General features: G+C 41.0%; 7 protein-coding genes and 2 long non-coding RNA genes across 29 annotated transcripts; 5 read left to right on the top strand and 4 right to left on the bottom strand.

The window, feature by feature from the left end:
* Positions 1–96,180: 96,180 nt before the first annotated feature.
* Positions 96,181–249,399, bottom strand: TTC6 (tetratricopeptide repeat domain 6). Of its 8 annotated transcripts, none has more exons than XM_050953842.1 (32): positions 248,935–249,399; positions 232,741–232,824; positions 211,893–211,976; positions 199,735–199,956; positions 198,435–198,574; positions 193,491–193,700; positions 180,406–180,565; positions 177,644–177,748; positions 174,768–174,872; positions 172,352–172,414; positions 162,153–162,580; positions 159,879–160,371; positions 157,175–157,304; positions 152,400–152,575; positions 150,875–151,011; positions 143,509–143,678; positions 142,088–142,208; positions 139,167–139,317; positions 138,325–138,407; positions 136,209–136,285; positions 134,505–134,665; positions 124,279–124,413; positions 121,462–121,611; positions 117,550–117,690; positions 116,745–116,858; positions 114,813–114,932; positions 109,931–110,004; positions 103,380–103,590; positions 101,359–101,511; positions 100,973–101,143; positions 99,339–99,564; positions 96,181–97,488 (listed from the first exon to the last, which is right to left on the bottom strand). In XM_050953842.1, exons 2-32 carry the CDS (start codon positions 232,795–232,797, stop codon positions 97,352–97,354), a joined length of 4,905 nt encoding a protein of 1,634 aa, XP_050809799.1. In that variant the 5' UTR covers positions 232,798–232,824; positions 248,935–249,399; the 3' UTR covers positions 96,181–97,351. The 8 variants fall into 8 exon arrangements, with proteins under 8 accessions (XP_050809799.1, XP_050809795.1, XP_050809794.1 ...); XM_050953838.1 differs by having other exon boundaries at positions 232,741–233,927; positions 248,935–249,397; XM_050953837.1 differs by lacking the exon at positions 248,935–249,399 and adding an exon at positions 234,892–235,122 and having other exon boundaries at positions 232,741–233,927.
* Positions 249,400–253,325: 3,926 nt separating this feature from the next.
* On the top strand, positions 253,326–258,810 carry FOXA1 (forkhead box A1). Its single transcript, XM_050953925.1, has 2 exons — positions 253,326–253,738; positions 256,292–258,810. Exons 1-2 carry the CDS (start codon positions 253,664–253,666, stop codon positions 257,552–257,554), a joined length of 1,338 nt encoding a protein of 445 aa, XP_050809882.1. The 5' UTR covers positions 253,326–253,663; the 3' UTR covers positions 257,555–258,810.
* Positions 258,811–301,429: 42,619 nt separating this feature from the next.
* On the bottom strand, positions 301,430–582,012 carry MIPOL1 (mirror-image polydactyly 1). Of its 8 annotated transcripts, XM_050953926.1 has the most exons (13): positions 581,628–582,010; positions 567,980–568,090; positions 525,374–525,453; positions 508,288–508,516; positions 505,006–505,138; positions 502,501–502,606; positions 482,838–482,967; positions 477,076–477,109; positions 476,645–476,815; positions 427,378–427,485; positions 375,995–376,089; positions 336,002–336,232; positions 301,430–303,968 (listed from the first exon to the last, which is right to left on the bottom strand). In XM_050953926.1, exons 3-13 carry the CDS (start codon positions 525,390–525,392, stop codon positions 303,902–303,904), a joined length of 1,323 nt encoding a protein of 440 aa, XP_050809883.1. In that variant the 5' UTR covers positions 525,393–525,453; positions 567,980–568,090; positions 581,628–582,010; the 3' UTR covers positions 301,430–303,901. The 8 variants fall into 8 exon arrangements, with proteins under 8 accessions (XP_050809883.1, XP_050809885.1, XP_050809884.1 ...); XM_050953928.1 differs by lacking the exon at positions 525,374–525,453; XM_050953927.1 differs by lacking the exon at positions 567,980–568,090.
* On the top strand, positions 581,113–939,155 carry SLC25A21 (solute carrier family 25 member 21). 7 transcript variants are annotated; one of them, XM_050953964.1, is made up of 12 exons: positions 581,662–581,724; positions 698,044–698,219; positions 698,860–698,954; positions 800,172–800,220; positions 854,639–854,722; positions 903,971–904,037; positions 915,424–915,483; positions 918,307–918,414; positions 924,317–924,481; positions 933,864–934,045; positions 934,886–934,938; positions 937,493–939,155. In XM_050953964.1, exons 3-12 carry the CDS (start codon positions 698,906–698,908, stop codon positions 937,552–937,554), a joined length of 879 nt encoding a protein of 292 aa, XP_050809921.1. In that variant the 5' UTR covers positions 581,662–581,724; positions 698,044–698,219; positions 698,860–698,905; the 3' UTR covers positions 937,555–939,155. The 7 variants fall into 7 exon arrangements, with proteins under 7 accessions (XP_050809923.1, XP_050809920.1, XP_050809925.1 ...); XM_050953967.1 differs by lacking the exons at positions 698,044–698,219; positions 698,860–698,954 and adding an exon at positions 734,619–734,804 and having other exon boundaries at positions 581,641–581,724; XM_050953966.1 differs by lacking the exons at positions 698,044–698,219; positions 698,860–698,954 and having other exon boundaries at positions 581,113–581,724; positions 933,864–933,997.
* A 4,113-nt stretch (positions 939,156–943,268) lies between these two features.
* On the bottom strand, positions 943,269–964,919 carry PAX9 (paired box 9). The gene is made up of 4 exons (XM_050953950.1): positions 964,876–964,919; positions 963,496–964,122; positions 960,262–960,401; positions 943,269–943,674 (listed from the first exon to the last, which is right to left on the bottom strand). The coding sequence occupies exons 1-4, from the start codon at positions 964,877–964,879 to the stop codon at positions 943,420–943,422; spliced, it is 1,026 nt and encodes a 341-aa protein (XP_050809907.1). The 5' UTR covers positions 964,880–964,919; the 3' UTR covers positions 943,269–943,419.
* A 76,649-nt stretch (positions 964,920–1,041,568) lies between these two features.
* Positions 1,041,569–1,043,979, top strand: NKX2-8 (NK2 homeobox 8). The gene is made up of 2 exons (XM_050953988.1): positions 1,041,569–1,042,138; positions 1,043,080–1,043,979. The coding sequence occupies exons 1-2, from the start codon at positions 1,041,973–1,041,975 to the stop codon at positions 1,043,610–1,043,612; spliced, it is 699 nt and encodes a 232-aa protein (XP_050809945.1). The 5' UTR covers positions 1,041,569–1,041,972; the 3' UTR covers positions 1,043,613–1,043,979.
* Positions 1,043,980–1,087,144: 43,165 nt separating this feature from the next.
* LOC127051562 (uncharacterized) lies at positions 1,087,145–1,123,871 on the bottom strand. The gene is made up of 5 exons (XR_007774513.1): positions 1,123,766–1,123,871; positions 1,114,153–1,114,266; positions 1,109,791–1,109,982; positions 1,088,009–1,088,059; positions 1,087,145–1,087,669 (listed from the first exon to the last, which is right to left on the bottom strand). It is a non-coding gene; the product is annotated as an uncharacterized LOC127051562 (long non-coding RNA).
* A 74-nt stretch (positions 1,123,872–1,123,945) lies between these two features.
* Positions 1,123,946–1,127,773, top strand: NKX2-1 (NK2 homeobox 1). Its single transcript, XM_050953945.1, has 2 exons — positions 1,123,946–1,124,411; positions 1,125,580–1,127,773. Exons 1-2 carry the CDS (start codon positions 1,124,045–1,124,047, stop codon positions 1,126,248–1,126,250), a joined length of 1,038 nt encoding a protein of 345 aa, XP_050809902.1. The 5' UTR covers positions 1,123,946–1,124,044; the 3' UTR covers positions 1,126,251–1,127,773.
* A 2,481-nt stretch (positions 1,127,774–1,130,254) lies between these two features.
* Positions 1,130,255–1,150,715, top strand: LOC127051568 (uncharacterized). The gene is made up of 4 exons (XR_007774521.1): positions 1,130,255–1,130,420; positions 1,131,875–1,131,942; positions 1,143,081–1,143,153; positions 1,150,229–1,150,715. It is a non-coding gene; the product is annotated as an uncharacterized LOC127051568 (long non-coding RNA).
* The last annotated feature ends 2,718 nt before the right edge of the window (positions 1,150,716–1,153,433 follow it).

Below are 1,153,433 nucleotides of genomic sequence, written 5' to 3'. Positions count from 1 at the left end.
GGCATACAGGCCAGGATACAACTTTTATAACGTCTTATATTGATGCCACCAAGCCTAATGCATACTCAGTAGGGGTTTCAGCTTCCTTTCTGTATTTGCAGTTCCTCATCCTACTAATGTTGGGGTGCCCTTCTCCCATAGATTATTAGTTCCTTTACCTCAAGTTCATTAAAATATACATCTATTAGTTACCACAACATTCTTGTGGTTGGACATCTGCTGATGTCCCTAGCATAAAATATCCCAAGCTGGTATAAACTAGCCTCTTGTTGTTTACCTGTCAGCAGTTGAGTCATTACAGCATTTTATCTTGTGATATCTTATGATCTAGGGTTACTCATGGTTAGCTACTTAAGGCTTTTGATGTCTTATGCCTTAATTAGTTTAGCTAAGCTATCGTTTTATAGGCCTTGAGGCTTGTAGGCTCATTGCATTATTGCCTTAATTTATACCTATGCCTGACCTAACAAATACCTATAACAGTGGTTCTCATACTGTGGGTTGGGACCCCAAAGTGGGTCTTGACCCCATTTTAATGGGGTTGCAAAGGGCTGGCATTAGCCTTGATGGGGCCCAAGGCTGAAGCCCAAGCCCCACTGCCCAGGGCCAAAACCCAGAGGCTTCAGCCTTGGGCCTCAGATTACAGCCCTCCCCCACCCACCTGTAGCTGAAGCCCTTGGGATTCAGCTTTGGCCCCCACCACCAAGAGCGGTGGGGCTCTGGTTTTGTCCCTGACCCCCCTGCCTGGGCAGCAGGGCTTAGGCTTTAGTCCTCCCTCCTGGGGTCATGTAGCAATTTTTGTTAGCAGAAGGGGGTCGTGGTGCAATGATGTTTGAGAAACCCTGACCTATAGGCTACACTTTATACCACTATTACTGCATCCACACTGGAGCCTCTAGTGGTATAACTATAATCAGTAAAGTCATCCCTCCCCCTCAATCGACATAGTTATATTGGTGTAGCTTTTCTAATGTAGACCAGCCCTTAGAAGATGGAGACAGTATATGAGGCTCTTGGGCCTCTGTGAGGTTCCTCACTGCAGACCTTTCATTACGGAAGTGGACAGATGCAGTATCTGGGTCAAACACAAAGCAATCGGTAGTAGTAGGCACATATTCTGTTGCAGAGAGGAAGTCTGGGAGGCACATGGAGCTCTCAGGAGAGGCATGGCACAGTTTGCAATGGAGAGACGGAACTCTTCCATGCTGTCAGTCTAGGTGGGCATCAGGTAATAAATATATCACTGAAAGGAAGATCAAGGCCACATTCTGCTCTCATTTACACCATGGTTACTTATCATAATTCTGTTGACTTCATTGGAGTTACTCCTGATTTACATTGCTGGGAGAGCAGATTCATATTCATTGTCCTTGTACCATATAGAGCACGCTGAAAACTTTAGTTTGTGTGTGAAAAATTAGCTCTGTCCAACTGGTGTTGATTTAAAGAGTTAGGTGATCATTCAAAGTGAAAGTCAATGAGTCTTTATTTCCCAGTGTTGCGTAACTGAGCCAAAGGCATTTTAGTTCTCAGTTTCATGTCTTGCATTTTCCAAGGGCAGCAAATTGCTAACTATATTGTTCTATTTTGTCAAGGGCCGCAGAAAACTGAAATATCCACCTAATAAAATATACGTCTTAACTCACTGAACATGTAATTCTATTTCTATATCCTAGCACATAACAAACGAACAAACGGTGTAGGGCAGGGACACCCGGTAAGAAATTCCAGGACACAATTGAAAAACTGTCATAATTATTAATAGGTGATACTGTAGCTCTTAAGGCTAAAAAGAAATGCTAATAAATATAGAAAAAACCATTTGCATGCTCAATAACTCTTAAACTATCTGAAATATCTCATATTTCTGAAAAGTCTATTTTATATTAAGTGCCACTTAGAAAGCATTTCAATTCAACTGCAGTGGTAGATAAAGTTTGTAGAAATTCAATGAAGTTAATTTTATGCTCATAATTAGCATTTTTACCAAATAAGTTATTCATTTTAGAACGTGTTTAAACAAGACTGTCAGCATATGCCCCAAAACAACAATAACTCAGCTACCTGTAAAATGTAAGCAACCGCTAAGAAACTTCCAGATTCAATCACAGGAGATTCACGTAGACTTGTTTTTTCTGAGCTGCAATAGCCAGCTACTCTATCTCAGTGCTGCTGATTACTTGACCTACAAAAACATGCCACAGCCCAGATCATTTAGTAATACTTACCAGTTTCAAGTATGCAGCTCAAGGCTCTGCTGCTCCTCAAAATTTTAACTCTTTTTTGGTCCACATACGTATATTCAATAGGGAAAAAAATCCACAATTTATTTGGGGAAGCCACATATGAAGAACTGCTTTACATGAGCAGCTAGCACAACGCTGCCCAGAATTTCAATAGGGTGCATGCCAAAGTTTGCATGATGTGGTTGGCAATGAGCACGATGACCCCACTTGGGTGGAGAGCTAGGTCTGAATCCAGGATCTTCAGTGCTAAAAGTAGAACTTCTACCAGATGTTGCAGAAGATGTACAACTCCAGGGAGAAGGGATGGTCCTGTGTTAAGTCACTAGTAGCCTGGAGCTTACGTAATCTGAGATCAATTTCTGGCTCTACTACAGGCTTCCTCTGTGGCCCTAGAAGAGCCATTTGGGGTGGGATTTTTTAGAAGCAAGCAAAATTTAGCATTTCCACAGCACATTTCACCATTTGTTTTCATACAAAATTAAAACCAAAAAAATGAAATTTCAAAAATCTGGTGGGACAGAAACTCTGAAAAAATTTGATTCAGAGATGCTAAAGTGTTTCATTTCAACATTTTGGACCTAAATGAAAAATTTCAGCATTCCTAAAATCAAGAAGTTTTACTTCAGTTTATTGAAGTGACCATAAGTGCTTTGTTTTGAGTCAGTTAAATGTTAAATTGCATTTTCCCCTAAGGACACATTGCCTCATGGGAGTTGTAGTTCAGGAGTCTGATGTCCCCGATCTCCCCTATTTGATCACGCTCCCTGGTCAGACTACATCCAGCATACAATATGTGCAGAGTTATGTAACTCCAGTGGTGCACCATGGAACTCAGTCAGAGGACAATTTACCTTGAAGTTTGGGAAGATATAGTCCTCCAAAGAAGCCAGGCCTGTCGGAGAGAATGAGGGCCCAAAAAAACAACTCCATAAGGCAATGCACAGATAGGGGGATTTTTTTTTTATTTATTTTCAGTCAGGAAAATTGAAATTGGATATTTAATTTCAGGTTGGTTTGACCCAGTTAGGAATATTTCTTTTAAAAAAAAAACTGACCTAAAATGTCTAGTTTCAAAACAGTTCAATAAACCACTAAACTGCACTTCCTTCTACATGCAGTACCTTATGGGAATTGTTTTGGCATCTCCATTCTTTCCTATAGGCTGGGCAGGAACTGTCTCTTTGTATGCATTCATACATCAGCTAATACAACAAGACTGATTTTGCTTGAGGCTTCTAGGCTGTACTAGAATATAAGTAAGAAATTATCTGAGGTTTTCTTTAAGGTTATTATTGCACCTTCTTTTTCACTAGCTTAAAATGGGAGTGTTGTGTCTATTGGAACAAGATTCCAACCTGGAGGGGAGTAGCTATGGTCAGGCAGGCAGGTGGGCATTCAGAGTGATCCCCGTTAATGTTTGCATTTGCCAACAGATACTACAGAACAGGAAGTTTATAGATATAGGGGGGAAACTGGCAATACCAGATACCTTCTGTCGGGGACTTGAACCCAGATGGCAAGGTTCGTTATCTGACCGCAGAGAGACAGGCAACACCAGCAAAGTCCAATCAAAAGCTCTTTATTGAAGGGTGCACACAACAATAGAGAGCAGCCCGTCTCCAGAGAGAACCAGCATACTCTTTACAACTAACGTGAGTTTATATAGACAGTTCCATTGCGTCATAGATTATTAATTTATAGAACCCCTCCCATCCCCTTGTAACTAAAGCCTTTTGTATACACGCATACCTAGTTTCCTACATTCTACAACATTAAATGATTAATGACATCTTAACAAACCTCATATCAGTATGGCTTCAAGCACCAAAAGTTAAGAAGGACAGACAGAGAACAGAACCAGGGAATGAGAACAGGGAGACTCCTTAACGTTCTTTAAACAAACTGTTTGTTAACACAGCACAGGGCACACAAGAATGCAGTTTAAAACTCTTTATCTTACTTGTTCCAGCTCTCTGTGAGTATGCACCTTGGTATTTTTCCACTCAGGACTACCCAGAAACCCCTGTGAGCCAGACTTCAGTCAGGTTGGCATAACTGTTTTGTGGATGCTTTTTCCAGCCCATCTAACACTTCCGTGTAGTTGTTGCCTCGGAATTTGACATTTCTGTATGTGTTCCAGAACTTGACAGTACTGCAGTCAGCCATTTTGTATACTGAGCCACTGCTATCTGAAAACCAAACATCACATAGCTAGGAATAATCTTAGGCCTTTGTGAGACAAGGTAAGACAGCTGCATATTTTCAGTTTGTTAATCAGAATGGGAGGATGGGATGGAAAGTTATGGAAGAGAGTAAGTGAATAGCAACAAAACCTGACATATTGTTATGGCTGAAAATATTAGAAATTCTTTGAGAAAATGAGTAGTTTGTTGAAATTAGGAGAATTGGTGATCCAGTAGAAGTTATTATGCTGACCCGTTAAGAGTCACTATAGGTTATATGTTTTGTTAGAGTTAGCTGTAAAAGATTAGGTGAAAGTAAATACCTCAGAGCAGTCCAAGGGAGCTTTCTCCAGGAAAAGAGTTGACATCTAAAATCCCCATCAGCTGGACGGAAAGAGGGCCCCTGGAAGTCCGGCTGGTGATTACTCAAAACCATCTCAGACTGTGGGTAGCTATCTATTGCTTTTATTTGCTAGTCTCTAAGGTGCCACAAATACTCCTGTTCTTTTTGTGAATACAGACTAACACGGCTGCTACTCTGAAACTATCTATTGCTTATGTCTGTGTGTGCTTAAATCTAATAAATTGTAGTTTTAGATAAAAGCACACTTACTAGTATTAATCATTTATCAGATGGAAACTGATTTATTCCTGAAACCGCCTTGAATGAAACAGTTAAGTTACCACTGTTTTGGATTCTGAAAACCGCGATAACTGTTGGGCAAGTACAGCAGTTGCCATTAAAAGGTTAGTACTTGCCAACACATAGATTGTTGAATATGCATTCTGGCAATTGTTTTCTAACTCTTATAGATCAGCTTTGGTCTGTTGCAGCTTCTTTGTCACAGGTACCCTGAATAATGCCTCAGCTAGGAGAAAGATTGAATTCTGACAACTGAAAACATGTAACAGTTTATCATTGGCTTTGTTAAGCAAATCCGCCTGCTTGATGTTATTTTCCTCCTACAGTGGTGAGTATATTTGTGGATGCATGATGTTTTTTTCTAAGAAAAAGCTGTTAGGTTAATGGCATTATTACTGAAAAACATCAAGGGCATACTTATTTAGCTAGTTGAAAATTTGTTAATTAAAAGGCAGTATCATATACTCACCTCTTTGAGCCAATTGTATGATTTGCTACCAATGTAGGGCCAACATTACATCTTCTAAGATGGAAACATGATCCCGTTTAGTGCCCGAAGCATAGATCCTAACCACTGTGAAAGTGACTCCAATAATTCAAACAAACTAATATAGGCTAGTACAACCTTCCTTGGTGCTGGCAGGTTTCCATCTCCATAATGAAGTTCACTATTCAAGGATTTGTGAGTATCTCATTTTGAACTATACATATGGATTGGCTTCGTTCCACCTTTAAGAAATGAAGGACAATTCAAAAATACTTTTCACTGCTGGTGGATGAGGTTTCTAGGTTTTTTGTCTTCAACACATGAGATAAAAGTGCAGATTGATTTTTAAAAAATCTTTTACATTAGAAGAACCCAAAGTACTTTTGTTGGGCTTATAAGGATGGGGTAGGAATGTGCCGTGACAAACTATGGGAAACCTTTTCTTAGGGCAGGGGCGAGCAAACTTTTTGGCCTGAGGGCTGCATCCGGTTTCAGAAATTGTATGGAGGGACGGTTAAGGGAAACTTTGCCTCCCCAAACAGCCAGGCGTGGCCAAGCCCCTGCCCCCATCTGGCCCTCCTCACTTCTCGCCCTCTGACAGCCCCCCTGGAACACCTGCTCCATCCACCCCTCCTGCTCTCTGTCCCGCAACCACCCTCGGAATCCTCGCCCTGACTGCCCCCCACTGACCCATCCAACCTCCCTCCCCTTCCTGACTGGAGCCAGCCATGCACATGCAGCACAGAGCACCGGGTCAGGTCAGGCTCTGCAGCTGTGCTACCCCAGGAGATCGCCGCTCTGCTGCCCAGAGCATTGCACCATTGGACCAGCGGAGGGAGGGGTTGGGGGCGAGCCTCCCAGGCCAGGAGCTCAGGGGCCAGGCAGAATGGTCCTGTGGGCCAGATGTGGCCCAAGGGCCATAGTTTACCCACCTCTGTCTTAGGGTGTGTCTTATAGAACTATACATAATGCATTACTAAATGAAGAAACTCTGAGAACAAAGACCCATATACCTCTGGGAAAGCTTGGGTCTGAACTATATTATTTGTATTGCACTAGTGTCTAAAGGACCCAGTTATAGGCAGGGCCACTTTCTTCTAGGCACCCAGGGCCGGCGCTTCCATTTAGGCGGCCTAGGCAATCACCTAGGGTGCCAGGATTATTGGTGGGCGGCGCTTTGCCAGAGGGGGCGGCAGGCGGCTCTGGTGGACCTACCGCAGTCGTGCCTGCTGAGGGTCCGCTGGTCCGCGGCTCTGGTGGAGCTGCCGCAGTCGTGCCTGCGGACAGTCGGCTGCTCGCGAGGCTCTGGTGGACCTCCCACAGGCACTACTGCGGCAGCTCCACCAGAGCCACGGGAGCAGCCGACCGTCTGCAGCCACGACTGCGGCAGCTCCACCAGAGCTGCGGGACCAGCGCGCGGGGCGGCGAAATTGCCGTGCGCCTAGGGCGCTAAAACCCCTAGCGCCGGTCCTGCAGGCACCCCATACACACGCAAAATCACTATCCACCGTAAAGAACTTTTCAGCTTACCCATAATTCTGTAATAACCTGAACCAAACCATAGGACTAAACCACCACTCTCAGCTTAGAGGAGCTTTTACTGAACTTCACAATTCATTGATTTCCAGTATCAATAGCTGTTAAGTACACAGGTTGCCATTAGAAGTTATTACTGTTTGCCTACATTGTTATCTGGGATACTAGAGTTTTCCCTTGTACTCAAAGCAGGAAATAACTACAATATTTAAAATACCACGGTGTCATAATTGTTGGTAAATGCTGACTTTTTTATATAAAATTTTGTAACTGACATCTAAGACTTGAATCCCACCCTTATTATGAAGCAGATATTACTATAGCCCCATAGGATAAGATGTCAGTTTCTGAGAATGAAGTGGCCAAACATCTTCTCCCAAAAGACAAAAAACAAAAGCCATGGCCAACCACCTCCAAGCTTCTAAAATAATTATATTATTGACTAACTAACTTGCTGTGAAGGATTTTAAAACTGTTACAGGTAAAATAGAGTAAGTATGAAGCTCAGCAAAGTACATAACATATCATTGAAAACGTACATAACACACTACAACAATCTGAATGGGGCAGAAAGGTTTCTTAATAGAAACTGAGCTATCTCTTTTGACACATAAAAATGCACGCTGAATAGGGCTACATGTCAGTGAATTAAAGTATTTTACTCTTGAAGAGGAGTTCTCCTAATTTCAGTCACAACGTCAGCCTCCTCTCCCCTCCCGAGCAAGCCACAGGCATCTCCTGAGGCATTTTAGCAGAAAGGCGCTTTCTCTAGCACTCTAGCAATGGCAACAATCCAACTCCTGTACCAGACCATGCATATTCAATTGTGGCCACCAGAAGCCAGTTCTGTGAGCCTGCCACAGCCCAGCTCAGCAATTCTCAACTGGTGAGAGGTGACCCAAGAGTGTGGGTTGCAGTTATGTGTTCAGAGTTGCAAAATTCTTACACCTAATGGGAACCAAGGTGGAGAGGTGGGGGGAGGAAAAGCTGCTTCTCTTCCCCTTCCTCTTGCTGACACCACCCTAAGCTGAACATTCCTCACTTCTCCTCCCCACCAAGCTCACAGGGCTCAGGTGAGAGGCAAGGGAAGCTGCGTGTCAAGGGGCTGTGCAGCCTGCTTGTGGGATAGGCCATCTTGTGAGTCATAGACTAAATAAAGTTCAGAACCACCAATTAGTGACTACTAACATAGTAACACAGCTGTCCCTGCTGTTGCCTTTCCTCTCCTTATTTCTCTGTTTATTCATCTAGTGTGCATGGTATAAATTGTAAACTACGAGCCCTCTGGAGCAGGAAATATGTGTAGTTTATTTGTACAGTGCCTAGTACAATGAACCCTAGTCTTTGTTTGGAATCATTAGCTGCTAATAAATATAGATAGTATAAATAAAAATAGTAAGTCTAGCAGATACGCTTCAGTGAGCGCTATACACTATCTGGGGCCTCCTCACATTGCTTCCTGCTGCACATTTTTCCCATCTACCCTATTGCCCTGTGATAAGTAGAGAGTCAGAGCTGCGGATATATAGTGCTTCAGCGATCAGTGTCCTGACCTCTGGGACTGAAACCTGGCCCTTTACTGTCAGAATTGAAAAGCATTTGGTCACCATCCACCTGAAGCATCTTCAAGTAATTTAAAACATCAAATGGTACACATATAAGTTGAATTAGAGATCTATTTTCTAACTAAACAGGTCCTGATCTCTCAAACTGTCACTCAATTGTATTGCTCCAAATGCTTACCCACTTCCCTGCGAGACTCATCCGCAACTTTTCCATCCTGCTTTCACCAGAGCCATCTCCCGGAAGACCTAAAACATGATGGCTGGTTGGCATCAGACACTTGTCCCTCACAGGCAACCTACTGTGTAACGTGACAGACTTGGCTCAGATCAGAACATCAAGGAGGCACATAACGCATTCGGTGGCCTCTCTGCTATCCAGACAGCATGAGAACTAACATAACCTAACCTCTTGCCCCATGGAAACGCTCCCTCACTTGCAGAATTTGAGGAGCAGATGAAGCACCTACTATTATCCCTGCCCCTTCCAAGCTAATCTTTGGCCCTGGAGTATAGCATTTCAAAGGGTACAAAAATGTAGAAGGCATGTTGTAGGAACAGACTCTATTGTTCTCCACATAACTTGTTCAAAATGGAGTAGTAATTTAGCTAGCACAGAACAAAGGAAAAAGCGAGAGAATATTTCAATCAAGAAGTGCCCACTGAGGCATGTAATTAATAGGAAAGTTGTTGATAAGTGCCCATTGTATCAGAGGCAGGAAATGGCATTGTTTTAATGGCTCACATACATGAGTAAAGACAACTTGATAATTGCCTTAATACAACCATGGACCAAAAAATGGTACCACTAGGAAAACAAAGGAGCTAACTCAGAGATTTAAAATGCATTTGAAGTTTGAGGAAAACTCTCTTTCAACCAGACTGCACTTAGTATTTTGGGGAGATGTCAAAATGGAGAAAAATTAAGCTGCTCACAAAACTAGCTGAATAAAATAATAATAATTAATAATAATGCTTTGTACTTTTGTATTACCTTTCATTCAAGAATCTAAGCCTGTAGACTGCTCTAATTCATTCCAGCTGGCAAAAGCCCCTAAAACACAGTCCATCAACTGGGGATAGGCAAAGTGCCAAGAATTCCAGCTATTCCCTTACCTCACTACTTCCTCCATGCCCTCACATCTCTCTCCAACCACTGGTGCAATGGGCACGTAGAAGTGAACTACAACAGCTCTACCCCTGCTGGGAACTCCTCCCCTCCTCCCCCAAAAGTTAACTCATATACAAAGGATACAACAAATCAGAGAATCTGGCCCAAAGCTATGCTCTGTTTCAGATAAGCATCCCACTGCTTTGCCAACTATATTGTCTTTAAACTTAGTTGCAAATTTCACATAAACAGAAGCTCCTGAAATTTCCAGTGCTTCCCAATTCTGGTCCATTTGGAAATTCTGCAGGAACAACCTTCTTTATGGTATCTGGGGACTTCTATCATTTCCTTAAAACATCCTGATATTTTCAAGGACACAGAAGTAGGCTGGTTTTGAAAATTTGGCACATTTATAACTCATTTCTGCCATCCTTATCACATGGAGTAGTATCTTGTTCTTCAATGGGAGTGGAGGCTGCTTGGCACTTCTCTTACCCTCTTTCCTCCCACCCCGCCATGAGTTTTCAGTCCCTCACAGTATTGAGTCTTATCTCAGGCAATTGGCAAGATTTTAAGCCAGGCCATCATGTTTACCAGAAAGTATCTGTGTAAACACACGTTTTCAAATATAATATCATCTAAAGTGAATTTATAGGATTTCTCCAGTGTTGAAGTAGTTGGGAAAGAAAAAAACTTCAATGTAGATATATTGTAAATGCTTTATTTTATCAAAATAATAAAGAACCAATCAGAACTGAGTGCACTGAAAATGTTTTGTTCATAAATACCTTACATTTTAAATATATGAGATTTAAGAAAACATTTCTTAAATACTGTTCTGAGTTTCTGATTTCTCTCCTGTTTTTAGCAAACTTAAATTAGAAAGTGGCATGATTTATCTGTGATGGGATCTCAGACCAAGGGTCATATGGGACCTTCCGAATATTAAAATGAAGGCCAACACATCCTCTGGAAGACTGTAACACTACAGTTATTTATAGCCAAAATCTGATGCTCCAGAGGATTTGGGTTGCCCTGGGGCCTATCATCAGTCCAAGGTCTTCTCTTGCCGGCATGGTCCAAGAACTACATTTTTAAAAAAATATTTAGGAACTTGTAAGCTTTTAATTTTAAGACTCCATACACCTGCACAGCAAGTGAATCGCCATCAGAATGAGATTAGGTAGGATACAGTAATCTCATTCTCAGTTCTCTTCTGTCACCTTGCGTCAGCAGACTGGGAATTACTCTATTCATTCCCAGACTCAGAGCAGCTTGAATTGTCAGCAAAGGCTTAGCACAGTTTGCTATTCATCCCCAGCCGCACAGGCAAAAGGAAGTAATTTTGTGAGAATTTCTAAATAGGCCTGGAGAGGGATTAGTCATAAAAATTCAAATCTTTGGGGACAAGATTAATTTTAGAACCACATGGAAGTGTTCTAGTGCTTTCAGACTACCATAGAGGCAGAGGCTGCTTTCAAAGCATGACAGGTAATATTTCCATCGCTGACTATGGCAAATCTATTAAGATGCCACTTTCAGTTTTGATCAGCCATCATACACGTTGTCACTTGTGGGCCCAATACTGCAATTCTTACTCACAGTGAGTAGCAAGTAAATGCTAATCGTGAGTGGGGTTTCAGAATCAGGACCCTCTATTAGATGTTTGCAGTACTCAATGCAGCACCTATACAGACAATCCCCAAGGTTATATTAGTAGTTGTCCTTATTTCTAATTAAGTGGATCCTTTTCCTTTCATTAATGGAATTCTTTAGTAGAGGTTGTTGCTGGCTCCTGCAAAGGGTAATGCTCAAAGAACCTTCTCCCATCCTTTGCACAAGCAGCAGCCAATTACGGTCCATGTGCTGTCCTGAGCTTTAGACACTCATACAGGTGAAAAAGAGGCAGGACCATGGTTTGCACATTCCCTCTCTGATTGGTCTCAGGGGGAATGCATGCCACACTCTCTCACTGCATATCAGGGAGGTCCTGAAGAGTCATATCCATCTTGGATGTATCCTCAGTAGCTACATACAGAAGGGACTGTTTGCAGATTTCCCAAGTCTCTGTCAAAGTGCAGGGATATGCTACCTCCCTGACACTACTGCCTTTTCCTCTGTAAGGAAAGAGCCTGAGGCAGGACCAGAGCTGGGGAAAGCATCTCTCTGCTCATCTGTAACTCCACTCCAGAAGACACACAGCCTCAAGCTGTGCTACCTTTTGCAGAGAGCAACCTTGATGCTGAGGTCTCTCCCTAAGAGGTGAAGGGTGGACAGGTGCTCCCACACCAGTTGTGGATGACCATTGTCTTGTGGTATCTTATAGGATACAGGCAGATTTCAAAAGCTTACTCCCTCCACAGTGCCTCCTAGGGGTCTGTATATATGATAGCGGGGGATCCAGACCGCGACCATCTGTTTTGCAACTTCCCTTCAAGACACCAAATGCATGGTATAAAAATATGTGTAAGACTGTCACATTCTGGGATGTCATCCAGACCTGTGAGAGGTTCCGTCACCACCTGCCCTGCAACCTTGGGTGCCTCACAATGTTTTGCTGTTGTAGCTCCCAACCTGGGCCACTCACAGAACAGCCAAATAGCATATAAGTCACACCATTAGTGTCTGTGTACATCTGCAGCCCTGTTTCAGCAGCTTTGACCCCAGCACCCTGTCAGCAACACGCCAGTCAGACTCTAGCTTCCATCAGCCTTAGTTACTACTTGCAAGGTGACCCCAACATACTTCCAGTCCCAAATTTTCCCAGCCATCTCCTGGACAGTTCAGATATTAATGTCTGTTGCTCCTGTAAAGAGTCAACATTCAACAGTTTGCCACTTTCACCGGAGTTACCAAACAATTCAGTTTAAACACAGAACAGGGTTGGTTTAGGTTTAAAAAAATGCCAGGTGGAGCTGGCAGCAACCAGGGCTGGGTTCAATATCTAGGAGTTCCTTTTCAACAATAGAACTGGTTCGAGCCCTCACCTAGTAACCTGGGAAAATTACACACCACCCCTGGGTGCCTCTGAGAGGCAATACTTCCCCACTCACAAGCACAGAGTCTGAGTGTAGAAAAGAAACTTTTAATGAAAGGAGGGAAGTCATCTGACATTAATGAGGGAAAATACCACAAGCAGGATCCATGATCATAAAACTGTGAGCAGGACACCTGCCCCAGAGTATCTGGGGAAGTGCTTTGTGCCTTGTGTTCTCCGCTGGCCTTGCCACCTGCTTGTCACTGGCTGCATTGCCAGCTGATTGTCAGTCACCTGCTGTGATCCCAGCAGATCAAACTCTTAGTAATTTTCTGCTCTTTGCAGCCTGGGCAGAAATGCTGTTCCACAAGTTATTTCAGCTCTCATTTGAGTACTTTAAAATAACAAAAAGGCTCCTTATGAAGCCTATTTAGCTCTAGCTTTGGATAGTGGGGAGGAACAGGTTAAACCAGACCTGGGGACCCTTAGAGGCTCTACTTCCTGGCTGGAATATCTGTCCCCACACCTCTTACTTTCACATGCATCTGGCATTCGAGCCCCTGCTTAATGAGGTCCTTTCAGCTGAGGGTGACTCCCCTCATTTGGGACAGGTTAAACTCTGTTCTGCTCCCCTTTATTCATACAATAAAGACAATAACACTGATAACATTTCACTACCCCTGCATTCAATATTAAAGTGATTTGTAACCCAACACCAGCCAAAGTTAATCACTTTGAGCAACACAGCTCTATCACCTGGATATCTTGGCAGAGTAGGTGTTCATGTAAATATCATATGCTCCTGAAATCTCTTCCCCTCCCCAACTAGCTGTCAAAGGAGAACTCATTCAGAGCCTTCAAGGGGTCTAAAATGTGCTAGGTAACAGCCTCTCTGTACATTTCTATTATTGGAACTTCCTTTTTCAAATTCTTCCAGGCTGAAATGAAAACTTTTCTCTGTCATGAATTTTTCCTCTAAGGAATCTTTTTTTTTTAAAAGTTAGAGTGAATGAACAAATGCAGTCATTCAAATGTTTTTATTAACTGCAAAGATTATGATGCATATCCTTGATGAGTGCCCATTGACTTACTTTGACTCTAGGCTATCGGCTCTTCACCTGGCTGAAGATGGTGCTCTCAAATGGCTAAGCACACTATGCATGTGCTGAGAGATTAACTACAAAGTTAGGCAGTTGCCTGACCACTCTGTGGGCTGGTAATATACCATTCTGAATGGTAAATGCCACACGATTGAAGGTAAATTTTAATTGTGTTACTCACATGTCTCAAAATCCTTTAATTTTGAACCTATAGTGCAGTTCTAGAAATCCTGAAGGAGGAATACAAGTTTTCACATCCTAGATTTCCATACAGGAAACTTTAACTGCTACTTGTGGAACAGCCTCTTGCAATCCATCCAACATGGCACAGTTGCAGGAACAGAGAAAATGCATTTATTTGCAGAAGATAGTTTTCTAGTGGCAGGCAAGCCCACTTCACTGCCCAGTACTTCGGTGACTGGCTGAAAAGCTAATTCTGGACATCAGAGCACTTGTCTGTAGCTGTCAGTGTAGAAGCAGCACTCACACTTGGAAATGTTTTATTCAGCAGAAAACACTGGGCTAGATATGCCCCTTCCTAATTCTATGCTGTGTGCACCACGACTGCACCACATCCTCTTTTCAATAGAGAGATTCCTGTGCAACGCACCCAGTAATAAATTGTCATCTATTTCAGAGAAACTTAGCCTTTCAATATGACAGAAATTCACTTTGAGGAAAACTAAAGAGCAGGAAGGAATGTTTCTCTCATGCTTTCCTTTCCACCTGTTAAGAATTTACATTCATAGTACACAGACAAGAAAAAAAGAAGAATTTCAGTTCTGTGAGAATTTACGTTTTAGAGAGACCAGAAGGGTGAGGTAACATCTTTTACTGGACCAGCTTCTGTTGGTGAGAGACAAGCTTTTGAGCTTACACAAAGATCTTAATTTTGGGTAGTTTGAGACATCCTATTTCAGATGCCCTTAAGATGGTTTATCAGCATATTAGTGCACACATATAAACCCTGAACAGCACTGGAGCCAATATTGAGGTTTGCCTGGGCATTGGATCACTGCCAGGTATCCTAAGAGGCCAAGAACTGTTTTTTCTCCTTGCCATATGTTGGAAGTAGCTTGATAGCAGATCAATAAAGACGACTCAGTTCAAGAAATAGCAGTAAGGAAGCTACCCTGGCAGTCTTTGTTGATACGCTGTTGTAAAAAAATAATCACAGTACTGTAAAGAATTCTTTGCACTATGGATTAAGCAGTTAAATTAGAAGAACAAAAGATTGATTTGAGTTCTTCACTTCTAATTCCACTTCTAATGTCTCCTCTGAGATTATTTTCTGTGCAATGAAAGCTGTGAAAAAATGAAGTCAGAATGGCATGCATTAAAAAACCAAAGATGCCTTTTTGACATATCTGCAGAGATATACACTTTATACAGGAAACAAGTACTTGTTATGAATCTTGCGACAAATTGGGGGCTCTGTCTGTGTCACTTCTAACCAGGGCCAGCACTACCATTTAGGCAGCCTAGGCAATTGCCTAGGGTGCCAGAATAATTGGTGGACATCATTTTGCCGGAGGGGGCGGCAGGCAGCTCCGGTGGAGCTGCCGCATTCGTGCCTACGGAGGGTCTGCTGGTCCGCGGCTCCGGTGGATCCGCCACAGTCGTGCCTGCGGACGGTCGGCTCCTCGCATGGCTCCGGTGGACCTCCCGTAGGCACCACTGCGGCAGCTCCACCGGAGCCGCGGGACCAGCGCGCGGGGCAGCGAAATTCCCATCCGCCTAGGGTGCTCAAACCCCTAGTGCTGGTTCTGCTTCTAACTTGTGGATGATTTAATGAAATTGTATTATGAAATTATTGTCATGGGAAGTCTACATGTATTTGGATCCCCCATGAGTATGCAGGGCTGTATCATGTCTCTGAAAGGCCAGAGACAGTGGTGAGTGATCAGCATTTTCTATTCAAAGTAAAATACCCTGGGACAATGAGTTTGCTCTATCTTGGAAAAGACACTTGTTGCTCTTGTCTGAAGGGTGGAGGTGGGCTGGAAGTAATGGAAAGTTACCAGGAAGAGAACAAAATAAGCAGGTGACCCCAGGAGGAGTCTATAAAGGGACTCAGAAGGGGGAACTGGGAACAAGTGCCATCTTGCACCAGAGTAAGGTGACAGAGGTTGTTTTAGGGGAAGAGTAGGCAATGAGGTGAAAGACCCTTCCTGTTGGAACAGAGATGAGCACCCAAGAGAAGGATGAGCTAGTGAGGGACACCTGTGTTTAGGATGTTTTCTTGTTTTGTGTGATCTGTACTCTGTGGTGCTTTATATTATTAAATATAAAGAGCATAAAGTGGATACACTGAAGTGTGTGTGTGTGTGTATTGTTTGCTTCACAACTAGTGTGCCCCTGGGGGAATTAAACTGTAAACCAGTATCTTCACACCTGTTGGGCAGTTCTGAGACAGGGATGCGTTTAAGTATTGGAGAATCAGAGGGGTCAGTGCTCTGCTCAGAGGGGGTAGGCAGTTGGACAGTGGGTTTCAACACTCAGAAGGTGGGTGCCAGATAGGCCTGCACCCTGAGAGTGTGCCTAGGGACCCCAAGATTAGGGCAGTGCCTAGACTCTGTTCCGGCTCTATAAATGTAATACACTCCAGATGATCAAGAGCCCCCAAGGCTTGGATTCTCCACACAGCAGTCCTAGTGGGTGGCCAGGAAGGGGCACTCCCTAGGATCTGTGACAAACCTTACTAGCCACTGTAAGTCACAAATACTCTGCTAATATAGCTGGACAGTTAATCAACTGGCAATTAAATCTGACTTTTAAAGAAAACTATTCAAGTATGAAAGTTGGAGCAGTTCTATACTTTATCCACATGTTTTAAAAGTGTAAGCCACCATATTAACATATATATACACACACACACATTTTTATCAAGCCATTGTCATTTTTATATTTGTTAGATGTAAACATGTACAATTTCCTTTGTATTTTACAGCTCTATTGTACCTAACTAAGCCTTAGATGAAGTTTAAAAAGAAAAAGGGCAAATATGTTGTGCTGTCAGCAAAATGTCATGGTCTTCCCCTTTTCCCTTAGTTGTAAGCAATTTGTGCTGCATTTAATTGTTCATTTTCTTTGGCCTTTAATAAACTTTTGCTTTACTGTGTGCCAGGTGGACTGTCTGCAATAATAATTTCCAGCTACACTTCAGTCTGAAATATCATATGAATGATTTACCAGTTGCTTTACTAACAGCTAATTTGCTGGACTGTAATTTTTGTTCCACAGCAATTAACTTTTCTTTAAACAGATGGCTGATAATATATCATGACATCTTGAAGCTTTCTATTGTGATTGTTCTGCCTAAATGAAAGTGAGCTTCATCTCAGTAATATTTGCCAGGTGGTGTATTGCTTCAGTTGTATTTTCCCAGGTATTATAAACTTCTCTTCTTTGCATACTTTGACTTTTTCCGCAAAATTAATATATAATAGTGGTTTCTGAGTGGGGAGATTGAGCTTGTGAAATGAGATGCTTCTGCATTAACATAATGAATGATACATTAAAGCTCTTAACATATTAATTGATGTTTATGTGAGGGAAAAAAATCAAGGTGATTACTTAATTTTTGTTCTCGTGCTTGTAATATGCTCTGCCAAATTAAATACTTCATTCCCTGTGCATTTCTAAAGCACCCTAGATGGAGTGCCCCCAGGTTTCTGAATAAAGTTTATATTAAAATATAAATAATTAAATAGTTAAAACAAACCAATGGGTTTTAAGTCTATTCCTAAAATCTGGACAGCTGTTCTAAAGTTCTAATACCTTCACATTCAAAAGAGCCTATAAAGTTACAGATAAGATACCACTAGTAAGTTATATCTACAGTACCTGAAAGTGCATTATACATTTTACTGTATAGGTAACACATAACATAATCCTTATACTAAAATATGAGAAGTGCATTATTACAATACCTAGGAGCCTTCATCGTGGACCATTGTGGCAGGTACCATGTAAACACAGAACAAAAAGACAGTCCCTACCCCAAAGATCTTATAATCTAATTAGTTAGAGGAAGAGTGCTGTATGAAAAATAAACCCTAAGTATTAAAAGGGATGGAAGAGATCAGTCATGGTCTTTATGCAAGTGCTCTATTCTTCTCTGCAGGCTTCATCAAGTCAGCAGTAGAGAACCGCTAGTGTCCCTAATCTTAGCAGGTGTTCAGCAGGGCAGGCCCATTGCCATGGACTTATGTTCTGTAAAATAGGAACTCCCCACCTGTGTGCCTCTTGAGGTGAACAAGAAGAGCAAGCAGTTGCTCTGTTGTGGTGCACCCCATACAAGGTGATTCTCTCTTCACCTACAAGTATTAGGACTCCAAGCAGGTGCAGCACCCCTCTCAACCCAGGAACAGGTTGTAAGGCTGCTGTACAGCTCCTCTATAGCTGATATGTCATGTTAGGGGACGGAATAGCATCCTCTTTCCTACTCACTGATCATTTAGAATATTGGGGCCACTGGACCAATGGCCCACCTCCCAAAACATCCCAGCCCATCTGCAGGTAGGCAGGTTACTTCCTTGTCATCACATACAGCCACTACCTCAGTTTATCCTTCCTGCCTTACCTTCATTTTCCTCTCGGGTGCTAGGGTACAACCACTCCCCCAATCTAATGTAAACAAGACCAAACAAAACAAAAGGCTTCAAATACAGAACTTCACCCTTTCTGAGCTTCCGACTCTCCCTAGGGCCTGTGTGACATCCAGCTGCTGGGTACAAGGGTAAACCCCTCTTGAAGTCTGGGGTATTCCCCACCACATCCAAGTACCATAGTAGCAGAGACCATGCCCTTCATAGTCCTTCCACAGGCCCTCTGCTGCACAGTCCTTGGTCCCCTGCTCACCAGGACACCACTCCAGCTTCATGTCTCTGCTTCCTCTGAGGACAGATAGCATATTTCTATGATGCTTAGCCTTCCCATCATCAGGCTTTACTCCCAGATTACAGCTCCCATCAGTCATTTTGGGAACAAAACCCCTCTCAGAATGCTTAGTCCTGGACCAGCAGACTAGAAAGAGTGCGGGGTCTGAGGTCTATCTTTAAAGGGATAGCCTACCCTTTCAATAAGCACTAAACTAAGGATACCATGCATAGGCCTGAGCACAAACTATCCTCTATTTGGATATTAACTGACTGATGCCCTTGCACTCCCCAGCCTCATGGTGTCAGGGCATAATTGTGTGGAGAACTTGCACTGGCCCTGAGCACCAGGAATGAATTTCACTCAAGCTGCTCAGATGCTGAGTCCTTCCCCTGCAGAGCTTACAAAGTCTGTAGCACCAAGGCTCCCCTACTTTGGAGATATGCAACGGGGACTCTTTCTGCTGTCAACCTCATAAGTGTGAGCAGGACATACACTCTTCCTAAAGTGTGCAAGGGGAACTGCCTCTGGAACTGCCAAGCTGTGCAAGAGAGAAGGCCCCTTCCTGGACATGTGGCTGACAAGATGTCTGCCCTGCCAGACTCCTTAGTTACTTTTTCTTGTCAAATCAGCTAATGTTTTTATGTCCTGATCCTGCAAACACTTATATGTGTACTTAACATTAATCACAGCAGTCGTGCCATTGGTAGAGTTTTGACATGAAATTGTAGACACTGGCAGTAGATGAAAATATTTTGTAGAACTTTGAGGTTGTTGTTAAGGACTCGTGTATAATCCATATCCTTTTGTCTAGTTACCCTGCATGCAAAGCTGATCTTTTTTCTTTGTGAGTGGCCTAAAGGTCATACAACTTGACTCACAAAAGATTCAAATGTTTTTAAAACTATATGGGTGGGATTCTTCCCTCCCCCTGTCTTCTTACTATAGTGCTAAAAGGTCCAAAATATCTCTCTCTCTAAAAGATTCACAGTATCAGAACTAGTTTACAAAGACTCACACCATATATTTAGCTAGAAGTATTGCATTGAAGTTTTCTTTAAAGCTCTGACAAGTCACAGGGCATAGATATAAAATATGCCTGGAGCTCCTGACAGGAAAAGGCAGACCAAGTACAGGGGAGAATGTTATTAGATATGCATAACTGGCACGGGAAATATTCACAACAAACAATAAATAACATTTTTCTTTTGATGTCACAAAATCAATTCAGTATTGGTGAAGATCTGTGAAAGTGTAGGGGGGACAGTTTTGCTCAAAAATCAAAAAAATTAAATATCAAAGACATCACATCTGCTCATGAAAAATTCTGGGGCTGCAAAATTGGCTGTGAAAAATTTTTGATATTTTCTCCTGAAAGGTCACAAAAAGACATTGACTGCTTTCATCTTGCCCAGTACGTCATCTGTGTAAGCGCACGTCCAGACTAACCCGCGGCATCGGCGGGTTAAATCGATTGCTCGGGGATCGATATATCGCGTCTAGTCTGGACGCAATGTATCGATCCCCGAGCGCGCTTACATCGATTCCGGAACTCCATCAACCCGAACGGAGTTCCGGAATCGACACGGAGAGCCGCAGACATCGATGCCGCGCCGTCCAGACGGGTGAGTAACTCGATTTTAGAAATTCGACTTCAGCTACGTTATTCCCGTAGCTGAAGTTGCGTATCTAAAATCGATTTTAATACCTAGTCTGGACGTGGCCTAAGAGGAGCTCAAAGCAGAGCAATGTCTGTAAGTCTGAAAATGGTTCAGTGTAAGCACCATAGTCCTTTTTGTAGCAAATCACGTATGCAGTCTTCCTACTCAATAGTTCGCTGTGTCAGGCCTATTAATTCTAAAATTGGAAATGTCAGTGGGCCGTACACTAAGAAAAAAATTTAACTCCAGCTGTTGTTCATGTGTATCATTGTTATGATAGTTTAATTCTATTCTGTTATCACACTGTGGCAGGGCAACGACTCACCGGCATGCTGGGAATTAGCTCTTTCCATCTTGGGAATTAGCTCTTTCCTGCTCGGAGTGCCCTCTGTGGGCCAGTGTCTCACCTGTCGCTGGCCCCATGTCCCTCCCAGACCCCAGTGCCCTTTGCCCAGGGGGGTGTGCCCACCAAGGTACCCCCTCGCTCTGGGTACCCCCTCCCATGGGAACCCCCAACCCTCTAAACCCACCTTGCCCCAGTGGCTACTGCCAGTCATCATCTAGCCCCTACTCCCTGGGGCGGACCACAGTCTGTAATGGCCACTCATCATCGGCAAGGGGATTAGAACCTGCTGCCTTTGTCTATCTCTGGGCTGCCCTTGTGCAGTTCCAGTACCTATTTGGCGGCCCTCTTTAAGGCCTGCAGCCTGGGGTCTTTCTAGGCTGTATCTCCCCAGCTCCCTCTGCCCTTCCACAGCACTGCTTCACCTCAGGTATCCTTCTCAGCTACCAGGCAGCCAGGGTCCTTCTCTCTCAAGGAGCGAGAGAGAGAGAGAGTGTGTATTAGCTTCCGGTCCACAGCCCTCTTATAAGGGTCAGCTGGGCCCTGATTAAGCTGGCCACAGCTGTGTCTGCTTTTGCCATCAGGCTACCTTTTTCCCACTAAAAGCAGCAAAGAGTCCTGTGGCACCTTATAGACTAACAGACGTTTTGGAGCATGAGCTTTCGTGGGTGAATACCCACTTCGTCGGATGCATGCATCTGACGAAGTGGGTATTCACTCAAGAAAGCTCATGCTCCAAAATGTCTTTTAGTCTATAAGGTGCCACAGGATTCTTTGCTGCTTTTACAGATCCAGACTAACACAGCGACCCCTCCGATACTTTTTCCCACTGCAGCCCTCTCCAGGGCTGCTTTAACCCCTTCAGGGCCAGAGCGGGGTGACCACCCTGCTACACCCACAAATAATGAGTTATGTTGACGTTTAAGGTCACAGGCAGTTATGAATTATCTGAGTGACTACTATCTTTCAAGAATATTAGCATTAAAAAGAAAAAGTCAGATATCCAGGAAATGGAGAGTTGATGTCCTCACCCTGCTGCTAATATCGTATTGTTCTTCTGGGTTTCCAGTCCAGGAATACCCCTCAAGTCTCAGAAAAGTAGGTGAGGGGTCAGATCCTCAACAAAGTCAATGCAATAGCGGCAATGGTAGACAGGTAGAGGACAAAAAAATGGAGGGACCTGAATCTCAGAGCTAAGCCAAAGAGGGCACAATGTTGGCATTTGTGCAGGGAGCAGTAAGTCAAATGAAAGGTGTTCCAGTACTCCCTATCCTGGATAAATAATGGGAATTGGAGACCAAAACATCCTGGCAATGGCCAGAGAGAAAGTCAGGATCCTCCCCACCCTTCAGTCATTTCTAATACTTTGTATGACAGGTCCACACTTCAGAAATCTCACCTTAGAAGCCTGCTTGCCCGTACCTCACACCTCCAGAGTGCACAATGCGCTTTGTGAAAGGCTGCACTACTCCTCACAAAGCAACCTCACCACCATACATTGCCTACTTCTACAACCCTTCTCTTGTAGGTTGTTGTAGCACTAATACCCAAGTTATGCCACGATCATTGCTTATGGCTGAATTGCTTGTGAGAGGGAAGAAAGTCCATCTCCTCAGACTTGCTTGCTGTGGAGAGGCACCTACTCATGGCTCCTTTTCTGCTTCTAGAACTCAGGTGTCTAAGGTGAAGAAGAATACTGTCCTGCTGGTACTGGAACCTGTAAGTGCCCTTGTTATCACTAGAGCTCGTGAATAATGGATTTTTTGGTTCACTGGCAATTCCACACACACAAAAAATTCCAGAAAAAAATATTCATTTGGGTCAAACCAAAAATTACATTTTTCAAAAATTTTCCATGAATTGAAAAGTAAAACAAATAAATGAGTAGATTTGGGTCAAACAAAATGTTTTTTTTTCAATACTGGGTGCTTTTTTTAGTGTTTTTGAATTTTTAGCAAATGAAATTGAAGGAAAGTTTTAAATGAAAAATAATTTTGAACTAAAACAATTGAAAGCGTTCATTTAAAAAATGACCAAACAAAATGTTTTCACTTTTTCTGATTATTTTTCCCTCCAACACAAACAATTTGAAGAAACAGACATAAATTTGAAAAATGTTTTGGTGTTGTTGAATCTGCATTTTTTTTGCCAAAAATAGTTGTGTGTGAAATATTTCATCCAACTCTAGCTATTATCAACAACCCACCATCCCAAACAGCATCCTCACCAAACCACTGAATAAAGGGGTTCCCAGTTCAGCAAAGCATTTAAGCATATGCTTAAGTCCCATTAAAGTTCCAAAGTTAAGCACATGCTTGAGTGCTTTGCTGAATCAAGGTCTTGATAAATGCCTCCAGACTCGCCCAACCTGTTTCCCAAGCAGGATATCCAGCGGTTCCCTAATGTGGATGAGGATGTAGTGAAAGCCAAATTTCCTTTTCAGGCACTCTCAGGACCCAATGCTGCTGCACATGCTGCAACTGGCATCAAACAAAAAAGCATAATAACAGATTTTTGATTAGGGGAGTCCAATAAACTAAACTTTATTTGTCTCCTGCAGTACCGTGTGTTTGAGCACGCATGCATGCACTGCAAAGTGGCAAAAGAAAATCAGAGTATTTTTTAAATCTGATGAACACAGTAGTCTTTAGTGACTCATAATTTAGGAGCCCCTTGTCAAATTCAACTTTTGTAGAAAATATTTCTTGTGCCTTTTCCATCTCCTTTTTTATGAAGCAACTACCACTAGTCCATCATAAACTCTTTTCATATGTGTAGAATTATATTTTTGACTGCAGGTACAATATGCTCCCAAAAACATTTCGTTTTTTAGTCTTAATTATGTTATTTATAAACTGGTCTCAAGTAGACAGTGAGACTCTACAGAACTATTTGAAAATAAACTAGCTCCTGTTGCTCAAAGATGACTTCAGTGTTGATACTAAACCAGAAGCCCAAGAACTGCCAAACACAGTTTATATATAGCAGTTATGTGATAACCAGCTTACTACTAAATGTAGAACTTGCAAATATAATAACTTCATTCTATTCGTCATGCATTTTTTTCTAAAGTGATCATATTACTAATTATTGATCTAAATTAAGGGGACAGTGTCAACTTGAATCTACTAATCCCCTGCCAGTTTTACACTTATGTTGTCTTACTAAAAAAAAAAATCCTTTCTTGTTGCTGAAGGAAATACCCACAAAACATCAGAGGAAACTAACCATCTGATTATATTGACTGTATACAGGGTGTTGTCAAAGTAAACAATCTGGAAAAAAACAAACCAGGGTATATAGTTTTTCTTTGAAGATCTCCAGTTAAAGTAATGATCAGGCTAAACTCTGCTTAGCCTATGAGACCCCAAGCCAAAGTGGTATGGCAACATATATCGAACATATAGGAAATGTGCTACTCTTTCTACTGGGTTTTCCATGTGATCCCCACAGGATGAAAACAAGAGTCCTGATACTTGCTACAGACAAAATATGTGTACTTTATTTTAGATGTTGCTAGCCTCTTAGAGTGACTTTACAATTTTATATTACATTTTGTAATATCCCTCTCTGTGGAAAACACTACATTGTAATGCAGACTTTCCTGACCCCCTGTAGAATTTCATAAACCCTTCACTGCAGGGAATTACACATTTCAACTGTCACCTTCATAAATATCTCACTGCCTTACATTTTAAGACAGCCACATTATATCAAGACATCATAAAGTATTTCTTTAAATGAACCGCATTTTCTCATTCTTGCAGTTGAAAATCGTCCTTTCAAAATGGTCATATTTCATGAAAAGCCAGTAACAGAAATAATATTAGGAAGGGTTATGAGACTCACCATGTTAACTTGCTCCCCTGAAGAGAGGAAATCCCAGCTTGATGACATGAAACAGGAAGCATTCTTGCAGTGGCAGCACTCTCACAGATCTTTATATGGTGTATTACGGTGTATTTTAATACATTGATTTACAGTGACAAGTTTTCAGGTATATGCATCTATTGCAAATTGCACCCATAAAATGTGCATACGTGGATTTGAACAGACAGGGGCCCCCAGGCGGGAGTGAAGGCAGTTTGCCATGGACCCATTTGAGGGACTCCCAAACTGAGTGGTGCTGCAACCTGGTCACAATACCCAGAGGAGGGAGATGGGCCCCGCCCCACAGGACATGAGCCAATCTGCTGCTGTAGGGTGAATGCAGGCTTGCTGTCCAGCTAACCCCACCCTCTAGCCTCTCCTCAGTGGTAATCTTTTGGAAGGGTGGGTGGCCTCAGTTTCCAAATTTGCCCGTCTCCAAAAAACGTGTGTGTGGCCTTGCAAACAAGTAATTGCTTGTGCAAAAGAGAAGATAGGTATATAAACACCTATATGCTGTGACCAAGCAAATACATTTGGAGGTAAAATTCAGGTGCCTATTATTGAAAATTTGCTACATAAAGGAGTCAATATGGGAAGGTGCTGAGCACTCTGTCCCCAGTCCAGCAAAGCAGTTAAGTGTATGCTTAATTGAAGTATGTGAGTAACCCCACTGGAGTTCAAATTGACTTCAACTGGAGCTGCACCCCTGAAAACCAGGCTCTATCTGTCATAAATAGGCCATCCAAAAATAGAGATAACAAAAATCAACAGACTTTTTTGAAAATTTAGACTTTAGCCTCTCTGTGTGTCCGTTAACCCATTTCTATAATAGAGATAATAATGTTTGCTCAGTGTTGTAAGCAGGGCCAGCTCTAGCCATTTTGCCGCCCCAAGCACGGCGGCACACCGCGGGGGGTACTCTGCCGCTCGCCGGTCCCACGGCTCCGGTGGACCTCCTGCAAGCGTCCCTGCGGAGGGTCCGTTGGTCCCGCGGCTCCGGTGGACCACCCACAGGCGTGCCTGCGGATGCTCCATTGGAGCTGTGGAACCAGCGGACCCTCCTCAGGCACGCCTGCGGGAGGTCCACCGGAGCTGCCTGCCGCCCTCCCAACAACTGGCAGAGCGCCCCCCGCGGCATCCCACCCCAAGCACATGCTTGGCGTGCTGGGGCCTGGAGCTGGCCCTGGTTGTAAGGCAATTTGAGATCTACAGAAGGTAAACTAATATATGAATGTAAAGTATTATCAATGGGGGTTCTTCCTTACACACAAAGGGTCAGATTTTTAAAGCGTGAAGGCTGAGATTCATGAACAAAAATGTGCATAAGTCCATTAGCTGTGAGTGCAAATGATTTGTTACAGATGCAAATGGATATTTTCATGCATAATTAACTGGTTATGCAGTTAATGGATTCAAATGCACAAACGCAGGGGTACATGTCCTCAGACCTCCGCCTTTGCACTGGCCCATTTTCTAGCAACTATGTTTAAACCATGAAAACATTAGTTTTTTTCCCATAGGATAAACACAAAAACAATAACTCTGATATTTTCTTTTTACCCACTACCTAAATAGGAGTTTGCAACTGAACTCTCATTCAGTCCTGAAGATGTTGTAGGTACTAAAGAGACAATCCAAACTGCAACCTTCCTATACATTATTCAATTTTTATTTCCTTTCCTCTTGGCCTGGGATATAATCTAACCCATAAATGTCATTGTAATTGCAGAATGCTTGATCTTAAAATGAAATGACGTGTCAAGTTGCCATCACCAAAGACTGAAGTCCTTTGTAAAATAGATATAGCAGAGGAAGCTGAAGTGCAGGATCCATTAAACTGGCTGGCATTTGAGCCTTAACTCTGTTTGGCAGAAACCATTTTTAAGAGTGAAAACTCAGTATAGTGCCAATACTGGTCACTTCTAGGCCTTTCTACAGAGACTTCTAAGGGAGGGCTGATTGAGACAACAGTATTTTTTATAGAGACAATTGCTCACTAGGAAGTGGGTGGAGACTGCCAACTCAGTTCATTATACTACCAAACCTAGCTATCAATTGGTCCAGATTTTGGATTCCCTACATAACTGCGCTAGACGCAAAGCAACCCAGACGTGTGTATTGTGGCAAGGCACCTTCTCGGTCTCCCCAGCCTCCGCTGCTTTTAGCCCTGGCGAGACAGGCTTGGTAAAATAATCCCTTTTGGTGGCACAGGGGAAGTCCGCTCGCTCCCTCCACTAGTCTTTTTAGCTTGTTTTTCTCCCTTATGGTATGGAATACGATCTCCTCTCCTGGTGAGACTCACTGTCATGCTGCTCCTAATCTGCTGGCAGCAGGACTCCTTCTCCTTCTCCTTTTTTTGTTTTTTCTTTCCTTTCTGCCTTCCTTCCGTCCTGCCTTTTTTTTTTTTTTTTCCTTTCTTTCTTTCCTTCCTTCCTTCCTTCTTCCCTCAGTGGAGGATTTAAAAAGGTCTCAGGCAGCCCTTAGTTGGAATCAGCTGATCCTAATTAACCTCAGGTAGCTCCCTCTCAGCTGATTCTAATTGATACTCTGGTAACCCCTTCTCAGCTGACCCTGATTGACCTGTAGTTACCCCCGCTCCACAACTAATAAAGAGGAGGGCCTTTTAACCCTCTGAGACTGATTTCTAACCCCCCTCCCCTTCTCACCTGTAGCTATCTGTCCTGAGTTTATCACAGTAGGTATGTTTTTCCTAAATGACAGTTCTACAATCTATCCAGTCATTCCTTCACCATATAATGTGCCTTTCTTCTAGGAATGTTCCCAATCATTAAAATGCCTCACTATGGATGACTTTTTAACAAACCTTCTTATTTCACTCCTGCGTTCTGAAATCCTACCCAGCAGGTTTTTCAACATTTCACCTTCATTCTCTAAATTAAACTGCAGGGATATAAACAATGTCCATCCTCTGAGTCATGCCATACTTCCTGCCAGGGCAGAGGTGATGGACTATATTGCTTTTAATTAAATGATGGCCCCTAGACAGACAAAATTATGCCATGTAACACTTCATCTAATCAAATGTATTAAAAAGTGGGAGGGGGGTGTGCATCTCCATGTTAGACTATCCCAAGAGTTGGAAACCTTTATATGAAATCAGAAGAGGGAGTGAGAAAATTCATTTAATATATTGTTAGTTTACAGACATGCCAATGGATCTTTATAATCTTGTTCATCTCAAATGAAAAGGCACTGCTAGATGACACAGAATTCTCTTGTCAAGATTTTCTACATTCTTCTGCTGTATTTTTCCCTTTGGCTTTTCCCATAGATGAATGTCATCTCTTTTTAAAAAATCACAATCATATTGCAGCTGCAGAATCCTGGAGGTGATCTGCATTACAATGCATTGTCACCAGCATTTATCAAGTCCTGCAGTCTGTCTCTACAATTGCGGTCACTCATTTTGAACCCACCAAATACAAAGGAGCTCTTTTTATTACAATTATAATTTTTCTTGTAACAGCAGTTACTTTTTTCTTTTGGTTTTCTGCATAGGGTGATGAACAGTTTATTATCCATCTTGATTCTTAGCATATTTAGTTAATTATTTTGATGTATACCAGTCAAATGTAAAAATCACATTCTTTAAGGAAGGTCATAGCTCCATATCATAACAAAATAGCATAATTATATCAATCAGCATAATGCACAGAACATCATATATTGTACCTTTCATTGCAGAAAATCAGAGATGGCTCTGGTACATGAACTGACCAGAGTCTGGAATATGAAAGGAGTATATTGGATTATATGGTCATATACTGTACTTCCCTTTCAGCCCTCATTCAGAATGATGTTAATCAATAGGCTAATCACAATCAAAGGATGGTGATTTCAAGGGCAGCATTTGGGTTAAGGACAGTCTCTGACAATTCCTTTGGGGCCTGATCCAAAACCCAGAATAGCCAATGAAAAGATTCTCATTATACGGCGCTTAGCACAATAGATCCCTGATGCTGATTTGGCCGTTTGAATGCTGCTGCAATACCAATAAGCCAACAGCATCATTTTCATTGAGTGGAAGGCTAAATTTCAGACTTTAAACCAGTGAAATATTCTGACTGATGTCATTTATAGCCTGAAATTTTAAGAAAAGTTCATGTGCTTATGGCATATGACAGTAAAGCACTAACAAATGGTCACAGACCAGTATCTCAAAAACAAGATTTTTTTTGGTTTGGTGTGTAATGGAGACTGCACTGTGTCTTTTTGTAGAATTAAGGCATTTCAGGGGCCATGAATAAAATTAGTCTAAGAAGATTATCCTGGGTGAGAGTTGTCTTATACATTCCTTTTTAATTTATTTTTCAAATTGATTGTGAACCAAGCACTTTCACTATTCCTTTTTTTTAAGCAAGCAAAAGAACCACTGCAAAAGTGAAAATCACAATTAAAGATTAAAATTTCTGATTCAAAGCATTAGTTGCTCCAAAGATTTCAGGTGATGCTGTTTGTTTTGGGCTGCCAATCAATGGGAGTCTGCGGGCACACACTAAATTCCAGTTAGCAGATAGCATATGAGACGTTAAGTTATACATTAAAATTGAATTAAGGCAGATTTACTCTCAATTCATAGCAAAACCATCTATGAGGAGTCATAACATCATAATCAATATTTCAATCCCAGATGCCTTTTTTTTTAAATATATTGAGATATACCTATCTTATAGAACTGGAAGGGACCCTGAATGGTCATTGAGTCCAGCCCCCTGCCTTCGCTAGCAGGACTAAGTACTGATTTTGCCCCAGATCCCTAAGTGGCCCGCCTCAAGGATTGAACTCACAGGTTAGCAGGCCAATGCTCAAACCACTGACCTATCTCTCTGCCCGTCAATGTTATGCCTCAGATTGAAGTGTAATTCTTATAGGTCTCCTTTTATGATTATGAAGCGAGAATGAAACTAACTTGACACATAAGAACTGCCATAGTTGGTCATAGAAACGTCCATCTAACCCAGTATTCTGACTTCCGACAGTGGCCAATGCTTGGTAATTCAGAAGGAACAAATAGAACAGGTAATCATCAAGTGATCCATCCACTGTTGTCCATTCCCACTTTCTGGCAAACAGAGATTAGGGACACCATCCCTGCCCATGCTTGCTCATAACCATTGATGGACCCATCCTCCATGAACCTATGTAGTTCTTTTTTGAACCTTATTATGGTCTTGACCTTCACAAGATCCTCTGTCAAAGAATTTCACAAGTTGACTGTGTATTGTGTGAAGAAGTACTTACTTTTGTTTGTTTTAAACCTGCAGCCTATTAATCTAATTTTGTGACCCCTGGTTCTTGTGTTATGAGAAGGAGTAAATAACACTTCTTTTCTCCACACCAGTCATAATCTATCATATCCCCCCTTAGTCCTCTCTTTTCCAGGCTGAAAAGTCCCAGTTTACTAATCTCTCCTCAGTTCAACAATTATGTGTAAGAAATCTTTTTTTTTCTGAATTCATCTAGTGGATTTGTGTGTGTGCATGCTCAGTCTTAAATGCTCTTAATCCTTTTATATCAGCATCTGTCTTCTTATTGCTCACTCCATTTTGAATACAATAATGACATAAGTGATGAGAGTTTTGTCACAGTATCATAGAATCATAGAAGTTTAGGATTGGAAGAGACCTCAGGAGGTCATCTAATCCAATCCCTTGCTAACCAGGACTAACACCAACTAAATCATCCCAGCCAGGACTTTGTCAAGCCAGGCCTTAAAACCTTTAAGGGTGGAGATTCCACCACCTCTTTAGTAACCCATTCCAATGTTTCACTACCCTCCTAGTGAAATAGTTTTTCCTAATATCTAACCTAGACCTCCCCACTCGAGACCATTGCTCCTTGTTCTGTCATCTACCACCACTGAGAACAGCCTAGCTTCATCCTCTTTAGAACCCCCCTTCAGGTAGTTGAAGGCTGCTATCAAATCCCCTCTCATTCTTCTCTTCTGCAGACTAAATAAGCCCAGTTCTCTCAGCCTGTCCTCATAAGTCATGTGCCCCAACCCCTTGATCATTTTCGTTGCCCTCCACTGGACTCTCCAATTTGTCCACATCCTTTCTGTAGTGGTGGGCCCAAAATTTGACGCAATACTCCAGATGTTGCCTTACCAGTGCCAAATAGAGGGGAATAATACTCGATCTGCCAGCAATGCTTCTACCAATACAGCCCAAAATGCCGTTAGCCTTCTCGGCAACAAGGGCACACTGTTGACTTATATCGAGCTTCTCGTCCACTGTAACCCCATGTCCTTTTCTGCAGAACTACTTCCTAGCCATTCGGTCCCTAGTCTGTAGCAGTGTGTGGGATTCTTCTGTCCTAAGTGCGGGACTCTGCACTTGTCCTTGTTGAACCTCATTAGATTTCTTTTGGCCCAATCCTCCAATTTGTCTAGGTCACTCTGGAACCTATCCCTACCCGCCAGCCTATCTACCTCTCCCACCCAGCTTAGTGTCATCAACAAACTTGCTGAGGATGCAATCCATCCTATCATCCAGATCATTAATGAAGATACTGAACAAAACTGGCCCCAGAACCAACCTCTGGGGCACTCCACTTGATACCGGCTGCCAACTAGACATCGAGCCATTGATCACTACCCGTTGAGCCTGACGGTCTAGCCAGATTTCTCTCCACCTTATAGTCCATTCATCCAATCCATACTTCTTTAACTTGCTCTCAAGAATACTGTGGGAGACCGTATCAAAAGCTTTGCTAAACTCAAGGTAAATCACATCCACCACTTTCCTCATATTTTAAGCATCAGAATACCTTACTCAATAAATGTTTTACTTAATCATGGATTTAGTGAGTAATATTTTCTGAGTGCTTGTGATACTTCCTAAAACACTATATTGTAACTTAGAAAGCCACTATCCATCACACTACTCTATATTTCAGGTATTCCATATTAAGTTTGTTTTATTATGCTTTGTCATATAATTGTAAAAGTACCCCAGTGTTGTAAGCAGTATAATTGAATCACACTTGTAAGCTGGCTTCCTGATTTGAGGGGCTGATCCTACTCCCACTAAAATCAATAGCAAAACTCACATTGAGTTTGATGGGAGCAGGATTCAGTCCAATATCTGTATCATTCACGTGTTCTAAAGAGATTTAGGGCTCAGTCCTCTGGTGCAGCTGAGCACCCTATCAAAGCCAGTGCGTTTCCACATGGGCATGGTGCTTCAGTAATACAGATCTGATTGCAGTATTTGGGGCTTAAATACAGACCGAGGCCCGTTCAGCAAAGCATTTTATCATATGCTTAGCTTTGAGCACATGATGACCTACTAGATGCTTAGTGCTTTGTGCTTTGTTGAATGGGAGTGGAATTATTCAGGTGCTTACATTTTCTGCTGAATTGGGGCTTTAAAATAGTTATCTACTGGCAGAAGGCTCCCTGTCCTTTAGCTAATTGCTAGAGCCATCCAATTCCCCTTCTTGGGAGTTTTGAGACCTAGTCTATCCTAAAATAAAAGGAAATCTCTGATTTTTTTCTCTCATTCTCTTATTTTTCTGATGTCTTCTTTCACCAGAGAGTATCTGATACCACCTACAGCAACCTCTTTGTAATGGCTCCACACCGAAAATTTTTATATATCATCAATCCTATCAGGACCTTCTTAAACTTAAAACAACCTGCTTGCGAAAAGCTGTGTAGCTGGAATTTTCTCTCATGTCTTTTTAGAAACGCTAATTTCTGAACAATGTCCTTTGTATTCTTGCAATATTGAAAGCCACATTCTCTGCTGAAGTAAATAAAACCCTATCTTTTTATTATGGTCTTCTGATTTCAGAGTATCATCCTTCTCTGACTTGTGAGTGCTGTATGCGAAAAACCAAAAGAATTCCATGCTCTACGTTTTTTATTTATTTTCTGTGGGATAGAAAAGAAACAAAGCGCTACTATAGTGCAATTGCAACATGTAGACTGCCTGAGCATACTGGGAGTACCATGCCACCACACAACGCAATTGTGGATGTGTAAAGTCCCACTGTGGAGGTGTGAAGTCCCACTCAACAGAACACTGCCAATGATGGAGGTAGGAGGAGTGTAATGATCTTGGGGTTCATTAAATAACGAACTAGTGAATGAGATAGGAATAAAATTTTAATAAAACAAACTAGAGAGCATCTGTGGTGAACTGCTGTACACAGCTACACTGTGTCCTCAACCCCAGCTTCCAGGGCACATCTCTAAATTCCTATATTCCTAATACTGTCTCTTATGAGGGAGCGTCTCTAAATTATAATCTTCCACAAACACATCTCTACACGGAGGATCAGTAAACAGGAGCTGTCAGAATGGGGGCAGGAAGCCCTGCCCCAGCTTCCTGTGGCATGTTATTTTGGGGAGCAGAAGGAAGAGCATGTGGCTGCGCAAGCATAAGATGGTTGTAGCAGTGGCCACAGTGACACAGCTGATTGAGAATCAGCTCTGGGATGGAGGACAAACCTAGTGGGCAGACTAAGCGTGTGGTCCCACGAAGCTTGTATCACACTGCATGTAAGAATCAGCCAGAGGTTGGAGGGGAGGAGATGCCCCGATCCATGACTGAAGGGCTGAGGCTGACACAGGAGCTGAATGTGACATGGCGGTGGCTGGCTGAAGTTTTGTGCTGGGAGAAGGGGGCAGCAAAGAAGGGGACAGCTGAAAGCTGCTGAAGAAAGGTCCCACAGAAAGCAGCCCAGACACAGCAGGGAAGTGAAGGCACCTTTGCCTGGGATTGAGACTGTGAGAGACACTGGCACTGTTTGTGGCTGATCAAGATTACTCGTTGATAAAGCTGAGTGTTTGTAACTGGGGGGATTCCTGCCTTCACAAAGGCATTTGGCGGGATCTCTACTCCAAGGTGAGGGGTGGGAGGGAGTTCAGAACCCACTACTAACAAAGAGGCACCTCTGCCACACAAATAACCAGGTGATGAGAGGTGGCAAGAGCCAAAAGTGATTTTTAATAACTTGATTCATTGGGATACAGACGATACAAAGTACATAACGTGGACAGTCAAAAAATGGAGTCAGACAAATCACTGCACAGAACTAATTTCTAAATAGAACTTTAGGTAATCATGATTCATCATGTGTCAGCCACAGACTCTGGTGTCTTTGGGCTCTATCTGGGACAGTCAGAATGATGAATTGACAACTATCCATTCTCAATTGATTTGCTTTTTATTTATAAATAAAGCTTAAGTAGCTGACTTGCAAGTCCCTAAAAAACTGTAAATACCAGATGTGAGATGTATATTCTTGTCTCCTGCCAGGCTCAGCCCTGACAACAATCTCACTCTTGTCTTCTTCTCCCACCTATCTGCTTTGGACTGCACCTCAGGGTTTTGATAGTGGTTAGACCCCACTCCCTGAACTGAACCCAGCCAACCAGGAAACCTTAACAAGGGGGAAACTCACTCCCCTGATATAAGACTTAATCTAACTCCCGATTAAACCCATAAAAAGGTACTCATTAACATCAGTAAGAATTGGATTGGGCCCAGAGCTAGTAAACATCCCTATGGGTTGCTCAGCCCATGCGCTTATGGATCACAGCTCGCCCCTTCCTGCCAGCCCCTACATTTGCTCGTATTTGTCCAGGTTCACTCAAAAGTTCAGAGGCCTTTTTATTAATCTTTCAACAAACATGATTCATGTTTCAAAGCTTGTAGCAAACATGAACCCACTTGAGATTCCATCTGCAAATATTTCTAACAGCTCTAAAACTGAGGGCAAATGCCTAGGTAAATCCTCTTCGTAAGACCAAAACAACAATAAAAAACGCTTCACACAAACAATACAATGAAAAGCCCAACATTGCCAACAGCACAATACACTGAAATGGAAAACTAAAAGATCTTGAACATTGCCTTGATGCAGGGCCGGCGCTTCCATTTAGGAGGCCTAGGCAATCGCCTAGGACTCCAGGATTATTGGGGGGCGGCATTTTGCAGGCGGGGCGGCAGGCAGCTCTAGTGGACCTGCCACAGTCATGCCTGAGGAGGGTCCTCTGGTCCCGTGGCTCTAGTGGAGCTGCCACAGTCATTCCTGTGGAGAGTCCACTGCTCCGGTGGACCTCCCACAGGCACGGCTGCGGCAGCTCCACCGGAGTAGCGGACCAGCGGACCCTCTCCGCAGGCACTATTGTGGCAGGTCCACCGGAGCTGTGGGACCAGTGCGAGGGGCGGCGAAATGGCCGTGCGCCTAGGGCACTAAAAACACTAACACCGGTCCTGCCTTGATGTACAGAGACGGTTACCTGCTGTTCTGTTTAAACTGGCCCTTGGTCTGCTAACAAACTGGTGCAGATTATTTAAACTGATGTATACAGGTAAAGCATTCCTCTCAAGGAGGAAAATAAAATGATATTATTGCACGTGTTTGTTATTTTGGTCAGTAACAATTGGCCATGCCTCATGAAATGTGATCCAATTACACCTTACATGTAGCAAAAAGCTTTGTCACATTTTTGCTTTTTGCTTTATTTTGGCTAAATAGTAGTGTTATAAAATGTGAAGTCCTTTTGCAATTACTAAAACCAACATTGTTGGTTAGAGTTTTTGATTCATCTCCCCAGTGTAACATTAAAAATCCCTCCATTTTTAGTACCAAGGAGGTGTGCTACTGCCACAAATGCTTCACTCATGTACCATGTTGCTGTTCTTAGACAAATTAGAGAACTAGGCCAAAAGAAATCTGATGAGGTTCAACAAGGACAAGTGCAGAGTCTTGCACTTAGGACAGAAGAATCCCATTCACTGTTACATACTAGGGACAGAATGGCTAGGAAACAGTTCTACAGAAAAGGACCTAGGGGTTACAGTGGACTAGAAGCTGGATATGAGTCAACAGTGTGCCCTTGTTGCCAAGAAGGCTAATGGCATTTTGGGCTGTATAAGTAGAAGCATTGCCAGCAGATAGAGGGATGTGATCATTTCCCTCTATTTGACATTGATGAGGCCTCATCTGGAGTACTGTGTCCAGTTTTGGGCCCCATTCTACAAGAAGGATGTGGAAAAATTGGAGAGTCCAGCAGAGGGCAAGAAAAATGATTAGGGGACTTGAGCACATGACTTATGAGGAGAGGCTGAGGGAACTGGGATTGTTTAGTCTGCAGAAGAGAAGAATGAGGGGGGATTTGATAGCTGCTTTCACTACCTGAAGGGAGGTTCAAAAGAGGATGGATCTAGACTGTTCTCAATGGTACCTGATGACAGAACAAGAAGTAATAGTCTCAAGTTGCAGTGGGGGAAGTTTAGGTTGGATATTAGGAAAAACTTTTTCACTCAGAGAGTGGTGAAGCACTGGACTGGATTACCTAGGGAGGTGGTGGAATCTCCTTCCTTAGAGGTTTTTAAGGTCAGGCTTGACAAAGCCCTGGCTGGGATGATTTAGTTGGGGGTTGGACTAGATGACCTCCTGAGTCCCTTCCAACCCTGATATTCTATGATTCTATGATTCTTTATACACAGCAGGTTCTGTAATGAAGTGCCAAAATAATGATGATACACTTTGGATGAAAGTGTGGAGGTTGGTAGGGAAGACTGGTACTTTAGAGACCCATAACATATCAAAAGATTCTACAGCACTTCAGAAAACTTTGTGGCACAGACAAAACCACATCTATTTTAACTCGAACCAGAACTAGTTTAATCATTAAAACAAAAATCTAAAATGACTAACATCTTTGTAAACAAAACAAACTAAAGTACCCATTGATATAATCAAATAAAACCAACATGTCAGAATATGTCACCATTGATCAGATTACAAACAGCCATCTGAATCCCTTACTGCTACTGGTCAGCAGCTATTCACATGAGAATTTCCACTGAAGCTGATGGAAATACAGAATTCATAATCCATAGTCCATAGTGAACTCATGAGGCCAAATTCAGATATAGTGTAAGATAGCTTGACTTCACTGATACCAGCAGAGTTGCACCCACTTGCACCACGTCTGTGTTTCGGCTATGGCATCATTGATTCAGTTTTGTAAGGCTTTGCAGTAAGAACAGTGAAAAAAAAAACAATTCTAAAATATCTGTATAGAAAACACAAAACCTAGTAAATTTACCCAAAATATGTAGCATCTTGGTGACCATTTCTTCAGTCTCCATTTCAAATTTCAACACAGTAAAGTATATCATCACACTGCCATCTTCCATAACACATTTGCTTAATCTTGGAATGAAAATGTTAAAAAGAGAGGCAAGAAAGAAGTTTTTCACTTTTCTTCTGCGTCCACATTACTGTCAAATTATTATATTAGTGTAATCCCCCCAGGAGTTTATTAGTTTATTTCCAGGTTATGCACCATTTTGTACTGTGACTTCTTCAAATATAGCAATCTAAACAAAGTATTAGGAAAGTTTTTGGAAAATCCAGGGTGTTGCATATGTGGGTGCTGGCAGTCTTCTCACTAAGTACTGAACCAATGCTCCAGGACAGTGTAGAAAGGCGGCACTGTGTTCTTTCAGAGCAATGGCAAACTGATCCAGAGAGGTCCTGACCACTTGTGGTCAAAAAAAGATTCCACTGCACTGTTTGCAAGAACAGAGTTTTTTACCACCAGTTTTTTTGGCTAAGCAGTGGCGGATTAGCCACTGGACCAACAGGCCCATGCGAAGAGGCCCTGGCCAATTGGGGGGTCCCAGAAAAATGGGTGCCCTGACCCTCTCCACCTGCCCAGTGCTCCTGCCAGGGAGCAAAGTTGGGGTGTGGGGGCTTGCCTCCCTCTGCCCACCCAGCACTTTTGCCGAGGAGCATTGTTGGGATGCAGGGGCTTCCCTCATCCTCCTGGCATTCCTGCCAGGAAGTGGAATTGGGGCATGGGGGCTTGCCCTGCTCTGCCTGCCCAACACTCATGCTGGGGAGTAGGGAAAGCCCCCACACCCTGACCATGGCCCCCAGGAGCATCGGGGGCATGGAGAGGGGACTGCAGGTGGAAGGGGTGGGGAGGGGCCCCCATTTGCTCTGGCCAGGCCCCCGCAAAACACTAATCTGCCTCTGTGGCCAAGTTTCAATTCTGCATCCCGCCTGCCTAAATGCTCTCTGTATATCTAATTGGATGGGGTACTCTTGTTCACTCCTTGACCCATTAATAGTTTTGTTGTGTGCTGTTACACAGCTGCCAAGTTCCTCATCAGAGGTAGCTGCATTTAAGTGGTGGACAAAAAATGATTCCTTTGTGTGTTTTGGTTTCCATCCAGAAGAAGGTTGCTATATAAATGGAAGGTATTGTAACTAAGATGCTCCTCTTAGAGATCTGTCAGCAAAGGCTTTGACTAAAGATTGAAACCCCTAGCTAGTAAGTAGCACAATTTTTTTGCACAACTCAGGGAGATGAATACTAATTATTTCTGAGAGGAAAGAAATTATCTAAAAAGGGTGATGACTAGAAGGCATTTTGTGCCACTTTACACTTTGAGGCGAGCACCCATGAAGTCTATTTTTAAGGTGCTTGGTTCACAAAGTGTGTCCTGTCCTTTTGGCAGGTTACATGTTAGTTGACGCAGAAGTGCTAGTTCCACAGCTCTCCATTATTATTACCTCTCATTTCCACTTCATAGTCAATGTCATAATAATCTTACAAAAAGCTGACACCGAGTGGAGCATTCATTTAGGGCCTACTTTTCAGGGGTGCTGCCATACAAAAGGAAGGAGTTCGTATGCTCAGGAACTCTGAAAATCAGACCCTTAATATTTTTCTTTTCTTTTTCTTTTAGTTTAAAGATCTAAAATATATATATAGAGAAAACACAGTAAAACCATTGTCCCTGGTTGAAGGAAATGCATGATACCTCATAGAAAAAAGCCTCCTAATGGAGACATGGATATTTAAAGTGGAAAAAATTAAGGGAATGTCAGTGGGAGATGGACTTGCTACTTTTAATTTGTCTTTGAAAATCTCCCCCAAATGAGGTCCCATACTTTTTAGAGACCAATAAACCAAACAACTAAAATTGTTAGTAAGTTTGGAATAGCTCTCTCAACTTTAAAAAATATTTTAAAAATCCATATTTCTAAGGGTCTGATCTAAACCTATTGAAATCAATGGGAGTCTTTTGCCTGGAAGGATGTCCCTAAACATGCAATCCTACCAAGAACTTTGGCAGGTTTCAGAATGCTAGCCTTGTTAGTCTGTATCAGCAAAAACGACAAGGAGTACTTGTGGCATTAATTAACCCAGAGTATATATTAATATCTGGGAGGCAAACAGCTGTGCATAACTCTCTACCAGTGTTATAGAGGCAAACAATTTATGAGTTTACCCTGTATAAGCTTTATACAGGGTAAAATGGATTTATTTGGGGATTGGGATTCTGAGTGTTAAGAACAGGAATACTTCTTAAGCTGCTTTCAGTTTAAGCCTACAGCTGTTAGGGGACGTGGTTCAGACCTGGGGGTATGTCTACATCTACAATTTTGCAGCGCTGGTTGTTACAGCTGTATTAGTACAGCTGTATAGGGCCAGCGCTGCAGAGTGGCCACACTTACAGCAACCAGCGCTGCAAGTGGTGTTAGATGTGGCCACGCTGCAGCGCTGTTGCACACCGCGGGGAAGAAGACCTGCTTGGAGGGGGGGTCGGGGAACGCCAGAGCACACTGCGGGGAAGGAGACTTGTTTGGAGGGGGGGTCGGGGAACGCCAGAGCACACTGCGGGGAAGGAGACCTGCTTGGAGGGGGGGTTGGGGAATGCCAGAGCACACCGCGGGGCTGGATACCTGCTTGGAGGGGGGGTCGGGGAACGCCAGAGCACACCGCGGGGAAGGAGACCTGCTTGGAGGGGGGGCCGGGGAACGCCAGAGCACACCGCAGGGCTGGATACCTGCTTGGAGGGGGGGTCGGGGAACGCCAGAGCACACCGCAGGGAAGGAGACCTGCTTGGAGGGCAGTGGAGTTTGCTTGATTACCAGAGAGGCTTCCTCAGGTATGCTGGGATACCTGCTTGTTCCACGGAGGTCAACAAAAACGCTGGTGAGTGTCTACACCTGATGACCAGCGCTGGTGATCCAGCGCTGGATCCTCTACACCCGAGGCACGACCGGGTGTACGGCCAGCGCTGCAAACAGGGCGTTGCAGCGCTGGTAATGCCCTGCAGGTGTGTACACATCCTAAGTTGCAGCGCTGTAACCCCCTCACCAGCGCTGCAACTTTGTAGTGTAGACAAGGCCTGGGTCTGGGTTTGCAGCAGGCTAGCAGGTCTGGCTCAAACCAGGCAGGGCACTGAAGTCCCAAGCTGCTAAGGCAGGCAAGCAGGGGCAGAAGTAATCTTGGCACATTGGTTGGCAGCCCCAAAGGGGTTTCTGTGATCCAACCCATCACAGATTATTCCTGTGGGGAGCAGAAATAATCTGCCCCAGAGACCCTGCATAAAGGCGTAGTCAGGTATGGTGCTATACCCAGGCACATATAAAACAGACCTTTGTTATAATGAAGATTATTCTCCTCACAAACTGTCACATTCCCCAGGGTACAATCCAGATTGTTGAACAGCTGCATCCCCTCAATTCCCCAATCTGGGTGCCTTTTACACAGCTTTGCTGTGAGAGGAGCCACTCCTGGCCTGCTCACACACAGCCTCCAGCATGTAAATTACTCCCAACTGAGTATATGAGTGCTTCTAGCCTGCCACTTCTGAATTATATTGCAGAGACACACCAGCAAATTCCCAGTCCTAGACTTGTCCCCAGAAATGTGCATCTTGTACCAGCCAGCTCTCTCCTTCTGGACAATACAAGCTCATAGAAAGTCTGTCATTTCATTAATAGAAAATGATATGCAAAAACCCTAGTATCTCAATTGGAGGTTCCCAAACACTTCAATCCAAACATACTGATGTAGCTAAAACAATAAAATATGCATTTTAACTACAGAAAGATGGGTTTTAAGTGATTACAAACAATGAGGCATAAAAGTCAGAATTGGTTATGAAGAAATAAAAGGTATAACACAAAGTAATACCTAACTTAAAAAGGTAAGTGAACCATATGTTCACAGCAGTGTGGCTGGATTTCTTGAGTCAGGACCACTCCCCCAATTCACTGATGCTTTCTTTGTCTTTCAAACATTGTTGATGCTGTGAGTAAAGATGAAGGAAGAGAGGTAATTTGAGGCCTTTGTTCCTCATTTTTATATCTTTTCCTCCTCTTTGAGAATCATCTGCAGTTGGGATTCAGGCAACAACCAGTCTGTTTACATGGGAACCCCCAACTGTTCTGTTGCCAAGATGTAGATTTCTCACTCACAGCCCTCTTCCTGCCAGAGAAGCCACTTACCAAGATGATAGTTCATTTGATTTTGTTGACACCTGGCGTCAGTTTGTCTTTATCTCTGAGGAACTGGTTTGGGATGCTTCCCCAAATCTGGAATATGTCTTAGTAACATCATACAGTAGAATCTTATAACTTTACATACAATATTGCCACACATATTTTACCAGGACAATAATAATCAGTGAAGTATGAATTTTCAAATGATGCCTTACCAGGCATACTTTGTACAAAAATTATCATAGACTTGAAAAAATGGTGAACATAGGGGTACAGGCTGTCACACAAAGAAATACATACAGTGAGAAAACTTCAGTCTACGTTGTAGAAGTCCTGTCAGGAAAAGAATTCCCTCCAGGAGTGGTGACAGACTGTCTCTTTACCTATGCATCTGCAAGGACATTGGAGCAGCACAAAGAATCTGGTCCACAGTGTTCCAGATTCACTCCAGACTCTCACACTAGTGTTTATTTGAAAAGAACCCATTTCATACTACTGGCATTGTTCTCTTGCTACTTTACCTTCTTGCAGATATAAGTGAAGTCTAGCTAATCAGTCTTTTCATATGACTGCATCCTGATGAAGGACAGAGACAGAAATGTTAGCACCAATGCTCAATAAAAGTAATTGGAGAAAAGAAACAAATTCATGTAATGATACAGTTGAACATTATTCTGTTGTGTAAAAAAATTACTTGGAGAAATCCTAGCTATCAAATGGAATGAATTTATAACAACTGAGGAGATTCATCTGAGAACCCAACAACCCCCTATCTCTAACAGTATCCAGAAGAGAAGAAGGAAATATCTGGAACATGCGTTAAGAATGAAGCCAGAGTGCCTCCCATGCCATTTGGCAGCTGGATGAACACACAAAAGGGGCCGACTGAAAGAATTCCTCCATAGAACAGTACTTAGTGTGCGGAAACGTATGGGATTTAACAAGATAGAGGACTTGCAGAGAAGGGCCAAGGGTAGACAAGGATGGCAGAGCCCCATTCGTGACATAAGCAATGTCTGACAGTGCAGGAAAGATTCAGATTTAGTTTAGTGTCAGGAGGTGGTTTTCAAAAGATGAAACATACAACAAAATTTTTGGCCTTTGGCTTATTGACAAATTCGCAAGCTTCAGTATTTCTTATTTCGGTATAAGTGAAACACCCTTTGTGCCAGTGAAATTAGCTTTTGAAAGACTTTCCAGTGAGGGTACGTGCAAGTTGTACATCACAGAGGATATGTATAAAAGGAATTTTGCCAATTCGTGCAATAACAGTGTTTCATAAATGCCTCACACGTTCAGTTCTGCTGCAAAATTTCAGTGAAGTAAACATCTGCCCTTTTCATTCCTAATATATTAGTAATGAGGGCACGTTTGGTGTTAGCAACATGAATCCAATTAGATCAAAGGCAGTTTTGGAATGCTGACTAGACAGCGAAGGAGGAATCTGGAACAGAGGTATAAAAATTGATCTTTCTACCATGCACTTTATATCCAAAGGGACTCAGATACTTGACCCCTGACTCTTTGTAATGGAAATTCTTACAGCTGGATATACGAGGCGTGTTGGAGGCACAACACACACACTATGCTTTGAGTACTCATAGCTGTGAAATGACCCATTGGTGGATGTGCTGTGAAGTGTAATTTAGGCTACTACACTGCACGCCAGTGCCAGCAGCATATAGAATTTGTGTAGCAACACACTGCAGTGAAAAGCAAGCTGCATCCACACTGGAGTGTAGCTACATATCAGTGAACAGCTCTGGCAGTGGGGAAAAGTTGCCGCTGGAGAGGAACTATCGGACCCTTTCTATATTGTTTCCTGCCTACCAAGCCTTTCCCTGCTGCTGGAGTCTTTCCCTTCTGTAGGGAAAGACTCCAGATGTGGGAGGCAGTGGGATACTAGACTGCTGAGGTGAGTAGAGAGCTGTGTAGGGTACGTACTCATGTACATATTGATAGCTTAAGGGGTGTCTTTACTCTCCGAAACAGTGCCTCACCATCTCCATTGCTATTTATACCCATGCTAGGGCATCTACCTGTGTATGTGCACTACACGCTGCCAAAAAGAAGAGTGCAGTATAGATGTATCTGAAGAGTAGATCTGAGGCAGTTCCAAATTATGGCAAAGTTCAAACTAGCCCCTAGCAGCACCATGGCTCCCCCACTTTCACTTCCTCAGCTGTGCTGAGCAGAACTCTGACACAGCTGAGGATCTAGGCCCGGATCTTCAGAGAGCATCTGACTGAACCCACATATCAGAAATCAAAGTGATTTTTTTTTCTTTTCCATCATCTTCAAGGAATTACACACAAATAATCGGTAGGAAACTGTTCACTTGATTCCATTCTGATTTGAAAAGTCTGTTTTGGGAGCATATCAACAGTGCAGAAGAAACCAGTGCTGCTGTGTGAGCAATCTACATGAACACGTGCATGCCATTTGGGATGCAAAATATCCACCAAATTACCTCCTCCAAATATTATGCTATTGTATGGGAGCCTATGCTTGTGGGCATGATTTCTATTTCCACAGCAAATAAGGTAATAATTGGTTTAAAAAGTAACAGTGTTGAAACTTATAAAGCAACACTGATGTTCACTAGCTGAGGATCTGACCCCCTTTTTCCCTGTTTTCCCTTAATGACATGGAATGGAAGGCTGGATATATTTGTCTTCCTGGTTCTACCTTTTCTTTGTTTTACTGTTAATGCACATCCAACATTGTTCTAACAATTGTGTTATTTGTTTTCTGTCTGTGTTTACCCACGCAGCAGCACTGGCACTCTGAGTCTCTGCATGTTTTAACATATTTTTATTATTCTGTTTGATCAATTTGTTCTTGTACCTTCTTGACTACTTTTTCAAACACTTTCTGTTCAGGCTGCAACTGCTTGAAATCTCTATTCTGCTTTGTAGCAGCATCTTTCAGTTTCTTCAATTTCTTCTTCATAGCATAACTGCTCTTGCGTTCATCTCTCACATGAGCATAGTCCAGATAATGCTGCTGACATACCTAAAGCTCCCTTTCTCTTCCAGTTCTGCTTTCAGAGCTTTGCAGTTCTGGCAGGCCACAACCTCTCCTTTAGTTGTAAGATAATATGTTTGGTTTCCTCTGAGTCAGTATCATGATCTTCTGTCACCATTTCCAGACCAGCCTGGAGTTCCTGTACCTTAGCTTTATATTTGTCTCATCCAAGCAGATGGCTTCCCTTTTCCTGACTTGGGTTAGGATTCTGTCATTGGGATAAACATTGTGTCATGGAGTAATTTTACTTGTCAAATTTGACATTCCTTTCCAAATATGGGGGAACCTCAGTGTTGGTACAACTCACCTCACCTTCTCCAAGCTTCTTGAGACTTATAGACTCTCATACAAAGTACTTGTGGCACCTTAGAGCCTAACAAATTTATTTCAGCATAAGCTTTCGTAGGCTACAACTCACTTCTTCAGATGCACAGAATGGAACACAGAGACAGGAGATATGCATACTTCCACCTTTTCATGTTCTCTGTATGTATAAATATCTCCTGTCTGTGTGTTCCATTCTATGCATCCGAAGAAGTGAGCTGTAGCCCACGAAAGCTTATGTGAAATAAATTTGTTAGTCTCAGGTGCCACAAGTACTCCTGTTCTTTTTGCGGATACAGACTAACAAGGCTGCTACTCTGAAACCTGTCATACAAAGTATTTGGTCTTGCCATGGGATCTGCAGATTGTTCCTCTGCTAGAGAGGAGGAATGTCCTCCTAGATGAGGAGAGAGACCACAACATTTCAGCACATACTTACTGCCCAGACTTGTACAGCCTGTAGTAGTGAGCCATTTTGTTCCCTCTCAAATTTGCTGCTTATGTCATATTGATTAAGGATTGCGGCTTGTTCTTGATACCAGATGCTTACATTGTTTTAACATTTGTGACGGGGTGTGCATACCCCACACTGGGCCGGAAGGGGTTAACACCACACTGTGGGTGGAGGAATTCTCACCCCTCAGACCATAGTGGGCATGCTCCAAGTGCTATGCCACTATAAAAGGGAGCAGCCCGGCTCAGTCTGACTGACCGCTGGAGAAGGAGGACTGTTGGTGGAGTCTCCAGCTGAGAAGCCATCACAGCCCTTGCCTGCAGGAGTAGGAGATCCCGGGAACCAGACAGGATATCTCTGGCCAATGGAGCCTCAGGGAATTACCCATGCTGAGGAACCCAGAGACCCTGATACCCCAAAGAATACAGCTTCAGGAAGCACAGTAGAAAGTGATGCAGAGAGGGTGAGCAAGTGGTATCTCCCACCCATGTGAAGTCAGCATGTTTCGGTGGGATTCCCCACTGGCCCAGTGGCAGACCATTCCGCCACTGATACGGCTCTGAGTCGGGGCCCGGTGGAGTCAGTGGGCCCAGGCCCCCTACCCGGGCCACCACTCTGTTGGTGGGGGCCCCTCAGGTATTGGACACTAGGCCATACTGCCCTATATCCGAGTGCTGTTATATTGACTCTGGCCACTAGACCATGCTGCTCTGAACACAAGGGCTGCTGTATTTACTCTGGCCACTAGGTCATGCTACTCTGAACACACGGGACACTGCTTTCACTCTGACCCTTGCACTTCAGTGTGGTGAGGTCTGAGACAGTCAGGCAGACAATAATTGTGGCGTCCACACACACATAATCCACCCTGGCAGGGGACGGGGTGTGCATACACTGCCACAACATTCCAAAAGCACAGGGAATGTTGAGGAGGTCATTGGCGCATCATGGCTTCTTCTCTTAAAGCCCACCATGTGTAGGCTTGAAGAGGCACAATTTAGGACTCTCTGAGATTTCCTCTCTATGTCCACATCAGCAAAGATGTACACAGTAGCTAGCTAGAGTAGCCAGATGTGAAAGGTGTTTAATATTTTGTGTGGTGGTGGTATTGTCTTGCTTGTAAGTATATATACAGTTGATAATCAGTGTTAGTTTTGGAGTCTGTGAAGGGGCCCACCCTCACTCTAGTAGAAAGGAGACTAACAAACTGTTCTGGGCTCATTCAGGACTAGCCAGATGCATCTGTAAGGCTTGCTGTGCCTGGAGCAGAGGGAAGCTTAAAAGAGAAGAACCTGCCACAGGAAGGGCTGGTGAACAGGAAGAAGACTTCTGTTCCTCAGAGACTGCTGACCACAGATACAGATCAGCCAAGAGGGAGACAGTCCTAGGCCTCACTGCCTCTGGAACTGCAGAGACCAGCTATAAAGCAGGGTACCCCAAGAGGCAGGGCTGGAGGTAGATGCTAATTAAAGCCACTATGCCTGCTGATAAACCAAGCCCCAAAGGTGTAACCTCAAAAGATTACCTCAGAAGCATACCACCTTTGCCTTTCTTTTCTTTTACTCTTATTCCCCACTCTCTCAAGGGAAAGAAAGAGAAAAGGACATTTTTTTTTGTTTGGAGACCCCTCGTGTGCCATGAACAAGGGAGGAATATTATAAACAACTTGAATTGGGGGCTGGTGGGGGCTCAGAGGACACCCCCCACCCCCCAGGGTCAAAGTATTCACTGAATTCTTTAATGGGCATTGCATAGTCCACTCAAGTTCAGGCAGCCAGGGCACAGGGAAACTCTATCCAGACCCATTTTCCCCAGCCATGACCCATAGCTGGCCACAAGGAGGCAAGTATCAGGGGGTAGCCATGTTAGTCTGTATCCACAAAAACAACAAGGAGTCCGGTGGCATCTTAAAAACTAGCAGATTTATTTGGGCATAAGCTTTTGTGGGTAAAAAACCACTTCTTCAGATGCATGGAGTGAAAATTACAGATGCAGGCATTATATACTGACACACTTCTTGGACACTACAGTGCAAATAAGTGATGGTCACATAAACACCACCTTATATCGGAAACCTACTGACAGCTATACTTACCTACATACCTCCAGCTTTCATCCAGGACACATCACATAATACATTGTCTACAGCCAAGCGCTAAGATACAACCAAATTTGCTCCAATCCCTCAGACAGAGACAAACACCTACAAGATCTTTATCAACCATTCTTAAAACTATAATACTCACCTGGAGAAGTGAGGAAACAGATTGACAGAGCGAGACAGGCACCCAGAAGTCACCTACTACAGGACAGGCCCAACAAGGAAAATAATAGAACACCACTGGCCATCACATACAGCCCCCAACTAAAACCTCTCCAGCGCATCATCAGTGATCTTCAACATATCCTGGAAAACGATCCCTCACTCTCACAGACCTTGGGAGACAGGCCAGTCCTCACTTACAAACAGCCCCCCAACCTGAAGCAAATACTCACCAGAAACTACACCTCACACCACAGAAACACTAACCCAGGAACCAAGCCCTGTAACAAACCTTGTTGCCTTCTCTGTCCCCATATCTACTCTAGTGACATCATCAGAGGACCCAACCACATCAGCCACACCATCAGGGAATCATTCACCTGCACATCTACTAATGTGATATATGCCATCATGTGCCAGCAATGCCCCTCTGCCATATACATTGGCCAAACCGGACAATTTCTACATAAAAGAATAAATGGACACAAATCGGACATCAGGAATGATAACATACAAAAGCCAGTAGGAGAACATTCCAATCTTTCTGGACATTCTATAACAGATTTAAAAGTAGCCTACAAAGAGTTCTGTGGCACCTTATAGAATAACAAATGTATTGGAGCATGAGCTTTCATGGGTGAATACCTACTTCAACAAAAAAACTTGAGAAACAGACTTCAAATAGAAACTGCAGAACTACAATTCATTTGCAAATTTAACACCATTAATTTGGGCTTGAATAAGGACTGGGAGTGGCTAGCTCACTACAAAAGAAGCTTTGCCTCTCCTGGAATTGATACCTCCTCATCAATTATTGGGAGTGGACTACATCCACCCTGATCAAATTGGCCCTGTCAACACTGGTTCTTCACTTATGAGGTAACTCCCTTCTCTTCATGTATCAGTATATAATGCCGGCATCTGTAATTTTCACTCCATGCATCTGAAGAAGTGGGTTTTTTACCCACGAAAGCTTATGCCCAAATAAATTGGCTAGTCTTTAAGATGCTACTGGACTCCTCGTTGTTTTACAAGGAGGTAGAGTGATATATGAATCACGAGGCTGGCTCTGTAACTTTGGGGTATTCCTTCGCCTAAGGTAGTTTTCCTGAGTCTTAGCAGGACAGTTTAAGGGTCACTTAGTGCCAATCGAGCAGCTCAAAAATATTACAGCACAGCTGAGGGGGATATTTATGCATCTAAATATGCAGACAGGTGCTTAGGGGGATTTATCCTTCTGAGTCACATTTTCCAGATAGTCTCCTATGACACAGTGATGGATTTTTATGTTCCCAAAACTCAAAACATGCACCATTTGGTGACCTACAAGGTCATAAATTCTGCTATTTCAAAGAATAAGCTCTGCTGTTGTAATGCAGTATTTTATGCTTGTTTCCCATATTACTTTATGGGAAGTAACTAACTGCTAATATTGTAAACCAAAGGAAAACAATGTTCTCTAGAAGGAGAGAAGGGACCAGAGTATGTAGCTATTAGGGAATTTGCTTGTGGAATATCTGGCAGTTGACTAGAATGTTTATAAAATATTACAAATGGAATAAATAAACATTAGCCTTATTATTATGTTTATATCTAATTCCATTTGGTAAACCTTATTAGGCACACCAGTGATCTCAAACAAACTCATCACGTAAAACTTGTGCACATCTGCTCAGCAAATGTCACTGGGTGGGCACTGTTCATTTCAAGCCAGAAGTCATCCTCCAGGATCCTAATCAAGAGCATAAAGAAAACCTTAAACATCGTGATTCTGAGTTGGTGAAAACTAACTTTTAACATTTCAGTCTTATAAGCCATTGGAATGAAAACTCATGTTCATCATTAGGTTAGTACATTGTGATCTCAGTTTAAAATAAGACTTTTCCTGAGGCCAAATTGATGACTGCACCAGAGATAAAAAGATAAGAAAAGCGATGAAGGAGAGTAGGTTGAACACACGTGGGTTGATCTCCAACACAGCACTTAGTGTGAGTGTTTACTTTTGTGAAAAATGTTTATAGTTGATAAAAATGGATCTAGACAGTTGAAAAGAACAAAAAAGAGTTTTATTTACAGGTCCAGAACAAAGCTCAGGGAGAGACACATGAATTGCCAACAGCCTTGGGCTTTTAACGTACAACTTTTACATCCTTTGAAAACTATAACAATTACAAGTCCTCTCTCACCAACATCTAAGAAGGGACAAGCTGCAGATGAAGCAGTATGTGCTACCAGACTGTACTGCAGTAGGACCATACACCCATCTACGTATATGTCCCTTGTCACCACCGTAATACCTGTTTCAGACTCACTGATGAATTTTACTTTCACCACAGTCCTGTGAGATAGGGAAGTACTATCCCCATTTTACACATGGGGAACTGAGGTACAGCCTAGATTAAGTGATTTGCTAAAGAAATCTTGCACAGAGAGTCCGTGCCTGTGCTAGGAACCAAATCCACATCTTGTGAGTTCTAGCCAAATGCCATATCTATTCAACCATTCTTTCCACCCCAGGGAAGGCTGATATTAGCTAATGACCTACATCTCTCCTCTGATGACCATAATCCTTAGGGCAGGCTACAATTCCCATTCTCCAATACTCTAGGACTTCTTGACCAGCCCTCTCCTTCCTTCTTGACTTTGGATTTTTTTCTCATAAATCAATCCCTGCAGACCTGTAGTCATTTTACATACTGCTGTTCTCAGGATTCTCTCTACTTTATCTGTGTAGCACTTATAAGGGAATGTCAGGGTTAGATTTACCTGTGCCCTGGCTCTTTAAGGATTCAGGTCTCCTGAGCAGATTGAAGAGGAAAGTTCTGGTTGCAGCAGCAGAGTTGTGTGGTCCCTGAAAGGACTGAGCAGCAATTGGGCATGTGCAAGCTGTGTTGTTTGTTCTTAATTCTTAGTTTAATAAAGCTCCATTTTTAAAACTATCTCTTGTCTAGAAGTGTAACATTTGGTGAACATGGGCACAAAAAACTACATGGCAATAATCTGCCCTCTTTGGGAGACAAAACTACATGGAATCTGCTGTAAACTGTTCCAGGAAGCCGCCAGGGAAGATTTAATTATTTGAAGCACTATGGCAGGGAGAAAGTTAGAGAATCTGCATATGGAGGCAGTAGGACTTTTATTCTAGCTAATGGATGAACATTTTAGAGAAGTCTGTGACTCTCTGGGCATTTCTGGGACAAGTCACAGTGAAACTGCAGCAAAAAGCCGTTTTGCTTCAATCAGATATATAAGATATATGAGCAGGAAGAGTTGAAGGATCAGGGATTGTCTACATTGCTGGCAATGCTGGTGCTAGCCCATTGCAGGCCATAAGCAGGAATATTTTGCTCCCACTCCTCCACATACACACAACACACATGCAAATAATTAATGGGGGGGCACTTGACATGCTCGGGGCCCTAAGTGATTGCTTAGTCCACTTATGCCTAGTGCCGGTTCTGATTGCTGGCATTAAAAGATAAGATTTTTATACTGCATTGCTACAGCAAAAGAGGAGCAAACCAAAACAACTGAAGAAAATTCAAAGACAGTATGCTGAAAAATTCAAATTGCTTGAAATACAGTTTCAGGAAAGCATGGAAGAAATTAAAAGCCAAACCACTGAGGAAAATCTATCCCTGTGGCCTTGCCCCAAAATTTTAAAGAAAGGCTTTAAAGTAACCTGATAGATTGGGAACTCCCACCAAAAGGACAGGTTAAACCTAATGTGAAAGGGGGTGTACCAAGGCAGAGGTAATGGAAACTGTAATCAGGGCAGTTTGTTCAGGGCTGACCCCAGGAGCTACTTGGAAGGAAAAACTAATCTGAGCCTACCAAAACTGAGGTGTATTTTAGGTCCCATTATCAGGAAAAAGGTACATCTGAACTTTTACCTGCAGCTCTCAAGAGCGGCACAAGAGCCAGAAGACACACCTTAGGATTTCCTACTTCGAGCACTTGACTTGAGACAATGTCTAAATCTAACGATTGGACTGGTGAATATACCATGGGGTTGTCCTAATGTTTGTCACATGCCTAATATCTACTCTTACACTTTATCCTGATTTCTATCCAAGACTGATGTAATATTTGTAAATGATGTGCTATTGATTTAATGATATTGTTCAAGATAAAGTGTTGTTTAGTTCTGGGTAGCTTGCTATTATGTTTAATTAGTAGATGCTTTTTTTAATAGCTTGCCATATGCCTGTTGACTTTGAATTATGTAGTTATATCATTGATCATATTAGAACTGTTATTTCATAAGATAGGAATATATTTTGGAAGTTAAGCTACTCAGAACTGGCTACATTTATGGGGGGTAGCAGAACTATAATTGCCGCAGAAACTTTCTGCTTAATGTGAAATAAACTGGGAAGAGATGCAGATGTTTTCACCATCAATACCAGAACTTGTGAAAGAGGAGAAACCTAAAGACTCAGTTAAAAATGAGTTATTAGCTTGTGAAACTCATGGACTACTGCTAATAAGTCAAATAAATACACTATACGTTATATTTTGTTAATAGAAATGTCAGGCTGACATTACATTTACAAAACGGGGAGTGTAGCACTCATAAGGGAATATCAGGGTAAGATTTACTTGTGCCCTGTCCCTTTAAGGTATGAAGGTCTGCTGAGGGGGACAAAAGAGAAGTTCTGGACTGGTTGTAGCTGCAGAGTTGTGTGTGCCCTGAAAGGACTGAGCAGCAAAGGGGCTTGTGAAAGCTGTATTTTTTTTAATCTACTAAATTTAATAAATCTCCAGTTTTAAGACTGTCCCTGGTCTGGGAATGTAACATCTACATCTTTCTGGAATCAATGTGCCCAGCTCTACGGATGGAATTTCCTTTTTTAGCATTATGGGATATTTTGGTATCTGCAACTCAAACTTTCCATCGGGTTTTCTTCTTATATTCGATACTATACTGCATTCCAAGCTTATCATTAATTTGTCAATCACTATCAGCTGTGGTTTGTTTGTTGTTTTGGGGCGGGGGGGTTAGCGGGGAGGAGAGAGTCATCAAGCATTACTGCCTAGGTATTGCTGTCCCATTGTGATTCATGATATTTTTCTCTAATTGCATTTTCCAGGAAGTACCTCAATCTATTGTTTCCTGGAAGTACCTCAATTTATTTTTTCTATTTTTGTAAAATTGCTCTATCATTCCTGATGTTTTCAACACCTCCCAGTTAGTTTATCTGTGAATATAATTAACCCTTAAAGGAAATTACTTGTATTTCTAGCCAAATTTATTAAACCCTTTGGAGATGGTGCACCTGAAATACCACATTGACCCTCTAGGTGACTCACCCCTGGACTACAGCAGCAATAGCTACAGAGGTTTAGGACTCCGTTTCCCAGATTGCCTAGGATCCAGGGACTACACTACCAGAACCAATCATAAGCAGAACTCAGAGACAAATGGTTTCGTTTCATTTTCAGTTTTGGCTGCATTTGGAGTGTAGCAAGGAGAGAAGCATCACACCCAGGAAGGACCTTATACCTGCCACATTCCTACCAAAAGATCTTGAGTCCCTTTGGAATTTCTGGGCCATTGAAAAGTGTCATCACAGCAGAGACCAGAAACTTGGAAGGCTAAAGAGAGTCATGGTCAAGCTATGAAGAGCCAGTTTAACTTCACATTGGAATCCAGACAAGATATCCACAAGGACAATCTTACTATCCTTGGCGTGGATACTTTGTAAAAAACACAGCTTTTTATTTGTTTTCCTATTTTGTTTTAATCCAGCCACCGACTTCAGCTCTGCACCACCTATCAAAGACTTAGCCTAAACTCACTATTTGGGCTGGTGCTGGGAGGGAGCACAGGGTGGTTTGTACTGGCTGTACATTTGGGAAGGGTTGAGTTTAGGTATTGTCATTTTTGTCTTTTATAATTTTGATCCCTTCTTCCATTATCCCCTATCCCAAGTTCCCCATACCTAATAAAGCCCTGGTTACAGCTGTCTCACTCTAGGAATTGTGATAGCTATTTTATTTTTGTGCTCTTACTTACATGCCTCTGTAATAGATTGTGTGTTAAATATTTTCCCAAGGAACAAGCCCTCTGTGTTCTCTGCACTAGGAGGGGTCTCATTGTTTGGAGGCACAAGGCACCCTTATAGGTGAACCCAGGATCCATGACCCTGAGGAGAAAAGAGAGAAGGCTGCAGCCACATCTCAGGGCTGGGGTTACATTAACATTTAGTAGGCCATCCTATACATATACTTACATTACATTGCATCCAAAGAAGTGAGGTTTTTTACCCATGAAAGCTTATGCCCAAATAAATCTGTTAGTCTTTAAGGTGCCCCCAAATTCCTTGTTGTTTTTGTGGATACAGACTAACAGGGCTACCCCTGATACTTGATACTTACATTAGTGGCCCTGTACAACTACACAAAGCCCAGATATAGTAGAAATACCTCATTCCTGCTACACTAGGGTCCAGGTAACAGAGAGTACATAAGCCTACACCATTTCCTGTGCACTACAGTATTCTTTCTATACTTCAGGGGAAAGGGTGTGTATGTTGGGAGAATGGCAATAGGGTGGTAAATGAGTCCATGTACAATTTAAATTGCCAAACCCAAACCCCATTAAGGTGGGAAGCAATGGGATGGATCCACTACTCCCTTCTCTGAGTCCTGTAACAGCAGCTGCAACCCCAATGAGCACTGGCTAGTGCATGTTGGAACCAAGGATTCTGTCCCTCTTGCTACAGTAGCTTCCCCATAAGAGACATGATAGTTTCCTTGTGTACAGGATAATGCTTAAGAGCTTAGAGATCTGTACTTTCAGGAAGGGCTTGATGAGAGAGGACAGTACACGTGGAGAAGGGAATAAAACCTGAATGTGCACTGCCTTAGCTCTCTGTCTTTTTATGCTTGAACGTGGAATACCTCTGCTCTGTACCATTTTGTTTTTAATTTCCTGAATGCACTTCCTGTTTACTCAGCCTGTGCATTGATTTCCAGGAACTAGCCATGTCTGTCATCTTCAGAGGATTAATGAACTGTTTCCTACTTCCAGATCATTTACAGATTTCTTCAATGGAACTGGGCCTAATACTGCTCCCTATGGCATCCTCTGTGTACATTGCCCCAGTTGAAGGTATTGCCACTGATCATTACTCTTTGTTTCCTTTTCTCAGCTCCCCTGCGATGCAACTGACCAGGCTTATATCCCAGCCAATTTGAATTAAATTCTCTAGTAAGATTTTGAGAAGACCAGTATAAATCACTGCCAATACATAGCCTATGGTTTGTTTTTAAGAAGTTACCAATCAATTTAGTAGTCCATTCTCACTATTACTAGTTCTGGTTACATATTGGAAATGAAATAGTTATTTACCTCACAGACTTGGTTTGTAGCTGGATTCATTAATGTTCATAAAATGTCTTGAGATCCTACTAGACAAGAACAAAGTATAATTATTATTTGTTAATGTGTGATTTTAAAATCTTTTACCAACACTTGTATTTAAAAATATTACATACTGCCTTTGTAATCTAAAATATTGTACTGCTAATCTATAAAGAAGCCCCTCAGAAGCTATTACTGTTGTGCCCAATACATCCAGCTTACTTTTTAGACAGAGCTATAGCATTAGATTGAAAAGTGCACAGTGACTCAGGTGCTTTACTGGTTTTTTCAATTTCAGCAAACCCTCATCAGGCCCACAGCTCCCACTGGAGATTTATATCTCAAGTCAAGAGTTTCAATCCAAGCGACCTAATACAACTTTGTCCTTGCCTTTTCAAATTAAAGCACACAGCACATGGGGCAAAAAGCCAAATGCAATTTTCTCCCTTGAGAGGATGGAGAAGGAACTACATGTGACAGATGCTAGTCATATTGTTGAATTAATCATTGGAAGGTGATCAGCTACCTTAGTATGAGCCATGGTAAAAAACCTCAGTAGAAAAGAAGAGAAAATCCTAGCATTTTATAAGAACTGAGATGTCACTATTTACTGCATTTTTAAAATAGCTACTTATTTTGACTTCTCCAACAAATTGTATTTTTACATTTATCCAACAAAATCAACTTTGATAGAATTACATTTATTGAAGGCCAGTTGTTTTGCTTCTCTACTATGTAAAACAGCTGTTTCGTTAAAAAATATGTGTATGTTATACTACTGATATTTCCCGGAAACAATTTTCAAGGCACCCCAGGGACTTTGTCAGACAGTGTAAATAATTAAGAACTTTACTGAGGGCAATTCTATTGCACTAGTCCTAATTCTGTTATGGCTGATGCTGTGCTGACAGCCACCAATGGGTAGTAATCGAGTGTCCCAAGGAGGCATATTCTGGTCCCTATTCTAAGGGTCTAAAAGCAAATACAAAGCTGCCTTGACTCCAGGCAGCAAGAGCCAGTCTAGCAGCAATGCGCCAACTCTCTTCGTAGCCTCTGCATAGAGAGTATGGCTGGTATGTGTTATATTCATGGCATGTAAACAGAGAAGCTGGATAAAAACATAAAATATGCTTTGTGAATGTTGCAACAGAACATTGCCTTATTTCTTAAAATCCAGAACCTTGACATACAAGAACCAAAAACAGAGAAAGAAAAAGCAGGCAGCATCTTAATGCAGAGATACACAACTCACCCTAACTTGCTCTAGGCTGGTTCTTTGTAGATGGATGGTAGAAAGACCTAGATCGCAGGCTTTGTTACAGAATCCCCTAGTCTGGAAGCAGGCCCAGGAAAGTACCTGAGAATTTAAAGTGCTAGCTTGTAATTTTAACACAATTTTCAATACACCACAGTTTGGACTGTCTTTCGGCTGTTTGAATTTATACCAAAGACAAGATTGGTCTTTAGCTGGACTCAGGAACAAGCGTTGCAAATGTGGCACAAAGACACCTTTTTATCTGTCACCTAACATTAGTCATGTACCGAATACATCTTGGCCATACCAAAGAATGTGGACTCCTGTGCTCTTTCTTGATATAGGTTTCCAGATGTCCATTTAGAGTTGCCTACAAAAGACTCAAATTATAACTTCCATTTATTGACTGTTTACAACACTGTAACCACTGCAACAAACTACAAGAGAAGTGATGACTTCTCCATTTTTTGATGTCTTCAAATCAAGAACGGATATCTTTCTGGAAGGTATACTTTAGTGGAACACTGTCAATGAGCATCTTATGGGCTATCTTGACTAATGGTTTCAGCAAGAGTCTGGCCAGCCAGTTAGACCTGAACTCAGGAGGGGCAGGTCCTCAAGTGGAGCCCAGGGTGAGAGGCAGGAGTCAAAGCCAAAGCCTAAGGTGAAGGGTAAGCCAGAGTAGCAGTCAGGAGGTGTAGCCAAGAATCAGACTGGGAGTCAGAAGCCAGAGTCAGAAGCCAAACAGTTAATTGGCTTCGCAGTCAGAAGTGTAGCCGAGGATCAGGGCTAGGAGTCTGAAGCCAGCACGGAGCTGGAGACTGGGACAGGTCACAGGCTGGAACCAGAGCAGGGCTAGAGACAGCAGAGGCAAGGACAGGACCAAGCACAGCTGCAGGCAAGAAGTGCATTGAGCAGCCAGAGCTCTGCTGTTGCTGCTGGGCTTATAAATCAGGCTGCTGGCCCTGCAGCTAATCAGGCACCGTGATTAATCAGGCAGTTCCAGTGCAGTGCAGTTGGGCCTATTAACTGCCTAGCAGTGAAGTTAGCAGGGAAGCAGGCCAGTAGCTGGTCCTAGCTCAGTGGTCCCCAAACTGTGGGGTTTGCCCCCCTAGGGGATCATGGAGGAACACTGGGGGGGGGAGCAGGCAGGCCCAGGCCAGCCTCCATGAGGGGGCTGGGAGGCAGTGCCACCCAGCCCAGCTCTGAAACCAGCTCTGCTCCAGCCGCATCCTCAGCCGTATCCCCTCCCCCACCCCAGCTCCGCACCTGGTCATGGCCCCGGCTACCATCCCCAGTTGTGGCTCCGCTGCCTGCCCTGCCCGCCCTTACCCCTGTCTGCCCCCCTCAAAGAGCCAGAGCCCTGCTCCCAGCCACAGTGGGGTGTGTGGGTGTGGGTGTGCAGACCTGAATAAGAGGAGGGTGCAATATAAAAAGTTTGGGGACCACTGTCCTAGCTGGTCTGACAGTCTGATCTTGGACAGACACAAAGTATTGGGCTCAGTACGGCTGTAACTGGGGGAAATTCTATGGCCCATGTGATACAGGAGGTCAGACTAGATGATCCCTTCTGGCTCTGAAATCTGTGGATCTATATTATATAGCAGATTAGCTCAAAGATATGGTCTCAGAAGCAGCATAAATTGAGGAAGTCAGAAATAAGCTAGCAATTCTGGCAATAATTTTCAGTTAGAAAATGAGTTAACTTTGGCCACTGTAATCAAGAAAGCCAGAAAATGAGTAAGTATTAATTTACTATATAAGCAAAACAGTTTTATTATTATTATGTAATGTAAAACATTTTCCTGAAGAACTAATATGTTTAATTTGAGACTAATATGATTCAGCTATTCTACATGTAATCTAAAGTATATTCACCAACTTCTCAACTACTTATTTTGTGCTGTTAGTGACTGAATGTGTTTTTATCTATCTGAGTTCAGTATCTTATACAGCAGCAGAGCCTGTGCAAAGCAAGAGAGAGCCACAAAGGATTTAATAAATGTTAATATAAAACTGGGCCCTTCCATCTGTCTTTCGAAATCTTCCAACTTGATTGCTGACAAATACACCTCCCTAGTATCAGTTTATAGCTCATAACCATCCAGGGTAGGACAAATATAACTGCCCCCAAACCATGATCATGAAAATATCCAACAACCATGATCCTGTGAGGACACCTAGTGAGAAATTACATATAGAAACCAAAATAGTAATAGTCGGGCTGTCCTATTTCTAATATACATGTTAAGAATATAAACATTTTACCCTCTTATCTTGTATCGCAGCCAGTGCTGATTATTATTAATTGTATTATAGTTGCCCCTAGAGGCCTGGGCCCTATTGTATTAAGCACTGTACGAACATATAACAAAAAGACAATCCATATCTTGAGAGTTTACAATTTAAGTAAAATTTTAGCTCTATCTTTGGCACTTATGTGACCCCCAAAAGTACAGTGTCTGAGCACTTCACAGTCTTTAATGGATTTACACTGGAAGTGGTTTATCTCCACTTTACAGAGAGGATAAGATACAGCAAGGCCCAGAGTTTACAGGTATTTAGGCATTGCTATGCTCAGCATTGCAACACCTAATTCATTTACAAGCCTGACTCTCATTTTCAAATGCGAGTTAGGCACTTAGGTGCCAAAATCCCATTAACTGTCAATGGGATTCAGACTCCTAAGCGCCTAAATGCCCTTTGAAAATCTGGACCCAACGGACTTGCCCACAGTCACGCAGGCAGCCTGTGGCAAAGCAGGGGATTGAATCTGGGTTTCATAATGCAGAGCTGTAAAAGGAGATAGCCAGAACTCGAGACAACTGGCTCTCAGTTTGGGGGTTCAGTGTACAAAACCCAAACCAGAGTCCCATTTATGCCAGACCCGAAATTCTGGGACAAGGGAGATATCTGGATAACTGGTTCTGATCTGAGCCATTCTGTTTCAAACAGAGCTATCCAAAACCAGGGGTGGGTTTGATTGGGATTGAGTGAACTTGTATTGCCTAGTTTTGTCCCCACCCAAGAATAGCTGCTCTTAGTTAAAATTTTGGGTTGAGCACTGTGACTTTCCACATGAACTTACTAACGGTACTTTTGAAAGTGCCCCTCAGTGCTTTTGCTGTGCCCAACAGGCAGTGCAGGGATGTCTTTGTGCTGCTGCTTTGGAACCTCCTGGAGCAGTGTTTCCCAAACTTGGGATGCTGTTTGTGCAGGGAAAGCCCCTGGCAGGCCAGGCCAGTTTGTTTACTTGCTGCATCTTCAGGTTCGGCCAATCGAGACTCCCAGTGGCCGCAGTTTGCTGCTCCAGGCCAATGAGGGTTGCTGGAAGCGGCAGCCGGTATGTCCCTCGGCCTACACAAGCGGCGTCCCAAGTTTGGGAAACACTGACCTAGAGGAATGTGTTTATGTGTAGTACATATGGGCACTTTTGAGAATGATTCTTCTTGTGGCCGCTCGCTGTTCTGCTGCAGCTTCGAGGCTGTTCAACAAACTTTTGCCGTTTCTGGTGGTTTAGAACCTCAGGGCTACATCCAAAAAGATGACTTAGTTTCAGTGTGGCAACATTTAACTTTCGGCGCCCTGGTCAGGCCCCCAGGCTCCCAATCAATATAGGGGAGAGTTAGGCTCCTAGGGATACGTGTCACAGAAGCCGCACGCAGAACATGAAGATGCCTAATTTAGCCAGCTGGAAATGCTGAAGAGAGGCATATGGCCTAATCCCCGAACAGAGGTGGGACTTAGGCCGCTAACTCCAGACTGGAGGAAGGTGCCTAGCTCTGCTTGACATTTACAGCTACGAACCCACTCCTGGAATTAGGCACCTAAACCAGGTGAGCCCTTTCTCACAAAAAACAATGGTGCTGGTATTATGCTCAGTATCCCAGCGATTAGTGTACTCCTCGAGGATGTGGGACACCCAGTTTCAAATCTCACTCTTCTGATTCAGAGTAGGGACTCAAACTCAGATCTCCCACCTTAGTACCCTAGCCACTGCGTTATTGGGCATTCTGGGGTAGGTTTCACTCAACCTCTCTTGTTGAAGCTCTTCCACTTTGTATAATATACTTAACTCTTCATTGGAGCAAGGTTTCATCTCCCTGATGAGTGCCCTAACCATCAGGCTATGCTCGTTTTCACACTCTCTGGTCCATCCTGGATTCTACATCTAGAAGCCCATTCTGTTAAATTAACAGCTGGGAATGGTTTAAAAGATACATTGGTTCATCTTTGTTTTCTCATTTTTCTGGACAGGGCAGGTCTCCAGGTTTGTCCTACAGTACAGTGCTCACTGCTACTCAGAAATTGCAAGTTTGAATGCAATTGGGTTTCTTGCTCTATATATGAAAGACTGTGAAAGAGGCAGAGATAAATTCCTCTTAAATTTGTGGGGGCTTGAAAAATAGTTCTAGCTGTAATATGTGAAAATTCTGTACAAGAAAAACAGCTGTGATCAATTTTGCTACATTTAATATTCCCCTAATGAATGATCAAGTACATGGATATATTCCAGCAGCAAAACATGCCAGAACAACACTGTCAATGTGGTGAAAATTCAAGGAAGATGAAGGAAAAGTAGATTTCAAAGATTATCTATTGCATTTGACTTAGTTGCAGCATCTGAGAAATTGGACAATTTAAGAATACATTGCACTAAGCTTTGAAATTATAATTTTTATATCATACATTAACAAATAATGTTTTCATTTAATTGTGTCTATGGCTGTACTTTCCTAATGCTCTTTTTGTTCATTATGAAATGTTCTTATGAGAGGCCATTTGAGACTCCTTTGAATTCGTAATGCCCCACAGACTGTTTATGGCAGCAGTAATTAAGTGATAGGGCCTCCAAATTTCATCTAATTAGACTGCTCGTTAATTTCCCCAAATCCTCACTAATATTTAGAAAGTTGCCAGATAATGCAACAAGCATAATGAAAAGAGATTAGTTTCAGAAAGACTTTTTTTGGGGGGGCTGTGTCTGGTAACATAAGCACCATAATGGTGAAATACCTGGAAATACTGTGAAAGGAAGAGCACACAGAGATTGCATGTAATTATGCTTCAGATAATTCTTTCGCTTTGATATTTATAAAGGTCTACATTTCTGCCCTTTTTCCTGAGTCATCTTGGTATATTTGTACCTTAGGGTAACTATCCAGCAGTTCTATTAAGTGGTACATCTGTTATTGCACTAAAATCACCCCCTTAAGACAGAGAAACCTTCAGAGATCAGAAGCTGTGTTAATTTTCGTGTGTTATCAAAGGATAATTTAGGCTTTTACAGAGGAAATATCTTTTCCAAACTATCTATTCCCAAAAGTCATTCACGAAAGAAGCAGTGACATAACTATGTGAATCATAAAAGGAAGACATAAACGTGTACTGCAATTTTGAAAGCACACTGATTTTTTTTTTACAACAGACAAATTGAATGTTAAATAGTCCTATACATGCCTTTACTGAAATGATTTTTCTTTGAATGTACTTTATGTCATTTTAGAGAACGAGACAGAAATACAGGCACTTAATTTAGGTAATTGTGAGAAAACACGTGAGTGACCATCACTATGATATTTGTTATTTTGCAGTTGGGTCACTTAGGTTACATGGTGCTGTTTCTGTTCCAGGCCTGAATAAAATAAGCTTCAAAGGGTTGGGGAGGGGGGGCGGTGTTTGTTTTTTTGATTATCTGCAAATATTCACAATTGCTTGAGGAATCTATTGGGCAAAAAATTAAAAAATCCTAAACATCTGTAGAAGCACTTCTGGCAGGAATATTCTGCTTCTAGAATCTGTAAAGCATTTGCTATTGAAGAACATTTTTATGAATGAACTAGTAAAAAGCAGGATGGATAAGTAGCCACAGAAAGTAACAGCAAAATATTTTTTAAGTAATCAGTAGCAGGAAGCCTGCTAAACAACTAATGGGGCCACTGAACTATTGAGATGCTAAAGGAGCACTCAAGGAAGATCAGGCCATTGCAGAGAAACTAAATGAATTCTTTGCATTGGTCTTCATGGCTGAGGATGTGAGGGAGATTCCCACGCCTGAGCCATTCTTTTTAGGGTATAAATCTGAGGAACTGTCATGGATTAGAGGAGGTATTGGAACAAATTGATAAATTGAACAGTAATGAGTCACCAGGACCAGATGTTATTTACCCAAGAATTCTGAAGGCAGTATCAGGGTAAGGATGCCTCCAGCCCTGTATCTGCCACAACTGGGCCTGTAGGTCATCCCTCTCCTGCTCTACACCTTTCAGCAGGAAACATACGATTTCTTTCTCCTCTTTGGCATGTCAAACGTGGTTTCTCTGGAACTCTGAGTTCCCCTCCACTGTTTGCAGGGCCTGTCATAAACAGATAGCTAAGGGTTAATGTCTCTTTCACCTGAAGCACCTGACCAGAGGACCAATCAGGAAACCGGATTTTTTCAACTTTGGGTGGAGGGAATTGTGTGTCTGAGGTCTTTGTTTTCTGTCTGCCTGCTTTCTCTGAGCTTTGGAGAAGTAGTTCTACTTTCTAGTCTTCTGTTTCTAAGAGTAAGGACAAAGAGATCAGATAGTAAGTTCTATGGTTTCTTTTCTTTGGTATTTGCATGAATATAAGTGCTGGAGTGCTTTGATTTGTCTTCTTTTTGAATAAGGCTGTTTATTCAATATTCTTTTAAGCAATTGACCCTGTGTTGTATCATCTAATACAGAGAGAACATTTGTATGTATTTTTCTTTCTTTTTATATAAAGCTTTCTTTTAAGACCTGTTGGAGTTTTTCTTTACTTCAGGGAAATTGAGTCTGTACTCACCAGGGAATTGGTGGGAGGAAGAAGTCAAGGGGAGATCTGTGTGTTGGATTGCTAGCCTGACTTTGCATTCCCTCTGGGGGAATAGGAAAGTACTTTTTGCTTCCAGGACTGGAAACAGAGAGGGGGAGTCACTCTGTGTAGTTTCACAGAGCTTATGTCTGTGTATCTCTCCAGGAGCATCTGGAGGGGGGAAGGGAAAAAGGATTATTTCCCTTTGTTGTGAGACTCAAGGGATTTGGGTCTTGGGGTCCCCAGGGAAGGTTTTTTCAGAGGGACCAGAGTGCCCCAAAACACTCTAATTTTTTGGGTGGTGGCAGCAGGTACCAGGTCCAAGCTGGTAACTAAGCTTGGAGGTTTTCATGCTAACCCCCATATTTTGGACGCTAAGGTCCAAATCTGGGACTAAGGTTATTACATGGTGTGCAGCTGGTGGGATATAGACAGAATCCAGAAGCCAGTAGGAATATTATATTTTTCTTTTCTCTGCTAAGGGCTTTTTAGCAGAGAGAAACAGTTGGTTTTAAAAGGGAACCAGAGAGAATTTTTTTTTTCTGCTCTCTCTGGCAGTTTGTGGCTTGCATGTTAAGCGAGAAGCCATTAAGAAACTGTTGAGGGTCTTTTGTCATGCAATAGCCCTCCCATTAGGAGGCAAGTACCAGCACTTATATGCATGCAAATAAAGTGGTTTTTCTGGTTTCCCTTCATTGAACATTAGCTAGAGAGAGAAAAGGAAAATTAGCTAAAGGCACTGTTGCTAGGCAGACTTCAGGAGGCAACAGAGAACCTGCAGTTCAGAAGATAAACACCGGAGGGCACCCCAACACAAGAAAACAGGAATCATGACTTCTAAGGCAAAAATTGAGGCCGAAGAACAAATCAAAGAAGCTGAACACAGGCGACAACTGGAAATAAAACAAAAAGAGATGGAGATGAAAGAAAGAGAAGAACAGATCAAAGAGGCAGCCTACCAAAGAGAACAGGCAGCCTACCAAAGAGAACAAGCAGCCCAAGAGGCAGCACACAAAAGAAAACTAGAGGAAGAAGAGTTCGCCCACCGAAGGAAACAAGAAGAAGAAGAGTTGGCCCACCGCCGAGAAATGGAAAAGCACCAAAAAGAAATGGAAAAACAACAAAAAGAGAATGAAGAGAAGGAAAAACAGAGAAAACATGAACTGGAGTTGGCAAAAGCTGGGCTGCATGTGCCAGCCAACCCTAACAACCCGGCGCCAAATATTGCTCCACAGCACAGGAAATTTCCCACCTACAAGGCAGGTGATGACACCGAGGCCTTCTTGGAAAATTTTGAAAGAGCCTGTCTTGGGTACAGCATTCCCGAAGACCAGTACATGGTAGAATTGAGGTCACAGCTCAGTGGACCTTTAGCAGAGGTGGCAGCTGAAATGCCAAAGCTGCAAATGAATGACTATAAACTTTTTCAAACCAAGGCCAGATACCGAATGGGGATAACTCCAGATCATGCCCGTCGGCGCTTCAGAACCCAAAAGTGGAAACCCGAGGTGTCATTTCCCAAACACGCCTACTGCATTGCAAAAAACTATGAGGCCTGGATAACAGGAAACAACATTCAAACCTTGGAAGAACTGAACCTCCTCATACAAATGGAGCAGTTCTTGGATGGTGTTCCTGAAGACATCACACGGTACATACAAGATGGAAATCCCAAAGATATCGCTGAGGCGGGGGAGATTGGAGCCAAATGGATGGAACTGGCAGAAAGCAAGAAAGCTACTGTCAAGGGGAACGATTACCCCAGGGGGCACACAGACCATAAACCCTACAACCGAGGACAGCCAAAGACCCCACATACCACCCAAGTAAAGCCACAGATACCCTACCCTTCAACCTCACCAGTCTCCAGTAACTCACCTCGGCCCAGTGACCCATCAGATGGAAGATGCTTTAAGTGTAATGAACTGGGACATATCAAGGCCAAGTGTCCCAAGAACACCATGCGAGTGCAATTCATTACACCACCATCACACCAAAGATCCCCAGGCCCGGATGCCTCTCAAATACCCTTGGAGCGAAGGGAAAATTTGAGAGTGGGCGGAAAGAAGGTTACTGCGTGGAGAGACACGGGGGCACAAGTGTCAGCTATCCACCAATCCTTCGTTGACCCCAAATTCATCAACCCAAAGGCCAAAGTTACAATTTACCCCTTCATGTCACAAGCTGTAGACTTGCCTACAGCTCAACTACCTGTCCAGTACAAAGGCTGGTCAGGAATGTGGACTTTTGCAGTCTATGACAATTATCCTATCCCCATGCTACTGGGGGAAGACTTGGCCAACCAGGTGAGGCGGGCCAAGAGAGTGGGAATGGTTACACGTAGCCAAACCCGGCAAGCTTCCAGACCCATTCCTGTTCCTGAGCCGTCCACAGAGGCCCCGTCTGTGTTACCAGAGACCCAGGCAGAGGTAGTGGACCCGGATTCCATGCCTACCACTGAAACAGACCCAGCATCTCCAGTCCCAGGCCCGGAACTGGAACAGCAACCAGCACCAGCAAGTGCAACCCCATCTTCAAACTCAACGCCAGAGGGCGCCAGCGAGCCAAAACTGGCAGAAGCAACAGACAGCCATACCCAAAAGGCTCAGCCAGAGCCTGAAATACCCTCAGGTGCACCAGCGGAGAGCGGTTCACCAGCAACGGAAACAACCCCATCACCTACATCGCTTCCAGAGGGACCAAGCCCAAGTCCACAGTCTGAGGAAGAACTGGTGACCCCAGCCTCAAGGGAACAGTTCCAGGCTGAGCAGGAAGCGGATGACAGCCTTCAGAAAGCTTGGGCGGCGGCACGGAGCACCCCACCGCCTCTCAGCTCTTCAAATCGATCCCGGTTTGTTATAGACCAAGGACTTTTATACAAGGAAATTCTTTCTGGTGGACACCGGGAAGAATGGCAGCCGCAAAAAACAGTTGGTGGTTCCAACTAAGTACCGGGGGAAGCTCTTAAGCTTAGCCCATGATCATCCCAGTGGCCATGCTGGGGTGAACAGAACCAAGGACCGGTTGGGGAAGTCCTTCCACTGGGAGGGGATGGGCAAGGACGTTGCCAAGTATGTCCGGTCTTGTGAGGTATGCCAAAGAGTGGGAAAGCCTCAAGACCAGGTCAAGGCCCCTCTCCAGCCACTCCCCATAATTGAGGTCCCATTTCAGCGAGTAGCTGTGGATATTCTGGGCCCTTTCCCAAAAAAGACGCCCAGAGGAAAGCAGTACGTACTGACTTTAGTGGACTTTGCTACCCAATGGCCAGAAGCAGTCGCTCTAGGCAACACCAGGGCTAACACTGTGTGCCTGGCCCTAACAGACATCTTTGCCAGGGTAGGTTGGCCCTCTGACATCCTTACAGATTCAGGGTCTAATTTCCTGGCAGGGACCATGGAAAAACTGTGGGAAACTCATGGGGTGAATCACTTGGTTGCCACCCCGTACCACCATCAAACCAATGGCCTGGTGGAAAGGTTCAATGGAACTTTGGGGGCCATGATACGTAAATTCATCAACGAATTCTCCAATAATTGGGACCTAGTGTTGCAGCAGTTGCTGTTTGCCTACAGGGCTGTACCACATCCCAGTTTAGGGTTTTCACCATTTGAACTTGTGTATGGTCACGAGGTTAAGGGGCCATTACAGTTGGTGAAGCAGCAATGGGAGGGGTTTACGCCTTCTCCAGGAACTAACATTCTGGACTTTGTAAGCAACCTACAAAGCACCCTCCGACACTCTTTAGCCCTTGCTAGAGAGAACCTAAAGGATGCTCAAGAAGAGCAAAAGGCCTGGTATGACAGACATGCCAGAGAACGTTCCTTCAAGGTAGGAGACCAGGTTATGGTCTTGAAGGCGCAACAGGCCCATAAGATGGAAGCATCATGGGAAGGGCCATTCACGGTCCAAGAGCGCCTGGGAGCTGTAAACTACCTCATAGCATTTCCCAATTCCTCACTAAAGCCTAAAGTGTACCATGTTAATTCTCTCAAGCCTTTCTATTCCAGAGACTTACAGGTTTGTCAGTTTACAGTCCAGGGAGATGATGCTGAGTGGCCTGACGGTGTCTACTACGACGGAAAAAAAAGACGGTGGCGTGGAAGAGGTGAACCTCTCAACCACCCTGGAACGTCTGCAACGGCAACAAATCAAGGAGCTGTGCACTAGCTTCGCCCCATTGTTCTCAGCCACCCCAGGACGGACTGAACGGGCATACCACTCCATTGATACAGGTAATGCTCACCCAATCAGAACCCCACCCTACCGAGTGTCTCCTCATGTCCAAGCTGCTATAGAACGGGAGATCCAGAACATGCTACAGATGGGTATAATCCACTCATCTACCAGTGCATGGGCATCTCCAGTGGTTCTGGTACCCAAACCAGATGGGGAAATACGCTTTTGCGTGGACTACCGTAAGCTAAATGCTGTAACTCGTCCGGACAACTATCCAATGCCACGTACCGATGAGCTATTGGAAAAGTTGGGACGTGCCCAGTTCATCTCTACAATAGACTTAACCAAGGGGTACTGGCAAGTACCGCTAGATGAACCTGCCAAGGAGAGGTCAGCATTCGTCACCCATGCGGGGGTGTATGAATTCAATGTCCTTCCTTTCGGCCTTCGAAATGCACCCGCCACCTTCCAGAGGCTGGTAGATGGTCTACTAGCTGGACTGGGAGAATTTGCAGTTGCCTACCTCGATGATGTGGCCATTTTTTCAGACTCCTGGCCCGAACACCTACTACACCTGGAAAAGGTCTTTGAGCGCATCAGGCAGGCAGGACTAACTGTTAAGGCCAAAAAGTGTCAAATAGGCCAAAACAGAGTGACTTACCTGGGGCACCAGGTGGGTCGAGGAACCATAAACCCCCTACAGGCCAAGGTGGATGCTATCCAAAAGTGGCCTGTCCCACGGTCCAAGAAGCAGGTCCAATCCTTCTTAGGCTTGGCCGGATACTACAGGCGATTTGTACCCCACTACAGCCAAATCGCTGCCCCATTGACCGACCTGACCAAAAAGACCCAGCCAAATGCAGTTAAGTGGACTGCTGAGTGTCAAAAGGCCTTTACCCAGCTTAAGGCGACGCTCATGTCTGACCCTGTGCTCAGGGCCCCGGATTTTGACAAGCCATTCCTAGTAACCACAGATGCATCTGAGCGTGGTATAGGAGCAGTGCTCATGCAGGAAGCAACAGATCACAACTTCCATCCTGTCGTGTTTCTCAGCAAGAAACTGTCTGAGAGGGAAAGTCACTGGTCAGTCAGTGAAAAGGAATGCTATGCCATTGTGTACGCCCTGGAAAAGCTACGCCCATATGTTTGGTGACGGCGGTTCCAACTACAAACTGACCATGCTGCACTAAAGTGGCTTCATACGGCCAAGGGGAACAACAAGAAACTTCTTCGTTGGAGTTTAGCTCTCCAAAATTTTGATTTTGAAATTCAACACATCACAGGAGCTTCTAATAAAGTTGCTGATGCACTCTCCCGTGAGAGTTTCCCAGAATTCAGTAGTTAAAAAGTGTTCTTAAAATGTAAAAGTCTGTTAGTTATATACTTAGGAGTATATGTAAAGGTGTATGTGTTGTATTAATCAGTTTATTTTCAAGTTCTAGAAGGAAATCGCCGCCAGTGAGCTTCCCCACTGTCTGCAATTTGGGGGGCGTGTCATAAACAGATAGCTAAGGGTTAATGTCTCTTTCACCTGAAGCACCTGACCAGAGGACCAATCAGGAAACCGGATTTTTTCAACTTTGGGTGGAGGGAATTGTGTGTCTGAGGTCTTTGTTTTCTGTCTGCCTGCTTTCTCTGAGCTTTGGAGAAGTAGTTCTACTTTCTAGTCTTCTGTTTCTAAGAGTAAGGACAAAGAGATCAGATAGTAAGTTCTATGGTTTCTTTTCTTTGGTATTTGCATGAATATAAGTGCTGGAGTGCTTTGATTTGTCTTCTTTTTGAATAAGGCTGTTTATTCAATATTCTTTTAAGCAATTGACCCTGTGTTGTATCATCTAATACAGAGAGAACATTTGTATGTATTTTTCTTTCTTTTTATATAAAGCTTTCTTTTAAGACCTGTTGGAGTTTTTCTTTACTTCAGGGAAATTGAGTCTGTACTCACCAGGGAATTGGTGGGAGGAAGAAGTCAAGGGGAGATCTGTGTGTTGGATTGCTAGCCTGACTTTGCATTCCCTCTGGGGGAATAGGAAAGTACTTTTTGCTTCCAGGACTGGAAACAGAGAGGGGGAGTCACTCTGTGTAGTTTCACAGAGCTTATGTCTGTGTATCTCTCCAGGAGCATCTGGAGGGGGGAAGGGAAAAAGGATTATTTCCCTTTGTTGTGAGACTCAAGGGATTTGGGTCTTGGGGTCCCCAGGGAAGGTTTTTCAGAGGGACCAGAGTGCCCCAAAACACTCTAATTTTTTGGGTGGTGGCAGCAGGTACCAGGTCCAAGCTGGTAACTAAGCTTGGAGGTTTTCATGCTAACCCCCATATTTTGGACGCTAAGGTCCAAATCTGGGACTAAGGTTATTACAGGGCCTCCTCAGCATCTGCCAATTTCTCCCACAGCTCCTTCACCTGCACCTCTGGGTTCCCCAGTCCCTTTTCCCCCAGAATCTAGGTCCCCACAGCAGCCTGCTGTGCCACTGGGTTCACCCCTACAAGTTTCTGGGCCCACTCTGTTTCAATGTTTTTGTCTCTCCGTTCTTTCTTACTCCAAGCCAAGTGTGTGGATGGAGCCTCTGCCCTTTCTGTGGTTATACCCACTTTCTCTGCACTGTCAGTATGTCCTTCCAGTTCCCCCTTCCTGGGAACTTTACCCCTCTCTGAGCCATTCCTCTTCTTCTTAAGCAGGCACTTCCTTACTCTGTGCCCCAGCTCCCCACATAAAAAACAGAGCCTGCCCCCCAGTCTCTTAGCAGGAGGGCCTCTTTGGGGCACCCTTGTTTTTCCCTTCCTGGGCACTTTCTTTATTACAACTCACATAGGGGCATTGCCTTTGTAGGCATCCACTCTGGCTACAGACACACCATAATTTTGGCTGGGCTCCAGGCCTTGGGCTTTCCTTCCTGTTCCCAGCCCTTATGGCCTTTCCAATTTTCCTCTTTCCAACACCTCAATAAGTACCACTGCTGTGCCATAATCTCCAGCAAGTACTCCTACAGGTATTGTTTCGCCTCCCATGTCTTCGCTGATTTTCCAGCACCTGTGTTGGCAGGGCCTGAATCCGCCCTTGCTACTTGTCTATCCCCTTTGTTGGAGGTAGCAAATGAAGAGCCCATCCTGGGAAGGTTTTCCTGCCCTCTGCAAAGAGTGCCCCTGCCCAAAGCAACTCAGTATGTCTTTTCTCTTCCTCCCTCACCTCAGGGAGTCTCTCCTGCAATGAGCCACACTCCTCCCTTGCATCAGCAGTGACCATGCAGTACTGTCTCTCTCAGTTCCCTTTACTCAGGGTCAATTGTCCTATACAATTCTTCATACAGAGCTCAGTCCTTTGTGCCACACCCTTACCTCAGAGGCAACTGAATACCTGCATTCTCCACCACGTTGTTATGGGGTGCAGCCCTCACTGCTGGACTGGTGCCTCCTCCTGGCCGTGCAGGAGATTAGCTTGAGGCCGATGCCCACATCTGCAGTCTTCACATCGGCACTCTGTATCTACTCCCACCTATAGATCCTCTCTCTCCTTCAAGAACTGCAGCGTCCTCTTTGCAATGCAGTCCTCCAGCCATGTCATCATCTGTGTTTCCTCCTTCGGGGAGGGGGAGGGCATATCTCTGTCCAACAGTCCAGCCTCTCTCCCAGTGGTGAGTTGTGGGGATCTGGGCCCACCCTCTACTCTGGGCCCCACCCCAGGGACCCTGTAATAGCTCCTCTGTAACCCCCGTCAATGCTGCTATATTTCCCTGGGCCATGTGCATGGAAAGATACTGTCTCAAACATGGAGTCAGGGATCACATGTTCTATGTGCCTTGCTGAGCCACTGGGCCTCCATTGTCCATATGCTGTCTAAGGCAGTGGTCCCCAATCTTTCATCTGTGGCATTTCAATGGTGACGACTCTCGGTGATGTCGCTTGTCGGCGGCAAGCGGCGTCATCGAGAGTCATCGCCGCCGAAATATCACAGAAATTCGGCGGCATTTCAGTGGATGCTTGATTGCTGGCCAGGACGTGAGCGCATTTAGATGCCCCTGCAGGGGCACCACACTGGGGACCCCTGCTCTAAGGTATCCTCAGGAGGGCACACTGGAAGAGTTGATTCTCCTTAATGGCCAATCAACCATGGCTGGCTGGCCTTAATGTAAATCTGTCTTGTGGATGTAACCCAGAAACACAACACATTTGAAACATATAGCAAATATTCATAACTTCAGATGCAATAATGACACATGGATTTAAACACTATAATAATACGTAGCAGGTTATAACATTTTCATTGACACCTTACAAGTAATACTTTATATAAAATGTATCAGAATTGTATAACAAAGGCAATACATCACCAGTTACACGTTTACATCTTAGTGTACACGTAGCTTTTTTTCTTTCTATACAGCATCACAATAGCATTTAAAACACTAACGTGTTTTTGAAACGTTTTTAAAAAATAGGAAACTGAACCAACATCTCACACCAGCAACCTTTTAAAATTAGAGTTCAGTTTGCTGTATGCTATTTAAGAAAGATTTCCCATTAAACATGTTATTTAAAAAGTGCAAACATTAAAAAGTATGAAGATCATAAGCTAAGTTACAGAAACAATTCTGACACAAACCTTAATATTCGGTTCAGAGACACAGATGATTAAATAGGAAATAATTCTTATTGAGCAGCACCCAAACATCCTTAACTCTGACCCTGGAACAAGACATTCACAATACCTATGAGTCTAAAGCAAACTTGATGGAGATTTTCATAGCCATCCAGGGGATAGAGCTACATATTTTTAATTCAAATTAATGTCTCCATCACCATACTAAAAATAAAGGTTAGTCTGAATAGACACACTATTAACCAGATGCTTCCTAGCATGAGACCAATAAAATCCCTTTAAAAATCTTAATTCTTTTTAAATAATGTGCCAGAATCCTTCTAGTATCTGAAGTGTGTAACACCAATAATTCCCCTCTATTAGCATGTGACTTAGTAAAAATGGTAAATTAATAATTTGACTGATGTGAAATTCAGATACTATCCTTGGTAGAAATCTATGGTCAGGTCTAAGAATCACTTTGTTGTTATGAAATACAGTAAATGGCAGATCCACCATCTGAGCATGTAATTTTCTCACACTTCTGGCTGATGTTATATAAGAATAATAAATTAGGAACACTCTGTGAAGAGTTCAAATGGTGTTTTCATAATGATGGACAAGACCAAATTGAGGTCCCAGGCGGGATCAGATCCCACAAAAAGGGATACAAATTGGACAACTGCTTCATAAATCTTTTAATTGTACCATGCACAAACAGTGATCTACCATTAAATCAAGCGTGGTAAGTGGAAATAGTTGTCAAATGAACTCTTAAAGAAGCATTAGATAAACTGTCAGATTTCAAATACATTAAATGTTCCAAAACAGAGGAAACAGAAACTGAAAGTGGGGAATCAGATTTTCTTGGCATCCAAGAGATCTGGAGAGTATTAGATCAGCTGAAATACTCAGTACTGCACCTCTGCTTTTCAAAGTTGAAACCAGAACTGACCTGGGCTTCAGAGGTGGAACCGCAAAGGTCATATCAGAATCAGACAGCTTTAGTAAATCTGACGCACAGGATCTGTTACTACAAAAAGTATCTCTCTTTTCCCTGGCCTTCTTGGAAAATAATATACTCTGTGCTGACTATGTGGCAGTCATCCTTTTTTCAACATTGGGACCTTTAGAGACTTGACAGCTTTGAAAGAAGGATCCAGAGCCAGAATAGATGATGGTCCCAATGACTGGGAATCTTTACTCAATTTAACTTTGCTGAAGGAAGCTACTAGAGCTGAAACAGGCCTATCGGACTTCAGATCCAATGATCTTCTGGAACCAGACTGTTCAGAAGCAAGAGTTTCCTTAAGCAGAAGCACCTACAGTTTGTTCTGCCTCTCCTTGCGAGTGCTGGGTGTGAAAGTCTGGCAAATGGAACACCCACAGGGAGAATGGCCTTCACCCAGACATTTAAGGTACTTCACATGGTCATCTAATACCAGGAAGACATCTGGGCATGAAAAGCATCGCTTAAAACACAACTTCTTTTTCCATAGTTCTGCCATCACACGGAACCAACTCCACAAGCTACATTAAACTTAACACTATCTTATATTGAATAGTAAACTAAATTAACAGTTATAAACTACAGACTATTGAGACAGGCTCAGTGGAGAAAAATCCGAGATCCAAATGGCCCAGACCACTTCATTTCCAACTGCTGCAGAGGCTGGAAGGAACTGAAGCAGTATGAGGTGCACTGCCCCCTTAAATAGCCTTGGGCTGAGAACATTTGATGACACTGAGAGGAGTAGTAAGAGGGGTACAACATGTGTATTCTAACAGACATTGCTTGGAGAAGGTTCTACCGTTGGGCACCACCAGGTGGCTCAAAACCAATAAGTGGGACCATGCAGAGCCACTTAAAGAACTATAAGCATCACCACAAACACGATGCATGTCCACAGGGCCGGCTCTAGGCACCAGCAAACCAAGCACATGCTTGGGGTGGCACAATTCCAGGGCCAGCATTCCAGCCAACTTTTTTTTTTTTTTTTTGCTTCAGCAGTTGCGCTCCCGGAGGGTTTTTTGTTTTATTTTTGCTTGGAGCAGCAAAAAACATAGAGCCAGCTCTGCATGTGAATCTTCATGATCAATCTTATTCCCCAGAAATGCCAAACACATTTTAAATTGATGTGGCAAATCCTTGTTATGGTAGCACTCTGGGTCTCTGCAAGCCAGGTACTTGCAGAACCTTCTCTTTGGTAACTGCCCAGTGAACCACCCGCTTACTGAAAGTGGAGAATAACACATTTTATATTGTGTAGACTATTTCCTATAGCTATGCAGGGGACAGTGGATGTCTATTAAGGAAGATTGATTTAAGAACTGTGAATTGTCAAACAAAGGGAATGAGCTTCAAATAAATAATTAAAGAATTGCATTGCCACGAATAAATCAGGCTAAAATGCAAAACGTTTCCTGTTTTACTTGCCAATGACATCCAATATTTCTGTTTTCTTAGATATTTGTAACCAGAATCTTTGAATCAGTTAACATTAATGTGTTCTGCAATTACCTAAAGGCATTTGGTAATCTGATCCTTTATTAAAGATACTTCCTATAATGAAAAACAAAAAAGGGACGTAACAAATCACAAGGGAAATTATCATTAATATGTTTGATATCCAGTTTCTAAATGTTTTTTCTAAAAAATAGATTAGATACTAAATTTAGAGTTTATCTCCCTGATTTAGCTGCCAGCTGAAAGCACCTTTTTTGTTTACCATTAAGTTATTCTAGATAAGTGACTCCTTTTTTCAGCTAGCACATACATATAATCCTTAATACCAACCATCGGTGGTTCATGTATAAATCATCAATTCTTACCTTCTCTACTGCCAGAAGCCGAATGCATTATCTCTGCAATAAACATTGTGCTAGCTTGTGGCACAAGAAATACAAGATGCAAACACTGACCTCAGCCTGACACAAATATGTACAGCGTGCAACACCATCAAGCTACTTTGCAATCTGCATTTATGGTCACAATGCCCTTTGACTTTCACTAATTCTAATAAAATATTCATCAGCAGGTTAAATAAACTTGTATTCAAGAAACAACAGAATTACAACCAGCTAAAAAAAACCCTGCTTTGTGGATGGCCAGTGAACTTCATCAAATTTGGGTTCTGTCTGTGATTGAAATAATGGAAGTAAAATTCAGTTAGCATCAAAAATAAATGTGCTAGATCCTAAGACTTCTTTATTCATAATGTTTAACAAATTAAAATGAATGTTTTCATCATAGTGAGACGTCAGATATGATTATCACAACTACAGTAGTTTGTTTTGATCTCCCCATAGTGATTACTTCCTGTGAGGCATGATTCTTCCTTGTTTTGTTTATTCTAGGCAGTTTATCTGTTTCTCCTGGATAATATAACAAAAATATCAGGATACTTTGCTGTCTGGTACTATTATGTAAATAAGATTTTGGGTAGCATATTCTTTACCATTTTCCCCTAAGCCTAATCATAGACAAATTCATTTAATCTTTTTGCATTTTCATCACCCTGTGTCCCCCATAACTGTCATTGGAGGCAATCTATAAATAACAATGCTACCACTTTGCTAAGATGAAAGACATCCATACAGATGCAAAGTGCTTTCAATGGAAACTATTACTCCATTTTACAGATTGGGAAACTGAGGTACAGGGGAACAGCATATTGCCCAAGGTCACATAGTAACTTGATTTCTTCCTGATACAGACTCCTCTGTTCTAATGGCTCTTTTATACACTGCAGTGTGTCCCAATCCACAAAAAGAAACTATATTGGGAATGGAAATAATAGAATCAATAATAATTTTATGCACACAAGTATAGTTTATAAATACGTCAATAACTTTTAAAAAGAAAAGGAATGTACAGTATTCAGAATATATAGTAGAGGAGGACGTAGCGTGGGCCAAGATAACAACAATACTAGCGACTTGTCAACAATGCAGCCAAAGAATTAAAAGTTTAAAGATAAAATTTTTAAAAGTGTCTGTCTGACAGGAAACAGATTTTCTGTTACATGGGCAATTCCATGGGTTTGAAAATGTTTTCTCTTCCAGAAAATGAAAACAAAATGAAAAGAGAATGAAAACAAAAAATTCCTGTGAAGCAAAAACGTTAAAAATAATAATAAAAAAGTGACTCCGTTGAAATATTTCTTTTTGATCAACTCAAAATATTTCATTCTAATTTTAACATATTTAATATTTAGTTTTTTAATAAAAAGATTTTAAAATATTTTTTTTAATAAAAAGATATTAAAAGATTTCTAAACAAAAAAATTCAAAATGAAAAACTATAATGTTCTGCTCTGAAAATGTTAACATTGTCAAAACATTTCAGGTCATTTTTTTCAACATGAAAGTTTCTCCAAATGGACACTTCCGCAAAATGTTTCACATTTGATATATTGGCATTTTACAGTGGAAAAAAGTTCTGTCCGAAAATTCCCAACCAGATCTAGTCTCATTGACTTTCAGTGAGCCAGGATCTTAGGCGTCTAATGACCTGATTTTCAAAGATATTTGCGTGTCTAAAGTTGCAGATAGGCCCTTATGGGATTTTCAAACATACCTACATGCGTAAGAACCTTTGAAAATGAGAGCTTGGCTTCTAAATCATGTAGGTGCTTTTGAAAATTTTACCTTAAAACAAAATTTCTCACCACATTTTGAACTTTCCTTTCTCTTCCCTTCCAGAGAGGGCCTGCAAAATGTTCTAATCTTCAGTTCAGTGGTTTACTTTTTTAGTCACTACATTTTGTTTGAGGAAATAAACTATTTGGGGGAATCCTGACAATTTAGTCTGCAAAACAGAAGCTGGTAAAGCTTCACCATCCACATGTGACTGCACAGCCCATTCCCAGTTGGCAAAGCAGTCATGTCAATAACTGACCTAATAGATTGCCAGGCGATAATTAGAATATCAACACTATTGGCGGTGAAGTGTTATTGGCCTCGCTGTTTATTCTAATCCAGTTATCCATCTGTTATCATTTTCCAGAAAGCAGAGGAAGAATTAGCAACAAGATCTAGTGAACTGTGAAGCCTCATGCAAGATTGAGTGGGCTCATCTACAAGTGAGCTTTGTTCTCAGTGACTGACAGAAAGCACTGCAGATGTACCTGGGAGAGCCACTTCTATCCATCTGTTTAAGCACTTATATGGCCCCCATCTTCATAATAATCCCGCATCTTCCAATCGTTTCAAAATAGAAACATCAATACCAATATATTGTTCTACAAAAAGCCACTGCTATGGCAAATCAGATACCATGTTGATGGGCATGGTGTAAAAAACAAATAGAAAGAGAGAGGGGGAAATTCCATGTTGTGCCTCTAAGTGTATGTCTTCACTGCACAGTTAGCATGGGCTCTTACTCAAATGTTAGCTCTAACAGCCTATGATGGGGTGTGCATCCCACACCAGCCCTGATAGGGTAAACCAGGGCCTCAGAGGCCAATTAGATCACCTGGCATCACCCCAGAGAAGGAGGGCCAGGGTGTTGGGGCTGACTGCAAGTTACCTTGGCCTGTTGTTACAGAATGGTCCAGGTGGAGCTAGTGGTGAACTGGCTTTGACTGGCCGGGCTGGCTTGCAGCCATTCCAACTAGATAAACAAGTAAAGAGATAAGGAGGGCCTAAGAGTGCTAAGTGTGGGAATTGAAAGCAATAGTGTTTCCTGCTTGTGGATGAATTCGCCCCCTTAGAAAGAGATGATGATAAAAACGGCTATAAGAATTGCTTTAGAACAGTCTCACCTGCGGACCTTGGCCTTGCGGGTACCCAGAAATTCCCCATGCTGGAGCAGTGCCTACTACGAGCCCTCAAGGACAAAGCTGGAGGGTCTGGGACTGTTCATAGCAGAAGGGGCATAAGCATTGATTCTTGCTTGCTTGCTTGGTTACTGGAAAGCACATATTTAGTAATGTGTGAAGGCTGGGATGCTTATTATACTTTGGCAATAAAACTGGTTATACTTATATACTTGGTGTGGTTTCATTGAGTGTATCCAACCCCTCCTTTGGCCTGACACCAGGTTAATTGAGAGTGAAGCCCAGCTCTGTAAAGCCCACAAGCTGAAAGTAGAAGAGGGCTGAAGAGGAATGAGTCAGCAGTTGCTTTCTGGGAGGAAGGAGGCCTCCAGGAACAAGGAGGAAGTCTAGGTGGAGAGTAAGTCCTGGGAACCTGCCCTGAATGTAATAAAGGGTGGGGAGTGAAGCAGCCACAGGGAGTAGAGCCTGAGGTATACCCAGAAGCAGGCAAGAGAAGGTAGAGAGGCTGAACAGGTAGGAGCCCAAGGAAACAGGGATTGGGAATGAGCAAACCCGGATTGCTGGTTGTAGGATCCCTGGGCTGGAACTCATGTAGTGGGCAGGCTTGAATTTTCCTGCCAGCCATTGATATAGTGTCACAGAGTCTGAAAAGAGGCTGAACCCTATCTTGTATTTGGACGGGTGTCCTCTTGGACTTCTTACCCCAGAAGGGATGGACTAAATGGTGACCTGGCCAGAGGGCCAAGTTAGTTGCGGATGAAAGAAATGCCATATCTCTGCTCCCCATTTCTTCCTACACCCTTTCCCCAGACACATCTGAACCACGAATGGATTTCAACCAGGGGAAATCATGCAACTACTTATTTATTCTGCAGAGAACACTAGCACAAGCCAAGAAATGCTTGCAGACACGGAGCTGCATGATGCATGCACATATGTGCATATCTCTCTGTATGCTGAAGTGTGCTTTTCCTCACACTGACACTGGCATTATCTGAGGAAGCTTAGATTTTAAGTCCCATTGCATGTCCTGTGGCTGTATTAAGTCCAGAGCACTTTCAAAGTCTCTTGGTACTGCTGGGCCACTCTCTGATTATCATAGGTGGAATTGTAAAGATCAGAAAAGAAGTTCCAAAGGCATATCTCATGTAAGCAAGATTCTGCATCCTAGTTCAGCAACCTGTTTATGTTCCCTGAAGTTTACTCCACTCCTGCATGATGATGCAGAAGAACTTTTCATAGAGGAGGAACTCCAGATGATCCATGAGGTTCCTAAGAAGGACAAATTTACTACAGCTTTCCCTGTAGACCACTACACAGTTCCAGTCATTAAATTTGTTCCTCTGATCTCTCATATGTTGTGCAGTGCACAGCATGCCCCAATAATATGAAGTGCATTGGGCACACTGGCATCCAAATGGGTTTGTAGGAAGTGCCATCTTTCCTTCAGTCCACCTAATGCTCATTCCACAATGATCCTGCAACTTCTCAGTGGTTAATTAAAGTTTCATCTGCCAGGTGTCCTCACATCAAGGTAGGGCTTCATAAGCTAAGGCATTAGAGGATAGGCTGGGTTCCCTAAAACAGCAGTGGGCACAGATGCCCCACTGAGATCCATATTATCAAGAGGGAATAAAGTCCCTTCCTTGTCCAAATAGATAATTGACAGATCTCTGGAACAGCCTGGTGTCATGAACCCAACACAATGGTGTTCAAAAATCTCCCTTTATGGACAACTAAGGCCTGCATAATGATTGAGTAGTATCCTTTCCTATCTGTTTCTAATGCTAGCTTATCATCTCCATCAATGTGTAAACTAGCCTCAAGTTTTAGTAAGCATAAGCATTAGCTTATTCTGTGTCCCTTCTAACTTTGTGCTGTCTATTGACCATGGGGAGTATTTAGGTTAGGGACCACTTTTTCTTCCTCATAGTCCAGACTGATGTCACAATTCTGTGACATCACTGGTAGCAGTAGTCCTTGCCAACAGAGGGTGTCAGTGATGTCACAGAATGACACATTCTGGCATGCCTTTAGTAAATAAAGAAAAATGTCAGAAGTTACAATGTATTCTATGCTGAATAGCTCCATTATTGAGAGAGTTCAGTACATAAAACTGGGCTTAGATGATATCATGGTATAATTCCCCACTCTGAACCTTAGCATCCAAAAGATAGGGTACCAGCATGAATCCCTGTAAGCTCAATTACCAGCTTAGTACTTGTAGCGCTGTCACCAACCAGGAATTCCAATGCCTGGTACACTCTGGTCCCCACAAAACCTTGCCCGGGGACCCCCAAGACCCAGACCCTCTGGATCTTAACACAAGGAAAGTAAATCCTTTCCCTCACCATTGCCTCTCCCAGGCTTCCCCTCCCTGGGTTATCCTGGAAGATTACTGTGATTCAAACTCCTTGAATCTTGAAACAGAGAGGAAAATTCACCTTCCCCCCTCCTTCTCTCTCCCTCTCCCAGACTCTCCCTGAGAGAGAAAGTAATCCTAACACAGAGAGAAATTAACCTTTCTTTCCCCCTTCCCTCCTTTCTCCCCACCAATTCCCTGGTGAATCCAGACCCAGTCCCCTGGGGTCTCACCAGAATAAAAAAAACAATCAGGTTCTTAAACAAGAAAAGCTTTTAATTAAAGAAAGAAAAACAGTAAAAATTATCTTTGTAAATTTAAGATGGAATATGTTACGGGGTCTTTCAGCTATAGACACTGGGAATACCCTCCCAGCCTAAGTACACAAGTACAAAGTAAAATCCTTTCAACAAAATACAATTTTGAACTCCTTCCAGCCAAATACACATTTGCAAATAAAGAAAACAACTATAAACCTAACTTGCTTTATCTACCTAGTACTCACTATTCTGAACTTATAAGAGCTTGTATCGGAGAGATTGGAGAGAGACCTGGTTGCACGTCTGGTCCCTCTGAGCTCCCAGAGTGAACAACAACCAAAATCTAACAGCACACATAAAAACTTCCCTCCTTCAAGTTTTGAAAGTATCCTGTCCCCTGATTGGTCCTCTGGTCAGGTGACAGCCAGGTTCACTGAATTTAACCCTTTACAGGCAAAAGAGACATGAAGTACTTCTGTTCTATTAACCCTTGACTATCTGTTTATGACAGATGAATTTCAATTTATTGTTTCTGTTCATCTTTAAACCCCCTTATGATGCCATGCTCAGGACACCTAGAACTGTGAGCAACTGTATTACCTCTCTGCCTTAGCAAGAGTAAGAGCTCTGCTGCAGCTAAGCTGTGTATGAGTTCCCTGATACACCGGGCTGTCTGCCTTGGCAGCAAACTCTTCAAGACTTTGCCAGTCTGTCACCTGCAAGGCAAGGTTTAATCACTAAGTCCCAATTCCTGAGTTACCTAGAGATGTCTCCCTGCAGTGTGCTGTCACTCTCGCTGGACACTCACAGAAATTATTAAGTTTGCTGCCTCCAAAGAGACAGAAAACACTTCAGCCTGAGAGGTTAGCTGAAGACTCATACTTCACTTTAATACACAGCATTGAGGTGGTTTTGTCATAAACAAGAATAAGTTTATTAACAAAGAACAGAGATTTAACTGATACTAAGCAAGATAAAAAGAGACAGGTATTGTTACAAACAAAAACAAAACAAAACACACATTCCAGTGACCACAAAGTAATCTTAGCAAGTTACAATCTTTACATAAGCAGTTTTCTAACTTACATCAAGTTATCAGCATCTCTAGCCATCTAGACTATGGGATCTAACTTTCACAAGCCCGGAGGGTGCTGTACCCTATGTCCCACCAGTGATGGATAACCCTTATATTAGTCAAAGTCCATTGTCTCTGTTTCAAGAGCCAGGAAGGCTTCCAGGGGTGCAGATTCTGTCCCCTCACATGCCGTCTCCTCAACTCATTTAGCTTGATGGCTTTATTTACCTTATATATCAATGTACTTTCATTGTCCTCTGTCAATAATCAAGCCAGTCAAACAGGTAAATACACATTCCTTTGTCTCGGGCAGCCTGGATTCAAGCTCTACCTCCCAAGCACATTTGAAGAATACATTTCCAGCACACATCTATATAACTCTTCATATACAACGCATACATACATCACACTGATTTTTTGAGACCAGCATGTCACCAGTTTACATATGGTACCTTACATAACACCTTTGAATTACATATTATGGCAATTATGTGTTTGGGGCAATAAGTGTGTCAGGTATGGTGATCAGATAGTGAGTATGGGAAATCAGGACACTTTCTTTTTCAGGGGGAGGGCAATAGTTGCCTATATAAGACACAGCCCCTAATAGCTGGATAGTCCCAATAATATCGGGACATCTGGTCACCCTAGTGTCAGGCCCGATTTGAGTTACAATGTGATGGATTGCCTTCCAGTTGGCCTAGAGGGGCTCCCAGGGTCATTCCCCCCACCCCCAACTAAATCTCAGAAAACTTCAGCCAGGAGATCTGCACTTAACCTAAACATCTACTTTTCGACATATGTGATTTTTTTTTAAAAGGAACGCCATCAACATGAAATCTAAGCAGTTCAAAAATATACTGGATCATCTAATATGTATCAATATTTTATCAATGGTATGAAGGGTTCCTGATGGAGGACCAGTGAGTGAAGATGGGGAGCTGCATGGGGTGGCTCTCTCTTCTGTAGACACTGGCTCTGGTGAAAGTTAGGGGAGGACTGGGCATAGCAGAGTCATGTTCTCAACAACACCCTTTCTTATGCCAACATTGGTGGTGCGAGGGTGGCTAGCTGGAGGCAGGATACCCACCTCCTGCACCACCAGTTTTCTGCAGGTGAGGTTCATGATATACACATAGGAAAGTTAGATAAAAACATATACTACTCTTGCTGAAAGTTTGCAACAAAACATTACTTTATTTGTTACTATTCAGAAGATTACACACAAGAACCAAAAGCAGAGAGAGAAAGAAAACAGGCAGTCCCCTAAGGCAGTGAGGCACAACTCACCCCACCATGCTTTAAGTCTGTTCTTTCCAAGAGGCAGAATGACTCTTACCGTTTGCTTGCTGACACAGACCCTTAGCCCACAAGCATGGCCAGAAACTCTTACCACCCTTAACGTGAGAGCTTGCAGTTCCAGCACAGTTCTCAATGTATTACACAGGGAAAATACTCCACTAGCCATATCCAGCCATTTTAAAGCCACTTGGTATCACATACAGAACTGAAGAACTTCATCTGTTAGCTCTCATCTCTCTCACTTGTCATCTGAGCTGTTATTTGTTACTACAGTTTGGTATTGAATTTTCAGATAGAAGTGTGATTTTTTTTTCAGTTGACCATGTCCTTTAAGCTAGAGCCCATGGTGAGGGTGAGAGTGGAGGAGGGGCTCCATACCAGAGACAGCTTCTGGAGGCATTGAGCCTGAAACTTGGGAGCTGCTGGAGGAGTGCAGTGCACACGGCTGCTGCCAGAACTAAACTCTTTGAACAGAGGAGAGCCTGTACACCTTCTCCTAAACCTATGTTGGCTCTGCTTGATTGGGTGGTGCAAAATGAAATGGGGTCATAGCCCCATCTACCACATTTGGGGATTAATTAAGAGTTAGAAGGCTTGACTCTCCTCTGTGTTATCACATCAGTATAACTCTGTTGAAATCGATGGCATTACACTGGGATAAAATTGGTGTAACATTAAGAAGAATCAGGCTTTTAACATTCACTTGCATTCAGCTGTGACCGTAGTGTTCCTTCCAGAGTTCCTGAGCTGATGACTGAAACACATGCACACCCACCATTCATGGATGACTGTGTCAGAGGTTAAAACACTCAGCAAACACTGGGCTACTATCAATCATGCTAGCATGGGCAGAGGATAGATAACGTTCTCATTTCAACTGACAGTTCAATCTGTCCATTTCACTTTCAAAAGTGTGGGTGGGTATTTGTTGTTAATCTGCAGTCTGTGGCTCTGATCCAAAGATCGTTGAAGTCATTAAGGGTCTTTCCATTGATTTCAATAGCTTTTGGATCAGGATCTTAAGGGGTGGCTTGTGTGTGTGTGCCTGTTTACAAAAAGATGAGACATGCAGCACAGCTAAAAGTGCTGTTCAGCAGGGACACTAGGTCCCTGAACTTCTTGCTGCCTCTAGTATGTATAATGCTTGCTTTCCCTTTGTTTATAGGGACTGACAGCAACTCTCATGGAAGGTCTTAAACTATGCTTCCTTCTAGGATTTTTATTTTTACTTAAAAGAGAAACTACTGTGACGAACTGGGAATGTTCTTAATGTTTTCTCTGAATGCTGTGGGGGGCCTCCATTCCTTGCCGACCCTCTGTCACCTAGCAACTAATGGCCAGGCCCTTCCCCCCTTGCAAGGGGATGCTAAAGGTGTGGGAGAACAAAGAGGTCAGGTGACCTCCTGGCCAGGGAAAGGAGCTGAGCAGAGGAGGAGAGGCTGGAGGGAGTGGTTAGTCTGGAGCTGGCTGAGGATGAGGAGTGAAGCGCAGACGTGGGGGTCTGGCTCACTGCCCCCCAGAATGGACCTGGCCGAGGGGTCCAGTTCGCAGTACCTACAAGTTCTGTTTTAGACCCTGTTCCTGTCATCGAATAAACCTCTGTTTTACTGGCTGGCTGAGAGTCACGTCTGACTGCAAAATGGGGGTGTGGGACCCTGTGGCTTCCCCAGGACCCCGCTGGGGTGGGCTTGCTGTGGGAAGCACATGGAGGGGCAGAGGATGCTGAATGCTCCAAGGAGAGACCCAGGAGGTGAAGACGTGTGCACTTCTTGCCCTGAGAAAGTCTGCTCCAAGGGAGAGTAGGATCCCCAAAGTCCTGACTGGCTTTGTAGGGAGCAGTTCCAGAGCATCGCCCAGGGACTCCGTGACAACTACTAAGCCAGGTTTGTTTCTGTAAAGTAAAATAAAGGAGAACCAACTGCAGCTGGCATAGCATTACTAGCAATCAGTAACATTCATCCCCCTTTCAATTATCTCTTTTGGAGAGGGAGTGGCAAGAAAGGGAGGATGGATAATTCAGACAGGGAGCATGGCTGCCTCACAGACAAGGGGCTGTCTTTCTCTTCTTTTTACTTGCTTTTCGGGGTTTTTTTCTGTTTATGTTTCCTTCTGGTGCAATATGCAATTTCTTTTTCTGTGAAAATAAAACAGCCACTGGGGCCATGAATCAAAAAGAACAGCTTGGAAAATATAACTGCTGGAGACGGTTAGAAGATTCTATGCTGTTTTCCTTCCCTTTCTGAATCCCTCTCTTTGGAAAGACCAATATCCAACCTAGGCAGAGGAAATCATAGCAAGAAATGAGTAGCTATGTCAGACTTATGGTGCCTTCATTTCTGTTTTTGGGTTTGGTTTTAAATATCAAATAATGTTATACTGTATATTAGACACAGAGAGAGAACCATATATTCAGTCGACTTGGAGACATTATACTGTAACATTCTACTAAGAATAATTACGGTACCAACAACTGATATTTATGACTCCAGCATCTCTTATTATACAGCTCATAAGGTTGTACTAGTAGCGCTTCCACATTGCCACTACCGGTGGTTCTGCTATAATTCACTCTTTGTATGGATGTCACAGTAAGTAACTTTCATAGAGTTAAGTTTAATACTCTGTCCTTTACTCACACTGTATTCTTCAATCCACATTTTCAAAGCTTACTTATATTCTTCATACGCCATGGAAAGGCTTTGTATAGACTGAAGTGTAAGCATGAAAACAGTAAAAAAACAAAACACTGTACATGGGAGTGGATTTATCATTATCTTCTGGAACTTTATTCATTTGGAATAAGCAAAATGAATAAAGTTTCCTTTTTGCTGTTTTAGAACACCACCCTGGAGCAAACAAACACACCACAGTGGAAACTGCTTACGGAAAAAGGTCCACGAGGTTGTATATTAGAACATGGCATGCATGGCAGTGGATCTATTGTGAGGTCACATAATGTTTTCTGACTGGGCAGACACCTAGAATGTGTCAAGTTCCAAGTTAGCAGTAGCATGATACGGGCATAGGTGATTTACTACAGTTTTCAAGCATGTGTGTGAAATATCTCTAGCTCTTTTGATGTGCATGACACATGAAACAAAATATTGCAAGCAGTCCCAAGGGGATAGTGCACAAGAGCTGGGTATGCTGAATTACCAAGTATATAACTAGTATTTGGAAGCATCCACAGAATAAATACTGTCATCCTGCAATCTTTGGACAAGTATGAGCTTTCATGTCAAGGAAGTGTTCTTAAGATAATATTCCATTATACTTTCAGGTAGATTTACCAGGGAGTGTCACAAAAAAGTCTATGTGCAACAGACAGAGGCAGACAAATCACATGCACAGACCTGAAGAGCAGGGTTGAATTATGACATTCTAAGCCCTAAGGTATGTCAAGTGTAAGAGGCCCCATACTAGAAAAAAATGAATTTATTATTTTCTCAGAAAGGACATTGAATATATAAACACGAAAGCTTTATATTTGCGTATATCCAAAGGTGAAGTTGTAAAAATAGAATAATGTAAAGTCTTGCAATATGCCTGATATGCCTAAGGATATATCTTTTTTTTTTTACACCACAAATAAGGAAAATTATCCTACTTTTCATATGAATACATGAAAAAATGTTTGATTAATTTTGTTAGAGAAATGCAAAGTTTATTGAGACTATATTATTAAATATATTTACAAATGTTTATTCTGATTTAATTTTTCCTACAAACAATGAATGGTTGGGGTTTTTCTTTCACCATACTATAAAAATACAATATATTATGTATATGATATGTGATTTATAAGTCTATGTAAGAATTTTTATATAGCACACAACCTATAATAAAATATTATCTTGAGCACTCCAAACCCGCCAAGCAAAAAATCACAGTCTTTTTTCTAGGCACACATCTCTCTTTGTGTTCACTTCTCTGTCCTCTGTGTCCCCCACGACCACTGATTAATCTCGAGTGAACACCTTGGACACACAGAGTGACAACAAGCTATATGCATGAAAAAAAGAATTTACCAGAAAAAAGACGGGTAATCTCTAGACAATCATTGAGAAAGTGAGAAAACCTAGCCTATATTCAAGATTATATAATGAATATTTAATAGCCTATAAATCATATATACACATAGTTTGAAATAACTTGCTCACCAAGTACTCAGAATATTTTAATATATATGTATATCTTCCTTCACTTCTCTCAAAACCTTCTATTTATCCTTTCGTCAGCACTCTCTGATATTTACAGTGAAGGTTCCTGAAACTGACAGAGGGAAGCCAACATAAATTTATCCTCCTCTAGATCCACTCGATCCAAGGCCATAAGCCGATCACCTGCAAACTTAATCATGTGAAGGATGGATAGCGCATGAAGCAGAAAGCAGCATGTGCACTAAAATACATAGTGGCACGTATGTACAGATCAAAAGAAGAAACTAACACTTAAGAAAATGAAGAAAAACAGGAGCAAAGGCACTATACGACTGAGTGTGCTGGACTGTAAACAAAAGATGGCAGCCTTCCATCTACTACAAGCCAAGGAGGATGCTATACATGATGTCACTCCTAGTACGACTCCCATACGAGTATGAACTTAGCAGGATTGCTTCACGACACTGCCGTCTCCAACCTCACATTTTCTTGATTTTATCAGCAGTGGGATTATTTATTTATTTATTTAAATAAATTATGAAGGCACAGTCAGAATTTTACCAGCAGCAACTGGCCAACGAAATGCTGCTTTAGGAGACTGATAGCATAATACAATTACGCTTTTTTTTCTCAGCTTTGGTCTCCCGCCTGTCAATAATGAACAATTTTAGAAGGGTAAGGGTAGGTTAAGAGTATTTGTGTTGCCAGATATGTGTATTTTTGTCATGTTTGAGCAAAAAGCCTATATTTAGAGAAAATCTTCTTTTTCTCTTTATGTATCAACTGATTTTGATAAAATTTGAAATGGCGTAAGTTTTTTCTTTTTTAAAAGCCCCTCATATTGTGAGGCCCTAAGCTGTAGCTTAGTTAGCTTATGCATTAATTTGGCACTGTTGAAGAGAAGGGACTAGAATGCTGACCTGTTCACTCTGAAAACACAAACCTTTACCACTTAACCTATAGGAAAACTGTAGTCGTAATAAATCCCTTTGCTTCTTGTGAGACAGCCACTAGAGGGCAACGTCCTTCCTTCACTCATACACACAAAGCCAGTAGTACATTATAGCCTGCTGTATATTTTAGGTAAGCTGTGTGATGCTGTATGATTAAAGATGAACATTTTCATATTACCACTGTTATATAATTGCAACAAATCTTATACAAAGAATGGGTCATGTAAGGTATCAGTGGAAAAGTTATGATTTGCTAAGTATGATTATCTTGTTTATATGCATGTGTCATCTTTGTACCTGAAGTTATGAATATTTGCTATGTACTTGCATCTTAAACATGTTTGTTCTTGGGTGACACCCCCAGATAGAATTTATATTAGGGCTAGGTAGCTATGTGTGGATGGCCCATCAAGGACACTCCACTCTCACAATGGGCCATTGAAGAAACTCATCCCATCCAGATAGCTCTTCCAAAGGATGCTTCAGACAGGAAGGAGCCAGTGTCCACCCCCTATGATTCAGCAAACCATGTAAGGACATGTGATAAGGACATGTGACTCTGGACTCCATCTTGGGCCAGTAATTTTCCATGCATCTGGGGTGAGGGCTTTGTTTGGGATAGTACATTTCCAGCCACATGGCAGAGGATACAAGAGACATCTGAGACACCTCCATTTTGCCTCTTTCCTGCTCTAATTCTCTGGACTGTGGATTTACAACAAAAAGTAGCCTCTTCAACTATGGCCTGAGGACTTTCCAATCTTCTGGAAGTTACCAGAGAAACTTTACAAGCCAGAAGTCTCTTCTGTCACTGCTACAAACCCTCATATAAGGACTTAGCAATTATTTGTATGTATATGATCTATTAACCATTTATAATTCTTCTTTTCGTTTATTAATAAATCTTTAGGTAGTTTACTAAGGATTGGTTGACAGCGTGATATTTGGATAAGATCCAAGATGCATATTGACCTGGGCGTAAGTGTCGAATGCTTTGGGATTAGAAAGAACCTCACATACGAGGAAATGGGTTTTCAATAACCTCTCACTATATTAGATTGGGTTGTCTGGATGGAGGCCTAAAGGGGATTGTGTTTGGCTTCTGGTTAACCAGTGTGCTATTGCAGAAGCTCTTTTGTTACTGCACTAGTGAATCTAATTATAAAATAAACCACCAGTTTGGGGGGATTGTCTGCCCTATTTCTTGCAATCTGCCCTGAGTGTGGCAGTCTCAGAAGGGTGGAGGGATAGCTCAGTGGTTTGAGCATTGGCCTGTTAAACCTAGGATTATAAGATCAATCCTTGAGGGGGCCAGTTAGGGATCTGGGGCAAAAATCTGTCTGGGGATTGGTCCTGCTTTGAGCAGGGGGTTGGACTAGATGACTTTCTGAGCTCCCTTCCAACCCTGATATTCTATGATTCTCAATGTGGTTGGTCACAGGCTGGAATAAACAAAAAGTTCAAATCCAGCACTAGATTAGCTGTAGCTCTAGCACTGATTAAACAGTGACTGTGTTGCTCAGGTGATCTTGTAAAACTCTTCCACTGCCAGGTATGCTTTTTTTAATAAGGGTGTTTTCCCCAGGGCAGCATTATCCTGCACGAGTTTGTTTCATGCCAAGTCAGTGTGTTTTTAGTACATTTTCACGTTTTTCACTTTGATCGGTTTGGCAGTCTTGCAGAGCTGACACCTCTGTGTGCCAGCTACCAATTTACATTGTTGTTTTTGTTAGTTGTTAGGTTTCCTATTACAGATGTATGGGTGGGACGGGACCTGTTTTTTATTCTTCATGTTTCCTATCCTATAGCTATGTTTTTCATTAGAAAAAAAATCCAAATCACCTGAGAGCAACAAATGGCCCCATAGAGAGAGCGGTGACATTCTGTTTGGCTTTTGTTCTGCCTTGTTTGTTGATGTTGGCAGTTTTTGGCTTGTTTCTTTAACTTCCATTTCCCTTTGACAGCTATATTTCTGTCAGCTATATCAACTTATCCCTCTGTTCAAGCTAAACTGCCATGAACCTGAACCATTTTCACCTAGAGGGATATTTGAAAGGATTTCTGAATGAAATGTTATACACTTTATTTCACTGGACGGGAAAAACAGCCAATGTTTGCCATTTGTGTACTGTGAAGAAAGAAAAAGCAGAAATTGTGAGTCCTGTTTCTTTTACTCAGAGAGAGTCTGGCTGCTATTTGTCACTGAATATAAGTGATATTCCCTCTGAAACTGGATTTTTTTCCCCAATGAAGAAAAAATTCTTTTTGCTGTTTGTTTGTTTATTTGTTTGTTTAAATAAAACTACAGAATAAATTGGATGTTGGAGTTGGGAAAATCAGTTTATGGAGTTACAGTCTTAAAATTATGTTCACAAAATGTGACTCTAGCCTAACTGATAATGTTAAAAGTAGGGCTTCTTGGAAAAATTTCAAATGAAATATTTTCTCATCAGAAAATGGGATTTTGTTGAAGCTGAATTTTTTTGTGGGAAAAGATCAGATTTGATGGCTTTTTCCATCAGGAAAATCTAAATAATTAAAGAATGTCTAAATGCTTCATTTCAATCAAAAATGTTGAAACTAAATGCCTTGACATTTCAGAATCAAATTTCTGTTTCAACTCTTTTGTTCTGCTTGAAGTTTTGATATTCCACCATCTTATTCTAATTTGAGATTAAAAGAAATTTCAAAATTCTGAAATTTCCTGGTCAATGGAAATTCCATTTTTATCAGCTCTAATTAAAAGCACTTCTGTAGCACTTTCCAGCCAAAGTTCTTAAAATGCTTTAAAAATATTAAGACTTACAATGCCCCGGGAGAGTTGGTGAAGTATTATTATCCCTATATTACAAACAGTAAAACTGAGGCAGAAAGATATTAAGTGATTGGACCAAGGTCACACAGTAAATCTTGGACAGAGAACCCATATCTGTCTCCAAATTCTACGCTTTAACCACAAGCTCATCCTGATCTGTTAGCTGCTATCAACTAACAGATGTCTGGGTAGTCTACTTAACTACAATCAAAGTGTGACTCATACTACAATCATTACTGTTAATGCATCCTTGGCAGTTTATATCAGTCAATATTCTTTCTTTGGTTTACAGTGTTGTATAAAATAATAAATACTGCACTTGTTCACAGCCAAAATGTCAGGCACCCACAAGCGGAACCAAGGATTCAATTATTTTTAAAATAGTCTAGGAGATACAGATATCCAAATATGTTCATGGGGATTTCCCATGTGCCCACAGGAGCGGCGCCAGGGTTTTTGGCACCCTAGGTGCAAGGCCGGCTCGCCGATCCTGCGGCTCCGGTGGACCTCCCGCAGGCATTCCTGCGGACGGTCCACTGGTCCCGCGGCTCCGGTGGACCTGCCACAGGCATGCCTGCAGATGCTCCACCGGAGCCACGGGACCAGCAGACCCTCTGCAGGCATGCCTGTGGGAGGTCTACCGGAGCAGTCTGCCACCCTCCCAAATCCTGGCGGTTGCCTAAATGGAAGCGCCGGCCCTGTGTGCCCAGATAGCCACTGATGATATTTCTCTTCTTATGTTGTAAAGTAGCTATAAAATATGAGTGCACAAATCCACATGACAAAGATGTGTCCCACATCCATGCAGACTAAGGCACTGCCCATTAGTTAGGGAAAATATTAATATCCAGAATGACCATGGAGTTTGCTTACACTTCTGCACAATGCAGCAGTAATTCCTTAATGCTAGCCATTGTAATTATGTTTCGTAAATAAGTACCCAGGGCCCAGATCTTCAAAGATTTTTAGGCTCCTAACTTCCATTGATTTCAACACCATGGAGGATTTGGTCTAGTTGCTTCAGCAATAGACACTTTATAAATCAATACAATAAATTAATACTGCACCCATGGTACCCTTTAGCCTCACCCTGGAGCCTTAATTTTAGTCTCATAGTTTACTATGATGGATTGTAGAGCTGAAGACTGATATTTCTATGAAATTAGAGTAGCTTATCTATCATAAAACATTGTAGTCTTCTTCCTGAATCATATCAATAAGATCCTTTTATCACTTAAATTCAGAGGCAGGCATTGATCCAGGATTGTAATGACATTTTGTATTGTCTGGCCAACACTTAAGAAACAAGTGCAAGTTTATTTGCCTCCTCTCTACTCTGCTGGTGTCACTGCTTCTTTCCAGTACTACCTAACTTAATTTTCAATCACTCATTAATTCAGAGCAACTGGCTTTCTGCTGATATATCTGTCAGTGTGTTAAAGCGAAGAGTGTGTGTGTGGTGGTGGTGAAGAGATGCTTCAATCCTTTAAATACATAGACCTATATTTAGGTGACAAAGATCTTTTTCCGTAATTCCTCCAATCAATTTGATATAAGTGCTTGAACACTTATGCATAAGTGAGCATGGAATTATTCTACTTGAAACTTTGATTTTTATAAGGCCTGTACATCACCATGACTGTGGCATGCATGTAAAACCGAAGAATGTTGACATTTCTGTCTTTCTTTGTCAATATAAAGCTGTAAACTCTTTATTTTTTTCCCTCAGTGTTACTTACAATCACAGGGATCATTTTTCTGAAGCAATAACCTGCAATACCTCTCTCATATCATTTCCTTGATAAAGCATATTACACAGGAAAATTGTTTTTGAGTTATTTCTGCTGAATGATCAACTACAAAATGAAGTAAAATTACAGCATTATAACCACAAAACGACTAGTAAAATATCTTGGAAAAAAGGTAAGGGCAATCCTCAATGAATAAATATGATATTGAACTGGAAGGGTGTGCCACTACTTATGTATCTTCACTTTTCTTAAGTTAAGTGAGGCAGAATGTTTACAGTGGCAGTTTCCCTATCTATCTGATCAAAGGCAAAGCTTCTTAGTAAATCTGGCTTTCTAGCTACTTGGAGAAAATAAAAAGGAATGAAGAAGCAGGAAAATAAAATCACAATGAGATTCATATATTTTAAAGCCAGAAGGGACCGTTACGATCATTTGGTGATGATCACCATCTTCTCTTATACTAAGTAAATCTGAAAAGCAAAATCAGTTTGATGCTTCCAATAAGCAAATCTCTGGACCTATAATTTATCAACAGAGACAGAAAATACCCCCACATCTTTACCTCAGATATAAGCTTTGCATCCAAGTGCTGGGATAACAGAAAATGAATGATTCATTTAGAGGAGAATTCAAAAGATTTGAAATTAGTTTTGTCATATAAACCTTTCCACTATTTTTTAAAATGTTCTAAACAAAATTTTCTTTGGAACATAAAGAAAATCAAAATAAGAGCTGAAGAAAAAGAACCTGAGAGCTACCAGAAACTTGCCACTTTGCTTCAAATGAGCCAGTGAGCTTTGATTCATGTAGCTCAAGGTTTAGTGCCCTGTTAAAGCAGTTCTCAAACTTCATTGCACTGTGACCCCCTCCTAACAACAAAAATCACTACATGACCCCAGAATAGTTAATATTTTAAATAAAAAATGCTTAGAAAGAGGGCCAGCATTAGGGGGTGGCAAGAAGGCAATTGCCCAGAGCCCCACACCAAAAGAGCCCGATGCAGCTAAGTTGCTCAGGCTTCGGCTTTCTGCCCTGGGCCCCAGCAAGTTTAATGCCAGTCCTGCCCAGGCAACCCCATTAAAACGACTTCATGACCCACTTTGGGATGGCAACACACAATTTGAGAACTGCTGCTCTATTGTGCAAATAAGATCATCAACTATTTCCTGTTTAATTTTAAAGGCCGTTGATATACTTCCTTAATTGTCAGTGATATGGCAGCGATGCCAAATACAGAAAATAGAAATAGGAAGGCTAACCCATCCCCCTAGTACTGTGTGATAGATTAAATGTATTGAAATGAATCATTACTCAGCCAATTATAGAAGTGAAAATATTTCAGTATTCAGGTTTTGTACAATCTACAGTAACTACCATAAAGGATAGAACAAACGGAAAAACAGGGCACATAGCCAGCATTATTTAAAATAGCCGGAACCTGCCAATATTAAGCAAAGGGAGATTTGTCCAGTTAATCATAAATGATAGTGTTTGGTTTAAGAGTTTTTAAATGTAAATCAAAGAGCTTATAAAATGTCCATGTCTATATTCATTCCAAGGTGATGGCAAGACTACATTTTTTAAAAAATCTGCTGTGGATAGTGCAAAGAAAACATCCAAGGGAAAGGTTTGTGTTCTGTTCACTTTGATTTAATGTTGCAATTTTCTCAAGGAGACTGTCACAATCTCATGAACCATAATTGAGCCTTTCTTAGGAGTGTGGAAGGAGGAAGAGAATAAGAAGGGACAAGGCTATGATATCACATATGATTTAACATCCCACCAGCCAAAAACTGCTGTTACGGTAACATAAAACATGCAGAAATACCTTTGAATGTTTATTTGTACACCCCATTACCATAGTTACATTGAGAATGTGTGTATATATGGTTAATTAAGTGCAAAATAACCTTATTTGCATATTCAATCATTATAATTGTACATACCAATAGGGGCACAAGTATACTCACACTTTTTGTAAACTCGGAGGGGGGGGTGGAGGATGGAGGACATTACCTTCACAAATTCGGTCTCTATCCCATCACTCAATATTCAACTTTTCAAAAGGAAGTAAAGTAGGAGTAGGGAGATTGTAGAGAAGGGAAAACAAACAAGAAAATGGGGCAACCCCCTTCCCCCCCAAGTGACCAGAACTGAGTATGCCCATGCTGGGCTGAGCAAACAACCAGTAATAAAAAAACCATTGTCACTGAGTCTGAAAGTGAAACTTCTGAAGAGTAGAACTGGCCATAGAAAGCTATGTTACTATGATGTTTTAGCAAATTTGCTGGGCAGATAATTTATTTCCTAATAGGCACAAAGAGTTTGTCTTTTGTAATGTCAGTCTCAGGAGTTATCTTTATTGAGGTTACAAACTCTAGAGAAAACTGTTTGACTTTGTCATCTGTCAGAAACCTAAGAATTCTACAGACTATTGTAGAAATACTATAAATCTCCCATTTATTACTGCAGAGTTGGAGGCAGGAATTGCTCTTTGAGCTTCCCCTTTTCTAATAAACTAGACTGACAGCCACTTTTACCTCTCCGGCATATATTCTTTCTTAGATTTAAGAAAAAGCTTCTCCATCAAATAAATGTCCACTATTTAAAGCTCTAGTGTAGTGGAAACCAGTTTAAACTATCTATACATGGTGATGTGCTGCTGACATCAAGTATTATGCTTCTAATATTTCTAGAGCCTCTGTATTGTGAAGTTCCACAGTACAGAACAAAGAGACACCATATTGGTACAGCTGAAACACTGAAGTCCATAGGAGTTTTACCATTTACTTCAGTGGAGCTTGGATTTCACCCATTAAAAACAACAGTTGTCCTTCATGTGAACTGTATCTGCTGAAGATTACTGGAACAAAAGTCTAGCTAATATTTTATAGGTTCTACATGTAATTTCTAAATTTAACTCATACATAAAAATCCTTTTTTCCTTGCATTGGAATAAGCAACAGTTTCACCACTTGTTTTGTCACCGTCATAAAACTTAAAGCCAGAAGGAACCACCAGATCATCACGTGTGACCTCCTATATATCACAGACCACCAGCACCACTCAGCACCCACACACTAAACCCAGCAACCCAAAATTAGACCAAAATATTACAGCCCAGAAGACTAAACTATTATGTGCCACAGGCAGAGAGTGGGACAGATGGAGGTGCTCCAATGCCTGAGGCCTTTGCAAGGCAGTGAATTGATTAAGTGAGATATACCCCGATAATACCAGCAAGTGACCTGCACCCACATGGTGCAGAGAAAGGCAATAAAAACACCAAAACCCACTGCAATCTGACCCGAGGGGAAATTCCTTCTTGACCTCACATATGGTGATTTGTTAGACCCTAAGCATGTGATCAAGAACCAGCCTGCCAAGCACTTAAGAGAGAGAATGCTCGGTGCCATCTCAGAGCACTCGCCCACCCAGTCTGGTATCCCATTCCAGTCATGGCTATCTCTGACACTTCAGAAGAAGCATACCAAAAAAACCAACAACCCAGAATACACTGGGGGACAGGGGTGGAATCCCTTCCTGATCCGAAGTCCTGAAGCATGAACTTTTAGGAACATGAGACATAAAGCGAAAGGGACCTTAGGGATGCCAAACCCTGCCCCACACCATCAGAAGCACCCTGTCATACAATCACACTCAAAAAATTGTCCAGCTCTCTCTCCCCCATAACTCCTATTGGGAGGTTGTTCCAGAACCTGACTCCTTTGATGGTTAGAAACCTTCTAGTTTTCAGCCTGAATTTGTTCATATCCAGTTTATACCAATTTGTTCTTGTGGATTTTAAATAAGACAAGCATGGAAGCTGTTACTATAAAAAGAGGATTAAAATATATTTAGCTGATATATTTATTACCTAATAGATAAGGGTTGCCTCCAAAATTTTGCTCCTTCTAAATTTAGAAGGCTAAGATGCCTAAACGGAGAATGTTTCCAGCAGCCTATAGGAACATTAGTAATTATTTATAAATATTGTTTTAAAAATATAATAGTGTGATATCAGTCATGAATATTCAAAGAAATGGAATACAATATATTTCTTAGGAACTCCTGTCTCTACATTTTATAGACCTCAGTTATGATCTACCCAGTCACTCTCATTATATCAGACTTTGCAAGAGTTGTTCCTCAGTGGGAGTGCAGGGACAACAGTGGGATTTGACGACACTCGAGTACGGGTATGCCTACACTGCAATGTTTTTGTGCAACAAGTTATATCACTTTTACTAAAGCACTGAAATTAAACCGCTGTTGCACGTGCACACTGTGCCCCACATTAGCAGCTGTCGCAATGGCAAAGAGAGTAGTGCATTGGGGTAGCAATCCTACCGTGCAACTGGCTGCAGGGTGCTTTGGGAAGGGTTTGCAATGACAGCATCACATGATGCAGGTTTGCCAATCCCATTGTTCCATGGGCATACTACTGCATTGCCAGCTGCTTTTCAATTGAGGAAGGAGGGGGAAAGTGTGTGACAGGGAGTGTGTGTATGGGGGCAGGAGAGACAGTGTGTTTTGGAGGACAGAGAGTGTGTCCATCCACACACACACACACACACACACACACGCACGCACGCACACGCCTGCCTGCCTCTCTGTTCAACAGCATGAACATTCCACAATAAGGGAGGGGCTGGCTTGGCTGCTCTCGAACTTTGCCCCACACTCTCCCTGCCCATAATGCACATGGACACTGCTTGTGCAGAGATTGGAGAGGGCAGGGAAGGACAGATTTCTCTCCTTCCTCCTGCCACCCATTTGCTGGACTGTAGGCGGAAGAGATAGCTGATTAGCACTCATACACCACAGTTCTCACTGGCATGCAGTAGCCATCCTATTGCTGTTGCTGCTTTGCTCCCCCATCCTCTAACTGAGGGAAATAAAATTCAAACTATGTGCAAGACTGCAATGGGTCTGACTAGATCATCAGCAGCATCCTGGGGCCTGTTCTAGGTTAGTATAGAGAAAGAACAGTAATTTACACATTGTAAATTTAACCAGTGGAGTTTGTAAATTTTGTTGTAATTTACAGCTGGTGTCCAGTGTAGGTAAGAACCTCAAAGGGCACAGCTCTCAGGGGCAAATGTGTAAGAGGTCCAAGAGATGGCAGGTGGACCATATTAACCTAAGGTAGAAAGGAAGACCTGAAATCAGCAAAGACTCAGGTACACCTTGTGTGTACACTCATTCCCTCTCACTGGGAGAGAGGAATCAGAGGTGGGCTGAATCTTAAGGGTTGGATGAAAGGGGGCCAAACCTAAATATTGGTTATTTTGCCATTTAATGCCACATTGGACCCAAGTAAATAAAGATGAGGCTTTCCCCGATTATATTTATTCCTTTGTCTGTGTTTCTTTCTCCAGCTGCCATTTGGTGCCAATCAATAAAGAAAATCTAATGTTCACTTTGTGAAATTACTTCTTTAATGTTAGCATTCTGTTCTTAAATAGTTCTGTTCAATTTTTGCACTGAATCAAGCAATTAAATTATTCAGAAAGATAACATGCAGAAATTCATCTAAAAATGAAGACGGATTATTACAGCATTAACAATTTTTTCTCGTGTACAAAGCTAACCTTTTGTGTCAAGCCTAGTGCTAACATAATACATTCTTCTAAATAGTATTTGAGATGTAATTAAACAAATATCTCTCATTTAAATAAGGCAAATCTCTGTAAATAGACCTAACTTGTTATCATGTTTTGCAGGATCTGGAATCTTTTCACATTGCATCGATCATTTCTTGAATGCTGATTGCTTGCTTGTAATCAGCAATGGCTTCTTCACTGAATCCCATTTTACCACGAACATCAGCTCTAAGTTTATACATCAAAGCATCATTAGGTTGAATTGACAATGCTGTAAAAATGAAAAATAAATGTTAAGGCATTTTTAAATTTCAAAAGATTGTTAGGATTATTATTATAAAAAACAGCCCATGCCAAAAGCCCATCTGAAAGTTGAGACAAAGTATATTTCAAAACCCATATGCTCTCAATAGGAAATACATATGTCCAATTCATATTATTTTTATAGCAGGAGCTAAGTAGTTTTGTTAAGATACTTACACTCTTACTGTCTCCCTTTGACTCTCCTTTTTCTCCTCTTGATGTTAGATATCATCCTGGCATGTTTATAAATCTGACTCTAGCAACTGCTGAAGCATCAGAAGCCACATTCTCCCTCCCAAATCAGGTTCAACACCAAAACAAAAATCAAGCAGTAGGAAACCATTACCAAGCTATTCCTTGGTGCCAGCAATGCACATTGTCTCAGAGTCAGATTTCCTATTGTTCAAAGGTATTTAAATAACTAACTCTTGGCAAGTGTTTAATCTATTGTTTAAAGAGTCTAGTTCCCAGCAAACTCCCTCTTTTACAGTAATCAATTCCTTAGACAAGATTTCATAATTATTCTGTTCTGACATCATGAAAATCTACTTTTAATGGAAAAAATTCAGTGAAAATAAGGAATTGTATACATCTTAACCCAAGTCATGTTTTAATATAATTTAGACAAACTTATATTGTAAGCGTGTACCCGTTAACTTCTCAGTAAGACTTGATCATATTTATTGTTGGTGAAAAAATTATTGCTCTTGCAATCAACTATTAATTGGTTCAAAGTACAGATAGTAGCATAACAATGGTACTCTAGTTTGCATAGGGCTGTGATTCAAGGACATTGCTATCAAAATCCAATGAAGTAACTTCATCTTAGGAACGGTCAAACAACCTGTCCATGGCTTTGGTAGCTGAGATCGAAAGACAGGAATTGAATCTGGGGTGGTTAAAGATGGGTGGAAAACAGGGATGCATTTAGCTGGTTTGCACACACAAATGTGGGATTTATGAAATTTAGCTCTATGTATACATTATAAAATTAATTTTAAAAAAAAGTTTTATCTGTAATTGGCTAAACCAATAGTAACTGAGTAGGTAATGAACTCAGATGCCCTCATGAGTGCACATCTTTCTGCTACAACTCAGAGTTCAGCTGCTATGGTACATATTATATATGACACATTTTCTTCTAATCAGGAATTGGAAATAAACAGATAATTGAATTTTTTGGTTTCGTGGCTGAACTGAACCCTCCTCCCCCTCTCAAAAAATTCATTTAGGGTGAACCCATAATAGTTTTTGTTTTTTTTAACCAAAGCAACCATCTCCCCCATCCAAATAAATAAATAAATACTCCCTCCCTCCCCCTCCCACATTTAGGCTTTTTGGGTTATAATCCTTTGCGGAGGGGTAATTAAATCTAGATACATTCAAAACAAAGCTTTGTTTAAAAACAAAAAGTCAAAATGTTTAATTTTGAAAACAATGAAAGGAGACATTTAGACTTTTTCAAAAAAGTTTTTTTTCCAGCCACAATTAGTCAAATTCAACTCAAATTCACAAATTGTTTCTGTTGACCCAAAACTGCATTTGTTGGCAAATAAAATTATTTGTCAAAAAAAAATATTGCCGAGTTCTACTAGTTAATTTTCATTAGAAAAACAATAGTAATTTTTAGCTGGCATTTTCATTACAACTCCCTTTTCAACCCTCATAGCCACTCCTATAGAAGTTAAGAACTTAAATAAATATATTAAACACATAAATGGAAATAGTTGCTAATACTTTCTGAACTGTGAAATAAAGGCAAAATAATTTGTTTTATTATTAAAACTGAAACTATGCCAGGTACTAAACAAAAAGTACCTGTTGAAATATCCTTCTCAGCTAGCTCATATTGCTTTAATTTTCTATAGAGGTTTGCCCTGTTAAAGTACACTGCTGCAGAGGAAGGGCAGAGACAAATTGCCTTCTCAAAATCTTCTTTTGCTTCTTCAATATTTTGTAATAATGTATTTGTAATAGCTCGATTCAGGACTGCAGATTCATTCCGTGGGTCAAGCTGTAATGCCTTGGAATAGTAGGAATTGGCCTGTGAAATATATAAAATGAAGATATTATGTACCATGTAAACTTCTGAAATGCTGTATATATTTTTATATTGTATTAATAATCAAGGCAGCAGAAATCCACAGGATTTATGCAAGAATGACAAGGTTTTTGCAAGGATCATTGAGAAGAAGAATTCAGCAACTGTTTCGCAACAGAATGATTTAATATTATTTATTAGTAGTACTATGGTAACACCCAGAGGCTTCAATCAGGATTGGGATCCCACTTAGGGTTGCTACCTTTCCAATGGCTGGTAACTGGACTTCCCAAGACCCCTCCCCCTGCTCCACCTCTTCCCCCAAGGCCCTGGCCCTGCTCCATATCTTCCCCCAAGTACCCACCTCTGCTCCACCTTTTCCACCCCCGATTTAAAAAAAACAGACATCAGGGTTTGTTAAATGGCACCTGGACACCCAAACTGTCCAGGTGAAAACCAGATAGGTGGCAACCCTATTCCCACTATGTTAGAGGCTGTACAGAGAGTATGAAATGGTCCTTGCCTCCAAAGAGCTTACTAGGAAAAAGTGGCAAGGGGAACTTCGGTGTCTGATTACCTCAGGCCATCCCCAGGGTATTTCTTCAGAAGGGAGTGATTCAGGACTCTGAGGGTATTACAACAGGGAGAAAACCTGGCTTAGTAGTTAAAGCATAGGCCTGTGAGACAGGAGATTTGGGTTCTACTCCTCACTCTGTCACTAAATTACTGTGTAAACTAGAACAATTACTTGACTTCTCTTTGCCTTAGTCTCTAGGCAGGGGCGGCTCCAGACACCAGCACAACAAGCACGTGCCTGGGGCAGCAAGCCGCGGGGGGGCGGCCTGCCGGTTGCTGTGAGGCAGCCTTCGGCAGCATTTCTGCGGGAGGTCTGCTGGTCCCGCGGTTTCAGTGGTAATTCAGCGGCGGGACTGGAGGACCTCCCACAGAAACGCTACCAAATACAAGTGACCAGGGCTGACCTCCTGCAGAAACGCCACCGAAGGCTCCTTGATTGCTGTGCTTGGGGCGGCAAAATCACAGAGCCGCCCCTGTCTCCAGGGCAAAAATTTCAGAAGCACCTGGCTGATTCAGTAGCCTAAGTCTCATTGAAAGTCAGTGAGATTCAGGTTTCTAAATTACTTAGGAATTTTTGAAGATTTTGGCCCCCATCTACAAAATGTGTGAGTCTTTATTCATAAATATTTGTAAAGCACTTTGAGATCGTCAGATAAAACGGACAGTAATAGAACATAGTAGTATTATGTATCAGAGTACAGCTAAATTATTAAATTAAACGTTAAAAGATTCAAGGAAAATCTTACATTTATACACTAATTTGTATCAATGACATTATTCCTTAGTCAAGGAAAAGTGTTCTTAGAATGGTATGAAAATAGAACATAAGACCTACCTGTGAAAATTGCCTGTGATGAAAGTAGATATTTGCTGCATTAAAATAGGCTAAAGCATAGCCAGGGTTGATGGAAATTGCTTGCTGATAATCTTTCATAGCACAGTTTAAGTAACCCATAAACTGGTTAATGACACCCCGGTTTGTAAGCAGCTGAGCAGTGGTAGTGAACTGAAATGTAATAATATATGCACTATTATTTGAACAAAGTCCACATTTCTACATTAATAACAAGACTCTTTCTTTAAAGGAAACATATACAAATAGAAAGCACCTCCTAATCTATATCTACAATTATTCATACACAGTTTTTCAAATTTATGTGCATTATTCAGTAGCCTAATAATAGGTTCGTATTTATAAATCAACTGAAAACCAATATTTACCTTTAGGGCTGCATTTGTATCTTGAAATGCAGCAAAAGTATCACCCATCTGAAGAGAGATCACAGCTCGTCCTTCATAGGCAATATGGCATTTTGGATCAATGTCAATGGCAACTGTAAATTGATTCCAAGCTTTCTGAAACTTTCCAAAGGCCTAAAAAGAGTTTTAACATATGAATATTATTAAACATACCACATACCAATGGCCATATTTTCAGAATTTATAGGCATATGGAAAAATTGCACATGCCTCTAGGTTGCCACATTCAGTTATTTAATTTTGTGCACAAATTGGAAAAAGATGCATGCAAATAGCTAGTTAGATATCCACACACCCACTGCATTTACATGCTACCTTTGCAGAAACTGCACATGCAATTGCTGTTGTACCTGGGCTTCTGGCCTCAAGTTTTAAATGTCTGCCCTGTATGATAATATAATGAAGTGAAGACTCATTTCTATGCACCTGCCTTCCCACAATAACATCAGAATGTCTTGGCGTGACCCTCTCTCCCTGGAGATATTGAAATAATAACAATAATAATCATTGGGTTACACACTATCAAAAACTAAATACGTTAGACCTAGTGAGAGCCACTCACTAAATATGGGAGAATAAAAATGAGAAACACCATTATAATTGTTCAAAACAGTATATGAAGAAAGCACAGAAATTCTGTTAGACAGCAACAATATCTCACCTTTATTTACTTGCGAATATGAGCCTATAACCTTAACATTGGGACAGCTATGTTTTACCGTCATGTAGCCAAATTTGAGGTCTTAGCTGCCCATGGACAAGTGATCTGATATTTTATCCCCAGGCTGGAAGTAGGCCCAGCCCCACTGGTTATGGAGGAGTAAGAGATGTGAGACTAAAAGAGGGGTGGAAATATGCATGGGGCAGGATAAGCTGTTGAGTGAGGGGGAATAGAAAGATGTGAGAGAAGTAAATGGCTAGACCCCACTCCTTCAAGGTCTGATGACTGATTCACAAGTTCACTAACATTCTACTTTGGAAGACCTGGATTTGAATTTTGACCAAGTACAAATAAATTTAGTAATCTTATCTGATTCCCCAAGAAACAGTCACACAATTTGGATCCATTCAGCAGAACCAGCACTCTGTTGTTGAAAGAGACTTCCTTGTATGACTGAAAACAATGTCAGGAAGGCTGCTTTGTAAGACTGATGATAACATGCAGTACTTAGTACTTTATAAAGCACAGTGCAAACAATTAATTAGAATTAAAACATATTGGCAGAGCTGTGTGAGGAAATTTGCACATGGTCTACCCAAGTAAACCTGATGCAGGCTGATAAAATTAGTCCCTCATTTACACAGGCATGAAATTAACTCATAAACATAACAACAAAGCATAGTAACAATGTTGTAAAATCATGGGAATTAGAGAGGAGAAAAACACACAATATGTCAATTCATACATGACTTTCCTAATGCAGGATTGTTCTTTTCGGGGTATAGCTAAGTGATTTTCAGATTTCATTATATATAAGCCCTTTTTGAAGGGGCTTAATACATTTGTTAACACTTTGTTTTGGATTGACTTAACACACAAGATTTTCCTTTACATAGATTCACCAAAAATATCTAAGTCACTTTGTATGTAGCAGCCTGGTGTCTAGTGTTATTGATTACAATACCATACAAGGTATCTAGGCATGATTACCAGTACGACTATTTTTCTCTGGGCTGACTAAGGAGATCAAGTCTCTTGGTACTCAACTGTAAATCCACCAATCAAGTAAGATGCAGCACAGACACATTTCAAATGGAATTGCAGCCTATCCCTTTAATCGAAAAGAATAGTTAAAAGTGAGCAGGGAAAAAATAGAGAGTAACAAAGGGTTCCATTAAGGATACAAGTTATTTTATCTGGCTGAATAGTGTTTAACTAGTTTGCAGTATTACTATGTATGGAGTACGGACTAAACAATTTTATATATGAAAAATAATGCCTTGTCACAGGATATTACAGACTATGATCTTTGGTGTATTACCTGCAAATTGTATCCTAAGCAAATTCTGGCTTTCACACACTGTGGGTTAAGATGCAGTGCTTTCAGGAAGTCTTTCTGTGCTTGGGTGTTGCCAACTTCATGACCATATTCCATGTATGAATTTCCTCTTGCAACATAGGCATCCAGAGAAAAGGGATCTAGTTTAAGCACTTGGGTAAATGAATTCACAGCTTCTTCATACTGCTCAAGTCTAAAAATAAATATAAACTTGATGGTCAGTGTTTTATTTATTTTTTTTAATCAGTGATTTTAATTGCTAATGAAATGAGCCAGATTTACAGCTCTAGAAACGTAGGTTCTCATTTCATCCACAAACAGAAAGCACTGGCAGTGCACACTTCCCCAATCTGTCCTGAGAAAGAACATTAATCCTGGTTTTCAGGTACAATGGTTAAAAAAATATGACTATGATTAATTCTTCGTGCACAGTCCTTTCCTTAATTATTACAGAGGCCAATGCTGTCAGTCTGTGAGCTTGTAAACACTTTGGGTGAAATCCTGTCCCCAATAAAGTCAATGGCAAAACTCCTGTTGACTTCAGTGGAGCCAGGATTACACTCAGCAGATTCCAATGTAGCTTGGTTTGTTCAGGTTCAGATTTCCAGCTGAACCACTCACACAGCCCAATTTCAATACTAAACACACTTTGTGCCAGTCCGTTCAGACTCAGCTGTTTCAACCAAGTGTAGTTTACTTCTACCATAAACCTTCTTCTTCCTGTTTCCTCTTACTCCCTTCACGCCTCCAAGACTCACTTTCACCAATTCCTTTCATCTTTCTCCCAATCTCATCTCTGCCCCTTCTTCATATCAGTCTGTAAAATTTGGAACTGACTCCCTCTTTTTAGTTCTGATCCAATGCCCATCAAGACTCCCACTTATCATGTTCCTCAGACTACCTTTCCTCCTTCAAATACGCTTTATGTAAAGACTTTCAGCTATAACATCTGCACCATCTCAACAAATACAATTTCCCAGTGCACTAAAAATGTCTGAACTATTTGATCTATTTCTAAACTATACTGTAAACTCTTTGGGGTAAGTGCTGTGCCTTCTGATATGACTGCACAGCTCTGGGTAAGCACAAAACTCTCAAATAATAAAAAGAGAGGAAGGATAGTATTGCATTTAAGGCACTAGGACTCGAGAATTGGGTTCAGTTCCTTGCTGTGCCACACATTTTTGTGCACTGTCCTAGGCAGAGATCCATCAAAATACTTGTTATGAACACATACATCCAAAAGCACAGAATTTGATCTTCAGCATTCAAGAGTAAAACTCTTCAAGCATGCTTTCCTATTTATTTAAGAAAGGTAATGTGTATGACTGAAACATTTGATTTATTGTGCTTATAGAGGAGGACCTTTAGTCGGTGCACAGAGACACATGTATAGACGCTTGGAGATTTTTCATTTTCTACGATTTGTCAAAGTAACTTTATAATCACATGTATAACAAGCCTATTGCTTTGCCAAATCTGGCACCAGTCACATCATAAGCAACATGGGGGGGGAACATGGGGGGTCAAGTGCCACCCCAGATTTCTGCTTGGCCTGCCAAGGGAGAGGCAGAGAGGCTCCCTTCTCCAGATGCACCTATCCCCCAGTACACTCGCCCTCTGTCCCCGGCAACTGGGCCTGGGCGGAGAGTGGAAGGAGTGGGGCCAGTCCAGATCACTGCTCTGCACCATGTGGCAGCTGCCTGAGAAAGAGCCTGGCTGGGGCGGTGGCCCTGCTCCCCGCCTGGGCCCAGCTGCTAGGGACAGGGGACAAGCAAGTCAGGAACGTGCTGGGAGTGAGGAGGCACCGGCTCACTCAGCCCCTATCCCTGGCAGCTCAGCCTAGGCAGGGAGCAGAGACAGTGGGGTGGGCTGCCGCCCCAGCCAGGCTCTTGCTCAGGAAGCCGCCACATTGCACAGAGTCAGCAACCCACATTAGCCAGCTTCAGCTGTGTGACAAGTGGCTCCATCCTGCTCTCCAGGCCTGGCTGCCAGAGAGAGCGGCCAAATGTGCCGGGGTGTGTGGAGATGGGGAGAGGCGCAGTGGGAGAAGGACAGAGCTCCTCCCTTCCCTGCCCCTTGCAGGAAACTCTGGCATAGCAGGTAGAGTGCAGCAGCCTCAGGCTGGGCACCGGGCTGGGGGGTTGCTGGGCAGAGGAGACACATGGGGCAGTCATGTGTCCTCCCCTTTAGATTGTACCCCCCCAGTATTATCAAGAGGCATGAGTTGTCTATGAGTCACATATGCTGCCTAAGGGATGTTGCCTCCTAGCAACCACAAGAAAATGACCAGAAACCACTACCGCCTAGTGCGAAGTCATTATTCCCAAAGTCCCAAGAAAAAAAAATGTAAAGGGGAAATAAATGCGAACCAAACAGGAAAACTTTTCATTTTATGATTACAAAAGATGTTTCAATGATTATACTGTCCTCACCCTTAACTCTTGTCCACTCTGTGGAATATTTTCTTAAAATTCATTCTGCAGTGTTGGCACTAGAGTTTTAGCTCCACTGGTGCCATCAATAGTGGGAGCATTGGTATAGACAAAGCTCTGGTGTCAGCTAACATTTCAAAGCCTTGTGTTGCACAGACCTGCGCTGGGCAGGATTAGACAACACAATACTTAAAACATTGTTAGCCACCTGGAGCCTGGGCTACATTAGGCCTCCCCTTGGTGCTAATCCAGAGCTAAAACAGTATAAGCATCTATGGAAAATTTGGAGCCAAAAAAGCAAAGTGTAGGCACTCCTTGCGGCAATACAAATATATTAATATTAGTAACTTTAAAGCAACCTTTTGGAGCTGTTGCTCAAAACCAACACTTGATGTCTTACGTGTTTCTTATTAGTATAGATGATGTGATGGGTTTGGAGCTTCCCTGTGATAATTTATAAATACTGTATGTTGGCCTGGTTATTGGGTGTTTTGTAGTCATAGCGTTTAAGGCCAGAAGGGACCACCAGATCATCTAGTCTGACCTCCTGTATAACATAGGCCACCGACACCACCCACACACTAAATCCAGCAACCAAAATTAAACTACAGTATTACAGTCTAAAGGAGACTAGACTATTATGTGCCAAAGGCAGAGAACAGGAGGAATTGAGGTGCATCAATGCCCAAGGCCCCAGCAATGGCATGGAAATGATTACGTGAGATACACCCACATAATATGGCAAGTGAGCCGCACCTAAATGGGACAGAAGAAAATGAAAACCCACCCAGGTCACTGACCTGACCTGGAGGAACATTCCTTCCCAACTCCACATATGATGATCAATTAAACTGGAGCATGTGAGCAAGAACTAGCTAGCCAAGCACCTGAGAGAACGAGAATGCTTGGTGCCACCTCAGAGCCCTGACCCACCCAGTCCAGCATCCATCTCAGTGGTGACCATCCCTGATGCTTCAAAGAAAGGAGATAAAAGAGAAAAGAATACATTGGGTTGGGGAGTAAGAGGGAGAGTCCCTTCCTAGCCCCACAGGTGGCTGGCTGAAAACCTGAAGCATGAGCTTTTGGGAACATAATATATAAACTGGAAGTGAGCCCCAGGACTACTGGGCACTGCCCCCTACTATCACAAGCAACCCTGTCATAAAATCGCTCTCTCTTCACACTAATTAAGTTGTTCCCCTCAATAACTCTTATTGGGAGGTTGTTTAAGAATCTCACTCCACTGATGAGTTTGTAAGTAGCAGTCATGTTAGTCTGTATCTGCAAAAAGAACAGCAGTACTTGTGGCACCTTAGAGACTAACAAATTTATTTGAGCATAAGCTTTCGTGGGCTATAGCCCACTTCTTCAGATGCATAGAATAGAACACTGATGGTTATAAATCTTCTAATTTCTAGCCTGAATTTGTTCATGGCCAATTTATACCCATTTGTCTTGTGGCAACATTGTCTTTTGTCATAAATAGCTCCTGGTATTCCTTTCCCTCCCCAACCCCATCCCTGCTGTTGTATTTATAGAGATAAATCATATCCCCTCTCAGACTTCTTTTTGCTAAACTAAACAAGAAAGCTCTTCAAGTCTCCACTCGTAAGATAGGTTTTCCATTCCCCTGATCATTCCAGTAGCTCGTCTCTGCATCTGTTCCATTTTGAATTCATCTTTCCTGAACATGGGTTTTCTGTACGACTATATTGTTTTAATGCAACAAGAGTCTGGAAAAATACGCAGGAAAGAAAAGAATGGCTCAAGATGCCACCTCTTGGCAAACATACACGAGATGTTAAGGGGCAATGACAAAACTATTAGTGCTTTAAAGATTCTGCCTCTGTCTTCAGCAAACCTATAAAGCTGGTTTTGATCACGGCAGGAAAAGGCCGACAAACAAAGAAGAACAAAAGAACAATAGCAGGAATAAAAAGAGTCACTCTCTCAAGAAAGAGGCACTAGTTATTGAGGGAAGAAGAAGGTGGGGGGGGAACCAGACCTATTCAAAAGATCCCACTGAAAAAGATAGGCCTGCCTAGGTTACCAATAGGGATGGTAAGTCTTTAGATAAGATGGACATGTGTGGAGAGTGTTTGTTGTTATTTTTCAAAAAATCTTTAAAAGCTTTGTTGCCACTGCACAAAAAACAATAAGGTTGTTTGGTCACAGATTCCGGAAGGGAAGAACTGCATAAGCCTGAACTGTGTCAGACCTTCTGGGTAAGCACCATAAACAAACAGGATACTGTAGCCCAGGGTCTGGGCTAAGAGTGGGAGAACTGCTGAATTCCACCCCAAAACAGGTAAAGGCAGGAGGCCTGACAGCTGAGGAGGTGCACTGATAAAGACCAGAAAAGAGACAGAGGTGCAGCTAGCCCTTTAACAGTGACATATGAATACAAAACATATTTACCCTATCTGCATATGGCAAAAATGTGTACTCAGATGGTGACATAAATCAATGTATTTTAAAGGGATCAAGTCTGCAAACAATCTGTGCATGGAGCTCTAATTTATGTCAAAAGTTCTTTTATGTATGGAGATCAAGATTGTGCCAAAGTGTGTAGTCATTTTACCAAGGAGACACTGAAAGATATATTAGATGTCCATGTTCTACCTGAAGCACAGACTGAATTCTTTACTACACAGAAACAGCTCTAACAGATATGGTTAAAATGCAACTACAAGGATTCAGGACAAGGATTTTGTTATAAATCTAAATAATTTTTTAAAACTAAAAATCTGTATTAAAACCATAGTGCCAATCTCTGAGATGGCCCTTTTTGCACTCATGTAAGCTCAAGGGAGGGGGACTCCCTGATTCTGGAGTTATAGGATCAGCGTCGAGACACAATTTAGAACAGCTTCTAATTTGCATTAGCTGATAATGGGCCCTGAGAAGCTCTTTTAGAAGTTGAGGATCCCTTAGTCATAGGGATACCTTAGTCATAGGAACACCCCAGTCATACCCACTGTACCTGGGCACCCCAGAAAACACAGTGCCACTGTGTCAGGTCTATGCTCTCTCAGGACTCCTCTGACAAAGGAGAATCAGGGAGCCAGTTATACCACCAGAGCAGCACAAATCAGCCATAGCCGGGCAAGACTCATGATGACAGATCTCAAATATGCCCACCCAAAGACTGCCTAAGCAGCACTTATATAATACAGTGATAGGTTTTAGAGAAGACCCTAGAATACAACAGATAAGAGTAAATTAATACACAGTTCATCAACCAACATCACACTATAACCTACCTTCCTTTCCATATTAAAAAGTAGAGACTTACCATTCTTACTGATTATCATTGTGATAAAATAGAATAACTTAAGTGTACACTCTAATGCCTCTAAATTATATACTTTTTAAATGATTAATAGGTTTAATTCAAACTTTCAGAATATATCTCTGCTAGCTGAGACTAAACATGAAAAATTTCAAGTTAAAAAGTCAGAGGTGGTTTTGTAAAAAGGAAGAGGCATAGACTTAGAATGGAAATTGTGTCACTACTAAAATTATGGAGACACTAACATGGTGCCACAATTACAGGCAGTACTGGCTCTGTTCTATCTCCTCACACCTTTCATTCTATTTCATCCCTCTTGGTTCCCTTCTTAGCTTCACTTTTTCAGTCATGTCTTTTTTTTTTTTTCCTCTGCTACTATAAACATCTTATTGCCAGATAATGGATGATCCCAGACTGGAACATCAATGGCAAATCTGACAAACACCCACCATGGCCGGCTCCAGCCATCAGCCCAGCAAGCAGGTGCTTTGGGCATCCAACAGAAAGAGGTGGAAGGTCCGGCTCTTCGGCCGCAGGTCGGTGGCGGGTCCCTCAGTCCCTGCCGCCGAATTGCCGCTGAAGAATGAAATGGCGGCGGTAGAGCTGCCACTGAAGTGCTGCCGATAGCAGAAAAAACACTGGAGCTGGCACTGACACCCACTCATCTCTCTTTTCTCTTTCCCTTCTTCCTTTTCTCTTATCCAGTCCTCACTCAGACTGTTATTAAAAGATACATTGGAACATCATCCAGCTCCCCCTCTATTTCTCTTCTCCTACCCTATGCCATACCAAACCACATATCATACCTGTGGTAGCAGATTCCAATAGCTTGATAGATCTCACTATTTCTTGGATTACACAATGAAGCCTCTTGAAAGTCCTGAAAAAAAAGATACTAAATTATATATGTTTGTATTGTTTTGTTTTGCTTCAATAACGTGGCCTTAGCAAATCAATTTTTTATCAACAAGGGGATGAAACCTAAACAAGAACACAGTATGTTTTCAGTAGAATTGGAGAGTTAATGCACTAACTGTTTTCCATTCCATAATTAATGCTCAGGGTTTTGGGGGAACATAGCCTTTCTAGTCAGACAATATATTTGATATCTGGGTATTTCCTACAGAGCTGGATGCAATATTACTTCCAGTATTTTTACAGAAACACCTATATTATTGCAATTAAATATACATATTAAAGGGTATGTTATTTTCTGATACACAATCTCATTAAAAAATTCAGTAATAAAAACATAACCTTTTTTCATTCCCTTCTGCTAATGTATTTGTAAACAAGTAAACTGAAGTAGTTTAAAAATAAATGATAGGATTAAACTGAGTGATTCTTTGGTCAGAGTATCCTGTTCATAAGCTTCCAGCTAAAGATGTGTCAATATTCCATTATAAACCACTAGTTTAGAGATTTCTAACTCTTCTTTTAACCAAAATTTGAAATACCTTGTCTGTGTGGTTTTGATATATGAGATTTAAAAGGAAAATGTTGTTTTGATGTTTCTGATATAGGGAAAACATCTTTTAACTTTATAATAAGGAAATAGTTTAAGTCCTTGCAAGGGAAAGTAGGCTTTATACAGTCTACAGCACCTCCCATCAACATATAGACAGGAACAGTTTAGCTTTGCAACAGCACTTGTACTGATGCACTCAATGGAAAAATAGTTCAGAGGGTATTTTCTAGCTCTTCAAACTGAAAAAATAAATATCTCACTCTCTATAGATATTGTAATGAGATGTACACATAGGTACAGAAATGTCCTACAGTAACTCCTCACTTAACATTGTAGTTATGTTCTTGAAAAATATGACTTTAAGTGAAACAATGTTAAGTTAATCCAATTTCCCCATAAGAATTAATGTAAATGAGGGGTTTAGGTTCCAGGGAAGTTTTTTCACCAGACAAAAGACTATATTACACACACACACACACACACACACACACACACACACACACACACACACACACACACACACACACACACACACACACACACACACACACACACACACAGTATAAGTTTTAAACAAACAATTTAATACAGTGATAATGACTGTGAAGCTTGGTTGAGGTGGAGGAGTCAGAGGGTGGGATATTTCCCAGGGAATGCCTTACTGCTAAATGATGAACTAGCAATTGGCTGAGCCTTCAAGGGTTAACTCTCACAGTCTACAAGGCAGCAGGAATGGAGGGAGGGGAGAGAGCATCACAGATAGAAACAGACACACACTGTGTGTATGAGAGACAGTATAAGGCATTTCTCCTTAAAGTGCACTGCCTTGTTAATTAGATCAGCTTGCTGAGGCCGCAGCTGCTGCTGCCAGTAAGCTCCCTCTGTCCTGAGCCCTGTCATGTGTCCCCCCTGCTTTATGGAAAATGGGGTAAGCGAGGTGCAGGAGTAGGGGGGAGAGGAGACACCCTGACATTATCCCCCCTCTTCCTCCTCTCCCCCCTACACAGCAAGCAGGAATCTTGGGGAGCAGCTCCAAGGCAGAGGGCAGGAGCAGCACATGGCAGTGTGGTGAGGGACCAGAGCCAGCTCCAGGCACCAGCCGAGCAATCTCGTGCTTGGGGCGGCAGATTCTACGGGGCGACATTCCGCTCAATCCTAGGGCGGCATGGCCGCCTTTTTTTTTTTTTTTTTTTTTGGTTCGCCGATCCGGCCATGCTGTAGAGGAGGGGAGCGCCTTGCTGGGAGCGGGCTGCACGCTCCGTCTGCCCTAGCTGGTTCCAGGTCTGCAGCAAGCCCGGAAGCACACGTCCTTCCCTCCCCACCACCCGGAGCGGCTCGGAGCCCGCCCAGCAGGCGGTGCGGCGGTTGGCGAGCACCCTACTGAATGAAGCCCTGGCTGCCCCCCTTCTCTCTCTCCACTCCGCTCCGTCCCTCTCCCCTCCACTAACCGGAGCATGTCTGCAGTGCAGGGAGTCCCCCTGCACCCTGGCTCCGGCCGCCCTGCAGGTTTTTGTTTTTTTTCCTGCTTTGCCGCTCTGGCTGTGCTGCAGGGTTCCCCCCCACACACACACTTTGCTGCTCCGGCCGCACTGCATTTTTATTTTTATTTTATTTTTTTTGCTTGGGGCCGCAAAAAAGCCAGAGCCGGTCCTAGGAGGGACAGCTGCAATTTTGCTAGCCTGTTGGGCAGCTGCTGCACAGGGAACTTAGCGGAGTGGGGAGCTGATGAGGGGCTGCCAGTCTACCCTGGTTCCAAGCTCCCACCAGCTAGCTGCAACGGGCTGCTCTTCCTGCAAGCAGTGGACAAAGCAGGTGGCTGCCAAACAACATTAGAAGGGAGCACTGCACAAATTTAAATGAGCATGTTCCCTAATTGATCAGCAACGTAACAACGAAACAACATTAACCGGGATGACTTTAAGTGAGGAGTTACTGTACTATGTTAGTACAAACCTCTCTTTTGTAGCGACAATTTTTTTTACTCGTGTAACTAAAATATTGTAAAATAAAGGCCCATTCCTTACAGGGCTGGACATTCTGTCCCAATCTACCGAAGCACTTAAACGTGTTTAGCTGTAAGCACACAAATGGTTCTAATGAAGTCAATGGCACTGCTCACATTACTAATTTTGTGCACATGCTTAACTGATTGCTGGATCATGACACTTACCTTCACAGATCCAGTAACCACTCCAAACACACCAAGAGACCTGTTATCTACAGCCAGGCACTCACATACCACAGATTGTGCTCCAAGAAGAGAGTCTAGGATACATACCTTAACACATTTAAAACTGCCTTCAACAAACAAGGACACTCCACCAGAGAAGTAGATTTCATCATGGAACAGGCCACCCAAATACCCCAAGACAACAAGCCTCAAGACAGGGAAAAAAACCCTCCAACCACACACCCCTAGTTGTCACCTACCAGCCCACGCTGGAAGCCATACAAGGTATCATTAAGCAATTACAATCCATACTCTATGCAGACCACATCCTAAAATAAATCTTTCCTGAAAGCCCCCTCTCCTGGCCTTCAAACCACTCCCTTACCTTGCCAAATCCATCAAAAGAAGCAAGCTCCCCACAGACCAAGACATATCAACACAAAACAGCATCAAACCCTGCCACAACACATGCAAAACCTGCAGACATATCTTCACTGCTACTATAATCAACAAACCCCACAACACACCTTTCAAGATGCCTGGGCCTACACATGCCTATCACAACCTGTGATGTACCTCATCCAGTTCACTAAATGCCACAACAACAACAATAATTTGGGTGAAACCAGTCACTATGCCGTTGAATGAACTCACATAGAAAAATGATAAAAAGACCATATCACCTGTGGGCAAACACTTTTCAAGAAACCATCATTCCATATCTGATCTAGCAGTCCTCATTCTCAAAAGAAACCTACATAATACCTTCAAAAGATAGGCCTGGGAGCCTAAATTCATAACTTTGCTAGACACTAAAAATCATGGTCTTAATAAAGACACTGAATTTATGGTTTATTACAATAATCTGTAATCTATTAACTTCTCCTCCCCCTTTTTTTGTCCTATGACTGCAGAGGTTTTAACAGGCCACTTCACCTTGATTAGTCTCTTACAATATGTGTTAACTACTTATGATAAGCAATCTGTTCCACAGTGTGTGTAGTTATGACACACTGAGTACCTTTCCTAAACCTGAAGAAAAGATTTGTGTAGCTCAAAAGCTTCTCTTTCACTTTCACCAACAGAAGTTGCTCCAACAAAAAGTATTACCTCATCCGCCTTGTTTCTCTTGCTAGATCATGGCAGAAAACATCTTCCAGGAGTGAGACCTAAAAGATTACCTCCTGACACAACAGCCATAGTACATGTGGGTGCAGGGCCAGCGCAACCCATTAAGCGACCTAGGCAGTTGCCTAGGGCACTAACATTTGGGGTGTGGCATTTTGGGGGAGGGACTTTCCGCCGCCTAAGGTGGCAAAAAAGCTGGCAGCGCTCCTGTGTGAGTGCTCTGAAAGCTCCCTCCAGCAGAACACTAACAAAACTGATTTGTACACCAGATTCTCTAAATTACATGTAGGAAGAATATAATCTTGTGAAAATATTTAGCTACATGGGATGCATTAGGATTTTGAGTCTCTAACGTTCAACTCTCATTTTATAAATCAGTCTTTCTAAAATTCATTCAGGAGTTAACACTTTTTCCTGATCATGTTGGTTCTACTCCATTACTATGAGTCCCTATTCTCCTATCGGGAGCCACTTCACATCAAAATATGTACCATCTGAGTCCCTCCATTGAGCCTCTCTGATTAATTACATTTTGAAGCATAAGACAGATATCTATGCAGTAATTGTTCTGTTTCAGCTATTGCTATGCAAGGTCTACCAAGTGTGAAGGGCTTTTTCCATGCATTTCTAGTGGGACATTTCTGAGTCATCACAAAAGTACTCATCTTTATTCTTGCATCTACGTAGGATATCTATCTTTGAAACAAATAAACAACCCAATTTTGCAGCGTGCCGATGCTGAAATCATTCCTGTCACATTTTTCACAGCCCTGAGCAATGTAGTTAAGCCGACCGAATTTTGTAGTGTAGATGTGCCCTTAGAAATACTGCTAAATTTGCACATTATTCTTCATGTCAGCTATATGAGTCATAAAATAAACATGAAATGTGAAATCTTGTATGTACAAAGAGAATCTTATACCTCTAATGCATTAGAGTAGTCTTCCAGTTCCACATAGAGTAGTGCACGGTTAATTAACACTGTCAAGACAATTTCCTTACTCAATTCAAGAAGAAGAAGAATTCCATAGTCTTTCAAAGCCTAAAAAAAATTCACAAATATTTAATTTTACTGAGAAGCATACTATGATACTTAAGTTTACAATCTAAAGTTCCAATCCTGCAAACACTTATGTCCTATTTTAAGTACCTGAGTAGTCCTACTGATTTCAGTGTGACTACTCAGAGGCTAAAAGTTAAGCACATACTGGACTAGGGACTAAATGATAAAGAGGAACACAATACAGCAGATATTTTCTTCTCACAGTGTTGCCTATACCTCTCCGTACTTCACTCTTTACCTAGATATACCCCTGTCTGCAGAACACAATAGCAAAGAGACTAAGTCTGCATTGAGGCTACAAAAGTTTTATGTTTAGAAATAAAACTGCTATTCTTTCTGTATCTAATTTGGTCTTTCCCATATTTGTGTTTAAATTTTATTTTAATTTTTTAACTTAATTTAGATGCATCAAGCATTTTTAATATAAAGTTAAGAAACTTCTGAAAATTAATTAATGTAAGACTACTGGAAAGTCTTATTAGTCTAGTTTTATTAAATAAATCTCAGTCGAGAGCACAATGGCATAAGTGGAATAGAAATGCAGGTATCAATTCACAAACTTATCAGAGTTGGACAGTATCTCATCAACCCTAAAACAGAAAATAAAGTAGATGCCTGAAGTCAAGTGATAACTAGTGTGGGATAATTAGGACAGTTTAGGCCTTCATATCACGAAAGGCTTCCTGATAGTATTAGGCTGTACAATAGACTCCCAGGGGAAATCCTACTGCTAGTGACATTTAAAACTAGACTAAGCAAACATTGGATTCATCTAAAAGGTCTTTCCCATCCCTAATTCCTGTGAGTCTACATGAGTTGATGGGTCATCTCCACTCTCAATACTATTTATGTTACTTCCTGATGCCTATTGGGATGAGCTTCAAGGACTGGAATAGTGATTCAACAAGAAAAATTGTGTAGTCCCTTGGAGGTGAGGGATGGGGACTGAGGTGTCTCTGGGTAGCAAAGAGAATTGGGGGCAGAAGGCTAGACTGAAGACGTGTAGGCTGGAACAGGTATTTGGGAAGCCTGAAGAGGCAAATAAGTATAGCAGGAAGCTCAGGGTTGTAATGTTTTGGCATCTTTAGAAGCTATATAGGGGTAACACAGTTCCCTCTGGAGCAAAAAGATCTGCAGGGAGGAAGTAATCAAGCAAAAGGCTCTGTGGGGTTGTTGACACCCAAGTCCCACCTCTATGGTGATGAAGTTCCAACCCCACCTCTGTGGACATGCCATCTGTCTTTTTCCCAAATGAAGTGGGTTTTGTGGAGCTTCTGTCCCAATCCTGCTCCTCTGAGCAGTGGATAAGGACAGGGCCACAGGGGACCAGGACCAGATCAATCCCACAAGATAGAGATGGACTCAATTTTTTACAGTACCCATTACTGCCCTAATCTTGCCCTGTTCTGCTTCTATACTCCCCTTCTTTCCTTCCCCTTCTGAACTCCCCTGCAAGATTTTGGTGGGTGGGTGGATAGGCATGTATGTGTGATATGCATATCACAGCAGAAATGCATAAATCTAAACAACACTACATCCGAAATAAGCACTGCAAATGTTAGTGATATAAAGGCCAGATTTTCAACCTGGCCTTCACTGAGTAAATTTATTGTCATGTATACATCCAAGTGTACCCACAAAACAGGTACTTAGACCTTCGACTGACAGCAATGCAGTTGTAAAGGATTGTTGATGCAAAAAGGAAAGCTTGCTACTAATGTTCAGAAACAGTTTATTAGTATTTCTGAATAACTGCATAATCAAGTGTTCTTGAATAAAAGGACATAATACCTTTCCAAAGTCCTTTATTTGGTGATAACAGATTGCTCTGTTGTAATATGCCAAAACGCAGATTTTGTCCAAGTCAATAGTTTTGGTTAAGTCTTCAATGGCATTTTTGTATGTCTGCACATAAAAAACATTGCATATAAAAACACTGTATAATTCACAGCATCATATGTTCTGTCCTAAAGAACACAATAGTATAAAATGTAACCACATAGTTTTACATTTCTTGTCTCTTCATCAGTACTGGAAGGCATTCTCTCATATCAGTTTGTCAATATGGACCAATTATTGCAGTCTTCCCTTAGGTAGGATTTCTACTGATTTCTATAGGATTTTGACTGGACCAAGACTGCACAACTGAGCCTTATTACTTAATGTTTTTGTCATTGTCATGGCTGTATTACTTAGTCAATCATTAATGTTATCTAGCTATATTATTCTTTACCCTCTCTTTGACTCTTTCATGATCACTTTGTATCATCTCCTAACATGGAGAGTAGTTTATTATGGAGCTGCAGTTGCTCCTGTGGCCAAATTCACTTATACGAGCTTCCTCCATGAGTCCTGGAGAGATAAAATCGAGATAAATCCAGCTAGCTTAACCAACCCAACCCACCGTACCCTTGCCAGAACCACAGCATCTCCCACAAAGTTGCTTCCAAGGCGCTGGGGAAACTGGAAGTATGCTATATTGGTGAAATTCCCCACAAGCCTAGGTAGCATTGGTCCCCCAGCTTCTAGCTCTCTCTACAGGTGAATAACAAAAATATTTCATGTACTTCATCCAAAAGATAAAATATGTCTCTACCTTATTGTGATATTTCAAAGTTCCTCTGTAGAGATAGGCTCTCACACTGTTAGGATGAATTTTGATAGCCTCATTACAATTCAGAATTGCCTTGGAGTATCTTCCCTTGCTACCATAGTAAGCAGCACGACTTAAATATGCCTTTATAGATGAAGACAAAAACATGTTGCAGTACAAACACTAACAAAACTTTGATATTATCTTGGACAACCACTGAGTAAAGGTAAGAAATGACTTTTTTCATAAAGAACTTAAAACTTCTAAGTACAGTGGTAATAAAAAAAGCAAATTAAATGAACACTGGATACCTTGGTTATAATCATGGAAAACAACATGAATATTGAAACAAGAAATAACTTATATTCTATTAGACATAAAAATCAAATGCAGAAAAATGATCTTTGGAATACAAAAGGAAAAAAAACAAAAACAAAAGGAAGGACACAAATAAAACAGACTTTAACAAAACAATACTAATGATGTCCAAGTTATCCCTTAAAGGGAAACTACTAAGCTGTTTAAGAACAAATATTACCATTTAGAAATTGTTATTGTGACTTAGGCAGACCAAGCACCAGCTCACACCAAGGTCCCCATGTCTCAAATGAACACTGACAGATAAATAGCTGGAATCTCTCTGGCTCACTTGTGGGTTAATATTAATATGATAAATATTAGAATTATAAGAAAGTGCTTAGTGTTTGGACTCTGTCCAATGCTTATGAGTTGCTGCATGCACTGATCTTCCTTGTAATCTCTGTATTCCATATTGTAATCTAGTATTTGAAGGGGTGTAGTGGGAGCCTGTGTGACTGTACGAATCACCATACAGGAGAGGGACATTAATTAGTGTGAAGAGCTGCTCTTCTATAGAAATCATTATGCCCCTCCCAAAAGAGGAGCCCTATCGATACCAGACAGGCTACAATTGGCTCTTACAACTGGACACTTCCTATATCTGGACTGAGGAATCGTCAACAAAAGGACTAAAGATTTACTGTTGTTTTGTTCTCCTCCCTGTGAAGATGAGTCATGCAAGTGAAGTCCTCCCACCAGCTGAGTTTTGCAGCTGAGAGCATATGGCAGGACAGGAATCAAAACCACAAGCAAAAGGAACTAAGGATCTCTATATTGCTGGGACTCTGAGGGACAATGAGGTTTCTAGGCATAGAGATCATCAGCCGTTAGCATGGAATAACCCTAAAGGACAAAAAGAGCATGCTGATTAGAAGAGCCTCTATTATCTTTTAAAACCTACGACTGTAATTCATTTGTGTGTCTATACTCGCTTGCTTTAATCTTGTAAATAACACTCTAGTTACCTTTTTCCTATTTAATAAATCTACATATAGTTTATTATAGGATTGGTTACAAGCTTTGTCCTTTGTGTGAGATCCAAGGCACAAATGATCTGGGGCAAATGACTGGTTCTTTGGGACTAGACGTAACCTCAATATTGCTGTAATTCTTGGTCTTAAGGGCCATATATAGCAGAGATATGCTCAGCTGAGTGACAAGAGAGACCAGAGGACCCAAGGAGACTGTCTGTGACTTCATTTCAGGCTGTTAATATGCCTGAGGAGTTTGCAATTGGTGCAGTTGGTTGGTGAAATCTAAGTTTAGAATTAATGACCAATTTGGGGTTTGTGTCCTGGTTCTTTCACAGTTTGCCCTGAGGTTGGTACTCACATTCTTGCATCTCCATTGGGAGCAACACAGGTATAACTTGATGGAAAATGTACTCCAGATTTTTTAATATCCATCACCCTATTGCAACAAAACAATAACTGTTTTGTGCAACACAACAAAAAATAATGTGTAAACTCCCTCTGCTACTTTGCTTCAAATAGTTAACTAAAACAAACCGAGAGCACTACGTATTCTTATGGAAATTATGCTACTGGTGTATAGACAGAGAAATAAACAAAATCCTTAAATCTTAATTATTTCTCCATTAGAAGCACAGCAGAAAAATAAACAAGAGTGATTAACACATGAAGAACTTCATAAGAATATAAGAATGGCCATACTGGCTGAGATCAATCATCCATCTAGCTCAGTAGCCTGTCTTCCGACAGTGGCCAATGCAAGGTGCTTCAGAGGAAATGAACAGAACAGGTAATAATCAAGTGACCCATTCCCTGTCATCCATTCCCAACTTCTGGCAAACAGAGGCTAGGGACATTTCAGAACATGGTTTTGTATCCCTTCCCATCTTGGTTAATTAGCCATTGATGGATCTATTCTCCATGAATTTATCTAGTTCTTTTTTGAACCCTGTTATAGTCTTGGGCTTCACAACATCCTCTGGCAAAGAGTTCCACAAATTTACTGTGTGTTGTGTGAAGAAATACTTCATTTTGTTTGTTTTAAACCTGCTGCCTATTCATTTCATTTGGTGACCCCTAGTTCTTGTGTTATGAGAAGGAGTAAATAACACTTCCTTCCTTATTTTCTGCATACCAGTCATGATTGTATAAACCTCTATCATATCCCACCCCCTTAGGCATCTCTTTTCCAAGCTGAAAAGAGCAAGTCTTCAGATTCTTTTTTTGGCCTTCCTAGTTATATTTTTACACTTCAATTACCAGAGTTTATGCTCCTTTCACTTTTGCTCAATAGGATTTAACTTCCACTTTCTAAAGGATGCCTTTTTGCCTCTGGGAGGGACTGGGAGTGGTTGGCTCACGACAAAAGCAACTTTCCCTCTCTTGGTATTGACACTTCCTCACCAATTATTGGGAGTGGACTACATCCATCCTGATTGAATTGGCCCTGTCAACACTGGTTCTCTACTTGTAAGGTAATGCCCTTCTCATCACGTATAATAATGCCGGCATCTGTAATTTTCACACTATGCATCTGAAGAAGTGGGTTTTTTACCCACAAAAGCTTATGCCCAAATAAATCTGTTAGTCTTTAAGGTGCCATCAAAATCAAGAATTGCCTCTCCTCTTGTGGGTTCTAGGACTAGCTGCTCCAAGAAGCAGTCATTTAAGGTGTCAAGAAACTTTATCTCTGCATCCCATCTCAGGTGACATGTACCCAGTCAATATGAGGATAGTTGAAATCACTCATTATTATTGAGTTTCTTTTTATAGCTTCTCTAATCTCCCGGAGTATTTCACAATCACTATCACCATCCTGGTCAGGTAGTCAGTAGTATACTCCTACTGCTATATTCTTATTATTCAAGTATGGAATTACTATCCATAGAGATTCTACAGTACAGTTTGGTTCATTTAAGATTTTTACTTCATTTTACTCTACACTTTCTTTCACATATATTGCCACTCTCTCAGCAGTACGACTTATTCTGCCCTTCCAATATATTTTGTACTCTGGTATTATTACTGTGTCCTACTGATTATCCTCATTCTACCAAGTTTCTGTGATGCCTATTATATCAATATCCTCATTTAATATAAGGCACTCAAGTTCACCTATCTTAGTATTTAGATTTCTAGTATTTGTGTAGAAGCACTTTAAAAAATTGTCTCTTTTTAGCATTCTGCCATTACATGATGTAATTGAATTGGACTCTTTTTCATTTTACTGTTTTTCATCAGATATTTTATCATCTTCCATCCTCTCCTCCTTACTAGGATGAAGAGAATCTCCATTAATAGATCCTCCACTAAGAGATGTCTCTTTTGGAACTACGTGCTCCTCCAGACCTGTTGGCTTTCCCCCAGCCCTTAGTATAAAAGACCTTCCTGCACAGGCTCCCCTTTCCCAAAAGGTTCCTCAGTTTCTAATAATCTAAACCCCTCCTCCCTACACCAACATCTCATTCATGCATTGAGACTCTGCATTTCTGCCTGCCTAACTGGCCCTGACTTCAGAATTCTTTAAAACTGCTCTCAAAGCCTACCCAAAAGAAAACCATCAGAATTGTAAATTTAGTATTACCTGAAAATGTTTTGGATTAATGGCAAGTGCTCGATTGAAATCTTGGATGCACTTAGCTTGGTTGAGTTGCATTCTGCACAGCCCTCGCTGATAAAAAGCATCAGAATAATTTGAGTATACCTTGACAGCAAGACTAAAAGCTTCATAGGCCTAAAAGATGACATAATGGTTTGCATTAATGTAATCCACTTGCACAATTGGTATCATAGGCAGAATATCAACTTTTAAAACCCAGTAATATTTTTGCTTGTGTTTTCACTATTTTACTCCTACTTTTTTTTTTAATTTTAATAGAACATATGAGACAAACACAATAAGTGAAATTCTGCCCTCGTTTAATACTTATCTTACTCCATTTTCTTCAGTGGGACTACATTGGTATAACCAAGGGCAGAATTTGGTCTTGTGACCATAAATACTTAACATACTAAAATTATTTGCTACATTAGAGAACACCTAAAATGTGATTTCTTTAAGGTCCTTCTGCAGATTTTTTTTTCTTCATACTGGAGTATAAAAACACAGATGTTTCTGGGATCTGTTAATGTGATGGCAGTCACATATTCTAAAGGGAAAGAAACCTATTCCTAGTGGTCAGGGTATGCCACGTCAGGTATTTCAGCCACTCCTCACTATCATTTATAACTGTCTTGGAAAAGGAGGCTAACGGAGTTATAAAAATAATATTGCGATACTACTATGTTTGGTGAGTCTCTCAACATTGTAATACAGAGACAAGCTCTTGTCTTCACAACTAAACATCAAGTCAGACAGGGAATTTAAAGTGGCTATGATCTGAAGATTTAGCGATAACCTGGGCTAACAGATCCATTTTGGAGGTAAACCATAAAACAGAAGGACCATTCAGCTCAAATATTACTCCCTTCTCTATCCAAAACAGGACAGTTAGTATGACGGAAGTCCCTATTCCAGATGACATTTCAAATTTTAGTCATATATAATAGTGACACTTTGAACATACTGTAGATATTATTCACTGGTCTTCTGTGACTAAAGAAATTATCAATGTTTATATTGTTATTGTTGAAATAATGCCTGAAGCATGCTAGGCACTATTCAAAAATAGGATTCCTACCTAAGATTATCTGTCTAAGATTCAGTCTTGTAAACACTTATACATTTGTTTAACTTTACTCATATGAGAGGAAGGTTGGCCTGGTACAGGGGTCAGCAACTGGCGGCACATGTGCCAAAGGCAGCACGTGAGCTGATTTTTAGTGGCACTCTGCTACCAGCCGGGGTCCCGGCCGCCAGCCCCGCTCAGCCCGCTGCCAGCCTGGGTGGACAGAACCCCGGGCCAGCAGCGGGCTAAGCGGGGCCAGCAGCTGGGACCCCGCTTGCCGGTCTGGGGTTCCATCTGTCACCCGTGCTGCCTGTCTGGGGTTCCGTCCACCTGCCCTGTAAATGTAAAATGTATTACTGGCTCACGAAACCTTCTCAAAGGTTGCCGACCCCTGGCCTAGTGGATAGGGCACCAAACTGAGACTCAGGAGCTCTGCATACATTCCTGGCTCTTCCATAGTCTTTCTACGTGACCTTGGCAAGTAAATTTAGGCCCGGATGTAGCAAAGCAGGTAGGGATGAACTTTACTGTAAACATGCATAGGCCCATCTCTACTCAGCAAAACACTTAAGCACTTGCTTAGGTCCCACTTATGTCAATGGGACTTATGCATACGCTAAAGTGCTTTGCTGAATAGGAATGAACTTAACAAGTGCTTAAGTGCTTTCCTGAATCAAGGCTTTAAATTTTCAGTTCTTCAGTTCCCCACATGTAAAATGAGCATGATAATAATATTCCCTTTCACCCATGCTTGTCTCTCATGTTTACATAAGAGTGTAAGCTTTTCAGACTAGTGACTATCTCTTACTGTGTTTTGGAACAGTGCCTAGCAATGTACTCCAATCTTGCTTGGGACAGCTAGGTGCTACTGAAATACAAATACATGATGATAACTAATGCTACTGAGGTCAAAGACATTATACATGTGCATAAATGTTTGCAGGACTAGGCTCTAAAAATAGAATACAGGAAAGAACGGTGAAAAGAGATGCAACAATAATCAAAAAGGCACTCTTAAAAAGATTTTCTAACGTCAATTTTGCAATGCTTCAAAATTAGGGGAAGGCTATGGTTTATAAGCTTTCTGAAGCTGGCATTACTAATATATAAAATGGATCCTACTCATATAAGGCCTGATCCAAAGCCCACCGAAGGAGTCCCATTGTTTGCAATAGACTTCGAATATGACTGTTAATGAACAAGCCTGTAACTGTAGTTAAAAACATAGAAAGAACAAAAAAGCCCTTTAATATTAAAATGCACCTAGAAAAATGTATTAAATTACATAACAAAAAATACCTAGTTAAAAAAAAAGATTTATATCATGTGTAAAATAAATGCCAAAAACTGAACTAGTTTAGGATTGGTTGGCTGGGGGATTTTTTTAACCTCTGTAATAGTACAGCAATTAGATAACTAAGATGCTATCCACAGCATGGCGTACTTTGCTTATAACAACAATAGTGAGCACATTAATGTACAGATAAGATATTCATGTTGATTTCACCACCATTAGAAACACAGTAAAAGGTATGCATAACTAATTAAACATGGTAATACTGGTATGGAAAAAAATTGTTCGCACATTTGCAAGAAGGTCTGATAACAACTAAAGAGTAAAAATATGTAAAAAATAGTGGAAAGTAACCTTTAAAATATTTAAAATGTTTAGTCAATTTTTTTCCAGCTCTTAAAGCCACAACGCTAATATGTTCTAAATAATAAATACATACCTGTAATAAACTGACTTGCTCCATATAGCACAGGCCCAAGAAATAATAAATTTCTGCAGCCTCAAATGTATTAGGCAAGGTTTTTGCAGAAGAAGTCAGCATCTTTAATGCTTGTTGAAAACTTTCCACAGCATCCTGTAATAACAAAGGATATTATTCCAATATTTGTAAAACAGTTAGTAAAAAAAAAAAAAATCTGTGAGTTTTAAAAGCAACATACATAGAATTTTTTAAATCGGCTTGTGCCCTTTTCGCTTCTTTATTATATATAAAAGAGGCCTGGAAGGTACTTCTGTTTTTTTAGCCTTATACATTTAAGAAATGTGAAGGTTGATCTTTCTTGGTTTTGCTGGATGTTCTGAATTACTCTAATTGAAGGTGCGGGCATGATTAAGTACAACTTGTTTTCAAAATGTTCATTAGTCATTGGTTTAAATAAGTGTTAACAAAAACAAAAAGTAGAACTTTAAGCAGTCTGACTAATAATCTCTTCCTGTTGCAGTTGCTTGTCAACTTTCAGCCTCTTGACTCTTTTGGAGGACTCTATCTTGGGAAGCAGCAACTCTGAAAAAGATTTGGAAATCATGGTGCATGATCAGATGAACATGAGTTCCCAATGTGACTCCCATAGCCAAGAGGGCTAATGAGTTCTTGGATACATAAACGACAATCTCAAGTAGGAGTAAAAAGGTTATTTTATCTTTGTATTTGGCATTGGTGCAACTGCTGCTGAAATACTGTGTCCAGTTCTGGTGTTCACAATTCAAGAAGGATGTTAACAGGGTTCAGAGAAGAACCACAAGAATGATTAAAGGATTAGAAAACGTGCTTTAAAGTGATAGACTCAAGGAGCTCCATAAATTTAGCTTAATAAAGAGAAGGCAAAAGGGGTGACTCAATCACAGTCTATTAGGACCTACATGGAGAAGAAATATTTGATAATGAGCTCTTCGATCTAGCAGACAAAGGTATAACAAGAGCCAATGGCTGGAAGCTGATGCTAGCCAAGTAATATTTTAACAGTGAGGATAATTAACCATTGGAACAATTTACCGAAGGTCATGGTTGGTTCTCCATCACTGGCAATTTTTAAAATCAAGATTGGATTTTTTTAATATATATACTAGTTCAATAGGCATTATAGACTCATAGACTCTAGGACTGGAAGGGACCTCGAGAGGTCATCGAGTCCAGTCCCCTGCCCTCCTTTGAGGGAGTTCTATGGCCAGTGTAGTACAGAGGTCAGAGTAGATGATCACAATGGTCTTGTAGTGGGGCGACTGCCCCACTCCTGCAGAACAGGGGTTAAAAGCAGCCAAGCTAGGCTGATTGGGGAAGCAGCCACAACTGTGGCCATTTCAATTAGGACCCAGCTGGCCCTGATAAGAGGGCTGTAGGACAGAAGCTGGAGGAGTCTCTCTCCAGCCTTGGAGGGAGAAGGACCTGGCTGCCTGGGAGCTCAGGGTACAAGGACCAGAGCAGGGCTGGGGAAAGATAAGAGGAGCTGGGGAGCTCCAGCCTGGCAACTCCCCAGGCTGCAGGCCTTGGGAAAAGGCCAAAACAGGTTCTGGGGTTGCAGAGGCTGCAGCCCGGGCTTAGGCAGAGGTCCGAACCCCTTGCCAATGATGAGTGGCCATTACAGACTGCAGTCTGCCCCAGTGAATGGGGGCTAGATGGTGACTGGCAGTAGCCACTGAGGCAAGGTGGGTAAGAGGGTTGGGGGCTCCCCTGGGAGGGGAGACCCAGAGCATGGTGGGGTATCGCTGGGGCAGAATCCCAAAGTAAGGGGCACCATGGTCCGGGAGGGACACGGGGGGCCTGAGGCAAGCGAGACATCGACCAGCAGAGGCCACACCGAGTGCTGGATGAGCTAATTCCCAAGAAGACCAGCGGGAGGCGCTGCGCCGGTGAATCGTCGCTTCGCTACAGGTCCCTTCTGACCTTGGAATCTATTAATCTTTGATGTCATAACTTAACTAATGCTCCGGTCAACGGAGAATCTTCCAGTGAGACATCACCTGCATTTCTAAAGCAAACAAGCAAAACAAGCAACTTTAAAAAGCCAAACCTTTTAGGCCTTCTTTATATATCAGGCAGAGGCAAACACCCCAATGTGTCCCTCTCTTGTCAGGTCACATTTTAAATATTTGCTTTTGGGTTTTCTGTGCGAACAATGATAAACTATGTATAATATGTAATTTATACCCATGAAACATCTCAGTTATAATACAATGGTTAAGGGCTAATCTCACAAATACATGGAGGTAATTTCACTCAAGTGAGTAATCTCACTCAATAAAGCTACTCACATACATGTGTGATGAATGTCGAGCTATTCTGTAATAATTTATGAATACTGTATGTTGACTTAGATATTGAAATGTTTACTGTCTGAAAATGTTGGTTTAATTTAATGGGGGGCTACAAGGAGAAACAAACAGGAAATTAAAGAACGGTACGAGATAAGCCAACTCTCAGAAAACACTTGAAAGTTACTAAGGGACAGTGACATAGCCACTGGTTTGGAAGACTGGCTCTATCTCCTGCTGAGCATACAGACTGGTTTGGTCCAGAAGGCAGGGCCAGAGCCTAGGTACTCAGAAGAACAAAAAGAGATATAGCAGTTTTAAAAGAAAGACTTTCTCAAGAGAGTGAAGGAGTTGTCTGGAGGAACCAGACTGAGGAACCAGATCATCAGGGGAGGGTAAGACAAGGTGGGTGAGGTAATATCTTTTACTGGAGCAACTTCTGTTGGTGAAAGAGACAGCTTTCAAGCTTATACAGAGCTCTTATTCAGGTCTGGGAAACTAATCTACACACTACAGTTTATGTTGGTATAAGTTATGTTACTCAGGGACGTCAATAAGCCACCCCCTGAGCAACGTAAGTTACGCTGACCTAAGCGCCAGAGCTTCTCCCGCCAACATAACTACTGCCACTCATGGGGCTGGAGTGATTAAGTTGATGGGAGACCTCTCTCCTGTCAGCTTAGAGTGTCTGCACTAACAGCGCTACAGTGGCCACCGTAAGCTCTGCAGTGCAGCCATAGCCTAATTCAAAGCGTCACTGCTAAATATAAGGATTGAATAGATTGGTTAGCATAAGTAATTAACACATATTTCATGGACCATTCAAGGTGAAGTAGCCTCCAGTCATAGTAAGGAAAGGAGGGGGAGAAAATGCAGCTGAGGGCAGTTGTTAGTGGGTTTATAGATTGTTGTAATAAACCATAAATCCAGTGTCTCTATTCAGTCCATGATTTTTAGTGACTAGCAAAATTATGAATTTAAGTTTCCTTGCTCAGCTTTTAAAATTGTTGTTTAGGTTTCCTTTGAGGATGAGGGCTGACAGGTCAGATATAGAGTGATCACTTTGTGAAAAGTGTTCATCCAAAGGTGATAGGGTGTTTTTGTCTTCTATTATTTTCCTGTGTGAGTTCTCTCAAGAGTGTAGTGATAGCCTGGTGACACACACATAGCTGCTATTGGAGCATTTAATGCACTGAATGAGGTATACCACATGTGGGGGCTGTTGATCATCATAGCAGTGAGATATGTCTGCAGGTTTTGCAGCTGTTGTTGTGGCAGTGCCTGGTGCTACCTTGAGTTGATGTGTCCTGCTGTGAGGGAAGCTTGCTTCTAATGATGATCTTGGAGAGGTTGAGGGTTGTTTGAATGCCAGAAGGGGTTCAGAAAATATTTATTTTTGAATGGATTCCCATCAAGTATGGGTTGTAGTTGTTTGATGATACCTGGTATGGGTTCCAGTGTGATGTGGAAGGTGACAAGTCAGAGGGGATTTTATTTCTGAACTAAGATCTCTTGGTATAGTTGTGTAGCCTGGTCCATGATGCAATCTACTTCTCTGGTGGAGTGTCCTTGTTTGGTGAAGGCAGCTGTAAGTGCATTAAGGTGTGTATCCTGAACTTTCTCCTTGGAGTAAATTCTGTAAATATCTGAGTGGTAGGACAGACAGCATATAGAGAGTTTGTTGTTTTCATAGAATATCAAGATTGGAAGGGACCTCAGGAGGTCATCTAGTCCAACCCGCTGCTCAAGGCAGGACCAATCCCCAGGCAGATTTTTACCCCTCTTCCCTAAATGGCCCTCTCAAGGATTGAACTCACAACCCTGGGTTTAGCAGGCCAATGCTCAAACCACTTTCTTGCTCTCTCTCTCTATATATATAAATATTTTATTCCTACTGTTAAAATAAACAATACTTTGGTTTTAAGAAGGCTGTTTGGTCACTGTATACCACTGGTCACATGCATTGGAAGGTGCCAGAATTCAGTCAGACCTGATCAGCAAGCATGGTCGATATAAATGGTATGGTAGCCCAGGGACCATTCTAAGGGTATGTCTACACTATGAAATTAGGTCAAATATATAGAAGTAGATTTTTTAGAAATCGATTTTATACAGTTGATTGTGTGTGTCCCCATTCCAAGACCATCGAGACCATTAACTCAGCGGAGTGTGTCCACAGTACTGAGGCTAGCGTCGACTTCCAGAGTGTAGCATTGTGGTAGCTATCCCACAATTCCCACAGTCTCCACCACCCATTGGAATTCTGGGTTGAGCTCCCAATGCCTGATGGGTCAAAAACATTGTCATGGGTGGTTCTGGACACGTCGTCAGCCCCGCCCGCCCATGAAAGCAACAGCAATCGTTTTGAACCTTATTTCCTGGGTTACCCGTGCAGACGCCATACCACAGCAAGCATGGAGCCCGCTCATGGAGATTCAGTCCTGCCTGCAGTCGTACTGCACCATCTTCTGGTGAGCAGCAAGGAGACGACAATGGCTAGCAGTTGTACATCATCATGTTCTGGCAAGCACCCAGGAGATGACAATGGCTAGCAGTCGTACTGCACCGTCTGCTGCCAGCCTAAGATGTATAAGAGAGATGGAGTGGCTCAAAACAGCCGTACTGCACCGTCTGCTGCCAGCCTAAGATGTATAAGAGAGATGGAGTGGCTCAAAACAAGAATTAGACCAGATTTGTTTTGTATTCATTTGCTCCTCCCTCCCTCTGTGAAATCAATGGCCTGCTAAACCCAGGGTTTTGAGTTCAATCCTTGAGGGGGCCATTCTGTGTGACAGTTGATTGTGTTTCTCCTTGATGCAAAGCCACCCCCTTTGTTGACTTTAATTTCCTGTAAGCCAAGTCACTCCTCCCTCCATCAGAGCAATGGCAGACAATGGTTCTGTGCCTTTTTTCAGCGCAGACGCCACAGCATGGCAAGCATGGAGCCCGTTCATATCACCGCCGCAATTATGAGCACTGTAAACACCACATGCATTATCCTGCAGTATATGCAGAACCAGAACCTGCAAAAGCAAAACCCAGCAAGGAGGCGGTGGCAGCACAGTGATGAGAGTGATGAGGACACGGACACAGACTTTTCTCAAAGTACAGGCCCCGGCAATGAGGATATCATGCTGTTAATGGGGCATGTTCATGCCGTGGAATGCCGATTCTGGGCCCGGGAAACAAGCATAGACTGGTGGGACCGCATAGTGTTGCAGGTCTGGGATGACTCCCAGTGGCTGCAAAACTTTCGCCTGCGTAAGGGCACTTTCATGGATCTTTGTGACTTGCTTTCCCCTGCCCTGAAGTGCAAGAATACCAAGATGATAGCAGCCCTCACAGTTAACAAGCAAGTAGCGATAGCCTTGTGGAAGCCTGCAACGCCAGACAGCTACCGGTCACTCAGAAATCAATTTGGAGTGGGCAAATCTACTGTGGGGGCTGCTGTGATCCAAGTACCCAACACAATCAAAGAGCTGCTGATATCAAGGGTAGTGATTCTGGGAAATGTGCAGGTCATAGTGGATGGCTTTGCTGAAATGGGATTCCCTAACTCTGGTGGGGCGATAGATGGAAACCATATCCCTGTCTTGGCACCGGAGCACCAACCCAGTGAGTACATAAATTGAAAGGGGTACTTTTCAATGGTGCTGCAAGCACTGGTGGATCACAAGGGATGTTTCACCAACATCAATGTGGGATGGCTGGGAAAGGTACATGACGCTCGCATCTTCAGGAACTCTGGTCTGTTTCAAAAGCTGCAGCAAGGAACTTTCTTCCCAGACCAGAAAATAACCGTTGGGGATGTTGAAATGCCTATAGTTATCCTTGGGGACCTAGCCTACCCCTTAATGCCATGGCTCATGAAGCTGTACACAGGCAGCCTGGACAGTTGTCAGGAGCTGTTCAGCTATAGACTGAGCAAGTGCAGAATGGTGGTAGAATGTGCATTTGGACGTTTAAAAGCATGCTGGCACAGTTTACTGACTCGGATAGAGGTCACTAAAACCAATATTCCCATTGGTATTACTGCTTGCTGTGCACTCCACAATATCTGTGAGAGTAAGGGGGAGACGTTTATGGCAGGGTGGGAGGTTGAGGCAAATCAGCTGGCCACTGATTATGCGCAGCCAGACACAAGGGTGGTTAGCAGAGTACAGGAGGGTTTGGTGCGCATCAGAGAAGCTTTGAAAACCAGTTTCATGACTGGCCAGGCTACGCTGTGAAAGTTCTGTTTGTTTCTGCTTGATGAACCCACAGCCCCTGGTTCACTCTACTTCCCTGGAAGATAACCACCCTCCCCTCCCCACTTCGATCACCACTTGCAGAAGCAATAAAATAATTGTTGCTTCACATTCATGCATTCTTTATTAATTCATCACATAAATAGGGGGATAACTGCCAAGATAGCTTGGGAGGGGTGGGGGAAGAGGGAAGCACCTGGTGGGGTGTGGGAGGAGGAAAGGACAAGGCCACATTTTACTTCAAAACTTATTGAATGCCAGCCTTCTGTTGCTCGGGCAGTCCTCTGGGGTGGAGTGGTTGGGTGCCCGGAGGCCCCCCAACCATATTCTTGAGCATCTGAATGAAGAGGCTATGGAACTTGGGGAGGAGGGCGGTGGGTTACATAGGGGCTGTAGCAGTGGTCTGTGCTCATGCTGCCTTTCCTGAACCTCAACCATATGCCGAAGCATATCAGTTTGTTCCTCCAGTACCCTCAGCATTGCCTCTTGCCTTCTGTTACCAAGCTGACACCACCTATCATCTTCAGCCCACCACCTGTCCTCGCGTTCATATTGTGCTTTCGTGGACTCTGACATTGTCTGCCTCCACTCATTCTGCTGGGCTCTTTCAATGCAGGAGGACTGCATGAGCTCAGAGAACATTTCATCGCGAGTGCGTTTTTTTTCGCCTTCTACTCTTTGCTAGCCTCTGGGAAGGAGAAGATAGTGTGAGCATTGAAACATTTGCAGCTGGTGGAGGAAAAAAAGGGAAAGTGTTAGTCAAAAAGACACATTTTAGAGAATAATGGGTAGACTCTATTTAAAATGGGTTGGCAATTTAAAAGGAGGGGCTGCGGTTTTCGGGTTAACATGCAGCACAAACCCAACTAACCCCCCCCCCAACCACCACACACACACAGTTCTCTGGGATGATCGCTTCACCTCTCCCCACACCGCGTTGCTAACAGAGGGAAACATTTCTGTTCAGCCACAGGCAAACAGCCCAGCAGGAACGGACACTTCTGAATGCCCCCTTAATAAAATCACCCTATTTCAACCAGGTGACCATGAATGATATTACTCTCCTGAGGATAACACAGAGAGTTAAAGAACAGATGATGTTTAAATGCCAGCAAACACCGGGACCATACGCTGTGTTATGCAGTGAATCCAGACTACGTGCTACTGGCCTGGCATGGTAAAGTGCCCTACCATGGAGGATGGAATAAGGCTGCCCTCCCCAGAAACCTTTTGCAAATGCTTTGGGAGTACATTCAGGAAAGCTTTATAGAGATGTCCCTGGAGGATTTCCGCTCCATCCCCTGACATGTTAACAGACTTTTCCAGTAGCTGTACTGGCCGCGAATGACAGGGCAAATTAATCATTAAACACGCTTGCTTTTAAACCATATATAATATTTACAAAGGTACACTTACCAGAGGTCACTTCTTCACCTGGTGGGTCCAGGAGGCAGCCTTGGGTGGGTTCGGGGGGTACTGACTCCAGATCCAGGGTGAGAAACAGTTCCTGGCTGTCAGGGAAAACAGTTTCTCCACTTGCTTTCTATGAGCTATCTTCCTCGTCCCCAAAACCCACATCCCTGTTGCATGCTACTCCATTGACGGAGTCAAAGCACCAGGTGGGTAGTTGTAGGGCCACCTCCTAGAATGGCATGCAGTTCATCATAGAACCGGCATGTTTGGGGCTCTGACCCAGAGTGGCTGTTTGCCTCTCTGTTTTTTTGGTAGGCTTGCCTCAGCATCTTAAGTTTCACACGGCACTGCTGCAGGTCCCTCTTATAGCCTCTGTCCTTCATGCCCTTAGAGATTTTTTCAAATGTTTGGGCATTTCATCTTTTGGAACGGAGTTCTGATAGCATGGATTCGTCTACTCATACAATGATCCGATCCCGTACCTCCCTTCAGTCCATGCTGGGGCTCTTTTGCGATTCTGGGACTCCATCATGGTCACCTTTGCTGATGAGATCTGCACTCACCTGCAGATTGCCACGCTAGCCAAACAGGAAATGAGATTCAAAAGTTCTTGGGCCTTTTCCTGTCTACCTGACCAGTGCATCTGAGTTGAGAGCGCTGTCCAGAGCGGTCACAATGGAGCACTTTGGGATAGCTTTCGGAGGCCAATACCGTCGAATTGCGACCACGCTATCCCAAATTTGACCTGGCAAGTTCAATTTCAGCGCTAATCCCCTCGTCGGGGGAGGAGTACAGAAATCAATTGTAAGTGCCCTTTAAGTCAAAAAACCGGCTTCGTCATGTGGATAGGTGGGGTTAAATTGATGTAAAGCTGCTAAATATGACCTAAACTCGTAGTGTAGACCAGGGCTAAGAGTGGAAGAATTGCAGAATTCCACTCTGGGAGAGGTAAAGGCACAAGGCTTGACATCTGAGGTAGTGCACTCAGAAAGACCAGAAAGGAGGTAATGGTACAGATAGATCTGCAACCATGACAGCATGTTTTCAGGATCTATCCCTAATGCCTAGAGTACTCTTATGCTGGAAGTTACTAATGGCTACCATCAAGGGGCCGTTGACCCAAAAACTATCACAGCCATGCTAATGAGGGGAAAGATAGCCCAGTGGTTTGAGCATTAGCCTGCTAAACCCAGGGATCTGGAGCAAAAATCTGTCTGGGGATTGTTCCTGCTTTGAGCAGGGGGTTGGACTAGATGACCTCCTAGGTCTCTTCTAACCCTGATATTCTATGATTCTATGAGCTAATCACCTTTTTCTCAGGTGCAATATAAGGAAAAATTAAACTCCTTTTCTGTGGTGAAATAGATGTCATAATGGAGGCTACTGCCTAAGGCACTAGGCTGTATGATGATGTGGTTCAAGGGTTTCTGCCTAGTGGAAACACAGGATAAGTGTTTTGTATGTGCATGTTTGTGCAATACAAGGGAAAGCCAGAGAAGCAGTTATGAGCATGATCCTGAGACGAAGCAGAGGGATGGAGTTTCTTGGACACAGAACCTGCTAGAGAGGCAGACTTGGGAATTTCTGAACAAGGAAACTGCCAGGTACAGTTTGTTTCCAGTGTGTTTGAGGAAACAGGGCTTGCTGTACATTCTTTGTAAATAAACAGGATTACACCAAAAGAAATGCCTGACTTTTATCATCTATTTCTCCTCCTAATGAAAATAACCCTGCAAGGCCATGATTATTGTCTAACTGCTTGGGTCAAAAGAAGCAACAGTATGATATTTCTACTGGTAACATACAATGGGAAGCAAGTACTGTATTCACAAAGTTGAGGGACTAGTTATACAGTAATCACTCTGAAAATTCTTATACATTCATTCTACAAATATGAAGCAACCAAACTTTTGTATTGCCTCTAGCTCAATTAGATATTACAGTATTTGCACACTGCTTTCTTTTTATGTTTTGAAAAAAGCAACATTATTAAATTTAACTGAACTCCAGCCTACATAACTATTTCTTTTAATTAAATTGTACATGGTTTTAAACAACACTGCATAATACTTACTGAAACATTAGTGCAGGAGCATTAAGCGAAAAGAGTGTTACTATTCCCTTTTGTAATTTAAACATTGAAGTGCAGGGAATATTTCATAAAATGAGATATTCTGTAAAGCATCAAGGCTATAGAAACCAAGATATTTTATTGTTTGGCATTTTGCTGTAAATAGTTTAGAAAAAATGTTCTAACCTTGGTTTTCTTGGCTTTCATTTGTATTTTTCCTAGCAGAACAAACATGGAAGGCGCAGGCTGATCTGCAATAACCTCAAGTAAGCACTCTATAGCTTTACTGTGATTTTGACAAAATGACAGAACGAGCGCTTGCTGGACAGGAGAGGTTTTAAAGGATACTGAAAATAAGAAAGACAAACAAATAATGGTCACAATATTATATTATTTCACGCTGCATGTTCTAAATATAAGGTAATTTCATAGGATAAATAAACTTTACATTGTTCAAAAATCCATGAGACTCCAAGGTTGTTTGCCTTAACTGCTATACGAAAACACAAACAATTTTTTAAGAATTGAGTTTTAACCTTTCACATCAAAGCCTGGAGTAAAAAACTTCAACTATAAGCAGCAAAGTTAGGGTCAAATCATGGGCATCTGCAAATTTCCCCTCTCCAAAGAAAGCAAGGAAAAAGACAACCTCAAACAACTACACAGGAATTGCTGAGGCGTCAACTGAACAACAGAATCATCCTCCACTGAGGGCATGGGGCACTTGTTCTGCCACTCTGAGACCACTATTACAACCCACAAGGGTTACTATAGCCATAGTATTTTACCTTACAGGTGTATTATGAAGCTTAATGTTTGTAAAGCCATTTGATATCTCAGTAAGCAAGGTCCTAAGTAAATACAAAGTATAACCACAAATTCCACATAACGTTCTATTACCAATATTTATAAGCAAGGCTGCAAATTTGTCATCGAGGCCTGTGACCTGCAGCGGCTGGTGTGGCTGGCCGGGGGCCACATGAGCAGCTCAGGCAGCCCCTGGGCCAGCCACACTGGTCGCCCCTGGGGAGTCTTGAGCCACCACACCCCTCTCCTCCAGCAGCAGCAGGAGTTTGGGTATGGGACAGGGTTCAGGGCTGGGGGTTAGGGTGAAGGAGGGGGTGAGGGCTCTGGGTGGCGCTTATCTCAGGGGGCTTCCCGGAAGCGGTGACATCCCTCGGTGCCTAGGCAAAGGCATAGCTAGGGATCTCAGCACGCTGCCTCCGCTTGCAGACATCGCTCCTGCAGCTCCCACTGGCCATGGTTCCCAGCTAATGGGAGCTGTGGAGTCGGCGCTCAGGGCAGAAGCAACACGCAGAGCTGCCTGGGCGTGCCTCCATCTAGGAACTAAGGGAGGGGGATGTCACTGCTTCCAGGGAGGCACAGAGCCAGGTAGGGAGCCTGCCAGCCCCACCAACCTTCCTCTTCAGCACCTGCAGGTTTCCTGGGCTGTGCACCACTGCCCGCCCGCCCTCCTCCTCCCCCCCAGCACCAGCAGGGGTCTTGGGCCACCCCTGAGCACCGTGGCACCCCTCCACGAGCAACCCTGGCACCCTTGGGCTGCCCCCACTCTGAGATCTAGTCAGGGCTCTATAGTACTATAGTACAAGACATGGACAGGTCCCGGGCTGTGAATTTTTGTTCACTGTCCATGACTTTTACAAAGATGTTACTAAAACGTAGCCTTATTTTAAACATAAACAGAAGTATAAACTATAGTCAAACTATAAACAGAAACAGCATAAGTAAAGAAATGTAAGTGAAAAAACTGCAAGCAGCATAAGGAAGTGTCATGGTTCCTTACAATAAATTACAGTAGTTAAATCACTCCTTACATTAGGGCTCAGATACTATGGTTAATAAGAACCTAGACAATTAAACTGACTTTACCATCGCCCATTTCTGCTACCTGAAGAATACAGAAGCTTGCAAGTTTATATTCCTTCATCTCAATTAAATATTGTCCCCTGTAACAAAAGAAATTTTTGTTGTATGTAATTTGCTCATTGTAAAACCATTTTTTCAGGCTGAGAATTCTTATTTAAGCAGTATTTTAAAAAGTACAAATAATGCAGGAGTAAGTAAAAGTCTAAAGTTTCTAGTAAAAATCACATCTTCAAAGGAATACAATCCAGGTTTTTCCTCTTGTTCCTTCTGCACATACCTTTTTAAAACACTATCACCAAGAAAATTTAAAAATTTATAGCTATTCAATTGCAAGGCCCACATTTTTTTGTGGGATCCACAGCTAACAGCACACACACTACTAGAACTATGCACATATTGTTAATAATGCTAGTTCTAAAATCAATGTTGTTTTGCCATAGAGTGGTTGTAGGTAAATTCAATCTGATTCTGAAGGCCAAGCTAGGTTTGTTTCTTTCCCGTGCATCACCATTAGTAGTAAATGTACTTGCAAGCCAAATCAGGCCTTCAGAGATACCTGCACAAGCCCACTCTTGCTATTGAGGTAACAGAGGTGGGACTGACTGAAACTTAGTAAACAACTCTTTTGGTGATGAACAAGAAGGACTAACTTTTCGCCCATTCCCTCTTAAGTTTGTTGCAGCTCTATAGTACTGATAAGAGTAAAAAGCAGTAAAAACTTCTTATTGTTCCTAAGGTAAGCAGACAGGACTTGAAATGCACACAAGGAACATTGATTAAGACTACATTTTTATATATTTACTATTTAGAGTACAGCCTCACTTTAAGTCCTTAATGTGAGTTTTAATTGATGCATAGATCAGTGAATGGGCCTTTTTCACTGAGATGACAATGAGATGTCCTCACTTTTTAAACATTTCCTACAGTGTATTTGGCTCCCCTCAGATGAAAACTGGCATATCTGTTTGACTTAGTAAGGGCTGGTACCTTTCACTAATTTGTGAGGAGTGGAGTGAAGGAATTAGTTCATGATTAAAAATGTATTTTATGCATACATTAGGAACCATATGGATTCATTAGTCAATATGTCAGTTTTCACAGAGCTTTGGAACTCCACACCAGCCAAAGGAGAGTTTCTCAAACTGCACCTGCCTGCAGTGACAGGCAGGATTTACATATGCCAAATGGTGCACTGGTTCTAGACAAGCCATAAGAAGCTTGAATGAAAACTACCAACTATGCAGAAAATACTAAAGACATTCATGAACAGTCTGGGAAGCTCATATTTGGCTTTTGAGACCAAATAAAGACCAGAAAAGGAAAAAAGAGCAAATGGTGGTAGAACCCTGAGATTCTCGGAGCATATAAAAAAGACTATGAGAGGGAAGATCTTTACCAAAATTATTTTCTGTGAAGAGAGAAACAGATTTACAGAGAAAATGACTAAAGCGACACAGAAATGGAGCTTTTAGGCTAAGCTGAAGAGAACAGCTAAATATCAGGTTTGAAATATTTACTCTCTAGGTTCATAGGTTCTGTTCATAGGAACTTACAGGTTCAAGCCTAGGGGAAAGGCTGGACTCAGCACTTCACTCAGCACTTCAGAGCTGCAACAAACTTAAGAGGGAATAGGAGAAAAGTTAGTCCTCCCTGTTTATCATCAAAAGAGTGGTTTACTAAGTTTCAGTCAGTCCCACCTCTGTTACCTCAATAGCAAGAGTGGAGTTGTGCAGGTCATTTCTTCAGATAGGACACTGAAATATTTATCCACTCTGAATGGACAGTTAAATTATTTAGAAGAGTACAGGTGTGCTCTGTTGTCACTATTCATATTCACCCTCACCCTCCCCATACCTTGCATCTGAAACTTTGTCATGCAGCATCCTGTATATCATGCTGGATCCTTCTCTCCATCCCAGAGGTAACACCAGTGAGGTGCTATTACATGGATATAATTTGCAAAGGATGAAAAGTGCTATTAAAATATTATTACCTCTAATTATTATCATTAACTAGGCTTGTTCAGTAGATGTGTTAATATAGTCGATGTTTTTACTGTGTTTCAAACAACAGTTGTAAAGTGGAATACTTGTTAAGTTCTAAATGATAATTTTCCTACCTTATTATGTATAAATAGGATTCAGTTGGATAAAGATGAATGGCTCGATTTATATCTCTTAATGCACGCTGTAAATTGTGCACCTGTTATTTACAAAAAAAATTCAGTTACTCATACATACTCTTTAATCACTTTTTCTACCCCATTGAGTGTATTCTTCCCTACAAGAGATTTCTTTGTAATAAAATATGTAAATTAATGGCTATACTGTCTTTTTCTTTAAGTTTTAAATAATAGTAGAATACATAGAGTGACTTGCACATACATTTTAAAACAAAGTATTTGCTACTCAGCTTCTGCTTTACTTATATACCAATACCCAATTTCAGGATTTTCTATTTTCCCTACATCTAATGGTGACACTAAAACAAATGCCTAAAACAGCACAGAGATCCTTAATCCTGACAAAAGATACAAATATGCAAACTTCCTAAACGGCTTTTACAATATTTTACAAAAGCTTATCTATTAATCTTATCTCTTACTACTATTATTTTATCTATTCCACTTTTTGAGGATTGACTGATGGCAAGGTAAGGCCCTAAAAAACCCATAGAGCTCTAAATATTCAGCTCATGGAGGAAGGCTTTACAACTACAGTTACTACAGATAGGATCATCTGTTATTGCCTTTGATCCCAACCCTGCAAAGATTTACATATGTGCTTTTTATGCATTGCACATACCATAGAAATCAATATGGGTACTTATTGTCCAAAAAGTTAAGCATGTATGTAAATCTTTGAAGGACCAGGGCATAAGTATCTATTAAAATGTTTTTCATAGCAACTCTAAAATGTAAAAGTAGTGTTACAATATTTAAGACCAAAAAGAATAAAATACCTGATGATATGCTTGAGCTCTACATAAATAAACTCTAACGTTTGTGGGACCAACTTCAATGGCTTTAGAGAACTGTCGAATAGCTTCATAGTAATGATCCAGATGCAACAGTAATATCAAACCAATATTTATGTAAGCCAAGGCAATACCACTAAAAAAGAATAAAGATTATCTTATTTTTCATTTTGTCATACAATATGAAACACTTTGTTATATACATTAATGTCCAATACAACATGTTTCATCTAATTACTATAGTATTACAAAAACACATCTGTAAGCAGTCAAAAGGTAGGCTTTGAGTTACACCTATTTGCTTGCATAACACACATCAAATGCATTACTAATTCCCTTCTTAATTCCTTTGAACACTGGTAGCTGTATATATGCATGATTAGTGACTTCTCCAAAATACGGACTGTACCTTTTTTGGTGGATGTTTATTAGAAGGATGAGATATGCAAGTCCAGTTTCATCAGCATTCCCCTGACTTCCTCCTAGATCCCTGTCTGTCTGGTTTCAAGGCTGAATTTAGTACAGAGGGATCATTAGTTTCTTTGGTTGTTGATTTTTTGCCACCACATCTCCATTCTGATGTTATTCTATCAGCTGCCTTTGATGCTATAGACCATGAAGTGCCACTGCACCGCCTGGGGTATATGAAGGGGTTGACTCACCACAGGCACCACCTTGTGGCTGAGCATGGGATAGCAGCTCACTCCCCACAGAGCGTCTCCTGCCAATGGCTGCTCCGCCTTTGTGGTGGCCTGCCTCTTCCGGTGACTTGGCCCTCCAGTCAGGTCACTTCAAAGTAGGGTGACCAGACGCAGGTGTGAAAAATCACGACAGGGGGTGGGGGTAATAGGAGATGGGTTATTCTGGTGAATGGAACCAGGGAGCTTTCCTTGGCAAAGTTGATGAAGCCATGCTCCTGGAGGAGATGCAACATCCAAGATGTGACACAGTGCATTGCTAATTGCAATGGAGCTCTGATCAGAATGTCATCCAGGAAAGGGTATAGGTGGGTCTATCACCTGAGAATGGCTACTATCACTACAAACATCTTTCATAAAAAAAATCGGGGGAGCCAAGGACAGGCTGAATGGAAGTGTTCAGTACATTTCTTGCCATAAGCAAACCTCAGAAATATGAGGAGACATGATCTGATGGAGATATGCATCCGTTAGATCTACTGACATCAAGAAGTCCCACTGAGACAGGGATGACATCACAGAGGCCAGTGTCTCCATCTAAATGTTATATAGCCTGAAGTGACTCTTGTTAATATCTTATCAGGCTTGTTCCATTCATCACTAATCGCTTCTCTGAAGGAGTGTCCTGCCTGAAGGGAGAAACTTACTCAGGCTTACTCACAGGAGCCTGCTCAGGTTGCATTTGAAGCCTGGAAACAATCTGATTGCACATAGTTTGACATTTCTTGCGGGTGGGGGGAAATCTTTCCTGCATTTTTCATCCTGTTTCAATTCAGAGTCAGACAGCTTACCTTCCTTGGTGGAGGATGAGGAGGAAGAGGAGACAGAGGACTCATACTTCCTGACCTTCTGGGCTTTTTCTTTCCCTTTTGTTCCTTTTTAATTTTTTTTTAACCTTTTTTGTGTGCTTTGGGATTATAGAAGCCCCGCTGCAGCTCTGATGAGGCCTTTTGCTGTTTGCCTTCCTTAGTGCCTGGAGCCCCTTCAAGAGGTCAGTCTCAGAAGCCTCCCTACTGTGTCCAACCCCCCGGGTGGGGGAAACTCCTCAGTCAGAGCCTTCTAGGTCATCTTGGGAGGGAGGGAGGCTGATTAGAAGGCCAGTTTCTTTCCTCAGGGTGCTTGGGATCCACTTTACAACTTGGGGGATCTATGGACCCACAGACTCCTCTCTTTGTTGTGCTGGAGTCCCTGGGGACTTACCCCCTTTGTTGAGTGGTCTGGGTCCTCCTTGCTTTTAGAGCTTCTTCCTGCTCTGCACTAGGGTTCCTGGTCCATTTTCGTGCAATGGAGTCATGGCTGCCTTGATGAGTTGGGGACCCTACCTGCCTGTCTGACTCGTAGCCATGAATCCTAACAGAGATAGGGACTGAAGGCTGGGTGCAGGCTGGACACCACTCACCCTGGAGCCTGCCTTACAAACAGAGCACTGTTTGGATTTAACCCTGTGCTTTCTTAGCTGTTCGCCAGCCTGCAAGGGACAGAGGAGTCAGCACTGAGAAACTGAAGTGGAGGCTCAGAAAGGATTAAACCCCTCAGGGGTTAACTGACCTAGGGAGGCGGAGGAATGTTGGAGAGGGAGAATGCTGTCATCACTGCCCAAAAGCTGGGCAGAAACAGCTCAAATTGCAAGGTAAGAGCAGGAGCAACAGAAACTGCCACTGTCTGATGGCATGGAGCCAGAGACTCTGATAGCAAGTAGGAGCAGAGGGATGTGGAGCCAAAACATTGCTCTTTCTCTGTGAAGTTGCAGACAGAGGTGAGCAGCTCAGATGTCCAGAACTGTGGGAGATGGTGGGCTGCAGAAAATACGTATAGTTTTCCAACAAATAAGAGGAAGGATAATATTGTGCTTAAGGAACTACACTGGGATGTAGCAGACCCTATTTCATTTCCAGCTGTGGCACAGCATTCTCTTGTGATCTCTGGCAAGTCAATGAGGGTGGAATTTTCGAAAAGTGCCCTTAAGTCACTTAGATATTTTTGAAAATCCTACTCAATCTCTCTGTTGCTCAGTTCCCTATCTCTAACACAGGGATAATAATGCTTTCCTGTTTCATAAAGGATAAATTCATAAATGTTTGTAAGTCTACACTGATGGGGGTCATAGCAGTACTTAGACAGACAGACATAGATGGATGGATATGAACATAAGTTTTCCCCCTTAGCTAATTCAAAGTGGTATACAATCTATATTAGAAAACCAATCACCTGTCCAGAGCCAGTACATTTTCAAAGTCACAGATTGCTAGTGACCATTGACATTGTTCTGTGTATAAGATCCCACGGTGAATGAAAGAACTGAGATTTTCAAAAGAGTCATTGAGGAGCACTGAGGGAAAAAGAATACATTTTAATTGTAACTTTTCGATATTCACATCTAAATTTTAGTTGTTTATTATATAGCTTATCTGCATATTACTTTTATTCTAGCTTTCTTAGTGTTATATTTAATATCATAAGTGAAGTATAAACTAACTGGTGGGACCACCATGCAAAGAAACCAGTTTATATACCATGGAAAATGTTATGTATAAAATGGAGCAAGTACATACAAGTATACAATTATAATTCTTAATTACTTCTACTCTCAAATGATTAAAATAAAACAAAGGGGGAATTTGGAAAGAGTGGGAAATAACTGAAAATGGCTAACAGCCAATATCCAATGCTAACACTAAATTAATACAAATTAAAAGAGACAAAGTCATCAGAAAGTGCGGCGTGAATACAGCATCCCTGACCATCTTGGTTTACAGCCATTGATTGACCTATCCTCCAGGAACTTTTCTAATACTTTTTTGAACCCAGTTATGCTTTTGGCCTTCACAACAACCCCTGGCAATAAGTTCCACAGGTTGACTGTGCACTGTATGAAGATGTACTTCTTTATGTTTGTTTTAAACCTCCTGCTATTAATTTCATTGTGACCCCTAGTTCTTGTGTTATGTGAAGGAGTAAATAATACTTCCCTATTCTCTTTCTCCATACCATTCAAGATTTTATAAATCTCTATAATGTCGCTCCTCTAGTCATCCCTGAAGCAGTTCCATACCCCTAATCATTTTCGTTGCCCTTCTCAGTATTTTTTCCAATTCTAATATCTTTTTTGAGATGGGGCAACCAGAGCTTCACACAGTATTCAAGGTGTGGGTGTACCATGGATTTACATAGTGGCAGTATGATATTTTCTGTCTTATTATCTATCCCTTTCCTAATGGTTCCTAACATTTTTAACCTTTTTTTTGACTGCCACTTCACATTGAGCAGATATTTTCAGAGAACTATCCACAATAGCGTCAAGAACTTTCTTGAGTGGTAATGGTTAAATTTAGACCCCATCATTTTGTATGATTTCTTGGGATTATTTTTCCCATATGTGTTACTTTGCACTTATCAACAGTGAATTTCATCTGCCATTTTCTTGCCCAGTCACCCAGTTTTGTGAGGTGCCTTTGTAACTCTCTGCAGTTAGCTTTGGACTTAACTATTTTGACTAATTTTGTATCGTCTGCAAATTTTGCCACTTCACTGTTGATCCACTTTTACAGCTCATTTATGAATATGTTGAACAGCACTGGCACCAGTACAGAACTTCTCTCCCTTTCAGTATTGACACTAGGAAATAATACCAGAAACACTGAAGTCCTGCAGAGCTTTCTTTGGATCAATCTTTCGCAGTATGCAACCTCTGCAATAGAATGCTAACCAATTAGAAGGGTCTAGATGAACTGCAGCAGATAAGTCTTCCATTGCATTTTCATACTGCTGTCTTTTAGCGTATGTTCTTCCTCGATATATCCTAGTACAGAGAAAATATTTTTTTAATTTACAATTTTCCATACAAAAATTATACTTACAGAATGAAGCCATATGAAGCTATCTACAATATGAATATTTGGATCATCTCAGCATTAATAGTACTTAATTTGTTTCTTTGCTGCATAGTCTTAAAGTAATTATCTAAAGAAAAAGTCAAAGGTTAGAATAAGAGTTAATGGTAGTTTTAGTGGTATTAAGAGTTTAATTTCTTTTGTCAGAAGTATTTTCTTTCTTTTTTGTTTAAATCAGCAGTGACAAAACAACTCTGAAAGGTTCAAATCCTGCCTATGGATTCATATGGGCAGACTACTGCACCAGCACAAAGCCCCACTGAAGTCGATGGGGCTCTGCATAATGGACCCTTGCACCTGCATGGAGCTTCACAGACTCGAATGGGGCTCTGTGTGAATGCAGCTGAACACATGTGCAGAGCAATTTGCAGGATCAGACCCATACAGACTTACTCAGTTCACACTGATTTAAAAGAAAAGAAATGGAGCTCTGCTTACTACCACTAAAACTGCCTATAAACATTTATGGTCATTCAATCTTTCCTTCAGGTAATGCAGTTTACAGAATTGGTACCCATCGATGCCTCTTAATTTCACAATATTACTACCTTAATTTCAATTAACTAGCAACATACTTAAGTAAACTGCAGGCTCAGATGAAACAGAGCTGACTGGAAAGCCCTGCAGTTAAGATTCTTTCTGGGAAGTTCTCCATTGCTATGTCATCCAGCAGGACTTATGCTGCATTCCATAAAACATAATAATAGTACTTTACTTCTATTCAAAAAGGTCACTTAAAATATGTATTAACCCTGACCTATTAAAAAGACACACAGATTAAGACTGTGTTCCTTTAAAGATTTAATCATGTGTTTAACTTTACGTATATACAGTGAGTTGTCCCACTGAAGTCAATTGGACTAGCCATAGGGCTAAATTCTCATCTGCCTCTGAACTTCAGGGGCAGGGGGAGGATTACAAGGATCTTGTAGCTCTTTATCCTGCACAGTCTTACTCCACAGTAAGTTCGAGTTGCTGAAGAGCAACTGTAACTTAAATCAGTGTCATAAGGTCTCACAGTGAACATATGCCAAAGGAGTATTGGGTGTAGGGGAACTCTGCTCTACCATGTCCCCTATGCTGGGGGATGGGGAGTGGCTGGTGCAGGAGGCAGCTATGCCACTTCCACCACTGGAGAACTCCCCTCTGCAGGTGGAGAATTCTCTGCTAGATATTTCTTGCAAGCATATATCCACTTTGGAGAGTCCGCTCCACAGTGTGATTGGTACCTAAAACAGAGGGCAAACTCTACCTTGGCAAAAACATAGGGCTTATTCCTTAATCCACACAACTCAAACCTCAAATACCACTACAACTTAAAAACAAAGAAAAAACTTAATTCAGGTTTTGATGCTTCATATAAAGAAATACTAAAGAACTAAGACCTTAATTCAGCAAAAGCACTAACACTGGAATTTTCAAGGTAACTTATGGGAATTAGGTACACAACTAAACTGAAAGTACATCCTTAACTTTAACCAGGTGTTTAAATCCATCCCTATTCAGCACTTCAGCAGTTGGTTAAATCCAGCTGACTCTGTAGTAACCTCTTCAACTGGATTTAAGCAGATGCTTATGTGCTTTACTGAATCAGGATTCAAAGTCCATCAAATCTACGGACACACTCCCTAAGGAACATCTTAGCCTAGAAGACTTACTTTTCAACTTCTATGACAAATCTCTTTGGAAACTAAATTATTTTTATTATTTAATGCATATTTGTCAATCCTATATTATTATTTGAATTACTGTAAGACCTAGGAGCCACAGTCATGGACCAGGACCCACTGTGGAAAGCACTGTACAAACATGAAACAAAAAAACAGTCCCTGCTCCATTGAGTTTACAGTCTAAGATAAAAGACAACAGATGGATACAGATAGATGATGGAGTACAAGGAAACAATGAGACAATATGGTCAGCATGGTAGGCTATGGTCTCAGCACACTAGCAGTCAAACCATCGTCTATGTTTTCATATGTCTCATGGCAAAGGAGAGAGTTAAGGAGGGTGTTGAAGGAGGATCATGAGGTTTTTTGTGAATGTTTACAGCGAGCTTGTTTCAGGCATGAGAGGCAGCATGGGCAAAAGCACAAATGTGCTTATTTGCAAATTTAACAAGTGGGCAATAGAGGTTAACTTCATGGGTCAATCAGAGGTGAGAGTAGATATTTAGATACTGACTGAGTAATGACAGGTAGGGTGGGGATAGCTCACTAAAGATCTTGACAGTGAAGACAAGAAGCTTCTGTTTGAAACAATAAAGAGGGAGGTAGTGAATGAATTCAAAGAGGGGGGACATAATAAAGTGATGGGCTTGGAAAATGATTTTCCCAGGAGTATTCTATCCCATAGTTCCAGCAGTCTCCCCCACTCATTGGAATTCTGGGTTGAGATCCCAATACCTTATGGGGCAAAAACTATTGTCACGGGTGGTTCTGGGTACATGTCATCAGGCCGCCCTCTCCCTCCCTCCGTCCTTCTGTGAAAGCAACGGCAGACAATAGTTTCACACCTTTTTTCCTAGGTTACCTCTGCAGACACCATATCACGGCAAGCATGGAGCCCGCTCAGCTGACTGTCACCATATGTCTCCTGGGTGCTGTCAGACATGGGACTGCATTGCTACACAGCAGAAGCTCATTGCCTTTTGGCAGCAGATGGTGCATTACGCCTGGTAGTCATCATCATCATACTCCTGGGTGCTCTTTTAGCCAACCTCGGTGAGGTCGGTCAGGGCACCTGGGCAGACATGGGAGTGACTCAGCCAGGTCATTCCCATCTTCTGCCGAGCACCCAGGAGATGATGATGGCTAGCAGATGTAATGCAGCATCTTCTGCTGAGCACCACGAGATGACGATGGCAAGCAGTTATACTGCACCGCCTGCTGCCAGCCTAAGATGTATCAGATAGATGGAGTGGATCAAAACAAGAATTCAACCAGATTTGTTTTGTATTCATTTGCTCCTCACTCCCTCTATGAAATCAACTGCCTGCTAAACCTAGGGTTTTGAGTTCAATCCTTCAAGGGGCCATTCTGTGTGACAGTTGTTTGTGCTTCTCCTTGATGCAAAGCCACCCCCTTTGTTGATTTTAATTCCCTGTAAGCCATGTCGTCAGTCACCCCTCCCTCTGTCAGAGCAACGGCAGACAATCATTTCGCGCCTTTTTTCAGTGCAGATGCCATACCACAGCAAGCATGGAGCGCACTCATCTCAACGCAGCAGTCATGAACATTGTAAACACCTCACACATTATCATGCAGTTTATGCAGAACCAGAACCTGAAAAACAAGGCGAGGAGGAGGCGACAGCAGCACAGTGATGAGAGTGATGAGGACATGGACACAGACTTCTCTCAAAGCGCAGGTCCCCGTGCTTTGGAGATCATGGTGTTAAAGGTTCATGCTGTGGAACGCCGATTCTGGGCCCGGGAAAAAAACACAGACTGGAGGGGCCGCATAGTGTTGCGGGTCTGGGATGATTCCCAGTGGCTGCAAAATTTTTGCATACATAAGGGCACTTTCATGGAACTTTGTGACTTGCTTTCCCCTGCCATGAAGTGCAAGAATACCAAGATGAGAGCAGCCCTCATACTTGAGAAGTGAATGGCGAAAGCCCTGTGGAAGCTTGCAATGCCAGACAGCTACTGGTCAGTGGGAATCAATTTGGAGTGGGCAAATCTACTGTGGGGGCTGCTGTGATCCAAGTAGCCAAAGCAATCACTGAGCTGCTGCTACCAAAGGTAGTGAGTCTGGGAAATGTGCAAGTCATATTAGATGGCTTTGCTGCAATGAGATTCCCTAACTGTGGTGGGGCAATAGATGGAATCCTTATCCCTATCTTGGCACCGGAGCACCAGGGCAGCCAATACATAAACCGCAAGAGGTACTTTTCAATGGTGCTGCAAGCACTGGTGGATCACAGGGGACGTTTCACCAAGATCAACGTGGGATGGCCAGGAAGGGTTCCTGACGCTCGTGTCTTCAGGACCACGAGTCTATTTAAATGGCTGCAGCAAGGGATTTACTTCCCAAACCAGAAATAACTGTTGGGGACGTTGACATGCCTATAGTTATCCCTGGGGACCCAGCCTACTCCTTAATGCCATGGCTCATGAAGCCATACACAGGCAGCCTGGACAGTAGTCAGGAGCTGTTCAACTATAGGCTGAACAAGTGCAGAATGGTGGTAGAATGTGCATTTGGACGTTTAAAGGGTCGCTGGCACACTTTACTGACTCACTCAGACCTCAGCGAAACCAATATTCCCATTGTTATTGCTGCTTCCTGTGTGCTCCACAATTTCTGTGAGAGTAAGGGGGAGACATTTATGGCGGGGTGGGAGGTTGAGGCAAATCACCTGGCCACTGATTACACGCAGCCAGACACCAGGGCAATTAGAAGAGCACACCAGGAAGCGCTGCACATCAGAGAAGCTTTGAAAACCAGTTTCATGGCTGGCCACGCTACAGTATGACAGTTCTGTTTGTTTCTCCTAGATAAAAACCCACCTCCTTGGTTGACTCATTCCCTGTAAGCCACCCACCCTCCCCCCTTTGAGCACAGCTTGCTTGCAAAGGAAATAAAGTCACTATCATTTAAAAACCATGTATTCTTTATTAATTGATTATAAAAATAGGGAGATAACTGACAAGGTAGCCCGGGTGGGGTGTGGGAGGAGGGGAGAGGGAAGGAAAAGGCCACTTCAAAACTTGTTGAATGACAGCCTTCTGTTGCTTGGGCTGTCCACTGGGGTGGAGTGGCAGGGTGCACAGAGCCTCCCCCCACCCTGCGTTCTTGGGCGTCTGGGTGAGGAGGCTATGGAACTTGGGGAGGGGGGAGGGCAGTTAAACAGGGGTTGCAGCGGCACTCTGTGATCCTGCTGCTGTTTCTGAAGCTCCACCAGACGCCAGAGCATGTCTGTTTGATCCCGCAGTAGCCCCAGCGTTGCATCCTGCCTCCTCTGATCTTCCTGCCACCACCTCTCATCTCGATCGTCCCTCCTGTCCTCACGTTCGTCTCTCCTGTCCTCATGTTCATTGGCCGCTTTCCTGTACTGTGATACTGTGTCCTTCCACACATTCAGATGAGCTCTTTCATTGTGAGTCGACCGCATGATCTCAGAGAACATTTCATCGTGCGTGCGTTTTTTTCGTCGCCTTATCTGAGATAGCCTTCGGGACAAGGAGGGAGGCTTGAAAAATTTGCAGCTGTGGGAGGAAAAAAGGGAGAGAAGTATTTAAAAAGATACTTTACAGAAGTATTTTAAAAGATATTTTACAGAACAATGGTATACTCTTTCACAGTGAACAACACTATTCACATTACATAGCATATGTGATTTCAGTACAAGATCGCATTTTGCATCTTATATTGAGTGCCTGCAGCTTTGGTGTTAGAGATCACAGATGCAGGGCCAGGCAACAGAATTTGGCTTGCAGGCGGCCATAGTAAGCCATAGTCTTTCGGCTTCTGCAACCTTCATAAAAGCAGCGCCCTCCTTTCCCATACCAAGCAAAGCCCGTTGAGTGCTGCAGTTTTCGTGTTAATGTACAGCAGCAGAAACCAAACTAACTCCTCCACACACTTTCCTGAGGATAACACAGAGAGATAAAGAACAGATGTTGCTTGACTGCCAGCAAACACCGGGACCATACGCTGCCAGGCTTTGTCATGCAATGATACCAGATTACTTGCTACTGGCATGGCATGGTAAAGTGTCCTATCATGGAGGATGGAATAAGGCTGCTCTCCCCAGAAACCTTCTGCAAAAGCTTTTAGAGTACCTCCAGGAGAGCTTCATGGAGATATCCCTGGAGGATTTCTGGTCCATCCCCAGACACGTTAACAGACTTTTCCAGTAGCTGTACTGGCCGTGAATGCATCCCAAGTCCTCAGGGAAAATTAATCATTAAAAAACGCTTGCTCTTAAACCATATATTATATATACAAAGGTACACTCACCAGAGGTCCCTTCTACGGCTTCATGGTCCGGGATACCACTTTGGGAGGGTTGGGAGGGTATTTCAGTCATGGTGAGAAAAAGATCCTGGCTGTTGGGGAGAACGGTGTGCTGTGTGCTCTCCTCAAGCTCGTCCTCCTCCTCCTCCTCATCTTCCCTGTCTGCAAAATCCTCAGGCATGGCTGAGAGTATCACCTCCTCGGAATCCACGGTCAGGGGTGGGGTAGTGGTGGCAGCACGCCCTAGAATTGCTTGCAGCTCAGCGTAGAAGCAGCATGTCTGCAGCTCTGCCCCGGAGCATCTGTTTGATTCTTTGTTTTTCTGGTAGGCTTGCCTGAGCTCCTTAACTTTCACGCGGCACTGTGCTGAGTCCCTGTTGTGGCCTCTCTCTATCATGCCCTTGGAGATTTTTTCAAATGTACTGGCATTTCGTCTTTTGGAATGTAGTTCTGATAGCACTGAATTGTCTCCCCATACAGCGATCAGATCCAGTACCTCCCGTACGGTCCATGCCGGAGCTCTTTTTCAATTCTTGGATTGCATGGTTACCTGTGCTGATGAGCTCTGCATGGTCACCTGTGCTGATGAGCTTGACTGGCCAAACAGGAAATGAGAATCAAAAGTTCACGGGGCTTTTCCTGTACACCTTGCCAGTGCATCTGAATTGAAAGTGCTGTCCAGAGCCATCTCAATGGTGCACTGTAGGATAGCTCCCGGAGGCCAATACCGTCAAATTGTGTCCACACTAACCCTAATTCAAACCGGAGATATTGATTTCAGCGCTAATCCCCACGTCAGGGAGGAGTACAGAAATCAATTTTAAGAGCCCTTTATGTCAAAGTAAATGGCTTTGTTGTGTGGACGGGTGCATGGCTAATTCGATTTAACGCTGCTAAATTCGACATAAACTCGTAATGTAGACCAGACCTAAGCTGATGGCTAGACATCCACGAGGAGATGTCAGTGAGACAGGCTGAGATTTTAGTTTGGAGAGACAGAGACAGGTCTGGAGTAGAGACAGAGATCTGTGAGTCACCTGCATAGAGATGGTAGTTTAATTTGTGTTTGCAGATGAGATGCTACCATATTATTTTAATGCTATTTTAATAATCGAATAATAATTGCAGACTATATATTTTACCTTGCTTGAACATTGCTGGGATCTTCCTTAATCACAGCTGTAAAATCCTGAAGAGCTATAGTCCAAATTGATTTCTCAAAGAAATGCATTCCATGTTTCATAAGTGCATCTGTTCTTTTTGGATTATATTGAAAACACTACATTGAAAAATGTAAGAAGAACATAATATTTGCATAATAGCTATCCTTATTTCCCTATAAATTAAAAATCTGAAATGAAAAGGTACCAAAGAATATATACTATTTTTTTGAAAAGTATAAACTATCTTCCATTGTTTTAAATATTTCCCTTGTCCTTTAATTTCCTTTGCCAATCTTTTCCCTGCAGTTGTAAAACTGGAACACATAACCAACTCAGCAACCTTATAAACTGACTCTTAATTTAGCTATGAAGCACTGTCCAGGATAAATTACAGAAAATATGTACTAACTCCATCACACAGAAGATTTGTTTGATTAAAAGGATATAAGTTTCTGAAAGCTATGTGCCAGATAAATCCAAATATTTGTACACTAACTCCTCACTTAAAGTCATCCTGGTTAACGTTGTTTTGTTGTTACGTTGCTGATCAATTAGAGCACATACTCATTTAATGTTGTGCAATGCTCCCTTATAACACTGTTTGGCAGCTGCCTGCTTTGTCCAAAACTTGCAGGAAGAGCAGCCGGTTGGCGCTAGCTGGTGGGGCAGTGGACTGGCAGCCCCCCATCAGCTCCCCACTCCTCTAAGTTCCCCGTGTGGCAGCAGCCCAGCAGGCTATCAATTGCCAGGCAGTTCAGCTGTCCTTTCCCTCACTGCCACGTGCTGCTCCTGCCCTCCAGGAGCCTCCTGCTTGCTGTGCAGGGAGGGAGGAGGAGAGGGGCTAATGTCAGGGTTTCCTTCTCCCCCTGCTCCTGCACACCACTGAGCCCATCTCCATGGGGGGCTGAACATGAACAGGGCTCAGGATGGAGGCAGCAGCTGCTGTCTCAATTTCCTGATCTACTTAAAAAGGCAGTGTACTTAGAGTGGAGTCAGCGTACTTAAAGGGGCAATGCGCATCTCTCTCTCACATGGTGTATGTCTCTGTCTCTGTCTGCCACGCTGTCTCCCCTCCCTCCATTCGTGCTGCCTTGTAGAGTGTGAGGCTACATTAACAACAACGATTTTACCCTTGAGGGCTCAGCCAATTGTTAGTTCATCATTTAGCAGTAAGGCATTCCCTGGGAAATATCCCCCCCTCTGACTTCACCACCTCAACGAAGCTTCACAATCATCATCACTGTGTACCAGTATTAAATTGTTTGTTTAAAACTTACACTGTGTGTGTATATAATATAGTCTTTTGTCTGGTTAAAAATATTTCCCTGGAACCTAACCCCTCTGCCCCCATTTACATTAATTCTTATGGGGAAATTGGATTCACTTAACATCGTTTCGCTTAAAGTCACATTTTTCAGGAACATAACTACAACGTTAAGCGAGGAGTTACTGTAATTCAGTGATGTTACTATAATAATGTTACACTAGAAAAAGAAAAACCTACTTTGGTATAATCGTCCATTGCCAATAATAATTCCTCTTCCTCTTCCAACAACTCAGCTCTCCTGAAATAAATGTCATCATCTGTGGGGTTGCATTTCACTGCTAAAGAGCAATTTATGATTGCCAATCCATTATTGCCCTGATTTCTGTAAATTTCAGCCTTTGACAGATATGCATCTATAACCAATAAAATATAAAATACAACATTTAGCAGCACAAAATATTGACAATTCACCTGCCATCTGCAGAAAAATAATACAAGCATGAAAGTAAAGCATGACCAATTCTTTTTCACTCTGGGTGATACACTGCAAAAGTACTGGAACTTCAGCTCTGTGCTCAGTCCTCTAACTCCGTAGTCCTCCTGACAGATAGTTTGTGTAAGATTTCTCAGTCTTTACAAACTCAGATTAACGTAAAGCACTTTAAAGTGATTCAAATATTCAAAGCCCTTTTAGTCTGAGTAAAATAACTTAACAGGCCTATTTTGAATGTTTCTTGACAACATTCTAATCTGTAGATTGAGCAAAAAGATCAAATAAAAAAACCTATGCATGCACAAAAGACTTCCAGCAACTTCAAAATTACTACACCAATTTATTTCAAACACAGCATGTTTCCTTAGTTCTCCTTAGAATGTGAGGTGTGACCCTCAGCAGATCATGAGTGACTACAGGGCTCTGGGAGCAAGGGTGAAGGAGTTGGGAGCACAGGTGGTGTTCTCTTTGATCCTTCCAGTCAAAGGTAGGGGCCCAGGAGGTGAATGCCTGGCTGCGAGGATGGTGTTGCCAGGAGGGCTTCGGGTTCCTTGACCATGGGAGCTGTCCCAGAAAGAAGACCTGCTAAGCTGAGATTGGGTCCATTTATATAGGAAGGCGAAGAGCATATTTTGATACAGACTGGCTAATCTCATGAGGAAGGCTTTAAACTAGGTTTGAAGGGGGCAGGTGACCAAACCCCACAGGTAAGTTAAAAACATGGAGACCAGAGAGAAGAGTCGGAATGTGGGGCGGAGCATGGGCTGTTATAGCAGGGATAAGGGAGAGACAAGACAGAACTTGGAGGGGAAATCAAATCAGGATCTTAGATGTCTGTGAACTAATGTGAGAAGTATGGGGAATAAGAAGGAAGAGCTCAAAATGCTAGGACAGGCAGGACAAAAAGGGAGAAGGTGTTGCCTTGTATATTAAAAATGTACACTTGGACTGAGGTTGAGATGGAAATAGGAGACAGACTTGTTGAAAGTATCTGGGTAAATATAAAAGGGGTAAAAAACAAGGGTGCTGTCATGGTAGGGGTCTACTACAGAGAATCTAACCAGGAAGAAGAGTTAGATGAGGCTTTTTTTAAGCAAATAACAAAATCATCCAAAGCACAGGACTTGGTGGTAATGGGGGACTTCAACTACCCAGACATCTGTTGGGAAAATAACACAGCAGGGCACAGATTATCCAACAACTTCTTGGAATGTATTGGAGACAATTTTTTATTTCAGAAGATGGAGAAAGCTACTAGGGGAGAGGTTTTCTAGGTTTGATTTTCACAAGTAGGGAGGAACTGGTTGAGATTTTGAAAGTGGAAGGCAGCTTGGGTGAAAGTGATCATGAAATGGTAAAGTTCAAGATTTTAAGGAACGGTAGGAGAGAGAACAGCAAAATAAAGACAATGGATTTCAAGAAGGCAGACTTCAGCAAACTCAGAGAAGTTGGTAGATAAGATCCCATGGGAAGCAAGCCTAAGGGGAAAAACAGTTGAAGACAGTTGGCAGTTTTTCAAAGAGACATTATTAAGGGCACAAGAGCAAACTATCCACTGCGTAGGAAAGACAGGATGTATGGCAAGAGACCACCCTGGCTTCACCAGGAGATCTTCAATGATCTGAAACTCAAAAAAGAGTCCTACAAAAAGTGGAATCTGGGTCAAATTACAAAGAATGAATATAAACAAATAATACAAGTACGTAGGGACAAAATTAGAAAGGCCAAGGCACAAAAGGAAATCAAACTAGCTAGAGACATAAAGGGTAACAAGAAAACATTCTACAAATATATTAGAAGCAAGAGGAAGACCAAGAACAGGGTAGGCCCGTTACTCAATGAGAGGGGAAAAACAACAGAAAATGTGGAAATGGCAGAGATGCTTAATGACTTCTTTGTTTCAGTTTTAATCAAGAAGGTTGGTGGACCTCTAACACAGTGAATGACAGTGAAAATGAGGTAGGATCAGAGGCTAAAACAGGGAAAGAACAAGTTAAAAATTACTTAGACAAGTTAGATGTCTGGGCCTGATTAAATGCATCCTAGAATACTCAAGGAGCTGACTGAGGAGATATCTGAGCCACTAGCAATTATCTTTGAAAAGTCCTGGAATCTCCTGTCTTCCATAAGACTGGCACTATATTTGCCCTTTTCCAATCTATAAAAATGGAAATAAGGACAATTGGGGAATTACAGAGCATTTTAACTTCTGTACCCAGAAAGATAATGGAGCAAATAATAAAGCAATCAATTTGCAAACATCTAGAAGACAATAACGTGATAAATAACAGTAAGCATGGATTTGTCAAGAACAAATCATGTCAAACCAATCTGATAGCGTTCTTTGACAGGGTAACAAGCCTTGTGGATAGAGGGGAAGCAGTATATCTTGAATTTAATGAAGCTTTTGATACTGTCTCGCATGACCTTTTCATAAACAAACTAGGAAAATGCAACCTAGATGTAGCTATTATAAGGGGTGTGCATAACTGGTTGGAAAACCATTCCTGGAGAGTAGTTATCAGTGGCTCACAGTCATGCTGGAAGCATAATGTGTGGGGTCCTGTAGGGATCAGTTCTGAGTCCCGTTCTGTTCAATATCTTCATCAATGATTTAGATAATGGCATACAGAATACATTTATAAAATTTGCGGACAATACCAAGATGGGAGGGGTTGCAAGTGTTTTGGATGATAGGATTATAATTCAAAATCAGCTGAACAAACTGGGGAAATGGTCTAAAGTAAATAGGATGAAATTCAATAAGGACAAATGCAAAGTACTCTATTTAGGAAGGAACAATCAGTTGCACACATACAAAATGGGAAATGACTGCCTAGGAAGGAGTACTGCAGAAAGGGATCTGGGGGTCATAGTGAACCACAAGATAAATACGAGTCAGCACTGTAACGCTGCTGCAAAAAAGTGAACATCATTCTGGGATGTGTTAGCAGGAGTGTTGTAAGCAAGACACGAGAAGATAATTTTTCCGCTCTACTCTGCACTGATTAGGGCTCAACTGGAGTACTATGTTCAATTCTGGGTGCCACATTTCAGGAAAGATGTGGACAAACTGGAGAAAGTCCAGAGAAGAGCAACTCAGATGATTAAAAGTCTAGAAAACATGACCTATGAGGGAATACTGAAAAAACTGGGTGTGTTTAATCTGGAAAAGAGAAGACTGAGAGGGGACATGATAACAGCTTTCAAGTACATAAAAGGTTGTTACAAGGAGGAGGGAGAAAAATTGTTCTTCTAAACCTCTGAGAATAGGACAAGAAGCAATGGGCTTAAATTGCAGCAAGGAAGGTTTAGCTTGGACATTAGGAAAAACTTTCTAACTGTCAGGGTGGTTAAGCACAGGAATAAATTGACTAGGGAGATTGTGGAATCTCCATCATTAGAGATTTTTTTAGACAAACACTTATCAGGTGGTCTAGATAATACGTAATCCTGCCATGAGTGAGGGGACTGGACTAGATGACTTCTTGAGGTCCCTTTCAGTCCTACGATTCTATGCTTCTAACTTACTCTGAGCCTTGTACCTTCTGTACCACAGCACAGACTTTTACCATTTGCACTACAAGAATAATATTAGTTAGTGGCAGAAGAAGGTTGCAATTGCAGTTAGTGGGAGGGCACAGGCAACTGGGACCAGCTATTGGGGCCAGGAGATGGTTTTGGGGAGCCTGGTCCACCTCCTTCTCTCTCTCTCTCCCACCCTTCATGGGAGTTGGGGAGCTCCTGCCTCATGTGGAGCCCTCAAAACAGGAAATGAACCTCTGGGACCATTTGCTGATCCAGATAATCACTAGGTGGAGTCTGGCTTATCTCTCTCCCACTTCCCACCCCAGAAGGGGGGAATCTCCTGCCCCATATTGTGCCCTGGGAGGACAGTGGATGGGTGGTTGGGGCCACACACTGGATTCAGATGGCTAGTTGGGGAAGCCTGTGTTTCTTTGTTCCCCACCAAAGGAGTTGAGGAATCTCCTGCTGCATGTAGTGCCTGGGTCTAGAGGAAGGCTAAGAGCAGAACGCACACACCCCCAACCTCACCCATGCTGCTGCAGCTGCTCTGGAAGCTCCCAAGCACTTTGAATAGCATCCATTGCAGCTCCTTTCCTTTCCTTTCCTTTCCTTTCCTTTCCTTTCCTTCCACAAACAAAAAAAACAGGTTGAAAGAACACTTTATAATAGAAGTCCTTAGGCAGGGTCGTTACCAGCTTTCCCTGAAATATTAATGGACATAATGTCATGACAATTGTGTATGTATTGAAATAAAACATTTAGTTATTATTTTAGAAATTCTGATTTAGGCTCCAATCTTGCAAAGACTTATACTCATGCAAAACTTTACAAACTACAAGCAATCCTATTGAAGTAAATGGGACTACTCGGTGCATAAAGTTAAGCATGTCCATAAGTCTTTGCAATACTGAGGTCTAATACAACTGAAGAAACAGCATTTGTGAGAAAAAACTGTTTTTAAAAAATTGGTCATATTTCAATAGATACTTACCTGCATTATTTTTGTTCCATTTAATTATAAAATTCAGGTCATCCAAGGCAGCTTGATTTTTTTCTTGAAAGAGGTAAATTAAATGCCTGTGCCAATAAGCATTAAGTAGAAGTGGTTCTAAGCTTATGGCCTACAAAAGAAAATGCGAAATAAATAGTAGATTATTATTTAGATAGTGATAGGAGTTTCTTAAATGAGCTAGGAGCTCCCTGAATACAGAGGATGTCAAAGATTCTGCCCTGCAGAGTATACAGTTCTATACATTTGAAATACAGATATTATGCAAGTAAAATGTGAAGTCCCAATATTGCAAACACTTATGTGCATATTTAATTTTAAGCACAAGTAACCCTATTGAAGTCACTCATGTTTCACACTAAGTACGTGTTTAAGTGTATGCAGGATTGTCCTGAATTTCAGAAATATTCAGTCTGAAATATGTATTAGTCAGAGAAATCATCACAGTTTATCACTTTTTAACAAGTAAAACATACTTGAATTCTAGAGGATAAACACAAATTAGTATCTTGCACATTGCTGACCTGTCTGAAGATGATAATTAATTGGCATTTCCAAGTTTATAAGAAAATGTCAATGTTGGCCAAATGTGAACTGTACTATTGCTATTGCTATGAAAAACATTACTGATTCCTTAAAAGAAAGCATTTTACTGTGATCTTACCACATTAATGAGATCTCACCAAGCAAATAATTTCTTGTGCATTTTATTCATGGTGCTCATAATATAAGCTAACATAAGCATAGGGAAAATTTACATGAGTACACAAATCTGCCACTGGTCTGCTAGAGTCTGGATTTGTAAACCTGCCAGATACACAGCAAAGCTCACCTGTTTTCTAAGGCTTCAAAGGATGATAAAGATGGAGAATTAAAAGGATAAACTGAATATCCTGTGCAGGTAATTTTAGACAGTCTAGAAGATATCTAAGCGATTATAGGTGACATTGTGTATTGTAATGTACTGTAAAGAGTGAGAGCTTGTAACAGATGCCTATATTATTGTATAAATCAAAATAAATTAAACAAATACATACTTTGCACTTATGTATCACTTTACATGGAAAGCCTGTGGGAAAAGATCGAGTTTCTTAATTATAAAACAGTAACAGTCAAATTTAAAGTTAAATGTTTTATAAATGTTTACTGGAATCTGGAGACAATATGTAAATTGGGTCCAGAACTGGCACATTTTTGCTGGAAATGTCAAAACCAGGTGAAGAGATTTTTACTCACATGCTTTGGATCTATGCATATTGAGAATAGGTGATATGAAAGATGAACAATGGAGATGTGGAATTTATAATTACTGAACCTATCTAAAACAAACACTACACCTCTACCCTGATATAACGCGACCCAATATAACATGAATTCGAATATAACACGGTAAAGCAGCGCTCCGGGGAGGTGGGGCTGCACACTCCGGTGGATCAAAGCAAGTTCGATATAACTCGGTTTCACCTATAACGCAGTAAGATTTTTTGGCTCCCGAGGACAGTGTTATATCGGGGCAGAGGTGTATTACTGATCTGAAGACTATTTCATCCAGAAATGTCTTGGTGATAGGCACCTTAGAAATACCTAAAATAGATAAGGAGATTGAAGGAGCACTGCTTGGATAAATTTGAATTAATAAAGAATAAGATCCCCCAACAAAGACAGACTGGAGGGTAAACCTTTCTCACATTAAAAGCCACAAAGAGTCCTGTGGCATCTTATAGACTAACAGACGATCATGAGCTTTCGTGGGTGAATACCCACTTCATCTGATACTTTCTCACACTGTAGATCTTGAGAGAGCAGGACAGCACAGATGATTAAAAAACATGTATAAAGAATTTATTTATACTGAGGGGGCTGGGATGGATTATCATCATCACCTTATTATGATTTAACATTTATATTCCAATAGTGCTTGGACCCCAAGCAGGTTGGGGCCCCTACATTTAGATGTTGTACAAACATATAGTAAAAGATAAGTATAAATATGAAGAACTGTGCTATTGGCTATAAGTGAAGATTTTTACGTTAAATACACTTTCTACCTTCAAGTAATGCACTTCAGATTTTATCTTTTTATTTTTGCTGTTTATAATTTATTTTAATCCTCTTTTTGCTATGCTTAGTTTAGATTGTGTAGTTTCTTGGGTGGAGGTGAAGAGTTTCTCTACGAAGTGGGTACCCTCTAAATTACTTATAGACTTAACAGTCTTCAAAAACAAACATACCAAATACCAATGTTAATTTATAAATATTAATTATTGTAAGAACATTTATTTTAATAATGCATAATAACTATACTTCACTTTATAGAAAATAAAGGCTTGACCATCAGCTGTGCCCAGAGTAGTGCTTGGAGCAGCTGAGAACAAAAAAAAAACTTACTGTCAACTTTCTACACTCTCTCTTCTCAGCCAGGGACCAATTTGGAACTTCTCTAGCTTGAGACAGCTATTACGGACTCCAAAGAAACATTACGGTACTAGAGCACAGTGTATTTTAGCCCTGCATCTCCATTCTCTGAATATGTACCTGGGACCATCCCATTCTGGGAGAGAGGCGAAAGGTGGTGGAATAGAGCTGGATATCAGCTTTCTACCAGCCCTGGGAGAACTCAGATGCCCAACAAGGTAACAAAAAACACCTAGTTCTTGGCAGTAAACAAACTTTGTATTAAACTTACTTTTTCCAAATCATCCATGGCTGACTTTAACTTGCCTAATTTCCTGTTTATTGCTCCACGTCTACAATAGTGAAACGCTGAGGAATTTCCTTCATTTTCAATCAACAGTGTTAGTCTATTGATTTCTGTTTCCAAATCTTCAATATCAGCAATATCTTCTACCAAAACAGGATTCACTGAGTCCATTAGATCTATTTTTAGATCAGGTTTTCCTTGGTCTGCAGAGTCCACTTTCTTCGTGTCTGTTAGTATTTTAGCATCTTTTTCCTCAGTAGAAGCCCTACTAGGAGGGAAAGCCTCATCGAACCAGGTATTCCAGAATCCCCTGACCCATTCACGAACATCAAGGTCTTTTGAAATTCCACCTTTACTTTTTGCAAATTTCTCAAAATCTAACACATAAGGGAGACTGGGACTTCGATAACACTGGACTGCCGGAGATACTCTGATACTGAATTTATTCTCTATATGCAGTCTTCCAAGGGATACAGAGCTGAATCAGGAAGGAAAAAAATGATTACGTTAACTGCAGGGTCTTAGCTATATTGATGATACGGAATTAACTACTTTACTAGTTTAATTAATAACTATAATATTTTTGGTCTAAGAGCCATTTATTACAATATAATTACAAATTAGTCACAAGTGAGCACAGGTATGATAAATGATGTTCACACACCAAAATAAACAGTACCTGCTGCTCAGTTCAAGCACACACACCTCCTCAGAAAGTTCTCAACAGAGATATGTAAGGACAAAGCTGGAACTCAGAAAAGAACCAAATTCAAGAGCTCCATAATAATCCATAAGATTAGATTAAATAGATGGATGAGACACACTAATGGGATTCTGAGGAGGCCAGTGAATGTACATCTAGGTGCATCATCCAAATTGTAATGCATGGAACATGCTAATAATCGCCGAGGACAGTGTCAAAACCAAGCCCAGAGTGATAATTTCATTGTAAAGTCAGTACATAGCCTCCAAGCTGACAGTCTCGACAACATTCAACATCAAAATCTGCTGATTGTGTCAGTTTTAAGACCTATTTCAAGCCACTCAATGCCAAAGAAATATAGAAGTCTTTATCTGTAGCTGTAATATTCTCTGTCACCAAAATACAGAGTGCTAAAATTGAACGTTGAGATAATATTTTACATTTATCCAGATTCTTTCATCTTAAAAATCCCAATTAAAAGAATATCTAATTGTATACAAAACCACTGAAATGTAGCCACCTCTAGGGTGAAGGACGCGCAGCACACCATACAGCGGTAGAAAGCCCTGACTCTCAGCAAAAGTGCTATGAAAACTTCAGTCTCAACAAAAAGCACAGAGCATCTCTGTTTATAAGGTTATCTTGAAAACAAACCACCACTTCAACATACCATCACAGTAAATCACGCTGTACTCAATTTTGCTAGTTGAAAAACATCTAAGAGCTAAACATGAGGAAAAAAGAAACACAAACTCGTAACAGCCCATGAAAGATAGCTACAGAGAAAAACAATTAGCTGGAAGAAGAAACTGAACTGAAAGGCCAGTACTGAGCACCAGTTTATATACAGTGTGTGCACATTTTTCATTAATCAGTGCACAAGCAGATCGTGTATATTTTTTCAGTATCTCCCAAGTCGACACACACACAACTTAATCCAAAAGTGAAGATATATGCATCAAACTTACGAATTAATTTGTCCATTTCATATACTAATACAAAACTGTTAAGTAAGAGTATTAACATTCTTTTACTGCATCTATAGCCTTTTAAATGCTTGACTACTTCCTAAAGTCACATCTCTTCTATATCCTATATCATAAAATGAATAAAAATAAGGAACGATAATGAATATATTTAGAGTGATACATGAAGTCTGAAGAGTAAAAAGAGAATCCCTTTTCTTGGATGTAAACCGTGCAACCTCACAGAACACAAGAGGGTAATCTAGCCTAGGATTTCAATCTCCTGTAACCTCAGGATTTCTTTCTATTCTTTCAGAGGAAAGAAATCTCAGTTTAAATTGTGCTGTTATAACAACTAAACTAAGCTTTTGGCTACACTACTTTTTAAACTTCAGTATTCACTGGCTATTGTTGTTCTATAAATAAGTTAATTAATTAAAGTATAGGATTCCCTTTTTAATGAACTGAACATAATTCCTATGTTTCAGAGTAACACTTCACATTCAAAAAGATTAAATACAAAAATCAAAAATATGACCACAAATTTAAATAAATGGTTTACAAATGCAGTATATATTAATTAAAGAAAACCTTTTAAGAATCTTCGAGGGTTGTTTTAATTCCTTAGCCATAGCGTCTAATTTTCCACGGTCTATCATTTTCTTTGATTTCTTTGTTTTCTTTTTTTTGGGGAAAATAATGTACTTAATCCCAGCTTTTCGAGCTCTCTCAGCAAGAACCATGTCATCATCACTATCCTCTTGTCCGGTGAAAATAGGTATTCTTTCCATTGGTATGTCTACCAGTGTTGGTAAAGGCTCAACATAGCTTTTAGTCAATAGGTCCTTAGTAGGGGAGCTTTTCTCAATCTCTGTCTCAACCTCTCGCTCAGATATCTTTTCCTTCATAACCTTCAACTCTTTCATGCTGGTTTTGAAATTAGCAGAAATCTTTAACATTGTTTTGCCTTTGAAAGCAGACATATCTGGTGCAGAGACTGGTCTTTTAATAAAACTTATCTGTTAGAAAAAAGAAAGCTGAATTTATCTGATGTTCATTTGAAACAAGATTTATGTATTACATTTACAGAATTTTAGTAGATTGGATTTTAGGATTTAATTTAAAAATAATAAAAAAGATACATAATTTCATAGAAGCTATACTGTTCAAACCATTTTTTAAATAGTATTTAACCTAAAAAAAACAACTACATTATATTTACATTTGTCAACGTGTTTTTGAAAATATGTAAGCCTATGCAGTAATAAATCATTATCTGAAGCTGATAGATGTTAATCTTAACAGTGAAGTATTACAAGGAACCAGAGATGAAGATGGAGCACTCATATCTTTTATTCAAGTTTAATTTCATTCAAACCAAAAGATTTACACCAGTGGCGCCACCATTCATAGAAACATGTATTGAGACAGGCATGGAATCAGAACTAATGAGACACCGTTTATCCTAGACACACGGAAAGAGAGGCAAGATGAGAGGAATGTGGTTTAATTAGACCAAAAATTTATTACTTTTCTGGCAACTACCTGGTGATAATCTGTAGATAAAATGTAGGCCATGATTCCTACCTTAATTATTTCTACCTGGTGGAGTGCTTCCATCAGCCACCCTACCCCTCCACAGCTAGTCTCAGCCCACTGCTGTGACCCCATCACTGTCCCTTGTATGAGGATCAATGGGCTAGGGAAAGTGGGTTGCGTCCTACCTGCACCAGACATTAGGAGTCCCAAGCCCATTCCCCAGCTACTTTAGGGAATGTGTTTGTAAAATATATGGCAATTTCCTGCACTATCCTTGAAAAACCTTATTGAATCAAGTGTATGTATCTTTGAGTACATCGTATTAATGCAAAGTTCATGTATTATTATGGGTCTGGATGATCAAAGGACTACACTGAACACTGTGGCAGACAAAAATAGTCTATAGCAGTGCTTCTCAAAGTCAGGCCGCCGCTTGTTCAAGGAAAGCCTCTGGCGGTCCAGGTCAGTTTGTTTACCTGCCACGTCTGTAGGTTTGGCTGATCACGGCTCCCACTGGCCGCGGTTCACTGCTCCAGGCCAATGGGGGCTGCAGGAAGGGCAGCCAGCACATTCCTCATCCCGTGCTGCTTCCCACAGCCCCCACTGGCCTGGAACAGCGAACTGCAGCCAGTGGGAGCCACGATCGGCTGAACCTGGGGACGCGGCAGGTAAACAAACCAGCCTGGACTGCCAGGGGCTTTCCCTGAACAAGCAGTGGCCCGACTTTGAGAAGCACTGGTCTATTGGGACATATGAAGTAGATTTTCTGGGAAATATCTATGGGAGATGAATGTTACATGAGGCCAAGATCAAAGATCCATGCTGTATCAAGAAAAGACTCGACTATTCATGGTTGTTCTCATTCTGAGTCAAGGCTGGCATGAACTTGTAACCACAGAAAAACCCTTTTGAAAGACTGGCTCCTATCAGAGCCCTTGTTGCAGTTGGGCATGATATCTGGTAAACTTATTAGCATGCACATAGATTATTTTGTTGTTTGAATACGTTTTCTCTGTAATGCTTTCACTTTAAGATTAAATATGCTTGCTTAGAAAGAGCTGTATGGTAATGGCAAGAAAACGAAGCACAGACCCTCATCTGGTAAGGCAATCTGGCTTGCTAGGGATGTCACAATATAGGCGGGGAGCTGTACAGCCTGGAAAAACCCCAGTCAAGAGGAAGAGAGGTGATGGCTGAGGAGCCAAGAGATTAGAGTGGGTTTCATTGAGGGACCACAGAGGGTAAATACAGGTGCAGTTGCACTAAACTGTGACATCCTTCCCCTAAATCCACTTCCAATTCTGATTTATCAGGAAACTGGATGCTCTTTGAGATGAGTACCTGCACTGGACACCTTATACCTACTAAACTGTTGCAACTTGACCCATATCTCCTGGCCTACCCTTTTAGGTCTCTGAGTTGCTAGGGAAAGGTGAAAAAACCCACCCCATTCTAGCAACTCTGGCAGTGAGAGAAAAATCCCTTTCCTGTCCTCAAAAAGGTGAAGAGCACAATGCTCACAGCAGACCAAAAATCCAGTCCTCTGCTAATCCCAGGGATGGGAAGGTGGGGAGCTGCTAACCGGGCATGAGAGGGGGCTCAGACTGGAGGGACAAGGTTTATATACCCTCCACTAGATGTGCAGAAGACAATGGTTTATCTTAGCCCCAGTGGCCTGCCCACCATCTGAGGTGATGCCTTCTACCCCGCACCCAAATCTGGAGGGGGGTACCCCTAAAGGAGCTACTACCCTTTCTTCCCCACCAGTCCAGACAAAGTCTCCCCACCCTGAGATTGCAGGGATTGCAATTTGTGCTACAGTGAATCAAAGTAAAAATGTAAGGGGAATTGTACACTGCTATACTTTGTGTAAACAGAAAAAACACAACTTGATTACATCCGGGGATACAGACCAGCTGTTTCATGCTGGTGTTTCAACTGAATCATTATAAATCAAGTATAATTTGCAATAATAAAACTCTGCTTTGCCATAAGATTTTACATTGTTAATTCCAATTTACTGGTCTACTTTAAAAATGTACACAGACTGCTGGGTAGCCCTGCCATGCAGACTGACCTGGGGCCAGGTACCCCAGGTTTCCAGAATCCGCAGCTCAAGGGCAGTCCTGATATGCCAGAGCTTCAAGGGGTTCAAGGCTTCCTGCTGTTAAGATGGGAGCCTGGCAGTCCAGGAAACCTGCCGCAAGCAGGGGTTCTCAGGATTTCCAGGGCTCTCAGCTCCACAGCAAGGAACCCGGAAGCCCCGATTCTAACCAGGGCTCAGGTCCTGGTTCTACAGTTGGAAGCCCTGAGAACTCCAATCCAATGGCCAGGTCATGGGCCAGACCTAGCAATCAGAACTAGATTCTGCAGTCACAAGACAGAAGTGAAGAGTCGGCTGGGTCAGGATACTAGGAGAGAAGAAGCAGGAGACAAACTGGAGTTCAGAACCATGAGTCAGAATACCAGAGTCAGAGAGGGTCAGAATACCAAAGTGTCAGAGGCAGAAGCAAAACTGGAAGTCAAGAACCACAAGTCATATGCCAAGAAGCAAACCAGATCAGGATGCCAGAAAAATCAAGCTGGAGGAGAGAGTAGCAGAGTGGAGCTCAATTGTTCAGACAGCTTCCTGTTCCTGCTGCTGACTTAAGTGGGGCCAGCAGGCCAATCAGACACTCTGGCATTCTGCCAGCTGGACCTCAGACGTGGCACTTCACACTGGGGTTGGGATTTGTGGGTCCCAGGTAAAGAACTGTTAGCAGGCTTCTAGCTGGAAGGTTGAAGCATACCTGCTCCCATGAACCCTGTGGGCTGGACTCAAGACCCACAGGTTATATCACCACCCTTTCCCCTAGCGGCACTCTCCATGTGACATGGGTTCAGGTTTCTCAGGGTGGCTCCCATGGAAGGCCCAAACAAGGATGGGAGCATGAATGTTTTTAGATGGCTCCAAAGTGCATTGTTCTGAGTCGTAATCTTCTCAATCAGTTAAGTACCATAATTTGCCCCACTCGATCTTAGAGTTGACAACTTAATGAACAATGTACTCCTCCTGACCTATACTTTCACCGCTGGGAGCAATGATTAGGTTCTATGGAGTGTATGGTTTTAGAAGTGAGAAACGGAATATGAGATGGACTCTAAGGGATCAAAGGAGCTGGAACTCAAAGGTGACTGGGTTGATTTGTTGCCATATGCAGTATAAGCCAAGGAATTGGTGGCCTAGTTTCTGAAACGATCAGTCCTTGCAGATGTGTTATCTAGAAAGCCATACCTTTTGTCCTACAGATCATGCAGGGCCCTGTTGTCTACACTTGTCCACATGTTTTTTGTAGTCCTCCTTCACCTTTTTAAGGTATCCCATCACATCATCTTGTATGTGATAGATGTGTTGTACCAAGTCCAATGCAGAGTTGGCAGAAGATGTGGATAGCTATGGTGACATCAAGGGTGCTACCCACAATTGATAAAGAAGGAGCTGCGGCCTGTGGATGAATGGTCTGCATTACTGTACAAGTACTCAGCACAGGGAAACAATGAAGACCTGTTATCCTGCTAATGGTTGATGTGGCATCATAAGTATTGTTCGAGGATCTGGTTGTTTCTTTCTGTTTGGCTCTTAGACTGAGGATAGTAGGCAGAGGACAGGTGCATATGGACTCCTGTTTAATGAAGGACTTCATGTCAGAATAAGGCAGTAAACTGTGGTCCCCAGCCGGAAGTGATGTGATACTAGAGACTATAAAGGCAAACTACATAGTTTATGCAGAGTTAGGTGGTTTTCCCCACAGAGGGTAAACCCATGCAGAGAATGAAGTGAGCCCTCTTAGCAAAGCAATCTGTCGCTGTCAGAATGGTTGTGAAACCACTGGATTCTAGTAGCTGCACCACAAAATCTAAGGAAATTTCCTTCCAGGGCCAAGTTGACATATCCAGAGGTTAGAGGAGACCACACAGTTTCTGGAATGGAATCTTGGTGTCGACACACACCTGGCAGGAAGCTATAAAAATCTCTATTGGCAGGGGCAGCTCCAGGCCCCAGCATGCCAAGCGTGTGCTTGGGGCGGCAAGCCATGGGGGGCGCTCTGCCGGTCGCTGCGAGGGCGGCAGGCAGGCTGCCTTTGGTGACTTGCCCGCGGAGGGTCCGCTGGTCCCGCAGCTTCGGCAGACCTCCCGCAGGCATGCCTGTGGAGGGTCCATTGGTCCCCTGAAGCCACGGGACCAGTGGACCCTCCGCAGGCAAGCCACGGAAGGCAGCCTGCCTGCCGTGCTTGGGGCGGCAAAATGCCTAGAGCCGCCCCTGTCTATTGAGGGGCACAGTCAGGGCCACCAGAAGAAACAGGACATTAACTGTCAGGTTTTATATTGCCATAAAGTGTCCTGCCAGGGTGGAGGCATGGCACAGTTGAAGAACCACCACTCTTTTAGGTCCTAGTGATGCAGTCACTTTTAAATGTGATCCCCACCAGGATGTCATGTCGTTTTCAGTTGATAATGGCTATCTGATGGGGTGAAATTCCAGAGACAGCCAAAATGGATGAGTGCAAGCAGGTTCTGGCAGCAACTCTCATTGAGGAAATTATGGGACTTGAGAACATTGGCTGGTTCTGGACTGGTGCCCTCCTGAGTCACAGCCACATCTTCAGGACAAGGTGTTGGCCTTGCCATTTCTAGTTCCAGGCTGGTAGGTCAAGATAAAGTCGAACAAGGAGAAAAATAGGGTCCACCAGAGCTATTGTTGGTTTAGGGCCTTGGCCCTGCACAGGTACTTCAGGTTCTTATGATCAGTAAATGCTTGGATCCGAAAACAGATCCCTTCCAAGTAGTGTCCTCACTCTTCAAAGGCGGTCTTAATTGCCAGGAGCTCCTTGTCCAAGACTTTATAATTTCACTCTGCAGGGGTAAGCTTCCTCAAGCAGTAGGAGATGGGGTGCAGTATTTTTTCAGGTGCATGCCTTTGGGAGAGGACTGTCTTGATTGCCATACTAGAAATGGCTTCCACAATCAAAGCTTATATCATGTCCAGGAGGGCCAATATAGGACCAGTGGTGATGGCAAGCTTCAACTGTTCAAATCCATGCTGGGCCTCTAGCAAACAATGGAACCAGGCATTTTTCCAGAGTAGGACAGTGAGGGGCTTGGCTTGTTTTGAAAACTTCAAAATGAATCTCTAGTAAAAGTTCACAAAGCCTGAAAAATATTACAGGTCATGCACATATCATGGGGCTAACCAGTCGCAGACAGCCTGGACCTTGCACGTATCCATCTTGATTCCTTTTGGAGACAGGATGAAATCCAGGAACTCGAAAGAAGTCTGATCGAATGCACATTTGTGAAGTTTGGCATAGAGTCTGTGTTGTTGTAGTCTCTATAGGACTGTACAGACATGAGTGGTGTGTTGGTCCAGATCATCAAAGATCAATATATTATCTAAATATACTATCACAAACTGGTCCAGTAGGTCCTGTAGCACATTGTAACTGAAGTGCTGGAACAATGCTGGGGCACTAGTCAGTCCAAATGGCATACCTAAATATTCAAAATGGCCATAGCAGGTCTGAAAGGCAGTATTCCATATATCCCCTTCTCAGATACAGATGAGACTGTAAACTGTCTGGAGATCCAGTTTAGTGAATATGCGGGCAGTCTCCACATAGTCCAAGAACTCAGGGATCGGGGTAGTGGGTACTGGTTTCATATTGTTATCTTATTTAGGGCTCAGTAATTGTCCCAACGTGGAAGGAGGATTTCTGCATTGTTATTCTCAAAGACATATTTGTGGTGCTTGAGAGGGAAGTTCCATCATTCCCCCAGCAAGTGTTTCAATGCAGGCAACTACACCTATGAGCCAACTTGGGTTTGGATACAACATTCACTGGTCCCTGGCCATGCTGTCCACCAAATTCTGACAGAAAAATGACTTTCTACTCTCGCCAGTGAATGAAGTTCAGCCAGGAGATGCCAAGGATGTGGGAAAATCCAGGCAATGGATCAGACTGAATTGCATTATTTCTCTGTCTCTCTCAATAATGGCCTCCAGTGGGTGAGTATCTTCGACAACTGGACCTAAAGACAGTTTCATTAAGAGTTTCACTCATGTCAAGCATGGTCTTGTGCAGCAGGAATCTGTAGGACCCAAGCTGTACCTGCATCCATTAAATTATCCGCTGCTCCCAAATCGATGCGGGCCTGTTTGTGGGGCATCTGTTGTGGGTCCTCCAGGAAGTGCAGCTGGATAGGTACCTGTGAATGAAGAGTCCCTGGATAGGGATCAGAGTGTGTCTCAGTAAGGGACTAGGGTATGGGAAAGTTCTCTTCTCTAAAGGCCCAACTAGAGATCAGAACCACAAGTTGGGAACCAGAGTCACCTTGGCGTCAGAGACAGAAGACAAACTGGACATCAGAATCATGAGTCAGGAACTAGAGTCAGGCTGGGTCAGGATACCCGAAGGTCAGAGGCTGAAAAGACACTGGAAGCCAGGAACCACAAAAATTGCCAAGTCATATGCCTGGAGTCAAGCCAGGTCAAGATGCCAGGAAATCAAGCAGATGGAGCAGCTGCAGGAAGCACAAGGCAGAAAGTCCAGAGCAAGGTGGAGCAGGCCAATCAGCAGCTCTGGGACTCCGCCAATCAACCTCAGGCTCCAAACCTCACACTGAGGATGATCTTTATGGTTCCAGGTAAGCGATTGTCAGCAGACTGCTAGTTGGAAGGTTGAAACGTGGCTGCTACCATGAACCCTGCAGGCCTGGGTTTGAGAACCATGGGTCATAACACCCAAGAAATTTTAGCATTTCAATATTCGGTTTAGTTCTGAACAACAAAACCAAATTTTTCAAAATTTCTTGCAAACCAGAAACCCTAAAAAATGTTTCAGAAACAGCAACATATTGTGTTTCTGAAATGAAATAAATTCCCAGGTCCAGCAGTAGTGCAGCAGTGAAACTAACAAGAATGTCAATTTCAGTAAGCAACTGCTGAGTCTCCTTGCCCCAGTGTTGGGTACCCCAGAGCACCAAGATTCCCAGGCCAGCTTGGGAGCTGACTTCCCAAGGAAGTGGGAAGCCCTACCTCTTGCCAGTTGCTTTCACATTCTTCTCCTCACCATACACACACACCCCTTCTAGGTACTATGTTACATCCCCTGCAATCTATTCACAAACTCTCCTCTATTTAGTGCTGGCAGAAAAGGGTTGTGACGTTATTGATATAAACTGGGACCATACAGAACATGGTTTGCAACCAAGGTCCTGTAATGGCACCAGATATTATGTAAAGGGGGCCATGTAAGGTGTCTAAAACCAGGTTATGGGTTGCTGGTTATGATTATGCTGTCTGTATGTCTGTATCATTATGTAGTTGAAGTTATAAGTATTGACTGTATACTGTCTGTATTCCAAATTGGTGCTGTAGTTCTGGGTGACACCCCAGACAAGTTGGTGTTAGCTCTGCTTAGCCTGCTTGATGGCCCATTAAGGACCATCAGCTACACAATTGACCCATTGAGAGGAGGCAGATACGCCTTGTGACTCAGCAAAGTATGCAGGGACTTGCTCATGTAACTCCAAACTCCATTTTGCTGTAATTTTCCACAGTAAGAACAAAGAAGTGTTCTTACACCTGGAAGTGCCTATATAAGGCTGATGCCTCATCTCCATTTGGTCTTCAATCCTGCTTCCTACCTCTGGAGGGATTTTGCTACAAGCTGAAGCTCTACACAAGGGACTGATGACCCATCCCAGCGGGGGATGTTCTCCAGAGACTTGATTTGAACTTGCAGTTTATTCCATCACTGCTACAAGCCTGAACTAAGAACTTTGCCATTACTGTATGTAATTGATTCCATTTAACCAATTCTAGCTCTCATTTCTACCTTTTTCCCTTTATGAATAAATCTTTAGATTTTAGATTCTAAAGGATTGGCAACAGCGTGATTTGTGGGTAAGATCTGATGTGTATATTGACCTGGGTCTGGGGCTTGGTCCTTTGGGATCGAGAGAACCTTTTTCTTTTACTGGGGTGTTGGTTTTCAAAACCATTCATCCCCAGGACGAGTGGCACTGGTGGTGATACTGGGAGACTGAAGTGTCTAAGGAAATTGCTTGTGTGACTTGTGGTTAGCCAGTGGGGTGAAACCGAAGTCATTTTTGTCTGGCTGGTTTGGTTTGCCTTAGAGGTGGAAAAACCCCAGCCTAGGGCTGTAACTGCCCTGTTTGAGCAATTGGTCCTGAACTGGCAAGGTTCTGGCGTGACCCAACTGAGAGTGCCAAGGTTCATCTTAAATAGAGCCCACAAACTGATCTGCCTTAATAAAATATTACCCTTATAATGCTGTTAAGGTCAAAGTTTTGCATAGGTTGTATGATTGGTAAACAAAATATGCATAATTTATTGCTGTCTTATGCAATGTGAGAGGTTGCTAGAAATATTATTTATTTCTATAGTACCTTAAATGTGCATGGCACTTTACAGATAGAAAAAACCCCACAATGTTGCTATACCAATCTGTTTAGAATCTAAGAAGCAAACCTTTACTCATAAATCTCATCCAATTGATATGTGATTACGTAGGTAAAGACTACTCGCATGAATAAAGGCCCAAACGAATTCCCTCTGAAGTCAACAGGAGACCCTCAATACAGACCTCCAGCTTCCTGTTTTGATATTAAAAGATTCCAAACAATCCACTTGAAAGAGAACTTTGATTTAATCTCATTTTTTTTAAATTAAGCAGAAAGGAAAACATTAGAAAAGCAATAAAGAGTCCTATGGCACCTTATAGACCAACTGTCATATTGGAGCATAAGCTTTTGTGGGTGAATACCCACTTCGTCAGATGCATACGTCTGTTAGTCTATAAAGTGCCATAGGACTCTTGGTCACTTTTTACAGATCCAGACTAATGCAACTACTCCTCTGATATTAGAAAAGCATATATTCATAGATTCTAGGACTGGAAGGGACCTCGAGAGGTCATCGAGTTCAGTCCCCTGCCCTCATGGCAGGACCAAATATTGTCTAGACCATCCCTGATAGACATTTATCTAACCTACTCTTAAATATCTCCAGAGATGGAGATTCCACAACCTCCCCAGGGTTAACTTCAAATATTTTTTATATAGTATTATTATGCTGGAAGTATTCTTTCTTAAAATTTACTGCAGATCGAAACAATCAAGCACCAAAAGGATAAAAGTTGGTCTATAAAATCTAAAGGAAAAAATAAATAAAAGTGACTAAATTACAGTACCTTTAATTTTTCAGCGGCACAAAAATCTGGGCAGGAATGGCATCTTCTTAGTGTGCTTTTTGCCTATAAAATGAAAACAGGTCTATCAAAGTCCATGCCTGGTAAAAGTGGAGTCTTCATTTACTATGTTCTTAATTACACAATTTTCAATAAGAATGAAAGTTCTTCCTGACAAATTTTCTGTTTTAGAGCTGGTTTTATGCTATGAATTTATGCAAAAACTATGTTAACACTGTCATAACATTTTTTCCCAGATCTGGACCTTAGCGTCCAAAATATGGGTGTTAGCATGAAAATCTCCAAGCTTAGTTACCAGCTTGGATCTGGTATCGCTGCCACCAGCCAGGAATTATACAGTGCCTAGCTCACTGTGGTCTCCCCAAAACCTTCCCTGGGGGACCCCCAGACTCAGATGCCTTGAGTCTTACAACAAAGGGAAATGACCCCCTCCCCTTGTTTCCTTGTTACTTCCTCCCAGGCTCCCCTCCCTGGACGACCCTAGGAGATTCCCTGCTTCCAGTCCTTGAAACACAAGTACCGAGAGATCTAATCTCTCTTCTCCCTCACCCAGAGGGTATGCAAAGTCAGGCTTAGTAAATCTAACACAAAGAGATTTTCCCCCTGACTTCTTCCTCCCACCAATTCCCTGGTGAGCTGCAGACTCAATTCCCTGGAGTCACCACTAAAGAAAAACTCCAACAGGTCTTAAAAAGAAAGCTTTATATAAAAAAGAGAGAAAAAGACATTAAAAATAGTCTCTGTATTAAGGTGACAATATACAGGGTCAATTGTTTAAAGGAAAAAAATGAATAAACAGCCTTATCCAAAAAGAATACAATTTAAAACATTCCAGCAACTACACACATGTAAATACAAAAAAACAATATAAACCTATTGTCTTACTATCCTTGTACTTACAACTTGGAAACAGAAGATTAGAAAGCCTGGAGATAGAAAAAATCACTCTCAGAGCCGAGAGGGTCACCAAACCAAGACAAAGAACAAAGAACTCACACCCAAAAGTTCCCTCCACCCAGATTTGAAAAAGTCTTGTTCCCTGATTGGTCCTCTGGTCAGGTGTTTGGTTCCCTGTGTTAACCCTTTACAGGTAAAAGAACATTAACCCTTAGCTATCTGTTTACGACAAACACAATGCTAGGATTACAAAGTTAAAATTAAAACAAAAGCAGGAAAACGTTAAGTAGCCATGTCACACCTATTTCTTATTATCAAATCTTGGTTTTCTTGTTAGATATGTAGCTTAATATAGCTCTAGTTATGTTATTAAGCACATACCATAAAATATTACCACAAACAAAAACGTAGTTAGTTTGACAGCTTAGGTTGCATGAGGACACACTTACCTCTCTTAAATCTTGAAGGCACGTAAATAAGAAGCTAAAGTCTCTAACATTCCTTCCTACCTTCACATTACCTACAATGTGGTCAATAGTCCATTCATTTGGGAAATTATTCTGTCTTAATTCTGCTAAGATTGCCATCACAGTTTTGCACGTGAGCATGAGTTGGATGAAGCTGAGGTATATACTGCTTTTCAGTAAGTGTGTTCCAGTGACCTAATGCAATTGTCCCAGAAGCAGCATGTATGCCTGCTGTGCTCCTGGTAAGGCCAGAATGTGCAGTGATGTAATTAAAGAGATATTCTTTACTTGACAATTAAATTAAGTTAGAACATGCCTTTGAGGAGTTGTATTCGTTAACCTGATGTTAAATGCTGCTTTTAAGTAGACAGTAAAGGCAGGGACAAGGCATGTTTTAACATTGTGTCAGCTTGTCGTGGTTAAATATATGGTTCCAGTAGTTTACCCACAACCAGCGGACACAATGTTAACCACAGAGATCCTTGACTGCAAAGCCATGCTTAACAGCATGTTAGTTAACATGACTCAAAATTGTGTTCTAACACAAGCAGCTTTTCTAGTGAAGACAAACCTCGGAAGTCAAACTCCTTTCAGTTAAACTGCTTTCCAAAACAACTGTTAATTGCATTACAGAGAGTCCTACAGTATCATATAATACTTTTATAATAGTGTGACAGGGTGAACTGGGCCCTTTGAGGCTCCCTGCTGGAGGCTTCTCAGTCCTACCACACCTTGCCCCAGGAAAGGAGCAGTGAAGGTCAGTCTTCCAGGCCTGCCTAGAAAGGCTGCAGGGAAGAAGCCAATCAGAGCACAGCAGCCTCAGATAAAAGGAGTTGCAGGGGCTGAGCAGGGCAGTTCCTGGCTGGGACCAGAAGTGGGAAAAACAGGGAAACAGTTAACTGACGCAAAGTTTCTTTGAGTGTAACAAATTTATCCAAAGATTAAAAATATTTTTGGTAAGCCCTTAACTCTTGAAAAGGAAGCAACTGGGAATAATTTACATTGAAAGCTATCTTACTGAGATACATACATACCACCATATAATTGTAGATGTCAAGATCATCCTCAGACTTTGAGTCTTCTTCATCTTGAAGGTCAGCAGAAAAGTCTTCAGTTACAACACCCTCAATAACATTGCTCTGCAATATTAACATATTTAATATTAATTTTACATTACTATTAAAATTATAGGCAGCTACAGTAAATATAGCAATATGCCAATTACTAAGGAACATACTATAGCTAATTTAAAGTTTAGGGCTGTCAAGCAATTAAAAAAATAAATTGTGATTAATCGCATGATTAAAATAATTAATTGTGATTAATTGCACTGTTGAACAATAATAGAATACAATTTATTTAAATATTTTTGGATATTTTCTACATTTTAAAACATATGTATTTCAGTTACAACACAGAATACAATGTGTACAGTGCTTACTTTACATTATTTTCATTACAAATATTTGCACTGTAAAAAAACAAAATAAATAGTATTTTTCAATTCACCCAGTACAAGTACTTTAGTGCAATATCTTTATTGTGAAAGTTGAACTTACTTCACTTAAAAATAAAACAATGTAAAACTTTTAGAGACTTCAAGTCCACTCAGTCCTACTTCTTCTTCAGCCAATCACTCAGACAAACAAGTTTGTTTATATTTGCAGGCGGTAATGCTGCCCCCTTCTTGTTTACAATGTCACCTGAAAGTAAGAACAGACGTTCGCATGGCACTGTTGTAGCTAGCATCACAAGATATTTATGTGCCAGATGCACTAAAGATTTATATGTCCCTTCATGCTTCAACCACCATTCCAGAGGGCATGTGCCCATACCGATGACGGGTTCTGCTTAATAATGATCCAAAGCAGTGTGGGCCAATGAATGTTCATTTTCACTATCTGAGTCAGTTGCCACCAGCAGAAGGTTGATTTCCTTTTTTAGTGGTGTGTGTTCTGTAGTTTCCGCATCACAGTGTTGCTCTTTTAACTCTTCTGAAAGCATGTTCCACACCTCCTCCCTCTCAGATTTTGGAAGACGCTTCAGATTCTTAAACCTTGGGTCGAGTGCTGTAGCTATCTTTAGAAATCTCACATAGGTACCTTCTTCGTGTTTTGTCAAATCTGCAGTGAAAGTGTTCTTAAAATGACCAACATGTGCTGGGTCATCACCCGAGACTGCTATAACATGAAATATATGCAGAATGTGGATAAAGCAGAGCACGAGACATGCAATTCTCCCCCAAGGACTTTGGTCACATATTTAATTAACACTTTTTTTTTAATGAGCATCATCAGCATGGAAGCATGTCCTGTGAAATGGTGACTGAAGCATGAAGGGGCATATGAATGTTTAGCATATCTGGCTTTTAAATACTTTGCAATACCGGCCTCAAAAGTTCCATATGAATGCTTGTTCTCACTTTCAGGTGACACTGTAAATAATAAGCAGGCAGCATTATTGCTTGAAAATGTAAACAAACCTGTTTGTCTGAGTGATTGGCTGAACAAGAAGTAGAACTGAGTGGACGTGTAGGCTCTAAAATTTTACATTGTTTTGTTTTTGAGTGCAGTTATGTAACCAAAAAAATCTACATTTGTAAGTTGCACTTTCATGATAAAGAGATTGCACTACAGTACTTGTATGAAGTGAATTGAAAAATACTATTCCTTTTGTTTATCATTTTACAGTGCAAATATTTGTAATAAAAAATAATATAAAGTGAGCACTGTACATTTTGTATTCTGTGTTGTAATTGAAATCAATATATTTGAAAATGTAGAAAAACATTCAAAAATATTTTAAACATTTCAATTGGTATTCTATTGTTTAACAGCACAATTGAAAGTGTGATTAATCACGATTACTTTTTTTTTGTTAATTACATGAGTTAACTGCAATTAATCGACAGCCCTACTAAAGTTCTTATAGAATAACTATTTAGTTCACATTTAAGATGTGCAGACACGTGTCTGTTATGGTCAAAATCTATTTGGTGTGACAGTGAGTGAGGCTACTGCCAAGCTGGCTAGTGCTCCCTGATTCTCTAAACAGTTCCTCCATGGCCTTGGTAATTTATGTCAGCAGGCAATGGTAACAGTTACGGATAGCCAGAGCACAGCTCACTCTGGCTGTATCCTCTCATGATGAGACTGAGAGGGAGTGGCATTTGAGCTAACTATGCCAGGTCTGTTCCTGCTGTAGACTCCCCTATGCATAAGAAAGAATGTCTCTTTTTACTGCATCTCTTTCACTGGAGCATTGTATATGGATTGCTGGCTTCTCTATAGCCACTGGCCCCGGCACAGAGTAACGACTTTGAGTGCCAGCACCAGGCACTAGATATGTCCATTAGCTTGGATGGCATGTCAGCTGCCAAATATGTTTGTATTATGAAGATTTTATTGCACAACAACATTACAAAGTTTTAAAACACACTGACATTTTCTAAAATTGTTTTCTCTGTCTGAAATGCTGGGGGGGTGGGGAGGAGGGGTTATCACATTTTAATAGGAACCAGTGATAGGATACCATACAAGAGACTTCATGAAGAGCAGGTTTATAAGTTTTTCTAAAAGAAAGAACACACATTTAAAAACAATGTACTAGAATATAAAAGCATTAAGGAAGAAAGATAGTATTTATTAAAACGCAATTAAAATAAACACTGTACTATATTAAAGGTGGCGACTACAACATGTAGCATAATTACTACTGGAAATTCTATTATTCCAGAAACTGAACTTAAAACCACAGCAAATTATGCAATACATACAACAGAACACACATATTATCATCTCCAGATATTAATACAGAAACTCTAATAAAAATAGTAGTATAAATAACTACAGTAAGAGTGGTATGTATCTTCAAAAGGTAGCAATACACAGAAAACATTTAAAATGTTTACCTCATACGTAGGAAATAAGGTTTCCTTCATGAAAGATAGTGGAGCAGAAAATTTTGGTGGAGCTGGAGCCCAAAACATTTTTAAAGTTCCTGGATAAACAGAAACCTTCAAAACCAACAAACTGCAGTTAGCTACTAAAATCAAGCCAAACATTAAACGTCTTTATATTATTATGATCTGAATATAACTGTTTGGTGTCAAAATGCCAAAGTCCACTTAATATGCTTTTGAGGAAAGCTGCAACCGGAATAATGAAATTTCAAGACATGAGACACACTTCTATTCCAAAATAAACTATTCAGTGTAGCTCTCTAAATGTTTTAATTCACTGTTAATTGGCATTTCTCAACCTAAAGCTGGCATTGGCTATCATGCAGAAAAGTGAGGTCATTTTTGGCACTAGAATATGAAGGAACTACAAGTTTCTAACCTGTTTTACTAACCATTTAACAATTAAAAGAAACCCTAATACTCAAAACAAACATTTTCAATTGTAAATATTAAAAGTTTTCCTTCTTATTGCTAAATTAATAGTAAAGTAGATAAGAAACCAACTAGCAGATTCTTATAGCTCACGCACTGCCAATATTACAAATGATATCACTTTTCAGAAGATGGCAGGTTCCAGCATTTGGCTCAGACATGATCAATGTACTTAATAACTTAGCTTTATAAAACTTTAAAGTAGGGCTGTGGAAAAAATTAATTACAATTAATTGCACTGTTAAATAATAGAATACCAACTGAAATTTATTAAATATTTCTGGATGTTTTTCTACATTTTCAAATATATTGATTTAAATTACAACATAGAATATGAAGTGTATTGTGCTCACTTTATATTTTTTTATTGCAAATATTTGCACTGTAAAAATGATAAACAAAAGAAACAGTATTTTTCAATTCCCCTCATACAAGTACTGTAGTGCAATCTCTACCATGAAAGTGTAACTTACAAATGTAGATTTTTTTTGTTACGTAACTGCACTCAAAACCAAAACAATGTAAGACTTTAGAGACTATACATCCACTCAGTCCTACTTCTTGTTCAGCCAATCACTAAGACATTTGTTTACATTTATGGAAGATACTGCTGCCTGCTTCTTATTTACATTACCTGGAAGTGAGAACAGGTATTTGCATGGCACTTTTGAAGCTGGCATTGAAAGGTATTTATGTGCCAGATATGCTAAACATTCGTGTGCCCCTTCACACTTCAACCACCAATCTAGAGGACATGCTTCTATGCTGATGCTCATTAAAAAAATAGTGCATTAATTAAATTTGTGACTGAAGTTCTTGGGGGAGAAATGTACGTCTCCTGTTCTGTTTTACCCACATTCTGCCATATATTTTATGTTATAGCAGTCTCAGATGATGACCGAGCACATGTTCATCTGCTTTGGATCATTATCGAGCACAACCCATCATCAGCATGGACACATCCTCTGGAATGGTGGTTGAAGCATGAAGGGACATATGAATTTTTAGTGCATCTGGCACGTAAGTATCTTGCAACACCAGTTACAACAGTGCCATGCAAATCCCTGTTCTCACTTTCAGGTGACATTGTAAACAAGAAGCGGGCAGCATTATCTCCTGCAAATGTAACCAAACTTCAGCCATTGGCTGAAGTAGAACTGGGTGGACTTGTAGGTGCTAAAGTTTTACATTGTTTTATTTTTGACTGCAGTTATTTTTTTGTACATAATTCTACATTTGTAAGTTCAACTTTCATGATAAAGATATTACACTAAAGTACTTGTATTAGGTTAACTGAAATAAACTATTTCTTTTGTTTTTTACAGTGCAAATATCTCTAATCACAAATAAATATAAAGTGAGCACTGTACTCTTTGTATTCTGTGTTGTAATTGAAATCAATATATTTGTAAATATAGCAAATATCCAAAAATATTTAAATAAATGGTATTCTATTATTGTTTAACAGTGCGATTAATCTAGATTAATATTTTTAATCATGCGATTAATCAAGATTAATATTTTAATCACTTGACGGCCCCACTTTAAAGCAAACATTTTGGTTTATATATGGCCACAAATATTTCTTACCATCTTAAATATCTGTTGTTCAGTACAACCAAAACCAGTGCAGTTTCCCTTTAAATAACAAGCTGGCAAATTTAAAACAGATATAAGGAATACTTTTTAGCAAAATGCATAAATAGCATGTGGAATTCATTGCCTCATGATATAATTGAGGCCAACAGCTTAGAAGGATTCAAAAAGGTTTAGAAAAATGTATGGATAACAATAATATCCAGAGATATACTAGGATATTATATTTTTAAAATTAAGTGTTGGATGGGATACAAGTCCTCACATTTCAGAGCACAAGCCAACCTCTAATTATTGGGGGCTATGAGGAAGCCTCTTTGGGGGAAGGTTATCCCAAAATCTGCTGTTCCAAGAACTCTTGCCCCTTCCTATGAAGCATCTGGTACTAGCCACTGACTGCAACAGAATGCTAGGACCACATCTGATCGAGTAGGAAAAATCCTATGTTCCCATGTAATAATATTTCACACAAAGAACTGGGGATGAGGGTGATTTATTACAGCATATAAAAGACTGCATATTACAACATATAAATGACACATAAAATGTGGCATTAGTGTGTGGCATTTAATTCCTGAATGACACACACTAGCAAAATAATTTAGGAATTTGTTTTCAGGCTCTGTGTAATTATTTGTAAAACTGCACTAACAGTGTACATTTTTATAAAAATTGGTTCTTACTTTCTCTCCTAACAGTTCCAGTCGCGGCTTTTCAACATAATAGGCAGCTACTTTTTGCCATTCTGTTAGACTTTTTGATGTATGAGGAGGCAAAACATTAATTCCATCTTTCTGATTATCCTGGTATAGTTCTGAAACAGGAACTCCATAACAACAAATTCTAAAGTGGAATAAAACATGAATAAACTACTCAAATGTCAGTTACTTGAAATATTAAGAAAAGTAATGTAATGTTAATTCAAATTTTAAATTAATTTTCCTTGTGATTAAACCAAAGGTGAAGGAATAAATAAAATAAAATTACTCAAGTTCTTTCTTTAGAAGAGGAGAAGTCAAGAATAAAATGGTCACCTGCCTTTGGGTAACTGGTGTTCTTCAAGATGTGTTGCACATGTCAATTTCACTGCAGGCATGTGCGCACTGTATGCATAGTTGTCAGAGAACCTTTTCCCTCAGTGGTATCCACTGGGGCATCTTGAATTCCCCCTGTTGCATACACTACTGCGTGCTGGTACAAGAGAACGGAGCTGCCCTAATCCCCCTCAGTTTCTTTGTACCAGGTGATTCTGATAGAGAGGGGAAGGAGGGCAGGTCATGGAATGGACATGTGCAAAATAACTTAAAGAACAACAGTTACTGAAAGGTAGGTAACAGTTTTTTCTTCTTTGAGTGCTTGTATGTGTCCATTCCACTGTCGGTGACTCACAAGCAGACAAACATGGAGGTGAGCTTGGAGTCTACCTGAATAGTGATTGAAGGACAACCTGTCCAAAATTGGTATTTTCTCTGGACTGATGGGAAATGGCGTAATGAGAAGCAAAAGTGTAAACTGATTACTAAGTTTCTGATTTACAAATACCTATCGTCAGTACTTATGCCAAGAAAGCTATCGGAGTTGCCTGTGCTTTAGTAGAATGCATCAATATTCCAGCAACTGGTAGCATAAACAAATGCACAAAGAGATCCAGGATGAGATTCTCTAAGTGAAAACTTAACCCTGTCCATAACTGTAATGAACAGCTGTGTGGAGATTCTAAAGAACTTAGTACTCTCCAGATAAAAAGCTAAAGCCCTTCTCACATTGAACAAATTAAGTCTCTCCTCATCCTATGCACATGGGGTATCAGGAAGAATGTAAGCAAAAAGACTGCCTGGTTAGCATGAAAATTAAAGACTACAGTAACTCCTTGCTTAACATTGTAGTTATGTTCCTGAAAAAATGTGACTTTAAGCAAAACGATGTTAAGTGAATCCAATTGCCCCACAAGAATTAATGTAAATGGGGGGGTTAGGTTCCAGGGAAATTTTTTTCACCAAACAAAAGATTATACTATACACACACACACACACACAGTATAAGTTTTAAACAAACAATTTAATCAGTGATAATGATTGTGAAGCTTGGTTGAAGTGGTGAAGTCAGAGGGTGGGATATTTCCCAGGGGAATGCCTTACTACTAAATGATAAACTAGCAATTGGCTCAGACCTCAAGGGTTAACCCACTGTTGTTAATGTAGCCTCGCACTCTACACGGTAGCACGAATGGAGGGAGGGGAGACAGTATGGTAGACAGAGACACACATCATGTGTGAGAGAGATACGCATTGCCCCTTTAAGTATGCTGACCTCACTCTAAATACACTGCCTTTTTAAATAGATCAGCAAGTTGAGACAGCAGCTCCTGCCAGCAATCTCCCTCTGTCCTGAGCCCTGTTGTGTCTCCCCTGCTCTCTGGAAATGAGGTAAGTGGGGTGCAGGAGCAGGGGGTGGGGGACACCTTGACAGTAACCCTGCACTTCTCCCCCTTGCACAGTAAGCAGCAGGCTCCAAAGAGCAGTTCCAAGGCAGAGGGCAGAAGCAGCACATGGCAGTGGGGGGAGGGACAGCTGAACTGCCGGCAATCGATAGCCTGCTGGGCGGCTGCCATACAGCAAACTTAGGGGAGCGGGAAGCTGATAGGGGGGCTGCCAGTCCACCCTGGCTCCAAGCCCCCACCAGCTAGCTCCAACGGGCTGATCTTCCTGCAACTAGTGGACAAAGCAGGCGGCTGCCAAACAATCTGATCAAACCCTTTAGGAATCTGGTAACAATAGGTTGGAGAAAAGAGATTTATTATCCACCGAGATGCGGAAGGCTGAGATAGCTGCCAGATGTACCCTTACAGAGCTAATCTTCAAACTTTGATGTTTTAGGTATAGATGAGAGTCCAGTACGAGGTTCAGGGGTGCATGCTCTGGGGTTATGCATTTCTGACAGGATGAAATGGAGAACCACTTCCATTTACTAAGGTACACACCCCTAGTTGGGGTTTTCTGCTATTCAGAAACACTTCAGAGACATCCTTAGAACTGGATTCTCCAAAGCTGTGCTAACAATGCATTAGCAATAAGCATCCATGTTGTCAGATGGAGGGCTTGTAGGCTGGGATGGAGCAGGCAGCTGCAGTCCTGCAAAATCACATCTAGATCCAGTGGGAGAGACAGAGGCTTGACTGATAAGGTCAGTAGGGTCAAGAACCAGTATTGTCAAAGTTACGCTGGGTACTATAAGGATGAGATGAGCATGGTCTTGTTTGACTTTGAACAAATTCTGGACAGCAAGGGAATCAGAAGGAAGGCATACAGGAGGGAGTCTTTCCAGGGTAACCAAAAACACCTGGCAACAAACCTGGTCTGACAAAACCAATGGCATTTTCTGTTGGACTTTGTTGCGAACAGATCCATCTGAGTAGTCCCCCAGAGCTAGAAGATGGATCTGGTGATATCAGGGCATAAAGACCACTCATGATGATCAGAGAAGTCCTGCTCAATCAAGCTATTAATGTATTCTGCTTCCTTGGAAAGTAAGCAGCCCTGAGATTAACTGAATTGGTTATACAAAAGTCCCAGAAGCAAATTGCCTCCTGGCATGACTGCGCTCTCCTATCTATTTATGTAAATCATAATTGCAGAGTTGTCTGTGAAAATTAACGAGTTCTTTCCTTCTATATATCAGAAGAAAGCTGAGCAGGCTAGTCGCACAACTCTTAACTCCCTGATACTTTTATGAGCAATCAGATCCCAAGGCAACCAGAGACCTTGACCCAGAGACTCACGTGAACCCTGCAACCCAGAGCTAATGCATCTGTGACTAAAGTGAGGTCTGGTAGCAGGGGAATAAAAGGGACCTCCACACAGACTTTCAGAGGGTTCATCCACCAATTCAAAACACAAAACTGACACTGGTACATGAACCATCTAGTCCAAATGATGATTACTTGGGGATTTCAACGACATTAGCCATGCATGCAGCTTTCTGAGATGCAGCCTGGTGTGTTAACCCACCTTGACATGTGACCCAGGAGGCTGAGGCATCTGTGTGCCAATGTGAGAGCTTATGCTTTCAGTCAAAGCACCCCAACAGTTTTGTCTGGCAACAAGGAAAAGACAGCATAGGATTCTAAGGCGGTAGCTGCTCCATGACTTGTGATGAGGAAGCCATCTTTGTGACCTTAGTACTCAGTACTGGAGAATGATACTCTTGGTGCCGATGCCCCCAGAGTAAGCTCAATGACAAAAGATGATATGGTTGTGGGGAGGTCCCTGCAGGATCAGGGACACCCCACAGTATCCAAAACGACTGCTGATATGGGCCTGGAACCGCACCTTGACTGGGCCATTGCTCCATAGGAGGAGGAGACCCGTGCTGTGACCGTTGCATGACCCAAGGTCTGATGGAGGGTATGTCCTCTGACTTGGATGGGACACAGAAGAATACATCTCTGAGTATGAAAAGGAAGAATCTTAAATGTCTGACATTGGGGGTGTAGAACCAGTTGGGACTGTGGATAGGTAGCCCAAGCTTGGAGATGATGGATGTGGTATTGAGGATACCATTGGAGGCTTGCCTTTTGACTGCACCAGCCTTTGTGGAAGCTTGGGGGGTAACAGTACTATGAGTTCCTGACATGGAGAGGAAGGTGACGCAGGCATCAGTACCGACTGTAAACCTTCTTGCAGCTCCAGGGACACCACTACCAAAAGGCTAAGCAGGTCCCTTGTGATTGCTTATGCCTCTGGGATGGTTGGGAGCAACAATGACTGATGGCTCTGCTGCAGAGATCTTTCAGGGGATGCTCTCAATGGACCTGGCACAGTTCTGGAGGTGGTGATTCCTTCTTCTTAGCTGAAGAGTGCTCCAGTGAGAGACTAACCTGACTGTGCCTTAAAGCCTCTACTTCTATTAGGCTTTGGCACCAACATCCCCATGTGAGGTACCAAGCCTGAGGAGGGTGTAAGCAGGAGCGGCCCCAGCATTTCTGGCGCCACACGCAGAATTCAGGGGGCGGCATTTTGTGTGCTCCCCCCAGGGTGCGCGGGAGCTTCCGGTTCCACTCCCATCATGCCGCCGAAGGACCCTCCGCTGAAATGCCGCAGGCGACAGCGGCAATCATTGAGCTGCTCAATTGCCTGCCGCTGTTTTCCGCAACACATTGGCAGAAGGTCCTTCTTCGGCGACGCGACAGGAGCGGAACTGGAAGCTCCCGTGCACCCCGTGGGGAGCGCACAAAATGCCGCCCCCCGAATCCTGGCGTCCTAGGCGACCGCTTAAGGATGCCTAATGGAAGTGCCAGCCCTAGGTGTAAGTCTTTTCTTCAGTACCAGCAAATGGGACTGAGGACCTGCAAACACCTCCTGTGTGCTCCATGCCGAGGCTGATGTACTTGGAGTTCTCTCTGCATGAGACAAGTCTGATGGGGGGCAAAGTGCTGCGTCCAACAGCAACATTTGAGCCTCACCACTCTAACTTTCCTTAAGCGGAGCTTAAATCCTTTACAAATGTGACTTTCGTCACTTATGTGGGATTCTCCCAAACATTTCAAACAGGCGGTGTGTGGACCACTGACCAGCACAGGTTTAGCGCAAGTGTGGCAGGATTTAAATCCTGGTAAATGCGGCATCATTTCGGTACCGATCCCAGTACCGAAAGACAAAAACTAGTCCAAAAACACCTACAACTAAAATCTATCACTAAAACTAACAAACTTAACTAACTAACAACTTCCTAACAATAAAAGAGAGTATATATACAAAAGAGTGAGGGAAGCTTATGAAGACAAGTGTGAGATTACTCCGACAACCATCACTGGCAGTAAGAAGGAACTGAGGGGGTTGGGGACAGCTCCATGCTCTTATACCAGCATGCAGTGGTATATGGTGACAGGGGGCATTAGAGCCACCCTAGTGGGTACCATTGAGGGAGAAAGTTCTGACAACTGTGCATGCCCACACCCAGTGGAAAGGACATGCACAAACACTCAAATAAGTGATTTCAGGAAAGCTTGTGAGACCAAACCCATGATGTGCATTATGTGAAGACACGAGAGGGCCACACTAGTGTTTCACATGCATGTTGGACCTACAGCCCTGAGCCTGCAAACACTTATGCATATGCTTAACTTTAAGCATGTGAGTAGCCTCATTTATTTTAACAGAATTAAATTTAAGCATGTGTTTGCAGCACTGAGGCCTAACTAGTACATGCATAACTTTAAACATAAAGAGAAGTCCCACTGAAGTCAATGGAGTTACTCACATAAATATGTAATGTAACATAAAGTAAGTTCAAAGTGCAGTAAAGTCAACAGGAGGGTTTCTGTGGACCTCAGTGGGTTTTGGATTATACCCTAAGTGATTATCCTGTCATTTGGATTCTGATTTTGGGAGTGTTTTTTTTATTTTTTATAAAATCACCTACTGCAAATGCCACACAAATGGAATATCTGACTTTAGAAAGTGACATTCTCAAGTATTTAAGATAAGAAGTAAAAAGCCATGTGTCTTGATACGTTTTGCACCTTTTATAACGTTTCAGATTAAAATTTACTAACCACTTCTTACATAATGTATATACAACTGAAAGGTTGAACAACCATTTTTGCCATTCTCTACCTCTATTCACTTTGTGCCTGGTAGCTCGTCGATAACAGATTTGGAGTGGGGATGATGGGGTTGCCCAAAAAACATTACCATTTTCATTCCTCCAGGTTTGATTAATATTTATCAGCTAAGTAGCTATTTTTAAAAGGCATTCAGCTTGATAATTTATACTGATAGAAAATTTCTGCTTCATATTTTTATATATATTAACTTAATAGAAAGCAAGGATTATATTTATATTTTTGTTTTAATTTATATTTTTGTCATGATTTCATAACACACTGAATACTCAACCTTTTGGTTATAATTGGTCTTTATGAAAATAATATAATTACAAAAAATATATAACTAAATGGAAATGATAAAACATAGTATATATATTTATATACAGAAGAGAGAATTTATTGCTAAATATCTAAGTATACACAAAAATATATATTATGTTTGACTCTTGCTCATTCTGAACCCATTAGTACATGCTCAGAGTGACATCTGCTGGCTTTATACAGTTTTGTTTTTTTGAACAGACTCAACCAGTGGTTTTCAACTTTATTTCATTTGCGGACCCCTAAAAAAATTCAAATGGAGGTGTGGAACCCTTTGGAAATCTTAGACAGTCTGCAAACCCCCAGGGCCCATGGATCACAGGTTGAAAACCATTGTTCTATGGTAACGACAACCTTTCACGGACCCCTTAGACATAGTCTGCGAACCCAGAGGGGTCCACAGACCACAGATCGAAAACCACTAGACTAAACTAATAATGACATTTCTCTTTGCAGAGACATGGTGAATGAGGTAATATTTGTGTTAACTACTTATGCTAAATAATCTGTTCCACCTTGTAGTTAGCTGTGCCACTCTGAGTACCTTTCCCAGACCTGAAGAAGAGCCATGTGCAGCTTGAAAGCTTGTCTCTGACCAACAGAAGTTGGTCCAATAAAAGATATTACCTCACCCACTTTGTTGCTCTAATATCATGGGGCCAACACAGCTACAACAATCTTTCTCTTTGAATTCATACAATTACGTTTCTATTATTTCATCTCATATTTCTTTGTAATCTAACTAACATACAGTATAGTTGGCCTGATTCTCATTTACACTATATGTAATTTACTCCCATTTTAAGACCTCTTTACACTACCAGAGCAGTGTAAAGAGGCTTTAGCATACCTGAGCATCAGTTTAAAACAAAGTGCCTTCTAATTTGGAGTGATTAATTTTTGAAACTGTTACAGGGGTAGCCGTGTTAGTCTGGATCTGTAAAAGCAGTGAAGAGTCCTGTGGCACCTTGTAGACTAACAGACGTATTGGAGCATGAGCTTTCGTGGGTGAATACATCCGACGAAGTGGATATTCATCCACGAAAGCTCATGCTCCAATACGTCTGTTAGTCTATAAGATACCACAGGACTCTTTGCTAATTTTTAAAAGGAGTCCTAAAAAAGTAGCTTTGGGGCAAAAGAAGCTGCAATCCTTACTTAGGGACTCAGAGAGAAAGGCTTTGGACCTGAAAGTAATGTGATCTTGAACAGTTTCTGAAATATATCTGAGATTTCTCTTTCTTCAAATAGAAGTCTTAACTAAAGATCTGTTACTTAACTTGTTGGGGGGGGGAGGGGAACTAGCTTTTTGGCAAGTGTCTGGCCTTTCATCTGTTCAAGTTTCCTCTTTATTTCTAATATTTTGCAGGTTCTGACTCCTGTTGAGAGTTTGTGTAGAATGAATATAAATTAAAGTGATAAAAGATATAAAACACCCTTGAGTAAAACCCACTTTTGACACCTGAGTTAAAAAGTAATTGAAATAAGCAACAAAAACTGCACTTTTGATCAAAGTAGTTTTCAGATTAAGAAGTCTATGTCAAACAATAAAAAGTTGATATAACCTGAAATAACTTACAGACTTGACCTTCTGGAGACAAAAACAAACTGAGGAAAGTGCTAGGTATTGTGTTTCTGTCGGCTGGCAAAAAAGTAAAATCTGCACTCCCAGAGAAGTACAGAAATTCCTGCTGAAAGGAGTTTTATAAAATACATTACTATATCTTTGACATTTTTTATAATTCTTGTAGCATATGTTGCTGGAAATGGGGTGACAAAATACCTCTTTTAATGTTTAAATTGAACATATTGGTGCATAAGATAAACAGAAGAATGAAATAAGCATTACTATCTTAGGCAAACTTGAAGCTATAGTTTTCTTGATCAGTCCCACTATAAAATTCTATAATAGACCACTGCAGAATTCCTTGGTCTTTGTTACAAGCAAACAAACGTCAATCTAAGTACATAAAACTAGCACCAACACATGAAGAGAACTAAACTATTGTTATTGTAAGTGCAGACATCAGTATAAATTTGAATTCGACTATCCATTGCACAGAAAAACATGTTTACTCTAATTTGATTCTTTGTATTTGTAGGATTTGTCAAATGCAGGAGCTAGTCATGTCTCAGTAGTTCAGTGTGTGCAATTATATTTGTATTTGTATTTGTATTTGTAGGATTTGTCAAATGCAGGAGCTAGTCATGTCTCAGTAGTTCAGTGTGTGCAATTATATTCTGAAAGAAGCCTTATCTAGTGTAGGACAAATTGTACCTGTGAGATTGTAGGTTCACGTGGCACATAGATTTAAAAAGATTTAAAACCAGGCAACTTCAAAGCAGTAGGTGGTGCCACAAGATGGCAGTGCTCCAGAGGATTCAGTTTTCTATACTTCCTCAATTCAGCAATGTCGGGCATATGCTTAAATATTTGAGCACGCAAGTAGTTCCATCAACATCAATGACATATAGATAAAACATAAACATAGAATATAATGGCCACTTCTATGCCTAGTAAATAAAAAAGTGAAAAACTGAGGCCATAACACAAATTCAGTAGCATGAAATCTAGAAAACTAGCCAACTATTGAAAATATTAAAATCAGCAAAAGTTGTTCTAGATTCTTGCATCCAAGATACAAAAGCATAATATATTGATAAATATTTTCACTTAACATTCTCTGACTCATAAATCTTAAACTGTTGGGATCTTTCCAGAAGTCGCTTGAAAAGAAAATGAGGGGGAGGAAAAGGAATTATAGCTAATGGCTTAGGAAACTCTGGCTTCTGCTTTTTAAGCTGCATGCCACATACACTGGAATAATGAGTCTTCTGAAACTGCTATTGATGTGAAAGCTTTTCTGTATAAAGCATTTTCAACTCCTTTGCCTTCAGTACAGAGGTCTCCACCTGTTACCAAAGAAGCTCTATGAAGTGGAATAGGTTTCTGAGATTTTTCTGAACCTCCCAGTGGAATGCAGACATTTGCAGGCCAAATGCACCTGCTGGCATCAAACTGAATCAATAATTTTCTGTACTGTATCACCCCCATCAACGAGTGCCAGTGCCTGGTGTCTGGTCAGGTCTACACCTTCATGAACTAGCTTTTTAGGCTCCTGGTGCTAGTTCTGAGGGACCTCAACCTGCCTTTTAGTCAGGAAGGCAAGACAGACCACAACAGGAAGGGCTGCAGCTATGGAGTGGTAAACCCTTTACTCCAAATGAATCCTATAACTCAAATTTAGAGTTCTGACGTGTGGTACCACATACTTAGCTGGACTTTTCTTTGGCCACGGCCATTTCAACCACTATCCTTTCATGTAGAAGGTAGGACCCATAGCTGGCAGCATCCTCAGGGAAGATCCTTGGAGACAATACAAGATGGCAGCTATAAATGCTTCACCAGCTGTGCAACATACTTTGCAAAGTCACAGCAATCCTATTGCATGGCTCAGTTATCACTTGACTGCAACACTTGTTGATTCCTGGCCCAGTGCTAACTGGGTCAGCCAACATAGCCAGCTTTTTAAAAAACTGGGGGAAAGTCAGACCCTCTGTCGCAGAGTTGCTATCCTCCTGCTTCTTTGCAGCAGAACTGTATTTGGCAACAGATTAGAACATCAGCCCATTAGAGTACAGCTAGCAAACATCATCTCCCTGGTCACCACTCTGCTCCAATTTGGGTACTGATTATGATGCAATGATGGAAGATCTTGGAGAAATGAGCTCTTCACTACACAAGGTACCAGCAGCACTGGTGACAAGGCCAATGCTCCATGTAGTGATGTTTTAGCCACTGGGCGAACGTGGCCCATGCCCAGGGGCCCCAGCCAATTGGGGGACCCCAGGAAAATGGACACTCTGCCTGCCTGGTGCTCCTGCTGGGGAGTGGTCTCAAGGTGTGGAGGCTTGCCCTGCTCCACTCAGCACTCCTGCTGGGGAGCAGAGGAAGCCCCCACACCCCAACCCTGCTCCCCAGCAGGAGTGCCAGGCGGGTGGGGCGGGCAAGCCTCTGCATCCTGACCCCACTCCCTGGCAGGATCGCTGGACGGGTGATGCTGCCCCTATGCCTCAATCCCATTTCCCCATCAGGAGGGCCAGGCAGGGGAGGGGGGACTTCAGGCAGAAGGGGTGGGGCAAGGCCCCCACTTGCTCTGGCCCAAGGCCCCACAAACCCTTAATCCAGCTCCAGCTCCATGCATCAATTAAGCCATTAATTGGAGAAGGCCTTCTGATTATGGTCTGAAAGGAACTGACTGAATAGTTCCAAGGACAGAGTTTAGTTTATGGGTGTTATGCAGCCAACAGTAAGAAGCATGACTTGTCTTCCTAGCCATGACCCTTAGGGGTCAAAAAAAACTTTAGAGGCTTGGGAAGTTTCACCTGTCACGTGTTAGAGAGCTTACTTTACAGAAGGTTTTTCCTCCTTCACCATTTACTTCACAAAGTTTCACCAGGTGGCATATTTCCAGGTATTTGATAGCCTGCTAAATCCTAGCTGTCACCATTCAAAAACAGAGTCAGATATTTCACACTGTTAGGAATTTTTTATCTACTTTATGGAAATGATCGATTAGATTTGGAATGGGATGAACACATTCATTGGGGCAGATCCACATCTGGGAAAACAAACACAAAATCTCTATTTTGCTAATTTTACTCACTGAGGTTCTAAGACAACTTCACCCCTGGTGAATATCCAAATCAAAAGGAGCAGTACTAGTCTACTGGGAGGAAAAAAAGTCTGCATAGATCAAAATGAAAGAAAGGGCCTAACACAGTAGCCTGACAAAAATACTCAAGGAAGACTACTGTCATCTTGATAGCACAAGAGTTTTCATAGACTCACAGATTTTAAGGCTATAAGAGATCATTATGACCATCAAGTCTGACCTCTGACACAATACAGGCCATAAAATGTCACCAAATGATTCTTGCATCAAGTCTATAATTTCTGGTTGAGCTCGAGCCTATATTTCACAGATATTCAGTCTTTTTTAAACACTTCAAGTGACAGAGAATCTCACATTCCTTTGTTTGCTAAATTAAAGGCTCTCTTGAGAAAGTTTCTCCCCATGCGGATACTGATAGACCTTGATCAAGCCACCTCTTAACTCTCTCTTGGATAAAAATAAGGGACTGAGCTTTGTTAATTTCTCACTATAAGGCAAGAGGTTTTCCAGACCTGGAACCATTCTTTTAGCTCTTTTCTGAGCCAATTTGTCAATATCCTTTTAAAAAGTGTGGACACCAGAACGAACTGCAGTATTGCAATAATAGTCTCTCTAATTCCATACACAGTGGTAATGTCACCTCTCTACATCTATGCAATATCATCTTGCATATACATCCAAGGATAATGTTTGCTGTCTTTGCCAGTGTATTCCTGTGGAGTTCAAATCCAGTTGATTATCTACCATGACTATTAAATCCCTTTCAGAGTTATTGCTTTCCAAAATAATAGTCCCCCATCCTGCAAGCATGACCTATATTCCTTATTCCCAGCAGTATAACCTTACATGTGCCTGTATTTTTAAAGATGCATGTTGTTCAAGTGAGCCCAGCTCAGCAAGCAATCCAGATTGCTGTGTAGAACTGACCGGTCGTCATTATTTACCATTCTAACAAATGTCTGAGTCATTTGCAAACTTATCAGAAATGATCTTTTATTTTTGTAAGTATGACTGGATCTGGGGATATAAACAGCCCATACGAAGAAAACAACCAGTCTGAAAATTGTGAAGGAATATCTGAAAGTATTAGATGTCCAATCCTAAATCTCCTGAGCATCAACAGAACAAAGTAAGTAAAAAATAAGTATAGCAAAAATGTAACTAAAATAATCACTACACAATGAAGGTGAAAGATAATTCTCATTTATATTTAACTTTTTTTTTACAAGTAAGAGAAAGGAACTGCAAAAACCTGTATGAAAATCAGAAAGAGATTTAGGAACTAATCTGAATGACACTGGAAAGATATAAATTAGTGTTGTGACAACACTATAAAACATGAGTAGGCAGACAACAAAGCAGAGTACTGTTAACATTTCATCACTGTTCCTTGTAAAACAAATCACCTGTTGACAGATCATCCTGTTATTTAGTATGTTGTACTATCATTGTTAACTTAGATTTTTTTTAAATATTTTACATAACAGTCACTTCATTTTAAATAAATTACTTACAAATTAAAGGTTAAAATCCGGCAACACACTCTCCCATGAGTAGCCCTTATTCACGTCAGTAATCCTGTTGACTCACAATCTGTGCTTTTCCAGTGAAATCAATGGAACTAATCAGATGCTTAAAGGTAGTCATAAATGTAAGTGCTTCCAGAATCAGGACTTGCGTGAGTAAGGTCTTCTCTCAGTAAGGGTTTGTAGGACTGAGCTTTAAAGTCCAAATTCATATAGGCATGCAGAACTTGACTGCCTTAAGTAGTCCTATTAACAACAATGGGACTGCTCAAGTTTGTAAATTTAAGCATGAGCATAAGCATTTGCAAGACTGAGGCCAAATCCACAAAATGTTTACTGAAAAAACGACTAAAAAATTGATTTGTTTTAATAAGTCAAAAGCAAAACAATATGTTTAATGTTCTGAGCAATATGAATTCTAGGTGTCTGTGGTTTAAAGATTAATATAAACAATAATATTAAAATACGTCTATAGTGCCAGCCTAATACAGAATCTATTAAGATATTTTGTTTCCAGAACATTTCTTTAATAATATTAAAATAATGAAGCCTTCAGAAAAGTTATTCTTTAACTAATATTCATTTAAACTAAATTATAATTACAAAGATAAAACTGAAAACAGATTATAGATTCATACCTATTTCTTTCTATTTGTTCTTCAAAAGTAATATTTTCTGAGCAGAGTGATGCTTCCTCATGGTGGTCCAGATCCTTCGCTGTAAATAAAAGATAATGCCCTTTTCTGTCGAAAGTATGATATACTCTTGAAGCCAGCTGTAGATCAGCAGGCAATGCATAACTAGGGGAAGCAGTACACAGGTGATGAATAACTGGATAATGTTGACTTCTGGGGGACAAAAAAAAATCAACTATTTTAGCATTTTCACTGACTTCTGACATCTAGATTTCATATAAACAGATTATTCTACTACTGCATTAGAATCACACAGACTGTATTTAAAGTTTTAATACCTATAATTAGCAGAAATTATTGTACAACTAACAGAAAAGAAAAGAAGATGCTAAAATCTCTGACAACAGCTTTAAAGTAGAAATTAATAACACAGGACAAAGTCAGACTCTCTTGATTCAAGCACAACTTTCATGAGCTTTATTGAGAGTTTCATTTGTGTAAGTACTTAGGATCAGACCCCTAAATTGTACACGTATGTAAATATGCTGAAACATTACACAAACTCATGAATAAGACTATGGGTGTATACTCAAGGTGGATAGACAAAAACATGCTAGTTCTGCTGGAGCTAGAGTGCTAAAAATAGCAGTGTAGCTGCAAGTAGCATGAGCAGCAACTTGGACTAGCCACCCAAGGAGTCCAGGTGGGTTTGTCCAAGCTGCTACCCATTCTACCCCCAACCACACTACTACCTTGAGCAGAGCGAGCGAGCATCTGTCTACCTGGGAAGCACGCTCCCACCTGCAGTGTAGATGAACTCTTAACTCTTTTGACAGAGTTCCTTGAAAATAATGTTTATAAAGTTTTGGAGTTAATTATGTTAATGAGGCGCTATCTTCACTTGAACATTTTCCTAACTTCTTTCAGTTCATAAATCCAAAACAGTCTGGCACATAAACTACACATTCATTTTCACCTGTTGGCTTTGTAAGACCTGATATCTTTGATTAACTTTGGAAAGTTAAAATTATTTACTTCCACCATTTAAGATCCTGATCCAAAACCCCTTGAAATCAATGAGACTCTTTCTACTAAATTAACTGGCAAGGTACCAGGACCTAAAAGGCATGTCCATCCATTTTATGGGCTCCACAGAGTTAATAAATGTTCAGGATGCAGACAGCTATGATGAAGGGGGGCTGACAGACAGGAAACTGGGGTGAATGAGGATGGTCTGGGAAGTAAAGAGGGTCCAACTGATGATGCAGAGACTCCCGCGTATCCACGTTACATGCACCCCATCATCCTCCAGATGCAACGAAGCTGTCACCAGGAAGAAAGAAAATGGGTAGCAGAGACCCATGAGGGGGTTAATGGGGAAGAGGCATTTGGTCAGAGAGTGAGTGAGAGAAAGGGTGGATTTTAGAGAGGGTAGATTTTTAGAAAGGAGCAGAATCCATCCCTGTGCAGGTTACAAATTCTACCAAAGGTCCTTTCACTGAATTGTTCTTACATATATTGTCCTTTGTTTTCATTTTAGGATCTAAGGAAATTAGCAGGCAAACAAAATTATTAAGTATTTACAAACTTAATTCCAGATTATCAATTACTTAAGGGAAACATCTGTATGAAAATGCTGGAAATTCAAAGTTAAAGTTACACCAAGTAACTTGCTGGATACCGCACAGGGCTACCCCTGGAGTCATGAAGCTTACACATCACCCTCTTGCTCAGAGCTGTGCCTAACTCCACAAACTAGAAAGTAATGTTTTTTATTTTATGAAGAGGAAAAGCAGCACTAACAACAACAATGAAATTAGAAAAATACAGAGGTTAGTATAACCCAGAGCCATATTTGTCATGTTCTAAAATACTATTTTATATTTACATTATAAAAATATTACAAAAAGAATTAAAGCAAAGAGAAAAGATAAAGAAGCCATAGAAAATGAAGGCAAGGTGATATGCATAACATATAACACCACTCAGAAGAAAATAATACAACTCAAGAACCAGAAAATTGTTATCATACAGTCCAGCAATGACATCAATGAATTTTAAAGAAAACTGCAACACCCACTTAGTTTGTCAATATCTGAAAAACCTTAAACTATAGTTTAATTTTAATTTGGGAATATACTTCAATATGTTTTAATTAATTGTTATATGAAAGAGAAACCACTTCTGGTGGGAAACCAAACTATTTATGTCTATTCTATGCAAAAAGGTTAGGTTTAACTAAAGAAGTGTTTAAAATGATTTAGTTAAATTAACGCAAAACCTTGTGCGGACACTCTTTTGTCATTTTAAATCTGGTTCATACTGATTTTCATGTGTCAGTAAACGTACAAGCACAAGTTAAACAAATATAAATAGTTTTCAGCCAACACCCACAAAAGCATTTGGGCCAGTTTAACTAAAATAATTTAAAAACTGATTTTAGTTAAACAAGTGCAACTTTTGTGGTGTAGACAAGGCCTTAGTTCCCTCAACAATGCAAAATGCAACAATGCAAAATTTCACCAGACCCTACAACCCAAGAAAAGCTCACTGAACTCAGTAGGACCTTTTCCTGCATAAAGAGTACAGGATCAAGCCTTTGGGATAAAATTTAAAAGGATAAAAAAGAAAGGAGTATCCATGAAAGAAGGGGATTCACAGGCATGGCACACATGAGATGAATGGGCTAGTGTGGATTAAAGGATACCCCCTGGAAACCCAAGCAGTGGAGGGGACATTTTCAGGACAAGATTTCATAAGTTTTGCAGTATAGTAGGATTGAAAGCAGAGTCAGCTTAGATTCAGGAGAGTGAAATTGCAGACCAATATTTCAAAGAGAAGCTTACACAGTGGTTTATTTTAGAGAAGAGAAGAAAGATTTGACACAGAATTTCTAAAAGGGGGAAATATTGTACATACTCCATAAATTTATGCAATAGCCTGTCTTATTTAAATCCATGCAATAAAACTACATTTTCCCCACAGTACAATTCACCTGCAAATTAAAAAATAACAGAAAGATAAGACATCTAAGGGCAAAGAGTTTCTTAAATTTTCTTTAAAATATAATAGGTTCAGTAATTTCTGTAAATAAAGAAAAGTGAAAAAACTGAAAATTTGTCCCAGAACATTGATCAGAAATTCTCATTTACTTATTTAAAATAGATAAAAACAGTCTGAGTATAAATTTAATTTGGTCATGTTCTTACTCTTCTAGTACAGAAGTTCATCATTTCCCTAGATGGACAAGCTAGAAGTAAAAGCAATAAAAACTAAAATATTTGGGGCATGTTGCAGGTAAATGTGTGTTTTTACAGCACAGAGTCTCCCTTAAGAAGACTATTTATCATTCTTTGAAAAAGAGGACATGAAAAAGCAATACTATGTGTGTGGCCTACATTACCTTCATCTAATGCACTAAATAAAGTTTTTTTAGAAAATCATGCAGTTTCTGCACCATTGATAATCTGACAATAACTATTTATTGAAGGTAAAATACTCATTGTCTGCAGTCACTATTTGTTTTAATATATAATCTTGCTAACCAAATGATCTTTAAGCCATGTAGATAAGCAATGGCATGCAGAGGGTCACTTAAATACCAATTTGACTGTTTCATAAACTTAGGCATTCTTTTCCCATGAGTCTAGTCTCAGCTACTTAATTGAAAGTAATATCCATTTACAAACTTTAGGCCTGCCATAAAAAAGCTCTCTTCTGTGTCCAGCAAACCTTTCAGGGCCCTAAGCCCAACAAAAGCTAATAATTAAAGCTTTTTTTTTTCACCTCAATAAAGAATGAAATGGAGGCGCAACTTAAGGTACACCAAAACCAACCTGGTCATAAAGATCTCATTGACAGGGAAGACTGTAAAACCAGAGAATCTCACTTATCATGCAGTGAACAGGATCAGACAAACTAGTGTATAAACTGTACTTCTTTCTATACCTGCACACATGCTACAGAACGACATATGCCACCTATGACAACAGCAGGATAAATAGGAGCTGTCCTCAAATTACAGCTCTTCAACTAAAAACTGCTGAATAGAGCTGTATAAACATCTGATTTTTTGGTTTAGTAGCTGAACCAAAAAAAAAAATTGTTTTGAGTCAACCCAAAACAAAAAAATTTGGTGAACCAAAAAAGTCTAAAAAAAATTAGTTTTGGGTTGATAGAAATGTTTCATTTGACCCAAAATAAATCATTTTATTTTGCTTGAGAGTGGTGGATTTTTTTTGCCTTTTTAAAATAATTAAAATGCAAGTAATTTATGAAAAATAATTTCCAATCAAAATATGAAGATGTGTTTCATTTCAAAAATATTGAAACAAAACAGTTAGACTTTTTCTGAATTTGTGTTTAATATGGCAAATTTAACATGAATTAAAGAAAGTGTCAGTCAACCTGAATCTACATTTTTTAGCTAAAAATATTTCATCCAAAAAATTTCACCCGCCTCTACTGCTGAATCTGAAATAATAAGCACTGACTGTAATATAAATACAAGTCAACGAATTCTTAGTACATAAGTAAAGAAGAGGGCTAAAATCTGGAATTGTTTATATTACATTTGTGGTATTTTCCATAGTTTGTTTTTTAATATTTTAATTAGATTATGTTTAGGATTGTATGGACCAAGTTCTACCCCAGCATAAGTGTCTCCAACTCCTGCTGAGTCAATGCCAGGGCTGAGTTTGGCCCTATATGTTTAAAAAGTTGTAACTGAAAACTATTTTAAGAAGATGAACAGCAAATTAAAACTACAGTTGATTCTCAGCTACAAAGTTTGGATCTGAACTTCCCCAAAGTTCTGGGTGTCCAGATCCAGGGTTTAGATAATGGCCCTATGCCTACTTTAAACATGTACTATACTAATTTTTTCCAACAGTGTTTAGTATTTTCCATAACATTCACTTCATAGCAATGAAGTGTTCTAAAAGGTACTTGATCTCTGGAGTCCATGTGGACAGCGAAGACAGTGATTGCGGTTGCTGGAGATCTTCTGATGGCTTTTGCTGAACTTCAAATGGTTTAGCCTTTATGATTGCTTCTCCTTTCACCTGTAGTATGTCTGAGGCTACAGCCTAAAAAGCAATAAAACTGAAGGGTAAAAACCACGTTATAAGAAACTAAATAGTATATGGATTTTTTTATCCATGTTGAAGTACTCTGAACTCTGGCAATTCTACACTTCAGAGCAAACCATAGCAGACAGTTAAGGTTGCTATAAATTAGAGTAGCCATAGTGACTGCTGTACCATTTGTTACATCAGCTCCAGGGGAAATCCAGAATCTAGGAGGCACAACTTTGCCATGCTCCTCCCCAGGCTTTACTTTCTGAGGGTATGTCTACACTGAGAGCTCGTCTACACCACACAGTTAGGTCAACATAAGCTGCCTTATGTCAGTGTCTTCACTACAGCCTTCCTCCCACCAATATAAGTGACCTACTACACTGACCACACCTTCACAAAAGGCGTAAGACTTATGTTGGTGTACTTAGGGAGACGCAGTGTCTACACTGCATCCGTTACATCAGCTATCTTTTCAATTTCACGGTGGGGAACAGGGAGGAGAGAAATCCCAGGCACTTCCCTCCAGCTCCTGGTGGGAAATGAAGGGTTGAGAAACCCCAGATTGTTTCCCCAGCTCCCTGCCAGGAACAGGGAATAGGGAGGCAGGGGAGCCCGCCAGGAGCCCAGGAGCCTGTGGAGCAGCCAGGCTTCTGTCAGGGAGCTGCCAGCAGAGCTGAGAAACCCGGCTCTCAGCTCCACACGCTGCCCCTCTTAGGTCAGTGGAAGCACTCTTGGGAGGACACGCACTACCAGCCCAAGGAGGGTAGTATGGACATGCACCACCACAGTAATTACACAGTCAACCTAATATAGGTTGACTTAGGTTTGTAGCACAGACATACTCTGAGATTGGAAGTGTGCTTCCCGACATGGGTAGACAAACCAGCTAGCTCTGCTTGAGGTAGAGTACTACAAACAGCAGAGTATCTGGGGATTACATAGAGTATGTATCTAAGGGGTCCAGGCAGGTTTGTACTCAGTAGTCTGTCCCCAGCTGCCTCAGCTATGCTGGCTATGCTGCTATTTTCAGCACAATAACTCAAGCAGAACTAGCACACGCCAGTCTACCCACATGGGAAGCATGCTCCCACCTGCAGTGTAGACATAACCAGAGAGGCACAACACAATCCACCTCTAAGACTATAATTAATCAGATGTACAAATGTTACCTCTAAAGGCGATGCTACAGTTGTCTGTGATTTTTGTTTTCTCTCTGCATCCTCTGAAATTTTAGGCACTGGAAAAGCTGGTTCATATAAGCGTGAAATGTCTGAAGAAGAGAACTTTAATTTATATTCCTCAGTTTCTACAGAACTAGGCATATCCTCTGAAAGTGGATGTGAAGTTCCTGGTGCCTCAAAAGGAGTTGTTCCACTAAGTGATTCTTTGGTCTAAGAGGGGAAAAACGTTAAAATTTTATTTTTTTGTAGGCATGACATGTTAATACTTGTAATATGACTTTTCTGAAATATTGACTGTAAACACAAAATCATCAAAAGATCATTAAAATCCTAAAATTAATTTTCAGAACAGTTCAAGGTATTTTAGTCATGAACATATCTATGATATCATGATGATTTTTTATGTACACAAGAAGAGTACTGGCGGGTTTAGGCTAAATGTTTATGACTTCTCAGGAGTCTTCTTTTAAAGAGCTAGATCCTTCAGAACAATTATTTTAAGAATCCATGTTCTTGTGCTGTTTTCCCACATTGCCTCTCACTATATGCTGACAGCAGAAGAAAAGTTGTGAAAGTCATTACTAAAGCATTGATTAATCGTACTACAGACAATCAGGATTCTACTAAATTTCACTTAGATGCTTGCCCATGAAACAGAGAGAGCGTAGAGAGGAACTACAGTCAAAAAACTGAAGAATGAAAGGAAAGAGGTAGCTAGTAAAACAGAGAAGAGAGGAACAATATCAAAATGAAGGAGGGGAAGAAAAAGACTCAAAAACCTTACTAAGGATCCAAAAACTCATCTCCTCACTTACGTCCCTAGGACTTTCACTGGTGATCTTTGGTTCAATCAACACAGCTAGTTACCCCTGAGACCTGATCTTTGGCCTAGATGTCAAGATAGATGACATAACAACTCAGTCACTGCCTTGGACAGACCATCACCTAATTAAAGTACTGGTCAGAGATCTTTCAGTGCCCAGGCAACCAGAAAGAGCAATTATCCTGATTCAGCCATGGATTCCAAAAAATTACAAAGCCTGCTAAAGGATGACAGCACTCCAGCCATAAGATTAGGAGGTGATGACCTAGTGAATCACTACCATTCTACACTAGCCTCAACAACTAACATGTCTGCCTGCAAATGGCACCTTTCTTCCCATCACCCACAGATCTCCTTGGTTTTCTGAAGAGAGAAGAGCAGAAACTCAAGTGCTAATGGTGGGGGAGAAAGGCTGATTCTGACAAGATGAAATGCAATAATTCCTCAAAGCTGAGGTTGTATAACAGGCCAAAATAACTTTTCTTTCCGCCTGCACTGCCAAGGAGCTACCAAGGGTGGTAAAGTGCTTTTACAATCCTGAATGCCCACAACCTGCATTAGAGCTGGGCATCAAGCACCACAAAGAGCTATAATCTTGCTTCTCTGAAAAGATAAACTCAGGAAGCCTTCTCAAACAGCCTGGATTATGCTGCCTATACCCACTATCCAACAGCCCACCTGCATTCCCAGAATTCAGAACATTCCCTCATCAGGAAGTTCTGGACACTAAAGGAGTCAACCCAAAACTTGGGAATCTGACCCATGCCCTTCCTGGCTTGTGAAAGAGAATCATAAACAACCGTTACCACTCCTGACTGAAATAGATAATAATCATTCAGAGAAGAATAAAAGAATGACCATTCTGAGTCCAACAAATTGTCCATCTAGCCCACTATCCTGTCTTCCAACAGTGAATAGATGCTTCACAGGGAATGAACAGAACAGAGCAATTTATCAAGCGATCCATCCCATCGTCCAGTCCCAGCTTCTGGCAGTTGGAGGTTTAGGAACATTCAGAGCATGGGGTTGCATCCCTGAACATCTTGGCTACAAGCCATTGATGGACCTATTCTCCAGGAACTTATCTTATACTTTTGGCCTTCACAACATCTCCTGGCAACGAGTTCCATGAGTTGACTGTGTGTTGTGTGAAAAAATACTTCCTTAGACTAGTTGTAAACCTGCTGCCTATTAATTTCACTGGGTGACCCCTGGTTTTCATGTTATGGGAAGGGGTAAATAACACTTCCCTGTTCACTTTCTCCACACCATTCATGATTTTAGAGACCTCTATCATAGCTCCCCTTAGTAGTCTCTTTTCTAAGCATAACAGTGCCAGTCTTTTTAATCTCCACTCATAAGGAAGCTGTTCCATACCCTTAATCATTTTTATTGCCTTTTTCTGTACTTTTTACTTTGCCAAGGGCTCTGTTCCTCTCCCTCCCCCAACAGCAAGCAGGGCCCCCCATTCTCTATACCATGCCAAGGGTATAGTCCCTCCCCCACCATTTCCCCCTTCTCTCACACCAAGGTTCCCTCTTATCTGCAGGGGCGGCTCCAGGTCCTAGCAAGCCAAGCGCGTGCTTGGGGCGGCAAGCCGAAGGGGGCGCTCTGCCGGCACTGTGGGGGTGGCAGGTAGGCTGCCTCTGGTGGCTTGCCTGCGGAGGGTCCGCTGGTCCCGCGGCTTCGGTGGACCTCCTGCAGGCGTGCCGGCAGAGGGTCCGCTGGTCCCGCAAATTCGGTGGACCTCCCGCAGTCCGCCGAAGCCATAGGACCAGCGGACCCTTGGCAGGCAAACCGCCGGAGGCAACCTGCCTGCCATGCTTGGGGTGGCAAAATCCCTAGAGCCGCTCTTCCTTATCTGCACTGTGTCTCTCTCTCGTCCCTTTGCCCCCAAAGTACCTTTCATTCCCCTAGATTGGGAGGAATGGATGCCAGGAGGTGCACTCACCCTACACCTGGTACAGGCTTTGAGAATGCAGGACATTACAAAGCAAGGAAGAAAGATTTCTCTCTCCTCTCTCTCTGGCTGCCCCTACTGGCCGAGTACCTGCTCAACAGCTCGCAGAGAGAGTAATTGTTTCTCTTTTGTCATTCAGGGTGTCAACATGTTGAACTCTACTGGCAGAATGATCAGAGGTACTGTTATGCTGCAAAGTATTAAACAGATGATAGCAACTCCAAGTGTCCCTCATTTTTCTTCTTCCAGTGTTCTGATTGCACCCAGAATCACCAGAGTTCTGGCTACAGATGCCTAGAGCATGCCCTGAAATTAGGAAAATGATCAGGTTTGGAATTCAAACGTTATTGTGTCACAGATAGACAGACAAATTCATCAAAATGAACACAAGGCCTTCACAAGCACAAGCAAAAATGGGTACCGGTTATATGGGCCTTTGGGCCAAGGCCCCACCAATATCCTGGGGGTGGATTGGAGCTGGCACCACTCAGAGGAAAAAGGCCCATACCAGAGCTCAAGCTGTGTAACAGCGTTCCAGCACTTTTTGGGGGGAGCCAGAACATAGCCTGGTACTTCTGACTCAGTTCACTGCTCCAGAAGTAGAAATGGTGGCTCATTTAATGAGCCGCCCTCACTCATAAGAACATAAAAGCTGGTCAGACCAAAGGTCCATCTAGCCCAGTATCCTGTCTTCTGACAGTGGCCAATGCCAGGTGCCCCAGAGGGAATGAACAGAACAGGTAATCATCAAATGATCCATCCACTGTCGCTGATTCCGAACTTCTGGCAAACAGAATGTAGGGACACCATCCCTGCCCATCCTGGCTAATAGTCATTGATGGACCTATACTCCATGAATTTATCTAGTTCTTTTTTGAACCCTGTTATAGTCTTGACTGTCACACCATCCTCAGGCAAAGAGTTCTACAGGTTGACTGTGCATTGTGTGAAGAAATACTTTCTTTTGTTTGTTTTAATCCTGCTGCCTATTAATTTCATTGGGTGACTCCTAGTTCCTGTGTTATGAGGAGTAAATAAAATTTCCTTATTTACTTTCTTCATACCAGTCATGATTTTATAAACCTCTATCATATCCACCCCAATCGTCTCTTTGCCAAGCTGAAAAGTCCCAATCTTATTAATCTCTCCTCATACGGAAACCATTTCATACCTCTAATCATTTTGGTTGCCCTTTTCTGAACCTTTTCAATTCCAGTATATCTACTTTGAGATGAGGCAACCACACCTGCAGGCGGTATTCAAGATATAGGCGTACAATGGATTTATATAGAGTCAATATGATATTTTCTGTCTTATTATCTATCCCTTTCTTAATGATTCCCAACATTCTGTTTGCTTTTTTGACTGTCGCTGCACTTTGAGTGGATTTTTCAGAGAACTATCCACAATGACTCCAAGATCTCTTTCTTGAGTGGTAACAGCTAAATTAGACCCCATCATTTTATATGTATAGTTGTGTTATGTTTTCCAACGTGCATTACTTTGCATTTATCAACATTAAATTTCATCTGCCATTTTGTTGCCCAGTCACCCAGTTTTGTGAGCTCCATTTTGTAGTCCTTCGCAGTCTTCTTTGAACTTAACTATCTTGAGTAGTTCCTACCCTTTGCTTCCTATCTTTCATTCCCTCTTATCCCATGACAGCTTATTTTGATTAAAAATCTTTGGTGAGGGTCCTTGTCAAAGGCTTTCTGAAAATCTAAGTACACTATATCCCCTGGGTCCTCCTTGTCCACATGCTTGTTGACCCCCTCAAAGAATTCTAGTAGATTAGTGAGGCATGATTTCCCATTACAAAAAATGTTTACTCTTCCCCAACAAATTATGTTCATCTATGTGTCTGACAATTCTGTTCTTTACTATAGTTTCAACCAGCTTGTCCAGTACTGAAGTCAGGCTTACTGGCCTGTAATTGCTGAGCAGGGAGCCAAATCCTGAGGATCCTCTTGAATTGCCCTGAAAATTGCCCAGGTGACTGAGCTGCCATCTCTCCTTCTGGAGCGGGAAGCCAGGTTTGGGAGCTCCCCAGGGGTCTTCCCAGATTACTAAGCCACCATCCTTCCACTTAGGAAGGAACTATCAGTTGTACACATACAAAATGGGAAATGACTGCCTAGGAAGAAGTACTCTGGAGAGGGATCTAGGGGTCATAGTGGACCACAAGCTAAATATGAGTCAAAAGTGTAACACTGTTGCAACAAAAGCAAATATTATTCTGGGCTGTATTAGCAGCAGTGTCGTAGGCAAGACACAAGAAGTAATTCTTCCACTTTGTTCTGCACTGATTAGGCCTCAGCTGAACTATTGTGGCCTGTTCTGGGTGCCACTTTTCAGGAAAGATGTGGACAAACTAGAGAAAGTCCAGAGAAGAGCAACACAAATGATTAAAGGTCTAGAAAACATGACCTCTGAGGGAAAACTGAAAAAATTGGGTTTGTTTAGTCTGGAGAAGAGAAGACTGAGGGGGGACATGATACCAGTTTTCAAGTATATAAAAGGTTGTTACAAGGAGGAGAGAGAGAGAAAAAAAATTGTTCTCTTTAACATCTGAGATTAGGACAGGAATGATCTGAAATTGCAGCAAGAGCAGTTTAGGTTGGATGTTAGGAAAAGCTTTCTAACTGTCAGGGTGATTAAGCACTGGAATAAATTGCCTAGGGAAGCTGTCATTGGAGATTTTTAAGAACAGGTTAGACAAAAATCTGTCAGGGATGGTCTAGATAATACTAACTCCTGCCCTGAGTGCAGGGGACTGGAGGCACTGGACTAGAAGACCTCTCAAGTCCCTTCCAGTCCTACGAGTCTATGATTCTATGACCTCTCCTAATGGAGTGGGAAGCCAAGCCAAGGGTTCCCCCTGGATTGTGTCTAGGTTACTGAGCTGCCAACTTTCCTTCTGGAGCATGGATGCAGGTCTAGCAGTTATTTTCCAATTTTATTCCTACCTGGGAGGCTTCACCCTTCCCCAGACTCCCAAATATAGAGGACTCTCTCCCTTACTCCCCTTTGACCTCTGAGCCCTACCAAAAATTTTTACAAAGCTAGGGCCTATACTGGCAAATATTCTTTTTTCAGAATAGGGCCTTCAGAACACACATAACAATTGTAAGGCCAAACTAGTTTTTTAAACCAAAATTACAAAGGGGACCTAAATAAGATTTTTTTATAATAGCTATCTATAATCTAAACTATGGAAATTCTACTGCCCCTCCACAATAGCGTTAAACTTCACCTGTTTCAATTGGTGAAAATTTGTTAGTAGTTCTTTTTTAGCTTGAGATGTATTTTGTGTTGAAACTGGAAATTTTCTAACAATAATTCCTTTTCTGCTAGGAGCAGCTCCCACAATTCTGAACATTTATGCTAAAATATTCTCTCTGTAGCTCACAGAGGGGGTTCGGTGTTTTGGTGCCACATGGTCTGACCACACCCACTCTGCTCCCGCATGCTGCTAGATGACTTATTCCCATGCTATAAAACTTGCATGACATCATTATTAATAAATATTCCAGAGATAAGTAAATAACTATGTGCATTAGAACAAGGAAGACTGTTCATATGGTAATGGTTCCACATAATCTCTGACCCTTTGTTCATGAGCCATCCAGAGTGGATAGAACTGTGGGAGACACTACTAGCAGAAAGGAAATTATCAGTAAGAAATTTTCTATTCTGAAGCCCAGCGTCTCCCAGAATTCTCAGTGACTGGGAAGTAGAGAGCAGTGAACAAATGTAGGAAGGGTTATGAGACAAAAGTTTGGGAGGAAGGAAGTATCCCCTTTTTTATGAGGTCATGCAAAAGTTTGTATTATTTATGGGCTACCTCCTGCAGCATCTTCCTGTCAAAGAAGACTTTCTGCAGAAGACAGAAGGTCCACCTTTATGTGAATAATAAACGTGTTAGCTGTAGACCAAGTGGCTGCTTTGCAAATTTCTGAAGTGCACACACCTGTTCGTTCTGCCCATGATGCTCCTAATGATCTCATGTAGCGAGCCTTGATACCTTCCAAGACAGGAACCTCTGATTTGAAGGATTCCACAATACATAGTTGAATCCACATAGCAATGGAGGGCTTGGAATTTCGCATGAAAGGGCACAAATAGGGAACCTGATCCTCTCATGGATTCTGCATGCCTAAGATGGATTTTTCAACGCTCATCTGATATCTAAGGTATGCCATGCCTTTTCAGTTGTATCTTGTGGGTTTGGACATAATAAAGGAAGCACAACCACTTTGGAAGTGTGGAAGGAGAAATTTACCTTAGGAAGAAAGGATTTTGGTATTCTGAGCACCAGCTTGTCCTCATGGAACAAGCAGGAAGGCTTCTATAGAGATAAAGCTGCCAGCTCTTACACATGTCTCGTGAATGTGACAGCTACTAGGAAGCAAGTCTTAATGGATTTTTAAAAAAGGCTAACACTAAAGTCAGACACTGGAACGGATACCTTGGCTGGTCCCTCAATACTAGTGGAAGGTCCCATTTTGGAAAGAGTGCCCTGACTAATCGACTGCCAGTGCTCAAAGGAATCTGTGGATTGTCTGCCAGGGAGCCCAAGGATCCTGCAAATAGCATGCTACTAAAAGCAGACAGCTGATGTGCACTGGTACTGGGCTAATCTGTCTACAGCTTCTTGTAGAAAGTCCAAAACAGTTGGAATTCCTGAATTTCTGCGATTTGCATTGTGCTCTTGGCACCAGTTGACAACTCCGGACCAGATAGAAGAGTATGCTTTTTGTGTTGATACCCTCAAATTAAAGCAATATCTTAATAACAGTGGAGAACAGACCAAGACCTTTTAGTACTTCCCTTTCAATAGCCAGGCTATTAGGTGAGCTGTTTCAAATCCAGATGAAGGAGAGGATCTTGCAAGAGAATGTCCAGTCTCCATTAAACCTGGAGTGGGAGCTTTCATGTCAGCTCTATCAGGTCTGAGAACCAACATCTCCTCAGCTAATGAGGAATTATCAGTATTACCATTTCCTGTGCTCATTTTATTTTCTGAACAATCTTCCACAGTAGAGGAAAGGGTAAAACACATAAAATAGGCCCGGTGGCCAACTGTGTGATAAGGCACTGTTCCCACGGCTCTGGGGTCTGCCTTGTATGTGAAATATTTCAGTCTCTTCTTGTGAACTGATCAGTTGAAGGGAGGCCAAACACCTGAACAATGAGATAGAAAAATTGATTTAGGCACCACTCAGAGTTGTTGACCCTACATCTGCTGAGCCAGTCTGCTTTTCGGTTCAGGTCCCCTATGATATGGATCACCCTGAGGAAAAGGAGAAACTGTTCTACCCACCTCATTATTTCTATTGCTTCTGTGTGTAGTGTCAGATTCTTTGTTCCCTTTTAACTGTTTAAATACATGACTGAAGTTGTATTGTCTGATTGAGCCAGAATGTAGTTCCCCTTTAGGGTGGCTGGAACCTGTTCAGTGCTAGCTTGACCTCTCTCAGCTCTAAGAAGTTTATCCTGTGAGACTTTTTCTCTTCCCTTCGGAGGCCATTGGCTGCTTGGATCTCCAAGTAAGCTCCCCAGCTCTCCACGCTAGCGTTGGTTGTGAGGACTAAAGGAGCTGGAAGGTAGATCAGCATGCCTTTACAGACCTTGTCATGGTCTGACCACCACTGTAAGAGTTGAACACCTATGTTGGGAGCCATACTTGATCTTTCAGGTGTTCTGTAGAGTGGTCCCAGACCTTTAGTATGAAGGATTTTGATGTGTGACTGCCCATGAAGCAATCCCTATGCATAACATCAGGAGTCCTAGCAGTTGAGATATAGTTCTATGGTGGGCCTCCTGTGAATCTGGAGCAAGAAAATAAATTCCTGGGTGAAACAAGAAAACTTTTCTTGGCACTGATGAGGAAGCCATGCACCTGGAGGCAATTCAACATCCAACGTAGGGGCCTGTGCACTGCTGACTGTGATGGAGCTCTGATTAGATGTCATCCAGAAAGGGGTACAGGTGAGTTCCTTGCAACCTGAGCCTGGCTATTATAACCACTAATATCTTTATCAAAATCCTGGAGGCCAAGGACAGGCTGAATGTGAGCATTTAGTACTGATGTCTCCTGACATAGGTGAATCTCAGAAGGCTGTAGTGGCATGGTGTGATTGGAATATGGAAATCTGCACCGTTAGATCTACTGAAGTCAAGAAGTCTTCTCCCCTCCACCATAGGTATGGGGGGGTAGCACCATAGATGCCAGTATCAACATCCAAAACTTTCATTTTTTTCATCCACTAATTGAGCCTTTTGAGGTGAGCTCTAATACCCCTCATATACTTCTGCACAAAGAAGAAGATGGAGTAGAACCCAGAGAACTTTTCTTTTGAGGGAACACTGTCTATTAGTCCGATATCCAGAAGATGAGATAATTAATTCTGGATCAGATTGCGTTATATGGCATTGTTGTAACTGGATGAAGAATGCATGGGGTGTAGCCTGCAACTTAGGGAGCATCCCTGGTTCACTATTTCCCTGACCCACTTTTCTGTGGTCAATGAAAAATTCCTCTAGGAAATGGGAAAACCTGCCCCATAGCGTCTACTCTGGGCGGATGCCTGTGCAATTTTTGTAGTAAAGTGGATTTTTCTGGAGGGCTGAGGTCCCTCTGGATTTGCTTCCAAGACCTCAATTCCACTGTTTTCCATTGGGGAATCTATTGTCCTCACAGAGATACCAGCAAAGGGACAAGGAGAGAAAGAAGTGCCTCCCGCTGAAGGCTGGTCTATAGTCTCTCTCCTGAGGGCCCTTAGTGGGGAAGGGAGACACTGTTTGGATACTGTTGTGTCATCAGCCACCACCTTTTCCAGCTTTTCTCCAAAATGGAGGGAGCCTGTAAACTTAGCCAAGCATAGGACCTGTTTAGAGTGAGCGTCCACCTTCAAGGGACAAAGCCATAGGTGTGCCCAGCTAGTGAGCTGGAAGCCATGAATCAGGCTGACACCTCATGGCATCCATTGATGCATCAACTGCAAATACTGTAGCTAGGGAGACTTTCTTTAAAGTGGAGCCAAAGTCAGGGTGATCTCTGCCCTTAAAGCTTTGAGATTATTCAGCCAGGAACAAGATGCGCCTGCAAAGTGGTAGTTGCCAGGGACACTCAAGAGGAGGCTTCAAAGTCCTTTTGAAAGTGGTCTCCATCTTCTTATCTGTGGGATCCATAAGGTAGAATTCCTCAAGGGAATACCATATCCGTGGCAAAGGATGTTGTAGAGGCATCCAACTTTGGGGTGTCTGCAACAGAGCCCTTTAGTTCTTGAATATTACATAGCCTGAGATCACTCTTGTTAATGTGGTTGGCCTTATCAGGCTCACTCCATTCATTCCTAAACATTTCATAGAAGGCAGAGTGAAGGGCTATTGCCATCTCAGGGGAAGTTTTTGAGGGGACAAATTTACTCTGGGGCTTACTCACAGGAACCTGCTCAGGTTTCAGAGGCAGACAGCTCACCTTCTTCAGAGAAGGAGTGAAGGAGGAAGAGGAGTCAGGGAACCTATATCACCTGGATTTTTTGAACTTTTTCTTTCCCTATTTAGATGTTTTTTTAAACCTTTCTGTGCTCTTTGGTAGCACAGAAGCTCTGCTGCAGATTTGGTGAGGACTTTTGTGGCTTGTCTTTCTTAGAACCTGGAATCCTCTCAAGAGGTCTGTCTCAGAATCTGCCTACTCGGTCCCATTTCCTCTCAGAGCAGGGAGGGGGAAACTCATTGTTAGAGCCTTCCTGAGCTTTGGAGGGAGAGGGCTGATTAGAAGCCCTGCTTCTTTCCCCATGGTGCTCTGACCTACTTAACGAGTGTGGGGGATGGGACTTGTGGCCCCAAAAGCCTCCCCTTTTTGTTCTGCAGTGGTCCCCTGGTATTTACCCGAGTCAAGTGGTCCGGGTCCTCCTTGCTTTTGGAGCCTCTCCCAGCTCTGCATTGGGGGTTCCTGGTCCATTTTTCCCCAATTAGCATCATGGCTGCCTCGGTGACTGGGTGACCCTCACCCGCCTGTCTGACTCAATCACGGGACTTAAGAGAGGTTAGATGCCGGGTGAACACAACTCACTATCTTCCGAGCCTGAGAAGGCTGCCTCATATATAGAGCACAACTTGGATTTGACCTGGTGCTTTCTTGGCTGCTCTGCCATGCCTGTAAGGGTCAGAATAGCCAGCAGGTAAGATACTATAGTGGAAACTCAGAGAGGGTTAAACCAGAGAAGTTAACCAACCCAGGGAGGAACGCTGCTCTCCACTGCCCAGAAAACTCAACAGAAAAGTTAAAAGAAAAGGAGTAAGGATGGAAGCAAACGAAACTGCTACTGTATTCTGATGCAGAGGCAGAGAATCTGGTGGCAAGCAGAAGTACAGTGAGTTTGGCCAGACCAGGCAGCGCCACAGCACTGATCATCCTCCATGAGCTGCAGAGAGATGTAAGCCGCCCAGGCATCCAGAACTGCATGAGACACAGGGCTACCGATGTTTGTATCCTACAGGACAAATTTCTCAACATAATGTTTCCTGCTGTGCAATTTTTCCTTCATTGCCTATATTTATTTTACATAGCATCTGCAGTATTTGATAAGTTAAGACTAAAAGCAATCAATTCCTCTATGGATAAATGGACTTACAAAGAAAGGTGGAATAGTAACCAAAAGGAACTACAATGAATTGTACTAAATATTAATACTAATGGGGATTTTTGCTCAAAAATTGATGGCATGGTCTCGTCTATGGTTCCTACAATGTGTGACCTGAAAACTTGAAAAGAGACATACAACAAGGACATATACTACTCAAATACATTATATATCTCTCAGCTGCTCAGTTTACAACTGTGAGCAACACTAAGAACTTGTCTAAGCTTAAATGTGTAGCCATACATAGCTAGAATGTAGCTTACAGAAAAATAAAATATACACACAAATATATAAGAACTTTTATTTACTCAAGGGCCCACTCAATACAAGCACTTAACTCGAATAATTGATTAATCATGTTTATTATTTGTAATGCTTAGGGACCAACCAAGAACAGGGACCCCTTGTGCTGGCACTGTACAGAGTAGGTGTACTGTCCTGGCCCTCAAAAGTACTTGCCATTGATTTCAGTGGAATTTTGCATATGTCCAGTAGTAGGAGAATCAGATCCCGGGGGAGACAGAGAAAAAGTAAGAAAAAGAACTGCATATTTGACTTTTATGCAGTATTATAAATGTTGTAAAACACTATTTCATTTCCTTTCACTTTTATCAGTTTGAAACATGAACTGCCTATCTGAGCAACACAGCAAGCAAACACAAGTATAATAAGTTATTATGTTTTAACATTCCTAGATAACACTGAACTTTACCATGCTCGGTTGCTGAAAACTTGTCACTATTTCTTCATTAGCTTCAGATTCAGTCTTCTTTTCCTGAGATTCAGCTGATGTCTGCTTTGCAAAGAAGAAAGAAAATTAAGTATGATTTTATGACTTATATTTTTATCCTACAAAACAAAACACCAACGAAGTGATATATTCTCATCAGCATGAGTTTTGTTTTTCACTGCAAACACTGATTAATTAATTTGAAACTGGTAAGTACGTTTATGGACAAATGATCTTAGGCCCCTATCCTACAAACACTTTTGCACATGCTTAATTTTACTACCATGAGTAATCCCTCAAGGCACTTACTTATGGTAGTAAAGTTAAGCACATGCAAAAGTATTTGCAGGATCAGAGCTCTCAAGAGCAGGATGTTGAGTAATTTCTTGAGGAACCACCTCACACGCAGAATTCTGCAGGCAGATCCAGCAAAAGCGTTACTACAGGGTTTTATAAGGGTGCTCAGCTCCGTGCCGAACTACTTATCCTCTTGTAAAGTTGGGGTGTAGAGTCCATACCATGTCTGTGCTCAACATATGCCATTTTGCTTTTGGGGTCAAGTCCTAAAGACAGCACTAGCTAGTGTGAGTTTTATAGCTAAAGCTATATTTTTATTTCAGAACATTTCTTAAAAATGCTTTAAAAATCACAAAGAAATTAGAAACATTTATAATCTAAACAATTTATAACCACAAGTAAATGCAAGAGCTCATTAAAGCCTTCAACAAAACATGTTAGAGAACATAAATAGAAGAAAAGATAAAAGGACCCTTCAGCAACAAAACTCCTACTGGGATTGATACCACTTATTTTCAAGTTAAATGTACAATTTTTTAAGACAACGCAGTTCTCTCTTATTGGGTACATTTTCAATCTAGCATAGTGAAGATTTTAAAATATACATGAAAATAGTTTTTTGCATGTAATACTCAATTTAATTTTAACCAAGTAACATTTCATTGAGAGTACATTGAAAATAAGCATCAGAGACCATGTATTTTCAAAATTGTGACTTATCAATGATGTTGAGTAAAAAAGCTGTCCAGAGGCCAAAACAAAGAGAGCTGGGTCTGCTTCTACCCCACAAATTTAATCTGAAAAGCTATACAATGTTCTGAAAGGGACCCTGATGTATGTTTATTACAACAACCTTTATAATTCACCAATGACTTGCTACAACAAACAAAGGAAAAACTATGCTTGTCAAGGCAATAGTTAGTTTTTCCCTGCTTCAAAGGCAAGGAACTGAACTGTGCAGATAATTTATTGTAACTAAAATAAATTCCTGTTTAATCTCCCAGTTCTTTTTTCTTCCTAAAGTCATGCTCATGTTATCAACCTTTAATAAATATATCTCACTATGTATGAAAATTTTATATTTTACATAGCAGTTTTATTTTACCCAAGAGATCACATTTGTTCTTCAGTAAGATAGAAAATGTTAAAATAAGTTTAAGGAAAAATCTGTATTTATATTTAATCTATATTCTATTTATATTCACTAAATAGGCATGCCCTGAAAACCCAAAGACCAGCGCTTCAGCTGTACTAAATCAGGATAGCTCCACTGATTTACACATGCTGAAGAGCTGGCCCAAAACATGTTGGCATTCTGTGGGAGTCATAACATGGAACATACATCATGAAGATCCCACTAACACTTACATTCTGAGTAGTAGGTATGCTTAAAACTTCAGGTTTCCAATAAAAGTATATAAAGAGGTTGCTATTCATCCTACTAATGATCAAAAAGTGTATCTTAAAGCAGTGGAATGAGATAATAGCTCCTGACATATACGAACAGATACAACACATTTAACATCATCTTCCCAAGCTGGAACACACAACCTTCCTCCTTTTGCAACATCTGCACATATTGCAAGCATAGTCAATAATGGACTATCATTTACTGGCCACCATCAGTATACTTAGTGCTGTATATTTGGTTGTCCTGGTAATAGCCCCTTGCTGTTGCTATGGCAACTGAGTTCAATTATTAGGGGATAGCCCTGCCAGTTTTGGCTGGTTTGGTTAGTTCAGTGTGTGTAAATAAATGGTTGCTTTTTAAGGCTTACAGCTCTCCGGTCTCCAGTGATTTCTTCCTAAACTTGCTGCCCCCAAGGATACAACAAAGTGGCAATGAGGATAGAACACCTGTGCTGCGTCAGCAACAGAAGGAAGTAGAAGTCAAGGTAAAGAAAGAAAAAAAAAAAACTACCACCAAACTCTTTTAGCTGCTTCTTGTTGGCATTAACTGTGAAACTGAAACTAAAACCATGACTACACTTACACTTTTGAGGAAGATACAGTGCAATGGCATGTGTATACTGAGCGTTTTCAGCTTTTTGTTATTGCAAATGGACATTACAGAAGCGAAGAAGGTGCCAATATTCTTAAGTGTTGTAGGAGCTAAAACCTACTCCCTGCTACGCAGCTTACTACACCCTGTTAAGCCTGAGACCAAATCTTACAGTGACATTGTGGAAATCCTGGGGTCTCATTTTTCCCCAAAACCACTGGTAATTGCTGAAAGATATAGGTTCCACAAAAGAGACCAAAAAGAAGATAAAACAGTTGTACAATTTGTAGCAACTTTAAAAAAGCTAGCAGAACACTGTGAATTTAAGGAGATGTTAAGGATGCCCTGCGTGACAGGTTAGTGTGTGGATTGTACAGTGAAGCTATACAGAAGCACCTACTGACAGAGGCTCAGCTTACTTTACAGAAGGCTGTTGATATTGCAGTCTTCATGGAACTGGCTACAAAGGAGGCACAATACATCTGTGCATCTCCTAAGGTGCATAAAGTGTCACAGGAACCTACGCACAAAACTGTGCAGAGTCAGGAACGTTACCGCTGTGGTAAGCCGGGTCACCAGGCATCAGAATGCTGGTGTAAGGACCTGGTGTGTCGGCACTGTGGCAAAAAGGGACACATTGTGTGTGCCTGTAAACAAAGGAAAAAGAGGCCTGTGGTCTGGCCGACCAAAAGGGGAACCCTTCATACCCTAGAGCAGAACCAGGATGACCAAGGTGACACCTCATCGCAAGAAGAAGTGCCACTGCATGTTTTGTCTTTGGCAGTGGGCTCACATGAATACTGGGTAACCCCGTTGTTGGATGGCAAATCTATACGCATGGAACTGGACACTGGTACAGCTGTCTTGCTGGTCTCCGAGACTGTGTATAAAGAAAAGCTACAGCATCTTCCGCTTAAAGTAACAAAAACTGTTCTGAAGACTTATACAGGAGAAGCTGTGCCCATGTTGGGCACTATTGATGTTAAGATGAAGCTCAATGGACAAGCTGCTAAATTGCCACTGTTTGTGATGAGAGGTAATTACCCAGCCTTAATGGGTAGGTCTTGGCTTGGGAAGATTCTGAACTGGGCAGAAGTGCACCGAATGACTAAAGAAGAAACTAGTCTGACCACTTGTCACGGAGTGTGGGGGAATCAGGGCCCTGCACCCTCGGCTTTCTGCAATTCACCATGACTCTCAGCCAGCCAGCAAAGCAGGTTTATTTAGATGACAGGAACACAGTCCAAGACAGGTCTTGCAGGCACAGACAACAGGATCCTCCCCAATTAGGTCCATCTTGGGGTCCCAGGAGCACCACAGCCCCACTGGGGGGTCAGAGCCTTGTCTGTGCTTCCTTCCATTCCCCAGCCAGCTCCTGAAAACCCCTCTGACTCCCCAGCTTCTCCTCCCCCCAGCCTTTGTTCAGCTTCCCGGGCAGAGGTGTCACCTGGCCTCTAACCCCTTCCTGGGTTCTCACGTTACATGCTCAGGCATCGTCCCTCAAGGCCAGTCTCCCATCCCCCAATACAGATCGTCCTCCCTGGCCAACACTCCCCACTCAGCATTCACTGACCACAGTAAGAACAGTCTCAGTTTGTCACACTACTATACTAAGGAAACATGCTGCTGTTTTTGGAGAGGATCTGGGAAGTATGAAGGGAATCCCTGTGACATTGAACATTAAACCTGACAGTCAACCAAAATATCTGAAAGCCCGACCTGTGCCATATGCCATCAGGTCAAACGTTGACGTGGACCTGGAGCGCCTGGTCACCAGTGGAGTCTTAATACCAGTAACCAATAGCCCATGGGCCACTCCTATCATTCCAATAGTGAAGAAAGATGGCTCGCTCCGGATTTGCAGTTATTTTAAAGTCACTGTCAGCCCGGTGTTGCGTGCAGAGCAATACCCACTTCCCCGCACCGATGACCTCTTCGCGGGCCTGGCTGGGGGACAAAAGTTCAGTAAGATTGATCTGAGTCAAGTGTATTTGCAGATGCATGCCGATGAAAAGTCCCAAGAGCTGTTGACTATTGTGATTCACAAGGGACTTTTATCGATACTGTCGCCTACCCTTTGGAATAACGTCTGTTCCTGCCCTGTTCCAGAGGGCTATGGACTAGATCTTGTGTGGCTTGCCAGAAGTTCAGTGCTATCTGGATGACATCCTGGTCACTTGAAGAAATGAAGAGGATCACTTAAAGAATTTAGAGGCTACCCTACAAAGACTGGAAGAGTATGGCCTATGAGTCCGCAAAGACAAGTGTGAATTCTTCCAGCCCTCTGTTGAATATTTGGGACACATCATTGATGCTGTGGGTCTTCATAAGGCCCCTGCAAAAGTTAAGGCTATTTTGGAGGCTCCCCAACCTCGAAATGCTAGCCAGCTGCGCTCATTTCTAGGACTACTGAACTATTATGGACAGTTCATCTCACACTGTTAAAACCACTTCACGAACTCCTTGGGCAGAAGTGGGACTGAGGCCTGTAATGTTGCATTTAATAAAGCTAAAGATGCATTGCTAAATTCTGATTCTAATACACTTTCATCCATCCTTACCCCTACAATTGGCCTGCGATGCCTCCCCATATGGAGTAGGAGCAGTCGTGTCACCCATTATGCCTTCGGAAGAAGAGAGACTTATTGCTTTTGCTTCACACACTCTAAGCAAAGCAGAAACTAACTATGCCCAAATCGAACATGAGGCATTGGGAATCGTTTTTGGAATTTGGAAGTTTCATAAGTACCTGTTTGGGTGGAAGTTTACTCTTCTCACAGACCATAGACCTCTGACATCAATTTTTGTACCCTAAATAGGTATCCCCCCATTAGCTGCTAGTCATATGCAACGTTGGGCATTGTTACTTTCAGCACACATATATGAAATCAAATATACGAAATCCACTCTGCACAGCAATGCAAATGGTCTCTCAAGGTTGCCTTTGCTAGTCAAACATCAAGATACTGCCCAAAAGGAAATATTCTACTTTGAACAGGGAGAGAATACATCTATCACTGCTACTCAGACAAAGAAGGCAACTCACGTTGACCCAGTATTGTCCCAAGTTATGGACCTGGTGATGCATGGCAAATCTTGACAAACCTCTCCAGTCTCACCCAACCTTGTTACCTACATGTCCAAGACAATGGAGTTATCAATCCAATCTGGTTGTTTGTTTTGGAGGAGATGTGTCATTATCCCACCACCACTGAGATCACAGATGTTAGAACAGCTACATTCCGGTCACTGTGGAATAGAGCACATGAAGGAAATTGCACAAAGCTATTTTTGGTGGCCTGGTTTGGACAGTGCTATTGAAGAGAAGGCAAGAATTTATATGTCATGTCAGGGTGTCAGGAATGCACCCCAGTGTGCGCCCCTACACCCCTGGGACTGGCCTGAAAACCCGTGGAAATGTATTCACGTTGACTTCGCTGGCCCCCTTGAAGGAAGCATGTTCTTAGTGGTGGAAGATGCCCATTCTAAATGGCCAGAAGTCTCTATAATGCAGTTCACTACTGCAGAGAGTACTATCCAAAAACTATGGGGACTCTTTAGTTGTTTCGGTCTGCCAGAACTTGTGAGCAACAACGGACCACAGTTCATCTCTCAGGAGTTTCAAAAATTTTTGAAAGCAGGGTGTCGATGGACATTGAGACCTGCAGGGAATCCTCCAGGGAGAAGCTCTGGAAGGTTTCCAAGAGGTACTTGTTAATTCTCTGCCGCAGATTCCAAGGCATTGCAGCCTTGTTAGTTCCCCCACTGTAGGAAACTGTACCATGCCATTTAGCGAGCACTGGAGCTGGGACCAAAACAGCACATAGCTGAGCTGCATATACACCAAGGTGAAAGCCGCAAGCATTCAGCAGCTGAGCCATGGTTTCTCTGGTCACCCTCAGCAGCAAGATGTCAGCCAGCAGGTTAGCTACTTATGAAAAAGGGTGGGATAATTTTAGAATGAGATCCCTGCAAAGATGCCCTGCAAGCCATGACCTTTTTGTCCATATGCACAACAGCCTTCCCCCACTCCCGAAACTCACCATGACTGGGGTGCGTGCGGAGCTGTGTGCCTGCCTAGAGTCTCAGAGGGAAAGTGATTTCTACTAACAAAATATCCTTTTTACTAAAATGTTTCAATTGTTTGCTGAAATGTAACAATCCCTTTTCTGTTCAGCACAGACCTTGAAGAAGACAACATGCAACCTCGCAGACCGGCTGTGGCACATAAGAAAAAGCCTAGGCACAGCAAAGAAGACATGTTCCACAAGGTTATACAGCGTGATGAGAGACAGACCAGGGAATGGAAAGACTGCTGGGAAGCCAAAAGGCCAGGACAGAAAAGAGAACACTGCTTTTGCTAGGCAAGCGACAGAGCGGATGATAAAAGTTAAGGAGGATCATACAGAGATGCTCAAGTCTCTGATGGGTCTGCTCAATCTGCAGCTGTCAGTTTGAGCGCCACTGCAGCAGATGTACAATTATTTGCCAACCGCACCCCCGTCTATGCCCACACATTCCTTTTCACTTTACAGCACTCCTGAGTTTCCCCATCACTCCACCCCTCTCACAGCTTGCACAATGATAGCTGAAGCTATACGCCATTGTAAAGTTTTACCCTTTTTAACAATAAATAAGGCTAAGGTATTTAATGGTAAAGTGTTTTTATTCTGTGTTCTACAAAAGCATATAGCAATCAATTCACTCTCGGGAACAGGTTCCTAAAGCATTGTATTGCATGGATCTTGGGCCCCAAAATTGTACATGGATGCAACAGGGAAGCAACTCCAAAGCAGACATGCATTACTGCCCCTCATTGTCAAAGTGGTTCCTCAAAGCCTCTCTGATGTTAATAGCAGCCCCCAGGGTCCTCTGACAGCCCTAGCATCTGGCTGTTCAAACTGCAGCCAAGTGCTCTGCCTCAGTGCTCCACATGTGAGCAAATATTTCACCCTTAGATTCACACACATTATGCAAAGTGCAGCACGCAGCTATGACCATGGGAATATTATCCCTGGTAAGGTCTAGCCCCGCCATTTAAACACCTCAAGCGAGCTTTCAAATGGCCAAAGGCACATTCAACTACCATGCGGCACCTGCTCAGCCTGTTGTTAAAATGCTCCTTGTTGCTGTCCAGGTGCCCTGTGTAAGGTTTCATGAGCCAGGGCTGTTAGGGGTAAACTGAGTCTCCCAGGATTAGTACGGGCATTTCCAAATCCCCCACTGTGAACTTGTGGTCTGGAAAGAAAGTCCCCGGCTCTGTACATGCCACTGTTCCTGAAGATGTATGTGTCATGCACCTTTCCAGACTAGCCTGCATTGATGTCCATGAAATGCCCCCAGTGATCCACAAGCACCTGCAACACCATGAGATGTATCCCTTCCTATTGATGTATTCAGAGGCAAGGTGGTCTGGCACTAAAATTGAAATGTGTGTGCCATCAATCGCCCCACCACAATTACGGAAACCCATATCTGCAAAGCCATCCACCATTCCATGCACATTTCAGAGAGTCACAGTCCTACGCAGGAGGATGCAATTTATTGCCCTGCACACTTGGGGTAGGTCTACACTACAAAATTATGTCAAATTTATAGAGGTCGATTTTTTAGGAAGCACTTTTATACAGTCGATTGTGCGTGTCCCCACTAAGCACATTAAGTTGGTGGAGTGCATCCACAGTACCGAGCCTAGCATTGACGTACCGAGGTTAGCAGAGCATTGCACTGTAGGTAGCTATCCCAGAGTTCCCACAGTCTCCACCACCCATTGGAATTCTTGGTTGAGCTCCCACGGCCTGTTGAGGCAAAAACATTATCATGGCTGGTTTTGGGTACATGTCATCGGTCGCCTCTCCCTCCGTGAGAGCAACAGCAGACAATCGTTTCACGCATTTTTTCCGCCCATATGCCATACCACAGCAAGCGTGAAGCCCGCTCAGCTCAGCCGCCGTTGTTGTGTCCTGTGTGCTGCTGGCAGCAGACGGTACAATAGGGCTGCAAACCATCGTAACACTTCCGCTGCCATTCTGCTCTCCTGCTCTGGCAGCTGACGGTATGGTTGGGCTGAAAAACATCATCACGCTTCCGCTGCCACTCTACTCTCCTGCAGATGCTATACCACAGCAAGCATGGAGCCCGTTCAGATCACCAAGAAAGTTATGAGCATTGTAAACACTTGGCGCATTATCCTGCAGTATATGCAGCACCAGAACCTGCAAAAGCAGGCGAGGAAGCAACAGCAGCGCGGTGACGAGAGTGATGAGGACATGGACACAGACTTCTCTCAACACACGGGCCCTGGCAATTTGGACATTATGATGGTAATGGGGCAGGTTCATGCCGTGGAACGCTGATTCTGGGACCGGGAAACAAGCACAGAATGGTGGGAGTGCATAGTGTTGCAGGTCTGGGATGATTCCCAGTGGCTGCAAAACTTTTATATGCATAAGGGCACTTTCATGGAACTTTGTGACTTGCTTTCCCCTGCCCTGAAGCGCAAGAATACCAAGATGAGAGCAGCCCTCACATTTCACAAGCAAGTGATGATAGCCCTCAGGAATCTTGCAATGCCAGACAGCTACCGGTCAGCCAGGAATCAATTTGGAGTTGGCAAATCTACTGTGGGGGCTGTTGTGATCCAAGTAGCCAATGCAATCACTGAGCTGCTGATATCAAGGGTAGTGACTCTGGAAAATGTGCAGGTCTTAGTGGATGGCTTTGCTGCAATGGGATTCCCTAACTGTGGTGCGGTGATAGACGTAACGCATATCCCTATCTTGGGACCGGAGCACCAAGAAAGCGAGTACATAACCAAAAGGGATACTTTTCAATGGTGCTGCAAGCACTGGTGGATCACAAGGGACGTTTCACCAACAGCAGCGTGGGATGGCTGGGAAAGGTACATGACACTCACATCTTCAGAAACACTGGTCTGTCTGAATGGCTGCAGCAAGGGACTTTCTTTCCAGACCAGAAAATAACCATTGGGGACGTTGAAATGCCTATACTTATCCTTGGGGACCCAGCCTACCCCTTAATGCAATGGCTCATGAAACCATACACAGGCAGCCTGGACAGTAGTCAGGAGCTATTCAACTATAGGTTAAGCATGTGCAGAATGGTGGTAGAATGTGCATTTGGATGTTTAAAAGCATGCTGGCGCAGTTTACTGACTCGGTTAGACCTCAGCAAAACCAATATTCCCATTGTTATTACTGCTTGCTGTGTGCTCCACAATATCTGTGAGAGTAAAGGGGAAGACATTTATGGTGGGATGGGAGGTTGAGGCAAATCACCTGGCCGCTGATTACACGCAGCCCGACACCAGGGCGGTTAGAAGAGCACAGCAGCGTGTGCTGTGCATCATAGAAGCTTTGAAAACCAGTTTAATGACTGGCCAGTCTATGGTGTGAAAATTCTGTTTGTTTCTGCTTGATGAAAACCCACCCCCTTGGTTCACTCTACTTCCCTGTAAGCCAACCACCCTCCCCTCCCCCCTTTGATCACCGCTTGAAGAAGCAATAAAGTCGTTGTTTCAAATTCATGCATTCTTTATTAATTAGTCACAGAAATAAGGGGATAACTGCCAAAGTAGCCTGGGAGGGGTGGTGGAGGAGTGAAGCACCAAATGGGGTGGTGGAGGATGGGAGGAGGAAAGGACAAGGCCACACTGCACTTCAAAACTTATTGAATGCCAGCCTTCTGTTGCTTGGACAGTCCACTGGAGTGGAGTGGTTGGGTGCCTGGAGTCCCCTTCCCTGCATACTTGGGCGTCTGGGTGAGGAAGCTATGGAACTTGGGGAGGAGGGTGGTTGGTGACATAGGGGCTGCAGCAGCGGTCTGTGCTCCTGCTGCCTTTCCTGCACCTCAACCATACGCCAGAGCATATCAGTTTGTTCCTCCAGTAGCCTCAGCATTGCCTCCTGCCTCCTCTCATCACACTGCCGCCACAGCTCCTCTTGCTCCCGCCACCTCTCATCTTGCACGTCCCTCCTGTCCTTGTGTTCATTGGTGCTTTCCTGGACTCTGACATTGTTTGCCTCCATGCATTCCGCTGGGCTCTTTCAGTGCAGGAGGACTGCATGAGCTCAGACAACATTTCATCGCTAATGCGTTTTTTCGCCTTCTAATCTTTGCTATCCTCTGGGAAGGAGAAGATAGTGTGAGCGTTGAAACATCTGCAGCTAGTGGTGGCTAAGAGCGGGGATGATTTCTTTTCAGCCACAGGCGCACAGCCCAGCAGGAATGGCCACCTCTGAATGTCCCCCTAATAAAATTCCCCTATTTCAAACAGGATAACACAGAGAGATAAAGAACGGATGTTGCTTGACTGCATTCCAGAAGCTTTACTGGCCATGAATACATCCCAAGTCTTCAGGGCAAATTAATCATTAAACATGCTTGCTTTTAAACCATGTATTATATTTACAAAGGCACACTCACCAGAGAGGCCTTCTCCCCTTCAAGGTCCAAGAGCCCGAGTTGAGAGGGTAATGTCTCCAGGGTGATAAACAGTTCCTGGCATTTGGAAGAAGGGTTTCTCCACTTGCCTGCTGTGCGCTAACTTCAACCTCATCCTCATCATCATCTTCCTTGTCTCCAAAATCCTCATCCTTGTTGTGTGACACTCCCTTGCAGGAGTCCACATACAGAGGTGGGGTAGTTGTAGGGGCATCCCCTAGAATTGCATGCAGCTCCTGATAGAAGTGGCATGTCTGGAAGTCTGACCCGTTTGCCTCTTCGGTTTTTTGGTAGGCTTGCCTGAGCACCTTAAGTTTCACGCGGCACTGCTGTGGGTCCTTGTTATAGCCTCTGTCCTTCATGCCCTTGGAGATTTTTTCAAATATTTTGGCATTTCGTCTTTTGGAATGGAGTTCTGATAGCACGGATTCGTCTCCTCATACAGCAATCATAGACTCATAGACTCATAGATTCTAGGGTCAGAAGGGACCAATGTGATCATCTATCTTCAAATTGTGGTTTGAAGACCTCAAGCATCAGAGAATCCACCAGCAAGTGACCCATGCCCCACGCTGCAGAGGAAGGCAAAAAACCTCCAGGGCCTCTGCCAATCTGCCCCGGAGGAAAATTCCTTCCCGACCCCAAATATGACGATCAGCTAAACCCTGAGCATGTGGGCAAGACTCACCAGCCAGCATTCAGAAAAGAATTCTCTGCAGTAACTCAGATCCCATCCCATCCAACATCCCATCACCGACCACTGGGCATACTTATCTCCTGATAATCAAAGATCAATTGCCAAAATTAGGCTATCCCATCATACCATCCCTTCCATAAACTTATCAAGCTTAATCTTAAAGCCAAATATGTCTTTTGCCCCCACTACTCCCCTTGGAAGGCTGTTCCAGAACTTCACTCCTCTAACGGTTAAAAACCTTCGTCTAATTTCAAGTCTAAACTTCCTAGTGTCCAGTTTATACCCATTTGTTCTTGTATCTACATTGGTACTAAGCTTAAATAATTACTCTCCCTCCCTAATATTAATCCCTCTGATATATTTATAAAGAGCAAGCATATCCCCCCTCAGCCTTCTTTCGGCTAGACTAAACAAGCCAAGCTCTTTGAGTTTCCTTTCATATGACAGGTTTTCCATTCCTCGGATCATCCTAGTAGCCTGTCTCTGAACCTGTTCCAGTTTGAATTCATCCTTCTTAAACGTGGGAGACCAGAACTGCACACAGTATTCCAGGTGGGGTCTCACCAGTGCCTTATATATCGGTACTAACACCTCCTTATCTTTGCTGGAAATACCTCGCCTGATGCATTCTAAAACCGCATTAGCTTTTTTAACGGCCAAATCACATTGGCGGCTCATAGTCATCCTGTGATCTACCAATTCCCCAAGGTCCTTCTCCTCCTCTGTTGCTTCCAACTGATGCGTCCTCAATGTATATCTAAAGTTCTTATTATTAATCCCTAAGTGCATGACCTTGCACTTTTCACTATTAAATTTCATCCTATTACTATTACTCCAGTTTACAAGGTCATCCAGATCTTCCTGTATGATATCCCAGTCCTTCTCCGTGTTAGCAATACCCCCCAACTTTGTGTCATCCGCAAACTTTATTAGCACATTCCCGCTTTTTGTGCCAACATCAGTAATAAAAAGGTTAAATAAGATTGGTCCCAAAACCGATCCTTGAGGAACTCCACTTGTAACCTCCTTCCAGCCTGACAGTTCACCCTTCAGTACAACCCGTTGTAGTCTCCCCTTTAACCAGTTCCTTATCCACTTTTCAATTTTCATATTCATCCCCATCTTTTCCAATTTGACTAATAATTCCGCATGTGGAACCGTATCAAATGCCTTACTGAAATTGAGGTAAATTAGGTCTACCGCATTTCCTTTGTCTAAATAATCTGTCACCTTCTCAAAGAAGGAGATCAGGTTGGTTTGGCATGATCTACCTTTAGTAAAACCATGTTGTACTTTGTCCCAATTACCATTGACCTCAATGTCCTTAACTACTTTCTCCTTCAAAATTTTTTCCAAGACCTTACATATTACAGATGTCAAACTAACAAGCCTATAGTTACTCGGATCACTCTTTCTCCCTTTCTTAAAGATAGGAACTACGTTAGCAATTCTCCAGTCGTACGGTACAACCCCTGAGTTTACCGATTCATTAAAAATTCTCGCTAACGGGCTTGCAATTTCATGCACCAGTTACTTTAATATTCTCGGATGAAGATTGTCTGGGCCCTCCGATTTTGTCCCATTAAGCTGTTCAAGTATGGCTTCTACCTCAGATGTGGTAATATCCACCTCCATATCCTCATTCCCGTTTGTCATCCTTCCATTACCCCTAAGCTCCTCATTAACCTTATTAAAGACTGAGGCAAAGTACTTATTTAGATATTGGGCCACGCCTAGGTTATCCTTAACCTCCTTTCCATCCTCAGTGTTTAGCGGTCCCACTTCTTCTTTCTTTGTTTTCTTCTTATTTATATGGCTATAGAACCTTTTACTATTGGTTTTAATTCCCTTTGCAAGGTTCAACTCTACTTGGCTTTTAGCCTTTCTCACTTTATCCCTACATGTTCTGACCTCACTAAGGTAGCTTTCCTTGCTAATCCCACCCTTCTTCCACTCCTTGTAGGCTTTCTGCTTTTTCTTAATCACCTCTCTGAGATGCTTGCTCATCCAGCTTGGTCTACAACTCCTGCCTATGGTTTTTTTCCCCTTTCTTGGGATGCAGGCTTCTGATAGTTTCTCCAGCTGCGACTTAAAGTAATTCCAGGCCTCCTCTGCATTTAGATCCACAAGTTCTTCAGTCCAATCCACTTCCCTAAGTTCCTTAATTCTTTAAAGTTAGCCCTTTTGAAATCAAAAAACCCTAGTCCCAGATCTATTTTTGTTTATCCTTCCATCTAGTTTGAACTGAATTAGCTCATGATCACTCGAACCAAGGTTGTCCCCTACAACCATTTCTTCTATGCGGTCCTCACTACTCACCAAAACCAAATCTAAAATGGCATCCCCTCTTGTTGGTTCTTCAACTACTTGGTGAAGAAATCCATCTGCTATCACATCCAGAAAAATCTGAGCCCTATTATTCTTGCTAGCACTTGTCCTCCAGTCTACATCTGGGAAGTTAAAGTCTCCCATGATCACACATTTCCCATTAGTGTTTGCTTCATTAAAAACATTAAAGAGGTCTCTATCCATATCCAAATCAGATCCCGGCGGTCTGTAGCACACCCCAAGCACTATCTCAGGGGAGGCTCTAGTAGCTTTCTTTCCCAGTGTGATTTTTGCCCAGACAGACTCTGTCTTGTCCATTCCATCACTTCTTATTTCTTTACAGTAAACCTCCTCATTGATGTACAATGCTACTCCACCACCTTTGCCTTTATTTCTGTCTTTCCTAAACAGCACATAGCCTTCAATACCCGTACTCCAGTCATGACTACTATTCCACCATGTTTCTGTTATCCCTATAATATCCGGTTTCACTTCCTGTACCAGTAGCTCTAGTTCCTCCATTTTGTTCCCTAGGCTCCTCACATTAGTGTACAGACATCTTAATTTTTGCCGTTTGGCTTCACTCACATTCTGTACCCTGTTAGGCACAGACATTCTACCACCAGCATCACCTGTTAATCTGTTATCTACACTACCCTTCCTCCTTATGCCAATTCTTCTGTCCACGGCTGTATCCCCTCTTACTTTGTTTACTTCCCTCTTAAGGTTAAATTCCGGCGTGGAGATCTCCTGGACATCTCCCAACCATCTCCCCCAAATTTCTAGTTTAAAGCTCTCTTAATCAGGTCGGCGAGCCTCCATCCTAGAAGTCTATTTCCCTCCTTACTCAGGTGAAGTCCATCCTGAGAGAACAGTCTTCTGTCCGTAAATGCTTCCCAATGGCCGTACATCCCAAAGCCCTCCTTATAGCACCACTGCCTGAGCCATCTGTTGATCGCCATAATCTTGTTACACCTTTGTCGCCCTTCTCTAGGAACCGGCAGAATGCCACTGAAGATCACCTGAGCCTTGATTTCCTTAAGCGTCTTCCCCAGTCTGGCATAGTCTCCCTTGATACATTCCAGAGAGTATCTAGCCGTATCATTCTTTCCCACATGAAGGACAATCAACGGATTCTTCCCTGCTCCCGCTAGTATCCTTTTCAGCCTCAGGTCCACATCCTGTATCTTAGCACCCGGCAAACAGCACACCCTTCTGTTCTCCCGATCAGCTCTAGTTACAAGCCTGTCTATTCTTCTCAGTAAGGAGTCTCCAATCACATAGACCTGCCTTTTCCTGGTGACAGTGTGATTCTCCGGTCTATCCCCCGCACCCACTGGCTGCAAGTCCTCTCCATTCCTATTCCCCCTTGCAATCCTCCTGGGGCTCATATATGGTGTTGCCTCTATTGACTCCTCCCCTCCTCTTGTAGGACTATCAGCTCTTCTCTTTTTCCTTGCTCTCTCTCCTTCAGCGGCCACTTGCTGTGCCCCTTCTTCATTTTCCAACTCTGCAAACCTGTTCCTGAGTTCTATTTCTCCTTCACTGGCCCGTCTTTTCCTCTGCCTGGTTCTCTTCATCACATGCTTCCACCGTCCACTTTTCTCACCCAGCAGTCTCTCCTCTGAATTCTTTCGTCCTGCTTCCATCTGCAGGTCTGAGCTTATCCCTTCAGCCTCCTCGTGTCTGTGCTCCATCATCTGCTCAAACCCCCTCCTAAACTCAACCAGAGTTTGCACCTGCATCTCCAGTCCTTGGATCTTTTCTTCCATCAGCTCTATCAGGCGGCACTTCATGCAGACAAAACTCTTTTCAGGCGCCCCCTCCAGGATCATGTACACGCCGCAGCTTCCACATCCGGTCATCCTCATTGTGTCTTTCACTGCTACCTCTGTATCAGTTATAGCCCTCCCACCTAAAGCCTGGTAGTCAACACCACACAAATCCCCAGCAGGCACCAGACCACCACCCTATCCCTTAACTAGCTTGTCAGTTCCTCTGTCTTAGTCTCCCCTGCAACCTCCCTCGGAAACTCCCACTGAAACTCCCATTTACAGCTCTGTTTGCTGGCTCCTGTGCTGCTGCAGCTGTCTGTGCCGCTGCCTGACTGGCTGGCTACTTATATAGGACCCCTAATCAGGTATGCCCCGCCCCCTAATCAGGGCTCCGCTGCTCTCCCAGCACACTGCCCTTAGCAGCCTCCACATCAGATCCAGTACCTCCCATTCGGTCCATGCTGGAGCTCTTCTGTGATTCTGGGACTCCATGGTCACCTGTGCTGATGAGCTCTGCATGGTCACCTGTGCTAATCAACTTGCCATGCTGGCCAAACAGGAAATAAAATTCAAAAGTTCACGGGGCTTTTCCTGTCTACCTGGCCAGTGCATCTGAGTTGAAATTGCTGTGCAGAGCGGTCACAATGGAACACTCCTGGAAGCTCCCGGAGACCAATACCGTCAAATTGCATCCACACTACCCCCAAATTCGACCTGGCAATGTCAATTTCAGCGCTAATCCCCTCGTTGGGGAGGAGTACAGAAATCGATTTTAAGAGCCCTTTAAGTCGACAAAAATGGCTTCATCGTGTGGACGGGTGCAGGGTTAAATCAATCTAACGCTGCTAAATTCGACCTAAACTCATAGTGTAGACCAAGGCTTGGAGTAATACAGCCCCAACAGTGAACTTCCCCATTCCAAATTGATTTGGAAGGATGGGGGAGCACCTCACCATATGGTGACTCCTCCTCCCCGCAGCTGAGGAGTAATGGAGGCAAGAAACAGGGGAGGATGCTGAGCTTCCTGCAGCTGGAGGAGGTTTCTGGGCATGGGTCTGATGCAACCCCAGCCACTCCTTGCAGGGGAAGAAGTCCTGTTCTCTCCTGCCTTCCACCCAGCCAGGATTAACACCTGATCCTGGATCAGAGTAGAAGCCACTGGCTGGGATGTTCCCAGCCCTGTGTTGATTTACCTCTCCACTGGCTGCTCCACTTGCCTGAAATTATGTACCTGCACAGCTAGGGAGTGGTGCGTGACTGCTCTTGCAGCTTCCCTGTCAGAAAGTCATTTTTCTATGGGGAAGCAAAGAAATCTGCAGGGGCCATTAATTCTGTACAGAATTCCCCCAAGAGTATGTATCACAGGCCACCAACAGCACAAAGGACCTGCATACTAAGGATGAGGGAAACAGTAATAAGAACATGTAAAAACAGAAAAGAGTCCTGTGGCACTTTATAGACTAACAGAAGTTTTGGAGCATGAGTTTTTGTGGGTGAATACCCACTTCGTCAGATGCATGCATAAGAACATGTGTTTTTATAGAACATCTCTTTGCATAACTAGATTATTTGGAGCTGATTAGGGGGGTTTTTTTAAGAAGATTTAAGCAAATAATTTAAACATCAGAGGTCCCTAGGCCATCATCACCAGGCAATTTTCCATAGCATCATGACAGACATGTATTGAAGAGAAATTTGGAGGAAAGTGTAGTGGCTTACCAGACTCTTTCAGGGACAGTTTACCATGCATAAGGGTTGCATGGAAGATTGTGTGATGTTGCTTGTGAAGCAAGTGAATAATTGGCCAATGCAGTATAAAGAACAGCATTATTAGTAGAGCAGAGGACATGGGGCGCCAACACAATAAAGTACAAATACAGGTAAGAAGGATGGGTCTAAACTGAGAAGGGCCTTAACAAGTCTGGAACTTCTGAAGGTGAAGCCAGTGGAAGGACTCAAAGAGCAGGATGATGTGTTCAGATATATGGGTCAGAAAGATGATCTTAGCAGTAGTATTTTGAATATACCTCAGGGAAGTGAGGGTGAATGTCAGGAAGACCAGAGAAAAGGAGGTTGCAATTGTCAAGATGGGCAAGAATAAGAGCCTAAACAACAGTGAAAAGACTGAATTTTAGAGATGTTACAGACATTTGGACACAGTCTGAAATGGATGCTCATATTTGCATTCCAAAATAATGTTACCATTCCTTTAGTATTTAAACAAAAAAGCAGAAGCAGTAGAAGACTGAAGAAAAGGATGGACATCAGTTCCACACCAACAAATAGCCCTGGTTAGCAAACTTGTAATGAAAAAAACATTACGTTTCTTTTACAGAAGAACAGTGAGGAGCCAAGTAGGAGCCAAGCCCACAAATCTACTCTAACCAGAAAATAAGGAAGATGTGAACAGTCTGACTTTCCTTCTTAAAGGCCTGATCCAAATCCAAATCCAAATCATATCAATGAAAAGACTCCCATTATCTTCAATGGGAGTTGAACTGGTCCTCAAGGAAACAGTGAAAAAGAGAAAGTTTAAAATATCTGCATATAGTCTCTGTCTGTATGAAACTGTTCTCACTTTACCAGCAAGCAATATATAAAAGGTGGTTAATTGGTGGGAAATGCATGCTGTCAATTTCAGCATTGCCGCTTAAGCTTGCAGGTATAGCTATCTTATACCTTCCACAAGAATTCCTTCTCAATTAATGGTGAACCATACATAGATCTATCCAAGAAGTAAAAGTCATTTAGGTCTGAACTATAATTTAAACCTCAACTAGAACATAAAGAATGTAAATAGCAAACATTAAAATAACATAAATAGCATGAATGGATGTAAATGTCAAAGGGAAACAGAGTTGGTCAACAGTGACTAACCCTTATCAACCCACTTCTGAAGCACAGTAAGTGACTAGCCAAACTGTTAAGCATAATGGAGAAGATCTCAATTGGCCATCACTCTGACATGGACTCACAGTACCCAGAGACAGACACACACATAATTTTAAAAGATAAAAGTATATTTGGTGTTGGGTTGATACCGTTCATTATACAGTTCTTGTTTAATAACAATATTTGCATGCTCAAATTTTTGTGGTAATTTTACCAAGATTTTTATTTTACTAACAAAACGGGTTTTCTTCCATCCATATACCCCAGAAGGTTATTTGGACCACCAAAGAATTATTGTACTGTAAAAAATAAAGATGATCAGCTGCAGATTGTTAATTACTGAACAAAAGCAATACATTTCTGAAATGAATATAAACTCCCTCTCATAGTAACTTGGTAACTCAGTATATTAAGACTTAGCAAGCACTGACAATCAGATTAAAATTATGATTTAAATTCTATTTCTCAACAAAACATGATGGGAACTATTATTCATAACAATTGTAGTTCCCCTTGCAGAATCCAAAGAAAACATGGTTGATGGGTCATGTCCCACTGCTGGGCTGGCATACCTTTCCCTGGATAACAAGTGTCTTTTTAAGGCTGCTGGGTAAATTGTGGTCAACCTTGTAACAGTACACTAAGCTATCAACATTAAGTAGCCAATGCCAATCAAGAATGAGATAAGAAGGGAATAAGATGTAAATAAAGAAAATCTCATTTAATTACAACAGCTTGTTTTCATTTCAATAAATGTATTTCTTGGATATTTCCATTTCACCTAAAAGAACAAATTTCATAACTTGTTTGTAACTGCAAGGACTAAAACTCAGCAATATATATTAGATAAACCATGCATAACAGATTAAAAATAATTGATAGATTCTTCATCTTAATTAAAAAGTCACTTCAGTTGAGAAAATACATGCTGCAACTGCCTTTAACTTTAGGTAACTTAATCAACAATTGTTAGAGCAGCATTCACCCTGTTAAGGCTCAGATCTTCTAGATGATGAAAATGCTAAAGAACAACCAGACCTGCAAAGACTCTCCTCCATTTTAGATTTTTTTTTAACCTGAACCTGTCAATGAAAAGTTTTAAGTGAAAGGAATTCAAGATCACTATACAGATTTTAAAAAATGCTCTCCACCCAGCAACTCCCACTGAAAACAATGGAGAATCTCTCCTCCCCACCTCAAACTGGGGCCTGACCTTTGTTAAAAACTTGGCCACTTATTTAGGTGCCTAAATGGGAACTATAGGTTGTTGGGCCCTTTTGAAAATCGGGTCTAAGACGTATAGTTCTTATAAATAGGTAACAAAAAGTACTGTAGCATAAAACTAATAATAATTTTTCATGCAAATTGAACAGGAAATCACAATGGGATGTGCTCACATATATTACTGTTTAAAATTGAAGTTCAGTTAATGTACACAATTATTGTTGCTGTCCTTCTAACTTTTGCATTTAATCAAACTACATGATGTTTGTTATCTCAAGTGAATGTAATGATCATAATTGCATTCCATAGGGAGTGATGTTCTCTACCTAGCCATAACATGCATACAGTCACACAGCTCCACTGATTTGCCTCACCTTGTTCTAAAGCAACCACCTCTGCATGAAAGAGTAGTTCAGTCTCCCTGCCCATTTATTCCTGGCCACTGGATTCTATGTGATCACCTGACCGCTTGGAAATGGAATAAGATCTTCTTTCATCAACTTATTTCACACAGGCCTAAGAGCCATCTGACAGTAATATCCACTGTCCTGTTTAGGAACTGAATCAGTAATCGTCAAGTAAAAGGCTCTGTATCCAATTAACAGTCTTCTGAAGCATTTTTTTAAGGCTTGATGCCTTATTGTAGTCTTTTACTGTAAACACTACCACATTAGATGAGAGGAATTTCTAATGCCACATTAATAAATCTAACAGTAACATATTAACAATTTTACTGTGGTTTCACAATACTAAGCAATAACTCAAAACTGACACCCTTAATATTGTTATCTTATAAACACATTTAACACTTCTGTTAATCTGTCAATATCAAGATTATCCCTTTAAAGGGATAACAGAAAAACCATCTAGATTATAAGCAATGTAATATGGCCAGTGTCCAAAAAGACGCCCTTAAATGAAGTTATATTTTAACTGGTTTTAATATTGGCTTGATTTTACTTTTAAAGGACACTGCAAATTGACAGTAAGAAACAATGAACAAAGTTCTATGACACATCAGTGTTTTTATCCATTTGTTTTGTCTGGCCTCTGTGTTATAACACATTGTAGGATCGGAAAAACAAACATACAGCTTTTCTAAAAGTAATATTTACTCAACAGAAAATATTGCTCTTGTTCTGGTTCACCTACTTCCATTTTTATGCTGTAGTTCCGGCCAAGAACACTCTCCAGGAGTTCTTTGATCATCTGGTCTGAGGGAGACTGAAAAGTAGACTGCAGAGAAGCAATTATTTCATCAATAGACCTTGCAACCACTCTCACAGGCAACTTTGGTGTGGAAGTAAGCTCTTCTGGTTTGCTCTGCTGGAAGTTCTCCTCATATATTTTTGAAGTGTCTGGTCTAGTTATGTCTCTAGCCTCTTCCAACTGCTCTGAAGCAGACCTCACACTTGGATGACTGCAGGAGACACGGCTTCTTTTACTCAGTACTCTTCCTGGCTCAACAACTGAATCTTGTTGACTTGCTTTTGAAAGTTCTCTGCATATAATTTTTTTATCTTTTTTCCTAGTAACCTTTTTCTTTTTAGAAGCCTTTTCACTTGAATCAGAATCTATAGAACTAGATTCATTACTTTCTTTACTGTCATTGCTATCTTCTTCAGTTCTATTTGTTTTTACAGTCTGAACGTTTATCTTTACAGAATGGGCTCTACTCTGCACTTTTCTAGTATCTTTGACTTTCTGTAACAGAATGGGGGCGTTATAAGTTACTAGTCTTGGACGAAGAAAAAGTCTGCGATATTTAGGCTTCCGAGGTGGTGCTGCTTGTTTTAACATAGTGATTTTTTTAGTGGTACCTGCTAAAGATGCTATTACTGGCATCTTTACACTTGTACTTTCATGACTACAACTACTATTTTCCATATTTATTTTTTCAGAGTAACTTTTCTGATTTTTGTCAGCACTGTCCTCTTTTACAGAAGATTTATTTCTTTGAGTCATCATACTGAGATCATGAGTTTGTTTTTTCATGTCTCTTACTTCAGGAGAGATCCTTACTTTTCTGTGAATTTCAGAACTGGCAATTAATTCATTAGGGATATTTTTATTTATATTAATGATAGGCTTATGTGAACTCTCTGACCTCTGAAGATGATAGTGCTCTAACTGATGTGACCGATCTGGTGTTAAATCTTCCAGTAAGGGCTGAGTGCTCACATTTGTATGAGCAGTAGCTACTGCTTGTTTGAATTTAAGAAAATCCTGCCGAGATTCCTTGCATATAACCTCACGCTCCTTAATCATATTTAGCTCTTCTAGATAACTTAGTCCAAAGTGCTCATGTTTTCTAGCCATTTCCTTTTAATGTATGTGGCCTGTAAAGCAAAACAGAAATGTGTTTATATATGTTATATACAGACATAGACTCCAATCCTGCAAAGACTTGTGCACATGCTTAACTTTATGAACTGCGAATAGTTCCACTCATTTCAACAGGACTGCTCACAGTATGTACAGTTAAGCATGTCTGACCAGCCACTAGCACTTTAACTACAGCAACTCCAGCCGTTGCTGCCACTGCTAGCAACTGCTGGAAATCTGGTGTAGAGAAGGCCTAAAAACGAGAGTCCTAAACGCAAAAAAAACAGGTGGAGCCTTCACCTGCAATAATAAATGATCCCCTCCAGAAATGTCCTACCCTCTCCCAGCAAAGAAAAAGATCCCCCTAAAGAAACTTCCCTTTAAAAGAGTATCTGGAAAAGATACAACCCCAAAGGAAACCAGCTACCCCCAAAGAGATACAGCCTGACCGCCCCAACATGAAATATACCACCCGAGTCCCCCAAATGGGACCCCTCCTAAGCACGCACCCAGCCCCCAAATGTCCCCTTGGCCCGGCCCAAGCCACCCCCAAAAGACACCACCATACCCCGACGTCCCCACAAAATAACGCGCCCGCAGGCTAAACGACAGCCCGTGGCGCTGAAGGGCCAGTGAGGCCCCAGACCGAGCTCTCACCAGCCCCCGGGGAGACAGCTGGGCACAGCCTTTGTGCCTCGGGCAGGAGGGCAGGGAGAGCCACAGCCACAGCCCTTCCCGCCGGGCGGCGGCTCTGCCCACACACAGGGCCAGGGAGGGGAGGGGGGACGCGCTCGGGAACCTAGCAACAGACCCGCTGGCCTCGGTGCGTGCGGCCCGGCGGGAGAAGAGTGGGACCCGCGGGGCGCCTGCTTTCCGAGAGCGCCCCCTGCAGCCGGGGAGGGTCCAGCGCCGCGCGCCTTACGGGGAGGATGGAGGGCGGAAGGGAGGATGTTCCGGCCCTGCCCGCATTAACTTCACGCGGCCCCGGCTGCATTTCCCCGGCGGTAGCTGTGCCGGTCTCGGCGGGGATGCAAAAGGCGACACAGCTCGCGCTGACGAGATCCACGCTTCATCCAGCGAGTAGCGCGGGGCACCGGTGCCGGACTCACTGCGGAGCGGGTCCAGCTCCTCCAGCAGTCGATGCAGCTGCGCCCGCTTAGGCCAGCCCCCAATGTGGCCCCTGCTCTGCTAATCTCGGGGTCACCCGACGAAGGGGGACACTTGGCTTCCGAGGCAGGCGGAGCGGTCTGGACACCGGGCTGCGTGAGGAGTGTCTTCTCCCCAGCCCCGCGTGGGGACGCAATGGGAAACCTTGTAGCTGCGATCCAGCTGTGGGAACTGTCCCCTGAGGTTACCCGCTGGCTGAGGGGCAGCGACCAGGGTCGGATGTCTCCCAGCCACGAGAGCAAGCAACCTTCAGTCTGATCCTGGATTTTCCTTCAGTCTCTTTTCTTCTCTGTATAAAGAAAACTCTGTTGCGTGTTGGATGATGCTGTGCACTGGCTCCATGACCTTTCTACTCTGAAACTGACTGTCAAAGTGGCATTCATGGGGTTTCATATTTATTACCTCTCAGAGACTTCCAGATAAAGTCCAAATACCGCTTTCTAACTGCCAGCCCTGCAAACTCGGCCTGGAGCTGAAGGTCAGACTTGGCTCTTTCTGGCTCATACTTCAGCAGAAATAAAGTTTTGATCACTGGAATTTAACTAAAAAGGTGGCTGGGCACCCCTGGGACAGAACAAAATCCACTCCTGCTCCCAGAACTCTATCCACTTTGCAGTGCTAACATGAGTCAAAAGTAGAGAAAAACAGTTGTGAATGGAGCCTTCCTTGTTCCTGTGGTTGTAGATAATAACCTAGTTACCTATCCATAGAGGTACTCACTATACCTAATATAGCTAAGATCTGAGAGTTCCATGTTAACACTAATCCTTTTGGAGATTTCTGATTTGGGAGGATAGGGATCCCTTCCTTAAAATAATCAGACCCCATGCAACAGCAAAACCTTTTAGATACTTATCCAAACTGAACCTGGGTATCTCTGAGGCTGGCCCATCATTGATGTAAATGGTCTTCACCACCGAGGTTTATATATCATTCAGAATGAAAGAAGAGCAATATTTCTCAGAAGAGAACCCAAAAGACAGAACCCAGAGAAAGAACAGAGACAGATTAATGAATTTGAACACTTATGCCCTTCCATTTTCTTTTGATAGTCCATCTAAACCCAGAAATTGCCTTGTTATTTTCAGGAAGATGTTTACTCCCAAGATGGAAAATGATTCTCTACTCTCTAAGAGGGTTTGTCACTGCATTTAGCTTTAAGGTGGGAGGGGAAAGAAACCAACAAGAAGTGCCAAAGAAACTGCCTCATCAAGTGTGGTTTCTAGAAGAATCATAGATGAAACATTTCTGGTTCACAACATCCAGGAGACAGGCATCAGGTGCTTGGTGATGAATCCACTTAATTCAGAGACACTCAAACCCAACTGACAGATACAAAGCAGAATCCCTTTCCTTCCAGTTTTTACGCTTATTCCTTCTATTTTCACTTAATGTGCAAAATATTTGGAAGGCTCCCAACCTAGTGGTTTTGCTATGTACCACAGTGCTTGCCCACTTTAATATTTATGTACAAAACAAACCAGGTTGCTGGGTAACCCAGAGGTGAAGGTCAGTGTGTGTTACAGGTCCCCCCTGTGCTGGATCAACAGAGGATTTGAGTTTGCTAAAGCCCCAGCTACAGGGCTCTTTAGCCCAACCTCTAGAGATTTACACTTCCAGATGAGTTCAGTCTCTAGTGTCGGCCAAGATGGTGGCCATCACGAATGCATTAGAAAAATATACAAAGCAAAGCCCCACATAATTTGCCATAATCTGAATTTAGGTGAAGGGTTTAGTACTCTCTACTCCCTTGAGAGGCAGCAATTCCATTGCACTCTAAAAAGATTATAATTAACTGACTTCTACCTTACTGGGTTGCTCCAAGCACCAAATTTCTGAAGTTCAGCTAATTCACTGGCTTGTATACCCTGCACCTGCTTTTCCATAGTCCTTTATTAATTTCTCCCTTTAAAATAATCTCCTGATATTAAACATACCAGATAATACTGGGGAGGTGATCCACAGTCCAGTTTTCCCTGGCCTCCTGATGCTCTGCAGCATCAATATATAAGCAGGAAAGTGACCCACTTTTGTAACATAGAGCCACAGTTGCAACTTGCCAGGAGCCTTGTGGCTGCAGCAAATTTGCATAATCTAGTCATGTCTGTGGATTGTTGCTATAAATCAATGCTTTCATTTCACCTTATCATAGAAGGTCAGAGTTGGAAGGGACCTCAGGAGGTCATCTAATCTAATCTAATCCAATCCAATCCCCTGCTCAAAGCAGAACCAATCCCCAGACAGATTTTTGCCCCAGATCCCTAAATGGCCCCCTCAAGGACTGAGCTCACAGCCTTGGGTTTAGCAGGCCAGTGCGCAAGCCACTGAGCTATCCCCCCTCCATAGTCTCCAAGTAACTGTCTGATAATAATGAACTTTTGTGATAAGTTACTTGCACCAGATTCAAACTAGTGACCCAAGTGGTGAAAAGGTAGTGAAAAGCACAGAACCAATATTATGATGGTAAGTAAGTATCTTTTCAGATTATTCTGCTTCTGACTGTATAGCCTTAAGAAGCCTTTTCTACCTATTTGTGTTGCTATAGCTCAAGGGAGTAACAAATGTGTGTCTTCCAAATAGTTCAAGTTAGACTAAGCGAGAAGGTAGATTTTTACTTTTTTCAGGCAACAAAGGATATGTGAAAGCACAGAGAACATGAGCCTGTCACATTATACACAGGATCACTGGAAGGGTTCCTTCTACTAGCAAGGTAAGTGATTCAAGCTTTAAGAACTTTCACTTGCTCTGGGGAGCATGACTTCAGCATGGAGTAGTCTGTCAGTGTAGGGTGCCCTCTGCAGCCCATTATTTTTCTATGTAATTTGTTTCCCCTTCTCCCCAATACACTCTTTAATAAATAGCTATTTGTTTTATGTTGCAGTAACCTAGTTAATCATTCAAGCCATCATGCTACTATTCTGCACAATAGGAATGCAAGCAAAAGTTGATAGAGATTGCTTTCTTCGTTGAGGTAAGAATCATTAGCTGAGCCATATAGTTGGGATTCTCAGAAGCAGCTCAGTCCCAGACTAACCTAATGGTAAATAATAAATCAGCATCTCACTTTATCTTTGATAGTTCTTCTCTGCAGGAGTCACTGTGGGGGATGGAAGAGAGGGCACTGAACATGAAGAGGTATTTGCATCAGGAAGCTTTAGGAAGATGGCACTGAATGGAAGGAGGTATTTGCATCAGGAAGCTTCAGGAAGGAGGGGAAAACCTTAGAGATTGCTTCTTCCAGGTCAGCATTGTGATACAATGGTGGAGCACTGCAAGAAAATTAGCATTCTATGCTGCCCATCCTGTATCTGTTCTGTTCTCGGAACTGATTCAAGCAAAACTGGGATCCCCTTCAAAAGTATTCGTTTGGGCTGCAAGAAAGGCCCAAGATTTACTTTGCATATGTTTTCCCCTTATTCCACCTGGCCTCAATGCCATGCAAGCTAGCTGGGGTCAGCACCCTTGGCACCTAGGATGGAAAGATGAAAACGAGCATTGCAAAACATTTGTAGGGCTAATGTCAAGTTAAATAGCAAATATCATTTAGTTTCCTTTGTGAGTAGGGCTGTCCTCAGAGGCTAGTCCAAAAGGCAGCACTGCCAATTTATCACCTAGTGATTTACTTGAATTCCAGACACTACAGTGTCTGCATTTCATGGACTAACTCCAGAAGAAAGAGGGTTGTTGGGATGTCATCAGCATGATATTATGCACATATTGGGCTGTTATTTTCTGTCTTCTGTTTCAGTTATATTAGGGTTGTCCCTTATCCTCTAGGTAGATAGTGCCATTACGAAGGTGAAAGCAGAAGGAGCAGGGGACAACCCTATGTTGACAATCTCCTAAGCCTGTTTTTTATACCAGTGATTTTAATAGTATCAAAAGGTTCTGTCTACACAAATTTAATCCAATGTCTAAAACTAGATCTCGGTCTAAATTTAAGAGCTGTATATAGGCTCACTGAGCCTGGCTGAGAGTATCCAAAGGAGATTGTTCTGGGGAGGATCACTTATATATGACATAGGTAAAAGTGAGGAAAAAAGTACGATTAAAATAAAATGTTAAGAGAGAGAAATTTGCAGGGAATGGGAAAATGTATGCCAAGATGTAAAAGAACAAGTAGTGTTACAACTAATTGATAACAGTGAGAGTTCTGCATGTGGAATGACAAGGATAGAAGCTGACCTACTGTGAGCAGTTTAGGAAAAATATGAACGGTCGGCTCTCAGCTGTCAGTTGTGATTTCATCAGGTCCAGGTGTTTCCTCTAGGGTGACCAGAGGGCAAGTGTAAAATTGGGACAGGGGGTGGGGGGTTATAGGTGCCTATATAAGAAAAAGCCCCCAAAATCAGGACTGTCCCTATAAAACTGGGACATTTGGTCACCCTAGTTTCCTCTCACTTTCATTTCTGAGAGCACCTTGCCTTTCTTCGTCTGCTTAAGGGTGGCCATGCTACCTTTGTTCTTTGCCAGTCTGAGATTATCCTGCCCAACAAGATGATCACTGAAAGAACTCTATCAAAGAAAACATGTGTTCATGGACATGAAACAGTGAATAAGAATGAGCCCTGGAATAAAAAAAAATAATGAAAATGACTGGTAGGGGATTCAGAGCTGTCAGGAGCATCTTTAGAAATTGAGACACAATGAGACAAATAAGATTCTTCAGCTTCTGACTTTCAGCTGAAGAGAAGGAATTTACCTAAGGAGCAGAGATATGAAAATTAACCAAATGCATTGAGCAGCAGATACAGATAGTGCTGAGACCGTTGATGTAACAGATTCTAGGAACAGCTAAGAGAAAATGCAGAACAAATGCCTGGATTAAGAGCCTGGCAAAAGTCAGAGGTGTAATGGGAAGAAACCCCAGAAAAATTAGTAATAGTATTGAGCAGGACATTTATCTTATAGCTATGACTGCAGCTGGTGACTGAACTGATCCATTGATTCATTTTAAGGGGAATAAAGACAAAGGGCTATCAAAAGTACAGGTCTGTTGAAATAAAAACATATAAAACAATAACACAGATGAGTCTCACTGAGACAGGGAGAAGTAAAATAATGCTGCAAATAGTTTTCTCCATGCCTTGGATTAATATAGCTGCTGAAGATATTGCAGTGAATTGTCTCCATGGTACTCATCCTAAGGACAATCACATCAAAAACTGTGAGTAGCTTTTTGTAGGAAAAGTATGACATACATATATTCTGGTAAGAAACTGATCTGTATTTCCTAGCCCTAATGAGTTGACACTAGACAGAGTATACAATAGCCACTGTTACAATTTTCATTCAAAAAAAATATCAAAGCACCAATTTGGGCCCAAACATGTAATCCAAGCGGAACTTCCACTGTAGTCAGTGAGTTTTGCCTGCATGAGGACAACAGGACTGAGCCTTTTCTCATTAGGTATACATGCTAGCTAGAAAAAGTGATGTGACTTATTTACTACTCTAAGATTATTCTTTATTTTGGGCAATAGGATAGAGGTAATTTATTATAAATAGTTAGGCTGCAATAGGCACTAAGACGCTTGATCCTGTTCCCAGTTAAATCAATGACAAAACTCATATTGATTTAAATGGGAGCAGTCGGGCAATTAGACAAGATTTAGTAAGAGTCTAATTGTCCCTTCTGCAGAAAATTCACAGAACAGGATTCTGGGGAGGAGGGGGAATGGTTTTTACCGCCTAACTCTCTGTTTTCCCTCAAGACCCATACAACTTTCAGAAGCCCAGGGCCATCTGCACAGGAGGCTCTGGCTCTTAGGCCCTGGCTGCCAGAAAATACAGCTTCTGGAACCCCCTTCTTTCCCCAGACATCCCTGCAGGGCTTGGGGGATGATGTACATCCTGACAGCCCTCCCCCTTCTACCTCAACTCTACTCACAGATCTGCCACCCCATGAAAGGCCTTTGTGGACATGGAGGCAGCTGACACTCCTCCACCTTGCCCCTAGATTGCAGTTTTGTGCATGGAGAGTCCCCTATACACATGGACACTAGGAGGGAGATATCCCTTTTCCCCAAGTGCTAGTGTGTGACTTATTAATCTCTCTTAGCCATCCCAGTCATACCTGGAGCCTAGAGGAGGTTGTTGTTTTTTTTAGTGTAAGCCATTTAGTTGAACAGTTTAACCCTCATCTCAGTAGCCTGCCTAGTCCAAGGATTTAATCAGTAGATGAATCTCAGTACCCACAGATAGATCTAGATCTGGAAAACCTTGTATAGTTTAGTCCCTGGGTACACACTATTATTTTTCTAAATTATACTTCACCATATCACTAAGCTTTCTAACTTCATATAAATTGTACCTTCTAGGTTAGCAGGCTACTACTATTACAAGGAAGGCTCTGTTCTTTTAAAAAGAAAAGTGATTTTTAAAAAGTGTTCAGTTGGCTGGAGAGAAAATGCAAACCAGTTTCCTTTGTTTCTAATTAACACAAGCTCTTTAAAGAAACATTCCTAGGAAAGCTAAAAAGTAATAATTTTAAAAGAAAAGAAATTGTCTGCTTTGTAGCAAAAAGCAGCATGTTTGCACAGAACCACCTGTCTATCCAACTACTATAATAATTAATAATAGTCTTTATCACTTGTATATTATTTTTCACTCATAATCTCAAAGAAGGCTAAGTAACATTATCCCCATTTTAAAGATTGGAAAACTGAGGTACAAAGTGATTACGTGGCTTTCCTAAGGCCACAAAGAGAGTCATTGTCAGACTCAATAATTGAATCCATTTCCCCTAACTTCTAGTACAGTGCTTCTCTTCTACATCCTCTATCCCAGATAACTAGAAAAACTTTATAAAATTACTCAGGCCATGTCTACATCTAAAGTTTTGCAGCGCTGGTTGTTACAGCTGTATTAGTACAGCTGTATAGGGCCAGCGCTGCAGAGTGGCCACACTTACAGCAACCAGCGCTGCAAGTGGTGTTAGATGTGGCCACACTGCAGCGCTGTTGGGCGGCTTCAAGGGGGGTTCCGGGAACGCGAGAGCAAACCGGGAAAGGAGACCAGCTTCGCCGCGGTTTGCTCTCGCGTTCCGCGAACCACCCTGCAAACCGCAGGGAAGGAGACCTGCTTGCTCGGCGGTTCGGGGAACGCGAGAGCAAACCGGGAAAGGAGACCCGCTTCGCCGCGGTTTGCTCTCTCGTTCCCGGAGCCACCCAGCAAACCGCAGGGAAGGAGACCTGCTTGCTCTGGGCTCCGGGAACGAGAGAGCAAACCGGGAAAGGAGACCAGCTTGATTACCAGAGGCTTCCTCCTTCCACGGAGGTCAAGAAAAGCGCTGGTAAGTGTCTACATTGGATTACCAGCGCTGGATCACCAGCGCTGGATCCTCTACACCCGAGACAAAACGGGAGTACGGCCAGCGCTGCAAACAGGGAGTTGCAGCGCTGGTGGTGCCCTGCAGATGTGTACACCTTCAAAGTTGCAGCGCTGTAACTCCCTCACCAGCGCTGCAACTTTCTGATGTAGACAAGCCCTCAGATTGTAATCCTATATTTGCTGTTTAAATAAACCAATAACTCTATTTTAATATTTCAGTTTTCTCATATATACAAATAAAATAAGCATAAGCATCCCAAAGACAACTTCTTATTAATAAATAAATACAGTGAGTATTAATTCTTGAAATACCATAATCCATGTGTGTGGTAATTAGCGAAATAAATTCCAAAACAAACCACTATCCAGTTTAACCTTAGGAAACTGATCAGATAAGTAGTTATAATTTAGGACTACCTCATCTGCAGTGTTTTAGTGAAAGCCATTTGTGCTGTGCAAGGGAGTATCTGTGGTACTGGAAAAGGGACTGAGTTGGGCATCTGTCCTGCAATGAGACCTGCTCTGCCTCAAAATCATTATCGCTTGAAATGGGATTTTATTATGACCATAGCATTATATGTAGTCCATGAATTCAAGCAAAAGTGCTCACTCATAAACTTGTAAATTGCCTGATTTAGAACTAAATTATGTCTTCTGTGTGGTACCTTAATGGGAACTGCAAGTTCATAATCAATATTTGGCCTGTAATCATTATTGTAGCAAGCCCCAAACTATCCTTGGAAAACAATGTTATTGTCATTGCTTGTGTATACTTGCAACAACATTGCAGTTTTTAATCATTGATGAATTACAAGAAGGTAGACTGTAAAGTAATGCACTTTATATTGCAGGCAAAAATACACAGTGGTATTCAAATTACCTGATTTAGGGCCCAATCCTGTAAATGCTACCTCTTGAGAGTAGTACTTAATATTATGAGTTGTCCCATTAACTATAAAAGCCTGCTCCAGCTCCATTGAAGTATAAGGCGTTGGTAGCTTTTCCAGTGTCAGTGTATGAGTGTTTGATCAACTCCTATTGGGATTACTTATAGCAATACAAAGTAGTAAGGGTCTACAGTTTCAGTACCTTAAGTAGCTCAAACCATCACCTTCTGAGAGTTATGGTACTTAGAAAACTGTAATTCTTCTAATCATGCATCTGACGAAGTGGGTATTCACCCACAAAAGCTCATGCTCTAAAACGTCTGTTAGTGTATAAGGTGCCACAGGATTCTTTGCTGCTTTTACAGATCCAGACTAATACGGCTACCCCTCTGATACTAATCATTATATCATATCTCTGACTCACAACAAATATTCACACTCTTCTTTGATAAGCTCCTCTGTGGTTCCACAATATCTGTGCTTGCCAACATGATACCAATAGAAATAGTTTTGTAAATAAATATCTCTTCCTCCTAAGTGTTTAGGCTTTACTTTATTTGTTTGCCAATTTAAACATATTCTTTAAACACTGGCACGTCCTTGACAGCAGCAGAGTTGGTTAAGAAGTTGGAAATTTGATGATGACCTTTAATTTTCAAGCAATATTTTTAATGAGACATTACGACCACTTTTAGTGAACACAAACCAAAAGTTTATATCTGGCAGATTTTAACTGTGCCATTCATAATCTAAGTAAGTGTCATATTATTATGTACCCTAAGAGAAAATATCTGATTTACTTTTACAAGTTAGTCGTAATCCTTACAGTGAGTAGGGCAGAGCCTCTCCTGTTTTGATAGAAGTCAAAAGCAATAAGTAAAAATAAAGCATTTTCACTTAGGTAATATGCTATCCTATTTATCTATTAGGGCTCTAATTGTGCACTGATTCATTGAGACTATGCAGGAGTTTAAAGTTAAGCCCCTGCAGAAATCTTTGCTGGATATAGCCCTGAACTTTTAATTTAGTTTTTAAAGGTTGACCTTATTACTGGCTGCTCTCCACTTTCTTAGTGTTATCCTGGCAAATTCTCCAGACTTCAGTCCCAGTTCATTTCATCTGCTCCCTATAGGGTCACATTTTGACCTTGAATATATATGTGTGTGTAGTTCTCATTGACTTCATAGCTGAAAAGCTCGGTCTTTTGGGACATAACAAGCCCCATATATGCAGACTATGCAATTAAAAGGTCAACCCTATGCATAGAGGGGATTAAATCTGCTGTGGCTCCAGCAGTACAGAGAGGTTGGAGAGTCCAGGGCCAAAGTTACTAAAAAGAATTATGGAGATTCTGTTTGTGAGCCTGCAGAGGCTGAGGTTTGGTATGAGAGCGACTCCCTGATAGCGATCCTGCAAAAGGTGATGGGGAAAGGGCCTCTTGCCCCGACCCTAAGATGATAATAAGAAAGGATTCTGTCCACAATCCTGCAGCTAGTGTGGGGGAGATAGAACCCTTCCCAACAGCAGCGATTAGGGGCTATCTGAGAAATTTGGGTTCCCTCCATCACTGTTTTGGGTGCTTTCTCTCACTCATCATTTAAAGAGGAAGAAATCTGAAGCTGGGTAAATTCCAGAATCTCGCTTTAAAGAGAGCTCCCTTTTGGAGCTGTCGGCCTGTGGGAGGGTCTTATGCTGCTTGACTCTTCACTGACTGCCTCTTAGCTGAGGAAGAACTGATGCCGCATGAGGAGGTAACGGAAGGCACTTAGTGTGGTAAGTGCTTTTTCTGATGTAATTTCCTAGATCCTGAGTATCATAAGAAGCTCCATCCCTTGGTTTGGGGAAGCTGTGTAAAGCCAAAATCTGCTTCATGCAGCCAGCTACAGAGAAGAACTAACCTTCAGAATAGGGAACACCTAGCAGGGCTGTGGTGCTCAGGAGGTTCACAGAGCTTGGAGATCCCTGGAGTCACTGGGGCAATAATGAGCTGGATAGAACCCTAAGCAAAACCAGCCTCTGCATACTATGCCATGGAATCTCATTGGGACTCCTATTCTAAGGAAATATCACTGACATTCACTTCCCCTCAGTAAAGTCCTTTACTCCATGGATTCCACTGGGCATGCTCAAAGGGGGCTACAGATGTTCCACTGCAGAGGCTAGTGATGGTGGAGGGTGTTCCTCTGATGGATGAAATGTCACACCTGCTCCTGCATATGTGATCATACTTCCACACAATCTACAGTGCATGAGCATTGCTAACTCAGCTCAAGGAGATTCATCTTTATCTCATTTGTGATAGGGCCCTGAATTTTTTGTAGCAGAAAGTCTTGTGTTTTATGAACTGTGAAATGCATGAGTAGCATTTCTGGTAGCATTAGACAGGGAGGAACTTTAAATAAACCACCCCTGTGTTTTGTTATATTCAACCCTTCTATTACTGTGAATTCAAAACTGAAATCACTCCAGGACAACCATTTATGACAGCCATTGGTCTCTACCACACATCCCTCTAATACTAACGGAGAGCTAAAGGCACACAGCTGAATTAAATCTGTCTTCCCAGCTGACTTAAAGAATAGGCCCCATCAGCCCAGGAAGAAAGGTCCCAACACAGTCCTGTGGGGTGGGAGAATTATCGAGTGGGGTGAGATAGGGCCACCTGGGGGGGGGGGTAAGTGGGGCAATTTGCCCCAGGTCCTGGGCCCCACGAGAATATAGCATTCTATAATATTGCAACTTTTTTTTTATGGAAGGGGCCCGTGAAACTGCTTTGCCCGAGGCCCCATGAATCCTCTGGGCAGCCCTGGGGTGAGAGGGAAGAACGTTCCACAATCCCCATCACCCAAAATGTGAGCTATCAAACCCACCCTTCCCTCAAGAAGAGCCATTTCACCTAGACTTAGTAGCATTTGCATATGCACTGCCAGCCACCGTCAGTTCTGCAGCTTGTGCCTATAGTGGTATGGAATTATTTGATTTATTATGGCCTTTAAAGTTGAGCCAACCTTTTTCTAGGATAGGTAAACCTGCTGCAATTCTAGGATTTCAACATTTTGCCTGGAAAACCACATATATTGCCTATTTAATAGGTCCTTTGTTAGGGCTAAAGGTCCAGTTCAATAACAGTGATTGTTTTGCTTCCTTACTTCTCTGTTGAAAGCCCCACCTGAACCCTGAAAGATCATGTTTGTTGTTTGAGTTGGATTTCACAATAGGACACCATAGGGATTTGTGCATGTTTTACTCAAATTCACTCCTTAGCTACTGCTAGTATGTTATGATAACTCCAGAAACAAGGTGGGTAAGGTAATACCTTTTATTGACCAGCTTCCGTTGGTGAAAGAGAGAAGCTCTCCAGCTCACATAGAGCTCTTCAGACTTGAAGAAGAGGTTTGTGTAAGCTTGAAATCTTGTCTCTTTCACCAATAGAAGCTGTCAATAAAAGATATTACCTCACCCACCTTGTCTCTAATATCCTGAGACCACCAGAGCTTCAGCAACACTACACAACAATTATGACTCTATTAACTTTCAAAATAAACAATGTGTTTTGAAAATTGGCTTTGTGAGAATGGGTACAGGGCACCCAATATACAAGATAAACATTTATTTTTACAGTTCCATAAATTATAATATAAACATTACACCCAGCGTTCAAAATAAATGCTTATTTTTGACACTGGTGAAAAAAAAGCCAAAGTATTTTAACAGGTCTGTTTCCATATTTAAAAGGATCCACCCCAGGCCACATATAAATGTGGGTATCCTGACAATTTGAACTATCCAAATAACATGTATATATCTAGCAGCATTCACAAAAATTAACTTAAAGTATGTACTACATAGCTTAATTGGATGGTAAACTATTTACCAAAAAGTATGTTGCTTTAAACAAATAAGACATACATTTCCTTATTATCCAATGGTCTTTGTGTCCAATTGTAATGATTGGACAGCCACTATTTATTTGTAGTTTTAATTTTAAAGATCTGTTCCCCTCTGTAGCTGGTTTAGTGCACAGATATTCTCTGATCTGTTTTAGAGCAGGAATGTCGACGATGTAACCAGATATATTCTGATACCTAAATTACACCGGAATTAAATCTAGAAAAAGAATGGATGCTAACACATCAATACAAATCATAGGATAAAACAAATTCCTGGCAGTACAGCATCGCTACAACAATGTGCAAAGCGATAACTCCCATGACTGTGAAAAAAACAAAGAACTTTGTTACGTGACTAACTTGTTACAATCAAGTAATTAAAGAATCCGGAGTTGTTAGGGCCGGATCCTTAGCGGTGTTGTTGCGGATCTCAACATCTTTCAGGAGCTGCTCAGCACCGATCAGGATCGGGACCAGAAGTGACTGTTTTCTAAACTAATGTCTTCTTTTATATCTTTCCCCCCTCGATACTTCATGAATCTGATGGACCGGATCCTGTTCTCAGCGACTCCAATGTGAGCAGGATCGAGCCCTGTGTAGGCGAATAACTTATCGGTGAACCTTCAACTTGCAAAGTTATCTGCTTCATTCAAAATAAAGAACTCGAGGAACCCCTACTACTGCTTGGTGGGAAGAATTCTTGTGCATCTGCGCTACAAATTCTTTGCTTCCTCTATTAGGAAAACATACTGTTTAGTTTGGAGTGTCAGAGAGAGAGAAAATACAAGAAAACAGGTTAAATGTTGGAGACTACTCTATTATTGGACAATCTGCGAGTCAGTCACCCAACTGGCGCAACAAAAATGGGGGTAGGAGAGGAGGATGGAGACGAAACACCCGAATTCCCTGGTGACATTTGTGTTGATTTCATCAATCAGACTTCCTGGCAATTCTCCAGAATCCTGCTCCGGGTAATAGTTATTTACCCATTATTAACAACACGTGAATTCCAAAATACTGATAATTTTGCAGAATTTCTCATATAATGTGTCCCCTTTATACTTGTGTATAGTTCCTCTTTGAAGGAGTGACTCTGAACTGTATATGTTGTCACCGTCTATAGTTATAGGTGCCCGTTCCGTTTGGATTTATTGTGATATGGAAATAACACTTAAATCCTGGCTGTTGACAACCGTTCTGCTTTAATCCTGTATCTTACAATCACACCTCTTTATTTGCATGAGAGTGAAATTAAAGGTAGAAAAATCGATTCATTTGAATAGCTTAATCGAGATTCATTTTTCAAATGCATCATTGTATTTGAAATGGGCTTTTGCCTGTAGACACCAGAGGAGATAAAGGATTCAATTCAGAACGAAAAAGGGTGTTGCCCGTGTGAGTGGGATCACGGAACCATGTAGTGTAGTTAAATGTCACTTGTACAAGTGATTCACCAGACATTTAAAATCTACTTCCCTGTATGTTCACTTTAAGGAGAAGAAAATTCCTTTTACAGTTTAGCAGGATAAACAAAACAAGCAGAAGCTAGGGGAAGAGACACTCCATTATTTCAAGGCAGATCATTAGTTAAGGAAAAACTACTTAACTGACAAAATCCGAGGCAAGAAAATTCATGTGGAAAAGACTAAAAGAAACCGTTGACCCAATAAAGTGTTCTTACCTGTCTAGGCAGGTAAACTGATCCCAAAAGAGAGGAAAGTAAATGCAACCTTATCGCATCTCACCTGTTCGTGAACTCCTCCTGCTGAGCGACTCAGAGTTCAACCCTTACATCAAAGACAGATTCGAAAATGGGTATCGTGTGAGTCTGAGGCATACTTTTAAAACAAAGAGATTTCATATGCTCGGCTGGCCTGGGAGGTGTTAAAATGCACGAAGCTATATTTTGCCCCACAATTGCTATGGTGAACCTTTTCCTCACTGTTGACATTTCATTGCTGAAGTGGTTTTATTCGGTCTAGATCCTTGCATAAAATGGCATTTTGTCTTGGTATTTAGTGGAATTCAGGTGCTCTTTAAATCAATCGAAGTACGTTCTGGGAGTGAGAAAGGAGGATTCAGGCTTTCACAGTTTGTGTTGTCTGCCCAGTATTGAAAAGAAACACTTTCTACACCCTGCGATCTGGCAACTTCAGGATTTTCGTTGTATTGCCATTCGTGCGCGTTTTTGTATGAAATGGAAGTAACAGGATTTTCCTGTTTCTGCGTCTTCTCTTCTGTAGAAAAGAAATAAGCTGCTTTTTCCAGATAGATAGATAGATAGATAGATAGATAGATAGATAGATAGATCACCAAGTTTAGCCCAAACAACTTTAACCCTTCCCCATAATACTCTAATAATATAGAAATCCTTTCTGATAATGACCAATTCTATGGTGCAGATCTGCAATTAAATTTATATACGGGAAAATGAAACGAAGTCTATACATTAACGTAGAAGAAAAATATCCTTAGCAGCATGGAAAGCGACGGATGATTGAAACAGCTGCACATGTTAGCGATGTGTCCCTTAACAGAACATCTGTTTAATGTCGATCAGACTATCTCATTTGGCTAAAACCAAGAAGCCGCTTCAAATTAAACCTGAAAAATTACCTGCAGGTCCTGTCCATTTCAAAAGCAAACTCTCTCCTTAATTAAGCAACAAAGTTATTTTGTTCTAGGAAAAACAATTAAACAGCTTTTCCCCCTCTGTCTCTCTCTCTCTCTTTTTTTAAATAATTCCTGATAATTTAAAGTCTTGTTTCTGGGTTTAGAGGGTTTGTGAAGAAATGAAACTGTGGAGAGGTTGGAATAGATAAATAACTTTTATATTTGGCAAGTTAGTGTGAATGGCAAACACTAATTTTCCCCAACTATATTCTTCAGTAAATGAGATGACAGTCCAAAAATATGCAATTTCACCTTGTTCATTGTTATTTTTTGCCTACCTGAGGCCTGCCGGGAATACCCTTACTCAGAAATAGTGCACAAAACTGGCTTCAAATATTGTGTGTTTTCTGTAAAATAAGTAGGATAAATTGTGACTCGCTTATAAGAACAGCTTCCATTAACGACTTTTCTAATTGTAATCCCGTTATTCCCCTTCCCCCCCATCTGCAACATCCTGCGAATTCTGATGCGGAGAAATCACTGAAAGGAACTGAGACTCCGACCCCCGTCAGACAATTCAAAGCAGAGCCGCTTCCCCTTCTGTATTATTACTCTGCAAAACAAACGATCTTTGAAGAAAATGGTTTCAGGGATTCGTTATAAATAGGCATAATCCGCACTAGTTCGATAAGAGGGAAGGAACCAGGGTTACACTGTTATAGCCTAGCAAACACACTTCGGCAACTAGACTCATCCCAAGAGGTTTTATCTGGAGTCACCCACTCCCATCTTAAGAAGAGTCTCCTTTCTTTCCTGCCTAAAGTAACTTAAAAGTATGCAGCTGACGTCCAGATCATCGGGCATGTTATTACATAGAGTTTCAACAGCTAGCTGGCTAGAGCGATCGATTGACATGTACCATTTTTAAATCCCCGCAAAAGATAATCGCCCTGATCCCCAAGGTTAGATCCACCGCTACGCTCAGGAAAGTGTATGGGAAGCCAGTCTCTCAAACAGCAGGCTGCAGTAAAGGGGAGTGGGTATTGCAGGAATTTCCAGTAGCGGCCGATTCTTTGCCTCAGGCAGCTTGATTTGTAGAAGTGAAAACCGTTGTAAGAAGATTATAAACTGCAGTTGTTCATGTGCTATTACACCCAGTAGTTGTGTTTAAAACAGGTATGTGAGTTTGACGTAACAGCTGGACAACAGGAGGCGCTGTGACTTTGTTTAATCAAATACGTCTCCTGTACACCTATAATTTCAGTGCAACAAAATTGTCTTACAGTTGCCTTTCAGTTGCCTTACTATTTAAAAGGGGCTGGTTCTTTAATCAGTTATGTGTGCTGATATCATTGCTTATGTGTTTTAGATGGAGGGAGAATGTAATTTTAAACAGGTTGACTTTTGAGACAGCTAATATTTCTGCTGCACTTTGCCTTGTGACTTTTCTATATAATTTTGCAAGTGTATCTAGCAAACATGTGGCATCAACAGTCATCTTCTTTTCTGGGTTTTAGCTGATCCCTTTTGGGAGCTAATATATTTAGACAGTTGTTCACTAGAATTACATTGCTGCGGAAAATAGGATACTATCTTGCTTATCTCACACAAACGAAGAGTAGTTTGTAGTATAGTCACCTGACAAAGAGAGGACCTTTTGCTGCTGAAAACCCAGCCAGTTTCACAGTGCATTTGTGGGTACTTGTATGTTATCCAGACAGAACCAAAAATATTGAAATAAACAAATACTCAAAAAGCACTAATTCATAGATTGATTAGTACTCTAGATAGATAGATAGATAGATAGATAGATAGATAGATCCTGCATTGTTTAATGATATTGTCTCAGTACGTTCCATGTGGATTTTGTTTCAACCTAAATCTTTTATTCACAGTGTGGCCATTTTAAAAAGCGGATTGTAATCCAATGCCTTTATCTTTTTATTTCTTTAACGGCACATTTTCATCCCTTGTTCTCGCCTGCTGATTTCAGAGTTTTGTTTGTTTCAAGGATTTAACTTAATTCTGTTGCCAGATTTAAAGAAAAAAGGAAAAGGAAAAGAACAAAGAAAGGGATAACAACGCATTTACTAGACAACTTAAAACCTATGTCTTCAAAGCAGAGATATTATATATGAGACTATATATTGGAATGTTAATTTATTTTTAGGTACTTCAATAAGAAAGTTATCTAAGGTGTGATGCATGAGAATTTAGCACAGTATTAATAAAAAAATACAAGGACAGTTAAATGTGGAAGCAACCAAAAGCCGTTGTACATGTCCCATCTGATAAACAACTGGTAAAGAAATTCAGATCACTTGTGTATTTTTAATCTGTTTGCTATAATTCTTATATAATCGATTTCCAAACGTCCAGGAAATTATAAAGTGGTTTATTCCCGGCCCCCTGCCTTTCCCCGAAGGCTTTTTACTACGAAGTAATATAAGTTCTGTCATCGGGACAAACATAAAGAATGTTGCTAAGAAACCCGAGAAGAGTCTGTGATCTTGACATCAGATCAGAGAATCACAAAAGCTAGAAATTGATATCTTAGTTCACCCAGTTCACCCCCCTACAAGGGCTGGATGGATCGCTCACGTGCTTTTTCACCTTTTAGCCAAGTAAGGCCATTATCAGGCAGGCACCCGCATTTCTTGTGAGAAGTCAGAATAATGCACAATTTAAGTTATTAATCAGGCATCCGCTACTCATTATTGTCACTGTTACTGGGTGACTATTTCCAAACAAGCTTCTGGGCTGAATGCTTTCTATAACAAAGATATAAAATGGTTTCAGTGACTCACCTGATGTTTGTCAAATATAGGTTAATGTCAGTGGATCCGCATTCAAGCCGGTGTTCGTGTTTATTGGGTGGCTTAGCGTCATGCCTCACCGCTGTGACTCACATGGCATGGTTTCTAAACGTGTGACACAGTAAAAGAGAATAATAAAATATACAGCTACATCGAAGCCTTGTATGAAGGACTGGACTGGATTTAGTCCATGAGCATGTCAACAGAATTTTGGAAACACGTGTTCGAGAACTTTGACTGAAATTGGAAGCACCAAAATTATTTGCCTTGATGAGTCGGGAGGCGAGGGGAGTGGAAAGTATTGTGTGATATGATCATAAGACTAGTTCTCATTTCTTGGCGTGTGTTGGCTGCAGTGCTCAGTCAGTACTTTGAAATATATGCCGGTCGCCAAGTTAAAGGAGAATCTACTGTACTTTAGTAAACACAGCCCGGTAATCTCCGAGTTCGGAGGCTGGGTGGCCTTTTGTATTCTATTCAAATAGCGGGGGCTGCCCTTCCTTATCTACTTCGTGTAATTTCCAACGATCCCTGCTAGCATTTCTACTGGCCATTTGAAAGGAGGATATTTTCCGCGTCTACTCTCTAACCCCCTCCATCCCTCCTCCCACCTCTGTCTCTCCTTCTTTCCCCGTAGCTTAAACCAATTACACTGCTTTGCAAATAAAGTGACGCCCCGGGGGAGTTGCAAGCGAGTGGAACTGCCTTGTTTGCAGGTGCATCTCCGGCTTTGTAGGTGCGAACGTCTTTGTGCGGCGGACAAATGGGGAGAGGAGGAGGAGGAGGTGGGCACTTCTGCGACGTAAGATCCACATCAGCTCAACTCCTCTCACATCCCAGCCGGCACTTCCTCACTTTCTCAAGTGTCTCGCCCCACACCGCTCCCTGCCTCCTTTTTGACTTACTATAGACTAGATCTCAATCCTCTTCCTCCCCCCCGCCCCCCGAGTTGGCTTCTTGCTAGGCTGGGGCTGTGTCACGCTCTCTTTCCTGCTGCCTGTCTCTTGCAAAAAGGCTGGATGGTTACACCGGGCAGGTTGGCTCCATGATGTTAGGTGCTGTGAAAATGGAAGGGCATGAAACTAGCGACTGGAGCAGCTACTACACCGACAATCAGGAGGTGAGTGAATCATAAGAGCTCCCTTGTTTGCTGCCCCTGAGCCGCTGTAGCGGGCGAGGGGAGGAGGGGGGGGCTGGGGGTGTGTGTAACAATATGGGGGAAGAGGTTTGCACTCTAGATCCTGCCAGTGCAAACGTGCCTTTTCCAACACTGAAGCCGGCCAAGCAATAAAGAAATCGCCACGCTTTCCAATAGCCCTATGGCGTTTCCGTGATAATGGGGCTGCTGCGTGTGCTTGGAGTGAGTGGGAGTGCGGGGGGGGGGTGTTAGCGAGCTCGTTTAAGGGGCGTCATTTGTACTTTTGCGCACACAAAAGCGCCCCGTAAACTCTTGGCTCGGTGCGTAGGACTGTGACCGAGCTGTGAGCCCCCTCAGCCCTGGGCTCCCCAGATGGTGCAGTGTGAGGGCCACGAGTTGCAAAAACCCTTGAAAAACACTAGCGCCTTCCGTCATCGTGGGCGAGCCTGAATTTTAAGGCCTTCTTTACCCACCGTTTTCAATGGCCTCACCTGTTAATTCTGGTGGTTTACTGGGCAAAATAATCAGTTGTTTTGTACTTTGCAACAAGATTTTTGAAACGCGGGTGCGCTTCTGCCTGAGACCGGAGGGTGGCGCTGCTGAGAGTCAGATCAGGCTGGCACCGGGGAACCTGTCTCTTTCTCCATTCCCTTTGCATTTCCATGTTGTTCTTATTTTTACAATACGCTCAGAAGGAACAGAAAGAAAGGATCAAACATAAACAAATGAACAATGATAGAAGGCAAATAAAACACCATTACGGGATGAATTACCTCCCTTTGGAATATGGATTAAAACACAACAGCGATTGCTGTTTGCACATTTGTGGATGTGGCCGTGTAGCTTTCACACTGGAATGTTTGTGAAAAACAACACACTTAGCATTAGGCAAGTAACAGAGAATATCTACAGTCATGCACAGATTAGTACATAAAAGGAGACACTTCACAGTAGAATTATACATGTGTAGGGCTATAATGCGGGATATATACTAAATATTTGCACACACATATGTGAGTGTATATGTGTTCTCATATACTGATTTTTAATGTTGAAGGGGAAAATAAGAGTCATATTAAATACTTAGCTTTTCTGTATTCAATATTCACTACCATAAAGTTCTGGAAGCCTCTCTTTTACTATGTTAGCGACAATAGCTTGTCCTTATTTGTTACTATAATAAACTCACTGTGCAGATTTTTATAAGGGAAACGCATTCCTGTTTTAAACTGTTCTGGGAAATAATTATCTCAATATAAATTAAAATCAGGCTTGCAAGAGAAAAAGGCATGGTTGTTTATAATAAGTAGCTGCCAATACTACAGTCCATCAACAAAATAATTAAGCATAGCTTTAACTTAACAGAGTTGCATTTGTTCATTCTTAACTATAAATGAACTAAAAAGGCCTTGACCCCATTTCTATTAAATTAGATTTAGTACCGGTTTCTATACCTTTACTAAGTTTGGCGATAGATTATAACAGTTCTGAAATGTGCCAGAGTCGTAATTATATTGCACAAAATAAAAGACGATAGAAAATCATAAGGAAACACTATATAGAATTCAGAGTAGTTATACTATGGGAAGTGTTTTTTAATGTTAAATAATGTGACACATTAGATATAACACAAATAACGGTACACGCGTTATCTTTCAGGCATGTTTAAAGAAAATAATACCGTCTGAGCACGAACTGCTGGATTTCTTGTAATGGTATATTATTAGCTTGCTTATCAAAAAATTCAAATACATAGCAGCCATATGTATGATGATTCTTTTGTAGCAAAACCTAGGCAATTTAATTCAGCTTTGTCTAAAATTTAATCGGACAATGCACAAGTTTGTTCATTTTTATTAGCTGTATTAATTTTATTAACTAATCAAAACATTAACAATATGGGCGCATTCTAAGAGTAAAATCTATCCTGTTTTAGCCCAATTGTTTTGCCATTATTTGTAAGTATGGTGTGTGTGCGACTTGTTTTAGTATAAAAAGGTGAGATGGTACTTTAGCGTAACTTTGCAATGTAATTGTTGACTGCATCAGCCGTTGGGGATACAAATACAAGCGCTTTTTCCAGATAAGCACTGAGTAAAAAGATTTAGCCTTCCCACCCTACTACCCTTGTGCACGAAACAGCTGAAAATACAAATAGCATCGTTTCAGTATTACAGTAATGAAGTGATACAATATCAAAGGCAACAAGGTATTCACGCTGGCTGGCCATTTGTAAGACACATCAGCTAATACTCGTTTTTATATATTATTACTTTTTGTATGTAAATAGGCTGGAGGTGTAGAAGCAAATCAGTTTCAATGAAGCCCGAGTGTCTTGTCTTGCCTTGCCCCGGACAGTCAGACCGCCTCTAGAATCGCCGCGGTAACTTTCCTGGGGTTCGGCGGCGTTCTGGCTTTGTGTAAGGCCGGGAGACATTGCCCCGGCCCCTTGTGTAATGAACTGGGTCGCTTTCATAGAGTGTCCTGCCTTCTCTTCTGCTAACCGCCTCTCTTAATCTTGTGTCCCTGCTGTAGGCCTATTCCTCTGTTCCCGTCAGCAACATGAACTCGGGACTGGGGTCCATGAACACCATGAACACCTACATGACCATGAACACTATGACTACCAGTGGCAACATGACATCCAGTTCCTTTAACATGTCCTACGCTAACACAGGGCTTGGGGCAGGACTGAGCCCAGGCGCCATGGCAGGCATGTCTGCTGGCTCCACAAGCGCCATGAACAGCATGACTGCCGGGGTGACGGCCATGGGGACTGCGCTTAGCCCCACCAGTATGAATGCCATGTCGGCTCAGCAAGCTTCAATGAACGGCCTAAGCCCTTATGCCAGCATGAACCCATGCATGAGTCCCATGGCGTATGCCCAGTCCAACCTCACCAGGACCAGAGACACCAAGACCTTTAAGCGAAGCTACCCCCATGCCAAGCCCCCCTATTCCTACATCTCTCTGATTACAATGGCTATCCAGCAGGCTCCCAGCAAGATGCTGACGCTGAGCGAAATCTACCAGTGGATCATGGATCTGTTCCCCTACTACCGGCAGAACCAGCAGCGGTGGCAGAACTCCATCCGGCATTCCCTCTCCTTCAACGACTGCTTCGTCAAAGTGGCCCGCTCGCCCGACAAACCCGGCAAAGGATCCTACTGGACCCTGCACCCCGATTCAGGCAACATGTTTGAAAACGGCTGCTACCTTCGCCGGCAGAAGCGCTTCAAATGCGAAAAGCAGGCGAACGGCAAAGCCGGTCAGGAGGGCAGGAAAGACCACTCCGGCGCCTCCAATTCCAGCTCCAACTCCCCTTTACATAGAGGTCACAATAAACCTGCCCAGCTGGAAACCGCGACCTCCGTCTCCAATCCCAACTCTTCCACCAGCCCCCAGTCTATGGACCACAATGGAGCAAGTACTGAGCTTAAGACCTCAGCTTCCGCGGCGTCCTCTACCATTAGCTCAGTCCCAGCCCTGGCACCTGTCCCTCACCCGCCGCACTCTCTAGCCCACGAGTCCCAGCTCCACCTGAAAGGCGATCCCCATTATTCCTTCAACCACCCCTTTTCTATCAACAACCTCATGTCCTCCTCGGAACAGCAGCACAAGCTGGACTTTAAAGCCTACGAGCAGGCTCTGCAATATTCTTCTTACGGGGCGGGCATCCCGGGCGGGCTGCCCCTGAGCAGCGCCTCCATGGCCGGTAGGAGTAGTATTGAGCCCTCGGCACTGGAGCCTTCCTACTATCAAGGTGTGTATTCCAGGCCTGTGCTAAACACGTCTTAGCTCTGCTCAGTCACCTCCCGCACGGCGAGCCTGATTCTCCCTCTCTCTAGCCCGGTAACAAAACTGTCGCGTCTCCGCACGCTCCGTGCAAAAGGACTGTTACTTTATTATTGTATTCGAACGCGTCGTGTATGTTATTATGAAACAGGCCCTCCTGCGAAGTTGAGCGAACCCCCTATTGTACATACCCCCCCGCCCCTCGCCTCTGCCCCTCCAAAGATCGCTGTAGCCTTTGCAGGGTGTTATTAACCTTAAAGAGAGAGAGAAAGAAAAGGTGGCTGAGCTTGTTAAACTATTTGTTTGTGCTTTCCATCCTCACCCACTCCCCACTTCTGTGCTCTATAATCTCATGCAAGTTTACAGGTATGTGGCAATACTTTTAACAATACGGAGATGAAGAAGCAAGCAAGTAGACATATAAGGTTCTTTTTTAATTAAAAAGGTTTGAAGGACAATACTGTGAAGTAGCAAAACACTAATCTCTAAGAGACAAGAAAACTATTTGCTTTCTCAGATTATCCTTTTGATACTTGCAAAATACTCTTCGGGTAGCAGAACAGGCATCAGCACAGATGCGTGGGCCGGATCCTGCACTCTCATTGATGTCAATGGGCGCTTTGGAGCGCAGAATTTGGGCCAGATATTTCCCAGCGTTACCTGCCTTGGGATTTAATATAAAGTTACAGAGGTTACAGTCTGTTGGATTTTTTTCCTCCCAAGCTGTTACTGAAGATTCTCATTCATCAGGAACTCTCTTCAACATGTGGATGATATGATTATTTAATCTGAGTCTCTTCATTGTGTACAAACTAGGCCTATATGTGTATAACAACGTTATTTTTTTCCAGAAAATATTGAATATTAGCCCAACGCAAAGAAAGACGCGAGAGAGCTCGCTCTCTCCTTATATCTGTTTCAGAATAACACATCCAGAATTTTTTATGGCCGTTTAATTATTGCCATTGTTAGCTTGTTTCATCCAGTGTTAATGCACTTTCCACAGTTTTACACGGTGTTAGCATAGACAGACGGGTCTTATTATTATTCCTGTTCGCTTTCTCAATGTTCTTAATTTATTGCATGGTTTATATTTTCTTTCTTTAAGGCCGAAATTGCTTTAAACAACAGTAAAAAATTACACATGAATTTTTTTAAAAAAATGTTAATTTTATAAATGTGATTGTAATTGAAAAATATTTTGATTTAAAATGATAACTGAGAATTTCAGCTGTGAAGTATGTTTTTGATCATTTGCAGTTAAGGACTTTAAATAAATCAAATGTTAACAATGAATGATTTCTGCTATTTTCTTTCAATTGCATATGTGCGAAGGATAGAATAGACTTACATAAAATATAAAAATAGAGGGTGGATATGAAGGCATAATAATTTTAAACGAAAGACTTATTCAACGTTGAAGAAGTCTAAAATTGTGAACCATAACGGGGATGCTAGCGTTAATAAGGAAAGCTATATCTGCTTTATTAGATAGATCACACAAGCTCTCTCTCTCTATAGCAAATATATTCATGCATAAACATCCACTTCTTTAGAGTTTTAAGATTACAGATTTTAGAAATTATCTTAACCGGTGCTGTGAATCTTTTGTCATTTTAGGGCAGGAAAGAAACTGAAAGTCTATCTCAGTGTGTGTACTGTTTACTAGGAAAGTAAAACTAACATTTTACACAATATCTAAAAGGTAAAAATCCAAAACAGAGGATGCTTTTATTTTAAATGCCATTCATGCCCCCTTACTGTATATTTAATCTGTATTTATTGCAAATTATGCAGATGTTTCCGAGTCCGGCTGTGGATAACTAATTTAACAAAACTTGCTTGTCCCTCTTAATGCTGTTCCTAAATATTAATTGGTCATAGCTGATATTGTTATGTATGCCAGCGTGCATTCCTCTCTGTATTGAAATGCAGCAGAACTGTTTGCAGTATAGAATGCAACACAGCTGTGTGGTTTTGTATAAACACATTTTGTACCTATTCTTCTAAAGATGCAGTTTCTAGGAATTAAACTGTTGGTCATTGTTACACTTGAAGAAAATCTCTTAAATGCAACTTCACACCAACATGCTGCTCTAAGTCACAAAAATCATTAATCTCCTTAGATACTAGGCTCAGTTTCCAGTCCACCTACTTCTTTGTAGATCTTGCTCAGATTGACATCAATAACAACAACAACAGCTCTGGCAAACGCTGATCCCCAGCAAGCAGCACTTGTTTGTGAACTGCATCATCTTGAAGGGTATGAACTTGAACAGATTTTACTTTGATCAGCCTACTTCATACAAGAACAGGAGATAAAAGAACTGTGTAATTCTCTTAATTATCACATAATTGCCCCGTGACTGGTCGGGGAAATTGAAGACAAACTAAATTTGGAGGGACCTCAGAAATCCTATAGCAAAACCAATTCTTCAAACCCTGCGGCCCAGCCAAGAAGGAAAGGAAAATATATAAAAAGCAAGCAGCTCTGGGCTTTAAAAAAATAGTTTGATCATTCACTGAATGATCAGCCCGTACTCCGACGGGGGTGTAAGGACATAGACACACACAATGAAATAAATTCCACCTTTTGCTACATACTTATATTTGGTCAAATATAAATTTACAAAATGAGTTTTCCAAATGATATATCATGTATTGTAGAACACTCTGAAATGCAAACCGACACCTGGTAGGCAACATGAGATCTTTAGCGGTGTATCCAGATGACATTATTTTGCAGCCCCTCCACATAACACTGTCTATGCTGCTTGGAGCTGCAGGCTGCTCAACACCACTGCAAATCAGGCCTGATGAGCCCTAGTCTGCCGCCCTAACTCACTGTCAAAGAGAGTTTTACCCCAGTAATTACAACACAATCTAGCCCATTTTAAGTAGAATGTACCTAGTCCTCCATAGAACAGTGCTATAAGACATTACTCTACTTCAAAATGAAAACATGGATGCAGTGCTTTGGGGCTTTGACCCACAGCGGTTAAATATCAGGATTCAGACCTTAGCTGTGGAATACAGCCAGGATGTAATTGGCCTGAGAGAAATACTGTGGGTGTGTATAGTAAAATGATTAACCAGCCCATTCTGGTTCAAAATCATCTATCTGGCTATCTAGGTATCTAGCTATAATTCAGTCTATACTATCAATAGTATATATATCCAGGCTATACATTAGATATTACGTTAGAATCTCTGTTTTCTATAATGGAGTAACAGTGACTACGCTGGGGGAACCATATAAATGGAGTAGAGGGGAAATTATTCATTGCCAGCATGTAAAAAGTACATATATTTTAAATATAGCGAATACAGCTTTTGTGCTTAGTTCAAGACAGAGCCACCAAAAGGAAGGAAAGTCGTGTATTTTCTGCTCCATGCTCAGCTCTCAAGTTCTGTGGTGCCTGCTTCTTCTGCTCTTTACACCTCTGCTCAAGAAACCTTCAGTAACAGCAGAAAAATAAACTCGAGGCAGGACTGCATGGCAAGGAGTGAATGCACCACTTTCATGCTTTTATTTTCAGCCAGTTCTATTGTTCTGCCAGGATCAAATTAATTCCATAGAGCATGGTTTTACTATAGTTCAACGTCCAGTGTCTTACTCTCTGTTGCCTTACAGGACGCCAAGGAAATGGGTGAATTCAGGATTAGTCTAGCTGTGACTTTCGGACTTTATTCCAGTTTATCTGGGAATTTCTGCCTTTTAAAAATGCTGTTATCTTTAATCAACCGCACGCTAGAAAGCTAAAACCACTGGCAACCATCAGGTTCATTTAACCTAATTAAATGCAAATAGGGAGTAATTCAGATTATTATGAGATCTCTTAAACGGTCTAAGTGGATTTTAGATGGTTTGAAAGATCCAAATCTGGAAATCGACCATGCTTTCCTTGAATGGGAATTTTTGAGTTCGCCGAGAATACGGGCTCGGATTTGTGTCTTGTGGCACAACCTAAGCAGTGCCAGTAATTTTTTCATTTCATCATTTTAAAACACTAGGTAAAGCGCACCTTTGGCTAGTTTTATAAGCAATGAGAAGAAACACACACGCCCAGATTGTCATAGGTCTGAAAGGAAATACAGATTTTTTTCCCTCCATAAAGCAATTTGGGCCCAATCCTGCTCCCACGGAAGACGACTGGAGATGTACTAGTAACTGCAGCGAGATCAGGATCAGGCCCTAAATTTGCATCACTTTTTAAAACGGAGAAATACTTATTTTTCTTTGAAGGGCAATGAAATCGTGAGAATCAACGAATGGGCAGGAAGAAAGACACATCGATATTAGGAAAGGAATATAACAATATCCCTTCGGTTTTGTTTGATCTATAAGGTCAATATTGGTATGTGTAACAGCAAAACCATTGTAGAGTGGATATTATTGAAAGAAATGAGTTAAAAACCGCTATATGGAATCACGAGAGAAATAGAATTTTCTGTTATTTTAGCCTTAAATTTTGCTGTACCAATAAAGTATAAATATGGTCAAATCCTAGAAAACACATCTCACTTTAACATATGTCCATATCTGGTTTTAAAATGACCGGGGGGATTTTTTTTTATTGGTCTATAATCAGTCAATACAAACCAATGCATCCTGAACTAAGTGAACTATCCCCGCTGTAACTATAACTAGCCTTTAAAATAATCAATTGAATGGATGTTGATATTGCAGCAATATTATATGCAAAACCACCTGATTGCAGCAGCAGTGTACATAATAACTTTCTTTTTGCCATGAGACAATAGTGGGTCTAGATTTATTTTAAAATACTCAATTTGGAAACAGTTTCTTTAAAAAACACGCAAGAGAGGAAAGACACTTGTTAAAACACACTTGTTAGTGCACGTTCGGTTGTTAATTTTGACTTAATGCTGAGCCAGAATTACTCTTTTATATACCGAGAGCGGAATGTTCTCTGGGGATATAGGATTCATATGCATGCATTGCATGTAGTAACATATATATTTAATATGAATTTGTTTCCACTGGAAAAACACATGCAATGGAAACATATACAAATAAACAAAGTAGCATTACATGACAATAGCTTATAGATACTGATTGGTGTGTGCAGTTAAGGCTAGATTTTCCGTTCCTAAGGCAAAAACTCCCATTAAACTGGGAGGTTTGGGGTATAGAATGTTTGATGCCGATCAACAACTTAAAAAATCAGTTAACTTGGTGACAACATTTACAGGTGATGCTGTAAGTCAGGTAATTTCTCCTTAACCAAAGCACGGGAGTCTAAATTTCCCAGCAAATACAATGTAATAACTAATAACTATAGAATGAACAATTGTCTATAATTTCCAAGGTCTAAAGGTCAATTTTCAGGAGGCAAAAGTTTGAAAAACGAGTTAAAAAGGGAGGGTGATAAGGAAAAACACCGCCTTTGTTCTTGCTGGTTATTTCCCACTAATTATTCTACCCTTTGTGACAGAGTAACAGTTAAAGACAGATTAGTCCAAATAACCTCACATTTCATTCTCAGTATAGTGCAACTTTCTGGCCCAAGACATTCCATGCTGTTTGTGTTTCTCCTCTTCGCCTCAAATAGAAACTCATTGAGATTTCACATCTTTGAACTTTGGACAGCTTACACTACCAGCCCTCACCTTTGTTTTCAGTCTTTAGGGTTTAAAACACATGCAGTCTCCTGACAAAATCCAACTAGGTTTGAGGTAAAAAAAAAAAAAGGGTGGGCTTCAATCCCCTCACACTGCTCTCCCCCAAACTATGAAATGAAATTTAAATAATGTAAACACAATTTTCTTGTTATGGGCCATTTTCACTTGTCAAATGGGCTTTGCAAAATTGAACAACTGAAGAGAAAGCTGGGTGCAATTGTTGACCATTGTACAATTATTTTTTAATTTGTCAAATGAACGCGTCTCACCATTCTCAAATCTTCGCATTGCTCCAAAACAGCTTCTCGCAGATGGATAATTGTTCTTTTAAAAAGTGTTTCCCCTCCCCCCTCCCACACGGAGGACGGGATACATTTTAAATAGTTACTCGTCCCAAATCTCAGCCTTGTACTATGTACTCTACGCTGGAGCCCTGAGAGCATGATGCGGTGCGGGGGGCGGGGGGGGGGGAGATCACCAGCAAGCTGGACAGGCAAGAACATCAGTTTCTGAGGCAAACCAGCCGCTTTGCAATGATGCATTGCAGCTCTCTTGCGCTACAGCAGCTATATTCCGAATAGAACGCGCCGCAACTACAGCGCACTACGATTACATTCCAAGTACATAGGCAACTAGATCGAATGTCCAGAAATCAACCAATTCAGGCAAAACTCCCCTAGAAGTCGAGCCTTTACATTGAAGTAATGTGATTTATCATCAGGTTGAAAACTGATTAGTTAAAGGAGATCCCCCCCCCATTTTAAATCCCATTAGCTCTATATTTGCTAAGTTGAAGACGCTAAGAATCATTTGCGGCGAAAGAGCTGAAATATCTGGCTTGTAAACTAGGTGCCAATAATTCCCGGAGACCTCCTGAGAACGCTTCCAGGTGACTTTAATTGAACTCATTTCTGCTTGCGGATTCTGTCCTGGATCAGTTACTTCATACCGATAAAATAAAGCAGAATTAGTCGCTATTTAAAAATGAAATCACCCTTCTCAAAAGCTGAAGGCAGGGGCTTCTAGGCTCCCTCTTCTCTTCGAGGCGTTATTAATGAACATTTAAAATGTCCTTGCAGTGAGTGTTTACTTGGGTGCCTCGTGACCGCGGAGGTCTGTCTCCGTTTATGCTGATTCAGGAGGCTTTATAAAGCCCGCACTGTAGTGGCATCAGAGCGGTGGCTCGCGCATATTCTGTGCTTGTGAATCTGCGAATTCATGCGAGCAGCAACGCCCGACTGCCACGACAACACTGATACAAAAGTGCAGTTGGGAGCCTGACTCCCCCTGGGGCAGATCCTGCCCCCGTTGAAGTCAACTGCCAAACTCCCTTTCGGCTTCAATAGAAGCAGGATCTGGCCCAGGCGCTGCAGCACTATAGCCATTGTAAACATTGCCTTTGTGTGCTAGACTTTCAAATACTCGCCGGTTAATCATCTAAATCTGAAACGAACTGTGCAGTGACTGACGTACATCTTTCCCTTTATCCTCTCTATGCTCACAGCCAGCCATGCATTGACAGCGGACATACATTCCCTTCTGGTTATGCCTGGCGAAAAATGTAAGCATATTGGTGACTAGGAGGTGGGGGTTCCTCTTGGATTTCTCCATAGTAATAATGGACTCGGTTAACATAAGAAACTCGTGGGGGCAGGGGATCTTTCCGTGGCTGGAGGAACGTGGGCTTGGAATAAGAGAATGTATGAACTTAACTCAAATGTATGCAAGAAGTTTTCTAGTGATGAGATTATCTGATGTGACTAAGACATTTTCCTTTTGTCCCTTGTCTGGCTGCTTTAGCTAAGGAGATACCTTACAGCCTGTAGTTGTGTAACCATTCCATATAAAACGAAGAAGGGACGCAACACACTAGCTGGCTCTACGTTCAGTTTCATATCTATCAAAAATCAAATTCCGCCCAAGAAACGCAGGATCACCCTCGACATCAAACACACACTGCACAAGCCTATCCCCCAACAAAAAAAGTTCTGGTCCCAAACTGATAACCAACCACCCGACAGCTGAGGCAAATCTATGCGTTACAGACGCCAAGGTGAGTTATATAATGTGCACTCGAGTCCTGCCTTGAAACAATACGATCTAGTCCCCATGTGTAAGAAACATTCTGCCCTTCCATACGAGAACAGCTGGCCAAGTAGAATGCTTGATTCAAAAACAACATGCAAGACAGAACCTCATCAACTCTCCCTTCCAATATCCATACTCAGTGGCACAGCGGTCCAGAGAAAAAAACCTTTAGCCGGTGTAAGCCAGGCTAGTATTCCCCCTGCCCGATTGTTCCCTTTGAGCCCCTATTAATGCGGGACATATGGTATCCACAGGCAGTAGGCAGCAGTAAGACACTGCCATCTAACTTGTTGCTCAACTTACGAGGCGGTTCTCATCTTCTCATCAAAAGCCTCCGGTCTTTCTTCAGCCTTATGGACAAAAATTTGAACAACAATGCTCGACCTCCTTCACTTCAAAAGCCGCTATCAGGGAGGCTACCCAGAGAATTTTCTCCCTGCCTTTCATTCCGAGTTTGAAAAAGCCACTACAGGGCCAAGGCGCTCCTAATACTCTTTGATGGGGATTGAATTCATTATGTCCAATAACACAATTGTGCTTGGCCAACGAAAAGAGCAAAGTAATACTCATCTAGAATTAGAGAGAGGGGTGAGAAGAAAGCGGGCGGGGGGGATGTGGAGACATTTCAAAGGCAAAGTGGGGGAAGCAGAAAACACCTATATCGAAAATCGGCTTGGAAGTGGATGGCCCCGGCAGTTTAAATTACAGACGTGTATTAAGTGGCGTGTTGTGCGGATCGGCGCGTTGGTGGTCTGATTGCGCATTACTGCCTTTGCTGGCGGAGCCGACGCTAAACAGGTTGGGGTTCCTGACATTTCTCTCGTAGAGATAGGAGGTGCAGTCCGGATCTGGGACCAGGCTGTGGACCCGCCTCATCTAAACCTTACAGCAATTCCTATGTAAACGGACCGCACTTCAGGAGGGCTTGAGGCTGGAGGAAGGAGAAAGGATCCTATCCGGCTGAACCTGCCATTGCTAACCGCTCCTGATTTAAGTGCAAATATGAATGTACCTACAGCTCATGGCACTGGATGGCCCGCAGCCACCCAATCTTACCACCCCAACTTTACAGATGTGCCTCAGAACCAAGAAACTGGACTCCGTAAAAAATGCTGCTCCTCTGTGCAGAGCAAAACTCAGGAGTGTGCCCAGGAGAGATCAAGGCGGTGGGGATGTGCCTAAGCACAGAGCCTGACATCAAACGTTATAGACCGTTAAATGCTGCACAGTTTGAGGCAAACGATTGTAAACAAACTCAATCAAACGTTAACACTTCCAGGGAAAACAGGAACAGCCAGCCCTTGTTCTGATCAAATTCAGCTACCGCTCCATTTGGTCATGGGCAAGACTAAGGACTAGATTAAAATGAGGGATTAAAAGAGTTCCCTGCTTCTTTGTTTACAGTGTGGCTATTTTCTGTCGGATGTTATTCAAGCAGGTTTCCTTTCAAAGCCAAGCAATATAGAGATGAATGTCTAAATAAATAGTGTGTGTGTGTGTGTATATATATTTATATTTGTGAGGGGTTTGGTGGTGTGAACTGATGATATATCAACTGTTCACACCACCAACCCCCGATATAAATATGTTTAAATAAGATTATGACTTTGTATAAGGTAAATATGTAAGTAAAATATTTGAGGAATAAGTCAGGGAGACCAGCACATAGCGGATAGTGGTAGGATAAAGAAGGGTTCAGAGTTCAAGACTCACCCTCAGGGCTATATGGTGTCATTGATTTCTAAGCAGAACTGACTGGAATCCATGGGGAGTTCTGCATCCCTTGCGCCATTCCCCCTTAAATATGGATGGTACAATAAGACCTTTTCCTTAGCTCTAGGACTTATTTCACTGCACAGAAGTCCCTTTATTCTACAGCTCTTTAGCACTCTTCTGGATGTCTTTGGAGCAAGGTTCATGTGACGAACCATCACTCATTCCCATTGCAATGTCAAGTCATAAATGGAGGGAGGGAGGGAGGGAGGACCAGACCTCAAAAGGTACTGAGTACTTTCAGCAAGGAGCCGAGCACCCTTGGGAAGTAATCCAGCTCCCATGGAAGTCAAGCCCATTAGCTGCCGTGGGATTTGGGGGTGATTAGTAGCTTGGAGGACAGGCCCCTAACAAGCCAGGCCTCACAATCTTTAGGGGACACAGCTATTATAAATTTTAAAAGAAGGAGAGGAATGAAGGTGTGGGGGTTTGGAGGTGGGGAGAAGGGAAAAATCATTGCTAAAATTCCAGTGCCTTGGAAGTTAGCATTTAAATAATTGTATAATTGTGTGGGCAAGTCTCTCTAGTGTTAACGGGAGTTACCTTCATGGTAGTACTAGGGGGAAAATGTGAGCGTGTGTATGGGGAAATCTAACGGACAGAAGGGAAGGTCCACTGCTAAGGGACATTTTAGAATCTTCAGGCTTCCGTGTATTAGTCAGACTTTTAAAATATTATTCATTTTCATGAGGGGAGTTATCTTTTGTATTTTAAATCTTTCATGGAAGGTTATAAAACATGTATTAGTTAAACAGGAGACTGTCTCTTTAGGCTAATTTGTCCTTTAGATAAGGCATAAAAACCAAGGTCCTGACCACTTGCAGTCCATTAACGACCCCATGACACATTTCACAAGAGCAGGGGTCCCTGGCCAAATTTCACTTTAGGTCACCAAGACCTTCTTAACACCCCCACCCTCTGCTGTTCCAGTTTAATATGATAGAATCGGCCTTCAGTTCCTACTTTAAACTAGGGCCAGATTTGGCATCCTTATAGAAAAACAAAACAAACCTCTCCCCATAAAAACCCCTCCCACTCCAATTGACTTCTGTGGGAGTTTTGCCTAAGCAAGGACTGGTTTAGGTTACCTGGCTGGGTGGGGGAGAGATCAGGGTCAGGGGAGAGATAGCTTCTTCCAGACCTGTGGGGATTTCCCCATGTGCAATAAAGCTGACCCTGTCATCTTTCCTTTCATGAAATAGGGTTGACTTTAACAGGATTATTTTATGTGGATTCCCACTCTGTGTTCTCAGGTATGCCCTGGAGAGTGTTTGTTGTTGTTTTTTTTTGGCCCAAGTGTGAGTGTGGAACCACACCTGCCTTGACTTCAGAGGGGGTGCAGGCTATTCAGGGAGTTCAATATCTTTCCCAGAGTTTGTAAAGCACTTTAGTTTGCTTAGATATTTAAAAAACAAAACAAAAAAACCCTAAGAAAACATGAGATAAATAGGATCTTAATCTTTCTCCCATTGAGGGCAGTGGCAAAACTCCCCTTGTCCTCTATGGGAGCAGACCTCACATTTATAACACTGAGGTAAGTATATACAGGCCAACATGAATATATTTCATCTGGTAAAATTCAGATTTTACTGTGCATATTATTTGCCTCATTACATATAATGACTCCTCCAAAATATATTAAATGACCACATACTTTATGTGCAAGAATTGTCTTTTTACAAGGCTAGTTACCCTGAATGTCAATATTCCACTACACATTCTCTAAATAGGCATTTACACAATAGACCTTAATTGCTACAAAGGAGCCCTTTGTCTATGAGAAATAATTTGTGTTATGCCACAGCACAAACCAAGGATTATGATTTTCAGGTGAGGAATAAGAAACAGGTACTAGTTAACTCCTAAGCAACATAGATTCTGTTTTCATGCAACAGTTTGTACTAATAAAAAGCAGGAGGTGACCCCATTCTCATTTCCTGGATATCTGAAAGCAAAATTATGACACCAATGGTCCTGTTTTTTTTAAACTGTCCCTGTTTTTCCATATTACTACAAGTTACACAGAACACTATGCAGTGATAAGTGAAAATAAATAAAATAGCTTTACAGAAAGAGGGAAATCTATTACATTAAACATAATCACTATTTTAAAAAATCACGAATCAGCAAAGAATGAGTGAAGCTGTACTAGAAACTTGCTATTTTAATTAATTCAATAAAAGGTGATTTATTTTTAAAATATTCTTTCCATTGTTTATTGATAGCTGTGTTTTTCAAGCACCAATATATACCAAATGTTATTAAACCACAATGTTTAAAACAGAAAGTTCCTTCCTACTCCAGAGGCTTGTAAAATAACTGCTACCAAATAACGGGATATTGTTAAGGGCCCAATCCTGCAAAAACATATGCTTAGTCCTGCATTTTAGTGGGACTACCCATGTGAATAAGGGTTTGAGGGATGATGCCCTTACTCTTCAGGCTTCACATACTGTTGATTTTTAAATATGGAAATTGACATTGATAAATCACATTTGGTAGTTTGCCTGCATATTAGTGTCCAAAATATTTTCATCTAAAGATATAATAATCAAATGCAATATGTATGAAAGCATTTTACGTATTTTCCCTTTTTCAAAAACAACCTGCCCAATCAACCTGTATTTAAATGACCATTAAGATTATTTGTGACAACCTGATTAAAGCCAGATGATTCTAAATTAAGGTTCACATTATCTTTTCAGTTCCGTCCATTAAGAAAAATGAAAAAAAACAGCAATACACGGTAAGGCATAAGTTCCTTTTGAGGAACCTAATGGTAAATACCTGCCTGCACTGGACTTACAGAATAGATTTACCCCCTTCACCATTATATCCCTCAAATTTTCCCATCTTAACATGGAATTTCTTTGTTTTGGTGTCTTCTGTTGCCAGGGTAATGTTAAAGATGGACATTGGCTTTTCTGGCATTTAAAAAGGAACCAAAGTTAAGTTCCTGCTAAATGGAGGGGGCGGGGGACAGAAAAATAGGGAAACAAATCATATATGTATTTACACTGCATAATTTTGGGAGGGGCTCAGATACCACTGTGATGGGCACCATGTCTGGACCTAGATAGATAGGGAATTAATGGATAAGCTATACACAGAGAGCAAAATCTCAATGATTGAAAACACAGTATCTTACTGCCTCTACCTCCTGGTTCAAAAGTTTTAAAATCCTTCCCCCTACCCCTTAGAACAGTATGGGGAGAAAACCAATTACTGGGAGGAATACACTGGTCTCACCTCTATAGTGCTAAAGTAGCCAAAGAGGTGCCGTGGGGTACTGAGAATGAGCAGGAGAGGGATTGTGATGCAACTAATTTCCACTCTCTACCTGCCAGCAGAGTAAATCAGAGGTTTATTTTTCCATTTGCTGTTTTCAGGAAGTTAGGGCAATCTGAAAGGGTGGTGAGTTCCCTTCCTATCTTGTCCCATTGCCAAGGTGGAATCAGAGCAGCCCAGGAACTGCAAAGTCTGCACAGAACCCTAAGTGTTCAGTTACACTGCTCATGCATAAGGCAGGCTCTGAGGATAAGAACCATGGGTATCACAGGCTACCACTGAGGTCAAAGGGAGTTTTGTAAGAGATTTCAGTGGAAGTAGAATGGGCTTTATTGGGTGCTGTGTGCCTTCAAGTCCTATTGGAGACTGTAAACTCCTTAAGACAGGGACTGTCTCTTTACTGTATGTTTGTACAGCATGTAGCACAATGGCCCAAATACAAGTACTGCTGTAATATAAATGATAACGTGAAATAAATAAACAATGCTGCTAAGCCTCTCTAGGAGTTGATCAACACCTTGCAGGATTGAGCCCTATACATGTTGCTGTCAAAGTCACATATCAATAATGCGTAACAACTGCTTGGACTCTTGTACTTAAATACTTCTGTTATGTACTGTATAGATTACTGAAGTTTCATCTTGATATGAAAATAATAAAAATCCAGTTTTGCACATAACATACAGGATCTAAAAAAAAAAAAGAAAAACAGAAGACTCTCTCTTTCATGAGAGGTTGTAAAATGGAGATTATTTGCTCAAGAGTCCGGAACTTCTTGGCAAATACATATTTATCTGATAAACCAGAGCATTTACAGTTTGGTCTATTGAGTGTAAATATGTATGTAGGCAGTTTTTACAATGTCTCTTCTGTCCTGGATAGCCTGGCACACTTAAATATGTATTAATATACTTTTCTAAAGGATAAATTTGTATTCCTTTTTGTGGAAATGCTTATCTAGAACAAAAGCTATGGGACAGAACGACAAGGAAAATAATCTTTGTGGAAAGTAGTTATTAGATATGAGCTAAATTGCTTTGCAATCGATTTTAATTTTGAAAAGGAAGAGAGAAGTTCCACTTAATCAGGTAAATAACATACAGCAAAACACTTTTTAACTACATAGATTACACCTATTTCAGACTAAATATTTCTTACCTATAGTTGCTGTGGAAATGATTATGTCATAAACTGTGGAGCCTGGCCCTATGCAATATGCAATAAGCAGCAGGATTAGATTAACTACTCATAAAGTACAACAATCCTGTTTTCGTGCAAATATCTTTAACACTAAATAAAAATGGAAATATAGACAATGTAATTAGCTCTTTAAAAAATATATTTTCCCAATATATTCAGCACTGAATTGCACCTGAAATCCTATAAAAGTGTGTAAGTATATATGCCCAGTAATATACAGATCTACATTAATATACATATACTCATCTACAAGATCCTATGGTTTATTGACTATGTGGACTATGCATACATATACCACACCTGAGACAATATCAATTTAACAAGAAACTTCAAAAATTAAAGAACAATAATGAAAAAAAGTGGTTTTTAAAAAAATGCTACCCTCATTTTAATTGTAACATTATTTTTAAGATTATTGAACACAAGGGCTTCAAAATTATTCTCTGAGAAATGAAATCACATTTCAAGCATAATTTTTCATAAGGTCTAAAATAAATATTCAATATTATGTCCCTGTCAAAATATGAATTTGAAGCTTGGAAAGCAAAGGGTGTGGGAGGACAGCACTTAGTATGGTCCTGGCTCCTGGGTAGTGCTGAGTGTCATCAAATCCTGCTGATCTCTATAGGGGCTGGAGCTGCTCAACATCTCACAGGATGGGTCTTTTAGTAAAGGCCAGAAAAAGAAAAAGAGAGAGATGAGTTAGCTTAGCAGCTGCGGGTGTGGGCTCAAGGGTAGATGTCTGGATGGACAGATTGAAGGGTAATAGATAGATACACATGTGAATTAATGGCTGGAGAGGGCAAGATGGAGTGTGCTGGGGAAGACAAGGAGTGAAAAGATTTGGTGTAGTTATAGCAACCAGCTCAGTCCTGTCCACCCCCTCCTCCCCTCTAAACCCCTTTCAGCTCGGGCTGCCGGAACACGTTTTTAATTAAAGCGTATAAAAAGTTGTTTTGTAAGGACTGCTCCTCATCCGATCGGTTTCAAAATGGTTAATCAGGCTTCATCTCCTTTTGATGCTCAGAGAAGCATAGGCTGCAGAGGGGGCTCACTAAAACTGCTACTGAGAGAGTTATCTCTCAATCAGACTAACTGGGAGGGTGAAACTAGCACATTGGCTCGAGTAAGGACTGGAGGATTTGGCCCCTAGTTATTTATTAACACCGCACATGAACACAGTGCTGCCTGTGGGCATGTTGCTCTGAAATACAGAAGGGACATTAGGCAGCCTGTGCCTTTAGCACTATAGGAATTCCCCCAACTCCAATGTATGGGGGCTGCAATCTACAGCAGCAGGGATAATCCGCCCTGGAAAAATGAGGGCGGGGACTGGTCTGAAGGTTTTGGAGACTAGTGCCCTATAGATAAAGCCAAGGACGCAAAACAATGGGGGAGGGGAGGAGGTGCCTCTAAGCTTGTCACACATTGAAACTTATTGTGATGAAGTCTCCTTCAATTGTGCTCAACTTCCCAGCCACTTTTCCTCCTCCATTTCCATAGGGCAAGTGTTTCCATGGAAAATATGGGCTCTAGTCCGACTCCGCTCTGTCCTCACCACTCAGTCTCTGGATGCTGAGACAGGTCTGGCTCTTCTCTCCTGTTCCTGGAGAGAACAGCCTGCCCAGTTCTAGCAAAGGGAGGGAGGAATTCCTCACTGGGTGTGTAAGGGCCACAGAACTGCACACTGAGTTATTTATTTACTCAAGAGTTCCTGTAAAAAAAATTGAAATAAATAAATAAATAGTATATAGTAAACACACACAGCTCTTCATCTCTGTTAATAATACCCTATTAGATTAAAACAGAAAGAATGTTTAATACCTCTTACACTTCTCTGTGGTCACTTTTCGCTTTTCCTTCAACTCAGACAATGAAAATAATTGAAGTCAGTTTCACTTTCAGGTCCTTAGGGCCCTAGTGTCTGAGTTGCAAGCTCTACAAGAAAGTATTCTGTTGGTTTTTTGTTTTTTAAAAAACCCTATAATCAGTATAGGCTTTTTAGTGCGAAAAATATTTCTATTGATCTTCAATTTCATCAAAAACATTTTTACAAAACCTAGCTTTTAGGCTAAATTTAAGCTAATCATTTGTAACAAGCATGAAACCAACTGAACTCTCCTTTTGAGTGTCCCTGAAAACTGCTAAACAAGTCTGAGGAGGGACTGACTGGTTGTGAAACCTGATCTTGCTTCTGGTTCAGTTGAAAGCCCCAAATGTTTCATGCATGACAGTGTCTTTTAGATATTTCTTATTTAGACTTTTTTCCTTCTTCCTCCTTCCAATTTCCTTGTGATTAACAATTCCAAGAAGCCCTTACAAATATAAACAGTGTGACAACTATGCTGCAGGCAGCAGTATTCCCTTGAAAATTTGTTTTACTGTTTTTTTTTCATTCAAAGACACAAGTGTTTGACATCATTGTTTATAAAACAAAAGCAGCCGGTCACAAGTAAAAAAAACTGATACATGTTACAATTATCACAGCATTTTAGCATTGCCACCCATATCTGGCAACATTTCACAAGATTTTGCTTTTATTTTAAGCATTCTGATTAATTTCTGATTTCTGCCTTCAATGTTGCCCTTATCTAAAATGACTGCAATCTCCCACCACTCGCAATAGGGCCAACACCTCAGGATTCCCTCAGGGAGGTGGTCACCACTTTGCAGGTGAAGTCGACACTGCCCCCAGAAAAGATGGCCACCATCTCCCATTATTATCCACGGGGCTGAGCCCAGGCTGCTCTCACAAAATATGGTGGCCCTTGTCCGTGAGGGCCATGGAAAGGGCAGGATAATGTGGAGATGCCAGAAATGAGTTTACTAGGAAAGTAGGGAGGGGGAATGTGTTAGGAAACTGAACAATAAATGAGGAGGAGTCAGAGGAAAAGAGGAGCACCAGAAGCAAACAGACGGCTAAATATAGGGAGCAGGAGGCAGACTGAGGAGGTACACAGGGCAATGTGCCATGGCAGACAGAGACTAAAATGGGTAGCACACTGGAAGGAAATACAGGAGGCAAGTGAATGTAGGGAGTAGGTGGGGCGGAGGGACACACAGAGACAGAATGTGAATGGGGCTGCTGCCTATCCTTTCCAGAAAGGGTAAGTGAGAGCACAGCAATAGAACAGCAGCTCCCCGCGCTCCAGAGGACAGCAGTAATTCAGTGAAATTCCCTGTGAATAGTGAACAGAGAAGCCTGCTTTTGGGGCATGTATGTAAGGTTACATTTTGACACTGCAATAACTGCACACAAAATGGGGGTTGGCTGCTTCCTCTAAAGATGAAAGAAAAACAACCAGAAGTCAGGCTAAAAACTTGATTTATTAAATATCTCCTGATTTGGGGCCTCTGACTCATGATTTTAGAGTACTTGTTGGCAAAACTATACTTTTAAAATATCACCTTTACCACAGGTCAGGGATTATTATTGTTCTTTATTATTTACTTGCAATAGTGCCCATTATGTACTCAGCACTTTCCAAACATTTAAGACAGACAATCCCCTGCTCCAAGGAGTTCACAATCTAAGGAATAGTTTAATAAAAGCAGGGTTAATAGATTATTTCCAAATATGATATAGTCATGTTCTTTTCTAGAAGTCCATTTTAAAGCATGTAAGAGCATGCAAAGTTTACTACTGCAAAAGTTATAAAGCTATTGGTAATAGAGACTCAGGTTAGATAAGGGGCTGTATGGGTGGAGCAACTGAACAATGCACTCCGAAGTGCTTTTCTTTCACTGATCTTGGTTCAAATTAAGGTTACATTCCAAGGGGAGTGTCCTTTTCTTTTTCTTTTTTTCCTCCGGGAAGAGGATTTAAAATACATCATTTTTAGTTAAAAAAAACAAACCTAGACATATTAATATAAATGAAGCATTCAGCAGTGGAAGAAATCCGATAAGTCTTCCTCCTCATTAAGGGTTGATCCTGCCAATTTTGAGCACCCTCAGATCCAAGTTCAGTCAAAGCAGGCTGAATAAACTCAGCATCTGGCAGGAATAGGCCTGATCCTGTGTCCCTTTTTGGTGAAAATAAGTCCCACTGAAGACAAGGGACTTTTGGTCCTGATCCTGCAAGATGCTGACAACCCTGTCCTATAAGGTGCTGTGGTGTTCTCAGCTTTCAAAGAAGTCAGCAGAAGTGACAGCAATTAAACATTACAGGTTCAAGCCCCACGTACTTCTGCCTATACATTGAAATTACACTGGCTCTACTATATTTAGGGTGGTTTGTGATGATGTGATTGGACTTGCCCTGTAAGAAATAAAATATACATGCACATGTGACATAGGCAAACACTCACAGACATCTGCACTCAAGCACCCCCCATAATAAGTCCAGTTTGTTGTATATATACACATGTCAAACATTTTACATGTTTGTTAAAAATAATTCCTCTTTTCCCCCCCATCAAAAGTCAACATTTGGGGGGAAAAACCATTACAAAATAGGTTGTTATTATTGTCACAAAATACCTATGGACCCCATAGGACCATAACAAGATCTCATATGGGACATCTTATTTTATGGATCTTGAAACCTTGGAGATGTTACAGTCTGACATATCAATCAGTTCGAGAAGAGACCAAGTGGGTGAGGCAATCTCTTTTATTGGACCAACTGCTGTAGGTGAGAGAGACAAGCTTTTGAACTTACACAAAGCTCTCCTTCTGGTTTGGGAAACTTACTCCGGGCTTGTCTTCACGTACAGCACTTTAATGAAGACGCTAGTACATTGACTGGAGAGTTTCTCCCATTGGCATAGTTAATTCATCTCTCGAGAGGCAGTGGCTTTGGTAGAAAGAGAAGCTCTCCCATCAACATAGCACTGTTTACACAGGCAATTTGGTTGGTACAACTACTTCACTCAGGGGTGTGGATTTTTCACATCCCGAGTGATGTAGTTGTACCGATATAGGTCTGCAGTGTAGACCTGGCCTCACAGCGTCACAGCTAACTACAAGATGGAACAGATTGTTTAGCATAGGTAGTTAATATATATTTCAAGGGACGATTCAAGGTGAAGTGGCCTGTTAACACCCCTCCTGTGATAGGGAGGAAAGGAAAGACTGGGCGGGGATAGGTGGGAGGGGAGGACAACTGGGAGGTGGAGTTTAGTGGGCTATAAATTGTTTTAATAAGCCATAAATCCAGTGTCTCTATTTGGGCTTTTATGAAAGCGTTGTTCAAAAGATGAGCCTGGGAGCTTAAATTCATAACTTTGCTAGTCACTCACAATCATGGACTGAATAGAATGTTCTTGGTCTGCAGCATGTGGCACCAGGGACTCAGGACATGACGTGGGTGCAGCAGGAGCCTGTGCTCTGGACGTCATAAGTGAAAGCAGCCTCTCAAACAGGTCTTTCTGCAGGCCTCTATCTCCTTCCTTCAGCCAACATTTCTGCTCCAGAAACTGCAATGCAAGCCTCTCCCTGCATGCTGAAACTCTGCCCTTGTGAGACAGTTTGCTGTTGCAGATACACATAAAAGACAGTTACTGGTCAGATGCATGTTGATTCTGGAGTATGCAGATGTATATGTAATGCTGACAGACCCTGGTTGTCAGCAAGTGGAATCGAACCAGGGACCACTAGAGCTTAGTGCATGAGCCTCTACAGCAGTGGTTCCTAACCTGGGGTGCACGCACCCCCTGGGGGTGTGAGATGCCCTTCCTGGGGATGTGAGACATGCCAGATTTTTTAGAAGGTCTACAGCATGAGCTAAAAGCCAACTGGCTGTTAGCTAAGGCTGTACAGCAGACTCATTTAACTCTCTCCTTAAGTGGTCTCAGTGCCACTAGATGGGACAGAACAGCACACCCAGAAGGGGAGTGGGTTACATATAGACAGAAGTGGGTTTGGGCTTGAGCCTGAATGAGAGCCCAGGCTTACACTGCAGCGTAAATATACCTTCTGCCTCTGATCTCTCCCCATTCAACACACTGCCATTACCTTCCTTGGCTGCCACTCAGATCATGTCCCTCCCCTACCTTATGAGTCCCTCCACTGGCTTCCCTACTGGGTTCAACCTCGATTTCTTGCTTCTTGACCTTACCCTTAGTGCTCTGTGCAGTGCTGCTCTTGCCTGCATTTGGCTCTCCTCACTTACTACACCCCCATGATGCATTATGACCTGCCAACTCTGCCTGCCTCTCAGAAGCTTACATCTTCACACCTTTTTAACCCTGTTCTCTATGCCAAGAATAGGCTCCCTAGAATGCCACGCAAACATCACTGTCCTCCTTCAGATCTCTCCGGAAAATCACTTCTTCCAGCTTGCCTTCCACTAGCAAGTGCCCACCCACTGATTTTACAATACGTCACCCAATAATCCTTTGCTTTAGCTCAGATTACAGTATAATTAAAATCACCATAATACAAAACCAAGCTAACAAGATTAACTGCTCAATCGCTTAGCTTTTATGTTGCATCCTTTCTGTCCACCTCTCTGACTTTGGCTATTTAAACTGTAGGATCTTTGCAATCCTTACATGTTTGTGAAGCCCTATGGCACAGCAGCGGTGCTATAGAAATAAAAAATCATCTGTAGTAATTAATAAATACATAACATCAATAAATAAAACAAAAGTCATTAGACTGTGGGTTGTTTTGCTCCTATTTTGCCAATCCACCTTCCATCCTACTCTTTCATTAGTTATCTCCATTACCATTTTATTTCCCTTGTTTTCTAGCTAATGTTTTCACATCTTTCTTTGTCTCTCCTTTCTCCCGGTTCTGTTTATCTTTTCCCATTCCCAGCTTGCCGAGCTGACTGGTGTCTCCCTTTACATGCTACCGCCTTCATCTGTTTTCTCTTCTTTTCATTGTAGCCTGTTTTGTTTTGCTCTTTTGCACCCTCTCTCTCTCTCATCTCTTTTATATTCCCTCTCTCACTCCTTTGTGCTTTTTCTGTCCCACCTTCCTTCCGATTCTGTTCATTGGCTGGTAACTGTACCTCTTGCTTCTCTTCTGAAAAGTCCTCTTTATCTTTTTTACCTTCTCTTCACCCATTGCGAAGAACCTCTACTTCCCCTTCCAGGCTCCCAATTTAATTTTACTCCGCCAATTATACAACGCAATCTGGATCACTTAGCAAGGTGGGCTCAGGTAAATGTGCGGTTTAGACAGACAAATGCAAGTGTAGACACCTGGGAACAAAGATTGTATGTCACGTTTACAGGTGGGGGACTGTATCCTAGAATGCAGTGGCACTGAAAAGGAGTTGGAGGTCATGGTGGGTAACAAGCCAAACATAAGCTTCAAGTGCGATGCTATGGCTAAGAGAGCTAATGCAATCTGTGGCTATAGAAGCAAGGAAAAATCAAATAGAAGGGAGTTGGCTTTAGTATACAGCATTGATGAGGCCATTACTAGAATATTCTGTCCAGTTATCATCTGCACTGTATAGTCTAGCACCGTGGGAGCTCCAGTGAGTGCTCAGCACCCACCAGCTACAGCTGTTCGGCGGTGCACCTGATGAGCTAATGGGGGGTGCCGCCAAACAGCTGTTTGGTAACATTGCAAAACAACTGATAGATGGCAGCTGCTGTCAAACAAGCAGTTTGGTGGCTAGGGGAGGGACTTGGGGGAGCAGAGAGCAGCAAGTGATGGGCAGGTGGGGGTGTAGGGAAGGAGGTGGAAGGGTGGGGCCTTGGTGGAAGGGGTGGAGTGGGGGTGGAGTACCCCCAGGGAAAACTAGAAGTCAGTACCCATGGTGTTCACAATTCAAAAAGGGTGTTGAAAAATTGTAACAGGTTAATGATTCCAGGTCTGGCCTGTGTTATGCAGGAGATCAGTTTAGATGATTATAATGGTCCTTTGGCCTTAAAATCTATTAATCTGTTCTTTTTCCCAGAATTTCTTTGAACTCTATTTTCTCCCCCAATGCTCAGAACAGCTTGAGGATGATGTTGATATCGCCACACCTGGGGAACAGACCTATAACTAACACACATATGTATCTCCAGTCTGGCTTGGAACCCTCACATCTCTACAAACATACAGCACCACATTTATCACTGGCTTCTTCCCAAAATGCATTTCACCTTCCATCTGTGGACCCCCACCCTTCCCCTACAGAAATGCACAAGCACACCACCTGTTTTAGTGCTCTGATTCCCTCTTCTCTTGTTCCCTGGGTACCTCTACATTTTCTCCCACTCTCTCTTCTGTCATAGAATCATAGAGGTCTAAGCCCAGGGCTGAATTTACACTTTACACACACCCTGGTACAGCATCTTCAGCATCCCCCCGGCCCAGAGACCCCTCCACATACACTACTACCACAACTTCCCAGCACCCCAGACAGACCATCCACTGCCCAGTGCCCCAAAACGGACCTTCCCAACCCCACTGCCCAGCACCCCCCACAAACTCCCTACTGTCCAGTGCCTTCCCACCCCGTCACTGCCCACCATGACCCCACAAATTTCCCCAGAGAGCCACACCTCCACACCCTGCCCCCTGGCCACACTCACCAGCCCTGCTGGGAGGTGACTGTGTCTGCTGGGCTGAGCTGGCAGCACAGCCGGGGCCAGTTAGGGATAGCTCTGGCCCCTCAGAAGCAGCACGATCCGCCAGGCTGGAGCCGGAGCAGGGTCTGGCCAGGCTGGGCTCCTTCAGGCCTGGCAGGGGACTGCTGACCTCTTCCCCTGTCACAGGAGGCTGCTTCACCTCCCCTGTTGGCTGGAGCGCTTCGGCGGGGCTGTGTGGCACCGCCTCCCCTCAGCCAGCACCGCTCACTATTGAGACCCAGGAGTGTCAAGCTTTGAATTTTTAGGCACCCCTAAGCACATGCCTACTGGGCCTAATTGGAAATCCAGCCATGTCTAAGTCCCCTGCACTGAGGCAGGACCAACTATACCTAGACTATCCCTCACAGGTGTTTGTCTAATTCAGTGGTCCCCAACCTTTTTGTGACCAGTAGCACATTCATGTTTTCAGAAGAGTGTGACAGACACCAAGAATTTTTCAAGGCTTATTTTGTATTTGTACATTAAATAATATGAAAATCATCATATTTAATATTACATAATATATGAATCCATAAGATAAAAAGGGTAATTTTACATTGTGACAAAGTTCCTCCTCTACCTTGGTGGGTCCTGCACTTATTTGACAGATTTGCTCACCTCAGTGATCTTCCCTACAGTCTGGGTCAACTTCTCCTGTATCCGATCAGGAGTTGGGAGGTTTGGGGGGGAACCCAGGCCCACCCCCTACTCCGGGTTCCAGCCCAGGGCCCAATGGATTGCAGCTGTCTATAGTGCCTCCTGTAACAGCTGCATGACAGCTACAACTCCCTGGACTACTTCCCCAAGCCCTCCTCCAAACACCTTCATTATCCTCACCACAGGACCTTCCTCCTGGTGTCTGATAACACTTGTACTCCTTAGTCCTCCAGCTCCAGCTCTCCCTGACTTGAAAGAGCTCCTTTTTAAACCCAGGCGCCCAGATTTGCCTGCCTTGATTGGTTGCAGGTGTTCTAATCAGCCTGTCTGCCTTAATTGGTTCTAGCAGGTTCCTGACTACTCTAGTACAGCCCCTGCTCTGGTCACTCAGGGAGCAGATGCCTGCTTCTCCTGGGGCTAGTAATGGATTTCCCTTTGACCGCTCTGCTGTAGCCCGCCCACCCCCGCTGGATGCCAATAGGACCGCTCTGCTGTAGAGGAAGGAGGGAGAGGGCTGCTGCTGCTGCTGTTCCTGCTGGGCACTGGGCCCTTGCTGCTGTTGCTGCTGCTGTTCCTGCTCCTGCTGCTCCCCTGGCTGGGCTCGACACTGCCACCCACCCCTTTCTCTGCTGTCTGTTTGCTGGCTGGCTGGTGGTTCCCCCCCACCTCAGTTACTGCTGTTACTCCACCTACAGCCTCTTGGGGGGGGGGCTGCTGGCCTGCTTCCCAGAGAGGGGGGGAGTGAGGGACCCCAGCTCTTGTTGCTGAGGACACCACCCTCTGAGCGGGGTCCCTCCTGCCTGGACACCAGACCACCACCACCTGGAGCTGCTGGGGCTGCTGTGGCTGTTGCTGGGGAGCTGTTGGTGCCCGGAGGTGGAGAGGAAGGAGAAGAGGACCGCCTGCTGCTGGAGACTGTGTGAAGACCACTGTGGAGGGGGCTTTTCTGGACTGAGTCTATTTTTGGACTGTGCTCTTGTGGTGGGGGTTTGGACTGTGTCTGTTGGGACGCCGGGGGTGTGGCGTGGAGCCTGCCCTCGGTCCCTCCGTGTCGCCGTTTGCCCCCACCACCGTTGTTGCCCCCTCCACCACCCCTGCTGGCTGTTTTCCTTCTGCTTTGGACTCCTGCCTCTGGGACTGAGCTGCTCGCCTGGCTCACCACACCCACTTCCACCATTTGGGCCTGCAGCAGCAGCAGCCAACCATTGACTTTTTGGCACAAGTGCCTGTGAGTGCACCACCTCCCCCCTCCTCCTGGACTGACCCCCTCCCCTTTGCCACGTTTGTCCACCCCACCTATTTCCCTCTGCCGCCTGATAGTTCTGCCCCACCCCTGCAGCTGTCACCATGGTCCCTCTACCCCAATCCCAGCTCGCCCTCTCCCCACCACCCTGTGCTCCCCCAGCCCTGCTCGGTCCCCCCCCCCCGTGCGCCCACGCCCCCTCCCAGGCGCTTGTGCCCTTCTCCATTTGGTTTCCCCTTGTTCACTGCACTCCCCCCTCTACCGTTGCCCCCCTGCTCCCCTAGTGCAATTGGAGGAGCCGGAACCCCCCTCTGCGTTGGTGCCCTGAAACCCTCCCACCATTAGGTTCTTGGTTGCTCCCCACGCCCCTTTAGCCTTCCCTTTCTGGCACCCTCCTCCCCTGCCTGCAGCCTAGCGGGGAGGGGTGGCCGCCTCCTCTCCTTCCTCTCCGCTCGCTGTTTGTCCCCCTCCCCGCTCTCTTTATGGCGGGGGACGCGGCGGGGGAGACCCCTCGCTATGCTCCCACTGCCCCTCCTCCACCTGCCCCCGTGTCCACTGTCCAAGCCACTACCTCGTCCACCGTTGCCGATCCACCTATCACCGCCCCTACTGGGGCACTGGCGGCGGCGAGTAGCGGGGAGACCTCCGTTGCTGCCCGTCTCTCGCCCCTTCTGATTTGGGGGGAGCCCCCCCCAGCCAGTGGGAAAGGTCGGGGTGGGAAGAAGGGTAAGGGCCCCGCTAAAAAGGCCAGGCCCTCCATGGCGGAGACTGCCCCTGCTGCCGCAGCCCCGCTACCGGCTGCGGCATCCCTCCCTGCTGTTCCCTCCACTGGCTCTGCAGGTGTCCCTCCTCCGGCCCCCAGGGCATACGCCCATGTGGTGGCGGCCCCCCTGCCTGCCACTGCTCCTCCGACTGCCGCTTCCACCAACATCTACAGCGGCCGGGGCCTCTTTCCTACTTTGACCAGGAAGCACGGCATCCTGGTAGCGACAGGCCTGGCGGTGGGGGGCGTGTTCGTCCCCCTGGAGCCGTTGGAAGACCTGGGGGTCCGCTTAAACTTGACCTCCGTCCCTCCCTTCCTGCCCAATGCCGCCCTGCTGCCCGCCCTTTCTGCCCTGGGACGCCCCATCTCCGTCATCAGCCCTCTCCCCTTGGGCTGCAAGGATCCTGCCCTCCGTCATGTTCTCTCGTTCCGCCGGCAAGTTCAGCTTCAACTGCCGCCGCCGGCGCGTGGCAGAGAGGCGCTCGAGGGGTCCTTTCTGGTCCCTTACCAGGGAGCCCACTACCGGGTGCATTACTCAACGGGGAAGGCCCGGTGCTACCTCTGCCGGGCGATGGGGCACGTCCGGAGGGACTGTCCCTTGGCCCAGCACGGAGGAGCGTCCAAGACCCCCGAGCCCCGGCAAGGCGCCGGCCCTGTCATCGCCGGTCCCCCTGGCTGCCCGGCACTCGAAGCTGCCCCTCCTCCTCCTTCTCGGTCCACCTCTGTGGAGGAGGGTGTGGTGGAGATACCGCCGGACGTGGGAGAGGGCTCGTCCCAGGGAGAATCCTCCCTGGTTTCTGCTGTCCGACCACTGCCTCCACGAGTCCCTGAGCCATTGCCTTGCCCCCCGAGCCGACCCCTGTTAGCCAGCCCCCGGATGATGCCATGGAGGGCTGGTCCTTAGTGCAGGGGAAGCGGGGCAAGCGGAAGGCTCGAGTTTCCTTACATCCTTCGGATTTGGAGGCCCCCCGGAAGAGCAGGAAGGGAGGCGCCAATGTCGAGTCTTCCGCCTTGTCCCCTGATGACTCCCAGTTTGTGGTGCCGGCTGGGGATGCTGTGGCAGCACCGGAAGGTGACACCGCCCCTCCTCCGGGGTCCCTTCCCATGGAAGCCCCCGAGGGAGCCTCTCTCGCCCCCTTCCCACTTGACGCCTCTGAGAGCGCCACGGTGGGTATCGCCCGGGGTGCTGGCGGGGAGGGCCCTGGAGTGGTTGCCGGTGATCTCCCTCCCATCTACGAGGAGATCGAGGTCCTGGGTTTGACCCCGGTCACGCAGGGGGAGGACGACCCTCTGCCGGCGGGCCTCGATCTGGGAGACCTCACCACAGCCCCCCTGTCCCCGGGTTCCCTTCCCCTAACCGCTGTTTCTGCTCCCACCTCTGAGGGTCCCCTGGAATCTTCTATCGACCTGGCTGCGAGTGGCACTTTGTTGACGGCCGCCGAGCCCCTTGGGGTGACGGCCAGTGCCCCGCTGCAGAGACCCGCTTCCCAGGAGGTGTCCCTTTTGGGTGTGGAGGACCCACCCTCCTTCCTCAGCGGGGACCCCATTGACCAACATCTCTCTCTGGATGCCGAGGCTGCCGCACGTGCCACAGTGGCTGAGCCCGGCTTCGTTAGGGGTCCCCTGCCCACTTCCCAGATCCTTGAGCCTGGCCAGGAGGAGCCACTGTCCTGAGTCTCAACTGTGGAGGCTCTGGATCCTGCCTCTACCTCCTTCCCGGATTCTCTCCCTGATCCCCGCCCTACTCCTGTTGGCTCTGTCCTTGTCCCCCCCACCTCCTGTGATGCCAGTGCCGCCCCTGGCAATACCTCCCAGGGAGCGGGTTCACTAGTTATTTCCTGTCCCGACCCCCCAGGGGCTGCTGTTCTCCTTCCACCGCCTCTTCTTGAATCTGGGCACGGGGCGGGTCGCGGGGCGTCGGTTCATCTGCTGCCACGTCGGGGGTCTGCCCCCTGCCTGCCCGCCTCGGTGGGCCACAGGGCTGTGACGGGGGCCCCACTGGGGGACGGTCATCGATCAGTGACCCCACCCCCCCATGCGCTGAGGGAGGAGCTGCAGGAGTTCCTTGAGGATGTCTGTGGCTCCCGGAACAAAGTCCATCTTGCGCTCCAGCGGTGGGGGGATTTCCATCAGGTCCTCTGGGCCGCGAGGGCCCTCATGGAGGAGGGTAAGAGGACCGGGAAGCAGGCCGCTGCGGCCTACCGGCGGGTCCGTGTCTTCCATGACTCTTTACTCACCTTTGGGGTTGGTCACGGATTGCTGTGCGGCCTGCCGGAGGCCGGCGGCGTGTCTGCCAGTGAGGATCCCCCCCAGCCCTCCTCATGGCGCCGATCGTCCTTGCCACCTTAAACGCCTGGGGCTGTAGGATGGGTCTCCGCAGGAGCCAGGTGCTCTCCTTCCTCCGGGAGGGGGGGTACTTTGTGGTTTTCCTGCAGGAGACCCATACAGATCCGGCCGCTGAAGCTAGCTGGTGGCTGGAGTGGGGGGACGGGGCCTACTTTAGCCACTTCTCGGTCTGCGCGGCTGGAGTGGCGACCCTGTTCTCCCCCGACCTACGGCCCAAGGTGCTGGGGGTCGCCGAGGCTGTGCTGGGTTGCCTGCTGTACCTCTGGGTCCGCATGGAGGGGCTTGTGGTTAATCTCATCAATGTTTATGCCCCAACATCGGGCCCGGAGAGGCTACGTTTTTATCAGCAGGCGTCTGCCTTCCTCAGCTCCCTGGATCCTCGTGAGTGCCTGGTCCTGGGAGGGGACTTTAACACCACCCTCGAGGAACGGGACCGCTCGGGGACCGAGCAGTGCCCGGCTGCCGCGGACGTCCTCCGGGAGATCATCGAACGCCACTCCCTGGTGGACGTCTGGCGCGACCACCACCCGGATGACGTCTCGACGTTCACCTTCGTCCGGGTGGAGGCCCATCGGTCGCGCCACTCCCGGCTGGACCGTATTTACCTGTCACGTTTCCACCTTTCATGGGCCCACTCCTCCAGCGTTCGGCCGGCCCCCTTTTCGGATCAACACCTTGCCACCGTGATGGCCTCTCTCTGCACGGAGAGGCTGGGGCCGGCCTATTGGCACTTTAATAATAGTTTGCTGGAGGATGCGGGCTTCGTGGCGTCCTTCTGGGAATTCTGGCTGGCCTGGCGAGGGCAGAGGCGCGCCTTTTCCTCGGCGCGGCGGTGGTGGGATGTGGGGAAGGTGCACGCTCGGCTCTTCTGCCGTGACTACACTCGGGGTGCCAGCCGACGAAGGGATGCGGCGATAGGGCAGTTGGAGTGGGAGGTCTTGGAGCTGGAGAGGTGTCTGGCCACCAGCCCCAAGGATCCATCCCTCTGCAGAGCGTGCCGGGAGAAGCGAGAGGAGCTCCGGGCCCTCGAAGACCATCGGGCCCAGGGTGCTTTTGTTCGATCCCGCATCCACCTCCTTCGGGAGATGGATCGCGGCTCCCGGTTCTTCTACGCCTTGGAGAAAAGGAGGGGGGCCAAGAAGCACGTCACCTGCCTCCTAGCGGAGGACGGCACCCCGCTCACGGATCTGGCGGAGATGTGCCAGAGGGCCAGGGCCTTCTACGCCACTCTTTTCTCCCCGGATCTGACCGATCCTAATGCTTGCAGGGTGCTCTGGAACGGGCTCCCGATGGTCAGCACGGGCGACCGGGACCGGCTAGAGCTGCCTCTCACTCTGGCCGAGTTCTCGGAATCCCTCCGTCGCATGCCCACCAATAAATCTCCGGGCTTGGACGGGCTGACCGTGGAGTTCTACCGTGTGTTCTGGGATGTCCTCAGCCCAGACCTGGTCACCGTCTGGGCCGAGTCTTTGCAGGGCGGGGTCCTCCCTCTCTCATGCAGGCGAGCCGTGCTGGCATTATTGCCGAAGAGGGGGGACCTCCGCGACTTACGGAATTGGCGTCCCGTCTCGCTCCTCAGCACGGACTACAAAATTGTTGCGAAGGCCATCTCGATGCGGCTAGGGTCCGTGCTGGCGGACGTGGTCCATCCAGACCAGACCTACACCGTCCCGGGCCGAACCATCTTTGATAACTTGTATCTAGTCCGGGACCTTCTGGAATTGGGGTGTAGGGATTGTCTGTCGTTCGCCCTCTTGTCCCTGGATCAGGAGAAGGCGTTCGACAGGATGGATCACGGGTATCTCCTGGGCACTCTGCGAGCGTTCGGCTTCAGACCCCTGTTTGTGGGTTTTCTCCAGGTGCTGTACACTTCTGCAGAGTGTCTGGTCAGGCTCAACTGGACCCTGACCGAACCGGTCAGCTTCGAGCGGGGAGTGCGGCAGGGGTGCCCCTCTCGGGCCAGCTGTACGCTCTGGCGATCGAGCCCTTCCTCTGTCTTCTCCGCAAGAGGTTGATGGGGTTGGTGCTTCGGGAGCTGGGGCTGCGGCTGGTCCTGTCGGCGTACGCTGACGATGTGCTCCTTGTGGTCCAGGACCCGGGTGACTTGGCGCGGGTGGAGGCTTGCCAGGCTGTGTACTCGGCGGCCTCCTCCGCCCGGATCAACTGGGTCAAGAGCTCTGGCCTGATGGTCGGGGACGGGTGGCAGGCAAGCTCCCTCCCACCCACGCTTCAGGCCATCCGGTGGAGCGCAGGTCCGCTGCTCTATCTCAGCGTTTACCTTTCTGCCACGCATCCGTCTCCGCCGGAGAACTGGCAAGATTTGCAGGGCAGGGTGATGGAGCGGCTCCGGAAATGGACAGGACTACTCCGGTGCCTCTCCCTTCGGGGGAGGGCACTGGTGCTTAATCAACTGGTCCTGTCCATGCTCTGGTACCGGCTCAACACCCTGGTCCCGGCCCCGTTTTTCCTGGCCAACCTCCGGAGGGCGATTCTGGAGTTCTTTTGGCCAGGGATGCACTGGGTCTCTGCAGGGGTCCTCCACCTGCCCCTGGAGGAGGGGGGGCAGGGCCTGCAGTGCTTACACACTCAGGTCCATGTCTTCCGCCTCCAGGCCCTGCAGAGGCTCCTGTTTGGTGCGGGTAGTCCGGCGTGGAGTGTATTGGCGCACGCCTTCCTCCGCCACTTCCGAGGGCTCCGATACGACCGGCAGCTCTTTTACCTCCATCCGAGAGGTCTTCCACGAGACCTCTCCGGGCTGCCGGTCTTCTACCAAGACCTTCTCCGGACCTGGAAGCTCTTTTCAAACCAGGTCCGTGGCGGCCACCATGGGGGTTGACCTCCTCGCGAAGCCCCTGCTACACAATCCCCAGCTTCGTGTGCAGTGGCGGAGTCCCCCACAGTGCGCCAGAGGCTGGTCTCGGCGGGAGTCACCAGGGTCAGAGACCTCCTGGACTATGACCGGGGAGACTGGCTGGATCCCCTGACGCTCGCTCAGCGCATGGGGCTCTCCAGACCTCGTACTCCCCAGCGCGTACTTCAGGAGGTGCAGGCTGCTTTACTGCCTGCTGCTCGGGCTTACCTCGACCGGGTCCTGCAAGAGGGCACGCCACGCCCACCCTCCACCCCAGGCCCCGTGGACATTTTTATCGGGCCCCTGCCCCGTGGACCCAATCGGCCCCCTCACCCTTTCACTGCCAGCCGGCTGCATGATCTGCAGCCGGTTCTGTTCCAGACCGCACCACGGAAACATCTGTACACGCTCGTGCTCCATACCCTTCACTAGCTCACCCTTGCGTCCCGCCCCAATACCAAATGGCGAGACTTCCTGCCACCTCTCGAGGGTGAGGAGCCCCGGTGGGCCAGCTTGTACTCTGCCCTGGTCCCGAGGACCGCTGGGGATATCAGTTGGTGGCTCCTTCACGGGGCCGTGAGCACGGGCGTGTACTTGGCGCAGTTCACCTCTGTCCCTAGCACCTGCCCTTTCTGTGGTGAGAAGGAGACCTTGGCGCACATTTATTTGGAGTGCGCCAGGTTGCAGCCCCTGTTCTGGCTCCTCCTGAATATTTTTTTGTGTTTTTGGTTGCACTTTTCCCCTCACCTTTTTATCTACACGCTTCCCATCCATGGCCCCACAAAGTCGCGGGATCTCCTTCTCAACCTCCTTTTGGCCCTGGCCAAACTGGCCATCTACAACACCAGGGAGAGGAGGTTGGCCGACGGGATTTCCTGCGACTGTAGGGCCTATTTCCGTTCCTCTGTCTGTTCACGCATCCGGGCAGAGTTCCTCTGGGCGGCGTCCACTGGCTCCCTTGACGCCTTCGAGGAGCAGTGGGCCTTGTCCGGGGTTCTCTGCTCTGTGTCCCCATCTGGTTCCCTTCGTTTAGCCCTATGACCTCACTCCCAATCCTGTTTTTTCATTAGTTGTCCCCCATAATTACTTGGTGTCCCAGACCTGTGGGTCCTCCCCTTAGGCTGGGGGGAGGCCCTTTAGAAGTGGGCGGGCTTTGCCCGTCCACCTCCTGGATACCAATAGGACCAGACTCCTTTTCCCCCCTGGCCTGGGTCTGTCACAACATGTAAAAGTATTAATTAAATTTATTCAGCAATTACTCTTTCACTTTACCATGTGAATTTGCCCTTTTTATCTACCTGTAAGAAAAATTAAGGAGTTTTTACAAAATAAATATCAAACAGTTTTCATCTTATTTATTTTCAAAAAGTAAAACCTTGTTGAACTGCTGGTCCAAATATATTTATTATTCTTACTTTAACATGGAATGAAGCCTGCAGCCCTGGAGTTCTCTGTCCACGGCAGATGTGGGGCCACAGTTTCTCTACAGCTTAAGCCACGGCCCCGCAACTGCTGGGAACCGAGAACACTGGTGCCCACAGCCTGCAGCCCCCGAGTTCTCTGTCCCCTGCAGAGGCGGGGCCGTGGCTTCTCTCTGGCCTTGAAGCCGGAGAGAAGCCACGGCCCCGCACCTGCCGGAGACAGAGAACTGCACCCGCAGCCTACAGCCCTGGAGAAGCCAGAGAGAAGCCGCAGCCCTGCGCCTGCCGGGGACAGAGAACACTGGTGCCCACAGCCTGCAGCCCTGGAGTTCTCTCTCCCCGGCAGGCGCGGGGCCGTGGCTTCTCTCCCCTGCTGGGCACTAGGCAGGCACACATAAATGCCCCGGTGGGTGCCATGGCACCCGTGGGCACTGTGTTGGGGACCACTGGTCTAATTGGTTCTTAAAAACTTTCAATGATTGGTATTCCACAACCTCCCTTGGAAGCCTATTAAAGTGCCTAACTATCCTTATACTTAGATTTTTTTAATATCTAATTTAATTTTCCTTTGCTGCAGATTAAGCCAATTACTTCTTGTCCTATCTTCAGGGGACATGGAGAACAAATGGTCATTGTTCTCTTTATAACAGCCCTTAACATATTTTAAGATATTAATCAAGTTCCCTCTCAGTCTTTTAGGCACATTTAATCTGGAGGAGCTGCCCCAAGTGGAACCAGCAGCAGGAACACAAAAGGAAGTAGTCATCCCTGAGCTTGGTATGTTTCTGGCACCATGTTTGTTGTTGTTGATATAGGGATGGGAGTGATTTTTGGTTTATTACCCAATGCAAAATTTGTTGCAAATCACAGGCAGTCGAGTGTAGCTGCTAATGGCAGATTGTAAGCCAGCACCTTATCACCCCTGCCACCGCCATCCCATGGAATTCAAAATGGAAACCAGGAAGCGCAAACAAGTGAAAGAAACATTCACAATTAAATTTTGACTAGAAACTCACACATTCTTACAGAGATGTGCCGATGTGTTTAAAGTAAGACTTTTATTGGCTTCCCTTTTAGTATGCATAGACATACAAATAAGACTACAACATAATAAGGCATCTGTAAAGAAAAAAATGTCCTGAAGTGGGGGTGGAGGAGTGGAAAGTTAAATGTAATCCCTGGGTGATTAAATCAATGTCCAGAGTGTGGCTGGGAGGATGTATGCAATCCAGAAATGTACTGGGGAAGGGAGGATGGTTGGGTAGTTTTTGTAGAGTCCTTATTATCGTGTGGATTTGCATGTAGTCCCTGGGCAGATGCATTCAGAGCAGCCTACATTGAGAGCCATACTGTGCCACAGGGAGGCAGTCATCCATGTAGATGTTAATGCAGCATCTTGTTGATGCTACCATGAATTTTGAGTCAATCCCAGGTGTCAATGTAGTAGGAACTCCAGATATGTAGTCACATTTTGGGGAAGGGCATATTTCCAAGGCCATCCTCTGTAGGTCATCAGCCCACTCCACTCCAAGATGTGCTGCCCTATCACTGTAAGTTTGAAAACCTCTATGGAGTACATGATTGGCTTGTAATTTTCCAGCCCCCCTCCCCATCATCTAGTCCTCTGTTAAAGTCACTTTTTTTATACCTATCTCTGGGCTTTTGTCACCTGCCTCCTTTAAGCCAAATTTAAAGCCCTTCTCATTAAGTTGCTGAGTTAGTGTGTGAAGATACTCCTCCACTTCTTGTTCAGATGGACCCCATCTCTTTCTTGCAGTCCTCCTTCCTGTAACAGCATCTCATGGTTAAGGTAGCAACCTCCCCTTCTTCTCTCTTCCATCATTTTTGTTTTCCCTCCTCTTTCTCTCTCCTCCTGCCATCCATTCTCTCTCCCTTTTCTCTATGCTTCCCCAACTGGGTTTACAGGGCAGTGAGAGGGTGCTGCTGGCACGTGGTGATAGTGAGTGCAGCAGTGAAACACATCTCTTCCTGTTCCACTCTGCACATGAGCTTCATTTCAGCTAGAAATAGAGCAATCTGCTCCCTGCTAATTCTAGGCAAGTTGCTGGAAGCAGAACAATGCTGGGAGGAAGAGGAGGTCTTCAAAAACATTTGGTGGCCCTAGAGAGAGCCATAGAACCATCTGTTGGTTAAGACTGTCACAGGTGGATGTATATGGGAGCAGGAGGTAGAGTCAGTAGCTGGGGGAATGGAGAGGAACAAAAGGGCTTGATGGCTGGGCTCAGTGCTGTCCATTTTTGTAACATCAACATTTTACATCCATTGTATCCATTCCTCTCTAATAAGGAACTAGCCATTGTTATCTAGACCAGTGGTCCCCAAACATTTTTGATTGCACACCCCATCAGTTTAAAAAAAAAAAAAGAAGCCGCTCGGACTCCCGACTGAACTGCCGAAGAGAAAAAAAAAAGTGGCTCTCCTCCGGAGGTGCTCCTCCTGGTACGCACCCCGAAGGATCCTCTTGCACACCCCCTGGGGTGCGCGTACCCCACTTTGGAGACCACTGATCTAGACTTACAGCACCTACCAGTCAGAAAACTGCAACTCACTATATCTGATGACAACTGTGAAAGTCATACAGAAGCCCCAATTTGTGCAATGCAGCAGCCCTATCTTTCAGACCAACAAGAGGACATCAAACCAGTACAGATTTCAGAGTAGCAGCCATGTTAGTCTGTATTCTCAAAAAGAACAGGAGTATTTGTGGCACCTTAGAGACTAACAAATTTATCTGAGCATAAGCTTTTGTGGGCTACATCCCAGTTCATCAGATGCATGCAGTGGAAAATAGAGTAGGAAGATTATATATATAAATAAATACACAGAGAACATGAAACAATGGGTGTTACCATACGCACTCTAATGAGAGTGATCAGTTAAGGTGAGCTATTACCAGCAGGAGAGAAAAAAAACGTTTTGTAGTGGTAATAAAAATGGTCCATTTGCAGCAGTTGACAAGAAGGTATGAGGAACAGTGGGGGTGGGGGGGAAATAAATATGGGGAAATGGTTCTACTTTGTGTAATGACCCATCCACTCCCAGTCTTTATTCAAGTCTAATTTAATGATGTTCATTTTGCAAATTAATTCCAATTCAGCAGTCTCTCGTTGGAGTCTGTTTTTGAAGTTTTTTTTTGTTGTTGTAATATTGCGACTTTTAGGTCTGTAATTGCGTGACCAGGGAGATTGAAGTGTTCTCCGACTGGTTTTTGAATGTTATAATTCTTGCCATCTGATTTGTGTCCATTTATTCTTTTACGTAGAGACTGTCTAGTTTGGCCAATGTACATGGCAGAGGAACATTGCTGGCACATGATGGCATATATCACAGTGGTAGATGTGCAGGTGAACGATCCCCTGATGGCGTGGCTGATGTGATTAGGTCCTACGATGGTGTCCCCTGAATAGATATGTGGACAGAGTTGGCAAGGGGTTTTGTTGCAAGGATAGGTTCCTGGGTTAGTGTTTTTGTTGTGTGGTCTGTGGTTGCTGGTGAGTATTTGCTTCAGGTTTGGGGGCTATCTGTAAGAAAGGACTGGCCTATCTCCCAAGATCTGTGAGAGTGATGGATCGTCCTTCAGGATAGGTTGTAGATCCTTGATAATGTGCTGGGGAGGTTTTAGTTGGGGGCTGAAGGTGACGTTCTGTTACTTTCTTTGTTGGGTCTGTCCTGTCGTAAGTGACTTCTGGGTACTTTTCTGGCTCTGCCAATCTGTTTCTTCACTTCAGCAGGTGGGTATTGTAGTTGTAAGAATGCTTGATAGAGATCTTGTAGGTGTTTGTTTTTGTCTGAGGGGTCAGAGCAAATGCGATTGTATCATAGAGCTTAGCTGAAGACAATGGATTGTTGGCTCTCCACTGCCTCTCCATTTAATTCTAGGCCCACATTAAGGTCCTTGTCCTAATCTTTTGAGTTCCTTGTGGGCTGGGCGTTGCTATTTTAGAGATCATCTTTCCATCTATAACCTCCTGATATTGCAAGGATGCTGTGAATATTGAAAACCTAGATGAAATTTTATTTGGAGTCTGGATTTCCCAGCTGTGAGTGAATTAGAAAAACACTTAAATGTAAAGACAATGGGTGCATTTTAAATGTTCTTTTCATTTTGAAAAATCTTGCCAGACAGAAAGATTCCTTAAACTTAAAATGAGGAATAGCTCTTAAAGCAAAGAAACTTTTTAAGTGTACACACACACACATTATAATAATTAATAATCAATCATAATTAATACATCTATATAACAGAAGAGGCACCAAAACCAAGGTTTATATTTTCTTCTAGCAGGAGATGATTTAGATAATATGACCATAAAAATGAAAATACCCGTGAAAATATTAGACATATATAATAGGGGACAAAATAGCAGGTCCACATGATAACATACATGTTTAAAAGAAATGAAGATACAAATGAGTGAACTCTTAAATAAGAAATACCTTCGCTGATCATGTTAGCAGGACTTTTCAGTATCTCAATGACTGGATAATTACAAACATTGGACCATTTTTCAAAAAGAGGCAGTTAGATATGTGAATGCATGGAAATATTGGAAACTATTCTGTGGGATTCTTGAAAACATATCAACAAATGGCATAATTTGATTAGACAAAGCAAACATAGATTTACATGAGGGAAGGCTGGCGTTAGTAACTTGTTGGAGTTTTTAGAAGATAAAATTGTCATGGGTAGACAAGCAAAATAAAAAGAAAGCAACACACACAGATTTTTGAAAAAATTTGGTACAGATTTCCAAGGTGTGTGATCAAAGAACAGGGTAATTGTGAAGCTTTCTGGACTTTTTCCAGAGAATTTTATGGTGACTGTCTCTGGCAGTTAATAAATGTTTGATAATGTGGAACAATATATGTATTATTCACACTAGTAAGGAAGTGCAAAAACCTGGAGTATAATCAAAGGTCAAATTCTGGCAGGATACTGTGCACAGACTCGTTAGGCTGAGTCATAGTCTGGCCTAGTAGTTCATTATAAGTCTATAATGAAATTAAATGAAACCAAGACCATTTTTCTTGCCCTGAGTGCGTGAAACTTACCAAGTTTTGATGTATATTTGTTAATCCAATTGTATGGCTTGAGAAGTATTAGGAGAGGATGTATTAATTGCTAAGCAAATGAACACAGTATAGAATATAACAAATAATCAACAATGACAAAAGTAAGATCTATAGAGAGCTTTAATAATACAATATTTCTTTACTAACCATCACTAATGATGGAGTGAGGTAATTGTGAATGACCTGAAGTTTGCAAACTAGTAATGGCCAGCTTCTACAACCCTTCCTCATGCTCAGTCTCAATGGGGCTACTCATGGAGTGTGGTATTACTCAACATCAGGAAAGAGTAAAATCTGGCTCTAATCACCTATTTCTTGGCCAGCTGCAATCAGTGGAATGACTCCCAATGACTTCAACAGGTTTCAGTTAAGGCCCTACCTGAATAAACACAATAAGTAAGCAAGCAAATAGATCACCAAATGCACCTTTAGGATTTATTTTGCCAATTTGGGGATAATAATACTTACCTCCCTTTGTAAAGCACTTTCAGACTTACTGAAGAAAATGTTATATAAGAACTAGATATTTTTAAAATTAGAATTCAACGTTAATTATTTATGATAATACATCACAACATACTAGTGAGTGTTTTATAGGATGGAAGCCTTAATAATATGGTGACTCAGTGCAATGCCCAGCTAGTCAATCTTTGAGAAGCTGTGGAGAGATTGACAGCTTTTTATACCAATTATGAAGTACCTGAACCAGCAAAATGTTAATTAGCAAGGTACTACTCTATTATAAATATGGAACTGGGTTTGCCAGCTTCATCAAATAAGTAAATCAAGAAAATGAACACAGATAACCAACATTTTTAACCCGGGTGTCTGAAAATAGACTCCTACATCCACATAAAAATCTAAGTAAAAGAGCACCTGCAAGTCTCTTTGACTTCAGTGGGGTTTGCCAGTTTGCTCAGCAGTTCTGAAAAGCTGGCCACTTTTATTTAAGTCTCCAACTGCTTTTCATCCAATTTTTAAGTTTTTAATAGATAAAGTTTGCATACTCATGCACAAGTTGTGTGGTTAGCTGTGGTGTTGTTCTCCAGATGAAGTTTAGTTTATGACTTCTACTTGCTGTATCAAGTGCATTTCCTCAGTGTTAATGGGTTAGCTTTGTTATACAGATTAGCACATTGTTTGTCCATAGGAAAGAGTCCAGTTTCTGGACATTCAAATTTTAAACTGCGGAATTCCTAACATTCTCCTCCCTTTGAACTGAACTGACTGGGTGTTCCACTTGTTGATTGCTTGTAGGCCTGGATCCAAAGAACATAACATGGTTCTTGTTCTCCCCTGTTTGGATTACTGGTGATGCTGGTGCCCACAGGGGCAGATAGGCCTGGCACGGAGCACAGAGGATGCACCCTCTTCACTAATGGCATAACTTCCACACTCCCTGAAACTCCAGGACTTACTGTGCCTGCTTCAGGCACCAATTTCTGCAGCATCCCAACACGACACTGTGCTTTGTTTTTTCTGACGTGCATGTAGTTGGGAGATTGGCTCTAGACTTTGCACCATAAACCTTCATGAGTTATGAAGTGTCACTTTTAGTGAGTTTTTTGATGTCCATATTTTCAGCTGCTGCACTTTATGGTCCTCTTTGCACAGAAAGTTGTCGGTTGGCAATAAAACTGTTCTCAAGTTTTTTGACTTTACATTTCAAAAAACGACTTTGGTGAAAGAACTGCTTAAGTTTTTCCTCAACAAACTATTATGTTAATCATGATTCTTATAACTGACAAGTGGGGAAACCTGATCGTCAAAGTAATCTGCCCCAAGTTTTGCCAAACCTCTGGAATATTCTGTTTAGAGGACAAGACCCTCTAAAACAAAATGGATGAAGTGATGATTGAGCAAGGATTATAAACAATAGGACTGGGGGTACATTAGACATAGCAGAGAGTTCAGATTCTGAAAGACTCATTATCACAATACTGGTTTCTTGCTAAAACTAATTTTGATTGATCAACTGCTTTGGCTTCAGAGGCTCCTTACCAAGAAGGCCTCTAGTGGTATAAACTGCTCTGATGAGCAAACTGAAAAGTGAATTGAAAACACAAAGAAAAATTACCCCAAGTAAACAAAATAGGAGGATTTATAACAGTTAGAGGAAGTGTTAATCTGACCTCCACAAGCCTAAATTACATGGCCAATACTTCCTGTGTCAGATAACCACTCACTGATGTTGGCACTACTAGAGGAGAAATATTTTTACAAGGAGGAACAAGTAATGTTTCCAGTTTATTAAGTACCAACATGTTTTCTATCAATACCTGGCACAAACATATTAGTCTTTCACGCCTTTATTTTCAAACATACTGGAGTCATAGCATAAAATCCTCCACCTTTTGCATTTCATATGACTACAAACTGACGCAGCAATGCAATAGCTGATCTTGCTTCAATCTCTGTCAGTTCTTGATCTTCTTCAATAGCACAGTGCAATTGCTAGTCTTTAGTGATCTTCACTGATAATATTCCTGTTCTTCATCAGCTTTATTATGTTAGAATCTGCGGGTGAAAGTAAAATTTGCTCCAATGTGTGAAGTGGATGAAACAAAAATGATACTATTGGACATGTTAAGATATCGAGCATAGTGGTAATGCGAAATCTGAGTTGATGTAGTTTTCCCACCATGAGTTACTCTCTTTTTGGTCCAGTATATTTTAATAGAAGTATACTCTGATACACTGTTGCTTTGTTGGTTAGTAAAGTGTATTCACCAAGTAAACTTAATGGCTACATTGAGAAATCAGTTGTTTTATTTTCTGAAAGAAAGGGGATTCTGACCTGTTGATAGCTGAAATCCTGCTTAGACATCAGTATGTGGCCTCGTATTACATAGATTGATTTTTATAAATAGCATATAGAGAACACACCCATTGGGCCACATAAAGAATTTGTGAAACAATAAAGCTACATCTGTGAAAGTCAAATACTGAAAAACAAAACTTTAGCTCTCCAATCTGCAAGTTAGAGCAGTTCTCAGGCAGTGGTTATTTATTTATTTGTTTGTTTGTTTTATCATGCATTTTAATTTATGGAAGTCTCTTTGAAAAGGTTTGCTTCAGAAATTTGGTCAGCTAATATCTGTCTGTGACAAATGCACCATATTAGAGTTTCTACCCTTCTGAACTACTTGGGATAACAAGAGTTATTTCTTCAATTTTATCTGGGAATATAGTGTGCAAACTTACTTATAGTTGGATGAGTATCAGTTGTAGAAAGTTCATGTAATTAATAAATGGATCTCCTCTCTTTGGACACTGTATATCACATGTTCTCCTTAGCACAACCTCTTGGAACTTGGGAGTGGCCTGTTCCATTAAACATATTGCTATTTTCTCTCATGACAATGAAAACACCTGTATTATACACAAAACCAATTTGAATGCATATGAACTTTTCTGAATGTAATGCAGTTAGCAGAGGTGCTGACTTCCTAGGTTCCAGGGGGTGGGCCTCGACCTCCACTCTGCCCCAGACCACGTCCCCACTCCATCCCTTCACCCAACCCCCCACCCATCTCTTCCCACCCTGTTCTGTCCTCTCCCCTTGCCTCTTCCTGCCCCACTCCTCTCTCTCTCCCAGTGCCTCCTGCACTACACTGAACAGCTGATCACCGGTGGGCGGGAGGTGCTGGGAGGGAGAGGGAGGAGCTGATTGGGGCCTGCTGGCAGGCGGGAAGTGCTGTGGGGAGGGGGAGGAGCTGATCCATAGGGCTGCCGGTGGTTGCTGAGCACCCACTATTTTTTTTTCCATGGGTGTTCCAGCCCTGAAGCACCCACAGAGTCAGGGCCTATGGCAGTTAGAATCTCTGGGTCAAATTTAACCCTGAAGTAAGCATGCTAAACTCTACTAGAAGACAATGGGAGCTGTACTTGTCTCCCCAGAGCTCAATCTGACCATCTGCATTTGGGTTCTGATCCAGAAGAGCACTGAAACACATGCTTACCTTCAGTGCTGTGTTGAACTGGGGTCCTGGTAGGGTTTAAACAAAACAAAGGTATACTTCCATGTACAATCACACCAAGGAAAAAACCCAACACAAGCCAACCAACTAGCCAAACAGAAGAGTCTTTCTGCTTCATATTTAAGAGCAAAAATTAAGTGTTACCTCTACCCAGAGCCATATGAAAGATGGTAGTTTCACTTTGCAGTGGTTTTCATCTCTTGAGTTTCACTATGAAGTTCAGGTTCAAACTAACCAGAAAATTCAAAGCAAGTTTAGGTTTTTTTTTTTTACTTTCAATTATAAAAAAATCCCTATCACATGTTGGAAACAGAAAAGAAGGATTTATTTTTTCTGAAGTTATTCTACCTTATCAAACTGTCTGCTTATAGCCTGATCTTGCAAAGGACTATGGGTAATGCATACTAACCCATTGTAAGCATTACTCCTAAGAGGAAGAGTCTGTGGGATCATGCCCCTAATATATTTTATTCATTCTATGAGGAAGAAATCTGGGCCACTGACATGAAGCTTCGGATTCCAAAATACATTTTTGAAATTTTATGTCTGCAATTGCAGTGAATTTTGACTCTCATTAGTTTAATGACAATATTTTATGTTACTTTTAAAAAAAAAACCTTTACAAAGACTATTTTAATGAAGGGATTAAAAATACAAAAAACAAAGACACAGGTAACTTGAGATGGAACTTTGGAATGTATAGGGCTAGTTCAAATGTGCAAGCTTGAACTTAACAAATGTTTAAAATATTTGAGTTTTTTAAACAGTGCCAAAATAAACCACATCTTTTCTAAAGACTACATATTTAGCTAGGCACTGGCAATGAAAATCTTTCAACCATTCTAAGTATTTGTTTAAAAGCCTCACAGAACACGTGCGCTCCCAACAAAACCGAAGAATGAAATGTTTAGATCACTGAAGCCCAGCAGCTGACTTACAATCAAGCTAAAACAAGACAAACACTTAGTTTTTTGGATTTGCGAATACATTTTTTATTTACCAGTGCAGTGGAAGAAAAAGGAATATTTTGCACAGACTTTATGTTAACTGGTACAATGATAAAAGCCAGATGTACTTCATGTAATGCTGCAACTCTGTCAAGTATAGTACAAGAGAAACTGCCATTCATTTGTTGCAACAGTTTTCTCTGCCTCACAGTAAATTGTTTATTCTGGTACATGGGGTACAGCACCCACAAAAAGCAGCATTATATGGCATTATTTTAAACAGAGAAAACAAAGGCATGTAGAAACTGACATTTAGATAGCAACTTCATTTTTGTGTGTGAATTAAAGTAATTACAATTCAAGGTCACCTAATAAGATTTTTTATAAAAACATTTTAATTTGGAAACTAAAGTGAATGAAAATCTTATAAAATATCCTATCATTTGAAAAAAACAGAATGTCTCTGCGACAACACATTGACATTGTTAAATGATTTCAATATGATAGCTTATTTGTAAAAGCAGTCTTAAAACTCTCATACTTTAATAATTAACTAATGAGTCTACCTATCAGCTGAATATATTTAAAGAGGGTTATAACTGATTTCATCTATAGGGTTCCATTAACAAGACTGAGTGGGCTATGAACTTTTCAACTATCAGCAGCTTTCCTGGCACCCATGTACAAAACTACGCTATGAGATTTTGGCTGTGGGCTGAATGAAAAACAGTACTAAATGACTAAAGGGCCACAGTTCTGTTCTGTTAAAGTTGACTTGTCACAATATTGTTAATTAGTGAGGGCTTAGGTAAGGCTTACTATGAATATAATTACAGTGCTGAAAAAGCATTAATAATATTCTTATCCAGAGACAACGTGACACTATTTACATATTTTATCACAGCATGCATCATGAATGGCTCCCAGTGCTGTCACTCGCTGCACGATCACACAGAGAAATGCACAAAATCTCATGAAGGATACGAAATGCACATATATCTCCATGCTACATCGAAGTAATGGTGACACAGCTTACACCAGTAATTACCGTTATCATAGTCTTTGCCAATGGAAGACAAGCCCCTTCTCTGAATTGGTGGCAAAGGAACTACCACTACCAGGATGTAATCTGACACAGCCTCATCCTTTCCCCATAAATAAGGAGACTAAAAAAACCTATTTTGCAGTTATACAGTATGTTACACCTTCAAAGTGCTGTACAGACATTAACTAATCAATCCTCACAACAACTCTGTGAGGAAAAACAAAAGCAAAATACTACTATCCCCATTTTACAGGTGGGGAAAAATAAGAGGGTGAAATCCTGCCCCTCATTAAAGGTAATGGCAAAACTCCCCTTGATTTTAATGTGTCCAGGAATTCACCAACACTATAGAGATTAAAGGCCTGATCCCATACCACTGAAGTCACCAGGGGTTTAACCATTCATTTCAAGGGGACCACGAGCATAAATCAATTTATTTCAATGGGTGTTTATCTAGGCACTTTTGAAAATCCCACTATGTGCCTATCTGCATCTTTAGGTGCCTAGATACCTTTAAAAATCTGGCCATGAGTGACTTGCCCAAGGCCACACACCAAGGCAGTAGCAGGGCAGGATTAGAACTCAAGAGATTCTTCACATTTAGATGAGCCTTCCCAAGCATTTTTCCAAAGAAGACAAATATCCATAGCTGAATTTTTAAAAAGTGATGGATAATTTAACAATGAATAAAAGTCATTTGTAGTTGCACTACAAAGGTGCTAAAAATCCATGCTAAAAGGTAATCTGACCTCATGCTTCATGGTGTAAGTGGTAACACAGAGTCAGGAAGGAATATTCCCTCATAAAGAACATGGCACAACTGTATTATGGACGGTCATCATCTTGCTCTGAAGAATCAGCTATTGGCCACAACCAGAAAGAGTATATTTGACTTAATGACTGCTGATCTGATCTTGTATGATCAAGCCTACTTTCCTGGATAAAAGGGGACGATATAAGCATGATTATGTAAAGTCTGCATGTAAAGGACTAGGAGCTCTTTCATTAGGGAGTCTGTTTTTCATTTTGGGGTTATTTTTAGCCCCTTTTTTTTTTTTTTTTTTTTTTTAGTTTTATGTAGCTGTCCAAAAATCAGGGTAGATTTTTTTGTGGGCTGTCTCTTTATATACACTGCAATGAGTGATGCATATTATATATACTGTATACTGCATATATACTGTAATGAGTAATTGTATATTATATATACTGTATATACTGTAATGGCTAATTTCTTTATAATGTTCCCTAGTGAACTTTAATACAGTACTCTTTCAAACAGCATTATGTCATAGCGCACTAGGGAACTTTTTGTGCATGCCAGCCGTGTCTACATGGACCAATTCATGTATACTACAGGGAAAGGCAACTTATGGCATGTGTGCCGAAGGTGGCATGCGAGCTGATTTTCAGCGGCACTCACATTGCCCAGGTCCTGGCCACTGGTCCGGGGGGCTCTTAATTTAATTATAAAATAAGCTTCTTAAACATTTAAAAAAACTTATTTACTTTACATACAACAATAGTTCAGTTATATATTATAGACTTATAGAAAGAGACCTTCCAAAAACATTAAAATGTATTACCGGCATGCAAAACCTTAAATCAGAGTGAATAAATGAAGACTCGGCACATCACTTCTGAAAGGTTGCTGACCCTGGTGTAATACGTTAGTGCACTTTAGAAATCACACCCCACAGTCCACATTATTGCTCCATGTAGGCAAATCCTTAGATACAAGTAACCATTTCCAGTGTTCATTGGATAAACACCAGTTTCATTTTTTGTACTAAGAGCGCTGTACCACTAAAAACTGAAAATTAGAAGCCCTACTCTTAAGAGTGAATCAAGGGGAAAATTCTAGATACACCTAGATAAATGTGAAAGTGACAGCTAGGTCACTGAAGCATGGACAACAACTTCTTCCTTCCTTATTTGGCCATTTCCCTCAAGCGGAATTGGCACAAGGGTGTCCATAGCATGTGGCATGCCACTCAGTACACCACTGGGGGTTCAGTAAGGATATTAGAATAGGGCAGTAGTTGCTTCCAATCTAGTGAGAGCAGCATCCTTGAGACAGTAATTACAGGCTCACTTTGAGCACAAGAAGAAGTAGGGCCTGGTGCAGCAGTCATAGGTTCCTCTAGGGTTTTACCAGTTCCCAGGTCTGGAAGCATGAAAGGGTCATCCGTGGTTTAAAGACTATGGAGGTTCAGAAGCAATAATCACAATCTGACTTGGGGCAGAGTGGGTGGTTAGGAATCACTCACAGAGTCTCCTGGGGCATAACAAGTACTATGCACTGGAGGTAAACCTACCTTCCCCTGCAAGTGGACTAGTTGGAGGACTGAAACCAAAAGGAGCCTAGGTCTGCAGACAAAGAATGCCGAATGTCTGACCAGAAAGACGGACCCTGAGTCTGATTCTCCACATTAAATGGCATATTGCAGATTTCTTTCCTTCATTCTTCTATTCTCTTCTTTCATTGCATCTATAAAAGCAATCACTAAAGAGAGACGACAGCAGAAACACACAAAAGCCAGACGAGGGGGGCTGAGCAGAATGTTCAGTGCTTCCATTTCAAAGGAGGAGGCAAGAAGATTGATATAGAAGAGGTGAGGCTGTGCCTTAAACAGTGGAGGTGAATGGCAGTTCCTTTGCCCCAGCAAGGTAGAGTATTAACCCCGCAGAGATTTTTTTCATAGGAGAGGGAGGAAGAGTGACATATAACAATCAGAATAATCGTCTCTACAGCTTCAATACTGATCAATGTAACTACATTTTTACAAATTAATGAATCTACTCTTTTAGTGAAATCTAACTGTACATATATGTTTATAAGGAGCTGAAATGGATCTGGACTAGGATTCTATGCTAGCTATAGAAATTCTTTTTAAAGCCATGTGTCTACCTTCCCCATATGCATGTACATAATTCTAATTAACAATTACAATACAGAGGGATTATGAGTGTGCATTAGAAGGAAAACATCTGCATGATATTAACATAGAACACTGAATCTGAACCTCTATTATCAATCAAGAAATACATTCAACATTAAAATATTCAGTTGTTTGCAGATTGATACATAGTATAGTAGTTTTACACTTTGCAGGACTCGCCCCTGAAGCAGGCCATATGTGACATGGCCGGGCTATGCCGTGCAGCACACTACAATCTGACAATGTTAACTGTGCGAAGAGACTATTGTTAAAACAACACACAAATGATTTCCACAATACTCACTGACCATACCACAATACAGCTGCTTAAAGCAAATACATGTTTGCAGAGATACAGTTTGACAAATAACACAACTCAGCGGCAAAGTGGTTAAACATTTATGATTTGATTTTATCTCAGTCTGGAATGTCATTGGAGTGTCCCACTTCTAACAACTGTTTGCTAAGTTAAGGCTTTAGTGTTTATACAGTGCTGAATGATGCAGCCTGGTCACCAGATGTGAATACTTCCCTAGGCTGGAGCTTTCAATCAGATCACAGTCCTAATGGTCCCTGCTCCAACCTTCTTCCTCAGGACGTCCACCAGCCTTTCCAACCTGAGATGGGATCAATGGGGGGAAGGGAGGGAAGAAAATAAAAAGGAAGCTAACATTAGGAATGTTCTGGCTGAAAGAGACAGTGTTTGCACTGAACCAAGCTGTCCTAGTGGTGGTCATGCTAAGAAACAAAGCATTACTGTAAAAGACAGACACTAGGGCAGAATGCAGACAACTTGAGAGAAACTTTTAACCTATAATCCAACCCAGTCACAGTCAGAGGTGTATATCAACTCATCTTACCTCTGTGTAGTACATACAGTATCTGAGACCCCCATGACACACTAGTTTACACAGAACTATGAATAAATCTTGCTGCAGATATGCCGCAATACATGGGCAGCACATTCAATTCCCGGAGGAAAAAACCAACCCTACTCTGTGGTCATTGCCTTCACTAAACACAATACTAATTGTCTTATTTTCTTTTAGCACTTGCTACTAAAGCTATGTGTAAACTACAAGTGGTACAGTGGCAAGTTTGCAGCACTGCAGCTATGCTGATGTAGCACAAGTGCTTCCTACATTGACAGAAGGGTTTTTTCTGTCACTGTAGTTAATGCACCTCTCTGAGAGGCGGTAGTCAGGTCAACAGAAGAATCCTCAGCTGCACCTACAGTGGGGGTTAGGTTGACCTAACTAAGGTGCTGAAGGTGCCAAATTTTTCACAGTCCTGAGCACTGTAGCTAGGTCGATCTAATTTTTAAGGGTAGACCAAGCCTTAGCTCAATCGTGCAATGTGCCTTCCACATACTGTATGTTTACCTCTAAAAATCCCATATGTGTTTATATCAAAATGTCTTTTCAAAATACATGTAAGTCGAGTTTCTGAGTTGAGAGTGTGTAAGATGTTATGTCTACACTGGCTCATATGTTTTGAATTGATAATACAAATGAGAGCATACAATAATTAAGGGTCAAATCCTGCAAAATGCTCAGAGTCCTCAATTCCCATAGACTTCAATGCAGTGGGAGTGAGGGTGCTCAGTGCCTCACAAGATCAGACTCTTCCTGGCACATAACCACACCCAAATTCTAAATTTGTCCAGGAGTTCTCAGTCACATGCGTTTTTCTTAAGCACTCCAATGAAAGTGTATTTAGCTATTTCCTCAGGGTATCTATTTTTTTATGTAATTCTCCAATGAAGGTTCTCCCACAAATAAACACAGAGTATAAAGCTAGACATTGAGGGAAAGGGAATATTTTCAGTGCCTATGCCAGTTAAAAGAGTTGTGACTTGTGAGTCCAATTAGCTGCACATAACACTGAAAGTTCACCATCTTTTCGGGTCTGAGAAGATTTTGTGTGTATATGTGTTGTATACTGCACAACATTGGTAACATAAATACATATATACATATATACTGCACAGCACTGGAACATAAATTCAATATAAAAGTAATTCAAGCCCTTTAAAGCTGAAAAATGCATTTGATCTAATGGATGCATTAGTGACTTCAGTGCAAAAGAATTAGTTCATGCTTCTTGGATTTACTGCCACAAGTTATAACATCTGATACTCACTGATGTGTACAATTAGGTACTGAAACACTCACATTTTCCAGGAACCTCTCAGCACCATGAAACTACACCTTTTATTGTGCTATTCAGATGGCTTAAATCCTGAAACCAGATTAGGAACTCACTACCCAAAAGCAATTGAGGGGAAGATTATCAACAGGCACCAGGAAATGACACATGGAAAATGTAGATGGTACTAGTTGCATTTTCCACAGTGAAGGTACTGGAGATGCAGTTTTTATGTCTGTGTAGTTTCACATTTTAAGTATTAGCATAGGTAGTATAATTACAGATTAACTACTCCTCCTCTTTCCCTTCCCCCTTTCCTATATATCTTTGTCATTTTTTCTTTTGTCTTTTATTTTCTATAATTTCCATTATTTGCCATAATACATGCATCAAACTTTTGCGGGTGAGGGTCAGGCAGGAAACAACTTACCCACCATGATCAACACAACTCTCGTAAGTCAGTTCTTATGCAGTTTACCCTAACCAGAAATACTTTTCCAGGCTGGCTAAATGAGTGGCTTTTAGGTTCTAGAAGATCCAAGGATTTTATCTCATAGCTACATGATAGGCTGTATTTTTCTTCCCTGTTATTTAGAAGTTCATATATTTTATCATTTCCTATTTCAGGGACAATAATTAAAATAATTTGGAATATAGCTGTTTTCAACCAAAAGAAAAACATTACATCATAGCATTACTGGATGATAGTGATGAAATATGCATTTCACTATCATCATAGCATTACTGGAATGCTGACTCAGTTGTGGTATCCACACTTCAAAAAGAATATTGATAAATTGTAGACAGTTCAGAGAAGAGCCACAAGAATGATTAAGGGATTGGAAAATATCCTTTCTGGGGAAAGGCTCGAGGAGCTCAGTCTGCTTAGCTTGTCAAAGAGAAGGTTATAGACCGACAAGACACCCTTTAAATACCCACAAAAGGGAACAGAAATTTGATAACAGAGGGCTCTTCAGCCTAGCAGAGAATGCTATAACCAAATCCAGTGGCTGGAAATCGAAGTCAGAGAAATTCAGACCAGAAGTACAGAAATGTTTCAATAATTTCCCATCAAAAATTTCTAGTCTATGCATTTCACTATCATCTAGTACATTTCTAGTCTATGCATTTCACTATCATCATAGTCCAGTAATATCATCATAGTGAAATGGTTCCTGTATGGTAATTTAATAGGTCATCTATTTGTTTTCAATGCTGATTTGACAAAATCAAAACATTTCATGGGAATGCATCTATTTTGTTGAAATTTTTGATGGGAAATTATTGAAACATTTCATAGGGATGAACAGTCCATTCAGACTTCATCATTTTGATAACAAATATGTTATTAATGAAATCTTTCAACTTTTACAACACTAAAAATAGTAAAATTATAAAAGTCAAAATGATAAAGTTGAAACAAAACGATTTGACCTTATTGAAATGAAATCTTTTAATAAAGTCCAAATGAAATATTTGGTTTCACAGAAAAATTCCAAGATTTCTACTTTTCATTCTAATGGCTTGTGATGGGATGTTAGTTGGGGTGGGATCTGAGTTACTACAGAGAATTCTTTCCTGAGCGTCTGGCTGGTGAGTCTTGCCCACATGCAGGAGCGGCGCCAGGGATTCTGACGCCCTAGGCGGACGGCCATTTCGCCGCCCCCCGCAGGTCCGGTAGACCTACCGCAGTCATGCTGGCGGATGGTCCGCTGCTGGAAAGGCTCCGGTGGAGCTGCCGCAGTTATGCCGGCGGGCAGTCCGCTGGTCTAAAGGCTCCGGTGAACCTGCCGCAGGTATGACTGTGGTAGGTCCGCTGGAGCCTTTAGACCAGCGCACCGTCCGCCGAAATCACTGCGGCAGCTCCACCGGAGCCTTTCCAGCAGCGGACTGTCCGCTGGCATGACTGCAGTAGGTCCACCGTACCCGCGTGCCACCCCCCTGGCAAAATAGCGCCCCCCCAAAATTCTAGTGCCTTAGGCCATTGCCTAGGTCACCTAAATGGTAGCGCCGGCTCTGCCCACATGCTCAGGGTTTAGCTGATTGCCAGATCTGGGGTCAGGAAGGAATTTTCCTCCAGGGCAGATTGGCAGAAGCCCTGGAGTTTTTTCGCCTTCCTCTGCAGCGTGGGGCATGGGTCACTTGCTGGAAGATTCTCTGCACCCTGAAGTCTTTAAACCATGATTTGAGGACGTTAATGGCTCAGACCCAGGTTTGATACAGGAGAAGGTGGGTGAGAGTCTGTGGCCTGCATTGTGCAGGAGGTCAGACTAGATGATCATAATGGTCCCTTCTGACCTTAAAGTCTATGATTCTATGAAACACAATTTCAAAATCTTTTCCCATGGGACGGGAATTCCATTTTTCAACCAGCTCTAATTTGAACAATTGAAGTCAATGTAGTTATTCCAGTTCACATCAGCTGAGGATCAGACCCACTGTGTCTTATCTGCTTTCCATCTGCAGGAGATATGCCCTCTTTCATTGAATAGACCTCAGTTCCCCATCCTTCACTGACCAGGAATCGCCTACTGTCTCTGCTAAAGATCTGGGAGATATCCAAGAAGAGCAGCTTTCCTTTGATGGCTTTTTTAGGTTAAGGATTAAGATGACATTTTTAATCTTCACGAATGGGGGCTGTAGGCAGGGCCAATTTTGCAGGTGGGCAAGCAGGGTGGTTGTCCTGGGTGCCAACTTCCAGGGGTGCTGAAGTACTGTGCTGGTTTCTTCCCCACTCTGATCCTGAATGGCTGGTTGTGTTTTCTCCCACTTTCAGCTACTGTCAGGGAGCATAGTCCTAAAACATTTTCTGTCCTGGCTCACAAAATGGTTAGGGCTGCTGCTGGCTCTAGACCTGTTCAGGCCCACAAAGCTCAGTGTTATTGGAATATGAAAAGGGAAGGAGGCCAGGCCTGATTTAGATGTCATCATTCACCCCCCTTTACTTCTAGCAGCTGCTAGGACCTTTGGATGTCACAGATATCTTCTTTATTATGTTCAATAGCATTGCAACAACCTTCTCAGCCTCTTTAAGCACCTATGAAAATCTCTCTCATACTAGTACTTGTCCTCAGGATAAGACAATCCCTGTTCTGGAACAAGAGAGATGAAGAAACTAATCTGATGCACTAGAATTCTGAGATTTGAGAGTTCATTATTTTTTTGAAAACAGAAACACCTGATAGTGTGATTATTTAAATCATTGTTGTATTAAAAGCAATGCTGTGCAGCTGCACATCTGGGGGAAAAACTATAATGGTTTCAGTTATTTAAGTACCTTTAAGATCATAAGGTAAATACGGAATAGAGGTCAATGTTTAAACTTTCTCCTGCAAGCTTAGATATGGAGATATTGTCACAATTTTGTGATCAACCAATGGCAATGGACATCAAAGTAGACAAGTTAGTGAAGAGTTGCCCATATTTGAAAAGAAATACCAGTAGGATGAACGTTGCTGTCTACTGTTTAACCTTGCAACTGTCAGGCCTCATTGAAAATAATGAGGCTTAACAATCATAGCTTCTGCTCTTCAGATGAATGATGACTGCAATCATCAGAATGAGGTATCCAGCACCAAGTACAAACTATGCAGAGCTTATGGGCCTTTTATTTCCGTCCTGTATGGATGTGATTTTACTTATTATTAGAAAAATGATTATTAATAGTAGGAGATTAAGAAACAGCATCTCTAACATGGATCTAAACAATTCTGTGAAATAAAAAATAACAGCTAATTATGAATTCAATCACAAAGAGGGTGAAATTCACCTTTGTGCAGAGAGCCAGCAAAATGCCTGCTTGTACCCCTAAAAGCCCTCTTAATCCCATAAAATAGTGCTATAGCCTAAATCAGTGGTTAACAACCCCTGGTACAAGCCTCCGGACTCAGTTTTGGGAACTATAATTCTGTGTCCCTGTTGTCCATCACAGAGCCCAATTCTGCCACCCTTACTTACAGAGTAGCACCTTTCTCTGTGAATAGTCAACTAAAGTTAAGGAGACTCCCTGTGCAGTAAGGTATTACCCAGAGTGAGTAAAGATGACAAAATTGGACTGCTGCAGATTTCCTGCCTCCCTTTCAAGGTTGTGCTGTCTAATCCATGGTGGAACTTGTTGCTTCGAATGCCATTCTTCTGACAGAGATAGTAGCCTAAATTCCATTGTGCATGCATAGCTGAATGGGAGGTGCAGGAAACTAGTTGGTACACCAGATCTCTTAATTTAGGTAATTTTTTATAAAAAGGATGGATGCCAATAACCTATAGGAAGTAATATTAATAACATAAGAATGGCCATATTGGGTCATACTAATGGTTTATCTAGCCCAGTATCCTGTTGTCCAACAGTGGCCGGTGCCAGATGCTTCAGAAGGAATTAACAGAACAGGGCACTTTACTGAGGGATCCATCCCCTGTCATATAGTCCCAGCTTCTGGCAATCAGAAATTTAGGGACATCCAGAGTATGAGGTTGTTTCCTTGACCATCTTGGCTAATAGCCATCGATGGATCTAGCCTCCCTGAACTTACTTAATCCGTTTTTGAACCCAGTTATAGTTTTGGCCCTCACAACATCCCCTAGCAATGAGTTTCAGAGGTGACTGTGTGTTGTGTGATGAAGTACTTCCTTATGTTTGTTTTAAACCTGCGGCCTATTAATTTCATTGGGTGAACCCTAGTTCTTGTGTTATGTGAGGGAGTAAATAACACTTCCTTATTCACTTTCTCTTCAATAGTCATTATATACCTCTATACTATCCCCCCCTTAGTAACCTCTTTTCTAAGATGAACTGTCCCAGTCTTTTTGCTCTCTTCTCATATGGAAGCTGTTCCATTCCCCTAATCATTTTTGTTGTCCATCTCTGTACTTTTCCCAATTTAATATATATTTTTTGAGATGGGGTGACAAGAACTGTATGCAGTATTCAAGGTGGGGGTATACCATGGATTTATATAGTGACACTATGATATTTTCTGTCTTATTAGCTATCACTTTCCTAATGGTTCCTAATAGTGTTAGTTTTTTTTGACTGCCACTGCACATTGAGCCGATGTTTTCAGAGAACTATCCTTGATGACTCCCAGATCTCTTCTTGACTGGTAACAGATAATTTAGACCCTATCATTTTGTACATATTAGAGCTGTCAATTAATTGCAGTTAACTCACGTGATTAACTAAAAAAAATTAAGTGCGATTAATCGCACTGTTAAACAATAGAATACCAGTTGAAATGTGTTAAAATATTTTTCTACCTTTTCAAATATATTGATTTCTATTACAACACAGAATAAAAGTGTACAGTGCTCACTTTGTTATTATTTTTATTACAAATATTTGCACTGTAAAAATGAAAAAAATTATAAAAGAAATAGTATTTTTCAACTCACCTAATACAAGTACTGTAGTGCAATCTCTTTATCATGAAAGTGCAACTTACAAATATAGATTTCTTTGTTATAAAACTGCTCTCAAACAAAAAACAAACAAAAAAAACGAATGTAAAATTTTAGAACCTACAAGTCCACTCAGTACTACTTCTTGTTCAGCCAATCACTAAGACAAACAAGTTTGTTTACATTTACAGGAGATGCTGTTGCCTGCTTCTTATTTGCAATGTCACCTGAAATTGAGAACAGGCGTGTGCATGGCACTTCTGTAGCTAGTGTTGCAAGGTATTTATGTGACAGATATGCTAAATATTCTTATGCCCCTTCATGCTTCGGCCACCATTCCAGAGGATATGCTTCCATGCTGATGAAGCTCATTAAAAAATAATGCATTAATTACATTTATGACTGAACTCCTTGGGGGAGAACTGTATGTCTTTGGCTCTGTTTTACCCACATTCTGCCATATATTTCATGTTATAGCAATCTCGGATGATAACCGAGCACATTTGTTTTAAGAACACTTTCACAGCAGATGTGACAAAACGCAAAGAAGATAGCAATGTGAGATTTCGAAAAATACCTACAACACTTGACCCAAGGTGTAAGAATCAGAAGTGCCTTCCAAAATCTGAGAGGGACAAGGTGTAGAGCATGCCTTCAGAAGTCTTAAAAGAGCAACACTCAGATGCAGAAACCACAGAACCTGAGCTACAAAAAAAGAAAATCGACCTTCTGCTGGTAGCATCTGACTCAGATGATGAAAATGAACATGCATCAGTCTGCTCTGCTTTGGCTTGTAATCAAGCAGAATCCATCATCAGCATGGACGCATGTCCTATGGAATGGTGGTTGAAGATGAAGGGACATATGAATCTTTAGTACACATGGCACACCTGCTACAACAGTGCCATGCAAATGCCTGTTCTCACTTTCAGGTGACATTGTAAACAGGAAGCGGACAGCTTTATCTCATGCAAATTGTAAACAAGTTTGTTTGTCTGAGCAATTAGCTGAAGTGGGACTGAGTGGACTTGTTGGCTCTAAAGTTTTACACTGTTTTATTTTTCAATGAAGTTATTTTTTGTACATAATTCTACATTTGTAAGTTCAACTTTCATGAAAGAGACTGCATTACAGTACTTATATAAGGTGAATTGAAAAATACTATTTATTTTGTTTTTTACAGTGCAAATATTTGTGATAAAAATAAATACAAAGTGATCACTGTACACTTTGTATTGTGTTGTAATTGAAATCAATATATTTGAAAATGTAGACAACATCCAAAAATACTTAAATAAATGGTACTCCATTATTGTTTAACAACACGATTAATCGCGATTATTTTTTTTAATTGCTTGACAGCCGTAGTACATATGTATTCATTCATTTTGTATATTTGTTTTGATATATTTAGGTGAAGTTGCAAACATATTTATTACATTTGTCGATGATCTTGCAAAACAGAATGAATTAATAGTTTCACTCTGTGCATCTTATACTGTGAAGAAATATCTTGCGGAGGAGGTGCTCTTCTGAGGATAACTAAAATGTATAAGACAACACTTATCCCAAAGAATAAGCATAGATAATGACCAATTTGCTTCACCTTTTGAAGCTACCCAAAGAGTACACTCAGGAAAAAGATTTTTCTGACCTTTCAGTGAAGATTGAACACGCATGACTGACTGGTGGAAAAAAAATCAGCTCTAGTGACCAAGGTCCAGATGTTTAAAGATATTTAGGGCCCAGAAGATAACAGATAGGCTCATAGTGGAGTTCTCAAAAGTGCTTAATCTTGTTGGCACCTAACTTGCATTGATTTCAATAGAACAGGCACCTAACCTGCTTAGGTATTTTTAGAAATTCCACGAGGCACCTATTTTCATTGTTAGATGCCTAAATGCCTTTGAAAATCTAGCTCTATGAGATTATTTCACCTTACAAATATCACTTTACTGCTGTGCAATTTCTTTTTGCTATATTGTATCTATGTATTCAAAGACCTATGTTAAAAGAAAAAAAACCACTGGGCCAAATTATGCCCTCATATGGATATATACTGCTTCACCTTTAGTCATATTGAGCTGCACATTCCAAGGTCAATAAATTCCATGCTTAAAGAATGGATAAAATTTGCCATATTTGAAGAGCATAAAAAGGAGTGAGAAATATTCTTTATCTTATTTCTATAGTGCCTACCTAAGTGCTTCTCCTAATAACCCTGCACAATAAGAAAAGTCCTACAGGTTAAAGGCAAAGACATCTGCAAAGCTGGTACATGAGTATTTCTTACTTTAGCAAGAGATGTTTTGCCTTTAAGACTCTTGAGTTGTGCTAGACTAATGGTGCTCTTTTTTTATATGAAGTTGGAGTTAATTCTAGGCCAAAAACAAGGAAATCTGTGGCTGAATGTACAGTAGTAGCAAATAGCTTTACTGGTGGGGTCTACTACTGTGATGTTACTAGGTGGAATAAATTCTTCATGAAATGTTCATAATCTTTGAGAAGAAGGTCCAATCTACAGAAGCAGACTGCCTAAGCAGTCAGGGATCTCTTTCCCAAAACATAGTCTGCTTGCTTGTTTATGCAGTTACTTTAGGTTTGTGCTTTCTTGTCCCGTACGTATGCTGTTCTGGTTTGAATACTGGATGTGGTTAGACAGTTCTAGGTGCTTGACTGATTTGATTTTTAGTAGATTTATGGATTTTCCTTCATTGATGTTTCCTTTTGGGTTGCCATACATTGGAGGTGGGCTCCAGATTTCCAGAGGCTGATGTCTACTCTGATTATGAATAATTCTGAATTATATAGAAGTTTCCTTATTAAAATATATTTAAAAATTCTTGATGACAGAAACTTTAATATTAGCTATAGGGCTCTACTCACTGCTCTTTCAGTTCACCCCTGCAATAGGAGACCAGATGAGGGAATCCAGCATTAAACTGGGGTTTGGACTTACTATAAGATCTACTGAGGAAGGCTGAGAGATGTGCTGAATCAGCACATTCCCCCCCTGCCCCTTCTCTGGCCTGAGCTGCCCATTTTATGGTGGACAGTGACATTTAGTCACAAACCTTGAGTAAGGGCTTGTGTAGAGCTGCACTGCTCCAAGGGGATCACTGGGGCAATTACAGCTCAGGTCTACCTAAAATGTACCTCTACTAGATAATAGCATCCTTCAATTAGCCTTCTGTGCTAATCTGCACAGCAGTATATAGACTAGGGCAAAACAATAGCTTCTACCTGCAGATGGATGATAAAAGCAATAAAAACAAAACCCTTGTGGATTTTGAAATACTATATAAAGGCTTATAAACCTACACTCTAACCTTTGGTTATCTATCCAACAGATTAGATTAGGCTCAAGCCATGAAGATGGCCTTACTTGGGTGCTTGATGGCTTCTTGTGGAATGTATTTTGCTGACATTAATGCCTCTCCCAAACCCAACAGTTCTGACGCATTCCATGATGAGTAAGAGGCAGTAGACAGAAAGAGCGGGAGCTGTTGGTGTTTAACAGATCAAGTGGCAGATCTGCTACAATCCTGTAATAGATTATTTATCAGATAAAGCCTTGATATGGTTTAGAGGCATCATGCGGCTTTCCTCACTCTTAACAAATATTCTTCTATATCACGTCTGGATGTCTTTCTGAACGAAACACTCTGGTCTCAGCCAGAAGTTATGAACTGGATGCAGGAATTACTGGGTGAAATTCTAGGGTCCATGTTATGCTGGAGGTCAGACAGGATGAATAAAATGGTCCCTTTTGGCCTTAAAACTTAAGAACGTAGAGACTGACTGAGCAGAGCCTGTTAGCTCTAAATCACATTACATCCCCGTGATGAATTAACCTACTCCAAGAACTTTCATCAACTACTGACTGGCAAACACTGTTTGTTATGTCACTCCAGTAAGCATGTTCCAATGAGCTCCCAGGCTTAAATTTGGCAGTGGAAGTTATTGTCTCACAGTTACACACTGACCTAAAAACAAGCATTTCTAATAAAACTCCTTCAGTGGTTTCTCTATCAGAAAAAATAATTTTGTACTGGATTAAATTTAGAGGTAAATACAGCCAGTTGGGCTCCTTTCAAAATAAATCTGGTTTACATGGGCCTTGGCTAAAATATTAAATATTGTTCTGTGGCCCACAATAGCTAATCTTGCCAAATAGTTTCCCCCTATACCTTCTGTCTCAAAGATTATGAGCCTGACATCAGCATTGCCATGTACCTTCTACCATCACTTAAATCAAGGAAAAGTGAGTGTCAAACACTACCATTCTGTTTTTATAGTGTTTTACTCCCAATGGAGAATTAGGCACTGTGTCCGTATTTGGGACTTAAGTCATTCTTGCTAAGGGTAAGCTGTTCCCCTATTTTAGAGTACTTACTAAGAAGTGCATTTACAACTGGGTTTCAGTACAACCAGCCTCCCATGTATTTATCTTTTAGAGTGCATGCTCTTTGGAGCAAGGACTGTCTTTATTTGCTGTACTGTATCATTCTGTGCAAGTTGTTGACACTAAACAAATAATAATAATTAGAATAGATGATAGATTCAGATATTTAAAGGCCAGAAGAGACCATTAGATCCTCCTGGCCACAGAATTTCATCAAGTTATCCCTTTATGGAGCCCAATAATTTGTATAGTAGCTTCATTAGTGGCCTATTGATCCCACATGTATATTAGAAACCACTTTCTAAATTCTTTCTTTACATGTGACTTACTTTATGCTGGCTTCTCCATGACAGTTTGTCACTGACAATTATTGCTTCAGGTCATTTTGTTCCATAGTTTGTTCTGTTCCTTGTAGAGTTCATATAAAAAATCCTGGCATCACAACATGTCTTGGAATGACCACATTTTCACAGCTTTTTTGCTTACATTAACTGGAGGTTTATTTGATTTACATACCAAATATTTACTGGAACAATTCTGTCTGTCACATGCATAAGAAAAACTAGCAGTTTTGCCTTTCAGGTCAGATAGCTTTACCATAGAAAGTCTTTGTGCCAAAGTATTTATTGGTTTGAAGGGAGGAGAAATCACTACTTTCTATCAACCACAGAAGAATACTCGCCTTTCATTTTGGTAGTGCTGTTTGATGTTATTAAAAAGTCATGAACTTCTGAAAGGCTCAGTCTCTCTCCTAACAGCTCCCCACCCTTCTCTCAAGAGCATTCCTTCCAGAGAAAAGCTGCATTTGTATCTAGCTGTGATATTCACGGGCAGCACAGTGTTTAAGAGCAGATTCTCAGCTGGCACAATCAGCATATTGACTCCAACAGAACTATGACGATTTACATCAGCTGAGGAGTTGTTTCAATAATATTTCTGATAGGGTCACTTATTTTCTGCAGTTTCCGTCTTACATAAAATCTATTTAGCAAGACAACCAATATTCTTTTTAGCAGTTGTATTTACTGCTGCTAAAGCTGACAGATGTCATAAGATACCCACATAGACAAAAGGCAAGTTACTGGCAATATGGAAGAATGGTGTGGGATACCAGTAGCTCTGTGGGATCTTTCAAATCTAAGCTAGGACCCTGAGGTGGCTGCAAGGTCCCAGATGAGGGTTTTTCTGTTTGTATGGCTGTTTTAAAGAACTATTCTTTGGATCCTGTAGTATTTCTACAGGTTACAGAACAGATAGTACTTATCTGCAATGGAGCCAAAGGTAAGCCCTTGCTTAGCCTGCTGGGCAATGCCCAAAATCCATTTCTCTTTTTAACATCAAAACTGACTGGTGCAGCCTGCTGTGCCTATTGTCACCATGTAGAGTATTCATAAACTCTAGGCTGGAGTATGCAGTCATGGAACAATCATTGAACAGATGTTTTTCTTTCCACAAGAGATGAGGTTTGTGATCACAGAGATTGAGACTGACAGTGAAGAAGCTTGCCTGCTAACCAATAAACTGAACCAGTATGAAACTGAGAAAGCTAATAAAGCTATACACAGATTGTAAAGTAATAAGATCAAGAATACAAGGGTCTCATTTTTTGTTTTGTTTTTAAACCACTGAAAAAGAATAAGATGATCAAAGCAACAAGATCAGGGTTTGAAATTTTCTCTGTTCCTAAGTCTGGTAGTTGCTATATTCAGTCTTGGATCAGTGCCTGCTAGACTGAGGCTAGGTCTACACTGGGGGCGGGGGAGGGGGTCGACCTAAAATACACAACTTCAGCTACGTGAATAGCGTAGCTGAAGTTAGTGCATCTTAGGTTGATTTACCTGGCCGTGAGGACGGTGGTGAGTCGACTGCTGCCACTCCCCTGTCGACTCCACTTCCGCCTTTCGCCATGGTGGAGTTCTGGAGTCGATGGCACAGCGATCGGGGATCAATTTTATTGTGTCTATACTAGACGTGATAAATCGATCCCTGATAGATCGATCACTACCTGCCGATCTGGCGGGTAGTGTAGATGTACTCTGAGGGACAGTGACAGATTTTAATGACCCACTGTCTCTCAGACACCAAGGTTGGAAAAGAATGTGAGTCCAATCATAGCGAGCTGAGAATTCTGCTCTTTCAATGCAGGGCTAGCTCTAGGGCTTCTTATGGGAAACAGGCAAACATCCTGCAGCGACCCACACTAGCAAATACTGAAAGTTTTGTTGTGCCAGGAAATTATTCTGTAAGGGACAGCAATCCCTATTCCAAAACACCTGTCCCTCCAGGGATGCACGTTAGTCCCTCACTAGTAGTGTGGAGGGCTTCTAATAATAAAATACACTATTACTAAGGCTAAGATTTTATCATGGTTATTTTTATAAAAGTCACGGACAGATCACGGGCAATAAACAAAAATTCACAGAAGCTATGACCTGTCTGTGACTTTTGCTGCAGCGGCTCCATGGTTTCCCCCACTACCATGGAAGCTGTGGGGATCCCCCTCCGCCTGCGGCAGCTGGAAGCTGAAGGGTGGGCCTCCCTCTGCCCACGGTGGCTGGGAGCTGCAGGGTGGTCATATTTCCCAAAGAAAGAACAGGACACTCCCAGCTGCTCGCCCAAGGTGCTCCCTCATCCTCCCCCGACAAGAGGCTGTCACCCGTTGCTGGAACTCTGAGGAGGAGCACCCTCAGGAGTCTGTCACCTGTAGCTGGAACTTTGCAGCGGGTCCCAGTTGTTGCTGTCACCTGTTGCTGAAACCCTGCCAGGGTTCCGCTGATTGCCAGCTCCAGAGTCCCGCAGTCCCTGGGGCTGAAGCAGAGGACGTCATGGAGATCCCTGGAAGTCATGGCTTCCGTGACTTCCACGACCTCCATGACATAAATGTATCCTGAACTATTACCACTACTTAACACTTAGAGTGCATTTTACCAAAAAAAAAGTGCTTCACAATGGCGAGTGAGTAACATTAGCTCTATTTCTCAGATGGGAAAATGGATGGGCAGAGAAGTTACCGGTAAGTGACTTGCTCAAGCTCAAACAATAAACCAGTATGCCCCAATCCTGCAAACACCTAATGCATGTCTTTAACTTTATTCACAAGTAGTCTCATTGAGTAGGATTGCTCAAGCGTGCAAAGTTAAGCACATGCATAAGTGTTTGCAGGATCAGGACTGAAGAAAGCTGGGAACAGACCCCCTCTCTTTTGGCTTCCAGTTTCATGGCCTATCCATGTTCGTACTTGGGGATCTAGAATGCTTCCAAGTTTTGAGAACTCTCTTAATGATATGTATCAGAGGGGATATGCTGCAGGAATTGGAATTAATACAATAATATCTTCTGTTGGAGATTTTTGCCCTCTTTAGAAATACTCAAAAATGACCTAAAAAACAGATTATCTGACAACTGTAAAAACTTTTTAAAGCATAAAAATCAGTTTTATAGACTTTTGCGTTAGTTACACAGTAAGCCAAATGGTGTATTTTTAAAAGTCTCTAGGGAAGCTGTGATTATCTTTAAACTTTAAATGTTAATGCCACCATTCTAATGCCTCTGCATGCTTCAGACAAGTCTTCCTTGTAAGACCAGATCTAACCTTCTTGTCTGTCTATTCCATGTCAGCTTCACCTCTCTTATGTGTGCCCTAGTCAAATCTTGTTTACAATGAGGTTTGCAAAATTGCAAATACAGTTACACTGCCCAGGTTTGTGTTTCTCGAGCGCATCCCACCAAGACGTAGTTTTGGCGGTCTCTGCTTAAAACTCTAAACACCCTCTTGACACTGTAAACAATGAAGACAAGATTGTGTTCTTTCTTGATTCTGTGCATATTTTACAAACACTGAGGCAGACTCTTGGGCTCTAGACAGCCCTTATTTGTCTTCTCCCTTCTCGTAGGTAGCCGTACCATTATCACTGAGAGCAATGAGGAGTCTGTGGAGCAAATTCTTCCTGTCCACCTACCCCATACCACCATCAATTCCCCTTCAATATTCTTTTAGAAAAAACCTTTTTTTTATGTAGGAGTGATGTATTTTAGTTGATTTTCCCTCCTGGCATAAGTGAGGTGATGTTGCCCAAGCTGAAATGGCAGAGATGGTGCCACAGAGAGATCAAATGACAATGGGAAAGGGTTTGGAGGCACAGAAACGTAGTTAGTTAAGCTCTCACTTGTGATAACTCCCTTATGACAGATGACATGAGTAGCCCAAACTGCCCAACCTTCTGGCAGAATCCAGTGGCATATACCGAGCAATACTTCTTGCCCATAGACCTTTCAGTACCTCTGGATTTGGAGGTATTCACAGTTGGTTAAATCCTGCAAACCATTTATTGAAAAAACAACCGCAGACTATTAATTACTAGTCTCTCAATAATGTAAGGAAAATGCTGCAGATGAGCCATTTCTCTACCTACGTTATCTATTTCTTGTAATGTTTTAAAAATATTTTGGATGGGCATTATTAATGGAGAATTAACGGCAACTGGGGCCCCATAGTGCTGGGTGCTGTACAAACCCAGAGAAGAATGCAGAGGTGATCACTTGCACACAATAGAAAAAAAGATCGCAAAGGCATTGTTTGAGGATTAGCATTACTCAGCAAAATGTGCCGTCTGCACATGCATGGAACTCTCCTCAGATTATGCTGCAGACATGCTGCCTCTCCACATACATTCCTTGTTTAGAATATTAGAACCTGCTCAAAGTCTTGTGGGAAAATCTGGGTGCTGGTTTAGTCATTTATTATTGGGTTAGAAATATGAAAAACTACCTTTTCTTCATAGAATTGGGTAGGTTCCACCTTCACAAAGCACTTGCACCCCTGGTTAACTTTAAGCAAGTGAGTAGTCCCATTAATTTCAAGTCTGTTTAAAGTTAAGCATGGGCTGAAGCGCTTTGCTGGATTGGGGCAATAGTTATTTTCATTGGCATTGTAAAAAACAAGAGTGACTAGCTCAACCAATCAGTAAAACTTTATAAGTAATTCATAAGCCTCCAAAAAGACTGAATTTTTGCTGAGTTTTTGCAATTACAGTTTTATCTGGCTACAACATTCAATCTTTTGCATATTTTCAGAAATATTTCAATATTATTAAAAAATACCCTTATTTATATTCCAACAGCCAAGTCACAAATAAATTATTTTTCACCATTTTTGATAAATGGTGCTGGCAAGACAATAAATATCATTTAGTAATGGCAATATAAATGCCCTGGGTATATTTTATTTGGATAGAAATTATTAAAGCTAATGGTTATTTACTGAGACACTTACTTTTTCACCTGGGAAAAAAAAGCAAGTTCCACAAAAGAGTTTTCTTACTTGTCTTTAAGGGGTATTTAGCGTGTTTTCAAAAAGATAATTTAATAGTTTGTCATAGAACAGTTGACTATATGCTTAAAAATGCTATGTAAATATGCTTCTTGGTACTGGACAAAGTGTACAACTCCAAGATCTAAATTGTTTGTGTTATTGGTCTTACTAAATATTAGTCTTTGCTAGTCTGGTTTACACCATTTACCTTGACTATGCCAACATTCTGATTTTGTTCTCAAGTATTCCACAACAAGCTGATGTTATACAATAGTAGCCTCAGAGCTAGCTTTTCCAGTTTACTGAGTATACTTAGTATATTTTGTTACTGATAAATCAATAGAACCACATTGTAATGTGCAAACTTCCATCTCTATGAAGCAGCTATAAGCAAACTGTAAATGAACACACAGGTCAAAAAATGGGATGCTGTGATTATGTTGACTCTGAAAACATTTGATTTTCATACATTTTACTGTATAGGAAAAATAAGTTGTAGCACTGCCTACATTTTCTTGAACATTAAAGTGATAAATATTCAAATGATGATAAATATGTGTTTAGATCCCAGTTATTTATGTTTAAAAACAATTATTGTGAGGATCTGTGTTGCAGGCCATATTTTATAGTAGACAAGTAAAATAAATGCACAAGTAGATAAATACCTGACTTAGGCTATGTCTATACTTAAAATTGTACAGCTGTAGCGGTCAGTGTAGTAGACACTTACTACAGTGATGGGAGGCGCTCACCCATCACTGTGGGTAATCTACCCTAGAGGTAGTTGCTAAGTCAACAGAAGAATTCTTTCATTGACCTAGCAATGTCTACATTAGGGGTTAGGTAGGCTTAACTACATCTCTTAGGGGGTGTGGATTTTTTACACCACCAAGACATGTAGCTATGACACACACAACTTTTCAATGTAGACCAACCCTTACATTCTGAGCTTGATTCTGCAGCCCATATGCACCCGCAATTCCATGAAGGCTATGCAAGTTTGGGCTGTGCAAGGAATGCAAGAATATCTCTGTAAATATCTTGAGGACAGAGTCTCTTGACTTCATTCTCATGTAGAACACTGAACATAAGGTTGCCATTCAACACAAGCCATCAGATGCCAGAAATCTCACTTCAATCCATGGCATCGGGGATCTCAAGAGAAAGATATCCCAGAATGTATCACTCTCTGACACCCCAGAGACTAGGCTTGCAATGAGACTTTTGGTATTTGATTTCAAAGACAGGTGCATTATGGGATATCCTCAAAGAAGTAAGAAGTGTCAGGAGGGTTCAGAGATGGGAAATAGATTAGATAAAATTTATTTCTGTGCTGAAGGATCTCCACAATCTGGCTAGTAGATAGTGGGGGAGGTATTCAGCACATGCATCAGTTTTCATTTTACCTTAGTTCATATTTAAATATTTTGTATTAATTTACTGACTTAGAAATCAAGGTGATGTAGCAAACTCTACCTAGTTAATTTTAATCAGTATGTATCAAATTGTATTAACACTGAAGATAGGCCAGGGCTGAGACATACTACTTATTGAACAGCAACATAGATAGTCTGCCATCAGATGCTCTGCTCTATTCTTGGACCACTAAGGCATTATTCCTGGACCACTAAGACATTTCAGGTGTTGGAGAAAGATCCTGAATTGTGTCTTTTACATCAGCTGTAGAATCCACCTCCGTGAATTCCTCTGTATATGTATGCTTCAGAGTCCACAGGAACCTTAAATATGTTTTCCAAATTATTTCTGAACTCATGTCCACTGTGTAGTTGTACTGTACAGGATCTGGGAGTATTTTCTTTGACCAAAACTTGAGAAGGTTTCAATTTACCTCCTGGAGGTATCTCTTCTGAACACTAACATTTACTGGAGGGCACTAGCTTAATCATTCTGCTGTATTAATTTTTCAGCATCTATTTATGAACTATTAGCTTCTTTCTTTTAGTACAGTCTCTCTCGCTTATTTTAAATAAGCTGATTGCAGCCGGAAGTCTTGTTTTCAGATATCTACCCATTCATAATTGGACAGTTGATTCTGATTATTCTCTTTTCTTGAGTATATTTTTTGACCATTTTTTTCTGCTAATCCTTTTGATGTTGGATATTTTGAACTGGGTGTAACACGCACAGAAGCCCACTACACTACAAATGCTATGCATTTTGTACTAGTATGTAGCAGACCATTATCTGAACACATTTGATCAAGAATTTCATGCTTTGCAAAGACAGACTTTCAGGTGACTAATTTCTATTTTACTCAGCTCAAAGTAGCCTGAATATGAGTGATATGTGGGAAGAAAATCTAAGCAAAAAAGGAATTCAGGAGAGCAGGCAGTTTCCCAAAGAGACAATATTAAAGGCACAATAGAAAACTATCTCAATGCAAAGGAAAGACGGGAAGAATAATAAGAGGCCAAAAATGATTCCATTAGGAGCTCTCAAAAAGAAATCCTACAAAAACGTGGAAACATAGACAAATTGCTATGGATGAGTATGAAAGACTAGCACAAGCATGTAGAGACAAAAGTCGAAAGCTTTAGGCACAATATGAGTTATATCTAGCAAGGGACATAAAAGGCAATAAGTTCTATAAACACATTAGGAGCAAGAGAAAGATGAAGGATAGTGTAGGTTCTCTACTTAGTGGGGAAGAAGAGCTAATAATGGATGACATTAAGAAAGCTGAGGTATTTTTTGCTTTAGTCTTCACTAAAAAGATGAATTGTGACCAGATATTTAAACACAATTAACACTAACAAGGGGGAAGAAACACAAACCAAAATAGGAAAAGAACAGGTTAAAGACTATTTAGATACGTTAGCTGTATTCAGGTCAACACTGCATTTCAAAATATACAAAGTATATATTCTTAAATCAAATGCTAATAAGTTCTCAAGCAGCATTTTTCTTACTTTGACTATTGGTAACTTTTTATTACTATTATTGATGGAAAATTTTTTTCATCAGTTTGTGTCTGGTGAGATAGCCAATTACCAATACAAATCTAATCCTAGCAACTCTACCCGTGAGGAAAATTTAAAAATTGGGTCATGTTTACTCTTGAGAAATGAAGACTGTGGGGGGACCTGATAACAGTCATCAAATATGTTAAGGGTTGTTATAAAGGGAACGACGATCAATTTTTCACCATGTCCACTGATAGTAGAACAAGAAGTAATTGGCTTAATCTGCAGCAAGGGAGATTTAGGTTAGATATTAGGAAAAACTTTTCCACTATAAGGGTAGTTAAGCACTGGAATAAGCTTTCAAGGGAGGCAGTGGAAGCCCTGTCATTAAGAGTTTTGAAAACAGGTTGTACGAACATCTGTTAGGGATGGTCTAGGTTTACTTGGTCCTGCCTCAGTGCAGGGGGCTGGACTAGATGATCTCTTGCAGTCTGTGACAGGGTTTGCATATGCCACACTAGGTGAGATAGGGTTAACCCCATGTTATGAGTGTCAGTATAAAGGGAGCAGCCCAGCTCATTCTGGGCTGACTGCTGGGGAGGAAGGATGCTCGGTGGATGCTCCAGCCAAGGAGCCACTTCAGCCCCTGACTGCAGGAACCAGAAACCCTGAGGCCCAGACAGGAGACCGATTGACTACTGCCAGCCGACAGGAGTCCCAACAAGCTACCAGCACCAGGGAGCTCGAAGACTCAGTGATGAATGGACATCAACTCCAGGGACTCATGGTAGGAAGTGGCCCAGGGAGGTGGAGTGAGTGGTATCCCCCATCTGAGGAAAGTTGGCATGTTGCGGTAGGATCCCCACTGACTGGGTGGTGACCACACTCACTGCTGATAGGGCCCTGGACTGGTACCCGGTGGAGAGAGAGGGCCCAGGTCCCCCTACCCCAGCTGCCACCCACCCCTAGGTGGCAGCCCACTTCACCGACTCTGGCCATTATGCTGCACAGCCCTGAGCCCAAGGGCAGCTGTACTGACTCTGGCCACGAGGCTGCGCAGCCCTGAGCCCAAGGGCAGCTGTATAGACTCCAAATATTAGGCTGCCCAGCCTTTAGCCTGAGGGGAGCCATTTTGGCCCTGACCACTGAGCCATGCTGCCTTCAGTCTAAGGATCATCTGATAGATGGTAGTTGCGGTGATATCACAACCCCACCTCACCCTGAAACAGGACAGGGTGTGCATAGTCCGTGACACAGTCCCTTCCAGGCCTACATTTCTATGAGTCTATAAAACAGGTCTTGTCTTCAAAGGCGAAATGTATCAGCTTTACCAAGTTTTTCTTATACATACTGAGGGTACAAGGGTTCTTTAGGTTTTTCTGATAACAACATTTGATGAATATGACTTTCAAACCGTAACAACCATTAGTTTGTTCATACTTGGACAGTAAATGTTTTATCTGGTGCTTCTTTTACATAATTCCATGACCACATGTTCTTCAAGAAGGTTCTTTCCCCAGTCTGCATTAGATCACTCATTTTTCTGCTGAAAATTACATCACTAACAGCAGCTACTGCATTACAGACAAATTGGCGAAGAAGGGATGAGCCATCTCTCTTTGCCTCTAGTCATGCCTCAAGTATCATCCTGTTCAGAATGTGTTTTGCAGGCACATAAGTTTCTTGCATCTACCAGTATAGACTTGAAGGTGCGTTAACTTGCACTGCTGTGTCGTGGTCCATGGTAAAGGTAAACGACTGTGGTAATAAATTTGAGTTCTGGTAATTGTGCCACTTTGTTAGGCAGCACCTGCCAGACCATTTGTTTTGATATAAATATTGCAAAATAAGGGCTTTTATTTACGATTTCTTCACTATTTTAGTGTGTTTCAATTTCCATAGTTATTCACAGCACTTCCTTAATAATTCTTTAAGTGGCAGAGTTGCTGTGGAACTTGGTAGCAGGAATTTGAGAAAGTACATAATCATTCCAATCTGTCATTCCTATTTATTTTAAGGTTAAAAGATGTTTAGTGATAGACTCTACTTGAGTGTCACCTTGCTTAGTGATGTTTCTAGTTAATACAGATGGAAATGTTTTACCCCTATTGCTGGCTTTGCAGCATTTGCCTTTATTTATTAAATCTAAAGCCCTATTTCCTTGCCACAATTTCTAATATCGTATTCCTTTCTTGGGCCACAAAATCAACAGCATCAGTGATACCATCATTATTCCTAACATAGACTACAAAATTCTACCTGGACACTCAGCTGAGGTAAGCAATTTATTTTTATAGGCAAGTAAAATCTTTTAAAATTATCCTTAGTGAACACGGGAAAGGATGGGTGATTAGATTTTATGCCTAGGCTAGTCAATTTTAATAAGAATTTTGAAAGAATGGCCTCTACTTTTTATGGAACGTGAATAGTACACTAGATATACTGAGAGAAAAAATATATACCAAGAGATGTTGGAAATGTATTATACCCAGAACATTCTCTAACTATCCAGGCAAATTTGTGATGAGTGACTGCATGCATCTAACATAAATTAATATTCAGCTCCAGTCCAGTCTACTACTTATTTCTTCAATAGCTAAGAGAGGAAATTGCTTTCACTTTATAGCTTTATTAAGTTCCTTTAGATCTAGGCATACCCTCACCAACTTGTTTGTTTTTTCCTACCACTACAAATAGATATACCTAGATAGTTGGTTCACTGAATTTTTTTATAAGTTGTAATTTCACCATGCAAGTTAGTTCCTGCATTCCGCTATCAGTGTAAATGGAATTTTGCTGAGTGGAGTAATAATGGGGATTATTTTAGGGTTTAAAACAACGGTGATGTGTGCAATTAGTTTTAGACATCTAAATAAATTCTGTTAGTACTGTAAATTGCTTTCAGTTAGATCACACATGAACTTCTCTATATATTTCAATTACTCTTCATTCTTCACAAGTCTTAAACACTAAAGCAGGCAGAGTTTCCATACCCACCATCAAAAAATCTAGTGACTTTACATTCCCTCTATTCAAACCTTACTTTTGTTTTCTTTTCTATTTCAGACTTCCGCATATACATATCCATGCCATGCAGGCCTAAGAAAGCGTGCATCAACTGTGCCACACTTTGTAGAGTCCCTTTGGGGTGCATTGTACTTTTTTGTGCATTTGGAAATCTTGCTACTGACTGGTGTTGCCTTCCCAAACTCTGTAAAAGCCAGCAAAGGGAAATTAAACGCTTCATGGGGTCCATATATATTGTAATACTCACTTGCAGAAAACAATAGATTTTTCTGTTGGGACACTGCAAGTAACAACTCCATCACACACTGGCGGGACTGAAAACTTCCTCAAACCTCCCCTTCCCTGAAAAGATACATCATAATATCAAAACAAAACAACTTGCCTCTAAGTTAAATCACCACCTATTGCTGGAGGTGCTATCTACACTGATCATACAATATACATAATCTGCTTTTAACAACTGCATTCTTTCAAGACACCAGTCCTCACTTAGCATTTTCTCCCTAGCAGATCCTACCCAATAACTTTTGATCAATTATGAAACTACATAAGGTTGTTAATTTTCATTACTGTCAGTATTATACTAATCTTATCAATCACAGACTTTCCACAGAGCCATACACTACTGACACCGGCTATCAACTCTATTATCTTTGAAAATAGTGGAAAGTTTGTAGAACCTCTCCAGATTTAACCTTTACTCAGTCATCTATTTTAGCTAGTTTTTTGAGTATAGACTATCTGTTTAACTATGAACTATGGGTCAGATCCTCAGTTGGGTAAATCAGCATAGCTCAGCTTAATAAAGCTAGGCCTATTTACACCAGTTGGCCCAATATTTATATTCTTCCATAAAATAGCAGGGCTTACTTTATGTTCCATAACATCAGAACTCATTAAAATTACTCACAATAATGTTAAAAAACTATCAATTATTCAGCACCAGTACAAACTTTCACTGACACAGAATTATAGCACTCTTCTTTAAGATCAAACCCACTTTTGACATTGTAGGCCAAATTCTTTGCTAGCATAAATGGGTGAAACTCCATTAAAATGAATGGAGCTGCACCCATTTACTCCATTAGATAATTTGGTCCTATTATCCCCCAAATCCTGTTTTATAATTAAAGGGAAGAATCCAGTCTAAACTTAATAAAAGAATTTGAACATGTAATCATTAAAGATATTACTAAACTAACAGGAACAAACTAAATGTTGTGAAAGCGGCAAAACAGAGAAAATTATTGGTGATATTTAAAGTAAAGCCAGCTGAGTTCTCCAATACTGGGTGATTTCTCCAAAACAAATAGCTTTTATTCTCCATGAATGTACAACTTGTTTCTTTTGTGCAGTGCTTCTGCTTGTAATTTTTAATTAGCTAGACCCATCCTTATCTTTGAAGAATGACTGAAGACGTAAATGCCACAACATATACTTCAACTAAATATATTTAGGTATGATTTTTATAGGGAGATAACTAGTTAATAGCATTTACACGGAAGAAAAAGACTCAATCAGCATAATAATCGTGAAATCTAGTTTTTATCTGTTTCCTGTTTAACTGAAGTTGTACTCTACAGAATATAATCTGTACATTAAAGATATCATGCTTGCAGTTAAAAATCTCAAAAGACTTTAGACCTACAAATAAAAGATACCCATTTTATCCTTTTCTGAGACACTGACCTGTATCCTCATTTAAAAATGAACACCACATCTTTATGTTATTAAATCTTTGTTTTGATCTGTTAGTATTCACCAAAGTGCCATTTTATAAAACCCCACACTGAATAGGCAAGGCTGGAGGTAACCATCTGCAGCTTTAGAGTCTGCGTTTGAATTGATGAAAAGAGCTTTGTGTTTTCATTGCCAAGTTTGATTCTTCCAGTCATTAGGCATTCCCCTCAGATCGCATCAATGAAGCGGACTCTCTTACACCCATGTGTTAAATTCTCTTCTCCTCATGGTTTCCTTTGCCAGCTATACTCCAGAAAGACTACTGGGTCTTAGCCACATTCTTCTCACAGCTGTGTTAAAAAAGAGCATCAGAGCTTCTTCCCAAAACCCATATGTGTATCTGGTCAGTCCCCTGTCTGGGGGTCACCTCACATTGTGGTGTGATTATTCAAAGATTCATTCTTGTTCTTGAACTGCATTGCTCAGATCATTCTGAGAAAGATTAGACCCTCCAGTGGGCACTAGAGAACGTCTTGGACATTGATGTGAAATGCACACAACTCCTATACTCAGAAGGCAGATTAGTTTTACTTTCAGAGGCAGAGGAGTCTACCGTTTATTAAAAGTTCAGTCCTCATTTCTTTTCATTTTCACATTCTTTTCACGTGTCAAATGCCAGTATAAAACAAAAAGAGAAATATTCATTTTTGTGTGTCTCATTAATGGATATATTTCTCATGCAAAGCAAAGAAACAAAACAAAGTTTTATAGTAAAATACCTGAAAGCATAAAGAGCTTGCACACCAGAAATGCAATGGGAAAATGCAGGACTGTGCAAAATGGATATGTTTCATTAACAGTAAGGGTTATGCTGGCAAGGAACATGCAGGAATTCTCATTCTGCTTTACACTAAAAAAAAAAATCACCAAAAAATTAGGCAAATCACTGGTAAGATTAAATACATTTTGTGTAGGGTACTGTAAGTCCCTTTGCTGAAATTACCTAATTCTATATGATGTACTTTAATTTTGTCTTGAATTTTTTTCCAATTTAAAAGCAGAAACAGTTTTTTTTTGTTTTTTTTAAGAAAAGAACTGAGCTTCAATAAACAATTACAGATAAAACAACTAAGAGTGTTATCACTTTTATATTTTCTTAGTTCATTAAGAAAACTAACTTGGCAAAATGTATCTACAAGCATTTATCACAGTTTGTGTTTATTTTCTTAGATTTATATTTTAACAGCCAACATGAATTTCCATTCTAGTTGTATGTATATCATTTCAGTTGTATGTGTAGAAATATTCTGTGCACACACACACACACACACACATACACGTGTAGAAATATTCTGTGCACACACACACACACACACACACACACACACACACACACACACACACACACACACACACAGAGTCAGATCTTACTGATCTATCCAGTGTCATTAAATTACTCTTTTACCAATACAAACCCATAACTAAAATCTCAAACACTTAAATTCACATTATCCTCAAGACTAATGTTATAGAAATGGAGATCTTCCTAGGGAAAATACATCATAACCACATCAGTCTTTACTGATCAATTATTAACAATGGTTATTAACAACACTATATTAGGACTATATTATTAACACTATATTAGGACCTCTTCCTGCTTTTAGTGAACGTGACTGCCACTGCCAATCCCCAGCAGTTCCACCAGGGAGGACCACTTTAAAATCCACCCTGAGCTTCATATGATCCAGGTTGGCAGGGGCACTAATTAATTCACATCATCTTCCAGCTGGCTTGGCCCCACCTCCTCCAAGTCAACCCCACTTTCCTTTTGGGGCTGCAACAGCTGGGCCCACCAGCACAGCAAATTTCTAGGGGCCTTCTGCCTATGTGCCACCGCTTCAGGTGGATTTATGCCACTGCCCCAAATGCTTTGTTGATCAAAATGAAATAAAAAAAATTATTTATAGAAAATTATATTTATTTTTACAGTCTGGTAATTACATATACTGTTGTAGACAGTTTTAAATATTATTTAAGTCCCTAAGCAGAGCAGGGAAAAGAACAAGCTTGTTGGTGTGCTGGCTATTCTAAAAAAATTGGTAAAAATTTATTTGGGGTTGAACCAAAAACAATTTTTTTTAAATTGTTGGCAAAACCAAAAGTTGAATTTTTTGCTTTGTTTTGAATCAAATAAAACCTTTAGTTCTACCCAGAAATAAAATGCTTCATTTAGAAAATTTAACATTTTTAATTAAAGAAAATTAAAGGCTGTTTTGAAATGAAAAGACGTTTGAATTAAAAAATAAAACCTTTTTGTTTTGAAAATGTCAAAGTTAAACGGATTTTTAAAAAAAAGGTTTTTCCTCCCCAATGGAAACAATTTGGAGAAATTGACACAAATTCGCAAAATGTTTCGGTGTTGCCAAATCTGTTTTTTTTTTTACTAAAAACAATTTTGATCTAAAAATTCTGCCCAGCTCTCTACATAATAGATCTTATCTATTAAGTTAATATTTACTTTATTTCATATTATATATATGTTTGTGTATATATATATATTGCTATTTATATATTGCAATGCATTGAAAAAAAAAGTGAGAATTTCATTCTACCTAAGTATAAAACTGTACTTTGTTATATCCAAGTTTGCAATAAGCAAATTCCACTGTATCCCCCTTCTGGCTCACAGCTGCTGCTTCAGATGGGGTGGAATCCAGGAACTTTTTAGATGCTTTGTGTCCTATGCCAAAGGACAGAGCACTAATTTATGTGGGATATTAAATTGAAAGAACAACAATTACAGGTAAGTAACTTAATATATACACAAATGAATTAAACCCAATAGTGCCACCTTCGATGGAGAAATGAAAGCTACGTGTTTTCTAAACTGCTGACATAACATATATTGTAAGAATTAAGATTTATTTTAAAATCTTAATTTCTTTATACATTCTTCAGTAATGTCAAAGAACCGATCATCTAAAGTGTGGCATATGGCAGTAAAGGACATTAAGAAAGAAAGATTTGCTTGCCAGACTTGATTTTGACTTCTATTAATGACGTGACCTCTGAATTACATTCTTCCTTAATCAAGCTCATGATTATTTCCGTTTTTTAACTATAAGTCCATTACTAAACTACATTATTAATTAACACTAAAAAATATAAAATAACTTAGCACATCACCAGAAAATACTTTCCTCACAAATCAGAATTACACTTCATTTTGGCAGTTTTTAAAGATGTTATGGAGAAGAAAAGGTAAGCCTAGACTTTGAATTCTCAGTTGGGCTATGAAGTTTAGTTTCATATTTTAAATAAAAATAAAAATCTCGATAGGATAATGATAAAAAAAAAGACTAATATAGCAAAAAGCCTCCCAGCTAGTTTTAAAACAGTCAGTCCTTTTTGAAATGTAGAACATCCTACATCTTAAAAAAAAAAGTAAAGCTAACAAACTAGTTCCTGCCTAATTGCCAAACACCAATTTGAATGAAGCAGTTGAGGTTACAAAGAAATTGTGAATTCTCAGCCTGGTTTCCCTGCTGATGAGCAGGAACTGTCTGTGTAGTTCTCCCAGAGGTGTCAGTGGAATCTCTATAGTGTCACACAAGGGTTCTTAGCTCAGAGTAAACACACTTTCCACAAACTCAGCTGCTTAATCTGTTTGCAGGTTGAATTATAGGATGGGGGTGGATGACTGGGTGCTGGGAAGATGCACTGAGCATTTCCACAGTTTCTTGATAAAAAGGGCGTGCTATTGTCATCAACAGACTTCAACCAACTGTTTAATTTTGCTAGAGGACTGATTTTAGCAATAATGAAACTAACCTGACAGAAATTTTCCCAAGTAGTTATGCATGTTAAATTGAATGAATTCTTTTCATTATGGCAGTGCATTACACCACTATAGTTCAAGTTGTGTCTGCACTTCTCTTATAAACACTTTGATTTCAGGGGATTAAAATATGACTGAAAAATATTATCTGGGACAAATATTGGACTATAAATTCCTAGTTTACAAATAACAAGTGTTTTTTAAACTAAAATGAAAAATAATAACATGACAGCTTTAAAATTATACTAGTGCAAAGAAAGATTTAATAGATGTCAGGACATGGACCATGAGTCCTCCAAGTTCTATACAGCACTAAGCACAGTGTTGACACTGAACAAATAATATACATTGTTTATATTAATTTGTCAAAAATGATATTAAAAAGCAACTCCTGCATATGCACCATATCTATTTTTCATAAGTTTATTTTAATTATGCATGTTTTATATATATAAAAGATTAACCCAACAGGGAAAAAAACTTATTGGCTGCCTGAAATGAATTATGGACTAATTTCTGGTTGCTATGTGAGTATATTACACACACTAGGAAACTTGTTGGCAGATGTGGAACAAACAGGGGGAAATGTTCCCTGATTCAGGCACTACCACCTTAAAAAATGAAGGGAGTTCATTTTGGAGCCCCCAGGTGTCATACAGGTGTGAGCTGGGCCAAGAAATGTAAAGGTATGGTTTGCACGTTTCCCCTGATCCAGCAATGAGAATTATGGGCAAAGAACTTACAGGTACAATAAATAACAAGGCAACTCTTAGGATTTTGTCTTCATATACAATATATAACACTTGACCTACGTTTTGACCTCAGGACATTAACATTGATCAAGAAAGTAACAAGATGGAACAAAATAGATCACATCTTTTTTCAGAGGAGGTGGGTGAATGTACTTCACTGAGAAATAACAATATCTTCAGAGAACAACAGTTTAATCCCCTTTGATTTCAATGAGAGCAAGACTAAATTTGGAGTCTTCACATTGGAGACTATAAAGTCAGAAATTTAGAATGAACATGCACATATTCCTCTTAACTGTATACTGTATTCTTTCTGTCTGTGTGATTTATTTCTCACGAGGTTGAAAGAGTCTGTTAGAGGAGCATTTATGGCAACAGGTTGGGTAGTGTATAATCTTGCAACTTGTGAAACATATACTAAAGCAAATATTAGGACTATATACAAATGGTCTAATTTAAATTCACAAGTTGAGTTTGACTTGCAGTGGCTATAATAACTCTATGTAAATTATTTTAAAGCAGACTACAAAGTAATATCTTTGTTTTATCATCTAGTTATTAACCAATATTCAACTATTGCTCGTAATTATCCAGATAACTGTCATTACGACTGTAAGATCTTATAGGTGAAATCCTGGCTCCATTGAAGCAAATGGGAGGCTTGCCATTGACTTCAGTGGAGCCAGGTTTTCATCTAGAGTGTTGTACACTGACTGTCACTAAGATACATTTCATATTCAACTTTCACTATATAAGATTGTTTGATCAGTTATGATGTGTTTCCTCTCTAAAAGCCTGCTATATGGAGCAAAGAATTGTGTGTGCACTAACTAGTACATTGTTAAAAGGAAACTTACAATGGACTTCAACACAGCTTAACTCCAGGGTTCAGAGTTTAGTAGCCTTCTAACAAAAAAGTCTTAAGTTACGAAGCACTGTCATTTACCTGAACATAGGGTCCAATCCAATGTGCACTGAAGTCGACAAGAGTCTTCCCATTCACTTCAGTGGGATTTGGACCAGACTCAAACACCTGGCCTGAAACGTACCAGGTATGAACCAGACAAAAACTGATATATATGTACATTGCAAATATTCTCACATGTAACTATAAATTGTTGTAGACAGTGTTGTTGTAGCCACATTGGTCCCAGGATATTAGAGAGACAAGGAGGATGAGGTAATATGTTTCATGGGACCAACTTCTGTTGGTGAAGAGCTCTGTGGAAGCTCAAAATCTTGGCTCTCTCACCAACAGAAGTTGGTCCCATAAAAGATATTACCTCATCCACATTGTCTCATGTAGCTATAAAAGCAAATATAATACTGCAGCAGGGATCCCATGTGTTCCAAGAACACTGAAAACCATTCCAACCTAACAGAAAATACTTTAAAGACTCTTGGATATGTATAAAAGCAGTGCCCATATGACATTAAGGAAAGCACATCATGAATCCTACTATTTCCTTACAATGCTCTTGAAATAATCAGCATCTAGAAACCTTTAACACTTGTAGCCATGGATGTCAGAGTTCTGGCATGAGAGGATTTAATTTTGCTCAGTCACTTCTCCAGAATGATCTGTCCCAGACTGAAGAGTGGTTTTACAAAACTCAAAGACAAGTTTCTTAGAATCTAGAGAGCATAAAACCCTATGGGCCTGATCAATGGCTGCTGGATTTGGGCCAATTGGAGCAGGCAAATCCCATTCAGCTCAACATCTCAGTTTCTTTTAAAACATTGTCAAATTTTGAAAAGTGACTATGTAAAATTGGCTTTGTGAGTTTCCATGTTCATTGTTTCTTATTGACTTTCATATACATCTGCTAAATTTAGAAGTGATGTTGCCCTGGATAACTCTGTACACTCACTCTGCGATCTGAAAGTCAACTTGTGTTCACCTTTCTAGTTTGTGCCACAGCATCATAAAAATACTACATGCAGGGCCATCCTGAGAGAGGTGTGGGGCCCAGCACAAATCAGCCTCCTTGCCATCTGCCCGGTGCCGCTTGCCTCCTCACTCCCCCCGCCCACTGCTCTCCTCCTCACCCTCTGCCCACCCACCACTCGCCTCCTCACTCGCCTGCCCGCTGCTCTACTCCCTGGCCACCTTCCTTCTCCTCACTCCACTTCCGCCTGCCTCTCAGCAACCTGTTCACCTCCTCACTCTGCTCGCCCGCCCGCCTCCTGCCTCATCTCCACACCCACCTCTTCACTTGACTATTGGGACAAATGGCGGCCCGATTGTACATCGGTTGGGATGCGGGACAAAGGGATAAATATCGGGACAGTCCCGATTATATCGACGCGCGGGGCCCTCCCAAGTGCAGGGCCTGGTGCAGTCACCCCAATTCACTCTACCCAAGGGATGGCTCTGACTACACGAAATCTGACTCTAGCTCATAGTCTGGCTATGCTGGTAGAAGGACAGAAGACACTGGATGTGGTTCAATTAGGCTGCAACTTTATTCTTAAATGTCTGGGAGTACCTGGCAGATAGACGTGTACAGTACAGGTAATTCTATTTCATGTTTTCCCCCAAATAAGCCACTCCCCCATCAACCTGCTGTGAGGAAGGCAAAAAACCCCATTCTGGCGGTGAGGGAAAAATTCATTCCCAGCCCCCCGAGAAAGGAGAACTAGCACAGTGCCTATAGAGAATCTCAACAAAACCCAGTATTTCACCACTTCCATGGGTGGGAGAGTGGGGGCTGCTCTGTCTGGTCGAGGTAAAAGAGGGTTTTTTCTGCACTGGCATGGACTTATATAGTCCCCCCTCTCTTCTGGTCACATGAGGGTGGTTGGGTCAGTGCTCCCATGCTAACTTAGTCCACAGCTGCCACAGAAAGTCACTCCCTGGCTCTCTAGCCCTGAAAGGGGCACACACATTTTCCAACAAGACAAACAACAACTCCTATCCCTTAACGAGCAGCGAGGTCATTCTCCCAGAGGCGGGTTGGTTATACAGCGCTAAGGCAATAGTAGCGTTTTGTCACTAACGCAGCAGAAGTGACTCTTGACTATACAACAAGAAGCCAATCTGTGAGTAAGACGAAGCCACTTTTAAACAGCCACTTTTGTGACAACCACACTGTGAACATCAGGAGGAATAATGTCTCATTCGGCTGTCAAATGACATTCTTCCAAATGCAAAGACAACTGACTTACGTTTGAACTTTTTCGTTGGCCTCCTGTGAAGCTTCCAGAGCTTGCTGAAGCTTTAATTCCATGTTTATTCGCTCTGTTAGGGCTTGCTGCAGTTGGGTAGCTAGCTGCTCATTTTGGCGATGGGTGATGGTTACAATATCCTCGCTGCTTTTCAGCGCATCTTCATATGTACTAAGAGTACAGTTAAACTGATCCTTAAGACTCACTTCTTGGGACAGAGATTTGTGTAAACTGGGAAAACAAAAATATACATTTTATTGACTCACAATGTAAGCTTTGAATTTGAACTGCAAGAATACCACACTTAAATGACATAAATGTGTTTAAAAATATTACACATATATCAGTATCAACTAATTCTGGAGCAAGATCTTTATTAGATAACAAAATAAGAAGACTGGAAATGTAGAGACATAACACTGAGCTGAAAAATCTCTTCGAGGAACATATAAACTAAAAACAACTTCTGTATGCTTCTTTTCAAGTGTACAGAAGATATTTAAAAATTCCAAAAGAAAACAAGAGTGAAAAACTCAGATTAAAAAAAAATAGAATACATCCCAAAATTAACTCTTTAAACATAAAATCCGTGCCACATTTAAGCATAATTCTTCTGTAGGTTGTATGATAAAGTTGGATGTGTGATTTACAAGAAATTGAATTAATCACCATGAATTATTGAGTGTGCAATGGAAGATTCAGCTGTTTTCTCATTAAATATTGAAGTAAGTGAGTAGAACGAAACAGAGGGATAGATTCTGATGCCCTTAACTCATTTTGGACAGCATGAGCTGACCCACTGTCTTCAATGGGATTACTTGTGAAGTAATCACTCAACATGGGTAAGGATATCAGAATATGGTCCAAAGGGAGTAAAAATACAACTGACTAACTCCATATCAATAGCTCTTTGCATCATGGTAATCACAATTTCTTGCCAAGCCATGCACAGCCACCATTTTGGATTAATTTATATAACAAGTATATCACCTTTAGCAACTATTTCACATAGAAAAGCCTCTATCAGCCATGGCTATGCATTCACCCACTGTATTTTGACTTTGGGGATGTATTCATGGAGACATCAAGTCAATAAACCTTCATTGGAAGATCTGGAATACAGTATTCAGCTCCTCAGTACCAGGAAGCTATAGACGGAGTTAAAAAAACAGCAACAAAAGTGACTATATGTACACAGCAAAGAAAAACCTGCAGCTGGCCTGTGCCAGCTGACTTGGGCTTGTGGGCTGTTTCATTGCTGTATAGACTTCTGGGCTTGGGCTGGAGCCCAAACTCTGGGACCCTCCAACTTCACAGGGTCCTAGAGCCCAGGCTCTAGTCTGAGTCCAGAAAACTACACAGCAATGAAACAGCCCCGCAGCCTGAGCCCAGCAAGCCTGAGTTGGGTGACACAGGTCAGCTGTGGGTTTCTAATTGCTGCATAGACTTACCTAATGGGTTGAAGGGACTGATTTACGAGAAAAGATTAAAAGAACAACATATGTGTAGAGTGATTAATAACTAAGGGCTTGTCTATATAGCGATTTAGTGTGCAGCAAGCCAGGGCGTGAATCTAGAGTGCACTAGCTTGCTGAGCACTAACTGGCCATGTGAACCCTGCAACCATGTACTAAAAGTTCCATAGTGTGCTTTGATGTACTCTCATTTCAAATGCTGAATAGTGAATATCCCTGCAATGACCAGGTAATGGACTAGCCAGTAGGTCTGCTCCATTTCTATATTCCATTATTTTATCATTCACTTGTGTGTGAAATGGGACCAAAAGTAGAGGAAATTCAGGGAGGACATTTATAACAAAGGTGGTAGAAATAAAAATGTTATAATGAGTAGGCAGTTTATATCATAGTTTAGGGTACTTCAGAACTACTGCCTGTATACTAGAAACTGATGAAAGATGTTACCATATTGATGAATATGACTTGAAGTCTGTTTGAATGATGACTATGAGAATATTAACCATTCTTTAAAGTGTATTATCCTAGTCTCCTATCTGAAACGCAGAGTGAATAAAACGTGCCAGTCAAACTTTTCATCCAGGGTGCTGGTATGCAGTGGCATATTTATTTTCCTTTCCTTTTGTTAAAACATTTATACAGAAAACATCCCCCCGTCAAGCTATATAGGGAAATCACATACAAATTAAAATATAATATACATGCATAAGTAAAATATGGATGAATTAATAGAAATCTAAAAGTTAAAGGTTAGAACATAGGTATGTCATTACACCTAGCACCTGAGGTTGTTTGAAAATGCTGTGAAGCACCCATTCAAATAAATCACAACATTTTGAATATATCCATAATTCATGAAGGGACATGACAGATCCACAGAGAAGAGGCATTAAAAAAATAAAATCATATTAGTAGCTGCATATAAAATATATTGACTGATGTTTTATTCTAGTAGGCAACTACTGAGAACTACTAGAAAAAGTAAACAACACCATTTGGAAGTAGTGCTAAAAGCTGCAAACTGAGGATGCTATTGCTCATTTTTATACTCCTTGGCCAAGATTTTCAAAAATGAGAGCCTAAAGTCAAGACCCTCAGGGTATGTTTACTCTGCAATTAGACACCTGTGGCTGGCCTGTGCCAGGTGACTCGGACTCACAGGGCTCACATTAAGGGGCTGTGATAGATGTTTGGGCTTGAGTTGCAGCCCAAGCTCTAGGACCCTCCCACCTTCCAGTGTCCTAGAGCCCAGGCTCCAGCACAAGCTTTGATGTCCACACTGCAATTAAACAGCCCCTTAGCTGGCATGGGCCAGACATGGGTTTTTAACTGCACTGCATCATAGACTTTAAGGTCAGAAGGGACCATTATGATCACTAGTCTGACCTCCTGTAGACCACTGCAGACATACCTTAAGTCAATATTTAAGTACCTAAACAAGTGACCTGATTTCAAAAAGTGCTGAACATTCAACCTTCCCCATCACCTTAAATGGGAGAGAATAGTTTTTTCAGCACTCGTGAAAGTCAAGCCATTTATTTACATACTTGAATATAGTCTTGGGGGGCCTAATTTTAGACATTCATTTTGAAAATATTGGCCCTGAGTAATACTGTGTCTAATGTTCACTGTTACACGTTTCACTGCAGAAGTGATTGCATTTCAGTCATGGATAAAGTGATTCTGATGCGCTATGTACTGTAAGCCAGTCTAAGATCCTTCTAGATGAAAGCCCTGTTGTGTATAAATGTAAGTTATTTTCATTACCCCCATTTTTTTCAGGCAAACATGATCACAAAATTTCTGTCTGTATGTGTTTTGTTAAAACCTCTTCTCCTTAGGACAATGTGTCAGGAGTAAGGCATTGCAGCTGTGCCTGCTCAGTACTCCTGATGCCCTAACAAGCCCACGAGGTTGCCTGATGGACCATGCTGCCTGATTAGCTTAGGAAGCTATCATGTCAGTTCTTAAGCCCAGAAGCAGCAGTAGCTTGCTGGCTGCTCACTGTACACACCCACAGACTCCCTGTGCTCATGTCTCTGTAAGCCCTGCTCCTGCTTTGCTTCTCCCTGGCTCCAGCCCAGATCCTGCCCTGCACCTAGTCTTATTCCTGTCCTGACCAAGGCTTGCTCCTGCCTGAGAACCAGCCCTGCTCCTGCTTTCTTTGATTCCTGTAATCCGCTCCCACCCTCAGCTCTGACTCTTGACTTCGACTCTGTCTCGGCTCTTGGCTCTGGCATTCAGCCTCTGATTTCAACTCTGACCCTCAGCCCTGGTTCCTGGTTCTGACCCTGTCTTGACCCGTGGCTCTGACTTTCGGACTCCAACCATGAGGACTGACTTCCGCTCTGACCACTAGGCTTGACCACCTACGACCTGGTCCGCTGACACAATGGCACATGCTCATCCTCTTCCAACAATTATGTATTTACTGATAGAAGTATTTATTTCTTTATAATTTTAGAGGAAAATGAATCCCAAGTAAACCATTTTGATGTATGGACCTATGATATATGGGAGGCCTACGTTGAAGAACAATCCATTTCAACACTCATATTGTTTGAGGGTGAGGAAGGTTGAAAGGTTTCTGCCTCTTGGGTTACTGTAGTACATACACCTATCAATTTCCTGGCTGATCTTGGATGTGATGGCTTCAAATAATAGACTGGTCTGAACTGTGTCCAGGGAGGGAGAGGTGTGTGTTAAAAGCAGTTGTATGTCACCTATGTACTCCCCCAACCACCTACACAGCTAAGGGTTATTCAGCCCTCGGTGTTACAGCATCATCATGACTATTCTAACGTACACCAGCTAAAACAGTCTCCTAGAGGCTCTTACATTGGCGGGGACCACTGGAGTACAGCAGTGCTCAGGTCATGTCTCTTCTCATCTCACCAAGCACACTTCTGTCACACTCACTATTTGTTTATAGAGTGCCTTGCACAAAGGGGTTCTGATCTATGTCTGAGCCTCCTAAATGTTATCATAATCATCATTATCACTCCTATAACCGCATTGGTCACTGGGGCACCATCACCGATGAGCAATCAACCAATTGTCTCCATCACTTGAGTCTCCGTGATGTCCATTCCCATCCACTCTTTTATGTGTCAATCCATCTCTTCTTCTGTCTACCTCTTCTACTCTTCCCCTGTACTGTCTTTTGGAGGATGATCTTGGATAGGCCAGATGATCTTGTTACATGACTGTACCACTTCAGCTTGCACTTCTTCATGGTCCTCAGGAGGTCTTCATATGATCCAGCCATTGGGTGATCATGTTGTGGACCTCTTCATTAGTGATGTCGTTGAAGTAGGAGATGCCCAGGATTTTGCGGAAGCATCTCATCTCTACTACCTGTATTTTCTGTTTAAATTCTGCTGTAAGGGTCCATGTCTCGCATGCATACAGACAAATGGAGATGACCAATGTGTCCAACAGTTTCAGTCTGGATTCCACGGAGATGTTCTTATTTCTCCCAAATTGGCTTTAGCTTTGCCACTGCTGCAGTTGTCTGCACAGTTTTTGCTTGAATTTCTCCCTTGGATCCTTCATTAGGGATGATTGCCCCCATATTCTTGAACTGTTTAACTGTCTCCAGCGCGTGTCCACTGACAATGATATGTGAGCTGATCTCATCACGTTTGTTTGTCACCAGCTTGGTTTTCTCTGCACTGATTTCCATGCCATATTTTATGGAGGTTTCATCCAATTGTTTCACAAGGTTTGTAAGTTCATCTTTGCCACCTGCCAGACCATCAATGTCATTAGTGAACCGAAGATTTGAGATTGTTCGTCGCCCAGCGCTGACTTCTAGGGCATCAGTCATTATGCACTCCAAGCAGATGATGTACAGTGTGGGCGAAAGAAGGCAGCCTTGCCAGACTCCAACGGTGTTGCAAAACCACTCTCCTATTGTGCCATTGACGAGAACTGCACTGCTGGCCTTGTCATACAGTTGTTTAATGTTATCATAAAATAAAATAAAAATAAAACAAAAATGACATTTTGGGGAATCTTCACCTGCCCATACAGGGGAGATTTAGGGCACTTTTGCACTGCTGTTTTATGGCCAGCTATCTAGCCCTATATCAATGCTACATCAATGCAATACGTTTGTCTTATTGGTTGCTCTATTTGGCTACATTCATGAGACCTGAGATCTCAGTATCTTCTTTAGTCTTGATAACATTTTTGAATTTTGAACTTTGTGAAGAGAGTCCTGAATCACTTGAGATAACAAGTGATTAGGTAAGGTAGGATCTTAGGAGCTGATGCAATAGTATCCCAAAGAGAGTAAGTCTCTCTGATAATTTCTTTGTAACAGATTTCTTCAGGCCTACAAGGCACATGCATCTGAGCTATTTTTGCTACAAAAGAGGGTGCAAAAATGGTCAAATTTGGATTATTAAATGTAAGCACGTTTAATTGAAAGTCCAGCAGAAGCCATTAAACAACCACTAGAATGGACTCCTCTGCGATAGGTGAGTATCTTGGAGTCTGCTATTGTACGGTTTCCTCCACAATTACGTGAGTGATGGTCACATTAACAGTCTGACCAACACTGAAAAGAACACCTTGGATACACTGGTTCTAGTCAACTGCTCTTCAGTGGGTCAAACCTTCTGTTCCTGAGCAAGCTCACAAAGAAACTAACCAACGGCCATTTTCAAGCTTATCTAATTGAAGCAAATATCCTAGACCTAGCATAATCTGAATTCAGGCCAGGACATGGAATCAAAACTGCATTAGTGGTACTGGTGGATGATCTGCTGTCAATGGATAGATGGCAGATAACTAGTCTCGTCCTTCTGGACCTCTCTGCAGCATTCAACACTGTGGAGGGGTCCAGAGTAATGCACTAAAAATTATTTGATTCCTTCTTACAGGGCCGCATCCAATGAGTCATGATGAGAAAAATGCACCTCCACTACTAGACCCCTCGCTTGTGGAGTTTCACTAAGAATTCTCTCTCCGGTCCTAATCAACATCCATATGCAGCCACTAGGTGAAATAGTGAAATGAGAGACTCGGGTGCCAACAATATGGAAATAAGATACAGCCCTCTCTGTCTTTCACCACATACAACCACACGATTACCACCAAGATCACTCTGTGCTTGGAAAAGATCTGCTCATGGATAAAGAACAGCTGACTGAAATTGAATCTCATGAAGATGGAGGTGATGCTGATAAGCAGAGGAAAGCCTCTGAAGAGTTTACAAACCATGGTTCAGTCTTCTTCGGTTGAAGGTACACAGCCACAACTGGTACGTTCTGTCCAGTTTGGGCGTGCTCCTGGTTTCCTCACTGACACTAAGTTTTCACACAGAAGTAATTGCTAGTGATGCTTTCTACCACCTCTACTTGGCTAGGAGACTCCATCCAATCCTGGAAAACTACCTTTATTCATGCCTGACTACCACAATGCAATATATCTGTACATGACTCCTTCAGCACATAGGAAATTCCAACCAGTACAGAATACTGGTACATCTCCTCAGCAACTTACTGCAAGCTCATCAAACCTGTCCTTTGCTCCCCCTACAGTGGCTTCCTGTAGGATATCAAAGGTTTTGGTCCTTATCGTCAAGGTGCTCAATGGCCTGGGTCCAGGGTATTTAAAAGATTGGTTAAGGTTCTGGGATGAAGACTGTAATCAACAACTTCACTCCTCTGCCACATGGGAACTTTCTACAATAGAGACAAAGCTTGCCTGTGAAGGAGACAAAGCTTTCTCAAAGGGGCTAATTGCACACTATGGAATGCATGCCACAAGAACAGAGGATTATCACAAACTCACCGCCTACTGTTCTAAGTGCTAGGCACATTTCTTTGACCTTGGCTTTTCCAGTAATATATACACATTCATCTGTTGCTATATATTATATAAAAATATCCAAAACAAAACGCTTGACTGAACACACTTCTAACCCCAGGAACAGGACAAGAGAATGAACACGTGACAGTGTTGGTCACACTGCTTAATGCACTACTTGGAGACGCTCGGATACTATGGTGATGAGTACAGTATAAGCACCTATATAGAACAGAACAGGATATTCTGGATTTGCTGCCTTAATTCTGAATTTTCCTCTGTGTGTGTGTGTGTGTGTGTGTGTGTGTGTGTGTGTGTGTGTGTGTGTGTGTGTGTGTGTGTGTTTTTAGATTAGTGATATATTTTTAAAGATATCCAAATACACGTACCTATTATTTGCAATGCATACTTATTCAGATGTTCTAATATTTCTTTGCTTCCACATTTGTGGATTTTGTTTTCAAATTAGTGCAACTCCAATTGTTGTGAGTGCCCACTGTTACTTATTACATTATACACCTACATATTTCTGTGAGTAATCTGAATGTTTCTGTTGAGCTTTGATATAGAACTGGCTGTTCATAATGTTCATAAGAAGCAAAGTATACAGGATTTTGTACAGAGTCAAGGTGGGTGAGTTAATGCTGTTTATTGGACGAACTTCTGTTGGCAATAAGAGACAAGCTTTTGAGTTCACACAGAGCTCTTCACCAACAGAAATGAATCCAATAAAAGATATTATCTCAACCACCTTGTTTCTCTAATATCCTGGGACCAATATAGGTACAACAACAGTAGGGTAGCTGCATACAGCGTTTGGTATAGGCATTCACAAATCTCTGCATCCTTAAAATTCAGACAATCCCGGCATGTTGCAGTCCTGCACCAACTGAGAACAAGATAACTGCAATGGTGGAGTCATGCCCAACCTATAGAAAGTTTATAGAGTTGAGGCTGAAGGAACAAAGAGCATGAGGCCGACCATGAATGAGGTTGGAAGATGCAATTTTGAGGAATTTAAGAAGCCTAATTCCTTCCATACTGACTTTTGCCAGAGGAAAAAGACTTGCAAGAGACTGTTCAAGATGGAAGTTCATGCTACGTGCCACCGAGGCTACATCATAGGCATGTGACTCCACTGCTGCTGCATCTTAAAAATATCCCTTCTAACTAGGTAAAATTGATCTTAAATTTGCAGAATGGCTGCATTTTGAATTGTGCCATCTTTGTTTTATCCCACCATTAAAAGTTATAGAAAGGATTTTACCTATCTTTTATCTACTATTTATTGTCAATTCATGTAGTCTAGTCATCCTTAAATACTTACCAATTGCTTTTGGTAACTAAATAACTTTAACTTAGTATTTGCAATAATCTAATTGTTTAGGTAATGCATCAAATACTGAGGTAACCTTTTCTATTAATCAAAGGTAGAACCGGCAAGTCGTTAAGAGTGACCTCAATATTTAGAGAAAAAAGATGTTTAAGATATTTTCACGTATAAAATCTATCAGACAAACCTGATTATTTTACACATAAAGGGCTACGTTAACAGTTGCACCAAACCAGAGCTTGGGCTTACTGGGGTTAAATGGACCTCTAAGTGCAAGTTAATTTCTGTTGGCTTGTGGAGGCCACTACATTGGCCTGGTCTACACTATGAGTTTATATCGAATTTAGCAGCATTAAACCGCATTAACCCCGCACCTGTCCACACAACGAAGCCCTTTATATCGATATAAAGGACTCTTAATACCGGTATCTGTAATCCTCCCCGATGAGGGGAGTAGCGCTGAAATCAGTATTGCCATTTCGGATTAGGGTTAGTGTGGCCGCAATTGGACAGTATTGGCCTAGAACTATTAGAGGCCAACATAGTGTGGTACTGCTGCCTACATAGGGAAGTCTATGTGGATGGGTAGAGTAAAACCAGCTACACTAGCTTTATGTCAACTGAGAATTTGCGTATGTCAAGGGTTTACAGCAGCACAAATGGGTCTGAGGCTGGGTCTGGGGATCTACCCCAAGGGTTTAAAAAGGTTAATTTTTTATGCTTAGTGTGTGTTTCTAACTACACTAGTTTCAAAAGCAGCACATATTTTTGCTAAAAATTGAGCTCAATTCTTTTTAAAAACCCTGGTTATATATTAAAATATTGCAGCTATTTTTATGCAAATTAAACTTGGTAGAAAATAAAAAGTAGTAGATATTATCCTCCTTTATTTATCCTTATTATGAGCCTGATTCTGCAAACTGTTTCTAGCTCATGTGAGGATCAAGCCCCAGAGCTGCATCCTATGAGGTGTTGAATGTGTTCTGGGGGTGCAAAGCCCCCTCAATTCTTGCTGGCTTCACTGGGTGTTGAGAGTGCTCAGGAAATTGCATGTTTGGACCTTGATTCCCCTGCTGAGTCAGGGCCCAGCACCATGACATATGTGGTTGGAGGCTTTAATAATCTGTGCTGTTATGGTTGCTTGACTTTACATCAGCAAACATACCTAAGAAAACCAAATGGAAAATATATACATGGAAAATAAGATTTGCTTTTTGTTAGGAGTCGCATATAAAAAAAATACAGGGCACAAACAAAAGCAACCCTGGCCAGGGCCAGCTCCAGGCACCAGCGAAAGAAGCAGGTGCCTGGGGCGGCCCATGGAAAGGGGCAGCGGGTCCTTCACTCCCTCTCTTCCTCTTCAGTGGCACTTCGGAGGCAGCTCAATTGGGTTTTTCTTTTTTCTCTCTCTCTTTTTTTTCCCCGCCGCTTGGGGCAGCAAAAAAGCTGGAGCCAGCCCTGACCCTAGCTTCATGAATAATTTAAAGATTTATTTTTTAAATAGGAAAAGTCCTCCCTGGAAAAGAATTGTCCGTCTATGGTAGCATATCACTTTGCTCTCTTTGATAAACTGCAAGAATAATAAAGATGAAAGGAACAGGAATACTGCCTCTGAAAACTGAAGTACCCAGTAAAGTGTTCACTCAGTTAAGAGCGATACTTATGATATATCAGCAGTCTGATAACACTGGAACGTATTATAACACAGGCAGAATAGGCTAAAAAACAAGTGCAACTTAATGACCATCCTGTGCTATTTACTTTTATTTTCGTCTCCAGGGAATACTGTTTACCTTGCTTTAAAATTTATATGAGTCATTGTTATGTGCCTTTTTTAATTAGTTTGAAGGAAATAGTCATTTGGGAGAGAGAGCGGAAATCAATTCTGATTCGATATTGGTAGCTACTGTGCAATGTAAACCATGTGTCCTCTCTAATTAAATGTAAACATGTTCAGTTCTAAAGTCCAGCAGCGATGACAACAACCACTAGAAAGGATTGCTTAAGCACCGATCAACTGATTCTCCTGAACCTTTTGTTCATACCGTAGGTGCGCTTGTGCAATCTATGGCAGGGTGAATGCCAGTTGTAACTGACTTTATTTTAGGTCATCTTCAGAGAAAAGAATTGACAAGAATGTGAAGTGTTCTGTAATACCCCAAGTTACTCATTAACGATGTCCTTCTGATAGCTAATCAATAGCATCGCATGGAGCCAAAAAAACTGCACTGAACTGCCCCTCTTCCAAAAGCCAAGTCTTGGTAAATATTTAATGGCAGTAAAGGTGTTTTGACTGTTATCACACTGATATGTTAAAGAACTCTTAAAAGAAACTTTATCTTGCTTCTCTCTGCATAATTTGTTCTGTCACCGTACAGTCCTGATGCAAAAGCACTTACATTAATGCATTTAAATCAGCGCTTTGGAGAGAGAATTCTGAGTTTCACTCTTTGTGGTGAAATAATGAAAATAGCTTTGCTGTCACAAAATAACAATGAAAAATCAAAAAGTTTACTTCCTTGGTAAAATGCCAGCTCCAAACACACCGCAAGCAACCCAGCCCTTTATACTTCAGTAGTGAATACTGCACCAGACTTGTTCAAAACCTGTTATACAAGTGCATGCTTGAGGTTCTCTGACAAGGTTTCTCTTGTTATAGAATCTCCATGACCCTCTAGAATCAAAATGGGCCTGGATTTTCATCCCTTATCCAATATAGGGGACAAAAAAATCCAGTTTTAAACAGTTGCTTTAGTTCCTGCATATTTTTATTTCCTATGACCATCCCATATAGACAGTGGATATGTCCCCCCCGAACTGGAAACATCCTTAGCCACTGAATTTTATTAAGAGGTCTTCCATTTGTCATGTTTTTCTCTATACAAGCAGCACATATGGAATTTTCAAGCACTAAGACTTGATACCTCAAAATAGAGTATGTGGGTTGACTGGTACACCTTACCCAGTACCCAACTGATTTCAAAGGGGTTGGCACAGGGACACCAATGATATATGTTGCAGGATCCAGGACTTAGATATTTGCCCATTAGAGGATCAGATCATCAGGTAAACCTATGTATTTTGAAGATACTGATTCATCAACAAACTAGTTTTTTTCTTGGAAAATAACTGGGGAACATAATATTGAAGGTGCTTCAGCCTCTGAAATTTAAAACACTAACACTGAAGAAGTATAAGCCCTTATATTTATATTTGGAAAGGATCTCTTCACTGCTCTAGGAGCTAGCTGTCAAACAGATAAAACTATTGATTCATTATATTTTGGAATTATTCCAATATACACAGGTAAATCAGCCACCCAGGAGTTTCCAAATCAATAATCGTCATCTAAGAAGAAAACAATATTAATAAAATTATAAAAAATATAAATCAAACAATAACAAAGTGCAGAGCATTATATGAGAATGAACGAGCAGTTGAAGAGAGGAAATCTTTGTCATTAAATGCTTTGCACTTAACACATTATTATTGTTATAAATCAAGATTAAGAAATTTTGTTAATGGTGAAATTATGGGGCTCATGGCTTGGGCATAGCAGTGGGGTGGCTAAATCTGACCTGAATCAGAGCAGAAAGAAATTAATGGATCAGACTGGAAACCAGCCCTGTCTTCCATCAACATCAAGCCTGAAAGGGAGAAGGCAGAAGTCTCTCCAGATGGAGAGAATAAAAAAAGATGGAAATGTACTTTAAAGCTGGACTGCCCAAATAGATACTACATTTGAGCAGCCCAGAAACAGGGATTCCAGTGGTAGCCAAGCCTGGGTGGAAGACTTGCACTGAACTATGCTATCTTATTATTCATTTATTAATAAAGACAAGTGGTCAAAACTTTTTGAAATTAAGTATTAAAATTTAAAAATGCTCTATTTGAAAATGAAATTTACCACAAAAAAATTGTCAGTTTTAAAAAAAATGTGCATGATATTTCATCAGAAGTGCTACTGAAGATAGTATAGGAATTCTTCATTTACAGAAAACCCTTTAATAACAATTTACTTTCAGTAAAAAAACACCCCAACAATAAGGGTCTGTTCTGAATCCTGCAAAACAAAAATAACTTTGAAATTTTGGTATTTTTCACAATTTCCTCCTGCCATTTTTCACCCAGCTCTATCAGTAAAGTCAAGTCCCTGAAATGGAGCAAGTTCTGATGGTAACCAGGTTGTGTGGACTGCGTCTGAGGGCTTGTCTTCACTACCATGCTACAGCAGCACAGGTGCACTGATGCAGGTGCGCAGATGTAGCACGTCTGATGAAGATGCACTATGTGGATGGGACAGCACTCTCCCGTCGACGTAATTACTCCACCTCAACGAGAGGCCTAAGCTGGTGGGAGAGCGTCTCCCACTAACACAGCACAGTGTAGACACCGCTTTAAGTCAACGTAACTTACGTTGCTCAGCGGGTGGCTTTTTCACACTCCTGCACAACATAAATTACATGAACTTAAGTGGTAGTGTAGACAAGCCCTTAGAAAAATCATGTGCACAAAGGCATGCAATGAAGATCAACTGCACTTTAATCCTTATATTTTAATTAGGGCCTGCTCCTGCCAAACCCTTGCTCATAGAAGCCACTTTGTTAAGTGGACATATAGATCTGTGAAACAAAAGACAGTTGAAATGCCAGCTCAAAATGATGAAAGGGAGGGGGAATGCCTGGGAAATCTAATTTGTTCAAAAGTCTATTCACCAACGTACCAACCATTACTGAGACAACTGGCCGACTTGTCTGGGCCATCCCCCTGAACACTAAGGCATTATTCAAAGACTTGGAGTGGGAGAATGATCTTGTGGTTGAGGCATTGGACTAGGATTCAGAGATCTGGGTTGAATTCCTGGTTCTGCCACATGCCTTCTATGTGACCTTGGGCAAGCCACAGCCTCTTTGTGGCTGAGTTTCCCTTCTTCAAATGGGGAATAATACTTCCTTTCTCCCATACTGGGTCTGTCTGGTTTATTTAGATTATAAGCTCTCTGAGACAAGGACTGTCTCTTACTGTGTATATGTACAGCATCTAACATATGGGGGCCCTGACTGTGGGCTGGGGTCTTTAGGAGCCACTGTAATACAATTTATTACTAACAACGAGAAGACTTGAGTAAACAAATTCACTGTAGGATCAGGGCCCAAGTGACTCACATGTAGCTTATAGGATATGGACGCAGCCTGCCATTTCTAGAGAAAATCAGAGAAGCAGCAGCAGCAGAAGACTCCAGGAAGTAAGAGTTGGAAAGGGGCCGAAAACAGATCTTGTATCCTGGAGCTTATAAGTCAGTTTCTCTCATTTCTTTTCTCTTCCTTTTTTCCTGCTGAGTCTGACTGCTGAGTGATTTAAATGACGTGGGGAAAAACCTATGCTGTCATGTACTGTAAGCGAGTCTGAGTTAAGAGGAAGACATATTACATGTACTTAATGAGGCAAGAATTCTGATGAAAAACTGCAGGTCGCTTCTCCGTAACTTGTAGGTAAAATATAAATATATAAGGAAGTGTGTTCATTGCTTTAAACCAAATGGCTAATTATTTCTGAGACCATGACAAGGAAGCTGAATATAGGATTCATCTGAAATCTAGCCAATGCAGTGTGCACTGCAGTTCTTTTGGGAGAGGACAAGGGAATAAGCTAAGTATAAATATGACCTAGAATTATATTTTGAATCAGGATTTTGCTTTTTTCTTATTGGAATTATAAAACTGCTCAAAAAGTAGAATTGAAACCATATCACAGGCCACTTGTTTTACTATTATAGCTAAAATAGAAGTAGGAAGATCGGCTTCTTATCAGGCTCATTTGGTTAGACAGGGTTAGAGTTCTCCCTTTTTAAAGGGGAGAACATGGGTCCTCTGCATCTCTATCAAAAATCTGAGGAACCAGCGTTAGCCTATGGAACTCACTGCTGCAAAATATTTTTGAGGCACATAGTATCTGAAGTCAGACACGCTTGGATAAAATTACAATCCGTTCAGCCTCGTGGGTCCAGGGGTTAAAATAAGGGGAAGCAGGAGGAATGGGACAGGCAATGGAGAGGAATTGAGCACAACTCCCCATCTTTGCTAAAAGCTCTCTTCCTCCCCTTGGCTTGCAATCTCCAACATCTCTCCTTTCTCCTTGCCTACTGGGATGAGACTGCCCCCATCCTGTTTCAAGCTACTGTAACCACTGTGTAGGTCATTAGTGGATCTCCTTCTGAAGTCAAAGAAAAAGTTTCCCAGCATTATATTATTATTTATTTGTATTCCCATGGTGGCTAAAAGCCATAGTCAGGATCAGGGGCTCTTTTTGCTGGGCTCTGTGTATAATACAATTAGATGCATTATGGAAAATTCTACTCCTTCCTCTTAATCTTTCATGAATGGCCACACTTAGAACGAGGATACCAGACTAAAAGGAACAATTCTGATGCTTCTAAAAACATTTTAAAAAATTCAAAAAGAGGGACAATATGAAAGAATTATTTCAATAATAAGAAGAATTACTAAAAGTCTAGATGCTTGGAGTTTGACATTAACCTCATTTGCCCCCTAATAGCCAAGAGATGGTTATAACACAATTCCTCAAGGGCATATTTTGTACTCTCTGTGCAGGCCTCTTACATTAATGGGAAGTGCACAGCTCAGAGCCCATGAATCAAGCTGATAATATGCCCCTAAGTTATTGTTTCATGGATAGTGAGTGAACTGATGTAATTCCTCTGTTCAGTCAGGAGTTAAAACATGTACAGCAATTCCTTCTTTTCACAATATTCCTTCTCACAAAGATAACCATAAGAACAGTTCCCAGCTGGCTAAACCTGACATACAGGTTTTGTTAAGAAAAAAAGTGCATGACTTAATTAATGAAATGGATCTATTAAGACTGTCCCCCAACCCACTATGGCTGCTCCACCTACAGCTGAACTTCATATGACCTATCTTATGCAAAAAAAATTGTAATAACTTGTACTAAAAGCTATTACAGAGGAAAGAGTGCCATGAAGATAAAGTATGACTCAGAAATGCATACAATGCCCCTAAAGGAGAAAGCTAAGTAAATTCACATTTAAGCAAGGTTTACTTTTACAGTGGATAGATAGTTGACATAGATTTGTTAAACTGCATAATATTATTTCATCAGCAGTAATTATATTTGGTTCTATGAGTACTTGATTATACTGACTGTGCATTCAATCCACAAATAAATGTCCATAAATAAATCTCAATAGTATTAGAATAAAGTCAATTACTAAGGCATTAGCGGAATAAATATTTTTTAAGAATTCTACATTTTTATAAACTTCTCCACAATAATACCCAAAAGAGAGACCATGGCACTGATAGCTTTTTGTTTTCAAACTGTACATCTTTACTTAAATCTATAAGTTCAAGATCTTAAAACCCAAGAACAATTTGCCTGTTTTGCCCCAGCAAGCATAACTCTGCAGTAACCTACTCATTTTACAAGTTTCTCTGTTCTTGTCTAGTGATCCCATGCTAAACTGGTTTTCAAATTCACCTCCATCAACACTGGCAGGTTCAACCCCTCCTTCTCTCAACCAGTATTCCCCCAGTAATGCACTGCCACATTACTTGGCAAAGAAAAAGAACTCAGCTCTATTTACATAAACCAAGTACTACATATGTTCATGGACTGACCATGAACATTTTCCAGACCCACACTTATACAATAATAGGGCTCACCTATTCAGAGTGCAAACGTTCTTTCTCTGTATCAGAACAACATCATCTTTCAAATGAGGCTGTTCCGAACAACCTTTGTCCATATGTAGAAGCAATGTTAAACATATCTGGGAAGAAATTCTCACTCCAACTGATGGATGCTATAGGCCCCATCCATATACATGATGGTGAGCTGACACCTCACTCCCCTTTATTGTAACTTGTATCTTAAGAGTAATCTAGAGAAACCAGATGGACCTGTTGGTCATTAAGTATCACATATAATAACTGGTCATTCACAATGCATCATTTGCCTGAAAAATGCACATTACTGTTCTCTAGTCTTGGAAAACTGGATGCAAAGCAACAGCTGCCACAGAATACTTTTTTACTCTACTTAAATTGTAGCAGAGAGTCTAATAACTAACACTTAAATTTATATAGCCCTCATAGTACTTTCCAATGATGAATGTGTCATTATTCCCATTTTACAGATAGGAAGACTGAGATGCAAAGAGATAAAGAACATTTTCAAAAGTTGCCTCTGATTCTGGATGCCCAACTTGAGATTTCCTGGCTGTGATTTTCAGAGGTGCTGTGCACCTACAGCTCAATTTAAGTAACTGGGAGATGAGGGTACTCAGCAACTCTGAACAACAGACCTAACATCTCTCTATTTGAGAACTGCAAATCACTCAGAAGCATGTAGGAAACACACACCTCTGGGTTTATGCCATTCCTGAAGACCTGCTTGGCTCTTCTGGAGACCTCAGATCCTGGTGCACTAGTTGAGTGTCATGTGACATCCTCTCAGTAAGTGGTAAGTTTAGGAATGGCATTTCAGTAGAAACGCAGCCTCAATGAGCTTTGCTTACAGGGCACAGCCTAAGCAAAGATTCTCTTGGTCCTTTTACAGTTATATATACCACTGTATACAAACTCTAGAAATTAAATGTTATTTCAAAGAATTTGTCTCTGACTAGGCCAAGGTATGCCTAGTAAATGGCCTATATTTTGCCTGGTCTGATGAACTGATGATTAATTTAAAGTATGCTATCTTGGGAGCCACCAGAAAAATTAATGCTATACACCAATGGAAAGCTGGGAATCCTTTTATTTTTCCCTAGCCTTAGTTATTCATGATATATCACATCTTAAAATGACAACATTGTGATAATCATCTTGACTTTTCCCCTCCTGCTTCAATTGTGACCTTAGTTAGGTGGCTGCTATCTCAAATTGTCCCTGAGTCCTATGAGCCTTACATATTGTCAAATAGTTGTAGTGCTGAAAAGCTCATTGAAGTCAGTGGAAAGACCCCTTCAGACTTCAGTAGGCTTTGGATATAGTCTAAGGTGATCATATGCATTCACAGGGGAAGGAAAGGATGGTTGGCACTAATAGGAGGCATGTTGCTTGTGCCCTGTGCTTTCATCATAGCCTCGTGGTCTGTGACCCAGCTCACTCCAGGAAAAATACAAAATTGAGTCTTTAGCACCATCTAAAACTTCGGAAAAGAAAACAGTTCACAGACAGAATCCAAAGAGCAGAGAGTGAACAACCAATGTGCCTACAGCTATATGTTTTCCAGGATGAAAGTAACCTGGTTCAGGAGTCATCTGCCACAGCAGAGCAGATGACAGGATTGTTTATATGGTGTATAAAAGACGTAGTGTACACAATGCACAGATACTATGCAGCAGATGAAAAATATCAGTCAGATCTCTTAAACAATCATTCTGGCTGAAAGAATCTAGAGTCTCAGAAATGGAAATTTGCTAAAATAAGAGTAATATGTTGCCTACTTCTACAATAAGTAAAAGTGGTTGGCTGCTAAATTTGGGGCATGATACTGAAAAACCTTAACAAGGAGATAAAGGAAAAGAGAAGCAGAGTATGTAATTCTCAAAGTAACTATGGTGTGGAGAAGAATTTCAGCAGCCTGCCTCATCAAGTACTGACAAATGGAATGTGAGAACTATCCCTTAGATGAAAGAAGGCAGACTGAACAATCCAGCTAATGGGATCGCATTGAGATAATGGGATCACTCTGACTTTTTCTGCTTCTGTTGGTGTATGTCAAAACTTTAATGTTATTTTAAGGTTGTTCCTTTTATTTTTATATTCATTAGCAGTGGGCCAGAACTGGCTTAAAATTTTTTGAAGGGATTGAGAGAATAAACACATCTAGACACTATAAAAATTCTGGGGAATACTGAGCCTTCTGCAACAAGGCTGCACTGCAAACTTCAGCTGTTTTAAAATTGTGAGAACAAATTTCTCTAGCACTGTTACTGAAGACAAAACAGAAACCTTGGGTTCTTTAATATCACGTTAAAAAGATGTGTACTGCTACTACAATCACCTTGAGATGAGAGGGTTACAAATGGTTTGCATTCAAATAAGCCCCCAACTGGTTTCTTCTATAACTCTCAGGTAGGCAAGAGAAGGGTGAATAAAATCAAACTGTCCTTCAGACATGGCACAGCACCAGGTAGATTTATTGTTCAACATTATTTGCATAATCTAGACATTATGGCTCCAATTCTGCTTCTGCTGAAGTCAATAACGGAAGTTCAGTTGACTTCCCGGTGCGTACTGGGCTCTGTGGTTAATAGCTGTGTGACTCCTGAAGATGTAAATGAGTTATGTAGTTAAAGTTCTGTGCACTGCAGATCTGCACATCTAGTACATTTGCGGGCACTATAAAATAATGTGATGATAATGATTGCTAGAAATTCTGGACTACTTGTATGACACGCCAGCATCAAGGGGTTAAGAACACAATATGAGTTTTGGGAGTTTACATTCAACTAAATCATGAGGCTTTTTTAACAAAAGGAGGTTGAGATCAAAATGTTCAAATCTAGGAGCCTAATGTTTGGTACCTAAATGAGCAGCCAGCTTTTCAGAGGGGCACTTGCAGTTCCTACTAAAGTCAGCACCTTTGAAAATCAGGCCACAGGCTACTTACTAAGAATATTTCTACACAACAAGTGCTAGAGTGGCACAGCTGCAGTTACACTGCTGTAGAACTGTAGTGCAGACACTTGCTACAGCGACTGAAAGGGTTTGCCCATCACTGTAATACATCCAACCCCTTGAGAGGTGGTAGGTAGGTTGACTGACAAATTCTTCTGTCAACCTAGTGAACTCTATACAGGGGCTTTAGTCAGCTTATCTACATTTCTCAGGGTATGAATTTTTGACCTAAAATTTACATGTAGACCAGGCCTTTGTCCCTAATTGAGTTAGGTGCCTAACTTTATGTACCCAAGTTTGAAAATTTTGGTTTTATGGTCAGATCTGCTTGTAAACAGATCTTTAAAAAAAGCCTTAAAATTCTTTAGATTTGATAACACAGAATTCAATGTGACTGTTCAGAGCAAGCAAACATCTTCATTGGCTTCCAAAGTTATGATTTTCTACCTCATGAACTTTTATTGACTAATGACAGGTTGAGTACCAAATCAAGTCTTGTTTGGCATATATATTAATCATTTTGGAGTGCTAGCAGTTATCTGTCTAAAAAGCTGTGGGCAGAATAAAAGCATTCCAAATTGTAATTGTCTACGACTTCAAGACTGATTCCTGAAGTCACAGGAAACCTATGGACATGACAACTCTGACACACTGTTCACTGAAAAACTGGGGTCAGTGAACCCCTGCTTATAAAACCTGGAGATCAGCTAAGATTACTTTTATTATCTACCACATCGTTAGTTTTAATGATACTAGTGATTACACATAGATAAGCTTAAGAGATACTATTGTTGTCTCCCGTCTTATAACAGTAGGTATCCTATTGTGACTTCACACTGGTCAGTCCCTAAACCACACTTTTCTTTCTTACTAGTCTACCTTAAAAGAATAGGCTAATAAAATAAAAATAGCTTTTCTGATGCAAGCCACTGAAATACTAACACAAAAGCAAAACAGTATGAACAAAATATTAGGAACGAATACTGCACAGTTTTCTCTTGGTTTTCCAAGAAAAAAAAAACAGAAAAAACAAACAAATGACAATCCCAAATAAACTACTGCATCTGTAGTTTAGTCTAATGTTAATTGAATCTTATTTGAGCCTACTGGCCCAAACCCAACAACACGGAATTCAAATATAATGAACACGTTAAAAAGGGAGAGTTTGCTGTAGTTGTATGATTGCCACTCAGAAGTCAACATGTGCCAACAAATTTTACACAATTTTCACAGTTATTTCCTAACTCAAGTAAATCTGGTATCTCAGATTTTGCTGTGTGTTATGTGTGGCAAACACTATTGGCCACTACTGAGAGGTGTGGACATAAGTTGACCCCTGTTGCAAGTCTGGAAACAACCAAGAAGCCAGACCTTACACAACAGTATTTAAATTCCTAGGCACAAAAAATAACCCCCACATGAAAAATGCAGCCTTAAAGATAGAAGGCTGTGGGGGTGGTGGTAAGCATAATTCCCTTCTTGGTTTTAGTGCAGACATACAAACCCACCTGGAATGTAGGCTCAAGAATTGTGGAAAGAAAAAGAATACATTGTACATTGAGTTTAGTCATCTGTTTAAGGCTACAAAAAAATTGAGGCTGATACATTTCAGAGAGTTTTAATGAGAGATGATGCTACTTAAGCCTGTTGGTGTGGTATGTTCTTTTAGGTGGCATCAAAGCAGGAGTAGGTGAAATCCAAGACTTGTGAAATATTTTGGGGCTATCCCAAAAAAGAATTTTTTTCAGTTTTGACAGAAATATCACCATAATTTTCAGCCATTTTTTGTGCTATTTTACTGCTCAAGAACTATCTTTCTCACAGACAGGTGCGGCAAAAAGTGGTGTAAAGTCTCACTTATTTGATTTCAGTGATTTTTCCACTTGGAACAAATAATCAAGAACTCATGTGATGAGTGATATCATCTTATAACTGTCAGAGACTATGAGCAAGGAGGTATTGTGTTTACAAACCAAGGAAGTAGAAGTGGAAGATTTTCTTTTCTTTAATTGCATGCCAAAGCTAAAGCTCCAACACGGTTCACACGGGCCAATCAGTTTGCAACACGCTAGTGGTCACTAGAACATATACTCCTCTACTGTAGGCTAATGTGCCATGTAGACAAGCCCTCAGAAACCAAAGAAAAGTCTATAATGGAAAAGCTGATTAAGAACAAGAATAGAAAATCACAGAGAAAAAAAGGAAGAGAATTCCCTTAGATGTATAACAGAAAGTTGGTATGAAGGGAGAAATAGAACCATGAAACCACATCAACATCCAATTGCAAACAATTCCTTTGTCAGGTCAACTAATGATCCAAGACAGCTCTTAGATGACCACCTGAAAGAAATCTACAACAGTAAAACTGGCAAAAAATCATTCTTCTGGTTATATTTACTAAAAAGCAAAAAAAATTGACATTTTTCCTTAAATAGTTCAATCTGATGAAAGACAGCATATTACAGATGGAGACTGCCTTTTTGATTTAGTGTTGACTGGAAGATAAATGGTAGGTTCCTGCCTTGCAGATTTTATAGACCTGACATTTTTCAGAGGATTTAAAAGTAGGCGAGTAAGCAGAATACAAGGTATAAAATACAACATCTCTAGAATACATAATATTCAGTAAGCAATTAAAATTGCATTATACAACAATTAAGATCTGCATTGAATTGAAACAATTCTTTAAAACTGAGTCTGCAGCAAAGGTAACCAGGAAGTGGACTACAGCTTTCATTTGATTAAGTCTTTGTCACATGAATGACATAAGGCAACTCATTATTCCATCAAGTTGGAAACTTATGAAACACTTTCAGGAAACTATGAGTGCCCTCTCTTGCTTAATGTTTCTATAATTGCTTTAGTTTGCTAATTTACATTCCTTGCATTGCCCAAAATTCCCACTGAAATCAATTGGACTTTACAGATTGAGAATAAACCAAGACACATCACATGGTATCCTGCATAGGTGGTATCTACGATTTTTTTAAATAATGAAAGACAAACAAAAAACTCAGCATTTCCTTACACTTCCATTGTTCTATATGAGTTGTGTTGTATCAAATTGCAGTGGGTTAGGCTCCTTCACTGGAAGAGAATAACTCAAGATATATCACATTGTGTCCCACTGCATAATGCATGTAAACAAATACCTCCTCTTCACTTTGGTAGAGCAAAAAAATTATCCTTCCCTCCTGTGCCCTGAAACCATAAGCACAAGAAGAATATTTGGAGGCAGCATGTCTGTACTTTATGGAAAACTAGTCAAGATAGGAAGTTTTTATAGTGTTGAAAAGAACTCCCACAAAATCAGAATGAAAAATAAGAACAGTATTATTTATCATATAATTGTTTGAACTAGTTTTTTATTATTATTATTCTTTCATGAGTACAATCAACCACACTAAAACGCTTTTAAAGCCATTGAGACTGATCTGTAGGGGAGAAGAGAAAGGGCAGGAGGGTGGGAAGGAGGAGGAAAGAGAGTCAGCCTTAGGTTTTTTTAAGCCACTATAGTTTTTAAGTTAAGATTTTTAAATGTTGACATTTTTCCACATCAGTTTAAAGGAGTGAGAAGCCGAGGAAGCATCTTTGTTGCAGACAAAAAAATCTTGAAAAATCTAAACACAGGAGCCAGTCAGAGCTGAGTTGGCCGGTTGGACAGATTTGCATATTCACAGTACTATTGAGAAATAACCATACATAAATTATGCAAATCTCTGTATTCTGAAGGCTAATACAATGATTGTCAGCCAATTAAAATACAGTCAGGATATGATTATTGAAAAATTGCACACAACTATATACCACCAGAGTCCCCACAATCAATGTGTAGGGAATTGCGTAACTGGACACAAAATCATGCAGTAATGTATCAAGTGGTGCACAGAATCCAAGTACTATGATGGGTTGAGGTAATCTTATTTCAGTGTAATAATCCATAATTTGGACCATGAAGCTATAAAATGTAAGTAAGTTAAACATGTACCATACTACACAGAGCCTGAATTTTGCCAAGAGAGCAAATACTACCCTGCAAAGCATCTTTCTTCTTTTATTTCTCCTGTTACAGTGTGTTTCAGAGCTAATATTAAAAGAAAAATCTAGTATGTCTCCTTTACGCTACACTTCTACTTTTGTCACTGGAAGAAATTAACAAAAATTTTGATTCCCTTGTTTTTCAAGTCTATCCATTTTAATCTTTAGGAAGATCAACCTTCATGTCACTGTACAGTTTGCAGAAAAAATATGCAAAACTCCATAAAATTAATCGTTTTTGAGACTGTTTGCTCATGCCACTTAAACTATGAAGCATCAGGAACTGACTTTATAGAAATGCCCTTGGAGTAACTACATCACAAAACTAGGTTAAGGAAATACAATAGCAGGAGAAAATGTAAGGCAAAAAAGAAAGCTATTCAAGTGTGGAAATAGTGCCTCCAGCTGCTTTTGGATTAAAATTTTAATAAATCTCTTCAGGGGTACTTAACTCTTAAAAGTAACAGGACTGGTTAAAGAGTTGCATTGAAACAATTCACATGAGGAAGTTACCTGTATTAATTAAGGGGCTGATTCTATTAATAATTACTGCAGGCACTACTGCTATTATACAGTGAGTTGTTCCACTGAAGTTATCACTGTGTGGTTTTTTAAAACAACCACACTGATGAGTCAAGGTATCTTCTCAGCTCTCTGCCTGGCTATTAATAGCACATTGTTTTCAATGACTGTGCAGTATGTAAATCCCTGCACTCTGACTTGCTACTTCCCTCAGGACTCATCACCCATATGCCAACAACCAACATGTCTGCCTCAGCTTTTCATTTCCAATTGGTGACAGAATTATATATTAAAAAAATCCTATTCTAGAGGAACATTAGTTGTAACGCAGTTGTACCACCTGAAAAATATCTGCTCTTTAGCTAATTTGATACAATAAAATCTGTTCATTAGAGCTGGTGAAAATGTTTTGGATATTTGGAAATTTCAGTTATAAGTGGCAAGAAAATTTTGATAGACCAGGTGGGGGAGGTAATATCTTTTATTGGACCAACTTCTGTTGGTGAAAGAGACAAGCATTCAAGCTTTCACAGAGCTCTTTTCAGGAAGAGGTCACGCGAAGAAGAGCTCTGTGTAGGGTTGCCAACTTTTTATTTGCATAAAACAGAACACCCTTGCCCCTTTGAGGCCCTGCCCTTTCCCCGCCCCTGCTCACTCCATCCCCCTTCCCTCCGTCGCTTGCTCTTCCCCATCCTCGCTCATTTTCACTGAGCGGGGGCATGGGGTTGCCATGTGGAAGGGCACATGGGCTCCAGAGTGGGGTCAGAAATGAGGGGTTCATGATGCAGAAGGGGGTTCTGGGCTGAGGCTGAGGGGTTGGGGTCTGAGAGGGAGTTTAGGGTGAGGGATCCAGGAGGGAGTTTGAGTGCAAGAGGGGGCTCAGGACTGGGGCAAGGGGTCAGGGTGTGGGCTCCGAGTGGAGCTCATCTCAGGCAGCTCCTAGACACAGGGACGGCCAGGGAGACTCTGCACACTGTGCCTGTATAAAGACACCACCCCCACAGCTCCCATTGACCGCATTCCCAGCCAATGGGAGCTATGGAGCTGGTGCCTGGGGATAGCGCGTGGAGCCTCCCTGATCTCCTCATGCTTAGGAGCCAAACATGCCAGCTGCTTCCAGGAGCTGCTCAAAACCATACAGGCTGTCTGCCTGCCCTGCTGAGCCACCAAACAGACTTTTAATGGCCCTGTCAGCCATGCCGACCGGAGCCGCCGGGGTCCCTTTTGGACCAGGTGTTCTGGTCGAAAACCAGACACCGGGCTGTCGCAACCCTAAACCTATGCTCAAACATGGCGCCTGTATGGCCAATTGTCGGTCAAAAGGTCACATTGGTACCGTGAGCAACACCACAGTGTCGTGTGCTATCCTATGGTGCGGTGTGCAACATTATAGTGCTGTGTGCCTATTCTCGAACCTTCTGTCTGGTCAAAAGGTCGGTATAGGGCCGTGTGCTATTAGTGGGCCATGTGCCACTTGTGTGCCGCGTGCTACTGCAGGGCCGTGTGCTACAAGTGTGCCGTGTGCAGTCTCTAGTGTGCCAGGTGCAGATCCTGTTTACGTAAAGGGCACCAGCTCGGAACCTGGTTGGTGAAGGAGCTAGGGACCAATCAGATGCTGACACGAGTAAGAGTCTTCAAATAAAACTAAGTCTCGTGCCAAGAACGGCAGGAGTTTCCGCGTGTTAGCTGAAAGGCCTGATCACCCTTTCAGCCAGGGTCTCCTCCGGATTTTGCCGGCTCGTGTCGTGTCATTTCATTTTGTTTTTTGGATTATTTCCCACCAATTCGTCATGCTCTCGGTGTCTGTACTGCTGGTCAGGTGCGCTTGGAGTGTGGTATGTGCATTTTAATTTCTGTAAATATTCTGTTTGCTTAGCTGCTTCCCTTTTTCCCTTACTTGGTTGAAAGTTGTGTATACAGTATATGAGAGTCAAATTGTTGTATTGATTGCTATTGTGGTTAGTTGGTGTATTTTACTATATTCGGTTAATGTGTGTACAGTTTACTCAGTTTGTGTACCTGCTCTGGATTTTAGTGAGCAGCTGATTATAAATCGCTTGGTTTCTTGTTGTTGGATGTAAATAGACTGTTTCAACTTGTGTATGGTTTTATTCTGATAGTATTTCTAGATGATAAATTGCCGCTCCCCGGTTCAAGTTGTAACTTATCCCTGTTAATAAATGGCCATGTGGTTTGAAATTTCAATCTGTCACGTTTTGATTTTCCTCTCTCAATCAAAAACTTACTTGAACCTGCATCTGTTTCGGACATGGGCAAACCGAAGTCTGTGTAAGCTTGAAAGCTTGTCATTTCACCAACAGAAGTTGGTCCAGTAAAATACAGTACCTCACCCACTTTGTCTCTCTAATACCCTGGGACCAATATGGCTACAACAACACTATAAACAGAATTTTTTAATAACATTTTTGGTAAAAAGTTTTTTTACTGTAGTACCCTTAAATTATTGTTAAGTTACTGCTGGTGCATTTAAGAAAATAAAACAAACTAAAACACTAAATCCTACATTAAGGCCCAGCCTTGCATTTATTTCTTGGATTGCACTTACTGCCATGAGTAGTCTCATTGCAAGGTAACGTATACTAACATGAGTTTATATATACTTTATATAGTGTGTACAGTTAACAGTAATGTTAACCTACATCTGTTAGGACTGAATGATATGATTATGGAGTGTTACAGTTTCTGATCACCATGTAACTTTTGAAATATGTAAGCTTAATACAATAACCCCCAATGTTTTATAATTTTGCTTTACCTGTTTATTTTTACACTAGTTTTCTGGTTTTGCAGTCCCTGCCTTCAGTTTCTGTTTGAAAACACATGCTTTATTGCTGTAACTCCACCATCTCCTTGTAACCATCGCCAGCTGCTTACTCCCTAGCCAGAAACTCTTTCATCACCACAACCACCACATAGGGGAACTCAGCAGCCTGCCATCTCCTCCATGAGATGTGGTGAGTGTTAAGAGCTGCCCTCAGGAAGCTATTTATATTGCATAACAACAACTTCATTGACCCTACAAACTTATTAACAATGCTGCATATTCGTATATCCCAAGAAATGGAACTCTTTTTATTACCCAATACCTCCTTTCTGCAGGCATGTGTAGATCTTTTATTACATCAAAGAAAACCACAATAAAGAAGAGTTAAAGTTACAAAGTGAAGCACTCAAAATTTTGGAAATGCCAAACTAATCTAGTCCCTTTATGTATATATGTTACGACAGAGTTACAGATCCCAGGGAGCACTTCATCCTGGCCACTCACTAGGACTGCTGTAAAGAAAATGCAAGCCTCTGTGCTCTGGATCCTCCCAAATGCGTTAAGCTTCTGGTGCCTCAACAGGCTGCAGCACTGGTTTCTCCCATGGGCTCTCTGGCACATTTTCTGGGCACTGACTCAGTATGCTACAATTTCTCAGAAATGGGGCTCCTCAGCCCACCTGCTCTAGCCCCCCAAGACCAGCACTGATTCCAGAGATATCTCAGTTATTTAAATACACCCCTATCCCAGAGCTCCATCCCAAAGGTGCAAAGCTTCTAATTTATTGTTCAAGTCTCTCAGGACACACAGTAGGTGTAAAGCAGTCAGCAGACACAATTTGCCCAGTCTAACACTTTTATGCTCCTTTATACTTAATCATGCAAAGCAAAGGAGAGCACAGAGCATACCAAACACATGTCCCAGCCTTAATTTTTTCAACACTCCAGGCATTCTTTGGGCGTGGGCCTGAGTCTCTTGGGTGCCCAGAATCCTTGACTCAGGAAAGCAAGTAGGGCCTCGTGTCCCATGCTAGTGCCCTCTTCTTTCTGGACCTCTTATCCAGTTTCTGTGACATTGCTCCCTCTTGCCCCATTTTGCTATTCCTCCGTGGTTCCCCTCATTCCTCCGTGTTTCTTTGTTTAACCCCCCTCATCCGCCCCGGCCAACTGGTCTCTTTTGTTCTAGTCCTGGTAAATTTCCACTACTCTTACCTTCCCACCCTGCCCTTTGGGGGGGTGGGAGGGGAAATGGGGAGAAAGGGGTTAACTTCAAACTGGATTTCCAAGCCTAGTGCTGCTTTTTAGCTTTATGAGGTCTAAATATTGTCGCTAACCTTAAGTATCTCCTACTGTTCCTGTCAGGTGTGTATCTGCTACAAGCCCTTTCAGCAATGGTGGATCCACATACATAATAATAATCCACTCATAATACAGCAGTTTTTTCATAATATAACTTCCCTGTATCAATCAGAATTCGTAACTTGTACTGATATAGCCCCAGTTCATCACAGATGATCTTTAATTATATGATCACATACTGTTTTTTTCTACAGAACCTCAAACTGGCAGTAGTACAAGCTGTTATCCTCTACAGGGACTGGCTGTTAGAGGGGTAAGAGACACACATTTGACCAGCGAGATCACAGCTATATGCTGACTACAGAGAAATATGAGCCTCATTCCCTCCATTGAGCCTATTTTCCCTCCCCAGCTTCTGTTCCGGTGTCCCTCAACTTTAGGTTTTACTTGAAAACAACAATTCCATTTTGCAAAAAATGTCAAGGTTCTGAAATTTGTTTTCAATCCAATGTAGAGCACAAATGAGACCTTACAAAAGTTTTTGTGAAACAAAGAAAGGCTCTGATTCATACTAGGGATTTGAACCTAGGTTTCCCACAATCCAGGCCAGTGCCCTAAGCATAGGGCTAGAGAGAGAACGTGTCACTTACTCTTGTTTTGACCAGAGTGATCCTAGACCTGAGAAACCTTCCTGATGACATTGTCCTAGAAACTGATATCTTTCTATGAAATATTTTAGTTTTGAGAAAACAAAATTTTTAGACTGGAAAAAGTATCAGAGGGGTAGCCGAGTTAGTCTCGATCTGTAAAAGCAGCAAAGAGTCCTGTGGCACCTTATAGACTAACAGACGTATTGGAGCATGAGCTTTCGTGAGTGAATACCCACTTCCTTGGATGCATGCCTGGAAAAAGACTGAAAAAAGTTACCTCAAAAATATTTTGACCAGCCCTATTCAGTCCCTATCCTCTGATCCTCCTGTCCCTGTCCCCTTTCTACCTATTACTCCCAGCCTGCAACTATTCCTCCTCCTCATTCCTTTGCACTTCTCTCTCCTCATTGATGCCTACAAACTAGTAAGAGAACAGTGAAAGCACAAGAGAGAGAGAGTCTTCCTATTTGGTTCTGGTGCCACAACAGCCCTAGAAGACACGAGGAGCAATGCAACCTTTGCAGCTCTGAGGTGCAGGATGCTCAGTCACTCTCTGGGGATGGAGCATACTCAGTGTAGATGAAAACTTAATTGAATAATACTGCCAGCCTCTGTCAAACTTTTATTGAGTATGTACAAACTGCAGTTTTTCAGAGGCTTATAACTTGGGCAAATTTTTACAGGGACAGCAAATGGTACACTTCTGACATCAGAGTGACCACCTCACAAAATTTGAAGTCCCTGTTCCAAAGCATGGAGGTGCTAGCGCTTCTCAGTGAAATGACTGTAAGAATTTTTTTAACTTTGAAAAAAATAGCATATGTTTCCTTAACCTCTTTCTCAGAAATGGCTGAACTGTTTTAGCTGAAACTTTAAATAAATGTCTGTCTGAGGCAGACAGACAGCATGGAAAATTTCAGCTCCAACAGTCTGAGTTTGGCAAAGTTATAACCAACTGAAAACGGGATCTTATAAATAGGACATGTCCTGCAACCTTAACTATGGGGGCCACTTCGGGCACCTTCTATAGCATAGATCTGTGTGGAGGTGGAGCTCATCAGCAGCAGGATTTCTCATTCTCTGGGCCCAGAAAAGTCAGGGGTAAGTCCAGCAGCAGATTTTTCACTCCTCCCTCCCCCCACACTATCAGAGCAGTGAGAAAGTAGGGCTGGTGAGCATTTTCTTTCCATTCCCTAGACAGTCAAAGAATTGGGGACTAGAGCCAAGGACTGTCTTAATTTTCATTTCTCGACTCTCAGAAATTAGGGACTAACATAGAATAGGGAAGCAGGACCAACAAGGGAAATCCTGGGTTGTCTGGTCACCCAGTTTAAGCCACTGGGGAGAAAAAAGGACTTGGCAACTGTTCAGCAGTTCTGAACTGTGACAACCAGGGTACAGCGTTTGTTACATCCTGTAGTTTCAGCTGTGAAAAGCCCCCCAAGATCAGCCAGTGCTTCAGCTCCCAGGTCCAATATTTGAAATCTGGCGTTTTCTTACTCATATTCTTGTGGAAGTTAAATAGAAAGCCCCAACAACAATTCTGTACTAAAATGTGAAATGCTATTTTGATTTATATAGACTTTTAAATAAAAATAAAATTAAAAGAAACTGCTTGTACAAAACTGATATAGATCATGCAATTAAAAATTATGCAAAGGAAAGAAAAATATACTTGATAAATTCAAACAATGGAACAATCTGAGAGGATGGACAGTAATGTAACCTTTCTACATAGTGCAAAACTGATTATTCTAACACATCCTTCATCATGTCACTCAAGTATCTATGATTTGCATTAATCCTGAGCCTAAAGGATACAGTTGTGAAAGAATTAGAATAACTCAGCTGGGAACACTAACTCGTAACTGTTATTCAAATTTTTATTTCAGACTCACATTTGCAGGTTATGCATCAGAAACTGCGATTTTGCTTCTGAGCTACAATATAAGAAAAATAAACAGAGCGACAAAGAACTTGCCTAACTTCATTCTGAGCCAACTTTCTTCTGGCTTGTATAACTGAATTTGATTCCCGATATATATTTTTTTCTCATTTCTCTTTCCTTTTAAAGCACGATGGAATCAATTTTGCTCACCCTCAGTTTTCAGAAAACTGAAATTTAAATTGAAATATATTATCAACTTTGGCCTTTCAAAAAAATTTCATTTTCTTTCCTTTCTGAAACTCTCATTCCTTCTAGGAGTTGCTCTCCATGTTCTTTGCATGGGAGCATGGCCTGCAACAGTGGTTTCTGGCAGAGAAACAAATAATAGTTTCAAAACAGCAGCAGCCCGATCACATGATATACACAGGGAAGAAAAAAAGAAGCACTGCCAGGGGCTCAAACATTGAGATATTTAGAAGGGTGGAAGGAAGGGCAGATAGCATTTGTGGCCCAACACATTTGGGATCTGGGAAAGTTGGGAGAGAAATACGTCCCCACTAAACTAAATAGAAAGCTGACGTGGGAGGGAGCAGGAGATGTATTGCTATTGGAGAGTCGAGGAGGGTGCATAAGGAAATATCACTGCTAGGGAAAGGGGCAGTACTCTACCCAAAAGTCAGTGCCAGTTAGGTTATAAAGCCACCCAGGAGAGGTGAAGTAACTCCTCTCCTTCATGCCACATGGACTGGCTGCCTCTGTCCTCCTCCCTTGCCAGTGAAAGGACAGGGGTTTCTGCCAGCAAGGGTATGTCGACACTGCAAAAAAACACAAAAACAAAACAAACCATGGCAGTGAATCTCAGAGAACATGTCTGCAGACTCAGGCTTGCACTATGGATCTAAAAAATAGCCATGCAGATGTTCTGGTTCGGGCTCTGAAGCCCACCCTACTCCCTGGATTTCCTAGCCCAAGCTCCAGCCTGAGATGGAATGTTTACACAGCTATTTTTTAGTGCTGGAGTATGAGCCCTAGTCTGCAGACCTGGGCGCTCAGATTTGCGGTCTTGGGTTTTTTTTCTGAACATACCCTAAATTTCTCCATTCCTAGGCCCCTGTCTGCTAGCATAGCCCATTGAGGACTCCCTATCTTTTGTGAATTTGCTGAGGATGGGGGGAAGCAGTGAAGGAGGAGAGGGAAAAAAATCACAATGATAGGAAGATTTCCTTCTAGGACTATGTCCTGTGGCTTCCAGACATCTTAGAGGCGCAGGCGCAATCTGTTCCTCCGGCAAAACCAGACTTTTGATTTTCAAAAGTGCTTCAGCTCCTCCTTCACTTAGTAGGCAAATGTAAACATACAGGGGTGGCTCTAGCTTTTTTGCCACCCCAAGCATGGCAGTCAGGCTGCCTTTGGCGGCTTGCCTGCAGGAGATCCCCGGTCCCGTGGATTCGGTGGCATGCCTGCGGGGGATCCGCCGGTCCCGCGGCTTCGGCAACCTGCCGCTGAATTGCACCGAATCTGCAGGACTGGTGGACCTCCCGCAGGCAAGTCGCCGAAGGCTCCCTGACTGTCACCCTTGCAGGGACCAGCAGGGCACCCCCTGCGGCTTGCTGCCCCAGGCACACGCCTGGAGCGCTGGTGCCTGGAGCTGCCGCTGTACACATACACACCTGACCTCCTTCCACATCAATTTTATATCATTACAACATGACTGTGATGAAATTACTTCATCAGTTAGAGAATACAAATTAGAGAAGAACCAGGCCCTATATAAGTAAGCATATACACATGTACTCACTCACCACTAGATATATATACATACACAGCCACTACACTCCCTGCCCCCCACCCTCCCAAGGCTGCAGTTCTCTGACTGGGGTCCTGGTTGTTCTGCTCGTGCGTGGCTCTCTGCTTTGGCAGCCCTTGCTCCCTGCCCTAAGGCTCTGAGTGCCAAGAGGTGCTTTCCTGGCTACAGTGCTTGAGGGAGTCTCTTGGCAGGGGCACTGCTGCTCTTTAAGTGCCTTGATATTACACTGCCGGCAGTTTTTTAATATCCTTTTTCACGCAGTGCATGCCCCTGGAGTGGATAATGGTGTTGCTGATGCTCTCTCAATTTCAGGATGACAGATTCCAGGAACTCGACCCACTGGCCAGCAGAGATTCACGGGTGATGTCCCAGCAACTGGCTGAAGCTATTCACATCCAGAGGAGACATGCAGTGGGATCAGCTCATACTACTTTTGCACTCACTGACAGGCAAGGGCTGGGAGCCCATGTGGACAAGGCTAGAAAGAAAGTAAATAGGGGTCACCAAGCTATTCCTGGAGACCTGGAGTTCAGTGAGACAGTATAGGGACATCTGTTTACAGTGAGCCAGAGGTTCTCAGGGAGGATGGCGTACATTTGTCAGATGGAGATGCTCACATATGGCTATGGAATGTAAGGGTGTATATTGGGCAGGTGTTACCATAGATACCATGTGGGGTGGTTGGGTGTGGGAATGGCCAAGCTAGTCACTGGCACCCCCTGTGGCCAGTTTCCAGAGCCGTTAAGGGAATAAAATGAGTGGATCCCAGAAAGAAAAGATCTGGGATTTTGGTGATGGACCATGGGTGAGACCTTGTGGCCTTCGTGGACTCAGGTCCCCACCCTGATGCACCCTCTATCCCTCTTGCATGGGAGAGGGTGCTAGGACTCAGAGAGAGATGAGTCCTGGAGAGGAGAGGACAGTCTATCCCAATTTATGGGTTATGTGGTAAGGAGTCCTGTAATCCCTGCACTGGTTTCAATTAAATTTCTGGTATAGGAGAGTATGGGTGATGGATGGGTAGCGCCTGACCCCCTCCCTCCATTTTAATGTTTAATAAAAGCTGAGACCTTCCACTTAATTCCATGCATGTTTCTGTCCTCATTTTACTGCTGTGTCCACATCAAATGTGTGTGTATAAATATATACACACACATACACCATATATGGTGTTAATGTTATAAATCATTGAGCCATACATTTATACTGCTCCTAGTGTTCATTATTTTCACGAGTCTCATGGTATTTGCTTTTTTTTAAATCCCCAGTTCCTGGAGTCAAATGATTATGTGAAAATCTCAACTTCCTTTTAAAAAATGAGTAAGTTTCCTTCATGGTTGCAGAAGAAAGTTTGAAAACGTGAACCAGGATCATTCTAAAAGCTCTGATACCAGAATACAAATAACTAGAGGGTTGCACACTTTGTTGCATCTGTAGGCTAAGTGCAGTAACCACACCAGGGCCCCCTTGCATTCCTCCCCCAAGCTCCCTGTGTGCCACTCCCCACACCCCTCTATTTCAGGGACTTCTTGCAATCACCCACTCATTCCAGGGGCTACATGTGCCCCTCATCTCCACCTTCTGTCCTCATGACAGGGGTTCTGTGTGCTTATTTATCCTTTCTCCCCATACCCCTAATTCTCCCTTTCTCCACCATGCCAGGGGCTCTATGTGCCCCCCCACCACATGCCAAGGATGCTGTGCCCACCATGTCCCCCATCCTGATATCATTATGCCTTCTTTCTCCCCATGCCAGGTGCTCTGTGTGCAACCCATTCCTTTTCTGTCTGGGAGAGAAATCTTCTAGGGTGTCAACATTTTTAAGCTGTATTCAGAAGATGGGCAGAGATGAGGTGGGGGGGTGTTATGTTGAAGGTACTAATGGCCATCATCAACCGCTTCTTTGACCACTAAATAATTACAGACCTTATTAAAGCTGGTGGGTCTGTTAACCAGATGCCAGGGGCTCTGTGTGTCCCCCATTTTCACCTTTCAGTTTTTCCAATTTTCACCAAAATCAGTAGGGTTCTGCCCATAAATACCTAGAACATTTCCTGAAATTTTCAAATTGATCAGATTCAGGATTCAATTACACTGCAGGCATACAAAGAAGCAGACAGAGAAATCCACTTAGCCGAGTGCCCTTGTTTGCTTGGCCAGAAAGAACCCCAAAATGTATTGTATTTTTAAAAATCTCATTATTTTGAGCCAATGATGTGATTTTCTGAGGCCTGACTCATGATGTTTGAATGCTTGGAGTTGCCACACATCTTGGACAGCCTCATCTGCACCCTGTTTGCTAATCCATCCCCACATGGGACATGTGTAACATTCCAAACTTCGAACAGCTTTAGACAGTTGACATTAAAATAAAACCAACCTGCCACAAACGTGTTTCCTATTTTCTCCCCACATGTGGGATTCTTTCTACACTCCTTCCCTTAAGAAAAGCCCAATTTCCAGAATGAATATTTTAGTCCTGGACTAGTTATACAATCTCTCATGACCCTTCAAGGAAAGAAATGGCAACCGTATATACACCATTGGATCTCCAGCTTTTCAGTGGAACACAAAGCACTTGCTAGTTATAGCCCTGGTAGACCATAAGATAAAATGTATTACTTTCAGTTTAATTATGTACTGAAAAGCTTTTTATGTACTCCCCCCACCCCAATTTATTAGTTATACTTTTTCTTCCTCAGAGGCCTACGCTGGATTTATGTTAATTAGCCTGGTTTTACAGTAGGAGAGAGAAAATATTCAACCCAATAAATATTTTAAAAACCTCAAACATTTCTTAAATATGTTGCACATCCAGAATACATGACAGTGCCCTATAAAGATTTTATTCCCACTGTGGTACTCATTTGGGATGACCCCAAAATCGAATTCTAGTATATCACTCATACATGTGGTGGCCATCCCAAACTCATGCTGATAACACTTCTTTCAGTGTTTGCACATATTATATATTTGCATATCTTCAGAATCTGGTCACTTTCTCTCAGTGTTTAATGGCAACAGAGAGATACAATTTGTTATTCCACAAAACTTTCTAGATTCAGCCCCCACTCTGTGAGCACCTTCAGATCATTTACTGTACTATTTACATTGCACTGAATGTAACTTATTTTGACTTCACAGAATATATAATGATAATGTCTACAGAGGAATGCAACCAAAAAGCATTGGACAATCTGCATACAACAGCCAAACAATGGGGATTAAAACTGGAGGAACAAAAGATAAGAATAACAGAAATATCAAAAATCAAGAAACAGTTAAGTTAGTCATTTATCATGTAGATGCTGAACAAGTAGACAGCTTCTGCTTATTTGGGTTCCATCATAACACATGGCAGCCACTGTGACGAAGATATCACGTTGAAAGTTATTGCAGCAGAACGTTTGTGTGCTTGAATAAAAATGTTTGGCACTACAAATCAGTGTCCATGACACCTAAAACCAGATTATATATTACATTAACTTATGGTTGCGAAACATGGGTGCCTACAAAGCATCTGGAGCAAAAGCTGCAAACATTTGAAATGAAGTGTCTGTGCCGTATTCTAGGCATGACAAGGCTAGATAGACTAAGAAATGACAACATCCGTAAAAGACAAAGTGTAGTGTGTGACTACAATCATCAAAAGCCGCCAACTGCAATGGTTTGGCCATGTTACTAGAATGACCCCATCCCTATTGCCTAAAATTGATCTCTGTGGAAGAGGTACTCCTGGGGGAATTCTGCACCATTGCACAAGCACAGAATTAATATCCTCCCCCTCCACCCCCACCCCCCGATTTCCCCGATACAGAATAATTTATTCTGACAGGTAGGCAAAGGGAAACTGAAATTACACCTTTCTGCCACTAGGGGCTGATGTGGTGCCAGAAGAGAGGGAAGCCGGCTCAAAGGCCAGAGCAGCTAGCTGCAGAGAGGTAGGGGGAAGAGGCTGCCTTCGTCACAGTGTCTTGCCTGCAGGGCTAGGTGAGGAGGCATGGGATATTGAGGGGATGGACAGATCGGGGCACACAGGACTGGTGTGTGGGTGGGGTTGCACATACTGGGGTTCAGAAGGGCTAGTGTGTGTACAGACTGGGGTGGACACAGGAACTAGTGGGATGACAACATTGAGCCAGGGGCTGGATGGGAGTTGGGGTGCAGGGCCACATGGGGATAGGGGGAATGGGGGTGACTGAGAAGGGGTTCAGGAACACATGGGGACATGTGCAGATATGCCTGGCTGAATGGGGAGTGGTGGTGCAGGGACACACAGGAAGAAGGGCAGATGTGCTTGACTGAATGGGAGAGGCTAGGGGTCTGCATGAGGGAGGCTCTCCAATTCCCTAACAACCCCCCCACAAAAGCACCTGTTCCATACTTCTCCCACTCACACCCAACAACCCTCCAGGTTCACATCCAGGCTCCTTCCCAGCAATTACTTCCCTCTCCCTCAGCTCCTCTGTTACCCTTGACTCCCCTAAGTCTTTGCACTGCTTCTGAGGGGTGTGAGAAATACAGTTCTGTGATGTAGTTTAAATAAATTATTACTCAAAAGTTCTGTATTAATATGCCTAGTAAGGAACCTATTTGTCAGAAAACATTTCCTGAATCTTTTTTTGTTGTCTGTACTGTTAAAGAGATACTTGAGGACAGGTATTTTGAAATAAACTACCAAAATAATTGAAACTGGTATGATTATATTATGTTATTTTGACAAGTAAAATATGCAGAATTTTAAAATAGTGTGCAGAATTTTAAATTTCTTGGCAGATTATTCTCCCAGGAGTACAGAGCATGGTGAGAGAGACCGTGGACATCCAAGGAGACAGTGGTATAACAGAATATAAAGCAATCCAGGGAACTCCCACAACTTGTTCAAATGGTGGCTCAGAATAGATGTAGATGGAATCTGCTAATAACTTTGGCCCTACTCAACCTTGGTGTTGGAAAAAGGAGATGAGGATGATGAATGGAAGTGGGACAGAGTAGGGGTTTATCACTTGTACTATTTTTGCTGGTGAAAATAATGAAATTTCATGTTGTGTCAAGTTTGTACATTCTTTTATATAGACCTTTCTCATTTTACCACTAAAATATGGGAAGCAAAAAGGGAAAATATCATACCCTCTCTTCACCCTCTAATGAACTTGTGTCCAACGTGTCAACAGAAAACTTCATATGTGAGATTACTACTAAAGGTAGCACACTGTGCACTGGGAAAACTAGACACACCCTCTAAAAAGGTTTAAAGAACACTGAACTGCTAGTATCACTGTTATTACTTAACAATAAATCTTGTTCTGATGGCAGCAAACAATAGGATTTGGTTAGTGTTTGATTATTTCAGTTTGCCTCTTTTCTCAACAATAGGAAATATAAGGAAGCACTGCAAATCTGCAGAGAGACTTAGGCGTACTCTGTATTACAGAAGACGATGTCATTATTATACTGGCTGAGTCTTGGAATGTAGTGCTACTAGTTTGTGACCAAAAATAAATAAATAAAAAAAAACCCATATACTGAACATGACTCTGACATCTTTAAGTTTTATATTCTCTTCCTCAGCGAATTTGTTCAGGCCCAAACTAATACAAGTGGCTATCCATCACTGTTATAAGCTGATTTATTCCCCAATGATAAACAGAGGTGAAACCGCAGAAATGTTCAATTTAACTTTTGGGAGTAAACTTAATCTCTTTTTATTCTTTACTATTATATTGAGTTCGACAAAAGTTTTGGAGGTAATATTAAAAGCTGCATTGTAGCTTTTCTTGATGACATGTATGTATACACACAGGACTGAATTCTAAATGTGCTAGAAGAAAGCAACCAGTTAAGACATCAAGGAAGAAATGGCATTTACTGGTCAAAAGTTCTCTATTTCTAACCTTATAAAGGACCCTGTAGCCTAGTTACTAGTTGGTACTGAAAACTCTATGGTCAGAGGATATTATTTTAATTCACCTTATAATTTCATATATATAATGATACCATTCCCTAATCCTCATAGATTATCAAATACCATAATCAATTTAGCACTAAATTGTTAGGTGAAATTAAAGGTCAGAACTTAGTTAACTATGTGGTATATTCAGATATGAATGCTGGCAAGTAGGTAATATTCATGTGACTGGAAGTTAAGTATTTGCATCAACAGACTATAGTCTATTGTCTGCTTTAAAGTCTGCTGCAGCGGAACTTTTTAATACTAGAATAAAAGTGTACTCTGAGTCTTCATGCTTAGAGGCCAACTCGTAAATTCTGAGTTTGAATTTTTGAGTGGCATGATAAAAAAGTAAATCAAATTATATTTACTATTTTCCAAGTCCTTTCTAAGTGACTAATGCTGTTTTGTAATGCATTATTTCTAGTTTACTATAGTGTATCAAGGAATTGCTAAACAAATTAGTTAAAAGAAATACTAACAGATTCCGTGGAGTTTCTGTTGACTAATAACCAAAGGAAAGGTTTCCAAAAATGCCGATGAGTTTTTAATAAACACAAGGAACATGGGAAGTATTAACGGCTACTACAAACTTGCAAATAGAATCTCCATCTCAACTGAAACATTGTCTGGAAATACAGAAGACACAAAAAAATGCTGTGTAGTTGCAAGTTATTTTTTTTAGCTGTAACAAAGTAGTCCTCTTCTGTTTTAAATTTTAAATGAACATAGCATGCATGTATCACTGTATTATTTCTACATATCATGTCCCTTGTAATAGCTATACGTTCAACTTTCAGATTTTCTTCTTGTACTGATGTCAAGACTTCTGCATCTAATCTGTTGTCAGTATTGTAGGCTGATAAACTAGGAGTTCAGAATAAAGAGAAATAGTAATACAACTGCTCCCCCATAAAACAACCTAACTTCTTCACTGGACCACACAGCAGTTCCCTTAGAGACTAAACAAATCCAGTGATCCATGGAGAAGTTTTTCACAGGCCTCCGAAATTAACGAGAGAATGGCTGTCCCCTCCACTAACTATTGTAGAATATAAAGGCAATAAAAATTCTGCATTATATAGGAGTCTAGAAAAGAAAACACAGCTCTAGACTTCAACAAATTTTGTGTTTCCTAAATTAATGCAGCTAAAGCTAGGTAAGTACAGATAATTAAGAAAGAAATAGGCTCTATCCAGGGGCGCTGGAACAAATTGTATAGTGGAGGTGCCGAGAGCCACTGAACCACGACAGAAACCACTTCAAGCCATGCGGTGTGGCAGCACTCCCAGCATCACTAGTTCTAGCACCTATGGGTCTGTCTGTTTTTTGAATGCTTTGCTGCATCACAACTTTTTGAATTTCATCAAGAACACTGAATGAGAATTACTACACAGAAAAAACCCCCAAAGCAATAAAGAGCAGGACTATTGAAACAAAACCATATTAGCCAGGAGACCACCTTTATTTAAAAGATACTTCATGGCACTGAGTCATTGTTAAAAAACAAACAATTGCAGGAGATGACACCTTGCATTTTGGAACAGGGCTTGGAGATCAGAAAGGTGGAAAATCTAGAAAAGAAATCTGCTAGCTTCACACTGTTTGGAATTTAAGGCCCATGGAACATGTATAACCCAGGCAGTTATACATGTTCCTAACAAATTCCTAAGCAGTAAGGCCATTTCCTCATTTAGAGTTATAAAGTCATGCAGAAAATTTTCTCTCTTGAGTCATCACATATACAATAATATAAATGATTTTACCTGTAATAAACACGTAGCGTCTGAATTTCTTCTTCTAGTTTTTTATTCTGTTGAACAGCAGTCTCTCTCTCTTGTTGTATAACTAGCAACTTTGCCTGCAAAAAGATAGGTGATCATTATTTAAGAGAAGACTGTGCTGTTTTAAGCACAATGAAAAAAATACAGCAATCCTTTATGAATGTTAATTTCAGCTCTATTGTAGGTTTGATTATACACAAAATGGTAGTCCTCTGTAATATTACCCATTTGTTCGTTACTAAGACTTTCTTATTTAGTTGGTATATTATTGTAATTGTTTGTAAGTATTGACACCTTTCAGTTGGTAATGTTCTAAACAAATTTCCCTACTGCTTTTCTATATTCTCAGTTCCCATATTAATTTCTTCTTCAATTTTATCCAACTGTTTGTCAACAAAAATATTTACATGGTATTGAGAATGCTAAATCTTGAACTAAAACTGTTTTTAGAGTGCTAAGTAAGGGTATTAACCAGTTCCTGTGATTGTCTGAGAAGAGAGCTGGAGAAATAAGTGCACGTATGTTTCATATAGCACCACAGCTTAATCACTTTGAACATTTAAAAATCTAGTACTAATAGTGATTTAGGACTCCCCAGAGTACTCAGGTTTCATATCATTTATTTAATATCTCACAGCATGATTAGCTGATTTAACTACAAATAAGACTGGGCTTGCATTGCATTTCTATCATACATGTAAGTCTGAGCACTAGGCAGGCTTCCCTACCGTTCAATATATTTTTTCTTATATTGTACATTATACAGCTACTGCGGATCAACCAATTACCAGAAGTCATAGGACATAAAACCAAAAAGGGTGTGTGCAACTCCTTAGTTATTAGCATGTGTGAACTCTGCCAGCGTCCCTGGCCTTGCACCCACCAACTCCCTGAGGCTGCAAAAAAAATAAAAGATCTCAGTGAATTCTAGGCACGATAGATGAGCTGTGCACACATGGAGTGGAAGGATATGCTTCAGGCACTGGATTGGGACTCAGTAGATCTAGGTCTGCCAGACTCACTGTATGTCCTTGAGCAACTCAATCCGTCTGTGCCTCAACTTCCCATCTGTAAAAACAGGGATAATAATACTTCCTTTCATCCACCTTTCTTTTGTGTATTTAGACTGTAGCTCTTCAGGGCAGGGACTGTCTTTTACTATTATATGTACAGTGCCCAGCAGACAGAGGCCCTGATACCAGTTGGATCTCTAGGTGCTACTATAATATAAACAAATTATAATAAGCTGTTAAGGGAATAACAAGCACAGACTATTTTACTACATGCACAGTCTCTTTTAGCCTTGAAAGTGAAGGGTGTTAATGCTTAACCTCTCAGTAACACTGATTCAGAGCTCCTGATGCTGAACAGCAATGCATTTTGCATTAGCACTTGGAACTGGCAAGCCCTAACTCGTGGCACTAAGAGGTTAAACTACTCTCCAGGTGAGCTGTTTAAGTCCTGAGCCTGGTGCTGCTTACAGCTTTGCAAACAGAACTCACAGAACACAAGAATGTTAGCCAAACCAAGCTATTTTCTATAATTATACCGTATTGTCAGTGAACCAACATACTTAAAAATTGGAAAAAACATGCTTGAATCAAAGTAGGTGGTTTGTTCTAGAGGCCAATAATTAACATCCTTGCCAATTTTCAGCGTACTGTGAAGTGTGATTGAAATGGTAGACTGGAAGGAAATGTTTGCAGCAGACACACCTACGCACAGAGAGATTAACGGCTAGTCTCTTTAGTGAAGTATACAAAAAAGTACACCTAGCATTCAATTCACACTTTTCAGGACAAAATTCAGAAGACATTGGGGTCTGAGATTCTTATTTATGACAACTTTGTACCAGTCTAACTCCACTGATTTCATTGGAGTTTCCCCTGATTTATACCAGCATAAGTGAGAGGAGAATCCAGCTGACTAGATTCAATATAGTCAAAAATAACAAAAACAGAAAAGTAATAGGGATGTTGCCAATTGTCTCAGCATGTGATTGGTGGGGGCGGATAACAACAAATTTCAGCCTGGGTATGTGATCATGACAGGGCAGGGGGACTTAGCTGGGAGTGGGGTGAGAGAGCAAGAGCAAGCACCAAGCAGTGAGGGTATTATCCGGGATGTGGGATGTAGTTCTTACTCCAGCTATTCTGGGGTGATCTTTCGCCTCAATCGCGTCTGGTGGAACTATTCCACTTGTATAAGTAATCAAATATTCAGTAGGCCACAGAAAGACTGATTCTATAGCTCTGTGGTTATAGCACTCACCTAGGATGTAGAAGACTTGGATTTAAGTTCTTGTTCGGACTGATTTGGAGATTAAATAGAGGAAGAGAAAGCCCTGAAGATTGTTTCAGTAGTGGATAGCCTCAATGGTTTACACTTGGTACAGCTGTGGGGTGATGAGGACATATGAATCTAAGCTTTCTTTCTACTCCCTCAATCCTGGAGTTAAATGAAAACTGGCAGCACTTGGCCAGCAGAGAATTGCCCTGCATTACAGATACTCCCTTCTGGCCTAGGTGTGCTGGCTCCATTCCCTATGCCCACTGTCCCCCTCTAAGATGTGGGAAGGGGTGGACTGCATTTATACTCCACTAGCAGAAGGTCCATTAAGGGCCCAATCTAGTGGTGGAATTTAGACCTCTCTCACAACAGATCTAAGAAGAAATGGAGCAAGAGCTGGCCTGAGAATGAGGATATTGTAACTGGATCTCTGACACAACTCTCCTGTGCCCAGCAGAAATCTGGTGTCCATAAAAATTTATCACTTAAAAAAATAGCTGAAATGTTTGAACACGACGGAAGGTTGTTACTGTGCTCCAGCAACAGAATTTTGATTAAACTGAGGAGAGAAATGGGCATGGAAAATCAATGTTAATTGGACCTAGGCAGCAAATTTTACAGAGTTCTGATCTTTCCTCCTAAATTTTGAAAGTGGTACTAAGATTCATCTATGTATATCCTAATGATCAAAATGATAGTCATAAAATAAAGGACCCTTCATATTGCATTATCTGGGGATGCTTTCTAATTATTTAAAAAATGATCAGCATACTGAATAAAATTCTGACCCCTTATCTGCACTATGGGAGATCTATGGCATGTTACACGCATGTATTGCATGATGAACTCCTCTTGACATCAAGGAAAGCTTCTCATGGGGAATAAGGCTCCAGCAAAGTACTTAAGTATATGCATAACTTTAAACCCTTGAGTAGTCCCATTGAGTTTAATGGGATTACTTACCTACTGAAAGTTACGCACATGCTTAAGTATCTGGTGAACCAGGGCTTAATTGCGGAATGTATAATAGAGATCCCAAGTGGTGAGGACAACTGTGACTTTATATTGCCCACACAAGCATAATTTCTGAAAAGTACAAGGAAAGCGGTGTAACCCTCAAGTGGTTGCATATCTAGGGTTAAATCCTCAGCGCTGCCTTTGAAGTTGCTTTGCATCGCTGAAGTAGATCAAAGCAGCCAGAAAGCTATCCTAAAGGGGCAGCTGAGGAGTCCCCCTGGCCTGGGTGGAACAAAGTTGGTGTAGCTGGTTTTTGCCACCTAAAGCCCCTCTTGCTGGAGGAGGCATGGCAGGATTTAGAGGAGATTCAGATCCACTGACTGGCTGACATTCCTCAGGGGCACAAACAGGCTAGATCTCAATAGAGAATATGACTCTTATTAGTTTGTATCTAGAAATTTTAATCAGCAGGAACAGCAAATTAATTGTTTTACTTTGCAATCTAAGACCACGCTCTCCAACCCAATCCTTATTCTGTTATTTAATACTCTTCAGGGATATTTGCAGCAGACATGTAAATGACAACACTGGTAGGGGTCTGTGTTTTGCATTAGTCTTAAGGTTGCAGACAACAAATCCTGCATTAGAATTCCCTGTCTGTCCCACATGAATATTACTGCTATATCACATAGTCATTCATTTCTGAAAAGTTTGGTCCTGATTCAGTGTTATGGAAACAGGCCAGAACTAACATTTTCGAGATAGTACGGTCAAGGAAGAATATGGCTTTTATTGCTCTAGCAAAGAAAAGGAAAGGGCTGAACAGCAATTTTGAGCAGGTAGTGCACACATATGATTTGTTTCATTGTAATAAAAGCAAATTGAGTCTGATGCTAGTTAACCCATGCAAAGAAAGGTGTTTTGTAACATTTTATTTATAACTTTAGTCCCATAGTCTGCCCTTATATGATCACCTCACACTGGGAAGTGTGGCATAAAATATTATTATAGCAAATATTTTACATGTAGGAGCTAACTATGTGCCCATAAAAATACTACACGCTAATTCTAGTATGTTATCACATTATGGAGGCAAATTGATATATGAAAAGTTCACATTATTCTGAATTACAGTTACCTTTACAACCTGCCTATTTTATCTTAGACATATTGATAAGGTTATCTCAGTATCTGCAGTAACATTTTTTAATATCCTATACTTTAGGAAATACCTGAAATATTGCAATGCAGAGGTAAAATGAGTTAGTTATCTCAAGTGCAATCCAAGGCAAATACATGTGATTGATACATGGAATGTACCACCCAGAAATATTTTATTGCATATGGTATTTCTGAAAAACCAAAGGACTGTTTCAATCACGTAGTGAAGAGCCATAGGGTGAAATCTTGGCCCTACCGAAGTCAGTGGAAGACTCCTACAGACTTCAGTAAAGCCAGGATTTCACCCTTAGTTTCTGTGGATTTAAGTACATAATCTCTAAAGCCCAAAAGTCACATGTAATCTATTCAACACGTATGGATTATTACATATGCAAACTAGATAGTTTATTTCAGGCAGAAGCCCATCTTGGTGTCAACAAAAGTGCTTCAAGTGTCATAGCACCAAGTAGTGCATTCAAAACCAGATGTCAGATTGATTTCTGCAGGCAGGTAATGTTATATGCAGAGATGACAACTGATTCCAGGTAGAAATAGTTTTATTATGAAATCCAGCTGCAGGCAATTTTTTAAAACAACAAGAATCCTGTATATGGAGGCCTAGCAAGTAGTTTCTTGTATCACCAATCATAACACAAACTGTGAAAAGGTGAGAAAACCACAGACTCTATTTGCATATATCAGCAAACAGTTATTCAGAACTGCAAGGTCTAACCGATTTAGAAGCCCAAGTCTATATTAGGCTCCTCAGTGCATGAGCCACTTTTGAAAACACGACTTGGGCTCCTAAGTCAGTTAAGTCTTGCAGTGCTGAGTGAAGCACCACTTAAACACCTTTTAAAGTCTGGAGCTTTGTGCTTGTGACAGGTGCTAGTTTGATATCGCAGGTGACAAAGTGGTGCGGGAAAGTTTCAGTGCTGATACCTGTTGTCCAAAGAAAGGGCGCCAGTAACCTATGATATCAAGTTAGCACCTGTCACAAGCACAAAGGCCAAGACTTTAAAAGGTATTTAAGTGTAGCTCCCCACAGCAATGCAAGGTCTAATTGACTTGGAAGTCCAAGTCTCATTTTCAAAAATAAATTAAGCACTGAAAGTCAATGGGACTTAGGCTCCTCAGTGCTTTTGAAAATGGGCTCTTAAGTCAGTTAGACTTATAAATCTGGGCCTAAGTTTATTCATCATTCCCTGTTCCAAAATACACCACCATACATCTCTCTTGGAAATCTTAAGTGTGACCAAGGACTGCATGGCCATATACAATCCCTGAACAATCTCTCTAGCATCAAGAGGGGGGACCTACAGGAGCTAACACTGCTGCTGTTATAGGTTGTATTTAGGTTTGGCTTTCACTGTACATGCACAAACAGATGAAAAATATTTCCATCAATAATCAAAATTTACTCTTATGCAAAGTAAGAAAAATGCTGTTTGATAACCTGTTAGAGTTTAATTTAAGCAGGTTTAATTTGTGTATTTTGATGTGATGTTGATAATTTGAGTTTTAATGGTTATAACGCTTTTACTTTTAAAATCTCAGTGTCTGTCATTAATGACTCCCCTCATAATTTCCCACAACTGTGAACATTTAAACTGATAATCTAAAAAAATGCTTAAAAATAAACTGATACTATCTTTCAAAATTATAAAAAATAAAAATCAAATTCTGCCAACTCTAGTTATACCTGTGTTGTAGACTGAAGTATCAGCTTTCAGAGCTGTTAGTCCAATATTTTTCACAATCACATTTAAATTTCCCTTTGAAAGGAAAAATACACACATTTAAATTCTTCACTCCTCATTCAAGTAAAAAAAGTCAATTCAGGTAATTAAGCAAAATACTATACTCAATGAAAAGCAGTTAACAACCAATTTACTGTTGAATGATTACAATTTATGCTAAATGGCAAAACATAGTTTTTGCTAAATTCCATTGAGCAAACAAATAATTAGTATATCCCAAAGTAGTACTTTTTCATTCATAGGGCCAAATTCATATAGATCACTCTGTGGTACTTCTGCTGAGAACAGCATCAGAGTTTACTTGTTGTTTATATTGACTATGTGAAACTATTAAATAAGACCATACCAAAAAATTCAGTTACATCATGAACAGTTCACAAAGTCACAATCCTGCAAAGAATCACAAACATGAGTAGGCCTGTTGACTTCAGTGGCACTGCTCATGTGAGTAATTTTTTTGCAGGATTTGGGTAGGCAAGGAGGGGGACTTTGGGTTAATGTCTATTTGTATATACGTGCCCTGTGTCCGTGAAAGGGAAATTGAGCTATTAGTATGCACAGGCACACAAAAAAAATCTAATTAGATATTATCATCTATATATAATGCAGAATCAAAATGCTGAGTTTAATACTAAGACTTAAGACAAATATATCACTCTTAAGAAAAGAGCAAAGATATTATCAACACAGAATCAATATACCTGTGATTAGGAAAATTAGGATTAGTAAAGAATCAATGTTTATATCTCAAATAAACAACAGAGATGAGTATGCTGCAAGTATCAAGTCACTTATCACTAAAGGAGCTTCTTTTGCAATGGACTTGTATAGAGCCCATTTTGTACATGTGTGTTCTCCTTTGATATCTGAGGCTCCAATCAGACCACCTAGCCAAACATTTTGAGCTCAGTCCCCAACTGGGCCAAACTCTTGCTTGGCATATTTGGAAAGGGAAGGAAAAAGTAGATTTAAGCCATCTTTCCGCTTTCCCAAACCTGTGACTGGCTGGGGGTTGAACTGCTCCCTGGTTCAGTTCAGAGCAGCCTAAAGGCTGCAATAACTTGATCCATCTCATAATGACACTGGTGAAGACTGCTGAGACACAATATATGCAGGTCCCTGGAATGGCTTGTATGCTGGAGGAATCCTCAACAGACAATTTATGGTAGCTTTAGGGTTCCTTGCACCATTCCAATGATACAAAAGGACCAATCAGAGTGGGGTTATCGATATGTCCTTTATGATTTATCAAAACTTGTTCTAAATATAAGCGTCACCAAAATCTTTATTCTGAATTATGCTTTTTTCTCACCCAAATACAAGTCCAGCCAGGGATTCTGATTAAGATATACCTTTTAAAACATTATGGGAGCCCTCCAAAAAACATTTAGCTGTTGCAGAAGATGCTACTGCGGATTCAATAGGTGACACTCTTCCTCCTGAATCCATATGGGACAAACACCTCCATATGGGGTTCTGGAGCACTATACTGCAGGAAGTGCAGTCTTATAGCTCAGACATAAAAACAAGGTTCTGATGCTAAAGATTCGGGGCACTTTTTGTGAGAATGGTGGATATGTCCTTAATTAAATTTCAGTTGAGGTAACAACATTCTTCCTTACTAAAGTTCCATGTAGCTTCAATAGGAAACAATCTTCCTTTTCAATTGCTATCCTAAGATGTGATGTGTAGTTGCTGTGCACTGTTAAACCTCTGTCACATTTCAACGCATGCTACAATTCAGCAATGAAAGAAGGAATCCCCGAGTATTTGATAACATAGGCATTTGAAATTTGGAAGGTGAAAAGAACTACAACAAAATGTTAATATATTTTATTTAAAATTACAGTTTTGCAAAGCCAAGCAAAACACATTTGGAAAAATAAATCCTTTTATTAATGAACTGTCAAATGCTCTGACACATTTCCATATCTATAATCCAGTACAGAAGGCATAATTTTTGTATTATACTTGTGAAATGCTATTGAGCCGATTTCAGTCACCACAGACAAAATTATAGTGTGCAAAGTCATGTCTTGTTAAACACACACAGTAAACATTTCCCTATATAACAGTGTCCTTCTGTTTGTTCAAAGGATCTCTTATACTTTCTCACTGCACCTACTGTACCCTTCATCACCTGAACACCTGCAACTAAACTGGTCTCGCCAACAAAATTTTTTAAAATTATGCAATCTGTATTCTGTCAATGGCAAGCACTTGGGTAGAATTTCCTCTATACCTTTCAACATAACCAACAGACAATTAAATAACTGAGTGTATAGAAATATTTGCCAACTGAAAAGTTAGGGAAACAAGTTTAATCAAGTGATCTTCACTGACATTTTAGCAGTGGTTTTGAGCATTAGCTGAATGTTTTAAATAAAACGTATGAGGGTTAACTTTAAATACTGGTTCATGGAAAATATTTTATTGCTTAACTCAGGCTATACAATCTGTAGTATGGGTCTGACTTTCTTAATACTTGAGGCACAAGATCCATTAATATTTGAGAACCTTCTTTGCATATGTGAAGCAAGTACTTAAATGCATGCATATAGCCTCAACTTTAAGAAAATTAGGTTCTTAGAGAGGAATCCTGCCCCACATAAGTCAATGGGAGTTTTGCCATTAACTTATGTGTATATTCAAACAACATCTATTTAGACATAGATGTATCAAGTAAATATACATATGCTGTATTGTATGAAGGGAAAAACATATAGGATAGGTATGTGTGCATGCTCTCTTTCTTTCTCTGATTTTATGTTTACTGACAGATGCTATAAATGTAAAGACTGTAGAATTATTTCCAAATCTATACTATGAAAGCTGAGGTGCTATCTATTCCACAGTGGTAAAGGATTTTCACTTTTAAACTGACCAACGCACATAGATTTTTTTGAGCAATGAAAACATCCTGGTTCCATTTGCAAAACCCAACTTATGAAAGACCTGGACTGCAGCAGTAAAATTCTTCAGATGACCAGCCCTTTAGAATGACAACAACATTCTTTTTAATTTTTTTTTGGGGGGGGGATCCAATGATATAAAACATATATAGAAAAGGTGACACGCATCATCCTCTTTTGGAGGTGGCAAGAGTTGGCAGCCCAATTGCCTAGGCACATCGCTGTGGATTTCAGTTGTTGTGTGGAACTCCACAAAATGCTTTTGATCCATTTTATCTTGCAACTTAGCAAAGAAATGTTGCAATAAGAAACACCAACAAAGATCTGAAAAACTTAAGCTCTGGATTACCATATTGTGTTCTCCTGCCATTCAATGCGTCAGACAAAGGCAGTGGTGTTCAAAGTAGAAAAAGAAAAAAAGAAACTGGTCACAGAAAGTGCAGAGCACAAAGTAAATAATATTCCTCCACATCCCCACTCTTTCATAGATTGGTTGTTAAAAGAGTTGCAGCAATTAGGCTTTTGTTAATTACCAGCTGTTGAAACAGATGTGTTGACTGTGCTTATTAGCCAACAGCTGGGACAGGAGAACTATTGATGCTCCCTAAAACCAACAGCCAGCTGCTTTGCAGTAATTATCTCCAATCAATAATACAGGTGATAAAGGCAGCAAAAAGCTTATATCTATGAGTTTCAATAACTAAGGCACCGTTAATACATATTACTGGAATCTATGGTTATTTTTAGAAAATGAGAAAAATAGTAACTTGCTATGGTTGCCATCTGCATTATTTCATTTAAGAGGCAAGTGTCATGCAAACACTAACTGAGGCATACCCAGCAGAAACAGACACTTTAAAATTCTTCTAACTAGCTTGTCATATTTCAAACGTCTGCCTATCTTTAAGGGCTGTCCTCTCTTTCTCAGCTGGTTCTGTGACTGTTTTTTATTTACATTTAACGGACATCCTTGCCATATGCCTTTTTCCTAACTTCACTGTACATCACTTGATTTAATATATAAACACTAATTCTAGCTGTTAGGAAATGTCATTATACAACATATAATGAAAATGGTATTGTCTAGTGGTTAGGGCAGTGGTTTGGTTCTCAGGAGAGCTGGCTATACCACTGCCTACGGAGGCAAATAATTTACTTTGTGCTCAGTTTCTTCAGCAGTAAAATGGGATAATAATGCTTGCCCACTTTAGTATACTATTTTAAGATTCTTGGCTACTGGCTGCTATATAAATGCAAAGTACACCGCTACCCCGTTATAACACTAATTTGGATATAACGTGGTAAAGCAGTGCCCTGGGGGGGCCGGGCTGCGCGCTCCGGTGGATAAAATCAAGCTCGATATAACGCGGTTTCACCTATAACGTGGTAAGATTTTTTGGCTCCCAAAGACAGCATTATATCGAGGTAGAGGTGTATTACAGTATGCTATTGTGAAGGGACATTAAATATTTTTTATATTATTCAAGTAGGTCAAAAGGATCAAAATGTATAGACCATATAATGGCATAACACCCAGATCTACACTGGTGGTGGCCACCTGCATAATAGAAAATATCTGAATGGATCATACTACATCAGCATAGTCAGTCATATGGGTTTTATTTCATTTTGTTCCTCCTTTGTTTTACATTTTCTCATCTCCATGGCCTATTAAAGTGCATTTAAAAAAGAAAAGCAATGGAAAATAAGAGTTTTTAGACCATTTATATTAGCCAGGCAGTTCATCTCAGGCAAACAAAAGACATGTCTACAACAGTCTACAACCATGTCTATTCACTAATTAGTCTGTACTTAAAGACACTGCCTTACTGAAAACAAGGATTAAGGCTGGTTGAATACTTGCCCTTTCATAGACTTCCCTTATGTCTCTGTTGGGTCATCATAAGCAGCTTGTTCACTCAGCTTTAAGTAGAGACGCTTGACAATCAGTTCTGCCCTCATCAGTAGGCACTAGTGCAATTTATAGGAACTACAGAAACTTTAAGAAATCTATAAAGAAAGCAGCCAACCAAAAGTGTTTCAGCTAAATGTATTTGTAAAACGGCAACTATATTAATTCTATATTAACTACATATAAAACAAGACGCATTGTAAACTACATGGTACTGAATCCTAAAGTAAAAACAAAGTCTTTCCTACTCCAAAAGAAAAATAAGTGTTTTTAATGGAATCAAGAGTCATGGAAACAGATCTCTGCACATACACCTTTACATTCAAAACCCATAATTATAGGTACTGAATCCTAAAGTAAAAACAAAGTCTTTCCTACTCCAAAAGAAAAAGAAGTGTTTTTAATGGAATCAAGAGTCATGGAAACAGATCTCTGCACATACACCTTTACGTTCATTAATATGATTTCAGTTCATACTGTAAAAGAAACACCCGACCAAGCATGAGTATAAATGTCAGTTTTCTGTTTTTAGAAGAATGCCTAAAACAAATTAATGCCCTCTCTTCAGCTACTTGAATTTCCAACAGGAACAACTGTATAGTGTTAGAGAGTAGACAAACACCACAACAATATGCCACCGCAAGGTGTTATTCAACCATCCAAGAATTGTGTCAATAGCTTAATAATACTCATACACATATTGATGGGACATTGCAATTAGATTTTAAATGTAATTGAAGTTAAAAAACCAAACCAAAACCCTTCCAGTACAAAACATGATTCGTGGCAGAAATAGAACAGAAAAAAGTCAGGACAAAGTGCACTCTGTCTTTACTATTTTAGAGCTTACACAGATCTGTTCTCTATCGTATTCTTACTTTTCTTTCTTTGCGCTCCCCAAACTGCCTAGACTATTTGGACTCCTCCTCTTGTACCTATTCCCCATGATTCCTGCTGACCTTTAAGATGCAGTTTGTTTCTCCGTAGCCATTTCTACTGTAGAAATTAAATTAGGAATATTATATATCTTCCCAGTTAGATTTTAGAGTAGGAAATGGCATCTGAAAATGGCACAATGGTCACAAACTGCTGGGTGAATAAGCAGTTTTAAACAACCACTTTTCATTCTCTTTTCTCCTCCCTCTGAATAGATGCCTCTCCCCTACAGTACCCATCCCTGCAGTTTCTAGTCCGTCACAAACCTTTCCCCCTCAGAAGGCATGATTTGGCTCCCTACATTCTCTTTTATATCCATGAATGATTTGAGGGGGATAAGGAGAGGGAAAGAGTGCAAGTTGTGGCCTTTCTCCACTCTGCTAAGAAATGACTAAGATCTAGATGATACTGGGAGGGGATATCTGGTGGAGAAGTGGACAGCATGGTACTACCCTTCCCTAGGAAGAGCTCAGGGAAGGATTATACCTAAGACTGAAAGATACTTTTAGTTAAATTAGGTTAGATCTGCAGCTGTCAGGACATTTTTCGAGTTTTAACAGTTTTAATGGATTTTTTTATTGACTGATGCAGCAGCAACAGCAGTAGTAAGTGGGAGCTGAAAGACGAGGAATTCACTATTAGCATTAGGAGTTGACACACCCCAGCTGGGACAGAACTCATGACCTCTGGCGGTAGATGCATACCCTTTGGGGTTGGGGAGGCCTTACCTGCCTAACATTCTAAAGTTCTCAGAAGCTGGGATGACTAAACCAACTGCATGAATTTATTATAACCAACACTTTACCTCTATAGAATAAATTACTGAAACATAATCTAACAGTAACAAGCTACTTTATAGTGTGTAATGTTTGGCCCTTAGCGTACTACTGGGACACTTGAAGGCACCTGGACTTAGAGGCCTCATACCTTGCAACAGTCCCACAGTGAGCACTAATAATCCAGGAACGCACACCCTAACTTGGCACAATTAAGACAACATTGTACAATTAAGACAAACCTTCTTAGCCTTAAGAATTACATGAAAAGCAAACTAAAGAAATGTGATCTGGATGAAATTAGGATAAGGTGGGTGCACAACTGATTGAAAGAGTATACTCAAAGAGTAGTTATCAATGGCTCTCCGTCAAACCAGGAGGGAATATCTAGTGGAGTCATGCAGCAGTCAGTCCTGGATCTGGTACTATTCAATATCTTCATTAGTGACTTGGATAATGGAACTGAGAGTATGCTTATAAAATCTGTGGATGACACCACACTAGGAGGGGTTGCAAGCACTTTGGAGGACAGAGTTAGAATTTAAAACTACCTTGACAAATTGGAGAATTGGTCTGAAATCAACCAGATGAAATTTAGTAAAAACAAGTGCACGCTACTATACTTAGTAAGGAAAAATCAAGTGCACCACTACATGGGGAATAACTGATTAGGCAATACTGGAAAGGATCTGGGCATTATAGTGCATCACAAATTGAATATGGGCGAATAATGCGATGCAGTTGAGAAAAAGGCTAAAATCATTCTAGGGTGTGTTAACAGTTGTGCCATTTGTAAGATGCTGAAAGTCACTGTGCCACTCCAATATGCATTGGTTAGGCCTCAGATGCTGAAATGTGTCCAGTTTTAGGTACCACACTTTAAGAAAGACGTGGACAAACTGGAGAGAGTCCAGAGGAGGGCAATAAAAATGATAAAAAGTTAAGAAAACCTGACCTGTGAGGATATGTTTAAAAAAATACAAAAAAAACCTGGGCATGTTTGGTCTTGAGAAAGGACTGGGGCGGGAGAGGACCTGATAGTCTTCAAATGTGTTAAGGACTATTATAAAGAGGGTGGTGATCAATTGAACTCAGCTGAAGGTAGGACAAGAAGTAACTGGCTTAATCTGCAGCAAGGGAGATTTAAATTAGATATTATGAGAAACTTTCTGACTATAAGGATAGTTAAGCTCTGGAAGAGGTTTCCAAAGGAGATTGTGGAATCCCCATCAATGGAGGTTTTAATGAACAGGTTGGACAAACACCGGTCAGGGATGGTCTTGATCCTTCCTCAGCATGGAGGGCTGGATTAGATGACCTCCCATGGTCCCTTCCAGCCCAACATTTCTATGATATGCTCTGAATTCATACTCAACAGGACCACATTCTGTCTTCTGCTACATTCATGCAATCCCACTGAATAAGGCTCAGAACAAAATCTGGCCCATTGAATTTATTCCAATGCATTTTTATATTTCTTAATCTTTACCTTGCTAATGAAACACGTTCACAACAGCACTGAACACATTAGAGGGGTATCCTGTTTATCCAAGTCTATAGTATGTCATAAACAATAAGAACAGTTCCCTAATAAAACGTTAAACTGATGCTTGGGACTATAACAAATCCTTTTTGATATCTCGTAAAACGTTGGTAAATGTTCCAATCAACCAAGCTCTCAACAAATTTTACCAGGCAACAGCTGCATTGAAACAAAGTTACTGCAGCAACAGGTAACGTCACAATGTTAATAATTGACATGCAAAGAATGAAAAGGTGAGCAAGGGATAAAGAGGACAAAGGAGAGATTTTAGTGTGAATTTATCCTGCTGTGTAATCAATCAAAATTAAGATTCAAAGTATCTGCATTCAGCATTATGTTAAAAGCTGAAGTAAATCTGATGTTTTGGACAGTTTTTAAATCAATATATATGATAGAAGTTGATTTGCAAAATGTGACAAGCAAATCCTTCACTGATTTGAATGTTCCTTCATTTGATTCTATCAAGACACTAAAGAGAATGACATACTGTAGCTCCAAATGTTTATTGTACCTAAGAAAACTGTGGTTCAATTCCTGGTTCTACAGGTTAAAACAGGAATTAGTAGTGTGGTGGTAATAAATGAGCTTCTAGGTTTACATTTATCTATCAAAAGGTCACACCCATCTGAGGGAGGAACTGGATCCTAGTGACACTGTTTAGGTGAAGCTGATTCGCATGACTAAGTTATCAACAGCCTTGGGTGAATTCTGCTATTGTATTAACATCCATGACTACTATTGCTAGAGGCACTGCAGCAAAGAAGCCTTAAAGAAAATAAATTAAAAAAGAACAAAAATAGTGAAATATGGATCCTTCAACACCACTTTTTTTTCCTTACATGCACAATATGATTGACTCAACTCATATATAAAAGTTTTAAAACGTCAGTTTCCATGCTTCCAGTTAAGGCTATGCTGTTTTACACTGCTACAGTGACATTGGTAGAAGTTACATTTACTGTGCACTACAACTGCATTCAGAATTTTCTGTAAAACATGCAAACTAAACATAATTCAAGCATTGTATTTAATAAAGTAAGCAAATGTACACTGAAGTTAATTACTACAAAGGTTCTTGCAAAAGAAAGGGTTTTGCAAGATCAGACCCCTAAATTGTTTCCCCCTGAAATTAAAATCCCCATTTTAATTATATATAAACTACTGAAAATCTGTCAATTCTATTCAAAAAGATTCTGCCTTTTAGATGGATTTTTTTATTACATTAGAACCTTCTTATTTATTCCACACTTTTCAGAGTGCACACAAAATACTGGTCATTTTTCTTATCAGCAAAGATTTATTAGTCGATAGAGGCTATAGTACAATTTTACAAAATATACTACAGATTTAATTCTACTTCATGAAATATTGACATAAGTAATTAAAGTTGAAATATGATTGTCAAAATAAGTTAGCCAAGTATATTTGCTCTTTTGCAGGGGTTATTAACTTAGGGCCTGATTCTACTCCCACTCAGGTCAGTACAAGTCTTCCCAATGACTTCAGTGGGAGCAGGATTGGGCCCTTCCTAACTAGTTCACAATGGTCTTCACAAAATTAGAGAAACAAGGTAGATGTGGTAATATTTTTGTTGGACCAACTTCTATTGGTGAGAGATGCAAGCTTTCGAGTCACACAGAATTCTTCTTCAGACCTTAGTTGCTCGAAGGCTTGTCTCTCTCACCACAAAAGTTGGTCCAATAAAAGATATTACCTCATCCACCTTGTCTCTCTAATATCCTGGGACTAACATGGCAACAACTACACTGCATACTTTCCCAAAATCAGACTTAATAAGGTATTATATAATGCTATATAAACCTGTTTTAAGGTTAGGCTACTCGCCTAAACATGTGTCTTATAAAAGTAGATAGATTTGGCAACTGATTAAGGTAAAAATAAACATACTACTGGATTTCCAGAGAGCACATCTTACCATATTGTCTTTGTTTCACTTTAAACAATGAAGGACAGAAATCAGGCATTCCTTAATTGTTTAACAAGTCATCAGTCTTCAGATATAAACCCATTAAACACAACCCACCTGAAACTCCTGGGCTCATTCAAAGTGAATTGCTATTCTTTATCAACTAGGATAATCTCTTTATCAGTGTTATAACCATATCACATTGAGACTACCTGGGGGACAGAAGTGGTTCTCTCCAAACACTAAGGAAGCAGATTAAGACTTGGGCTACATTCTATAGTTCAATACAGGATGACTGAAGCACTATTTCTGAGGCTTGATTTGAAATATACTTCAACTGCAACTAGGAAAAATCACTATTAGTATAAAATATAGAAATGGGTTAACACACTACATATGTAGTATATGTGTATATGCACACACACAAAATAATGCTTAAAAAAGCATTATTAAGATTGCAACATCAAGCATTGCAATGTTAGGAAATGTCACAATTAAGGTTGTCTGTGCAATCTTAATTCAGTCCCCTTGTCCGTATACATTATGGCACAGTCTTTAATTATATGAATGCATATTATTTTTTCCACAAGACCCTTGTCTTTGTCTGTGCACAGGCTTAACAGACTTTCTGTGTGATGTTGCTTAAGCCAAACTTTTCACAGGTGGGCAGTCAGTTTCTGGATGCCTGATATAAGACCCTGAAGTCTGATTTTCAGAAGTGCTGAAAACTCACAGCTGCAACTGAAGTCAGTAGGAGCTGTGCTTTGAACATACAAAGTGCTATATAATGCTAAGCATTCTGAAAAATCAGGTCTAACATGTCTCAAATTGGGCACTTAAAATTGGTGGCTACTTTTGACCCTAATCTCTCTTTTTTTCAGTTCCCCATTTGTAAAATGGAGATTTTAGTGCACTCTGATCTCACAGGGGTGTCGGGAAAATAAATTCATAAGTATTTATGAAGGACTCAGATACTATAGTGATGAACAGGATAGATATATGAGGAAATTAAAAATTCTGTCTACAGAGCACAATTTGAATAGTGGACAGTAAAATAAGTCCTGGGGCCACACACTGAACAAGGATAAAACAAAATATTGAATAGCTGCTCACTGATTGAGCACCGTCCATCCTGTGCACTGAATGAATCATGTGTTCTGTGGAAAAAGAGTATGTACTCATGTAATAAAAAACTATAATAATGTACAGGGACACAGGATGAGGCAAACCAGCAACTAGACCAGGACTGCTCACTAGGCTGGCATGACTCATCCCTCCAGCACAGCCTGCGGTGACTCAGCCCTCAGGCATGCTGCAGCAGCCTATCTCTGAGCAGACCCTAGGTCGGATGACCCCCAGGCACAGATATTACACTGACTCTGCCAGAGCTGAAAGTTAGTCTGTGCAACAGCACTACATGGCAGGAATCCTCCTGCTACCTTGCAGTATTACAAACTCCTAGGTTTCCAACCTGCTTTTGATCCAGTTCCTGCTTCTTCCCCCAGCCTCGCCTGAGCCTTGTTCCAGCCCATTTCAGCCATGTTTGTACCTTACCCTAACCCTGCTCCAGCCCTGTGCCAGCCACGCACCCACCTTCTGAACAGGGGCAGCTCTATGTATTTTGCCACCCCAAGCACGGCAGTCAGGCGGCTTTCAGTGGCGTGCCCGGGGGAGGTCCGCCGGTCCCACGCCTTCAGCGTACCCGCTGCCGAATTACTGCCGAAACCGCAGGACCAGCGGATCTCCTGCAGGCATGGCACCGAAGGCAGCCTGACTGCCGCCCTCATGGCAACCAGCACGCTGCTCACTGCGGCTTGCTGCCCCAGGCATGTGCTTGGTGCGCTGGTGCCTGGAGTCGTCCCTGCTTCTGAACCCCAGGTCTTTGGACCAACCCAACTTCAACCTTTGACTTGCTTCCTGACTCTTGATTACAATCCTTATTTGGCTTGTCCATGGACTCTGATCAGAGTTCTGACCCACAGCCTGATCCCGGATCCCAATTTCAGCACTGTCCTTGGCCCAATCCCAACTCTGACTGGCTTCGACCACCACTCCAACCACCAGTTCTGAACATCTAGAACCCAGAGCCTGACACAAGGGGGTCTAAGGTTGAACAGGCAACCTTAACTGTGGCATTTCCTAATCTATGAGTGCTTGACTTTGCAACCATAACAACATTCTTTCAACATAGTTTTTACTCACACACACATGCACGCATGCAGGATAGTCATAATCTGACCAGATAACCTGCTTTCCTGAGAATGAGGAACTGTGTGACTAATTCTACTACGCCTTGAGATCTATGGATGAAAAATACTTTATAAGAGCTAGGCATTATAACTACTGAAACCAAGAACATTTGGCCATCCTGTCTTATGCTGCTCAAATCCCCTGCAATTTCTGCAGTGTGAATATTGTGCAACAGTGTGTCCAGTGGATACCAGAAGGTTTTTCTCATCCTGCCCACTGTCGGCCACTTTCCAGTTGCTTAGTGTGGACTTGCAGTGATCTTTGTGCTTCATAGCTCAGCTAAGAGGAACAAAAAAATACCAATGTCTTAGCTGCTGCTCCCAGCATGGGAGAAAGGTCTTCAGGGCTGTTCAGGCTGGCCCAATATTTGGGTAGGCTATGGATGAGGAAGATGGGGGGAGGAGGGGAGAGAGAGAGCACGAGAACCTGAGGAAAGGAAGAACAAAGGAGGAAACGTACAAAGAAGGAAAGTGGGAGGGAACACTTCAAGGAGGACCACAAAGGAGACCTGAGAGGTGCCAAACCGATGATGTGAAGGTTTAGGGTAAAGAGAGAGAGGGAGGAGTAAACAGCACCATCTTCCTTTCAAAGCTGGACCAAAAAGAAAAGAAAAAAAGAGAGGGAAAGAAGAAAGTTAGTGAGAAAAGAAAATAGGATGTGCAAAGTGCTTTAAATAATAAATTAACCTAGTTAGCTTTATCAGATTTTTAATGTTTTTAGTGCTCTTTTTCACTCTGAGGTATTTACATGAACATAAAACAGATTTGAAAGTTTTTTGATACAAGACATACAGGTCAAGATTTTCAAAAATGGCTAGTGATTTTGAGTGTCCAGGTTGAAATATCTTAGATGGACCTGATTTTCAGATTTTCCTGAGCACCCAGAATCTGAAAATCAGGTGTTTCAACCTAGATACCCACTCTAGGAATTATTTTTGAAAGCCTTGGGCATTAGACTGTTATGGTAACCTGTGAATGACACGTAACAATTCTTAATGGTTAAAAGGGGCGTGATAAAAATATTAAGGTTCTTGTTACATCTTTTAGGCCTAAAAGTTTTGGAATAGTCTAGATGCGTAGAGAGGAAGGAAATGGTGGAGTCACTGGGAATTGGAGAGGGGCATGCTTAGCAAGTCAAATCAACTGTTAGTGGATATTTAAGGGAGAGAAGTAGGTAGAATTCCATCTTGTGTTCAGTTCACTAGGTGGTGACTTCTCAATTTAAACAGTAGTAAATGTGAAAGCTGCAATACAGAAAATGGCAAATTTTTAGTGATTACTAAATGTCAGTATGAATTTATCTGAAATCCTGCATCTTGGCAGGGAGCAAGACTAGATGACCTTTACAGTCCCTTCTAACTCTATGATTCTATGATCTGGCCCAACATTCCTAGAAAGTTAAAGGAAGTGTAGAAAACAAGTTACTGAATAGACTCAAGTAATGAAAACAGATTATTCTTCTAAAACAAAAGGTACACATTGTTGAAAATTGTAAAGTAACAGCAAGGATTTGTGCTTCTAAAACAATAAATCACAATTGGTTCTTTAGATTTTAAGATCAAAAGTGTCACTGAATGAACCTTTGTCTACAGAAGTCAAAGAGCAGAGTGGAAGAGTCTCTGGTCGTCTTCAGCCTCAAAAAATGTTTAAACAGTGATTATGCCATAAAAACAAGTGAAAAGCAGACTTGAATTTCATAGGAATCTGCAACCTCCCTCTATGCTAACATCACCAATTTCAATGTAGTGTACAATGAGCAATATAAAAAAAAAGATTGAAGTTCTTCACCGTGAATATTCCTCTTGGCAGATTTAAATTTGCAGGTCCACTACAAGATTCTTAATGTCAAGACATAGAAGAAAAAATAAAGGAAGAATAAACAAAGGCAGTGACTCCTAGGGAAAGTGGCTGTAATCCCTGTGGGGCAAGGATCTCCCTGAATGGCAGTATACACATCATAAAACTATTGTACAGTACATACTTTATGCTTTTTTTCAGTTACTTTATTCAAAATAAATAAACAAACACAAAAACATGGAGGTCATGTTCTCTTTAAAGAGAATTGCATTTTCCTTCTCTCGTCTAAGGAGTGGAGATGTGTCCCAGTCTTGTAGGAAGAAAGACATAATGAAGTAAGAATAACCTACTGATTCTGATGAAAATCAAGAGGGCCTTTGTGCACTAAGGAAGGAACAGTGCAGAACAACTTTGTCCACATGGAAAATTTAGATAGTTTCTTATAAAAAAAAGGATTGATATTTGTAGAAAAGGTGTGTGTTATAGCAGGTCCTTACCAGATTGCTCCCTTCCTATGTTGTGTGGTGCTCAGTTCACCTGGTCCCTGCTCTGCACCACCTCCATTGCCTTCTAGGTTGCAGAAACTTAGTCCTCCAGCTAGGTCACTTACAGTTCTAACCCTGCTGGGATACTCAAAATCCACAAGTATGAAGCAACATAAAAACAACTCCTATTCCTCTGGGAGATCTTCTAGGCACCAGCCTTCCACCAGTCCATGACCTTAGCCAGCCTTTTCTCCCACAGTGAGAAATCCATATCAGCTTCCCTCCTATTGCCCAGGGCTCTTCTATTTAAACCACTCCCTAGAAGCCTACCAGGGAGGGATAGCTCAGTGGTTTAAGCATTGGCCTGCTAAACCCAGGGTTCTGAGTTCAAACCTTGAGGGGGCCATTTGGGCATTGGTCCTGTTTGAGCAGGGGCTTGGACTAGATGAGATGATCTCCTGAAGTCCCTTCCAACCCTAATAATCTATGATTCTATTCCAAGTATCTCAATTTGAGCTGATAGGACCTTCCTGCCTTGAATGGTTGCATGCAGGCTGCCATCTCAAAAAACCAGTGAGCATAGACAAATGCAACCCAAAACAGGACCTTAAGGATTAAATATTTTAAACTATCTCCAAATGAGGAATGCAAAGAGCATATATTAGATTCAGCATCCAGACTGGAACCAGCTGATTCACAGGAAGTTTAACTGTTTCACTGAGGGTATTGATTACCAATATATAGTTGAGCAGTGTTCCTATTCATCCCCAAAGCTAATGCTGGAAGCCTCAGGGAGCAGATTAAATTATCTTCATAAAAACCCTGTTGGGATAAAGTCTGGGACTTTACTGAGAGAGGGTTTGGTAGGTTTAATGGATCTCTCCTTACCGCTATACTAGAATCTCTTCCAGACTTTTTAATAGGAAAAGAACATAGAACAGCACCTGAGATTTTAACAAGGTCTAAATGAATCTTATTCAGAATTAGAGAAATATATTGAATTATAGAATATCAGAGTTGGAAGGGACCTCAGGAGGTCATCTAGTCCAACCTCCTGCTCAAAGCAGGACCAATGCCCAGACAGATTTTTGCCCCAGATCCCTAAATGACCCCCTCAAGGATTGAACTCACAACCCTTGGTTTAGCAGGCCAATGAGCTATCTGTTCCCCCATTAACCTCTTATGTGCTGGCCTGTCAGACCTAGTCACTGAAAGTTCACGTGAAAAACCACCTCTTGTTGGTTAAGTTATGCTATTTCAGATATATTCTCTGTCCAGACTAACATTGGCCTGTCTGATACAATTTCCATGAGGCACCGTCTCATTTAGCTCATAACTCCAGAACACGGATCTGGAACCTTGCTTCCAAGCAAAATGATTTTCTCCAAGCCATTTTGCCTACAATTGGCCAGACTTGCATCTATTGAAGGCTTAACAGAAGTCCCAGAACCAGTCAAACAAATTTTAAACAGAAAATGCAGTGTTGTTGAAACTGAAACATTTTGTGGGAATGTGTTGATTTGGAGAACATTCTTTTGACTTCCTTGTTTCATTAATTTCAATCATTTTAATTTCTATGTCAAAACATTTTGTTTCAGTAAGGTTAAAATATTTCATTTTAATGTTATCATTTTGATTAATTTTGTTTCAACTTTATAATCTATTAAATATTAATTTAAACTGTATAGTACATTTATATATGATATTTAATATTAAATATAATTTATACATATTATATATTTAAAAGTCAAAACAAAGTAAATTGAAATAAGGTAAAATATTTCATTTGGACTTCATGAAAATGACATCTATCTCTTATTGAAATGCTACATTTTTACCTTATTGAAATGAAACTTCTTGATGGTCCCAAATAAAATAAATCAAAATGTTCACGTAATGGGAAATTTCGGCTTTTTGTTCTGATTCACAATCCTCCCCCCACCAATGTCAGGTTTCTCCATGGAATAGAAATTCTGATTCCTGGCTGTCTCTAGTTTTAATGGATTGAAGCCTTGGATCCACCACGAGAACATTTTATCCAGAGATATTTATCTATTTGTCCAGTTGTGTCTCCTAATTCATTCTAGCTCGTAGACAAAACAACTGTAGAGGTCAGAGCTGAAAGCAAGTTCAGAGGATTACTTTGAGCAGGATACATGTAAGTGAAGACAGGATACATTGTCTGAGGATGTGAACCATGCTGTAGAGAGCACAGAACTTCTGGATGTCTGACTTTAATTGTCTTTTCTTCAATAGAAGAGTTCCTTCAATAGTGATGTGATCATGGTGGAAAAGAATCAGTAAAGTTTGAGTGGAAGGGATCTCAAAAAATCGTTTTACAGGCCCACCACAAATGCTAAGGTTGCCTCTGTGTTGAACTGGATTCCCAGATGAAAATTCTTGATGAGATTTAAAACTAGAAACCAGAACAGACAAAACCTGGACATTGCTGACTGCATCTCATGCAAAGAGTGGCACAACAGTCAGTTATCTAAGACTTCAGGAAGTCTAATGTAGAGTCAGCAAAGTTGTGCTTTTTCTTAAAAGACTGACTGCTTCTCTCTTAAAATTATCATGCATTTGTAAAGACACTGGGCTAATGAGAAGCCAAAGGAAGGATCTCAGTTCTGGAGGTATAGATTGCAGAAGCAGAACCGGAAGAAAAAATTGGTGCTGGAGAGCAATCCGCAAGTACAGGTAAGCATCTTGGTGAATGGGAATGCAAAGAAATTCCAGAGGAACAACTAGAGTGACTGGATGGAATCCACCTTGAACGTGTAGGAAATTCCTAACTTTCTAATTAATTTTCAAATCCAACATTTCTTCAGTAAGAAGTAGAGTGAATAAAAAGTTCTGAATCTTTTATGTTACGAGTCTGATATTACCTGTATGGAGAGGAGATGCTGAATTGTCTTTAGGCCTTTGGCTTTCTTTTCTATGTATTGGAAGAAAAGAGATTGAACTACTGTATGCAGAGTGAGAATGGAAGTTAGAGAAAACCTATTAAATAAGTTTACACTGAAGAACAGACTAAAAGCAAGTGATTCGTTCATGACAGAATTATTTAGCTACATAGTGTGTTCATATCTTGTAAAAACAAACTTGTTTATAAGCCCTCGATCAAACAACCTGAGGGTCACATAGGCAATGATATAAGCAACATACACATTTATAAAAATGATAAGAAAATACATGGATTTATTCTGCTTTAATGTCAGCTATAGAAATACAGCCTGAGAACATGCTCGGAGTTGGACTTCAAGCAAGCCAAATTGACACACCAATGGAAATCAAACAGGTCAGATTTCATGATCTTTTAGAAGCAATTCCAATTTGATGGCCACTCCAATTTTAAATGCTAGGGCACAGTAGCCCTTGCATTTGATGGCAAGAGGTTCTCCAACAGCCTTATTTCATTGTCAGCACTTATGGTGAGTAGAGGACCATTTTAAGAGAGAAAGTGAGCAGGGAATCAGATTTTGAACGATATTTGGTGCTTAAAGATGCAGATAGTTGCTTAATGGGATTTTCAAAAGCACTTAAGCAAGCTAGGCACCTAATTCCCATTAAGTTCAACTGGCATAAGGCAGATAACCTGCTTTAGAAAATCCCACTATGTAGGGTTACCAGATAGCAACTGTGAAAAAACGGGACAGAGGGTGGGGGGTAATAGGTGCCTATGTAAGAAAAAGTCCCCCAAAATGGGACTGTCCCTTTAAAAATGGGACAGGTGATCATGCTACCACTATGCAACTGTCTGTCTCTTTGCTAAATACCTTAGAAAATCTGGCTCTAAAACCTATCTATGTCTGACCCAGCCTTTAAAGTAACAGTTGCAGTCCACAAGAATATTTTCCCTTTCAGATATTGTCCTTACCTTGCTCCATTTTTAAAAACATTTACACTTGGTACTTTTATTAGCAATTTATTTAATTATACAGATATATCACCTAAATTCCCTTTGAGCCTTTCCTGAGCTTAAGTGCTCTTCTTGTCGTTGTTGTTGTTCTCCCTAGCTCTCAGTCCAATTTTTGGATCACATCCTAAAATGGTGTGAATGAGCATAGAAACATTTATTTCAATGACGCTACACTGATCTGCACCAGTTAACGATTGGGTCCACCATGTATCCTCCATGCCCCAAGGTGATTCAGACAGGTCTCCTTGAGATCCTTCCATTAGACCCGGTTGGGAATCATTTTTTAATTCTTTCCATGACTTCCTTTCTTTGCAGTAAATTAAGATTGCAGCCCACTTGCTTGGCTGCTTTGCCACCTGAAGAGAACTTCATCAAAGCATTTGCCAATACTAATATCACTTTACTTTTCGAAGTAGAACAAAGTGCTTTTTTTTTTTTAATCACAGCTGCTATATTATTAATCACTTTTTGGAACATAGTAGAAATGTTTCCACTTTCCTGCGTTTGGCAAATTGAGATAATTGTGATACAATCTGTAAGTCTTTTGGCATGCTTGGAATGGAGGGTTGGAATGCTACCATACTGCTATGCTGAGCTATCAAAAAAAAAGGTAGAGCTGGAAGGGACCTTGAGCGGTCATCTAGTTCATCCCTCCCACATTCAGGCAGAACCAAGGATAGTTTGGCAATCACTGGTCGGTGTTTGTCTAATCTGTTCTTAAAAGCCTCAGATGATGACCTCATGTGGTAACCAATTCCAGTATTTAACTTTCCTACTAGTTAGAAAATGTTTCCTAATATCTAACCTAAATTTCCCTTGCTGCAGGTTGAGCCCATTTCTTCTTGTCCTACTGCCAGTGGAAATGGAAAACAAGTGACGACTGTCCTCTTTAAAACAGTCCAGAACATATTAAAAGACTTATCAGGTTTCCTCCCTTAGTCTTCTTTACTCAGGACTAAACATTCCCAGTTTTTTTTAACCTTTCCTCATAGGTCAGGTTTTTAAAAACATTTTATCATTTTTGTATCTCCTCTGGACTCTCTCCAGTTTGTCCACATCTTTCTTGAAGTGTGGCACTCAAAACTGAACATAATACTCCTGCTAAGGCCTCACCAGTGCAGAATATAGAAGGACAATTACCTCCTATGTCTTACATATAAGACTCCTGTTAATACACTCCAGAATATTAGCCTTTTTCTCAAATGCATCACAATATTGACTCAGATTCAATGTATGATCCACTATAATCCTCAGATCCTTTTCAGAAGAACTACTGCCTAACTAGTTACTCCACATTTTCTCTTCATACATTTAATTTTTCTTTCCTAAGCATAGTATTTTACATTTGTCTTTATTGAATTTCATCTTGCAGCTTTCAGACCAATTCTCCAATTTATCAAGGTAATTTTGAATTTTAATCCTGTCCTCCAAAGTGCTTGGGATCATCCACAAATTTTATAAGCATACCCTTCATTCCATTGTCCAAGTCATTAATAAAAATACTGAATAGTATTCTTTGAGTATGTTTTTTCAACTGGTTGTGTACAAATACCTTACAGTAATCCCATCTAGACCACATCTTCTTAGTTTGCTTATGAGAATGTTATGTGGGATTGTGTTAAAAGCCTCACTAAAATGAAGATACATCACGTCTATAGCTTCCCCCTGACTCACTAAGTCAGTAACCGTGTCAAAGAAGCAGGGCTGCCCATTAATTGAAGTTAACTCACGCGATTAATCACACTTATAACAATAAAATACCAATTGAAATTCATTAAATATTTTTGGATGTTTTTCTACATTTTCAATATTGATTTCAATTACAACACAGAATACTAAGTGCACAGTGCTCACTTTATATTATTTTTTATTACAAATATATATACTGCAAAAATGATAAAAGAAATAGTATTTTTCAATTCACCTCATAGAAGTACTGAAGTGCAATCTCTTTATTGTGAAAGTGTAACTGACAAATGCAGATTTTTTGGGGGTTATATAACTGCACTCAAAACTAAAACAGTGTAAAACTTTAGAGTCTACAAGTCCACTTAGGCCTACTTCTTATTCTGCCAATCACTAAGACAAACAAGTTTGTTTACATTGACGGGAAATACTGCTGCCTGCTTCTTATTTACAATGTCACCTGAAAGTGAGAAAAGGTGTTTGCATGGCACTTTTGTAGCCGGTGTTGCAAGGTATTTACATGCCAGATATGCTAAACATTTGTATGCTCCTTCATGCTTCGGCCACCATTCCAGAGGACATGCTTCCATGCTGATGATACTTATTACAAAAATAATGTATCAATTAAATTTGGGACTGTACTCCTGGGCGGGAGGGAAGAGAATTATATATCTCCTGCTCAGTTTTACCTGCATTCTGCATATATTTAATGTTACAGCAGTCTTGGATGATGACCCAGCACATGTTTGTTTTAAGAACACTTTCATAGCAGATTTGACAAAATGCAAATAAGGTACTGATGTGAGATTTCTAAAAATAGCTACAACACTCAACCCAAAGTTTAAGAATCTGAAGTGCCGTCCAAAATCTGAGAGGGACGAGGTGTGGCGCATGCTTTCAGAAGTCTTAAAAGAGCAACACTCAGATGCAGAAACCACAGAACCTGAGCCACAAAAAAAGAAAATCGACCTTCTGCTGGTGGCATCTGACTCAGATGATGAAAATGAACATGCATCAGTCTGCTCTGCTTTGGCTCGTAATCAAGCAGAATGCATCATCAGCATAGACCATGTCTATGGAATGGTGGTTGAAGATGAAGGGACATATGACTCTTTAGTACATCTGGCACACCTGCTACAACAGTGCCATGCAAACACCTGTTCTCACTTTCAGGTGACATTGTAAACAGGAAGCGGGCAGCTTTATCTCCTGCAAATTGTAACCAAGTTTGTCTGTGTGAGCAATTAGCTGAAATGGGACTGAGTGGACTTGTCGGCTCTAAAGTTTTACATTGTTTTATTTTTCAATGCAGTTATTTTTTGTACATAATTCTACATTTGTAAGTTCAACTTTCATGATAAAGAGATTGCACTACAGTACTTGTGAGATGTGAATTGAAAAATAATTTTTTGTTTTTTTACAGTGCAAATATTTATAATAAAAATAAATATAAAGTGAGTGTGTTCCTTCCTCCCTGTTGTTAATATTAAATTGTGTTAAGCATCTGGTCACAATTTACCTTTTTAGTGAAGACTGAAGCAAACCAGGCATTAAACAGCTCAGCCTTCTTGGTATCATCTATTATTTAGCTCTCCTTCCCCACTAAGCAGGAGACTTTCCTTTGTCTTTCTCTTGTTCTTTTGTTTACCCCCCTCAAAGAATTCTTTCACCAAAGATGACACCACCACAACTACCACACCCCCATGGTTAGTCAGAAGAAAAAAAGAATAATTTGACTTGACATCCCACATTGGACGAAACCACTCACTTGATCATTACATTGATTGCTTAAGGGGAAAAAAATGACTCTGAAATCCTTAACAAACAACTTTCTTCAGAAACTCTGCAGCATTAACAACCTCCCTCAGAATAACATCCTTGCCATCACAGATGTCACCCCTCTGTACCCCAACATCCCTCACAAAGACATAATCACTGTCTGCATCACATGTCTACAAGAGAATGGACAACACTCAGATATCCACCCCAAACACATTGCCAAACTCATCCATTTCATCCACACCCATAATAATTTTACATTCAACAACAAACATTTTGTCTAAACCATGTGAACAGCTCTGAGGATTAGAATGGCTCCCCAGTTGGCATAGGCCACCTCAAGGATGAATTTCTGGACAAATGCATCACAAAAGCAATGAAATCTCTCAGATACACTGATATTTTCATCCTTCAGACAGACAATCTAAAATCCATTATAGATTTCCAGAACATCAGCCACCACCATCCATCCATCAAACTCTCTCTCTAGAACACTCTGACAACAGCATCAACTTTATATATACCACAAAATGCTCTTCAACAATGGAACCCTACAGACAAATATATACAAGAAAGTCACTGATTACCACATTTACTTTCACAGATCCAGTAACCACCCCACACAAACTAAGAAATTAGTTATCTGTAGCCAGGCACTCAAATACCAAAGAATGTCCTCTGAGGAGAAAGTCTGGGATACACAGTTTAACACACTTAAAACCACCTTCACCAAACAAATGACCCTCCACTAGAGAAGTAGATTGCATTATGGAATGGGCCACCCAAATATCCCAAGAGAACCTGCTTCCTTACAGAACAAATAAAAACGTGTGACAAAACCCCCTTAGCTGTTACCGAGCCCCCTACACTGAAGCCCATACAGGGTATCATTAAGCAATTACAAATCATACTTGTTGGGGCTGACATTCTGAAATAAATTTTTCCTGTACCCAGTGGCAGATTAGCCACTGGGCCAACAGGGCCCATGCCCAGAGGCCGTGGCCAATTGGGGGCCCCTAGAAAAATGGGTACCCATGTGCCACGATCCACTCCGCCCACCCAATACTCCTGCCAGGGACTGGGGTTGGGGCACAGGGGCTTGCCATGCTCCGTCCACCTGGTGCTCCTGCTGGGAAGCGGGGCAAGTCCCTACACCCCAACCCCATTTCCCCAGCAAGAGTGTGTGTTGTGTGTGTGTGGGGGGCAAATGCAGGCGGAAGGGGTGGTGAGGGGCCCCCATTTGCTCTGGCCCAAGGCCCCACAAAAGCTTAATCTGCCTCTGCTGGTACACACTCTTTGGGCCTTCAAACAACTCCAAACCTCACCAAGCTCATCATCACAGATAAGCCCCATACAGACCAAGACACACCAACTCAAAGTGGCACCAGACTCTGCCAAGACAACAGATGCAAATCTACAGACATATCTTCACTGCTATGATAATCAATACCTCCCAACACACCTTTCAAGATTTATGGGTCTTACATATGCCTATGTAAGGTACAGGTGGTGTACCTTTTCAAGTGCACTAAATGCCCCAATAACAACTATGTAGATGAAACCAGACATCACTATGCTTTCAAATGAACTGAAATAGGAAAATGATAAAAGACAAAAAAACACTGTATCACCTCTGGGTGACACTTCTCACAGAATGATAATTCCACATACGACTTTTCAGTCCTCATCCTCAAAGGAAACCTGCACAATGCTTTCAAAAGACAAGCAAGTAAGCTTAAATTCATAACTCTGCTAAACGCTAAAAATCAGGGAATCAATAAAGACACTGGATTTATGGCAATTACAACAATCTGTAACACACTAACCCTCCTTTGTCCTATGACTGTAGAGATGTTATCTGCCTACTTCCGCTAAAATGTTCTCTTTTCTAACTGCTTATGCTAAACCACCTGTGCCATCTTGCATTTAGCTGTGACATTCTGAGTTCCTTTCCCAGACCTGAAGAAGAGCTCTATGTAAGCTTGAAAGCTTGATTCTTTGACCAGTTGAAGTTGGTCCAATAAAATATATTATTTCACCCACCTTGTCTCTCTTGCTCTTAATGTATTTATAGAGCCTCTTCTTATTGCTTTTTATGTCCCTTGCTAGATGTAACTCATTTTGTGCCTTTTGGATTTTGTCCCTTTGTGCTTGTGCTCTTCTTTTGCACTCGTCCTTTAACAATTTTTCCATGTTTCCGTTTTCTGAAGGATTCCTTTTTAATTTTCAGGCTATATATTTTCAAGAGCTCCTGATGAAATCACATTGGCGATGATGATGACGTCGACTTCTTCTCCTTCTTCTCTTTCCTTCTCATTGGGATAATTTGCTTTTGTGCGTTCAATATTGTCTCTGAGAAACTTTCAGCTCTCCTGAACAACTATTTCCCTTTGATTTTTCTTCCCATGGGATGCTACTGACCAGTTGCTTGAGTTTGTTAAAAGTTGCTTTTTAAAAAAGTGCATTGTCCGAATGCAGCTGTTCTTACTCCTTTCTTTCCTTAGAATCACAAAATCTATCATTTCAGGATCACTTTCACCTAAATTGCCTTCTACCTTCAGATTTTCAACCAATTCCTTGCAGTTAGTCAGAATCAATTCTAAAATGGCTGCCCACCTGTTTATTTCCTCCCTCTTCTGAAATACGCTGTCCCCAACACATTCTAAGAACTTATTGGACATTTTGTGTTTTGCCATATTACTTTTCCAGGAGATGTCTGGGTAGTTACAAAGTTCCCCATTACCACTAGCTCTTGTGTTTTGGATATTTCTGTTGTTTCTTCTAGAAATGCTCCATTCATTTCATCCTAATGATTTGGAGATTTGTGGTAAACCCCTACCATGATATCACCTTTGTTATTTTCCCCTTTTTATTTCATCCTGAGACTTTTGCCTGGTCTGCCTGTTATCACCTTCAGGACCTCCAAACAATGGTATATATTTTTGATGTACAATGCAACACCTCCTCCCTTCTTATCCTGCCTGTCCTTTCTGAACAAGCTATAACCTTTTATAGCAATATTCCTGTCATGAGATTTATCTCACCGAGTCATCTGAGATACCAGTTAAATCATAATCTAGCTTATGTACCAAGACTCCCAGTTATTCATGTTTATTCCACATACTCCTTTGCATTTGTGAATAGATATCTAAGATGTTCAGCAGATTCCTCCACTGCTGTCCCATTCGGATGTCAGACCAACAATATTACAGTAACTGTGTTCTGGCTTATAGGTTTTGATCAAGGGTTTCATGTTGTTCTTTCCCCTACACTGACTCTGAAACGATCAAGCAAACACAAAACTCTAAGGAGAACAAAGAGTAAGAGGGATATAGAGCAGTGGTTCCCAAACTTGTTCCGCTGCTTGTGCAGGGAAAGCCCCTGGCAGGCCGGGCTGGTTGGTGTACCTGCCACGTCCACAGGTTTGGCCGATCGTGGCTCTCAGTGGCCGCGGTTCACTGCTTCCCGGAGCACTGGTAGCTGCGATCGGCTGAACCTGCGGACGTGGCAGGTACATAAACTGGCCCGGCCAACCGAGCAACTTTTTCTTTCACTCTCCTTCAAAAGCACAGAACTTGATCTAGATTGAATAGTTCTTAAGGAAGAACTATTGCTACAATTATGAGACAAATTCTATAGTCAAGAATACCAGGCATTGTAGAAAGGCAAAATAGAGGTCTAATTAATTGGAACATATTAAAGAAAGAAATTCTTAAAAAACTATAGTAGCAAAACACACCAGTAACATTTAAAGGGAATAATAAATGGCAACTGGAAGCAGCAGTAGACAAAAATTTCATCCCATCACAATATGAATTTCTTAATAGTAAGCCAAAACAATATATTTCAGAGCTCCAACAACACCATTAAAAATACTTGTTGAATTTCCATTTTTAAAAAGAGTGTGCAGGTTACTATAGTTAATTTTAAAGAGATAAACCAATCCAGATGGCACCAAGCTTAATTCTCTGACTGACAACAGAAGGATAGAAAAAATATCATCTACATGATAAAATAGAGGCAGACGTATTACTCATTATTTAAAAAAAATGTTTCTTTAAAATAAAACTCTCCATTCTAAAAAGAGTTCTAGATTAATTTTTTTACTGGAGGATAATGTGTACAATAAACCTTTTGACAATACGGTGATACAATGCTCAACATTCAACTAAAAGCCAAGTTTATATATTTTCTTATTTCACCTCTAAAAAATAAAATTGACAAAGATACAGTTAATTCTTACCACACAATTCTGTAAGGTACTGAAAAATAATAATAAATAATAAAAAAAATTCATGGTTTGCTGGTTTGTCCCCAAATTTCTCTATTCAATAACATTTCAAATAGAGACATAAAATGTTACTAAAAAGAATAGAATATTGGTAAGACTAAAATTAGCTACATAGATAGATATGATCTGGTGTCCTACTAAATGTAAGAAAAAAATCCAAGTGTTTTCAACTTGGGGTTAATGATTAGCTGCATAAAGAGGTCTGATCTCTCTCTCTCTCTCCTTCTTTTTTTTTTTTTTTGGTATTGCAAAGGCAATACAGCCATCATGCAGGTCTGTCTGTGTCATTCTTAGGCCACTTTCAGGCAGATTGAGAAAAGCTGGAAAGTAAACACAGGTGTTTTAAAACTGGAGCCGCTGTCAGGGACAACCACAAACACCCTCAACTCTTGTGTGGCAACGCCTCTATCCCGCACTCTCTTTTTTAAAGCAATGCCCAAAAAGAAAATGTCAAATGTTTCACCTTTCACCACCTCAAAATAACTTGGAGCTTAAAGTATTGTTTGGCAAATCTCATGCAAATAGATCATTTTTTCATTTCTTTTCAAATGTAGCCAATTAAAAATTATCCACATAAAAATAAAGAGTTATTTTATTTCTATTTTATTTTCAAGATAAGTTTGCTGGTTTAACTGCAAGCACTGTGTTGCAAATTGAAAATCCCCCCCAATCCTCCCCCCAAACTAGTTTAGACTGCTTGCTTCAGTTTCAGCTAGAAAAGATGAGTGGGAATTTTGCAATGCCTAACAGATAGACTTAACCCAAAGGATAAGATGATAAAAAAATCCATAGCTTTTTGGTCATTGTGCAAGAACAGATGCAACTCTCTAAAAGTACTAACTTGTTGTAAGTCAGCTATCTCAGGAATCTGCACATCCTGTTTAACAGCCACAAAGAGGTATTGGCACTAGACAGCAAAAAAGTATGGTAAGTAAAAGTAGAACAATTCACCACCAATTATGTAATTAGTTTCCACTTAGGCAGCCAAGGTATTAAAAAATCATTAAAAATGTAATAGCAGCAAAGAATCCTGTGGCACCTTATAGACTAACAGACGTTTTGGAGCATGAGCTTTCATGGGTGAATAGTGCATCTGACGAAGTGGGTATTCACCCACGAAAGCTCATGCTCCAAAATGTCTGTTAGTCTATAAGGTGCCACAGGATTCTTTGCTGCTTTTACAGATCCAGACTAACACGGCTACCCCTTTGATACTTAAAAATGTAATAGCTATAAAGAGACTTAATATTTCACCTTCAAAAACAGATAAACTAAACAAATGTGGTTAACCCTGGACCAAAACCATCAACACTCCTCACAAAGTCTATAATTGGTTCATAACCTAAATATGAAAAGATATGGCAGATAAACCAAGAACTCCTTAAATGTTATACTCTAAGTTGAATGAAACTTCCTCTCCTCCTTGCATAAGCAGTTGACATAATTCAAAAAGTAGTGTCGTTAAAAAAACAATGCCTATCAAAACCAGGTAGAATATTACTTATCTTAAAGGATGATTTTTCTTGTCAGTTTCCACATCAGGACTCCAGAACAATTTTCTTTTGGAAATAGACGCTTATACGCGCTGAACAGTTTTAAAAACCAGACACCAGACTTACTGTTTGTTCCGTGTTCTAAGTTAAACAAACATGTGCAGTACTTCATGAGGTAGACAGTGCTCATGCATACATTTATTTATGTTAAAACACAAGCAGTTTTGAGTTGGGTTTTTTGAATTTCTCAGTATGGTGAAGGGAACATATTGGTTTTAAAAGATCTGGCTGAGTGATCCTTAGCACCCTCCCATTCAGTTAACCTAACTGGGAATTCAAAGGTGCTCAGCATATCACACATCAAGCCTTAAAAGAGCAACACTAGGTAACTCCTGAAATTTAAATTATACAAGACAAATCAGTTGTCACATTTAGTCATTTTTAGGCCATGTTAGATTGATATTGATTCTTTATGGAAACCTGGATTCACAAAACCTATGAATTATTTTCTAATGTGGTATTAGAAGTCTGAAGGGGTAGTATTTTCAAAGCTGCATTCTATCAAGAACAAGAGGCAACAGAATGTAAATGAGAGTAAAACAAGTATCAAAATTCCATCGTCTTGCAGGGAAGCATCCATGCCTTGCATCAGCTCACACATACAGACAAAATAATGTAATGTTAAGATTGTGACCTAATCCATAAAGAGTAAATAAATTATTTAGCATTAATTGTCCTTAACTCCACCCCCTGCACCAAGCATAACACATATGCACTGTAATATCACACACTATCCTGAAACCGCTGCACGTAATGGGGCAAAAATTAGGGAAAACATGTCAAATTTATACATATATGTTAGCTTGTTTTACTGGTTGGTGTTAAACTTAATTTTTCATAAACACAAGAAGGATTTATGCCTTCACACCCCCCCTTTCATGGCAGTTTTTAACAGGAAAAAAACCCCACAACATGTTTTTTTCAGGCTTCGTTTTTTTTAATTCACACCACAGAACTACAAGATACAATGTGAATTTTGAGTCACATCTCTCATATGCATACTTGACACTAAAGAGAAAAAAACTCTAATTTAAAAAATTTGGATTAAGTACAAGAGACTTTACAAATGATTGTTTAATAGTGGTTTTAAACTGTGTGATATTTACCTAGGGGAGAGAAGCAGCAATTATGGTCCATTACTTACTTGTATGTCTGAAAACATTTAAAAAGTGCATTTTTAATCCGATAGACTGGAGTTGGTTTAGTTTACCAAGTCACTGGCTACCATTAAATAATGAATGATTATCTTTCATGCACCATGCAGCCGTCCTGGATGAAAACTAAGTCCTTCCAAGCCTTTGTGCTCAAAGTTATTACCCATGCACAAAAGGAACCAATTTTCTAAGCAAAAAAACCTCATGCCCTGCTCCTTTGCAGTGCTGAGCACTCACAACTGCCACTAACTTTTATAGCAGTTGGAGATACTCAGCACATCTGATTAATTACTGGATATATCTTAAATTACCTTTCGGCAGAGACTTGTCATTTTCTGTGTGTCTTTACAGCACAGTACTGTGGTGCTGAATAAAAAAGATATTATAATAAATTTTAATCAATTTTTGTTATGGAAAACAAAACTGTTTTTAATAAATGGTAGAAAAGCATTTTAGATGCTTGGCTCATTTTATCTTTTAATAAACAAGAAAAAACATCAAACTGATTTTTAAAACTAAGGCCCCGGTCCTGCAAGTCTTATTCATGTGAGTAATACTTATTCACATAAGTAATCCCATGAGTGAAACTCACTGAATTAGGCCCCAGTTTGTGAAAATGTTGTTTCTGGACTTGGACGTGCTATTCTAAGTTTCAGTCTGGAATGAAGTTTTTACTGTTGAGTTCTTGAGCCCAAAAGATAGGAGGTTAGAATGGAAACAATTTAGTAATGTGAATTATGCTGCTGCTAGAACATCAACTCTGCTGGGCAATTTTTTCAAGTCACTAAAGAGAGGAAACGAAGTCTGATGTCATTTTCTTACAAACATAAACAAATCCCAGCAAGACTGCAAGTCTCTTTTTCTTTTTCCTGAAGAATAACAGAAAAAACAAAACTATGAGAGGCAGACATTCCTTTGTAAGGTTACAGCTAATAAAGCATTTTATGTTGAAAAGTAGACATGACACAATTTGAGTTTAAAGGTGCATTCAGCTTTGTCCTAATATTTTAAATTGGACAACACTACATGTCAAAGGATGTTAACATTGTTTTGTGGTCCGACAAGTCACTCTGCAAGAATAATTTTTAAGCAGCTTTTCTTTTTGTTTCAGTTAAAATTAAAATCCATGCCGTCTAATCCTTGGAGTCAATCTGTAATTAAGGGGATTTGAAGAGAGACCATGCACTGCATTAATGATAAAATTTAATATCTGTTTTAATACTCCAACATAAGAAAAAAACTAAGCAACACACAAAAACAATCATCTCTCTATTGTGTGTGAATACATAGTATATGCACCATTTCTCTGTGTAGTAGCAATGCTATATTTGATGTCAGCTTTTTTGTTTCTAGAGTGAATATTTCAGGATTTAGTATCTTTGCAGCTTAAAACTGCATCTGGTTGAAAGTTGGCACACAGCGCTAGTAGGCTAGATAAACAGATTTTATTTTATCTAGTATAGAAAATTAATGTTGGATGTATAACTGCTTCTACTTGGAATTCCTAACAATCACACACTCGAGATTTCAGACACTTCCCCCCACACCTCCAACATCTAAGACAAGTATACCTCAGAGGTGAGAGAGAAGAGTAGACAAGCAAGTTGACCAATTTTATTTGGTATTTTGATTTTTTTAATAGGTCAATAAGTACTTTTATAAATTCTATTAAACATACCGCAAAAATGGTTTTTCATAATGTTTTTAATGTAAATCCACATTCTGTACTATGTGCCATAGAGCACTGTACCTCTCAGGATAGAGTTTGATATCTTAACTATTTAAAACTGCAGCAGGTTGACACCTATTGTAGTATTGAAGCTGTTCACTCAACTGTACACCTTTAAATGAAAACAATCAGACAGAAACTGATTTTAAGTAGTCATACTTTATTTTTGTACAAACTAGAGAGTAAAAGATCTAACTGAACAAAGAGTGCCGTTTGTACTTAGAGTGGTTCCTAATTACATTTTGGATGGGAAGGTTTGAAGTGATACAATATTTGTATTTGAGAAATGGATACTAACTTGGATCAGTAATTTTACCTTGGAATCAAGCATTTTCCTCTATAAAATGCCTACTTCTCCTGAGCCTTTCTGAAAGTTGTATAGAACCACAACTTATTCTAGCAACAACTAATAGTACTGTACAACATACATATGTGCTTTACTACACAGATCTACACATAGCTTCTAATGATGTCACTGAATATTAAATGGTTTATTTTTCTACGCCAGCATAAGTGTGCATCTAATAGATTCACAAAGGTGCTCATCACAAAACTGATGGAGGTGGTCAAGGTTCCCCCATTATATCTCATGGCCCTAGGGTTAGAGTGGTCACCTGGGATGTGAGAGATCCAGAGAGGTCAGAGTGAGAGAGTGAAAACTTAACAGCCTGGTGGTTATGGGACTCACCCAGGATCAAGTCTTTGCTCTGATGAACACTTAATTATACAAAGTGGTTCAGCTCATCTAAAATGCAAGAGACCCACGTTTAAGTCCTGCTCCAAATCAAGCAGCATGGGGAGTGGAACACATGTGTCCCACATCCCACACGAGTGCGCTAACCACAGGACTATAGGGCAATACTAACCATCACAGCTTCTTTGAACAGTGCCCAAGGCCCGTTTTGAATTGAAGCCCACCCAATTTTTTTTTGGCTGAAATTATTCGGCAAACTCATGTTGAATTTGTGAATAGTTTTGGTTGACTCAAAACTGCATTTTTTGGCAAATAAACTATTTGTTTGAAAAATTTCACCCAGCTCGATTACTTGCATTCTTAAATGTATATTATTCTAAAGCTCACTGTTAGGAGCAAAGCTAGAGTCTAGCACTCAGACCTAGAATCTTGGTGGAAATGAAGGAGAGGGCCATGGTAGAGAGGACAGGAATATTCCACTTCATGGAGGCGCCCTCCATGGAGGAAAACTAAAGGATCACCTCAGAGGCAAAACAACTAGCCCCACTCCACCCCTCACCCAGTCCCATCCTCTGTGCTTCTGTGAAGGAAGAACCTATGAAACAAGACTCCATAGCCTTCAGGGTGTGCATGTCTCCCATGTAGCACCCTCAAACACTTACACAGTAGAACTGCACCCCTCCCACACACCCACAAAGGTAAAAGTGGGATTTAACCCTTAGTTATGATCAAATGGGTGGGATTTTCAGAAGTGCCTTGGTGATTTGAGAGCACAAGTCCCATTTTATCCAACGTTGCACAATACCTGGGACAAACAAACAGACTGGGAATTAAACAGGTGAGGTAACTAGAGTCTCCAGAAGCTATTTCTGCAAACAAGTGACAACCGGGAACCAAACTGCAAGTTCTGATGTAGCCCTTCTGACTTGATCTATGTACACAAACCAAAAGGAGCTTCCCCACTCACAACAGCAGAACAGACAAGATCTTCAGATTAGGGGAGAAAGAAAGATGGGTAGGAGCAGATATATAGTATCTTGTGGCTTCTGAGGCAAGACTGATCAGCAGCCTTGAGACTGCATTAGGGCCCCGTGCTTTAGTGTCATTGCTGCTACCCCCCCTTCTATTCAAAGTCACTCATTATTGGTTCTTAAACCACAATAAAACGCCTATCCAATGGTGCATAAGACTGAAACAAACTGGGCAGATTTTCAGATACAGGGGCCCCAGAAGCCATTTTAGCAAATGTGTAAGACTAAGAAATATTTAGATTGATACCCCACCCCCCATGTCTCCTCAGTGTCTACCTCAGACCCAAAGTGGATTCTATTAACTCAGAGAGCCTTTTCAGATAAGGAGGTCATGGGTGGGTCAGAGCAAGACCTTTGCTATTTAACGCTCCTTTTGGGAGAGGGCTTAGGTTACTACTATCTTTTATACATTTTATTGTAGGACAAATAACCAATGTGTCATCATGCACTCAGGCTCCAGATGTTGTTTACAGTTCCTGCTCAAATAAAAGTTGTTTTCTCTGTGCATCCTATACGTTGACGATGTAAGGTAGGCCATGAGCAGGGTGCATGAACACGGAAACTGGGATTCGTTGCACTGTCAGGGGAGGATGGAAACAAGACTTACATACAAAATTAAGTAAGTTTAATAATACTTAATAGCAACGTATTATTTGCCATAGCCATTCACATAGGTCTGGTACCTTGCCTCCAGGAGAAACCTCAGAGAAAGGGAAAATAAAGACTGAGCTAAACTTTTTTGTTTATTTGTTTGTGATGGAGCTATTCAGTTAAAAAACAAAAGAAGAAGTAAAGCCAACACATTACAGTAACAGAAACTAAAAGGAACAGTAAGGAAAAATGCTCTATAAAGTTTTAGTACAAGGTCTGACTCAAAGCCAGATGGCCAGAGCCACCTGCTCCCACCTGGCAGTCGTAGCTCATATAAAGGGGAAAATCCCCAAAGTGATTACAGTTATCCAAATTCCAGTATAAGGAAATTACTTCAGGATCAGATCATGAAGAGCAGAAATAAAACAGAATCAATGCAAAAAGAGTCCAGAGTTCAACAATATGCAAAAGCTTCACAGTACCTATAATATTCAGAGTGAAGAACTGCAAGCAGCTGCACACCACGTTGCTCTAAATACTTTACTAATCCAACAAGATTCTACTCTCTTGACTATGATATGCTGGGGGTGGTTGATTCATGCTCTTCAGTCTTCTCTCTTCCATGCTGTCTCAAGCCCATATCAGATCAGGATCCCTACGCCAGGACATTTAAATCCCCATTTTATTTACCTATAGTGTGTGTGGTGACAAGTATCTCAAGCAGTCAATGATGCACCAAATAAAAAATGTCTGACAGACACAACATCATCTGGGACCAGAGTAACATTACTGTTGTTTCATTGCTGCAATCACCCATTTACCACTGCTTTTAAAGTTAAATCCTCAGCCTTCAGAATTATCAGATGTTATCAAATATTGGCTCCAGACTCATCAAATTGGCTTTTGTCATGAAAGTTCACACCATGTCCAGGAATAAAAACAAAACTCCCCAAAGAACAAAGATGGAGGAAAAAGTTTTCAAAACACCTAAATGGCCTAGGAGTGTGAAGACACTTAGGTACTTTTGAATATTATATTCAGATGAAGCTCTAAAATTTGGTACCACCTCTACCCCGATATAACATGGTCCTCAGGAGACAAAAAATCTCACCGCCTTATAGGTGAGACCGTGTTATATTGGGTTTGGTCCGGTATGGTGTGCCGGCAAGAGCCGGTACATCATGCTGGACTGGACTGGCTTCCCCGGCGGTGATTTAAAGGGCCCAGTGCTCCAGCCCCTGCAGGGAGCCCCGGGCCCTTTAAATCACCGCCGGAGCTCTGGCAGCAGGGCTCGGGTGGGGATTTAAAGGGCCCGGGGCTCCCCACAGCAGTCAGAGCCTCAGGCCCCTTAAATCCCTGCCCGAGCCAGGCTGCCAGAGCCCCAGATTTAAAGGGCCCAGTGTTCCAACTGTTGTGGGGAGCCCTGGGCCCTTTAAATCATCACCGGAGCTCTGGCAGCGGGGCTCCGGTGGGTATTTAAAGGGCCTGGGGCTCCCCGCTGCTTTACCATGTTATATCTGAATTCATGTTATATCGGGTCATGTTCTATTGGGGTAGAGGTGTATTGGGAAAATTTCTTGTACTCCTTCCCACATAAAGCAAGTCTGTCTCAATTAGCATGAGTCCAACTGTACAGCCTTCTGAAGGACAGGAACAAGTTAACTGATACATTTTAGACTCCTCTAAAAATCACATAGAACAATAACTATTCCATGCTTAATAATGAGACAGTTTTAAGGTCCAATATCTTATAACCTATTAGTGCTGGAAACATGTTTGACACAACTGGAAAGGTGTGAGTGGGAGAGAAAACCCAGGTATAAAGAATCCATTTCTAGTCCTGAAATATTAGACCTTAACCTACCCCTCGCTGAAGACTAAAGCAGATCAGCATAATTTTTAAATGCAATTTTACATTTGGGGGAAGGGAAGAAACATTTTTGTAGTAGGTTTTGATTTGTATTGCACTGCAGCTAATTGAAAACTGCTTGAAGGCTTGGAATGTCCAGAGTATATCCCACTGATGATGGATTACTGGGCAGAATGAAGTGAGATGGTCAAATGTGTATGCTAAATTAGTTAGCGCATAGATAACATCATTGTATATGGAACAGACATAAACAAGTGTTGTTCCAGACATATGTATCTGACAATGGATTCGGACAGAAGACACTGGCTGCGGGTCTCAGGACTGGAATTGAGCAGGGCTAAGGAAACTGGAGAGCAGGTGAATGGTATCTTATGTGTTTAAAACTTCACACTGCTGGCAGAGGAAGCTCTAACTGATGATTAAACTTTCTCCACTTGGTGATCCACATAGACAGAGAATTCCCTGAAGCTGTGTGGTTATCTGTGGTCTTTTCTGCCCCACTGTGTCTGATGATGCATGGGCTGGTTGCCAAAAGTCTATGACATATCTTTAATGGGACTTATAGGACAGTAAGAAGAAAACACACTCAAATCACATTGGACTTGAACATGAACCCAATTTGTTATACCAGTAATTGTAGATTGCAGCTTTAAAGTTCCGCTAGTGCACAACACAGCTGCTTACACAGAATCCAACCCTGCAATCCTTAGTCATGTTGACTAATACTTAAGGCCATTTAACTAAGTAAGACTGATCATGCAAGCACTATTCAAGTTGAGTGAGGGTTGCAGAATTGGGCCTAGATGTAGTGAAATCCCACACAGACACAGAGCACAGTCAATACAACTTAGTCTACTAGCAGACAAACATTATATTTAGTCAGAGGTAAGGTTCTGGCAGAACACACCTCATCCACCCAAAACCGTAAAACATGGAAATAAAAAGTTAAAGGAAAAGGCAAGCGTATTCCTTTCCACCTTTGTATTCCTTCAACATTGTCAATAACACACTCCCATGCTCTATGAGGCTTTCACTTCCATCTGCAGCAGATACCCAAAAGCAATACGCATCCCTGCTTTAACAAACTTACACTATAACGCAAAACTTTAACAGTGATCTCATATGCTTTTACATTAATTATATCATCAGATCAGCACATCTGACTGTCACACATTCCATGCACTTGTGAAGTTATTTTGCCTTAACACTGTTGAGATCACTGTTGCACTTGCACTCAAATGGCAAAGCCTTAATCTGCAGTGCATACTGCTTTTGGGTGTCTGTTTGAGATGTAAGTGAAAGCCTTCCATAGTTTCGGTGTGCCTCACTGGACAGCTCCCTTGAATCAGGGAGCAGAGAAGCTGCACCTGTCTGGGAATCAGAGGAAGAAACTGAAGCTGCTGCTATGTCAGTCCTGCTGAAGAGCATGAGAGGTTGTAACATGTCTCAGTGAATTCTGTGTCTATAACATTCCATCCCCACTGAAAAGTTCCTCAGCATAAGTACAGCAAGACCAATCCTCCATGATGGGCAATGACAACTTAACTGTTCACAGAGGAAACTTCCATGAAAAAATCTATGTAATCACTCACTTCCCAAACAACTCTGTCACCTCTCATAGACTTCTGGAAATTGGACACAGCCAGGTGCAGCTGCAGCAGCAGGGTATGCATTCCTATACTGCACCAGCAGATCTGCCTATTTCCCTCCCCCTTCCATGGCAGTATGAAGCATACATCTCAATCTCCAAAACGAACAGAACGTTGGTAATCGTTAAGAAAGGAATAGATAATAAGATGGAAAATATCATATTGCCTCTATATAAATCCATGGTATGCCTACATCTTGAATACAGCGTGCTCATGTGGTCACCCCATCTCAAAAACAAATTGGATCAGATCCCTAGCTTTTACCCTTACTATTTGAGGTGAAGGAGTACAGTAATTGTCAGCCCTTTTGTAGAACAGCTACTTGAGGAAGACTTGACACTCAACTTCTCAGAGGGTTACACAGCTATTTACTTGTCAGCAGTAGAATATTGGTGATTGGAAACCCTGGATTCGATCTCTGACTCTAGGAGAGCATTGTAGTTTATTGCAGTTAGAGCTAGGATAATCAAAACTGACTAGTTATTCAATATAGGGCTTCTCAAGGAACAGACCTGGGATGTGGGCCTATACAAGCCTTATATAAGCTCTCTGCTAACTTATTAAAAAAAGTGGATAAGGGAGTGTTCAGCAGCTCTTCCATAACTATCTTCTAGGTTACTGTTATTGGCTATAGTCAAAGGTAATTTGAAAAGCAGTTACGAGACCAGAAGTTCATCTTTTCTTTTTCCCAGCTCAGGGAATTTTCACCTGAGCTACAGGCATCAGAGTCAGACACATTCTCTGTCTCTCTCTCTGTCACACACACACACACACACACACACACACACACACACACACACACACACACACACACACACACACACACACACACACACACACACACACACACTTTACTGCCTCTCTCTCTGTCACACACACACACACACACTTTACTGCCTCTCTCTCTGTCACACACACACTTTACTGATATCAGTTCAGCTGCTTTGCAGTAACAACCCAGTTTCGGACACTTTAAAAGTGAAGCTTTGATGGCCATGTGTGCCCACAGTGTTAACTGTAGTCATTTTTTAGAAAAGGTAGAAGCAGGCAATATAATCTCTCTCTTCAGAAACAAGCATTATATTCCACATTGTATATTACCTAATATTACAATAATTCCAATAGGAGTTAGCATATTAAAGTCTATGTTACAGCTGATGCTTCAGATTCATTATAAAGTCAAGGGTTATGTGCTTCACGTGATTGGCTGAATGCTCAGCTTTGGTGCTCTTGTGATTGCCACACTTTCCCACTCCAAAAATCTTGGGATGTGGAGGGCCAAAATGGCCTCTGACACAACTTAGGGAAGCCTAAGGGGTGATCTAAATTGTCCCACCTGGAGTGGGCCTCCTGTCACTGCCACATACCATATGCAGAGAGAAGGAAGCATGAGATGTAGAGCCAGGCAGTGTAGGATTTACCTACTCTAGGGGAATCTTTGACTGAGCCTTTAGGGCAGCTTTCAGGCCCCTTGCGCAGCAGGACCAGGAGCTGAGGATCTGGTCTGAATGTATTAAGTTCTTAATAAAATCATGAAAGTGTATAGGATGAATTCTACATAAAATTACAACTAGAGAGATGGCCAGGCAATAAAATACAATAAAACAATCACAGCCAAATATTAGCATTCTAACAGCTTTGAAGGAGATGTATAACCTTTAGAAAGTGTACTGACATCACACTTGGCTGGAATAAACTCATTAAGTCATTAAAGGTCACCTGATTTGTTTATCATTGTGAAACAGTCTCCCTTTCCCCATTTTAAGGGTTTAGCTTAGAAGTAAATTAGTGTGTCTCTTTGGTGTTTAAAGCAGATTAATAACAGCTTTACAAAGAATGTGCCACCTAATTAAAATTTGCAACATAAATCATAAGCCTTTGAAAAAAAAATCACCCCTCTAAACTTCCTATTCAAATCCAGTTAAATATGTTCCATGAGTTTTCACATGAAGTTTATGATTTCACAAGACGAATTCTCTATTTTTTCTTTAGCAGAGCAAAGAAGATATTCATATAAAATACAATAATGTTATGATGATGGTGACTGAGGTATGGCAGAAACATTTCCTTTTCTTTTTTTGAACATATTCTCCACAGCTACCAACTACAAAATCAACAACAAAATAACTCAAGGTGGTATTCTAATACTGATGAAGAAAACTGATTCCTGAACACTGCCCCGTTTAATTGAGTCAAGTATTTCAGTGTAATGTGGGAATACATTTATCAGAATCAGTAGAGATCAAGTGTTAATTACGAAGGCCAAGCACAAATGAATAATCTTATATATAGACCCTGACATATTAGTCTCATAAAGCACTTTGCAGATCTTATTTTATGAAAATCTACTAAGGCTCTATATACATTTGTGCTCTTAGGAAGCAATTATTTCTAAAAGATTTAGATATAATTCAATCTGGAATATTGTAAGAGATTTTTCTTTAAAATGGTTTCAGATAGAGGAGGATTATATTACTTTAAAATGAAAACACTGATCCAAATTCTCCTCACAGTGACAGCAGCACAACTCTGGCTGTCACTATGAGAAGGATTTGGGACCGACCTTTTCATTCAAATGAGTGCAATCCTCTAGTATGTGGGGGGAAAAATGTAAAATAAAATTCAGAGCACAAATTTGGCATCAGAGGGATTGGATCACTGTCACCATCAGGAGCATTTGGACCATTACACTAATTAGTCACATAAATCCTAAACCCCATAAACTGATCTGCATGAGAGAGATTGGTTTAAACCAACTACCTTACCAAAAGAGTGAAGATAAGATGTACTGTACGGTAAGCTAATGCAAATGACTGACATGGAACTAGAGGAAAGCTGTATACATGTAATAGCGTCACAGTTCATACATGAGGCATGATCCTCAGGTCTGACACAAGACCTAAGAGCTCACAAGGGTGGCTTTACTTCACCTTAGTGTCCCCCTAATCTGGGTGCTGGTTAGGGCATGGTTCACCCCTAGCACAACTTACAACAGCCTTCTGCCCAATTCAATTCCTTTGCTATGATCCTAGGAAGTGCTGAAAGTCCTCAAAACCCACTCCAGCACGAGGGTAATTAGCAACTTACTGAAGGTGGCCTGTGCTCCCAACATCTTACAGAAACAACCATTTCACAGGAGACCCACATTACAAACTATATTCAGCAGCTATTAGTGAAGGAGAATACATACATTTTAAATTATGTACTTCTGTCTCATTTATGAAGTTAGTCATTACATGACATTTCATATTACCTTTTTTTTAAGCCAGAGAGAATTGTAAGGCATGGGAGCGTTTCTGGGAAGCATTAAAGCACTCTGCAATTCCCTGTCTGTCTTCCCTGCTTTGCAATTTGCAGAAAGATAGTGTGAAAGGTTCTTTAGCTCATCCATAAGAAGAAAAAACCCTATTAATCCTTTATACTGTACATTCGCTTTCTTAATCCCCCACTTCTTTACTTTAGCAATAACACACCAGAGGCCTCATAGCCCTTTTCTGAGACTAACTCAGCACCTTTATATAAACTATTACCATTAATTACCATTCATTTGTAAGGAAAGTGATATGCTCCAGTCATATAGACATTTATGCACGTGAGTCACTTGACTTCCATAAATGAGTCGATGGGATCATTCATTTGAAGAGTAAATTGTGTGAGAGTTTCTGCAGGATCAGGGCCTTACTGTTATTTTTCAGCTTTTCTCTTTTTATTTTATGAAGGAAAGAGTTGCTCAATTACAAAACAAGTATTCTCTTACTCAAAGGTAGAGTTATGGTTGCTGCCACACAACACTGCTTCCTGCTTCCCATACCCCAGCATCCCAAATCAGAGCACCTTCCCCTAGGCTAAGAAGCTCTTTCCTTATCTCTTTCCCCTTATCCTCCTCTCCTTCAGTCAGTCCCTGCACACTGCTGGTGCTCCATGCAAGGATTGCAGCAGTCCTGTCTTACTCTGGAAATAAAGTTGAATGATTATTTATGAAGTTTGGCAGCTTGTTTTAGGTATCAGCCACTAAATCTCAACAATCCAGTGTTGTATGTTTAGTGGGGACATTGCTCATGGATTTTTCCCTTTCTTTGAATAACAAAGTGTAAGGAAACCGATATTTTAAAAACAGGCAATTATCTGTATCTCAGAAACCCTATGAACAAATGACCTCAACTTTGTATCACAAACTCTACCTCAGGCCCTGAATTGTCATAGCAATTTTCAACCCAATCTGACGATGCATGTGGACTATAAAGAGTAAACTGGAAGGTATTAAAATTCATTACAAAAGTTCAATAAGTAACCTTAACTCTAATCCTATATTCCTGCTCTCTCCATCCTTTCTATACTTAAGGGTGCAAATATCTTTCTATTGTCATCCTGATTTTGATCCCTCCTTTATTTTTTTAAAGAAAAATCCAAAAGGCATGAAGCTTCTCTTTTTTTTTTTCACTCTCATCATAATAGATTATTCTGGCAAATTTGAGGTGAGTTGGACAAGAAGAGTTAAATTTATGGGAGTTTGAAAAATATGAAACATTTCACCTTTTTTTTTTTAAATTGGTGCAGAGTGGACAGAGTAAAGGTGGACATCAGCCTTGTTTCTGCAGTGTGAGGTCTTACAGCCATATTTGGAGGATGGATTAAGTATATACATGGTGATTTATATATGGGGTGCATGTGATGCTGACAGACCAGATGCCAGCTCTTCCCAAGGTTGTAGATGTCAGCTCAGCATTGACAAATTTATAGCTGGAAACTAGACCAGCTCACCTGTATGTTAGCATTGTTCAAGATAGGTATTAGACTTATAGGAATGTGTTTAGTGTTTAGACACTATGGAATGCTTGTAAGTTGTTGCATGCATTGATTTCACTTGTCATGTCTGTATCCCATGCTATAAGGTGATATGTAAATTTTGCTTTATAACTGTAAAAATGCTTGCTCTGAACCTTTGAACTCAGTCAGGAGGAATGGTTCATCATCCATCAAGAAGGACTATCAAAACTAAATAGGCCATTGTGGTACATCACAATACAAAAACGTGGTTAACAGCCCTCTCACACCAGTGAAGCTTCTATGTGCAAGAAATGCTGTCCCATCAGCCTGAATTCTGTAAGAAGGGGATAAAACAGGAACACAAAAAAATTCTCTCTCTCTTTTTGCTGTTTGGCCTCTTATAGCACTGGAGCTAGGAAACAGAAACAGAGATCCCCAGGGTCAACCTGGATTAGCCTTAAAAGACATTCAGTGCTGGCAGATTACTACAACTCCATCACCATTTGGAACCATATACTGTAACTCATATATTTCCTAGTTTAACCTGTAAATAACTCTCTCATTTCTTCTTCCTAGTTAATAAACACATAGTTTGTTTACTATAGGATTGGCTACAAGTGTTGTCTTTGGTGTGAGATCTGAGGTACAAAATTGATCTGGGGTTAGTGACTGGTCTCTTGGGACTGGAAGCAACCTGAATCTTTCGTGATCTTTGGCATATGACAATAAACTATCACTAAGTCCAACTTGCCTGGGTGGCTAGATAGTCCCTTTGGGCAATCCACTCTATCGGTGACTCCCTGGTAAGACTGTTGTAACGCTTCAGGAGTTCACATTTGGTATTAGGTTGGTGAAACCTAATCACACAAAAGATACCAATTTGGGGTGTCAGCTCCGCTTTTTGACAATCTGCCTTGAGGTTGGCACTCTCAGTCATGAACCACTCCAGACCGCGTGACAGGGTGGACTAAGTAAATTTGTTTCCCTGGATCAGAGTGGGACAGTAGGAGTTGGGAAGATGTCGCTTTTGCGCTGTACATTGTATGGATAAAAGATATGGTATGTTTCCCTGAAAACAGTCAGGTGACCTAAAGGATATTCTGTGGCTGATGTGAGGGGGCTCCTAGATTTGTAACTACTCTATGTGTGGTAAAGGTTTATGGTCACTGTTAGAAGCATACCAGAGGTGAGACCTGGTGGTTGGAAATGAGAAGTGGGGGAGGAATCTGTGTACGTGCATATTTTCAGTCATGCTCTGTCTCCCAATAGGGTGTTTGTGAAAATTCTGTCACAGTGAGCTCTTGTGCTAATAGTCATAGGGGCAGGTGGTCCAGATTGCAATGGCAAGAGGAGGGCAGCTGCAGGAGAATAATATGTGATTTTTAAGAAAAATTACTGATGTAAACTTTTACATCTAGTGACTGGTTTACATTTTCTAGGCTATTTTTAAAACAAAAATGGCTGATCAGCTTCGTGTTCTAAATGAAAGCTTAGTTACACATCAAAGACTACAAACACTCCTGATGGGAGTTTTCAAAGGTTTTAAGTTCCTAACTCAAATTAACCACCCAATCTTTCAAAAGGTATTCAAAAGGGACTAGTTCTCTCTGAGGACAACAAAATACAACAAATCTGGGACTCACTAGATTCCCAGAGGTATAATATTAAAAAAAACCCAAATGCTGCTTTTCCAAAAGTGAAAAGGCTTCCATATTTCATATCTCCAGAACAACTTGACCAATTAACCGCTAGCTTTGCAAAATGAAATATGCCCGAGAAAGGCCAGGTAGAATTTAGATTCTTTGAGGACTGGATACAGGGACAGCAATAGCAGGATTAAAAATAAAATCTAGCTTCAATTTGAACTATTAGGTCATACTTATGGCTCTGAAAATAAAATTATACAGTAAGCACCATTTCAGATAATATTAAAAGGAAAAATTGTAATTTCAATAAAACATTATTGTTTTCTGATGGAAAGAATCTCTCCAGTAACTAGGGGTGCTGGAACAATTTTTATAGTGAGGGTTCTTAAGGGCCATTGAACCAAACCGGAAACGATGCATATAATGGAATCCACTTCAAGCCAGGGGGTGCAGCAACACCTCCAGCACGCCTAGTTCCAGCACCCATGTGAGCAACTATTCAATGACATTAAATAACTAACTTAGTACAATTATGGGAAATTACTTAAAATCTTTTAAACATTTACTATTTGCAATCAACAGAATATCTGCCAAACACTAGCTTTTAGTGACTCCAGATTCAAGGCACCTGCATTACTGTGATCACAAATGATTCCAGGGTCTATAGTTTCTCTCTATGATGTCCATCAGTTATCCTGAAGAAGGCTGTACTTCTTTTGATAGCATAGACTTCATTTTGCAACATTCAGTAAACATTTCACTGGCAACCTTAAACTCATGCAACATTTGATATTTATGTGGTATAGTCTTTTCTAGTTTATTCAATAAAAAGCTGTTTCCAAAAATGGCCTAAAAAATTGCACACCAATTTTTGGCTACTAAATTTATGTGTATGCTGTTTTATATGGCCAAGTTTCTGCTCAAGCAAAAAGTTGGATTTGCGTATGCAACCTCTATTCTCATTCTTACATGCAAATCTGAACATTTGCATGTACAAATATATATGTATGCAAAATTAAGTCAGTAATTTTAGAAATTAAGTGAAGTCTGCTCTGAAAATTCAGCCCTCTACAGCCACAGTGATAAAGTGCTGTACCTTCTTTTTGTAATTAGTGAAGGAATAACTAAACAAGTCAGCTGATAGTCACCATGGTCTACTTGAGAACCTGTCTCAAATTTCTGCACACTCAAGTGCCTTTTGCGCATTCCATAGTAACCAACCGTGGATCAGCTTTATTGTCAACAGAAAGGCCAACTTTTAATTTATTTGTTGCAGCATGAAGGTTGCACATGTCACTGTAACCTGAAAGTGACCAAGGGTAAAAAAACAAACAAACTCATCTGACTAAGATGAGTTGTCTTGAATTGTCTTGCTCTGACCAAATCTACCAAACAAGAATGACAATTCTCTCATGCTCTCAAGAGTAACAAAAGAGGCTAGGCAACATTTGGCTATAAAGGAGATACGTTCATTTCCTCCTGCCTAAATAAAACACAATTTTAAAGTGATAAGATTAAAGAGATAGAGGAATACTGGCTTCTACTGAAGATTTATTTTCATTCCTTTGCACATAAACAGGAAATAGATTTCTGAACATATTATTGGTTGAACACACTTACAAGTTTTTGCATCTTCACCAAGCAATTTCTCTTATACTGGCAAGTAATGGTGCCTACAGGTAGGCAGCTACCACCTTCAACAACATCACAATTCTACTTTCTCAAATCAAAGTAGAAAAACCCTATCAAATCTCTTTATTGTCTTTTCTCTGTCCCCCTCCTCCTACTTTCCTAATTTTTATCCTTATTGACAAGGCTTATTTTTCTTCCACTCAGTTCCAACTGAAATAAACTACCGTTTTGCAAATAGTAGTCTCAACTATGTGGTCACTAGTAGTATAGGTCAATAATGTTATTAATATAGCACATCCTGCTGAGAGCAGATCAACCAGCCATGCTTTAAAATGTTAGTATTGTGCAATTGAGACAAACCGCAGCAGTTTTCGACACATTATAAAAATGTAATATTGCAAGGACAGAACCAAAACCAAATCTAGTGCTAGTTACCACAACACAGCCCATCGATTTGGAGAATATATTCTTTCTTGTTGTTTTCACACAACACACAAAATCAAATAATACCATAACAGAAGGGTGCTGTATCTGTGTTTAAAGAAGGGGTTGTTGGCAAACACCACAGCTCACTACTGCCGAAATGTACACAACTGATATATGCAGCACGGAAAGCTGGCACCATGGGCTTACAACCTTAATTTGCCTGCAAGAAGGAACGGAGATTTACCTTCAGAGCACGTTCTTGATTGTTTTCAGCAGTCAGATGTCTCGTGTTGTTTGCTGAAGTCTGGTTCTGCTCTTTCAGATGATGAAGCTCCTGCTCCAGCCGTTTGCACTGCAACGAGGAAAGAATTCCATTAAGTAAAGGAGATGGGGCATATTTTTTTCCCCAAGAAGCCAAATGAATTAATGTAAATAACACCATCACCGTTTTTGCCATGGAAAAAGCTTCCAGCAAAAGCAAGTTATAATCAAAGAGGTGAAATCATATTAGATCTATACACTACACACACACACACACACACATACTCGTAAATCAATCTTTTATTCATTGTCTTGTTCAGATCCAATTGTTTGAAGGAAAAACTTATATATCAAGTATAATATATCAAGAAACTCTGCCAAATAATATTTAAATATATTTTACAAATGAATATGACACTGAGCCAAATTTTGGTCTCAGCTGCCCCAGTGTAACAAAGCAGAATTTGCTCTATTATATATTTAAATATAATTGAACATGAGAAGAATAAGTATGTACCTTTACAAAAACCTTCACTTATTAATAAGGAAATATATGTATAGATTTATACAGTACATATTAATAAAACTCAGACTGCATTCATTCCCAAATGTATATCAGATCTTGGATGACAATTAGTTTTAAAAAAAAAAATGTTTTTTAATAATCAACTTTTTAAAATGATCGAGAATGGGATAGAAAATGTTAGTTTTTCCTGTTCTGAGTGTGTGCATACGAACACTTACAGGAGTTAACTTCAATAAATATTTTAAAGGCCAAAGTATTTAGGATATTCAAATTGGCACCCAAAGCAGGTTTAACCAGTTTTCAAGATAGCAATGAGGGGCAAAACCCAGCTATCCTGGCTTATAATAGTAATTAACAATTAACAGAAAAAACTCTTATAAAAACAGGGAAAAGGGAACTAGAGATGAAGATTCAATGTCTTACTATGGGCATGTAAGAGGAATTGCTAAAGCAAAACTGAGAGAAGAGAGCATATTAGCTGAAAACATTAGCAAAAACAAAATACTTTTAGCATACACCATACTACTGGGAAGCAGAAGGAAGTAATTATGATAGCACCATTGAAAACCAAAGCATGGAGGAGCTTGACGGCACAGCATCTGAATATTCAAAGATGAGGAACATAGTCTGCTGAATACTCAGAGTAGGCATAGAGGGGAGAAGATCAAAGATGTAATGGCCACTAGCACTGTGATCTCAAAACTAAAAATTTAAACTCAAATAATATTACTAGGGACAGATAACTTATGACCCTGGATTATTTTGGAAGCTATGTAAGGAATCAAATTTCCTATCAAATTTATAATCTGTCTTGATGCAGGACTAGCGAGCAAGGAAGCATGGCTCATGTTAGCCCCAATGTTTAAAAAAGGTAAATGGTTCTGAACCAGAAGACAACAGGCTAGTGAGTCTATCTACAGTCTTGAAAAAAATTTTAAAGCTATAACCAAAAGTGCATTTTCCAACACAGGTTTAGATAACACTATTTTATTTCCTTCTTTAAACTCTTAACCACAAATAATGGACTCTGGGCCCCATTACCAAACACTCGCACCTAAACTGGATGTCAAATCCCAAGGCTTGCATGGGTATCCAAATAATGGCAGTTGCTCAAAATGGACAAATAAGGGCTGATCTAAGCACCCAAATGAAGTATGTGGGTGTCTATTTTATGTATTTGCATATGAAACCTGAGTTCAGAAAAGTTACCAGCTCTAGTGAATTTCTCCTTTTTAAAAAGAGGGAATATTTCTGGAACTAGTATATTCTCTCAAACTGGTAGTAGTGTGCAAATATGCTAACTGTATCACAGCTATTTCATTTTTGTAGTGAATAACAAAGGAGAAAAAGATAGAGAAAAGACAAAAAATATCTGTTAAAGTGCACCATGATGGATGATTGTTGTGTATTTTTTTTCCCTTGTTAAAACCTAAGGCTAAGATAATATATTAATACATTTGATTTGATTTGTGTATGTCTGTGTTTATTTGTATAAAGCAATGGTTCAAGTATTGAATATAATTTTAATGCTCCTTTTTACAGACAACAGCAATCACAAATCATGTCCCTAATATGCCTTTTCATAACAAATGTGCGAGAAGTAAGGTGGTATGAAAATAATGCCAACAACTCTGAATCGGTTCTAATTAAATCCATGTATATGTGGGTACAGTTTCTCTGGCATGCAGATTCATAACACCAGAGTTTTAAAAATCAGTTAGTTAACTCATTATCACAAAGCATGAGTTTTCTGTTTCAACTTAACATCAGCAAAATTGCCATTTCAACCTTTCAAAAATGCCTTCCTTTAAAAAAAAACAAACTTTTCTCTTGAAATCTCTTAACAGTATACTAATTGTACCAATAGCACTTAAAACAGACTGGGGTAACAAGGATATGGGCCAAAAATTTAATCCACCTGAAAAATATCACATATTTTTATTCACACTGCCCCCCCCTGGCTCCAAAAATAACACTGGTACATAGACAACATTAAAACTAGTTATTGGATAATTCAATAACAAACCTCACGTACCTGATGTTTTGCATAACTGCAGGCCTCTGTGTGCACTTCATAATATTATTCTACTCTATTTGTTCCACTCTTGTGAAGACAGGATATTGACATAAACAGAAACAGCAAGATTCTTGCATTATTCTAGCTATTCACAGGGCAAGAAGGCAAGTCAAAGAGAAGCAGCACAAAGCATGCATGCCCACACATCAAAGCAGCTGGTAGAATTAAAGGTATGTCAATTTCAACAGTGTCTAAGTTGATTTAAATATGCTAGATGTGCACTTTCCCATCTTAAGTGAATAAAATGCTCTCATTTTCACTAAAAACACTGACAATAGAAAATCAGGACTAGTGTTGCTAGAATTCATTTTAGGAGCATCACAAAACCCCCCCAAAAACAAACAAAAAAGAAGAACAAAACCAAAAAACCCAAAACAAAGTTAGTGACTTAATTTATTTATACAGGAGAAAAAGTGTCTAATTAATTAAGTCTATGATAGTGTCACCCAAGTAGAAGACACAAGTCACCTAATTCATTTAAAATAATTCATTAACCAAACCTGTCGCAGGTACGTCACAAATCAAATTTATTTTCATCAGTCCAGGAAATAGCAACTAGCTATGCCTTGTCTATGAAGAACTGTTATTATGGTGACAATTTTTTATTTATATGTTAAGGGTGTATATAGCATAAAAATCATAACTGCACAAAAATGTACAGTTAGAATATTTTTAGCATTAACAATATTGTACTAAAAGTACACTTCTTTTTCACAAGGGCAAGAGTATCTGGAATTCCTGTGCAGCCAATATTTTTGCTATTCGGAAGGAGTGGAGTATTAAGAACAGTTTTAGACAATGTGGGCCTTCTACTCATTTCAGCCAACATGGTTGTTAGCAGGGTCCAATAAAAATGGATGTTCTTTAAAAGAACATGTGTTTTTATTGGTTACTCACTTTGCTGAAAGATGCCAACAGCTGCAAAGATGAAACTGGACTTCCTTCCAAAAACATGTATAAAAATCTTTTTGGAGTAGGGCGGAGAGAAGACATGACCCAGTTTAATACTGACAAGGAAGCATCAGATATTTGCTTTTAAGGCCTAAAGGAGGAAGTCTTTTATTTTTAGTATTATAAATGCGAATTTCTAAACCCTGCTATATCAAATGTGTGAATATATTTATTTGTGAAACATTCAAGCTATATTCTAGCAATATCAGAGATGAGTGAAACTATTTTAAAATGATATATCAACTTAAGTAGATTTTGGACTGTCTACAGATTCTTATTTGATAGAAAACTGCTCATGTAGAGGAAATCCTAAATTAAGCATTATATTATGTAAAAGGCAATAATCATTTAGAAATCTGTCTTTCCTAGTTCGAATATCTTACATACTTCGGACATAATCATGGCACATATGCACAGGTCAAGGGGGAGGATAAGCATGGAGAAGAGTACTGGAGATATGCATTGCCTATGCTGAGCTCCAGTGTGTAATGTCAAAAAAGGGTGAAAGGATTTGATAGAAAAACAGGAGACATTTTCCTAAAGAACAAATTATTATAACATCTGGAGCACACATTAGCTCTAAAATTACCAAGCGTAAAGTTGGCTTTGCCCATGTCACCAACAGCCTCTAACCCAAACAGTGCTCCTCTTTAAACCCACGCCCCAGCTCTGCTCCCTTAGCAATAAGTCTTTCCATTTTGCACAGCAGTTGCCAGTAAAACATTAACAGTTCCCCACACTTGCACTCATTGTTGTATTAATTTTCTTCTATAATTAATAGGAAACAACTGCAATGTCTAGAGAACCACTGCACGGTAAGTGTTGGCATATGGTGACACTTTAATGGTGATCACCACACAATCATTCCAAATGTAATAATTTTGGACTTGATTTTTATATTCCTCCTACTGAATTACGTATGTATAGAGGGCTTTAGTTTTACATCCATGAATTTCAGAGAGGTAGTGAGAAAGGGACAGATATGATGGGCAACATAATTAGCATTTGCTAACCAAAGGGCTGAAGCACTCCCACCCAGCTCAGCCAGTCTTCTTCCCTCCTGCTAGGCCTGAGAGCAGGGCAGTGCAAAATGATCCTCCAGAGAGCTTTTCACCACTGTTCCTTGAAGGTAAAAGAAACTCCTAGGTCTTGCCCTCTATCAGGCCTGAGGCAGGTGAAGATGCTTCTGCTGTGTGCCCACCCCCAGACTCGGAGTTTGGGGAAGAGCAGTCATTCTAGATTAGTCCCTCACTCAAGAGGGGGATGAACATCCTCCAAATCTGGAGTGAGGGGGCTGGGTGGGGGTGTGCATGTGTCTCCATCCTCTGGAGGCTGTATCCCATCCCACACCTGGAGGGTTTGAGATCTTCCTTGTGGTGGTATGCAGCATCACAGGGGTAAAGGAAGAATAAGGAAGTCAACTGTGTGTGAGAGAGAACAGTAAATGTGAGCAAGTGTGAGAAAGAAACTGGTCTGTGACTGAGAGTGAGAGAGCTCAGAGGGGGAGAGGAGGAAATGTGGGGAGCTGAGATGCACAAAGACAGAAGAAAAAACGTTGAGAACCCACCTCCCACGGTGACAGATTCAGAGTGGGAAGAACGGAATAGACAGAAGTATGTTTTAAAAAAATACGTATTCATCCTCCGCTTACTTGAAACCCATGCAGGTGCCTGGGGCGCTGGAACAATTTGTACAGTGGGGGGCTAAGAGCCATTGAATCAAACTGTAAACCCTGTCTATAATAAAAACCACTTCAAGAAAGGGGGTGCAGTAGCACCCACAGCACCTCTACTTTCAGCACTTATGTGGGTGCTAAAGGCCTATCACAGATCAATTGCTCTTTCTGTGCACCTGACAGCATCTGATGTGAGATTCAGCTGAGTGAGATAGGTCTAATGAGGAAAGGTAGATTTGAGAGTCATCACAGAGGAGGTAATTGGACCCACACAAACCAATGAGGACACTGACAAAAAAACCAGAGGGAAAACATGAGAAAGCTAAGAACAGAGCCTGGAAGACCCCTACAGAGGTGGGGAACAGGGCAGAGGAGGAACTGCTGAAGGTGGACATTGAAGGAACAGTCAGGGATAGGAAGAAAACCAGGTAAGGACAGTGTCACAAATGATCAGGAAGGACAGCCTGACAGCATCAGAATGTTAAGGAGGATAAGCATGGAGTAGAGTCCTAGATACTAGGAAGAAATTATTAGAGCCATGGTAATAGTAGTTGCAGTAGCGTGGAGAGGATAGAAATGGATTGGAGTAGGTTCAGAGTGAGTTAGAGGCAAGGCATTCAAAGGAACCATCTCATCATATTTGTCTTCACTAGAAAATGAGGTGGTATTAACATGATAGTACAGACTTTATAGTCAGTACAGAAAAGTCATTGTATCAGCTGATCAGGGGTAAGCCCTCAGTGTTCTCTTTCCCAGGGTTTATCTACAACTAGCTAAAGTGTTGTTACACACCACTTTCCTTTGTCTACACTGACTACTAAGTTTCTTCTCTCACATTACTGAGTATGAGTCTTCAAAGTTGGGTTATAACATAACTTTATTTTCTAGTGAAGACAAAACCAACAAGGTTACAGACAAAAGGGAAGAAGAGAAATGTGAAAGTAATTGGAGAAACAGCTAAAGTCACTAGTTATTTTAAGTGTGGGGGAAACAAGGCAATGCTTATACAGGATTAAGAGCCATACTGTCACCCTCCTGTGCAATGTACACACAGCTCTATAGTTTTGATTCAGCAAAACATCTAAGTATGAGTAGTTCCATTGACTTTATTGGCTAGGGCAGCAACCCATCATTATGCAGGTTGAGCAAAGTAGGAGGGAGTTGTGGCAAGAAAACTGTATTTGTAGTGTGAGGGGAAATATAGTTTTTAGGGCTATTTGAGCCTGCTAACTTTTGCTTATGTTTTTAATATTGCTGCACAACACCTTTGTAAAGAGTGGGGCTTTTATTAAAATGAAAAGAGCAGTTATGGCAAGATGCTCCAAAAGAAGAAAATGCATTGTACCTTTCCTATGCTACACAAATTATGAGTAGATTTCTACTTTTCACCACAGCTTTGAAGTTACAATTTGACACCTGTTTACAATGTCATTTGTTTGAATAAAATGCACCAGGTATAAACCAGGGCAGAACTTGGCCCAGAGTTCTTTACTGAGATCTAGAATTCAGCGGAAATACCTAAAAGAGATAACTGCATTATGAATCTAATCTAAAAACAAAACAATTTTATTTAGCTCTTCTATGAAACTATGGAGCAGATCCTGCAGTCCTTATCTGAACTTGCACTGTTGATAATTTTGTGACTAGTTCTTTATTAGCAGTCCCATCTTGATGTAGACCCTATATTTGAATAGTAATTCTCTTTATGTATTTGATTAAAACAGTATTTATTAACCTTAAAGACAAAAAGTGAGTCACTAACCCAAATCATTTTACTGAATTATACTAATGCAGCTACAGGGATAATTATCTACATGAATTTACTTAAATTTGATAACTTAAAAAAATCCAGTTTGATAGAATACACTTAGTTGTATGTCCTGATATATAAAACAATTGCTTAAAAGAAATCCCTGTGGATCTTTTTTTCCCAACAAGTGAGAATCTAAATTCCCAATCTTGCACTGACCTCATTGAAGCTCCATATAGGTACAGGATACATTCTGATGCAGGATCTAGGTCAAAATCCCTACAGTCCAGTCCAGCAAGGTATTTAAGCATGAACCCAACTTTAAGCATGCAAGTAGTTCCATGAAACTCAGTGGGATTACGCCAGTGCTTTATGTTAGTCCTGTTCTGAAATACCTTGCTGAAATACAAGTGAAGTAGTGAAATTGACAAGAACCATGTTGCAGCCAATACACAAAATAAATACCTGTAAGGGGAGAGAAATATTTCCCTCTCTACTGTCTTTCAGTTATGGTCAACTTAGGTGTTCATTTAACAATACAGAAATGCATTTATCCCCTTACACAGAGTCAAGAGAATGTTACTGTTTTGCTGGGTGAAAAGAAATTTAATGAAAAATAAATTTTGATGTATTTCAATAGAAATATACAAGAGAGAAATTAAACAGACCTTTGAATATCATGTCCCTACTGGCCAGAGTAGTATTTCTTCAAGTGATAAATACTAGGTACATTTACAATAGCAATCACTTCATCAGTAGCATAAGCAACTCACATACAACCTGTACATGGAGCACTAGAATTTTTTTTTTTTTAATTACGGCTATTTTTTACGTGTGATTTTTTTTCTCAGTCATCTATAGACATGAGTGAATACAATAATATGAAGCAGACAGAAATAGTTTAACTGATTTTACTCGTTTTATTATTCTATTATCCTTTTCTTTATTTTCTTTTTAAAGATCTTCACATGAGAATAGCACCCAACTCGAAGAGTCCTAATGGAATGCAAGCATGCTTAGTTTTTGACCATTTTTTTTTCTTTTTTGAACAGTCTGCTCCTTGTCCCTAATTCATCATGATTGCTTGAGAGGCAAACATCTTGCCACTTGGATGCTACACAACTCTTTCCTTTGCAGACAAAAATAATATCAAACTCTTCCAGTCAAAACACAAACCAACCTTTGGTGTCAACATGAATTATGGACATTGAACTGCAGATGTTTGGAAGCACTTATATCTATATAGATAGTTTTTATGCTTTTTCATGTAGAAGAATTATTTTTTGTTCAAAAATAAATGAGTTTCTATACAAGCATCATTAGAAGGATTTTTCCATTAAACTATACTTTTGAATTAAAATTTTCTACTGTCTGAAAGAAAAGGTTTTCTTCAAAGTCTTGGCAAACATTCAACAAATGTGTTTAAATGATTATTTATACAATGCCTAGCATCTTAAAACTACCGGAATTTCAAGAAAGAGAAGTGCTTTTATAGCGCTTAGGCCTCAGAAACATCTGCCTCTTAAAAAAAAATTTATATTCCATTAGTAAGAGAAACATTTCAAGCTAGAAACATTTTTTGCAATTGGGGTCTTGCTCACCCAGAAACCATCAAAAGAAACATTAAAAAACAAATGAAACACTGTCTGCATTGCTACTGTGAGCCAACTGGAGCCTGGTGGCTTAAAGCAACCAGATTATACATAGTGTACATCACAAACTGTGCATTTATGAACATGACAAAGAGCAGCAAATCAAGAGTTCATTTATTTTCTTTGGAATACTTTAAGGAACCATAAAACAAAATGAATGGAAGTTTCAGATTATTAACTCCTTCTGTCCCTCTTCATTAAAAAAAATCTAGACCAGTACAACTAAATAGTGCCAGTAGCCACATCTGTGCAATTTCATTTGGCCTTGAGTGTAATTTAGCTGTGACTTTTATGCAGTCATACAGCCTTTTTTCTCTTTCAGGATGAAGTCTGGAGGATCCATGGCAAGATCAATTTCCTCTTCGGTAAGTCTCAATGTATATTTCTACATATCATAATGAACCCTCAACATTTGGCAATGTGGGGAGAGAGTCAAATCTATGATGTAGGACCACAATCATGGCCTAGAAATGATCAAAACTATCTTTGTCTTTGCAAAGGGCAAAAACTGGTAATGGCTAGACCTAAAGAGATAAGGTGGTTTGATTTGAATAAGCAGTCTACAGCTTGGATTGCTTAATCAAACCTGTTTAGGAAATCCAGCTGGAAGTCTTGCAAGCATAGGCTATTTCAGAAGATTTTTATTGCCATGAGTGAAAACTTTCATTAAGTAGGCCTGTAACGGAGTCAAAACTGGTGTCAGGCCCCAATTTTCAGTGTTGCTCCATTTATTGTTGCGAAGTCCAAGTGACCTAGTAGTATTAAGTTTCACTTTCAAAAGTGAATTTGGCATTTAGGAGTCTAAGTCCCATTGATTTTCAATGAAAAGGTGAGAAAAAATAATTTAAAAATGTAGTTTCTCTAAAATTACCTAAAATAGCCTTTTGTAGGTCTAAAAAGGCCACAAAATTAGAGGCCATTATATCCTGGCCTTTCAGGAACAGAATCACAGAAATGTAGGGCTGGAAGGGGTCTTCAAGTCCAGCTCCCTGCACTGAGGCAGGATCAAGTAAACCTAGACTGGGGTCAGCAACCCTTGGCATGTGGCTCATCAGGGTAATCTGCTGGCAGGCTGCAAGGCATCTTGTTTATGTTGACTGTCTGCAGGCACAGCTCCCTGCAGCTCCCAGTGGTTGTGGTTTGCTGTTCCTGGCCAATGGGAGTTGTGGGAAACTGGACACAATTCTCCAGTTTGGAGAACTCACCAGTGCTGAATAGAACAGGACAGTTACCTTCCCTGACTTACACACAACACTGCTGTTAATACACCCTTAAAGTATATGGAGATATACCTATCTCATAGAGCTGCCCTCTGCCTTCACTAGCAGGACCAAGTACTGATTTTGCCCCAGATCCCTAAGTGGTCCCCTCAAGAACTGAACTCACAACCCTGTGTTTAGCAGGCCAATGCTCAAACCCACTGAGCTATACCCCCCCAGGTAATTAGCCTTTTTTGCAACTACATCATATTGTTGGCTCATATTCAATGTGTTATCCATTATAACCCCCAGATCCTTCTCTGCAGGACTATTGCCTAACCAGTTATTCCCCATGTTGTGTTTGTGCATTTGGTTATTCCTTCCTAAGTGCAGTACTTTGCACTTGCTTTATTGAGTTTCATAGTGTTGATTTTAAGATCAATTCCCCAATTTATCAAGATCATTTTGAATTCGCACCCTTGTCCTCCAAAGAGCTAGCAACCCCTCTCAGCTTGATGTCGCCGACAAATTTTCATTATCCAAGTCATTAATGAAAATATTGAATAGTACCAAACCCAGAACTGACGTGTGGGACCTCACCACATACATCCTCCTACTTTAATGGCAAAACTATTGATTATTAAGCCCAATAGATTTAATATGGATTTCTACAGGGATACAGACAGAGCATAATTCAACCCACAATATTTTTAGCCACGCTCTGGACAAAAAAACCAAACCGAAACAAACAAACAAAACCCCCACTGTATATGCTAGATAGAATTAGATGTAGCTTTTCATTCAATTAACAATATAAGCATATATCACAGTTTCCCACTAAGGCTAGTGGGAGGGAAATTCAAACCTGGCATAAAGCATAAAGGAACAGAGCTTCTGGCTCAGGAGGCACGTTGAGGCTGTGGCAGAGTATAACAGCTAGGAGGGTATGGGGTCAAATTCCACAGCTCTTATGCTGCTCTAAATTCTCTAGAAGCTGTTTTGGCCCCCAGTGGCCCCAGGATCCTGGAAGCAGAACGATGGGTTTAGCGCTCAGTCCACTTGAGCATCTGATCCATTATAGACAAGTCTACAGGCCTTTTGTTAGATGTTCTCAGGTCACACACCACCAACCTTCAGAGCAAGTGTATTACTTTTGTCTGTTTTCTTGCACGGATAGCATGTATACAAAAGTATATATTGTATCACATGACATAAAATAATTGCATCAGTATCCAATGGAAGAGAAAAGACTGCTCTCACATTTTGTTGGAAGTAATCGATCAGAAAACTGGTGTGCTGGGTCCCAAGGGAAAATAGGGAATATCTCATTCTCAGTGGGGTACTCCTTCTATTTCTAGTCCCACAAGGCCATGAAGTGTCTTACTTTCAAGTGATGTCATTTTTAGGTCTAGAAAAACTGCCATTGGCCCACATTTGAATCTTATTCACTGGGGACCTAGTAATTTGGAGGTAAATTCCACATTTGGGGGAAAGGTTGGTAACTTTCTCTTTGCAAATTAATTGCTGTTGTTTGAAGCAGCTCAGTGGTCTGGAATGGTGAAGTCCCAGAAAATGGATTAGGCCTCAGTCCTTCAAAGATTTATGCATATGCTTAATCTCAGACAATGTGAGCACTCCCACTCAACTACCCACTCCTAGAAAGTTAAGCACATGCATAAGTCTTTGTGGGACTGGGGTCTTATTGGGCAGGTAATGAGATAACAGGTATAACACTTTTCATATGCATGTGCAATTTGTCACAGGACGTATCCATTTATCACATGGATCTCACTTCTGCATACATTTTATATAACTATTAGTGCAATTCTTCTCAATTCCCTGGCATTTTGGGCTTGGTTACAAGATGCAACCCAGTGTTCTCTCTTCACACAGTATACAGAAATGGCCTGTATAATGAATGGGTAAACTCCGTGAAGTTCTAGGTTTTGCAACCTCTCAAACTGTTTTAGGGGGTTGCAAAACTCATTTGAGTGTGTGACCCTTGCAATTTACCTAAGAACATTCAATTAAAAGACAAAAAGCAATATGTTTTTTCTAGCAAAAGAGAATCCTATACTGCGTACTGGAAAAAGACAAACTCCCTTCAACTAATGCTGGAATAAGTAGGAGCCTTGTACTTGGCACGTATATTGCATATTTTTTCTCTGGATTGTATTCCTTTCTTACCTTTTATCCCCCAGTGGAGTTTTTTCTTTGCTCTCCCTCTGCTACTTTCTTCATAGTCCTTTCTAAGCAGAATGCAAAACGTAATAATTCCAGAATCGGAGTGAAACATTTACACACAATACTGTACTGGGTTTGAAATTAAGCAAAAATATGTTCACCCATGCTTAGGGTTTTTAAATGCATCTCCTATATAAATAAGAGACTTCTGTTTTACATGGAGGTCACATTATTCATTCAATTTTCTAATTTCAGACCTATAGTTCTAATAAATAATGTATAAACTAAACATGTAAGCTGATAAGTAGTGCCCATGGTAATAGGTTAGTGAGCTGATGCATGGGAAACCAATATAGTACAATCAACTTTAAATAGTTCATACTTCAGTGCATTGTACATATCAAAACAAAAAACATTACCAGTGATCCCAAATTGTTCAGCTAATTGCACATTTTAATTAAGAGTTCATAGTGGGAGAAAAAAGGTGCAATAATTTAAAAATCAAAGCTTTTTATTTATCACTGTCACTGATAATGAAACACAAACATTTATTCTACCAAACAATTTGTGGATCTTTGTTAGCAAAAATCATTATCACAGGATAGAGATCTAGAAGTACAATATATTTGCTGCAGGATTCTTTATTACATTCAGTGCATAGTAGCAACTTCAAAAAAAAGAATCTCAGCGTGTCTGTTTCCTTCTTTTGTGTCTCTTCCTTTGAAGAGCAGCATCTTCTTTCCTCTCGTCCTCACCCTGTCCTGCGCTGTCCACCCCATTGCGTCCCCACCATTACGTCTATTCCCCTTTAGTCTCTTTGATCTGTCCTCTCTATCCCCACAGATGTTCTTTGCATTATATGTCTTCCCTCATAAGTCTCTCGTTATACGCAGCAATGTTATAGCAGCTGACTATCATAAAATAATAAGTCATTAGAACAGCTTTCTGAGGTTAGCAGATAGGGCCAGCAATACTTGCCCATTTTATGGGATGGAAAGTTAAAAGAGAAAGTTCAAGCGGCTAAATCAAAAGGAGCTCATGTTAGAGCTAAAAGTAGACCCTTGCTTTCACTACTATGCTAGCCCATTAGACTACATGATATTTAGCTGTTGCTTCTGGTGGCCACATGTTCTGCCTGTTCAGCAGAGAAGCTGGTTCCTCTGCAATCAGATGGCTTACAGCCAGGAGGCAGCTTGTCAACCATTTGGCACAGCACCTCCCCTTACAGACAGCAGCAAATTGCTCTGCTTTACTTCTTCTCCTTCTACCACCCTTAAAAAAGTTAAGCAAGCCACACCAGCATTGTTCACAGGAATATACATAACTGAATGGAGGCAGTGTACACAGTCTGATATACCTGAGTTCGAGCCTTGGAAACTGGGGAAGCTGCTGGAAAAGGTTGGTAACCACAGTTTTAAATGGTTGGCTAGAGCAACACATTTCCAGACTAGCCTTTTCTCTACAGACATTCAGTGCTGTAGAAGCAAACATCCAGCAAAACCCACCCTCTTTTCCACCTATTTCTAGTCATGAGGAACATGATTCTCAGGCTAATGCAGAGTATTCAGCTGTTGATATAGGTATGTTTTTGTACAACTGTAACCTTGTTTCATTGAATGCAACTAATGTAAATTGATGGACAGGAAAACAAAATTCTGAAAACAATCTGTCATTCTAATGAGCTGGTTTTCAAATAAGCTTCAATGGATTTTCTTGAAATCCATATGCAAACAAGACTATTGCCTAAATGTTAACTTGGCAGTTATTTCACAAAAGGACAAGAATGCTTCTTGTCCTTTTTAAAATACCACCACATTAGTTCAGGAAACAAGTATCAGGGATCGCTGTGCAATAGCCATAGATTATTAATTTCCTTGTTCGGTTATTATAATCATGGGATTACAGGTGTTTCCTCATGGTACACAAACTAGCTGTTTGCCATGATGATAAGTACTGTACTCTCAATTGAGCTGTCAATTGCTTAAGTGCCTGGTCTTGATTTTCCCGCTGAAAATGTATATTCCCCAAACATCTTTAAACCCTAACAAAAGCTACTTTAACCTAGACAGGCTATGGGAATCTAAATGAAGATAACTAATGGGTACATTAGAAGGGAAAGTTTCAACAGCTCTAACAGTGGCAACAGGTACTTTTTCAACAATCAAAGAGTAGTTCCTCTTTTCTGCTTGGAATGAGGAATGGAAATATAGGACATGTTGTTTTCATTGTTCTCAGTGAAAACAGCCCCTATCCCCCAACACGCACACGCTACTTAATGCTACATAGGGCCAAGAACATCAATTATATAGAAGAAAAGGAGCTCTGCATGCATAAACACACAACTATAAACCTTCAAACTTTAAAATTATTAAATCATTTTTTTCTCCAAAACATTACTGCAGTTCTTCCTTACGGAGAGCTGAACAAGGACAGAATTGAAAATGTAAATTTCAGATATTTTTGTCAAATGTGATCAAATGCAGCCAAAAATATTTTTTTCCAATACAATCAAAGGCCAATTTTGCTCAAACTTTTCAAAATGAATGACATATGGAGAGACTAATCCTGTGATGTTACATCAAATGAGGAAAGTATTTTGAAAAATTATATAAAACAGAAAAGATTGAGCAGCTTTCTCAGCTTCAACTATAGTGTATGCTATCAAAATGAGATTTATTACATGTGTGTGTATATATTTAAAAAAAATCTTTTTTCATTAACGTTATATCTGGGGGGATGGAATTAGCTACCCAAGCTGATGGGGGGCTTCTGAGAGCATGAGCTCTGAATGGAAATTTCCTGTTATTTCAGAAAAGCCACCTAAAAGTTTTCAGACCACTAACTGAGAGACAGAAAGGCCTAAAACTAAACACTGTGATTCCCTCAAGACCTCTTCACGTTTCCCCAAGAACTCAGTTCAACTTCAGCCTTATCACTCAGGTTCCTTTATTTGGAGACAGCAGAGCTATGCTGAGTTAGTCAGACTCAAGCATAGGCACGGAAAGTACAGGTGCAGGGGGTGCAGCAGCACTCCCAGGTTTTATGTGGGGTCCCACTGCTGACCACATGCCCACCTCCAGCTTTAGCCCCAGCCTTGGCTCCTGTACCTCTGTCCAGGTTCCCTCTCCTAGAGACACAACCCTGCTCCCGGTCCCCACTATTAAAAATGTTTCAGCGCCACTGAGCATAGGAGGTGAGCATAGGGTGTACGACACATCCAAGGTTACAAAGCAAACTTCTTCCTCCATATACATTTACGCATTACATCGCATATACTATACTGGCATCACTGGGATTGGCTTGGTTAATCTGTGGGAACCAATCTCTGTACAGCATGCTCTGTCCACACACTGGCCATGTACAATTTACTCTTTGCCTCATCTTTACATTTCTGACTTATCCATTGCTATCTTGTCCATTGTAAATACACTACTACCTCGATATAATGCGACCTGATATAACACGAATTCAGATATAACACGGTAAAGCAGTGCTCTGGGGGGAGGGGGGGACGCGCACTCCAGTGGATCAAAGCAAGTTCAATATAACGTGGTTTCACCTATAATGCGGTAAGATATTTTGGCTCCCGAGGACAGCGTTATATCAAGGTAGAGGTGTAGTTCCCTGGGTGTTCCCCTTTATCTTAGCTAGTACACATATTCTGTTTCCAGCCTGCTGATTTGTTTACCTCCAAAAATGATGCCTCACCCACGTCCAGTTATTCATGTCAAGCCAGGCCTACACTAAAAAGCAGCAGAGAGAGTTTCTCTGAAGTGCAGCCTGCTATATGTGTAACCCCATCACCCACACCCAGCTCAAAGTCTCCAGGCAATTCCATCATTCACATTTACAGGGAAAGACACCCTAAGTAGAGGGAGATCTGAGGAAATTTTAAGCAAAACAGAAAGCTTACAGAATGTTATGACATCTCTTGAAAGCAATGGGGTGGATCCATCTGCCAAAACAAACAAAATGAATAAATGTCTCACAACGGTTGAGAAGTATCTGTATACCATGGAGGACAGTATGCAGCACATAAAAGAGAAAGTGTAATGAAACACACAGCAGCTGTCTATGTAAGAATTTGGCCCCAGCATGGAAAGCAGAATGGCTCAAGTATTGGTTACAAGTGAAGAATAAAGATCTGGAGTTTCTTCTAAGAAGAAGCTGCTAGATGCCATTAGTTTCATCAAGAGATTTCTTAGGCTGGTTTTGCTGACTGGTTTAAATTAAAGGTTCCCATCCCCATGCAAAGTCCTAATATGTTCTAGTTGTCATTGGGACTTTCAGAAGTGGGGTTATAACCAGTGCTTTTAGACTGAGAAAGAATAGTTGGGCTCAGAGGAGTATAGAAGTAAAGGAAGCAACCTATAAAGGGATAAAGATTTTCACTTCCTGATCAGAGCTCCCCAAACCAGGCTTGAAGCAGGAGGCCAGAGATATCCAAATTGCTTCAGGCACAGTGGAAGCCTTCCTCTTCTACCCAACACCAGTTTGCACTGTGCACTGTAATCCCCTTTCGGGATACAAAATCAGATCACCACCTTCTGAAGATTACTTGGAAAGAACACTTGATTAGTAACATCTTAGAGCAGTGGTCCCCAACATGGTGCCTGCTGGTGCCATGGCACCCACCGAGGCATTTATGTGTGCCCGCCTAGTGCCCAGAAGGGGAGATACGCCGTGGCCCCACGCCTGATGGGGACAGAGAACTCCGGGGCTGCAGGAGCCGGTGTTCTCGGTCCCTGGCAGCCGCGGTGCCGCGGCTTAAGCCGGAGAGAAGCTGCAGCCCCACACCTGTTGGGGACAGAGAATTCCGGAGCTGCGGGCTGCAGGTGCCGATGTTCTCTGTCCCCAGAAGGCACGGGACCCACCTAGTGCCCAGCAGGGGAGAAAAGCCGGAGCCCCGTGCCTGTGGGGACAGAGTACTCCGGGACTGCAGGCTGCGGGCGCCTATGTTCTCTGTCCTCCCGGCTTCTCTCTGCACTGCCCAGAACTGGCGCCAAAAACAAAAACAAAAAAAATGCTCCAACTCTGCAGAACGGACGGAATGCCGCCCTATAGCATGTGCTGCCCCAGGCACGTGCTTGCTCCACTGGTGCATTGAGCCGGCCCTGTATGTGAGTAATTGTGGGCACCCGCCACACTCTTCTGAAAACATGAATGTGCTACTGGCCACGAAAAGGTTGGGGAGCACTGACTTAGAACCTTTTCAATGAGACTGTAATGTGAATAAAACAACTGATCTCATTCATTCAACATAATCCTTTTACCCTTACTTTCTAGTTCTGTGTGAACTTTAGTAATAATTAGACATGAATGCCTAAGGCTGAACTGCTTTGCAGAAGAGGATGGAAATCAAAATAAAAATTACCTAAGAAAATAGAAAGGTTGTGAATGACTGTAAAAAGAATCACGAGTCAAACACTAATTCCAGTAAAACTTTTGGTTAATATATTTATTATGTTTACTAATTTATTGTATTTAATTTGTTAATTCTGGGGCAAAACATTTATTATGGTTGAATTTTTCTTCCAAAGAGACACTCTATATTATCAATGGCATAGAAAATTAGAAGTAAATATTACTGATATTTATCCAGTACTACAGTATTAGGTCTATGCTACAGTATTTTACTTTAGCTATGGTAGACATTAAATATTTATGACTGTGAAAAGCAATTATTGTAGTTACATGTCAAATCAATAATGAGCCTAAACATACAAGATTTAACAGATGGCCGTTCATTTATTTTTACTTCAAGTTTAAAATATCTTTTATGGCCTTCTAAATATGAATGTCAATGAGGATGTTACTTTTCAAATGTACCTTTCATTAAGAATCTTCAAATACCTTTGTCCATTAAAATTTGGCAATTTTTTTTTTACTATAGCGACCAAAATATAAATTTGAATTAAAAAAACTTTTCAAAAAAGATTGTTTTTACTGTACCAACAGCATACACCATGCTAAAGGTGCCAAAACACACTACAGAAAAGAATGGCGATAAAAACTGCGTAGAGCACTGTGGCGTTGCACTCTATATGATTTTATGAATATATGCTAATATAACTGGAATATGCTTCACGCAAAAGGTCTCTTGTAAGGATATCATTACAAAGCTTATAATCTACTGAGTGTGATCATCCTATTTGTATAAATGTACCACTCTTGTATTTAAACCTAGAAATATGAAATACAACTCTGAGGGCCTATTGTAATTATCCAAAGTGTGGGCAATTAATGGTGGTTTGAAATCTTGATGGCTCCCATTAACCAGGACAATTGACTGTGGATGGCTCTGTTTGCAGGCAAGCCTTCCTGTGAGTCAGGCTGGGAGAAATAAAGGCTTAGGGTCTTACAGTGACATGTGATCATGTCACCTGAACTGGAGTCCATCTTTAACCTGGTGCCTTTCCAGTGAGGAGCGGTGGGAACCCAAAGGGACAAAGAATTCCCAATTTATGCAAAAAATATATAAGTGGGTGGAACAGAACAAAGGAGCAGCCATCATGAGGAATCCCCTAGCTACCACCTGAGCTGGAATAAGAGTTGTACCAGGGGAAAGGACTGTGCCCAGACTAGGAAGGTGTCCAGTCTGAGAAAAAAAACCAACATACTGAAACATCTCCAAGGGTGAGATTTTACCTGTATTCAGTTGTATTACTGTATTAGGTTTAGATTTGCGTGTTTTATTTTATTTTACTTGGTAATTCACTGTGTTCTGTCAGCCACTGCTTGGAACCATTTAAATCCTACTTTCTGAATTTAATAAAATCACTTTTTACTTATTAATTAACCCAGAATATGTGTTAATACCTGGTGTGGGGGTGTCAAACAGATGGTTAAGGGTTAATGTCTCTTTTACCTGTAAAGGGTTAACTAGCTCAGTAAACCTGGAACACCTGACCAGAGGACCAATCAGAAGACAAGATACTTTCAAATCTCGGTGGAGGGAAGTCTTTTGTTTTGGGATGTTTGTTTGTTCGTTGTTCTCTCTTGGATCTAAGAGAGACCAGACGTATATACAGCTTCTTCTGTTCAATTTAGTAAGTACCAGTTAGAAAGGCGGTTTAGTCTTTTGATTGTTTTCTTTATTTGCAAATGTGTATTTTGCTGGAAGGATTGTATTTCTGTTTGCTGCAACTTGTATTTGTGCTGGGGGGAGGATTTTCTCTAGTCTCTATAAGCTGAAAGACCCTGTAACATTTTTCCATCTTGATTTTACAGAGATAATTTTTTACTTTTTCTTTCTTTTATTAAAAGCTTTTCTTTTTAAGAACCTGATTAATTTTTTCCCTTGTTTAAGACTCAAGGGAATTGGGTCTAAACTCACCAGGGAGTGGTGGGGGGAAAAGAGGAGGGGAGAAGGTGAATTTCCTCTTTGTCTTAGATTCACGGAGCTTAAATCTGTATAGTCTCTCCAGGGTAACCCAGGGAGGGGAAGCCTGGGAGAGGAAACGGTGGGAGGAAAGGGTTTACTTTCCTTGTGTTAAGATCCAAGGGGTTTGGGTCTTGGGGTCCCCAGGGAAGAGTTTGGGGGCCAGAAAGTGTCCCAAAACACTATATTTTTGGGTGGTGGCAGCTTTATCATTTCTAAGCTAGTAATTAAGCATAGAGGGGTTCATGCAGGTACCCCATCTTTTGGACGCTAAGGTTCAGAGTGGGGAATCATACCTTGACAGGGGGGGAAACAGCTGTGCATCTCTCTCTATCAGTGTTACAGAGGGCAAACAATTTATAAGCTTTATACAGGGTAAAACGGATTTATTTGGGTTTTAGACCCCATTGGGAGTTGGGCATCTGAGTGTTAAAGACAGGAACACTTCTGTAAGCTGCTTTCAGTTAGGTCTGCAGCTTTGGGGCAAGTAATTCAGACCTTGGGTCTGTGTTGGAGCAAACGGGCATGTCTGGCTCAGTAAGACCGGGGTCCCGAGCTGGCAGGGAAAGCACGGCCAAAAGTAGTCTTAGCATATCAGGTAGCAGCTCCGAAGGGGTCTTCTGTGATTCAACACATCACAGCACCATGTCCAAAATCTCTTAGACAGTAATATCTCACAATGTCATGCTTCCTCCTTTCAGTTTTTCCAGTGGATACCTGGCAGAGCCAGTATCCCCTCAAGAATAATAATAAAAAAATGATTACACATGACTCAAGACTTCCCAGGACAACATTGATAAATTCACAGAAGTTAGAGGAAAATAAATAATAGTTTGTGTAGGTTTGTCCTTGTGCCAGTGTAGAATTGTTCCCTAAAATTGAGTCTTTATTGCTGAGACCTATTTAATTTTAAATGACTAAAATAATGGGGCTTCCATGGGTTCCCAAGGGAGATTAGTCAATGGCCTAATACTCTTCCCAGTCTGGAATTACTCATGATAATCAGCTTAACTTTACTTTTGCTCAGTTTTATTCCATCACAATTATATTCCCCTCCCTTTTTTACCACCTTAAACACTTCCTCTTCTTCCTTACTGCTTATATCCTTCAAATAGTTTAGGTAGCTTGTCTTTTCTCATAAGTCACCATATACCTTAGATGTCCATTTAACCAGTAAATCATTTTCTTATAGTCTTCCACTGTTTCTCCAGCTTGTTGATGTCCCAGAAATAGGACACAAAATCAAGTGTTCATTGTGTAGGGGTTTCTATAATTGCTGTAAAGAGAATTGATACTGTATTGATATTTTAGGTAAAAAATGCACAATACAGGGCAGGATGGCAACTCCTTCTAATAAAGATGTGCAAGCTTTCTTATACATTAAACCTAGCCAAAAAGGAATGGGGAAGGCGAGCCAGTATTTGCAGATAGGATTGGGTATTCATCTCAATCAATTCCACCAATCCACCTCATCGAGTGGGAAACTTGTTGGGGCTGGTGGTGATTGGAATACTCCAGTTGAATGGAGGGGGAGAACATATGCTGAGGGAGATGTGGGGGTGGTCCCCTCCTCGAGCAGAATCTCTAGCCACTCACTGGCCAGCTGAAGGAAGGGAGCTGATTGGTCCCTCAGCCTCCCCTTTCATTAATTTCAATCTCTAGCTCAGGCCACCTGAAGCCCCTTTTTGCTGTTTTTCAGCCACCTCATCCTGTGCTGGCAGCTTCAGAGCTGTGTTTTGTAGATAATGTTGGCATGACTGCTTGACTGTTTTGAGGACAGGGAGAAATCTTTTTTCTTCCCATAAGGACAAAATTGGCAGAGGTCGTAGGAGGTTGTTGCTTTCCTCACAGCATCCTGGAGGCACAGTTAAGTTGAATAAGATTTAGTAGTTAGTTGCAGTACTTGGTGAGGATGTTAGTTCATCACAATTTACAGTCAGTTTCCACCATGGTTAAGAGGAACAGTAGCCAGAAGAAAAACACCTGGGATTTTGCTGATGGGCCTTGTTCTTATGGTGTAGAGGGAGAGATAGTGGCCTTCCTGGGCTGAGATCCCCCTTTTAGTTACCTTCTGTCCCCCTCACAGAGTGAGGTGGAGATGGTAGAAGAGCAAGTTGAGTCCTAGGGTAGGCTGAAAAGAGTCTATCCTGGGTTGTGGGTTATATGTTAGTAGACCTGTAACCCACACACTAGAACCACTTAAAATGGTATGTGACAATATGGGTAACACTCCTCCTCTGGGTTAAGTTTAATAAACTTGCTCCCTTCCACTTGAAATCCATCCTTGTGTTTATTCTCATTCACTGCCATGTCCAGATCAATTCAGGTCATTTTGGACCAAGGGAGAGGGAATTCAATTCTCAAGTCTTCATGGAGAACAGCCTGTGAACAACTCTCTTCCTTGTAAGCCAGAGAGAATTCAGCTTGAACCTTTCCATTATTTGCAACTGCAGTACTATCACAGGAAAGAGTGGGATCCCCACAAGTAGGCAAGGCTCAAGTCATTCAGGGCTTTCGGTCAAAGAATAGAGAAGAGGTCACAACCTCCTTACCAAATGCAGATGTCTTGGTCACTATTGCTATCAGGCCACTTAAAAACAGGTAGGAATTTAAGAACATGCCCAAGTTGCAAATTCATCTATGAAAGAGGCCTATACAATCTCTGCTATAGACACTCTATTGTTTCCACCAAATCATCATCATCATCATCTCCCCATTCTTACCAGAGCCTCAATCAACTCAATCTCATCCACAGCTAACCTCACCCAGACAAGGATAAAAAACACCTGGTCACACTCCCTGTAGCAGAACCTCAAAGTTATGAACTGACCAGTTAACCACACATGTGATTTGGAACCAGAAGTACACAATCAAGCAGCAGTAAAGACCATACAGTACAGTACTATGTTAAACATAAATTACTTCTTCTGCATAGGAAAGTTTCAAAACTGTATTAAATCAATGTTCAGATGTAAACCTTTGAAAGAACAACCATAATGTTTTGTTCAGAGTAATGAACATTTCAGAATTATGAACAAACTGCATTCCCGAAGTGTTTGTAACCGTAAATGAGTTGGAGATATTAACTTAGTTGCCACCAATATACTAAAGATGTCATGGTATAATTCCCCACTCTGAACCTAAGCATCCAAAAGATGGGGTACCAGCATGAATTCCTCTAAGCTCAATTACCAGCTTAGTACTTGTAGCGCTGCCACCAACCAGGAATTCCAGTGCCTGGTACACTCTGGTCCCCCCAAAACCTTGCCCGGGGACCCCCAAGACCCAGACCCTCTAGATCTTAATACAAGGAAAGTAAACCCTTTCCCTCACCGTTGCCTCTCCCAGGCTTCCCCTCCCTGGGTTACCCTGGAAGATCACTGAGATTCAAACTCCTTGAATCTCAAAACAGAGAGGAAAATTCACCTTCCCCCCTCCTTCTCTCTCCCTCTCCCAGACTCTCCCTGAGAGAGAAAGTAATCCTAACACAGAGAGAAAATTAACCTTTCTGTCCCCCTTCCCTCCTTTCTCCCCACCAATTCCCTGGTGGATCCAGACCCAGTCCCCTGGGGTCTCACCAGAATAAAAAACCAATCAGGTCCTTAAACAAGAAAAGCTTTTAATTAAAGAAAGAAAAAACAGTAAAAATTATCGTTGTAAATTTAAGATGGAATATGTTACAGGGTCTTTCAGCTATAGACACTGGGAATACCCTCCCAGCCTAAGTATACAAGTACAAAGTAAAATCCTTTCAGCAAAATACAAATTTGAACTCCTTCCAGCCAAATACACATTTCAATCCTTCCAGCCAAATACACATTTCAATCCTTCCAGCCAAATACACATTTGCAAATAAAGAAAACAAACATAAGCCTAACTCGCCTTAGCTACCTAGTACTTACTATTTTGAATATATAAGAGCCTGTATCAGAGAGATTGGAGAGAAACCTGGTTGCACGTCTGGTCACTCTCAGAACCCAGAGAGAACAACACCCAAGCACTAACAGCACACATAAAAACTTCCCTCCCTCAAGATTTGAAAGTATCCTGTCCCCTGATTGGTCCTCTGGTCAGGTGACAGCCAGGCTCACTGATCTTGTTAACCCTTTCCAGGCAAAAGAGATATGAAGTACTTCTGTTCTATTAACTCTTACTATCTGTTTATGACAAAAGGCATTTAATCGTCTTTTAATACTTCTGCACTCACAATCTTTATAGGCTCACGGGCATCTTGAAGAGCACATATGGCTAAGGAGAACCCTGCAGCAAGACTGGGACATTACTACACTTTGGGAGCTCTTAGAAGAAATTACATCGCTACCAGAAAATAGCTCTTCCCATTTCTGCTTTGATCTGTAGACAAATCAACTCCACGCTCCCCCTCCACACCCACCCGTGATTCATATCAAAGATAGCAGATAGATTTAACAACACGTAGCAGCATGAACAAAGATGTATTTGGCCACTATTATTTGAAGGTGCCTCCATCCATTGCTCACTTTGCTATTAGTTCAGAAAAACTATGAGTCACTGAAATTAATATAATGACTCTGATTTACACCTGCTGAGGATATGGCCCTAAATCTCCACTAGAAAGATAATTTTGATCACAAAAGCAGCCTCTTATACAAGTTATAGATTTCAAAATAAAAATGGCAAATACAGAATTTTTTAGGATTCATTCTTAGAATAAACATGATAGCTTAAAACAAAGAGGAGAGAATGGGGAAAAAACCATTACAACAAAAGGAAATAAAAATTATCTCCCACCTTCTCTTTCCTAATTTCATTTAGACAGGACTGGTAGAACATTTGATATAATTAGCTAATTTTCTGTCTTCATAAACTAAATGGACTGAGTTTTCATTGCTATAATAATAAATAATGATGCTTTGTACTTGTAAAGTGTGCTCATATGCAACACTAAATTGAGAAATGTATAATCAATTACTCTTTAAATAGACTCATCAGGATTTATGGAGGCTGAGTATAAAGATGCAAATTTTTTTTTACATTCAGAAATATTTTATGGGGTAATAGAAAGACAGACAGACACAATCTAGGTACCAATTTTTCCATATAAATGCTTATACAGGATTCAACTTATGTCATTAGGAAGGGAGCGTATCATAAAAATAAAGTCAAGCCAATCTTTTTTAGAATTTCTTTTTTTAAACAAAGACAATTCAAAGGTATGAGAATGTATTTCTGAGCAATGTAACCCTAAGATTTCAAAAGCATGTTGCCTGTGCATACTACAATTTAATAGGAAAACCTCCCCAACGGTTTGGATAATGTATATTTTTAAAGGTAATACCCACTGAGCCAAATCCTCACTCAAGGAAAGTTTTCATTAAAGTCAGTGTGATTTTACCTGCTCAGTAAGCAAATCAGATTTTGGCCTAACACTTAGGAAGTGTACAGCACTTTACATCTTCAAAGTACTACAGAAACATTACTTAAAAAATATCTGAGCATATAATTTCAGGCATCTATACGATTTATTTCAAGCACAGTGAGAGCACTACATACTGTATACTCTCCATTACTTGTAACACAGTGGAAATTTCTTCTACAGGTTGTTAATGAAACAGGCCACCAGTGATAAACCATTTTTTCCTTTTCATCCTAAGGTTTTGACATTAAATATTTAAATTAATTCTAGAAAGTGGTTTGGGAGTCTGAGCTGTGTGATCCTAGAGCTTAGCACTATGATAGATGAGTCAAACAGCAATTAATCAAACAAGCTTGTATGCAAATTTATGGGCACTACCTACTGTCATTTTCAAAAAGGGAAGGTGTTCTTATGTACTGAATAGAAGATGAATGTTCCAGATGAAAATTTATTAAAGCTTATAATTAAAGATAAAAGGCTTAATCATGCCCTCAAATACGATGTAGATATGTATCTTGTAAATTCTGCACAACACATTGTTTGCGTAAGCACAACAGGTGATTTAACAATACAAATAGTGATGTGTCTCAGGGCAGAATTCAGCCAAAAGTTTGTGACATTAAATGGAGAAAATGCAATATTAATTAAAATTTTGCTTCAGAAGTTCAAAAAGACACATTTTAATCCCTCTTTTCAAGGAAGTTATGCATTCATATTTACATATTTACTCATATTTAGCATTCAGACTAGATACAGGCATTTATTATAAGAACTTCTTGAAGGAAGATTAGAAAATCCTTCCGAATCCTCTATTTTCACTCCCTCCATGTCCTAGAGGCTGACCTGTCCTTCCAGCTGAGGAACACAGTTCCCAATGCCATACCTGTCATCAAACTAAGAGGATAGCTTCAGAGATAGTGTGACAGATTCACTTTCCTAGAGTGAAATCCTAGCTCCAATAAAGTCAATGGGAGTTTGGCTACTGAGTTCAACAGGGCCAGGGTTTCATGCAGCAGCACAAAAAATTTGCCAATACAGAAATCACAACCTCTGCCATGTCGAAGTGAGGAAACTAGTTGAGATTCCAAGCATATAGATCTCTAAATCTTCTCAAACTGCCCTATTAGGGAATAAGAACAGCCACACTGGGTCAGACCAAAGGATCAGCCAAGGATCCTGTCTTCTGACAGTGGCCAATGCCAGGTGCCCTAGAGGGAATGAACAGAACAGTAATCATGAAGTGATCCATCCCGTCACCCATTCCCAGCTTCTGACAGAGGCTAGTGCAGGGGTCTGCAATCTTTCAGAAGTGATGTGCCGAGTCTTCATTTATTCACTCTAATTTAAGGTTTTGCGTGCCAGTAATACATTTTAACGTTTTTTAGAAGTCTCTCTCTGTCTATATTATATAAATAAATTATTGCCGTATGTAAAGTAAACAAGGTTTTCAAAATGTTTAAGAAGCTTCATTTAAAATTAAATTATGCTGATCTTATGCCTCTGGCCCGCTCAGTCTGCTGCTGGCCTGGAGTTCCGTTCACCTAGGCCAGCAGCAGGCTGAGTGGGACTGGCGGCCAGGACCCCAGCTGGCAAGGGGCCGGCAACCAGAACCCGGGGCCGGCAGTGGGCTGAGTGGGGCTGGTGTCTGGGACCCCAGACCAGCAGTGGGCTGAGCGACTCAGCCCACTGCTGGTCTGGGGTCCTGGCCATGTCCACATAGAGTAGGTACCTACCTTCTCCTTGGTTCGAGCCCATTCTCTTCCTCTCTCTCTGCACTGAGCTAAGGGTGGGAGTGCACTGAGCACAGGGCTGGAGATGAAGGAGCAGGCTGGGGATTGGGGTGTAGGATCTGGCCAGGAGCTAAAATGAAGGAGGGGGCTCAGGGTTGGGGCAGAAGGTTTGGGTGTGGAGTGCTTACCTGGGTAGCTCCCATTTGGTGTGAGGGGTGCTGGTGGGAATGGGGGGGGCGGTGCAGGAGCTCTCATTTGATGCTCAGGGTGGGGGTGGGGATGTGGGGGGTGCAAGATTCAGGGCATGGGGTGTGTGGGGGCTGGGTATATGTGGAGGTGAAGGAGTCAGGGCAGAGGGCTGGGGGCATGTGAGGGGGTGCAGGAGTCAGCGCAAGGGGTGTGACGGGGCTGGGGTCATGGGGGGTGCAGGGCTCAGGGCAGGGGGCTGCCTGTGTGTGAGGGGGGTGCAGGGATCAGGGCAGGGGTTTGGGGTGTGTGTGTAGGGGCGGGGTAGGGCAGGGAGTGGGGTGGGAGTTGGGACTCCTGGGCTTCGGGAAGGGACTGGTGTCTGATACTTGGGTGAGGAGTGCTGAGAGCAAGGACTCTGGATTCCTAGGTTTCCAGCTGGGCTCTAGTTGTTCGAGAGGGTGGGGGGCAGATGGAAACTAGGGCTCCAGACTCCTGGATTCTGCCCTCAATGCTGGAGGGGAGTGGGGTCCAGTGACCTGGGGTGGGGAAAGAGGCATAACCCAGCTGGTCCCAGGGTCCAGCAGGTGGCGAGCTGCAGCCCCCGGACTCGGGCTCAGGTTCGGGCTGTGGGACGCAGCCTGCCGCAGTACAGAGCTGAGCTCATCCCAGCACTGGGGCTCCAACCCCAGGGCAGCCTGCCTGAGTCCAGGGAGCAGGCCTGGCTGTGCTCGGGGAGGGCGGGTGCATGGCGCAGCTGGGACCCAGGACCCTTCCCCACTTAGGCCACGTCCAGACTACCCGCCGTATCGGCAGGTTAAAATCGATTGCTCGGGGATCGATATATCGCGTCTAATCTAGACGTGATATATCGATCCCCGAGCGCGCTTATATCAATTCCGGAACTCCATCAACCCCAACGGAGTTCCGGAATCGACACGGAGAGCCGCGAATATCTATCCCGCGCGGTGTGGACGGGTGAGTAATCTGATCTTAGATATTCGACTTCAGCTACGTTATTCACGTAGCTGAAGTTGCGTATCTAAGATCGATTCCCCCCCCCCAGTGTGGACTAGCACTGAGACTTACAGACTTTAAGGTCAGAAGGAACCATTATGATCATCTAGTCTGACCGCCTGCACAACACAGGCCACAGAATCTCACCCATCCACTCCTGTAACAATCCCCTAACCTATGTCTGAGTTATTGAAGTCCTCAAATCATGCTTCAAAGAACTCAAGGTGCAGAGAATCCTCCAGCAAGTGACCTGTGCCCCATGCTGCAGAGGAAGGCGAAAAACCTCCAGGGCCTCTGCCAATCTGCCCTGCAGGAAAATTCCTTCCCAACCACAAATATGGTGATCAGTTAAACCCTGAGCATGTGGGCAAGACTCACCAGCCAGCACCCAGGAAAGAATTCTCTCTAGCAACTCAGATCCCACCCCATCTAACATCCCATCACAGACCATTGGGCATATTTACCTGCTAATAATCCAAGATGAATTAATTGCCAAAATTAGGCTATCCCATCATACCATCCCCTCCGTAAACTTATCAAGCTTAGTCTTGAAGCCAGATATGTCTTTTGCCCCCACTACTCCCATTGGAAGGCTGTTCCAGAACTTCACTCCTCTGATGGTTAGAAACCTTCATCTAATTTCAAGTCTAAACTTCCTTTAGTGTCCAGTATATATCCATTTGTTCTTGTGTCCACATTGGTACTAAGTTTAAATAATTCTTCTCCCTCCCTGATATTTATTCCTCTGATATATTTATAAAGAGCAATCATATCTCCCCTCAGCCTTCTTTTGGTTAGGCTAAACAAGTCAAGCTCTTTTAGTCTCCTTTCATAAGACAGGTTTTCCATTCCTCGGATCATCCTAGTAGCCCTTCTCTGTATCTGTTCCAGTTTGAATTCATTCTTCTTAAACATGGGACACCAGAACTGCACACAATATTCCAGATGAGGTCTCATCAGTGCCTTGTATAACGGTACTAACACCTTCTTACCTTTACTGGAAATACCTCACCTGATGCATCCCAAGACCGCATTAGCTTTTTTAACAGACATATCATATTGGCAGCTCATAGTCATCCTGGGATCAACCAATACTCTGAGGTCCTTCTCCTCCTCTGTTACTTCCAACTGATGTATTTCCAATTTATAACCAAAATTCTTGTTATTAATCCCTAAATGCATGACCTTGCACTTTTCACTACTAAATTTCATCCTTAAACTATTACTCCAGTTTACAAGGTCATCCAGATCTTCCTGTATGATATCCTGGTCCTTCTCTGTATTAGCAATACCTCCCAGGTTTGTGTCATCTGCAAACTTTATTAGCACATTCTCACTTTTTGTGCCAAGGTCAGTAATAAAAAGACTAAATAAGATTCGTCCCAAAACTGATCCCTGAGGAATTCCACTAGTAATCTCCTTCCAGCCGGACAGTTCATCTTTCAGTATGACCCGTTGTAGTCTTCCCTTTAACCAGTTCCTTATCCACCTTTCAATTTTCATATTGATCCCCATCTTTTCCAATTTAGCAAATAATTCCCCATGTGGAACCGTATCAAATGCCTTACTGAAATTGAGGTAAATTAGAACCACTGTGTTTTCTTTTCTAAAAAATCTGTTACCTTCTCAAAGAAGGAGATCAGGCCTCACGGGCGCTGCAACTCCTGTGGGGCCAGGTCCCTCTTCCTGCCCCTGCCGGCGGGGCCACTTCCGGGGCCGCTCAGACTCTGCGGACACCAGGTAATGGTATGGACATGCTAACCCGGAAACACAACCTCCCGCCGGAAGTGACGGAGGTCAGGAAAGCACATGCAAATGCCGGTGGGAAGTGCAGAGAAGAGCGGGCCAGGCCGGGCCGGATTTTTAATGACATGCTACTGCCTGCCAGGGTTCTGGCTGCCGGCCCTGCTCAGGCCACTGCCGGCCTGGGTTCAGCAGTGGGCTGAGCAGGGCCGGCGGCCGGGACCCCGGCAGGCAGCAGCGTGCCATTAAAAATCAGCTCATATGCTGTCTTTGGCATGCGTGCCATAGGTAGCTGACCCCTGGGCTAGGGACACCACCCTGGTTAATAGCCATTGATGGACCTATCCTCCATGAACTTATCTAGTTCTTTTTTGAACCCTGTTATGGTCTTGGCCTTCACAACATTCTCTGGCAAAGAGTTCCATAGCCTGACTGTGCATTGTATGAAAAAATACTTCCTTTTGGAAGTATTAAAGATCTTTTATTCCCTCTGGACAGTCTCAGCTTTCCTCCCTTTATGCAACAACAACATATAAACTCAGACTATAGAACTATATGCAATGATTGAATCCATTACTAAAATGAAAACTGAAGTGAATATTATTTTCTCTGGGGGCGGGGGTATTACAAGTGAACATACCCAACCCACCGTCTAGAGAGGATTAAGTTTGGCGAGTTCACTTACTACAAGACTCCAGAGGACTACAGTTCACATTAAAAACAGCAACAATCCTCCCCCCGTACCCCCAACCACCACCACCACTTTACACATTTTCTCAGTGTGAGCTAATACAACGTCACTCAAAAATCAGGAACGAGCAAGAGGTGAACTAACATAAAAGTTTAATTGCATGTCACTCCATGAAATATTAATACAGAAGAAAACCACACTGACAAGTACCAGAATCACATATGTTTTGGTTTGTTTATCAGAGACCATTTCTGATTTTTTTTTTGGGTACCTGAATAAAAAACCCCCTCTATTTATTGACGAACAGACTGACATACAGTCAGGTAGGAAAGAACCTGACCTCTGGTAAGACTTTGGGGGACAGGGCAACCCCCTGATGCCATTCCCAGTACCTCAAATACCATGAGGGAAGTGGGTATTCTGTGCTTCACATCCATGGAGGCTATTGCCACTTCTGAGGAACCCAGTCAGTTTGGAGCTTCTGTAAACTCTGCATCAAAGAGGTGCATTCTACCTATTTCACTCCCTACGGGAAGTAGCACAGAATATAAGCATCAAAGACATGACCAGGAAATGGGTGGTTTGGCCTAAAGGTTGGAGCCTTGGGGGTAGCTAGGCCAGGAGGTTAGAGTGGAACTGAGCTGAAGTCAAGAATCAGGGCCATGGGACACCTGGGGACGTAGTTGAGAGCAGAGCTGAGGTTCAGAACCAGTGATTAGAAACCAAATGCCAGGGCCACTGGAAGAGCTGGCGACTTGGTTGGGAAGCAGAGCCAGGGATGTCAAGGATGGAGAATGATAGGAACTGAAGCAGGCACAAGAGCAGGTGGGGCAGGAGCAGGCACAAGAAGCAGGACCAAATGCAGCTGCGAGCAGGGAACGTGTTGAGCAGCCAGCAAGCTCCAGCTGTTGCTGGGTTAAATAGCTGTTGGCTCAACCCCTCCACCAATCAAGAAGTGCAAACATGCAACCTCTGTTAGAATCAGCCATCCAGTAAGTCGCTAAGAGACTGCCCTGCTATACAGGGCTCCCCATACAGTACCATCCCTCTCCCTGCAAAGGTAACTTTTAAGGGCCATAAGACCCAGTTTTTTTGGTGAAAGACAAGTACAAGCTCAGGCATTCCCTTCTGGTTCCCAAGATTGTTCTTCCAAGCCATAACATTCCCAGTGCACCAGGTAGTAAAGTTGACTTCTGATTCGCTTAGAATTCAGGATTTCTCGGACTTCCTGACCTTGAAGGAAAGTGATGGAGCAGAGCAGTCAGGGAAGTGATTTTCTGTGTTGGGCTTCAGGAGGGACATAAAAAATTGGATGGACATTCATGAATTCAGGCAGTTGTAGTGGGACTGCTACTGGGTTGACTTGTTCAGTAATCTCAAATGGATCCAGGTACTGGCAGTCTAATTTGGCAGATGGGTGGTAGGATTTGACATGGTTAGAGGACAGCAGACCTTCTCCTCTGCACTGAGTGTCGGTGCAAGTGGGCAGTTTTGGTTGGAATGACACTTTTGTTTCCTTGGCAGACTCCAGATGCTCCATATATTCCTGGTGAACTTGAAGGTGGGTAATGAGATCTGTCACAGTAGTAACTTGCGAGTGTGACTAGATGGAAATGAGGGTGAAAACCATAACTGGCATAAAATGGACTGTGTTGAATGCAGGTGTGGATGGAATTATTTTAAGCAAATTTGGCATATGGCAGGAGAGTGACCCAAACCTCTTGGCAGTAGTTAAGGAAGCACTGAAGGCATTGCTTGAGCATTTGATGTAACTGTTCTATTTGCCTGTTGGTCTGCAGGTGACAGGATGAGGTGGTAAAGAGTTCAATTCCTAGGAGTTTACAGAGCTCACAACGCAACTGAGAAGTGAATAATGGGCTCTGATCAGACACTATTCTGGCCGGAAATCTGTGGAACCGAAAAACAGTTTAGGAAAAGACAAGCTGTTTCCTGAGTGGTGGGGAGAGAGCAAAAAGAAATAAAGAGCACCATCTTAGTGAAAAGATCAACTGCTAGGGCGATGATGCAACCTTGGGAACAAGATAGTTCCACAGTAAAATCCAGGGTTCAAGTGGAATGGGATGAGCCTGGAGTTAACTGAACAGTTCAGCATGTGGGCCCTTGTTCTGACAGCACAGGTCATAGGAGCAGACATATTTTTTTCATGTCAGTACTTGCCCCTGGCCACCAGTGAATTTTGTACCACCAAGTCTGGAGTCTTATGGCAGCCAGAATGGCTGGCCATCAGCATATCGTGGCACATTCTCAACACTTTGATTCTGGGCTGACCTTTTAGCATATAAAGACGCTTCCTGTGATATAGAAGACCATTGTGCAAATAGAAAGCTGAGCTGGCCAGTATGTTGGAGGAATCAAGTGCCTGACAGATTTTGGTCACTTGCAGGTCTTTTGGGAGTTGTGTCAGAATAAGGAACACCAAATCCCAGGCTATGGCTCCACAAATACAATTAGCTGGGCATAGCACAGTGTCTTGGGGAGCTGTGTTTGTTTTGGCTTATTCATCCTTGCAGGAAAGGGTGTTTACCCTGGGTCACGAAACAGGAAAGCAATCAGTAATGAGGAAATCAAATTTGGTAAAGAAAAGTGACCAATGGATCTGCTGTTGTTTAAAATGATGGGCTATTGAAACATTCTTTAAGTTCTTGTGATAAGTAAGGACCTGGACTGGGAACTGAGTCTCCTCCTAAAAATGTCTCTAGTCTTCAATTGCAGTTTTGATTGCCAGCAGCTCCTTGTCTCAGACATCACAGTTTTTCCACAGCAGGTGCTACTTTACAGGTATAATACACGCAAGGATGGAGTTGGTTATACGGCCTACATTTTTCAGAAGTACAACCCCCATTGCAAAATTCAATGTTTCAATGCAAAGTTACTGCTTCCACAGTAAAAGATTTAGCAGGGCATAGATGCAGAAGAACAGGAACTGAAGTGAAAGCTTTCTTTGGCTGATTGAAGGCTGATTTCCTCCTCTGACCAGACAAAACTAACCTGTTTATGCAGGAGTATAGTTATTAGTGCCACTAGCTGGGAAAATCATTTAATGAAGCGTGGATAAAAATTGGCAAATCCAAGAAAATGCTGAACCCTCTTAATTTTTTTGGGGCCCTCCACCTAGTGATGGCAGACACTTTACATAGGTCATTTGCTAGGCTCTTTGGGAGAACTGATGTAACTGAGGAACTCAATAGTATCATTGTCAAATTCACATTTCTTCAGTTAAGTTGAGTCTGGTGAAGTCTATCAAGGACAAAGAAAATGTGTGTATGATGTTGCACTCCATATGTTTATGGAAAGATGCTTATGAGTGTGAATAAAATGTAACAAATATGCTTCACGCAAAAGGTCTCTTGTAAAGTATCATTGCAAAGCTTATAATCTACTGAGTGTGTTCATCTTATTTGTATGACCGTATCATTCTTGTATCTAAAGCTAGAAATATGAAGTATTACTCTGAAGTCCTATTATAATTATGCAAAGTGTGGGCAATTAATGGTGGCTTAGAATCTTGATGGCTCCCATTAACTAGAACAATTGGCTGTAAATGGCTCTGTTTTCTTGTAAGCCTTCCTGTGTTTGTGGGAGTCAGGTCAGAAAGAATGGAAGCTTGGGGTCTCACAGGACATGTGCCCTTGTCACCTGGTACTGGAATCCATCTTAAAACTGGTGCTTTTCTATTTAAAAGGAGGGGTGGGAACCCAGAGAGACAAAAAATTCCTGCCTTCAGGGCTGGCTCCGGGGGTTTTGCCACCCCAAGCAGCCAAAAAAAAAAAAAAAAAAAAAAAGAAGAAAAGCCGCAATCACAATCCCGATCTGCAGCAATTCAGCGGGAGGTCCTTCACTCCAAGCGGGAGTGAGGGACCCTCCGCCGAATTGCCGCCGAATACCTGGAGATGCCGCCCCAAGCACCCGCTTGATAAGCTGATGCCTGGAGCCGGCCCTGCCTGCCTTGTACCACAGTTCTAAAAGGGGGTTGAACAGAACGAAGGGGGCTGCCAGTCATGAGAAATCCCCTGGCTACCATCTAATCTGGAACTGTAAGGAGTCTAGTCTGTGAAAGAAGCTTAATGGAACATCTCTGAGGGTAAGATTTACTTGTATTCAGTTTCTTGATGTATTAGGCTTAGACTTGCGTGTTTTGTTTTATTTTGCTTGGTAACTTACTTTGGACTGTCTGTTATTACTTGAAACCACTGAAATCTTACTTTTTATACTTAATAAAATCACTTTTTTTATTAACTAACCCAGAGTAAGTGATTAATACCCGGGGGAGCAAATAGCTGATGCATCTCTCAATCAGTGTTCTAGAGGGTGGACAATTCATGAGTTTATCCTGTATAAGCTTTATACAGAGTAAAACGGATTTATTTGGGGTTTGGATCCCATTGGGAAATGGGTGTCTAGGTGCTGGAGACTGAAAACCACTCAGCAGGTTAGCTATTAAAGCCTGCAGCTTTGGGGACGTGATTCAGACCTGGGTCTGTACTGCAGCAGGCTAGCATGTCTGGCTCAACAGGGCAGGGTTCTGGAGTCCCGAGTCATCAGGGAAAATAGGAACAGAGGTAATTTCAGCACATCAGGTGACAGTACTAAAGGGGTCTCTGTGACCAAAGCACATCACAGTGTGCTCATGTAGCTTCTTGTTTTCAGAGAACACAAGGATTATCTAAACAGATAACAAATTGGTCCATCATGTCCCAGAAAATGTTGTTCACAAAATGCTGAAACATAACTGGAGCATTACATAGCTCAAATGGCATAATTAAGTACTCAAAATGTCCCTGTCAAGCGTGGAACACGGTCTTCCACCCATCACCTTTCTTCACACAAACTGGCCCATAACTGTGTGAAGGTCCAGTTTAGACAAAACCCTAGTGTCATAAACAGAGAAGTGAGAGTTAATAGAACAAAAGTGCTTCATATCTCTTTGCCTGGAAAGGGCTAACAAGAACAGTGAGCCTGGCAGTCACCTGACCAGAGGACCAATCAGAGGACAGGATACTTTCAAATCTTGAGGGAGGGAAGTTTTTGTGCTGTGCTGTTAGTTTTGGTTGTTGTTCACTCTGGGGGCTCAGAGGGACCAGATGTGCAACCAGGTTTCTCTCCAATCTCCCTGATACAGGCTCTTATAGATTCAAAATAGTGAGTACTAGATAGATAAAGCGAGTTAAGCTTATGTTTGTTTTCTTTATATGCAAATGTGCATTTGGCTGAAAGGAGTTTAAATGTATATTTGGCTGAAAGGAGTTCAAATTGGTATTTTGCTGAAAAGATTTTAATTTGTACTTGTATACTTAGGCTGGGAGAGTATTCCCTGTGTCTACAGCTGAAAGACCCTGTACCTATTCCATTTTAAATTTACAAAGATAATTTTTACTGTTTTTTCTTTCTTTAATTAAAAGCTTTTCTTATTTGTTTTTTTATTCTGGTGAGACTCCAGGGGACTGGGTCTGGATTCACCAGGGAATCGGTGGGGAGAAAGGAGGGAAGGTGGGGAGAGAGGCTAATTTCTCTCCGTGTCAGGATTACTTTCTCTCTCAGGAAGAGTCTGGGAGGGGGAAAGAGAAGGAGGGAGGAAGGTGAATTGTCCTCTCTGTTTTGTGATTAAGGAGTTTGAATCACAGTGATCTTCCAGGGTAACCCAGGGAGGGGAAGTCTGGGAGAGGTAGCGGTGGGGGAAAGGGTTTGCTTTCCTTGTGTTAAGATCCAGAGGGTCTGGGTCTTGCGGGGTCCCCGGGCAAGGTCTTGGGGGGACCAGAGTGTACCAGGCACTGGAATTCCTGGTTGGTGGCAGCGCTACAGGTTCTAAGCTGGTAATTAAGCTTAGAGGAATTCATGCTGGTACCCCATCTTTTGGACGCTAAGGTTCAAAGTGGGGAATTGTACCATGACACCTAGCCAACCAAAGTCTCTCAAAAAGTTCATTAATAAGTGGCAAAGGGTGGCAATTTTGAACTGTCACTCTATTCAGGGGCTAGTAACACAAGAGCATAGGGAGCCATCTTTTTTCCATGGGAAAAAAAACCCCACAAAAGGATGTCCCCACTGGAGAAGTGGAAAGATGAATAAATCCTCTCTCTAAATTCTCATGGAGGTAGTCCCAGAGCACCTGGAATTCCAGTTCTGAAAGGGAGTAAATACGGCCAAAAGGAATGTCAGACTTGGGCTGCAGGTCAATGGGGGCAATCATAACTGTAAGGTGGTGGCAAAACATCTGCCCTCCTTTTGTCAAAGACATCAGCAGTCTTGATATTTCTTTAAAATATCTGAAGGGGACAAAGGGGTGACAGAGATGGTGGCATCCACTTTTAAAGTCTCCCCTTCATCAATTGCATTGCAAGAGAATTCAGGACTAACACCTAACCTTGGAAGACATGACTGGCAGCAGAATCTTGAGGTAAAGGGTATTGTGACTCAGCTCCACTGGATGTGTGGGTCATGGGCAACCAGCCAAGGAATATTGAGGATGATAGAGGAATGAGGGGGCAGATTAGTTGACATTTCTGAACCTCCCAGTGGCTTTCGAGGGTGGTCACAGTCAGCAGTGTTGTCTGATTAGTAACTGGGCCAGAGAAGGGGGGGGGCCCCATCAATGGATTCTACCAAACCGGGGATGCTGCTACATCAGGTGAGGATGTTATGGGTCCAAGCAAAATCTAGGTCCATGAAGTCGTCTAGGGACCTTGAATCCACCAGCAGTCTCAGCCCAATCTCAGACCTGGCAAGTTATCATAACCAAAGAGGAAGCTGGAGGCTTGCTGGCCAGCCACCGCCAGGAAGTATAGAAGGGGATTTCCTGACTGGGACAGGACAGGAATCTTACCGGGGCACCCCTGGACATAGTCTAAGACTTAGTGCTAGCTCCTTTCTGCAGCAGTAAGGCAGGGTTGAATTTGGTTGGCTTGTGGGGAATCAAAAACTGGAATCCTTTTGCAGTCACTGTTCATCCAGACAATCACCGATGCTCATGCACAGCTTGACCAGGAGATCTAAGTCAGATGCTGGCCTTACCCATCCTGGCTCTTCATTCAAGCTATGCTGAAAATGGTAGCTCTGTCAGATGGTAAGCACAGGAATTCCACAGGGAACCTGGTGACTGGTCTATTTCCCTGGCATACATTCTGAAGCATGCTTTTGGCAGAATGGGAATGGTTCAGGTCATCCAAAACAATTGCTATGGCTCAACTGAATTCCTCCAGTTGTCTCAGCAAGGGACTGGAAGGCTCCAGGAGATAGAATGACCAGGCCAGGGCCTCCCCAGTTAATGGAATGATAATGAGCTCCACTCAGGCCTAGTCAGTGGGAAATGACAGGGATGTAGCATGAGCAGGAGCTGGCATCGATTCACAAAGCTGTATTTCCCGTGGTCACTGTCAAACTGGGTTGGCAGCAGATCTTCAGGTCCTGAGGGATCTGGGTCCCAGATACCAAGATCTATGCCTACAGGGCTGAGATCTGGGACTGTAGCTTCTGCAAGGTGTTCATTATATCCGTTGGAAAGAGGGAGGCCTTAACAGGTGTCAAACCCACAGCCGAAGAAAGTCTGAAGACTCTCTCTCTTGCACTAATCAAACTGTCAAGTACATGACTGGATGTTGGCAGTCATGCCTAATGATGAGATCCATGGGGGATTCACCAGGCCTGGAGGCTAAAGCAGAGCCAAGCTGGAGTGAAGAATCAGAGCCTTGGGACACCTGGGGACATAGTCAAGAGCAGAACTGAGAATTAGAACCAGTGATCAGAAGCCAAATGCCAGAGGCAATGATCAAGCCAGAGACTTGGTCAGAAAACAGAGCCCAGGGTGTCAAGAATGGAGAAGGATAGGGGCTACAGCAGGCACAAGAGCAGGAGGCAACAGGAGGCTGGACAAAGAGCAGCTGCAAGCTAGGAATGTGTTGAGCAGCCAGCCAGTTCTGGCTGTTGCTAGGTTAAATAGTAGTTAGCTCTACCCCTCCACCAATTAGAAAGTACAATCAAATAGGCAGCCCGTTAGGATCAGCTGTGTCCAGTGTGTCCCTACTAGATTGCCCCTGTTGCAGCTGGCTCCCTGACAATAAATCAGTTGATCTACTCACCTTTCCCAAAAAGGAAGGTTTTGATGAATCTTTGTAAGGAAACTCTTAAAAATCATTAGAATTGCAGTGTAATCAAAGTATTTACCCCTATTAACTCTGTGGAACAGAACCAAATGGAAAATTGAGCCAATAAAACTTACTGTTTGCGACTGGGCTTTGTTTTTTGGTGAATTTCTTAAAAGGGTGCCTGCTGCCCAGCATCATTGGCTTGGACTTCAGAGTGAGGGGACAGCGATGTATCCCTACAGACACCTGTGAGAAAGATGACTCAGGTCTAGTAGTCATTTCCCCTGTTTTACCCTCCCAGAGTGTTATTTTTTGAGTTAAATCCCACCTTTTAAATTAGCACTTTCATTTTGTATTCTATCTTCCCCCAGCTCTTATCCCTCTCTAACTGAAAGCAGAGCTCACTCCAACATGAGCTCTGCAACATGGGCATCTTGCAGGCAGAGTCTTTGACCCTATACTGACTCTCTTGTGCTTACTGCATTAACTCCATTTGCTCACTCTTCCTGCTGGTAGTTTCCTCCTCCCATCCACTTGTCTGCTACCAGCTAGAGAAAAAGCACAGGAAATGCGTGGGTGTAGGGATCCTGCTGTTGCTGGCACAAGAGGGGAAATGAACCAAGATAGTCCTAGGGCTAATCAAGTTGCAATCACACTCCACACAAACCAGTGAGTTTGAAAATCACCCTCACCCCCACAGCTGTCTGCTTTGCCGTGTGAATCTTTCTAAGAATCTGGTGCTCTCCTTCCACCCTTAGTATTAGAGGCAGCAGAAGAGGGGTAGAAGGAGCAGTGTCCTAGCACAGTAGCTAGATCACTATCAGATGCTCCTTCTAGTGTGCTAGTGCCAACACCAGCAGAGTGAACTCAGCAAGTGTTGGCAAAGGCTAGAATAAGCACCATGGTGCAAAACAGAGATGCTAATTAGAAAGGTTTAGTGTAAAAAGGTAGTTTCATGGCAAAAAGAAGTTTCCTCTGTTCTAACAGTCCCCAGCTAAAACCTCTCCAACACATCATCAGGGACCTACAACCCATCCTGGACAACGATCCCACACTTTCACAGGCCTTGGGTGGCAGGCCAGTCTTCGCCCACAGGCAACCTGCCAACCTGAAACATATTCTCACCAGTAACTGAACACCGCACCATAGGAACTCTAGCTCACGAACCAATCCATGCAACAAACCTCGATGCCAATTCTGCCCACATATCTACACCAGCGACACCATCACAGGATCTAACCAGATCAGCCACACCATCACCGGTTCATTCACCTGCACGTCCACCAATGTAATATACGTCATCATATGCCAGCAATGCCCCTCTGCTATGTACATCGGCCAAACTGGACAGTCGCTACGGAAAAGGATAAACGGACACAAATCAGATATTAGGAATGGCAATATACAAAAACCTGTAGGAGAACACTTCAACCTCCCTGGCCACACTATAGCAGACCTTCAGGTGGCCATCCTGCAGCAAAAAAACTTCAGGACCAGACTTCAAAGAGAAACTGCTGAGCTTCAGTTCATCTGCAAATTTGACACCATCAGCTCAGGATTAAACAAAGCCTGTGAATGGCTTGCCAATTACAGAACCAGTTTCTCCTCCCTTGGTTTTCACACCTCAACTGCTAGAACAGGGCCTCATCCTCCCTGATTGAACTACCTCATTATCTCTAGCTTGCCTGCATATATATACCTGCCCCTGGAAATTTCCACTACATGCATCTGACGAAGTAGGTATTCACCCACGAAAGCTCATGCTCCAAAACGTCTGTTAGTCTATAAGGTGCCACAGGACTCTCTGCTGTTCTAAAACTGTGGTCATGCACTATTGCCCCCTCAACATGAGGATACAGATTCCGTAGTTTAGATTGCAGCCCCAACCTATTTTTCAAATAACTACTTTTTTGTGGTTTTTAAAGTTATTGCAGCTCACAGGTGTATTTCTTAAATGAGAAATGTTCACCGATGTGTGGTGAGAAATCTTGAATGATCTAGGAACCACAGAAAACACTGAGCTCTATACCTTATTTGGTGTAAAACCAGAAGAACTGTTTGAGAACAGCCTCAGAAAGATTAATAAGAAGTTGGCCCACTGAGACTATTGACATTTCTTAGTTATTAGCTGAAATTGATAATGGTGGGCAGGGAAGCGTACTGCTTCTAATCTTTGTTCTCAATTACCATAAAACACTGATGCCAAACAGTGCCTTGAAATGGAGAAAGGCACTTTAACTTGTTTCAGATGAGCAACTGGGAGTGTGCCAGTTTTGTACATGAACAGTCAGAAGCATGTTCCTGCACAGCAGGATGTGATCAAACTATTTAGAACTGTAAAACCAGGGTTGCTTGCCAATTGCGTTACTGCTTCAATCCAGGGTATTAAAAACAGACAACGCTATACTAGCCATGAAACTATTGCTTTTCTTCTACAACAAATTCTACACCTTTAATATTAAACTTTGCATAGCAACAGCCTATACCTTGGTTACAAAATACCTACTCAATGGGAGTTAGGGCTGAAAACACAATAAATACATGATCCTTCTGTAGTATGATCCATGCTCTTGGTTGACTTCCTTTAAAAGCACCTTCAAGCTGTACCAATAAAAATCATTTCTTTTCTTTCCTCAAAAGGGAACAAATTTTTTTGCAATGCCTTACTGAGTGCCCCAGTTTCAGCTGCCAAACCTTTAATCATATTAACATTCCTATCCAGAAGGTGTAAAATGGCTTATAGCCAGTTGCTACTTTAAGGCATTACACCATATTGCCTCCTGCTGGTAACTATTTCCTTTAAAGTATTTAATGAAGATAACCAAATAGTGACTACAGTGATTTGCATTTGTATTAAATGTTAATCACAAATATATGTGATTACTCAATAAACAAGCAAGACTTGCGAAGAAAAACAAGAACTACATTACATACATTTAAATGAACAGGATATTTCCATGAATGGGTTAAGGTTAAACTGAATATAAACCAAGAAACTGAAAAGAAAACAGAGAGCTGCTGACTGCCATGAGAATGAAGAAATCGAAGAGCAGCCATAAAACAGACAAGTTCTACACCATAACACAGTATCTGTTCACTGACAAATGTGTCTTGGCAAATACAAGGGAACGGTTGTGTTTGTTTGTTTTTTTAAAAGGGGATTGACATTGGTGTGTGTGCTGGGGGTGGGAAGGGATGGATGTCAATGTTTAGCCATACTTTAGTTGTTTGTTTTTTATTCATTTGAAAATACATACTAAAAGTAGTATCAAATATTTGAGTTTATATCATTTTATTTGTTTTCGCACATACAAAATGTAGTTTGCATATTTGCTCAGCAATCTAGTGAATGATCTAAGATTGCGGACACGTGTGCCGCTTGATATGGTGATAACAGTGTCCATCTTTCTGTTAAGACATGGTGATCCCATTTAAAATTCCAAAACAAACAGGGGGATCTAGATATTTGTGATTCAAAGGGTTTTTTTAAAAAACAAATTTCCTAAAAATTAGTGAGCATTTCTAGTTTGTGCAGCAGTAAAAAATTCAAGCAAAATTCAAAGTCACAAAATATAACTAGTTAACTATTGTCAAGCATGTGTACAATAGCAGTCTAATTAAATACAATAATCTAATACAATAGAGCCACCACAATGTACTGAAAGGAAAAACAAACAAACAAATAAAAAACACCCAACACACACACCACACCACACACCTGAAAGACTACTTCAAGACAGCCTATATTTACATGCTCATAGGGGGCACCCAATTTATTACAGTGCATCCATTATTTAAGAATATTAAATATTGTCCAACTGAAACATAACTGATAAGTTAAAGGTGCATAGCCTTCTGTGTTACAGTTTCTGAATCAGAAAAATCTGAAAACCTATAAATAATACCAGAAGAGCTAGATGCTGTTCAGGTAAATTGTAGTTAACAGTCAAGTGTCAGGCTGTGAAGGGACTCATTCAGAAGGTTAATGGATTAGCTTAATTAAACATACTCCCTGTAAAACCCTGAAAGCAGGGAGGAAGTGAAATCAGTTATGCTGGTAACTTAAGTGGCACTGTTGCTCCTTCACCAGATACTAACAAGCTGCATAGGAGGATGTAGTTTTCACAGAGCCTCACAAATTCCGAACTCTTAAATGCTGTGCTCCAGAGGACAGCCACAGACTACAAATGTCTCTCTATGGCTGTGACTGATTGTAACCCGTTTTGGCTCAATTTTTATGATGTGCCTTTATGTGAATGTGATTTTATGTTCACTGAAAATAGAGAGATAGCATCTTGCAGATGCTAACAACACCTGTGACAAGGCCAGATCTAAATGACAATAATTTGGATTTATTATAGTATAATTATAGATATCCCCTGAGCTCCCTTCAGTCCTCTTGTGGTCTAATGCAAGATTCTCTCTCCTGTTCTTCTTGCTAATAAATTGTAATAACTTATTACAATCTTAACAAAAGACCAGTAATTTGTATAGAGTGGAGTCACATCTTATGCGGGTGTAGGTTCTAAAGTCAGTGCGTAAGGCGAAAATCATGTATAGTCAAAACTACCCTTGAAAATCCCTTAAATCGCCCATAAAGTACAGTATACTGTACATGGTTTTGTGTGTACGACCCTGTACAGTAATATGTATAAATGTATAATGTATACAGTAATGTACAGTATATAATAAAGAGTATATATGCAAAATATAATTTTACAGTACTGTATTTTTAATTACAGGGGGTCGTCAGGGCTTGATGTCGATCCAGGAAACAGAGGTGACAGAGAGCTTGGGTGATGGAGAGCGAGTTGTAGACTAAGTAGTTGGCTCTGGTTCAGCTCGAGAAGTTGATTGCGTAAGCTCATCTGCTGCGGGCTGTTTTTCCTTGAAAAACATGGTGATCGGCAACTGTCGCTGTTGTCTCTTGAGCTGCTCAAACATTTCTTGATACAGTCTCAAATTGTCTGTAATACTCCATGTGATTTTGAGGCTTCATTCCATAGAGGGGTCATAGTCAGAAACTAAATCATTCAAGTGTTTCGCTGCTTGGAACACTTCAGCAAATTTATGAAGATTCCAACTTGCTGGCTCTTCCTGTTTGTCGTCATCATCTTTGTCTTCTGTAGACAATTTTATCAGTTTCTCTAACTCTTCGTTAGTCAATGTTTCTCTATGGCTCTCAATTAATTCTTCAATTTCTTCCTCAAGGATGTTGACGAAGCCATCACCACCCACTTGCCTGGCCACCTAAGCAATGCCTTTCACTTCTTTGTCAATGGTCGGGAAACCCTTAAAAATCATTCACACATTCTTTCCATAGGTTCTGCCAACATGCATTGACTGTTTCAGGCTTGATTGCATCCATTGCCTGTTTAATATATGTGATGCAATGTTGGAGGACTTCCCACACTCCATCACATTGAGATTGGGATCAGCATCCATAGTGCTACGTATCCATGAGAATGTACGCCTCATGTACGTGGCCTTGAAACAGCAAATCACGCCTTGGTCAAGAGGATGGAGGTGGTACTGGGGGGAAGAAAGACGACTTCAATGTCATTATGTGCAACCCAGAGTGCCGCAGGGTGGCCAGGAACTTTGTCTACAATCAGCAACACTTTAAAGTCAAGTCCTTTCTCTTCGAGGTCCCGCTTGACCTCCGGAATGAAACACTTGTGGAACTAATACAGAAATAATACTGCCGTCACCCAAGCCTTTTTATTTGATTGCCAGAACATAGGCAGAAGATTTTTGTTCTTGCCTTTTAGGGCATGGGGATTTGCAGTCCTGTAGAGCAAGCCTGGCTTTATTAAAATGCCCAGCCGCATTGCCACAAAACAACACAGTCACATGGTCTTTAGCTGCTTTGAAGCCAGGGGCTTGTCTTTCTGATTTCAAAATGTAAGTGCAGTTGGGCATTTTTTTCCAGAAGAGCCCAGTCTCATCAGCATTAAAAACCTGTTCCGGAAGATAGCCCTTTTCTTCTATGATTTTCTTTAATTGTTTGGGGTAGGCTTTTGCTGCCTCTTCATTTGCAGATGCAGCTTTACCAGTAGTCGGCACATTTTGAGGTTGAAGTGGTTCCTAAAACTGTTAAGCCAACCTTGGCTGGCTTTGAATTCCTTCTCATCAGAAGGCTATCCCTCTTCGGCAGGAGGTTTGAAGAGCGCGAAGAGGCTAAGAGCCTTTTCTCGCAACGTGTTACGATCAATAGGCACACGTTTATGATTCATGTCTTCTAGCCATAAGTTTAATGCCTTTTCAGTCTTCATTAAAGTCTTATCATGCAGCTGGCTCACCACTTTAGCAGTTATTGGAGCACTTGATGCCACGGCTTGACAAATTTCTCTCTCTCGAAACTTGACGGCACAGATGCTAGATACGTTGTGGCCTTGTTTACGCGCCATGTTGGAGACCAATATACCGTCTCTCAATAAGTCCAACATAGCCAGTTTTGACTCCAGCGTTGGAACAGATCATTGTTTCTTCAGTTGAGCACCAGAGGAAGTAGTTGGCTTGCGTTTAGGGGCCATGTTGTAAGAAAAATATGTATCTTTAAACACTAGAATCACACTCAGCGCGGTGAGATGCTTACACTATGCGAGAACTGAGACCGACTGAGGGAACAGCAGATTCACGTCTCCCATCTCATGCTCACTCAAGGGCATACGCTCATTGGGTGAAATCGCCCGCACTATTCACAGGTATCTTGTTGTTTTTCTTTTTTTTGCCGAGCACATATAGTTGAATTTGCGTAAGTTAAATATGCGTATGATGCGACTCGCTTGTATTGCACAAGTACCCAAGCCATTATCGATTAAGAAATATGGTTTGAAATGGTGGCTACAATTCCAAGACTTATAACTAATATTCTAGAATGTGTAAGATAAGAGCTTCTTACATGTAAAAATATGTTAGTTTTTCCATCAGTAAATTTCATAGAGTTCTATTCATAATAATTATTTACAATTTATAGTAGCAGGATTTTTTAATGAACATCAAGTTGAGTAGTACTGCTTGGCATCAAGTATCAGAGGGGTAGCCGTGTTAGTCTGGATCTGTAAAAGCAGCAAAGAATCCTGTGGCACCTTAGAGACTAACAGACGTTTTGGAGCATGAGCTTTTGTGGGTGAATACCCACTTCGTCAGATGCATGCATGCATTCATTTGCCATTCCAGAATGTATTTGATTATATTTTTATTTTGTGCTTTATGCATCTGACGAAGTGGGTATTCACCCACGAAAGCTTATGCTCCAAAACGTCTGTTAGTCTATAAGGTGCCACGGGATTCTTTGCTGCTTGGCATCAAATGTTGGTAGCACAATATAATTCAGATCACAATGTTTTTTTTATGACCAGCACCAGCTACTTAAAACTACCTGTGTATTATGCTGACAGATGTGTAAATTGGCTGTGATGCTCTTGGCACCTAAGCCATTATTATGTGGAATAACTGACCTTTTATTAATGCTTAGTTTAATTATTTGGGAAAGCAATGTATTATATATGATTCTTAGAGAGAGACTTTTTTAAAAACAGTTTGTTTAAATAATCTCATTCTCTCACTGTGTGTGCATGCGTGAACCATATCACTCAAATGGTGATATTCAAGAGTGTATAGGTTTTACTGATGAAGATTACAATTCCTATTTGAAAGGACACTGACAAGAAAAAAAAACAGAACATAAAAGCAACAAACCAAAACTAAAAATACCAAACATATTCTCCTTTGCCAAAATCTTTTCCCTTACTGGTTGCCCAACTTTCAATGTCCTATGTAAGGAAAGCCAATAATAATTTTAAAAAATAGCATAAAATTTTCACAGGACTGTTGGGTGTTACACTAGTAACCATGCTGCTAATAAGCTTTTTAAAAAAATAAAAATATAATCAAATACATTCTGGAATGGCAAATGAATGGAGGAGACAGGAAGTAGCCAAAGATGGACTGAGGAGAAAGAATGACTAAGATATGTTCAAGTAAATTTGTATAATTTAATCAACAAATTAAAAATAGTTGAGAAGTCAATAAAAGTACTATGTCCTGAAGTACAGGTGATTTGGCAAACTATTTATGCTTTGCTAAAATAATTTTTTATAATTTTACCTGAAACTCTTGTCACACCTGTTCCTTGGCTAGTCTATCAGTTGTACTCTATTAATTTTTATCCATTTACTGTAGAAAGCCCCAGCCCCACTAGTCTGTGAAGGATGCTCACACCTGTGCAGAGGGCCAACATAAGACCTTTTGTTTTAATGGTACATAGATTCTGGACATCTCTATGAAGGAAGAGGGCCCTAACAAGGCTGACTTTAGTAGCCCTGTGTGGCTCCAATAAGCTCCTGCAACAGGAACAAGGACCAAAGACTCTAACAGAAGTAGGTCCTCTGACTCTACCCCTTTCCCTGCTGCAGGAGCCCTCTCTGCATTGTGTATGCACCCCCTGCACAGATACCTCTTGCACAGTGAGAACAGAATTTGTCTCTAAATGCCTATCATTTATTCAATATGTACATTAAGACGCAGATCCTACTCCCTTTGAAACTAAAAAATAAAAATATTCACATCATCTGATGCTGCAAAGTAACTGTGCCAACACATGCGCTCAGAAATTCTCTCTTTTTAATAAATTTGTCCTGAGCAAAGAATGAACCAACAGATGAGGGAAGCGTAGTGAAAAAAAAAAATCTGAACAGTTTCTCACCCAGCTCATTCATGGCATTTAATGAAATACAACTTTCCAGATTCCCAGAGATATTATTTCATCTTAAAGAAAACTTACTTATTTTATAATGTTTGTCTTCTATGTTTGGAATGCGGTGAGGGAAAAATGCAAAAAACCTCCCCAAAAATAAAGGAACCCAACATTAACGCCTGTTGCAATTCCATAACTACATGAACATTACATGGTTGCGTGAACATTACATGGTTGCATGCCAAGTAAAGGTGGCTGGCCAGGGTAAAACAGGGTAGAATGTAAGAAAAGAAGTGACAGCAGAAGAGGAGGAAATTTCAGGGTTTGGAGAGGATACTCTGCTACCTGGTAGCTTCTTGGTGCAATGTAAATTCAACAACAAAGACCATAAAACGACTTTAAAAATGAGATAATCCCCAGATGGATGCTACTTGGAGACTGAATAATTTAGATAACTAAGGTTCAGAAAGGATGTTGGGTTTCTGGCCCTCAAAGAGGCAAGGCCAGATCACAGCTCTTGCATGGGGTGAGTGCTTAATGGCGGTACGTACCCCCTATCTAAAGTCTCCTTATTCTCCCCCCAGCTGCCTATCCCTATGACCTGATCCCAAAGGACAGAACCCAGGAATGTGGAATCAGATCATATCAGGTGCTAAATCTAGGAGCAGCCAAGACTGGGCACAGAACCCAAAGAGATTCTATGGTGAGGTATGACTTGTAGCCCATGGAAGCAACTGAGGAGCAGGAGGGCTCTCTGCCTGCTTCAGGGAAGGGGAACTGTGTTTTTTTTATGAAGCTAGGGAGATGGAAGGGGCAATGTGTTCAGAGGTATCAGGAGCAGGAAGGGACATCAAACGTCTGTTGATTATAGTAAAAAAGGTAAAGACATTGAAAACCAGAACAGTATATCAAGGACCTGATTTTCAGCTCTTGAATGCAGAACCGTAGGGAAGAATTTCCTTGTCTTAAAGAGTAGTTACATGTGACAGTATTTCTCTGCCATTTATAATGGTTATCCCTTTACAAATATTGAAGGCCAAGTGCACTGTTGCCCTGCACCTTGTGTGCCCATTCACACCATCACAATGACCGCTCTGCACCTTTAAGTGGGGGGAGGAGGAGTAATTTGGCTGGATGGCCAAGTGAACGGAACAGTGCTTTATGGGGGAATGAAAACTGTTGCAAAAGGGGTCAGTGTGATTGCTGATTCATCCCCTAGGAATGCAGAATTTAAAAGGGGCAGCTCTGGGCCTGAAGCCTCCATTTTACACAGAGCAGTCTGAAGCAGGACCTATCCTCCCTCCCCTTCAGGTGGCAAAATACCAGGTTTGGTCTAGATCTGCTGTGAGCATAACGCTAGCTGCCCCTTTTTTAGCAGGAGTAGGAAGGATTTTCTCCCTTACCACTATATTGGTCTAAGTGCAGGGTTTTTTGTTTTGTTTTTTAAAATCTTCCCCACAGCAGGTTCAGCCAGGCTCTGTTCATGCATGGCATGATGGGCGGTAGGCTATATGTTGCAACTCATTATTTAAGTGTAGGGCGGATGTCCAGTGCAGGTACTCCATAGGAAAGGTATACAGTGACCAGATAAATGGCTTGGAAAAGGACATTAAAAAAAGAGAGGTGTTTGTTAAAGGAATGAACAGGGAGTGGTTGGGAACTCCTATGATTGGTACAGCAGGGAGCCAGCCCCCATTCTTATAGCCCACCTTAACCCTTCTATGAGGGGGATGGATGGTAAATTCCTAGCAATGGATTTGCTGGAGGGACCTGGATGGATAAAGAGGGGGAGCTGGTAAAGCCCCCCAGGTAATTACAGAATAAACATGAGGTTACCTGCACTGTACACTTTTATCTGCTGGGTAGTCCCAGATATCTAATAATAAAGTTGCAGCCTGATTAAACCCATGTCAAATGTCTCCTGTCCTTCTTCGGCATAGCCAGACAATGAGCTGCACCCCTGAGCTCTTAGCAGTTTTATAAAGGTTAGTACTTTGGAAGCTATACTTATAAAAAGAAAACATAGAGAAGCATCTTTTGTAACCAGGAGTATTAGATGCAAAAAAATAATCTTTTCTCTTTGAACAGTGGCTTGCAAACAGTGTTAAGGCCATTTTAAATAGCATTCTTATGGTACTACAATAATTACATAGTGTTCAGGAGTTCTCTATGTGGAAGGACTTTTTAAAAAGTGAACTGTGAACGGGAAACATGCATGGAAGACTTTGCTTCCCCAAAGATGGGGGAGAGAGAATTTGGCATTGAATGTTTTTATAGATTAGTAGGGACTTACTTGAGACAAAGCAGCATCCCGTTCTTCTATCACTGCATTCATTTCCTCAGCTGTTATATTCTTTCTACGCTCCTTGGTCCTGTGTATTCGATCCACAATTATAGCTCCATTCTTCTGTATAGCTATCCCTGTGTCTGCATTGTTTATTCTGTTCAGTAATTCCTGTAATGTCTACCAACAGCATTATATGTTAGTCAGACATGAAGTTTTAATATATTTTATTTAATATAGGGTTTTAATTAATAGGCACATGTGAATTGTAAATTGACTGAGTGAAGTTATTGAATTTTCTTATTGCAGCAAAGATGTACATTATTAGTGTGTCAATTCTTCTTTTTTCCCACATCTTAGTTCTTGAAACCCACTCAATTGAACTTAAGCCTCTAAGATAGAAGACTGACATCAAGAAATCTCCTCAGAGAATGGCTTACCATGTCATTTTCTTCAGGGTTAATATTTTCTAGCCTAGAAAAAAGGGACACAGAAAGCCTGATCAGTAGCATTTCCTTAGTGCAGCAAAATGAGTTCGCTTTTTAAATCTTTAGAACCTCAAGTAATTTCATTCTACTAGTCTTTAGAGTCAACCATGACACTGAACATATTAAAGTGCCACCTGCTCGACTCCATCTTTCAATAATGCTCCATATCTTCAGCACTGACTTCAGACTGTTAAGTTATTAATGTTTACTGCTATATATGACTACAAGGATCAATTGTTCATATGTGCTTAGATGAAGAAAGTTCCCTAGTGATAGAAAGCACTGGTGCTCTTATTTTATTTATTTCTGGACTTACAACTTTAACCTGAAATTATATTCTTGTTGTCTTTATTGCACCCCAAAATAAAATGGGACAGTAGGTTTGTGGGGGTGGGGGAAGAAAGGGTTGTTTTAACAAAACGTAATTCTTCCCCTCCACCTAGGAGGACAAACATTATAGTTAAACCTCACTTAGAAATTTTGTTTTATCCTATCATAAAATAGAGGAGTTAATTTAAGCCTCCAGTGGTGCCCTTCCTTAATTCTGGAACAAAGATATTGAACTCTTTCTTTCCTTGTTTCGCTGGCCCATTTACTCATATGTAAAAAAGCAATACACAGTTTTAGAGTTTTGCCGAACAACTACAATTGTGCTCTGCAACAGCAATGAGTAATAGCACGAAATTCTGCATACAGAGGTGATTAAACAGGAAATTACACTTTTTTCTATAATAATTAAAAAGTTAATTATAATTAACATCTAAACATCTGATTATTTACAGAACATTTGGGGGTCCAAAATACAGAGATTAACACCTTGTTAAAAAATAAGCTTAAACATTAAAGAAGTGCAGTCTCACTCCGTTCATGGATACTTAAGCAAGTGGTGGATCCAGCACATACTAAGCAGCTTAAGAAAAAGCAGTTCTGGCAGAGGCTGTAATGTAACATTTCAAAAACAGATACTGTAATCATCAAAGTTCCAATGTCTGCCAAAGAACTAGATATAATTTGTACTGTGATGCTGTTGTCAGAGATCACCCTTCCAACATCCCTCTGCCACACAGCAATTGACAGTGTACTAACGCTGTGCCTTTGAATGCACTAGTCTTCATGAACCTAAATATGGTATAGACTCTTATGCACACGAGGCTAGGAAATCAACCCATTCTTGCCATCTGACCTTTGACATTTAATACTAGTGCACTTACCTAGTATGGTAATTAGTGAATTTCCTCTGTGCTTTTTGATCAATTTGTACAAGTTCATAGTCAGACAAAGCCTCCTGAATTCTTGTAATCACGGGAAGCAATTCAGAAAGGAATGCTCTATTGCTGCTGTATAGTGGAACACATTTATTTGGGAGGTTCTGAGCAGATGGTATTCCCAGCATACCCCAAAACAGTAAACATGTGCTGAGTAGGTCTGAATCTTACCTCTTTGATGAGATTTGACCTTATTAACAAGTTTACACACAAAATGTAAACTCCAGCCTGAACTGTCACTCCTAGCTTGGTTATCCCTAGAGTTCCTCCTTTAAAACAGATCAGTCCAAGTCCCTACGCTCCTCTGACTAATGGGGCCATCATCATTTCCAGAGCAGGCAAATGATCTACGCCTGCCACTGTGAGTCAGCAGGGTTCAACTGGCATCTCCATATGCGTTTCCAACACCTGCTAACAGGGTGGGTCAACGGTAGAACTCAGCCAACTAGAAGGAAAAAATGAGTATTACCACCCTTTGTGGGTAAGGCTATCTCCTAGATCTGATTTTGGGCCAGATTTATGGGCAGTGATACTTAAGAAACTTGTAAAACTCAATTGACTAAGGGTATGGCTACACTTGAAATTTCAAAGCGCTGAAGTGTGAGTGTGGTCGGAGCGCCAGCGCTGGGAGAGAGCTCTCCCAGCGCTGCACGTAAACCACATCCCTTACGGGTGTAGCTTGCAGCGCTGGGAGCCGTGCTCCCAGCGCTGCGGCACTGATTACACTGAGGCTTTACAGCGCTGTATCTTGCAGCGCTCAGGGGGGTGTTTTTTCACAACCGAGTGCGAAAGTTGCAGAGCTGTAAAGTGCCAGTGTAGCCAAGGCCTAACAGAGCACACATTAAAGGCAGCCATACTATTGCAAATGTATCTAGTTTTATTTTAACCCATTGGCATCTGGCATTTCTCAGCTTTTTTCTCTAATACAATCATCAAGTATAAACAACAAAGCATGAATGCAAATTGCCAACTCTCAGTACCAAGAGGTTGAATACAAATGTAGAAAAGTAATGGGGAGCATTTCTGTCTGGAAAAATGCAGGTTGTTTATCATGTAAAAATCAGCAGCTCCACCAAGAAAATATAGCAAAGAGTCCTGTGGCACCTTATAGACTAACAGACATGTTGGAGCATGAGCTGCATCCGACGAAGTGGGCATTCAGCCACGAAAGCTCATGCTCCAATACGTCTGTTAGTCTATGAGGTGCCACAGGACTCTTTGATGCTTTTATGGATCCAGACTAACACAGCTACCCCTCTGATACCAAGAAAAAAGTTTATAAGGGAAGCTTCATGAGAATAGTTTTTTCTAATTTAAGTCTTTCCTACCAGTTATCTCTGATACAGAAACCACATTTACTCTAGGGGATTAGAGTAAGAAAAAATGCCTATTGCTTCAGCTAATAAAAATACCCAAAGAGAGGCAGATATCCATTTTGACCCAGAGAAAAGAAACAGTTAATGAGGTTTCCTACTAAAGTAAAATATTTAAAAGTAGCAACTAAGTACAATGCAAAATCTATTGAATTTACTTTATGTGGTACAAACTTACAGATACTATACTTGTTACTGTGAAATACTGTCTGTTTGCAGTGATACAACACATTATGGGGCTGAGCTCAAGTTGCAGCACAATTTCCAGAATTGTGAACATTTGGAACAATACTTAATTCTCATTCTGCAAAGGAGGACCAGTTCCAGGGCTCATACTGAGGAAACAGAGCCAGATATATCATCCTGATATTCTTTACCTGCCTGATACATGGAGCTATTTAGTGGCTTCGTACAAACAGACATGCTTAGGGCTTTCTCTGGCTCCCTGGAGCAATGGTTCCCAACCTTTTTCTGTTAGAACACCTCTCTTCTGCCAGGTCAGCAGATGTCATCTTTCCTTTCTCTCTGGCTATTTTCTCTTACTTCTTCTTTCTCAGATGCTCCCCCCCCCACTTCTTATCTCTCTTTTCTGTATACTTTTTCTTTATTTCCCTATTTAACTTATTGCTCTTACATATGTGCTTTGCTGGCTCTTCTTCCCTTATGCCCCCATACCCTCCTCCTTTCTAGTACTCTGTTCCCCTTCCCCATATACCCTTGCACCAACAGGGTGACCAGACAGCAAGTAAGAAAAATTGGGATAGGTGGGTGTGCAGTAATAGGAGCCTATACAAGAAAAAGACCCAAAAATCGGGACTGTCCCTATAAAATCAGGACATCTCGTCACCCTATGCACCAGAAGCCTTTATGCTGCTGTTGTGAGAGTTGTCTGTGGGTGAAACCCAGGCTGAACAAGAGCTATGAAAGGAGTAAAGCTGCTGCCTGAGCCTGACACTTGGAACTATACACAAGCTGCTCTTGCAGTGTGCTCCATTAGAGTCCACAACAGAAGCAAAGAGGGAAGGGGAATGGCTTACAAGAAGCTATCTATTGTTTTATCTTCAGTACAGCAACACATTTGCAGAGAGAAAGAGTGAGTGTGTATTGGGGGGCATCTGGGTCCTGCATCTTTCTCCACTCACACTAAACCTCTGCATTCATAACAGTGTAAGAATGGCCACACTGCATCAGACCAATGCTCCATTGAGCCCACTCTCCCATCTTCTGACAGTGGCCAGTGCCAGATGCTTCGCAGGAGTGAACAGAACAAGGCAATTTATTGAGGGATCCAGCCTCTTTCATCATGTCCCAGCTTCTGGCAGTCGAGGTTCAGGGACATCCAGAGCATGGTGTTGTGCCTTTAGTTTGAACCTCTATTATGGTGTTTTTAAGAAGTTTCCATACAGCTTGCAGGGATTTTATTCATGACTTTAATTTCCTCCTCATTTTTGTGTAGTTCCTCTTTTTGAAGTTAAATGCTACTGTGGTGGGTTTCTTTGGTATTTTCCACCCTACAGAGATATTAAGTTTAATTCCACTATAGTTGCTATTACTAAGCGATTCAGCTACATTCACCTCTTGGACCAGATCTTGTGTGCCATTTAGGACTAACTCAAGAATTGTTTCTCCCCTGTGGGTTCCAAGACTAGCTGTTCCAAGAAGCAGTCATTAATAGAGTCTGGAAAATTTATCTCCATATCCTGTCCTGAAGTGACATGTACCCAGTCAATATACGGATAGTTGAAATTCCCCATTATTATTGAGTTTTCTGTTTTTGTAGCCTCTCTGATCTCCCTAAGCATTTCCCAAACGCTGTCACTATCCTGGTCAGGTGGTCAGTAGTATTTTTCTACTGCTACATTCATATTAATCCAGCATGAAATTGAGATTCTATGGAATAGTTTGATTAATTTAAGATTTTTTACTACGTTTGATTCTATGCTTTCTTTCACATATAACGTCATTCCCTCACCTGCATTACCTACTCTATCATTCCACTGGCACATTCTGTGATTGGAAACACTAGACGGGTTTGCTCACTAGAGCTGGCATTTTTTGACAGAATGTTTTTTCACTGGAAAAAAGCAGATTTGTCTAAATGTATCAGTTTCAATAAAACTTTTGTTGGGATGGGTCCTCAGATCCAGAATGCAGTTTCTGGTGAGACACACACACACACCCAATAGTAGTTAGAGCACTCTCCTGGGATGCGGGAGACTCAGGTTCAAGTCCTTGTTCTGCCTCTGGCAGTCCTTCCCACATCTCAGGTGAGTCCCTGATCGCTAGGCCACAGATTCAGTCTCTCAATCTGTCCTGTTGGGGCTGTTCCATTTTCTATAAATATTGGGTGGAAGGAAGGTGGAAATTGTTGGCCAAATGAGAAATAAAGGGCAAGCTAGAGAGGATGTACTGGGGAAACGGGGAAAAGGAGAAAATTAGGGGTGGGCAAGAAAGTGAGAAGAGGAAACAGTAGAAGAAGAGAGAAAGATCAAAAAGGATAAAAAATACAAATGAAAAGAGAAAGAGAATGAGAAATTGAAATAGTTCCTCCTAAATTAAGAATGACTTTTGCATAAAAAAGAAGGAGTAGGAGAGTAATGCACATATTTTTTTTTGCACTTCCTCTGTAATTAGTAGATATTTTGCTAAAAGAAATGTCTAGTGGACTCAAAGATTCAATTGATTTCCTATACAGTGCAACTTCTGACCAACAACCTTGTACTCCATGTGACAAACCCCCTGTATGAAATGTCACACTTCCCTGATTTATCTCTGAATAAATCAATAGTGGATCTTTTTCTCTTTTTTTTTCTTTTCTTTTTTTTTTTTCCAGCCAGAATCATTCACCTTGTTCTCCATCTGGGGAGAACAACATGACCTCGTTTGATCTTTTCTTTTTTTTTTTAAAACCTACATATACAGTTGGAATATTGAGACTATTGCTGTTCTCTTACATTCTATCACATTGAAATTCATGTTAAGATTTACCACATATTCACTTTTGAGTTCTAGCAGGTTTCCCTTGGCTTCCAATAAACAGCCATCTTTTTACACATAGCAGAAAAAACATACATACCCTTTAAGAGACTGCTCCAAATGCTTGGCTCGAAGAAGTGCTTCATCTCGTTCTTCATTGGCTAACCTAAGTCTAGCCATGACAGCTTCATCACGTTCTCGCTGAGCAGTATAAACTTCTTCCACGAGTGCTGCAAAAATGACCAGCGTGTTTAGCACAGCTTTAGTTGTATCCTCACATGGGGCCCTATCTAATGCCTATTGAAATCAATGTTCTTTCCACTCACTTCAGTGTCCTTTGGATCAGGTCGTGACTGTACTTCCTATACAAAACATTTGCTAATGTGAAGATACCATAACAAGATTTTGCTTTACAGTTTTGAGAATATCGAAGTGCTACTGCTAGTTAACATACCTAGAGGAACAAGGAAGGGACAAGGTTTCAAGATTGACCTTTAAACTCATCACACAGAACAAGGAAACCATCACTTGTGTGAAGCAGTGACTCTGAATACAAAGCTAATTCCTGATGCTCACATTCATATCAGATACAACTAGACCCCTTCTCTTACAGCAAGACATCAGAATAAGAGAAAGGATCTCCTGAAGTTGCTTTAACACCACACTTTAACCAGCCCCAAAGTGGTGCACAATTTAGCTCTTGCATGGTGCCTCTCTGGTATTACAAAGATAACATGGTCAGCATCCCTCTCTCCCTGTCAAGCCTTTACTTTATTGTTAATATATCATTCTATTATCTGTTAAGCATTCAGGGACCTTTGAGCATTAGGTGCCAATAAACTAAGATTTACTGTTAGTTTGCTCCCAAGGACAGAAACTTAAAGTCATTCTTCACACTGGGCTTACTTTTTCTTCCTACATCTCTCTTGTCAACATGGCTAACACCATCTCTGGTACACTATCAGAATCCCTACCTCAACCCTGCTTCTGCTAAAATCTTTATTCATATTCTTTCATCATTCTCCCTCTCTAATATTGCAGATCTCTCTTTGCAGTTATCCTAAATCCCTATTCTCAACTTCAAGGCACTCAGGATGCTGCAGTGAGACTACTTTTATTCCAAGAAGAAGGACTATATCCTTTACCATTGGCACTGGAATTGAATCTCCAAATTCAAATCAAAAGTTATTCCCCTGGATTTCAAAGTTCTCCGTTGGCCCCTTTCACTCTAATGAACTAATCTTTAATTCACATAGTTCTCCTGCACCCAACTCTGATGCCTCCACATGCTGGCATGTTTTTCAGTATTCTCAAGATTCTGCTGAGTCAAAGGCTATAGCATTTGTACTTCCCCCTCTATATCTGGAATTCCCTCCCATTCTCTGAGTCATGGATGAGTTATTTCCTTTCTTCAAGTCTCACCTTAAATAGATCCTGTTCACTTTAGCCTAGAGCAAACTCTGCTGCTTTTTCTATTTTAGTTTCTTTTTTCCTGCTTCACCTTTGTACATTATTATTATGTCTGCATTAAAGTGGCTCTGTCCAATTTAGTATAAAGCTCTTTACCATACTTCACGGGAATGGCACTATATAAAATTGTAATTATATTTTATAATACACTTTTTGCTTACTACTGTATATATATCATTGGTACCAAATAAATACATTAAAAAATATTTATAGAAAATATTCAAAGACAAACTAGCAGTAAAATGTCACTGTAGTCAAAAGTACCAGAACAAACTGTTGCTCATGACTAAATTTTGTTGAGAAAATACCCCATGATGAAATGTAATTTTTTTGTTATTTTTCAGAAGTTTTAATATATACATACAGATATATTCAAATACAATGACAAAGAAAACAGCAAGACTATGGATTTAACAATATCACAGCATGAAATATTCATAGATAATTACTCCTGAGTGTTACAAGATAAATAATTCCTTAACAACCTCCCACTGCAAAACTAAAAAAGGGGAGAAGCATCAGACGCCTAATCTACCTGGATTCAACTGTAATACTCTCATGAAAGATCAAACATCTTCATAGTTGGATCTTATGTCTCCATAGATTAATGTCAGTTTTTCCAAGAGGGCAATGTTGGTTTGGTCAGTTAGCCAATCAAAGAATGTGAGGGGAAGAAGCTGATATCCATTTTCATAAAATGACTCTTTTGGTCACTCTAAGTGCTGCAGCAATTCATTTCCTGGCATTACTCGAACAGGGACTATCTAGAATGCCCAAAACACAGAGGCTTGACATAGGGGAAACTCCTACCCTGGTCACCTTAGATAGAGTATCACAAATGCCACGCTTTCTACAGTTCTGCCTAATGTGACATTAGGACTGTTCAATAAATGAAGTTATTTGAAGGGTTAACCACAAGAATATCAAAACATTTGGATGAAAATGTCATCTATACAGTGAATACCCTTTAGCTTGCAGATTTCTTGACCCCTTCCACAAGCAGCTTTGGCAGCTGAGAGCTGTAGTTCACTGGGGGAAGGTGTGGAAGAATGAATCCTGACAGATCATCTAGAAAGGAATTCTGGGTATGAAATACTTCTGTCACACCTGTAGCAGAACCAGAAGCATTACTGGGAAGTGGATGAAAGGAAGAAGAAAGGTGTGATTTTTGTGCTTCTGAGGGTAGGGCGAGAGGGCCAGTCTAATAGGCTGGATGAAGGAGAATGGGGACAGCTACACAAGTTGCTTCTAGGGGTACGGTCTACCCTTTTGTTCACTATTGAAGAGGAGCCCTCTACTCAGTCACAGAAGATATTGTGTTTCTCGCAGGAAAATAATTTCTGTGTCATAGGAAAAATCACACCCGATTGTCCACGAATATTCTGCCCAGATTTGGAGCGTCCATTAAATACTCATTTAAATATCTTCAACCTGAATATAGTTTGGTGGCGAGAGGAAAAGAATTTTTCTGCTGCAGATAGATGTACAGTTTGGGAGGGACACAACACCAGAAGCTACCTGCCTCTTTGCGAGACAATATCTTTGCTACTGTGCAAGGGATAAAGCTAGGTGGATGGGTGGAGCATTGAGCTCCAGAACTACACACGTGATTTGGAGACAAAAGAATTAGTAGCACATGCAAAGAATGATTCTCACATCTGGACAGCTGTATGGCACAGATAATGCACCGTGTCCTTACACCTATCAGGTTCCCAAAGGGACATAAGATTTCTGAAATTTGTGATGGCATCATGGTGCCAACTGACGAGGCCTACATAACAGCCTTTGTGTCTCAGCAGTGCCTTGGCAAGCTGCAACAAAACTGCTATGTCCCAGATAGATCTGGGATATACAGGTTGGTTAATTTGACATGGCATTATCTGTCTGTACCATAATGTGTCTGTTTATTCTGGAGCGGAATTCCACAATTCTCCCGCTTTTAGCCCAGGCCCTGGCCCACAGTATCCTGTGTATCAACTGTGCTAACTCAGGAGTCTGATTGGCTTCAGCATCTGCTGTTCTTCCCTTTGGGGGTTTGTGACCAGCGGTATATAGTGACCAGATTGCCTTCTTAAACCAAAGTACTGGTTATTTTAACTGGAGGAACAAAGCATTTAGATAAAAAAGATTTTAAAACAACAAACAGAATCTGCACACCTATGTTACCTAAAGGCTTAGCATCCCATGATGGTAACCTTAGCAGGCCTAACTTCTTCAGACCTGCCAGCAGGGTCCATGTAGTTCAGTCAGGTTCCTCCAAAGAACTTTCTCCCCTTCTCTCCCCTCCGCCCCCGAGAGAGAGACCCTTTTAAACTGACATAGTTCTTTTCATCTCCAGTATTCCTGGGCCTTTTCCTGTCCTGGTATTGTCTCTTAACAATCCTCAAATGTTTGTGTAGATGTGGCTTATCTTGAACCATTTCAGATCCCTATTAAACTAAACCAATATATTCATACAGTAAACATCCCAATAACCACGTCAACATATAGTATTAATAAATTATTACAGAGCAGCTCCAAATCTGTCACAAGTGGGTTTTTTTAAAGTAATACAATGTTTTAACCTTTTCTTATTAAAAGAACAATTATTTGGAAAGTCAAAGAAAAAGCATGTATAAGGCTGGCTAGCCTATCCGAGCCAAAACAGAGATGGACTCTTAGCAGCAGGCACCCCGAGAAACCAGAAAAAAATGTGTTACAAGGTAAATCCTTGAAATCAGCAGAGTTCTTGCTGAACTCACTTGGCTGGTTGTAGAAGCCTTATCTGCCATCTGCCAGACTCCTCTGCTGGCCAGATTATCTACTGATTCTACATACATATTTTCATGTTCAACATGTACATTAATTTCTGACAGTATCTGACCATTTTTAGTATTCATAAATGTAAAAAGTTCTAAAATTATATCAATATTTCTTTTAAAAAATCCTTTCATTTCATCCAGGGTGCAATTATTACAGTAGCTAAATGGGCTGAGGAATTTATTTTCACAGCAATAGTCAACATTTTAAAGAGTTATTGATATGCCATGTATAGAAGTACAGTCCCACTCCTACAAGCTACTTGGAAAAGGCAGACTCCTGCAGCTGCACAGAGCCCTACTGAGTTCAGGAGAGCTGTAGGACTGGAACATAAGGCTAATTCTTCAAAGTTACTAATGAAGAGGAATACCCAACTGCAAAAAAAAAAAAAAATGATTATCTTCCACCCAGTATCAAGCTCACATTTAAAGATAAATAAGGAAAAAAGGATTTTTCCTAGACCTACCCCTGTATAACTGTGTAAGGAGTGTGGAGCAGAGGACAAGGTATGCCTTCCCTCCCCCAAACTCCAGTGGAGTGTTGAGCTAATCTCAGTCCTTGTGATCCTATGGGGACTAGGACTGAATGACACTAGTCACCCCACGGATGGCCAGGAGAAGCCATGGTCACACCCATTCCAGGGGCAAGACACACTGAACCCTCTTTTGTTGTTGCGGTGGCCATGCTACCTGTGTCCACTGGAGAATTCTGGGAAGCATTATGTCATTAGTGAGCACTAGCACATATCTAAGTGGCTTATACGTATCACCTTCCTTTATTGAAAACAGCTCTATAAATAAGGACCAAAAAGTGAACAGGAAAAAGAGAGTATTATTATATAATTTAGCATTCTGCTACAGAAAAATACTACTATCAACAATACCACAACTTTACTTATCTATATAGCATCTTTCAACTGGAAGGATCTCAAAATGCTTTACAAACTTTATGAGGAAATCATCACTCACTGAAACACAGCCACCTCTGGAGTGAAACAGAACATCTGTTTAACAGCGCCACATTTTTATGCTATATTTAAGACAGGATCTGAAGCATGAGAGTCCAAATAAAACACCACGGGAGATATTTTGATAGAAAGAATGCAATTATCCAGGTTGGAACATCAGAATCCACAGCCCTGTCTATGCTTATGAAAAGTGTCATGGGATTGTGAATGAACATAATCAGGTTCTTATGTCCACTACAAAAGATGGCACCTTCAGCAGCACAATAGCTCATAGTTCCATGCTAGCACACTAATTCAGTGCCTGACTCTTAAGAAATGAGAACCAGCTACTCAATCACCAATTCCACCCTCCTGGGTTTTCCTTGGAAGCCTGCCATCGAAGTAACAACCAACCCTCCCCTGTTTATCTTGAGAACTCACCAACAAGAATAAAATTTTGTATACAATTCCCCCCCCTCCCGAAATATGATACATGAACTGAATATGTATATTCAGGCATTAAGTTAAAACGAAGACTTGTTTTTTAGCAATAGCATGCGTATCTCAGGACATGCAAGAGTTAATAGAGGTTATTCCTACAATGTTAGATAAAATTCACATATTGAAAAAAAAAACACCTCAGACTGTTATCCAATGCTTACTAAAAGTGCAGTTGAAATATATTTATATATTACTTTTAATAGCTAAATTTTATCTGGTCTGGAATAATTTAATAACATCTTTGTTTTTGTAACCAAAAAACCTATTATACTGGAGCTCTTTATTTAAAAATGATCATTATGGTAAGCCCATCAACTCTTAAACATTTTTAGTTTTTAGTAAAGAAAACAACTGTAAACAGACAGCTTTGGTGAGGTAGATAGCTACTACAAAGTTCACTTAGAAAATCAATATAGCATTTTAGTTGGAATTTGCTCATTAAACACCCACAGCTCTAATGCAAATTATGATGGAATGAATAAAGCAAATACATATGCTTCTTTCTTTTTATTAAATGTAAAATCTGCTGTTAATTGCTTCTGGTATGTCATATAAACTTTTCTCCTTAACTATTAAACGGAAGCTTTTACAAAAGTCATTAGAGAGTCTCTTTCTTTAACTTGTATAAATTTCAATATTTGTTCAGTAAAGGTTCACAGCAGTTAAATTACATTAACAAATATTATTAGCTACTATGTAAGCCAACTAAGTAAAATACTTATATTGCAGGTAAAACAAATCATTGGGTGTTTACAATAATATTTGGATATGCCCATTTTTAAACAAGCTTATCAAATATCCTGTAATTCTTAGTCAAATGAGAAAGACTCAAAGTAGATTTTTTTCCCAAATACTCAAATTTGTTTAGTAAGCTAATTGTTTTCTAATATGGGTGAAAGTAAATATGAAGAAGATGAACCATACCAAGTATGAGTTTACTGAGTCAAAGTAGTGTACATATTTTCTTAGTTAAACCTGATTCTGTTGGCAAACCTGTCTTCCACACTTTTTAAACTACCTTTAAAATACAGTAGTAGCAAGAGACTGTGTTAGAAATCATTCTAGTTTAAACATTAGTTCATGATTCTTCAAACAACAGAACTTTGGGGGAAGGGAGGGAGTATGTTTCACAGGAACGAAGACTGTTTGCTGATTTCCTAGAGGTCATCTGTGTAAATAGAAAAGCTGAATAGGAAAGGCAAGAAAGAAGAAATTGTTAGGATTTAAAACATCTACCTCAGCAGAAATCACTTAACATTACTCCTATCAAAAAATGAAAAAGCCAGAATAAAGGCAAGACCTTATAACAAAAAGATGAGATCACTATCCACAGTACTATCTCAGAAGATATAATAAATATTACAACACTGTAAGGATTGACTTTCAGAATAATTCCCTATTATGAAATATACTAATATTTTGGAACTTTATAAGGTGTTTTAGAAACTAAGTAATAAAATTTTGCCGTGAGAGAGAGAGAGAGAGAGAGAGAGAGAGAGAGAGAGAGAGAGAGAGAGAGAGTGTGTGTGTGTGTGTGTGTGTGTGTGTGTGTGTGTGTGTGTGTGTGTGTGTGTGTGTGTGTGTGTGTGTGTGTGTGTGTGTGTGTGTGTGTGTGTGTGTCTCTCTCTCTCTCTCTCTCTCAGAAAACAAGCCAAAAGCTCTAAGAAATACTGCAAGGATTTATTTGTTTGTTAGTATTTTGTTACTAACTCTAGTTTGATTGTTTATTGAGCATTTTCATGGAATAAGAGTGGCAAAAGCAACTTGCTGTTAATAATATATTGGTGGATGATATGAGGGTTCTTTTGGTTTTGGATTTAGTATTCAAGATTAGTGGTTGTTGAACTCTGCATGACCTCGGCTTTTCTTTAGAGTTGGTTTTGGAATTATCACAGTACTTGTAATGGTTATGCATAGTATGTATTTTTAATGTTATGGTCAATGCTGGGGGTAATAGGGTACATTTTTATGCAGAAATGCTTGGAGTTTCCGTAGTTAAAATTTTCCAGAACTAACTGAAAATAAAATATTTCTAAGTCTTTTTTACTATATGATTCGACTAATACTTCACATAGCTCTATGGAGAGTTAAGATTTAGTTTGTGGGAAAACAAAGTAAATGATGTATTTTCTATTTCCCTCTCCCCACTGAACATATATTAAAGTGAAAGTAAAATACAAGAAACCACGCTTGATAAAGTCATACTTCGAATGTAAGATTCCTGTAATGGGTCTCTATTCTGCTAAGTTGTTTCTATGAAGGAGCTGTCAGCTGAAATGTACCCTGTGGAATGGGTGTAAATGGTTTTGGGTTTTTTTGTGTTTGCTTGTTTTTGGAAGGAGGGCAAGCGTGGGAAAAGAAAGGAGAAAAACAGGGAAGACATTCACTAAGAACCACCTTCCTTTTCACCTTTGCAGCCTCCTCCAGCATTGGGATGCCCTGTCCTTCTGGGCAGAGAAGGCTTTGGAGCCTGTTTATGCCATTTCTAGATAGGACGGTACTATTGATATTTGTTTAAAAACACTTGCCAAAACTCAATTTCCATTAAAAAATATTTTCTTTATTCATTTATTTTAGAAATCAAAATAAATTGACAGATTTTTTTCAAGTTTGGGTCTAGTCATTAACACACAGTTCTTATTTTAGAAATTGAACTTATAACAGTCAAATAAACTGAAACAGAGTAATTACATTACTGTGAATGTCATTAAAATCTATTATTAATCTGCCTCCTCACACACATTGCAAAATGCTGATAATTCCTGGACATGTTCTGAACCTAAAGGCCCTGTTCTACTCTCATTGAACTCAATGGCAAAACTCCCATGTCTTGCTTTTTTTTTTTTTTTTTTAAATGGTGTGTAATATTCTGCTATGAAATGGACACCTGACCAGGTTCTTCATTGCAATTTTGAAAATTACCATTAATTTATTTTAAATTTTGTCATGTAACTAATAGTTAGAAGCACATTGCTGATGAGCAAAAATTGCAAAACATTTTTGACTGGTCTATACTAGGAGTTACCGACTATAAGCTATTTACATATAAATGTGAGTCTGTAGATAAAGCAATCTGTACAAACACAGATAGAAGCACTGACACTTATATTGCTTTGTGTTTGCTATATGTATTGAGTTTGTTGTATTCATCTGCTCCTAAATTTCCAATGCTGTAAACACACTGATTTAACTAAATGGCTAAAACGGTTTAGTTGGCAGTTATCAAACGTGACTCTGTACCGTGGTTTCACTGTGTACTCAGATCCAATTCAGTGAAAAAAGAAAAAAGAATTTTTGTGGGTTTAGATACCGACTCTCCACAGGACTTGCCTAACCTGGCTCTTGTGAAAGCTAATCCTTGTACAACTTTAACCTCTCTGCTTTCAACATACTGAATTCCACACAGCTGACTTTACAAAAACTGCACAGCAATCTTGTTCAGCCTTTTTCTGTGAATAACCGTTGATTCCTGAATAGCTTTACTTAATTATTTTAATGGAAAAAGGATTGGTAAGCAACATGGGTATGTATACAAATGTAAGCACATCATCATCATGTTTGTGCATTATACTTCAACAACTATAGTGGGTTTAGTCCATGCTATTCCTTAAAAAGAAGATGAACTGAAGTCCGTTCTTTTGTATATAAAGGAAAAACAATTCTTATATTTACGGTTTACTTGGCGTCATGGAGCAAAAACTGACTAACTGGGCCTTATCTGAAATAAATGATGGATTTATTTTTACAAAAAAGCAAAACTGTATATGGCTTAATAACTAAAATATTGAACTTGTTCCATTCAATCAAATTTTATACTTTAGACCTCTATATTGTTTTTGGACTATTGATATTTCTGATCATTTCAAAGTAAACTTTTAAGTGAAACATTCATTATGTTGCCAACGGCTCTCCATCAGAGTTGCAAGGAAAAATCTACATTGTCTATTCTTTCAACAGCTCAGTGTACTCTCCCATCCTCATAACTCGAACACTATTGTCTTTTTAAAGATTTTACTATTTATAAAGACACATTTTGATAAAACATTTAGAAGGTGGGTTTGGATAATGCAACATTAATGACAAGAAAGCCAAGAAATAATTATATATACTGTATACACAGTGAATAATTACACACAGAGAGCTGAATAATTAGTGAATGTATATGTATTAAATACTTTTTAAAAATGTAGAATGTCATACGTATTTAGGTTTATAAACATAAGGGTTGGGAACCAGTGAGTTCTTTTGGCTAAAGCCCAATATTGGCCTTATTTCAGTTTAATTGGAAGAGGATCTTGAATTCATCTTCTCCATGAATTATCAGGAACCTGGATTTCTCTTTGTACCAAAGGTTAATAAGAAATGTGTCTGCAAAAGTCAAACAGCATTAAATACCAAAAACTGATTATTATTCCACAGGAGTTGTTCTGTCATTCATAATCTCTCCATGCTCCAACCTTCCTCAGCTAATCTTTAATGGATGACATGCAAGAAAGAAAAATAACTAACGTCTAAAAAGGGGACTCTGAAGCAAGCTTTTAAAAAAATGGAATATACTTTTCTCAGTGCTAGAAATAACCCTCACTGGCATTTAATTAGTGAAAAGACCACTTAAGCAAGAGGAAATAAGTAATGTTAAATTAAACTTTAACTTCAGCCTTGCATCCTATTGGATGATTTGTTTTCTTCAATTTTGCTGTTTGAACTGTTGCACATTTATTCAGTAATTATAATTTTTTCAAGTAAAATTTAGGACATTTTAAATAATGCTCTCCACTTCATTATGTTTATTCTCTATACCACATCTGAGTATTCCAAAGAACTGCACAAACATTAATACACAATATTAAGTACTTGAACAGACTAAAAGAAAAAAAGTTTTACTCTATTATAGCTGCATAACTACTGTGGGTTTTTTTGAAACAGAGAGACAGACAAACATATAAAGCTGCAAAACAGGTATAACTGTAAGTGATATAGAACACAAACAGGCGATAATAGATTGAGAAAAAGGTGGGACTTTTCCTTTTTTATTTTTAAAAACAGAGAAAGATAGGAAGAACCTCCAAAACAGTTCACAATTTGCATAAAACATAGCACTGTAACTGGGTGACTTTTCTATATTTTAAACATTCATATAGCAAAATTCACCAACCAATCTTTTTCCAATACATTCATATGTAAACACAAAAACAAATGTTCCTTAATTATCTACTGGATTTTTAATAACAAAATAATATCCCGCTTCAAATTCAGGGATCTCAAAGCACTTGTCTCACAATTTACAGTGCTCTAAAGCTGTGAAAAATTTTACCTTCACAGTATGAGTCTCCTATTTTAAGAACACTGCTACAGTCAAAAACTTGATGTAAGCATGGAATATCTGCTAAGCTATTTTATTTTTGTATCAGATTCTGAATGCATTTTTTAAAACTCATAAGCACAGTCCAAGTAATGACCAAGGTTGCGACTTTCAAAGGCTTCTTTGAAAATCCTAGCCCAACATTAGTTTTCTGTCCCAGCCAGTACACTGGATATGGATCTCTTTACTACACTCCTGTTCCTCTCCTCTCACGACCAACTTTCTCTCCCCCAAGATTGGTACAAATTATTTTCTGCTGCTGTTTCACAATTTCTGAATTCATGATGGTAACTGAGGACAGGTCTACACTAGAAGCGCTACATTGGCGCAGCTGCTGTAGGGCATCTGGTGCGGACGCTCTATGCCGACAGGAGTGCGCTCTCCCTTCGGCATAATTACTCCACCTCCATGAGAGGCGGAAGCTATACTGGCAGAAGAGCATCTGCCGCTGACATAGGGCTGGTGCGGATAGTGCTTATGTTGCTGTAACTTCTGTCGCTCAGAGGGTATCTTTTTCACACCTTGGGCAACATAATCAGTTTGACTTAAGTGGTAGTGTAGACCTGCCTTTAGTTTGGATTGTGCATGGGGGGGGGAGGGGAAGGGAACAGATCTTCCACTAATAAAAACTAACCAAAAAAGAGAATTACAATACTGTAAATTTTGTCAATTAATAGCAATTCTAGTGCAATTGTCATTTAAAAGGTATATAGAGCAATTTTTTCCAGTGGCAACATAGCTAAATGAAATATAGTGGGTGAAATCCTGAGCCCACTGAAATCAATAGAATTATAGAATCATAGACTTTAAGGTCAGAAGGGACCATTATGATTGTCTAGTCTGACCTCCAGCACAACGTAGGCCAAAGAATCTCACCCATCCACTTCTGTATCAAACCTCTAACCTATGTCTGAGCTACTGAAGTCCTCAAATCGTGGTTTAAAGACTTCAAGGTGCAGAGAATCCTCCAGCAAGTGACCTGTGCCTCACGCTGCAGAGGAAGGTGAAAAACCAGAGGGCCTCTGCCAATCTGCCCTGGAGGAAAATTCCTTCCCGACCCCAAATAACACGATAAACTAAACCCTGAGCATGTGGGCAAGACTCACCAGCCAGACACCCAGGAAAGAATTCTCTGTAGTAACTCAGATCCCACCCCATCTAACATCTCACCACAGGCCTTTGGGCATATTTATAGCTAATAGTCAAAGATCAATTAATTGCCAAAATTAGGCTATCCCATCATACCATCCCCTCCATAAACTTATCAAGCTTAGTCTTGAAGCCAGATATTTCTTTTGCCCCCACTGCTCCCCTTGGAAGGCTGTTCCAGAACTTCACTCCTCTGATGGTTAGAAACCTTTGTCTAATTTCAAGTCTAAACTTCCCAATGGCCAATTTATATCCATTTGTTTTTGTGTCCACATTGGTACTGAGCTTAAATAATTCCTCTCCCTCTCTGGTATTTATTCCTCTGATATATTTATAGAGAGCAACCATATCTCCCCTCAGCCTTCTTTTGGTTAAGAGTGTTCTAGGAGTTTTGCCATTGACTTCAATTAGGCCAAGATTTCAACCATTAACTCTAATGGGCTGGCAGTGTTTATCTGAAACACTTCACCACATTAAACAGTGTTAATACAGCTGGAAAAGAGATACGTCGGTTTGGCTGATTCACTGCGGCATATGTCTAGTTACCCTATGTAGATATAAGAGAGGGGGAGTGGCTCTCAGAGATAGAGGGTCTTCTAAGATGGTGATGGAGGAACCCTCGCAGCTCTTTAATTGTATCTTGTTTTGTTTGTTAATAGAACTGAGCTCCATGAAGGGGGTGACTTTAGGCTTTATGAGTTCATAGAGCAGGTTGGGAATGCTGCCTGCTAATGTTAACCAAGTGAGGCAACATGTCCAAGTAAATAGCTAAAACCAGAACAGAAAGTAACAACACAACCAGCCATCACACATCCACCAGTAGTTAATTCCTTCATCAGTAACTCTCCAAAAAAACCCCAATAAACCAACATTTTCAAAAGAAGTTTGTCTTCACAAAATCTAAAATTGTGCATCAACACTGTAGTTATATTACAAGGTTTTGATGACATATTAAAACACAAATGAAAGGCTAGTGGTAATTTCCTAACTGTTTATCGTATTTCTCCATGTCTTTCCTTATAGCCATTGTTTGGGGTGACATACAAGTCCTTCTACAAGCAAAATGATTGCGATGTCACTCCCTTAGTAAAGCTGCGTAACCCTGCTTTGTTGACTTACCATGATATTTAATTAATTCACATTTCAGAAAAACAATTCCAACCCTACCAACACAACAAATACAGGTTGCGATGTTTCAGGTTGTATAGTCAGGACTTGGAGAAACTAGGTTACTAAGTAAAAAGTTCCCAATCTACATCCTCCTCCTTTGCCAACCTAGATAACAGGAACGCCAAAGTGGCACCCAAGAAATGTGTTGGCCTATTTCTTTGAGAGGGAGGGAAAATTATTTACATGATCTAATGGAATGTAGGAACAGACCATTCCTTGTCCAAAATGTACTGGATAGAGCAGATAACCTGGAAGCCTTCTTACGGCTGGTCAAATTAGCCAGAGTAATTTTTTAGAATCAGTATGCTGATCACTTGCTTAATCAGCATGGTTGGATTGTCCCTTTTGGAAAGTACGAGTTCAGAGATGTGACTTTTCCACCTCTCCTCACCCTGAAGAAATTTTCTCTTCTTCAGGGTCATTGATCCACGTCTCATCTCCCATATCTATGTGGGGAGTCTAATCTACTGTGAGAGAAAAGGTATTTTTGTGCTTGAGAGAGACTGTATTGGCCATGAGAGTGTATTGAGCAACCATGAAATGCAATGAGCCTGAAGCTCAGACCAGAGAGACTTGAGAAGAGACATCACTGGTGCCATTCTTGGTCATCAGTCTCATTCTGCATACTTCAACCCCTTATATTGCAGTGTGACATTGTGTCACTAAGTACACTTTGTGGCAGTGACAGAGCCCTACTAAAATAAAGAGCCTGCAAGACTCTACTTTCTATATAGCAAATATACCTAGAGCACAAAACCAGTGAAGGAGCAACTCTCAAAGGTCTGGTGCTTTAGGAAGTTTTTACAAACCCTTCAACTAGACCCTGCAACTCTCCCTTACACACAATTGCTCCTTCCTGCTAGCAGACACTGGTTGCTCCCTATATATCTATTTGTTTCTTCTTGGGAAAGGTTTAGTGGGCTATCATCCTCGTTCAGACTGAGATCCATTCCCTACTCTCACACCTTTGAAGGGATATTCACCTTCTGTCTCCCCATCTCTTCTTTGTAGTGTCTCCACCCTTACTTTCCACTCTCCCTTTACCTTTTTTGGTGTGGTTCCCCCTTCTCCCACCCCTGGGGAGGGCAACTTTCCTTTCTTCTTTTCCACCTTTGGTGTCCATCCCTTCCTCTGTCCCCTTTGAGAGGTTTCTCCTTCCTCATCACAGTCCCTCGTGTGAGATCTCCTCCTTCCTCTCCTACAACCTTCTCTCCCACAGAGTTCCCTGTTTCCCTTTCCATCATGCTACTCTCAATCCCTATATAGCTCTCTCTTCCTCTGCCTTCACCTGATGCTTCTTCACTTACTCCCTCCTCCACCAGGATAATTAAGTTCACAATACCTCCACAGATGATGGCTTAGAGGAGAGAGAGTCAGGCAGGGGGAGTAGTAAAGAATTAGAAGAGAGAGAGAGCACACGCCAGCCTATGGCAAGCAGCAGCAGCAGGAATAACAGCCTCTAGTGGTCAAAGAACTGCAATAACAACAAAATTCTCCCCTATTCCCAGTCCCAGCTACTTGGGGCAGAGACGGAAACCCAAAGAGAGAGAGAGCACACGCCAGCCTATGGCAAGCAGCAGCAGCAGGAATAACAGCCTCTAGTGGTCAAAGAACTGCAATAACAACAAAATTCTCCCCTATTCCCAGTCCCAGCTACTTGGGGCAGAGACGGAAACCCAAGACAGAGGCTGAAACTCACTGTCTGGGCTGTAAAAAGGAATGATAAAGACTACATTTGACAGTATGTTATTTCTTATATCTATGACTACAAACACACACCTTGTGTTTCTTTCCTCACTCTTTTTTATTTAATCTTTTGTTATTCTCCTATCAACCCCCTAGATATTTCTGCTCTTCCTCTTTAGAAGCTCTAGAAATGAAAAGTATATAGTGACAAGCTTTGGGTTATTTGCTCCTGAACTCTATGGCAATTTACATTTAAAAATGAGCTCTCTTTTTAGAAACAGTGCCAGTCCCAATCCCAAGTGTGGATAAAAACGGAGGCTTCTGCAGTTGGGTTTACAACCCACTCAGGTAAAGCATTATTGTAACAGAAACAGTTCTCTTAAACCAGAGGTGGGCAAACTTTTTGGCCCGAGGGCCATGTCTGGGTATGCAAATTGTATGGCGGGCCACGAAATGCTCATGAAATTGGCGTTGGGGTAGAGGAGAGGGTGAGGGCTCTGTCTGGGGGTGCAGGTTCTGGGGTGGGGCCAGAAATGAGGAGTTCAGGGTGCAGGAGGGGGCTCCAAGCTGGGGCAGGGGGTTAGGGTGTGTGTGTGGGGGGGTGACGGCTCCAGCTGGAGGTGTGGGCTCTGGGGTGGGGCTGGGATGAGGGGTTTGAGGTGCAGGAGGGTGCTTCAGGCTGGGACCAAGGGTTTTGGAGTGTGGGAGGGGGCTCTGGGCTGGGGCAGGGGATTTGGGCACCAGAGGGGCTTGGGGTGCAGGCTCCGGGTGGCACTTACCTCAGGCAGCTCCCTCCCAGAAGCAGCAGCATGTCTCCTATGCAGAGGTGCGGCCAGGCGGCTCTGCGTCCGGCCAGGCAGCTCTGCGTGCTTCCCCATCTACAGGCGCTGCCCCTACGGCTCTCATTGGCTACAGTTCTTGCATAGGAGCCGGATGGGGGACATACCACTACTTCCGGGAGCCACACAGCGCCACGGCATGTGTGCATAGAGCAGCCCCCGACCCTGCTCCCTGGCTGAACTGTGGGAGCAGGGCAAGCCCCAGACCCCGCTCCCCAGTGGGAGCTCAAAGGCCTGATTAAATCGGCTAGTGAGCCGGATGTGGCCCTCAGGCCGTAGTTTGCCCACCCCATCTTAAACCAAAAACTGAGGATGGTAGATGCAAATGGAGCTTAAAACCCAAATAAGACAGATCTCAGTGAAAGCCAAAAAGAAGCTAGAATCAAGACATCGAATCCTGATGACCAAATTTGTAACAAGAACAGGCATGTGGAATTATGAACTTTGTATAGTACAGAAAAACTGGCACAAGTTACATAAGAAATAAGAATAGTATCAGTGAAATGATCTGGACAGGAAGTGGCAAGATGGTGTTTGATAGTACCACAATCTTATACTCAGGTGCAGGAATTATGCTGGATAATATCACAGCAAACACTCTGCTGACTCGGGAGGCAGTGAACAACAGAATAAAGACAGCCATGCTCCAAACAAGACATTACACCTGTACAAGTATATGCACCAACAAACAGCAGGCCACAGTGAAACAGATACATTCTATAAGCAGATGCAGCAAGAACTGGACGATGTGCCTATCCACAAAATCAAGCTGATTATACGTGACTTCAGTGCACAAATTGGTAACAACTCTACTGGCTGGGAAGTAGTCACAGGCAGAGAAGCGGAAGGCATCCAAACTGGCAATGATGAATAACTCTCGATTTTCAGTGGCACAAACACCCTAAAGATAGGAGGACAAGAGGATTCACAAGGTCAAATAGAGATCATGAGACAATGCAACTATCCACCAGACAGACCACATGTGTGTATCAAAAATGGGCTATATTCTTTGAGGGATGTCAGAGTCAGTAGAGAAGCAGACGTTGGCTCAGATTATTATATTTTAGTGTCCACATTACAACTTAAGCTCAAAGATCATGAAGACAGACAAACAGTGTTCTAGCAAGAGAAAAGTTCAAGGACAAAGAAACATAGATCTGATTCCAGATTGCATTCAGTAACCGTTCCAGGATTTTAAAGGATCAGGCTGATGACAGAGCAGGACATGTTAGAAAAGAAAGAAGGCTCAGGTGGTTGGGACGTGAACACCATATGGCAGATCGGAAATGTGCTAAGCAAACACTGAACTGCATACCCGAAAGAGGAAAGAGAAAGCAAGGAAGGCAAAAGGAAGAACTGGCAGAAGTGACAGAGAATACTGAATACATTGCCATCACCTGGGAAGAAGTACCACAACTAGAAAGCAACCATAATCAATGCAGAAACTGGACTGCCCGATATGTCAGCAGCACAGGAGGAACTAAGGTATAAAGGTATTTTTTTCTGCCTTTCTCACACAGGTTTTAACTCAGCAAGGCCTTATATAAATTGGAAGGTTCATGTTTAAAAAGTGAATAGTAATCCCTCCCAAAGAAGACGGTAAATGTTTTTATTATGTCTTCATCTGATGCTTTTTACAATGTACTTTTCTGGAGTAATTTTCTTATCACAAAGTCAGTACTAAGCAATAGGAAGAATGCAAACACCCATATTTATAACCTTCACTCTCCATGTGTTATATACAGTAGCAATTAAACATTAACTAGTTAAATGAAATCATAACACCATGTGTTCCCCTTTTCTCAACAAACTTAACAAAATGAAAAAAATCATTTGTCTCAATACACTAAATCTTCATTACTAAACTCTTTAATGATAAGGTAGGTCTGTCCCTGACGTTTTTATTAGACAGATCAGCAAACCTCCACAAGTCCAGTTTGGTTCAGATAACTTAGATAAGCACTCCATAGTTTGGAGTTATCTGAAACGTTTAGACTGGTAAAACCAAGAAGGACGTAAACACTCGAAAGATATTGGAGACTTTCTCCTTTCAGTCAGGCTAGAAATAAAAGGACACCCAGTCTCCCAGCAATTAGAGACTTCTGCTCTTCCAGAACCAGGAGATGCAGAAACAGAGAAAAGATGAGAGGGGGAAAATTTATTAAAAAGTTACCCTAATGTTCTTAAAACTTCAAAGCTTTGATTCACATTCACAGGTCTGCATGGTTTACTGCTATGTCCACATCTAGTTATCATATCATGTTATATCCTTATGGAGAGGATATCATTAATACATTTACTAAAGTAAACAGAAAATTAAAAACTTAAGGTGGGAACAGTTTGCCAACAGTTGTTTCTTCCTGTCCTTACAGGAAACTGATTAGGATTTTGACTATGTTTTTTATCTCTACAGGGGCTTTTTTCCTATAAGCTTTAATGAGCAATGAAGGTTTACTTTAAATAGAATATTTCTGTATTATATACACATAGGTAAGACCCTATGCAAACATCCAGAAAACAAACAGATAACTTGGAATTTAATGCAAACAAAAGATGTTATCATGACATATACAGAAGATTTATGTTTCTTCTGAATATACACAAGACGGTTCATTCAAAAAAAGAAACTAGCAGAGTTTAATAATATCCAGAATTCTCTTATTTTGTTTCACACTATCTAGCTCCTCACCCCCATAAACCTCCTCTTCCATCTGTGATACACACACAAAGAATATTGTATTCTTAGGAGCTTGACATTAAACAGATAGTCAACCATCTGATTTTTCAGCTGGAGAGTTACTTATATTCTTTTCCACTATTTTTCTGGCGATGAGTAATCTCCCTTTCAGTACCAATATCTTGGGGACAGGTTGTTAGACACATATTTTACACCTTGCACCTAACTTAAACCTAATAAAATATGGCCAAGAATAAATTGTGTGAAGCATTTTACAAAATTCTGGTGCAATTAACTGTTTAAATCATATGGAGAAAGATCTCAAAAGAACATTGTCATCTTTCTTTAAGGTACGAAACATCGTCTCTGTATAATATTATAGCCTCACAGTGTACTGGCTCTATATAACACACAGCAGCCTACATAAAAAATCACTTGTCAAATGTAAAAATATTCTACTTAAAATATAACTTTTTGCAACCTAAAATAACTTTTTTTATATATACCTACCCAGAGAACAATGGTTAAATATATGCACATCTGTACTGTTCTTAAAATTTCTTTTAAAGTAGTCACTTTCAACTGTAAACTTTAAAATCCTTTCACTTTGGAAATATTTTATAAATCTCATCCTCTGGGGACATACCATCATCAATGGCATGAGATGAAAATTCATTAACTTCCAGAAGAACAGATTTTTCAAGTAAAGTGCAGGTCTCCAGTTGAGGTGAATCTGTGACTATCTCCATACAAAGGGGGGGGGGAGGGCAGGTGGGGTAGTATTGCTCTGAACAAGCTAAAACAATAAGTGATATTTGAACTGCTGGTTGAAAGGTAGAGGCACTGGTAATCATTATTTCTTCTTGTTTGTTCAGGACCTTCCAACAAAACAAACAACCTTTTTGTGATTGGATTGACATGGTGTTAACAATGCATTTAATGCCCAAATCAGTATGAATACAGGTAAAGCTCTCACTAATACCAGTACCAGGATGTTAAAGCCACCTATTTTCTAAGCAACTCTAAACAGCCACACATTAAAAAAAAAAATCAAACCTTCCCTCCTTTAGCAAACATAGCTAACAGTCACTAGGCCACGTCATATAGCAACCGCGGGTACTGTATGATCCATAGGGCCATCTGTTAAATGCTTTTCTACTGTACCTGCAGTCTTTTCCGCAATCCTAGCTTCTGTAGCTCTCTCTTGCAGTTCTAAGTCCAGCTTTATTGTCTTCAGCTCCTTGTCTTTTTCAGACAGCTTATCCTGAAGCTGAATTGAAAAAATGGACAATACGATTCTTATCTGACAAATATACCCTTGTCCATTAATCTTCAGCAAAATATAAATTTCCCTCTTATAGAATGATTCCTCTCCTCCCAAAGAAAACAAATATTAAGCAACACAACACTAAAACAGAAAATACCGTCTGTTTTCAACCCCCTTGTTTTCATCTACTCTGTATGGCACGGTTTTTATTTGGGATACTTCATCTCAGAAACTACTAGCTGTAACAGAAATTCAGAAGCAGCGTGGGATGAATGATGCATCTTATTCCCTGGAATATTCTTTCAGCTCACAGCCCTTTCATAGCAATGGTGATACTTCAGTTCAGATAAATGGAAAGTTTTTGGTAAGTTTGTAGGTGCAATGCATTTTTTTCTGTATTCTTTTCAAGCCAGAATTTTGACTCTTTCTCCCCATACTGAGGCCTTCTTATATTTGGGAATTAATTGAATCTACCTGGAAACAGTTAAGTGTGGCTGTCACTTAACTGTAAAAAAATTCTACCCGTAGAAACATCAGACTCTGCCATTTGGTTTTGCACATGTGACTCCCACTGACAACAGAAACCTCTGCAGCATGTAACCAATGACAGAAATTACTCCAAATCTTACATTAAAACAACCAAATGACATTACGGCCTGCCTATCAGATGGACTATATACATACAACAAGAGCTCCAGTTTACAAATTATTGCTCTTATTTATAAGCTTCTAGCCATTGTTTATGCCAAATAGTTGATAACAGCATCATGAAATGCTTGAGCTGTCTGAGAATGAGGGAAAAGTCATGTGGATACATTGTTTAATAGAACAGATTAAATGAAAGCCATTCTGGAAAGTAGGTTTCAAACTTTTCATAAAAACATGGAAGCACCATCATTCAAACTCTCCACCATCGACATTATATTAGAAGGCTGAAGTCTAGTCTAGAACACACGAAAAAAAACAGAACAAAACCCAAGACAAGGTGGTGATGGAGGCTGAGGGACTTAAAGTAACACTAATAAAACATGGATTGGGGCTCATTTGGTAGATAGAATAACTTTGGAACTAAGAACTTTCAGAGTCTCAAACTCCTCCAAATTCCAGAGAGAAAAATCCAGTGGAAATTACAGTACATAAAAAGAGGGATGCAGAAGTTATATTAAAATGATCAATGCTTAAGAATTTATACAATCTCTAGGGTTTCCCTCAAAATTTAGTACATGTGGGGATAGGGGGAAGATCTCAAATGTTTTCTATCTAAAATGAGACAAATTTGGAAAAATATATGTAGAGATTGCAATTGTTATTTTGATATTAGTCTAATTAAAGGTAGAATTAAACAAACAGGAGCGGGAATGTGAGAGAGTAGATAATTAAAGCTTGGGATGGAAAAATGTGGTCAGCATTAAACAAAAAGAGTTGCTGTTAGAGGCCAAGTACAGTAACAGACCTGAAGCGGCACTGCTGCTAAATAAATCAAGTTCAGTCAATCAGCTGAAATGCAGAAATTAATTAATTAAATGACAACAGGGAAATGCTAATAAAAAGGGAAAATAGATACAGTGGAACTTACTAAGGCTTCAAATCTGCAAACATTTCTGTACTTGTTTTCAAAAAGACAACCAAAATGAGTAGGATTGGGGCCTGAAACAATTTGCTATGTCTAATTATTTGCATTCTGCTTTTAAAATATTGGCCTCTCCCCTCTTCTCAGAAAAGTTTTAATAGGAGTGCACTGTTGTGAGATTTCATGTTACTAAATATCATTACTTCTGCAAAATATTGTATGATACCTTTACTACTAGTTTGCAATGAAATATCAAATTATTAAAGCTAAATAGGTATTGTAAAAATAAATGGACAAAGCACATTTTGTGACACATTATTCTTGCTTTTGTACTGTGCTTACTTAATCACTCGTAAGCAAAATTCTGTGATCTGTGCTGGATTTCCCAGTCATTAATGTGAATGACTGACATGAAACTAGCCCAGTGTAGGTCCTGATCCAAAGCTCATAGAAGACCATGGGAGTCTTCCCATTAATTTCAATAGGTTTCAGATTAGCACTTATGTTTCTAAATTCCCCAGTCTCCACAAGTCTGACTGAAACCCAGAAAAATGTTAATGAACAGCCCTATAGTGATATGCTTATTTTGAACTTATATCTATGATATATGAGTTGATGTCACTGATTAAAAAGCTCAAAGAATAAAAGATTATTCACTTCCTTGGAAACATTCATTATGTAAATACTAAGAGTAGAAATGACAAGAGATCTATTGATTATTAATGCAATAAAATAAAATAATTAGTAAAACTATATTAGCAAAGGTTAAAATGAAGGTTTAATGGGCAACAATAAAACAGCAAGTACTGTAATCTGAATATCTTTATTATACCTTTTTATTCTTTGCCCTTACAGCATCCAATTCTTTCAAAAGGAATGTGATATTCGTCTCTTTATCTAGGTCTCCAGTCTTCTTCCAAGAAGCTATAAAGTCAGAGAGCATTCTACCGTGTTTTTCTGTAATACTATGATTTAAAAAAAAAAGATTAAATAATTCATCAATCAATGGAACAGAATTTCTCTCATTCAACAAGACATCCACTACTTGCACCTGAAGTTCACAAAATCTGATAGTTAACTGTCACAGATTTAGGATTTATAAATTAGCCATAGAGCTGGACAATGCCTACTTCTCATCTTTCAAACCTACAAGAGCAGCAGCATTTGAAATAATAAATGTATTAAAATGCTAGTATATAAAATAAACTAAGCTAAATGAGCTATGAAGTCTATAAATTGGAAATGATTAAAGGAAGTAAATATCAAAAAAGATAAGCTTAATCTGGAGTGATAAAGTAAGGAAAATATTGGGGGATCAAATTTACGCTCAGGCTAAAATATATATTTCAAGAGAATGGGCCACTCAACGAAAAGAAATGTAATTATTCAAAAGATATGAGACAAAGGAAAACATCTTTATGGAATTCTAGAAAATGATTTTATATTATTCTAAATATTATATCAGACCACAGAATGTCCCCACTTTATACCACCCAATTCCAAGAGCATTTATTTAGTGGTGGAAAGAAGAGAGATAAGGTAGAGTTGAAAAGGTTAATTTTTGGAATACAATGTAGTGAAATTTACTGCTGAAACTTTATAGTAGCTATTTTGCTACTAAGGTCTGATACCAGCTACCATAGGGAGCTGATAACAAGGAGTGAAATCCTTTCCTGGTTAAAAACTGAATTGGGCATTCTTGCTATACCAATCAGATCAAAATTCAGGCTTCATTAACAGTATACTAATGTCTACAAAATATTGTCTTGTAGTTTACCTTTCTAGGACCCAACTCGAAGTAAGATTTTAAAAATTCCTTTTACTCTGTCACCTGTTATTTACATATAACTCAGATGTTAGTAGCTCTAATGCAGAAACAATGTAGACATGTTCATGGATTAAGGGAGAAATTCTTGGATTATAAGTAACAGGCACAGAAAACTTAAGTTTTATACAATATAACCCATTACCTTTGACATACCAACTCTGCAACTTTTCTTGTGTTTGCTATCTTCAAATACATGTCCCAAAAATAAAGAGGAGAAAACCAAGGGTGATCTTTCCCAGACAGCTGAAGACCTAGCAAAATATTTTCAAATGTGCCTAAGTGTCTTTGGAGCCAAAATCCCATTTTCAAAAATTTACTTAGACACTACAGTCCCATTGACTTTCAATAAGACTTCCTAAGTCAATGGCTCCTGATTGCCTAAGTCACTTTTGAAAATAGGATTCAGGCTACAAAATCATGAGGGTGCATTTGAAAATTTAACCCCTAGTAAATAAATCAGAGTTTCTCATAAGTACATACACACATGATTACATGAAGGTGTATTTTACATTCTAATCATAATGAAAATGCAATACAGATTATCACAGGACTCAAAACAGGTCAAGATAAAGAACTGAAAATAATACGGATAAGTCTACTAAAGGCCTTACAGAATATCTGCATTAAGATAACCAATGATTAATATATATATATATAGACCCCAGAAATTTTTATTGTGCATAAACATGAATAGATCAAGGATGAAACTATGGATCCTGTCTCCAGCACACAAAGAAACAAATCTTGGATCCATAGAGCCATGGAGAGATCAGCTGTCCCCTGGAATGTGTTGAGAGAACCATGCATGGAATTCTAGGGCTCCTGCAGTTGATTCTTGGGCCCGTTCACCACTTTCTATCAGAGACATCCATATTGAGTAGCATGTTAGCACAATTATGTCAAACAAGGGTAGATTGCACTGAAGCAAGAGGCAAGCTGTGCAAGTGGTAGGACCAGATTTCAGTTCAACTGGACTCATCAATGTAAGAAGTTGGTATTATGAAGGTGAACACAAGAAGCGTTATTAGCACAGAAAAAACCTAAGAGGGAATCTACGTGGAAGGCAGAAAGATGTACACATGTATCAACTTGCCCCTCTTTTCACCTTTGCTACTGACAATTTACTCGCTCATTTCACATCTAAGAGATGCATTTGACCCTTTCACTTCTCTCTCCTCCCAGCATTCACCACTTCTAAAACAATCCTTTCTTTTCAGGCCCTATTGCTAACACCCTGGCTCACATAACATGCCTCTCTCTGACCTGAACTAGAAAATAACCACCTCACCCTCAGCCTCCCTGATCCTCTCCTCTTCAATCTATCCATGATTTTGTAGCTACATTATAATCTCTCTCACACTCCATGGAACATTCCTCTCTCTCCCACAGTCCCCTAGATTCCTTCTGTAGGTGCTTTCCTCAAAGTGTTATAACTCCTAATACTCACTCTTAAGGCTTTGCCTACATCTCACCTCCCATCTGCCTTTGTTCCCCCAATTCATGCCAGATGGTCTGCCCACTCCTCACCCCTCATTGCTCCCTTGGTTTCTCCTCTTCCTACACTTGTCTTCATTTCCATCAACTCAATTCGCTCGTGAATGAAAGCCCCTCTTCCAGTGCATCCAATGGCCTCACTCTCCTCCTTCAAGCCCCGTTTTCAAGACCCATTTCTTTTGCCTTGGGTTTCATAAGTGGCCTACACTGCTGTGCTCTCTCTCCTGTTGCCCAGCCCGATACCCATTTCTAATTAGTGTCAGAACTTCATTTGTGACATAAAGAGATTTTGTTTTAACCATTGCCTCCCATTTTGCTACCCCTTGTTTTCTACAGTTAGCTTCATTTTCAATGTTTGTCTGATGCAGATTTTACCTTTTTGGAGGCAGTGGCCATGCCTTGTTTACATTTCAGTAGTGTTTTGTACAGGTTTATTATAGCCCTATGTAAATATTTATCAGCACCACAATAGCTTTGGATTAGTGCTTGAGGAGAAATAGCTGAAAGGAGTGGGAGACACACTGGATTCCAGAAGGAGACTTCGCCTAGGGATGGGAGAGCATGGTGACCATTTTTATGAATCCGACACACAAGCAGCCTTATATTCATTCAAATTACACAGAAATGCTCCATATTTTTGGAATTTCCAAAGCCTAAGGGAGTTAGGCACCCAAATACCATTGAATTTTAATGCAAGCTGGGCAGCTAACTCCCTTCATCTCCTTTGAAATTTTTACCCATATTGAAATATTCTCAATCCAGAAAAAATATATAAAAGAAGCTTGTATTTACCTTGATTCTTCAGCAGTACAAGGGGCAATAACACTATCTAGACACACATTCTGGGTGCTAGCACTCTGAATGCTGAGTGAGGTAGCTGTTGGCAAATCTGACAGGTTCATTGCTTCAGCATTGCCTTGGATGACCAATTCATGTTGTGGTTGTAGGCTTCTTGAAGAACTTGGACAAAGCTGAAATTTCGGACAAAAGTCTTCTCTTTGCTGTTCCAGATTACAGATTTCTATTTGAAGATCAAAATTAACAAAAAGTTCTCCTTGAACTACTTTTTAAATTGAAGGAAAGCATACACTTAAAATAATTTATGAAGTTTTAAAACCCACCCACACTTTTCTTTGAAACAGAAGGAGGAAACATACCAATTTAAGCCCATTGCTCCCTTATCCTATTGATGAAAGGAGAGGAGTGTTATCCAAAGCACTGACTCAGGAGATCAGTCCATATACAGGAGTTACTGATTTTTACTGGATATTTCACATGCAAGTCAAAAATTTCTCCCCATTTCCTGATTTCTCTCCCCCCCCAATTACTTATTAACAGGATAGATCATTGGACCTTACAGATGACCTGTTATAGCCAGGGTAAGCCTGTATTATAGCACATTATGAACCTGATTCTCGTTTACACTACGGCCTCTTGACTTCAGAGCTTACGTTAATTTTCTCCTTAGCTTTCAAAGCACCTGGCTCTACTCAGCTCTCCAGCTTTCACAGCAATATGATACTTCAGCATGTGCTATGATCATTTTGCCACCACAATTTGTGGAAGTCTTCTGAAATATGCAGCCAGTGCATGTCGGTGCATTATTCACCCAGAGAGTTTAACAATATTTGCAAATCTTCAGAAGCAGGTATACTCTTAGCGATCTGTTTTGTGTAGATGAAACAGAGCCTATTAAGAGTTTCATTTCTAAAACTTCTGGAGGACTTTGTTTTTGTTTTGTGTCGTTGTTTATTATGATAGCTTTTATTCTACACATACTTGGATCAGACTCATTATTTTCCCTCAAAATAGATAGAAGAAAAAACTGTTTATGCCTTGTTACTGTTCTATGAATAGCCTTAAAATACCCATTAAGCAAACCCAAGGTACTGTACTGCATAGAAAATAGAGAAGCAGAGACTCTAATTCAAGAATACTCAAATGAAGTAATTCCCTAAAATCTGTCGATATTGTGGGAATCTCTCTTTGCTGAGGGAGGAACAGCAATGACACGCAATCACTTGCTGCAAACTCTGCCTCAGCACTGGGACTGAAGCTTGCTCCCTCAGGTCAGGCTATCACAGTGCTATTATGGAACTTATGCAGGGCAGGCAGGACTCCCGAATCAGGTGTGCACTACTGCTCATTGTCCCATGCACACCTGGTTTCTGACTGGCCATTCATTGAAACTGCTGCTGGATTTATTAGCTACTGGGGGAAGGTGGTTCAGCCTCTTGCTCCCTGATACAGTACACAGCAAAGGAAGACCTCGATGTAATGAACAAGGCAGAGCAGAGACACTGAGTACAGATCTCTGCTGCACTAGGGTGTGGGATATTCTGGGTATATTCAGTCACTATTAGCTAGAGAACTAAGGTAATGGGAGTTTTTATTGCCTTTAAACCCTTGTTGCTGGGTGGGGAGGTACCCCTTTTGGTTGTGTAACCACTAAAGGGAGTTCTCCTCGAACTACCTTTAATTGCTTCCCTATCTACCAAAGTACACATTGAAGAATCTTGTCTGCAAATGCATTCTCCTCCACTTCTCCCACTTTAGATACCCTTTGTGTTGCATACAAAAGTAATACAAACCACCCTCCTGCACATTGTAGGATGGGTGCTGCATACTGAAATTCGTACTTGCTCTCAATAGTTTGGTTTAATCTTGGCAATTTTTTTCCTTTCTGTATCATAGCAATAGTCTCCATTAACTAGTATTTATTTGAAGTACCTCAGGCAGGGATGGGTTAGTAACTGCAAGGAACTCTCCAACCACCACACACCTACTATTTATTATTTGTATTACTTTTGGGCCTTGAAGCCTCAGTCATGGACCAGGGCCCGCTAGGACTAGGAACTGTATAAACACAGGACAAAAATATGGTTCCTGCCCTAAAGAGTTTATCATCCAAATATATAACAAGCTATCAGCCTTTGTAGTTACACTGGGACAGATCAAAATGTCAAGCAATCTCAGTCCTCATGCTCCACAGCATAAGGAGATTGGTAACAGGGATTTTCCTTTTCCTATATTTCAAATCTGCAGCTTTTAAACCTCAGCAACGTATGTACTGAGTTCTTGCAGGAGGGTGAGCTGAACTGTACTGTTTAGGGCACTAGTAGGGTGGTGCGCTCTGATTCCCAATCCAGGAGTGGTTAGGATTAGAAATCTACGTCTCCTTTGAGTCACCAGCAAAGCCAGTCATCATTGCGATGGTTTCAAATTTGCATGGGACAGGGGCCAATCTCAGCACACAATGCTGGCAGCGAAGAGCTTTACAAAAGCAAGCAATTTTGCAAGGCATTTTTCAGCAGGATGTTTCAATTAGCTGGTCTTAGGGCCTGTAATTGATCTGGCCTGGGGGATGCAATTTTGACCTGGTCCTTCCTTGCTGGTTTTATAAGACAGAGAGGAAAGGTGGCAGCCTCTCCCTCTCAGAACTGGAAGGACTATCTGCCCAGGGGCATTAAGGTTGAAGTTGTTGCTTGTTCAATAAAGCTGCATCCTTTCTTTCCAAGGCACTATATCTGTGTCATTGTCCTCATTTGTGCATGTCTGGACCAGAGTGCTTTGAGGAAAACTTTGCAAATGCAGTCAGGTTTACTGTGTATAGTGACTTTTATCAATTTCAGATATTTTTTATTCCCCAAATAAACATGACCATTTGTCCTAGCTACAGAACCACCCTCAACTCCCTAACTAATAATGTAAACCCTGGGGATGATGCAAGATGATAACTTGGCTTATTGCTAAATTATGCAACAATATGGATCATTGCCCACCTTGGGTGTGTTGCTTCATGCCTCCTGTGAACCCTAAAGTATGCATTAATCAGCACTAGTGCACAGACACAATAGACACTAAATGTATATGGATAAAAAGGTTGCCTGAAAAGTGCCACGGATGGGACTCACAGCAACTGTTCAGACATTCTGGAATATATTTTCATTGAAGTGGTACCACTACATGGATTTTGACTCTTCTTGCAAGGGCCAACCAACCTTTTTTCTATATATTTCACTGCAAAGGTGAAACTAAACAGCTGATCATTAATTTATCTTGAATGAATTGCTCATTCATTTTGAGCGAAGGGGAGGCAAATGTTAAGAAGGGATATAAAGATAGATAGACAGAATTGAAGCTGACAGGTGTGTGGGGTGGAGAAAGTTAAAGGAGAATTGGTTTGTGTTGAGAATAAGATGGAGGGAAATTTAGCATGTTTAACTTGGGAGTGATGGAAAGTGAAACAAGTAGTAAACATGTAACCAATAAAATATACGCCTATCATGTAAATGCACCCTTCCCCCTAGTCCTCCTCTGTCTTTGACTTTTTAAACTGTACACTCTTTGAGGAAAGGACCATGACTTCTTCCGTGCACGGAAAACACCTAGCAGTTTTTGAAAACTGCCACAGTCTAAGTTACAGCAGTCATTACTATTTCTATCATCACTGAAATGTCAGAGACATTGGGGCGGGGAAGCAGACTACTGGAGAATCCTGTAGCTACACAGACCATAAAGGAAAAGGGGAGATATACTGGTTTAAAATGGGTAATGCATAGCCCTCTGGGATTTCCCAACACTCCACTTACTATACTCAGCTAATCAGCACTTAGTTTGTCAGGAAATATCTGGGGACCTACATATATGTAAAGGGAAAGGAAAGAACTGATTAGACAATAGGGTAGGTAAGATAGGAGTTATCTGCAGAGAACAGAAATGGCCAAGAGGGATGGTACGTGAAAATAGACAACGGAAGGAAGAGGGAAGATGGAGAAAGACAAAGAGTAATATACATTCTGGAAAATGAACTAAGCTTTTTGGATATCAGATTACTAAATTACAAGATCATGGGCCCATGCTGTCATTGTTAAAGGGACATTCAGGTTGAAAATCATATTAAAACCCCCATACTTAAAAAAAGATCACCCACATTTCCATACTTATGGTACCAACAGAAAGCTTAGATGATTAAAAAAAGAACATTAACAAAACCTATATTAACTCTTCATTATTTATTCTGTTAACGCCCTCTTCCCCCTCCCAGTTTGAACAAGAAGTCTAGTTTCACCCAGACCTGGCTTACACTTAATATGTAGGCCGACATAGACATGTCACTCAGCAATGTGAAAAATCCAAGCCTCTGAGCAACATAGCTATGCTGACCTAGACCCCACTGTAGATGGAGCTAGATTGATGGAAGAATGCTTCCAGTGACCTAGCTACAGTCGCTCAGGAAAACCCCTTCCATGAGTGCAGGCTGCGTTTATGCTATGGGGTTATAACACCATATAATCCCTATAGTAAAGAAATATCCCCAATCTGTTTCTAGTTTGCATACACTAGCACAAAGCTACAATGTTTTGGTTACAAACATTGAGCAAATGTTCATTTGTTTAAAAAGAAATATAAAATCTACTCCAACCGGATTTTTTTTTTAAAAAGAAACCTTTATAATGGTATTACAAATACTTATTCCACCACCACTGACCACAATACACATATCTGATCAAATTTGAAAGTCCAGATATTTATATTAAACCAAAGACCACCAATCTATACAATGTCAAGGTGCTAATATCAGTCAACGAACCATCACCTAAAAGCTTCACTGCAATCCTTCCCTCTCATTTTTGTGGCAGTGATTGATCTTGTTACTTTTATTACTGATTTGTCAAAAAGTCCAAACCAAGTTGAACTTTTGTGGAATAGGGGGAAAAAATTCTAAACATTTCCCATGACCTGTAGCGATCCAGATGTTCCTGCTTCAGAAATTCCGCCAGCGGTGTACATTTGGGTTGAAAGAAGATGTTTGTTCTGACAAGACAATTGCCACATCATCTTCAAGCAACATCTAACCATTTCAGCTGAAAATAGATTAAAGTGTTTGTGACGTGTCATTCCATGAAAATACAGTTATGATATGAATATGACATAACTAAGATATACTTTATGCAAGATGGCTCTTGTGAGATATCATTGGAAAGGTTATGATTTACTGAATGTGATTATCCAATTTGTATGCTTGTATCATTTATGTATCTGAAGTTAGCAATATTGAATATGTATCTGTATTTCAACTATGCTAGTTTGAGTGACGCCCACTGCTAAGAACTTCAGGTACAACAATGAAAAAGCCCAACAGTGTTGATGGCCCATCAGCGAGAGACAATGGACTGTAAAAGAGCTTAGTCTTCCTGTGAATGTGTGGGTCAGCCTGTGAAGAATGGCTACAGGGGCCCTACAGAGGCATGTGACCATGTCACCTGATACTGGAACCCATCTTGAATTCTGTACTTTTCCACAAGAAGCTAAGGGGGTCAAACTAGGAATCAAAGGACTCCCGCCTTATGCAAATCCTAGTTAAGGGTGGGGAGTAAGGTAATCCAGTTTACATGCATCTTTCTCACTGATGTTGTCCTTTACGTGTCTGCAAACCAGAAGTCTTCAAGATTTAGCCCAAATAAATTAGTGAGAAGATGGAGAAGGACTTGGGAAATTCAGTGCAAGTAGATAATGGAAGTAATTCCAACTTCCGTTTGGCAAAATTGTAACAGGTGGCTGAAGCATTTAATACAGAATATTACTACAGGATCAACATCTCCCATTTTCAAAATAAAAATCTCAGGTTACCTCAGCTTGGGGATTTTAACATAGATTGACCTAAGTTGATCATTTTATTGACCTAATAGTCATAGTATTGAGTGTCTAAACTTGGCATTCGTCTAGGAGCATCAGGCTATTATCTTGCAACTGTCCTTTATTGAAACTCTCTTTTAACTAGGCCCTATTACGTATTTTCCTTGTGTCAGGACTATCTGAATGGATCTTAATATGCTTTTTACTAGGATTCCATATGAGGCCTAATAGCATCACCTGTGCAGAGTTCAGAGCAGCTCCATGGGGAGGCTGGAATCTGCAGTCACAGAAGTTTAGGGACATCCGGGGGCTCAGATCACACTCAGTGTAACACTTAATTGAATCCCTTCCCCTTCCTGTAACTCCACCTAGCCTGACTTCCACAAATGACAGTCAGGCCCTTGAGAATTACATCAGGGAAAGTGCTGCGCAGGTACAGTATATCCCAATTCCCTCATCTGTCCCTAATTGTCAGCCCAGCAAAGACTGAACAGGCCACAAGGCCTGAAGACAGTCACCTAATTCACAACTGTTGCAAGTCATGGAGAAGAGAGCCCGATTAGGCTGAAGACCCTAAAATCTCTGGCAATTAACTGGGACAGGCAAGGGTCTCTTAAAGAATTCCTCCAAACACAATGCACGGCAGATTTAGTGTGGCGTTTGTTTTCTTTTGAAAAACACACACGTTTAAGAAGCTGTAGGTTGATGGCCTGTCATCTCTGCCTGTGGAAGACTAAGTGCCACACCTAGGGTCTTTATTCAAGCATAGTTTTATTTTCCAAAAATACAACTTAGGCAAAACCTTCAACACAGATGCAAGATTTTTCTTCTTTATCTCTCTTAGCCCATCTCACTTCAGAGTCGACCCTAATCTCCTTCCTGTTGCTACTCATTCCTTCTCCAAGCCATCTGCTTAGGAGTTGCCCTTCTCCAGGGCCTGCCAGAGGAGCCAGCTCCCCTCACTAACTGAGCTCTATATCACTCTTTGTAGATTCCTCATTCCTCTGACTCCTTCCCAGCTGGGTAAATAATTGAATAGGGTCATTTGATCCTTAGCCCATCAGGCTCAGCTGGGAGGATCACAAGTGAGGCAGGCCCTGACTCCCCTGAAAGGGCTAGTCACTCTGTGACAGGACCCATTAATAACACCACCTCTTATATAGATAGCACTTTTCATCAGTAGAAATCAAAGCCATTGCATTAAAGAAGCTCAGTCTCATCCCCATTTCCAGATGTGGTAACTGGGGCACAAAGACATGAAGTGAAACTTGCCCACTGTCACCCACACACCAGCGGCAGAAATGGGCATAGAACCCAGGTCTTTTGAATTCCACTCCAGTGCGCTATCTACTACCTCATTACTGGCCCTTCTCCTTGCCCCCTTCTATTCTGATGCCATATAGAGATTACTCCCGCCCTAAGTTTCTCTTTTCTTTTTCATTGGCTTCATTAGGACCCTAAAAGGAACAACAAAATGGTGAATGCGGAATAATGTTTCCCTATCAAGGAATAAAGAAGAAATTCAAATAATTATAGTGGTATTCTTCCAAACCTCAGGATGGCCATAACTTTCATTAACATGCCAGATCACAATATGATCTCACACAAAAAAACCAAGAGACACTTTTAAAAATTTTTTATAATTTTTAATGGTTTGTGTAAAAATAATTGTCCTCAATTAAAATGAAATTGTAATTCTCAAACGTATAACTTTTCAACTACAAAAACTGCTTTGATCAGATAGTTGCATTAGTACAGCACTGCAGTTTAAGGGCTGGGGCTTTTCTGGTTTTGGTTTGCATTCTCAAAGAGGTCAAAATGGTGATGAAATGGACAGAAATTCTTGTTAATGGAAATTAAGCAAGAAAAGTTTTTGCGAATAGTTTCCAAAGCAAAACTTGTATTAGTTTTATTCCGAAATGTCACTTATTTCACGTGATAAACTTTTAAAATAACTTTTGAAAAAGTCAGATGTCCTTTGTCTGCTAGAATATAGACAAAATTCAAAGTTTAATGGTTCATTTCTTTAAATCTTGATGGAATCTAAAGAGAACACTGAATTCTTTCTCTGTAAGCAATTTAAAGGACATCTGTGTTACTTTGAATGTGTCTTTATTTCACCTGTACTTGTTTGGAAGCCAGGCAACATCCTTTAGAAAGAAAGAAACTGAGAGAGCTTAAGAGCTGTTGGAGTTATTCTGGTAGAATGGCAATTTTTACAGTTCTCCAAGGACACTGGTTATTTTAGCTATTATATTCTCTCTCTCTCATTATTAGCCTTTTACTATCTTTCTTTGTATCCAAAATGCTAAAGTAAATGTGAAGACTTAAATATTTACAAGACTGAGAATTTATTTTAAAGATGTATCAAAATTACACTGTCATTATTTGGTATTCACTGCAGTTAATCATGATGCAATTATTAAGGACATACTTCCTTTGGCATTCCATTCTCATGTTGCAATTATCTTTTTTTTTAAAAAAAAACTAGCATTTGAGAAGAAACAATTTTTGTTGGATTGATTTCTTTCTTACTCTAAAAGCATTTTTAGATTCTGAACACATCAAAATAGCAGAATCTCTAGTCAGACACTAAGTGGGATTCACTGAAACACAATGTTAGTTCTAATGGATGGATGATTGTGTTTGGTCTTTTGAAACTTTGAAGTATAGGTAAGTCTTGATCACACAAATTAATAAATCCTAAAGCTGGAGTTAACAATAACCATTACACCCAAATTCTGCAGCTTAGCCCAGCCAATTTTTCAAAAGGTCAGGTTGTGAACTGGAGAAGATCAGGGAGGTCCACCGCATAGCTTTGTTGCCAGGCATCTCTCCGTCTGGATTGTTTCAGGCATTTATTAGTATTCGTCAGCAGACTCAACAAAGCAAACAAGAAATTCAAGCACGAATAATAAAATGAAATGCTGCTATATAACCCTTTGTCATTCAGCAAATATGGGACTTTTTAGCTACATTGTTCCTAAACCTGGGTTACTACTTTAATTTTTCTCCACAGTGCTGACTGAATGAGTATGCATGTGTGTTAAATGCAGAGCTCCCTTAACAACTGCAGGACTGCCATTTAATCTGTTGGTAGATGGACCATTTCCTGTGGGAACTCTAGCTATGACTTCCAGATCCACCAAATAAATCTCAGATTAAGATTCCAAATGAAACCTGCCTTTGGCAGATAAAAAATGTCAAGATGGATATAAACAGTAAAATTATAAATTATCTAGGTGTTGCACGATGACTTTATGTGCGTTTTTTGTTTACACTTTCCCTGATATCACAACTATACAAGGCATTCATCAAATGTCACACTTTCATAATATTGGAAGCATCATTAAAACTGTTTGGCTAAGGACCTTGAAGTGTTTAAGCAGTAGCTCAAAAGTATATTTGTGCAAAGTAGAAGAATAAATTTACATATCAGCAGCAGCTCATAAGGGATGGGTAAATATTCTGTTTATCTCTCATTGTAATTCAGGTTAGTTTAAATACAGGGTTTCAGGATATCATTACAGACTATACGGAGTTATTACATAATTTCCAAACAGTGACTGGCAGAGTTTTATTCATGCACACCAGTATTTATGTTTTCTAGAACAACTGAAAACATAAATGGGATAAAGTAAACCTTCCCATCTCATTTTCCTGCTGTTACTATGATACCAGATAATTACAATTTATATATGACCAGCTCAATTAGCTAAATCTTGATTATTCACAATTCCCTTTTATCTGCAGCAGGGTCATTAAGTACACTGAAAATTCTCTGTATTAACCAATATATTCAACATTCCTCATCCCATTTAGATAATTAAAGTTCTATTATACTTAGAATTCTGAACAAAACAAAAACAAACTTCTCTTTAAATGATTTTTTCTTTAAAGTTTTCTTTTAATTTAAAAAAAAAGAATGGAAAGGTCACTTTTGGCAATAAAATGCCAATAAAAATCATTCAGAGCAAATGGCCTATTAAAGATGTAGGTGAAGTCTCTGATGCTAGTCTCCAATGCACTCCCCAGAGAACAAAGGCTGTTTTTTAATGAAATTTTTTGTTATGTCTTTGCTCATCTTACCTGTGCTAATGCAGGCCTGTTCTGGATTTAAGCTTCATATTAGATGATAATAAAATACTAGCAATGAAGGTTTCAGAAGAAGGAAACAACCAATTTTTCTTGTACCTGTGATAGTTCATCTAAAGCTGATTCTGAGGTATAGTATAAAAGATGTCTGTGGTAATAACTGCCACTACCGTGAACGCACAATTAAAGTCTTTTTAAAGTTAGCAGTACCCCCAATTTTAAAGACCAAAATGATACAAAGTGAAATATTTTAAAGGGTGCATTCACTCCACTCTTTAACCAAATAATAAATGTGCGGTACTTATAAAGCACTGAGTTTTCAATTCAGGTTATAATCATTAATAACAATCTTCACAACATTGCTCTGAGAATTCGCTAAATGTTGCAAAGCTTTAACTTTGTGTTTGGTGGGGAGCAGTTAGGGAGACTCTTACAGCCCTCATGCTCCATTCAACACACATGCAAACAGTTTCCAATTTAGTGATTTAAAGTTTACGGGGTGGGAACTGAGTGGCTGAAGGGGGAGGGAAGGTTGTTTTTGGAGGGCAGATCAGATAATATGTGAGTTCAGTCAGACAGTCATTTAGTGTGGCTAGAAATCTAACAATCAAAGAGAACAAAATGACTCTCCCACAAAATTAAATTTACTTTCATTTTTAGATCTCTCAAACTTCAGATCCCTTCTCTCTTCCCAGGGTTCTTTTGTGGTGTCCTGTTCCACATTCCTCAACCTGAAATTTTTTTGTCTCCCTCCTTATGTCCACTGTTGCCATACTGTTTCTACCCCCTCCACCTGTAATGTTTTCTCTTGACCCTTGTGCCTCTTCTGCTTCAGACATCAAGCTGCTTATCCTGCTCCCCCTGTGCTCGCTCTTTGAGGGTCCCTTTATCCTGATGTAAGCATTAGAGTAGGTTTCCTTTCCCTGAAGGCAGAAGGAGAGGAGGAAACAGCTGTGGTTTCTCCTGCTGCAGCATTTGAAGGGAGAAGAACTGAGCCAAGCATGTTGAGTGTGGTTCCACTCTGTCCCCACACAACCACTGTACTCTTGGAGTGAGGGGCATCAGTCACTACCTTCCCACAACAGCTGCAGCAGCACTGCGTCTTTTGGAGAAAGAAGCATCACCTCAGGTCTGTACCCAGTCAACTCTTGAGCCAATTAGGGCATTGGCTGGAGGTGAGAAGCAGTTTTACAGCTGTGTCTTACCCCCAGAGCTTCACTGAGGAAATTAGAAGGCTAAACTGCTAAGTGGCAGTGGAGCAGAAGCTCACCATCCCAAACAGCAGAGACTCCAGCCACATAGAAGTCCCTGTAATTGCATGGCCAACTTAGAGCTTTGTGCTATCCTCATTTTACAGAGAGAGGGGAACAGACACAGAGAAGTTAAGAGAGACTAGATCACGGTGACTCTGCAAATCAGTAGTAGATGTGGGACTGGATTCAGCAGTTCCTGGCTCCCAGACCCACATTCAGTCTGTTGGACAATTTACAGCTAACTATACAGGTAACTAATGCAATGGAAGTTTCAGAAACATAAGGAGAATAGCACAGACTTCCCTCAATGGCTTAGTATTGCTTTTCAGTGTTACATCAGGACTTCGTGTTACATTTAATTCCATTTAGAAAGAAATAAATCATAGTAAAATCTTTATGCTACAAAATCACCACAATCAGATGGAGATTCTTACTAACATGGTCTGCATCTTTCATGGAAATGGAGGGTTTTGTTTGTTTGCTTTTAATAAAAACATCAACAACAACAGTGTCTTGGCTAACTCTTTATCCCATTTAACGTCTACAGCTGTACATATCAATTACAATGAATTTATCTGGGATTGTTGATAACTAAGGGAAGTAATTTGCAAGTGAAGTAAATGCAGTAAATACACGATATATATTTCTAAAGAGGTTTCATTTCTTAATACATTTTCAGTATGCTACAAAATGGAACAACATATTTATAAATATACTGAAATATATATCATAATTTTGCTGACATAAGGAAAAAGAGCCAGATTTTCAAAGCTAGGTACTAAAATTTGCATGTACCTAACCAACATGTGTATAACTCCCATGCATGTACAAATACATGAAGCAAATACACAGTCATCACATATGTGCACACACAAGGCAGCTGTACACAAACACTGAGTATTTAAATACATAAACCAGGGACACGCAAATATATCTGAGGAACTGTATATATCTAACTATGATAATCTAGCCCACATGTCTATTACTTCCCCCCACCCTGCTTCTGTTTTTCCTGGGGGTGAAGTGGAAAATTCTTGAACATGACAGTAAATTAGAATCAGCATAGCACACAGTAAATTCTATGGCAATTTCCACACGCTGCTATGCCAATGCAACTCAGATCCAACCTACATCATCACAACCTGATTAAACTGTGGGCCTTTCAATAGCCAGCGACATGCATGCTAAATTTGCTACAAATTAAAGTGCTTTTTCTGAAGCAGACAAATGTCCTCTAAGAACTAAGATGAAACCAGTGAATTCATTTTAATTGTCACCACACTAGAATTTGACACCTGATCTTTTGAAACACTGGTTCATTAGCTCACTATGCAATCTACCCCAACACGTAAAATGAGAGGGAACTATATTACTGATCTTATTCTGTGATACTTATATAACTATGGTTGAAGGTGTTAATTAAAAACTCCTATTTTCAGGACTTATAGACTTTGTGCTAATAACTTCTTCTCCAGAAAGAAACTGGGCATGCAAGATTCCAGCCAGGATTATAATTTGTTTTAAAATACAGTTTTAAATACAAATAATCAGAATCTGATTATAGAAAACAGCAGTGAAAACTTTGGATACTTTTTGGGCACTCTCACAAATAAAATAAATGAGGGAGTTATTATTTACTTTATAGTAGCACCTACCCATCCAAATCAGGGATTGGGCCCTCATTATGCTGAATACTGTACACACACTTAGCAAAAGACAATTCCTTCCCTTAAAGAATTTAAAGTCCAGGGTTGTTTGATTAACACAATGCTGGTGACTCGAATCTCATACATTTTTTTTTTTTTTTTTACTATGTAATCATAAGGGGCAAAAGGAGTTGCTGGTCTGGTGACTATTATCTTTTATGCCTATGTATCTTTGAAATTCAGTTCTTCCAATAATAAAATGTAATCTTAAAAAAAAAATCCAAACTAAACAAAAACAAACTAAACAAAAACAAAAGCAAAAACCATAAGCTTTGTAAGTATTTGGCCCGTTAAGTGAACAATCCACTTTGCCACTTTTAAAAGCAACAAAAAAAAGGACAAATTAAGTTACCTACTTTTACAAAGTTAGTAATTCTAGATGCACAGCAAGCAGATTGTCATGATAATTTTCTCCAGTTTGGAGTCAGTGACAGAATCTCTCTTGTCATTCTTGGTTAAGAGATCAAAATTTATCTTAAATATCCAAGAAGGGTTATCCCCCTCCTTTCCTTAAATCAAATAAATTCACACACAAAATCACAACATAGACAAAAAGATCACAACTGCACAAAGTATAACAAATGCGAACATATTTGTAGTCAGCAATGAAACATCCCCTGAACCCTTCAAGCACACCTTTCAAATATAGCTCTTCACATTGGACATTACTCAATTCAAACACATATTTACCTCCAAGTAAATTTACCTGCCACTTTCCCAAATCCTGCTATTTCCTATGAATTGGTATAAAAATGTTGAATCTTGAAGTTTAGTTCATAGAAATCTATATACCTAAAAGGAGACAATGCTGTTCCAAGCCACCTCATCTGCTTTTATTTATTTATTTATTTATTTATATTTGTGTGTTCTCCATATTTTGGTACTTTGCCACACATTTAGGCCATCACCAGATAAAAGTTTTACATTACAATTTACAACTTCTTTTAAATTTTTGCGCAAACTTTATACATACATTTGTCAGATTAAATTTTTTTTAGAATAGACCTTAGTCCTATGCTTTGAGGCTTCATCTGGAAATGAAACAGTTTTCACTGGCCAGCTGCCAATGATCCTAAACCATTCCATCTAAGAATACTTGAGAGAAATATGTAAGAACCCACTATCCCCCTATTAAAAACGAGGTCCTGTGGACATAAACAGTAAATTTAAATTAGACCCAAGACCAAAAATGGTAATCCTTACACACAGATTAGTTTTTAACCCTTTCTAATACGTACGAACAGAGGCAAAAGCATTTCTTCAATTCATGAAGATATTTATAATCCAAACAGTCTGGAGGTTTCAAAGACTGACTGAATTCCAAAACAAATTTAAAATACAGTGTCCTTCTTAAACTGCTCTCTCTGAAATGTTTTATTTTCTGGAATACATAAACAAATTATCTAATGTACCATGTAATTATTAAAACTGCCATTTCTCCAGAGGTAATAACTTATCTTTCCAATCTCTTTGTTTGGTTGAGTTTCTTCTGACCACATGAATTTAACCTCAGCCATGCCTAATGGTATTTGCTTATGTTGTAAAACAGGTTCTGAATCAGAAATAGTCATTAGGATCTGTTTCTAGAAGCAAACCTATGTGGAGGGGAATATTGGAGGCAGTAAAGTATTCAATGTAGGAAGGTCAAACAGCTAAGAGGACAGCATGGAGTATTGAGGGACACAAATAATGACAAGTTACTACTTTAATTATTCAGGAAGAATACCTGAAGTCTTTTTGGATGTAGTGGGTCATCCAAAAAAATCAGATGTTCACCTTGGTTACATAAAAGGCCTTTACCTGTTACCAAGATGGCAACCAGACCAATTACACCAGTAAAGTACCTAGGCTCTTACTACTGGAAAACAGTTTCAGGGCGTTATTTGTTTGAAATAATATTGTTTTTCAATTTAAACCAAAGTGATGACAAGGAGCTCTGTATGCCCAACAGATCTCAGTAAATCACAACATAAAAACTATTAACACTGTTAATAGCAAGTACCTCTTTCTTAACTTTCCTATGGATACAAGTGAGTAAGAATCATACGATTTGTAAATTACTAATTACAACTTAATTCTATGTTATGCTATGCATGCTTTCATCTTCAATATTTTATAAAATTACATAATATCTTTTATTGACCCCACAAATACATAAACATTTGCATGAAATAATGTCCTTTCCTAAGCAATATAAAAGTTTGAAATCTTTTCATCAGAAGTGATTTCAAATAAATGGAACTCATTAAATAGCCAGCAGTTTTTTTAAAGATTCTGTAAGCTATGAAATTAATACCATTTCTTGAAATTTGACAGAAAATGTTTAATGCACAAGTGAATTTAAGGTACTCATTGTTAGCTCCTTTGGAACAGTTAACCTTTTGAACCTTTCTTAGGGTATGCTGACCCCTAAAGGTCTAAAGGTACTACATTTGAATTAGCTACATAAAATTGAAAACATAGTATAGTGAAAGACCAGTTTTCCACTTAGCTACTGCACTGGGAATATTTCGTAAGTATTTGGTTCAGAAATATTTTTCAGCTACCTCACCAGGTATTCTACATTATGGGGATTAAAATATGCCTGTAGATTGTTTTTACATACAGTATCACTCCTAGAAAATTATGAATCTCCAAACCAGTAAGAAGCAAGTCCCCTCCCCCTGAAAGAAAAACAATGCTTTCTCTGCCTTGCCTTGCAAATACAAGACTGGTTTTATGGCATATTTGAAATTTATTCTCTTTGGAGAAACAGTGAGGAGGTGAAAGTTTGGGTCACAGATACATGAGGTGCCACTAGGAGCTGCCACAGCAGAGGTCTTTGCGGTTGAGGCCATTAGCGGCCTGATTCTTCTCTGCCCCACTCTTCCCAACCCTATCTCTGTGCCCATAGTAATGGTCATTTCCCTGTGAGCATCTTTCTTCCGTGAGACACTTGGATTCTACCTCCCACATCCTTTCCTTTCTTCAAGATATATGGGCCACCTCATGTCTTACCATCTCTCCATTAGACCCCTTAGGCATTCTGTTCCTACAAAGGATCTAGCCCATTCATGTGATATCATCTTACACACTTAATTCTCATGCAGTTCCCCCATGAGATACCCCCTCCCACAGAACTCTCTGTATCACCACTGAAAAGACATACCTGAGAACTCCTTTGGTTCTTTCCAATATAAGATGACTCTTCCCCAACCCAATCAGGATGTCAGCGTTGCAGCTGGAAAACTTGCACTACCTCAGCTAGAACTAACATGCTAGAAATAGCTGTGTGGACGTTGAGGCAATGGCAGTGGCTTGTGCTAGCCCCTGGACTCCAAGACTGCCCAACCCCTTGGGTCCAAGCTTGGTTGGTGAGCCCAAGCCCCTGCCAGCACAGCAACAGCCACCCTGATATTTTTAGCATGCTAATTTAAGCAGAACTATTGCAAGTCTGGCTATCTATGCTGGGACTCACACCTCACAGATGCAGTGTAAACATATTCTAAGAGCCCCAACCCCTAATAAGGTGCCAAGTGCCCTCAAACCCCCATTGAAGTCAACAGAGGTGACACCGCACATTGCTGGATCAAATGCTACACTGTCATGTGATTTGAACTAAGGTAATATTAAGAAATTATTTAATATTAATAACAAAATTTTGATTCCCACCAAAATGAGGGTCTGAATAACAGAAAAATACCATGACTCTTAATTTTAAGATAAACTTTTTTTTTATTACATTCGTGAAAAAACTAAGTTAGAAAGTAATGGCACTTTGGGGGCGAGGGCTCCTTTTGTTCTGTGTTTGCACAGAGCCTAGCACAATGAGGTCCCAGTCCATGACTAGACTCCTTAGAACTACAGTAATACACATAAGTCATAATAATGCTGAATATCACAACTGAGAGTTTAACTGAAGTCCCTTAACATTGCAAAACACAGAAAAGCTACAGTAATCTACAAAAAACTACATTGGTTGAAGATTTACACATTTTTTCTTTCACGGAAGTTTTAAAACTTGATTTTAAAAGACGTAATCTTGCAGCTGCTTTTCTTTCACCCCAAATGTTTCCAAGAGGCAGAGCAAAATGATTGGAAAAAAAAAGTCACTTCAATATATTGGCAAGAACAAATACATTCCAGTCAGTACCTAGCACTGGTACACCACCTGGGGTTACGCATTAACACCTTAAAAGTCCTTACCTTTTGACCAGTCCTCCATTTGTACTTCTGAACTTGTTTGATCTGGCACTCACTCTGGTTTTTGCTCCAAGATTGCAGAGCTAAAATAAAGCCAACTCTAGATAAATAAACTTGAAACAATATATTAGAACACACCTATACCTACCCTTTATTTGACAGAGAATTTACAAGACAAATGATTTTAAAAATATTTATAGTAGGACAATAAACTCTGTGTATTTTAACAGTTAATGCTAAGCTACGTTTCTCAGTAAAAGATTTTTTTCTTCACACATTTAGTTTATATAATGGTTTATTCAGCTTTCTGATGCGTTTTATGCCTTTGTTCAAGTATTTATTAGTTTGCCTCCTTCTTCAAGTCCTGATCTTGCAAACACATGCTACCAAGTGCAGCATTTACTACAACAAGAAGTTCCGCTGAAGGCAAAGGCATTGTTCACCACTGTGGCAAGTGCTACTCATGGTAGTAAGCACTTGCGGAATTGAGTCCTTGAGCTGTTTATAATATGCTTGTCTTTGTGAATTTCATGAGAAACACACAAAATAAACATGCACCTTTTCAACTTGTACTTTAAGCTTGTATTTAGGAAGACAATTCAAACCTCTATAATAAAAAAACTGCACTTTATATATATTTCCTTTTCCATATTACATACTGTAATATAAAACTAAACTTTTCAAACAGTCATGACAATATTTAATTACAATTTATGGTAAACTTACTGTCTTGAAAAGACCTTTTATTTCTTTAGATTTTCATGAACTATTTAATATGATGGAGTTTTTTAAGACTCTCTCTATAAAATATTTTATTTCATTTTTACATACAGCATATTATCTTACGATATTTTGTCTAAACATTTCACTGTATACTTTATTTGTGAGCTTTGCTTTTTGTTTAACATCTAAGTTTACCATAAACTTTAATATTTACTCTAGCATCGTTTTTAAAATTATCTATAGCAACAGCAATTTTTTACCCTTCAAGCACAGGTGTTGATGGTGTATTCTGCATTTGTCTAAATACAGTGTGAAAAGGTAATGTATGGGCTAATGAAAATGCACAGGGAATTACCATATCTGCAAATAAATCTGATGTAGTGTGAACAATCTTAAAAGTGAATGTATAAAATCCAGTAAATGATACCAAGATAAAGGTTTCTCTTCCCTCCTTCCCCCCTTACTAGTGAAGAAGCAGCGGGGGTGAGGGGGGAGAGTTTTCCTTCTATCTTACATAAAAACCTGAAGGGCCTGTCATTTTTAAGTTGAGATTATAAAAATTAATTCTGAAGACCACTGATAAGATTTATAGAGACTAACATTTACAGTAAACATTCAGGAATTAGTAGTATCTCTAGCTCATATTTGTCCTAAGTGTAAGTGTACATGATGAAAGCAGCGCAAGTGTTTATTTGATGTGCCTGCTTCTTAAGAGTGAAAGAAAAGATAACTTTACTGCATACCTAGAACAGTGAGTGCCTTACAAAAGTCCTCAAATGAAGCTGTAAGCTTCTTCTTTTTTGATTCGGTATAAGTGTGCTGATTTGGAGTTGGCAACCTTTTTCTAAGTTCCTCATTTACTTTTGGATTAGGTGAAAATATAGAAGGTTATTAATATCAAAGAAATATGTTTCAGTCAATGAAGCCATTTCCCTACATATTGCACAAAAAGATTCATAATAATTGCAGTATTTTAATAAGATATTCATATAGTAAGACATGAAGAAAATACAGTCTTTAATAACCTCCAGAGTATTTTAAAACATGTCTTAGAGCCTTAATGCGCCTAGTAATATACTATTTAAAACCATAATTTTATCCCTGTACAATATACAGTCATTCTTCCTCGCGATTTACCCAGCTAATGAATGCCAGCAATTAGTAAAATGTAATCCCATTGCACAATCATTTTAATGCTTTTAGCACTCAGAAAAGTAAACATCAAATTAATACTGCTCAAGCCATATCAGATCCTAGCTGGAAGCAAGCAATTATAGTTCAGCTCCTCAGGTGTAATTAAATGATTGGAATGATTTAGTTCCATAAATGCAAGTTAATTCATAAGCAAGCAACAAATATACTGGGAGTAATTACAAGAAACATTGACAGTCTAAGCAGGGCATGTTCTTTTATGTACCTGTTGTAGGAAAAGGCTGCCCTCTCCTGGAGATAATAGTGAATAATAAATCTACTGAATAATCAGCGCCATAACTTGGAGAATGGCATAACTTTTAGAGGTTGTAGCTTCTCTCATACATTACACGAACACCCATAATTAATTAATAGAAAGTTTTGTTTTCCACAGAGAGAAAGTAAAGTATGGTGATCAAACTATGTTGAGTGACTTACTGGTAAAAGTCAACTAGTACGATTTTTTCAGGCAGTTGGGTTTTTTTATTTGTTTTTTCCCCCTCTGCTATCAACAAAATATTACTTTTCAAAATATCTCACTATTCAGTTTTGCTAAGTAAGTGTCCAGGCTTCTTCTTAAAAAAATCCACAATAAAACGTAGCTTATATGTAATATTTGCAAGCAAGACAGCCTATGTTTCCAGGAGGTATTTAAGTAACATTGAGTAACAAAACTAATTACAATGCTACCATTCTGACCGCATTGATTAACTCATACAAATCAACAAGAAGTTGGGCATGGTCATAAAAGTTTCTTTCTGAATGAATCACTAAAGAATTGCAATGCAGTGTTCTACTTAAATTCCCTTTTAAAATGAAATAAAAGTTTTGTAACAGATCTATTGCCACAGGCATTACTGAGTGCTTTGATTAAGAAAACAGTCTTCTGGTTAACCTAACGAAGGTGATAATCAAAATGAATGAAAATTTAAGAAACAATAGATAGGAAACAGGGTGTTAAACTTAGAAGTGAAGGGTAAGAGAAGGGTTGGAAGACGCAAAACTAGATGGATGGATGTCACACAAAAGGATTTGATTAGCTGCAGAGTTTCCAAGGAACTGCTGCACGACAGACTGGAATGAAGAAGAAGGACTCAAAATGCATCGATCCCATATAGATGGGTCTAAGGCGAGAAGAAGATGACCGTATGCCATTGGGGAAAAGGTTAAATAAAATTCTAAAAATAGTAAGAGGAAACTAAGGCCACAAAACAACATATTTCAATGACACAATTCAAGTTTGATTTAAAATGCTCTTCCCTTATTCCACAATCCTTCAATTGCAGGTGGTACCAATTATACATATCCTGTTTTGATATAATCATAACATTCTATTACAGCTGCCATCCTGTACACATCAGCAACTAACCAGGACATTAAGCAAGGAAAACTATGAATTGACTATAACTGCGATAGATCCAATAACTGTGCAAAAATAAGGCTTTGCAAATTTAAGTGAAAAGTTACTTATGTACTTGAATATAAATGTACTAATAACTTCCCAGTTTTTAAATTAGTTCCAGCCCTAACCTGTCTTTACATATTGCTTTCTAGTAAAGTGTACAAAGAATATGTAAGCAATATTTGCAAATGTCCTGTATATGGTCATTTCCACAAACACTGAACTTACAAAAAGTACATTCACAAACATAGTTATTGCTCTTTAAGACACTGAATAGTTCCTTGCTCAGGAGACTGCCTGCGAGCAAAATAAGTTTATGTTATTGATCTTTACACACTTAAAAACAAGCAGAGGCCATGGACAAATATCTGCAGACAATACACTCATTGTCGAGATGAAATAAATCAAATTATTTTAAGTCACATTTCCAAGTTTAAAATGTACAGCACATTTGCTTTGCCCTTTAATGTCACAGTCTTATTTTTCTATTCAAATCTTATACACTGTAAGTTAATTGCTTTTGGAAACTACTTATTATTCATGTAAAAATTAATGTGCCAATGTGTTTAAATCCTTTTAAATGACCATTCATGCATCTTTCTTCTTTAAGTACCAATGAAATCTGTCAAAGATATCAATGCAAGATGGTCTTAAAGAAAGTTCTAATAAAGATTCTTTTCTGCTAACATAAGATTTTCATTTTTGCCAACTTTACTTAAATTCCATTAATTTTTTAAGCTGCTTTTAATAAATTCACCAAGTAAAAATTTTTAGGCCCCGAAGTCTGTCATTTGTGTTCCAGCTGACTTTATGAATATTAATAACAGTGTTATCCTGATTAAATAGGCTTCATATGAAATCCCTGTGAATCCTATAGCTCAGACATCTCATTTTTCCAACTCTTTATGAATTTGGATTCAGATATTAAACTGGAAAAAAAAAATCTTAAAAAACAGATTTAATGGTACATTTGGGTATTCTTAAGCAAAAATTAGATGTTCTAATGATTCAAATAATTAAAACGGAGAGCCTGAAATCTTAATATGTGGACCTTTCTGTAAACATGCAACATATTTTAACTCTAATGAAAACTTCAACACTTTCCAGAACAAAGGATTAAGAATCTATTATAAAATACTAATGTCTGTCCTTACACTCACCTTAAACAACACACAATATAGTCTTAACTCCTGTGTATGAGTTTTAGAGTTGCAAAAAGGATTTCTAAAGTTTCCCTAAAGGAAAATAACTATTGATGGATCTTTGGTTATGTAAGTTTAAATACCAAATACATGCACACAGAGTATCTATTACATCTTAAGTACAATGATTTTAATCTTTTTAATACATATAAAACCATATTTATATCAGACACCCAAATTTAACTAAACATTAACATTAACATTTACCTGGTGTACTTCTGTCCTCATGCAAAAGTGGCCTAAGTTTTCTAACAGGATCACGCTAAAGTACACACGTGCTCTCAACTAACAAATCCTTAGCTACGTGCACAGGCAACTCTGACTTATGCACATGCACTAGAGGTTCTGTACAGTTTTGTCAGACATCAGATTGAAAATCTAGAACAAACTGTCCTGTGTTATAGCCAGTACAAAAAGTTACTTTATTTTCATCATGCAATATGAAATAGAAGCATCACTTTACCTGATTCAGTTAGGGCCCAATCCTGCAAAGGAATCCCTGCAATCTTTAGTCCTAGGTATAAATGTTTGTTTACATGGATTCCATTGCAAGAACAGGGCCTTAATTATTGTTTTTATTAATCACCAAGATCATTTAATTCAATCATTATCAGAAGAAGTTATATGTTATGTTAGAAGGAATATTTTAAAACGTTTAAACTTTCAGAGTAAATAACTTCTGAGGATGATTTATTTTTAGACTTCAGTCACTTTCTACAATGTGTGAACAAATTAATTCTCCAGCTAATGAGGATTTTCTACAGCCTGCATACACTATATGTGTATCGCTGCCTTCACTATAGTATGCATTTTTATTGGTTCGGTGCCCACAACATGCCAGGTGCTTTGCAGACTTGTTAAATGATTGAGCTGGTTCCTTATCTGTTTTCCCTCCTGTCTGAATTAACAGAGTACTTCTTTAGTTCACTTAGTAGAGATATATGTTTTTGGCAGTATCAGTATAAGGTTAGGCCTGGTCTCTTCATGTACCATTACTTAATTATATAATCACATATTGGGCACTGAACTCTTAGAATGCACTTTGATGAACCACCAATACCCTGCAAAGCACTGTTTTGAGTGGAAGTTGGTGTGTGAAGGGAAATGGGAGAGGTGTATGATCTACTGATTTCTGCACAATTGTTCTACTCTCCTTTACTAGAAGGAATATGGTCAAATTCATTTAGGATGTGTGTGAGCTGACCAAGCAATCTGACAAAACTCATTTACCTAAACCAAACCGACCACTTCTGAAAGATGCATGCCAGGGGTTCTTAAACCTTAGATGTAAACAAGGTCTTAAAAGAGTGTGTCTCATGGACACCTCCTCTGCCATACAGAATGGAATAGCAACCCAGGGCAATCACAGTAATCATTTATAAGGAAAATATTCGGAAAGCCTGTAATTTATCTATTACTACCTTGACTGTGATTTAGCCACGTTAATAAAGGAGGAGCTGGAGGCAGCACCTTGTGACCAGCCAGTTTTCCACACACCCACAGTAAGTGCTCCATCGACCACACTTTGGATACCACAGATTTGTGCTACTGCCTAAGATTAAAAAAACAAGACAAACCACAACAAATAATTTTCTTTAAACATTTTCTGTACCAGATTCTGCTTCTCTCTTTGAAGTGTATTAAGTCCACTCTTCTTACTACTGTTCATATGGCAGTAACATCCAAACACCCAATCAGAATCAGAGCCCCCCTGTGCCAGGCACCATACAAACCCACAATAAAACATGGTCCTTATCTTGAAGAGCTTACCGTCTACCTTGAAACAAGCTACAGGTGTGCACATATTTATGGTCCTGAATTGTGGTTTTGTTTGTTTGAGTTGTTTTATACATATATATTCGCTGTCCTGCAAGTGATGCTCAGTGTGTCGTTATTTGTCTGATTTTCTTTTAGCTGTCACACCAAATGTGGGTCTTGAACAGGGGTGCTGGAATAATTTGTATAATAGTGGTGAGGAGAGCCATTGAACCAAACTGCAATGCCTATCTATGATAGAAATCACTTTAAGCCAGGAGGTGCGGCAGCACCTATGGACTTGAGGAGTGGTTTAAAGGAGAGAGTGGATGGATTAACTGATGGATTAACTCTGGAAGTGTATTACATGTGGAAGAGGTGGCATGGAAGCATGGGTTGAGTTGTAGGAAAAGTGAAAATGGGCATTCACTTGCAGCTTCCATCTCTATCATCTCTACCACAGGAAAACCCAATGTCCCCTTCTCAAATGACAAAGGCAGACAGTCTAACTGTGCTCTCTTGAATAACTATCTCAATTAGCTATTTTGGGAAAGGACAAGTTTCTCTACGGAGTGCTCCTTTCCTCCTCTCTCCTTGATAGTAGGCTCCAACTCCTTTCACAAGTGACATAACATTCCTCACGTAATGAAAAGTCTGAAATTACATACAGAGAGTGGCCTCATGTCATATTACCTTCCTTGACAGAGTAAGGCTGAACAGGATTTCACTCAAAGCTCACCAAAACTTATCCTAATGTGATTACCGGTTGACTCCAGACAGCAACATAAGTGCTCCACCCCTCCAACCCAAGTCTAGCTGCCTTCCCATGCCAGCCTATGAAGCAAGAAAGAGGACCTTGGATTCATTCTAGTGATTCTCAAGTCATCTTAAAAGGCTTTGACTGACATCAAGTCTTTATCCTTTTTCTAAAATGAACTAGTAGAATTGCTCCATTATCTGAACAAGTAGAGCGTGTTTGGAGCCAAAAGGCTGTGAACTATATTCCTAATGTTATGTATACTTAGCTAGCTGAAAAATATTCCCTCTATATACGTGATCAGAGATTGTTCATTACACTAGGTCAGGGGAATCTACGGGAGAATCTACAGCATACAGGCTGGATCTGGTCTGCTGCTTCATTTCATCTGGCCCACGGCAAGTCTCTGCACCATGGGCAAGAATTCCCAAGCCTTGGCGTCCCGCCTCCCCTCCCCCCACAGGGCTGGAGCTGCAAGTGCCGGCTCATCCCGCAGCGGGAGAAGCTAGGGTTGCCAGGTCATTAAAAGTCTGGTCAGCTCTGCACAGCTCCCGGAAGCAACTAGCATGTCCCTGAGTCCCCTAGGTGGAGGGGCAATCAGGGAAGCTCTGCATATTGCCCCTGTCCCCAGCTCCGCAGCTCCAATTGACTGTGGCCAAGGGGAGCTGTGGGCATGGGCAGCACACACTGTGCAGAGCCCCTGACCCCTCTGCCTAGGGGCCAGACATGGTGGCTGCTTCTGAGAGCAGCCTAGAGCCAGGGCAGGCAGAGAGCCTCCCTGAGCCCTGCTGCACTGCTGACCTGGAGCTGCCTGAGGTGACTGCCGCCCGGCCGGAGCCCACACCCCGAACTCCCTGCCCCAGGTCAGAACTCCCTCCCGCACCCTAACTCCCTCCCAGAGCCCACACACTGTGTCCCCAACCCCTTCCTCAGCCCTGAGCCCCTCGGTGCACCCAAACTCCCTCCCAGAACCTGCACCCCAACTCCCTACACCAGCCCTGAGCCTGTCCCGCACTCCAAACCCCTTGGCTCCAGCCCAGAGTCCCTCCCACACTCCAATCCCCTGCCTCAGCCCAGAGCCCCCTCCAACACCCTGAACTCCTCATTTCTGGCCCCACCTGGAGCCTGGGGGAAGCCCCAAGCCTCCCCGCCCACCACAGGGCTGTCTTGCCCGTGACTGATTTTTGATGTGGGTCAGTGGCCCCTGATAGAAAAAAGGTTACCCACTCCTGCACCAGGTAAAATTCTGCTGTTTTTACACAAACGTTCTCTTGGGATTACATCTTTGATAGAAATGCTGTATGCTCTAGGAAAATACCATTGACAGCTCAGTAGATCTGGTTAAAACATGCAATAATATAAAACCAATAGATGCCAACATTCTTCAGAGGTGTAAAATTCTAAGGAGTTTGTACTTAAAAGAAAAAAAATTGGATATAGGTCAACATTAAAACTACAAATTGGCCATGAAAACATGGATCACATGGCAACACTAGATGGAAGAAGATATTTGCATAAAAAAGGCAAAATACGAAGTTTACTTAATTTGTGCAGTTCATATTTAGCTTGATAACACATATTACAAACACCTTTTCATCTTCAGCCACTCCTCCGTGGCTTTATTGTCTTTCAGGCAAACAGGTTTAAGTGACAGGAAACTGAGCTGGCACTCATATAGTTTCCAGTGCATTTTTCGCTTGGTGAAGAAGGGCTAAGAGGAATGCAGATTTTGAGTTGGAAGGGGCTGGCATTCTGTCCCTAAACTCATCAGATTTCTGGGGATTTAAGCAATGCTAGTACCATCCACATTGAGATGTAGGACGAGTTTCACAAGTGGAACTTAGACACCTAAGTCCAACAATTAGCCACAACTGGCATTGAAAAATTCCTGCTCAGTTGCTGCCTAACCCCGCCTAACCTAAGGTGCCTAAGTTTCCACCATTAGAGGTTCCTGAGGTGCCTAAATGTTGTCATCTGGGCATGCACATAACCACTAAGTCCTGACACTGACCAGTTGCTCAGCACTTAACTCATGCTTAAGCCCCAGTAGGATTCACAAATCAGGAATTCTCCACTTATCTTCCCTTCGGGGCCCAGTTCCATAGGTGTACTTACAGCATGCCCAAACCGATGGAAGAAGAAGAGGTGGCAGTGGTGCCCTTATGACTTTTAGCCCAGTGATTAGAGCACTCACCCACGATGTGCAAGAGCTGGATTCAAATTCCCCATCTGCTTGATGTAGAGCAGGGATCTGAAGTTAGTCTTCCACCTCCCAGGTGAGTGCTCTAACCACTGGGCTATAGAGTCACTCTCTCTCTTTGGCCCAAGGAATATTTAAGTATTTCTACACAGTGGAACAGCTTCAACACAAGACACAGCAAAACCCACCCCACCATATCCCACGGCACAGTGATTAGGGCATTCTCCTGAGAAGAAGACCCAAGTTCAAATCCCTCCTCCACATCAGGCGGAGGGGGGAGGATTTGAACCCAGGTCTCCTACATCCTGGGTGAGTGCTTCATCCACTGGTTTTAAGGTGATAAGGAGGGGGCAACCTCCACCTTCTCATTTTTTCTTGGAAAAAAACTGACCTGGATTAGGCACCAAACTCCAGGAGGGATTCACAGCGGTGAACTCTCAGGTGGAGATGGACACTTCCTTCTGTCCCAAACTTGGGCACCTAAGTCCCTTTCAGAGGCAAGGGTTAGGCTGCACTCCACCCCTCAACATCTTCTCCTGGCTAGCTTAGGTGGCTCCTGAGTCAGCATGCTGGCTTTTGTGAATCCCATTCTTAGGCATCTAACTCTCCTCTAGGCATTGCTTAGGGAGCCTGGATGCCTAACTTAGGTTTGTGAATTCCACTAGGCAGCAGGACCCTTAAAATGTAGACACTGTGTGTATGTTTACACTACAATTAGACACCCGCAGCTCACCTACTGCCAGCTGACTGGGGCTCGCAAGGCTTGGACTGCAGGGCTGTTTAACCAGAGTCTAATTGCAGTGTAGACAGACAGTGCAATTCTGAGCAATGCAGCCCTCGAGCCCTTTCCCACCTGTGGTCCCTTCAAGCCCCACTCTTGTTTCTTGGCAGCATAGTTTCTAAACAGCTTTGGAGTAGAGACTCCTCCTGATAGCTGCTACTGCTGTCCCCTGAATCACCCCCAGGGGACTGGGTGTAAGTTAATGCTGATAGAGTTAGCTCTATCTTACCAGCAAAAGTTCTGTAGACTAGGGTGGGGGGGCTGCTACAGAGCTTGAATGACCATCCTCCCCTCAGCTCTGCTTTCTCCCAAACTGCAGAGACTGATCAATTCTTCTTGGAGAGCTTTCCATGGGCCTGTGAAAAGGCGGCAGTATCTGATGCTAAGGTGGACAGCACTCCCTCCTTACATGCTCCCTTACCTAGAACTCCTCATTTTTCACACCATCCACCGATAAAAGCAAAGGTTCAGTGTCCTTTCACCAGCCACAGTTTTGCTACTTGCCATGTTGGAAAGAGCTTGTAGATATGTCTAGATACAGCACAGTAAAGGGAAAATTTACACAGTCTTAAAAAAACCCAACAAACTGCCTCATCAGGCCACTATACATTTGGAATAGTTCCAAGCCAATATTTGTCCTGTACACTGGATGTAAGTGACAGTTACCATTGACACATTAGAGGGTGCAGGGAGGGAGCCGTACAGCAAAGGGAAGATTGTAGGCTCTATTGATAAGGAAGTAAACTTTGAAATTTAGGACTATTTTCATAGGGTTAATTAGATACCAGGATCTTCTAAAATATCATGAAACGTTTTGCCCTAGGCCAAGCTAAACTAAATCACTTAATCTAGGAGGGTACAGCATATAAAAACAAAAGTTAGCTTATAGAATAGTTTCCCCAGGGAACAAACAGTCTGTTTTGTTTTGTTTTTTTTGTATTCACGTGGAAGCCAAGTTTTGATGAAGTGACACACTCCTCCACAAAAGGCTTATATTTCCATAGAACCAACAAAACTTACCAGAAAATCAGAAGTCTATAAGCACCCAAAGCAAGTTCAGATCAATCTATGAAGACAACTAGTATGAAAAGTCTCTACTGTTCAAAAGAAAAAGAATATAAGAAACAATTGTAATAATTACTTCCCATACATATCAAACACATAATAAAAAACGCCAGACTCAAGTTTCATTTACATACAGTAGAACTGTTTTACTATTATATAGATATATTAAAATCAGCGCCCTTCATGTCCCTAGTAGGTTTTTTTTAGGTGGGGTGGGAGAAGCATTTTTTAAAAACATCCTATACGCAATAAACTCGCTTTGCCTCCTTCCTGCCCTCTAACCCCCATAACAAATTCCATTTGCACCTTTATTTATTAATCCTCTTCTGTCCATATGTTCTGCTCTCCTTTTCCTGAATTTTCTTTTGTTTCCTATTTCGTTTCTTTTTTTCACTTTATCTTCTGTTCTTTGCTCCTCTTTCCCCCTGCCTCCAAACCAGAGTCGGAGACCTCCTGGACTACGACCAGGGAGACTGGCTGGATCCTCTGACGCTTGCTCAGTGCATGGGACTCTCCAGACCTTGTACTCCCCGGTGCATACTTCAGGAGATGAGGGCCACTTTACCGCCAACTGTTTGGGTATTCCTCGACAGGGTCCTGCAAGAGGACACGCCCCGCCCACCCTCCACTCTAGGCCCTCCAGACCTTTTCATCGGGTCCCTGCCCCGTAGACCAGCTAGGCCATCCCACCCTTTTACCGCGAGCTGACTGCACGAGTTGCAGCTGGTTCGGTTCCAGACCACGCCACAAAAACATCTATACACGCTTGTGCTCCACACCCTTTGTGTCCTCACCCTTGCATCCCGCCCCGACAAAAAAACAAACAAACAAAAAAACAAGCACTGTCCTGAGGTTTTGAAAGAGGTGTCTCTGCTGTTTCTTTTCACTCTCTTTCCCCCTACTTTAAATTCAATCTTCTCTCTCCCTATACTTTCCCCCTCAAGTATATTTTTCCTGATAGGCCTCATCATCTCCACTCTCCACATTTCCAATCTGGCTAAGTATTAGCCCAAAGAGCTTCCTGGCATCTGAGCTTGGATAAACCCTCAAATCATCCATGCCAGGGCAGTGTGGAAAACCACTGCTGAAGTCATAACCTACTTTGATCAAGCATGAAATAGTTCATTTTAACATCTAAATGGCCATCATTAGGCTTCAATGCAAAACACCCCTTCCGATGAAGATGGGCAGTTGAAAATTCTCAAAGCTATTGTTTCAGCCAGCCCAGAGCCCATTCCCCCTCTGACACCCCAACTCCCTGCCTCAGCCCAGAGCCCCTTCCCATTCTTCGAACCCCTTGGCTCCATCCCCCAGCCTGGAGCCCCCTCCCACACCCTGCACTCCTCATTGCTGGCCCCACCCCAGAGCCCGCACCCCCAGCCAGAGTCCGCACCCCCTCCCACACCCCAACCTCCTGCCCTAGCCCAGTTAAAATGAGCGAGTGAGGGTGGGGCGAATGAGGGACAGAGGAAGGAAGGATGTAGTGAGTGGGGGTGGTGCCTTGGAGAAGACGTGGGCTTCAGTGGGCTTCAGAGGAGGGGTGGATGTGGTAAGGGTGTTTGATTTTGTGTGAGTAGAAAGTTGGCAACTCTAACTACATTGCCACTAACTGTTAACACATACAGTCCTGTTACATGTACTCAATCCATTCTAGACATAGAACAGAAAAGCTAGAAACCCTTTTGCATCCCTTACAATCAGCAAAACAGTATTTCTCATGTGCCCGACAGGTAGTTTTCCAAATAAGAATGCACTTCCTTTTTTATCAAACTGTTGGATGTGCAGTGGACAAATCCAGAATGGCTGATCCTCTCCATTTCTGTGGCATCAGGGCCGACGCAACCATTTAGGCAACCCAGGCAGTCGCCTAGGGTGCTGGGATTTGGGGGGTGGCATTTTATTCGGCAGCGACCGTGGCGGCCAGATCTTTGGCCGCCCTGGTCGCCGCCGGCATTTAGGCAGAGGGAGTTGGGGCAGGGGAGCGCAGGGAGGGCTGCCTGCAGCAAGTAAGGGGGGGTGGGGCAGCACGCAGGGGAACTCCCTGCCCCAGCTCACCCCTGCCTAGCCTCCTCCCCGAGCACGCCGTTGCTGCTTCACTTCTCCTGCCTCCCAGGCTTGCGGCACCTAAGCGATGGCGTGCTCGGGGTGGAGGCGGAGCAGGGGTGAGCTGGGGTGGAGGGGGTGCCTCAGGGTGGAGGGTGGGGAGCTGCCGCAGGGGAGGCGTCTCAGGGTGGAGGTGGGGAGCTTCCGTGGGGGGGGGGGGCGCCTCAGGGCACGGGCTCGGGGATGGGGGAAGGCGCAAGGTGGAAGTTTTGCCTAGGGCATGAAACATCCTTGCACTGGCCCTGTATGGCATACTACCAGGGGCAGCTCCAGGCCCCAGCATGCCAAGTGCGTGCTTGGGGCGGCAAGCCATGGGGGGCGCCTGTGGGAGGTCCGCCAAAGCCGCGGGACCAGCGGACCCTCCTCAGGCAAGCTGCTGAAGGCAGCCTGCCTGCCGTGCTTGGGGCGGCAAAATGCCTAGAGCCGCCCCTGCATACTACACTTATAGAGGCCAGCCACACCAGGGTTAAATCAATCATTAGAAATCTATAGAGAGAATGAGAAGCAGGCAAATAAAAAAAAAAAAGACACTACCGCTGAACTGGACAGGCTTTGTGAGGAGAATTAACTTGGACGTCATATTCTGAACTAAATGCTTGAGGAGAAAAAAAATCCAGAGATTTAAGTGCCAAATTCTTCCCCCGCTTACACGCTACTTCTGACTCATTGACGCCAATAGGAGTGCACTGGTGTAAATGAAAGCATACATTTGTCTGCAAATCTGTAAAGCTTCAATAGCAATTATTGGGCTCCTCTCCTCAATTTAAGATGCTTGATAAGTACTGTAAACACATCCAGCAAGTAAATGCTTCCCCCACCCACTACAAAAATAGCCCAACATTTTAAAATTGGCAAGAAAAAACAAAGCTATGAAAAGCATAATGCATTTCAGGGTCTCTGTGTTATACTCCATTAACAACACTTCACAGGTGTTGAAAACACGCTACATTAGCCTTGTGCCTTATATCACACCTAAGGCAAAGGGTATAACACATGCCCTATCATGTGCTGTTGCTTATTTAGCTATGATAAGCAGACCAGTGTTTTTTGCAAATGTAACACAGATGTCCTCACAGACTATACATACCACTAAAGAGAGCTAACAGGAAAAGGGGAAAAGTACTTAGATAAGAACACCTGAGGCGGGGGGTGGGGGAGCAGTCTGGGACCATCCCAGGAGAATAAGGTATTTTAAAGCAAGCCAGAGCCTAATGAAAACAGCAGATAAGTGCTGGATCTCTTCAGGAATTAAATATGATGAAAACAGTGTTCAGAATGTAAATGGACGATGAAAATCAAAAGGACCAAACCCTGAAAATGCATATTGCCATGAGTTGTCCCACAGCAACAACCGCAAAAGGTGAGCTGAAACTTCAGATTTACATCTACTAGCCAGAAGCCAATACAAAAGAAGAATCTCCCATGAATTGTGCTTGAGTGGCTAATAGGCTGGTGGTATCAGGGAGCAAACACCCAGTTAAACATAAATCAAGACTTTCTCATGCTGGAGGCAGGGAATAGCAAGGTGATTCTCAGTCCTGGCTATTCTGAGAACTATCACACCTCCTCCTTCCCCACTGGTCAGGGCCCAGAGACAATACCTTGATAGAAATCCCAACATCCAGCTGTGAAAGGCAAGGGGCTGGGCTTATCACCAGGGCATTTCTGCTGGACCTCTCGGTGAGGCCACTGACCTCTCTGGGTGTGTCTACACTGCAATTAAAAACTGGCAGCTAGACCATGCCACCTGACTCAGGCTAAGGGCCATTTAACTGTGGTGCAGGCATTTGGGCTTGGGCAGGAGGCCAGGCTCTAGACACTGCAAGGTGGGAGGGTCCCAGAGTTTCAGCTGCAGCCTGAGCCCAAACATCTACACCACAATTAAACAGTCTGTTAGCCCGAGCCCAAGTCAGCTGGCATAGGTCAGCCACGGATGCCTAACTGCAGTGTAAACATACCCTCTCTCTCCTGGATAGTAGGTTTTTGAAAAGTTTTTCAAGACCTGCATTGCACTTTTTATTATTATAATATATTCATACAGACACCAGCCTAGCACAATCCTACTCACCACTTGCAAGCAACACCAAGACTTCAGATCACCAGGTGATTATTGTATTTTAAAACACAATGAAGCAGAAGGTCAGTGCAGTAGGTGACTGCAGTTGGCTACAAAGCCAACATGTTGGTACATAATGAAGTTCTACTTTCCACCCTCTCAGCCCAATACTTTGTCTATATACTTTACTACTACATAAAAATGCACTAAAAGAACATTAAGATACAAAGTCAAGCAAGGAAGTACCAGAATTAAGGTTGCCTCTGCAACATTAATCTGGCACCCTTGTCAGCATATGCATTATGACATAGTCTTTAATTAAATGATCACATACATTTTTTTCCACAGGACTCCTGCCTCAGTGCTCTGGGAATGAACCAGAATTGTATCATGAATGACTACTCATTCACTGAATAAGGCAGGGGTCCTTAATTCTGGCATTTCATAGCTTTGGAGTGCTTGACTTGACAAACTTCACCTTTGTTTAACATTGAGAAAAACAACATGATTTCCTTAAAAAATTGAAAAAATAAATTCCATCATGTTAAATCATATTGATCCCCAGTTGATCAACAGGATTCTGATCTTCATTTCTACAGCACAGACCTCAACTATGCAGTTAGATTAACCAGTAGCAGTAGTAGGCTGTTATTGTCTATCATGCGAACTAAAACAGGATGAGACATACACTTTGCGAGTGTGTTTCACCGGTATTTGCTGATTACAGACAAATGGAGAGACAAAGGACTCCTGGATTCAGGCTTTACAGGGGAGTGTTCTCTAGTGGTTATAGACCATTCTGCCCCTAACTGTCCCTTGGCTCTGTAACCCCTTCCCCTTCTACTCATATCCAAGCCCCATCCCTTGGTTCTTGCCCCCTCCTCCCCCCAGCTATAGTGCCCCACCAAACCGCCTTTGCTCCAATCCAGCAGCTCCTGTCCCTTCTCTGCTGTTCCCACACTCTCAGCTTCTACAACCCCCTATTCTCTACCCATTTCTCACCTCTCTGCATTCTAGTGTGTCTTCTTCTTTGTCCCCAATGCCAGGGCACCAGGAAGGGGAGCAGAGAGCAAAAAAGACAATCTACCTCATTTCTCATTTCCAGTAACTGGCAGATGAGAGGAGCAATTGCAGGGAAAGCCATGCTCATCCCCTGCAGTCCTAAAATGCAGCATGCTCAGTGCAGAAGGAATCTTCAGATAATTTAGCTGCGAAACTCAAACAAGCCTCTTCTGAGCATGTGTGAACTGAGATCTTTTTTCAAAGGCTTATAACTTGATCAAATTTAGGAAGACTTTCACAGGGACAGCAAGAGATGCATCCTTAAGACTAGAGTGATCTCTGTGCCAAATTTCAACCCCTGCTGAAAAATATGAAGGTGCTAGAACTTCTCAATGAAATACTGTAATCATTTTTTTAACGTGCAAAACAATGGATTTTTCCCTAATCTTGTACTTGGAAAAAGATACACCTTTTCAGCTGAAGGTTTAAAAAACAAACAAACATCTACTGGAGACAGACAACCAGCATGGAAAATTTCAGCCTAAATTGTTAGAGTTTGTCAGAGTTATAAGCAACTGAATAGAGTCTTATGATGTGAACCAGTGGGCAACTGTAACTATTGGTGACATTACCAGCACCATCTATCAGAGAACTATTTATTCATCTCATGATTTCTGTATTTTCTTTTTGTCCTCAATTAAATTATATTATTTAAATCTTATTTGCAATATATAGTGTGAATAAATGGAACATTCTAGTTACTTGATCCTTCTATCATTTATAAAGTTATACAACCTAGGTCATGAAGAAGCTGAACAGACCTGCTTTGTTAAAACATTCCTTTATTGTGACTTGAATAAAGATCAATTGCAAGCCTTTATATGGTGCATATGACACACACATGACAAGCATATTTCCTGGGCCAGAAATGTGAATAGAAAATCATGATTCACACATAATGAATAAAAAACCCCTTCAAGTATTCTTCTGAGGTCATTTACCTGAGGGTGGAGTACAGATAAGTTTTAGGTTACACCAGGGATTGGCAACCTTTGGCACGTGGCCCATCAGGGAAAGCCACTGGTGGGCCGGGACAGTTTGTTTACCTGCAGCATCTGCAGGTCCAGCTAAACGCAGCTCTCATTGGCCGTGTGTTGCTGCTCCCGGCCAGTGGGGGCTGCGTGAAGTGGCACGGGCCAAGGGATGTGCTGGCTGCCGCTTCCCACAGCCAGTGGGAGCTGTGATCAGCTGAACCTGTGGACACTGCAGGTAAACAAACCGTCCCGGCCCGCCAGCAGATTTTCCTGATAGGCCGCATGCCAAAAGTTGCTGATCCCTGGCTTACACCATTGGCAGAGAAATTTCTATCTATGGTTCAGATCCTCAAACCCAAACAAAATAGGTTTTTGCTACCAATATGTTATGGCAAATAGTCAAACAGAAGCAAATATTTTTCTTGTTGAGACATGGACAACCTAGCTTGTGTCAGCAAGATTCTCTACTTGAAATTCATCTAGAAAAGAGAAGTTGGACCATCTCTTCTATCCTGTAACTATAGTGTCAGCTTAGCAAACTGTGTATTGATTAATCATAGAAGCCCAGTTTACAAATAGAGATTGTCCTTTTCATCAAGCTACAACAATATGTTTTCACTAGCAGCACCCTAGGTTTCACGGGGAAAGGGAGAAATTAAGTATTGATGGATTGAGGATTTGGACTACTATATCAGTATCAAAGCACCTTCACACAATTACTCTTCATAGAGCAGGAATACATTCTTGAGGAGGAGAGAGCTGCACATGTGCTTATTCTCCACCTGCACATAGATCCTTGCTCAGCTCACAATTCTGAAACCCTCACTCATGATGAGGATTATTTATTCGTGTGAGTAGTCTTGCTGAACCTTTTTAGTCATTAGGAGCCCGTTTTTCAGAGGTTTTGTGCATCCTCCACTTCCTTTGCTCAGTATCTCTAAAAACAGGCCTACAGCACTAGAAATACTACTTTATAGGACAGAAATGCCTAGCTTACAAGCCAAATACTTAAGAAACATATTGCTATTTTGCACTGTCAGTGTCTGCTGGACTCTAGGTTTGATCTTACCAACCATCCTGAAGAAGCACAAGAGACTATATAGAACATTCACCAATAATGGTCTAAAATGGATGCAAGGACAAGTCTTAGCATGATGAAAGACTTCCAGATCAACCCACACACCCTAAGTTCACAATAAAACTGGAGGAGGGGAAGCAGGGAGATAAATTCTTAAATCACTTATCCAGGGAGTCAACATTTCTTTAAAAAATTTCACTTTCCTGAACCAAACTGTCAAGCTGTTAGCACAAATCTTATCTGATTATCGAAAAGTAAACCTTAAAGCAAAGGAACTTGAATTGTCTGAGAGAAGATCTGTGGATATGTGTAAGGCCATCCGAGCTGTTATTATGGATCTTAGCCCCATTCTTTGAATTTCTTCAGGACTTTGAGGACAGTATCATCTAATAAGTGGTTTGGCCTGGTAAGAAAATATGCCAATGCCCTTTCTTTGGGTATCTACAAAAAAAGTATTCTTTGCTGAACTACCAGATTGTGAACCTGCTCAGCAGGCTGGCTTGAGAATGGAGGACACTATAACAAGCTGGTAGTTTTTACCTAAAATGCTTCACCCTGTCAGAAGACGATCCTACTGGAAAAGGGTTAAGCGAGCTCAGTTTCCTCACTGAAGCAAGTGGCTTATTACTGAAGTAAATGTAAGGAAGAGGAGAGTGGCTATAAGAAAGATGATCTTTTCCTGGGCTGAGCATTCCTGATGTAGGCACTCCAGGAATAGCGAAGCCTAGGGAGAAGTCTTGAGCTGAATTTTGTTAACAAGGAAATTCACTAAAACATACAGTCAAGTCAGAGGAAATGGGTAAGCTTTTGATACTACGCATCGTCAGAATTTTGTTTTATAGTAGGTTGAGCAAGGCACCTGCTCACAGATGCCCACAGCTAGATGCATCAGTTACATATTACACACACCCTAGTTCTTCAATTAGAAGAAAACTGCTGCATTGGTTTTATGAACGAGCTTGAAAACATTTCAAAGGATCACAAACAATAAAAACTTAACACACAGCTAAGACTGAAAGCATGTTTGAATGGAGCCCAATTAACAACCCAAACAAATGATAATATCTTTACAAAAATGCCACTTTTTTAATACAAGGTGAGTTACAATGTGGTAGCTTTGAATTCCTGTAAAACAGAGAATCTTTTTCTATAGTACAAGTGGAATTTTAAAACTGCAGATCTGTAGACAAGTTCTTTAACTTTCATTCATCCCTCTGAATGGGTAGGATGGCAATATTATTGCTGGATACTAATGAGAGAAATTCATGAAATTTTTAAAACTTTCATATAAATAGTGAAAGTGTAGATAAATCCTTCCATTTCTTTGAGCAGTTAAGATATATGATTTCCAACTGTATAATATCAAACAAAAAACAAGTACCAGCAGGCAAAGTCATGATGGCTCCCTTAGCATCAAGTAAAATTTCCTACTAAATATTCAATCATCATTTTGTGGTCTAGTTGTGAAACCCACATCTAAAGTTACATATGAAAAAACAGTAAATGTTTACCAAGAACATTTTACACACACCAACTTTTTTTGGAATGTGAAACAGAATTAAAAAATATGAACAGAATTAAAAAAATTTTCCTAATATTTAGTAACCTTCACTTACTGTAATTCCACTTCAAATCCTGGAAAACAGTCTAGAGACAAATATTAGCCTAGCATAGGACAGCAAAGCGAAGGAACAAAATTACATTTCAAGGTGAAACTGTATTTTAATTAGTGTTACCTAGTACACCCACACAGCAGTCACCTTCAGTGCAATGAGACAAAAACTGTTACACTCCACAATGTCTTTGGCTGTCACTGCAAAGCACAGAAGTAGGAGCCCCAGCAAGAAGTGGGCAGGAAGATAAAATTGGTTTCAAGTCACTTCAGTGCTACCCTAGTTCTAGGACAGCAAACAAACTTACGACAATTTTATATGACTGCTCGGTGGCTGCTCTGCAGCCCAGAATAAACAGAGTGCTCTCCACTCCCTTTTCCATCTCAATAAACCCCCATGGCAACCCCTGCACTGGAAGAAATCTCCAGGAGGCTATTCCATCCCTCTTTTTGCTGCCACAGTGGCATCAAGAGGCTGGTGCAGTGGATAAAATCAGTCCCATGGTGGCCTTAAAGCAACAGTATTCCATCACAGAAACTCTCTTTTGAGATCCTGATGGTGAAGGAAATTGCACTATACCATGGAAGTGTGGTGCTGACCCAGTAATCACACACAACTGCATTTGCCCAACAATCCAGCAAGGTAATGAGGTTGCTGGCTCAGCAACTCCACCAAAGTCTGTGCATTTGTGTCATCTAAGCAAGCAAGACTTTTTGAGCCACAAACATCACAGAGGCCTGAACTGTAACATCAGCCCAGCATGCTAAAACTCCTGAGCTAGTGACATCACAGAGGCCCCTGTACTGACATCACACCACTCTCTACAGCTGTTGAGCTGCCTCAGATACCTGAAAGAAACCTGAACCTTGAAATTTACACAGCAAATTAGAGATCCTCAGCCCAAGAGCTCACAGAACCCTGTCCCCTGATGGCAGACCAACAAGCTACAGGTCCCAGGTCAGCAAGACTCTTCCTGCCTTGACATCAGACCAGTTACCTAAAAGAGCTGAACCAATGAACCCCCACCAAGGCCTATATCTTTAACCCAGTGCAGCAAGCTGTGGTCGCTCTGCTACTAAACTTCACAGAGGTCTGCAAGTACACATCAGATCTGCATGCTAGAGTTGCCGAGCCACAGGTCTCACAGTCACCATTTCCTGACTTCTGCCAAGCAAGCTATTTGTGGCAAGTCACTGACCTCACAGAAGCTCATACCTTGACATCAGTCCAGAAAACAAGAGAGGCTCCGAGCCAGTAATTATCATAGAGGGCTGTGCCTTCTCATCATCCCAACAAGCTAGAAGTGCGGAACCAGAGAGCTTACAAAGGCATGAACCAGACAACTCAGTCAAGCATCCTGGGCTAGAACTGGTTGGGGCTGGGGCATGGATGAGAGCCAAAGTGGCCAAAGCTCTACCCAGACAAAACCGAGGCAAAGATGCTAGGTTGGGAGAAGCAGCAGGAGGATATGGCAGAGATACGTCTGCTCCTTTCACTGAAGTTGCTCTTCCACCAGTAGTTGCATGTAGAGTGACCAGATGTCCCGATTTTTGGGTCTTTTTCTTATTTAGGCTATTACACCCCCACCTCCATCCCGATTTTTCACACTTGCTGTCTGGTCACCCTAGTTGCATGAGTTCACAACTTAAAAGGGAGTAGAGGGTAAAGAGAAGGGATATTTAAATCCCCAGTACCTTTTAGATGACCATATTACAAAGTGGACCAGATTAGTTTTGTGGAAGGTTAGGGGATTGTGATTGGAGCTTGTGGAGAAACAGAGGAATTTTTTTTCAAGCTTCTGCCTCATTTCTCCCCCCTCCCTGCCCAAATTTTGTTGAAATTTCAAAATTAAAAATATCAACTGTAGTTGTAACCTTCTTACAAGCTGGTGTAAAATATGACAGCCTGCTTGGGTTCTAGTTACCTAAGGACAGCATCTCTCTCTAGGGCATACTGCCATTGTTATAATCAACTCAGGTGCACAAGCACTCCAGCTTGTTCTAGAAGAATGGCAGTTGCCAGCATGGCATTCTCAGTGATGACTGGAACTTATCTCTTCCTCAGCATGAAATAGTTCAAAGGTCTCCTCATCAGTGCTTACAACAAAGACCATCCATTTGCTAAGACTTTTGGGTAGGACTGGGCATATGAGCACGGTGGGGTTTTGGAGGGAGATGAAGTATACTATGCAAATTTAAAATTACTGACTAGTGTATTTGATTTTGTTGTGTGTAGGTTTATGTTATGCTGCTGTGTCAATTGCGATTTTAAAAAACTGCCAGGGAATATAGGACTGTGGAGAGGACTTTTCTGTATTTAAATTGAAACAAATTAGTTATATATACAGTAGAGCTGTCGATTAATTGCAGTTAACTCAAGTGATTAACCGAAAAAAATTAATCATGATTTAAAAAATTAATCACAATTTTAATCGCATTGTTAAAAAACAGAATACCAATTTAAATTTATTAAATATTTTTGGATGTTTTTCTACATTTTCAAATATATTGATTTCAATTACAACACAGAATACAAAGTGTCCACTTCTCACTTTATATTATTGTTTTTTATTACAAATTGTATTTCTTCGGATCTATTTTACCTGCATTCTGTCATATATTTCATGTTACATAGTCTTGGATGATGACTCAGCACATGTTCATTTTAAGAACACTTTCACTGCAGATTTGTCAAAATGCAAAGAAGATGCAAATGTGAGATTTCTAAAGATAGCTACAGCACTCGACCGGAGGTTTAAGAATCTGAAGTGCCTTCCAAAATCTGAGAGACACAAGGTGTGGAGCATGCTTTCAGAAAGTCTGAAAAGAGCAATGCTCCGATGCAGAAACTACAGAACCTGAACCACTAAAAAGGAAATTCAACCTTCTGCTGCTGGCATCTGACTCAGATAATGAAAATGAACATGTGTCGAACCGCACTGCTTTGGATTGTTATCGAGCAGAATCCGTCATCAGCATGGACACGTCCTCTGGAATGGTGGTTGAAGAATGAAGGGACATATGAATCTTTAGCGCATCTGGCACGTAAATATCTTGCAACACCGGCTACAACAGTGCCACGAGAATGCCTGTTCTCACTTTCAGGTGACACTGTAAACATGAATGAGTAAGCGTTATCTCCTGAAAATGTAAACAAACTAGTTTGTCTGAGCAATTGTCTGAACAAGAAGTAGTACTGAGTGGACCTGTAGGCTCTAAAGTTTTATATTGTTTTATTTTTGAATGCAGTTTTTTTGTACATAATTCTACATTTGTAAGTTTGACTTTCATGATAAAGAGATTGCACTACAGTACTTGTATTAGGTGAATTGAAAAATACTATTTCTTTTGTTTTATTTACAGTGCAAATACTTTTAATCAAAAATAAATATAAAGTGAGCACTGTACACTTTGTATTCTGTGCTGTAATTGAAAAATCAATCTATTTTAAAATATAGAAAACATCCAAAAATATTTAAATAAATGGTATTCTCTTATTATGTAACAGTGCAATTAGTCAAAATTAATTTTTTAAATTCTGCAGTTAATCACAATTAATTTTTTTCATTGCTTGACAGCCCTAATATACAGTAAACTAGCCGCAGAAATCAAGCAGGTAGGTGGCCTTTGCCAACTTACTTAATCCAAATTTATCCTTTCCCTGAGGTTTAGTTTTATTAATATGGAGATAGCTGTGATATGGGTATGGCAGAGGAAAAGAAGGTATGTGATAAGCTGTCCGTGTTTGCTGAAACATCCCACCCCATTACTATGTATGGATCCTACTGCCAAATGTTAAGTGGGTTCCACTGACTTACTGAGGCACTACCCCAGCTCATGTGGTGACAGGTGAAAGGGTCTCTGCTATCTGGTATGGAGGGGGAGAAGATAGGTCTTCAGTATCATAAGCATCCTTCCAGTATCATAAAGAGTCCAGGCTGGGCCTGAACAGTGGGAAGTAAAGTGGGCTGCTGTGGTTATGGGACACACCCACTTAGTTTCATCTCCTCTCGCTGGCTATGCAGTGTGAGAGGGGCAGTGGAAGGGCAATACTCAGCAGAATTATATGATTGAATATCCTTAATTCATTCCTAGAGGTACCAGACAGGGATGGAAGAAAAGTTACATTTGCAGCAACTGTTGTCACAGAAGTATTAAATGCTTTACATTTTCACAGGCTGAGCCAGCCTTCGCATTTTGGGTTGGTTGCAAAGCCATTTTTGCTGCCTACCCCACAAATGTAAGCTCTTTCAGTCCACGACTGTCACAGTGGAAGGGCAGCGGAAGGGCAGTACTCAGCAGAATTATATGATTGAATATCCTTAATTCATTCGTAGAGGTACCAGGCAGGGACTGAAGAAAAGTTACATTTTCAGCAGCTGAGTCAGCCTTAGCATTTTGGGTTGGTTGCAAAGCCATTTTTGCTGCCTACCCCACAAATGTAAGCTATTTCAGTCCACGACTGTCACACAGGGACAACCCAAGGAGTGTGCGGAGGGTGAGAGAGGTGACTCTGGAATCTACCTCAAACACCTGCCTTCTTTGACAATAATGGTACATGCAGAAGGGATCTTTAGTTCCCACAGCTTCCTGCTGCAGAAGTAGAGCAGAGCTGCAAATTCTTTTCAATCTTAGCCATCAGTTTGCACTGGTTTATGTTTTCAAGGCTCTCTCTATCAGACTCAACCGATTCTCTTTTACCAGGCTTACAGGTGAGATCTATTAATAAAGGTTCTTTGTGAGTTCCTGTGAACCCCCTCATATCATTGATTCTACCAAAAAGATGGCACAAACTTTTGTCATTCTCAATAGTTGTTCTATATTTATCAAAAAAGAAATACATCACTGTGAAGTATGAAGGGTTTTTTTTTCCATTTTTTAGTTGACAGTAATTTACCAAAATGCCACAGCAAAACATGTAAATATGTAAGCAGCTGAATTACAAGTAGCATGTGAACCAACATGTCTCTCTCCAATTTTTGATAAAATAAAAACAAAGGATCATTTCCCAAGAACCCGTGCTTACATGCCACGTGTGTTAGCTGAAATCACACTTCTTATAAAATAATGTTCACTGAGCTATGCTGATAGACAACTTCACAGAGCCATCTGCCTCCACGTAATGTTAATTTGGCAACTTGTAAAGAAGGCTGAGAATGTGACAATGGTATATATAAAAGGGATTTATTAAAGGGGTACAGTAACAGTATACAGGAACACTTTAAAAATATTAACGAGTATGTAACTATTATTGAAGGGAATGCATAAATTACAGGTGATCAGATTTAGTTTTCAGGAAGCCTACCTGATGCTATTGTCTTCTGACATCAACTGCTTATAATTTTTTTTTTGGCAGAATTTGGTTCACTTGAACTATTTACAAAGAGTAGTTGTTGTATTGCAACTTCAAATCTGGTGTACGGTGAGAGAGATGATATTCTCCCAAAACTCAGACTTGTAATTAGCAATGCTATCCTCTCTGTAAGAAAGGTTGTGATATATTTACAGCAGCAAAGGCTTAAATCAGAGGCTGCACCTGCCCATACTAGATTTGGTCCAGTCAACAGCAGTCTCTGATCCTGACTGACCCTGTAGAAGTAGCCTATTTGATTTCCGCTAGGTGGTCCTGGCCAAGTGTCCCCCCACAGCCTTAGCTGCAGCAAAATTTACATTAATCTCTTTTTAATAAAGCTACTTTATTTTTGGCTACAAATAATATGCGGATGACACTAGGGGCATTAATACATCTCCACTCCCTTATAACATTGAAAATACCTGACTCTGTAACATTATAATGAATGTGGAGTGTATATAATAACAAGGGCAATGTATTTCAATCTCCTTTTATTCATTTTATATTTCCAACAAAAGAAATGTATTTTGCAAATGAAAGTGCTTCTATCTACTGACCTTGGCATTCATCAGGACCATACTGTGATTTATATTGAGAATTCCAAGACTTTATCTAATCTTATAAATAAATGTAAAATACATAAAACAATTATCCTAGAGTAAAATTGAATTTTATCTCTCTGTAATCAGCTTTTGTCTATGCTACACATTTCTGTATTTGAATACAATTCAAAATTAATAACAGCTATAATTTATTTTCTGACTTTTCATTATCCTGACATTTTAACAATCATTTTTTATATACATAGGCTTTACTTTATCTAGGGCTTCAACCCCACAGTTGATTTTCAGCCATGTACAATGTACTCTTCCAGAATACCTGTTCAAGGAATAAGCCTGTTAAAAGAATACATTTCCAATCTAGCAAACCAAAATATACAGTATCAAGAAATAAAAGGACTTCATTGTAAAGGAAAAATCAGAGTAAAGATGACTTTGTAGTGCTGCATGTCAATAATCCGAATACTGTGTGTACTTCAACATCTGCCTACAGCAAACTGAATTAAAGAGAGAAACTGGCTTTGATTGATTTCCTTGCTTTTAGAAGTTTCCCCAGTTAGGAAAATAAGACTAGCCAGAGCTCCAAAGGGAGGTGAGTATCATGCACCCCCACTTTACAGATCAGGAAAGTGAGGCAATAACTTGCCCAATATCACCTAGCAAGCAAGTGATGGAGCCAGAGCCAAGAATAGAACCTAGATCTGCTGAATCCCAGTCCAGTGCTCTATCCACTAGAGAATACTGCCTCCTCTATCTAGTATACTGCCTCTGACAACAGCCAGTATCAGATGCTTCTGAGGAAGGTACAGAGACATGAAATACCAAAATAGAGCACTATGGAATAAGCTGCCAACAAAAGTTTCTTCCCTCTCAATTAGTGGCTGACTTATGTCCTGAAGCATGAGAGTTTATATTTCTTCCAAATTTTCTCTACATATTTCTAAATAAAATATTTTCATCAGAAGCTAGCAAAAAGAACCTTTAATGATGTAAAAAAAGTCTTTTTTCCATTTTTTTTTTGGGCAAAAAACTGCCAATCTTGTTAATTTTTTCTCCTCAGTTTTTGTAAAAATGTCCTGGCCCTTTTCAAGCTCGTATTACATGACTGTGTATACATGTTATGATTACATAATTATATGTAGGACTCTACAGGTACACAGCACTCATCAGAGAAGGCATGGTACTTGTCCAAGAAGCTTACAGTTTAGCTCAGGCATTAACAGTGGTTAACACTTGAGGTATATGGGTGGCATTGGCACGATCAGTGTGGAAAATCCACCACTGGAAGGCTTTACCAAAGAAGTATTCTTAAAAAAACAATATGAAAGAGGAAAGGGGAGGGGAGTCAGTTGGCGATTGATCCAAGATGCCAAATACATTCTACTCCCACTAACTTCAGTGGAAGCTGGGGGTGTTCAGAATCCTGATGTTACAGAACAGGTTGGCCATTGATTATTTGCTACTCAAGCACGGCCACCCCTGCCAGGACTTTGCCGGCACGTGCTGCTTTAATGTTACTGATGCTGGGCCCACCGTAGAGGCTGCTTTGGAGCGCCTTCGCCACCTGGCGGAGGGCATTCGCCAGCAACAGGGAGATTCCTGGCTCTGGTCCTGGCTCACCTCCTTACGTGGTTGGGCTGCCCACTTGGTGCAGGGTCTGTGTCTTAGCCTTCTTTGTTTATTGAGCTTATATGTGTGCTGTATGTGTAGCCGAAGTTGTTATTCCCGGTGCTCCACACCTACCCCCTTGGGGTCCGCATGGTCGCTGGCGTCGCTCAAGAAAGTGAGGGGAGGAATGTAGGGAACCGCAGAAGACTGTGTCACAGCCTAGCTAGGGTAGTTCCGCTTTCTCGGCGGCCAGTCACTGTAGGACACGGCACGCCAGTTATAACTTGCTCTTAACTGGTTAGGACCAGTTTGCATGGCCCTTGGCCAAGGGACAGACACAGCCTGTGGAAAGCCCCTATTTGCTTAGGTATGAGTTGTGTTTGTATTCTGTATATATAGTTGCATGGTCCCAGTCCCACCCTTGGACTCCATACCAGGCTGAGCTTCGGTGTGCTGGGTTCCCCGCCTCCGTGACAGCAACGCCAGGAGCCCCCGTTGCGTGTGTCACTTTACCTTCATTAAAGCCAATAACTCACAGTGTGTGTGGGCCTTGTTCTTGCAGAGCACCCTGGGTAGGCCTGTAGCCTCCCAAGAACCTTACACCTGACATGATTTCTCAGCACCCTGAAGGATCCAGTCCTTAGTGATTACGTCGTAAAGGGAAGTTTGAGGCATAAAAGTCAGCATAAAAGAAAGTGCAAAGCCCATAGCAGGAGGAGACAACAAAAAAAGAGATGTTAGGAGAAAAACCTGAAAGAGGGAAGGCAGGCTAAGGCAGAGCTGAGTAGAGCCTTAAAAGTGAAGGCAAGAAGCTTGATCTTTAACCCCATTCAGGCACACCCTTCAATCACACAAAAATACAGTGCTGATGTCATAGAAAGTCCTCAAACAGCATGGACAAAAACACAAAAAAACTTTGAGTAAATAAAAATGAAGAACAGATCTGGCTCGGCTGCAATGTTGTGCGTCATGAAACTGGACAAGTATTGCTCAGGCAGTATTCTGTAGAGCAGGGGTTCTCAAACTTCATTGCATCGCGACCCCTTTCTGACAACAAAAATTACTACGTGACCCCAGGAGAGGGGACCAAACCTGAGTCTGCCTGATTCCCACTACCCCAGGTGCGGGAGCCAAAGCCCGAGTCCCACTGCCCTGGACAGGGAAGGGGTCAAAGTCAAAGCCCAAGGGCTTCAGCCACAGCCAAGGGGCCTGTGACCTGAGGGCTGAACCCCTCAGGCTTTGGCCCCAGGTGGTGGGACTTAGGATTCAGTCCCGAACCCCAGCAAGTCTAAGCCAGCCTTGGCATCCCCAGTAAAATCGGGTTGTGACCCGCCTTGGGGTCCCAGCCCACAGTTTGAGAATCGCTGCTGTAGGGCATTAAAATGGATAAGGGAAGGGAGTAAGGAAGGAAGCTGGCTGTGTAAATGCCACCTGTGCACCAATGGTGGATTGGTAGTTGCATTAGTATCAAAAGAGGCTGCTCACCTTTCCTCCCTGGTTGCAGGAGGAATGTCATAACCATGGTGGTCTAGACTGTTGAATAAAAACAGCACTCCCAAGAATGAGTGACCTTGAGTCTGAAGTGGCCTGGGTCAGACTGAGACATGGTTAGGAAGAAGGCCATTGAATTCCTTAGTGGTAAACCCAGCAAGCAGAGGGAGAAATAGTATGAAAAAACACTGTAGTTAACTAAAGAAAAGGTTAAAAAAAAAACGATATTTTTGCAGCTTAGCATTTATTTGTGAACTGCTGGTGCAACTCTATGTTCGATGGTAAAGCTATGAAGCTCTTGGTTGCTTGACAAGACAAGCTACAAGCTTGAATGAAATGTTCAGCTTAAAGAATTAGAATAAATCTGATGACTGATGTGTCACTGAATGTGACGGGCTGTCATCCGTTTTAAACAGGATCTTTGCTAGGATGTACTGAAAGCAGTTTTTCCATTACCCTGAACATACTAAAGCTTTTTCCAATGACATCTGACTTCAGACTATTAAGAGAAAAGACCTGCTCAAACTGTTGCTATTTAAATAAAACAATGAAACAGAAATTGAGCTAATTTGAATAATTAATCATTCAAACCAGAACTGTATATTTGTGTTTAATTCACACCCAATGCACAAAAACATACAAACCAAAACTGTACACTCATTTTCTAATTACCTCTAAAAATTACAAGATACAAGCTATTTTAATCATTTATTTGCTCACCCAAGCCCTACTGATATAGGTGATTCCATATTTTGAAATATCTAACTATTGCAACAGACAGTATTATAAACAATGAAATACAGTGTTAACTGATGCGAGAATGCATCTGATACTACCTGTTCTTAGTATTACTGTTAGACTATGCATAAAAGATAGTGATACAGAGGTTCTGCAATTTTCTTTTCAAAGTAAGAAAGATTCATTAAAGAAAGTCATGGAGTGGAATTGTGTAATAACATAAAAGAGACAAGAAATCAACCTGCATTTCTCTGGCCTGGCTAAACTAAATTTGGACTTAAGTTTAACCTTTGTCTGGGGTAATTAGAGCATACATATTGATGCTCATTTTTAGGATGTGCATATAAATCTAAAATAAATAATTAATTAAAGTTGCCTCTGGGCAGTGCCTTATACCAGTAGTTTACAAAAACTGTAGCCTAGCCACAAGTAGTTTTGGCAGAGAAAATACCTGGCCTACAAATGCTGGCAATTCCTTAAGTAAGAATACCCTTTCCCCATTAGATTGTACGTACATACGTTGCATGAGGAATTAGGTGGTGATAATATTTTAGGTGATCTTTTCACACAAGATCAATGTTAAAGACAAATGAAAAATAAGTTTTGTGGCCTGATCCAGGGTCTCTACATCACAGAACTTCCACATGTAGCAAATTGGCACAACTGATTATCACTGCAGTAACACCAACAATATAGGTCAGAACTCAAGTACATTAGCAGAGCTAAGAGGGAAAGCTTGCCTAGCATCTCTGCAATTTGCTTACGCTAAGCCATCGCAGTTCATGAATCCAATTTCAAGAACATTAAATTCACTTGCAACTTTAAGGACAATAAAGTCAAATAATATATTACAGCCTTGAAGATGTCATAATAATGTTCAAATTGTTCTTTCCTCTAGTTATTGGGCAGCCCTCTGCATATAGTTAGTAGATTAACATCTGACTTAAATTTCATACCATATTATTGTAGGGATTTTTAAAGCTAAATCTTGCCCTAAGATATGTGGCACTAGATATTTAACAATATACATCTATACCTATATGTCTGAGGGGAAGAGCTGCATATTTACATGGAAAAAGTATTTGCACCTGCATGAAAATAATTAAATATAAGTCACAATAAAAAACAATCAGAAGTGGCAAAATAATTAGAACTAACAGTTTAATAATTAATTGTCATACGTTTCTTTAATACCTTTAGTCTCAAAGAATCCCTAATGCTCAAATATAAAAAAAAAAACACCATAAGATTCTAGCACTAAGATGCAACCACCTCTGTGGTGAAACAGAGCAACTTTTCAACAGCAGCAACATACCACAGTTTAAAACAGGAAGTGAAGTTTATTTAATCCAGTTCAAAGTGCAAGTAGAAAGGAACCTGGCCAGATACTAAGACCTCTGTTTTAGACCTTGTCGGAAGGATGGCACATCCTGCTATCACAGTGCCTCTAGCCACCACACTACAGCTTTGGTTCAGTAATGGGTCTGTGAACAGTTCCATCTGCTGATCCACACAGCCACTACTCAAGACTCAGTGGGTGGAGGCCAGTTTCTTCATAACTCTGGTTACTTTAATTTTTCTTTTTTGAAAACATTTTTCTTAAAAGAAGACAATCATCAGTTCCAGACATTGATGAAATGTCCATTTGGAAAGGTCCTATATGGTGTTTCTCTCCTCCCATTCCCAGATTTTGCTCCACAAAACATCTGTTGGTGGGCACCGGCCAAATCATTTTAAAAGAAGCTTAAATACTTTCCTAATATTTTTCCATGTAAGCAATTGCTACGATTTACCACTGGTTATGCAAACAGGTGGGGAGGTGTCCACAAGACACTTTATCTATTAAGATCTAAGTCCATGCTATACAAAATTTGAGAATGGCTATCTAGGAATATAAGCATGTAGGGTGGAACTTTCAATCCTAACTTTGCTCCCAGTGACTTCAATGGAAACTGGAAAAATATAATTAAGGCCCTGGTTAAACCTTCAAATTCTATTTGACCATGAAATCTCACTCAGGTGACAAATTATTGGGTATGAGTCTTTTGTTATTTTCACAAAATACAAAAAACATTTAACTAGAGGTAGTGATGTTATGACAAAGGTAAGCCAGAAATAATGGAAGAAAACCCTTATACTTTGTTTTCATTCCAAGATACGCTTCTCTCTAAGCAAAGATGCATATGCAACTAAAAATTCTAAAACCATTTTTCTAAGTTCTGAAAAGCTTTTCAGAATGCTTTCTGGAAAAACATCTCTGTATTGTCACTCCTAGAACAATGTTAAATGTCGTTTTTCACTTCCACTTGCCCATCCATGCACAAGGATGTTATATATAAGAAATCATGATAGTTTCACCCCAAAACTCTATTCAAAGTAACAAATTCCTAAATATGACTTGCTGATGCTGCTGTGCAATAGCACTGAATTGTGCTGTGAAAAAAATCCCATAAAGTTAGTCTGCAAAACCACAATATGTGAGTAAAAGCAAGTGTGCGCCAGCCATCAAAGAACCCAAACCGAAGATGGTGTTCTGAGGAAACTAACTTGTTCTGTTAAAGTTCTTTTTGAGAAACGCCAAAACATTACCTTTCACTGTCTCATGTATAACATCATGCCTTGAATGTATTTGTTTTACTTGCATAAATAGCAGTGTGCAGACTCACTTTATGACACTACTTCAGTTTGCAATTAAGTATTACTACACAGTAGTAACCCAAATCTGTAACATTTGGGCATAAATTAATCCCTTATTTTTGGGATATCAGATATTGCACAAAAGTGTTATTGTACTATAATATTATTCAGATGTAGGACAGTTGGGACTCAATCAATTTCCAGATTTTCTGAGACAAATATGAATGACCAAGAGCATCAAATAAGAGATGCACTGTATTTAATTTCTTTTCAAACAACAACAAAACAGTCCAAATTTAATAGTTTTAAACACTGATCTTTAGTCTTGACAGATTTTTTTCAATCAATACTATATATTTACACTCTTTCAGACAGTAATTTCAAGAAAACCTTGGTTCCCCTCACAGTAAAAATATAATAGAACTGTAGCATCACTGTAATCACATCATCCTGCTCTTTAGATGCTGTTTCACTCTCATAGCTAGTGTCAACACACAGAAATGGCACCATTTAAATTAAATTGGTTTCAAAATGTTTTTAGCGTAACTCCCCTTGTGTAGTTTCAGAATAGCAGCCGTGTTAGTCTGTATCAGCAAAAAGAATGGGAGTACTTACTCCCGTTCTTTTTCCCCTTGTGTGGACACTCTTAAATCAGTTTAAGAATGGCCAATATGGATTTAGCTTCATTTGGTAACAAGCCAAATTGATTCAAGTCCATTCACACTACTTATTTTTTAAGCTGAGGGTATGAATATGCATCAGGCACAACAAAGTGTGCAGTTTTTTTCTGACCTATTTTCTGTAGTTGCAGGATCAGTGTCCTTGACTTGTACAATACATTTCAAACAAAGTTTTAATACTTCATGCATTTTTTGAACATGTAATACAAAATCACAGGCACAAAATCACTCTCAATTATATATATGGGGTTTTGGGGAGGGTGGATAGCCAGTATTGTCACCTGTTATTTTAAAGGTCCACTGTTGGCACATAGCTCCATCTAGTGTTTAAAGATACTAAAGAAACTCAAAAAAGCTGTATTTGCTGAAAGATGTTTTAACAGTCAGCATGTTAAACATGGTAATGAGGGCATGGCCCTAAGAAAAACTACTGAAGAAAAGAAAATAGTTAAATGACAATCTTCATCAATGTATGATCTCCTTTACTGTTTCCAATAAATGTAGTCTCAAAATGTATTTCAAGAAGCTCCTAAACTACCACCATTAGACTAACGGGTACCCAAAACAAGACATGAGAATCAGTATAAAGTATTCATTCCTGATCCACATGTAAAGTTTAATGTGACTAGAAAAAATACATACCACAGATAACTATTATTAGCACAACAGCATTATTCTAGACACATATGGACTTCATTTCTTCAAATTTACAGAAATGTAAATGCTTCTATGACATGCATTTACCTTTTAAAACAGTAATATGATCCCAATTTAATATTTTTCCTCATATATAGGTAAAAAGTGTGCTACATTTGTTTTCTCCTTCTTGATTATGCTCAACATATTAGTAATTTGCTGTTTGGTAACAGACAGTAAATCAGAGAATTGGGGTGGGAGATAGACAAGCAGTATCAGATCACAGATTAGGAAACTTGCAGTTTGTTTTGGATTTTTTTTGAGGGGGGGGAGGTTAAGTTAAAGAAAAACAAATATCTCAACACTGATGTTGGCATTTCAAAATTACTGTAGTTTGTTCTAAGAAGTATTTTTAAAATGTGAGAAGCAATAATCATATGGTTGTTATTTTATGTACTGTTCCTTTAAGGAACACAGTGAAATTAAGAAGAATTCAACTTCACAAGGATATAGGTGTGGAACTATATCCTTTTTCACTATATGTAGTCAGGTGCAAATATAAAAGCTTAACTTTAAAGTTCCTGTGGTCTAATAAAAACAAACAGTTTTAGAGACAGAGCCAAGAATGCAGATTTATAAAATTTTGTATGTTTGCTTTTCTTTAAAGATAATCGTGCGAACTGAAATGTTTAATTTCATCTTTGTATTTTATTTTTTAACTAATCTTAATTTAGAATGTCAACAAGCTTGTGAAATCTTGACATAACAAGCAACAAAAAACAACTGTAAATTAACATGTTTGAAAACAGATTAAAATCAAATAGCTAAATATTTGAATGTTTTACTTTGATACTATAAAGCAATGTATCTGATAGGATATTTCTTTATTACACATTCAAAGATAATATTTGTTAGAACAAAAGCAATTTAACTTGAGGAAAAAATTGTTTATAGATACACCTGATAGGATTATTTTACCAAGATTTAAAGTATACTTCATAGTGTACCATCATTTTTACCATTTCACAATGACAAGTTACACAAGTTTATTAGTGTTTTCTGAAATGTACATATTTACATGCCCATAAAGTGTGAAAGAGTGTGCACACACAAAAAATAGCACACTTAGTACACAGACCTTCTTTGGTTACCAAACAATGTCTAAATAACATAGAGTGTCTGAATTATTCCCACAAAAGCAAGAAAAGTTACTTAAAGTTGAAATCCTGGGTTTACACTGCATAATTCACAAATGGCCTATTTCAAAACCCACTGAAGTCAATGTGAGTTTTTCTGCTGACTTCAATGGACTTTGGGTCATGCCATAAGACTATTATTTTAAAAAGGCACATCTTCATTTAAGTATCAGAGGGGTAGCCGTGTTAGTCTGGACCTGTAAAAGCAGCAAAGAGTCCTGTGGCACCTTATAGACTAACAGACATATTGGAGCATGAGCTTTCGTGGGTGAACACCCACTTCATGCATCTGATGAAGTGGGTATTCACCCACGAAAGCTCATGCTCCAATACGTCTGTTAGTCTATAAGGTGTCACAGGACTCTTTGCTGCTTTTATCTTCATTTAAGTACATATTTACTCTAAGTTTTCTTTCATTTGCAGCATCAACATTGTTCCTTCACCAAAGTATTGTACTGTTGTAGGGTTTAATTTTCTTTTTTATTTCAAAGTACAAAAACAAAATCAACACTTTTAAAAAAAATCTAAATAGGAACAAGTGAACCTTGTAAAAATTTCCAACTATTTTTTCAAGAGTTGTTTTTCACGAAGTCTGTGTTTTGGAAATCCAAAGCTTTCAAACCATTCCCATAGTCTCCACCATCAGGCAGGGAAGAACTGCGCTGCACCCTCAGACATGGGGAAAAGAAGAGTGAATATACCACAACCGTATGCCCAGACTCCCTAAGCTTCTCATATACTATGAATTGCCTCGGTCTTTTGGGACTTTACATAGCAGTGTGGAACATGGTCTAAATTATTTTCCCTGGTTTTGCTGCTGCTAGATGAGGTGTTGAACGACCAGTCCTCCTCCCCTCCCTGCTCACCAGAACAGTCTCCATTTGAGGTGGGGTGTAGTAGACTTTTTGCCAGGCTACCTGAAGACAGAAAATGTGGCGTGAAGCAATTTGCCTCCTATAGAAAGTGCTAGAGGGAACAAAAAATGCTAACCACACCCAACCCATCAAAAAACATTGGTAAGAAAGTGTGTATGGCACCTGGAGCCTTTTGGGGTGGGTGAGTGCAGATGGACATGGATCTCAAGGGTTGTGAGACCTTCACTCCCTGCTCCCTTGAATGACAGAAAGCGGTTATAGATCTCCATCATCTCTTCCTGACAAAGGGCAAGGGAAAAGGTTGCATTTCATTTGTCATACTACCCAAAGCCCAGGGCAGCTACTGATAGCAAAAAGGAATTGGCAAAATACCTGTGCCGAACAGAATGCAAGCCTCAGAAAATTCAAATTCTGTTCTCTGTTTCAAACTAGGGATACTTGAGTGGGTTTGAAATTAGGCAAATCGTATTGAATATATGTTGAAATTATTGCTGATATTTTATGTTCTTTTCTTCATTCACAATATCTTTATTACAGTACAAATTGCCACAAGCAAGCAACTCATATGCTATTTGTATCAGAGATTTCTCTGACAAGGGAAACCATGTCCTAATATTTTGTTGCAACAGAGAATGGCATTTCTGTATAACAAGCCAGGAAAAATTGTGATATAAATGCAATACACATAATGCTGAAAAATAAAAACAAAACAGAGGAGATAAATACATATATACAAAATAAACAAGATGAGAAATATTGCTACTTTCATTCATTGGGACTGCATTTAAAATCAGCCAACCAATTTCTCTGTAGGTCCATCACTGCTGAACACCCAATACTGCAAGGTCCTGAACAACCTCAAAATTTCTATTGACCTGCATGTGAATTGCAGTTCTGTACCTTTAAGAATTGAACGCTAAAATATCCAACTACAGATCAAGAACCTTGGAGAAGGAGAATTGTGTTTATGGGAAACTAGTGCCACTTATTTTGAAGCCCAGCATTTATATCAGCATTAGTAAATTTTATTATAGTTACATAATCTACACACTCAAATAATTAATATAATATATATGAAAGCACACACATCATATAAAGGGTAAAGTCTCCTACTGAACTGAAAACTCTAATGTAATGTTGCCTATTGTCTACCTACTGCTCCACCATAATATAATACATGCATATGCTATTTACACTGTTGCCAATTTTGCTTGGACGTATTCCTGGAGTTTTCATCACATGACAATCTTTAATTAAAGATTAATCTTTAATTCCTGGAGACTCCAGGACAACTGTAACTGTGTACTGTGTTGATATGAAGGCAATAAATGGCATCACCACGTGCACCTTGCTTGCACTCTACCCTCTAATCCACCTCAGATAGAACTATTTTCTCATTTCTATTCTTTTTTTAAAAATGTATAAAATAAATGATTCCACATGGCATACATGCTTACATTTTAAACTTCTAAACAGTTTTCAGGTAAAATTCCACCATTCAGAAAAATAAATGTATTTTTCAGAAAACAACACTAAAAATTACTTCTTTCCCCCCAAAAATATGCTATCCAGTACTTGCAGCATTTAGTTCTGGGCAAGAAAAAGATTTAATATTCAGTACTTGTGAACCATCTGGTCTGGAAATAAATGTACAATATGTAACATGCAGGCTAATCATGTCATATCCCCCTCTAGTGACTAGAGTAGAATCTACTATTGCTACCAGATACTGTACTGTAACAGATTTACTCCTTTGGCTCAAATGGTAGAGGCCTGTGCTTTTGGTGCTGATGGCCTCATGTTGAATCCCGAGTGACAATCCATGGGAAAGTCATTTCAAATAGAAATGGTTCACCTCTTTCCAATGGACTATAGCACTTGTTTCTTTCCCTGACAATATCCTGGATTTTAACATCATAACATTATGAATTTATTGTAATTTACCTAAGAGACATGAACAAATATTTCCTATTATTATTATTATTATCATCATTATCTTCTGCCAAATCTTGTGTCATTCACAGTATGCACACTAGCTTTACAGGTCGAGATATACCACATTTCTTTAAAAATAGTGTCTAAAACGTTTGTAAAATAGTGTTTTGTATTAAAAACGTGGCAAGAACAAAACATACAGGATGAGGTGTCGGATAAGTGCATTAGTAATAATTTTATACAAGACAAAGGCCTATGTTGTAACTAAATATTCAGGAATAAGACTTCCAACACATAAACTTTTGTACAGCAGGATAGTATCACTCAAGCTTCTAAGTAAATTCTTATGTTGCAAACTGCTCCATCACACAATCAGAATAAAAATTAATTAAAATAATAACATGTATTCCAAACCAAATAAAGTTACTTGAGTAAGTAATACTTTCTGCACGTAACATATGGAGCGTGGCTGGTAAGCAATTCCTATTTCTGAAATGTTTAGATACGCATCCTGCCGCAATGAACTGAAAGGCCACTGAGTGGTGTGCTTGCACCAGTGAAACAACACATGAATGCAAGCCTTCCACAATGTTATTTTAATCCATTCCAACTCTGCCGGAAACAGCCACTTCTCTGTATATAAACTTGTATTTCTGCCAATCAAACAAGCTCTTAAAATTAAGCTAATCTAGAACGCACAGGGGAAAATTGTCAAAAAAACAAAGTATGTACCAAGATATTTTATTCTTATATCAGAAGTATTTTTAGTACATCCAAGAAGGGAGCAATCTACTCACTAGCTGATAGAGTGGAATGCAAAGAAGGGGTTCAAATCTGAATCCTGCACTTAGTATGTACCGCTGAATGTAGTACTGCAAGAAAAGTGCAGTGGAACTCAATTCTCCTAAAGAAAATAAACTGATGTAACTCGAAAACACAAATTAAGACCCCAGTCCTGCAAAGATTTATGCACTGAAAATTGGAATGAAGCACATTAATTTTTTTAATTGTACAAATTCTGTGACAGATTTTAAAAATTGAAATTCACACATATCCACTAGCATGCTTGAAAGAGCCTTATTCTGCTTCTCCCAAGCCAGTCTAAGTTTGGTACCACTTGCTAAATCGGTATCTGTAAAATATTTAAGTAATCGATTCCATGCAGAAATTTGATCAATAAGATTTTCAGTGCTAAATGCACCTTTTCCACATAAAGTTAAAATACAAAGCAAGCAGAAATCACCAGAAAACCTCATATTTCCTAAATACTATTAAAAACTCAGCCAACGTACTTCAAGTACACAATTCTGGACCATAGAAGCAGCTTTCTATTAAGCTCTCTTGCATTTGGATACAAACTCAGACCAGACACAAAAAAACCCCTGTGCTTTTACTCAGTACTGAACTTTGTAAGTGGCATTCATTCTCAAGGAATTAAACTTTCCCCCCATTTTATTAATATATTAATTATCTTTACATTCCAAAAGCATCACATTTTGTACTAGCAGTAGAGAATCTGCTAGAAGAGATTTAGATTTTGCCTTTTTGTCTGTTAGAAATGCATATCATTTAATTTACTGCAAATCTGGCTCCAATATTGCTATTCAAATGAACATAGTACACGAAGTCAAAATTCAGCCTTCAGTGGAGTTACCCAGGATGAAAGTAGGGGTTGAATTTGGCCATTATGATGTTAAGTGAAGCTCCTCCGCTAATTTTGATAAATTCTGCATCATTAAAACCATACTGACAGCAAGGAGATTAACTCATTACCAATTATTTCTTCCATACCTAGGACCCAATCCCACAATATCAAAATTGATGGGAGTTTTGCCACTGAATTCAAAAAGAAGATCAGGCCCTTAATTGGCTAGTTCAATTACTATAAATTGTGATGTTTGCGGTATCAGTTTTCCTCACTAGGAAGAAGTCATCAAACCGAGATCTATAATATCAGCCTAGTAGACTTATTCTCTACTAAAACCAGAGAACAACATTTTAACGATACTTGCATCTACTTCTGTAAATAAAGTCACAACAAAATTCTGTGACCCTTTTCGATACTGAATTTTTTAAATGAAGTCCAGAAACAAGAAAGGCAATTACTGCTCATACTATTTTTCAGCATGTCTTTTTCTTCTATTTTTAAACAGAGATTTAAAAGTAGGATAATGAACTACATATTAAAAGTAAAGTCCTGCATGTAACCATTACCTTTTTGATGCCAATAACACTGTAAGTCAATTCTTTTTTAAACAGAATATTTTAATTAATTCACACACACCAAAGAAAGAGTACACCTGGTTTCAACCTCAAAATCAATTCAATTGTGCGTTATCCTCCTCCACATCCTTCTGAAATAAAAACTGAATACTGGAGGGAAGAAATGAGAATGAGCTAGAGGAAGATTTTAGGGCTGTGAATTACCATAACTGCAGTTAACTCAAGAGATGAACGCAAAACAAATTAACTACATATTAAAAATAGTCACGATTAATCACAGTTTTTAATCGCACTTTTAAACAATAACAGAACACTAATTTAAATTTATGATAAATGTTTTTGATTTTTTTCTACATTTTCAAATATATTGATTCCAATTACAACATAGAATACAAAGTGTACAGTGCTCACTTTATATTATTATTTTGGATTAAAAATATTTGCACTCTAAAAAAGAAAAAATAAATAATATTTTTCACTTCACCTCATACAAGTACTGTAGTGCAATCTCTTTATCATGAAAGTGCAATATACAAATGTAGAATTTTTTTCAACATAACTGCACTCAAAAACAAAACAATGTAAAACATTAGCGCCTACAAGTCCACTTAGTCCTATTTCTTGTTCAGCCAATTGCTAAGAGAAACAAGTTTGTTTACATTTACAGGAGATAATGTTGCCCACTTCTTATTTACAATGTCACCTGAAAGCGAGAACAGGCATTCACATGGCACTGTTGTAGCCGGCGTTGCAAGTTATTTATGTGTCAGATATCCTAAACATTTGTATGCCCCATCATGCTTCGACTTCTAGATTTACAGTTCAAATATTTGTAATAAAAATAATATAAAGTGAGCACTGTACACATTGTATTCTGTGTTGTAACTGAAATCAATATATTTGAAAATGTAGAAAAAATCAAAAACATTTATCATAAATTTAAATTGGTATTCTATTATTGTTTAACGGTGCGATTAAAACTGCGATTAATTGTGACTATTTTTCAATCTCACAATTAATTGTGATTTTTAAAATCATTTGACAGCCCTAGAAGATTTCAAACAATCATTTCTGCTTTCTTTCAAAAGTGTCCCAAGAACAAAGTCACTATTTTTTTGCATGCAGAATAACTTGTTTTCATCCATGGCAGTGTAATAGTTTGCTGCAGGCATTCTAAATAAGGCTGCGTGTCTGTCATGGGGTCACACAAGTCAGAAATTCCGTGACTTTTTGCGACTTCTGCAGTGGCCAGTGCGGCTGGATCCAGGGCTGCCTGAGCAGCTCAGGCAGTGCCTGGGCCAGCCACACCGGCCGCTGCTGGAGCAGTCTTGGGCCATCATCCTGCCCCCTCCTCTCCCCCCATAGCAGCAGTAGTTTAGGTGTGGGAGGGGGTTTAGGGCTGGTGCAGGGGCTGTGCTTACCTCAGGAGGAGGGAGGTGGCTGCCCGGAAGTGGCCAGCATGTCCCTGCAGTTCCTCAGCGGAGATGCCAGGGGGCTCTGCCTGCTGCCCCTGCCTGCGGGCACTGCCCCCACAGCTCCCATTGGCGGTGGTTCCCAGACAAGGGAGCTGAGGAGCCGGCGCTCTAGGCGGGGGCAGCATGCAGAGCCCCCTAGCCTTCCCTCTTCCTAGAAGCTGCAGGAACATGCCAGCTGCTTCTGGGGAGCCGCACGGAGCTGGGTTGGGAGCCTGCCAGTCCCGCCCAGCATTTCCCCCCAAGCATCAAGGGGGAATCCAGGCTGCCCCCCAGCACCCGCTGCTCCCTGGCCCAAGTTTTAGTTAGGGGTATATAGTACAAGTCATGGACATGTCATGGGCCACAAATATTTGTTTATTGCCTGTCCATGACTTATACTAAAAATACCCATGACTAAAACATAGCCTTAATTAGAAACAGTAGCCTCTGTCAGACAAATGACAGTATTACCTACATAATTTCAGCTAAGATTCATTTCCCCTAAAATAAAAATAAATCTGGCAATGTGTTCAGTGAGATTCAGCCAACTTCAGTGACACACAATATTATGCAAGTTATCTGTATATGCAGTTGACATTTTCTCATACTGTTTATTGCTACACACACCTTTTGGAAATGTAATGCTGACCTAAGATTGCTGTGTACTGACTAAAACTAAATCTTACATATTAGTCTTGCCAGGTAGCAATCAATGCTATAATTAAGGTTATGAAAGCATTTTCATTCTGAATACCTGGTTTTCAGTTGTTAATAACATTTCTTAAAAGTTATCCTTATACACTAAAAATACATTTATTCTAAATTCAAAGGTGATTTTTAAAAATTTTGAGTAAAATACCTTCAATCATGTTGTAAACAGTTGGTGCAATTAAAAAAATTACATTTACCATCCACCATAATTAAATTTACTTCAACAATCAGTGTTATTTCCCATTCTAAGTATAAAGAAAGCCACAAAAGCGCTGTAATACATATTCACTGGTATTCAGTGTATGTGGCCATATGTCTTCTTAAGTGTTTGTACAGCATCTACTACAAGGGAGACAGAAGAGCTACAGTAAAAACTCTCAAGCAATTGTTAACTTGTCTCTGTTCTATTGGATTAGGGTGACCAGATGTCCCAATTTTATAGGGGCAGTCCCGATTTTTGGGTCTTTTTCTTAGGACTGGTCTACACTAGGGGGTGGGATCGATCTAAGATATGCAAAGTCAGCTAGGCGAAGTATCTTAGTTCGCTTTACCTGGCCGTCCTCACGGTGGCAAGTCGACTGCTGCGGCTCCCCCGTTGACTCCGCTTACTCCTCCTGCCAAGCTGGAGTACTGGTGTCGATTTGGGGATCGATTTACCGCATCTAGACAAGACAGGATAAATCAATCCCCGATAGATCGATTACTACGTGCCAATCCGGCAGGTAGTGTAGACGTGGTCTTATATAGGCTCTTATTACACCGCACCTCCATCCCGATTTTTCACACTTGCGTCTGGTCACCCTATATTGGATCTGCACAAATCAGCACATACTAAAACTTCAGCCCGTATTGTTTAGCTCATTAATATCAGTGCGGATAATCAAATATCACCTCCTGCCATCTTCAAGTTCATAATATTCTTTTTGCCATTCTAATTTTAAGCTATCTAGCTATATCCATATAATTTCTATAACATATCTAAGCCAGTCCACTGAAGATATTGCTAATATTTCCATTACAAACACCCATTTTCCTGTTGAGTTCCTAGTGCATAGGAGTCCACAACAAATAACCACAATCAAATTTGGTAGCGATAGTACCAAATTTGTACTTGGTTTAACTACAAAAAGTGGATATATTGTACATGCTAAGGAATGCTATGTCATCCGACAGCATGGTTACTGCCCTCTCATGCTTAAAGAGTTGGTAGACCAACAGCAGCATTGAGGCATACTGATGGAGAAGAATGAAGTAGCTTACACTGATACTTTCCATGCTGTATCTGTTCTGCGAATAAACAGAACTTCTCAGTCTCCACTGATGTTTACATGACATTTCACAAACAGTTTATTTTTAAAGAGAAAGGAAAAGGCAAAACCAGAAATCCTCTTTTCAACAGTATTTAGTTGCTGAAATATTGCTGTAAGATGAAATTTACTAAAATAAGCCTTAGTCTGGGAGCAAGTTTTTAAAATAAATTTTAAACTATTCACTAATCCATACAAGTGAAAGGAAGCTGCAGCACAGCTTTGAGAGGTTTGAGCTAACATGTTACAGGCTATGTTTTTATATTTTTGGGTTCTCCTGCAAAATATATTTTACCACTGGCCTCCTTCCATAAATGTAACTGATTCCTGCCTACACTACTATGCACAAGGATGGCCTAATGATTTGGGGAAGGGTTAGCCAGAGGACTCTTGGGGATACACCTCAAAAGCAATTGACTCATTTTACATAAAATTGTGGGTCACATAGGTGAGACAAATCTTTAAGCCCTCAGCCTCCTGCAGCAGAAGTTGAGCCCAGCTGTAGCTTCCTTCCTTCCTTTCAACTCTGGTGACCAGTTTACATTTTCAAGGCTATCTGCACATGGGGAGGGGAAAGAAAAGATAATATATTTAACTGAAAGCTGAGCTTCTCCTTTAATTTTTCACCAAATTAGAGGAGTGAGTAGTTGAGAGCTTCACAAGAACAGGCTGACTTTTGGACCCTTATAGAAGCAACACCACACACTCTCCTTCAGGGCAATAACAGTGTGCTACAGCATCCCCTACACCAGGGGTAGGCAACCTATGGCATGCGTGCCAAAGGTGACATGTGAGCTGATTTTCAGTGGCACTGACACTGCCTGGGTCCTGGTCACCGGTCCAGGGGGCTCTGCATTTTAATTTAATTTTAAATGAAGCTTCTTAAACCTCTTAAAAACCTTATTTACTTTACATACAACAATAGTTTAGTTATATATTATAGACTTACGGAAAGAGACCTTCTAAAAACGTTAAAATGTATTAGAGTGAATGAATGGAGACTCCGCACACCACTTCTGAAAGGTTGCCGACCCCTGCCCTACATTATCATGTATCAAGATGGCATGTCAAAACGATTAATGGTAAGTTTGATCTGTTTTAATATGCTCATTAATGATTGGGAAAAACGAGTAAATACCGCAAGAGTGAAATCTTCAGATGGTACTGAACTGGGAAAGGTACCAAATAGCAGTGAGAACAGAGAATGGCACAAAGACCCAGAGAAGCTAGAAATATGGACAAAAAATGGCAAGCTAATAACTCAGAACAGAAATAAAGTGAAAAAGTGAATGAGAGAGAGAAAACTGATTAGACGTCAAGGGGAAGCACTGGGTGATAGAAAAATCATATCTCATTTGCTATCCCCTAGGCAGCAGAGCAGCAAAAAAAAATTAAATAAATAAAAACAAAATGCTCCATGTGAAGAAGCTTCATCAGCAGGGAGATAGTAGTTCCTTTCTGGTGAAACATATGCGCACCCACAGCCCCACTCTGCCACCTCCACGCTCGTCAGCCCCAGCCCACCAACAAACTCATAGACTCATAGGCCATGTCTACATCTAAAATTTTGCAGCGCTGGTTGTTACAGCTGTATTAGTACAGCTGTATAGGGCCAGCGCTGCAGAGTGGCCACACTTACAGCAACCAGCGCTGCAAGTGGTGTTAGATGTGGCCACACTGCAGCGCTGTTGGGCGGCTTCAAGGGAGGTTCGGGGAACGCGAGAGCAAACCGCGGCGAAGCTGGTCTCCTTTCCCGGTTTGCACTCTCGTTCCCCGAACCCCCGAACAAGCAGGTCTCCTTCCCTGCGGTTTGCAGGGTGGTTCGGGGAACGCGAGAGCAAACCCGGGAAAGGAGACCAGCTTCGCCGCAGTTTGCTCTCGCGTTCCCCGAACAAGCAGGTCTCCTTCCCTGCGGTTTGCTGGGTGGTTCCGGGAACGCGAGAGCAAACCGCGGCGAAGCTGGTCTCCTTCCCCGGTTTGCTCTCGCGTTCCCCGAACCCCGAGCAAGCAGGTCTCCTTCCCTGAGGTTTGCTGGGTGGTTCCGGGAACGCGAGAGCAAACCCGGGAAAGGAGACCAGCTTCGCCGCGGTTTGCTCTCGCGTTCCCCGAACAAGCAGGTCTCCTTCCCTGCGGTTTGCAGGGTGGTTCCGGGAAACGCGAGAGCAAACCCGGGAAAGGAGACCAGCTTCGCCGCGGTTTGCTCTCGCGTTCCCCGAACAAGCAGGTCTCCTTCCCTGCGGTTTGCAGGGTGGTTCCGGGAAACGCGAGAGCAAACCGCGGCGAAGCTGGTCTCCTTCCCCGGTTTGCTCTCGCGTTCCTGGAACCACCCAGCAAACCTCAGGGAAGGAGACCTGCTTGCTCGGGGTTCGGGGAACGCGAGAGCAAACCGCGGCGAAGCTGGTCTCCTTTCCCGGTTTGCTCTCGCGTTCCCGGAACCACCCAGCAAACCTCAGGGAAGGAGACCTGCTTGCTCGGGGTTCGGGGAACGCGAGAGCAAGCCGGGGAAGGAGACCAGCTTGATTACCAGAGGCTTCCTCAGGTATGCTGGGATACCTGCTTATTCCACGGAGGTCAAGAAAAGCGCTGGTAAGCGTCTATACTTGATTACCAGCGCTGGATCACCAGCGCTGGATCCTCTACACCCGAGACAAAACGGGAGTACGGCCAGCGCTGCAAACAGGGAGTTGCAGCGCTGGTGGTGCCCTGCAGATGTGTACACCTCCTAAGTTGCAGCGCTGTAACTCCCTCACCAGCGCTGCAACTTTCTGATGTAGACAAGCCCATAGACTTTAAGGTCAGAAGGGACCAGGATGATAATCAAGTCTGACCTCCTGCACAATGCAGGCCACAGAATCTCACCCACCCACTCCTGTAACAAACCCCTAATCTATGTCTGAGTTATTGAAGTCCTCAAATTGTGGTTTGAAGACCTCAAGCTGCAGAGAATCCTCCAGCAAGTGACATGTGCCCCATGATACAGAGGAAGGCGAAAAACCTCCAGGGCCTCTGCCAATCTGCCCGGGAGGAAAATTCCTTCTCGACCCCAAATATGGCGATCAGTTAAACCCTGAGCATGTAGGCAAGACTCACCAGCCAGCACCCAGGAAAGAATTCTCTGTAGTAACTCAGATCCCACCCCATCTAACATCCCATCACAGACCACTGGGCATACTTACCTGCTGATAATCAAAATCAGTTGCCAAATTAATTGCCAAAATTAGGCTATCCCATCATACCATCCCTTCCATAAACTTATCAAGCTTAGACTTAAAGCCAGATATGTCTTTTGCCCCCTGGAACCCTTGAAAGGCTGTTCCAGAACTTCACTCCTCTAATGGTTAGAAACCTTCATCTAATTTCAAGTCTAAACTTCCTAGTGTCCAGTTTATATCCATTTGTTCTTGTGTCCACATTGATACTAAGCTTAAATAATTCCTCTCCCTCCCTAATATTTATTCCTCTGATATATTTATAAAGAGCAATCATATCCCCCCTCAACCTTCTTTTGGTTAGGCTAAACAAGCCAAGCTCTTTGAGTCTCCTTTCATAAGACAGCTTTTCCTTTCCTCGGATCATCTTAGTAGCCCTTCTCTGTACCTGTTTCAGTTTTAATTCATCCTTCTTAAACATGGGACACCAGAACTGCACACAGTATTCCAGATGAGGTCTCACCTGTGCCTTGTATAATAGTACTAACACCTTCTTATCTTTGATGGAAATACCTCGCCTGATACATCCTAAAACCACATTAGCTTTTTTAACGGCCATATCACATTGACGGCTCATAGTCATCCTATGATCAACCAATACTCCGAGGTCCTTCTCCTCCTCCTCTGTTACTTCCAACTGATGCGTCCCCAATTTATAACTAAAATTCTTGTTATTAATCCCTAAATGCATGACCTTGCACTTTTCACTATTAAATTTCATCCCATTACTATTACTCCAGTTTACAAAGTCATCCAGATCTTCCTGTATGATATCCCAATCCTTCTCTGTGTTAGCAATATCTCCCAGCTTTGTGTCATCCACAAACTTTATTAGCACATTCCCACTTTTTGTGCCAAGGTCAGTAATAAGAAGATTAAATAAGATTTGTCCCAAAACTAATCCCTGAGGAACTCCACAAGTAACCTCCTTCCGGCCTGACAGTTCACCTTTCAGTACGACCTGTTGTAGTCTCCCCTTTAACCAGTTCCTCATCCACCTTTCAATTTTCATACTGATCCTCATTTTTTCCAATTTATCTATTAATTCTCCATGTGGAACCGTACCAAATGCCTTACTGAAATTGAGGTAAATTAGATCCACTGCGTTTCCTTTGACTAAAGAATCTGTTACCTTCTCAAAGAAGGAGATCAGGTTGGTTTGGCCTGATCTACCTTTTGTAAAACCATGTTGTATTTTGTCCCAACTACCATTGACCTCAATGTCCTTAACTACTTTCTCCTTCAAAATTTTTTCCAAGACCTTACATACTATAGATGTCAAACTACAGGCCCATAGTTACTCGGATCACGTTTTTTCCCTTTCTTAAAAATAGGAACTATGTTAGCAATTCTCCAGTGGTACGGTACAACCCCTGAGTTTACTGATTCATTAAAAATTCTCACTAATGGGCTTGCAATTTCATGTGCCAGTTCCTTTAATATTCTTGGATGAAGATTATCTGGGCCCTCCAATTTTGTCCCATTAAGCTGTTTGAGTTTGACTGCTACTTTGGATGTGGTAATATCTACCTCCATATCCTCATTCCCATTTGTCATCTTACCCTCATCCCTAAGCTCCTCATTAGCCTCATTAGAGACTGAGGCAACGTATTTGTTTAGATATTGGGCCATGCCGAGATTAACCTTAACCTTCATTCCATCTTTAGTGTTTAGCGGTCCCACTTCTTCTTTCTTTGTTTTCTTCTTATTTATATGGCTATAGAACCTTTTACTATTGGTTTTAATTCCCTTTGCAAGGTCCAACTCTGCATGGCTTTTGGCCTTTCTCACTTTATCCCTACATGTTCTGACCTCAGTAAAGTAGCTTTCCTTGCTAATCCTTCCCATCTTCTGCTCCTTGTAGGCTTTCTGCTTTTTCTTAATCGCCTCTCTGATTAAGCGCAAGCGCAGACAGAGGAGGATGGCGGGCACGTCCTTGAGACATCAATGGGGAAGGGGGGGAAGGCATGCAGCTCTCAGGAGCGTGCAAAGCGAGCCCCAGCAGGGAAAGAGGAGCAGGAGCACAGCTGGGGATGAAAGGCGGAGCTAGAGTAGGAGCTAGAGTAGGAGGGTAGGATTCGATCAGCTGTTCACTGAAGCTGAAAAGGAATTAGGGGCTGGGGTCTTCAGTGGATGTTTTTACTGGGGGCTGTGGCTGATTGCTGGTGGCTTGTTGCTTTGGAGAGAGCTGTGGTGGCAGGCCTGCAGGGGATTTTGGGGGAAGGGATGCAAAGCCTAGGTATTTCTCTGAGAGATGGCTAATGGGAAAGGGCTGGAGCACACTGGGGTTTTTTGGGGGAGACGGGACAAAGTTCCTATGTTTGTTTGCTTGGTGTTTGTTGTTGTGTTGCTAATGTTATTTGCTTTGTTAAGAAAGTTATGGGACCTGAGGAATCTGATGTGTGTTTCTTGCTGATGGCATGGGAGGAATTGTCCTTGTTTCTGATCAAGAATGGAGGCCCTAACAGGTGGCTGATTTCAAGAGTAAAGTTGGTTGAAGAGTGTGTGTGTGTGTGTGTGTATATATGGGGGGGGGATTATTCACTAATAATTCGACACCTAGAGTGATCATACATCGTGTTTTGGCTGAGACAGTCCCCTTTTTAAACCCTGTCCCGGACGTCTTGACCTTTTTTGGCAAAAGTGGGCATTTGTCCCGTTTGATGATCAGTTGGCAAGAGCAAATGGGACAAATGCCCAGTTCTGCCAAAAAGGTGGGGTGTGCCCCCAACAGAGTGTGGGTGGGGAGCAAGAGGAGTCACCAGCCGTGCACAATGGGCTTGGGCTAACGGTGACACCTGCGGCTCAGGTGTCCTGTTTTCACTTTGAGAAATATGGTCACCCATGATGCCTTACAAGGTAAAAATCATCAAATAAACTATATTTTTATAATAATATTACTTAACTAGTTATTTTAAAGAGGAGAATGCTGTGCTCTAGGTAAACACAGGTGATGCAGTGTTTGGGAAGGGGAGCAGAAGAAAAGGCTAGGGCAACACAGGATTAAACCTTGTAGTGCTTTGGGAAATCTGTCCAATGGGAGTGCAGCCATTAGGATTTTGAGAGCGTCAGGAGATAGATGCCAAATGAGAAAAAGTATATGTTATACATTAAAGTAACCAGCAGGGGTGTTTAACCATGTTTGTTTGGGGTATATGACACCTAGTACTAAAGTGATAATGGATTTGTTTTTATTTTAATATTGTAGATCCTCTAAAGTAGTAGTTAATGTTTTACATGAGAGAATGATTTTATGGGGATACGTATCCACAACAGACACACCTCAATGTCAATTAGACACCTAGACACCTTGGCTATTTTATTTTGAAGTTTAACATTATTCTGTAGAAATACACAAATTCCTGTTTTGCTGCAATGGTATTTATTGCTGAAGAAAGATCTGATCAACTGTAGACCCTCCTCTGGCTGATACTGTTAGGCCAGTGGTTCCCATACTGGGGTTCATGAACCCCTGGGGGGTTGCGAAATGTTATAGGGGGTTCTCGGGAAAAAATTCCCTAATGGCAGACAGAGCTGTCCCTAGGGACCCTGGGCAGCATGGGGCCAACAGCCTGGAGCCCCTGGACTTCCAAGAGCTAAGCCGATCAAAGCAAGCATAATCTATCACACTGAGGAGATATAAACTTCAAGACTCCTTACAAGAAATGGAAAGGGAGGTGGATATATTTTGCTATTTTTAAAAACTAAATAGGCAGCTAAACTTTGTTGTAACATGCGTTGTTTGCCTGGACTGCTCAAGACTTGAATGCTTGTGTAGAAGGAACTCTTTGAGTTGGCTTCTTAAATACCGTCATGCTGTTTCACATCTGATACTCCTTGATGAAACACAAGAGCCTTGTCTTATAACAGGCTTATTCAAAGTGATACAAGCTACGAAAGTGAGATCTTGGAAGAGTGTTGCCATTTTCATAATGTAATAAAAATACTGCAATGATAAATAATAATTAAAGAGTGTAATAAGCATGTCATAAAAACAAATTTTATATTTCCAAGATCACTGCTTTTATAATTTATACTCAGGTAAGGGAGAAAATCCCTGGAAATATTCATTTTTAGGAGGGGGTTCATGAGACGACATTTTAGTGAAAGGGGTTCACAGGTTGTTAAAGTTTGGGAACCACTGTGTTAGGCTGAACTGCTACAGTTAGTCCATCCTAATCCTATTTCTGTTCTTTGTATCAAAGGGGATCTTGTACAGTAGATTCTCCATGTCTGGATAAGCAGTGATGCTCAAGTAGTTTTTTGACAACCTAGAATACTGGGGGCTTGATGATCCTGCATTATTTATCAAGCAATGTTCTAACTGAGAAAAACCAAGGGAACTAATGCAAATGTTAATGGAACATTAATGTTGAGATTTTAATTACTTGAAGGTCAATACATACAAAGTTTATTATCTTAAGGGAGTTACTCTAGATTCCCATCACAATGATTACTCAGTCTTTATAACATGCATATATTAAAGAATTCACGTTACTATTTGTTTCTGATATGTGCAAGAGGGATCAACTATGCTGTGGGAACAATAATTTTGAATGTCCTGATTTTTTTAAAATTAAAATCTCAGGCTTTAATGCTGCATATTTTTTTTACATATAATTAATGCTCTCCATGTTCACATACTGTATAGTGAGAATCACAGGTTTTGCAGAGTCTTTGCTGTAAGCAATTAACAGCTACATTTTCTTACAGCACTGGAATATCTACTTAGTCAGCAGAACTTGCTAGGAATACTTTATCACAAGAAGTGAGGCTCAGCAAATGAACTTATCAGAATTGTACTGTAGCTTGGTGAAAATATCTTTCTAACAACAAAATATTTTCAGGTCTTGGCTTCTGAGTACTAACAAACTGGCTAATTCATTTTCCAAGTAGCAGAACACATTTGGGGGAGATTTGACAAATTCTCAGAAAGACCTGCTTCTGGGGGGAAAATGTGCTGTATCTCAAAAGTTCATGCACAATAACTACCTACAGCCAACTAAAGTATCTTCTTCGACATGCCACTTGTCTAAAAATTATTGCTTTTTTGCTAGTAGAGGACCTGCTTTTTCTGCCACATGAATGGGCTGGAATGGTAAAATTAGATGAATTTTGGTTTCTAATGATTTAATAGTCTAACTTGATTTCCCTTTCTGTTCCCTCTGTGAATCTAAACCTAGCCTCTTCACAGTCCTTCCATACAATCTCTCCATGAGTAGTATAAGAACCTTCTCTGCAACTCCTGCCTCATGAAACAATTTTCCTTTTCCTCTATTGCATTTTGCCATTATTGTGACACCTTAATCCTAGCTCAAAATATATTTTCCCTTTCCAGTAACTTAATGTATTTTTCCTCAGTTACTAATTATTTAACTCTGTGAAGGCATTAACTCTGTAAAACATTTTGGGGTGTTGTTAGTAGGAAAAAGACCATACAAAATTAAGTTGTGCTGTAATCTTACTATCTGGTTTAGGTACTTATATTGCCCTATTGCCACAGTTTCTGGGCACCTCACAGTCTTCAAAGTATTCATCCTCACAACATCTCTATGAGGTAGAGAAATAGTTATCATTATTAAAAATATTACACTTTTCATTTTAAATATATTTATCAGATTATACACCCAAAGAATCATTCCAGATAAGAAGGGAGAAGAAAAGTTATTTTCTCCAAAACTACCAGATTTCATTCAACCCCGGACTTTGGCCCATATTCTTAGCAGCAGACTGATCCTAACTCCCACATTTTAAAGTAGTCTAATGTCATTATCTCGTGCAAGAGAGTCACATGGTACCACAGCCCATGGCAATTCCCAAATGTCTCCAATCATCAGTTCTTTACTTTCTGTTGGGTGACTACATTGTTTATTGTTACTGTCATAACTTTCCTACTCAGATCTGAACCTTAGAGTTCAGAACATGAGAAGCTAGCATGAAACCTCCAAACTTAATTACCAGCTTGGATCTGATATCGCTGCCACCAGCCAGAAAATTCCAGTGTCTGGCTCACTCTGGTCTCCCCAACACCTTCCCTGGGGGACCCCAAGACTCAGATGCCCTGAGTCTCACCACAAAGGGAAATAACCCACTTCCCTTCCCCCTCTTTACCTCCTCCCAGATTTCCCCGCCCTGGGTACTCTAGGATATTCCCTGCTTCAAGTCCTTGAAACACAAGTATCGAGAGATCAAATCTCTCCCTCCCCTCACCCAGAGAGTATGCAAAGTCAGGCTTAGTAAATCTAACACAAAGAGATTTTCTCTTCCCCCCGTCTTCTTCCTCCCACCAATTCCCTGGTGAGTTGTAGACTCAATCCCCTTGAGCCCCCACCAGAAAAAAAAAATCCAACAGGTCCTAAAAAGAAAGCTTTATATAAAAAGAAAGAAAAAGACATAAAATTGGTCTCTGTATCAAGATGACAATATACAGGGTCAATTGCTTAAAAGAAAAAATGAATAAACAGCCTTATCCAAAAAGAATACAATTTAAAACATTCCGGCAACTACACACATGTAAATACAAAAAAAACAATATAAACCTATTGTCTTACTATCCTTGTACTTACAACTTGGAAACAGAAGATTAGAAAGCCTGGAGATAGAGAAATCACTCTCAGAGCCGAGAGGGTCACCGAACCAAGACAAAGAACAAAGGACCCACACCCCAAACTTCCCTCCATCCAGGTTTTGAAAAAGTCTTGTTTTCTGATTGGTCCTCTGGTCAGGTGTTTGGTTCCCTTTGTTAACCCTTTACAGGTAAAAGAACATTAACCCTTAGCTATCAGTTTATGACAGTTACACACCTCTTATTCACTCTTACTCAATGAAGTTTTGGTGCCTTAGTCCTCTTATGTGAACGTTTTCTCTTTAAAATAATCTAGTTTTCCCTAAAACTTGGCTAAGGAATTATACACGTCTTCCAAAATCCTGCTAAAAAGGAAGAGAAGAAACATCACAGTGACTTCAAAAACTCCTCCATTTGTGGTGACATTCACTGCAGGCTAAAAGGACTGGTGTTTGGTGAATCTTTTGGCTCACTGTATCAATGACTGGACCTAAATGCTTTGGATGAAAGCCTGGCCTTACTGAAATCAATGGCACTGACTTCACACAGAATTTCACCTTATAAGTCACTGTGGCCTGGCAGATCTCTGGGCAAGCACCCAAAAGCTCCCTTGCCCTTTTATTAGTGTGTCACATAATTATGACAAGAAATTGGTTTGTAAGGCCTTAAAGTCAAAAGCCCTGAATGAACATAACAGAGGCACCAGGAGGCAAATGATGCACTTTATTAGTACCACCCACTTTGACACCAATCTATTGAGTTATACAAGGGTAAATACCAGTTCAGAATATGGAAAACAGCTCACAAATTCACTGAATTCAACCCAAAAAGAAAGCAGGCAGAATTTAAAAATATTATCTGTTTTGGCTTGGAGATGACTTGGCACTAAGGTTCATATGGTCTTTGGCGGCTGGGGTGCAAGAGCATGCAGACACACACGGCTACAAATATTTTCTGTCGTAAAGAGGTTCAGCAGAAGCTAGGGTTCCTGTTGTATGATTGTGAACATCTTTTGAGGGAGAAGTTAAGAGCTTCAAAGTGAAGGAGACAAAAGCCATCCTTCAGTCCCTCATGTCTGTCATCTAGTCCTTTCAACAAAAGCCACCAGCCAACCTAGACCTCTATATTCAGGACGCTCATGTTCAGGGTGTTCATCAACCCTTTCGGATAATCCAAAAGGGCCTCGTAAATCCCTAATTCCAAGAAACAAAAACATCTGGCTTTTTAAAGGGTAAAGAATAAATAGCTGGTTGGTATCCAGTTTGGAGGGTATCCCTCATGGAAGCAAAATAGGAAGCTTTTTATCCCAGATGGTCCCTAGTCACCTTCGATAAATGGTCCCTCAGCTTTACCAAGGGAGGTTACAGAATGCAGTTAAAAGAAAATCCACCAAATTCACCATCTAAGCTATGTTCAAGAGTGCCTTTGAGATCAACAGAATCAGTAAGAAATTTCAGGAAATCCAATCCCTTCTGGAAAAGAAAGGAATCAAGTCTATGAATATGTACTTCCTGATCCTTAAAAAAATTAGAGGGCTGAGGAATATCATGGCGGACAGACAGCTCAACTTCCATGTGTCAAAAGAAAATTCTCAATGTCTGTAAGGATAATCATACATTTGGTTTTTGTTTCTTTTGTTCTGTTTTTTGGAAGAGAGTAACTGGATATATTCAGTTTGGACCTTGCAGATGCTTGTATATTGTAATATGTACAGCTGAAATAACTGAATTTCATTTAAAACTACCTGAAGGTGCAACTTGTGTATCTGAAACAAGTACAGGATATAGGAGCCCTGCCAGGCCTGACTCCTGAGTGGGTAGAAACTAGAGGAAGAGGTTTGGTATCACCTAGCTGAAGGTAGGAGATGGGAGGTTAGACAGACATTCCCAGAAAACAAAAGCCACTGCCTCTCCCTTCTGAAGAGTCAAAGGTGCATAGGAAATTGGGTCAAGGGTCATCCAGAGGAAATTAGGTATTGGTTGGCTTGTGTGGCTCTGTGGGGATGAAAGCCTGAGGGGTCCATGTCTAGCCCATGAGACGGGAGCTATGGGATGTGGACAAGATAAGGGAACTGTAGGAGGGTTATAAGAAGCATGGGGGGGTCAGCTGGAGGAGAAAGGGGGTGGGGCAGCCACATGTGGGTGTTGGGGGCGGGGGAGATTGGGGCAGCCAGGAAGCAGAGAGTTATTTGGGAATTAGAGAGCTGAGGAGGGTGCTGGGGATAGTGGAGTGGCACAGTGGGGTGGGATGGGTAAGAAGAGCAGGGACGCTGGCTCAGTTGATGAGGTTTGAGTGATAAGCAACCTGGAGGCCCTTTCTGTTTTCTCCTCCACTGGCTACTAGGATGCTCTGTCCTAGTACCATCCCTGGGGCTGCTGCCTACACAGTAACTCCTTGCTTAACATTGTAGTTACATTCCTGAAAAATGTTACTTTAAGCAAAATGTTAAGCGAAACCAATTTCCCCATAAGAATTAATGTAAGGGGGGGACACCCTGGTTCCAAGCCCCCACCAGCTACTTCCAAGGGCTTCTCTTCCTGCAAGCAGTGGACAAAGCAGGCAGCTGCCAAACAACGTTATAAGGGAACATTGCATAACTTTAACTGATCAGTGACATAACAAGTTAACCAGGACCACATTAAGTAGGAGTTACTGTACCTCCTGCCTCCCTGCCCCTTGTGACAGGGTTCCCCCTTTCCACTCTCCGAACTTGCTTCCTCTCAGTCTATCGACAGGGCCTGAATTACAGACTGCAAAGCAACAGGGGACCTGCCCTTTGGGACAGAGCAGCGGCCCTATGCCCAGGATCTAGCCCGTAACTGCCCCAACCCCCCGCCCACTGGGTATAAAGGTTGCGGGGGAGGGGGGAGCGCACGCAACAGGCAGGTCTCTGCACGTGCCGCTGGGTTCTTTCTTCGCTCTCAAGCCCTCTGCCTCTTCCTCCTCCAGCCCAGCTACAGTCCCAGACTGGAGCGGCGCCCGCGCTTCCCACTACCAGCGGCCACTCTCTGTCAGGGGCTCGTCTCCGCCCCCCCCCTCCCCCCGGCTCTTTCCCCTCATTGAGGCTGGCGCTAGTTCTGGCCCCCAGGCCGCCTCTGCCGGGTACTTCGGGACTGACCGCTCTGCTGCTTTCCCAGCGCAGGTGAAGATGTCCAGGAAGCCGGGCAGCTTTTTGCAGGAAGCTTCTCAGCAGATCGCGGCCGGCGGCTCAGCGGGTAAGTCAGACATTTTCTTCCCAGGCACTCTGCGCTGCCTGCTCTCTGATTATTATATATTGGGGGGTGTGATTCAGTTCACCAACATTTCCTGACTTTGGCTAGCCGTGGGCACAACCTCCGCTGGTGTATGCGCTGCGAAGCTGAGCCTGGGCATGTTAAAATCCACTCTGCGCCCCGTCTTCCCCCCCTCCCCCATGTGTCCTGGGCATGGAGTCCAAAAAGCCTTGATGAAGTGCCCAATCTCGTCCCACTCCCTGGCTGTTGGCTGCTCCTCCCCGTGTGTGCGTGCAGCCAGTTGCACTGACTAACGGAGACGAGGTGACAGCGTGCTCTTTGGTTCCCTGCTTCAACAGTTCCCCTGTCTGGGAACTTTAAAGCCGCCTCGTTGGCGTTCTGATGCAGCTCTCTTAACCCAGAAGAACCGAGTGGGTTTCCTCTCCTTTTGATTTTACAGATAAACTGAATGGGTGTAGAAATTAGCATGTGTCGTTCTCTTGTCAGTGTTTATTGCAATATATAGCAGTGGATTGTAGGTTGCTGGTAATATAGTAACTCCTTACTTAATATCCTCCTGGGTAGGCAGCCACCTACTTTGTCCACTGCTTGCAGGAAGAGCAGCCAGTTGGAGCCAGCTGGTGGGGGCTTGAAACCAGGGTGGACCAGCAGCCCCCTTATCAGCTTGCCTAAGTTCCCTGTGCAGCAACCGCCTAGCAGGCTATCAATTGCTGGGTAGTTCAGCTGTCCCTCCCCCCACTGCCTTGTGTTGTTCCTGCTCTCTGCTTTGGAGCTGCTCATGGGAGCCTCCTGCTTGTTGTGCAGGGGGTCTGGGGAGGGAAGAAGGGTGCTGATGTCAGGGTGTCCCCCTCCTCCTGTACCCCACTTCTCAGAGTAGGGGAGGCACACTACAGGGCTCAGGATGGAGTAAGCTTGCTGACAGCAGCTGCTGTCTCAATTTGCTAATCTGCTAAAAAGTCAATATACTTAGAGTGGGGTCAGCATACTTAAAGGGGCTGTGCATGTCTCATGCACATGCATCCCCCAGGCACTTAGGAAAATGGAGGGAGTGGTGCGCTCCAGTGGAATAGAATGGATTCATCATCACATTCAGTTTCCACATCATCACATTCAGCCACTACCTGAAAGGGGGTTCCAAAGAGGATAAATCTAGACTGCTCTCAGTGGTACCAGATGACAGAACAAGGTGTAATGGTCTCAAGTTGCAGTGGGGGAAGTTTAGGTTGGATATTAGGGAAAAATTTTCACTAGGAAGGTGGTGAAGCACTGGAATGGGTTACCTAAGGAGGTGGTGGAATCTCTTTCCTTAGAGGTTTTTAAGGTCAGGCTTGACAAAGCCCTGGCTGGGATGATTTAGTTGGGATTGGTCCTGCTCTGAGCCGGGGTTTGGACTAGATGACTTCCTGAGGTCCCTTCCAACCCTGATATTCTATGCATCTACTGTGTCTCCTCCCTCCATTAGTGCTGCCTTGTGGAGTGTGAGGCTACGTTAACAGTTCATTTAGCAGTAAGGCATTCCCTGGGAAATATCCCACCCTGTGATTCCACCACCTCAACCAAACTTCACAATCATCATTGCTATGTACAGTATTACATTGTTTATCTATCTATCTGTACACACACAGTATAAGTTTTAAAGTCTTTTGTCTGGCAAAAACAATTTCCCTGGAACCTCCTCTCCCCATTTACATTAATTCTTATGGGATATTGGATTAGTTTAACATGGTTTTGCTTAAAGTAGCATTTTTCAGGAACATAACTACAACATTAAGTGAGGAATTACAGTATTCTCTCTGAGGCCCCAAAAGCTACAGTTTATGACAGTGTTACAACAGTATTTTAGGCCATTATGGAATAATGGTGAAATATTTAAAACATAGGAATGGCCATACTGGTTCAGACCAATGGTCCATTGCCTTCCAACAGTGGCTGATGCCCGATGCTTCACAAATTGCCTTGTTCTGTTCATTCTCTCTGGAGTGATCCATCCCCTGTCCCAGTTTGTGGCACTCAGAGGTTTTGAGACTCCTGTACTTTGTATATAGCATAGTGTGATTATTTTTTAAAGGCTGCGAAGATTTAGATTGGTTTACTGTTTAACAATAATGGTGCTACTGGCCCACTGTAGTGTCTTCTAACAAGTAACTACTTTATCTTTTCCTTGCAGAAGCATGAACTTAATGTAATATCTTTTTCATATTTGCATACCATGATCCTCTATAAATCCTTATTGGAGTTTTCTTACCATATAGAAAGCAGTGTTAAACTTTGGAAACTTATTTTATGTAGCTTTTTGTAGCACATTTTATGTAGCACATTTGATATTATTAAGTTAAAATAGATGCTGAATTATTACTGATGTAGAATATTATGTCACATTGTTAATAGTACTTGAAGGTATTTTGTTCAGGGTTTACAATTCTTCAATATTAATATTAAAAATTGCACTGCATTGAAACTGTAACTACTCTATTTAAAAGGGAAGCACACTGTACTGCTTTTCGTACTTTAGCAGTAATCTTTAAAATCAGATATACTGTTGCATCTCCAGGAAGAAATGAAAGTAACATCTTACACTTTTCTGAGATAAATATAGCATTAAACTAACAAAATCAGCTTATAATAATCAATGACATTATTTTAAAAAATGTACCTGTCACTAATTGATTAGATTAAAACTGTGAACTTTAAATATCACACATTTATGATGATCAGTTTTTGTATTTAATTCAGCTTGGACACTGACAGTATTTCTAGTTTCTGATTGTCATGTAGTAGAATATTTCTGGGTTGCAAATAGTGCAGAGTGCGCTCATGTCTAAAGAAAATATGACTTTTTTAGTTAGATTTATTTAAATCATGTAAGCATTTTAACTAGGTGGTATAAAATATTTTTTATTAGACCTAAACTAGTAGACAGTATCCCTTTTGGCTTAAAATACTTAACTCAAGTCTGTCATTGAGGTACTATAGTCTATTACAATGGTCTTCAAACTTTTTTTCTGGCAACCCAATTGAGGAAAATTGTTGATGCCCCTGACCCGATGGAGCTTGGGATGAGGGGTTTGGGGTGCAGGAAGGGCTCTGAGTACAGAGGCAGCTCAAGGATCTGGGCTGGGAGTTCAGGCTCTGGGGTGGGGTGGGGATGAGGGATTTGGGTTGCAGGGGCAGCTCAGGGCTGGGGTGGGGGTGTGGGAGGGGGTCAGGGCGCTGGGCTAGGGGTGTAGGCTTGGGGGTGTGGCTGGGGATGAGGGATTTGGGGTGCAGGAGGTGGCTCAGGGCAGGGGATTGGGGTGTGGGGTTGGGTCATGGGCTTACCTCAGACCACTCCTGGTCATGCAGCAGGGTTGCTAAGGCAGGCTTCTTGCCTATCCTGGCACCGTGGACTGCGCTGTGCCCCAGAAGTAGCAAGTAGCAGGTTTGGCTCCTAGGTGCAGGCACGCAAGCGGTTCCACATGGCTCTTGTCCGCATGCACACACACACACAGCTCCCATTGGTTGGTTCCCGGCCAATGGGAGTGCAGAGCCGGTGCTTGGGGTGGAGGCAGCATGTGGAGCCTGTGCCTCCCCCTACGAGTCTGCCTAAGGAGACGGACCTGCTGCTGACCAGAGCCACCGTGACTCAGTGCCTTACATTCCATGACCCACAGTTGGAAAACCACTGGTCTGTTAGGCCCTGATACACTGCAGAATGTAAGTGTTTAATTTCAAATCCCACAATATACAGTATGAACATGACAAATATAAATACAGGTAAATAAAGCGAACAGAGTCAAAAACAAAGCCACGTAAACACAACAAACATCAGTCTGGAAAAGCAGATTTTCCATCACAGATCATTATCCAAATCTAATGGGTTTTTCTCTTCTTGACTGTCACACTTTTTTTTGTTGTTTTTTAATCTTTGCTACAAGCAGATAACACTCATTTACCATCTTTGATTTGAAAAAATAAATACATACAGTGATTCTTAGACAGAATTAATAGTTTGGCAGAAAAATAATAAAGCCATGTCATGCCTAGAGCTATTATATGCACTTTACTGCCATAAATACAAGTAAATATCTAACCCTAAATGACTGACTGAGGCCCACTGCTCAGCTAAGGCCTTAGATAATTTTTCCAGTTGTTCTACCTCTGTCTGTCCCCTCTCAAACCTGAACACCTCAAACCTGAAAAATGTAATCTAATTGGGCAGAACATTGTGAAAAGAAAACATGATTTAAAATAAATATGCTATTTGGCAAGTGACAAGTTGGAGAGTAAAAAAACGGGGAATCCCTGTGGCACATTATATATTAACAAATTTATTTGGGCATAACCTTTCGTGGGCTAGAACCCACTTCATTAGGTCAGTCTAACGAGATATTATCAGCAGACCCACCCTAGGCCACAAGCCCACACTTTCCCAAAGGTTATTTCCTTCACCTTGTGTCCAGTCTGTCTCCTACTTCGAGCTCCTCCAATCAAACAGACTGCAAAAGTTCCTTTAACCACTTTTTCAAGAAGCCTTTCCCTGAGCTTCCTCAGAGCCACCAAATGCTTCCCTCATCTCCAGGGTTCTTTACCCAGTTCAGATCACTTTAGCTTTTCTGGTTGCTGCTCACAGGAACTCCTGCTTTTGCTGCACATTTCTCTCTTACTGGAGAAAAAGTACCTCAGCAATTCCTTCTCTCTATCTATCTATCAGGAAAATAAGGATGCTTTTATGCCTTTCTCTTCCTAGAGTGCCTTGCTATCAAGCCTTCAGTTCCCAAGTACCCTGGGAACAGCTGTTCCTCACAACGTCTGTGCTCTGGATAAAACTTGGAATAGGGCAGAGCTGGAAATTGATCCCCTCTTAAAGGGCCAGCTTTGCTCTAGCATACCGTGTGAGTGGATTATGTTGTCCAAGAAGCCATATCAAGGGAAGGAGCCAAGAAATGAGAAGGAAAACAGGACGGTTTGACAATTTTGCACTAGAGAAGTTGGTTAGAAAGGCACACGGAGGTGCGGGTTTATACCTGTGAGGGAAGTGTGTATGAAATGGAAAGTGTGACTCTTGTATATAGTGGGTGGAGTGAAAAACAGGATGGAGACTGGGAACTGTATTTAGAAGGTAAGGGATTGTGTGCAGATTTTACAACTGGGGGATGAGGTGGAAATCAGGACTGGGCATTTGTTACTGGAGCAGATAAGTAGAGGGCAGAGTTTACATCTAGAAGAAAAATTGGGTGTAGATGTTCGCTAGTGGAGTAAGAGTTTGGTAGCTGAGAGAGGGACTGGGATGCTTGTTGAGGTTGGGAGGATGGTCAGCAGAGAGGAAGAGGGAACAGTCTGGCTATTGTTGAAAGGGGGTTAATGAGAGGATTAAAACAATTGTAGTTTTGGTTCATTGCCTGTGTGGGCAGGTTATAATTATGAGCAGGAGTTTAGATTGGATGACTGAAGCTGGACCATTACATAAGTAAATGTATTTCAGTACAGTGAATTGAAGTGTACTCTTTTTTCAGTGCTGTAATAACTAAACAGTGAGTCAAGGCATGAAATATGTTTTCCTGTTAATTGCAGACATAATAAGTTTTTTCTTTAGTGTTAAACAGAACAAAAATAGAAGATTACAAAGATTTCATTAAAAAGAAAATCCTAGTGCAGCTTCAGCTGTGGATGCTGCTATCAGCACATCCATAGTACACCTAAGGATGGCTGACTGAAAACCATTATTTGAATAGTCCAATAGAAAATAAAGTGGCCCATCTGTATTGGCTCTCCAATTCAAAAGAACCATAAAATCCCTTTGCTTATTCTGTCACTACAAAGAGTCCAGACCAAGAGGTAGCCCTGCCCATGGAGTAAGTGCAGACCTTACTCAAGGTAGAAGAAGAGTTGCAGGATTCTATTGATCACCATCCAGGAGTTGACTGACTCCCAGACTCCTGGGCTGAGTCAAATAGTGTGCTGAACTGCCTGCTTAATATTCCTAAAACACTGTAACTTGACACCTTTCCATCTGCAGACCCTTGATGCTAACTGTAAATTCACAAGTTAATCATTAGAGGTGACTACCTAATTTCTACCTTTTTTGAGTTTAATATATCTACTTGTTTAGGACATATGCATGTGCCAATAATAGAATTATAACCATATTTTGAAGTTGAAATTCTGAAATATTGACTTAGTGTTTGTCAATAATAAATACAAGGAAGGATTTCAAATCCAATGTGCTGATCACCCTTCTGTGATTCATGGTTTTCTTTCTTCTGTTTACCCTGTTTAATAAATAGTATTGTACTAGAATCAGCACTCATGTCTTCTAGTCTTTGAAAATACTGGAAATTGGAATTTCATATATAATAAAACATCCTTCATTTAAAAACTTTTTCATTTTAAACTGAAATATTTGTGACTGATCTTTTTCCCTTTGTTTTTTCATAGAATAATATGGTTATTGGTTGACTGAACTTTTTGGCTCAGATTTTTTAAAAGAGGCTACAGGAGTTAGATACCCAATATAACTGAAATTCAATTGAATTTAGGAGCCTCGCTCTATTGGACTCCCTTGGAAATTCCAGCCTTTGTCTTTTGAAAGGTTTCAGAGTAGCAGCCGTGTTAGTCTGTATCCGCAAAAAGAACAGGAGTACTTGTGGCACTTTAGACACTAACAAATTTATTTGAGCATAAGCTGTCAAAGAAGAAACAAACACACACACCCACACACACACCATGAAAAAGTGGAAGTAGCCATACCAACTTTAAGAGGCTAATTAATTAAGATGAGTTATTATCAGACTCCATGCCCCTAACTGCCCCCCGCTGCTCCATCCACCCCCCCTTCCTTCCTGACTGCCCCCACTTAGGACACTTGCCCCATCCACCCCCACCCCCCCTTCTCCTTGTCCCCTGACCAACCCTGGAACCCCCACCCCTGACTGCCCCCTGCTGCCCCATCCAATCCCTCCTCATTCCTGACGCCCCCCAACACCCCTGGGCCCCTGCTCCATCCACCCTCTCTGCTCCCTAACCGTCCCTGGAACCCCCTGCCCGCCCCCTGTCACCCCATCCAACCCCGCCTCTCCTTCCTGAGTGCCCCACTCCCCGGGACTCTTACCCCATGCAACCACCCCTTCTCCCTGACCGCCCCCGGAACCCCTGCCCCCATTCAACCCCCTTGTTCCCTGCCCTCTACCCAACCCCGCTCCCTGCCCCTATACCGCGCTGCCTGGAGCCAGCCATACACCGGGCAGCACAGAGCACCACGCTCTGCAGCTGCGCTAACCCAGGAGGTCGCAGCCCTGCTGCCCAGAGCACTGCACCCACAGATTCAAAGATGAAATAGCAAGGGAAAGCAAATATGAGTTACACAGAAAATAAACAAAGATGTGACTTCAGGCTTTATATTTGCCTATTAGCTAAAATCACTTTTCTCATTCAAGTTACTTATTGCTCTTGAACAATTTCCTGGTATGCCCTCTAGCATTAGTCCCACCAACAGAAGTTGGTCCAATAAAATATATTTCCTCATCCACTTTGTCTCTAATATGCTGGGACCAGCATGGCTACAACAACACTGCAAATAATATATAAATAATGTCATTAAGGCCCTGATCAGGCAAAGCACATAAGCATCTCTTTCATTTTAAGCATGTGGGTAGTCCCATTGAAGTGAATGTGTTTAGAAGTGTGGAAATTAAAGACAATAATAAATGACATTAGTACCTCCTAGAACATCATGGCTTTCACTGTTAGACTCTGATCCAGCAAAGTACTTAACTTTAAGCAGGGAAGAGTCCCACTGATATCAGGAGTTTGATTTTTTTTTTTTTTAAGTACATTTAGCTTCCATACTCCAACATACATCTTAAAATCCACCCAGAACTATTAACCTCGTTTCTTGTCACATATTCATTTAAAAAAACGTACTGTTTGTCCTTTGGTAATCAGAATCTGGTATTATTTCTGAATTGTGCGCTATATGCACAAAGGAATTATGGAAAGTAGTTTACAAACTGATATTTGAAATAGTTGCATAACTTTCCACATGCCAGAGCTCCTATCACATATAAATAATGTGTGACAGCATTCAAGGAGTGATCTTCACTAAACAATTTTTAGGTCCCTGTGCTGAAAAGCTTAGTCTAGAGGCATGGACAATAATATGACTTCAACGGGAGCAGGAAAATGTCCTCTGCTGATTATGCAAATTCATTATTGGTATTGGTGAATTTGTCAGTCTTTCTTTGTACTGTTTCCTCATTTAGATTTGAAAAGGTGCACGGGGGAAGAATGCAGCAGACTGCAGCCAGAATCACTAATCTCACCTTCACCAAGGGGGTCTTAGGAAAAGGGAATAACTAGTTGGGCACAAAGCAACAAAGTCAGCTAATGATGCCACTACTTCATGGGCATCTCCTTGGCCAGGATCTGCAGATTCAGGTTCCTTCATGCAGACAGAAGGGAGCATTTGTCTCTAAAATTTTATACCTGTAGTCCGACCTACATATTAAAACATCAGAGAGGTAATATGATTCTCTCAGGTGGGTTGGTGTTCTTCCTAATTAAGGACTCTAATTATATTGAAGATAATTGTTCTTTGTTTAAAAAAAAAAAAACGACCATAAGCTTGGGTATATAGCAAAAGGAATCTTGAAATTAAACGGTTAAAGTATATATTAAAACAAAACTGCTTTTACTTTTGCCACTCATTTTCTGCATTATCCACAAGATGGCAGTGTAAGACTTTAAGTTGTATACTTAGTTTTTGCAGGTGAGATATAAAATTTCAATATGTCAATCTAGATAAAAAATGTTTGAAAAATTAATGTGAAGATAGAGGAAGGAAAAGTGCATATACATTTCAATAGGGCCTGAAAACAAACACACATACTACATTATCTTCTGTGTATATGTGCATACAGTAATTTAATACAGTTAAACATTCTGTTTTATTAGGAATTCTAAGAAACATCAGTATCTTTTTCCCCAAAAGTTAATAATGTGAAGATAAGTGACATCAAATTTTCTGTTTTACAACGAATCTACAATAAAGATCACATAACATAGTAATGGAGGAGGATGGTCTTGTGATTAACATACTATGTTATAAATCAGGACATCCGGAGTGAAATCCTAGTTCCGTTGATATCAATGGGTGTTTTTTGCACTGACTTCAACAGAATAGGATTTCACCCTTGGATTAGAATCCAGTTCTGCCACAGACTTCATGTGACCTTGTAAAAATCACTTAATCTCTCTGTCAGTGGCTCTCAACCTTTCCAGACTACTGTATGCCTTTCAAGAGTCTGATTTGTTTTGTGTACACTCCAAGTTTAATCTCGCTTAAAAACTACTTGTTTACAAAATCAGACATAAAAATATAGAAGTGTCACAGCATACTAAGTCATTTTTACCACATAATTATCAAATAAATCAGTTGGAATGTAAATATTGTACTTACATTTCAGTGTATAATATATAGAGCAGTATAAACAAGTCATTGTCTGTATGATATTTTAGTTTGTACTGACTTTGCTAGTGCTTATGTAGCCTGTTGTAAAACTAGGCAAATATCTAGAGGAGTTGCTCTACTCCCTTGAAGACCTCTGCTCCCCCCCCAGGGGTACACATAGGGCTGGTTGAGAACTACTGTTCTGTGTCACGCACCAATGGGTAGGCAGCACAACCTGGTGGTCAGAACAGGAAGCTGACTTAGTGGTCAGAGCGGAATCAGAGGTCAAAACCAGAGGCATGGTCAGGAGACAGGCCAATAGTTGGTCAGGAGTCAGAACAGGACCAAAAGGTAAGGTCAGAAGACAAGTCAGAATCAGGAGTTCTGAGGCTGGCAGGGACTAGGACTAGAGTAGAGCAGGCAAGGGTGGGGGGAGCAAGGGCTGGACAGGAAGCAATCAGGTGCAGCTGCAGGCCTGGAACCCATTGAGCACCTCTGCTTAAATGGTGGTCAGTTGGTTCTTCTGGCCAGTCAAGAGCGCAGCCTCTTAATGTGGGTTTATTGGACCTATCTGAACTAGGGTTGCCAACTTTCTAATCACACAAAACCGAACACCCCTGCCCCTTCCCCAAAGCACTGCCCCTTCTCACTCCATCTTGCCTCCCTCCATTGCTCACTGTCCCCCACCCTCATTCACTTTCACCTAGCTGGGGCAGGGTTGGGATGCAGGAGGGGGTGAGGGCTCCACAGGCTCCGGGGTGGGGCCATGAATGAGGGTTTTGGAGAGCAGGAGGGGGCTCAGGGCTGGGGCTGAGAGGTTTGGCCTTCAGCTGGCAGGCGGTGGGCCCTGCGTGGGGCTGGGGATGAGGAGTCTGAAGTACAGGAGGGAGTCTCAGAGCTGGGGTAGGAGGGTCAGGGTGTGGGCTCCTTCTGGGCGGCGACTACCACAGGTGGCTTCTGGAAGCGGCTAGCATGTCACTCTCCTAGGTAGAGTGGCCAGGGGGCTCTGCACGCTGCCCACGCCCACAGGCGACGCTTCCATTCGCTGTGGTTCCTGGTCAATTGGAGCTGCAGAGCCGGTGCTCAGAGTGGGGGCAATGCGCAGCGCTCCCATAGCCGCCCCTATGCCTAGGAGCCAGACATGCTGGCTACTTCCAGGAGCCGTGTGGAGCAAGGGCAGGCAGGGAGCCTGCCTTAGCCCTGCTGCACCACCAACTGGACTTTTAGTGGCCTAATCAGCAGTGCTGACTGGAGCCACCAGGGTCCCTTATCAATCAGGCATTACAGTAGAAAACTGGATGCCTGACAACCTTAAGCTGAACTCATTGGGTTGCTTGGTGACTGAGCCTAGAGGCAGCTTGAGTTCCTGATGCTTTATGCCTCAGTTTTCTGAATCTGCTTTAAAAAACAAAGGGGGGTAGGGGGAAGGGAAGCATGGGTGAGTTTGTGAGCAATAGTGCCACTAAGGCCTGGTCAACACTTAAAACTTAAGTAAACATAGCTACAGCACTCTCACACTCTTGAGTGCTCTAGTTGTGCTGAGATAATTCTTATAAATATAGCTAGGTCAATGAAAGAAATGCTTCGGTCAATGTAGCTACCATTGCTCGGGAGGTAAAATTCCTAAAGTGATGGGAAAAACCCTTCTGTTGTTGTAGGCTGTGTTTACACTGTACGGCTATGCTGTTATACTTCCAGTAGTGTAGACATGGTCTTAGTCTGGTTTTGATTGCACCTATAGCTGAGCCAGTTCCTCTAAGCATCTAGCATGCTGTAAAATGCCATTAATGTAAATGCTGAATTTCACCACTGTAAACACCAGACTCTCCAATGACTGAATGTCTAGTGGCCTGCACATCCCAGTTTATTTAGTCCCTTAGACCTTTTTTTCCCTCATACAAAGATTGCAATGCAAACATCTGGCCTTCTTTTTCCTGCAGTTGAAGACTGTTAAGAAAGGTGATGCCCCCAAAGATCGTTTTCATTGATACTCCAAAGCCCTAGGGACAACCTGTGTATAGTGGTGTAGTCCTGATGGACAAATGTTGTTGTCTGGGGGTGCCTGAAAATTGTTTTGTAGGATTAGAATTCTGATGTTCTTGGATCTTAGCTTTGTATTCAATCCATTAGACTACATGGTTGCTGCTATTTTTGTTTTCGTTCTCTAGATTCTCTTCAGTTTTAATTTTGGTAGGAAATTTAATTTACAGGTCACTTTTCATCCTTCGATTAATAGATCATTTCCCAGTTTGGGACATGCTTTTCATGGTTTTCTGGGCATTACGTTGTTTGTGTTGCACTGAAACGTGTTGATGACTGGTTTCTTCAGGACCCCCCTCCAGACAAAAACAAAATGTGATGCTTTCCCGGTGCTCAAAAAAGCTTAATAAATAAATAAATAAGTCTTCGTATTTAACTTATACTCAAATGCTAATTCTGTAAGTGTTGTTATCACAGAGCTGGGAAACTTCCCTGTTCTTATAAATTCAACTCTGAATACAAATCTTAACTTTTGTTTTTTAAAATGCATGTAATGTTGCTTACATTTGCAAAACGTATATGTATTTGTAAGATACTCATAAAACTGAAGAGTAGCTTAACTTTTGTCTTTCAATTGACATCAGGTACCATCCTTGGCTGACTGATCTTGCATGAGAGAATGATTATTATACCTGTTCTGGTTCTTCTACCACATTATCAGGCACAGTGGCAGTGTTCCCAGCTTTAATGATTTTTATCATGAGTTTCATGGTATTTGGTGTTTTCTTCAGCTGCTAGAGTCATGCGATTATATAAGAATCTTAGCTTTCTTTTTTTTTTTAAGATAAATTTTTAGTCCTCATGGCAGTGGACAGAAGCTTGAAAGTATGTACCCTAAAATCTTAAATCAGAAGACAAATAGAACCCCAAAAGTAATTATTTATTACGAATCTCATAATTAAGTCAGTCTGATACTGTTCTCGTGTGTGTGTGTGTGTGTGTGTCAGTCATGATTTTTGACTGGTTGGGTTGGTAATACTTTATGGCCTTAATTAGCAGGTGCTATGAAGATGTAATCTACAGGCAAAGCTTCAAATGCTGTCTTGGAGCTAGTTAAAATACACACACACTATAAAGGAAATAACTGTCTCACGGAGGCCAATGGAGCCCTTGTGAAATGACCATCCTATTGCTTATTGAAACTATTCCCAAATGTCTGGTACACGAGTGTCTACTTCACTGTGAAATCTGACAAATATGGCAAAAAAATGAAAAAAACAAATGTATATATCTAAAAATACACATAAAATAGTACTAATTACTAATTTATTAAATGTGGCAATGAGAATATGTGAAATACACAATACTTAAACTGGGTAGATATATGTGTTAGTGTTGGGATAATTTGGTCTCTTGTAAATATCTGGTAGCATGCTCTGGGTACCAGAAGCTCCTCTCAGAGCTATGCTATGTACCCTGATTACATCTGCCCTTTGATACAGTCCCCTACCAAATAGGCAACCTAAAGAGGAGAGAGGGAAGTAGTACAAGTTAATGTAGCCTTGGAATGTATTAATTTTGTGCAGAGAGGAAAGGGTTTTAGAGACTCAATAGAGGAGCCCAGCTACTTTTCATTGTCCCAATTCCCCCCTCTCATTGCTTGGTTTGTAAAGCCTGAACCATGCAGGGGGACTTTGTGGGATTGGGGGAGTATATTGCAGAGGTGATCACTTCCTTCCTTGCTCATGGATGAAAGCAGGGCTGCAAGTGAGTGAGGAACAAACAGCAGCTTTATTTAACTTGTATATGTTCTTAAAATGATCATGTATCAAAGTTGGGATGTAAATAGGGATATGCGATGGTGCTTCGTTGAGACAACCTTCACAATATTTTGTTTCTTTGTGAATGGTGAAGGTAATGCCCACGCCCCTCTCCACCCCCTGCATCTTCACTTCTTTCCCAGAGGAAGAAAATAGAGATGGATAACTAAATTTGAGATCTCGGTAGTGTTGACAAAGAATATATATAATTTTTTTCTTTCATGTAGTAGTTGCCCAAAGGGAAGGAAAATTCAGAGGACGCTTGTAAGCAAGTCACTGGGCCAGCACAAGTATTCGTGATAGACAATTTTAATAATTCTCTAGTCTCTCTGAGCAGTTGTTTGCTACATATCTATAAAGGGGAGGAGAAGAATGGTATTTGTGAGGAAACAGGCACAAGGCTTTTTTTACCCCCAAATATTAAACATTGAATATTGCTAAAGATCAGAGTAAATGGAAAAAAATGTCGTCTTTAGGGTATGAAACTATTTTACTGTAATGTCAATACATTTAAATTGGTTCAGACTTTTCTTATTAGAATAAATGTTTCCTCTTAAAATGCATGATAATCGTAATCAAGACAAAATTTGTTCTGTTATTTATTTTCAAAATGATTGTACATGTTTAGCAGACTTTTTTGATTTAAATCCCTTGGGATATATTGGAGACAGATGTTTAGATGACCTCATGTTTAGAGTCATGTTGTATTTGGACAGCAGAGTAAATTTTGCTTAAAATCTTTCCTTATATGTTAGAGTGATCTGGGATGCAGAAAGTAATCAATAATTTATATTGGAAAGATACTACTATATTTCTTTAAAACAGAAGATGTTTTTTCCAGGAGTCTATATGCTACAAAAGATCTGATTATGAAACAGCTTGTTTACAAATGAAAATATTGTTTCTGGCTGGAGGGCTAAATGGGAAACAGATTTTTAAAGTTCCATGAATTTAAATACAAATTTACCATGTCATTTATACCTTCCATAAAAAGCTGGTAAAACCCTGCAACAGGATTTATAATGCAATATCACTTAAAGATTGCTTTGTTAACCTTAATGAGAGCAAATATTTTATCATTTGCTTTCTTTGAACAATGTTGTCTACCTGGTTACAATCAAAATAATGGTAGGTAAGTATGATTGTTCTACATGGGAGGCAGTTCAGTGGCCCATAATAAAATCTTCAATATTTCAACAAAGAGTAATTATCAAAATTGGCCTATTGAAAATATATGGACAGATATATTGACAGATAAAACAGTAATCTTCAAAAGATTGAAGTGACTTACTATTTGCATTAGGCAACACTTTGCCTTTAATGTGTTTTGTCAGATAAAGAGAAATGTATTCAATAAATGGCATGCAGCCATTTACAGTTGTAACTAAAGTTACTGTGTAGCTATCCTTGTCACTACTGACTGAAAAACAATTTTTAATATTTTACTGGAATAATAAAACCATTCAGGTTTTTTTTCTCTGTAAGCTAAAAGAAAAGATTACCCAAAAACATTTAGTGATATTACAATTCTTGGGGCTAAACCCTTCTTTCACTTAAAAAGGCGTATTCGGGTCTAAAACAGCATAAAAGCTATAGATCTGTTGCACATGAAGGACAAAGCACCAGAAACCCAAAGCAGAGGGAATTTGCACCCTCTATACATCATGTTTCTGTGGCTCACTACAGGTGTGTGAAATATAGGTATATCAAATATTGCCAGTAGGTTCCTCCAGAGCATAGATCCACTTGGTGTTTGGAGGGTGTGTAGGGGGGGTGAATGTAGTGTCTACCCACCATTGTTTCTGTGGGCAAAGACGTTTTGCTCAGGCTTTTCCTGTGTAGGGTGACCAGACAGCAAATATAAAAAGTCGGGATGGGGAGGTAATAGGAGCCTATATCAGAAAAAGACCCAAAAATCGGGACTGTCCCTATAAAATCAGGACATCTGGTCACCCTGTTCCTGTGGGAATCAAGAGTTGGGACTTAAATGCTGATAACCTGCTGAAAAATATTGGCAGACATTCTGTTTTACAAATAATTTACTAATATTTACCCTAATTTCTTTGCATGGAAATCAGGCTCTGTAGTGTCCTAAGAGTTCATCTGTTCCTGCTTTTTCGCATAAAAAGCATAGGGCCAAATACAGAGAATGTCTAAATTTGACTCTTATATTAGTAAGTGTAAGGAAGTTTAAAATGCAAGGAAGTTGATTTGGAAAAAGGTATAAATAACACCAATTTAGAGTCTCCTCTGAATTTGTTCCATAATCTTTGCTGACATCTAGCAACTAACATATTACAAATATAACTTCAGGTGAGGAATAAGCAACAGAAGCACACAAACTCTAAACAAAAGTTAGTTTTATTTTTTTCATGGAAATTCATCAGAAATAAAAGGACAAAAAAGGTAATTAAAAATTCTGTGTCAGCAGAATTATTTTATCTTCCTAAGTCTTCAGAGAAGCGTTCATAACTTTAAGTAACAGCCACACTTTCACAAACACACAATAAAAATATTTTGCAAGTCACTTATTAGGATTATTGTTACCAAGGTGAACAACCTTCAATACAGAGAAATTAGATTATATTGACACCCAAACTTGAGGAATCAGTAGACTCTAAATATTAACATCCAGATAGATTTACATTCAGAAATGATCTGACAATTACAGTACAGCAAAATATTGATAAATTGCTATGACTCTTTAAATTGGGCTGCTCATTGTTTTGCTGTTTATCAAAAGTTGTTAATTTTAATGGATAGTACTGGCTTTTTTCTGCTCAACTTTTTTCAGGGCTTGTGAAAACTGTTCATTACTTGGGGAAAAGCAACCCCCAACTCAGAACACTGCACTAAAATGATCTTACAGTTGCAAAGTCAAGCACTCAGAAGTTAGGAAATGCAAGAATTGAAGATGCACTAACTTTAATTTTGCCTTCTTGTGTGTCTGTATTATGGTACATTCTTTAATTACATTTTCAGACTACTTCTTCCGTAGCACACTTGCCTCATTTGGTGCACAGGATTGACCATGCCCACTATGTCAATAGTTCTTTTATCTTTGTCTTTCAATATTTAGCCCTGTATCATCTTTACTGCACGCCATTCAAACCCTGCACTGAACAAAGATTATTAACTTGCTCATGTACTTTTCTATAGAGCTTAGGATTGCCAGCCCTCCAGGATTGGCCTGGAGTCTCCAGGAATTAAAGATTGTCATGTGATGAAATCTCTCTGAATACGCCCAGCCAAAGTTGGCAACCCTAATTAGAACTTATTGCCATGATATCCGAGGCCCAGACCCACAAAGGTACAGTAACTCCTCACTTAAAGTTGTCCCAGTTAACATTGTTTCGTTGTTACATTGCTGATCAATTAGGGAACATGCTCATTTAAAGTTGTGCAATGCTCCCTTCTAACATCGTTTGGCAGCCGCCTGCTTTGTCCACTACTTGCAGGAAGAGCAGCCCATTGCAGCTAGCTGGTGAGGGCTTGTAATCAGGGTGGACCGGCAGCCCCCTATTAACTCTCTGCTCTCCTAAGTTCCCTGCGCTGCAGCCGCCCAGCAGGCTATCAATCAGCAGTTCAGCTGTCCCTCCTCTCACTGCTATGTGCTGCTCCTGCCCTCTGCCTTGGAGCTGCTCCCAGAGACTCCTGCTTGCCGTGCAGGGAGGGGGCTAATGTCGGGGTGTCCCCCTCCCCCCTGCTCCTGCACCCTGCTTACCCCTTCTCCATATAGAGCAGGGAGGAGACATGGATGGAGAGAGACAGAGAGCTTGGAGCAGCCCCTGCTGTCTCAACTTCCTGATCCACTTAAAAAGACAATGCATTTAAGAGTGAGTCAGCTTACTTAAAGGGGCAATGTGCATCTCTGTCTCTCTCACACACAAGGTGTGTGTCTGTTATGCTGACTCTCCTCCCTCATGTTCGTGCTGCCTTGTGTGAGAGGCTACATTAACAACAATATGTTAACACTTGAGGGCTCAGCCGACAGCTGGTTCATCATTTAGCAGTAAGGCATTCCCTGGGAAATATCCCACCCTCTTCCACCCTCTAACTTCACCACCTCAACCAAGCTTCACAATCATCATAGCTGTGAACAGTATTAAATTGTTTGTTTAAAATGTATAATGCGTGTATATCTACATAATATATAGTTTTTTGTCTGATTTGAAAAAAAAATTCCGTGGAACCTAATCCTTCCCCCTTATATTAATTCTTATGGGGAAATTGGATTCACTTAACATCATTTCACTTAAAGTTGGATTTTTCAGGAATAATTGCAACATTAAGCAAGGAGTTACTGTTCTTAAGTGTCTAAAACTCATACTTAGGTGCCTAATTCCCAGTGTTAGGCTCCACTGTGATCAACAGAATCCCTGCTCAGATATTGCCTTACCTGGTAGGTGCCTAAATTCACTCCACAAACCTGGGGAAGTTAGGCAGGGGAACATATATCTCACCCCGGGGGCCCAATCCAGTAGACATGGTCAGAGGCTGCCTAGCAGATCAGGTCCCTTTCAGGAGGTATTAGTAGTGCCTGCCTTAACTTTTATCTCAGTTGTTAGAGCACTCTCCTGGGATTGGGGGGATCAAGGTTCAATTCCCCACCTCTGCCAGATGGGGGGAGAGGGTTTGAATAAGGGTATCCCACACCTCTCAGGCGAGTGCTCTAAGCACTCAAATGTGGGATGTTTTGATCTGGGGCTCCCTCAGTCTCCCTCTCTGCTTTTTCTAAAATCTTGAAATTTAAAAAAGAGACTGAAAAAAAGAGATTTATGGATTTCTCCCTCTTCCTACCCCCTAACCCCCCCCAGCTCATTATCATGATTTGAACCTTTAGATTTACAGTACAATGCTATGCCTACCGAGATAATGGAGAAGCTTAGCAGCAGTAATAGGCTGGCTGTTATCCACTGTGTGACCAACCAGTTGTGGGGAAAGAGACCCATACTTTGTCAGTGGATTTCACAGCTATTTGCTGGACAGCAGAGACATGCTGAGATTCAGTTATTACTGGATTCTATTCCAAATTCTGAAGGGGAGTATGTGCTAGTAAATACAGATGCTTGTTCCTTTAGCCTGAACAGCTAAATTTCTCTGTCTGCTGTTGCAATGGAGGAACAAAAGAGTTTACGATTGATTACTATTCATGGTATGAAACTGTATTTCAAAAGTAGTGCAGTTAAGAGAAAATTCTATACTTAATTCCACTCTTTGAATTAAGTTGACCTCAGTGTAACTTGAAATTCTTTTCCATCCCCTCTGATTGCACGAGACAGTCCAGTGAGTCTAAGAACTGATAGTATTTCATTCACTCTTCATATTCCTTTTTCACAGGAATTTGCTGCTCTGCTAAAGCACCTTTCTGCTTCTGTAATGTATAAATTACTACTGCGTTTGCTCTAAGAATCACTTTCTTCCAGATTAAGGGACAGAAGCATCAATGATTATATGAAATTCACTTTGAACTTGAAGAATTTGAAGAATGTAAACTTAAGCTCTTCCAGGGTATTTTTTTATTGGAAAGAAAAGACTTACTAAGAGATCTCTGTGTCCAGTGAAACTGAACAAAAGAGATGTCCTTTTAGGTTCTCTGCACTATTTCTGCAAATTAGGGGACTTCTTAAGTATTTGTAATATACGGAGCTTTGACTGGCTGCCTAAGCTCTGCTTCCTTTGTGGCTTTCCATTTCTTATGGAATTGCATTTGGGAATTTACTTTAGAGTCAGACTAGATTACTTTCCGACTCATAAAAGTTACTATCTTTTGAAAATCGGTTATTTTAAAGTGGGGGTGGTAAGCTCTTGAACCACAATGTTGTACACTTCTCAACTATAAGAACTGTGCAGCCTGTTACGAAACAGCAAAATCATTTCACTGGAATGGTATTATAGTAATTCTCCAAAAAGTTGAACACTATTTATTTATTTATTTTTTAATATCCATGTAAGCCCTGAAGTCCTGGATACTAGGGAAGTCACTCTTGGCACCTGTTGGTGAAAAGTGCAGCCCAGAGCTGTTTGAGGACAGAGGCTCCATAGAGGAGAGAGCTCCATTCCAACATTTGTTGATGAGCAAGGGGAAACAACTGAATGGGCCATTTGAATGTAAGTTATATGACCATTTGGGGCACTTTTGAGTTTGGGAGCAATCAAATGCTATTGCCCCTGTTGAGAAGGCCATATTTAAACCAAACCTTATACTTAAATATCTTTCACCCACAACCTTTACTGAAGTCCATAGGAGTTGCAGGTGCCTGACATTTATGAAAATAGACAACTTTTGTATAAATGGATTTAAGTGCCTATGTTTAGATTCCCAAGTTTGAAAGTTTCAAGAGTGGCTTAAAGTGGAGGATAGACACTGAGCTCAGGGCTTCTAACCTGAATTCCCATTTCTCTCCCAAGCACAGGGCCGGGTGCATAGCCATGGCTTACTTGTAGCATTCAAGTTACACATCTCCCCAAAATCACTGTGTGGTAAGCATCCCTGCTGAATGCATGGGGCCCATGCCTGTGAACCAGAAACTTACCCAGATCCTTCCACTCCTCCCCCGCATCACTGTCTTCGGTGACTTCCTTCCCCTCACAAAATGAGCCTAAAAGCTATCTCAGAGGAATGGTGCCATAGGAAGTACCAAGTGGTGAATGACATGAATAACCAACCTCAGCTGCTAGCCCCAGGTTGTGTTGTACTGTAGACGATGTATTACATTGCTCACTTGACTTTGTTTTGTTTGTTGTTTGTGTTGTGAGAATCTCTCTTCTCTGTGCTCGGGTAGCAAAAATCTATTGCTACATCTGGTTATCAGGAGCTGGAATCATGCAGGAAACTACAGATAAAAAAATTCAGTGAGGAAAAAGCTAGTGTGTGGGATGGACAGAACCACAGACAACTCGTGCCTCCCTATGCTGGGTGGGACACAATCTAAAAGGGAGGACACAAGACTGCCTCACATGTCTTCTCTGCCCAGTGACCTCCCCACCCTGTGTCCAGTCCAAGGCCACTGTGCTTTCCCCACCCCATGTTACCTGTTTGAGGGTGGGGGGTGCTCTGTCACGCTCCCTCCCCACTGTATGTTCAGCCACTTTCCCTGACAGCTGAGTGGGGACCAGGATAGAGTCGCTTCTCCCTGACAGTCTGGCTGGGAAGCAGTGGTGGCCTGCTCCCTGATCAGGCTCGACTGCCAGGGACAGAAAAAGAATGAGAAAAATACAAATAATTGCCTTTGTAGTTGAGGACAAACGAAGGGATGGTGTTGGTTGTGCTAATGATGGTTCATTAGACTGAAGATTCTCTTAAGTTTACTCAGTGATTAAAACACACAAAAATTAGGGCTGTCAATTAAAACTGTGATTAATCACAATTTTTTAAATTGCAATTAATTTTGAGTTAATTGCATGAGTTAACTGTGATTGCACTGTTAAACAATAGAATACCAATTGAAATTTATTAAATATTTTTGGATGTTGTCTACATTTTCCAAATATATTGATTTCAGTTACAAAACAGAATACAAAGTGTACCCTGCTCACTTTATATTTTTTATTACAAATAATTGCATTCTAAAAATGATGAAGGAAACAGTATTTTTCAATTCACCTCATACAAGTACTGTAGTGCAATCTCTTTATCGTGAAAGTGCAACTTGCAAATATAGATTTTGTTATGTAACTGCACTCAAAACAAAACAGTGCAAAACTTTAGAGCCTACAAATCCACTCAGTCCTACTTCTTGTTCAGCCAATCAACAAGACAAACAAGTTTGTTTACATTTATGAGAGATAATGCTGCCCACTTCTTATTTACAATGTCACCAGAAAGTGAGAGCAGGCATTCGCATAGGACTTTTATAGCCAGCTTTGCATGGTATTTACATGTCAGATATGCTAAACATTCATATGCCCCTTCATGTTTTGGCCACCATTCCACAGGACATGCTTCCATGCTGATGATGCTCATTAAAAATAATGCTTTAATTAAATTTGTGAATGAACTGCTTGGGGGAGAATTGTATGTCTCCAACTCTGTTTTACTGCATTCTGCCATATATTTCATGTTACAGTAGTCTCAGATGATGACTCGGCAAATGCTCTTTTTAAGAATACTTTTGCTGCAGATTTGACAAAATGCAAAGAAGCACTTGACCCAGTGTTTAAGAATCTGAAGTGTCTTCCAAAATCGGAGAGGGAAAAGGTGTGGAGCATGCTTTCAGAAGTCTTAAAGAGCAACTTTCCAATGAGGAAACTACAGAACCCAAACCACCAAAAAAGAAAATCAGCCTTCTGCTGGTGGCATCTCACTCAGAGGATGAAAATGAACATGCATTGGTCTGCACTGCTTTGGATTATCAAGCAGAACCTGTCATCAGCATGGACGCGTGTTCTCTGGAATTCTGGTTGAAGCATGAAGGGACATACGATCTTTAGTGCATCTGGCATGTAAATCTATTGCAACGCCAGCTATAACGGTGCTGTGTGAATGCTTATTCTCGCTTTCAGGTGACATTGTGAACAAGAAGCGAGCAGCATTATCTCCAGCAAATGTAAACAAACTTGTTTGTCTGAGCTCTCTGAACAAGAAGTAGGACTGAGTGGACCTGTATGCTCAAAAGTTTACATTGTTTGTTTGGTTTTTTAATCCAGTTTTTTTGTACATAATTCTACATTTGTAAGTTCAACTTTCATGATAAAGTGATCGCACTACAGTACTTGTGTCAGGGTCTCTTTCCCACTTTGAACTTTAGCGTCCAGAAGGTGGGGACCTGCATGCCCCTTCTAAGCTTAATTCCTAGCTTAGATCTTGTAGTGCTGCCACTAACCAAAATATAGTGTTTGGTACACTCCTTGTCCCCCCGAAACCTTCCCTGGGGAGACCAAGACCCAAACCCCCTGGGTCTTAAAACAAGGGGAAATAAACCATTCCCCTTCCCCTTTCCTTTTCCTTCCCAGATTTTCCCCTCCCTGGGTTACCCGGAGAGATACTGTGATTCAAACTCCTTGAATCTTAAAACAGAGAGGAAATTCACCCTCCCCCCCATTCTTTCCCCCACCAATCCCTCGTGAGTTTCGACCCAGTCCCCTTGGGTCTTACACAAGGATAAAATCAACCAGGTTCTTAAAAAGAAAGAAAAAAAGTAAAAATTATCTCTGTAAAATCAAGATGGAAAAATGTTTACAGGGTCTCAGCTTTACCCAGACCAGAGGGACTCCCCCTCCCAGCCTAAGTATAAGTTACAGCAAACAGAGGTGAAATATCCTTCCAGCAAAATACACATTTGCAAATAAAGAAAACCAACATAAATCTAATCCGTTTTCTATCTATTACTTACTATCTTGAACCTGAGAGACTGTTTCAGTAAGATTGGAGAAATCTGGTTGCACCTCTGGCTTCTCTTAATCCCAAGAGGGAACAAAGAACAGAACAAACAGCACAAAACAAAGACTTCCCTCCACCAACATTTGAAAGTATCTTGTCTCCCGATTGGTCCTCTGGTCAGGTGTCAGCCAGGTTCACTGAGCTTGTTAACCCTTTACAGGTAAAAGAGACATTAACCCTTAATTATCTGTTTATGACAACTTGTCTTAGGTGAATTGAAAAATACTATTTCTTTAAAGTGAGTACTGTATACCTTGTATTCTGTAACTGAAATCAATGTATTGGAAAATGTAGAGAACATCCAACAATATGTAAATAAAGGGTATTCTATTATTGTTTAACAGTGTGATTAATCTCGATTAAAAAAAAATTAATCACGCAGTTAATTGCAAACTTTTTAATTGCTTGACAGCCCTAATAAAAATTGGAGGAGCTCTCCAAATCTGCTGATTGTATGTCATTATTGGTTTTATTGTCACATGATGAGGTACTTTTCAGAGAGAAGAGAATGGTGACAAGGGAATAAACATTTTTGTAAGTAGTTCATGTCCATATATAGACCCTCAGATTACAAAGTGTGTGTGTGTGTTCATAAAATAACTTCTTAAAATGAAAACTGTGGTATAGCTCATCCAGTGCACTAAATGCCCCAATTACAATTATGTGGGTGGAACCAATCACTATGCTCTTGATTGAACTAACATGGGAAAATAAGACACAAACATCTTCTCATCTCTTGGTGAACACTTCAGAGTGATCACTTTGTCTGACCTCTGTCCTTATCCTCCAAGGAAACCTGTACAAAACCTTACCTGCAAAAGACAAGACTGGGAGCTTAAATTCATAACTTTGCTAGACACTAAAAATCATGGGATAAGCTATAAAACCAGTGTCCTTCTTAAGACCAACAATCTGTAACCCACTAAACCTCCTTTTTGTCCTGTGACAACAGCCATGTTAATGGGTCACTTCACCTTGAATAACTACTTATGTTAAACTAAGGAATCATCATAAATTTTAGCTGTAGGACCTTGTGTTTAGCTGTGACACTAAGTACATTTTCCAGACCTGAAGAAGAGCTGCATGTAGCTTGAAAGCTTCTCTCTCACCAACAGAAGCTGATCCAATAAAAGGTATTACCTCACTGACCCAGTTTCTAGATAGCAATGTTCCCAGTACAAATGGCTTGGCTTACTCTGTTTTTTTTTTCTGGGGTCCTTCCAGAGGAAATGGATACAGAAACTAAACCTGTGGGTAAATAAATAGGGAAAATATCCTCAGGGCAATTTGTCATCAATAAATAAGCTGGTTTACATGGTCCCTGATCAGAGTCGCATGTAAAGAGCTGCACACATGAAGCTTTTTCAGTGCATAACATAGGGTTACCAGGTGTCTAATTTTTCAGCTGGAACACCCAGTCGAAAACAGGCTCTGCGCTGCTGCCTGGGCTGTTAAAAGTCCAGTTGGCAGTGCAGCGGGGCTGGCAGGCTCCTTGCCCGGCTCCGTGTGGCTCCCAGGAAGCAACCGGCATGTCCAGCTCTTAGGCGGAGAGATGATGGCAGGGCTCTGTGCACTGCCCCAGTCTGCAGGTGCCACTCACGCCAGGAACCGGCCAATGGGAGCTGTGGGGTCAGCATCTGCAGGCAGGGCAGCGCTCGGAACCTCCCTTCCACCTAGGAGCCAGAGGGGCATGTCACTGGTTCCTGGGAACCGCCTGAGGTCAGTGCTGCCTGGAACCTGCACCTCGAACCTATTCCCGCACGCTCTGTCTCAGACCAGAGCCCCATCCCACACTCTGAACCCCTCATTTCTAGCCCCACCCTGAAGCCCACACCTCCAACCCAGAGCCTGTACTCCCTTGCACACCCCAACCTGGAGCCTGCTCCCACACTCCGAACTGCTCGGCCCCAGCCTGGAGCCCTCTCCTGAACCCCAAACCCTACATCTCCTGTCCCACCCAAGAGTCAGCACCCCCAAATTGACCCTTCACCCCCTCCCTCACCCCGTCTTCTGCCCCATCCCAGAGCTCCCTCACACACTATGAACCCCCCAGTCTGGAGCCCCCTCTGCACCCCAAAACCCTCATCCCTGGCCCCACCCCAGAATCCACACCCCCAGCCAGAGCCCTCCCGCCCCCTGGCACCCCAGCTATCTTCCCCAGCCTGGTGAAAATAAGCAAGGGTGGGGGAGAGAGAGCGATGGAGGGAGGGGGGATGGAGTGAACAGGTACGAGGCTTCGGGGGGGGGCGGGAGCGGTAGGGCAAGGGTGTTCAGTTTTCTGCAGTTAGGAAGCTGGCAACTCTAGCACAACAACAAAGAGCTTTACTGGGCCTACAAAATCCAGGAACAAAGTTGCATGTTCTTGGGCACCATGTACAGTCACATTATCTATTAACTGACTAATTGCATATATAGCACTGTCATAACAGTCTCTAACCTAACAAGATGATTCTCCAGATCATTAAAGGAAGTGTCAACAGTTTTGCTCCCAAGACTCTGACCTTGGGCCCCAAAAACACAGCTGGGGACCATAGGACAGCATGCTAAAAATATCACCATGTTATTCTGATACCCTGTCACACATGCCATGTTTATTGCCTTTAAAGTGCCTAGTTTTAGAAAGGAACACATTAAAAGGAAAAAAACTGTTTATGGATTATAGTTCTTTAAAACTCAGATATATAGCTTTCTCCCCAAACCTTTGCTTTGTAACTGTGAATACAGTTTTGAAAGATAGAAAATGTTATCAGCACATCAATATATAAAATGCCATGAAACCTGAGCTAAGGGAAAAAATTTTAATTGGAAATGGCTATTTCAGTGTTTGATAAATTATCCATGACCTCTGACATTGTTTACTAGGATTTTTCTTTCAAGTTATTTGTATAATGTTACCACTTTGCCTGTTTAATGGCATCTCCATGTATATGTGCAGATAAGACATAAATTGTTGGCAAATGCTCCACAATAAATACTAAAAATTCCATGAATTTCTTCCCAAAGTAAATTTCTGAAGTCAAATTTCCCACATACCATACATTTGTAGTAATTTACTGTCAATTTTAAAACCATTCTATTTATTACATATCTAATTTATATTTCTGTGGTGAAATAATTAGCCCTTGAGGACAGTTGTCTTAGAAATCTTATGTGAGAATGTGTACTGTTTCTTTTAAATCCGTAGCAGGAAGAGAGACTGAAGTGGATGGAGGAAAGTTCTAGGTAAAACCAATAAAGTGAAGCAGACAGAAAGCAGGAACATTGTGTGTATATATATGCGTGAGAAAGTTCAGGTTTAGAATAATACTGTTTTTTTTTTTTAATCTAAAGAAGTTTCTTGTTCAGAATTAGAAAATGACCCTTTACCATGGCCAGGTGACATGGTGTCAGAAGCTAATGCTTTGGTTTTGGACCTGCATAAATTAGAGGAAAAGAATATGTGAAAGTTCAATAGTCCCCTTTCAGCTGGGTAACTCCATATAAAGGTCTGAGTGGTAGGAGTACTTCACCAAATTCTGAACCTCAGTGAAGCTTAACACAGACAGCAGCAAAGTATAGGTTGGCTCATTAATTTATGCAATGAGGTGGTATCCAGATCTGGGACTAAAGGTATGATAGGTGGGAAACTGAAAATATTTAGCAATCATTTGCCATCTAGTTGCTGACAATGTGGAATGTGTTGGTGGTCTCATCTTGCTTTGCAATGCATAAGCGTCTGTATCATAGAAGCTGCCACCACAGTCAGCACTAATCTGCAATATCAGCAGAGAAGCCAAGGAAGGAAACTACACTGAGACTGAACACTCCTCTTCCTCGCTGACCCCATTTCCTCCAGGGAAGTTGAGTGTGTGAGGAGATTTGCGCTGCCTGTGTTGAACCTACTCTAAAAGCAGCAAAGAATCCTGTGGCACCTTATAGACTAACAGACGTTTTGGAGCATGAGCTTTCGTGGGTGAATACCCACTTCGTCAGATGCACTGACGAAGTGGGTATTCACCCACGAAAGCTCATGCTCCAAAACGTCTGTTAGTCTATAAGGTGCCACAGGATTCTTTGCTGCTTTACAGATCCAGACTAACACAGCTACCCCTCTGATACTTGAACCTACTCTGTTAACTCCGGTCTTCTGGTCTGTTAAGCTGGCATTTGTCGAGCATTAAATTCAAACACTTTCAAAAATAATTTTGATTAAACTGTTTTACCTGCCATTTTGAATGATGCATACAAGAAAAGTTAGCATTCTGAAGGTGCTTTGTGTTGCCAGAACATTCCAACTTAAAATATTTACTATTCTTTTTATGCCTATGATACTTGTACTTCAGCATTTAAAATGGAGATGGCAGTGTTGTCTGTTCACGATCTTTGTGTTTTCCAGAGTCGTAAAAGCAAGTAACATACCAATTGGCTGTCTTACTTCTTGGGACTGTCTTTGGCAACTGCTTTTGCTGAATTCATGTGTGCAAACAGAAGCTTCAACACTTGGTGTTTGCTATAGGTACTCTATACTATAAAATATATTGAGTATAATTTAATTTTCTGGCAATAAATGTAAGTATTAAATTATTACAAGTGTGAAAATAGTTCTTTAAAAGTTAATACCACTCTGTGGCCCGGGTGTGGAAGGAGAATAATTCATTAACTGAAATGGTTTCTGTAAGGATTTATCAAGAAAGGTTAACTTTCTTTCCTTTATAAAAGTCTCTTGAGATCTGTTTATATTACATTTGTAATAATTTAAAATATTTCACAAAGACTTGATATTAATTTTATTCCATATACATTTTCCTTTTGGTAGTTCTAAACACACAGGAAAGCTCTGAGTTTCAACGTGTTCATAGCCTAGTAAACTAAATAGTTTTAGTTGTCTTGTTTAAAAAAAAGTTTCCCCTTATGATTAATGTGGATGATCAGTGCAAAAACAACTTGAATAGCTACTATATTAATTTTTGCGCCCACCATGGGAAACCCAAGCTGAAAATACAGCCTGTCTTAAATAGAGCTGGGGGAAAAAATTATCTAAAACTTTTTTGGGGCAAAAAATACAGATTTGGGGATGCCAAACAGTTTAGTGACTTTGTGGCAATTTCACCAAATTGTTTATTTCAAGGAGGAGGGAAGGGGCAAAATAATATTAGAAAAAATTGAACAATTACATTTTGACTGTTTTTTGGAATGTTTTTTTTGATTTTTCAATTCTAAATGAATTGAAGTTTTCTTCCATATTATTTAAAAAATTAACCTTAAAAAGGCTCAAAATAATATTTCATTTTGGGTTGTACAAAGCATTTTGTTTGACCTGAAATGAAAATTTTTAACTTTTTGGTTTGCTGAAAATTAAAAAAATAATAATTTCAGAACAGCCTACAAACAAAAGATGATTTTTGCTGCTTTTAATTTTGAAACGGCCAGCAAACTAAAAAATCAGTTATTCCTACAACTCTTTGTGTTAAGTGAAACTTTATAGAACCACATTAGTAGTAATTGTCATTTGAAATGTTGACCTCCCATATTGAAATGTATCAGACCACAGTCTTGCAACCTGCTCTGCACCTGCTGACCCCTGCACCCACCTGGAGTCCCATTGACAAGAGCAGGGGTCTGAACTAGGAGTCTGCTTATCTGGAGCCTCAGTTGGCTTTTTAATGCTATCAGTTATGACTGCCTTTGAAATTAAAGGCTAACAAATCCATGTGGTAGAAGTACTATATTTGTTTAGTTTTGCAGTTTTTGAAAGTAGAGCTTTTTCTCTACATCAAATTTGATGAGCTGTTAAATTGTTGCTACATATGAACAATAATTAATGCAGCTAATAGGCAACACTGTTTGAATTCTCTCATATGGTAGTGGTAATGACATCTTTATTTCAAGTTGTTCTGGGATATCTTTAATGATTGTTTTTAACCCCTCAGAAAATTTATTCTCAGCTGGATTCTTTCATTGTAGGTATTACTCTTTTAACTTTATGGGTTTATTTATAATTATTATTGAAAAGATATAGTCTAGTGACTTTGAAAGGTATCCATTAAAAGACTTCAATAACAAGTGCATGACTTTGAAAGTCATGTTAGACCATGCGTAACATAACATCAAATATTTTACAAATAGTATGATATGCATACAATATTCAAGATTAATGTATTGTATATCAGTAGTGGTGCGTGCATTTTTAGAGCTATCTATTCCTCTTGAATCTGCCGTTGACATAAATGGTAGTTGCAAGAGCATTACCCTTAATGTACACAGGCAGGGTTTGTACTACTGCCAAAACTGACCTATTTTATCTTACAAGTGAAGTCTTTGATACTTAGGCATTTGAAGATCTAGAAATACGTGAGAAGAGTTGGAAAGGCTTGAGCATGATACATTTATGTTCTGTATATACTATTCGTTTCTTTAATGGATGTAACTGTATTTATAAGGGCAGGTCTATCTGCAGTTAATGTACCTTAATAAATTTGGTTGGTATTTAAGGGATGACATCATTCAGATTTTTTAGTCCTGATTCTTTGTAACCTATTCAAGCTCTGTTTTACTTTTTTCCATTCTCTTCTGCTGAAGCAGGAATTTCCTGAGAAATGGGCTCCAGTCAATTAGGAAACGATGTAGCACTATTTTCAAAACATAAATAATGTGAAATATATTCCGACGAGACTGTTTGCTTTTCTTTCAGATTAGATGATATCCTTATGATAGTCTAGTCTATACAGGTGGAAATAAGTAATCTGATGTTATCAGCATTTTAAGATTTTAACAATTACTATAACTTTCTATTACAACTGAAATAACTGACAGTTTTCTTTGCTATTTATTTTCTTAAATTGAAGTTATCTTACAGTCCTGGCAACATTTGTTCTGCTTTTTTAAAAAATCATATGTGTTGGTTGCAAAGAATATATTAATTTTAAAACCAGAAATACTAATTTTTTTCAAGTTATTATAGTTGTGACACTTCTTATGGGTATAATTCATACATTTTTAAACATGGCCTTTAGAAATATTTACGTTGCCTTGTTGTTGAAACAGCTGGAAAATGTTCCCCTCCAAATCTAATTAATGAGAACAAGGGGTTCCTAAAGTGTAGGGGCCAAAGGACTAACCAGGGAGGTATGGACAAACCTCAACTTTTCTTTCTTCTTAAAGAAAAATAAAAGTCAGTCTCTAGTTGTTATGCATGCAAAGAAAACTTTCAAAATCTGAAGTGATTATAGCCAGTGCAGTGATGTCTGCCTCAATTTGCAGAGAACTGGAAACTTGCTCTGGGTTGTGAACTGCCTGTTCATTTCAATAAGTGCTAACTCTTATGTCAGTGATAACACTTTAAATGTCAATGTTTTGTTAACTATTTTGCTGCTCATCAAAACATGTAAGAAAAGAGAGGAAGTATTGTATTATGAAGATATACATCCACATTTCCTAAAATGTGTTGGGGCAGAGGGAGGGAGCGCATGGGGGGCGGTTGTCTTAAAGGACTTGCTAGAGGGGAGGTGGGAAGATGTCTAAAATAAGATGGTTAGGCCTTTAACAACATATGCTGGGATTTCAGGATGGCATGACTAGTTTTGTTCTTCTAAATGGATTCTCAGCTTTCACAAGTTTAGGAAATACTTCTTCACAACATGAACACCTCGATCCTTAGGGATATTGGGTCATAGTCTGACCTAGTGTCAGTAGGTGCAACTCCATTGACTTAAATTTCTGAATTTGGCCTAATCTGTAGATTTTTCAGGGCTGTGATATCTACACAATAGTCAATAATTTTACTCTTGCGAAGCTGTTATTATGAGGTAAAAATAAGCTAGCTTTCTCTCATTCCTGCCTTTCCTGTGCCTTGGACTTAAGCAGTGATTAACTGTGCTCTCTGCTGGCTTTTGCTTGAGCTTTTTCTTCATTCAGTATGCATTGCCAGACTTCTCTGTAGCACTTCAGTAACGAGAAGGAGGAGTACTACAAGAAATAGGGTGACCAGATGTCCCAATTTTATAGGGACAGTCCTGATTTTTGGGTCTTTTTCTTATATAGGCTCCTATTACCCCGCACTCCCATCCCGATTTTTCACATTTGCTGTCTGGTCATCCTAACAAGAAAGGACACATACTCTGAAGCCATGCATCATGGGAACCTTTAGCAGTACTGCTTGTCTAGACTCACAACTCATTATGTATTCTGAGCCTTCTCTCTTGGTCAGGATGTTACCAAGAAAGAAAAGAATTCAAGAATTTGTGTGAGATCAGCTTTACCCTACAGCACACATTGCCTCTTTTGGGTTGGTAGTAGGCTTGATACAATATTTAGCGGTTGGGTTGATGATATATGCAGGATGGCCACGCCCCAGTGTTTGGACTAGTATGTTAATGTTTTCATCTCAGACTGCCAAGAACAACTGATACTCTTCAGTTGAATTGGTGTACTGTTCCCTGGGTGAGAAGTCCACCTTTAGTGTATATACACAGTTGCATGGCTGTGGCAGTTGAGGTAAGTAATCTGTGCAGTCTCCCTCATCCAACCAATGAAATCACTGCATGCAAATTAATGGTAGAGTAAAGGTTGTGATTGGCTGAGTTACCTCTAATATCACAATGGTCTTTCTAGGACTCTTGGAATTGCATAGATACAGGATTAACTGTAGCTGTATACTACATGGCTGTAATTTATAAAGTCAAAATGGCTGAGAACATAAAAGTATATATTTCTCAGAGTTTGTGAACAGAGCTGTCCCTTTGTTGGAAGCACAACCACCTAATCATTACCCCACATGGATGTTACTCTCACCATCTCTGATCAACTATCTTAACTGGAACAAATTATTAAACAATCCATTTGTAAGCACCTAGAAGATAATAGGGTTATAAGGAACAGCCAACATGTATCTTTCAAGAACAAATTATGCCAAATCAACCTAATTTCCTTCTTTGACAGCGTTACTGGATAGGGTAGAAGCTTCAGGTGTGATATACCTTGATTTCAGTAAGGCTTTTGACATAGTCCCACATGACATTCTCATAAGCAAACTAAGGAAATGTGGTCTAGATGAAATTACTATAAGGTGAGTACACATTTGGTTGAAAGACCACACCCAAAGGGTATTTATCAATGAATCTCTGTCAAACTGGAAAGATGTATCTAGTGGGGTCCAGCAGGGGTCAATCCTAGGTCTGGTACTCTTCAATATTTTCATTAGTGACTTCAATAATGAAGTGGACAATGTGTTTATAAAATTTGTGGATGGCACCAAGCTAGGAGGGGTTACAAGCACTTTGGAGGACAGGATTAGAATTCAAAACAACCTTGACAAATTAGAGAAGTGTATGAAACCAACAAGATGAAATTCAATAAAGACAAGTGCAGAGTACTACACTTAGGAAGGGGGGAAAAATCAAATGCACAACTGCAAAATGAGGAATAACTAACTAGCAGTAGTTCTTCTGAAAAGGATCTGTGGTTTGTAGTGAATCACAGATTGAATGAGTCAACTTGACGTAGTTGCACAGAAGGCTAATAACATTCTGGGGTATGTTAATAGGAGCTTCATATATAAGGTATGGGAGGCAACTGTCCCACTCTGCTCAGCACTGGTAAGGCCTCACCTTGAGTTGTGTGTCCAATTCTGGGCATCATCATGCTTTAGGAAAGATGTGAATAAACTAGAGAGAGTTCAGAGGAGAACAACAAAAATGATTAAATGGTTTAGAAAACCTGACCCTTGAGGAAAGCATGCTAAAATTTAGGCATGTTTAGTCTTGAGAACAGAAGACTGAAGAGGACCTGATAACAGTCTTCAAATATGTTAGGGGCTGTTATAGAGAGGATGACGCTCAATTGTTCTCCATGTTTTCTGAGGGCAGAACAAGAAGTAAAGGGCTTAATCTGCAGTAAGGGAGATTTAGGTTACATATTAGGAAAAATTCTCTAACTAGCAGGATAGTTAAGTACTGGAACAGGCTTTCAAGGAAGGCTGTGGAATCCCCATCACTGGATGTCCCCCCCCACCCCCAGAGAGTAGGTTAGATTAGGGTGACCAGACAGGAAGTATGAAAAATCGGGACGGAGAGTGGGGGGTAATAGGCGCCTATATAAGAAAAAGACCCCAAAATTGGAACTGTCACTATAAAATGGGGACATCTGGTCACCCTAGGTTAGACAAATATAGTCAGGTATGGTGCACATTTACTTGGTCCTGCCTCTGCCAAAAGGGGTGGACTTGATGACCTCTCAAACTGCCTTCCAGCTCTGCATTTCTATGATTCAAACTGCCACAGAGCCTTTGGACTCCAACATTTCTTCCGGTTCTCACAGACAATATAAGTGAGTGAGGAAGACAAATGTGTGTGTTGTGCTGGGAGAGTTGTTGATTAGTGTGAGGTGTGTTCTGTGATGAAGGTCTGTGTGAGTTTTGGGTTGTGTGCACAGTTTTATGGGGGGTTGTGCTAGTTCTGTTGATTTGTGTAGGTGGCAATGAGGTGCCTGGATGTGGCAGTTGGGCCAAGTGTACACCACCGGTGCGCTCTCTGTCTGTCTCTCCCATACAACCAATTAAACTGTTGCATGCAAATTACCTGTAGAGTAAGGGTGGTGATTGGTCGAGTTACCTCTGATAGCATAGCATAGATATATGCCTTACTTTAGCAGTATGCTCATGGGTGTAATTTGTAAAGTCACTTAAAACTTGAAAAATGGATAGTAATAGACCACAAAAACCAGTGATGGTTGATCCTGGGATAGTCTAAACAAAAAGAGCTCTCAACCATGCTTCTGTCACTTCACACTGAGGGCAGTTGTACACTACAGCTGGGATCAACAATCTGAGATTAATCCACTGGCAGTCGATTTAGTGGGCCTAGTAAAGACCCACCAAATCGACTGCAGATCGCTCTCCAGTCGACCTCTTTATTCTACCCCCAACGAGAAAAGTAAGGTAAGTCAACGGGAGATTTTCTCCCGTTGACCCCCCGCAGTGTAGACCCTGCAGTAACTCAACCTAAAGTACGTCGACTCCAGCTACATTATTCACATAGCTGGAGTTGCGTAGCGTAGGTCGACTTACCGCGGTAGTGTAGACATAGCCTGTCTCTACAGATATTTTAGGCTTTTGAGTGACACAGAGTGACATTCTGGTTTGAATGGTTTTGTGTTGTAAACAAAGATGCAACTTTTTCATATAATATTAGTAAACTACTGAGTTATTAGCAGATCAAGGAAAAGTGTGGGATTAGCGCACGTAATATGGTATGTGTAACCTTGGTTATTTAAAGTTCTTTCCCTTTTAAAATACTGTGCCTGTTTAGATCACTCATGTATTTTAATTGTTTCCATCTTTCAAAATATGTCTAGCAAGTTCAGTTTTTAGTTGTTGTTAGACAAATAAACTGGTATTAGATGCAGTGCTTTCTTCCTTTCAAACATAGTTTCAAATTAGTGCTTAATGTGGTTTGAAGATTTTGCCAGAATATTCCCCCAGATCCTACTTTTGTATGAGGGTGGTTGATTACATCTATTTTATTTTTTTTTTTTTTAGTTTACAAATGCCAATATATTCAGAAAAATGCAAACCCTGGGACCATTTGTCATCACACTTTGATTGTAGTTCATTTCATTATTGTATGTAGGAGGAAAAGCAAACAATTAGATGTCTGAGAGGGGATACATTGGAGTGTCAGGGCGTGCTAAGCATTATTATTGCATAACATAGTTGTACAACCTTTGATTATTTTGCACTGCCTTTAACACTTACCTGCCTGGATTTGGAAGATACACATCTGCAAAAAGGCTTTTTGTTTAAAATATGCTTTAACATAAATATGGAAATACTGTTGCAACAAAAGTAAATTAACAATAGTTCTGGGCTTTTGGAAGGGGAGAGGGAGAATTAAAGCCCTTCCATGGGGAATGGGGTAGTAGTAATTGCATCCTCGTTAAATAATAAGAAAAGTCAGAGGAAAATCAGGGTCCAAAATAAAGAACTCCAAACTCTCTCCCAGCAATATTCAGATAAGACAATTGAAACTCCAATTTAGAAGCATTTAGGGTGTCTTTTACTTTGTTCTAGAGCATACCCTAGCAAGCAAAATAGTGATACTCAGACTGAGGGTCGTGAGAGCCACAAGTGGCTCTTTAGTGTTTCTCCTGCAGCTCTTTGCAGCACATGATATTAAAACACTGTGTGATTTCATTATTAACCAATCAGGATGCTTTTACTATGTTGTTAACCAATTATAGTTGATAAAATAATACTTGGCCTGCCATTTTGCTATGAGCATTATATATATGAGAGAGAGAGAGTAAATAAAACAATGAATTCACACTACTGTGGCTCTTTTAGGTAATGCTGATCACTAATTTGGCACCTGAACCACTGAGATCTGAGTATCACTGCTTAGAACGTGACAATTCTATCTAGGTAGGGCAATATACCTCCATGTCTGATACTGGAGGAAGAGAAGACGTGGAGGATTAAGTGAAAAGAGAGAGCTAGTGGAGAGTAGTGAGGTGACCTCTACTCATCCACAGAGGAAACCTGCACAACACCTTCAAAAGATGAGCCTGGGAGCTTGAATTCATAATTTGCCTAGACACTAAAAATCATGGACTGAATAGCAACACTGGATTTATGGCTTATTGCAACAAACTATAACCCGCTATATCTCCCTTCTCCTGGCTTTTTTTTCTTCTCCTCCCCTCTCTCTCCATCCCCAGCCTTTGACTGCAGAGATACTAACAGCCCACTTCACTTTTAATAGTCTCTTGCAAAATATGTTAATTTCAGATGCTAAACCATCTGTTCCACCTTGCATTTAGCTGTGCCACTCTGAGTACATTTCCCAGACTGAAGAAGTCTGTGTAAGCTCAAAAGCTTGTCTCTCTCACCAACAGAAGCTGGTCCAATAAAACATATTACCTCCCCCTACTTTGCTTCCAATGGACATTTTCAACTAATTCTTTGACAGTGCTGTGAGCCTGGAGAACAGTGAAATTGGAGTCACTTCAGTTGACCTTGGTGTCAATTCCTGAAGAAAATGAGAACCATTGAAGCAGAAGAGATGTGTTCTCTTAAATCACAGGTAGTGACTGATGGATGCTATGTATGCATCAGAATTGATGACCCAACTGCTGCTTGGAAGATATGTGTGTTGAGATAATTAGAAGATCATTTGGTAGTGGTTGCAAGTCGTGACTGCTCATAGTTAAGGCTGGAGTTTGGCGATGGCCTCTTCTGCAAAAATTCAGTTCATCAGGTAGCTGGGACCATTACCAGATGTTCTGTCCTTGTCCCTTGTAACTCTGCTAAAGCTCCTTTGCTTTGACATAGCACTGTGCCATGTCCTGGACATATCCCTTCTTCACTAGCACTGCAATCCACTTGTAGATCTTGACATTCTGGTGACTGCTATTCAGATGGCACTGGACAGGCTCCTTTCCTCAGAGGAAAAGGAAATGAAGGGCCTTCTGATGGGATCACAGAGGCATAGGGCATGGCTGCTATAATCTGTATGCTACTCCAGGTTTGGGACCTTGCCACAATCTGGAATTGCAAATGTACACATTGGTCTGTATGCCAGCAGTTAAATGGGGGAGGTGATATCTGCTCAGGATAACCCTGGAGCAGTAGAGGACATGCAGGCCAATCCAGAAGTGAAGCAATGTACTTCCTGTAGGATAATAGTGAGAGGACTGCCAGAAGCAGCATAGTTAGTCTGAAATAGAGATATGTCCACTAGAACTTATACTGTATAACTATTCTGGAATATTTATGTCACTTCCAAAGCAAATTAAAGTGGGATAAGATAAATTGAAAAAAGAACTTGTGTGTGTAGAGGTGAATACCATTAGGTCCTGGTGACTTATTACTGTTTAGCTTATCAATTTGTTCCAAAACCTCCTCTAATGACACCTCAATTTGCGACAGTTCCTCAGATTTGTCACCTAAAAAGAATGGCTCAGGAATCTCCCTCACATCCTCAGCCATAAAGAAGTCAAAGAATGCAAATAATTAATTTAGTTTCTCCACAATGGCTTTATCGTCCTTGAGTGCTCCTTTAACATCTTGATTGTCCAGAGGCCCTACTGGTTCTTTAGCAGGCTTCTTGCTTCTGATGTACTTAAAAAATATTTTTTGATTACTTTTTGAGTCTTTGGCTAGCCGTTCTTCCCATTCTTTTTTGGCCTTCCTAATTATATTTTTACATTTCATTTGCCAGAGTTTATTCTCCTTTCTATTTTCTTCACTGCAATTTAACTTCCATTTTTTAAAGGATGCCTTTTGGTCCCTCATTGCTTCTTTTACTTTGTTGTTTAGCCAGGGTGGCATTGGCATATCTACATTGTGATGGGGTTCCATTAAAATTTAAAAACATGCACACAAATTTTATTTTGTTTTTACTTTTTAAACCATGAAATTCATTTCAGGTAGGGATCCTGGAAGGAGGTGGGTTTTTAGAAGACACTTTCATGACTATAGTGATAGCTTCTATCAGCATGTCCAGGCACTTAAAATGAATCTGTGTGGAAAGTTTACCTAGAGTGACTATTAGATTTCTCCCAGTTAATAGTCAAGATTTCTTAAAATATTTCTAAGCACTTGTGTGTTTGGTGGAAGATAGGAGAAGTAGGAGAACAAATGGTTTTCTCTTCTCCAGACATGTTAGATGTTTTACTGGATGGTGATGGATATTCTTCTGATGTACACTAGCTATCTAGAACCTACTGCTTTGGATATATGTATCACAGATCTGAACAGGCACTCCTTTCTAGCCACTCACTGGACTGCTCTGAAAGGAATCCAAGCTTCTGTGTTCCCTGGATTCCTGGGTGTGTTAAGCTTGTGGAGCATCAGCAGGGTGCAGTCTCTCTTTCTTCCCTTGGCTTCTCTGCCATATTTCTTATGCACTGACTCTGTCTGCGACCCTGTCATGGAAACAGAGTCCTGCACCCCATGTACCTTAAGCTCCTAGTACCGATGGTGAACCCAAAGACACGCCCATTGCTTAAATGCACCGTGTCCCAGAACTCTACCCCAAAGATATGAAGCTTGTGGTTACAATTTAACTTTCTCCAGACACATGCAGCGGATGTGAAGTATTTAACAGAGAGGGAAAGGCATTTTGCAGAGTCCAACATCTTAATGCTCTTTTACTTAATCATATAAAGCTCAAGATACAGATGATACAAAACAATAAACATCTAACATCATTGTACCCCACTAGCTCACCCTTTCCTTGTAAGACCATCTGGGTCCAGGCATGAAGGCAGGCTCCCCTGCCTCATGAGATGCTACATGCTGGGTGGTTTCTCCTTCATGGATTGGCAAAAATGGCCCTGGAGCATAACAGTTTCTGTCCTTTGAAAACCTTTTAGCCCCTTCTGTCAGGTGATATCCTTGCCATCTACCTGTATGAACACAAACCCCTGCCAGGTGACTTTGTTGCCAAGGCGACCTCTCCCCTGCTAAACCTGTTCCCCTGGTTGGGAGCGAGTCTGTTGTCTAGTCTAGAGCAGTTACGTTTCAATAGTCAAGGCATTTTAAGTCAATGACTCTTTTGTTATTCTTTTGCCGCCAGCCTTTGGATCTCAACTCAACATAGAGGAAAACAGACTATGAAGAAAGCAAAAGGCTGCGCATTCAGAATGGAGTTTGAAACTTGGTAAAAATACACAGAGTTAATAATCTCACACAGAATTCATACATTGTACAGACAGATTCCCAAATAGTCACAACATGTAAGTCAGTGCAGAGAAGTTATGGCTTGATCCAACTGAAAGGCTCCACCATGTTGACTGCTGGTCAACAGAAACTCCAAGACCTTCCTGTGCTTGCGAGCCATTCAGGCCATTGTTCTATTTTAAAAGGTAAGCCCCTCACCTCTAGCACCCACAGAATGCCAGAGAAGACATTTTATGGTCATGCTTTTCCCAGGCCAATCACCTCTGCTGAAAAGCCTTTCTCTTACTATAGCGATCTCAATCCATCTGTCTTGTATTTTTGAGATTCTGGACATACAATCTTGCTGGCCTCACTTGCACAATTTCCGTTAGCTTCAGTGGGAGTCTTGTGAGAGGAAGATGACCAAGATTTAATTTTGTGTCTTGCAGGGTATGGTCTGGATCTAATGTAGGCCCTGATCCTGCAGTCCCTGCAGAAACCTGCAATTACATGGGCATACACTTAATGTCCAGAGAGTCCCAGTGAAGTGAATGACACTGCTTATGGATGCAAGAGTCTGACTGCAGGATTGGGGGCTTAAATTGCAAGCCCCTCAGAGCTGAGGCTGTGTCCTCCTCTACATACCTGGCAAGCTTTAGGCACTAAGCAAATAGTTAATAATATGGGAATTGTAAACTTGGGAATAATGTTCATTGAGATCCTGATATATTTAGGCCTGATCCAACATTCATTAAAGCAAATGGGAAGACTTCCATTCGCTTCAGTGGAGGTTAGGTCAGTTCTTCAGAGCATGAGTGGTATTTTCCCTGGTTCAAGGAACATCTGTCAGCTGGGATGGAATTGTAAACATGCCATGGCCTGAACCCATCTTCCCTGCACTTATCCCAAGTGATGAGCATTTTCTTTCTTTTTTTTTTATTTTATTTTAAAGACAAATAAAAGCAATGTCTGTCCAGAAGCTGACCCAGAACATGTCTCCCCAGTCATGGCTTTTCAGAGGTATTAAGCTTGCTCAGGCTGTGTAACCCCAAGTGAGGAAATGGCCTGCCTTGGGAATCATGACTTTCACAGCATGGAAGGTATTTGCATAAGCTGTCATTTTCCATCTTTGTCCCTTGCTTTTGAGAACTGCATAGCTCCTGACCAAGGAGCAGGAATACTTTAGCAGTTTTTTGGCTTTCCCCTAGAGCTTCTGTTAGCTATAAAGCTTGCATCTGTTGTCTTCTGAGGCTTGTGCAGCCTGGAAGGCATGGATATTTAGTTCTGGATCAGGTCACTAAAATGAGGGATAGAACAACTTTGAGCATTACTTTTAATCTTTGAAGAAACTTATGTCTAGTTTGTATTTTGTTGTTTTTATGGTAGTGAGGAGCTCAGGACTCAGCCAGGCCAAAGAAAAGATGGGAGGAAAACCTAGATAAAGATCTATTTCATGTTGCCTTTAAAGTTCCCTACATGGAAAGAATACGTATAAATTTGCACAGATCTTGGTCCATGTCCTTCAGGAGCTAAGAAGAATTAAATGTAAACTTAATCTTGATAAATGTAAACTTAATCTTGAGGGAGCAAAGCATACTTCTGTACAGTTGCATCAAATACACTATGCTCTCTCCCCAGAACTTTAATATTTAAAATTAAAAATAAAGAAGTTTCCTTCTTTTGTGCAGGCATGTTTGTTTTTGCTGTCCACCATTCATACACCTCCTTTGAAACTGCATTTATTTCTCTAACAGTTTTTTTCTTCTCCCTATTAGGAAAACATTTTGTTTTGCCCTTGTTCTAATGCTGTCATAGCCAGCGTGGCTGCCTTTCATGACTTCTGTTTCTCAACTATTATTATGACATTTTTTGGCAGTCTTAAAAAAAATTTCTGAAAATTTAATTGTGATTAGCAAACTGCTTTGCACTCCAGAAATTGCTGCTGCTTTGCGTGAGGACATATTAACGTGTCTGAACACTAGGAAGAGCTCATACGAGATACACTTTGAGTCTGTTGCTGATCTCAGTTACGCTTGTTTCAGTGTAATTTCCTTGGTGTTACTGAAGAATATTCCTGTATAAGTGACATCGGACAGTAATTATTGAATGACAGCAGGCATTCAATAATTCAAAAAGTGAAAGCTTTATAATCCTTAAAAGACAAAATAAATATCCTTAAACCAAACTTTAATAAGTTCTCAAATAGCATTTTTGTTACTTTGCTAATCCATAAATTTGGATTATCATAGATGGAAATATTTTTTCCTAGATTTGTGTGTACTGTGAAATCCAACACTTGCCAGTAAAAATCTAATCCTTCCAAGCTTAACTGTATCTCTACTGTATGATGTGCCTTAAATCCTGGATAAACTTCTTCACATAAGATTATAATTTTTTTAAAAATGTATCAAATATGTAAACAGGAGAACAGTCCCTTTATTACTCTACTTAGCATTTCTAGATTCATATGGAGGAATGGGAAACCTATAGTTTTGTACTGAGACCTCTCTTTCCATTGAGTTTTTGTGGATTGATAGTGCAACAGGACTGTGTGAAAATTCCTACACATGTATTTGTGTGAAACCACTCCTTTGCACATGCAAAGATTACTGCATGCATATGGTCAGTTAGGTGCACATTTAAACATCCAATTGTGTGTGTGCAGTAGGTGTGTGTGTGTGTCTTTGTGGTTTTACTTACTGTATCTACAGCTGAAAATATGACTAATTTTAAACAGTCTTGTACAACTATGGCGATACTAACAGTTTTTAAGACTAACTAAAATTACCTATATGTAAATTCCTTACATGTGAGATTTTTATCATGCTCTATATTAAACAGGAAAACCTTAGGATACGTTATATTTTATTGCTGAGTGCATATAGAATAAACTTGTAATGCTCAAGGCCAAGTTTCTAGTTTTCAGTGTAAGTTGTTCCTTCACGTTTCTGTTGCTTCCATTTTTTCTTTGCATTTTTAAATGTTTTTTGTAGTTCAGAAGTTGCTTTTTGCCTCATTGCAGTGCTTTCTTAGGACACAGCATCAAGTAATAGAAGTAGACAGGAAATGTGTTGTTGCTCTCCAGAGGATGATTAAACAAGTCTGAAGAAGTAACCTGATGTTCCCACAAATGGCTCTTATGTAACAATATGGAATTTTTACTTGGGAAAAACATAGTTATTGAAGAGATTTAGAAAACACGGTCTAACGTTAAATCAGACGTGATTCAAGAAATAATCATGATACGCACAATAAAGAAGGATAATAAATGAAATCATTTATTACATTCTTAAAGCCCTATCACAATGGTTCTTGTTTAAATTCTTCAAAAAAAATCTTTACAATCCGCCACCAATCTTTGGAGCACACTTATAAACAAAGGACTCTTATCTTGCAACCCCTTACTCAACTGACTAAAGGGTTACAGACTGAGTCCTAAAGACTCTATGGGACAAATTTTGGGACAGATCACACTCTGTTTCTTATGCAAGCAGTCCAGTTTACTTCAGGGGGCTGCTTTATTAAGTAAAGTAAAAAGGATTTGGCCCTCTGCTGTTGGGCAGTCTTATTGTAGGCACAGAATTTGTTAACCAGCTTTTAAAAACATTATTATTATTCTTTCCTTCTCTGCCTTTTGCTTCTCTTCTGTTTTCCCTGAATATGATCTTAATAATATATACTAGCATTAGACGAAGTTATTATAGTTATTGATGAGTCTGAGCCATTAACATTTGCAAGTATATCTTCTTGAGAAACTTGTTTTGTGTGCATTTTATTTTCTTTAGTGAAAGGTGTATATACAATTATAGAACACAACTAGTTTTTCTTTTCCATATTATGTGAAAAATGGAATACTTACTTTATTTTGATGGTTCTAAATAAAATTCTAGTCAATGTGATTTTACAACAAGAATTTTATCTTTAGAGCTGTAAAATAGATTATTTGAAGTCAGACAGGGGGAAAATAGATCCAGCATAGTACATTTTGTCTACTAGGGGGTAATTTATAATGTATGTTTGTTTCCATTGGCAAGGACATACAATAAATGTATCGGAACAGACTATTTTATGGTGGAATTAGGTTAGAGTTGTATTTCTTCCATGTGTTTAAGAAAACTTCATAGTAGAAATACTGTTAATTTCCAGGTTAATACTGAAGCACTTATGGTTTTTATTATATAAATTATTAAGATTTGAAAATGTACGGGTAGAGATGGAGTTGTAACCACTTGTGAAATTTGGCTATGTACAACTTAACAAATTCTCATTGATGTTATGAAGTCATTGTGAAATTATTGTGCCACAGAATGCCTCTATGTGGGTTCCACCATTTGCTCAGAGGAGCAGTAGCACATACATTCCAGACCAAGGGCAATGGAGAGTCGTTAACCTTAATGACTATGCTGTGACCAAACAATAAATATGCTAAGGCAGTTAGCTGGAGCTGGAGCTCCTCCAACTTGTCTTCAGAGAGGGAGAATTGGAGAGTGGAACAGTCCCAAACAGGACAGAGATGGGAAATCGAAGGTTTAAAAAGGACTCAGAAGGAACAATGGGGAAGGCTTTTGGAGGGACAGGAAGCTTTGGACAGGAAAAGGGAAGAGGCAGGCGTACTCTTGTAGCAAGGGGGTCCAGTTTAACTGCATGACTAGCCAAGATCAGAGAAAACTAGCAGACCTAGGAAAGGCTCCATCATTCTGAGGAAAAGCTGTAAGCTGCAGGGGAAGGATCCAGGACACACCAGTGGGCTCAGCCCAAGCCCAAAGAACCTCCAGATTAGCGAGGAACCGAAGACAGGAAAATACATATGGGTGTATCTCTTATGCTAAGTAAGTAAAGAGTAATGATGTTTTAGAATCTTGTAAAAGTGTGTTTTGTTGGCTCTCTATCATGTGGTCCTGAAGAGAAAGTGCAAACCAAGAGTGTTTACATGGCTGAAGTTCTGGGAGAGGGTGTGTTTAAGCTATGGGGAAGTCTGTGAAATTAAAACTGGTCAAAGGGATAGGCAGTTGGACCATGGGGTCCCAGCTCTCTGGAGGTGTGATATACAGAAGATCTGCACCTCAAAAGTTTGCCTAGAGAACCCAGCCATTAGGACCCTGTTCTGACACAAAAGGCTTAAATAGCACTTGGGGCCCAGTGAGTGGGAGTGGGACCCCTAATGCAACAGTTTGGGGAGTGTTCAGCCAAAGAGAGCTCTACTAGAGCTAGATGTGCCATGGCCAGGAACTCCAAATCTGAGTATGCTAACATTGAAGATAATAAAAGACCAAACCCCAAATTACATGTGAATTTTCCAGCTCAAGCCCACCTTCAGTAGAAGGCCTTGAATGCTCTAAAAACTCCTTAGGTCTTACAGTAGTAAAGCTGGCTTCTATAAACTGTGTCATGTAAAGTATTTTTCCATAATTCAGAGACAAAGCTTCATATTCTCTTTGTTAAAAGATGTAGAAAATAGGAAAAGGTTGTCCAAAAGCTTTATCCATATTTTTGGGGTCATGAAGATTAATACATAAGGCAACAATTACCCTTTACACAGCAGTAGTAAGTGTCTTGAACTGGCTGGATAATCTGTATATTGAGTGTCCAAGTGATTTAAAACAAAAGTACTTGTGTGCTTCTCTATTCAACTTTAGCTAATGGTTTGATGTCTTGGTATGTGACCAGGTGACTAATGTTGAAAAACCCTTATTAAGAAGAGTGGTAGTGAACTTTTTGATAGTACCATTCAGTCATAGAAGTTAGAGATGGAAATGACCTACTAGTCCATATTCCTGGCCCATGCAGGATTGTTCCTTTTAGTACATTTTCTAAAATGTTTTTTAAATGTCCCTCCCAAGTAGTGAGACTTTCACCACTTCCTTGTGAGCCTATTTCACAGACTGTAGATTTAACATAAGAACATAAGAATGGCCGTACCGGGTCAGACCAAAGGTCCATCTAGCCCAGTATCTGTCTACCAACAGTGGCCAATGCCAGGTGCCCCAGAGGGAGTGAAGCTAACAGGCAATGATCAAGTGATCTCTCTCCTGCCATCCATCTCCATCCTCTGATGAACAGAGGCTAGGGACACCATTTTTGACCCGTCCTGGCTAACAGCCATTTATGGACTTAGCCACCATGAATTTATCCAGTTCCCTTTTAAACATTGTTATAGTCCCAGCCTTCACAACCTTCTCAGGTAAGGAGTTCCACAAGTTGACTGTGCGCTGTGCGAAGAAGAACTTCCTTGTATTTGTTTTAACTGTTAGGAAGTTGTTACTTACATTTAGCCAGGCTTCCCAACTTAGCTTCCTACTAATTAATGGTACTGTTACTCCAAATCTAATTATTAAATGGTACCAAATGATGGTCAAACTAGACATGTTAGGATTAGAATAATGAGAAGTCAAAAGCTATTGTAGTGCAAATGTTTCATTATCAAATGCTTCTGCTCTTCTTGCAAAAATAATGCTGGTCAAAGAATAAGCTGATTTTAAAACTATAAATTGATTTAAAAAATCTAATAATTATTCTAAATATTAAGCAGGAAGGAAAATCTTCCTTGCTTCCAGTGAAAATAAATTGAAAAGATGCTTTGACGGTAATAGTCCATCCTACTAAAAATGTATAATCCATCCCCATCTTGGAAAATTATGCCCTTGGTTTTTTATCTTCTGTTGTATGACTTTCCCTTTCTAGGACATGCTCACTAACTTGCTACTGGAGGGTAGTCTCCTTATTGTGAGATTGGAGCAACTCCAATGGTTTTTCAGAAACTTCTGCTTCTGTTGTGGTTAACTCATGGCTAATCTTTAACCTTTAAAAACTCTCAATATCTAATTTAAACTTTTCATAGAATATCAGGGTTGGAAGGGACCTCAGGAGATCATCTAGTCCAACCCCCTGCTCGGAGCAATCCTCAGACAGATTTTTGCCCCAGGTCCCTAAATGGCTGCCTCAAAGATTGAAATCACAACCCTGGGTTTAGCAGACTAATGCTCAAACCACTGAGCTATCTGTTCTGCCACAGTGCTGTGGTTATCAGTGCTGGGGTTATAATCAATAAACCTAATTGACCCGTGGCATGTGAATCCTCCCAACTACGCCAGTTGTCAGGGTCTGGAGTGGTTCACAACTGTGAGTGCCAACCTCAGGGGAGATTGTCAAAAGACAGGGCAGACACCCAAAACTAGTTGTGTGTTCTGTAATTAGATGTCACCAACCTGGTAACAAATATGACCTCCTGAAACTCTATAACAGTCTTACCATGGAGTCACAGACAGACTGGAATGCCCCTGGGGACTATCTTGCCACCCAGGCAAGCTGAACTTAGTGCTAGTTGGTTGCCATACAAGAAGGATCACACAAAATTCTGGTTGTTTCCAGTCCTAGATGACAGCCATCGAACCTCTGTGTGAAGCGTTCCCATCTCATTACATAGAATGGAAAAGATTCTGGAATTCAAGGGTTGAGCTTTAATAAAGCTTACCATCTTCACAGCATTGTCCAACACCTTCAAGTTGGCGGGCATGCTTTTGGCAGCAAGTGCTTCCCTATGTATTCTGCAGTGCACCCACATCGCATTGGGAGTGAGTGCTCTGATATGTGCCATTACTCCACTATTTCTACCAGTCATTGACTTTACTCCATTGGTGCAGATGCCAATATATCATGACCAGATGATATGATGTTGATTTTTGAAGCTGTCAAGCAACTGGATAATCTCCTTAGCTGTTGTTCTGGTAGGCAGTGACAGGCAAAACAAAAAATGTCTTCCTGTATTGTACCTTCATAAACGTACTGAACGTACACTAGAAGGTGAGCTAAGCCTGCCACGTCCATGGATTCGTTCAGCTGCAGCAAAGTACTGGCTGCTAGTGACACGGTTCACTAACTGAGTTAGGAAATCATTGGTCAGGTCATCAGTTTGACAATGACTGAATTAATTTTTGGACCTTGTCTCCAAGCATAGTGCTTACTATGTCTGCAGCCACAGGTAGTATTAGTTCCTCTGCTATGGTGGGAGGTTTTCCTGACTTTCCAACTCTGTAACTTACATAAGTATGCTGCTTCAAGGGCCTTAATATTGTCAGCAGCAGAGCACAAAACTTTCTTGCTTACCATTATCTGCTTGAAAAATTCTGGTGATTTGTCCTTGTGGTGTTCGTTTTTTTTTCCCCCCCAAGTGTCTGCATAGAAGAGATGGTTTTAGGTTGGTAGTTGACAGGACTTCACCACACAACACATGCTGCAGCTGAGAGTATTCACTGTCGCCAATCTAAGAAAATCCCTTTTTGTTGTACTTTTCATCATATTTATGTCTCTTTGATATAGATCCTGTTTTGTCCCTGGTGTCAACATTTCGCTTCATAGGTAGAGAGCCGCATGTTGAGTCAATAGTCTTTGTCTGACTAGCGATTTCAGCAAGTGCACTGGCACTGACGAGACAAATTTAATCACTTCACTTCTCATCACTGATATTTTGTGTGTTCTTAACGCTACCTGTCTTTAGCCATTTGTCCATATTTAACTATTATGTAAAGATATAGTTATAGTGTGAAGCGTTCAACCAAAGAAAAGACCCCTAAGTTCTGAGCTCAGTTAGACTGGACAATTGCTGGGTAACTGAACCCGAGCTGTACAGTGATTGGACGTGAGGGCGCTATACGTCAGAGTTTGTGTATCTGTGTGCTCATTGGTCCATCCAGAAGTAAATTAGCTACCATATTTTATATAACAAATTACCACTGAGGCTATTATGAAAATGCAATAAATAAAATTATTAATAAATCCACCATTACATAATGTCTCCCATGTAGCCCCCTGGAGAGGTCTTATGTACCCCTAAGGGTTTGCATATGACATTTTGAGAACCCTGGCAATATAGCATGTTATATACAGACTTGCAGTTTTGATTTTGACAAATAATACCTTTTCAGGCAAGGCATCATAAAAGACTACTAATATATTTCATTGAAGAAAACATTTTTTGAGAAATATGCAGTTAATTTGGAAGAGTTTCAATTTAATCTTATTTCATCAACTGGTTGGCAGAGCAAAACAATATCTAACACTCAACTCAATGGGATTTCTCTGTCCGTCCTTCTGTAATGTGATAACTAGCATGCCATATAAGATCAACTACCAAATTTAAAGGAATGTTCTAGGCACCAGTGGGCAGAACCCTACTGATTGATGGACAAAAATGAAAAGAGGGATTTAGGGGACATGTAGCCCCTGATATCTGGTTACCAGAGCTAGCAATTCCATCTGCCTGTGTAATTTTGTATAGATCAAAGAACCACTTATTGGAGTCATTAACACCTTCCAGCATAAAAATATCCACATCTCAGCTGTGTCCATCCTTCCAATACAGTTTTAAGATGTTGACACTCTGAAAGACTTCTCTCTCAGAGAAGAAATGAGAATGATGGGAAGGATGGGGTGCACACAGAATCGCTGGCATGATCGAGGGAATGCTGGAGTTGTAGGGAGTCCCTGAAATAGAGGGGGATGAGAGGATGGTATGCAGAGTCCTATGGGGGGAGGAGGTGGAATGAAGGAATGCAAGGAGCTCCTAATGTATGCAATGTACTTGGCCTACAGAATCAACAAGCGTGCAACCCTCTAGTATTCTTAGTATGAAATGTTTATAGGATTGTGCTGGTTTAATTGTCTCAGATCCAGATCCCGATCCCGATCCCCTGACAGGTTTGTTATGTGAGTATTTGTGTATAAGAAACCTAATAGTAGTGCAGTTATACATATGGAACCAAGTCATAAGCATCATCTTGCTGGGTATAGCTGAGGCAGCCAACCTGGATTCATATCAGGTATCTGTCTAATCACATGAGGTATATAGGGGCAACCTACCCTATTCTGTTCTGGGCATCTGCAGAGGTTTGAAAAAAAATACAGAGAAGAACCATAGTCATTACGGAAAAAAAAAAGTAGGAAAACTTTAAACAATGCTGATAGTGCACAATCCAGAGACCAGTGAAAGAACAGAACTGAATTTTAAGATAAACATATTTTGCAAGTGGAAGGGAGCCAGTGAGGAACAAACATTAGAACTTGTGGCGCAGTGGCCATGTCTTATTAAAACTGCCTTTAGGAGTTGTTTTGGTGTCATAAATCTGTCCTGGCAGCAGTGAATGAAGGGACAGCTACAGCATCTCTGGGCTAACACTGGTCTCTCCCACTTTACCCAATCCTTTCTTTGATTGAATCCAGAGTATTTTAACATGTTCCAGGATTAACCGGCTCACTTAAATTTAATTCTCTGTTCAGTCCACGTAAGACACTAGACAAAAATGTCCCAAAAATTTGTTACAAAGGCTCTGACCGCCTTGCAAGTCCAACATCCTTTTGACACACAAGGTTGATTGATGCCTAATTTTCAGGAAAGGGTACCCTCAGCAGTTGACCTTAGCATGTTCTGAGATTCCAGTAGGCATCCCCAATAATTCTATCCCTTTGAAGGGAAATTAACCCTCTGCACATGGCCCATTGCCTAAAATGCTGATACTGTACTTATTGGCAGCATACCTAATTATTAGGCTAGTAGGTATCTACTTGTCCCACCTCCAGTGTCTCCCACTGTCTCACACTGTGGCAGCCTGTCTTTTGGTGGGTGTTGACTCAATCCTCTGGTCAGGTACTCAATTATCCTTAATCCTCTCTGGAGTAACAGAATCCCCAGGAAGATATGGAGTCCCACACCCTGACCGGGGCGGGGAGAGGGGGAAACTGTCAGTCCATCGATTGACCCCTGCAGACGTCCAGTCCCAGCCACACAGTTTTCAAAGTCTTTACCCTGCCCTTGCTTCATCAAGGAAAAGTCTGGAAGTGAGGGGTTTCAGGCTCTTCATAACTAGGGGGGTTGGTAGGGGAGCCTAGGCCCTCCCACTCTACTGGGCTCCAGTCCAGGATCCTGTAAGAGATAACAATGTCCAGCATCCAGGAATGTCTTAAGGCTGCTTCCCTTGGCCACTTTCTACTACCCACTTTCTTGCCAAAGTCTTACAGTTTGATACAAAGTAGTAAAGAAAAAGAGTAACTGAACCTTCAGCCCCTCTGGGTTCAGCAGGCGGAATCTCGCAGGGTAGATCTCTCTCTTTCTTTGCCCTAGCTGATTCCCTTTAAGCTTGACCTGCAGCTCGAGCATTCTCGGCAAGTGTGGATGGGAGGGTTGGCCTTGACCCAGAGTTTCTCCCTTGAACCCCATCAGTTCCAGTGTGGGGTTTATATACCCCATCACACTGTGAAATAAAAACTAAAAAGTGAATTGTAAAACATGCTTTTTGGCTAATTGATTGTGCCCATGTAGCACAAACCATACCACTGTTTCCAAAGCCAGATGTACCCACAGAAACTGATGGCCAAAATCATGTGTGACGGTGCATGCTCATCTCCTACAACACTCTTCCCCTTCTCAGGGCTTTGGCCACTCTATTAGTGGGGGGACCGAGGCCTGTCCACTTCTACAGGTCCCAACCCAGGGACCTTACAAATAGCAACCACAAGCTGTCAGTAGATGCTGAACATTGGGTGGGAAGGGGAGTTGAGGGTGTTCTGAACCTGCTGGGAGGAGGGGGTTGGGGTTGGAGGGTTTGAGTTGGGTTGGGTTGGCAGAGTTAACTGTAGGTGAATGTGATGGGGTGGTGTTGGTAGAATGGGCTGTGCATGTTCATGAATTTTGATGGTATATATGGGTAAGGAGGAAAAAGGAACATAAGAGTTACATTGCAGGGGGGAGAGTGAGTGGGAAGGGCTTTGGTTTGGAGAAAAAAGTAACTATTTTCTTCCATCCTGTTTACAGTAATGTGTCCCAGGTTTTCCTTATGGAAGAGAGAGTATGGTGGCAGAGGGGAGTGTATGTATCCTTTTCTTCCCCTTTAACTACTATCTTTCCTGTACGTCTATCAAAACTCTTCTCCAAGACACTCACACCAAAGCAGACCGTCCAGCAATTCACTGGAACAATTCAGAACAAAAGAGAGTTAATCCCATGAAAAAGGAGCAAAGCAGAAAGTTCAAAGGAGAAGTGACGGAAGAGTCTCTCCTCTTAATTCTCAGTTTTCCAGTTGCATATATAACCACCCCAGGGAAGAAAGATACAGCAGAAGAAAAGACTTCCAGTAGGAACAAAAACAAACAAAAACAACCCTGTTGAAAATAGCACTTATAACCACTACATATTTAAGGTGATATTGGAAGTTCCCCCTTTCTATGCTTGCTCTTATGCGTGCAACAGTTAACACTGTTCCCAGTAAATCCTCTCTCCACATAAACTGTTACTGGATTTGAAAAGAATTATTGCACTGCCTTTATACACAATCCTAGCATTCTAAGGTTGAAAAGAGGTCACTTCATTCTTCCTTCTGCAGGATTTGGAACCATTTTCTTTACTGAAATAATGAAGAATTTCTTAGTTAAAGGATTGAATATAAAGGCTTGTAGTCAGATGGAGGAGGAGGAATCCACATTTAAGTACTCATGCACTTGAATAAATTTAAAAAAAAAATTTTCATTATCCTTTTAAAATTAGAGGTAGCACTGGGATTTTTTCAGCAGTTAGGAAGAATTCTAAGTGTTTAGATTCCTCTTTTGCTCTTCCTCCTGGAAAGCTATCATTTTATCTGTAGCACATATGGAGAAGTCTAGCTAGAATGCAGGAGAGCCAGAGCTGCTCCCTTGTCTGGCCCCTTCAGAGCATAGCCTTTGTTTCTGCTTGATCCAGATTGACAGGCTAGTGTCTTAGGCCCGTTGTCTATGAAATGATTGCTAAAACTATCTTTATATTAAACAGAAAACAGAACATGAAATTTATAAGCCAAAAAATCCAAGATTTGAGCTCTACCAAAAAAATCAATACTTGCATTTATAGATGCAGAATGTTAATTACCTAGTATCAATACGACAGTAAATGAGCATGCATCATTTTGATCTATTGTTGAATCATTTCATTTAAATGTGTAGTACATTGCCAGCAGTCAGTATACTGACTGAAAACTGTCACAACAGTGATCACTACAATCTGGGAGTTAAGTTTGACTAAAACATATGTCTTCAATTTTAATAGCTCAGCTTCCCAGATGCCCTAGAGGAGAATATTGCCTGAGAAAGAGCTTTTCATGTAAGAATAATTTGTGTTAAGTAGCTCAGTGATCTGTTTGTTAGGTTAGAGCTGACAGTTTGTTTATATTTCTAAAGGGGTATGATGAATGGGAGAGAAGTTGATGCTAATTAGCCTAAATTGTTCCTAAGAATGTAGAGAACTTTGCCAGTTTCATTGTTTCTGTTTCTTTGCACATTTTCAATAATTGAATGGAGCTCAGACCATTCATCATAATTTCAGGCAAGAAGGAAATAAATGAATATAGCACGGGCCAGCCTGTGCGATGGAAGATGTCACTTTAGAGGTCAATTAGGTAAGACATCAACCGGGGACTGATGAAGCATTTTCTAGTCCATTTTGTATAAATATAGCAAACATGAGCATTTTCATCTAAGAAATTTATTCTCTCTGTCATTACACTGGTATACAATATTACTACATGGAAAGCTTTTTTTTTCTTATTAACATGATGTTTCTTTGTTTTTGGAGCTTAACTATAATGCCAAGATGTGGACCTGTAACATTATATATGAGACAACTTGCTACTTTTCAGTATACCGTTTATCAATTACAATAAAGCCAACAAATCTGCTGTTGGGAAAACTAAAGCATGGTATGGTCAAGTGTGATTTTCAGGAGATGTTTGCAAAAGGACCTGAAAATAATCAGCTGTCTGGCATAGTTAATAATGAAGAACCATTTAATACTGCTCAGAGTGTTTTATTTTCTACATATTGTATGATGTATCAATATTACCCTTTGTTTTAGATTTGGGACACATAACTTTTTCAGCTCAAATTAAAAACATCCTTTACATACATAAACAGATAATTTTATAAGAACATATAATTGAGCATTTTTCCTGGAAAACTAAATCTAAATTTAGAAAAAACTACTAATGTCACGTTTTTAGGCTTTATTCAATACCATTCTTTTTTAATTTATGCACATATAATACCACAGGAAGAGATGGTATAAATTTGTGGACTGTGGAGAATGAGTGAACATTTTTGAATCAGGATCTTTAAAAGGGGTGAAATTTGAGTATGATTAAGTTAGGAAAAAGGCTCGCTTACGGCGGAAGTCAGAGACTCTGTATACATTATAGGCATGTCATGGCTTTTAAAAAGTTATGTTAGACTTCTATACAAATTCTTTCACAATTTGTATAACCCCCAAACAAAATTCTGTGTGGTTCTGAACTCTTACAACAGCACAAAATAAAGTAAAATAAAAAGGAGTGAAATGATAATAATAGTTAGTATTCAGATCAGGAGTGAACCTTGCTGTAGGGCAGTCTGGTAGTTTACACTGCATGGGTGTTTTGCTGGTCACTAATTTTCTCGGAAGGAAATGATCCCATGGCTTATGCTATCCACGTTTGTGCATATTTGCCCTATAATTGGCATTTATTAAGGAGACTTTTGGTTTGATGGATGACTGTCAGGTTATAGCCTGCTAGCTTTGATGCGGATTGCTTTTTTTTTTTTTTTTTTTTTTTTTTTTTACATTAACTCGTTAGAACTCTGGTCTGCTTCAACATGCTCTTTATTTATCTCCTGATAATCAAGATTTTTGAACCATAGGTTTCAAGACACTTAGCAGAGTTTTAGTCAAGTACTGGTATTTCTAATTTTGAGGGGTGGAAAAAACATGTAGCAGAAAAAATAGATGAACTGTGAACTCAACAGTTTTAAAATTATAAATTGTAATATGACCTTAATTAGATGCCAGCTTAATTAGTTGCCTTTGAAATGTTAAGCCACTTGCTAAATATCTTTAAATTATAACATTAACTTCCTTGTACCTAAGCTTCCTTTAAAAAAAAACAAACAAAACAAAACCAAAATAGCCTCATAAAATCAGCAGGTATAGTAATATTTTCACAGCAGGTTGATATAAAATGAGCATTCAGCAAATCTTAATTTGGATATCTGAGACACATTAGCAGTTTCTTCAGTGCTGACTTAATAGCCTCTCTTATAATATATTTGGAATACAGTAGTTAGGATAATTAGCTACAACATTATTGGTAAAATGGTTAAAACAAAATTATATGGATTTTTTAATGTTTTCTGGTTAACAGCATTTTTTGTTTTGACACAGAGAGAAAAGCATATAAAAGAAATAGAAGTTTTCTGCAATAACAATGTCAGGCTGAGGTGCATAATTTTAATGCAAAAACAGATAATTAAAATGATAAATGGATGTTTCAAAAAATAAATAAAATATGCTCTTGAGAATAACAGTGGACCAGTCCATGGCTCCTCTGTTGCACAAAGTAAAATCTCAAGGTTTAATATGAAAAATAATTGGAAAATTCAGCATACCGAATGCTCTTTGTTGAGTTACATTTATGGATGCTTTATAACAATCAATCGGATCAAGAAAAATGCTATTTTAAAGAACTTGTGTTATCAGTTTTATATAATCTACATCCTGATTTGGTTTTTGTATTTATTAATGTTCTTGAATATTGAATAAATATGTGGATCAAATTGTTTTGCCAATAGTTGAATATTGTGTTTTTTATAGTACCTTTTAGACAAGGGCCTGATATATTGTGTTACAAGTTGTTTTTCATAAGACACGCAACTGTAGAAACAACTACCTTCAAATACAAAATTGGATCATGATTTTGAAAACATTCAGGATTGTTCAGATTTGTGGTTTCACTCAGCCAATTGCAGAGGTTCTATATGGCACAACCACAAAATTTGGATCTTTATTCCCTATTATTCAGAAAGGTTTGTTTGGATCTGAAATTTCTGTTTGGGCCCATCACAAAGAAAAAATATTATTTTGGTTTCAATCTTGCAAATGATTACAGTGCTTAACTTTACTCATTTGAGTAACTTTACGGAAGTCAATGGAACAAAGTTAAGCACGTGTTAAGAGTTTGCAGGATTATAGCCTTTGTTGCTTGCATGTTAGCTATCTGATTTCATATGATGTCTGTTTGTGAGTAGTACTGATCAAATTATTTCTTGCAAATAAATTATCTGACAAAATCCAACATTTTTTTGTCAATGAAATGTTTACAAATTGATTGATTTTTTTCTTAATAAATGTATTTTCTCTTCATAATTGTTTTAACAATTTGTGAATAATTGTCAGTCTTTGGATTGCTTAAGATGATTACTTTGACTCTTCAGTATTACTACTGTGTGACTGGTCACTTCAGGCATGTGGTATTGTTTTTGCTTCTAATTGGATGTTTCTGCTCCTAACTCGATGACTGAGATGTCTGAAAGGAAAATGGTGACAAATAAATGGCAAATACTCTTTGTGTGGGGATATTGGTATTTACATGAAGAACAGCCATGTTCACCAAACATAATTCTGTTCACATGAATGTTTATACATAGTATTAAAAGGTGTAGAAAATTACACTAACCCACTCTAATAGTTTGATTCAGTTAATGTAGGAGTGAACTCACTGTGATACTTGCCCAGAAGTAGCAGTGGGTGAGGAAGAATGGATTTGGCTGAAGTATGTTTACCCATATGTTCCACGGTTAAAGATCTTTTGTTCTTGATTTTAACTTTGACAAAGACCTTTGTGTGAATTCATATTGTCTAACTTTTTCAGGGGAATGTAAACTATGGGTTATTTATTCCATACATCCTCCTAGGTTAAAGTTTTCAGTGTTGTTATATAATAAAATAAACTGTAAGAACCCAGAAACAAAAGTACTTGCTGTTCAATGAGCATGTTGTATTCCAAAGGGCTGCTATCAAATGGCTAATGCCCTGAATCTGACCAGCTTTAAGAAATGTTGCAATCTGGTGACAGCAGTGGGCAGATATGCCCCTCCCCATGGCCAAAGTCTGCAACTCAGTTGGAAAAAAAATGTATTCTAATTGTACTAACTGTTTTCCCATGCTATTTTCCCCCTACTGTTACTCACACCTTCTTGTCAACGGTCGGAAATGGGCCATCTTGATTATCACTACAAAAGGTTTTTTTTTCTTCTGCTGGTGATAGCTCACCTTAATTAATTACCCTCATCACAATTGGTATGGCATCACCCATTTTTTCATGTTTTCTGTGTATATATATATTTTCCTACTGTTATCTTCCACTGCATGCATCCGATGAAGTGGGTTTTAGCCCATGAAAGCTTATGCTCAAATAGATTTGTTAGTCTCTAAGGTGCCACAAGTACTCCTCATTCGTTTTACTTCAGTAGAAAATACTGGAGATTTGGGGGCATATAGTGGGATGCAAGCCATGTGCTTTGGCATTTCTGCACGACTTCCCCCAAGTACATGAATAATGAGGTAATAGAATTAGGATAAACCAATAATGTATTGTCTGGCTATACCGAAAGAAGGACAGGAGACTTTTGACATTGGTTTAATCAGTTTGCAACTTTATTATTAGATGTCTTGGACTACCCGGCAGATAAAAGTGTACAATGCAGGTAACCCCCGTTTTTATTCTGTAATTATCCAGGAGGCTTCTGCCAGCCCCCCTCTTTCTCCATCCAGGATCTTCCAGCAAATCCATTGCCAGGGCCTTATCCACACCCCCTCGTAGGAGGATTAAGGTGGACTATAAGAACGGGGGGTTGGCTCCCTGCTGTACCAATCATAGGAGTCTCCCCAACCACTCCCTGTTCATTCCTTTAACAAACACCTCTTTTTTTTTTAAGTCCTTTTCCAAGCTGTTTATCTGGTCACTGTATACCTTTCCTATAGAGTACCTGCACTGGACATCTGCCCTACACTTTAATAATGAGTTGCAACATATAGCCTGCTGCCCATCATGCCATGCATTAACAGAGCCCTGGCTGAACCCACTGTGGGGAAGGCAGTAAAATCCCAACTGTACCAAGGCCAGTATGGTTGTAAGGGAAAAATTCCATCCCAACCCTCCTAAAAAATGGGCGGCTAGCGTAATGCCCACAGCAGGTCTAGACCAAACCTGGTATTTTACCACTTAAAGGGGAGGGAGGATGGGTTCTGTTTCAGACCGCTCTGTGAAAAAGGGAGGCTTCAGGCCCAGGGTTGCCCCTTTTAAACCCTGCACTCTTAGGGGATGAGTCAGCGATGTAGGTATTGCCACAATACATGAGAATTTTTTTTTAAATAGCTGCTATTTTTACGCTAGAGTAAGAAAACAAATGTGTTAACTGCTTTTCCATTCAGCCGCAAACAGTTTAAGTAACAAACTCTACTCCAAGGGCTGTGGACATGTCTGATGACATTGTTGATGATGTTGGTACATTGTATAAATGGAAGTTGTAGACTGAGCTAGTTTGGCTTCTCTGGTCTTCTGTTCCATTGGACATATAGGAAAGTGAACTAAAAAGAAAGGAAACAGAACTAAGTTTAAAAAGTTGAATTTGTTTATATAGCATGGGATACCCATCTAGTGGTCAAAGCGCAGGACTGGAAATCAGGAATTCTGGATTATATTCCCATCTTTGCCATTGCCTTTCTCTGTGGCAGCCAGAGTGGATGGAGGGCCAGTAGTATGGTGAGTTGTAAGGAAGATCTGAGGAAATGGGGCTTATTAAAGGCTCCTGGAGTGCAAGAATGGCTGATAGTCTATTTCCACTCTGATAAACCTTACAAGGCTCATGTGTGAGGATCTGAGGATTGATGATTCAGAGAAAATGTTTCACACAGATTGACTGTCAGATGACCTTTTCATGGGTACATTTGTTCTTTTATGAACCATCATTGGTTCATCAGAGCAGAGATAATTAGTACTCCACTTCTCGTACTTCATCTGCCCTACTTTTTCACACCCCTCTTCTCCCCTTCTTTCCACATCTCTGTTCTTTTCCTTTTGTCCCCCATATGTTCTGTAGACTCTCAGTTCCTGCCTCAGTTTCCCTCAGCATGCTCCTCTCTGAACCCCCATTCCTTCAGTCCTCATTTTCATAAAGCATGGGTTATAGGGTGGTTCTGAGGGTCAAGTGGGGATCTGGAATGAGAGGGAACAGGGTTCTGTCGATGGTGGGATGGCTGAGATAAGGGATCCAGAGATCTTTGTGGAGACTGCAGCTGGACAAGTCTGAGCCTGTGCATGGCACTAGGGGAACCTTGATGTAGACCAGACCTGGGCTGTCCTAACTCTAACCTCTCCAGTGAAGTTGGAACTTCCTGGCTCATGCTTCCATAGCCCCAAACTACTGCAGAACTCCATTCCATCCAGGTCCAATCCTGCAATACAATCCACTTCCCCTGATTGGTGGAAGTGGGAATCCATGCAGGAGGGCTTAGAGTCTGTCAGTCATTTGAGGAACAAGGAGAGGGGAAATGCATTATAGGGGATTAGGTACAAAGTGAAGGATCAGAGGAGCCCTTCCCCTCCCACCCACCCCCACCTCCCACACACATGCTCCATAAAACAGGCCTCTGTCACATGCTTTCTGCAGCAGCTGAGATTACATGCTGAATTCCAGCACATTCTGTTGTTTCTCTCTTCAAAGAATGGACACTGTCTAACTCCTATGGAAGTGTTACTGCCCTCAAAAAATAAAGCACTCAGGCCCAGATCCTCAAAGGTACTTAGGCTCCTAATTTCCAGTGAAATCAATGGAAGTTAGGAGCCTAAATACCTTTGAGGACCTGGGCCTCAAATCACAAGAGACTCCACATTTCATTTGCTCCAACATACCTGTGTGATCCACTGTAAGAGCTCCAGAACCTCCCATTACAGTGCAACTTCCATACAACCTCAACTGCTGGCCCAGTTCCATAACAATAATACATTAACAAAAAATGGAAATTCCCTGACACTCAGTTTAAACTTTTAGTTTGCAAGTAACCTAATCATTGAAAACTACATGCCAAGAATATTAAACATTCTCTCAAACATCTAAATGTGTGAAAATTCATGTTAGATATTCCCAAAGTCTTCTTAATTCAATCCTCCCAGTTACAGATATCAACAAACCTATTGTTCTATGGATTGAGTTATACTAAGTCATTTAAAAGAAACAAACAAACAAAACCCTTTCACTTTTAGCTAGCCATGAGTCAGAGGAGGTCCACATCTTTTCAAAATTTTAGGGAGCATGAGCCCAGTATGTTGGTTCAGCTACAATTAAAACTGATGGACTGAAGGGAGAACTTTGGATATGAATCTGAATTGAGATGAAAAATCTGCTTTCTCACACACTTTCAGGCTGAGGGGGTCCAGTCCAGAAGTTTGGTTCCACCTCATTTCTCCTTTCAACACATAAGTCACCTATTCTAATTATATCTATATGCCTTACTGAAAACCACATAAAACAATACACTTTGTAGTCTGTTCCACACATACCTATGAAGAATATTAAGACGAATGTTACAGTTAAAACTAAATATTTACAATATGGAAATAAAAAGTCAAAGAAAGGGAGGTATGTATTCAGATACATCAAGCTGTACATTTATTTAAGAGACTGAGTATAAAATATGATTTTGCATATTCAAGAGCTCCACAGGAAACTTTGCCTCCTTCAGTGTCTTGGTCTGTCAGGCATACACAGCAACAGTGGATACTGATACTCTTGTAGAGGGAAAGGGCACATGATGTTACAATGTATTTATCAAATAGTATGTTATCTTGTAATTAAAGACTTTGGACGTGATTTCTCACTCTGTTACTCTGGTTTAAAGTGTCTTTGGACACACACATTTAACCTTTTAAATAGATTTTGTTCTCTGATACATACTGTAGTATGTTCATAGGTATTCAAACTGTTCATCGTAACCTGTTTGATTAGTGATACACACATGAATTTGTTGCTTTCTATTTGTGTTATTTTCCTAAGATTACATAGAATTTAAGTTTCTAGTATTTGTAATCAAAAATAGAAGCTGATTATGGGTAGACTAATTATGCAGCAACCTGGAAATTACTGTGGAAGGGAAAAACCTTAAAGAAAGAAATTCATGGCTTTGGAACGTTAGCTTGGCTTGAGTAATGGCGAACACTAAAAAGAAGTCCTTTTGTAGAAAAGGATGCTTCCTCTAATAGAAATTGATGTGAGTTATACATACTTGGGAGAGAGAATATGTGTAAACAGTCCAATATTTAGCTTAAAAATATCTGTGCTAATGTTACACATGTGCAGCGGAAAATATAAGGATTTAGTAACTTTAGCCTTCTGAGGAAAATAACTTTTATTATGTTTCTAGTGTGCTTGCTTAAAACATTTATGCTAACTAGTGCTCAGCATTGCTAAAAAGCATCAGTGATTTTCCTGTGGTTGCATACACATGATCTTCTGAGTAACATAATGTGAAGATATTCAAATACAGGAGTAGACAAAAGAAAAAAAGTTACCAATTCAAAATGCAGAGAACTTTACAGTGCTTCAAGTAAGTAAAAGCAGATGTTGAAAAGTTTAGAAAATCAAGACATTATTTTCCTGTTTCCATTGAATTTTCCTAAACACATTATAAATGAGCTTTGAAGTAATACAAAATACCCTGTTTGTTTTACTGATAGCATCTTTTTGTAAAAAACTTTATCAATGCTTGTTTAAGTTGCAGACTAAATGATATCTGTGTGGTTAAACAACCAACTGTATCTCTTTGCAAACACAATGCTGAAAGACACACACTGTCTGAATCCTTCAAAAGCCTGATTAGATCTTTTGAAATTAATTTTTAACAGCTTAAATATTTTGTATGTTTTCAGAATGTAAAAATTAAGCGTATTTTTTTTAGATTACCTCAAAAATAATGTACCTTTGCATTGCTCCAGGAAAGTCATTTTAAACCTGTAAATAATTATTCTAAAGTGTTGGTTTTCTAAAGGCTTTTAAAATAAAGATTTTTTTACAGCCTTGATAATCTTTTCTAGTGTTATACTTTACTTTCAACAATTTTTTTAAGTCCTTATTAAATATATAAACTACTGATGATCTATATGTGAGAGGTTCTAAAATGCATCCATGAAAAGGTGTTCTGTGAATTAAATGCTTATGAAGTGATAGTCCAAAAACTTATATTCTGTCTCCCCAGAGCAAGCATAACAAAGGTAGTCACGGCATTGGCACTTAGCACTGTTTATGTGGCTCCATAAAGAAGGGACAAATTGAATAATAAATTTGCCAAATGGCAAGAATTATACCTGCTTCGTGAGGCAAGTGTTTCCAGATAGTTGACAGATATTTGGGAGCATGTTCATTCAGCCAACAATAAGGGTTAAAGGGAACTTTCAAGTCTTACATTCAAGTATATTCTGTGTAGTTAGTAGCTAGATGTAGAATGTATCATCATATAGAACAGCCATTTTCCAGTCATTTCTCACTCATTTTGGATGCTGGCATGTCTGGAAGGTGGAAGCAGAGAGAAAAAAGCCTCAGTGTCTCTCAAACGTTCACATGCCCCTTTATTGTGTGGGAGGAGGAATATTAGGAAACACTCTTGGGTTTGTTTTTTTTTTATAGCACAGGATGAGGAGTTGAGGGAAGAGGACACTTTCTCAGGCCTGGTCTACACTATGCGTTTAAACCAGTTTTAGCAGTGTTAAACCGATTTAACAGCACACCCGTCCACACTACGAGGCCCTTTATATCAATATAAAGGGCTCTTTAAATCGGTTTCTGTACTCCTCCCCAACGAGAGGAGTAGCGCTAAAATCGGTATTACCATATTGGATTAGGGTTAGTGTGGCCGCAAATCGACGGTATTGGCCTCTGGGCGCTATCCCACAGTGCACCACTGTGACCACTCTGGACAGCAATCTGAAGTCGGATGCAGTGGCCAGGTAAACAGGAAAAGCCCCGCGAACTTTTTAATTACATTTCCTGTTTGCCCAGCGTGGAGCTCTGATCAGCACGGGTGGCGATGCAGTCCCAAATCCAAAAAGAGCTCCAGTATGGACTGTACGGGAGATACTGGATCTGATCGCTGTGTGGGGAGACAAATCTGTTCTATCAGAGCTCCGTTGCAGAAGACAAAATGCCAAAGCGTTTGAAAAAAAATCTCCAGGGTACACAGTGCTGCGTGACAAGCGTAACGGAAAGCCAAAGAATCAAATGGACGCTCATTGAGGGAGGGAGGGGATACTGAGGACTCCAGCTATCCCACAGTCCACAGCAGTCTCCGAAAACTATTTGCATTCGTGGCTGAGCTCCTGGTGCCTGTAGGTTCAAACAGATTGTCCGGCGTGGTTCAGGGTATAGCTTGTCAATTTACTCCCTCCCCCCACCATGTGAAAGAAAAGGGAAAGAAATCGTTTCTTGACTTTTTTCAATGTCACCCTATGTCTAGTGAACGTTGGTGGTAGACGCGATGCTGCAGCAGTGAAGAGTAGTATCCACTCTTCTCCCCTTCCCGGTGGCAGATGGTACAATATGACTGCTATCCGTCGTCACCATCAGCCCGTGAGTGCTCCTGGCTGGCCTCAGGTGAGGCTGGCCTGGGGCGCCTGGGTAAAAATAGGAATGATTCCCGGTCATTGCTAGTAGATGGTACAGAATGGCTGGTAACCGTCCTCATCATAGCAACTGGGGGCTGAGCTCCATCAGCCCCCTCCCTTTCCTGTGTAAAGAAAAGATTCTGTACTGCCTGGACTAGGATAGCAGCGGGATGCTGGGCTCCTCTCCCCCGCACCGCTTAATGTCCTGCCTGGACTGTCATAGCAGCAGGAGGCTGCCTCCCCCTCATTTTATCTCACTAACAAGTCACTGTTTCTTATTCCTGCATTCTTTATAACTCCATGACACAAATGGGGGGGACACTGCCACGGTAGCCCAGGAAGGTTGGGGGAGGAGGGAAGCAATGGGTGGGGTTGTTGCAGGGGTACCCCCCGTGAATGGCATGCAGCTCATCATTTTTGCGGGATCTGACACGGAGCAGCTGTGCTCTCTGATACACTGGTTCTCTAGTACACTTGCCCCATATTCTAGGCAGGACTGACTCTATTTTTAGAAACCATAAAGGAGGGATTGACTTGGGGAGTCATTCCCAGTTTTGCCTTTGCGCCCCCTGCCGACCTCAGCCAGGGGCACCCATGATAGCAGCTAACAGTACAGAACAGATAACCATCATCTTACTGCCAATTTACAATGGCAGCGAATGGTACAGAACGACTGATAACCGTCTCTGCTATCATGCAAAAACAAACGAATGCTGCTGTGTAGCGCTGCAGTAACGCCTCTGTTAGCGGCATCCAGTACACATACGGTGACAGTAAAAAAAAAAAAAAAAAGCTGAACGGGCTCCATGGTTGCCGTGCTATGGCGTCTGCCAGGGCAATCCAGGGAAAAAGGGCGCAAAATGATTGTCTGCCATTGTTTTCCCAGAGGAAGGAATGAGTGACAACATTTACCCAGAACCACCCACGACAATGATTTTTGCCCCATCAGGCACTGGGATCTGAACCCAGAATTCCAAGGGGTGGGGGAGACTGCGGGAACTATGGGATAGCTACGGAATAGCTACCCACAGTGCTACGCTCCGGAAATCGATGCTAGCCTCGGACCATGGACGCACACCGCCGAATTAATGTGCTTAGTGTGGCCGCGTGCACTCGACTTTATACAATCTGTTTTACAAAACCAGTTTATGTAAAATCGGAATAATCTCATAGTGTAGACGTACCCTCAGTCTCTGTTGCTAGCTGTAGTGCTAGTGCTCTGGTGGACAGTATTAGCACTGGGTAGACAGATACAAAAACTTCAGACAGCACTACACCTACATGCCAGGAATCTCTGCATCTTGCTCTCCGGGTTTTGGTGGTTGCTCTTGTGAAAGTTGGGTGAAGTTCAGCTGCTCTATTAGTTGGCTTGGCTTAGTTTACAAGTTATTGTTTTAGACCCTGAGGTTGCAGAAAGGGACTCATTTATTAGGTTTAGTCCAGAGGGTCATATGTCTTTAATTATAAGACAAAATTCTTCTGCCTTTTAATCTGCTGACCTGTAACTGGGCCTCTAATTTTGCATGGGCAGTTTTTGCATGGCACACTTAATTGCCATAAGTGCAAAAATCAAATTTGCATTCACACATAGGTGCATGTATATGTTTATGATGCACAGAATCCACAGTTTGAAAATTTGGTTCCATATACAGTAACTCATACAATTTCAACTTTCCTATACTCTTTATAATTCCTACTTCTTAAGTAGGAAAATAAAGAATTGAGGCCTTCAAAAGTTAATAAAATATTTCAATAAATAAAAATCTGTCATAACAGAGCCCTCCAGCAGAATGACACGTGGCAGACACATTGTAACACTAGGCTCCAGGATCGGAGACTATTTAGTTCCCTGAGAGCCGGTGCAGCTGTGCATTGTATTTGCTATTACCAATTGTGTTTTGATATATATCTTTGGGGTGGATGTTGCATCATGTCTGGTCACATAACTGACAGTGTAATGTTTGGATCATTAAAAGAAAAATAACTAAAATCTTGGTCTGCTTTTTTGCTGTTGATGCTCATCTTACTGTCCGTTTAAATCTGCCTTTTTCTCTTCTCTCTATGGTGACCAGACAGCAAGTGTGAAAAATCGGGATGAGGGTGAGGGGGTAATAGGAGCCTGTATAATTAAAAGATCTAAAAATTGGGACTGTCCCTATAAAATCAGGACATCCGGTCACCCTACTTCTCTCTGACTGCTGCCATGACTATCTCATGAAAGATACAGAAAACAATAATATGTATTTGAAATCTCAGCTTGTCTCTCCCCTCAGGATGACTCTTGTGATGTGTCTGCTGACTTCATTGCCCTGCCCAGCATTGTTCATGTTTTACCCCATTATTTCAATTCTATATTTTTCTGAAGTCAGATATTCTCAAATAAACAAATAGGCTCTCTAAATAAAAATATGACCTGAACCCAATTAGTCATCCCTTCCTAAATCTCTATATCCATTAAGTCCTGTGCCTCTTTAATGAAAGTGCCTTCATGGCCTACCAGTTCATGCAGTCATGTATTTTAGTTATATGGTAAGCTGTTTGGGGCCATCTTTTCATTCTGGGTGTACACTGTCCAGCACGATGGGGCTCTGATCTCTGATTGTGGCCTTAAGAAATACATGGCATGGACGTCGGTTGGCTAGGAATTACTAGAGACCCTCAATTTGTATCACATAGGCCATGTCTGAGCCATCCACTGGTAATGAATTTTGGGCCAGTGTGTTTCTGTTCGTCTAAGAAATAAAATTTTGTCTCTAAGACACAATTGTTTAAAAAAATGGAAATAATTTTTTTGAAATTTTTAATGTAAACCAGATCATTTGCAAATGTTCTTGAGAAACCTCCTTCATCACTTAATTTTTTAAAACTGGAAATGTGATAGAATCAATTTTATAGTATTTTAATGAATAAAAGTTATTAGCTTTCTTTGTCTCTCCCAATGTGAATTAGTTGCTTCCATAATTTATTCCAAATTGTTGCTGTTTTTTTAAAAAAAAGAAGCCCGAGACTCATTTGGATTAAAAAAAAAATAGTAATAGTAATACAGTGCATGTGAGACTTCTTTTTTCATCCTTTATCTTCACAAATGAAGGTATGATTTCCATTCTCACATGCAATTTTACAAGATGCGTCAGTATAAATCTACAGAAAAACAGATTTTTAACTGCAATACGAAAATAAGGAAATGTACTCTGTTCTTGAATCATCATTAATTTCTACAAAATGAATGCATAAAAAGCTTAGTCTAAATACTGTTGCCACTGTACTTTAGTTATGGTATCATAGAGGATCAACATATCTTTTTTCTTTTCCTAATAACTTTCAGCATGATTGTATAGTCAAATTTCCCTTTTTTGTATGTGATATAGACAGTAACTTTCTTAATGTTTATGCAGACATTAAAATTAGCAAAAATGCCTTATGCTTTCTTAACTTGAGTCAGTCGCAGGGTTCACCATGTAATTCACTGATATAATGGTATAAAACGAGGCAATGCATCAGTTTTTTCTGCGACAGAGCCAAGTTCCAGCTGATGGTTTTCCCATGGAAGCATTTGCCAGTCTAACATAACCCTTTTGTTTATGATGATATTTCCAGAGTCTGCATTAGGGAAGGGCATTTCAAGAACCTGAAATGCTGCCACTGGAGAGCTTCCCCAAAGGAAAACTGAATCAGGATTTCTGAAATGCAGAGGACTTCCTGCTAGAAGTATGATGTATGTTTACATTCTAGGATGCTTTTTTCATTACCAAAAATGTAAGCCTCAACAAATGATAGTTACTGCATGTTCTGAATGAATTTACTCTCTCTGCTCTTGTTCTTTTTCTTCCACTTTTCTGTCACTATTAGCAGGGAAAAGATTAATTATTGCTGCTAGTTTAGAACATCACTGATTAATTCCTAGCTTTCCTTTCTTCTCCTCGTTTAATATTTTCCATCCTCACTCATACTCTCATGGTGTATTTTTGTTTGCCAGATGTAGTAATGTAACACTGGGCAATGTCATGCCATACTTTCACAAATAGAACTCTCATTTGTCAGTGGGAGGCTTCCATTAAAAAAAAAAGTGATGACAAGATGCACTTACGGCTTGCAATTATCAAAGACTACTATAGTAACTCATTTTGGGGAGAGTGAAACAGTGCCTTGCAAAAAGGTGAGTGTGTATATAAGTGGGAAGGGACTACTGAAAAGAGTAAAGACAAGGTTATTTTATTTGGAGACAGGTGGACTTTAAAGAATGCACATTATGATGAAAATAAACTGCCAAGTGAAAGTACAGTTTATTTTCCTCAATGTGCAATTTCCATTCTTTAAAGTGTTGATGCCTTTTATTTTATATATTTAGATTTATGCAAATGCTAAAAATAGGGCTCCTATGTACATGGTCTAGGCACCCTTAACATCACTTAAAAATACATCACAAATAATACCCTAAGTGTAGCAGTGCAATTTAAAATAAACAGCTGCCAATAAGCTAGGCCATTTTAAAACTCATTTCCCTCTTCCTCTCCAGCAATACCCCACCCTTACAATTCCCCTAGGAAAATAAAGATGAGCTTTGCAATGTGCCATGAAGGTCATCACATTTGAGCTATTTCAGACCAAAACAGGGAGTGAGTTTCAAAGGCCCACAAGGCTCTCTCCAAGAACATCCTGCCAGTAGCTCCATCCTGTTTATACCAATTGATCTGCAGCTTGAGTGGCTCTTCTGATCTCAACTGCAGCATTATGGAATACAGAGAGAGGCATTCTCTCTTTAGACCCTTTCTACACGTAAGGTTAAACCATGCTTGGACATTCTTGAAATTAAGGTGCTAACATGGTTGTCCTGGCCAATATAGAGAAACCTACTGGGACCATCTACATTAACAAAACTGTTCTGTCATGATGATGATGATGTCTTAAAAAAACATATTGTATTGTATGTGTATGCAGAATAAACCTTGTTATAATCGTGTTACTGCACAGTCAGGATCTTTATACTGATTTGTAAAATAGTTTACAACCAGGGACATGCTGAATGGGGGCTTTTACAGGCTCCCGGGATTTCCTTGTTAAAATTTCACCGTCGAATTCAGTTCATATTCTTCACAAAGGGAAAATTATCTGAGTAGTATGGTATTCTATTTTGGTGGGTATGATAAAAGTTATACGTAGACTGTTCTGTGTGTTTACATTAGAGAAGGCAAGGTTAAAGACATGCATCTTGCATTTGAAATAGGAGATGATGATGTCTGGTGGTTCTTAGCTCCTGTCAGAGTTCATTCCATACTTGTATACCTGCCCCCAAAAAGTCTTTTTCTGCTGTATACATGTGGCAGTTCCAGTGTTCCTGAGGAGATGAATTATTGACTAGAGCTCTTGTCCCAAAATTTTAGGCAACCTTTTAGGTATCGTGGGCCCACACCATTTCAGCACCTTGAAGATAAGAACCATGACGTTGAATATGGCTCAATATTCTGTGGGAAGCCAGAGATGAGAGCAGAGGACAGATTTAATGTGTTTGCGATAGCCTGTTTGCTTAGGAAACGTGCTGTGTCTTTTTGCACTAGGGCTAAGAGCTGACGGCATTATATCTGGGCATGAAGCCTTGTTGTAGTCCCACAGTATGTGTGTGTGGTGTATAATTGAGGCCAGGCCGGATCATCATCCATCAGAGTGAGATGGCATTTCCTAGCCAGCTTGAAATGGTAAAAAGCTTTATTTGAGGACACTGCTTTGTGAGAGCTTAGTGTCAGTGAGGAATCCAGGAGTTCTCATAAACTATGGACTGAATTGATCAATGGTGGGTGAATAATGACTTATCCCAGGTCTTGAAAGTATGTTGTTGCTTTTGGAATGGCCCAGATGGCATCAGATGCTAAAATTTTCCAAAATGCTTCTGGAAGTTTAATGGACTTCACCATGCCAGAACACTCCCTCATGGCATTGTTGTCACTTACCATCCCAAAGCACCATCTTCTGGCATTGCTGTCTATCTCATGTAGTGGGGTACATAGCTGATTGGCCAGGTCCCTCTAGAGTCCTGCCCCTTTCAGGGCATTATTGTTCTACATAATGCCCTTCACCAATATTTAAAACACAAGTAGCAAACCATAAAGACTTCTGCCCCACAGTGGGTCTTCAGTTTCAGTATCTTCACCAATTGACATCAAAATTATAACACCAACTCATTTCTACCCCTGTGGCTTTGGGATTTCAGTCTTTCTTCTGATTCCTCTTTATCCTCTGTCCTATTATCAGGACACTGACCTGCAAGGCCATTTCCCTTGGTTCCCATCCCACTTTCTAGGGCCCCACCACAGAAACTAATCCTGGTTCCTATAGCTTATTCCTCTCTTCACTCCCCACCAATATCTCAGTCGCTTCACCCAGGAGAGGACTACCACCCTGCCTCTTCCTCAGGCCTTCTCAAGAGAAAACCCAGGGCCTTCGCACCCTTGGTATCCTCTTAATGTTGCTCTAAATGCCTTCCTTTATGGTAACTACCCAGCTCGTTCCCATCTAGGTGTGTTCCTAATTGAGCCTGACACAGCCTCCAGGTAAACCAAGGTGAGCTAACTGGGCTCTCCGGTTCCTGTTAACCCTTCATTGGTCTGTGTTGGGTTTATATCCCATCACAGGAGAATACCTCTCAAAGTTGCCAGCAATAGGTCCTCATCCCTGAGGACTTTGGTACTGCATATTATCAGTATACTTTTCAGGCAGTATAAATAGTTCCAAAAAAGTACACTACACCTAGGTTTGTTTGCCAACTTCCATGGTTGGGAAAGAGAATTTTTTGTTTAAATGGGAAAACAAATTAGTAGATTCCCCTGGCTCTTATCCTCCCTCTCTCCAAGGATACCCACTCTAGGACACAAACTTATCATAAGCTAGGAAGGAATTTTCCTTGTTTAAAATTGATACACAGTAAACCAGTGATGTGGTAATTTATCCTTGAGCACACTGGCCACAAAAACTGTTGGCTCTTTGCTGGAAAGAAATAGTATATATGCCACATATGGCGTGGTGATACCAATGTGACAAATTGCAGAGTCATCTGATAAATTGTATTTACATCCACCTTTGACCACCTCACCTGCTCTCTGCCCACTAATCCATTTCCACTGGGATTTATTCTAACATTCCAAACCTTGGAGCAGCTTCAAACATCTGCTATTTAAAAAAAAATCAACCTGTCAGGAAAAAAAATACCTTCTCGCCTCCCAGCGAAGAATTACCCGCACCTCAGAAATTATACTGGCCTAATTTGGGCCCCACAATGGGCAATAATCCGCTCTACACCAGTGATACCTTGCAATCCACTAGTTCTAGGAATGGAAATGTTATACATTTTGGAAAGAGATTTTCAGCTTTCCAATGAGATGCACAACACTTGCTTCTAGCTCTGGGAGTGCTTGAGATATTAGACTTTAAAATTATGATAATTATAGGTATAAAACAATCTATTTTAGGTCACTTAGAAAAATTTCTCCCTCTTATGGTACTAAAGGAGCCAGAGTTTACAGGAGACGGGATTGATTTGAGTGGGAGAAGAGTTAAGCCATCACTGAGCCCACTTGAAAATCCCACTCAGAGAATACACAATAATGTGGTATAGCTGTTTTATTGGTTTGAAAAGGGGGTGCATTAAACATGAGTTGTGAAGCCATTAGAGAGTTATGCACATCATCTCAAACAAATTCCAATAAAACCTCGATATTACTCCACAACACCATATGCGTACACGTACACGCATACGCAAACGCTCTGTCTCCCCCACCCCCACCTGCATTGCCATTAATGTCAGTGGGAGCAGCGTTAGGCGAACACAGAGCACTTTTGAAAATCTCACCTTCAAGTTATAGCCTGTTTTAAACTCTAAGTCAGACAGCACCTTAAACTGCAGTGCAGACGCCTATACTGTTCTAGATTGATTTCTGGATTCACTCTTGATATTTCAATATATCAGCAATTATTTGTTGTTGTTAAATATTATCCAAAGACTGATTTTTAGAAAAAAGTAATTAGTAAATATCTGGATGACTAAAATTTAATTCATTTCCAGTAAGACAAATTAATTTATGGATGGTGCACTTAAGCCTCAGTTCAGCAAAGTGCTTAAACACATGCCTATATTTAAACTTGAAGTTAGGTATGTGCTTAAGTGCCTTGCTGAATCAAGATCCTACTTAGGATCCTACTTAGGATCCCACTGGCTTTTGAGCAAGTTTTTCAACATAAGATACAGACCATGCAGAAATAATTGTCTTGCCTAGCCCCTGTTATAGCAAAAGGCCAGGCTTAAGGGGAGCATGAAACAAATGGCTGGGTGAAGCAAAAATGGATGTTTACAGCTACATTTGAAAACTGACTTTATGAACTGTTTGCTTATTGCTACTGAGGAAACCTGCTAAATACAGAACTTCTAATATGAAAACATAAGAGCACCAGCAAATATGTGCAGTGCTTTGGGAAGGAAGCCCGACATCTGCTGTATGAAGAGCTGGCCAAGGAATATGCTGCAACAAGCTTTGCTTTACAATTACAGTATTTTTGGCTCCACTATCTTCTTTGACTGTCAAAATTAATGTGATATCAATATGGAAATATTAAATGACCCTTTGCAAATATATAATATGTTTTTAAAATGTATATACCGTAGACCTACTTTAAACCTAAATTAGAGTTGTTTATCTAGTAGGGAATGTACTTGAATTCTAAATAATTATTTTCTCAGGAAAATAACCAGCTCAGATCCTCACAGAGAAATTTTGTAAAGGCATGATCGCCTCCTGCTGTGCTGCATCACACTTTTAAATAAGTCTTGTCCAATTGTGTACATTCCTTTTAACTTTGTTAGCAATCGTGGGACATAGAGAAGTAAACAAAAGCAAGCAATTTTAGCAGCATTTTAATGCCAAATGTTCACAATTAGTAGGAAAGGCCATTTTCCACAGTGAAATGTAGTTATTGTGAAAAATGACAAACTAATAGAATTGGAAACTGGAGTTCTCCATTTCTTGAGCTGATACAGTGTAGTGAGAAATAGTAGTTCTTCTTTGAGTGATGGTCCCTATGTGGATTCCAAACATTGGTGCACATGCGCATTATGCGCTGGAGCTGGAACTGTTCATAGTAGTGTCAGGTGACCTGCACGAGTGTCAGCCATGTGGCGCGTCTGAGGCTTTAAGAGGCTGTGCGAGTCGACACTGCTCCAGTCCCCTCTTACTACCACATGGCCAGAGTCAGAACTCCTGTTCCTCAGTGCTCTTAGCTTGCTAAGAAAAGTGCTTCTGTTTGTTGTTCATGTTTTTTTCATAGTTTTAGATGTTTGTTGTCCATTTGTTCATTGTCAGTTAGTTTATACTGTTGCGACACAGAAAGCTTGTAAAGGACACATGGGCCTCTTCAGAGAGAGACTAGCATCGTTTGTGAATCTAGGTTTTCTGGAAAGTTACCAACCAATGGTGAAATTCTTGTTAGTGAAAAAATCTTGCTCCAAGTCTTCCCTATTATTTAAACCAGTCTTTTTCAACCTTTTTGATATCTTGGACCAGCTTGCTGCCATCCTAAGCTATGTCAGGGAGATCTCAGGGACTGGCACTGGTCCATGGACAGTAATTGAAAAACACAGATTTAAACCCTGTTTTAGTGTAATACTTAGTACTTAAAAGGTGCACGGTTCCCTGCACAGGGATCTGAGTCAGTATGGGAAGGTCACTTCTACCCTCAAGATTTCATTGACCAGACATACCGCTTAAAATCACTTGTGTAGTTCATAAATCTTATCTTCAATGAGCATTGTCACAAGAGAATGTTTCAACCTGTTTATCAGCAGCATTTAATTTCTCCTCTGTTTTGAAATGGGTTTGGGAGTGGGAGGAGAATGGGGGATGAGAGGAGGGAAATAACTTTTATGTACTGAGGAAAAATTGTAACAGTGACAAAATATTTCCATTTATTTAGATTGTACAGGGCATTTTTTTCTGCACTCTTGCTTGCATCAATAAAGTGACTGCACCTTTTCTCTGTAGTGAGTTGCATTTCATTAGAGGTTTGTTTTTTTTCAAGGATAGGATTTTCTTAATACTGACAAAACCAGGGTGTAATTAACATGTATAGAAGATAATTTTCATAAACAACGTGAAAGCTTATTATTTTTGTTGCTGTATTTGTCAAGGTGTTTTGTGTTTCTTTGCAACTGTTCTCTAATCCTTGCTCTGCTCCTTTCTTTAAGTAAGAAAACATCTGGGGAAGTGGTGAGAAAAAGATATTCCGACTCTTAATGTAGCCTGCTTAGCTGTTTTATACTTAATTATTAACTTTGGGAGCTTTATAATTTTATACTGTTCCAGTATATTGAAAATTGGCAGTTCGTGGCACTGTTGCATTTGAATATATACCTTTATGTTGTTCCCAAACACAAGAAATAGGTATTATTAAAACAATTTTTGATAATATCAAGGGGTAATTTGCTGAGTAGGTTTTCTTTTTTTTCTTTCAGTATAACCTAATACTACTTCTGTTCTTGGAAATCAGGAGAGACATTTAGCTATTCACTTAATTGTGTTTTTAATCTGTCATGTGGCACCAGAAGCAAGGAAACTTCACATTCTGCACTTTGCAAGTCAGCTTTAAAAACATATCAACAAGTACAGAGTATCAAATTCGCATGTCTGTTTTTCCATGGCAAATAAGGGTTGCTCAGAGTGTATTTTGAAAGGGAAAACAGGGAGGAAGAACTGTTCTGAAAAGCAGTTACTTTAGCATTGAAGTTGTTGTGAATTGTTTTTTAATCACACCTTCTCTTGTTGATGTGGGCTACAGAAATGAAAAGTTACTTAGTGAAGGCTTCCTGTCCTACTTTAAAACAGACAGCTAAGGTGAATTTAATTTAACTTTACTATAGGCTATTGACCAGCTTATTCATCTGGAGTTGCCTTTGTCCCCTATCCTGTTGTTCATTATAGTGTATTATGAAGGGTATGCCAATTATTCTGTCTGAGGGACACGCAAAATGTTATTCTCTAACTCTGATTTCAAGGTCATTTTGCAGATCATGTGCTGAAAAAGCAAGACTAGCCCTGTTTCCACTGGAAAACCAGGGGGAAATTGAGAAAGGACAAGAAAGAAAAACAGAATAAGTAGTGAACAATAAATGGAGAAAAGGAAACAGAGTGAAACAAATAAAATAAATGAAATAAAAACGGACAGGGGACTGAGAATTATTTTATTTCCTTAGCTTGGGGCCTGATCAAACTTCCATTGAAATCAATGTGAATCTTTTCATTTACTTTTGCTGGAGTTGGACCCCGCTCTTGCTTCCTAAATTGTATTTACCTTTAAACAGCTCAAATCTCTGTTAATGAAGGAGAGTGACGTGGAAGGTAATGGCAGAATATATTTACTGATGGAAATTGGATCAAATTGTGTGGATATGTCAATTCAAAAATCCTACTTTAAACAAACATCCTTGCTGGTAATCTGTTAACTAATTACAACTTTAAAAAATTAAAATCCAATTTAGTTTTTTACTGTTTATACTGCTTGGTCATTTTTTGACATTTCTCTCAACTTCAGGAGGGAGTACCAATGAATCTAGTTTCACTCTTCTTTATAATCTGTTTCACTTTCCGGTTCTCAATGCTGGAATGCTTGAATTAGAAACCCTGCAGGAAGTACGTTGCTCTTTGGTTTTGGAAGAGCTTGTTTTTGCAAGATCTAAATTTAGGGCCACTTCTAGGATGACCAGATAGCAAGTGTGAAAAATAGGGATGGGGTGGGGGTAATAGGAGCCCATATTAAAAAAAGCCCCAAATATCAGGACTGTCCCTATAAAATCGGGACATCTGGTCACCCTAGCCACTTCTGAGGAGTTCCCCTTTAATGATTTGGCATGTTAATAGGATAGACATTTAAAAATATTTATGCTACAGTAAGAAATTTTCCCCCCTGAATTTTAAATCATGCTCAGTTACAAAGCGTATGCTATGATATTTAAAAAATAATTCAGCCAGAAGTTGTTTCTTGAGTGTTGCATAGTGTGGCCCTAGCAGAAGTGAATTGAGAGCTGTTATGACAACTGTATCTGGCATTTCCTGTTGGTTGAAATGTTGTTTTGCTTACTATGTTAATATTTAGTGTTATCATTGGCAAGGCAAACTTATCTAGAAAAATGTTGGTGCCAATTTTACTGGTGAGATGGGATTACAGGCCATATAAATTCTCAGTTTCCTTTTTAAAAACTTAATCCATTTGTCCAACAGGAATGAATACAGCAGGACTAGAGGTTTTGAACTTCCCTCACATCTGGGTATAGCAATGTATTTTGACTCCAAGCACAATAAAACAACCCTACTTGCTGGTGGTATATGACATAATGACCCAAATATGTTTTTAAAAAATCATTTATTGCTGTACATAAACAGCTAAGTTAGCACAAGGGATGATAAAATAACACTGGTAATTCTTCCTTTAGCTGGGAACCATTGGTGGCCCATTAGGATTCCAGATGTAGCCATGTGTGCTTTTTCCATTTGTTTTCCAATGTCTAGTGCTTGGACCCTTGGTACCTTGGCTGTGGTTGTCAGGCATGTTGGCTTTTCAGCTTGAGGTCTTCCTGGAGAAACACACTGACCTAGCTAATAGCTATAAAGCAGCCTATTGTCTTGGGCCTGGTTTGTTGGGAATAGCTGGACTGAGGGCAGTCTCTTGTCAAAGGTCAAACACCAGCTTGACCAAGTTTTCTATAGTAAACACTTTCAACTGGACCTCAACCTCTCCTTAATTTTAACATAAAAAGTAAGAATGCAAAGTTAAAATTGCTTTTCAAAAGTACTGGATTCTGCAATAATTCACAACTCTTCAGAATACATTTGATTGTATTCAGGTGCATTATATTATAGAATATATTTTAATTATTTTATAAGAAAAAATATAAAACACTTAATAGAATACCAAGAGAAAAAAGAACAACCCAATAGAGAAGCTATTACTGTAATACTGGTGTATGTTTCATTGTGAAACCTTCAGTTTGTTTCATAGCTGTTAGGAAGCAACAGTTATATTTGCCATCACATATGTGAATCAAAACTGTTTTTTTTTTAAGGTATTGGTATTATGATGGGGGTGTTAATTAAAAAAATTGGCACAAGCCTCAATCTTCTTTTATGTAAAGAAAGAAATATTGAAAAAAAGAACTGTTGGAAATTTAAGGCCACATTCTTTAATCTTTTATGTTGGGTAGTGTGACATTACGCCCCATATCCTTTATAGAAATATTATGATATGAATATGGCATAACTAAGATGTCTTTTATACAAGATGGATCATGTGAGACATTGTTGGAAAGGTTATGATTTACTGAATGTGATTTTCCTATTTGTATGCATGTATCATTTCTGCACCTGAAGTTAGGAATATTGATTATGTAACAATTACAACTGTGTTTTCACCTGGGGAATGCCCACCAGACACTATACAATAAGCCTGGAATGGGCCATTACGGAGAACAATAGGATTTTGAAGATACACCTCTACCTCGATATAACGCTGTCCTCGGGAGCCAAAAAATCTTACTGCATTATAGGTGAAGCCACGTTATATTGAACTTCCTTTGATCCACCGGAGTGCGCAGCCTTGCCCCTCTCCCCCCCCCCCCCCCCCCGGAGCACTGCTTTACCGTGTTGTATCCAAATTCGTGTTATATCAGGTCGCGTTATATCAATGTAGCGGTGTACTAATTTCCCTCCTTCCTGCGAAGTTTGCTGGGATGCAGCTTTGACTCTGCAGGATTATGTGATCATGTCATCTGGTATTGGATACTATCTTGGACTGCTGGTATTTTTCCATTAAGAAGGGTTGGGGGGTCAAACTGGGAAACAAAGGATTCCCACCATATGCAAATCCTATTTAAGGCTGGGAAGTGAGTTAATCTTGGTTCTTCTCCACCGCCTCCGCGCCCAAGAAGGAAGATGTCTGAAAACAAGAGTCAAAGGAACTTAGCTAGGGGGGACAGGGGCTGAGCCCAGGCAAGAAAGGTCTAGCCTGTGAAAGCAATACATGGAGATTTAAGCTACAAGCAGTGCAGTTTACCTTCAAGAAACTCTGCAACCTGCACAAAACATTTAGGGTGAGAATATTCTACTATTTACCGGTCAATTTAGTATATTATGCTTACATTGTGTTTTTTGCTTTATTTGCTCAGTAATCGGTTTTGATCTGTTTGCTATTCTTTATAATAACTTATAATTTACCTTTTGTAGTTAATTAACTAAACTTATATTTTGTTTATTCTAAAACCAGTTTGTGTAATTCATAACCTGCGAGGGCAAAAAGCTGTGCATATCTTCCTCCACATTGAGGAAGCGGTTTGGATTTCATGTGCTTACACTGTATAGATTTCTGTGCAGCACAAAACAATATAATTTTGGGTTTACACTCGAGAGGGTGTGTGTGCACCTGAGTGCTGAGTAATTCCCTAGCTGAAAGCCTTCCCATGCAGCACTGATTTCCATATCGGTGTCATTGTGCAGCTGGGTGTGTCCCTACCTGTGCGTGTGCAGGCAGCAAGACAGGGTTAGGGAGCCCAGGCTGGTGGAATGGGTGGGCTTAGTGGAACCCCAGTACATTAGTTGGGGCTCTAGAATGGGGGACAAACTGTCACAGGTAGCACTTGCTTAATTAGGGCCAGATTGTGAGCCATTTTACTCCCACTAGAGACTAATTACTCTCTTGAGTCACTAGGATTACTTGTACAAACAATTGTTTGCCTATGGGAGTAAGGGCTGGACAATCCAGTCCACATTAACTTCAGTGGCACTGGTTATGTAATTGCTATTCTGCCTAAGTAACAGTTGCAGAATCTCAATAGAATGTGGGCCCTAATATGTTCAGTTGCCACCTAAAATGTATGTTTTCAATAGGGTGGGTAGATCTGAGTCTTTTAATGAATATACACACTTTATTAGTGCATGCATCCAACGAAGTGGGTATTCACCCATGAAAGCTCATGCTCCAAAACTTCTGTTAGTCTATAAGGTGCCACAGGACTCTTTGCTACTTTAATAGAACTGAGCCAAAACTAAACCCTTTCATGTGGACAACCCTGAACTTTGTATATACTATATGTGGGTCTGAATTTATTAACCACGGTCCATTTCTAATTCATGAACTGTGTGTTTCAAAGTTTTAGTGCATCATGGTACTACAGTACATTTATTGGTATTGAGGCTCTTTGGATCTCCTCAGTCCAAGGTTTTCTGGAGTTTGAACAAATCATGACCAGGCTGGGCCCAAGCTTTCCCATTACACTTGGAGTTACTCTTACTGAAGTCAATGGAGTTATGTTGGTGAAAGTAAAAGGAGATAAAAGGTGAATCAGGCCCAAGATATTCAGCAATAGTTGGACACTTCCTAAAGAACTGGTGAGTCTGCCCTGTGGCCCCTTGACAAGAAACCTTGTTACCATTTACATCCTTTCAAGTGCTCATCTAAGTTTGGTTTAAAGGAAGCAAATTCTTTCCTTTACAGATTGCTAGATATCATGCAGTTATATTCTGTTATAGCTATCAAAGTTCAAAAATAAAATAACTCTCTCTCTAGTTTTTTATAACTATATCTATACACAGATAGATAGTTATATATAGTTGTATAGTTTTTTATGTGTACGTAATACTTGGCACAAATAGCAAAGGGTATAATTCTTCATAGCATGGGTACATTGAGAGTGTGTGAGAGAGAAAATATGGGCTAATTGGTGGATGAAGTGACCATTTTCCTTAGAGCTTTGTGGCTTAAATTGTGTCTTAGTAGAGGAGATAGCTTATTGGCCTATACAGTTGCTCCTCAGTGAACACTTCAGAAACAAAATGGAGTTGTACGGGGATGAGCAGAGGGGAAACCAGTGGTGGGAGGGGCAGAGATGGAGAAGTAAAAGACCCAAACAGATGAGAATGTGGTCCAGGACCATGACCCCCGTATTACACTCACTTTCATACCTCATAGACTCATAGGTCAGAAGGGACCAATATGATCATCTAGTCTGACCTCCTGCACAAGGCAGGCCACAGAACCCTACCCATCCACTTTTATAACAACCCCTAACCCAGGACTGAGTTATTGAAATCCTCAAAATTGGTGTGAAGACCTCAAGCTGCAGAGAATCCACCAGCAAGCGACCCATGCCCCACGCTGCAGGGGAAGGCGAAAAACCTCCAGGGCCCCTGCCAATCCGCCCCAGAGGAAAATTCCTTCCCGACCCCAAATATGGCGATCAGCTAAACCCTGAGCATGTGGGCAACATGGATTTACTAAAGGTAGATCGTGCCAAACCAATCTGATCTCCTTCTTTGAGAAGGTGACGGATTACTTAGATAAAGGAAATGCGGTAGATCTAATTTACCTCGATTTCAGTAAGGCGTGTGACATGGTTCCACATGGGGAACTGTTAGTTAAATTGGAAAAGATGGGGATGAATATGAAAGTTGTAAGGTGGATAAGGAACTGGTTAAAGGGGAGACTCCAGCGGGTCGTATTGAAGGGTGAACTGTCAGGCTGGAAGGAGGTTACTAGTGGAGTCCCTCAAGGATCGGTTTTGGGACCGATCTTATTTAACCTTTTTATTACTGACCTTGGCACAAAGAGCGGGAATGTGCTAATAAAGTTTGCGGATGACACAAAGCTGGGGGGTATTGCTAACATGGAGAAGGACAGGGATACTATTCAGGAAGATCTGGACCACCTTGTAAACTGGAGTAATAGTAATAGGATGAAATACAATAGTGAAAAGTGCAAGGTCATGCACTTAGGGATTAATAATAAGAATTTTAGATATACGTTGGGGACGCATCAGTTGGAAGCGACAGAGGAGGAGAAGGACCTTGGGCTATTGGTTGATAGCAGGATGACTATGAGCCGCCAATGTGATACGGCTGTTAAAAAAGCAAATGCGATTTTAGGATGCATCAGGCGAGGTATTTCCAGCAAGGATAAGGAGGTGTTAGTACCGTTATATAAGGCGCTGGTGAGACCCCATCTGGAATATTGTGTGCAGTTCTGGTGTCCCATGTTCAAGAAGGATGAATTCAAACTGGAACAGGTCCAGAGACGGGCTACTAGGATGATCTGAGGAATGGAAAACCTGACTTATGAAAGGAGACTCAAAGAGCTTGGCTTGTTTAGCCTGGCCAAAAGAAGGCTGCGGGAGGATATGCTTGCTCTATATAAATATATCAGGGGGGTTAACGTTAGGGAGGGAGAGGAATTATTTAAGTTTAGTACTAATGTAGGCACGAGGACGAATGGGTACAAACTGGATATTAGGAAGTTTAGACTTGAAATTAGACAAAGGTTTCTAACCATTAGGGGAGTGAAGTTCTGGAACAGCCTTCCGAGGGAAGTAGTGGGGGCAAAAGACTTATCTGGCTTTAAGACTAAGCTTGATAAGTATATGGAGGGGATGTTATGATAGGATAGTTTAATTTGGGCAATTGATCTTGGATTATCACCAGATAAGTCTGCTCAATGGTCTGCGGGGAGATGTTGGATGGGATGGGAACTGAGTTACTGCAGAGAATTCCTTCTTGGGTGCTGGCTGGTGAGTCTTGCCTGTCTAACCTTGTGCGCAAGTAGCCCCATTGAACTCAAAGGGACTATTTGTGTAAAGTTACTCACACGCATAAGTAATTGCAGGATCAGAGTTCATATCTGTACAGTCAGTCAGCACACTTTATTTTTGCCTAAAGCATTACTGTACTTTCAAACTGTATATCAAGCTGCTGACCCATGGCCTTATTTCATTTGATATATGAAAACAGAGGATGGCCAGATTTGAAGTAAATTAATGTTACTCCACAGAAATCAATTTAAATCAGCTGAGGATCTTCCCCAGAATACAGTTGTAAGTGCTTTGGAAGCAAAGAGTTAACTGGAGATCAATTAGTATATTGTTATCTACAAAGATTCTGATATCATTACAGGAAAAACCTAGAGAAGGAAAAATTGACTGTAATTCAATATATTTTGAAATGGGTGACTGCAAGGTTGTAAACTGAGTGTGAAGAGCTGTTCGGGTGACTTGTGTGAATACTGGCTGTTGCAATTTATTATTATTTTATTAGTTTTTTCTGTAACCCTTTAGAGTACAGCTATCTATATACATTCTTCTAAATATGTATTTGTTTGGCAGAAAAAATGCCATTGTTCTAAAATAAAGTACCTTAAGCTGTAAGCACAGATATAATGAACCCATTGTTATCTGGGTTTTACATACAATCTTGATTCATTGATAATTTTATTAGAGCTCTCAAGTGATTAAATAAATTAATTGTGATTAATCGCACTGTTAAACAATAATTGAATACCATTTATTTTTAGATGTTTTCTACATTTTCAAACATCGATTTCAATTACAACATAGAATACAAAGTGTACATTGCTCACTTTTTTTATTGCAAATATTTGCACTGTAAAAAAAGTATATTTCAGTTCACCCAATACAAGTACTGTAGTGCAATCTCCTTATAATGAAAGTTGAACTTACAAATGTAGAATTATGTACAAAAAATAACTGCATTCAAAAATAAAACAATGTAAAACTTTAGAACCTACAAGTCCACTCAGTCCTACTTCAGCCAGTTGCTCAGACAAACAAGTTTGGTTACAATTTGCAGGAGTTAATGCTGCTTGCATCTTGTTTACAATGTCACCTAAAAGTGAGACCAGGCATTCGCATGGCTCTGTTGTAGCTGGCATCGCAAGATATTTATGTGCCAGATGCACTGGAGATTCATATGTCCCATTATGCTTCAACCACCATTCCAGAAGACATGAGTCCATGCTGATGACAGGTTCTGCTCAATAATGATCCAAAGCAGAGCGGACCGACACATGTTCCTTTTCATCATCTGAGTAAGATGCCACCAGCAGAAGATTTATTTTCTTTTTTGATGGTTTGGGGTCTGTAGTTTCCACTTCAGCATTTTGCTCTTCTAAGACATCTGAAGCATTTTCCACACCTTGTCCCTCTCAGATTTTGGAAGGCACTTCAGATTCTTAAACCATGAGTTGAGTGCTGTATCTATCCTTAGAAATCTCACACTGATACCTTCTTTGCATTTTGTCAAATCTGCTGTGAAAGTGTTCTTAAAATGAGCGTATGCTGGGTCATCATCCAAGACTGCTATAACATGAAATATATGGCAGAATGCAGGTAAAACAGAACAGGAGACATACAATTCTCCTTCAAGGAGTTCAGTCAAATGTAATTAACACATTATTTTTTTAACAAGCATGATCAGCATGGATGCTTTTCCTCTGGATTGATGGCTGAAGCATTAAGGGGCATATGAATGTTTAGCCTATCTGGCACATATATACCTTGCAACGCTGGCTACAAAAGTGCCATGAAAACACCTGTTCTCACTTTCTGGTGACATTGTAAATAAGAAGTCATCAGCTTTATCTCTTGTAAATGTAAACAAACTTGTTTATCTTAGCGATTGGCTGAACAAGAAGTAGGACTGCGTGGTCTTGTAGGCTCTAAAGTTTTACATTGTTTGGTTTTTGAGTGCAGTTATGTAACAACAACAAAACTACATTTGTAAGTTACACTTTCACAATAGAGAGATTTCACTACAGTACTTGTATGAAGTGAATTGAAAAGTACTATTTCTTTTTTCATTTTTAGAGTGCAAATATTTGTAATAAAAAATATAAAGTGAGCACTGTACACTTTGTATTCTGTGTTGTAATAGAAATCAATATATTTGAAAATGTAGAAAAACATCCCAAAATATTTAATAAATTTCAGTTGGTATTCTGCTAACAGTGCGATTAATCATGATTACTTTTTTAGTCACAGTTAATTTTTTTCAGTTAATCGTGTGAGTTAACTGCAATTAATCAACGCCCTAAATTGTATTCGTTTTTTGTTTATAAAATCTTTATTTTCATGTATGAAAAATTTAAATAATATGTCAGACTTAAATAAAAGTACCATGGCTCTTGTTCTACTATCATATACATGGGAACAGCTGTTGGCATCCCATATGTGCAATACTGTGTTAGTTCAGTGGTATGGCCTACAGCTAGTACCATGTGCTGCTGCTGCTGTTCTGTCTACTTTCATATGCTATACAAGATTATGCTAGTCAGATTGGAGACCTGCAGGTAAATACCATCTGGTTCATAAAGTGATTCTGGTGATTTAGTAAATAGCAAGTTTCCTCTGAATCTGTATTGAATCCGCCAATGCTCACTATAGTGTAAGAGGGCACTGTGCTACTGGAAGTACCATGCTTCAGGTAAGATGAAACGCTGAGGCCTATCATAAGTTCTTCTCTGAGCCCACCTCTATATTATCTGATCACTGCAAAAGTAAATTAGATTTGCATAGTGAGGTAGATAGTGGACTTGATGGAGTTTTCTGTTTTCACACTTCCCAGATTCCAGGAAGCTCTGCTTGGAGCATATTTACAATCTTTAAAAAAAAAATACAGAAAACATATTTATTAAAAAAAAAGAAGAGGTTCTTGCACTGTGTGTAAAAGTGGTCAGTTTGGAGTAAGTCTCATCCCCTTTGCTAACTCATTCCATACCTGAGCTGCTTCAACCAAGAACCTTTTGTCTTCAGTCTTGTACTTCATCCTGTTCTGGTAGCTATATTGTGCCAGAGGAACTAATCTGTCTTAGCATGTCCTGGTCTGAAATCTCTCTGGGTCCTGATGATGTTGGAAAGTAGGATTGAGGCTACTTCCAGTTGGCAATTAAAGTGGTCTGGGAGCCAGTGGAGGTTGCAGGGTGCGTCAGGGTGATCTGTCTCCGTAGGTGCTAAGATGATCCTTGAGGAGATGGGCTGCTGAAATCTACCCAAGCTGGAGCCTCTCTCTGCCTTACTTCTGCCCAAGACACAGTGAGTTACAGTGACCAGTCTGGAGAGGGTGAACATCTGGATCATTGTGGTCAGTTTCTCATGTGAGACAAAAGAGCTAAGTCACCTAGATAATTGAAGGTGGAAGAAGGCATATTTGCCAGTCTGCACTGTCTGCTCATCCAGGGTTGGTGGTGAGACCCCCCTTCCCGCCAAGACCTTGAGGATTCATACCACTCTAAAGCATTTCCCTCTCTTGACTAGCATTGCTTTTGCCTTGCCTGAACTGAGTCTGAGCCAACTGCTCTTCCTCTAGATATTGTTTTGTAGTAGACTTTGGGACATTTCAGTGACTGTGTTGGCTGCATCTTTAGAAACTGAGGTTGACATTGGAAAATTGTGTATATAATTTTCTATATTAGTATGTGTAAAAACAAAACCCAAGAAACAAACAATCCCGACGTGATCCTTCAGGGTGAAAGGCACCACATAAATATAACAGAACAAAAATATTAACTGTACATTACATTAGTAATTAAAGCAATTATTCTTACTTTTTATTACATTTGTGTTTCTATTCACTTCAAATTTGAATGTCCTAATCTTTTATAAAGGAATCAGAAATATGTAGGGATATAACAGTGGCATGACTTCCTCTGCACTAGACTGGCACTACATTAGTTTCCTTGAGGAAAGATACATATTTTAAAGAGCTAACATGGCCACTTTATTTTTATTAGTAGCATAAGCCAAAACCTTCTTGATTCAGTTTATGTGCATTGCCAATCAATTTCTAAGCAAACGTGAAATATATTTATTAATTGATGTGTAATGCAAAAGTAGTGTTTTTTAAAAGCAATAGAGATGAGATTCTATGTAAAATATTGCATAAAGGAGCATGGGTACTGCAGACTCTGCTAGCTGTTTTCTCTGCTAGCTATTCATTATATAGATTCTACAACATTTCTGCACAAACCTGATTTTAGATATTTTCATGCACAGCAGGATATTATTGTTGGGCCCAATCCTTGTCCAAGGAGCTGCACTAGATACAGGGCCTTGGAGTATAGGGGGGCAAAGATGTCTATAATCCACCTTTTATGTGCCCTTCCTCCTGATTCTGAGGTCAGTTTGGCCCTCAGCACAATGTAGAGTATTTGAAAGCTGCTCTAAATTACACTCAGCTGCAATGCTCCCAAAGGGCCATTTAAAGAGCTGAGGATTGCCAGACCACAGCAGTGTTCCAGCCATGCCCCATTACTCTAGGCTGTGAGAGGGATGGCATCAGGTTGGCGGAGTCAGCTCTTCATAACTGAAATATTCTCTTATGTAGAAGAATCCTCATCTGGCAATTTAGACCGGCTTTAGCTGCTTTGTGATGCCCGTCATACAAAGCAGATTGAAAAGAGGCAGGATGTGGCCCTTTGGTACAGGGGCCACAGTTGATATATGGCCAATTTTGCCTTTCTGTTGATATGGTTGCCTCAGTATTTGCAGTAGTCCTATAGTATATCTGTTGAGGCATCTTGATTTGAGGTGCATGGAGTGTTCCTTTTGGCAGAGGGGACTAGGTGGTGGGATAGAATAGTCCCTGCCGCAAAGACCCTAGGATGGTGAAGCTTGAGGAGAAACCTTAGGCTGATGTTTGTTTTGTTGTTGATTAAGTGACTAATAAAGCCAAACTATAAAAATGGCTAAGTCTAGATTATAGTCAGTGTGTGAAGCAGCTGGAAAGCTGCTCCTGAGGGGTGGCTGAGGATTCTCCTGATGCAAGGGAATCTCTCAAGCAGCATGAAGCTGAAAGAGCCAGCTGTAAGTCATCTGCCTTTAATTCCTATTTGGGGCATGTTAGGGACAGAGTTGGAGCTCACTGTGCTCTGGCTGATTCTCTGCTGGTAGAGATGTCTGTTAGGTTGCCTAAGTGATATTGGTGTAATTTTCAGGCTCAGGAGATAGGAAAGGTGGCTTAGTCATATTTTCATCTTTCCCTTCCCCTTTGCCTCAGCTGCATCAAGAATGAGGCCCAATCCTGCTTTGAACTGAGGAAATTCACCTGCTTCCAATGGGTTTGTCTATATCCATTCAGTGTGGGTTTTTTTGGCTGGGGGCTCCTGTCCATTACAGTTTATACTCCGGGTACCTGTATGGCCCTCATCCTGCATATATTTAAACAGCCTGTATCTGGGAATCTCTCTGACAATGAGAATCATGCAGAAAGGGTTTCAGATTGATTGATTACCATTCTCCTCCTTGTGCTTGGATATTAAAAAAAAAAAAAAAGAAAAGATAATTTGTAGCCATGTATATTTTTAAAAGCAAAGTAATGGCTCACTTTAATGCTATTTTAGCTTGAATTTGTGTCTAATCCTTTTCAGATTCTGTTCTTCATTGGGATGTTTGCATGGAACAATTTACTACAACTGAATGTGTACTATGTTTGAAAGATGTTTCCTTTGTTGTCTGCAGGTACACACTAATTACCAGAATTATTAGACTGCAACATTTGTATATGAAAATTGTACTTTTCTTCTATTGTGTTTGGTTTGAGCAGGATTATTAGCATTTCTCAAAGTTAAGAAAATATTGCAATACTGGAAATAAAGCAACCATTATCTGCTGGACATGGTAAGCATACTCCTAATACGTACATTCATAATCAGTCCTCTGACCATTTCAGCCTCCAAGTCAGATTTCTGTATATTAATTTACTGATGTTGATTCACTGTTTGCCAAGAGCTGACCTGAAATCACCCAAATAATTTTATTTGAAACTTTTGATTGGTCTTAAACTGAAGCCTCAGAAAGATAAGCACTTCAGTTTGTAGCACTTTACTGGGATTATATTATAGTTATTAAAATATTTATTGGTATTATTTTCTTGGGCTTTAAATTAAAGATTCAGTCTAGCAACGTACAGTAATTGTTACTGACTCAGAAATTGCAGCCAATATGAGAATGGGAGCCAATTTTTTTTGTTAGCTTTCCAGAATTGAAATTGTTGTACGGTGCACTTAGAACACACATGGTGTCTCTTTACTATTCAGTCATTTAAAAAAGATGCTTCAGCCTTTTAAACAGTTTCATATACTTGTGCACTGTATGGTGTCCAACAGGCGAGTCAATAAAATAAAATAAAATAGTATTTTAATTACCAGCACAGCCAGAATGTTGATTGTAGGTAATAAAAGTGCTAAACTAATCATACTGTAGTAACTCCTGAAACAAAGATGGAGTTTGGAATTATTTGAATGACCTAATTTACTTTAAATTGCTATAACATTTAACATATTTTCTTTAAAGAATGGTTCTCTAACTCTGGACATTTAAGTTTAGCACCTCTTTATTTTTTATTACTGTTGGCACGCAAAGCCTGTAAAAAACTTTCTAGTGTATAAATGATATATTGTAAATGATAGTGTTGTTTTTCTTCAAAATTAAGGTGGAAAGTAGCTATTTAATGACTAGGTGACTAAGCCCAGATAGTGTATCATTGGCTACATTTCTTTAAAATGTTGTTGTTTATATATATTGCTTAAAAACAAAATTTGAGTGACTTAGCCGTTTAGAATCAAAATATCATTTCCTCAGTATTGATACATAACACTTAATTACTCTAACTTATTACAACAATATAATTATGTGTTGGAATACTAAAGAAATTGACATTTAAAAAGTTTAGAGATATGTTTTTAGAAGACTACATTTCTGCAATTTTTTTATGCAGTGGAATTTCTGATGCTACAGTAAATAAAGAAGTTGGATGATTTTTATATGATATCATATTTCACTAATACAGAACAACCTTGAACCACACTAGAGCAATAATTACCTAACCTAAATCAGAAACAAACTCTGCCAAACAGCTGTTTTCAGTTTGTTAGGAGATCCATTTGATTTACTCTCTTGGTCAACTTTCATTACTGTAGAATACAAAATTTTACTTGAGTTTTTAACCCTGAATTCCCAGTCTTGTTTGCTGCCTGCTATAAAATTATGTGCTTGAACTGTCACAGTCATTCAACATGCTAGGGAGCTACTGCTTAGTTTTATGTCAATGCTATTTTCATGAGAGTTCGAAGTTTCAGTGCAGGTAGAATGAATCCCCAAACCCATTTCCACATCCACCTTTTCCCTCACCCTCTGAAAACTAAGAAAAAGAAAAGAAAAATCGGTTTGCAGATGTTGATAGGTCACTATTTGAATATGTTTACTGAACGGATGGGCCAAAACCAGAATCTTGAATCTAAACCACTTTAAATGTTGGGGTTGTGACACTTCCCAAGGGTATCCAGAGTGTGAGGCATCATCTCATCATCACCTGCCCTTAGTATGACGCTGTCTTTCTTGTCTGTGCCTGCTCTGGATCAGCTCCCTGAAACCACCAACCTCTGGCAACTATCTTCCAGGCCTCTGCAGGAATCATTGTCTCTGTACAGTTTAGTGATAGGCACACACCAACCCCAGAATCCTTCAAGCATTCCCTGTAGTGCCCAGCCCCATATCCACTGAACACTCATAGAATTACCAAGCCCGCTATTCCCAAGGCAACAGTGTACTGCAGCTTATTAGTTATACCTAAGAACACAGCTCTGTTGAACACACAGCACTTAGATATATTTATAGTGAAAAGAAGAATAAGTTAATTACCAAAGAACAGAGATTCAAGTAATAGTGAGAAAGAATATTAGAAAGAAAGGTTCCACATTAAACAAAATCATAACACACTTTCTAGAGACTAAATTTAGGAGAATACCTTGTTGTTATCTCCTACAAGAAGATTTACCCATAGGTCTTCCTCAGCATTTTCAATTAGCTTGTTTGAGACCCCTTCTCATAAGATCAAGCCTGCTGACAGCTTGTGCTCACAGATTGAAGGTGTACCTAGTGGTTCATCTGTAACCCAAATACAGTTCCAAAATTCATTTCATTTATGATGTTACCCCTAAAAAGGATAACTGCTACTGTTTACCTCTTCCTGTTAATTTCCGCTTTCAAGATTTCACAATCCTTCATTAGCATTTGGCTCACACTTGTGAGTGGAGGCTCACTGTGAACCCTACAATACTTAATTAACATGTAAAAAGACAGATAAACATTTCTTATCTGAAGGAAAACCTGCTTTTCACCTTTGCTGATGACCAGACCTTAGATACAGATCCTATGAACATATTTTTTCAGTGTCTATTCATAACTTTGTACACAATACCCATACATTTGTTTTGCAATGGTATTGATGACCAGTGTGACACAGGCTTTTTTTAGAGATCTGATATGATACCAGATTGTGAACCAGATTGTGAACCAGATTGTACGTATCAGACCTGAAGGGTTTTTGTAACCCTCATGCACCCTTTATTCCCTCTACCACTTGACGTTAAGAGGTCCCTGGATCATAGGAGTATTCAAATTTAGCTGCTCATATTTGAACCTACTCTTGTGGTTTTCAATCCACAACCATAATGGGTCAACATTCTAATTTCAGTTTGGATGCAGCCAAAAATCTTACAAGATCACCATAAAAGATCAACAGATAGCATGAACTTTCCACCATGTTTAAGTGAAATTTCACAAGAATTTGGTGCTGTTAAATATGACCCTGAACATTGACCCTTATTCAGCCTCTACCCCAAACCTTAACCTAAACAAGATCTGGATCCAAACATGGTCTCTTTTGCCTTTTGATAATCTACCACAAAATCAAAATGACCACTGCATTCTGGCATTCCTAGTGGAGTATCTTTATTTGAATTAAGTGTTGTTAGTAGGAGAATACAAAGAAATAAAACATTCTGTTGTTGTTTTTACTTTGGGATTTATGAACATGATTCCTGACTCTTATGGATTCCAAGATTATATGTAATGATAACCAGAATCTCTAGATCATTGTTGTTGTACTTATAGTGTAATGCAGTGATCCATAACCTTATTACCCAGATGGGCCACATAAACCTAAGCAGACTCTTGGGTGGGCCAAACAGATTCTACATATTTTAATAAGATTTAAAGTCACCTGTATTTATTTATATTTTACATTCAGCTTGTTTCATATATATTTAGATAGGTTGTTTCTATGTACAGTATTATCTGTTTACACATGAGTGTAAAATAAAATGATGTAAACAGGACAACAAAATGCTAATGAATCATCCATTAGTAGTATTGTGCTGAAGCAGGCCCTGGGCATTATGAAATAGTCTCTTGGGCCATGTACAGCCTGTGGGCCGTAGGTTGGGCACCCTTAGTGTAATGTATTCTATCCCCTCTCACCAAAGCTAATGGCAGCATTAGGGACCTGCAACCCATGCAATCACAGGGGGCCCCAAGGCCATGAGGGGCATGGAGTCCCCTGACATGGGGTCTCAGTTACAAGTGAAATGCAACCCCTGCCCAGCATGGTGAGGCAGTGATGCATACCCGGCCCAGTGTGATGGATAGCCACTCCAGTAAGAGTTCGGGAATGGAGTTTTGCAGGGGGCCACCACAGGACAAACACTGCCACCGAAAAGCAGAACGTTCCACAGGATTTCTTCCAGTTAACTACACACCCCACTGTCACACATGTAGCATGGAAGTTCAGTAAACATCCTAGTTCTAATTTGGAAAAAAATGGACATTCTAGGACGTAAAAAGAATTCTAGGTCTCAGGTTTGAAAGCAAAATAAATTTTAGCATTGTACTTTGTTTCTGAAGCTAGTGTTTCAGTCTGCAGAGTCAAGATGACTTCTGATAAGGTGGTGATTATTATTATTATAATAGTGCTTCTGTTGTTTTAATCTGCTTTCTGTTATAATATTCTGAATGCATCCACTAGGAAGGCAGACATAGTAAAGGGAAACTGCCAAGTACATCTCCTCGAATAGTTTTTTAATTTGGTTTTACACTCCATTGTTTATAATATACTTAAAAACTTGAAAATGGCACTTCTCTGCTTTCTGATTTTCACTTTTCCATTTGGTAAATGTGAATTGCATGTGTTCCTTATGGAGCACACCCAGCAAAGCTGTACTCTGTTTACTTCCTTATTTGTGTTCCAGCATACTGGGTGAAGTCAGCATCTCTTCAGGAAGAGGAGCATTTTAACTTGTGCTCACTCTCTTGGCAGCTTGTCTTTGCAGCTGTGAAGCACTAAATATCAATACTGAAGCACTTACATAACACTTCTCAGCTTCAAAGTTCTTTCCAAGCATTAATCAATTAAATTTTGTAATGCCCTACTGAGGTACCTAAGCACTTCCCCAGGTCATCAAAATGTAACTATAGGCCCTGTAATACATCTATGAGACCTACTTTTATCAGATATGAATATGCCAGTTATGGACATCAAAATTACCAACTTACCTACATCAGGACTTTTCAACCAATGGGGCTGGTAAAAGTATAATTTACAGGCCAAAAGAGAGTTTAAAGAGCTATTAGCAACAAACACAAAAACTAAGAGCAAAAATTTAATTTTTTTAATGCCTGGACAATTGAGGGGTTAAAGGAGCACTCACAGAAGACAAAGCTGTTGTAGAGAAGTTAAATGAATTATTTACATCAGTCTTCACTATCAGAGAGATTCCCACACCTGAGCCATTCCTTTTAAGTGACAAATCTGAAAAACAATCCTGGACTGAAATGTCAATAGAAGAGGTTTGGAACAATTAAACAGTAATAACTTACCAGGGTCAGATGGTATTCACTCAAGAGTTCTGAAGGAACTCAGATATGAAATTGCATAAGTACTAAGTCCAAAGCAGACTGCGAAGAGCTATAAAGGGATGTTACAAAACTGGGTGACTGGGAAACAAAATGGCAGATAAATGCAAAGTAATACACATTGAAAAACATAATCCTAGCTATACATACAAAATGATGAGTTTTAAATTAGCTGTTACTATGCAAGAAAGAGATCTTGGAGTCATTGTGGATAGTTCTCTGAAAACACTGGCTCAATATTCAGGAGCAGTCAAAAAAACTAACTCTGTTAGGAACCATTAGGAAAGGGAGAGAAAATAAGACAAAATCTCATAATGCCACTATATAAATCCATGATATGTCCATGCCTTGAATACTGTGTGCAGTTCTGGTCACCCCATCTCAAAAAAGATATATTAGAATTGGAAAAAGTACAGAGGCAGCTGTTTAAAACAAATATAAGGAAGTACTACTTCCCCCAACACATAGTCAACCTGTGAAATTTGTTGCTTGGGGATGTTGTGAAGGCCAAAAGGTATAACTGGGTTCAAAAAAGAATTAGATAATTATATGGAGGATCAATGGCTATTGATCAAGATGCTCTGGGTGTCACTAAATCTCTGACTGCTAGAAGCTGGGACTGGACAGTGAATGGATCGCTCGATAAATTGCCCTGTTCTGTTCACTCCTTCTGAAGCATCTGGCACTAGCCACTGTCAGAAGAGAGGCTACTGGACTGGATGGACCATTGGTGTGACCCAGTATGGGCATTTTTGTATTCTTAGAGGAATAACTCATTTCTGAGTTTAAGTGGCCAGCTCAAAACTTCTTCATGACAGCCATCAATACAGAAAAGGTGTAACTGGTTCTTACACCCTATTTTCTCACAAAGTATATGGAGCTGACTTGATTTGATAAAATGTACCAGTTTTACAGCATCTGATTATGCTGTGCTTAACTGAAGAGACAATTACTTTGCTGCAAGTGCTTTTTGTGCACAATGTAATGAACCCACTATATTTAAGGATGGACAGTTTCAGTTCGAGTGATAAGGCCTTTCTCTCCCCCCACCCATATCTTCTGCACTATTAGTACAGATAAACTAATGCCATTCCCAGTGGTTTTTGGTTTCCTTCTTTAAAAAATCAAAATTTAAATCCTTGCTCCCAGGAAAATTTGAAGGGTTGGTCTACATGATAACAATACTATAATTTATTAACAAAAAACAAAGCAATAAGTTCTGTTTGTACAGCAACATCAGGAGATTCATCATGGTGCAGTGGACATTTCTTTACTTAACATTGAACAGCAAGAATGATTTCATCCATCTGGCATATGACAGTGATCTTGAAAATTGGGAACATTTTCACTATATCTATTTTTTTTCTTTTGTGCATGTGTGTGAGACATAATTTCAGCAGCTTCAGTAATGGATAGTAAGACTAGTTCCTCAACTGTTGTAAGGTTTCCTTACTTCAACAATTCTTACAGACAGCAAACTTTGAGTATGTTTCCTGGGCCTGAGGAAGAGCTCTGTGTAGCTCGAAAGCTCGTCCCTCTCACCAACAGAAGTTGGTCCAATAAAACAGGTGTTCTCAACCTTTTTTTTCTGAACTCCTCCACCCACATGCTATAAAAATTCCATGGCCCACCAATGCCACAACAACTGTTTTTCTGCATATAAAAGCCAGGGCTGGTATTATAGGGGAGCAAGCAGGGCAATTGCCCAGGACCCCACACCACAAGGGGCACCACAAAGCTAAACTGCTCAGGCTTCAGCTTTAGCCCTGGCTGGTGGGGCTATAGCTTTCTGCTCTGGGTCCTAGTGAGTCTAATTCCAGCGCTGTTTGGTGGACCCCCTGAAACCTGCTTGCAGCCCCCCAGGAGGCCTCGGACCCCTGATTGAGAACTGCTGCAATAAAAGATATTACCTCACCCACCTTGTCTCTCTAATATCCTGGCACAGACACGGCTGCAACAACACTGAATACTGCAAACTTTAAGACTTTCTGAAACAACATTAACCTTTTGAAAAGTACTTTTCTGCTTTTTGAGGGCAGTTAGCATCCTTTTAAAAATAATTCTGTAAGTTTCCTGGCATGGTCCTTACGATGTTATTAGCAGGCGCTTAAGCAGCTTGCTTGGTTTCATGCTTTCCTTACCTAGTATAAATGTTACATAATACACATAATAGATTTAGAAAACTAAGTACACTTGTAAGGCCAAAGGGATGATGAAAACTAACCCTTCTGGGTGAAACCCTGGCCCCACTGAAGTCAATGGCAAAACTCACTCTGTGTCTTATTTTCTTGCCCCCAACTTATCTGGCTTATCTCTCCTTTTTGGGGAATGGCAATGGTGCATTATCCACAAACTGCAACATGCTGCACTCTTTCACACCACAAATATGCTTGGGTTCAATGGCCTGGCAATTATGCACATGATGACGCAATCAGGAAATGTATATGACGACTCTTTTCCAGGCCAGCCCCACTGATCTGAAAAGTTTTAATGTAGATAAGTTGGTAATTTTGATGTCCATAACTGACATTTTCATATCTGATAAAAGTAGGTCTCACAGATGTATTACAGGAGCTATAGTTACATTTCAATGAGCAGGGGTTAGTGCTTACGTACCTCAGTAGGGCATTACAACATTTAATTAATCAGTTGCCCCCCGATGGTCTGGTAGGCTTCCTGCTTCTGATGCACTTAAAAATTTGCTCTTAGTTTTTGTCTTTGCTAATAGCTCTTCAAATTCCCTTTTGTCCTGCCTAATTATACTTTTACATTTGACTTGCCAGAGTTTATGTTCTTTCTATTTTTCTCAGTAGGATTTACTTCCAGTTTTTTAAAGATGTCTTTTTTGTCACAGAACACTGCTTTTAGTCTGTTTAGCCATGGTGGCATTTTTTGGGGAAGTCCTTTTACCACTTTTTTAATTGAGGGGATTATATCTTGTTTGAGCCTCTATTGTGGTGTTTTTAAAGAGTTTCCATGCAGCTTGTAGGCATTTCACTCTCTTGTGACTGTTCTTTTTCATTTCCTTTTAATTAACTTCATTATTTTTGTGTAGTTCCCCTTTTTGAAGTTAAATTCTGCTAAGATGGTTTTCTCTGGTATTTTCCCCTCTTCAAGAATTAAATTTAATTACACTATGGTTGCTATTACCAAGTGGTTCAGCTATAGTCACCTCTTTGACCAGATCCTGTGTGCCACTTAGCACTAAATGAAGAATTGCCTCTCCCTTTGTGGGTTCCAGAACTAGCTGCTGCAAGAAGCAGTCATTAATGGTGTCTGGTAATTTTATCTCTGCACCCCCGGTCCTGAGGGGACACATTTCCAATCAATATGGAGATAGTTGTAATCAGTGATGAGCTCCCAAAATCCTAAGAACCGGTTCTCTACCAGGTCCTCGGCGGCACTTTGGCGATGGGGAGTGTGTGTCTTCAGGTCCTTCACCCGGAGCAAGTGAAAACACACACACACACACACACACACACACACACACACACACACACACACACACACACACACACACACACACCAAAATACCCCCAAAGACCTGATAGGGAGCTGCGCGATGAGTACAGTACAAGCCCCACGTGCCTGTCTCTCTACCCCCCACACACCCATCCGACCCCAACCCACGCCCTGCCCCCGAGTGCCCCCCTCAGAACCCGCAAGTTTCTCCTTCCCCCCAAGCCCCCCACTGGGGTAGCAGCAGCAGCCTGGGGCTTCGGGGGCTATTCAAAGGGCCGGGGCTCCCCTGCTTCTACCAGGTCCTTTTAAATAGCTGCTGGAGCCCTGGGGAAGCCACGGGGCTCTGGCGGTTATTTAAAGGACTGGGGCAGCAGAGGTAGCGGGAGTCTCGGACTTTTTAATTAGCCCCTAGAGCCTCACAGCCCTACCCCAGGGCTCCAGCAGTGGGGCTCTGGTGGCAATTTAAAAGCCTTGGGGATCCAGCCCTTTAAATTGCCCCCTGGGGAAGCTGGGCCACCTCTTTAGCAACTGGTTCTACACCGACTTCTAAATTTAACAACCAGCTCCAGCTCACCACTGGTTGTAATCCACCATTGTTATTGGGTTTTCTGTTCTTGTAGCCTCTTTAATCTCCCAGAGCATTTCACAATCACCATCCTGGTTTGGTACTCAGAAGTATATTCCTACTGCTACAGTCTTATTTAGTCAAGCATGGAATTTCTATTCATAGATCAGAGGGGTAACCGTGTTAGTCTGGATCTGTAAAAGCAGCAAAGAGTCCTGTGGCACCTTATAGACTAACAGACATATTGGAGCATGAGCTTTCGTGGGTGAATACCCACTTCGTCAGTGGGTACCCACATCCGACGAAGTGGGTATTCATCCACGAAAACTCATGCTCCAAAACGTCTGTTAGTCTATAAGGTGCCACAGGACTCTTTGCTGCTCTATTCATAGAGTTTCTGTGGTACTGTTCAATTAATTTAAAATTTTTACTATATTTGACTATGCTTTCTTTTGCATATAATGGCACCACCAGTGAGACCTACTCTGTCATTCCTATATATTTTGTATGTTGGTATTATCATGTCCAATTGATTATCATAATTACTCCAAATTTCTGTGATGCCTCCTATATCAATATCCCTGTTAAATATCAGGCATTCAAGTTCACCCATTTTAGTATTTAGATGTCTTGCATTTGTATACAAGCACTTATAAAGTTTGTCAATATTTAGTTGTCTTCCTTTATGTGATGTAATTGAATGGGATTCTTCTTTCATTTGACTGTTTCTCTTCAGTACCTACCTGTATTTTATCAACTTCTATGCTCTCCTCTTTATTAGAATATAGAATATCACTTTTAATAAATCCTCCCCTAAGGGATGTCTCTGTCTAAAGTGTGTGTTCCTCTGCATCTGTTGGATTTCCCCCATCCCTTATTTTAAAAAACTCCTCTATGACCTTTTTAATTTTATAAGCCAGCAGTCTGGTTCTGATTTGTTATAGGTGGAGCCTATGCTTCCTATATCGGCTTTTCCAAAAGGTTCCTCAGCTCTTAATAAACTTAAATCCACTGAGCACCGTCATCTGATCCACACATTGAGATCCTGTAGTTCTGCTTGTCTAACTGCCTCTGGGCATAGAACTGGAAGCATTTCAGATAATGCTACCACGGATGTTCTGGACTTTAATCTCTTTTCTAGGAGCCTAAATTTGGCATCCAGAACCCATCTACTAATTTACTCTATGTTAATGGTATTTGCATGTACCATGACCACTGGCTCCTTCCCAGCATTGCACATAAGTCTATCTAGATGTCTCAAGAGGTCCTCAACCTTCATGCCTGGCAGGGAAATCACTATGTGGTTCTCCTCATCATCACATACCCAACTATCTATATTTATAATAATCAAGTCCCTCATTACTATTATCTGTCTCTTCCTAATTACTGGGATCTTCTCCCCTAGAAGAATATTCTCTGTGTGAGAGGATACCATGATATCATCAGAAAGGAGGGTCCCAACTATGGGATCATTTCCCTAAACTCCAGCTTGATGTTCTCCTTCCTCAAGACTTTCATCTTCTCAACAGCATAAAGGCTATCCAGCTTGGGGAGGCGCTGCTCTGCTGTGTCCTGGAAAGTCTTGTCTGTGTACCTCTCTGTCTCTCTCAGCTCCTCCAGTTCAGCCACTCTGGTCTCAAGAGCCCTCACCCAGTCTCTGATGACCATGAATCAGGGCCGCCCAGAGGATTCAGGGGGCCTGGGGTCTTTGGCGGCAGGGAGAGTGAAGGACCCCATTCCAGGGTCCCCGAAAAACTCTTGTGGGGGCCCCTGCGGGACCTGGGGCAAATTGCCCCACTTGCCCCTTCCTCTGGGCGGCTCTGCCATGAGTTAATTGCACTAAATGCACACATACACCAACTGTCCACAAAGCAGGTAGTTGTACATTCTGCATTCAGTGCAATAAACTGCGGCTGGGACTTCAGGCTGCATTATTTTTACTCTGTGGCTCACTCTGCAACAGCTCACCCCCTCTGACAGGCAGGATGATAACCAATTACAATGAAGAAATTTCATGCTCTCAAGAGCTCTCTCTTCTTTTCTGCTCTTTCTGTTTCTGTGGTAGCATGTGATTTTTTTCCCCATATGATTCAGGACAGTTTTCCAGCTAATTGACAGAAACACTTAGCAAGAAATACCTGGGGCTAAATCCAGTCCCCTAGCTCCCTCTGTGCTAAGTGTCCTGGAGATGAAGGAAAAGTGAGATCTTCCCCTGCTGTCCCATTTCCTGAAGGCACTTTTCTCCACTGTCCAGTGAACTCCCTAATGCCTCTAGGAGCAGAGGCGGCTCTAGCCATTTCACCGCCCCAAGCATGGCGGCACGCCGCGGGGGGCGCTCTGCCAGTCGCCGGTTCCGCAGCTCTGGTGGGCCTCCCGCAGATGTGCCTGCGGAGGGTCCGCTGGTCCCGCAGCTCCGGTGGACCTCCCGCAGGCTTGCCTGCGGATGCTCCACCGAAGCCGCAGGACCAGCGGACCCTCCACAGGCACGCCTGCGAGAGATCTACTGGAGCCACCTGCTGCCCTCCCGGTGACCGGCAGAGCGCCCCCCGCGGCATGCCGCCCCACACACGCACTTGGCGTGCTGGGGCCTGGAGCCGCCCCTGTCTAGGAGGCTGAACCCAGTCCTGAGGTTTTGTGAACCTCTCTTCAAGATTCTCTGCTTGGTAGCTTTGCAATTCATTTCTGTGAAGATAGTTTCTAGATAGCAGCCAGGTATACATGTGCTCTCTCTTTGCTGTCCTATAGTCCTTCATATTTAGTCATCCATAGCCACAAGATGGTCCTTAGCACCTCTCCCAGGGTTGGTTTGTTTTTTAAAGTCCTATTCTGCTTTCACAAAACCAGGACACCTCCTTTCAGTGTTTCTGTCTCAATCTTAAGCCAAGAAAGAGAGAACCTAGTCCTCACTAGAACCCAGAAAGGCCATCATGGTGTGCCCAGAAAAGAATGGAACCCCCTTTTTGCTCCATTCGATTGCCCTTTAGTTAAACGTTTGGCAGGAATGCTTCCATCCTCCTGCACAAAAAGATCAGAAAAAGTAGCACTACCTTGGGAATCAATACAGATGGTTTGGGAGAAAAAAAATGAACTACATGTGCATGATGTTCTAATGATGATTGCAGATTGCCTTACCTCAGAGCCTCATATCTTATGAAACAAGTGATGGCACTCAGAAAAATCTCAGGCTTTAGAGTCAATTATATCAAATCCCAAGTAATAACATTTGGAATAAACCAAGATACCTAAAAGTCAATGCAAGAAAAACTTGTATTCCACTAGGCAAAACAGTGTCCATATTACCTCCGATCTGGAAAAATTCTGCAATTCATGTTACATATCTCTACTGAAAAAAGTAGAATGATTGAATAAAATGAGACAAGCTAATAATATCATGGACATTAGAATAATACCAGTAAAACTTATCCTTTTCCCAAAGATTGTTTTTATTTCACATAGTTCCAACTGAAATAGATGATCACATTGGTCCCATCTGACCCTAAAGTCTATGAGTCTGTGAAATAGCTACCAAAGTGTTAGAAGAGTTACAGGTTGTTTGTTGGTATTTTTGGTTTGAGGGAGAGAGAATTACTATTTCAGTGGACCTGACACCCTAAAGTCAATGGAAATCTACGAAGATGTGTTTGAGTGATGGCTGGAGAGACTGGAATAAGCCTAACATTTTATGCATATTTGTGGGAGTGATCCAAAGGACAGGATTATTGACCAAGGATTTTAAACCTCAACCTGGACATAAGAAAAGTGAAAATACTAGTGGATGTATTGAGAGTATTTTTGGATCTCCCAAATTAAAGAGGCCTATCTACTCTAGAATACAGAAGTGCCCTTGCACTATCTAATAGCCTTAATGTGTGCTCTTCAGAATTTTGAGAGAAGAGAGATCCTGGTGATGATAACTTGAGGTCAGAAAGGTGTGGTGTTTTCTCGTAATGGAAAATCTCAAAAATTATCTGAAACAGGAGTAAACAATTGTTTCTTATAGCTCAGGCTACCATTTCTAAAGTATGAGATGAAATAAGACAAGAAAAACGAAGACCTGAGAAATTTTAATTTACATTAAAATATTTACAGTCTGTAGGCTGTTTTCTGTTGATAGAACAGATGGATATTAAACTTCTAATCTTTTATTAGCTTTGGTTCCAAAAACTTGCCACTGTGCTTTATTGTAATTTGAACTTTCATAATGATTTTTCCTTGTATCTGCCTAAAGTCTGCAAAATAACATTTTAAGAAATTTGTTACTGAACTCTGAATGTTTATATACAGAGTGTGATCTCTAAAGAAGAATCTGTAATTGTAAAGAGAATATGTGTGCCAGAGATTTTATGTGAATCATTCTGTATTATAGAATATAATGCAAATGACAAAATATACTTACTATAAAAAAGCAAACAGCATTGATCATAGCAAACAATTGCAAGTCTTTCTGGCTCCTAACCTGAGCAAAATTTCTATTTAAGTCCAGGTAAGTTTTTCTCAGGTAAAGGCCAAGGGATCTTACCATTTCTTTCTTCTAACTCCAAGGTAAGCACAGAAGAGCTTTAGTTGCCTTAAAGAAAAAGGAAATCAATTGTCACTAGTACAAATAATTTCATAATAAATAGACTGTATTCATTATTCCATCACTTCAGTAAGGGATACTAGATGTGTATTGTTAATAACTGCTTTTAATAAATCAAAGTTCTTCTTTTCTTCTGTTGTTCCTACTCCTATAGTAATGGCTTTTTTTTAGTCTGTGATTCTTTACTACAATTTCTTTGTAGGACTAGTGGATTCATCAACAGTCTTCACAAATAATCAGCACATACAACAGAGAACAGACTATAATTGAATAAAACAGCAAAGGCAATTCTAGTTGATAATTATATCACACAAGGCATATTAATCATGAGTTCTAAGTGGAAATAGCTTTTCAATATAAAGGCAGTTATAGTGGCCAATAGAGAAATAGATGACCTCAAAAAATGTCTGGTTTAACAAATGTATATCTGTAATTTGAAAATCTAATTATTTGCCTTAGAGTTTCACTGCTGGGAACTTAATGCAAGACCATGTTAAATAAACTTATTATTTCCGTTTTTCGTTTAACCTGTGGGTTATAGTATGACCAATCTGTTTTATATCCTCAATCAACAGATGATTGTATTTGGTAATAATTTATCAAGAATAAAAATCTGTTTTTGAAACTAATCACCTCATCTTAGGTCTGCCCTTTTTCAAAACCACCATCTGATATTCATTTTGTCTGCAAGACAAACATACTGATGAAAATGCATCTACCACAGGATATAGCCAGTGGAATAAAGCAGTTCCATTCTTTGTATATATTCAGAATATTTGATGTTTTCTCAACAGATGGACCAGATTCCAGTATTAAAGAAAAAATCAATTTTACATAGTACATAAACAATTTTGAACACGTACATTTTGCATTTCTGTAGCAAAATGTCCAATGGAATTCGAGGTCAGCTCAGGCCATATCCGAGATGTGAGATTTGAAAAAAATTACTTTTTTTTTTTTAACTGAATTTTCTCTAATGAAAATGATGGAGCTCTGTGTTTAAAACCTGTGTTCTAGTTCTGCTATGGATATGTGGGCAGGTCTCCTGTTAAAGTCAGTGGGAGCAATGTGTGCATGCATTTGAAGACTGAATTTGGCCCATAGGGTTTAAATATCTACTTTTTAAAATATTTCTTGTCTTCAGAAAATATTCTCCAGTAATGGGAACTGAAGTCCTTTTAAAAAGAAGTGCAGAAGGCAGATAGATTTGTGTACAGATGTTGCAGTATGAACCTCCCACACTGCTCTCCCAGTTATCTGACCAACCAGAACCCCCTTCGGAATATGAAGTATCTAAATCTTCCAAGCATCCATTTCTTGCACCTTTCCAGAATAGAATTGCCATAAATACTAAAGTATAGGCTTGCTACAGAAAACATTCTACATGCAGAGCACCTGCAAATGAGTTTCCTGTTTGCTGAGCACTGACAGGATCATGCCCATGTAATTTTCTGAAATAAAATTTTGTCTCCCGAGGACTGAATTAAGAACACCAAACTCATTTTAATTTGGATCTCAAACTAGATTTAGGCTCTCTTCTCTGGAAGAGCTGGTTGGGAGTTTCATAAACTTTTTTTTTTTTCAAAAATGCCGATCATCAAAACCAAATTTTTGTGGAAAATATATTTGTTTTGACTAAACTTTTGTCAGGAAGGATTCTTAGGGCCATAGTGGAATTTCGGGTGAGAGAGAAACCCACCCCAGAATAGCCAACAGCCTAGTGATTAGGCTATAGTTCTCTCTTGTGACCAATGAATATTTAAATATTTGTGCAAAATGACCGCACCTCACCTTTAAATGGGGGGAGGAATTTGGCTGGCTGGCTGGCCAAATGAAGGAAACAGTGCTTTTTGTCTGGGGACCTGGGGGGGGGCAAAAACTGCTGCAAAAGGAGACTAGGGGCCAGCCTGGCAACACTTACTCATCCCCTGGGAACCGGATGGGCAGAAGGGTTTAAAGGGGGCAACCCTGTGCATGAAGCCCCCTTTCACATGGAGCAGGCTGAGGTAGCACCCACCCTCCCTGCCTTTTAGGTGATGAAATACCAGATTCAGTCAAGACCTGCTGTGAGCATTATGCTACCCACCCCTTTTTAGGGGGGCTAGGAAGGAATTTTATCTTTACCACCAGATTGTCCTGGGTGCAGTTAATTTTTTATTTTTTTTTTTGCCTTTCTCACAGCAGAAAGGGCTCTGTTCATGCAACTGTTTATGTAAGTATGTGTCAGATGTCCAGTGAAGGTACTCCATAGGGAAGGTATACAGTGACAGGATAAATGGATTGGAAATGGACTTGAAAGGAGTGGTTCGTTAAAGGGGACTCCTATGATTGTTACAGCAAGGAGCCAACCTCCCTTTCTTATAGCCCACCTTAACCCTCCTACAGGGTAGGGGTGGGGGTGGGGGCGCAGATGGATAGTAAGTTCCCAGCAGTAGATTGGGGAGGGGAAGGACCTGGAGCTGGCAGAAGTGTCCCCCCCCCCCCCGGTAATTATGGAATAAACATGGTGTTACCTGCACTGTACACTTTCATCTGCTGGGTAGTCCCCAACATCTAATAATAAAGTTATGGCCTGATTAAATCTATGTTAAATGTCTCCTGTCCTTTTGGTGTAGCTGGACAAAGGAACAACTCCAAAGGAGAGATTGACTGGGCTGTTCTGAAGTGTCTCTGTCTTACTTTTGTGAAAGATTTCAGAAAGACACTGTTTTGTTCTGCACTGGAATGAAAACAAATTCCAAATCTCAGAATTTTTCATAAAACAGAAATGTTGTTTTCCAGCCAGTCCTTACTCATTGTCTTACAGATGAAATGCTATCCAGATCTTTATAGGGTAATAAACTCTAAGGTAAATCTCAAAAGGGGAAATAAACCTTTAAAGAAATGTAATGTATGTCATTATTTTTAATTTTTAAGAAGCATATGTAAATTAATTGGAGTTCTTCCAGTGTACATTCTTTCTCAACTCTGCTATATTTAAAAAAAAGAAAAAAAACCTGAACTTTTCCCCATGGAAGTAATGAAGTACAGTCAAAATTAGGAAGCTGGGGACTTTTTTTCAAGGTACCAAGTCTATATGTATTTGTCATGTTTTATCACAGACTATCTAGGTAGCAGTAGTAATGTATTATTCAATATCGACTGGAGCAATATTGCAGTAACCAGTATTTCACAACAGTTTTCAAAATCAGTTTGTTTCAACTATTGTTATTTTCACTAGATTTTTTTTTAAGAAAACCTCAACTAAAAGACTTTTTTCCCCTAATTTTACTTGTGTGTTGGCCATGATACCAACTGTATTTTAGCTGACGAGAAGTTTAAAAACAGAAAAAACTTTGGAAAACAAAGAAGCTGAAAAATGAAATACAGCTGTTTGCACACAAATAAAAAACAGGAGGGTAAAATCCTTACTATGGATTGGGTGGATTACTTGAAATGTGGCTCATTGTTTTGTAATAATAACCATTTATTTTTATCCATTACAGCGAACACTGACAAACTATTGGAAACAGCTTTAGCAATCCACTTCTGTAAGGAACCGGGAATGTGGACATAACTTTAACTTTTATTTTTACAACTTATATGTCAGGGGCGCTATGAAAACAAAACTGCAGAGGTTCAGAAAAGCCATTTTGTAGATTTATATACACAATAGTTGGTTTTATATACTATTTTTCAAATCTCAGAGATCCCAAAGTCTTTTACAAAGCAACATGCTGGCTATTGGTAGTGCAGTGGGTAGGCAAATGTGGCACCCAGCTTGAGCTAGGCAATAGGCTCTCACACAGCTTTGGACATATTTAGGTCCTTGTTTATTGAGAGAGGAAATGTTAGCCAGGACATTGGGATTATTTCCTCCCCCCCTCACCCAAAAAAAAAAAAAAGACAAGGCATGAGATCAATTTCCACTTGGACAGCAACCAAACATAGGCAAGGATTTACAACTCTGCCATATATCACAGCACAGCAGGCTAAAATCTGGAGTTACAGTTCTCACCTCAGAATATTTGTTTTGAGTCTGTATAACAAGTAGTTCAGCCATTTTTAGTTATAAGGCAACAAAAGTAAATACTTTCCCTGTTTCTTTTAACTAATAATATTTTAGCATCAGGCTAGCCAAATGAATGGTGTAAGCAGGGGCGCTCCAGGCCCCAGCACACCAATCGCGTGCTTGGGGCGGCATTCCGCGGGGGGCGCTCTGCTGGTCGCCGGGAGGGCGGCAGGCAGGCAGGCAGCCTTCGGCAGCATGCCTGTGGAGGGTCTGTTGGTCCCGCGGCTTCGGTGGAGCTGCGGGACCAGCAGATCCTCCGCAGGCACGCCTATGAGAGGTCCACCGGAGCCACGGGACCGGCGATCAGCAGAGCGCCCCCCGCGGCATGCCGCCATGCTTGGGGCGGCGAAATGTCTAGAGCTGCCCCTGGGTGAAAGGCCACATTGTTGAAGTTTTTTATTTTCAACAAACTTTAATGCAGCCAGAGCCTTCACACAAAAGTGCCTATCTTCCCTAGAGCTGACAACAGGTGGTGGCACCCCCCAAAATGTGCCAAACCTATTCACAACCCAGCTAGTGAGGATGGGGGAATCCCATTACAATATCTATATTAAACTACATTTTGCAGGCTATTGCTCTATAATCTATGATCTTGTATGGCCCCATTACTATATTATCTATTGAGCTATAATGATGATTTGATCCTTATATTCATACAGCTTAATTATTTAAATTATTTGTAGAAGGCTGTTCCCATTGCAACCCCACTTGCAGCTTCTGGTACATAGGGCAGGAATGGATGTGGCTGAAAAATACTGTATTCCTTCAATTCCCAGCTAGTGGCTATCCCCAGTATTAGAATGGAAGTCAGTGAAGGAATTGGGGCAGCAGGAGTTCAAAGCAGCTTGTTCAAATGAGCCTATTTCATTACAGTAAACTAATGCAATGTTGTAAGAACTGGTGGCTAGAACATATGAACAAGACAGAAATATTTTTTTCTTGAAACTGTGGTGTTTGTCAATCTGTTGTAACCTAGAATATTTAAATATTGACTTGTAATTATTTTTGCACATAAATATAATGTATTTGAAAACTATTTTTTTCTTCATAGAATTCAGTATGCAAAATATTTATGGCCAATTTTTTGACATTTAAATTATACATGCAAAACTGGGAACCTGGGGGTGAAAAACATAATTTCCTTTTCATACCTCAACATATGTATTCCCTATAAACAATTTAGGCCCTTTTTAAAAAATAGTGTGACTGTTAGTGGTTTTAGTGTTTGGTTATATTAAGAGTTTATTCCAAATTTTTAAATAAAATCTCTTCTGTTGTTTCACACAGCGACACAGGACTCTGAGTCACAGCTCTCAGATATGTTCTTTGTTTCATTAAGGAAATCTTAAGGGATAAAGACTGGTAGATGTGCACCTTCTATTTCTTTACTTTCTTAAAATTATCACAAGTATTTTGAAGTTTTAATATCCTTTATTTAGTATATGGAGAAGTCAAACTCTTCAGCTTATAAGTTTGTGGGACATGTCTGTCTTAACTGTTGCACTAGGCAGTTGCCCAACATTTATAACCTCTTAGCACAGTTCAGTAGCTGTTCAACATTTGAAGGCTAGAGCCATAAAAGGACTTCGGTGCCTAACTCCAAAACTTAGGTACCACTGAGATCCTCAAAACTACTACTCAGCTGTCGGTTAACTCTATAGTGGAATGTAGGTACTTACAAAGTTCTCTAGGCATCTAAGTTTCTGGTGGTGGACATGCACACAGCTACCTCATTTAGGCACCCCTGCGGGATCCTCACACTGGGCATTGCTCCTCCTTTTTTTCACCTGCAGGGCCTGATCCAATAGGCCTTCTGAGAGCACACCGAACTCCCCACAAAATAGATGGCAGTGACAGCAGTGCCCCCTGCTTGTAACTTTTAGTCTAGTGGTTAGAACACTCACCCAGGATGTGCGAAACATAGGTTTAATTCCTCCCTCTGTCTGAGGTGGAGACGAGATTTGCACTAGGGTCTCTCATGTCTCAGGAGAGTTCCCTAACCACTGGATTATGGGATATTGTGGGTAAGTCTCTCTGGCTTTGTTGTTGAAGCTGTGCCATTTTGGTCCATTGTCTATTTAATGTAAGAGAGTATATGAATATAACCATATAACCTGGTGGTTAGAGCATTCAGCTAGCATGTGGGAAACCCAGGTTTCAGTCCCCCTTGTCCAATGCATATTTTAAAAGATTTAAGGGGCACCACCATCTTGGGAGTTTCATTGCAAGAAATGCCTTAGGGTGAGTAATTCCGGGTGAGTATTCATGACTAAGGATCTGAAGCAGAGATAAGCACCTTCCTATGGCCTAAATCCCTCTCCTCAGGACTTCCTACTGGCTAGCTTGGGAGCTCAGTGCTCAGCATGTGGCTCTTCTGGGTCCCCTTCTTAGACACCTTACTCTTCTCATGCATTGTATAGGGAGCTTAGGTTCCCAACTCAGGGCTGTGGATTCCACTGGGTGGCAAGGTGCCTAAAAATTAGGTGCCGCAACGCTCCATGTTGCAGCACCCAGGCAACTTGGAAGATTGTCTTCATTATATTGTAATACAACTACTTTTTTGTATCTGGGAAAACAAACAACTAAAAAATCCTAATACAGTACAAATGTGTTTAATAATATTTCTATTGTGTATTGATGCACTGAGATGTTATGAGTTATATTGCTTTAGATTAATGTTGCTGAGCTTCAAGGATGAGCTGATTTGCAGTGTGCTTTGGTACACATCTCGTCTCCTAATAAAGTGTGCTCGAAGCATCCTAAAGCAGCCTTAAGTGCAAGTATATATTTTGTGTGTGTGTGTGTGTGTGTGTGTGTGTGTGTGTTGATACGTATAGGTTTAGTGGTATACAGAGATATATATGAACATTTAGTGGAAAAAAATCCCACCTGTTGTGTTGAGTGTGGAGTTTTGCTAATGGTGTTTTGGGGGCATTTTGGGGGCGGGGGGGGGAGGTGTCATATACTACCATAATAGTGGATGGATATATTTTTATATTTTATAAATCACAAGAAGTAAAAATAAATTTAAAAATAAATATACATATGTGCACATTTTGTATGCATATATATATTATTCTTATTAATGAAATGTTGACTTTATATGTATCTCTTCTTTATTTTAAATAAAAGCATAAAAAGAATGGTTCATAGGTTTCCTTTAATTCTCTCCCGTCCCTCTCCCCTCATCCCCCCACCCCACATTTAATCTGGCAGTTAGAATACATATTATATGTGAAATCAACTACTGGTTTAAGGTTGTTCAGTGTGTAGGCACCAAGCACCTGATCTTGCAGAAACGTGTGTGTGAGTAGGTACATTGATCTCAATAGGCCTACTCATGTGTTTAATGTTAAGCACATGCATGCGTCTTTGCAGGACCAGGGCCCAGGGAGATAAAGATGAAGAGAGAGCTGAATCTTAATTATTTTAAGGTAATTTTGATATACATGCTGTGTGCTCATTAAGCTGCTAAGTATCATGTCACAATTTTTGGAAAAGGTTGTGGTACTGACAATATTTTTTATGTTGATCAGAACTTTTTATGCTGAACAAAGGTAATGGATGATAATTTCTCTAGTTATTTTTGGATGAACTGTCAGAAATATGAATTAAGAATGGTACTTCCGTGAGGTGTAAAAAAACCCCCCAAAACTGATAAAGTTAACAAGAGCCTATTGTGGTGGTATGAATGCAGGACTAGGAGCTAATGATCCTAAGTTTTAAACCTAGCTCAGATACTAATTTCTTCTGTGGGAAAGCCACATAACATCTCATACTCTGCCTTTCCATCCAGTCAGGATAATGTATACTACCTACTTCCCACAGGTACTGCTTGTATTTTTATATAAGTTTGTTAGCACTCAGCTACCACAGTGATGAGCTCATTTCAACTACTGTACCTAAATAGCTAGAAAGATAGAGAGGTTGAGTATCTTCAACTGTCATTAAAGTTCATGGGAATTAAGGGCCCTCATCCCTACTGCCTTTGTGAAAGTCCCTTTTAAATCATATTTGTCAGTTGAATTTTTTTTCTAGACACAGTTGAAATTATATACAAATACATAGTTACCTCATTAGTTACTTCATCTGTGTGTTTACAGTTTCAGTTATCGCATTTTAATATACCTTGGCATTTACTGTATTAATGGACAAATATTCACATTTAGGCTAATTCAGAAAAAAATATGACTGTATAATGAACCCCAGTAATGACTCCTTATGAGAGGAATGGGTGTTTTAAGAGGCCCATGTGAGATGGAAAGAGGGTGCATTGAATATATGGCCAAGTAAGTGAATAGGACAGCAGTAGAGGAAAGAATGTCTCTGGGAGCAATGTTTTTATGAGCTCTGGTGGAAAAACAATCTGGCAAAGAAGGGTGAAGCTCCTGTGCCAAGTTGAATGCAAAGCCACTAAAGAAACTTTTGGAACTCCAGTACATGTTTTGTGGAGTTTCCTTTGCAGTGTGTTTGCGTCTCTTTGGGACCAGCTTGTCACAACTGTAATGGGGTCCTTCTGTACTTGACCTCTTGCACTATAACTATTGTACCCATTTACCTCAGGAATAGACAGTGGGTTAGGTAAGTGCATACTGTGTATGGTCATTCACCATATACCACTGTTACCACCAAATATTTTTCCTTCCCCCAAAAAGTGTCTAGCAAACCTTGCAGTTGCACAGAAAATGTTCCCATTCACTCCACATGAATAGAAAAACAGTCTTAGTATAGGCTTAAACTACTCAAACTGTTAAAAATGCCTGAAAAATATTTACCATGTCCCAAATCCTGCTCTCTTTATACAAGCAACCCCATTGCAATCGGCCCTATGATTAAGCTATGCATGTGAGTAAGGCAAGCAGGCTTTTTAAGATCTGAATACCAAGGAAGCAGAAGAATTTTTAAGATACACCTCTATCCCGATATAATGCAACCCGATATAACACAAATTCGGATATAACACAGTAAAGCAGTGCTCCAGAGGGGCAGGGCTGAGCACTCTGGCAGATCAAAGCAAGTTTAATATAACGCGGTTTCACCTATAATGCGGTAAGATTTTTTGGCTCCCGAGGATAGCGTTATATCAGGGTAGAGGTGTAGTGATAAGTAAAGTGGTCAGATGAAATTAAGAAAGAGAATACATTGGCTGAGAGTTAGGAAAATCTTTCACCTAGTCAGATCAACGAACTGTAATAATGTCCCATGTGTAATGAAAGAAGAAAGATTAAGACAATAGGAAATAATCCCTCATTGACAAAGGAGCCTTCATAGGTGACTGCCAGCTCTTATCTATGATGATATGCCACCTCATCTTTCAGCTTAACTTTTTGGCACCTATAGCAATATGGATTAGAATTTTTTTTTAAAGCAGTAACATATAGCTTCTTGGTGGATCCCACAGGCTGGTCTCCTGATGGCTTTGAATTGCCTTTGGGTCTCTCTCGTGATTATATGACTGTGGGACTGGCTAGACAACACTTCCTCTGGGAGCAATTTAACCTTTAATTTTGAGGAATTTGTGCCAGTTACATATCTATGTACATCAGTAATGTGTTGTGGTTTGTGCTTTGCATATGTATTATCTGTTTCTACATACATTTTAAATTGAATCTGTGTTATATGAAATCGGCATATTGCCTTCAAAGACCACCTACAATCAAGATTCTGACATCATGTTTTTCTTGAAAGTCAATGTGATAAATTGCACAAATCATGCTTTCCAGCCCTTTACTGTTCTTACTGGTGAGCAGTTTGCTAATCAGACAGAAGAGCAATAATTGCAACAGTGCTCCCTGGATGCAAAAGCATACGTTTTACATATGTTGTATTCCTTCTTTTATTTTATATGAACAGTTGGGATTTTTCACTGTTCTTTCTTAATGCTCTCAATCCCCACCTGGCTTCTTGACTTCATAATGACTTAAAGATTTTAAGGATTTAAATTTTTCTAGACCTTTTCCTTTACACTATTTTCATTCCTATCTTTGATTTTAATGGTGTCTCAAGAAAAAATGAATGATCAATAGCTACTTCTAATAAAGATTGTAGTTTTATTTCTTTTGTACATGTTCTGCTGTACAGAGGATTTTTAAGGATTAATTAATACTACTTTGTGTATTACTGTAGCTGTTGGGCCTAATTAAATTCATTAAAATCTCAAAGTATTAATGTGTGCCATAAAAACAGGATTCCGATTCAGCTATTTTAGTAATGCTTCACAATGACAATATCATCATAAAATACAGGGATATAATGTTGTGTTTTGGATTGTATTTTTTAGGTTGCATTATTTTTTCTTCTAAACTTTTAACAAGCTTAAACCAGACAATTTTCCAAGTATTTATAATTTTGGGAAAGGACTGACATTTATTTCATAATTCAGAGTAATCTTTATCCTTGAATAAATAATAGCCTTATTAATGGTTTTCACACATTAAATTTTATAATCTAAAAAGTTTTAAGTATGTGAGTTTCCAGATACAGTATCTGTTTCACTGCCATGGGAGATGCGGATTCTTAGGAAGACAAAAGAAGAAAATAGAGGAGCAAACAAAACAGATATTTTGCATTGCTCAAGCTAGATGTAGGGTAGGGTTTTTTGTGACCTATTTTAGGCTCTGATTATTATTTTTTATTTGTATTGTAGTAACAACCAGGGGCCCAAACCAAGACGCATTGTGATGGGTGGTACACTGACACACAGCAAGGGACAATCCCTGCCCTGAAGAGTTTACAAGCTAAATAAACAAGACAAACTGAAGATGGACGGGAAAACTGAAGTGAAGTAATACACGCAAGGCCAGGAATAGAACCTAGATCTTCTAATGCCAAGTCCAGTGCTTTGTCCGCTAAATCATACTGTTTCTGATGGTTCAACCACTTGAATTCATTGGGACCACTCTTATGGTTGAATTACTCAGACATTGCAGGATTGGCTCTTTAATATGTAGCAAACTCCATCATAAAATGATGCACTTGTTATTTGTTACTGATAAAGTAAGACATTAGGGCCAGATTGGGATACCTGTGGTCAGGCTGAGCAGTTCTTTACTCCACAAGAAGTCCTATTGACTTCAATGGATGTACTCATTGTGTAGGATAGTATTCAACATGAGCAAGATAATCCCAAACTATGCTAAGTGTTGACATGAATTATTATTCATATTGTCCAAATAATATTCTCTCTGAAGTTTGGGTTATAGATAGTGGGCCTGATTTTGTTTGCCCGCCAAACTCTCATTGACTGTAACGGAAACCTTGCTTTCTTTGTTCAGGACAGGTCCATTATGGCCAAGGCGCAAGAACATGTTTATTTTAAGGTCTTGCTAAGAAACTGAGTGGACTGTACACTTCATATGTTTCACAATAGCTATTCTTATCCTTTTGTTACTCTCCAGTTGTGATCTTTAATCAAAGTCCCTGTATGTTCTGTGTTTAAATGAAAGGCCTTTAATGGTTAGAGCACTCTCCTGTGCTGCTTGTGTGGTGATATGAAATTCATTTTTTTTTCATAATAGGAACTCTGAATCTCTGAATGCTTTTTAAGGTTAAGAACGTCTCATAATAACAATTTCCTGGCAGGAACTAGGCCTGGTCAGGAACTGATAATGCTGATTTGTTAAAACTGAATAGGTTAGTGGGAAAAGGTTGGTTTTGACAAATCTCCCAATTCAAAAAATTTTTGAAAAGAAAGTTTCAAAATTATCAAAATGTCAAGTTTTGATATTTTCTAAATGAAGTTTCATTCCTTGGTTTCAAATGATTTTTTTGTTTTGCAATTTTAATTTATGTTGAAAAATGTTGAAATCAATATGAAACATTTTTGAAATTATCAAAACCAAACATTGATTTGATTGATTTGGTCATAAATTTTGGATTAAGTCTGGATGGGAAAATTTTTCAAAACCTGGAAAATTATTATGGGGCAGGAAAACCATTTCCCATACAGCAAAAAAAGTGAATGATTCATGTCATGTGAATGTTTGAACAAGATCTCCATGGTCGGTTTTACGTTATATAAAGGTTAAAAACCACACTGCCCCATTTTAAACAGTTGCTAATTGTCCATTCAGATTAAAGTGTAAAGTATTTAAATAGCACTGAGGCATATGTCCAGAACTAAATTTTAAAATCTTGATTGTATAATACAGCAATGAGTGATTGTTACTAGCCCAGAGCTCAGTTTTGCTCACTTTGGGATTCTGGCATGGGTGATTTTTGTGGATAAACTACATGGAGGTGGGGGAGGAAGGAGAAAATATATCTTTGTTAGATTAATATTTATTAATGGCAGGTGTTTATAATTGCTCAGGGGGGTTGGAATGATAGAATATCTCCCAGGGAGATGGATTAGTGGGCAGGTGATGTAGTCATGAGTATCAAATTCTTCTTCAATTTTTCACCTAGATACCACCTCCAGATATATGGGGTGTGATCCTATGCTACATCCATATATCCTGCAAAAACCCCAGACAGCTGTATTTTTTATTGATTATATGAAAAAGCACTATAGTTAGTTAGGTATGGAGGAAAATAGAATATTTAATGAATTATGGAATATTGTATAGGCATCCAATTACATCCTAATTATGTCAACATAGCTCTGACATTACTTATTATTTGTAAAATAAGCTTTTACCTAAAACTGACTATTCTCACTTTAAAAGTAAGAAACAGAAGAATGTTCACAGCATTTTAATTAGGAGGACTACAGTCTTTATGTTAATCAAGATCAACTGTATGATGAACGGCAGTTCGTATCTCTGTTGTCCCATCTGTCTTGGGACCAGGAATTAAAGCTGGGTCTGCTGTGTGCCAGTGAAGAGCATTACTATTAAGCTTTTCCAGACTGCTTGTGTATGTGTGTGCTTTAAAGCTGCTGTACATGTAAGTGAGCATGCTTTCCTACAGGGGGGATAATGTGATCATAATTCTAAAAGCATGGCCTGGCAAGTTGAAAAAGTTAGTTATTGCAGCCTGACACACATGCTTTATTTGGGGGACTTTTTCTAGTTTTGTTTTCTTGAATGTTCATTTATCTTACTCCTTTTACTCCTCCTGTTTAAAACAATTAATCAAAATTCCCAATAGATTTAAACAGTCTTTGTTGCTAAAGTGCATAATTTGCCTTTAAAAACATACTAGAAAATTTTATTTTCACAACGGGCTTAATCTAAACCTGGCCAGTGCAGTGAGAGGGAGAAAAGATGCTCTCCAGTTAGCTCTCTGTTAGAGAAATTCTACAGGCCAGGGCAAGATTTCTCTGAGCTGGTTGGGGAAGACAGCAATAGCTAACAATTTCTATGGGGGAGAGAGGGGTTCTATAATACAGACCATACCACTTTGTGGAAATGGAAAGTGGGCTGGCGTATTAGTCTTCCCGTTTTCCTGGTACTCTCAAATGCTATGGAGAGATCCTGCCCAATTCCTTATGGGTCAATCCAAAGCCACTGAAGTCAATAGGGAGTTTTCAGTTGTCTTCAGTGCACTTTTGATCAGACCTTAATGGAGGAAAAGAAGCTCTTTATGCACTCTTTGCCTGTCTGGTACAGCAGCGTCACACACAACAGGATTAATTCTTGTCTCCATACATCCATCTCATTTACATAGTAGGTGTATAGATACTACTTACAGAAATGATTGATGTGAAGATCAGAGAGGTGATATAATACTGTATTTTGTAGGTAGGACATCTCCCAAGTGGCCTAACCAGACTGATTGTAATGCTGGAATATGACTGTCTCCGAAGTCATGTTAATAATTAGCTTTGATAGTAGCAAAGATATTTGCACACTGAGGGAATAAATATTATGGTCTGCATTTTCCCAAAGTGATCAGTTATTTTGGGTACCTCAGTTTCTGGGTGCACACCTTGAGATATATCAAAGCAGCCTCAGTTTCAGAGCACAAGTTTTCACCAATTCTGAAAATCCAAATACTTTAAAGCAACTCAGGTTGGACACTTGACAATTAAAGCATCCAAAATTGCTAGTCACTTTTGAAAATTTAGGCTACATCAATATGTCTTAATTTCAAGGATTACATATTGTGTATTATCAGAGGGGTAGCCGTGTTAGTCTGGATCTGTAAAAAGCAACAGAGTCCTGTGGCACCTTAAAAACTAACAGATGTATTGGAGCATGAGCTTTCATGGGTGAATACTGTATTATTGTATACTAAAGTCAATGAAAATACATTTTAATACAAGGATAATTATCACCATAGTTAATATAAAAGCAACCAACACTTTGAAACAAAATAAAGATATTGCTCTTTCTAAACAAAGCATTAACAAGTGAGACATTTTTTGTCTTCTGAGGAATACAGTTTACTAGTGTTTCATATATACAGTAATCTCTGTACTTTATTGTAGCACCTATCAATATGAAATTAATCATGGCTGATAGGTTCAGTTACTCTAAAATTCTCTCTTAATGAGAAATGCCACTAATTTATTTAAACACACAATACAGACCACCTGTGGGGTTGATCATCCTGATTTGAGGATTTGTTTAAAGAACAAATCAGGACATGCAGAATATGTATTTTATTAAAAAAAAAATCCTGTAAAATTACTCTCCTAGTTGAGCCCAATCTTTTCTGTAATATTTTTAAATAAAAAAATTTAATGAATTTGCAGAGATGTAAAGGTTTCCTATGTGGGTTCCCATATGGGTCCAATCTTGTAAATCCTTACTCATGCAAGGACTACTCATATGAGTAAGTGTTTTCTAGATCTGGGCTGTGTTTGTAATTTATTTGATATATTTTGTTATCTTTTGTGGTAATAGCATATTTTTAAAAGAATCCCCTAGCTACTATACACTTTCTAGACACAGTCTTGTACTATTTATTTGGTGATCTGCACCTTTTTTGGGATAGGGGTAGAAAATAACAGCAAAATGAATTAGGGGCAGCACAAAACAAGAACTGTAGAAAAATGTTTGATTGTTGCTTAAAGCCAGACAGACACATGTAAAAACAATAATAAATATGAATCAAACCAATCTAATATGCTTGTTTGGGCAATTTTTGGCTGGAAAAGCATAAGTGAGTAATTAGATAGTTGCTGCCTTGATTGAACTTAATAGGAAACATTTCAATTAGGCTAAAACTACATAGAGAGGAAGTAGGCTTTATAAAGGGAAACATTCGTTGTCATGCAACTGTCAGCTTTTGCCCACACTAAGAGATGGGATTAAGTGGATCTATGCAAAGGAAGCAAAAAAAGAAATGATTGCAGTAATTAGACTTATACTTAAACACTGTGTCCTCTGATATTTCTTGATGATTTCAGCTTCGATAACATAGCTCTTATAACCTCTTCCATGGATTTAAGGCCATAATTTGTTACAGGCAATGGGGTTTAAGTTTCTGCTCTTAAAAAAAAGAGACATTTTCTCATTCTGTATAATCTAACATTCTTTTGTTTGCCCCAAGCTACCTACTCTGTAAAGAGTGATCAGAAGAACCATTTTGGGCAAGTTTATATAGTTGGTGTTTTTATAGTACATCTAAGGCTAAAATGTCCATGTAAGACACTTTCTAGATTAAAACAGTCTCCATGAAGGGCTGAGATTGTGGAGACGACGACTCCTTCAGGAAGTTGTTTCTCCATTAGTAGCAGATGTGTAATACCTAAACTGGTATTGCATGGCGTTCTATGCCTATTCTTACAGGGGTGGAGTCAGACTCCATATATGGCAATCTGGCTCACGGGAATTTTGTCAATGCTGAGGCCATCCCTAGCCTCCCAACAACAATTAGGGGAGCAAGTACGTCCATGACTGACTGATACATTAAAACAAAATTGACCAGATGTTGTCTGTCTGTTTCACTCTGCCCTCACCCCTCATAATGGGGTCACCTACAGGGTTATATTAGTTGTAGTTCTCTCATAACTCCTGCAGGTTGCATAGCTTGAGTAGTGGAGAATGGAAAGACAGAGACAGACAGATGACTGCAGCACAGGGAGTTGCAGTTTTGCAGGAGGTAGGAAGCTCATTTACAGTACGTGGGCTCTGCTCCATAACTACCTGCTGTGGAAATAGGGTTCTTTTCTTTTTATTGGCCTGCTGCAATGGGCTGAACTTTCCCCTGGATAAATCAGTTGCTGAACATCCATTTGCAGCCTTGAAAACAGAAAATATTTCTAGCTGGATAGACCCTGAAATTAGTAAATATGGCTGTCTTTTATTTACTACCACATTGTTAGACTACCCTAGTTCTGTACAATGTTACCAGTAAGTTATGATGGATATTCTCTTTCATGTAGCAGAAATGTGCTAAGCTAAGCAGGATCATGCTGGGTTAATATTGTGATTAATTACTTTCAAGGGACACGTGGATGCTGCAAGAAGTGCTTTTGGTGATTCAGAAGGTGGTAGTCTGCCCTCTGAGTATTGATTGGATCAATGCCCCGGCTTGAATCAACACTCTGAAACATTCTGATAGCCTCACAGTAAAGGTGCTAAAATAATTATTTTTGTATTAAGAAAATCATTTTAAAATACACTTCAGAAGCATTTAACTTTCTGACACCAACTTCAAGAGAAACCTGGAAGCTGTCTAATAGAATGACTCCTGTCAGTTTGTATTCAGGTTCTGAGAGGTGCAGAGGGCACTCAGTCCGTTGAGCATCAACTCAGGGGGAGGCTCACTTTACCTGCTTAAAATCAGAATGAAATAAGAGTTGATGTGACCTCACCAACTGAGACAAGACAATAGCCATTTTCAGTTGCATGTATTAAAGCTTACTGTACAGGCTAGGGTACAGAGGTTAATTATAGTAAACAGAATAATATTGATCAGGTTTTATGTTTTTTCTGTGTAAAAGTTTAACAAACAATATCATTTTGGCATACATGGAGAACTAGGTAGAATTTGCATATTTTCACATAGTACAGCAGCTAACTCCTGTTGAGATCATTGTGGGATTGTTGCTGTTCAAGCCTGGTGTCGAGTTTGTTTAGCCTGGAAATACTTGGCCTGGGGTAAAGAATCATTGGAGGTTTGCACATCCGCAGTTATAATTTAGTAATTTGTGTTTGCGTGATGTATGACAAATTGACTAATGAGTGCCCTAAAGAGAAATGCCAGCCTGGCATTTCATAGGCAGCAATATTATGGTAATACTCAGGTGTACTGTCTACCCTAAGGGACAGAAATTACTCCACTGCTCCTTTACATTTTGTATTTCACTTAGGTTTGAAGTATATGTATAGTCTTTTTTTCCAGGAGCTGCTTTTAGATGGAGTTCTGCATTATGACAGATGCTTGACTTTCTGCCAGAAAAGTTGGAAATGGAGGCAACTTAAAATAAATACTGACGGTATTTCTCTCTCTCTCTCTTTTTTTTTTCTTTTTTTTTAAGGAAAGGCATATGTTCATATCCTAACTTGTCCCAATAGAGGGTCAATTACAACCAGTTGGCTGCAAATCCAATCCAAGAAAAATACTGAGTAAAGAAACTGCAGCAGCAGGTACCAAGGGCCTCTAGTACAGTCGTTCACTCTCAGTACATGTGAAATGTGAACATAAAGCCTACGGGTAAGATATTTTTAGGTCCTATGTTTCCCAAGATGGCCCAAAATGAATCAATACATTAAGCAGACATTTTTGCATAGTTAGATATTTTCCTGGAGAGCCTTTTAAATGTCCACAATGGTATGAGCTCTTTTATGTGAATCGTGAGAATAGAACAATATCTTTTTTAGAAAAATCCACCTGGCCAAGTGCTCACATATAGGCACATAGTCTGCAACATGTGTTTATAGGGCTGAAACATCTAACCTTTGGAGCCAAATTTTAAAAAAGAAATGAATAAGAATGCATCCACAATGGTACACATGAATGAGATTAAATTTTATATTTACAGAAGTGGTCCATTTTTTGGATTTTGTTCCGGATTTCTGAGAAATGAAGGGTGACATGTACATATTAGGATACACACATAAACACGTCCCTACCCATCACAATGTCCCCATTATCTGAGGTCACACACTTAAGTGGATCCAGTCCATATTCATCAGCTGTACAAACTGGGGGAGGCAAAGGACTATATGCAAAATGTGTTGTGTGGGGTTTTTTTTTTGTTTGTTTGTTTTTTTAATATTGCACATGCACAGCCTGGCATCATGCTGGTGCTACAAACATGATTCTCTTTCTCCTTGTCTAACTTTTTGTACAGACCACATTCTCATACACACATTTTGTGTCAGATCTACCTTGCTGAAATGATGGTGAGGAGAATTGTAATGCCCACAAACCTTCAAGTCAACAAAGGTAAGCAGCAATAAATTGTGTGCCAGCATTTTTCTCAGACTGGCATTAAAACAATGGTCATGGGTTGATGGTCATAGAGTAGAATTTAGATCAGGTCAAGCAGGCTGGACACAGATCAGCAGTATCTCTCCACACATAACATCCACACCTGAACTTTGCCTACTCTTTTAATGAATTGTCAAACAGACCAGCACAGGAGTAGAGAGAGAAGTTTCACCTCTCTATAAGTCTAAGCATTTACTGACTCTGACCTGTACTCTGTGCCTAGGCAGTCATAGGACAGGAGGGAGAATGTTGCTATCAAAGGAATCACAGACAGAGAGTAACAGCAGTGTTTACAAAGCCAGTAAACTGGTTCAAAGTGGGTTCCCCTCCATCCCCAGCTTCACCCAGACCACTTTTCATCAGTACGGATTCATAGACTCTAGGACTGGAAGGGACCTCGAGAGGTAATCGAGTTCAGTCCCCTTCCCTCATGGTAGGACCAAATACTGTCTAGACCATCCCTGATAGACATTTATCTAACCTACTCTTAAATATCTCCAGAGATGGAGATTCCACAACCTCCCTAGGCAATTTATTCCAGTGTTTAACTACCCTGACAGGAACTTTTTCCTAATGTCCAACCTAAATCCCCTTGCTGCAGTTTAAGCCCATTGCTTCTTGTTCTATCATTAGAGGCTAAGGTGAACAAGTTTTCTTCCTCCTCCTGTTGACACCCTTTTAGATACCTGAAAACTGCTATCATGTCCCCTCTCAGTCTTCTCTTTTCCAAACTAAATAAACCCAATTCTTTCAGCCTTCCTTCACAGGTCATGTTCGCAAGACCTTTAATCATTCTTGTTGCTCTTCTCTGGACCCTCTCCAATTTCTCCACATCTTTCTTGAAATGCGATGCCCAGAACTGGACACAATACTCCAGTTGAGGCCTAACCAGCGCAGAGTAGAGCGGAAGAATGACTTCTCCTGTCTTGTTTACAACACAACTGTTAATGCATCCCAGAATCACATTTGCTTTTTTTGCAACAGTATCACACTGTTGACTCATATTAAGCTTGTGGTCCACTATGACCCCTAGATCTTTTTCTGCCATACTCCTTCCTAGACAGTCTCTTCCCATTCTGTATGTGTGAAACTTGATTGTTTCTTCCTAAGTGGAGCACTTTGCATTTGTCTTTATTGAACATCATCCGGTTTACCTCAGACCATTTCTCCAATTTGTCCAGTTTATTTTGAATTTTGACCCTGTCCTCCAAAGTAGTTGCAATCCCTCCCAGTTTGGTATTGTCTGCAAACTTAATAAGCGTACTTTCTATGCCAGCATCTAAGTCGTTGATGAAGATATTGAACAGAGCCGGTCCCAAAACAGACCCCTGCAGAACCCCACTTGTTATACCTTTCCAGCAGGATTGGGAGCCATTAATAACTACTCTCTGAGTACGGTTATCCAGCCAGTTATGCACCCGCCTTATAGTAGCCCCATCTAAATTGTATTTGCCTAGTTTATCAATAAGGATATCGTGAAACCGTATCAAATGCCTTACTAAAGTCTAGGTATACCACATCCACCGCTTCTGCCTTATCCACAAGGCTTGTTATCCTGTCAAAGAAAGCTATCAGATTGGTTTGACACGATTTGTTCTTTACAAATCCATGCTGGCTATTCCCTATCACCCTACCACCTTCCAAGTGTTTGCAGATAAGTATGTACTACTTCTCATTGTCACTTGTGCTCTATGGGTGCATGCTCATCTGTTTCCAAATAAAGAACTAGAGCTGATCAAAAGAATTTTGATGGAACAGTTTTCCATTAAAAAAAATGTGGTTATGTTGGAATTGAAACATGTCATGGGAATTAAGATAATTTTTTTGCTGGGAAAAACTGAAAATGAATTGTTTTGTTTTGATAAGCTAACAGCATGTCATTTTGATAAGATAAGTGTTTCATTTTGACTTATTTAGATTAACTTTGTCTCAGTGTTTATAATATCATGACAGTAATATATTATATTTAATATGATATATAATATTATACGCAAAAACACATCCAGAGAATATTATTAAGGTCCCAAAGTCAAGCACTCAAAAATTCAGAAATGACAGAATTAAGACTGCCTGGGCAACCTTAATTGGGCCCCTGGATGCTTATGCATGGTCTTTAATTACATGAACACATACTTTACCCAGGCAGTCCTATCTGGAGATGGGGCATATGCAGTCCAGTCAAATGTAGGAGCTGTGAAGAGATGGCACATGCTTGTTTGCTCAGTTGAGATGGCACGTGCACAGACTGGTTAGCGCTAAGAACTGTGAGAACCTTCAGACATTGTAGCTGTTAATTTCTAGTAAGTCTCTACTGAGTGTATGTAAATGCAATTTTTTAAAGACTTATAGCTTGGAAAAATTTAGGTGAATTTTCACGGAGACTGCACAAGGCACGTTCCTGACACAAATGACATCTTCTTCCCTATTTCAAGTCCAGGGCCGGCTCCAGGCACCAGCACAGGAAGCAGGTGTTTGAGGCGGCCAAGGGAAAGGGACAGCATGTCCATGTCTTCAGTAGCAGGTCCCTCAGCCCTCTCAGAGGGACGGACTGGCCGCTGAATTGCCGGCAAAGAATGAAGCGGTGCGGTAGAGCTGCCGCCGATCGCGGCTTTATCTTTTTTTTTTCTTTTTTTTCTTCTCTGCTTGGGACGGCAAAAAGGCTGGAGCCGGCCCTGTTCAAGTTCATATTCTAAATCACAGGTGTCAGGGAGGCGGGCAGGCTGGGGGGGAGGGGCAGCGGCAGGGTTTACATTGAAAAACAATGTATTTTTCCATAACCACATTCTCAGAAATGGTTCAACTGTTTTAGCTGAAATTTTCCAAAAGTATACAACCTGAGGCAATACCCAGAATGGAAAATTTCAGCCCAAATGGTTGAAGTTTGGCAAAGTTATAAGCAACTCAATAATGGGTAACAGGAATAGCAGGTGGTGCTACCAGCCCCACTAGAGTATATTGTATTTAACATTTTAACATAATTTTAAAGTTGAAACAAAATGAATTGTAATGATGAAGTCAAAATGAAATATTTTTGCCCGTTGAAACAGAATTATTCAATGTTATCAAAATAAAATGATTCAATGGTCCCAAATTGAAATTTTTTAGAATTTTAGTTTTGTGGAACATTTGAAACTTTGGCTTTTGTTATGATTTGAAATTCAATTTTTTCCAAAATATCAAATTTCCTACAGAATGAAAATTCCAGTTTCCAGTCACATCTCAAATGAACACACAGAAAGAATCCTCCCCTTCTAAAAATTCAGTAGTATCAGTAGCAAGTTTATGCTCTCTGTTAAAAATGTGCTCTTGAGCCTCTAGGTCTGACTTGAGCCTCTCTGACTGATTTGGGCCTCCCTTGTGTTGCCAGTACTTTGGAGGAAAGAGCTAAAATTCAGAGGGATCTTGATAAATTGGATAACTGGGCAAAAAATGAAATTCAACAAAGACAAATGCTATACTTAGGCAATAAAAACCAAATGCACAAAATAGAACAGGGAAAAACTGGCCTGGCAGAAGCACTGCTGAAAAGGATCTGGGAGTTGTGGTAGATCACAACCTCAAATGAGTCAGAATGCAATGCTATTGCAAAAAAAGCAAATGCAGTTGTAGGTTGCATTAACAAAGGCATAGCACACAAGTCATGGGAGGTGATAGTATTGCTCTACTTGGTACTGATTAGGCCTCAGATGGAGTGCTGTGTCCAATTTTGGTCACCAATGTATAGAAGGATGTAAAGAAACTGGAAAGGTTCCAGAGGTGAGTGACAAAGATGATCAGAAGGATGGAATGCAAGCCATATAAGCAAAGGCTAAAGGAACTGAATAGATGTAGTTTGGAAAAGAGGAGATTAAGGGGAGATATGATAGAGGTCTTCAGATACTTGAAAGGCTGCCATTAAAAAGATGGAGAAAAGTTGTTCTCTTTTGACACAAGGAGCAGGACAAGAAGCAATGGGTTCGAACTAGGGAATGCAGATTTAGATTAAATCTCAGGAAAAACTTGTAAGAACAGTAGGACAATGGAATAGACTGCCTCGGGAGGTTGTGGAAGCTTCTTCATTGGAGATTTTCAAAAGGAGGCTGGATAGCCATTTGTCTTAGATGATTTAGACAAAACAAATCCTGCATCTTGCGCGGGGACTAGACTAATGACCCTTGTGGTCCCTTCTAACCCTATGATTCTATGTGATATATTAAACTTAAGCTTTTGGGCATCAGCTCTCTGAGGTCAGTGGGCAGAACTACCTGGCTGGGAGGTGGCCATCGCTGAAGAAGCTGCAGTGTGACCTCTGAGTCTCACTGTGGCCATTGGTTATAATAAGGCCTCTCTTTGTAGAAATGTTGGGGAGTGGGGGGTTGTGCTCCTCTGCTATTGCCTCTGTTCCTGACTTTCTTCATGCGTGTTGCCTTGGGTCCCACAGCAGAAGGTTCTTATCTAACATCATCAGCACTGTAGGGATGCAGAGCACTTCACAAAGAAATGATGAGAAGCTCATCCTGAGTACTGTCATTTTCAGCCTAAATAAGAGAAATGACAGCAAGGCTGACAGTTAACTGAAAGTGGATGAAATAGCTTGGGAGGATGAGGGTTTAAGTAGTGAAAGATGATGTGATGTCTATGGAACAAGATGAATATCTTGTTTTTTAAACTTAAAAATTTAGGGACAGTGTTTGAAATTAAGACCTGGGTGCAGATAGGCGATATAATGGTATCTGAAAAGTGAGGAGGATTGAAGTTGCAGATGCACAGGCACAAGGAGGATGTTCTGGTACATGGGATTGCATGATTGGGAAAAGGAGAATCATCAGGTGACCTGAACTTGAAAAGTGTAGGGCATGGGCTGTGGATAGGAAACTCTGATTACCTCCAGAGTGTGTGATCACCTTATAAGACAGTAATTACTAACAATAAACACGATGCTTTGAAACTATAGAGGGGCTTAAAAACCATAGATTTCCTGAAACACATCCTTTATTGAAATATACTTGATTTTTTGTTTTTGTTGTTCCTTTCATGATCCAGACTTTTAAATTAAATTTGAAAATGATCCAAAAGAAGGATAAAACCATCTGTGTCACTTTCTAATATGACTATTATTCAAAGTGGTGGTGTGCACATAATTGGCTCAGAGTTCTATAACTTCCAGTGTCAGGTTATAATGTAGCACATCTTCCCCTTCCTAAAGATAAGCAACTGCTGCAATTTAAAAACAAATTGGAGATGTTGGATGCAGTTTGTTGAGCTGATAGGAATCTAGCTAATTCAGTTAATTTCTTGCAGCAAAATCAACATTTTACTAATTGTGAATAGAGGTATATTCTGACCTTCCATCACTTGGTAGATTAACCATATATACTAAAGAATTTGTTTTTGTTATGGTTGATATGATTTACTCAGATATTTGGCAAACATGTCTCTTTTGGGCATGCCCCTTTTTGAAAATTTTTTTTATTTTATTTTGGTAAGTTGGTGCTTCCTGAACAAACCAAGATTGCCATTTCAGAATAGACTTTGGATCAATTCTAAAGCTGTCAGTCACTTGCATTGTTTCATGTTGCATTACTATTTGTTGTTCAGTAACCAATAATCAACAATTAGATGTGTATGTTTTCAAATTTAGTTGCATGCCAGTGTTCTTGTCTTCTGTGCTAATTTCACACAGAGTATTGCAACGACAGGTCCATTTCTCCTTTTGCTAGGATCTTGGAATTTGTAATGCTCTGCTCATTTTAACTCTTGAGTTGCTAGAAGACCAGCTGAATGTCCCCATGTAAGAGGAGTGAGGCCTCTAATTGTGGAGTTGTTTTGTCCTTTTCACCCTAAGGTACCAATACATGCTAAGAGCTTTCCTTTAAGGATAATATTATATAATTCCAATTTGTTATATTTTGGCTCAGTGAAAAGACAGCTAATTTATAGTGTGCTAGGAATAAGATTTCTTCCTGTTGGGTGACATGTCCTCTTCTTGAAAGAACTTAGTTTGTAAAGAAGGCAGCCATTGCTATCCAGTTTACATATCCGTGTACTATCTGATAAAATGTGGGGCCTTAGCTATAACTTCTATATGTCTTTCAAACTAGATACTCTAAATGGGGCTCAATTAGAGAGGACTTGTGTAAGAGAATAGTTCATTTTATTGAAGTAGATTATTTACTTTTAATATATATTGTCCAAGGAGAAAACAAAAAACATGCACAACTCTCCCAGCACTCTTTCCTGTTTAGTTAAATCATTCCTGGCTTTGATTTGGCCTAATCTGGCTGTTGAGCATTTAACAATGAAGATATTGTTTAGGAACTTTACAAGTACCCCTGAAAGGAGTTGTTTCTTCTGAAGGAAGCATTTACCTTTCAAATAGACATAGTATCTATGGCCTGTTTTTCGGGAAAGGGCAGCTTGTGTTGGACAGCAGGTAAATATTGCTTTACTGGTTTAGCAGATTTCTAAATAAGGTTATTATTCAAACACATGTTTGCTTCTGCTATGTGTTTGAAAAGTCATCTTTGGGAATGCAGTACAATAGAAATATCCAGTTTGAGCTCATGAAATAATTAAACAGATTCATGAATAAACTCTTCCAAAAGATTGAAGTCTATTTATGTTGTCATAGTTATTTGCAAGTATTCTAATGATCACTTGTATTCAGGCAGATACAAATATTAATGAATCTCAAACATAGATGCTGGAACTAGGGGTGCTGCCGCAACGCCTGGCTTGAAGCGGTTTCCATTATATACAGGATTTACAGTTTGGTTCAATGGCTCTAACCACCCCCACTATAAAAATTGTTCCAGCACTCCTGATCTCAAAAGTGTATAGCATTTGTTAATCAGGTGCACTATTTGCTATTCTTCTTTCAGTGTTGTTATTCATTATCTTCCCACTGAAAAGTCTGACATCCAATCAGGGAGCAGAATATATAGCACATGACCAACCACACACTATGAATTGAGAATGGCAAATAATGTATTTAAAGGGAACAATTCCCAAGAACCCATAATTAGAAAACTAATTGTCTAAACTATTATGTGAATAATGATCAATAACTAATTAATTGTCAGACAGCTGGAATGGTTTGTTAATGATTTGCAAATCAAAACAATCTAAATTCATTGAATTTTTGATTTGATGAACACTGTTCAATAACAATATGGAATAAAATTGACAGTCAATGGGACTTAGGCTCCCAAGTGTCTAAACCACTTTGAAAATGAGATTTATGCTCTTAAAACACATAGGTGCTCTTGAAAATTGTATTCTATAACTATTTGTTTTTCTATTTAATTCTTATTTATTATAAAGTAATATAATTATTTAAAGATTCTTGTCTACCAACAAGTGTTTCAATTATTTCCTATCTTAAGCATAGGCAAAACTATATCTCAGGTACTATTGTTTCTGTGATAACTGTTGACAAATTACTTTTTATTGGCTACTGTTGTATAAGTTAGTGATAGGTAAGTATATGAACATGGCGGAATACATAACAATGTAGGGTTTGTAATGATTTTATAATAACTTCATTATCTGTAGCAGACCATTCTTTAGTCAGATCTTGATCTAATGAGTATCCTTTTTTGTGTCTGCTGATTTTTGAACAGCTTAAACTTTTAAATTAAAACATTTATTTGGCCACATAAACATAGATGTCTGATTATTGAATTTACAATCCTATTAATTAGTGTACAGTCTAGTATTCTATTCTATTCTATTCTATTCTATTCTCTGTTTTCAGTTCAGCCACAATAGTAGGATGTCAGATCCAGCTGTTAGTTTTCATTCTACTATAGTATCCTTAATCAGGTGGTTGTGGAAGCATATTTTCAAGTGTTACAAGAAAGTTGATGCTTCCTGTGTAAACTCTGTAATCAAAATTAGTGTCAAGGATACATGCTATTCTTTAGTTACCAGACTTGGAGGGGAGAGGGGTTATGGAACCAGATGGGACTTCTTACATGGCTAGACGCATTCATTATGTGCTCTTAATTGCATTGGCTTTTTATTTTGCTTCATCATCTCTGATTTGCTTATAGGCCTTAGATTCATGCCATTCTTCAAACATACATTTTCCTGAACGTAAAGTTCTGGGTATGGTCCAGTTCTTTCTACCCCCTTTTGTGGCTCCCAAGGATGAGCAAAAAATGAACAACCTTTGGCCAGTTTAAACTGAACTGAGATTAAGGAATTGCGTTTTAGTGTCTGGTATATCATGAATGTTTTGGTAAATTATTGCTTGGAAACAGTAACTGTGGTCAGAGATCCTATGTGAAATCAATTTAAATTATTTTTTGGCATCTCTGTGCAAGTGTAAACATGGATAATTTTTCATTCTAAATATATTATACTAGTGTAATGGCATACTGCAGTCTCCATACAAACAATATTTTCCTTTTATTTGAATGGTTGGTAGTAGAGATTAAAACTCATTGGAGAATGTTAAGTATTTTCTTTGTAATTTTTTGAAATAAAGATTTGTCATTTCTTTTTTTTTTTGTATAATTTTCTGTTCTTACAGAAAAATATTTTTTTCAGTTTCTGGTTGTTTTGAAAACTGAAAACATTTGGTTTCTGGTTTTCTTCTTGTTGCAAAAAATGGAAATAGCAAAATTACTTTAATTCTACCCCAAAAAAAATTGGTTTCCCAAAAATGGCCATTTTTCATTGAAAATGTTTTTGATCAAAATATTTAATTCTAAGAGAGTCGCTTTACCTAGTGTATACATTCACCAGACAATACTTCCAACTTTAACACAGTTGTTAGAGGGCTGACGAGAACATGGTTGTACAATGGCAGAAATAAGGAAGATGAGCAAACAATGGCACCAGTATTCATCCTGGCTAGTTTTCATTCCCTTTAAAAGGATCATTGACATCTGCTTCACAGTTTGAAATCCCCAGCTGAGGCCCTTCAGATTAATGACTACAGGGAAGATCACGGATATGTACCAGCATTTCTTGTAGATAGTAGGGAGAAGCAAATGAAATGTAGTTTGCCAAATACTGCAAATATTGGCAATGTTTGTCCATCAGAATGTGTGTGAATTCACAAAGTAACATGTTTCACTTGCCCATGATGCTGCCAGCAGCTGCTACTCTGCCTGTCCCCTTCCTGCCAGAATACAGCTTCAGATAACTGGAGAAAGAGGGGAAAGGATGGTCCACATATAGAAAGGTATTTTGAGGAGGGTTTTGTATGTTCAGACTAATTCCAAATTGGATAATATTAGGATTGGAGTCAGACTGTAACCCAAGCATTAGAACTACTAACTCAAAATACCACCTGGAGTACCTCATTTCCTCGTCAACAGTAATATATAGCATATTATCAGTATCTTGTATATTATTTTTTCCATACTTTTCCAGTATATTCCCTTGTGACTAAGAAATGCCATGTGAGCAGCATGAACAGGAAGCATTAGAACTACATATTGTGCAAAAAGCCGGAGAAACATAAAATGGTCTTTCTGCAATCTGTTGGAAGCTGTTTTGAGAGGAAAAAATGAGAGCTCAGGATCAAGGTAATAAACAGAAAAAGGGAAAAGCTTTAGAAATCTGTTGAATGAGTAAAAGCAGAGTGCCATTTCATAATATGAAAGTCTCAGTGCAGCACTGCATAATACCAAAATGATAGTAAATTTCATTTGTTATTGCTTGCCTTCTTTCTATACATCTGAGAAACATCATCAGTTTGTTGCTTAATACTTAATGAGACTCTTAAAGAAAGGCTATGTGGATTTGTTGAAATCTGTGATTTTTGTCTGCCTATTGTTAACAAACTACACATCTCCATTCCCAGAATCTCATTCTCAAAGATACATTTCAAACACCCCTACAGGACAAAAGGTCATCATTGATAGTGTGATAGCAATAATTGTCAAAAGATGTGATTCCTTGAAATGGAGTTTGTCATTTTGGCATTCTATGTAAGCAAGAGTATCTTCTGGCTTTTTTTTTTTTTGGTCACTTATTCCGTTTTGAAACTTGCAAAATTCCTTGTTACTGGACAGATTGCAAGGTTAACACGTGAGTGGAAGTGCTGTGGCTAGATCTGTTAGGTGGGAAGACGTGTTCTATGGAGCTCAGAGTATGGGCTTTGGAACTTGCTCTGTCATTCACTTGCCTTTGTGGCCTGAATACTTATCCATTGATGGAAATATAAATGGAATATACATATGTAATGTTGTATCTAGTTGTTTGGTTTATGGTAATAGTTCAACAATTGCAGCTAAACATTATTTCCTAAGGAGATAATGTGTGAGTACTTATATTTTAAATGTCTGAAAACCTGTGCAAGTGTATGAGTATGAAAAGTATTTAAAAACTCTTTACATTCAGTAAACTAGCAAAATTATTGTATGCATGTGCCAAGGTTTGCTCTCTTTCCCCCACAATTTCATATGAATTGTATCTTCAGTATTTTATTTTTTAGAGGCAATTAAAGTTGCATCCAGCTTTCATTTTAAAGTCTTGTTTTCTCCCTTCTTTAACTATGTATTGGAAATATTACTTTAGTAGTACGGGGTACCATGAACCAGATTTTTGAGAGTTCTCTTTTAGGCATTAAAATAAATTACCAGGTTTTTCCAAAGAACTCAGCATGTTGGTGTCACAATGGATGTTGATCTGTGCTGAGTTCTGTGGAGAATCTGGCCACAGTTTTAGGTGCTGAGTATTTGAGTATCTGGTTCTGAACTCTTGAAAAACTGGCCCTAAATGTGTGTGAGCAAGTCGCTTTGTATGAGATGGCTGTATCTTAGAAAGATCACAGTATTTAATTATTTTAGCTCAAATGATAGTAGAGCCCTCTGTTTTGGGAGCTCTGAGGACCAGGCTTCCTGTTATGGCTGTGCAGGTGTGGGTTGGAGGGATGGGGTAGGGGTGTGTGTATGTGAGAGAGAGAGAGAGAGAGAGAGAGGCAAAGAGAGAGAGATTAAGGAAAAGTGCTATCTTCTCAGTAATTACAGTAATTACCATGGTCCAGTATGAAGCTGATTTTGATCTCCCTTGTACTACTACAAGAAAGAAAAAAAGGATTGTCAGGACGGGTAATAAGGAAGGAACAACAGCTAATGGAGAAGAGAGTGGGGATGGTTAGAGAGGGAAATGATACAGAGAAGAAAGATGGATATGGTAGAGTGGAAAGTATGGTAGAGTATGATATCATACATCAATGTATTTTTTTAAAATTGATTGTATTTCCTTCTGTTTGTGTGGTCGTGTGTATACATGGTGTTCTGCTTTCTATTGTTACATGAAGAACTAGCTCATATGTAATCCATATCTGGTCCTTGAGAGATTCATGAGTGATACTCCTCTGAAACATAATAGGTCAAATTCATCCATGGACTTCAGTGAATCAGCTTTGCACTTTCTGTAAATTGTGTGTCATATTCTATTATGGGACATATTACATTGTTATTAACACTTGTGCTATAGCTGGTATTTATGCATATATGTGTGCACTATGCACAAATTACTGCAAACAGTCAAAATCCCTAAGGAGAAAGTTAGGATATATTATCATTTCACATCTACAGGTTGTATCCTAGTAGTATGCAACTGATTATCTTGAAACTGTAATATCTTTATTTTCCCACTTCCAGTGTGTCTTCAATTTGGGTTTTTTTTCCCTTTCTGTTTTAGATCAATTTCAAAATTAGGAATACTTTCCTCTGTAAAGCACTGATCCAAAGACTGTTATTGCCATCATGGGACTTTGGATCAAGCCCCAAATGAAACTGTATTAGTAGACTTGATAGCGCAGGTTAGGTTTTCACTATATTGTTTCAAATGATGCTGTAAAAAGTTCTATGATGTGTATATGGCATTGGGACAAGCTGATACTTTGTTTAAAATATGGGTATGGTAATTGTTCTTATTCCCAAACTAATTTCATCTTTAAAAAATTTAGTTGCCTATCTTCCACAAAGAGAGTCTATAACGTGCCACTGGCGTCTTTGGAGAGGGACTGCCTGCGAAGTTCAAACTCAGATCCCCAAATTTGAGGTTGTTCACTCCTGGGGCTCTTTCTTGTACCTATTTCTAACAATAATATAATTTTAATTTATTTATATTGTACCACCTTTCAAGGGCACTGTTGAAATTATGCTAAGATTCTTAATGTCGTTCACGAATGGTTATGTTCATGAAACTCCCTCAACTGGGGACATAAACGAGTCCCTAATAATGACCCCCTACCAACAAGATTTCTTTTTCTTGTCAGGGTTGAAGAAGAGCTGATTCTGATAGATTTATTTGACAATATCATCACTTTGTATGTGTCTTCTTTGGTAGAAATTATTTGCTTTCCCTTCACATGCTCTTCAGAATGTTCTTGCATTTTTTTTAATCAAACAAATAGATTGATTTTCTATCTAGTCTCAAGAATGTCCGGCACGCCTTTTGTTGTGGTATGTAATATGAGGCCAGTCTCCTCCTTATTAATTAATTTATGTGATAGTGGTGCACACACTTTCCTTAAGACTCCCCAGAACAATAAGATAGAGTGACCTTCTTGTCCTCTTTCTGTAGCATCGCAAAGGCATCCATCCGTCTATGATGTTTATAGGTTGTGAATCACCATAATATCTAGGTGCGTGCAATTATTGAATGCCAAAGATTTATATAAGGATATAGAAGGTACTATATGAGCCAGCCTGCTGCTGAAGTATTACTCATCTGTGGAGGAATGATGTGACCCATGTTTGCATGCAGTGAGGAGACAGTCTTCTACTTTATTTTATCTACTTAAGATTTCACAAATTATTAAATGAAAGAAGTTTTTAAAATGCAGTGAACAAATCAATTACACATCTATAATGACACAATAACATGTTACTGTGCCAGAGGCAATGAACCCAGGTAGAAAGAGAGAGCAACGAATAAGTCTCTCTCAGGTCTTGCCATTAGGGTGACCAGATGTTCCAATTTTATAGGGATAGTCCCGATTTTTGAGTCTTTGAGTCTTTTTCTTATATAGGCTCCTATTACCTCCCACCCCTGTCCCAATTTTTCACATTTGCTGTCTGGTCACCTTACTTGTCATGCAGCTCCTTTAACACATTCAGTTTTCTAAACTGCACTCTGAGTGCCTTCCTGCCTATCATAGGTCGATGGGTGAGAAAACTGGCTTTCTCCTGCTGAGTAAGGAAAGGAAAAGACAACCAGTGAGTGGTAATACATATGTATACATTTGGAGGTTATGCCACTCAGTGGGGAGCCTGTCCCTGAGCTAGTCTTAGACATGCTCGAATTGTTCCAGTCCTGTCTCTTCTCCTCTCTTGGTTCTCCTTTGCTGCTCTACTGGTGGTCTGCTGTACAGGGTGCAGATGTTTCTCCCATGTTATTTCGTGGTTATTTTTCAAGTGGCTTCTTTGTAGAAGGATGGAGACCCTCACATTGGAACATCTGCTCTAACAACTTTTCTAAGCAAACAGCAGATGGCATTGCTGCTGTCCTTTTGATCTAGAAAGAAAAATCCCATACCAGTGGTGTTGGTTTAAGTTTCAGGCTGCTTGGCAATGGTGTACATGAGCATGTCCCTCCCTCTCTTCCTTCAAGAGTAGCAGATGTTTTCTTTGTGACTTCCTTGTTTAGCCTGTTTCCCTCTGTGACCCTCACTCCTACTGGGTGCCTTGAACTTTGTTTTCTTCTAAGTCTCTCCCTCCTGGGACTTTGTAACAAATGCCATATCGTTATCATTAGATTCAATAATTTTCTCTTTGGTGTCAATGTGTATTAGTAATGAAACAGGACAGGTTGTACCTGACTTGGGCTTCTACCATTGTTATGGTTCACCCTCTGTACATAGTGAACTTAAATACACAGTCGTCCTTCCTATTTACTTTCCCTTCTTAAAAAAGAGAAAATAAACTTTCTTTTTGTTAGCACGACTAAGTTACTTCCAAGTAAAGTTATGTATAGTTAATTAAACTTTTACCTTCAGATCTCAGTACTAAGATGTATGTGAAATGTATAAGATTCCTTAAATATGTAGCCTCTGTTGTTGTTTTTGTCATATTTTCTATAACGCTAATTTAATTTTTATCCACTATGCAGCACAGGATTTTTACTGACTCTGACATGAAATATTCATAATGCTCTCTTAAATACCTCTTAGTAGAAACTCGTTGTACATAGGGCCTATTTATGGGGTCCTGTTATTGTTTTATTGTGAGAAATTGAATCTCTATACAAAAGTACTCTATGTAATTTCCTGTAAGGAGAAGATAGAATTCTAGTGCAAGGAAACTGCATTAGGATTTCTATGCGAGATGGATAAGACAGAAACAGGAACAGTCTTGCAGGCAATATGTTGTCAACACAATGTAAGAGTTAGTTATCTCATGCCTATTAGCAACCCTGAGAGCTTAAGGTAGAGCTTGTGAGCATTCAGCCCCATTAGGTTTCCAAGGCTGTAGCTGAAAATAGAGTACAGCCCATTTTATCATGTTTCTAATTGGCACCATGTTGTACTTAGTCATTTCGTAGCCAGCATAGGAACAGGAAGAACCACAAACTGAAAATTCGGATGCAATTTTAAAGGGACCTATTTTCTTCTGCCTTCTTTTCACCTAATGTAAGTGTGCCTCTCCCTGGAGCATCCACCTCGTCCTGCTGTTGATGCGACATAAGTTTGATTTCTTTATCTTTGTACGTTCCTGGATTCTTTTTAAATAAGGTGTAAAAATTCTCTTTTGTGAGTAAAGATTTTGTCCACAATTTATATCTTCAGATACTTTTTCTGTCATAAGTAGGCTAGCTTGTTACTGTTTATAATGTTCTATAACTTTAATAGTAATTTAAGAATTATTGTATTTAATTTTTATTCTTTGAAGCACTGGATTAAACCAACTTTTACATGAAAATATTTATAACGCTGCATTCATTTGTGTCACTGGCAAAATGGATAACACATTGGCCTTGAACTTCTGTGTTTTTTCTGTGGGTTGACATTAACTTGACATCATAATTGAAACCAAGTTTAGTATTTTTGATAGAGATTAATAAATAGAAAGCTTGTTTGTTTTCTTCCCACACTTGCAAATGATTCTGGTGCTTTTTCATTCTCCATGAGTTGGCAGCTTTTAGGTTGGTTGGTTGAAGGTCTTTCATATTGTAGTAAATATAGATATACATGCAGTAGAGACTGATCATTCATATTGTATCTAATTGATTACTAAACAGAGGTGAAAAACAAACACTGATATCAAACAAACCGTTTTATCTTTGTCCTAAAATTGTTGGAAAATCAACACAGGGTGTCTAAAAGGGAATTTCTGATTTGCCTACAAAATAAGGGCTTTTGAGGAATTCTCCAAATGAGGATGCTGAATTAGCTAAATACGAGTGAGTTTGCTGCTATCTGAACCAGCTCCATATAAGTAAAATTAATAGATTTAAGGATCATTTTAAAATTTATTTATAACCTGTTCTCAGATTTCCTTCATAGTTCTTGCATCTGAGATCCTTCCCATTTTATAAGAAAATAATGGCTTCCAAGTTTCTCAAGAGTAGATCATTGTGGTATATCAGGAACAAAATTATCCTTTCTAAAGGACTAATTTTTTCAGCATGTTCTGAAATTTCTTTGTTTTTTCATTCTGAGGAAGGATGATGTGGTTACTGTGCCTACAGAAAGGCATGACCTTCAAAATGTGCTGAGAGAGGCGGTATTGCCAATGCCACCTCTAGGGGGCTGGCAGCAGAGCAGTCCTGTGGCTGTGTAGTACAGGTCAGGTTCCTTTGTAATTGTGATAGGTGGTTGTTTGTTGTTGTTGTTGTTGTTACTTGTTTCATGTTAGTGTCCAGAGGCTCCAGTCAGGATCATAGACCCCCCCCCTTTGTACAAACACACAGGAAGGCATTGTTCCTGTCCCAAATTGTTTACTCTTTAGTTTAAATAGATTGGACCTCTTGCTGCAAAACGTTGTCCAACATAAGGACTAGAGCTGGAGAAGTGTGTGTGCCTAGAGGCATGAAGTGGATCAGCATTACCTTATGTGGTAAACTGCAGGCAATTCAGAGGTAGATGTTGCTTCTGAGGGTACGTCCAGACAACCCGCCGTATTGGCGGGTAGCAATCGATTTATTGGGGATCGATATATCACCTCTCATCTAGACGCGATATATCAATCCCTGAACGCGCTCCCCGTCGACTCCGGATCTCCACCGGAGCGAGCAGCGGTAGTGGAGTCGACGGGGGAGCCACGGACGTCAATCCCACACCATGAGGACGGGAGGTAAGTCAGAATAAGATACTTCGACTTCAGCTACGATATTCCCCTAGCTGAAGTTGCGTATCTTACATCGACCCCCCCCCAATGTAGACCAGTCCACTCCCACCCTGCCTGTGATCCCTTGAAGTTCATGGCACCTTCCACCCAAAGTACATGCAGACGAGATTCTGCAGATTTCCTGCTGCTACTTTACCTCATCTTTAGTCTCCACTCCAACATGTACCAAGTCATTTTGTCTCGTGTTTGCATAGGTTTCCTGCACAGGGACATTGACAGGATTGTTCAGCCTAGAATAGTTTGTGTAATTTGTCTGGGTCACTTACCAGTGATGCTTATTTTTATCAGAATTTTCCTTAAATTTAGTGCATATTGAAGATATTACTGCTCTGTTTTGGGTCAACCCACTACTTTCCCAAGACATTGTATATCTACAGGGTTTTTCCACTTGCCTTTTATACAAATTCTTTTAAAGCAGAAAATTAGGCTTTTCTTTGAAAAATCTTGTAAAATCATCTTTTCAAAGTTTAATGGGTAGTTTCGCATTGCCAGGTTTTCAGGGCAGTTGACAAAATGTGTACTTTTTGTACACTGGAATAAAGGAACTTTATGGGGCATAAATCTACCAGTAAATTCTTCCAGTTCTTTGTTGTTGTTCTGTGCTTTTAATTTCTTCAGCTCATTCAACCCTCTTCCAGAAGAAAAGATGGAGGAAGAAAATTTCACGTTTTATTTATTTAGAACTAGATTTTATCTTTACAATGTGCGCTGCATAAAGGGCAGCAGAAAGTTGCACTGCGTCAGGAATAGACAATGCAATGAACTATGATTCTGAGTCAGTTTGTTTTCACATCTTTGCCCTTGTTCAAGGAAGAAATGAACTGCTACTGGTCTATATTGGTAGCAGTTTGCTTCCTTCTCTCCACCAGTCCTCCTATGTTGGCCAGCGTATAATGGGGTGGAACCCATTCCCTGCCTACTTGGGAGGGAGGGTAAGTGCTGGCTCTGTAGTGGCTACTCTTCACAAGGTGTGACCCAAAATATGGGTAGCCCACGTAGGAGAGTAGGATGACACTTGACATCTCCTTACTCCTGTGTGTGTGTGTGTGTGTGTGTGTGTGTGTGTGTGTGTGTGTGTGTGTGTGTGTGTGTGTGTGTGTGAAGGGCAAATTATGATCTTGCCCCAAGTGTGCTGATCTTATACTCTTGGTGATATATGCACTTAAAAATAGAAATATTCAGTACAAACCCCTTAACCATTAGCATTAATTGAGTTGTCAATATTTCAACATTAGTGTAAGCCTGCCAAACAATTATAATGGTCTAGATTCTGCATCCTCACACTAAATAATACTTTATTCTGTGAATAATTTAGAGGCAATCACAGTAAACCTCAAATAATATTTAAGTGTGGAGGCGGCGAGTGGGAAAAACTTGCAAAATTCTGGTCAGCAAAGCACATCAGAAACAAGTGCATATATTCATAAAAACCGTCAATTCTTACATTTTGTTAAGAATTCAACCTTTAGAACCTCATATTTACTCACAATTAACAAATTAGTGTATATACATTGATAGCAAATAGCAAGCATGTAATAGCTTGTTTACACTAGGAGGGAGCTGTGTAGTGTGTTGTGATATATAGGACAGGTTTAGTCAGATCCCTTTAAATATTCAAAACAAAAAGTAGATTAAGATGGAATTAGGGTGAAGTGTACAGATCTATATCTTGAGTTAAAAACATTACAGGGGTGTGGTAATTATCCTGAAAACAAACATTACAAACCCAGAATATTCAGAGTTAAGGTTCTAAAATGTGATAAAATGAGCAACTGCACAGTTATGTCGCCCAAGCAGCTTTAACTCTGGCTGGCCTGTAACATTTGAAAGATGTGTGAGACCATAGCATGTTTATATTAAGAGGGGAAGGAGGAAGCATGTATGAATGGCGTTGAGAGAGATCAGGAAGTGGGATGAGGATCATGTCACTGGGACAGGTGGAGGCTTGGAGGAGGAAAGGAGACAAGAAACATCAGCATCTTTGATGGGGAGAAGTAGGATGTAGTGGGGGTGTCACATTGGATCTTGTCAATCTTTTTCACACAGTCAGGCTGGGGAGGGGATATAAGGAGTGAGTCAAAGGGAGTGAGTAGGTAGCCAGAAGAGAGGGCAAAAGAATCAAAAAGAATGAAAAGTACAGGAATGCTGCTTGACCAGGAAGAAGGAATTAGTATTGTGAGGCTTAATTAATTGATGTTTTTAAAGCACTTATATGAAGCCTTGCATCTGAAATTCTTAAAGTATTATTATACTTCAATATTTATTTCTTCTGTTTGGTGTAAGCCCTTGATTTCAATTCTGTGTTAACTTTTATGATGGATGGGAAGGGACAGAACACCTGCTATTGCCACAGATTACTGATTCCTGTATTACTGTATGCATTTTACATTTTCTAACAGTGAAAATGTGTACAATGAAATACCATCCTTTACTTTAAAGTTTCTTATTGAGCTCTGTCTCTGAGAGTGAATTCACTCTATTGGTAGATGTAATGGCATCAGGTCTCTCTGTTGGTGCTATATGGAAAAGACAACATCACTGAAAGCTTTAAATTCTCATATTGTTGGGGCTTCTTAGTTTTGTCAGGTGCTCTGACTTGGACCCAACACTGAGTTGTAGCTTGGGAGACAAAACAGTTGGAGAACTTGGAGAAAGGCTCTAAGGGTCAGTGAAATTTACTATGGGCAGCTGTGGCTTCAAAGCAACTCTCTGTGCAGAAGCCTATTAAGAAGTAGTAGGTTACTTTCCTGCAGTTTCCCCAGCATGATGGATGACATTCTGAAAAGTGAAAGGACTTCCTGTGCCAGGGAGGTTTTCCTTATGGTATGCTGTGAGTTCTTCTCTACCCAGTTTGGTTTCAAAATATTGATAAGCCTTTGCTTGATTAATATTCTGAATTAAAAACAAAAGAAGTGGCTTCAGGTTTTATTATACCAAAATAGACAATGTGTGATTTTCATTGTGGTTTATGATAGGAACATTAAATTAATAATTTATTGCTTGTCCTAACAGTATTCTAAATAAGCCACTTACAATTGAAAAGCAGCAATTACTTTTAACTAGAAATTGGTCTAAGGTCAGATCTCTATTTGAACTTTTCTAAAGTTTTCATGTGTTTGAATTCAGAATTTTAATTTGGCTCATTAAAATAGTAAAGGACACCGTAGCAAAGTGTGCGTCCAGATCTGAGTTTCACCAATATTCAGCCAGTGTCTGAATCTGGGGCCATGTCTACCTTAAACCTATTGTAGAAGATGTTACTCCTTGCTTTTTAATATTAGATAATGTTCTAAAGTATGCACTTACTTTTTAAAAAGTATTAAAATTCCAGCTAAGTTTGGAGGTCCTGTTATCTCTCATGAATGTTAATTCTGTGTCTAATTAAGGAATTGTGTTAGTTTGTCTCATTTAAGAAGAAGCATTTTTATTTTTATTTTTATTTTCAAAATTTTGTATTCTTCACAAAGTTCTGATGGAAAAGTTAAATGAGAATATTTTGTCTATTGATCTTCCTGAACAATGTTTTTCCAGTTATTGTTTCTGCTTTGGATTTTTTTTTTGTTGCCAGTTTTTTTGGCCTGCTGGTGAGTTGGTTTTAAAATTAAAACATTTTGTTTTCAGAATTTTCTGTCTTCAAAATAAAAACCATCTTGAAACCAAAAAGTGTTTAAAATATTCAGTAGAAAATTTAAAAAAATAAAAAATCAAATTTTTATGAAATGAACAAACAACACTAAAATGCTTTTGAATTTGCCAAAATTTCTATATATAAAAAACATTTCTGCGGTTTTTTGTTTGTTTGTATGGCTGGTTTTTTGTTTGTTGTTTTTTTTTATCAGCCATAACATTATATATATTTCAGAAATAGTTCTCAAAATAGGATGCATTCTTAAGGACATCTGTAATAATAAGTGGTAATGGTCTCCCATTCAACTGGCAACATTTGCCAACAGTTACCCAGAGATACCTTCATTTTTAATCTATAACTAAAATAGGAAATAACTATATGATAAATGTTGACATTTTAGTACAGACGACTGCAATGCATATTCTGGATTTTTATACATGTCACAGGAAACTATTGGAAAGATATCACTAAAACAAAACTAATTCTAAAATATACCTTTCCATGGGATTCTTGTCAGTAACTCCTCAAATACATGAAGCTAATACAAAATTTTCTTTTAGGAATCTCACTGATTAATAATACTCCAAGTAAAAATTGTGGCCAGGTCTACACTAGAAACTTTTGCTGGTATAGTACGGTCAAGTAAATGATGCTTTTGCTGGTATAGCTTATTCCACTGATCGAACAAGTATAAATTATACTGGCAAAAGCACTGTTTTTACTAGTATAAGCTGTCTACACTGGGGGGTGGGGGAGATGTTTGCCGGTATAGCTATAGGAGTTTAGCTCTACTGGCTAAACTTTTAAGTGTAGACCAAGCCTGTGTTAAACTGGAGTTAAAGTTGAGTATATTTTAGTAACTTCAGGGTAGAAAAAAGAGTTATTGCAGTTATCCCCAAAATAAGTGGTATAGCCCCTGGAAATGCAACATTATGGTTAAACTTAAAAGAAATTCAAACATATTAATGTCAGATTTATGATTAGCCCATAATAGAGTTTGTAGTTCTTAATTAAATTAAACTGATTATAAAGGATACGTTACATTTTTTCCGTTTTTCCTCTCTGTGTTAAGAACATAAGAATAGCCATACCGGGTCAGACCAATGGTCCATCTAGCCCAGTAGCCTGTCTTCGGACAATAGCTAATGCCAGATGCTTCAGAGGAAATGAAGTAGCCAGGATAGACAGGTGTCCCTAGCCAAGTGGTGAGCAAACTTTTTGGCCTGAGGACCACATCTGGGTGGGGAAATTGCATGCAGGGCCATAAATGTAGGGCTGGGGCAGCGGGTTCGAGTGCGGGCGGAAGTGTGTGGTGTGGGAGGGGATGCGGTGTGCAAGAAGGGGCTCTGGGCAAGGGGTTGGGTGCAAGAAGGGTGCAGGGTGTACGAGGGGTTGCAGGGTGCAGGAGGGGGTGCAGAATGCGGCAGGGGGCTCAGGGCAGGTAGTTGAGGTGCAGGAGAGGTGCGGGGTGTACAAGGGGGCTCAGGGCAGGGAGTTGGGGTACGGGAAGGGTGTGGTGGGGGTTGGGATGCAGGGTGCAGGAGGAGTTTAGGGTGTGGGCTCCAGCCTGGTGCTGCTTACCTGGAGTGGCTCTGGGGTGGCAGTGATGCACAGCGGGGCTAAGATAGGCTCCCTGCCTGTCCTGGCACCGCGCTGCTTCTGGAAGCAGTCAGCACCATGTCACTGCGGCTCCATGGGGAGGGCGGATAGAGGGCTCCAAGCGCTGCCCTCCCCTATGGGTACCTCCCCCAAAGCTCCCATTGGCTGCGGGTTCCCGGCCAGTGGGAGCCATGGGGGGTGGTGCCTGGAGGCAAAGGCAGTGCACGGAGCCCTTTGCCCTCCTCCCCCCAGGGGCCATAGAGAGTTGCTGCAGGCCAGTTCTAGCAGCAGTGTTGGGCCCGCGGCGCCACAGGGATGGCAATCCCGTGGGCCGGATCCAAAGCCCTGATAAGCTGGATCCGGCCTGCAGACCCTAGTTTACCCACCTCTGCCTTAGTCTCTGTTTGCCAGAAGCTGGGAATGGGCAACAGGGGATAGATCAGTTGGTGATCACTGTTCTGTTCATTCCCTTGGAAGACCTCATATTGGCCACTGTCAGAAGACAAGGTACTGGGTTAGATGGACCTTTGGTCTGACACAGTCTGCCCATTTTTATGTTCTTATGTAATAGAACGGGGCAATTATCAAGTGATCCATCCCGTCATCCAGTCCCAGCTTCTGGCAATTAGAGACTTAGGACACCCAGGGCATGGGGTTGCATCCCTGACCATTTTAGCTAATAGCCATTGATGGACCTATCCTCCACAAACTTATTTAGTTCTGTTTTGAATCCAGTTATACTTTTGGCCTTCACAACATCCCCTGACAATGAGTTCCAAAGGTTGTCTGTGAGTTGTGTCAAGAATTACTTTCTTGTGTTTGTTTTAAACCTGCTGCCTATTTATTTAATTGGGTAACTCCTAGTTCTTGTGTTACGTGAAGAGGTAAATAACATTTCCCTATTCACTTTCTCCACAACATTTATAATTTTATAGACCTCTATCATATCCCCCCTTAGTTGTCTCTTTTCCAAACTGAACAGCCCCAGTCTTTTTAATCTCTCCTCATGTGAAAAGGTTCCATATCCTATATTCCATATCTCTCCATTCTGAAAACTGACCATAATCCTACCCTTTGCTTCCTATCTTTTAACTAGTTACTTATCCCTGAGAGGACCTTCCCTCTTATCTCATGACATCTTACTGTGCTTAAGAGCCTTTGGTGAGGGACTTTGTCAAAGGCTTTCTGAAAGTCCAAGTACACTATATCCACTGGATCACCCTTGTCCACATATTTATTGACCCTCTCAAACAATTCTTACAGGTTCGTGAGGCACAATTTCCCTTTACAACAGGGCCAGCTGTACTGTTTTTGCCTCCCCAAGCAGCGCGCTGAGTTGCCGCCGCTGACAGCGGGGGCAGTCCGTGTGCCATTAGGGCAGCATATGCATTTTGCAGCGGCAGCAATTCGGCGGCAGCTTCTGTCTTCAGCCGGAAGACAGAAGCTGCGCCACTGCGGGCTGCTGAACATAGAAGCTGCTGCCGAATTGCCACTACCGCGGAAACACGCGTGCCGCCCCAACGGCACACAGACTGCCCCCGCCGTCCGGCAGCAATTCGGCGTGCTGCTTGGGGGCAAAAACACACGGACTGCTGCCCCTTGCAGATTGCCACCCCAAGCACCTGCTTTGGATGCTGGTCCCCAGAGCCGGCCCTGGTTTACAAAAGCTGTGTTGACCCTTCCTCCAAGAAATCATATTTATCTATGTGATTGATAATTTTGTTCTTTACTATAGTTTCAACCAATTTGTCTGGTACTGAAGTTAGGCTTGCCAGCCTGTAATTACAGGATCACCTCCGGACCTTTTTTAAAAAAATTGGTGTCACATCAGCTATCCTCCAGTCATCTAGTACAGACTCTGATTTAAGCAACAGGTTATATGCCACTGTTAGTAATTCTGCAGTTTCATATTTGAGTTCCTTCAGAACACTTGAATGAATACCATGTGGTCCTGGTTACTTACTACTTTTTAATTTATCAAGTTGTTCCAAAACCTCCTCTGTTGACACCTCAGTCTGGGACAGTTCTTTGTATTTGTCACCTAAAAAGAATGACTCAGCTCTGGGAATCTCCTTCACATCCTCTGCAGTGAAGACCAATACAACATATTCATTTAGCTTCTCTGCAGTGGCTTTGTCTTCCTATAGTACTCCTTTAGCACCTCGATCATCCAGTGGCCACACTGATTGTTTGGCAGGCTTCTTGCTTCTGCTGCACTTACAATTTTTTAGATTTTTTTGCTATTAGTTTTTGTGTCTTTTGCTAGCTGGTTTTCAAATTCTTTTTTGGCTTGCCTAATTATACTTTTAAAGTTAACTTGCCAGAGTTTATGCTCCTTTCTAGTTTCCTCACTAGGATTTGACTTCCAATTTTTAAAGGATGCTATTGTGCCTCTAACCATTTCTATTGTTTAGCCAGAGTGGCACTTGTTTGTTCTTCTTACTATGTTTTTTAATTTGGAGTATACATTTAATTTGAGCCTCTGTTATGATGTTTTTAAAAAGTTTCCATGCAGCTTGCAGGCATGTCACTCTTGTGACAGCACCTTTTAATATCCATTTAACTTACTTCCTCATTTCTGTGTAGTTAAATGCTACTGTGGTGGGCTTCTTTGGTGTTTTCCCTCTCACAAGGATGTTAAATTTAATTGCATTATGGTTGCTATTACTGAGTGATTCAGCTATATTTATTCACCTCTTGGACCAGATCCTGTGCTCCACTTAGGACTAAATGAAGACTTCTTCCCTGGTGAGTTCCAGGATGAGCTGCTCCAAGAAGCAGTCGTTAATGGTGTCAGAAAAATTTATCTCAGCATCCCATGATGAGGTGACATGTATCCAGTCAGAATTTAGACTTCTGGCATTTGTGTACAAGCACTTATAAAATTTGTCATTTTTTACTTGTCTGCCATTATGTGATGTAGTTGAATGGGTCTCTTTCATTTGACTTTCTCTTTAAGTTCTTATATGTACTCTATCTAAACTTCTATCCTTCTATCCTTGCTACGGGACACATACACCACCCTCCATAAGTGCTAAAGAAACACTAGTAGCAGCCTTCTACCTATGTTTTCTGAATGGATTTGCAATACATAGGGAAAGGTTCCTTGTCCCTCTCTTCCCCTACCCACCAGCCCTCTGCAATTACTGAAATTTAGCCATTAGAAAGAAAACAAAGTGTTAGTGACTGGAGATAGATGACTCACCATGCTTAAACACCCCAAGCCCTAATTGCACAGAATTTACATAGAAGAGGAAGCATGCAACACTTCTGCTGCATTCCCTTACACCTCCTAAATGCTCCCTATCACATATCCACATTAGTATTTTCCCTCCAACCACATATGGTGAGGGCAGCATCCAGTCTCCAGTGAAAAATATTAAAAATGCTGCAACACATATGCTTCCAGGAACTGTGTCAAAATAAGCTGATTTAATACCAACATTCCTATCATGTTAGGAAAGCAACTTCTAGTACAGTATCCGCTTGCAGATTTTTATCTAGCAGTATAACTACTGACTCTATTTTGAGATGTTTTCTTTCCTAACTGTGTCAACTCTTTCAGACAGATTACACCATAAGGGGAATTTTCAACATGAAAACCAAGATTCAACAGCATTCCCACCTTTTATGTTGCGGGAGAGGTGGACTTAATACATTAATATATTTTTTTTTACTGTTATCACTGTGTTCGATGCCCCTTAGACCTGTGGACACTGTAACATAAATTAATTTAATATTAAATACTACAACACATAGGCTAACAAGTGTCACATAACTCCTGGAATGCGAGCACACAAAGCCATTACAACTACCTATGCAAAATTGCAATGGAAACAAAAACACAAAAACCCTTTGCCCTGATGAGGCAGAAGGTGAATCTTAGCAATAGAGATTTCCAGGACTGTGGGCCTTCAACAGAAAAGGATGTGACCCTCATCCTCTTCAGTTGTCTCTCAGGAGAGTTAGTAGATCTGTGGCTGTGATGAGTTAGGCAGTCCCTCAGGTGGGCTGATCTTAAATAATGTAAGACTTCAATATCTCAGAGCTTGCCCTTCTACTAAAAGGCAGCTAATGCAGTTCATAGAGTGCAGGCATCAGTGAGTTTCATGGACAAAGGTCTTCATCCACTTGTATTTCCATATTTTGCAAAAAATCCCATCTACAGGTGGTTTTCAAAGGCAGTCTCACACAGAGTACATTACAATAATTCAGTCTTGAGGTCATCTGGTTGAACGAGCTATTGAAGTGGAAAATTTTCATAGGGACAGGAAAATCAGTTCACTTAAAATCATACCCATCATTTCAATTGCACCTTTATTGTGAGATTAGAAAAAGTTCAGTATAAGGACCCTTTCTTTCCTTCTTTCTCCTGACCCAAGAAGAGAAGGGATCCTGTACTTCCTTCAGTTCCACTGTTTGTTAACTTATCTTGTTGGAATCCAAAATCTCAGAAGTCTTTCCACCCATCTTGGTTGCTGCAGTGTTAAGTTTGTGCATGAACACAAACTAGTGTATATACAGCAGCATTTTGTTCACACAGAAAGAGGCCATCCTCATCTTCCACTCAACCCAAGCCCATTCATTGCAAGATGGGGGTCCCAATTATTGTATGTTTAATTTTGCAAACATTGTAGTAGAATGTTAGAAGCCAACATTGCATGTGAGTGATCTGATACTGAGATTTGCAAGTGTAAGTCATAGCCGAGCCATAGTATTGGTGCACAGATTATGTGCAAATGTAACCTATTATTTTCACTTTAATTTGATGATGTGAGAGGCATGAGGGATGGATGAAAGAAATTACTTGTTTGATACTGTATTTAATGCCTATTTGGCATTTCTTTAGTGTCCTAAAATAGAACAGATGAGGAAGCAGTTGGAGTGGGCTGGCTGAAGAAAGGAAGGGGAGAGAGAAAGATGAACAAACACTTTGTGCAAGACCTTCAATTCACTTGCATTTACCTTTGGGTATGAGAATCGAGGGTGTCATAAACAGATGGTTAGGGGTTAACGTCTCTTTTACCTGTAAAGGGTTAAGAAGCTCAGTAAACCTGGCTGACACCTGACCAGAGGACCAACAGGGGGGCAAGATACTTTCAAATCTTGGTGGAGGGAAGTGTTTGTTTGTGCTTTTTGTTTTGTTCGTTGTTCGCTCTCGGGACTGAGAGGGACGGGACATCATTCCAGGCTGTCCTAATCTTTCTGAATCAGTCTTTCATGTTTCAAAATTGTAAGTAATAGCCAGGCAAGGCGAATTAGTCTTATGTTTGTTTTCTCAACTTGTAAAGGTTTCTTTTGCTGGAAGGATTTTTTACCTCTGTTTGCTGTAACTTTGAATCTAAGGCTGGGAGGGGGTCCCTCTAGTCTGTATGAATCTGAATACCTTGTAAAGCATTTTCCATCCTGATTTTACAGAGATAACTTTTACCTTTTCTTTCTATAATTAAAAGCTTTCTTTTTAAGAACCTGATTGATTTTTCCTTGTTTTAAGATCCAAGGGATTGGGTCTGAACTCACCAGGGATTGGTGGGGGAAAAAAGGGGGGAAGGTTAATTCCTCCTTGTTTTAAGATCCAAGGAGTTTGGATCTGTGTGAAGCCTCTCAAAGCAACCCAGGGAGGAGGAAGTCTGGGGGGAAAAGGAGGGGGATGGTTAATTTCTCCTTGTTTTAAGACCCAAGGGGTTTGGGTCTGGGTTCCCCAGGGAAGGTTTTGGGGGAACAGAAAGTGTGCCAGACACTAAATTCTGGCTGGTGGCAGCATACCAGACCTAAGCTAGTAATTAAGCTTAGAAGTGTTCATGCAGGTCCCCACTTCTTTGAACTTTAGAGTATAAGTGGGGAAAAAACCTTGACAGAGGGTTTTAAGAAATTCAGTCTGCGCTTGTGAAAATTCACAAAGAGGTTGAGGCTGTTCCCATTACTGGAAAACCTGTAACTCCAGTGCCCCAGTCAACCCCTTTATTCACCCAAGAATCCTCACAATCTCCTTTCTAATTTTAGATGTTTTAAGAGAATTTGTTCTGGTGGTGGAATCAAAGGGAGCACTCATGCTCTACCTGCTTTCTTGTGGTTGGATAGCTCCCTCAGCAAGGTTTTCAGGGGGCACCAGCTGGTCATTTCCCCTCCCTTCAGGATCTTTGAATCAGTTGAGTTGGGGTTGACTAGTATTGGTCACTCTGCCTTACAAATCCATCATATTCTGCTGATGAAACTGAAAAACTGAATGTGTGTGGCCTCTAAACCCGCTCAACAGTACAGTGGGAGCAGGAGATCACTCCTATTCCTCCTGCTTCCAATCAGCTCCTTAAGGAGCTCAAGGGCTGTGAAGACCTATAAATTATAATCCTTATAAATGCATCTGGGAAATGCCTGGGGGTTGCCTTGCATTCACACACTAGGAATTCTGGGAGTGAACCTTGTAACACACAATTGCTAAGAAATCAAGAGATGACCGTGAGCTGGAATCTCTAAGTGAACAAAGAAGAGTTGGTTTCCTTTCAGTCCTTGTGACTCAAGCTGCAGGAATTCAGTTTGGGAAGTGAGCCTGGCAGGATTCTCACAGCTGTAGAGAGAAACCTAACACATAGTCCAAGTGAAACAATTTCAAAATCCAGCAAAGAATTCCTAAACTGGATAAGTCATAAAGTTTGCTTTCAGAGACATTGTTTTCTGTTTTTAACATACTTGCGTTTTATCTATTTGTTGTCCATTTCCTTGTTACTGAGTAAGTGACCTTTCTTCACTTTAGGCCAAATCCTAAAGCCTTTACTAAGTTGTTCCTCAGGAAAACTCTTATTGAGGTCAATGGGATTTGGAAATTTGCTTGAGTAAAAACTGAGTAAGAGTGTTAGGATCTGAGCCTTAAGGTATTTTACTGATTCTGTCAATGTGAAAAGATTAGTAGAGTTCAGCTATAGATCACCATTCATTTGTCTAGGACTCTGCTTTCTCCATAATGAAGATTGTGTAGAGTACAAAATGAGGACTGAAGAAAGAGTAGCCATTCAGTTGCTATAAACTTATGACTGCTATAGATTGCCTTAGTAGATTATTGAATTACAGGGAAACACCGCTATAACGTGCCCCTCAATAACGCGAATTCGGATATAATGCAATCATAAGGTGGCTCCGGCCGCCCCAGGCAAAAACAAACCAAAAAAAAAAGGCGGCTGGAGCGCTGCAAAAACGCAAAAAAAAGAAAAAAGAAAAAAACGGCCAGAATGCCGCCAAAGCGCAAAGAAGAAAAAAAAATGGAGCGCCGTCGAAGGAAAAAAACAAAAAATGGAATGTGCCTTCCCCATGGCTCTTCCCTCCTACGCCCGCTTACCCTTTTGGTGAGAAGAGCTGTTCTCCTCTTCAGGTGCTCCTCACTCTTCCTCTGCCCCTTGCACATCTCCCCTACTTTCCCCAAGTATTTCCCGCTCTCGCTGCATGGCGGAGAGCCTCCGCTGCTGGAGCTGCACCCTTTCAGTTACTGTTATGGGCCGTTCGCAAATGCAAGTCATTTTCTGCCCAAGAGAAATTGATCGGCTTGAAACTGACCGGCTTGAAATGGTAAAGCCCGCTATACCGCAACCCCGCATTTATCGCGATCAAATTTTTTGGACCCCAATCATTGTGTTATAGCGATGTTTCACTGTAGTAGTGCAAGAGAAGGATCATGTAACACAAATAGAAAATCTATCCAGATTATAGGAAATTCAAATACTGTTAATAGATTTAACAGGCTTGCTTTCTAAATTTTTTTACATTGTATATATGGTGAGGAAGTGAGTAAGTACAGCATATATTTCAGGTAATGTGAGGAACATCTCAAGATGCTATGCTTGTGTTTTATGTAATAAAATCATAGCATAGGCCTCAGCAAGGGCCTAAGGGCTTGCCTACACTACCACATAAAGCGATGTAACTTCTGTTGTTCAAGGGTGTAAAAAAGCCACGCCGCTGAACAATGCAAGTTATATTGACCTAAGCGCTGTCCACACCAGTGCTAAATTGGTGGGAGACGCTCTCCTGCTGACATAACTTCTCCCCCTCGCTGGCATGGAGCAATTATGCCAATGGGAGAGCAGTCTCCCATCGGCAGAGTGTGACTTCACCAGTTGTGCTACAGCAGCGCAGCTGCATTGGTACAGCTGTGCCAATGTAGCAGGTGGTGTAGACTAGCCCTAAGTCATGTGTCTTACTTTAAGCATGTGAGTAGATACATTGAAATCAAAGGGATTGTTCACATATTTAAAGTCAGGCACATGCTTATGTACCTCGCTGCATCAGGACCTTAAATGGAAAACATTCACTTTCTTTAAAATGACATTGTCTCCCCCCCACCGCCCCACGCGTTTGTATCCTTTTCACCTCCAGCTAATTATTAGTAGTAATGTGTTCCTACTTATATACATATGTTATAACTACAACAGATTAAATTATTATTCTTACATATCTGCATGCCACCGGTAACCTTTGGAAAATAAACATTAAAGGTCACAACTCGCCCTAAACCTTGATGATAATGATTGGCAGTTTTAGAAAGTGTCATCTAGTTATTATTCTAGTAATTAATATTCTAACAATGCTAATTTCTTAAAACAAAAATGATACTAGATTCACAGAGTGAAATTTATGCTTTAACAAATTGAGCTGTAAAGCTTTAATTTAAAAAATACCCAAAACCATCAGATCCAAATAATAAAATAAATATATAAATTCATAGATAAGGCCAGAAGGGACCATTGCGATCATCTTATTTCTAATCTGAATTTGTTTAGATTCAACTTCCAGCCATTGATTTTTGTTATAACTTTTTGTCTGCTAGACTGAATATCCCATTATTATCAAATACACAGAATATATGTGTAGATTAAAAATTTATAAATATTTACAAGGTTAACTTTTGATATAGGCCCAGAACTGCTTTGACATTAAGTGGCCTGTATTATTTGTTTAAACCACATAACCAACTTTTTACTCTTTAGAACCACAATGTAGAACACAATGTGTACTTTACCTCATTTGAACCTACAATAAAGTCTACACTTTTCATCTTTTTCCACAACAGCTTTTATTAGATTTACCATTGCTAGTGGGTTTTTTAAATTATTTTAGGTTTTTTTGTGCCAGCATATTTTCAATAAACTTTATGCAAATAACATTCTATTTTTGTGACTGTGTTCTAACAAAATAAACTGCACGTACAACCTAGCTCTGCCAGACCTGGCATGGAAATTATATAAATGTGTCAGTATTACAGTAGGGAAAACACATGAATGCACATGGTGTCTCTCTTAACTCTTAGGCGCAGTGTGATACTAATTCATTTTTGACATTTGGAAAACTTCTAACATTAATTTATAAGTTTATTGTGAGGGATAATTCAGATAGACATAGTGTTGAAATAAAAACTTGAAAGAATGCACATCAGATTTTACAGGTGCATAGAACATTAATTTACAGTGACAACTTTTTTGTTAAAGGTTGACATAATATCGAATGGAATGTTTTGTTTATATATGGTGGTCTAGTTTACTGACCAATACCAAAATGTATGACCAAACTGGGACTTTGTACAGTCTGCATTTCTTCTACTTTTTCTGGAATCTTTTTCTTTCTTTCTTTCCCCCCTCCCTCTGATCACCAGTAGTTGCCTTAGAGTATTTTATTTGTATTATTTTCCATAATGGTTTTTTCCTTTAAAAAGAGAAGTATTTTCCAAAGTCAACAATGTTAGATGTGTAGTTCAGAGCAAGTAATATTTATAGAATGCATGCTAAGGTTGACCTTTGTCAGTTGTCACAGAACTTGATTTGTTTGTTTGAAGTGATATACATTTATACCGAAAGCAAAAATTACAGTTATTAGCACTTAGTGTAAATGGATATGCTTGCTCAAGGAAGGAAATTTCAGAAGAAAAAGTACTTAAGGAAAATGCTGAGAATGTATATCACTTAGTCAAATGGGAGAATTGGGAAGAGGGTGACAATGCATAGTAATGAAAACAGTTTTGTGTCTTTCATATGCCCACATGAATGAATAGGATGAAATGTCATTATTTCCATTTAACATTTCGTGGAATAAGCTGATCTCTTTGTGCACAAGAACAAGTCTTGGTAATTTTAGGACTAAACTCTGTCCTTGGATGTATGGGAAGGGATACTATGAAGTCAATATAAACCCTATGCATGCATCAGAGCCAGAATTTAGCCCTGTGGTATTTTTTAATATGTTACTTGGGGTGGGGAGACATATTTGATGGCAACAAGGGACAAATAACATTGAAAACTTAAATCTAGACAAAAAAGTTAATTTAAGGAGAGAAATGGAAATATGAAGACATTTTAAGTGCTTTTATCCACTTTTCTTTGGCTTAAGTTGTTCAAAGATCCTGGATACCAGGTCAAAACTCTGACATTACATCTAAAAAAAAAAAAAAGTCTCTCAAAAGAAAAACACATTCCTTACTCCAATCTGGGTAATGATCTTTCGCTGCTCTCACTACTACCTCCTTCTCTGAAAGATACTAGGTACACTGTAAAATCTGAAAATCTATCAAGACTCACAAGATCCTAATACCAATCTTGCCCCTTAAGGTCAGCTGCAACCGATTCTGACTCTGTCTTTTCTGAGAGTCCTGGGGTGGGCTTGCATTTATATCACAAGATATGCCAGTCCCTTAGGCTAGAGAGTTCATTCCTCAATCAAGGTAAACCAATGGAATTATTTTTCCAGTACAAGAATGCTTTACATCAAGATTTTGCAGTTATAGGGCAATATGCCTGGCCTTTCTTTTTGAATCCTCTCTTGGCCACCAACATATTGTCATCAGGTCAGACAACTCAGAGACAACTCAGCCGTCTCAGCACACTTGACCTGTCAGAGGAGGGATGGAAAGGACCAAGAGCTAAGCACTTCTTAAAGAATCCTCCCCTTTGTTCAGTGGTCTAGCAAAATCTGGAACCCATAACAATTTTTCATTTAGTAGGCTATTTAGGTAGATTAGCTCAGAGGAGCCCAGATATACTCAAGGAGGTTGTCTGGCCTCACAAGGAGGATTCTATTGGATAAGTACCAATACACAAAGAGCATTGAGTGTCCACTTTGCATCTAACTCCTACCCAGATACTGTAAGGTATACTGAAAACCCTAAAGCATAGGTCCAAGATATCTTCTTGAGTCGCTGGACCAAGGAGATATTATTTACATTCCTTCTGCTTCCCCTGACCTGGGAAGTCCTCATAAAACCACAGAGATGCTAATAGCCCCAGAATGTGCAAGAAGTTATTGGTTTGTGGGCCTCTTTTTTCTAAGAGCACTCAGCTCTTAGAAAAAAGAGACTTCCTATATAAGGGTCCCATTCTTTATTCCAGGCCTTATTCAGATTAAAAGCTTGTTTTATGAAGAGCCTTTAGAAAATACTGAGGAGCTCAGATTGTGTCCTCTCCACCATGCTTTATTCCCACAGGAAGGGAATTTCCTTTGTCTTCTGGTGTTTGGGTGACCATCTCTGTCTGGAGTAGGTTCCAGAAGCTTTAGCATGTAAGACTTCTTTCCTTACCATTCGTAGATTTATTGCAGATGTGGTTTATAATGGCCAGTTGTCTGTATGTGCCCACTCCAGCTCTTAGCTTACTTAGTGTTAACATACCATTAATGGCTTTCCAGTTTGGTCTCACCCTTTGGCAATTAGATTCTTCCACGTGATCTTCTATCTAGTCTATACTCTCCTACCTAAGTCTTAATTTAATTCTGAAAGTTGTATACTTGGATTTCCTTTGAACCTACTGAATGCTATCCAGATGTCCATCAGGTTCTGATGGTTTTCATTCAGTTCACACGGGAGCTTGCAATTCTGGTTTTCAAAGCTACTTATCCTATTTTCCACAAACAGAAACTGGTTCTCCATGGCTAAGTTTTTCAGTTTTCTCCTTCAAGTAGTGTCTCCTTTATTTCTTAACTAGGAAATCATTCTCCTTCCTGACCTCCCAACATATATCTAAAGCCAGGAGCTTAGAAAGAATTCCTTTGGCATTCTCTAGCCTTGTTCTCTACTCTTTGACATTGTCAGTGTGGCTTCTACCCCTGTCTTACTACAACAGCCTTAGGAAGTGAGAGAATGGTTGCTGGATAGGGATGCAGATAACAATTTTGTAGGGACAATAAAAAAAAATCAGTCCCTCTAGGATCCAAGATACATCCTCCTCTTTGTGCAGTGGAGAGCTGGAGAGTTTGGAGAGAATAGTGGAGATGGAGAAACAAAAAGGGAGAATTTGGGAGGGAAACTATTAAGTTGTGTAAATAGGAGATGGAGTAAGGGATGGAGAGATAATGGAGGTAATACTCAACTTAAATCCCTGACAAAACTTGGAAAGGTTTATCTGTAAAAGTATTTTGGGAAAGGGGGTAAAAGCTATGTGCAGAATTTATGGATTCTGCATTTTTGCCTTTATAAAGATAGGATTTTTAGAGCAAAACTCAGGTCATTGGTAGGACAGTATACCACATTCTTACTTATACCTTTCTTTAGAAAGTAACTACTGTATTTGGTTCATATTTACTGATAAAATGTTACCTGAAATTTTAAAATAGAAAATATAAATGTTCTGGGTAGTTTGTTTCTTAGCTAAGAGCCAAATTCAGTTTGTATTTGGAAGCAGAATCAATAAGTGTTAACTTTACGAAACATTAATAGAAAAATGGTATGGGGATTAAAATAAAAGTATTGAAAGCAGAATTATTCAGTATGCTGCATAGATGTGAAACAATGCATCTCTACATTGCTGAACACTCAATGGATGCTTCTTTTTGCTAACATTATATAATATTAGTGTATCAAGTTCTAGTAAATTACTTTGTTAATTTTGGCATTACTCAAGGTTTTTTCCCTTTAATAACTTAGCTATATTTTGGGTTTTTTTGTATGGATTGACCTCTGTGGCATTCATGGGACCAAGAAGAACCAACACATCATCAATTAGAAAATCAAAATGAGTCTACAAAATTTGCTCAAAAATTGTCTTTCTATTAAGAGATTACTATTTGAGACAGTTTGATATGAAAGGAGCTGCCATAGACAAAACCACATTCTGTTTTATTCTGTACTATTTTCTTATCTCTTTATTACTATAGTTACACAGTGTTCTGATTTTTCTTTCTCTCTTTTCCCACCCCAATTTGTCAGAGACTACTAGGCAACATAGTGATCAGTTTTATTTTTCTAGATCCTAACTTTTCAATTCAAAGGATTTTTAAAACAAGAGAGTGTATTTGCATTAGTTAAATTTTTGGTTATATAGTATTGAATTTTTTTTCTAGTGCCCTGTGTCCATCTTGGGTTATGTGTGACTTAAGCCATAACAAACAAAAACTACACAGATTTTTGAAATTAAAAGGTACTGTTGTCTTCCAATGCACTGATGAAAACTATTCTAACTGCAAAGAACAGTTATGCTACCATGCTGACAACTGTAAACTGTTGCCAGGGCAGTTAAGCTTCTCTTAGTTCTGTGATAGTCTGCCTGTGGGGAAAACTCTGATTTTAATTAGCAGTTGGTGCTCTTGCAAAACTATGTTTGGCACATCCTGGCAAGCTCAGGAATAACTATCTGCTGTCCTTGCAACTATTAATAAAATTATTATAGAGAAAACTACTAGTGTTGTTGATTGTTGGACAAGGGAGGCACTACTATCTCTTACTTTAGCGTTAATGCACAAATGTATATCCAAATATTGTGCAAAGTTTATACACTGTATAATTTTAAAATACTAAAACTAACACTTAGGACCAACACCAGATTTATTTCCATGAGGTATGGAAGTTGTTATAGAGTACCACAAAGCACTGACTACGTTTTAAAAGGAGAAAATGGGCCACATTTTCAAAAGGGCATTCACTCAGCTTAGATACACATGCCACCAATGTATTCATATCCATTGAGGTGTTCGGGAGCCCTAACTGGATGCATGCAGTTTGGTCCTGTGATGTTTAAAAAGGAGCCAGATGTCCAGTTTTCTGGTGGTCAGTTCTGGAAATTTGAAGTCTGAAAATGGGGACACTTATATGTCCCATTTATGCTCAGTGGCTCTCCTTACCTATCCCAACAGGTGGTGCTGATGTGGGCTCTGGGAAGCATTCTTCCCAGCTGCAACCCAAGCCCCTGGGAGAGCACCAGCAGGAGCTCTTCTGGACAGAGAACAGCTGCAGCACCACCACTGTGTGCCCAGGCAGTGACAGCCCCAACCCAGGAGGTCAGGAGAGGGTGCAACTGTAGAGAACAGACTCCTCACTGGGTAAGGAGTGACAGGTTTTGTTCTTGTTGTTGTTTTGGGATAATATGGGCATCTTAGCTATAATATAGTTGTGGCTTCAATGACTTATCCAGAGCCCATTAAGGTCAATGGAAAGACTTCTGTTGACTTCAGTGGACTTTAGATCAGGCAACAAGATTCTGGTCTCAAATACGTGATGTTTTATATCCTGGATTGTAAAATCTTCAGGCCAGAAATTGACCTTGTCTTGTTTAATTTGTCTTCAAAGTACCACACACACCTGTGGTGATAATAAATTACAATATCAATTTAAGTATATATTGTGAAGTCAGCTACTATCTGTGTGGATACATGTAGAAGAAATGATTATAAAAGATGAATTGTGAAATGCACTGGATATATGAGACCAGATTCTGGTGCTAAAAAGTAAATTTTTTTTATTATTATTATTATTTTATTTTAAAATAAATCTGACAGCACAAGTTTTTCTGCTATCTGAAAATACTTCTTACATTACCATTTTGCTTGTTAGAAGTTCCATTTTCTTCTTTTACAAAAGAATAATATTTTAATAGATGCTCTAACTAATTTAAAAGTAGTTCCTGGCTGAAGGGAAAATGTTATATTTGGCCAGTGATGACCCAGCAAAATTATTTGTGAAAAATATGACACTATTCTAAGTAATGTTATTTTAAATAATATCCCACAAAAATGTAGGGTGCCCAAATGTCCCCATTTTATAAGGACAGACCCAATATTCAGGGCTTTTTCTTATATAGGCATCTATTACCCGCTACCCTCGTCCCGATTTTTCACACTTGCTATTTGGTCACCCTACAAAAATGTATACTGTATATAATAGTTTGAGGGAAAAATTCATGTAGGTAGTTACTCACTTCTTTCTATACTGCAGAACTTAAAACATACGTTAAAAACATCATCGGGGTTTGCGTGCATGTATGTGTTGGACACTTCTGGAAAACTCTATGTCATGCATTTCAGACCGGACATGGTAAATCTATTCATCATGAGCTGAAGACCACCACTGTGTTTGCAGAGCAAAAAGCCAGCCTTTCTTTTCTGGATAATAAATGATCACAGGGCTGGAAATGAGTCAGACTTTTCAGACTAGCCAAAGACAAACTATCTTTGATTCCAGTCTTCTTGACTCACCTGTACATATTCCATGTTATTACTCAGGTGCTAAGCAGAAGTGCTTTTTGTCTTCAAGGCTGAAAGGCCCTTTAGTTTAAATTAGGGACGTTCACTGGTCTTCCCTGAGAAAGTAAAATAAATTCGCTAGTGGTTACTAGTTGTAAAAAGCTGTTAAAATACACAAGTTCTGCCTCATTTCCAGTGCAATGCTGTGACTTAAGAACACTTGTTTATTGTTACACAGTATGCTGCCAGGCTGTCCAGGTAGATGAAATCTGATTCCCTTTCTTATTGCTTTAAGCATTTCATTATCACTTACGGGTTGTTTCAAAGGACAAGGAAAAATATAAGACTTCTTGGAGTAAAGTAGTGAGTAACTTTCAGTAACTTGCAGCTGAGCACTTCTCTTTTTTTTTTAAAGAATAAATTGACTGTGTTTGACCTTTGACTCAAGAGAATCTTAAAGGTTTCTATTACTGAGGAAATAGGTTCCTTAATGACTGTGTCATCAGAGGTGAGAAGAGTAAAAGAAGCTGTTATATAGTGAAACATGAAGAGACATACATGAAATATTAAAGGCTTGACGGGGCAAGTCAGCCTGCACCAACAATATGCTAAGAACATCTATCATAACAGAGCCGGTGCCCAAACAACGATTCTCTGGCTGCATATTAGGTATGTAGTCAGATTGCTGAAGTGTAGCCCTCTTCCACTGACCTGTTGCACTGATATGAAGTGTTAATGTATCTCTAGATAAGCTGTCTGTTGGTGAGAGCTAAACCCTGGCCTGCTACTAATTGATTCCCACCGTTGTTTTCCCAGAACACTTTTGGTGATTTCTAATGAATTCCAATATTGATGATACTCCTTTAAATTTCATCCCTGTGTTATTTTTCATTCCTTTCATTAACACTAATAAAAATATGGCAAGAAAAATACAGAAAAACGAGATTGCAACTGCTTATTTGTGTATAAATGCATTTTAAACAATTGTTAAAATGTTTTGCATCTTAAGATGTTTGTCACTAATTAAATAGCTGGTTTGTATATATGCAGCTAACTTTGTATCTTGCTTGCAGTTGTGCAGTGTTTGAAAATGTCATCTTCTAAAATGATAATAGTTCTGTTACACAGGCTAATGCAAATGTATTTTAGGAAGCAGAAAGAAGCCTTGCAGGCATCAGCAGTGTATTAGATCCTGATTCTGTTTTAAAAGCTTTTAACACCAGTCTTTTATCACGTTTGTGTCAGGGACAGAACTTATAAAAAAGCAAGCACATTTGAATAAATTACATTTAGTTCTTTAAAATTATTACAGGCTAAGTCCAGATTTAACACAGTTACAAAAAGTAATTTTGCATTTACAACTTTCCTGGTCTCTGTCGTAGAAGTTTATATAATTATCAGCTTGTTAGCAAGTTGTTTAGTTAATTTTATTTATTTATTTATTGTACTAGAGATGGAAGATCTTAAAGATTCTGCAATTTCTAAATACCTCCACTTACAGAAGTTCTGATTTTTATTCTGAGGCTAATCGAACACTGCAGCACTCATTCCCTACTGTCCCTAGATATCTGTCTACTCATATGTCCCCCTTCATCATAGTATCTGAGTGCCTCATAATCATTAATGAACTTCATCCCTATTATTTAGGCAAGGAACTGCAATAAGAGATAGATTAAGTGACATGCCCAAGATCACACAGGAAGTCTCTGGTTGTCTGGAAACTGAACATAGGTTTCTTGAGTCCCAGTATGGTGCTCTATGCACTGTTTATGTCCATAAATCAATCCTCTGGTTACTTTTTGTCCTCATCCAGTGTTTTTGTCAGGATAAGTTTCTTTTTAAATAACTATAACGTTATATAAAATTTTAGGGTGGATTATCCACCAGTATCTACCGTCTGATCCTGCTTGTCCTCTGCCATCACTTTGGAGGTAAGACAGAACACCTCAGGGTCAGCTCCTCCTTAAAGATGGGTGAGTCAATTTGAAGCCCCGGGGAATTAGCTCAAGTGGTAGAGCGCTCGCTTAGCATACGAGAGGTAGCAGGATCAATGCCTGCATTGGGGGGAGGGATAGCTCAGTGGTTTGAGCATTGGCCTGCTAAACCCAGGGTTGTGAGTTCAATCCTTGAGGGGGCCATCTAGGGATCTGGGGCAAAAATCTGGCTGGGGATTGGTCCTGCTTTGAGTAGGGGGTTGGACTAGATGACCTCCTGAGGTCCCTTCTAACCCTGTGATTCTGTGAATAAAATAAGAGTCCTAAATCTTCATCCAAAACTCAGTGTTTACAGAAACTTGTTGGGTGTTTGGCAGTGATGGTTGTTTTTGGGGTGGAGAGCACATTTGTTTTAAAGATTACTAAATGTCCCTTTTCTTTAACTTTCTTCTCCACATGCCTCTGCACTTCTTGGTTTGGCTGGGACAGTAGGTGCAAATACCTTGAGAAAATTGCTCCTGTAATCTCTTCAGCCTTATTGAAATCAACACTGATAGGAAATCTCCCAGGAAAGTCTGTTCTCATGAGATTTTCAGCCCAATTTCTCAACCCTAGGCCAGGGTCAGCTCTACAGTTTTTGCTGCCCCAAAGCGCTCCGAATTGCCGCCCCGGGCGGCGGGAGCAGTCCCTGCATCCTTAGGGCAGCAGGCACATTTCCGCAGCGGCGGCCGTTCGGCAGCAGCTTCTATGTTTAGCTGAAGCAGCCCCGGACAGCTAAACATAGAAGCTGCTGCTGAATTGCAGTGGAAACGCGCCTGCCGCCCTAGGAGCGCACTGACTGCCCCCGCCGCCCGGGGCGGCAATTCGGCACGCTGCTTGGGGGAAAAACAACAGGGACTGCCGCCCCTTGCAGAATGCCGCCCCAAGCACCAGCTTGGAATGCTGCTGCCTGGTGCTGGCCCTGCCCTAGGCTTTTTAATCAGGTATGAGAGGAAAGAAACAATTGATCTAAAACCCTGATCCCTGAGCAAAGTCTGAGTAAAAAAAATTTTACTCACAGAAACTTTGCGGGGATTGAAAGTTATGGAATCCACTCCTAGGTGCTTCCACAACCCAGTCACAACCATTCCAATTTACTGAGAGGAACAGTGGACATAGTCAGCTGGATATGTGCAGTGCAGAAACACATTGGGCACATTTGTCTGCTCCATACAGTGAACATTGGAAATGGGTCAAATACCTCATCTTCCCCACTGATTTGGCCCTTCTGCACAGCAGACCTGCAGCTTTTATGCCATTTTGAGTCTTAGCATATGTGCTTCAGAGGATGCAGGATTTGGACTTGAGTGAACTACTGTTCACATATCAGAAAAAGTAACATCTCCAACTCTCAGTTCCTGACAATTTGCATCTGAGGCAACTAGCCAGATCTGTAGGAATTAAAGTTGCACAAAATCTCTTTTCTATATTTTCTATTAATTTCAGGAAAGTCTGCTGAATAAGTCACATCTGCGGCAGGTAATGTAACTTTCATTTGTTCTACTGGCATTTACTTCATAGATCAGTCCAGGACTCGTTAACCTTAGCAGTCCAATATACTCAACTTCACTAGCAGATCAAAATTCGTTTTCCTTCCACACATTTGTTTCCAGGTCCACTTACTCCAACCATTAAAAGGATATCCGGCTCTATTGAATTATTTTGTGCATGCTGCAAAATATTGTAAAAATAGAAAATAAGACATTGTTTGTATTTACATTTTTTCTCCTTTTTTGGGATTGGAGGAACTATTAGTTGAGAGCAACTGTTGGCTCTCCTTCTCTTTTTTGTGAGCAAGAAGCAGAAACTGAAGAGAAATTTTGTTCATCTTGAACTGTAAAGATCTAAAGTGTCCCAATTCTCTATATTGCCACCAATGACAGATTATATTTGCTTGCAAAATAATACACAATACTTTTTAGATATATGAATTATCTACCCATGAAAACTACCTCTCTATATTTTAATATAGTTTAAAATATTTATTCTGTAGAATCCAGATATGAGCTGGGTGAATGCTGCAAAAGAGAATGTGTGAGCACTTTTTCAAACTTTTCAACAAATTTGGTTTGGCTGATCATGCCGCTTTGATGTTTGCTTTCCATGAATATTCTAGCAAACATGTTTACTTGTAGGAATATTCATTGAAAGAACAAATGGTAAGGACATACTCTTGACTAATTGGATAAAGTGGATTATGAATTTGTAACAACAAGCCCTTTTGCTAGCCACCTGATATAGGAGAAATACTCAATCAAGTAAATGCAAAGAAATATACCATGTGACTTATACATCAAGCAAAACAGCACATATTTCCAATTGCAAATACAAATACATGCATGAAGCAGTGGATACCTATGTGGTATCCATAGGCTGAAATATGTTTGCATAAAACATTTATTAGCATTTGTTAAGTAATTCTGAACAATGAACAAATTAATAGGAGCAAAGAATCCTGTGGCACCTTATAGACTAACAGACCTTTTGGAGCATGAGCTTTCGTGGGTGAATGCCCACTTCGTCAGATGCATGTTAATAGGAATTAATAGGAATCGCTCTGTGTTCATGGACAATTAATTAGTCATTGAATTTAGAGCTTTTTCTTGTTAATTAATGTGTTTGCTGCTGGTAGTCTGTTCTGCTCTATTCCAAGTTGTGTATTTTGGATTTTCAATGGAAACAATTTCATTAAACTAACCACGTGTCCTACCATGTAGGAGATGACCAGGGAATAAGAGATGCATGTCCACTACAAAATAGAATTTTGATGGGACTAATATGATTATGTCATAAATAAATTTGTGAATATTTTCCCATAAGTTATGAAAAATGCTCTTTTATTAAATTTATTTACATTTACGTTGAAACCTCTGAAGGTTTCTCTTCAGAGATGAGCCTGTACCAAAACATTGTTCCGAAAACCCCTAAGTTATAGGATATGTCTAAATTGGAATCTGAGTCCAAAATTGGTATTTCAGGTCTCATTTGAATTTCCATTCCAGCTCAGTTTTAAGGTTCTTTTTATGTTTAAAACAGAGATAGTGTGTATGAAGAGAAACCTATTTTTTTATTATTATTGTTGCAGTTGGTGTTTTTCAGTTGTTGTCACTAGGAAGCTGTAGACTTCAAGTTTGAGAATTCCAAAAAGTGTGGTGGTGTCATTTATTCCAAACTTGATCCTAGTTGATTGAATAAATACTCAGACAAAAGCATTTAAAAAAAGTTTGTTTGCTTCACTTAAGGCAAACTGGCTGAAATGTTTTAATGGTAAGTAATACAACACCAAGGAGGTGTCTCTGAGAATGTTCCTGTGCACATGCCGTTGTTTCTTATGACAATAATGGCTTGTGGTAACATGGTCCAGTGTGATTTCCCACAGAATTATATAACTGGTTACAAAATGAATGTAGGTATTCACTGTGTGATGCAGCAAGAACTTTGTAAGAAATGATCATCTGGGGAAAGCAGCTCCAAAGCCCTTCCACTGCTTCTGTTACAGACCCTTGTGTGTAATTATTAGACAGTGACACATTTTATTAAACTTTCTGTAAAAATACTTTGCCTTCTTTTTTTTAATTAGTTCCTCTAAGCATGGAACCAACAGCCATGCCTCCACCCCTGGACTGCTCCTAATATCACCTGCCTCCCTCCCACCACACTGAGCTATGTGGAATGGAGTCCCCTTGTATACCTGTTCTGCAGCTTTTCCCTATGGTTCTGTTGGACTGGAAGGTTTTTATGGCACCAGCATCCTTAGGTGAATTTCATCCTTCGTCCTAAACCTGATGTCCTAATGTAAGCAAAATTTGCAAAGTTTCGATAGGATGGGGGTATGTCCATCTACGATACAGCAGCAGGTCCATGACATGTAACCAACTTCTTTGGCTGAAAATTCAAAATTTAGAAAATGACGGAAGCAATGGACTAATCCGGCCTTTTGTCTATGGAGATATGGATGCAGTTCTAAATTAGATAAGTGATTTGAGTTTGATTGCTTTACTTTCTGTTAGTGTAGATGCATAGTAGGGTTTTGTAGGTCAGTGTGGAAGATGAAAAAAAGGAAGGACTGCATCTCCTTACCTTATTCCTGTTTCTAGTGGTCATGATTACTTAGCTTCCTCCCTACAGCCGCAGGCCCTTGAAAAATGGAAATATTACTAAAGATTATACATTAATATTACTAAAGATTTCATAATCAGCAAAGGATCATTAAAATGTACATTCGAGGCCAAATTATCTGCTGTTGTAACTCCAGTGCAGCCAGTCAAGCTTTGTTTGATCCTTGATGTTTGATCCTTGATGTTAAATTGTTTCCACTAGGAAATTAATATGTAAGTATGTGTGTTTTATTTTTCTTAAACTCTGGAAGTAGCTGCGGTAATATTCTACGTGGACTTTCCTACTACCTTTATCCACTAGGTGACAGTACAACTCTTTTACCTTTTTTTATTATTCTCTATAGGTGATTGAAGCGAAAGAAAAAAGTTAATTTAAACAACTTCTGAGAATATATTCTTGGCAATTGAAAATTAACGTACTCTGTGTGAATGGTTTATAATTTTGGTATTGTGAAGAAATATTTCTCATAAGTTAGTTTGCTCAATGCAAATAAAAGACTTATTTATTATTAAGCAAAGCTATTGTTTGTTTTTAACCAGAAGACCCCTTACATTGTATCTTAATTGTAGACTGATAAATAGCTATGGAAAACATAAATACTTTAAGTTACTAAAAACGAACTTGTTTTTAACAGCTGAAGGTAAAATATGCAAAATAAACCCTGAATCTTAGCAGTGATCTCTAAGAAGAAAGGTGACTTTTTAAAGCTACCTTTTCAATAAAATAATATGTACAGTATCATTAACCCTTTTTAATAAACAGTTACACTATGAATTAGATGACTTGTTATTTAAATTGTTTTTTAAAAGAATGAAAATAAATTACTTATTTGCAGCATTTCCATTGTACTCTGCCACATGGCTAATATTTAATTTATGCAAAATAAAACTAAATGTTTCTTTGTGTATTTATATGAAAATTTTATAAAATCGAGTTCCCCTTCGCTACCCATTTTCATCTGCATACTTCCCATGGTGTTTTCATTTGGACAAATCCTGGAGATAGGATAGAGGAAAAATGGTATATAGAAATGTGCTGAGTGTGATATATTGTATATTCTAAGGGCTGATTCTTCAAACTTGCATTTCATTGACACTAATCACATGAGTAAAGTTTCATAGCTAAATGTTTACAGGATCAGTCCTGCAACCATTACCACATACAAGATAAAACATACACTTAAAAAAAAACTAGATGCTTCTCAAATTGTGTGATTATATGAATATATAAAATTATAATTTAATAGTTACAATATTTTTTAAAATATTCCTCTGAGCCATTTAAAGTATTAAAAAATCCTAAGAACTAAACATTTGTGTTTGTAATCACAGTGAGATTTTAGAGTGAGTTTTGGAATGATATAGGTTTGCAGAGACTATTTTAATTTATAATGCAATGCCGAAACCTCTTGGAATATTATTTTGTAAATACTGACAAACCTCTGATTCTTATTAGAGGAAAGGACAAAATTATTCTCATAGCATAACAGACATATTTTTATCATGGTATTATTACATTCTGGAAACAAATGTCTCTGTGTAATAAACAAAGTAATAGAATTTTAAAAATGGCTATCTACTTTCCAAAAGTTATAAAATATAATAAGCAAAATGAACATTTTACAGCAGTAATAAAAGATACAATTTAATGACAAGTGAAAATTAAATAAACTAAAATCTGATATACACATTACACACTTTCTTACAGAACACTTTCAAAATGTACCTTTAAAAATATATTTTAACATTTTAGCAAAAAACAATTATAATCATGAGCCTGCATAACTCAGAAAACATCATTCTTAAAAGAAAAAGAATTTTTTCATCAGTATGACAAAATAGTAGCACTTGCTGGACTAAATTGTGCTATGATTTACACTCTGTGTAATCCCCCATTAGGGTGCAAGGTAGGGCAGAATTTGGCCCATTATGTTTAATGATTGAGGACTATAAAAGTGTTACACATTTAAAATTTATGATAGAGCATTACAAAGGTTCACTTTGTACTTTGAGCTAGGATTTCTAGAGACATTAAATGCTGTGGCACATTTCAACACTTCTAGTAAAATGGTTGTGGTTCATTTTTGAGACATCAATTTCTATTTACATTTATTATATACCATATAATTCTGTTACTTTTGGTCCCATTATGACATGTAATGTGAAAGAGCATTTTATTTAAAAAAAAAAAAAAAAGAAAGTAAGTATTCCTTCTTAATCTTCAGCAGAGTTTTCTGTTTAGTCTCAGAACGTAGAAAAGATCAAATACACTGTATTATAGAATATAATGCCTAAGTGCTTGCCTTATTTTTTCTATTTATTTTAAGCATGTGCCAAAATACTGCATCCTTTGTCTGCACCACATAATGCTGCAATAAAATTCTACCTACCTTAGATACTCTTCTCTAATTTTTCATTTATTTGTAGAAGAGCTGAACAAAATACAAAGGCCTCAATATTGAATTTAGCCCGTGATGTCTATAATTTCCCTATATTTCTTAAAAGAAAAAATGATTGCACTGTTAATGGTATAAGGACTGCTAGGAGAATGTGAACAAAATATATTTACAATACATTACATTTTTCTGAGATTGATTTAGGCTTCAGTATAATGACATTACCTTTATAGTTAAAATTGTCATTTCCACTATAAATTTCTATTTTGAGATGTTTATAATTCAACTCAGATATTTAAAAAATAAGCAAGCTAGGCTGTGAGGTCTTTATTTGGCAGTGAATTTTTTAGTACACATTTGGAAAAAATAGTGCTCTTTTTTCAAGTTATAAGAAAACAAAAACAAAAGTTAGTGATTTCAGACACATTTTTGGCCACCTTAACCTAAAGCCAGTTTAATTTTATTACATGAAATTTTAGAAGCCATTAATTCTTAGCAAATACTCATGGTAATTAACTATTGAGAAAAACTATCATGTTACTTAGCCAGTAATTTTTTTGTGAAGCAAAATCCAGTGAGCTATATTGTGCCATCACTGAAGTCAGTAGGGAGTTCTCTTTAAAAGCAGCTTGAACAGCATAGTCCCTTGTAATGTATACTTTGGACCTGTTGCTTATCTTACTGGTTTTTCACCAATGTAACTCTGTTCCTTTTAGTGGAATTTCTTCTGATTTATACCATTTTGAGAGAGAATCAGATCAACTGTGCTTATGCCTGGCAGCAGAAATGACAAAACAGAGTATCTCTGTTCCAGACAGAGGCTCTTTAATCTATGTTCCACATTGCAAACTATGTATCCTATGTCCACTGAAGTCAATGGGAATTATTTCATTAACTTAAATGGATGCTGAATAAGGCCCTATTACTTATACTAATACTTATACACATACTCAATTCATGTGAGAAGTCCCATTAGTTTCACAGACGTGAAGTTTGGCATGTACTTAAGTCACCGTTGGATTGTGTTCTGATTCTGTGGAGTTACCTATTATTTTATTTTTCTGCACTTGTATTTCTATATTAGGCTGCACTTTCATGCTGTTGAATCAACATCCATAGATTTCTATACAATTTTTTTTAAATAGATCTAATTATTTCTTATAATTATTTCTTCTTAGCTAAAAACATAGCTGGATAAATGGTGATATTTACAGAAGAAAATTCTGTTCTGACAGAAAAAGCGGAAGGAAATAGGAGGAGTATTATTTGTGTCACGTGACCTATTAAGAGTAATACAATACTTGGTTGGGGGGACAGTAGCAGCTGTTATGCCAAACCTATTCATCTGAGGTACATATATGGCCCCCATTACTGTAGTTTCTGAGAACCTTAGAGTCTTTAAGGTATTTATCCTCCCAGCACCCCAGAGAGGTAGGGAATTACTAGTATCCCCTTTCACTGAGGCACAGGGAAGCTAAGTGACTGGTTATGCAGTCATACTAGGAAATCTGTGGTAAAGCAGGGACTCCCCAGTCCTAGACTGGAGTCTGAACCACTGGACCATCTTTCTTCACCTCATCACTCTGCACCTATTCCTGCCAAATGAAAAAAACGAGGGGAGGTGTGCCATGGCATCCCTTTTTGTGAAATAGGTAATCGCATGTTAGTGGACAAGCCCAGTACAAAGCACTGGAGTGAAACATATGGAAGAGGTACAGTAAGGGGGGGCATAAAATATATTTATCTATTTTAATATATACATTTGAAAATAGCCATCTGAAAATATTACCTTTGGCACCCATTTGCTCTTTAACAGGTCATATTCAACCACATTATTGCTATACTTGCCACAAAAAGAAAAGGCAGAAAGCTCATATTCAAAAGAATTTAGTAGTGTAAAATTACTTCTGTACTGTTACTACCAGTGGTGACTGGAGGCAAAATGCTGGAAACAAAATCCAGTGACATGATAGCAACTGGAAAGTGTTTCAGTTTTCATGGGGAAGGAGGAGAGAGACATTTTCCACATATTTTTACTTAAAAGATTAGATCTATGTGCAAATTGCAAGGTTAACACCGAGAATCAGGATGGCGTAGATTCTATCACATCTGAGATGGTCTTCTTATGCCACACCTTCCAAGCCCCACTCCATACAGGATCAGCAGCTGATGTGGCTTGTACTCAGACTCATTTCCGCCTGTTAAGAGCAAGTGATGTTACTAGTGCGACAATTCAAACAATACAAATCTGTCACCCTTGGCAATTTTAATGTGTCATTTAATATTTTCCTATACCTACCTATTTTAGTGTAACAATCTTACTATAATATTTACCAGTGCCAGTTCCCACTACGCACTCTCCTTTCTTTTCCCCCCCATCCCACCACTTCAGTGAGATTCCTGTGACCTTCATCCCTGCCATTTTTATATTTTAAGAAATTGAAATTATTATCTTGACTCTCAGCCCTGTGACTTTGGCCATCAATAGGGTTCCATGAGCAAGTGAATGCCATATGCACCCTCACTCTGACCACATCCCTAGAGCCAGCTGGCAGAGTTAAATTAACAGTACTCCTGCTATGTATCTTTTTGGAGTCATTTCATTGGTTATTAAACTTAGTACTATATGCTGATTATTTTATAATTGGGTCTACTGTGCATGAATCTGTTTGGCATTGTAATGTGTGTGCCACCGTTAGCTAGAAAGCAAAGGAAGTAACTATTGTTCATACCCATCAAGCCAGGAATGACTAGGTAAGGAATGTCCCCAAACAGCTCAACTGTGATATAAAAGCACACTTCGTTTACAGGTGAAAAAAAATGATTCAAGTATCCAGGTGCAAAATAAGCCCAGAAGCCAGAGAATGAAAATATAAACTGACCGTCCGAAAACAACCACAGCATTTCATTGGGTACACAATGAAACAGCCGTAGGCTTTCTGTAAGCCACGATAAATAAATAAATAAATAAAATAAACATGTGGTCAATGTACAGCGCTCACAGCAGTGCTGCCTCAACAGGATTTCACCTTGCAGCTTTTGAATCTAAGGTCTCATTATGCACTGGCTGCAGAAATTCTTTTCTGTAGCTCCCAGAGTTGATTTTTCACTGTTCAGGTTGTATGAATTTTGGTCAGATGAATTAACCACATTGAGACAAATTTTTGAAAAGGCCTCAACCCCGCCTTCAAGATTGTGCTTGCAATCATTTCCATCCAGATGTTGGGTATTTTTTTTTTTCAAATAAAAGGTACTTATGCATGCAAAGCAGGCAACTATCTGCTCTTTTCCCCGCACTCCCACAAATGCAACTTGTACATAAAAATGCAGGTTTTCTGACTGCACAAATTACTATGTTGTGGGTGCCAACGTGGGGAAATATTTAGACTATTATGGAAAAATGTTTAAATCTCCTTCGTTTCAGTTTAACTGTTCTCTCAATAGTAATTTGAGCCTTCAAAAGACGCCATTGCTTCTCTCTCACTTTCCTATCATATAATGCTGGAAGCTGTTTTGTAATAAGGGTTCAATCCTGCTTTGACTGGTGTTGGTAAGGGAAGATTGGGCCCCAACTGCTATAGCTGTAGGGACAGAACCCATTTTTAGATTATTTGCTACTTCGTAGAAGAGCTGCTATACTACAATGTCCCAGATGAGTGTTCTATGCATTAGCTTTCCCCCAAGATTGATATTCTTACATCAAAGTTTTTATTCTATCCATCAGGCATATTAGTCAGTGGTCAGACAAGATACAGAGTGGTCAAAGTCAGATATAGAGATGGGAGGAGGGAGAAGGAGAGAGCAGAAATGTAGCAAAGGGAGAAAAGTTGGGGGAACCAATTCTAATTTGAGGGGGAAAAAGAGAAAAGTGCCTGTAATGTTTTCTCTGTTCACATTTCTCTTTTGTGGTACAGTATGTTAATGTCTAATGCAATACACTTCTTAGTTTTCAGGAAGTTTAGGAGGCATGACCCCATGCTGAAAAACAGCCTCTAAATTTGCACCTGCAAAAAGAAAAAAAAATTCAATCTATATATGCAAATTGCATATTAACTACAGTAGCTACAGTGAATTTCATCCCAAATGCCGCTTCTACATACACTTTTATTCTTGTGGACAGAAATGAACTTGCAAGCAAAAATTTGGCTATAAATATGTATAGAGTCTTTGAGATTCCGACATAAATTTGGCCCTATGTAAATTAGTAAGTTTCTTGTGTATCAGAATTAGTTACAGCTCATTAAAAAATTCTACCAGGTAACGGATGGCTGGGCCCACTCCATTATGCAACTCAGACACATTGTTAGTGAAGCCCATAATGAGTGCCATAAAATAGAAAAAGCTATTTTTAAATGTTATTGCCTTATTTTCTTCCTCAGATGGTATTTATCTACCCTTACTGAGTGAGAGAAAAAGATCTACCTAAGACATACTAATATGATGAGAAAAATAGACTTTTTTCTGTTTATACAGAAATTCATTTTAAAATGTAGGACGCATCAGAATTAAGCATGAAATTAATGGGATATGTCCTGTGGAACTACAAATTCACATATCTTAAGTTTAAAATACATGTTCGTTTTGATTGTTGTTTACAGTATATTGAATGATAATTTAACTAAACTGATCACTTAGGTTTTCACCTGAAACATACTATTTGCCCACTAGGTATATGCATCTAGACTCTAGGGACCAGAGTTCTAAATATGCTCAGCACCCATAATTAGGACAGATTTTCAAAAGTTCAGCACCCACGAAGGAAAATATGGACACTTTTTTAGGTGCTTACTTGGGAATTGCTGGGTTCTGAACTCTTGAAAATCTAGTCCTAGCTTCGTATTTAACATCATTAACAAATATATAGCAAATATATTTCCAAATTCCACTTGGAAAGCTAATACAGAGTACTGGTAATGGCTTAAAAAGGCTATCTGTTTAAAGGTCATGAAAACAGTAAGAGAAGGCAAACATCAGGACAAGCGTAGGTAATAGTTTATGGGAGATGGAAGGAAGAGTCTTATTGAAAAGCATTCCAATCCATTTAGTTCCTTCACAAATCCTAATGAGAGAATAACTCAAGTCAAAACTATTTGTTTCTTTCAGGAAGTGCACCTCAGGTAAATGAAGAAATTATTTGAAGAAGGATCATAGTAGGTGGGGACTGTTTGTGATTCAGCTTGGTAAAGGCAGATGCGGATTTACTTCTGGTGTTTAGTGCCCCACTAGTATTGGTTCCCATTGATGTGACTATCTGGTCTTTATCTCGTGTGATTCATGGCTTGTGAATTGAGCGGATGGAAAACACTTAGAAACTGATACCGCTGAGGCTGTAGCAGATAAAAATGTAATACCAGTAGCAGAAGGAATCCTGGAATGTCTCTTTAGAATAAGCTGATGATAATGAACATTTGATGACTCCAAATTAAATAGCTCAATTCATAACATTTAAAATACTTTAACTTATTTAAATCAGCATGATTCTGTTGCGTTGAACTTCCAAACATCCTAAAAATGTAGTGGACAGTACAAACATATTTATTGCAATGTATAGTTCTTGTAAAGATGAATGAAAACCAACTGGGAAATATACTTTTATTTATTTTTTAGCACAGAAGTTACAGAGCCCTACCATTCCCTCAACAGGCGGCTACTCCCAAATTGTACTCATGGAGCTTGTGATGCATATATTTCTGTTGGGGGAAAGCAGCTGGGGTTCTGCTCATACAAAGGACTTGTGCCTTTGCACTAGCTCCTTGCTCTTTCTAGCACTTGCAGAAATAATGAGAAACGACATTGTAGCCCACAGGCAATTAGGGCCAAATATTTGCCCTTTACTTAATTGGCAGCTACATGCATGCATCTGAGGGCATTCTGTAATTCTGAGAGCATTCTGTAATTCGGCCCTTAGGAAGTATCTTTGCATGTTTTGCATACATGCAAAGATAATTCCTAAGGGCCAAATTATAGATACTTGTAAAAACATCAGTTTGTCACATTTTTGTCGAAGTAGGTGTGCAAAAGGAAAACATTGAATTAAAGCATGAAACTGCCAGCAGTGAAACAATGACATTACAAACAACTGAAATAATATTCAGAATGAGAAATGTACCACATGGTATTTGGCAGAATAGCTAGTGTGTGTGTTTTTATCCACTGATAAACACTGGGTTCAATTAACAAAGCCTGTTTTCCAGGCTTTTATTTTTAACACTCCTAGATAACTTTAATGGACCTGTTCCATTAAAAATACTATTACAGAGCCTCTACACATTAGGGGGCTTTCATGTGGATCTTATTGCACCTGAAAAAATAGTTTAGTTTTCAGTTCTAAATATAGAGAGAACAGCATCAATGTTCACAGTGACTTTCCACAGTTTAACATACCAGGTGAGAAAGCTGCTCTTCAGAATGGTTGTCATATTAGTTAAGGGGGTGGGAGAGATGGGGGCCTTCTAAAGTTGAACATTGCTTAACCATAGTCAGGGTTGGCAGGGGGCCAGTATAAGTACAGTCTGTGGTAATGTAAAGGCCTGGGATAATCTAATAAGTGGCACTATGCTATATGCTCAGGATTAGGAATCTTGACGGATCAACTAGAATATGCATATTTTAAACAATGGGTTTTGGGGGAACCACACAGTGTCTCATCTAATAAATGAGAAAAAAAAATACTGCAAATGAGGAAAAATTATGCCTTAAACTAAAAAGAAAAAAAATAACAAATAGCGTACCAGATAAAGTGTAAAAGCTGAAATGGAGTAGTATTATTGTATGCAGTTGTAGCCGTGTGGGTCCAAAGATGTTAGAGAGACAAGGTGAGTGAGTTCAAAAGCTTGTCTCTCTCACCAACAGAAGCTGGTCCAAGGTGTCACTTACCTTGTCTTTCTATTATTATAAACAATAATTACATTAATATCTAGAGACTCCAGTCAGGGATCAGTGACCCATTGTGTTAGATGATGCATATATGCAAAGAATCAAACCTTGGAGTAAAGAGCTTGCAATCTACAAAAAATGGCAAGATGCAGTAGAGGGATGGAAAAACAATAAACAGGTTGGGGTGGGGAAGAAGGGAGGGTGGGGAGCAATGAGCCACCAGCAAGGAGAGTCCGAGGCAGAGACCGCTACCCAGGCCCCATGTTTTTGCATGCACTAGCTGTATGCCCAATGTGGCTCACCATCTGTCTAGCCAAAAGCACCTGGATGAATTCTGCGGGCATCATGATAGAAACCATCCTCACACATGTTTTGCGATGTTTGTCACTCTTGAGTAGAAAGATTTTGTAGTGTACACACTGTTTAGATTCTGGGAGGTCTGCTGAAGTGCCTCAAACCTGGGTCCACAGGAGCAGCCACGCAACAACCCTCCACTTGGCTGCTTGCTGACAACTGTTGACCCATGAAGCCCAGCCCCAGTTTAAGGCTCCACCCCCAGTGCTCCATTTGCAGAGTTCCAGAGCAGCCAATTGGCCTGCTGGTCCTACTTAAGCCAGCAATGGGAACAGGAAGCTGTTTGAACAACTGGGATCCGCTCTAGTCTGGACTGTGTACCTTGTAGCTCCCACTTCCCTGGCTTGACTTCTGGCATTGTGAGTTCTGCCTTGTAGTTCTGATCTCTGGTGTGTGTCCTGGCTAACTCCTGACCGTGGATTGCAGCTCTGACCACTAGGTATGGCTGCCTGTGACCTGGCCCTGACAATGCAGGCAATTTTATTGAGCTGAAATACCTAACAGTAACTGGGAAGGAAGTGAAAGAACACGATAACCCCATGATCTGACACACTTGGGAGAGCTGACCACTTCATTTTAATTCTCAGTACATTTTTAAAAATCCAATCTCTAATGTAATTGCATATCTGTCTGTACAGTATTACAGCTTTGTGATTGGTCTGAAGGAGAAGAAGAAATGGTGATCAGAAGTCCAGCAGAGGTGGAGAAATAAGCCAAAGCACGCCCTCACAGCAGGAAGTTCCTGCTGATGCAAGGAAGCTAAGACAGTAATTGGGAGGGTCTTTGAAAGCTGCTCTTTACCCATATGCTTACTGTTACTCCAATTCTGGCTCTAATAGTGACTGCAGGGAAGTACGTACGGGAGAAAATCCCCCTTGTCTAGGGAACCGTGAGATAGCAGCAGTAGCCTGGTATAAATAGGCCAAGACATGGAATTTTGATTGATTTAAAAAAAATCATCTCAGAATTAAGACCAAAGAATCCAGATGCATTAGAAAGTTCTGAGAAGAGCTGGTTGGGAAATTTCCATTACAATGAAATACAGTGGCGGGCACATATGCACATGTTCATGATGATTTATTCTGTTTTTCAGCTAGCTGTACAGCTGATGGGGAAATTTTCATTGGCATGGTATTTTGTCCAAAAAATGGAAAAGCTGTTGAGGAACCTTTCTTTCCATTTTCCAACCAACTCTAGTAATCAAGATCTAAAAAGAGGTTGGAAGGGGGTTATAATGCAAATAGCATTGCAACCTTATCTGCAGCACATGACCCTGTTTATATATAAAAATGTAATCGTTTTGTAACAATCCACCATTCTTTCATAGGTAGCTGTGGTGTCCATTCTTAGTCTGGAAAGTATTTGGTGCAAGAGGGAATTGAAGGCAGAGGAGAGGAATTGGGGTAAGAGGGAATCAGTCTGGTTAAGTATGCAGGAGATGTACACAGGAGGGGGTGATATTAGTAGGTTCCCGGGTAGGTGCCATATTGCACTAGGTAGAATGCAATGCTAAGACTTCTACTTTGGCCTCAAAAGTTTCTGCCATATTTAAGCTTTAATTTAAAAAAAATTAAGGCCAAGATTTTCAAAAGTGACTGGTAATATTAAGTACCTCAATTTTGGAGTGCTAAGCTTGAGATACTAACAAAGCCCTGATTGAGGGCAGGTGCTCATCAATTTCTGAAAATTCAGGTCCTTGAAGGAGTCTCAGGTTGAACAACCAAAAATTGGGGCATCTAAAAATCACTAGTTACTTTTGAAAATCTTGGCTTATGTATCTAGCCCTTTAGGTTGCCAAATTACTGTTCTGGATGTGAACCAATGCAGTGCTGGGGCTACAGCCAGGTCAAAACAAAAGTAGAAGGCCTAAATATTGTTTGGAATTGAAGACCTAACACGAGAACAGGCATGTTCCCATACCTCTCAATGTGGCAAGGGACACAATGTTTGACAAAGCCCCAAAATTGGAAAGACAAAAAATTATTCATGCATGACATTGAATATGCTGTGGGATTTCTTCCCTTCGTGTAAGAAATTCTTTCTATATCCTCAGTTAAATGATTCTTTCTGAGGGAAATAATCTTCTACAATAAAAGTATGGGGGCACCAAATGTATGAAGAACATAGGTATCTGGGAATAAAATGAATAGCACTCCTCATAATGAGGGATATCTGTGAGGTATGATGGTTCTTCTGTGCTGCACATGGGGTTGGGGAGAATAGGCTTCTGAGAGGGACACCACATAGAGGAGTTTGGCATGATGGAAGCAGGGCACCTGACTGGCTTATAGATCCACTGCTACATGAATCCTCAGGCCTAAATTTTATAATGGATTCCAAAGAGTCCACTGCTGAAGCAGTCGTAGAGGCAGAAGAGAGACTGTCCAAGTGGTCCATGCTTGTCCACCGGTTCCAGGGATGAATTTCCCTTCAAAACCTCTTAGTTCCTCCACAGAAATTGCATTTATTTACATGGGGTTCAGCGCTGGTCCTGAGAGAGATTCTTCTCAAATAGACATTGACTCCGAAACCTAATAATGGTAATGTCAAGTCAGCATTCTTAATTATCTCATGCAGAAACATCCAGCTGGTTTAGGTTTAAGCAGACTAAGAATTGTTGGGAGAGCTGAAAGGGAATATCACCATTTCTCTCTTCCCTCTGCTGGTCCTAGGTGAGGAAGGTGATGAGGAGAAGCAGAAAAAATAACCTGTGCAGAAGTGTTGAAGCTGGAGATAATTGTAAGGGTGCAAAGGGGTTGTTTGGTTAAAAATAGCATTTTTTATTGGATATTTAGCTACTTATTTTAACCCTCTTCTGGCTGAATGCTGCTGGTTATTTTTTATCACAGTACTAGTCTGTTCCTGCAGATAAATTCTTATTTGAACAGTTCAGAAAACTGTCACACTTTCCCCAGAACAATTTTTAATCAGAAAAGGGATGCTTTCCAGAAGAGGTGTCTTATTTGCATGAGTTGTACTCTGGTGGAATAACAGATGTAGAGTCACAGACATTAGTGTTTAGCAGAGCAGTTCACTGTTCTCCATTGGGTTCCACGGTAGGAAACCAAATAAAAATCACAATTTAACCAGGTGTGAATTAATGATTCCACAACACACATATGGTACTTCTACATGTACCTATAGATATACGTACGTATCTGTGCATACAATAAAAAATGTCTGTAGGAACACATACAGATGGTGTCCTATCAACTACAAGTCTCAAGTTTCCAAGCTCTCCTACAACTCACTAATGCAATATTGCCTCCTCATGGATTTTCACAATGGATTACGATTCAGGAGGAGAGAACTCTAATCTTCAAGTGGCCTTTTATGATTCCTGACAGAACTAATTCTCAGGGTCAACTAGAGAAACATGCTGTCACTTTGTGCTCACACGATGCACCAAAGGGTGAGACCTCATACCCTAAGGCTTAAACAAATTAAATGAACTGTTAATTATAGTTTCTGCAGTCTACCTTCCCCCAGAACTCCCTCTTTTTCTCAACTCAGATTATTTCCTAAGTATTCTCTTAATTGTATTGAATAGCATAAAGCTGTTTCCAAATGAAAAGATTTTTTCCCTATTTTCCTCCTTTATGCCTTCTTAAGAATTTTTACAATGCATCCATGTATCTGCCTTTATCTCTCCCTCTCTCCCCTGTAATAATCTGGTTTTCTTTGCAATACACCCACTTTCAGTGCAGAGGTGGAAGGACCTAGATACTACAATGGAAGGCACACTGGGAATAGCTAAGAAAAAACTCTCCTCCCTGGCTTCTACTCCCCAACTTTCCAGCTCAGTCTGCCAGTTTGGGTTATTTTTCTTAAAATTCCAGGTTCTGTTGTCATTGGGCTACATGAGAATCTCACCTTTCATTTTTTTTAAAATGTATGTTTATTTTCTTCATGATTGTACAGAAAAGATTGAAAACAGGAACATTAGAGGCTCAAAAACCATAAAGAATCGGAAAGTAGTAATTGCTATACTGAGTCAGGCTCAAATTCCATCTAATCCAGTATCCAGTCTCTGACAGTGGCCAGTACCAGCTGCTTCAGAGGGAGATATAAGAATCCCACAGTGGGTAGATGTGGGATAATCCCCCCCCCTCCATTGGGTCTCATCCTGATTTCTATTAAAGACTGGCTGGATCCCTGAAACATGAGGTTTAATATCCCTTCTAAAATCAGTGTTATCATTCACTATAACTCTGGATTTTATTGTCATCCATAAAAGCAGCAAAGAATCCTGTGGCACCTTATAGACTAACAGACGTTTTGGAGCATGAGCTTCCGTGGGTGAATACCCACTTCCTCAGATGCATGTAGTGGAAATTTCCAGGGGCAGGTATATATATGCTAGCAAGCAAGCTAGAGATAACGAGGTCAATTCAGTCAGGGAGGATGAGGCCCTGTTCTAGCAGTTGAGGTGTGAAAACCAAGAGAGGAGAAATTTCCACTACATGCATCTGAGGAAGTGGGTATTCACCCACGAAAGCTCATGCTCCAAAACGTCTGTTAGTCTATAAGGTTCCACAGAATTCTTTGCTGCTTTTACAGATCCAGACTAACACGGCTACCCCTCTGATGATTGTCATCCATGTAAATGTGCAATCCCTTCCTCTTCCTTCCTTTTGCTTGCCAAGGGGCATATACTCCTCCCTGTGTGTGGTTGGAAGTGGATCCAAATCCCAGATAGCCTGTAGAAAACAGCAAAGGTAGGAGGGATAATGGCTGTTATGCAGCATCATCCTTCCCATCATGTAGCCATCTCTTGTTGGCAGCAGCTATTCTGGAACTCATCCTCTTGTGGCTGGATGAAACATTGGGAGGGGAAGAGTCAGGGAAACAGTTACTCAGTATAAATGTTCCCTTTGAACTCCAGGGCAACATTTGATGCTTTTATCATCATTAGTTACTGCTGCCCCAAACAGCAGTAACTTCCCCTATGGCTTGTATAAACTGCCAAGGTGGCATGTGCCCAGAGTGGGGACCAGATACCAAACATTATCAGAAGGTGGAAGTGTGGGCCAAGACAGCTGTAGAGTGAGGCTCCAGTCATGCAGAAGGCCAGGGATCTGTGAGGCTGTCTCTTACCAACTTGGACCTGCCTACATTTTGCAGGCCATCTTGAGATCTGTATCATTGCAGGCACTGCCTCCTTGATGGTGTAATAAAGATGAGGCCCAAAAACTATGCAACTGTTTTCTTGTTCATGTCTGTAATGAGATAATTTAGCCCTGACTTACCATGTTTCTAAAGAATCTGTTATATGTTTGATTTTTTCTGCTAAGCAGCTTTTCATTTGCATGTGGCTCATTTATTATAAGGAATCATGTATAATAATATGCAGGTGCTGATCAGTTCTTAATCTGTATGAATACGTTTGTATACCTGTTCTGTTCTCTGTATTCAGAGAGTACATCTATGCCTCAGTAAAATTCTTGATGCATGACTGTGGCTGGCCAGGGTCAGTGGACTTGGGCTCGCAGGGCTCAGGCTGTGGGGTAAAATATTTCTGCATAGATGTTTGGGCTTGGGCTAAAGCTCAGTTGCCAAAAGCTGGGTGGGTCTCAGAGCCCAGGTTCCAGCCCAAACCCAATCATCTATAGTGCCTTTTTAGCCCTGTATCCTGAGCCCAAGTCAATTGGCCCAGGTTCTGAGACTCAGTGCAGCAGATTTTTTTTTATTGCAGCATAGACATCCCCAGAGGCATTATCTTATGAAAAATGTTGATGCATGTTAATTATGGATAAAACTTTGACAACTGTGGAGGAGTGAGAATCGAGGAGATGGTGGCAGCTTCCTGATCCCATGTGTCCCAGCCCCAGTGTAAATTAGAGTTGCTGAGAAGCACCTCTACCTTACATCACAGATATAAGGTCCCTTTGTGACCTTAAACCAGTAAAAGATTGGGTTTGGAAGAGCTCCATTCTGCTCTGCCTCTCTTCACCCCAGTATGCCCTCACCCAACATTTCCCTCCCCATACACCAACGGATGCAGGGGAGCCCTGCTGGCAATTTGTGGGCAATTTTGTCCATTTTGCGCAGCTTAGGCAAATTTTGCTTAAGAATCTGGTCCCGTATCTAGCATATTGACAGGCACAAAGCCTGATGATCTTTATTCTCACCACACAAAAGCATGCATTGCCATGGTGGGTTGTGCCCATGCTGAGGTCCTTCCATAAAAAAAAAAAAAATTGGCAAAAGAGGAAGGTGTGGGCCATGATAGGTCTAGAAGGAGGTACATTAAAATTGTTTTCAACCATATATCCTATACCACTTTTTTACCTGACAGTTCTCAAGAGAAAAAGTTGAAGTGAGCAATCAAGAAGGAAGTTCTGGAGACTCTACAACAGAAGTATTTATAGTGTTTCTGTAATAACTGAAGATGTCTTCAAAATAATTGTAATTTCACTTACTGAGAGGATTCTAGAGGCTTAAAGATTTGACGATAGCTTTCTAGAAAGATGAACTTTTGGTTATCATTATTTAACTTTTAAGTAATATATTATCTTTTAGGTAATCTCTACCTTATTCTAACTACATTATATTTTTATTTTCACTAATAAAATATAAGACTTCTCGGGTGGAAATATATTTTCCATAAATGATATGTAAGTTTGTTATGATGATATGTGTGTTTGGAATCAAGTACCATCTACCTGAAAAGGTAATGAAACATATAAATCAATTGCTTCATCTAAAAATATTCTAGATAAATGAATTAATGGCTATTTTTGACATATTAAGTTATTTGGCATATTAGAAACTAAGTTAATTATATTCTGCTTTCCAGCTGTTTGTGCAAAAGTTGTAAGAGGAAGTTTCAGATGAAGGGATAGAGGGAGGTTTTCATATCTATCTGTCCATCTATCTGTCCTAGGCATTTGTACTGCACTCACACTATATTAGCTGAAATGCAGACTTCTGTTCCCTTCAGTATAAATTCCTTCATAAAGTGCTTGAGATACACTCTATATACTTTTCCTAATCCAAAACTGCTGCCACCTCGAGAACAGAATACAGCAGTCAGATGCACAGCTGACCCCTCACCACAGTGCAAAACAATGGGTCTAGAGAAGGTACATTTCGCCCTGGGCAAGCCATTGTTTGTATAGAGACAGCCATAGGATGTGTAATGTCCACAAACAGCAGAAAAATCTTGGTTATCAGATTCAAAATAAAGACAGTTTCTGCAACCTGCAAGAGCTATTCAATTTGTGTTTAGTTTTGGCTGGCTAGGTAAGAAAGATACATAGAATTGTTTCTGTTCTTTGACTAGATAAGAGAGAATTTCTGTTGCAGGGACTTAATGCATGTGAATCTAAAAACCAGTTTCTGTGAATACTCATACACTATTGTTCGCATGTTTGCAGAAGGTGAATCCAAAAAGACTAATTGTAACCCTGTCATGGTATAAACCCCCACTCTGAACCTTAGCATCCAAAAGATGGGGTACCAGAATGAATTCCTCTAAGCTTAATTACCAGCTTAGTACTTGTAGCACTGCCACCAACCAGGAATTCCAGTGCCCGGTACACTCTGGTCCCCCCAAAACCTTGCCCGGGGACCCCCAAGACCCAGACCCTCTGGATCTTAACACAAGGAAAGTATACCCTTTCCCTCACCGTTGCCTCTCCCAGGCTTCCCCTCCTTGGGTTACCCTGGAAGATCACTGTGATTCAAACTTCTTGAATCTTAAAACAGAGAGGAAAATGCACCTTCCCCCCTCCTTCTCTCTTCCCCTCCCAGATTCTCCCTGAGAGAGACAGTAATCCTAACACAGAGAGAAATTAGCCTCTCTCTCCCCCTTCCCTCCTTTCTCCCCACCAGTTCCCTGGTGAATCCAGACCCCGTCCCCTGGGGTTTCACACCAGAATAAAAAAACAATCAGGTTCTTAAACAAGAGAAGCTTTTAACTAAAGAAAGAAAAAACAGTAAAAATTATCTTTGTAAATTTAAAATGGAATAGTTATAGGGTCTTTCAGCTATAGACACTGGGAATACCGTCCCAGCCTAAGTATATAAGTACAAATTAAAATCTTATCAGCAAAATACCAATTTAAACTCCTTTCAGCCAAATACACATTTGCAAATAAAGAAAGCAACCATAAGCCTAACTCGCTTTATCTACCTAGTACTCACTATTCTGGATCTATAAGAACCTGTTTCAGGGCAATTGGAGAGAAACCTGGTTGCACGTCTGGTCCCTCTGAGCCCCCAGAGTGAACAACCACCAAATTCTAACAGCACACACCCAAACTTCCCTCCCTCAAGCAGGGCCATAGCAACAAAGAACGTGGCCCCCTCCGAACCTATGTCCAGGGCCCCTTACAATGCAGAAACTGGAATGAGATATTTATTTTATACAATATACAGGGTTCATATTATGTATACATAGGCCTACAGTGTACATGTATTCCGTATTTACGCAAAGTGCTTCTTTCGAGCCTTGTTTTCCGCAAATTGGTTAATCAATGCGTCATAGTCCAGAGATCTGGCAATCTTGTTTTTGACTGAGATAACTGCAAGCGCAGAAAGCCTGTCATCTGTCATGGTTGAGCGTAGGATAGTCTTGATCAGTTTCATTCTGCTGAAGCTCCTTTCCGCACCAGCGACAGTAACTGGTGTGGTCAGAAGAATTCTGATGCAAATGCAAAGATTCGGATATATCTCCTGAAGGCTGTTTTTGTATATGTACATTAAAAAATTGTTTGCCGTGACAAGTCCTCTCTCTTTCTCTATGACATAAATAAAACGATTCAATTCCATTATGAGTTCGTTGGCATTAATGTCTCCCATTTTTCTTTCAAAATTTTTGCTGTGATTCTCCAGTTCATTTTCTCTGTGACACTGTTTCAGGCTGTTAGCGTTGTACAGAAATCCAAACAACTTATACCACTCCACGAGTTGGTCAAATCGTGACGAAACAGAAGATATGGCCTGATCAGTGAGAACAAGAAAGAACTGCGATTTGAATTTTTCTTCGGCAGAAAGACAACTCGAATCATCAGCACATTTGTAACCAAACATTCTCTTCTTACGTCGCACCCTGGTTTCTGGAAACACCTGCTCAATATCCATATGCTCTGCTATTTCACGTGCATTTGTGACCACAGAGTTATATCCTGTATTTCGATAGTCTTCCAAAAACTTCATTGTAGCACCGACTTCTGCCTGCAGTACGTCAATTGACACATCTGGTGACTGAATTAATTTGCTGGTTTTATTGACGTGAAATAGTATATCGTACCACGTGTACAAAGTCAGAACAAAAGGCCACGTAGTAACATGGTCTAAAAGCGCACCAGCTTCTGTTGCTGTATTTGCCATCTTTCTTTTCGAGCGCATATTCTCGCAAAGATGACAAAGCATTGCACAATTCTTCAAGGTGATAATGCAATGGCTTCACAGCTTCAATTCTCGACTCCCAACGAGTGTCCGATAACCCTTTAACAGATATTGGCATATGTTCTTGAAGTATATCCCAACGTGAAGGTGAAGAAGAAAAGATAACGTATATTCTGTTAATCAGACCGAAAAAGTCAACGGCATATTTCGATGACTTTGCCGCATCTGAGATCACAAGATTCCAAGTGTGAGCTCCAGATGATACATACAAGGCACGGTCATTTATTTCTAGCATGCGGGCTTGAACTCCTTTATTCTTTCCTCTCATATTTGCGCCGTTATCATAAGCTTGGCCTCTCATGTCAGCAATGTCTATTCCTAAGTTGTTTGCCTTTTCAAGAAACGCTTCCTATAAGCCCTTGCCAGTTGTATCATGAACATTAAGAAAACCAACAAACGCTTCACGAATATTGACACCATCTTCACCGTTGCATTCAACAAAGCGTAACACCACAGACATCTGTTCTTCATGTGACACGTCGGGAGTACAGTCCAAAATAACTGAATAATATTTTGCTTTTTTAAGCTGCGCTATGTTGGCCTCTTGAATGTTACTGGCAACAAGTTGAATCAGCTCGTTTTGGATCTGTGGACTGAGGTACTGAACATGTGTCTCTGCCTTCTTAATCCTCTGTAAAAGTTCGCTGAGGACAGTATCATACTTTGCAAGCAATTCAAACAGTCCCCAAAAGTTACCATTCGAAGGATCGCCGAGCTTTTCATAATTCCTCGAAATGCCAAGTTTCTTTCAGACAAGAAAATAATGACATCAACCATGCGTTTGACAACATTTCTCCAGAAATCTCTTTCGTTCAGAAAAGCCTGCAATTCGAGTTGGTCAATAGATGTACGGTTTACTATGCCTGACCAAAGGTCAAACCATTTCACCATACAGTCTTGATGACCTTTGCCTGTTTCATGCTGCTGAAGTCTTTTTGACGGTGCTTTCCAAGCAGATGTTCTGCGACGTAGCGATATGTCGCCAGTGCCAAATAATTTACAACAAAAACAAAAAATGGCATCTTTCTGAACTGAGTATATTAACCATGAACGTCTTATTTTCTCGCCATTTGCCATGGTTCGATAGAAATGAGTACTTGTGAACCTCTGTCTTTCCTCGTTAAATGGAAATTCGTAACTTTCATTCTGCTGCGGTGGGCCACATGCAACAATGTCACACACTTGCCTGTCCGATATTATAGACGGCCAATCTCCTGGATCATCAGTCAGTGGTTCAGATTCAGATACTTCTTTCCCGGCAGCAGCTGGAATATCTGTCACAGTTTGTTTGGTAGAACAACTGGCTTCACCTTCGACCTGACTTGAAGCACTTCTGGATACTTCTGGATACGATTCGTCGCTGCTAGCGCTGTCCGTTTCATATGCCTGTACCTGTACGTTGGATTGCAGCGCAAAATAGGTTGACAATTTTGGAATTTTCTCAAGTTCCTTCTTGGCATCTTTTGCTGCCTTTCGTTTACTAGCTCCGCTCTTATACATTCTCTTAGACATCACAAAGCACGCTTCTGCGTTGGAAACGATAAAAAACTAAACAACTAAATTAATAACATTTATCCGCCGACCGCCATTATGAACGCAAATACACATTCTTTGAATGAGTCCAACTAAAATTCGAAACTGACCGACAGACAACTGATGTAGCCAATAGCGTTATGATGTATCATAATGACTTCACAGTTTTGTCAATAAAACCGACATGGATTGTGCAATAGCGTCAATAAATGTCACTTATCTAGTTATACCTTACATTTTTTTTGCCACTTTTAGGGGCCCCCTTCCTTGCGGGGCCCCCTCCGGTCGGAGGGTACGGAGGGCGCTCGCTACACCTCTGCCCTCAAGATTTGAAAGTATCCTGTCCCCTGATTGGTCCTCTTGTCAGGTGACAGCCAGGCTCACTGTTCTTGTTAACCCTTTCCAGGCAATAGAGATATGAAGCACTTTTGTTCTATTAACTCTTACTTATCTGTTTATGACAAACCCACTGGTCAGTGTTTGCAGCATGTTTGCCTCTGTGCCCAGTTTACAACCTCTAGCTAGTGAGGTTGGCTTTTTGGTTCAAGAGGTAGCCATTTGCACTTTTAGCTATAGAGGTCCTCGTTCAGTGCCCAATATTGACCAAAGTGGCAATTGTCCCAAAAGTGGGGCTGGGCTGAGATTTTAACTAATTTGGTTAAAATAAGTATTTTATAGGTCTAAGCCTGTAGTTTTCTTGCATTTCAGCTTTCAGCCTTAAGTTATCAGGTATTAGGCACTTATATTCTGCTCTTATAACTAGGGCTTTACCGAATTCACAGTTCATTTTGGTAAATTTCATAGTCATAGCATTAAAAAAGTCTTGAATTTCATGGTTTGAGATATTTAAATCTTAAATTTCACAGTGTTTTAACTGTGGGGGTCCCGACCAAAAGAGGGTCAGGCCGAGAGTCACAAGATTTTTGTAGGGGGCATCGCAGAATTGCCACCCTTGCTTCTGCACGCTTTCAGAGCTGGGTGGCTGGAGGATGGCAACTGCTGGCCAGGAACGCTACTCTGAAGGCAGTGCCACCACAAGCAGCAGTGGAGAAGTATGAGTAGCAATACCATACCATGCCACTCTTTCTTTTGCACTGCTGCTGGCTGCGGTGCTGCCTTCTGTCCTGGGTGCCTGGCCATCAGCCACCACTATCTGACTGCCCAGCTCTGAAGGCAGTAAGGGTAGCAATACTGTGGCCCCCTTCAATAGCCAGATTTCACAGGGGAGGCCAGATTTCACGGTCCGTGATGTGTTTTTCACAGTTGTGAATTTAGTGGGGTCTTACTTATAACAGGTTAATATATTAGTTGCAAGCTACAGTCTGCTACAGCTAATGGCAACAGTGCCTACATGTTTAGCTCAAGTTGTGATGACTCATGCTTTGAACTCTGGAGATCTCCAGTTCATACCCTGATGCTAGCCACAACATAAACATGGTTAAAACAAATTAACTTAAAAATTAAATATTGTTATTTAGTTAGTTTTGGATAGTGTCTAAAATGTGTTAAGTACTTTCCAAAGACAAAGAAAGATATGGTCATTACACCCCAAAAACTGCAGTCTAAAAAGACAAAAAAGATGGATGTTTGCAGTGTTGTTGTAGCTGTGTTGGACTTAGGATATTAGCGGGAAGAGGTGGGTGAGGTAATAGCTTTATTGGACCAACCTCTGTTGGTGAGAGAGACCAAATCCTGAAGAAGAGATCTGTGTAAGCTTGAAAGTTTGTCTCTTTCACCAACAGATTAAAGATATTATCAAACAACCATGTCTCTCTGAAGAAAAATGAAGGAGGGCAAAAGGGAGATATATACAGGCAAAGTGATCAGGGTGGTGATAGCTATGCATCATGTTGCATCATTTAAAATAAAACCTATCCTCGATGCCTTTCTACATAATTGTTTGAGTTCTATTTATTTATGGTTATATATACACAATCCCTAATTCCATTCTAGAGATACATGTGAATTCACACATGCATCTCTTCTATAAACCAATCCTTACCCTTTTTTATAGAAATGTAGAAAGTTATGAGGATGGGAAAGTTTGTCTCGGCATTATTAGTTCCTTGATATTATCTCCTTAACAAGATTATTCCTCAGCTGTGTAATTAAGGAACTCAGCAATGTCTCTGTGTTTGATTTACCTTACATGGATAGGCCCCAAAATCCTGTCAGTTTCACCAGGCTTAGTTACCATACTGTTGCTAGGGTGACCAGATGTCCCGATTTTATAGGAACAGTCCTGATATTTGGGGCTTCTTCTTATATAGGCACCGATTTACCCCCCGCCCCCATCCTTGTCCTGATTTTTCATACTTGCTATCTGGTTACCCTAACTGTTGTTGAAAATAAAATCTTATGTCAAAGAAGGAGAGTTAAATAAATAAATAAAATTATGTGTTTTACACTTAAAAGGCAGATCTGTAAAAGATCTGTACAATATCCCTGGCAGAATGTTAACTGTTTTTCATTAAAGCAGTAAAGCTATGTGATAGGTCAGTTTGTTTTCACAGTTTGTGTATCTACTCTTTTAAAATTAATATAAGAATTATAAGAATATAAGATTTGGCTTATCTAAACAGAATTCAGTTTCCATGAACTTTGCAATGTTACTTATGACCTAAAATAGTTTTCTGCATAATGTCACTTTAAAATATGGTATTCAGCCATGGTAATTCCCAGAATTAAATTTAAGGTTGAGCTGATCTTCATTAGATAATTTCCTGATCTAGAACTAAAGCCCTGTCTACACCATAAATTTTACATGCGTTTGTAACCGTTTAGGGACATGGTTCTAAAAATGATCCAGCATAGTTAATACACTTCAGTACTCTCTTTCTCCCTTGTGTGGGGGAGGATGCTAGGTCTCAGAGAGAGCTGAGTCCTGAGGGGTAGGCTGAGGAGAGCGTATGCCGAGTTACAAGTTATCTGGTAAGAAGCCCCGCAACCCTTGGACTAGTTATGGGTTATGTGGTAAGGAACCCCGTAATCCCTGCACTGGAACCCATTAAATGTCTGGTATAGAATAGTTGCAAGCTACAGTGATGATGGGTGGATAGTTCCCCTCTCCTATGCTAAAGTTTAATAAAAGTTGTGGCTTGCTGCTTAATTCCATGCATGTGTCTATCCTCATTTCGCCACTGTGTCCGCATCAATTGTGTTTGTCGTAACTTGTCAGATGAATGTGCCACAACCTAGTTACAATAATACAATTGTACTTACAGGGTAGATGGGGCCTAATGTTACTTTGATGTGTGGCACTGCCCGTAGATACTGTGTCAGTACCTCCACAATAGGTGTTTCAGAGCTCGTATGAACTGCCCCATGCTTGGCAGTTCTGGTACCTCCTCTGTCACCACCAATGACTTGGGTGCCTTTTCATTGTTTGGCTACACTGTCAGTGATGCAGGAGTGATAAATACAATGCTCTTTCTGCAATGTTTAGACCACGTCTCTTATGAGGTCCTCTGCCACTTCCAGAAGTGCTGGTACATCTGGATCCTCTGCCAGAGGCACAAACAATGGTTGGATTCTCTGAATCTACCTCCTGGTCCCATGATGGAGTCTCAGATTCTGTTATGAGTGGTAGCCTGCATCTGGATGCCACTATATTCATTGTAGTCTGATGACTGGACATCTCCCGTAGGCTATCATAAAGACTTGTAGCTGATTGCAAAATAAGTAGCTGGGAGACCGTATAGCTGATGAAGGCACAGAAAGGAGGCTATGAGCACATTGAACATGCGATATGAAGCATGCAAGTAAGAGAGGAAGAAGGAATAGATGTTTCAGTGGAACAGGGAACCAAAAGTCTGTCTACACTGAAAAATATCCACCAGAGCCAACCCTAACTTTATGACCGGGTTTGGCCTAAGATGAGTTGAAGACCTGTGCTTCATATGGTGGACCAGGCACAAGCTCCTTAGATGATTTCTAGAAAATCAGTTTTGAGAATAGAATTGGTGCTGAAAATGCCAGAAAGTCTATACATGCAGTGTTTTATTGTACCTAAGAATTATGCCTCTTTTCACTTGATTTGGTCAATTCTAATAAATATGTTAGGGAGCAGATTGCTACTTTGTAGAATCAAGATCACATACAAAATAAGGAATATTAGAAGGTGCTCCTTAAAGACCTGATTGGGCCTCGTGCCTGTACATAGGCACATGTATAACTTTAAGCATATGAGTATTCCCATTGCCTTCAATATAACAATTCTCTTGCTTAGAATTATGCATGTTCTTGAAAGACCTTACTGAGTCAGGGCCCATGGCTTTTGACATATGGCACTTTGACTTCAGTATTGATTAGTCATTGAGCTATAGTAAAATTACTGATTTAAGGGGATTAATACCTGGTAATTTCTGTTTATCCAAATCTAAATGTGAAACTCTGAAAGACTAATTTATGTCCAATTTTAAAGAGTGCAATCAAATAGCAACCAGAAGTTAAATGAAAAATAATTCATTCAGAAGCCTGGGAGTTAGAGTCTGAAGCTGCTTACACAAGTTTTTTAATGTCAAACCATTATATGATGACTTGGGTAAACTCATAAGCTGTTGGTCATAACTAACTATAAAAGAGAACTTTACAAGAAATGTTAGATCAGCTATAAACATCTGTAATAGGTATATGAAATTTGTTAAATCCAGATCCCTGGTAGGTTGGTTGCACAAATAAGCATTTGATATTGTTTAGGGACTGAACTTTAATTAATTCATTGTGCTTTTGGATATGTAAAGTAGGAATATCATGGGCCTGTTCAAATCTTACATTATTTTTAACTTATATTCATAGAGAAGTGACCCTATGGTATCCATAGATATAAAACTGATTGGAAACTATAAATAATTATTATCCTCATATTCATATTTCTTTTACATTGGAATATACCAGGTTTTGTGCAGGTTTAATAAACTCTCAAATTTAGATGATGTTAATACTGGCCTCATTAACATACCCATGTTTGGCCCATCTCTAGTTTCTGAGTCCATGAGTCCAAATCAGGACAAAACATAGCACCTGTTTTTTAAAAGCATTTCTTTGGCTCTCAGTCCCCTCAAGTTCTCATTCTAGTCCTCTTGCTGAGTTTCCCTATTTTCTTGTATTCTCAAGTTACACAGAAAATGCTGTAGAAGCTCTGCAAACTTTTAAATGGGCAGTATATCTGGCTCTGTGAAAAATACAGTGGTAGGTTAACATGAAGGCTCATGCAAAGTAGTAAGAAAATAAATAGAGGGCTCAATGATCCCACTTAGGCAAAATCTTGCATTTAATGGTGCAATGTTGAATTCCCATGTGCATGGAGAATACACCTGCTGCTACTTTTTGCAACCACAGTGATGGTCCTGCTCCATAGGCCCATGAAGACAGAGGAGTAGGGCCATGGCTTTCCCTGGTTCCAACTTTGGGGGAGTAAGGAGGGAACAATCTCCGCACACTCATGTCTGTAATTGTGCCTGGCTTTTATGCCGGCCATACGGAGAGAAGGGCGGATGTTTATGAGTGCCTCACACCTTGTCTTTTACTCTCTGCACATTCATGTAAGAAGCAGGCACAATCTGGCCCAAACACATGTGAAATGTAGCACGGTTCTGTGCAGAATTATCATTAGCTGTGAGATGGGGATGTATCTCAGGGTAGCCACTTTTTAGAAATGGGAAATGACATTTTGAATTTGGATCGGCAAAATACTTCTGAGGTGCTGATCAAATTACATGGCCTAGCTATAGGGAATGTGGCCTTGTAAGGCATTATTGGTCATTCCCATGGTGGCTGGTAACCTGTATCACAAAATTAAGTGGAGGTGCCAGGAGGACCCTCACTATATGGCCTCATTTTGGTCTGGATTTGATCTCTTTATATAAAACACAAGGGAAGAAGGTCTTAGATGAGGAAGGTGACATTGCTTTCATCATGGCACAGCAGGAACATCTGGTGCCCCTTCAGTGAGAGTCAGAAGAAGCTAGCGCATCCATCACTACAGTGCAGAGTATTAAATCCCCTCACTTTTTTCAGTGGCATGTTATTTCCTTGGGTGTTGATATTTCTATTCCTTGAAGAAGTTTGCTCCTTGGCAAGGTCAGCATTTGTTAATCCCCGTCTCTGCTGTAATGTTAATGATTAATGAAGGATTACTGCTCCTACATTTGTGTTATATAAAACAATGTCTCGCCCCTCCCCCTCATGCTGCTGTGATGCTGGTGGAAGTTTCAGAAATGAATGAGGGTGTGGGAGCCTACTAATGTTAAAGACAGGTTAATTCTAGACATGGCTTTTCATGTTGACATTTCCCAGTTAACACATAGTTCATAGTAGATTTCTGTTGAAACTCGGCCGTGATATACTGCCAGCAAATGGGAGTGGTGAAAAATACTAGGAAGACCAGTGACTGCTAAAATAACACAAAATAGTAGTTCTGTCATCACCTGTTGCCACAACACAGACTTAAGTTGAAAACACATGCAGTGAGAAGACTGTTGCCTATTTCATGGCATTGTGTATGCAAGTCATCATCAGGAAAATATTTTACCATTTTGTATTCAATCTACAATGGCGCAGTAGTTGGAAATGGTGTTTTTGTAACCTTAACCCATAGGGCCAAATTCTCTGCTAGTATAAATGAGCGGAAATACCTCTGAAAGCAATGCAGCTGTGCCCATTTACACCAGCAGAGAATTTGGCCAATAATATCTTCTCCTGTCCCCAAACTATTAATTTGAGCCTAATCCTTCAAGTGGATCATATGTATGTATCTTATGCCCACAGTGAGTGTCATTAACATCAGTGGGACATTGGATGGGAATAAGGAACTGAGCATGCAGATCTATTTGCTGGACTGGGCTTCTGCATTCTAAATGTTTACACTCTTTTGTCTTCATTCACAGTTGCAGTCCAATTTTTTTTTCTTTCACAGGTCAGTAATTTGGGATCTGATCTTGCACTCTGCAACAATGAAACTCCTACTGGCTTCAATGGGAGTTTTAGGTGTGCAAGCAATGCAAAGGAGGTTGTAGAATTCCTGTCATTGAAGGTTTTTAAGAACAGGTTAGACAAACATCTATCAGGGATGGCCTAGGTATACTTAATCCTGATTAGATGGCATCTTGAGATCCTTTCCAGCCTTACATATCTATGATCCTAAGTTCAGGTCGTTTGTTCTGCAAAAGCAATCACTCTGTAATAGCCTCCAGGTCCTATACTATTTATATGCAACAAGCTGTGAAATCAATGGGAGCTGCATACAAAATCTGACCCAAAATCTCCCCTAAAATACCCATACCTATAAACAATGCTGTATTTACCTAATTTTGATCCTAATAAAACTTTCCATCATAGGGCATGATAGTAATTAATGATGATGGTGAAACCAAAACCCCATGTCTGAACATCTCCAAACTTCAGGACATTCAAACTCTGGGTCACAATCCAAACTGTTATAGCTTGAGCTTTTCTACTTTTTGATAGAGTAAAATGTTTGCTGCAAGACATCACATTTCGAACACACTAGTGTTGGCTCTTTATAAAAGATGGATTTTCTTCTGGTGTGCAAGTACATTTTGGGGCAATTATATCTGATTTGTTGCCACTTTATGTTTTTGCAGGAACTCTTCCCCCCACCCACAAAATAAAAATCCAGTCTTTAATATCAAAGGTCAAATGGAATGAGGACAATACCATTGTAGTCTGCTGTTATGGCAATTGGACTGTGGAAAGAATGTTCCCCCTAATCTCTCTCTTATGTAATGTTCACTGTTAAAGAGCAGAAGGAGGCTGTTTGTGCTAAGGATCAAATCTTGCAGTATCCATCTGGAAATCAGCTATTGCATTTGTACTGCAAAAGCTTACCAATGTTTTATATCTTTAGATTGTAGCAGAAATCTGTTTTCACTAGAGAGGGTAAACCAGACGTGGTTTTGGTTTTAGCTTAGTTTTTTCAAAACCTCATCAGCCGTTTTTGTTTTGCAAAGCAGATCCAAAACCAGGGGTGGTTCAAATCCAAGGGCCACCTTATGTTTCAATGGATGAGTGGAAGGTTTGAAAACATTATTTCATCTCTCTTGGTTTTCACTATGTTTATTTCTAAATAGTTTGTTCCATTCAAAATACAGATGGGACAAAACCGTGGATGGTTTTGGGTTTGCAGAACTTGACTGGACAATGATTTGACATACTATGCCATGAAAATTATTCAGAACTAGATCCCATTTTGTAGCCAAACTCCCGAAGTTGTTTTTGGTGGTGGTGGTGGTGGTGGTGATCTGAGTATAGGGAGCTCAAAAAAATGGTCCAGGTTTTCACCCCTCTTTAATTTTCACAAATTCTAAAAATGCATTAGCAGAACCACGTTATGTGATTTTGTGTTGTCTCAATAAATCAGTATATTGAATATAAACATATATTTTTATGTTCACTAATTTTTAGTAAGATATATCTTTAAATGAGTCTGTTAATTTAATTTGTTATTTTAGTTGAGTGGAACAGAACTCAGTGCTTCTCAAAAACATAGCACGCACACACAAGTATGGACAAACACCCCCAATATCTACTGTGAATTTAAGAGTTAAAGGGTCAGATTTTGATCTGTGTTGTACTGGTATAAATCCAAAGTAATTCCATTGGAGTCAGGAGAGTTACTCTGGATTTACAGCAGTATAACTGAGATCAGAAATGGACCCAAAGTACTTGGTGTTTTTAAGGCAGGTTGGAACTGAAATGAAGGCAGTGTGAGGAGATGGTGCCCTCGCCTCTTCCACTTCTGAGTATGCTACTGAAGGAGAAATAGTGGCTTGGTGACCTGCTGAGTCGTCATCTTTCCTTCCAGAGTGGGTAGCCTGGTCAGAAATACTGGAATGCTGATCCAGTTCCCAGAAAAAGTTCCAGAACACCATTCTGGAGTGTTCTGGCATGATTCAAACACTGCTGCAAACCCAGCTGCCCCCCATCCCCAGCCACATAGCTACCGTCTAGATGTCCCAGAAACCTGTTTCCTTTAGCTACTTCCCTGGATACCCTCATACATGAAGTGCCTCCAACAGCCCCCAGCTACCTTATAGTCCACCCAAACTGCCCCACAAACACAGCTTCTTTTACCTGTCCTCATTTTCCCCTGCCACTCACCAAATTCCCCTGGCAACCCTTAGCTTTCCAGGCTGCTTTCTCACTGCTGCCCCAAACAGCTCTCACCGAGCACTGACCCACTCCTCAGACATCCATTCATCTGCCACAGCTGCCAGTTTTTGTACAGCTCTATGCCCTATCCCACCCACCTCTTGGAGCAGGGTGTATTGACTTTAAATTGATGTTTATGGTGATTCACAAATTATTTGCCAATATGCCAATTATTTAATGTGCCTTATTTGCATATAATTTGCACAAAATCTCACACATGAAGCTGCACAAAACTTAGCAGTTATGTGTGTGACCCGAAAGGGCCATTATGATTCAGCCCTGAGAGTTAACATTCTTTCAATTTTTGCATAATCTTGAGAGCAAGTGTTGTTCTTTACTTGTTTGATAAACACTGTTTCTTAACCATACCACATACTGTGATGTATCAATACTTTACATTTATCAGTTACAAAAATGGAAAAAAAAATCTTCTCAAGACTTGCCTAGTTTTCTTTATTTTTGGCAATATTCTATGTTATTGAATTTTTAATAGTCTATTCATTGGAATTTTTCAGTCATAAGAACAGTTTGTGCTCATACAAAAGAAGATAAATAAGTCTGTCTTTGGGGTTTCCAATGCACTAAACTCTATAAACTTTCTGTAATGTTAATCTTGGCCTTGGACAAGATGTTTTTCTTAAGGGTATTTTTTTTCTTGTGTATTGTTACTGTATTGAGTTGTACTAATATGAAAATTCCTGAGCCCTTTGGGATGTGCCAAACCAAGAACATATTAATTCTGTTAAATCTATCCCAGAACTGATTTACTTTTAGGGAAACTTAGAGAATGTACAATAAATTCCCATTACCTACATGACATGTCCTGCATTTACTATCCTCCTTTATGATTGCTTTCCTCAATCAAACTGGGGCTGAGCATATTATGAAAATAACTTTCTGGTGACTTCACAATCATAAATCAGTTGCTGATTTGTAATTTCTGTAATGACTCCTTATCTTTTGGATAAACAATATTACCAGTGGCTCATATTCATTGTGGATCAATCTGTAATCCCTCACTGGTCAGTTTTTTTCCTAGAAACATTAATTCTTGCCCTCTAAATATACACATATTTTTGTTAAATTTCAATCTGTTTTCTTTTGATCTAGGTAATGCTTTAGTTAATCTTATATCACATTCTTCTAAAGTTCTTCCCCATATTATTGCATCATCTATGTGCTATTGTGTGCCATCTATATTTTCAAAACAAATTTTGTATTGCTCTGTGAAATACCTCTGAAGCTGAACATAATGCAAAAGGTAATCTTTTAAAATGGCAACATCCAAAAGGTGTGTTAAATGTACATAACAATTGACTTTCTTGATCCAATGTTATATGCCAAAATCCATTTGAAGCATCTAAAGAAGAAATATATTTTGCTCCAGACATTTGTCCAAATATTTCTTCCCTCAGAAGTATTTTAAAATGTTCCCTTTTAACATACTTATTTAAATCTTTTGAATCAAAACATAAACATAAGGATCCAGCTTTCTTTTCTACTATTACTAATGAATTCAACCTCTTAGTTGGCTCTTCCACTCTTTTAATTATATCTAAATTAACTAACCTTTCCAAATTCTTTTATATCCTCTTTCTTAAAGCTAAGAGTATTTTTACTAGCTACATATATAACTGGTTTCTTTGTTTCATTTAAGTTTATTTTATACCTTGTATCCAATTTACCAATGCCAGTGAATAATTCTGTAAATGGATGTTCAGAATCCTGAATACTCTGAATTCTACCCATTAGATTTAGTGCTAAACACAGGTAAACCTCAAATAAAAAATACTTTGTCCTTTAACTACTACAAATCTTAAGTTTTCTAAATTATCTTTAACTAGGACCTATAATTTACAAATACCCATAACAGGAATTTTTTCACCACTATAAGATTGTAAATTAACATGCAGTTGTTCTCTTGCTATAGGTTTTACTTTTAAACATTTTATAGTTTCTTCTGAAATTACATTAGCTTGTGAACCTGTATGTATTACATATACCATCTGCTAATGGAACATTTACTTTGTAACGCAATCTTCCTGGTAGTCCATAATGTGACTCTGTCTTGAAATACCCAGAAAATTTTTTTCTCCATCTTTAATGTAAAATCTGTATTCCTTATTCAATATCTGCTCTGAGACATTTGAATTTTGAACTAAGTGTATATGTCTACGTTTTTTTCAGATATATCTGTTTATAATCTTTTGCAAAATGATTCTGTTTCTTACAGATATGACAGGTATGCCCATATGCTGGACATTGTCTAGGTTAGTGCCTCCTTCCATGTCTAGAACATCCCTTCAGTTGCTCATACATTTTAACTTTATTACTTTCCTTCTGTTTTCCTCCGTAGACTTGTTTTATACTTTCTTATTAAGTCTATATTTATGTCCATTTGTTTTCTTTCTAAAATGTGTAATCATTTTGATTAAGTTCAGTCCTTTGGCAAATTCTCATTGCTTTTTCCAGATTTAGATCTAGCTCTTCAAACAATCTTTTTTTTGCACACTGATATCTTTTATATTCATCACAGTTTGATCTCTTATTATTAGGGCTCCGTATCTGGCACAGAGGTCATGGAAGTACAAGATTCCATGACTTTCCACGATCTCCCGTGACTATTGCACCAGCCAGTGTGGCTGACCCCAGGGCCGCCCAAGTGGCTGGCTCTGGGGCAAGCTACTCAGGTGGCCCAGGAGATAGCCACACTGGTCGCTGCTAAAGCAGCTTTGCAGCCAGCCACTCGAGTGGCCCCACAGCTGGTCGCACCAGCTGCTGCTCGGACGGCCCCTGACAGCTGGCCCTTGGGCCACTCCAGCAGCCACCAGTGTTGCTCACTCCAGGGACAGCCTGAGCAGCTGCTGCTCATTGGCCCCCAGCAGTGGTCCCAGAGTGGCTCCCGACAGCTGATGCCAATGGGCTTTGCTCCCCACCCCCCAGCAGCAGCCCCCCAGTCCCCTTCCTCAAGCAGCAGCCCCCCTGGATCCCTGCAGCAGTGGCCCAGGGGGTGGCCGGAGCAGCTGTTGGTTGGCAGCCTCCGGCAGCTGGTGCTGCTGGCCCCAAGCAGTGGCTCTGTCCCCAGCAGTGCTCCCACCCCTCAAGATTTAGTCATGGGTATTTTTAGTAAAAGTCATGGACAGGTCACTGGCCATGAATTTTTGCTTATTGCCTGTGACCTGTCCATGACTTCTACTAAAAATACCCATGACTAAATTGTAGCTTTACTTACTATTGACTCAGATAGATTCTGGAAGTTCCATGTCTGACTTCTTATCTTGAGATCTATTTAAAAATATTCAAAAGTCTCTTCCTTCATTCAGTGGTGCTGGAACATTTCTTACAGTGGGGGTGCTGAAAGCCAGTGGTCCCCAAACTTTTTGCTCTGCACCCCCCTTATCCTTGTCCATGCCCCCTCTCCCCAGAGCTGGGGCCAGCACCGGGCCTTGGCTCAGGAAGGGTGGGGGGATGCAGATGAGGGTAAGGAGGCTGAGACTGGGACCACAGCTGGGGCCAGGAGCTGAGCCCCAGGCGCAGGTCCTGCAGCCAGGACCTCGCATGCGGGGCTGGGAGCAGAGCCCCGGGAGCGGGGCCAGTGCAGCCAGGAGCCCGGGCATGGGGCGGGAGGGGAGCCTCAGGTGTGGGGCTGGCTGCAGATGGGACCCCAGGTGCGGGGTGGGGAGCAGAGCCCTGGGCACGGGGCCAGCACCACTGGGACCCAGGGTGTGGGGTCAACAGCCCGGACCCCACACAAAATCTGGGGGTTCCTCAGCACCCCCCGCATCTGTAGTTCCTGCTCCTATGCCTTCATTTGATTTATTGACTGAAACTGGAATCTTTTCAATGTTTCGTTTCTTTTTAATAAGCAGTGTTGTTTGTTTTTAAGACCAAACTCATAGTCAGCTCATTCACTAGCATTAAGATCAAATGAATTCTATAATGATATTGCTTCAGTATTTGCAATATTCCAAAAAAGATGACAACCTTTTGTCCATCTTCCTTATGAGTAGATCCCGATGCCCTCAAAGATAAATCAAATTCTTGTTTAAACCTTTCCAATTTTCTGCAGCATTTCTTGACATTTTTAGAAATGTGGGAACTCTTCACTGATCCATCTTATTTCATTCAGATTTGTTTTTTCTCTTCGGAGTAAATTTTAACTCCAGTTTTTATCACCTCCTTCACTCCTGGTACCATGGCTTGTTTTATATTCAAGTGATCCACTCGTCTTAATAATAATTCATTGCTAGTAACTTAACAACCACCTTTACTGAATAGGTAACTAACATCTATACAGGGCATCTTACCTCCAGTCAATCTATCAGTCCATCTTAAAATCAGCAGTCTTCTCCTACTGTCAGCTCCCACACCCTGGAGATTCTATTCATTATCTTAAAGCCACAGTAACACCACACCGTTCTTAATCCTGATAGAAATCATCCCTCCAACCAGTCGCCCCACACCTCCACAAGGGGCATAGCTACCAGCGTTGGTGCACTGTCTACATTGGTGCTTTACAGCACTGAAACTTGCTGCGCTCGGGGTGGGGTGTGTTTTTTCACACCTCTGAGCCAGAAGGTTGCAGCGCTGTAAATTGCCAGTGTAGACAAGCTCACTCTTGCAGCATTGCCATCCCTCTGGGTTTTTGACGCTGTGAGAGTCAGATCTCTCCTACAGATCCCCAAATTCCAACACCTAAATTCTAAATACTTTCTCCTCAAACACTTTAACTCTGATAGCAAAATGGAATAAATTCCCCCCTACTCCCAATATACACCTCTATGACCAAGGTGATAGTTGCTTTGCAATCAGATGAAATTGGACACTAAAGGCTTCCCGAGGCCTCACTACCCAAATAGGCTCCTTGTGGGTTCCCTGCACCAGCTCTCAAAATCTACCCACTCCATACTCTGAGTGACTTGAAGAACTGGATGTTACCAGTGTGGACCCCTGCCTGAATCACTTCTCTTGCCCCTGGGAATGAGCTCCCATAGATTATGCTCCTATCCTTGCCCAGATCCAATAAGCACCAGTCAACTTTGAGGTCTCACTGTGGCACCCCAGCCTCCCTTCAAGGAAACTCTGTTGCCTGGACTAAGGAATTGTAAAAACCTCCATTTCTTAACTTTTCTTCAATAAATTGGGTCTGGCTGTGACTGAGGAGGCAGCCCACTGCCAAGTGTAAAACACGCACCCCAAGGGCACCATCTGCGGTGCGATGTTGAAGATGGCCAAACTTTTCATTCATGCAAAGTAATCATTGATGCCTCAGCCCTCCTCTCAAACTCCCATGATCCTGCCAACTTCTTGACAGTGAATAGAGAGATACCTGCCTTCTAACTTATCTCCAGACAAGCGAGCCTAGTGGGCGGGGGGTGAGGGTGGTTCTATATTTCATTTGCCTGCAGTATTCCTAAGCTACCAGCCAACATGCCATGAAGCCACTAGGCTTGTATCTGTATAATCAACCTTTGCTACAAACAAAAATGCATCCAAATGGTCCACCACATGCAAAGTTGGTCTTAAGTAAGCTGTAACACCCTGGCTTTAATTATCCAGTGTCAGGTGGGGAAGGGATTCATGCTCCCTCACCCCTTGCTTTACCCTGGAGTTTTATCTCTACCCCTAGGCTGTGTGTATGTGAAGAAATCATCTCCTCTCTTTTGGGTTAATCCTATGTTCCTTCCCCAGGGACAGCTTTCTGTCTCTGCCCAGCCTGAGTGTGTACGGTGAGTCATGGTCCCTTGACTGAGGTGTCCCCCAATATCCATGGCAATCCTCTGTAAACAGTCATAGAATATTAGGGTGGGAAGAGACCTCGGAGGTCACCTAGTCCAATCCCCTGCTCAAAGCAGGACCAACACCAACTAAATCATCCCAGCCAGGGCTTTGTCAAGCCAGACCTTAAAAACCTCTAAGGATGGAGATTCCACCACCTCCCTAGGTAACCCATTCCAGTGCTTCACCACCCTCCTAGTGAAAAAGTGTTTCCTAATATCCAACCTAAACCTCCCCCACTGCAACTTGAGACCATTGCTCCTTGTTCTGTCGTCTGCCACCACTGAGAACAGCCAAGCTCCATCCTCTTTGGAACCCCCCATTTAGGTAGTTGAAGGCTGCTGTCAAATCCTCCTCACTCTTCTCTTCTCCAAACAAAATAACCCCAGTTCCCTCGGCCACAGCTTGTAAGTGCATGTGCCCCAGCCCCCTAATCATTTTCGTTGCACTCTGCTAGATTCTCTCCAATTTGTCCACATCCCTTCTGTAATGGTGGGACCAAAACTGGATGCAGCACTCCAGGTATGGCCTCACCAGTGCTGAACAGAGGGGAATAATCACTTCCCTCGATCTGCTGGCAATGCTCCTACTGATACAGCCCAATATGCCTTTGGCCTTCTTGGCAACAAGGGCACACTGCTGACTCATATCCAACTTCTCGTTCACTGTAATCCCCAGGTCCTTTTCTGCAGAACTGCTGCTTAGCCAGTCGGTCCCCAGCCTGTAGCAGTATATGGGATTCTTCCTTCCTAAGTGCAGGACTCTGCACTTGTCCTTGTTGAACCTCATCAGATTTCTTTTGGCCCAGTTCTCCAATTTGTCTAGGTCACTCTGGACCCTGTCCCTACCCTCCAGCGTATCTGCCTCTCCCCCCAATTTAGTGTCATCTGTGAACTTGCTGAGGGTGCAATTAATCCCGTCATCCAGATCATTAATAAAGATGTTGAACAAAACCAGCCCGAGGACAAACTCCTGGGGCACTCCACTTGATACTGACTGCCAGCTAGACATTGAGTCATTGATTGCTACCTGTTGAGCACGACAATCTAGCCATTTTTCTATCCACCTTATAGTCCATTCATCCAATCCATACTTCTTTAACTTGCTGTCAAGAATACTGTTATACGCTTCAGCTTCCTGGTGGCTTCACATGTAATATGGAATCCATGCCTCAGTTTCACCAGGTTTGGCTGGGGTCTTAGCTGCAGCAATACTGGGCTGTGTCGCAGTTTCCCCAATTTCCACATGAATCTTGGACACAGCCATATTGGGCTGTTCCTCAGCTTCCCAAATTTCAGCTAGGATCTTGGCCACCCTGGGCCAGGCCTGTCGCAATATTTGCTGGCATGTTGGCTGTAGCCACCCTGTGTTAAGGGCTGGATTTCCAATTAGGCACAGCAGGCACATGCCAGGGGCACCTTATCTCTCTCAAACTATGTGCAACACAAAGGTCAGCTGTAGGTGCTGGTGGGGGTGCTGAAAATGCTGTACCTAGGGGTGCATAAGGTGGAAATCCAGCCCTGCCTGTGTTGTTCCTGTTTCCCTAATTTTGATCCCTAATCCCAGGGAGAGAGATCTTCTCTGGAACTGCCTATGGTATAATTACCCCCCTCCTATGGTCATCTGGAAGGGCAATGCCCCTCCACCTGACCCAGCCACTTCATGTTCCTCCTCGCTTTGTCCAGATAAACCCTCGCCTTCCTCCTGCTCTGCCACCAACTACCTTAAAATGGTAACAACTCTTTTGCTTCTGGCCTGCTGGACAAAGGACCCATCACTTGCTCACTGTTGCATGAGCATGTTCTCTATTCCAGTTTTTTTATTATAACATTACTTTGATGGTTCAAAATGTGGTTGAAAGAATAAACATATTGATGGTTGCTGTTGACCTATTAGTAATGTTTGATCAAATTTAAAGAAAAGTAGGAGTATGGAATGCTGTTTTGTAACACCCTATATTTTTATGCCTCTTGGGTGTATCTATACCTACGCATAGTTTCCCTCTTAACCATGACTGGTAGTACAGTTTATTCCTTTTCTTAGACAAAAACCTTTTGAACTAAAGTGGGAAGTATATATTCAGCTTGAAATAACCAGTGGATAATTATATCTTTCAACAATACAGTTTGGGCCAACTATTTTGTATCTTTTTAGAAAGAAGGATTAATTTCTGAAGAATAAAGTTTGTGTATTAGTAATGCTTCCTGGCTCTTGGTATAGAAGGAGGTTTACCCTTCACATTGATTAGTGGGCATTCTTTGAAAAACAGAAGTCAGCTATTAGCCACACCCCTTTGCTAGTTACTGTACATACTCAATACTCAAGACAAGTAGTGGGCATATCTACTTTTGGAATACTGTCTAGCTAAATGTTGTTATTGTTAGAAACTATGTTTTTAAACCCAGTTTAATGTTTGTAACCTACATTTTGAAGCAATTGTTCAAATTTGTTTTCTGTATTTTCACAAAAAATGGAATATTGGCATTAAGAAAAGATATTGGCTTACAGCTTCCTCCATCTTTTCCTGATTTAAAGACTGAACATTAGCACAGTTTTAAATATTGTAGGAAATATTTTAAGTTCTAATGCTCACATACAATACAGTACAAGGAATTTTTTTTTCACTTTGTCATTAAGTCAATATCTTTAGCTAAAATTGTTTATCCAGCCATGCTGAGAGCTAATACAAGTAGAATCGCTGAATTCATCTCTGGCCTTATACACAGTTAATCTTTTCTTGAGGGCAAATTATACCCACTGAGACATGTAGACACCTTCTACTGAGGCCAATGAGCTGAATTTGGCCCTAAGTGTGAAAGACAAAAATCAGTACATATTGGTTGCTTTTTAGTTTTGCTAGAATTAGGGTTGCACAGCTCTCCAGGATTGTTCTGGAGTCTCCAGGAATTGAAGATTAATCTTTAAGTATAAAGATAATGTCATGTGATGCAACCTCCAGGAATTCATCCAACCAAAGTCGGCAACCCTATTTAGAATCCTTTAACTAACAAAACAAGATAGTCACCATAAAGTCTGAATCAAGAGAGCTTGCCAAATATTTTTTTAAGCAAAAGGATGTTATTCCCATTAACTTATAATGGTCCTTTAATAGGTTACCAGTTAATGTTTTCCAAGAATCTCTTGAGTAGTTTTTATGATATAGTAAAATGTCAATGAATTAAAATAAACCATTATAAAAAGGATCGCGTTTGAGTTTAGCAATAATACTTACTAGTATATACACATTTGCATGACTACCTTTGAAAGTGTATTAACTTGTTTAGAGATGTAATTAATTGGAACTTTGTTAGGAAAGGACTGAAAGATTGACAGTTGTGGGCAAGGCACTGGACTCATGTTTGACAAAAAGGTTACATAAGAACTGATTTATACAGAAAGACATCTAGGGACAGGTTAATCTTCAGTATCAGCTTTCAAAGTCTCTCCTTTTGTTAATGTAACAGGGTAAATTCAAGGAGACTTTCCATTGACCTCAAGAGGCTTTATCTCAGGCCTATATGGCTAATTATCAGTAATTCTGTTAAATCAGGTAGCCGAATATGTAATCTCAAAATGTCTCACTCAGCAGCTTCCTGAGCCAATGAGACCCTTAAAATGACAGTACAAGGATGTTGGAGGAAGGCAATGCACTAAACCACTTATTAGCTACTGATGATGCACAAAACCCATTTATTGATGCTGCAGTGCTTGTTGAATTTATAAGGCATTACTTGCACAGACACCATCAGGAAGGATACCAGGCAGACTACTGAACATTTGGGCACCTATACAAAAAAAGTGAGTGAAAGAGCAGAGATATGAATCTTTCACAAAGTGCCTGATCCCTCAGACCTTGTGTAGGCAAAGTTTCCATTGGTCTCTGTGGGATTTATGCCCGCATGAGAGCTGCAGGAACTGTCCCCAGACAATTTTACCTAGTCTTCCTTAGAACAGGCCCAGGGTTTGGAAACGTTTCTGGGTAGGTGGGGATAGGGAGGAGTTATACCGCAGCACGGCCATCCACACCAACAAATTATTATCATTGCTACATTTTCCAAAAGCAAACTGCTGGTCTGGATGGAATAGAACTTCCTCTTTGGCTATCATTAGAGCCCTGCACAGATACACAAATGTGTATCTGCATGTGATCTGCTTCCCTCAAAAATTATCTGTGGATTTGCAGGGCTCTCCGGCAGGGGCCGGACTGAGGCTCGGGGGCATCCCCTTACGCCTCCCCGCCGGGGGGAACCACGTGGGCAGCTGTATGGTGCCCGCACAGAGTTGCAGACCTTCCACCTGCCCTCGGACGGGCTGGGAGCCTGGGGGGTGAGGACATGGCCAGGGGCTGCTCTCAGGCAGGCAGGGGCCACACTGCAGGCAGGTGGAGAGTCTGCCATGGCTCCACACTGGCCTGGCCAGAAAGAGGGGGGTGTCTTATGGAGCTGCCTGAGGGCTGCTCAGGCCCCCCACCCAGGGCAGGTGGAGGGTCCTCTGCAGCTCCCCACTGCTGCCCCCCCAGCTCTTACCATAGCCAGGCTGCAGCTCCAAGCTGCCCTCCTCCCCAGCCGGAGCTGGGTCAAGGACAGCCACACTGGCAGCTGTGGGGAGCCATGGCAGACCCTCCACTTGTCCTGGGCATGGGGCTTGAGCAACTCCCGCCCACTGTCCCTGCCCCTCAAGCCCCCCACCCAGGGCAGGTGTAGGGACCCAGGCTTCCCACAGCTGCCTGCACAGCTCTTTCCGACCCAGCTCCAGCTGGGGGGGCAGCTCAGAGCCGCAGCCCAGCCATGATAGGAGCCAGATGCGCAGCAGCTGTGTGGAGCCGTGGCGGACCTTCCTCCTGCCCTGAGAAGGGGGCCCAAGCAGCCCCATCCGTGTCCCTGTTCTCAGGCCCCCGCCCAGCAAATGCCCTTCCCCGCACCTAGTGACCCTGTCCCCCAACCCCTCCTCCCAGGGCAGGTGGAGGGAACCAGGATTCCCACAGCTGTCAGCATGGCACTCCCCAACCCAGCACTGGCCTTATCTGGATTTGTAAAATCCATTTCATAATAGTAAGATGTCAGACCAAGCCAGTGTTGTGGTGGACTGACTCCTTTGATCTTTAAGAGCATTTTGATTTTACCATAGAACCAGTGAGGGCAATCTTGAAACAAAGTCAAGTAGACCTGAACATAAAGATTCTTAGGGCCAGATCTTCAGCTAGTGTAAAGGGGTGTAACTCTATTGTCTTCAGTACACCAGCTGAGGTTATGGCCCCTAGCCTTTATTGCCTTCAGAAGGGGTATTTGCCTTCCTAATCACCCTGTCAATAATTTGCCTGAATAATTTCAGGAGTGATTATTAGAAACATATTACTCTCATCTATGTAATTGTATCAATTTTATGGATTATGTAACTCCCATCTCTGTCCATATAGCTTGTTATGAAATCTATAACTATTTCAGTCCGTCTGCATCATGACAGTGAATCACCATTTCCTGAAGCAGTCCCTCCTGTTGGTAACTGAAAAGAAGATGTTAGGAAGGATTCACCTTTCTGCTTGGGCTGCTATTTGCCACTGAAGAGTAGTACAGGGACCATAAAAACTCCTTATTGTGCCAGGAAAGAATTTCCCCAACACCAGCCGTGTGTATGATAGGCGCAGGCAACCCTACGCAGACCCCCTCATAAGCCCCAGCAAAAGGAATATGTTGGGTACAGGAGGGGGCATGTTAGGGTTGGAGGGGGATTTTCAGCTGTGGTGGGCATAAGCAGCCCAGTAAGAAAGGGTATCATAAAGTAGAGAAGCTTCTAGAGACTCTAGTTTACACTGGAGCTGTACTGGCCACCACAGCCATCAAGAATCTGAAGAGCATAAAGGTGGCTTGAAGCCACCTTTGGTCCTATTTCCCCAGGACTTTCTGTGCTGATGGTCCAGCACAGAATCCTGGCCAGTATTTCCAGATATGGCCCTTGTGTTAAGTCTGCTTTAGGCATCCCTGTTGTGTCATTTTTACTCATATCCTTCAGTGATAGGTAACACACAACGACCCATGAATAAAATAGCTAGATAAAATGTAGACTCTAAATTCCAGAATCATCTAGTTTTGAAAGAATATTTTGACTCCCCAAACGACTGAGCAGCCTGTGATAGTTGCATATAAATCCAGAGTCAAGCTTTGCATTTCCTCAAACAGCGACCCCATGGTGTGAGACCAAAGATTTCTTTCCTGTCCCACATTTAATATTTTTAGATTTATATTTCCTTGAAACTTGTGCGATGGTACAGTACTTGGGGACAGGTCATAAGGCTTATAGCTGTTGAATGTGTGACAAGGAGGTCATAAAGAATTGGGTCAGATGTAGTTAATTAACGGTAAATGAAGGACAGCTGCTCTTTATGTTCCCAGCACATCTTTGATCTGCTCTACTCTTCAGACCTCTGTGGACAAGGTAGTTAAACACAACCTAGGAGGCCTGTTTTAAAGACCTTAAAGACCTTGGGGCAATCGAGTGACAGTCCAAGCAGCCATAAGCTGTTAGCTTTATTCATTAGAGAACTTTAAACATGTCAAGAATTAGAATAATGTCCCTACTTTTAGATCAGCCTGAGCAATGAAGATTACAACAGCTCTGGGACACATGAGTGGGCAAACTTCTTGTGAAAACATGTTTATTGAGAAGCATTTTACTATAATGGCAAAGAAAATACGGCTTGCACATTTTCATTGCAAGGATATTGGTTCAGTATGCACTGAAACAGCGAAAGCTGTCATGGTACAAATACAGTGTAACCCAGTGTTGACCTCACTGATCCCTTCAATCATGTTTTAAAAAACTTCCTTCTCAGTCACACATGAGAGAAAGAATATGTCATCTGTGAGTAACATAGCAGTATGTAATGCTTGCTGAAAAATGTATGGAGAATGTTACATGATAAATTGCAGTTCACTTGTGTGCAGAGACTCAAGTACTTAACTATGTTAAAATGTATATATTTATTTTGTAAGTCAGATCTTTAAGGCCAACACTGGCAGTCTCTAAAATGTTTGTAAATACTGTCTAATTACTGGAGGAAAAAATGGTTTGACATATAAATGCCTTTTTACCTCTATTGTTAATCACATTAGGAAACTTGTGATTTTTGCACATAAACAGTGTTCAAGTGTCAGCTGAATGTGATGCATGTTCTGAGATATTTTACTATTGCCAATATTTTTCATTTTATATCTCAGATTTGGCATTGACTGTAAGACCAAACAAATTTTAACCGACATGTTAAGCAGAGACTTATGGAAGAGCATATAATGTCATATCAACAATAGTCAGTAGAAAGTTAAGGCACTCTAGAGACATAGCCAAGTACAATTGAACATAAAGATTCTTGGGGCCAGATCATCTCATGTGCTGTTAGTTAGTGGGGCTCAACTGACCTTAGTGGAGCTACACCAATTTACACTGGCTGAGGTTCTGACCTATTGTTAGTTTTTGATATGTTGTTTTCTCCATAATCTTTTGTACAATTACCTACTTGTCACTCTCTTCATGGTATTCTGTCCAATAGATGTACTTAATGTCTGGATCCTTAAGATCAAGGAAGGGGTGGGTTTCAGAAAAGGTGTGAAAAGGCAGGAATTTCAAATATGGCCATGGATATTGACTTCTTTTGACTACACCATAGACCGAGGTGGGCACATCTGGGTATGCAAATTGTATGGCGGGCCATGAACAGGGCCGGCTCCAGGTACCAGCACAGCAAGCAGGTGCTTGGGTCGGCCAACGGAAAGGGACGGCATGTCCGGGTTTTCGGCAGCAATTTGGCAGCGGGTCCCTCAGTTCCTCTCGGAGAGAAGGACCTGCCGAATTGCTGCCAAAGAATGAAGCAGCAGCAGTAGAGCTGCCACCAAAGTGCCGCCGATCTCGGCCCCCACCCCCCGCTGCTTGGGGCGGCAAAAACGCTGGAGCTGGCCTTGGCCATGAATGCTTACAAAATTGGGAGTTGGGGTGTGGGAAGGGGTGAGGGCTCTGGCTGGGGTGCGGGCTATAGGGTGGGGCCAGAAATGGGGAGTTCAGGGTGCAGGAAAGGGCTCCATGCTGGGGCAGGGGGTTGGGGTGCGGGCTCTGGGGTGGGGATGGGGATGAGGGGTTGGGCGTGCAGGAGGTTGCTTCGGGCTGAGATGGAGGGGTTTGGAGGGCGGGAGGGGGATCGGGGTGGGGCAGGGTGTTGGGGCGCGGGAGGGGGGCAGGCTCCAGGCAGCGGTTACCTCAAGCAGCTCCCAGAAGCAGCGGCATGTCCCCCCTCCTGCTCTGCACACTACCCTGTCCGCAGGCACCACCCCTGCAGCTTCCTTTGATTGTGGTTCCAGGCCAATGGGAGCTGCGGGGGCAGCGTGTGGGGCTGGGGCAGTGTGCGGATCCCCCTGGCTGCCCCTACATGTAGGAGCCGGAGGGGGGACATGCCGCTGCTTCCAGGAGCCACGTGGATAGGTGATAGCAGTATATTGTTGCATCAATGCCAAATGATTATGGATAGCATGCTTGCACCTGTCACAGGTGCATTAAATCTACATATATTACCTTTACTGTGAAATAGCTAAAATAATGCAAATTACCTACAGTAGATCTAGTGTAGGAGGATGTCATAGTAGTCCAATAGGAACATTCCCCTCAGTTTTTAAGCAGGCTCAACAAAAAAAAAAACAAATCTGGCAGATGGGCAACGAGGGGATTAAAACAATGAAACGTAATATGTTACAGAATTCCAGGGTAAAATGCAGCCCTAAGCTTATGTCATTTAAGAGATTCTTTGATTTATTTTCCTACTGCTTTCAAACCAAGTCTGATGTACATGCATCGTAAAGACCTTAGTCATATTTTTAATAACTCAAACATAGCAGTATAAATACTGGGTTACTCCTATAACACCATCTAGCTATTTTTATATGTATCACGAGCCAAATTCTCCCTTTCTGAAGATTTACTTGTAAGTGTGAGATTTCCATGGACGTGTGCAAGATGCAATGCCAGCTTTGTGCATGGTGCCTGGTAATCATGCTTTAGGTGTTTTGGAAGATCCATGTTGTGTTCTATATTTCTACATTTCGCTGCAGTACTTCAACTGTCAAACACAGAACAGGAATTTTTACTCATGCTTTGTTTGCAACAGAATTGACCAATTTACCAGCTGTTAATAATAATGGATCTTATGCTTCCCTCTGCTTTGCTTGTAGAAAAAGATATGTGCCCCTTTAAGGGCTAGAGAACCAGGGAGTGACTTTCTGCTGCAGCTGAGACCAGGTCAGCAGGAGATGCTGACCTATCCCCTCCAGGTGGGGGACTATATAGATCTGTGCCCTCACAGCTTCCATCTAGTAGATCCCGGACTCGCCACCCTCCTGTAGAATAATGGATTCATCCCAGCCTCCTTAAGCCATCTTTGACCTCCTCAAGGTTAATAAGGTTAATAATCATCCCTCCCACTGTATGTTCCTCAGTTCCAAAGCCCTTCCAGCAGGGTTCCTACAGGACCCAGGTACTAGCTCACTAATCCTAAAAGCTCAAAAAAAAAAAATACCAGAAATGCTGCCCTGAACTAGGCCACCTTCTTCCTTCAATGACATATGGGTTCCAAGATTGACACCAGATCCCTGAGTGTATTAACTGTGATAGGACGACGTGTATTCTTTTTAGGGCTGGTACTTCGAGACCACTCCCCTAGAAACCTCTGAACTACAAAACTGCTGCAAGGATGTGGGTAACCATTCAGCCTGCTGACAAACGTAACGGCCGATAGTCGAGTGGAGATGGCTGAGGATCCCAGTCGTCAGCTTGCTAACAACACCACGTACTGCAGCACATGTTCCTCTGTAATGGGCCATATCGGTGATAAGCCTTCCAGATCCTGAAATTGCATAAAATCATTAAAACTTCTCTCATAGCTCTGCGTTGGAGATGTCTGGGAACCCAGGTAGCTACGGGGGGGAGGCAGCCAAGCTAATTGCTGGCACCTCCTTGTGGCAGATGTCCAGTGCAGGTCCTCCCTAGGGAAGGGATATGGTGATCAGATAAAATAGATTAGCAAAGGATTTAAAGGAGGTCTTCTTTAAAGAAATGGGGCCATTCAGGGTTCCTATGACCGGTACAGCAGGGGGGATTGGTGAGGTCTCAGCAGTAGGTTGGCTGGGGACCAGGCTGGGTAAATGGGAGGGCAGACGCAAGCCCCCTAGTATATATTGAGTTGATTATGGAATTATCTGCACTGTAAACTTTATCTGCCGGGTACTCCCAGGCATTTAAGAATAAAGTTGTGGCCTGATTAAACCACATCCAGTGTCTTCTGTCCTTCCAGCAAAGCCAGACAATAGAGCTTAAGCATGAACAATTTGCAGATGAACAATAGTACAATGTGGAAAGGAAGTGGCACTCAGTGTGAATGGCCCAGGCGCTGAAGGTTTGAGGCTAGTATTTCCTACTGATCCTTGGGCTCGGTGTAGATAGGAGGCCAGGCCATCATCACTTTTCATGCAGAAACTACTCACTCTACTTTACTTTCTATAGTCATATCTACATTGGTAAAATGTACCATAATGGTATTAGCACCTGTGTTAACTAGCTGTGGTTAACCGAAGGTCTTTTTAGCTAATATTTTTAAACATAACCGTCCTATCAAAATCCTAACAAGAACAGTAGGAATCAAGGGTCAGAGCAGGGTCAAACCTGAGCCTAGGAGTAGTGAAGGAGTTTGTATTCCAGGCCAGGGTCAAAACCAGGGGTTAGATTCCAAATCAAGTTTCAGGGTCTGGGTGAGGAGTCAAGGTCCAAATCAAGCCGAGGTTGAAGCCATGAGTTCAAGAGCAGGAATGGTTGTAGCAGCTACAGGAAATCCGCACTGTAGCCAGGACGCTTCCTGGAATGCACTTTGGGATTATATAGAGTGAGGAACCAATCAGAGGCCTTGAGGCTGCTGTCTGTCTAACCCCCTAAGGCAGGACTTCCCATGGTCTGTGTCCACAGTCGATCACAAATGGTGGAGCAAGCTGCTTACAGCTGCCACTGGGTAGCAACATGGAGATGTCTGCTGCCTGGCAGCTCAACAGGCTCAGGTTGTAGACCAGCTGGGTCTTACATAACCCATGCCTCCCACCAACCTGGATTTGTCTGGATGGGATGCATGGAAAGCTAACATGAGATCAGGGGCATGGACTAGGGAGATGGGCTCTCTGGATCACTCTTCTTGGTCATACCCTTCCAGCCTATAAGGTACCAGAGGGAGCTGTCTGATTTTTGAGTCCACAGACCTTGTACTTATTGTGTTCTTGGATCCATACCACAGAGGATAGTGGCTGACCCTGGTAAGTGAAGAGGTTGTCAATGGAGGATTTTAGCAAGAATATGTGAAACACTAGGTGTATTTTGAGAGAGGTGGGTAACTGAAGCTTCATGGTCTCTGGGTTGATTACCTGGCTGATGGAATATGGCCCATGGTATGGTAGTCCCATTTACAACACAGCTTCTTGGTGCATAAGTCTTGGGCTGAGACCACACTTTTTGCCCAACAGTGAATGCTGGGTCTTCTAGGTGCTGGCAGTCAGCATACCACAGGGGTTCTCAAACTGGGGATTGAGACCCCTCAGGGGGTCGCAAGATTATTACATGGGGGGTCATGAGCTGTCAACCTCCACCCCAAACCCCACTTTGCCTCCAGCATATATAATGATGGTAGATATATAAAAAAGTGTTTTTAATTTATAAGAGGGAGTCGCACTCAGGCTTGCTGTGTGAAGGAGGTCACCAGTAAAAAAGTTTGAGAACCACAGGCATACCATGTGTAGTTTTCCTTGGCCTTGTTGTCTATGTCACTGGCCCCAATGACAGGAGCGAGTCATCTGTTATTTTCACTAGGTCAGGGAGATTGTTTGGTTGAACCTGAATACCCAGGGCATGGGCCTTTTCAGCATCTATAAAGTTGTTCACTGCCCTGGAATGCACCAGTGCCCACTGCGGTGGGATTTGGTAAGGTTCCCCTGGAACACAGACACAGACCTGAACTTTGAGGTATGGGGAGAGCTCACCGTGAATTGGGTATGTCTCAGTGAAAAGTAAGGGGTCGTTGTCTCAGGGCTCATTCTGGCCAACCCGTTCTAGTCCTGGGTGTGGTATTTCCCGAAGTGCATCTTGTTAGAGCTCAGGGTGGGCAGTTGGCAAGACCATGGCCAGATCCTTCCCAGTGGAAACATAGTCCATGGCAGCAGCAGCGCTCTTTTTCCTCAGGGGTCACATAGTGGTTGGCACTATTCAGCTGCATGGTCTGAGCCTGGTCTGGAGACAGGTACCAAGTAACACAGACTTCTTCCTTTCCTCGTGTTGCTCCCTGACCCCTATTGTCGATGTGTTGATGAAGGCATCAGGGCCTCCACATGAGCTAATTCGTCCTTAATCTCCTTGTGTAGTCCCCAACAGAACTGGTAGAGCTGTGCCACTTCGTTCCACTTGGTGTCAGTGGCTAGTTGCCAAAAGTGGGCAGCATTGGAGGAAGCTGGTGCTTGCCCCTGCTGGAGTCTGCACAGGGCTGCCTCTGCCGAGCAGGTACAGTGGGAATCATCAAATATGGCAGAAAATGCCTAAAGGAACTGCATCTAGCTCACACGTTTAAGTAGTAGTGAGGCCAAATCCAACGCATCTGCCACCAGGAGGCTAATAATGAGTCCTACTTTTTGCTTGGTCAGTGGGGTAGGACTGGAGGTGGAGTAGAAACAGTAGGCAGCATTGGTTTATAAACACCCTCAATTTTTGGTGGTACTCATTTAAAAAATTCTGGGAGGAAGTCCCGGTGCAGATACGTGGCCACACTGTGAAGGAGTTTGCAATCAGATTCCAGGCCAGGATCAATTTCAAGGGTCAGAGTCTGAGTCCGGTTTCAGAGTCTGGGTCAGGAGGCAAAGCCAAATCAAACTAAGCTCGAAGTCAGGAGTTCAGGAGAAGGAATGGTCTTTGCAGCAAGAAATCCACACAGTTACCTGGATATGTCCTGGAAGGCCCCTTGGGTTTATACAGGGCAGTGAGCAGGAGCCATGAAGCTGCTGCTTGTCAGACCTCCTCAGTTGGGACTTCCCAGGGGCCGTGTCCACAGTGGGTCATGAGTAGTGGAGCACGAGCTGGTTACAGCTGCTGCTGGACGGCAGCATGGAGAAGTTTGCTGCCTGGCAGCTCTCTAGGACTGGGTTTTAGACCTGCTGGGACTTACACATTCTTGTCCATGCTAAGGGCAAATTGGGTTCAATATCTTCATAGCTGACATGTTTTATAGCATGATTCATTATTTCAGTGTATTCAAGGCCTCTGAGGATAACATTCTACTTGAATGCTAACTGCCATTGCGGAGCATTTTTTAAAAGAACTTTCCACTTCTACACATTTTTCGAAGGAAAGGATTGATTTGGCTTATTACCTAAAAGATTAATTAATGTTTGCCAGAAGCTCCAGGGTCCCATTAGCTAATCCCAAACCACACCGCTAACCAGAATAATGGGCAGGAGTTAAAGTAAATGTCATTTTTTAAAATGAAGGTGAATGTCATGTAAATATTTCCAACATGCTCAGAGCATCCCTGTACACTTTTCTTTCTAGCCTAATTAACGCATATTACATCTGGGAAAGACACAATATGTGGATGGAGTGGGCTTTGATAGCCATATCTATAAAGCTGAAAATGGCATTTTATGGCTGCTTCTGAGAGAGAACAGGTTAAAGCTGTATGTGTCTGCACAGATGCAGTGGGCCAGCAGCCATGAAAAAATGTAGTCTGGATAGAACTCATAATGGAAGATTGACTGCTGGGACCCTTGTGTTTCAGACATTGATTATTCTCCAAACAATGCTTTTTACAGTCAGTTAGAGGCTGCTGGAAGTATTTGTCTTGTCAGATAACTTGCATTAGCCAGCAAGTAAGCTGATTTTAAGAAGGAAATATGTAACAGTTGTTTTTGTTTGTTTGTTTGTTTTTTTGCTTTTTTTAGGAAAGAATTCACACTTCCTACTACAATTCACACTTCCTTAGGATTGATTGATTGATTGATTTTTGAGTCAGACATATTTCTTAGGCAGAAATGTAAGGTACACAGTAAAATATTTATTATAATTTCTTACGTCGTAACTATATCTCTACGAAGGCCAAGATAAATACGTAGTGTTCCAGCTATACAGTGCCTGGTGTGTTTATTGCCACATTTTCTATGAGCAATCTCCATTCTGTTGTGTTTCCGTGGTGACTGTGTTATTCCAGGAAAATGAGTAACACACGGTGAGGAGGGTGTGTAATGACTTCTGCAGTAAACGGTATGTCTGCACTAAAACACATGGATGATGCTCCCTGAACTCTCAGATCTGCACTAGAGCATCCCCTACAGAGTACAATGCACAGAAAGCCTGGGGAGGTTCAACTACAGTTTTTTGAGGAGCAAATATTAATGTGCATCAATTGTACCCCACACTTCCCTCCTGGCCATAGCTTTTAGAGTGTATGCAGAGTTCAGAGCCAGAGTTTGTCCCAAGAGAAGGCCCAAAAGCATAAAGAGTTCCATTTTTGAAATGTGTACAATCCAGCCACTTCTGTTATCTATATTCCCCACTTACTAGTTTTTCTTTTTCCCCTACTCAATGAACATAATGGGCGTAGGAGCATTTTGTTGTTGTAGTTCTACACTGATGAGGTTTTAACTTAGCGGTACTGGGAATTGGTATAATATGTAAGTATGACATCATCCAAAAGACTAAGACAGCCAGTCAAATAATCACAACATTCACAGACCCTTTAATACAGCTATAAACCACTCCAGGTTGTGCATTATATGGGTGCTAGCTTCAGGTGTGCTGCAAAGCAGAAGAATAAAGGCCAAGGAAATTCAGTCATCCAAGATGTACAACAATCACTAAATAATGCACACCATGGAGTGACATACTGCCGTTGGAGTCTGTAGCTTGCTAATTTTAAATATAAATTACAAAACATCTTAACAGCCAATTTGGGAAAGGTATGTATCCTTCCAGAATGAAAACAGTTTTTAGTAGGGAAAAGGCATGTACTGTGTTGGAACTGGAGTAGAACCACATCTCTTCTTCAAGATGTGTTGCTCATGTCCATTCTATATTAGATGGGTGTGCTTGCCATATGCACTGGTCCAAGAAGTTTTTCCCTCAGCTTTGGTGCCCTCTGGAGTGGTGCCCGCCAGCTCTCCCCACCCTCAGTTCCTTCTTGCTGCCAGTGATGGTGCTGGAACATCTGCTGCTTCGGCTAGCATTGATTCCTTCTCTGTTCTTGCAAACGTTGAAATCCTGTAAAATAATTATACATAGTTAGTAGTTTTCTTAGTTACCCTTAGTAATAGTTCTCAAACTCTTCGTTGGTCATGAATGGGACCCAGTCGGGGGTCAGGACATGCCCCGGTCCCCAGGCTATAAGCCCTGCGATCACTGCAAATGGCCTATGCCCGTCAACAATCCCCATACCAGCTGCCTAAGGTGCTTAGGCGAAGGGCACATAAGTGACAAGTGCTGTATCTGCAAGTCCTTCAAAACTAGGATGAAGACGGAGCGCAATATCCATCTAAGAGTGCTCCTAATGGAGTCGGCACTCACTCCGGCACTGGAGCAGTGGTCCGACTCTGCACTGAGCACCATGGCCTCCATGCGCAGTGCTCCCCCGGCATCGTCCAGAAACCAGCACTGGTCTCCCTCCAAGGCTCCACTCAAGAAGCCAAAAAAGACTGTGAGGGGAAGATCTCCTACCTCTCACCAGGGAAAGGAGAGGGCAGGGGGTGAGCCAAGACCTGTGTCGGCAGCTCAACATCCCCCTCGGGAAGTCGGGCCCCAGCTCAAGTCAAGCAGTGAAGCCCATCCCATGCATTGCCTGCGACTCCAGATAGCACTGCAGGCCCCGGCCAGCTTAAGGTGCAGTCGACACCTGAAGCCCTTCAAGCAGCTCAGGAGATCCTGACACCTCCGGTGCTGCCCTTACTGGCTCCTGCAGTACCCCAGTCTCAGGGAATACCTGTGTTGGGACTTATGCATTTGTCCCCACCTCAGGGGGGTACTGTTCCCCATCGAGAGGGACGTCCCACCAGCATTCACCCACCTGCAGCTGTCATGCCTCAGGACGGGAGAGGCAGGCTCAGCGGCGCCCTCTTCAGTCCCTGCGCTGGGGGCACCGATCAAGGGACTCGAGGCGTACCTTGCTGGTATATTGGTGCAGAGCCTCTGAGGCATGTACCATTCAGCAAGAACTCCAGGACCAGCCCCAACCATCTTCAAGGGCCCAGGACCGATCCTGGGACCGATTGGGCACCAGAGACTGTCGATTGCCAGGATGTCATCACCCATCTCCAAAAGGAAGGTCTCCCTACTCAGGACATCCTCCTGGCAACTCGCTCATAGGAGCTCCCAGTCCCGTTCAATGTCCCGGTACTGGTCAAGTAGCGTGAGGCGTGGATCACTGGGTATCCAATGCAGATGCACCAAATGCCATCGATCCCCGAGAGCCCGACCAAGACAGTCTCGCTCGGACAGGCTGGCTTCATGATGCAGCGACTGGCACCAGTTAGACAAGAGCCACCACTTGGCATGATCCTGGTCACCTGTAACTGATCGCTCCGCTGGTACCAATGGTGCTGACTACATTGTCAGCACTGAAACCTGTCCCATGGCCCCAAGCACAGTGGCCAGTGCCATGGTACCAGTGGAACCCTTGGGGGTTCACCCAGCCTTCCCAGGCTGCCTGATCGATGTCAGGAGCCTTCGAGAGGCTAGCGGCCTCGGAATCCCGTCCCTATCCAGTGCTGGAGTCTTTGGGGGGTAAGACCCCGCAGGTCCAGAAGGACCAGGGGAACAAGGTGATGGACCACCAATGGACGTGGAGGTTCCCAGGGCACCGGCATTGTCCTCGTCGTTGCCAGACAAGGATATCACAGGGTCTCCTCAGCCAGTTCCTCTGAATGATGCCAAGGTGCACCAGGAACTTTTGAAGAGGGTCGCTTCTAACCTTTAAAATAATCAGTAGGATGTTTTTAACACAATTGCTGTGTGGATTCCTCTTTATTTGCTGATGAGATTCCATTTGTGCACCACTGTTAATTGATGCATCTGACATCACTAAACTGTTCCCACAGCACAATCAGAGCATGCTTTTGGACTATCTGTGTCCCTAGCAGTATTAAAATACCATCTTGTCGTAGAATCAGAATTGGTAAACAGCAGCTATCTAGTTTGAATAGCTAGATTACATTGCAGCATGGGATTGCGTATTTAGCAACTTAGTCAGTCATAGCACTGTCAGACTTTCTCCAGCTAATGTGCATGAGTTTTGTGACAAAGTGCAATATATTTTATTCCTATGCACATCTCAGATTGCTTGTAATTTAGTAGGGCCACCACAATTTCTGGGCAGGCTATCAAGTGAGATGTTGTAATGATTTGCATGACTACTATAGTAAATGGAAAAATGTAGCTTGTGTTTGTAGCTGTTCCATTGGAGTCTTGCAGTTTGCTCTCTTTTTAGTGCTTTTTAGAACACTATGTAACAATCCTTAGCTATTTCGCAGACTGCTGTCTGGTGAAATGGGCTACCTGTGCGCTGTCTAAAACTTAGTGCATAATGAAATGATGAGAACAAAGGGAAGATTTTTATCCTTTGAGAAACGCAGATAACTAATAGAATCTTGAAGTTATCAAAACATATTTCTTGCCAAAGAACTTTGAATTCATGTGATTCAATTGCTGGGAAAATGCCTGAATTAAAAATTGTCCTGTGAGGACCAAGAAAGTAGAACCAACTTCTGGCACAGTACGGTTTTCTCCCAAAATGGCCATGAATGTGTAAAAACAGGGTAGGGTGAACAAATGCTTGGCCCCCTACCACCAATCATTGCTGCCAGCGCAAGATGGAAGATCAAAAATTGGGGAAGGGTAAGAGAGAAAGAAAAGTCACAGATCATGCCTGTCCCGCCAATGCTAGACACTCTTCTGCAGCTCCACTTGTAAAGCACCTCTTGGCAGCCGTGGAGCAGTTTCTGTGCAAATGGTGGGACAGAATAAGGACAGAAACTGAGTTTTGGGTTCCCCCGTCTGACACGTATTTTGGTTCTTAGTTTAGTGCAATACAAGCCATGCTTGAGCAATGAGAACTATAATAAGTGGGGAGTCAGGGGAATAAGCAACCTAGCTGATTTAGGAATAACAGTATCAGAGGGGTAGCCGTGTTAGTCTGGATCTGTAAAAGCAGCAAAGACGTGCATTCAACGAAGCGGGTATTCACCCACGAAAGCTCATGCTCCAATACATTTGTTAGTCTATAAGGTGCCACAGGACTCTTTGCTGCTTTTAGGAATAACAGTGCGATTCTTGCTTTCCAGAAAAATATGATTAAAAACAACATTGAACTGCTGCTGCTCTTACCTCATGTCCCTGCCAGTATATATTAATATTCTGGGCATGTACTACTTGTGTTTCCTCCATTTAATCCAGCCTTGAAAAATAAATTCTTATGGATGGCGGGGGAAGAGTGGAGAAGAAAGTAGAGGGGAGGGAATTAATATTAATTTCATGTAGGCATTCAGATATAGTTTGATGACTGAGGTGAAAATAGCTATCTAGCAAGTTTTGTATGTTCCATAAACTTTCCATAGAGCTATAGTTGAAAAGGGAGGAAACCTTGTTATTTTGTCAGCATGTCCAAAAATTGATGTAGGTGAACAAACTTAAATACCTCCACAGCAGTATATAAAACAGCTACTCTGAGATGTTTTGTTTAATACTTTGACCAAGATTTTGAACAAAAGATATTTCATGGAAATATAACATACTTTTGTATCTCCAAATACGGAGTAATCACTATTCGAAGTTAACAGGATGAAATTAAGTATGTGCAGGTTTTTTAAAAGAAATCTAAAGTAAATAAAATGAGTCCACAAAATCTAGTTTAGAATGAGTGCAATGTAATTAAATTAATCTTTTAACCACGTTTTCCTATTACTCTTCCCCTTGTCTTAATTTCTTGTGTGCCTTCTCTGTTTTTTATTATACTAGTTGTCTCAACTTTTCTTTAATTAGGCCCTGATTGTGCAACCATTTATGTTCATAATAACTTTGAATACCTGCATAAATATGGGCAGGATTAAGCTCTTAATTTGTACAACACCAGCATAGTGGAGCTCTGATCCTGAAGGAGCCTTTGGATGCTAATGTGAAACAAATATGACGATGGGAGTTCTAATCCTATGAGGGTGTACAGGTGTGTCTGTGATTACATTTGATGGAACCTCTTAGCTTTCTTTACTTCAGAATTATGGCTCCAGTCCTGCAACTGACTCAAAGGAACTACACATGTGCTTATAATTAAGTATATACTAAAGTCTTTGCAGCATTGGAGCCTAAATTATTAGCAGTATTATTATATAAATAGGAAATCTCTCATATTTTGAGACACATATACCAACGGAAAATACGATTTTTTTTTAGCTGAAATGGACAGAGAAGAATTGTTGGTCAGGTGTGTGATAAACAAAAGGTCACTTTTAAAAAATGGCCCTTAATTTCATGGACAAGTCATATCATAATACTGTACCGATATGCCTTTTCTTTGTACTTCTATATTAACCACAAGAAAATTAGGATATCATAATATCATGATACTGTACCGATATGCCTTTTCTTTGTACTTCTATATTAACCACAAGAAAATTAGGATATCATGGTGTAGCAGCTGACAAAATAATTAAAATGGAAAGAATTTCCCCCATGCTATTTGTTTAATAGTTTAAATGTTTTTCTCAGTTACACATCATATTGTATGTAGGAACTGCTATGCCTAGATTTTATGGGAAGTTTGAAAAAATGTTTGGAGTTTGAATCCAATTTTATTCACTTAAGTGTGAAGAAAATACGCTTTTCTGATTTATTCTACTTGAAAGTTTGTATTTTAATAGCTCAGAAGTAGTTGAGGCTAGAAACATTGACTATAAACCAAGCTTAGTTCAATGTTTGGGGAAAAAAGAACTCAAGGCCCTGATTCAACAATAGACTTCATGCAAGCAGATTTTTGCACCTGTAGAGAGCCCCACTGACAAGTCCAGCCATGCTACGTCTGCTGCACCATCAGAGCCCAATGCTACGTTAAATTGGTTTAATACCTTGAGTTGTGAACGCTGAAAAATTAAATTTTCACTCATAGACATTAGAACAATTTCTCTTTGTGTTCTAGAGAAATGTCTGGCACGCAATGAATTGCTTTAGGTTTCAGAGGCCAGTAACTGTATAAGGACAACTTAACTGGGACCAGGTCCTATGCCACTGAAGTTAGTGGTAGCAGTATATGGGCCTTAGATGTTATGATGTCCAGGTCTTGTTCAGGAAAGCACTTAAGTAGATATTTAAATTCTGTTGAATTAAGTGGGATTTAACCACATGCTTAAATGCTTTCCTGAATGAAGCAGAGCCTAAAAAACTAAGGTTGTTAATGATGCATCAGTGAAAGACACCCTGTGTGAACAACTTAATCAGGCTTTTTTCCCTTTCTAGTTTTTAAACAACGCAACAAAAGAAAAATTAAATGTAAAATCAAATTTTAATGCAATTTTAAGATTGAAAAAGTAAAGTCTTTAGATTAATGTTAGCAAAATATTAGCAAAGACATAGCGATGGGCATCATGGCTCCATTTAAGTCAATAGCAAAACTCCCATTGATGTCGAGAGGGCCAGGATTTCAACTCAGTATTTTTAATTTCAGATTTCCTTGGTAAAGAAGAATATGTTCACAGGCTATTTGTTAAAAGTATGCACATTCTGAACTGCATGAATAGTGTAACAGGATAAAGGCTCCTGTAGAAAGCTTAACATTTGAATTTCCTGACACTTGTATGCTTGACTTTTCAGCTACAGCCTTACACTGGTGGTTCTACATTCAGCTTCTTGCTATACGTTGCATACAGCATTACAAGTTGATTGCAAGTAGTTTGTCACTAAAATAGCAAATAGATGAAGCAGAGAAATTCAAATCTTGTTTAAAATTAATAGTCCTGAAAATGTGATTTTTTTTAACTTTAAAACATAAAAATTAGTTATTTTTGGTCGAACATGGGAAACTGTGGAAGCCATCAAAAAGAGACTCAATAAGACAGGACACCATAGTTCCCCTCATATCGTGCATGTGAGCACATACTTCTACTCTTCCAGTTTTTCATATTTTAAAAGAGCTTTTAAAGGGAATGTAGTGGCTTGGTATCAACTTTCTGCATCGGGGTCGGCAACCTTTCAGAAGTGCTGTGCCAAGTCTTCATTTATTCACTCTAATTTAAGGTTTTGCGTGCAAGTAATACATTTTAATGTTTTTAGAAGGTCTCTTTCTATAAGTCTATAATATGTAACTAAACTATTGTTGTATGTAAAGTAAATAAGGTTTTTAAAATGTTTAAGAAGCTTCATTTAAAATTAAATTAAAATGCAGAGCCCCCCAGACTGGTGGCCAGTACCTGGGCAGTGTGAGTGCCACTGAAAATCAGCTTGCGTGCCGCCTTCGGCACGCATGCATAGGTTGCGTACCCCTGTTCTACACAAATCTGTTTCAAATCCCAGCAATGCACTTTTGTTGTGGACCGATCCGTAAGGTTGTTTCTAGTATGTTGGTGTTTGGAATGGGGGGAGTATGGTTGGACATGAAGCAGGTGAATGTAGAAAATGGCAAGCAGATGTCAAGGAGCTCTGATGTGTGCTAGAAGAGTAGAGTGTATAACAACTTTTAGATAAGAGAAGTGCTCTTACTTCAAGAGTCAGTAATTGCATCTGCACTAGGAATGACTACACATGCCAGTGGTGCACTGGGACTGTCTTTTTTCTCTACTTAAGCTTTATATTTTCCTTTAGGAGAAATTAATTTTCCTTCCTAGAAAAATGAGAATTCGTTGAATTTTATTTGTCCATGATGCCAGTGGGTTTTTTCAGGTGTCCCAGTTACAGAATGGTGAGCAACAGGAATTAAAATGGAGCAAATAGTTTGTATCCTCCACTTTCCCACTGTTATCATGAATAGCTCATCACCAAAACTTACTGCCTCAAAATAAGTCTATGGTGACTGCTAACAACATCTTTGATCTGCCCTCTGATCTAAGTGTTGTGCTATATTGGCCAAAATGGTACAGAAAAAACCCTCGCTATTACAAATGATGAAGCCGGTAATAGTCGATTTAAAAAATAATTAAAACTGTTACCAAAGAATAAGTTTAGTTCTTGGGAATAACGGTTCAGTACATTGAGTTTTTAATACTAATAGTAATGCTCAGCCCCTATATTTATGTATGTCTTCTTGTTATTTTGAGTGGTCATTGAAAGTTAATCTATTTAATTGTTTGAGAGGAAAGAGCTTACTTTTCCATAAATATTTTTTAAAAATCTGTGTAGAATATATTTCAGAAGAACACCTTTACTATGTAATATATGTTTTGGTACTTTGCCCTCAGCTTTTAGCTCAGTTTCCTTCTTTGTACTGAGCTTTCTATTTTAACATTCACACTTAGAAAACCATTGGGGTCAGTGCAACAAAGACTGCTGTTTTTACAAATGTTGATTAGGCCTCTCTTCTTTATCATCTTACAGGTCTTGTAGAAATTTGCCTCATGCACCCTCTTGATGTAGTGAAAACCAGGTAAGGTTCTGCTTGAACAAGTTTTATTGACACTGGAAAATGTCCAAATTGTGAGCTGTCAGAAAATAAAATGCTAGAACTTGTCCAAGTAAGATAACTTCTCCCTTTAATGGCATTTATGTTTACTTACTGTTTTTTACAGCACTTGATAGACAGAATTTGAATAGCATGATGCATTTCTGGTTAGAGGTCATCTGAAGGTGTTAAATACTTTTTGTGAAATACTGTCTTCAAATAATAGCAAAAGGAGATCCTATTAAATAAAAGTTGAATATTTAAATTTGATTACCGTATTCATCATCTCAAGTAATGTTTTTATTTGAAACTAAAGTGCCATATTGCCTTAGAAATATTTTTGAGATCTGCTGCAATGGGTCATGCTTTCAAAAGTTAGTACAAAAAGAGGTTCCCCAAATTCGCACATGAAAATTGGGTTATTTCAAACCAATTATACTTTGCCCCATTTTCCTGAATTAGCCATACAAATTTGTGTTTTTGTGAGTACACGTGGTGACCAATTTTCAAAAAATTGTCTTAAAATTTCTGTTCTAGCATTTTGTTCATTTAGAAGAAAAAAAATCTGTGGTATTGTATTTCTGGCTATTGGAGCTTGACATCTGAGTTCATAACATAACAAATGTAGACATTACTATTGCCAACTATTTGTGAAACTGACCGTAGTAAAGTGCTAGCATTGCCAGTTGAAAGGTGAGAATTGAAGGAGGTGCCTGAAATAGGAAAAAGAGACAGCAGTTCTCTGGGATGCTTAAAGTGATATTAAAAGTTTGTAAAGACGTTTTCTGCTTGTTTTTTATAATTACGCTAAGGACTCGGGAGAAGGGAGTGATTCCATATTAGGAATATTCTCTGAATTTTCCTCAGCCCAGTATCCACAATTCTTGGTCTCTTCAGAGACATAGCCACTTCCAGTTACTACAGTGTTTTTTCTCTTTACTGGATGGGAACATTATGTACAAATATAAAGTGATGCAACTCTGCTATGTAGTGTATTTTTGTGGAGTTATGTACTTTCTGTTCTACGTTTTTTACAAAGGGGACAATGTGACTTTTAAAGATTAGTGAATCTTTGGTTAAACTGGGTTAGCACTCCAGAGGAACCTCAAGACAATGCCAGAGGAACATCATCTTGTGGATTTGTGGCTGTGCATCCTTGCTTGATTCTTACATGTTTTCTGTTTGCTTGAATGTTCTCTGGCACTCCCCCAAAGTCCCAGTCCAACCACAAAATTTAGACAGCTCACAGTCTGTATAGGGGCCTGTCTCCCACACTGGGTAGCAGATAATTTCCCATCTCCCCAAAACAGTTCCTCTTTTCTCCATTTTCTTCTCTGAAGGCTTCACCCCTGCCAGTTCTCCAAACTTCCTTTCCAGTTCACATTTATTAAATGGACAATGTACCTGTCAGGGAAAATCTGCCTCCTCCAACTCCTCTGTGAGTTTGACCTTTGCCTCCAGGGTTTTGAATTGATGCCTCCTAACCAACCCGGACACTTGTGTTCTCAGGAAGGCCTTGTAGAAATTGCTCCAGAATTCTGTAGTCCATAATTTTAACCACACTCTGCATATTAGGCTTTAACCAATCATTAGGCCAATCTGCTAATCTCTGGGCAAACATCTTGGGTCATATAGTTATGATTGCTCTGATAAGGAACAAGGTATGGTTTCCATTCCCTGATAGGATGATACACAACCATATCCAAAGCAAATACTTACACCCTAATCAAAAGTTCACAATATCTGTGAATACTTTCACTTGCAACTTTGAAATTTGCTTTCCAGGAACACTGATGCCAGTGAAACTCAACTGCACAAATATTTGTGGGAGTGAACAAAAAGAGAGCAAGCAGAGGGAATGTGAATTGATTTCACTTATAAATCCAAGCAAATATTAACATAATTTTTAATTTTTATTTATTTATTTATTTAGCATTGTTTACCCAGCTCTAGTCACAATCTCTGTGCCTACTAAAGTTGCAATGTTGGTTTTGGATGTACCATTTCTTTAAGATGGTATGTCTGAGAATGATGAAATTTCATGGTGGTGCCCAGTAGTTGGACATTATTGGGCCTAATTCACCACTTTTTACATGTCAGCTTTATGCTGACAGGATTCCATTAGAAGATCTGGAGTGGGGAAAGTGAAGCTTTTGTGCAGGTATTTTACCCTTTCAAACCTTTTTGTGAAGATGAGCCAAAACACTAACACTGGACGTAAAGCTACTCAAACACTGGTAAGTTTGGACCTCCAGTTATAGCTTGGCCTAACTTTATATATTTGGCCCAAATCCTCATTCTCCCAAACAATTTTCCATTAGCAGGTTTCCTTTTGTCTCCCCAAAATTCCCATAACTAGCTTAATTATCCCTCAAACAGTTTCTGTCAGTTGTTGCACAAGTGTTCATTTTCCCAACAATAAAACATTGTGAAGTTATGATATTGGTACATTTGGTTGAACTAACACACATACAAATCTGGCACAAACTACAGCTTTCTAGTTGGAAAAATACTTTACTATATTTAGCTCAAACATAATGAGTATTACAGAATCATTTCTGTGCCACACGTTGGTAAGTCTGATAGGTGAAAAGTCTGATATCTCCCTTCAATCAAGGCTAAGCAGAAGGAGAAGCAAAAGTGATTATTCATTCAGACTAGGATACCCATCAGTTCACCAGTCTTCCATTAAAGTGATATCATCAAGGTTTTTTAGTTTAAAAAAAACCCTGACCTTCTGTATTTTGACAGCATCACTATCTAGAAGTTCTTAGCAACTGGAATCCGGGAGCTGTGTCCTTACTCCCCACCCCACCACAGGATACAAGTAACTTTTATTGATGTTAATGAAAGTTTGTTGTAGCCATCAGGAAGATTATAGGGATCCAGTACTTTATTTATTCTAGTTACTGCTTTATCTTTCATAAGGATAATCCAATTAAGAAAAAAAAAAAGGTAACAAAAGAGAAAATGCCATTCTGTCTCCTATGTGGTCAAGAGTAGACAAAGGCCCGCATCAAAAACCTGAGACTGAAACTCCAGCCCACAAATTTTGGGAAAGTTTTGATCCATTTTGTGATTTAGATTTCATGGCTGACTGTTATCTTTGTAACAAGCTAAACCAACACCCTGGATTCAAAACCCCCTGATCTTTGGAAAAGTTAAGAGAGGATCCAAGTCCAGATATGAACTTTCCTACTAGCCCCAGTCAGAAACTTTTCTACTGGTGATTTCCTCCCTCTGCCTCTTGTTCCAATTTCTGTCGTTTTTGCTCATATTAGAAGAGTTCAGCTTACTACATGTGTTTCTGATCTCATTCCATCTGTTGTTTTGCAAAAGCTCCTTCCTTTTATATCATTAATTCCTCTTTGATTTCTGGTCTTTTTCATTCAAGTGAGCAGTAGTGGAGCCTGTTTTGAAAAGCCTTGGCTTGGAGTAAAAGATTGATAACAATAGTCATCTGACTTCATTTCTTTCCAACATCCCTGAGTGCATTGTCCTTACCCAATATTACTATCTCTACATGATCATAATTTTCTTGGTTCATGCTGACCTGGGTTTAGTTCAGGTTATTTGTCCGACCAGCCTTGATTAGGTTTTTAATCAACTTATTTCTGCCAGTCCTCAAGGCTTTTCACTTGTATCTTACTTGATTTATCAGTGAACTTGGATATACTCACTCATGGGATCCTCATGCATGCTGTAGTTGATCTTCTGGTTTTGGCATTCAGGATTCTGCTTTTAAATAGTTTGAATGTTTCCTTGCAGATTCTTCATGCCTGGTTTTATGTAATAAGAACTTATCTCAAGTTAACAATAATTTTGATGTGGATGTGCTCCAGAGCTCAGTCATTTGCGCTTTGTAAGAAGGAAAACAATCTGTTAGGAATTAATAAGGGCACGTGGACTAATAGTTCCAACTAGATTTGCTATTCCAATTTAAATTCTGCCCTGAACTGAAGAACAGTATTGATGTGCACTGTTAAACAGATGCTGCATTTTACAGTGCTGGGCAAAGTGATTCCTGTTTGTATGTGTAGACAAACCACGTATATAGTTTATACAAATGCTGGTTTCACGTCTGTTCATCTGATACTGGGGCATTTGTGGTCATTAAACAGAGGAGCTTTACAGTTGTCTTTTTTAAACCAGGGTATTTTTGGTGAAGAGCTCTATCACAGGGCAGCTCCCTCGCTACCTGGAGAACCTCACTGCCTGGACTGTTGAGATGGTTTCACATTTAGAAATGCACACTGGGTTCCCCAGCCCAGGCTCACACTCTGAGTTCCTCTTGTGCTGCCAGTTGCCTCCTGTTTTGTCCCCTTATATTCCCCCAATAACCTTGTTACCCCAGTGATTGTCACCCAGGTGCTCACAATCCCCCAAAATAAAGTGTATAGTTGCCTTCAGCAATGTCAGCCATTAGGGTGCTGCTAATAGCACCCTGTCACAGGGTCTTGATTCTAGAATTTACTTCTCCCTGCTCTGAAAGAGCCTAGATTCACTGTCCCTCAGTGCACATTATTGAACCTGTTTTCCCAGGCCTCCCCTGACAGGGGGGATGAGTGAGTTGAGATGGCTGAGGGAGATTTTTATTTTATTAGTGGGGGTCCTTATGTGGACAATGCTCAAATGTAGTGTTTTGTTTTGGAGTGTGTGGTTTTATCAATAATAAGTGTTTTTCTGAACAATTGAAATAAATCTAACAAAATAATCACTTCCTTTTAGAGATAATGGGCTCACAAGACTCTGCTTTGGGTTTGGCAAATCCTCAGTTGTTGTATTTTGCCATTACAATGGCCAAAAAAGGAACACCCTTGGTTTTAATTTCCTGACTCACCTATGACTTGCAGCAATGTGGAGTATCTGCCAAATATCCCTTGCACACCTCTGACATACTCAAAATAGAACAATAATCTCCATTTCCCCTTTAAAGGGTCCTTGCCATGTTTCTAGGGCTGTGAGGGGAATACCATAAAATAAATGAAAACTCCAGAATTCTCAATAGATATCTGCATATTAGAAATATACAGGTGGCCAGTCCCCTTGCACTGACAGGAAGGGAAACCACTGAGGGTAGGAAGCAAGTGAAGGGACTCCCTTGGGAGAAATGGGGAGAGAAGCATTAGCAGGTGGTGAAGTGAACTTTTTGGGAGGAAGGAAAGCAGATTAAAAGGCTCTCACAGGGACAAGAGGAAGGGGATTCCTGAGCAGGCACTGGGACAAAGGGTAAGATGTCAGCGATAGTTATTCTTACTTATTTCCTCCCCAGCACAGACCTGGATGTGGGGAAGTCCCCTGGCAGTTTTGGAATCTGGTTGAATCTAAAACCACAGGGAGTGGTCCAGATCTAGTTCTCTGAATCAAACCTGACCATATTTGGATTTGGGGCATTTGTTTCGGTCTGTCTCTGCCACCCTTTTCCTTTTATTTAAAATACCACAAGTACCAGGTTTTTGCACACTTGGCCCATATCAGGAAGTACTCTTCACTGAAGATGATCTGGGAACACATTGAAAGCATGCTAAAAGGACACTTTTTCAAGACAAGTCAGTATTTTTTTTAAATTCCTTACCTGGGTTACCATTAACAAGATTTTAAATCATGGACACTGGGAAAATTTTAAACATTGAATTTACTCCACAGGTTTATCTTGCATTTCACCCAGAATGAACAATACAGCTAGAGTAGCACGTCACTTCCCTTTAAAGCATGTTTTGCTTTTATTCTAATGCAATAGCACAATGCTCTTTCTATGTTTGTGATTCCAATACTTGCAAAGATCGGGTACCCCTTTTGTATAAACATTTCTTGGCAATTACAACGGCAGCATTAGTCATTTGACAGGAGTCTGAGGGTTTCCCTTCTATAATCTGCATATATATATATATTTATAAAAAAGCACACAGGCACTTTTGCTTGCGTTAGTGGATGTCTTCCTTGATACAGAAGGGGAATTTGCTTGATGTTTGAGTTCACTTGGAGTGGAAAAACCTGCAGTTGATTAGCTCTGTCCTCATGTTGCAGTTATAAGGAGAGGGTGACCATGGACTGCACATTGTGTACTCCTGGTATATGTCCAAAAAATTCTGGTTTTCTTTTTTTTAATTTAATTTCATGAAAACATTTCCTTTCATTATGTAGGGCTGCATCGCATCCTCTGCCATATATGACTGGCAAAAATGGCCCAACATTGTGGCAGTAGGAAAGAGCCCCATCCTGAGTTCCAGCCATGACAAAATCCCTTCATATGGCTCTGAGAGGGCAGATGCAGGAAAGAGAAGGAGCCAGAGAGCAGGTGCTCTCCAAAACATGCTCCTGTGGAGAATGGCTATATTTCCAGTTAGAAATCTGCCCACAAATAACAGGAATATCTCCACCTCCATACAGTTCGATCTCTGAAGAAGGTTTTGGTGCAGCTGCAGGCAGGGATCATCTGGGAGTGATGCTGCCAAGGAAGAATGTTGAAGGATGAAGTGTGGAGTCATGTGGATACTTGGACTCTCCTTTCTGTAGTGTCTCAAGGTTCAGACAGATCTCAGGACATCCCTGGGTTGGTAAACCCATGGCAACCTCATACTTGCACTGCTACAAGTATCTTCCTTGATTCAGAAGGGTAAATCACTCTGAGTGTCTCTAAACCGCAAACTGCCAGAAGCTGGGACTGATGCCCTGTTCTGTTCATTTCCTCTGAAGCATCTGGCACCAGCCACTGTCAGAAGACATGATACTGGGCTAGATGGACGATTGGTCTGACCCAATATGGCCATTCTTATGGGAAACCACCTCTAGGATTCAGAAGGGTGTTCAGTTCAGTTTCTATAGTCTGTTTAGTCCTTGGCCTATCTACTACAACTGCTAACAGGTATGCCAGTTATAGTGGGGGTTCTAGAGTACCACCATTCCACTAGAAAATATATTGAGACCACCAAACTAATTTAAAGTAGAACACACAATAGCTGGCAGATGGTATATCAGTTTTTGATCACTATCTACCTGAGATAGGTTTTAACCAGTGAACTAGCTACGATCAAGCTCTATATCCCATTACAAATCCCCTGAGCCATTTACCTTTCAGTTCAAATCTTTTTTAAAAATACATTTGGTTAGCAGTGACTTATTTATTTGTGATTGTTCATTTGATTTGTGTAGAGCACTTTGATCCAGATAAGTAGTTCTCACTCTAAACATATTAACATATGATGACAGTGTCATTAATGACCTTTACAGAGATGAATTCTTGCTGGTATTGAGTCAAAAAGCAATGCAGGTTTGATACAAGGGTTTGTCCAATGACAAAGAATGTGATCAGGGAAGAATGAGAGTCTGATCAGAGGGGATGACACTGAGCAGCTAGGTCGGTTCATAGAGTCAAATTCAAGTGACATGTAGGGTTGTATAAGTTATATCCCATTTGACTCATTTAAACTCCTTCAGACCTGATGACGCCCACTCTATCCCTGTATAACGGGGTCCAGAATGGTGTAACTTACACACCAAGGAACTGGAAGAAGGTGTAAGTAGAAGTAGTGTCAATTTCTTTAATTTATACCATTGTCAAACTCCCAGTTGTGTAAATTACACCAATTTAGGCCCCCTTTAGGCAGAGTGGGTGTCATTAGGTCTCAGGGAGCCTGAATGTAATGGAATCCAATGTAGACCACCTTGTATATCGTTTCTGAATTTGACCCATAGATTCTAGAGCTGGGAGATGCATATTTGATTGTAGTGTCCATCCACCTGCTAGCACAGGATTGTTGTCAACTCTACAACTACTAGTGTTTTGTCCAGTCAAGTTTTAAATGTGCCAGGTGACAGAGCTCCCACCATGTCCCTCGGGAGGCTATTATACAGTCTAATACATTTCTGCCAGAAAGCTTTTTCTTAATATTAGGGCTGAACTTTCCATAACATAATTTCATCCCACTACTGCTAGTTATTCCCTTTTTACTATGCTACATCACTCTTCTCCCACCTTTGTGTTGACATCCTCCAGATATGTGTAGACTATTAGCATGAGCCCATTTTTTCACCCAAATCCATATGAAGGTGAGCTGATCAGATAAACAGGCTTTCCAAAAAATCCTCTCTGCATGTAAATCTTCTATTTAAAATATAAGTATTTAAAAGGAAACCATAAAGGATAGTTTTGAATGAGAGGAAGGCAGAAAACGCAAGGCTAGGGGTTGGGAAAGGACATGGGATTATATTAACAAGAAAAATATATGTTTAAAATAAGTACTTAAAATGGGAATTGGGGAGTGGAAATGAGCAGATGTTGATGAAGATAGAATAACAGGCTGGAGACAACGGAACAGGGAATGGTTTTTAAAATATATCCTATTTTTTTAAAGGAATACTTAAAATGAGGATTTAGCAGCTGGGAAAGGTTAGATGGGCCATGGGTTGGAGACATCTATGCCATACATATGATTTAAAAAAAAACAATTTAACAGAGCAGATGGGTGGGTTATTAACAGATGTTAATGATTTGTCAGTGGTATGAAACATTAAGATCACATTCAGGGTAGACCATGGTTATGCCTGATTTCTAACTCATGGACAAAAAGTTTGGGTTAGACCACTGTCATGCCTGATTTCTAACCATGGATGGAACATGCCTGAAATAAAGCAAGCAAGGAACCACTTTATTTGTTAAAAAACTCTATTTATTTTTATTGGTGTTTGGTCATGTGGCAATACTACTGAGATAATTTAAGAATAGAATACCACTACTTAACAACTTCATGCACAATAAACAGAAGGGCAATTATCTACTGCTAAACAATAGTATTGTTTTAAACTATTTGGTGAGCTGCCTTTTGGAAGCTACTGATCCAAAAGAAGAAAGCTGTTGGAAACACAATATAACCGTAGTGAGGCCAATAATTCTTTCAAAGAGTTGACCATTAATATTGTGTTTAAATACTGTGTATCCCTAAAAATAACAACATTTGGCCAATGGGTGCCAAATAAATCTATAAATAAATAGAGATAATATCTTACTTAAGGAACTATGCTTTGTATGTTTTTACTAGCAGATGTATCAGTGTGTATTCTAGGTCTAGAGGGGTTTTTGAGAAACAAGAGTCTTCATAGAAGTAAAAATACCATATCCAAAATAATCTTGGCAAGATAGAGTTCTATTTTTTTATTTATTTCTCAAGAAGTTGCAAAATATTTCTAAAGAAATATCTGCAAGTTTTTAACCTCTGTAATATGTTGTAGTAAACGGATGGCTCTCTGGTTAAAAGCACAGTGGGCTAGCGAGATTGTGCTTATAACAACCTGTGCTGAGCAAGGGACAATGTGTAGCTGCTCTAGCCAAGAGCAGGGAATTATACCTCTCTGAGACACAATTCCTCCCTTCATAATGAACAGCTGGTCCATATCTGTATCAAATTACTTACACTAGCCCAGGCTCAGTCATTCTTCACCCTTCTCTGCCCACTCTGTGCACCTGGGCTGGGGGTGAAGTAATAGATGAACATCCCCTGCTGACTTTCTGCTACACCCTGCAGTGGAAGTGTTGCGGGAGGATGGTGTCCTACTCCACACTATAGCCTTGCACAATCACATATGCGGGGCCATGATCTGACCCAATATTTGTCATTTAGAAGAGTGAGATTCCTTTTAAATGGCTACCTCTTGTAATAACGATCTAACATCTACACAAGTCTCATTCCATGTAGTGACTTAATCCAGGCTGCTTTCTCCCAGGAGCTGATTCAAGTACTTCCTGGGTAAAACAACATTTCTTATTTTACTGTTTTTTAAAGAAAAACATTGTGATTCAGGCTGTGCTGCTCATCTGCACGGCATGAAGACCAGGACTTTTCTGCATGGGTTAAGACCTCTGTAACATTTTTGTGCTGGCAAATCTTCATTTTACAACCTGTGCTTTGGCCATATGTCTTTCCTGGCTAGTTTAGGCTAGCAGGCAAGTACAACATCCTTGGCTGGTGGAGAATGTTTAAGGAGGGTAGAGTGCCAACCACTCTTAAAGAAGCATGTGTGCGCTCAAGAAACCATCATTTACACTGGCAATCTGGCCAATTATCAACCTGGATCTAATCTGCAAAGGCAAAAAGGGGATTGTAACTCTTCTTACTTATTTATGTTGAATGTCAACAGTAGAAATGTGTTTTCTGAAAATGAAATGTCATCTTTTCAATGTTTCTTACATTAGAAATCCTGTTCTTTTCAGCCTTGAAAGCCATATGGTCCTGTAGAGAACTGGCAAGATTATCATCTCAGCTACTCACTAAGTGAAAACTGATTAATTGAGTTAAAAATTAGATTACGTCCAGATTGTTTAAAACTCTTCACTTTTGTTTGTTTTTTTATCAATGCCCATGTTACTCAAAAGCCTGAGGAATACTTGCGGGGGAAAGATCCCTATGGTTAAGATTCAACACTTCCCTTCCTTCAGTTAACAACTGAAAAAGATGACAAGATGCATCTCTGAGAATCTCAGTGAGGCTACTAGTAGAACCAAGAAAGACCAGGCTAGACATTCCTGAGATTACTAAATTAAAAAACAAAGTAGGAAGGAAAAAAAGATTGTAAATACACTTTTCAACTCTTTCTTATAGATCATAAAGAAGAAAAAAAGGGTGAAACCTATTTTTCCTTTCCCTTTGCAGTTCCCCAGTAAGTGAATCAGTGCACACAAATGCTTGTATGGCATATAGCTCACTCCACCTCTGATTTGATTAAATAAGAACTCTAGTTTACATAACCACCGATTTCTGTATCCTGCCTGATTGCCAGTGTTTCACAGCATTATAGCTGCTGTTATTAAATCACATCTTGAAAACATTGAAGTAATTCACTTGGACAAAAGTGTTCTTTCTCTAAGGACATTGTTTGAGTTCCACCCTTATTCCTTAAAGATGAGTAGCAAATAATTCCAGAATGTCAGTTGTGCTGGAAGGCTTTCTTAGCTTGGTCATGGGAAGGTGCATTGACTCCTAAAGGAACACCAAGATGTCATAGTGTATTTCCTTTTTTGCCCCCTTTCCTCATTTTTTATTGCAACGCTGCTTTAGTGTCTAAACAATTTGCTGACATACCTAAAAACTGGAGCAGCGTGGAGTATCTTAGTTCTACTCATAATGGCAGCCTGTAGCATGCAGAATAGTGTGTGGCACATAGCTCATGGATTCTAGATATATACAGTACTGTAATGTCACTACAGACAGACCCGGATTTAGCAAAACATTTAAGCTCATGAGTAAATACATCCCTATTCAACAAAGCACTTAAGCACATGCTTAAAGTTAAATGTTGTAAACCTTAAAGCATGTGCTTAAATACTTTGCTGAACTAGAAAACAAAAGAGAAGAAGACTCTCTTCAGTTACCTGCTAATAAAATAAACAGAATTGCACCATGTTACTTCCTATTCATATCATGCGAAGTTATCACACACAGCAAGGGGCCGTTGATTTAGCTGTGAAACATGTAGCCACTTATGAGGAAAATAGTCCGTATCCAGGCAATCTGCCATTCATGCCTAGAAAATGCAAATGGACACACAAGATAAGTATGGGCCTAAACATAAAAAACAAGTTCTTAGTAGTAGGAAGGGAAAAATATGGATGAATAATCTTCATGTAAGTGATTGTAGTGAGAATGATGATGAAAGCAGTGTGGCCACCTGGGTAACCTTAGAAGTATAGCGACAGCATGCACAGGGAAAGGAGATAATCTCACCAGAGCAACCAAAGTAAAATCTAACAGTTGTTAGAGTTCAGTGTGGTAAACAGGCTAAGTTCACCTTGCCAGGCAGAGCATGGCTCAAAAAAGAAACAAATATTTTGCAAGAGATCTAAGTCATTTGTTGAATGAACCAGCTGCTGTTGCAAGATACTAGTAACCATTAGTGAAAGACTGGACACTCTTTTGTTGAGACATTCACCATTGTTTAGAGATTAATTAGAATATATTAATGATACTGCATGCAGAATCTTAGCTATATGCTTTGCAACCTTTGATGAAATGTATACATTGGGAATGCTAGGAGATGTGTTAAAGATAGAGGGCCCAATTCTTTGTTCTATTACTACTCTTTTATGCCATGTTGAAAGCACAAAGGGCCCATAGATGAAGGCGATTTAGCTCCTGGAGAATTTCCCCAGCTGAGGGGAAATCCCAGGGTGATACGGAGATGGTTTAATATCGCTACATCACTTCCCCCTCACAGGATTTGACATGGGGCAGGGGATTGCTGTGGGGAAAAGTCCACAGCAGAAACAACTCTATACTCTGACTAGTCCTGGCAGCCAGAACAGCCCTTTGTGACTAGGTTTAAGCTGGGCCCCTGACCCGGCCAAGAATGCAGAATTGCCACAGCAGCTTAAAAGTATGGCTTGGCTACAATGCAGAATCATCTGGACTGTCAATTCATAAAACTGGTAAAGTGCAACCCCATTTAGCCAACAGTCCCAGGAGATGTCAGATGCCTTCAATTCAGCATTTCTTGGAGCACAGCCTCTTGAAAGCTGCCTCAACTGAAAAACAGGCCAGCTTTCTTATCCAGGGTACAATACAAACCAGAGAGATGTAAACGAGCTTTGATTAACAGAGTTTTGATGAGCCATGCTTCAAGTAAACAGGGATAGTAGTATACAACAGTGAAACCTTTGTTGAAATTAGGTCACCAACTATTGAAATGTCCATAATAATGTTCACGGGGTTCAAAACAATAGCGCTACCATTTAGGAAGCGTACGTCAAATTACAGAAATATTGAGAGAGATCAGGTGGGTGAGATAATATCTTCTAGTAGACATTTCTGTTAGTAAAAGAGAGCTTTGTGAAGCTTAAAAGCTTGTCTCTTTCACCAACCCCACAGGGTCCAATAAAAGATATTACCTCGCATCTTGGGACCACCATAGGTACACCGACACTGCAAATAATCAGAAATAACGATACAATGATACTTACGATCTATTAAGCACTTCACATATTCAGAGGGTCGTGCAAACAATCTTTACAACACTCCTCTGAGAGCAGGAAATATTATTCCCATTTAACAAATGGGGAAAAGTGATGCAGAATGGTGACATGATTTGCCCACAGCCCAGTGGCAGAGCCAGGAGTGGATTTTTCTCAATCTCAAACTCACATGTCCAGACCAGCATGCCTGGCTGGACAGAGTAGGGGTGCTGGAAATGTTTTCCACCCTGGGCAGCAATACACTGAAGGCTGGCCTTGCAGACCAGATAGCCTCCCATACAGTGCTGAGAGATCAGCTTTACTCGAGGAATCTTCTTAAAACCCATATTGTCCATATAACAGTTCCAGTAAATTGAAACAGGTAACTTTCTTAAAAGACTGTGGGCTAAATTTGTGCCTGTTCAGGAAGCCAGCATAACAATATGCAGCAACACTGAAAGCTCCTTTAAACCTCATTCCAAATGGGATTAAGTGGGATTTTAATAGTGCATAGGCCTTATGCTAGCCCTCTACACACAGGTGAAAATCAGCTCGTGGAGAAATTCATTTTTATTAAGTGTAGCCATTTATATTCAGTGGAACCTTCCTCTTACAATGAAGCTGTTTTTTTCTTAGAAAAACTTCAAACAGAACTACAATTTGCACATTGCAATCTAGAGCTTTCATTTTGCTTTGCTACAAACAAAGTTTCACGGTCGCAGAGTTCTCTACAGGAAAGCTCCACTACTAATGTTTGTGGGTATGTCTTCACTGCAGAATTAATACAGGCTCTTACTTGGATCTTGTCCCTAACCCAGCTACCTTCCATACACAAAAACTTCTGCTCCAAGTTTGGTGGTAGATATCAAAGTACAATTCAAACATATACAAATTGTATACATCATGTCCTGCTGTCTATTTAGGGTATGTGTACACGAAAAGAAAAACTCTTGGCACCCAGTGGCAGATTAGCCAACAAGGCCCAGGCCCAGGGGTCCTAGAAAAATGGGTGTGCCCCAACCCGTTCTGCCCACCCAGTGCGCCTGCCAAGGAGCGGGTTCGGGGCCCAGGGGCTTGCCCCACTCTGCCCACCCACCCGTCGCTTCTGCTAGGGAAGCCCCCGCACCCCAACCCCGCTCCTCAGCAGGAGTGCTGTGGGGGGGACTGCAGGCAGAAGGGGTGAAGAGGGGCCCCCACTTGCTCTAGCCCAGGGCCACACAACCCCCTAATCTACCTCTGATGGCACCAACTCTCAGAGCCCAGGTCAATTGACTCAGGCTCATGGGGCTTGGGCTATGGGTCTAAAAATAGCAGTGTAAACGTTTGGGTTCAGGCTGGAACTGAGGCTCTAAAATCCATGGGGTGGGAGGATCTCAAAGCCCAGGCTTTTACCTGAGTTGGAATGTGTCTCCTATTTTTAGCTCCACACCTTGAGCTCCAGAAGTCTGAGTCAATTGACCAGGGCTCTGAGACTTGGTGCTGCATGTGTTTCTTTGCTGTGTGGGCATACTTTAGAGGCCTAATTTAGAATACATATTTTCACTGTAATTATATTTCATTTCCTTGGAAACTTCATAGGTACACGGGAAGTTGTTGCATTATAATTGTTAGTATCTTGACAGGCCATATTCTCTTCTTAAATGAATGGGATATAAGATTATGTATTTTTGGATTTAGACACTGAATTATACACAGGCTAATTTAAGTATATTAATTTATAGTATGTTTTGCTTTTATGTATATTTATTTTCAATTTTTTTTCTATATTGACACCTTATAATACTGTATGCTAAATGAGTTGAGTAGAGGTATTTAGTAGTGGTGAATTTAATTGCACTTTCTGTTAAAAATAATAAAGTAATGCAAAAGAATTGCATTGACATTTTAATATGCTGTCACTTTAAGATACCACATGAAGTGTGAACAGAGCACAGGCACTTTAAACAGGTGTGTCTAATTGTTAGTTTGTTTCTTAAGAATAGCCATCATGTAATGTTTGATGAAACATGTAGATCCGGGGAAGGTGTTTGGATCCCGCAACATGCTAACTAGGTTTTCCTTTGCCTGCTGGTAAAAACAAATTGGGCTGTGTAATTGATTTTTTTTGTAAGTAAGGCTTTTATGTTTGCTTTGAATTCAGACTCCATCTTTTTCTTGTTATATTTTGTCCCTTAGGAGGATTTGCACCATGGGCTTCTAGAAAAAAAGAATTTAGTATATTCATTTGTATAGTGACTAGCACATTTCTATTACTTTCAGATTTTGCCAGTCTATTACTGCAAAAGTAATCGGGTAAAGGGTGAAAGAAAGGCACATCAGTTTCATTAAAAATGTGTGATACTGTTTTCATTAAATCTTCCAAATACTTAATAAGTTTGGGAGGGTTCCAAAATGTCTTGTTTATATGGGATTTGGAAAAGCCTTTTAAAAGAAATAGATCCATCCAGGGGGAAATATCTATTACTGGACAAATAGTATTTATAAAGAAAGCATTGGCAGGAAAGCAAACATCAAAATATATACAGTTCTTTCAAATGCTTTGTGTGTTTATTACTAATATCTCAAAAAAAGCTTCCACATCACCTACTTTAAAACAAAAAAGCATTATGAAAAGTGGGTAGCGAAAACTAGAAAACCTTAACCCTACTGCATAGAAATGAGTAATGAACATGTTTTACCTGTTGTTCCGTGTGTTCAGTTAACAAGATTTGATTATAAAACACTTAGTTTGTCTCTATGCCAAATGGGGGAAAATATGTAACGTGTTTTTCAACGTTACATGCTCAAGATTTAGTGAACACTTCAAGATTAAATGTTTCATAAATTTCTTAAATACGTTCAGGCTGACTGCAGAAAATTCTGAAAGTCAATGTATTAGTTAAGCTGTAGTTAAGGTAAAGGAATTCTGATCAATTTGCTAAGAATTGCCTCCAGCTGTGTTGGTTTCCGTCCTTTTGTTAAACAGAATCTTACCATAGTTTGCTCTATTTGTCCTTCTTCCCGATGGTCACTGACATAAATTGGCCCACAAGCAGCCATGTGCTGCTTGACAACTGATCATATGTTTGCTGTTTGATAGCTAGTAAAAATAAAGGGAGGGTAAATGGTCTCATACTTAAGGTGCTGGTGTGGGACTGAAGAGACCTAGGTTCCCTTTCCACCTCTGGTACAGATTTGCTAGGTGACCTTGGACAAATAACTTATCCTCTTAGTTTCCCATCTATAAAATAGGAATAATATTAATTCCTTTCTCCTGTCTTTTGCCTACTTTGATTCTTCCTTTGGAATTTAATATCTGACATGGAAAACATTTACTCAAATTTCCTTACTAAAGAAGTTACAAAAGGAAAGTCCTTCCAGAATAAACAGAGGGAGACTGCCCCATTGCTCTTACATGAACAGGTGATGGGTGTTTTGTGGTGGGTCCTAGGTAGGAGGAATGGTGTTCATGCTTTTGCACCTTGATCTAGAATATTTGACCAGAATCCTGGGATTACTACCTCTATCCTTGTGAAAAGTGCCTCCCCAACCCTTCAGCACTGTGCTGGGGCATTGGTTCAGTCACTGATGGAGGGCTGGCAGGGAGGAGTAAAGAGGATGTTGTGCTGCTGGCAGCATGGCAATATCTTTCAGATGAAACATAAAAACCCATGTCGTGGCCACATGTGGTCAGTAAGGAGACAAAGATCCCATGGCACTTTTCACAAAAATAGGAGTGTTATACTCATTGCTCTGGTCACATATTCATTTGGGTAACATTCTATTCTGTGTTCTTCTACTCCGCCTGAAATTTCAGCTGTATAAGCTATTGGTCACACTTTGAATTAAGGTTATATTGTTATAGACTCCAGCAGGTCAAACAGGTTTTTTTTATCATGGTTTATAATCAGCTATAATAATGGCTTATAATCAGTTATACCGCCTTTGAGTGATGTGTCTTTAACCCTCTATGACACATACTACTGTGCAGGGCCGGCTTTAGGAAGTGCGGGGCCCAGTTCGAACACTTTTGGCGGGGTCTTGGCAGGGATGACTGAAAAAGAAAGAAGTGTAAAAAAAGGCCTTCCATTTCTTCCATGTATTATTTACTTTCCATAACTATATAAACATTAAAATTGTATATTATGTACATTGCATCATATATGCTGTTGATTGGTTATTAATGACTGCTGTTTCACATGTGTGGGTCCCCGCCACTCCCTGGGGGTGTGCACATGTGTGGGTCCCCGCTGCTTCCTGCCCCCCTCATTGAAGCAGGTGTGCAGGTTACTGGCCTGGGAACTGCAGGGCAGCAGTGGACATAGGGCTGGTTCGACGCAGGGCAGGGGCTGACTGGAGGTAGGGTCTGGCTGCAGGCAGGGCAAGGGGTGCGGGACTGGCTGGAGACAGGGCCGTGTGGGGCGGGCTGGCTTCAGGCAAGGCCACAGGGGGGTGCAGCAAGGGTTGGCAGGGCTGGAGACAGGAGTATGGGACTGGCTGGCTTCAGGCAGGGGGGTGCAGCAAGGGATGGCTGGAGACAGGGCAAGGCGGGCAGTGCAGGGCTGGTGCAGGCAGGGGTATGTGGCAGGGGTTGGCTAGAGACAAGGCAGGGGGTTTGGTAGGGACTGGCTGTGGGCGGGGGGTGCAGAGCTGGCTGCAGGCAGTGGGGGGCGGGGCTGGTGCAGGCAGGGCAGGGGGTGCAGCAGAGGCAGCTGGAGCCCCATCCCTTTAAATAGCCCCCAAGCCCCCCGCTATCCCAGGGCTCTGGGGGCTATTTAAAGGTCCCGGGCTCCCCTGCTTCTACCCCGCCCCGGACCTTTTAAATAGCCGCGGGAGCCCTGGGGAATGCATGGGGGCGGCGGGGCTCTGGTGGCTATTTAAAGGACCGGGTTGGCACAGACAGCTGGAGCCCTGGCCCTTTAAATAGCCCCCAGAGCCCCCCATTACCCCAGGGCTCTGGGGGCTATTTAAAGGGCCTGGAGCTCCAGCCAGGGGCACGGGGCTTGCCACGCTCCAGCCGGAGCTCCAGCCAGGAGAGCAGGGCCACAGGGCTTGCAGCACTCCGGCCGGAGCTTCAGCTGGGGCCACAGGATTTACCGCGCTCCGGCCAGAGCTCCAGCCGGGGCCGCGGGGCTTGTGGCGCTCCGGCCAGAGCTCCAGCTGAGAGAGCGGGGCTGTGGGGCAGCTGCGCTCCCGCCAGCGCTTTGGTTAGGGGAGCGGGGCCATGGAAGACCCCAGAGCAGACCACAGCTGGGGTAAGTAAAAAAAATTTAAAAGGCGCCTAAAGCACGGGGCCCTCTTAGACGCGGGGCCCGATTCCCAGGAATTGGGCGAATCGGCCTAAAGCCAGCCCTACTACTGTGGTCTGTAATACGGTTATAACTGTGAATTATTTGTTAACCCTTCATAAATTATTAATGAATGTAGCCTTACTATAAAGTCTGGCCAAGTCATTTGTCTTCTCTTCCTGTCCTAAACTTTTACGTAATGCTGCTGTGCACTGTTAAACAGCTATTTTGCAAAGCATTTTAGGAGTCTTTGGGATACAAGATACTTAGAAGATCCAAGATCAGCAGTGCAGAATAGACGCAGCTCACAAGAGATTTTGATAAATGTTCTTTCCTGCGGTTTGCCTGTACTATGCTGCTAGTGACTCAGATAAAAATATCAATGTTCTGAGTCACTCTTCCTTGTACAGCTAGCAAAACTTAACTCAAGCCAAAGGAATAAGTAGTTTAAACAGAGACCAACCAAGTTATAGGCAAGATTCCTACATGAGCTGGCTAATGTTCTAAGATCCTTTCCTTTTGAGATGAGACCAGTCTAAATCTGTTATCAGGGCAACCAGACCTGTTAGGTAAGTCAGTCCTAAACACAGCTTCCATTTCTCCCTAGCCAAGTTGAGGGAGGAATAATTTTCACCCACCCCAGTCTACAGAAGTTCTGTGTTCAGACACCCGCTGGACCCTGCTAGTTTCTTGACTAAAAGGCAAACCCAGTCTTCCCAGAGTCCCTGAAAGCAGTATTTGGCTTTTTCAACCACAAGTAAAAGCCTGAACATATCCCTGCATTCACACAGCTGACAGGAGTGTTCTCACAAAGAAGAAATTTGGATGGGATGATTCTGGCATCCTCCTGCTACCCAAGGTTTCTCCTACTGACCCCCTAAAATCCCATGCACACATTACAGGTGCTATATAAATGTAAGATTGCTATTTAATACTCAGAAACTGAACTGGACTGGAACACAATGTATATGATAGTTAATGCCCTGTCATAAAAGTTGACCCAATAGCATACTTTTAACTCCTTCTTTTAATTCTCCCAGCTTGCTTAAATCCAAGCAGTTAACATTGTTATGATCTTCTGAGTGATTATAAATCTAAATCCTGATAGTTATATCACTGGTTTTCTATTTTAACATCCTCTGCTCTGGGCTGCCAGTAAGCCAAGACTTTCAGCTAGTGGAAAATATAGCAGCATGTTCGCTCTTGCTCCCTTGAACCTGGTCTTCATTCTTATGTGATGGGTGCTGTCACAGGTTCAGATTAACTGCACCTGTATTCCCCCTCCAGGGTCCCTCAAGGGCACTCATTTAAGGTTTCAAGCTTCTAGTTTTCACCCTTCCTGAGCAGAGACCCACATATCTCTCCCTCCTGACGGGTTTTAAGGGCACAGCCTCCTGCCGTCCACTGTGATAGCCCCAGCAAACCAGTCTGCCTGTTTTTTCTTGGCTGTCTCCCAGCATGGTGCAGTAGGGATAAGTATATGGTCTATGGTCCCACATGGTATTTGGGGACAGGGGAGGTAAGGAGCAGCAACCATGGAGTTCTACTGTGAATGCAAGAGCTGAGTCCAGGATGTTTGGATCAGTAGTTTATCCAGGGTCTTCAGCATTTGAATGTTCTGCCTGAGAAAACCCAGTGGGTATGTCTACACTGTTCTGTGAGACCTTCACTTGTGCACGCAGTATTTCCAAGCTGGTGCTTGAGTGTCCACACTCCATTGTGACCTGGATTTATAGCTGCTTCACCTGGGTCTCGAAACGATGCTAACATGTCCATACTGCACGACACAGATCTTCTGACTCAGGTCTGTGGGTTGAGCTGTGTCCACACTGCAAAATGATAGGGCTTGGATCTGAGTCTCAGTGGGACTCGGGTTCAGACCCACTGCCCCCAGGTGGGTCCTAGGACTTAGGTTCTGAGTACTGCTGACCTGAGTCAGACAGATTTGTATGTAGATTATAGGGGGTTGAGATCAAACATGAGTATGAACCCCGGTTTACAATGCATTGTAGACATTTGCCACTCCTTGTCCTGCTAGGATTCCCAGGCCTTCTGTCCTTCCTTCCTGTTTTTCGTCCATGCTCTCGGTCATATTGGCTCTCCAAGCTCTTTGTTCACAGTGCAATGGAGCACTGGCTTGTAGGATCTCACAGAACATGTCCTTCCTTGTCCTCTTCCTTCTCCTCATCAGGGTCAGATGTTCTGTGGGTGTGGAGGGGTCAGCCCTCAAGACGACCAGGCCAAAGGCTGTTGATAAAAAGAGTCACATGCACCATTAGATTTACAGTCAGAATGGAAAGGGAAAGATAAATTTCAAAGCTCTCTTCCTTTATTCCCCTAAATACTTTTAATAAGAAATGTTTATTGACACTTCAGCTTTGGACTGTCTCAGCACTGCACCACACTCCAGCTCAACCCACAGTGAGGATGGCCAGGCAGAGAGGAGAGAGTATGGATTTTCTGTTGCATGAAACTGTAAAATTCTGTCTTCTGTTCCATGAGTACAAGTACAGGGCTATGGCAGTGAATGCTAGCAATGTTGTTCACAGGCAATGGTGATTTTGGCTGATATCTTATTCCAGAGGGTCACATAGACACAAAGAACCCAGTTGCTACTCGTGTCCCAAAGCTGCGCAGACCACATGCTCCTAGCCTCTTTGCTAATGGTGCAGGAACGTGTCCTATTGTGCCAGTAGAAATAAGGATGCCATTCCTGGAAACCTTTGGGAGAGGATTGCAGAGTATCTCCACAAATGTTTCATTGAGATGTCTCAGGGAGATAAGAGAGACATTCCTAGCCACATAAATAGATGCTCCACATGCTCCCAGCACGGCGGGTATGAAAAGCAGTTGCCAAGTCTACCTCTGTTTGTTCCACTTCTGCCTGAGCACAGGACACAGAATCAATATGGATCATGTAATCAGACTGACATAATAATGCTCAGGAATTTATTTTGAATTTACTTTCTAACTTTTTATTTTTTCACAATATCTGAGAAAAGCAATGAAAAGTCAATACCTTTATCTTGGAGGATGTACCAAGCACCATCTTTAAATGGTTGAGGCAAGGGGGAAGAGAGGGGAAGTAAAAGCAAATAAAACGTTGTAAGGAGAAACATATGTTCACCAGGGCCGGTGCAACCATTTAGGCAAACTAGGCGGCTTCCTAGGGTGCCTAGTGATTGGGGGAGCCTAAAAGCCCCCTCAGACGAGGAGGTGGAGGTGAGCTGGGTGGGGGGGGTGCATGGAGAGGGATGCCTGCAATAACGAGGGGGGGCGCACAGGGGAACCGCTCCCTGCCCCAGCTCACCTCTGCTCTGCCTCCTCCGCTGAGCACACAGCCCAGCTCTAAGTCTCCTCCTATCAGCGCCACAAGCCTGGGCAGGGAGGAGAATTAGAGCAGCACCGAGGTGCTCAGTGGAGGAGGCAGAGCCGAGGTGAGCTGGGGCAGGCTACTCAGGCAGGCTTAGTTTCTGCAGATCTCCCCCCAGGCAGGGTTAGCTGCCAGGGGGGGAAGAGGGGAAGTCTCCCCAGGCAGGGTTAGCTGCCGGGGTGTGGGGGGGGAAGAGGGGAAGTCTCCCCAGGCAGGTTTAGCTGCCGGGGGGGGAAGGGGAGAAGTCTCCCCAGGCAGGGTTAGTTGCCATGAGGGGACGGGGGGGAAAGGGGTTAGCTGTTGCGGTGGGGGGGGTAGCTGCTGCGGGGGGGGAGGCTCCCTGGGTGGGGGGCTGAGTTAGCTGCTGGGGGGGGTGCAAGGCGGAAGTTTCGCCTAGGGCGCGAAACTTCCTTGTACCAGCCCTGATGTTCACACTTACCTAAGCTCCCTTCCCCTTCATCAGCAGGGTCATCTTTGCTCACCTGATGGGACTGGCTAGACTTCTGCTGACTTTCAAATAGGTCTTGGTTCATTGCATGGTTGGAGTCCTTCACTGTATCTCCCATCTCCTTCTCTTCCTCCTTCTCACTGTTCAAGGCCAAAGTGTCTGTCTGGGCCCTTCCGAGGTATCCATTGTGGTCTGCAGAGTGCTGCTGAAGTCACTGCCTAGTTTGCCATGTGGCTCATACAAGAGTCAGGTCTGTGGGGCAGCACCAGATTTTGTGTTGCTGTCCCTTGCCTGGTAGTATTCCTGGCAAAGTTCCTTCACTTTCACTTGACACTGCTGCTTGTTTGTACCCCTTTGCCAGCATCCCCTGAGCAATCTGTCCATAGATGTCCATGTCTCTATGGCACAGCCTCTTCTCCCCACAGGTCCAGGAGATCCAACACTTCTTGTCTGCTCCAAGAAGAAGCACACTTAGTATCTCTGTGTGTGCAGAGGGTTGCCAGGCATTCGGTTTTCGACTGGAGTGCCTGATTAAAAAGGGATCCTGATGGCTCTGGTCAGCACCACTGACTGGGCCAGTAAAAAGCCAGTCAATGGTGCAGTGGGGCTAAGGTAGGCTCCCTGCCTGCCCTGGCTCCACGCGACTCCTGGAAGTGGATGGCATGTCCGGCTCCTCGGCACAGGGTCTGTCACAGGGGCTCCATGTTCTGTCCCACTGCAAGTGCCAGCTCCACAGCTCCCATTGGCCAGGAACCATAGCCAATGGGAGCTGCAGGGGCAGTGCCTTTGGGCACAGGTAACATGCAAAGTCCCCTTGCCCCTACAACTGGTAGCTAGACATGCCGGCCCTCTTCTGGGAGGAGTCTGAGGTAAGCACTACCCGGACGCAGCCCACACTCCAAACCCCTCCTGCACCCCAATCCTCTGCCCCAGGTTGGAACCCCCTCCCGCTCCCAAACTCGCTCTCAGAGCCTGCACCCCACACTCCCTCCTGCATCTCAAACCCCTCGTCCCCAGACCCACACTGGAGCCTGCACCCCCTTGTTCACTCCACTCCCCTCCCCAGCCCTCAGCCCCCTCCCACACTCCAAACTCCTCATTCTCAGTCCCCACCAGAACCCACACCCCCAGCTGAAAACCTCACACCCTCTTGCACCTCAACCCTCTGCCCCAGCCTGAAGCCCCCTCCTGCATCCTGAACCCCTCATTTCTAGTCCCACTCCAGAGCCCATACCTCCAGCTGGAACCTTTACCCTTTTTCACATCCCAACTCCCTGCCCCAGCCTGGTGAAAGTGAGTGAGGGTGGGGGAGAGCAAGCAACAGAGGGAGAGTGGAAGGAGTGGGTGCAGGCGGGGCTTCATGGAAGAGTTGGGGAAGGGGGCAGGGCAAGGGTATTTGGTTTTGTGTGATTAGAAAGTTGGCAACCCTATGTGTTCATGAAGCCAGCAAGGTTGGCTGGCCATAAACAAAGGTGAGCAGCGAGGTGTGCTCATGAAGGTGGGCAGTGAGGAAAAGGCATTTTAAAAACATGTTGGGTTTTTTAAATGGGGGGAGGGCAAGCTTCCAGTGTCTGCGATCCCTGGACAGTGGATTTTAAAATTGTGATCAGAGTGGTCACTGTAGCGGAGACTGGTGCATTGTGGGACAGTAGCTGGAGGACTCTTAGGGATGACACAGGTCATGCAGTGTCTACCTTTGCACTGCATCAACCAAAGTAGTTTGATCATGGTTCTGCGCCATTCAAAGAGGTGGTTTTATTGCGTCATCATAATGGGCCACTTACATCAGCTGGAGACAAATTTGAGTGCAGAGACATGGGTAAGTAGGCAACTTACGTCAAAGTAAGTTTGTAGTGTAAACCAGGCCTAAACCTCTACATCTCAAGCTAGAGAGCCAGACTCACAAGCTGAGAGTTAGAGATTTTCATTTTCTTTGGATCAGGTACAAAGGGGGATATGTAAAACACCAAAGAGGTTTCTCTTGCACATGCAATCACTTCACAGCACAATTTCTCCTTGCCTGAATGTACAAATGAATGACTCTACAATTATTTGCATACACAAGTCATAACAAGGTGCGATGGTGCCTGAGAAATTATTTGGATCTTTGATTTTATAATGTGGGTATTTATCCTATTACCCTTTTAAATTTGTTTTGAATGACCCTTAGAAGAGGGGGGACATAGAATGGATCCATGGGCATGAGCGGGGGAAGTTACAGGACCCTCATAAAGAAAAATGATTGTCACATAATGCCACTACAGCTTGAAGTCCTAGTGTGCTCAATATATCTCCAATAGCACTTCAGAGGAGCTTTGTTCATTTAGTGCCTGCTCTCAAGCCCATTTCTTTAGTTGGGGTATGCCAGGGTGAAGATGTAAATCCTGAGCACGAATGCCACTTATGTAGTTTATGCCCTGTATGCAATAGGTATAGTTCCAGTTTGGGGATTTACTTTCTCAGTAATAACTGTACATGAAAATCATGATGAAAAAAATAAGATCCACTGAAAAAATTGTCATTTGACCCAGACATGCTTGTGAATAAAGACACAACACACAGAGGGTGGGATCTAAGCAGCAGGCTGCAACTTTTATTAAATTGAATTAATACCAGGATGAATGGTAGTGCAAATTCTTATGGGGAAAAGAGTGGTCTGGTGTGGGAGGACAGGTCTTTACACCATAAACACTCAACAAAACTAGCCAGTTGCTAAGTTCCCCAATACCAGCCCTTACATGCAAGGGAATGACTGTAGAGAGATGGGGTACCTCAATCTGTCCTAGACTAAGAGACTTCCCTCTGCCCTACTAATACCACTGGACAAAAGTTTTCATGATTCTAATGCCCTGAATACCCACCCAGGCATCCCTAGTGCTGTGAGGATGATGAAAAGCCCTTGATCCATCCATGGTCAGTTCTAATGTGAGAGGTCAATGCCCCACCAAAAGGTTTATCTCTCAAGGCCTACAGCATGCCAGGAGACCCAGTTCTGCCACTCTCAGGGCTACAAACTCACAGGGAGCTGCTCAGGTACCACCAAAGGTGGCACAAGGGGAAGGCTTTCTGAGCTGAACGGTGCAGGCTCACACTGACCTGACCAATTGTGATCGCCTGCCTCCCTTGGGCCAGCTAATCAGGAGCTGAAGGGATGGGGAAAGCACACCACTCTGTCCTCAGTTCCACAGCCACACATCTGCTCCAACCTGCCCATGTGCTCTCCTCTTGTACAAGGGATGTGGGCAGGCCTCCAAGTGTCTACAGGGGTGGGCACCCCTTTCCCTCTGCAGATGGACCAGAACCCCTACCGGTCTCCTCCCAGGCTGAAAGGAGTGACATTCAGGAACACATAACACCGACCACATGATTTCTAGAACCACTGAATGTTGTAGTTACAAATAAAACAGTACTGTCCTCCTAGTTGGAACATTGAGTGCAAACAGGCTGATAGTTTAATTGGACTATTTTAGAAACATATTAGCTTAACCATTAGTCTACTATTCTTGTCAAGCTCTGAAGCGATATAAATCTTGGTTTTCAAAAAATAGACCAGAAAAAAATGTAACACATTAAAAATGAATTAGACATTGCATGCCACCCATAAACTGTATAATAAACAGATCATGGCCCTGTAGTAATAGTTATGATTTCTGGCAAGTCACTGGAGAAGAGCTCATGGGCTTTCAGAATGACCTACATCATAAATCACCAAATTCTCATTTACGTTGAGCACATGTATCTCATTTTTCAGGACTGGCTTCTGAAATACTGATGAATGACTTCAGAACTGATAGTTTGAATTTATGGGAAGTAGAGTCACTAGCATCTTTTTGGGGAAGACAGGAGAGTTTTTTTGCAAATACATCCCATAGAAATGGGAACCCTCCAAAATGTTATCATTCACGTCCCAAAAAGGAAAAGTTGAAACTATAAAAGCCTGCACCACTTTTCCTCAAGTTAATCAAGCTAATATATTTTCAGTGTAGAAAATAACTCTATGCACACAGAAGTCCAGGGTAAACCTTTAAATTTTTTCCTTGCACATAGGCACCAGCACATTATTATATGATTTAATGTTTTATACAGGATAATGTTCATGGCACTTAGCTCCTTACATGTTCAAAGCACTGTATAAACATCCAAGAATCTCAGAGCACTTTAAATATATTCATTAAACAAAAACACTGTGGGATTATGTATTTTCTACCCATTTTGGAGATGACTGAGATGAGGAACAGAATTGAGGGTTCTCAGCAACTTGTGGGATCATGTCTTGAGTGACAGAGGCAGGATGAGACCTGACAAATTCAATGTCTTCATCCTTTGTGGAAAAGTCTCTTAATTTGTAAAGTACACTGGAACAAGGCCAACAAAGGGGGGGAAGCCGGTACAGATTGCCAGGGCCCAGCAGTCCAGAAAGGGGACCGGCTTCCCCGGCTTCATTGGCTCTGTTTAGCCAGTCCGCCCTTGCTGGGCGCCCGAAAAAAAATTTTCACCGGGGCCCGTACCTGCTGTCGGTGGCCCTGCACTGGAAGATGATCTACACAGTATTTATATTCTGCTCATTATTAAATATTAGTGTCAAAAGCATAAATAATTTCACAGTAAGTGTGGTTACTTCATTACAAATCAAGGGGCAGATCCTCTGCTGGACTTCAGTGAAGCTGTGACAGTTTACAATAGCTGAGAAGCTGTCCCCAAGTTTATTTTGCTAACTTTTATTGCTTTTTGTTCTACTATAGCTGCAAATAAGTTTTTTTTATTTACATTTCTGAACACTTTTAATGCCTGAATGCTGCAAGTGGACCTACATTGGCTATATGACATGATTGTAGCATGTAGGTTCTGATTTGGTGTTGAAAGCAGGTCCTTAGGAGATAACTAATGAAATGAGACGCAGAACATGCCATCACCTAATAAAAACATCAGTTCATAAGAAACATTAACTACCCTTTTCAAAGACTTCCTTTTTTAATCGATATATTTGATTTTGGCATGAGATAATGAATTAATACCTTTGTAATGTTATGCTGGTTACAAGATAAAGAGATTTTATAAGGAAACTATTAGCCTTTGTTCAGCCTCTAGTTCCAAAATTCAGAATGACCAGCATTCATTAAACTTTATTACTGAAGCTCATGAAAGTTCCTTTGGACTAGGAAGGCATAACCGTCCATCCAGGTTTTTAAATGGTGTTGCAGCTTTTCATTAACCTGGAAACCTCCTATTTACATGGTTCACAGCCTGGTCTCATCTCACTTGGAGGTAACAAAGGGTGTCGGGACAAGAGTACAGCAGGGGGCTCACTCCTCTAGGGCTGCCATCTGAATTTGATCAAATCAACTGTTTCAACTCCTGCCTCATTAGGCGAAATAAAATGGAGATTATGGTGTGTGGAAGGATCAAATTACAGAGAGCTAGCTCTGCCTCCTAATACTCTCTGTTGATTTTCATTTTGACAAGACCTTGCACACTCTGTTTTCCATTTTATGCTGCAGCAAGCTTTAAATCATTTTGAAGACAAGATCATTTATATCCCTTTGACATGTCAGCGCTTAGGCGAGGAGGAGTAAAGTAATAAGTGAAGACACATTAGTCTCAGAGGCAGTTTACCTACTGGAGAGATGTCACTGTGTAGCATGGGCGTAATGCTGATAGAGGCATTAATTCAGCTTGTCAAGTGATGCCTAGCTCTTTTCCAGGATGGCTCTACTTTTGAAAACGTGACAAAAAACAGGTTACTGGGAAAATTATTTTTACCCGACACAGATAATTAAGTAATTTATTTTGATAAACTTTTAATTAACATGGTCTTGAATCTATTTTGCTTCTGTCCAGTTACTGTTTTCAGTATTTATGCAATATTGTAAATGCTGCTTTAGCTTTAAAGTATCAGTGGGTTATAGTGGCCATTAATCTGGAGGTTAATAAGATTCTTAACCACCTGATTGTCCGTTGAAAAACATTTTCTGTATCGGCATACACTAATAAAAAGCTCATGGTCTATAAATGTCAAAAGTGGCTTTCCAAATTGATCAGATTGCAACAAACTGGCACAACCCATCACAGATTTCTTCCTAGGAAGGCCGTTCTTTTACCTCATACAATTCACCTGAGTATGACTTCTCTTTGAAAAAAACATAGCTAGTAGTGTGTGATGGTTAGCAAGTGGAAATTTTTCCTGATTCTCTTATTCCATTTCCTGGTAGGAAAAAACATGAATTTGATTTTCTTCAATTTACTACTGTCTGAGCTAAGGGCAACAATGCTTTTAATCAGTGCTGAGAAAGTAGAATGGTTCAACATGAAAAACACTTTTATTCTTTTGACATTGGAAGAGGATTTGATATTCTAATAATGACCTGGACTCAGTAGTACACACAGTTGTCACCTTCTAGCTGGACTACAGCAGTGCAATATTGTGACGAAGTGGGAATGTTCTTGATGTGTTCTTTGAATACTGAGTGGGAAGTATTGACCTGGGAAGGTTGCTGGGAAGTTTTGCTGGGACTGCCTGCCTTGGGGAAGAGAAGATACCGGAGCATGTAACATGAGAACCCAGGAGGGAGGTTGGAGGCCAGGTAACACCTCTGCCCCGGGAAACTGAACAAAGGACACAAAGGCTGGGGGAGGAGCCGTGGGGAGGCTGAGTGAGAGGCTAGAGGGAGTTTCAGTTTGGACCTGTCTGGGAAATGGAGAGGGCCACCCCGACCAACAGGGCTGTGGCCTCCCCAGGGCCCCCAGATGGACCTAACTAAGGGGAGTCCTGTTGTCTGTATTGGCAAGACCTGTTTTGGACTGTGTTCCTGTCGTCTAAATAAACCTTCTGTTTTACTGGCTGGCTGAGGGTCATGGTGAATTGCAGGAAGCTGGGGGTGCAGGGCCTTGTTTCCCCCACACTCCGTGACAAGTATACCTGAACATATAGCCATCATCCCTCAGGAAATGCCAACTAGAACAAAATTCAGCAATGAGTCTCAACAACACACCCTCTTGTGAGCACATCAAACCTGTCTTCTGCTCTTTACATGGGCTTCATACAGCCTCGCTCATGACACAACCCGGATTCATTTGCAGAGCACTGTCCACCCGGTGTACAGAGTGAGGCAGGGATCCCATAGGAGAAATAATGTGTAGAACTGGTGAATATTTGCAACTTTTTTTTCATCCAAAAATGCTGCTTCATCAAAACCAAATCATTTCACAGATATGTATCAATTTTGACAAAGTTTTGTCCAGGGAAGGTTTCTGAGGTCCGGTATGGACTTGCTGGTCACTTCCAAAAAAAGAGTGACAACAAGAAAGATTGAAAAACTGACCTTTTGAACATAATTCTGTATACTGAAAACATTTGAAAGGATTTGTTGTCATTCTAATGCAGAACAAAAACAAAATTTGAAACCTTAAAAGTTGTCACAAAATGCAATTGTCATTTTCCGGCCACCTCTAATAGTGTGTGATCATATAATTAAAGTCCGTATCATAGTGCATATGTACAAAGAGGCGAGTTATGGTTGCACAGTGGTTATATACCTTTGTGTTCCCAGCCTCTCTCTGTTGGCCTCACACCAATTCCTGTCCCTGTCCCCCTGTCCTCATATGCATCCTCTTCCCATCCCAGTTCCTGCTTCCCACCCATTCTTCTCCAATTCACCCCCAGCTCCTGCCCCCTTCCTCCTCTGTTCCTCTCCAGCACCCCAGCTCCTGCCAACCTCGACCTCTGCTCCTATCCACTCCACCCACCCTGGATTCTGGCTCCCTTCACTTTTGCACCTATATACCTTAGAGCTCCCTCTCCCTCTGCTCCAATCCACCCCACCAGGTCCTGTCGCCTTCCTCCTATGCTTTCCCCACTGTCTGGTTCCTGCAACCCCCTCTTCCCTCACCCCTCTGCATCTCAGTCAGGCTGCTCCCTCCTCTTCCTCCTTTCTGTCTAGGTGCAAGTAGGAAGAACATTGAGAGTACAGGAAAGACGGTATCCCTGCTCCAAGTTCCTGCCCGTGGCTACTGGAAGGAGCAATTGTAGGGAGAGTCAGGCTTGGCCCCTGCAGCTCTGAGCTGGAGCCTGCCCAATGCCTTTGGAATCTTCGGAGACTTTAGCTGCCAAAGAAGTCTCCACTGAGCATGTGCAAACTGAGATTTTTTCAGAGGCTTATAACTTGGCCACATTTGAATGAATTTTCATGGGAATAACAAAAGGTATGTATATGATACAAAAGCCATTCTCCTGCCAACTTTCAAGTCTCTGCTCCAGAGCATGGAGACATTGGAGCTTCTCATCAAAACAGTTATAAGAATATTTTAATGTGGGGGAAAGAATGTGTGCATATATATCAGCCTGAGGCAGACACCCCACAGGGAAAATTTCAGCCCAAAGAGTTAAAGTGTGTCAAAGGTATCAGAAACTGAAAACTGGGTCTTATAATAGAAAGTATTAGAAAACCTTAACTAGGCAGTGCTATCAGCTCTGCATAGAAGTAAATAGAATAGAAGAACCACAATTGGTCTGCGTTGGATTAAGCTCCATTATAAAATAGTCCCACAGGTAATATAAATGTAGCATAATGGTTCACTGAAATTAACATTGTCATTAATGATTTATATCTGTTTCTATATTAAGTTCTTATTAAGGTTTTTATTAGCAATGCAAATATATTAACAAAAATAGTATCAATGCATAATAGGCTAATATCAGTGCAGTCAGAGAATAATAATGAAGACAAGGTTGCAGTTATTTTTATATTCTAGAGAAAGATAAGATTGAGAGAACAGGCAGCTGAGATTTTATAAGTATATGGACCATAAACATATATTATCATAATGTCTAGGAACTCCATTCATGCACCAGGTTGCCATTGTGCTAGGCTCTGTACAAACACAGAACAAAAAGAATGAGAAGTTTTTGTGGCACCTTAGAGACTAACAAATGTATTTGGGCATAAGCTTTTGTGGGCTAAAACTCACTTCATCAGATGCATGGAGTGAAAAATACAGTAAGCAGTATAAATATTACAGCACTTGAAAAGATGGGAGTTGCTTTACGAAGTGCGGGGTCAGTACTAACGAGGCCAATTCAATTAAAGTGAAAGTGGCCTATTCATAACAGTTGACAAGAAGGTGGGAGTATCAGCAGAGAGAAAATTATTTTTTGTACTAACCCATCCACCCTCAGTCTTTATTCAGGACTAATTTGATGGTGTCCAGTTTGCAAATTAATTCCAGTTCAGCCGTTTCTCATTTGTCTGTTTTTGAAGTTTTCTGTTGAAGAATTGTCACTTTTCAGTCTGTTATTGAGTGTCCAGGGAGACTGAAGTGTTATCCTACTGTTTTTTGAATGTTACAATTCTTGATGTCTGATTTGTGTCCATTTATTCTTTTGTGAGGAGACTGTCTGGTTTGGCCAATGTACATGGCAGAGGGGCATTGCTGGCACATAATGACATATATCACACTGGTAGATGTGCAGGTGAACGAGCCCCTGATGGTGTGGCTGATACGGTTAGGTCCTATAATGGTGTCCCTTGAATAGATATTCATATAGAGTTGGCAATGGGATTTGTTGCAGGGATTGGTTCCAGGATTAGTGTTTTTGTTGTGTGGTGGGTAGTTGCTGGTGAATATTGCTTCAGGTTGGGGGGCTGTCTGTAAGCAAGGACTGGCCTTTCAAAAACAAAACGAGAGTCCCCGCGCCAAAGAATTCACAGTCAAAATAGCATATATACACAGCGTCCACTGAGTTCAGTGTAAATGCACTGCAAGTGTCTGGAGGCAGAATTTTGACTGTAGTGTAATGTACATTTTAGTAACCTGAAAGATGTCACTCAAAAAAGTAAATTTGAAGAATAGAATAAATATATTGGGGGAGAGGCACAAAGTGCACATCTGCTAAAGCATTAGAATGGAAGGCATCTTAAGAGTACGTCTAGACTACCCGCCGTATCGGCGGGTAGCGATCGATTTCTTGGGGATCAATATATCGCGTCTCATCTAGACGCAATATATCGATCCCCGAAAGTGCTCCCGTCGACTCCGGAACTCCACCATAGCGAACGGTGGTAGCGGAGTCGACAGGGGAAGCCGCGGACGTTGATCCCGCGCTGTGAGGACCTGAGGTAAATCGATCTAAGATACTTCGACTTCAGCTACGCTATTCACGTAGCTGAAGTTGCGTATCTTAGATCAATCCCCTCTGCAGTGTAGACCAGCCCTTAGTGCACAGGACCTGCATGACACCCTATGTTACAGTTAAACCTGTAACTCAGGGCTTAGATGGTACATAGGACATTGGGCAGGCCTTTGCAAAAAGGTGAATTTCCCCCCTCAAGAACAGAAGAAAACTGCATGTTTGTAATCTGTAGTTTTTAATTAATACAGGAAGAAGTGAAGATAGAGATGATGGTGATACTTCGGTTAGACTTTGGGAAAACTTAATGTCAACCATGTTTGTTCTATAAAAGGAAAAAAGGAAATCTCATTTGTTCCAGCCGGCTGGAGACCACGTGTCTTGTTAGTGTTTTTTACATTCTTTTTGTCGTCAGGGGTCATGTCAACTGGTTCCATATTTATTTGTGGTTTGTCAGTGTCTTGTATTGAATTCAAATACTGAACAGAAAGAGTTAGAGCTGTTTTGCGTTACTGTCTGTTTAATTATGCAGATTATGCAGTCTTATAGTATTAAATAGGTAGATCCTTGAAAAATAGCATTTTCCTATGAACCTATTCTAGAAAAAACAGTGCCTTAAAATATAAAGTTGTCATATTGACAGAACTTGGGGTGAGGCAGGCAAGTGCAGTGGAGAATAAATGTCAGTTGACTTTAATATATTTAAGCTGTGTCCAAAATAATCACCTTGATTGACTTAAATGAAACATAATTGCTTTGGGACATGGTAATAGTTAATAATTAAGAGGTTGGTACATGTTATTACTTTAAAGCTATGAAAAGTGAAATGCTTTTGCATATCCATAATAATAATCATATTTAATAATACTACCATGCAAATAATACATTTTTGCTTGAAGTAACTCGTAACTATACTTTGTTAACCACTAATATATATTGCCTTATAATCATATTTAAGGCCAAATTCTGGTCAAGGTTTTCAGAAGTGACTAGAGATTTTGAGTGCTTCAATTCTGGGATACCCAACTTTAGACATTTTGAAGGGCCTGCCTGATTTTCAGAAAGTGTTCAGCACCCACCCTCTGAAAATCAGTCCCCTTTAAAGGGTTTTAACTTAGGCATCCAAAAACTGAGACACTCAGAATCACTGGGGTCACTTTTGAAAATCTTAGTCTCAGTTCTCAGATGTACATACTTGGCTGTCATTAATTATGTAGCAATGAATTATTTACCTGAATAGGAGCTATGCAGGTACCCAAGGGCAGAATTTGTCACTAGCATGAAGCAAGTATCAATGGATTAGAAAAACCATAGAGAGCATTAATTTCAAGTATAATTATATTAATTTCAATGGGAGTGAAATGTACATCAAACATCAGATTTTGACTTGTGAATAAGAAAAAGACTCATAAGACGTATGATCTGCAAAGCCTCAGATGTAAACGTTAGATATTGAAATCTCTGTAGTTGTTAAGTTGTGTTTGCTTAAAACTGCACCTGTATATATATATTTAAAACTATGGCTGAGAAGACTGTAGACTGGAACCCCAGGCAGCCCAGAGCAGTGCTCACAACACATGAATGGAGGAGCTATAAGTGACCTTATTGCACCTTTCGGACATCTTAATCCTGAGGGCTGATTGGCCTTACCACCCCACCCTGGAGTATGTCCTATATTGATGGTGAGTTGGCAGCACGACAGGCTGCAATAGGGTTCACTCTTCCAACCAAGGATTGCCCTAATCTCTGGAAATCTGCTAGAGCTATGCAAAAAGACTCGGGGGAGGCAAGGATCTGGTCCTACTTATGTATGCATAATGATTTTATGTGGCATATTGGGCAAAATTTGGCCTGTCCTCTCTTTGGCCACAAGAGGAGAGTGGAGGATACCAGCCATGTGGTGGGCCTGAGTCATATGGTACAGGTCTGGATTACTCAGGGTGGCTGAAAGTAGGGGACACATTCTATTCTCCCAAGAGTAGCAGTGTTTGCCCGCAGCTAGCAAGAACTGCTCACTGAAGTATATAGATACAGGGATAGGGGTCTGGCCACATCTCCAGGCTGCTAAACTACAACCCCTTGGGGCCAGGGCCACTGGTGAGTATTTTAGCCAGCGCCCCCTCCAGGTGTTAAAGAGAGTATTAGATGAGTATATTGTCCCAGCTGCTGTAGAAGGGCACTGAAGGAGAAAACTCTATGTGACATTTTTTCTCCCCATACAGAGAAGGATAAACCCCATTGCATTTTAACACATAGGGTCAGAATGTGGCTTTTAAGATACAGTCCTGAGTAAGAGGGCAGTGCAGATCCGCACCATTCCAAGACAAATGCTGCAAATAGTGTCCCTCAGACAAGGCTTCTCCTTGCAAGTGGGAAACACCAATCAGTTCCATCCAATAGGGTGAATTGTTTCCTCTCACTGTTGGCCCTGCTATGCAGGCCTGGAGTAGGGTGGTCACCCATCCTGAATTGGGCGGGACAATCCCGAAATGCAGAGTTCAAGTCCCAGTCCCAGTCAAGATAGTATTTGTCCCAGATTCCCTGCTGTGCTGCTCCGTGTCAGCACAAGACTCAGGGACCAGCCTTTTCCTGGTTGGAGGAGGGGCTGAGGTGGGCCTTAGCTCCCAGTCACCACAAGGCCCTGCCCTCTGGTCAGGCCCGAAGCCAGAGACAGGCAGTGGTAAGAACTGCCCAGGGAGCTTGCGCCGCTGTGAGGAGCTCCAGACCCCCAACCTGCCTTGGGCAGGGGACTGGGGTGCCTTAGAGCAGCCCCTAGCCAGGGGGTGGGACCTCGGCAGGAAGAGGAGGAGCAAGTGGTGGGACCTCAGGGGAAGGGGGGCAAGGGCAGGGCCTCAGGGGAGGAGGCAGGATGAGGGCAGGAGCATGGAGAGGTGTGGCTCCTACATATGTCTTGCTTTTTGCCTTTTGAAAAGATGGACACCCTAGTCTGGAGTAGGAGGAGCTGCAGGGCCATGGCTTCACCCCCTTTTGGCTCTGAGTCCCTGCTGTCCTCAGAATGCAGGTGGCACAGGGATGACTGTTGTGAGCTGGCTTTGTACAGCTGCTTTGTGCAGCTTCTTTCTTGTCCCTCTGCCTCTTTGTGGTTGTGTAGGTGCCACTCACAATCTAGCCCATAATATCAGGTTAAGTCTAGTCTAATTATATAAGGCACCTTCGCTATCTGTGCATACCAACACAGAGCAGCACAGAGTGGCTGGAAAATCTGAAATGACTCTACACAAGCTTTTTAAAAAATAGGTGAAGCTTTTAATGATTTTTGCTAAAAAGAAAGAAAGATTTGAAAAGGGAAAAGGTCTATATTTTCAATGCTAATGTTCCAGTTAGTCTCAAAGTATAAAATAGTTTCTGATCACTCTGATCTCTCACACACACACACACACACACACACACACACACACACACACACACACACACACACACATATTATATTAGAAATTACTGTGTCTGATCTGTTGAGCAAATCAGTTGTTTAAACAGTGATGCTAAATCCTTAACTTCTTTGGTTAGATTAGCTTAGACTGTTTAGGGTAGGTTCATTCTTCCAAAAAATCTCCATAGTTCCAATATTATAGCTAATTCATTTAAATACATTTATTTTTAAGGTGTTTTAGATTGTGCCAGCTGACATACTGTAGACATATGTCTACATGTAAAATATTTCCGTGGCTCTTATAGAGTTCCGAAAAGATAAAATGTCTCATGTTTTCACTACAGGAGGTCTGGGTTTTTCAGACAAATTTAATAGCTATTTATGCATTGAGAAGATCTTATCTGATGTCCTATTGGTTCAGGGTCATTCACAGGCTCACATTATACTGAAACGTGGACAGAGAGAAAGTAATTTGTTAATGTCATGTAGAATGAACTTGGTTAGAAAGGGAAGTGTATGTGCTTTATAACAACACAAGTGTTTCCTTGCTAATCCCTTGGCAGGTTCATTATCTGTAGAGCCCCAGGCAACAGTTGGCCTATCGTGAGAGTGAAATTTAACCCACAGCATGAAATTAATCCTCAAAGACTTGTGTCTGCTCATTCTAGAAATAATAAATTCTAAGTGATTTTATTATTCTCCTCTCTAAATTTATGCAGAGGTGTTAAATTGGTATCTAAGCTCTGTGGCTCATGTCAATCTATTGATTTATGCTTAGATGAGTAACATTAATGAGTAAGAGAATGATGAGCTGAACACAGAGGCTGGAGATTTGAATTGTAATATTAAAGTATAACATGTTCACCCAGCCACCATCCTTTTTCTATCCAAACCCCTAAAAACCATTTCTTTTCTGATACGCTTTAAAACTGAGCTTATTGTGATTATAGGGAGAAAGGAAAGGAAAAAAAAATAAAAGTACCCTAATTAACAGCATCTCTGAACCTGTCAGGGTTCCCTGTCTTATATTTGAAGCAATTTGTGGTTTATAGATTATACTGTGTTTTGCACAGCATTCTGATATCCAGCATGAAAAAGTTTTGAAATGGTGAGGTCAGAATGTGGGGAACTGATGACGTTAATGACTTGCAGGTTCTGCCTGTTCTGTGCAGTTTTCAGGGTGTACTGCTTCACTCATAGGAAAAAACCTATAGCATTCGTGCAGTTAAGTGCTGCTAGAGCTTACTGAAAGCAATACTGTGGGTGATCTTTTTGTAAAGGGATGAATAATTTTAAGACTAGCAAAACTTATATAGTTGCTTATGTGAAAACAAGAGCAATCAAGCCTTCTGTGTTAGGAAACTAACCATAAAGTAGAGGTTTAGGGTTTATTCCCCTATACACGGTATTGTTCAATTGACTAGGTGCACTATGGTGTTTTTCAACTTCTGATAAAATTGTCCGCAGACAGAGGCAGGATGCCAGATTTGGTTGGCCCTTATACATGGCCAGAATGACTCATATTGATCCATGCTGAAGACCTATCCATTTGGAAGGGAGTAAGCACTGCCTCTGCCACACCATCCCTCTCCCATGCAGAAAAGCCCTTGCACTGGAACTCCACACAGGAATACCTTTTAAGGGGTGGGGACAAAGTGAGAAGGAGTGGAACTGCAAAGGTGCTGGGCTGGAGGGCAGCATCTTCTGCTTTATAATCCAATTTCAATGTCATAGCCTTCAGTATCTGTTAATATTGAACAACAGCAGGGGGCATATTCTGCAGGAGCTATGCTGACAGGACCAGTGAAGCAGCAGGAGCCAACTCTGCAGGCTGTCCCCACCTGGAGGAGGGTTCCCAGTCCTGAGGACTCAGAGATCTGCAGCCTCCCAAGCCTCTCTCACCAGAGAAGACGGTGTGAAGAAAACACATTAGGAACATTGGTGTTTTCCTCCTCATGTGAAAGTGTAATGTGGGCCATAGTGTTTGTTTTGCAAATCCTGCTGAGAACTCATTGCAAACATTCTCATTTGACAGTATCCTTTAAAAAAAATTGCTTTACTAGATCCTTTAAAAAAGCCTTTTGTGTTGGGGTGTTAGGAAGGGAAGAGTTACAGTACACATATATAATAGAGTTTACAAGCCACTTTTATCTTTTATGAAAGCTGCTGGTTTTGAAGTATTGTAATCTGGGCAGTAATAACGTAGGAAGCCTATGACTGTGTTAAAGCAATATAATACGTCAATACAAAGTATATTAATCCAAATGTCATATAGAGCCATATCATCCCCTTCCATGCAACGCCGTGGTGAAGAGGAAAATTTACTTTCAAAATTTACAGTACTGCATTTTCCCCCTTATGTGTTCAGGATTAGTGGTGGAACAGAAGATGGGACAGTGACATGCTGCTTACATTTTGAAAAGAGCCTTCTACAAAGTTTTCCTTCACAGTGACACATATCATGTTCCTTGGGAAAACTGCTCTTTTCCCTCCAACCTCAAAAATAAATTATTGCCATACTCTTCCTGACGCTCCCTAAATCCACCATATTTCTCACTCTCCAACACCTCATGGAGGCTTCTTTTGGTGACTCTCCTTGCTGAAAACTGCTCCCGACATGTGGCAGCAAGGTGGTAGATGTGTCTGTGGTCTCTGCTGACAGCAGTGGTGAGAGGTGAGCACCCTGCCTCGTACCAGGCCTCTGATACAAGGGCTTAGGTCTCAGGCTCTCTTCCTGTTACACCTGTGACCTCTGGTTATTGGGTGGTTGGTCAAGTGGGGAGGAGATCTTCTTTGCTGGTGGGGCTGAGTGGTCATTTGGGGAATGTGTCCCCTTAAGTGTGTGAGGCTGATGATTAACTGTCTCCCATATCAGTGTTGGGTGTTTGGTGGGGACTTAGAAAGAGCTCCCCAGGCTGGCATGGAGAATCCCTAGTGGGGAGGTAGGAGAAGAACCAAGTTTCCCCTGGTTGGTGGTATTGGATCAGAGGAATGGAGTTTCAGGTTCCTCCCCAGTACCAGCTCTTCAAACTTTGAACTGGGGCTAGGCAGGCAGGGAGAGAGGCAAATGGCAGCAGCTCAGTACAGCTGCAGCTTGCCCCTACCTCCTCTCATCATTTTGCTGGAGCAGCTTTTGGAGTGTGTGTGGGAAGGGAGAATCTACATGGTGCATCCCCTTTGCCCACCTTAATGGCATTAAGTGAAGGATGCAGGAGAGAAGTTCTTCTTGAAGTAGCTGCTGCAGCAATGTTAGATATATACCCAGGGTGCTGCAGCTGCCTGAGGGCTAGGCTGTGCTTATTAGACACTGCCCTGCATATAAAAGTGTGTGTGGGGGGGGGGGTAACATGCCAACAAGTCACTACTCTCTTCCTTGTACACTTCTCAGCCATATTTTGTCCCCTCTTGCATCATGCAGCAATGGGGAGTTTATGGCCCAAAGAAGGCAAAATCAAGCTTATTATAGCGTGATATCAACTAATCATGTAGGAACAAGTAGAAATATTTAGTTTTCAAATATCTCTTTTAAAATAAGTATGTGTCTTTTTAAGATAATCAGTTACTATCGCTGCAGCTTTATCTGTGAAGCTTTAGTTTGCCATGGATTGACCTACTTGACCCCACAGGGTTTGGTCTCTTGGGTTGATGGTACAAGTGCTGAATGTGATGAAGAACCAAAGCAGGAGAAACCATTAGTCCATCATAAATTAGTACATGCCAATATCTGAATGAGCTTTGCATATATATATTCTTTGTGGATGGGACTAAACAATTAACAAGAGTGAACCATATTTGTGTGGGCTACCCACAGGAGATGACTGAAGAAGAACATGAACAAAGTGGTTTTAAAAGACTTCTGTGAATGTGAAACAGGGAGAGATTGTGCTCAACTCCAGCTGATGGCTAAAATAACACATTTAGTTTTTTGAGGGTGAAAGAGGTATAAAACCATTGTGAATGGAGCCTTAAGATGTTTCTTTGATGTGAAGATTTTCATGAGGTTAGAAACAGTCACTTAACAGTGTTTAAAAAAAACAATGTAAAAAAGACATAAAGTTGCAAAGAGGCAGTAAAACCTGCTGCAAAGTATGTTCCTCAGAATACTGCTGTGGCTGCTTCCCACAAACATTTGGCTGTAATCCTTTCCCTTTTTCAAAAATTATCTTGCTTTGTACCTTTAAAATTATCAGGACTTTGAAAAATCTTGTTAAGCCTAAAAGAAGGCCTTTTTTTTTCTTTAGGTTTCACAGTGTTTCAGATACTGATTACAAAGGGAACTCTCCTTTTATTCCTGGAGTCAGTAAGAAATATTATGGAAAATTGCGTTAACTCTTGCAAATCCCTCTACAACTATAAAAGTACAAATGAGATTGTCCCTGCTGTTTCAGTCAGGCCTATGAACCTCAGAGCAATAGGATATTTATAAGAAAATTCCAGACATAGCAGTGGTGCCGTGATCCATATGACCCAAACTTTCCAGTCTTTGTCTTTCCTCCTGTCTTTAAAGAAAAACAGAGGGGCATGAAATGAAAACTTGGAAGATCACAAATCATTGTTATGACTCATTGTAATGAATGATTTATGCATTACTTTATGGAGTAGTTAGGTTGACTTGGAAAAAAACAACCTTCTTTTCTAATTTTCACTATTTTGTGCCAATTCTCAAGTAACTGTCTCTCCTAAAATAACAGGGCTCCTTTTTCAACACTATCCTGGGTAACGGGCTAGTTTTTTCAGCTGGGAAAGTGTGTTGTGTTATAGAGGTGCAGGCTAGCTCTGCTGTTGTCAGGGGTCTGTTAGTGTTTCCATTACGATATTAAGTCCTGTTTCAGGAGTTTATAACTTGACCCTAAAAAATATTAAAGGCTGAACTTTGGTAGTTTTCAAAATATATTTACAAATAACAAAAAATTCCATTTAGGTGAGGTTTTTTTAAGTTCTGTGTGTGGAAAAATGATATCCTGACACCTTTTTAGCAACTATGATTCAAACAGGTTTTGGTACTAAAAACTGCAATTTTCTGGCCATTAGTGTGCAGCCTGGAGTGGATTATCTTGAGCTGGGTTTTGGGGGGGGTGGGGGGATGGGAGAAGGGAAATTTTGAGAAAGCTCAATACAAGCTACTGAAGTCTAAAAGTAGCTAGCCACTGCTCTGGCACAGTATCTCTTCCTCACTGTATTTATTAGTACACATCTACATTAACATTGTAATACCTTCATGCTATGGATTAATGTGATATTATCATGTATGATGTCAGAGGTTTGTTCAGTGGCTTTGTAGGAGAAAATGTAATCTGTTGCATCAAAAATTCCCTTAAAATGTGGCTACACATCTATCCATTCTAAATCAGACAGGCAATCTATTGTTTCATCTCTAATAAAATGCTTTTAGATATTTTTTTAAGGTAGAGTAGAATTACATACAAGAGAACCTTTAAAACTATTTGGATATTGTTAGTAGTTTGACTTAAATTCACCAAAGCAAAGAAAGTCATAGAGTTTCACCTGAAACTTTACCCTTAACTCGCCTTGTTATGCACTACTGTATGGTAAGAACTGCAGGGGCTGCTAAGCACAAACTGATAATGAATATCATATAAGCTGTAATATTGGTGCACAGCTGGGTGGGTGAGAATAGAATTTCAGGCTTTAATGCTAAATTTCCTAGCTTTAGGGGATTCATTTCAGAGTTATAATGTTATTTTAATTGTGTCTTTGGTGGTTCAGCTATCTACAGCTAATAATAAAAAAAAAGGTAATTTTTCCATGGAGTGAGTGAATATCTTCATATAAAAATGATTACTATAGGCAACATGTAAGTTATGTAAGATACTGTATGTCACTTAAAATGGTTTTGTCTCTTGATAACAATAGACACACAGGTAAAGATATGTGAAGCTGTGCATGGGATTTAGCTACTCATTTCAATATGTGGCTAAATCCCCTCTGCTGCTTTAATGAAACTGTCCCCCTTTTGAAATATATATTTTTAGTACAGCTGTTGAAAGCAGGATGAATACTCAAATTAACATTACTTACAGTACTTGACTTAGTGCAGCTTGCTGTTGGCAATTTTCCACTTAAAATGCAATTCATATTTTATATTGTTTTCATATTTTAAACTGTCTTGACTTATTTCCTTTCTTTTGCAGGGGAAGAATCTTCAGGTGACTATACCACATTGGCAGTAGGGAGTGAATTTAATGTGTGCTGTGTTGTGGTGTACAACTTTTTCTTTGCCAATTCGTTACAATATGAAAAAATATAGTAATACACCAGGGAATAGAGGAGTTGATCTCACAAAAGAACTCAGAATGTTAATGAAAGCTGAAAACGGATGTTAATTTCTCATTCAAAAAATCTCTTGCCAGAAAACCATAAATTCAAAAAATCTCGTGCCAGAAAACCACAAAGTAGTAGCCATTTTCCTGTCGTCCAGGTCAGATGGAAAGGTGCTGTATGATTACCAAAAGGGAAATTGAAACCTCATAAAGAAAAAGATTCAGAAATACATAGCCCTTTTTGTAAGAATTAAAATAAATCTGAAACCTTTCCTTGCTGGATATAAAACTTAATTAGGATTTACTAGAGATACATAATTTAATATTTTGACTGATCTAATATTAGAGATCATTTCATAGTGAATCTCCTGCTTGAATGTACTAGCAAATAATTAGCAGTATGAACTCTAGAATAACTTCTCAGCATTCTAGCAGTTCATCAAAGGCATGCCTTATTTTAGACACCTACAAATAGACCAGCCTTTGTTGGTAGAAGGCTTTTCAGAATAACTGAAGATAGCTTTGATTTTATTTATCGGTTGATTGAGGCAACCAAAATTCTCAACATAATCTTTAGGTTAGTAAAGACCTGAAGAAGAGCACTATGCAGCTTGAGAGCTTATCTCTTTGGCCACCAGAAGTTGGTCCAATAAAAGATATTACCACAGCCACCTTATCTCTCTCATATCCTGGGACCTATACGGCTAGGCTTCTTACAATACGTGCTTCCCACTTGATCTTACCTGCCATGACTCATAGACTTCAAGGTCAGAAGGGACCATTGTGATCATACAGTCTGACTTCCTTCACATTACAGGCCACAGACCCTCACCTGCTCCTGAAATAGATCCCTAACCTCTGTCTGCAGTCTCTCAAGTATCCACATTTCAGATCCCTCAGGGCATTAAAGATCATCCCCAACATCTTACATTGCACCCAGATGCATACAGGAAGCCAATATAGAATCCCAAGCACATTATGTATTCATGCTGATCTCTCCCACCACAGGAGGCAGGCAGAGCTGTGTTCTCTGCTCAGGGCCAGCCCTAGACCAAACGGTACCCCAGGTGAGGAACTCCATTTGTTAAACTTTTGAATACCTTATATTTTCTTGCATTTGTAGCCCATTTCACAACTTTGATGTACGATTTGTATGCATGATTTATCCCTATCATATAAGACAATACATTTGCAGCTAGGATCGTTGCACCCCAGGCAGTTCCTATGTTCAGCCTCCCTCATCCGCACTGTCTAGAGCAGGGGTAGGCAACCTATGGCACATGTGCCGAAGGCGGCACACCAGCTAATTTCCAGTGGCACTCACACTGCCTGGATCCAGGCCACCAGTCCGCGGGGCTCTGCATTTTAATTTAATTTTAAATGAAGCTTTTTAAAACCTCATTTAGTTTACATATATTATAGACTTACAGAAAAAGACCTTCTAAAAATCTTAACATGTATTACTGGCACATGAAACCTTAAATCAAAGTCAATAAATGAAGACTTGGCATCCCGCTTCTGAAAGGTTGCCGACCCCTGGTCTAGAGCATCTGCGTGGAGTCATTATAATAGTTTCTAAAGGGTAATCAAGTATTGGACAGTTCTCATGGGTCACATCTGAAAGTAATGATTGATGCTTCCTGGACAGTTGTAGCTGCTGGACAGCCCTTTCCCCCGCACACCACCCCATGTCAGGGAACCCAGGAACAACAAAGAGCCAAAAAGCACCCCAAGGCTGTGAGTTAATTTGACAAAAGCTATATTTATTTGTTAACCAACAGCGTAATTACTGTAGCACATTTCCATGGAACTGTTCCATGAGCAAGTTAGGCCTGCTCCTGGGCAGATTTAATTCATGCATCTTTGTTTTTGCCAAATATTGTAAGCGACTTGTAATTATTTTTGAACAAAGTTCTTGGTTCTGCCTTTTTAGCTACTGTATGTTTTGTCTTGCATTGTGCAACATAAAGGAGAAGTCACATTAGTGTGTGGAGAAAAAAGACGTAATTCCTTAGAGTTTCACTCCTAATAAAAGGTCACTGCACTTTTTTTTCTCCCGGTGATCTCATATTGTTGTTTTATTTTTTAATGAATCGAGGTTATGATAGGGTAACATCAGGGAGAAGACTTGGATTTGTAAATTTATCTTTGTATCTGAGGTATTTTTAGAGCCTTTATCCATGCAGTATTGGAGCAGTAAATAAAATAACTGAAATTACCATGAGGTTGCCCAAGAGAACTTCATAATGGGTTCGGCTCCTCACCTATCTCAGGTTGTCAGAAGATTTGTTTGTAACAGGTTCTCCTCACGGCCCTTCATCTGGAAAGGGACAAAAGCAAAGTAATTGATCTGATTTATCATAATTTGGACAAGAAATGTTAGTGCTAGTTTCCTTCTCCCTCCTGGATTTTTCACTGACTAGTAGACTTCTCAGCTGGAACACAAAGAATAAAAGAAAGGTGTTTTTAAAAGGAATAGGGAATATAAAAGGGATGAGGAACCTCCTTGAATAAGATTATTGCACCTAATTACAAAGGGTGAAATTCACCTCTATGCAAAGAGCCAACTCAAAGCACCGCTGAACCACTTAAAACTTCAGACAAGAAGTTTGGTGGTGCAGAGGCCTTTTCTGCTTCTCTGCACAGGGATAAATTTCTCACAGACAAAATATTTTTTTTAAATTTCATGCACAAGTTAGAGCCAGACCTCGGAAGCTCTAATAACTTAAACTGCACTCAATCTTAGTAGCCCTATGGGGACAGTCTTTACCGAAGAATGAGGTGTCCTTGAATGTTTCTTCCAGTGTGTTAAGCACAAGTATATTTTTCTCCCTTGTCAGGTATGAGTGCTGTCTGGCTTCACTTAGATTTTTTTTTTCTTGAGTTGACATATTGCAGACAATGCAAAGAAAAATCACTTTCTAATTGTTTTACTTGCTTTGTCTTCCTCCTTCATTATTTGAAGCATCTTCCCTGGTAAAGGGCAAATTACAAAATGTTTGGAGGGCTAGTTTGTATTTTAAATAATGCTGCTTATTCAGTTGTAGAAAGCCCTCCCTCTCTTGTTTTCTCATTCACTGGGCAATCCATTTCTCTCCCCTACCCTGCTCCTACTCTATTTCCATCAGAGGTAGGGTGCAAATAGCCGGAGAGCACTAAGTGCAGTGGGGTCCAACCAAGTAGGTTATCATGTAAATGTGTGGGGAGGGAGCAGCGATGGATTGGGACTGGAATGGACCTGGGTTTGGGGGGAACTGAATCATGGGTTGAAGGTGGTGGTCTTATCCATGAATTTAGATGTAGGATGGGAGAATGTTTGGGCTGGTTATTATGTTGCCTTTGAGCTAGTACATCTGTCCTAGTGATGAGTAGTTTACTGATGGAACACTTCCACTCAGCCATAAAGCTAAAAATTCCTGTGCAATATACAACAATACAAGAAACTGCCTCCTTTATTGATGAACACCATGCAAAGTGACTGTTGGGCATTGATTTCACAGTTCTCTTACAGTCTGAAAATAAAAGAGGAATCTTTGTGCCCTTGTTTTGAAATCTGAGACAAAGTTTGTGGTTTTACTAACTCCACACACATTCCAGGGTAGATTCAGATGTCTTAAGATGTTCTTTTCCTTGAATATGCAGGCGAATATTCAAGCATGTATATGCAAAACTTTACAAAACATAATAGTTCAGTGAAACCACCTGATGGTATATCAAGCCTCTACAGAATGCTCTAGTAATAGAATACAAGTTCTAAACCTTATTTTGTTACTTCGGAGGAGACCTAATTGTGCTTGGTTTTATCCTGATATATTGTTAAATTTTTGCCACTTTACAAGAACTGGGTCTTCTTTTTCTTCTTCGGGCTCTTAACATGTTTTCTGCACTGGGACTGACCACTGTGCGTTTCACTCAGGTCCCAGTAAGAGAATGTAATAATGGCAAATGTTTACTTGTATTGTTTGCATTTATATTTTCCATGTCTCTAGTACCTTCTATATGGGTCTCTCAGAGTACTTATCAGGCCACAATACACTTCTGTGTGGAAAGAAAGCATTATGTGGGCTTTGCAAATAGGTAAATCAAGACACATTGATTGGGTTGCCTAAGGCTACACAAGAAGTCCATTGCAGAGACCAGAATAGAACCTCTTGAGTCCCAGTCCTGGGCTATAATTAGATCATCCTTCCTGTTTTCTAGAAAGAATCCTTCCACTCCTGATAGGTCTGAGGCAATCCTCCTGCCCTTTCCTCCATTTTTTACCACCCAGAATTCTGCCAGATCCACGCCACCTATCACTGTCCATTTTTTATTGAACATAAGGAGATCTGAACTGGGGCTGGGTGTTGTGACTTACATTTATAAACCTTTTTTCTGAGTCATGTAGTTACTACCAGTCCTAGCTCGCTGTTCAAAGCAAAGGAAAAAACAAAAGCATTAAGTCTGCTGCTACTCCTCAGCCTAACCTCTTCTATCCTCCTATCTACCCCGAACATCATATGGTGCAGTTCTCTTTTAAATTGTTTGTAACTCACCTAACTTTTACAATATCCTTTACCCAAGAATGTGACTGCTACTTTTCCTTCATCTCACTGGCCTTTCCCCTGGTACATATCTTCACATCCAGGCCTCCTCCCTGCCCAGATAAAAAACACAAGCTACCATGCAATACCGCTCAAACTGCTGAGTAACTGATGTGAGACAAAAACTCCAAGAAGTGTAATAATACAAAAAGGTTACAATGAAGTGGGATCAACTTGTTTAGCATAAAGAAAATGTTCTGTAATCTCACACTCATGACTGGAACTGGGTGAACTATTCACAGGGAACTACATTTTATTAGACTGAAATAGGAGCTAATTTATCTCTGAACCAACTTTACTTTTTAAGTATTTGTTCATTTTTAAAATTATTCATTGACAAGAAAATACTTCTGTGTGTGGATTGGTTGTGAGCTCTACCATGAGCTCACTACTGTATTTGTAGCTTTGTGATTGGTTACCTAATCTGCATAGAATTCAACTTCCAAATTAGGTGATTCCCAAACCCACATAGAGCTTTCAAGATATCTATACAAGTACATCCATTGTGAATACTCATACAAATACATATTTGTGTACATAACTGAAACATTTTGCCTTTCCACAAATATTTGCTCCTCCAAATGTCACAGAAAGTAAATAAGAGGGATTATGAATCCAATCAAAGTAAATGAAATTTTTATTCAAATAAATGTTGGAATACACTTTTTTGCAGTATGTCTATCTGTACTAATGATTTATCATTTGTGAAACAAGTAATTTACAGTAGAGAAAACTGAGATAGCTCTGGAGAGAGTCAAAAGTAAATCTAGGTCTAAAATGCAATATAGTTTTAAAAAAAATTCTGCCCCTTGCCTGTTTCTATAATGTTACTGTTCTGCTATGTTTCTTTATGGCCTTGTACTTAAAATATCATCATTGCAGTACTATAATACTTCAAATATAACCGCATATATTGGCATAATTTATATCTATGGCTTAAAATAATTAGGTTTTTTCTCTGAAATGTAATGTTCATTTGTTCAACAGCTTGTGTGAATTGAAGGATTTACTGTTAAAATAAACGGCAGAATTATACTCTCAATTTAGTTATTATCCCATAAGTAATATAAACAACCTGAAGAACTTGTGCCAAATAGTAGAATAAACTACCTTATCAAGGTCCATTTTATAATATCAGGTTTCACATGAAATTTAAGCACTAGTAATGCCATATGCAGCATGTATAGTAGCTGTGCAAATCTGCATCCATATACAGCACTAACAAATGGCACCAGAGTAAATGTTTAAGTTAACAAATTTGATAGCTATTTAAATTGTGATCCAGTTATAGTTGAATATAAGCATGTAAACAGCTAAAAATATAGCCTCAGACTATCCATTTTCAAATCTAGTTATGCTTATAGGAGCAACTGCAATTAGGTATGTCTGGAATCACAGGAAATTAATTAAAGTGTAAGTTCTAGTTGTTGACCTTAAATTTCAGAAAGCTATACAAGTTTAAAAGCTTTTTTAGAATTTGCATTGCCCAGAAGATTTAATTTGCTTTTGTTACTATGCCAAATAATTTTTCATCCAGCAGTAATATCATCTAAATTGACTGAGTACCCAAAGTTATATATTTACATTATGCATATAAATGCTTTCACTACTTTGCAATCATGGAAGGAAATATCAAGGATTTGATTTACATCTTAAAATTGCACAATGCAGCTATCATCTCAGTTAGACATAACAAAGGTGTGTAAGTTAAAGGGGAGACAGAAGACTCACTTATTAACAAATATCATGAATATGGTCCAAATGCTGTTTTTTCTTGTGAGAGAGAGAGCACACATTTTTCTTTCCCTCTGATCTTCTCAGCAGCAGAACTGGTGTATTGGCAGCACAATACTGAGCACCAAGAATCTCTGGAATTCATGGATGAAATCCTGGCCTCATTGAAGACAATGGGCAAAACTTCTATTGAGTTTCATGGAGCCAGGATTGACCCCATGAGTCTGTGCTGTGTGAACTAGGTTTGGTTGCTGACAGTATATTTAAATACAGATATCAAGTACTGATTTACCCCTTTTTGATTATAAGGAAATTATAGCAATTTTAACATAGATTGAAAAGCTTGTGACAAATATCTTCAGCAGCCGGCGATGTGGCACTAGATGGAGAGGGTGCTGAGTTTCTACAGATAATTCTTTCCCAGGTCTCTGGATGGTGGGTCTTGCCCACATGCTCAGGGTCTAACTGACCACCATATTTGGCGTCAGGAAGGAATTTTCCCCCAGATCAAATTGGCAGAGACCCTGGGGGAGGGAGGGTTCACCTTCCTTTGCAGCATGGGACATGAGTCACTTACAGGCTTCAGCTAGTATAAATGATGGATTCTCTATAATCTGAAGTCTTTAAATCGTGTTTTGAGACTTCAGTAACTCAGCTGGAGGTTACAGGTCTATTACAAGAGTGGGTGGGTGAGGTTCTGTCACTTGAAATATACAAGGAAGTCATATTAGATTATCATGATGGTTCTTTCTTTCCTTAAAGTCCATGAGGCTATGAGAAAGTGTAGCGATTTGGCGACTCACCGGCACGGTGCCTCCTGCTGGTCATCCAGGGAATTAGCTTTTCCAGCCTTGGAGCGCCCTCTGCTGGCCAGTATCCCACTTGCTTCAGGCCCCCATGTCCCTCCCGGACCCCAGTGCCCCTTTGCCTTGGGTGTTGCCCCCTGGCAGTACCCCCACTCTCTGGGTCTCCTCACCTAGGGAAACCCCTAACCCTCTACCCCCACCTCACTTCAGTGGCTACTGCCAGTCACCATCTAGCCCCTGCTCACTAGGGCAGACTGCAGTCTATACCACTCATCATTGGCAAGGGGGGGTTGGACCTGCTGCCTTTGCCTACCCTGGGCTGCACCTCCGCAACCCCAGTACCCTTCCTGGCCTTTACCAAGGCCTGCAGCCTGGGGGTTTTCCAACCTGGAGCTCCCAAGCTCCTCTGGCCTATCCCAAGCCCTGCTCCACTCTGGGTGCCCTGCTGAGGTCCCAAGCAGCCAGGCCCATCTCTCTCCACAGCTAGAGAGAGATTGCCTGAGCTCCTGGCCCAAAGCCTTTTATAGGGCCAACTGTGGCCTGATTGGGGTGTGGCCCCAGCTGTGGCTGCCTTCCCCGTCAGCCTAGTCTTTGGCTCACAACCCCAGTCCTCTCCCAGGGCTGGCTGTAACCCTCTCAGGGCCGGAACGGGTGACCACCTCGCTACAGAAAGCCTTACACAGCACTTGGTATCAAATGGGGGAGGGTTAGTAAGAGCTGGGTGAACAGACTTTGAAAGCAAAAAGAAAACTAAAGTACTTATGCTGTCAGGCACCCAAAAGACCATCTTGGTGAGGAATAGTAGAATTGACAACTTGTAGGAGGGAGAGAATACAAGGTATCTCTTCTCCTCAGCCAAGTAACACCTCAGCCTCTCTTTCCCCACTAGGGTGAACAGACGTCCCAATAAAATCGGGACCGTCCCAATATTCAGTCATTTGTCCCGCGTCCCGATGGATGTATGATCGGGATGCCATTTGTCCCAATATTCTGGCTCGGGGCTTTTCGTTTTTTGCTTCAACGGCACTTTGGCCCTGCCCCCCCATGTGTCCTGATATTTTGTTCATGTAATCTGGTCACCCTATTCCCCACCATGCTGTGGATTTCACTGCATGCAGGATAAGACTGGCTTGCAGACTTCTGCAGAGGGAGGGGTCACTGGGAAGCATCATGGGAACAAAAACGGAGAAAACACTGGATTTTGTAAAACCAGCAAGAACACTGGGACAGACCGTGGAAACAGATGTGTGATTTTTAGGGACATATGATCACCCTATGAAAGAGGATATTGCACAGAAACTGCTTCATTGAATTTTATAATGACTACTAATGGGAAATGGCCAACAGAGATGGCAAAAGAAAACAAGCATCCTTCATGTTGAAGAGGAGTTTATTTATGCCTTACTCATTAGAGGAGTCATTCCAGGGCAGTTTCTGTCCATACAGATTACCCCTTTCATGATGTCAAGGTGAGAAGGACCTGGGATTATTTGTCCTACAAATGGCAGTTGTATAACTGCACAAATATGAGTCACTTAATCATAGCTTCTTTGATTTTGGATCACAGAGGTTTACAGCTTGGAGTTTAGGTTTTGAATAAACACCAAAAATCTCAAAAAGAAAAGCTTTTAAAATGGCCATTTTTACATGGCTTCCACCTGAAACCATAATCCTTCCTGGATCCATCCTTTGCTCTCCATTTTCAGGCTCTTGTCCTCAGCTAACTTGGAAATCCTTCCGTTTATGTAATCTTCTGGGGTGGATTGAGGACAGTGGCTACTGCCTCCTCTTACGAATATCAGGAAGTCTTTGTGGTAAATTTGGGAGGGAGAGGGAGATAATTATTGCTGCAGCATTTTGTACAGACTGGAGAATCAGCAAAGCTGGTAGAGAAGAGGTTACAGTTGAGGAAAATGTCAGTTGTTTGAACCCTTTTTTAGTGATACGTTCAATAAACTTGCACCTTGTCACAGAATCCACTGTCTATTGCTTCTTCTTGTGTGGTAACGTTGTTAATGCACTCTTAAGCCCCGGTGCTTCAAAGGGCTCTGCATGGGCAGGACTGTGGCCTTATCTTGTTAGCGTCCTTTCACTCTGACTCTGAAAAATGTTTAGTTGCAGGTTTTGCTTCTTAGACTTCAGAATCTTAACCAGACCAGAAATGCATGATGCTTTCTGTTTAGTCCGGCGGGTTAGCTTCTGTAATTCTGACAAGGCCAATAATGTATAAGACACAGTCCTCTTGCTTTCAAAAATGCAAGAAATTCATTTAAATATGAGCATTTGGTTAATACTGTTTTCAGAGAGAAATAGATTTGAAGCAGAAAAAAAGCATTGTGTATCTCCAGGTTGTGCTCAATCCCCAAGGCAATAATTTCAAACAGACCAGGTTGTTTTTGAAGTGAATGCTTTCACCCTTCTTTATTATTACTAGTACTACTACCGGGTGCTGCTGTGGCTGCTGCTCCTCCCCCCAGCAAAACAAATAAACATCTTGTCACTTCTTCCTCTAGCTTCTTTTAACAAGTATGGGTGATGAGTTAGCTAGTACATTAAAAAGTTAAACCTTCTTTTATTGAGGCAAGCAATTCCAAATCAAATAACCCAGTTCACAGATCTAGATTAGAGCACATAATTGGCATGTATTTTAGGATTGCTGTTAAAGCTATTAAAAAGATTTACTAGGGAAGGAATGGATCCAAAAACCCTAAAGGAAGGAATATGTTGTTTGTGTCAGTGTTACAAATGGACTCACTTAATACTAAGATCTTCTCTCCCTTTAAAAAAGAAATTGAAATAAATGTGAAAAATATTATTTAACATTTTTAGTAAGAAGCTATCCTTTTACCCCATAAACTACAAATAAATTAACTATTATTTTATTAAAGTGTTTATTCTGTCTCTGCATTTTATGAGCAGACTATTAAGTATAAAGAAATATACAGTACGGTTGTATGTGGCTATAGGATAAAGCTAAAGTAAAATAATTTTAATATATATTATCTCTGTTGGGGTAGCCCAGGATTAAGTCCCCAATCCAGCAAATATTTATGCATGTGCTTAAATGTATGCACATAAGTAGTCTTGTTGAATAATTTGTATGTGTACAGGTAGCACATGCATAAGTATTTACAGGATAGAGGCCTAAGTTTTTCCCAGAGTGTTTTAGAAACAATCACCTTTATTCTAAATTTCTGCTTAGGACGAAAGTCTTAAAACTTTTGAAAAAAAGTTTTAGGGTTTAGGACTGCTTTCTATGTAAATACTAGTCTACAATTTCTTTCAGTTATTAGTGAATTTTTAAAAGGTTTCTTTTTACAACAAATGGAGCCCATCACTTTTGAATTTAAACTTTGAGGTATAAATGATCAAGGCTTAAACCTACTAATATTAGTATAAATCGTACACGTTTGTGTGTGCTAAGATTTTTTTTTTTTCAGTCTTGATTTCTTGGCTAGTGTAATGTAACAACTTACAACATTCCGTTGCTGTTATTACTGTTGGACTTTGTGCGATGCCATTGAGGCATTTTCAGCTATTAACCTTCCCAAGGGTTCTTTTCAGACAAAATGTTATGCATCAACTCTCATATGAGTGTAAACCTCTAGAACAGCAGTCTCTACTTTGCCAACTTGGCAGCAAGTTCTCTCACTAATAAAAGAGGTTACCTCAGATGGAGATCCCACATGTGCCTGAACTGCTTTTCTTAGGACTATGGAGCGATCCAACGTTTCCTTCTAAATGCATTCAAAAGAGGTGGGTTTGCCTTCATAATTGCCCAAAGAATTATATTACATCACTGGAAATTTGTCTCCCAGAGTGAAGAAAATGCTTAGATTTGGTCGTGCAAACAGCTTAGGAACACTGAGAGGCAAAACTAAGAATGCCTTTTGCTGAAATGTGAAAACCTTTTTTGATCCTGCTGAATCCAATTAAGATGGAAGAGAAAATTGCTGTTTAATATCATTTAACTAAAATTGTACTGTTATTTGAATCTGATGGTGTCTAATCAGAATAAGAAGCCATATTTGTATGTTGGAGCATGGCAGGTCCAGTACCTATCTAGAACACTAATGTATACTATGTGTGAAGAAAATAAGTAAAAAGATAAACGTGCTTATTTTGTCTTTTGCTTAGGACTTGCAGCAGTATTTGATTATAATAATTACTGTCTGGATGATTCTTTGAAGCAGGCATTATTTAATGCACAGGGCTGATGTTACATGAGTTATAATGGCAGTCTGTAGATTGCCTCACACAATGCTATTCTGAACTGAGATTACGAACATTTGTGTCTGTGGTGTTCTATACGGGATAGTAATTGAAAAAATCTAACAAGAAATTATGTTCTTCCAACTCTGAAGTTCCCTGGATGTGGAACTTGGCTAGGCTATTTGAGTGAGCATCTTTACAGCCCTACAGTTTTAAAAATGAGTTATTATGGAAGAGTGCACATTTTGGTTTTAGATGATCACTTTCTCTACAAAGTCCCCTTATTGTGTAGGAAGTAGCCAAAGACTTCTAAGTGTAATCAAACTGTGAACAAAAGCACAGTATATCCAACGCTCAAACTGGGAAAAGATGTCATTATGATCCCCCTCAACCCCCATCCCACATACACACTTTTAAAACAAAAGGTGGGGGGATGGGGAATGTATACTCTAGCATCTTTTTCTTTTTCTCTATTGGCAGCTTTGAGAAGTGGGTGTAACCCCATTTAGAGCACACAGTAGATTAACACAGTGAGTTATGCTGACCACCTTTATCCAGAACTTGTAAATACTGGCATATATGTTTGCAGTCTTAAATCATAATCTTCTTATTATTCTTAAGGCTGATGTGCTGCAAGTATTGCTGCTGAAACCTCTGCATTATGTATCAAAATATGAGCAGAAGAAAGGTGACTTCATTAAAAAATTGATAGCTGCATTTTATATTGTTCGCCTCTGTGTTAAATGTCCAAATGTGACTATTAGGAGCCTGATCTAACTTCCAATAGAATCTTGTGATGATTTTAATTGGAGTTGGATCAGGCACTAAAAATAAGAAATTGCATGGTAGGTTCATTTCACAGTGGTAAAAGGCATTACAATATGCTACTTCAGATTTCTGAAAATGGGCTGATTCAAAGACCATTGAAAGACTCCTATGAACTTCCATGAACTTTGGATCAAGCCCATGATTAGCAGTTTATTTTTGACACAACAAGAAAGAGGTGTAAATTGTAAAAGTGCTGGCTATCTGAGTACTAAGTTACTTTTAAAGCTGTATTTCTCTTTTTTTTAATAACGCCTATGAAAGTAGTGTTAATAAGAATAAATAAATATCAAGAACAGTCTATAATAATGAATAAGATATATCAATAAACCTTAAAATCCCTTTTATATAGAAATTGGAAAGCCAAAATGACTTTTAAAATCCTTAACTTCACATGCTGTTATAAATTGTATTTTTTAGGTTCCAAATTCAAAGAGGGAAAACTGATCCAACCAGTTACAAGAGCTTGGGGGACAGTTTTAGGACTATTTTCCGGACTGAAGGGTAAGAATACATATGTTATATTTGTCAATTTTATGTGACTGTTTCTAATCACCCAGCTTTCCAGACATTAGAACACTGCTTTTAAATTAACCCTTTCTCCTGTGGTCTGAATTTGTCAAACATTTTATTTGACATAACACAATCTGAAATGTCTTACACGTCATTTAGATGCAGAATGCTTAATTATGCTCTTTGTTATACCAGTATGGACTGATTGAATTCAATAGTGTAATACAGGTGTGACTGATTTGGCCTAGAATCTATGTCATTAAAATCCTCTCGATTTAATATATAATATATAAGAACACCAGTTCATTGCAGCACCAATTTCTGAACTCTGATTAACTGGCATTTCAGAGGCATGCATCCGACGAAGTGAGTAGTCACCCACGAAAGCTCATGCTCCAATACGTCTGTTAGTCTATAACATGCCACAGGATTCTTTGCTGCTTTTACAGATCCAGACTAACACGGCTACCCCTCTGATCCTTGGCATTTCAAGTTAGCCAAGATGGATAGCCAGAAGTTGCCCTAACTAATGCTCCACAGGAGCAGTTTCTTGGTTCTGTGGAGCATCTAAGATCTTCTCTAGGGCTCCTCACCCCGACCCAAAAGTTCACTTAAGCATGTGCTTAATTTTAAATACATGAGCAGTCTCACTGATACCAGTGAGTTCGGTGGGATTACTCACAAGTTTAAAGTTAAGCACATTAGCCACAGGACCCCTGCATGACTGATGCTCGCCTATAATAGAGGGGACTCAAATTAGCCAAATCCCAGTTTTATGCAGCTTGCAGGCTTACCCCCAAGAACTTTGAAAATACAGTAGAAACATGATTTTACAATCTCTGGATTTTCAATACGTGACTTTACTATGGATGAAATAGAATTGTTCTTTAACGTAAGTACAGAGTAGCAGAACAAGTTGTTTTCAATTACTAAGTGAAGAAATCTTTACAAATGTTTCCATTAAGTTTGTGAGCTAGAAGACTGCAAATCCCTCTGCAGTGATTATGTTGCTTTCAGTTACTTTGTGATTCCTGTTGAAGAACTACTGTGCTTCACACCTATAAGGCATATGACATTTTAAAAAACATACAAGAGTTTGCAAAAATAACAGGATTTCTGTTTTTTTTTTTTCTGATTTGTGAGGGTATTATTCTTTATCCCTTCTGAAAGGAAAATGAATAATGTATAATTCCTTCATCTAGTTGTTTTAAAAAAGTATAAATCAGGTATAAATCACCAGTAATTCAGTATTTTGAATTCAGTGGGCATTTGAGTGTGATATGAATGCAGGACTGGAGGCTTGATGTCTTTTGGGTTTGATCCAAAGCCTACTGAAGTCAATGGAAGTCTTTCTTGACTTTAGTGGGACAACTGACAGCATGTAAAATTAAGCATGTGTCTGAGACTCTGGAGGTTCAGGGACTAAGTGAATAGAATATTTCCTATTTAGCTAATTTTTTAGCCCTTTTTTTAACTCTTCTATCATTGGGTAGTTTTGTCCAGTCGAGGGGTGTAAAGTAACAGAGACAACATGAACTTGAATATACTATTGAAGGTACAAATCCTTCACCCTGTTCTGTTTTTATTAAGAAAAGGAATAAATAATTTTCATTTCAATTAAGTTACATTAAAAACGTAGACTCTTTCCCTCAGATGTATAACCTATCATAAATTTCAAGTAAACAGCCCTTTTTAATATTCTTTAGAATTAGGTTTTATATATATATATATATATATCTTTGTGGAGTTTCTCTTCAGCAGTAAGACTCAGGGTACGTCTACACTACGGGATTAGTCCGATTTTTCATAAACCGGTTTTGTAAAACAGATTGTATAAAGTCGAGTGCACGCGGCCACACTAAGCACATTAATTCGGCGGTGTGTGTCCATGGTCCGAGGCTAGCATCGATTTCCGGAGCGTTGCACTGTGGGTAGCTATTCCATAGCTATCCCATAGTTCCCACAGTCTCCCCCGCCCCTTGGAATTCTGGATTGACATCCCAGTACCTGATGGGGCAAAAATCATTGTCGCGGGTGGTTCTGGGTAAATGATGTCACTCATTCCTTCCTCTAGGAAAACAGCGGCAGACAATCATTTTGCGCCCTTTTTCCCTGGATTGCCCTGGCAGATGCCATAGCACAGCAACCATGGAGCCCGTTCAGCTTTTTTTTTACTGTCACCGTATGTGCCGCTGACAGAGACGTTACTGCAGCGCTACACAGCAGCATTCCTTTGCTTTTGCATAATAGCAGAGATGGTTATGAGTCGTTCTGTACCGTCTGCTGCTATCATACGTGCCCTTGGCTGAGGTCGGCCGGGGGCGCAAAGGCAAAACTGGGAATGACTCCCCGAGTCAATCCCTCCTTTATGATTTCTAAAAATAGAGTCAGTCCTGCCTAGAATATGGGGCAAGTGTACTAGAGAACCAATGTATCAGAGAGCACAGCTGCTCCATGTCAGATCCCGCAGAAATTATGAGCTGCATGCCATTCAAGGGGGGTGCCCCTGCAACAACCCCACCCATTGCTTCCCTCCTCCCCCAACCTTCCTGGGCTACCGTGGCAGTGTCCCCTCCATTTGTGTCAAGAAGTTATAACGAATGCAGGAATAAGAAACAGTGACTTGTTAGTGAGATAAAATCAGGGGGAGGCAGCCTCCCGCTGCTATGACAGTCCAGGTAGGACATTAAGCGGTGCGGGGGAGAGGAGCCCAGCATCCCGCTGCTATGCTAGTCCAGGCAGTACAGAATCTTTTCTTTACACAGGAAAGGGAGGGGGCTGATGGAGCTCAGCCCCCAGTTGCTATGATGAGGACGGTTACCAGCTGTTCTGTACCATCTACTGGGAATGACCAGGAATCATTCCTATTTTTACCCAGGCCCCCCCGCCAGCCTCACCTGAGGCCAGCCAGGAGCACTCACGGGCTGATGGTGACGACGGATAGCAGTCATATTGTATCGTCTGCTACCGGGGAGGGGAGAAGAGCGGATACTGCTCTTCAGTGCTGCAGCATCGCGTCTACCACCAACATTCAGTAGACATAGGGTGACATTGAAAAAAGTCAAGAAACGATTTCTTTCCCTTTTCTTTCACGTGGTGGGGGGAGGGAGTAAATTGACGAGCTATACCCTGAACCACGCTGGACAATGTGTTTGAACCTACAGGCACGGGGAGCTCAGCCAAGAATGCAAATAGTTTTTGGAGACTGCTGTGGACTGTGGGATAGCTGGAGTCCTCAGTACTCCATCCCTCCCTCCATGAGCGTCCATTTGATTCTTTGGCTTTCCATTACGCTTGTCACGCAGCGCTGTGTAGCCTGGAGATTTTTTTCAAACGCTTTGGCATTTCGTCTTCTGTAACGGCGCTCTGATAGAACAGATTTGTCTCCCCATACAGCGATCAGATCCAGTATCTCCCATACGGTCCATGCTGGAGCTCTTTTTGGATTTGGGACTGCATCGCCACCAGTGCTGATCAGAGCTCCACGCTGGGCAAACAGGAAATGTAATTCAAAAGTTCACGGGGCTTTTCCTGTTTACCTGGCCACTGCATCCGACTTCAGATTGCTGTCCAGAGCGGTCACAGTGGTGCACTGTGGGATACCGCCCGGAGGCCAATACTGTCGATTTGCGGCCACGCTAACCCTAATCCGATATGGTAATACCGATTTTAGCGCTACTCCTCTCGTTGGGGAGGAGTACAGAAACCGATTTAAAGAGCCCTTTATAGTGATATAAAGTGCCCGTAGTGTGGATGGATGCGCCGTTAAATCAGTTTAACGCTGCTAAAATCAGTATAAACGTGTAGTGTAGACCAGGCCTCAGACATGTTTGTTGTTGAAGAGTTTTTGTCACATAAATATTGTACTTTTCAATCATTTCTCAAAGACACAAAGACTACTTATCCCATTAATACAACTCAGTTAATGCTGATATTATTGCCATTTACAAGGAAATGTGTGGTAAATTACCTCAGTCAGATTATATACCATACCTGTGATGCAGCTTGCCTTCAAAAACAAATTTACAAAATCTCTAGTTCTTGATATGAAATAGAAGGACAATAACCTGCAAAATGGATCTGCTCCTAGTCTTTCTCCCATCAGCAACATCACAGATAACTGACCGTAACACATCCCTAGTATGGCTTCCACAGTCTTTTGCTACCAAGCATTTTCTTCTTTGTTGCATGTCCTTTGGTGAGCTTAACTGATAAACAATAAGGGAAAACCTTGATAGTGGTATTATCTCAAGAGAACTGATTAGGGATCTGAGTTCTGTGGTGTTAACAAGAAGGAAATGTGGAGAATTTTTCTAATTTTGAAAGTGTTTTGACCTCAATCTGGAGTCAGAGCAGAATATTTCTGATGTTTTCAAGTGTTAATGTTCAAACCTGTGGGCAAAAGTAGAGGATGAGCACTGTACAGGGAAAGGTTCTAAATTAAGATTACAATCTACTAGTGCATTACACGGAGTTTCTAGTGGGTTCCAGCTAAAACTATGAGAGAAATTCTTGCCATCAGTGAAACACTGATTACATTCATCTCTAATGTTTTGGCAGAAACAAAAGGTGATTTTCAGAGGCAGAAAAATGAAATTTCTTTATGAATTTCACCTGATTCTTTTTCTGACCTTAAAGAAGCTAATAACAAAATCTGAAAATGACCCAGGCAAGATTGTGGGATTTATTGTTTTACAGAGATGGAACACTTTCTATAGTGTGGGCTTCTTCATCCAACATCAAGCATGTATGTGTTCTTGTCAACCTATTGTTTGCTTGAAAAAGGACATTTTGTATTTCCCTTCTAGTATTCCCTGGTAAGGTTGGAGATGTTATTTTGTAATTCCTCTGCTGTGTCATAGAACAACTGGTATTGTTCGGCTCTGTTCCTCACAAAGAGTTGCTACCTTGGAACACTTAGGGCTGGTCTATACTGAGAGGGGGATCGATCTAAGATACGCAACTTCAGCTACAAGAATAGCATAGCTGAAGTCGACATATCTTAGATTGACTTACCTCCCGTCCTCATGGCACGGATCGATGGCTGCAGCTCCCTCGTCGACTCTGCTTCTGCCTCTTGCTCTAATGGAGTTCTGGAGTTGAAGGGCAGTGCGTTCAGGGATCGATTTATCGTGTCTAGACAAGACACAATAAATCAATCCCCGATAGATTGATTGCTACCCACCGATCTGTTGGGTAGTGAAGACGTACCCTTAAACTGTTTTGACTTATGGTTGTGTTATAGCTGAAGTACAAATATCTCTAATGTAGATGGGCCCTTAAAATGGCATTGAAGACTCAAAGACATAAAGTCTGTCCCTCGGTGCCTTTGTCCCATCTTATGTGATTATAGAAACAAGGAGTTTTACCATTGACTTCAGCTGCATCAGGATTTCATCCTGACTTCAACAGTAGAACTGGGTGAATTTTTTCAGCTGGCGCTTTTTTTTGTGAAAAATTCAGACTCAGATTGACTGAAACATTTCATGAATTCATGTCAATTTCACTGAGTTGTTTCATTTAAAAAAATCTAAAAATGATAAAATAAGATTATGAGAAAAATCAAAACAATGATGAATTTTGTGTTTCTTAATTTCTTTCAGAGGTTTTTTTTTTAAGTTAAAGCTCAGCCTCAGAGGGTCAAACAAAACATTTCATTTGATCTAAAACAAAAATATTCTCGACTTTCCAGTTTGTTGGAAATTTTGAAATGTTTTCCTGTTGCGTCAACCCAAAATGATTTGGAGGGAAGGAGAATGGATGGGTTGCCAACAAACCAAAAAATATCATTTGTTCACACAGCTCTGTTCAACTATTAGTCTACTAGCGTGTCTCCATTAGGGATTTTTGCACTGGACATACACTGATGCAAAAGAAACCCCTAATGTACACAGATGATAAGAAGTAACAGTTTAAGTGCCCCAAAGAAGAAGCTATTTCTGAGGGATGACAGTGAATACTATCAGTTGTTCTATGGCACTGACGTAAGGAAAAGGATATGGAGGGAGCAAATTTATAGAGTACGAAAAAATAACTGAAGCAGCAGCATGTACAAAAAATAAATGTACTTCCCTGTGGCAGAGGCTCTTTATAGTAGTTAATAAACTGCTTAAACTGTAAAGTAATTACTCAGTTTTTCCAGGGGCGTGGAGGGAGGCAGGAGGTCACATGGTGACAGTCATCTATCCATGAGTACCAGCTTAAAGGGGAAGAGACTGAGAGAAGGTGTAGAAAAGACAGATAGACACAGTCAGCGATTTTGGCTTAAAATAAACAGATGTCAACAAATAACCCAGAAAAAAAAATGTGAAATAGGAGCTGCTCTGCCAGTCCCAAATCGGGAGGCAACTGCCCAAAGAGGAGTTATGAGAGTGCTTGCTCAGCATGAGGGACAGAAATCATAAAGAGGAGACAGAGAGAGATTCATTCCAGAGTAAAATATTTGAGTTCATCCAGGGAGAAATTCACTTCTGTGAAGTAGGCCAACAAAAAGCTAAGGTACCACTTAAATCCCACGTGGGACCTATTCTGAAGACTTAAGTGGGGCTCAAATGGTGCTTGGGCCTTATGCCGGCCGTCTGCACAGGAGCAAATTTCACCCATGATAAGACAGTGGCTCAGCCAAGTTTAGTTGCACTGATCTGAACTCTCCAGTTGTTTTGTTCTAATCATTAAACCATGTGATCTCCTGGCCTTATATTCTTGCCATATAAGACTGTTCTGACTGAATAATCACTGAGCTGAGATTTTAGAGAAAATGGTATCCTGCCATATATAATTGAAATAGATGTTGAAATATGTGGTCACAAAATCTTGACTAGATGCCGTAGTATGCAGCTGATTTTTTTTCTGGCTATTAAATACTGTGTTGACAGTACTTCCCATCTGGCCTATCTCATAAAAAAGAAGCTGTGTACATAAATAAAATATAAATTACCAATTTGTATAGTCTTTAAGGGTTTTCCTTGGTTTCAGTACAGGTTTGGTTTGTGGATTGGTAGGATCAAACAGCAAAAGACTAAGGGATAGAATTCTCTGCTTGTGTAAATTGGTGCTGTTCAATTGAGACTTTGGCCCTGAGTGTGTATTTTTTAAAATGGCAGAAAACACCTGCAAAAAGTGGTTTTGGGGTGCAGGTGAAACTATGCTTAGTTCATTGCACATTTCTTTGTAAGTCTAAAAAAATTAAAATACCATGAAGTTAAAAGATATGTTGTGGCCTGGTTTTATTTTTTGTTTAAATGTCATTTTAATTGTTTCATATGCTAAATTTCATTATGTTTTGTTTCTGAAATAATAGTAAATACTGCCAGTTTTTTTTATTAGGTAATGTTTTTACTTCCATTAATCAATAAGTAATTAAAAACTCATGCAAATGAATGTTTGTATCTGGCTGACATTTAAAGGCATGTACTATATTTTTCTATTATCTCCTAAAGTGTATAAAGTCCAAAGTTTTCTAATTAAGACACATGAGATTTTTTTTTCTGAAATAAGAATTAATTGGAACTTCGAACAGTGAGTGTTGTGAAAGGCATTAGCTTGTTTTATGCAATGCAAGCTACCCATTCAAAAAAATCCCATATCTTGGCTAGCCAGTTCTTCTCATTGTATTTATAGAACCTCTTTTATTGCATCTTGCATTGATCTGACATTGCCAGTTTTGGGTGCAGTTTCTTCAGCTGCTCAATCTGCATGCCTTTTACCAATCCCCCTTATTTTCAATGACTTTTAAAAAAGTAAATGTGACAAACTTTAGTAGCCAAAGCCTGTGAGTCATTCTACCTGTCTTTTTCTCTTCTGTATTCCAGCCACTGTCCTTAACAGTGCTTATTACTGCTTTTCAGTTTTGCTCATATTACGGAAGGCCTTTCTTTCCAGTACTCTTTGACAATGTAACTGCACATAAGGTAGGTAAACATAGTGGATAAACCAAAAGTGGAACAGGGAATAACAGGGTAAACAAAATGTTGTTACTAAGGGCCTGCTTCTACAAATGTTTTCTTCTGGCCACAATGCTTGCATCCTCAGTACTTATTTAAGCCAATGGGACTGCACAAGTAAGTCTTACCGTGAGCTAGAGTGGCACAGCCCTTACTTGCTTGTGCAGAGGATTACGGGAGAGTAAGCTCCTCCTACTGCCCTGCTCGCTTGGCTGTGCTCAGATTGTGACACTGGAGATAGGAAGGAGAGCAGGGGCTCCTCACCCAGCACTCCCCACATCCCTAACACCACCAACCACCTCACCAATTGCTGGCCCAAGTAGCTGCCTGTGCCCATAGGGGCAAGTAAGCTGTGCCATGTAAAAGAGATTAAATAACTTTGCCCTGGGAAGGGAGTAACTGTGTGATCTGCTCCTGAGGCAATGTGCAGCTGCATACCATCTCATACTCAGGACAGATTCAAAGGTTACGATCTACCCTGTGCCAAGAGTTTGTGTTTTCAGGGTCAGTCCCTAAAATGCTGCACAGCATTCTGAATATGTGTTTACATCTTTATTTACTGCCATGCCTGTTTAATGAAAAGTTACCCCTACTATGCCACTGCTGTATCATAACAGAAATGTCATGGTTGCACAGAACATTACCTCATCATAAACATTCTCCATGATCTCTTTAACCATTCACTTTTCATCATTCCATCCTTTTTCTCAAATAGAAGGAAGAGTCAGAGCAGCAGAAAAAGCATTTCAAATTTAGTCATTTCCAGAACAGTGTCACAGTCGAAGGTCTTCAAGACTCTTTCCATCCACAAAATAGTCTGACAACTACAAACATGAAAATAAAAAAATCTATGAGAGGCCCTCTAGGTGGAAATAAATTGTCCCCATGGGGAATTAAAATCTTCAAAGTAGGATCCATCCCTTGAACTTTTTTTTCTTGTCTTACAAGAAAACGGGAGCCACAAAACATAAAATTTAATTGAGATTTACTAAAGTAGGGCTCCGTCTGACAGAGTATTAAAGGTCACATAGCTTTCTATTAAAGAGAAGCTGGAGTATTAACATCAGAGCTTTTGCTAACTGTTGCCTGTTGCCACAGCTTCTTGAATCCTATCATGCCGTGAACAACTTTCTGTTTAGCTACTCTAATTAATAGATGTACATTTGGATTTCTCAGTTCGGGTTAGTTTCAGAGTTGGTGTGTATATTGACAGTTCTTTGACAGCAGAAGTAAAACGGCCATGAGTATATCTGTTTATTGAGGACTGACAGGTTTATAGCCAACATAAAAATAATCTGATGTTTAATGGGGCAAATGTTTGGACAGCAGATTAACTGAAACTGCTGAGAAGAAAAAAAAATTCATTCTTTTCAGACTCCAGATAGGAGGTTAGATCAAATTATATGAACTTTTTTTGGTCACTGTCTTCCTCACCAGTACATCCATCTATGTTATTGATAGTGACTTAGATTTGAATATGAAATGTAAGAATAAACCAACAATCTATTAGAATATATATATTATATTTATTTTAAACACGTGGGATTATGTCTTATATTAAACATTGGAATTTATACTCATCTCCACTGTCCTAATTTTGAGTAAAAAGCATTACAATTATAGATGCTATTGTTTAAGGTCTGTGAGCAACAATATTATAATAAACTTGGATTTTCATAGGCTTGTAACTTTATCAGTAAATATTGTACTAGGCTATAATTGGCCAGCTCTCGGTTGAGGAATCTGTTACTTTGGTGGGTTGATTTGTCTGAAGAAGCAAAGTAGAATTTTATGGGTTCCCAATTTAAATGTAAAAAATTAAAATTTGACATGCAGTTTAGTCTTTTCTTGAATCTGGATGCTCTTTGGAGAGTACAAAATGAAATTTTTTCTCTTAGTCTATTTAAGACTTTGTTTACCTGGTGGAGGCATTAGATGTTGAATCTATTTGGTTAAGGAATACTTTCTGAATCTGGTTTTAGTTTCATTAAGCTTTGAGCCATATTTATTGCTGGTCCGCCCCACTGACTTCAGTAGAGTTACACTAGGGCTAAGATTAGAGTTGTTGTTTTTTTTTTAAATGACTTGGGGGAGAGTGAATAGAAATAAAGTTTGCTTAGGGTTCAGTTGTCTTTTTACCAAAACGAATGATAACTTAGATATGTTACTCTTGTAAAAGATGATAGCTTCTTGCAAAGTTGACTTATTGCATATTTGTATGTTTGGTAGCTCATTTTAGAAGTGTATTTATATACAGTATTTTGAGTGAGACAGTTTTTGCTTACATTATAAGAGGAACATGAATGCAACTGGCCTGGTCTACAGTACAAACTTTTGCTGGTATACTTATGCTGGTCAGGGTTGCGAAGAGGTGTGATCTCTAACTGACATAGCTGTACTGGCAAAAGCCTGCCATGTAGATGACAGTTATGCTGGCTAGTATAAGATGGATCCATACTAGGAGTGATTTGCCAGTTTAGTATACAAGCGTACCTGTATTGGTAAAGTGCTTCAAGTGTAGACCTGGAAACATAATTCTGATTTTAGTTTCAGGATTAACAACTTCAAGGGAAAAAAATTACATATCGAGCACTACAGCTGAGATGAATTACAAACTGTACTGACTCATTATAATTGCCTTTAATGATAGTATTACATTCCTATTATATAACCCTGAAAATTTTCCTATATTGTAAGATGTTAAAATAAACAAACTAAAAAAATTAAATTAAATACATTTTAAAAGAAAGCAGTTACGGAGCTTTTGCGGGAACTATTTTTTCATAACATTTTATTGCACAGTGATATACTCTGATCTCAGTGGAAATACCATCTTGTCTTATGCTTTCTTATAGCCTTCCACTGAGATCTCAATAAAACAAAATGATTTGAAACAGTGCACTGCCATAAAAAATGAAGACATAAGTACTAATTTTGCTTGCTTTTGGGTGCTTAGGTTAGATGCTAAACTCTTTACATTACTTTTAAGTTAAGCCAAAAACTATATCCTTTAAAGTGGTGTTAGAGAACAAGGACATTTTGGTATTACATATTTATTTACCAGCAATGCCTTCCAGACCAAATTTTCACAGTCTGCAAGCCAAAACAAGCCCCTTCTAAACTTTTTTTTTTTGGGGTGGGGGGTGTCACTTTTTAAGCGTGCCACTGCCAAGCCTGTTTATCTGAAAATCAAGGTGTGTATTTTCTGCATTATACATGCTCCGTGGACATCAATAGCATTAAAAACTCTGGAGCCAGAATTTATCTGGCAATTTTTTTGTATGATACATTCAGGCAGAAAACAATCCAGCTTGATCTTCTAGAGCTACTTACAACATTTTGGGTCTGCACAGTGCTGACAGTGTTAGTAAATTAAGCATATATGGCTCAGAAGATGCTCAAGGCTGTTCTGCTCAGAATTGCCTTAATGTCTGCAGAATCTGGTAGCCTTAGAACAATTTCTGCCTTATTCTTGAGTCCATCAAGCCAGCCTGCTGTATATGGCAATTTGCATATGACCATCAACAGCCCCAGGCAATGGCAGAGGTAGGACATAGAATTGCACAAATCTTGGCAGTTCTGGCTGGGGTAGGTAAGTGGGTGGGTGAATGCTAGAGGGTGTCTAGAGGTTCTGGGTAGGTGGGTGGGTGGTGGAGAATGGCTGGAACTGCTGGAGAGAATCTGGGTTCTCGGACTAGATGGATGGTAGAAGTTGTGAGATATCTGGATGGGAAGCTGGCGGTGTCTGTCTGAGGAGAAACTGAAAGCTGTGTGTGGGAACTGGTTAGGCCATCTGCAGGGTAAGGTGAGGGTTGGGTAAGCTGTATGTGGAGTAATCTGAGTGTGGGTCTAATATGGAGGGTTGGGGTTGTTTGGGGAGTGGGGTTTAAACTGACTGCTGGCTGTGGGGTAAACTGAGCTTGTGTGTCCAGAAGATAGGGGTGGTGATAGGAAATGGATGAGTGGCCCTCCCCACTGGTTGTGGCTGTTCCTTTCATCTTCTACCTCACTGTGATCCAGTAGGGGAGCAGAGAGAGGGGAAAGACAGAGTGATTGCCAGCCTGCTGGCAGCGGCTAGCAGTAATTGCTGCCCATTTCTGCAGCCCAGCTAGATGTGTGACATCTCAGCTGGGCTGCGGGAATTCATGACAGAGCTGCCAAATGAGCGAGTGTCACACCAGATGCATGACACTTGGCTGCCCTATGCATGAAGCCCTAAATGGAGTTGCCGGTCAGGAGGAGGTGACATGGCAAAACCATGCCGCAAATCCCCTTCCCTCAATGGCTATTGCAGAGTGGAGATTTATTTCCACTGAACAGGGTCAGGAGTTTCACTGGGATCCAGAGACCAGACCAAGATCCATCCTTCCCCACTCCCTGCTGGTACACTTCACACCTAGCAACTTATGCTACTTGTTTAACCCCAGTTGATGGGAGAGGGACCCAGAACTGGGAGGTGTGGTGCTGAGGAGACCTGTAACCTGGCCTCCTCACCCACCCAAACTGCTCATTGGATCTTCTCCGTATAGCTAATTTTCCCCCTCTTTGCCTTTGCACATTTGTTAACCTTCCTCTGTGTGTGTTGCCCACTGTATAGCCTGCACATATATCCTTATCCAGTTGTGTTTACTGCAGAAATGACAGACTTCATCGAAAAGACTGCAATTTGAAATATTGGAAATGACAATATATGTAAAATATTATCACCTGAAAATCTCCAGGTGTTTTGCAAACAACTAATTAAACCTCAGAACACCCCTGTGAAGTAAGTAAATATAACAGGAAGTGTAAAGGGCAGAATGTCAGCTTTAACTATGAACCTTCTGCTTTTGTGGTTTTAACTTTGACTCTTAGGGCTAAATTTTCAAAACCTTATGCTTGCTTTGCATGTCTTCAAAGAAGTAGTGCACAGGATTAGATGAGCGTTTGCATATTTTCAGTGAGCATGAATTTATTGACAGGAAATTTATGCTTGCAAAATGTAGGTAGGGACATCGTTATTTTAGTGCATAATGAAAATGTTCAGCTGTGTTTAAACTAACCACTTGGAAATGAAGATCTCTATTTGTTTCTCCAGTTCTCCTTTCAACATTAAGACTCCCATATTACAACTGGATTTCAGTAGGGCGCCACATGGAATGAAGGCATCCATCCATGTGGATCCCATCTCAGGACTGGGGCCTGTATCATGTGCACTCACAATGAGAGGAAAATAGATGCCACAGCATGGATTTTAACTTTTTGGTGTCATTTTATGGAAGAAATTGCAATCTTCGTGATGGAAAATTAACAATAATTGTTGTCCTTTTAAAAATAGCTCACAATGTTTCTGCATATATTTGCAATGTGATGTAATTTTTCTCAGTACACTTCCCAATGTCCTTGCACTCACTATATCTGCATCCTTGCTTTAAATAGACTCCTGTGCAATATGGTATACAGATGAAATTCCTGTTTTCCATTTTGGCTGGTTGTTTATCTCTCTTTTAGAATTGTGTGTTCCCCATGTCATTTACATTTTCTGCTTGAATGAATGTCGAACTCTTAGGTTAGAACCACTCTATAGCATTGCATAGAGTCTATGAGGATATTAAAATTAGGTTTAACTTTTGGGGGAAAGAGGTGGAAAGATTCTGTGATTTTTAAATTTTTCTTATGTATTTTGAAACTGCTATTTATATTTTGCTTGAAAAAGTTAGAGCAAATATAGGTAGCATGCGGAACAAATTCTTAGATTATGTGTAGGCTTGGAAAGATTTGATTTTTTTGGTAGTCGGTAAATGTCAATTTCACTGTGCACACACACATGAAAAAATATTTCCATTAACAATAATAGAAATTTACAGAAAAGCAAAGTAAGAAAAATGCTGCTTGAGAACTTATTAGACTTTGATTTAACAATATTTATTTTTCTGTTTTGTCCTATGAGATTGAAAATTTGTATTTTAACAATCATAAAACTTTAATTTTTTCAACTTCAGTATTTTCTATCATTAAATAATTGTCTGACTTTCCTATAATTTCCTGCAACTGTGAAAATCAAAATTGATAAAAATAGAAAAATCTTAAAAATAAACATTGATATAGTCTGTTGAAATTATACAATCTGCCAAGCTACTTATGTAGGTGAACTACATCATGCTTTCTTGTGAAAATTCATACTCACATTTTATGTAGAAATTTTGTCTCTTATTTCCACACACAGATATTACAAACCTCAAAAAAATCTTGACTGACTTTTCTGTTGTTTGAAAATAAAAAAATATGTTCCATCGTGTGTGTGTGTGTGTGTGTGTGTGTGTGTGTGTGTGTGTGTATGTGTTAGTTATACAGGCGGTTAAACTGAATGATCACAGTGATCCCATCTACTTTATAATCCATAAATCTATAAAATATTCATGCAAGGTAGTGTCGGTCTGTTACTGAAAAAAGGAAAGAAAAGAAAAAAGAATTTATAATCAAGAGAAGCTCAGCTAACAGACCCAGAATAGTTGGTTGTCTCTGCTAAAATGATCAGCAGTGAAACAATAATAATGATACCTACTTCTTCTATAGTTCTTTTCATCTGTAAACCTCAGAACGCTTTGCTACAGGACTAGGGTGACCAGACAGCAATTGTGAAAAAACTGGATCGGGGTGAGGAGTAATAGGTGCCTATATAAGAAAAAGTCCCAAAAAACGGGTCTGTCTCTTTAAAAATGGGACATCTGGTCACCCTATACAGGAGTATAATTATCCCCATTTTACAGATGAAGAAACAGAGATATAAAGAAGTGAAGTGACACAGCAGGCCATTAGCAGAGCTAAGAATAAAATCTGAATATTCTGAGTCCCTGTCTAGATCCAGTGGACCACATTGCCTTCAGATAGTTAACTGTTCACAATGGCATTATTATCAGGAGGTTTCGTCATGAGGTGTAGAGTACTTATCTTCTATTGCTGCCCACAGCTTCCCTGACACCACCTTCAAATATTAACACTCAAACACATGAGAAATATTCTGCTCTTACTCTGGATTGAGGGCTAATTTTATTCTCAGTTTTGTACAACCTTACTAAATACAATGGGGTTTCACAGATGTAATTGAGGGCAGAATTTGGTTCACAGAATTTTTTTTATGGATGGAATATGCAAACCAAACAGAACAAAGGTCAACTTTCAGATTCTAGGTTATCTTTGAAGGGTGGTATTTAGGGAAAACATTTTACTGGCAAAATGAGTAAATTTGATCTGGAAGTCATAGAGGCACAATAAACAAGGACACCATTTTTAGAGAATAGCTTTGGAGAATCAAACATTTGAAAGACAAAATACATCAGTGCTCCTTTCAATATGCTCGTTTGTTTTTGCACTGGAACAGAATGCAGTGAAATTATATATATCTATGTACATTTATTAGGACCATACCGGCCAGATCCTCAGCTGGTGTAAATTGGTGTAACTACATTGCATTCACTGGAGATATGCCAAGTTAGTGTAAATCAGTTTCACAACAACAAGGTCTCTGGAGATATGCCAGGTTAGTGTAAGTCGGTGTAATGACAGCTCACTAGAGGCATGTGAGTTCAGTGTAAATTAAGTCACTGGAGATATACCTGTTTACACCAACTATCTGGCTCATATTTTTTTAGTTTCATACATTTTTTAAATCAGATCTTTTAAAATCTGTTAAATATTGCTGATGCGCTGACTATTTCTATGCAAGTGTATCAGTAGAACATATATCAGACCTACATTTATTAGTATTGCCTTATGATAATCCCTAGAAGCCCCAATTAGAGATCAGCCCCGTTGTGTAACACACATAATAGAAAGATGGTGCCTGCCTGGAAGCCTGGCTGTAGAGTACAAGCTAAAGATCCTAACATCTATGGTCCTGGGTGCAAGTGGAGAACATATGGATGCGTTCAGTGAGTCTACTCACATGTGTGAGGTTACTCACATGCATAAAGGTTTGCAGGATCGGTCCGTGTCATCATAGAGTTAGAGTAACCATACGTCCCATTTTGGGTGGGACAGTCCCTATTATAGGCTCTGTCCTGGCTGTCCCAACATTTTTTTTCTCCAAAAGGAGACATTTGTCAGTTTAGTTCTTCATGACTTGATCAGTTGGCAAGAGCAAACAGAACTGCCAACTTTTGTCAGAAAAGTGGGGTGCAGTGCGGAGGGGGCAAGCAGAGATGCCAGCCCCCCACAGGGAGAGGGAGGGCTGGGGGTGGTAGAAGAGTTTTAGCATGTGGGGGCCCCACAGGGTTCCAGCGACCAGGCAACAGCCTTATATGGGGGGGAAGGACAGAAACAGGGTTCCAGCAACGAGACAACAGCATGAGGGGGCCCTCAGGCAAGCGGTTGGGGTGTCCTGTTTTCTCTTTGGGAAATATGGTCACCCTACATAGAGTTTAAGACCACCAGATCATCTAGTCTGACCTCCTCTATATCAGCGCCACCCAGCACCTGCACAGTAACCCCTGCAACTGAAATTACACCAAAGTATTACAACCCACAGGGGCAAGATTATTATGTGCCCCAGGCAGAGAATAGGTGGGGACCAAGGTGCACCAATGCCAGACCCCCCCCCACACACACACCTCTTTCACCCCAGTGGCAGGAAACTAATTAAGTGAGATAGACCCAGGTAATCCTGGCAAATGATCCGCACCCACATGCTGCAGAAGAAGGTGAAAAAAAACCCAGGATCACTTCCAATCTGACCTGGGGGCAAAATCCTTCTTGACCTCACATTTGGTGATCAGTTAGACCCAGAGCATATGAGCAAGAACCATCCAGCCAAGTAACTGAGAGAGAGCATGCTTGGTGCCACTCAGAGCCCCCATCTCACCCCATCCAATGTTCCAGCTCCAACTGTAGACATCCCTGATGCATCAGAAGAAGGAGATTTCAAAAACAAAACAGAATACATGGGGGTGGGAGGGAATCCCTTCCTGACCTCTGCAGGTGGCTCATATATTGTATGCTTGAGTTCATTATAGATCATAGAGAGTACTTTATATTCTAATAGATCAGCGGTTCCCAAACTTTTTCCGCTGCTTGTGCAGGGAAAGCCCCTGGCGGGCCGGGCCGATTTGTACCTGCCGCGTTCACAGTTTCAGCCAATCGCAGCTCCCAGGGGCTGCAGTTTGGTGCTCCAGATCAATGGGAACTGCTGGAAGTGGCGGCCAGTACGTCCCTCAGCCCATGCCACTTCCAGCAGCTCCCATTGGCCTGGAGCAGCAAAAGCCGGCCGCTGGGATCCGCGATCGGCCAAACCTGCGGATGCGGCAGGTAAACAAGCTGGCCCGGCCTGCCAGGGGCTTTTCCTGCACAAGTGGCGGAACAAGTTTGGGAACCACTGTAATAGATGTACATAATTTAGATTTTTTTCTCTATGCTATGTGGGTTTTTGGTTTTTTGGTTTTAACCTGGCATATTTTCAGAATACAGTGAATTTGCTTTACTTTTAATTCATACTAGAGGTTTTATTTGCCAAAATGGTATAAAATTTTAGACTAAAAGTTGCCTTTCTTGTTTAACAAAATAGTCTTAGTGTTCTAAAGAGGTGCTGTTTGCACTGCTGCATGTGACGGATGCATGTAAATTAAGAACAAGAGAAAGCACACGTTCCATGAACACTGGGAAAGACTTTTGACCATTATCACACGTTTCATTTTACAGTGGTCTAACTCTATGACATAAATCTGGAGACAGTCCCTAAGGCTTGTTTGAGTCTGGTGATGATTGACCCTGCCAGTCCTAAATTTCCCAGATAGATCAGGCCAATGTCCCTGAGTTTCTATCACCTCATCCCTTGGCTCGACAGAGGGAAGTGCATGCTTTCCAAGTGTGGTACAGTGACAACACTCCCTCTGTTCTTCAGTTGGCATAATACTCCTGACTGGAGTTCCCACATGGGGCAGGTCACCTCCAAACTATTCTCTACTTCAGGCTGTGGCACAGTACCTCAGTTGAGCCCTGAAAACAAAATGATTAAATGTCTTCTGTTTTTTTGAAACTGCATACATCTGTGCATCTCTGGTGCTGCAAACAGTTTCCATAGGTTGTACACTTACATTGAAAAGGAAAGGAAACTGGATCTAGCCCTAATGGTTATGAAGAAACCCTCTCAAATTTGAACCAATGAAATGTTGCTTCTAAGTAGCCTGCAGATTGCTGAAGCAATAGTTCTAAAAACTGTATACTGCTTTTTCCTCTCACCGGCGTGGTAACTCTGAAACCTAATGATGAGGCCATTATCCATATTAATTATCTAAGTGTAATTACACCAGTGGAAATTATAATTTAATGTTTAATATTTTCCAAACATAATTGCAATAGAAAATACCTAATGGACAGCAATATTTATTTAAAATCTGTGTTATGTTTTTTTTTAAAAGAAGCAATGTTATTTATTCCGCTTTAATTTTGGGTTTTGCTTGCTCTTAATAATAAACTTTTTCTTTAAAAAAAATCTTACATTGTGTCAGAAGAAAAAAATCAGTACACACAAAACATGTACTCTAAATCACTTTTATGTCTTTTAAAACAGCTGACTTTGCATTTTTATTACATTGTTTGAAAAAGTATCTTTTCATCTGGAAAGAATCAGTTTAAATGTGATTGTCAACACAACTAAGCCAATTTTCTGTTTAAAATGCCTGCTTGTGAAGCTTAGAAATACAATTATGCCAGAATTTCCTTCACAGACGTTAGTTACTAGGGCCAGGAGAATTTAGGTGGGATGTGCACAGGAAATACCTGGCAGACAGTGTAGAATGTACTTTGAACATAAAGTAAAGCACTTTTATTTAGCTTACAGGAAGCATATAAGTAACGATGAGCAACAAACTTTGCTTCTGGGTGAAGAGCCTTCCTTTTAAATTATAAAGGGATGTTTGGCAAGGTTTTGTGAAATTCAATTAAAACTTCATAAATGTGCTTGTAAAAAAGGTGCAGAATACAAATATTTTTATTTGGTGGAGGAAATCATTTGCTGATCAATTTTTTATATATTCTGATCAAATTAATCAGGAGACATAATTTCAGCATGTTCCTTTCATTTTCAGACTTAAAATATATTTGTTTGTAACAAATCTACTACAATTCCCTCTAGTCAGTCTCTGTGTCTCCACCACTTCAGTTTCTTTACTATTCTCACCTGAAAACACGGCTTTCCCCTTACCTATAATAACTTCTAAGTTGTCATTTCCTTGCTTATTTAATTCAGTATAGTAATTGATTATTTAACTCTAAAATGCATTTTGGGATGAAATTTATATGACAGGGCTGCCCGGGGGGGGGGCAAGTGGGGCAATTTGCCCCAGGCCCCGCAGGGGCCCCCACGAGAGTTTTCAGAGCCCCTGGAGCAGGGTCCTTCACTCACTCCAGGTGCCCCAGAAAACTCTTATGGGGCCTAGGCCCCCGGAGCTTCTTCCGCTCCGGGTTTTCGGCTGCAATTCGGCAGCGGAGCAGTCCTTCCACTCCAGGACCCGCTGCCAAAGTGCCGGGTCTTCGGCGGCAATTCGGCAGTTGGGGGTCCTTCCGCCCTGGGTCTTCGGCAGCAATTCAGCCACCGAAGACCCCAGGCCCCTTGAATCCTCTCAGTGGCCCTGGTATATAAATGATCCTATGCAAAATATAGTATTGTATTCATTGATCACATTTTCACATTAACAGATGTACTTGAGATTTACATTTTATAAAAAGCTTTGTTCCCTGTTTTAAGTAGTACATTGTAAAGAATTTCATAATACTGAAAATTAGACCAGCAACTTTCAATACACATTCTTGGTACACTTCATTTTTCAATTTTCAGAAGGCGTAAAATACTTTATTAATGAACTGTTGCCCTTGGATTATGCACTATACAGTGAAAACATATGTATCATCTTGTTTTGTTCTAATAAATAGGCTAGTTGTTCTGTTAATGTTTAGAGTTTAATCCATATATTAAACACTTCTAAGATATTGTTTTAAAGGAAAGAGTTATTGTCCATCAAATATTCTCATGCAGATATTTTTTTCCTTTGAGAGACAGAGCATTCACTGCAACAATGACTATTAAAAGTGTGCTAATCTTTCAACTCTGACCAGATTTCCAAAATGCTGTTTGTAATTTTCTTTACACAAATTGGGCAGCATTTGAAGACTTTATATATCTTATCCCTCAGGTGCCATAGGAATCTTAGTGAACTAAATGCCCCCAAAATATTCATGCTTGACCATTGAAAGAGGACTATTAATCTAAATCAGAAGACAATGACATTAATACAATGTGGGTGCAATTAGTAATAAATCCATGACAATCACATAGATTTTCAATGGAATTTACTCTAAACAAAAGGGCATAAAATGGGGAGTTCACATTTCATGCAGGGTTTGTTGGTGTGGTTTTTTTTCTACTTATAGAAGCACTTTTCCTTCATGTACAACTAAATCATTCTCCACAGCACATTGAGATTGTCCGTTCTAAAAATAATTGGAGTCAAATTTTCAAAAACAAAGCATTAGCCTGTTTGAAATGGCTGAAATACCTCAACACTCAAAAACGATTATTAGAAATATTTTAATGGGGCTCTGTTTTGCTGTAGTCATTATTTTATTTAATTCTGTATTTCTATTTTTTTCTTTTATGGTTATTATTTATATGATAAACACTGTAACAGTTTCTGCAACACATTTACGTGAAACACACTGCATCTTCTCACAGGAACACATATTCCGAAACACAAAATTAAACAATGTTGTCAACTTCTGTCGTGCTAATCTTGTTTGGAACATTCTCTTTCACAGTAAACCAGAACATGTTTTTTTCGAAAGCTCTTATGTATCATGTGAGGCAGAAACCGTTACTAAAAGTCTCAGACTCTGGCTATGCACATGGGATCTGTTCCCATGTGGGCAAAAATAGGTGTTCTTTAAAGCCTGTCTTCCACCTTTATGCATGTACTTTGTTTTTGCCTGAACCTGCCTATGTGTTATTCTTTGGCTGAGTGACATTCCGGTCTTTTATTGTTTAGAATATTTTGTATGATAAATGTACTTTTCAATAATAACCTGACTCTTCTGCGTAGTAGGAATTCGGTAGCCAAAACCAAAATACTTAATCACTGTTTTCCTGTAGCAGTTGCACGCTCTGGCACAGACAAATACCTTCATGTTCCTGATGCTTCTTGATCCAATCATAGGGCCTGATCCTGCAACGGCTTATTGTTGAGGGTAGCTCTTAACATTGTGAACAGAGGAGGGGACTAGTCAGGAAGTAAGTATAGCTGGTCAAAAATTACTTCACAAAAAATGTTGACATTGCTCCATTTTCAAGGGTTCAAAAAAAGAACCCTCCATAATTATTTATTATTCAACTGTTTTAAATAATTTTTAATGGAAAATATTATAAAACAGTATTAAAATAGTCATCCAACATGTTCATGTTCCAAAAGCCATTTTTCAACAAACTAAACTTTTTCATTGATCAAAATCCAGGTTTTTTGTGGACAATAGATTTTGATGATGTGTTCCATAAAAATATCAATTCAAAAAATCTTTTGTGAAAAACATTTTTATAATGTCAACTGTTTTTCATAAAATGTGTGTTAAAAGATCATTTTTCAACAACAAAAACAAAAAATTGTTTGAAAAATTGTGACCAGTTCTATCAGCCTGGTAACAAAAGTTTGCAGGGTGCAACTTGTATTTATTACCCCCCCCCCTTTTTTTTAAACATTTAACTTAAAATGATCAAACAATATTATAGATAAAATAAAAGTATCGACTAATGGACAGGGATTTTTGTTTCTAGCAGAGTTCTACATTATATCTATATCTAAAAATGTTAAAAGTATGCATTCCATATGTTTACTCATACTTTGCACTTTTATTAGATCACAGCTAAAGCTGGTTCAAAAATTATCATCAGAACTTTTTTCAGCCAAAAATGGCTTTTTGATTAAATGGATATTTTCACTCAAAAATAAATTTTCATCCAAAATGTTTGGGTTTTCATTAAAAAAAAAACAAAAACCTGAAAACCTATAAACTAAGAAAGTGTGATTTTAAAAAGTGTTCAAAGAAAAACATTGCTGAAAATGTAAAAGTTTCATTATTGTGAAAAATTTTCACAGAAACAAAACTCATTTCTCCACCAGTTCTACTCAGAACTAAGGTTAATAAACTATAAATAATGAAATGCTGTTACATAGCTGTTACAATAATGTTATGTGCTACTGCATAAGAGGGCAATGAAAATAATAGTACGTATTTATAAAAATACCACGTCTCTCTGGCTTTCTCAGAAATACCATAGAAATAAATCGGTTCTTTTAGTGTTACAGTAGGGAAACTATAGTAAGTTGACTTACTTTTCCTGAGGGATAGTGATGAAAACTTAATTCTAAGTGAGGGAAGCTGAAGACCGCTTCATGGAAAAATAAGCGTTTTAATATTGGTAGGATACAACACCCTTTGGGAAATCCTAAGATGTGGTATGTTAGAAGATTTATCCTCAGTACTATGCTAAATGATTGGGGAAAAGGCAGTTTCAGTGGTAGATCTTTCATAGTTATCATGAGAGAATGTTTGGTATTTTGTCTTTCTATCACATGAGATCAGTTTTCTCTTGATTGTCATCATTTTGTTAGGTTATCTTGCTATTTAAGCTATTAAAGATTGGTGTGCTGCTTGGTCTCAGGTGATCCATAAAGAGGAATGAAGCTTTGAGAAGGTAAACCACCATCAGACTACCTCGGTGTATCAACCTTCCATGACAGGAGCTCTTTGTTGAGAATTGTTGGCAATTGCAGAAGTTTCCAACTTAAGATAAGAGAGCGTTTTCAGGTAATGCCCTCGATCACACACCTGATGACAGACTCTTGCTTGCAAGTTTTTTCAGGTGCTGTGTTTGCTCAGTAATCCTTCAATGCCAAACTTTTCTAAATAGCAAGCAGGTCCCATCAGTAATGGACATCAGCCATTAAGCTTGTAAAATTTGTCATATATCGGGTTACGGCTTTGTTACTCCAGTGTGATGAATGAATGCTGCTATGCTTTAAGAAAATAAAGAAGTGCAATAAATTTAGCAGTACTGAAAAAGTTTCTGTTTTAGGACCTGATACAAAGGCTGCTGAAGTCAATGGAAAGTCCTCTACTAACTTTAATGGCCTATGGATCAAGCCCTTATTCTCCTCTCTTTTGAGAAACAGAACCCTAGTATATAATTAAAATACAGGTTTCCCTTTCTCACTATGCACATATTTTATACTTATTAATAATCTTTACAAAATTCTACTCCTAATGCACCTATTGTTTTATTTTAACTCCTTGGTTTTCATGTTTTTCACAACTGTTTTGATTAAAACAGGGAGGCTTGCAGGGAGGTGATCACAGAACTTGATTGTTCATGCATGAAAGAACTGAAAGAGGTAATCTGGGTATTAAAAATGGGCTATAGGGTATTCCTCATATTAATCTTTTTCTCAATCCCATTTATTCCTGAAACAAGCTCTGAGGTTCTCAATCTGTTTTTACTTATTGCTTGCTTGGGCATATTGATATGTTGAAGTTAATGGGTGTTTGCCTGAATAAAAGACAGAGTAATACTAAGAAAGGACCTTAGGATCCATCCATCTATATGTTTCTAGCTACAAATATTTTCCCAACAAACCTGCACTTCTTTTCATGGGCTGCTGTTTGCTGCTCTGGCATGCAAACAGTGTGGTTTTATCAAAAACATTTAGTATTCATAAAAATCCTTGCCAGACATACACAGATGATTAACTCCTCCTTATACCTTATGACATAAGCAAGATAAAAAGTCAGTGTGTGTGTATGTGTGTGTGGGGAAATATTAAGATCTATTTTAAAGTACAAACTATTAAATTATTAGACTTCTTTTCTGACTAGACTTTTGTGAACAATAAATTTAAGCTGCACAGTGACTGATCCAATGTTCACTTTGGCCACATCCATGAAAGTTTTGTACAATTGTTTAGCTTAGTAGTTGCTATGTTTGCCTTAACAGCTCCTGCTTCAAGTGATATAATATATATCCCACATCTGGGATGCTGTATATCATTTTAATATAATACAGCCAACAATATATACAGTCTAAATTTACAACTTTATATTTTAATTGACAGGTAATTTGTCCTCATAAATTGAACTGGTAGTTGTCAGACAGCCCCACTGCTTTTGGCAAAACTGATAGTAGTAGTATTTAAGGATTTATTCTTTTCTAGTTATTTATTAAATGCCAGTTTTGTGCTCTGTGCTAGACTGAGCTGACCTAGAGCAAAACACAGACCCTTCTCTAAGGAGCTAACATATAAATCAAATCTAGACCATAGAGCGTGTGTGGGGAAAATGCACATAAAATTTGGACAGTTTGATGAGTTAATGCTAAGACCTCATGGAAGAAGTTTTGTGGAGGCATATATGACTGAGAAGAGAGCTTATGATTGGCACTTATGGACAGGCAGAGAGTTCTAGGCATGAGGAATGGCATGAAACCAATAGTTGGAGGATAGAAATAAGATTTTCAGGAAGTGGACTTGAAAGGAATGTAAGAAGTGAGAATAGGAGGAAAGGTGAACAGAGATGTATGCTGGAACAGAGCCTGTGATTCAGGATTCTTTATGCATCATGTAAACGGTATTATTAGGTCTTTTTCAGCAAAGGAACACAGTCAATACAGTATATACTCAAGGTGTGAAAGTGCTAATAATGTTTTATATTCAACTTCTTAGGCTATGGTAATGCTTGTAAATTAATTTTTCCAATAAAAAAATCTAACAGCTTTGAATTGTACAAACTTTTGCTGCTTATCTTCTGTCTAGAACCTAGTTTGATTCTTCCCATCCTGGCTCAAAATGAAACTCTTTTACCTTTTAAAACACTGCATTGCTCCAATGTGAGTTTGCTTTCTATCCTCCCAGATGGTCATTGTGGTCTATAGTGTCATGGGCTACCTCAGCACTCTTTATAGGCAGTACTCCTTTTCTCCATTCACTAATGACATGCAAAAATACATATTATTTGCTAAAATTATCTGAATTACGCTTTCACAGTTTTTCATGGCATATTATCTAAATCTTTGTTTAAGAAGACTTTAAATGGCAGATGTCTTGACTTTGGTGGAATTACTCTGAATTTACAATGACATAATGGAAAGCAGAATTTAGACACATACAATTCTCTGTCATAAATACTATACATATATTATGCTAAGCTGGTGTCTGTTTAATGTGCAGTTCTGCAGATGATCCATTGGTCCATTGGTAGTTCACTACTCTGTGTCAGCAACTCTTGTCAGACCTGACTTACTCCCTGCACCTCGCACACTGGTGTCATGATATTTATTTGAAAGATGACATATAATATATTGTTTGAGATCTAATAACACGCTGGTCATTAATGTCATTGTGAAATGTTTATAGCAACTCTGTAGATGAAATTAGGGATACCCTCTGATATTTTGTTTTTGAAACTGAACAGAAAAAGGTGACAAAACAGGTTTCCTCTATGTAAAGGAAAAAGAAAATATGGTGGCAGATGCCTTGTGCAGGAAAGAGGGCTCTGACTTGCTGCCTCCAGGTCAGCCAGTGACTAACCCTCCTGAAGCTTTGTAAGAGGAGAAGTGTGACCCTAAGAGCATCCCACTGCCACAGGACAAGAGTCTCACTTGTGTCAGGTAATAAGTTTTGGCTTGCCTGACCAATTCAGTATACCCTCAACTCACTGTGGCTATTATCTGTATCTAAAAGGTGTCATGTAATATGTCATTGGAAAGCTCATAACTTACTGATCATTAATATTCTTGTGTGATGTACGTATGCAGTGTGTATTAAGAGTTATGGATATATGCTGAAGTGATGACTAAAGTATGTTTAAGCCAGGCATGTCATTGTGAGTTGGTAAACAGGTAGGTCTAGACAAATGAATGTGTATTTACTTCTCTGACCAGCCCAGTCATCAGTCAGAGACAATGAAAGTCTATTTACATATTAGGTAAACAAAGTTATCAAGCTAACAAGTGGAAGGAGACAAACAGGGAAGAGAAACTTTATCAGGGCTATAAAGGTGGGGTCTGAATCTCGAGTGACAAGCAATTGAAACAATTAATTGTATACAATATTACTGTAATATAAAAGTTTATCAAATGAGATGTTTTATAACCACCTATGACACACTGGTGATTAATATTGTAAAATGTATGTATTACCACTATATAACAAATTATGGGGATACTTATTGATATTAGACTTTACAGTCTGTATCAAACAAAGGGAGAAACAGTTCTCTCCCAGACAGGAGAGATGTCAGAGCTATTTACCTGTCTCCTGTGTAAATTAAGCATGGTGGAATCAAAACTTATATACAGGGGGATTGGAAGCCCACAGGAAGGGAAAAGCAGTATGAGGGCATCCTACCTCCTGAAACAAGGTCACTTGAACTTTGGAAGATATAAGCAAAGACAGGAGCCATCTTTGGCCTCCATCGCTAGAAAGACACAAGGGAACATAACTCTTGCAAGCTGAGAAAGATAGGTCCCTCAACCAAGGGACAAGAGGAGTTGAAGTCTCTGGGAACTGAATATAGATGAGGAAGCTGCTTAGGCAAAGATCTTTCAATTAGGAAGACAAGGGAAGCCAGCATCTTGTGCTTCTATGAAGGTCCTGATTGAGGGGAAAGTCAGCCATGGCTGGGAAGAAGGAAGATTGGTGAGATAAACTATCTTGAATAAAGCCTGTACCTTGCTAGATTAAGTTTTAGACTTTTAGATTTGTGTCTTCGCTTTTATTTGCTTGTAACCCTTTCTAACTTTAATTTTTTTACTTGGCATCCCTTAGCCTATGTCCCATTGTTAATAATTTGTTTTATTTTTACTATAAACTGATTCAGTGCTGTGTTTGAAGGGAAGGGTATTTACTTTAGTTAAGTTAGTGAACTGTGATGTGCTTTTGACTCTTCAAAGGAGCAAAGCAACTTCTTATTTCTTGGAGCTATCCAGGAAAGGACTGGACACTTCAGGGCACATGGTTTTGGGGAAATTCAGGAATGGGAGTGTGTTAGGGTCAGCTTGATGGTTGTAACCAAGGCTAGTGGAAGCCAGAATGGAATGGTAAGGCTGCACACAAGCTGCTGGGGTCAGAGCTGCTGAACCAGGGCTGTCTAGCACGCAGAAACTCAGGGTGTGACCTGCATACTTGTAGGTTAGCTGTGAGCAGCCCAGGCTGGGAGCTACAGCACCAAAGCACTGTAAGTCACCCAGGTTGCAGGGCAAGTGGTGACACAACCCCTCACTGGTCTGGATTGTACACTCGGAATCACGACAGATGTAAAATACATGAAGTCTAAGTCCAAATAAAACCACATAGAAACTAATTGAAACATTTGAACTAATCATAATTTTCTATTTACTATCTTACATGAGCATTTCTTTTAAAACCCTTCAGTTCCTATTTTCTCATTAAAGGACCTCAGCCTATTTTCTCATTAAAGGACCTACTCATTAGTAAGATTTCCATTGTGTTTGCTATTTAAAATATTTTCAACAATGATGGGAAATGAGCATGCTTAGCAAAATTCCAATTAAACTTGCCTGGCTTCATTTCCAATTTTAACTGATGCATGACCAGAGCTTCTGCTTCTGTGATTCATCTAAGATGACTTTATAAACACCCGTGAATAGGAAATCTCTCAGAGGAAAAAGTTAATTATAAAACACTTAGATATATTTTTGTTGCAGTAATATATATACTTAAATGACACTGGCTTCACCATCAGCTGAATACCAGCTGAACTGAGTTCCGGTCGCCTACAAGGTTTGCTACCAACTTTGTATTATGTACCTGATAATCATTTCAGCAGAAAAGAAAAGAAAAGAAAAGAAAAGAAAAGAAGCACTTTTCTATTCAGTGGAACACAGAAAGCATCCTTAAACATATAGGACAAAATCCTGCCTTGTCTATGGAAGGGCAAAGAGGCCTCAAAGCTGTCCTAGCTGTCCTTCTGAGAATACCCCTATGTAGGGTAAAGGCTTGAGTGGTCTAGAATTGGCATAGTGTTGTGGGGGAAAAGGAGCGCTACTGTATGCTGATGATCCCCAGTTGCAGAAACAGTCCCTTGAGGCCACAGGCAGCATGTTGCGATCTACAGCAGGCCTAAAACTGCTCTAAATTTCACTCTGAACCAAAATAGCCCCTGGATTGGGAAGCTGCAAAGATGGCATAAAGCCACCCAAAACCCCAGCGCTGCAGACAGCACAGGCTGTCAGAAAATACTTTCATGTAGAATTTATACACCACTACTTTCACAGACTGTCAAGCTGTCATTATAATCCCTTTCATCCAAACAGAAGCTAGAATTAACCCAAATCAAGCTGTTCTTTCCTAACAATAGCTGACATTTCAAAATAATAATAATTAATAATAATTCAGAGGAAAAAATCTCATGAAGATTAATGTTACTTTAATGGGAACATGCAATGTTTTCTATTAAATTCAGAGTTCTCCAAAACAGGAACTTTCCCTCCACTAGCTAATATATTGTCATTCAGATTTCATCAGTTCTTTGTCAGATTTCCTACCTTCTAATAAATCCCCCCTGCAGGGAATTTCGCTTCTCTGCTCCCACAGCCCCGGGTGTGGTATAAGACTCTGAATGGAATAGAATATTTGAAGTGTACTGCAGCATGTGCAGCTTAATGAATAGTTGTTCCCATTTCAATGATAGTGACATTTTGCATTTGTCAGTGGTAAGACAAAGTCCCTCAGATGTAAAGATAAATCCCCTCTAACAATAGATCTCCTCAAAGTAAACTGAGTCTCTACTATTCATGGCCCAGGGATCTGCCACAGACCTGCTGTCTTCCACAGCTGCAAAGTCCTGCTCCGAAAGGGATAAATATGAATATTGTAATGCCACAACTCTAGGTGTATTGTCAGTACCAGGGATCGAATCTAGGATATTTGTTTCTTAAAGCATGAACCTCTACTATCTGACCTAAAAGAACAAGGTCTATTAACCAAGGTTGCAGCAGCGTCATCGACTTCTCTATGTTAGCCACCCACAGCCAAAGGGCTACAGAGCACCACACTGAATAGATATAGATTACAATACCTTCTTTATACGCAGTGTAGTTGTAGCCATGTCGGTCCCAGAACATTAGAGAGACAAGGTGGGTGAAGTAATATCTTTGTGTTTTACCAACAGAAGTTGGTCCGATAAAAGATACTACCTCACCCACCTTGTCCCTCTAATACCTTCTTTAGCAGTCACAGAATGCCCAATTAGACAGTCTATTCTGTACTCTGCAATTCAGCCCAGGTGGTAGCAAACACTTTAACAACTGTCAGAAGGCATCCAGCTACTTCTGCCAAGGTTTTCCTGTCCCCAGATACCTTTTGCCTGTTTCTCCCGTTCATGTACACCCTAAAGGACCCTAAACAAGTGCTGAATCCATTGTGTGCTGAAGATATGTGTCTTAAAGAATAAAGGACTTGAAGTCTTTATATGCTGAATCATAGCATTTTAGATTCTGAGTCATAAAGCCTTTGAACAGCAGAGTCTTTGGGCAAGTTATGGTTGCTCCAGCACAAGTGCACTGGTTGGGGGTGAGAGTGTAGGAAGCAATTTGTCCCACCAAGCCCACCAGCAAAGAGTGCAATCCAGACTGGGTTTCAAGGAGCTGGAGCTGGGACCACTGTAATACTGGTAGTATTTGCAGCTTCAGGACAGGAGATTCTGCGTGACATCACCATGAAAGTAGACAGGTTCCAGAGTGGTAGCTGTGTTAGTCTGTATCAGCAAAAAGAACGAGGAATCTTTGTGGCACCTTAGAGACTAGCAAATTTATTTGAGCATAAGCTTTCGAGGGCTAAAACCGACTTCGCCCATGAAAGCTTATGCTCAAATAAATTTGTTAGTCTCTAAGGTGCCACAAGTACTCCTGCTCTTTTTTCATGAAGTAGAGTTGCACTATGGGGAGCAGCACTAGCTATAGAAGTAGCAAGGGGTTCCTCTGTTCAGATTTCTTTAGGCAGTGCAGCTGTGGCAGTGTATCACCTTTCCCCCTATATAGCACAGATCTAAATGAGTACTTGACTGCCAACTCATTCCCAAGAATCACAGGTGGTATCCAGCAAAATTTCTAGTGTAATATTTACTTGAGTGTTCCAAAAATAGAATAATCATATCTTTATTTCTTATGAAATATAGGCTCAAATTCAATGGCATCCTTTAGACTCTTACTAATAATATGCAAAAGAAAACAATGTTTTCCTAGTTAATTTCTGTTTCCTGTTTTGTCATGTATGACTTGACCTATACAGAAAAATTAAGATAAAATTTAAGCCAGAGGTGATTCTCATCAATCTAATCAAATTGTAAAGGCTTTTTTCAGAACAGTTTTGTCTCTCTTGTCTAATAACTTGCTGATATTTATATTTTTGTTTTGCTTGAGATGATGCCACATTATTGGAAAATAAAAGAGGAAAAAGTTGCCACAAACAAGCACTGGAGAGCAGAATTTGACCCTTACTGTTTTAGATATTCTCAGAAAAAAAAAAAACATTGCAATAATGGAAAAAGAGGAACATGGGGATTTAGAACATTCCTGTTAGTTGATTATTTACACATTTTCCTTATTTTGAGCAGCATCTTTGCTCAAAAGTATTTTATCTATGAGTTTTATATTTACTTAGCTGTAGAATATCCTTGGGCAACTAGATTTATACAGAACTTTTGAACCTCATCTTTAATAAATAACTGTATCTTCAGTCACATGACTAATGCAGTTACTGTGTAAAAGCAGCAAAGAGTCCTGTGGCACCTTATAGACTAATAGGCGTATTGGAGCATGAACTTTCATGGGTGAATACTCACTTTGTCGGATGCATGTAGTGGAAATATATATATATATATATATACAAGCAAGAATCAGGCTGGAGATAATGAAGTTAGTTCAATCAGGGAGGATGAGGCCCTCTTCTAGCAGTTGAGGTGTGAACACCAAAGGAGGAGAAACTGCTTTTGTAGTTGGCTAGCCATTCACGGTCTTTGTTTAATCATGAGCTGATGGTGTCAAATTTGCAGATGAACTGAAGCTCAGCAGTTTCTCTTTGAAGTCTGGTCCTGAAGTTTTTTTCCTGCAGGATGGCTACTGTGGTATCCACTAAGTTTTGTAAGACTGACTACCAGACAAAATTAGCCACCGCTGATTCCTGTTTTAAGCTTTATTTCTCAAACATCAATCATCAAACTGACTGGGAAGTTTATTTGCAAGAGGCCCAGTCCTAAGGGGTGGTGTTCACGTCCTGGCAGGTAATAATTTAAATTGATGTTGAGGACACTCATTATCTTCCAGGATCAAGCCCTAGCAGCAAAAATATTTCAGCTAAAAGTAAGCATTCACTAGTGGGTCAGTGGTATTTGTAAAAAGACAGTCTCTCTGTCCACCTCACTAAAACAGTGTGTCTAGTTCAGTTGCACTCAATCAATGGCCCTGGTCATGCAAACAGTTACTCATGTGCTTAACTTTAAGCAAGAGATTAATCTCACAGCAGTCACTGGAATTACTCAAATGTTAAAAGTTAAGCGTGGGCTTAAGTCTTTGTGAGATTGGGGCCTGTGCTAGTTTCTTACCAATCGCACAAAGGAGTGGCACAAAACTGATAGAAGAAGGTACTAAAAATGGAAACATCTCAAATGCATGTTTGGTAACATTTAATAGGGCTAATGGAGATGTCAGAAGTGCCCACTGAGTTTGTATTTTTTCTCTTTATTGAAAATAAGAAGTCCCATTTACTTTGTACTTCATTAGAGCCCATTTTGAGCTAAGAGACTGGACTGAGGGAACCTTTCCCATAGCAGTTCCATTTACTGAGGTACTCATATGTATTGGTCTTTTAATTTCTTGGTCTCTTACCCCAGCCTATCCAGACCACTTCCCTATGTACAATGACTGCAGATAATAGCCAGCTGAATACAAGTCCCTAGGCTTTTCACCCATACCTCATTTTTCTCAGGATTACTTTTAACTTTCTTCTACACCACAATGTTGTATTTCCCCCATAAGCAGCCTCTTCTCATGCTGCAAATTTTCATAGGCAGTTTATAACTGCCAGTTTCCCTATTGTCAGCTAGTGTAAGTCTAATTTGTTGTATTTCAACCTTTGTCATGTTTTAACTCTGCTTTAGAATTGATTACGAATGTGAAAATATGAAAAATGAGCTCCGCTCATATTGATTTTTTAATTTAGTTTTCTCTTAGTTCACTTTGTTGATATTGCCATGTGTGACCTTGGGTGGCAATATCCTGGTATTACCATGATGTACTGTATGACGTTCCTCCCACTGGAAGGAATCTGTTTTACTGTATAAAAATAATTGTTACTAGGAAGTGCTAAAAGAGTTATGTACTGCACCAGTTTGTGAGTGAGTTAGTACTTAAGTGGCTGGAGACCAGAAGAGTATTAATATCCAGTAAAGATTCTTCTTTACAATCCAGAAATTTCCTGTTGCAGTCCCAGCAAGGAAAGATTCCTCATATATTCCCAGTGGACTAGGAACATTATCTCTGTAAGACTCCCAAACTCCAATAGCTGGAGTGATAAAACTCCTGAGGTCATACCTGAACCAGGGTTTCTTGTATAGCAGAATGTTGCACTACCAATTGAGTCACTGGTGCCAGCTGTGTTTACATATCTTGAACCATTCAAAGTCAGTGATCTTTGTTTTGATAACAATGGAGCATGCTATACTTTGATTTCACAGGTAACACTGAAAAATCCATTGTTTGGCTCTCATCCAAATATGGCAATAAGAAGCATATGACTGAATGGTGGTTTGCCTTCAACAGTTTTTGTATGACTCTTGCTTTTTAACTTCTGTGATTTACAAATTAATGGAAATATTAGGCAATAATCAAGTATAGGGAATTGAAGATTTCCCTGTACTTAGGGAGTCTTCAAAAACATAGCAGTGTCAGACTTGGGATCAGATAGTCTGTCAGATAATGAAGTATTAGCTGGCAAGAGATTATCCTTGAAAGCCCACATCCTCACCTATTTATCACTGTGGAATGTTGACATATCAGTTACCACATTCAGGAGGAGGTATGTGTGTTGTACTTTACAAGAAATCCCTAGAAGAGGCTTTTTCATTCAAAATTACCACTAGATGATAGAGTAAAAATGCTATTGTTATGGCACAGCTGGATGGATGTAACATACAGCAAAAAGTGAACACATCAGAAAATCAACTGAAGAAGGAAGACATAGCAGGCTACATACTGATTTATGTCTAGCTAAGTAAAGCCTAAAATATAATGCAAAATGAAAAAACTGCATTTGGCAAATGGGTAGAGAATATATCAAAGAACCGAACAGTAGAAATAATAATGGATGTTGTCAGCTTGAAGTTTGTATGTTGTAAACAAACCATTTTATTTACCTTTATTAGTAGTAACATCTTGGATAATTGGTTCCAAACTGTTGACCATGGATCATAGTCCACAGAGATCTTGCTGGTGATCTTCAAAGAGCCAGCAGTCACATGGGCTGGCTCATCTATTCATTTCCAGCAGCTGCACTAAAAATTTATTCCTAATGTTCTGTGTCCATGTAAGCATTTACAGTACTGTTGTCATCACAGGGATGTTATTTGCTCACAACTGGGAAGGGAAGTGGTCCATGTCACCATGAAATGGAGAGAAGGTGGTCTATGCTATAATCTTTCTCTCAGAGTATGATGCAGATTATGAAAATGTTTGATAATCCAAGGCATTGGCTATGAAAAGTGAAGGCATTTTACCACTCTTTATACCCATTGCTCACTTTCTGCACCTGGACAATGAAAATCAGTGAAGATTTGGAGCTCATTAGATATGACGATCTTTGTGTTGGAGCTGTCATGTTGATAGCACGTCTGACATGCAGCTCACTGTGGATTAATCCTGATAAGGAAATCCCCACATGTGTGATATTTGAATTGAAAGAGGCTACCAAAGCTGCTGGATCCTACAGGTTTATAAATTAAAAATAAGTGGTGGTGTACTGGGAGCACATGTGGTGAGAGGGGTAGACGGAGAAGAAAAGGAAAAAGAGCAGCAAGGCGAAGGGGGAGGTTTGATTTCAGATGAGTCAGTTTGCCTATCCCTGCACATAAAACAGGGATTGCTAGTGACTCAACAAATAACCAAACATGTTGGGCTGGTTCATCTAAATGGCTCAGTCGCTGGTGTGTCATACACCTGAAAAAGAAACCTAGGTCTAGGAATGACCTTGAGCACAACAGAGATTTGGACCAACTCCAGCCTAATGTAAATTGGTGAACTTCAATGATTTCATCTTAACCACATGGCACAGATACTTCAGAATCTGTGACTACTTTATCGGTAGATCCTCAGTGCCTGTGGGATCTGGAGATGTGTCACAAGCATTGCTTGCACTTTATGCTACCATTTTAATGCAAATAACTAAAACTCAGTTTGTGCATTGAAACTACTGAAGGAATATTAATACTTTAGTTGCCAATGCAGAACCAACTTTTGCAAATGCAAAGTAACATCCCACATATTTGAAGTTACTTTTACCTTGGATAATGGAAAAATGTCACCACTCGGAGAAGTATTAAAGATAATTAGTCTTGTCCAGTGTTGATGCAGTATTATTGGTGAGTTATTGTTACTCTTAGTTTCTCATGCAGTCGAAGGATTGATTTGTCAGCTCTCAAGACTATCAGTGAAAATGGCCAACTGTTACCATCACATCAATCCACGCATATGCAAAAATCCCCAAATGCCATAGGTATTCTTAAAAACATAAGGCTTGTGGAATCCTTAATTTCCTTGACAACTGTGACAAAAATGCAATCTTAGCTATTTGAATTTTCCAATTTAGGCCTAATTTGGGGTTTTTCCATGCTGCCATTCTGTAGAGATGACAGTGTACTAAAAAGGTTGTCCATTATCTGTGGGTGATTACATGGCCACTGAAATATAAAAAACCCAAGAATATTGTAAAATCTTCCGTGGGGATTCTGTACGTATGGAGCTGCACACAGCTGAAGATGTTTCCAATGATACAAAATTCACTAAATGCTACAGAATTTGGCCCAGATATGCTATTACAGAATTACAGTGACCCTGGTAATAAGGAAACTTTAAGCAGCAAGCACCAGATGTCCGTAAAAAGGTTAAAACTGAGATCCAAAGCATGTTTGTTGATTAGTTTGGTTTGGTATTTTTGGTTGTTTTTGGAGGGTTCTTTTGTTGTTGTTTTTTACTATATCATCACAAACAAATATGGAGAGACAAAGGGGGGTGGAAAATTCTTGAGTTCAATTAATTATTAATCATCTCTGAGCAGATTTTGTGTGCTTGGTTTGCTGTGGTGTAATACCATTTGGATATAAGTTTTGTATGAAGGCTGTGTACCCAGAGTCTTCAATAATTTTGAAAAGGTGAGTAATCAGATGGAAATAGAGATGAAACTTACAGTGAGGGTTGTATTTTTTTTCCCAACTTCCTCTCAATATGGGTTTCAGAATAGAATAATTTGCTGGCTTTGTGTGCACATTTGTGGTGTTGCCTTCTAGTGGTTTGCCCACAGAGAGAGCAAAGGAACTGCTGTTACTATCAGGTAATGGAGTTCTCCTTCAGTTCAAACAGTGGAGAACTCCAGTTGAAGTGCTGGGGTTCCGCAAGTTACTACATTCTCTCTCTGTGTGGAGAATACGTGTGTCTGTTGTATGAAGCACATATATTCATTATAGTGTGAACACTGCTTTATATTTTGTGGTCTCTCAGAGCTCCAACTGCAGGAGTAACCCCACTGACCATGGAAAGAATCATATTTCCCATTCTGCTCTCCATTGGTTGCATACGGCTTTTTACGTTATCATGTCTAAGTTTTACATATTCATGACCAGAATTTCACTTTAACAAACAAAGTATATTTCTATTTTATGCCCTAGTCCAGTGTTTCCCAAACTTGGGATGCCGCTTGTGTAGGGAAAGCTCCTGACAGGCCGGGCTGGTTTGTTTACCTGCCGCATCCACAGGTCTCGCGGCTCCCACTGGCCACAGTTCACTGCTCCAGTGGGAGCTGCTGGAAGCGGTGGCCAGCACATCCCTCGGCCCGTGCTGCTTCCCGCAGCCCCCATTGGCCTGGAGCAGCGAACTGTGGCCAGTGGGAGCCACGATCGGCTGGACCTGCGGATGCGGCAGGTAAACAAACTGGCCCGGGCCGCCAGGGCCTTTCCCTACACAAGCGGCATCCCAAGTTTGGGAAACACTGCTCTAGTTTAAACCCTGATTACACTTTACTCTTCACTGATGTATGTGGTACACTTTGCTTAGTGCTTGATTGCACTAGCCTATCTGCTTTATGTTGTGTATCTGGGTAACTATGGGCATCAGAAAAGCCCCTGTTTCTATTTTTGGACTTTTTATTTACCTAGAGTTGGGGGTTACAATCTTTCTTGAGAAGCTGAACAAAAATAAGAAGAAATAATCAGATATAAAAACAACTGGAAGGAACTTGGACAACCTAGTGGAACCTATGCTGCTAAAGAGAGCATGTGGCCAGAAAAAGGAAGGGGGTTTTAAACTTTCCCTAAAACTCATTTCAAGGTTCCACTAAAAGTTTGAATTTCTCTCTAAAGGGCTCATCTGAAACCCACTGAAGTAAAGAGAAAGGCTCTCATTGATGTTAGTGGGTAGTGAATCACGCTGTAAGAGTCTCAGCTATTGATTTTTCATATATGAAGAAGTAAGAAGTATTGCTGCCCAAGAACTATACTTCCTGTCATGCCAGTCATCAGCTAGACAAGTGGATGAGTATTTAGTTCAGTTTCAGTCCATGTGAGTTCACACCATCTTCTGAGTTTCCTGAACCCAAAACACAGTGTGAAACTCTCTCAGAACTGTTGAATTTCATCTGGTTTTGTCTCCAAACCATATGAAACTGCCAATTTCACATGGTTTCAATATAAAATCAAAAGTGATCTAGATTCTTCTGAAACTATGCACAGGTGTTCTGAAGGCTCACAAACATTTGCCAGCCTTTCAACAGATAGGAGCTGTTTCAAACTCATAACAAAACACATCACTTAAATGAGTCTTTCATGGTGTGTTTCACTGAGAATCTATTGAATCTATTTCCCTATGTTAAGTTCTCCTCACACCTTCTATGGGTCATCTTAATTATCACTTCAAAAGTTTTTTTTCTCCTGCTGATGATAGCTCATCTCAATTGATTAGACTCTTCCTGTTGGTATGCAAACTTCCACCTTTTCATGTTCTCTGTATGTATAAATATCTCCTGTCTGTGTTCCATTCTGTGCATCGGAAGAAGTGAGCTGTAGCTCACAAAAGCTCATGCTGAAATAAATGTGTTACTCTCTAAGGTGCCACAAGTACTCCTGTTCTTTTCACTGAGAATGTTTCACATGTTTCCTTGGGAAGGTCCAGTGGGAACCCCTAGTGTGCAGCCCTCAAGTTGCTTGTAACCTTGTCTTTCAAGATCAGTTTTAAATATGGTAGAAAACATGGCATTTTGAACTATGGACACACCCTTGCCATACACCAAAGCTATGAAGAGCCTGTGTTTGTTTTTCACTCCACAAGTTTTGAAAGGCCTGGGCTTGCAAGGAAATTGCAGCTATAGCTGCTTGATACTTTGGCAAAATGATGCAAAAGTGTTCTTGCAGTGTCTCTGATTTTACTGTTGGTGGAGAAACTTTTTGCTTGTCTCTAAATCAACATTGTAAAATAACAGGTAATCATTTAGTCATGCCTCGTGAAATACTATTCATATTGGCTTTGTAATGGTCTGTGATGATGCCAAACAAGGAAACAGCATTGTGGTTACTAACAGCAGTAACACTTGCAGTCTGAGAGATCATTTCATAGGCTGTTTAGAGAGACAATCTGCTGCTAACCTAGCTTTGCTATAAATGCACAGAGTTGATTATTAAACAAGTTTAGTCAGATGTTTTTGAAATGTCAGGATAACTGATACTAAGGAACAGATAAACTGTCCCGTCACACACACAGAAAAAAACAGATATAACTCAAATAGACTTGAGTTTGAAATATTCTTGCTTTTTAAAGTGTTATCAATTTAGATATTAAAATATAAAGGGAAGAAGTGAAAAAATACATGATGTACATATCAGAAGACCTTGTCATGAGTTTGCACAGTTTGCTAAGTGAAACATTTTCAGTTGTTGTTTGTTGAGTAAAGTACTCTATGCTCATTTAAGATTAATTTAAGTTATTTTATTGCATGCTGAGGTGGCAACATTTCTTTTCCACAAAAGAGGTTGAGTTTGAAAGGACACCTGATCAAAAAAGTATATGCAGGAAGAAAAGAAAATATTTCAAAAGGGATGTTCAAGTTAGACCTGCCAAGGCAGGTTTGCAACTCAAAGAAAACATTGCAGGGTTTTGTTTTGTTTTTTTAAATAAAGAATTCATTAAGGACTGCCACATCACATGGTATGATGTGTCACCACTGAGATACAAACTGCATTACTTTCTGAAAAAAACATGCAAAGGGAAGCTCTGTACTTTACAATTGAAGGGACTATGTTGGGGAGGGGAGGCTTAAATCAAAAATATCAGTAGATCTTTTAATTAGGGCTACCAAACTTCTACAGATTTTTTCCTTTCACAAACTTGCATCTCAGCTGGTAAATCTGGCTGCAGAGGGCATTTGCTGACCTGTAATGCAGAGTTATATACTCAATGCTCAGCTAATATCTAGAGTAACAAATATAGTTTAGTAGTCTATTTTGCATTGCAAATATGATATGGTTAAGTTCCTCTTCTAACAGCTTGACAGAGAACTTCAGTTGATATTCTTTGGTAAACACCGAATTAATTGCAGGCCAAGGATGGGCTTAGTCATAGATTATATAAGAAACATCATAGGACATCTATTTTTCAGAGGCACCTCTAGCCCAGTTTTTCCTCTCCCACCCCACCAGATGGCAGACACTAATGTAGAGAAGGCACAAGGCTTTTATTATTGCTGTGTCATCTAAATCTGCTCTGGCTGGTGAGTAGGGTCAGAAATTTAAGTTCAGTCTTGTACCAGTGCTTCGATATATCATACCATTATTACATAGTGTGATTCTAGCCCTAGATCTGGGACTACATTGTAAGAACTTTTTGTTCATTCAAAATTATGTTCTTTCCTCAGGGCACACAACACTCGCCCTAGTAATTTTTCGGATCTGAAAATACATTAATCATTTTCCTTATGAAGAACAGCACCATCTAAGACACATTTATATTTTTAATATGGTGATCAAAGACTCATAGCAGAGTCTGATTTCGTTGACATGCACAGCAGATGCCACAAATATCCATCGCACATTTTAGATATACATTTTCCATTACTGTGGGTTTCCTTACTCATCTGTGTAGTAACAGGCTTTGCACCCACAATATCCCTGTGTACCACAGCCCTCTGGTAGTTGAAAATTCAAGTGTGCGTGTACATGTGTGTGCGTGATCATGTTGCCCTCTATTGGCTACATACTACTACACAGCCTACAATACTGTAATCCCTAAACATATATGACCATGTCACCCTCTATGGAACACACATGTTGATTTTGAAGTAGTACTGCCCTCGTGAATCTTTCATCATTTACTGCTAGAGATGCCGCACAAAAATTAAGAGAAAACAGTACCCAAAAGTACAAACTTTGAAAAGATGGCACCAAATTAATTATCCTATGCATATTTAGTTTGCTCATACCAAAAGGCACTTCTTTCTTTTGCAATTTAAAAGTGAAGGAAATAAGTACAGTTTTCTTGACCTAACATAAAAAATACTGAAGCAGGATAATTTTTGTTATAGATGCAAATACTAAGTGTCCAATTTTAATTCTGAACTCAGGCAGGTCAGTGTATCTGAAAGTGAAAATAACTGCAGGCACAATTTTGCACCTGCGGTTGAGATTATTTAGACATCTATGCCAATGATTGCACCTGCAAATTGAAGACATCTAAATAACTTAAATTATAGGCATAACTAATTGCAGGTGCAAAGCTGTGCCCACAAAAATGGAGGCTGATGTCTGAAAATCCAGCTTTATAGCTCATGGTAAATTATTCACTGCATTATGGAACCAGTATCCTCCTGGGAGTGTCACAGATCCATATAATGACTCTGAGTGCCTTTTAGATCTTTGATTTAGCAGGCAGATGGGAAAGAACACATGTAGCCAGAGAACTCCCTAGTGAGTACACATGTGGATACTGAAGAATGTGAGTTATTCCAATGAAGATTAGAGTTAACTTGCAATCACAGTTTTCCTTCCTGATCCACACTTTTCTAATGATTTAAAACAACTTAATGTTGTATTTTTATTATCTCACTATTGGTTAGAACAGTTGGCGCTGCTAATGCAAATAGGGAAATTGTGCAAATAAGAACTACCTTTTATAGAAGATGGCATTAGAGATTAGGAGGGACAAAATGTTGTCAGCTTCTTAAAATGCATAAATAATGCTAAATTTCAGACTGCAATGATGTGTCACACTGCAATGAAGACAGTCTGATACTTCAAAATGTAAATTAATTTGCTATCATTTTTCATGGAAAGTGACAAACAAAAATCTTTTTTAGATAACTGTAGAACTTTTGAACATTCCGAAAAACAAATCTGCAGCTACCCTCAATGTTGAATTATTTTGCTGTCAGAGACATAGATACACAGCTATAAATGTAACCATTAGCACCTAAATTTCCTTTGGTAACAAAAAGTAATAATGAAAGTATTTTTGTACATTCTTTGGCTTAAATAGATCTAGGTGTGGTGCAGCTTTATAACAGTGATTGTTTCCTGTTGTACCTGTTATTCAAAAGGCAGTACTGTTAGCAAAAGGGTGAAAGAAATTAATTTAAATTCTCTTCTAGTGTTTGAACAGCTAAAAGTCATAGTGAACAAATGAAACATTCTGCCAGTTTTGACAAACTGAACAATGAAGAAGCATTTTTCTGTTTTAGAAGCTTTAGGCAAAATTGTTTTGGCATGTCTATAACTTGTTCCTACTGAAAACAGAAGGGCAGTTGGAGCAATGTCTATTGTGGGAACATAACTCTGTACATTAAAAGAAGTGAGGCATTTCAGCCCATTCTACAGCCTAGTCAGTGCTTTTATCCAGACAGGAGATCTGTAAAAACTCAACGTAACTCCTAGTGAAATGAATGGAAAGATTACCATTGATTTCAGTGGGAGCTGCACCAGGCCCTATGGCCAGATCCTCAGCTAGTGTAAATTAGTGTAGCTCTATTGAAGGAAATGGAACTATGCTGATTTATGCCAGCTGAAGATCTGGCCTCTAGCCTTGCCAAGTCTCAGCAGTCATGGAAGGTCATGGCTTTCAGTTCCATGGCAGACTGACCTATTTATTAGAAAAATCATCTGCTTTGTGATAGTCATTAATTTAACTTCATCACACTTTCAAACTTAACTTTTTTTAAAGCACGTATTTACAAATATTTTTTGAATATAGAATATATTTAAAATACATGGAAGCTTCTACTTTAACAATGTATGCTACTGTATTGCTTAGTTAAGTTTTAAGCAAAAAATATAAGTAACCTAGAAACAAAAAGCCAGAATAGGATCTGCATTTTGAGCACTAGTGAATGTCTTGGGTGTGTTGTGAGGTACAGAGTAGCTATCATGAGACTTTTTCTCCACTGGATTTTTTTTATAAGCACTCAAGTATGGCAAAACAGGGAAAACATATGAAAGTAATATATGGTGTGAGAAGAATTGACTTAATATGAGCATTGCCCAGATTTTAATATAGATCTCCTTTTTCCATTCTCACTTTCTGCTGTACTAGATAAAAGAGAGGAAGGGACAAGTTTCTCATCTTTCCATATTGTTGGGGGTTTATTTATGGGTGAGTCCTCTAGCTCTTTTAAATTCAGTGTACGGTGTAGAAAGCCAAAAATTACAAGGGTCTGAAGTTAGATATTGCGAGGTGATTAAAATTCAGGGAGAAGGGACTTATTTCTCTTCAAGAATTAAAAAAAAAGTCATGTGGATGATGGCTCTCAACAACTTCATAATCTGACATACATGCAGTAAATATAATGATGAGATTCATTCTGAATGAATTAAAGAGATTGATGTTGATTAGTAATCTGTTTACTGGCCAATCCAGTGGTTCTGAGCCACTTCCTCCAATGTTCTGTATTTTTCTGAAGTGCTTTAAGAATACATTTCATTGATATTCTCTCCTTCTTTGATTGCTTATTTCATACTGTACATTGTCCCTATTTCTTTCTCTTTGACTTCTTCCACTGATTCCGCTACTTCTTATATCATGGACATTTGTGTTGTGGTGGACATATAACACAACATCAATACTACTACAAATATTAGGCCAGCTGTCCAGGAAATGGGCTTTCAGGCACCTCCTATATTCTACATACTTCTGAACTGTAATTCTGGAATGAAAAAGAAGTCACACAAATAAATTCCGTTCTTTTTTGTAAGATTCTTTATAGCACTGTGTTCACAGTATTAAGATTAGGATTGTGTTAACACATATCATTCCTTTATAAATATGTTGTGGATTTTGTTTTTAATCTTCTATCCTGAAACTGATACTGCTTTGGCGGCATAAAAGCTTGTATAGTACAGTGGTTCTCAACCAGGGGTACATGTACCCCTGGGGGTGCGCAGAGATCTTCCAGGGGGTACATCAGCTCGTCAAGATATTTGCCTAGTTTTACAACAGGCTACGTAAAAAGCACTAGTGAAGTCAGTACAAATTAAAATGTCATACAGCCAATGATTTGTTTATACTGCTCTATGTACTATACCCTGAAGTGTAAGTACTGTGATGTGTTGGACCACCCCCCCATCCAGGATGCCACCTGATATGCTGGGGTCCCACTGACCCTGCCCGTTCCACCAGCTTGGGCTTCCTCCTCGAGTTTTTTGCTGTGCTAGGCCCTCAAGCTTCTCTGGCACACACATGGGTAAAGCCACACCCAGCTGCAGACGCAGACTGAAATCAATTCTGTGTGGGAGGATTCAGCTATATAGAGAGATCTGTACCGTGCAAGCTCATAAAAATCGCCCCCCTCCCTCAATGTGGAGGGAGATATGCACAGCTTCCCCCCCCCCTCCAGTTATGAATTGCACAGACTAGGTTTTGGAATAAACAAAAACAAGTTTATTAACTACAAAAGGTAAATTTTAAGTGATTATAAGGGATAGCAAACAGAACAAAGCGGATTATGGAGCAAATATAACAGAATACACAACCTAAACTTAATTCACTAAAGAAACGGGTTACTAATAGCAATTTCTCACCCTAAATGTTGTTTCAGGCAGGTTGCAGAGTTTCTGCAGCTTAGAATCCACTTATTTCTCTTCACAGGCTAGACCCCTGGCTTAGCCTAGACTCAGCCCTTACCTTTCCCCAGCTTAGTTCCTTTGTTTCTTCAGGTGCTTTCAGCAGTCTTCCTTCTTGGGCAGGAAGGCAGTGGAGAAGAGATGGCCACCTTGATTGACTCCCTTCCCAGATCTAAATAGGATATACATGTGGCAAGAGCCTTTTGTTTCCCAGTTTGATTCCCATCCCCCTTCAGTGGAAAAGTACCAGCTCAAGATGGTGTCCTGTATCAAGTGACACGATCACATGACCTTGCAGTGTCAAAGCAACCATGAGACAAGATTTATTTGTTATGTCCACAGGAAGGAACTCCAGGAATATGGGAGCATCTTCAAAGACCCATTCCATTGTCTTTCCTAATGACCCATTTAGGCTGATTGCCTACTGTCTGGTGGGGGTTCCCCAAGTACATATACAGTTGTAATTGTTACATAGTCAATATTCCTAACTCCAGATACAGAACGGATACATGCATACAAATTGGATTACCACATTCAGCAAATCATAACCTTTCCAATGATACCTCACATGGCCCATCTTGCATAAAATATATCTTAGCTATGCCATATTCATACTCTAACAACATTTTATGAATAATATGCAGTGGAGCAGCACAGGTACAATATTAATATTCTAATTGATTAATTTTAGAATTATATGGTAAAAATGAGAAAGTCAGCCATTTTGCAGGAATAGTGTGCTGTGACACTTTTGTATTTTTGTGTCTGATTTCATAAGCAGGTAGTTTTTAAGTGAGGTAAAACTTGGTAGTACACAAGACAAATCAGGCTCCTGAAAGGGGTATTGTAGTCTGGAAAGGTTGAGAGTACTGGTATAGTAAACTAAATGATATCTTAAAGGCAAATAAATGCAATGTAACTGAAAGTACATAAGAAAGAAAAATATGACTTGTCATGTTGTTGACAGGTGTCTAAAATTGTGGATGTCTTGATTGTGGAATTACAAGGTAGAACTAAGGGAACTACCTCTAGGCTCCATGTGTCAATCAAAGCTTTAACTGATATGCCTCTATTCAAAGGGTTTCAGTAGGATAATTTCTGTAACTTGCTCTCATAGGATGCTAATGTGGTAACATATAACATGTATTTTTCATACATGTTTGCAAGTGGATGTAGAGATTGGGGTGGGGGGGAGGAGAACCTCTAGAACTTACCTCAATTTGCTAACACATGTTAAAAATACAGCTACCTTGTCATCAGTAGAATTTTACCTTGTGTTCGTTGTAAATGTACAATGCTTTAACTAACTCAAGATAAGAACACACTTTGTTTCCTAGCAAAGACTCAGGCAACTTTCACCACATTTGGAAATGATTCCCTCCTTTCTTGAAGGTCTGCATCCCACCTCAATGACTCTCTCTTTAAGATGCCTGAGATTCTGTGAATTCATGCTGCAGATGCCGCCGACCTTAAATGACAGAGCCATGAAATCCAGCTCTTTCATTTACGTTCTGAGATTGTTGCAGTGTAAGTGAAGGCAGAATAGAACCCTAAAGGTATTTTGTATTGTTGTTTCAATTATGGAACTATGTGGGTAAAAGACTTGGATCTGACAGCAACAGAAGAAAGAGACTATTGCATGCATGCCTTCAATCAGCTTTGTATTAGATCCTTAAAAGGAAAATTATGTGAAAGATGGGAAGAAAACAACAAATGAAGCAAGATCCCTATTTCAATATAATTTGGAGAAAATAACTGATTTGGGTTGGTCATGTTGCCAGGATAGATGACTCAAGACTTCCAAACAAGAAATGGAAACCAGAAGGATGCCTTAAGCCTGAAAGAAGAACAAATTGAGAAGATATGATTGACTGTAATGTTTCAAAATCAACTATTCCAAAGATGAGTTTGGGCTGTTGCCCAGAATACAATTGAATGGTGATGTTCATTTAGATCCTTAATGCTGAAACAAAATAAAACACTGTAGTCATGTTTCTGTTAGACATTTACTTGTTAATTCTTTCCAATTTTCCCAAATTTGGGATCTTATGTCACTTCCTCTCTCTTTTACTACATGTTGCAATGATTGTTGCTGCTGCTCTGTAATTTTTCTGAATACCAGTTTTCTGATGAAGGACTGCATCTAAGGCCTTGTCTACATTACAGAGTTTTGTCAACAAAAGTTATGACACTTTAATTAAACTGCTGTTGTCGAGGTACGCTCCTTGTATCGACAGTGTGCGTCCACACTAGCAGCTCTTGCATTGACACAGAGAGCAGTGCACTGTGGGTAGCTATCCCCCTGTCCAACTGGCTGCAAGATGCTTTGGGAAGGGTTTGCAATGCCTCATGGGGCAAGTACAATGTCACATGATGCAGGTTTCTCAATGGATCATTTCATGGGCATCCTACTAAATTGGCAGCTGCTTTTCAACTGAAGGGCGGGGGAGAGAGTGTGTGACAGGGAGTGTGTATGTGTGGTGGGGAGAGATAGAGACAGAAGTGTGGGAGGGGAAGTGTGTGTGAGATTGTGTGGAGGGGGAGTGTCTATGTGAGAGAGGCAAAGTGCGTGTTGGGGAACTGTATGTGTTGAGGGAGAGTGTGTTGGCATGCTGTCTCTTTAAGTTCAAATAGAAACCTGAGCAACCAATCCTGAGACATGGGGAGGGGGACAGCCTCACCACATCAGCCCCCGCCTCCCTCCCTGGCTCTGCACAGTACAGCTATCACACCCTCACTCTCCCACACAGCAGCAGCCTGCCTGCTGCTGTGTTCCTAGTGCAGGGGAGCGCAGGAGGATTCCATGTTAATGATTTGCTCTTTGCTGCTAGAGCTGATCAGCATGCTCATCTGTCAGAACTTCCCAGAGCTCTGAAAAGAGAGGAGCGCAGCTGAGTTCAAAAGAGTGAGCACAGCGGTCACAGCAGGCATTGTGGGATACTAGAGGAGGCTAGCTACATCAACATAACTAATGGCAGCATCTACACTGGCGCTTTGTTACTTTAACTTTGCTGCAAAAAGCTCTATGCCTCTTGTCGAGGTGGCTTTATTTTGTCAGCAAAACAGCAGAGTTTGTAAAAGTAGCTTTGTAGCTGCATACACCTCCATTGTTTTGTTAGCAAAAGCTGCCTTTTGCTAACAAAACTATGTAGTGTAGACAAGACCTAAATGATACTATAATGATAATGGTTCATGTCGCTATTCAATAGGTGACTTTGAAGAATGTCACACATCATGTGTAAGTGGTCTGATACAGTGTTGTTGATCAACCAAAAGAAGAAAAGGGATAAAAAAGAAAATCCTAGCATCCAAATGTATATATAGGGTTTTGCTGGCCTTAGAAATACCCCACATTTCCATGATCATCACACTAGTGCCTTAAATTTATATGACTAGATAGATAGTTGCCTCTACAAAGGTTTTACATAACTATATCTTTTAAGTGTATTGCTTATAAAGCACTGCATTGAAAATGTGTCCTATTTCTTTACCCTCTTCTCAGGCACACGCGTTTCTAAGACTGACTATATATTATGCAAAACCCTTCCAGGTGACTATAGCCCAGCAAGGGTTGAGATGTGATTCTCTCTCTTTCAGTTCCTCCTTCTCTTCTTTCCTTAATCTCACTAACTCCACCACTCCTGCCATTCACTCTCATTATGTTTCTACTCCACAATATATAAGTAAAAAAAATTGTGTCAGTCCTTACCACGTTCATTTACTTGGATACTTTATAGCCATCCCCAACCCTTAATCTATTCACATGTCTTTAAATGGTAAACATTATGGGACAGGAATGGTCTCTTCCTCTGTTAGTACAGAACTCAACACAGCTGAGCTCTACATAAAATTGCTTGTTTCATAGCAGAACATTGTTTTCCTGACCTTGTACCAGACCATGCCCTCCCAGAAGAGGGAAGCAGGGTGGAAGGTAACTAATCCCTTCCTCTCGCAGCATTTCTTCCAGATTTTTTTTTTATCAAAGTGGAGAGTGTAAACTGATGGGCTATTGCACCAGGCTAGGAAAAACCCAATGCTGCTCCTGAGTTCATTTCAGGCCCTTGCCTCAGAGAACAATTTATTGTTCAAACACAAGAAGATTCATGAGTAACCCAAAAACAAAGCAATTCGCATGACCAGTGCAGACTCCAGTCCCCAAAGGTTTTTCCCTCCAGATGGAAATTGTACCTTTTTCCTTATATCCCCTTGTGGGTCATGTGAGTGGCAGGTAGCTCTTAATGCTTTCCTCTGGCATTTTATTCTGTCACAGTGAGATTTACCCTTATGGAAGAAACAAGCTGGAATCTGGCTGTACGTCCCTTGAGAGCTGTAGGAATCAGATGTGGGTGCCCTGCAGCTTCCACTGGATCCTGGGCACTGCAGCTCCAATGGAGCATCCTCAGTTGGGAAAAGTTTTGTTTTCCTGTGAAATTTTTTACCATTGCTAAGGGGACAAATGCATTTCCCTTCAACTCTACTTCAATGTCCTCCTCGCTCAAATTCCCCACACGATTATCCCTAGGCCTACAAAGAGCAGGGGAGTGTGATGGGATTTATGTATAAAAAGGTATAACTGTAGATATGTGATAATAGGAAACTAGTTCATAGAAGGAGCACCATCTACTGGCATGTAAGAATATGTAACATTGTTCATAAGTTTTTAAGACCAATAAAGTTGTTGTTGTCCATTGCAAATGGCTACCTGATTACACAGTTCTTAACAAAGAGGGCCTAGGCATAGATGGCACTCCTCCCTTCTCTATGGTGGAGGCAGATCTGGGAATGGATCTGTGGAGCACTCTCTCTCCTTTAGTGCTGTATCTTCACACTGCACTGGAAAACCATAAAGTCTGTGCTGGTGAATGAATTTTAATTATAAACATATTTCAAATATTGTAGTATAAACTGAAAACTCATGTATTAAAACGAGTAAGAATAACAGTATTTATGTGGGTATATGTAGTTGTAACAGAGCTCACTTGGGCTTACAATGAGGTTTGAACCTGGCTTTAGCATGAAGGACAAAATTCAGCAAGGTACTTAAGCATGTGCTTAATTTCAAGCATGTGAATAGTACCAGGGAAAGCAATGGGACTAACAACATGCTTTAAATTATGAATGTGTATAAGTGCCTTGCTAAATTGGGGGCAAAACCCAGCAATCTCTATCACTTAAACTGGGACTAAGTCCCAAACCTAGCTGTACAATTAAGCCACTAGGTAGGGACAAAGATCCACATTAAGAGAGTTACATTATATCATCCAAACGAATGTTCAAGATGAAAAACTTGCATTCAGTCAATTCTATATGACTAGGCAACTTGGTTATGCTGTTTTGAAGTAGATGCAAATTTTATCCTTAAAATTAAGTTGTCAAATAAAACATCCTTCATACATTTCAATGAACATTTAGAACCAGATTTTAAAAGGGGTCTTAATCCAGCCTCTGAACAGATGCCTGCAGTTTTTTGTGTGCAACTTTCTGAATATGCTTTTTGCACCTCATATCCACATTTTGGCCCTAACTTTTCTAGTTTCATCATTACTGTGGAAAGAAGGGGTAGCTAAGAAGTTCAGAAAGAATGATTAAACTGAAGTGATTGTTCTTCATTATCAAGAAGTTTCTTCTTTTCTTTTAAACAGGTTTCTAATCTGTACAGGTTGTGTGGATTGCATTTTTGTTTACCCATTGCTGCTTCTGGTTGCTTCTGTTTGTATAGTGGAAATGGTAGCATGTTAGTTACATAATAAGAAAACAGAGCTTCACTATTCACAGTGAGGGTTCTTCTGAATAATTGGGAATGCTCTGAGATTAGTTGCTTTATTCTGAAATGAAAATAGAACTCCCTGTTGGCTAATGCTGTTTCATACATGTGTAAAAAAAAATCATTTTTTTGTTTCTCCAATAGATTGTTTGGTTTCTACAAAGGCATACTCCCTCCTGTCATGGCCGAAACACCCAAAAGGGCAGTGAAGGTAAAGCACTATATTTCTTCCTTTTAAAAATAAGTGTTACAGTAACTAACATCGGTAACAGTAAAATGCCCTATTTATCCTTCACCAAAGAAATGTGCTGGTTGATGTTAGAATTAAGACATGATCCTCTAGTCTTTACTTAGAAAAAACTCTTATTGATGACAGAATGGAAATTTTGCCTGATTAAGGACTGATGCATCAATCTCTTAATTACTAAGTATATAGTTAAGCAAGATGCATGACAAATTATGACTTTAAAGTAATATTTTATCCTAATATGTTTTGCTTTTTATCGATGTTTTACTTCATTATGAATCCTCTGCAATATGCAAATGAACTAATCCTAGGAATATGTGTGTGTATGAATGCAAACATAAAGGAAACTCTTCAAAGTAAACATTTATTAAGCATTATGTCAGTGTACTTCAAGTGCCCTCTTCCTGCTGCTTTCCTATACTCTGAGTACAATCACTCAAAAAAAAAACAAGCCCTCCTGTACCCTTCTGTGTATTACAGTCAACCATATTAATAGACACAAATCCCAATCCTGCAAACAGTTATTATACCCTTTAGCTCTGTTACAGTAGAAATAAATGAATATTGGCCTGTCAAATTGCCTTCACTATTAAATGATAACTTCATTTGTTCTGATATGCTTAGGGTGACCAGATGGGATGAAGAAAATATCAGGACAGTTGTGGGAGGGTGGGGGGAGTCCCACTGGCAGAGCAAAAAAACCCCAAAAAACTGAGTCCTGCCGGTGGAGCAAAAAAAAACTTGAAGTGCTTACTATCGGGACAAATTGCATCCCGACCAAACATCAGTCTGGGCAGTCCCGATTTTATCAGGATGTCTGGTCACCCTAGATATGCTTCCCTCATTCTCTGCATTGATTCTTACAACTTTACTTTTATTAGCAAAGAATCCTGTGGCACCTTATAGACTAACAGACGTTTTGGAGCATGAGCTTTCGTGGGTGAATACCCACTTCGTCAGACGCATGCAGTGGAAATTTCCAGGGGCAGGTATATGTATGCAAGCAAGCTAGAGATAACTAGATTAGTTCAATCAGGGAGGATGAGGCCCTGTTCTAGCAGTTGAGGTGTGAAAACCAAGGGAGGAGAAACTGCTTTTGTAGTTGGTAAGCCATTCACAGTCTTTGTTTAATCCTGAGCTGATGGTGTCAAATTTGCAGATGAACTGAAGCTCAGCAGTTTCTCTTTGAAGTCTGGTCCTGAAGTTTTTTTGCTGCAGGTTGGCCACCTTAAGATCTGCTATAGTGTGGCCAGGGAGGTTGAAGTGTTCTCCTACAGGTTTTTGTATATTGCCATTCCTAATATCTGATTTGTGTCCATTTATCCTTTTCCGTAGCGAATGTCCAGTTTGGCCGATGTACATAGCAGAGGGGCATTGCTGGCATATGATGGCGTATATTACATTGGTGGACGCGCAGGTGAATGAACCGGTGATGGTGTGGCTGATCTGGTTAGGTCCTGTGATGGTGTCGCTGGTGTAGATATGTGGGCAGAGTTGGCATCGAGGTTTGTTGCATGGATTGGTTCCTGAGCTAGAGTTCCTATGGTGCGGTGTGCAGTTACTGGTGAGAATATGCTTCAGGTTGGCAGGTTGTCTGTGGGTGAGGACTGGTCTGCCACCCAAGGCCTGTGAAAGTGTGGGATCATTGTCCAGGATGGGTTGTAAATCCTTGATGATGCATTGGAGGGGTTTTAGCTAGGGACTGTATGTGATGGCCAGTGGAGTCCTATTGGTTTCTTCCTTGGGTTTGTCTTGCAGTAGGAGGCTTCTGGGTGCACGTCTGGCTCTGTTGATCTGTTTCTTTATTTCCTTGTGTGGGTATTGTAGTTTTGAGAATGCTTGGTGGAGATTTTGTAGATGTTTGTCTCTGTCTGAGGGTTAGAGCAGATGCGGTTGTACCTCAGTGCTTGGCTGTAGACAATGGATCGTGTGGTGTGCCCAGGATGGAAGCTGGAGGCATGAAGGTAGGCATAGCGGTCGGTAGGTTTTTGGTATAGGGTGGTGTTAATGTGACCATGACTTATTTGCACTGTGGTGTCCAGGAAGTGGACCTCCCGTGTAGATTGGTCCAGGCTGAGGTTGATGGTGGGGTGGAAGCTGTTGAAATCATGGTGGAATTTTTCCAGAGTCTCCTTCCCATGGGTCCAGATGATGAAGATGTCATCAATGTAGTGTAGGTAGAGAAGGGGCATGAGTGGACGAGAGCTGAGGAAGCGTTGTTCCGGGTCGGCCATAAAAATATGGATCATGTGCCTTTTTTTCTTCACATCAGCTTGATAAAAGGTGATAAAGTCAGTCTGATGATTGCATCTGAGCACAGGTATATAATTAGTAAAAGAGTAGTTTAGGCATTGGGTTATATTCCAGTACTGCCAACCCCAATCATTCAAAAGTCATGAGTCAGGCCGGGCCCAAATGATGAGATTGTCTTAAAAATCATTAGAAGTTAAAGAATAATAAATGTGAGGATCTCTCTGCCCTCTGGTTTTTTTAGCTGTTTTTTACATACTTTCGTTAGTCATGAGAGCTAAAACATACACCTTTTTGTTTTTGTTAAATGAAGGCTGAGATGCTCACATAATAACATGATTCCTGGTGCTGAGGCTTTAATAAAAACACCAAATATTACAAGAATCTCAGTAAAATTGCAAGAATTGGCAATGTCGAGATCCTTGGCTTCCCATAAGTTCCTTTGCACGGCTCCTGTGCATAAAAGGATCTAAAGGATCTAAAGCTGCCTTCATGCAGCAGCAGTATTCCACAGAGGGGGCATTTCAGTGGCAGGAGGGGGCAGGATAGGAGTGCAATGTGCTCCAGATATTCTGGCTGATGGAGCACTTCCTGCAAGCTGTTACCAGACAGCACAAGTTATAGCATCCTGCTTAGAGCTCTGTGAAACCCATGGCCATTGGGCTAAAAAGAATCTAAGTATATTCAAAATTCCTTTAGCTTTTCTTGAATATGAGCATGAAACACCAAGGAAGATCACTGGTTTTTTAGATTCATTTTTCTCCTTCCCTTCTTCAGTAGCCCCCACTCACTCTAACAGGCCTCAGGTTACATCCTTCCTATTTAGGTATGCTGGATTGTGAAACTGTTGGTGATCTGGACCACAACGTCCATGCAAAAGACTTTGAGGCTCGAGCAGTAACTAGGGAAACTCCAGCTTTTCTCTTTCACCATCAGTGAGGGAGCCTCAACAGGGGAAAGGGCATTTTCTGGTTTCTGGCAGTCTGGTTTCTGGTATGGTGGTGAATATTTTTCACAGCTCCAATTGTACAGGAAGGGTGACTTGAATTATGAAACTACTGCACTGTTTAAAGATCACCAAGATAAACAAACAAGGCAGAGTTCCTGCTGAGATGAAATGTAGCATTGTCCACATAGAAATAATGTGTTAGCTGGATACATCTATTTGCATGTAAAAATAAAGCCATTAAAACCAAGGTGTTCTGATGCAATAGTTTACTTTATAGCTAGGTGTCAGAGACCTGGATTCACCTTTGAAGAGATTTGATCCTTTGTCTCTTTGTCTGTCTTTTTCGTCTCTTTCTCTCCATCTCTCTTTTTTTCCTTTCTAAAAAGAAAGCTGGTATTTCTGAAGGATGAAAACTTTATAACCCTGAGTTAGCTTGGGCTTGCAGAACAGAAATGAATGGTGCCAGTACAATGGTTAACAGATGAACTTCTTGGGCAAATGTATATTGTACATCTGTTCCCAAACATCTTGTTTCAAGTATATTTTTACCTTAAAGTTATTGAGACATATGGTAAGTACTTTGGCTTTTTTCTGTGTAATGTGGATTTAAGTGTATCTTTGCCAGATGGGCAATATTAGTTATTAGATGTAGAAATGCATATATTTTAAATGCGCGTTTCTTTGGATTTTGTGAGGATAGCTATTAACTTAATATAAGTGTATAATAAAATAAATGACTTCACTCAATGTTATTAAAGGCACTTCAGATGCTCATCCCCTTCAATGTTTGGGGATATAAAAGCTCGTCTATCTAGGTTGAGCCTTTTGACAAAATTATTTACACACAGACTCATTTTGTTATGTCCAACTAAATTTTATATTAAGTTTTTACTGGCATTGATTATTTTTCTTTAAAAAAAAAACCCTATTCACATAATGTGAAACACAGTGACTATTAAGTAGTTCTTTTATTTAGGACTTTAGGAAGCTATCAGTACTTTAAGGTAAAAAATTTTAAGACCAAAACATTTCTAGGTAGTATATTTCTTCTCTTTTTATGGCCATTTCACAGATTTGGGAGACTATGGAAAATATTAAGGAATAGCAGAAATTCTATGAAAGTTGGGAAGGGTAGCACTCTACGGAAAGACATTGGAGAGAGAATAAAGCAACTTTACAACAATAAGAAATTACTTTAATTCAATATCATAATGGACCCTGCTGTACTTACAGGCAAAATTGACTCTGGAAATTATGGCATACTGTATAAGAGAGGTGTATTTCATGGTTATTTAACTTAGCAATAAAGATAGTTATAGGTTTATGCCTAACACTTTTATCTTGTTTGATTATTGACAGACCTATTGCATTGATCTTAAATATATTTGCACTAACTATGTGCTGTAGATTGCTGTTAAGTCAATACAGTGTCTGGAAAGCAATTACATTCTAGGAGCTGAATTCTCCTGCTGGGGTATACGAGTCATTCCTGCTGAATACAGAGGAAGCTGTTTGTATCCTGTGGCTGGAGTATCAGGCTCTAAGATTTCACAGATTCAACAGTGTGTGACACTGACAGATCCCGGTCATCGGGCGGGCGGGCGGGCGGGATTGAACCTGGGGTCTCTAGAGCTTAGTGAATGAGCCTCTACTACATGAGCTAAAAGTCAACTGGCTATTAGCTAAGGCTGTAGAACGGACTCATTAATCTCTAAGTGGTCTTGGTCCCACTAGAAGGGACAGAACACCACACCCAGGAGATGTGTGGGTTACATTTGCATCATAGATATGTAATATGCATTTTCTTCTAGCTTTAAGTTTAGCATGGTTACATTAGCCCATACATGTCCAGTCCTTTGTTGTACCTGACATGGTTCTAGTAACTTTTCTAGAAATTGGAAAACAGATCTGGTTCAGAAAACACTACCAAATTTGCTGCAGCACAGGACCGTGAATCATGGAAGTCCCCACCTCACCAGGAACAAGTTGAAATGCCAGTGTGGTATTTACTACTCATGCTCCAGTGACATGTTGTAGAGTAGGAGCTGTTTTATATGCAGAGTTCTGTGATAAACTAAGTCCCTGGAGAATCAGGCTCTCTCCTTTGGCTAGGGCACATTAAAGGTCAATCACCTCCTTGTGTTTAACAGGAAAAGTCCATTCCCTGTGTCTCTCAAGAAACATACATCAGTTCTGGACACATTTCCCATTGCTTCCCTTGACATGGCAGAACAGTTTGGCTGCAAGTGAAGGGATGGGAGAAGATTCCATACAGAATCTTGGCCATGTAGTTGTAATCCAACTGAATAGCTATCCAAGAGATACCATCTTGGCTTGAATCAGCTTCATAAAAATAATGGAATGCTAGGGCACATTCAGCACTGCAGCAGGAACATTGGGCAGCAGTCCACAAGATAAAAGGTTGTTGGTTACTCAATTCTGAGAGGTGGGTAGGTGGTAACTTTTGCCCCATGTTTCTGATAAATGTTCAGAAAGTCCCAGAATACATCTGTGGTAAAGCCCTGAGAACCTCCATTTTTCATTGCTTTATTTTTTCCCCCAGTACTGAAAGCCTTATGTCAAAGTCACCATCCTTTGACAGAGAAGTACTAGACACTTGTCTGATAATTATGGGAGACTCAAGTCTGGTGAGCTTTATAGTCCTTCTAAGTCTTGCATATTCTCATCTCTCTCAAAAATATAAAATCATGAAACTTATATGGAATATTACTTGTAATATTGTTAGGTTCTGCCTGAAACTTGGACCCCCCTCCTGCCTTCTCTATCCCCGAAAGTTCTCTCCTGTCCTAGCTTATCATTCTGGCAGGAGTTTACAGTTCTTAAAGTAGTTACTTTGGATGGCATCAATAGCAGTGATCATGAGATGGTTGAGTTCAGGATCCTGACAAAAGGAAAGCAGCAGAATATGGACCCTGGACTTCAGAAAAGTAGAGTTTAACTCCCTCAGGGAACTGATGAGCAGGATCCTCTGGGAGGTTAATATGAGGGGGAAAGGAGTCCAGGAGAGCTGGCTGTATTTTAAAGAAGGCTTATTGAGGGCGGAGGAACAAACCATCCCGATGTGCAGAAAGAATAGCAAATATGGCAGGCAACCACCTTGGCTTAACAGAGAAATCTTTGGTGAGCTTAAACACAAAAAGGAAGCTTACAAGCAGTAGAAACTTGGACAGATGACTAGGAAGGAGTATAAAAATATTGCTCAGGCATGCAGGGGTGTAATCAGGAAGGCCAAAACGCAACTGGAGTTACAGCTAGCAAGGGATGTGAAGGGTAACAAGAAGGGTTTCTACAAGTATGTTAGCAACAAGAAGGAGGTCAGGGAAAGTGTGGGACCCTTACTGAATGGAGGAGAAAACCAAGTAAGAAATGATGTGAAAAAAGCTGAAGTACTCAATGCTTTTTTTTCCTCGGTCTTCACAGACAAGGTCAGCTCCCAGACTGCTGCACTGGGCAGCACAGTATGAGGAGGAGGTGAGCAGCCCTCAATGGTGAAAGAACAGGTTAAGGACTATTTAGAAAAGCTGGACATGCACAAATCCATGGGGCCAGATACAGTGCATCAGAGGGTGCTGAGGTAGTTGGCTGATGTGAGTGCAGAGCCATTGGCTATTATCTTTGAAAACTCATGGCAATCGGGGGAGGTCCCGGATGATTAGAAAAAGGCAAATATAGTGCCCATCTTTAAAAAAGGAAAGAAGGAGAATCCAGGGAACTACAGACTGGTCAGCCTCACCTCAGTCCCTAGAAAAATCATGAAACCATTTTGAAGCACTTGGAGGAGAGGAAGGTGATCAGGAACAGTTAACATGAATTAACCACAGGCAAGTCATTCCTGACCAACCTGATTGCCTTCTGTGATGAGATAACTGGCTCTGTGGATATGGGGAAAATGGTGGACATGAGATATCTTGACTTTAGCAAAGCTTTTCATAGAATCATAGAACTGGAAAGGACCTTGAGAGTTCATCTAGTCCAGTCCCCTGCACTCAAGGCAGGACTGAGTATTATCTAGACCATCCCTGTCAGGTGTTTGTCCACCCTGCTCTTAAAAATCTCCAATGATGGAGATTCCACCACCTTCCTAGGCAATTTATTACAGTACTTAACCACTCTGACAGTTAGGAAGTTTTTCCTAATGTTCAACCTAAACTGCCCTTGCTGCAATTTAAGCCAATTGCTTCTTGTCCTATCCTCAAAGGTTAAAAAGAACGTTTTTTCTCCCTCCTCCTTGTAACAACCTTTTATGTACTTGAAAACTGTTATCATGTCCCCTCTCAGTCTTCTCTTTTCCAGACTAAACAAATCCAATTTTTTCAATCTTCCCTCATAGGTCATGTTTTCTATACCTTTAACCATTTTTGTTGCTTTTCTCTGAACTTTCCCCTATTTGTCTACATCTTTGCTGAAATGTGGTGCCCAGAACTAGACACAATACTTCAGTTTAGGCCTAATCAGTGTGGAGTAGAGCAGACGAATTACCTCTCGTGTCTTGCTTACGATACTCCTGCTAATACATCCCAGAATGATGGTGGGGTTTTTTTTTGTTTGGGATTTTTTTGCAACAGCATTACACGGTTGATTCATATTTAGCTTATGATCCACTATGACTCCTAGATCCCTTTCCACAGTACTCCTCCCTAGGCAGTCATTACCCATTTTGTATGTGTGCAACTGATTGTTCCTTCCTAAGTGGAGTACTTTGCATTTCTCCTTATAAAATTTCATCCTATTTACTTCAGACCATTTCTCCAGTTTGTCCAGATCATTTTGAATTTTAATCCTATCTTCAAAAAGCACTTGCATCCCCTCCCAGCTTGGTATCATCCGCAAACTTCATAAGTGTACTTTCTATGCCATTATCTAAATCATTGATGAAGATATTGAACAGAACTGGACCCAGAACCGATCCCTGTGGGATCCCACTTGTTATGTCCTTCCAAAATGACTGTGAACCACTGATAATTACTCTCAGGGAACAATTTTCCAACCAGTTATGCACCCACCTTATAGTAGCTCCATCTAGATTGTATTTCCCTAGTTTGTTTATGAGAAGGTCATGCGAGATAGTATCAAAAGCCGTACTAAAGTGAAGATATACCACATCTACCACTTTTGATACGGCCTCCAACAGTATTCTTGCCAGCAAGGTAAAAAATTATGGATTGGATGAATAGACTATAAGGTGGATAGAAAGCTGGCTAGATTGTCAGGCTCAACATGGATCAATGGCTTGATGTCTAGTTGGCAGCCAATATCAAGCAGAGTGCTCCAGGGGTATGTCCTAGAGCTGGTTTTGTTCAACATCTTCATTAATGATCTGGATGATGGGATGGATTGCACCCTCAGAAAGTTTGCGGATGACACTAAGCTGGTAGATACGCTGGAGGGTAGGGATAGGGTCCAGAGTGACCTAGAGAAATTGGAGGATTGGAATTAAAAAAATCTGATGAGGTTCAACAAGGACAAGTGCAGAGTCCTGCACTTAGGCCAGAAGAATCCCATGCACTGCTACAGGCTGGGGACCAAAAGGCTAAGCAGCAGTTCTGCAGAATAAGACCTGGGGATTATAGTGGATGAGAAGCTGGATATGAGTCAACAGTGTTCCCTTGTTGCCAAGAGGTCTAACAGCATATTGGGCTGCATTAGTAGGAACATTGCCAGCAGACCGAGGGAAATGATTATTCCCTTCTATTCAGCACTGGTGAGGCCTCATCTGGAGTACTGCATCCAGTCCCTCCCCTTCCCCGTACTCCTTCCCCCCTCCCCCGAAAGGATGTGGACAAATTGTAGAGCGTCCAGCAAAGGGCAACAAAAATGATTAAGGGATTGGGGCACATGACTTGTGAGGAGAGGCTGAGGGAATTGGGCTTATTTAGTCTGCAGAAGAGAAGAGTGAGGGGGGGATTTGATAGCAACCTTTAACTACCTGAAGGGAGGTTCCAAAGAGGATGGGGCTAGGCCAAGGCCAGTGCAAGGAAGTTTCGCACCCTAGGTGAAATTTCCACCTTGTGCCACCCCCACACCCAGCTAGACCCCCCACCCCCTGCGGCAGCTAACCATGCCCCCCCACCGCCTCCACCAGAGGAGCCCCCCTGCGGCAGCTAACCCTGCCCCCCACCCGGGAAGCCCAGCGCCCTCCCACCCAGGAAGCCCCTCCCCCACTGCAGCTAACACCGCCTGGGGAGCCCGCCCCAGCTCACCTCAGCTCCGCCTCCTTCACTGAGTATGCCGGCGCCGCTCTAATTCTCCTCCCCTCCCAAGCTAGTGGCGCCAATTGGAGGACACTTAGAGCAGCGGCTGTGTGCTCAGTGGAGGAGGCAGAGTGGAGGTGATCTGGGGTGGGGAGCGGTTCCCCTGTGCGCCCCACATTACTGCGGGCAGCCCTCCCCGTGCCCCCTCTGCCCCAGCTCACCTCCACTCCTCCTCGCCTGAGCAGGCTTTTAGGCACCCTCAACCACTAGGTGCCCTAGGCAGCCTCCTAGTTTGCCTAGTGGTTGCACCGGCCCTGGGCTAGGCTGTTCTCAGTGGTGGCAGATGATAGAACAAGGAGCAATGGTCTCAAGTTGCAGTGGAGGAGGCATAAGTTGGCTATTAGGAAAAACTATTTCACTAGATGGGTGGTGAAGCACTGGAATGGGTTACCTAGGGAGGTGGTGGAATCTCCATCCTTAGAGGTTTTTAAGGCCCGGCTTGACAAAGCTCTGGCTGGGATGATTTATTTGGGATTGGTCCTGCTTTGAGCAGGAGGCTCAACTAGATGATCTCCTGAGATCTCTTCCAACCAGGACCGGCTTTAGACCAATTCGCCCGATTCCCCGGAATTGGGCCCCATGCCTAAGAGGGCCCTGTGCCAGGGCCTCATGCCTTAGGCACCTTTTTAATTATTTTTTTTACTCACCCGGCAGTGGTCTGCTCCGGGGTCTTCGGCATTTTGGTGGTGGGGGGTCCTCTCTGGGGGTCTTTGGTGGTCCCTGCTGCCGAAGTGCAGCCAAAGCCCCGGACTGCTACCGGGTATTCGAATTGGGCCCCACAGTTCATAAAGCCGGCCCTGCTTCCAACCCTAATCTTCTATGATTCTATGAAACATTATTTCAGCAGTATATTTGCAAATGTAACAATATGGGGAAATTTAGATGATTTGGAACTTTCTGAATTTACACTCAAGAAGTTGGGAACTGTGGTTGAAATCCTGTCTCCATTAAAGTCAATGGGAACTTTGTCAATGACTTCATTGGGGTCAGGGTTTCTCCCTGTGTATTCTTCTTCCACAAACAAGGCCCTCCAGTTGTTCTGTCTTTGAATCTGAGAACATTGAACAGTTGATGTGCTGAAACAACCAAGGAAAGTTTTAGGAGGCAATAGCTATCACTCAGTCCTGGATGGCTCGTTACATGGAGGTGCAGGAAAAACTTAATTTACCATCTCTCCCCTCAAATTACAATACAAAAGGACACTGATTGTGAAACTGATCCTCAGAGGAGTTGCAGATGCTCAGCTTTTCTGAGGACCATGCTGTTAAACAAAAGTAGACAGTTCTGTATGAGACTTCTTTTTAAAGCTGGGTAGAAATTGAAAGAAAAATATCAGTTCATGGTGGAAGACTACAGAAAAATACACAAACTTCCATTCTGCAATTTTATCTATTTGCATCTCTCTGATGAGAAGTGTACTAATATCAGACAAAAATGGAAATAGTGTGGTTAATTTATTACAAAAAGATTACATTTGCTATTCTGTAACTTACATAAAAATGTCTGAAAATGAGCTGTTAGAGCAAAGGTTAGTAAATTGAAAACAAGAACTATGTATTGGAAATCTTCTCTTGTGTACAATAGCTCATTGTCTTTAATTCCATTTATGTTAACATTATTCCTTATTTCCTAATGAAATCATTTGAAGGGCCTGATTCTCCACTACCTTGCAGCGTAGGTAGTCATTTACACTTGTGCAAAGTGTGTGCAATCGTAGTGTTTTGCACTCTCTTTCCACAGGTGTATATGACTACTGAGGTTTTGAGACAGTGGAGAATCAGGCCTTCATTGTCTCTTTTTTTCTAAATCAGATAAATAACTTATAATAAAATCTTCTAAAAATTGCTGAGTTTTAAATGTAACTGTATTTAATTTATAGTTTTTCACCTTTGAACAATACAAGAAATTACTAGGACATGCTTCACTGTCACCAGGATTGGTAAGTGTAAATACGTAATTAGGGTTTTTGTTCATTTAAGGAAATATTGGATGTCCCTCTGCCCCTCCCCAAAAGTAAAAGGACCAAGATACTTAGTGTGATGCCAGAGTGAAATACAACAGAAAATATATGCCAGGTATCTGAGCTGCAGATATGGTGTGGCCTTGGAAAACATGAGAAGAGTCCAAAAGCTAAAGTATAATGTGTAATATCCTGGAAACATCAATAAGTTACCATAGTAAATACATTTCAGCTGCAGCTGGTCAAAAAATGGAAAAACTCATTTCGTAAAAAAAATTTCAAAGTTCAAAATTTTCAAGTTTCAAAGTTTTCATTTTGAAGTGGTCAAAACATGGTTTATTTTTAGATATTTTGGGAAATATATTTATTAAAGGCACCATTGAAAATGTTATTGAAATGGTTATTGACATGTTTTGTTTATCAAAACGCAGCTTTTCATTAAATGAAAATCTTCCTAACCTTTACAGTAACTTTTTTTGGTTAAAAAAAAAGTCAACAGCTATTTTTATATAATTTTCTGTAATATTTTCAATAACAAATGTGAAAAGGGGCACAATGCTGTTTTCTGGGAAAAATGAAGAATGTCAACAATGTTTATTTTAAAAAGAAAGGCTATTTTTAATAGAGTTTTTTCTGAAAAAATGTCAACCAGATTTCATTTCGATGTTTCTACTTTTAATCTCTTGCCTCCTGTCTACTCCCTTTTTTAAAAATATTGGCATGCAGAAAACACTTCACACTTTGTAGAGACACCTGTGTTCTGTTTATAATAATCCATGTATCTGAGTTTTAAGCAAGACTAAAAAAATGTGAATTACTTGGAAAAGGGTATGTAATAAATAATAAAATCCTGAACATCTGGATTATAGATTTTGTGGTCAGGTGAGTTTGGGCTTAGAATTCTTTTTACAGTTTTGGTTCCTGGGATGGAAGTTTGTGATAGACAAAGAAAATATCTGATCACTTGTCTTGTAAGAAGACATGCCTGTATTAGACTATACTGTGCCTACTAAAGAGTGTAAAATAGAGAGGAAACCTTTAGTTTATCATTACCCCAGGTACTGTCTTTGTGACACAACATGCTGCTGCCCTTCTCATGCAGGATGGAAAACTCTTCAAATGAAACTTCCTCCTCTTAAGTACTCCATTGGTGCTATTGTTGTTTATAGTCCCCCCATGTTGTCAGCAGACTCCCTCTTTCTTAATGTGCAATGGGAAAGCTGTAATTTGCATTCCTGGCAAGTGGAGAGAGCAGGTTTCAGGTTTTTTGGTGTATTGCCACCCTTTCCCAAGAACAGCATGCTGAAAACTAGTGAACATACAGCATGTGTTCTTAACAAATGGCAGCTTTGATTCATATAGCATCTGTACTGGGCAACAAACATCCCAATAATTTTTTTAATGAATAATGCCGCTTTCATTACATTGCTATCGTTTTCAGTTACACTTAGGGCTCTCTTGTGGCTTAAATGCCATAGCCATGGTGGGAAGTGAGGGACAAGGATCTTAGAGGTTTTCTGCGTACCTCAAGGCTGAGGCACGCGGAATACCTCCAGGTCTTCTGGCGGAGCTCATTTCAAGGAAGCATGTCCCTTTGAAAGGAAGAAACAAGTGTTTCCACCTTCTTCCTCTTGGCTTCAGACTGCAAACTGATAATGAAGGAGAGGGGCCATGCTCCCATCCCATGAAGGGAATATAGTCCTACCGGCAGCACTGCCAGTGTTCCAGGTGCAGAATGGCTGAGATTGAGACTGCCCCTGTATAAGTGAACAAAGAGTTAAAGGCTCCTGACACCTTCTCCCTTCTTGAACACTCATTCAGAGTCTGGCCCCATGTGAGCTGAATGGAATGTTTTCCTGACTATTGCTTTCCTCCGACCATGGTTCTTTTCCTGTTTCAGCCAGTATACTCCATATACTATGCAGTGGCTTTAAGGTGGTAGAGGAGCAGGACGGTCCTTATAAGTGGCTGGCACTGGAGACTAAAACAAAGAAACAAACAGCCCAAGATTAATTATTTTGAGTTTTCTTAACTGCTCTGAATATTTAGCTGTTATTTATCTATTATGAACAAAGTAAACCATTTTTATCCTTCTAAATATGGCGTATTCTACCTGAGTGCAAAGCTCAGGCCTTACTCAGGGCCATACTGTACCATCGATTTTTGAGCAGATGAGGTGAATTCACCCCAGTGAAGGGGGCCAGCACCAGGCCTCTGCACCACTTAAGTCCCACTTAAGTCTTCTCAGGATTGAAATTTACCCATGGAGAATTTTCCTCCTAAGTGGGCATTCTGCTTGAGTAAGTGCTTCACAGTTTAGCCCGGAATATTCGTTACTTTTACTATATTTTAAGAGCATTTGATTTAATGCTGAATACACAGAAGTTTTTTTAAGTGCATCTATATTTACATAGTTGCATCTATATTTTAAAAAACCAAAATTATTATTCATTGCCTTCAAACTCCACCCACATATAACATGGGAACATTATTTTTCCATGTCTGCATCCTAAATCAGTAACACAGCTTTCCTTCCAGCTAGAGAGACTTTGTTGTTGATAGGACTTCGACATTTTATTTTGAATGTTTGGAATGTGGTTTTGGTTTTTGTAATTTCTTCTTCATGAACTGTCAACATCTAATCAAGGGCTAAAGCTGTTTAGTAATGGTACACTGCTGCTTTAGTGTAGGTCTCTCCATTTTCATCATATCATTCAGCTTCATCATGTGATGTATGGGACATTTTACCACAGTGCTCATGAAAACTTGATGTTTAAGTATTGATTGATTTAATTTCCCTAGACGTTTGCAGTTGCTGGTCTGGGATCTGGATTAACAGAAGCGGTTGTGGTTAACCCTTTTGAAGTAGTAAAGGTTAGCTTACAGGCAAATCGGAATGCTTTCACAGAGGTATGGTAACTGTTCCATTCTTTTTTCAAAACTTTGTTAATATAAGAAATACTTTAAAGTTAATTTTAATATTTAATCAGAATCTCTATGCTCATTGTAGAAAACTTTCTCTGAGGCTGTCTGAATGAAATAATGATATTCCCCCTAAGCAATGCTGTTTTAACAAAGGTGGAATAGGAAACTTTGCTGACAAAAAAAAAAATATATATATATATATATATATATATATATATATATATATATATATACACACACACATAGGGAAAGTACTTAGTTGCGCATTAGGAGCCAGATGCTTTACTTCTCTTTGTGATGCTCTTACAACACCCATATGAGATATGAAAATACTGTTATCACCATTTTACAGATGGGTAACTGGGGCATAGAAAGAGGTTAAGTGACTTACCTAAGGTTACACAGAAAGTGTGACAGAGCAGGGACTTGAACCTATGTCTCCTGTAGCCTAGGGTAACACACTAACTACGGGACCCTCCTTCCTCTATGGTTAATAGGACCACAGAGAATACTGTAGGGAAAGTAAAGCAATTCGGGAGCTGGAAAGGTGATCCATGAGATGATCTTTCTCTCTCTCTCATTCTCTCTTATGACATGGTGAGTAATATGAAAAAATTGTGAACCAGTATTACAATCTGTCAGTTCCGTGAACGAATAATCAGACCTCCTTTATACCTCTGCAGATACAATTGGCCTGCCTCAATACAAACTTTTCCTTTTGAGTATAAATGTATTAAAACCACATTGTGAGCAAACTAGTTCCAGCAGCACTAAATGGGAACACAACATCCTCTCCACACATAAATTCCAGAGACTTTATTCTCCCTCACAGGATTTTTAATCCACCTCGCTGCTTTTTTTTTTTTGCAGTGAGTTATAATTAATTATTTCCCCCAAATGAAACCTAGATCCTCTACACTTTTCTCCTCTGATCTTTTAAAAAAAAAAATCAGTGATATTCTGCATTGCAATTGTTCTAGAAAATCAAAGCTCTTTGAGTTTAAAAAAAGGAATCAAAATACACTTGTGCTTAATGAAAATCCTAACAACACCCTTATTGCAGTACTGTGGTTATGTCATAGTCATTCATGTAAAATTTTCAAAAGCACCTAAGTGAGACCTAATTGAGCACTTAGGGACCTAATTCCCATTGAAAATCAAATAAGTTTTTATTTGTCCTATGGGGGAAAAAAAAGTCAATGGGACTGAGTCACTTAGGTACTTTGTAAATTTTACTAACATTTTATGTAACTAAAAATATAATGCCAGATATTCCACTGGTGTCAATTGGCTGAACTCTATGGACTTCAATAGAGCTGTGTTGATTTCTACCAGCTGAGAATCTGTCCCATTCCTGCTTAAATATGCTAAAGAATATTCTAAGCTAAAGGAGATGTCAGAAATACAAGACATTATATTTTTTCTTTTAAAAAATCCCAAGTTACCAGAATTCAGACCTACCTCCTCATGAGTAGCATGTGCTTGTTACTACCTTCTATGGGTATGTCTACACTACGAAATTAGGTCGATTTAATAGAAGTCGTTTTTTTAGAAATCGATTTGATACAGTCGATTGTGTGTGTCCCCACTAAGCACATTAAGTCGGCGGTGTGCATCCACAGTACTGAGGCTAGCGTCGACTTTCGGAGCGTTGCACTCTGGTAGCTATCCCACAGTTCCTGCAGTCTCCGCCGCCCATTGGAATTCTGGGTTGAGCTCCCAATGCCTGATGGGGCAAAAACATTGTCACGAGAGGTTCTGGGTTCATGTTGTCAGGCCCCGTTCCCTCCATGAAAGCAACGGCAAAAAATCGTTTCTCGCCTTTTTTCCTGGGTTACCCATGCAGACAATATACCACGGCAAGCATGGAACCGGCTCAGCTCACTCTCACCGTATGTCTCCTGGGTGCTGCTGGCAGATGCGGTACTGCAGTGCTACACAGCAGGATCCTCTTGCCTTGCCTTGCCGACGGCAGATGGTACAATATGACTGCTAGCCGTCGTCATTGTCCCGTGGGTACTCCTGGCTGACTTTGGTTAGGTTGGTTGGGGGCGCCTGGGCAGACATGGGTGCTCCTGGACGGCCTCAGTGAGGTTGGTTGGGGGTGCCTGGACAAAAATGGGAATGACTCCAGGTCATTCTCTTCTTTAAGGTTCGTCTAATGGAGATTCAGTCCTGCCTGGAATATCATGCCTGCTGGAGGCTTCTGCCTCAGGCTGCTTTCCCAGTTGGCAGCACCATAGGCTGAGCAAGTGCAGAATGGTGGTAGAATGTGCCTTTGGACGTTTAAAAGCTTGCTGACACAGTTTACTGACTTGGTTAGACCTCAGCGAAACCAATATTCCTATTGTTATTACTGCTTGCTGTGTGCTCCACAATATCTGTGAGAGTAAGGGGGAAATGTTTATGGTGGGGTGGAAGGTTGAAGCAAATAGCCTGGCCGCTGATTATGCGCAGCCAGACACCAGGGCAGTTTGAATTGCACAGCAGGGCATGCTGTGTATCAGAGAAGCTTTGAAAACCAGTTTCATGACTGGCCAAGCTACACTGTGAAAGTTCTGTTTGTTTCTCCTTGATGACACCCCCCCCCAGACCTTGGTTCACTCTACTTCCCTGTAAACCAACCACCTTCCCCTCCCCCCTTCGATCTCCACTTGCAAAGGCAATAAAGTCATTGTTGTTTCAAATTCATGCATTCTTTATTAATTTGTCACACAAATGGGGGATAAATGCCAAAGTAGCCTGGGAGGAGTGGGGGAGAAGGGAAGCACATGGGTGGGTAGTTGTAAGGGCACCCCCTAAAATGCCATGCAGCTCATCATAGAAGCGACATGTCTGGGGCTCTAACCTGGAGCAGCCATTTGCCTCTCTGGTTCTTTGATAGGCTTCACGCGGCACTGCTGCGGGTCCCTGTTATAACCTCTCTCCTTCATACCCTTGGAGACTTTTTGAAATATTCCGGTATTTCGTCTTTTGGAACAGAGTTCAGATAGCACAGATTCGTCTTCCTATACAGCGATCAGATGCAGTACTTCCCATTTGGTCTGTGCTAGAGCTCTTTTGCGATTCTGGGACTCCATGGTCACCTGTGCTGATGATCTCTGCATGGTCACCTGTGCTGATCAGCTCACTACACTGGCCAAACAGGAAATGAAATTCAAAAGTTCGCGGGGCTTTTCCTGTGTACCTGGCCAGTACATCTAAGTTGAGAGTTGTCATAAACAGATAAGACAAGAGTGCTTTCCAGAGCAGTTACAATGGAGCACTCTGGGATAGGTCCCGGAGGCCAATACTGTCGAATTGCATCCACACTACCCCAAATTCCCTCGTCAGGGAGGAGTACAGAAATCAATTTTAAGAGCCCTTTAAGTTGACAAAAATGGCTTTGTCGTGTGGATGAGTGAGGGTTAAATCGATCTAAGGCTTCTAAATTTGACCTAAACTCGTATTGTAGACCAGGGCATATGATGTATCCTCACTCTGTAACGATGCAGTGTTTTTCTAAAAGGATTAAGCAGTGTCTGCACTTATCCCATTGTGTAGTTCATGCCATGTGATGAAACTTACTGCAATTTACATGTTATGTTCGCTGTTACCTTTAAAAAAAAATATAGCCTATTTCAAGGAACAAGGGAGACTGCACACCAATAGTGTGCTGACCATTGGATTGTTCTGTGATATCTGAACATCTTTCTAGGGTCAATTGGTGTAAAGAGGAAGACCCCCAGATTTGACACAGCAGCACTCTGACATCATGGAATTCCCCTAATAAAAACACTGCAGTGGGTATTTATCAATGGACAAATCCTAGCAGCCGTACCACTTTGGATCTTTTTCAGGTTTCAAAAGCTAACCAAGGTCAGACCTGTGTTTTGCCAAGAAAAATCATCTGCTGCCCAAACTGGCATCAGGTGTTCAGCAGCTGGTATCCCTTCCCCTCAACATTACTAGTAAATCAATAATCCATCTTAATGCCAGTGGGCACTGTATTGTTGAAGTTGCCTTCTTTAGCAGAGACTTGAAACTGGGTTCATGACTGCTGGTTATCTTTAAAGATCCAATCTTAATTTTTCCAAGAGCAAAGACATTAATCCTAGTGTGCTGATCAAATTCTAGTTTGAATATCTGCATTCAGTGTATAAGCGGCAAAGAGTTCTGTGGCACCTTATAGACTAACAAACATATTGGAGCATGAGCTTTCGTGGGTGAATACCCACTTCGTCAGATGCATCCGACGAAGTGGGTATTCACCCATGAAAGCTCATGCTCCAATACATTTGTTAGTCTATAAGGTGCCACAGAATTCTTTGCTGCTTTTACAGATCCAGACTAACACGGCTACCCCTCTGATATCATTCAGTGTATAGATGCTCATCTACAGCAAAGAGCTTTGATATCTTTGCATGTAGCTAGAAAAGTAAATCATGATCATAAAATAGGGTTTGTTTGTTTTTTATTTCTACAGACAGAGATGGATAGCAGAGCATCAGCAGGTCAATATTAGTTACTAAATATGCAAAGGACAAATGAACCTAAATAGTACAAGAAAAGAAAACTTGGCTGTAACCTAAATAAGCAGTAACCTGTTGTGTTAGATATAATTGGGATCATTTGGCTGATGATGTTGATCTGCCAGAGTGATATTTTCAAATGGAAGCCCATTAAACAAATAAGTATATTGAAATCAGCAGTGTTTACAGAGTTCTAGTCAAAATTGTTCTACATTTTCCTGTTTAAGCATCCTAGTGGAAGTAATGTTTTGCCTTTCTAATTAAATATTTGGTTATACAAAGGTGGCATTATGTTTTAGTGAAAACCAAGGACTAGTCAGCAAACAGGCTTTTAAAATGACCTTTTTAATACTTGTAACTTAAAGCAAAGAGCTAAAATGTCAGTGCTGATCTGTGAAAGTAATTCACTGTACCAAATCTAGTACAGCACATTTGGGAACATGGAACTTGCCATGCGGCATCAAATGTGCATCTATTCTGATGGCCTGTCAAACAGCAGCCGATACCAGATACCTCAAAGGAAGGTGCTAGAATCTTTGTAATGAATGGATAATTAGGTAATAACCTGCCCATAGAGGAAATTTCTTCTTAGTGGTTGTCTTATGCCCTGAAGTAAGAGGGTTTTTATCCCTTGTGGCCAAGATTTTCAGAACAGTATATCTTAAATGAGATTCCTAAATCTAGATTAGGGAATTTAAATAAGTGGCCTGATTTTCAAAATCCAACAGCTCCCAATAGAGTAAAGTATTTCATTAGAGAGGCAAACCATGATTTCCATTAGGATGTGTAAGCAGGAAAAAGGAGAACCATTTTGACTAGATCTCAAACACTAATTTCAATATACTTCTAATAAATATAGACCAAGATTTTCAAAGTTATTTGCTTAAAGTTAGGCTCTTAAATCCATACTGAGGCATTTTCAAATACACTTTGTATGTGGCTTTTCATCTACTGCAACCTTAGCAACACAGCGTCTCTGCTGATAACAGCATTGCCAACTGTACACATTCAAAAATTATGAGTTGGACAACAAAAATTCATGAGATTGGTAGAAGGATCATGAGATTTCAAAACATATGAATTTTTCTTCACCTGCTGGTTTCTGAGCCCTTAGGACACATTTGGGTCATGGTTTCAAGCTTTTCTCTGAAATCATGAGGGTTAGAAATCTTTTTTTTAATGGAAGTTGTGATTCTCACATAACCTCAAGATTCCAGGGGCTGGGGCTTTAAGAAATATTTTGAGACTCATGATAAAATCACTAGAGTAGGTAACACACTGATAGTTGTCTGGTTTGAAATGAGGCTCTGTGGATAATTTACTACACTTACTGTTTGTAAAGATGATTTCTTCTTTCTTTTGTTTTACATGTGCAGCAACCATCAACCTTTGTCCAAGCACGGCGAATTATTACAACTGAGGGCTTAGGATTCCGTGGACTCAACAAAGGCCTCACTGCGACATTGGGACGCCATGGAGTTTTTAATATGGTTTACTTTGGATTCTACTTCAACGTCAAAAACATTATTCCAGTCAATGAGGTAAGTGCTTTTTACTGTATAAAAGACAAAAAGATAGTCACAAACAGGGCAATTTAACTGACATTCTACCTTTCCTTGCAAAGTTGTGGTCTTTTCAGAGAGACATTTTGCTCTAGTTGTCTATTTTTGGAAGTCCTACAGAGTTTTATTTGCTGTAGCAAAACAAGAATTTGCAATTCTCATTTTTTAAGCAAAGTGAGCTACAAGCAATTCTGGAAAGTATGCAGGGCCTGAATTCTCATTTACGCAAAGGCCATTTTGTGCCATTCTGGCAGCGTAAAGCTGCTAGGAAATGGGAGTAAATTACATTTATATTTACATGAAGCACCTTAGTTTGAAAATCTTGTCCTAAGTGCTTATCGGTGGTAGTCAATAGATATTAGTGCTACATGAAGTAACATCCAAAATGGCTCAGAAGATTAAAAATTAAATTCTGTAGAACATCTACCTTCAATATGAAAAGCAGAGGGAAACGAAGTATTAAGAGAAAACTAGACTAGATTGCCACCTAAATAAGCAGTAACGGGCTGTACTGGATTTAATTGGGATCATTTGGATGAAGCTGTTAATCTGCCAGGATGATATTTTGAAATTAAAGTCCATGAAGCAAATTAAGTATTTTGGATATAGCAGTGTTTACAGAGTTCAGGGGGCTCAGCTTTCTGTGGTGCAGAAGCTGCAAAAGATTGTGTCTGCTACCTGTACACTGGACCTACTTATTCCAGACGCAGATCAGCCGGTGCTCAAGGATAACAAGATAAATTCACTTGTGTATAAAAGGCCAGACTCACAATAGTATTTAAACGGGACTTTCAGTGGTGTATAGACCTTGTGTTATCTACATCCAGGGTGAATTTCACCATGATGAGTAAACTAAACAGAAAGCCTGTTTAGCTGGAACGGCACATAAAACTATTTTATTAAAATAGGCTTACAGACTTAGGCATTATATAACAAAGAGAAAATTCACTAATTGTAAAGAATGATTGTACCAGCAATTTCCTAAAGAATTATATGAGCAACAACTAATGATTTTTGAATAGCTTCAGTGTTGTACTTAATGAACTGTGTTTTCACTAATGCAAAACTAAAGCTATGATGACAATTTAAACAACCACAGGTGTAGTGTCTGGTGATATTCATATAAGAAACTGTAATTTACATCAAAAGGTACCTATTTCGATTCCCATATAAAACAACACCCCATTTTTCTGCACTTTTAAGTAGCCTGGTATTTTTGTTGGCAACCGAATGTAAATGAGGAAAAGATCAATTTACTTATTTGCAGATTCTTACTGTAAATTGAATTGGTCAGGAGCAACTAACATGCAAGTTTCCACAGGTTTCTTTTAGTATGTTTAAACATAGTCTAACAATACACATTCAGAATGTATTCCGAAAGCTCTAAGTACATGCATACCTTGACATTAATGTAGAAGTATTTTCCTTGCCAAGAAGATTAAAAAATTCTGTATAACTAGTGGATGTTTTTCATGTATATTTTTCATACCTTTCACCAGTTTACATATTTTTAGAGTATCGTAAATTTCAAAATATGAAAAGTCAGATACTCTTAAGGACATGGAGGTTCAGGCATATCTTCTAGGAAATAAAGAAGAGTTCCTGCCTGCTAATCAAGGGATAGTGATAGGGTTTGGCATAACAACCATTTGCTAACCTTTTAGAGGATAATAAAATGTCATAAGAAGCTGTTATTGCATTATGAGGGAGAGGAGAGTTCGGAGTTTATATACATTTTGTATGATGCAATATTCAGATCTGGAGACATACATTTTATGTACTATTTTAAATCTAAGGGAAGTGAGTTTGGTGGCCAGAATCCACCTACTTGTCCTCAGTATACAAGTACACCACAATCAGAAGACAGATTTCTTCAAGGGTGTAGCCAGTTACAGGATTAGGTTGCATTAAGTGCAATTGTGTAGAGAAGTTTGCACAGGGCCTGACAACAATAGGTCTGACCCAACTCTCACTGAAGTCAGTGAGAATCTGTCCACTAATTTTAATGGGAGTTGGATCAAGCCTCAAATGCCAACTGTATGTCTAATATGCAAGCATTATGTCGCACATATTCGTGAACACAGAACTCCACTTCAGCATTTGGGGAAAGGAAAAAATCAATAATTCTTTGTAATCTGTAATCTAATCCTTTTTCATCAGTGGAAAAGCAATATAGATACCAACAATTATCAAATCTCTGACTTGGGCTTGATAGAATAAGCTGTATCGCAGTAGGAGCAAAACAGATTAGACTGTTTCAGCTTTTGAATTATTCTCAAGTATTTCATCGCAAAAACCAATTTTTTAAGTTTATATGCTTCCCAAGAAGAAAAATTCAAAGTAAGTCTTGCAATGCTGACAAGCATATAAAAACTCTGAAATAAAAAAGGTACACTTTTTAAATAGTTCTGGCTCTTGACTATGTATCTGCTGCTTACCATCTGTAACGTAAGTGGGAAAATGTATTGAAATGTCCATATGAGCCTTTTAGCTGTCAACAATGTTAAACTATGCATTAAATTTGCATCCCAATTAAGGATGTTTGCAGTTTATTTTGCCAAAAACAATAAACTTTTTGTGTTGAGTGCCTGAATGATATAAATGACATGTGTGGGTTGTAAGTCTTCAAAGTGAATAATTTTTCATATGTTCAGTCTATTTTGCTAAACACAACATTTACAATCAACCTCCTGCTCTGTTTACTAAAAACAGAATAAACCAGACTTGTTCTCTGCATCACTAACGTATAAACCACAGAGTATTAGCTTCTATACATCTGCACTAGCAATTGAAGTGGACTGTAATTTCTTTCACCTTGATTTTATAGCAGTTTTTTTATGCTACGCATTTCATAGACTTCCAATAGGTTTCCCTTTGCTATTTTTATCATAGTTAAATTTGTTGGTAAATGTTAATTTCAGAATAACAAGTAAAATATTTGCTCACTGCTACCTCTAAGTGGCAGTCACCTACCTTAACACTGCATTCCTAACACTTTCATAGTAAGTCCTAATAAGTGGCCACCAAAAAAATTCATTTCTGGGCACAAATTGATCTATCCAGCTGCTGCAGATGTATGCTGTGTCACCTGTTAAAGGGGCTTTTGCACTCAGATGTGGGAGCTGATGAGTCAGTTGCTATGTCACAGAAAAGGCTCTCATATCTATTCTATCCTATTCTATATAGGTTCTTATACTGTGCTCGTCACTGTGGTATCTGAGCACCTTCCAATAGTGCATTAAGCAATGTGATTACACATCTGTCATGTGGCATTTTTTCTCTCTTTGGCTTTCCAGAAGGAGAAGTGTGTTCAGGAGAGTATCTGGTTTTGATAGTGTGTGGGAGGTTCTTTGTAATATAAATATACCTGTCGCAATGTGCTTGTATTAGAGAAGGCAAGGTCAAACAAATGTGCTTTGCAGTTGAAGCAGAAAGTGGTGACGTTTGTGACGATCCTTAGTTACTCCCTCAAAACTGTCATTCCACAGTCTCAGACCACCCCCAGAGAAAGTTCGTTCTCCTACACAAACCAACTTTACCGTTATTGTTGAGAGTTCCATTGTGGCCGAGAAGCGTAGTTGTTGACCATGATCTTCATCACAGATCTTTTAGATTCCCCAGACCATGGAGAGCTTTGAAAATAAGGACTGATACCTTGAACTTGATTCAAAATTCTATGGAAGGCCAGTATAGAGGGCAGAGGACAGGTCTGATGCACTCACAGTAGCCTGTGTTGCTGAGGAGACACTCTGAAGCATTCTGTATTAGCTGGAGTTTCCTAAATGCTGAAGGCTTGATGACCAGATATATTGCTTTCCTGTAATCCAGCTGGGAGGTGACAGAGGGATGAATGACAGAGGCCATGTCTTTGTCCTCCAGGATGGGACAGAGTGTTCTAGCCAAGTGAAGCAAAGATAGTAAGCAATACTTGTGGGTGCTGCTATGTGAAAGCTCTGTGCCAGCAAAGAATCCAAGAATATTCCTAGTCAATTGACTAAATTGATCATTTGTGGGTGTGTGTCATCAATCAACAGAGCCACAAGCTCTGCAAAATGCTTTCCTCTGTTCACCAGCATCAGCTCTGTCTAGTTCAGGTTCAGCTTCAGTTTCAGCCAGCAAAGAAGAAAGAAGAGGCAGCAAAACCTGAGTGCTAAATTTGAAAAACAATAAAAGTCATCCAAGAATATGAGAGCAGAAGAATTTTCTTTTAGTTGTACACTACCCAGGACATTTTAAGAAACAAAGAAGCCTTATGTGGGGGAAAATTCTTGTTGGTGCAAGGTGCTGTAAAAAAAATGAAGGCAGAGGATGATTATGAGGCACGTTGGAGAAGACTGGGAAGCTAAGGAATAGTATTTCTCAAAGTTACAGCCCAGCCTGAAATTTCAACATGAGATGTGAATTAGCAGGATTAAGACAATGTACCTGAAACATATTTACCCACCATCCCATTTGTCCAGGACTGTCCCAGCCTGTATGCCCTGCGAGCTGTGACCACTGCAGCCTGGGTTGCTTTAAGTCTGCAAACATGTCCTCCCTCCACCAGGAAATACTGTAGTGAAAGGGAAGAGAGTCTAGCTCATGAGTGCTTCTGCCTCAGTTACTCCAGTTCCGATGTCTCAGCGCAGAGTTACTTAGGCAAGGAGCATGGCAAAGCGGAAGAATCAGGCCCCCACCCAGATGGGGGAAGGAGGGGACAAAGTACAGCTAGGGATACAGGAGAGAGAAATTTTGACAGAATAAAAATGTGATGCAAACCAGACCCTTTTAAAAAATGTTGTCTTTGTTTTCTGACCAGCTGCACAAGGGGGACATTGGAGACAGGGACATAGAATGTAGGGTGACAAGATGGAAAAACCAGGACATTTTTTCAACTGCAGGGAACTCACAGAGATTGCTTTTGATGGGCCCAGGGAGCAGGGCATCAAGAGAGTTTTGATGGCTGTGAGAGCAAGAAGTTGCCCACACCTGCTTTTTATATTTTCTATGCTCCCTTCTTCTATTTTTCCTTTTCATTACTTCCTACAAAAACTTGACAGTGGTCTTGCTGCTGGTGCATTGATACCACTGCCTACCCATGCTGACCAGTATTGTTTCCTTGTACTACCTCATTTGTCTGTCTGTATCCATTTCTTGTCTCATCTTATACTTTGATTGTAAGCACTTCGGGGTAGGGACAATTTTTTTGATCTGTGTTTGTACAGCACCTAACACAATGGGGTCCTTGGTTCATGACTAAGGCTCCCAGGGCTCTGCAGTGATATAAATAATAAATTGAATTCATAGCGAATCTGGATTAAAAAGAAAGGAGTTTTGTATTTCCCTGGGAGTTTGCACTGTGGGAAACTCCCAAGGCTGAAAAACAAATCACTCTGAGTGGATTGCCAGCAAGCTGCAGCTGTCCGCCACAGAAACAAGTAGAAATGTTACTCTCAGGATTCTGACAACAGCTTTGTGTCTGCAGTACATTCATCCCCCAAGGTTGTAGTGCGTCTGTTTAAACAATTAGTTATTTTTGAAGTCATTTCAGAATATTTAAATGAGCAACTTTAGCAATGAGACTTTCAAAGACAGGTTCTGAAGTGGCACAAATGTAGTAAGGGCATTCAATGCAAATAGAAGTGCAGTAGTGACCATTGTAGAAGATCCTGTGCTACCAAGTCTCTTCCATGGTGCTTTTACTTATTATTATATTCCACTAGTTCCTAGAGGCTCTGACTAAACACATAGTAAGATATAGCCTGTAACCCAAAGATGTTACAGTGTAAATAGACAAGGCAGACAAAGGGTGTGAAGGGAACCAAGATGCAGAGACTTGCCCAGGTGCAATGCTCTTTTCACTAGATGACGTTACCTCCCTATTATTTAGGATGTTATAGGGTGGGCATGGTAGGGACCTGAGAGACTAAAGAAAAACTTTTTTTCAGAGTTGATCAAATGTTTCCCAACCTAATTGGTTCATTTCTTGGTTGAATTTTGTTTAAAACTTTGAAGAGTTGCTTGAGCACTTTCTGCACTGATCACACCTCTGCAATCCCTTAGAACTCAATGGAAATGTTTGTATGTAAGCCAATGCAGAATTTGGTCTCCTCCATTTGTATTTAAAAAATCAGAAAATGTCCTTCTTTTATACCAATAATTCCCTTAAATGGTGGGTTCAATTTGACATGCTGCCACAAATGTTCCCTTCAAAGTCAGGCAACAGCGATTAGATGGTGCAGGGTCAGTGTACTGATATTGCAACTCTAGAAACTTTTATTCAAATCCTGATCAGGTCACGAGTGAAAATTAATTTGATGGACTCATCCTGGTCCGTAGTAGAGTCATACCACCAACTCACAAATATATAGAGAGAGACAGTGTAGTCCTATTTATAGAGCAGAGAATGGGGGGTCTTGCCTCTATATTCTATTCATGGATTCTCCACTGATCCACTCAGTGACCTGGGGCAAATGTATTTAGTGTATGTATTTATTTCTTATGACTTATTTCAAATCACTTAACCCTTTTGTGTCTTACTTAATTCTTGAATATTATGACTAGAATTTTCAAAGAGGTCTAAGAGACTTAGATGCCCAAATCCCACTGAAAATCACTGGGTTTGATGTATTATTCCTTTAGGCTCCTTTGAAAACACCAGGCTGTAATACTAATCTAGTCTTATTATTTATTCATCGTGTGTATTGTCATAAATGTACATAGTTCTTTACAGCAGAAGACCCATTCTTCCACAGTTAAATCAAGAGGGGTTACAAATTATTAATTGAAGCTTAGAAAGCATGTTGACATCCTTGCATATGAGGTACTATGTAAATGCAAAGTATTATTTATTCTAAGCTGTTTATCCTCAGCACCTCAGAAAATCAGTGAGGAACACCCTAAAATTGAATCACAAAATCAGTGACAATTTAAAAAATATTGGCAGCAATTAGACAGGTAATAAGAAAATAACACTTCCCACAGTTACAGTAAGGTCCATGTCCTTTGCCTAGAAACAGGATTTGATTATAATTAAAGATTCTTTGGCACTGATTCTGCCATCTTTACCCACACTGAGTAGGACGTTTCTCCACAAGTAGTCATCATGGATGCCGTATCAGAGTCTCTGAATGCAATACTGCTGAATGCCCATGATGTTCAAGTTTCCACACTGGTTTCTGAACACCATTATACATATGACTTTTAGTATTCATTGTAAAACAGGCAAATATAGTCTAATGTGATTTTTCAGTTATTCCATTGGTACACCCAGAAGTGCCGCATTTTGAATTAGGTGTCTCCCTCAATAATTTGGATCATCTCAGTCAAGGAGTTCTTTTATTTTGAAATAAAAGTGTCATATTTCAATTAGATTAGCATTGTTTTAACACTCTGGTGCGTCATGGCATCTGTGGTACTAATAATCCCAAAGCATATAACCCTGAAATTCAAAGCACCCCAATACACATGAGAACACTCAACATTTTGAAAAGAGCTGACCTGCCAGGACATAGTACAAATGCAGTTTTCCCCAGGTTCAACATTTAATATATAATAATTATTGCTTAACATTTGTATTACATTAGCACCTAGAATAGCAATTCACTGTGCTAGGTGCAGTGCAAACATGTAGTGAATGACACTACCTGCCCCAAAGAGCTTACTTCCCCAAATGGGGATTCAGACTGTTTTACAGCCCTGAATACCAGTGTGCCACTTGTCGCCTCCTGGCTATAGTTGGTTTTAAAAGTTTTGTAAAACCTGAAATGTTGCAGGTTCCCCAGCCTTAATTGTAATTGCACGCATACAGCTTGGATTTGTACAGATAGTCTAGACAATAATTTCTGCTAAGCATTCTGGTGAGAACTTTGTGTAATATGTAATTATAACAAAAGCTGTTTTACTCTTTAGTTTAAAAGGGATTATCCAAGTAAATGCCCTCTATTGTGAAATTATAGATTTACTTTTTCTGTAACTAAATATAAGCACCTTGTTGATTTAAAAGCCTCTCTTTAAACTTGCAACATACCTGCATGGAAGTCCAATGAATATTATGAAGTTCTAATTAATTTTCCTAGCTGCAAATCTGCAAAGGAAAACCTATTGACTGTTCCTACGTTCAGTAACAAATGTAAGGCCACTATGTACCTCCTTTTTAGAATTATTTTCGTCGGAACTTGTATGGCTCAAATAACACCTTTACAAGAAATCTTTGTTGTTGTTGTTGTTGTTGTTATTATTATTATTATTATTATTGTTTTATTTTATTACATTTTTAATATTAAGCTGAATGTATGACATGGCATGATCCTATATTGTTTTACTGTTGATTTGCTGCATGTTGAGTACATTCTTGCAAGACATGAATGCAGTACATGGTATGATATAAAAGGATTTTTGCTCTGTTGGCGTAGAATGGAAGAACAGGGGCATAAAAAGTTATATGGACAGCCTAGGAAATTCATTGTGACAGAGTTCACTGTGACTAACACTGTTCACAGAAATGGGATTAGACTTTGTTAAAGAAAATTTGACTCTCAAATAAACTGAGTACTTCGATGTCATAGAGAATGCCAAGGTAGAAAGATTTTCTAAGGGAATCCAGTGAAGCACAATTGGATCATCTAGATTCAAACAGAGAAAGAACAAAATGTTTTAAGGTCTGCTTTATAATCTGTTTCTATCTTTTATCATGAAAGAATAGTAGGGTTTAGAAACAATGAGTTGTAAATTCTTCAGCCAATTAGTTCAGTGAGTTACTACTGTTTATAATGCACAGAACGTTGAAGGCTGTTTTGCAGTTGCACCAAGTTGGATTGTTAATAACAGGAAGCTAGCACTTCTCAGTACAGTGGATCAGCTACACGTGAAAATAAATGTAAAAAACCTGGAGGGGAATGGCAGCAGACTGAGATTAGCCTTTATTTAATTTAACATTTAGGGTTCCAACACACAAATGAGCATTTTAGTAGGCTTCATGGTGGAAGTTGCTGTCATTTGTAAAATATTCTGGCCAATTAGCTAATAGTGTGCTTGGATTTCTCCTGTTTTGATACAGTAATACTAAGTACATTGTGAAGCCCAATTATACAAATCATCCCCATATGCCATACCAGTCTTTCTTTATGAACTGTGTTTATAAATCCTGTGTGAGGAAATGTGTACTTCAGCAATTTAGACCATGTGTAAAAACATAGCCAATAGGATTGTCAAGAAAACAAGTTCCAGCCTAGGAAATCCTAATGTGTTCCGCTAGAATAACATGAATGTGTCGTGTTGTGCAAGTTTTCTGATTAAATGCATATTACTTTGTAATGTTTAACCTATTTAGGTGCTTCCGTTTCCTTTTTCATTCATTCTTTCTTTCCTTCTTTCTTTTTAGGAGCCAACTTTGGAGTTCTTGAGAAAATTTGGAATTGGGCTAGTCTCAGGGACGATAGCCTCAATTATTAATATCCCTTTTGATGTTGCAAAAAGTAGAATTCAAGGGCCACAGCCAGAGCCTGGAGAGATCAAGTATAGAACCTGTTTTAAAACTATGGCAACAGTCTATAAAGAAGAAGGGTAAAACATTCTTATTTTACTAAAATGTCCAGGCCGCTTTTTTAGTTCATATGGGTCCATAAAACTCTGTTGTAATATGTCAGATTTGATGAGGGATGTGAAACCACCTTGCACTTATGTGTCGAGAGAGTGCAATGTAACGTTTTAGATGTGTATTTTAAATGTAAAAAGAAACATCTTCCTATTTCAGCTGTCGGGTTTTTCTTTTTTGATATTTGCAAAAAAATTGTTATGTTGTTGAAATGTATGTCCCACAAATAAAGGCCTAATAAATTTCAAGCACAGCATTTTTGCTTGGTAACAATAAAACTGACTCTTCGCTTTGCAGATGCAAAATGTCAGTAGAACAACAGATCACTTCACAGTTAAAATATCTACTTGCAGTCTCTGCATACAGTTACACATTGAGAATGATTGCTGAAGTGAGTGAATGGAGGACAGAACCTTTTGGCAATAACTTTCTCCAACTTTTTAAATATTTCTCAAGTGAGCCATGAGTCGTGGCTTTGATATTCAATTATAGCAGTCATTTTATCCATGTAATGCAGCTGTTGTTAACAGACTTGTCTTGAAAGTAAAAACCATCTCACTGATTAAAGTCGTGTTTCTGATTGGATGGGATCACGGCATATCTTTTGTACTGAACATTGATTAACTTTTTCTCTTCATCTGATCTGCCCCTGTAAAATGTTAAAATCCAGATACTGTCTGCTGTTGTACATGTCATTCCAAATAATTGCTTAAAAGTGCTGTGCCAGCATCTTAGCAAACATAAGATAAGATTCCATTCTGTTTGTAGAAAAATAATATTGCTTGAAACTTTTTTTCTTTCTGCTACAGGTTTCTGGCTTTGTACAAAGGGTTGGTTCCCAAGATCATGAGACTTGGCCCAGGTAATTTTGCCTCCATTATTTCTGTCTCTTCTTTATTCTTGGTTTCTATTTCTTGTTTCCATTTAAATTTAAGACCCAACAAATAACAATTAAACAAATCTGTCCCTTAATATTTATATTATTTATTTATTTTTATTTTTAAAAATTGGATTTGTTAAGCTAAATTTGCCCTCTAAAAAGCACATTTGCATGTCTAAATTGGAATCCTGTGCACCCAGCTACCTACTGGGGCATGCAGATGCCTGATCTGTGAACAAATCATGAGGCAAGTGGAGGTTTGGTTATATGTGCGAATGGATGTGTCCGCATATTTTTCAGGCACACTTTTGAAGACCTTTGAAGGATATGCTTATAGGAACAGTTAGTGTCAGTCCCTCACCCCTTGGGCTTGATTCTGTTACACTAAGGCTACTTCATGTTCTTTGGCAGTGTAAAGGTGCCCTAATGTTGGTGTAAGTGGCTCCCTGAGAAAACCATTTGTGCAGGGAGCCTCCCTGTCCAGGGCAGTACGGGCATAAGGCTCTATACCAGCCTAGCATGGGGGGTGAATCAGAGGCATGTAGAGGCAGAGCCAAAGGGCGCCGTACTCTAGTTATTTTCTGCTTCCAATGCCTGTAAAGGACGATGGGAAACAGAGTGTAAGTTTGAACAGACCTGGGGTCTTTTGAGTTTTGCCATTCCAAGTGGGCACTGCATGGCTGAGAGTGCAGGTACCGCAGATAGACCAGAATCTCATTCTCATGTAAATACGTGTTTCCAGTTAGAGTAGGTGGTTTAATAGGCAGGGTTACACAGATTTAAAAGCCAATAGGTGACTGTGTCTGTTAACAGGATCTCTTCTGTCTACATTTCATGTTTTTTGTTATTAAAAAAGTATGACATTTTCCTGTAAATGCTTGCATGTTCCTGTAAATGATTTTCTCCAGCCAAAAGCCAGACGGTGCCTGGCCTTTGTGCAGTTTCAGAGAAGGGTGGGACACAGGGAATCCAGATACAATCCAGGGAGCACATAGCCTTCGCCTTCCTAATGCACTCACAATGGGCAGGGAGGAGGAAGATCCCCGCTTTCCTTGTCCCAGCCAGCACAGCTAAGTTTGTAATGAAGGACTTGATTCCAGAAGGTGCTGGCCACTCTGCCCCACATCCAGGAAAGCAATTAAGCATGTGCTTAACTTTAAGCCCATGAGTAGTTCCATTGACTAATATATAGATTTTGCTGTCTGAATGAAATAAGAAAACAATTTTAATTGTGGCTGAAAAGGTAAATCCATCTGTCTACAGCATAAATAGTTTGAGTAAGAGAGCTGTACAAAAAACCTCACACTATCTAAGCACTTGAAATCAGCCCACAGTTCAAACTGGGTCTGCAAATGAGTATGGCTTTGCCAAGCTGTCTGTGAAAGCCTTTTGCAATTCTCCCCCCACCTCAGCTATCTGTGAACTTTATTAGGCTGCTATTTGTAGTGTATTTCAACTCTGAGCATGGTTTGCTGGAATAAGTCACGTGGCATTTCTATGTCCCTGATTGTCTGAGCCTATGCCCATGGGAACAGAAAGGTCAGCTCAGTTCAGTAGAAGATGTTTTTATTTGGTTTTTCAGAGATGCTGCATTATGATTAAGCTATCTGATCCAACAGACAAAATTAGGGGGAAAAGAAAAGCTTTGGGTCCCACTCAGTTATTACAATCGAGGTTGTGCTACATTTACTTGAATTGGGTAGAACCTTTCAATTATCTTTCATAATTTCCCCAATGTGTAGGCCTCTTCATATGCTACGCAGAGGCCTATATATGCCTTCTGAAAATCCACCTTGTTAGAAACTGTGTCAGGTCTATTTATTTAACTTACATAATAATTATAGCCCAGTCTTAGAATGGCATGCTTGTTTCCCTCAGATCAGAGTTCCCTCATTGCATTAGAGCTGAGGCTTAGTCACACTTTTGATTCTACCAGTATCAATCCATTAACCCCACATTTTGCCTGTGGATTTACGAGATAAAACTGTGGGAAGTCTAGATTCAATTCCAGTATCATGGTTTTCAAACTACCGGTCCTGTAAAACCATCCAACCCAAATTTCAAACAAAACATTTGATAAGCCTTTTCAAATCTTACTTGCAAGGATTTTCACAATTCTGGTCAAGAATTTATGTCTTTTCATTCAATTATTTTCATGTCCAAATCTTTCTCCCTCTATAGATATATATTTTGCAGATCAAGAGTTTTGTCTTTACCATAGCTAAAAAAATAAAATAAAAATCTGTTGAAAATTTTTAGAAAAAAGTATGAAAAAAATGTAAGAAAATTGCATTTAAAAGCAAGGGTGCTCTTGATTTAATTTACAAGCTTTTCACATTGACTTTGTGTTCCAGTGTTAGGTAAATTTTGTATAGTTTAAGAACTGGTGATTGGGTAGAATCCAGAGAGTTTTTGCTAATACAGTTTCATTATATTTCAATTTACAATTTCAGTGCAGGAGAAATGATACAATATATGTCCTGCAAAATATCGAAGGGATCTAATTTGATACTTAAGATAATGTCCTCTTTTCTAGGTGGTGCAGTGATGCTTTTGGTTTATGAATATGCTTATGCATGGCTTCAGAAGAACTGGTGATCAGAAGTACTGCTTCTAAAACAATGTACTGTTTGAAATGATGTACCTGATAAATGTAACATGTTATGATATAAAGGACATACGTAAAGCAAAATATAAGAAGTGCTCATGCTACAGTTCTCTTTGATATGAATGAGAGTTGAAGGCACTCATCAGTTTGCAGGATTGGGCCCTATGGCCCTGATCCAGCAGCGCATTTTGGCACAGGCTTAGCTTTAAGCACTGATGTGCTCCTTTGCTTTGCTGGATCAGGTCCCTAGTGATCAAGAAAAAAATGGTAACATGAGGACAAGTTAATTTCTCAAGAACAAACTAAATGTAATGGACAGGAAATTATGTCATTTAGGAAATGCATCAATTTTTTAACTAGTGATTGTTAAAATGTCAGGTTAAGTTTCTTAATAGGTAAGCTCAGCAGGAGAAGAGCATTAATCATGTGGGGCCAAATCCTGTGCTGGTATAAATTGTCATGCCGCCATTGACTTTCAAGTTGAGGACCTGGCCCATGTTTTGCAAATCTGAAGTAAATCCTGGGTCTGTTCATACGGTTCTAACACAGTATGGGAGTGATGCTTGGAAAAGGATGGCCGGATTGCCCCCACACCTCAAACAATACCTACTGCCAAACAGTCTGCACAGTCTCAGTTATACATTGAATATTATCCTTATTTCAAACGTCATAGAAAGATGATGAGCATAATTCAATGTACTTAAATTCTGTCCTCACACAGAAGTGTACAACAACCATAGAAGTCAGTGAAGTAGACAATAAACAAACAAACAGGCAATTTAATTCATTTTGGACGTATAAGGCCAGATTTGTGAACCCACATTGTGAGCAGTTATTCACACGAGTAGTCCCATTGACTCCTCCCCAACTGTAATCATTTGAAAACTACACAAAAATGTTCAGAGGTGAGATCCTGGCCCCACTGAAGTCATGAAAAATTCCCATTGATTTCAATAGGGCCAACATTTCACTCTTTTATTTCCAGATTTAAAAAACCAAATAAAAAGATACAAGAGAAGAATGTATGAACATCCTTTTATTGGCTATAAATGTGAGAATAAAAAATATATCAGTCAGCCTATATAATTCATTTCTCTGTGTGTGTGTGTGTTTCAAGAAGTTGACAAAGAATACTTGACCCTGAAGCATAAAGGTGGGTGAGGATTGGGTAGCAAGATTTTCTTTTCTTTAGATTGTAATACGTTTTCAACACCTCACGACCACCCTGACTGCCTATCATGACCCCCTTGGGGTTAAGAAACAGTGTTCTATACTAATATCCCATATGCAGTCTTAATTAGATAACAATAAGCCTCTCTGAAAAATAAATACTGAATGTTCTTATGAAGTTAAACATGTTTGCTTTCTCAGATATTCAGTATAACTTAGCTCATATTTCAAATATATTTTCCTACTTTTTTCTGTTTTAAATTGCCGTTTGAAATAGGATATACTAAATTTCTGTCATGCTTATTGAAGACGAAGTCTAACTTAATGTACTGTACCACCTCTCTATTGATGTTCAAGTGCTGTCTTCTTAAATACTAGAAGAGCTGCATTTCTTTCACAATAAACAATTACCTTTATCTAATCCTGTTTTGCTGACTATTGCCTATATATTTTTTAATGGCTGGAAATATTTATGTTATCACGGTACACATTATTTGTACTGGCTAACATTAGATGTTCTTCCTCCTAGATAATTGCAACACTTTCTCTTCAGCAATCCTAGAAGAATATCTTTCCAGATTATTTTTTTTAATGACAACTCAGGTGTGAAGTCTGGTGTCTGCAATGTTTTAAAAAAATGCCTTATAAAAGGAAAGAAAGTTAGAATAGAAATGCATTCTCAGCATTTTCAAACATTCTTGCACTGACATGCACACAGAAAATGTCTCTTTTGTCTGGATTTGACCACACTGACATCTCAAAGCTGTGTTACTTCAGTAGCTAAAGCCAACAAAATAAGATATGTTCCTTTTTGTACTTTTATTACAATTCCTAGGCAAGTATTCCTCATTTGATCATTTTATTATCAACCCTTATGCAGTGTAAGAGATAGTGCTTGGAACATTTTGAAAAAAGAAAAACAAAATACATTATAATTATTCTTTTATTAATTTAGAGCATTCAAAATATAAAAATAAAAGGCTTTTAACATTCAGTATATACATACACAGCCTTCTGTTGTACATCCTTTTCAACATGATTTATTAGTTTTAATTATAGTTCAGCCTGATCTTTTGATAAAACGAGGACCATTCCCAGAAAACATAGTATCTTTTTTTTTCAAACGTGTCTTTTTAACCTCTTCAAGCCCGCACTATTCACTATTCCTGCTGCTCCACTAGACGTCTCATTTACACTAAGGACATTTTACACCACCACTCTGGAAGCATAGTATAAACAAGTATTAAGTCTCATTGTCTTTTGAAACATTTGGGTACTCTGCGAATGCAGGATTGGGCCCTTCATGTGCACAGTGTGGGAAAATATTGTTGACTATTAGAGGACTAAATTCTGCTCTCATTTCTGCTGGTGTAAATCCAAATTAGCTCCACTTGGATTACTCCAGATTTACATCTGTGCAATTGAGAACAGACTTTGACCCATTTATCATTAAAATAAAAATGGAGATTTAGTTTTTAAAAGTGATTGAAAGGTGTTATGTCATTAAGCTAATATGTACAGTCTTTCAGTTTAACCAATATATATATTCTGTAAGAAAAGTCCTTGAACAAAAAAAAATTCTGCTTGGTAATTTGACATTAAAAAACGTGCTAACCTCCCTCCCACCCAAGAAGCAATTATAAATAGCTCAATAAGGATCAACATCAGATACCTTTACTCACCTTGAGTAGCACCTTACTCCATATATAGTCCTACTGACGTCCCACTCACAGAGTAAGGTATTATTCATTGTGAGTAAATGTATCGAGATCTGGCCCTAAACAAAGGAATGCAGATACAGGGGAAAAAGTTTGTCATTAAGTTGCATTTCCACACAAGGAATAATTACTTTGGGCCATATCATCAACTGAAGTCAACAGAGCTTAAAAACCAGCTGAGGATCTGACCTTTTAAGTATAATTTAAAAACACACTCATGCCTCATGAGAGACACAGGAAAGCAGATTCTTATTTCAACTGGGACACTATCTTGGACATTGGATCAGAAAAGGAAGAGAATCAGACTTTTGAAACAAGGGATTTTTTTATCACAGACCTGTTAATGCTTTGGGATGGAAAATTTGTAGTTCAGAAAAGCTTATCCTCTTTTTGTCTTCCTTTCTTGTACCTTGTTTGTGTTAGCATGTTGCTGATTACAGATGGGCTTCTTAATTCAATGTTTATAGTATCTTGTCTAAGAATTAGTTTAAAAGTAAAAAAACTTGGAAAATCTGACATGTTGCCAAGAAAATATTTTATTAATCATTTTCTCTATTTTTCAATTATCTCTTTTAGTTTTTTAATAGGAAGTTTGCCTGTAATTAAGACGCCATTGTCTTTAGCATGGAATTAAGGATCTCTGAGCCAGATTCTGACCTGAGCTGCAATGGCATAAATATGGAATAACTCCATTTAAGTCACTAGAGTTTTACCAATGTAAAAATGGACGAATGAGAGCAGAATCAAGCCCTCTCAATTCAACAAAGCACTTAAGAATATGTTTAAATCTCATTGCCTTCAGTGGGCCTTAAGCATGTGCTTAAAATTAAGTGCATGTTCAAATGCTTTTCTGAATAGAGATGGATTTAAGCACATTGTTAAACTGCTGAAGTCCTTTGCTGAATTGGGGCCTAAATCAGTGGGCATTTTGCCGAATTCCAAGATCTTTGTTTCTTTAGGGCCAGCTTAGATCTGTGTTCTGTGTGTAGAATTCCTAATGATTCAACTGACTTTTTATGCAAAGATCAAAGCTAAATACAGCCCTTAGAGTCCATCTGCCTTGCTGATTATTCCTAATCTGTAGTCCTCGTTATGTTTATGAAATTACAAATAGTTACTGTGGAAATATGTTTTTCTGAAAGCTTTCCACAAAGTTTCAAGCTGCTTGTTAGGCCCCGATCCTGCAAAGACCTGTGAGCAATCCCACACTGTGAGCAATCCCATTGATGTTAATGAACTACTCAGAGTATGTACCTCCGTGTACTGGTCATAAGGCATGATGATAAGGCATATGTAGCTATTTACTCATTATTTCCTTTACAGTGCCACGGAAATCTGCCTATGGCCATCTGAGTTATAAATAAAAGTTTGAAATTCCCATAACAGGTACTGGATTTTATTGTGCCATTGAAACAATGTCTAATATAGCTAAGAAGAAATCAAGATGATTTAATTAATGCAGTCTTTTAAAGTCTATATCTAGTGAAGTTCTTTTAAGTTATTGCACAAGAATTCTAAAAGTACACAATATATTAATATTCTATTAAGGATATGAAATGTCACACCAATTTTCAAATCTTTCTCTTTCATGCATGTGTTCCACATGTGTCTGGAAGCATGTGGAAGACTTACTGGAGTAATATTCAGAACTTTATTATTGCCCTTGGAAAACAGGTAAGTTTGAAAAGACCAAAATATTAGCTTTTGGGAGGTTAATGTCAGGTAGAAAAATTAAAAGCAACATGATTGGGACAGAATGCTTGCCAGAAGATACAGAAATGCCAAAAGGGAGTTTAACATTATATAAATTTGTATTTGTTGGACCACCACCAGTATACCTACGAGTGAGACTTGTTTATGTACAACAATGTAAACTTTACCAGGAGCCATTTTTACATTCATTAAAGCAGAAATTTTAAGACAGCTTTTTCTGTTCAAAAAGTTACAACGCAACCTTGGAGCTGAAATTGCTGAACACAGGGAAGCAAACAATGACAGTACAGTTTTGTTTTACAGTGGTTTTGTTAACTTAAATTTCACATTAAACTCAAGCTTCTAAATCACTTTCCTCTACAGTTCTTGGTTTTGTTCAGCTATTTTCCACCTGCTTCTCTTTTGTACACTTGGCACGTGTGGTTGTGTCATGACTCTGGGAGATGGGTATGACCTGGGACTAGAGTTATTTGGTCGATTGCCTTTGAGTCCTCTGCTGAAGAAACAAAATGTCTTTCTTAAGATGCTGAAGCCTCCACTGACTGCACAAAACATACCAAAAGAACTATCTCAACCTCAGCCATCTGAGGCCCTTGCCATCACCAAGCAAGAAACAGAAACGACTTTTTAACATCAGACAAGAAGCAGAAACGTACTGTGGAATGGAAACACACATGCTGGCCAAAGCTTATATTTACAAATAGACAGAAAATACAAACACCTTACTGTTTTTGTAACAGGCTGAAATACAGGAAGAATGTGAGAGCCGCATATTGCCTTGATAAACAAACAAACAAAAAGCAATATCTTAAAAATAACAGTGGATCACCTAACCTTGTCAATAAAGGATTTGTTCTCTAGAGACAGATCATCAGCAAATAACTTCTGTTTGGCCACTTTTGTTGATTAGAGGCATAGCATATCTTTCCCCATTGATTTCTCTGTATTGATTTTTACACAATCTCAATGACAATTGCACATTTAAAGAGTTCTTGTTGACTTAGAATAAATATGGGTGGTTTTACCAATGAAAGTCCCATGAGCCCTTTGAGGGATGTAAAATCTTCTTTGCTTAACACAGTGCCAGGGCAACAACCCATGGATCAGTTTCTTATGTTTTGGCTAGTTCAATCAAAAAATGTTGTGGGAGGAAGGTTGGGGGGAGAAATCTGTAAATGTCACCAATGCAAAAGATCAGTCTCTGAGCCAGGGAGGGGAGGAAAACGGTTGAGCTGTTCTGGAATGAATTGCATATCAGAGAGCAGAGGCTGTGACAGAGTGACTGCCTTCTCGGGCTGTCTGCATGCCCTTGAATGCCAGCGATGCAGGAATATCACAGTTGTGAGGGGAGAGCGGAGTGCCTCCAGCATGCTGCCAACCATGGCCTGTCACATAACCAGAAGGGGCAGCACTGTATGTCATATAAGGCGACACCTGGGCTGGTGTAGGGTAAGGCGCCATAGTTGATGCTGAGACAAAACCGCTGACAGTTGGAAGACCATTTGGTGCCTGAAAGGGAAAGAGGGGAAAAAAGTTTCTAAAATATAAAGATACATTTTTTTCTGCTTCAGAAAGAATGAACTCCTAATAATCATGAATTTGTACACGTCTATATAGCCAGGGGGCAGGATACTGGACTGAGAGAATAAGGAGATTTTGGTTCTATACCTACCTAATTCTACCACTGACTTGCTGTGTGACCTTAGACAATTCACTTCAGCTTGCTTTGGGTGAACTCCTGGTCCCATTCAAGTCAATAGCAAAACTTCCATTGAATTTTATGTGGCCAGGATTTCACCCTTTGTGCCTCAATTTTCCCGCCTGGAACATGGGGATAATTATACTTACCCACCTTTGTAAAGTATGTTTAGATGTATAGCTGAAAAGTGATATCTGTGTGAGTAGTAGTATTATTCATGGTGTCTCTTTAAGCCTGCTTCTACATCTTTGGGATCTGCTCTTGCAAATGATCTTTACTCACAACTCCCATGAACTTCAATGGGACTTTTGTGAGCAGAACAATTACAGTACACTTGCAAGAGCCTTAACATTTTTTCCTAAGCGTTTATATAGGCTGATGGCAGGGGTGCTGGAACAACTTTTATAGTGGGAGTGCCAAAAGCCATTGAACCAAACTGTAAACCATGTGTACGATGGAAATCACTCAAGCCCAGGGGTGTGGCAGCTCCCTTAGTTCCAGCACTTATGGCAGATGGTTAGGATGTCTATTTAAAATAAAAAGGGAGAGACGTTCAGTCTGTCACAGGAGGAATTCACAAGGGAATGCCACCCTTTTTAAATGAAAAACTGGTCAGTGTTTTAATTCACACACTGCAGATCCCTCCTTATCAGAGTACATGCAAAGCAAAGTCATTTATCTTGCTCAGGTTTTGATTCATGTAGTGCTATTTTATGTGTCAGTGTTATTTTTTTCAGGAAGGAAGTTTTCTATTCAAATACAAGGGCACTGCATATAGAGTCCTGATTCAGCAAAGCACATAAGCATGTGTTGTTCTTCAATTCACTGCACTTAGATTTAAGCACAGGCTTAAAGTTAAGCTCCTTTGCAGAATTAGAGCCAAGCTGTGTAACAGAGATGTAAGAAAGGGGGAAAACTTTTGTTTTGGATAAAACTTCACATAATGTTAAAATTTTCTACTTTGCCTATTTTTCTCTTCTCTGGATTTCATCTGGCCAAATTTCAGATTTATATCCACATTTTAGGTCTTTCTTAATCATAAAGGTTTGGTTATGATCTCACATATATATACTTTGCACCAGTGTAACTCCATTAGGACTGATTTTCCTGTCTTTTACACTAATCAAATTCAGGAGTGAATCCACTGAAGTCAAATTAAAGTTTTACAGCAGTAAAACCAGCATGAGAGAGAGGAATCCAGCCTTTTGTATTTAACAGGCATATTAACACAAATTATACAGCTGTGGAAATAACATTTTTTTTTCAAATTTATAAATGTTTAACTGAAACTGAATCTGCCATTTTTTTGCAAATCTAAATTTTGATCTGAAATTCAGCCCTCGTTAATGTTCTGGTGTCTCAGGGCTCCCATGCCTGCTCTGGTGTTATAAAAATCTCTTCTGTGCCAGGTTCTTGGGCTTTTCCTAAAGGTAACAGAAAGCACTTTATCATGCCAGAGTGACACAGCCAGGGGAGCCCTTAGCTACATATTATAAAGCTCAGAAACACAAAGATACATAATTTGACTATAAAATGAAGGAAGGAAATTGTGCCTGACATGGATCCAGGGGGAAGAAGAGCTCTGAGAATTGTCCCTCATGGAGTTTCTTCTGAATTCTTCTTATGAGAGTGTGGGGCTTGCCCACCACATGGAAAAACCAGGTCATCCATCCCTCAACTCCCATGAAACCACAAAATATGGATATCCTATGCCTTTGCACTGGCTCAGGAACCCAGTGAGCCCCTCACCAGTTCCCAGTCAGTACAGCTCCAAGTGAAGCTGCACTGCTATGGAATGTTGTCCAGGGGGTTTCCTCTGGAACTCTCCCCTTTAAAAGTATGAGTGGCTCTGTGCAGAAGTTATACACCAAAGTCTGTATTACCTTTTCAAGGATTCCCCACAGATTTTGAAGGGTGATGGGTGTCTCCCACCAATCCCCCACTTTACTCCCCTCCCCCCCTCTTCTGCACGAGCCAAGGCAGATTCCCCACAGTGTGCAGATCTGGGCTCCAATTTTGTGAAGGAGGGAAGACAATAGAATGTTTATCATCTGCTGTACAGAATATCATTCTATAGAATGTTCTCAGAGAATGTCAAACACTGGCTGCTTCTCTTTGTGCCTGTTAAAGTACATTGAAAATTCTACTGCATGAGGCATTAGAAAATTCTACTGCAAGAGGTGATTAGAATTCAAAGGTGTGCTCTGATATTTTGTCATTTCCATATTAATGCACTGTTTGATTTACATTGACAATGATTCTTTTCACACCACTCACCCACTATTAAAAATAATTATGCTTGGTAGCAGTGTAACTTTTGGTCTTCAAGAACCATTGTCTGTTGGGTCCAGTCCTACAGGCTTTACCTAGGCAAAATTGTAATTGAAGTCAGTGAGAATCTTGTCTGGACTGGCACTCCAGAACTGAATACTGTGCATTGTGTGAGGCAAATCTGGCATTGTAAGTAGAAATGGAACCAAATAAAATATGCCACGTGTCATTAAAATAAATTTGTCAGGCATTATTCAAGAATAGGTGACTGCATGTTTTTTGATAAATGCTTAGACCCAAAGGCACAATTATTTCATCTTCTTACATATCTTTACATTGGCCTTCCCTAGCATGATACCATGCCAGTGAATAAAACAAACAACCACAGATTTTAATTTTTGGAAGAGTTCCAGTTTTTTACTGAGTTACACTGCATATTTTACCTGGGTGGTTCATTAACAAAATTTGATTTCAGATTCATTCATTTTTATAAAAGATAAATAATAAAAATATACCCTGATTTTGTAAATGTCAAATTAGGCCTGCATGCCTCCACCCCTTTTCTTAACCCCCCCTCCCCCACTGATGATTTGATATGTTTTAATATTACCCAAATACATTGCTTTGGGATTTAAAATGTAATTGCTCTAGTGACTTGTAGTCCAGTATGGAGCCTTTCACCTACTGGTCACCAGTTCAAATCTTTCCTAGGGGTTGATAATGACTGAAAAACTGTTATCACCTGATGACTCTTTGTTAAATGAATTGGCCTCATTTTAGTTCCTAACTAACCAGTCTTTATCTCACAAAACCATCATCACAGTAGGCACTAATTGGCACTCTAATTTGAAGTTTCAGCAAAGAGACCAAGGACCAAACTGTCATGGAAACGGGTCTACCCTCCAAATTAGGTTTGAGGCACATAGGTGAGGCAGTGAGAGGAAGCTTTCATTGATGATGATTCTGATGGTTGTATGGGTTAACAGAGAGCTTGAATCTCCATCTGTCAATCTGGCACTTCTTACAAGTACTACATTCACTTACAAAATAAATGGAAGGGATTACATTCCATGACCCTATATGCATTGGACGAATAATTCAACCTATGTATTTCAACAGGAGGAAATGAACACCAAAATCCAAACACATATAATTAGGAGTGGGAGAACCCTATGGTGTTTATGAGTTTGCAAAACCTTTAGAACTTTAAGGACTGAGTTTCATGAAACATTATTAAGTTTCAAAAATATTTTTCTCTTAATTTAAACCATTGTTTTTCAAGGGAAATTTAATTTTAAAAACACATAAATGTATTTCTAACTGAATGGAAACCTGTGCTATACAAATAATAAAGAATCTCATTGGAAGGTAATTACTGCTCTGTTTATAGGAAGACCTGGGAAAAAATTTGCTTTCCAATGTTGCATCTGCCTAGAACTCATGTTTTACAAGAGTGAAATGAAACTAGAACCTCAGCAGTTCTGAGTTATGTTCAAAATATAGAACCCAAAATTTGCTAGTGGTGTGTAAATTTAGCAAAACAAGTTCTTTCAACTGTGCTTGTAAGATTCAGGGCCTGATTCTGCTCTGGCTTCTACCAAATTTACACAGGTCCCGCTCCACTGAGTTACACCAGTGTAAATGAAAGGAGAATCAGGTCCATAATTTAAAAATAGTTGGCCACATAGCACTTCAGCTGTTGCAATTCAGAATTTCTCCAGTGAAGTCAATAGAGCTACACTTATTTTTGCCAGCTGAGGATTTGGCCCAATCATTTTATTTGCTATCTACACCTCTACCTCGATATAATGCTGTAAAATCTTACTGTGTTATAGGTGAAACCGTGTTATATTGAACTTGCTTTGATCCACCAGAGTGCACAGGCCCCCCCCCAGAGCACTGCTTTACTGTGTTATATCCAAATTTGTGTTATATCAGGTGGTGTTATATCAAGGTAGCGGTGTATATTTGAGATTACACTGGGGCCAATGACTGATACTTGACTCTCAATAATCTTTGGAACAAGTAGCTTACATTGGCCATCTGGCCACTTAGGGTATGTCTACGTTGCAACTAAAAACTCGCGGCTCGCCCATGTCAGCTGACTTGGGCTCACAGGATTCAGACTACGGGCCTGTTTAATTAACAGTGTGGGACAGTCCCAGAGCTTGGACTCCAGCCTGAGTTGAACATCTACACTGCAATTAAACAGCCCCTTACTTAGCCCAAGTTCTGAGAGCCTAAATTGGCTGGCCTGGGCCAGCTGCAGATGTCTAATTGCAATGTAGACATATCCTTAAGAATCAACCCTATTCCTATGAATTCAATGACAAAACTCCATTAACTTCGGTAAGGCAGGGTTGGCCTCTAGCTTGTGTTTTCTGAGGAGACAAGGAACAAAATCCTCAGACAATCTCTCCTATTTACCTCACGGTCTCCACCATCTCCATTTAATGGTTTTCATTTTTTCCAATCTTGGCCTGTAGAAACCATATGGGCCAAATTCTGCTCTGAGTTACCCCAGTGTAAATCCAGAGTTCCATCAGTGAATGATTCCTATCACTTTGACTTGATTTAATCCTTATCCCTTCTCCCCTTACCCCCTTGTTGTCTGTTACACATATGTTTTATGGGTGCCTGCTTTATTGCCTGATCCTGCAAAACCTTCCTCATTGAATTCTATAATTGTAAGCTTTTTAGAGCAGGAACTGTGCCTATTTAAAATTTATGAAAAATACCATGCAAAGTTATGGCAGTACATTCATGTCTGTTACTGTAAATCATAATATTCTGGATGGACAATGTAAGTGGTTATTATTTTGACAGAGTTGCCTCCATTATTCTTTCTCATCAACCCATTGTTCTGGTGCTTGCTGTGATATTCCATTAGGCTAAGGTGTTTTTGGAGCTTTCATTCTGAAGAGGTGTTTTAAACATCTATGAAAAACAAATTGTAACTTCCTTGAGAAACAACATTTTTCATGGGCAAACAGTGCCTTCCTCAACTACCTAGTTTATCAACACTAATGAGCTTGATCCAGTAATCTTGCTTCAAAACAAATTTCCCCACTGGAATCAGTTGGAGTTTTGCCTGTGTCAGGTCAATAGGAATGGACCTCTGGTATACAGTTGCTAGCTCTCAACCACAATATCAGTGTGGATGTAATGCCTCTCTTTGGAGCAGCAAGCTTCACATCTTAACATTATCCTCCAGTGCAGAGCCATTGCCCAAAAGCAAACTAAACAGACTATCAAAGTTTTCACACTAGTGTTACTAAGAGTAGCGGTTAGCCTTTAGAATGGATTGTTGCCAGCAGCCTTAATTATAGACACGCTGCCGTAACTCCACAAATAAGACATTTTCTCACTGCTCATTTTTCAAAATGAAAAGCTGGAGCAATTTCTGCAAACTGGAAATGTGCATCCAATGTGCTGAAAACACATTTGCAAAGTAGCTGCTGAACGAGTAAATTTTTCCACAGCAAAGGAAAACTACAGCAGAGAGCACGGCTGCATATCTAGTCTTTCGACAGTAGGAGTAAATCACCTTAAATGCCGGGAATATGTTTAACGTACTTCGTGATGTACATATAACTAGTCAGAGAGGTTACAGGAATATGACTAGAAGCACTCAAAAGTAAACTGTAAATATAAAGGAAGCAAACATGCTAAATCACTCCCTTTAATTGGATGGTAAATATGATTTATAAATCAAGCAAACATATCAATCCCCAAGGGACGGGTAAACAAATCTTTCAAGTAAAACATCATCAGCAGGTACGTAATGGAAATCTCTTTTAGGAAAGTGGATTGCCTAAAGATGCAATTAATACACATATATTTCTTCTAACCTTTTAAAATAAATAACGTAAAATAATATTTTGGTTATGATTGTAGTTAATAGAATTAGGGCTAAATTCTGCAGTCATTACTAAGGCCTTTGGCATCAGTGGGAGAAATTACATGATCCTACAAATGCTCATGAATGTTCCACTGATGTTAATGGGGATACTCATGTGAGTCAGAATTACTTGCAGGAGTAAGAGTTTACAGAGCTGAGCTCTAGGGAAGGACTGCAGTACTTGGCCTTTTTACGGCAAAACTCTTCATAAAAGAATGTTTCTGAGAAATAATTTTGACCACAAGTTGTGTCCAGATATAGCTTTGTATAGCCAGATATGCATGAGTAGTCTAGTTAGAGTGAATTCTGCAACCCCGTATTTGCTGAGTTTTCATTACTATGCTTGATCCAAAAATTTATCCGTATTTTATAATGTACTGTATCCAGCATACTGGAAATAGTTACCTTTACTAGACATGCTCCTGTTTCCAATTGAAGTCAAAGGCAAATGCTCATTAATTTCACTGGGAGCAGGATAAGATTTATTTTTAAAACTGAGGAAGGAAATTTTCGTTAAACAACTTCAATGTTCAAAAGGAAATTTCAACCTGAATAGAATGTGGATTATCTAGTAGGAGGTAGAACACTGTCTTCAAATATATTACCTCAATTTCAGCATAGTAAATATATTAGAGTGCAATACTTTGAAATTATATTATTTAAAAATTCTAACATTATAAGTGTGGTAGCTTTATACTTGGTTTATTGCTCGGGGGAAATGTAATTGCACTGATTTCCAAATTATCTGGCTGTGAAAACTGAAGAGAGCTCTTCGGGAGCTGGGATCTAGTTGGTTTACTCTTTATATATAAATGACATGGAGCAGAGTTAACAATCCTACATTAGAATTGAACATGATTATTCAGATGAATAAAATTATGCACATGATTAAATGTTTGCAAGATCAGGGTCCAAATATTTAATTAACTAGCTTTCCACACACCGTGGATCTCTCTGAAGTGAGGTCATTTTTTTCACAGAACTTTACTGTCAGTTTAGGTTCATGGTAACTAGAATTCAATATGCAGTGTTTTGTAATGAAACTCCAAGAGACATTCACGCTACTTCATTATAAAACGTGGTCCAATCTCTTCATAATGGGCAGGTTCTACCCTCTATATTTAATGCACTTTTGTATTAACTTACAGTTGTTTCCCTTTTTTCATAGACAGCTCCAGCTGCACCAAATAACACACCAAGTTGGATCAGCCTAATTGAATTTTGTAACTACAGTTGTAACATTCATCAAGACATAGCTTAATTATGTTTGGTTATCAAATTCCAAACCTGGGTTTCTTTAGGAGAGCAAAAAACTGTTCTCAGAAACAGGAATAATAAATTTGATTTGCCCACCAACAACAGCCCCCTACCAAAGGTTCCAGAGGCACTGCACAACATCACCAAAACAAAATAGAACAGAAATAAAAGTGAACACACCTTCTTTAGAAGCCAAACACATCAAAACCAGACTCAAGGAGTCCATGACAACAACAGTGTGGTAAAAGAGAAATAACACACATGAGACCCAATAATGGTCATATAAACAAAACAAAACTTATTTTTTGGAGGCGAAAGAAAGGGTATTTAATATTGTCAGGGTGTTTTGTTTTGTTTTTTTCTAGAGAGAAAATGTGGATTTCATAGTGGAGTGGATTTCACACGTATAGTCCACCACAGCTAAGGTCAATCATAGAAATGTATGACTGGAAGGGACCTCAATTGCTCATTGAGTTCAGTCCTGTGCACTGAGGCACGACAAAGTAATATTTAGACCTGTGTTTAATCTGTTCAGAAGAACTTCCAGAGACAGAGATTCCACAACCTCTCTAGCTAATTTGTTCCACTGCTTAACTACCCTTACAGTTAGGAAGCTTTTTCCTAATGTCTAACCTAAATCTCCCTTGCTGCAATCTAAGCCCATTACTTCTTGTCCTGTCCTCTGTGGTTAAGGAGAACAATTTATTATCCTCCTCTTTATAACAACCTTTTCCATACTGGAAGACTGTTATCATGTTACCCCTCTGTTTTCTCTTTTCTGGACTAATCAAACCCCATTTTTGTTCAACTTTTCACTGTAGGTCATGTTTTTTTAGATCTTTAATCATTTTTGTTGCCCTCCTCTGGACTTTCTCCAATTTGTCCATGTTTCCTGAAGTGTGGTGCCCAGAACTGGACACAATACTCCAACTGAAGCCTTATCAGTGCTGAGTAGAATGAATGAATTACTTTTCATGTCTTTCTTCGAACACTCCTGCTAATACATCCCAGAATATTTGGTTTTTTTTGCAACAGTATTACATTGTTGACTCATATTTAGTTTGTGATCCACTACAACCCTCAGATCCTTTTCTCCAGTACTCCTTCCTAGACAGTCATTTGTATTTGTGCAATTGATTATTCCTCTCCTTGCATTTGTCCTTATTGAATTTCAGCCTATTTATTTCAGACCATTTCTCCAGTTTGTCAAGATCATTTTGAATTTTAATTTTCTGTCCTCAATCATATGCTAACATAAGACATGGCAGTGGCATTCTTAAAAGATAGGTGACATATGAGAACTGTACATTCGCGCCAGTGTGCATTTTCAGTTCAAAATCTGATTTATAGAACATGATACAATATAAGTGGAGGACATTCTCCTTTGAAACTATGGTGAGTGCTCTACTAATACCTAAGATGGATCTAGTAAACCCCCTTTGATGCAAAGTTATATAAAATTTTCTCAATAAATTCTATATGCTTTAAGTTTAATACTCCAGCCTCAACTATGGAACTGCAACTGGCACCTCCATGAAATCTATATAATATATGGTAAGGAACTAATGTTTTGCTTGTCTACATTGATAGATAAGAGTGTATTGTTCTCACAAGTTCTATAGAAAATATCTACCTAATATAGTATATTTAACAATATAGTCAGACCATGCTGGAGTCAGCAGGATGGAGAAAATAAGGGAGTAGGAGCTACCTCAAGACTTTCTGGCTCACAGAGAAAGCTACTAATAGCGCTAGTAATTTGACCTCCCAGTGGAGACCCGTCACCCAAAGCCAGCATTCCTATTGTCCATCAAGGCTCCAAGCTCGCAGGAGCAATTATCAGGTGCTGGCAAACTGATGAAGTTGACATCAGAGCCCATTGCCTGTGACTGGGAATACAGGCAATCCCCATTGGCTACCCAATTGCCATGGCAGCCATAAAGCACCAGGTATAGATTCCTGTCTCCATTCTCTTGCACTCCAAACACAGCAAGGCTTATGGGATGGGTTTCTAACAAATTCCCATGTTTCTGAGAATCTGGTCCTGATGAGGATCCCTCAACACTCAAGCTCCTCATTCCTTCAGAATAGGTGCCATGATCTTGACTACCGTGACTGAGTTCCCAGACAGTGATGTCCAGGCAATAGGTAGCTGGCACACAGGAGCCAACCTGGGCGCCAACCATTCACTCACCTCTCTGACTTTCTTTATTAGTTTCATCCCGGTGGAGTGCCCTGAAGCCATGTGGATTGTTGGGCAGGGCACTGTGTTTTGGGCGTGGAAGCGGGTGGCCAGTAAGAGGCAGGTCTCACGAATAGGATTCGAATGGGGTGCGATCCAGATCACCTGGGAAGGAATCAGGTGTATGTAGTGGGATCAGCTCATGCCGCTCATCCACAACATGCAATGACATGGATGCCTAGACCTCATCATCCACCTTGGTGACAATGTCCTGATGGTGTGAACCAGTGTAGAGCAATTAATCAGAGTACAGCAGGACTGGTGAGTCCCCAGGCCAGAGTGTTCTGGTCTAAATTCCTCCCTTTTCAGGTGTAGTAGACAACATAATCCCTTCAGCTAACTGGGTAATTAGGAATTTTACTTGGCACCTTGGCAGGGAAGCCAATGGGAACATGTTCTTAGTGCCCAGAACACTTGATGCCTGGAGAAAGTGCATTTCTAGGATATTAGCAGGGACTTGTTTATCCCTGGACCTTCACTTATGAATCCAACTGTTCAGAGTCTGATTAGGAGTGGAGGATGCCAGCTAACTAATTTGCTAGTGGCATTTTGTGGCAAGTAAGTCTTGTAAGAGGGTTAGATAATAGGCCAAAACATTTAGGGCTAAATATTCAGTTCACTCTTACTAGGGTCACCATTTTCTGTGGGTGAAAATAATTGTGGATGAAAATAATTAGTGGTGCTGTGCCTACTGCACCCACAATACATTGTCCATTGTAACCAAAGAGTAGGATCTTAAATATTTACATGGCCTAAACTGTTGGTGCAAATAATTATGGGTGCAGAATTGCACCTGTAGTTATTTGCCCTCTATTGCCCTAAAATGGAGGCCTGGATATGAGAGTCTCTCCCCATGATATAAGAGGTTGGAGTTCATGACCTCCTAATCTCGGTGCAATTGGGAGGAAGGAACAGTAACTCCTGAAAATTCCAAAAGTGAATGTTCATTAGCTGATAAAGGGTTGGGTGTAGAAGTGAATGCTCAATAGCTGCTAAAAGGTTTGGCTGTGAGTGAGTGAAGCTCTCAGGATGAGAGCACGGCTTCTTACATATTAGCATGCATAAGCTCTAGCCATGAATAGTGTCTCTGATTTGCTAGAGTGGGGCCTCATTCAGGGCCTGATCCAAAGCTCATTTAAGTTAGTGGGAGTCTTTTTGCTAACTCCAGTGGGTTTTGAATCAGATCTTAGAACAGAATTAACTTGCAGAATACCTGTCCTTAGACACTAGTTCTTAATGTTGGCCTGTTAAGAAAGTAGCAGCCATTCTAGTCAAATGTGCATGTCTTCTTCCTGCAATATCCACAACAATAAATTCTGAGAAAAATATTGTGATAATATTTGCCTAACATTCCACTAATTAAATGTACACATAACCCAAATCCTTGCATTAATTATAGACATGCAAATACGAACTTCAGTACTATTCAATTTGTGCTTCCATAAAATTAGTGTATTCAATACCTAGTCCTTTGAACACTGCAGTTTACAAACTGTTCATACTTATAAAACATCTTCATTTCAAATGCAATGTACAAATGGAATTCTATTTATTTTAGCTCCACAAGGATTTCAATCAGTTTCCCTAAAAGCAACTGTGTATGCAAGCGGCTTAACTCTGAAATCACTTTTCTTTAAATGCATGGTGTATTCATTTTTTTCATATCAATGTTCACAGACAGTAATTACTCTCAGAAGTACTCCCAACACTTAATAAAGTATGTTTTCAGGCATATATGTGGTTGTGTTGCTGAGTTTGAAGATGTGAAGCATTTGTAAACCAAAACTGTCACGTTCCCTGAAAAATCTAATTTCCGCTTCAGGTTCCTCTTTACTCAGACTGCGCTGTCTGCAACATGGCTTTGCTTACAGAAGTGTGTAAAATGATGCACTGGGAAAATATAATGCAATTGCTTGCATACAATTTAAGACTGGAGGTGTCTGTTAATTAAAAATCAATAGGAACATTACAAGACATCTCTCTGATTTCCTAGGGAACTTTTGATGCAAAATCAGAATGTGCTAGCCAAAGTTTTCAAGCTGTCGAAGCTCAAATATAGGACAAAGTTTGGGGCTCCAGAGACACAAGAAAATTATTAATGTGGGGAGCTTAAAATGTTGTACATGTGAAAGGTAGATTTTGTGTCAAGTGCATGTGACAGCATATTGCAAAGACAAAAAATCTGGAGATTTTTGACACGATTCTTTAGTCCTTACTCAGGCAAAATTCCCATTGATGTGCGGCAAGTGTGTAGTGAAGGGCAGTATGCAAAGGAGTCTCTGCACCACCTGCATGTTGCAAAGGGGGCACTGCCTGTGCACCCAAAAGACTGATACAGGAGTCAGTGAAAGAGTTGCCTGCATGATCGGGCCCATTAAAATGACTGTGTTGCTTATACAAGGTTGGAACAAGTAAATATAGCAGGACTGTATTAAAAAAACCTTATTTAGGGCTCAATTCTGCCACCCTTTCTCACGTGGAGTGACTTTCTGTTGGGCTACTTGTGTGTGAAGAAGCACTCCACATGAGTAAGGGTAGCCGAATCAGACTGAGGCATCTGTGTGCAGCATTCCCCCCAGTGCATGTGGTGGAAAGCAGAACCACCTGTGTCTTGCACATTGTTGGTGCATAACAAATTATAAATAATGATAATCAGTAATAGCTGTATTCTCATCTCCCACTAAACCCTTGTTCAAAGTGCAGTGTGGCACATTCTCCGCACCCTTGTTCTGCAATTAGAACTCCCATTAGAGGCACAAATCCTGATTCCTCACTGTTTTACTCTAGTTTTAGGCCAGGGAAGCGCTACTGACTTTAGTTATGTTGGCATAAAACGAGCACAGGGTTAAATCTACTATTTTAGACCAATCACTTCTGTTCTATGGATGAAATTCCACATTCATCCCCCTCTGGATAGAGCTTCACTAAACAAGATTTGTGCAGGGAACCCGTTGGAATGGCATTCACCCAGTAGCCCACGGGCAGTGCACGTATTTCATTGTAGTCTCTGTGTAGTATGGATACTGGCTGAAACTTCTTACTCCATTGATACTAGATACTCTTACCCTGGATCCACACAAGTTCAGACCCAAGGGTCTCTCCTCCTTCCCATGCCAGTCTACCAGGCAGTTCCCCCTTTGCAACGGGTGTGGAGACACCTCACAGTCTTGCTGTCTGATTTAACTGCCTCAGAATGTTTACCACAGATGCACCGTGCTAGGGTGAATTTCAACCCAAATGAACAAACTGATAAGAAAATTGCCTGTGCATTGAGCATTCAATCTGAAATCCATTTTGTACCTTGTTGAAAAGTTCTATTCAAACCATGAATCTTGCCAAAACTGCAAAAAAATTCACATTCTTCTTGGGCATTTATTTCCTTTTGAGAATATTCTGGGTCATAGAAGTAGTCAATTTATGAATTAAGACAGTTATATACATTTTAATTAATATTATAGAAAACAAGCAAGAACACTATACTGTAAGTAGCCCAGAATATAAATTAGAGCTTCCCTGAGCCAGATTTAATCTACAAATACTATTCTGGAAAAAAAGATGTTTTTAAAAGTACTCAGCAGTACTTTTTATTTTATTTTATTTTTGAACATGCACAGCTCTGAAAATGACATTTTCCACAACTGATAACTATTTTTTGGCCTTTTTATCTTGTGGACAATATATATGTGTTAAGTGAACACAAAATTACTAATAGTGTAGCATTTGCCCCCATTTTTTTCCTACATTTTACAAGTAATTTTTGTAGTCAACTTTCTAGGTTGTATGTAATGTTTAAATAATATTAGTGTTGCCACAAGAACATTTATATAAATATAAAATGCATATATATTGAAAGGATGAGATGTAAAATACAATTTCCTATGCTCGTGTGGAAAACAATTGTAAGGTTCAATTTATGTTACACTGTTCTTTAGCTCATCTGTTCAGGTGACTGAAAACCTATGAGATGCAGCAGTTTACAAGGTAAGGGTCTAATCCTGCAAATATTTCTGTGGATTTATTTACATGATAAACTTACCCATGTGCGTAAGTCTTTGAAGGATCGGGGGCCTAAGCAATTATATAGAGGACTGTTCTTAAAAGGACAATGGCAAGGTATTTTTTGCTAACTTGTTTGCATATGCACTATTTATTTTAATAAAACTAGAAGCTTGGAAATTAAATTCATTCATTAAAGTTTTTTTCATTAATTGCAACTCTTAGTTGGGCTGCTAGCATTATTTGTAATTGGGAAAAATAAGCTAGTTTTACATAGTCAGGAGTGTTGGAACCATTTTTATATTGAGGGTGCTGATGATGGAAACCACTGAAATCATTTATTTGGTGCTTGTTGTTACCATGTCAAGCCAGGGAGTGCAGCAGCACCCTTAGTTCCAGCACCACTGTACACAGTGTTAGCAAACATAATAAAAAGGTTGCTCACATTTGAGGCCTACCCCATTTTCCATTACATCTATACAGCTATGTTTTCAGAAGTGTTCATTCGTTTTGTGAGCACTGTATTTCAGGTGCCCAACTCTAGACACCTTGTGCTTGATTTTCAACAGGGCAGAGGACTTTCAGCTCTGAAAATCAGGCAAAAAGTGATATCCAAAAATTAAGCCATACAAATTTACTGAACACTTCTGAAAATGCTGCCCTCCAACAATAACAAAATTTGAATACAGGACATGAATTTCCCAAAACAAAGTAGAACCACCCTCTGAATGAATTTCAGACTCTGCATAGAGAGCAGAATTAACATGTTATGGGAAATATGCTATGGTTTTGAAATGTATTTTTACTGTGTATAAAAAATGTTGTTAAAAATGTGCTACACAAGTCAGTCATATTTAAGTCTGTTACATCTTATCCCTGGGGGCATGATTTGATCCCTTATCAGCAAATGTAAAAGTTAGACAACTGTTTCTAATATTGTTCAGTAAGAAAAATCATAGGAATTTAATAGTCTATTTAGGAGTAAAATTGCTTAACAATATAAAAAAGCAAAGTATATACCCTGTTTCCAAGCTATTCGATCACCTGCTGAATATGGTGTGAATTTTCAATGTGTTTAAATGCATATTGGGAATGATTCTTTTTAAAGCAGTGAGCCTGAATTTTAATCAAGCTGCCCTCAAAATACCTGCGGTCAGAAATCAAGCTCCGTTCTCTAAGTAAATTCACTTAGTGAACATCCAAATATGAGGTGTATTTCTAGATGCACAGTAGGAAATTGGCCTCTGTCGCTGCTGCTGTCTGTGCAGTGACAGTATGGAAGTTCAGGTAACTGACTTAAGTATCTCCCCCAAACCAGCTCACACCTCCCAACAGCTGGTGAAGCCGTTGGTGGCTATACAAATGCCCACAAGCTGATCTGGCTATTCCCAGGTTCCCTGGGGCCTGCCTGTGGATGGCTTTCTCACGTTCCCAGCAAGCTTTGGGACGGCTATTTCTTTTTGATTCCTTGCAAGGCCAGGTCCCTGCTGGAGTGCCCCGGGTACAAGCAGGCTCCCGCGCTGTGGGGGCTGCAGTGGAGAGGGGCAAAGGGAGCGAGCGGCTTGGCGGGGGCGGGGGTTGCCGTGAATACGGAGCGGGGCTGGAGAACCCCCCGTGCCCTGCTTGAAGCGAGCTCGGCCTGTTCGCTGGGTGGCAAAGCGGAAGCGGTGCGCAGAAGAGAGCGGGGACCTTTGTGCCAAAGGCAGGAGGAGGGGAGTTAAGATGTGTCTGGTTCTTTTCGGTAAAGGGCCCGTAAGCACTGCTGGGGGCCCGCGGCGATCCCCCAACTGCCCAGGACTGGCGGGCAGGAGAGGGAAGCAGCTGGAGGCCGCCTTAACACCATCCCCGAGATGTGTCAGGCCAGCATCACCCCGGAGCTCAGAAGGGCGCCCGGGATTTCCGCGCTCTCGGGCCCGATCCTGCGCCCGGGGGAGATTTCCCTGGGGCTTCGCTGGAACCAGGATCGGGCCCTAGGCCAGCTGGGTATTTAAGCCCGGCACCTAGGAGGGGCATCATGAAGCTCTGCCAGCTGCGTGAACGGGCCCTTCTCCGGGGCTCCCTGTGGGGGAGGCAGAGTCCGCAGCGCCCGTGCAGTTTATTCCCCTGCCCACCTCCATTTGAGCGGGCCTTGGATTTGAAATTAAATCGGAAGAGTGCAAACGCCTGAGCATCTTGTTCATTATTATCATTTATTACTACAGCGATCGGCTTCTCCCGACAGAGCCTAGCCTGTGCCACATACAGCGCGACACCGCCTGGGCCACGCTTCCCTGGGAAGCCCGCACGTGTAAGGAGGCGGCTTGGGAAGCAGCGCGACTCCAGTCCAGGCTCTGTCAGCTGGGTTACAGTTTGTTTGTGCAGGAGAAGGGGCTCCTTCTTCCTGTACAGATCGTTATAATTGCTCTTTACCGGGCTTTTTATGCACCTTTAAACAAAGCAGCGGCTAACATGGCAGGGTACAAAGGAGGGCTCGTCCCAAAACCCAGCCAGGCCTGGGCACCGGCCCCGTACAGAGCACAGCAGTGAATAAGCAGAGAGCAGCACGGGGCTGGGATCTGGGACTTGAGGCTGTAGCCAGGCTGAGGCCAGAAGCCTATGGAGAGTTTGGGCCCGTCCGCAGCCAGCCATTAGAAATCCAGCCGGGTAACCTTCCTGCAGCCAGAAAGGAGGAAAGCTCCCCCAACAGTGCAGCCCTGCCCCCTGAGGTTAGCAAGCACGGTCTCTCTTTACCTGGCTGTACTTGGCCTCCTGTTCCAGGGAGCTCTTCTCGAGTCCGTTCACAGCATGCTGGGCTGAAGGGGGGAAGCTATTTCTGCTCAGGCTGCTCCATTCTTCCACTTTGGGGCTGTGGTAGGGCGAGCTGTCACTCACTGTTGGGAGACACCGGCACGGCTCGTTAGAGATTTCGAAAATGAGCTGGGAAGTGCCAAGGCAGTTGTGCTTGTGGCAAGCACTGCTATGTGTGATTACACTGAGGCTGTGCCTTCCCCCTCACCACCAACACACACACACACCAGACAACTCTCTCAAACTTTACCTGTGACCCAAACCCTAGTAAAACTGAGGCCAGAACTCCCCCTCATAGGTACTGGGGGGCTGCAGCACCCCTTTACGTGAAGTGGTGTCCATCATAGACAGGGTTTATATTTTGGTACAATGGCTCTCAGCACCCCCACTACAAAAACTGTTCCAGCGCCCCTACTCCAGCTCCTAGCAGGACTGGCTCAGCTGAGTGACAAATCCTCCCTATTGCTATCCACGCAATCAAGAAAAGTAACCGATGACGCCTGAATGACACCACCGGACACCTATTTATAATATTTACAACAGCTTGATTTCCTTCTTCTCCCAGAATAAAAACCTGTGGAGAAAATGGAGCTCCATGTATGCTGGTCTCCTGTTTTATGACGTTAAACCTCAAAGACATTTTAATAGCATTTCAATTTCTGTACTAAATAGACTGTACTCATCTTCACCAAACGGCCAGAAACTGAGTTACCGGTTTCGGTAATTTGAAGGAGACTTCTGGTGCTCGTTTAGAAAACTGAGTAAATCCCTATAAAATTTTATTTTTAAAATACTTGATGTGTAAATTATATATCATGTGAGTAATTTACATCTCTTTTTACTTACATCTTATCGCTGTACGTGTAAATTGCTGTGTGTGTACACACCTCTATGTGTGCACACCCCCACCCTGCCACCTCACTCTCTAGAAAATCGGTTGGGTTTCTCTTTGGAGGTAGGGGTTGAAGACTGACGAACAGGAGAGACAAAGGGAATGGAAGACAATAGGAGAAAAGATCAAATCATAAGTTAGAGGAGCTAAACTTTCAAAGTTTCCTTTCCGTATTTAATCGAAATACAAAGAAACTCACACAGTATATATCGATTAGCACAAGCCCCAGGGTTGTTTCGAATCATTCATCATCGCCTTTCCTTGACACCAGGTAATTTAGAGGAGAACATTGCGTAAGAATAACTATGTGCTTGACATAATTATTTCCAAGGTAGATTTAACGGAACAATGTAACTTTTTTTTTTCAAAGGGAAAAGATAGCTCTGTTGTTCGCAACTCTGGCACTGCAGAATTATGAGCACACACGCGCCAGTAAAAAACGTTTAAAATCATTGATTTTAAACGCATATGATTCTGCTAGGGACTCGCGGGGCTGTAACATTTACACGCAACGAAAATTGTTCGGCATGAACCGGAGTACTGAGGCGAGAATGGTCTCTCCTAAACCACCTCGCCCCCGAGCTGTGAAGTGTGCTTGCTGGGAGCCCGAGCCTGTTCCCGCTGAAATCAAAAGCAACCTCTTTGATTGATTTGACTGGGAGCAGGATCGAGCTCTCGCGTTAAACTGTTTCTGTTCAGAAGCTACCTCTCTAACCTCCTTGCAAGGGAAAATGCAGTCCATGGCATAAGCCTGAAGTTGTCTTAAGAACCTGAGCTCTCTCTGTGAGCCCCCTTTTCTGCTGATCTCACACTTTTCCATGAATAGGGGCTTCCTTTAAATGTCAGCAAGGTCAATTTATCCTACAAATCAAGCGCAAACAACCCTCATATGCAGTTTCTGCTGTTCAGCAGCCCAAACCTTGGCTTGGGGGAGAGGAGAATGTATATTATAGTAAATCTTGTAAATCCCCAAGTCTTGAGATAGAAGAGGAAAGAAATCTAAACATTCAATGGGACCTTAAGAGGCCCTGTTGCCAATATGATGTTAATAAAGGAGGAATTCATTTAAACCCTCTCAATTTCTAATTTAATTTTCCCTGTTTAATGTTCATTTCAGACATTCCACCCACCGTGGAATGAACATACCCTAGCATGTATATTTTCTAAATCCAGCTCCACACGCACATACGTTTGGTTTGATTTTTGTTTTGTTTTGTTTTTGTTTATGGGGGTTATATTTTGAATCTAACATGGGGAGGGGCTGCCCTTGCTTGTAAAAACCTTCTAATGCCAATGCATTTGGATGTTTGTTATACTGATATCTTGTGTAGTTGAAAACATGCAATGAGAAAATAGAAAGTTAAACTCCAGTTCCAAGATTAGGACCCAGAGAGAGCTACAGCCCAAAGTTATTTGTAAAATATGCTCTTTTCATCACATGTAATGTTTGTTACTTGACAAAAACTAAACTTGGAAGTGTGTTTTGCTGCAAATGGCAGAGACTTGTTCAGCGAGAAGCTACCGTTTCTAGCCAAAACAAAAGAAGGGGCGTAGAAGAAAAGAGGTCGCTTGGAAAGGGACAAATACAAGTGAAGTATCAGTGGTTTCGTTTTTCTGGACCACCACTTCGGAGGAAAACAAAGTTAAACATAAGAATGAAAGCAATTAGGTGACATTTGAACTTCCTGTCTGAGCAAATTTGGCCTGATTGCGAAAACTAGGGAAACTGAATTTCTCTGTAATTTCAAGATGCTTTCACTTACGAATGCCTGATTTGGTAACAAATATACGTAATACACAGAAGGCATGCGAGATTATTATATCATTAATGACTGAAAAGGAAGACATAGATGAGATATATGATACAGAAAAAGAGAGTTATTATGGATGTGCCATATTTTTTAGCCCACGCTGTCTGTTCTTCAGCTAAATGATCTTTGCTAGAGTCATTTGCCATTGCATTATGTGTTATACGTCCAAAAAGCATAAGCCCATAGAAAATGTAGTAAGATGAGGCCTTGAAACATAAACCCTTAACGTTTTTATTATGTTCCTGATCTTTAGTGCGTGCTGGAGAAAATAGCTCTGTAGTTTACAAACTATGGAGATAAAGAAATGAAACTATCACTAAACTTTGAAAGAATTGGAGATTTCCTGCTTTGAAACAGAAAAGTCTGAATATTCTAGGAAAACTGCTCAGAAATTAGGCGTTAAGGGACCCCTCTTTTGCTATCAACATAGTGTTCCTATGTGAGCAAGAAGTGTCTTCTTGGCTCTTCTCTTACCTTGGTCTGTTATGGACCTGATCCCCAGGATATCCGTGACCGAATGGGAAGAAGGCCAGGTCCTAGGCATAGCCATGGTGCTGGGGATTGCGGGCACTCCCGGCGGGGTCGGCACTTTGGCTCCTGTAGCAGTGATGGGGCTGGGGTAGGAGTATATGTGGTTGTAAGGCAGCGCAGGCTGTGGAGCGGGTTGATGCTGTTTGTAAGATTCGTAGTGACCCTGCTGGGAGAGATTTCCAATTTTGTTCCGGAGGATCCGGCTGATGGAGCTGACGGAAGGCACATTGTACTTGTCACACACGCCATCTGCCAGCAGTCGGTCTCGGATCTCCCAAGCAAAGATGCCCGGATCTCTTTGTTTGTAGGTCCGGATATGTTTCACCACCGTGGGGGTGGTGACCCGAGGCTTGCTGCCTCCGATCGCCCCTGGTAGGATGGAGCCAGTCTCATTGTAGCGCGCCAGGATTTTGCTCACACAGCCATGGGAAACCCGCAGTTGTCGGCTGATGTCACAGGGTCTGATGCCCAGTTGGGCCAATTCCACAATCCGGAGCCGGATGGCGTTAGGCAAGGGTCTCCCATTCACAAACACCCCTCCGAGCTGGTTCACTTCCCCAAAGGCAGGTTCTGCAAGCAAACACACACACACAAACACATTTGACACGGCAAACGGTTCACGGGGGCTGTTTGAACCCACCCAACTATTAATCATCAAAACGCAGATGTCACCGGTTAGAGGGAACGCACCATAGTCACTTCATTTACAAGGGGTTTAATCTAATGCGGCTGAAATTTAAAAAAACAAAAACGTGGCAACATTTTCAAAGCTCGTTGATTTGTGCCATTAAAAATAGTCCAGAATGTACATTCCAGAGGTGAAAAGTGAGATCACACAAGCAGACAAGTCTCTTTATTTCCCCCCAAAAGAGAGGGGAAAGCCAGCGAAATTGGTGGACTAATTCTGCAAAAACGTGAGAGGTGAGGGAAACTGAAAGTAGTAATTAAAGAAAAAGATCAATTCTAGTGCTGTTTGCTCCTGTTCATGCTTCTTTGTTAGCAACACCACTAGCCCCACATTGCGAAGCAAACGTGTTAATTTTTAAACTGCTGTGCTGTCGATGTCAGCAACAATACACAATGTGCCACACAGGCTCAAATCATCCGTTAGGCTCCAATCCTCCAGTACTCTCATAATAACATTAATAATAAACCAACCAGTCATTAGCTTGCTCCATTCTGTGCTGCTGACCCTTAACATGTTCCTACAACTTGTAGGAACACGAACAAAGTCAATAAGCAAATTGCGGCGGCACATGATCTCACACTGGTGCTCTCTCTTTTGACAGCCCTTGAACCCTCCCGCAGCTTCCAGCCACTTACCCATTGCGCTGAGCAGGACACCAATGAGACTAAGCTTGCAAAAGGGAATTTAACAACAGATTCAGTCTCCCGGCCTCCTGCAATCCCGGCTGGAAAAGTCCACGGGCCCCTCTGATTTCCACTCTAGGAGATAGCAAGAACGTAAGGAAAAAGGCTAAAAGGAAGTCTGTTTCCCGATGAAAGAGACTTGAGTTCTGCATTTCAATCTCACAGCAACGTGGGCTGGGCTGGGTTGGGCGTCTCAGTCTATCAGTCACCAGAGGCACTCCCCTCCCGGAGGGCGGACCCAAGGTAAAGAGGCCTCCCAATTGGTGCTCGATGATGATAGACAGCATAATCCAGGAAGGCTCTTCCGTTTTCTTTTGCAGGCATGCTCAGCACCTGGATGCCTAATACAATAGAGACGAATATTAAATACCTATGTAGTGGTAAATCGCACTGAGAGTGCAATTAATATGGGAAATATGCGGAATAGTTTAATGATAGCGCTATAGTAAGGCATTATTTTGTAGAAAAATCAACTGATCCTGTCTGTACCTGTGTATGAGATCTTTTAGTTTAAGTGTACATACTTTCAGGGTTGGTAATACCTTTACTAGGCTATTTTCAACGGTGCCAATATTTTGGTCATATGGATTTAGAGAAAGCAATCTGTTCAAAGTTTGTAGGTACGCCTGCCTTTTAGTTCATTCAAGTTTCCTCTGGCTATTTATATTTGCACAATAAATGACCAGACAGAAAAATATGTTGATGTTTATAGCCAATAACCGGAGTCAGCAGTTTCACGGGGGAATAACAGCGACGTCGTGAAAAATGCAGAGTTCTTTATCATTTATTTTGCAGGTAATAGAGATTCGTGTATCTTTACGTGATCCTGCTGTAATTTTAAAATAAAAACGTTTTAACCAGTGAATATATTATTTAGCATAAGTCCCAGAGAGTTGTGATTGTTAAAGGTAAGTTTATTGTTGTTATAAACTAAAAGGGGGTACGAAAGCCAAATGAATCAGTGAGTTGTACAAATGAAACGAGGATGCAACTGTCTGTGTTTAAATGGGGGGGGGGTCGTTGTGTGTGACCTCCATACAATTTATATTTTATTTCCTATCTTAAGTGTTACATTATGTTTAATTGTAAGATGTAAATGCTTGGTTTTGACTTTAATAACAACACTAATACTGGTATTAACAGAAGAAAATCGTCAGAAAAAGTTGGTAGGCGCTGAAGTGCTTGCGTTTCATGCGATGTGTGTGTGTGTGCGTGTGTGCGCGCGACTGTGTTTTGTTTGGCATCGTTGCCTGTATCATTCACTAGATATGTTTGTGTACGTACTTACACACACTCCACACATATGTCATACTACACACATAGATTATACACTCCAATTCCAGCCAGGATTTTATAATATTTTTCTTTCAAATTTTGTTTAAAAGTAAAATCTGCAGGAATAGGATATGTAAATGCTATGTAATCAAGAAAGAATAGAATCCATTAATTAGAATGAATATAAACTCGGGAAATAAAAAAAAATCTGATCGGCCCAGAAGGGAGCGAGTTGGAACTGTTTCCAAATATCATTTTCAAATGAAATATTAAACGACGCGGATTTTTTAAGGAGGCAGGTTGTTAGAAGACAGAATTGAATTTCCATGGATATTAGGTCTTCCTTTACAGTATTATTTTAAACCCTAGTGAATCTGCACAATCAGGAATGAGTAGGATACTACCGGAAACAAGACCGGAATCAATTGTATGTTGAAACTATTTCTTGATGAAGGGAAAGGCGATCATGGTCATTTTGTGGGCTTTTTCGTAATATTGATACATTTGATCTCCGATATGTATTTTGCACTGCTTTTCTGTGCCGGCAACGTGATTTGGATGTTCAAAAATATCTTAGTTGTAAATTGTGGGATTTCCGCAGTTTGTAAAAGTTCACCGATACCTCACAATACAATTCTCATGCTGTTAAATTAATCTTTCTAGAGGCTTGGTGTGAATCATAAGTCTTTTTGCCACTGTATGTTAATGTCCTCTGTGTATTTTTTTAAAAGAGAAGGCAATGATGTGTGGAACACTTATACAGCATTAATCAAGGCTAATTATGTAATTTAACAATACACTGGAGTGCATGTACAGAAAACGTCCGATCTGAATTAATTACATAATCCCTTCCGAAATCTGATATATAGACTAATCCATTACTAGACTGGCTTTTCCTTCAAATACAGTTTTCATTTTAACCAGCTGAATATATTTTAAATATGCTAGATCGTTGCTAAATGACTGTTTTAAGCAATGACCTAACTAGGGCCTTACACAATGTATGTCGAAGTACACAAATGATATTCAGGTTTCCTTGCATGTATGATCTTTTTCTGTATTATTGCCCATTAGTTCGTGGTGTCTTTTCTTATTCTAATTATAAAGACAATGAAGAGTGTCAGATTGAGTTGTCCTAGAAGTTAGCTTTAAGATTTGGGGCCCAATCCTGCATTCCTTGAGCACCCAAAAGCTCCCATTGGCATCATCAGAGTATTCTCCCCAACTCTGCCCCTCTCACTCCCAATCTATGCCTGTGTGTGGACTATTCTGTCTGCATTGTGCCTTTTTCTCTCAGTGTCTTCCAACCTGCCTAACCCCACTCCCCTCCCCTCTGACCCCGCCTCTGATCCCTTGGATATTCGGTTTCTTTTCCTTTCTCAATGTGTGTTCCTGATGTGGTCCTGTCGGAAAAGCTCGTTTACTCTGCTTGGGTCTCCAGTGGTTTAAGGATAATGTTTATCAGCAGTGAACGTGCTCAACTTGTTTCCATTTAACTGCTGAGTGTGGGCTGAAATAACAAAGGTCACAGCCACAGCGAGTCTGTAGAGGGCAGGGGGAACCGAGAGGAATAGGAAAACATGATCATATACAACAGCCTGTTGATCCCTGCCTGGCAAAAAGATTAATTTCGGGTGCAAAATAATTAAATAATTAAAGGAAGGGGGCTTCCTTCCGAGCAGGCCGGCCCCGGCAGCAGATACAACCGCCGCTGGCTTGGGAAGTTTCCCCGGCAGTTGTGCTGCGCGGCTGTGGGGCTGAGACTAGCAGTCTGCACACGGGAAAGCAAACAGAACAAGTGGTTCTTGCTCGAGTCAGATCGCTCCGTGGGGCGCTTGGGGGAAAGCGCACAGGGCTTCCAAGCAGAATAACTGTGAATGTAGGGGGGGGCGTGCGTGAGCCCCCCAAAGCGGATAGATCCCGTTGTTCCCAGTGGGGTTGTGCAGTCGGAGAGTCCCAGTTGGGCAAACCTGCATCGGTGCAACTCCCCATTGCACCAGGTTAAGAGCAGAGCAGATTCCAGGGATCTTCCTGGGAACAGTTAACAGGGAGGTGCGGTAGAAAAGCAGCCGGCACACGCACCTAATAACAATGGAAACGCCAAGTGGGTGCATATGCTGGGCTGACATGCAAAAGCCCGGCCGGTTAATGCAATAAATCTGTTTCTTTTTAACTGCACCGCGCTGTAGCAAAGTCCGGGCCTGATCTTGCCTCCGTTTCAAATCCAGGGGAGTTTGGCGGGTGACTTAGCTAAGGCCCGAGCTCTTGTATATTATATCTGCAGATGACTTGAGACTGAACGCTGATTTTCTTTGCATCCCACCCGCAGGTTGTTGACGGGATCCCTGCGTTTAAATGGATGGTTTTCCCTGAAAGGTCAGCGTCTGTGCATATATTATACTAATATCATACTGTAAAGGTTTCCATGGGTCTGCTCAGTTGAGCGCTTGAGCTACAGGCTGTCTGGGGTGGTCTTGCCTAGCTACACCTGGCTCTCTTGTGGTGTCAAGTTCTCAGTATCTATTTTAATGTGTTTCCGATAGGAAATGGGTTTTACAGAATTAGCACTAGTGCGTGCCTGACAGTATTTCTTACCATCTTTTCCCGTGCACGGTGGCTGGTGGACTAACTCATGGTGCTGCTATGTATCTGATTTTGCCTATTTTACCCCCTATGTCTGTCTGAAGTCTGATCCTTCTCAGTTAAAAATTTAGGATCTAGTCCTGCTATCCGAACTCGGGCAAAACTCCCGCGGGAGTCAATGGGCGTTTGCAGGGCACAGGGAATGCAGGATCTGGCCTCCTGGTTGAATCCATCTTTCAGTAAGGGGGACGGATATGGGCAGCCGTAGAGTCACTGGCGGTCAGTGCCTTTGGGAAGGGCCTTCATCGATATCTTTGGTACAGAGAAGCAACGCAGGAGTCCTTACTCACCTAAACTCCGGTGGCTTAGAACAGGATCCAGTCACTGAAGTAAATGCACATCTCTCCGTGATTTCAATGGGAGTTCGATCAGGCCCCTAGTTAATGCATTTCCCTCCTGTTTTCACCTCGAGAGCCTTCCTCCACCTGGAATTGCACGAAGAATTTGCTCTGGCTACTAAAGACCAAATGCACATCAATCCCTAATATTAGATGGTTGGGGCTTGCTGAATTTTGAATGGCAACCAAGACGCGTGTGACAAAAAACACATCCACTCACACACATCTATCATTTTCTGTAGAGATCTCAACCGGAATCTACGTGCATTGCTTTAAAAAGATACTTTTCTCCACCGTGACATTTCAACAGAGACTCAATGAGATTTAAATCTCAAACTTTTCAACCATATTAAAAATTAAGCAAAATAAAACAATCCCCCCAGAGACCCATTTAAAATTGCTTTTAGTCGTTCATTATGTGTTGGTTGACTTTTGACGGAAACTACCCCCCCCCCATAAACGTAGCGATTGAAAAGCACGCCTTCAAATAGGGATAATTGGATGGTAAGTAGAACATTTTTTGTACATAAAATGCCTAAATCTGACCCTTCAGCAAGGACAAAGCCCTCTGTATGTGTGTTTTAACGGCTGGATGTCATGGGGCCGCAGAGAAAAAGCGTAGCATGTGGTGTCATTCCGCTAATACCGAACCTCCTGGAGCGCATATAGACACATAGATATTATATTCATGCCGGGGAGTGAGGTTATTCCAGTGAAATGCTACTCAGGACGATTGATTTACACAATCAAAAGGGCACACTTCACCTAGCCACTGCTCGATGAAACTAACAAGGATGCGTGTGTATTTGGGATCTCCTAACAGACATTTTCCTAAAGCTGCCCCGGCAGCAATGTTATTACAAACTCCACAAAAACAAGCAACCTCGGGGGAAGATCTGGAGGAGAGTTTGTGGAGTCTTTCGGCACGGTTGGTGCCTTTTGAAAGGAAAGGCAAACCTGTGCTCAGGTTAGCTTCTTCAGGTACAGGGGGAGAGCCACACCTGAGGTTTTGTCGTTGTCAGTGGGTGAGTGATGTAAATATGCCCAGAGTGTGCAGATGAATAAACAGGGCTGGTATTTTTAGCGAACAGGAATACAACAGTTATAACCCTTAAAAAACAAACAAGAAAAGGTGTGTTGCCAACAAACTAGAAAAGAGACCGAGCCCTGAACGAATGGGACTGTATGTTGTATCAAGTCGCAGAGACAATGACAAATATATCTACAGTGAGATATAAAAAGAGACTTTTCGTTTAAATACCTGTGTAAACAGTGCCTCCCCCTCTCCTTATGATCAGCATTTTCTGTTAGATATGGATTGTGATGAACTAATAGTGTGAACATTTGCTTCGCCAGTGACCGGAATGACTAGTGTATAAATGACCTTCAATGTGTGTGTTGGAGGGGAGGAGATAGCTGGGGTGGGGGGGGGTTAAAATCAGATGTCTCACAGTGTACTCTCAGGATCTCGGGCACTGTACCTAGCTTAAGATACTGAGGAATCTATTTCAAGCGGGACCTCTCTGGATGCCCGCATGCTGAGTGCGCACATGCAGAGAAGATGCCACCTCGCTAAACTGCACGATCTGATACAAGGTGCTTCACAGGGTTTGCTGTGGAATTGCACAAGGCCTCTCTTCTTTCGGCTGCAGGCTGGAAACTCCCTGAACTAGGTGTTTTTGCAGAGTTCTCAGAGGTACTAATCCTCCTCTGCTGTCTTTAGACAAAATGCACTTAAAGAAAGCCCCTGACAGACCCTTGCTGCTGAAAGTGGCTTTCAACATAATGTAGAGGGGGAGATTTTCAAAACCGAGTTCCTTTCTTTGTCGGAACGCTGCAATTGTATGTTGAAACTATATCTTGATGGAGGGAAGGCGATCATGGTCATTTTGTGGGCTTTTTCGTAATATTGATACATTTGATCTCCGATACGTATTTTGCACTGCATTTCTGTGCCAGCAACGTGATTTGGACGTTCAAAAATATCTTAGTTGTAAACTGTGGGATTTCACTCAGTTCCCACAAACGTGAAGTTCAGCGGCTCCGGCTAATACGGCAGTGGGATCGCTTTCTTGTGGGGAGAGGCCTTCATGCTGGACAAACATTAATAGTAATCCTGGTTGCATGTTCAGATGATTATTTTTGTTCTCTTGTTGGTTCTACTATACAGTAATCTTTATATTTTTGTAGCCCCCGCCTTTGCATCAATGAGGACTTCACATGTGTGCATGTGTAGTTTCTTTGTTTTAAAATGAATACATGTGCACTCTCTGTATACACGTGCATAGAGGAAAATAGTGTATATGGATGATATACACATATGACTCACTGAAAACAATTTAGTATTCAAATGTGTAAGCAAATATTTCCGAAGACTGAGGAGTACCAATTAATGAACTTTAGATTTAACAGGCCTCTAAGCATCCGTTTTAAAGAAAAAGTAACCCCCTTTCACCATTCAGGGCTAAGTCTCATAATGCGACTTAATATGATGAGCTCACAAAAGGCACAACCCAGATCAGATCTGAGCAATAACCTTGCATTTTCCACCCTCGTGTTACAACGCGAAGGAAACTGGTTTGCATTCGAGAATAATCAAAATCGAATTGGAACTTAAACGTATCTATTTCGTCACAACGTTCAAAATGGAGGGAAAAGTAACTGCCAATAAATGAGGAGTCTCTCTCCCTCTTGTCAAAGAGTTCATGGGTGTAAAGGTCGCACTTTGCAAGCTCGCGAGGGGTTGGTTCTTTTAAAAGAAAACTGAGGATTTGTTCCGCTTTTTAAGAGTAAATTTGTTGCATATGATTTTCGTTGGATTTTTGGGGAGCCTGTGCTCTCCTGAAGACCATCTGTATGGGGCCAAAGCCTTCCACCTTTGCTCGGGCAGCATTGTGAGTTCAATCCTTGAGGGGGCCACTTAGGGACCTGGGGCAAAAATCAGCACTTGGTCCTGCTGGTGAAGGCAGGGGGCTGGGCTTAATGACCTTTCAAGATCCCTTCCAGTTCTAAGAGATAGGTATATCTTTGCGGGTCTGTTTGCTAACCAACGTGAAGTTCGTCCCACCTAGGTGCGAGAACCGAAGTTTGTGATTCACAGGAATATCTCCTGGTTCCTTACTCAGCCCTAAACCTGAATCCTGCCGTAATGTCCTTAAAGAGCGTTCCAAAGGGGATCTGGGTAGAATCGTGGCCGTGAGTAAGTGAGAAGGAAGCTTAAAAGCCCTCCTGGGAAGGCCAGTCCATATCGATTTGATAGGGGTTCGTTCATTTCAGCCGTGCTATTGTGTGTAATAGATCGCCTTGATCATTCCTCGGGGACACCGTTTGTGGGTACCATATAAACCTTGATGAAAGTTAAGGCTCCTTGTGGCGAACGCAAGCAGGTAGAGCTAGAGGAAGTTAATTGGTTTGATTCCCCACGAGTAAGGAGATGGGAAAATAAAGATGGGGGGGGACTCACTCCGACCCATTCGTTTTACATTAGAACTTCATCCTGCCTCCACTGAAAGCAACGACAAATCTCACTTCGATTTCAGTGAGGACGCAACCAGGCTTTTCCGTTGTCAATTGTCTTTATTTATTTAAGAAAAACAAGCGGGTAACATAAGCCTAAAACATTTTTTTTCAATTGTAAATTGTCCACGCGGACGGCATGGCTCCCCTAAGCTTATCGATGTCACTTTCCCTTCCAGCTGCACAGACACTGTGGCTACAGCTAAGGCCAAATCCAAAGCTATGGAAATCACTGGGAGTCTTTCCATTGATTTCTGGGGGCTTTGGATCAGGCTGTTGGTGGTTAAGGCGCCGCTCCTGGGGGAGCTAGTTACTCGGTGGGATCCTGGATCTTACACAGCTCACGGCCAGGATATTACCGTCTCGCATTCTAGTTTGAATATCCAGATCAATTTGTCGGTTTGTCTTAATGATGTGTTAGTTTCTTTGGCCCTTTTAATCACTTCGCCGCCACTTGTTCTTAGCAGACCCTGTGGAAACCAGACAGTGCCTCATTAGGGCTTTCCTTGTGAACAAAACATTTGACTTAAATGCTCAGTGCTGAGTTAATTTGTCTTTGCACTAGGATTTTTTGTTAAAGACACAAGGGGAAATAGGCAATTCTAATCGCTATAAAGCAGCGGACAGATTTTAAAAGCATATTCTTTTCTAATAAAGAAATCAGGTTTGCATTTGTCATGTTATATTAATTTAGAGTAAATGAAAATAATCCCTCTATTGTTCTGTACCACATTACAGTAACCAATTGGGAATTTCTAGGTAATTTCCCCCAAAACTCTACATTTGCTTCCAGAACACCTAGTAAGAGCGCCATCTACAGAAATACATATGTCAAGTTGTTTTAAAAACAAAACAGAAACATTTCAGACGAGCATTCTTGCAACATTCTTATTTCAGGGCACGATCCTATAAATTATCGTTCCGTTCTACACACACACACACACACACACACACACACACACACACACACACACACACACACACACACACACACACACACACACACACACACACACGCATAGATGCTGATTCAGAACACTGATGCTGCAGAAAATGTTATTTAGCTTTGTAGCGTTCCACCTGGGATTCTTCCTCACATTTGTGCCGTGACAGGTGGAAAGGTATGTGCCATTGACTAAGGCAAAAGGTAATTACTTGGCTTGAAGTACCACACTTGTATCCCATGCACAAGGTATTCCAGAAAGGGAAAACACAACTATGCGGTGAGGTTTTTGTGAGTAACTGGGATAGACAATCAGCTCTGACAATTCTAAATCCTAAATGAGTAGACTACACCTTTAAAACGTGTGACAAAGAGTCTAAACAGGAAGAACCCAACAAAACCAGCAGAGCAGGGAAATATCCGTGATGCAGAAGTCAAACGTGTACATTTGTCTACATCAATTTTTCTATGTTTTACTTTAAAGGGGAACTGCAAGGAAAAAGTGTAAGAAGTTTTAGGCCTTTACTCCTTCTCTGTTATATAGAAAGAATGTCCCAAAATCCAGAGGAAAAAAAGCCTAGTGTGTCTTTTCAAGTCTTTGATGGAGCAGGCCTTGACTATGTGCAAAATTCTGCCTTTATTTACACTCATGTACTCCCATTGACCCCGATGGGTTTGCCAGTAATTAGCAGACTTTAGCCATATATTCAAAATCCCTATACACTGAGACCACTAGACTTTTACGGATTTTACAGGGGGCAGGTATAGTGTTTTTCCCCCATGAGTTCCCATGGTGTGAAATTTCTCTCCCTGGACTTTTATCTCAGTTGATCCTTTCCAACTGTTGTACTTTGCACCTTAAAACTATTTTCAACTGAGATATTTGTTTATTATGATCGTCGTTAATCCATTATTTATTCTTCTTTTATTCTTCTTTTATTCTATTTTCTATTTCTCTAATTTTCTCTTTTATAGTAATCGGAGGGTTTTTGAATGGTTTGCATTATATTTATACGTTTTAAAATATAGATATATCATTGTATTTCAATTCTCACCGTACAGTCCCCCTGGAAGAGAGGCGTTTTAAAAACAAAATTCTTAGTATCGTAGCCAGAAACCCATGATTCAGCATTTCTGGTGTTTGTCTACAATGACTAGTGTGAAGTGAGCTAGCACGAGGTATGTATGCACTCTGGGGAACAAGAGTACATGTGCATCTGAGTAATGCTGCAGCGTATACAGATGGGTATTGTAGGGAAGAGTAGGAGACAGAGAAATTCTGAGTACTTCAACAGAAAGAGATTTGTAGTGGAAGGAAAGGCAGTAGGAAAGCAAGCAGCTTTGTCTTCCACCTAATATATGCACATTGTAGAGACTGTGCATATGTAAAAAGCTTTTTTATTAAATCGAGATTAGTGGCATATGATTTGAAAGGTGAATTGCAAGCAATTTTTTTAAAGAACATTTTGGCCCGGAAGGCCCGGACTTTTAACCATTGTAGTGTTTATAGGACTGCTACAATTTAAAGTTTTATAATTCTTCCCGATTTAAGAGATGGATTAATTCTTTTTCTGCATGAGGAAAAAAAAGTCCTTTCGAGGGCAAATAAAATCCTGTCTCTAGCCATGTGGACTCTTACTTGCCTTGCATGGTTTACCTGTTATGAAGTGGGCTCCATATCACCATTGCACTCACCTGAACTCCTCCTGTGCTGTTGCTTTTTTAACCACATATTTACTCATTTGTCGTATAAAGGAGGAAAGGTATCACTGGATGTGAATTCCAGTGTCAGTTACTGTTTTCATAATAAACCAAGTGCCTGGACCCATATTTTGAACAATTCCGAAGTTAGATTCACGGTGTTTTCCAAAGTTGCAGTGCAAAGTACATTTGTACTCCGATTTCCCTGAGGTTTGAGGGGGAGGGATGGGAATGAGAGCTTATTTATGGCATTACAGATAGATATTCTGTTTAATTTAAACTTGCAACCTGTTCGGTTGGTTTCTCAGAAGAAGTGCTATTGTCGAATTTACTTATCTAGGGTCTAAATGCTTATGTGGCTTGTAATTACAAATAATCGAGAGGAAATCGGTTAGACAACCAGCTCGTGTAAAGTAACACATTTGGCCCAGCAAGGAGAAAACGCTGATTTTAGTGCAGATTCTCACACCGGGTCACCCCAATCCATTTACAAAATACCTTTGGTCTCCATTTAAAGTACATCATATGGAAGCCTCTATGTCATAAATAATAATATAATATAATTAATATAATCAAATAATTATAACTAATATTGATTTCGGGGTTTATTCCATTGCAAAAGATTGGCTATTGCCGGACGGATAAAAGAAACTAGCCCTTTTATGTTGATGGAGAAAATAATCTTTGCGTTAAGCTTAAATTTGTCCTCCTGAGAGTTAATGTTACAGTTATAAACAGAAAAATAGTTTAAAATGGCAGCAAATTAAACCAACTATCTTATATGTGAGAGTCAATCTACTTCTTACAGCAAAAGAAGGAAATAACATCTACACTAATTCTTTTGAAAAGGACAGATCTATCTCTGTTCAGCTGCATCAGCGAACCTATTGATGAAACGTTCATTACAGCTGCATGTTTTTAATTACATAAAGTGATTTTTCATCAAATGTAAATAACTCCTGGGTGGTAGCATAGTATTATATCGTTGCGAACACGAGTCAACCATTGATTCAATATAGAGATTATTTGCTGCTCGGATTTCTAGCAGCTGCAGAAAACGACTTTTATTAGCAGGGTCGGCTCTACAGTTTTCGCCGCCCCAAGCAGCGCGCCGAATTGCCGCCCCGGGCGGCGGGGGCAGTCCTTGCACCCTTAGGGCAGCAGGCGCGTTTCCGCGGCGGCAGCAATTCGGCGGCAGCTTCTATGTTTAGCTGAAGCCGCCCCGGACAGCTAAACATAGAAGCTGCTGCTGAATTGCAGCGGAAACGCGCCTGCCGCCCTAGGGGCGCACTGACTGCACCTGCCGCCCGGGGCGGCAATTCGGCGTGCTGCTTGGGGGCAAAACAACAGGGACTGCCGCCCCTTGCAGAATGCCGCCCCAAGCACCAGCTTGGAATGCTGGTGCCTGGAGCCGGCCCTGTTTATTAGTGGCTTCTGTTTTATGTTTGCTTTATACAAAAGCGCAGGATATTCCCTTAAGGACAAATCATTACATGAAAGGAAAAGACACGGAATGAACCCTTCACTTTGTCTGTCTAGGTCCAGGGACAAACAGCTATACGCGTAGTGTTGGAAAATTGGTGTGACCACATGTAACGATTTCTGTAAAGTTTGACCCCCATTAACACCAGTATTGAAATGCTTTTTTGTTTGACATCTTTCTTACTGTTTCAACCAATAGGATCTAAAGGCCGAGCTAAGCGGTATTTTGTCCTTTGTTAATTGCAGCCCGTGAGAATTCCCCCAGTTCAGTGCTGCGTGTTGAAAACATAGGACAGAGAGTTCAACGTCTTAGATCCACAATAGACACAGTATTTACAGTGAGTCCAGGTGCAATATTTTCTAACGGAGAAGTAGAATCAGGCTAAAGCACAGGCTGCATCTTGAGTATCGTAGGTAGAGAGGAGGTTCCCCGGCGAGGTACAACGTAAACAGAAATCCTCTGTTCCAGTCTCAGGTAGAAAATATTAGGCGCGCTCCATTCTGACCCCAAGCGAAGAGCCCCCACACAAGGGGTCTTTAAGTGCCCGGCGACTACTGCTCAACCACTGGAGTAGTGTACACCACCAGTGGTCACAGAGGCTGAAACACCAATCCCCTCCCTATCTGCTACCTGGAGAACCTGTGTAATTGAAGATCCCACCAGCTACCACCTCAGCCCTCCCACCCTCAGTCCGTCCAACTCCATCGCAAATTGCTGCATGTGTTGCCACGGACAGAGCCATTCTGGAGCACAGTTCGGTGACATGCAGCCAGTGGGAACGCAGTACCATTGTCTGACCTCTTCGCCACCACCGCTTCCGTGCCTAGCAGCCGAACCAGGGTTTGCGGGGCCTCTTGTGCCCACCCAGGTGAACCTTCCTGGCACACTCAAAGCTACCACGAGCTTCCGGACGAAGCGCGGGGCGGGGGTGTGTGTCAAGGGAGGCAGGATCGGGGCCTTAATCTGCGCTCACTGCAGCTTTTCCTTTAGGGGTTCACGTTTTAAAGCTGGTTTAAGCCAATGGATAGGCTGCTTCCTGCTTGTGAGCGGGAGGTATCCTGGACTAAACAGTCTGCGAGGCCCCACACATCAGCACACGATTGTCCCCGCGCTAACAGCAAGGAATGCTCCTTCATTGTTTGTATATCGGCATATGCATAGACACGGCCATTTCCCCTTTCACTCGCCCAAGCAATGCTTCTTCCCCTCGCCGCCCCGGTAGGCTGATCTTAGGGCTTCTTCTCCTCCTCCTGCCTCCCTATCTCTGATTCGTGGCACAACTCAGTTGGGAGAAGAAGGTCTCTGTTTAGGCTGCAGTGCAGTTTAAGGCGCCATGCAATGGGCTCAGCTTATCTCTTGCTGGTGTAGGAGAGTGCAGATAACAAAGCCCTGTGACAGACAGGGTTACTGCCCAACCCCGCCCTCCAGTCCTGCAAGAAAGGGAGAAGATTGTACGCTTGGAGACTAACTCCTGTACCCTAGTGTTGCAATTCAGTGCCGCCACACTAGTAATGATCAAGCTCCTCCAGTGAGCTTCCTGTTGAAGGCAGACCCCTAGGCCCTCACCATTGTCCTAGCACTAGCTCTGACACTGCAGTAACATCTGTATGCCTGGGGGAGCGGTGGTGGTGCTGGCTGACTCCCCTCCTGCCCCCATGGGAATGCTCAGCAGGCCTAGGATGTGCTTCTCCAGTCCTACTGCTGCTGCTGCTTCCCAGGGAACTTGCCTTCACTCTGGAGGCTGAAAAATGCCCTATCCCAAAAGCCTGGTGCAATGTAGGACATCTTAGCCCCCCAAAAAAACGAGACAAAGGGTGGTCATGGGAACATCCGTGGGGCTGGAGGAACATATCCTGGACCTGCCACGCTCTAGCGGCCCGGGGAAGCTTCCTTGTATTATTGACTGAGGGGGAGTTGAGGGGACGGAGATGGGAACTTTGTGCCATGTGTGGTCAGATGTGGGGCAAGGACTCTGCTAGCTGGCCCTGCAGACAGGAAGGGTGAAGGACTGGACCAGCAGCCTCCCTGAAGAGAGATGGCGAGGGTGTAATAGAGGCCACCAGACAGCCCCTGAGCCCACAGGAAGAGTCAAAAGTTAAGGCTTAACCTTGCCCAGAGGCTGTTGGCAAAGAGGGCTTTTTGGAGAGGGGGTTCCTGCGCAGCTTGATGCCAAACTGATGTCCCAAATCAGACAAAATTCACCTGGTTTCTGGTTTAGGGTGTAGCCAAAACCCCACCAAAATCCATTGAACCTCAGCAAACTACAGCACGTTTCAGGTCCAAGACACAACCCCTAAGCAGGGTGAGTAACTCGCAAGCTGTAGGGAACAGCTCATTGCTGGGTAGTGACTGTGTAACGTTGTGATGTCACCGAGCGCTGTGCGTCGCAAGTACATATACAGTACTACTTTCCATAGCTTTCACAGCTATTTAAGCAATTGGAGTAAAGTACCCCCGTAAATGAATTTAAATAAACTGCATAGTGATTAGCTGATTTCTCTGTGGTGTCAACATCCCACCACCCCCTAGTGCAAATAGCTCACAATTCGCTGGATATCATACTATGAGCCACGTAGCATTTTCCATCATCAAGTGCAACCATCTCGTGCGCAGAGCCAAGGTAGTATATGGACGTACATTTTAAAAAAAAATCTAAACAAAGCCCTGCTGTTTTCCGTGTGGTCCCTAACAAACAGAACCCCCCCCCCCCAAAAAAAAATGCACGTAGGCTAGTACACAGGGTCAGTGTACGCAGGATTTTAACAGGTCATATTTTTCTGCTTAAAATCCTATGGCAGCCTTCACAAGTAAATTGTGACAGTCAAAGAATATGATCTAGTACAAATGCCACTCCCTTCATGTTTCAGCCGTGTTAGTCTGTATTCGCAAAAAAAAAAAAAAAAAAAAAAGAGGAGTACTCGTGGCACTTTAGAGACTAACAAATTTATTGTAGCATAAGCTTTCGTGGGCTACTCCCTTCATGGTCCAGAATTACCACTCACCGTCAATGATTAATGTGTTATTATTTATTAATAATATCTGATCACATTTTAGTTAGGCACCTGCTAATGGCCACTCCGTGGAGTCTGCAGAATACTGTCGGGAATATCTTCCTATGTAAACATGCTGACAACTTTCTAAAAGCCTTTGTCTTTGGGGACTGAATTTGTCCACACATTTTCAATTGCAAAAGATACCGTTTCCCCCCTGGAAATCTGGACAAAGTTGCTTCAAGACGTTTTGGGATTTCATATGGTGGGAAAAATACAGTTTCCCATTTAAAAACGAAAAGCTAAGAACGCTATTTAGAGCTGGAATAAAAATGGCTGCTAATTTAGACTTGAAACTTCACGCGGATTTAGACTCGCTAAGAGGATGAGTGTCTGCATGGCTAGAAAAAATGTTTTGATTTCACAGAGTTGATTAGAATTTCACATTCATCATGTCCAGTAGTTATTTATTCTGCAAATCTGCAGGTGCGCATTAAAAAAGATGAATTGCATATGTATGTGCAGTTAGCTACGGGTTCACTTGGCTCAAAGAAATGGCAAATGTTGCTGGTAAAAATCACTGGAGCTTCAAGATGTGCAAGGTAAACAAAGGGACAAGAATTTACAAGCGTAGATGACTGTATCAGCAAATTGTTGTGAAGAAAGAAAATGACAAGCGCAGTTGGCTCAGCCTGCAGTTTGCAAGGTCGGCAAACGAGCTAGCTGAAGAGAAAGGGCCTTTCAAGCTCCCCTGCCCTAGCGAATTACCACCAGATTCCCCTTTTCTTCTTTCCTTTAAACTTCTGGCAAGCCCATCCGCCTCCCTTAAACATTACACGCAAAACCAAGCAGTAATGCAAAATTAAAGTAGCAAGATCAAACGCTCAAAAATAGGGACGTCGCTTGGCCAGGTTGCACCCACACTTTTTCCTCGTGTTAAATGTCAACGTTGACATATTATCGTGTTGTTGGGCCGGTCCATAAAATAAACAAGATGTCAAAGATGGACCAGTTAATGTTGCGGGTGAAACCTTGGCTTCTGGCACTTCCTTATGCTGGATGGCAAAACTTTTCCAACAGGGAGGCCATGTCTGATGCTCTGACACATAGCGAAGACTTCCTGTTAGTCTATACACAGATCTCCGATGCGGCGTTGTAGCCATGGAGTGCTGGGATATTAACAGATCGCCTTTTGGGGGGATACGCAAGGATTACTGTTATATCAGGGAAGAGCTGGACCCTTTCCCCCGCCCCCCTGGCGCTGCCCTGCTGAATCCTGGTTGGTGCTCAAGTCCCATAACAGTTGGTTCAGCATCGGGCCCTTTGTGGGGGCTTTTACTTTTAAAAATGCCTATTGCTGAACCGCGGACCAATTTATTCCGCACAGGTGTGTCCCCCCCCAGGTTTTGTTTTTAACCCGTGGAGAAGCCCTTCGGCAATGCCTCTAACACCGTAATGCGCTACCTTTATGTCAGCGCGGCTCGAAAGAACCTCCACAAAGCATCTGTTGCAAGGCCCTGCTAAGGCAAAAGTAAAACCCAGCATTGACTAGAGTGGGAGCAGGATGGGACTTTGAAGCCCTTAGACGTCACAAAGGGTTGCCACTGGAGTGACTAGGGGCTATGTGAGGTCAATGAGTCCCCAAAGAGAAGAAAGCTTTAGTGCATTTGCTCACATGTGTGTCACTGTGTGTTTGAAACCAGGTATTATATTGTTATACCGGAGCATTCCGTTGTACTGGCGAGGTTTCCTTAGTCAACGGCGAAAAGCTGATCTATACGCTGTCGGATAGTTAATACAGAACGTTTCCCCCCCACATCCGAATTTCTGTTTTGACTTCTCTCTGATACACGATAAAATGCTCACAGTATGAAGTCACAAAGGCTCATAACCTAGCCATGGTAACCATTAAGACCGCGTATTTGCTTAAATCCAACAGTTAAGACTGTATGTTTATATACAGCCTCGTGTCTGCACGCACACAATCATGTACATCTATGTGTTTGAACAAAGAAAGCTTATCCATATTTAGCCCGACAAACCTGCCCCAATTACTTGAAGAGTTAGACGACTGTAAATGAGATTCTTAATACGATTAAGCATTAAAATCATCGCCAAGCCATGAATAAAATAGACGCCGGGCACCCGTGACAAGAGGACTGAGTAAGCTTTCGTGTCTTACAAAACACTGGCTGCTCTTTCAGTCTGAACGCGCCAAGGGTCGCTGCTGCAGCCCATTCGCATCAGGGACCCCAGCCACTTTTCAGCAGGACGCTGATGGTGCGATATGGCTCTGAGTGATTTCAAGCGGAGTTTGGCCCAAGTAATTAGCGGAGCAGCGGCCCCTAATTCTACAGTTAGGAATCTTTCCAGCTGCGCTTGCTAAAAATCAGACAAACTAGAATTCAGTTGCTCTCGCGTCTTTGTTTTCTCGGCAAGTGATCTGCTTAGTGTATTTTTTTGGAACCCACAAACAAGCTGTTCGTAGCACGGGAGCCCAGCAGCAAATACACACGCGCATCCACCTCACTTGGGGCTCTCTCGTTTTCTGTGTGAACCTGTGCGCCAAAAAGGGCACCAAAGCCACCCGCGATGGGGAAGGCAGAAATCTCTTCCTACGTTAGCTCCGGGAGCCCGGAAACTCCTGCGCATCCTTGAAGAAGCGTGGAAAGGGTGCGAAATCCGCGCTGAATGAGTGGTTCTTTGCTAACCCGGCCAGAGGTGAGTGTTTCACCGACATAGGGGCCCGGCGTGCTGCCCTCATTCAGATAAAATTCCCTGTCAGATGAGGGAAAGCCTTGCCCATTGAAGAGCCCCATCAGCGTTTCCCCCACGGGCTTATTCGGGCGGACACAGAGGATGCAGTTCCATCAGAAGATGTAACATTCCTACTGCAGCCCGGAGCGCCAATCTAGCTCTTAATTTATTTGCATCAAGATTTAACAGACCCTTGAAATACTTGGAGAGTGCAACGTAAAATTAACCCAGCAAAATAGCCACATAGAGAGTGTATTGACTTCAAGCCAGCTTCCATTTGCTCTGTTATTTGCTAAGAAAAACATAGGGATCCAGCCGTGTACAGAAAGGAAGGTGATGCGGGACACGTCCCAGGTTTTAGATTGCAGTGCTTGATATTTGTTTCTTCGGGAAGAGGGGATTTATCCCCCCGCACCTGGCTTAGAATAAGTCTTGACCTAAAGGACGATGTAGGAATTTTATACACACAAAAAAAATCAAGTTCCCCACGGGTAAGCATTGCTCTAACACAGCCAGCTGTGCTTTACAATGAGGACATCAATTAAAAACTGCCGTTTACCACTCCTGTCCACACTAATAGGCTAGAAACCGCCTCTACCAATGGATTGGCCCCAGGAGAAAACCATGGTCTGTCCAGCTCGGAAAGACGTATATACCCTGCCTGGTGGGGTAGATTTATGCGCCTGCACGTAAATGACAAGGGTTGTAAAAAAGGTCCCTCAGCCTAGAAACAAACAAACAGGCAGCGAATGAAGGGGGCCCTGTCGCTGCAATCAGTGGGTTGCCATTTAGAGCCGGACACGAGAGAATCAGACAGTTTGGTAGTTGATTATTTTTTATTCGTGGTCTGTTTTTCTCCAGCCGATTGCAAAAAAGCTGCCGAGACGATGCGTGCGTGTCTCTGATCTACATGGGGTTGCGGGGAAGCTGTTGGGAGAGGCAGGGCAAGGGACTTCACCGTCCATCATGCTGACAAGTGAGGCCGTCACCTGGAATGCAGTACAGCAACCAGCGGCCACCAGGGGCTGCGGGGGGCAAGCCGCCGCCTCGCTGGAAAAGCCACGAGCTGCCCCCGGTCTTGTTGCGAAGGGGAATTTCGAATGGGGCCCCGCGAGCTTTTCCCTGCAGCTGCGTTCCCACTGTGTGCTCCTTTCGCTGTCCCCAAGAAAAGATCCGCGGGCTGGGGCGCCCTCTCTCGATGAAACACACAAAGGGAGGCTACGAGCTACTTCATTCTTCCCAGGAGTTAGAGCCCTTGCCACTTTCCTCCCTTCTGCTGACTTTCTGGAGACCTCAATGAATCAGGAGTCACAATCACCCCCACACCCACACAAACACAGTCCCGTAGATAAAGTTTGCAGACCTCTCTGCCCTTTTCACTGCAGTGCGGGCTGAACCCATTAACGCACTAGTCTGTTAATTGCCTGTTTGCACTATTAAAAATAGATCAGAGGCAGCTTTTCATTTTCCACCAGAAGCTCAGCTTGCCCGGCTGACTGAAAGTAAAGCTGTCTGCCAAGTAGCTCAGGACAAAAACAAAGGTTAATGGGGTTTAATTACTCTGAACGTGTTCAGTCCTGGTAGCGGTCATTGAATCCGGTTGGTTTACATCAATCATCAACACGGAAAAAAGTCCTCTGTGTATATGTGGGTGCATGTGTGTGTCCTTGTAATTAAACTCATCCACAGCGTTGGTGGAGAAATGCCCGGATCAAGTGCAGGGCAGAATCGTAACGCAGCGAGCAGTTTAATGCATGCGAAGCAAATATCCCGGAACTGCTGCTTCCCGAACGGGTCCCAGGCTCTGTCACCGAGCAGACAGACGCTCGGTGCAGCGTTCGGAGCAGCGTCCGAGCCGACAGTCCCTCCAGCGCCTGAATCCGAGCCCCGGGGCTTTGGGAATAATAAATCCTGCGAGATCGCTCAGAGCGTTGTAATTCACCCCATTTACACACAGCACCATCTGCGTAAAAGAGTGGGACTCCCAGGATAATTGTGGTGACCGTGATTGCCTAGTCTATTTACTTTAAAGCAAGACCACAGGAAACCAGAGCGATGCACATTTAAAGTAATGGCGAGGCTCTCACTGACAGCAGACTGCTTCCCCTTCGTCGGCTCCTTCCCGGTGCCCAATCCTAGAACCGCAGCAACAGCCTGTTGCTCTTTTTTAATATCCTCACTGTACTGGAACAGACTACTTCCAAATCAATAAGGGCATCTATGTTAGTGGGCTCTGTCCTGAAGCTCTTTCTTACCTTAGCAGTCTCATTGACTTTACTGGGATTGCTCAGGAGCTCAGCGCCGCACGAAGGGGTCCTGGCAGAAGGTCCAGCCAGTTCCTTGGAGTGCTGGCTGGGCGTTTAGAACAGCTGTGTCTTCCCTCTGTTTCCAGTGAATTGCGCGTGTCTGCATTTGTACCCGAGGGCACAAAAAGTGGAAATCCAGCTTCTAATACATTGCAAGACAGCCCCTTTCGCCGATCACAATGCACAGAACTAGGCACCGTCCTCGGACAACTACTCATTGAAGTGATTTGCAGACATTTGGATGAAGTTCTTTTGGATACATCCCCCCAAATTAAAAAAAAATATTTAGTGCAATCTGATGCAAAGGGTAAAAATTGTGTTTTGTCTAGAAATAGCCTTATGACCCAAGGATAAAACATAAGAATGACCATACTGGGTCAAGTATCAGGGGGTAGCCGTGTTAGTCTAGATCTGTAAAAGCAGAATCCTGTGGCACCTTATAGACTAACAGATGTTTTGGAGCATGAGCTTTCGTGGGTGAATCTGACGAAGTGGGTATTCACCCACGAAAGCTCATGCTCCAAAACGTCTGTTAGTCTTTAAGGTGCCACAGGATTCTGCTTTTACATACTGGGTCAGTCAACTGTTACCCAATGGTCCATCTAACCCACTACCCTGTCTTCTGAAGGTGGCAGGTGTCAGATGCTTCAGAGGGAATAAACAGAACAAGGCAATTTATGAAGTGATCTGTTCTCGGTCATCCAGTCCCAGCTTTTGGCTGGGGACTCCCAGAGCAGAGGGTTGCATGCAGGGCCGGCTCCAGGCCCCAGCGTGCCAAGCGCGTGCTTGGGGCGGCAAGCCGCGGGGGGCGCTCTGCCGGTTGTCGGGAGGGTGGCAGGCGGCTCCGGAGGACCTCCCGCAGGCACGCCTGCGGGAGGTCCCCCAGAGCCACGGGACCAGCGGACTTTCCGCAGGGAAGCCTGTGGGAGGTCCACCGGAGCCGCGGGACCAGAGAGCTGCAGAGCGCCCCCCGCGGCGTGCCGCCGTGCTTGGGGCGGCGAAATGGCTAGAGCTGGCCCTGGTTGCAGGCCTAAAAGGGGTGATTTAACAGCATGCAAAAGGAATTCCACTAGAATTCTGAGAAATGCCCCCAGTGCACCACTCTGCCATGTGCATTGGCCCAACTGGACAGTCTCTACACAAAAAAATAAATGGACACAAATCAGACATCAAGAATTATAACATTCAAAAACCAGTTGGAGAACACTTCAATCTCCCTAGACGCTCAATTACAGACCTTAAAGTGGCAATTCTTCAACAAAAAACCCTTCAAAACCAGACTCCAATGAGAAACTGTAGAACTAGAATTAATTTGCAAACTGGACATCATCAGATTAGGCCTGAATAAAGACTGGGAATGGATGGGTAATTACACAAACTAAAAACTATTTTCCCGTGCTAATTTTCCCCCTACTGTTACTCACACCTTCTTGTCAACTGTTTGAAATAGGCTATCCTGATTACCACCACAAACATTTTTTTCCTCTCCTGCTGATAATAGCCCACCTTAATTGGTTTGTCTCATTAGAGTTGGTATGGCAACCTCCATCTTTTCATGTTTTCTGTATATCTATCTATCTATCTTCCTACTGTATTTTCCACCCCATGCATCTGATGAAGTGGGTTTTAGCCCACAAAAACTTATACCCAAATAAATTTGTTAGTCTCTAAGGTGCCACAAATACTCCTCATTCTTTTTGAAAACCTTATAGTATGTTTTTGAAGACACAGGGCCTAATCATGTGAACTGGTGAGCATAGTCTCAGAGGGTGTTGCTGTCAATGGGTGTTGGGATGTATGGTCCATCTCCTGAGTTGCTCAGCACCTCACATGATCATCCCTATACGTTCCAAAAATGAATCCCTATGGGCCCAATTCTGCCACCATTAGTCTTGGGGAGTAGTACCTTACTTAGCAAGGAGGTCCATTGTTAGTAAATTGCTCCAATGATTAATTACTGTCACTGTTAAAAATATGTCTGCTATTTCTAGTATTAATTTGTCTAGCTTCAGTTTCCAGACATTGGATTTTGTTATGCCTTTGTCAGATAGATTAAAGAGCTATCTACTCTCTGATAGCAGGACTGGGCCTATGGTTACTATTTCTATATTATTTTGTTTTCATTTCTTTCTTTAGGCTCTCTCTTTGTTCATAATTTTGATCCTTAATGTATTTTCTCAGAACACATCTTAGCTCAGGCTTCTTTGTGATACCAAACATTAAAGGCAATACTGAGAGCCAGAGTGTGCTCTCTAGCCACAGACTTTGCATTATAAATATTCTGATTTCAGGATAAAGGCAACAGGCAGTTTATATAATAAACAAGACCTAATTAAACAGAATTTTTAAAACAAAAAGCTCAAAACAGCATTCCTTATTCATGTGGGTGGTCCGATTGACATGGGTGGGGTCTGCAGGATAGGCCACAAATGACATACTTATGGAAAATATAATAGGCTTGTTTAACAAGGATATATAGAATATGTCTCAATTTTAAAACGTAAAAAAAAGAAAGAAGGAAAGAAAGAATTTACTGCTTTATTTAAAGGAAACAAGATGATAACTCCTTTTGATGTTGACCTAACAGAAGAAAGGAATGTAGGTTGGGATGTTTCATATTTACCTTCCCTGCAGATTTACCTAGGCTTTCAGAATACTGAAGTCAATGAAAGCTATAAGTGAACATTTGGCGGTAGAAAGGGAGGTCTGTCTTGCAGCTGTTACCCACTGGAACTACTTGAGTGGGTTAGGATTGTAGGATTAGGTGCAAGGTCTGGGGGTCAGACGTGTGCTTACAGGCATGAGTTTATATGACTACCATTTGACTGTTATGTTCTCATGCAACAGCGGAATGATTATGATATATAATTGGCCATTCAAATAGTTTTTCTCTGCTGTCTTACTTTTTGCACACTGTTCATCTTATTTCTATAGCCAGCAGTTGTAGATTTCTGTTCTCATTGTTCCCATTTCGGTCACACAGAGCCCTCATACTGCAAGATACTGAGTGCTGCTGGTACTCAGCACTGAATGAAACAATGAATACAGGGTTTCCTTGCCTACATCTACAGGTGACTGTAGCTTACTGTAGAAATAGCATTTCAGCCCAGTTTATCCAGGTATCAAACTGTCACATTCCATGGGGCCTCCACTGCAAACTTCCCTTTGTATAGAATGTTTACAGTGACTATAAGGCAGCTGTGTTTAGATATTCAGTCCAGGTTATGTCTAGAAAATAACGAGCTAGATTCCCTTAACAAATGCTTGCCAAATAGCCAGGAAAGAGCTACCCCTCACCAACTGAAGCTTATGTTCATAGTAGGTGTTAAAATTAAATGTGAGTAACAATACTGTAACTCAGTTTCCAACAAGGGACTGGGAACTCAAGGATGTGTAACGTGTCATTCAATACGGTAGCTATTGGCTATAACTCAAATTTTAATAACCCTATAATCACTTGCAATTGTAAATAAGGACCTGAGCCTGCACTTTGAAAAGAGAAGACTGAGCCTGATTCTGATCTCATTGACACCACTGGGAATAATGATTAGCCCTACTCAATAGCTTGTAACTCATGTGATATCTGGCTGTGGGAGGGCTGTGCCTGTGGTATGTTTTGCACCAATCAGCAGCCTCAGATTTGGCTGTGGCTTCTAGTTTGCTGGTTATGTGAGTATATATTGGTCAGGCTTTCTGTATTGTGGACAGCATGCCTTGTGTTGTATTAACTGATTGATAGCCCAAATATGGGTTCATAAACCCCACAAAACAGTTAGGGGGGAAATTGGTGACAGGGAACTATAGCTTTGTGTATGGTGTCCTTTTGTATGTCCTATCTTCCTCTTCATGATCAGAACCTGAAGTGCTAGGATCTTAAGGGTACATCTACACTACCCGCCACATCGGAACGTAGAAATCAATCTATCGGGGATCGATTTATCACGTGTAGTGTAGACACGATAAATAGATCCCCAATTGCTCTCCCGTCGACTGCTGAACTCCAGCTTGGTGAGAGGCGGAAGCAAAGTCGACGGGGGAGTGGTGACCATCGATCCCACACCGCGAGGACGTGAAGTAAGTGATTCTAAGTTGATCTAAGATACGTTGACTTCAGCTACACTATTCTCGTAGCTGAAGTTGTGTATCTTACATTGATTCCTCCCCACCCCCTAGTGTAGACCAGGACTAAGTAGAGATCTGGCTTCTACTTGAGAGGAGTAAGATTTTGCTACACACAATGGTTACTACTCACATATACGTGCATCCCAGGATCTGGTGTAATCCAGTTCTTCCAAGTTCCAGCCACCCTTCTCTCCTCAGTCCTCCTCATAGCCATGTTATTTTTGTGGTAACAAAATCAGCTAGCATTGGGCATGGAAAAAGGATGAATAAACAATGAGCAAGAATCTGAAGTTTACTTTGGGCATTAACAGAGCATGCTTGAGCACATATGCTGGGTGTAATACATCAGAGTGTACTCACTCAAACACTGATCAGCCCTGTGCAGGACTGGCCCTTTGATTGTACAGACAACTACATTTTTTCTGGAGGTAGAAGAATCTAGAAAAGTATGGGATTCCACTTAATATCTAGAGACTCTGATTTAGAATTTCTTTTAAATCTATTCTTCAAAGATGAAACACTGTTAATGTTCTTAAATGGAACAAAACCTTTAAAAGTTCTGATTAACTTTTAATTCTAGCACTTAAGATGTGTTACAGAAAGTGATAAATGTTACTTCTGGGTTCTTCCATTGTCGATTTTTCATTGTCAATGCAGTAATCATTGAGATTCTTTACTCCCCATTGCTTTATTTCGTTGTTGACTTTTCACTGTAACCCAAATATTTGTAAAGTAACTCAGTGGTAGTGCAGAACTGGTTAAACTAGATAGGATAGCTGGTATTCAGTCACTGAATGACATATGGAGCTGCATGCATAAACATATGAAGTAACTAAAGTATAAAGAGTTATTTTGTTTGCACTGGAATTTGTGACTGTGATATGCAATATTTTGGAAGACATAGGGGCAAGTTTATCCTAGGCTATGTAACCAACAACTGTGTGTTTATTACAGCTCCCACTCCCTGTAGTAGTACAGAGGATATGAGGTGCCCTCCCCGCACCCCTCAGTTAGGAAGCTGTGGTTCTTTAGTTACAGCTGTAGGAGCTGGTGCTTTTAGCTCTGGAGGTCCTTGGTTCAATCTCCACTGCATTAGTGAGGATGGTGTCACATGCACCCCTAGGGCTGTCATTGAAGCCAATGATAGCCAGGCACACACATATGAGGGACAAATGTTGTCCCTTATGTGTTACCTTGGTGAATTTCTTTCTTTCCTTTTTTTTTTTAAATGTAACTTTAACATCAGAGGTGGTAAAAATACTGAAAAAGCCATACTAATAATTTTGTCCCAAGCTTTAGGTCTAGTTCAGATTTGGTTCCACTGGCATTTTTGTATATTGGGTGATTAGCTTTTTAATAAGGACACTAAGGTAGAATAGGCCCCCAATTTAACCTAATTTAGTGTGATCCTTTGGATTCTAAATAGCTATTTTAAAGACTTTGTTCTGTCACCAAGAAGTAAATAACTAAGAACAGCCATACTGGGTCAGATCAAAGGTCCATCTAGCCCAGTATCCTGTCTTATGACAGTGGCTAATGCCAGATGCCCCAGAGGGAATGAACAGAACAGGTAATCAATAAGTGATCCATCCTCTGTTGCCCATTCCCAGCTTCTGGCAAACAGAGGCTAGGGACACCATCCCTGACCATCCTGGATATTAAAATTCAGGAAGGATAGGTGCATCAATGGCTATCTAGTTCTTTTTTGAATCCTGTTATAGTCTTGGCCTTCACAACATCCCCTGGCAATGAGTTCCACAGGTTGACTGTGTTCCACAGGTTGTGTGAAGAAATACTTCCTGTTTGTTGTAAACCTGCTGCCTATTAATTTCATTTTGTGGCCCCTAGTTCTTGTATTATGAGAAGGAGTAAATAACATTTCCTTATTTACTTTCTCCACACCAGTCATGATTTTATAGACCTCTATCATATTCCCCCTTAACCATCTCTTTTCCAAGATGAAAAGTCCCAGTCTTATTAATCTCTCCTTATACGGCAGCCGTTCCGTACCCATAATCATTTTTTTTGCCCTTCTCTAAACCTTTTGCAATTCCAATATATCTTTTTTGAAATGGGGTGACCACATCTGCACACTGTATTCAAGATGTGGGCATACCATAGATTTATATAGAGGCAACATGGTATTTTCTGTCCTATTATCTATCCCTTTCTTAATTATTCCCAGCATTCTGTTCGCTTTTTTGACTGCCGCTGCACATTGAGTGGATGTTTTCAGAGAACTATCCATAATGACTCCAAGATCTCTTTCTTGAGTGGTAACAGTTAATTTAGACCCCATCATTTTATATGTATCGTGGGGATAATGCTTTCCAACATGCATTATTCTGCATTTATCAACATGGAATTTCATCTGCCATTTTGTTGCCCGGTTTTGAGAGATCCTTTCCTAGCTCTTTGCAGTCTGCCTGGGACTTAATATCTTGAGTAGTTTTGTAACATCAGCAAATTTTGCCACCTCACTGTTAGTACCCTTTTTTCCAGATCATTAATGAATATGTTCAACAGGACTGTTCCCAGTACAGACCCTGGGGGACACCACTATTTACCTCTCTCCATTCTGAAAGCTGACCATTTATTCCTACCCTTTGTTTCCTATCTTTTAACCAGTTACCAATCCATGAGAGTACCTTCCCTCTTATCTCATGACTGCTTACTTTGCTTAAGAGCCTTTGGTGGGGGACCTTGTCAAAGGCTTCCTGAAAATCTAAATACACGATATCCATTGGATTCCCCCTGGTCCACATGCTGGTTGACCCCCATCAAAGAACTCTAGTAGATTGGTGAGGCATGATTTCCATTTACAAAACGCACGTTGACTATTCCCCAACAAATTATGTTTATCTATGTGTCTGACAATTTTGTTCGTTACTATAGTTTCAAATTGTTTGCCCGGTACTGAAGTCAGGTTTACTGCCTGTAATTGTTGGTGTCACCTCTGGAGCCCTTTTTAAAAATTGGCATCACATTAGCTATCTTCCAGTCATTTGGTACAGAAACTGATTGAAACGATAGATTACAGATGACAGTTTGTAGTCCTGCAATTTCACATTTGAGTTCCTTCAGAACTCTTGGGTGAATACCATCTGGTCCTGGTGACTTATTACTGTTTAGTTTATCAATTTGTTCCAAAACCTCCTCTAATGACACCTCAGTCTGGGACAGTTCCTCAGATTTGTCACCTAAAAAGAATGACTCAAGTTTGGGAATCTCTCTCACATCCTCAACTGTGAAGACAGATGCAAAGAATTCATTTAGTTTCTTCACAATGGCCTTATAGTCCTTCAGTGCTCCTTTAGCATCTTGATCGTCCACTGATCCCACTGGTTGTTTAGCACGCTTCAGGCTTCTGATGTACTTAAAAAATTTGTTGCTATTACTTTTTGAGTCTATGGCTAACTGTTCTTCAAATTATTTTTCGGTCTTCCTAATTATATTTTTACACTTCACTTGCCAGAGTTTATGCTCCTTTTTATCTTCCTCATTAGGATTTAACTTCCACTTTTGAAAGGATGTCTTTTTGCCTCTCATTGCTTCTTGTACTTTGTTGTTTAGCCATGGTGGCTCTTTTTTGGTTCTCTTACTATGGTTTTTAATTTGGGGTATACATTTAAGTTGAGCCTCTATTACGGTGTCTTTAAAAAGTTTCCATGCGGCCTGCAAGGATTTTACTTTTGGTGCTGTAGCTGCATTTCTGTTTTACTAACCTCATTTTTGTGTAGTTTCTCTTTCTGAAATTAAATGCTACAGGGTTGGGTTGCTGTGATGTTTTCCCCGCTACAGGGATGTTAAATTTAATTATATTGTGGTCACTATTACCAAGCGGTCCAGCTATATTCACCTCTTGGACCCAATCCTGTGCTCCACTTAGGACTAAATCAAGAATTGCCTCTTCTCTTGGGGGTTCCAGGACTAGCTGCTCCAAGAAGCAGTCATTTAAGGTGTCAAGAAACTTTATCTCTGTATTCCTTCCTGAGGTGACATCTACTCAGTCAATATGGGGATAGTTGAAATCCCCCATTATTATTATTGAGTTTTTTATTTTAATAGCCTCTTTAATCTCCCTGAACATTTCACCGTCACTATCACCATACTGGTCAGGTGGTCTGTAATATATCCCTACTGCTATATTCTTATTATTAGAACATGGAATTACTATGCATAGAGATTCTGTGGTACAATTTGGTCCATTTAAGATTTTTACTGCATTTGATCCTATGCCTTCTTTCACATACAGTGCCACTCCCCCACCAGCACAACCTGTTATGTCCTTCCGATGTATTTTGTACCCTGGTATTACTGTGTCCCATAGATTATCCTCATTCCACCAAGTTTCTGTGTTGCCTATTATATCAATATCCTCATTTAACATGAGGCACTCCAGTTCACCCATCTTATTATTTAGACTTCTAGCATTGGTATACAAGCAGTTTAAAAACTTGCCACTTTTTAGCTGTCTGCCATTACATGATATAGTTGAATGGGACTTTTTTTCTTTTGACTGTTTCTCATGAGATCCTACCTGTATTTTATCATCTTTCATCCTCTCCTCCTTGTTAGGACACAGGGAATCTCCATTTATAGATCCTCCGCTATGGGGTATCCGAACCACGTGCTCCTCCACACCTGTCAGCCTTCCCCCAGCCTCTAGTTTAAAAACCTTTTTAATTTTAAGCACCAACAATCTGGTTCCATTTTGGTTTAGATGGAGCCCATCCTTCCTGTATAGGCTCCCCCTTTCCCAAAAGTTTCCCCAGTTCCTAATAAATCTACCCCCCTCCTCCCTACAGCATCGTCTCAGCCACACAGGGAGACCCTGCAGTTCTGCCTGTCTAACTGGGCCTGCATGTGGAACTGGAAGCATTTCAGAGAATGCTACCATGGACGTCCTGGACTTCAATCTCTTACCTAGCAGCCTACATTTGGCCTCCAGGACCTCTCGCCTATCCTTTCCTATGTCAATGGTACCTACATGTACCACGACCACTGGCTCCTCCCCAGCACTACACATAAGCCTATCTAGATGTCGAGAGAGCCGCAAACTTTGCACCAGGCAGGAAAGTCCCAAGGCTGTTCTCCTGGTCATCGCAAACCCAGCTATCTATGTTTCTAATGATCAAATCACCCATTACTAATACCTGTCTCTTCCTAATAACTGGTGTTCCCTCCGTGGAGCGGTATCCTCAGTGCGAGAGGATACCACAACATCTGGAAGGGGGGTCCCAACTGTGGGATCATTTCCCTCTTCTCCAGTTGGATGTTCTCCTTCCCTGAGTCTTTCATCCTCCTCAACAGCACAAAGGTTGTCAGACTAGGGGTGGGACCGTTCTACTGTGTCCTGTGTCCTCATCTATGTACCTCTCTGTCTCCCTTAGCTCCTCCAGCTCAGCCACCCTGAACTAACGAACTAACAAAATGACATAAACATCCCATATGCAGACTTCAATATTTTGTAAGCAGGGTCTGTGTCTTCCTGTGTGTTTGTACAGCAATATGCTGAACGTGACTTGGGCCTTTGGTCTCAACTGCTGTACATATAGTCAGCAATAAGAACACTGTCGGGGCACCCCAGGGAAATCAACTAACACATTTTTGTAACCTGAGCTTGTGTGTTATCCTTCATTCATAAAGGCTCACTTGTATCTGTAGTGGCTATGTCTTAAAGATACAATTGAGCTTTGCTCTGGGAGAGTACAAGAAAGAAACTCTATTTAAGTGAAGCATAATTCCTCCCAGAGCTCTCTGGCACTTAGAGGCCATGCACTCACTCTTTTATGGGGTGCACCACACTCCCCCATGGGTGTGGTCTCAGACCCCTGAGGGAAAGTTGTGGGTATAGACATAGCCCAGCCTTCTGCCTGACCTGCTGTGAAGCTGTGTGCCCCGGACAGGGGTGCAGATATAGAGGGAGTGCAGGGACTGCAAGTGTGCTTTAAACTAAGTTTGACAGGGACAGGTGAGCAAAGCCCTCAGATAAGTGGGAAACATGGAGACCTGAGAGATGGATCTGAAATAGGAGGGAGCGTGGGCCATAATGGCAGAGAGAAAGGAGGGTCAGGGAAAAAGTGGAGGCAAGATCAAATCAATATCTTAGATGCCTATATATACAAATGTGAGAAGTATGGGTAATAAGCAGGAAGAACTGGCAGTGCAAATAAATAAATACAACTATGACATTGTTGGCATCACCGAAACTTGGTGGGATAATACACAATTGGAATGTTGGTGTGGATGGGTACAGCTTGCTCAGGAAGGATAGACAGGGGAAAAAGGGAGGAGATGTTGGTTATATATTAAAAATGTACACACTTGGACTGAGGTGAGATGGACATAGGAGACGGAAGTGTTGAGAGTCTCTGGGTTAGGCTAAAAGGGGTTAAAAACAAGGGTGATGTCATGCTAGGAGTCTACTACAGGCCACCTAACCAGGTGGAAGAGGTGGATGAGGCTTTTTTTAAACAACTAACAAAATCATCCAAAGCCCAAGATTTGGTGATGATGGGGGACTTCAACTATCCAGATATATGTTGGGAAAATAATACAGTGGGGCACAGACCATCCAGTAAGTTCTTGGACTGCATTGCAGACAATTTTTTAATTCAGAAAGTTGAAAAAGATACGGAGGGGGAAGCTCTTCTAGACTAGATTTTAACAAATAGGGAGGAACTCATTGAGAATTTGAAAGTAGAAGGCAGCTTGGGTGAAAGTGATTATGAAATCATAGAGTTCACAATTCTAAAGGAGGGTAGAAGGGAGTACAGCAAAATAGAGACAATGGATTTCAGGAAGGCGGATTTTGGTAAGCTCAGAGAGCTGATAGGTAAGGTCCCATGGGGATCAAAACTGAGGGGAAAAACAACTGAGGAGAGTTGGCCGTTTTTCAAAGGGATACTATTAAGGGCCCAAAAGCAAGCTATTCCACTGGGTAGGAAAGATAGAAAATATGGCAGAAGATCACCTTGGTTTAAGCACGAGATCTTGCATGATCTAAAAAATTAAAAAGAATCATTTAAAAAATGGAAACTAGGACAGATTACAAAGGATGAATATAGGCAAACAACACAGGAATGCGGGGGCAAGATTAGAAAGTCAAAGGCACAAAATGAGCTCAAACTAGCTACAGGAATAAAGGGAAACAAGAAGACTTTTTATCAATACATTAGAAGCAAGAGGAAGACCAAGGACAGGGTAGGCCCACTGCTCAGTGAGGAGGGAGAAACAGTGACAGGAAACTTGGAAATGGCAGAGATGCTTAATGACTTCTTTCTTTCAGACTTCACCGAGAAGTCTGAAGGAATGCCTAACATAGTGAATGCTAATGGGAAGGGGGTAGGTTTAGAAAATAAAATAAAAAAACGAACAAGTTAAAAATCACTTTAAAAAGTTAGATGCCTGCAAGTCACCAGGGCCTGATGAAATGCATCCTAGAATACTCAAGGAGCTAATAGAGGAGGTATCTGAGCCTCTAGTTATTATCTCTGGAAAATCATGGGAGACAGGAGAGATTCCAGAAGACTGGAAAAGGGCAAATATAGAGCCCATCTATAAAAAGGGAAATAAAAACAACCCAGGAAACTACAGACCAGTTAGTTTAACTTCTGTGCCAGGGAAGATAATGGAGCAAGTAATTAAGGAAATCACCTGCAAATGCTCGGAAGGTAGTAAGGTGATAGGGAATAGCCAGCATGGATTTGTAAAGAACAAATCATGTCAAACAAATCTGATAGCTTTCATTGATAGGATAATGAGTCTTGTGGATAAGGGAGAAGTGGTGAAAGTGGTATACCTAGACTTTAGTAAGGCATTTGATATGGTCTCGCATGATATTCTTATCAATAAACTAGGCAAATACAACTTAGATGGGGCTACTATAAGGTGGGTGCATAACTGGCTGGATAACCATACTCAGAGTGTAGTTATTAATGATTCCCAATCCTGCTGGAAAGGTATAACAAGTGGGGTTCTTCAGGGGTCTGTTTTGGGACTGGCTCTTTTCAATATCTTCATCAATGACTTAGATATTGGCATAGAAAAAGTACACTTATTAAGTTTGCAGATGATACCACACTGGGAATTGCAACTGCTTTGGAGGATAGGGTCATAATTCAAATGATCTGGTCAAATTGGAGAAATGGTCTGAGGTAAACAGGATGAAGTTTAACAAAGACAAGTGCAAAGTGCTCCACTTAGGAAGGAACAATGAGTTTCACACATACAGAATGGGAAGAGACTGTCTAGGAAGGAGTATGGCAGAAAGGGATCTAGGGGTTATAGTGGACCACAAGTTAAATATGAGTCAACAGTGTGATGCTGTTGCAAAAAAAGCAAGCGTGATTCTGGGATGCATTAACAGGTGTGTTGTGAGCAAGACACGAGAAGTCATTCTTCCGCTCTACTCTGCGCTGGTTAGGCCTCAACTAGAGTATTGTGTCCAGTTCTGGGCACCGCATTTCAAGAAAGATGTGGAGAAATTGGAGAGGGTCCAGAGAAGAGCAACAAGAATGATTAAAGGTCTTGAGAACATAACCTATGAAGGAAGGCTGAAAGAATTGGGTTTCTTTAGTTTGGAAAAGAGAAGACTGAGAGGGGACATGATAGCAGTTTTCAGGAATCTATAAGTGTGTCATAAGGAGGAGGGAGAAAACTTGTTCACCTTAGCCTCTAAGGATAGAACAAGCAGCAATGGCTTTAAACTGCAGCAAGGGAGGTTTAGTTTGGACATTATGAAAAAGTTCCTAACTGTCAGGGTGGTTAAACACTGGAATAAATTGCCTAGGGAGGTTGTGGAATCTCCATCTCTGGAGATATTTAAGAGTAGGTTAGATAAACGTCTATCAGGGATGGTCTAGACAGTATTGGGTCCTGCCATGAGGGCAGGGGACTGGACATGATGACCTCTCGAGGTCCCTTCCAGTCCTAGAATCTATGAGCCATGTGAGGGGGTAAAGACTCATTGAAATCTCCCCCCACAACTGTATTCCCAAATAAAGGCCAGGCTCAGTCTGGCTTTGATAACACAGGAGTTCACAAGCAAATGAAGAAGCTAAGAGAGAAGAACAAATTTTGTTCTCAGTTAAACCAAGTACTGAGCTTTGAGCATGTGATAATTGAATGGGACTACTCATGTGCTTAAAGTTAAGCACATGCTTTTAACTTCTTTGCTGGACTGGGACCTAAATTGGCTTAATAAGAAATTTACAAAAGAAAAGGAACAAAAGGAGCAGGGCAATATGTTATTTTCACATTTCAAATTGTAAAGCCGGAGAGGTAAGCATAAAGACTTCCATGTGCTAGGGAAAGATCATGTCCTGGGCTCTTTGATTCTATTTTCAAGGAAGTCTTCGATTTGGAACCAAATTTTCAAAAAATGGCATCTACATTTTCACCATACATTTTCTGAATGCAAATTGGGTAGTTAAATATCTTACCGCCCAAACTCACTGTGCCATTGCTGTTTGCAGATTGAATGAATGTGGATTCTTGTAAAATGAAGATAAGACTAAGCAACTGGCAGAGCTTTGTGTAAATTAATAAATGTTTGTAAAGCTCTTTGAGATCTTTGGAATCCAGTGGGGACTTCACAAGTTCATTTTTGGGCAAAATTTAGCCCAACATAAGAAAATACATTGTTGTATCACGTCAACATTTTTTTTTCTATAATGCTAAAATGGTCAATGAGATACAGTGCAAACGTACATCTGGTTGGAGGAAATAAATGCTTCAAAGACTAAGTAACAGGCTAAAAACATCATGGGATGAGGATTTATTATTAACAGAAGGGCTTAGAGGTCCCAACTGCAATCTGGGCCCCATTATGCTAAGCACTGTACCCATATATGTGTGTGTGAGAGAGAGAGAGAGAGAGATTATTTTGTACCATTCATCTCAATAGGTTGTTAACACTGAAGCCCAAACATGACAGGTTAGAAGTCATTATTGTTAACTGTATAAATGCTGATAATTTTAGCGAAAGCAATCAACTACTCTTGGATTATGCGTGGAGTTTGGGTTTGTTGAGATTGGGCAAAATTTACAGAGTGCCAACACTTCCCCTCCCCCATCTACTTCTGATTAAATAATATATGCAATTGAAATAGACAATAAAAATTATGCATATTACCACCTCAGGTTATGGATACATACTTCAAAATTTCTAAACTAGGTGAGTTATTCTTTTTATTTTATTTTTGAGTTTTTGCTTATTCACACATGCTCTTTATATTTCAGCAGCTCTGACTGCATGATGTTCTTCCCTTTGGATAGACAAGATAAGTGGGCACATAATTGCTGGTAGGATGTGGATTTATGAGTACATACTGGAGAAACTCAATTGTGGCAAATGATTTCCTTTCACACAATCATATGTATCAGGCTAAACATCTCCATGCAGAATGTACAATCATAGCTTATTTGCAAAACAGACCCTTACAGATTTCAAGGTTAGATTAAAGAAGAATCCCTGGGACCCATGTCCCATGAACTGGTGGGGCCCAGGTGTGGCAATGAACTAGACCAGGAGAGGGATTGGCCTTCTCCTGGTTAGTCACTGGCCAGAGAAAGTGAAAGAAGGATCCTGTACAAGGTGACCAGGGTGCAACTGGGCTGCCTGTATGGAGGAAATCAAGAAATCTGTCTGGGTGGCTGGAAGGAAGAGTCTGTTGAAAGCTCTAGTGAGCTGGGAGGAAGCCCAGGAAACCCCAGATGACTTGTGGGAAGACAACAAGAGCCTTTGAAAGGGTTAGATCTCAGAGTCCACCCAGGGTGGAGGATGTGCTATGTTGAAATGTCTGTCCAAGAGCCACAAGAGTGTGACATTTATATTGACCAGCCTCTGTTTAGTCTTAATCTATTCCCAAGCATATATTAGAAAAGGAATGTATGGAAAATCTTCATGTTGCAGAGGGCTTGCAGCTTGGGGGACACTGTACCCTAAAGAAACATATTCGCCGTTATACATTTTTTCTTTTTGCAAGAACACCATTAAGTTACACAGAGTCTTCCTACACTGCACATAGGCCTGTGCTTGAGCCTAGGAACAAAGCTAACTCCTTTTGTGTCTACACTGAAATTGTTCTAACCTAGGGCTTGGACCCAAGGTTCCAGGACCCTGCAGGGCTGGAGGGTCCAAGCTAGAGTTAAGCCAGAACCCAGAGTCCGAGCCTTATTGCTTTGCAGAGTAATCACACCCAGCTTGACTAAGGTCCTGGGAGTCATCCAGAAGCATCCCACAATTCCATGGGACCACTTCCTTTGTCCTCTCTATCCCAACAATCTGTAATCCACTCTATTAAAAATGGAAACCCACCCCTTCCCCAAGAAATGGCAGCAGCTCAGGTCAGCGTTAACCCATTTTGTTCTGTTCACCCATCTGCAGCACATTATCAGAGAGCCTCCTGGGTTTGCCATGGAAAGTGAACTGGTCAAGCCTTTTGCAAAATGAGCCACTTCCTGGTACAGAAGGAATGTGCAGGGAGGGCAGTAAAGTTTTCCCCAAGTGCACCACGTTCCTAGAGCTAGAGTGGCCACATTTTGGAGGGGTGGGGAGGGTGTGCGCTAGTGACTCTGAGATATGCTACTTTGACTGGGGTTTGCACTCTGCAGTGTGGACACCAGAGCCCTAGGTTTAAGCACAAGTCAGAAAATTCTTAACCTAGGCTTAAAATACAATCTAGATGCTCAAGCCCAGGGTTCCATAACACAGATCAGCTGATTTGAGTCCCGCTAGCCCTCAGCTTACATCGCAGTTTAGACATACCCAATGAAAATTATCAGAGCAAAACCCACAAAATTATCTAGAGGCTGGGACGTGCCCAATTAGCAGAGACAGTGCTCAAGACTCTTCTATTTATGGCTTCCTGCCAAACCACATGCTCAACTCATTATGTGCTTACAATATCTTTTATATTTAATAACAGAAATAAAAAGGAATGAATATTTTCACAAAATTGTCATATTTTTTCCAGCACATTCAGTTGAATGACAAAAACTCCCCAATAAAGATAAAATTTAGAGCTACAAACATATACAATAAAATATATACAAATATTTATATACAAATATTCAGAAATCCAGTCTGAGGGCACAAGAAAAAATGTTCGAGACATTTTGATCTATGGCTGTAAATATTTAACACTCAGGAATTATACAGGTTGGTGATTCCATATTGCCCTTGCCTCCAGAGAGGTATCAGGTAGAGTCCCAAATTTGGAGACATCCCAGCAGCCATCACTTTTGAAAATGTCTTTAGCCATTTACAAAATTTGAAGGAAGGAATCTAGGCACATGGAGCTGGTGGGTTGGTATTTTGACAGGGAATGTTGAATCCGGGGAGGTGGACTTGCAGAAACTCAGGAGGCTGAACACTCAAGAGGCTGATTTTAGCAGTGAAGAAGAGGAGGAGGAAGAGCAAGTGTAAACAGAGAAAACACTGCTTTGGATCCAAGTATACAGTTGACGAAAGATAACATGATCAATTGCAGCTGGGGTTTCAAAGGAACCTAAGTTAGCTACATGCCAAATTTCCACTGAAATCAGGCACAGAGATTATTTGGCTTGTACCGCCACCTTGTTCCATCAGATTTAAAGTAGAATTCCCCTTGAAATCCATGGGAGTTCTGCTTAAAGACCTACACCACAAATGACCCTTTAATTTTAAACATCCCAATATGTAAAAGTCTCTTCCTAATATTTTTAGACCTATTACAGGGAATGTTACCTCCTGAAGCTGCTATAAATTATTCAATATGTCTTTTCATTCCCTTCCCTCACTAAAAGAAATATTTAATAGTGGTTGATGTAATGGAAAATATAAGGGGAAAAGCAAAGCATCAATAGACTATTTCATCAGCAGAAACCATTTGGAACCTGCTTAGCCTACTAAGCTCTTCTCCAAATTCATTTTGAAAGAGGCACATAAACAGCTCATCACTTTCCATCTCATTTTTTTTAAAATAAATGTGGAGTTCATAAAATATTTTAGCTTTCTAATCAGTAGCCAGGCTGATCTTGAACTTGGGTTGAAGTAACTTGAGATCACTATTTTTTCCTTCTTTTGACAATTTTTGGAACATTTGAAAGACTAATTAGGTTGTTCCTAGTCAACATGTTTCTTGATACTTGACTTTATTTATGAGCTCACATGTTTTTATGAGCAGCAGCCACACACAGAATGCAATTTTAAAAAAAAGATGATTGGCACAGCGTTTTTGATTTTCCTGTGCATATCATGGGAAACAGTGCAAAGTCTACAGTAAAATTAACTAATATCCAGTTTTTCATGGCACCCTTGCAGAGATGACTCTGCAGCCATCTCTCAGAGAAAACGCGTATGGGTCCTGTATGTGTTGTTGCTAGCTTCTTTAGCCCCTAGAATCTGGTACATGTAGGACTAAGGACACAATTCAGGTCCCATTGAAGTCAATGAAAAGATTCTCATTGACTTAAGAGGAATTAGTCTTAGACTTAAATGCATTGGGGTCCAGTCTTGCACTCATTTCCATGCAACACAGCCATTAAAGTCAGTAACAGTTTGGTCTGAGTGAAGGGTGCAGGTCTGAACTCTGAATGAGTGTTTGTGCGCAGTCATATTCCAGTTTGTATCACATCTAAAATGTAAAGCGTTATTCACAATTGAAGAAATATTTTAACAGTAAAATTAAAGACACATGTCCAACAAAACAGCAAAATGATCTGTCTCCTTTACCTGTACATTTCAAATGTGGTAATCCCTCACAATGAGTAGGTCCTCTTCCTGCATTCTTCAGCAGCGGCTCAGAAGTGAACCCTCCTGGGCCTATATGAACTTGCCCACTGAAAGCCCACTAGAAAGCTGTAAATCAGTAAGGCATCATTAAGGCAGTTATAGACCCAAACACTTCTCCAGTCAGAGAAATATATGTCTAACACAGCAACCTGAGCTGGTCTGCCAAGATTATTATCCAAACTGAGTTGGATAAGGGCTGCTTGACATATTGTCTCCAGGAAGAGAAATTTACAGGTAAGGTGACAAACTTCTTATTCTTGAGGGCAAGTGTGTCAGTAGACTCACACAATGAGATGTAACTAGCAATGTATGCAGAGGAACAGAGGGGGAAGAAGTGATAGATAATGGAAGTCAGTCATGGAGGTTTAAAACTGATAAGGAAAGATATAAAAACAATGAGAAGTCCTTGTGGCACCTTAGAGACTAACATATTTAAAGATATAATTTCCCTCCCAGGTAGAGGCATCTTTTTAAGCTTACTTCAGCACCTCTTGGGGGGCTCTATTGCTGTCAGCAGCATCCTAGGAGGATTTGATCCAGCTTGTAGCATTCATAAAGTCTGTACTGAAGATCAAGCCTTACCTTCTGCTTATCCTGTGTTCCTGGATATAGGATTCCACTATATAATTGGCCTTCTGGCAGTGGTGGGTTTTTTTGTTTTTGTTTTTGTTTTGCTACTTTCTTGCTCTTACATCCGGAGTGATAAGCCACAAGGAGGTACTGGGACTGCCTGCGTGATTTAGCCCTTTTGATAACCTACTAAGGACTCATCATATGTTCAAGTTGTGCTATGTTCTCTCCAATGGATGGACCAGTTGCGACAGAACGATAGTAGGACTAGTTCTTGCACTCAGTGGAGTGTGGAAGATCTTTTCTTCTGGACAGCTTCTTGTATCATGAACACAACTTTGCTTCTGTGAACAATACAGAATTGCTTTACAATGGACATCCACCCAGAACGTGGCCTGGCCTTCAGTCTGAGTGTTGGGCTCTGATTATGGGCTTAAATGGGGTTTAAGTGAGGTACAGTCTCTTGTGTGGTCCTCAGCTGTGAGGTAAACTTTAGCATCTCTGAGGCTTCAAGTTAAAAGCATATACAAGATCTGTTCCTTATGTTTTGAACACAACACATTATCTCTGCTTTCTCTGTCTCCTCACTGGTGCACACCAATCTGGGCTCTATCCCATGACATCTACATATATCCCATATACATACCTATGTACATATACATACACTTTCATTTCTCCTATTGCAGTCAGAAGAATTGCATTTGTATCATATCTAAACTATAAAATACCCCCACCCCAGCTGTGCCCAGACAGTGTGGAAGAGGAAACTGCCTGATTTGAATGTGGAGGGGACAAGAGCCAGACTTGGTGTGGGGGCAGTAGAGTTGGACAAGGACCTGGGGGTAGTGGGGAGAGGGAAACTGGGACTAGGAGTTGGGGTGGGAGAGGAGACTTGCATTGGCTGGAGATTGGGATGGGGGAGCTGGAATTGGGGTGGCTAGTCAATATTGTGTTTTCCTGTCATTGTTCAGTGCATGGCCCCTGACCTTATGTACTACAGCACACTCTTCAAACCCTACTCTGACTGCAGCTTTATTAATTTCCTCATGGACTTTTCTGTGGTGCTCATCACTATAGTTTGAGTGCTTCACAAACATTTCATGTATTTTCAAAACTCCCCTGTGAGATAAGGAGCTACTATTATCTCCATTTTACAGATGGGGCATGGAGGCACAAAGAGATTAATGTCAAAAGTATCCATTAATTTTGTATGCCCAGTTAGAGATACCTAGGAGACCTGATGTTTCAGTGTGCTTAGCATTATATAGCATTTAATATATCTGCAGATCTGACCCCAGGATCTAACGTCAGGTGCCCAGAAATTGAGAAACACATTAAGTGACCACTTGTGAAAAGTTTGGTTTAAGTGGCTTATCCAGCATCACATAGAAACACTGTGGCAGAGGCAAGTATAGAATCCAGTTGTCCAAGGCATCATTCAACTGCCTTAAGCATGAGACCATCCATTCTCTTCCTTACAGTCCCTTGCTTCATTCATTAAACACCTTCCAACCTCTACAACTAATGAGGAAGGGATCCTACAGACAGCAATCTCCTTCGTTGCATAGCCCTAATTTATCCCCAGAGCAGGATCCATGCTGCTCACTGGATGACGGCCAGAGATCCTGTGCTAAAAATAGTATGAGATATATAATTAAAGACTGTTTCAAACACATACGTACAAGGGAGCCAAATTAAGGCTGTACACACACCATTTATTCTGGCCTTTCCTAACTTATGACTACTTGAATTTGCAACCTTAGTGACATTCTTCTAATATAGTTTTACGTGTAATAGATAATATAGAATTGTCTTGCTTAGTTGGATTATGTTTTTCTAATTTCAACCAAACTCAGCAATGTACAACTGTGTGCATGCATTCCATTAAAAAAAAAGCCCTAACAGGACTCAGTGAGCAGTATGGGTATAGATTACAAAAACTTAATAGGAACTGGGTGACTGCCATCTATTACCTGGCACACTGAAACTGTACGGTCTGTTTTCACCATCAGAGTCTGACATCATCTGGAAACGATCTAGTTGCGTGGTTACCTTTGGTGTGTAGTTATTGTTGGTTCTTTACTAACAAGCAAAGAATGACCTGAAGTCAGACTTTAACTCTATCAAGTAAACAAGTAATTGGACTGAAGATATCAAAACCAGAAGTGAGCAGTGGATTTGAAGCTACTCAATATTTCTGCTGCTTTTATCCTCTCCGGTTGTTTTTACGAGCAGTTATAAAATCCAAATATCCCTCTCTCTCTAAGTGGTAAGCAAAGAACACTGCTTGAAATATATGGCTGCTCAACTCTCCACAACCCATGTCCATAAAGTAAATTTGTTTTCTGAAGGGGTTAACAAAATATAGCTCAAAATTATCCACCAGTGCACACATGTAATTCCCATCAGCATCTATAAGAGCTATTTGAACATAATGAGGGAGAAACATGTGCCACATTGTGCATGTCACAAGAGAATCTCTAAAATGGTTTGCATTACATCTGTCTGACTATAAAGGCTATTAAAATTGCCTCAGATAAGTTTTCCAAATCCAGCTGAATATAATAAACAGACCTCCAGTATTAACAGGGTATTTGTGCCTTACGTGCCTGTAATTTCTGAACTGATAAAATAAGATTCAAGAGCACAGAGGCATTAAATACAGCTTTGTCTGGTAGCACATCTGTCATAGGAGTGTATCCCAAAATGTTTTGCAGAGTTAAATGCCCCACATTTCATTCAGCAACAAATAAAGGCAAAGAGAGGGAGAAATTAAGAGGTGAAGACAAGGGAGAAAAAACACGCTTGCTGAGCTTACTAGATGGAGCATCTGTTACCCTGACAGACCAGGTGCCAGCTCAGGTCAGCATCCCCATGCCTCAACTGAAATCAGTCTGGCTCAGCTGTGTGTTAGTATTGTTAAAATAGGTTTTAGAATGATAAGAATGTGTTCAGCGTTTAGTCTTTGTGGAATGCTTGTAAGTTGCTGCCTGCATTGATCTCACTTATAACATCTGTACCCCATGTTATAAGGTAATGTTTGCAGTGTAAGCCTTTGTAACCGTGTAAATCAGACAGCAGAGAAACGTTAACTAGTGGGATGTGCCAGCAGAAGTTATGATGTCCTGCCTGAAAATGGAGGCCCATTGATGCCAGACAGACTACAGTGGAACATTAAAAGGGACAAAAGACTTGTTTGCTCTCCCCCTCCCCACGAAGATGAGACTTGGATTGAATTCCTCATCAGCTGAGTTTGGCATCTGTGACCACTGCAGCACCTCCTACTGGTGGTCTTGGGAATTAGTCTGCACACTCTTCTGGTGGTGTCTCACTCACCATCACCTCTGCTCCCGGACCCACATCACTCCACGACCGCAGCATCCTCTTCATGACACTACCCTCCAGCTTCGCCACTCTCTGTATTCTCCCCTTCCAGGGGACTTGCAATCTCCACCCAGCCACTTCCCTCAGTGGCAACTGCAGTCCATTGTCCCAGGGACACTTCCCATACAGCTCCAGCACCCTCTTCTGCCTTTACCTCAGGGCCTCAGTCTGCAGGCCTCAGCAGCCCACCAGTAGCTCTGTTTAGCTCCCCCAACCAGTCCCTGCTTGCAGCACTGAATTGTTCCAGGTGCCTGGTCTTCTCCCTTGAAACTCCAATGGGCTACTGAACTCTTACTGCAGCCCTTTTTATATGGGCCTATTGGGTCATGATTGGCTACTTTTCTCAGCCCCATTCTAATTGACTGCCTCCAGCGAAGCCTCCCTCAGGCTGCTTTTAACCCCTTTTCTGCCAGTGAGGGGCAGCCATCCCATCACATCATCTCAGGCAGAAAGGGAATAAAAACTCCTAGTAAGGAGGAACTGGATCATTATGCTGCTGGACTGTGAGGGACCAGGATTACGAGGCATAAGCAAAAGATCCCCAGTGCTTAGCCTAGGTTAGCCCTGAAGGACATATAGAGTTTGCTTATAGAAGGTTCTATTATCTTTTGAAATTTAAGATTAGAACTCATCTGCGTGTACATGTTTACCTGCTTTACCTTTGTAAATAACTCTCTTATTTCCTTTTCCTATATAATAAATCTTCAGATATTTTATTATAGGATTGGCTACAAGCATTGTTTTTGGTGTGAGATCTAAAGTGCAATTGACTGGGTAAGTGACTGATCCTTCGGGACTAGGAGTAACCTGAATATTGCTGTGATTCTTGGTGTAAGAGACTATCCATCACAAAGGTATGCTTACCTGGGTGCCAAGACAGATTTGGAGTACCCAAAATGGCTGTCTGTGATGCTATGGTTATGCTGTTAATAATGCCTGAGGAGTTTACACTTGTTAATTAATTGCTGTCATGTCCCTGCTCAGTCACTCCTGGGCTGCAGCTCCATGCATTCCCATGCACAATTTGGTGAAGACAGGGAGAGGCTCTGGGCCAGAGCAGAGTCCCTCCCCCATCTGCTCCCCCCAGCCAGGACTTTGCTCTGCTAAGGCTACAGCCTTCCCTGCACCTTGCACTTGCAGTGATTGGGTGTCACTGGCCCTCTGCAGCCCCATTGTCATGGCCCCACTCACTCACGTAACAGCAGGGTTGAAGGGGGCTCTCTGCACTGCCTCGTAAGGCTAAGATTTAGTCATGGGTATTTTTAGTAAAAGTCATGGACAGGTCATGGGCACTAACCAAAAATTCTCTAGGGTAGGGCAGCCCAGGGCACCACTGCTGCTTGTAGAGAGGGACGGCCTGGAGGGTCAGCTGGCCAGGGCCGCTCCAGCAGTGGCTGGAGTGGCCAGCTGCTCGGGCTGCCCTGGGGTCAGCCACAAGGGCCACTGCAGCTGCGGAAGTCATGGAGGTCCCGGAAAGGCACAGAATCCATGCTGTCTGTGACCTCTGTGATAGACTCACAGCCTTATTCAGGAACCATTCAGCAGCAGGTTGGCCTCCCCCACAGCCAGAGGTTTCCGCTCTATTATCCAAACCTCTGCGATATCAAAACCCCTTCCTTATCCAGCATGGGGACAAGGAAGGGATTTGGATAACGTGGAGGTTCCAATAATAGGGTTTCAGAAAATCAGGAGTATCCCGTATTACATTCCATGACTGCCAGCAATAAGCAAGAAGAAATGGTTTAGAACATGCACTCTGCAGAAACTTCACAGGTCACGTAGAACAAGTTTGACATGGTTTCTGTTATACTGGTCTCCTTTTTTTATTTTAAATAACGACTAATTAATTATATGTAACATATCTTTGAAAACATTCATTTTTATTCTGATTTTTGAAAAACATTTATATTAGTTGAACAGTTGTATGACTAATTTTTGCGCAAATCCTTGTAGGATAATTGTACATAAATGACATCTCCCTTTTAAAAAGGTGATGGCATTTTAAAAATCCCATTAGGTATCTATCTCCATCTTTAGGCACGTAAATACCTTTAAAAATCTGGCCCTAAGCCTCACACATAATGGGATATAGTCTCTTCCCAGACTATCTGCATAACTCCCATTAAGATTAATAGATGGGCAATGTGGAGATATGTGATCTCAGCAATTAACCAATTGGAACTGATTGATCTGTGCATGGTTGTAAGGTGCTTTGGAAACAGAAAGTATTCTGTGTTATAGCTTTTAATATCTTACCTAACAAGTAAACAATATTTAAGGTATCAAGTATCAGAAGGGTAGTCGTGTTAGTCTGGATCTGTAAAAGCAGCAAAGAGTCCTGTGGCACCTTATAGACTAACAGATGTATTGGAGCATGAGCTTTTGTGGGTGAATACCCACTTCGTCAGATGCATGAATGGGTATTCATCCATTTAAATACCGACGAAGTGGGTATTCACCCATGAAAGCTCATGCTCCAATACGTCTGTTAATCTATAAGGTGCCACAGGACTCTTTGCTGCTAATATTTAAGGTAATAGCTCAGAGCATCCCTCAAGCTTTTGGAAGAAGAGTCAGTGCATGGGAGATTTATACACAGAGTCCTATTTAGTGTTAATGGGAATTGTTCTGGTACCACTCCTGTGTGCTGGTGGAAGACTAGATCCTATGTTAGGTAACAAAGCAACAACAATAATTAGTAGCTTTCAAAATGCTTAGGAGAGTGAATGATGTATGCTCCATTTGACCTGCGGTGGAGAAAAGAGCCTGCATGCCTTATGTCAAAGCACCTTTTCTAGCTCCCTAGGCCCTGTGCCGAGTACAGGTTGGCTGGACCTGGTTATTTAGCCTACCAAGAGCAGATTCTGTTCAGAGCAGAGTGGGAACACCATCTGGTTACAACACCACCCATCCACCCACCCCCTTTTCCCAAAGACATTTTTCTTTCATATTTTGAAGGCATGACTTCAAGGAAGTAACTATGTTCCACGTGCCTTGCTCCTCATTCTCCCTTCAGGCCTCCATCAGTATTTTAGAAGTGGCCAGTGTCTGCATAGGTAGATATTTGACACAATCAGAAGCTGTGTTCAAAAGTTAGCAGCTTGAGACATGTTGCAGATTTTCTGTCTCTTGCTTCAGAGGTAGGAATGGCATAACTATGAAAGAGTTAAATACCAGGGCAGAGGAAACTAACTTTGGTTGATTTTATCAATGCCCTGAAATTAGGTTTTGATTAGGCGGTGGAAAAATTGGGTCAGCTTCATGGCCTTGTCTAAGGCTCCTTTGTATGGCTTCAGGAGCACAAAGAGGACTGACACCTGCGTCAAATAGGCAGCTGAAAATTCTCCCCATCTTAGGGCCTGTGGGGAGCTTGTTAGGGGCATGAGGAGACAGGCACCTTTGGACTGCTACAAATTATGCTGGGAGCCATTTTCTCCCCCAAAGCCCCCAGCTTAGGGGAATGGAAAGGTAATTTGTCACCTCCCTACCTCTTCAGCAGTAAAGGGTGTAAGCGTGGTTCAGTTAAGGCGATTGCACTGAATCTTTGGCATAAGAGCCAATTGGCTTAGTAGCACTGTAGCGCCACTAATATATGGAGTTCATTATTTCTCAGGAAAAATGCTTGAAGCTATTTCTTAAAAGCCTCAAACCTGTTCCTAGCCCTGCTATGTTTTATTGCTTCTTATATCCATGCAGAGTACTGCATACTCACATATCAAGGAGGAATGTTAGATTACAATAAGAAATGTATATATATATATATATATATATATATATATATATATATATATTTCTTATTGTAATCTAACATTCCTCCTTGATATGTGAGTATCATATCTATATATACATATACACACTCCTCCTACTTTTAGGAAGTGGGCAAGGAGGGTACATGCTGATTTTTGAGTCCACTAGCCTTGCCTTTGGGACTTTAATGTTATAGGAAACAGTATCTACCAGTATGATATCTATGCCTCTTTCCCCACATTGACTGATGCAACAAAGAGACATGTAATAGTGTGTAAATTTGTATCTAAAATACTTATTCCCTCCCGGAAAGAAACAAGTGGGGCCATAGGCGTCGGGTTATAGGGGCTCGAGGTGCCCGGGCTCCAGGAATATTCAGGGCCAGGTGTCCTGCTCCAGCAATATTTGGAGCTGGGTCTCTCCCCCGGCCCTGCCTGGATCGGGTCCCAGCCCCGGCAGGTCTCCCCCCATCGCCCCTCCTCTCCGCGTCCCTGCCTGGAGCGGGTCCCGGCCTCCGCCTTCCACTCCTCCCCCTGCGTCCCCCCTCCGCCGCGTCCCTGCCTGCTCGCGCTGCTCAGCTCCCGGCAGAACTGCTGTCTGCTGCCCCAGGGTCCTAGTGCCTGCCATCCTCTAACGGCAAGGCAGGCTGCCCTTACCCTGCCCTAGCCCTGAGCCTCTCCAATGCCCCAAACTCTCATCCTCAGCCCCAACCCTCATCCCCCTGCACCCTGATCCTCTGCCCCTGCCAGAGCCCTCATCCCCCTGCACCCTGATCCTCATCCCCAGACAGAGCCCTCATCCCCCTGCACCCTAATCCTCATCCCCAGACAGAGCCCTCATCCCCCTGCACCCTTATCCTCAGCCCCAGCTCTGAGCCCCCCTGCATCATGAACCCCTCATTCTCAGCCCCAACCCTCATTCCCCTGCAGCCTGATCCTCTGCCCCAGCGTGCACCACCTCCCCCTTCCTACACCCCCACCCTAGCCGAGCCTGCACCCAAACTCCGTCCCAAAGCCTGCACCCCTCACCCACTCCTGCACACCCACCCCCTGCCCCAGCCCAGAGCCTGCACCCAGCACCCAAACTCCCTCCCAGAGGCTGCACTCCTCATCCTTTCCTACACCCGCACCACCAGCCCAGAGCCTGCACCCCTTACCCCTTCCTACACCCCCATCACTAGCCCAGAGCCTGCACCCAAACTCCATCCCAAAGCCTGCACCCCTCCTGCACCCTAATGCCCAGCCCAGGACCTGCACCCCAGACCTCCCCCTGAAACCCCACCCAGAGCCTTAGGCAGTTAGAGGCAGAGTTTGAGGGGGTGGAGTTGGGGGGGCAGAGTTGGGGGGGGTGGGTTCTGGGCACTACCAAAATTTCTACAAACTTGCCTCCCATGAGTGGGGCAGTGGCTAGTACCACGTTTGCTGACTACTTGTGTGTTTCAAAGTTCTGCAATTTTAATGATCAGTGGAACTTCCACACTTGTCCATTCTGCACTTTTGATTGTTAAGTTCACAGATAACCCACGTAATTATTGCATAATGCCTTCATGAATCAAGCTCGTAGTGTGCAATTCAAGTAGCAGTATAATAAGTGTGCTTCATATGTTAACAATTATGGGCGAGATTTATAAAAGCATTACACATTATTTGCACTGGGGTTTCTAAGTATTTTATTCATAAGAGTGTTTAATGCACCTAAAATAAATCCACTTCCTTCTGAAACTCATTAAACCTTTGTCTCTCTGCATAGATTGTCATTACGTATCTTAGGAATGTATCACACACAACCAGGCTGGAGCTTCCTGCTCAGACTCTCATAATGTCAAGCATTGTATTTTTCAAAAGAAAAAGGCAGGTATGTGAGTTAGAAACATGGGAAGCCATGTCTAATTTGTGTTCCATTTGCAGAATTTCAAGCTACAATTGTAGGGGTCATCCAGTGCATGCCTGATCCGCCCCTAAGGCCAATGGATCTATATCCACTAAAGAGCTAACTTACACTGTAAGTCATGGCAGAATTTGTCCCAGTGAGAGAATCAGAAACATTAACTCAAGGCCTTAGTTAACATCAGTTCACACTTACTGTATCTCCATTGACTTCAATGGGTCTGATTATCTTATTACTTATACAGTTGCAAATCAGAAGTAGTAAATTCATTCAAGTCAGTGGAATTATAGCAGTATAAAAGTGGTGTGACTTATAGTAACTTATTTGCTATAAGCTAGGGCAGAATTTGGCCTGCTGACCTCAATAAAAGATGCACAACAGAAGGTGTACAAAGAATGAAGGACTAGACCCAGTATGTTTTTGGTATTATATAGCATAGCCATAGTGTAGATAGGAACACATGATACAGTTCCTTTGTACTACAAAACTCTTCTGTAAATTAATGTATTTTCAGACTAAACCAGGCATTTTTCACACTAGAATAGGACACAGCCTACCTGCTTTCTAATAAATCATTTTCTCATTCCATTTTGTTGAGAAAATTAATTTAATTTTCCTTTAAAATAGTTTAACGTTTGATAGAAAATGTTTTTAAAAAGCCACAGTGAAGGGGTCTATTCAGAAGAGAATGAATGGTGCTGTACGGGGACCTTGGCATAAGTCCAACATGATCTTCTTTCGTGATAACCTTCCTCTGAGGATTTATCGAAGTGGTGGAGTTTCCGAGAGAGGATCCTGTGAACTTCCTGATATGAATGGACGATCAGTTTGAGAGAACTGCATGTTTCCATGCAATCATATTTCCTGGTCAGGTATAATGTTGCCTCTGGGTAACCTTGCACCGTCAGTCCGAATCACTTAAACTTCCAATTTTTCCTTTTAGAACCAGGCACTCTGCTTTCCTACATAAAAGTCTTTAATGCCGCACGTGTGTGTAGGTGGCGAATGTTCTCCCATGTTCATCACACTAATTAGCCCCTGTAGGTATATCTGAACCACATTTTCTAAAATAAGTGATAGAAAATATATTTTACCCTTTTTCGTTCTTTGTTTTCGAGAGACCCCCTAGACATCTGAGCCTAAGATTAGCCTTTGTAGCCTACTGCAATTTCATGTCCCCACTCATACCTTTGACTGGCACCTCCTTTATCTTCTCACTGTAGAAGAAATGCTGAAGGAAATGATTCAAAATAATCTTTCTATACTAGAGAAGATATAAGTTATTAAATGGGGAGTAGGGACGTTCCTTCCAATTGACGTAATCAAACAGAATTTGTTTCAATGAGCTTTGGCTCAGGCCCTGCATTTCCAGATACCTATCCCAACAACATGCACTGTACTCAGTGTAAAACCCAAGCGCAGTCTCTTTGATTGTTCTAGTATTCTGGTCCAGGAACTTGGAGTAGGGCTAGCCCTACGCTCAGGGAGTTTCTTCTGGAGGCTCTCTTCTGAAAGTCCAGGATTCATGGGGAAATTAAGTTCCCATCAGAGCCAGTTCAGCAAAAGGAGCCCTCATCAGCAAAGGCAGCAGCTGCAAAACCCAAGATTCAGTGTGCAACCTCTCTCTCCTAAGGTGTACCTCAAACTGCCTTGCCACATCAACTGCTGTTATTTTGGTGACAGAGCAATAGGGAATGTGCCTAGAGAGAGAGAGAGTGGTTTGCTGGGGTGGGGGAAAGAGGGGCCTCTATATCAGTGATTATCAATGTGTACTCTATACTAGGAGGTATTGGAGAATGAGTGGTATTCATTAATTTATTATTATTGTTGTGGTTTGTTGTGGTAGTGCCCAGGAGCATTAGTCACAGACCAGGATCCCAGGCACCGTACAAATACAGAACAAAAAGACAGTCCCTGCACCAAAGAAGTTACTGTTACACTAGGATTTCAGAATGTCAGCAGTGCGGTGCCATCTCTATGATCTGGGATTTCTCTTTCTGCCTTAGAGAGGGGCTGTCCCACAATGAACCTTGCTGGGCTCTTCTCCCCACAGACGTGGCTCTGTTTGTGCATTGACTGGCCCCACCCCAATGCACGTGGGAGTTAATGCTGCTACAAGCATTATCAGCACACTTAACTTCCCAAAGTCTACAAGCAGCATTAGCTCCAACAGCTTCTAATATGTGACACAAACTATTTTACCCTGGAAAGAAGTCACCAGGAGCAGCTATTCACCAGCTCCTCACCTCTCCCTGGACACACATCTTTTTCTCTGCTGCCTGTTGGCTATGCAGATCTTTTGCAGAGAATATGGCAGCTAGAAAGGGTGATACTGTCCCTGCTCTGCAAAAGCCTCCTATGTTTTTTTCCTGAGTGTTTTCTCCCCTTTGCACTGTGCAGTGGGGAAAAGTATTAGGCCCTTTGTAAATTGTAATGGGTTTCTGAGCCCCCAGATTTTCATACTCCTTTAATGTGAATGCACATTATGGGCTTAATCCAAAGTCCACTGAAGTCAATTGAAAGCTTATAATTAATTTCAATAGGCTTTGGATCAGGACTTATGTGCCGCCATCTTGTGAAAAATCAGATCCCCAAAAATGGGAGAACTTTAAAGGGGTTCTAGGGCCTAATTTTCTAATCTGTGGGATTGATTCTGGTCTTGATGACCCTGAGTTTATAGCCACTTTACTCTGCCGACTTAAGTAGAGCTCCTCATGAGCTCACTATAGGGATGCTCACAATCAGGTCCTTTGTGCACAAAAATGAACAAATGTGGTTCTATGTTCAGAACAGGCGATTGAACAGCCAGTGGCCAGTTGGGTGCATACCTGACCACTTACAGGTTTAGTTGTCCAAATTAGGTATGCAGTTCTGCACACATTTTTTGCATATGCAATTTCATGTTTTCCGTTTAGAAAATCAGGCCCTCTGCGTTCAAAACGCATTCCACTCAGGCCCTTCTAATCTTCTGAGCTGTTGCTGTTTGCTGCATACCTTTCTGAAACTAATGCCAGGCCTTGACCCTCCTCTGATTTGAGTGCATTTATCTGTTTTTACACAACTAAGGCCTGAGCCTATTCCCAACAGAAATGAAGAGCAAAATTCCTACTGACTTCAGTGGTGCAGGAAATCTAGCTGCCAGAGAGGTCTCGGAAAAGATAATTATCAGCACACTTAATTCACTACGCTAATGTTTTTGGAGGCTTCAGCTCTTGTAAAAGAAAGCCAAACATCCTCACTGACGCCATTTATATTTTAAAGAAGACATTTATAGACTACAATGTTTTACATTTGTTTATGCCACTAAAACTTCCAAGCCTATAAAGGTCAGCTGGGTTTGAGATTTGGTCACACACAGCACATTCCCACAACCATAGTGATTTCATAGGGAAATCCAGACAACTGCAGATTGTTTGATTTAACTCTAGGGGGCACCAGAGACACTGTTTTGTTTTGTAGTCGTATGTCACCTGACTAGTTTCTGTCTGATGGGATCCCCGGTGTCTATCATGTAACATTGAGTGATTGACCATATTTACTATGTATGTGATCAATGAATAAAAGAACCAAGCATAGTAATGGTTCCTTTCAGGCAGAGGCAAACAGTGATATTAATTAGTTTAACTCAAAAAAAGAAAATGATTATGAAATATGAACAAGTACTATTTATATAGAACATGATGTTCTCTAGTTAATGTATATTGTCCCTGTTTGGGCCTGATTCACCACTGTTTTGCATCTTGTGTGATTCTTTACACATGTGCAAGGTGAGTATATAAAATGCTACCAGAGCAGAATGATAGGAGTTTATATACACTTTGTAAATGACTCTATAAGGGGCAAGGCACTGGAGAATCAGCCTTGTTATTTCTGCACTGAATAAATATGGACTGAGGCTGTTATTCATGTTAGTGTTATAGCAGCTATAAAGATCTGGACCATCACAGTTGCTTCACGCAGTGGTGTTCTACCAACCCAGGTCCCAGCATATTAGAGAGACAAGATGGTGAGGTATCATCTTTTATTGAGCCAGCTTCTGTTAGTGAGAGAGACAAGCCTTCAAGCTTACCCAGAGCTCTTCTTCAGGTCTGGGAAACATGCTCGCAGTGTCACAGCTACATACAAGGTGGAACAGATTGTTTAGCATAAATAGACCAAGAAAGTGTTTGTATTCATGAGATGGATGCTTCAGACTTTCACCTCTAGAGGGGGATATATGACCTTTGTTCTATTTTTTACTTTATTCTACTATTTTTTTCTCAAGTTTCCTTTAAATAATAATTATTTACCCTGTCACTATAAATATGCTTTTGCCTTAGCTAGAAACAATGTATTATGACAATACATTATAGAGATCCTTTGCAAGGTATGCATTTAAGAAAAATAGCATTTTCTGTGTTTTGAAAGGAATTGGGAACTCTTGGATCCCTCTAGATATTTTTTAAGCATGGCTGTGCCTTTGGATATGTACAAAATTGGAAAAGGTAGCTGTCATATTCCACTATGTATTTCAGTAGTGGAATTAACTAACACGGTTATCAAATTTGGTACAAATACCACATATATTTGTTTAAACATTCAGTATATAACCTATTTCCTAAACAGGTAGCTAAGATATAAATACAGGATCAAATTCTTTACTAATATAATCCTAATGAAGTCAATGGATTTCAATTCAGGGATGAATTTGGCCCACAGTGTCGCTTTTGAAGAGGCTTATTTTTAAGCGTATGAATGTTTTTAAAATTACAGAGAAACTTACTATCAGCTTCTTTAAATAAAATATAAGTGTCTAGATTAAGATACCTGCATTTTATTCTTCTGTGGTTCTTTAGACATGTGAGTCTCAGCAACTGGTGGAGAAAAGGACTTCTACTTCAGAGCAGATATGATCACTCATTCTTTTTGTCTTGTAATTTATAGAGAGTTTGAAACACTGGACCTTGTGGAAACTGCTTTGTAATTAATAGGAATGAATAATTGTTCATGGCAAAAAATACCAAGAATACATGTCAGGAAATATTATTTTATTTAGAAATAATGTTTACATGCATTTCATGTCATTGGCTAATGGTTATTACCATCTAGCAGCACATTATTGATTTAAAAATGAGTTACTCAGGCTAAAGTATTGGGCTCTGAACTTTATGCATGTGGAACTATAAATGCTGCTTAAAATTAATCATGTGTGGGATTTGAGGACCTGTGGCTTGGATTTAGCTAAAGTGAGAAACATTCAGCAGTGCAATTGGTTGATAGGCAGGTAAATTACTGTTAACAATGAACCAATGCAAAACTTACAGAAGCCAAAAAAGCTGAAGTACATGGTACAAGTTATTGGTTAGTCCCACAATGATTGCCCATAGAAGTAACAAGAATATCTTCTTTAAAAAAATAATCTAATATTTGTTTCATTTCTCTCAACATCTGTAGAAAAGGCAATCCTTTCTAGCTGCCAAATCCTGGAACGGAGCTGATAGGCTGTTTCGCACAGTGAGCTAGTGAACCATGTTTCACGGCTGAGATGTCACATTTGTATGAGCTCTGTAAGCAATTACTTAACTGGGAAAAGTTTTGTTTCTTTTTGCCAGAGGTGAGGTTCAGATGGCCTAATGCTTGTCTCCTCTTTCATGGAGCCAGGGACAAAGGTGCAGAAGAGAGGGTATGAGCTCTGCAGAGTGTTTACAGCTCCGCAGACCCCTGCCACAGGTGCTTTACAGGTCCTGGGATCTGAAGGAATGAGCGGGAGGTGTCATAACAAGCAAAATAGTGCTGAAGTGATACTCACTCCCCATAGCAAACTCTGTCTCTCAATCACAGAGAGATTCGGGGTATAAATGATGCTGATCACATTGATGTATCCTGGTTTGCCCTGCCTTCCCCACTTCTGCTTGCTATCCAGAGGAGATGAATGAGCAGCATGGAAGCCTATGCTGTTGTGTGGGGAGGGGGTAGGAGCTAGCACATCTTTCTAGGGATGGCCCTGGCTCTGGTAGAGCAATTCTCAACCTTTAGTCACCCAACTGAGCCAGTTTTTGCTAGGTGCCTCCTAAGAGCCATGGGCTATAATACTTTGATCTAACTTCGGTTTTTGGGTTTAGTGTGTGGGTGCTGGGTGGCGTTGGTGGTCTGTGATATACAGCAGGTCAGACTAGAAGAGCTGGTGGTTCCTTCTGGCCTTCAACTCTCTGACTCTATCCTTTGCAGGTGATATTTTTATGATTGTTAATATACATGTCACATTTACAATATATTTGTATATGTTTTCCAACAATGTCTTTGCAATGAGTTCCCTGCGTGGATCACCGCACATGCCAGGCAGTGCCAGGAGCTTTCCCCTAACTTGGGTCACTAAATAGAGCAAGTTATGTTAATAGTGGCAAATTTTGCTTCAGTTAATGGGGACTTTTTTTAGTCCCTTTTTCAGGCGTGTGCCATATCTAACTTAGTTCACTTTTTGCCTACTGGCCAAGTTTTTTCTACTGGCAGGGTTCGACCCTCTGTCATTAACTGGGGCAATCATGGTTGGGACTAGAAGACTGGCCTCTGGCTTCCAAATGTTGTTATTGAGACATGAACAGAAGTTATGAGGGTATCTCTTGTACTAATACAGAGGCTTTCACATTTAACAATTATATCACCTGAGAAGCATATTTTGTTGTTTTCCGACATAGGAGTAAGATTTGGAAACAATGGTTTCTAGCAGCAACACAAAGGATTCACCACTTTGTGGCAGGCATCTGGACTGATTCATTTGACAAAGGTCATGAACTGCCTCTAGGGATGTCAAGTCAGGTCCCTGGCTACCTTGGATCTCATTTTGCTGTGACATGTGTCTTTGCCATAAAGAATGCTGTGGCTGCTGAGTTGCAGAAATCCTTCACAATATCTTTGTTAAACGTACTTTTGTGACTTTTAAAAGGCCATAAAGACAGATTGCCATAAGCAATGGCAAGAATTTTCCAGACAATGTGGAAATTATGAATAGAAAATAAAGATGAATAGATAGAAATACCTGCTATATATTTCCAGATTCACTTTTAAATTATTTGTCTTTTGCTCATATGTGTTTAAAAAGTAAAGTATTTCCAAATGATTAGCAAGCTACCAAAGATCAATACAAGCTAATTCATTTTAAAGCAGTGATGGCTTTTATAGGAGATACAGTTAAGACTGCAAAACATTTTCCAGTATGTTATATTTTGCCAGCCACCTTGTTGAACTGTGTCACTAGGAAATCAGAAATGGGCAAATCAGCTTTAGAAAACAGATACCATCTTCTTCTCCCACCTTCCTGTGCACAACTCTTCACCTGTTTCAAGAAACGAATCCAGACCAAATTGTTGCCAAGGCTCTGAAATAGCTTATGGACTATTGTTATTATCTGAGTAACTTTTTTCATTTAGCTAGAAGATGGCAGTGAAGCATCAAAACAAAACAAAATTTGTTTCAGAAATATTGAAACAACCTTATCAAAGGGCTTCATTTGATCACTTCAACTATTCTATCCTATTCAAGTTGAAATCACAAAATAGCAATGAAACACTTTTACCTTATTGTAATGAAATGTTTCAATAACTTTTTGTTGAAAATTTCAACAGAATCAATATGTTCCGGTGAAATGTTTCTGTTTTGTTGAATCAGCTTTTTCCAACAGAAACTAATTCCACTGGAAATTGTCCAATCAGGTCTAATTTTTACAGAAAGAAGTATTCATAGCTGGCCAGAATGAGTCTGTTCTGGTTCAGGGGACTACATACCATATCCAACAGTTAATTCATTAGCAGTGCAATCTCCAGCTCAGCATTTATGTTTGTGGTACATATTTTACATCCTGGAAGCAGTGTTAATCTCAGTCCCTAATGCCACCAGTATGAAAAGTCAGGACATTTCAATAAAGCATGCTGCAGTCCTCACTCCAGAAGTGAACTAGGTATATTACTGTTCACTGATTATGGCCATTTGCCTCGCCTTGTTCATAAACCTCTTTGCTAAACTGACATTGGAACTCCTAGAGGAGAGCTGCATTTCACTGAACTGCTACTAGATTGTGATTCAGCTGTGGCTAGTGTAATTCTGCTTACCGGCAATGTTTTCAGACAGTTTGGTTTACAGATCCTAAATGATATTTAGAGCTGTTAATGCAAAAAATATCATTCTGTAAATAGTGGCAAGATTCAGCAAATACATTAGTTGTTGAATAATGTTTAACCATTATTTGGAATTATCTAACTAGAGGATGGATAGAAAGTACAGAAGCTGTTGAGCCCCATGTCTTAGTGTTTGTTTGCATTTGTGATAAGTTACCATCACACAGTACATATGAGCTATGTGGCTGATGGTTCCTGTTGAGCTTCAGGTTTGTTCGGTGTTCCAAAACCCTTCCGCCTGGTGCATTCACAGCAACAAGGGCTGGGATCAATTCCTAGGGGTTGCTCTTAACAATACAAAACAGAACTGGCACAAGCCCACACCCAGTAATCTGTAATTTGGGAAAACACAACAAAAGTGTGTAACCATAAGCAAACACCACCTCACAGTGCACTGGGCAATGCCCTTTACCTCAGTTCCCCACCTTGCGGTGTGAAAGCGTGATGAATGTCTGTTTCCCATGCCACTCCCCTTTCCCTGCACGGCACCACACTCAGAGTTAGTGGTCCTTAAGCCCTGAAGACCCAGCTGCTGTTATCGCTACTGCTGCTTGCCACTTGCCACTCGTTACCACCTCTGCAATGCCACATAGTCCAGCTCTTAGTGAATGCCCTGGGTAGCAGGTAACCTCTGTGCAGCTGCCTCTTCATTGTCCTTCAGTACAGCACCGTCCTCATCCAAGACTAGGACTAAGCTCATCAGGGATGTCAGCTCTAGTGATCACTCAATAGAAACAAGGACTCTCAATTGAGTCTAGGGGCAGCGCCAGCCTCTTTCTGGTGGGGGGGGTGGGGCTTAGGTGGGCCTTCCTTAGCCCCCCCAATCCTCCTTCCCCTCCCCTCCAAGGTCCCACCCCCTGACCACATCAGAGTCTGGAAGACAGAACCGGGCAGTGCACAGTGCTGGCTGCTCACTAGGAGATCTAGCTCAGGGCTGATAGAGCCCATGGGGGGTGGGTCCCAGGTAGGTCAGCCCATGCCACTGTGGGGAGCCCCAGACCTTCCACCTGCCTTGGGCAACACACAGCTAGCAGCTGCTGCTCTCTCTGCTCTGCCTTCAGAACTGGGCTGCCAGAGAGAAACAGCTGATCGGGGGGGGGGGGGGGGAGGGGCAGGAAGGTCTTTGAGAGGAGGCTACCACAAACTTTGGGGTGGCTATAGCCCACACAACTCCCCCCCCCCGGCACTTCTGATTGAGCCTAATCAGCTTTGTCTTTAAACAATGGAGTGGGAAGGGTTAAATGGTGTCTAGGATTCTTTAGACAGAGTCCACACCAGCAAGTAAGAACACCTGTCCCCATCCCCCTATCATCATCAGTGGGATTTGGCATCACTACCCCCTGCTGAGCGAGTGAGGTTCAGTTTAGGGTGAGCCTCATAGTCAGGGCATGCTAAGTACAGTTCTGCTGCCCTTTACTCATATAATAAGGATAAGAACATTTCGCTGCCCCTGCATTCATTACTAAAGTGAATTGTAACCTAGCACCAGCCAAAACTGATCACTTTGGCAAAGCAGGTCTGTCTGCCAAACACCAAGGCACAGTAGGTACACCTTTGCAAATAGTCTGCTCTGGAAGTTGTTTTGCCCAGTGCGTCCCTAGATGTCAGGGAGAGATATTCAGACCCTGCTTACACAAACCAATTGTTCAAAACAAAGGTTCTGAGACTATTTTGGTAGCCAGGCATCAGGAGCGCTGCCAGCTTTTTTGCCTCCCTACGTGGTGGATGGTCCCGCCCCCGAAATGCCGCCCCCAACAGAGGCGGTGGAAGGTCCGGCCACCACGGTCGCTGCCCCTCAAATGTTAGCACCCTAGGCAACAGCCTAGGTCACCTAATGGGTTGTGCCAGCCCTGCCAGGCATAGATTCACAGGTAGAGAGTGCAATAAAATCCTGTGTGATTTGCCAGATATATGCCCGGGAGTTTGGGGATAAGGGTGAGAGGATATTAATGTTAACGCTGAGGCATAGAACCTGCACACAGATAGTTCTGGTCTTCCATAGGTCCCCCAAAATTCACAAGATTCTGTGAGAAGCTGTTGGGTGTGGAGGTGTAACCATGACTTGTTCCATGTACAGGCAAACCCTGTGTCCCTGATCGAATGATTACTAATGGTCTCTGAAACAGGAAGTTTGTGGTGTAAGGGGGTGGCAGGCCCTGATTTGAAGTTCTGGATTCTGGATTCATGACACTGCCTACTAGTTCCTCCAACTGACTCTAGGAGCAGTATTGGACTCCAGAAGGAGCTGAATTCTTTGCTAGATAGTGTTACAATGTTGTAGGGCTTTAAAAGGAAAATAAATGGAAAACTGGGGAGATTGTTCCAGTTCCAAGAAGGACTTAAAAGGACTGTGTGAGGACAAAAAAGATTAAGATGCTTTTAAACTAAAACTTTTTTAGAATAACATTTCTCTATAATTGTCTTTACTTACACAGCTACTAAACATTTCAATATATTCTCATACAAAACAAATCAATGTAACTAATGCTAAGATTAGTACATGAGTCATTCAAAACAAATAAATGCAAAAATATGCTTTGAGTCTTGGGCTATCTAGGTCCCAGCTGTTTGCTTTCTTCCCATTTTGTATAGAACTTAATTTCAGTGCTCATGCCAGATAGACAGCCCTGGAAAATGCAGCTCACACCTTATCCTCACTACAGTTCAGTGGCACTGCAATCTTCCCTACACTGACTGGTAACATGCCCAAGTTAGATGAAGTGACTGCCTCTGTAAGTGAGAGGATGAATTGTTTACATGGCCCACTCCCTCTTTGAGTTTTCTGTTGAGGCTTCCAGTAAAAGGTGCTAATCAGTGGCAAATATACTGGTGGCTCTTGTGATGTCATCTTCAGTTCAGCAGGAAATGGACTGTTACCATCAGCTCATTCCATGGAGACTCCCACAACAGCCATGAGATAGTAATGACTTTGAATCATTACCAATCTGGGCTGGATTTGAACCAGGGATCAGAATCACAGTATTCCATTAGCAGCACTGTACATCTTCTAATACCTCATCATAGATTTCTAGGACCAGCCTGTAGCTGGCCCCTATGTGGGTGTGATAAGGCAGGTGAGGGTTCAAGAAACTTTCCTCATCCCATGTCTGCAGGACCAGCCACAATCATAATCCACACATTTTCTTGAATGCAGGCACTTCTCTGTGCTAGCATAATTTGGGGAAACTAGTTACCTCGAAGGTAACTCACTGTGCATTGCTTATGTGGAAGCCAGTATCCTGTAATCCCTGAAGGCCTTGATGAGGCCTTCCTGAGGCATCATTCCTCCCAGTGCCCCAACATATAGTTTTAGGCACCTTTGAGGATCTAGGCTTAACTACCATTGGTTTCTTAAATAGTGCTGGACAGACTATGAATTTCCTTCATATTCTACACAACACTACCCAAACATTGCCTGGCTTTCTATATACAAAAAGGGCTTTCTAGTGGAAATCCTGAAACTGGAGATGGGCAGGTTCAATGGGCCAAGTTAAAAGGAAACATCAGACATACTTCTGAAAAACAAAATTGATAGAGTCCTATTAGAATCAGATATCTGATAGCTTAGTCACCAAATAGCTCTGCTGCCCCATAGTCTTTTAATCTGAACCATGCCTGAAACAATCTTTACCGTTGATGCTGTACTAAACAATCTGAAAAAATACAAGGCCCAATTCCCATTTACACAAAGACCCCCCCTCTGGCAGTCAAGGAGCCTGAGGGTGGATGTATATGTAATTTGCTCCAGCAGTATAAAGAGGCCTGAGCAGGGTCGGCAATTCTCACCATTTTATCATGACTCTAGCAATACTGGATGTTGTTCTTAATGTTCCAGTTCCTGGAATCATGAGGATATTTAAGTATCAGAGGGGTAGCCGTGTTAGTCTGGATCTGTAAAAGCAGCAAAGAGTCCTGTGGCACCTTATAGACTAACAGATATATTGGAGCATGAGCTTTCGTGGATGAATACCCACTTTGTCAGATGCAAGGATATTTAAGAATGTCAGGTTTTATTTTTTAAAAGGAGTAAGTTTCTAGCCTTTATGTTTGCAGAGGAAAACTTGTAAACATGACACAAGCGTACCTTAAAGGTTCAAAAGTCAGGGAGTGAATAAAAAGAACCCAAAATGTATTTTAAAAAAACACATACATGTTTTAAGCAGTCTTATGATGATGGGAGAGGAAGAAGGGGTGAGCTCATGACTTTTGAAAGCCAGGAGAGAAGTACTGCTCCAGTGTAAATCAGACCTGCAGTATCCATTTATTTCTTGTGCTTGTATTAGGCACATATCATAGACCCACTGCCACTTTTCACAAATTTACATTTATTGTGGCCACCATTTTCAAACCTGAGTGCTGAAAGTTAGGCTACTAAATCCAGAGGTAAGCCCCTAAAGAATAGTTAGATACTTAATGATGAATATCAGAACCTAACTTTAGGCATCCAGGTTTCAAAATGTTGGCCCAAAGCCACACCTGTTAGCAGCTTTGTATAAGTAAAGGCAATGATCAAGTATATTGTTTCCAATATAAACCCCATCTTGCAAGGATTTATAACTCCCCCACAACCATAGATGGTGACAGGTATTATTAAATTATTTTGTATAGAAATGTTGGGCTTTACATTTTTCTTAATAGGTTAGATAGTAATTCAGACTCAGGACTGGTGCTAGGGGTTTGAGCGCCCTAGGTGGACGGCAATTTCGCCGCCCCGCGTGCTAGTCCCGCGGCTCCGCTGGAGCTGCCGCAATGGTGCCTGCGGAGGGTCTGGTGCTCCGTGGCTCCGGTGGAGCTGCCGTAGTGATGCCTGCTTGAGGTCCACCGGAGCCGTGCGAGCAGCCGACTGTCCGCAGGCACCACTGCGGCAGCTCCACCGGAGCCGCCTGCTGCCCCCTCTGGCAAAACGGTGCCCACCATTTATTCTGGTGCCCTAGGCGATTGCCTAGGCTGCCTAAACGGTAGCGCTGGCCCTGCTCAGACTATACTCATGGGCAAGAGAATAGGCAGCTGGCTTCAGGAGTATCGAAATAAGCAGGTCTATTTGCCTACTTACTGCCTTCCTGGAGTCGGAGAAGGGACAAGGAAAGGATGGGGAATAGCTGGCGCCTTGGGTCCATCCCCCTCTGCCTGCTGGTGTGGGGCTTGTTACCAACTGCTGATATAGTTTAGAGCAGTGGTTTTCAGCCTACGGACTGCAGACCCCTGAGGGCCAGAGATTATGTCTAAGATTTCCAAAGGGGTCTGCACTTCTATTCAAAATATTTTAGGGTTGCAAATGAAAAAAGGTTGAAACCCATTAGTCCAGAGGTAAATTATTACCAGCAAGGAGGGAGCGGAGGAGGAATTGTGTCTCAGATGTGTCAATGAGGCTCAGTGCCTCCAACTGCTTCTCCTGGATTGGTGCCTGAAATCACATTCTAGCACAATCTTTACCAGATAAATAGCATTCCTCTTTTTTTTTAATGAATTTACATGATAAAACAGATCTTTCTTTGCAACAATGGTTAGGAATGGGCAAATGATATGCCACTTTTTACCTAAATGCCTATTGGAAAATCTTACATGGTGCCCACATCCTGGCTGGCAGTTAAGCACCTGCTGAAATGCCGTCGAAATGAGGCATCATCCAGAGGCGTCGCCGCCGAAATGCCGCCGAATTTCGGCGACATTTCAGTGGCTGCTCAACCGCCGCCATGGTCCTTCGTCTGGTGCTCACCAGACGAAAAAGATTGAGGACCACTGCACTAGACTATAACAGCTCTAAACAGGTTCTTATGATCTGTGGTGCCAATTCTCATACAGTACTTTCAGATAATGTTAAGGCCTAATTTATGCACAGAAAGACAGGAAATTCAGAGTTCTGGATGAAAACCTAGTTTAACTCAACCCTTCTAGGTACTGTAAAGCTCTTCAACCATTCTTTCATGCCACATTGCCAGGCCTGATTCTCCACTGCATTATCCCAGTTTTATGCTGGTATAACCTAATTGATTTAGTAGTATCACCTAATTCTCCACTCAGTTACATCAGGTTTCAGAGTAGCAGCCATGTTAGTCTGTATCTGCAAAAAGAACAGAATTACTTGTGGCACCTTAGAGACTAAAAAATTTATTTGAGCATAAGCTTTCATGGGCTACAGCCCCACTTCATCAGATGCATGTAGAGGAAAATAGAGAAGGATGATATATATATACAGACACAGAGAACATGAAACAATGGGTGTTACCATATACACTCTAACGAGAGTGATCAGTTAAGGTGAGCTATTACCAACAAGAGAGGAAAAAAACTCTTTGTAGTGGTAATGAAAATGGTCCATTTGCAGCAGTTGACAAGAAGTTGTGAGGAACAGTGGGGGTGGGGAGGGTATGAAAATAAACATGGGGAAATAGTTTTACTTTGTATAATGACCCATCCCCTCCCAGTCTTTATTTAAGCCTAATTTAATGGTGTCCAGTTTGCAGTTTCTTATGTGCCGGAGTTTTAATACCTAGGCACAATGGCGTGAGAGTCTGCTTTAACTCTTCACTTTCTTAGCATGTAATCCATTCTCATGACATTATCTGAATATGGTCAGAGAGGTTTAACACAGCATTTATTTTTATAGCAATCTTGTTGAAGCAATTGTCTTCCAGCTAGCAGTTAAGGACCTTAATGCCCAAGGTTTAGCAATAGCTCATTTTTGTAAATCCATTTGTTTAAGATTTCTCTCATGTGTGCATGCTGAACATATTGTTAACCTCGCTGAGCAGTTAGACTGGTACACAGCACTGCAACATTTCAGATCTTTGTCTAGAGCTGCAAGCCTTCTTTCTCTGTGGATGTTCTGTAAACTTGGTGTGGGAAGGTGGTAAAGAAGGGGATAAATATTTAGAGCCAAACCCTTAGGTAGTGTAAATCAGTGTATTTCATTGAAGTCAAAGGATCTGTGCCAATTTACAACAGTTGTGGGTCTGTCCTTAATTTTAAAGCCCCCCTATCATTCAATATTCATTTTCCTCCATGGGATTATTAAGTCTTTCTTCGCTCTTATTTTGTGCTGCTACTCCTTTTCCCTTTTAAAAAAAGTCAGTAAATTTCTTTAAAAGAATATGAGATGATGACTATTTGTCAATATTGATTTTTTGTTTGCTTCAGTCAGTGTATGTTTCTTGAGTAAATGTGATTATCTTATTATAATAAAATATATTAGTGATCTTACTAGCACATGACTGTATATACTTACATTGAATAACATTCATTAAAAATCCTAGGCCTGATTCACTGCTGTGTTATTCTGATTTTACACTAATGTAACTCCATTGATTTCAACAGAGTTGTACCAAGTTTAAAACCAAAGCAGTGATGAGACAGACTTCCTTTTTCTTAGGTGACGTACCTAAAATGCAACTCTGCAATTCACATGCTAATAATAGGTGAATTCTGGATCTCTACTGAGATCAGAAGAACAAATGAAGTGATGCTGTAATGGTATCACACAAGTGAAAATGTAAAAAGTGTTTGTGAGGGTCAAAAAGAGGCAGCCAGAGCTAGAACTGAACTGCTCCATGCACATACATTAATTAAGTGAAATAAAAGCTTTTCCTAAATGCTTGGAGAACATAAAGATCAGTGCAGCGCAGTGCAGCTCAGGACATGTTAGAAAAAGCTGCTGTTGACACAAAAGAAAGACAGAGGATATTGTGGTTGCAGCTGCAATACAGCTGCCGCATACAAACAAATTAAAACCCTCTGAGGGCCAAAAAACACAATAAACTGTGACATAAATTAAGCGAATAAATATTTTTTCCTCAGCAGTCCATGAACGCTTGTTTAGAGTTTGGAAAAGCATGCAAGGATTGCCCAGCTGCACAAAGAGTCTTTACATGCCAAAGAAGCTTAAAATCCAGGTTTGTCTGTTAAAACAGCATATGCTCACTCTCCTGAGGACAGCCTAATGTTTTCCCTCTATTTTTATCCATATTTTAAGGCTTCTGATCACACACACAGATCCACATGGAAACTCTTGCTATTGACGTCAATACAACAGAAGCTGCACACATTAACTTTTAAAGTGACTATTGCATTATGTATTGACATGCCAACATGGTTTGCAAACGGTACTGCATTAATAGAGCAGCTAGGCTTTGCTACAAGGAGATTTGATCATGTGAACCCCAGTCGCACTTGGTTGTCGAGAAAGTTTTGCATTAGTTATAAGGTGCTTATGCTGATTTACAAAACCATTCACAAGCAGGGCCCAAGTTACCTTTCTGAGTTAGTAACTCTTTCCTCTTCTGGTCAGCTGGGGTCAACTGATACAGGTCTCTGTGCATCTTCAATACCAAAATGCGTCACTTTGGGTGGTCGCTCTTTCAGCTATTGTGCACGTGGAGCTCATTGCCTATTGACATTAGCAATGTCGCTACCTTCCCTGTGTTTAAAGTCTAGTCTAAACTCAAGACACATTTGTTTTCATTGGCCATTAGCTGGTTGCAAATCACTATGAATTCTGAACGATGAACTGTTTTTATTTTTATTTTATTTTTATCATTGCTGTGAAGTGTCTTGAAATGCATCTGGATGATAAGGCATTCCGAATTGTGGTTTGTCCCCCTTTCATTTTATTTTTGTTTTCCATTTACAAATACAATCAGCCAGAGAAACAGAAACACAGAATATACAGTGGAATTCTTCAAGTACAGATAGACTATTTTCTCCCTAATGTAAACATGTTGTAGACCTAAAAGCAGAAAGGCTCTACAAGGCAACCCTTTTGAAAAATACATAAAATAAAATGAGACAGTTACTGTTTTAAAACAAGCATAAAAATTGTCCCCGTTGAAATAGCTATCAGTCCACCCTATACAAGACATTTAACCTTCTATAGCACTAAATCAAAACGCGGGGACCTTAGTCTATCAGTAAACAGTCTGTTCATAAGAGAGAAGTTAGCATTTTAAATAAATAATGATTGCTATTGTATTATTATTCCTTAAGTGCTGCAGCCATGCTTGGTGTTGTACAAGATACAGAAGATGACACTGTCCCTGCCTGTAGGACATTACCTGTACCGTTTATCAACAGATCGGTTACTGATTGGGCTGAAGAACAGAAAAATTCCATTTTAGAAAGACAACTGCAATGAATCAAATCTAACAATAGGAAAGTGGTATAATATCCCTCTGCTAGAACAAATTCCATCAGACAAAAATGATTCCAAAAAGGTCAGTCATCAGTAAAAGGCATACAAAAATAAATAGAAGTCATAGTAAGAGAATATTGCCACAGGGAAACATTCTCTCTCTCACTGGGAAATATTCTCAATAAATGCCTCTGTCACATCCGCTTTCATTTAGCAACAGAAGGCCCCCCCCCCAAGAATGTTTTGTTTTATTCTAGTGGAAATGAGGCTGTTCCCCATTCATGTCATGTATAGGCATCGCAATATGATACATAAGATCATGGAACTGTTCTCACATTAATCCAGTAAACAAGACGGAAGGCGTGAATGGATGAGCCTAACCCTGGCTTTCCTGACTTTTGGAATAAAAGTGAAAGCCTTCATAGACTTCATTATTACAGTAAGTACGTTAGCTTGATATTAAGAGAAGAAACTTCAGGGTTTTTTAAGTGGGTAGCAGTGAGAAGATGGACAGAGATGAGAATTACAGGGACGGGTATTTGAATTTAGCAGGGATGGCAGCATACAAAACAATTAGCTAAAAGGCAACTCAGCTGAGTTTAAAGCTATATGGGGTGAGCTTATGAAAACCCTAAAGAACACAGCTGATGTGCTAGGACACTGATTTACTGAATTCAGAGCACAGTGTGGCAAAGGAAGAGAGTGTGGGTGAGGGGGAAGGATAAATATCCATTTATTTGCTTTTAATTGTTACACGTGTTTTCTTCCCATTCCTCCTCTTCCTAGCCAATCAGTTTATTTATTTATTTAGGACTGATCATTAAGTCAATAGATGGCTTGCCTTTCATGTCAACATGGGAAGGGTCAGGCCTAAATTCTGGGATTGTTTTACACCTCCAAAGATCAAAATTCAGCCTGTGTTGTCCACTTGCTTCTCCCCAGGGTAGCCAGTGTGATGACATAGCCATGAGTCAATACAGAATGTGCTCAAAGTTCAAAAATAAAGAGACTGCTTTAGAAAATATTGTAGTGAGTCTAGGCATGAATGTTAACCTATCACAAATCAGTTCACATGTGTTAATCAGATGAACAATTGTCCTGATCTGCAACTGGGGATAGACTTGTAGTGAAGTGCAATTGTCAGGCCTATAGGAGAGAAATTGACTTTTCACGTCTTGTGTATTTGTATATGTTATCACAAATTCTAATAAAACATTATTTAAAAAAACACACACTTTTTGTATTTTATGTCCTTTTTGAATTGTTTTATTTCATATTTCATATTAATCCTGGAAGACTATATGAGAACCGTCAGCCATCTTTGGATCACTGATCTGATCACCTAAAGCAGGGTTTCCCAAACTTGGGACGCCGCTTGTGTAAGGAAACACCTTGGTGGCCCAGGCCGGTTTGTTTACCTGACGCATTCGCAGGTCCAGCTGATCGCAGCTCCCAGGCCAATGGGGGCTGCGGGAAGTGGCGTGGGCTAAAGGATATGCTGGCCACCTCTTCCAGCAGCTCCCATTGGCCTGAAGCGGCGAACTGTGGCCAGTGGGAGCAGCGATCGGCCGGACCTGCGGACGCGGCAGGTAAACAAACCGGCCCGGCCTGCCAGGGGCTTTCCCTACACAAGCGGCGTCCCAAGTTTGGGAAACACTGACCTAGAGGGACACATTTAGGATTGCTATGTAATATTATATCCAGGGGTACCAGGTATCTAACACCACAGAGTAACCTTTAATTTTAAAAGTGCATATGGAAATTATTACTGCACATGTGTCAGAGCTTCTCTGCATTAGAAACTGTGGCCATTTAAATTGCCTTTAAAAATAAACAAAGGCATTAGACTCAAATCTTTCTTCCAATGAAGTCAAAGGCAAACCTCCAATTGACTCCAATGCTGCAGGATCAGGTCTTTAGGCCATTATGAACCACTTGTCCACTCAAATGTGATTGTAATACTTATTTAGCATTTTTGGCAGCATTTTATAAAGAGCACTGTACAAACATTAACTCATGAGTCTGCACAGCACCCAGGGAGTAGGCGAATTAGTCTATTTCACAGGCAGGGAAACAGAGCCAGGAAAGTAGCATGAGTTGTTCAAGGCTACACAGTGCATTAGTGACATAGAGCCAAAATTAGAACTTAGGCCTGCCCTGCATCTCAACCCTGCGCCTCTGGATCCTGCAGCTTTGCCTTTTGGCAGTGAGGTTCTGTTTCAATAACTCAAACACCAACAACATTTTAAAGGAAAACTCTCAAGCTGTTTGCACTCTTGCCATTTAAAAAGTAACTGAATAGACTGGCTTTGAAATGGTTAAAATAAATAAATCGAAATATTCTCTCCTTACTCATACCAGGGATGTAATATTTCAGTTCACAAAATATATAATGGACAGACTGCCCAGTCTTTGAATATAACACCGCTAAAGAGGAGGTCTCCTCTAGTGTTGTTTTGACTGGTCTGCTTATAATACAAAAAAACTTGTTCCTTACATCCTTTTATTGACTTCAGTGGGAGCAGGGTCGATCCCATGATCAGTAGCAGTAAAATTTGTTCAACACCTAATGTTTCCACAAGAAAGTAACCAAAAGGAAGATTTAAATTTTAAAAGTTTTGGGGTGGAAGGAGGATGGAAGCAAAATTTTGTAGGGGTAGAAGAGGAGAAAAGAAAGGCACAGGGTGTCTATGGGGAGACCTGAGATACACAAAGAGGAAAGGAAGATGAAGCACTTACTATGAAATAAAATCTTTTAAATTATGCAATATGTTAAATCATATACCCCAAACATATGCATAAATTAGGGCTGACATTTGGTCAGGGTCATTTGTTACTTCTTAGTTTTAGAGTAAAATTAAATATAAAAATACACTACAGTAAATACTCAGCACTCGTCTCAGCGACTTAAATTTCTAAGAACAAAACAAGAATGGCAAAAATAGAGATGGGTCCAAGCCACAAAACTGAGATGCCTATTTTGAACTCTGCAGCTGTAGAAGATCATCTGGACACCGGGTTTTGCTTTCTCTCAGCTATATTCAAAAGTAAAAAGGAGAGCTTTGTGGTTTAGATGTTTGTTTCTTCAGTAACCTCCCTACAAACATTAATAGCTTGAGTGGCATTTCTTTGCACAGTTAAGGATGCTGTTATTTATTATGGAGATTTCTGAAAATTACTTGTGCTGGAGAATCCTGCTGATTCAGTGGTGTTACTTCTAATTTACTCCAGTGAAAATCACAGCAGAATCAGGCCTAGTTATTGCAACAAACCCCTGACCTTTGTGAAAACATCTTTTCAGCTGCTGTCTCAGAATCAAATCTTCCAATTGGGGGAATTTTTTTTAGGCTCACCAAACACCTCCTTCCCTAGTTTTTAACCTAGCAGCAATTAATATCTTTGTACTGCCTAGTATAATAATGTAGAAAGGTTCTTGAATGTTTAGCCATGTCCTATGGCTTAATGTCCTGATGGAAATGAATTCTGAGTAATTTGAGAACCTTGAGATCAAAGCCTGGCTTATTCTTTAGAACACAGCAGCAGGCATTGTGCTTGCAGCATGTGCAAAATATTATCAGAACTAAAGAGAAGGATTCAGTGTTAGTAAAAAATCTGTGAAATAAAAATTGAAGGAGAAAAACATCTAACATATATGTGTCCCTCTCTGAAGCTCCAAGCAAAGATATATACACAGTGGAGTCTTTTATACTGAAGTTCTACTTTTCATAGAAAAACTTCACCCCAAACAGAGGTTCCCTGTCAGAAATGAATCACATAATTAGACCTGAAATTTGCATGATGTGATCCATTAAACAGTCAGGGGTAGGGAGGGGAGAGATTCATTCTACTTCAGCATAAAATGGAGTTTCTCTACTCCCAAATTCACTGTAAGTGGCCTCCAATGTAATTTGTAGCGCAACAGGAAAAAGAGTAAATGTCAGTTCACTACCACATAATTGGGTTCTAAAATCTTCATAACAAAATTAAGTAAGAGGTTTGGTTCTTTTCTGCCTTACTTGAATTGTGCACAATCTTCACTGATTTCATTCAACTCTTGTAATTTTACTGAGTGTTGCATTAACTGGTGTTTTCCCCAATGCCCTAGCTCCCAGAGTCATTGCTTACATGAGAATCTCATGTTTCATTTTACAAATAAGCAAATTTCTAGCATTTGTGGTTGCAGAGAAAAGCTTAAAACTGTAAACCCCAAAAGCTCAAAAAAACCCAAAAAGCAATCAAAAGAACCCAAAAAGTATCATTTTTAAAACTTGAGGTTCTACTGCTTTCTTCCAAGACACAATATTACATTTCACAAAGAAACTCTTAATGAAACTATCCCAGTAGAAGCCAAACCCTAAAGTCCTTTCTCAGGTTTAACCCTTCCCCAGACAGAACATAGGAGTTCTTCACCTTCTGAACAGCTCTATACTTTTCAGGCATGGAGTGAGAGTTCACTGGGTTGGTTTTGCCCTTGTACACCAGGCCACCTTTGGACATGCCCTTCTGGAGCAGCAGAGTCTGGAGTCATTGGAGCAGAAGCAGGTTTAGTTGGTCTGGGTCTTCTCTTGAGTTTCTTAGCCTTTTGGTGCTCCCCTGATGGAGAAGGTGAATTCCCCCAGCCCCTTCCAAGACATGCTCCTTCTGGGGTGTTCAGTGCTACCAGCCGAGTTAGTGGTTAACTTTTATATTCCGGGATTGCTAGCTCGGCATTAAGCTGCTGCTTGTTTGGGAACACTGTGAGGGGGAAGAGGGTCCCTGTATATTCATGTTGCAACAGCTTTAATTTGGATGTATATCTAATCTTGCCCTTGATATCCTTTGCCCTTCATTTAGAATCATATCTGGAACTCTACGTACAGCCAGGCAAATTGGCTCTTAGCACAGACTAAAGGGATTGGGTTGGGGGAAGTGGTGAAGGGATTTGGGATGCTGATAGAATATTTATTCCAGGCCATGGTAGTGGAGACATTCTGCAGCTGCTACTGCAGCCTCAGGACTACAATAGTCCCCAAGGCTTCTGCGCCCCACTCACTCAAGGAGTGCTGTTGACCATATAATGTAAGATCCATCCACCACCATGCCCTGGATGCTGAGGCAAAGGCTCCCAGTGGAGCAGAGCACGAGGGGTTGTTCATCCCCTGTTCATGTCCTCACAATTCCCCTCTCCCCACACAGAGAAACTATATCAGTTCTGTTCTGCTCAGAGGCTTCAACGCTCACAGAGGGAGGCAGGGCAAAGAGGATTTGTCCCTTCCTACATTCCCTGAATTCAGTTTGCAAAATCATCCCTCCTAGTCAATTACACAGATTCAGCAGAAAGCAAATGAAAAACCCAATCCTGTAGTCCTCACTCATGCAAGAGAAGTCTCATTGATTTCAATGCAGAATCAGGTTCTACAACAGAAACTTGTGGGTTACAGAGCACATGTGAGCCTAGAGACAAACCAGCTTTCTGCATTTAGTCTTCATCAGATTTGTTCCCCATGTGACCAGCAGCCCCAGTAGAAGGCCCTTAAATATGGCATGGATGTTGGAGATAAAAGTAAAAGAAATTTAGAGCCTTTATAGTTCACCATTATAGGAAGAAACCTTTGTCTTCAGGTTTGGCTTTTTGATTTTTTTTTGTGTTAAATTCAAAAATGTGTGTGTGTGTAGATCTTTTTTTAAAAATACAAAACAAAAATAAAGGAAGAGCATGAAGAGGAAAGAGATAAACCTATTAAGGGACTGGGGGGAAACTACAATAAAATACCACTATTCCACAGGGGGAAAAGAGATAGAGGCAAATACAATACACACTGGATATAAATGGCATCCTTCTGACATAGTATAATATACACTACAAAACAGCATTCTTATCACAAAACACTCCACGGAGAGTGTCAATCATGAGACAAAGAGACACGGATGAATTTAAGGTAAGATTTAAAGACAGGAAGTGAGTTAAGCGCTATGAGAGAAAGCGAGTTCAGAGATAGCAGAAGTAGGAAAGGTTTCAGAGTAGCAGCCGTGTTAGTCTGTATCCACAAAAAGAACAAGAGTACTTACCTTAAATGCGGGAGAGTCACAGAATGAGGACCACAAAGTGGAATACAATTTGGTTTCATACAGCACCTTTCATGCTGAAGAGGTGATATCTGGTCTCCTATAAGTCAATGGCAAAATTCCCATTGACTTCAATGGGGCCACGATTTCACCCAAGATTTCCTAAAGCACCTTAATAAAGAGCTGAACAGTGGTAATAAATGGACTGTACAAGCAAAGGGAGCAGCCAATACACTCTCAATAATATATCATATACAGCTTTGAACATTAAAATCTGTCACAGCAGAAGAGAAAGGATGGTTTATAGTTAAGGTTCTGACCAGGGAGTCAAAAGATCTTTGTTCATTTTCTGGTTCTGCTCCAGACTTCCTTCAAGATATTAAGCAAGTCATAACATATATGCCCCAGCTCCCCATCTGCCAAATGTGGTAATAATATTTACTTTCTCCTACTTTTTTCTTATAGATTTAAGCTGTAAATTCTTTGGGGCTGAGACTGTCCCTTGAAATGTATATGTACAACATCTAGAACCATGGGACCACGACCTCAATTGATGTCTATAGATACTGCCATGACACAAATAAATGAAACAAATTAATGTAGCCATAATAAAGAAAATATGAGGTCCAAGTACTCATCTCTGGCACTGAGAATACTAGCCATGGGACCTTTAACTCGTTCCTGGGGAGCAATCAGAAGTGGGCAAGAACCTTGGATTATCATCTCAGCCCAATGAGGGCATCTCTGGCAGTGTATACTGCCCTGCACTGCATTCAGAGACTCCAAGGCCAGAAGGGACCATTGTGAAAATTTAGTCTAACCCCCAGTATATCACAGAACATAGAACTTCCCTGAAAAAAAAATCCTAGTGCATGTCTCTCAGAAATGGGAGTGAACCATTGAGAGGGAACCTCATAAAGTTAGGTTCTCTCACTTCAGATGGCTAACCAAACTTTCTCTAAAGTATGCCAATGTATTTGGTCTGCAACATTGACTGGGAACCTCACAAGAAGAGTGTTTCTTGTCACATTTCCAGTCCTGCCCATTTCGGTCTGAGCCAGAGTTGCGCTGGAATGTCATAATCAACAATGTGGATATTTCAGCCAGAACCAAAATAACATTTCTTTTTTAGTCCACGGTGGAGACACAACTAACTACTTGAGAAAAAATGCTCATTTCAGCATCCCAGATGCATTGATTTACTCAGCCTGCTTTGCAATACTCCACTGAGCAAAATAAATGGCTTCTTTCAAAAAAGTAAAGCATCCCATATTTTCTCAGGTGGTATGAATAATTTTTACCATGGCCTTGGAAGATTGCAAGTTAGGTGCGTGGTCACGCCCAGTGCTACTTACTTGCCACTAGAACAGAGAAGAAAAGTGTGTGAGAGAGTATATAAATAGCACGTTGTCTCTCTCTTTTTTTAGCAGTTGAGGCGGCACCTGATTCTGCAAACCAAAACGCCTAGGGAAGTCAATGGGGATTGACTGAATGCGGCAAAGACTCCTCTGAGCTCTCACAGCAAAGGGCGTTTCCCTTCGCCAGCATGGCTTCGGTTTTTGGAAAAATCATGATCGTTAGCCTTCCAAAATTGCATATTTTTATTTTTATTTTCTGATAGATTTTTCGTAAGTTCTTTCGTTTGAAGCCTGAGTAAAAACGGGTTCGAACAAATTGTCAGCTCTTGATCGAATTCACTAGAAGGCATCTATAATATTACCTCTTTTCCAATACAGTATGCAGGAAGAGTATAACACAGTTGTACGACACTGATTTACCCGCAAACATTTTAAAATCCAGAATGCACATGCCTAGAGGAAAGTCCCTTCAATTTAATATAGATCCCAACAGCTGTAACAGGATGCACAACTTTCATTTAGTTGGGACACATTCGTAATGGAATTTTCTGTGGATGTTCCTAAATCTTCTCAAGACTGCATTGAGCAGTAATTACTTAAAAATAGCTCGATACTTAAAGTAAAGGAAGGCGCTTCTTAGACCCACAGGAAAACCATGTTCTTGGAATAAATGAACAATGGAAATAAGAATAAACAATACAAATAAACATCGCCTCAGGAAACATTATTTTAATTGAATTATGTGCACGAAAATTTACGATGATACCAAGTGGTTGCATGTTTTTTAGTGAAATGACTGGTTGTACAACTCAGAAGCAAATAGCTTTTTCATGAAGCCTGAGAGAGGAGTAGAGGAATTCGTGCAAACTATAACCTAAATTTTGGGACTGTTGCTACTCCTATTGGAGTCAATGTAAATTTAGCCATTGATTTTAACTAGAGCAGGGTCAGGTTCTTTACCTGGACACCATGAAGGGAATTAGACATCGATTCTGCAAAGAATATATGTGTTTTTATGTACACGTACACAGAGCGTGTAAACACACATAGGCATGATACAGTGTGTATGTACGTACCTAGAGAAATATAAATCCTATGTTCGTATTATGTGATACGATTATATAGTATTTTCTGTATATACGGGACATACAAAATGTCTAGCATTATGCAAGTTGCAGTTACAGAGACTTGGGAATTGGCAGTGTAACCTTACAGATAAGTGTTTTTATTAATAGTAACTATAAAAAAGTCACTTGTGCTTCATACGCAATAATTGAGTTACTAGGAGTATTACGCACTGTTCAACCTGCGTCACTTCTTAAAAAAAGTCCCACCTGATTCTGAAAGTGACTATTTGATACAATACATCTTGATCAAATTTGATCTCGCCATTTGCCAAATGACCACTGATTAGCACCGTTGTTTAAGGGAACCGACACCTGCAGACATTAAGAACTTCTAAATGGATATATATCTCGGTGGTTTAAATGCTCATGAAATAGGTATTCTAGCTGAAGGTGGAAATCTGAGATAGGAGACATTAAAACTAAGGGAGAGAGACGCAGAATTTAAAATGTATCCAAGTAGATCCCAAACAAAACAAGCCATAATACACTTGAGGTTATTACATTTTCCTTTGAAACCAAATATTCCGCAGAGATAACAAAAGGTAGGTATATTTAGACAGTTCAACTGTTATAAGGAGACCGTTTCTTGTGCTATTTGAGAAAACTCTAAGAGTAAGAGCAAATATTTGATGCTGAAGAGCTCTTAAGGTTTGAAGAGTACCATTTACTTATTTCTACACAGCAGTGTGGGCTTAGGATGTTAAATAGATTAAAAGGCTAAGAGAGGTCACTGAAGTAGAGACTTTCTTTCTCTCATCCTGACTCTTTTCCCTTACAAAGTTTTTTACACTTTCTTTAGAGGGTGCTTGGCAAACTTCGTTTAAGAGCCACCTTGACTACAGTACAAATGTTTGCCTCTGTGAACTCCAAAAAACCCCAGTGCAGTAACAATATGTTTGCATTGGGGGCGAGATATTAATAAGTACTTTTCGGTGTCTTTTATTTGGGGGAGGAGGAGGCTTTACAACTCCAATTCAACATATTGCCTCGCTTCAATGGTACTAGCACTACTGTTGCCTCTGTATGGCCCCAGGGCCCGACATATTAAATATGCTTTTAGTATAATCTCATTGCTTTGTTTGCAGAGGGATCTGAATCCATTACAAACTACCAGTAAGCTGTTATCAGTCATAGCTCGGGAGCGGCATAATACAATACACATTATACTATACATACCTTGTCGAGTGCAGTTTATGGATCTCGGCTGGGATTAAAATGATTAGGAGATACAGGGCCACCTATCTAGGAATGAGCTCTTCCGTGAAGGGAAAGCAGGGCATTTCAATTTAATCTCATTTAAAAAGACATAACTAATAAATTTGTATGGACTAGGCTGCAGTAGACGTATAGCAGAGTCGATAGTGGTTCAAATCCCATTGAACCCTATTGAAAACCATGACAACAAGAAACAAGCTCCGATTTATCCCGGGGAGTTAAAGAACATTGTGAGGAGGCGTCAATCACCTATTATTCCAGATCTGAACAAATGCAAAATCTTGACTGGAACAAATGCTTCCAACAGGTCCAGGACATAGGGCTACATTTCCCCTTTGTTCACAGGCTAGCAGTTGCCATGTATTTGTGTTCCCCTCGGTCCGACCACCCAGGACGTTTGGGAGGCTGATCTTGGAACAGGGGAGATAACTACTGTCACCAGGCACGCTTGATAGGTGGCTCCAATAATCATGGCCTGGGAATCTTTTATATGGAGCCTGTCCAGTCTCCAAGAAATATGCAGGAAGTTGGCCAAAGGGAGCTTTGGGCCCTGTTCATCTAGCTCACAAATCTGTCAGATATAAATCTGTCTCGTTCCCCTGCCATTATCGCTCTGTTTACATTTTCCCCATCTAGTGTGACTGATTCCAGAAGCTATACCCGGAACAGTAGGGTGGGGGTTCATGGGCAGTGGAGCATTTGTTTGGTGTGTATACAGGCACATTGGAAACATTACAAGCCAGAGATCAAACTGGTATGTAAATATGACCGTGTATGTTTCACAGGCCTAACCCGGAACTCACTTTTTAACCCATCTTGCTGCTTTGTTTGTACTTTTGACGCGGTCCAAATGAAAGAAGCGCTGCTTGGGAAAGGAAGGGTCGCCTTTCATAAAGGGCTCCTGTGGCCTCTATTTACCAGGAATCAGACTTGTACGTTTATTTCTATAGGGCTCCCCGTCCCTGGTGCGACGCCAGCTCCAAAGGATGGGGATCGCTGGGAGATAAGCTCGTCATAGGCAGGGAGAGCTGTTCGTGACTCACAGCCACGTGGGATTGCGCTGGCTGGGGAGCGAGCCACCATCGCTTGGTTTGACGATACGGAAATACGAGGAATAATCCCACCGATTTAAACCAGAAGCAGGGGGTGGCGGATGGACCCCCAACTGGTGAGCATCGATTATTTATGGCTCGATCATGCAGTTCAAAGACTGCAGCCTCAGGCCTGGAATATTGCTATTTAACTTAGGAAAAACTGATTCTGCCTCTTTTTTGAACCTAAAGCCTCTCTTCAAAATATCAGTTTGCACAAAGTTAGACAATGCCCGCTGGCTTGATCGATACCTGCTAAGGGAATGGCTATGTGAAAAGGCTACATTGAACATTGAATGTAGGTATGAAAAGGCTACATTTGCCTCCTACACTGAAGCCTTTTCAAGGCCGATACGTTGAAGTCGATTGAAAACACCCCCGATGACTTCAGCCTTGCAGGGTGGCGGCCAAAGAAAATTCCTAACGTACCAAGAGTTTCACACACACCAGGAACTCGATCTGTCCGCTGCGTTTTAGTGCCTCGCCCTGCTGCGTGCTTCAGAGCAGACCTGCTTCAGAGCGAGAGTTTGCTCCTGCAATTTAGCTTGGCCCCGTCCCTTTTAAACTGTGTCCATCCGGAACAACCCCACCCCACCCACGCCTGCTCGCTTCTCTCGCTTTCCCGGCGGCAGGGATTTCGGTCACTGCCATGCCTGGCGTGAGAGATCCGACCATGGGGCGCTGCAGCGTCACATGATGCTAAAAGTAGCTCCTCGGTGTCTGAACTGGCTATTTCTCGGGAAAGGTTCTGCGCCCCCCCCAAGTTTACACGAGCCCCTGGAAAGGTCGGAGCAGACATCCAAATCCAGCCCTGACGGGAGTGAAGGTGTTTCCTAGAACGGACCCATTTTTCTAGTGGAAACAAACGGCTCGAGGTGTGAAAGAGCCCCGTGGCTTAGCAAAGCTGCCAGGGGCATGGGGGCTAGCTCCGTGTGCTGCGGCGAACGAGCCAAATGAAGGCCAGGAATAAAACCAATTATGAATAAATTCCTGCCTGGGGCGGGCGGGGGGGCTGGCCAAGTTCTGTGGATCTTACTGGGCTAGCAGGGACTGTGGTGGCTTTGGTGGTGGATGGAGGGGGGCGGTTGTTGGTCACCACATACCACCCAAGATGTTATTCACTGCTAACAATTACCATTATCTGTCCCCACTTTGGGCTAATCAGACAGAATATGTAATGATGAAGCCCGTTTCCTGCTGTCTTTGGGAGGTAACGGGTTATTCTCTCCGCGGGGTTACACCTACTCCCATTAGAGCTTCAGCACTTGACTAATTCAGGTACTTAGCATCCCCTAGACAGGGACGGTTTGAAAGCGGGCAGTGTTTGCAGCGGGGTGGACTGTTTATATAAACAGGGCACCTCTGTAAACGACACTAATATTTGGGCTTCGGCTGGAATGGAGCGAGTATCTGCTTGAGCCCGCGGGTTCCCGAGTAGGTTGGCGCAGTTAGTTGGTAGCTCGGGAAGAGTTTGTGGCAAAGGCGGCCGACCCTACAATGGCCACAGCTGGCAGGATCAATTTTACGGTGAGGAGCATTTTGGATTTACCGGAGCAGGATGCTAACAGCAGCGGCAAGCAGGACTCGGATCGCCGTCCGTCGGGGAAGTACGCCAGCTCGCCGTACGGGGAATGGATCGAAAGCGACAGAAACCATTATCTGTGTGAGTATGAAAGAAACAGGACCTCGCAAGCGTAAAATACCTTTTTACCTGGGCCAATCCCGCCCTCCGCGGGAGCCAGACGGGATTCCTTGGACAACACTGATTGAATCGGAGCAATGAACCGGCAGGGAAATACCGACAACACGCTTAAGGGCATATAGGTAGATATAGAGAATTAAAGCTAAAGATAGATATGCGTATAGGTGCACCAATATATGTAGGTGACTGCTTACCTATATACACACTGTAAGCTTTAAAGTTGATCAGAATTGTCCTTTTCTTTTCCTGTTGCAATTCGATATGTAGTGGGGAGATTCCAACTCTAATACACGTGCTCAAAGATTCAGTCTGTATCCACGTACAACATAGAAACAGCGGGTAAATAGAATCCAAGTGAGGGTAGAAATACGCATCTATACAAGTATGCGTGTATTTATTATTAAGCTGAAACTTTGATAGATCGAGTAACGTCTGTGCATGTATAATCAAAATGAACGTATCCCCCCGTCCCATGCTTCATATTAAAGTAACGGAGCTGCTGAAGAAAAGAGATACAGGGCCAACAATTATTGAAAGAAAGAGGGTAGCTGTTATAATAACCGTACAGCATACCGCTATACACATTATTGTGACCTCTGCAGAATTTACATATTGTACAGACACAGAGATTCGGTCTTGCACATAATACAGCTGCTAAACGTGGACACACTAGGCAATCCTGGCTTTTAGGTTTAATTTGTTCCCAAATCGGGATTTTAGATCGACTCTCCTGTTTAGAAGTCTTTCTGGCTTTTAAACAACGGTGGCTTTCACTGTTCCAATCAGAATGACCCAGGAGCACCTTGCTCACACCAGCATCCCTGGGGCAATCGATACCTGATTCTGGTGGTGGCGACTCATGGCTCTCCCTCTAACCATGCCACTGTTATTGCTCTCCCCAGCTTCCGATGAGAGCGGTCCAGAAACGAGTTTACCCGATTCCACCCAAAGATCGCACCCTCCCCACGGCCCGGAAGCCGGGAAAAAGAAAAAGAGGCGAGTGCTCTTCTCCAAGGCGCAGACCCTGGAGCTGGAGAGGCGGTTCCGGCAGCAGAGGTACCTCTCAGCCCCGGAACGGGAGCAGTTGGCCCATTTGCTCAGCCTGACCCCCACGCAAGTAAAGATCTGGTTCCAGAACCACAGGTACAAAATGAAAAGGGCTAAAGCGGAGGGGTCCTGCGGCACCGAACTCAGCCAGCCCCCTCTGCTCCGGAGAGTCGTGGTGCCAGTGCTGGTCAGGGATGGCAAACCGTGCCAGACCTGTACCACCAGCCCGGGAGCGGCCGCGGCGCAGGACAAGTTGGTCTGCCACACACAAACTGCTTTCACAATCCAAGGGTACCAAGCCTTCCATCCCAGCTCCGCCGCTGCCCTGAGCCTCTGCCCTGCCTACCAGCGCTTAGCACACCCTGCAATAGTCTCCTGGAACTGGTGATGCTGCCTAACCTTCCTGAGCTGAACTGAGAACAAACAAACAAATCAAGAATCAAGCGAATTCGTTGCCCCAAGCTCCTACATCAAGAATCTGGGATGAAACTGCAGGTGGATCCACAAGGGAGGCGAATCCACATCAGTGTAGACTGGTATTCGGAACGCAACCTAGGGCTGTTTTGTTTTATTCAAGCACTGCATGGCTAGTCAGGGATGTGTTTTGTTTTTCTTTGAGGGCATCCGTTTTAGAGGATGGGTGAGAAAACAATTATATTTTTAAATCCTATGCGACTCCTGTTTCCATTCGAAAGGCGATTTGTAAAATAAATACATACAATAGTGGTTTGTACCTAAAATAGATTATTCTTCCAGTGACTAATAAACCGATTTTTGATTTTTTTTGGCAAATAAAATCCGCCAGGTCAAGTGTCTTTTTGAACATTCGATCTCACCTTTAGCTTATCAGTTGTGTGATGAACAGTAAGATTCTCTTAAATGTGCTAAATAAATTACATGTTTGTCATTATACTTGACCCTCACTCTCCAGTAAAACACAAAGTTTGCTACAAACACCTAACTTTAAAGCTGGTGACGTTATTATACCTGACCACCCACCCACCCCCAAATCCTTTTAAAATTAGTCTATTGTACATTCACTTGGGGCTATGATTTTTGGAGTCTAATGAGGTTTCGTGTTTCTTTAATGTACTAAATGCTTGTTATTTCCCGAGTGGGTTTTACCTATCTCTGTTTCCAGCTACAGAGTATGATACCTATTGCAATTCAGGCTCATTTGCACAGACATATTTTCACCAAATTTCCATCTTTTTTTTCCAAAACAGGATCCAGGCTATAGCGTCTCAGGATTTCAAGCAAATCTTCAGAATTATATTCACAGCTCACAGTATATTTGTAATATTTTAGTATGAAAGGATTATCAAAAATAATTGCGCTTTCCTTTGCTAACCACAGACGTGAAAATGTGTAAGGACAAACGAATACATCTTATTGTAACATACAAATGGCATTATGCCATTGGATTTATTCATTTCAAACTCAAGCGGTTGCCCTACCAAGAATCTTGGGAAAGATTCCTGAAATATTAGCCCAGTCCTGTTGTCCTGATTCAGACAAAACTCCCTTTTAGCTTCATCAGGAGCTTTATCCGAGTAAATAGCCCAGAACGGACCCGTACATCTTGCATAGAAAATAGAGGCATATTTGACGGAGCAAGATACACATCATCTACACAAGTTCGCTGAGGCTAGTTGCAGAGTAAATGCTGCCAGAGTGAGGAGTTTTACATCAGAGCCGGGAGAGCCGTTAACTCGCGTGGCTCTCTGTACTAAACCTTTACCCCTAAAACCTCTCCTCGTTGCTCTGCCGATGGACAGTGGTAACAGGGTCAATCTTAAAAGAATTGGCACTGACAAACTAAGGGGAAATTAAAGTGCAATTTAATTTGTCCGAGCAGAGAGGGATGGGTATGTGGAAACAACTCCCACTCCCCTTCCCTCCCCCTCCCCCCACTTTAGCTATCTTTTTTAAACAATTGGCCAGTTTTCTCCTACGCAGATTTCTCTTACAATGATTTTTTAACTGTATTAAATCCTATATAAAGGACGCGTCATCATTTACACCGGTGAGGCTGCTCACTTAATACTATTCGAGCAATGGGATATGGAGGGATTTACCAGAGTTATTTCACTCGTTCATAGTTTTTCCACAAGCATTAGTAGACAAGAGCAGGAGCCCGCGGTCTTTAGGCTAAATACCCATTGAAATAACAAACCAACCAACCGAAAATCATTTGATTGATATAAAAATGCTGGATGTGCCTTAAAACATCCACAGAATTGAAGCACCTGCTGTTGATTTTGCTCCGAGTCTGCAGCCCTCCCAAATACCCACTGGCTCGCTCTGCTAGTGCAGTTATCTGCATTACCCGCTGTACAGCGGTTAATTTCCAGCACAGCAATAGGTTCCTAGAAAAAGCGCGGATCTCGCTCAGCAGGGAATTAATGTTGATCCCGTATGCCTGCTCTGTCTAACCTAAGAAGTGCCCGGTGATGTTCCCTATAGGGCCCTCATTCGACTCCAGTTTAAACCAATGGGGGCTACGCCACTGACTTCGACTGAATGGGATCAGGTCCCCGACTCGTTTTCTAGCCGCGGCATGCTTTGGATGAAGAAATTAGCCTCTAGGGAGATTTATCTTCTGATTTCCAAGCCGCGCCAGGCACATTCTCTCCTGGGGAATTGGGCGGCGAACGCCCTGTTTCACTCATCAGATCAGGGGTTTGATCATCTCCAAGCCCCTCAAAAGATGCAAGAAGAAAGGCCCACAGGCACCGCTCTGGGCCCAGCCCGGAGGGAGGAACTGGGTGCGAGTGGTGATTTCAGGACGTGTGTCGTAGTGAGGTGCAGAGCGCAGTCCAGAAGCGCTAGTGTGTCCTGGATGGAACACGTAGGATGGCCCTGTCTCGTCACCTGTTCCCCCCTCTCTTCTCTCCCCAACCCCCTTTTTGTCTCAGCTGCTGGCCACCTTGTCTTCCATATGGATGGGGTTATCTTAGAAGAATCTCCCAGAGAATGGCTCCTTAAACCTCCTTTTGTCTTGAGAGTTGAAAAGATCATTGTTATGCTTGAAAAGGACCTAGACAAAATCCTCACTGTTTCGATTCAGGACTGTTTAATCAGTCCCTAGTGACAATTTTATGGGTTTTAGGCGGGACAATGGTATCTTTTAAAACCTTGTGGCCTTCATGAAAACAAAGGGCTCGAATTTTATGGGCTTACAACTCCAATTAGAACAGTGCCAATGTGTATGGGATATTATCAAATTTGTATCATAAAACCCCTTTATAATAAATGATTGCGGAGGGGAGGGGATAGAAGCTTCAAGCAATAGACTTTGTCAAAGGTATGTTTGAAACTGCACATGGTGTTTTACATTTTCTCTCTCAGAGACACAATTCTCTAGCACGATCTGATGGGAAAATGGAACGATTTAGTTTTTTGAAATGAAAAACCCAGAGAGGGCACCATTGAAATAATCAATCTCAGAACCCAGTTGCTTCATATCTAGGGCCTTCCCTTTTCTTAGTTCCAAGTTCAATGGTCTTCTAAGGTGAACATCACACATGCATTAAAGTAGCTCCTATAAGTTTGCTGACTTATATTATCACTAGTCATTACAAAGCCTAACTTGGTTATTTTAGGACTAAATTCCTTTGGCAAAGGGGAAGGGCTGCTTTATTTATCTGTCTACCTTTGTGTCACAGACAGACTGCAGTGGAGTCATTTAATTAATGTATTGTCTTAAATGGGCACTGGTTGCATATAACAAGACAGTTTTGGACATTGCACAGCACCTATAAAAGTCTCAGATTAGTAGGGAAGGCATAATTCACAGATTATTAAGGGGGATGGTATAAAGTTGCATGATTTGTGGAATTATGGTGATGATTGCATAGTGAAAACTTTAAAGGCAAAATGTAGTGTAATAAAACAGTATTTAATTGCTGCATCTAATTAAAAGCAGGAACAAGTTACAAAAATAGGCATCTTAAAATGTAATAAAGAGAAATAATATATAAACAAAAAACACTTAGGGAGCCATCAACTTGATAATAGGATAAGATTGGAGACAGACAAGAAAAGAGTTTCCTCCTTAGAAAAAGTTCTAAAATCAGAAATTTCAGAGTCACTGTAAGGAAAATTCTATATTGTGTTAATTGCTAATTTAACCTATGGCTAATCCATCTTTTATGAACATAGATAGTTGTAATTAGATGGAGAGAGGTAGATCTGATTTGAATCTTTCTCTGCCTTCCAGTGTTTTCTAATAGGAAAGTTGATGATGCTTTCAGTCTTATTCTGCATCAAAGTTGGCCTCTGCTGACAAGTAAAATTAAAATTCCACCTCTGCACGCAGAGAAAAACTAGTTGCCTATCTACATCTTTTAATGGCTAAATTCTTTTAAAAAAAATCTGCCCCCCAGAACGATTGATCTCACACATACCTGCAGTTCCACTGAAACAAATGAATAAAGGTGGCAGAATCAGGCTTTAAATGGTGATACTGAATCAGTAATTGGTATTGCTAAAATCTTCAAAAATCCTTCCTGGATATTTATTCTTATTTAGCTATCTAAGGGCCCGATCCTGCTCCCAATGAAATCACTAGCAAAACTTACTGACTCTGGACTAGCACCAGAGGTATTAAGACAACTCACTAGAATTAACCTTCAGACAAATGTATAATAGTTTTAAATGTGCACATATATTAGTTAAACCATATCAATAAATATGCACTATTATAGCATAATGTATTTGTCTGATTGTATGTGTGGCTACTAATAGTCTCTGGCTGCATTCACAATACATTTAAAACACAAAAGATAAAAAGGACAATGGTCACCTCAAAAACAGAATTCCTCAACCCACAAAGAAAACTCACTACCTTTATCACTTATTCGGGGAAAGCTCCAGTGAATAGGTTAGTCTTGCAATACGTCTTGGTTAACAAACTCAGACTTTGGCCTGGTCTACACTACGCTTTTAAACAGATTTGAGCGGTGTTAAACCAATTTAACGCTGCACCCGTCCACACAACGAGGCCCTTTATATCGATATAAAGGGCTCTTTAAACCAATGTCTGTACTCCTCCGACGAGAGGAGTAGCACTGAAATCTGTATTACCATATTAGATTAGGGTTAGTGCGGCTGCAAATCGACCATATTGGCCTCTGGGCAGTATCCCACAGTGCATCATTGTGACCGCTCTGGACAGCAATCCGAACTCGGATGCACTGGCCAGGTAGACAGGAAAAGCCCTGCGAACCTTTGAATTTCATTTCCTGTTTGCCCAGCGTGGAGCTCTGATCAGCACAGGTGGTGATGCAGTCCCAAATCCAAAAAGAGCTCCAGCATGGACCGTATGGGAAATACTGGATCTGATCGCTGTATGGGGAGACAAATCTGTTCTATCACAGCTCCGTTACAGAAGACGAAATGAGAAAGCCTGGAGATTTTTTCAAATGCTATGATACAGAGTCCACAGCACAGTGCTGTGTGACGAGCTTAATGGAAAGTCAAAGAATCAAATGGACGCTCATGGAGGGAGCGAGGGAAGGGGGACTGAGGACTCCAGCTATCCCACAGTCCCCGCAGTCTCCGAAAAGCATTTGCTTTCTTGGCTGAGCTCCCAATGCCTGTAGGGTCAAACACATTGTCCGGGGTGGCTCAGAGTATATGTCGTCAATTTACCACCCCTCCCCCCCCCGTGGAAGAAAAGGGAAAAATATTGTTTCTTGACTTTTTTATATGTCACCCTATGTCTACTGCATGCTGCTGGTAGATGCGGTGCTGCGGCAATGAATAGCAGCATCCTCTCCCCTCCTCTCCCCAGATGGTACCATACAAACGGATTGATAGCCATCCTCATCATCCTGTGAGTGCTCCTGGCTGGTCTCAGCTGGGGGCGCCTGGGTAAAAATAGGAATGACTCCCGGTTATTCCCGGTAGATGGTACAGAACAGCTGGTAACTGTCCTCATCATAGCAACTGGGGGCTGAGTTCCATCAGCCCCCCCCCTTTCATGTGTAAAGAAGAAATTCTGTACTGCCTGGACTATCATAGTAGCTGGAGGCTGCCTCCCCCACATTTTATCTCACTAAAAACTCAGAGTTTCTTATTCCTGTATTCTTTATTACTTCATCACACAAATGGGGGGGGACACTGCAATGGTAGCCCAGAAAGGTTGAGGGAGGAGGGAAACAATGAGTGGGGTTGTTGCAGGGGCATCCCCTAGAATGGCATGCAACTAACAATTTCTGCAGGATCTGACACGGAGCAGCTGTGCTCTCTGGTTCTCTGATACACTAGTTCTCTAGTACACTTGCCCCATATTCTAAGCAGGACTGACTCTATTTTTAGATAAACCATAAAGGAGGGATTGATTCGGGGAGTCATTCCCAGTTTTGTTTTTGCTCTCCTGGACGATCTCAGCAAAGGTCAGCTAGGAGCACCCATGACAGCAGCAGACAGTACAGAACGACTGGTAACCATCTCTGCTACCTTGCAATGGCAAATGAATGCTGCTGTGTAGCACTGCAGTACTGCCTCTGTCAGCGGCATCCAGTACACATACGGTGACAGTGACAAAAGGCAAAACAGGCTCCATGGTTGCCATGCTATGGCATCTGCCAAGGCAATCCAGGGAAAAAGGGTGCGAAATGATTGTCTGCCGTTGCTTTCATGGAGGAAGGAATGAGTGACGACATTTACCCAGAATCACCCGAGACACTGTTTTGGCCCCAGCATGCATTGGGATTTCAACCCAGAATTCCAATGGGCGGAGGAGACTGCGGGAACTATGGGATAGCTACCCAGAGTGCAACGCTCCAGAAATCGATGCTAGCCTCAGTACATGGAAGCACACCGTCAAATTATTGTGCTTTGTGTGGCCGCGTGCACTCGACTTTGTACAATCTGTTTTACAAAACCAGTTTAGGTAAAATCAGAATAATCCTGTAGTGTAGACATACCCTTTGTTATGAATGAAGCAAATTCCAGAGCTGAGGGCTCTCCACTAGCTTCCCTGCCTCCTGCTCCCTAGACCTGCAACCTGAGGACTGTTAGGGATGGGGCCAACTCCAGCGTTTTTGCCGCCTCAAGCGGCAAACAAACAAACAACCCCCCCCAACACACACACTGTGATCGGCATCACTTCAGCTCTACCACCGCCGAGGGACTGAAGGACCACTGATGAACTGCCCTTGAAGACCCAGCTGATCACAATTGCTAAAATGGTGCTCAGGGAAAACAGCACTGCTTTGTATTGCATGCAGAAACAAACTATTGTAGTCTATAGAGGAATCCAAGTCTTAAGTTGTTTTGCAATAGCTTAAATTTCTGTGTGGTCTACAGAGGAATCCCATTTCTCTAATCCAGTTTGAAGGTGATGAAACTGGGATAGCAGTGGTGAGAGCCACATCCAAGAGGTAAGGTAAAAACTCTTAACCAGACTCAAATTGGAAAAAGCATTTCTGGCTACTGCCGCTACTTGAAAATCCAGGAACAGCTGAGGATCCCATGAATTCCAGACTGTGAGCCTTATTTAACAGTACTCTGACATCTCCCTTAACCTAGAGGCCAGATATTCTGTTTTCTTTCTCTTCTAGAAGTTTCTCCTGACTCACCAGCATTACTTCCATTTCCATCTTAAATGTATTGAGCTTCCGTTAGAATGTTTTCTTCCAAGCTTCTGTCTTGATCGGACAATGGTGAAGCAAAGACATCATCAATCATCATCATCAAGATCAGATGAAGGTCAGAGATATAACCAAGTACCATTGGAATCATTGATGCCATGTAGGCTCATACAGCTTCACTTAATCACCTAGTGCCTTTACTCACAGTCTGAACTTCATCTGAGATCAAACTTATCAGCTGAGCAATCTCACACAAAGGATGGAATGGGGCCCACTCAAAAACATGAAACTGTAGTAGTAGTAGTAGAAGTGATGGTGATGTACTAGAGAAGAGTGGATGAACAACATTTCTGATCAATGGCATTGTAAGCTGCTGACAGTTCACTAGCTAGCCTTAGTCCAATCACTAGCCAGAGATCAATGACCTATGGGAGCAGTGTACCTTCTTGCCATATTCATACCTACGTCTAGATTGACAGGGGACAATAAAAATCAGGACTGTAGATAGATTACACCAATACTACTTTCCCACAGCCTTCTTAACCTTTTTTCAAACAAGAGAAGATTGTATATAGGACAGTAACTGGCAAAACTGTCAGTATCAAGAGAGTTTCTTGAGCAAGAGTTGGGAAAGCATTCATCTGAGTGAAGCCAGAACCTGGTCCTCCCATGAAGGGACAGTAACAATCTGATCCAACAAAAGTTCCCACACCTCCGTTTTCTTTTACCAGCAGCATAGAGAAAGACTCCACCTCACAGGCTATAATCAGAAGATTTGAAACAGACAATCTTCATGAGCAAAACTAGGCAAAATCCTGGTAGGGGGAGGGAAATCCACTGGGTTTTCTATTTCACCAGAAAGGTCTCCTATCACTGGAGTCAGATGATTTACCCAGAAACGGATAGATCTTATCTATGATCATACAACAGTACAAATGAGTAAATCATTAGAAGAAAACAGAACAAAATGTAGGAGGGGCTGGAAGCAGGAAGTCCATGGGATATCCTTCTCTGGAGTTCCTCACAGTGAGAAAATATTGACTCTGCCTTTGACTGCAGGAGACCCAGATTAATCAAAAATGTCCACTACTCAGAACATTTCCACTGACTGGGACTTCAACAATATTATGGAGGCTAATAAATCTTTCTTGGCCTTTACAACAGTCATGGCTTAGGATCCCAAAACTATTCCATGGCACTAGATGTTAGACTCCATATGTGACTACTGCTCTTTTCATCTTAGTTTTTCTTCTGTTGCAGGTAACCTGTATACTAAAATGAAGTAGGTACAAAGGGATGGAGTAGATGCTTAGGATCCACTATAGTTCTGATTTAGGAGACACATTGATTGTAATATCCTAGAAAGCCAATAGACTTGACCTGTAGAGTATCTGCAGAATTATTGTGCTCTTCATTCTTATAGATTGTTAGTATCTACTTTTATGATGCCAGTCCTAGTAATAATTGGAAAAAGATATTACAAATATATGCAATGTAAGTTTTTTTTTTTAATACAGAAAATAATCTGTCCATGACTTGAATATGTACTAAAGCAGGGGTCAGCAACCTTTCAGAAGTGGTGTGCCAAGTCTTCATTTATTCACTTTAATTTAAGGTTTCACGTGCCGGTAATACATTTTAATGTTTTTTAGAAGGCCTCTCTATAAGTCTATACATTATATAACTAAACTATTGTTGTATTGTAAAACAAAACAAGGTTTTCAAAATGCTTAAGAAGCTTCATTAAATTAAAATGTTGATCTTACGCCGCCAGCCCACTCAGCCAGCTGCTGGTTTGGGGTTCTGTTCACTTAGGCCAGCAGTAGGCTGAGCGGGGCCTGTGGCCAGAACCCCAGCTGGCAAGGGTCCAGCAGCCAGAACCCCAGACTGGCAGAGGGCTGTGCAGGGCCGGCAGCCAGGACCCCAGACCGGCAGTGGGCTGAGCTGCTCAGCCCGCTGCCACTCAGGGGTTCCATCCACCGGCTCCTGCCAGCCAGGATTCCGGCTGCCGGACCCGCTCAGTCCACTGCCAGTCTGGACTCCCAGCCCTGCCCACATAGAGTGGGTACCTACCTTCTCCCTGGTTCTGGCCCATTCTCTTTCTCTCTGCACTGAGCTGAGGATGGGAGTGCACTGAGCACAGGGCTGGGGGTGAAGGAGCAGGCTGGGGATTGGAGTGTAGGGTCTGGACAGGAGCTAGAAGGAGGGAGCGGGCTCAGGGTTGGGGCAGGAGGTTTGGGTGTGGAGCCCTTACCTGGGAAGCTCCCATTTGGTGCAAGGAGTGCAGGTGGGAATGTGGGTGAGGGAGGTGCAGGAGCTCCTATTGTGTGTTCAGGGGGTGGAGTGGGGATGTGGGAGGTGCATGGGGTTTGGGGGAGTGCAAGAGTCGGGGCAGTGGTCTGGAGGCATTTGAGGGGGTGTGAGGGGGTCAGGCCATGGGGTGTGGGGGAGGTGAAGGAGTCAAGCAGAGGGCTGGGTGTGTGTGAGGGGGATACAGGGCTCAGGGCAGGGACCTGGGATGTGTGGGGCTGCAGGGCAGAGGGCTGGGTATGTGTGTGTGGGGGGGGGGTCAGGGCAGAGGGCTGGATGTGTGTGAGGGGGGGGTCAGGGCAGAGTGCATGGACTGGGGTCATGGGGTGCTCACGGCAGGGGGCTGGAGGGGATATGCCCCATTCCACCCCCTCTCCCTTCCTTGAGGCCCTGCCCCCGCTTCTTCTCTGCCTCTGCCAGGAGCAGCGAGCAAGCTGACTCCACTCCTCCTCGACCCCCTCCCTCACAAGGGTCATCAGCTGATCAGCTGGCAGGGAGGGAGGGAGGGATGGGAAGTCAGGAACCCAGCACACTGCGGGAAGAGGTAGGGGAGCCGGCAGGACCAAGCCTCTGCCCCTTGGTCCCGTGGGCAAAGAGCGGAGAAGAGTGGGCCAGGCAGGGCAGGATTTTTAATGGCATGCTGCTGCCTGCTGGGACTCTGGCAGGCAGCAGCGTGCCATTAAAAATTGGCTTGCATGACATCTTTGTCACACATTCCATAGGTTGCCAACTCCTGTACTAAAAAGGTGATAAATTCATCTTTCTGTAAAACTAAACAATATAATTGCATAAATTAATATAATTTTGCTATATTTGACGTTAATTTTGGTACACAACATACTGTATGTAGCAAATTGAGTAAAATTTTACACTAAAAGAACATTTGAAGAAAAGGAATTTACCATTACAGTATTTTTTAACATTATGGTAGTGACCAAATATCCCAATCACTTTTGTCTCTTTCTAAAAATTGTAATCAAAAGATTTTGATTGCATTATGAGACATATCTACTGAATCTTTTTGTAGAGGCTTGCATGGATTTTTTTTATTCCCTTTTACTTTTGCCAGTTTTCTATATGCATCAAATAACATCATAGCTACATCACTTGCCCATACCTTTTCAAACATTCCCAGCAGAAGTGAAATTTTGCAAACAGGTTGCAACTTGGTTTGGAAAGATGCCCACAGCTAACAATATGCCTTTCTGGAAGGTGTTGATTTTTCTCTTGTGTTTGTTCACATGTGTTCATGTAGAGCTGCCAACCGAACACTTCTGCTGTCTGCAGGACACAATATCCTTCTATGATAGGTGGTCTCTTCCTACTCTTCCAAACAACACATCTGCTGCTGCTGCTATTTTGGCAGAAATTGCCAGCTCTTTCTTGTTTTTTCTGTTTCCCAGCAGTTTCTCATAGATCATGTTGATCTATGAGAAACTAATTGTGTTTTCTAATGTCCCTGCATACCCATTGCCTTTAGCACAACACTATGCACAGTTGTAATAGTGACATTGCTATCCCTTTCTGTCTCAACTTTTCTGCCAATCTCAGGGCATTCTGTTAACTTTACTGTTTAATATCTTTTATGTCACAATTTCTCCTCCCTCTTATTCAACTGCAAACGTTTTCATAGGGTGTTTTTCTGTTGTTAGAGGTAGAGAATTAAAGTTATTTCATTCTTCCCCTTCATTTGAATCAGGATCTTATACCTTACTGTATCTTTAATCCAACAGATTTAACACTAATGTATTTGATATTGTTTGATGTGACAATCAAGAGGAATTAATGTCACCATTGAATAATCTGCAGGACCACTTCTACAAATAGCTCTTATAATAATTCTATGTTTACAATTATTTTAGCAGTTAGCTATTGAAGAAAATAATTTACTTTTTTTCTTGTTTCAAAGTAATCTAGCAGCTTTATTTTTATGAAATTTTGACATTAAAATTCAGTGATGATAGTGAAATGGTTCCTGTATGGTAATTTAATAGGTCATCTAGGTTCGTGTATACTTCCAGCATTACTGGAATGCTAACTCAGTTGTGGTATCCACACTTCAAAAAGAATATTGATAAATTGTAGACTGTTCAGAGAAGAGCCACAAGAATGATTAAGGGATTGGAAAATATCCTTTCTGGGGAAAGGCTCGAGGAGCTCAGTCTGCTTAGCTTGTCAAAGAGAAGGTTATAGACCGACAAGACACCCTTTAAATACCCACAAAAGGGAACAGAAATTTGATAACAGAGGGCTCTTCAGCCTAACAGAGAATGCTATAACCAAATCCAGTGGCTGGAAATCGAAGTCAGAGAAATTCAGACTAGAAGTACAGTGCAATTTCTAAAACACTGAGGGTCATTAATCACTTATCAAGGGCTGTGGTGGATGTTCCATCACTAGACATTTTAAAGTCGAGATTGGATGTTTTGCTAAGAGACATTCTCTAGTTCAATCACAATTGTTGGACTTGAAGTGGGAAATAATGCAGGAAAGTTCTATGGCTTGTGTTAAGATGGAAGTTAACTAGATGATCACAATGGCCCCTTCTGGCCCTTCATACACTCTGATGATCTCTGGGTATCAGAATGATCCTTGTTGTCATCCACTACAAATTACGGCAGCCCTAAGGCTGCTATAATTTATGCTGGGATTCAGACTGGTCGCTGTATGGCCCCTGAATCAGAGAACCACAAAGGTGGCTTAAAACTATGTTTGTCTTCCATCCACTTCTTCTGAGCTGCACTGAGTGCAGGCTGAAAGCAGCCTAGCATCAGGCCCAGATGCTACAAGCCACAGCTTAATTGCTTATTCATGAGAATTGCTGAGCACTCAACACCTATTGGGCTAAATTGTAACCCTTTAGCACTGGGAGAGTGGAGTCATCAATCATTAGTGGCCACTGAGCTGTTCTGTGGCTACTTATCCTCATCCTCTCCCTAGAGGAGCTGTCAATGATTATCACCAGCCCCTATTGTCATATGGCAGTGGAGGATCTGGAGAGTAGGGGAAATGGTGTCTCTTCCAACATACACATGTGTACAAGTAGAATAAGGGGGAAGTGAGCAGACTAAGTCTACAGAGCCAATTGACTCTTCTGAAGTAGAAACAAGGCTACCTTGGGGAAATACGGTGAGGCCTTTGAGAGCAAAAGGAAACTCCCCTTCCAAGGCAGCCCACATGAAAAGGGGGTGCTTCAGAGTTCTTTCCATCCTTCAAGCCACCAGTTAACTTTTTATTTTTGAGGGGGTGTCTCTGGCTAGGCTTCCCCCCCCCGGGGATTACTGTATCTCCACAGGTGAGACAGGGAGTCAATATTCATGGAGAAAGAGATGTGTAGGTGATTTGTATTACCCCTCCAGCAGTTGTGGGAGATCCAACAGCAGAGCTGCACTGAGCAGCTTTACCCCCTTTTCTGGGGCAGCTGGATCAGCCCTGCTAATGTAGATTTCTCCCTTAGAAAGGGCCTCTTATTCCCTCATAAAACAGGATAAAAATGTGGCCCACTGACTTTGTTGGGAATTGTGGGTGCTAAGCATATATCTGGATTCAGCCCCATAAAGGATCTTACAGCAGCTGGTAGAAATAACTGAACGATCAGGAAGCTGAGGAAGTGTATTTGCAGTTCTAGCTCTTTCTGCCTTTGCCTTCCCCCACCATCCTCCCCCCTCCCCATGCTTGCTATAGCATTAGACCAATAGCTTCTCATAGCAGCAACACTTTGCATTTTTCACCATTGTCACTGTACAAGCCAATCATGTAAAAATAGTACATTGGCTTGGCAGGTGCTTCTGTTTTGAACATGAATTAAATAACTTTTTATTGTAGTCTTCAAAGCCTTTTTATGGTCATTTACTGAGTGAATGGAGTTCTGATTTTGAGAGCGTCTGCCAGAATGTGTTTGATCCAGTCATTTCTTCAGAAAAATCATGCACCCGCAGCTAGAGTGCAAGACAGTGTAAATTGTCCATCATGCACTGCACTTACAACACCGCCTTCCTTGTCAGTGATAACAACAGCAGGGGAGAGATCTTGGGAGTTAAGCTACGCATTGAGTCAGTCTTGAGGCTTTAGATGCTGTGTGAATCTCCGAGATGAAAAGTGCAGTTTCTTTGATACTATTTTTTCAATTGATTTTTTAAATGATTTGTTATTTATAATTAGACCTGGCCAGAAAAGGGAATTTCTGTTTTCCAGGAAATTCTGAGTTGTCCGTATTTTATTTAATTCCACACCAGAATTAAATGTCAACATTGTGGAAGTTCTGGTGAAACAAAACAGTCTGTTTTGGTGCCCCCTTCACCTCCACTGCACAGCTAGATAGCAGGCAAGCTGGGTTGCCAGCCAGCCTGCTTAGCTTCCATCAAAAGCTTAGACTGAATCAACTCACTCCCATGGAATGAGTCATGTCTGTCAAATTAGCATTGTTTGATGGAAGAGTTCAGTTGGAAAATTTTCCACCAGTTCTGTGTATAATACAGTAGCACCTAGAGCAGAGGTTCCCAAATGTTTCTTATTGCATACCCCCTTCCAGATCTACCAGCTGCCTGCATACACCTACCCTTCTCATCACTGATATTTTGTGTGTTCTTCTTAACACTGCCCGCCTTTAGCCATCTGTCCATATTGAACTAGTATGTACAGCTATTGATATAGTGGGACACATAGAACTGAAAAAAAGATCCTGACTAAGTTGTGAGCTCAGTTAGACTAGACAGTTGCTGAGCAACTGAACCCATACTGTACGGTGACCGGAGGTGAGGGCTCTATACGTCTGCATATCTCTGTTCTCACTGGTACATCTTGAAGTAAATTAACTTCAGTATTTTATATAACAAATTCCCACAGAGTTTTAAAGCTTCATCTGGAGTATCTTATTATGAAAATACAATATATAAAATAATAAATAAAATTCACCATTACACAGTTTCTCCCGCATACCCCAGAGAGATGTTTTGCATACAGTTTGGGAACCCCTGGCCTGCAGGACTCAGGCAGGTCATGGGGTCCTCTTGTGCTAGATGCTGCACACATGAAGTAAAGAAAGAGTTCTTGCTCTGAGCAACTTAATTAGTACAAGAACCAATCAGTGGTTGAAGCATACTGATGGGAGAGTGGAGGTGTGTATGGGGGGGATGGGAATATCAGCATATTTTTCATACAAACTGGCCCTTGCCTGTCATTTATCAACTGGCAGTATTGTGTAGCCATCACAGAAAGAAGTGAAATTTAAGAAGAGATTTGGAGGAGGAGGAAGTAGTAACAGTATAATTTTCTTCAAGGTTTGTGCCACACATAAGGGATTCCACAGGAAATAGGGTATTAAAGGTCAGAGTGAATTTATAAGCTTCCAATATGAAAGACACATGGAAGTATTTGGAATGTTCTCTTCCAAGAAGGTACATTTTGACAGGTTTGTTTTCAGCAGCAAAAATATTATTTGCTTCATTAGCCCTTTCTGATGAAGCCTGCTGTAGAGTGAGCGGATGAAATGGCAGAGTTGAGAAGTATTGTATGTGAAAGTGTCTGGAACTATTGACACAATAAAAACTAAACTAGTTAACAGTGGAATCTTAACACTATAAGAGAGAAATTGACTAAATACTGCTGGGTCACTCTGTGCTGCCTTGCCTGAAACATTGCTCTGCCATCTGTGTCTCTCCTGGGACATGGTGCTGCCAAGAGTCTCTCACCTCTGATACGCATTCCCATTTCCTCACAAAACTATCGATGAAGTGATGGATTAATAAAAATCCATTTCACCATGGGGATTTGTGAAAGAATGTGACAGAAGTAGTTTTTAAAACGATAACAGCCTTTGATACCTCAAGTCAAACAGTTGGTCACATGTTGTAAGTGAAACTTGTTTTTTTAGTCAGGAACTTTAAGGATAGTGTTTATATTAAACACAGTGATATTCCTCTGAGTGTATATTTGGGGAAGACACCTGGTTATATTAATACGCTCATGGTCTTACAAGGTAAGTGCCTCATTTTCAGTATTGCCAAACCCAAGTGTTAAAAAACCACCCAATAATCCCAAAACACCACATGAATCAAGCCTCAAAAATCATGGGATTGGTTTAAAAATCATGGCTTTTTTTTTAAACTGAGGTTCTTTTTCTTTGCCTCTTGAGCCATTAGGGTACACTCAGACCACTTTTCTCCATGACCACAAGAGATTTTAAAAAAAGTTTCTATGAAAGCTGAGAGTCATGTGATTACATGTTTCCAGGAGCTGGAGTTCTAGGGGGGGGAGGGAAGCGGTAGCTAAATATTGTGAGAATGATAAAATCATGAGAGTTGGCAACACTACAGTTTCAAAGTGAGGTCCTAAGCTGCCTTCAAAATTTGTTCCTTGTGTGTTCAAAACCCTACCTGTGAATTCCAGTGGGCATGTAAACATGTCAGGCAGAGGTATGACTACCTAGCTACTATGCACAAAGCAGTGCTTGCGTGCACACACAGGTTTTGCACACATACAATTTAAATGTAAAGTTAGTCAAGAGGAAAAAAAGTTACTTTGAAATTTAATAGAAAAAAGATTAGTCACTAGAGGCAGAGGATACATCTGCACTGGAGATGGAGGTGTGATTCCCAGCTCAAGCAGACATACCCACACTTGCTGTGATGGAGCAGTGTAGCTAGGGCAGCATGAGCAGTGGGACAAACTAGCCACACACCTTGTGCCTTGGGTTTCATATGGGATGTAGACGGCTGGCTAGCCCATCCAGCTGCTCATGATAACGCAGCTATGCTACTATTTTTAGCAGGCTAGCTCAGAGTTAGTGCAGGTATGTCTCCCCCAGCTGGAAATTACACCTCCAGCTTCAGCATACACATACCTAGACATGAATGGACACTAGTCATAATTTTGGACTAGCTTGTACAACCACAAGCCATGTGTTGTTAAGAAGCAGTATGTAAGGGAGTATGCACAGGACAGCACTCCTTCCTGGGTGCAGCATACTCCCCCAGGCAGGGGCACAGTCAGCCAGCCTGGCCTGAATGTGAGGGATGTGGAGGCAGGACTCCAACTACTGCTCCCTCACCTATTGGTATGTCCTGTTCTCCCAGGGGAGTAGGGAAGGCACAGTCCTGAAGTCCCTTGGGTGGAGGGACTAGAACAGGGGTCGGCAACCTATGGCACGGGTGCAAAGACGGCACGCGAGCCAATTTTTAATGGCACGCTGGAGCCTGCCCGGACTGCAGCATGCCATTAAAAATCCTGCCCAGCCTCGCCCGCTCTCCGCTCCCCCCGCGGGAGCAGAAGCATAGCCGTGCGCACGGGGTGGGCAAATGGCCCCACTCTCCCAGCACAGCAAGCCGCGGGGCCCGCGCTCAGGGGCCGGAGCACCGGCCAAGCGCAGCAAGCTGCTGGCCCCTCCCCCGCCTTCTCCCCTCCCCTGGAGCCCTGCTGCCGCGCGCAGCGCTCCGGGGGTTGGGGCTGTGCGCTCCCGCGGGGCAGCGTTTGGCTCCGCGGGGAGGCACAAACACTCCCCGCCGAACCGGAGCTCTGCCGCCGCCGCGCGCAGCGCTCTGAGGGCCGGGGCTGTGCTCTCCGGTGGGGCAGCGTGTCTGGCTCTGCGTGGAGCCTCAGGGTAAAGGGCCCAGGGCTGGGGGGTGGATAAGGGGTGGGGGCAGTCAGGGAGCAGGGGGATTGAATGGGGAGGTGGGGTCCCGGGGGGGGGTTAGGGGCGGGGGTCTCTGGAAGGAGCAGTCAGGGAGCGGGGGGGGGGGGGAGTTGGATGGGGCATGGGAGTCCCGGGGATCTGGCTGGGGACGGGGGTGTGGATAAGGGTCGGGGCAGTCAAGGGACAGGTAGGGGACAGGGTCAAGGAACAGGGAGGCTTAGATGGGGGGTGTGGTCCTGGGGGGGCACTTGGGGGCAGGGGTCCCAGGACGGGTTAGTCAGGGGACATGCAGCAGCAGGGTTGGGAGTTCTTAGGGGGGCAGTCACCCAGCCCTCTCCCCTGAGCCCTGACATCCCCCTCCCCACACACACCACGCCCTCTGCCCTGAGCCCCGCACACCCCCCAGGCCCCTGCCCTGAGCCCTGTACCTCCCTCATACACACCCAGCCCTCTGCTTGACTCCTTCATCCCGCACCCCCCAACCCTAGCCCTGACACCGGCACCCCACCCATACCCAGCCCCCCCTCTGCCCTCACACCTATGCCCCCCCCACATACCCAGCCCTGACTCCAGCCCTCTGCCCCCAGCCCTCTGGGTCCCGGCCCCACACAGACTGCTGCTGGTCTTGGGTTCTGGCTGACAGACCCTTGCCAGCTGGGGTCCCGGCCACAGGCCTCGCTCAGCCCTCTGCCAGCCTAGGTGAACAGAACCCCAGACCAGCAGCGGGCTGAGCGGGCCGGCAGCGTAAGGTCAACATTTTAATTTCATTTTAAATGCAGCTTCTTAAACATTTTGAAAACCTTGTTTATTTTACAATAAAACACTAGTTTAGTTATATAATATAGAGACTTATAGAGAGAGACCTTCTGAAAAACATTAAAATGTATTACCGGCACGTGAAACCATAAATTAGAGTGAATAAGTGAAGACTCAGCACACTGCTTCTGAAAGGTTGCTGACTCCTGGACTAGAATTTACCCTGCCCTAATGTAGGTCATACAAGGATGGGGAATGCTCCTTATTCCCTTCCACTATGAGCCAGGCAGAATCCAGCCCTTTATTATTTAAGAAAAAAAAGGACTATGTAAATTAAGAATTTGTTGCAATGCTAACTTATATTATTTACTATTATAAGTAGAGCAACACCTTCTGGAAATTCTTAAATCAAATCTTATTTTATATTCTGGTTTGTTTCTTTTCCAGTTGACTTGGAAGCTGCAAACCAGTCTATTTGCAGGCTCCATTTTGTGCTTTATTTCTGTACATCATTAGTACACTATATTAAAAATAAAACCACACCTCGTGGGAGCAAAGTTAGAGGCTGCTTGAGAACACTTTACAATGTTGGCCCATAAAGTCATAATCAAAGGGCTCAGGAAACTTTTTGAAGTTCCAAAGGAAACACTGCATCTGGTAAGCACAGTTCTTGAGAATGCAGATCAAAGGGAGCTATGGATTCCATAACCAGCATTTATATGATACATGCATTTGAGAATGGATTATGGTAAATGGCTTGCCTGAAGAATGTTTGCTCAGCAGTGCAGGAGGGAAAGGATTGTCCCATCAGCGAGGAGTTTCCTTTATCTGTTCTAAGGCAGAGTTCAGTTAAGAGAGCCAAAGTGTGTTAGCTCAGTAGAGACACAGAGACTGGCTTAAGTGAGGACAGCTTTGTCAACCTTTTGATTTGTGGGGTGCTGAAAATGCTCTATTCCACAGGCCTAAGATTAGCTGCCCAGGTGTGGGTGCCCCGTGGGGATGGGACATGAAGCAGGGAGCTTTTCCCTCACCAGTTTTCATGGAGGAGGCATATATAATTTGGCACCCAGTGCTTCCTAAATACTAAGAGGACCACTCATGTTTGCCTCCCAGAGACAGGAATTCTGAGCACCAGAAAGCAACTAGAGGGCTAGGCTGGAGAGAGCATATAGTATTCCCATTATACAGGTGTAGAAAGAACTGTTGGTGACAGGTTCCCCCTGAAAGCCTGTGGAGTTATTAGCTCTGCTTCTCTCCTTCATAGGCATAATGGGTCAGATCCTCAGCTCAGTGTAGCTCCATTAATGTTAGTATATCCTTGCTGAGGATAGGTCCCAATATAGCCAACTCCTGCCATTCAGGCAGTGCATCTTCTTTCCCTCCTCCTCATTTATACAGCTCTGGCCCATGCCTTGTTTTGATAGTTGTTACAAGGGGGTAAAAATATGGAATCTGTCTAACATTCAAAAACAGACAAGACTAGAAATAAACTTTTGAAAACAATTATGCGTAATCTGTTTAGCCACCCTGCTCTATGTCATTTTGAAGGCACACACTATGCAAGTCTGAGAGAGAAGTTATTTAAACAAACTGGGATAAAAGAAACACTTTGACTTGAAAGGGGATCTGACAGAGAGAGCTAACACAAAGTGTAGATAAGAACAGAAAAACGACTACAAAAAATAGTCCCTTCTCATGCAGATCTTCTCTTTGTGTGTACCAAGTCAAATCTGCTTACGTTCCTGACACAAATAAGATGGTTTATTTTTTATAACCACACATTTGTCATCCTGATCAGCTGTAAATGATATCTTTTATAGGACTAGGTATTGGGAAACCAGACTGTTTTGCTGTTGGCCTACTTAGGCTTATGATAAATCATCTCAGACACATCTGGAGTGGTCGAGTACAATATGCAGAATCAGAAGAGAAACATCCATGACTGTGGGGCATAAACTAGAACAGCACATATCAGGAAAGATCTCAGATAATCTTAGTTTGTAGTTCCTCAATCTGGCTAGTTTACAGAGGGTTTAAAAAACACAAAAACTAAGAACACAAGCACAGGGCATCAGCAATTGGTGCCAGCACAGTAGCCTTCACCTCATTAGTGAAATATATTGATCCACTGATTGACTACACAGTCCCTTCCCTTTCTTCTACATTTGTGAAATATGCAAACCTACACCTCGAGTTAGCCATTGTAGGGAAGCTGAAAGTATTTTGGGCATGTTACTTAACTTCTGCCCTCACCAGACACTGCTTCCGCTGACACAAGCGCTTAGTATTTTGTAACTCAGTGACCCTGAGTGAAGTGAGTTACTGCACTGCAGTTTTAAAATTACTAGTTATGGCTTGGACAATGGCTGAGTATGTGCAGGGCCAAAGTAAGACAATGACACTGTAGGCCGGTGCTTAACATCAGCACCACAGCTTTTTCTTTTCTTTTTTTAAAGTTGAGTTTCAATTTTTTTTAAAAAAATAGAAATACACCCCACTTGAAAATGTGAAGAGTAAGTCACAGGATTGGTTATCTGCCTGCCTCTTCAGATTGCCTGAAACAATAGCTCTGAGTTGTGAATTGCATTTTAGAATTGTAGAACTGGAAGGGACCTCAGGAGGTCATTTAGTCCAGTCCCCTGCACTCATGGCCGGACTAAGTATTATCTAGACCATCTCTGACAGGTGTTTGTCTAACTTGCTCTTAAGAAACTGATGATGGAGATTCCACAGCCTCCCTAGGCAGTTTGTTCCAGTGCTTAACCACCTTGACAGTTAGGAAGTTTTTCCTGTTGCCCAACCTAAACTGCCTTTGCAGCAATTTAAGCCCATTGCTTTGTGTCCTATCCTCAGAAGTTACGCAGAACAATTTTTCTCCCTCCTCTTTTTAAACAACCTTTTATGTACTTGAAAACTGTTAGTGTCCCCTCAGTCTTTTCTCCAGAAGAAAGAGACCCAGTTTTTTCTATATTCCCTCACAGGTCATGTTTTCTAGACCTTTAATCATTTGCGTTGCTCTTCTCTGGACTTTCCCCAATTTGTCCACATCCTTCCTGAAATGTAGCACCCAGAACTCAACACAATATTCCAGCTGAGGCCTAATCAGCATGGAGTAAATCAGGAGAATTACTTCTTGTGTCTTCCTTACAACACTCCTGCTAATAAATGTTCACTTTTTTTTTTTGCAACAGTGCTACACGGTTGACTCATTTAGCTTGTGCTCCACTATGAGCCCCCAGATCACTTTTTGTAGTACTGCTTCCTAAGCAGTAATTTCCCATTTTGTACATATGCAATTGATGGTTCCTTCCTAAGTGGAGTACTTTGCATTTGTTCTTATTGAATTTCATGCATTTGTTCTTATTGAATTTCATTCTATTTACTTCAGATCATTTCTCTGGTTTATCCAGAACAGTTTGAATTTTAATCCTATCCTTCAAAGCACTTGCAACCCCTCCCAGCTTGGTATCATCCACAAACTTTAGATAATGGCATAGTGAGTAAACTTATAATCGATGAAGATATTGGAATAGAACCAGACCCTGAACCTTTCCCTGCAGGACCCCACTCAGTATGCCCTTCCAGCTTGACTGTAAACCACTGATAACTACTCTGGGAATGGTTTTCCACCCACCTTATAGTAGCTCCATTTAAGTTGTATTTCCCTAGTTTAGGAAGTCATGCAAGACAGTATCAAAAGCTTTACTAAAGTCAAGATGTACCACATCTGCCACTTCCCTGCTATCCACAAGGCTCATTACCATGTCAAAAAAAAACCACGCTATTTTGTTGGTTTGACACCATTTGTTCTTGACAAACCCATGCTGACTGGTACTTATCTTCTAGGTGTTCACGAATTGATTGTTTAATGATTTGCTCCATTATCTTTCCAGGTACTGAAGTTAAGATGACTGGTCTATAATTCCCTGGATTGTCCTTATTTACCTTTTTATAGATGAGCAAATAGTGCCAATTTCCAGTCCTCTGGAATCTCTCCTGTCTTCCATTACTTTTCAAAGATACTTGCTAATGGCTCAGATCTCTCCTTAGGCAACTGACCTCAGACTGAATATTCTAGGATGTATTTCATCAGGTCCTGGTGACTTGAAGACATATGACTTGTCTAAGTCATTAACTGTTTTCCCTATTTTAGCCTCTGATCCTACCTCATTTTCACTGTCATTCACTATGTTATACGTCCAATCGCTACTAACCTTTTCGGTAAAAGTTTTTTTTAACACTTCCATTTCCACATTTTCTGTTATTGTATTCAATTTCTATTATGTATTCAGTAGAATGTTGTAACCGTGTCTTCCTGGGCAAGAACTGAGAATGTCAAATTCAGAACAAACTGAGAAATATGGCAGATAACCACCAGTCTTGGGGTGTAATCCCCCATAGGATATACCAAACCAGGAACAAAAGTAAACTCCTGTTTCACCACTGGCTAACAAGAAGTCATAAAAATAGTTTCTGTAGACATTCCAATCCTTGTGTTACCACTGAAAACCCTAGAGACGAGTGGTTCTTTAAAACCACTCTTCAAATAAAAGGTTCTTCTGACCCCGAAGGGCCAGCCACACACCCAGGTCAATATCTTAGATCTTACCCCTGAAAATCTTGCTGATGCCAATCTTTTAGTATCTAAAATCTAAAGGTTTATTTATAAAAAGAAAGAGAAAGGTGAAAGTTAAAATTGGCTAAAGGCATCAAATACGCAGAGTAACTGCAACGTTCTTGGTTCAGGCTTGTAGCAGTGATGGAATAAACTGATAGCTTCTGTCAAGTCTCTGGCTGCTTCCAAATCATTGGAAGGACCTCAGTTCCTTGGTTAGGATGCTCCTATAAGGACAGAGCATCAAGGTTGGAAGGGACCTCTGGAGATCATCTAGTTTAGCCCCCTGCTGAAAGCAAAACCAATCCCCAGACAGATTTTTACCCCAGGTCCCTAAATGGCCCCCTCAAGGATTGAATTCACAACCCTGTGTTTAGCAGGCTAATGCTCAAACCACTGAGCTATCCCTCCAGATCCACAATTTGAGCAGGAAAGAGGCAAAATGGAGGGGTTTCAAGGGCCTTTTATATCTTCTGCCATGTGGAGGGAAACCCATTGTTTCAAACAAAGCCCTCAGCACAGCTAGTAGAAAATTACAGGTGACAAGATAGTGTTTTGGAATGACATGGACAAGTCACATGTCCATGCATGAAGGTCTGGACACAGTAGAAACCATTACCTATATTCCAAACAGCACGTTTGCAGGACAGGCCATTCAGTGTAGATGGGCGTCTCCCATGGTCTATTGTCAGTTAAATGTTTCTTGATGAGCCACATAATTTGAATGGTCCCTCCAAGATGTACTGGCTAACTTGTGGGCATTACCCTAGGAGCAAACATTTGAAATCCAGGTATACAGCCAATATTAATAACTTCAAATACAAAAATTATATATGCTTGCAGATAGCATAATCATAACCTTTTCATAGACATCTCACATGCCACATTTTCTACAAGATTTGTGGCAAATATATAACAGTGGTTGCAACTGTTATTTATGTAGTCATATTTTAATCAGATAACATCACAGGTGCTAACACACAGGGCTTGTCTTCACTACCAAAGAGATCAATGCTGCTGCAATCGATACAGTGAGTGTTGTCAATTTAGTGAGTCTAGTGAAGACCCACTAAATTGACAACAGAGTGCTCTCTGGTCAACCCCAGTACTCCAGCTGTCCGAGAAGAGTAAGGGAAGTCGATCGGAGAGCGTCTCCCATCAACTCAGTGCAGTGAAGACACTGGGGTAAGATGACCTAAGCTACATTGACTTCAGCTACGTTGTTCACATAGCTGGAGTAGTGTAGCTTAGGTCGATTTACCCCCGTAGTGAAGACAAACTCTAAGACACACTGCTCTGGGGGCGCTCCCTACAAACATCGCTCCAAGAGATGACTGTGTGTGGCAACTGGGGGAAAAGGGCAGGGATCCAGGCTTGGTCCACTCAAGGAAATACTGTGAGCTACCAGGGTGTAAGTACGGTTGGGCTCCCTGCTGACACCCCTGCCAGTCTGGGGGCTAGAGAGGAACCCTGATGGTTGCCCCTGTAGGATAGAGGGGCTGTCATAAACAGAAAGCTAAGGGTTAATGTCTCTTTCACCTGAAGCACCTGACCAGAGGACCAATCAGAAAACCGGATTTTTTTCAACTCTGGGTGGAGGGAAGTTTGTGTCTAAGTCTTTTTTTTCTGTCTGCCTGCTTTCTCTGAGCTTTGGAGAAGTAGTTTCTATTTTCTAATCTTCTGTTTCTAAGTGTAAGGACAAAGAAATCAGATAGTAAGTTATATGGTTTCTTTTCTTTGGTATTTGCATGAATATAAGTGCTGAAGTGCTTTGATTTGTATTCTTTTTGAATAAGGCTGTTTATTCAATATTCTTTTAAGCAATTGACCCTGTATTTCGTCACCTTAATACAGAGAGACCATTTGTATGTATTTTTCCTTTCTTTTTTATATAAAGCTTTCTTTTAAGACCTGTTGAAGTTTTCTTTACTGGGAAATTTCAGGGAAATTGAGTCTGTACTCACCAGGGAATTGGTGGGAGGAAGAAATCAGGGGGGAGATCTGTGTGTGTTGGATTTGCTAGCCTGATTTTGCATTCCCTCTGGGTAAAGAGGAAAGTACTTTTTGTTTCCAGGACTGGGAACAGAGAGGGAGAGTCACTCTGTGTAGTTTCACAGAGCTTGTGTCTGTGTATCTCTCCAGGAGCACCTGGAGGGGGGAAGGGAAAAAGGATTATTTCCCTTTGTTGTGAGACTCAAGGGATTTGGGTCTTGGGGTCCCCAAGGAAGGTTTTTCAGGGGGACCAGAGTGCCCCAAAACACTCTAATTTTTTGGGTGGTGGCAGCAAGTACCAGGTCCAAGCTGGTAAATAAGCTTGGAGGTTTTCATGCTAACCCCCATATTTTGGACGCTAAGGTCCAAATCTGGGACTAAGGTTATGACATGGTGGCAGCGGTGGGATATAGACAGAATCCAGAAGCCAGTAGGAATATTATATTTTTCTTTTCTCTGCTAAGGGCTTTTTAGCAGAGAGAAACAGTTTGGTTTTAAAAGGGAACCAGAGAGAATTTTTTTTTCTGCTCTCTCTGGCAGTTTGTGGCTTGCATGTTAAGCAAGAAGCCATTAAGGAGCTGTTACAGGTCTTTTGTCATGCAATAGCACTCCCACTGAGAGTCATACCAGCACTATATACATGCAAATAAAGTGGTTTTTCAGGTTTACTTAACATTGAAGATTAGCTAAAGGCACTGTTGCTAGGCAGACTTCAGGAGGCAACAGAGAACCTGCAGTTCAGAAGATAAACACCGGAGGGCACCCCAACACAAGAAAACAGGAACCATGACTTCTAAGGCAAAAATTGAGGCCGAAGAACAAATCAAAGAAGCTGAACACAGGCGAGAGATGGAAAAATACAAACAGGAACTAGAAATAAAACAAAAAGAGATGGAGCTGAAAGAAAAGGAAGAAAGCATCAAACTGGCAGCCTTCCAAAGAGAACAGGCAGCCAAAGAGGCAGCACACAAAAGAAAACTAGAAGAAGAAGAGGTGGCCCACCGCCGAGAAATGGAAAAACAACAAAAAGAAATGGAAAAACAACAAAAAGAGAATGAAGAGAAGGAAAAACAGAGAAAACATGAACTGGAGTTGGCAAAAGCTGGGCTGCATGTGCCAGCCAACCCTAACAACCCGGCGCCAATTATTGCTCCACAGCACAGGAAATTTCCCACCTACAAGGCAGGTGATGACACCGAGGCCTTCTTGGAAAATTTTGAAAGAACCTGTCTTGGGTACAGCATTCCCGAAGACCAGTACATGGTAGAATTAAGGTCACAGCTCAGTGGACCTTTAGCAGAGGTGGCAGCTGAAATGCCTAAGCAGCAAGTGAATGACTATAAACTTTTTCAAACCAAGGCCAGATACAGAATGGGGATAACCCCAGATCATGCCCGTCGGCGCTTCAGAACCCAAAAGTGGAAACCAGAGGTGTCATTTCCCAAACACGCCCACTACATTGCAAAAAACTATGAGGCCTGGATAACAGGAAACAACGTTCAAACCTTGGAAGAACTGCACCTCCTCATACAAATGGAGCAGTTCTTGGGTGGTGTTCCTGAAGACATCACACGGTACGTACAAGATGGAAAACCCAAAGATCTCGCTGAGGCGGGGGAGATTGGAGCCAAATGGATGGAACTGGCAGAAAGCAAGAAAGCTACTGTCAAGGGGAACGATTACCCCAGGGGGCACACAGACCATAAACCCTACAACCGAGGACAGCCAAAGACCCCACATACCACCCAAGTAAAGCCACAGACACCCTACTCTTCCACCTCACCAGTCTCCAGTAACTCACCTCGGCCCAGTGACCCATCAGATGGAAGATGCTTTAAGTGTAATGAACTGGGACATATCAAGGCCAACTGTCCAAAGAACACCATGCGAGTGCAATTCATTACACCACCATCACCCCAAAGATCCCCAGGCCCGGATGCCTCTCAAATACTGTCTTTTCTGAGAGGAGAGAGGGGGGGTCCTTGGCTACTCTTCCTAGCTCTCTGGCCCTGCTCTGTGTCACTACCATTCCAAGTGGGGGGAATGTCAGTGGGGGATTGCAGGGTGGAGCCATGGGAGGCCCCATGTCAGAGTGTGCCTAGGACCCTGGATTGCTTAAATCTGTCTGAGTACTGACTAACTTTTCTTTCCTTCAGAAGCAAACGGTATTTTGGTCAGTGTCCTTTGCCTTGTGGTGTGAACATCCCATAGATGAGTGTCCCTGTCACACACCCCTCCCCTTTTCTGCCACTGACCCCACTCAGTTTGCTGTCTGAGGTCAGCAAAGTCCCAGAATTCAGGGGTGCAATCACATGTGTTCACCTCTAGCCCATGAAGGCAGGGGAGGGAGTTGAGCACTGACTGTGCTGCTCACTGCTGCCATGATCTCTGCCTCTAGCTGCAATGGCATGTTCTGAGGTTCCGCCACTTGGCCCAGTTCTTAGAGATTTTAGCTCTTAGTGATATCACAGGGCAGTAGGGAATCTCACTGTGGCAGTATATTTTGTGGTGTCTTTTAATACATTACTCTCCCCACAATAGGCCTAACATTCAGCGCCCTAAACCAGCTTATCAGTGATTTCAGCTCTAATGATCCCTGAGCAAAAACAAGGATTCTCCCTTGAGAGTCATCAGCTCTGTCTTCAAACACTAGAAGGGAAAGGTCAAATAGTGTCTAGAACTCTTTAAACAGATTACACACTACCAGATAGGAATAGCTATCCCCACCACCTCTGATTTTTACTTGGTTTTGGCAACACTATCTCCTGCTAAGCGAGTGAGGTTCAAATCAGGGTGACATCACCACCCCACTCAATTAGGACATATGTGCAGTTCTGCTGCTGCCCTTTAGTCACAAAAGATAACATGTCATTACCCTTGCATCCAAAACTAAAGTGAATTTTGACCCAAATTAGCCAAAATTGATCACTTTGGCAAAACAGGTCTGTCTGCTGATCACCTACACACAGTAGGTGTGTCTATACAAATACCTTCTGCTCCTAAATTCTCCCAGCTGATCAATAGATGGCAAGGGGGAGCCTATTCAGACCCTGGCTTACATTTGAATCAGGCATCCCTTCATCCCTCTGCCAGACTACTTTGTCAGCTTCATCCTCCCTCTCCTCCGCCATCAGCTCACCAAATTCAGGTTCCTCCACATCCATAACTGTAATTGCATCTGTGGTCATCCTGGTTGTAAGAACCTGGTCCAGCTACTTGAATCAGTAAACAATGTGCCTCCAGTTCCCAGAGACTTGGGGCCTTAATTTTCATTGCCTTACATCAAGTTTAGTCATTGAAGACCAAGTGCAAAGTGGGAATAAACAGTCAGAATGAGGGCATTTGACACCCACTTTGCACAGATGGGGAAGACTACACATGGCGTAGGGCAGTGTGAAACCAGATCCATCATCTGGTCCTTCCATCAGTTATATTGAACCCTCATGGACTCTTTTCTCTGTACAGCATAGCAGTCGCCTGGCTCCCATTCTCTGCAAGGTGGCCTGAGATCCTATGATGCTGGCAAACCAGGGTGGTGATCAGACATCTCAATTGGTGTATAAACTGTCTCTATTTTGAGGAGTTTGTCCTGCATCCCGACCAGATGCCATTTGTCTCAATATTTTGTTTCCTGGTCTTCAGCGGCAATTCGGCAGAGAGTACTTCAGTCAGACGGTTTTTGGCGGTATTTCAGCGGCAGGTGCTTCTGTCTTTGGTAGCAAGGTTTATTACCCATTACTGAAGTACCACCAAAGACCATCTGCAACTGAAGGCCTCTCCGCCAAATTGCACCCGAACTCCCAGATGGATGAGTGTAAAAATATTGCTCAAGCATGCAGGGGTGTAATCAGGAAGGCCAAAGAACAATTGGAGTTGCTGCTAGCAAGGGATGTTAAGAATAACAAGAAGAGTTTCTACAGGTATGTTAGCAACAAGAAGGTCAGGGAAAGCGTGGACCCCTTACTGAATGGAGGAAGCAACCTAGTGATATCTGATGTGGAAAAAACTGAAGTACTCAATGCTTTTTTTGCCTTGATCTTCACAGACAAGGTCAGCTCCCAGACTGCTGCACTGGGCGGTACAGTATGGGGAGGAGGTGAGCTGCCCTCAGTAGTGAAAGAACAGGTTAAGGACTATTTAGAAAAGCTGGACATGCATAAGTCCATGGGGCCGGATGTAATGCATCTGAGGGTGTTGAGAGAGTTGGCTGATGTGATTGCAGAGCCATTGGCCATTATCTTTGAAAACTCATGGCAATCAGAGGAGGTCCCAGATGACTGGAAAAAGGCAAATATAGTGCCCATCTTTAAAAAAGAGATGGAAAAGAATCCAGGGACAGCCCGCACTGGAAGACATGGGAAGAACTACAGACCAGTCAGCCTCACCTCAGTTCCCAGAAAAATCATGATGCATGTCCTCAAGGAAACCATTTTGAAGCACTTGGAGAGGAAGGTGATCAGGAACAGTCAACATGGATTCACCAAGGGCAAAGCATGCCTGACCAACCTCATTGCCTTCTATGATGAACTAACTGGCTCTATGGATATGGGGAAAGCAGAAGACAAGATATACCTTGCCTTTAGCAAACCTTCTGATATAGTCTCCCACAGTATTCTTGCCAGCAAGTTAAAGTAGTATGGATTGGATGAATGGACTACAAGATGGATAGAAAGCTGGCTAGATAGTCAGGCTCAACGAGTAGTGATCAATAGCTGATGTCTGGTTGGCAGCCGGTATCAAGTGGAGTGCCCTGGGGTTGGTCCTGTTCAAGATCTTCATTAATGATCTGAAAGATTGGATGGATTGCATCTACAGCAAGTTTGCAAATGACACTAAATTGGGGGGAGAGGTAGATATGCTGGAGGGTTGGGATAGGGTCTAGGGTGACCTAGACAAATTGGAGGATTGGGCCAAAAGAAATCTGATGAGGTTGAACAAGTGCAAAGTCCTACACTTAGGATGGAAGAATCCCATGCACTGCTACAGGCTGGGGACCAACAGTTCTGCAGAAAAGGACCTAGGAATTTCAGTTGATGAGAAGCTAGATAGGAGTTAACAGCATTCTTAGAACACAAGGGCACACTAACGACTGCATTAGTAGGAGCATTGCCAGCAAATCAAAGGAAGTGATTATTCCCCTCTATTTGGCACTGATGCGGCCACATCTGGAGTACTGCACCCAGTTTTGGGGCCCCCACTACAGAAAGGATGTGGACAAATTGGAAAGAGTCCAGCAGAGGGCAATGAAAATGATTAGAGGGCAGGGGCACATGATTAAGGAGAGGTTGAGGGAACTGGGCTTTTTTACTCTGCAGAAAAGAATGTGTGTGGGGGGGATTTGATAGCAGCCTTCAACTGCCTGAAGCGGGGGTTCCAAATAGGATGGAGCTAGGCTGTTCTCAGTAGTGGTAGATGACAGAACAAGGAGCAATGGTCTCAAGTTGCAGTGGGAAAGGTCTAGGCTGGATATTACAAAAACTATTTTACTAGGAGGGTGGTGAAGCACTGGAATGGGTTATCTAGGGAGGTGGTGGAATCTCCATCCTCCGAGGTTTCTAAGGTCTGGCTTGACAAAGCTCTGGCTGGGATGATTTAGTTGGAGTTGGTCCTGCTTTAAGCAGGGGGTTGGACTAGATGATCTCCTGAGGTCTCTTCCAACCCTAGTCTTCTATAATTCTATGATTCTGACTGAAGCCATGGGTGTGTATACAGGACAGCTAGCCTATTGTCCACCCCTGCAGCTACACTTCTATTTTTAGCCTGCTGGACACCAGCACACTTAGGTCTATCTGAACAGGAAGTTATACCTCCAACTCAAGTGTAGACATACCCATGGAGGACAGTCTTTGGTTTTTGAGAAGTTCTGTTCAGAAATCGGGGTAATATTCTCAGAACATTAGAGCAGATAGATAGGGTAGTGAGAGAAAGAGGTTTATACACCATTGTTGTGGCCTAAAGATTCTAGACCATCTGGGGACTGGATTATTTCCTAGTAAAAAATAGAGCAACAAAGAGTGCTCTAACTTATGCCTGGCTGCACTCCGCAAGCCAGGAACAGCAGAGGCCATTATTCCTCTTTCTCCTGGGATTGCCTTTAATTTCACTGTTAAACAGGCTTTCTGGTGGTTTTGCAGAGACAGAGCAGCACAAAACAACTGGGAAGGGATGGGAGTGGAGAAATCTGGCCAGGCATGTTTGCTGGAGATTTATCTTTAACTGCTAAATATTGGGATTTTTTCTACCTCACTAATCAAGAAAGAGGTAGATCTTAGAAATGAGACAATTATGAAAATCAGGAAGCAATTTAATTGTCTGAAAACAGCTTAATTAGAATGAATATCATTTTCTTAAATTATAGTAATCATTCTACTGAGGGTTAAAGAATTGCAAACTTTGTCTTTAAGTAAAATGTCTTGCTATCAAAACCAAATGACTGAGACACTAGCTAATAATGGGAAAAAAAAGTAGTTCTGTTTCACCAAGTTCTGTGGAACAATCACATGGAGATTGAAAATCTAATTGCATTTGTTTGCTGTGTGGATATTACTATTTGTTTGTATCAGAGCAGCATCCAAAGTCCCCAGTTATGAGGTTGAGTAGTACTATCAGAATCTGACTGTGGCACCTTACCCATTTTAAGTAGTACCGTACTCATAAGAAGCCCTTTGTTTTAGGGGAACCACCCAGAGTAATATGCAACACAAGTCCATTTTATCTTGTAAAAGATGTCTGGGTTACATTTAAAAGGATTCCACTCTATTTAAAGTGTCTTACCTTGCCATGAGCATGATATTGGATATTTTCATTTCTCTCCTTTGTTTTTTTTTATCTTCCATGGGCCAAATTGTTGCCTAGGTAGCACAATGGCACAAGGATGTAACAGGCTCCTGTGATAGTTACCAACATCACAGGCAGCAGTGCAGGAGGCTCCTAAGAACCATCCTTTCCTACTCCCTGTGCAGGTGGACAGGAAGACAGGAAGGTGAGGAGCTCTGGCTCCATCTCCTGCTTCCTGTCTTGGGCTGCTTAGTGTATGTTATGCCTGGTATAGACCTGGCACATCTTACTCCCTCCTCAGGGGTGTGGGGAACCATGAGGGAGACAATTTCCCTCCTGGACTGCTCCTGAGGCAAAGCAACAATGCACTGGGCCTTGCTCTGGGATCCTGGCAAAGCTGTGATTGAGCCCTATATTTATTGATGAATCTTGTGATTATTCACATTGTCTATGGAAAATGCTGATACGTTTCATAATTTTTACGTTCCAAAACTGTCTTTACTTTAATAAGTGTTTTATCTGAGCAAAAGCTACAAGACTGCATCATTTTAAATTATACTACCAAAAATGCACATATCAGAAGCTCCTTATAAATATGCAACATGAACCTGGGATACTTGCACTGCTTATAAATGGAAGCTACAGAAAGTGCTTTTCAAATTTTTACCCAAAGTCATATTGGAGTTCAATATGACTCATCTCCTAAATTACTTTTGAAAATGAGGCTTAGAGCCTTAGTCACTTTTGACAATTTTACCCATCATGTATTTTTCACGTACCACAAAATATTTTAGGAATGTTTTACAGAATGGTTTATTTCTTTTTTAAATTAAAAAAGTTGATACAGAGAAAAATCAGAAGGGAATACAAAGAGGTCAGCCAGAAAAAACAGTAAATGACACTGTCAGGTAATGAGTGATGTGACTTTCTCCTGTAGGAATGACAGTGGAAAGAAAGTCTGGAAGAGGAAAAGCAAGCACCAATAGAGGAAAGGTCTTTGTTAGAGTGGCACAGAAGCAAGGGCAGAAGGGGGTGAGGAACAGAGATAGCGATCAGACATATATATGTAGTCAGCGCATCCCTCACTAGCCAACCTTTTGTTTTGTAAACATTCAAAAATTTTACATACAAGTTATGATTAGTCTGTAACTAAGACCTGAAGAGCTCTGTAGAGCTCAAAATCTTGTCTCTCTCACCAGCAGAAATAAGTCCAATAAGATATTCTTACCCACCTTTTCTCCAAGAGAAATAAAGACCATTTGTCCTGACACTCTGATGCTTTAGAGAAACGAGTTATTGGGCTGATTACAGGGGAAACTAGGTGAATTTCTGTGGTCAGTGTTATACAGGAGGTCAGACTAGATAATCTAATAGTTCCTTCTGGCCTTCAAAATCTGAATTTTTCAGTTCTTGTTGCCATTCACACAAGTCTTTCAATGGCTGCTTTTTCAGATTTTATTGCCTGCTTGAATTAGCTGGGATACACTAGAACTAGAGTTAGTTACAAAACTTATAGATTTTGAAGTTTCATTTCATCTCAAATTGGGACAAAAAAGGTAGAAATCTCATTCTCCCCCAACCACCCCAACCAAAATATTCTGAAATATTTTCATTGGACCTTTTCAAAAAACATTTTAATTTGACTTTAATAAATGTTTTGAGAAGGCTGTTTTGAAACTAAACATTGATAATTTCTCATTGCATTTTTCAGTAAGATTGGTATGTTCCCACAAAACATTTTCATTTAACCAAATCAGCATTTTCTGACAGGAAAACATTCTGAACACTTTTGACCAGGTCTTCTTAGAACTCTGCTCTCTTTCTACTCCATTGATTTATTTTCGATAAGGAAGGGTGAGCTCCCTCATAAGGAATGAAGTCTTGTAGCCACTAACAAATATGATCATATCCTTGCTATTATTACCTGAGTCTTTGGTCTAGCAGGTAAAGCCAACCCAATGGGGTGGGAGAGGGCAGCAAGGGGAGCATTAATCACACTGCTCTACAGCCAAAATGCTTCTGAAATAAATGTAGTCCAACTTTACTAATTCTGGGCCACTGAGAACGAAAATGATGCTTAAAATTGTTGATTGGCTCTAGTTTTCAAGATATGCTGTTGGGTCAGTATATACGAACCTTGACTTGGGAACGGCAGAGGATAAGTGAGTTATAAAGGGAAGAGATCTCAATTTAAACCAGAAATGACTAAAATACATCTTTGACTGGATCTATGAATAAACCTATGACTGGGTTTGGACAGTACTTACTTTTTAGGCAAAACAATGAATGATGCAATCTGAAGCTGGCATTGTGTCATACATGATATGAATTGCATCATGTTATTCCTAGAAGTCATGGATGATGCAATCATAACAAAGCTTACATCACTCTGATGAACAAATTGCCCTATATCAGCTCTAGAAATCATACAGTGTTGTGCTCTCTTATTTGTCAGTGTTTGATTTTGCAAAGGGACACATGTCTTTTTAGCCAAAGTGAGCAGAGATGCCTCGTACTTGTGTGAACAGTGCAGATAACTTCTGCTATGTTTGTGGTGAAGTGACTTTTGCATCACAAAAGCGCAGTATAACCACTATGGTTAAGAAAGCCTATCACCTTTCTTTTGGCTGCAAAATTGGAGATCAGGACAAGAGGTGGGCCCCACACATATGCTGCAACACTTGTGCAACAAATCTTCGCCAGTGGTTGAACAGGAAAAGGAAATCTATGCCTTTTGCAGTGCCAATGATTTGGAGAGAGCCAACAGATCATACCAGCAATCATTACTTCTGCATGGTGCCTCCAGTTGGGAAAGGTGTGTCAAAGAAGAAAAAGTGGACTGTGCATTATCCAAACATTCCATCAGCTATATGCCCAGTACCCCACGGAGAAGGACTGCCGGTTCCTGATGCACCCGAATCATTCTCACTTGAGTCAGACGAGGAAGAGGAAGAGGATGAAACTTCTGGTCCTGAACCATCAATGTCACAGGACCCACATTTTCTCCCATCCTCCTCCTCTGAACCATACCTCATAACACAAGGTGAACTGAATGACCTTGTCAGGGATTTGGAACTATCCAAGAGTAAGGCAGAGCTGTTGGGCTCCAGACTACAGTGCTGGAATCTCCTGGCAGGCTATCAGGGCAAATGGAGCCCATCAATGCTTGCAGACTATTGCTGGACAGTGACAAGAGATGCTCCATTTAATGAATACAAGAGACAAGCCAAGAAGCGCCGAGTAGACACTGAATAAGACTAAACTATGTACATAATAGTTTTTTGCCTTTTGTTTCATAATAACTTTTATTTATATAACCCTTTTGCTGATTTTTAAAGTGTTACATAAACAGGACAGGTGAAATATTATCATGTAAAGCAACCATAAACACATGAAAAGACCTAGGTTTACAATTGATGATTAAAACTCTACTATCTACACAATATACATAGACATAAAATGTAAAAACTTAAATATCTTAGAAACAGTAGCCAATCAGTTGTTTTAATTGTCATATCTGAATTCAGCACATCAAAATACATAATAAATATGACATTTTATCTCTGAAGCAGATGACTTCTCAAAAATTGTAGACCAGTGTTATCATTCTACATGTGCCTAAATGAGAGTGCTTTCATCCAACTCATGATGCCACAATGCTGCTTGTGGCATACTAATGCATGAGGAAAGCTGAGGCCACCCCCTCCAAGTTGAAATGACCATTTGCTAATGGGACTCTTGCTGGTTTCCCTCCTCCCCACTGAAAAGTCTTATGCATTTTGGGCAGGATTTTCAAAAGCACTTAGCACTGGCCTAGCTGCTTCCACTGAGTAAGTGCTTAAGTCCCCTTGGCTTCACTGGAAGCAGAGAGTTGGGTCAGTTTCCAAAACACAGGGCTGGCAGTTAGCTACCTTTCCCTCCTCTTATTTCTCACGTTACCCCCAATCTCTCCCACAATCATTTCTAGTACTCCAGATTTAAACAAACAGGCCACCCAAACTAAATATGTTCCTGTATTCTCTCTTCACCCAGTAAATAAATCCTCACTCCCTTTCCTCCACCCCCAATAGCTCCTCTGCTGTAATTCTCACCACTGCAACTCCTGGAAGGGGGGAAACAAGACAGACAGACAGACAGACAGACAAACAAATAGCTCTGTTCTGTGCCTGAGTTCCCCACTACTCACCAGATCACAGGCTCCCTGTAACAAGCTAGCCTTCTCCCCAACTCACAAAGGACTCTCTGCCACATCCGGAACTTCTTTTCAGGTAGTTCTATTCTCCTAAACATAAGAATGTAAGCAACAAAAAACACAATTCCTAAGATTACCTTAGGTTACAGAACCCAGAATTTCTTTCCCCTCTTTACCTCTCAGGAACTTCTAGCTGATCCCACTTCTTGCAGCTCTTTAACTCACCAAGTCTATCTCTTCCCCAGTCCTAGGTGCCCTCTTTTAAACCTAATTGGGGTCATCTGACAAGCTATGGGTGCATTGGCCCTGCTCCCTCTTAAAGGGACAGTGTCACCTGTGACGTTCCCTCTGGCACATCCCTCTCCAGCTCATAGGACTTCCACTTCTTGGTTACAGGTCCCCCTCTCTACCTGCTACCTCACTGAGATCAGAGACTGGTTATCTCCTCTCCCTTGGCTTTCCCCCAGTAGCGCCCCTTATGCTGCTTCTGTGATGGGGCTGGAGCTTGCAGAGGGGCTGAGTTACTCTTAAAGTCTGAGGTTCACCTGATTCTGTGTCCCAAACAGGATTGACAAGTAGAATGGAGGTGCAGGACGCTGACTCCATTTTGTGGAGGATTTCAATATCCTGACATTTGATTTCATTCCAATTAGGAATAAAAGGCAACATGGACTGGTGGCTCCATTGCAGTCTGCCTGGTGGGCTGCCCCAGAGCTGTGGGACCTGGAAGCCCTGACTCTGAGGCAGTCTCTATAGTGGGGCTGCCAAGGAGCCATGTAGGCTGGCAGGAAACCAGACAGGTTTTTGGTGGGTTCCACTGGAACTCTGTGAAAATTGAACCATCTCCTCGGTAGGCTTCATTTTCAGTGAATCTGTAACGGCCAATAACAAAATGTTTAGTCAGCATTTATTTGGCTTTGCGGAAAAGGCAGCATATGAGCATGCTCTGATCTCAGTGCTCTAAACTTACAGTGGAGGGAGGGACCTTCTTATATCTATACAGCCCATGGGAGATGGGTGGGCTCCAGCCCAAGCCACACATCTACACAGCTATTTTTAGCATGGCAGCACGAGTCCCCAAGGCTAAGGCTATTGACCCAGGCTTGCAGGCTTGCTGCTGCTGGCTGAGCTGACATATCTGGGGCTAGACTCTTTCTAGTTCTACTTGCCTCTCTCTCTCCCTCCTCACTGCACTGTATGGTGCTGGCGTTTTGAAGGTGCTAGATGCTGCTAGTCCCTTTGTCTCCTGATTCTATTCTGTGGCTTTATTTAGACTAAGGCCTGGTCTACACTACGCATTTATACCGATTTTAGCAGCGTTAAACCAATTTAACGCGCACCCGTCCACACAACGAGGCCCTTTATATCAATATAAAGGGCCTTTAAACCGATTTCTTTACTCCTCCCCGAAGAGAGGAGTAGCGCTGAAATCAGTATTACCATATCGGATTAGGGATAGTGTGGCCGCAAATCGATGGTATTGGCCTCCAGGCGGTATCCCACAGTGCACCACTGTAACCGCTCTGGAAAGCAATCTGAACTCAGATGCACTGGCCAGGTAGACAGGAAAAGCCCCGCAAACTTTTGAATTGCATTTCTTGTTTGCACAGCATGGAGCTCTGATCAGCACGGGTAGCAATGCAGTCCCAAATCCAAAAAGAGCTCCAGCATGGACCGTATGGGAGATAATGGATCTGATCGCTGTATGGGCAGACAAATCTGTTCTATCACAGCTCCTTTACAGAAGACGAAATGCCAAAGCATTTGAAAAAAATCTCCAGGCTATGATACAGAGTCCACAGCACAGTGCTGTGTGACAAGCGTAATGGAAAGCCAAAGAATCAAATGGACGATCATGGAGGAAGGGATGGGTGACTGAGGACTCCAGCTATCCCACAGTCCCCACAGTCTCCAAAAAGCATTTGCATTCTTGGCTGAGCTCTTAATGCCTGTAGGGTCAAACACATTGTCCGGGGTGGTTCAGGATATATGTCGTCAATTTACTTCCCCTCACCCCCCCCCATGAAAGAAAAGGGAAAAAAATCATTTCTTGACTTTTTTCAATGTCACCATATGTCTACTGCATGCTGCTGGTAGACATGGTGCTGGGGCAATGAACAGAAGCATCCTCTCCCTTCCCTTCCCCGGAGGCAGATGGTACAGTGCAGTAGGACTAGTAGCTGTCCTCGTCATCAGCCCGTGAGTGCTCCTGGCTGGCCTCAGGTGAGGTCGCCCGGGGTGCCTGGGTGAAAATAGGAATGACTCCCGGTTATTCCTGGCAGATGGTACAGAACGGCTGGTAACCGTCCTCATCATAGCAACTTGGGGCTGAACACCATCAGCCCCCCTGCCCCTTTCATGTCTAAAGAAAAGATTCTGTACTGCCTGGACTATCATAGCAGCGGGATGCTGTGCTCCTCTCCCCTCCACCGTTTAATGTCCTGCCTGGACTATCATAGCAGCTGGAGGCTGCCTCCCCCTCATTTTATCTCACTAAAAAGTCAGTGTTTCTTATTCTTGCATTCTTTATTACTTCATCACACAAATGAGGGGACCCTGCAACGGTAGCCCAGAAGGGTTGGGGGAGGAGGGAAGCAACGGGTGGGGTTGTTGCAGGGGCACACCCTAGAATGGCATGCAGCTCATCATTTCTGTGAGATCTGACATGGAGCAGCTGTGCTCTCTGGTTCTCTGATACACTAGTTCTCTAGTACACTTGCCCCATATTCTAGGCAGGACTGACTCTATTTTTAGATAAACCATAAAGGAGGAATTGACTCGGGGAGTCATTCCCAGTTTTGTTTTTGTGCCCCTGGCCAACCTCAGTGAAGGTCAGCCAGGAGCACCCATGACAGCAGCAGACGGTACAGAACGACTGGTACCATCTCTGTTACCTTGCAATGGCAAATGAATGCTGCTGTGTAGCACTGCAGTACTGCCTCTGTCAGTGGCATCCAGTACACATGCGGTGACAGTGACAAAAGGCAAAACAGGCTCCATGGTTGCCATGCTATGGCGTCTGCCAGGGCAATCCAGGGAAAAAGGCCGCAAAATGATTGTCTGCCGTTGCTTTCATGGAAAAAGGAATGAGTGACGATATTTACCCAGAATCACCTGCGACACTGTTTTTGCACCATCATGCACTGGGATCTCAATCCAGAATTCCATTGGGCGGGGGAGACTGCGGGAGCTATGGGATAGCTATGGGATAGCTACCCAGAGTGCAACGCTCCAGAAATCGACGCTAGCCTCGGTACATGGACGCACACCACCGAATTATTGTGCTTTGTGTGGCCGCGTGCACTCGACTTTATACAATCTGTTTTACAAAACCGGTTTATGTAAAATTGGAATAATCCTGTAGTGTAGACACGCCCACAGATAATAGGTCTATTTCTGAAATGTGTTAGCAAAAATTTTGTAACTAACACATTTTACAATTCATAGCTAGATAGGGCCAGTTACATTTTAATGTGTGATAGCTAATCATGGAGACCCCTAGGGGGCAGTAACCCTAATGTGTTAGCTAAAACTGATCTAGAGGCTACTCCCCAGCTGCACACTCTATCCCAATTTATTTGGAGCTGCTGTGAAAGCCTTCTAATGGATGTGGAGGCCACTCCACCACCCCTACATGGGGCATGCCATAATCCCTCATCCCAAACCCACAGTAGATCCCTAAGGCACACACGGTATGAAGTGCCTTGCGCAGGTCCTCTGCACTGAAGCTAACTTCCTCCAGGTAAATACTTTCAAAAAGCAGTGAGAGGTTCAAAACAAAACTTGTTAATTCAGGCATGTATGTCATTTGCACTAGGACTGTGATGCTAAAGCACTGTTAACGGAGAACTGCAATTCCAGGTAAAAATTCAAGATTGCCTAAGAGATTGAGGCTATGTCTACGCTGCCCCACAATTCAGTTTATGGGGGTGTGAATAGCAGCATTGTAACTCCCCCTTGTGGATACTGTGGGCACAAACAAAAAGGTTCCTAGTTCGGTTCATGCCCACAGCATCCACACAAGGGAGTTACAGTGCAGCACTTTGGCGTGCACTGCTTCTCACACCCTGCAGTCTGAACTGCTGGGCAATCCCTGAGAAGCCTAACATCCATTGATTTTTCAATGGGACTTAAACACCAAAGTGCACGTCACTCATTGTTTAGTTGGTTCATTTTTATTTGGAACACAAGAAATGATTTGGAGCAGAGGGTGGTGGTAGTATAGTCATTTTTTTCAAAGAAGTATCTAAGGGCCAGATTTTTCAAAGGTATTTAGATGCATTAAGATGTAGGTAAGTGTCTAACAGGATTTTCAAAAGTGTCTAGGTGCCTAACTTTTATTGATTCCTATTGAAAATCTGGCCCTTAAATGCTTTTGAAAACAAGACTTGGGCTCCTAAGTCACTTAGGTGCTTTTGAAAATGTTAGCCTATCTCCTTAACAAAAATTGTCTCCTATGAAAAAAGCATTTCTATTTACCAGCCCATTTAGTGGTTACTAATCATTCCCCTTTCTTCTTCACTCTCTTTTCCTTTTCTTCTTCCTTTTCTTATTCTACTTTTTTTATTCCATCTTTAAAAATCCCCATGCTTGTTGATATTTTGAATAATCTGCATTTGATTCTATTTTAAACATTTTGGCATGATAAAAATATCTGTACTGTGGACTGGGATTGTCTATACACCTGAAAAAGCAATAAATGCACATTAAATATATTCTACCGTGGTTTTATAAAACGTGATAAATGATTTGAAAAGATGACTTGCATTTGCTTCTGACTGCATGCATAGTATTTGTTATAGCCAGAAGATCCACTTTTTAAAAACCTAAACATCTAAATTCCACATTTTGATGCTCAGACATTAAAGTATTGAAACTAATGGAAAAATTCCCATTTATTTCAGTAGGCTTTGGATTGGACTCTATACAAGCATTCTAATGTAGGATTGTGGACACATTTGAAGTGTGGTCCCTGTATGTGTACAGTTGTGGCTATGTGCTAATTATTAAGAATGTTTCTAGGGAAATAATACAAATAATACTTAAAATAACTATTTGTGAAATTCTATTAAAATAATGTTTGGTTCATATTTCTACTGCAGTACAAAGGAAGTATCCGCTTTTTTCTTGAAGAAAGAAAGTCTGAATTAGGAAAATTATATATGCAAAAAACACCCGGTTATATGCTTAATCCCCTAGAGGGCAGCATGACCTAAAAATAAATTAAACTGAGCTGTGCAATTAGAATGTTTTCAATAGTTGTCTATGTTAAATAAGATTCTGTTTCTTACTTGCCCTTACAAATTCTCATGAAGATGCATATGATTTTAGGTACATTTTTAATCTCCAGTGACGGCAACAAAAATTGTAGTTTCATTTATAACAAGATGAACAGTATCAATCCGTATAAAACTTACTTAAGCAACACCAAAGTATGCCCTGTTTGCAACTAACACAGTTAAATTTACTATATGTAAGAACATTATCAGCAAGCTTCTTAAACTAATACTGATGGTTATGAATTACCATGGGATCATTTATGAACCTTCAAACTTCAACATTAATCTCTGTGGAAAGAATAGATAGGAACCTCCCAGTGGATACACTCATAATTAATCCTTTTTCAGGTTCTTTGCCCTATCCAGAGCAGAATCAGAAGAGCAAAAAAACATTTTGAGAACAAAAAAGAGGGATTGGTTCTAATGCTGAGAGATGGAATGGGATTTTCCAAACTAGTATACCCATTCTTAATTTCAACTTCCTCAGCATACAATGTTTTAATGCAAGTTTTATCTGTCCGAGAATTTGTATGCAATGTACTGCATAATTAAACAGGAACTAGTGGCAGAGATACACTAGCTGTCAATCTCATGGAATATTATTTTCAGAAGAAAATATGTTTGAAGAATTATCTGGCAAGTGTATAAACAATTATATTGAAAGGTGTAACTGTCGGGTGTGATGACATGTTTTATGTTAACTAGTTTAGATTTCTTTTTAAGTGAATTTCTTAACAACAGTGTTTGTGTTACTCTCCTGCTTCATTAACGCCTGTTTAGAGTACATTGCTTAATGCAGTTTTTAAGCTGGAGTAAAGCCACATACAGATAATTTAAAATGATCATATCAACTAACAAACGTAATCAAGAAGCTCTTAAAATGCATTAAAATTCAGGTCTCTCACTGTTAGCAAAACCGCTTCATTAAGATATTAAGACAATGTTCCTTTTTATAATTAGCTTGTGTTTTCTTTGCATCCTTGCAGTTAAAATAATTCTAGTGAGGACTGATGGGAAAGTTCATGTTTTCCTCTGCAGAGGACCTGTGTGAGGGCTAGGTTCACAGCTCATCTTTTATAATCAGCTTTCCTTTTTTTCCCTTGCTGTACTTGTTCTGCAATACAGCCTACTGTGCAGGCCCAGACAACCTTCTGTGGTGGAGATAGGACAGACTTTGAACTTAAATGTTCAGCAAAAGAAGGACTATGGGCTGGATTCTGCTCCACTCTCCCTCATAATGTAAAGCCCATGGAAAGCCAGTTTGGAACTGTTTTACTCACACACTCTGTGACATCCTTGCTCGCAACCCTGAGCTCAGAATCTGGGATTATATGTGTGACAGAGAAGGAAAATTGACTTGCCAAAAGCCATGGGGGCTGTGGGAGAGGAGGTGTCACTCAGAGCTGGGAATAGTGCCTTGTTCTCTGTCCTTTGCGTAGTCAACTAGCTCATGCTGTTTCTCATATGCTGAGCTGCCCCTCCACATGGACATATTAAAGTCATGCTTGTTGCTCAGCATAGGACCTGCCTCAGCTGCATATAGCTGACTGGGTGGGAGCTTGTCCTCATACCATCATCATTAACCCCAGGACTGACCTCCACAACTGCAAGCTTGATTTTCTTCCAAAATATCAGGAGTCTGATTATGTTGTTTTTTCTGGGCTTCAGATCCTGGCCCCCTGTATAGGTGAAGGGACTGAATAACCTGTGATTTTAAGAATAAAATCAGTGACAAGTTCTCAACCCTGGTAATGAGTTTTCCCCAGTTATATAGTCAAAGTTATCTTTGCAAGGAAAAGACAAGGAAGCTATTTTAAAAAAATGAAAACTGAGCTTCTCCTGTACTCCTCAGAAGGGGTGGCTTGTGGTTCTAGATGTTGCAGAACCTCAGAGGTCAGTTGTGTTCACTGAGGCATCACAGACCCATACATCTGTACTGTCCAACAAGTGGCACACGTTTGCTGCCATGGCAGCCATAACCAATGAGGATAGTTTATTTTTAGTGCAGATATCTTGGGAGCTATAGGGATCAAACCTTCATATTTGAAGCCTGACATTAAATATGCAAATTAGGCCAACCAACTAAGATTACCCTATTATGACTTAATCTGCATATTTTAAAAGTTGAAGTTAAGCAGTAAGCACCTACAAGTTCCACTTGTTGAAACAACATATGCTGAAGGCTCCACATATAAATGCTAAAAGGTGCCGGATGGAATGCCAACATTCCAAAGGTTCCTTAGAACTTTCACAAGTGCCAGGCACGTTCAGTAGGAAACTCAAAGGCTCTACAGGATTAAGAAAAAATAAAGTGATGCCGATTCACCGTTTGGCTTCAGTGGGAGAGAATAACAGCATGTTTGACTCATGATGTTCCCTAACAGCCTTACTCTTTTGCAGTTGCATAAAAGGAGGGGATGACAAGACTGAGCCCTCTTGGATGTCACAAGCCCACTCGGAGGTATAGTTGCTTATTGCCACCCTCCGAGACTCATAAGGAATGAGGATGTCAATGAAGTATAGCCAGCATGTGTAGAAAACAACTCCCTGCAATAGAGTAAACATTCAATTGTGGATGTTCTTACTGAGTTCAAGAGCCGTTTTGTGTTGACTCCCTCTGTGTATAGTGTAACGATGATCATACTAGGTCTTCTAATATGAATAATTGGCTACTAATAGAGGTGATTTAAAAATATTTTATAACTTTAATGTTTTAAAATAACAAATAGAATTGTATAAAACACACGTTCTATATGCCATTCCATTCATTAACAGTGACACACTTACTGTAATAGTAAGCAATACACTGTATTTTTACACATGTATACCAGATTCTAAGTCAGGTGTAAGACAGAAACAGAAGTGTTAAATAATCAATTCATAGTCCATATATTTTGTGTCAGTGGTGTACTAATTCTTTGTTTGAATATCAGTATTATAACAGCTGTTGGCATGAATAGTCATTGCACTTATATATTTTGTTCAGAGACTTAATTATACTGCTGACAAAATGACAATGACCAAGAAAAAGACACAGAAGAGGATGGAAGAAAAAAGAATAAAAAAGAATAAGGAACATCACTACCCAAGATTACAGAAATAGAGGTTCCAAGGAGCTCGCTTACACTGGGTTTACACGACTTGAATAGGCATGCCATTACATTGGAATTTAGCAATATCTTTCTGCTCATTCTTCGGATAAGTCTCAGAGGGTGACAGTAGACAACTATACATCCTTGTAGGCTCTCTCCTGTGAAGTTCAAGGGGTCCAAACGTCCCTGTCTGTTATGACACTGCAAGAGAGTAAGACTGTTAGTGGAGGTCATGCATCATCATGGATTACAGTGTCATCAATATGCTGATGACATCCAGCTCTACATCTTTTTCAGATAACGGAGACAATGCTACAGTCCAACTGCCTCAGTGTCTGAAGGAGACTGGGACCTGGATGATAGAAAGCTGGCTCAAGCTAACCCCATGCAGATGGAGGTAAAGTTATTAGGAAGAGGAAAGCACTTTGAGGAATTGACAAAAGCAATGATCACAACGTGTATTGAGGGCATCTGCCTTCCAACGGTCAAAACAGTATGCTGTTGCGGGCTTTTATGGAATACAGTGCTGCTCCAGCTCACCCAAATATTGATGGTTGGCTAGGAATTCCTTTTCTCATCTTTGGTTAGCCCCTAGAGAAAATTAAATTAGATTCCATTAGTATTCAGATAGCCACAGTATTTTATTACTATTTCAAGTTTTTGGAGTGACTTTTGACAATTTCAGCTGACATTCAGAATTCAATAGGAGAACAAACAGATCTTCCCACACCTAAAATGTAAAATACTTGACCTTGGTTTTAACACAGCTTCACCAGATGCAGTGCTACATTTAACCTTCACTTTCAGAGTTTAAAAGATATAAATCTGGAGGTGTTAAAAACTGTTTCTTTATCTTTTAATGAAAAGTGAACACTAATAGGCAGATCAGCCATAGTTGAAGCACTGTCGAAAGCTGCAGCTGCATCAGTGCAAGGGAAAGGAACAAAAATGTTTTTAAAACAGAAACTGCTGATATGGCTTTTGGTGAATCCTTGGCGACAGCTGTGATGCTTTTTAACTTTTATTTTTCATTTGGAAAAAGTGTTATTTCTTGCACTATCATTTTTATTAATAACACTGAAAAGTTAGAAATTGTTAGGCCAGGCTGAGGAGCAGGGATAGACAAAGTTAGATGTGATGTGGCTTGACAAAAATATCAGAGCCCAAAACAATTATGCTGGGGAGACAATCCTCCAGTCAATGGCTGTGCTTAAATACAAGCAAGTGTTGGGCAGAAGAGATGGCTACCAGGAAGCCACCTTGATGGAGAGGAAATACATGGATACCTTCCTGAGGGACACAAAGGAAAGTCGAATGAGGGCTTTAAGAACCAAACTGAGGACCATAGAAGTGCCTAATGAATCTTAGGAAGATGAAGTAAGGGTGTGGCTGTGAGGAAATGCTTGATGTGCCAGTAAAAAGAGATCCACTTCCTGCCTGTGGAGAAAAGTATGTTGATAGTGCAGCTACTAGACATTTTAGTTTGTGAAGCCCTTGATCAGACACTCCAGTAAGAATTCCAAAATCTGCAATATAGCAAGTGAAGGACAGAAGCTACATTTCTTGCACCACTGTTTAAACTTCCATCATATTCTAGAATAGGGAAGATTTTTGGAAATTTATATATATGCCAATAGCAGAGATTATACCTTCTGAATATTTTCTCTTCTTCATGCAAAATCGTTCAAAGACCAGGTAATTCATCTTAGATACTCTGGCTCCGGGTTACAAATTGGTCCCTGAGAGAGCAGATCATGTCTTAAAGGGAAGATATTGGGGTCAACTGAGCCATGTTCGGGAGCCTAGAGAATCGGGACCTCCTTGGCCTATACAGAGCCACTAATATTACCACAGCCATCTTCCTACTAATCTTCTGGATAGTTCTGGGTAGCAGGAGGTAAGGAGGCAAGGTGTACATAAGGCCTATTGGCCGTCTCCGGGAGGCAGCATCTGTGCCCAATGCCCTTGGATCCATCTTTCAGGAGAAAAAGGAGAGTATCTTTCAGTTCTGGGGTGATCCATCAGAAGGACCATGAATTTACTCACTAGAAACTGAAATACTTCAGGGTGAAGACCGTTTTCCACCAAATCTATATTTAGCTGTTCCTGGCATAGCCTGTTAGCTGTCATATTTTTCTTTCCTTGACTATGTAGAGCTTGATTTAATGGAATAGGGTCTCCACCCGTTTCTCCTGAAAGATGGAACCAAGGGCATTAGACACAGATGCATGTTGTCTCCCAGAGGTGGCCACTAGGAAAGTAAATTGACAGCAACAGTTTGCAAAATTAACCTGTGAAATTAGACACTGATATTTTAGGATGATATTCACTCAAATCTTTTTCTTTGCAAAATTTTCAGGCAGTAAAGCTCTCACCATCTGTCCCTTTCTGCAAAGGTGCTAGTGTAACCATTTTTCAAACAATCAAGGCTTTTAATGCTCATAAGATTGAACTGGACTTCCTTGGGAGTTTTGGGGACTACTTTACAAGAGCTGAAGAAGGTTATGAGTTCATCAGGTTCACTGCTTTTGAATTCTGTCCTCCTCCACACCAAATTGTTGATGTTTGGACAAGGATTTGCACATCCATTTTCATATATTTTGTGTTATAAACAGGATGTTCCTCCTTGGTTTTACTTTTCATTCCACATCTTTAAGGCCTCATGTTGTAGTGAACTTCCTTGAGCAAGGAAAACTGGATAAAATTCTTGTCAGAGCCCATCAAACAACTCTGAGTTTGGTCATTATATTGTAGGACATTTGCCATGCACAAAGAGCAACTATATACATTCAATATTGCCAATCCCATGTGTTCAAAACTCATGTGCCAGGCCCCTCAAAATCATGAGATTGGCTTAAAAGTCATGAGATTTTAAATAATATGTTTTGGGTTCTTTGGTTGATATCTAGTTTTTGAGCCTTAAGGAATTCACATTTCCAAGCGTTTCTTCACAACTGTAAGAGTGATAAATTTACTTTAAAAAAAATTGAAAAAGGAAAGGAAAGGAAAAAAATATGAGATTGTCACTGAATCACATGATTCCAGGAGCTGGTGCCTTAAGAAAACCATGAGTTGACAATACTGTATTTTCAATCTGAATTATTTATTTTAGATTAAAAGAAACCACAAAAATAAGAAAGAACGAAAATAAAGTCTCCATGAACGAGCACCATGTTTTTCTTCTTTGTGACTCTCTGTATCTCAACTCGACAGAAAAGAGTAGCTGCCTCCAATAGGCTCTCAGAAATATAAGGGGCAGCACACGGAAGACAAGAATCAAAGCAGGTTTGGGGTTTTTTTTGTGAGAGTAAGTGTGTTGTGTATCCCAATGTGTATGTGAAAAACATTATTGAAGGGAAGCTAAGTGGAAGAACTGAGTTTTGCATTTAGTTCTGAAAATGATGAGGTCTGTGGTCATTTTTATCTCTAGTGAGAGCAAGTTCCATAGCCTTGGTCCAGCTCTGGTGAAAGTGAAAGTTTTGTCTCCTACACTCATAAGCCTCCCCAAATCAGTCAATAGCTTGAGTTGTTTTGGTGGAATATAGCTGTGGTGACAGGTCAGGATCATGGAGGAAGATATGATCACTCTGATAGCTGGGCCCCAAACCTCATAGAAGAATTTGAATATTAGGACAAAGACCTTGAACTGGCCCCTGTCTTCAATAGGGAGTGGGTGCAGAGAGCAAATCCCTGGGATGCTGGGTTGTGGTAACCTGTGTTGCCAACAGGGGCAGCTCAAGGCACCAGCACAGCAAGTGCATGTCTGCGGCGGCAAGCTGCGGGGGGCGGGCTGCCTGTCGTCGTGAGAGCGGCAGTGAGGGAGCCTTTGGTGGCATTCATGTGGGAGGTCCGCCGGTCCCGCTGCTGTGGTGGCAATTCGGCAGCAGGTACACTGAAGGTGCGGGACTGGTAAATCACCCACAGAACCGCCGCCAAATCCGCGTGACCAGTGGACCTCCCTCAGAAATGCCGCCAAAAGCTCCCTGACTGCCGTGCTTGGGGCGGCAAAAAACATAGAGCCACCCATCGTTGCCAAGCAGACAGGCTGAAGCATTTTGTATCAGGGTGTGTGGCTTCAATCCTAATTTCTCTTTTCATTTCCTTGATTCGCCTCTTCTCTCCACTGTTTCTGTGTCCCCTTTCTCCCCTCCAAATTCACTCTGATACATACTCTTCCTCCTGTACCCTCTACACCTAGTCTCTCTCACACGCATACTGAGGCTATTCGGTGAGTCAATTCAGTGAGGTGGAGATGATGTACTGCTTGCTTGGGGCATCCCTGTAACAAGGGAAGATGAGGTACCACACTGTGAGGTTCACTTTGCTGATCCTTTCAGAAGGAGGAGTAAAGTTTTCACTCACATTCTGGAACAGAATTAACAAATGGGCACAGGATGTCACATATTCTGCCAATGCCCCATCTCTCCTACATCCATGACATCATCATGCTAGCAAATGCAACATCTATGTTTCCCAATGGTTCATTGTCCCTGGTCGAGGATGAGTCAATCTAAAGACCAAGGAGAAAATAAAATAAAATAACCTTAAAGACTGAAAACATAAAGAACTTGGGCGCTCTCAACATCAAAAATGTTCCATTCTTGCTGAGCAATAGAGGCTGGAGTGAATATTTTAATAAAGGCATGTTCTTCCTCCTCCAGCTACCCTTCCAGTCCCTACACACACACACACACACACACACACACACACACACACACACACACACACACACACACACACACACACACACACACACACACACACACACACACACACACACACACACACACACACACCTTTCCTTTCTTTCTCTTTCAGTATGACATTTTCAGGGAAAGAAGATACAATGAAAAAAATTATTTTAAAGGGGGGAAATCAGAAAACAGAGGGCAGAGACTCCGTGAAGTCCAACAAGAGGCAAAGGATTTGCATGTAAAGAGATATAGATGGAAACAAGTTGGTATATTTTAGGGGCATATCTTCCCGTCTATGAGTTATTTCCTTATAAGGAACTGAAAACTTCACAGGTTTTGCATCTGCAGTTTTCACCAGCTGGTTGTCTTGGGAAGGTGGATGATGGAAAAGGGAGGGCAAGGAAATTGTTCCCATTTCCATTCCCTCCCTCCACCATAGAATGAGATAGGGATTCAATCCCTTAAACAGCTCCCCTGATGTGTGCAAGAGGAACTGTGCCACAACACTGCCTCTAGAAGCCTCCCACACCCGAGAGGAGTGCTGGAGGGGAAAAACATCATATTTGTTTGTACAGGAACTTGTAGCAAGTTACACTGCTAAGTGTGCTTCTCCCAGCAAGCCCAGGGGCATCCTACCTTAAGCTAGCAGAATAACTCCTTCAACCACTTTGTGGGCACTATAACTGCTCATAACTGCCCTGGCCTATCTCTTTCACCTGAGGCTCACTGGCTCCCAGGGCCATAATTTAGCCCTCAATGAGATAAATTAATTTAGTGTTTTTTAAAAAATAACTTTCCTTTTGTCATGATCTCACATGAACTTGCTGACTGCATGTGTCAGCAGGAGTACAGAAGACACATCACAAGGATAGATCAGTATCAGTCCAGTCCAATACATAGCATCTTGCCTTGTTTATGAATGCCCAAATATCCTGAAAGTAAAGGCACCAAGCAAAGCAGCAAACCAAAAAAACAGAGGGAAGGGAATAAAAGGACATGCGAGGAGTGCTGTTTGTTTTGAAAACCCAACTCCAAGTGACCACAACTACACAAAGAACAAGCAAGAGGGCAGGTGGTTACCCCTAACACCTGTATTTACAAAACAAATCTAGCTTCCAACTGAGGTCAAAATAATTAAGTGATACTTTTTAAGTGTCTCAGTAATACATCACAAACAAAAATGCTCCAGATTTCAGTCAGAGGTAAATGTAAATGATTTCTGGGTACCGCTGTCTTTCAAGAAGTAATATTTAATTCAACATTTTCTTTCATAGGAGAGTTAAGTGGTTGAACAAAGTGAGGGCCTGCCTTCAGCTTGATGGCTCTTCTCTGTTTGGGTGTTATGCAATATCTTTTGACTTATTAATTCCAAAATTTCAGGGAATATTCTAGGCATCAATGGGCAGAACCCTGTTGACTCTGGGAGAAATCAGAATGCTTTCAAGGGGAAATGGGGGGCAATACTCCCCCTTGAATCAAGTTAGCAGACCCCTCAGCTTTATTCAAGGCTGCAATTATCTATAGATCGGAGACCAACTTGATGGCAGCCATTCCTGTATAGCAACACCCCACACTCTTCTCTGCCTGTCCTTTCAGCCTTTCAGAGTTTAAAATGTTGGCCTCCTGAATGATTTATCTTCCAAACAGAAACAAAATAAATAATAATGTGCGGGGAAAGGATGAAGTGGGTTGACATGAGGTGAAAGAGGGAATGAGAATGCACAGAGCCATTGCCAGTGGGGGAAGAGGTAGGAGGACTCTGGTATGTGGGTTGGGGGAATGAGGAGCACATTGAGTTCCTGACATGAGGATAGAATGGGACACAGTGGTATGGGGGAGGGGGAAAGGGGAAACAAAAGTCCTTACATGGGGTAGAGGGAGGTATGCAGGTCACAACACAGCGTTTCGTAGGGGGGGAAGGGAGAAATGGGGGGCACATAAAGCCCCTGGCATGGAGGAAGAGAATGGCAGACTCTGGTATGGGGGGTGATAATGGGGTACACATAGAAATTTTGGCAGGGAGGTAGAATGGGATACATTAGTATGGGTGGAGTGGGAAAAGGGGATCACACAGAGCCCCTGGCATGAGTGGGAGAATGAGGGACCCTGATATGGGGGAAGGAGGGGTGGGGCCCACACAGAGCTCTTGGCATGATGGGGGGAATTGTAGGGAGTCCCTGAAATAGAGGGGAGTGGACACAAAGGGAGCTTGTGGGGGAAAGGGAGGGATGCAAGCAGCCCCTTGTGCGTGTGATGAGTTTGGCTAACAGAAGCAATGAAATGTGCAATCTTCTGGATACGTATTTTTAGTTTCAGAGCTGCCTACATGATGGTGAAATACCAGTAAAACACACTAAGCTGAAGAAAAAAGATAAAATTTATAGCAATTTATGTTTTCACCAAGGGACTCAGAAAGAAATTGCTCTGGCCTTAAGCATTAGCCTTAAATTGCCTTTTGAGATTGTTTATAATAGCCCTACTGCTTGACTACCTAACCATATCAAACTATTTGTGCTTCTCTGTTCTCTCAGGAAATCTTGACCTTGAAATAGAATAACTACATATCATGCTCATTACTAACACCACCAGTGCTAGTGGTGACCAGATGAGAGACATGAAATATCGGGACGCTGGGGTGGGGGGTGCTGGCGGAGCAACAAAAAAAAAAACCAAGAGCCGGCAGCAGAGGAAAAGACAAAAAACAAAAACAAAAAAACCCCCAAGAGCCGCCGGAGCATAGGAAAAATTGGTGGGGGCTGAGCACAGAGCACCCACTGGCAGCTCCACGCCCTGCTCCCCTGCACCAGCTTGCCTTTGCTCCGCCTCTACCTCCCCTGAGCTGGCTGCCCCCTCCCTCCAGCACTTGCCCCGCCATACAGCTGAGTAGCGCAGGCCTGGGAGGGAGGGGTGAGGAGGAGGAACGCGGCGTGCTTGGGGAAGAGGTGGGGCCAGGGCGGGGATTTGGGGAGGGATCCAATAGGGCAGTGAGGGGGTGGGGATGAGGCGGGGATTTGGGGAGGGAGCCAATGGGGGAAGGGGCGGACTTGGGGCGGGGGTGGGGTGGAGCTGGGGGGCGTGAGCCCCCTCAGCCTGCGTACCAGAGGGCAAAATGTCAGGACAGTTCCGGCCTGATTGAACATCGGTAGGGATAAGGGACAAACAAGTAAATATCGGGGCAGTCCCGATAAAATTGGGAGGTCTGGTCTCCCTAGGTGACCAGCTGTCCCAATTTTATATGGACAGTTTCAATATTTGGGGTTTTGTGTTATATAGGTGCCTATTCCTCCCCTTGCCCGCCCCCTCCCCCCCTGCACCTCCTGTCCTGATTTTTCACATTTGCTAGCTGGTCACCCTAGTGCTAGGTTTCATGGATAACAAACAAAAACTTCCAAGAATGGGCTTATTCCATCCTATTTGAGTCATTATTACAAAAATGAGATATCAGAGTGTAAATACTTGGTACAGTCCACGAATGATGACACATTTGTAACTGACTCAACAGATGGTGATTTTATAATGGATGAGATATGTAAATTTTTATGGTCTGGTCCTGCTCTGAGGTCTTGCTTTTGTCACTCTACAGGGAACCAAGTGAACAGAGCTTGAGGATGGCTGGTTATTAAGGCTGAGATTTTCGAAGCTGCCTAGGGGAATCTGTCCTTATTTAACACAGTTAGTGTGCTAATAACACATAAAATGAAATCTGTAATGATCTCATTAAAATTAATGGAAATTGGATATCTAAATCTTCTAAGCAGCTTTGAAAATCCCACCTAAATGTTTTTATTTATACACACGCACATATATATACACATACAGGGCAACTTCAATCACTGTGGTACCTATGTGCCAAGGAAAGGTGCTGAGGGTCTCAGCCAGTGGCACCATGACTTCAGCTGCACAGAGCGGTCAGTACAGCTGCATAGATGGCTACCTATGCAGCCTCATGGCTCCTGCCCTCCTGAATCTCAGAGCCTGTCCCTGTAAACTCCAGGATCCACAAGACTCGGAAACCTCATCCACCCTCTGCTCTGCACCTTCCTACAAAAGAACTCCTCCCACTGGAAAGAATGATTTCCTGAAATCTCAATGAGAAGTTTATAGTTCCTTGGGGGATGCAGGGGGATGGAGGCGGGGGAGCGATCTAGCCCTTGATCTGAACAGTCACAGGGAACTGGTAAAATATTAGATGATTGGGAAAAAACAACTGTGGAAACAATCTTCAAAACAGGAAAACTGATGGTTTGATAAGTTAAACCTCAATCCCGAGTGATATCAAATATATAGAGAAATGATTTAGCATTATATGGGGCCAAATTGATCACTGATGCAAGTGGGTGAAACTCTATAGACTTAATAGAATTGCACCTACTTAAACATGTTGGTTTTGGCCCATGGAGGATAACAGACCCTGAGTGAAAAATAGCATGGATTTGTAAAGAGTGATCATTCCATAATAAATTAATAGCTGAAAGGAATGCCATAGATTTAATATAGTTGGATTCTACTTAGAGCTTTGCCTACGCGTGGAGTTATTCCTGACCGGATATTTCTGAATAATTCCATGTGTGGACATGCTTATGCTGTAATAAAAATGCCTTATTCCTGTTTAGTTTAATCCATTTAACAAGGCATTTTTATTCCAGAATTATAAATGGTATTATTCAGGAATAGCTATTGCACTTTAAATTCATACCCTCTGTTTATCCAAATTAACTTTAAGTGTAGACAAGCCCAGAAACATTATATGCAGTATTACATGATGAAGCTTACTTGCAATACTAATTCAAATTGGCTTGGGTATGAGCACTATAATATGGATTGTAAATTGGCTGGTGGACTGCAAAGGCTAATGATAATCAGTCATGTAATAAATTGGATTGGTGTTGGCTTTGGTTTTATTTAATATCTTTCAGGAAAAAGAGGTTAATAAGACATGAATGAAATTTGCAGAGGATACCAAACGGGGAGATCTTGCAAACCTCATTGAGGCCGCAGTTATAATGCAAAGGGAGCTGGGGGCAATAATACAAATTGTCTGAAACTATAGGTAGAAAATAACAAAATGAGATTCAAGCTGCGAAATCTCGGGTGGGGGAAATTCAACCCTGAAATAATAAATTGGAAGGAAAATCCCATTAAGCAGTAATACTAAAAGAGACTTAGGGGTAACAGTGAACAGCAAAATAGAGTTACATCTTCAGTGTGACACTGCAGCAAATGAGGCCAATCTTACTGAACATATATTGATGTCATGTCACAGGGCAGGGAAGTGACACATTCTCTCTAAAGGCCTAACCCTGCAACCATTAAAGCCAATAGGAGTCTGCTAATAATGTAAATTGGAACAGGATGCAGGTCTTTCTAAGCTTGGTGAGACCACACTCATAGGTGCTGGAACTATGGGTGCAGGGGGGCTGCAGCACCCCCTGACTTGAAGTGGTTTCCATCATATACAGGGTTTTTTACAGTTTGGGTCAGTGGCTCTCAGCTTCCCCACTATACAAATTGTTCCAGGACCCCTGACCACACCTGGAATAGTGTGTTTACTTCTGGGTGCCTCAGTACCTGAAGGATGTAGACAGATTAAAGGGAGTTCAGAGAAGAGAAACACAAATGATCAGTGAGCTGGATGGATGGATTTATGATGAAAGATTAAAAGAAATAAATATGTATATTCTGGTTAAGCAAAAATGTTGCCATTTTTGAAGATCAGGATAAACTCTGATATCATGCCACAGTGTTACAATGGGGCAATGGAATGAGGTGGGCATCAAAATTATTTTTTAAAGGACTTTGAATTGAAAAAGATTATTGGGTCATCTATTTAATCACCCTGCCAGCACAAGATTATTCCCTATGATGTATTTTCTAATGCCTTGTCCAATCTTATTTGGCCTTTCGTCTCTTCCCATGGGAGATTATTCCACAACATTTCTGAACATTAAGACTGTTTTCTTTTTTGAAATTTCATCCTGTTATTCTTAATCTGACATTTTGTCATCCTGTTACTTTTAGTTACAGATGCTTTCTTTCTATCCTGTTTTTCAACCCTTCAGCATCTGTAGATGTTTATCATAATCCTTCAATATCCAAGCTGCACATGGTAGTGAGTAAAGGGTGGACTTCCAGCCAGGGCCTGCTCTAGGTTTTTTGCCGCCCCAAGCAAAAAAAAAAAAAAAAAAAAACCTCTGAGAACACAAGTGCCGACCCTAGAATTGTGCCGCCCAAAGCACGTGCTTGGTTTGCTGGTGCCTAGAGCCAATCCTGCTTCCAGCTTTAATTATGAGTCTTCTAGTGGCTCCATGTTTCATTCAGAATCCCTAGCTCACAACAGTACCCTGACTATTTGGAAACAACAGAGTTTACATTTGGTTTCTCTTGGTCATGGATGGATCCATGTATTGATCTTTAAGGACATAAACAAATTAGGCAGGGCCAGCAGAACCAGCAGAGCTACCAAATCCAGGGATTTGAAAGAATTGGACCCTGTTAAATGCAATGGAATTACAGAGGAACTTCTTAGCCAGAAATAATGGAGACAGAAATTGCAAGGACCAGATGACTAGCTGAAGAAAAGGAGAAATCCAAAAAGTTAGTAGATCACCAACCTGGTAGTAGGCTGCAGTGAAAAGGAAAGAATCTAGTTAAAATTATTCATTTTCTATGCATTTTCCAACCTGTGCCAAAAAGCTTTTAAACAATAGCAAAATTAAATTGTACTGTAATTAGAAATATGCTGGCCCTTGCTCTGCTCTCAGGCACACTAGTGAAAATCAGGAATAACTATTGAAGCCAGTGGAGTTACAGACCAGTAAAGTACTTGTGGGAGCTCAGAATCAAGCCCTCCAATCCGAATTTATGTTACTATTTCATCTAAGGAAAACATGCAGCTCAATGAAGAAAAATGTGAAGGGTGATAGTAAAAATAAAAGTGAGGAATCTTATATAACTAGAGGAAAAATAACTTTAAGAACAGGTAACCATCAAATTGATTCTTGAATGAGACAAGCAATTGTAAATACATTTAAAGTATATCCAAATGTGTGTTCTGTAAAGCCTCTATGTGCCTCTCTCACATAAAAATGAGTGGAAGGAAACAAATTAATCAATTCACATAGATTTTGGAGGACAGCTGTTGGGCACAGTTTCCTTTTTGTTCCTTGGGATGCAGGCAAATCAGAAAGCAGGGTCAGGAAAAGCACAAAAGACATGAGGAGACATCCTAGCTCCACTGAAGTCAATGGCAAAACTCCCATTGCCTTTAATGGTTCCAGGATTTCACCCCATAGCTCTATTACAAAACCCTCTGGTAACAAATTCCTGGATCCCTGGCCAAGCATGAAGAGGGATATTACTTCCCTATGTCTTCTAGACCTCTCCCTTCTCCAGGTATAGCTGGTTCCTAGACCTGTCTATCAAGCTATGGGCTGTACTCCTTTCATGGGAATTGCAGAGTACAGAGAAATAGATAATGTTGCTAGAATCTGCACTAACTGATCATTTTAACCTATGTAGGATGGAGAACATCACATTTTGGGCTCAATTCTCCATTCTGTCCTAGCAGAGCTCAAATGGAGTGGAGATATGAGGCCACAGATTGTAGCTCCCTCATCTGGAGTCAACTGCCTCCAGGTCAAGATAGAGCTGTAAAGGAGCAGCTCAAATTTACGATACAGGGACCTTATACCAGCAGAGGATTAGATGTGGAGTCTTGCTCTGCCATGCCCACTCCGTTCTCCATCCTGCTTCCATCCTGCTCCTGCCTGTGGAATGCCCTCATATCTCTCCCTACTCTGGTGGTGAGGAGTGGCTTGAGTGAGAGGCAACAGTGCTTTCTCCAGTAGAGTTCTCCTGAATGGGAGAAAGTCCCTTCTGGACACCTCCCATTGTTTTAAGGCCACTTTGCACTGCTTATGCAAAGCGACCTTAGCAGACTGGAGAATCTGACCTATTAAGTAGTCTGTTCCCATCTTTGTCCTCTGCTCCCTGACTCTCTTTCCTATATGAGTGATCAGCTATGTGGCATGAGGAGTGGTAGATGGGTGGCACGGGAGGGGACAGGACATCTAGCTGTGTTTCCCCTCCTCACAGCCATCCTACTGCTTTTTATGGAATTCCTGGTATTTTGCTCCCCTCTGCAATATGACTTGGGGGCATATAGGCTTAGCCAACAATTAAATTGCTGCAGAAAATAATGAATACAACTAAAGGAGGCAATAGTGGATATAAAAATCCTAACATCTATGAGTCACATTCAAATTTAAAGAAAGAAGAAAGAAATTTTGTTGTGTGTTGCCAATTGCTAAGGTGACAATCACTGGGGCTCTAGTCTCCTCTTCTTATATGTACGCAACTCTCAATGATATCAGTAGAAGTTATGCATGCACACAAAGAGAGTGGAATTTGCAAGTGAAGAGGTTTACCTTCTATTCAGTTGGAAGATTGTTCTAAAGAGAGATTTAAAGCAGTGTTGGTGGACTAAGAAAGACTTTTATAGTAGACTAAAGGAATAAAATGCCTATTGTGAAACAGTAAAAAACATTTGCTATGCTGGAAAACAAGGCTAAAAAACCCTCACCTATGCTCCACAGGACCTTTTGAAAACAAGAAACAAAGGAGCTTTATAATGTCATTGTAAAACTTACATTAATGTATGTGTTGTGGCAGTAAATTGTGAGTATATGGGGCTGTATCATGCAAGGTACCAATGGAGTGTTCTGATTAAAAAGTAATGGTACAATATGGCCCACAGTTTGTGAAATAAAAAGATACTGAATATGTGTCTAATGGATTTGCAGGATGTTGGTTTCCCATGAGAATCCATAACAATTAAAGCATCCACTTTCCCTACTGAAGAGCTGAGTGTGTTGAACAGCATATTTTAAAATGTAAATAAAATAAAACATGCAGAAAAAGTAATAAATAAATAAATAAATAAATAAATAAATAGGATGGAAGAGAGGAATAACAACGTGGAGCTGGCAGTGGTTAAAAAAACACTTTGAAGGGGAAACAAGTTTTATGGATTTGCTTATTTTTAAGCTGGAATGAGACATATGTCAAAGGAAAGCAAGTTCCATGCCACACGTGCAACACTGCAAAGTCACGAGAACCTTCCAGCCTGGATCTGAAATGCCATGATCTAATCTAAATATTGTGCAATGTGTGGCCACAGACTTCTACCTATGCAGAAGAAGCAGAATTTGTCCTTTTGACATAGCTTGTCAATAATGACACAACAGACACATTATTTGCTTTATGTAACCAAGATGGTGAAGGGACATGACCACAAGTAGTGGATCTCGGGGAACCCAGAAGACAATGGACACCCTCCTCAGAAACCAAGACAGCCTCATAAATGGGAACATCATCCCCCAGAAGCCCAGGGCTCTGAAAAACATAAGGCATAGTGAGATCAACTCCGACCAGTTCTGCTATATCTATAAAGAGCATAACAAACTCACCGTAATGATCAGCTGAATGAACTACTAATATGATGAAACAATATGGATTAATCAGAATCTGCTATCCCCAAAAGTGTTCATCTGGTAGGGTGACCAGATGGCAAGCGTAAAAAATCAGGACGGGGGGGGCGGATGATAGGTGCCTATATAAGAAAAAGCCCCCAAAATCAGGACTGTCCCTATAAAATCAGGACATCTGGTCACCCTATCATCTGGACAGCTGCTCATGGTGTCTATGTCAAAAGACTGTAGCATCTCTTGGTCTCACTCATAGCTATTCTGTACATCCACATAAAATCTAAGTACAGATAATAATCTGATTCCAGGTGGCTCCCCAGACACCTCCTTTCCAAACTGTACACCGTCTGCCTCATCTCGTGGAAATGGGGAGTGAAACCACACTGGTCTCTGGGCACAAGAAGTTGCTAGGGTACAGTAAAGGGCCTTACAACTGAGGACCTCTCCTTAACCAACAGGCAATATTAGGTGTTGGTAGGGTGACCAGACAGCAAGTGTGAAATATCGGGATGGGGATGGGGAGTAATAGGAGCCATATAAGACAAAGCCCAAAATATTAGGACCGTCCCTATAAAATCGGGACATCTGCTAGGTAGTGGGGAGCTAATTGATTCCATAGTTGCAAAGGGATTTCAGATGTGTCAGGAGACTACAGAAATTCATGATGCAGGAGGAAACTGAGTTACTCACTCAACATAGGCAATATGAATATTTTTCAATGGTCACTCTATTGATCAAAAATAGAAAGCAAAATTTGTACAAACAGAAAATGTTTGTCCTGAGGCTAAGTGATTTGTGTCTGGGTGCTGGATCATGCTAGAAGGTTCAATCCAAGACCAACTGTTTTTCTCAACTCTATGTGTTTTGGAAGGAAAATCCTAAGTACTCTAACCAACTGGATTGTTAATTACAACTAGAGATGGTTGAAAATTGAAATTTCTATCCTGCAGAAAATTCCAATATTTTGAAATTTGTTTAAGTCTCAAATCAGGACAAAAAGTATCATTTTTTTCATGGGATGGAAAGTTCAGAAGAATTTCCATTTGAAACATTTAACTTAATCTAGTCCACTTGAAACAAAATGTTTTTATATTCCCAAATTGAAATACTGGATTTCATTTTGTTGAACTATATTGAAACATTTCACTTTAGGTTGGTTTGAAATTAATCTGTGTCCCCCTGAGCTGCTGTGATGCCTCATGGGAGTTGTAGCTCAAATGCCTCATGCCCCCATTATCCTCTATGAACTGGGGTCCCTGCCTGGACTATGTCTTCAGTTATGTGGTATGGTCATTTGACTCCCATGACGTACCAAGTCAGTTCAGCTAGAGATGAGATCACAGTACATCATGAGTAGGGTTGCCAAGCGTCTGGTTTTTTTGACCGGAATACCTGGTTGTAAAGGGACCCTGGCAGCTCTGGTCAGCACCGCTGACCAGGCTGTTAAAAGTCTGGTCGGCAGTGCAGCAGTGCTGAGGCAGGCTTCCCGCCTGCCTTGGCTCTGCACGACTCCCAGAAGTGGCTGGCATGTTCCTGCAGCCTCTAGGCACATGCAGGGCCAGCTCCAGCGGTTTTGCTGCCCCAAGCGGCGAAAAAAAAAAAAAGCCGTGATTAGCGGCAGTTCTGCAGCAGCTCTATCACCGCTGCTTCATTCGTCGGCAGCAATTCAGCGGCAGGTCCTTCACACTTGCTGCACTGGTGCCTGGAGCTGGCCCTGGGCACAGGGGCAATCAAGCAAGTTCTGCGCTCTGCTTCTGCCCCAAGCACTGGCTCCAGAGCTCCCCTTGGCTGGGAACCATGGCCAAATGGTAGCTGCGGGGGTGGTGCCTGCAGGTTCAGAGCTGCCTGATCACCACTGCACCTAGGAGCTGGGCCAGACATGTTGGACACTTCTGCACCCCAACCCTCAGCCCCAAGTCGGAACTCCCTCCCTCACCCTAACTCCCCCACAGATGCTGCACCCCAACCTCCTGCCTCAGCCCTGAGCCCCCTTCTGCATCCCAACCCCTTGCCCCAGCCCACAGTCCCCTCCCACACCCTGAATCCCTCTTTTCTGGGTCCACCCCAGAGCCCGCAGCCCGAGCTGTAACCCTCACCCCCCCACACACACCTCAACCCCCTGCCCCAACCCAGTGAAAGTGAGCGAGGGTGGGGGAAAGTGAACAATGGTGGGAGGGCGGATGGAGTGAGTGAGGGTGGGGCCTTGGAGATGCGGTGGGCAGGGTCTAGGCCTTGGGGAAGGGATGGAGATAGGGGCAGGGCAAGGGTGTTGAGCTTTATGCAGTTAGAAAGTTGGCAACTCTAATCATGGGAGATGTAGTCTGGCCAGGGAGCCTAGCTCAAAGAAAAGAACTGACATCCGAATTACAACTCCCATGGTGTGCTGCTGCAGCTCAAGCAGACATAAATTAATATCAAATTAACATGAGTCAATACATTTCAGTTCAGTTCTACAAACCAAAATATTTTGATTCAAGTCAACCCAACTCAAAACAAAATATTTAGTTTTGATTCTCCTGACAGAAAATTTTTACAAAACAGCAAAACTACTTTTTTTCTGTCAAAAAGGTTTGTGGAGAATTCTCACCTAGCTCTAATGTCCACAAACAATGCTTTAGTCAAGAGGGCTTGGCTCTGTTTTCCTACAGTGAACCGGTGGAAAGGCTAACTAACTCACAGCAGCAGAAAAAAGGGCATGAAAGAAATATGCTTGATGAGTGAAAGTTCACCTCAGCCCTGTGGCCTGTTCATAGGTTAGGGGGGTCTGAGTGGTAGGCCCTCTGCAGCCACTTTTCCATAGACAGCAGTCACTGCCTCTCCACAATCCCTCCATGGAGTTTCTGGGCCACTGGATCCTAAAGACCTTGGCCCCTGTCACACTACCCCTGGCTTGTCATCAGCCCACTTATGCAATAGCCTGTTCAGGATCCATGACTGCAGGGTACAGGGCATTTGTCTGCAGTTTGCACTGCACAGCCCCACCATGGGCTTTTCAAGTGCTGTGAAGAGCCAACCTAAAGAGTCAGAGGTGCATTAACTCTAACCACTATTGTAGGTTAAGGTGCAATAAGACTATGAAGTGCACGGCATGTCAGAATTGAAAGTCTATCTCAAATGGAATTGGAACACAATGCAATCAGCTGAGTGAGCATAAGAAAACATTGTAGTCAGTGTTAGTATCCATTTGGAACTGTTTTACATAACCAGTGTTTAGTCCAATATGAAAAACCTGCAAAAGGAGAGATGCATTAGCCTGAAGTGTTAGAAGCACAAATATGGGAATATTTACTTGATGAATAAGCCTAAGTGATCATTTAAAATAAATAGCTCCATAACCAGGAAAAGAGCAGTCTAAGCAAAACATTTACATGACATTTCTCCAGAGGAGAAAAATTAACTAGATGAACCTGCAGCACCTGGTTGTCTGCCCCCATCGACCATTGCCGAAACTGAAATGGCACTGGAAAAATATAATTACATCCATTCTTGATTTTAAGATATGCTTCATTCAGCAAAAATAATTTATTCTAAGCCTGTTGGGCTCTAGTGAAGTGGAGTTGATAATATTTACCTACCTTTAAAAAGTGCTTTGAGCTCTATGGATAAAAAATGCTAATTAGTTTTATTAGTGTATTCTTATATGTGTGAACAGTACATCACCTGATCAGGATGGTGATGGTGATTGTGAAATGCTCTGGGGGGATTAGAGAGGCTACAAAAATGGAAAACCCAATAATAACAGGGAATTTCCACTATTTCCGTATTGATGGGGCACATGTCACCTCAGGGTGCAATGCAGAGATAAAATTTCTAGACACCATTAATTATTGCTTCTTGGAACAGCTAGTCCTGGAATCCATGGGGGGTAATTCTTGATTTAGTTCTAAGTGGTGCACATGATCTTGTCCAAGAGGTGAATATAGCTGAACCACTCTGTAATCGTGACCATAATCTCATTAAATTTAACATCCTTATAGGGAAGGAAATACCAAAGAAACTGACTACAGTAACATTTAACTTCAAAAAGAGGAACTAAATAAAAATGAGGAAGATAGTTAAACAGAAATTAAAAGGAACAGTGACAAGAGTGCAATGCCTACAAGCTGCATGGAAACATTTTAAACACATGATAATGGGTTATCCAAAATAAAAAAACAGTGGGTGGACCAAAAAAAAACGCCTTCATGGCTAAACAACAGAGTAAAAAAGGTGATCAGAGACAAAAAGACATCTTTTAAAAATTGGAAGTCAAATCTTGGTGAGGAAACTAGACAGGAGTATAAACTCTAGCAAGTCAAGTATAAATGTGTAATTAGGGAGGCCAAAAATGACTTTGTATCGGTCTTCACTGCAAAGGATGCAAGGGAGATTCCCACACCTGAGCCAATCTTTCAAGTGACAAATATGAGCAACTGTCACAGATCGAAGTATCAATAGAGGAAATTTTGGAACAAACTGATGAATTAAATAGTAATAACTCACCAGGACCAGATGGTATTCACCCATGAGTTCTGAAGGAACTCAGATATGAAATTGCAGAACTACTACCTGTGTTATGTAACCTAACACTTAAATCAGCCTCTGTACCAAATGACTGGTGGACAGCTAATGTAACACTGATTTTTTAAAAAGGTTCCAGAGGCGAGCCTGGCAATTACAGGCTGGTAACCCTAACTTTAGTACTAGGCAAATTGGTTGAAACTATAATAAAGAACAGAATTATCAGACACATAGATGAACATAATATGCTGGGGAAGAGTCAACACAGCTTTCATGCCTCACCAATCTGTTAGAATTCTTTGAGGAGATCAATAAACATGTGGACCAGAGTGATCCAGTAGATACTGTAAACTTGGACTTTCAGAATGTCTTTGAAATGGTTCCGCACCAAATGCTCTCAAGTAAAGTAGGCGGTCATGGGATAAAAGGGAAGGTTCTCTCATAGATCAGTAACTGGTTAAAAGATATAAAACAAAAGGTAGAAATAAATAGTCAGTTTTCACTGTGGGGAAAGATGAATAGCAAGTCCCCCAAGTATCTGTACTTGGACCAGTGCTGTTCAGCATATTCACAAATGATCTACAGAAAGGGATAAACAGTGATGTGGCAGTGTTTGCATCTGATACAAACTATTTTGAGTAATTTAAGTCCAAAGCTGACTGTGAAGAGTTACAGAGACAACTCACAAAACTGAGTGAGTGGGCAAAAAAATGGCAAATTAAATTCAATAAATGCAAAGTAATGTACATTGGAAAACATAATTCCAATTGTACATACAAAATAATGGGGCCTAAATTAGCTGTTATTACTCAAGAAAGATCTTGGAGTCATTGCAGTTAGTTCTCAGAAAACATCTGCTCAATGTGCAGTGATAGTCAAAAAAGCTAACAGAATGTTAGGAACTATTGGGAAAGAGATAGATAATAAGATATAAAATCTCATAATGCCACTATACACATCCATGATACGTCCACACCTTGAATACTGTGTGCTGTTCTGGTCGCCCCATCTCAAAAAGATATAATAGGATTGGAAAAAGTACAGAGAAGGGAAATAAAAATTATTAGGAGTATGGAACAGCTTCCATATGAGGAGAAATTAAAATGACTGGGACTGTTCATCTTAGAAAAAAGATGACTAAGGGGGGATATAACAGAGATCTATAAAATCATGAATGGTGGAGAAAGTGAATAGGGAAGTGTTATTTACCCCTTCACATAACACAAGAACCAGAAGTCACACAATGAAATTAATAGGCAGCAGGTTTAAAACAAACACAAAGAAGTACTTCTTCACACAATGCACAGTCAACCTGTGGGACTTATTGCCAGGGGATGTTGAAAAGGACAGACATATTTCTGGGTTCAGAAAAGAATTAGATAAGTTCATGGAGGATAGGGGCAATCAATGGCTATTAGCCTAGATGGTCAGGTATGCAACCCCATGCTCCAAGTATCCCTAAACCTCTGACTGTCAGAAACTGGGGCTGGACAATGGGATGGATCACTAGATAAATTGCCCTGTTCTGTGTATTACTTCTGAAGCATCTGGCACCGGCCACTGTTGGAAGACAGGCTGCTGAGCTAGATGGGTCATTGGTCTGACTCAGCATGGCCATTCTTATTTTCTTATGATTTTTTTTCTTGTTTTCTTAGTAAGATGTATAAATACATATAAATGCATTGTGTTCTGGAGGATAAATAGTATTGAATGCTAATTAGAAAAATCATCCACCAGACCACAGTCCTTTTTTTAAACAGGCGGAACAGCAGCCTCTTTAAAAGGGAAGGAACCAATTCCTGCAAATAGTGAGTTCACCATCTGCACAGAAGAGAGCTGAAAACTGAACATTATTTCCTAGGTAGCCAAGAAAACAAATCATATATAAGAATTCAGACCTCTGACCACCTCTGAAGGGGAAAGCTAATGGAAACAACACCTCATTGGGGACATTACTGCATAGCATAACCCATCAGCGACCCTGAGGGAAATGAAACTGAACAGAAACAGAGCTGCATGCAAGACAGGCACTGCCATTTTCATCTCTGAGCCATCATGAAAACAGTCTAATTGGATATGAAGAAAAACAAAATAAATAAACATCATAGGGAAATATTTTCAACCTCCATAAAAAGTCATGAGTAAAGAGAGACAAAGGGAAAGTCATTTGTTTATGGCCATTTGCAATAAATCCAGGGTGTTCTATGAATAATTCAGCCAAGGAAAAATGAGAGAAATCAACTCCAAGGGCTGTATATTCAGCAAGATGTTGTCCTTTGGAAGGAACAAGTCACAGAAAGCATTGTATCAGAAGTTCATTAAACAATTCCTCCAGAAGTCAGAGTTCTCAAGCAACTAAGTGGTAAAGCCTTCCAATCTTCGTTCTTGCCCATTTTGTCTTATCTGGACTGTATTTGTCTCAAATGGCTGGTCATTCTAATTCATGGTTATGTAAGATCCTCTACGCCATGTTTATTTTGTAGTGAGATGGGGTGGGGATGTATGTAATATTTGTCTGCTACTTCAATGTGATGTTTCTAAGTGGTACTTTTGGTGGTCCCTAATAGGATGGAGTATTCGTATTCCACAAATACACATTTTATTATAACAGAACCGAAATGCATTTAAAAAAAAAAACATATGAATACATTATGGGTTTTTTTCAGGGCAAGCATCAGAGGCTGGGTGCAAAATCTTGCTTTCTTTGAAGTCACATGCTCTGCCCATTGCCTATTCTAGTTGAGCTCTGGACAGATTGCAGGGGAAGGCAAACCTTTGCAGGCCAAGACATGGCTTCATAGTAATTCTGTGACGACTATGCTAATACTGGAGTAGGTTCCCCAGCCCTATAAGCAGCCTCCATGGGAAGGAGGATGGAAAGATTCATACAGATGTGGATCCCTTGGCTCACCCTGCCCCTTCTCACCTATGTCCCTTTTCCATCAGCCCCCTGTGCACTGCAGGCAGGAGTCTCTCAGAGACTGATCTGTATGTAACATGGAATTGTGCTCTCTATCCATCTTACACCCTGCCAAATCCTGCTTCCACAGGCAGCAAAATTACACTGGTTCTGCTATTAAGGGAGTACATCAGGGGAAAGACTTGCCCCTGAAGGGCATAAGCTTGTTCATCCTTTTAACAAAATATTTGTTTTCAGAGGGGAGCCCTAGAAAAATAAGACCTGACCCACATAGGTCTTAATACAAACATCTGAAGGGGGTCCACCAAACTGAACTTTGGGGGAGGGAAGATCTCATGATAAGAGATAGGAGCAATGCTTCAGAGACCAGGATTTACTTTATTTCTCTCTCACATATTTCTCATATGACCTTGGGCAAGTCACTTATTTCACTACCTTCATTCATATTTGTAAAGTGCTCTCAGATCCTGGAATAGAAGGTGATGTGTAAGTGCAAAGTACCCTTCCAAAATAATGATAGAGGTTGAACCAGCTTCAGGATCAGGGGAGTGGAAAAGGGGCTTAGAGAAACCTTTCCTTTTCCTTAGGCCCTGTGCCAAATGCAGCTTGACTTGCCACAGGGATCTGGTACAATGATCAAATCTGGCTCAACAGACATAAGCACTGTTAGCTCGGGTTTCTACCCTATCTGTTCATCCAGTGATAATAGGTAAACAAGTTCACCTAAGGTACTTGCTTGCTTCTGAAGACAACGTTATACCAAGGCAATGTTGTACATGATTTATTCTGGATCCAGTTGTGGAAAACAATGCATATATAATTACTGATGTAGGCGGTAGTCAATCTTGTCCTTCCATACGTCAATGCTGGACATTATCTAATTGTATTACCTCAGCAGCCTTCTTTGCCTGGAACCTGAAGCAAGCAAGACACATAAAATAGTGGGGAAACAAGTAATTACAGGATAAAGAAACTTAAAAACTATACAATAGTCAAAAAATACCTTAATGGGCTATTACAATGGGTAAACTGGCTCTATAAAGATAGCTAACCTTCTTCAGGATAAAAATTTCTACAGTGAACTTGTAACCTGAATGAACCCAATGATACAATTAGCTTTATTTTAAATACATAATATATGCTTTCATTTATTACAGGGCATAGCTGAGTAAAATTTTTCATTTCATTATCTCCAACATCCAAAGTAATTAAAAAGGTAGTCCTGCAACATGGAGACTTTTTGGACCGGAATGCTAATAATGACTACTATCTGAGTGTAAAAAATATATACGTGTCAATGAAGACATGTTGTAATTCTAATGGATTTTCCCCCAAAATTCTAAAGTGCTATTCTCCTTGGAAGAGTGATATTTATTTGCCTCAATGACTTCTAGTTTGCATTTGTTCAGTTTTCTATAAAAATATGCTTTTTTTCTAACTGCCAATTATTCAAACTCAGTTTGAGGTTGGAAAGCCAAGCTGCATCTTTCTTTCCAGCTCATCAACACTAGTGAAAAAGATTCTGCAAGCCATAATCTGTCTTCCATTACATCTATGAAATACCTTTGTCAACATTCAGTTGGAAGGGATTGGTGCTACAATTAGAACTCAATTAACAATTGATGCACAAGCTGGAAAAGAATCCTGCTCACTCTCTCAGACGGTATCTGTGTTCTGTACTGATAGCAGGAGTAAAAACCTGCTATCAGTATTTTTGACACTAAAATAAGCAGATGGGTCTCTGAATGGGGAGCAAATTTATGGAGTAAGATGATGATGCTAGTTTACAAAATCGTTTTTGAGTAGAACTGTTCTTTGACTAAGAAAAAAAATCCCTTATCTTGGGGACCCAGAAGGAAATAGGCTTTACAACCGAGTTCTGCAGTACTAGGTGATGTCTCTTCCCAGGGATTTATCTGAACATTTGCTCCAGCTTCCATTTATGTGGGGTTCACACCTGGAATTTCACTTCATAGTACTCTATTTTGGCATGTTTTCTTTGTCTTCTCAGTGTCTGAGTTCATTTAGTCCATTTTTTCAGTTGAATACTTTTTTAAATGTTACTTCATTTTTTTCTCTGTCCATTCTTCTTACATCTCACTCAGACACCACACTCACCCACCCTAGTAATAAGCTTTGCACAAATGCCTACAAAGATAGACAGACAAACATCTCTCCTTTCTCTTCAAACCACTTTTCTGATTCTACCTTGGTCTTCAGCGTATCTCTTTTCCTTTCAGTATTCTCTCTCTTCAGCACAGCTGTTGCTCGCATCTCTGAAAGTCTGACAACATTCATTCAGGTGCCTAAAGGCAGATGTAGATGTCTAACTTTAGGCATACACATTTGAAAATGTTGGCCTTTAAGTTTTAGTTAATTGAAAGCCTGTAATCTCTAGGTATGAAAAGCTGGTTTGGTCTTCCAAATCTATTTACTGAAACTGAGGACAACCGGCATGATCAGTGCTGATTTCTAACCAGGAAGGTAACTGATGTATCCCAAACAGATATCCTGAGCACAAGTTTCCTCTTTTAGAAAAGAAGCAAAGAGTCCTATGGCACTTTATAGACTAACAGACTCATTGGAGCATGAGCTTTCGTGGGTGAATACCCACTTCATCGGACATGCATCCGACGAAGTGGGTATTCACCCACGAGAGCTCATGCTCCAATACATCTGTGAGGGCTTGGCTATACTGGAGAGTTGCAGCGCTGGTGGTGGGTTTACAGCGCTGCAACTTAGTAACTGTCCACACCTGCAAGGCACATCCAGCGCTGCAACTCCCTGGCTGCAGTGCTGGCTGTACACCCGGTCTGCTTGGGGTGTAACGATTGCAGCGCTGGTGATGCAGCGCTGCTCATCAAGTGTGGCCACCAAAAGCGCTGTTATTGGTCTCCAGGGTATTAGGAGGTATCCCAGAATGCCTGCTCACAACAAACCGAAAGAATGGCTGAACTCCGAGCTCGCCTGAGCTGCTTATCTAAAAAACAAACACAGCTCCTGTTTGCTGGAGCGAGCGAGTGGAGGCAGACAGGGGAATTGCTTTGGAAGGTTCACAGCTGTTTGCTTGAAGAGAGAAGTCACACGGCAGAGGGGGAGCGGGGAGTCCGTGTTGAGCAGCTGCTTATGTGGTCTGAAGGCTATTTAGGAGTGCATAATTTGCATTTAGTGAATAAGAGAGGGGTAGGGGGAGGACTCAAAACTCTTAAATTGATTGCAGGTTGGTGATGTGTATGTTCCAGTCCTTAGAACTTGCAAGGCAGGGAGCTGACAGATCCAAAAATCCACACTCTCTATCTCCCCCATGTTCCCCCTCACCCCTCTCTTTTGAAAAGCACGTTGCAGCCACTTGAATGCTGGGATAGCTGCCCACAATACACCAGTCCCAACAGCGCTGCAAATGCTGCAAATGTGGCCACACTGCGGCGCTGGTAGCTGTCAGTGTGGCCACACTGCAGAGCTTTCCCTACACAGCTGTACGAAGACAGCTGTAACTCCCAGCGCTGTACAACTGTAAGTGTAGCTATACCCAGTCTATAAGGTGCCACAGGACTCTTTGCTGCTTTTACAGATCCAGACTAATACAGCTACCCTCTGATACTCTTTTACAAAGTTATAGATGGCAGCAAGTAGTGTTTAGCAAATGGAGTTTTCTGTAGTTCCTCTAATTCCATTTCCTTCTTTGGCAGAAACAGATAAATTTGTTTTTCTGTCAATTACCTAAATCAACACTAAGAGAGCAGAAATAGCCAAGAAATAAAAACAAACGCCATATATGCAGAAAATGATTGATATGCAAAATAACCACAACTGGCTCATGAATTATGGATTATATACTATTGTAGGATGGGCCCCCAGGGGGATGAATATAATGTGCATAACCGTATTACAAGACACTGGTAAAAAACTGAAGGCCACAGCTAGTTAAATGGCATGTGTATTTTTGCTTATGGCTAGTACCTACCTACCTATATGAGTGGAATGTAGCTAAACCTACCAGCACAGTATCAGGAGATCAGAACTAGTTAGTTCAGTTCACTGAATTTGCAACCCCTGAATTTCTAATTTATTCAAACCTAAAGGCTCCAAGTAACAATGTCACACAAACACTGTAATGTAATATACGCCAATTTCATAATGCTGCATGTCCCAGATTCTCACACTGTTGGCCTGCAACCAGATAACTGAGAAAGTGATCTGGAAGGGGAACAGGGAGAAGATTCAACAGGGGCAGGAGAGAAGGCAGTACCAACCATGAAGAGGCAGAAAAGCTGTGGAAGAGAAAAACAACTGAAAATGGAGCAGGTGGGACTAACACAAACCACAGAGAGGGACAAAGAGGAAGGGAAAAAGGTGAGAAGACAACGGAAAAGAGGGATAAAGGAAAAACAGAACATGGAGATGTAAAGGATGAAGAAAAAAGGGACAGAGAGAAGAACAAAGTGGTCAGAGACAGTGGAATAAACAAAAGAACCAGGGCAGATACTAGTGTGGCAACAAAGACTAAGAGGAATGGAGAAGCTAGTTCAGTTTATGCATAGAAACAGGGGGAAAGAAAACAGGGTTCATTTCAGAGATCTGTTGAAGCAGGACAGCATCCCATTTTTGCCCCTTACCTTAGGTCAAATCAGTTGATTTTCTCCCACCACTCTTGTCATTCTCCAATGCCTTCATTCCTGGAGGCAGTGTTTTTGTTAGAGGCCACCAAGACAGACTGTGTCTCATGGAATACATTTTCTTTGTCATTCTGTTCTTGTATCTCAACTGCCTGGATTTTCTGTTTTTGCTTCCTTCTATATTGTCTTTGATCTCTTCTCTCCCTATTTTCATGGTAAATTTTGAATAATGTAGAGGAACTAGAGTAACAGTGTCACAAGTCATTGCAAGTGTGGCAAAAATTATGAATATTCATTGTAGGGTGACCAGATGTGCTGATGTTATAGGGACAGTCCCGATATTTGGGGCTTTTTCTTACATAGGCTCCTATTACCCCCCACCCTCTGTCCCAGTTTTTCACACTTGGTCTCTGGTCACTCTAATTCATTGTCATCTCTTCTTTTATTTCAGCTAGTTGCCAAGTACTACCTTGAAGGTCTATTGTGTAGGGCTCCAATCTGAGTCCACCTGTCAAAATCTTTGAGTCTGACCATATTCCCCACTCTTCCTCTCCAGACTCTTCATCTATGAGAAGTGATGTCCCTGTGGTATGGGATAGAGAAGACAATAGGAAATAAGTTAAGATATGATGCAGCAGATTCACCAGAACACTCTAGACTACTTTGCACCACTTTGACAATGCAAAGCAGCAGTAAATCCATGTTTATCAGCCAGTTAAGCCAGATTTATGGCTGTTTTCTATCTTTGGATATGCGCAAACAAGCCAAAGTGTACCAGTGATTTTAGCCCTAAATCTTTATTTGTCTAAAAGCCCACAGAAGGAGTTGCTTTCTTTGTAGACAATGTCTGCTCTGCACCCTAAAACTCTACCCAGCATTTCTAATCGAAGTTCATCCGGCTGGCATCCATTCCATTATGCCACCTGTTCCCTCACTCACTACTAGCACAATGAAACTCTAAAAATGTCAAAAGTCATGGATATTTTTTAAATAAAGCATCATAATTCTGGAATCCATGACTTCATCCTTATTCATCATGCTCTCCTCAAACACTCAAACAATCCCACCAGCCCCCTAACTCAATATTTAACATTTACTTTTACTCAGCATGAATCACGCTAATATTATTTTTGCAATTAATTTCCTGTTTTAAAATGATAAAACAAAACAAAGGTAGTATTTGGAGACAGAGGTGAGATCTTTCTAAAATTCTGCAGTATAGAATATAACCTATAACAATCTCAATGTATTAAACTTCTGAGACATACAAGCAGGAGAAAGCTATATATAGTGACTTAGCAGAAAATCAACCTTCAGGACAGTCTTCCACAGAGAATCCAAAACTAGTAATAAAATGCCTCTATACTAGAGTGTTGGGAAGTTGTCCACAGGGAGAAGAACTCATGGAAATGAGCTCATATGAAGATTACACAAATGTTAAGAGGTTACTGCTTAACATTACTTAATTTATTAAGAAGGGAGAGTAACAGGTGACAAGGCTGACAAATAACAAGCTTTGGGAGCATGCCTGTCCTTCACTCAACTGCTAGAGTAAAATAGTGGTTGAAGGAGACTTTTCCTTTCCAGGTCCATCCCCTGCCAAATTATTGTTTCTTGGGAAGGGGAGTGAGATAAAAGGAAAAATTTCAGTTCAGTTAGCTATATTCTTCTTCCTATCGAGCAGATCCAGTATATTTGGGTCATACAACCATTTTACAAATTTGCTCTGATTAACTGAATGTCAACCAGCTGGAAAATATCAATGCTTGTGCTAGGATGTTGGAGGATATGCAGAGTAACAGAGAAACATGGCCATCATATTACCCAAAGAGTAGATCCCTATTACAGGGTGCTCGTGAGAGCAGCTGGGAGGGTTATATTTTACAATTCACCCACCTCTATTTATAGCATAGACTAAAGAGGTTCTGCTCTCATATAAGCTTGCAATAACTTGACCACACGTACATCCCATTAGCATTATGTCACTTAGCTCTATGTTCTTGTCACATATCAATAGAAGAATAACCTTGAAAATTTATTGTATGATGTAAATCCCTTGGAAAACTAGGACTTAAAACTAGGGCCATTAGTGTACAAGAAGCAGAACTACTGGCAAGAGGAATTTGTTTCTTACCAGAATGTTGTGTCTCTCTCTATATATCAATAGACAGTTAACAGAAAACTTGCCAGGAGATGGTTTTCAAGAACATTTAGCATTGTTTAAGGGCCAGGTAGTAGGACCAAAAAAAATTCAGTCTTGTTGGACACTGCAAAGAGCTTCCTTTTGTGGAAGCACTATACATTAGCTTTGAACAGTACTCACCAGTTCTTCTATAAGGCCTGACCCTTAGGGAGGGGGAGATGCATTCCATCATGTCATGTGGTGGGAATAGCAGCAGGTATGCTTGGCCATATGTGTAGGGAGCAAAGTGGAAAGCAAGGAAATCCACTGTTAGGCAGAAGATGTTTTTTGCCACATGGATTTACCAAGAGCACATTTTGAGAATATTTTACTGGCTTGCAGAAATGAACATTGGAAACAAAGTATAAATGGTCATAGGTTAACAACCTCCTCCTTCTCTTGATCCCTGAGCTGATCTGTACCAGATATTTGAGGAGGAAAAGACTTATCTCTGGTTTGGAGATTGAGCTTTTTGAATGAAAGAGAGTTGAAAATAGAAAATTAAGGCCAAGCAAATTCAAAGGAGCTAACCCTTTCCTATAGATCAGGAGAAATATCCAGAAGGCACAATGCAGAGCGTAGGCCATTATCACAATTACACATGAGAACTGCTTCTCAGTTTTTATCTTGAGCCACAAATTGTTTAAGGAGAATTTAAATAAAAAATCATCCCTAGTGAAACAGGGGTGCTGAAACAATTTTTCTAGTGGGGGTGCTGAGAGCCATTGAACCAAACTGTAAATCCTGAATATAATGGAAACCACTTCAAGCCGCAGTGTACTGCAGCACCCCCTAGTTCCAGCACCTATGCAATGAAATGTATTTGAGAATAGTCAAGCAAGGCCCCTACCTTCCTGTCTCCGGAGTGCTGCGGTTCCCGCCGTGGCCAGTAGAGGCTTTCGTAGATCGCATCAATTGGAAGCGCCCGCGGGAAGCAGATAGTCCTACCACATCTTTCCCTGGGCAGGTCGGAAAATCCCAGCATCCTCCAAATTGCACTGAATCCTCTTGAGCACAAACGTAGCATCCGTCCTTAACACGTCTGTACTTACCACAAAAACTACTTTCAGATACAAGGGCACAGTGGGAGATCTCTGAGCTTTCCCTCTGAATTAAAGCTCCCTGAGGATCATCGCCCAAGCAACTCTTTGGTGGGGATGGAAGCGAAGAATTCGGGCCACATTGCTAGAGAGCTATTGCTTGATTGTTCAGAAGGAAATTATAACAGGGCAACAGTGAATGAGTCCTGTGGTCGGCTTCAGTGTTCTTTTCCACTGTGATGACAAGTTTCGCAGGGATCCATGTAAGATTGTTTGGGAGTCTCAGATCTGATCAGTGTAATTAATGCTTTAGCTAGAATCGTTCTTTGAAACAAAGCAAAGAGCTCAGTGTGACGGCAAATCAGCAGGTAACAGCTCTGAAGGTGGATCACAATATGTAAACGACAGGTGTTTGAAGGAACATTGGCAGGTCTAATTTGGCCTCCATTTTTAGTTTGTGTAAAAATAAAAAAAAATACCAAGTTCTGCAACCACAAGAACAACAGAAATATTCCTATTACCGGATTACAAAATGTCAATGGAAAGAGATTTTTTTTAAAACGATCAAACATTCCCGTTTCTGAGAGCGCTTGCCATCCAGCCCTTGCAGCAGCCAGCTCGTGCACTGCAGCTGGGGAACGAAATGACCTCAACATCTAAATAATACTGAAAAGTGACATCTGACTGAAAATAAAAAGTAGTTTGCGTTGTCCCAACTGAGTGAAGTGCGAAGGGGAAACTGTGCAGCGCTCAGTGACAACAGACATCGGATTGTTTTCATTCTTTCCGTTTTAAATAGGCTAAGATGTTGTTGGTAAATACAAGGAAGGCACTTTCTGTTAATGCAGACTTTTAAACCTCAGCATCCCTGCAAGAAATGCAGAACGTATTGTCTAGTTTTTAAACTTAATCATATTTGAAGTTAAATACTTTCGGTAACTGAAGAGAAGAAAATATCTTTTTAAATTATAAAATCAAAACCTGCTCACATTATAACCAATGGGACTATTTGCCGAAGCAAGGCGAATAAGTTTAGCCACTGAGTCTTGGGGGGAAAAAAACAGTCAAACAGACACGGTCTCTTTTTCCCCTCCCCCACTTCCCTCCATATTCACAAGCTTAATTAAAATCAACGGAGACCTGTGACCAAAAAATAGACACTCAAATAAATTATTTTGGTCCTGCGCCTGTTCTCTTTCATTCACCCTCTTCTTAAAGCAAATATATACCTATTGGCAACTTTCTCCCTTGGTTTTCATCCTAAACTTAACTGCTGAAACATAATCCATTTGGGAGCTTTATCCCAGCGGGCCTGGGAGGTTTTGTACACCAGAGTTTTAATCCACAGCGGCTCTAAAATGTTTAGCGACCTAGCAAATCTAATTAACATTGCGGGGGGGGGGGGGTGATCTCCTCCACTCTTTGCTCAAGCTATATACCGCTCCAGACTAGGGGTTGCAGGATGGTTCCCCAGAATTGCCAGCATTTGAAATGATTAACGAGGAAATAGCTTAGGATGGCAGTTGTAGGATTGGGGAAAACACTGATTTTTTTTCTGAGATGAGTTCCTAAATATAGGGTCTTTTTTAAATAAAATCCTTCACAAATGCGGGCAACAGCCCCCTCCCCTAGAGTAATAACCCCCCTCGGATCCTAATGTGCCAAAGCTGTCCATAAAGAACTGATCTGTCCAGACTGCAAGGGGCTTCCACTCAGCCCTTGATTCTCGGCTGGCATTTCTCCCTTCCCCCTCATCGTGTGAAGTTCTTCCCCCTTCTGCAAAGTGCGTTTTAGGTAAAGGGCATGTCAGTGTCTCCTGGGGACAAGTCACAACGGCACAGCAATGCGGCACCAGCACCCAGGCCAAATCTGTCCTAAAACAGAGGAGACTCTCGCCTATAAATGCTGCCCTCTGCATAAAATAATGGTCCCTTCCAGCGGTCTCTGGGCAAATGACATATCAGGAGAGGAGTCAGAGCCCTGGGCTTTGGGGCAGAGGATGGGCACTGAACTGTAGGATAAGCTGCTGAGGCCGAGGTGGGGAGCCCACGGAATCCTGTAACAAACACTAAGAGCGCGGTGCAAGATGAGCACGAGCCTGCAGGGTGGGGCCAAAGGGGACTCTGCATTTGGTCAGAGCAGCCCTTGGAAAGCCACAGGTTATCTCCGGAGCCTGCACCCAAGAGGCACTGTAGAGTCCAGGCTCAAAAAGGCTCTTTTTCCTACGCAGCCTCAGCTCTTGAGACTATGAAGTGAAGGTTCCCCTTTCATTTCCTCCGAACTGAAAACCTGAGCAAATGTGGACTCATTCACTTCAACCCGCCAGACTTTCTCAGGGCTTATTGAAGTAACCAGTGGAGTGAGACTTTACGACAGAGGGAAAGATGTAGATTTTCCCGATGATTCCTAACGACAGTTCCTCCCATCGGAGCAATAGATTTCAAGGGAGTATTTACATGGTGTGTTTGTGGAAAATAACCTTTACTTACACGGACACCCATTTTCATCTTACCTCTCAGGAGTAGCTGACTGTAAAGTGTTCTAGCAGTGTTCAGTTATACTGTTTAAACCTCTCTCTTGCGGTTTCTTTTTTTCCTGCTGTCCATATTTAATTTGCTCGGACATCTGGGCTGTGGCAGGGTTATTCAATGAGCAGGCAATATAGTAACAGGAAGTCGCCTCTAAAGACTGGATCCGAATTTTACTTTTATTATTAACTCTTTTAAACTAAGCAAAGCTCGTTTAATGGCACTAAATTATTATTACACTACACTGGTAATAATGATCCTTATACAGATAACAGAACATTCCATTACACTGCACAGCGCGTTTTGTTGGCGGTGATTTCCTATTTCCACCACTCTGTATGTTCTAAGAGTAATTATTTTGATTCTTCTTATCCAACGTTACCTATGAGGGCAAAACGAGCTAATTCACTGTTCTCGCTCATGCATTGACTCGGGGCTATCCCACCAAGGTTAATCACGTCTAAGCAATGAATCTCGCTCGAACTGAAAAACATCAAGCGCCTTTCCTCCCAAAGGCAAAGGAAACTTCCCAGAAGGTGTGCACTTCCCGGAAGACACTGACATCTATCATTCACGGACAGGTCGGGAATTGGCTAAGGTGTGTCTGTTGCTTTGTAAATCAAAGGGTAACTTGTACCGACCTTACACAGCCAGCAATGTTGTGGAGCCTACACAACAGGGACTTAAGGAGGTGCCTTTGACTTTTTCAAGTTAAGATTTCAAAACCCGTTGTGTAGACACAAGCACCCTGTCTGGAAATTCTTCGACACCCTTTTGTTGTAAGTGTGGTACTCGTTTGAGCTGGATCCACCAAAGCATTTGAGCACGTGCTTAGTGTTAAGCATGCGAGGAGTCCCACTGAAACTTGAGTGCTTTGCTGAATCGGCTCCTTAGTTTTTGTTGCGTCTAAGTTGGCTCCGCTTCCACATGAAAAACACCTGCAGAGCGATACATTTTCGTTTTAAATGTTAAAAAAACGAGAGACACCCTTCTTGATTGATTTGACATCAAACAACGTTAAATCAGTTAAACCAGACGCCGAAACGCGCAGAAATCTTTCCCCTTCAGACACAGAGAAATGCATGGACATTCTGCTTTTTTCCAGCCCCTGGACTGACTACCTAGACTATCTCATCTGGTTCCCATCTGGGAGGCATGCTAGCACGTGTTTAAAAAGACACTGTTAAATTTGGAGAGCCCTGAGCTGCTCCTGGAGTTCCCAGCCCCCGCAATCCAGCTGATGAGGAAAGGCGCTGTGGTTTTGGTGGCACCGTTTGCACTGGGATTGGCACCATTTGATTGACAAATTCTCCCATTCTTCCACATCTTGAGTGTTATCAAACGAATTGTGTGGGGTCACAAGCTATTGAAGAACCGTCGATGTAGCCGCAGAGAAGAGAATAAAACATTCTGCAAACACAGGGTGCAGACGGTGGCATTCTCATGAATATGCTTCCAACAGGCGAAATGCATTTCATCTTTCTTCCTCCTCCTCCTCCTCCTCCTTAGCATTTCCTTTTCGCTCAAGCGCGCTAGTAGACCTCATCACCAGGTAAAAGAACATACCGCTGCCAGGCAGTGAGGTAGGATCAAATCAGGGAGTTCGGAAAGGCTGGATTTCAATTGCTCTGAAGGCAGCTCTCTCAAAACTAAGGTCGGAAAGGTCCTTTAAAAACAAAAAATAAACTTTCCTGATAGTTGCACAGGAGACTGAACTACCGTGCTGTAATTAACTTGAGTGCCTCAGTGATAGCATTCCACTAGGATAACTTATTTTGCTAAAAAGTGTATGAAAGTCATATGATTTGCAATAAACAATCCGTGTGTGTGTGTGTGTGTGTGTGTGTGTGTGTGTGTGTGTGTGTAAGCTAAATGACAATGACAAAAAGCGAGTTTTACCTTTATACATATCAGAGACGCAGGACACACATAACATTCACATCAACTTTCCTTTCCATGATCCAGCGCAAAGCCACCTCCTCACTGATCGGGTTAATCTAACTGAGGAATATTTGGAGGCCATTCGTTCGAACAGGAGGACAAACAAGAATGATGAACCAGAAATTTTTTGAAAAAGGAATAATTTCAACACATTAAAACGGCACACCTGCACCAAGACCTGCTACTGTAGCGTATGCGCAGAATTACCGTCAGATAGGAAGCCCGCGCTATATTAAACGGCTATTAGACATTACTCGGAAAGATACAGGTTCCAGTGATATTTCGTAGGAAAGGCAAAACACGAGGATTTTTAGACGTGTCATATGCATAGCTAATATCCTGAATAGAAAACATCCCTTTTCCTTACCACTAACAATAACTTTTTGCAATAATTAATTTGGGATTAATAATTGAGTAGTTTTGGAATTAGGTAAAATGTAATGTAAACTCCTTTCAAAAATGTATTATTCTTGCCTGCATATGCTGCAGAATTAGTATTTTTCCATATACTTTTATGTCCTGTTCCTTTGCTAACGTAATAAAATACGGAGGAGATTTATGTGGAAAATCCGGGAAAAAAGCTTCAAATTTTTAACTGAATATTCTCATCGAGAGCATTGAAATAAATATGTAAAAAAATGACAGCTTAATGCAATTATCCCTTGGCAACGCCAACGAAGGAAATGTGCCACGTAATTAGAAAGATGAACTAAAAACGTGAAAAAGAAAACAGGACGTCTCCAAAGCAGACGCATTTCTAACCAAAAATTATTCTTCCCAGATGAAGATGTGCTGTAGGCAACACAACAGACTCACAACAAACCCTCTTTTCGGTATTAAGGCTGGAGATAACCTGGTGCCTAAAGAAGCAGTTGAACTGATGCAGAGGAACTGATGGCATGACAGAAAAAAAGTTCCACCGATTATATGTGTGTGGAAAAGCTCACCTCTTGCAGAGCTCTAAAGTATAATCAAGGCGCAGGCTTTCACTTGAAGGGTGTTAATTCTCATACGGGAACCTACTTTCTCCTAAACCGTTTCTTGCCTACTGAATGAGAGCCTCCCAATTGAAGTAAAATGATCCTTATGTCTAATATCAAGCACAGTCACAAAGCGACTGGCCATTTATGCTGCCACTTTAGACAAAGATATTTAGTTATTCCCGGGTAGCAAGTGCACTTTTGCATATTTAAGCAGGAACAAGTAGAGTACAAACATATTTACGAGTGCAATTATTAAATAGTCATTTGATGCTTTAAAGTCACTAGGTTAACTGCACCTTTGCTGTAATTTTCTTAATATTCAGATAATCCATTTATTAAATTAGTTCCCAATCCTTTGGGCCAGTGTGTTAAAATTCATGGAAGGTTTTTCGTTGTGTTCAGGAGAGACACTGAAATGTGTGATTTGTAGTTACTGTAAAAGTTGGAAGATTCCTTCAAAGTCTTGGCAATAATCTGAGTCACATTAACTATTCGAGACATATATATGTATTAATATGAATGGACTCTACATTTACTTAAAACTAGATTGGGCAAAATACAGTATCACACATTTCAAGGAACCAAACCTTCATTGGCAGGATGATGGACCAGATGACCAAATAGGTCTTTTCCATCCCTAACTTCCTTGATTCATAAATAACCTTAGAAACCATATTTAGCGGTGCCATAGGAAGCCTCTGACACTGCTCCTACTAGAAAATGGCAAATGACATTTTGTTTGAAGATATTTTTCAACAATCTGTCACCTATCATTACTTTACGTATTTGCAAGCAAGCTTCCATCTCTCTTCAAAGTAAAAAGTAGGCAAAACGATCTGATGATTTAATGCAAGGAACCAGACGCTGATTGTGGCGTTGCATTTGAAGACTTATTAATAACATATGCTATAGAGAAACCTGCTCTGCAAAGGTTGTTAAAATGCAGGTGCTGTTCACTAGTCAGGCTTTATACCTGACAATCTTTTGGGCATCTCTAGGACCCTTGGTATTGTGCAATGCCCAGTGTTGGAAACGGTGCCTCAGATATGAACGTTAGATTCTCAAACTATTCTAGGAGAGATTTCTCTCTTCAATGTTTCTTTAAAGTCTAACTTGTGGGGAAGGAGGGAGTGAGGGGGGAAGCGAGGGGAAATAAATCCCTTTGTTCCATAATGTTAAACCCTATCTAGCTATCCCTCACAAAGGCTGAGGCTATAATGTTAGGAGTCGGAATAGAATTGTAAGTAATTTATCTTTAACTCAGCAAATTTGTCTTTACAAATGCCATAAAATTCCCCACCCATAATGCTGCCACCCCAGAAGAATAAAATAAAATTACTTGTGCTCGCGGGGTCTTTAAAAAAAAAGACATTAAAAATCCTGACAAGTAAAACTTAAAGGTGTTTACCTTGTCATCAGCATGTAAGCTAATTATCTTGGGCAAGATGTAGGCTTCTATTGTCTTGTTGCTTTAGTGCCTATGCCCCGCCTCTGGTGGCAGCCTAAAACCTGGCGTCTGGCTAAAACAAACGAAAGGCAGCCCTGAGCCTCCACTCAATCCAATTAAGGCGGACTTCGTCCACTCGGTTACGTGTACATCCAACAAGATCGGCGTTAAGGCAACACCAGAATATTTGGCAAAAAAGATTTGCCTCCCCTTCCCCCTTTTTTTTTCAGCCGCCGAATCATGTCGATGAGCCCAAAGCATACGACTCCTTTCTCAGTGTCTGACATCTTGAGTCCCTTGGAGGAAAGCTACAAGAAAGTGGGCATGGAGGGTAGCAACTTGGGGGCTCCCTTGGCAGCCTACAGGCAGTCTCAGGTTTCTCAGCCAGCAATGCAGCAGCACCCCATGGGCCACAACGGGACAGTGACTGCTGCCTACCATATGACAGCGGCAGGCGTCCCCCAACTCTCCCATACCACTATGGGGGGCTACTGCAACGGCAACCTAGGCAACATGGGCGAGCTTCCACCTTACCAGGAGACTATGAGGAACAGTGCTTCAGCCACAGGATGGTACGGGGCCAATCCGGACCCCCGCTTCTCTACAAGTAAGTGAGCCCCGTAACCAGCGGGGGAAACTTTACGCACAGCTCCAGTGTAGCGACTTGGAGAACCCATGTACAGTGCGGGTTTGGAACGAGGGGCGGGGAGGAACAAGGGGGGAAAGTGGCTTGAAGTCGAAACCAGGTCAGCCCAAAGAGCTGGATCGCGGCAGGGCTGTCTAGGATAGATACGATCGGTATTTTATTTTTTCGGCTTCCCTGGCTCCTGTCCTGTTTTAGCTCTTCCTCGATAGCCCCTGTCTCTCGCTTTCCATTTCACCCCCGGTTCGGGGGTTGCTTCACTGACAGGGAAGGTATCCGGCCCCAGTGAGCCAGCGCTCCCTTGCCGAAGAAGAACCGACGGGGGAAATGCCCCACGATAGGAGCGATTTCATTGTAGGCGAGGAAACATTTGGGTGGCTGTGTCCCTGGGGGGGGGTCTCTTCCCAAGCCTCCTGCAATAAAACCTTGCAGATAAGGGCGATAGAGAACGGAGACGCGGAAAACATTGTCATTAGGGCAAGGGACTCGTTTAGATACATTCAAACACCTCCCAACCTAAATTCCCAATAATTCGCAACTAAATCGACCCCTCAAGCTACTTATTGACCTACCGTGTCTCAGCCCCCCACATGCCCGGCTTAACACAGAAGGTGGTGGAAGGGGGAACTCGGGTGTATTCGTTTAATAAGGCTCTAGGAGCGAGATGTTTTCTTCTTACGGAGAGTGGTTCGAAAGGGGTGTGAGACCCGTTTGAAGGTGGAAACTTGTTGTATGTTCCTAGCACTGCTTTTGTTTCGTTCTCTTTCGCTATGGTCCAGCTCTCGGATAGCCCGTGTTTGTACATACTCAGTTATTGGTGAAGGTTTTGCTCCGTATGACCCCCTAAGTGTTTGGAATAGTACAGAGACAGGTGGGGGGGGAGTGTAAATCGTTATCAAACTGTACCCTGCTAGTAACACAGCGTGCAGCGGTATACGGCCCGCCTGGCTAGGTGGTGGGCCAGTACCAATGCAACCGGCTTAGGTGGGGTTCGAATAGATTTTGACAGGGAAGGTGATTAATCGGGGAGAGGATCTTGGCTTTGGAGTCACTATTCCAAAAGCGTTTCTCGCCCAGGCAGTCCTGTGCCGCTAACCGTGTTGCTTAAAATGTGTGATCTTCTTGATTTTAGTATCCCGCTTTATGGGGCCGTCTTCTGGAATGAACATGGGCGGCATGGGGAGCTTGAGCTCGCTGGGAGACGTTAGCAAGAGCATGGCACCTCTCCAGAGCACTCCGCGGAGGAAACGCAGGGTCCTTTTCTCCCAGGCCCAGGTTTACGAGCTGGAGAGACGTTTCAAGCAGCAGAAATACCTCTCGGCTCCGGAGAGAGAGCATTTAGCCAGCATGATACATCTCACTCCGACTCAGGTCAAAATCTGGTTTCAGAACCACCGCTACAAGATGAAACGCCAGGCCAAAGACAAAGCTGCGCAGCAGCAGATGCAGCAGGACAACAGCTCTTGCCAACAGCAGCAGTCTCCCAGAAGAGTGGCGGTGCCCGTGCTTGTAAAGGATGGCAAGCCCTGTCAAGCCGGCTCCAACACACCGACGGCAGCTCTCCAGACCCATCAGCAGCAGGCAGCTGCAGCAATCACAGTGGCTACCAATGGCAACAGCCTGGGACAGCATCAGAGCCACCAGCCGAACAGTGCTGGGCAGTCTCCAGACCTGGGACAGCACTCAGCCAGCCCTTCGTCTCTCCAGAGCCAGGTCTCCAGTTTGTCTCACTTAAACTCTTCTAGTTCTGACTATGGCACTGCCATGTCTTGCTCTACCTTGCTTTACGGTAGGACCTGGTGAAAGGATTTTTTTTTTTTTTGTAAAGAAAGCTCAGAGGCGCCCAGTCACACAACTCTCTGCCCTGTTCAAACTATTTTATTTTTATTTTTTAACGAGCGGTTCTTTGAGGAACCCCTAACAGAGAGACAGAGAGTGACTTTTAGGTTGTTAAATGGGTATTTAATAAAAACAAAATAAATCATGGAGCAGTTGCAGAACGGAGCCCATGAGTGTCATGGTCTGAAGGCTTGGATTTCAAATGTACACTTTGTCAGCGAATAGACCTTGCATGTAAATATAGAGATTTTCGGAGGGGAGGGGGTGGGCGTTTCCCCCAAAAAAACCATTCGTGTCACCCAGACAAAAGGAAAGGCCCTCTTTCTACTCCCCCAGCCCAGCCGCCAGGGCCCGCGGATGGAGAGATTGATTCGTCACAGCTTGGCATTTTTTTCTTCCCTTACTTTTGGTGTGAACCTGTAGCTGTATAATGCTGTCAAAAGTTGGGCTAACCCCATAGTTTTTAGTAACCTGTATATTTTGTTGTAAAGAAAAAAAAATACAATCAACCAAATCAAACCAAAACACACACCCGACCTTTTTTATGGACATTGGACGATCCGTGTAAATCCTTTGGCAGTTTGTTATTTCCGCACGTCTCCTCTTTCTGTTGTAAACTTATGTAGATATTTGGCTTAAATATAGTTCCTAAGAAGCTTCTAATAAATTATACACATTCCAAATATTCTTTTTATTATTATGATTATTTCCCTTGGCTTTCCCCCGTAGATCTCTCTCCCCACCCCCGAAAACAAGTCAGGATGCTCATAAATACTGACACTAACAGCAAAAAGGCCCAAATCTTGCGCCCGCTGAAGTCAGTGGGGAAGTTCGGCCCATTGGTGTCAATGGGAAGCAGGATCAGGCCCATGGTCTGGAGAAGTGATAAGCGAATATACGTGATAACTATATTCCTGTTTTATCTAATGAAGGAATCGAGTCCGAATTGATTAGCCAGATATCAGGCTAGGGAGTCCACAGCACATGGCTGGTAATTCATAGATAAAGGAAAATATTCCAGAAGCAGTCACTGCAATTCCAAAAGGCATTTAAGAGAAGTTAAACGGCTGAGGTTGTTAGAAACAAACTAACGAGTAGCCAGCCCACTGACAGATTAGCAAGTGCAACCGTTTTAAAGCGTGTCCAGTTTTAATAACTTGTACAAAGATCATTTCTACCAGGTTTTATGTACTTGTATTTTAAGGAAAGTATAGTCACCTTATTTATAATCAAAATAAAATGGTAGTTTATTGTGTCCGGCGTGTAGTTTGAATTAACTTTTTTTTTTTTATAAAACTGTATTTCATTTTACACACAGGCGCAAACGCATCACTTCAGTTTTTCCCTGCAGCTTTCATCCTTACAAAACAGGCAGGGGAACTACTTTGCTGGGAGCGCATTTCTTTTTAACGCAGATTGCTTTTGCTTTGGTGCCTGGACTAGGCTGTAAAGACACAGGTGAAGGGGGGTGGGGTGTATGTTTGTAGCTGAGAAACAGACGTGCATGTGTTAGTGATGTCAACACTATAGGGATTCAAGAGAGATATGTGTTAACTTCGGTGTAAACGGACAAAGTAGATATTGTGAAATAGCTTTTAACAAATATATTAAATTCACAAGCCTTTTGGCCCATTATTCCTTTTCTGAGTGTAACTGAAAATCCAAAGTGCCCAGTGTTAACCTATCCCATCAAGGATCTCAGACCCTAATTTCCTCCAAATCGCCGCCTTAGTTGTAATTTTCCCTCCGATTTTTAAATTAAAACGCAGAACTAAATCTCATAATTCAAAGATTTCTGAAATGCTGAAGAATCACGAACCAGTGCCTGTTATTTGAAACGGAGTGAGAAAGGAGTTAACCAGGAGTGGAAACAAGCAAACAAATCTACAGTTTTTGTAGCAGCGCCGGAGGGCTCTCATCATCTTCGATACCCTTGTGTTACTGAGAGCTTGGATAAGAAAAAGGAAATCGAGTAAAAAGATTGCCGGATCCTTCTGTTAAACAGGAGGACATCACGTGCGTCAGCGGGAATTTCAAGCCCCTAGATTTTCATAGAATTCCGTAGGTTGATAGAGGAAGATTATCAACTGGGCTAGAACATATTTTAACGTTACTTTTTTCTCTATTACCCGAATATTAATTTCAGATGTATAAGTACACTTCAAAACTAGCATTCACAGCGCCTAAACTAAGTGCTCGGTGCTGTCATTTAAAATAGAAATACACGGGAAAATTGGTTGGAATTTCTTTGAGATGTTAAACTTCTGTTCTTAGGTCCTGCCCCAAGGGGAGATCTGTGCATATTTAATGCTATACATTTTAGTAGGTCTAGCTCCTCTCTCCCGATGTTAAAGAAATCCTATGCTTAAATCGACATTTGCCCTTTCTTGGGATTTCTTTTAGAGTCCTTCCAAAAACGGGGAATTTTCCAACGCGAGGGGAACTAGCAATAATTGCAAAATCCTAGAACTATTTTCATGGAAGGGAGAACTAAAGTTGACATGTTTAGTGTGGAACCAGCTAGCGACTTAACAGAACAGACTTTGGGCAATAAATGAATTTTATTGTATCTAGACAACCTCATAAATACACATTTGGTGGTGGGTGTAATTACTGTAATGGATTATTATGTACACTGGCTTATCTTTCTTAAACTAAATTTAGTTTCGATTAAATAAACTCGTTTCCACTTTGTCTGATGTCGGCTTAGTTTAAAGTCTGTTTACTTGTTCCACAGAAAGGTGAATTCATCTCTTTATAAAGCACTAGAGACCAAGCAAACACAATTCAAACTGTATTTACATATCAATCAGGAGAAATGCAAACAAACTGCCTCTTTAACAAATTTATAGAGTTTTTTTATGACACCGTATTATTAGCCTTTTATCGTAGACTCCTTTGTACAGCCAGTTACGTCTGCCATTACGATCAAGATATTCCAATGACTTTTAAAACATTTTAATCTAAAATATCCCTTGAGTAGACTCGCGGGAATTGACCCACTGCATAGCTTTCCTAAATTAAAATATATGCTACTATGTAAACCCTTGCCTCTTCCCATGCCACTGATTTTCAGTCGCTTGTTAATCAATGCAGAACTCGAATAATGGGAAGTTAAAAAGGCGGGTGCGGGGGGAGCTAGAACAGTGATTAAAATCTTTGAAATGATGGAAGAGAAATACATTTCCAAAATGTCTCCGATCACATATACAAATCAGACCACAGGCACCAAATCTATATTTTGTAGTTAAAGAGATCTAATAAAGAATGGCTGTTTCCTCCTTTCGCTCCCCCTGGCACTGCCTATAGATGTAAGAGATTTGCTGAGGGCATTTTTTTCCCTGCTGTAAATAGGAGTTCATGCTTGAGTGCCATGAAGTGTGTGGATGTAGTGGCACAGCAGGCTGGAGAAAAAAAAATCAGGGCTTCGCCATATTTGCTGTTCGGTATGAACGCATTTTTGTTTCAAACCAACGTCCTTTTACCACCAGTAGCTGAGGAGTCTCGGAAAGAAACACAATCAGAAGGATCTCCAATCTTGGGGTCTGAGCCAAGACGATATTTCTGTTCCCTGCAGTCAGAATAAGAAGCAGTGCAGGGATGATTATTATACACACGAGAAAACCAATCGGGATGCTAATCTAGATGCGTATTGCCTGCATTTTGGTTCAAAAGGCAGTTCCATATCCTAATACAGTTAGTTGTTTAAAGTTCAGATCCCAAACAATGTAATCTGAGACAGCTCTAAAAATGACACCACAGAAAAAAAGTATATTAGCAGTTTTATTGCAGACAGCAGGTAAAAGGGCCTCGCTGGGGAGTGAGCTCTATTCTAACTACTCATGGCGACTGCTTTTACAAAGGGAACTTGGAGGTAAACACTGAATGGCTCCTGAAGAATTTCAATCCTTTCAAGGCAATGTTTGGCGCAAAGTTGACACTATCTTTCTATCTGACCAGCTGTTCCTCTTATGATTCCCATCGAAACTGCCCCCTCCCCCAACAAGTAAATGGTAATATTGTATATATGTATCAAATGGGTACAAAGATAGAAATATTGTCTTCTATGGCAAATTGATGATTAACACGAAATGAGATCTGGTTGTCTCTGGCTGCAAGCACATTAGGGATCAGGTAAGGTCAAAGCTTTATATATTATGTCTTTTTCTCTAAGGCTTCTGGTCAGTTTCGGATAAAGAAAGTGAGTAAGATGTGTTGTCTTAAAATTAAATTAAAATACTATTTAATGCTTAAAGTAACTGAGCATGCCGAAAACCTAAAATGGAAAACGTTAGTTCTGAGATTCAAGCTTAGATTTAAAGGTTCGGTTCTTTTAAAAAAAACTTGATCATTTTTATAATAATAGTGAAGATATGAAAACCAGTTTTATGAGTATCACTTCATTGACCTAAGCTGCCATATATAAACTTCTCTAAAGTAGTATGTTTAATTTTAAAAAATATTTACAATGTAATTAGCAATATTTAAGCCGTTTTAATAATTACGTCCGTATCTCACATTAACAACAATATGTGAAATTGACTAATATACTTTTAAAAAATATTTTTCTATTTGATAAGCACACTGGGGCTATTCATGTGATTTTTAATCAACGTGGGAGTTGCATCTCCCTAGCAAAAGAATTTACATAATGATCTTGCTACACTTAAAAAGTTTTCTTGTTTTCTGTTGATCAGAACTGCGAATATCTTTCCGTACCTTGCTTTATCATTGCAATGGTTCATTAACGTGTTTCTCGGGGAAGCACTTAATTGATTAGATATTCAGAAAATGTGCATATAAGAGATTAAGACAACATAGTTTCAATACAGAAAACTAAGGAAAGAGTAAGATCTAGTGGCTTTTTTCTTTGAGAAAGTGAATTTTCGCAAGTAATGCTGTGCTAAAAGCATCCAAACATGCGCACACCTGGGAACTTTGAAAGAACAAACTTTCTGTTTCATATTAAAGGTGCAGCTGAAGTGGCTGAGTTCATTTCAGTTTGTTAGTGACCTAATAATGTAACTCCAGGATGCCGTTCTTTTGGAGTTTCTCTCAGTGCTTTTGTTTGGCAAACTTTTTTTGTTTCTCAGAAGCACTTATAAATAATATACTTTTGTGTCTATTTTTATTTTTATCATTTACTCCCAACATGCCGATTTCTTAAGATATGTATTATTATTAAAACAGATAATACAATCAATCATGGTAGTAATAAAATAGAGCCACCTTAGCGTTCTTCTCTTTCTGAATCAGTTTATTTTATTGAAAGAAAGAAAATAAAGGGTATTTAACATGGACAGTTAAAAAAATATAAATACTAGGCACAACCTGCATAGATGCTGCTCTGAGAAGCTGATTTATCTCTGGAGCATTTAGAACCCAACAGGTTCAGTTGAAGAAAATGTTACATTGAAACAAAACTGAATAGTTAAGTGAAGGTGGGGTGTTGGTTTTTTTTATTATCATTTGTGATTTTTTTTCATTTTTTCTCCTCTTCCCCCTAACATCTATTGTTAATTATTTAAACTGTTAAAATTATTTCATCATTTCTAGCACCTAAGAACATTTTTATATATTTTTAAAAGGTTTGTCCTTAAAACACCTCGAGCCTCGGTGTGTGCTTGGAAAAATTTGACTCCATTTCTCCTGACAGGTAATCGTTTTCTGAGGTTTATCTCCCAGATAAAAACAGAACGGAGCACAAAATGAAATGCCTTCAACATCAGCTAAAACATAGTATGCCAAAGTTTTCTCTCTGTTTTAAAAACATATCCCTCAGTATGGAACAGAGGGCCTGATTTTGCTCCCATTTAAACCCAGGGGAGTTTTGTCATTGACTTCAATGGAAGTAGGAGCCGGTTTAAAATGATCACCATTTATAGTTTCACTAAAGTGAGAAATAACTCTTCTGAAAGAGTCTTTGCTCATTTAATGTGGTGATCAGGCAGATTTCAGGAGTAGTGGGTGGTAACAATTTTCAATGAAGTTCAATTTATTGTGACCTACACGCAGCCTTAAAATAAATAACAAAGGAGTTTTGTATGTAAAGTGCTTAGCTCCTTAATTTAATTTATTTGTTTGTTTATTTGTTTATTTGTTTATTTATGGAATACGGAAAAAAGCCCAATAATTCTAGACTGGACTGTTGCAGGTACTACAATGGAAGATTCAAAAGTATAAATTGAGAGCTTCTTTTACTCCTTGTCATATATGGAGGGGGGCGGAGGGGGAAGAGAGAATTAAAAACATCAAGCTGATCATTTGTTTTACTCAAATGCATATACCAACCCTAAATCCAATTAATAATTTCTTCTAATTGTGATGCTTTATATTATTTATGGCTAACAACATGGTATCCTATTTAAGTATGCTTATGACTAATGTAATCAAAAGTATATGGACCAGCATATACAACAATTGCTTAGTACTGAAGTTATAGAGAGAAAGGTTTATGAAGAACACTGCCCATTAACTAAACAGACTTTCCCTTTCCTAGACAGTGTGCTAAAAAAAAGAAGGAAGTGATACACCCGAATAAACACACCAGCTGTGCCTCCTAACAAAAAAAAGAGTGTGAATTCTCCTGTTGAAGCAACGTGGGCAGGTTACAACTACCCCAGCACTGTCGTCTGTTAAACGTTAATAGCTGACAAATGTTGCGATTTGAATACTTTTTCATGGGACTAAAATGTGCTCAGGTACATTGATAACAGTACAGTCCTGCCTAAATCCCGCTGGTTTGACTCACGGAAGTAATCCAATTTAACTCAATGGGATTAGGTGAGTGAGTAAAACCATCACAATCTGGCCCATTTCTAGCTATTTTAATTCTATCCGGACAGCTAAGAAGACGCAAACGGGCTACCAGCATTTTGCTACATATGCCTTAATCTTGTAACTGCTTATTTACTCCCTGGCGTGTATTTCTGTCCTTCAAAAGAAAACCACACTTTCAAAAATGAATACGCTTGAGATTTTTGTTAAAAATTAGGATCTAGGCATGGCCTCTACCGCTTCATAACAGAACGTGAATCATTTTATATTTATAGTATAGTTACCTACGTGTGTGATACAACGTATCTTGTTTCTGAATTTTGTGGGGGGGGGGGCATTAAAATATCTATCACATGCACAAGGCATTTAGTTTACTGGGAATTGAATGCTCTCTGCCAATTCCAGCTATTTTCAATCTTTTAATCATTCTGTATTTTAAATTGGTTACTCTCTGGAAAATATAACTTGTCTGAAAGCTGCCACCGCGTATCTCTGGAAGGATCCTTCGAATGGAAACCATCGTCAATATTCAGTGTGTGAACAATGGATCATTCTCTCTCTCTCACACACACACACATACGCGTGTGTGTTGTCCTGGAATAATGTAGCGTAACGTAGGTCGAGAAGCAGAGCCCAGGCTGAAAAGCTGGGCACCGCATTCTGTGTGTGTGTAGTTTAGGGGAAGGGGTGATGGAATAGTGTGTGCTTTGCGAGTTTGTTTGGGGGACGAAGTGGTGGGGTGCTAGAGCTATTGTGGTGGATTCCGCATTTTTGTGGCCTTTGTGAGGTCGGGGTGCAGCCTGTGTGTTTGTGATGGCGTTGGGGAGGTTAGAGGTAGAAGTGGAACGGGTGTGTTGTGGCAGATGGGGGGTGGCAGCTGAAGGTGTGATGAGTGTGTGTCGGTGTTGGGGAGGTTGGTGGTGGTGCTGGATGGGTGGGGGGGTGTTGTGGGGGTTAGGGTTGAGGAGGGTAGTTGGAGTGTATGAGTTGGTAGTGGGGGAGGAGGGTTGGGGGTATTTGTGTGACAGCGTACCACCCTTATACAATAATAACGCAATTATCTAGCTGAAACATTCTCAAATGGCAAAAAGTTGCAAAATAGATCGACCTCCCTGAGATGAGAAGGAGCTGGTTACAGAGGTCTGCAGCCATCATCCTTTTTTCAATACATTTTAAACAAGAGGATCTAGTGAGTGATTCCGATTCAATACACATAATCAGTTTGGAAGTCCTATTTCCATTTGAAAACAGGCCTATTTGCAATCATGAGAGCCGGACATGCTGAAAGATACAGAATGCATTCAGAGTAGATGGTAGGTGATAGAAGCTGTAGACAAGCACTAAATATTTTCTTCCAGTTTCAGACCTTTTACATTATACTTTAATCATGATGCATTTTTAATCTAATATCCCTTTTGAAAATATGACTTAATTGCTTTAGAAAGCAAAGCTCTAACCCACAGCTAGACTCCTCGGTGGAAAAAAAAAGAGAGGGCGGGGGGAACCAAGAAAGAATGGTGATTGAAAAAGCATGTTGATTGTCCTACTAGTCTCTTAGGGTTAACAGTCATTTAATCAAGAGTACACTGGGTAAATGATTTTGTGGAAAATGCTAACTTGTTTTTAAAGTAAGGACTGGATGAAGAACATTTGCACAGGGCTATAAATAGAAGCTACTATACACAAATGTAAAAGTATAAAGGACACATCGTGCTGAAACTAGACTGATACAGACAGGAAGTTCTCTTCAGAAACAAAATCTTCTGAAATACTCAGCGCCAGTAGCTAAGTGTTCTGGCAGTGAATCTCAGGGCCTGAATAAGTGCACAGGGTGCAACTGTTGGAAATAGCTGAGATGCAGTTGCCAGAGACAGGTCATTTTTATTATTGTGTTTGTGTCAAGCCTCTGAAAACAAACTCTTTCATTCGCTACGAGGTGAAAAGTTTAGCAATTTAAAGCAATATATTTTATTTCTTAACAAACAAAAATTTTTCGACCTGAAAGTAAAAACCAGACAGACATAACACCCTAATATGGCATCACCGATTCAATGGCATATTACAATCCAGGTTTACCCATCCCATCGCCAACACTTCTTAAGAGAGTTATCTTACAAACCTGATAATATTTTCTGTTCTGCATAGCTTTTTCCTCCCTCATTATTCAAGTGCCAGAAGATAAGAGGCCTACAGGACCTCAGTAATCATAATTTATGACGGGAGTAGTGATGGGAGCTGAGGATTGTCTGCATATAACCAATAGAAAATTAAACACTTTCATAATTGAAAAGATATAACATCTTATTTTTTCTGGGTTATTTTTTGGCAGGGGGAACTGAATAATGTCTATTGTAGTCAGGTATCTTGACTCTGAATTGAGTTGATCATAGCCCTTAACTATTTCTGCGATAAGTTTTATGGGAGACACTTGCTAATTGCAGCTAAAATACCATACTCAGTTCTGGACTCAGCACCCCTGCTTTCTTCAAACTCCCACTCCCTTTGATATACACACAATTTTATTCTCCACCATTAGGAAGTGAAAAATCAGCCCTGAAAATGTAACCTACGTTCAATATATTACATACAAATTTCACTCGATGATGGATGGGTTTACATAGTTGCTTAAAACAGAACCCAGCCATCTTCAACAATTATTGATTTTATCTTTTACTATCACCTCTGTTTCCTGTCAAAGCCGGAGCAGTGATAAATACATGGACCGACGTAGTAAAAGCAAGAGCGCTGTATTCAGATGTTTTTGTATTTCCCTCTGATACTACATTTAAACCACCTACTAAGAATAAGTAGCGAAAAGGGATTCAAGTGTGGACAGGAAGGACAACTTCACAAATTGCTATTGGAGTTAATTTGGTTGCCTTTTCACTTCTCAGCCTCTACACACCAAAACCTGCCACATTATCTTTAGAAACGTTTCTCCTCTGTTTTGACTCCGACCTACAGAATCACATTTCTGACATTAGTTGTATTTTAAGTGCATTATTTTAAAGTTTCATTGTAGCTGATGCTGTAAATGTGAGCAGATGTTTTCATTTTAGTCACCGAAGAGACGTAAGCTTCCCTCAAATATTATTTCATACTTATCAATTCCAATCTGCTGAGAGTGAGCTTCCCAATTAGGATCAGATCCTGCATTTTTCACTCAGGCCAAACGCCCTCTGAAATGAATGGGTGGAGGCCCCATGACACTGAATTTGTTGTTCTTGACACCCTGCAGGCTATTAATCATTTTATTGAAATACCCTGAACGAAGTATTAGCCTGACGAATCTCTTCTTTATTCCAGGAGTCTAGACTTCCAGGCATTGATTCAACATGATACCTAACATTCTCTTCTACATTCAGACAAACGTACGATGTAACTGGAGGGAGGTCACCTCGGGGCAGGGTCAGCTTTGCAGCTTATGGATGAACTTACTCTCCTTGTTATTGTGGATGCAGGGGCCAAATGGTGCCCCCCAATGTATTTAGGTCAGCTCCTTCTTAATTACGTAGAGTTTAATTCGGAAGAACTGTCCAAAGTCACTATTAAGAACATTTCCAGGATTTCCAAATACAAATTAAAAGGAATTTGAGCCGAGAACTTCCTACAGCGATTGGCAGGAACGTTTAAAACTAAAAGCCTTTCACACTTCAGTAGCTCCCGGTGTTATTTGTAGAGAGTCAATACAGTAAGAAAAGTAGCGGGCCGGGGAGGTGTGTGAGCAAATGAGAATGTGCAGTAGCAGCAAAATGCAGTAAAAGTAAAGTTGCCTGTGCAAGACAGGTGCCATTTACCAGCTTTGCGCAGACAGTTGAGACGACACCATTTAATTTTATTATTAATTTCTGAGTTATGAAATTTTTTTTCACAAGAGCCAGATGAAAGTTACATGGTATAAATTCGTAAGAGCAATTTCTACACCTCAAAATATGGGCTGGTACCTCATTCATTCGCCCCAATTGCAATAGAGAGGGGGAAAAAAGCCACCATTCTGCTCAGGAAAAGTCAGTTTATGGTCCAGATCCAGCTCCTTTTTATTCTCGGGAGTTGTCCCATGGAAATGCAAAGGGTTACTCAAGTGAGTACAGGGAGAAGGATTGGGCTCTAGTTATTTCTTGTAGATTTCATACTGTTTTGTTGCTTTTCCTTTTGGGGTCATTGTACATTTTTATGGCACATTTTAAATCTTCCCCATCCCCAAATCGAAGAATAGGTAGGAAAAGGAAATTGACAGTGATCCGAGTTGCCTAGACGGTTGTTCATTTATTATTACGGTTATGGAGCTATCTTAGCTTAATATTGTTCAAAGCCAAATTTTAAATTAGGTACTGAAAACTGGGTTCTGATCAAAACAGTCTGACTTAGCTTTCAAAGACAACACCTATTGTGTGTAACATGCACTATGCCACACTTATTTCTTTAAACACATATAGCACGTCAACTCCCTTTATGAATATTATACCTTGTTTTATATATCCACGTGCAATCCATCAACAAGTGAATATTACTGACTAATTTATAAAAATGACATTGATTTTTTTTCAAGGAGTAATATAAGACCCCATCCTGTAGTCCTTGCACAGGCAACAATCCACGTTAATCCAAAGGGAGTGTTGCCTATGCACTGCAGGACTGACTTCCTATTTACTTACATACTAGATTTGATCATGGTTTATTGAGAGTCATAGTTAGCCGGAGGAATACAGAAAGGTCTTACAAAAGAAAAACACTGAACTTTTAAAATACTGGCTAGAAAGCTGAACAAGCAAAACAAAACAAAACAAAAAACCCAAACAAAATAAAAACCCTTCCATGATGATACAGATTTTCTGGAAACAAGATGAAAACATATATTATGTGGATATATGATTATATCTGTGTGTGAGCTTATTTGCATGGTTTAAAACATGCCATAGTAAGTCATATACAATCAATATAAGATTTGTCAGGCGATAATAAGTAATTCTATAAAGAGAGAAAGTGAGAGCGCTAAGAATCTATTTAATTAGAAACAAAACTTTTCAAGCGAAAGGGGACTGAAAACGATGTTGTTGATACACGTCTTTCAGTCACACACAGCCGATTCACTTTACTCAGCTCGACTTAGGACTTGTTTTAAAAATCCACTCCTGTGACGCTTTTCATATAGTATTCCAGGTATTAATCAAAATACCAATTTAGCGATGATTTTCTCCAGGAATTTTGACTGCAATGAATTCCTATTGTAGTAGTAATGTACATGAACTCTGGAGCTGGATGTCTTTTTAAAATAAAATGTTCTTTTTAAACCCCTGCCGTATTTCTCTATCATATGAAATTTATTTTCTACCTTTGTATTCAATGTATTTAAGATCGATGAAAAATAATAATTCCTTTGTCCAATGAATACAAACTAAAATATCAAAGCATGTTTAGGAATAAAATGAGTAGATAATTGATAGGTTTTGTTAAATATTTCACAGGAACATTTTTATATCTTTTATATGTACTTGTCCTTAACCTTTAAAAGCAACTGCTGTAAATACAAGATCTGTATTTTCTCTAATAGATTGTACTAGGAGCTGGTGACAGAGAACTGATTTCTTTTCTATTAGGCTTTAGCACATCTTTGTTGAAGGCCTGTAGAATGACCTAGGATTAGATTTGCATCTCTTAGACTCCCTGTGTGGTCTTTGTAAGAAGCTTGTAACTGTTAAAAATGACTTGTTAGGAAGCGTGTGGGCTCTCATCTCTTTGCTTTTGACAGAATGATTGTGAAATTCAGATTGGTCCTATAGGCTTTAGCCTGCAGATTCCACCTGAACCTTAAGCAATTAGAGCCTAATCTCAATGCAATCATATTTGAGTTAGGATTTGTTGCACTTTGTTTACTTCAATTAAAAAGCTACAGAATATTTTGGGGCATTTTAAAAGTGATATCCCTAAGGCGTTACAGATTTTTTTTAAACTTTGAATTTGATAATAATAGCTCCTTTATTCGACTCTTTACACTGCAAACCACGTGTCGACTTCTGTGTGCAGAATTTAATAGGAAAACGCAGGAAAAAAAAACCCAAAACAAGGCGAAGTAACAGTACGGTCCATCGGGCGAATGCATTTTGTATTTTCACCATTTCTAAACCAAGCATTCAAACTTCAGTTCAATTCTGCACGTTATATCACTATAACCAAAGGGATCTGGTACAAGCCTAAGAAGGAAAATCTCAGAGCAAATATACGTGTCCGATACTTCTATTCTTAGGGAGGCAAAACAGCGTACGGATTGCAGCACTGGGTCCACGATCTGTTTTTGTCAAAATTATTAATTGCTGGAGTTTGTGATCGGTTTGTAAGAGACGCAGAAAATACTGTTAAGCTATCACATTTGTGTTCCTAGTTGTTTACTGCTATTGCCTGAGACGTGATGGGACAGTTTACCTTTCTAAAGTTAGATATTAGGTTAAATACTATAGTTCTTGTGACTTATCTAAAAAACAGACCTACAAACCGAGGCACTGGTTTGTGATTGTCCAATTCTTTTATATTTAGGGCTCTAAAAAGCGTGTGGGTGGGTCGGAAGGGGAGGGCTGCTGCAAAATGACACTTGTGAGAATTCTTTTACCCGGGTGACAATTTCTTTGTGTTTGGGTTCCGTTTTTGCACCGCTAGACTGTGAATGGTTCTTTTTAATAATAATCATGATTATAATTATAGTTTTTAAATAGCCTCTGTTCCTAACATTAACATAACCCTTAAATTGAAGCGGTTCCTATTATCTTGATCAAGTCTAGATCGTTTCAGAAACCCTTTACCAGTTAATACCCTGAATACGAAAGGGATTCCCCAAAGACATGTTACTCCTCTTAAATACTGCGATCCTTCCCTTGACCCACTGGGATTGTTTTCCGTTGGTGTCATTTGCCCAGTAGCACAGGGGCTTTGGGCCCGATCCTGCTCCCATTCAAGTCAGTGGTAAAACTCCTATTGATTTGAAGCGCCCTTTGACGTTAATGCAAGTTTCCTGCATCACAATTGGCCCAACACCCATTACCAGCACAGCACAGCCGGCCCCCAACTCCCCCCCTCCCTTTGATCGACCTCCCTCACTCTCTTCCCTCCTCTCTGGCCTTTGATGTGGCAGGAACCTGTCACACCTGGAGCTTCCCAGAATAATTGGCTGGCAGCGATTTCAGTGCTCCAGTTCTGCACACCATCGCGTCCGTTCCCCAGTGTAGTCTACAATAAATGACAATAACCCGTGCGCAGTATTGAGACCCATTAAGCTGTGCTGAGCGGGACATTTCAGCCTGGGCTTCAGTGCTGGGGACAAGATGATAGGATCTAAAAGCTGCTGACTATTGATTTGCAATCACTCTCCTGACCCAGGAGTGCGGGACTGAGCCCTACGGTGGGAAAGCAAAAGACCTCACATCTTGCTCCTCAACTTTGCCTCCAAGGCCTCCCACTGTTGGTCTGATAAAGTCCTTTCCGGTGTGTGCTGAGAACTCCAGCTCTGCCGCTTTGAAGCCTGCGACGGTGATATTCCCCTGGCGATTGTTCATTCTTCGCAGAAATCACAATCTGGAGCCAGGCTCGCCGGATTATTTGTAATAGATTTATTCTTTCATTTATTTCCTGCACCTGGAGTGACCCCCCGTTTGTATTTTTCCTCTTTGGTTCATAAACACAGACACAATTTCCCTTTAATGAGGGAGCTTCACCCTGACTTCACCCTGATATCTCTGCAGAATAAACTCCTCTTCAGTCTTCTCAGATAATGATGTGTGTGTGGATCATTTACCCCACAATGTGTATCAGACAGGAAAATAAAACGGTGAGACTCAAGCGCATTCTCTGCTGAAAATGGGGGGCCCCGCATCTACTCATTTTGATGCCAAGGAAACTGTTCTTATTAAAATAGTGGAGAATGCAGGGAAATGCCTTCTCTTTGTGCCATCTCGAAAGAATGGACAATTTCTCTTGCCTCTAAATGATATTTCTTAGCTGAAAGCAGCTCAGTCCACAGCTTAATGAGTTTCATGCCAGGCTTTAATAGGCATGAGTGAGCAGTGGAACGGAGGGATCTCTTGGGGTGAGAATCCAAGCATCTTCCAGTGGCGGTAGCCCCCTTCCCTTCCTAGCCTCACCAGCAGCTGCCATAGTACTTTAGATGGAATATTCACAGATTGCAAAATAAAGGAACAGCTGATGAGAAGGCAGAGATAGCAAAGCAAAAGCTCCACAATGACATAGGGAAATTGAAACTTATGGCATTGCAAGTTAATAACAGCAAGATTAAATCCAGGGGCAGGACAAGTGTTAACCAAGAGACTACAGCCAGCTAGATAATGGTAATGACAATAATGTCCAACAAAGTGTGCATTATTTTTTAAATAACATATTAGATTTCTCCCCTATTATTTGCCCAGGTTTACAAGAGATATACTACAAATAAGGATACTTTGCATAGCTGGGACAGTTGAAACAAGAAGGGCATCAAACACAAATCAATAGCACAACAAGGTGTGTATGTGGTGCAAGGGGAGTGTAAAGTGGACAAAACTTACGTCATCAGAGAAATAACATTACAGATTAAAAAAAAAAGTCTGTTATCCAGGGATCTTGTTCAAGGTCCATTATAGTTAAAGGACAGTGCATCAGGGCCCACATGAGCAAGCATAGTCCACAATTTACTTTGATCTTTATAGCAGTCGCTCATCTATAGAGAGGCGTTATTTTTTTCAAATACAGTAAGGCTGAACAATAGTCCTACTGTGAAATGTGTGGGTTACCTCTTCATTGTGTAAGGAGGGTAATAAGTCAAGTTAATTTGGACAACTAGTGAGCAGAAGGTGGACATTTTTGTCTGTGGACAGTCAAGTACAATCTGCACACCAGGGCTTCATGCGCAAGGCATGACACTTGTCCTTTCTGACCAGAATTTTTGTTGTTGTTGTTGCTGCCTTTGGAATGGAGAGGGAGGTTACGTGGTACAAAACCCCAAAGACTATGTGATCAAAAATATGTCCATTGAAGAAGGGTGAGGATGGAATTTTAAAAAATTCTCAGTTTTGGCCTAACTCTGCTTCTATTGGAGTCAATGACAAAACTCACAATGGCAGAGCTAGGCCATCTCAAGTGTATTTGAAAATCCCACCCTGAATGTCTGAGGACCAGGTGTAGAATTTCAGGATTAATCAGGGATGTGAACAGCTCTATTCATAGCAGACACTGCTGTGTCACTCAGAGAAGTTTTACCCTATACTCTAGACAGTACTTCATGCTGCTTAATATGATTTACCTTTCCTTTGAAGCAACAGGCCCTAGGGATATAAGACAGCTTTCAGCCTAGTGATATAGAAGCAGATCTGCCACGTCTACTGCTTTTCCCAGTAGACTACTGCTTTTTTGTCTAATGTGAAATGTGACTAATCTATTGCTTTTACTAGTGCTGGGTTTATAGACTCAGTGCAGGGCATTTCACATGAAATAGAGAATGATTTGTTTGTATTAAGCAATAGCCCTGGAACTAAAGTGTTTTAAAGCTATCTTCTGCTTCTCTGATTTCTATAATAATTTATCTGCGCTAAATCCAGATGCTCAAAACTTTCTCAGAAGACATACATCTCAGAGGCATCACACTCTTTTGCTATACAAATTATGGAAATACATTTTTTTAAAATCTTTGACTTCTCAATGTACAGCCTTAAGATGTTGTTCTAAGCCCACCAATAGAGAGCTGTAGAAATGGTTTTATATTTCTACATTTACTTTTGATGTTAATCTAGTTTAAGTGAGCACTACATTAGGGTTAATGTTAACATGCCCCAATTCTCCCACTCTCTTAGGATATGTCAATATGAAAAAAACATGAGAATGAGACTGGAAAAATTCATGGAAATGCATGCAGATCTCTCTCCATGCCTGGGTTTTGTTATCATAAAACTTTAGAAGTGGGAAGTCATATGCTTTTAATAGGTTTTGCCTGAATTTATGAACATATATGCAATTACAATCTATCCTTTTTTGCTACAGAATGTTGGCAGGCGTGCAGAAGCCTGTATTCAGACAGGAGGCAAGGGCTCTTTGTTCTCCCTTGTTCGTTCAGGTAGGTTACACATGTTGTGTCTCTGTCTGGACTAGGACTGGCTTACCTGAGAGAATGCCCTTGGGGGTAAAGAGGGCTCTTCATATGGCTTTTAGATATAGAAGGATGGGATGGAGCTTTGACTCTGGCTAGGATAATTTCTCCTAAACTTGTGGCATGCCGTATGAATGCCACAACCAGAGAGATTTGTATTTGTGGTCAACATCATCCACTGGAGACTAGACAGAGAAGCTCCATTTAGTCAGTTTGAGTACCACAGCCACCATAACAAGCAGAGCAATGTCCAGTGGATTCTATTTTATCAGAAACATATGCTGGCTTCAGAAGGGTACTTGCCTTGAGATAGGACACCAGAAAAACAAGCAGCTTCAGACACACCGAAGTAGTGCTGAAGACTTTCGATTTCCTCTACAGCTTATTTCACTTTGGCTGCCCTTTCTTCAGACAGGAAAGCTCTGCCCACCTCATTCTGGAAGATAAATCCCAGTTGGATTTGTTTCTGTGTCAATACAAGAGAACTTTTGGTGGAATTCACACTAGTCCTAGGGATGGGAGGAATACTAGGATGCTATAAGAGTATTCAGAACATTCTTTCTCCAGACCTGCTATTTGTGACAACTGCAAAAAACTGCTAGCTCTTGCTTCAAAGATGGGCCACAGTAAAAGACATCAGCTTCAAAACCTATAGTGCAGATGTTAGGTCAGAGGGAACAGCAGGGTATTACAAATAAAGGTTCCTAAGACAAAAATGCAGGTACTATAGGTGCTGCAGAAGAAGCATGGGAGTGATGGAGATGTGCAGATAAGCATTTTGGCAAGTTTATAAGAAAATTTATCCCCAGGGCAATGGCTAGGCTTAATGAATAGGTCATACAGAAAATGCCAGGTCAGATCAGACCAGTGGTCAATAAATTTCAGTATCCTTTTCTCTAACAATGGTTAGTACCTGTTGCTTCAATGGAAGGTGCCAGAAGCCCCAGAGTTGACAATTATGGAATAATCTGCCTAGAGGGGAAATCTTTATCCATATGTATGTCGAGTACTTTTTTGAATCCCACTATGTTCATGGTCTCAGTGATATCCTGTGGTAATCAGTTCTTCAGCTTCAATGTGCGTATCCTCTCTCAGCCCACTTTTGGTAATTAGCAGCATACAGTAAGGGCATGTCTACTCTGCAATTAAACATTTGCAGCTGGTCTGTGTTAGCTAACTCAGGTTCACAGGGCTCGGGCTACAGAGCTGTTTAGTTGCAGTGTACATGTTTGGGCTTCGGCTGGAGCCCAGCCACTGGGACCTTCCCCCCTCCATGCAATTATACAAAAATAAAATTGCATGTGAGAATCTTAAATGAAAAGTCATTGCCCCAAGACTCATTTTCAGTGTTATGGAAAACCCGTGTTAGCTTTTTGGGATTACCATAAATTATTCATACACTTGAGGACAAAATATTCCCCTGACAATCTCATTGACTTGACTGTAAATCACGTAGAATTTGGGCCTCAAACTTAAACGGTTCTTGGAAAGGCAGAGTCGAGTCCACTCATGCTCATGCTCCAAAACGTCTGTTAGTCTATAAGGTGCCACAGGATTCTTTGCTGCTTTTACAGATCCAGACTAACACGGCTACCCTCTGATACTCTGCTTGGAAAATCTTCTGTGATAAAACCCTGACTATACCATGTTCCCTTTGTGCTGTTCCAGTGGCACAAAAGGGACTTCAAGGTGCTCTAAGCACAGAAAATTCCGGAATGGTATAAAGCTGGCATAGTCAGAGCACACTCTATTCTAGCAATCCTCCCTGTAGTAATGGTGCTAGGGGGTTGTTACAAGCAAGTGCAATTTGCAGCTGCCCTAGGAGTGCTCTAAATTGGCTCTGGACTGAACTGGCACTAGCAGCCCCAAGGATTAGGGGAAAAAAGGTGCTGGAAAGCCACCTTTGTCCCATCCTCTCAGGTAAAATGAGCAGTCCTGAGGTGCACCTGAGGGTCCAGCAGTCCATATCCAATCTCTTCACAGCTGTAATCGGTATCTTCTTCTAAATCTACAATATGCATTTTCAATCAATCAAATTTTCATCAGAATTATACAAGTATTCTAGGCAGTAGATGCATAACTTGGAGGAATAGAAAAATGCAAAGGATGCGGCCAAGTCCAGAGAAGAGCAGCAAAAATGATTAAAGGTCTAGAAAACATGACCTATGAGGAAAGATTGAAAAAACTGGGTTTGCTTAGTCTGGAAAAGAGAAGACTGAGAGGGGACATGATAACAGTTTTCAAGTACATAAAAGGTTGTTACAAGGAGAAGGATAGGACAAGAAGCAATGGGCTTAAATTGCAGCAAGGGAGGTTTAGGTTGGACATTAGAAAAAACTTCCTAACTGTCAGGGTGGTTAAGCACAGGAATAAATTGCCTAGGGAGGTTGTGGAATCTCCACCACTGGAGATTTTTAAGAGCAGGTTAGACAAACACCAATCAGGAATGGTCTAGATAATATTTAGTCCTGCCATGAGTGCAGGGGACTGGACTAGATGACCTCTCGAGGTCCCTTCCAGTCCTATGATTCTATCATGCTATGAAATCTTCCCATAGTATGAGGAACTTCTTCCTGTGTACTTCACCTGCTATCTGGGAACAAAACCATCCTATGTCTGACACAATTAAAACTCTGTTTTGCTACCTGCTACCTTTAAAACACAGTGTATTTTACTCCCTTCACTGAAAGTACAATCAGCATCACAGTTATTGTAATGCCCTCTGTTTTGTTGTCCCTTGTACAATCCACCTCTGTCCTAGTCAAGCAGCAAAACATATTAAATTTGCTAAAGGAATCTGAAAGGCTTTTAAAATATGTATTGTCATTTAAACATGTTTTTACAGTACAATTGAAAGTAGTGTTTATAACAAATCATACTGGGGTTCCACTTTCAGCACCCACTGACAAAGACAATAAGTTAATATTTCAATATGGTTTGGTTTCCAAGGCTTTCACATGTTCAGTGGAGAAAAATGTCTAGCTTGTTTAGACTGAAATGCAATAGACACATCTAATCCTGCAATGCAGTGACACTGAAAAGGATTAGGGGTCATGGCAGATAACCAATTGAATATGATCTCCCAATGCAATGCTGTAGCTAAGAGGATGAGTGTGAGCCTTGGATGTATAAACAGGAGTAGGGAGGTGGTATTACCTCTGTATACAGCTTTAATGAGATAGTTACTGGAATACTGTGTTCAGTTCTGGTGTCCACACTTCATACAGGATTTTGAAAAAATGGAAGAAGTTCAGAAAAGAGCTACAAGAATGATTTAAGGTCTGGAAAACATGTCTTATAGTGAAAGATGTCTGAAACTCAATCAATTTAGTTTAGTCTCCTGTCTTGCTGATGGTTAATTAGTTTAGACTTTACTATGCAGGAGAAAAATGCTGCTTTTAACCATCTTAATTTAAATGAAACAAGCACAGAAACACGTTCTGTATCTTGTTAAATCTTTTTTTAAAACTTTTCCCCCTTTTTTTTAGTTGTTTACGTTTAACATAGTATTGTACTGTACTGTATTTGCTTTTCTGGACTGGAAGGGGGTGTCCTCTGGTGCTGCCTGCTTGGTATACCAGCTCATCGAGTGGTATACCAGTCATCGAGTGACAGTCTTGAGGGGAGTCTCTGTGACCGAACCTGTCACAAGAGGTACTTCAAATGGAAAAGGTATGCTCTGCTTTGAAGTACTTCAAGACAGAGCAGTTCTAGACTTGTTAGTTTGGAGATACTTTGGTTAGTTTGGAGAACAGAAGGGTGTCAAACAAGTGACCTGCGAGCCAGATCTGGCTCACTTGATGTATTTATGTGACCCACAAGACATATACAAATTGTACAGAATCTTATATTTATATTTTACAGAATTAGGCTGTTTCTAGTTCTCATGGATGTGAAGCAAACTTTCTAAAAGTGAAAAGAGTATAAATCTATACAGAGAGCCTGAATCAATGACTATAGGAAATGTGAACTTCATTGCAATATTAATGCTAAAGCCTGATGTCACCACTATGTCAACATTATACTTTGCTGCTGATAATTTTGAGAGACAGAGTAGGGGAAGGAAGCGAGAAGGAAGTGATCAGGGGAGTGGTACGGGGAATTTGGAGTTACTACAGAAAAGAAAAAAAGGAAAAAACTGAGGAAACCAGAGAGATAGAAAAGAGGGAGAGAAACAGAGAAAGGAGCATGGGGAAGGAAGAAGAATGAAAGGGCAGAAATAAAGGTGTTCATAAAGGTAAGAACATTTTGTTACAGAATGATGAACTAAAAGTTTAATTACTACCTCACACCATATTCTACCCTGATCTTCATGCAAACCTCCCATTGAGTTCAGCAGGCATTCTGCTAAGGACACAGAGATATATGTATTCTAAAATGACACACTGGCCTACTGATCCTAATTGAAAATAAAATTCTACCCTCTTCACGGAATGAGTTTGACATCCCACTGACACATTTACAGCCATAGTATGTTCTGCACTATTGTGTGTGAAGGGAAATAAATTAAGTAAAAATTATCCACATAACAGTAACACCTAGAGGCACTGAACATACGCAGTGAGAAACATCCCCACCCAACATAACAACCAGTGGGAGAAAAGGAGTATTACTATTTCCATTTTACAGGTGGGGAACTGAATCACAGAGTGATTAAGTGACTTCTTAAGGTCTAACAGGAAATCTACAGCAGAATTGGGGAATGAACCCAGCTCTCCTGAGTCCCATCAATGCTTTAACCACAAGATTATCTCTCCTCTCTTGGATCTAAAAAGCCCTGAAAGCATCAGAAGCAGGGAAACAGAATGAAAGAAAGAAGGAAAGAGAGCACACTGCTACTGATGCTGAGCCTGAAAAGGTCCCTCAGCTTTAATTCCATTTTATAGAGGCATGATTTCATAGGGACACAGGGTATGCATGGTTGGCTGAGAGGCATAATGGTGGAAGAAGGAGATTGATCAAGGAGACCCAAGTTCTGTCCAAGTTAACGTATGTAGTACTTTGACTTTGTCCTGACTCCTCCCACAATTCATAAGTGCACAGCCTCCATTTTGGAGTTTGGAGCTTTCTTGTGACTTCTTGGTGAAGACTATTTTTGTGTTGTACATTGGAATGGCTGCACACCATACGGGCAGTTTTACCTTGTGTGTGGAATTTGGAGACAGGTTTTGTAATAGGCATCCATTGTTTGCAAGTAAGTTAGAGGAACATATATAATCACCAATGTATAGAACTCACTGGCAGTGACAGTGTTGTGTGCAGATTAATGACAGTATAAGCCCTCAAAAGGGCTGAAGGATTTAAGATGTGAGCAACTCTCATGGATGTAAATGGAAAGACTCCTGTGTCATCCCTTAATGTCACAGAAGCTGAACTGTTACTGTATTTTAAAGTCCCACTGTTGTTATGGTTTCTGGTTTTCAACGTCTTGCCCCATCTCTGCTTCTAACAGTTTTCATGTGTGGCAATGTAGGAACAGGTTAGAAAAATTAAGTTGCTGTTCTGAGACAGATAAAACCTTGGAAAGTGGCACCCCAAAATTGATGCTTAAATTTGCAGCTGGTCAGTGGGTTTATAAACATCAAAGAGCCTTTCTCTATGCATCTCTTTTAAAAAAATGTGTTGCTTTTCATTCATATTATTTAAATGTTGTTTTTCCTTAAGAATGTACACCTTTGTCTGTATGTATGAGTGTTCCTAAGGTAAAAAGAGCATTAAATATGATTGAAAAAAAAGCAGTACAAACAGTAAAGAGTTTAGAGTCTGTGATTAATTTCCTACCTTTCTCACTTAAGAAGCTAAACTCAATACACAAATCTCTTATGACATCAGACTCCAAAAATTCATTGTACTCCCCTTTCTCTGGTGATTTAAAATTCAGCAATATTGGCAAAAATAAATCGTGAACTTTCATGCACTTCACAGGTCAGACATTTAAAAACAATCTGATTTAAAAGTAAAAAACTGCCTGTCTCTAAAGCATTGAAACCACACTACAATATTCCAACTCCCAACACCCTGAATTTATCTATGTCTACTTATATACAGAATCAAGTGTTTTAGGAGATGTGTATGTATTTCTGACTCAAGATTAGCTTGATATAGGAGAAGAAAGAAATTTAACACCACAGAATCTATGGGGGGAGGGTGTTATTGCACGCTCATACACATTATCTCTGATGCATAACTTTTAAAGAGGAATTTAGTTGTAGTTTGGGAATGCAATTATGAACTGTAGAACGTGCAAGATATTTATGAAATGATACAATATAATTAATTTAACTGATTTAACACTCTGTTTAAGCATAAATTGTAACGTGTTCTATAAAAAAAAATCAAAGAAAAATTTCCAGAAAATTTGTAAAGAAAAAACAAATTCAAAACATCAAAACTAAAACCAAAAACCCCTACAGATATTGAATTCATCTATTTTTAAGCAAAATCTATTGAAAAGCAAAATAAAAGGTATTGTGTAGTGTTCTCCTGCTTAAAAATGAGAACAACACTGGAGCACTGAAGTTAATTAGCTCCAATCAGCATTGGATGCTTTGCAACATTTCTCACATCAATGCTCCATCTGAGCTTTAGAATAAACATTTCCCACTCTTGATGCAGAAATTAACTAGAAAATATACAGTTTAGTCATTCAAAATACAGAGGCCTTTCAGTTAATCTTTCCATCAGCTAGTTAAAAGAGATTTGAAACTATCACTGTAAAAACAGAGATTAAAACCACTGAACATTGTATTTCATATTCCTGTTTGTTTAGCATTTTCTGCATTAATATCTAGTCTTAATCATCAAATCACATTTATTGCTTTGAATAAAGATTTGTAATTTTAATGTACTTTTTCTATTTACTATACAAGAGATAACTGTCTTTCTGTTCTGAGAAGTCTTCTGTAAAATGCTCCATTTAATGCATTACAAATAATGAAGTGCAACATTATAATAATTATTTTCGTATTAACTGAATCCTGAGCTAAGTTAACACTTTGCTTAATGCCTTTAAACAGCATCTGAGTCTCTCCTCCTATTTCAGCTATTCAACCAATGTCCTGGTCCAGAGGAGACTGAAGAGTTTACTTGTTACAGGTTTAGGCAAGGGCACTTACTTTTCAGTGGGAAGCATCATATTTCATGAACAATTTTTATTTTGATGGAGTTTATCATTAGTCTGTAGTGTACAAGGTGCTTATCTTAATTATTCATACTCTTTTCATCATATACTTCAAACAGGTATGCAACATTTATTATTTTGTACAGGTTCTTTAATTAAAAAATGATACAGCAAATATCTTCACAATGCAGTTCACTGGGGCAATGAACTGCCAACAAAGCTTCTTCAAAAGGTTGATTACAATCAAATTTTGTGGCAAAAACATAAAGCCTGCCAACAGGTTACTATTACCAATCTTCTCAGACATATACTTGTTTTAAAAATGTATTCCTTTTAAAATTTTGGACTGTCCACGGTTTGTTCATTGTGAGAAAATAATTTGAACATATTTGTAAATTTATAAAATGTTGAGAACACAGATTTCCTGTTTCAGATTTTTTTTTTAATCGGAACGTTACAGGGTGTATCAGACAAAAATCTTGTGCTAAAAATGCTTAAAGGGAGTATCTTTTTTTTTTCTTGAGCTTTAAAAAAAACTGATATGTATTCTTCAGTCTAAGCTAAGTGATTCTTTATTATCTGCTTGCTGTTTACTGCTCTTCATCTCTGGGACAATAAAACAAATAATGTTAAGAAAATTTCTACCCTTCAGTTGTAAATGTATCTAACTATTATGAATGAAGCCAACTTTATTGCAAAAAGTGAATGGAATTTGGGGATGGGATTAATTAGGGAGAGAGAGTGTAAGGGCTTCTGCTTTAAGAGGCAAAGTACTTTGTTTCATTAGTCTGCTTGTTTGGGGGGAGAAAAACAATAAAAATCAGAAGTAGAATAAAGTACATTTTTGAATGGCTGCCCTTTAATCCCTCTAATGCTTCAGTTTGTATTTAATCAAACACGTAACTATGATAGTTAATAGGTTGAAACACTGCGGTTCTTTAATATCTTGCTCTGTTAATATAGAATGTATACCTTGATGAAAATTATTGAATGTTCCCATTAAAGGAGATAGTAACAACAGACTGTAATACAATTGTGCCCCTCACGTTCCTGTTTAAATTAAAAAATTATTAATTGATATTGCTTGCCTGTAATGATGCAAATATTTAAAATACTAACTGCAGTTTTTATCAACAGCAAATAGCTACAAATTATATTGTTGATATTACTTTTAATAAATAAACGTCAACACTCTAATGCCAACTACGAATATTAAAATTGTCACAAACATTATCTTTGTTGCCATTACTTCTTAGAGCTCTAGATAGGAAAGAAAACTGTTTTGGGTAAAAAATATTTCTGATCTTCTTATGGACAAATTAAAGTTATAGAAGTACAAATTACATTTCTTAAGATGAGGTAACAGATAAAAAAACTGGCCCAGTAGGCTATATTGTATGGTCAGTTTTTAAGCAGAAGTGTGCTATTTTTAACAAGCCAATTTTCTTCTCAGCTATATCAATAAAACTGACAGCAGAATTTAGTCAGATATGTATAATTTCAAATGAAAAATGTTTTGAAAAATGTATACAAACTCACAAACCGATGATCGGCATTCTAGCACACTTCTCTACAGAAAGTATTGCCCTTTAATTTAATCTTTCTAATGCTTGTTGACCAAAGAGTGCAATACTTAGGAAGGCAAAATTCTCACAGCTGACTCTCGCCAGCATTTTGCCCAAGTAAAGCCTAGAGCAATGGCTTTCAGCCTTTCCGAACTACTGTAATCCTTTCAGGAGTCTGATTCATCTTATACCGCAAATTTCACCTCACTTAAAAACAACCTGCTTATAAAATCAGACATAAAAAACCAAAAGTGTCCCAGCACAGTATTACTGAAAAATTGCTGACTTTCTCATTTTTACTATATAATTATAAATCAATTGGAATATAAATCTTGTACTTACATTTCAATATATAATGTATAGAACAATATAATCAAGTCATTGTCTGCATGAAATTTTAGTTTGTATTGACTTCACTAGTGCTTTTTACATAGCCTGTTGTAAAATTACACAACTATCTAGAGGTGTTGATGTACCCTCTGGACATTTCTGCATACCCCTAGGGGTACATGTACCCCTGGTTGAGAATCACTGAACTTGGCAATTATATTGAGCCTGATTTTCCTCTTGTTTACATGAGTTTTATGTCGGTGTAATACCATTGACTTCAGATTAATTGCTCTGAATACAATGGTGTGAGTGAAGAATCAGATCTCTTGTGTTATTTATTTTATTACCATATTTTAAATATAATAGTAAATATTAACGTTAATAAAGCTTATTAACATTTGTCAATGGGTTGGTGAAATCTCTTTCCCTTATGCTTCTATTTGCCTCCTTTGTGTGTTATTTAATTTAATAGAACTAGTAAAACAACAGAAGCCACAAAACAGGAGCTGAAGTACAAGAAACAAAAGCCCGAGTTGCAGGAAAGTTTATTTTTCCATTATTGGCTAAGCATGCAGGCATTAAAACACAAAAGGCAGCAGGTGGGAGGAATGAGGCACACAGAATCCTACAAGTCAGAATGAAATAAATGAGAAATATGAAATTATATTAATGGGAAAGCTGAAGTAGAAAGAGAATTGTTTTGGTTAAGTATTCTGCATGCGATTATCAAGAGAAAAATCTCCTCCTGAGCATCTATGAATAAAACATGCATTTGAGCATTACGTAAACAAACAATAAATGAATGAGTTTAATTGTGACATAATATCATTATATTTAGAAAACATATGCAATCATGGGCCTGATCCAGCAGTCTTCATTAGGCAAAATTTCCATCACTGTAATTGGGAGTTTTGCCTAAGTAAAGACTGCAGGATTCGGTCCAACATTTTTATCTGAAATTCACAACTCAAAGTCCTTCCTTCAGGCCAAATTGTAACACCTCACCTTGGGTATTTTCTTAAAGTGTAGCAGGAGTTTTGTCATAACAAATTATTTCCTTTTCGGGAAGAGGCCTCTCTTTTAAGTCCCTGTTTGACAACAATTAGGATCTAAACAAACGTGTGTGTGTGTGTGTGTGTGTGTGTGTGTGTATTAACATGATGAGGACCTAAAGAGAGAGGGCTGATAAAATATAGAGCCACATTTGCCTTACTTGAACAACTGATATTTTT

The sequence above is a fragment of the Gopherus flavomarginatus genome, chromosome 5 (genome assembly GCF_025201925.1).
Source record: "Gopherus flavomarginatus isolate rGopFla2 chromosome 5, rGopFla2.mat.asm, whole genome shotgun sequence".
NCBI classification, from domain to species: domain Eukaryota; kingdom Metazoa; phylum Chordata; order Testudines; family Testudinidae; genus Gopherus; species Gopherus flavomarginatus.
The sequence above is the reverse complement of the archived record's forward strand: the minus strand, read 5'-3'. Positions and strand labels throughout refer to the sequence as shown.

Excerpts from the sequence above, each read along its gene's own strand:
- TTC6 (XM_050953838.1), bottom strand. The coding sequence starts at position 233,907 with ATGGCTAGAAAACATGAGCACTTTGGACTAAGTTATCTAGAAGAGCTA. Across the intron at positions 180,566-193,490 it reads GAACAAATAGAAAGAAATAG|AATTTGTTGTTATGGAGTTC; the intron begins GTATGAATCTAT and ends ATTCCACTTTAG. Across the intron at positions 177,749-180,405 it reads TGGAACTGTTAGGAGAGAAA|GTTTCTGTTTATCCAGGAAC; the intron begins GTAAGAACCAAT and ends TTGGTTTTGAAG.
- MIPOL1 (XM_050953926.1), bottom strand. Across the intron at positions 476,816-477,075 it reads ACCCTGAAGAAAATGACATG|ACATTACAGGAATTACTGAA; the intron begins GTAAGCCATTCT and ends TGCTGTTGGTAG. Across the intron at positions 376,090-427,377 it reads ATCAAGAACGTGCTCTGAAG|GCAAAGTTGCTAGTTATACA; the intron begins GTAAATCTCCGT and ends ATCTTTTTGCAG.
- SLC25A21 (XM_050953963.1), top strand. The coding sequence starts at position 581,658 with ATGTCCAGGAAGCCGGGCAGCTTTTTGCAGGAAGCTTCTCAGCAGATC. Across the intron at positions 918,415-924,316 it reads ATCGGAATGCTTTCACAGAG|CAACCATCAACCTTTGTCCA; the intron begins GTATGGTAACTG and ends TTACATGTGCAG. Across the intron at positions 934,046-934,885 it reads ACAGTCTATAAAGAAGAAGG|GTTTCTGGCTTTGTACAAAG; the intron begins GTAAAACATTCT and ends TTTCTGCTACAG.
- PAX9 (XM_050953950.1), bottom strand. Across the intron at positions 960,402-963,495 it reads CAGGTCCATAACAGACCAAG|TGAGTGACAGCTCGCCCTAC; the intron begins GTAAGAGAAGAG and ends GTCTCCCAACAG. Across the intron at positions 943,675-960,261 it reads AGGAGGCCAAGTACAGCCAG|GCACCAAATGGTCTTCCAAC; the intron begins GTAAAGAGAGAC and ends TTTCCCTTTCAG.
- NKX2-8 (XM_050953988.1), top strand. The coding sequence starts at position 1,041,973 with ATGGCCACAGCTGGCAGGATCAATTTTACGGTGAGGAGCATTTTGGAT. Across the intron at positions 1,042,139-1,043,079 it reads CGACAGAAACCATTATCTGT|CTTCCGATGAGAGCGGTCCA; the intron begins GTGAGTATGAAA and ends TGCTCTCCCCAG.
- NKX2-1 (XM_050953945.1), top strand. The coding sequence starts at position 1,124,045 with ATGTCGATGAGCCCAAAGCATACGACTCCTTTCTCAGTGTCTGACATC. Across the intron at positions 1,124,412-1,125,579 it reads GGACCCCCGCTTCTCTACAA|TATCCCGCTTTATGGGGCCG; the intron begins GTAAGTGAGCCC and ends TCTTGATTTTAG.
- FOXA1 (XM_050953925.1), top strand. The coding sequence starts at position 253,664 with ATGATGTTAGGTGCTGTGAAAATGGAAGGGCATGAAACTAGCGACTGG. Across the intron at positions 253,739-256,291 it reads ACTACACCGACAATCAGGAG|GCCTATTCCTCTGTTCCCGT; the intron begins GTGAGTGAATCA and ends TCCCTGCTGTAG.